Source organism: Cetorhinus maximus, chromosome 15 (assembly GCF_964194155.1).
Source record: "Cetorhinus maximus chromosome 15, sCetMax3.hap1.1, whole genome shotgun sequence".
In the NCBI taxonomy this organism is placed as follows: Eukaryota; Metazoa; Chordata; class Chondrichthyes; order Lamniformes; family Cetorhinidae; genus Cetorhinus; species Cetorhinus maximus.
Genome location: NC_135893.1, coordinates 58,346,336 through 59,375,710, shown reverse-complemented (window position 1 = coordinate 59,375,710; position 1,029,375 = coordinate 58,346,336). Strand labels below are relative to the sequence as shown.

The 1,029,375-nt window shown below is 43.2% G+C and overlaps 5 protein-coding genes across 11 annotated transcripts; 4 read left to right on the top strand and 1 right to left on the bottom strand.

The window, feature by feature from the left end:
* Window positions 1-152,998: 152,998 nt before the first annotated feature.
* LOC144690717 (protein kinase C beta type) lies at window positions 152,999-430,202 on the top strand. 2 transcript variants are annotated; one of them, XM_078558488.1, is made up of 17 exons: window positions 152,999-153,333; window positions 153,437-153,468; window positions 288,075-288,157; window positions 355,781-355,892; window positions 357,391-357,519; window positions 361,056-361,212; window positions 361,994-362,128; window positions 365,884-365,983; window positions 367,801-367,947; window positions 371,011-371,184; window positions 378,733-378,824; window positions 381,682-381,744; window positions 385,337-385,475; window positions 387,343-387,423; window positions 387,729-387,836; window positions 412,564-412,704; window positions 416,772-417,771. In XM_078558488.1, the coding sequence occupies exons 1-17, from the start codon at window positions 153,170-153,172 to the stop codon at window positions 416,928-416,930; spliced, it is 2,016 nt and encodes a 671-aa protein (XP_078414614.1). In that variant the 5' UTR covers window positions 152,999-153,169; the 3' UTR covers window positions 416,931-417,771. The 2 variants fall into 2 exon arrangements, with proteins under 2 accessions (XP_078414614.1, XP_078414615.1); XM_078558489.1 differs by lacking the exon at window positions 416,772-417,771 and adding an exon at window positions 427,396-430,202 and having other exon boundaries at window positions 153,088-153,333.
* Window positions 430,203-442,898: 12,696 nt separating this feature from the next.
* On the top strand, window positions 442,899-478,194 carry LOC144690720 (voltage-dependent calcium channel gamma-3 subunit-like). Its single transcript, XM_078558492.1, has 4 exons — window positions 442,899-443,324; window positions 464,783-464,866; window positions 476,041-476,181; window positions 477,084-478,194. The coding sequence occupies exons 1-4, from the start codon at window positions 443,111-443,113 to the stop codon at window positions 477,599-477,601; spliced, it is 957 nt and encodes a 318-aa protein (XP_078414618.1). The 5' UTR covers window positions 442,899-443,110; the 3' UTR covers window positions 477,602-478,194.
* Window positions 478,195-488,042: 9,848 nt separating this feature from the next.
* LOC144690711 (putative helicase with zinc finger domain) lies at window positions 488,043-941,937 on the bottom strand. 5 transcript variants are annotated; one of them, XM_078558474.1, is made up of 30 exons: window positions 941,824-941,863; window positions 941,424-941,595; window positions 926,079-926,282; window positions 911,986-912,022; window positions 911,682-911,806; window positions 911,528-911,584; window positions 910,294-910,342; window positions 908,417-908,492; window positions 897,802-898,000; window positions 882,878-882,985; window positions 881,518-881,815; window positions 879,981-880,248; window positions 877,413-877,752; window positions 874,022-874,149; window positions 872,827-873,006; window positions 871,977-872,078; window positions 855,746-855,924; window positions 791,349-791,467; window positions 747,396-747,541; window positions 740,043-740,190; window positions 720,403-720,586; window positions 690,378-690,606; window positions 677,749-677,962; window positions 615,561-615,744; window positions 595,949-596,028; window positions 584,211-584,649; window positions 579,310-579,556; window positions 577,845-578,310; window positions 507,037-507,289; window positions 488,043-489,523 (listed from the first exon to the last, which is right to left on the bottom strand). In XM_078558474.1, exons 3-30 carry the CDS (start codon window positions 926,265-926,267, stop codon window positions 489,234-489,236), a joined length of 5,334 nt encoding a protein of 1,777 aa, XP_078414600.1. In that variant the 5' UTR covers window positions 926,268-926,282; window positions 941,424-941,595; window positions 941,824-941,863; the 3' UTR covers window positions 488,043-489,233. The 5 variants fall into 5 exon arrangements, with proteins under 5 accessions (XP_078414600.1, XP_078414601.1, XP_078414599.1 ...); XM_078558475.1 differs by lacking the exons at window positions 941,424-941,595; window positions 941,824-941,863 and adding an exon at window positions 941,883-941,937; XM_078558473.1 differs by lacking the exon at window positions 941,424-941,595 and having other exon boundaries at window positions 941,824-941,883.
* Window positions 941,938-942,035: 98 nt separating this feature from the next.
* Window positions 942,036-971,371, top strand: LOC144690721 (E3 ubiquitin-protein ligase RBBP6-like). Of its 2 annotated transcripts, XM_078558493.1 has the most exons (4): window positions 942,036-943,332; window positions 950,838-950,937; window positions 958,050-958,086; window positions 970,524-971,371. In XM_078558493.1, exons 1-4 carry the CDS (start codon window positions 943,167-943,169, stop codon window positions 970,668-970,670), a joined length of 450 nt encoding a protein of 149 aa, XP_078414619.1. In that variant the 5' UTR covers window positions 942,036-943,166; the 3' UTR covers window positions 970,671-971,371. The 2 variants fall into 2 exon arrangements, with proteins under 2 accessions (XP_078414619.1, XP_078414620.1); XM_078558494.1 differs by having other exon boundaries at window positions 958,050-971,371.
* On the top strand, window positions 970,530-997,352 carry LOC144690713 (E3 ubiquitin-protein ligase RBBP6-like). The gene is made up of 14 exons (XM_078558478.1): window positions 970,530-970,568; window positions 976,200-976,288; window positions 976,387-976,483; window positions 977,201-977,340; window positions 977,680-977,852; window positions 978,182-978,285; window positions 984,083-984,474; window positions 986,292-986,382; window positions 987,242-987,302; window positions 987,384-987,441; window positions 988,577-988,936; window positions 990,752-990,853; window positions 992,743-994,527; window positions 995,387-997,352. The coding sequence occupies exons 2-14, from the start codon at window positions 976,251-976,253 to the stop codon at window positions 996,966-996,968; spliced, it is 4,983 nt and encodes a 1,660-aa protein (XP_078414604.1). The 5' UTR covers window positions 970,530-970,568; window positions 976,200-976,250; the 3' UTR covers window positions 996,969-997,352.
* Window positions 997,353-1,029,375: the final 32,023 nt, after the last annotated feature.

Sequence of the window (1,029,375 nt, the reverse complement as noted above, 5' to 3'; positions counted from 1 at the left end):
TCAGTTCAGTGGCCCTTTAATCGCACCCCCGCCCCCCCCCACACAGTGCAGTCAGCTAGCATCCAAGGAACCTGCAGAGCCCACAGCAGCAGAGTTTGTTCTCATTATCCTTTTTATCTGCACAATCACAGCAGGTAGGAAGATAGTGAAGATAGTGATGGTGGCGAGCTCCCAATGCCAGACCAGCTTGGACCCTCCCTGTGCAAGTATGGATTACACCTCCCAACCCTTTGTTGTCAAGGAAGTGAACGTTAAGATTACCCTCCCTCACAGACTTCTCAGTCCTCCCCTTGTATCTCTTGATCCCATTATTCTTGTAGTGCAGATCCATTAGTTAGCCCATGGATATTCTTGAGGTGGAGGTGCCTATGCCCAGTGTCCACCTCAACCCTCAACATCATGAGGCCACTTACACTGTTAAACATGTACCCCCGCTCACACCCTGGTATTCCCCTCCTTCGTCAAGCAAGCCCTCGCCTTGCAGCCTCCAAACTTGCCAGAGGCTATTTCCCCCTTTTGCCAAGCAACCCTCACCCTGCAGCCATTGAAGACACCCCTGCCTTACCGCTGGTCTGGTGGGTTGAGACTTTCATGTTCATCCCCTGAAACAGATGTGGTGCTGCCAGCAAAGCCTGACACTGAATACCACGAGCACTGCCCAAAACAAGGTACGCGAACGGTCCTCAAATTGAGGAGCGAAGTGCAGGTTGCCTGGTGCACATTGCTTATGTACCATTGTGAAACACCGTGATTGCACGCTGATGTGCCCTCATGATCGAATGTGGGGTGATGATTCAGGTGAGGGGTTATAATTACGCGTGTTATAATTACATATAAATCTATGGAAATGACGTGCCCGACATTCAGCAGCAGGAAACGTGACCTGCCATTGACAGCAGGAACAGACGATTGCAAACTGGTTTTATAATGACGTAAAACTGATTTTTGTGATCTTGCAAGATTTTCCACTCCCGCCCTCCATGACGCCTGCCGCAAACAGGAGTAGAAACAAACAGGAGTAGAAAATCCAGGCCTAAGTCCTTTTTATTTTAAAAAGATCAATTAGTTCATATTAGGAAATTTAAATGAAATGCCACAAAAAGTGTTGTGAGAATTTCAGTCATATTAACAGATAATTCAGATTAAGTTGTTACGACCAGGTAAGGAAAGATACAATGGCTCCCCTCTTTTCTCACTCCCCCTTTGACCACAAAAGGTTTTTTTTTTAAAAAGAATACGCTTGCCACTTCAGTGAACGTTTAACTGATTAAGTGCTGTGACTGTAACACACACAGACATGTTTCCTTGGAAGTAGTTAAAAGAAAATAGAGTAGTATTTATTGTACTTGGCACCCAGTCCAAGTAAAAATAATAAAAAATGCTCAGACTTCAACACACACATGCATTCAAGGGTTTACGTGTGTACACACACACAAGTTATAAAGTGGCAGGACGGGTAAAGTGATCTTAAAAATCCAATAAAAGCCAATGCTATACGGATCTTGTAGACTGATGACTTGAATGGTTTCAGACTAAGCTCGGCGGTTTCTGGATTCGGCATTGTGATGATTTAAGGATGTTGTCACATGATTTATCTTTTCTTCTGGAGACAGCCGCTGCTGGGTGGATTCTTAAAACACTGTCTGCAGCATGTGGATGGTCAAACAACAGGCAGGGCTCAAGCTTGCAAGATGGATGGAGTGTATCCACACAGGGGTCCTGCTTCTTCAGCGTCTCTCCTTCTGTTCTGTGGCCTGGAGAAAAGCAGTTTCTTAAACACAAGGGAGGGGGTTAGTTCGCTCATCATATGATCCCCCTCACCAACTGACCAGTTACCCAATCATGGTCTTAACACATTGATTTCAGGGCCATGGTTTAGACATGATTAGGTTATGGCTGGGCAAGTTCCTTTCTCAGTCCCATCGTCCAAAGTGATTTCATCTAATGGCTTGCTCCCCACCCAGTTGAATATATAAATAATTGTCTAGATGTTTTGTGAATGGGTCACAAAATTTTCACACTCCTCGAAGATGTTTATCTCTGATGGGCTTTCTGGACAGGCTGATTCCATTTTAATGGCTTTGGAATTTTTAAGGTGCAGAGATGTAAATGTTCAGTCATCTTAGTTTTGAGTCACTGGAATACTGATTCAGTCTTTTAAAACTCAACCAGTGGGTTCTCAGCCCACTTAATACATAGTGATTTTTGATATAAAGCATAACAAAGTAATTTGGAATTAAAAGCAGATTGTATTTCACTGTTGTCACTGGTATAATCTGTCTGGCATTCTTTCTGCCAACCACACAATAAGGAGATAATTACAATATACTAACTGTAATTTCCTATATTCATGATTTCCAGCCATTACCTGAATCTTAATGAGCCTTACTTGTGATCACTCAAATTGCAATTCTGTTTTGGTTCAGTATCACTGAGGCAACACTTTGACCACTCATCAGACTGAGTTCGATGTCAATGAGCAAATATCTGTGATGTACCTCGTGCACTGATCTGATCTGGGCAATTCCTGGCAAATCGCAGTTAATGAATTACTTGGTTATCAGTCGAACACAATTATTGCATAGCTAAACAACCTTATGAGAAATCTTTAGCTTTTTAACACCACATTGTGGATTTTTAAGGCTCAACCCCTGCACCTATTTTCTGATTCTCATCACCACACCATAACTTCATGACACCTGAAGACAACTTTGCATCACAAAATTAACTGAATGGTCCTTCTTCACTCTACGCTTTCCCACAAAAACAAATACATCATGGATGTGATTAAAACAAAATCAATTCAAGTAAAACAAAGGACGCTGCAAGTTTATACAACATCTGGAGGAGGAAGTAAGGTTATAGCTTTAGGCCAAGACCTTTGATCAGAAGGCTCTTTCAAATACCACTGGCATGCTGTGATTTACCAGTATTTCTTGACTTTATTTCATGTAACTTTAATATCATATGATATATTAAAAATAACTTGTAGTATGCTTTTAAAATTTGAAACTTTCTTAGTAAGTAGAGGTTTGTTCAATATCATACTTTTAGTGAGTGAACTTCCACAACCCACTCACCACTTCACTTATTCCAGAGTTACAGAATCACTTCTCGCATTGAATATTTATTCAACAACACTCTTTGTTCTGTCAGTCACTGCACTTGCTGCTTTGAATTCTGAAATTCAGTGTGCTGTTTATGCTATTTGCTATATGATGATATAATGATCTCCATCTAGAAAAAAAATGTTTCCTGTGTTTTAAATGTGGTCTATGCATTGTACAACTGTGAATAATCTTGACAAAGCTGTAATGTATCATGAGGTGCAAGTCTGTTGTCATTCCACATAGCACTCTCATCTTATGCAGTAAAGTGTATAATTAAAAAGAATGTGACTACATTACATAAAACTCCACAGAAGCCGACAGACCAGCATTGCTGCTTGGTCCAAGGTCCCATTTTGTCCTTAGCTTGTGTACAGAGCATGGAATTGGTTGTAACATACGTCAAAGCTAGTACTAAAACTAGGATCTTGTACTTATTGAAAACATCAAAGTTCTTCGCATTCAACAGTCGTAATATTTTTATGATTTTTTTTAACCTCTCCCCTGCTTCCTGTTAAGATCCCTGTGGAGATCCACAAACTAAATGAACCATATTTACCGAACAACACACAAATGAAGAAATTATCGATTTAGAGTATTCGCTTTATGTAACTTTAACACTAATCAGGGTCAGCATAAATTAACAGGCAAATCATGGTGAGTACAAACTATAAATTACACATGGATAGCAGATACAACAATGACTATCTTACGGAGGTAGTAGGAAGTCCACTTCACCTCTATTGTCTGAGTTTCATCTACACAGTTCTTCCAAGCAGAATTCCAGTCCCTTTCCTTGAAGGACTTAGCCAATTCTTCGCAGGCAGCAGCTCCCACATAAACAGAGTTCCACCTTATGCAATTTGCCCTTTATGATGCACTTCTTTCCAGGACTTTCTCAACTCTCAGCTCCCATCAGTCATGGTAGTGTGGATCTACCAAAACTGCTTTTCCCTCTCCCCCCTCTGACACATAACTTCTGTTATGTAACTTCCTGTTGCTACTGTTTCCAAGTCAAGGGTCTCCAAGTTACATAGACCAGTATTTCTTATTATCCGAAAATTATAATTTCTCTCTTTACAATTGAAGTGCTTTTCAAACATTTTTAAAACTAATTAAAGATCCTGCAAAATTTTAAGTAATTACAAATTTTCCTTACTCTCCTGCTTCCAAGTCAAAGGCACTTACCCCTGGGGAAAAAAGAAAGTTTTACCATTGTAAAGTTTTCTTTAAAACAGTGCTCAAAATACAGCAATTTCTTAACATCATAAACACTTTATTAACTAATAGTGTATTACATATTACATTTGTAAATATGATGCATCATTGTTACATAACAAGCTTCATTATTATTACAGTTTCATTACAAACATGCAGTTTTATTTTATAATTTTATAAAACCCCAAAAACCTGGTTTTAAGACACTGGCCAGAATTTTTCTGTTGGCAATTTGGGTCGGGGCCCGCTCGCCGACGGGAAAATGAAGTGGGATGACGTCAGGAGGAACCCCCAACGTCATCCCGCCCCATTTAAATATTCAGGAAGGCGGGCGGACAGCAAAATCAGCTGTCCGCCCACCGACCTTATCAATGGCCAATTGAGGCCATTGACAGGATAATTAAGCCAATTAAAGGCCCTGCTCATCCAACGTTAAGGCTGGCGGGCAGGCCAGGAGCCCCGGCGGGAAGGAGAAAAAACATGAAACCTCATCCACTGGCGGGATGAGGTTTCATGTCTGTTTAGAAAATCTTTAATAAAATTTATGTAATATTTATTAACATGTCCCATCTTGTGTGACATTGTCACATGAGAGGGACATGTTAATAATTTTTTTATTTTGCTATTTTTGATGTTTTTTAAACTTTCACCGATCTCCCTGAGACAGCACTTAATTTCAGGGAGCAGTGCACTCTTTTGCGCACATGCGCAGAAGAGCATACTTTGACAGTTGGGGAATCCCTCTCCACACACACACCCCGCCCCCACCCCCCCCACCACACAGGAAGCGCACAGCGCTTCCCATTGGGCAGCCCGCCCACTCAAAATGGCAGCAGGGCCCAGTTCGGTGGTGGAATTCGGCTGCCCACCACCGCCGAGCCGATCGGGCCCGCCCGCCCATCGAGGGCTAAATTCCGCCCACTGTTACCATCCCTGGTTCTTCAAACTCTCAACAGGCATCTGCAATCACATTGTTTAGGCTGGCAATATGCAGGATGTTTAGTGTGAATGGCTGTAGCATCAAGCTCCACTGAAACATGCTTTGATTCTTGGTTTTGAACTTTTCTAGGAACACTAGTGGGCTGTGGTCTATATAGATGAGTACCTTCCCTTCACAATTTGTCCCATTTTACCACTGAATGTTCTATCTTGGCAACTTAATGAGGCTCAACCCGTAACAAAACCAACCGAATGTGAAAATTAAGGTCTAAAGTCCAGCTTGTGCTCTTAGAGTCCCACCATCTTGCAAACAAGAATTTATTTTATTACTAATCAATTCTCTTTCTTTCAATCACCACAAAAGATCTGCTTTTTCATTTTGTGTAGTCAGTACAGCTTTTTCATGTTCTTGGTTAAAATATTGTATCTTGGCTCTGCATTCTTCATGTTGCTTTTTAAAATCTATACTGGATTATGCACAGTCTGGACCCTGGCATAGTATTCATGATGGCCCAAAGGTTTCACAATTTGTTTGGTCTGATTAACTTTGTGGAAAACAACATTGCTAATTGCTGGAAAACCATCTGGCTTCTGGATACTGGCAGCTGTGAATTGGAATCCAAGGAGAAATCCCCTGTTACTTTGCTTCTTACCCTCTGGATTCAGCAATTTCCTTTCCTTTTGTCATCAAGGTTTCCACTGTTCGAAACAGACTCTGAACCACACTGTTCATTTTTAACTCCTTGTCTCCATTTTCTTCCACATCTGCATTTTTTTAATGTCGAAGTCTTTGAAAAAAGTTTCAACCAACCAAACATCCAAATTGTCCTTCATAACAATTGAATTCACCTTATCCTGCTTAAATTCAGGATTATTTTTAACTTCAAGTTCTTCTCCATGATTTAACCTTTTCATTTTCTTTTCCAAGAGACACAGGTTTAACACTGCCTCCTTTTGTGCAAGCAGTTCATTTCTGTTGAGTAAAATCCTCTAACTGTTTCAAGAATTTTCTTCAGGTTATGTTGATGTTCAGCTAAGAAAGCTCCTACTCTTTTTATTTAGTTCACAAAATTTTTCAACTTCTTTTTGTCCTCCCACTGCATTCCAGCTCAGTTTAATTCCATTCTAGTAAGAGTGATTGCCTCTTCATTTTGAAGTTTTAATTTACTTCAAGAACATGTATCCTTCCTCACAGCTCCATAATGTCAGCACCGGATTCAGCTTTTCCACTATCTTTCAAAGCACGTTTTCCCTCTGTTTTATCATTAGCTTTGAGTACAATTGCTATCTGCTTTGCCTTATCTTGTTCATAATTTTTCTGTATTTTTCAATTCAGGCGATTTTAAAGCTTTTCCAACTGTCATTAACTTTTTCTTTTCAGCCCGATGCTCCAATGTCCTTTTACAATTAGTAGACTGAGTATCTGAGTCTTTGGACACATTTTGAGTCAAAACATTAATTTTCACAGCAGAGTTACAAAACGTTGTTGATTCTTTTAAGTCACTTAGCTTTTCCCGTAAAACCTCAATTTCACCAGTCTCAACTCGCTTTCCAAAAACCACTGGAGACAGCAATACCTTATAACCAGCCATGTAATTTCCTAATAAAAAATCTACACCATCGTAGGCAAATTAGGAACCCCATCAACAATTACAGGACCTGTAACTAAGGCACATTTTAACTTAACTGTATATAAAGGAACAGCTAAACAACTTCCATCAGTAGCTTGTATCAGTACTTTTTTATCCAGCTAACTTTTTGAAGCACGTCACCTGCCACCATCAGTGACTGTGCTGCTCCTGTATCTCTAAGGATAACAACTGCCTTTCTTGACTCACTTGACATTTTTGAAATGAGGGCATTTTACCTTTAGGCATAACATTTCCTTTTCCTTTGGTAGTAAACACAGGAGTACCTATCGTGGCATAAGGTTTAGTCACTGGGACAATATTTTCTGGAGGAGCATTGCGTAACCTTACAAATGCTGCAGTTTTGTTTTCTAAGTTCCAACATTCAGTCTTCATGTGCCCTTTCTTGTGACTAAAGTAGCATGTAGGTTCTCTTGAACAAAAGCTGTCTTTTGGACCATCTCTCTTACTATATTGACAAGTGTCTGTTTCTTCATCCTGGCTCGCTTCCTCACTAGAACCAGATTTCTTTTTATTATCAAACCTCTAATCTCCCCAATTTCCCCCAAGTTTCCATACTGGGGATTATTACCAATCATCTTATGAGTTAACACATAGGGCCATAACTTCCTGGGAGTGGCAATCAGCATTGGAAAGCCATTCCGTGCCCAATTACCTGTGTGGATTTTCTTCCGTGCCTGTCTCACCCAACCTTCCGACTCAGGCCAGGCGAGATCCAGGCAGCGCAGCTGGCCTCGAAGCTCAGTGTCGCAGTCCAGATCCATCAAAGTGAAGGAAGACACACCTCTTGTTTTTACCACACTGGCTCCCATAAACCAGGTAAGTTAAAGGTCCAATTGAAATTGATAGGCCAGGGAGAAGCTAAGTGTCTAAGGTAAGTGGATAGGATCTGGGGCATGGGGCGGACCAGAGTTCAGGGAGATTGGAGGTCAGGGGATCGGACCTTAGCGGGGGGGTGGCGATGCTCAGGTTGGGCTGGGGGCGCGGGTCAGGTTGGGCTGGCAGTGGGGTGGGGCTTCTGGTCAAGTGGGTGGGGAGGAGGAGTCCCATGCGGGTTGGGGGAATCCTATGGCCGGGGGGCGGGGGACGGTTGGGGGGGTTGGTCTGGGTCTTTACAATAGTTAGCCAGAAGTTAGAAGAGGTTTTAATTCATCTAACTTTTTCTGAGTGACTATTGATGTAACCCTGTCTGAACCACCTGAAGTTTGCAATTTAAATCTGGGCAACTGCCATGGAAACTCTTACCTGTGAAGTTCCAAGAGGGATTCCCCAGTGCATCTTTTGGGTACTCCCCAATCCAACACTGGGCAGCTTGGAAGTTACAGCCCATTATCTTCTGTCATTACCAGGCTTCCCTTATTTTACAGACTTTGCGGTCTTTCAGATGAGACCTTAACCCCAAAGGGACACAATTTTTAAATTCTTCCATCACCATCACCTCCCTTAGGATAAAGAAGCTATGTCCACCTTCATTGACCTACACCACCTATAAAATACCATTTCCTTTTTCCTGGCAAATTCTACATAGGTCTGGCCCATTGTCTTTCTCTAATTTCTAAATGTCTGCCTGTAGGCCTCTGGCACCAACTCATATGCATTGAGTTCAGTAGTCTTTACTTCCTTGTAATTACAAGAGTGCTCTGCTGAAAAGGATGAGTGTACCTTTAAAGCCTTCCCTACCAAAACACTCAGTGTGAGCACGGTCTACTGTTCTTTCAGCCAATTCAGATTCGTGGCAATTTTCTTGAATAACACTCCCTTCTCACTAAATTTAGGTATTAAACAAAAATTCTTCACCAAATCAAAAGCAAGGGGTGTTCTCTGAGTTAGCAATATTGCCTCTTCAACTCAGGTTTGCATAATCAGAACTCATCATCCAATGAGTTTTTTCATTTCTCTCCATCTTTTTCCTCGCTTATCTCTTTCCTCTCTTGCTAATTTCTCTCTAAGTCAATCTTTCTTAGTTTTATTTCTTTTTCAATTCTGGCCAGTTGTACTCAATCACTAACAGAACCGGTCCTTTCTTCCTTGAACGCCAGGTGCCTAACCATTTCTTCAAGGATCCCGTCCTTCTTAGCTCCTAAACTTACGTTAATTGCCACATGCTCTGCTACAACCTGTAAATCATCTTTTGTATTTCAAAATCTGAGTTTTGTTTCAAATCTGAGGGTCAAATCCTCCCTTTCAAAAAAGGCTTGAGCCTCAGAAGGTATTCGTGTTGATTTCCTAACACAATATCATAAAAGCAAAGGTGAAATCTTATTTAAGTGCTGAAAGTTTCAGTGAATCCATTCCAGTCTCCGGGTTTGATCCCAGATGAGCCCCCAATTTTGTTACAATCCCCAGGAGGATCTGTAAACCAACTGAACCAAATTTACCAAATGATTCTCAAATGAAAAAATTATCAAACAAGATTCCACTTTTTGTAACTTTAAATAATGCTGATTCCGATTAGTGCTAAAGTAAATATAAATTAACATGCAAATCATGGTCAGTACGAACAATAGATTACACATGGAATAGCAGATACAACAAAGATTATCCCCAGAGGTAGTAAGCAGCCCACTCCACCTGTATGGTTTTAGCTACACAGTTCTTCCAAGCAGAACCTTTCCTTCATGGACTTAGCCAATTCTCCGCAGACAGCAGCTTCCGTGTAAACAGGATTCTGGCCATGCAATCTTCTTAAATGGCGCAAACATTTCTGGAACCTTCTCAACTCTCAACTCCTATAGGAAGTGGAGTAGGTAATTCGGCCCATCAAGCCTGCTCCGCCATTCAATTAGATCATGGCTGATCAACCTCAATGCCACTTTCCCACAATATCTCCATATCCCTTGATGTCATTAGTCTCCAGAATTCTATCAATTTCTGTCTTGAACAAGCTCCATGACTGAGCTTCCACAGCCCTCTAGAGTAGGGAATTCAAAAGATTCACATCCTACGAGAGAAGAAATTCCTCCTCATCTCACTCTTAAATAACCTACCCCTTATCCTGAGATTCTGACCCCTGGTTTTAGACTCACCAGCCAGGGGAAACATACAAACATACAAACTAGGGGCAGGAGTAGGTAACTTGGCCCTTCAAGCCTGCTCCGCCATTCAATAAGATCATGGCTGATCTGATTGTAACCTCCTGCCTACCCCCAATAACCTTTCATCCCCTTGTTAATCCTGAATCTATCTAGCTCTGCTTTAAAATATTCAAATACCCTGCTCCTACTGCCTTTTGAAGAAGAGAGTTCCAAAGAATCACAACCCTCTGGAGAGAAAAAATTTCTCCTCATCTCTGTCTTAAATGAATGACCCCTTATTTTTAAACCATGACCCCTAGTTCTAGATTCTCTCACACGAGGAAACATCCCCTCCACATCCACATCCAAGACCCCTCAGGATCTTAAAAGTTTCGATCAAGTCACCTCTTACTCTTCTAACCTATCCAACCTTTCCTCATAAGACAACCCGCCCGTTCCTGGTATCCGTGTCCGGCCCATCTCCCGCGCATCCGCCCTCACACCTTCTCCTCCCTCCCAGAAACATGATAGGGTCCCCCTTGTCCTCACTTATCACCCCACCAGCCTCCGCATTCAAAGGATCATCCTCCGCCATTTCCGCCAACTCCAGCATGATGCCACCACCAAACACATCTTCCCTTCACCCCCCCTGGTGGCATTCCATAGGGATCGTTCCCTCCGGGACACCCTGGTCCACTCCTCCATCACCCCCTACTCCTCAACCCCCACCTATGGCACCTCCCCATGCCCACACAGAAGATGCAACACCTGCCCCTTCACTTCCTCTCTCCTCACCGTCCAAGGGCCCAAACACCCCTTTCAAGTGAAGCAGCATTTCACTTGCATTTCCTCTAACTTAGTCTACTGCATTCGTTGCTCCCAATGCGGTCTCCTCTACATTGGAGAGAACAAACGCAAACTGGGCAACCGCTTTGCAGAACACCTGCGGTCTGTCCGCAAGAAAGACACAAACCTCCCTGTCGCTTGCCATTTTAACACTCCACCCTGCTCTCTTGCCCACATGTCTGTCCTTGGCTTGCTGCATTGTTCCAGTGAAGCCCAACGCAAACTGGAGGAACAGCACCTTATCTTCTGACTAGGCACTTTACAGCCTTCCGGGCTGAATATTGAATTCAACAACTTTAGATCTTAAACTCCCTCCCCCATCCCCACCCCCATTTCCGTTTCTTCCCCCTCCCTTTTGTTTTTTCCAATAATTTATATAGATTTTTCTTTTCCCACCTATTTCCATTATTTTTAAATCTACAACTATAATACCCTGTCAGTCTTTCCACCCCACCCCAACTAGAGCTGTACTTTGAGTGTCCTGCCATCCATTCTTAATTAGCACATTCTCTTAGATAATATCACCACCTTTAACACCTCCCTGTTCCTTTGTCTGTAACATCTTTTGATCATCTGTATCACTGCTTGCTTGTCCCTACAACCACGCCCCCCCCAACTTCTCTCCCACCACCCCCCCGACCTTAAACCAGCTTATATTTCACCCCTCTCCTAACTTCACTCAGTTCTGCTGAAGGGCCATGAGGACTCGAAATGTCAACTCTTTTCTTCTCCGCCGATGCTGCCAGACCTGCTGAGTTTTTCCAAGTAATTTTGTTTTTGTTTTGCGCCCGTTCCTGGTATTAGCCTATAAATCTTCTCTGAATAGCTTCTAATGCATTTACGTTTTTCCTTAAATAAGGAGGCCAATGCTGTACACAATGCTCCAGATGAGGTCTCACCAGTGCCCTGTACAACTGAAGCATAACCTCCCTACTTTTGTATTCAATTCCCCTCGCAAAAAACAAGAACATTCTATTAGCTTTCCTAATTACTTGCTGTACCTGCATAGTAGGCCTTTGGTGATTCATGCACCAGGATAATATGAATCTACATCTCATGCATCTAGATTTAAGAAACATCTTATTTACATCTACCCTGTCATGCCCTGTAAGAATTTTGTAAGTTTCAATGAGGTCATCTATCATTCTTCAAAACTCTAGGGAATACAGACCCAGTAGCTTCAATCTCTCCTCATAAAACAATCCCACCATCCCAGGGATTAATCTGGTGAACCTCCGTGTACTTCCAAAACTGCACTATACTCTAGGTGAGGTCTCACCAAGGCTCTATATAACTGCAGCAAATCACCCTTACTCCTGTACTCAAATCCCCTCACGATGAAGGCCAACATACCATTTGCCTTCCTAATTGCTTGCTGCACCTGCATGCTAGCTTTTAGTGACTCATGAACAAGGACACCCAGGTCCCTTTGGATACCTGCACTTCTCAACCTCTCACCATTTAAGAAATATTCTGCCTTTCTGTTTTTTCAACCGAAGTGAACAACTTCATACTTATTCACATTATATTCCATCTGTCATGTTCTAGCCCAATCACTTAGCCTGTCCAAGTCCTCTTGAAGACTCCTTGCATCCTCCTCACAACTTACATTCCCACCCAGTTTGGTGTCATTGATGAATTTGGAAATATTACAGCTAGTCTCCACATCCAAATCATTTATGTAGACTGTGAACAGCTGTGGACCTAGCACTGATCCTTTTAGTGCCCCATTAGTAACAGCCTGGCATCCTGAGAATGATCTATTTATTCCTACTCTCTGCTTTCTGTCTGTTAACCGATTCTGAATCCATACTAGTATATTTCCCCCAATCCCATGTGCTCTAATTTTATTTACTAAACTCCTGTATGGGACCTTATCAAAAGTCTTCTGAAAATCCAAATTCACCACATCCACTGGTTCTCCTTTATCTATGCTACAAGTAACATCCTCATAGAACTCCAGCAAGTTTGTCAAACATGATTTTCCTTTTATAAATCCATGTTGGCTCTGCCCAACTTATCCATTCTTTTCTAAAATGTCCATTTATCCCATCCTTTATAATAGATTTTAATATTGTCCCTACTACTGATGTTAAACTTTGTCCCTACTACTGACGTTAAACTAACAGGTCTGTAGTTCTCCTTTCTCTCTCTTCTTCCCTCCTTAAATAGTGGGGTTACATTTGCTACTTAACAGACCACAAGAATCTTTCCAAAATCTATAGAATTTTGAAAGATAACCATCAATGCACCACTATCTCTCCAGGCACCTCCTTCAACACTCTGGGATGAAGCTTATCTGGCCCAGGGGATTTATCAACCTTCAGCCCAGATAACTTTTCAAATACTACCTCTTTACAAATACTAATTTTTTTTAGTTCCTCAGTTTCACAAGTCCCTTGGTCGCAAAGTATATCGGAGAGATTTTCTGTATCTTCTTCAATGAAGACAGATGCAAAGTAACTGTTTAGTTTCTCCACCACTTCCCTGTTCTCCATTATAAATTCTCATGTCCCATGTAACGGGCCCACAATTGTCCAAGCTAATCTTCTCCTTTTCACATACCTAATAAAACTTTTACAGTCCATCTTTATGTTCCTCGCTAGTTTGCATTCATATTCTCTTTTTCCTTTCATAACCAGTTTCTTGGTCCTCCTTTGCTGGGTTCTAAATTGCTTCCAACCTTCAGGCTTACCACTTTTTCTGACATCTTTATAAGCAACTGCCTTTGATCTAAATTAGTTTTGGTAACATGGATCCACCAGAACTGTTTTTCCCTTTTGTAGTAATTATGGTTTTATTTAGTGTGTAATATACCTTTAAGAATAATACGTGTTAAGGAAGATCACATGATCTGTAGTAACCAATAGGAGAGTAGCGTGGGCTACCACAGCAGTGTAGAGATAGAGTTGGAGTTGAAAGCACACCTGTAATTGCTGCTGAGTATATTGTAAATAAACTTACTGTTTCCACCCAAGAAGTGTCTGCAGATCAACTCTATTACAAATAGTACAACTTGGCCACCCTACAACAAACTGGCATCAAGGATAAAACAGGATTGAGCAGAAGAAATCAAGTTAAAAAGAAATCAACACTGTACATCACCCAGTGATTGTACGTAGCAAGCTCCATTAGAATTGGAGAAGTTATTCTCTCTCAAAATGCCTCAATTTGGGAGAATTGATCCTTTTGATCCAGCCACAGACAATTGGTCTTAATACATAGAATGCCTCACATTCTTTTTTCAAGCAAACGAAATTACAGGGGAATGGGGGAAGAGAGGAGGCAAGCGATCCTCTTGAGTACTTGTGGGAGCAAAACCTACAGTCTGATTTGAAGTTTGATGGTGCCCAGTGCCCCAGGTTCAAAGAATTTTGATGAATTGGTGGACCATGTGAGGGGTCACTTTCAACCCAAGCCCTCAGTCACGATGCAGAGGTTCAGGTTTAATTTCCGAAATAGAGCCCCAGATGAGACAGTTGCATGCTATGTGGCAAATTTGAAACAGCTAATGGAACATTAAGAGTTCGGTACAACTCTGAACAACATGCTCAGAGATCATTTTGTGCGTGGTCTGAAAGAGGACACTATTCAGAAAAGATTATTGTCCAAAGTGAATCTGGATTTCAAGTAGGTGCTAGAGAGAGCACTGGCCATAGAAAGCGCAGTAAGAGATTCAAAAGTGATATAGGATGGCAAAATGGTGCCATCTTCCGCATCGGGCAGAAAACCTCAGCCGGAAGTGGCTTGAAAAAGCGAGACTCTGCCAAGAAGCGGGAAACAGCCCTGCTAGCCAAAGAATAAAGAAAAATTACTTAGCAGCGAAATCAAAGAATAACTTTAATAGAGATGGAAACAATCAGTCTTAGCAATTGGCAGTTTAAAAAATCCAATACTACTATTGTCACAGAAATGGACATATGATGAGGCAGAGCAAGGAAAGATTCAAGCAAGCCTGTAAACAAAAGAAGAAGCCCAAGGAAATATACAACGTAGAAGAGCCTGAAACAACAAATTCAGACATTTACTCGTTGTGTAATCTGTAAATTGGAAAGACAGAACCAATATTTGTCACAGTGAAAGTAAATGGCAAACCTATTAAAATAGAAGTGGACACAGGAGCTTCCACTACAGTAATTGGGGAACATACTTTCAGATATTTGAATAATGGTGAACATCAATTAAGCTTGGAACAAACAGCGGCCAAGTTAAAAACTTACACAGATGAAGACATTCAACTAAAAAGCATATGCAGAGTAACTATCCATTATGGAAGCCAATCGGCAAAGCTACCAGTGTTAGTATTGAGAGGCAGAGGACCAAGTTTCTAGGGCGAAATTGGCTAAGGGAAATCAACCTTGATTGGCCACTGGGATTCCAAAAGGAAGCTGGGAGCTAGATACGACTGGCATAGTCGCGAGAGAAAATTTACCATGGGAGAGCCGGTATACGTGAAGAACTTCGGGGTAGAACCAAAGTGGTTACTGGGTGAAGCAAGTGCGTTGACTGGGCCTCTATCTTACCACGTACAGGTGGAAGGCCAGGGCATCCGTAAACATATGGACCATTTAAGGAAGAGAGAGACATCACCAAGATTTGGTTCCACCAGTGACCATGACCGGGTCTGCATTTCCTGTTGAGGATACTCAGCCCAGGACTGACATGTCTGATGTTGAGGATACATAACTGCAAGTGCCCACCGAAGTACCTGATGTTCAGGCAACACCAGAAAAGGAGATGCCTGACAAAGAATCTGAAGTTGTGGATCTGCAATGTTCCACACATACCAGAAAACCACCTAAAAGACTGATGTTATAAATTCCTTACCCAGTGTAAATATTATGTTGTCTTGAAAAATATGTACTTGTAAATATATGTACAGCTGAGTTAAAGGGGGAGGAATGTAGTAATTATGGTTTTATTTAGTGTGTAATGTACCTTTAAGAATAATACTTACGGAAGATCACATGATCTGTAGTAACCAATAGGAGTAGTAGCGCGGGCTACCTCAGCAGTCAGTGTTGAGATAGAGTTGGAGTTGTAATGAGTATTGCTGCTGAGTGTATTATAAATAAACTTACTGTTTCCACCAAAGAAGTGACCGCAGATCAACTCTATTACAAATAGTACAACTTAGCCACCCTACACCACCTTTCCTCTCTCTGTCTGCCCCACGACCTCTGTATTTTCACTTCCTCTCTATTGGAACTAATCCAAGCTCAAGGGTATCCAGGTCACATGGACCAGTATTTCTTATTGTTCAAAAATTTTTATCTCTTTACAATTGATACAAATTCTTAAAAGTCCTTTTCAAACATTTTTAAAACCAGTTGTAAATTTCCCAAAATTTTAAAGTAATTATAAATTTTCCTTACAGTTACTGCTTCCGGATCAAAGGCCATCACATTCCATGCTGCCTTCCTCCATTGGGACAATTAATGGATAAGCCTAGAGACCTCACTACGATCAAAGCAAAGCTGCTTCTTAATTGACAACAAAATCTATTTGCTTAACAGTTTCACTGAAGATTCAATAAACAACAATAGCAACTTGCATTTATATGGCGCCTTTTTGCTGATCTTTTCCTAGCATTTTGATTGACTTTTGGAGACACCTCCACATAGTGGTGTTACAGTGAGCCATTACAGGAAATCCAATTAGAGCATCACCTTACAGGGAAATGTAAAAGCCATTTTAATGTGGGAAATTGCATGGAAATGTTTACATAGTTTTCAATGAATTGCATCACTCCAGCAAGAACTTTAATATGTAGATTTAGATAGAGAAAAGTATATAGATGAATAAGTCTATATGAGCATATGAGCACTCTTACCTTGTCAAATATTTAATGTAACAGTAAACCCAATGCAGAATGGAATTGTGTTTTTCTGATTAATAACTCCTATGCAGACTGCGAGAAGCAAAGGTTGGTATGATTAACTCACCTCTTGCAACATGTTCATCTTTTTGAAAAGCAGTGAATGCTGCTCCAGTTGCACTGAAAAAGTTTCCATCCTTAAGTCAAAATATTTTTGAAACAATCTTTTTCAGTGGTTATGACACAATTAAGCTATTCATGTCTAAATAGCTTTGTAGAGTTCTGTTTTAAATTTTTGTGAACATTTTTAATAGTTGATAGTTACACAATCATAAATAAGTGAAAAAGCTGTGACAGAAGGCAGAATCGTCCCAGAAATCAGCAAAGTCCGATATCCAGCGGGGAAAGCGGTGTTTAACCTGCCAACGGCAATGGCAGCTTTTTCCGCTTTATCATATGGCACTTTGTTGAAAAAATGCAAAGGCACAGGTTTCACATCGGATCGCTGGTAGGGCAACCTCTGATTCTCCCACCCCACCATCACCTCAGGCCTTCAGTATTCCGGGCACCAGATTTAAAGGGTGCCCCTGCACAGAGCTAGCACTCTTTAAGAGATCAGAAACTGCTGGAAAGTCATGGCTGTTAAAGACAGGAAACATGCTGCCCCCAAATTTAGTGATGCCTCCCTTGAGCGCCTACTGGACGCAGTGGAGGCCCACTGCAATGTCCTCGACCCCTGTTCTGGCCAAAGACCAGCAAGCAAGGTCACCAATCCAGCACGGCAGCGGTGGTCAGCGCCAATGCCCTGCAAAACAGAACAGCCACCCAGTGCCGAAAGAGGATGAATGATCTCTTCTGGTCCACCAGGGTAAGTCACTCTTCTCATCACTTTCAACTCTCACACTCACAAACCCATCATATCCACAGGGGTCTCACTCACTGCCAGTTCAACGGACATCACCATTCACTCTCTCACACATACCTTCATCTGCCCTGTGGATCGTATCCTTATCCTATCCGTGGCACCACTCACCACCCACCCATGCCAGGCATCCTTCTCATCTGGTCTGGCGAGCGTCCTGCTTACACTCTCTCCATCTGTATTCATGCAGGGCAAGCTGGCACACAACACAAGGGAGAGGTCGCAGACTGCTGGAAGAATACCCGACATCAAGGTTCTCACAGACTTTGAAAATAAAACCATCCAGCTGGCCAGCGACAATCTGGACTGTTCCTGTGCTGACGGTGAGGTTGGCAGTGTTCACCAAGTGAGGATCCAGCAGTGCAACATCCATCAGACAATCGTGCTGTGAGTGAGGTCCCCTGTTCTGCAGTTCCCCTGCCATGCACTCATTATCTCTCTTTGCTTTCACAGGCACATCTGGGAAACAGCTAAGGGAGTCCACGTGCCAACTCCTTGACTCCAGCCTGAGGACACTACAGAAGAGGAATCCGCAGACAACAACACTGAAAACCCATCACAGCGCTCACCCACACCCTCCACCAGTGCAGAGACACAGACCTTGGTGGGGACCTAGTTCTAGGGGAGCCTCAAGGTCAAAATCTGGTGAGCATATCACACTGTCTGATCCACAACAGGTGGAGACAGGAACTTCCCTGGTTTCTGGCACTCGAAGGACTGCTGGAGGCTAGAAATCTGTTGAGTCCGAGACAGATGGGGAGCCTCTGGACTCGGTCATACCTCAGTTGTTGCAGCTGCAAAGGCAAGCTCGGGGACATCAGGAAGGGATGTCCGCTGCACTCCTCAGATTGCATGGCATGATGGAGGAGTCCGTCTGCCTTCAGACTTCGGACTCAACAGATTTCTAGCCTCCAGCAGTCCTTCGAGTGCCAGAAACCTGGGAAGTTCCTGTCTCCACCTGTTGTGGATCAGACAGTGTGATATGCTCACCAGATTTTGACCTTGAGGCTCCCCTAGAACTAGGTCTGCCTTCAGTCCGAGGTGATAGCGCCAGCAAGCAACGCACTAAGATCAGCACTGGTAGGATGGTGGCCACCATGGAGACCTTGGTCCAGGACATTGATCCTGCACTGCTGCAAGAGCTGCACTCTATCGCTGAGGCACTTGCAGGTATCCATCAGTGTCAACGCAAGAGGGGGTTGGAGCATCTCAAGCTCACTCCAGCTGCCCGTTCCTCTCAAGGAGTCAGCCAGGGGCCAACAGGCACCCATATGGAGGAGGATCAGCAGGTTCACCTCCCCCCCAGGGCCATCCACCCAGGTGGCTCCGGGAGTGTCCGACCCATCTGAATCCCCTATTCCTGTGACCCCAGCAGCTCCAGCTCCACAGGCTGAGGAGGGCGCCGCAGCCACACAGCAGGACCCCGAAAGCAGGCTGGGGCCCTCCAGGTCTCAACCTCCAGAGGACGCCCACCAGGTTCACAGACAACAGGGTGTAGCAGTCAGCAGGCCACCTCCACCTCCACTGTGGATGTCAGGGGAGCACCAAGACGTAGCAGCACGGTTAAAAAAGTCATGAAGATTTAGTAGCACAGTGTCAGCACGGGTGTTAATCACTTGTACTTAACGTCGACCATTGTAAATACACTCCCAAGAATGTCTCCTCGTCTATGGCTCCTTGTTATGTTGAGCAGTGTTCGTGTCAGTGTCAATCAGATGTGAAACCTTGCTTCCTGCACAAAACGAAGGCTACTGTTGCTGTCCAGAGCCTCCCCCACCCTGTGCAGTGTGAGCGTTTTTGAGCACAATGATTGTCTGGTTTCAGAGTCACTGTCCAAATTAGTGAAGATGCTCGTGTTTGCTGCAAGAATCTCATACCCAAGCGTCACTGGGTTCCGTGATGTTCTTTGTGCTCTCAGCACCTTTAAGGTGGGGCTGCCACCACCCCCATCTCGACACTATTCTTGTGGTGCTGAAGGAACAGGTGATGAAGCCTGCCAAAGGATCAAGCTGTCTTAAAGTCCACGTGGCCGTTGTTTCTCAGCAGCGTCTCAATGATATAAGCCTCTTCACAGAGCGTATCTGCGCTGCCCTCAATTCTGTCAGACATTCCCAGATGAAATGTGAAGATCTCAGGGGTGTCCTCACTGCATTTCGATATCATCCTCCTGGAATCTTGAGGCATTGAGGACCTCGTGACAAAGCGTCTCTCGTCTGGCCAGTGCAATGACCTCATCGCATGCACCCTCGCCTTCCAGGACCTCATCGCCTTCATCCCCTTCAACTTCCTCCTCATCGGTGGAGACGTGCAGCTCTTGCATTTCCTCATCACTCCCCCCTTTGCATCACCAGGTTGTATAGCACGCAACAAGCCACTATGATGCGTGATACCCTCTGGGGTGTGTACTGCAGTGCTGCACCAGGTCTGTCCAGACACTGGAACCTCATTTTCAGGATGCCAATTGTGCGCTCAAGCAAACTCCAGATTGCGGCATGAGCCTTTTGTATCTTCTCTCGCCAGGAGTCTGAGGCCGCCACATGGGTGTCATCAGCCACGTCCTTTGTGGGTAGCCCTTGTGCCCGAGGAGCCAACCCTGCATCCTGTGTGGTCCCTGGAATATGTCAGGGATCTGAGATCTGCTGAGGATGTACGAATCGTGGACACTTCCGGGGTATCTTGCACACACCTGCACGATTCATTTGTTATGGTCGCAGACCAGCTGAACATTTTGCGGTTCACATATTGAATTGCTTGATGCCCAGGAGATTTACGAGCCACTTGGGTGCAGTCTATGGCACCCTGCACCTGAGGGAATCCAGAAATCTCAGCAAATCCCAACACTCTTGATTCCTGGCTTACCTGATCCCTGTTGAAATTGGCAAAGTTAAGTGCCTTTGCAGAAAGGATGTCCATGACCTCCTAGAAACATTTGTGGGTGGAGGCTTGTGAGATCCCATAAAGGTCCACAGTGGAGCCCTGTAAGGAGCTACTGACATAGAAATTGAGCGTGGCGGTAACTTTAACTGCCACTTGCAGCGGATGCCCTCCGAGTCTCCATGGTGCCAAACCCTGCAGAAGGTGGCGCATATGCGTGACCAGTTCTCTTGACATGCGCAGGCACTGGCGACACTGGTTCTCACTCACCTGCAGGTAGCACATGCGCCATCTGTAAAGCCTGGGTCTAGCGATGCACCTACAAGTGACAGCTCTGTGGGGTTCATCCTCTGCGTGCGGAGAAGGCCGTGCTGCCCCTTGGTCTTCAGGGTTCTGCTCCTCCTTTTAGTGAGCCAGGCACCTCCATCGCATTCTTCACCTCCTTCTCTCCTGCCTATAAGCAATCAGGCAGGCAACGAGATCATCAGACTCCATGTTCCTGATGGTCTCCTCACTGCAGTATCAAAGAGAGAGATGCAAGGGTCAGCAATTGTCTCTTAAGGACCACTTTTGGTCAAGTCATCACCTGCGGCTGCCTCTCAAAGTCCCTTAATGCATGTCAGATAGTCCAGGCCACCACACTGATGCCCAGTGTTTAGTGCACATGAAGGCTCACCATGTCCACACCCAGTACTGCCCACATCACATGGCCGTGTAGCGGCAGCTTCAGCCACTCAACTGCATCCTGAACTCTCAATTCAAGTGCAGGCACTTTCCTAACCTGGACTCTCAAGGGTTCACAGCATGCTTGTACCATGAGGTTGGCTCTTCATGTCAACTGAAACATAAAGCAAGAGACTAGGAGTGCACCCCTCTGTCAGTGTTCGATGGCCACCTTTTCCATCAGGATCCTCAGGCTTCCCCAGTCACGCAATGGTTCTGCAGCACCATAACATGCATTCAAGTTTGAAGTGTGCACACGAGGGTTTAACAGTGGAGGAGTAATCATTGGCACTGTCAGTGCTGCTTGAGTGGGCACAATTGCTTGACCAGGCTGACCCCAAGCATGTAAATTGAGCTCAACTAAATGCTCTCAGCTGTGGTGATTTGACACGATTTTCCATTAACCCAGCCGTTTTCTTACCCCCAACCCGCATGTGTTTGTGCTCAAACTTCAGTGGATGTTGCCATGGCCCCCCCACCGCTACCACCGGCACTGTTGTCCTTGCCCCGAGGTTGCCTTCTCTTCCTTCCTCCTTTGCACTGTTGTCCTTGCCCCGAGGTTGCCTTCTCTCCCTTCCTCCTTTGCACTGTTGCCCTTGCCCCGAGGTTGCCTTCTCCCCTTCCCCCCCTTGCACAGATGCCCTTGCCCCAAGGTTCCCTTCACCCCCTTCTCTCTGGCACTTTCACTCTTGCCCCAGGACCACAAGCCAGCAAAGAAGAAGCCACTGCGGAGACTTGCCTGTGTGCCCCTGAATCCGTGGAGCCTGCTTACTTCTCATCATATCCTTTCTTTTCATTGAAGTGATTTCATCCTTAATCACTGAGGCTACTCCTCACCACCTCCCACCTGCCTCTTCACCCATTTACAATTGTTATATTTAGTTCCCGGTCCTGACCCTTTTGCAGTCATGTCTTGGTAATGGCTACCATGTCATATCTTTCAAGTTGAATTTGTGCCTGCAACTCATTCAATTTGTTCCATATTCTCCATCCACTTTGCAGAAGGAATACTAATTTGGGGCACAGACCTTAATTTGTCCTTTAGCACTAATGTTTCACTCATTGTTTCTTATTTTGTTCCCCTGGATAACAGCTTTACAATGTTTATTTTCCCTTTACCTGTACTGCCTAAAGCACAATTTCAGGCTGTTACTCTACTCCCTTCCCTTTAATTGGTTTTTAAACTATTATTAGTACTACCTTTTCCATCTGAGCCTCCTCCCAATTTACCAGTTTAAAGTCTTGTGACCACCCTGTTTATCCTTTCCATTAGGTTCCTAGACGTGGCCCAGTTCAGAAGGAGCGTGTCCCAACAGTACAGTTCCTTCCTGTTCCATTTCCGTGTCAATGTCCCATAAAATTGTATCTCTCTTTTCTATGTCACTCCTTCATCCACATGTTTACCTCCCTAATCTGTTTATCTCTATGCCAATGTGCACGTGACTCAGGTAATAATCCAGAGATTATAACCATTGAGGTCATGTCCGTTAATTTGGCTCCTAGTTCCTGGAACTCTCCAAACGGGATCTCATGCCTACTCTTCCCTATATTACATTGTTGGTCCCAACATGGACCATAATGGCTAGATCTTCCCGTTCCCTGTCCAATATCTTTTCAAGCTGGTTTGAAGTGGCCCTCATCTCAGCACCAGGAAGGCAAGCATATACAATGTTGAACTCACCTTTTGGCTAAGATCAAGTGTTGCAGGGGCGACACCATGGTCCTGCCAAGGCAAGGTCGGGATGGAAGGGCGATAACCAATCGCAATCCGAATCCATACCGTGGGTTACCTATCACCGTCCGAGTCACGGTGAACCACAGCGACGAAGGAGGATCACCTATGGATCGGGGCTTCTTCACCAGGAGGATCCTGTTGAAGGCGTGCGGCTTCCAAGCTACGGAGATCTTCACCCTGCACGACTCCCGCAAAGGTGGTTATTTCGACGTGACGTTCAAGCGAGTGGCAGACTGCGTCCGGCTCCTGAGGGTGTTCGAGGAGAAGAGAGACCTGCCGGAGATGAAGATCCTGACGGCGGAGCCGCACTTTTCTCTGCCGTTGCAACGGGAACGTGAGGTGATGGTGCATGTGTACAACCCCTTCGTCCCTGTCGCCGACGTGGTCACCTTCCTCACCAGGTACTTCGATAAGGTGGGGAGCGGCACTGAGATTCGAGACGACTTGGGGATCTGGACAGGCAAACGCCTGTTTAAGGTCACGCTAAAGACCGATGGTAAGGGAGCCATTTTCCACCCTCCTTCCAGTTTCGCTATCGGGGGAAACCGTGGCTACCTGGTCTACGCTGGGCAACCCAAGCATTGTCGCTCATGCGGCAAGGCTGGTCATGTGGCGGCCAACTGCAGCGCCTCCCTCTGCAAGATCTGCAAACAGGAAGGGCACCAGACAAAAGACTGCAAACAGGCCAAGTGCTGCAACCTGTGTGGCGAGGCAAGTCACCTCTACAGGACCTGCCCCAAACGCTGCCGTACTTACGCACAGGCAGCCAAAGCCGACCAGGGGGAAGCAGAAGAAAGGTTCCGTGTCACTCCAACCACCAAGGCCCCCAGGGAGCTCAACGGGACAAAGGAGGACACAGAGAGAGACAAGGTGGAGAAAGAGATTGAGGCAACAGAGAGCCAATCAACAGCACTACCCCCTGAACCTTCCAGTCCTCAGGACAGCGAATCAATGGAGGAGGAGGCAGCAGTGGAAAAGCAGCAGGGGGAGTGGCGGACGGTGAAGAACAAGAAAAGTAAGAGGGAGCGAAGAAGAAGCAAAGGCGTTTCCCAGAGAAGCGGCAAGAGGCGTCTCCCATCCGACACGGATGACAAGGGCAGCAGCTCTTCAGATGATGAAGTGCCAGAGCGGCACCAACAGAAGAGGCGGCAAAGCTCCAGGGCGTTGGAGGACGAGACACCCGAGCTCCAGAAAATTGGAGACAACAAGGAGACCAGCGCACCCCAACTTTGCCTGCAACCTGAGGAGGCCAGTGCACCACAGCCCCTGGAATCTGGGAGCAGTGAGGCAATCATCGCACCCCAGCTCCAGGAAGCCGGGAACAGCAACCCCCCAGAGGGGGTGAGTTTTGGAGAAGCTTCTCCAGCAAAGGTCATCTCAAAACCCGCTCACTACGTGAACCTCCAGATGCCACTGGAGCAGAACACGGCCAAGGAGATCTACCTCAGCCCATCCAAAGTGAAGGAATTTGAGCTCACTACGGGTATGAAGGAGCAGACTAAAGGTCTGGGACTCTCAGAGACAGTGGGTTTGGTAGGAGAATAAATGCTTTAAAATGGGTTTAAAGATTGTATCCATAAATGTGCGTAGCATTAAATCTACTACGCGATGTGTTGCGACCTTGGACTACCTAGCCAAGGTCAAAGCTGACCTGTTGTTTCTGCAGGAGTGTGCGATACCGCACCTCAGCTCCTACAGGCAATGGTCACGATGGTGGTCCCACGGGCCATCGATCTGGTCGGGCGGAAACGACTCTCGTTCCTCCGGCCTGGGTATTCTGCTGCGGGGAGGCAACTTCACCGTCTCCGAGGTCAAGGAGGTGGTGGGCGGGCGACTCCTCGTAGCAGACGTAATGTACAAGAACGCTCCACTCCGGTTAATTAACGTGTATGGCCCGGCACAAGGGGCTGAGCGGCTGGAGGTTTTTCAGCAGCTCCCACTGCTGCTGGCGACCTCCAGGCCGGTCATTCTGGGCGGGGACTTCAACTGCATCATCGATGCGGCTGGACGATCCGGCAGGGCCGGAAGCAGATTGGACGCTACGTCCAGATCCCTGATGGAAACAGTTAAGGATGCCAAGTTGCACGACGTCTTCAGCAACCCTGCAGATGGAGCGCAGCGTAGATACACCTGGTCGCGGCCAGACGGGTCCATTCGTTCCAGGATAGACTTCCTGTTTGTGTCCCGTGCATTCACAGTCAGATCCACCGACGTCAAGCCGGTGTTCTTCTCTGACCACTGCCTCCTACTGGCGGACTGCCACTTGGAGGAAGACCTGAGGGTGGGCAGGGGGGCATGGAAGCTAAATGTGCAACTGCTGACCCCAGAGAACATTGAGGAGCTCAAGAGGGATTACAAAGGTTGGAGAACCGTGAAACCCCTCTTTGAGTCCCTGACACACTGGTGGGAAGTGATCAAGGGAAGCATCAAGAGGTTTTTCATCCGCAAAGGCACCCAGAAAGCTAGAAAGGAACAGAGGGAAATGTCCCGACTCCAGGAAAAGATGCAGAATCTGCTCCGGCTGCAGTCGATGGGGGTCGATGTCAAGGAGGAGCTCCAAGAGGTGAAGGGCCAGCAAGCCTCGCACTTTGCCTCGGAGGCCTCCAAGATCATCTTCCGTTCCAGAGTCCGCTCCGTGGAGCAGGATGAGACGTGCTCACGTTTCTTCTTCCAAAAGGTACACAGAGAGCGCTCTGTGATCAGCAGCCTGAAGGAAGAAGACGGCTCAGTAAAGTCATCACGGTCCGACATTCTGGGGATCAGCAAATCCTTTTATGCCGGACTGTATGACGTGAAGCCCACGGACAGCACGGCCTCCCAGTCCTTCCTGTCCTCTATCACGGAGGTCTTAGACCACAGTACGCGGGAGAGCCTGGACAAACCGCTAACTCCTGACGAACTGACTAAGGCCCTCGAGTCCTTCGAAAAGAGTAAAACCCCCGGAAGCGACGGCCTGCCGGCGGAGTTGTATTCGGCTCTGTGGGACTTGATCGGCCCAGACCTGCTAGAAGTGTACGAGAGTATGCTCCTGGCCGGCAGCATGTCAGAATCCATGAGGAAAGGCATCATCACCCTCATCTACAAGCACAAGGGGGAAAGGGAGGAAATTAGAAATTGGCGACCCATTTCACTGTTGAATGTGGACTATAAGATTCTGTCCAAGGTCATCGCCAACCGGGTCAAATCCGCTCTGGAATTGGTGATTCACCCTGACCAGACCTGCTCTGTGCCAGGCAGGAAGATCTCTGACAGCCTGGCGCTGCTCAGGGATACGATTGCCTATGTACAGGACAGGGGTGTGGATACCTGCCTCATCAGCTTGGATCAGGAGAAGGCCTTTGACAGAATATCGCACACCTACATGGGGGATGTGCTCTCCAAAATGGGGTTTGGGGAGGGAATTCGAAATTGGATCCAACTGCTCTACACTAACATCAGTAGCGCAGTCTCAATCAATGGGTGGGAAACAGATAGCTTTCCGATTAAATCTGGAGTCAGGCAGGGCTGTCCTCTCTCGCCTGTCCTTTTCGTGTGCTGCATAGAACCCTTTGCCGAGTCCATCAGGAAGGATCCGGGCATAAGAGGAGTGACGATCCCAGGCAGTGGAGGCACTCAGGTAAAAGCCTCCCTGTACATGGACGACGTCGCCGTCTTCTGCTCGGATCCGCTGTCGGTGCGCAGACTGATGCACGTCTGCGACCAGTTCGAACTGGCCTCGGGAGCCAAGGTAAATCGTGGGAAGAGCGAGGCCATGTTCTTTGGGAACTGGGCTGACCGATCCTTTGTCCCCTTCACTGTCAGGGCTGACGGCCTGAAGGTGCTGGGGATATGGTTCGGAGGGACCGGGGCATGCGTTAGAAACTGGAAGGAGCGAGTGGCTATGGTGAAAAGGAAACTGGGCATGTGGGAGCGACGCTCCCTCTCCATTGCGGGTAAGAACCTGGTCATCAGGTGTGAGGTACTCTCGCTGTTGCTGTACGTGGCGCAGGTCTGGCCCATTCCACACTCTTGCGCGATGGCGATCACTCGAGCCATCTTCCGCTTTATCTGGAGGTCGAAAATGGATCGTGTCTGCAGGGACGCGATGTACAAGCCTCTAGATAAAGGGGGAAAAAACGTGCCCAACATCGCCCTCATACTGATGGCCACCTTTGTGTGTGGCTGCATCAAGCGGTGCGTAGACCCTCAGTACGCAAACACCAAGTGTCACTACGTGCTGAGGTTCTACCTGTCCCCGGTGTTGCGAAGGATGGGTCTGGCCACGCTGCCGCGGAACGCTCCAAGTAGTTGGACCGCGCCGTACCACCTGTCCCTGGTGGAAAAATTTATGCAGAAAAACACCTTTGACCACAAGTCCATCAGGCAGTGGTCAGCACGTAACGTCCTAGAGGCCCTGAGGGATAAGGAGAGGGTGGACCCTGTGGGATGGTTCCCCGAGCAGACTGTCAAAGTCATTTGGCAGAATGCCTCATCGCCAGAACTTTCCAACAAGCACCAAGACGTAGCTTGGCTGGTGGTGAGAAAGGCCCTCCCCGTCAGATCCTTCCTACACGCCAGGAGTCTCACCCCCTCTGCACGATGCCCTCGAGGTGGCTGTGGTGGGGAAGAGACCGTTGTTCACCTCCTTGTGGATTGTGCCTTTGCAAAGAAAGTCTGGAGAGAGATGCAGTGGTTGCTGTCGAGGTTCATCCCGAGCAGTTCTGTGACACAGGACTCTGTGCTCTACGGGCTGTTCCCAGGGACACACACCGAGACAAACATCGACTGCAGCTGGAGGATCATCAACTCGGTGAAAGACGCGCTTTGGTCTGCCCGAAACTTGTTGGTCTTCCAGCACAAAGAGTTGTCCCCGACCGATTGTTGCGGACTGGCACAATCCAAAGTCCAGGACTACGTGCTGAGGGACGCACTAAAGCTTGGGGCAGCTGCCGCAAAGGCGCAATGGGGAAGGGTCGCTGTCTAAGACCTTTCTACCACAGCGCACCGAGAGACTGGGAACTGTTTAGAGCCCCTCGGGCTGTACAGATCAAAATGAAAGGCTGTAAATGATTGTAATATTGTCTGTACTGATGCACCTGGTGATACATTTTGTAAAAGTTTAACCTGGACTGTACCCTTGTAATGTTGTTTTTGAAATGGTTTTGAATGTGATTGAAGATTTTTTATGAATAAAGTATATTTTTACAAAAAAAAAAATATACAATGTTGAACTCATGATACTTCTTAGAGAGGAATAATTAGGTCTGCCTAATTATTGAATCACCTACAATTACCACATTACACTTTCCCTTCCCCATCTTCCAACCACCCCCCCACCCACCCCCCATCGGTCTTCCAACTATTCCCCCCAGCCATTTCCCACTTTGGACAGCCTCCTGCTCCAAGGTACTATAATCCACATTCTCACCATCCTTCCAAAAGCCTTTATCCTTATTCTCACAAGTAGCAAGTACACCGTGTCTGTTTAATCAGATCGGTTTCTGTGGCTCTTTGATCACTCTACTACCTGGATTTCACTCACTCTGTATCAGTCGCACTAATTTCATTCTGAACCTGCATCTCCCTACGAGATGTGACTCAAGTCTGGAGTTAACTGTCCAGATGCTGCTCCCATCCCTTATGTGTCAGAGTTACTCCAACTCGCACTCCAGCTTAATGACTCTGAACCAGACAGATTCGAGTTGGAGACATCTACTGCAGATATGTTCACTCTGGACAGTCTCACTGTCCACAACTCTCTCATACTGGAACCCAGACATGCAACCCGATAGGGCATTTTTTTTGTTTGCTCTTCCACAGGATGTGGGCATCGCTGGCTAAACCAGCATTTATTGCGCATCCCTAATTGCCCTTTAGAAGATGGTGGTGAGCCATCTTTTTGAACCGCTGCAGTGTACTTGGTGTAGGTACACCCACAGTGCTGTTAGGAAGGGAATTCCAGGATTTTGACTAAGTGACAATAAAGGAACAGCGATACAATTCCAAGTCAGGATGGTATGTGCCTTGGAGGGGAACTTCCAGGTGGTGGTGTTCCCATCTACCTGCTGCCCTTGTCCTTCTAGATGATAGTGGTCGTGGGCTCAAAAGGTGCTGTCTAAGGAGCCTTGGTGAATTCCTGCAGTGCATCTTGTAGATGGTACACACTGCTGCTACTGTGCGTCGGTAGTGGAGGGAGTGAACGTTTGTGGACATGGTGCCAATCAAGTAGACTGCTTTGTCCTGGATGAGATCAAGCTCCTTGAGTGTTGTGGGAGCTGAACTCATCAAGGCAAGTGGGGAGTATTCCATCACACTCCTGACTTGTGCCTTGTAGATGGTGGACGTGCTTCTCTCCTACAGTAATTTTTTTTTTAAATACAGCTAGTTAAATAGCTATCCTCCTAAATTCATGCTGGAAGTATTGGCATTTTTCACAGAAAGTTTCTATGGTTCACAACAGGATTGCAAGTGGGAGCTCACGCTCAGGAGGAAAAGATCAAATTCATGGGGAGTTGAAATGAGGCTGCCCTCATCCTTCCCGGTGGTAGAGGTCACGGGTTTGGAAGATGCTGGCAAAGGAGTCTTGGTGAGTTGCTGCAGCGCATCTTGTAGTACACACTGTTGCCACTCTGCATCAGTGGTGGATGGGATGCCAAACAAGCGTGCGGCTTTGTCCTGGATAGTGTTGAGCTTCTTGAGTGTTGTAGGAGTTACACTCATCCAGGCAAGTGCAGAGTATTCCATCACACTCCTGACTTGTGCTTTGTAAATGGTGGACTGGCTTTGGGGAGTCAGGAGGTGAGTTACTCGCCACAGGATTCCCAGCCTCTGATCTGCTCTTGTAGCCACAGTATTTATATGGCTAGTCTAGTTCAGTTTCTGGTCAATGGTAACCCCCAGGATGTTGATAGTGGAGACTCAATGATGATAATGCCATTGAATGTCACGGGGAGATGGTGAATCCTTTCTTATTGGAGATGGTCAATACCTGGCATTTGTGTGGCATGAATGCTACTTGCTATTTATCAACCCAAGCCTGAATGTTGTCTGGGTCTTGCTGCATATGGACAGGGACTGTTTCAGTATCTGAGGAATCAGGATGGTTCTGAACATTATACAATCATGAGAAAACATTCCCACTTCAGACCTTATGATGGAGGGAAGGTTATTGATGAATCAGCTGAAGATGGTTGGGTCTAGGATACCCTGAGGGACTCCTGCAGTGATGTCCCGGGACTGAGATGATTGACCTCCAACAAGCACAAACATCTTCCTTTGTGCTAGATATGATTCCAACCAGCTGAGAGTTTTCCATCTGATTCCACTGACTCCAGTTTTGCTAGGGCTCCTTGATGCCACACTCAGTCAAATGCTGCCTTGATGTCAAGGGCAGTGATTCTCACCTCACCTCGAGTTCAGCTCTTTTGTCCGTGTTTGGACCAAGGTTGTAATGATGTCATGAACTGTGTCACCCTGGCCGAATCCAACTGAAAATCAGTGAGCATGTTATTGCTGAGCAAGTGAAGCTTGATAGAACTGTCGTCGACACCTTCCAACGCTTTGCTGATGATCGAGAGTAGATTGATGGTGGGGGTGTTGTAACCGGCCGGTTGGATTTGTCCTGCTTTTTGTCTGGATTATTTGTCTAACTTTTAATTTTTTGTAAGTTTTTTTCTTTTTCCACAACTAACTTTCACTAAGCAATAAAACATTGGACAAAAGTTTTAAACACATACTGTCTCAAGCTTACATGAACTACTACAAGCATTGGAGGCAAAAAGCATCACTCCTTCTCCCTCTGCACCAAATTTTCATTTGGATTAAGTTTTCAACTTTTGCACTCAGTTCACCTCTACGGTCACTCAAGAGTTTTAATACTAGTAGGTTAGGAAGTTAAATGGATGAGAATTGGAGTTATTATTTGCGTACCATGTATGGGCAACTGATTGTTTTTGTAATTTTTCAAATAATTAGATTTACAATGATAGCTTCTCATTTTTTTCACTGGTGGTCTTTTAATCAAACAACATCCTAAGTAGCATATTTAATATTTAATTAGAATAATATTCTATTAAATATATTACTATTTGTTACTTATTCAATTGTACAATAATGTGGTGGAATGATTGGAGCAACACTCACAATGGTTGATCAAGCAAAATGTAATTTCCACCATAAGACAAGTACAAGCTAAATTAACACCTACTCAATTAGAAAATCCAACTCTCAGACAATACTCATTAAACTAGATAAACCACTGACTCAAATTCAAACAAATTTAGAAGAATACCTTGATAGGAATTATAATCTAGGACAATGGGAGGCAGAGGTGAGTGTTTTTGTTCAATTTAGTAGAAATTGAGTATAAAATAATCCAAGTGGGATGAATAATATTTAATACTTTTCTAATTACTGGCATTAAAGCTTGTTACTGTATATGGACCAGATACTTCAGAGACTGGGTGCACAATGGAGTAGAGTGTTTAGAGAAATTGTATATTTCAGGTAATGGCTAATAATGGCTAGATAATCTACCCGCAATTTATTCTGGCACTTTCTATTCCCCACTATCTCTCAACCATTCTCTTCTCTCCTACAGTTTTTATTTTTTTTTAAATATAGCTATTTAAATAGTTATCCCCCTAAGTTCATGCTGGAAGTACTGGCAGAAAATTTCTATGGTTCGCCACGCAGGATTGCAAGTGGGAGCTCACGCTCAGGTGGAAAACATCAAATTCACAGGGAGTTAAAATGCAAGAGTTGCCTAGCTTGAGCTAAAGGGAGAGTCTCCAGGTAAAGAAAACTTTACTGTGAAACATGGTCCTAAGACTGCAAGATACCAGTCTGAGAAAAGAAACAAACAGGACTAATCCTTCAAGAGCCAAGAATCACTTTGGGCTGAATCTTCTGAGGAGTGGCCATCACCATCAGAATGCCACTCTGCTCCTATTTTCTTATCCAACACCATTTCTGGCCCAGACTTCCAAACTGGGCCTCTTCAGAAATGTGGAGTGCACCTGTTCTCACAGTCCTTCCTTATAGTGCAGGATCACTGGGGGGAGCCAAGCGCCGCCCCCCTTTTACGGCACTAGCTGCCATGTTTTGGTAAGTCTTCATTCACTCACACGCTGAAAAACTTTGGGGCATTTAAAGTGGGTAGTATGGGCAAGGTGGTAGGGTGGCAGGGTAGGATGGGTAGGGTGCCAGCTGGGTCGGGTGGCAGGGTGGTGAGGTTGGGTCAAGGGGAATCAGAAGGTCAAGGAGAATCAGAAGGTCAAGGGGGAGTTGAGGGGTTGGCGGGAGTAGCAGGGTCAGAGGGAGTCGGAATGTTGCGGGGAGGGTCAGAGGGTTGGGGGGAGACAGAGGGTCTGAGGGGTGGAGTCGGAGGATCGGGGAAAAGTCAGGGTTGCAGACTTTTTCGTCAGGTCCCAGAAGCAAGGGAATTGCCCATCGGAAATTGAAATTTCCCGGACAATTGGATTTCCAATGTCAATCTTATGACCCACATGATTTGGCTCCAAGTTCCACTACTATGTGGTGCTGTATTATCTTTTTTTCATGGATGAATCAAAATGCTAGGGAATGATGAATAGAAGGAAAAGAGAGGGAAGGAAACAAAAGAAGAGAGACAGAGAGAAACAGGAACACAAGGATGAGTCATAGAAGCCACATTCTCCAATTTATTACTTGCAGCATAATAGTCGACCCACTGGTGATAAGTTAGCATTTTTGTACATCCACTACATATCCTGTTAGCATGACAACTGCTTCTTGTAACTTTCCTCACAACACATTCCAATCACACTTTGTTGATTGGGGTAGAGTAAAATAGCAGCAAATTAAAACTGAAGAGACAAGGAATGTATAAATCCAAAGCAAGAAAAGCAATTAAAGATTTCTCAACATGGCCAAGCTTCTTCCTAACCATCATTCACTCCGCCCTACCATTACCATGTTGAATGTCAGTGTTCTTCCCAAACCAGTACACTCCTAGCCTTCACTCCCAAAAGAATTCCCAGTGAACACCTGTCTCTGTGACTAGTTCTTCTAGAGCCCAGAGTTTCCCTTCCAAAACTTTCCTCCCCTTCCCATAACATTTTCTGAGTGTTCTCTGATCACAGATCTACTGCCATTGTTTCTAGATCTCAGGATCTCCTTCCAATCACCCAAAAGTCATAGTCTGCCTCTTGCACCCAGCACTACTCAACCTCTGAGATAAAGGCACCTTGGGTCACCTCCCAAGTCTTTCCTCTTGCTGCCAAAGTCCCTTTTCCGTATTCTCTGATGATGGGACTTAAACCCATCATTCCTAGTTCCGAGGAACTGATCCATGAGGTACCGCAGGCAATGCCATAAAAGATCCAATGAAATAGGTTAAAACTCCTGCATACATGCACATTTATTTCCCGTAACATTTTTCTTGTCAGTTTCCACAAGGCATTGCTGACAACACATCTATTATTATAAGACTCACTGTGAAGACTGCCATGAGAGATCTGCAGCTAATATAATGCATGCATGCATTTCCTCTCACACTTAATTGCCTCTACTTGTCATGTTATTTCCATCACGACTGTCAGTTATAATTCAATTTACTTATTATTTTTACAAACTTCTGATTGAATTCTCCAAGCTTGACCTCCAAGGTAGGTGGTGATATTACTTACTTCCAAGCCCCTCCAGCTGCATCTCCAAGATGAGTGACACTGTAAAATTGTGAATTATTCAACAATGTTAAAATATTACTCATCAAAAGTCACATATGGCCCTCTTCCTAAGAGTTGTTTCTTCCAACTGGTGATCTTTTTCAGAAATCAGAATACCAGCAACATTTATTAACAAATTGATAATGCCTTCTGATGCATTATTCACTTGGGAGTGACCTAACCAACCAATAAATACACATTGCTTACGAAATTTAAGCCTCCATTTGAAATATTGAATTCCATCTGAAAATTAAAATCATGGCATTATAATTTAGAAATTCTGAGCAGATCAATTTGACGTAGGTTATGTTACGATCTCCGTACAGACCCTTAATGGTTAAAGAGAAATTCAAACACCCAGTGGTTAACTGAAAGAATTATGCCACGAGATTTCAAATTTTAAACAAAAACAAACTCTATATATAAAAAAAATTAAACAAAGCAAGCACTGCTAACAACACTATAATTTGTCAAAATTTAGAATATAAATCCAGTTCCCCTTTTTACTTCCTGATTCCACCCAATAATTCCCTTACACATTTTGAGACCTTGAGGGTTCATTCCATTTTCCTTCCCAAACCAAATTAAGTGTGCCACAGCCCTCCGGAATTCACTTTGATTTCTCTGCAGTTTTTCAGATATTCACCAAAGTACAAGATTACATGGGGATCCTTTCATTAGGTTTTGTCTAAGTGCCCCTCCAACTTTCCTCCAAGACCTCACGACTGTGGACTTCTCAGTTCAAGCTTGGGCCTCACTGCATTTGTGCTCAGTGATTTAAAAATCAGGAACACTCTGGTTCCTAATGGCTTCTACAATCCTTGTCCTGACTTTGGACAGGTACATACTGCTTTCTCCCAGTCTGCTCCTAGGCTAACAGGCTTTCGCTATGAGGGTTACTGCTTTCCTTCCTCTAGCTCCAAGCTAGGCAAATCTTCCAGCCTCTTTTCCCCTCACGAGCTTGTCCTCAAACTGAGCGTGAGCTCCCACCCACATTCCATACGATAAAGTTAGTATTTTCTCTGCTTAAGGTGCAGCCCTATTTATCTCTTTTGCTCCCCTAACTCTATGAGCTTCAAACTACACAAGACTAAAGTTGTAACTTTTCTGTCTGTGATATTCTTAGGTTTATAGGAAAGCCCGCCACTTCATCCCAAAAATGACTTCCCCTAACCCTTCTCCATGGCAACGAGAAACAGCTTAGCCCTGTTTCCAAGTAGAAATATTAATTAGCTATCTCTGACCAAAACAGCTTTTCATCTTAGAAACAAAGCAGTAAGTTTCAGCACAACTATTAATAATCTTGATACCAACAGCATCTTTATGGGTTTCAAGAGACTTAGAAGTTTATTGATTGTGGACAGAGCAACAGCTGTGGTTGTCCTCAAGTGTAAATATCAGTCACCTCCCTTTCATTAACTGTAATCTTCCCTTTGATCCTTATTAATTACCACTCAGTTTTTTACAGTGAGATAAACGCCAGCACAGATTACACGATCCTTCTCATTTACCCTCTTACAAATCAAAAGATACAGTCCTAAAAAATAATCATATAAACTTCATCATTGCAACAGTTATTACATATTATCAGTTGTGGGCAATTGTATAAAAAAGCTGTCTGATTTAATAGTTAATAAATCACCCATTAAAGTGCTGGGACTCTTCACTAATGCAACCATTTTCTGGAAACGGGGGCAGGATTTTTAGGTCGGCAGGCAGGTGCAATTGGCGGGCCCGGAATGGCCGGGGAACGGACTGCCGCCCGCAATCGGCCCCCGACCATGGTTTCATGATAGCTAGCCAATTAACGGCCAGCTAGCATGAAGCATGCACTGAAATGCTCAGTGCTGCCAGGGTGGGGAGGGTGGGAGGAGGGCGAGCACTGAATGAAAGCTCTCTGAAGGCAGAGAGCTGCCTCAGGGAGCTGAAGACATTAAAACCAATAAATAAAGTTTGTAAAATCAGGATGTCCACATATCACAATCAGTCACATGAACATGTACATGATAAAAATGCTGTCCATAGATTTTTTTTAAATTTAATAACGGAAACCTCATCCCGCCTTTGGATGAGGTTTCATGAAAAATGCAAAGTCTGCCCATCCGCCAACTGTAAGGTTGGACAGACCACGAAAAACCGGAGACAATTAAAATTTTTATGACCTTAATAAGCCTCTTAATTGTCAGCGGGCGGCTTCCAACTTTTGCACGCGCCCGCCAATCAAAATATCGCGCGATTTCGCATCCGATCAAGGCGGGCACGTGCCTGCATGCCAACCTAAAAATTTTGCCCAGGGTGTGTTTTTGTCTGCAAGATAGGTACTTTGGCCACCTCTCCTAATCACAACCCCTCAAATTGTAATTTTTGCTCCTGATGACTCTCAAAGCAATTAAAAGTTTTGAGCAGGCACAAATAGGGTGCTTCTGCCATTTCAGCACAATGACAGTTCTCTCCCCTCCAGTGGCAGACTCCCACTGAAAAGTGCAGATACAACTAAGAATCTATTCTGCATACTTAATTGATCCTGATGAAGAAAAATAATGGTGAATCCACTTCTGGTAGCGATTTCCCCAAGATTTCAGCCACTTGCAATCCAGAACATAGGAATGAAGCATAGAAGTGTGTATATCAAAAAAAAGGCCAGATTGTCAGTATGAAAACATTCATGTATTTACGTTGGCTCTAGGAATTTGGAAACAGCAATACTGTAATTCTTTTTCTTCGATCCTATCAGAGGAAACTAGGTATTGCAAATTCACTGCAGATTTAAAAACTAATGCCACTTCAAAAATATACCACTTTCCTTTTCTTCAGAGTTGTTCCACCAGATAACATCAGTAGCTGAATAGCCAATGGACAAATTACAAATTTAATTCACGAATCTGCCAAAGAATTACCCATTGAGAATGACAGGAAAAAAGCTAAAACGATTAATTTTAAAGATTTTAGTAATTTTAATTATTGGCCAGAAAATTTGCAATTAGTAATTTCAGATGCGGATTTACTCTGAATAAAACCATGTTTTATATCAAAAAATTACTTTGCATATTGAGTGTTTCTGAAGCCACAGAATCATGTTTAAAAAGACTAAACAACAGCATTTTAAGTGACTTAAACAACAGTTCCTAAGATGACTAAACATCTACATAACTACACCTTATAGTTCTGTTGAAGGGTCATGAGGACTCGAAACATCAACTGTGCTCTTCTCCGCCGATGCTGCCAGACCTGCTGAGTTTTTCCAGGTATTTCTGTTTCTGTTTTTGTTTTGCCATTTACAAAGCTATTAGTAGAGAGTCGGGTTGTCTAGAAGAAGCCCACCAAAGACAATCAACTTAAATGAGTGAGTATGACCCACCTCCTGAACCATTCATAAAACATCCAGACATAACCTGTGTATACAATGGGGTGTGCACCAAGCCATTAGACTCAATCACTTTGGACAGTGGGCCCCGCCTGAGAAGAGGGCTGTTCCCAGCCATGTAATCTAATCAATTCAAACCATGGATCTGGAATGAGTTGTGAGTATATTTGGGCCAGTTTGCGAATGGAGGTCATAAGCAAACTAACCCTTTATGTTTTAAGAAACTGACTTTCCAGTTCAGAGTGCAGAGAGACTATTTGTAAGTAACAGCAAGATGACGACTCATGGTCCTTTTCTCTCTCTTTCCAGCCATTCTGCAAGCGTGCTCCGCCTGTATTCTGACCAGTCAAACACTGCAGGCAGCACCTTTAACATAAGCCAAGCAACTTTTGACTCCAGAAGAAGAAACAGAAATTATCCATCAACATTTTAAATCATCTTGACGTAGAATCTGGAAAAATCATCAAATCCAGCCTGAGACCATCCAAAAACCATCAATCCCCAGGAACTGTAAATGATTGACTCTCTTTTGGGACTTTTAAACCATTTACCTACCCTCCTTCTTTGTCATTTTGTGTGTGTGAGAGAGAGAGAGAGAGTGAGTGAGAGAAACTCTTGAATGCATGTGTGAGAAAGTTGAAGTGTTATATTATTTTTACACATCGGGTGTTAAATTGAATAAATATTATTTCCTTTTCTTTTAAAACTTACGAGAAAACCTGTGTGTGTGCGTCTTTCAGAGTCGCAACAAATAAACACTCGCTGAATTGGCAAGCACATTCTTTTAAAACACCTGTTGCGGTCAACCAGGAGCTGGAAAGACAAGGGAACCATTCTACCACTTCTCAACATGCTGTAACAACCTGAATCATTTATGAGTGATATCTTATAAACATATTAGTTGTAGTTATTAATGTACATGGTATATTCTATCAAATAATACTGTCAAATACTATCAAATACTAGTCTTTGGATATAATGATAAAAGCAAAATACTGCAGATGCTGGAAATCTGAAACAAAAACAAAAATTGCTGTACAAACTCAGCAGGTCTGACAGCATCTGTGGAGAGAAGGACAGAGTTAACGTTTCGAGTCCAGATGACTCTTCTTCAGAACTAAAGAGAAGTAGAAATGTGGTGAAATATATATACTGTTTAAGGGGATGGGACAGATGAAGCTGGATAGAAGGCCAGTGATAGGTGGAGGCAAAGGAGAGATTGCAAAAGATGTCATATACCATCCATCACTGGCCTTCTATCCAGCTTCATCTGTCCCACCCTGCTTAAACAGTATATATTTCGCCACATTTCTACTTCTCTTTAGTTCCGAAGAAGAGTCATCTGGACTCAAAACGTTAACTCTGTCTTTCTCTCCACAGATGCTGTCAGACCTGCTGAGTTTGTCCAGCAATTTTTGTTTTTGCTTTGGATATAATGCATTTGTGTTATATAAAATTTAGACCAGGATTACTCTCACAATGATTGAAGATAAATAACATAGCAAATAATATGAGCTTTATTTTTTGTCATTTAGTGGTGGTTTATCTAAAACTTGTATGAATCTTGCCAAAGTATTTGGATTAGCAGTGATGGCCAATGACTGATACTATCATTGGGTTTACTGGATGACATCAATGATTGGAGCACTGGTAGTAGGGATTTTAATTAGGTAACACAATTTATTCATTGATTTTTAAAATATTCTTTTGCAAGATGTGAAAGTCGCTTGCTAGGTCATCATTTATTACCCATCGCTAATTGCCCTTGATAACGTGCTGGTGAGCCGCCTTCTTAAACGCTGCAATCCATGTGGTGCAGATATATCCACAGTGCTGTTAGGGAGGGAGTTCCCGGATTTTGACCGAGTGATAATGAAGGAACGGCGATACAGTTCCAAGTCAGGATGGTGTGTGGCTTGGGGGGAAATCCCATGCACCTGCTGCCTTTGTCCTTCTAGCTAGCGGTCACAAGTTTAGAAGATGTTGTCGAAGGAGCCTTGGTGAGTTGCTGCAGTGCATCTTGTACATGGTACACTTCTGCCACTGTACATCAGTGGTGGAGACAGTGAATGTTGAAGGTGCTGGATGGGGGGGCCAATCAAGTGGGCTGCTTTGTAATGGATGGTGTTGAGCTTCTTGAGTGTTGTTGGAGCTGCACTCATCCAGGTAAGTGGAGAATATTCCATCACACTCCTGACGTGCCTTCTCGATGGTGGGCAGGCTTTGGGGAGTCAAGAGATGAGTTACTCTCTGCAGAATTTCCAGCCACTGACCTGCTCTTGTAGCCACAGGATTTATACGGCTAGTCCAGTTTAGTTTCTGGTCAACGATAACCCCCAGGATGTTGATAGTGGGGTATTCAGCAATGGTAATGCTATTGACTGTCAAGGGGAGATGGTTGGATTCTCTCTTGTTGGAGATGGTCATTGCCTGGCATTTGTGTGGCACAAATGTTACTTGCCACTTATTAGCCAAGCCTGAATGTTGTCCAGGCTTTGCTACTTATGGGCGCAGGCCGCTTCAGTACCTGAGTCGTCACAAATGGTGCTGAACACTGTGCAATCATGAGCGAACATCGCCACTTCTGAACTTATGATGGAGGGAAGGCCATTGATGAAGCAGTTGAAGGTGGTTGGGCCGAGGACACTACCCTGATGAACTCCTGCAATGATGTCCTGGGACTGACATGACTCCAACAACCATGGCCAGCTTCCTTTGTGCTAGGTATACCTCCAACCAGTGAAGAGTTTTCCCTCTTATTCCCATTGACTCCACTTCTGCTAGGGCTCCTTGATGCCAGACTCAGTCAAATGCGGTATTGATGTCAAGGGCAGTGACTCTCACCTCACCTCTTTAGTTCAGCTCTTCTGTCCATTTTTGGACTAAAGGTATAATGAGGGAAGCCTCAGTGAGCATGTCCTTACTAATGTAAGTGCTGCTTGATAGCACTGTTGATGACCTCTTCCATCACTTTGCTAATGAGCGAAGTAGACTAGATGGGGCCATAATTGGCCAGGTTGGATTTGTCCTGCTTTTTGTGGACATGACATACCTGGGCACTTTTCCACATTGCCAGGTAGATGCCAGTGTTGTAGCTTACTTTAACAGCTTAGCTAAGGACGCAGCTAGTTCTGGAGCACAAGTCTTCAGTATTATTGCTGGAATGTTGTCAGGGCCCATCACCTTTTCAGTATCCAGTGCCTTCAGCTGTTTCTTGATATCACGTGGAGTGAATCGAATTGGCTGAAGACTGGCATCCGTGTTACTGGGGACCCCCGGAGGAGGCCGAGATGGGTTATCCACTTGGTACTTCTGGCTGAAGATTGTAGCAAATCCTGTGTCTTTTGCACTGATGAGCTGGGCTCCTCCATCATTGAGAATGGGGGTATTTGTGGAGCATCATCTTCCAGTTAGTTGTTTAATTGTCCACCATCATTCCCGACTGGATGTGGCAGGATAGCAGGGCTTAGGTTTGAATCCTTTGGTTGTGTGATTGATTGGCTCTGTCTATCACATGCTGCTTCCACTGTTTGGCATGCAGGTAGCCCTGTGTTGTAGTTTCACCAGATTGACACCTCATTTTTAGGTATGCCTGGCGCACCTCCTGGCATTCCCCCTTGCACTCTTCATTGAACCAGGGTTGATCCCCAGCATGATGGTAATGGAAGAGTGGGGGATATGCTGTCCTTCTGCCCTCACTGAACCAGGGTTGGTCTCCTGGCATGATAGTAATGGTAAAGTGCCAGGTCACTGTGGTGAAGCTATCACATCTAGCACAATGGTAATGCTGCACAACGTGATGGAGAATGTCCTCAGTGTGAGAACTGGATTTTGTTTCCACAAAAACTGTGTAATACTGTGCCAATACTGTCTGTGCATCTGTGACAGGTAGATTGATGAGGACGAGGTCAAGTGGATTTTTCCCTCTTGCTGGTTCCCTCACTACCTGCCGAAGACCCATTCTAGCAGCTATGTACTTTAGGACCTGGTGAGCTGAGTCAGTAGTTGGGCTACCGAGCCACTCTTGGTAATGGACATTGAAGTCCCCCACAGAGAGTACATTCTGTGCCCTTGCCACCCTCAGTGCTTCTTCCAATTGGTGTTCAACATGGAGTGCTGAGGGGGCAGCAGATGGCAGCAGGAGATTTCCTTGTCCATGTTTGACCTGATGCCATGAGACTTTATGGGGTCCAAAGTCAATGTTGACGACTCCAAGGTCAACTCCCTCCTGACTGTATACCAGTGTGCCGCCACCTCCGGTGATAGTGGATTTTGTCTGTATGGTATGATTCTGTGAGTATGACTATGTCAGGCTGTTGCCTGACTAGTCTGTGAAACAGGTCTCCTAATCTTGGCAGAAGCCACCAGATATTAGTGAGGATGACTTTGTAGGGTGGACAGGGCTGAATGTGCCGTCGTCATTTCCGGTGCCTGGGTCGATGGTGATCCATCTGGTTTCATTCCTTTTCACCTTTCTCTTAGTTAGATACAATTAAGTGGCTTGCTAGGCCATTTCAGAGTTAACCACAATTCACATGTAGGCCAAACCAGGTAAGGACAACAGATTTCCTTCCCTCAGGGGAGGAAAGGGGGAATCTGGCATTAATGAACCAGATGGGGTAGCTGTGGTAAATCCCATGTGCCAGAGCATTGGCCTGGGCCTCTGGATTGCTAATCCAGTGACATGACCACTATGTCACCACCTCTCCTCTCCCACTCAACACATAAATGAATATAAGGTGGTGGTATTGCTAATTACTTCATTACTGTATGCAAACACACACACAAAAGGAAAAAGAATGCTTCCTGTTGACTAATATTTAAACAAAATGAGAAGGGATGATTGGTACTGATAAACTCCATATGAGCAGAATCTCTGCCTACTCTTCTATGTATTGCAGCTTATTCAAGTTAGTGTGCACACAAAGTGCTAATTCCACAATACAAAGCGAGTTCAATTGTAGTGGCCATCAGGAAAAACAAAGCAAATATAAAGTAACACATACCAACCATCTTTTGGGATTATTTGCAAAAATTATTTACATTCATTATAGCTCTCCTCATTTGATGCTCTATTCTCCAATCAAGAGGATGGCTCTGCCACTTTAATGCAAGCTGTGTGATTAGCATGACTTGACCAACCAAAGTTCCTCTCCTCTCTTTGAAAGATGTAACAGTTCCACTAAGCCTCACTCATTAACAGGCTATATGGTCATGTCATTTTTGTAAGTGAAATTAATAGCATTCCAAGGAATATAAACAGATTGAAGAATAGCAGGTGGATTACACCCCTGAGTTCTGAAGGAGATAGCTGAAGAGATGATGGAGGCGTTAGTGGTGATCTTTCAGGAATCACTCGAGCCAGGGAGGGTCCCAGAGGACTGGAAAATCGCTAATTTAACCCCCCTGTTTAAGAAGGGAGTGAGGCAAAAGACAGGAAATTACAGGCCAATTAGCCTGACGTCGGTCGTTGGTAGGATTTTAGAGTCCATTATTAAGGATGAGATTTCAGAATACTTGGAATGGCATGGTAAAATCGGGCAAAGTCAGCATGGTTTCATCAAGGGGAGGTCATGCCTGACAAATCTGTTAGAATTCTTTGAGGAGGTAACGAGTAGGTTAGACAAAGGAGAACCAATGGATGTTATCTACTTGGACTTCCAGAAGGCCTTTGACAAGGTGCCGCACAGGAGGCTGCTCAGTAAGATAAGAGCCCATGGTGTTAGAGGCAAGGTACTAGCATGGATAGAAGATTGGCTGTCTGGCAAGAGGCAGAGTGGGGATAAGGGGATCCTTCTCAGGATGGTGGCCGGTGACTAGTGGAGTTCCGCAGGGCTCAATGTTGGGACCACAACTTTTCACTTTATACATTAATGATCTAGATGAAGGAACTGAGGGCATCCTGGCTAAGTTTGCAGATGATACAAAGATAGGTGGAGGGACAGGTAGTATTGAGGAGGCAGGGAGGCTGCAGAAGGATTTGGACAGGTTAGGAGAATGGGCAAAGAAGTGGCAGATGGAATACAACGTGGGGAAGTGTGAGGTCATGCACTTTGGTAGGAATAGAGGCATGGACTATTTTCTAAATGGGGAGAGAATTCAGAAATCTGGAGTGCAAAGGGACTTGGGAGTCCTAGTCCAGGATTCTCTTAAGGTTAACTTGCAGGTTGAGTCGGTAGTTAGGAAGGCAAATGCAATGTTGGCATTTATTTCGAGAGGACTAGAATATCAAAGCAGGGATGTGCTGCTGAGGCTTTATAAGGCTCTGGTCAGACCACATTTAGAATATTGTGAGCAATTTTGGGCTCCGTATCTCAGGAAGGATGTGCTGGCCCTGGAGAGGGTCCAGAGGAGGCTCACGAGAATGATCCCAGGAATGAAAGGCTTAACATATGAGGAATGTTTGAGAACTCTGGGTCTATACTTGATGGAGTTTAGAAGGATGAGGGGGGATCTGATTGAAACTTACAGAATACTGAAAGGCCTGGATAGAGTGGACGTGGGGAAGATGTTTCCATTAGTAGGAGAGACTAGGACTCGAGGGCACAGACTCAGAGTAAAGGGAAGACCTTTTAGAACAGAGATGAGGAGAAACTTCTTTAGCCAGAGAGTGGTGAATCTATGGAATTCATTGCCACAGAAGGCTGTGAAAGCCAGGTCATTGAATGTATTTAAGACCGAGATAGAAAGGTTCTTGATTGGTAAGGAGATCAAAGGTTACAGGGAGAAGGCGGGAGAATGGGGTTGAGAAACTTATCAGCCATGATTGAATGGCGGAGCAGACTCGATGGGCCGATTGGCCTAATTTCTGCTCCTATGTCTTATGGTCTTATGGTCTTTAATGGGGGTATATAATGGGTAAAACACAAGTGAACTGGAAACGTGCTCACAATTGAAAAGAAAGAATTTGGTTGGTGATTATTTATAATTTACTGAAAAGCTTAAATCTGAAAATGTTGTCAATCTGGCTAAATATTCATGTATAATTAATTGGTACAATGACATCTAGAATCTTGTACATACTTCTGTACAGCCTACATTCAAAAAGATATGGATTAGAAGAGTAGAAAATAATCATGAAGGAGCACCAAATTAGATCCTAGGCTTACTCGGGCTCTAACTTGGCAAGATGTTTGCACCTCATTACTATATCATGGCAATCTGGACACGCCACCATTTTCTGAATCTGTATTCATTGAACTTATGAACTTAGCAACTCGTGCAGCTGGGTTCAGTTTTAATGACACCATGTGTGGCCAAATAGATGGTGTTGCCATAGTATCACCTCTAGGCCCAGCTCGCTCTAACGTTGTCGTTGGTTTCCACAAGAAATGCTTTTTTGATGGAATGACCCCAAACCTCCTACCCCTTGCCTATTTTTGATACGTAGATGATACGCTTGATATATTTGAATCTGCGGCTGCATGCAAGAATTTCCATACATGCCTTAACACATTCCACCCTGCGCTCAAATTTACCTTTGAAGTGCAGCAATCCAACAAGCTCCTTTTCCTCGAAATGCTAGTTGAAAAATTCGCTAATGTGTTCTTTACAAACAGTAGTAAAGAACCTGTCTATCACAAGCCTACATTCACTGGTCAATATGCGTCTTGGAATTCCTACAGCTCCACACGCTACAAGACTGACCCTATTGGCAATCTCGTAAATAGGGCCCGAGCCATTTGCTCGCTGTGCAAGCTTGACGCTGAAATATGGCGCATCAAAGTTATCTTGCAGAATAATGCCTACCCTGTTGCAAACTGTATATCGCGCATACTCACAAATGAGCTTAAGTACACCACTTTCAAACTTGAAAAGTGCCCAGTCTACCTCATGTTACCCTGGGGATAAGATATTTCAAAAATTTGAACAGTAGGGGAAGCTAGCCATTTTCATGCTGCTACTATGCAGTGGCAACACAAGTGGTATTTTCCACTAACAGGATGCTGCCAAAAAGACATTCTGCCTCCCACATACCTGATTAATGTGGCATACGAACTTCAGTTCCAGTGCGATGCCAGGTGCATAGGCCATACATCCCAACACATGGTGGATCGTATCAAACCACACGTTTGTTCACGAGAGACTGAATAATGACGCTACTCAACCAACTAATGCTTGCAAAACTCAGAACACAATCCATAACATTAAGTGTGATCCCACGATTAGACATCACCTGCTGAACAATCCAGGATGTGCTAAGAATTATAGTAACAACCAATTTAAGATTATCAGTTGGGCTTGCAATGTGGCTCACTTGCACTTGTTAGAAGCTACACATATTCATACACAGGGATTTGTCCTCTGCAAGTAAAAGGAACATGTCCAGGCATTGCACCTGTTTTGAATTAAGTAAAAGCGTGGGTACCATAGTTCCCTGGTGCATTCTCCATGGCAACACCTCAGAAGTAGAAGTAACTTGCCAACCAATCAGCCCCCCTTCTCATCAGAATAAATGCTGCTCCCTTTGAAATTTTGCATTCTTGCATCTGTCCTCATGAGTGTCAGACAAAAAGCTTGAACAGCACGTCTTTTTCAGCCATACTTAAATAGAAGCATTAGAGCTAAGTAGAATTAAATGGGATCAAAGAAATCAGATTGGAATTTTAAAAATGACAAGGAATGGATATGGAAAAACAGAGCTGGTGGGGCTGAAGCTGACTAAGGGAGTTAAAGAGAAATGAAGTATGTTGGGCAGAGGCAAACAGAGAGTTGCCATTAGTCTAAAGAAAAGGATTCACCCAAATTAATCATAGAAAACAGTCTTTGGCAGGTTGGCAATTAGCACCCAAGGGTTCAGAAAACTAGCTTTCCCAAATTAATTACATTAAAAAACCTTTGGCAGGTTGGCAGGCATCTGGAAAAGTAATAAATTAAATTGAGAGAAAGTTACAGTTCAGGGGGTCAGCAGGTATTCTTTACGTTAATAAATGGAATAAATAAAATCAGAGCAAAATAGGTTGGCAGGCATCCCCACAATTAATTAAATTAATGTATAAATTTGCAACACAACCAATCAGACATTCCCAAAGCTAATAAGTAAAAAAACAAAGTTCAGAGGCTAAACCGGTAGGCAGAGTGGGTTTGACACGAATCAATAATTAAGTAAATGGGGCCTCAAAAAAAGCACTTCACGTTTGGGCTGCAGTTAAAAGCCACAATTTTAATGAAATTAAAAATTAACATTTAAAAATTCATCTAATTTTTAGTTTTGCAAGAGTTAAACAATTGCAAAACAGCTTGCAGTTAGCAGTAGGACAGCTGGCTGTGAATTAAACGGGGAGACCATTTGAAGACACAAATGTGCCACTTAGAGTTGGGAGACCCACAAGGTGAACAATGACACACGGGGACACCACCTGCTGCAAGTTCCCCTCCAAGCCACTTACCAACTTGACTTGGAAATATATCGCCATTCCTTCACTGTCGCTGGGTCAAAATCCTAGAGCTTCCTCCCTAACAGTGAGTATACTTATGGACTATATACACATGGACTGCAACCGTTCAAGAAGGCAGCTCACCACCACCTTCTCAAGGGCAATTAGGGAGGAGCAATAAATGCTGGCCTAGCCAGTGACACCCACATCAATGAATTTTTAAAAAGTCATTGTCAGATTGCCTTACTACTCCTATTTACTTACCTTGCACCAGAAGTCCACATTTCTCACCTAGACTTCCAAACCGGGTCTCCTGAGAAATGTGGAGTGTACCCTCCTCCTGGAATCCTTCTCTTGTAACGCAGGCCCATTGGGGGAAGCCAAGGCAGGTTCCTTTTTATGGCACTAGCTACCATATAGCAGTAAGTTTAAAGGTCACAAAGCAAGCTTTACAAGCTATGGAGAGAAGAAAAGTGTGTAAGATAAGTGGGTGAGGAATGGCAGATGAGTTGATGAGGGGGTAGGGTGGCAGGAGGGTGGAAAAGGGGAAGGTGGCAGGTATTTAGGGGAGGGGGTAGGGTGGCAGGTGGATGGGTGAAGAGGTATGGTGGCAGGCAAGTGGGTGAGGGGGTAGGGCAGCAGGTAAGTGGGTGAAGCGGCAGTGTGGCAGCTGGGTGGGTGAGGGGATAGGATGGCAGGTATGTGGGTGAGGGGATAAGGTGGCAGGTAAGTGGGGGGGTAAGGTGGCAGGTAGGTGGATGAGGGGGCTGGTAGGTGGATGAGGGGGCATGATGACAATGATGACAAGTAAGTGGGTGAGGGGGTAGCAGGTTGGCGGGTGAGGGCCTGGGATGGTAAGTCAGTGGGTGAGGGTGTAGGGTGGCAGGTAAGTGGGTGAGGGGCTGGGTGGCTGGTGGGTTGATGAAGGGGTAGGGCGGCAGGTGGCTAGGTGAGAGGGTAGGATGGTGGGTGATGATGGGGTAGGATGATAGGTGAGTGGGTGAGGGGCTAAGGTGGGTTGAGCGGGTCAGGATGGTATTTGGGGGTGGGGCAGGTCGGAGGGATAGTCAAGGGGTGAGGAGGTAGTCAGCGGGTACTCATGGGTCAGGGGAGTAGTCGGAGGGGGGCAGTCGGGTGATCAGCGGGATAGTCTGGGGTGGAGGGCTGTGTTGTATTTGGGGCAGTAGTCAGGGGAGTCATGAGGGTCTAACCAGGGGTCCAGAGGGGAGTGGGGGATGAGGGACATAGTTGGGTGGTCGGGGGTGGGGGGGTAGTCAGGCAGTCCATTGATGTTTGTCTCTGAGCTTGTGGAGGATGCAAGTGATTGCTGTGACAGCTCTACAAGTGTACTTTCTTCCTCCTCCTCAATGTCCTCAGTCCTCTGTGGGCTGGAGGTACTGCTGGACAGGTCTTCCCCTTCTGGCTTTCCCCTCTTCCCGTTGGCACCTGTAAGTGAGAGAGGAGAGAGCAAGTGACTGCCTGAGCTGCCTGCAACATGGAGGAACACATGACTATTACATTTCTATGTGAGTACATTATGCATGGATCCTTACTTGATAGAGGCTGCCCACCAACCTCTCCATCTGCACAGACTCGGTCTGGTTCCGGTTCCTCCCCTGCCAGTTCGGCTTCCCGCTCCTTGAACTCAGTAAAGTTCTTCAGGTCAGGCCGGCCCCCTCCCGTTTTCTCTCTCTCTCTCTCGTTGTGCCGTAACTTTTTCTATCTCTAATATGTTGCTCCTCCAGCTCTTCCAATCACAGGTCCACTTCCTCCCGCGCTTTTTTTTTCTGATCTTGTCCTTTTACCTTGCTGGGGTGCCCGGTTTTCTTGGGCAACAGCACAGTTTGGATGTTGGGCAGGACCCCACCCTGGGCTATGGTGAGTCCTCCCCGCAGCTTGTTGAGCTCATCATCTTTGTGGTTGGTGAGCTGGAGATGGTGGAGGATGATGTGAGTCTTCTAGTCGTCCCAGACTGCATAGCCGACCAGCTCCAGGATCTCAATGCCAGTCAGATAGGTGGGGTTCTGACCTCAATACGCTCAGCATGGTGACCCTTGCACACTGCGCGGTAGCTGATGGATGTGGCTGACAGGAAGCTGGAAACCGGCTCCAGGGGAGCAGGCTTTGGCCCGAGCAGGTACCAGACGCTGGGGTTGCTGCCTGTCAGGGAGGACCACTGCAGGGTCCACACTCTCTCCGTCCTGTGCTTGTTCCCCTACCAGCAGAAACTCACTGAGCCCTGGCTCCAGGCCCTGGGGGATCCACCTATAACTGTATCCGAATCCAGCTTCAACTAGGGCAGGTTTGCACTTTGGGAGCGGTTGGCATTGGGACCAGATTGCATTTGGGTGGGGGGGGATGAAGAAAGTTAGTAGAGCATTATCTTGTGGTTCTGTTCTATTAAGTTCTGATCAGTAACTTGGTACTTTGAACTGATATTTCTAACAAAGTGTCATTGTTTGCAAGGATGTTATTTATCCTGCGCAGTGAGGAAACAATCATCTAAGTTGTCAGTGAAGCTCATTTGGCTTACAATTGAAATTTTTGATTAGATTACAACATTGAATCTCATTCCTAATATTAAACATTTCCTGTAAATTTACAGCCATATTATTTCTCTATAGCCCTGCAATTTCTGTTTCATTGTGTCAAATAGTTGGAATTTGAGATGAGCCTGATCTTAGTTTCTTATTGTAAGCTGGCATTGTATTTAGAATCCAAATTTGAGAGGAAATACCAAAGGAACTAAGGAAGAATAGTATCCTGAACTCATGTGAAAATGAAAAGGAGTCCCCGGAAACTAAAAAGTAGGCCCCAAAACTCAAAAAGTAGCCCTCAAGAAAATCTGAAGAAGAACCCTCGAAAAAAAATATTTTGACTCTTACTTGGTATCAGAGCAAGGGAAGCTCCTTAAGGAAAGAATCTTTTACATTGCCATGGGCTTTGCACTTTTGCATTATTTTATTCTATTGCTTTCATTGTTGTTTTTTTTTCATTATAACTGTAATTTTTATTGATGGTTTTTGTTTTATTTGAGGTGTTGCAGCCTGTTCAGAATAACAAACATCACTAGGTTTTCCTATTCTCCAGTTTCTAGTTATTATTATTCTTCCTGTACCTATTCTACACCAGTGAGAGGAACATCGTGGAGCTGAAGTGCCCGCACTGTTATTCTAAGTTTTTTAAAAATAGGAAAGAATACAAAGAGTTTGGTATTTTTACTATTTACAAGACAGTTTAAAGTATTGTGGAAGTCAAGTATTCCATTCCTAATCTCACTTTTGTTTTTGTTTAATCATAAATTCTTTTAAATATATTTCATGTCCTTCTTTACTGATTTTAAATCTCATTGTGTTGAAGAACAGCTATGAAAATTTTCATGTAACTTATATCTTAGAAAGAGCTGCCAGTATTTTGTCAGCCATTTGAAGCTTGATCTACATGGTGCGCTTTGATGAGATTATTTGGGGTCTCCCACCAACTGTTAACAGATGGTGCCCCGCATTACCCCTTCACCATCATTTTGACCTCTCCACTGTCAGATGGTTTGTTCATATCCAAGTCATGAATGAGGCGTAGTTTCCTCCAGCTAAACATTGGGAAGACTATCATGTATGGCCACACCACATGAGCACTGTAACCTCACTACTGATTCAAATACCCATCCCCAATCAGCTTGTTTACAGCCTTGGCAACCTATCTGGCCCCATATTGAGCTTTCAACCCTATGTCCTCTCCATCACAAAGTCTGTCTACTTCCACCTCTGTAACATCACCTGCCTCTGCCACCAAAAGCCTCATCCATGATGCCCCCACCTCCAGACTCAACTATTATAATGCTCTCAAATTTCCTCTACCTCTAAACTTCAGCTCATCTAACAGTCCCTCTCTAAGTTCCATTTACCCATCACTCCTGTCCTCGTCGACTTGCAATGTCTCCTGCTCCAACATTCCAGATATTAAAAAAATATTATATTTAAGTTTAAATCCCTTCACGGTCTTCCTTCCGCTCCTTATAACCTCCTGCGCCACCAACCCGACAATCCCTACAGGGGGCATGCACAAATTGCTCCCTTTAAATTACTGCATGTGCAGAGCCACGAATAAAAAATCTAAAACAAAAACAAAAATAGCTGGAAAAACTCAGCAGGTCTGACAGCATCTGCGGAGAGGAATACAGTTGACGTTTCGAGTCCATATGACTCTTTATCAGAACTAAGGAAATAGAGAAATGAGGTGAAATATAAGCTGGTAGAGGGTGGTGGGTCAGGTAGAGCTGGATAGAGGGCCAATGATAGGTGGAGGCAAAGAAGAGATTGCCAAAGATGTCATAGACAAAAGGACAAAGGGGTGTTGACGGTGGTGATATTAGCTATAGAATGTGCTAATGGTGACATTAAGGGTAGAAGGCAGGTAGAAAGTAAATCTAAAGTGCCTGTCCATGTAAATGAATCGGCCACGCACTCCAAAAAATAAATTGTAGGGTGCATTGCTCATGAGAGCTGCAACCAGCACCCCCTGCCCCCAGCTACTGGTCCTCTGATTCCAGCCTCTGCTGTAACCACTGCCATTGCATTCCCAGCTGTAGCTGTGCCCTCAGCTACTTAGGCTCCACACTCCGCAATTCCCTCTTTGCCTCCCCAGCTCCCTCTCCTCCTTTAGGATAATCCTCAAAACCCACCACACTGACTAAAGTTTTAGTCTTCCCATGTAATATCTCTTTTTTTGGCTCATAAAAATCCATTTTTATGCTTCTTATGCAACTTGAGATGTTATAGTTTGAAGTTGGTATCTCAAAGTAAGAAGTTATTTCTGATAACTTCAGAATAGTCCCACAGTATTTATAACCTATCATAAAAGAAAGTGTAATTACTTAGGGAACTTGAAATCTTGTTCCTGTTTTGCGATCAAACCATTCAATTAATATCTAAGCTGAAAGTCCAATAACTGTAAAAGTACTTGCCTCTTTCAAGCCACGGTTATCTGCCATTGGCAATGCCTTACGTTTAAGCTAAAGAATGTTAACATTGCAGACTAAAGAATAACATGCCATTTCTATATCACGCCATCTACTCAATAAAATTTACTTACCGTGAAGGAACAAAGTAGGCAGCTGAAAATAACAACGGAAACTTGGTGTTGTCCAGTCTCGCTTCGTAGTTTTCATGGTAAGTACCTCAATCAAGAGCCGAATCCCAGCTCAGTTCCGTTCCTGTCAACGGGTCGAACTGACGGTGACATGTTTGGTCTGTGGGGAAGTTTCAGATAACCCGGTCCATTCCCAGGAAGGCCAATGCAGCCAGGGTGGGGGTGGGGGTGGGGATGGAGATAGAGCGCGCTGCGCACTCAGCTCCGCCTCGCGCCAAACGGACGGCAGCAGCAAGCGGCGGAGGGGGAAAGCCCGCCAAATAGCAGGACAGCTGCCGCCGATGTGGGCAGTGGCGATTGGCAGTCGTCTGCCATCGACGTGTAACATATTCTGTCTGCAAATGATCAATGGTCCAACAAGGCCAGAATTGGTGTCCTCAACTGGATTGGTGGCTGAATAGTACATCCAAGTCAGGCAGGGTGGATCATTCCCTGTAGGTCCAACGTGTTCTGGTACTGTCCATTTGTATATGAAGGATGTACCGGGCTCTACGTGGGAACCATTTTTCTCAAAACCATCAACATAGTTTGTACCATCAAACTCCTTGGTAAAACTGACACCATGAGGCTGAATGCTGTAGGCACGGCTTGCATTATTCATAAATGTAACAAAAATGGTGTCTCCAACTTCAGCTTTGATTACTGGGCCAGTGCACGTAAGAGGTCAAGAGCTCGTTTGGGTTTCAGGCCCCAACAAAAGAAATAGGAGCAGGAGAGCATACGCAGGTCCAGCCTGCTCCACCATTCAATATATGGCTGATCTTGGGTTTTTTCTCCACTTTCCTGCATGTTCCCCATTATCCATTGATTCCCTGAGAGACTAAAGACCTGTCTCAGCTTTAAATATATTCAATGATGGTGCATCCACAACCTTCTGGGGATAGAATTTAAAAGAACCACAACTCTTTGCATGAAGAAATTTCTCCTTATCTCAGTCCTAAATGATTGGTTCCTTATCCTGAAACTGTGCCCCCTTGTTCTAGATTCCTGAGCCAGGGAAATTATGTCTGAGTACCTACCCTGTCAAGTCCCTCATAATGTTGAAATAAACGCAAAATACTGTGGATGCTGAAATAAAAACAGAAAATACTGGGAAAACTTAGCTAGTCTGGCGGCATCTGTGGAGGGAGAAACAGAGTTAATGTTACCTATGCAACGTGACTCTTCTTCGGAACTGAGTTCTAAGTTCCAAAGAAAAGTCATATTAGACTCGAAACTTTAACTCTGCGTCTCTCTCCACAGATGATGCCAGACCCACTGAGTTTTGCCAGCATTTTCTGTTTTTATTCCTTCATAATGTTGAATGTTTCAATGAAATCACCTCTCATTCTTCAAAACTCCAGAGAAAATTGACCCAATTTACTCAGCCTGTCATCATGGAACAATATGCTTAACCCATAGACTAATCCAGTTGCCTTTGCTGCACAGCCTCCAATGCAAGTATATCCATTCTTAAATATGGAGGCCAACATTGCATGCAGCATTCAAGGTATGGTCTCATACAATTGTAGTAAGACTCCTTTTACTTGTACTCCAACACCCTTCCAATAAAGGTCAACATGCCATTTGCTTTCCTAATTGTATGTTAACATTTTGTGTTGCTTGTATGGGTACACCCAAGTCTCTGAACATCAATATTTACAAGTTTCACACCGTTTAAAAAAAATCTGCTGTTCTATTCTTATCACCAAAGTGAAAAACATCACAATTCCCCACATTATACTCCATATGCCACCTTGTTGCCCACTCACTTAACCTGTTTATATCTCTTTGCAGCCTGTTTGTGTCCAACTTAGTTTGTATTCCCACCTAACTTCGTATTGTCAGCAAACTTAGATACGTTACTCTTTGTCAAAGTCATTAATATAGATTGTAAATAGCTGAGGCCGCAGCACTGATCCTTGCACACTCCACTAGCCACAGCATGCGAACTTGAAAATGCCCCATACATCCCCAATCACTGCTTCCAGTCCACTAGCCATTCCTCTATCCATACTAATTCATCAACCCCACCTCTATGCGCCTTTATCTTAAACAGCAGAGCTTCCTCAACCAACAGCATCAAACAACACTAATTATTAACTGCTCATTATTCATTTCATTCACTGTTGGGCTGCTCATTTTCCTGCATAACAATAGTTACAGCACTTCTAATGAGTAATTAATTGGTATAAGTTGGTTCTGAGCTGCCTTCTTCACTGTGCACACCACAGTGGGGAGTAGCATCACTAAGAAATTACTTGCTCCATGCAACCTTCCAATTTCAAAGGCGCAGCCCTGTTAAAGGGAAGTTGCAACAATACACTGTAGGCTACTGGATAATCAGATTGGAGCACTGAGGGACAAGGAACATATTGCATCAGGCCAAATAAAGGCCTCCCCATCTTAATAACAGCCCCCCTGGACACACTGGTCCTCTATGGAGGCCAGAAAGGAGGCCATAGTTTCTTTTGGGACAGGAAGCCATCAAGAAAGAACCTCGCAGGGACTGCGAGCTCATGGCAAGGATAATTAACGTCCAAAGTTTAGCATCCAGGACATAGCATAACAGTCGAAAGAAATTTAAAGACCTCACTCAAGTGATCAAAGTGAGTGAATGCATCTGCAAATTATATCTCACACCCACCACACCACCCACTTTTCACACCACTCAATGTACCGCATCCCCATTGCTCATGCAACAGCACTCCCTGACATACAGTAACATTCCTACACTATTCCTCACCCACAAACCTCCCAATTGTGAAAGTCATGTACACATTTCTAGATGCCTCCACAAACCTACAACTATTCAGTTTAGCCAGGCACATCACTCAACCCCACTGACATGAAGTCATTGACTTTCTACCCTCTCTCTTGCAGGAGAAGGTTGTCCACAACAGGAGGGAAACCCATAGGACTGATAGAGGACCAGCATGCCTGCATCCCCTCAGCAGCCTGGAGGAGATAGTGCATAGAATTATTGGGACCAATGCCACAGAGCCAGTGGCACTTGTGCTGCTGAGGCCATCCAAAATGATGGTAAGTTGCTACCTTATGCACCTTCTTCACTCACTCCTCACCCTCATCTTGAAAAATACCATGAAATGGAAATTGTAGATGAAGTAACTGTGGACCTCCCACTTTCCATCCAATCCACTCTTCCCTCACCCCTAACCTACCCTTATGATTCTGTGCTTTCAGATAATCAAGAACTTCCACTAGTAAACCACTGCAGGCTCTGGAGGAAAGGTGAGACTTCTCAGGAAGAAACACTGTGGTTTGATCTTGCACTTGCAGATACTGGCACTCTGCATATGTTAGAGGCTAGTACCGAGTCATGATTTGCAGGTGTTAAGTTACCAGGCATAAGTGGTGTGGCCAAGATAGGGGAATAGGTCAGCTTGTGTGCAAACTCCCCTTGTCACTACCCTTGCCAAGGTGGTGCAGTTGAATGCTGGGTCCTCAAAGTGTAGGGCTGCTCGAGGGCATCCTGCAAGGCCATCTGCAGTCTCAGCGAAAGTTAGCAGCTTCCCACCAACCATGCTACAGCCACCTGTGTAGCACTCTAGGAGCATGAAGTCAGACACTAAGGAGAAGCACAAGAGGTCTGTTTTTCTTGGTATTATTTATCTATTACTATATGAAATTGTTGGATGAAAGATTTTGCTGTTGGTCTAGGGAACTTTGTACTGGAAAGTCTGAAATGGATGTACTACCAGCTAATGTTTCCTTGAGTGAGGTAAGCAGACAAACATTTGCTTTAGTGGACTGAAGACTTGCTCCATGGTATTCTGGGTGACTCTATGGCTTTCATTGAATACCATCTGTCCTCGTGTGCTGGGATGGTGGAGGGGAGTCATGAGCCATGTATGAAAAAGGTAGTTTTGGGCGCTGAGCAAGATGCAAGATTGGGCATCATGGAGAAGAGAATTTATAGATTACAGGAGTACATTGTGATTAGGTAGGAAATCAGAGGAAGTGCAAGTTAATACATTCTTGTACTTGTTTAGTGAAATGGCCAACAAGAACGTAAAAACATAAGAAATAGAAGCAGGAGCAAGCCATTCGGCCCCTCAAGCCTGCCCCGCCATTCAATAAGAGCATGGCTGATCTGCTCCAGGCCTCAACTCCTCTTTCGTGCCAGCTCCTCATAGTCCTCAACTCCCCGATATTTCAAAAATCTATCTACCTCCTCTTTAAATACTTTCAGTGATCCAGCCTCCACAACTCTCTGGGGTAGAGAATTCCAGACATTCACTACCCTCTGAGAGAAGAAATTTCTTTGCATCTCAGTTTTAAATGAGCGTCCCCTTATTCTGTAACAATGTCCCCTAGTTTGAGATTCCCCCACTAGTGGAAACATTTAGTTTCCACAAGTAATCATAAGATAAGGTATAGATGAATCCTCAACCACATTTGGTGATGTATTAAAAACCTTTGGTAAGAATTCTAAACTCCAAATTGTGGAGAGTGCAGACCTTAAAAAAAGGTATAGAACACCCCAAATAAAGCACCAAAAGACAAGGAGACCCCAAGGCAAGAGAGATAATACCCAAGCAAAACACAAGATGATCACAGACCATGTCAGCGAAATGAAGTGCACAAGCCGAAGAGTTTAGTGCAGAGGAAAGAAGAGGCTGAGAAGCAGCTGAAAGGCTTAAACATATAACTTTTTGAAAATGCTGACACTCTACCCAAACTGCAAAAGCAGGTGGCAATGCCGGGCGAGCAGATGGCTGCGAATGAAGGAAAGTTACCCAAAGGCAACAAAACCTGCAAAACAAAAATGAAGCTATTCCACAGTAAAATGCTCGCATCAAAGTTGAGTTGAAAGAACTCAACCAGAAGTATAGCCAGACACAACAGCAGGCAGAACATGTGCTTAAAGAGGTCACTGCCCTGAAAGTCTCTTTGAAGAATTAATTCATGGCCCTGGAAAAACACAAGGAGTTAAAAGAAAGCATTGAATACTACTCCAGAGAAAGCTGCATGGGAACTATCAGTAGTGACAAAACAATGCACTAAAGCACATCCTGAGTTAGCAAAAAGTCAACAAGAAAAAAAACAATTGAAAGAACAGCTAATTGTCCTTCAAGATCAAATGCAAAAGGAGTACATAACCTTTCAGCCGCATGAAGAAATAGAGATTGCCTTGAATAACAGAATGGAGGAACAGCAGAAAAAAGTCAAGAAGACTGTTGAATTACAAGAAAACTCAAGACAAAGCAATTGAGCTTCACGAAGAAAAGTAAAACCTGTTAAAGGACCTTCACACACTCCAAGAATCCTTCATGTCAAAGTTTATCCCTCTGGAAAATTACAAAGAAAAGCAAAATGAATTTAATGTCACTCTGAATGAACTGAAGAACCAATTGGCAGACAAGACTCAGAAATGTTCAATATTCAAGGAAGAAACCAAGAGATACAAGAAAGAGACTACAGAGCTGAAGAAAATGATTGGACATTTGGGAGGAAACTCGGAAAAACATTGCATTTCCAAAGATAAATATGAAGAAATGAAAAGCAAGTTTGTTAATGCCATGTGTGTAAAGGATTAGCACATGGAAAAAGTGATGAGGATGTATACAGAGGTCAAACTGCAAAGTGAAAGACTGCAGGAGGAAAAGGAATTGCTGATGAATCAGAACAGTTGGTTAAATACAGAATTAACAACCAAAACTGATGAAATATTGGAACATCATCCTGAAAAGAGCTCTGAAATTCTTGAACTTCGATCCAATCTGAAGAACATGAAAGATGAGATGCACAGTATGCAAGAGCAAATCCAAACTTTAAAATCAGATAAAGAAAATTCTAAGAAACAGATTGAGGACCTGAAGCGTGAACTGAAAGTCTAAGGAGCAGTCAGTGGCCATTGAAGAAAAACTCCAAAAAGAACAGAATGGCCAGGTGAAGTTGTTAAGCTTGTATAATGGACAGAGATAACTTTGAAACAAAGACAAATGAACTCACCAGAGTAGTTGCTGAGCTGAATGAAAAGATTAATCAGCCTGAAAAGAACTGAAAATAAGGGTAAACAAACATTTGGTTAAAATTGTGAAACAAGTAGAAATGAAGATTCCATTATTGAAACGTCAGCTTCCGGAAAGAACATGGCGGACCCCACAGAAAAAGAAAACCGAATCCACTTTATGAATGAATGAAGCGAACATTCCCTCCAGAATGAGTCATACAATCTTAGAGTCATAGATGTCTACAGCACAGAAAAAGGCCCTTCAGTCCATCGAGTCTGCGCCAGTCAAACACGTACCTAACTTCTAATCTCATTTTCCAGCACTAGGTCCATAGCCTGGTATGCCATGGCATCGCAAGTGCACATCCAAATACTTCTTCAATTTTATGATGGTTTCTGCCTCTACCACCCTTTCAGGCAGAGAGTTCCAGATTCCCACCACCCTCTGGATGAAAAAATTCTTCTTCACATCCCCTCTAAATCTCCTGCCCCTTACCTTAAATCTATGTCCCCTGGTTATTGATCCCTCCAACAAGGGGAAAACTTCCTTCCTGTCTACCCTATCTATGCCTCTCATAATTTTACACACCTCAATCATGGCCCCTCTCAATCTCCTCTGCTCCAGGGAAAATAACCCCAGTCTATCCAATCTCTCCTCATAACTAAAACTCTCCAGCCCAGGCAACATCCTGGTAAATCACCTCTGCACTTTCTCTAGTGCAATCAAATCCTTCCTATAATGTGGATTCCAGAACTGGACGCAATACTCTAGCTGTGGCCTAACCAGCATTTTATACAGTTCTAGCATAACCTCCCTGCTCTTATATTCTATGCCTCAGCTAATAAAGGCAAGTATCCCATAGGCCTTCTTAACCACCTTATCTACCTGTCCCGCTACCTTAAGGGACCGGTGGACATGCCCGCCAAGGTCCCTCTGATCCTCAGTACTTCCCAGGGTCCTACCATTCATCGTGTATTCCCGTGCCATGTTTGTCCTGCCCAAGTGAACAGGATAAGCCCATGGTCTCTGATCAAAGAAGACGGATGGTCAACAAAGAAAAACATAACACTAAGGAGCACAAAAAGTTAACCAGATGTTGAAACCCGAGTATTTGAAACACCAAGGTACTACAATTTCAACTCTGAACCAACAAAGTCAGCCTGAAGTAACTGAGACTAGGACTCCTCCGAATGGGAAAAAAATGAGGTCTGGAAGAGTGGTAAAGACTTCAGACCATTTGAATTTGCAAAGTCAGAGCCTTGGAGGGAGAATGGGAGCATGGAAATAGTATATTGTAAACATATTTGGGTAAGGACTAGGAGGGGAGGTGTAGTATAAGGGTTTTCGGGTCAGTAAGAGTTAATGTGGGACTGGGGAAGCAGTACCACCAACATTATGACATAGGGAGTGACGTGATAGTGGCATGTGTGTAGAAGGAGTCTGAGAGAAGTCGGCATGAAGACAGTACCTCGACAGGGCTACGTATTGGAAATATGTATATAGTTGTGTGTTAACAATAAATGGTTTATGTTCAACCACACAAATCTCCAGACCTCTTAGTGAGACACCAAACAACAAAGGGAGGAAGAAGGGGATCAGGCCAAGATGTGATCTGACGTTAAGCATCACACCACCACTGCGATGGTCTTGATAGGGCAAGTGGTAGAAGATATAGCCAGATGAGGAGATTTCACTAAGGGCAAAGGTGCCATTACCCCCCAGCCAGGTTTCTGTTAAGGCCATGATATTGATGCAATCATCCACAATAAGTTCATGATGGTGAGGACCATGAACACAAGTGAATGGAAATTCTGGATGGAGATGCATAGAATGGTGGTGAACACTGATCCACTGCAGAATCCACAGTCAGCAACAGGAGTGGTGAGTTGGACAGGAAGGAGATTGACAAGATTAGCCCCCAGCGGGTGCACTGTGCAGCAGTGTCAGGAGAGTGGGATGGGTAATTGAAGTTTCTGCTTGTAAAGAACCAATGCCAACTGCCTTGATGAGCCCTTCAGAGTATTCCAAGCTAGAGGGAGACTTATCTATTAGGGAGTTAAGCCTGGGATGGGGTCAAAATAGCAGAATGACCGGCATACTGAAGGGTTGGGGCAGGAAATTGAAAGGGCAGAGTACCTGCAAGTGGAGAATTGAAAGAAGGCATAATGATAGAAGAGAGAGATCTAAATGGGGTAAAGAGAAAATAAAAAGGGGGCAAAAGTAGAAATAGAGGAACAGGAGGAGCCGTTTAGCCCCTTTTCAGCCTGTCCCACCATTCAATTAGATCATTACTGATCTGCAACTTTACTTCATATACCTGCCTTTGCCCCATATCCCTTAACGCTTTTGGATAACTAAAATCTATCAATCTCAGTTTTAAAATTCAGAATTGATCAAACATCAATTACTGTTTGTGGAAGAAAGTTTCATACTTCTACCAACCTTTGATTGTTTACTAAAATCATTTCTGAACCCCTCTTCCTAACAGCACTGTGGGTGTACCAACACCACAGGGACTGCAGCAGTTCAAGAAGGTGGCTCATCACCACCTTCTCAAGGGCAATTAAAGATGGGCAATGAGATGCTGGCCTAGTCAGCAACACCCATATCCTGTAAACAAATAAAAGGAAGCATGGTTATAACTTTTAGGCTATGCCCTTGAGTCCTAGTACAAAACTACCCACTACAGTCTGTCATGATCCTGGATCAAAGCCCCAAGTTCTTGTTTTGATCTGGTTAGGGACCAATAACTTTTTGTTTAAAGTAGACAAAGTTTACAATTCAAGGCACTTGCTAAGAGAATAAAGCCACACAATTCTATGGGTTTTGAACAAACAAAAATAAACTTTACTATACAGGACCAGAAGATAGAACAATTTACAATATCTATCTTATACTCTAACATTCAAGGTTAATATGAGGCACATGTGAATTAACAGGCAAACTGTGGTTGAACACACCACACTGCACAATATATGGCAGATGCAACCAAGTTAGATTCTACAGGTTTCTCAACAACCCACCCAGACATCAGTCAACACTGTGAGTCAACCAATCTGATTGAAACTCTGTCTCTCTCACAAGGGATTCCAGTCTTCATCTTTGAAGATCTCGCCTTGAAATTCTCTCCAAAGATTGGTCCAACTCAGACGGACTCAACAACAGCCCACCTCGCAGGGTTTCAATCTGGTCTCCCGAGACTAATTTCCCCTGCATTCCCAAGTCTGCGCTCCATCATCAATTCACAAACGCAACTTCAACTCTTTGGTTGCGCTGGGCAGAATACTACTTGTCCAAAGGGGTATTTTCACTCCAATGGTCCACAGCAGAGAGTCACCAACCTTCTGCTGCTTCCTTCAATTTCCAGGGCTTCTATTGAGCTCTCTTCAATTGCCAGGGCTTCTGCTGAGCCCTCTCCACTTAAGGACTGCCAGCCGCAGCCCTTTTTCTGCTTGGAGGCTCTTTCTCTGCTCCTCTCTCTTTCTTCTTTACTGGAGTGTCTCCCCATCCCCTCTCCCTGTGCCCTGCCTGGAACTTTAAGTGTATTTAAGACCGAGATAGATAGGTTCTTGATTGGTAAGGGGATCAAAGGTTACGGGGAGAAGGCAGGAGAATGGGGTTGAGAAACTTATCAGCCATGATTGAATGGCAGAGCAGACTCGATGGGCTAAATGACCTAATTTCTGCTCCTATGTCTTATGGTCTTTACTTGATTCTGATGCTTGGCTTCAAGGTCACATGACTCCCTTAGCATGCCATTTATTTTTGCGCAGGCACACTTGGCCCATCCTCCACCCAAAGAACTACAAAACGCTGGTTTGTGCATGTGCCACCTGCTCCCACACCCACTCCACATATGTGCGGAAACTCCTGAGGCATGCTGGGAGTTGTAGTTCCCAGCCCTGCTCTCAACAAGGTAAGTTTGGATCTCATAATAAGTCTTAAATCCTTTACTTTTCTTATTCTACCCATGAAGTCTCCACTGCCTGCTTATCTTTTATTGTATTCTCTATAACCATTGAAGTGATTTTATCCTTAATTACTAAGTGACTCCCACCTATCATTTTCCCTATCTCTCCTGTAGACCTTATAATCTGGAATATTCAATTCCTGACTGTTTTGCAGTCTTCTTGTGTGTTGTTGTTCCACTGAAGCTGTTTGCCATTCCATGGAAGCTGCTATGACTGCATTGGAAGCTGAAACTTCAGTTATCGGATATTTCAAGATGCTAGGTTCCAAATATCAATCTATGGAATTGGCTAGCCTCGCCACATTGGTGAGGTTTGTTTCCAGGCTCTTCATCAAACCAGAGGCCAAGCTGAAGGTGGACTCCTCCTTTCCCCTGGCTTCAACCCATACACTTTCAGACAGCCTGTCTATTGCACCAAAAATTTGGTTTGTCAAACCCATCAGTCTTCTTCTGAATTTTGGCGTTGCACAGTCCTCATCTAAATTCACCACAGCAGAACTAATATGCAACCTTTACCCCCGGCAAGATGCCATCTGCGGTATCCCTTCCACCTGAAGCCTGCTGCCCACTTTTGTCTAGAGCAACCCAATGCACAGATCCATGTTCAACTCTGGCCTCTAAGTTAACTGTAGTGCCAGTCTCTGGCTTGTGCCTGTGACAGTGGTAGTGATTGACCCAGTGCCATATTCCTTGCTCTTCTCCTCCTCCTCTCCCACTTCCTACTGTGGAGAATGTGGCTCCTCTTTCACTTCTTCTGGGGCAGGGGTGGGACGGGTTGGAGGGAAGAATGGTGCAAGCTGTTCTTGCTCCTGGAAACTTGCACTGATAAAGCTAAAAGAGTTAGGGTGAAGCACATATGGCCACTATAGGAAAATGTGTTTGATGAGACTATATGGAACTTGTTAGTGAGGTTATGGTTGGGAGATTAGGAGTCAGGTATATTTGTGAATATGCAAGATAGCTGGAGTGGTCACATACCTCTAGACAATATGTCCCCTTTAGCCACACCATCTGCCAGCCCCCTCCTGATTACTACAGTATTTCCTTCTCAAGGGGAATGATCTTACAGAGACAAGCTTCCCCTCCCCAGGTAAGATCCTGGAACAGAAAGAGCAGTGTTTACGAATGAGTGCAATAATAGGGCTGTGTATGTGTGCGAGATTCCTCACATGGTTGAAGAGCTGTGATATGTGTCCGTAGTGCCTGAGGGATATAACTCTGTGTTGTGTGAATGTCAATTTAAAGTTAGATGGTAGATGCAGTGTGTGGAAATTGTCACTTAGTAGTACAGAACTTGAATATTGCTGAAAACAGGGACATGTTGATGAAGCTTTTCATCTTGCATTCATCAGGACAAATGTAAGAACTTCTCATTTCTAACAATCAAAACAATTTTTACTAAGGAGAAAAAGGTCCTGATTGGTTGGCAAGGCAATTCTGATTGGCTGAGGTGTTGCCATGGAGAAAGCAATGGGGAACTATAGGCTCCCCAAGATCCTGGTAATTCAAAAAAGGCACGAGGCTTGAACATATTCTTTCGTTTGCAGAGAGCAGGTCCCTGTGTATGAATATATATAATTTCTAACAAACGTCAATGAGCCACATTATGTGCTCAACTGATTATCTTAAATTGGTTGTTGGTGTAGCTATTAGTGCACCCTTTTCTCCTAAAATATAGATTGTTGTGATCATTTAAAAATTGGCATTCTTGCATTTTCCCTGAGTACAAGATGAAAAGCTTTGGCAACATATGTTGAGGTTGTGATGCAGGTGGTGGAGTTATTCTTATCTTGATCATTCACATCAAATCATTCATTTTCTTTGCCTCACTGGAGCCATGTCCCAGGGGGGAATGAGCTTGGCTGTGACCTCCTTGGTGACTTCCTCTCACATCTGCCGTATTAGTTGCTCTTTTGGCCTCCTTCCCCTCTTGACTGTCAGGTCATGCCTCCTCTGCTGTATCCCCTCCACCAAGATCTCCAGACCTGTGAGCCCTCTCCTTCAGTGTCTGATCTATCCTGATACATACTGTTGACTGTTTGCCAGTACACTGTACACCTTCAATGGAAGTGTGCATGGAGGTCGTATTTTGCTTCATGAAAATTGTTTCTAATCAACAGCTGAGTGCTGAATGTGCAGATCTCTGGTTTAGTGCCTCTGGGCATGTTTGAGTCATGGTAATTAGCAATTAGTTCCAAAATTGTGGACTAAGACCAGTATCACAGCATCACAGTATCTTCACAGTGCAGAAGGAGGCAGTTCAGCCCATCGAGTCCACACTGGCTCTCTGAAAGAGCATTCCAGCTAGTCCCACTTCCCTGCCTTATCCATGTAATCTTGCACATTCTCTCTTTCAGGTAGCAATCCAATTCCCTTTTGAATACCAGACTTCTAAACAGACGTGTCTTGTTAATACAACATCTACTTATTGCCTGTTTTCACCCTTTCCCCAAAATAACCCCTAAAACTTTGAAATTCAATACCTGAAATATTATGCAGCTGAAATGTACTGAATCTATCCACTAGTTTGACAATAATATGTAAAAATGTGTATTTCAGAAATCCTTCTGAAGTGGTGTGGTTTGCTATTATGTGAATCACATTGTTTATAATTACAGTTTTCAAAAGTGTGTCTGTCATTGAGTTATTAAAATAATGCAAATGAATTGCTGTTTTAAAACGAGCTTATTTGAATCATTCCTGATGAGTCATTGAAAGCTCTTATTCTCCATTCTGTTCATTTCCTTCTATAATAAGTTGTTTGGAGCAATCTTGTTTTCTTCCACACTGTTTGGCATTGTTAGGATGTGAATGCCCGCACAGATGAAGTGTAAGACCCAGAATAAGTACAGCAGCACCTTATTACATAATTGCCCAACTCTATTTAAATGACACAAAGGCAATAGGGTATTAAGATGAATTACAATGATGATCCAGTATAAGGACACTCTATCTATTATCATTTTAGATTACAAAAGCAAAATACTGCAAATACTGGAAATCTGAAATAAAAACAAGAAATGCTGGAAATATTCAGCAGGTATAATAGCATCTGTGACAAGAGAAACAGAGTTAACATTTCAGGTCAAATGTTAACTCTTTTCTCTCCACAGAAGCTGCCAGACCTGTTGATGTTTCCAGCATTTTTGTTATAATTTTAGATTAATTAGTTATTGTACAGCTCATATTAGATTCTAAAATGCAGCTTTCCTGAGTATTTACTGTACATAACAAGCTTGTAGCATAATAGTTTTGAAGACCAATGGGACAGAAATGCCAACAACACTTGAGAAACACACCAGAAGTTCAGAACATTAGGAACACTGATTTAAACACTTTAATCAGTTTAGGATTCTTAGGAATTTGTCTCCAAATTAATTTTATCATTTCTAAATTAAACATTCATACAGTTAAATAAACAACCATTTTATGATGTGTAATGAAGACCTCACACTATGGGCGGAATTTTTCTGTCGACGAGCTGGGGGCGGGGCCCGCTCGCCGACGCGAAAATGACACGGGATGACGTCAGGGGGAACCCCCGACGTCATCCCGCCCCATTTAAATATTCAGGAAGGCAGGGGGACAGCGCGATTAGCTGTCCGCCTGCCGACCTGTCAATGGCCAATTGAGGCCATTGACGGGGTAGTTAAATCAATTAAAGGCCCTGCCCGTCCAACCTTAAGGTTGGTGGGCAGGCCAGGAGCCCCAGCAGGCTTCTGAAAAAACATGAAACCTCATTCACCGGCGGGATGAGGTTTCATGTTGGTTTTTAAAAACTTTAATAAAGTTTCTGTGATATTTATTAACATGTCCCATCTCATGTGACATTGTCACATGAGGGGGACATGTTAATAATTTTTTTATTTTTCTATTTTTAAACTTTCAAAAACTTTCAGCACTCTCCCTGAGGCAGCACTTAGTCTCAGGGAGATGTGCGTTCTTTCGTGCACATGCGCAAAAGAGTGCACTCTGGCAGTTGGGGAATCCCCCCCCACCCGCACAGGAAGCGCATAGCGCTTCCCGTCGGGCGGCCCGCTGGGTGGGTCTTAATTGGCCCACCCACTTAAAATGGCGGCGGGTTCTGTTTTGGCGACGACGATTGGCTGCCCACCCGCCGCTGAGCCAGTGGGGCCCGCCCACCCATCAAGGGCAAAATTCTGCCCTATATTTTTATGAAAAAAAAAGTCGTTTGGTAGTACAGAACTTGAGTATTGCTGAAAAAAGAGACATGGTGAAGTTTTTTGTCTTGCACTCATCAGGACACCTCACACAAATACCAATTTAAGGGGAAGCAACAATTTATACTGTACATGAAGAGAGTGCTGATTGGTTGGCAAGTGGACTCCAGCATTAGTCTTTAGCCTGCCGAACTCTGTGAAAGAATACATCACCAGACTTTAATTCTGGACTCTGGACTCACATGAAACAATAATTCTTTATTCTGTGGCCTTTGCTTTCTGAATCTTTCTTTCTCTATCCCTCTTTTATTGTATAAATGCACTGGGGATTACATAGCGACACCAAGCTACCCCCTTGCGTTTTGAGTGTGTGCAAATAATCTAACCCTCTGAGTTCACCCCATCTTGGGTTTGTTATGGGGTTATTAATAGAAATTGGATCACACCAAAACTGAGGGGTTGGGAAATACACCACCACTTATAAAATCAAAACATTCTTCTGTTTACAGAGGGGTGGTGAGAGGAGAAATCAGGGCTGTTTAAATTAAACTGCTTCCTGTTCATAACAGATACGTACTTATTTAGTCAGTTACTACCTTACATCTTAAATTAAAACATAATGGGAAATAAAATATAGAATGCAATAATCAGTGTATGGATCATGATAGTCAAGATCCAAGCAGTTTATAATTGTAATTTGATTCTTCTCTGAAATTTCAGGTCTTAGAATAATTCCATATCCAATGATGTATCTCATGAATTTCACAGATGGTTTTATTTGGCTTCAGACGATTTACTGGCAATCATTTACTGACAACCTTCCTTGGTGTTGACCCCTGGGTGTCAGTCTGATCTGTTTTGTTGAACCGTATTGACCTCTACATTGTAGGGTGAGCAACATAATCACTGCAAGTTTATGAAGAATGAAACAGTTGAGTTCTGGATAGTAATAATTGCCTAGATATGTATAATTCATATATATATATATATTTTATATAAATATATAAAATAATTGGCGATTTCTTAATTTATTTTTAGTTCTTGCACAGTAGTGCAGGACCTTTGCTGCTGGCACAGTGACGTTGGACTGTGAAATTCCAGGATGGGGAAAAAAATTAACATAAATAGTGACCATAATCTAATACTGTTTTGGATAATGTGGGGGTTGGTTAGCTGAGTTGGCTAGATGGATAGAGAGGTGTGTAGACTGATGCCAACAGTGTGGGTTCAATCTCTGTACCAGTTGAAGTAGTTCATGGAAGCCTGCTTGCTTGCCTTGCCCCATGCTTGATGCAGAGTGCTGCCCCTCCAGCTATATAATCACTTGTCTCTCCCTAACAGAGGAAGATGCCTATGGTCCCTTGTGGACTATAGCTAATTACCTAATTTTGAATAATAATTGAGAAGAACATAAGCACAACAAAGACCAGGGTATTTTTTTAACATTTATTCACAGGATGTGGGCATTGTTGGCAAGGCCAGCATTCATTGTTCAACTCCAATTGCTCTTGAGAAGATGGTGGTGAGCCATCTTCTTGAACTGCTGTAGTTTGGGTTCAACCAGGACCACTCAGCTCCCATACCACACTACACTCTTGGTTCAATCATGGATGAAAGAGCTGAATTCTGGAGCTGAGGTGCGAATGACTGCACCTAACATCAAGGCAGCATTTGACCAAGTTTAGCATCAAAGCCCCTAGTAAAATTGAAGTCAATGGGAATCAGTAGGAAAACTATTCACTGGCTGGAGTTCAATTGTCCACCACAATTCACGACTAACTGTGAAGACTGCAGAGCTTTGATCAGATCTTTTCTTTGTGGAATTGCCTATAGCATGTTGCTTCCTCTATTTAGCATGCATGTAGTCCTGTGTGTAGCACTACCTTGACACATCCTATTTAGTTGCTCCTGGTGGCTGCTTCTGGCATGCTCTCCTACACTCCTCATTGAACCAGGGCTGGTATCCTGGCTTAATGGTAATGGTAGAGTAAGGGATAGAGATTACAGATTATGGTTGAATACTATTCTGCTGCAGATGATGGCCGACAGCACCTGATGGATGCCCAGTTTTCAGCTGCTAAACCTGTACTGAATCTATCCCGTTTAGTATTGTGGTAGTTCCACACAACGGAGCGAGTCCTCAGTTTGAAGGTGGGACATTGTTTCCATAAAAACTATGTAGTGGTCAATCCTACCAATACTGTCATGGACAGATGCATCTGTAGTTGCTAGATTGGTGACAATGAGTTCAAATAGGTTTTTCTCTCATGTTGTTTCTCTCATCACTTGCCGCAGGCCTAGTCTGACAGATATGTCCTTCAGGACTCAACCAGTTCAGTCAGTGGTGATGCTGCTGAGCCACTCTCAGTGAGGACATTTTAGTCACCCACCAGCGTATGTTCTGTACCCTTACTACCCTCAGTGCTCCTCCTAAGTGGTTTTCAACATGGAGGAGTATTAATTCATCAGTTAATAGGAATCATGGGAAGGTGGTAGGTAGTAATCAGCAGGAGGTTTCCTTGCTTATGTTCTACTGGTCTACAAGCCTTCATGGGACACAAAGTCACTGTTCAGGACTCCAGGGCCACTCCCTCCTAACTTTACACCACTGTGCCGCCGCCTTTGGTGGGGCCGTCCTGCAAGTGGGACAGGACATACCCAGGGATGTTGACACAAGTAGTCTGGGATGTTGGTTGAAAGGTACGCTTCTGTGACCATGTGATGCTGTTGCTTGATGGATTGGAGAAAGTTGATTTTGATGAGGCGAGAGTAGAACTTGGGCAAATGAAATGGACAAGAGTAATTGCAAACAATAGTGTAGAACAGCAATGGAAAGCATTTAAAATGATGCACAACAGAGGCCAGGAAAAACATATCCTGCTAAAAAACAAGAACAAACTAAACACTAATGTGACTCCGTGTCGTGAATGAATAAACACAAAAGGGAAAAACTGGAGGAAAGAGACATAAAGGGAACAACTTGACAAGGGAGAACAGGAAGTGAACAGGAGGGAACTCAAAAAATGAGGGAGTAAAATAAATTTAATTATCAAGAATATGAAAGAAATAGTAAAATATTCTACAGGCACAAGAAATTTTTAAAAAATCACAATCGGTATGGAACCACTAAGAGATGGACAGGATAAAATTACAGGCAGCAATAGAAAAATGGCAGTATTGGCAATATTAAATAATTATTTTGTTTTAGTATTTACCAGGGAGCTGAATCAGGTGGACATGACATCAGAAAATATGATTGGAAATTATGGCTGGGATTTTCCATGCCTGCCGGCGTTGGGCGTGTTCGCTGACGTGAGCGGACAATATGGCAAGAAGGCCAAAATTCAATTTCACAATGTCATGAAACCAGTTTGTGATCGTCCACTCCGCCCACTGATGGCGGGCCACGTTCCCTGCCATCGGATGCCAGGAACCTCATTTTAATACATCCACATATCATTATAAGGCCAGCCCACTCGAGTCATCTGCCCCCTGCCGGATTGTCCACCCTTCCCACCGATGTGTTTCACAACAGCATATATAAGGCGTGCACTTGGCGGGCTGCACTTTGCTCAGGACTTCAAGGTTTGTTTCCCTACCTTGCTTCAGTCAGCACTCCCAGTCATCAGCGCCAGGCTTCACAAGCAGCACCACATCACTTTTAGGAGGGCTCAGGGGTAGGTCTCTACTAACCAGATCAGCCATATGCGGGTGGCTTTTCAATGGCTGCAGGGCAAGTTTTTGCTTGGGGATGAGGGAGAAGTGGCCTCAGGATGAGAGCTATACTGGGGAAGGAGGATATCCCAGGGTGTGTGTGTGGTCACATGTTGATCTGCGCAAGTGGCCTCAAGATGGCAAGGGCTGAAGAGGCAGTTTCCAGAGGAGATGAGGACAGATGGACATGTGAGGGCATACATGTGAGAATGGGTGGTGATGACCCTTGAACTGGCAGTGAGTGAGATGCCAGTAATGTGTGATGGGCTTGAGTGTAAGTTTAGAGTGATGAGATTGTTGCCATACCCTAGCTGCATGGATGAGATCATTCATCCTCTATCTGCATTGGATGACCAACCTCTTCTGTGCAACATTGGCACTGATCACTACTGCCATTGCCTACTAAGCTGGAGTGGTAATGTAGCTGCCCCTTCTGCAGCCAGAGTAGGGGTAGAGGACATCAGAGCGGGCCTCCACAGTGCCCAAAAGGTGCTTGAGGGCTGTAGTCTTCTTGCCTTTTGGGGCCATGTCTTCTTTGTTGCAGTCCTGGGGTGGAAGCACTGAGTACAGCTGTATTTTAAATGTGGTGCCTGGCGTGATGAAGCAGCGAGGTGACAGCATGGCAGGCGAATTGGAGCCCGCCCACCATGGAAACGGCGTGTATCCAGGGACTGCATAATTAATGCAGCAGGTTTGGGATCATACGGCTTGAAAAGCTGTCATTGCAGCCAGCTGGTAAAACGTCATTTTACCCCCTCCCCCCGCCCACTACTACACTTAGCGCAAATCTGGGATGATTCCGCCCTACATAACTGACTTTAATATAAAAAGAACACATTAAGGACTTGCCTTAGTCTTTAATCTTCCCTAGATATGGGGGAGGTGTCAGAGGATTGGAGAGTGGCAAATGTGACACCCTTATTCGAGAAAGGGTGTAAGGGCAGTCCTCACAACTACAGGCCAGTTAGTTTAACATCAGTGGTGGGTGGGTAAGGTTTCCATAATGGAATTCACAATCAGGGAAAAATCAAAAGGCATATGAAGAGGTTTGAGTTAATTAAGGAGAGCCAGCACAGATTTGTAAAAAGCAGATCATGCTTGACTCGTCTTTTTGAATTTTTTTGAAGTAACTGAGAAAGTAGATGTAGGTGGATGTTGTCTATATGGATTTTTAAAAAAGTGTTTGACAAGGTACCACATAAAAGGCTGGTTACAAAATTGAGGATTATGGAATAGGAGGGTCAGTGTCCAATCAGTTAAAAATTGGCTTAATGACATAAAGCAGTGAGTCATGGTAGATGGTTGCTTTTCGGACTGGAGGGTGGTAGACAGTGGTATTTCCCAAAGGTCATTGCTAGGGACACAGTTTTTGCTTTTTTTGCTATTTATAGATGACTTGGATCTTAGAATATGGTATAAAATATCAAAATTTACTGAAGATATCAAACTTGGAGGAGTAGCAAACAGTGAGGATGATAGGAATTGCCTGCACCTGAACATAGATAGGCTAGCAGAATGGGCAGTGATGGAAGTTAATACAGAGAAGTGTGATGTGATGCATTTTGGCAGCAGGGATAGGGAAGGGCAATATAGGCTTAATGGCACAATTCTAAAGAGTGTGCAGGAACAGAGTGACATGGCGGGTGCATGTGCATCAGTCTTTGAAATTGGAAGGACATATTAAGAATGTGGTTAGCAAACCATATGGGATCTTGAGCTTAATAGAGGCATTGAGTACAAAAGCAGGGGAATTATGCTGAACCTATATAAAGCTCTGGTTAGGTCCCAACTAGAGTATTGCATCCAGTTCTGGTCACCACATTTTAGGAAAGATGTGAAGAAGAGGGTGCAGAAGAGATTTACCGTAATGATTTCAGAAATGAGGGTTTTTAGTTACAAGGTTAGGTTGGAAAGGCTGGGCTTGTTTTCCTTGGAGCTAAGGAGATTGAGGGGAGATTTGATAGTGGTTTACAAGATTGTGACAGGCTTAGATAAGGTAGACAAGGAAAAACTCTTCCTGTTAGTTGATGGTATAGGACTAAGGGACACAGATTTAAGATTTTGGGCAAGAGATGCGGGGGAATGCGAGGAAGAACATTTTTAACACAGTGAGTGGTAATGACCTGGAACTCACTGCCCATGAGAGAGATGGAAGTAGAAACAATCGATGATTTCAAAAGGGAATTGGATGGGCACTTGAAAGGAATAAACTTGAAGAGCTATGGGGATCAAATGGGGAAATGGGACTGACTGGATTGGTCCACAGGGAGCTGGCATGGACTCGATAGGCTGAGTGGCCTCTTTCTGTGTCATACATGATTCTATGTCTATAAATATAAAATAACTAATCAAACTCATAGAGGATAAACCCCTGGTGTAGATGGATTGCATCCGGGCATTTTAAAAGAATTTGGGGAAGAGATAATAAAGGCATTATTACACACAATTAATAATTTGTCAGAAACTGTGTTATGCCAGAGGACTGGCAGATAGCCAATGTTATTTAAGAATGGAGATGGAACATGTTCAGGAATTATGCACAGAATGGGCATAAAAACAGGATGCAACATAAACAGAGTGTTAAAGTTGAGAATTTGGTATTAGTCTGTTTCCCCTGGCTGGAGAGTCTAAAACTAGAGGGCATAGCTTCAGGTTAAAGGAGTAAGCTGTTTAAAAATGAGGTTAGGAAAGGTTTCTTCACTCAGAGGTTTGTGAATCTTTAGAATTCAGTCACTGAATATACTCAAGGCTGAAATTGATAGAGTTTGGACTCTAATGCAATTAAGGGATATGGGGAGTAGGCGAGAAAGTGTTGAAATCAAAGGTCAGCCATAATCTTATTGAATGGAAGAGTAGGCTAGAGGGGCCTACTCCTGCACCTATTTCTTTTATTCTTATAGTCCAGTCAGTTTACCACCAGGAGTAGGAAAAATAATGGAACCCCTACTAAAGGAGAAAATAGAAAAGCATTGAGAAACCAAAAATACAACAATGGCTATCAACTTGGATATCAACCAACTTCAATATATTTTTGAAGAGGTAACAAAGGACGGAATTTTCTGGTTGGCGAGCGGGGGGCGGGGCCCGCTCACTGATGCGTAAAATGATGCGCGGTGACGTCCAGCATGCGTCCTGACGTCACTGCACGTCATTTAGATTGTCAGTTCAGCAGCTGCGCGCCCGCCAAACTGTCAAAGGCCTATTAAGGCCTGTTAAAAAGTAACTAACGTAATTAACTGAGCTGCCCGTCCAACCTTAAGGTTGGCGAGCAGGTGAAAAGCCCAGGTGGCCTTCACATTTTTCATTAAACTTCATCCATGGGAGGGATGAAGTTTCATGAAGGGTTTATTATTTAGATAAAAAATTTTGAAATAAATAATGGAAATGTCCCAGCTCGTTTGACAGTTTCACATGAGGAGGCATGTCCTTAAATTTTTTTCCCACCTTTATTCAAATTTCCATAAGTTAAACAAATCTCCCTGAGGCACCTCCATGCCTCAGGGAGATCTCTGCATGTGCGCAAAAAAGCGCAGGGAATCACTCAGGGAATCCCCCCCTGCCTGCACAGGGAGCGCTCAGCGCTTCCGGGTACGCGTCGCACTGGGCGGGCCTTAATTGGCCCGCCCACGTAAAATGAGGGCGCAGCCCCGACTGGGGGCGCCGATTGGGTTTGCACTCGCCCCCGCACAGCCCCCCCAACGAGGGGAAATTTCTGCCCAAAGAGAATAGACAGGGGTAATTCAGTAGATGTAATTTATCTAAATTTCTAAAAGGCCTTTGATAAGGCCAGGGGTTAAGTAGCTGAATGGATAATTAGCTGGCTGTAAGACAGAAAGTACAGAATAGGAGTAAAGGGTAACTATTCAGAGAGGCAAAGATTGGAAGTGGAGTTTCACAAGAATCATTGCTGGGATCACAGTTGTTTACTACTTAGATTAATTATTTCAACTTTGTAATCAAAAACACAATTTCTACACTGTGGATGACATCAAAATTGGGCAAGGTGGAATGGGTGGGGTGAGTTACAAATTACAGAAAGGTATTAATAAACTTGCAGAAAGGGAAAGCAATTGACAAATTTGTTATAACATAGGCCTGAATTTCATGCTTTGCATGTATGCTAAGTCTGCGGGCCTGGAAGCAGATGTGAAATGCGTTTCTGCCCATGATTGGCCCCCTGAACGCAATTTCACATTGGCTGGCCAATTAACAGCCAGCCAGCATGAAACATGCACTGAGAAAGCCTCAGCACTGCCGAGGGGGGCAGGAAGAGGGCAGGTGCCGACAGAAGTGAGGGTGCGGGTGGGCGCTTCTAGCAAGCTCCCTGAAGGCTGACAGCTGCTGCGGAGCTGCCTCAGGGAGCTGCAGACCTGTACAGATTAAATGATAAGAATAAAAATTCACCAAACTGTCTATGCAGCACATTCAAGCACCTGACAGCAGAACTCAAAAAACATGAGTCCCTAGATATCATTTTTTATTATATTTCGCCCCAGACATTTCATCCCGCCCTTGGATGAGGTTTCATTAAAAATGGCCTGCCTGCCTGCCTGTTTTGCCTGTGCAACGAGTGCAAAATCTTACGGGCAATGTAAAATTGTGGACAATAGCATTTTTAATGGTCTTAATTGGCCCTTTAATTGTCGGTGGACATGGCTCTGACTCCCATGTGCACCTGCCGACCTCAATATTGCTCACATACGCAATGACGTTGGGATACGCGCCCGACATCATTTCATGCAACTCCACGTGCATTTGGGTCAGGCGTGCGCCTGCCCAATCAACGTAAAATTCTGGCCATAGATAGGTGTGAAGCATTGCATTTTGATAAGAAAATTGAGGAGGTCTCATATGGAAAATCTGAATCTAAATGCGGTAAAGGAGCAATGTGGTCTGGTAGCAGAAATACACAAATCACTACAAGTTGTGATCAAAAAGACCATAGCAAAAATAAACAAAGCACTGGGATTTATTTCTAATGGGGTAGAATTGAAAAATAGAAAAGTTATGCTTGGAACATTAGAATAGCGGCCATGTCACTGGATTAGTCACCCTGTGGCCTAGACTAATGTTCCAGAGACATTCCATCATGGCAGCTGGAGAATTTAATTCAATCAATTCCATACACCTGAAATAAAAAGTTTCAGTAATGTGACCATGAAACTACCGGATTGTCGTGAAAACCCATCTGGCTCACTAATGTCCTTTAAGATAGGAAATATGCCTTACTTACCCTGGTCTAGCCTACTCATGACTGCAATGTCGGTGACTCTTAACTGCCCTCTGAAATGGCCTAGCTAGACAATCAGTTGTGTCAAATTGTTGTGAAAACATTGAATAAGAATAAAACAGGACTGACCACCCTGCATCAATCAAGGTACTGGAAATGATAAAAGCGCACCCAGTCGACCATGCAAAATCATCTGAGGATGTGCCAAAATTGGGAAAGCTGTCCCATAGACTAGTCAAGCAGCAGACTGGCAGCCATATTCACAGAATCATAACTTTCAATCAATCATCCCTGGGTATGTCGTGTCCCACCAGAGGCAGCAGCACAGTGGCATATAGCCGGGATGGAATGGTCCTGAGAGTCCCCAACATTGACCCTGCGTGCCATGTGCGGCACTACCATTGTGCTAAATGGAATAAGTTCAGAACAGATAGGCAAACTCAAATCTGGGCATTGTGAGGTTTATGTGGGCCATCAACTACAGCAGAATTGTATTCTACCATAATCTGTAATCTCATGGCCCAACAATATTCCAGCTATAATGCTGACGACTTGTGCTCCAGAACCTGCTGTGCCCCTATCCAAGGTGTTCCAGTATAGCTGCAACACAGGCTTCTACTCGATAATATAGAAAATCACCCAGGTACGTCGTGTCCACAAAATGCAGGGCAAATCCAATCCTGCCAATTACCACCCCATCAGTTTTCACTCAATCATTAGCAAGGTGATGGAAGGTTTCGTTGACAGTGCTGTCAAGCAGCATTTGTTCATCAATAACCTGTTCACTGATGCTCAGTTTAGGTTTCCAAGAGGACCACTCAGCTTCAGATCTCATTACGGCCTTGATACAAACATGGACTAAAAAGCTGAATACTACAGGTAAGAGTGACAGCCCTTGGTATCAAGGCAGCATTGACAGAGTACAGCATCTGACAGTGCAGCATCAAAGAGCTCATGTAAAATCAAAGTCAGCAGGAAAATTCTCCACTAGATTCATACCAGACACAAAGGAAGATGGTTGTGGTTCAACATCTCAGTCCCAGGACATTGCTGCAGAAGTTCTTAAAAACAATGGCCTTAGCCCAACCATGAATGGATATCCAGTCATATGAAGAAGCTGAGAGATCTAATGACAGGAAGAAGCTGCACCTACACATTTGTGCTCCTGCTCAGGAAATCCTGATGCAGCACCTGTCATGCATAGTTGATCATCAGTGCTGAATTTGAGTTCTGCCAGGGCCACTCAGCTCCAGAGCTCATTACAGCCACAGTTGAAACATATACAAACAAGCTGAATTCTAGAGGTGAGGTCAGAGTGACTGCCTTTGACATCAAGACAGTGTTTAATCAAGTGTGGCACCAAGGAACCCTGGAAAAATTGAAGTCAATGGAAATGAGGGGGAAATCTCTCCACTGGTTGGAGTCATACTTAGCACAAATGAAGATGGTTGTTGTTGGAGGTCAATCATCTTAGTCCTAGGACATCACTGCAGGAGTTCCTCAGAGTAGTGTCCTAGGCCAATCATCTTCAGCTCATTCATCAATGACCTTCCCTCCAACATAAGGTTAGATGTGGGGATGTTCATTAAAGATTGCACAGTGTTCAGTACTATTCGCAATTCCTCAAATACTGAAGCAGTCTGTGTCTGCACGCAACAAGTCTGAACAACATTCAGACTTGGACTGATAAGTGGCTAATAACATTCATACCACACAAATGCTAGGCAATAACTAACTCCAACAAGAGATAATCTAACCATCTCCCCTTGACATTCAATGGCATTACTATCACCGAATCTCTGACTATCAACAGCCTGAGGGTTACCATTGACCATAAATTTAATTGAACCAGCCATACAAATACTATAGCTACAAGACAAGTCAGGGATTGGGAATGCTGTGGTGATTAGCTCACACCTGACTTTCCAAAGCCTGTCCACAATCTACAAGTCACAGGTCAAGGACATGATGAAATATCTCCATTTGCCTGGATGAATGCAGCTCCAACAACACACAAGAAGCTCGGCACCACCCAGGACAAAGCAGCCTGCTTGATTAGCACCCCATCTACCACCTTAAGTATTCACTCGCTCCACCACAAGTGCATCGTGGCAGCAGCGTGTATCCTCTACAAAATGCACCATAGCAACTCGCCAAGGCTCCTTTAACAACACATTCCAAGCCTGTGGCCTATCACCTAGATGAACAAGGGTCACGAACAAGCTGCATAGGAACACTACCACCTACAAGTTCTTCTCCAAGTCACACATAATTGGAACATATCACCATTCCATTACTGTCGTTGGATCAAAATCCTGGAAATCTCTCATTAAAGCACTGTGGGTATACCAATATGTCATGGACTACAGCAGTTCAAGTAAGCGCCACCAGCTTCTCAAAGACAATTAGGGATGAGCAATGAATGGTGACTTTGCCAGTAACATTCACAGCCCAAGAACGAACAAAACAAAAAAATAAATAAATCATGCTGGGAGTGCACCAGTAATATATAAATAAGGTGACAAAGGAAAGCCTGGGAAAGTCCCCACTGCACTGGAAATTTGAAAAATACCCTGCTGGGAATGCTAAATGCACAATACAAGTGGGCTAGCTCTATTTAGGAACCATCAGCAGAATTTCAGCAGTCCAAAATTCTACTGCATCTTTGTGGCACTTTCCTATTTCCCACACCATTAGTCCTCCTGTTGCCTCTGAGATAAATTGATGAATAGTTAGCCATGCTGACTGAATTTAGATTGCCCTAACTGGGAAGATTTTCAGCCCATCAGTCTGGCTGGATTTGAACACTGGTCCCAGTGATCTAATCCACTTAGTATCCAGTTCCCCCATTTTTCTGCTTTTGCTCCAGATATCATCTTTGTTCCCTGGATCTTCAAGTTGCAGACTGAGGGCGGAATTTTCCGTGACCATTGGCATCAGGCATCACAGCAGCCGTGAGCAGACAATATGGCGGGAAGGCCAAAAATCAGTTTCACAACTTCGTGAAACCAATTTGCGATGATCCATTCCGCCTGTCAATGGCGGGCTGCCTTTCCCACCACCGGACATTGGGAACTTCTTTTTAATACATCTGCATATCATTATGAGCCCTGTTCACCAGAATCATCCCCCACACTGGATCATCTGGGCACAATGACGTGATTGCATGCCAACATGTTTCACAACTGAACATAAGCAACGTGCACCTGGCAAACTGCACATCACTCAAGACTTTGAGGCTTGTTTGCCTATCTTGCTTTAGGCAGCACTCGGGGTCATCAGCGCCAGGCTTCATGGGCAGCACCACATCACTTTTAGGGGGGGCTCATGGGCAGGTTTCTACTTACCAGGCCAGCCGTAAGGCAAGGGTAGCTTTTCAACAGCTGAAGGGCTATGGCTTGCTTGGGGAAGGGGGCAAAGTGGCCTCAGGCAATGGAAGAGGCTGCAGGGCTAGGGCATTACTGGGGAAGAGAGGTATCCCAGGGTGTGTGTGGGGACACATGTTGTTTTGTGCAAGAGTGTGAGGGCTGCGGAGGTAGTCTCCAAAGGAGATTAGGCCAGATGGAAATGTGAGGGCGTGTGTGAGAGAGTGAGTGGTGAATTCCCTTGAGCTGGCAGTGAGTGAGATGCCAGTGAATGTGTAATGGGCTTTTGTGAGTGTGAGAGTTTAGAATGATGAGATGGTTACCTTACCCTGCTGGCATGGATGAGATAATTCATCCTCTTTCTGCACTGGATGGCCAACCTCTTCTGCGCAGCGTTAGCACTGACCACCACTGCCACCGCCTCCCAAGCCGGCGCGGTGACACTGATGGGCCTCCTGTGGCCAGAGCATGGGTAACGGACATCACGGGGGGCTCCAACAGGTGTTCCAGGGGTATGCCATTGAATTGGGAGGCTGCAGTCTCTTGCCTTTCGGGGCCGTGTCTTCTGTGCAGCAGTCTTGGACTGGAGGCACTGAGAGGTGTACACGCAGCTGCACTTTAAATATTGTGCCCGGTGTGAAAAAGCAGCAAGGTGATGGCATGGTGGTCGAAACGGAGGCCGCTCGCCAGCAAGACGGTATGTTTCCCAGGAATGCATGATTAATAAGGTGGAATTGAGACGATACAGCACGAAAACCCACCATTGCGGTCAGCGGGTAAAACGTCCTTTTTCCCGCCCGCTAACCACACTTAGTGCAGATCAGGGATGATTCCGCCCTTAACCTGTGAGCACTTGTTTCTACCGTTTTCTGTACCAACTGGGTAAAAAAATATTTGAGGTGCCATCAAAGTGCAGGAAGAAATTTGAATTGGCTCCAGTTTAATTGGACTGAAGTACCTTCTGACCCATTGTTCCCAGCCAGCCACATTACTTCCTTGCCACTCGCAGGGATATAGATGCCTGCTGCTCTCTCTTACTTAAAAAATCAAAATCAGTAACAATTTTGGTGAACTGTTCCAAGACAGCTACTCAACTAAAGATTGGGACATGTTGTCTGTCTACAGAGAAGTTCTTTATCTAAAAATCTAAGGCTGGAAAATTAATTTCCTGACCTAAAGTTACCTTACAAGCTCAAGTTCTCCATTTGAAAACAATAAAAAAAATTTTGGAAATTAAGTAAGCATAAGAAAAATTATGACATACTGCACAGTTTCAAATACAAAATAACACTGAAAACTCTGTAATATTATATAAATGTTAATACACAAAATGCTTTTGCATAACATTTTGGGATAATATTGTTCAAAATCTCTGTTCTGTACCTCAGTGCTCTATGAAAGATCTTGACTTGGTTTCCATGGAAACCAAAACATGTTTTTGTTTTCTCAGATTGTGCTCATTTTTTGAGCTTTGCCCTGGATCAAATCTAATAAAAGTATCTGCCACAATTTGTTTTTAATAGCAATAGCAAAGGTGTTTCTCTGCGTCCAGGGATTCCAGGAGTTAAATTGGTTAGCCACTAAAAACAGGCCTGGGGATCATGATGCACCAACTTCGTGCTGCCAGCTCATTTCAAGGTCCAATCAGTGCTAACCATGCTGTTCATTGTCTGCAGGCATCAACAGGAGACCCAAAATCATGAGTGGCTTAAATAGCTTAAAGCTAACCTGCACTGTTCAAAGATAGCCTGCATTTCTTAAAAGGGTTATGGTTGCAGCAGATGCTGCCAGTCATGCACAAAGTGTATCTGACCTGGGAAACAGTGCAAAATGGCAGAACAAGAGAAAGAGTGGACTCCAAGGTTTTCAGACATTTCACTGTAGGCCTAGGTGTAAGAGGTTTGAAGTAGGAGAGTTGTCCTGTATCCACAAGGGATCAGGAGGCTCTCCAGACATATGCTCAAAAGGCAGTGGAAGCAGATAGCCGTAATGGTCAATGTCAGGAGTCATGTCTCAAGGACTTAGATGCAAAGTTCAGTGACCTTACACAAGTGGTCAAGGTAAGTGGATGCATCTTCAAATGCCACATCATAACAACTGCACCAGTAGCTTTAGGCAATGCTCAATTCACCACATTCCCATTACTCACCTATCAACAATTTCTATCAATCTGGACTCCTACCTAACATTCACATGCTTCACCTCATCCTCACACACTTAGCACTGCTGAAAGTCTCTCACCTACGTCTCACAGCTTGCACATACTGCCAGCTATTCAACCATGACAGCCACATCAGCCAAACATATTGCACAATGCCCACTGACACTCTCTCATGCAGGGAAAAGTGGTGCATAACCAGAGGCAGCAGAGGCTACCCATAAGGGAGCAAGTTCACCTACATATCCTAACCTGTACAGTGGAGATGGTGCTGATCATTATTGGAACATCCATTGCTGAGGCCATGGCCCGTGCCAGAGCCGAAACCATCTAAGATGACAGTATCCTTATATCTATTCCACGTTCAAATCTTAATTCCTCCTTATCCCACAGTCTTTGCTGACTTGCAAGCTGCAGATGGTGTAAGCATACATCTCTTACTAACCCCCAATTCACCACAACTTTATCTTTGTGTCTTTCTTCTTTCAGATATCCAAGATATGCAACTTGGTCAGGCAGTGGAGGAACATGGAAGAAGACCATGATGATGAAGATGCACGTTCATTTGATTTCACACTCGTAATCAACAGCTCAGATACAAATGCTGTAATTTAGTGGATAGCATAGGGGCAAAATCTGCACCTGGTGAGACACTGGACAGGAGCGAGCTGCAGTCAAGCAGAGAACAAGGATTCCACAGGGGCCAACTTGCCAGAGGATGAGGGCACACACAGGTCTTATTACAGAGGACTCAGATGAAGATGTCAGTGGTGCAGCATATGCAGAAGGCTGATGTGTATGCACAAGAAAATGCTTGGTGCTTTGGGTCAAAAGGCATGCATGAGCCTGTTAATAGTTGATTGAAACATGGGCAAGGAAACCTCCTGCCAATTACCACGTATCGCCTTCCCTCAGCTGATGAATCAGTGCTCCTCCATGTTGAACATCACTTGGAGGAAGTAGTCGGGGTGGCAAAGACACAGAATAAACTCTGGGTGGGGACTTCAACGTCCATCATCAAGAGTGGCTCGGTAGCACCACTACTGACTGAGCTGCCCAAGTCCTAAAGGGCATGGCTGCTAGACTGGGTCTGCGACAGGTGGTGAGGGAACCAACAAGAGGGAAAATATACTTGACCCCATCTTCACCAACCTGCCTGCCACTGATGCATCTGTCCATAACAGTATCGGTAGGAGTGACCACCGCACAGTCACTGTGGAGACGAAATCCTGCCTTCACATTGAGGATACCCCTCAGCGTGTTTGCGCGGCACTACCACTGTGCTAAATGGGATAGATTTCAAACAGATCCAGCAACTCAAGACTGGGCATCCATGAGGCTCTGTGGGGCATCAACAGCAGCAGAATTGTACTCGAATTAAACCTCATGGCCTGGCATACCTCCCACTATAACATTACCACCAAGACAGGGTATCAGTCCTGTTCAATGAAGAGTGCAGGAGGGCATGCCAGGAGCTGCACCAGGCATAGCTGAAAATAAGGTGTTAGCTATAACACAGGACTACTTGTGTGCCAAACAGCATAAGCAGCAAATGATAGACAGAGCTAAACGATCCCACAACCAACAGATCAGATCTAAGCTCTGCAGTCCTGTCACATCCAGTCATGAATGGTGGTGGACAATTAAACAACTCATTGGAGGAGGAGGCTCCACAAATATCCCCATCCTCAATGAAGGGGGAGCCCAGCACATCAGTGCAAAAGATAAAGTTGAAGCATTTGCTACAATCTACAGCCAGAAGTGCCAAGTGGATGATCCATCTCGGCCTCCTCTGGAAGTCCCCAGTATCACAAATGCCAGTCTTCAGCCAATTCAATTCACTCCACGTGATATCAGGAATCGACTGAAGGCATTGGACACTGCAAAGGTGAAAGGTCCTGGCAATAATCCAACAATAGTACTGAAGGCATGTTCTCCAGAACTTGCGCCCCTAGCCAAGCTGTTCCAGTACAGCTAAAACACTGGCATCTACCTGGCTATGTGGAAAATTGCCCAGGTATGTCCTATACACAAAAAGCAGGACAAATACAACCCGGCCAATTACTGCCCCATCAGTCTACTCTTGATCATCAGTGAAGTAATGGAAGGGGTTATTAACAGTGCTATCAAGCAGCACTTACTTAGCAATGACCTGCTCACTGATGCTCAGTTTGGGTTCCGCCCGGGCCACTCTGTTCCTGACCTCATTACAGACTTGGTTCAAACATGGGCTAAAGAGCTGAACTCCCGAGGTGAGATGAGAATGACTGCCCTTGATATCAAAGCCGCATTTGACCAAGTGTGGCATCAAGGAGCCCATGGGAATCACAGGGAAAACTCTCCGCTGGCACAAAGGAAGATGGTTGTGGTTGTTGGAGGTCAGTCATCTCAGCTCCAGGACATCACTGCAGGTGTTCCTCAGGGTAGTGTCCTCGGCCCAACCATCTTCAGCTGCTTCATCAATGACCTTCCTTCCATCATAAGGTCAGAAGCGGGGATGTTCACTGATGATTGCACAATGTTCAGCACCATTCATGACTCCTCAGATACTGAAGCAGTCCATGTCCAAATGCAGCAAGACCTGGACAATATCCAGGCTTGGGCTGACAACTGGCAAGTAATATTCATGCCACACAAGTGCCAAGCAATGACCATCTCCAACAAGACAGAATGTAACCATCACCCCTTGACATTCAATGGCATTACCATCACTGAATCCCCTACTATCAACATCCTGGGGGTTACCATTGACCAGAAACTGAACTGGACTAGCCATATAAATACTGTGGCTACAAGAGCAGGTCAGAGGCTACGAATTGTGCAATGAGTAACTCACCTCCTGACTCCTGTCCACCATCTACAAGGCACAAGTCAGCAGTGTGATGGAATACTCGCCACTTGTCTGGATGAGTGCAGCTCCCACAACACTCAAGAAGATTGACACCACATCCACAAACCACATCCAATGGCACCACATCCACAAACATTCACTCCCTCCACCACCGTAGCAGCAGCGTATATCATCCACAAGATGCACTGCAGGAATTCACCAAGGCTTCTTCGACAGCACCTTCCAAACCCAGGACCACTACCATCCAGAAGGACAAGGGCAGCAGATAGATGGGAACACCACCACCTGGAAGTTCTCCTCCATGTCACTTGCCATCCGGACTTGGAAATATATTGCCGTTCCTTCACTGTCGCTGGGTCAAAATCCTGGAACTCCCTTCCTAACAGCACTGTGGGTGTACCTACACCACATGGACTGCAGCGGTTCAAGAAGGCTGCTCACCACCATCTTCTCAAGGGCAACCAGGGATGGGAAATAAATGCTGGCCCCACCAGGGAAGCCCACATCCCTTGAATGAATAAAAAAAATTATGTTGTTAAAGATACACTGATTAAGGGCTGAAAATACATATGAAAGTAATCAGCTGGAATACTGGGTTGGTAGTTAGGAGGCAGAGATCTGTAATGATGCACCCTATGGATAAACCTACTAACAAAGAAAAGATCTGTGTCCTGTTTTGCACGTCACCATCTGGCTTGGATCCATTTAACCGAGCCCAGTGCCAATTTGACACAAGGTTTTGCGTAGAGTTTGCAGCCAATCCTTTCTAGTGTGAAAGCCATGGCTAACTTTATTCACAAACCTCTGGACCCAATGATGATGGAGAGCCTGATGACTGATGTCTCAGCTTCCATCACAGCACAAGCTAAGCTACCTAACATCTGAATACTGCAGTGGAAACTCAGATTGTTGTCATGCAATGTCAGATGCTGCCATTCAAGTTCAGATTGCTGTCACCGGGGATGTAGGTTACAGTGTTCAAAGGGGCTTGCGGGATGTCTCACATCAGTCCAGCAATCTGTCCTGCAACTGATTACTAGAATTGCTGAGGCATTGCCGCTGGAGCGATAGCAGCGGATCCATGGTGCAGTGACCTGCTGTTCTCTCCAGGGTGGCAACATTTGCGCTCCCACCCCTTCCACTCTACCAATGGCCTTGCTGTTGCTTGTCAATCAGCTGCTACCACCCATGCAGAGATGAGGCTGTCTGCTGCCAAGCCTTCAATGCCCAAATCTGCTTGAGATCATCCTCCAAGGCTATCGACAGTATCTTCCACTGAAAGTTAGAAGCCTTTTCCATGCTTCAGCCACTGGGGTAGCACTGCAAAGGAGCACTCACACAGAGTTGACAGGCACTAAGGAAATGCACAAGGGTGATTAGTTTAGGATTGTAGGGAATATGGCATGATTTCATTTATAAATTTGGTTTGGAATGTTTATTTTGTGGTGGGCTGTTGTATATTCTTGGGATATGTGAGTTGCTGGCAAGGCCAGCATTTGTTGCCCATCCCTAATTGCTCTTGAACTGAGTGGCTTGCTCGGCCATTTCAGAGGACATTTAAGAATCAACCCCATTGCTGTGGGTCTGGAGTCACATGTAGGCCAGACCAGGTAAGGATGGCAAATTTCATTCTCTGAAGGATATTAGTGAACCAAATGGGTTTTTATGACAGTCGACAATAGTTTCATGGTCACCATTACTGGCTGTGGACTAGCTTTCAATTCCATTATGGCCAAGTAGAAACAAGATGGTCAATCACAGGAGGAATTTAAGACTGTTGCCGAATGGAGAATTAGGGTTGTGGTTCCTGATATCACACTCAAATTAGTACTTTGTGGATAGCTTAGGCAGAAAAAGGCTGTCTCCTCCTTTCCTCTTCCTCTTCTCCCTCTGCCTCAGCTGATCACTGCATTACTGGTGGCAAAGGCTGCCCATTCACAATGGTGAGGTTGTATAGCATGCAGCAGACCATCATGAATCTTGGCACCCACTGTGAAGTCTATTGCAGGGATCCTTAAGAGCAGCCCAGGCTTCTGAAGGGTTGTTTTGGCACATCAATGAACTATATCATATTTCTTGTGACAACATACCAATGATTATGCATACAAGTTGCGCATCAGATTAATAAACCATGTTGTGAGTGGAGAGCACTCACCCAGTAGCCACCTTTGGTTTGTGTGGTGACTCAAATGCAGGCATAGGGTGGAAACTTGTGCCTTCCCCCATGGCGAGTTTGGTGACAGTGGGGCAATTATTAAGGTGGAAGTGAAGCAGGTGGGACCCTGCCACCTTCCCGCCTCTGCCTCAATTAAGCCTCTGGCAGGAAGACCCATGGATAGCCTTCCCACCATGCCACCACTTGAAGCCCTTAGGTGGGCAATTAATGTTCACTTAAGGGCCTCATCCTGCTGCCACTGGTATTTCCCAGTGGCGGGTGGGTGTTTGCCATCGGGGGAGCATGACAAGCAAACCCTGGTGTATTTGCTTGCGGGTTCTTGAAGGGGTCCCTCATTGAAAGGCACTCAGTGCCTGTTCGAGGGTCCCAGCATCAGGAAGGGATGGCCCACTGAGAGCCACCCTCTTCCCTTGCTGCTAACCCCCTCCTACCTTCCCCTGTGACCACCACCCCCCCCCCACCCCCCACCTTGCAACCCACTTCCCGCCACCAATCACCTGTGCCTATGTCCCTACTCAATCTGAGGCCTTGGGTGGGTGTAACACCGACAGCAGCCACCACCACCCCAGTGACACTGCCCGGTACAGAAGAGCTGCTGACCTCTGATTAGCCAGAAGCTCTCAGCGGGCATGATATCTGATCCTGGGGCCCTTGATCCTGCTGGAAGGCCTGCCGCTGGTCTGGTAAATGCCAGATGGCATGGCAGACTGATGCATGTGCATTCAATAGCACCTACACCATGGGGTAGTCAACAACTCTAGCAAAGCCGTGCAATATTTCCACCTGATGGTCTCTGGCAAAGGCGAATGAAGTGTAATTATCTCTCTTTGATTAGAGAGCCTCAGTGACATCCCTTGTGCACAGTGGATGGCAAATGTGAGAGGCAGGATCCAGGTGCACAAAGGTTCATTTCCATGGTCATCCTGACAGTTACTAATTGTATATTATTTCTGTTTAATTGTGTGCAGGTAGTGGACATTAACTGCAGATTCACTTGAGCCTATAAATAGACGCAGACTAAAACTTATTATTGGGTTCGGAGGTATATGCTTGCAACGTGTTACTCTGTAAATAAATATAGAAGTGTTCAGTTCTATCCTTCACCAATTGGCTTTCTAGAATCAAAAAAATATAATGTAATAGAATAAAAACCACTAGCATTGCTGTCTTTGACCTGCTCTGAAGTTGTGTTTGTGACTGCAGCCAGTGGCAGATTTCACAGTAGCATCCTTACTGAAGTGCAGACATTTCACACATTGTTTCTCATTGAGGTTCAGATAGGAGAATGCTCGCTGAACACTGTGGGCAGACATAACCACCTGCTGAGAGGTCTTCTCCCCCTCCCTGTTCCAGCAGCTTTACCTGCTCTTCCCTCTGCTTATTCTCCCATCCATACTACATTCCAAGGGGAATGGCTATGAATGCTTCTATGTCTGGGAGTAACTGGTTTCTGCAGAAGTATTGAGGTCAGCAAAGTGTCCTTCAGCACCTGTCACACCACTCCCTGTAGATTTCTGCAACTTTAAACATCTATGTAAGACACCTGCAGAATCATAGCAACAGTCAGAAAAAATCAACTAGCAAGTAACCTGTAGGCAATTAATGATCCCTTTTAAATGATGTTGTTTTGAGGGGGGTGGCAGGTGGGTAGCAGGGCAGGGAGTAGGGGTTCCTTCCTGCTGCTAAGTGTACGTTTAGTAGTGCAACATTAAGAGAAAATGTTGGCTGGAGCATTGAGCTCCAAGGTGGCACCTCTGGCATTAAATCTGCATTGCAGCCTGATTATCATCATGATCTGCCTGCTCTACATACTTTCAGTTTAAAACAATGAGAGGAGAGCCAGGATTTTCACAGTTGAAAACAGCAAGAAGAGAACCGGGAGTTTGTTTACAACAACGAGAGGAGAGCTGGGAGCACAGGGAGAGCGGACCTGCATGAGAAGCACAGTGGCAGCAGGAGATAAAAATCGGCAGCAGAGAGCCCCTTCAACCTGTTTCTACCTGTCAGAGCCGAAGTGTGACATCACAGGAAAACAGGTAGGTGATTGGTGGGTATCTCTTCCGTATCTCTTTTGATTGGCCGGGTGGTTTAAATCAGGGGACGTTATTACAACTGAAGAGTACAGTTAAGAAATTCACTTTTAAAATATTTAACACCCAAATTAATTAATTAAATAGAATAGAAATGGGCGGGTGATGTGTTGCAGCTGTAGTATGTGGGAACTGGTAGACTCCGGTGTGATCCACGATGACCACATCTGCAGCAAGTGTTGGCTGCTCGAAGAACTTCGGCTCAGAGTTGATGAGCTGGAGTCCGGGTTGCGGACAATGCGACACATCAAGGAAGGGAAGAGTTACCTGGACACTGTATTTCAGGAGGCAGTCACACCCCTTAGATTAATTACATCAAATTTGGTCCGTGATCAAGAACAGGAGGGTATGAGGCAGGTATGGGAATCCAAAATTTAGCTTTGGAGGAACCTCAGCCAGTGCCCATGTCCAATAGGTATGAGGTTCTTGCTCCTGGTGTGGACGAGGGCACAGTCTACAGGGAGGATGAGCAAACTGATCACAGAGTGCCATTCAAGTGGTGGGAGAAATGAGAAATGTAGTAGTAATAGAGGATAGCATAGTTATGGGAATAGATACTGTTCTCTGCAGCAAAGACAGAGAATCCCGAAGGCTGTGTTACCTACCTGGTGCCAAGGTTAAGGACATCTCTTCCGGGCTGGCGAGGAACTTGGATTGGGAGGGGAAGGATCCAGTTGTCGTGGTCCATGTAGGTACCAATGACACAGGTAGGACTAGGAAAGAGGTTCTGCTGAGGGACTACGAGCAACTAGGGACTAAATTAAAAAGCAGAACCACAAAGGTAATAATCTCCCGATTACTACCTGAACCATGTGCAAATTAGTGTAGGGTAAATAAGATTAGAGAGGTAAATGTGTGGCTCAAAGATTGGTGTGGGAGAAATGGGTTCCGATTCATGGGGCACTGGCACCAATACTGGGGAAGGAGAGAGCTGTTCCATTGGAACGGGCTTCATTTGAACCATGCTGGAACCAGTGCCCTGGTGAATCGTATAAATAGGGTTGTAGATAGGACTTTAAACTAATTATTTGGGGGGGAGGGAATTGAAGAGAAGTTTAGAAAATCAAAAATAAATGAGAGAGCAGAGGTGCAGGGTAATAAAGAGGTGAATGAAAATCAAAGTATGACAGGAAGGGGCAGAAAATATAAAAAGGGAAGTGCAGCAGAAATTAGAACCAGAATGAGCAATAATGGTAAAAAGTCAAAGTTTAAGGCCCTTTATCTGAATGCACGCAGCATTTGTAACAAGGTAGATGATTTGATGGCACAAACAAAAATAAATGGATATGACTTGATAGCTATTACAGAGATGTGGTTGCAGGGTGACCAAGACTGGGAACTCAATATACAAGGGTATTCGACGTTCCGGAAAAATAGGCAAAAAGGAAAAGGAGGTGGGGTAGCTTTGTTAATGAAGGAAAATATCAGTGCAATGGTGGGTAGTGATATAGGTGCAATAGATCATGATGTGGAATCAGTTTGGGTGTAAGTAAGGAATAGCAAGGGGAAGAAGTCACGGGTGGGAGTCGTCTATAAGCCCCCAAAGAGTTGCCTCACTGTAGGACAAAGTATAACTCGGAAAATAATGGAGGCATGTAAGAAGGGCGCTACAATTGTCATGGGTGATTTTAACCTGCATATTGACTGGACAAATCAGATTGGCAGGGGTAACATGGAAGACGGATTTTTAGAGTGCATCAGGGATTGTTTCTTAGAGCAATACATTGCAGAGCCTATCCAGGAACAGGCTATTTTAGATCTAGTAATGTGTAATGAGGTGGGATTAATAAGAGATCTCATAGTTAAGGATCCTCTAGGGGGTAGCGATCACGACATGGTAGAATTTCAAATTCAATTTGAGGGTGAGCAACTCAGATCTCAAATCAGTGTCCTCAACTTAAATAAGGGCAATTACAGGGGTATGAAAAAAGAATTGTCTGAAGCAGGCTGGGAAAATAGACTAAGAGGAAGGTCAGTGGATGAGAAGTGGCAGACATTTAAGCAGGTATTTCATAACGCTCAGAAAAAATTTATCCTGGTCAAAAAGAAGGATTCGATGAGAAGGATGAACAATCCATGGTTAACAAAGGTGTTCAAAGAGAGTATCCAATCTAAAACTAAAGCATACAAAACAGCGAAAACTAGTGGCAGGCCAGAGGATTAGGGATTTTTTAGGAACCGGCAGCAGATGACTAAAAAGCTAATAAAGAGAGAGAAAATTGATTATGAAGGTAAATTGACAAGAAATATAAAAACAAACAGCAAGAGCTTCTACGGGTATATAAAAAGAAAGAGAGTAGCTAAAGTGAGCATGGGACCCTTGGAGGATGCAACTGGAGAATTGATAATGGAGAACAGGGAAATGACAGATAATTTAAACCAACATTTTGCATTGGCCTTCACGGTGGAGGACACTATAAACAGTCCAAAGATATCAGAAAAACAGAGATAGTGGAGGCATTGGTTGAAATGTTCCAGAACTCACTGGATTCCAGGAGCGTCCCAGCAGATTGGAGAACCGCTAATGTGATGCTGCTGTTCAAGAAGGGAGGGAGACAAAAAGCAGGAAACTATAGGCCAGTCAGTCTAACATCTGTCATTGGGAAAATGCTAGAGTCCATTATTAAGGAAGAAATAGCAGGACATTTAGAAAAGCTTAACAAAATCAAACAGAGTCAACATGGATTTTTGAAAGGGAAATCATGTTTAACAAATTTGCTAGGGTTCTTTGAGGATATAACAAGCACAGTTGATAAAGGGGAACCAGTAGATGTAGTGTATTTAGGTTTCCAGAAGACATTTGATAAGGTGCCACATAAAAGGTTACTGCACAAGATAGGATTGAGGATTGGTTAACATGCGGGAGACAGAGAGTTGGGATTAATGGGTCTTTTTCAGGTTGGAAAGATGTAACTAGTGGAGTCCCACAAGGATCAGTCCTAGGGCCTCAATTATTTACTAGCTATATTAATGACTTGGAGGAGAGGTGCAGAGTGTAATGTATCCAAATTTGCTGATGATACAAAAGTAGATGGGAGGGCATGTTGTGATGAGGAAATAAGGAAACTGCAAGGGGATATAGATAGGTTGAGTGAGTGGGCAAAAACTTGGCAGATGGAGTTTAATGTAGGAAAGTGTGAGGAAAAATCAAAAGGCAGACTATTATTTAAATGGAGAGAGACTCCAAAAATAGTGAAGCACAGAGGGATCTGTGTGTTCTTGTGCATGAAACACAAAAAGCTAGCATGCAGGTGCAGCAAGTAATTAAGAAGACAAATGGAATTTTGGCCTGAATTGCTAGGTGGTTAGAGTTTAAAAATAGGGAAGTCTTGTTACAACTGTAAGGCCGCACCTGGGGTACTGTGTACAGTTTTGGTCCCCATATTTAAGAAAGGATATACTGGCATTGGAGGCAGTTCAAAAGAGATTCACAAGGCTGATTCCTGGGATGAAGAGGTTGACTTATCAAGAACGGCTAAACAGGTTAGGCCTTTATTCATTAGAATTTAGAAGAATGAGGGGTGATCTTATTGAAACGTACAAGATTTGAGGGGGTTTGACAGGGTAGATGTTGAGAAGATGTTTCCACTAGTGGGGGAATCTTGAACTAGGGGACATAGTTACAGAATAAGGGGACATTTAAAACTGAGATGCGAAGAGATTTCTTCTCTCAGAGGGTAGTGAATGTCTGGAATTCTCTACCTCAGAGTTGTGGAGGCTAGATCGCTGAAAGTATTTAAAGAGGAGGTAGATAGATTTTTGAAATATCAGGGAGTTGAGGACTATGAGGAGCTGGCATGAAAGAGGAGTTGAGGCCTGGCGCAGATCAGCATGATCTTATTGAATGGCGGGGCAGGTTTGAAGCACCGAATGGCTTACTCCTGCTCCTATTCCTTATGTTCTTATGCTCAGCAGGTGCCCAGTGCACACTAAACAAACAACTGCCCCCATATGGTGTCCAGCACAACTCATTCCATGTGTGTGTATACATACCACAGATGCCATTTCGGAGCTGCCCAAAATGTGTAGCCCCCAAAAAACAGCCACTAATGAGCTCAATTTCTCACCCTCTCGCGTGGCTGTAAGGGACCCCAGTAGCAAGGATTTAGGAAAGATTGAAAAGGAGGACCCGCAGACACGGGTCCTGTCCAGCAGGTATAATGTGCTCACTACCTGTGAGTACAAGGAGAAAATCTGCAGCTAGGGAAGCCAAAGTGCAGACCAAGGCACCATGGCTCAGAAGGCTGGGTGGGGGAGGAAAGAGCAGAATATAATGTGATAGTATTAGGGCACTCTATAAGAAGGGGACTCTATAAGAAGGAAGATAGATAATGGCCTCATTATGTATGTTTGGCTGAGAGCCCAGACACCCATTAGAGTACTAAAACCCTGCGCCCCAGAGGAAACATTGTTTGATTGACAGCTTGGGCTCTCTGATCTCTGCTGTCAATTTTACAAGGTTTGTTCATGCAAGTTAAGTAGTTTCAAGCATTTGGGGTTTTTGTTATTGATATTTTAAAGGGTCTGGATGATTGGCACTTATTAGCTTGTAGTGAAATGACACTTTTTTCAACATAGGAGAAAGTTATAAATTACTTTACTTTCAAGGCTTTTTTACATATTTTGCTATACACTATAGGATTCATTGGTTCTAGACAGTTATAGTGGGTCAATGGGCATGGAAGTGCCATAGCTAGGCATAGGACATATGAGGGGTCATAGGAGATGGGTGGAAGGGCACATCTTGGCATGGGGATATGATGGGCCATAGGGGCTGGGTGGGGATATAGCTTGGCACAGGGGACATGAGGAGGACCTTTGGAACTTACCTTTTACAAGGTCCCCTCATTGCAGACTAGGGTTCATGACTTCTCTGAGGGACCGGGAACCATAGCTCTTTAAAAACCTGGCCCGTCTTCATGAAAATTGCAGAGAAGTGGGTGATGTCTATTTCCACAATGGAGCTGGCCAGGTCGGGTGTGTCGGATTCAGGCTTTTGACAGGAACCAGCCCGCACCCTTTAAAGGCACTCCCAAAAATCAGACACCCCGGGAATGGGGTCGGGATCCCAGAATTGGGACCCACCTGCCATTTTTAAAGGGCTTCCAAGTCACCCCGACTCAGTGAAAATCCAGGCCATAGTGTCCAGAATAAAACAAGGGAATTGGAGGTAATCATGCATTGGGAGGACAAAGTAAGGATTACTGAGACATGGCTACATAAAATCAGAACAGGGAATGAAACATCGCAGGGTATAACATATTTAGAAAAGATCAAAAGGAAACACAGGGAGGTGGAGTAGCGATAATTATTAGGGATAACATAATGGCAGTAGAAAAAAGGGGTGCAACTATGAACAAGACAAAAATAAAATCCATATGGGTAGAAATAAAAGATAATAAAGGGTCAACCACTCTAATAGGTGTGATCTGCAGACCACCTAATAGTGAAAGGGAGGTAGAGGAACAAATATGCAGATAATTTAGGGAATTAAGTAAAAAATATGGAATAATAATCATAGGGGACTTCAACGAGCCTGTTATTAATTAGACAGAAGAGGTAGTTAAAGGGAATAAGGGAAAGGAGTTTCTACAATGTGCACAGGACTCTTTTCTAATCCAAAATGTAAGAAGTCCAATAAGAGAAGATTCACTAGTGGATCTAGTAATGGGGAATGAACCAGAGCAGATAAAAAAAGTAAAAATCTGGGAACATCTAGGTTATAGTAACCACAATATAATGTGATTTAAGAGAAGGACATAGATTGGAGAAGAGTCAATTTTGCAGGGCCGAGAATGGAAATTGGGAAAATAAAATGGGCAACAATATTGGCAAGCAACAGACAGACAGGAGCTCAGCCTAAAATCTCCAAATACGGACACAAATGTTCATGCAAAGCGGCTGATCTGGAAATGCCCCTTGCATTGCTTGAAAGGATTCAGTAGCATAACGGGCACTAATATGGAACAGCTAACCCTAGAGATTGTTTGTGGGCCAGCCTGGATCAGGTAGCATAGTTCTGCAATAGCCTCTCTTGTGAAGTGGATGTAGTGAAAATAGGATAAATTGATTCTTCCAAAGGAACTGTTACATTTCATGAAGTTGTATAAAACTCTTATAGGCAGAGTTTTGCCCTTGTCGGGCGGGCTCGGTGGGGATGGGCACGGGTGGGCAGGGGCAGTCGGGAAGCTGACCGCCACCCACAATTGGGGCCGGACTGCGATTTCATGCTGGCGGGCCAAATAAGGCTCGCCCAGTGTGAAATGCGGACAGCAGCATTCAGCGCTGCCTGTGAAGTGGGGTGGAGGAGGGCAAGCGCGAACTTCACGCATGTGCGTAGGTGCGCACTTGAAAATCTCCGAGGCACAGAGCTGCCTCAGAGGGATGAATAGTTTTCAAAATAAAAAATAAAGATCTTAAAAAGGTTATAAAACATGTCCCCTCATGTGACAAAGGGATAGGTTATTAAATAAATTTTTAAAAATTTATTTTATTTTTATTTGATGTTGAAAACCTCATAATGCCCATGGATGAGGTTTCCAAAAAAATGCAAAAGCTGCTTGGCCTTTTCGCCTGCCCGCCAACCGTAAGGTTGGATGGGCAGCAAAAAATTTCTCTTTAATAGCCTTAATAGGCCTTTTAATTGTCGACGGCTGTGCCGCCGACTCCGGCGCATGCCTGCCAACCGAAATATTGCCTGAGAGCGCTATTATGTTAGCATGCTCGCCCAACACCTTTGCACGTCATTTTACGCTCAGCCGGGTTGGGCGTGTGCCCACCCGCCAAGCTAAAAATTCATTAAAATATGCATTCATTCCAGTTCTCTCATAACTATTACATTGCCTGTTTTACCCATGTCTTTTCTTTTGCTCCTCCGTATAGTTGTATCCGTAAGTAAATCTCTAGCAGTAATTTAGACTGTGCAGTGGTCTACAGATGTTGCTAAGTCCTCAAAATTAGCCCATGGGTGCTCTGCCCAGTTCTGAGTTAGCATGCCCAGTGCCTTATTGGAGTAGTGTATAGAAAATATGTTTAAAAATAAAAAAAATAAATATTACTACCTGTGAAGATCTCAATAATAAAAGCAAGCTACTTCTCCTATTAAAAAAAACAGCCTGCTAACATTTAGTACAATTATTTTCCTTTGGCTGTGTTGTGTATTTGTCAATAATACTTTAATTTATGTCTTTAAGGAGTGAATGATAAATGGATTCAGAAATAAACTAATAGAAGTGGGTTGTCACATGCTGCAAGTGAGAGGTGTTCCATTTTATTTTTTTGTCTTGTTTTTAAGTATTTTTTGTCATTAACCTTTCTCTGCTGGCCTTTATCTATTTTTAAATACTAATGGAATGTCCATGTTCTAGCTAGCAATTAATTGCTAACTTAATTTCAGATCAGCTCCAGCTGCTCTGTTTTCTGTAAATTGCATAAACTAAGGTTATGTGTCTAGAGGCGGAGGGCACTCATTGATAATGACTTGCACAGATATAATGAGACACTGACACTGGTAATGGGTTGTAAAGTTAGGACCTATATATTTGTAATGTCACACTTTGTGAATAAATCTATAACTGAGTAAAGATTGACTTCTGACCTCCTCTTTCACCAACTGGTCATTAGAAGTTTAACATTTCCTTCCTAATTAAGGGACCTTCTGCAATTCCCTTCTGTAAGCTTTGATCAAGGGTCATAGATTACACAAAGAAGTCGAGAAGTTATGAGCTTTTTATTAAGAAGTGATGGTTCAAATCAGATACTACACTTAATCAGAATAAGTAAACATTTGACCTATAACAGGTGAAGATAGTTTATTGACCCCAGATTGGACAGACAGATGGAGTGATGAGGTGAAGCTGTTTGATCTCTGCACCTTGTGGTAATGATCTCTTCTCCTTTGGTCATCTCTTGAGCTGACTGAAGTTGTTAAGCCAAAGCTAGCATGGATCCACCTTGAGGGTAACAGCTGAGCAAGGCGTTAAACTGAAGTCAGCATGGATCCACCTCAGGGAGCTTTCCTCCTATCCTACATGTTTTTCCTTCCTCGGCTGCCCGTTTATATATTTCATTTTCAGGGGCTGGTGGATGCTCGTTCACTCGTTCAATTACATATTCCCATTCAATTGTTCAATTACCAGGTGACAGTAACCAAAGTGGACCCTTCCTATTCCAACCCCCAAGCAATGAGGTCATCCCCTTGCTAATGTGGATATCTTGCCACCTTCTTTCAGACAGTTTTAGATATGTGGACATTACTTCTTCTCCCAACTTCTTATCAGGCCTGACCATGTTTATGCAAAGGTCTGTTCCTACACTATGTTGTTGCTCAGATAATGGCCTGATGAAAATGCCTTATTCATGTCAGCAGAAACAGTTTCCTGGAAACACTTCACCAGAGAGATAGAGAGCTATTGCTATCGTATTCAATTAATTTCCTAAATTTTTTTAAAAGTCATTAGATTAGACAGCCATTTCTCACACTCCATTAATGTTGGAATGCATCAAAGCTTGCCAGTTATTGCCAGAATTTTCTCTATAGTTGCAACAATTTGCAGCTTTCCTGTAGTTTCCAGAACTGGCAGCAATGACTTCACTTCTTAGAGTTGTTATCTACATCATCAAAGTGATTGCTCCAGTATTAGCTACTCCAAGTTTAGTCTTTAGAAGTCTCAAATCAGTCATTTCTAGACTATCATGAATCATTGTCAGCAGTGGCTTAATCAGAGTGACAATGCTCTCATGAAGAAGAATTTCTGTGCTAAATGACCTGGGTGTGTTCCTAGCAGCTGCCTCTTGGTATCATTCAATAAGATCACTTATCTGACATTTTATTTCAAGGCCAAACAGCCCAAATTCCTTTAGTCTTTCTTCAAACCTGAGACTTCTAAGACTGGGAATCATCCATATGGTTCTTGAATCATTACTGTATAGAATTCTCTACCCCAGAGAGCAGTGGAGACTGGGTTATTCAATATATTCAAGGCTGAGTTAGACAGATTTTTGATCTACAATGAAATAAAGAATTATGGGGAGGGGAAGCAGGAAAGTGGAGTTAAGGCCACAATCAGTTCAGCCATGATCTTATCAAATGGCGGAGCAGGCTTGATGGGCCGAATGACCCACTCCTGCTCCTAATTCTGATGTTCTTATATTCTTGCACTGCCTCTAGGGCTTGAACCTCCCTTGTGTCTTCATGTCCAGAACTGGATACAGTAGTTAAGATGCAATCTGCATGGCAACATAGCGTTAATTTTCACATGTACGCTGATGACACCCAGCTCTACCTCACCACCACCTCTTTTGACTCCTCCACTATTATTAAATTATCAGACTGCTTATCTGACATCCAGTACTGGATGAGCAGAAATTTCCTCCAATTAAATATTGAGAAGACTGAAATCACCATTTTGAGCCCCGTTCCAAACTCCAGCTCCTAGTTCCTGAATTCATCCCTCTCCCTGGCAACAATCTAAGCCTAAACCAGCCTGTTCACAACATTTGTGTCATATCTGACCCTGAGATGAGCTACCAGCCTTGTATTCATGTCATCACTAAAACCACATATTTCCACTTCCTTAACATCGCCCAACTTTGCCCCTGTCTCAGCTTATCTACTATTGAAATCCTCCATCATTATCTGCTCCTATCACTGCTTGCTTATCTCCACAATCACCACACCCTCAACTTCTCTCTCCCCCCGCCCCCCCACCTTAAACCAGCTTATATTTCTCCTTTCTCCTAACTGTGCTTCAGTTCTGCCGAAGGGTCGTGAAGGCTCGAAGCGTTAACTGATTTCTTCTCCACCGATGCTGCCAGACCTGCTGAGTTTTTCCAGGTAATTCTGTTTTTGTTTTGGATTTCCAGCATCCGCAGTAGCTTTTAGCTTTTTGTTTTTATCCTCCATCATGCCTTTGTTACCTACAGATTTGGCTTTTTGTAAATGAAATATCATTTTTTTTCTAATATTACAGTGGGATACTGAAGCAGGCTTATGGGGAATGTGTGTATGTATGTATGTGCATGTGTGTATGTCTAGTTTAATTAAACTGCAGATAGTCAGACTGCAAGGTTGGAATCATCAAAAGGGGTTAGGTATAAAACAAGCATTTGAAATGGAGATGCATAAGCTAAGATGAAGTCTCAGCACATACAGTGTGAATGGAATTTGTATTTTTAGATAAGTTGAGAGGTTGTTTGATTTTCAAAGGGACATGATAAGATGTTTACAACTGGTAAGATAAATAAGGCAAAGTTATTAAATTTATTTTTCCCAGAAGTGCTGGCCATAATGACAACATGAAAGATCTTTATATTCTGGGAAAAGTAACTTCCAAAGAAAGGTTGAAACAATGGGGTTTACAGATCAAAAGGGAGAACATATATCGAAAGAAAGATTGAAAGCTGTGTGTGGCGTGGCTGTGTGAGATCTTGAAAGGTGCACTGTGTGAAACAGACTTGTGGAAAAAGCCTCTAGCCACCCTGGAGAAATTTGCTGTTTCAGTAACCAAGGTTGTGTTAAAAGCTTTGGAATTCCATTGTCGAGTGAGAGGGAGAAAAATCTGTGAAATACCTCCATTCCAGCAACAGTGGGTGCTTGTAGTAATATTGCTGGATGTTTTATAGATTAAGAATTTATTTTGACTGTTGCCTGGGAGCCTAGTTAAGTAGAAATCTTAGGAGAACTGTTATAAAACTAAATGTAACTGTGTAACTGTAATCTTGTGTGTTTAAGCCTTCTTTTCTTTTGTTAATAAATGTTGTAATTTAATCTTTAAAACCTCTAAAGATGGTAGTGGACTCATTACTTCTGACTTCAGTGTAAAAACCTTCTCGTAATAAATAAAAATTGTAAAACTTGTTGTGATAGCTTGGCCAAGTTTCCCTTTGGGATTTGGTCAGCCTGGCAAATGCCATCTGCCATATCAGATGAAAACTTTCCTGGCTGGTATTCCACATTCTACCCTCTGTAAACTTGAGGTTATTCGAAACCCTGCTGCCCATGTCCTAACTCGCACCAAGTCCAGTTCACCTATCATCCCTATGCTCGCTGACCTACATTGACTCCCTGGCAAATGGTGTCTTTATGTTAAAATTTTCATGCTTGTTTTCAAATCCCTCCAAGGCCTTGCCCCTCCCTTTCTCTCCAGTCCTACAACATACCAAGATATTTGCACTCATCTAATTATGGCCTCTTGAGTATCCCTGATTTAAAACACTCCACCTTCAGTTGCCTAGTCTCTAAGCTCTGGAATTCCCTCCCTTATACCCTGCGCCTCCCCACTTCACTGTCTTCATTTAAGAAATTTCTTAAACCTATCTCTTTGATCAAGCTACTGACGAGCTAACCAAGTCCTAAAGGGCATAGCTGCTAGACCGGATCTGCAACAGATAGTGAGGGAACCAAGAGGAAAAAACTACTTGACCTCATCCTCACCAATCTACCTGTCACAGGTGCATTTGCCCATGACAGTATTGGTAGGAGTGACCACTACAAAATCCTTGAGGAGTCAAAGTCCCATCTTCACATTGAGGATACTTTCCATCGTGTTGTGTAGCACTAACACCATGCTAAATGGGGCAGACTTCGAACAGATCTAACAACTCAAAACAGGGCACCCATTCATTCATTCATGGGAAGTGGGCATCGCTGGCTGGGCCAGCATTTATTGCCCATCCATAATTGACCTTGAGAAGGTGGTGGTGAGCTGCCTTCTTGAGCCGCTGCAGTCCATATGGTGTAGGTACACCCACAGTGCTGTTAGGAAGGGAGTTCCAGGATTTTGACCCAGCGTTAGTGAAGGAACGACGATATATTTCCAAGTCAGGATGGTGAATGCCTTGGACGGGAATTTCCAGGTGATCGTCTTCCCATGTGTTTGCTTCCCTTGTCCTTCAAGATGATAGTGGCTGTGGGTTTGGAAGGTGCTGTCGAAGGAGACTTGGTGGGTTCCTGCAATACATTTTCTAGATGGTACACACTGCTGCCATTGTGCGTCAGTGGTGGAGGGAGTGAATGTTTGTGGATGTGGTGCCATTCAAGTGGGCTGCTTCTTCCAGAATGGTGTCAAGCTCCTTCAGTGTTGTTGCAGCTGCACTCATCCAGGGCAAATGAAGACTATACTGTCACACTCCTGATTTGTGCCTTGTAGATGGTGGACAGGCTTTGGGAGTCAGGAGGTGAGTTACTCGTTGCAGGATTCCTAGCCTCTGACTTGTTCCTGTAGATATAGTGTTTATATGGCCAGTCCAGTTCAGTTTCTGGTCAATGGTAATCCCCAGGATGTTGATAGTGGGGGCCTCAGCGATGGTAATTCCATTGAATGTCATGGGGCGAAGGTTAGATTTTCTCTTGCTGGAGAGACTCCAACCAGCAGAGAGTTTTCATCCTGATTCCCATTGAAGCCAGTATTTCTAGAGCTCCTTGATGTCACACTACTGATACCAAGGGCAGTCACTCTCACCTCACCTCAGGAGTTCAGCCCTTTTGTCCATGTTTGAACCAAGGCTTTAATGAGGTCAGGAGCTGAGTGGCCCTGGCGGAACCCAAACTGGGCATCACTGAGCAGGTTGTTGCTAAGCAAGCGCTATTTGATAGCACTGCTGATGACCCCTTTCATTACTTTACTGACGAGTGAGAGTAGACTGGTGCAGCAGTAATTGACCAGGTTGATTTGTCCTGCTTCTTGTGTACAGGACATTCCTAGGAAATTTTCCACATTTCCAGGTAGATGCCAATGTTGTAGCTGTACTGGAACAGCTTGGCTAGGGGCACGGCAAGTTCTGGAGCACAAGTATTCAGTACTAATGGCCCATAGCCTTTGCAGTATCCAGGGTCTTCAGCCATCTCTTGATATCACATGGAGTGAATTGAATTGGATGAAGACTGGCATCTGCGATGCTGTGGAGAGGAGGCCAAGATGGATCATCCACTCAGCATTTCTGGCTGAAGATTGTTGCAAATGCTTCATCCTGAGGCGCTGTGGGCCATCAGCAGCAGCAGAATGGTATACAACCTCAATCTGTAACTGCATGGCGCATCATATCCCTCACTCTACCATTACCATCAAACCAAGGGATCAACCCTGGTTCAATGAAGAGTGCGGGAGGACATGCTAGGAGCAGCACAAAGCATACCTAAAAATGAGGTATCAACCTGGTGAAGCTACAACACAGGACTACTTGCATGTCAAATAGCGAAAGCAGCATGTGATAGGCAGAGCTAAACAATCCCACAGCCAACAGATTGGATCTAAGCTCTGCAGTCCTGCCACATCCAGTTGTGAATGGTGGTGGATGGTTAAACAACTAACTGGAGGAGGAGGCTCCACAAATGTCCCCATTCTTAATGATGGGGGAACCCAGCAATCAGTGCAAGAAATAAGGCTGAAGCATTTGCTGCAATCTTCAGCTAGAAGTGCCGAGTGGATGATCCATCTCGGCTTCCTCTGGAGATCCCCAGCATCTCAGATGCCAGCCTTCAGCCAATTCGATTCACTCCACGTGATATCAAGAAACAGCTGAAGGTACTGGATACTGCAAAGTCTAAAGAGCCTGACAACATTCCAGCAATAGTACTGAAGACCTGCTCTCCAGAACTAGCTTAGCTAAGCTGTTCCAGTACAGCTACAACACTGGCATCGACCCGGAAATGTGGAAAACTACCCAGGTATGTCCTGTACACAAAAAGCAGAACAAATCCAACCTGGCCAATTACCATGCCATCAGTCACTCTCAATCATCAGCAAAGTGATGGAAGGATATTTGACAGTTCTATCAAGCAGCATTTACTCAGCAATAATCTGCTCACTAATGCTCAGTTTAGGTTCCACCTGGGCCACTCAGCTCCTTATTGCAGCCTTGGTCCAGACATGGACAAAAGAGCTGAACTCCCAAGGTGAGGTGAGAATGACTGCCCTTGACATCAAGGCAGCATTTAACCGAATGTAGCATCAAGGAACACCAACAAAACTGGGGTCAATGGGAATCAGGGGGATAACTCTCCATTTGTTGGAGTCATACCTAGCACAAAGTAAGATGGTTGTAGTTGTTAGAGGTCAATCATCTCAATCCAAGGACTTCACTGCAGGAGTTCCTCAGGGTAGTGTTCACAGCCCAACCATCTTCAGCTGCTTCATCAATGACTTTCCCGCCATCATAAGGTCAGAAGTTGGAAATGTCCGCTGATGATTGCACAATGTTCAGCACCATCTCAGATACTGAAGCAGTCTGTGCCCATATGCAGTAAGACCTGGACAATGTTCAGGCTTGGGCTGATAAGTGGCAAGTAACATTCACGCCACACAAGTGTCAGGCAATGACTATCTCCAGCAAGGGAGAATCCAACCATTTCCCCTTGACATTCAATTGCATTATCATCACTGAATCTCCCACTATCAGTACCCTAGGGGTTACCATTCATCAGATGGTGAACTGGATCAGCCATATAAAGAACAGGTCAGAGGCTGGGAATTCTGCGGAGAATAACTCACCTCCTGACTCCCCAAAGCCTATCCACCATCTACAAGGCACAAGTCAGGAGTGTGATGGAATAATCTCCACTTGCCTGGATAAGTGCAGGTCCAACAACATTCAAGAAGCTTGACACGATCCAGGACAAAGCAGCCCGCTTGATTGGCACCCCATCCACCACTTTCAACATCCATTCCCTCCACCAGTGGCAGCAGTGTGGACCATCTACAAGATGCACTGCAGGAACTCACCAAGGCTCCTTTCACAGCATCTTCCAAACCCACGACCTCTACCACCTCGAAGGACAAGGGCGGTGGATGCATGAGAATATCACTGCCTGCAAGTTCCCCTCCAAACACACACGCCATCCGGGCTTTGAAATTATGTCACCGTTTCTTCTCTGTGGCTGGGTCAAAATCCTGGAACACCCTCCCTAACAATGTGTATACCTACATCACATTGACCGCAGGGTTCAAGAAAGTGTCTCAACACCACCTTCTTAAGGGCAATTGGAAATCGGCAATAAAAAACGTTGGCCTAACCAGTGGCGCCCACGTCCTGTGAAAGAAGGAAAAAAAGCTTTAGGTCATCTGACGTAGTCGCTCCTTATGTTGCTCAGTGTCATATTTTGTTTTATAATGGTCCTATAAAGCCCTTTGAGGCATTTTATTACAATAAAAGTGCTGTATAAATATAAATTGTTGTTGCCTGACCCAAACACTGTACAATGTAATGGGCTTTCATCTGCCTTGTGTTCTATTTTGGTTCTTTTTTATTCATTTAGGGCATGTGGGTTTCGCTGGCTGGGCCAGCATTTATTGCCAATTCCTAGTTGCCCCTGAGAAGGTGGTGGTGAGCTGCCTTCTTGAACGGCTGCAGTCCATGTGCTGTAGGTACACCCACAGTGCTATTAGGAAGGGAGTTCCAGGATTTTGACCCAATGACAGTGAAGGGAATGGAAATATATTGCCAAGTCAGGATGATGAGTGATTTGGAGGGGAACTTCCAGGTGGTGATGTTCCCATCTATCTGCTGCCCTTGTCCTTCTAGATGTTAGTGGATGTGGATGTGGAAGGTGCTGTAGAAGGAACTTTGGTGAATTCCTGCAGTGCATCTTGTAGATGGTACACACTGCTGCTACTTTGCTTTGGTGGTGGAGGGAGTGAATGTTTGTGAATGTGGAGCCAATCAAGCGGGCTGCTTTGTCCTGGATGGTGTCAAGCTCCTTGAGTGTTGTGGGAGCTACACTCATCCAGGCAAGTGGGGAGTATTCCAGACTTGTGCTTTGTAGATGGTGGACAGGTTTTGGGGAATCAGGAGGTGAGTTACTCATCACAGGATTCCTAGCCTCTGACCGGCTCTTGCAGCCACAGTATTTATATGGCTAGTCCAGTTCAGTTTCTGGTCAATGGTAATCCCCGGGGTGTTGATAGTGGGGGATTCAGTGATGGTAATGCCATTGAACATCAAGGGGCGATGGTTGTATTGTCTCTTGTTGGAGATGGTCATTGCCTGACACTTGTTTGGCGCGAATGTTTCTTGCCAGTTGTCAGCCCAAGCCTGGATATTGTCCAGGTCTTGCTGCATTTGGACATGGACTGCTTCAGTATCTGAGGAGTCACAAATGGTGCTGAACATTGTGCAATCATCAGTGAACATCCCCACTCCTGACCTTATGATAGAAGGAAGGTCATTGATGAAGCAGCTAAAGATGGTTGAGCCTAGGACACTACCCTGAGGAACTGCTGCAGTGATGTCCTGGAGCTGAGATGACTGACCTCCAACAACTAAAGCCATCTTCCTTTGTGCTAGGTATGACTCCAACCAGCAGAGAATTTTCTCCCTGATTCCCATTGATTCCAGTTTTGCTAGGGCTCCTTGATGCCACACTAGGTTAAATGCTGCCTTGATGTCAAGGGCAGTCACTCTCACCGCACCTCGGGAGTTCAGTTCTTTTGTCCATGTTTGAACCAAGGGTTCAATGAGGTCAGGAGCTGAGTGGCCCTGGCGGAACCCAAACTGGATGTCAGTGAGTAGGTTATTGCTAAGCAAGTGCTGCATGATAGCATTGTCAATGACCCCTTCCATTATTTTGCTGATGATCGAGACTTATGGGGCGGTAATTGGCCGGGTTGGATTTGTCCTGTTTTTTGTGTACAGGACATACCTGTGAAACTTCCCACATAGCCAGGTAGATGCCAGTGTTGTAGCTGTACTGGAACAGCTTGGCTTGGGGTACGGCAAGCTCTGGAGCACAGGTCTTCAGTACTATTGCGGAATATTGTCAGGGCCTGTAGCCTTTGCAATATCCAGTGCCTTCAGCCGTTTCTTGATATCACGTGGAGTGAATTGAATTGGCTGAAGACTGGCGTCTATGAAGCAGGGGAACTCCGATGGAGGCTGAGATGGATCATCCACTCGGCACTTCTGGCTGAGGATTGTAGCAAATGCTTCAGCCTTATCTTTAGCACTGATGTGCTGGGCTCCCCCATCATTGAGGTTGGGGACATTTGTGGGGCCTCCTCCTTCAGTGAGTTGTTTAATTGTGCTCCATCATTCAGGACTGCAGAACATAGATCTGATCCGTTGGTTGTGGAATCGCTTAGCTCTGTCTATCACTTGCTGCTTATGCTGTTTGGCACGCAAGTAGTCCTGTGTTATAGCTTCACCAGGTTGACACCCCACTTTTAGGTATACCTGGTGCTGCTCCTGGCATGCCCTCCTGCACTCTTCATTGAACTAGGGTTGATCCCCTGGCTTGATGGTAATGGTAGAATGGGGGATATGCTGGGCCACTAGGTTACAGATTGTATTCAAGTACAATTCTGCCGCTGATGATGGCCCACAGCACCTCATGGATGCCCAGTCTTGAGTTGCTAGGTCTGTTTGAAATCTAGCCCATTTAGCACGGTAATAGTGCCATATAACACAATGGAGGGCATCCTCAATGTGAAGGAGGGACTTTGTCTCCACAACAACTGTGCGGTGGTCATTCCTACTGATATTGTCATGGACAGATGCATCTGGGGCAGGTAGGTTGGTAAGGATGAGGTCAAGTATGTTTTTCCCTCTTGTTGGTTCCCTCACCACCTGCCGCAGACCCAGTCTAGCAGCTTTGTCATTTAGGACTCGGCCAGCTTGGTCAGTAGTGGTGCTACCAAGCCACTCTTGGTGATGGACATTGAAGTCCCCCACCCAGAGTACATTCTGCACCCTTTCCACCCTTAGTGTTTCCCCAAGTGGTGTTTGACATGGAGGAGCACTGATTCATCAGCTGAGGGAGGATGGTACATGGTAATCAGCAGGTGGTTTCCTTGCCCATGTTCGACCTGATGCCATGAGACTTCATGGGGTCCAGAGTCAATGTTCAGGACTCCCAGGGCAACTTTCTCCCAACTGTATACCACTGAGCTGCCAGCTCTGCTGGGTCTGTCCTGCCAGTGGGTCAGGACATACCCAGGGATGGTAATGGTGATGTCTGGGACATTATCTGTAAGGTATGATTCCATGAGGATGACTATGTCAGGTTGTTGCTTGACTAGTCTGTGAGACAGCTAACCCAATTTTGGCACTAGCCCCCAGATGTTAGTAAGGAGGAGTTTGCAGGGTCAACAGGGCTGCGATTGCCGTTGTCGTTTCCGGTGCCTAGGCTGATGCCGGGTGGTCCATCCAGTTTCATTCCTTTTTTGTGACTTTGTAGCGGTTTGATACAACTAAGTGGCTTGCTAGGTCATTTCAGAGGACATTTAGGAGTCTGTGGGTCTGGAGTCACATGTAGGCCAGACCATGGAAGGATGACAGATTTCCTTCCCTAAAGGGCATTAGTGAACCAGATGGATTTTTACAACAATCAAGAATAATTTCATGGCCATCATTAGACTTATAATTCTAGATTTTTTATTGAATTCAAATTCCACCATCTGCTGTGGCAAGATTTGAACCCACTGATTTTGCTGATTGCTGCTTTGCAGTGGTTGGATGTTTTCAAAGTCTTCATAAGTTTCTGCTTCAGTAACTTCATCCTTAGCTTCTCCAAAGGCATTAAAACAGAACCATATATTTGTTGCTAACTTTTCCTTCCTATGTGTTGCACCTTATATTTGAATATTAAATGTAATGTTTCTGCCCATTTACACATTTTGTTCAGCTCAGTTCGTAATAGCTGAGCTGCCTCCTCCATTTCCACTGCCACCAGTCTGCTCGTCTGCTGCAAATTTGACCATTTTACTTGGACTCCTGAGTTCAAGTAATTGATGTAAATCAACAACAGTTGAACAATGAGGTGGAGGGATACTGACAAGTTTAATTGTCTGACAGCAGCTGTTCCAGTTTTGATCAGCCTTGATGCACAGGACAAAGATTTTATCAGCCTTTGTCAATGATGCAATCTCTTCAGGCTTTTTACTTTGGATTTTTGGCTCAGTTGGGAGCCAACTTGCAACCTATAAAAGATGAAGTTCAAAATAAATGATGGAAGCCAAGAATAAAATGAACCACAAGAAAGGCAAATGTTTTAACATTTTTTTAAGAGAACAGGGTTACATTAGATTTGGTAGAAAAAATATTGTTAAATAACAAAATTGGAAAGATAGAATGGGGAAAGAAAGGACAGTCTCTGGGAATTTCCTTGGATGGGGGAAGGCAGGTGGAAAAGTAGTCTGAACTTCAGCTAAAGATTGCTGGAAACCTCATTTAAGCATCTATTCTTCATTTCTGCTAATCCACTGCTGAAATTACATTAGCTGATTGGGAGACCCTCTGAGGGGAAATTATCAACATATCTTACATTTTTTTTTATAATTTAGGATTAATATTAAGATCTTAAAGCTATTCCTGATATCTGCATAGCTTTGTTACCAGGTTATTAATTGTTGTTTTAGCACTGTGATATATCATCTGAATACTTAAGAGTACTCAGTTAACACTGATCCAAGGGGCTGAATTTTCAGGCCCACACCAAGGCTGGGAATGGAGGTGAAAGGGACCCGAAAATACTGGCACTGGCCAATGTGTCAGTTTCAAGATACCATTCCCAGTGCTGGCAATGTTAACCAGAGCAGGGGAAGTTGGGGGGGGTCAGCAATCCTGTCCACCTCCCGATTGAGGCCAGTTAAAGCATTTTAAACTTTAACTTGCCATAGAGAGAGTGCAATGGTGGTTCACCAGATTAATCCCTAGGATGGTGAGATTGTCTTATGAGGAGACATTGGGGAGATTTGGCCTGTATTCTGTAGGATCGAAATCCCCTCCAACTGGGAAACTTATAGAACATAATTTCAAACCCACGGGCATGTTTTGACCTCATGATTGGAACTATAAATTTCAAAAAGCTAAGCTGCAATCAGCAGTACAGGGCTGGGTAGCAACATTTAGTGAAAAGACAGAGACTCATCAAAAGGGTTTGGACATTGACTAACACGATCAAGAAGTCTGAACACCTAATACAATGGCACAAAGGACATATCATCAATACAATACACTCAAGGAATTATTCAACCACCACAGACAATAGTACTGGAATAGGGTCATTCAAACCTTCATTAATTTTGGAATCAAGTGCTGTTACTGCGCCACCTCAAACGGCAGGAGAATTCCTCATACAATGAGAACTGATAATATTTGTCTGGATACATCTTCCATGGAAAACCCTGTATTGTTTCAACCTGCAGGAGCTGATGAAATTTGTCTGGACTTTGTATGGAATCAACTAATTGGACATTGGAACAACAGGAAATATGTTTTGACATGTCTGAGTTAAATTATTATAAAAGAAGAGCAGATCTAAGGTTTAGGGCTGCAGCTGGAAGAAGAGTCAAGCTTGGACACCTTAACTCAGGCGGATTGTGCTAAGGTGTCAGTCAACAGCGGACAGACCAGCCATGTTGGGGATTGTAAGTTTCAGCCAAATCGTAGTGATATTGGTCTGAGGGTTTTGTGAAGGTTTGGGGCGAAAACTTGATGTTTTTTGCCGGTACCTTGTAACTTGTTTCAGCCATATCTTGGCATTATTGGTTTGAGGACTTTTTTCTTAAGGTTTCAGGACAGGACGTGGTGTTTTGCCTGTGTTTTTGTAAGTTTTAACCGAGTCGTGGTGACTTTGTGTCGGGTACTGGAAATAGGTTGTTTTAAATTTTGCTGTTTTTTACTGTGGAGTTGTGGGTGATTCAGTAAAGCAATTGTGAATTATCAGAAGAAACTTGTCTCGCTGGTCATTCTGTTCAAGCCATACACTCATGAATCTGGTGTCACAAACTTGAGTGTGGGGAGGGTCTCTGAGGGAAAAGGGGAACCCCTACAATTCCCTCGAGTTTCAAAAAATGAGGGATGACCTCACTGAAACTTACAAAATTCTTACATGGCATGACAGGATGGTTGTAGTTAAGATGTTTGCCTTGGTTGGTGAGTCTAAAACCAGGGGACCTAATCTCAGCATGAGGGGTAGGTCATTTAAGACTGAGATGAGAAGGAATTTCTTCACTCAGAGCACGGTGAATCTTTGGAATTCCCTATTCCATAGGGCTGTGGAAGCTCAATCATTGAGCATGTTCAAATTAGAAATTCAGAGATTTCTGGAGACTAATCGCATCAAGGGATGTGAAGATAATGCATGAAAGTGATGTTGAGGTAGGTGATCCGCCATGATCTAATTGAATGACAGAGCAGGCTCGATGGGCTGAATGGCCTATTCCTGTTCCTTTGAATATTTCCCCGAGGAATTTTTTCAAGGCAGCAAACATCTGAGACAGCAGGGTCTCCCTCTCTGAGAACGAAACACCAGTGAGAACCAGGAACCTGCCCATATGAGACACCTTAGCACAATCCAGCATGTTATCCACTCGTACTGATCTAGGGATCCCCAATTGAATTTCATCTATTTTTAATGCAATCTTTTTTGGCCCATGATATTTGTCTCCATGGAATGACCATCTCTTTTCCGATAACTATCAGCATCTGGCCATGCCTCATAGCCATTTAACAGATCACTTACTTGAAAATTTCATGAATTCTCATAGAAGGTCCAAACCGACATCACCACCCAACTGATGAGAGTCCAGGTCACAAAACACTTTATTTCTGACTTTACTTCTGGTAAGAAGCAATAATGCCAAGGCCACGCCTTGTTTCCCTCTTTGCGTGGGACGTAATCTGTGTTCACATACTTCATCTTGCGCAGGTCATATTGTTCAGACTCTAAGAACATTGAAGGATAATCACACAGCAGATTCGGGACTGACCAACTCCACATGCTGACTTTTTGCCACAGAGATAGGAGATCGGAGTTTTTGGATCTGGCACCTGCCTCCAGTGGGAAACTGATTAAATTTAGGATTTTCATGGAAGGGTGCCCTGAATTGATATGGAGACAGGTATCCTATCCAATTAGAGCCAATGGGGACAGGAATAGAGGTGGGTCAGATGACATGTAGGACTGATTTAGACTCTCTGCAGCAGCCATCAATGAAGTTGCTGGGTGTCCGAGGGAGAGATCTGCTGATTGTGCCAAAGCCTTCCACAGCACCAGAGCAAGATTTCACAGCAAATCCAAAGGCCTGAAAACTGCGACAGGACTGCCCCTCCCTTCATCAATGCTGACCTGGATCTAATGTCAGAGGCCATGAGGGAAAGGAGGGAGGACCTCTTCCTGGAGGGTGGCAAGGGGAGGCCACCAAGTCATGCAGAGCATTGAGTGGGTCACTAGGGTGTGTTCTATTATGATCCTAGTCCAGACCCCCTAGTTGTTTGTAAGATCCGGTTAGGGATCAATAACATTTTGTTTATGGTAGACAAAGTTTGAGATTCAAGACACTTGCTCAGTGAAGAAAGCCATAGGATTCCATGGATTTTGAACAAACAAAAATAAACTTTACTATACAAGGTTAGAAAGATAAAGCAATTTACAATATCTATCTTATACTCTAATATTCAAGGTGGGTATGAGGTACATGTGGTCGACCACATCACACTGCACAATAAATTGCAGATGTGACCAAGAAGAATCCATGGATTTCTCAACACCTAGACATCAGTAACACTGTGAGTCAACCAATCTCACTGAAACTCTGTCTCTCTCACATGAGATTCCAGTCTTTATCTTCAAAGATCTAACCTTGGAATTCTCTCCAAAAATCGCTTCAATTCGGACAGCATCAAAAACGACCCAACTCGCAGGGTTTCAATCTCGTCTCCCGAGATTCCGTTCCCCTGGATTCCTGAGTACACATTCAAACACCAACTCATAAGCACAATTCAGCCACGCCGAGCAGAACATTACTGCTCCAAAGGAGTATCTTTGCCCCAAAGCCCACAGCACCGAGTCACCAGCCTTTGGCTACCTTCTTTAAATAAAGCCTCCTCCCTACAGCCCTTTTCCTCTTTGGAGCCTGTTTCTCCGCTCCTCTCTTTTTAACTGAATTGGGACCTTTTGCATCCCTGTTCCCTCTCTGGGATTCTTCTTTTAACTGAATTGGAACCCTTTCCTGTCCCTGTTCCTCTGGGACTCTTTTTTTGGGACCTCTCCCTGTTCCCTCTCCCTTTAGGATCCCACCCTGTCCTCTCTCCCTGTCCCCTGCCTGGGATACTTGCCGGTAATGGTGCTCTGCATGCAGTCACCTGACCCAGGTTTTCATGTCATTTTCCTTTGTGCACAGTCTCGCTGGGTCTGTCCTTGACCCAAAGACTTAAAGATGCAGCTTCACATTGAGGATACCCTCCATCATGTTGCATGGCACTACCACTGTGCTAAATGAGATAGATTTCAAACAGATCTAGCAATTCAAAACTGGACATCCATAGGGTGCTGTGGGCCATCAGGAGCTGCAGAATTGTATACAATCTCAATCTGTAACCTCATGGACCGGCATATCCCTCACTCTACAATTACCATCAAGCCAGGGGATCAATCCTGGTTCAATGAAGAGTGCAGAAGGACATGCCAGGAGCAGCACCAGGCATGCCTAAAAATAAGATGCCAACCTGGTGAAGCTACAACACAGGACTACTTACATGCCAAACAACAGAAGCAGCATGCAATAGACAGAACTAAGCAATCCCACAACCAATGGATCGGATCTAAGTTCTGCAGTCCTGCCACATCCAGTCGTGAATGCTGTTGGATAATTAAACAACTAACAGGAGCAGGAGGCTTCACAAATATCTCCATCCTCAATGATGGAGGACCCCAGCACAGCAGTGCAAAAGACAAGGCTGAAGCATTTTAAACCATCTTCAGCCAGAAGTGCCGAGTGGATGATCCATCTTGGCCTCCTCCTGAAATTCCCATCACAGATGCCGGTCTTCAGCTAACTCTATTCACTCCACGTGATATCAAGAAATGGCTGTGCAAAGTAAAGGGTTAACTCTAACACTACTCTAGCAATGGCTACTTGAGAATGTGTGTTTGGAAATATATAATGATGTCACACATAAGAGAGTGAGAAGAGTCTGAGAGATGAGCAGTGGCTCTGACCTGGTGCTTTATAGCCCTGTACATAATTGAGTATACAAATAAAGGTTACTATGAAAAAGGATCTTTGCCTTTAGCCAGATTTCTTGCTAAGAGTAAGACATTTAACATCTTCCAAGATGACCCAACAACAGATGGTGGCAATGGTGACAGACCCACAGAAAAGCAGTGTAAAACAGTGGGAAACAGCCTGAGGAGAAACCAAGCAGCAGCAGAGAGCAGCGGGTGAAGGACTTTGAGGCTACCCGATAATCAGACCAGAGAGGGAAACCACAGGCACAGCCCTGCAACTAACACAGAAAGCAGCATGGGAAATTGGACCCTCGACCCAGCATGAGCAATGAGTTCCAATCCATCTCTCCCGAATCATTCCAGAACCTAGAGGGCTACAGACAGGCCGAGCAATGGCAAACTAGAAAAGGCATTTTACTCATTATCGAAATGCTTCAGGTCTTGCGAGTAAGACTAACAAGGACCAGGTTAGTATCTTGTTATATGCTGTTGGTAGCATCGAAGATGATGTGCTGGCCAGGCAGGGGGTGAACAAGGTGACAGCCTTGGAGCCTTTGACCCATATTTTAGCCTTCATTGAAACATCATCATAGGGCAGGCAAAATTCAACCAAAGATCAGGTGAAGGAATCGATTCATTTATAAATGATCCCTACCATTTGGCTGAAGATTGTAAGTACAGAATGTCAAAAGATGATGTCATAAGAGACAGCATTATTGCCAATGTTTTGGAAGAAGTCCTGTCAGACTTCCTACAACCTAGAGAAGATTTGACTTTGAAGAAAGGAATACAACTGGTGAGGCAGGCTGAAGAGCAAAAACAAGAAATCCTGTGGGAAAAGCTGTTGGAAGCCATTCAGTTTATTGAGTGAAAAACTGAAAGTGCTTTATGGCAGCAACCAGGGAAGCACGCTGAAAGAGCACCAACTGCCATTTTATAATGTCCCCACTGTGGCAGAAAGACAGTCCAAAGGCGTGAAGAATGTCCCACCGAACTGCAGAATGTCATGGATGTGGCAAAGTTGATCATTTTAAAGCAATGTGGTAGTCAAAAAACCCAGTGTTTGCAAAGCAAAAAGAAAAATCTTTTAAAGGAAGCTTTATCCAAGAAGTATAGGAACCAAGCAGCCTGGAAATCACTTTTCTCAGTGAAATCAAAGAGAACAAAGGCCAATACTGGAATGCTAGCAGTGAAGTCAATGGACAGCAGACAGAATTTTAATTGGATACAGGAGCTGAAGTCTCAGTTCTGTCTGATGGAGTTAAATGGCTGCAAAAAGTTACTCTGCAACCTTCATCAATCAAACTTCAAGATCCAGGAGGAACCAAGCTAAAAGTCAACAGTCATCTTGATGCAACATTAAGGTACAAAGGCAGAAAAATCTCAGAAACACTATGTGTCATTCAGAATCAGGAATGCTCCTTGTTAAGAAGGAAAGCCTGTATAGGTCTGAACCTAATCCTTAAATTTGAATAAGTCAACGACCAAAAACAAGACAATGAATTTACTATTACAGAGTATGTTCAAGGAAAACACCAAACTACTGTTGACACTCTATTGCGGATACTCAACAACTGCCAGAACAAGAAGACAAAGGCTTCTTCAAGGATTTTGGAGTCTTCGCATCCTTAACCATTTAGTATTTGACAGCGACAGCGCAGAAGTTGCATGAATTTCGGGAGGCTCAAATGCGAGATGAGGAACGTGTGCAGGTTCACACTTACTGCCTTGATGGATGGCCTATATGTTTCCAGTAACCCCGTCCTGAGGCAGTACTTTGAACAATGTCACCACATCAGCATCATTGATGACATCTTGGTCTATGATGAGCGGTTGGTGGTCCTTTGAGCTCTCCGCCTGGAGGCTCTCCAGAAGATTCATCAAGGATATCTTGGTATTACCAAGTGTAGGGCCAGGATGCAACAATCCATATGGTGGCCAGGTATCTCGTGCTTTCTTGAAGACATGGTCTCCAACTGCATCACCTGTGCCATTCACTGGCAGGAGCAGAAAGAACCACTTCTGCCCTCCTCCATCCCATCCAGTTAGAGGAAGGCCTTGGTATGGGCCTTTTCGAATTCAAAGGGAAAGTATTTCTCACCATTGTAGGTTATTATTCCCAGTGGATTGAGGTGCAAATGCAACATAGGCTCACCTCTGAAGCCATAAAGGAAATGATATTTTCCACGCATGGCATTGCGGGCATCATCATTTCTGACAATGGGCCACAATTCACCAACCAATGTTTCCAATCCATTGCAACATCATATGGATTTGTATATGTCACAAGTTTGCTGAAAAAGCCACAGGCCAACAGGGCCAGGGAGAGAAATCCTGGGGCCCTGGTGCTTCTCCTGTTTCTGGGCCCCTTATTGCACCCCACCTCCCACTTTAACCCTCCTTCTCACATCCTTCCAGTGCCCAGAATTGAGAACCATTGTCACAGTAGGGTTGAACTGTTTTATATAGGTTGAGCAAAATTTCTTGGCTTTTGTACTCTATGTCCCTATTTATAAAGCCCAACCGAAGCCTAGGTTTCAGTGTGATATACTTTCCAACAACTGTTTTGTTGAACCATTACACATAACTTGGTCATGCATATTATGCAACCAGCTCTGTGAGACATAGTCCCCAACCTCGGACAGCCCGCTTCTACCTCCTCCCCAAAATCCACAAACAAGACTGTCCCGGTAGACCGATCGTGTCAGTCTGTTCCTTCCCCACGGAGCTCATTTCTTCCTATCTTGATTCTGCTCTCTCTCCCCTTGTCCAATCTCTTCCCACCTACATCCGTAATTCCTCTGATGCCCTACATCATATCAACAATTTCCAGTTCCCTGGCCCTAAAAGCCTCCTCTTCACCATGGACGTCCAATCCCTCCACACCTCCATCCCCCACCAGGATGGTCTGAAGGTTCTCCGCTTCTTCCATGAACAGAGGCCTGAACAATCACCATCCACCGCCACTCTCCTCCATCTAGCTGAACTCGTTCTCTCACTGAACAATTTCTCCTTAAACTTGTCTCACTTCCGCCAAATAAAAGTGGCTATGGGTACCCACATGGGCCCCGGTTATGCCTGTCTCCTTATGGGGTATGTGGAACATTCCTTGTTCCAGTCCTATTCAGGCCCCCTCCCACAACTCTTTTCTCGGTACATCGATGAATGTTTTGGTGCCGCTTCATGCTCTCGTCTGGACCTGGAAAAATGTATCAATTTTGCTTCCAATTTCCATCCCTCTATCACCTTCACATAGTCTATCTCCGACACTTTCCTTCCCTTCCCTTCCTTGACCTCTCTGTCTCAATTTCTGGTGATAGACTGTCTACCAATGTTCATTACAATCCCACCAACTCTCACATCCACCTCGACTACAGCTCCTCACACCCTGCTTCCTGTGAGGACTCCATCCCAATATCTCAGTTCCTTTGCCTTCATCACATCTGTTCCGGTGATGCCACTTTCCAAAATGGCACTTCTGACATGTCTTCCCTCTTCCTTAACCAAGGTTTCCCACCCACTGTGGTTGACAGGGCCCTCAACCGCGCCCAACCCATCTCCTGCACCTCTGCCCTCACACCTTCCTCTCCCTTCCAGAACCATGACAGGGTCCCCCTTGTCCTCACTTTTCACCCCACCAACCTCCGCATTCAGAGAATCATCCTCCGCCATTTCTGCCAACTCCAGCATGATGCTACCACCAAACACATCTTCCCCTCACAACCCCTGTGAGCGTTCCATAGGGACCATTCCCTCTGGGACACTCTTGTCCATTCCTCCATCACCCCCAACATCTCTTCCCCTTCCCACGGCACTTTCCCATGCAACCGCAGAAGGTGCAACACCTGCCCCTTTACCTCCTCCCTCCTCACTGTCCAAGGGCCCAAACATTCCTTTCAGGTGAAGCAGTGCTTCACTTGCACCTCCTTCAACTTGGCCTACTGCATTCGCTGCTCCCAATGCAGTCTCCTCTACATTGGAGAGACCAAACGCAAACTGGGTGACCGCTTTACGGAACACCTTCAGTCTGTCTGCAAACATAACCTACACCTTCCTGTCGCTTGCCATTTCAACACACCATCCTGCTCTCATGCCCACATGTTCGTCCTTGGCCTGCTGCAATGTTCCAGTGAAGCTCTACGCAAACTGGAGGAACAGCACCTCATCTTCCGATTAGGCACTTTACAGCCTTCCGGACTTAATATTGAGTTCAACAACTTCAGACCGTGAACTCTCTCCTCTATCCTTACCCCTTTTTTACCCTCTTTTTTCAATATTCATTTTTATTTTTTAATTTATTATCCACTTATTTTTATTTATTTTCATTTTTATTAATTTATTCATTGTTTTATCCCCACTTTTTATCCTATTTTTGATCTTTTTCCCCACCACCATCCCCTCCCCCCACCCCAATCCCACAAGGGCCATCTGTCACTTGTTTATGTTATTCTTTTCAGAGTGCTTACCCTTGTCCTGCTATTATCACATTCTGCTTTCTTGCCTTAATGCCATTCTCAGAGAATGAGTTTGGAGCGAACAGATCCTCAATGACCTTAAAAAGAACTCTGTACACATTCAGGGAGATTAGTGAAACCACCAACAAGAATATCCTTCTGAAAACAGAGATTTTGGGGGAGATGTAGAAGGATATGCACATAGCATGTAGAAATAAATACTTGGGGGGAGATGTAGAGTAAAGGGTTAACTCTAACACTATTCCAACAATAGCGACTGAACATGTGCGTAAGGAGCTATCTAATAATGATGTCACAGAGAAGAGAATGAGGTGAATCGCAGAGATGACTAGTGGCTGCCCTCGTGCTTTTGTCACGGACTCACTGGGGATAGTGCGCTGTAATATCAAGCCTCACTGCTCCCCGAGCCATGACAAATGTGGAAAAGTTTGATCAACCCACCTAACTGTTTAATTTAGGTTAACAGAGTACGAGCATCAGGTTTGTAAACTTAATAAGTAAATAACTGTTTATTGAATAAACTGCCATTAACCAGTGGCAAAAGAAATATGAACTGCTAATTTCTAACCCTATAACCTAAACTCCACCTCTTCTTAAATCCCTATACACACACATACAAGACACATAAGACACACAAAAACATGGATTTTAAAGGTGGGATAAAACAGTTCAATAGCACCAATTCCAGAATACAGGATTTGATGGGCTGATTTTGTTCGATGTCCCCCAAATTCCTTTCAGTTCTTTATTGATGACACGAGGTGGTCTTCCAGCACTTTCAGTCTTTAGTTCACTGATTGAGCACTTGCCTTTCAATGTCTCTAACGGTGATTTTCCCCTTTGCCCCTTGACAGGGGTTTTCAGAGAGAGAGCAGGCTATAGACATATGAGGAAAAAAAGCCAACTCGCTATTATTGTAGGATTACGGGAATCTTACACACACAGGAGAGAAAGGTTTTACACCTTTTTCCCCTCAGGCTAAGAGCTATTCTGCTGCACTGCTCTCACACAAACCCTGGTCACCTGGTCAGGAACCAATTAAAACATTGTTGCCAGGCAGTTCCCCATTAGACTGGACTCCTCCTCAACACCATCCTGTCTTTCATGGCACACTCTGTTCCAAGACAGCAACAGCATATATATCCATCACAATGTTCCAGTGGACATGTCTTTCAAACTGCAGCCATTGTGATTTTAATCCAAGGTCCAACAGAAGTAAAAAAGATATGTTCTTTATACTTTGTAAACCTGTACATTGTTGATTATGTAAATAAAGATTACTTTGGAAAAGGATCTTTGCCTCCAGCCAGATCTCTTGCTAAGAGTAAAATGCCCTACTTGCAAGATGACCCAACAACAGAGGTTAAAGGCACTGGATACTGCAAAGGCTTTGGGCCCTGACAATATTCCGGCAATAGTAATGAAGACTTGTGCTCCAGAACTTGCTGCACCCCTAGCCAAGCTGTTCCACTACAGCTAAATGCTGGCATCTACCTGGCAATGTGGAAAATTACCCAGTATGCCCTGTCCACAAAAAGGAAGACAAATCCAACCCAGCCAATTACCACCTCAATATTCTTCTCTTGGTCATCAGAAAAGTGATGGAAGGGGTCATTGGCAGTGCTATCAAATGGCACTTACTCAGCAATAACCTGCTCACTGACGCATAGTTTAGGTTCCACCAGGGCCTCTTAGTTCCTGACCTCATTATAGCCTTGATCCAAAAATGAACAAAAGAGCTGAACTCAAGAGGTGAGGTGAGAGTGACTGCCCTTGACATCAAGGCAGCATTTGGCTAAGTTTAGCATCGATCAACCCGAGCAAAACTGAAGTCAATGGGAATCGGGGGAAAGCTCACCGCTGTTTGGAGTCATACCTAGCACAAAGGAAGATGGTTGTAGTTGTTGGAGGTCAATCATCTCAGTTCTAGTACATCACTGCAGGAGTTTCTCAGGGTAGTGTCCTAGGCCCAACCATCTTCAGTTGCTTTATCAATGACCATCTCTCCATCATAAGGTCAGTAGTGTGGATGTTCACTGATGATTGCACAATGTTCAGCACCATTCGAAACTCCTGTCTGGGTCCATACGCAGCAAGATTTGGATGACGTTCAGGCTTTGGCTAATGAGCAGCAAGTACCATTCGTACCATACAAGTGTCAGGCAATGACCATCTCCAACAAGAGAGAATCTAACCATCTCCCCTTGACATTCAATGGCATTACCATTGCTGAATCTCTCATTATCAACATCCTGGGGGTTACCATTGACAAGAGACTGAACTGGACTAGCCATATAAATACTGTGACAATAAGGGCAGGTTAGATTCTGGGATTCTGTGGAGAGTAATACCTCCTGGCTCCCCAAAGCCTGTCCACCATCTACAAGGCACAAATCAGGAGTGTGATGGAATATTCCCCACTTGCCTGGTTGACTGCAGCTCCAACACACTGAGAAAGCTCAACACCATCCAAGACAAAGCAACCCACTTGATTGGCACCCCATCCACCAACAACATTCAATTCCTCCACCACTGACACACAATAGCAGCAGTGTATACCATCTACAAGATGCACTGCAGGAACCCACCAAGGCTCCATCGACAACACCTTCCAAACCCACGACCCCTCCCACCTAAAAGGACAAGGGAGTAGATGCATGGGAACACCATTGCCTGCCAGCTCCCCTCCAAGCCATCCTGACTTGGAAATATAGCACTGTTCCTTCACTGTCATTGTGTCAAAATTGTGGAACTCCTTTCCAAAGAGCACTATGGAAATACCTACACTAGATGGACTGCAGCGGTTCAAGAAAACAACTCACCACTTGCTTCTCAAGGGCAACTAGGGATGGGCAATAAATACTGGTCCAGCCAGCAACACCACCATCCCGTGAACGAATAAAAAAAATGTGGTATTTTACAGTGAGACCCCTTTTACTGAAAATAGGATGTGTTCAACAAAAAGCAAAGCCCGCAAAGTTTTATTGGTATCATGAAGAAAAACCTCCAGGCATCTACATGATGCACATTGATGATTTCTTATGGGGGTAAAAAAAAAACTTGAGCAATAAAATTAGAGTAGAATTTAAAATTGGGAGTCAGACTTGTGGGGAGTTTTCAAATGTATTGATTTAGCTATGAAGCAGAAGAGGCCTGAGATAACTTAAAATCATTATTCCTATTTAGAAAATGTTACTTTCATCCCAATTAATCATACTAGGTCATCCCAGAGGATAATATTATATCTAAGGAAGAGACAGAGTAAATGTGAAGCTTGATTGCTCTGCTGAACTGGCTGAGTACTCAGACCAAACCAGATGCTAATTTTGATGTGTTGGAGTTAAGTACTATGATGAAACACCCTAAGTAGAGAATGTTTAAGGGCAAATAAAACATTTTAAAAATTAAATCTGGAGAAATGTGTGCTTAGGTTTCCATCCTTACGTGGCCAAATAGCATGAAACGTGCCATTTTAAATGGTGCTTCACATGTTAATCTTCCTGATGAGTATTCTACTGCAGCTAGTTTCATAATTTTTCTTATGGGTGAAAATGGGAAATGTTGTCCTTTAGCTTGAAAAGGGTTGTTAAAAAGGATTGTTAAAAGTACTTTTACTGCTGGAACACCAACTCTTTTGGAGGCAGTGGATAGAGCACATGTTTTTAAAAAGTTACCATAGTTTTTGGAAGAAGGAGAAAGAATACCCTGGCCATTGATATGGTAACTTGCTAGTCCACAAATTATCAGATTTAATTAATTAAATTTTAAATTTACCATGGTGGCAAATAAACTCACAACCTCTAGGTTTTTAAAATTTTTTATTGTAGGCATCACTGACTAGGCCAGCATTTATTGCCCATCCCTAATTGCCCTGTAGAAGGTGGTAGTGAGCTGCCTTTTTGAACTGCTACAATCCCTGTGGTGTAGGTACACTCACAGTGCTGTTAGGAAGGGAGTTCCAGGATTTTAACCCAGCGACAGTGAAGGAACAGTGATATATATCCACGTAAGGATGGTGAGCGGCTTGGGTGGAAACTTCCAGGTGGTGGTGTTCCCATGTATCTGCTGGCCTTGTCCTTCTAGATGATAGTGACTGTGGGTTTGGAAGGTGCCGCCTAAGGAGCCTTGGTGAATTCCTGCAGTGCATCTTGTAGATGGTACACACTGCTGCTACTGTGCATCGATGATGGAGAGAATGTATGTTTGTGGATGGGGTACCAATCATGCGGGTTTTAAATTCAGTACCATAACCACTACACTACCATAGGGAACAGTATTTATTAGTTTTTATATTGTATGCTTGTATTTTAGCTATTTGACAGAAGAAAAATGATTTGGGAGAATGGCTCAAGACAAGACAAAGATCCTTTGTTTCAATTTGACAAGCTCAAAATAGAAATAGCTAAAGGGGCTTGCCTTTTGAACTGATAGAAAATGTGGAAATGGCAACTTTTACTTTCTCAGCTTACTGAGTGTTTTCTTTAATTAAAACTGCTGTGAATAATGAGGAAAATAGCTTAGAAATTTCTTCATATCAACAGACATACAAGCAGAGGTGAAGTGCCTCTGTTAATTTGGAGAGAGGTTGGCTTTTGTGAACTGGAGACTGAAGGTCAGAAAGATACAGTGTCCCTGAGTGTTAAGTGAATATTGAAGGGGAAAGCTACATCTGGGAACTGGGAAAAAGCCTTGAGTGTTGAGGTAATTTTTGGGGAAGTAGGGGCATTTATTCCACCTATCCTCCTTCAGGTGTCATGTCATGCCCTAAGAGGGCATTGGCAACCATGGACTTCCATTGGATTAGTCCATGGTTATGCTTGTCAAAGTACTGCAGTGGTTTGCCGTTGCCTTCTGCAGTATGGCCGACCAGGAAACTCTCCACTCTTAGCACCTGCCATCAGGCGTATTGGAAGGATTTACAGACTGGTAATCAACCTATTTGGCCACATTATGAACACACCTTCTGTGGCCATCAGGTCCCAAAGTGGAACTTGACCTGCAGCTTCTGGCCTAGAGGTAGGGGTGTTACCACTGTGCCATAAGACCCCCTATTCCACCTATACTTTTTTTTAGATTAAAAATCTATGAATTGTGAAGTAATAACGCGGTTCACCATTTTTAAAGTAAACTGTCTCCAACATTGCATACAAAAGTGAATTGGGGAGAGGTAGTATTTGGGAATATGCACAGTTTAAAATGTCCCATGAGATAACCCCAGAAAAACCTCTGCATTATTATTTGGAGATCTGGGCTAGGAATCCAAAGCTTTTCACAAATGCCCTTACGTTTTTAATGTTTTGAATGCCTTTTGGATAAATCTTCCTTTAACAATTCTATAAATCCAGCTGCAGCAGAATGACTAGAACAGTGATGTTAACTTACCCAAAAATCTTGTTACTAATTCAACAACTATAAACTTTTCTCTCCCTTCAGGTACCATGCCATAAGAGGATTTTGGTGACCATAGACTTCCATGTGTTGGGCCATGGTTATGTTTAGCAAGGTACTGCAATGGCTTGCTGCTGCCGGTTCTGGAGCTGACCAGAAGACTCTCCTGCTTTTACCACCTGCCGTAGGCATATCAGAAGGATTTACAGGTCAACCTGCTTGGCCACACCACACACTCATCTTCCATGGCCAACAAGTCCTGGGATGGAACTTGGACCCAGAGCTTCTGGCTGTTGTAGGGACACTACCACAGCTCCACAAGACCTCCGAGCTCTTGAGTTACTAACTTTTAATAACTTACTAACTCTTTCGACATACTTCCTGCTCGCTACCTCCCTCCCCAACTCTCCGCCTCCCTTGCCTACCCCTCTCACTTCCATCCTGCACGCCGCTTCTCTCCCTGATCCTCCTGGCTGCAGCCCCTGCCTCCCATTTGCCGCTTGCCTCTCCCAAATCCTTGGTGTGAGTGAGGGCTCAGGAGAGGGATGGCAAGAGGGAAGAAGTGAGAGAGCGAGGGAGTGAAAGGGGATGCAGTAGGGAAGAGGTGAGCAGGAGGTGGCGAGTCAGGAAGGAAAGCAACAAGTGGGAGGGAAGATCGCGAGCAGGAGTGTCAGCGAGCAGGAGGGTCAGCAAGCAGGAGGGTCAGCAAGCAGGAGGGTCAGCAAGCAGGAGGGTCAGCAAGCAGGAGGGTCAGCAAGCAGGAGGGTCAGCGAGCAGGAGGGTCAGCGAGCAGGAGGGTCAGCGAGCAGGAGGGTCAGCGAGCAGGAGGGTCAGTGAGCAGGAGGGTCAGCGAGCAGGAGAGGTTGGCGAGTGGGCCACAGGAAAGACAAGCTTCGAGCTCCAGGAACTGACAGGAGAGAATTTCAGCTGTTACTTCCACCTGATTAATGCCAGGCTTGGCTCTCGTCCATTAATTTCCTGCTGTAAGGGAGTCTACTCGTTTTTTGCTCATTCGGTAGAATGGCAGTAAACCTCACTTAACCATGACTGTGCATGATTGTAATAATTGAGTGTGCAGTATTGCACAGCCACACAGGTGAACATATGAACATACAAACATACTAAGTAGGAGCAGGAGTAGGCCACTCGGCCCCTCGAGCCTGCCCCACCATTCAATAAGATCATGGCTGATCTGATTGTAACCTCAACCCCACATTCCTGCCTACCCCTAATAACCTTTCACCCCCTTGTTAATCAAGAATCTATCTAGCTCTGGCTTAAAAATATTCAAAGACTCTGCTTCCACTGCCTTTTGAGGAAGAGAGTTCCAAAGACTCACGGCCCTCTGAGAGAAAAAATTTCTCCTCATCTCTGTCTTAAATGAGTGACCCCTTATTTTTAAACATGACTCCCCACCCCCTAGTTCTAGATTCTCCCACAGGAGGAAACATCCTCTCCATATCCACCTGTCAAGACCCCTCAGGGTCTTAAAGGTTTCAATCAAGCCACCTCTTACTCTTCTAAATTCCAGTGGATACAAGCCTAACCTGTCCAACCTTTCCTCGTAAGACAACCCACCCATTCCCAGTATTACTCTAGTAAGCCTTCTCTGAACTGCTTCTAACGCATTTACATCTTTCCTTAAATAAAGAGACCAGTACTGTACACAATTCTCCAGATGTGGTCTTACCAGTACTCTGCACAACTAAAGCATAACTTCCCTACTTTTGTAATCAATTTCCCTCACAATAAATGATAACATTCTATTAACTTTCCTAATTACTTGCTGTACCCGCATACTAGCCTTTTGTGGTTCATGCACTAGGACACCCAGATCCCTCTGAATTTCAGAGCTCCTCAATCTCTCACCACTTAGATAATAAGCTTTTTTACTTTTCCTGCCAAAATGAACAATTTCACATTTGCCCACATTATACTCCATTTGCCAGATCTTTGCCCACTCACTTAACCTAGCTACGTCCCTTTGTAGCTTCCTTATGTCCTCTTCACAATTTACGAACATAAGAAATAGGAACAGGAGTAAACCATTCAGCCCCTCGAGCCTGCTCCACCATTCAATAAGATCATGACTGATCTGCTTGTGTTTTGAATTCCACATTCCTATCTACCCCCAATAACCTTTGATTCCCTTGCCTAACAAGAATCTATCTACCTCTGCCTTAAAAATATTCAAAGAATTTACTTTCCTACCTAGCTTTGTGTCGTCAGCAAATTTAGCAACCATTCCTTCAGTCCCTCATCCAAGTCATTTATATAAATTTATCTCTCACATCCTGCCAACCAGAAAAAAACCTATTTATGCCAATTCTCTGCTTCCTGTTAGTTAGCCAATCTTCTATCGATGACAATATGTTATCCCCTAAGCCATGGGCCTGAATATTTTGGTTGGCGTGCGGGGGCGGGCCCCGCTCACCGACGCGTAAAATGATGCGCGGTGATGTCGGGCGTGCGTCCCAACGTCACCGTGCGTCATTCCGATCTTCAGTTTGGCGGGTGTGCACCAGAGTCGGTTGCGTGCCCGCCGAACAGTCAAAGGCCTATTAAGGCCATTTAACAGCCACTTGAAATAATTAACAGGGCTGCCCGTCCAACCTTAAGGTTGGCGGGCAGGTGAAGAGCCCAGGCGGCCTTTGCATTTATCATGAAACCTCATCCACGGGCGGGATGAGGTTTCATGAAAGCTTAATAAAATAAATAAAAATTTTCGTTAAAATTCATTGACATGTCCCAGCTCATGTGACACTGTCATATGAGGGGACATGTCTGAATAATTTTTCTTCTCTTTATTTCAATTTTTCAACATCAAAGTAATCTCCCTGAAGCAGCACCGTGCCTCAGGAAGATTTCTGCGCTCTTTCGCGCATATGCGCGAAAAAGCGTAGGCCCCGACTCTCCCTCCTCCCCCTGCCCACACAGGAAGCGCTCAGCGCTTCCAGGTGCGCGTCACGCTGGGCGAGCCTTAATTGCCCAGCTCACGTAAAATGGTGGCGCGCAGCCGATCGCAGGCGGCGATTGGCTGCACGCCCACCCACGCCCGCTCCTGCCCAGCTCACCCGACGGGGAAAAAATTCTCCCCATGAGCTTTTATTTTCCACAATAGCCTTTGATGTAGCACTTCATCAAATGCCTTCTGGAAATCTAAGTACAGTACATCCACTGGTTCCCCTTTATCCACAGCACGTGTGACTCCTTCAAAGAACTCCAATAAATTGGTTAAACATGATTTCCCTTTCACAAAACCATGCTGACTCTGCCTAATTGCCCTGAATTTTTTGAAGTGTCCTGCTATAACATCTTTAATAATAGCTTCTAACATTTTCCCTATGTCAGATATTAGGCTAACTAGCCCATGGTTTCCTGCTTTCTGTCTCCCTCCCTTTTTGAATAAAGGAGTCACATTTGCTATTTTCCAATCTAATGGAACCGTCTCTAGTTCTGAGAAATTTTAGAAAATTAAAACCAGTGCATCAACTACCTCACTAGCCATTACTTTCAAAACCTTAGGGTAAAGTCCATCCACTTCCCTGGTGATTGTAATTTTCCACAAGTTCCTTCCTCCCTTCTATTTACTGATTTACAGCTATTTCCAGGATGTTGCTTGTGTCCTCTATAGTGAAGACCGAATCAAAATACCTGTTTAATTCATCCGCCATCTCCCTACATTCCATTATCAATTCCCCAGACGCACTTTCTATAGTACCAACGCTCACTTTGTTAACTTTTTAAAATTTAAATATCTATAGAAACTCTTACTATCTGTCTTTATATTACTAGTTAGCTTTCTCTTGTACTCTAATTTTTCCCTCCTTATTAATCTTTTTGTCATTCTTTATATTCTTTCCAATTTTCTGACCTGCTACCCGTCTTTGCTTAATTATATTCTTTTCCTTTGGGCAGAGTTTTCTACCTGCCGGATGGGCCCGACCCAATCTCTGGTGGGCAGGGAGCCGATCCCCGCCGGAGAAGCAGGCCCCACCGCCATTTTACGTGAGCGGGCCAACTAAGGCCCGCCCAGCGTGATGTCTGGCTGGAAGCGCTATGCGCTTCCTGTGTGGGTGGGGGGGATTCCCCAAAAGCGAGTGCGCTGTTTCGTGCATGCGCACAAAAGAGCACACATCTCCCTGAGGCTAAGTGCTGCCTCAGGGAGATCACTTACACTTTTAAAAAGATTAAAAATAGAAAAAAAGAATTCCCTAACTTGTCCCCTTCATGTGACAATGTCACATGAGATGGGACATGTTAATAAATTACAGTAAAACTTTATTAAACTTTTTAGAACCCTGCACGAAACCTCATCCTGCCGATGGATGAGGTTTCATGTTTTTTCTATTTGCCGCCGGGGCTTCTTGAGGTTGGACGGGCAGGTCCTTTAATGGCTTAAATGATCCTGTCAATGGCCTCAATTGACTATTGACAGGTCGGCGGGAGGACAGCTGATTTTGCTGCACCCCTGCCTTCCTGAAAATTTAAATGGGGCGGGATGACGTCAGGGGTTCCGCCCAACGTCATTCCACGTCATTTTAGGTGTTGGTGAGTGGGCCCCGCCCCTTGCTGGCTGATGGCAAAATTCTGCTCTTTAAGCTTGACACTGTCTTTAACTTTCTTAATTAACCACGGATGGTGGGCCCTCCCCTTGGAATTTTTCTTTCTCATTGGGATGTATATATTCTGTGTTTTTTGAAATATCACTTTAAATGTTTGCCACTGAAACTCTGTTGACTTATCCCTTAACCTCATTTGCCAGTTCACTTTAGCTAGCTCTGCTTTCATGCCCTAATAATTGTCCTTATTTAAGTTTAAAATACTAGTCTTGAACTCACTCATTTATCCCTCAAAATGAATGTAAAATTCAATTATATTATGCCCACTGCTACCTAGGGGTGCCTTCACTATGAGGTTATCAATTAATCCTATCTCATTGCTCAATACCGGGTCTAGTATAGCCTGCTCTCTGGTTGGCTCCAGAATGTGCTGTTCTAAGAAACTGTCCCAAAAACATTCCATGAACTCCTCATCTACGCTACCTTTGTCCATCTGATTTTTCCAGTCTATATGTAGATTAAAATCCCCCATGATTATTGCTGTACATTCCTGAGGAGCTCCCATTATCTCTTCTTTTATAATTTGTCCTACCATGTAATTACAATTAGGGGGCCTGTACACCATTCCAACCAGTAACTTCTTGCCTTTATCATTTCTCATCTCAACCCAAACTGCTTGTACATCCTGGTTTCCTGAACTTAGGCCATCCCTCTTGTTATGTTCCTTCTCTGTCGGGTTGCTTTGCTCAGTGAACACGATTGCACGCCGATCTACTGGCGAGTGAGTTGGCAAACAAGATATTGCACACTCAGAGACCAATGTAAGATGAAGCACATGTTGTTTATTAACACAAGTAACAGAGTGCTAACACATCTGTACTTATCCAACCAGACCCTATTCTGAATTACTGATTACATTGTAGCCCGCGCTACACAGCAATTGGGTAATACAATCACCTGGCCAATCTGCTCATGTTCTCTTAAAGGTGTATTGCACATCAGATTACCACACCTCTCTATTGTGCTAATACCATCATTAATTAACAGAGCCACCCCTCCACCTTTTCCTGACTTCCTGCCCTTCCTAAATGTCACGCACCCTTCAATATTCAGGCCAAATCTGTGTCATCCTGTAGCCACGTCTCTGTGATGGCTATCAGATCGTATTTATTTATTTCTATTTGCACTATCAGTTCATCTATTTTGTTTTGAATGCTACATGCATTTAGATAGAGAGCCTTTAATATGCAGCTCAGGGGAAGAACAGGACCCAGAGGAGAGTTGTCTCACAATATAATGCTTTGTACAGAATTTGGAGGTTTTTGATTTAATATGTTTTGAAATTTTGGTTGCATTTATTAACATTATTTTTTATTTTTTTTAAAAAAAAGGAAATCTGTTAATTATATATTAATTGTGTTTAATTGTATGCTGGTGGTGGGCATTAACTGGGAAGTCACTAGAGCCCCTATAAATAGGTTAGGCGGTATATGCTTGTAATGTGTAAATAAATATACATTTGTATATCCTTCACCAAATGGCTTTCTGAAATGGAACATAGTTATAGACTTCAAGGGAAAAAATGCGGGAGCGGTCGTGGGCGGGTGCGCCTCCGAATCGGTGCCCCTAATCGGGGGCGCGCCACCATTTTACCTGGGCGGGCCAATTAAGGCGCAGGAAAGAGTGCACTGATCTCCCTGAGGCTAAGTGCTGCCTCAAGGAGATCGGCTCCGAAATAAAATTTGCAATAAAAATGATAGAAAAATTTCCCTGACATCCCCCCTCATGTGACACTGTCACATGAGTTGGGACATGTCCATAAATTTAACTGAAACCTTTATGAAAAAGTTAAATACCCTCATGAGACCTCATCCCGCCCGTGGATGAGGTTTCATGCTTTTTCTGAAGCCCGCCAGGGCTCCCAGCCTGCCCGCCAATCTGGTCCAATAATGATTTTAATTAGTTTTTCAATGGCCTCAATGGGCCATTGACAGGTTGGCGGGTGCGCAGCTGACTTGGCTGCTCCCCTGCTGACTTGAAAATGGAAATGACGCAGGGTGAAGTCGGGAGGTCCACCCAACGTCATCCCGCGTCGTTTTACGCATCAGCAAGTGGGCCCCACCCCCGCTCACCGACTGGAAGTTCTTGCCCCAAGAGAACATAGGCTGATGGAATGGATGGACATGTGGCCAATTAAGTATAATGCAGAGAAGTATGAAGTGATGCTTTTTCAAAGGAAGATTGAGGAGTGGCAATATAAAAATAAAGGGTACAATTCTAAAGTGGGTGTAGGAATAGAGAGATCTGGGGTAAATGTGTACAAATTGTTGAAGGTGGCAGGACAAGTTGAGAAACTGGTTAAAAAAGGTACATGGGATCCTTGGAAGTAATGATGAACTTTTATGAGATGCTGGTTTGGCTTCAACTGGAGTATTGTACACAATTCTGGGCACCACACTTTAAAATAGATGTGAAAAATTCAGAGAGGGTGCCAGAAAGATTTACGGGAATGGTTCCAAGAATGAGGGACTTCAGATATGTGGGTAGATTGGAGAAAGTGGGTTGTTTTCTTTAGAGAACAGAAGAGTTGAGAGGAGATTTGCTAGGAGTGTTCAAAATCATGAGGGACAGACTGGATAAAGAAAAACTGTTCCCATTGGCAGAGGGGTCAAGAGCCAGAGAACACTGATTTAAGGTGGTTTGCAAAAGAACCAATGATGTCATGAGGAAAAACCTTTTTAGCCAACAAGTAGTTGGTTTCTGGAATGCGCTGCTTGTGAATGTGTTGGACACAGATTCAGTTGTGGCTTTAAAAAAGGAATTGGATAAGCACCAGGCCCATAGGGAAAGGGCTAAGGAGAGGGACTGGCTGAGTTGCTCTTGCAGAGCGACAACATCGGCACAACAAAACAAATGGCCTCCTATGTTGTAACCATTCCGTCGACGTTTCTTATGGTAACTCAATTCTTTTCTCACTTTCCAAATTCACTTTCCTGCTGGGATTACCTGTGTATTACACAATCACTTGTTATTCTTCATTTCCCTACAGATATAATTAGTACCATCCTTTTGTCTCTATATATTTTTCTGCCAGTGTTGAGTGAGATCTGTCACTTTTCATTTTTTTACTCATTTGACTCTTATCTGTTGTATCTGTGTCTGCATTCATCTTCCCTTTGTACAAGAAAAGCAAGAAATGTTTTCCTTTCTCCCATTTATCTTTCTTCTTTCTCTATATTACGGCCAAGATCTCTCTTGAAAAGAGAAAAGACCCAGTATTTAACTGGCTCTCTTCAGACTACAGCAGGTAGGTCTGCAGGTGTTTCATTATTTTGCATTTCTCTTGTAGTGTTTGCAGAGCTTGGTATCCATGGGAACAGGCATAATATCAACACATAATTTCCTACTTCAGTAAATGGGCAGAACATTTCAGCAAAATGGAGAGTGCCATGAATGGTAACACACAGGTGCACTGAGTGCTGGTTGCTTACATAATATGTCATATTTCTGGTACTGGGATGAATAGGAAGTCAGGAAGGAGCATTCAGAGAATGCACCTCACAGTAAAATATGACAAAGTGACAAGTATACTGTGTCAGTTTGGATTTTAAACTGAATTTTACAAGCTCTGTGCAAAGACCTTGTATAGTGCTGCACCACGATCATAAGGTCAAAATTAAGGCAATCGAGACAAACATTCCAAAGCATACTGTTGCAATAGAATCACATCGTAACATCATAACTACTTTAGCAATGAATTAGGCCATTTTCTAACTGTGCCTGTGCTAGTGCTGTTTACTATAAGTGCATTTTTCTATTATTTTCCTATGCTCTTTAATAGTTTCAAGTGTCATAAATTGTGATAAACTTCTCTTCCTTGACACAAATCCTGAGGTGTAGTGATTTTTTTTTTAAAGTCCTATTATTTGAAACTATGTTGCTAAGCCAATCTATTTCATTTATACTTTCTATAACATTAGGAAAACAAAGGGAAGAGAGCTGGCAGCATAACTTTGATTTTCTGGTTACATGGTTCACTTCATAGGTAGTGATCTGAGATCAATGGATGCAGTATAACTGCAGTCTGTAGGTTGCCAAGCAACACGGTAGAGATAATTACATTGAGGCAAGAATTTAATTTCAATGATTGGAGACATGCATCTCATGTTCCCGCCTATATTATCTGCCACAATTTTCTAAGAATAAGATGAAATGCGCTCGTACATCTGGCAAGAGCCAATTGTGTGATTATCATAATGGTGCAAAAAAATAATAAAGCACAGAAGCTGGTGATGCAGTGGATTAGAACACTGTAACTCTGAATTGAGGCAGACTAATGACAATTCCCCTGTTAAGAGACCAAAGTAAAAAGAGTTTGGGACTGTTTCAATACTGTGTCAATAAACTGGCACAAATTGACAAGTTATTTCAAAACGATCACAAGGAATACTGTGTGGAACATGGTTTTGGCATTCTGGTCCAGTAAATATTCCACATTTACACATTATGCCTGCCTTGGATGTGTAGAGAGACATGTAATTCGTGCTCTACATGATAGGGGACTGCATAATGGGGCAGCCTAGAGGCAGCCTTACTGTGCATCTAGCCAGTGCTGCAACTGACTCCTTAAATAGGTAATGTAGAGGGAGATTTAATCTGCAACCAACAGTGCTGGAGTTGATGATGAGGCAATATCAAGAGATATACTCTTCACCTATCATGTGTTAAATCAGAATATGGAAGTGTAGAAGGAATTTTACACCTAACCCCTGCTATACCAGACCAGAGGCAGAGAAAAGAGAATTTGACTCTACATCTAATTTGTATTGCATCTTACCTAGCCATATGTGTTGGGGCAATGTAAATGAATCATTACTATGCAATTTATCTGTTCTTAGATTATGGCATAATTTGGATAGTACCGTATTCTGGTAGGGAATATCCACTTACCTGGTAAAGGTGAGTGCTTGTATTTGATTGTTAACTAGCAATAATAGGCAGTAAAAATTCAGAAGTAGTTGGGATTAGTTGTGTTTTTCTCCTCTAAATCTTCTCCAATGTTGAGATGTATTTTTTGTCCAGCTTGAACATAGGACTGGATTTTACGGGGCACCACAGTTCCACAACCCCCCCTATGCATCCCCCAGCTCAGCTAAAATGTCAGTTGGGAACCTTGCCACAGGAAGAATGGCTGCTTTGCTGTCATTTAACAACCAATTTACCATTAATCGGCTGGAGGCAGGACAGGAAATCCCATGTGGGAGTGGTGGCTGTAGAGTAAAGGCTTAACATCAGAACCATGCATGATGGAAACCTTCAAAGGAAGATACAGGACTGGCAAGAAAAGAATTCCTCAAAGGAAGGGCAAAAGAAGAAATTTAAGAATCACCAAGACATTGGAACATCGCAGGAGCAACAAGGTGCAAGCTAAGGCACAGAGACCAGACAGTTGTGGGCACAGACCCGAAGCAGCAAGCAGCAGCACAGAACAATTCCAGGGCTCTGCAGAAGCGTGGAACTCACACTATCACTCCCAGAACCATTTCAGAGTGCAGAAGGCTTGAAAAAGTCCTAGAACTGGAACAACTGGAGAAAAATGTTCACAGAACTGTTTAAGGATTACACAAAAAAGATCAAAAACACTAGGCTAGCACACTACTTTATGCAGTAGGATCTATTGCTGATGATGTCGTAGCAAGGCAGAGGGTTGATGAGACTTCAACTTCTTATGCAAGCTTTCAACTTTTATTTCAGCATCTGTCTGAATTTAATACTAGAAAGGGCTAAATCTAATCAAAATAAGCAAAAACCAGGTGAAAGCATGGATTCTTTCATCAATGATCTCTATAGGCTGGCATGGAACTGTAATTAAGGAATCTTAAAGGATGAGCTGATTCGCAACAGGATCATAGTCAGAGTCCTAGATGAAGTATTATTAGATCTCTTATAGACAAGAGAGGATTTAACACTAGTGAAAGCAGTGCAGATTGAGAGGCAAAAAGAACTTAGGAATCAGTTCATGGGGAAGGAGAGGTTCCATGAGAAGATTGAATGAGATCATTCAGTTTGTCAGCCATAAAACAGAGAGCGAGCCAAAGCCTAAGCCCACCAAAATGGGGAAAAGCATGTCAACACCATCTTGAAATGTCTTTGGTGTGGCGGGAACAAACTACACAAGTAAGAAGAATGTCCAGTGGGGACTCAGAGTGCACAACTGTACAAAAATAGGTCATTTCAAAAATGTTTTTATTCGAAAACGCTGACATCCTGTAAAAGGAGGGAGAAAAAATTAATAGAGTCCAATACAAGAATTGGAAGAACCATAAGCAAGGGAACTAACCCTCCTGGGAAGGTAAATGATACTGAAAACAAGTATTGGAGTATTAAACTCGAAATGGATAGACACCCCACAGAGTTTAAACTAAACACAAGAACAGGGATTTCTGTTTATCAGATGAAGTCAAACGGCTCAAACAGATACCATTGCAATCCTCATCTATCAAATTACAAGGCCATGGTGGGACAACTTTAAAAGTAAAAGGCCAACTCATGGCAAAGCTGAAATATAAAAACCGAGAAATCCTCTCACCTCTCTGTGTCATTCAAAATCAAGAGTGCTTTCTACTAAGCAGAAAGGCATGCCTAAATTTGAAATTAATCTAAAAGTGAATGAAGTTGTTGACAAGAAATGTAGCAGTATGTTTCAAAATGAATTTCCAAACTTGTTTACAGGCCTAGGGAAGCTAAAGACCAAGTACCATATCCCCCTAACAGCTGATGCTAAACCAATTTGCTCAATTTAAACCGAGAAAAGTCCCTCATCCAACCTAGAACAAAGTCAAGGGTTAAATTGAAAACATGCAGCAGCAAGAGGTTATCTCACCAGTGACCCTGCCAACAAAATGGTGTTCAGGAATGGTCCTAAAGCCAAAAGGCTTCATAAGAATCTGCATGGATTTAACTCAACTTAACAAATCAGTGGAACGTGAGATCCACCTGATGACCTCAGTGGATGAGAGCCTTGCCAAACTAGCCAAGAGTAATTTATTTACCAAATTGAATGCAAACAGTAGATTTTGGCAGTTGCCTCTGGACAAAGAATCCAGATTTCTGACCAGATTTATAATGCCATTCAGTTGTTATTGTTTTAATAGATTGCTTTTCGGAATTGTGATCACTCCAGAAATTTTCCAGAGAACAATGTCTCACACTTTAGAAGATATGGAAGGAGTGATATGCCATATGGGTGACAAACTTATACATGACTCCACAAGAATATGATTACAGAGTCAGGGCAGTCCTGAGAATCTTACAGGATGCAGGCCTAACACTGAATGAAAAATATGAGTTCACTTAAACCTATGATCAAGTTTATAGGTCACATAGTACAAACCACAGGAATCACAGTTGATCCACAAAAAATAAAATTAATCAGAGAATTTCCACAATCCAGGAACATAACTGAGATTCAAAGATTCCTTGGGATGGTCAACCAAGTAGGCAAGTTCCCACCAAATTTAGCAGAGGTCAACGAGCCCTTGAGACAGCTGTTGAGACAGGGTCAACAGTTGTACTGGAATGCGGACCAGAAAAATGCTTTCAAAATGATTTAACAACTTATAATCTCTTCTGAAATCCCGGCACATTATGATCCAGAATTACTGACCATAGTAGCAGCAGATGCATTGTCGATAGGTCTGGGGGCCATTTTATTTCAAGTGCAGAGAGACGGCAAGCATAGACCAGCCAATTATGCCTCTAGGTCACTAACAGAAACAGAACAAAGATACACCACGATAGAAAAAGAAGCATTGGGAGTAATGTGGGTGTGCAAAAAAATTTCAGGCTATGTCATGGGGTTGCATTTCAAAATTGGAACAGACCATAAGCCACTAGTCACTCCTCTGAACATCAAAAAAAATTGTGATGATGCTGCCCAGAATCCAGCAGTTCAGGTTAAGATTGATGAGATATGACTCCATCACAGAGTATGTGCAAGGGAATTAGCAAACAACAGTGTACACACTGTCATGAACACCATCAGAAGATACCAGAAAAGAGGATTTCCACTTCATCAAGGAGATTGGGGTATATACATCCTTAATCACTCAGCACTTACCAGTCACTGCAAAAAGGTTGCAGGAAATAAAGAAGCCCAGCCATGGGATGAAGAATGTCTCCAAGTCCGGGATTATTGTCTGGAAGGATGGCCAGACTATATCCCTGCTAATCCAATACTGCAGCAGTACTTCAAACAGTGCAAGCACCTCATCGTCATTGATAACTTATTAGTCTTCAACAAGGGAATAGGCATACTGAGAACATTTCAGATTGATAATCATCAAAGACTTCACCAAGGTCATCTAGGAAAAGCAAACTGTCGTGCAAGAGCAAAGCAGTCTGATGATCAGGTATTACTTGGTGTATAGAAGAATTGATTTCTAACCCCTTTAGTTGTGCCATAAACATCCAAGAACAAAAAAACCACTATTACCTTCTACTTTTCCATCCAGCTTGTGAGAGCACCTGGGAATGGACTTGAATTTGAATTAAATTTGAATTTAGGGGGAAAACCTTACTTATTGTCATTGATTACTACTCACGATGGATTCAAGTAAACAGATTGCATAGCATCACAGCAGGAGCAGTTATCCAATCCCTCAAGAGAATTTATGCAACACACGGCATCCTGGACATCGTACCATCTGACAATGGGCCTCAATTTGCTTCTGAGATATTCCACAATTTCACAAATGAATATGGTTTTGTTCATGTAACCAGTTAAGGGCTAGAAGGCTGGGAACAGATGAAGCCTGTGGAGAATACAAAGAAAGTAGGAAGAAACTTAATCAAGGAGTCAGGAGGGCTAAAGGGGGTCATGAAAAGTCATTGGCAACCAGGATTAAGGAAAATCCCAAGGCCTTTTATACAGATGTAAAAAGCAAGAGGGTAGCCAGGGAAAGGGTAGGCCCACTCAAGGACAGAGGTGGAAATGTGTGTGTGGAGCCAGAAGAAATGGGAGAGATACTAAATGAGTACTTCTCATCAGTATTCACCAAAGAGAAGGACTTAGCGGTCGATTTGTTTAGGGAAGGGTGTGAAGATAGCCTGGATCATGTTGAGATCAAAAAAGAGGAGGTGTTAGGCGTCTTGAAGAATATTAAGGTGGATAAGTCCCCAGGGCCAGATGGGATCTACCCCAGAGTACTGAGGGAGGCAAGGGAGGAGATTGCTGGGGCCTTGACAGAAATCTTTGTATCCTTACTGCCTACGGTTGAGGTCCCAGAGGACTGGAGAATGGCCAATGTTGTTCCATTGTTTAAGAAGGGTAGCAGGGATAATCCAGGAAATTACAGGCCGGTGAGCCTTACGTCAGTGGTAGGGAAATTATTGGAGAAGATTCTTCGTGACAGGATTTACTACCATTTGGCAGCAAATGGGCGTATTAGTGAGAGGCAGCATGGTTTTGTGAAGGGGAGGTTGTGTCTCACGAGCTTGATTGAGTTTTTCGAGGACAAAGATGATCGACAATGGAAGGGCAGTGGATGTTATCTACATGGATTTCAGTAACGCCTTTGACAAGGTCCCTCATGGCAGACTGGTATAGAAGGTAAAGTCGCATGGGATAAGAGGTGAGCTGGCAAGATGGATACAGAATTGGCTTGGTCATAGAAGACAGAGGGTAGCAGCGGAAGGGTGCTTTTCTGAATGGAGAGCTGTGACTAGTGGTGTTCCGTAGGGGTCAGTGCTGGGACCTTTGCTGTTTGTAGTATATGTAAATGATTTGGAGGAAAATGTAATTGGGCTAATTAGTAAGTTTGCAGATGACACTAAGGTTGGAGGAGTTGCAGATAGTGAAGAGGATATAGATAGTCAAAGGATATAACGGGATATAGATCAGTTGGAGACTTGGGCGGAGAAATGGCAGATGGAGTTTAATCCAGACAAATGCGAGGTAATGCATTTTGGAAGGTCTAATACAGGTAGGAATTATACAGTAAATGGCAGAACCCTTAAGTGCATCGATGGGCAGAGGGATCTGGGTGTATAGGTCCACGGGTCACTGAAAGTGGCAACGCAGGTGGATAAGGTAGTCAGGAAGGCATTTGGCATGCTTGCCTTCATCGGCAGGGGTATTGAGTATAAAAGCTGGGAAGTCATGCTGCAGCTGTATAAAACCTTGGTTAGGCCACACTTGGAATATTGCGTGCAATTCTGGTCGCCACATTACCAGAAGGATATGGAGGCATCGGAGAGGGTGCAGATGAGGTTTACCAGGATGCTGCCTGGTCTGGAGGTTATTAGCTATGAGGAGAGGTTGGAGAAACTCGGATTGTTCTCACTAGAGCGACGGAGATTGAGGGGCAACTTGATAGAAGTTTACAAAATTATGAGTGGCATGGACAGAGTAGATAGTCAGAAGCTTTTTCCCAGGGTGGAAGAGACAATTACTAGGGGACATAGATTTAAGGTGAGAGGAGAAAACTTTAGAGGAGATGTGTGGGGCAAGTTTTTTACGCAGAGGGTAGTGAATGTCTGGAATTTGCTGCTAGAGGAGGTGGTGGAAGCAGGTACGATAGTGGTGTTTAAGAGGCAGCTTGACATATACATGAATAGAATGGGAATAGAGGGATACGGACCCTGGAAGTGCAAAATGTTTTAGTTTGACAGGCAATATGATCGGTGCAGGCTTGGAGGGCCGAAGGGCCTGTTCCTGTGCTGTACTTTTCTTTGTTCTTTGTTCTTAACCTCACTATCCTCAAGCGAATGGAGAAGCTGAGAGAGTGGTATGAACTGTAAGATTTATTGAAGAGAAACAAAGACTTTAATCTAGCTCTTCTGAGTTACTGAACCTCACCACTACAAAATGGTTCCTCACCATCAGAGTTACTAATGGGTAGGAGATTGAGAACACAGCTTCCATCTCTAGAACAAAACTTCAAACCCAATATCACCACGAACGACCACGAGAGGGTAAAACAGTGTGAGGAAGAACAGAGAAACAACCAGGCTCAGAACAGGCAAGTATAGAGCATGTGAGTTACCAGTGCTGAAGCCTGGGGAGAGAGTATAGGTCTGAGACCAACAGCAGGAAGGCACAATCATTGAAGAAACTCCACAACCAATATCATACAGGATCGAGACAGAGCAGGGTATCATAAGGAGAAACCGCAATGCCTTAATATCCTTGGAGGGAAACCCAATAGAAACTTGGGCTTACTACTCAGATCCTGAGGAAGAAGAAGAAAGACTTACTACAGGCTCTACAGCACCCAGGAGAAGATCACTCACACTGACTAAAGGGAGAGCACAGAATATCCTCGACCTCAACGGAGATCAGAATGAGATGAGGGAGATTGCTCAAGGCAACTCAGAGACTAACCCTGTGAAGTCCGAGACTTTGGGAGGAAATGTAAAGAGTTAATATCAGAAGCATACATGATGTTGATATGATAATTATGTCAGGTCACATGACTGAGAAATAAGAGAGTCCTGGGAGGAGGAGAAGCTCCAACCTCATGTAGAGGTCCAAATGTAAACAAAGAGTAATGGTTTTGAGAAACTACAGACTCAAGCAGCATAATTTGGGAGAATAGACAATCCGCAAAACCCCCTAAACCACAACCACACAACAAAACAGTGGCCATTGATGAGGCTATAGGCAGTCCCCAATGGAGATCATCACTGGAGTTGGACACCAAGTTAAGTCAGATGGGGGTTGGGTTTCCCTGGAGTCAGGCTGGCAGGCCCAGTCAAGGGGCTTAAAGGGCTGGGGGCTGGGTATGAGAGACCGGGGGCAGGATAAAGGGGGAAGTATGATCTTGGGCTGAGGTGCCTCTGGTGGGCACAGGGGGCTCACAAAGATCCCTGCACTTGCCTGACACCCACTCACATAGCTAAAGCTGTCAGGCTACCTGCTTGGCATGAGCCTCCCCTTGTCATGAGCAAAATAGCGGCGTGGAGGGGTTGAGGTTCTTAAGTAGCCATTAATTGGCCACTTAAGGACCTCAATGGGTCCAAGATTGGGCAGGCTGCCCAAAATCTCCACCACTCCCCGTAAAATTTCACACAGATCAGGGGTGGGTGGATAGATGGCAGAAACTCAACGCACTGGCTTTACAAACCACTCCCCCCCACCTTCAAACCTGCCAGGAAGGGAGTGTAAAATCCAGTCCATGGTATTCCCAGTGTGACCTAATCAATGGATTGTAGAGCGCTAACATTTTCACTGGTATTCTGGTTTTCTAGTGATATAATCCAGCATTCTATTTGCTTTTCCACGTTGTCCAGGCATTGAAAATGATGAGTAAATTATCATTCTCAGGTTTTTCTCTATGCCTCCCACTGCCAATTCAACTCCATTCATTTATACATATGTGGGAGATTATTTTGATTAATGTATAATAGCTTACATTTCTCAGCGTTGATTTTTTTTCTGCCAATTGCTTGCCCAGTTCCTAACTGATCTAAAAAATTCTGCACATCTTTTCCTGCATCTTTTGGCTCAAGTATTCTCCCTATTTTAGTGTCACCAGCACATTTCACAAGATTAAGCTTAGTTTCAATAAGAGGGTTATTAATATATACTTAGAAACAACAGGAGTCCAAAAACTGACCCCTGTGGGAGTTGGATTAATGCATTCCCCACTCTGACATTGTTCCTCTAATAAACATTTCATCCTCTCTGTTTTTAACCTACTTCCAGTCCAAACCCATGTTCAAAATAATTTGTGTATTACTCATAATGGGGTTCATTACACAATAAACATGAAGCAATTTGTACCATATTTGTTAATTCTGATTCAGTTATGTGATTGAGGTTACCTATTATTATTTACATGTTTCCTTTTAAGTCCTCATTGTACCTGAATTAGGTGCTATTCCCAAGATCTTTTCCTGTATAAGTAGCTTGACACTAATTTCCATAAACAGACAAAGTCTTTTGTGACTGAACCTTGCATCTTTATTCTTTGCTATATTTGGCTTACAGTTGTCCAGATCTAATAATTGGCCATAAATTGGAGTACTTTTGATGTCCATCGCATGTTCTGTCTTCTGGATGATGCAAAACATCACACTGTTAAACTGCTTTAACTAGCAGAAATATTGTTCTTTCAAGAATTGAGAAGTGAAATGATACATAGAAGAAAATATGACAAAATAATTAAAAACGTAAAACTGATGACAAAACTGCAATCAGTGCACAAAGGGTGAGGATATTGTCTTTACAACTTCTTTGAATGTGATAGTCTCTTTAGACAAGTCAACTGGGCCTTCACTTTGCATGAAACACAGTCCAGTGTCCAGGATGGGATGTTACATGTAAAAAATATGACCCATGTTTAGTCAAGAAGATTAGGGTCTTTTTTTGCTGGAGCTAAACAGAAGAACAAAATAAATAGGAGTAGGCCGCACAGCATCTGTTTCTCCATTCAATAAGATCATGGCTGATCTCTATCTCTATTCCACTTTCCTGCAGATCCCCATATCCCTTGATTCCCTTAGAGTCCAAAAATCTATCAATCGAACATACTCAATGACTGAGCATTCATAGCCTTTTGGGTAAAGAATTTTAAAGATTCACCAACCCTATAAGTGAACACATTACTCCTCATCTCACTTCTAAATGGCTTACCCCTTATCCTAAGACTAAGACCCCTAGTTCTAGACTCTCCAGCATGGCAAAACAGCTTCTCAGTGTCTACTCTGTCAAGACCCCTCAGAATCTTATATATTTCAATGAAATCACCTCTCATTCTTCTAAAGTCCAGAGAATGTAAGCCCACTCTACTCAATCTCTCCTCATGGAACAGCCCTCTCACCACAGGAATCAGTCTAATGAACCTTCATTGCACTCCCTCTAAGGCAAATATACCCTTTCTTAGGTACAGAGACCAATATGGTACACAGTACTTTAGGTGTGTACCTGAACTACATATGCCAATCCTGTACAATTGCAGCAAAACTTCTTTAGTCTTGTTCTCCAACCCCTTTGCAATAATGGCCAATGTAACATTTGCTTTCCTAATTGATTGCTTTACCCACATTTTGTGTACAAGGACAACCATATCCCTCAATATCAAAAATAAATAGTTTCTCAGCAGGCAAAAAAAAATTCTAAAGATTATCAGCAGGAACTAGAGCAATTATTGCATGGACCTTCTTTAATGTAATTTTTACATGGTCAAATGAATAAAGTGATTTGTCTTTACATTTTGCTTTACAGCAGGACAATAGCCAGTAATTTGGGCTTCTTTCCCCATTATATTGACCTACTTAATTTGATAAATGACTTGCAGTTAGAAACATTATTACCTGGGAAATGTTGCATTTATTACTATTTAAAACTGTCGCAGCCATTAAAAGATTTTTTGTTATCAGTTGATTTATAGACAGTTCTACTTAGTTTATGGAGATAGAATGTCTCCAACCTACCATTTGACATTTTTAATTGCCAGGAAGGGTATTATAGCGCAGCAAATGTGATATTAGACTAGCAATTTTCACAGTTCAAATCCCATCATGGCACGTATTGATATTGAATTCAATTAATGTGTGGGCTAGCACCAGAAAAATCATTAAAGCAGTTGAATTGCTGTAAAGGAACCTGCCACCCTTATCTTGTATGGCCTACATGAAACTCCAGTCCCACACAACATAGTTGACTTCTGATGCCCCTTCAAGTGGCCTAGCAAACAACTCAGTTTACAAATAATTGGAGCAGCTCGGAATGAATTTTGGCCAGTGTTACCTCCAGCCTGAAAACAGATGAAAAAGACAGCCTTGATTTTAAACCTCAACTACCTGGACCTTTACGAAACCAAAAACAGAAAGTTCTTTTTTGTCACATAGACCCCATTATTAGCCCTGTTCTTTGCCTACTTGTTATTTGCACCCAGACTATTTTATTTTGTCCTTCTGCTAGGACACGAGATCAGCTTCCTTAGCTCTAAACTATCTTCAACACATGCAGCTATTTCTCTTTCCCTTTCTTTCCTACCCATGTTTATGTAAGTGAATATAATATCATGATATCCATTTACCACAAGTACCTTATTCCTAATGCTTCTGGTATTCAAATATACATGTTTAACTACAGTTACTAACTTCTGTTGTTTGATTTGCTCAATTGGTTGCATTCTTGCTTCTAAGGCAGAAGACTAGGTTTAATCCAGACTCTAGGATTTACGAACATGATCATGTTGACATTCATAGTGTGTTGTCAGCATACAGCCACTAAATGAGATGTTAAACTGGGTTCACTTTGCCTATCTGATAATTCGGGTGAATGTTAAAAATTCTAAGGATTTATTCATATAAGAGTATAGAATTCTCCCAGTGTTTTAAACAACACTATTGTAACAAGTAACCTTGCTGTATTGTGTTTGCTCACATAACAACAGACACTGCAATTCTAAGTAATATTCATTGTATGAAACATTTGGATATTCTAAGAGCTGTAATAAGGTGTTATATAATTGCCAATTTTCTTTGCTTTTTTATAAATTATAAATCATGTAATCGGGCTTTAGCATCCCCTGTACAGTGGTGTAACAAAAACAAAGGATTGACCTGTATTGCTTGGGGATATAAATATTACTGTCACCCTTGATGAAATTATATGATTTAATCACAGAGATCTGCATCCTGTTGCTGTCATTGCAACATTACTGATGCTGCTATTTAAAAAAATGCTGCAAAGCCACCCACAACTCCACCTGTGTGTATATGTTTCATAAATTAATACAAGCTGAAAAGCATTTCAAGGGCATAATGCATCGTAGGGTTGAGATGATAATGAACCATTCAAAGTTTGCTCTTGTACTTTGGCATATTGTTCACCCTTCTGTATCCTACTTCTTTATAATAAATTCTGTACTGCGTACATATTGCATATACTGACTGTATTATTTCAGTAATAACTATTAATTATCACTCTATAGACTTACAGCAATGACATCCCATTAATCCTTGTCACTACACATCACTGTAGTCATAGCTGCTGCCAGAAAAAAAGCCCTAACTGAATAAAACAAACCTCACAAACAAATTGAAAGAATTACATGATTTTCAATTTTCTTAGAAACTTTATCTCGTTGCTATTGTCTTCCCTTGGATAATAAGTGAAGCTTAAGCAGTTTGGAATAGAAAAATAATCATTATATCCAACAACCCAAGGCTCATTTCTTTCTCTCTCATTTGGTCTTTATTGCAAGGGGAATGGAGTATAAAAGTAGGGAAGTCTTGCTACATCTGTACAGGCATTGGTGAGAACTCACCTAAAGTACTGTTTGGTCACCTTACCTAAGGAGGGATATACTTTCATTGGAAGCTATTCAGAGAAGGTTCAATAGACAGATCCATGGGATGAAGGGGTTATGAGGAAAGGTTGAGCAGATTGGGCTTATACTCATTGGAGTTTCGAAGTCTAAGAGGTGACTTTATTGAAACATATAAGAAACATATCAGCTGCAACATTGGAATCTACCTGACAATGTGGAAAATTGCCCAGGTATATCCTGTCTGCAAAAAGCAGGACAAATCCAACCAGGACAATTACCACCCTATCGGCCTCCTCTTGATCATTGACAATGGTATCAAGCAGTACTTATGCAGCAATAACCTGCTTACTGATGCTCAGTTTGGTTCTGCCAGGACCACTTGGCTCCTGACCTTATTACGACCATGGTCCAAATATGGATAAAAGAGCTGAACTTAAGACGGGAGGTAAGAGCAACTGCCCTTGACATCAAGCCAGCATTTGACTGAGTGTGGCATTAAGGAGCCCTAGCAACATTGAGGTTAATGGGCTTCAGGGGAAAAACTCTCCACTGGTTGGAGTCATACCTAGCACAAAGGAAGATGGTTATGGTTGTGGGAGGCCTATCATCTCAGTCACAGGACATCACTGCAGGAGTTCCTCAGGGTAATGTCCCCGGCCCAACCATCTTCAGCTGTTTCATCAATGACCTTCCTTCCATCATAAGGTCAGAAGTGGGCATGTTCGCTGATGATTGCACAATGTTCAGTTCCATTTGCAACTCCTTAGATACAGAAGCAGTCCCTACCAATACGCAACAAGAATGGGACAACATTCATAGTTGGGTTGATAAGTGGCAAGTAACATTCGCGCCACATAAGTGCCAGACAATGATCATCTCCGACAAGAGAGAATCTAACCATCTTCCTTTGACAATCAAAGGTATCACAAGCATTGAGCCCCTCACTAACAAGATCCTAGGGGCTATCATTTACCAGAAACTGAACTGGACCAACCATATAAGAACTGTGACAACAAACATAGGTCACAGGCTAGGAATTCAGAGGTGAGTAACTCACCTCCTGGCTCCCCAAAGCCTGTCCACCATCTACGAGGCATGTGTCAGGAGTGTGACAGAATACTCGCCACTTGCCTGAATGAGTGTGGGTCCAACAACACTCAAGAAACTTGACACCATCCAGGACAAAGCAGCCCGCTTAATCGGCACCCCATCCAGGGCCCAGGAAAGGGGTTGTTCCTGATGGTACTCACCAGGGCCCAAGCCTTTGGAATGCCCGGGCTTTGGCAGCACTGCCCCTGCTCTCATCTGGCTGCCTCGTGTCTCAATGTGCCTGGACACAAGCATGTGGTGGGCACTTTGCTCTGTGACAAAGTTCCAGTGCTCGAGATCCAATTGTCTTGGAGTGAGACCCCGAGTCTGTACAGCCATTTTTTTTTGATAGAGTGCATTCTGAGTGTAGTCCACCCTTGGCTGCGCTCTCACCACCCCCCAGTGCAGATGCCAACTCACCACGGGAGTCAAGATGGCAGACTGGGATGACCAGGAGGTGGAGTGGTGGCAGCAGCAGCGAGGCCCAGGGCAGCTGGAGTGTTAAATTGATATTTTATATTATACCAAACCAAATCTCAGGCAGCTGCTGCTGGGTTTCTTGCTAAATGGGAATGAGAGGCTCACAAGAGGTTGATTGCTTCTTGGAGGGCTGGTAAAAGGGGCTCTTCTTGCTCCAATGGAAACAGGAAGTGTTGGAAATACTCAGCACATCTAGCAGCATCTGTGCAGAGAGAAACAGAGGTAAATGACTTTTCATCAGAACTAGTGAAGATCGTGGAATCGTGGACCTAAAGCATTGACTCTGTTTCTCTCTCGATAGATGCTGCCTGGCTTGCTGAGTATTTCAAGCATTTTCTGTTTATATTTCAGATTTCCAGCCTCTGCAGTACTTTGCTCTCCTATTACATGTTCCACAGTGGGTATTTGTGACTGGTTAGTTTCAATTTAAAATAAGAAAATATTTATCATTTAATGCAAAGTGTATTTATTTCTGTTAACAAAGCCCACCTGTGTGGATGGAAATAGCACATTATTGCAGATGAATTGGTTGGTACTGATTTCCTGGGCAATTATATTGTTTTTAAAATTTGGAGGTGAAACCAGGAGTCCTGTGCCAATAGAATACATCACTGTTAGTTCAAGATATTCTCATTTGTACATGGGATTGTTGTTTGCAAAGTGAGTTTCAAGTCCATTGGGTATTGCTATCCAGATATTGCATAGGACCAGGTTTAAAGAAGAAGAGCTGGTTGCTCAATACGAGCAACCAAGCTGTAGTTGTAAAATGTATCATACTGACACCTGAGCTTTCGATGGGCTTTATAAATAGAGGCATAGAGTACAAAAGCCAAGAAATTTTGGTAAACCTATTCTGGGCGCCCGAAGGATATGAAGGGGAGGGATAAGGGGCGGGGGATGGGGAAGAGGATAAGCAGCCCAGAAAGAGGAAAAGAGCCAAGGCCCACAATATCTCTTCCTGGCCCTGACTGCATCCACCAACTTCAACATTCACTCTCGCCACCAGCAATGCACAGTGGCAGCAGTGTGTGCTCTATACAAGATGCACTGCAGCAACTCACCAAGGCTCCTTTGACAGCACCTTCCAAACCCATGGCCTATACCACCTAGAAGGGCAAGGGCAGCAGATGCATGGGAACACTAAAACTTGCAAGTTCCCCTCCAAGCCACACACCATCTTCATTTGGAACTATATCATCATTCCTTCATTGTTGCAGGATCAAAATCCTGGAACTCCCCTCCCAGCAGCACTGTGGGTGTACCTACACCAGATGAACTGCACTGGTTCAAGAAGGCAGCTCATCACCACCTTCTCAGGGGCAATTAGGTATGGGCAACAAATGCTGCCTTGCCAGCTCGCCCACGTCCTATGAAAGAATAAAAATTATTCTGAGGGGGTTTGAAAGGGTAGATGCTGAAAATATGTTTCCCCTTGTGGGGAAATCTAGAACCAGGGCACAGTTTAAAAATAAGGGTCTCCCATTCAAGACAGAGGCGAGGAACAATTTATTCCCTCAGAGGATTGTTAGCCTTCTGAATTCTTTTTCACAGAGAGCAGTGGAGGCTGTGTCATTGAATATATTCAAGGCTGAGTTAGACAGATTTTTGATCAACAAGGGGTAAAGGCTTATGGGGGGCAGTCATGAAAGTGGAGTTAATGCCACAATCAAATCAGCCATGATCTTATTGAATGGTGGAGCAGGCTCAATGGATAAAATGGTCTACTCCTGCTCCTATTTCTAATGATCTCATGTTTGCCATGTGCAATGTTTTTCTCATTATTTTATTCTACAACACTAAATGCCCTTCAATCCCTGGACAGGTGCAGCAATGCAAAGATATTAACAACGAGAAAATCAGCTCCGATTATTTTGTGAGTTAAAAAAAAACAGTTGGAGTTCCTTTTCACTTTTCAAAGGTTTTACTTCTGTCTCCTTATTTTTGGACTCTTCACTATAATGAACAATTTTCTTCAATAAGCTTTCCAGTTCCCTTCATAATCTTAAAATTCAGTTATGTCACTTCAAATCTCCCATTTCCTATACAAGCCCAAATCTAATTCAAGGTCATTTACCTGAAATGCTAACTCTGTTTGTCTCTCCATAGATGCTGCCTGACCTTTTGATCATTTCCAGCATGTTCTTGTCCTTATTTAAGCTTTTGATGACCTTTAACCCAGAAGCAGTTTAGTAAGGAACATTTGTAATTTCTTTAAAATGTCCATGGAATCTGTAATTGTTTTTAAGAATATTTGAAAAGGACATTGCAGAGTTCACCTGAATTGTAAAGGGATTGATTGCAATTTTCTTGGAAAATAAAAAATACTGATCCTTGATGTGGAAGCAACAGGAAAGATGTTAAGACCAAAAGCCATATAGCTGGCAGACACAAATGAGAGCTGCAAACACAAAGGAGAGCTATAAGCAGAGGAGCTGGAGGGTGAAGGCGATCAGTGCACAGATGCAGACACAAAGAGAAAGCAGACAGAGAAAGCAGACAGAGAAAGCAGACAGAGATGGAAAGATGGACACAGAGAATTCCTTTGGGGAAAAGAAGCAAATCACTCTCAAGAAGAGGTCAATTTTTCTGTTTGGTGGAAAAGGAGATGGGAGCTCTTGGATGTATTGTGTAAACTGGCTAAAAAAAAAAGTCTAACAAATGGAAAGCTGTGTGCTTAGCTCAGGGACACAAAAGAGCTGAGTGTTTTCCCAGAAGTAGCCAAACTGTAAACCAGGGTGTTATTGATTGGTCAGTTGAAAAGGAACTCTGGAAATCTACACCATCAGGACTGTCATGACCCCAGGGAGAGAGGGTTCATAGAAGTGTAGCTTGCTTTATGATGATAATTGTACTGTGAAACTTGGGGTTGAAAGTTGTTGTCGGATAGGACCTTTGACCTCCCCTGTTTGAATAAAGAACAGCTATCGTGGAAATGTGTAGATGCGTAAATGCAATACATGCTGAAGGGAAATGCTTGTGTTTGTGCAAGATGTATCTTTGTTATATTGACAATTTAAAGTGAAATTTACCTTCTTATCCGAAGTATCATTTACTCGTTAATTCATATTTAATTTGCATTGGTCCTGATTCATGTTAAAAGTAAAAGTTACAAAATGCAAAATCTTGTTAGTTATTCCTTCATTTGGGGATCATTTAGTAAATTTGGATTTCCCCACAGGAATTGTAACAATTTAAATTCCTTATGTCTGGCAAAATCTTTACCAGAACTGCAGAGTACTCCAGGAGCACGATTAATGCTTTGCATGACAACAACACCATCTCCTCCAATTTGCTCTCTTTTCCTTTACTACTGTGTCAGTGTCTTATTTTCCAATTTTACTAGTGAAGCACACATAGCCATAGATGTCATACATTTAATTTTGGGTGAATGTTAATGGTCATGGATGAAAGAGCTGTCGCAGAAATTGAGACATGGTATTTGATGGAATGTAGCTGCATGGATTAAAAAGAGAGAGAGAATTATTTTGGATTGGTAGGATGCGGTAAGTTCTGTGCCCCGAGGATCTATCTTGAGACTTTAATTTTCCATTTATATATATGATTTCAATATTGGCACAGGAGGAATAATATCAAAGGTGATACCAAATTAAGGGTGTGACACTCTAAAGGGAAATTGCAAGAGACTACAAAGAGACATAAATAGGTTAACAGAAGTGGGCCGACAGGTGATACATGCAGTACAAAGCAAAGAAATGTGAAGAAGTACATTTTGGGGGAAAAACATTGAAAGAAATTTAGCTAAATGGTAAAATTCTTAACAGAGTGGATGAGCAGAGGTTCAAGGTGCAGATACACATACCTTTAAAAGGTGGAAATGCAGGGGTATAACAAGGCAAATGGAATTTTGACCATACATGGGGCATTAAATACAAAAGCAAAGATATGTTGAATTTGTCAAGACTTTAGTTTGGGCATCGTGATTTATGTAGTTCTGTGCAAACCAATTACAGTATAGGAAGGATATTAGGTCATGAAAAGACTACATGGAAAGAAAAAGGCCGGAATTTTCTGGCCCCATTGGCGTCAGGTAGTGGCGGGGGGGTGGCGGTCCAATATGGTCTGAAGGCCAAAAATCGGTTTCACACTGGTGTGAAAGCACAGCGGGATCATCTGATGGTATCTGCCAAGGTGGAATGCGAATCACGCTGGAGGCCGGCATGAATCCAATTTGCATCCTGCTAATGGGATGCAAAGTAAGGGCCAGCAGAATCGTCCCCCCCACGACAGATTTACCGTTATGCTGGCAGGCAGAACACATCTAGACAAGTGTGACGTGCAGAAGTCAAGACTTACATGGCTTTGGTGAGACCACACCCCCACTTACCTGGTCTCCTTACCTAAGAAAGGATATACTTGCTGTAGAGGGAGTGCAACGAAGGTTCACCAGATTGATTCTTGAGATGGCAGGATTGTCATATGAAGAGGGATTGGGTAGACTAGGCCTGTATTCACTGGAATTTAGAAGAATGAGAGGAGATCTCATTAAAACGTATAAAATTCTGACAGGGCTGGACAGACTGGATGCAGGGATAATGTTTCCTCTGGCTGGGAGTGTCTAGAATAAGGGGTCACAGTCTCAGGTTACAAGGTAGACCATTTAGGACTGAGATGAGGAGAAACTTCTTCACTCAGAGGGTGATGAACCTATGGAATTCTCTACCACAGAAGACTGTAGAGGCCAAGTCACTGAATATATTTAAGAAGGAAATAGATAGATTTCTATACTCTAAAGGCATCAAGGGGTATGAGGAGAGTGCGGGAGTATGTCTTTGAGATAGAGGTACAGGCATGATCATATTGAATGGCAGAGCAGGCTCAAAGGGCCGAATGACCTACTCCTGCTCCTATTTTCTATGTTTTTTACCATTAGGGCCTTGCTCAGGTCACGGACATCCAAGGAGCAGGAGATGCTGGAGCCCTACAGGTACCAGACCCTGGAGGAACATGTGCATCGCATGCTGGGTGGATTCTCATGGACATGGCTCCACTGCAAAGCAGTTCACAGAAGGTGGGACATCTCCTGAACATCATAATCTTGACCATGGGCTGCTACGGATGATTGGTGAGAGCGGCAAGAGGAAGGTCTAGCCGTGAGTGGGAGAGAAAGGTGTACCAGGGAGGATGGAGGGGAAAATCTAGGTGTGACTGCGAGAGGAAGATGTATACTGGGTGTGGTTGGGGGGGGGCGGGGGGGGGGAGTGGTTAGGCGGTGAGGTTGGGAGGGGGCAATGAATGTGTGAGGGTGGGTGAGGTTGGAAGGGGAGGAGGGTACAGGGGGAGGAGGATGTAATGGGGAAAATGCAGCAAGTGGGGAGGAAGGTGTAAGGGAGTTCCTGGGGTTGGGGGGGTGGGGGGAGGAGTTCCCGGGGGGGAAGGAATTCCGAGGTGGGGGGGGATGGAGTTCCGAGAGGGGGTGGAAGGGGTTCCAAGGGGTGGGTGGAAGGAGGGAAGGAGTTCCAAGGGGGGGGAATGGAAGAGTTCCGAGGGGGGGGGGTTGGAAGGAATTCCAAAGGGGGGTGATGGAAGGAGTTCTGAGTAGGGGGGGAAGGAGTTCCAAGGGGGGAAAGGGGTTCAGAGGGGAGGGGAGGAGTTCTGAGGGGGGAAGGAGTTCGGGGGGTGCGGGGAGGGGAAGGAGTTCAGGTGGAGGAGGAATTAAGGGATGGGGAATGTCCAGGTGAACATGCAAGGGAGGGGTCTGTGAGTCAATGACTGCCTCCTGGAGAGCAAACTGAGGGTGGGCATGGTAGGAGGGAATGATGAATATGAGAGGGGGCAGAGTGAGCCGGGAGGGTGCTTCGGTAGTGGTAGAAGGGACAGCAAGGGTGGTTGACGGGGACTTGGAGGCAGATACAGACCCGGGGGTGGGAAGGAGGTGGTCAATGTGAAGGGGATGGGATTCTCAGGAAGGCAGGTAACATGCACAATAACCTGGGCATACTGGAAAGACAAGGGTTCAGGTTGGTTGGCGATGGTCGGGAGGTAGAAGGTGCCGGGGGATCAACAGTGATGAGGAAAAGGACGGGGGTTTGATCAAAAACTTGACTATGACCATTGTTGTCAAAATCCAAAGTTACCGGAGTCTCGTGTTGGACAGGCATAGGTGCTGCATGGGAGTGTGATCAATGTGTGGGCGGAGATGCAGGTCAGCTCAGATGGACAACTGAAAGAGAACCCCAGCAGGCAGCATTGAAAATGCTCGGGACAGTAAGATGAGTGTGATGGGTGAAGGCTCTTCATGCGTAGAAGAGTGTTTGCATGAGACTCCCTAAGGCCCTGCCACACACACACTTCTCCCTCCAGAATTACTTCTGGTCTGGCTGCGTGCTGCTGAACTGCTAATGGTCAGAGGGATAGGGGGACGGGGCATGTGCATTGGGAGGACTTGTGAAGCCTGTCAATGAAGGGGAAAGACATTACACATTATTCAGTGAAAGTGAATATATTTTCAGATTACATAGTGGCAAAATGTGTTCACCTGTGCAACAAATTGTGATCAGAATTTCTTAACTTTTCTAGGCCTACCACTTCTTCTAGGTGCTGCCCTGAAATCTGCAGCAGGGGTGGAGACAGCCTGTGCAGTGGATGGCCCTGTTGCCTCTGATGACTTTGGCGTGCGTCCTTTGGACAGCCGAGTCCTTGGGGACCCCACCTTACTTTGGCTGTCCTCCTGTGGGCCAACTACTGCCTCTGCAGTGATTGAGGGTGAGGTTTGAGGGGGTCACAGAAAAGCGGACTAGGCAGAAGAGGACAGCCTCTGAGTGGATAACCCAGGGGTGTCCAGCTGCCGCTCCTCCTCCCTTCGGATGCCCAAGGGCCCCGGCCTGACTCCTTGAGGGGAAGGAGCACCTGGGGGGATGTCGAGGTGCCCCGTTTCCCTTTTGCGCTGCCACTGCAGGAACTCACCAATGGCGACTACAATGGAGTACAGGTCAGCACGCATCTCTACGTTCTGTTGGGCCAAGGTTGCCATGGCACCTGACATCCTTCCAATGAAGCACTGAGGTCATGGCAGGACGGGCAAATCTGAGCCCACCTGCCAGCAATCTGGAGTGTTTCCCATGAACGCATTATTAATGAGGCAGGAGGCACTTGGAAGGGGACGATACTGTGTGAAAACCCACCATTGCTGCCGGTGGGTGAAACGGCTATTTTTCCCACCCACTACCGCACTTTGTGCAATCTGCAATGGTTCCACCCAAAGACTCAAGAGTTCTGCAAGAATGCAAAGTTAAAGACAGATCAAAAGATTGGGGCTTTTTCACTGATGTAGAGGAGGGAAACAGGGGAAATCCAATTGAAGTTTACAAAGTTATTAAGGGTTTACCAGAGTTATCATAAGAGCAAAGAGAGGACTTTGATTTTTTTCACATCAAGGGTTTTATTAGAATATGGAATATTTTACGGTAAGTAGCTTTTGAGACAGAGACATCTTGTAGTTCCTTTAACATTTTCTTCAGGGACACACACAATTTGGGTGCTGACAACTTGTCTGGTTTAACCTACGAGTGATTGGAGCGAATGATAAGTTGCACTTGGTCCTGGAAGCTCCCATTGAAACCCCACAGAGTTTTCTGAACAGCGAGGGATTCCAGTCCCTAAATATGGAGGTGGCCTGCGGTGCACAGCATCACACCCTGCATGTAAATACGTAGCACTAAGTTTTTGCCACAATGCCATTGCTCAAAGATATACATTTGTGCAATTCAGTCATAGCACTCATTCTGGTCAAAAAATGACAAGGTGACCAAGGGGAAAGTCGTTGACTCTGTCTCCGCTTGGGGTGGCCTGAGGCTGCACTCCCAGAAAGCAGCAAGGCAAAGAGCTCTAGTTTTCCATCACCCCCTTGTCTCCCAGCTTGATGGGCATAAGCAGGATAACTAGCCAGGGCCCTCTCCCTCTATTCTCTCTGAAGGCTGTTTCACTTTACTCTCCCACACTCCACCCCCTCTACCATCTCCTCTCAGTCATCCCCCATCTCCTTCATAGCACCAGGATTGCTTCATCTCATACCCTTCCCAAATTTTGTTAGGTCATTGAATTTCTTCCTTGGGATAATTGAGAAGGCACTCAGCACATCTGTCACCACGCTGTACCTCACTGCACACGAGGGCTGGGATATCAATGAGGACAGCACCTTCCAAACCCACGACCATCTAGAAGGACAAAGGCAGCAGATAGATGGGAACACCACAACCTGGAAGTTCTCCTCCAAGTTACTCACCACCTTGAATTGGAAATATATCGCCCTTCCTTCACTGTTATTGGGCCAAATTCCTGGAACTCTCTTCCTAACAGCACTGTGGGTGTACCTACACCACATGGACTTCAGCGATTCAAGAAGGCAGCTCATCACCACCTTCTCAAGGGCACTTAAGGATGGGCAATAAAAGCTGGCCTAGCCAGCAATGCCCACACCCCATAAATGAATTTTAATAAGGTGTCAGTTTACCTTCCTCTTATCCATCAGGGACTGAAATCCATTCTCAGCAACGTTATGTCCCATCTTCCATGCAGATATGTCCAGAGAATTACTCGTTTGGAAAAATGGAAAAGATTGAGGCAGTTCAGATTCTCAAAAGAACAGTTGAAATGAATTTAAAAGATCCTGTAGGAGACCTGAGACCTTACAGTCTCTAGCCTCAATCTGAAAAGATTTTTCCCCTGCACTTTTATAGCCCCTCCCCCCAATATCCGAGCTACTTGCAGCACCCTTCACTCAGTTCCAATTACGCTTTAAATCCACAGGGATATTGCACTGATTTTACGCTCGGTCTTTGTGATGATTCGTTTGCGAGAATATTTGAGCACAAATTTCCAGTTGCACCCACGGAGGCAACTCCATATTTTATTTAAAAGAGAATAAATGTATGCAAGTGAATATAAAATGATATATGGAAAGGGATTAAAATAAGCAGCCCCAGTTGAAGAAGGACATGACACAAATAAGAAGGGGCAAAAGGTCTGATATCATTTCTATGACAACGTATGCAAATAGCTGTAAGGAGCAGCCACAATGGTTCTTTGTAGGTCTATGTCAATTCTTAAAATGCAAAATATGGATACGCTGAAATAGTTCCTAGCATTTCATCTCTGCCGAAGTTCATATGGTCATTAAAAACGCCTGAAATGTCACACTGGCAATTTATAGTCACCTCAGCCTCTCAGCTGTTTTACACCGATGCAATGATGCTGGGGTTTCTCTCAATCTTTCTATACTTCGTCTTATTGACAGCGAACAGAGGGAAGAAGCCCAAGCGTTCAGAAATAGAGCGAGCGTGCGGCTGACTAAACTCTCAATTCTTCATAGATCAGAAAATGGAAGGACATTGCAAGATTATTTGTTGCTCACTCTTGCCGGCTGCTGCAAGTAATCAGATCAGAGATAACACCGTTTCCTTTTAGTCGAGGCTGAAATGCATTGTGACTGATCCACTTTTCACTGGAGACTATCCACACGAGCTAAACCTGTTGAGCGCTTTTGTTTTAAGGGGGGGGGGTCTTCAGCCCCTATTCTCATGAGTTAATGGTTTATATCATATATAAAAGCGGATAGAAAAGGCAGGTTTTATTGTTAGAATTGGTAGCTGGGTATGATTATGTAAATTGGGGGGGGTTGATTTGGAAGGGGCGGGGCGTGCTGACGTTAAGTGTGGGGGGAAGGCGCAGCCTCAGCTCGGCTCAGCTCAGCCCAGCCGCTAGTTCTCTGTGCGCCTGGCCGGCGGCTCCACACCGCGAACCCGTGAAGGACAGCGAGGAGTTGACTCGCGCGATTTGGCCGCCGCCGTGACCGTTGAGCAGTGTCTCGGCGCTGGAAGGATGTCCGACAATGTGTACACGATGGAGGGCGAGGATAACACCGTCCGCTTCGCCCGCAAAGGCGCTTTGAGGCAGAAAAACGTTCACGAAGTGAAAGACCACAAATTCATCGCCCGCTTCTTCAAGCAGCCCACATTCTGCAGCCACTGCACCGACTTTATCTGGTGAGAGCACGGGCTCGTTGATGCCAGACCACAGCATTCTCTTACATGAAAACGCATCGCTTCAAATGTCACTAATGTTATTTGTTTCTGTTTGTTTCAACAGGGGATTCGGGAAGCAGGGATTCCAGTGTCAAGGTGGGCGTTCCCTCGGGTACAGTAGCAACAGTGTCTTAAGTGTCAGCTTGGAGTATTTGGACAGTTTTGTGCCCAGGACAGTATCTGCACCAAAATCACTTAATAGTTTAGTCTGCGCTCACGTGATATTTGCTGTGAAGATTGAGCGGCGATGCAATTCTCTGTATCAGCTCAGATGGAGAGAAAACTCCAGCCATTACAAACCCGAGTAACTTAAACTGCTAAACTGAAGTGGTAGCTACTAGGCGAATGAGTGGAACATGTTTTACCTGCGATAGCAATTATGAGGTGTCATATCTATATAGGGGCATCGCTTGGTTGTTTAACACCAACTGCGAAACGTTTATGCATATTGGCAGACAGATTAACTGGAGATTTTATTGTATTTCTGTTAATAGAGCCGGATGCAGGTGGCATCCCTCACTTTTCAATTTTCCGAACCCACCAGGTGGAGACTCGTGTAAGGGAAAAAAAAGCAATCAGTTCCTCAGTGACTTTTAACATAATTTGGACGGCGTTATCCTAGTTTCAGTTTTAACAAGACCATTTCCCGAAGTGTCCGTGTATTTGAATCTTGTTCTCTCCCTCTCTCCCGTTGTGATACTTCCTTTCGAATTCATCTTGAACTTGTTTCATATTAGCGCGTTTATTAAAGTTGTGTCCACTTTGTTTCTTCAGTTTTTATTTTTCTTTACTGTCTTTCTGCCCACTTTCCAAAAATCAGCTGTTAAACTACATCACTTACTTCCTTATTGTAACAAGTGCAACTTTTTTTTGCAAGGATAATTGTCAGTCTTTTTTTGTCAATGTCTTTTTCTTAACCCCACCCTTTCCTGCCTTTAAGCGGAAGCTTCAAGTGTGTCTATGTAACAGAAATAGAAGAGTTAGTTTCGTATTTAAGGTTTTGAAGAGGGGTGTCATCAGGAGACGGTGGTGCTGGGAATGGAATATTGACGGATTCACAGCTAACTGTAAAAGAGAGATCACCAAAGAGAGCTGTACTGCTGTTTCACACATCCCACGTGTGGCTAGAGTTTGTTGGCTCCTTCTACCCTTTGCTTTAAATCTATTTCACACATTTTCTGCTTTCCTAGTCCCTGGGAAAGGCATTCCAGTCTGATTGAGATGGTTGGCGAGTGTGCAATTACTACAGATTACATTGGCCCCTGCTTCTCAATACCTCCTAATGATATTTTTGAAAATCAAGTTGACCCTGTGCAGTCGGTTGCACGGGTGAGGTCAGTATGGGAAAGGTGGGGAGTCAACTAGTGTTGGGGTGGAGTGAAATTGGCAAGAGACAACAGTCACAGATTGCAACTCTTTCGAGTACAATCACAGTTTCTTGGTTTCCGGGAGTGGGACATGAACCCACAACCCTCTGATTCAAAGGCGAGGGTGCTATGAACTGAGCCACAGCTGACACCTGAGAACAGGACTCTTTGCACATGTTTAGTAGTAGAATGACGATTGACGTAAATGAACCAAAGGTATTTCTGAGACCTTTAAGGTGGAAGTGTCACAATTTCAACTTGGTCAACTGGCAGGAAGGACTTTCCCTACAAAATGTGAGGGTGAGTTTCTCCAAGCTGTCATACACCTTGGAACAAGTTACCCCCTTTGATGGGTAAATAGCATAGGGTGATCTAAAATAAGGGGAAGAAAGGAAAATTGAAATCAAAGGTGACTGATTTGATGAAATTACCTCCAGCATCTGGTGACTTAAGAGTAAACAGCACACCAGGAAGAGTGCTATTAACCTTAAGTGCTCCACCCAAATACAGTTGAAGAGGAAATAAATGAAAGTATTTGTGAGATATTTTCTGTTTCTTATGTAAAGGAAACAGCATTGGGCAGATTTGTCATGTTATCATTTGCAAGTGAAAAAGACTTCTCGGATTATTTGGGTTCAGTTGTGATTCTTTGGTAGCAAGATGAACTTCTAGATCAATAACGCCAGTGTTGGAATTCAGCAAAAAGTTCCTAAACTGACCGGGACAGAAGCTTTCCCAGAATTGACATTTCAATTGCCACAGAACCAAGAAGTGAGCCAATCCATGCTCAGCTCATTGATAACTGGTTAGCAACCATCATCTGTTGATATTTTCCAGCCAGGAAATCTGACTTGCTTTTGTGGTTGCAGCATGAAAGATTTGCATTTCTATATTGCCTTTCATAATCTCAGGACTTCCCAAAGCGCTTTACAGTCAATGAAATACTTTTGAAGTGTAGTCACTTTTGTAATGCAAGAAACATGGCAGTGAATTTGCACACAGCAAGCTCCCCCAAAAAGCAATGTTATGATGACTAGATAGTCTATTTCTGTGATGTTGATTGAGAGATAGATATTGGCCAGGAATCCAGGGATAACTCCCTTGCTACTGTTCAAAATACTGCCATGCCATCTTCATGTTCACTTGAGGGGGCTGATGGGGCTTCAGTTAACATCTCATCTAAAAGATGGCAGCTCCCTCAGCCTGAACTTTTGTACTCGAGTCTCTGGAGTGGAATTTAAACCTACAACCTTCTGATTCAGGCAAGAATGTTGCCAATATGGCTGACATCATTAAAGAAGAGGTATCGTGCATTGTTTCTAAGGTGGCAAATACTTTAGATTAACATTAGCTCCAAATAATGGCTTCACCTAGGTGATAGCGGGGAGGGGAATTCCACTCTCTAAAGAAAGATTATTTTTTGCTGAAGTTCAAACTCGTTAAAAGATTTGCAAGTGGAGATTTCTCCATCTGTTTAGGCTGATTCTGACTGTGAGTTAGTGATGTCATGGTGCTGTGCATTTGTATATGCTTCACAGACTCAGTGTGAACAGACGCAGAGTGTTCTTGTTTATAAAATATTGACATTCTAATCCCTTTAGAACTCTAAAATAGCATGGATAAAATTGCAATTTGTATTCACCCCTGGCCACACAATCTTGGGAGTTTTATTTTCATTCATTATGGACCCTGACAAGATTCTGACAATAGTCATGAAGACTTGTGTTCCAGGATTTATAGTGCACCTAGCCAAGCTGTTCCAGTACAGCTACAACACTGGCATCTACCCAACAATGTGGAAAACTGCCCAGGTATGTCCTGTCCACAAAAAGCAGGACAAACCCAACCCAGTAAATTACTGCCCCATAACCTTCTGTTGATCATCAGTAAAGTGATGGAAAGGGCCATCAACAGTGCTATCAAGCAACACTTGCTCAGCAATAACCTGCTCACTGATGCCCAGTTTGGGCTCGGCAAGGGCTACTTAGCTTCTGACTTCATTGCAGCCTTGGTTCAAGCATAGACAAAGAGCTGAACACCAGAGGTGAGGTGAGAGTGATTGCCCTTGACATCAAGGCAGCATTGGACTGAGTGTGGCATCAAGGAGCCCTAGCAAAATTGGAGTCAATGGAAATCGGGGGAAAACTCTCCACTGGTTGGAGTCATACCAAAGGAAGATGGTTGTGGTTGTTGGAGGTCAGTCACCTCAGTTCCAGGACATCACAGCGGGAATTCCTCAGGGGTAGTGTCCTAAGCCCAACCATCTTCAGCTGCTTCATCAATGACCTTCCTTCCATCAGAAGGTCAGAAGTGGGGATATTCACTGATGATTGCACAATGTTCACTATTCGCCACTCAGATGTTGAAGCAGTCCATGTTGAAATGCAGCAAGACCTGGACAATATCCAGGCTTGGGCTGATAAGTGGCGAATAACAACCACACGACACAAGTGCCTGGCAATAACATCTCCAACAAGAGAGAACCTAATCATCGCCCCATGACATTCAATGGCATTACCATCACTGAATCCCCCGCTATCAACATCCTGGGGGTTACCATTGACCAGAAACTCAACTGGACTAGCCATCTAAATACTGTGGCCACAAGAGCAGATCAGAGGTTAGGAATCCTGCGACCAGTAACTCACCTCCTGACTTCCCCAAAGCCTGTCCACCATCTACAAAGCATAAGTCAGGAGTGTGATGAAATATTCTCCATTTGCTCGGATGAGTGCAGTTCCAACAACACTCAAAGTTTGACAACATCCAGGATAAAGCAGCCCGCTTGATTTGGCTCCAAATCCACAAACATTCACTCCTTCCACCACCGAGGCACAGCAGTAGTGTGTACCATCTACAAGATGCACTGCAAGAACTCACCAAGGCTCCTTAGCACGTTCCAAACTCATGACCACTACCGTCTAGAAGGACAAGGGCAGATAGATGGGAACACTGCCATCTAGAAGTTCCCCTCCAAGCCATTCACCATCATGACTTGGAAACATATCACCGTTCCTTCACTGTCGCTGGGTCAAAATCCTGGAACTCCCTTCTTATCAGCACTGTGGGTGTACCTTTACCACATGGACTGCAGCAATTCAAGAAGGCAGCTCACTACCACCTTCTCAAGGGCAATTAGGGATGGCTATTATTGCTGGCCCAACCAGTGATTCCACATCCCATAAATGAATTTTTAAAAAAAGTTGGTGATGGGAGACGCATACTACAGTTTTAAGATTTCCATCAAGCTATTCATGTTCAGTAATGATTCTTCAGAGTAAGAACATAAAATCATCAGTTAGTACAGGCAGAGGCCTTCTGACCCTTTGAGCCTGCTGTGCTGTTCAGTATGTTCATAGCTGATTTTCTGCCTCAACTCCATATACTTGCGCTATTCCCGTATGCTTTAGTTTCCAAAAATCTATCAATCTCTGTCCTTAATATGCTCAGCGGCTGAGCATCCACAACCCTCTGGAGTAGAGAATTCCAAAGATTCACAACCATTCAAGTAAAGAGATTTCTCCTCATCTAAGTCCTAAATGGTAAATCTGTTATTCTAGGTCAATGATCCCTAGTTCTAGATTCCCCAGCCAAGGGAAAGATCATCTGGGGATCAAGCCTCTTAAGAATTTTATATGTTTTAATTGGATCACTTTTTAATCTTCTATTCCGAGGAAATATACACCTAGTCTACTCAATGACTTTTTTTTGAACAGTCCCCTCATTCCAGGAATCAGTCAAGTGAAACTTTGTTGTAAAGCCTTCCGAGAGACCAAAACTGTATAAGGTATTCTAAGGGTTATTTCACTAAGGCCCTATAAAATTGCAGTAACACTTGTTGACTCTCACTCTCCAATCCTTTTACAGTAAAGGCTAACATACCATTTGCCTTTAATGCTTGCTGTACCTTCATGTTAACTTTCTGTGATTAGTGTGCAATGACATACACTTCCGTCTGAATACCAACATACCCTAGTCTGTCATCATTTGAATAATAATCTGGGTTTTATGTTTCTCCTTTCAAAGTGAATAATTCCATACTTCCCCACATTATGTTCCACTTGCCATGTTCTTCCCACTCTGCTATTCCCACTATGGGCCGAAACTTTTGAGCTCCAGGGCAGTGTAACTGGGGCGGTACCCCAAAGATGCGCTGGGGAACCCCCCACCCCCACCACCGACCCTGGAAGTTTCCAGATATGATTTGCATAGCAATTGCCTGGGAAGTGCAAACTTCCCTTGGGCAATTGCCCTGCACTGAGAACCTTTCTTACGTTCTAGTGCCATTTAATAAAAAAGGGGCATGGCCTCCTTACATCTGACTGAGCTGTCCTCAGTGCTAGGCCCTGGGGGTGTGCTGCACTGCCCTGGAGCTCACCCGGCCTGAGTCAAGAGATCGGGCGAGATAGGATTGAAAAAAATTTCAGGTAAGGAAGTAGGAATGGAGTGACAATCCGACTCTCTGCCGAGGTTCTGGCCCTATTTTCCTTTGCAGGCTCTTTGCATTCTACCCGCAGCTTATTTTCTCACTTACCCTTATCAGAAAACTCGATATATTGCACTAAGTCCCTTCATCTAAGTCATTGATATAGACTGTTAAATTGATATAGACTGTAACTTGGGCTGAGGCCCAAGTAATGATCCTTGTGGTACTTCACTGGTCACAGCCTACTAACATGAAAATTTGTTGGTTGTGGGATGCCCCTTCTCTTGCACCATACCTGCTCAAATAGCTATAGGTGCACAAAAGTAAGTCCATAAATGGTTAAGTATAGATAAGGGAAGCCTTTTGGTCTATCTGATCTATCCTTTCATGTTACCAGCACAACATTTGTCATGTCCTGACAGGTGATTCTGCAACTGAGTCACAGGCATTGCACAACTTGCAGCCATTTATTCCTACTTAGTTCACTATCCTTTTAACCAATCCTCAATCCATGCAAAATATATTGCCCCTGCCCTTCCCCCCTCCCCATACCATAGGCCCTAATTTTATATAATAACCTCTTCTGTGTGGCATATTATCAAGTATTTTTTGAAAATCCAATATACTACACCACAGAGTTCCCCCTTATCTACCCTGCGAATTACAACATCAAAAAACTAACAGATTTGTAAAACATGATTCCTCTTTAATAAATTAATATTGACTGCCCAACCATGCTATGAGTCTCTAAGTGCTTTGTTATCATGTCACTAATAATAGATTTCAGCATTTTCTCTACTACTCGTGTCAGGCTAACTGGCCTATAGTTTCCCCAATTCTCCCACCTCTTTTAGCTGTGTATTAATCAAACCTTGGCTAATATGTGTGGAATCACATTTGTCAAAGGACTGTAATCTTTTTGTGTTAATTTTCGTTCAAAACATTTATTATTATGAAAACAGAATGGAGATGAGTTAGACGAGTGACTAATCCTGATTCAACAGTTTTGCCTTATTGTATTTAAGAAACAACGTTTAGCCCTTTGAGCCTCTCCTGCCATTCAATGAAATCATGGTTGATCTGCGACCAAGTGCCTTCGTGCATTATCCCTTAATAATACCTGCTTAACAAGAATCTGTCTCACTCAGATTTAAAATTAATAACTGACGTAAGATCAACTGCTGTTTGACAAGAGTGTTCCAAATTTCTACCACCTCTTGTGTGAGGAAGTGTTTCCTAACTTTACTCCTAAAGGCTTGGACCTAATTGTTAGGCTATATCCCCTAGTCCTAGACTCCTCAGCCAGTGTCTTTCGAGTCATTATTTTAGTAATAATGACTTTCATTAATGAAACTCCTTTTCACAACTCGGAAAAGCTCCCAAGCACTTCATGCATAAGAAGTTATTTTTTGAAGTGCAGTAACTGTTATGTGCACACATAACAGCCAGTTGCACACAGCAATATTGCACAAACAGCAATGAGATAAATAACCATTGTTTGGTAATGTTAATTGAGAACTCATGGAGAATTTCTCATTCTTTTTCAAACAGTGCTGTGAGATCTTTAACAGACTCCAGAGGGGTTAGCATCAGAAGCACGTTAACACTCCACTTTTACCAGCTCACCCAAGGACAGCACTACTGGCAATGCAGCACTCATTCAACAGTACACTGCGTTGTCAGTCTAACTTTTTGATGGTATCCTGAGATGGGGACTTGTATCTTCAATCATCCGATATGGTGTCAACTGAGCCAAACTTCCACCAGAGACTAAACTGGCTATTTTATACACTGTTAGAAAGCTAACTTGCACAGCTAAATCAAAATTCTATTCCTAAAATGTGACTTTGAGGAAGGAAATGGGTGTATTGTTAATTAAAATTTACCAGCATTGATACTATAATCTCATGGGATTGGCGTCAGGTTTTCAACTAGGACTCCTTACTTCAAATCTCCTCGCTGCCCAAAGACCTTTTTTAGATGAGTAATTTCCTCAAATAAAAGTGAATTCCAGTTGCTAAATTGATACCAGAATAGCTGACAAGCCAAAGTCTGGATTTATTTACAGAATTTCACATTTCTGGCCCTGGGGACATCTTTGAGTAAGGATTACCTTCAGGAAAAAGTGACTTTTTGTTAATGTGTTGACCTAGGCTGTAGGTTGTGCCATGCCTGTGACTCAGTTGCAGAAACACCTGTCAGGACATGAAAGGATATTGTGCTGGTAACATGAAAGGATAGATCAGATGGACCAAAAGGCTTCCCTTATCTTTACATAACCATTTATGGACTTACTCTTGTGAGCTAATAGCCAGTTGGGCAGCTATAGTGTAAGAGAAGGGGCATCCCACAACCAACGAATCGGGTCAAAGCTCTGATGTCCTGCCACATCCAGTCAAGAATCATGGTATGTAATTAAACAACTAACCAGATGAGGCTCCACAAACATCCCCATTCTCAATGATGGGAGAGTTCAGCACATCAGTGCAAAAGTAAATGTTGAAACATTTGTAACCATCTTCAGCCTGAGGTGCAAACTGGATGAACAATCTCGGCTGCCTCCTAAGGACTCCATCAGAGATACCAGCCTCTAGTAGATTCAATGCACCCCATGCCATATCATGAAATGGCTGAAGGCACTGGGCACAGCCATAACAACCTCCTAGCTGTGGTACTGAAGATTTTTGCTTCAGAACTAGCCTTGTCCCTAGACAAGCTGTTCCAATATAGCAGCAACACTGGCATCTACCCAACAGTGTGGAAAATTTCCCACAAATGTCCCATCCACAGAAAGCAAAACAAATCATATCGGGCCATACCCCCTATCAGTCTATTCACAATCAAAGCAAAGTAACCAAAGGTGTCATTGCGAATGCAATCAAGCAGCACTTAGTCAGCGATGACATGCTTGCCAATGCTCCATTTGAGTTCCACTAGGGCCACTTGACTCCAGACCTCATTGCAGCCTGGTCCAAACACAAACAAAAGAGGTGAATCCCCAAGGGGAGGTGAGAGTGATCCTTCATGTCAAGGCAGCGTTTGAGCGAGTGCAGCATCGGAGTCCGAGCAAAATTGAAATCAAGAGAATTTCTCCTCTGACTGGCATCATATCTCACACAAAAGATGACCGTAGTTTAAGGCCAATGATTTTTTAAAAAATTCATTCACGGGATATGGGCTTCACTGGCTGGGCCAGCATTTATTGCCCATCCCTAGTTGCCCTTGAGAAGATGGTGGTGAGCTGCCACCTTGAACCGCTGTAATCCATGTGATATAGGTATACCCACAGTGCTGTTAGGAAGGGAGTTCCAGGATTTTGACCTGGCAACAGTGAAGGAACAGTGATATATTTCCAAGTCAGGATGGTGAGGGACTAGGGGGGAACTTCCAGGTGGTGGTGTTCCCATCTATCTGCTGCCCTTGTCCTTCTAGGTGGTAGTGGTCAAGGGTTTGGAAGGTGCTGTCTAAGGAGTCTTGGTGAATTCCTGCAGTGCATCTTGTAGATGGTACAATCTGCCGCTACTGTGTGTCAGTGGAGGGAGTGAATGTTTGTGGATGTGGTGTCAATCAAGCGGATTGCTTTGTCCTGGACGGTGTCCAACTTCTTCAGTGTTATAGGAGCTGCACTCATCCAGGCAAGTGGAGAGTATTCCATCACACTCCTGACTTGTCCCTTGTAGATGGTGGACAGGCTTTGGAGAGTCAGGAGGCGAGTTACTCGTCGCATGATTCCTAGCCCCTGACCTGCTCTTGTAGCCACAGTATTTATATGGCTAGTCCAGTTCAGTTTCTGGTTAATGGTAACCCCCAGGATGTTGATGGTGGGGGATTCAGTGATGGTAATGCCATTGAATATCGAGGGGTGATGGTTGCATTCTCTCTTGTTGGAGATGGTCATTGCCTGACACTTGTGTGGTGCGAATGTTGCCACTTGTCAGCCCAAGCCTGGATATTGTCCAGGTCTTGTTTCATCTGGACATGGACTGCTTCAGTATCTGAGGAGTCGTGAATGGTGCTGAACATTGTGCAATCATCAGCGGACATCCCCACTTCTGACCTTATGATGGAAGGAAGGTCATTGATGAAGCACTGAAGTTGGTTGGGCCTTGGACACTACCCTGAGGAACTCCTGGAGCTGAGATGACTGACCTCCAACAACCACAACCATCTTCCTTTGTGCTAGGTATGACTCCAACCAGTGGAGAGTTTTCCCCCTGATTCCCATTGACTCCAGTTTTGCTAGGGCTCCTTGATGCCACACTCGGTCAAATGCTGCCTTGATGTCAAGGGCAGTCACTCTCACCTGACCTCGCGAGTTCAGCTCTTTTGTCCATGCTTGAACGAAGGCTGTAACGAGGTCAGGAGCTGAGTGGCCCTGGCAGAACCCAAATTGGGCATTAGTGAGCAGGTTATTGCTAAGCAAGTGCAGCTTGATAGCACTGTTGATGACCCCTTCCATTACTTTACTGATGATCGAGAGTAGACTGATGGGGCGGTAATTGGCTGGGTTGTATTTGTCCTAGTTTTTGTGTACAGGACATACCTGGGCAATTTTCCACCAGTGTTGTAGTACTGGGGATCTCATGTCCAGGAAATCACTGCAGGAGACGAAGTTCCGTCTTCACACTGAGGGTACCCTCCATCGTGTTGTGTGGCACTACCACCGTGCTAAATGGGATAGATTTTGAACAGACCTAGCAACTCAAAACTGGGCAACCATGAGGTGCTGTGGGCAATCGGCAGCAGCAGAATTGTACTCAAACATAACCTGTAACCTCATGGCATGGCATATCCCCCACTCTGCAATCACCATCAAGCCAGGGGCTCTACACTGGTTCAGTGAAGAGTGCAGCAGAGATAAGGTTGAGCATTTGCAACAATCATCAGTCAGAAGTGCAGAGTGGATGATCCATCTCGGCCACCTGCAGAGGTCCCCAGCATCACGGATGCCAGCCTTCAGCCGATTCGATTCACTTCATGCAATATCAAGAAAATGCTGAAGGCACTGGATATTGCAAAGGTTATGGGCCCTGACAATATTCTGGCAATAGTACTGAAGACTTGTGCTCCAGAACCTGCTGCACCCCTAGCCAACTTGTTCCAGCACAGCTACAACACAGCCATCTACACGGCTGTGTGGAAAATTGCCCAGGTATGTCCTATCCACAAAATGCAGGAGAAATCCAACCTAGTCAATTGCTGCCCCGTCAGTCTACTCTCCATCGTCAGTAAAGTGATGGACGGGGCCAACAAGAATGCTATCAAGCAGCACTTGCTTAGCAATAACTTGCTCGCTGACCCTGGGTTCTGCCAGGGTCACTCAGCTCCTGACCTCATTAGAGCCTTGGTTCAAATGTGGAAGAAAGAGCTGACCTCCAGATGTGAGGTGAGTGTGACTGGCCTTGACATCAAGGCAGCATTTGACTGAGTGTGGCGTCAGGGAGCCCTAGCAAAACTGGAGTCAATGGGAATCTGGGCGAAAACTGTCTGCTGGTTGGAGTGTGATGGAATACTCCCCATTTGCCTGGATGAGTGCAGCTCCCACAACACTTAAGAAACTTGACACCATCCAAGACAAAGCAGCCTGCCCGATTGGCACCACATCCGCAAACATTCATTCCCTCCACCACCACACAGTAGCACCAGTGTGTACCATCTACAAGATGCACTGCAGGAATTTGCCAAGGCTCCTTCGACAGCACCTTCCAAACCCATGACCACTACCATCTAGAAGGACAAAGGCAGCAGGTAGATGGGAACACCACCTGGAAGTTCCCCTCCAAGTTACTCACCATCCTGGCTTGGAAATATATCGCCGTTCCTTCACTGTTGCTGGGTCAAAATCCTGGAACTCCCTAACAGCAATGTGGGTGTACCTATGCCACATGGACTGCAGCGGTTCAAGAAGGCAGCTCACCACCACCTTCTCAAGGGCAACTAGGGATGGGCAATAAATACTGGCCCAGCCAGCGAAGCCCACATCCCATGAATGAATTTTTTTTTAAAAAGGGGGCTGCTTTGTCTTGGATGGTATGGAGCTTTAGTGTTATCGGAGCTGCACTCATTCAGACAAGTGGCAGGTATTCCATCACACTCCTAACCTGTGCCTTCTTGATTGTGGACAGGCTTTTGGGACTCAGGAGCTAAGTTACTGACCACAGAATTCCCAACCTCTGACCTGCTCTTGGAGCCACAGTATTTATATAGCTGGTCTGGTAAGTTTTTGGTCAATGGTAACCCCCTGAATGTTGACAATGAGGGATTCTGCAATGGTAATGCCATTCAATCTCAACGGGAAATGGTTAGATTGTCTCTTGGAGATTGCTACTGCCTGGCAGTTGTGTGACGCAAATGTTACTTGCCACATATCAAGCCAAGCCTGAATATTGTCCAGGCCTTGCTGCACGTGGGTATGAATTGCTTCAGTATCTAGGGAGTTGGAATGGTACTGAACACTGTACAATCAGCAGCAAATATCCTCACTTTATTCTTTCATGTCATGTAAGCAGGGCTGGCAAGCATTTATTGCTCATCCCTAATCTGCCCTTGAGGACATGGTGGAGGTACACTTAGTGTCGTTAGGAAGGGAGTTCCAGGATTTTGATCAAGCGACAGTGAAGGATCAGCGATATAGTTCCACAGGATGGTGTGGCTTGGAGGGGAACTTCCAGGTGGTGGTGTTCCCATGCATCTGCTGTCCTTGTCCTTCTAGGTGGTGGACGTCATGGGTTTGGAAGGTCCTGTCGAAGGAGCCTTGTCGAGTTGATGCAGTGCATCTTATATAATGTACGTACTGCTGCCACTATGAACCTGTGGTGGAAGAAGTTTGAAGTTAAAGTTTAAGTTGGTGGATGGGGTGCCGATTAAGTGGGCTGCTTTGTCCTGGATGGTGTCAAGCTGCTTGAGTGTTGTGGAGCTGCACTCATCCAGGCAAGTGGAGAGTATTCCATCACACTCCTGACTTGTACCTTGTAGATTGTGGACAGGCTTTGGGGAGTCACGAAGTGAGCTACTCGCAGCAAGATTCCGAGCCTCAGACCTGCTCTTGTAACCAGTGTGTATATGGCAAGTCCAGTTCAGTCACTGGTCAATGGTAACCCCCAGGATGTTAATAGTGGGGGATTCAGTGATGGTAATGCTATTGAACATCGAGGGGTGATGGTTGGATTCTCTCTTGTTGGAGATGGTCATTGCCTGACGCTTGTGTGGCGTGAATGTTGCTTGCCAGTTGTCAGCCCAGGTCTTGCTGCATTTGGACATGGACTGCTTCAGTATTTGGGGAGCCGTGAATGGTGCTGAGCATTGTGCAATCATCAGTGAATATCCCCACTTCTGACCTTATGATGGAAGGAAGGTCATTGATGAAGCAGCTGAAGATGGTTGGGCCTTGGACACTTCCCTGAGGAACTCCTGTGGTGATATCCTGGAACTGAGATGACTGACCTCCAACAACCACAACCATCTTCCTTTGTGCTAGGTATTACTCCAACCAGTGGAGAGTTTTCCCCCTGATTCCCTTGACTCCAGTTTTGCTGGGGCTCCTTGATGCCACACTCAGTCAAATGTGACCTTGATGTCAAGGCAGTCACACTCTCACCTGACCTCCGGAGTTCAGCTCTTTTGTCCATGTTTGAACCTTTGTTTGGCACACCATTCACCACCTTCAACATTCACTCCCTCCACCTCCTGCATATAGCAGCAGTAATATGCACCATCTACAAGATGCACTGCAGCACCTTCCAAACCCATGACCTCTACGGTCTAGGAGGACAAGAGCAGCGACACATGGAAACACCACCACCTGCAAGTTTGCCTCCAAGGCACACCCTTCCTGGCTGGGAACTATATTGCTGTTCCTTCATTGTCGCTGGGTCGAAATCTTGGAACTCCCTAACTGCATTGTGGAAATGCCTACACCACATGGGTTGCGGCAGATAAAGAAGGCGGCTCACCTTCTCAAGGGCATGCATGAATGGACAATAAATGCTGGCCTCGCCAGCAGTGTCCTCATCCCAAGAACACATTTTTAAAAAAAAACTATATCACTGTACCTTTTCTGTTGCTGGGTGAAATACCTGGAACTTGCTCCCTAACAGTGCTGTGGGTGTGCTTGCACTGGATGGATTGCAGTGGTTCAAGAATGTGGCTCACCACTACCTTTTCAAGGGCAATTAGGGATGGGCAACCACTGCTGGCCTAGTCAGCAACACTCACTTTCCATGAACAAAACTCCAACCTGCTGAGTTATAGGTTCTCCATAGAATTGATGAAAAGTGGGAAAACACAGTGGGTTTATTTATTAATTAATGAGATTAGGGCATCACTGGCAAGGCCGGCATTTGTTGCCCATCCCTAATTGCCCTTGAACTGAGTAGCTTGCTAGGCCATTTCCGAGGACAGTCAGGAGCCAACCACTTTGCTGTGGATCTGGAGTCGTATGTAGGCCATTCCAGGTAAGAATGGATGGCAGACATTAATGAACTAGATGAGTTTTTGATAACTTCGTGGTCACTAGACTAGCTTTATATCCCAGATTTATTAATTGAAATTCTACCAGCTGTTGTGGGATTTGAACCCATATCCCCAGAGTATTAACCTGGGCCTCTGGATTACTAATCTAGTGACGTTACCACTATGCTACTGTCTCCCCCTAGATAAAGCCTCTTAAACAACATTGGACTAAAAGGTGCATCTGAGAGTTAAAAGTCCATCAAGCTTAGTTGTGGGTTCCGTGAAGTTGTATCTGTCGTGAACAAAGAGAGAGAATTCTTGCGGAGTAAGCATTGCACAGGACATACTCCTCCTAAAAGCTGACATTTTTGCATGTTGGCAACCTTTTGACAGTCAATAGTTCATAATTTTACCATAAGTATCGAGACTGCAATGGTCATATAAAGAATAATAAATATCTGGGAATGAATTACGGTTTGGGATCTGATCAATGGGCTTGGTTTGCACATAGTATTACGGACACCCCAGAGTGTTATGGGTCAGATTAACCAAAGAATTTGGGTGCTTTACATATGAAATGATAACCAGGGAGTGAGTTACAGGTTGGGATTTAATAAGGTGCTCAGGTGATTTGAACATGAGAAGTTACTGGTTAGGAGTTAATTGAGGAGATCGAATGGTTAATGTATAGAATGATACCCAGGAGTGAGTTACCGGTTATAATTTAATCTGGGGATTACGATGTTGTAATGACATGAGATTAGATTTTTGTGGTTTGTAACTGACATTTGAATGGCAGCATGAGATTGCTGATTTGAGATCAAATTGATGCATGTTATTTTTGTATCACATACACTCTGAACATTTTTGGAGCAATCCTTATGCCAGAAATGGCTGTTAGTTTACAGCTTGTTGAAGCAGGTGCAGATACGTCACATTTGTTGAATCATTTGGAGTTGATTATTCTGGAATGAAAATTGCACAAATTACAAGTGAATACCTATTGAACTAAACTTTAACAAAGTTAAATATAGGATCATACAGTATAGAAGGTGGCCATTTGGCTAATCATGCGTTTGTCAGATATTTTGAAGGAGCTATCTAATTAGCCCCACTCCCCTGCTCTATCCCATAGCTCTGCTATCGTTCACATACTTTGTAGTTCTGAGCTACAGTGGGGTTTCGTCACTGTGGAATGGTCATGTCTTTAGTTGAAATGCTTGCTATCATTTTCCTCCACATCACCAGGCTGTAAATTTTTAATTAAGAAAATAATACTCTTCATGACATTGAGCTTCACAAAAACACATTTCATATTTAAGAACCTGCCAGTGCTGCGGTCTTACCAGATGCTTTTGTTATGGAGTCCTGGTGCAATGGCTTGTTGGGTCTTTAACTCCAATATCCTGTATGCCTGGAAGGAGCACTTGGCTCATGAGCATTCAGTGAATTCTCGAGTTAATTTTTTTCTCCCTCACTGCAGTAGGGTTATTCTGCATTAATGCTGCTCGTCTCGCGCTTGTGCAGCTGTAACCTCATCCGCTAAACTCACTGGGAAACCATCTGACATTATCTGGATGGTACTTTCATACACTTGCAATTTCATGGCCAATGTGCATCTCTGAAGATCTCAGCCTGTGGCTATACTCCCAATAATTTTATAGCATTAGTTTAAGCCTGTCTAAAAATTTGGCACATCCATGGCACAATTGAATGGAAGAAAAAAGACTTGTATTTATGTGGTGCCATTCAGGACAGCCCAGGATGCTTTACAGTCAATGAAATAAATTTTGAAATGTAGCCATTCTAGTAATGATTTAAATAAAACTATATTATACACTTGCATAAATATTTTGACAACTACCAGTGAGTGACTGACTGCTGTATGTATGTTACTTAATAAATAGTGATTAACACTCATGATGTTTTACCTTAGAGCAGAGTTTGTTGGCTACTAGGAAAATAAGGTGATGGAGAGGTGAGCTCCTCTCAATGCAGTCCTTGTAGACTTGGCCATTTAGTTCAAAACGGCGCCATATCTGCAGTGTCTGTGTATCCTCGCCTGTGAGCACTTACTTCGGGTTCTGTACTTTTTTGCTCATTTCTTTGCTCTCCCGGGGCTGAGGCGTCTCCTTGCCTTTCAGTGCTGCTGCTGTGAACCAGCTGCTGGGGAATAATATGGGGCAGCATGCTACCAACGCTTAAGAAAGTGCCACAAATCCTCCGCTTTCCAAATAAAGCTTAATGGTTGTATGATAGAATACATCTCTAGCCAACAAAGATAAAATGCTGGTAAAACTCAGCAGGCCTTGCAGCATATGTGGAGAAAGAAACAGAGTTAGCATTTAGAGTCCATATGACTTCTTCAGAGCTAAGCAGGCAAAGAGAGATCTTGTTTCCTTCCCTTGTCCCTTAGCTGTTTCCTGCTGGTCGATTGATGCCTCAACCCACATTGGCGACCTTAAAGTAACAGGGTCCCGTGTTCGAGCACACCTGGGGAAGGAAGCCCTATTGTCTTGGTTGCTCACAGACCCAAATTGGCTTTTTTTGTCTTTTTCTCTTTGAAGTCTTGATTATACCACACCTCATGTTTCTAAAGATATTCAGAATTACCCATGGAATGAAGGAAATGCTCAGATACCTGTGGTGCAGTTTAGTTACATAGTTTAGAGAACAGGGTCTCTTCTTGGAGAAAAGGTTGAGAGGAGATTTAATAAAGGTATTGAAAATTATGAGGGGACTGGACAGAGTAGATAGAGAGAAACTGAGTTCCCATTGGTGGAAGGATTGAGAACCACAGATGCAAGGTAATTGGCAAAAGAAGCCATGGTGACATGAGGAAAACTCTTGTGCAGCGAGTGGTTATGGGATCTGGAATGTACTGCCTGAGAGTGTGGTGGAGGCAGATTCAATCAGATCATTTAAAAGGGGATTGGATTTTTATATGAAAAGGACAAAATTTGCAGGGCTAGGAGGAAAAGAGGGAGAATGGTGCTAAGTGAATTTCTCTTGCAAAGAGCCAGCAAGGATATGATGGGCTGAATAGCCGCCTTCTGTGCTGTAAACATACTTTGGTTCTATAATGTCCCCCTTTGTACTATGTCAAGAGTTAGAACTGGCTTCAAATGACTATAATTGAACCTAGTAAGCATTACTGACTTGTAATATGCTCCTGTGAACTAACTGGCATTGATGTTATGGAGCAAGTGTTGGGATAAATCACCACTTGCGTAACCTGGTCCATGTTACACATGGAATGTCTTTTCAAATACTTTGACCTGTTTCAAATTCATACCCATTCCTGCATCACATCCCATTCTGTGAATGATGAGATGGACAGGCAATTTCTTCTAAGCCCACTGCCAACTGGAGCTTTCTTTCTAAGGTAATATTTACACACAGCTATTTAAAAAATAAAGTGCATGGAAGGAATGGAATATTATACCAATCAAGAGGACAGTGTATAAGAGAATTCTCATTTAACATACTTTGGCTGGATTGCAGTTTTCCTTTAGAATATCTACAAGTAGTTCCCAGTCCTATATATACCCATACTATTTGTCTTCCAATGAACTTTCGAGGTTGCACATGAGCAGAGGACGATATTTGGTTGACTCATCTTCTCCCTACTGCATCCATTTGTGCTGGGACTGGGAGCTCTGGGGGTTTTATGTCACAGTGCCCAAACTGTATCAGTTTGGATAGGATTATGCTGACTCTGATTCAATTCATTGCAGGAGAATAAGACATTCACAGGTTTCCTCCCACAGTGTCTCCATTGAATCATCAAACAGGACTGAAGTTTTTCCTAGTCCTTTTGAGCCTCAATTTGTACCAGTAAATCTTGGTGATGTATGAATATTTAGTCTTATGATAAAATGCATTGACAATTTAGAATATATTGCCAGGCTTTCACTTTGCCAATGTATGTTTAAAAAAAAATCAATTTTTTTGCGACTGTTATATACATTGGGTAGTGAGTGTGACTCCTGACACCAAAGAAAGCATCAAAATATAACATCAATAAAAGCAGAAAATGCTGGAAATATTCAGCAGGTCAGGCAAGATTTGTGGAGCATCATAAATTGGTTCTAATAAAAGATTAACTTTGCTTCTCTCTCCTTCATTGGCTGTAAAGCACTTTCAAATGTCAGGAGGTCATGAAAAGCACAATATAAATGCAAGTCTTTCTTTCACATGCTGCATGACTTTAACATTTCCAGCACTTTCTGTTTTTACTTCAGATTTCCAGTATTTGCAGTATTTTGCTTTTATACCAAAACACATTTACATCCAAGACTGGAAAAGGAGAAATAGCTTTCCAATGTGTTACAACACACTACTGTATGATAAATGACACAATATTGATATGTGACATTTAAATTTGTTTAGTCACCCCTTAATAGTTTAAAAAGTTCTACTTTATAATTGTTGATACATCAGTAGTCATCCATTCACACACAACTAGTGCACCTTTCAAAATGGAATTGAATATATACTTAAAAGGAAAAAAATACAGGACCACAGGGGAAAAAGCTGGGGAGTGGGACTAATTGGATAGATCTTCCAAAGAGCTGGCACAGGTACAGTGAACCAAACTGCATCCTTTTGTGCTGTATGTTTATGTTATCTCATGTGAAATAGTAAACTACCCGGCCTCTGAGGTGTGAGAGGTTGATTTATATAACTTCTTAAATTTCTGTTCTTCCCATTCGTGGGATTTCAGTGTACCAAGTCATGGAAAGAAGTTATTGCCTGAAATTAGAGAGCAGGAGATCATTAAGACTTGAGTAGAAAATCAATTCTAATATTCTAATTCAGTAAGAGGGAATGCTGTATTGTTGGAGGTGCTATCTTTCAAATGAGAGGGTAAACCTTGTGTTCTCAGATGGGTGTAAAGTGCCACTATTTCAAAGAAGAGCAGGGGGAGTTAATCCCAGTGACCTAGCCAATATTTCTTCCTCAGTCAACATCACACAGATGTGATTATTTGGTTGTTATCACATTGCTGTTTGTGGGTCTGTGCTATTTGCAAATTGGCTATTGCATTAAAACAGTGACTACACTTCAAAAGTACTTAGTTGGCTGTAAAGCACTTTGGACATACTGAAGTCATGAAAGGGGATGTACAAATGCACATCATTATTTTCTCCATCGATCCTGCTATGGCAAACTTTTTGCCTGCAGCTATCTCTTCTAATCCAATTTCCTCACCCTTTCCCCTAACCACCCACCCACCCCCAAACTTATTTTTACCATTTCAAATACTGAATCTAATTTTTGAAAAATGATTATCATGATCTTTGGCTGGAGAAGCACTTAAAGCATTCCCTGTTCTTAAAATCTTCCCCTTCAACTTAATGAAATCAATTGTTCAGACATTCTACTGCAGCAGAGTGTACAAGGCACAGAGCACCAGCTATTAGCAGACTTTTCTCAATGAGTTTAGCTTTATCAACAAACTGATGCACAGAAACAGTGGCCAGTAGAATCTGTTATACTCCTCTGAGTCATGCTCTGATTTGTAGCTATTTAGCAGAAGTTTTACCTGTTGAGACCTTTCATTAAAAGCAATAAATATAAAATTTATGCAGAATGACATAGGATGATAAAAATGAAAACTCCAGCTCAGACCTGGCATTAGTTAGTTGAACCAAGGATAATGCCTGGGAGTATCAGCATTACACTGACAAATGAGTGAAAGTGATTAGTATAGATCAGTGTTCAGCCTTCACAACTTGAGTACAGTGGCTGCTGCCAGATATCTCTTAGTGCAGCTCATGTCATACATGACAGCCCAAGGGGAACAGTTGAGCATTGTTCGGAGAACAACTTCTCTCAAGTAATAGATGTTCCACAGTGGTCAGATATATAGACCAGAGGAAAGGCAGTACACAATGAGTTTTAGTAAGTATGCTGTGACTGATCTGCAACTTGGTGCCTGATGGTCTGCAGGAGCAGTCAGCCATCTGCACTGTATTAATGACAGTGAAGGGCATACTGAAACACTTCAATGCCATAGAGGCATTCCTGGCACCCACATGGGAGTCAGCTCATTGCTGCCCATTTCTCTAAGAAGGCAACTGCTTTGCCTATATACAATGTTGCAGCCCTGGAACAGTGTGCCATGAAAGACAGGATTGTGCTGGAAAGGGGTCCCAGACCAAGGGAGCTGCTGGCAACAATGTTTTAATTGGCTCCTGACCAGGTGACCAGGGTTTGTGAGCGACCAGTGCAGCAGGATAGCTCCTAGCCTGAAAGGAACAAGACCTAAAGCCTCTTTCTCCTGTGTGTGGGAGATACCAGTAATTCCACAATAATAGCTACCTGGCTTTTTCTTCTCGTATGTCTATAACTTGCTCTCTCTTTGAAAACCCCTGTCAAGAGGCAAAGGGGGAAATCACTATTAGAGACATCGAAAGGCAAGTGCTCACCCAGTGAACTAAAGATTGAAAATGCTGGAAAGCCACTTCGTGTCATCAACAAAAATGGAAAGAAATTTGGAAGACGTTGATCAAAATCAACCCATTGAACCCTGTACTCTGGAATTGGTGCTATTGAACTGTTTTATCCCATCCTTAAAATCCATGTTTTTTTGAGTCTTTGTCTTCCACGTGTTTGTATATGGATTTAAGAAGGGGTAGAGTTTAGGCTATAGAGTTAGAAATGAGCAGTTCATATTCCTTTTGCCACTGGCTAAAGACAATTTGTTCAATAAACAGTTATTAAACTTATTAAGTTTACAAACCTGGTGCTCGCATTCTGTTACCCTAAATTAAACAGTCAGGTAGAATTGGGGGAATCTGGTAATTTGATCAAACTTTTTCATATTTGTCGCGGCTTGGGGAACAGTGGGGCTTGATATTACAGTGCACTACCCCCGGACTCCCCACCACAAAATAGTGCTTAATACTTTCATTCTGAGACAATTAATGATAAATAATAACACAGTTTTGAGAGACTGGAAAGTGAAATCCTCAATGATATGCCTACACATGTATAACCATGCTTGATAACACCTCTTCACAACCACAATATGTTAGCACAGAAAGTTACAATAAAGTACATGGGTGACACTTACTAAACAGACATTTAGGAAGATAAAGCAGCATTTGAAATATTTGGATAACCAAGCAAAGGCTCTACAATATGTCATGCAGTATTGCCATGGTTAGAGTAGTAACAGGTCGTGAACAGTTAGCAGCTAAGCCAGCATCCAAAGATTCAGGTGTGTGAAAGTCTTTGTCCGGTTCTTCCAGCAAGCTCTGCAGTTGGCTAAAATTACTTCTCTATATGCAATATTTACCACTAACATATTGTGGAATATAACAACTAAATAAGTCATTGGAGTTCAAATAAATGTACTATGTGACAGACTTTGAAAAATTTCATAATAAGGTTCTATATAAATACAAATATTAGTGTTCTTACAATATTAAAATGAAATTTTTATTTATTGTTTGAAATCATAAGAAATAGGAGCAGGAGTAAACCATTTGGCCCCTTGAGCCTGCTTTGCCATTCAATGAGATCATGGGTGATCTGATTTTGGCCTTAACTCCATTTTCTTGCTGTCTCCCCAGAACCTTTCACTCCCTTGCAAAATCTGTCCAATTCAGCCTTTAATATATTCAATGACCCAGTCTCCACTGCTCTCTAGGGATGAGAATTCCAAATACTAATGACCCTCTGAGAGAAGAAATTCCTCGTCATCTCTGTCTTAAATGGGAGACCCCTTATTTTTAAATTGTGCCCCCTAGTTCTAGATTCCCCCATGAGAAAAAACATCATCTCAGCTTCTATCAGAATCTTATGTTTCAATAAGATGACCTCTATACTTCTAAACTCCCTTGAGCAGAGGATCCTGCAGTGCATGTGTTCATTTGACACAGGACAAATAAAACAGAAAGACACAACCATCAATCGGGTGTAAGTGTCCTGCTCTTTAAACTTGTTATAGCTGAAGAAATCATAGAATGGTTACAACACAGAAGGAGGCCATGTGTTCATGCTGGCTTTCTGTGAGAGTAATTCAGCTAGTCCCACTCCCATCTTTTCCTTGTAGCATTGCAAATCTTTTGTCTTCAGGTAATTATCCAATTCCCTTTTGAAAGCCACAATCTTATTCGGTATATTCCAGATCCTAACCAGTAACTGCATAAACCAAGTATTTCTGCATGTTGCCTGCTGCTTTTGCGAATCACCTTAAATCAGTGTCCTCTGGTTCTTGATCCTTCCACCAATAGGAATTGTTTCTCCATCTCTGATGTCCAGACCTCTAATGATTTTGAACACCTCAGTCAAGTCTCCTCTCAACCTTCTCTAAGGAGAACAACCCCAACTTCTCCAATCTATCTGCAGACTGAAGGCTCTTGTCCCTAGAACCAGTCAACTGCTAAGCTTCATGGGGTTCGACAGGCCTCCTGTTTGTACCTGTGATGAATTCTGATATAACAGCATTTTTAACAAAACTCCTTTTACTCCAATTTATGGGGACTTTCGGAAGCAACATCTGCAGTTGTTTGTGGAGTGCTACATGGTGGTACACAGCTGGCTGTTCCTGGGCTTTTCCTCATGATCTGTGTAAAGAACACTGGGCATGCAGGAAGTGGCAGAATTCCTCCCTTATGTTGTCTGTAATTATTTCTGTGTGAGTTGAAGCCAGTCTCGATTAACTGGAATCTTGAAGCTCCAAAGCAACCATAGCAACAATTGGAGCATTCGAGAGATAAATGGAGTATGCCATAGGTAGGTTGTATTTCAATATGCTCTGTTTTCTAATCTAATTATGGTGAATCAGAAAATGGTGAGCAGAGACTTTTTGTATCTATGTTTTGGAGTAGGCCACTTGCTGTTGTTTCTCTTTGCTGGAGGCATGAGGAATAAGTGGATACCGGATCAGTTTCAGTAACTGTATAAAAAGAAAACCAAGAAAAGAATTTCAGTGTAAAGTACATATACTTTAATGTACTTTAACTTGTATAAATATTGAAACTAATAGTCTCCATAGCGAAATCAAAGAAGAATGTTGGTCAATGGAAAAATGAGCCTTGGTGTATTGTCTTGCATTTGTTTTGGACAATCTCAAATTTCAGATTAAAAGGGCATTACACTGAGAAAATATGCTGATGAGTGCTGTCCTCACCACAGTGGCTCTGAAAAAACAGTAAAAGCTAGGAAGTAAGAGTACCGGTCTGAACTGTTTTTTCCTTTTGGTAAGACTTCAAGGGGTCCATTTAGTGCAGTCTATAAGCAATAGAGTGCATTGTGTGGAATTTTCTTGAAGTTGCATCTCATTTTGGGATCCAAAAGCAAATTTCATCCTGCTTTGCTGTCACAGAATATTATGAGTGTAACTGGTCTTCAAGGACCTGGAGCATAGTGACCTCCGTTGTTAATGTGTTTCGATCTGATAATATAGAGTTAGATTTGAATTATGGTTGACATATTCAAACTGGAAATCTGAAGGATTTTAATGATTTTCACTATAATACATTTCCAAACTAAATTGGGGAAGGAAATTGAGTTTATATAGAGGGAGCTGTTGGTAGGAAGTATTGGGGGCTCTGGTCACTTCCAGGTATAATTTCTCTGATGCACTGTTTGCTAGCCTGAGCTCCATACAAATTCCAGATCATCCATAATTCTACTGCTCACATCTTTCCTGTTGCTAAGTTCCAATTGCCCATCATCACTGAGCTTCATTGTGCATATTGAGACTCCATTCATTATGGCCCTACACTCTAAAATAATTTCTCTAAATCCGTCCACCTTGCATCATCTGATCCGATAATCAAAGCCTCCTTGAAAAATTTTCTCCCAACTTCTGTTCAATCTTTGATTTCCACCCTTTCTTGTTAGATGCTTTATGTTTTGTTACAAAAGCAGTGCAAATATAAGCTGCTGTTATTGCAAATGGTAGGGGCTCCTGTGGTCCTAAAATGCTGAGTACTCTGACAATAAATAGTGGAGGCTCCAGTATGTGATGGCTTTGTGATTAAGTACATGGTGAGGGCTCTGATTCTGTTAATAGAAAAGGCTCTGGTAACTAAATCAATAACAGAATTACATGGAAAAACTCAGCAGGTCTGGCAGCCAGACCTGCTGAATTTTTCCAGGTAATTCTGTTTTTGTTTTGGATTTCCAGCATCTGCAGTAGCTTTTAGCTTTTTGTTTTTATCTCTGGTAACTAAATGATGGGACCTGTGTTATCTGTAAATGGTGACAGTTCTTATCTCTATAACTGATTAGATAACTGCAAATGGTGGGGACTGTGAAGACTTTAAAATGGCAGTAGCTCAGTTGCTTATAAATGGTCACTACCATACATTACTCCAGTAATTCTGAATGGCCCAGGCCATGGTGACCATTAGTAGTGTGGACTATAGGTTTGTGTAAATATTGGGGGATTTGATGATTGCCTAAATGATAGGAGCTCTGGTGAGGCTATGAATGATGTAAATAATGAAGGCTCTGATGAATGTGTGGTGAAGACTCTGCTGACTATAAATACAAAACTCTTAAGACTGTAATGGTGGGGGCACTGGTGATTGTGTTGATGGTGAAGGCTTTGGTGTCTACAAATGATGCAGGCTCTGCTGATTGTAGAACTGCTGTGAGCTCAAGGGATTGTGTAAACGACGGACGCCCTGCGATTGTGCAAATGTGGCAACTTTGATAACTAAGTGATACAGGTGATTTGAGAGAATTAAATGCATGTTGATGATTGCGTAAGTTTTATGAACTCTGGTGGTTGTGAAAATGGTGAGAGCTGTGATTAAATTGTGGGAGCTCAGGTGATTAAATGTTGCAGGCTCTGGTAATTGTGTAAACAGTGCAATTTCAATTGGCCATTAAGTGGTGATCTGTAGACTATAAATGTGGGAGATGCAGTGAATATAAAAGGTAAGAGTTCTAATGAATGTAAATGTTGGGGACTCAAGTGACTTTAAATGCGGAGGGCCCTACTGACAGTTTATCGTTCTGAGACATTTGTCATCTTTCTGTCATACGGTGATAAATTGCTGTGGAGTCATTTCCTGTCACACACCAAGCTGAGTGATGCCCTTCAGAATATCAGATGCGTGTTTACAACTTAAAGCTCCATTTCTTTGCAGAGAAGCCATAGGGGATTTTGGTTGATGATCAGTCACATGACTTGTTTCAATGCAGCTTTTGATAAGTTTTACTAGTAACTCAAAATAGGACCTGTGATAGGCTTAAAAATGCTTTTCATGTGTGCTGTGGTTCTTTCCCAAACTGCTGAGAGATAGAAATGCAATTGCAAGAAAGTCACCGTATCAGAATAGTTTGATCAGTGCAAGTTTCACATTCTGTCTTTTATTGAAATATTCAGCTAGTTTGATGCTAAATGGCTTCATATTAAATGGAATTTGAGCCTTCTGAAGTTATTTCAGCGAATGGAGGAAGGGTTATGATTATTACATAAAGTATACTTGGGCATGGTGATTCCAATTCACTCAATCTACATCAGGAAAGAATTTAATATAAACAGAAAATGCTGGAAATACTGAGTAGCTCAGGCAGCATCGGTGCAGACAGAAACAAAGTTAACATGCATCAAAATTGGAAAACAGTACAGCTGTAGTAAGTTTTAAGTGAGTACTGAGGAAGGGGAAGGATGGAGGGGGAAGAACAAATAAAAGGGAAGGTCTAGGATGTTACAACCCATAAGGGAAAAAAAGCAGTTTGGACCAGTATTCTTATTTCCCAGTTTTTACTATTTTTTTTAATAATAGGTTATAATGGGACAAGTAAATGGCATCAAATATAGAGACCATTAACTTTTAAAAATAAATTCAGTCTCCCAGTTAACTGAATGGATGACACAAGATTTCATGTTTTAAGACTTTTACTGTAACAATTTTTTTAAACTACTAACCTTATAGGCAACTTACACTTTAAACCACAATACAGAACATTCCCTTTTTAGCACAACTTCACACATGTACTTTACACTGTCTTTAAGTAGACATTCAATTCTTCTGGAACCAGTCTAAGGTGATTCTTAGCTCCTGAGGGTTTACTGCTGTTGTTTTCCTTTTTTCAGTCTGGGAACTTTTACTCAGAACTGTTTTTCACAGTAAAAGTTTTGCCCCAGAGATTTTTCCTCTAGTGTAAGATAGGCAAGTCTTCCAGCCTCGTTTTAACTCCTCGTGAATTTGGTCTTTCCAATCAGGGTGCAAGCTCCCACCTGCATTCCTGCATGGTGAACCACAGCATCTGGCTGCCTATAGCTGCTCCCTCCTGGATCCTGGCAGACTAAACTTGTATGAGCTTCAGGGATATCTTAACCCTTCCCCTCTCAAAATCCATCTCCATGGCAGTGTGAATCGCATGGGCCTTGTATCCAGGTAGAAATGTTGATTAGCCTTGAGACCTCAACTCTCTCTCATCTTGGAAGTAAATTGACAGTTTGAAGCACAACTGTTTACAACCCAACATTCTCAACACTTTCCTGGGACTTTGCAGGCTTATAGTCTACCTACTATTAGCAAGCTGCTGCCATTGTCTCCGAGCGTAATCACCTTGCACCCTTTAATTTCAAACAATCAGAGCACCCAGGTTTGCTGCTAGGAAGACTTCAAAACAGGTTGCATGACCCCTTCATTTTATCTTAATTTTGAGGCACAGTCCCAAAACATAACAATCTTAAGCCTAATAATTGTAACACAATACTAGCAACTACTGTGTAAAACAATGGGAGCAGTGGTTATGATCTGAACTCAGTGTTGAGTCCAGTAGGATATAGCATACCTAACTGTTCCTCGAGCTTCATTTGAGCTTCGTTGAAGGCCGTGGATAGAAAAGTCAGAGTGGGAGTAGGGTGAAGAATTAGAAGTCGTCCATTGGAAATTCAGGATCATTTCTCTCAAGTGAAAGAGATTTACTTATACTTCTTTCAATTTAGAATAATGTATTCGCTGCTCATAATCATGCTGGGATTGAGCAGGTTTTATGTGTTGAGTGGACTTTTCTTGCTCCAGACTTTCTCATCCTTCCTCAAACAAACCCAAGTAGATACTAGCAAGAAAGTAGCATGCTCGCTCCATGAAGTTGCTAGAGGATCCTGCGAGCAAAAAACCTGTGGACAATTTGAGTGAAGTAGCCTGATTTGGGAGTAGACTGACGAGAAGCAAAAATCATCGAGCCGCAGTGCAGTAGTAGATCTGTGTGTGTGCAAAATCACTATTCAGCGGAAGAAGGGAGGAAAATGGAAAAAAAATACAAAAGTCAAAGGACAGTATGGAGGAGGGTGGAGGCTAGAAAGTAATTGAACAATCACGCCTTACTCCTGGTTTGATTGATTAGAATTCAGTAGGCGTGTTAATTGCATCTGGGTGCTTAGTGAGAGGCAAACACACGAGGCAGTGTGGGTGGGAATCTAACCCTTTCAAACACTGAATCTCATTTTTGTGCGGCAGTAAGCTGTTTTCTGCCACTTTATAAAGAATTAGCTGGGAAAGTTACATAACGAGAAATATTGTAGCGTTCCACTCCACATAACTATCTCTGTCCATCTCGACCCTACTGCCTTTGTTATTATTTATAATTTTTGACTCCCCTGATTTTAGTGACCAAAGGACAACACAATATCTGCTCTTAGACAATAGGAAAACATAAACATAAGTCAAATGTTAGTACCTATTGTTTATTTTCCTGATGTTGTCCTCTTCATCAACTCAGGCTGTGGACTGACTGCAGAATAGGTAATGACTGATACTGCTGTAAAGCAAGCTACATGGATCAGTAAAAGCAGCTGGCTGTGCCTCTGATTTTGCCTTGAATGTCTCCCACTATGATGCAGCTAAGAGCAGTAACTGAATGCAGTAAAGAGCTTTGGAAGTTGTGTCCCACCACCATGTGGTACTAGTGTGGGATACATAGTGACCTGCGTCACCCAGTAAATGCCCGATTACACACAGCGCTTCAGTGTTGCTGAATTACTGTTGTTAAGTTTTTTCCTCCGAAATTTCACAGGTAAACAATTCTGTGTATAATAATGGCAGAGATTGACCTCTTGCAGCTTCCTCCTAATACAGTCATGTTCCTACTACATACAGGTGCCAATTTTGAGCAAATTTATCTTTGCATTCTTTTATGTCTCTGTGGTTGGACAGAGTAAAAGGAGAGCTAATGTCAGCCTCTCCCAATATCACTGTTAAGTCTTACTGTCAGAAAGTGCATGATAACGACTCAAATGTGATATTCTTTGATTTCTAACTCTCCTTGATGGCAAGGCCAAGGTCGGAAGTTATCAGCATAGAAATCTACCTCCTGTTGGATGACCCACCTGGATACTCTATCATGTAAGTTTGATAACTGGAAGGAATGCAGGCAGTTCTTCAGAAGGGAATGTCCCACACTTCCCATGTCGATGTGGTATGCAGCACGGGCACATCAATAACTTGTTGGGGGAAATTTTCTCTTCTCTTGCTCACTATTTTACTTTACGCCTCACTTTCTATCACCTGCTGGCAACATGGGAAATGGATGGGTTTTGCTGCATTTACTTATGCTTGGCTATGAGGCATTAGACACTATCGCTGAGTGTTAGGCCATCTACAATACAAGATCAGTAAGAAAGGCAAACACAGCAGGAATGGGCAAAAATGGAATCCAGTTTTGTTGATTTCTATCTGCATATAATAAGTTGAGAAGGAAGGGTAAGAGTTATTTTCAATAAGACCATATATGGCAGAGTTTCTCAACCTTTCTGCTTCTGAAGCTCCCCTCCCATATCAAAAATTACACAGATCTCTAAAATACAAGTATCTTTCTTGTATATAAAACTAGCTACACAATGAAACATTGTTCATGTTTTATTTACTTAATGTGAAACTTATTGCTAGTGCTGAGCAACAACTCCTAATTCTCCCACCAACATTTATCTGTAAGGCACATGGTTTCCTTTCCGATTTAAAGCACATTTTTAGAAAAAACGTCTTCTACTGCTCAAATATCAATGCTGAAGGAATATTTTATAATCTGGTTATGTTTTACTGATCTGATATATTAATTATGCCCCCCACCCCACTAATTCCTTAACCAAGCCCCCCACCCCAAACACCTGACTAACCATGAGGCAGAGGCTCCTCTAGCAAACTCTGAGAGATGATTGACGCCCTCATTGTCTGACCTTCACCTCTCTCTGTTGTGGCTGATCTTTTGCGTGACAGTCTCCGTCCAGTTGAATTTGTGTTGAGACATAAATATCTTTAACAACATTAAATACCTCTTTAACTTAGTCTAGGCCTTTCAAAATACTTCAAAGACTTAATTGCCTTCAGACTATAGTGACCCTATTTATGTAGGCAAACTCACTAAGACAAATGTAGGTATCTCTTCCATGTAGTAAGCAGGTAATTTATGAGTACAAGTTGTATTTTTTTCTACACATCTGTTATTTTTGGCAGATCTCTTGAGGCTATCTTGTGCACCATCGTTTAAGAACCCTTGATATACAATATTCTTCCTCAATTTGGGAAGGGAGGTAAGCAGGGTCTTGCTGTACTACATTATCCCTGGTGTATCATAAGATTGTGCACCAAAAATAACCATGTGAATCTTTACAAACTCATAGAATCCTTGAATTCACAAAGTCCTTGGAATTGAGCTGTTTACGGAAGAGTCCCATAGTATTACAATTATTAATGCCTGGATGACTGCAGTAATACACCAAGGCCTCTTTATCAGCATGTCAAACCTGCAACTCCCACCACCTAGGACAAGGGAAGGGGGTGCATGGAAGCACCATCACTTCTAAGTCACATAACCATTCTGACTTGCATACATTTCACCATTTCTTTGTCATTACTTGGTCAAAATCTTGGAATTCCCCACCTAACAGTACTGTGGAATTGCTTTCACAACACAGACTTCAGTTAAGAAAAATGTACACCACCGTCTTCTCAAGGGCAACTAGGGATGGGCAACAATGGTTAGCCTTGCCAGTGACAATCATAATCCTGGGAATAAATTAAATTTTCAAACTGAGACACCGTTTAAGCATCAGGTAGTAGGATCCAGAGTAAAGACTCCCATATAACAAAGTTACTGTGCAGCATCTCTTAAAAACTGTGGGAAAAATCTGTTATTGTGGCTGTTTCATAGCCACCAACTAATGTAGTATCGCATTTTGGAGTCCCCAACTGAGCTATTGCCATCTCTGCTCTTCTACATCAACATTTGGAGAATGCCCTGACTAATTAGCCTTACTACAGGTAACCAACCAAACATTAAATGATTTTTTTTTTGTTTAATATTTGTGTTCATTCATGTTCAAAATGAGGTCTGATTTTAAACTAAAAATAACTGGTCACCAAAAGAGTTGTGATCTAACTCGTGCAGTAACCCAATTTGCATTGCAATGCTGCTTACCCACGAGGTGAGATACAACTGCAGACTTCACAGCTGTTCAACCACATTCTTGTTTTAGGTTCCTGTTTAACTTCTGCAACCTCTCAGTTGATATTGACAACTTTAAAAGAAAATGTAGTCAACAGTTTCTAGCAGAAATTTGAACTGAAAGCCAGAGCCACTGGTTTTCAAATCCTCTTTGTACTGCATACAAGATGTCTGGTTGTATGATGCCTGTCTTGTGACAGTATTCACTCCGAACAGGGCCACAGATGGACTCCTGATTACTCCATTCTCTGCACACCCGTCACCATTGTAATCTTCAGTGCTTGAGTACAAAAAGTTAAAAAGATGACACTCCAGTGCAGTGCTAAGGGAGTGCTGCACTGTCATAATGTCTTTCAGATGAGACATTAATCTGAGGTCCCATCTGCTCGTTCAGTTGAGCACAAAAGAATTAGGAGCAGGAGTCAGCCATTAGGCCCTTTGAACCTCTGCCATTCAATAAGATCATGGCTTATCTGGTTGTGGTCTTACTCCACTTTCCTGTCTGCCCCCCATAACCCTTGACTCCCTTGTCTATCAATAATCTAACTAACTAACTAAGCCTTGAATGAATTCAATGACCCCAGGCTCCGCTGCTCTCTGGGGAAGAGAATTCCGCATTCATACCAATGACCCTCAGAGAAAAAATTTCTCATCATCTGTCTCCTCACCTCAATCAACATCACCAAATAAGATTATCTGGTAATTATCACATTGTTGTTTATGGGAGCTTGCTGTGCGTATATTTGCTGATGCATTTTCTATATGGCAACAATGACTACGGTTCAAAGCACTTCATTGGGAGTAAAGCACTTTGAAAGATCTAATGGATGTGAAAAGCTTTAAATAAATGCAAGTCTTTTTATGGCATTTCTGGAGTGACAGAGGAAGGATGGGGGAAAACATGAGCTTAATTTTGTGCAACATTTTCTTAGGTTGCTACATTTCACAGAATAATTTTAACATGTTAAATCTGCTGTCAATCACTAACAGTCATCTCTAATTTTTGGGTTAGATCTTTTTGCTGAGGTTCTTTTGTGTTTGTATGTTTCCGTACACCTGCTTCTGGTGTGCAGATGCGCAGATCTATTTCTGTGTAGGTGTGTGTTTTGCAGAAAACTGGGGGAATAATTTTTACCCCAATATAGGGGCAAGAACGGAATCGGGTGGTTGCGTAATCTGGTGCTGTAAGCTGGCGTGCTGGCACCATCTTGCCCCCAAGCCATTTTGGAGGCTGTATGGGGACGGGCAGGTGAACGGCTACCCGTCCACGAGCAGTGGGTAAGTCTATTAAGATAATTAAAAGGCCAGTTAAGGCAAGGATCAGAAATTTTCCAGTTGGCCAACCCCCCAACCCCCAGACAGTGTCGGCATCACAACAGCTGCCTGGAGGTGGCCTCCCGGCGGCATTCGGGGCAGATTCTGAGGGCCCCCTGACTACCTGATCACAGCCTCAGAATCAGGAGCTGAAGTCCTGACCCAACCCCTAATGTGCTCATAACATCAGTGTTCTGCTATTGATATTCAGCTTTAGGAAAAACCTGACCGTTTGTGTAAAATTGTGGGTCTGTGGCATTTTCTTAGTTCAAATTTGTTAAATTTGTGGAGTTGGTGCCTGTAGATGGAGCTGCTCTCTCTGCCATATCTGTTGCTCATGGAGGCAGTTGCACATTCAGCTGCCTTCAAACAGATCCAATTTTGTTACCGGGAATTTCCAAAACACCACTTCTGGGCTTAGACATTTGAGGAAAAGGTCTAAATCTGCCAGAGTTATTGGGAGAGGTTAGGAATCATTTTGGGAGAGGATAGGGACCCCCTTGGGATTGTTAAGAGTAGACATGAATGTGTGTAAAAAGTGGATAAGCTCTGTGGAACTGTCAAGCTGTCAAGTCATTTAAATTCCCAGCCCCTTTTAATTTTTAAAAATAAATCGCCCAGTCTGCAGTTGAAACAAAACATTGTTTGCTATTTCGCTGTTTATTCACATAAGGATTAGTGTTGCTTGACCGATTGTGGAAGCAATGTTTTCACATTGGAGGCCTTGTAAGTTCACAGTTTGATTGCCAGCTCCAAGTGGTTGTTAAGAGATTAGCAGTCTTTAATGTGAGGCTCTGAATTTGAATGTATGTTTTCAAAAGGGATTAAGTGCTTGAAAGAAATATTTGTTTTTATAAAGGATTAAACACTTGAAAGGATTTAAATGTTATTAATTTTTTTAATATAATGGAGTCTGCAATAGACACTTAGAACTTCACTTTATTTCATCTCATCATGGCTCAAGAGATCTGCCATGGTGGAGATGGGTGAGTTGGCGTAGAGGGTGTAGGTGCAAAGGGTGGTGGGTAGGGGTTCATTGGTTGGCATGAGTTGGCACTGAGTTGGCATAGGGGCTATAAAGGACCTCAGGGATGATTGGAGCATGGGTTGGCATAAAGGATATGAGGGGCATGGATAGGGCGTGAGGTGAGGGGCTGAGAGGCATGAGGGCTAGAGGCTTCTTTTATGTTTTGTTTTTATTGTAACTGGGATGAAGCCCTGGAGCACTGAGGCGGGCCTTTTTAAAAAAAAAACAGCCCACCTCTGCACCTGGCAACCCTTGGGGCTGCCTTCAAACCCTTTCCAGGCTTGGTAGGCCTAACTCCTGTTAGCACTCCCCACCCACTGCGAAACCCGAAATGAAAATCCGAAGATTTGGGGCACTTTCTCCCGAGTTTGGTTTGTGGAGTCAGGAATTTTCCTGACTCTGCATTCCTGACTCGGGAGCGAAAATCCAGCCCTTAGAGTCAGACATCGCTGCTGATATCTCTTCCTTACCCATAGACACTCACTCAGCAGGGTCCAGAAGTGAAGAAAGTCTTACTTAGATATCCCCACAACATGAGAGTAAGGAAAGGAAATGGAACAGGAAAGACAGCTGCCAGAAAAAGGAGAGCATTAATGGAAGCCCATTTTTAAAATTTGTTCATGGGATGTGGACATCTCTGGCAAGGCCAGTATTTATTGCGATTACTAATTTTCCTTGAGAAATTGGTGGTGAGCATCTTCTTGAACTGCTGATGTCTGTGTAGTGTAGATAAGGTCATAGTGCTGATTTTGACCCAGCAACAACAAAGGAATGGTGATGTACTTCCAAGTCAAGATGAAATATGACTTGGAGGACAACTTGCAGGTGATGGTGTTCTCATGCATCTGCTGCATTTGTTCTTTTAGACAGTAGAGATCATGGGTTTGGAAGGTGCTATTGAAAAAGCCTTTGTGAGTTGCTGCATTGCATCTTGTAGATGGTACACACTGCAGAGCTAGTGGTGAATGGAGTGAATGGTTAAGGTGCTTCTAAGCTAGGGTGCCAATCAAATGGATTGCTTTGTCCTGGATGGGGTTGAGCTTCTTGAGTATTGTTGAAGCTGCACTCATCCAGGCAAGTGGACAATATTCCATCACACACTTGACCCGTGCCTTGTAGATGGTGGAAAGGCTTCAGGAGTGAGGAGGTAAGTTACTGCAGAACACCCAACCTCTGACCTGCTCTTGTAAACACATTATTTATGTGGTCACTCCAGTTAAGTTTCTGATAAATGGTGACCCTCAGGACATTGATGGTGGGGGTTCAGTGATGGTAATCCGTCCAGCAACCACAACCTTTGTGCGAGGTATGACTCCAGCCAGTGGAATGTTATCCCCAGATCCAAATTTTGCGAGGGCTCCTTGATGCCACACTTGACCAAATGTTGCTTTGATGTCAAGGGCAATCACTCTTCCCTCACCTTTAGAATTGAGCTGACTGTCCATGATTGGACCTAGGCTATAATGTGGTCTGGAGCGGAGTGGTCCTGATGGAACCCAAACTGAGCATCAGTGAGCAGGTTAATGCTAAGTGTGTGCTGTTTGATAGTGCTGTTGACAACACCATCCATCACTTTGCTGCTGATTGAAGGCAGTTTTAAGGGACTGTAATTGGCCAGATTGGGTTGTCCTTTTTGTAGACAGGACATAACTGGGCAATTTTCTACATTGTCGGGTAAATGCCTGTGTGCTGGAACAGCATAGCTAGAGGTGCAGCTAGTTCTGGAGCGCAAGTCTTCAGCACCATTGCAAGGATGTTGTCAGTGCTCGTTCTTTTCCTATATCCAGTCTGCTCAGTGGCTTTTTGGTATCATGTGAGTGACTTGAATTGTCTGAAGATTGACTTCTGTGATAATAGGGACCTCAGAAGAAGGCCAAGATGGATCATCAACTTGGCACTTCTGACTGACTATGGTTGTAAACACTTATCCTCGTCTTTTGCACTGATGTGCTAGACTCGACCATGATTGCGGATGGGGATATTTGTGGTGCCTCTGCCTCTGGTTAATTGTTTCATTGTCCACAACCATTCGTGACTGGGTGTGGTAGGCTTGTAGAGCTTTGATCTGATCCATTGGTTGCAGGATACTTAATGATGTCAACAGCATGCTGCTTCTGTTGCTTTGCAGGCATGTAGTCCTATTTTGTAGCTTCACCAGGTTAGCACCTCATTTTTAGATATGCCTGGAGCTGTTCCTGTCATGCTGTCCTACTGCCCTCATTGAACCAGGGTTGGTCTTCTGGCATGATGGTAGTGGTAAAGTGCCAGGCCATTGTGGTGAAGCTATCACGTCTAGCACGGTGGTAATTCTGCAGTGTGAAAACTGGATTTTGTCTCCACAAAAACAGTGTAATAGTCATTCATGCCAATACTGTCTTGGATAGATGCATCTGCGATAGGTAGATTGATGAGAACGAGGTTAAGTGGGTTTTACATCGTGTTGTTTCTGTCACCATCTGCTGCAACCCATTCTGACAGTTATGTCCTTCATGACTTAGCCACTGTGGTTAATAGTGGTACTATGAGCCATTCTTGGTGATGGACATTGAAACCCCCATCCAGAGTACATCCCCCCGCCCCCCCCGCTACTCTCAGTGCTTCTTCCATGTGGTGTTCAACATGGAGTGCTAATTCATCAATTGAGGAAGGGAAGTTGATGGTAATCAGGTGGTTTCCTTGCCCATGTTTGATCTGATGCCATGAGGCTTCATGGCATCTAGAATCAATATTGAGGACTCCCAAGGCCACTCCCTGCAGACAGTATACAACTGTTGCCACCTCATGAGTGTATCCTGCTTGTTGGAAAGTTCTGGCGATGAGGCATTCTGCCAAATGACTTCGACTGTCTGCTCGGGGAACCATCCCACAGGATCCACCCTCTCCTTTTCCCGCAGGGCCTCTAAGACATTACTTGCCGACCACTGCCTGATGGACTTGTGGTCAAAGGTGTTTCTCTGCATAAATTTGTCCACTAGGGACAGGTGGTGCCGCACGGTCCAACTATTTGGAGCGTTCTGCGGCAGCATGGCCAGACCCATCCTTCGCAACACCAGGGACAGGTAGAACCTCAGCACGGAGTGACACTTGGTGTTTGCATACCGAGGGTCTACGCATAGCTTGATGCAGCCGCACACAAAGGTGGCCATCAGTATGAGGGCGATGTTGGGCATGTTTTTCCCCCTTTATCTAGAGGCTTGTACATCGCGTCCTTGCGGACACGATCCATTTTCGACCTCCAGATAAAGTGAAAGATGGCTCGGGTGATCGCCATCGCTCAGGAGTGAGGAATGGGCCAACCTGCACCACGTACAGCAACAGCGAGAGTGCCTCATGCCTGATGACCAGGTTCTTACCCGCAATGGGGAGGAAACGTCGCTCCCGCATGCCCAGTTTTCTTTGCACCATAGACACTCACTCCTTCCAGTTTCTAACGCATGCCCCGGTCCCTCATATTATTTATTTATTTTTTTGCAAAAGTATACTTTATTCATAAAATATCTTCAACCACATTCCAAACCATTTCAAAAACACCATTACAAGGGTACAATCCGGTTCAACTTTAACAAAATGTATCACCAGGTGCATCAGTACAAACAATATTACAGTCATTTACAGCCTTTCATTTTGAGCTGTACAGCCCGAGGGGATTTAAACAGTTCCCAGTCCCTCGGTGCACTGGCAGAAAGGTCTTAGACAGCGACCCTTCCCCATTGCGCCTTTGCGACAGCTGCCCCAAGCTTTAGTGCGTCCCTCAGCACGTAGTCCTGGACCTTGGATTGTGCCAGTCCGCAACACTCGATCGGGGACAACTCTTTGCGCTGGAAGACCAACAAGTTTCGGGCAGACCAAAGAGCGTCTTTCCCCGAGTTGATGATCCTCCAGCTGCAGTTGATGTTTGTCTCGGTGTGTGTCCCTGGGAACAGCCCGTAGAGCACAGAGTCCTGTGTCACAGAACTGCTCGGGATGAATCTCGACAGCAACCACTGCATCTCTCTCCAGACCTTCTTTGCAAAGGCACAATCCACAAGGAGGTGAACAACAATCTCTTCCCCACCACAGCCACCTCGAGGGCAACGTGCAGAGGGGGTGAGATTCCTGACGTGTAGGAAGGATCTGACAGGGAGGGCCTTTCTCACCACCAGCCAAGCCACATCTTGGTGCTTGTTGGAAAGTTCTGGCGATGAGGCATTCTGCCAAATGACTTTGACAGTCTGCTCGGGGAACCATCCCACAGGATCCACCCTCTCCTTTCCCCTCAGGGCCTCTAAGACGTTACGTGCTGACCACTGCCTGATGGACTTGTGGTCAAAGGTGTTTTTCTGCATAAATTTTTCCACGAGGGACAGGTGGTACGGCACGGTCCAACTACTTGGAGCGTTCCGCGGCAGCGTGGCCAGACCCATCCTTCGCAACACCGGGGACAGGTAGAACCTCAGCACATAGTGACACTTGGTGTTTGTGTACTGAGGGTCTACGCACCGCTTGATGCAGCCACACACAAAGGTGGCCATCAGTATGAGGGCGATGTTGGGCACGTTATTTCCCCCTTTATCTAGAGGCTTGTACATCGCGTCCCTGCGGACACGATCCATTTTTGACCTCCAGATAAAGCGGAAGATGGCTTGAGTGATCGCCACCACACAGGAGTGTGGAATGGGCCAGACCTGCGCCACGTACAGCAACAGCGAGAGTGCCTCACACCTGATGACCAGGTTCTTACCCGCAATGGTGAGGGAGCGTCGCTCCCACATGCCCAGTTTCCTTTTCACCATAGACACTCGCTCCTTCCAGTTTCTAACGCATGCCCTGGTCCCTCCGAACCATATCCCCAGCACTCTCAGGCCATCAGCCCTGACAGTGAAGGGGACAAAGGATCGGTCAGCCCAGTTCCCAAAGAACATGGGCCCGCTCTTCCCATGATTTACCTTGGCTCCCGAGGCCAGTTCGAACTGGTCGCAGATGTGGATCAGTCTGCGCACCGACAGCGGATCCGAGCAGAAGACGGCGACATCATCCATGTACAGGGAGGCTTTTACCTGAGTGCCTCCACTGCCTGGGATCGTCACTCCTCTTATGCCCGGATCCTTCCTGATGGACTCGGCAAAGGGTTCTATGCAACACGAAAAGAACAGGCGAGAGAGGACAGCCCTGCCTGACTCCAGATTTAATCGGAAAGCTATCTGTTTCCCACCCATTGATTGAGACTGCGCTACTGATGTTAGTGTAGAGCAGTTGGATCCAATTTCGAATTCCCTCCCCAAACCCCATTTTGGAGAGCACATCCACCATGTAGGTGTGCGATATTCTGTCAAAGGCCTTCTCCTGATCCAAGCTGATGAGGCAGGTATCCACACCCCTGTCCTGTACATAGGCAATCGTATCCCTGAGCAGCGCGAGGCTGTCAGAGATCTTCCTGCCTGGCACAGTGCAGGTCTGGTCAGGGTGAATCACCAATTCCAGTGCGGATTTGACCCGATTGGCGATGACCTTGGACAGAATCTTATAGTCCATATTCAACAGTGAAATGGGTCGCCAATTTCTAATTTCCTCCCTTCCCCCCCTTGTGCTTGTAGATGAGGGTGATAATGCCTTTCCTCATGGATTCTGACATACTGCCGGCCAGGAGCATACTCTCGTACACTTCTAGCAGGTCTGGGCTGATCAAGTCCCACAGAGCTGAATACAACTCCGCCGGCGTCGCTTCCGGGGGTTTTACTCTTCTCGAAGGACTCAAGGGCCTTAGTCAGTTCGTCAGGAGTTAGCGGTTTGTCCAGGCTCTCCCGCGTACTGTCGTCTAAGACCTCCGTGATAGAGGACAGGAAGGACTGGGAGGCCGTGCTGTCCGTGGGCTTCGCGTCATACAATCCGGCATAAAAGGATTTGCTGATCCTCAAAATGTCGGACTGCGATGACTTTACTGAGCCGTCTTCTTCCTTCAGGCTGCTGATCACAGAGCTCTCTCTGTGTACCTTCTGGAAGAAGAAACATGAGCACGTCTCATCCTGCTCCACAGAGCGGACTCTGGAACGGAAGATGATCTTGGAGGCCTCCGAGGCAAAGTGCAAGGCTTGCTGGCTCTTCGCCTCTTGGAGTAACTCCTTGACATCGACCCCCATTGACTGCAGCCGGAGCAGATTCTGCATGTTTTTCTGGAGTCGAGACATTTCTCTCTGTTCCTTTCTAGCTTTCTGGGTGCCTTTGAGGATGAAAAACCTCTTGATGTTTCCCTTGATCGCTTCCCACCAGTGTGTCAGGGGCTCAAAGAGGGGTTTCACGGTTCTCCAACCTTTGTAATCCCTCTTGAGCTCCTCAATGTTCTCTGGGGTCAGCAGTTGCACATTTAGCTTCCATGCCCCCCTGCCCACCCTCTGGTCCTTCTCTAAGTGGCAGTCCGCCAGTAGGAGGCAGTGGTCAGAGAAAAACACCGGCTTGACGTCGGTGGATCTGACTGTGAATGCACGGGACACAAACAGGAAGTCTATCCTGGAACGGATGGACCCGTCTGGCCACGACCAGGTGTATCTACGCTGCGCTCCGTCTGCAGGGTTGCTGAAGACGTCGTGCAGCTTGGCATCCTTAACTGTTTCCATCAGGGATCTGGAGGTAGCGTCCAATCTGCTGTCGGCCCTGCTGGATCGTCCAGCCGCATCGATGATGCAGTTGAAGTCACCGCCCAGAATGACCGGCCTGGAGGTCGCCAGCAGCAGTGGGAGCTGCTGAGAAACCTCCAGCCGCTCGGCCCCTTGTGACGGGCCATACATGATAATTAACCGGAGTGGAGCATTCTTGTACATTACGTCTGCTACGAGGAGGCGCCCGCCCACCACCTCCTTAACCTCGGAGACGGTGAAGTTGCCTCCCCGCAGCAGAATACCCAGGCCGGAGGAATGAGAGTCGTTTCCGCCCGACCAGATCGATGGCCCACGGGACCACCATCGTGACCATTGCCTGTAGGAGCTGAGGTGCGGTATCGCACACTCCTGCAGAAACAACAGGTCAGCTTTCACCTTGGCAAGGTAGTCCAAGGTCGCAACACATTGCATAGTAGATTTAATGCTACGCACATTTATGGATACAATCTTTAAACCCATTTTAAAGCATTTATTCTCCTACCAAACCTGTTGTCTCTGAGAGTCCCAGACTTTTAGTCTGCTCCTTCATACCCGTAGTGAGCTCAAAATCCTTCACTTTGGATGAGCTGAGGAAGTTCTCATTGGCAGTGTTCTGCTCAGGTGGCATCTGGGGGTTCGCGTAGAGAGCGGGTTTTGAGATGACCTTTGCTGGAGAAGCTTCTCCAAAACTCACCCCCTCTGGGGTGTTGCTGTTCCCGGCTTCCCGGAGCTGGGGTGCGATGATTGCCTCACTGCTCCCAGATTCCTGGGGCTGTGGTGCACTGGCCTCCTCGGGTTGCAGGCAAAGTTGGGGTGCGCTGGTCTCCTTGTTGTCTCCAATGTTCTGGAGCTTGGGTGTCTCGTCCTCCAACGCCCTGGAGCTTTGCCGCTTCTTCTGTCGGTGCCGCCCTGGCACTACTTCATCCGAAGAGCTGCTGCCTTTGTCATCCATGTCGGATGGGAGACGCCTCTTGCCACTTGTCTGGGAAATGGCTTTGCTTCTTCTTCGCTCCTTCTTCCTTTTGGCTCTCTTCACCGTCTGCCACTCCCCCTGCTGCTTTTCCACTGCTGCCTCCTCCTCCATTGATTCGCTGTCCTGAGGACTGGGAGGTTCAGGGGGTAGTGCTGTTGATTGGCTATCTGTTGCCTCAATCTCTTCCTCCACCTTGTCTCTCTCTGTGATTCATCTGTGATTTTTTTCTTCTTTGTGTGAATCTGTAGTCTAGTTAGTGCAATAATTGGCCTTAGGCTGAAAAAACAGTCATGCGTGTCTCGGACATGTTCGTACACGACAGAAAAGCCTTTTTCTGCTAACTGTTTGTTGACGAGTTAGTCTTTCCCTCGTCTCAATCTTTCTTCCTTTTATTGATGCAGCTTTGATCATACTCCTCTGAACTTAGCTTTCTCTTGTTTTCCTTAAGGTACAAAGATACAGTCATACCACTGCTTGAACTCCTATAGTATTGAAATCAAGGTTTGTCACTCTTCCTACTCCAATGCATTCTTTGTCTCAACATCAAAACTGTGGGTCTCTTTACCCTTCTCGCTCACTCTTTCTCCCTGTAACTTACAGGCTTTTAGAACTTGAGCTTGGTGACACATGATTAATGCTACTTGATTTATTTTGACCTATTCTTTAGTTTTGGTGCCATCTTCAATTGGGTATCTCAATAAAAAAGGGGAAGTGTATAAAATAAACCAATGTGTACACATAAGTGACTGTGTACTTGGATCCACATTAAAGTCTCCAAACTTTTGTCTGTGTGGGTAAATTTTAAGTGTTGAAAGTGCAGAAGGTCTCATTTGCAATGGTTTTAAATTTAATATATGTCATTGTGGCATCGTATGAATTACAGCATGTATTGCTATGTATTTCAACTCCTGTCTTGAGAACCTCCTTCTCGGATGTCAGCTGGTGTCCATGTACTGTAAAGCTAAAGTACCAGCAGTTTAAGTCACCCTTGAGTGACAAATGGCTCTACAGAGGTAGATTTAAAAATAACCCATGGCTGACGTATAGTTGTGGTTTTGGGATACAGTACAGGGTGTGTGAAAAGTGACACTATTACACCTGTCCTATGAGAGATGTGCTTGATTTGTCCTGAAGCTGAGTCCCATTTACATGACTATGGCGTCCATCAGAAATCCAATAAAACAAATACTGGCTCCACTATCACAACCCTCTGCTCTCAAATATCAGCTCCTATGGAACATAAAGTATACAGTTCGTGAATGTTCTTCTGCACTGGCATGGTGAGATGTACATGAACTATACAGTACCAAATGAGATTTGAGTCACTCGCTTTTAAGTGGAACTTTATTCTGGTGTAAGAATGACTCAGTTGGCATTATTCTTGGCCTCTTGAGGTTTTCAAACTAAATAGTAGGGGTGGGGTGGGGAAGAGTTCACTTGAAGGGCAACTTAGACAGTTAAGAAAGGACAAGGCAACTGTGTAGGGTAGTGATATGGGTAATGATAAACAGAATGTTACAGGAAGGGACAAAGTGTACAAACAGTAAGAATGAACTAGCAAATAAGGTCAGGGTAGGGGAAAATGGTAAAAAGGCAGAATTGGAGGCTATTTATTTGAATGCATATAGCTTTTGGAACAAGATGAATGAATTGATAGTACAAATAGAAATAAATGTGTATGAAAGCCATTACAGAGACATGCTTGCAAAGTGACTAAGGCTGAGAACAGAATGCTTAAGGATGTTTGACATTTAGGATGAATAGGAAGAAAGGAAAAGGAGGTAGGGTAGCTCTGTTAATAAAGGATGAGATAGCGAAAAAAGTTCTTGGCTTGGAAGATCAAGATGTTGAATCAGTTTGAGTGAAGAAAAGAAATAGCAAGGGAACAAAGTCACAGGTGGGAATAGTTTATAGGTCTCCTAACAGTTGCCATACTGTAGGACAGAGCACAGGTCAAGAAATAATGGAGACTTGTAAGAAAAGTGCTACAATAATCGTGGGTGATTTTAATCTTTGTATAGATTAGATGAATCAAATTGGCAAAGCTAGCCTTGAGGATGAGTTCATATAGTGTATTCATAACAGTTTCTTAGAACAATAAGTTCTAGAACCAACCAGGGAACAGGCTATTTTAGGCCTGATAATGTGTAATGAGACAGAATGAATTAATGATCTCATAGTAAAGGATGTTCTAGGCAGAGAGATCATAAACTGAATGTGGAATTCTGTCATGTTAAGGTTGGAAAACGTGGGCATGAAACTGGTGCCTTAAACTTAAAGTTAATTACAAAGGCATGAAGACCAAATTGGCTACAGTGGACTGGGAAAATAGGCTAAAAGATAAGATGGTAGCAAAGTAGTGGCAGGCATTTAGAGGGAAAGTTCATAACTCTCAACAAAGATATATTCCACTAAGAAAGAAAAACTCTACCAGAAGGATGCACCGTCCACAACTAATTAAGGACGGTATCAAATTAAAGAAAAAGGTGTATAATCCGACAAAGATTAGTGGTAGGCCAAAGGATTGGGAATATTTAAGAAATCAACAAAGGATGACTAAAAATAATAGAGAAATTAGAATGAGAGAACCAGCAAGAAATATAAAAGCAGACAGTAAGAGCTTCTACAAGTGTATAAAAAAGGAAGAGAGTAGCTAAAATAAACATTGGTCCCTTAAGGGATGACAGTGGGGAATTAATGGGAAACAAGCAAACGGTAACATATTTGAATAAGTATGTTGTACCTGCCTTCACAGTAGTAGACACAAAAAGCACCCCAAGAATAGAAAATCAAAGGGCAAAGGGGAGGGATGAACTTAAAACTATCACTGGAGAAAAAGTACCAGGAAAGCTAAAGGGACTAAAGGCTGATGAGTCCTCTAGACCTGATGGCCTGCATCCTAGGGTCTTAAAAGAATTGGCAGCAGAGATATTGGATACATTGATTATAATCTCCCAAAATTCTTTAGATTCTGGAAAGGCCCCAGCAGACTGGAAAACCACAAATGTAGCACCACTATTAAAGAAAGGAAATAGAAAACTATAGACTATTTAACCTAACATCTGTCATTGGTAAAATGCTGGAATTCATTATTAGAGAATTAGTAGGAGGACATTTAGAAAATTATAGTGCAATCACAATCAAACAGAGTCATTGTGGTCCTATGAAAGGAAAATTGTAGTTGTCAAATTTAAGAGTTCTTTGAGATTGTAAAAAGTAGTGGATAAAGGGGAACTAGTAGATGTAGTGTATTTAGATTTTCAAAAGGCACATGGTAAGGTGCCACATAAAATGTTATTACTCAAGATAAAGAGCTCATGATGTTGGAGATAATATATTAGCATGGATAGAGGATTTGTTAACTAGCAGGAAATAGAGTTGGGATAATTCGGTCATTTTCAGGTTGACAAACAGTAACTAATGGAGTGCCATAGGGAATAGTGCTGGACCTTTAACTATTTATGATCTATATTAATGATCTGGATGAAAGGAATGAGGGTCTTGTAGCCAAAGTTTCTGACGACACAAGGATAGGAAGGAAAGCAAGTTGTGAGAAGGACACAGGAACACTCTGTACGTTTAAAAATGATGGGCAGGACCTGGATGCAAAAGATCCCATTTTTGCCAACAGGGGAAAGGATGCAGGGTATGATTCTCACAGGAGGGAAACCTGAATTCAGCAGGGAAATTTGAACATAGTGCTGAGTTCAAACAGACCCCATTTTAGTTGTTGCAAAGGCCTTAACCCACACTGTAGGAGACACAAATTGGAGTAGATGTAAATGCTCTTGAAGGGTGGATAAGGTCTGTATAACTGTCATGATCTGAAGCTTTTTAAATGTCACCTCTTTAAACTTAAAAAAAAACAGGCTGCAGCTGTCAGTGAGAGTTTAAAAAGAGCCTCTGCTGGATTGCTTTGATTGAGAAGCATAGGTTAGAAAAAATGTAGCATCTGGTTGCGCAGTTTCAATAGAGCTCTTTGTTGACATTTCCTCGAGGGCTATTATTATTATTATTATTATTATTATTATTATTATTATTATTATTATTATGTCATCATGAATGCTTGGCTGAGTTTCAAAAGCTACAATTATCTCAGCCAGGGGCCCTGAATTGACAGCTTTGACACTTGAGCCTATTAAAGGATTTGCTGTCTTTGTGGGGTCTGAACAGAAGTTTTTGTTTTTAAGGGATTAACCACTTGAGCAGATTTAAAAGCTTTAAATGGGTTTTATGAATTTCACTAAGTGTGTAGGAGTGAAAGCTATGTTAGGTCATTAGAAATGTATTTTTTTTCACCTCCATGTGTCTCCCAAGATCTGCTCATGATGGATATTGGGTGAGTGGCTGGGGAGGTGGCATGGAGGGTATAAGGAACCATGAGTGGGGTGGGCTGGAGGCATTGAGTCGGCATTGAGGGTGTGAGGGGCCATGGAAGATCGGTGGTGTGAGGAGTGAGGGCTAGAGGGCCTAACAACTTGCAAAACAACTGGAACAAAGGCCCTGAGAACCTAGATGAGCCTTTTAACTAGATAACCTTGGCACTCACCCACCTTATGGCTGTCTACGCACTGCTTCTGGTGCTGGGAGGTCCGACTGTATCCTGCATCCAACCTCTGGAGCAAAAATCGCATTTTGGGGTACTTTTTTACCGAGGTGGGTCTGGTGAGGTGGGAAATTTCCTGACCCCAGCTACCTGCTTCAGTAGCCAAACTCTGACCCAAAGAATCTGCAAAGGGATATAGATAGGTTAAGTGGGTGGGCAAAAACTTCGTAGATGGAATATCATGTGGGAAATGTGAAGTTGTCCACTTTGGTGGGAAGAATAGAGAAGCAGAATATTATTTAAATAGAGAGAGACTGCAGGATACTGTGGTACAGAGGGTGCCCTTGTGGCATGAGTCACACATTTATCACCCCGATACAGCAAATAATTAGGAAGGCAAATGAATGCCTTTATTGTACAGGGGATGGAGTATGAAAGTAGGGAAGTCTTGCTACAAATGTACAGGGCACTGTTGTGCCCATACCCAGAGTACTGTGCACAGTTTAGGTCTCCTTGGTTAAGGATGGATATACTTTCATTGGCAGTTCAGAGAAGGTTGATTCCTGGGATAAAAGGGTTGTCTAATGAGGAAAGGTTGAGCAGGTTGGACCAGTAGAGGAATGAGAGGTGATATTACTGAAATATAAGATTTTGAGGGGACTTAACAAGGTGGAGACTAAGGGGATGCTTTCCCTTGGGAATCTAGAACTAGGTGGAGAAGTTTCAGAATAAGGAATTTCCCATTTAAGATGGAGATGAGGAGAAATTTCTTCTCAAGAGGGTCATTAACCTTTGGAATATTCTGTCCCAGATAGAAGTGAAAGCTGGTTCAGTAAATATATTCAAGGCTGAGTTAGGCAGATTTTTGACTTGCAAAGGGAGTCCAGGGTTATGGTGGGGGGTGTGGGGGAAGCAGGAATGTGGTGTTAAGGCCACAATCAGCCGCCATGATCTTATTGAATGGTGGAGCAGGCTGGAGGGGCCAAATGGCCTACTCCTCCCATTTCTTGTACTCTTTTGTTCTTTGAGTCAGAAGGTTGTGGGTTCAAATCCCACTCCAGAGACTTGAGCACAAAATCTAGGGTGGCACTTCAGTGTAGTAAAGAGACAGTGCTGCATAGCCAGAAATGCCCTAATGAGCTTTAAATTGAAGTGTCAGTTGCTCTCTCCGGTGGACGTAAAAGATTCAATAACACTGTATCAAAAATGAGCAGGGGAGATCTCGCTGGTGTCCTGGCCAATATTTACCCCTCAGTTAACCTTACTGAAACAGATTATCTGTCATTATCATGTTTGTGGGGCCTTGCTGTGTGCAAATTGGCTACCACATTTCTTTCATTACAACAGTGACTTACACTTTAGAAGTACTTAATTGGCTGTAAAGCACTTTGTGATATCCTGAGGTCACAAAAGTCACTATATAAATGCATGTATACCATCTGCAGAAAGGCTTGAAAAGGTGTTTTTCTTTTAATCAGCGTATACTGTGGCTTTCTTCTCCTTAGATAATGCACCAAACACTGACAACGTAACTGTGCCAAAACCGTCAAAGCAGTGATGTTAAAGACTTTCCATTGCAATGCAATAAATTCATGAAAAACTGTTCATAACCTTAACACTTAATGGTCTCCTCCGTTTGTTACATTAGCAAAAGCCACTGTGAATATAAAGCAGCTTTTGCTAGCATTAGTAAATAGAGGAAATGTATTCATAAATCTTTAGGGAAATGCAGTACTCTGAACACCCAATTCATGTATTTCCTCCCCAATGGAAGCTGTTCCTGTGGATGATATCCTGCATTTAATAGATACCAGCTGGGGACAGGCTGAAGTTTGACCTCTGATCTTAGTCAACAATCTATTGCTAGTGGAACGAAACCATATTTATTTAGTAATATAGTGAAAGCCTGATCCATTATAACCAGGACTTAATTAATATTTGAATTTACTGTGGCTACCAGTGTTGTGAAGGTTCTTTAGTACAATAAATGTTCCTATAATGGAGGATGCAGGCAACTTGGGAACTTGCAATCCTGTTTGAGGTATCAGCCACTTGGGAACACTTTGTATTCTGAGAGGGTTGATCTTAAAATAATGTTTAATTTGTTGTACCAGAGCTTAATTTAGTGCCTTTGTTGTTTAAAACCTTTCTGATTCTGAAGCTTCCCTTATTTCTTGCTTATTTTCATCATTTTTTCTGGTAGGCTTCTTATGCTAATATGGACTGGGCTATGTTACCACTCTTTACAATTCTGTGGAATAAAGGACTGCAAAATTCCTTATTAATATCATTTTTAATTTGCTGAAAATACTCAGACCTTGCAGCATCTGTGGAGAAAGAAACAAGAGGATTGGATTTTGACTGAGGAAGGAAGATTTGAGAGGTGTGCTCATACTGGGATTTGGACCCATCCCCAATGGGAAGCACACAAAGCTTCTGATTTTGGTGGAGATGAGGGGTCGGCAGTGTGGTCATTTAGTGACCGGGAGTGAAAATAGAGGCAGGACAGCAGAGAAGTAGATGACATTTCTGGCCTGACTTGGTAGCCATTGCTGTGGTTGCCATATGTGCATGGTTCAAAAAAGAAGGAAGCATCTGAATCTTCAAATTGGCAAGGGCAGATTGAGAGCTGGAAGCCAGGTGTTGTTAAAATTTCATTGCTGTGGAATAGATTTTCTTCAAAACCTCCACTTTTATCAATCAAATAAAACTTTTTCAACACTGCTGACCCTGTTCCCGACAGGCTAGAACTGAACAGCTTCCACTAGCGACGCGACATTACCCCACCCCCGCCCCCTAATAACCCCTGCAAAAATGTTGGGGCCTTTAGAAGACAAGTTCTTCAGGAGCTGTATACCACCTAAATGCTCATTAATGATGTGGGCGATTTCCCTTTACACTCCCCTCAACCCACACGCTCTCCTCCCACCCTTAGGAAAATTGGTAGGTTTGGAAATGGAGGCAAGAACTTTGATGCATGATGTTGGTGTCATTTTTCTCTGTCACCTGCATCTGTTCCAACCTGATTCTGGCATTAAAAATCTGGCCCAGAGTCAACGTTTCAGGTCTGTGACAGACCCTGAAATATTAACTTTCTTTCTATTTTCACAGACCTGCTGAGGTTCTCCAACGTTTTCTGTTTTCATTTCCGATTTCCAGCATACACAGTATTTTGCTTTTGAGATAAAATAGAAGTATGTTGATGCCACATTGTGGGACTGGATGAGCAGGATGCATGATGGTGACTTGTTAGACTGAGATGCTGAGAGGATTATAGGAGGATAAATCAGCCAGGAGCTAATAGCAAACCTCTTGAGGGTAACATCAGCAAAAGGCTGGGAGCAAGCATTTGACACCAGAGAGCCAAGGTAGGAGAAATTAAAATGGAGATTTGAAGTCTATTAACTTTTCACTTCATGAGTGCATGCAGACTTGTGCTAAACAGTTTCTATTAAAGAAGCACAACCACAGGATCCATTATCAAATAATCTGCATTTGACAATTTTTAATATGTCTAATATACACAAGCTTGACCAACCAGAGTACTGATCTCAGGAGCACAACATGACTCTGTTCTCCCTAATCCTAATGTTGCCTCAAAAAGGGATTAATCTGATGTGACTCTGAATTATGTGCTGAGACTAATAGCTACACAAAAGGATATTAATGAGATGAGTAGAGAAGATAGTATGTTACTCCTCAACCTCCTGCTTCCTGTAGAGGTACAGCGAAAGTGCCCATGGATTGGCTAATAACAGATGAATGTGGGTGAAGTGGCCAGAGTAGCAATTTCCTTCCTGTTGGTGGCAATGCATTTTGGGAAACTGAGTGAAACAAAGATCCTCAGTGCCTCTTCACCCTCTTTCTCTATTGAGAATGAGTAGTGGAAAGCCCAAAAATCTTTTAATAGCACATTGCTAAACCGCATCCAGTATTTTTGTGTGACTTCCTACTTTCTGATGTGTTCTTAGTCTGTGTTAAGAGGAAGAATATAGGCCAACAGATCCTCTTCATAATACAAATTAGGAAGTTCTTGACCTTGAAAGCATCTAGCACACCTAATGTGGTGTTTACTAGCAGCAGTGACTTTAAAACATCTCTACTGGGTTAGATTACACAGATATCAAAATGCCAGGGCTGCAAACAATAATGGAGAATTAAAGTAATTTAGAAGCTCTAATGTGGCTGGGATTCAAGCCTTCCAATTCATTAATACTATCCAAATTCAAAGGTCTAATTATTAACAACAGATTTTGCTGAGCTTACTCATTAAGGAGAAACTGTGTTCATATTTGGAGTGTCAGTTACCAGAGGGCACAGATTTAAAGTAATTACCAAAAGAACCAGAAGGGAGATTAGCAGGGATTGCTTTATGCAGCATGTTATGATTATCTGGATTTCACTGCCTGAAAGAGTGCTGGAAATAGATTCAGTCGTAACTTTCAAAAGACAATTGGACAAATACTTGTTCAGGAAAAACATGCAGAGCTATGAGAGACAGTTGGGGAATGGGACTAATGGAATGCTCTTTCAAAGAGCCTGCACAGGAGCAGCAGGCTGAATGGCCACCTCTTGCTGTATGTTTCTGTGAACTTGCTCCATGTTCTGGAATGTTTGGAAGGATTTTGAGGGTGGGGGGGGGGGAACAATGCTGGAGGATGCTTTGTGTCGTCTCACTTTCATGTTATTGGATTGCTTGGTGCAAATTGTGAGGTAGCTCCACACACATTGACAAAAGGATTTTAACTTTTAGGTCACGGGTGAATGGGAGGCAGGGTGAGAGTTAGACCCTCACCCTGGACTGTAATGTCTTCAGGAGCCTCAGGCCTGGACTATTTTGATTCCTGGGCCTGGTTTATATTCACTCGCCAACTGCTGATAAGATTAATGGGCTGGCCAAGAAGCTACCCATTGACACTTGGGTAAGTTGCGAAAGGCTGGGGAGTTTCAGCATTGTTCTTGTGGGTGAAAAGGAGAGGGGAAGACCAGACAACAGATGTCCAGGATTTCCTTGTAGGGCCCAGATGGACAACCCTGATCCTTCTGATTCCACCATAGGACATTTAATACTTACCACTTCTTCTGGTAGATCAAATTACAATGGGTGGACAGTCAGCAGTGAGTGCTATTGGGTCCTGATGACGTTATAGACCTTGCTCTGCATGTATCAGTGAGATTATCAACTGAGACAGTTGGCCAGATTGGGGCCAATCCCCCACTTCATTTAAACTGCATGCCTTGCTCAATTTTCTGCAGGGTATTAAAATGCCCTGAATCTCTACCCTGCACCCGCAACTGCTTCACCTATCGTAGGGCCGTTTCTGAAGATTTTGGTGCAGCCCCTCAGAAACTGAAGCGTAAGCTTTCTTCTCTTTTGCCACTCTTCTACAGTTGCGGACTCTCCAGTTACAGTTTGGAGTGCTGCCAGCCCATTAAATATATTTTCCTGAGGAGTCATTCTTCACGTGAGAGTCTAGACAATGACCATCAGCACTCTTCTCAACCATAGAAAACATTACAGTTCCTCCGATATTGTTTGCAGCTTATGTCCGTACATGTACACATTTCAGCAGATGTCATTGCATAGCAATCACAAATGGAAACAAATCAAAATCCCTCGATTGCTGAATCTGTTTTTTGTATAGGATACATGCCTATACAGCATATTCAACTGGTGATTGATTCAAGAAGTTTACTTTGTTTGCTGCATACATGCATAACCTCCAGTGCTAGACTTCGAACATTCATGGTGAACAGTGTCATCATTGTATATTACTTAACATCACTTCTGCCATTGTCTGGCTGACTGCGGAAGTTGATGCAGATTTTCCCAAGACCATTGTCTAGGTTGACTGATTTTTTGATTTTGCTCATATCAAGAGTTGGAAAATGCATCTAATCTCAGTGTGAAGCTCGTTAACTCTGAGCAATAAATTTAATTGCAGCAGTACTTGTGCCCAGTCATCAGCGGAGCTCTTATTTCCCCAATTCAGAGGGTCCACGATGACTGATGCTTGGTACTGCACCATTTGCTATACTTGAACTGTAAGTCATCTCAATATTTGGTTCTTTTGGGAGCTATGTGCTCAGATATTGATGTTCCAGCTTTGGTGTAACCATGTTTGAGGAGTCATGGATATCAAACCACGTTTCACCAAACAGAGTAGGTGATCTTCATCTTCCAGGTCTGAGTCTGTTATGGCTTTGCAACTTTAATAATTGACCCAGTGAACAGTATGTGTCATATACTTGAACCACCCTATGAGCTCTTCTCCAGCAAACGGTGGGATTTGGCCTGTTGCCTGTCTCCTCATAGGCTGTGTGTATCTGGCTGTACACTGCCTGCTGAGCTGCGTTTATCAATCTCTTGGGCAGCTTCCTGCCCTCCCTTCCAAGGCTCTTTGGGAACCTCTCCCCATTCCACCTTGTGTCAAATACCTATTCTCCCCAAACTACTGTGATCAGCCTTTATCAGGGTCTGCATGTACGCCCCATGTGTTTCTTAGACACAGAATTTCTCTCCCCAGTGAGCTGTGTGTATAGCTTTCCATGTCTCTGAGTCAAGCACAGTATATATCTTATTGTTCACACCCTGTAACTCATTATTGGCAAGTGTTATTTGATATTTGTTTTAAATTTATGGTGAATGAAAATGCAAATTCTAGCAGAAAGGCAGAGATTGCTACAGCCCTGAAGCAGGATGTGTGGGTGATGACATCATTGCCTAATTTCATCACTAATAATTAAGGTTTGGCTGTGGAGGCCAATTGAAATTCATTCTGATTGTGTGATGGAAATTTTGTATCAAAAGCTCAGACCGACCTCTCTCCTTTGTACCTCTTTTTGCTATCTCTCGATTTCTTCCTTTCATTGTCATTTTCTTTCACTATCCCTCTTAATATTTTTGCCATTTTAAACAGCGTTGTTTGTTATCCCTTTAAGAGATAGCAGCATGACATCACTAAAAGGGAAGTGCATCATACAATCCAGTCTCAGTTTCACTTTTGCTTCTGAGCAGAGCAGACACAAACAGCTTGGCTGCTGATGTCTTCAAGCTTTCTATCTATCTATATATATATATATCTATATCTCTCTATATCTCTATATCTCTATATCTCTATATCTATATATATATATATATCTGTTCTCATGTGCCTGGCCTCAATAAATGAACCCACAATGTGTTTATCCAATCCCTTATGAGTGTTATTTTTATTCATTTATGGGATGTGGGCATCACTGGCTAAGCCAGCATTTATTGCCCATCCCTAAATGCCCTTGAGAAGGTGGTAGTGAGCTGCCTTAATGAACCACTGCAGTCCATGTGTTGTTGGTAAACCCACAGTGCTGTTAGGGAGGGAATTCCAGGATTTTGACCCAGTTGACAGTGAAGGAACGGCAATATATTTCCAAGTCAGGATGGTGAGTGGCTTGGAGGGGAACTTCCAGGAGGTGTTCCCATGTGTCTGCTGCCCTTATCCTTCTAGATGATAGTGGTCATGGGTTTGGAAGGTGCTAAGGAGACTTGGTGAGTTCCTGCAGTTCATCTTGTAGATGGTACACAGTGCTGCCATTGTGTGTCGGTGGTGGAGGGAGGGAATGAATATATGTGGGTGGGGTGCCAATCAAGCGGGCTGCTTTGTCCTGGGTGGTGGTAAGCTTCTCGAGCGTCGGAGTTGCACTCATCCAGGCAAGTGGAGAGTCTCACACTCTATCTCCATCACACTCCTTACTTGTGCCTTTGTAGATGTGAACAGGCTTTGGGGAGTCAGGAGGTGAGTTACTTGCCACAGGATTCCTAGCCTCTGACCTGCTCTTGTAGCCATAGTATTTATATGGCCAGTACAGTTCAGTTTCTGGTCAATGGTAACCCCCAAGATGTTGATAGTGGGGGATTCAGTGATGGCAATGCCATTGAATGTCATGGGGTGATGGTTAGATTCTCTGTTGGTGGTGGTCATTGCCTGGCACTTGTGTGGCACGAATGTTACTTGCCAATTGTCAGCCCAAGCCTGGATATTGTCCAGGTCTTGCTGCATTTGGACATGGACTGCTTCAGTACCTGAGGAGTTGTGAATGGTGCTGAACTGTGCAATCATCAGTAAACATCCCCACTTCTGACCTTATGATGGAAGGAAGGTCATTGATAAGCTGCTGAAGATGGTTGGGCTGAGGGCTCTACCCTGAGGAACTCCTGCAGTGATGTCCTGGAGCTGAGATGACAGACCTCCAACAACCACAACCATCTTCCTTTGTGTTAGGCATGACTCCAATCAGTGGAGAGTTTTCCCCCTGATTCCCATTGACTCCAGTTTTGCTAGGGCTCCTTGATGCCAGACTTGATCCACTGATAATAGAGAAGTCAAATCTGGACATCAGCAAGCTCCTTATTCTTGTCATTTAAATGAAATACCTTGTTTGTGAATGAACCCAATGGTAATGGCTTAAGAAAGGCTTAAGCATTTACGATATCCTGGATCTGTAGCATTTTCTCCTGCTAATGTGTATTCATTTATATCCTTTTTAATTGCTATATCTTGGGGATTATTTTGGGCTCAGTATTACTTCTCTCTTCCACCTACTCACATCCTTCAAACCAGATGGGTATGGTATTGTAGTGAAGACGACCCACATACTATATTGTTTAAGATGTGACCCAGACATTAACTTGTTGAATTAATTGCTGTTTGAAGATACACATCTGACAGTTTCAATTGCCAGCTGGAGCACATCTCTCTGAGAAGAGTATAATTACTCGAATGAAGTGTAGCTGATCCCAGGGCATTCGGTTAGGACCCTGACAGCTGTCTCTACTTCTGCATTATTGTTTTATTTTAGGCTTCCTGTTTTCTTCCTTGAATCTAAGGTGACCTATGCTGTTATTCCTCCAAAAGATATCAAACGAAAACCATGATTTTAGCTAATTCATACATAAATGTGATGAAGGACTCAATTTCAATAGACATTTGTCATATTGGTCTGGATTTTCATGGTTAAAATGGATATAGGGAGTCAGGGAATTTTCCCAACATGCCCCCCTGCCCCCTCTCTGGCCCAAAAAGTTCTGGAGGAGGCTGTCTGCCTTATGTTTTGTGCCAGGGAGGTGGACATGAGCTGATGACAGACTTGCCACCTCCAGAGGCAAGCTGGAAGCAGAAAGGAGCCCAGAAACACATGTGAGCCAATGCTGATGCAGTCTGATTTTAAGGCCTGTCTTCATGGAGGAGAAGATCAGCTTGATGAATAAAGCAATTCCGATCAGTTTTATGACTCCCCTGCCTCCATTCTGCCCCCCCCCCCCCCCCCCCCCCAATACTAGCCTTCACCTCTTTCCCACCCACCCCCCCCTCCCCCTTTACACCCTCTCTCACTTCCCCAAGTGTTCACTTTTGGCTCCATAATAACACATTGCAATCCCTTCAAATACCCACAGAAATGTCAAAATAAAAACAAAATAGCCAGATAAGCCACTGGGGAGAAGAAAAACACACTTCCCCATCCAAATCCCTTGCAGCTCTGACTATAGGTGACACAGATGCACCTTAGATTGCAGCATCTCCTGAAAAATTGTAAAGCAGGAAATACTCTTCTTACCTCCAGGTCACCGTTCATGACTTCATTCTGTAAATCAGGAGGCCTTCCTGATTGTGGTTGCCTCCATGAAAATCACAGGTGATCTGAGCTGGCCATCTTTAAAACAGTGCCAGCAACTTTAAACAATAGGTGGCTGGGGGTCACAAACTGCCCCCTTTCCCATTCCCAATCAGCATTGGGAATGGAGGCAGGACTTTCAGATCTGGAACCTGGCTGCCAATTTATTCCCAACCCTGCCTCCATTTCAGTCCCAATTAGGACTATGAAAATCATGCCCACTGTCTTCAACCTTCTTCCCTCCTCCACTTCCCTCCAACCTCTCCACTAACGCCAAGCATTAATAGTGCAGGAAATTGTCCATCTCCCTAAAATTGATGCTACCCATTCAGTTGCCTTATAAAGAAAAACTTGCATTTCTATAGCTTCTTTCATGACCTCAATGTCCCAAAGTGCTTTGCAGCCAATGAAGCACATTTGAACATACGAATTAGGAGCAGGAGGAGGCTACTTGGCCCCTCGAGCCTGCTCTGCCATTCAATAAGACCATGGCTGATCTGAATGAAACCTCAACCCCACATTCCTGCCTACCCCTGATAACCTTTCACCCCTTTATTAATCAAGAACCTATCTAGCTCTGCCTTAAAAATATTCAAAGACTCTGCTTCCACCACATTTTGAGGAAGAGAGTTCCAAAGACACTCAACCCCCAGAGAAAAAATTTGTCTTTGTCTCTGTCTTAAATGAGCGATCCTTTATTTTTAAACAGTGACCCCCTAGTTCTAGATTCTTCCACAAGAGGAAATGTTCTCTCCACATCCACCCTCGGGAGGCAATGGCGTAGTGGTATTGTCACTGTAATCCAGAGACCCAGGGTAATGCTCTGGGGACCTGGATTCAAATCCCATCATGGCAGATGGTGGAATATGAATCCAATAAACATCTGGAATTAAAACCATTGTCGATTGTTGTAAAAACCCATCTGGTTCACTTTAGGGCCTACATGTGACTGCAGACCCACAGCAATGTGGTTGACTCTTGAATGACCACTGAACACCTAGACAGTGACACCAACATCCCATGGATTAAAAAAAACCCTGTCAAGACCCTTCAGGATCTTAGTTTCAATTAAGTTGCCTCTTACTCTTCTAAATTCTAGTGGATACATTCCTAGCATTAGTCTAGTAAACCTTCTCTGAACTGCTTCTAATGCATTTACATCTTTCTTTAAATAAGGTGACCAGCAGTGTACCCAATACTCCAGATGTGGTCTCACCACAGAGACCTGTACAACTGAAGCATAACCTCCCTACCTCTGTAATCCATTTCCCTCACCATAAATTAGCTTTATTAGCTTTCCTCTATTAGTTCTATAAAGCTGTATTAAAGCTTTCCTAATTACCTGCTGTACCTGCATACTAACCTTTTGTGATTCACGCACTCGGACACCCAGATCCAGCTGAATCTCAGAGCTCTGCAATCTCTCACCATTTAGATAAGAAGCTTTTTTATTCTTCCTGCCAAAATGAACAATTTTACATTTGCCCACATTATACACCATTTGCCAGGTCTTTGCCCACTCACTTAACCTATTTATGTCCCTTTGTAGCTTCCTTATGTACGTTTCACAATTTACTTTCCTATCTTTTTGTTGTCAGCAAATTTAGCAACCATTCCTTCAGTACCTTCATCCAAGCCATTTATTTAAATTGTAAAATGAGCTGCTGTAATGTAGGAAATGCAGCAGCCAGTTTGCACATAGCAAGCTCCCACCAACAGCATTGTAATAATGACAAGATACTATAATCTTTGTTTTGGTGATGTTGATTTAATCTCTTCTTTCCGCATTCTTCACTCTACATGATCCCCAGTCTTGATTTCTCTTCCAATACCTCAAAAAAACCCCAGCCCCCTCCTTCCCAGCCCCCTTATTACTTACCTCCTCGTTAACTGGACTACCTCTCATGGGCCTTTTCTTCACTAACATAAACTACCCCTCTCCACGGGCATTATTTTCCTTGCCTTGCAAAACTGCTAATTGCTGAGAAACACAGGAGCTGTAAAATACTAAGATAGGGGTGAATATTTACTTTTACCTAGTGTCTGGTGTACATGCACAAGCTAATTCTAGGTCAAGCAGGAGCACAGATATGGCATCATTCCCATTTACCTGGTTAATGATTTGTATACAAGAGCTAACAAGATGAACAGTACCAGACCTTTTATCCCCTCTTACCTAGTGTGTACCATACATGTACAGGAGCTGATACTGACCTACACATGTCTCAGTGGAAATGGTCAATGTTAGAAAATGTGTGCTGCACAATTGTCTGTTTTTAAAATCAGTGGTGCTCCAGGAAATTGTCTTGATGTGTGCATCTGTCCTAGGGATTACTACAGAATACAAGGAATAATAAATTGATAAAGCCAATCCTTAACTGGGATGTGACTGTAATATGACAGTGACCAATGGGGTTTGACTAATGATTTATATTTTACTGTAATAGGGCCCAATGATGAGTGATGTTTTACTGGATCCTGTGTTGAATGGGGTTGAGTATAACAGGATCCAGTATTGAATGGGGTTTGCTTGTAACAAGGCTTATTGACGATTGACGTTTTGGGTGTGATAGATCCCAGTGATTAATGTTTGAGTGTAATAGGATTCCGTATTAGATTGGGTGTGGCTGTATTAGGACCCAATATTTAATGGCGTTTGATTGTAACATGACTCAGTATTGATTGGGGTTTGGCTGCAACAGTGATGATTGGATATTTGGGTATGTATAATGGCAACTTTTAATATTTTAATTTCTTTCAGAAGAATTGACTTTTAACTTGACTCCCCTCGCTCCCACCTCCACAATAGTAATACATCATTGAGATATTGTGCATTATAAGAAGAGGTCCCACTCCCACCCCCACTACTCTCAATTTTCTCTTCATCACTTTTAGGATAAAAACCACTCAGTGGGCTGCGTGGAATGCTGCATTCTGTCAGTCACTCCCCTTATTACTTTGACAGGTTCCAGGTCTCTCGAATTTAAAACATAGATGGAAAAATGTTTTATTTTGAAGACAATTATCTCCTCAGTGGAGCCGCCAATTGTTCAGATAATTATGTTTGAAAAGCAATATTGCTATATTGAAATGGTGACAGAGCAATGAATCATATTTGAGTACCAGGGACAGTAAATCTCAAATGACCAGATCTGTGCATTTGTTGTCAGCTGTGGTGTTATCCAACTCCCAATCATCATAATTTCTGTCTCTTTGTTGCAAAATATGATAATACTTGTAATTTAATGGTGCAGAGTGGCTTTTAACATAATGGTAGTGGCCATCATCACTGCTGAATCTTGTAAGTGAGGTCTTGAGGCTACAACTCAACTGCCTTAAAGTGTCTGTGTGACTGTCAACATTAATCTAATTAGAAATATCTGCCTGAAAATTTGCTTTATGCATGTGCTGATTCTCTTACAGGCCAGTACAGTTTGCTGTCCAAGGGACTCAAGTATGATTCATTGCTCTCACCATTTCAATACATCAATATTGTTTTTCAAACATAATTATCAAACTATATAGCATTAAATTCTAAAATAGCATTGTAGTAAAACTGCAGTACAAAGAAGCACCTCTTGTGCATGGAAACAGCATCAGCAATTCACACGGATACTGTACTCTCAGTATCTCACTGGGCCTGTGGTGTAGCAAGAAACCAAAGGATAAAAAAATTAAATAGTGAAAAAGAAATGGAATAACTAAAGAGGAACAAGAGGGCAAAGGAACACTCATCCACTGCGATTGAAATCAGGACAATCATTGAAGATAGGGCAGGTTGAGAAAGCATTTAGTAAGACATATAAGACCCTGGCCTTTATAAATAGAGGCGCACAGTACAAAAGCAAGCAAGTAATGATGAACCTTTGTAAAACATTCATTTAGCCTTAACTAATTCTGGGCACCCACTTTAGGAAGGATGGGAATGCGTTGGAAAGGGTGCAGAAAAGATTTGAGATTGGTTCTGTGGATGGGAGATTTCAGTTACATGGATAGTTGGTAAAACTGGAGCTGTTCTCCTTCAAGAAGAAAAGATTGAGAGGAGATTTGATAGAGGTGTCAAAATCATGAGGGGCCAGGATGGATTCAAACTGTGCCCATTAGTGTAAGGGTCAAGAGCCAGAGGACACTGATTTGAGGTTATTGGCAAAAGAACCAGAGAAGGCATGAGGGAAAACTGTTTTACACTACATGTGGTTAATTTTAGGAATGCACTGCCTTGAAATATGTTGGTGGCAGATTCAATTGTGGCTTTCAAAGGGAATTGGATAATTACCTGAAGAGAATTTGCAGGACCATAGGCAGGGGAGGAATAGGCAGGGGAGTGGGACTAGCTGAGTTGTTGTTAGAGAGCTAGCATGAACACTACAGGCCAGATGGCATCCTTTTGTGTTGTAACCATTCTATGACTCTCTTTCGTGACTACCTGACTCCAACCATCCCATTCAATTGTTTTTTCCATTTCCCATATTTTTATAACCAATAAATTAAATTGTTCAAAGAACAATGGAAAAAAAAAACTTTTTTTAAAGCCACAGTGATTTTTCTCCCAGGTTTCTCTTGGCAGTGGCCAGGGGATGAAATTTTCATTCCTGAAGAATCTATGACAATCTTGGTAAATCTACCATGCTATTATGGAAGATAAAGTTGTGGAGAGGTTATCTGTCAGATGATTTATCTCTCAATTATTTGTAACTAAGGATGATACCCAGAATTTTATATTCCTGATTGTGCAATTCAGCTGTGTCAATTTTCACCATTGTCCATAATTCTTGTATTTCACCTTTTATATTTCATGGAATTATTGATATTTGAAGTCCTGTTCCATGTAGCTAAAATTAGCCAAGGGTTCAAATTTACCCGTACTGTTCAGATTTCTAAGTCAGCTGCATAATGTATGGTTTCTTTTTATCTTACCCCAGGATCAATGCTACAAAAAGCATTCTAAGATTTAAGGAACAGTGTCAAAATACATCAAACAGAGGTCCTGTGCATTCTAACTGTTCCAATGTGGTACTGTAGTCGTAAAGAACATGATCTTTGGTTGCCCACTTACACTTTGTTTGGATCAATATTCTCTGAGAAGCATTACTCTTGAGAGCAGTAATTGGGGAATTAAATAGAGAAGTTTCATTCAAGGAATTGGGAAATTGTTGTCAACAATGTCAGCACAGACAGCCGCGTGTCCAGGAAAACCATTGGAAGCTTTTGAAAACCCCATAATTCATGAGAGGTAGGCTATACAAACTGAATTGCTAGCATTTCACATTCCTGGTCTTACCATTATTCCAGAGACAGTGAAGATTTTTTGCAGATTTGTATTCTTAACAATCCTTTAGAGGATGTTGCATTGATGGCAAAATTGCTTCAACTAAATGTGAAAAAGAAAGTGAAGAGCAGTACAAAATAATTGGTTTGTATAATTAGTTCAGACTGAAATTTTAGCAGTGAGACAGTACTATAACATCGCACTTGTCCACCCTGAGACAGGCAAGTCCTTTAGGCATCCAGCAGTAGGTCACTTCAAAACGTTGCCAGCCCCCTACTGGTGTTAACAGGATGGTAAGGCTATCAAACCCATTGAGGTTGTTACTGCCCTCTTAATGCCAGGCATGAAAATTGATTCCATTGTTTTTAGCAACCCAGCATTAAACATAATTCCTTTCCTCAAATCCATTTAATGGGAAAATGATCAGAAAGCTCCTGAAATGTGGCAGGATTATTGAAAACATTGGATTGTTCTAAGCATTAAGAATAATCAAAACCATGGTAATTAAAGTACTGAGGCTATGCTGTACTTGGAATGATGACAATGTTAATGATGAGATTTGATGATTCAAAATGTTTTATTTGCATCTCTGACTTTGTTATGTTCTTGCGAGGAAGAAAATCTTCTATAGGCGACTGAATGCGGAGTAATTGTTCTATGTTGCTTGTGTAAGGCAGGTTTCCAGGCAGCAGGCTGAAGGAGGGAGAGGGGGAGAAAGACAGATAAAGAAGTGCTCTTGATGTTATCACAGTATAAATCCAACAGCATTTCACAGCCTGTGTAAAGAGAAAATTATCACAACGGTCTGCAGCTGCTGTCAGTGTTGCTGTGATATTGGCTTCCCTCTGCTCTAATCACATCAGACAGCTCTGAAATCAGCAAGTATTCATTGCAGAAGAGAAGCTTAAGATTCCTTTTTAGCTACATAAATTGTTCAACCTGCTTCTGTTGCCTGCTATCTACATGCTCTGCCAGGAAAAAGATCAGGCAGCAGAATGTAGTTCCTGCTATATTAGCAAGACCTGCATTTCTAAATCAAAGCACTTTACATCCGATGAAGTACTTTTGAAGTATAATCACTGTTGTATGTAGGAAATGCAACAGCCAATTTGTACACAGCAAATTCTGTCAAATAATGACAAGATAATCTGTTCTCATGATGTTGATTGAGGGATAAATATTTACCTGGACACTGGGGATAACTGCTGTGCTCTTCTTCGAAATAGTACTGAGATCTTTTATGCCCGCCTGAGAATTTAGACAGGGCCTCTATTTAACATGGGCCCCAGCTATGCCTGTCTCTTTATGGGGTTTGTAGAACATTCCTTGTTCCAGTCCTACTCCGGCCCCCTCCCACAACACTTACTCCGGTACATCGATGATTACTTCGGTGCTGCTTCATGCTCTCGTCGGGACCTGGAAAAATTTATTAATTTTGCTTCCAGTCTCCACCCCTCCATCATTTTCACATGGTCCATCTCTGACACTTCTCTTCCCTTCCTTGACATCTCTGTCTCAATTTCTGATGATAGACTGTCCACCAATATCCATTACAAGCCTACCGACTCCCACAGCTACCTCGACTACAGCTCCTCACACCCCGCTTCCTGTAAAGACTCCATCCCATTCTCTCAGTTCCTTCGCCTCCGTCGCATCTGTTCTGATGACGCTACCTTCAAAAACAGCTCCTCTGACATGTCCTCCTTCTTCCTTAACCGAGGTTTTCCATCCACGGTCGTTGACAGGGCCCTCAACCGTGTCCGGCCCACATCCCGCGCATCCTCCCTCACGCCTTCTCCTCCTTCCCAGAAACATGATAGGGTCCCCCTTGTCCTCACTTATCACCCCACCAGCCTCCGCATTCAAAGGATCATCCTCCGCCATTTCCGCCAACTCCAGCATGATGCCACCACCAAACACATCTTCCCTTCACCCCCCCTGACGGCATTCCGTAGGGATCGTTCCCTCCGGGACACCCTGGTCCACTCCTCCATCACCCCCTACTCCTCAACCCCCACCTATGGCACCTCCCCATGCCCACGCAGAAGATGCAACACCTGCCCCTTCACTTCCTCTCTCCTCACCGTCCAAGGGCCCAAACACTCCTTTCAAGTGAAGCAGCATTTCACTTGCATTTCCCCTAACTTAGTCTACTGCATTCGTTGCTCCCAATGCGGTCTCCTCTGCATTGGAGAAACCAAACGCAAACTGGGCGACCGTTTTGCAGAACACATGCGGTCTGTCCGCAAGAAAGACCCAAACCTCCCTGTCGCTTGCCATTTTAACACTCCACCCTGTTCTCTTGCCCACATGTCTGTCCTTGGCTTGCTGCATTGTTCCAGTGAAGCCCAACGCAAACTGGAGGAACAGCACCTCATCTTCCGACTAGGCACTTTACAGCCTTCCGGGCTGAATATTGAATTCAACAACTTTAGATCTTAAACTCCCCCTCCCCCCATCCCCACCCCGTTTCTCCCCCCTCCCCCCCTTTTTTTTCAATAATTTATAAAGATTCTTCTTTCCCCACCTATTTCCATTATTTTTAAATCTAAAACTAAAACCTTGTCAGTCTTTCCACCCCACCCCCACTAGAGCTGTACTTTGAGTGTCCTGTCTTCCATTCTTAATTAGCACTTTTCTTAGACAAATATCTCCACCTTCAACACCTCTTTGATCCTTTTGTCTGTGACATCTTTTGATTATCTGCTCCTTTCACTGCTTGCTTATCTCCACAATCACCACACCCTCAACTTCTCACCCTCCCCGCCCCCCCACCTTAAACCAGCTTATATTTCTCCTTTCTCCTAACTATGCTTCAGTTCTGCCGAAGGGCCGTGAAGGCTCGAAACGTTAACTGATTTCTTCTCCACCGATGCTGCCAGACCTGCTGAGTTTTTCCAGGTAATTCTGTTTTTGTTTTTGTTTTGGATTTCCAGCATCCGCAGTAGCTTTTAGCTTTTTGTTTTTACCTCTATTTAACATATCATCTGAAGGACAGTGCAGCTCTTCCCCACCACTGCAGAGGAGTGTCGGCTTTGCTTTTTGTACCCAAACCCTGGAGTAAGACTTGAACCCATAACCTGTGACACATGAGAGAGTGCTACCAATTGAACCATGGATGAGACTCTATGCACTTATTAACACTCTATTCTAGATTCAATGTACGTGTTAATTCATCTACCTACAGCCCTGCACTGCAGAAGTGATGCAAGGAGGATACAGGCAGCATTTTCTGTTCTTTGAGGTTTAACTGTACCATAAATCATTTTTTTCTACAATATCTGCTCACATAAATTGGCTGCAAATTTTAGAACTTATAGCACAATGCCTCTGAGTGAAGTTAATTGTGCAGGAAAATGCTAGCAACTTTGCATTGCAAAATATTCTTCAGGTGTATATTAAAGGCTACGTGCTGTTGCTTGTTAGCTTTATTTGTCTCCAGTGAACACAATGGGGTCTTTATTGGTTTTTCGATGACAAACTAGATGAGAGCAGTGGGTGGCCACATACTCAGCAACAAAGTGGCCCCAACATCAGGTGAGTTGTAGGACTAAATGGCCTCCAGTGCTGGTCACAAGGTTTTATAATCAGGTTTGAATGGCTAGCAGTTGAGTGAGTTTGTGGAGGGGCCGGAATACTGTGGGGTTGGGGTCCCAGGTAGGTAACAGACCCCGATTATTGCTCCAGGGCCCACAGAATAAATGAACACCATTTTAGCGGGCTTCTTTGACTCCATCATCCATTAAATAACTTGCTGTAGAACTGATCACTCCAATCTCTCACACACATCATGCTTTCAAAGGGCTACACTGCTCAGTGCTCGCACACGGTATTAGCGGGGGACATATCAGCACTGATTGTCCCACGGGCACTTTTACATCACCAGCATCTTGTCCATCATGCTGCACAAACTCCATCCTCGGCCCTTACTGGGGAGGGCTCAGCACACACAGCAGGGCCTGCGTGCTTCCCAACCTCTGCTCCATCCTTTCTCATCACATCCCATCCCTTTGTCTTCATGCAGGCCCAGCTTGCTCACAACAGGAGGGAAAGATCCCAGACTGGAGGAGGGACGGCAGACACCCAGGAGCTCAGTCCCTTTGAGGAGGATGCTGCCGAGCTGGCAGGGAGGATAGGGATCGCTCCTGTGGGGAAGGTGAGATCAGCTTCTCTCCAGTACGGATGAACCCTCCAGGAGTTGATCACATTCACAGTGAGTGACATGCAATCTTGTATTCAACCTGTTCGTGAACTAAATCTATCTTCTCTCTCACACAGGCAGCAGCAAGTCCGGACAGCAGAGTAAGGCCAACATAAGCCCTGAGTCCCAGGCCACCTCAGAGGATACTGAGGAGCCATCCCATGAAGATCCATCACTGCATTCGCCTGCACCGTCCATCAATGCAGAGGCACACATCTCAGTGGCTCATAGTTCTAGATTAGACTCGGGGTCACTTTCTGGAGAACACCTCACTGACACGTCATCACAACAGTCACATGCAGTGAAAGCCCAGGTCTCTGGAACTCGGAAGACTGCTGGAGATCAGGCAGCCACTGAGTCCCAGTCAGATGATGGGCCTCTGTGAATGGCTGCTGAAACAATGCTGGAGATGCGACGACAGACATTGGAACATCAGGCAGAGTTGCGAGAGGCAGCCAACAGACTAGAGCGAAGGATGGAGGAGTCCATTACCGTTCTGTCTGATGTTGTGGCTCTGACATGCAAGCGCCTTGAGGTCAAATGGGAAGGGTGGCGTCCACATTGGGGATGTTGGTCCAGCAGGTTCTGCCAGATGTGCGCTCAGACCTGCACTCCAAAGGGAGGATGAGCATCAACTGGACGCCCTGGGGGCCTCCACATAGGACACTCCCAGGGTGTCCAGCCGCTCTGAATCCCCTCTGCCTGTGACCCCATCCACTCCAGCTGGCCTGGCTGAGGAGGGTGCATCTGTCCATGAGCAGGAGACCCTTATCAGGCCGGGGCCCTCTCGGCCTCGGGCCTCCTGTGGACGTCTGCCAAGGTCGTCATCAATATCAGGATGTACAAGTCAGCAGGCTGCCTCCACCTCTGCTGTGGATGTTGGGGCTGCACCCAGGCGTAATGGTAGGGTTAGGAAAATGAAAAAATATTGACATCACTCCTGGGCCACGGGTGTTCAATCACTGTATATATCTTGTGCATTTGTAAATACATTTGCTGCTCATGAGCATGGCCTCATTTGACAGGATCGTGCATATGCAACTATATGCCCTCTTATTGTGAGGGTGAGCCATCCTCCCACTCAGTGATTGCCTCCCTTTGTGAGCTTCACATTCATGTGATGTCTATCTGACTCATGATAGTTACTGGACCCTTGTGTAATATCGGGGAGATGTCTCAAAATCTTTATTGGAAATGTGTGCTAAATGCATTTGTAACCTCTACTCCTCACAAGGCAACATGGAGTGAGGCCTGCTCAATGGCCTTGGAGGGATAGCTACATTTGTCTCGTCATTGGTGGTGCCAAAGCATAAGACCTGGAGCCATGATGGTCTCTCCAACCATGCGTGCATCTCAGTGTCCGCTAAAGTTTCTCATTAAGGTGGCGACGACTGCATCAAGTCTTTATATGCAGCATTCATGCTGTTGTGCCAACTTTCATTTCCCAGAGTGCACAGATATAGCGTTCACTGCTGTTTTTTCCAAAGATTAGGGCCTGGTGAATCATGAGGCGTGAAGGTGCAAGTCTGAATGCAGAACTCGCTCTCAATATTGCTGGTTAAAAAGGCCTCTTGCTGCACTGGCGTGGCATTAAGGGACAGGAGGAATGTGGCTGTCTCCTGTTACCTGCACCTTACTCCTCCTGGAATCTTGTGGCTACCAATGTGGCACAGGCACGTCTTCCACATTGTGCTTCTTCGATAGCATTGTCACATGGAAGCTGACCCTCATCGTCCCCTTCAGGTTCTTGTCCTTCCTGCTCTTCTTCATCAGAGGAGCTCTCAGCCTCCTCCATATTATCCTCGAGCAAGGGATCCTCTCTCAGAAGACTGTGCTGGATACCCTCTCTGGAGAGTACTGCAGAGCCCCACCTGAGCGGTTCAGACATTGGAAGCGCATCTTCAGGATGCCAATGGTCTGCTTGGTGATGGATCGTGTGGATCTATGTGCTGTGTTATATTTTCTCCTCTGAGGCACTGTAAGGATGACACATGGGTGTCATGAGCCATCGTTTGAGCAGGTACCCCTTATCCCCAAGCACTCAGCCCTGTATTCACTGAGGCCCTTTGAATATGTAAGTCACCTGGGAGTCACTCATATAAGTCATGGGGACTCCCAGTGTATGTGGCACAAACATACATGACGTGTGTCTAATGATCTCGCACCAGTTGAATGTTTAGGGAGTGGAACCTTTTCTTATGGTTGGACTGCTGCCATGGAGCCTTCAAAGCCAGATGAGTGCAATCGATTGCACCCTGTACTCAAGGGAAGCCTCAGACAGCTGCAAACTCCTGGCTAGCTTCACGGAGTGTATACATCACATAATGATGAGCCTTACTGTACAGGGCATCTGTCGTCACCTTGATACATTTATGTGTGGAGGACTGAGATACTGCACAGGTCCCCTGTGGATCCCTGGAATGAACTGCAGGCAAAAAACTTGAGTGCAGTGGTGATCTTCAGGAGCACTGACAGGGTATGTCCTCCCAGTCCGTGGGGCGTTAGATCCTCCCGCAGAATGTGGCAGATATGATCCACTGGATCTTTAAACAAGTGCAGACACACGTGGCATTGTCTCTCACTCTTCTCCAGATAGGAAAGTTTGCTTCAGTAGACCCTTGAATCACGCAAGTTGCCTCAGTGGGATAGTTTTAACATCCTCATCGTCTGGTTCTTGCTGGGGCTCCCCTGGGCCATGGACCTCAGGCAGGGCCTCCTCCCGAAGCTGCACTGAGGTACCAGGCACCCCTCCTCTCCCTCTATTTGATCATTACCATCAAAAAGTTAGCATTGGGCCCGGGCTCCATTATTTTTTCCTCCTCCCTGTGGACTGATAGATGCAACAGATTAATGAATACTGGGGAAATATAGTAAAGCTCCCACTCAGAAACAGAAAGCCACTGTCATGCCCTCGAGGTGTGCCTGTTCTACTAGCTTGTCATTGATCCAGCCTTGCAGCTGAGGTGCAAATTCACAGATCGAGCTGACGACGATGCCAACCCTGATATTTGTCATCACAATCCCACAGAGGTTGGGAGAGGTTTGGACTCATTCATGAAATACACCACCTTTCCAAATTCACTCCTGCAATCTCCCTGCCGTACTGATTAGGGTTAACTTGCACATGAGCAATGATTGATGCCCTTTGGCCCATTATCCATGCCAATTGGAGAAAGCACATTAAAGGCTTTCATTGATGATCTGGAAGATATGCAGCAGCTGTGCCTCCTTAATGGTTGTCTGCATTCTCCATTATCACATTCCTGTCTGTTTAATGCTCAAATAGAGCAACTGTGTTGTGAAGCCAATGACTCCTGCAGTCTCTTAGTGCACCAAAAGGCATTGGCTCCAATGGCACCTTCTTGAGGAAGTCTTCCTCTTGTCTCTCAACTCTGACTCTATTTCAATGTTGTATCTCTAAGTAGTTTGAGGGTTCCCTCTGAAAGGGCCCCTTAGTCCAGCCATGCGCTCTTCCCACACTGCCTCAGACCCCTCTTATGCAGATTAGTTTCTAGTTTGGATTTCAAACTGTGCCATTACTTCATGGCTTCAAGGTAGCGGTGGTCCATTTTCATTTTGAGACCAGCTTCGACTCTCCCCCTTTCAGTGTTCAGGGTCCCTCCAATTTTCCTGGAACCTCACGATGTGCAGGTAGATCACCCTCCAGTTATTCTCCAGCCTCCCCCAGTAACCCTGGATCCCATTGTCATTGTGGTGGACATTCCAACCCTCCCCGCTGAACCCACCACTGTCGATGTCCCCATGCCCCATGTTAATCTTACCCCTCCCCATCTCGAGACTGTGTGTATACACGGTCACATTCAGAGGAGACCCCTCCATCCCAGGAGAGTTTCCCCCGCCTTATTATGTTATCCCACTTACAGGCTGCAGATACTTCCCTAACCATGGCCATCCCATCTGCAGCCCAGTACCGAGCCACAAAAGCCCATCACCACTAGTTCTGAACACGCCCTGCATACCAAGCTGTGCCTTATCCCAAGTGAGCACACAGGCCTTGCCCCTCCCTGGTACAGGAGTACGACAGCATGGATATCCCTGTAGCATGGCCCCCAAAACCCCAGGGCTACCTTTACTCTCTCACTCCAACCTGTTGGCCTCAGACCAGGGACAGACTGTCTTGCAATGTGCTCCCCGTACACTCATGACCACAACACAGTCTCTCCACTCCCTTCCATGAGTCTCTATGCAATCCATCCCTCTTGTACCACACTAACACGCACACACCCTTTCTTTTCTGGAGTCTGCATACATCCCTCCTATTAAAACAGTTTGATTCATATCCACCTGTGTGTGTGGCTGTGTTCTAGCCTTTCGTGTTGGGCTCCAGCTTCCCCATCTCCGTCTCCCCTCTACCTGCCATTGTTCTCCCTCCCACTCCCCCCTTCCAATCCCTTCATACGTGCCCCCCCCCCCACTTCCAATGTATCCATCACCCCTCCCCTGCCCCTTCATATCCCTTGTCCGCCAAGGTCTGTCTTCATTCCCCGCCCCACTAGCCAGGCCACAAAGCTTCTCCCAGTTTGAGGGTGCAGCTCTCTGTCTGAGAGCTGCTGCACAGTAGTGTCCTCCCAGAGTATGAAGGCACCCACCATGAGCAGAGCAACCCTACACCCCCAGCAGTGTGGCATTCCACTGCTATCACTAAGAAACCGGAGCTGCGCTATTGCAGGTAGGCTTTGAATGTTGCACTCCACCAAGTCACGAGTGAAGTGAGGGCTGACTGATGGACGCCACTCATTTTTAAACGTGTTTCAGACTGGTCTGAATTCCTGCTTGTGTGAAGCAAGTTTGGAAGGCAGAATGCGATTTGTCAAGTAGCATATTTAATGAGCATTCATGAGATGGTAATGAATGCAACTGGCGTTCCCGACACTGACCAGCAGGATACCCGACCCGCCATCAACCCACCATGAAAAAGGTGAGGGGGGAGATACCAAACTGTTTTTCCGCTGGCAGGAATCCAATGTTTGGCACTTCTGCCCGCCCCCTTGCCACGAAAGCTGCCACAGGCAGGAGGGGAAAGTTCCACCTGTTGCTGCAGCTGAGTTCTGGTACATATGGTTTATTGTCCTAACAGACCACTGTTGCAGTCAGTGATCGTCGATGTGAAGGAGCACATTGATGTGGGACAAAACTGGTGCTATCAAGTGTTTGCTTTATCAATAATCTGTCTAATGGGCCAGAGTCAGCTACGTTTCAGGGAAAGCTAGTTAAGTACATGGTAGAAAGGAATAGAAAAATATGTTAGGGTGAAAATAAATAGAATTGGAGAAGGCACACATGGAGCATAAACACTGGCATAGTTGGGCCGAATGGCCTGTTTGTGTTGTATATTCTATGTAGAGTCACATGTGAGATTTGCACTGACCTTTGTGATTGTACAGTAAAGATTGTTGTGGTTCAAATAATCAAAATGTCCCAAACACCAACCAGCTGTTACTGGAAATTAAGTAGGCCACAAAGCTCTACTTGTGCTTTGCAGAGCTATGTTTCATTTTGTACTTTTAATTTGTAGGGCTTCATTTGATTTTTTTTAAAGCTATAGTTGGGATAGCTTGAATAGAGGATGTTAAGGGGGAACAAGTAGAAGTGTTTAAAAGTAAGAGATGGCTTGAGAGGATAAACGGAAACATTATTTCCACTGGTTGTGAATTGGTAACAAGGGTGTACAAATTTAGGAAAAGCACTAGGAGCACTAGATGGGGCACTTAGAAGAAATGTGCACGTGAAGGGTTATTAGAAATTGGAATAAGTTAATATAAAAGACTATTGAAGTCCACTCAGTCACTGCAGTTGGAATGAAATTCAATAAACATTTGAAGAAAAATATTAAAGTTATGAGGAAAGTGCAAGGAAATGATGTTAGAGTAGATAAGTCTGATGAATGAGTGGAACTGGCACACACTTGATAAGAGCGCGTTTGCCTGGTTTATGCTAAATCATAGAAATTACAGCACAGAATTTGCCCCCATTGCACCTGAGTCAGTGCTAACTCTTCATTTGTGAATAGGGTGAAGGGCTGTTTCTGTATTCCAGGGGCTTGGGGGGAACAGTCTGGAGGGATTCAAACATTGAATTGGATAAAGACAGGCACAGATATGGGAATTGACAATATGTTCGAGGTCTTTGGAGAGAAAAGGAGATGGAGTGATAGTTTGCAAGGATGGAGGAGTCAAGAGTGAGTTTTTTGAGGAGAGCGGTGATGATGAAGGGTAAAGATCTATGGATGTGTTTTAACCTAACTCAGCCTGTCGAGAGTAACATTGGCAGGGGTAAAATTGGTATTGCCCAGCTTCTCGTGGATTTTGTGCCAAGTGAGGATAGTTAAAATTGCTACCAGTGTGTCCTTCCACTCTGTTAAGAATCTTACCATTTCTGGAATCCTTCTTCTCTTTGTTCTTTTCCTGAAATAAACTATATTTGTATTGAACTGTACCTGTTTACTTGGTAACTTCTGACCATTTACACTTGCAGCATCATCTGCACCCCCATTGTCTGTGTGTGATTACCTCAAAAAAATTAAGTTAGTGAATTATAACAACCCTTTACAGTACTCACTAATTTCATCTGATTTTATGGACCCTAGAGGGTTGATGATGTATTTTGTTATCCTCCCCCACCAATGCACCCTGCTGCCATTCCCCTGCTCCCCCCCACCCCCCATGGGAGTGTGGGAACTAGTGGGGTGGAAAACATATAAAGAGCAGATGCATGAAGTCTCAAATTCTGGCTGTGTTTTGACCTACAGTCAGAATTCAATGATATTGATTTGGATTAATTCCAACATTGGAATCCAAGTATCTCTAGATTGACAAAGCGACTTTAGGAATGTTAACAAAGCTGACAAGAATCTGTATCTCTGAAATGGCCTCTCAAATCACTCAGTTCAAGGGCAATTTGGGATGGGTAACAAATGCTGGCCTTGCCAGTGCCAGGCACATGCCATGAAAGAAGTTTTTAAAAATTTGGACTTTGAACGCAGACTTATTCCTTCATCCACAAGGCTGATTCCTGTGCTGTAATGCAGCTAATGTCCCAGACTGATTGCAGTTGGATAAGAAATCTGTCAATGAAATTATTTTTAGTTGTTTCTTGCATGTGAGCAAGACTTTCTGACAAAAACACATTGTTTTTCTCATCTATTGTATTGCCTCTTGAGCCATCTCCTTCCAACATGCCATGTGTTATCTCCAACCTCAATTTGTTCTAGTTTGTCTTTGAGTAAGAATGGTGAAATTTCTTATCCAGCACCATTGTTGGACCATGATCACCACAAGGACTGCAGCAGTTCAAGAAAAGGCCCACCAACAGTTTCTTAAAGGGCAACTAGGATGGGTGATTAATTTGGCTTTGTGACACCCCCACCCCAAGAATAAATTCCCCTCCAAAGAGAAGTGAATGACCAAAAGTAAAATGTCAGGACAAGTTTTCACACTCCCATGAAAATAAGCAACTGTCAAGATCTCAGTGTAGCACTAATATGCAACAGTAGGCCCTAAATGGTTCCGTTCCACTGATGATATTGCCATGGGTTTCTACAACAATTCTATCTAGGGTGGAATCATCCCAGATTTGCACACAGTGCGGTAGCAGGCAGGGAAAAAGTAGATTTATCTGCCGTCCACAATGGCAGGTTTTCACATTGTATTGTCCCATTCCTGCCTCATTAATTATGCAGCCACAGGAAACGCGCTGTCTCACTGGCGGGCAGCCTCTGATTTGACCTCTACGACGTTACCTTGCTGCTTCCTCACACAGGGCATCATATTTAAACTGTAGCCGCATGCGTGCACTTCTCAATGCTTGCAGCCCAGGACTGCTCCTGTGAAGATATGGTCCCAAAAGGCAAGAAGAGTGCAGCCCCACAAATCCAGTGATGCCTTCTGGACATGCGGAGGCCTGCCTGCTCTGGCCACAGGAGACCCATCAGTCTCACTAGTCCGGCTTGGGGGGCAGTGGCAGTAGTGGTCAGTGTCGACGCTGCATGCGAGATCGGCCATCCAGTGCAGAAAATGATGAATGATCTCATCCGTGCTGCCATAGTAAGACAATTGTTTTATCACTTAAAAACTCTCTCACTCACAAGGCCATCACGCATTCACTAACATCTCTCACATTGCCAGCTCAAGGGACATCACCTCTCGCTTACACCCTCACATCCCCATCTGGCCTCATCACCTCTGCCCTCACCATCTTGAGGCCACTTGCACAGATCAACATGTGCCCCTACACACACCCTGGTCTATCCCCCTTCTCCCAGTACAGCCCTCACCCTGCAGCCTCTTCCCTTTCCTGAGGCCACTTCTTCCCCTTCCCCAAGCCAAGCCCTAGCCCTGCAGCTGTTGAAAAGCCACCACTGCCTTACGGCTGGTCTGGTAAGTAGAGACCTGCCCGTGAGCCCCCCTAAAAGTGATGTGCTGCCTATGAAGCCTAGCACTGATGACCGCAAGTACTGCCCGAAGCAAGGTGGCCAAACAAACGTTGAAGTCCCAAGCGAAGTGCGGCTCGCCAGGCGCACGTCACTTATGTATGGTTGTGAAACATGTCGGCGTGTAATCACACCAATGTGCCCGGATGGTCCAGCATTGGGGGATGATTCTGGCGAACAAGGCTTATGATAAAATGTAAAAGTATCAAAATGACGTTCCCAACGTGTGGTGGTGCGAAACGTGAGCCGCCATTGACGGGTGTGGAGCAGATGATCGCAAACTGGTTTCACGACAGCATGAAACTGATTTTTGGCCTTCTCGCCTTATTGTGTCCCCCCACCCGCTATGACGTCCAACACAAACAGGGCTAGAAAATTCCGGCCCTAGTTTCTGCCACGTTTGGATGTGTACGCAGTTACTGAAATTTACTACTTTTCAGAACAAATTGCAAGCAGCTCAGCTCTAAGTTATTAGACTGATGTTTGAATCTATTGGTTCCTGTGATTGTCTTGCATATCACGGTGCCCAACCTGGATTCTATATCTGGCATGGTTGCCATCCAAGAATCTGTGCACGTAACATGGTACCAGTTCTTCCAGCTGAGAGCTTTATGCCTGATTTAAATACTGGAGTTTATCTCTTTCTGTCATACTATGGTTGACCTCAAGTGGCCATGGACTGGGGAGGGGAAACATCTGCAGGGTTCTGTTCCAAATCGCAACTGACTAATTGTTGCTGGCAACTGTCTGTGTGATTCCCAATGTCAGGAAGATATAATAATTTTCATAATGTTATTGGAATTATTGTAGAGGAATAGTGGGGTCTGTGTCTATGTCTTTGCGTGGGAATTGAATTAAAGGCAGCTGATCTGAAGGCTTTGTTGTATCAGAAGATAAGCTAGGTTTGAAATGTTTAATAGATAAACATGGGGGAAGTTTTAGAATGTGAGGCGTGAAGGGAACATTTGCATTTTTAAATAAACCAGACTAGCTTGAATTCAAAAGAGGGGGTGAAATGTTTCACCTAGCCAGTGTTTATTTTTCCCAAAGATTACTGGTAAAATTGGTACTATGATAGATTTTAATTATTAGAGAGGTAAAGTCCAAAGACATAGTGAAACAATGGGAATTTGCATTCAAAGGGAAAAATATGTATAAAGGAGAGAAGGCAGTGTGTAAAGGCAGGAATTCTAAGATCTAGCACAAGTGTGAAAAGCCTCAAGCTGCTGTCTACAAGGAACCGAAGCTGAGAAAAACTCACTTTGAATTCGGCTGTTCAGGTATTATGTGTTCCTTTGCCTGGGTCTTTTAAAATCTGTGTCTTACTGTTGCCTTAACAAAAGTGTAACTGGGAGTTAGATTAGCTAGGGGATGTAGAAGTTATAGTAGTAATTTGTAGATCTATGTATGTACTTAAAATCATTTCTTCTATTAATAAAGGTTTAATTTAGTTTTGTAAGAAATCTATAAGACTCGACCTTATTACCACTGAATTTAAGGCACACATCATGAAATATATACAAATTGCAAAACATTTGTGGCAGTTGTTTCAAGTTTCCCTTTGGGATTTGAGCAGCTCAGCATTTACCATCAGCTGTAGCACCAATCTCAGCCTTGACCCTTGATGCTGCCCCCAAATCACTGTCCATGCTCATGGAGGAAATTTGTCCTTATGGGCCACTGGAACCTTCCATTCTATTGAGCCTCGAAAGTAACCGCGTCCCAGCCTCACCTCCATTTCAGAGGTGGAATAAGTGAAAAAGGCTCAAAAGAAAAACAATGATGATAAAAAAATCAGAGGCTCGGAGGAAATCGAAGTGACAGGGCTGGGAAATGTTTGGGCACAGGAGATCAATGAGCCAAGAAAATAGTAAACTTTTTGATCTGGAGTGCAATTTTAAGAGAAAAAGCTTCTTATGACCTTGGATCTTAATCTAACTGAGGAGGCTGTTGGCAAAGAGAAGATAAATTGCAAGGAATAGCCCATAATAGCTGACCAAAAGTCAGCAAAAGGGAAACTAACTTTTGAAAAGTTTACAACTGGGAGGAGTTAGCAGGAAGCAGTGTAATGCATAAAATGCCAGGATATATTTTCAGTTTGCATCAGTGGTCCTGACTTTAAATGTGGCTTCTCTATAAAATAGGACTGTGGGAAAAGCTAAGGAAAGATTAATTATGTAGGGTAATGCCAGTGACAGCCATGAATGAACAAATAAAAAAAAAGTCTGCTTTTGGAATATTACTATAATCTCCTGGCTCAAACATTGTACTGGTGCTACATCACTGACAGGCTGTTGGAGCACAAGAAACAAAGAGATGAAGGGCTTATAGTGTAAACTGGAGCTTTTGTATTCCTGACAAGCTTGTGAAAGTAGTTGTTTGGTTGTGGAATAGTTCCTTTACCCTATCTCTTCTGACAGACTTTCAAGATGAACCTATTAATACTTGCACCACTTGATGAGCAACATTTGTGATTTATTAGGAACAATCAATATGTCCTCCACGCTGATCATAATGTTCATTAGAGCAGTGATTCCCTGCACCTCTTGTCAGATCAGTGGTGTTGTGCATGACCAAGGTTATTGTGCTGGTGATGTATTCATTTAATTAGCTTGATTTAAATATGTCCACCCATATTTGGGTAGTGATTCCATTTTCTCCATCAGTTATCATGGGAAATTGTCAAAATGGTGCTGGACACTGGGATGGCAGCAGAACAGCCACCTGACCCATCTATATACACCCCCTTCCCTGCTATTGGCTGATAGTGACATGGAGAATCTTTCCCAAAGTATCTGAAGAAAACGTTGTGAAGAAAATATTATTTGACCCAGCAAGATCACTCCTTCCACGCTCCATGTATTATCTACCATAGACTCTACCCCACCCAGTCCCCCCTCCCCCCACCCCACCCCGTGACAAAGTTTTGTACAAATACTCCTGATCACTAAATATAAACAAAACTTCAGAAAATACATCCACCTCCACACCTCCAGTATTTGAGTCTAGCCAGTGCTACAGACACCCCACTCCACCTAAGCAGCAAAAGAAACATTGTGTGATCATCCTAACCTGTGACTATCCTTGTATCCTCACAATCCATACTCATGTTGAAGGAGTTAATCAACTCAACACAGTGAAGAGGAACACCTCCCCTTGCATCTCCGTTGATCTTTTTCTCCCAATAAAGAGAGTTTCAGTTAACCTTCAATCTTCTCATCACTTGGAGCCTCAAGTCCCAGAATGATTCATGTTACTCAATTCTAACTTCTATCTAACACATTGGGGTAATCTTTACCTGCAGTGTTTGGGTGGCAAGCAGGAGGAGTGGATCACTTGCCCACTAGAGAACTCACCCAATTTTCGTCCTATTGAAAGTAATTGGATTAAAATTAGATATGTTGTGAAACAGGTGAGCAGTTGGCTTTGTCAGATTAACATGAAGGTAATGAAGGTGAAAATTACCCCAATGTTTAAAAATCTAGAGTTTTACCAGAAGTTAGTCCCTTGCACACAATGGAGCTATTCACACCCCTAAACAATCTGAACATTTTACATTTGGGAGTGTGTCCAACATTTTAATTATAGTGAAGCAATTCAAGGGAATAATAGTAGCATCTCTTTGTGATTTGAATTGGATATTGAAGTTTTTTGCATGTATACTACTTCACCCTTTTCAAAAGCAGACCAAGAAAACAATTGGTAAAACAAAGCCAGATACAAGTGATTAAAGGCTGTTTTGTTTCATAATGAGTGCATAAACAAAGACTGTTATGATCAGATTCACTTAGCTCAAACTGTATAGCCTGTCTTTCATTATAATAATACAAAATAATGTACATACTATATTTCCCCACATTCTTCTTGGTAAATAATATTACTGCAGAGTTGTGCAAAATAACCTGCTTTTAAGTGCATCTTATTATTGGGATGTTCACTAAAGGGTGGAAGGAGAAATCCTTTATTTTGTTGCTTACCCATATTATTCTGTAAGAAGAGATTAACTCAGACCTGGTGAGAGCTTACAAAAGTCTTGACATTACCAGGGACCTTGCTGTGCCTGGCCCTATCTGAAGGGGGTGCTACTTTGACGTTGCTTGAGATTTAGTGACAGATGATGAATGTGAGACAGATATTATCTCCCTGTTGACTTTCCGGTGACTACTTTATAAGATGCTCACCCGTGATGGCAAAAGCAAACATGGCGGGATGCTAGTGGTACTAGTTTTGTCGTGAGTGTCCTCTACTATCTGATTCTGCCATTGAAAACCACCTGTGTTTATGGCGTTGTGATCAGAAATTGCACTCATATCAGCATCTGCCTCTAATGAGAGGATTTGTATGTTGAGATGCTCCCTAAGTAAGTTTATCAATTTGATGAAATAATGTTGTCTGATTATTTAATATATTTGATGCTTTTCAGCATATGTCAAAGAGCTGTTTAGTTGAGCATAATTGCTGTTCGTTGTCTAGCTATCTTTCATTTCCTGAATGCCCTTTCCTTAATGTCCTTTATTAATTCAATTTGTATTTATCTTTCTGGATTGACAATTTGCAAGTTTAGTTGACATGGTTATATATCCAGGAATCTGTTTTCTCTATGCATTGCTAAATTTAAAAAAAAATTGCATTTATATGGCACCTTTTATGAGCACCCAAATGCTCTGCAGCCAATGAGATACTTTTTGAAGTGCAGTCGCTATTGTGATGTAGGAAACATGGCAGCCAATTTGCACACAGCAAGCCCCCACATAAGCAATGTGATAATTACCAGATAATCTGTTCTTGTGATATTGACTGAGGAATAAATATTGGCCAGGACACCAGGGATAATTCCCCTGCCCTTCATTGAAATAGTGCCATTGATCTTTAATGCCTACACTAGAGGGCAGATAGGGACTCAAGTTCAACAAAAACAATATCTCCAACAGTGCAGCACTCCCTCAGTACTGCATGGTATCATGGAATGTCAATCTAGGTGGTCGTTCTGGAGTAGGACTTGAACCCACAACCTTGTGACTCAGGCAAGAGTGCTACAAACTGCGCCATAGTTGGCTTCAATAATTCTTTGATCAACTGACTACATTCATGATGGGAGGATGACTGTTTTTCTCATTAACTAGATTTTTTATTTGTAGCATTTCTGTACCCAGCAGGTCTCCCAGTGCCACATCCCTTAAACAGCTGACAATGCTGGGTGACCCAGTCCCAGTCAAGGACTAATGGTTAGGTAATACGCCAGTGAGGTTAATAATAAAAACAGAAAATGCTAGAAACACTCAGGAGGTCATACAGCACCTATGTAGAGGAACAGAGTTAATGTTTCAGGACATGACCCTTCATCAGAACTGAGGGAAAAGAAATATAATACATTTGAACAAGTGGCAGAACAAATTGTTGTTCCACACCCTCCCCCCTTCCACTTGCTCAAAACCTATTATATCTTTATCTTTCCTCAGTTCTGATGAAAGGTCATGTCCTGAAACGTTATCTCTGTTTCTCTCCACAGATGCTGTCTGATCTGCTGATTATTCCCAGCATTTTCTGTTTTCATTTCAGGTTTCCAGTGTCTTGCTTTTCTGTTATACCAGTGAGGTTCTTGGCTTGACTATCCCTCTAGTTTGTTTCCCCCCCCCACCCCTTTTATGTGAAAACTTCTGGCCTCCACCAACAGCGCTAAACAGTGGCTCTTCATAGTGAGGTGCAGTGTTGGACCTTTTCTGTAATTCTGTACACTCCTGCCCACATTCTGAGAGACAGCCTCTGATGCAGCTCAAGAAAATGCCTTTATAAATATCAAATTTATTGAACATCTCTCCTGAGAGAATGTTCCAAATATAAACCTTTTCTCATTTTCTGCACGTCCACACAAAACCCTGCTGAGAAACAGCACATCCCTTCACTGAGTGGGTCCTTAAATTTTGATGTTTTAACTAAAGAGAGAGAATGGAGAGAACCCCACAACTTGGGAATTACTTGTGCCTTTGCTTTTGTTCTTTGTTAAATTTTCTCATATTGAAGTTTAGTGAAATATTCCGCTGTCTAGTAATCATATAAAAGACAAATATACTCATTCAAACAACAGTGATTCCTCCTAAAATTTCTGGAACTGCAGGAAGGGAAAAATATCCTTAAAAGAATTGTTCCTTAAAGCGGCAGCATCCAGGGTAGATGTAATGTCTGTTCTTGTAAACAAATTAAAGCAAAGCTGCCTTCTTAATCCTTTTGTGTAAACACTATTCTAAACAGTCTGCAGTTTTTGCTTGCGTACATACCCATTTGCTGTGCAGATCTTCTACTGCATTCGTATCTCAAATTTTAACATACAACAATCAATCATCATAAAAATGATAAAACAACTCCATTGTTGAGAAAACGTCAATACTGAACCTGAATGCAATGGTCTCACAACCCTGCTTTGATATCCTGTCACATCTACTCTTTCATAATCACCGCTTTGGTTAGGGCTGTATTCCTATTCTACTGCTCTGAGTGTGCAGTATTCAGATAGCATACTATTACCTGCACCTGTTCCTAGTATTTTATTATGCAGCTCTGTATAAAGCTGCTAGTTTTCAAATCCATTCATGGCCTCACCCCTCTCTATCAATGTAACCTCCAGCAGCTCTACAGATCTCTCAGATCTCTGTTTCTCCAATTTTGGCCTATTGTGCATCCCTGACTAATTTTGTTCAGCCATTGACAGTTATGCCTTCTGCTGTCTTAGGACAATAACTCTGGAATTCCCTCCCTAAACTTCTCTATCCTCCTTTAAGATACTCCTTAACATCCCTATCTCTTGTCAAGCATTTGATTAACAGTCCAAATACCTCCTTTGGCTCAATGTCACATTTTGTCTGGCCTGTGAACCACCAAGATTTTTCAGTTATACAGATGCTGTATAAATACAAATTGTTGTTGCAGGGTTAAGTCACTGGAGGGAGAGGAGGCTGCTTCAAGGTATTTTCAGTCCATGGTGTCTCGGCAGATCATTGCCACCATGCCGTGAAGCCTGCCTCTCTATTCCCCAAGCAGGTCCCTGAAATGGTGGCAACAGAGGAAGATGGAAGAGAAATTTGGTTGCTTGTGGCAGGTGGAGAAGGAGAGTTCAAGTAACTCGGGAATGGGTTCTAGGAAGTGGTATAGTTTGGGTAGTGACATGACAGCTGACATCACAGCTGATGTTGGGGAAGGAAACAGTTAACTCACAAGGAGTTCAATTGATAATTATTACTTCACTTAAGTACCCATTTGGTATGTAAAAAATGGAAAACGGGTGAGACAAGTTTTTGGGTGTAGAGAGCTTTATGTGCCAGAAATTAAACTTTATCTGAAGGCGTCAGTCTTGGTCTCTGTCTTTATTGACAAACAGCCATTGGAGCTTAATAATGGTAGCAGAGGATGGTTGCTGCTTGTAAGTAAAAGATTGGAAACTAAGTTTTCTTCAGACAAAAGACTGTATTTGGAGTTAACTTTAAGAACAGAGTGGTTTGGAGTCACTCAGAAACGACTGAATCAAAACGTAGAGTGTCGGGGTTTGATTACCCACCCGTTTTCTGAACGTCAACCATATGACCAATGTAAAAATGAAGTAACCATGTGGACACGGGTTACGTCCTCGCCAAAGCAAAAACAGGGAATAGCCTTGACACTCGCTACCATATGAAAGCAAAATAAGATGCAAAGTATTTTCTGAGTTGGAGCCTGAGCATTTGAACACAGATGAAGGTTTGGAACTGTTATTAGATTTTATGGATAAGATCTATCAGAAGGATGACTTATTAAGTGCTTACACGGTCAGATTTTGACAAATTTAGAAAGTTGGAGGATAGTTCCATGGAAGATTACATAATGCAATTCAGTAAACTATATGTAAGATTGTAAAAGCTTCTGTTTAGAAATTCCCCAATCAGTGCTGGCATTTAAGTTACTAGGCTGTGCAAAGTATCGAATATGGACAGACTTCTAGTTTTGATGGGAGTTAAACTTGCCGAGAGACAGACACTGCTAGAACAGATGTCAGAAGCGCTAAAAAAAAAAATTCCTCGGAAAATATTTCAGCAGCATTCAAGGCGCAAATGGGTCATTCGGTGCTAAGACAGAAAATGGAGGACACAATGTTAATGGGATGGCGAGGTCGCCTAGAAACAAGACACAGGTTGAATGTTTGGAGATTTGTAACTAGAAATGATGAGGACACTTATGACAGGAAAAAAGAATTGGGGAATTGCAACAAAAGGATGAGCCCCAGAAATGCCCAGGGTGTGGTCAATCGGTGTTTTAGATATGATTCAAAATGCCATTTTGCAATGAACTGTCCTAAATGATATAATGTGTTCGAAGTTAAACAGAGACAGAAGACTCAGAAGATGATGGCAATATTGACCAAAGAGAGGGCATTGAATTAGTTATAAGAAGTTTCAGCCTGGTGATGAATGTCTTGGTTGCAGAGTCCTTCAACTGTGCGGTGCTAGATAGCAGATGCACGTCTACAGTCTGTAAAACAGACTGGTTAAAATGCTACCTGGACTCTGTAAATGACAAGGACCAGAATAAGGTTAAGGGATTTGAGAGTTCCACCAGTTTTAGATTTGGAGATGATGATACCCTAAAATCTTTAAAAAGGGTAGTGATTCCCTGTTATAAAGCTGGAGTCAATCATTTCATCAGCACAGGCGTAAAGTCCAGCGAAATACTGTTACTGTTGAGCAGGCCATCGACGAAGAAAGCGGAAATGAAGCTGGACATAGAAAATGACAAGGCTATTATTTTATTTGGAAAACTTGTGGACTTACAATTTACACAATTTGGACACTACTGTATTCCTTTAATGAAACCTAACTTTTCTACTAAGGAAATTAAATAAGTGCTGTTAGCATCAGGGGACAGGAATTTACAGGACAAAAAAGCTAATTGCGTTAAAATTGCATTGGCAGTTTGCCCACCCTTCTTCCCAAAGATTAAAAATTTTGCTAAGGGATGCAGGAATAAAGGATGGAGAGTACACTAAACTTATAGGAGAGATAAACAATTGATGTGATATATGTAATAAATAGAAAAGGACACAGTCACGGCCGATAGTGAGTCTACCCTTAGCGAGAGTTTTCAATGAAGTTGTGGCGATGGATTTAAAGGTATGGGGTAAAGAATGGATTTAAAGGTATAGGGTAAAGAAAAGAACATTTTTATTTTGCATTTTGTACTTTTGGCAACAAGGTTTAACCAGTTGAAATCATACACAGTAAAGAAAAGAAAATAATTGTGGATCAGGTAATGGAAAAGTGGATTGGGACCACTGGCAAAATTCCTCACTGATAATGGGGAGGAATTTGCTAACGATTAGTTTCAGGATATGTGCGAAAACATGAATATAATAGTTATGAATACAGCAGTAGAAAGCCCTTTTAGGGGTGTGAGAAAGGAATCACACGGTGATAGATGAGATGCTTGGTAAAATATTGGTGGATACACCAAGCTGTAAATTAACATCAGCTCTAGCATGGGCTGTCCATGCCAAGAATTCACTGCAGATGGTTGGGGGCTATAGTCCATATCCATTGGCTTTTGGTAGAAATCCAAAAATTCCTTAAGTCCTGAGTGACCATCCCCCTGCTTGGGAGGGAACTCCAATTAATTCTACCTTTTCTGAGCATTTAAATGCACTATGTGCGGGTAGAAGAGTGTTCCTTAAAGCTGAAGTTTCAGAACGAATTCAGCGAGCTTTAAGACGCAATGTACGACCATTGGAAGCTATTTTTAAATCAGGAAGACATGGTATACAATAAAAGAGAAGGACTTAACGAGTGGAAAGATTTTGGTTAAGATGGTAAAACAGTCATTTTACAGCATGGGAACCAGACTATTCGGGCAGACTCATCAATGTTAGTTGGCACGGATTACAAATTTGCAGGTCCGGAAAGGAATATCAGAAGGGATGAGGAACCGTGTACTTCTCATACCCATATGCTGCATGATTGTGAGGACCAGGTTGCTGAAGGTCACAGTTACAGACTTGCCAGAAGGGGCTAGCCAATCGAAGGATGCAGTGATTGTAGGTCGAGCAGGGAAGGCCACTGGAAAATATAAAAACCGGTTAAGTGTATGAGATAAAGGACAGGAAGTTAGACCTAGGGATTGAGATCATGAAGTACAAAAATGGAAGGCACGAAAACGTACCTTCAATTCAGACAGTGGACCTGGGAGTGGACATGCCTCTAAGAAGAGATTGCGAACTGTTGAAAGAACGTCTATAACTAGGAGAGGGGGATCAAACAGTAACAGTCCGGAGTGGGATAGAGGACGTAGCTTAACAAGGTCAAGGAATATGGCACAGACTGGTCATGCTACAAGGAGCCAAAGCCCATGTGATCGACAAGTCTTAGGAGTTTCAAACTAATTAGATGATACATTAATAAAGGATGCCAAACAGCCAGAACTACATAGTTGGAAAGAATTTGGGGTATACACAGAGGTGCCAGATAGGGGACAACCAGCTCTGTCTCATAGATTGATATGCTTCCTGGTGGAACTTATAAAGCTAAAGCCAGGCTAATGGCATGAGGTTTTTAAGAAAAATTGGGTGACCAGGGTAAAAGAGTAGATTCACCTATGGCAGGAAAAGTTATTCTGAAGATCATCTTGGCTCTGCTAGCTACAAATGCTTGGGAACACAAGTCGATTGATATGAAAGCTGCATTTTTGCAGGGATACCAACTTCAAAGAGAAGGTTTTCTCCGTCCACCGAAAGAGGCGCCAAATGCAGAAGGGGCATTCTGGAAATTAAATGCATGTATGGTTTAAATGAAGCCTCCACAGTTTGATATTTCTCAGTGAGGTCAGTTTTGTTAAAATTGGGCTGTCTTCAGTTGGAAGCAAACCCAGCAACGTTTTATTGGCACCGTGGAGGGAAAATTGCAGGCATCTTTATGATGCGTGTAAATGATTTTTTTGTGGGGCGGTAGTAGTGAATTTGAAACAGTTGTCATTAATGGGCTCAGAACAGAGTTCAAGATTGGAAGTCTGGCTTCTGGTGTGATTAAATTACATTGGATTAGAAATCGGGCAGAGCAGATCACATGTCATTTTACATCAGGAATCCTACTTGGAGAATGTCAATTCCATTGCAATTAAGTCATGGTAGGGCCTCCCAGAAAGATGCAGCAGCTTCTGAAACAGAAAAAGAGGGGAACTCAGAAGTCGAATTGGGCAACTCAATTGGCTAGGCAAATAAAAAAGGCCGGACATCAGTTTTGACATTTTAGAATTGAGCACTAAAATGAACGATCCCAAGGTTGAAGAAATTATTCGAGCAAACAAAACATTGACAAAATTAAAAATGGAGCATTATGTTTTGAAATTCCCATCTTTGGGTGACGTTAGAGAAATGAAACTGATTGTGTTCGTCTTATGCAAATCTATGTGATGGTTTTCAAGTGCAGGAGGATTTATAATATTTCTCCTGGGGGAAAACAAGGTAAATGTTACCCTTTGGCATGGGAAGCTAAAAAGATACAAGGAGTTGTGAAAAGTATGTTGGCAGCAGAGACTCTCTTGTTGAGGCAGTAGATATGGCATTCTTCATGCTGGCAGAAATTTTAAATGGGAAAGGGTATTCAGAAATGGTATCTATCGAATGTCTTTTAGACAATAAGTCACTTTGAGGAAAATGTTCACTCTACGAAGTGCGTTAATGAAAAGAGATTGTGAATTGACATTGCAAGCTTAAAACAGATGCGAGAGAATAAGGAGATTGCCAAGATCAAATAGATTGATAGCGGCTATCAATTGTCCGACTGCTGCTTGAAAAGAAGAGTGAGCTCCAAAATGTTATTGGTGATCCTCAGAAAGATGCCTTTTCCTTTGAGAAGACAAAAAGGAACAAAAAGAAGAAAAATGGGTGGACATTTCTATACAATTTTTTTTCTAAGGAGGGGGAACAAGGAGGATTATTGAATGGAAAAATATATATTGATGTTTGTGTTATACACTTAAGGATTACTTTCATCTTAAGAAGAGGGGAATCTGTTAGGGAAGGAAACAGTTAACTCACAAGGAGTTCAATTGGTAATTATTAGTTAACAACCCGAGTACCCATTTGGTATGTATAAAAAGGAAAACAAGGGAGACACATTTTTGACTGTAGAGAGTTTTATGCATCAGAAATAAAACTCTATCTGAAGGAGTCTGTCTTGGTCTCAGTCTTTATTGCCAAGCAACAATTGGAGCTTAACAGCTGACACACTCCTTTGTCTGCTGCATATCAGACTGTTTTTCCTGAAAATGAGTTTTAAATTTACTTTTCACTGATTTCCAATTATTCCTGCTCCTATTTTTTTTCTTGTTTACTATGCAGCAATATTCAAAGTTTTCCTTCTCCATCCCATTTACATCCTTCAATAGATCCTCTATTAACCTTCTGTCTAGTCTAGAGATTGTTAATGTTACACTCTGGATTTGCCTTGTTGCTGCTTTCTCTTCTCTTAAATGCATACTCGCCGTACCACAAGACACATACTCGCCACACCACGAGACATATAAAGCTAGAAATTTGATTGCATGGTGCCATCTTGAACGGTGCTGCACAGGCCCAATGCCACTTCCAGGGGGCACAGTGCACTACCAGATGCTTTCCGCATGTCCTGCGCGGCACTGCAGCAATAGAAGAGCACAAGCCGGTTTTGTTTTTATATATTTGTTCACGGAACATGAGAGCTGATGGCAAGGCCAACAGTCGTCATCCATCCCTAATTGTCCTTGAGAAGGTGGTGGTGAGCTGCCACCTAGAATCGCTGCAGTCTGTGTGATGGAAGTGCATCCACACTGTTGTCAGAGTGTTACAGGATCTTGACCCAGTGGCAGTGGAGGGACAATGATATAGTTCCAAATCAGGATGATGTGTGGCTTGGAGGGGATCTTGCAGGTGGTGTTCCCATGTGTCTCTTGCCCTTGTTCTTCTAGGGGGTAGAGGCCATGAGTTTGGAAGGTGCTGTTGAAGGAGCTGGGACAATGCTACAAGATTGTGCATCTTGTGGTTTGTACACACTACTACCACTGTCCACCAGTGGTGGAAGGATGAATGTTTAAGGTACTGGATGGGATATTGATCAAGCAGCTGCTTTGTCCTGAATTGTGCTGAGCTTGAGTGTTGTAGAAGCTGCACTCATTCAGGCAAGTGGAGAATATTCCAACATACCCCTGACTTGTGGCTTATAGATGGTGGATGGGCTTTGAGGAGTCAAGAGGTGAAATACTTGCCAGACAATTCCCAGCTTCTGACCTGCATTTGTAACCACAGTATTTTTTTTGGCTGGTCCAGTTAAGTTTATCATCAATAGTAACCCCGCAGGATGTTGATGGTGAGCAATTCATTGAGTGGAGACGATTAGGTTCTCTCTTGTTGGAGATGGTTGTTATTACCTGGTGCAAATGTTACTTTCCACACATCAGCCAAAGCCTGGATGTTGTCCAGGTTTTGCTGCTTGCAGGCATGGACTGATTCAATATCTAAGGAGTTGTAAATGGTACTGAATGCTGTTTAATCATTAGCGAAAATACCACTTCTTCCTTCCATCATAAGGCCAGGTGATTGATGAAGCAGCTGAAGATGGAGAGGCCTCGGATACTTGAGCTCCTGAAGTGACATTCTGGGCTGAGATGATTGGCCTCCAACCCACAACATCTTCCTTTTGATAGTTATGACTCCAACCAGTACAGTGTTTACCCCTGGGTTCCCATTGACCTGAAATTTGCTTGTGCACCTTGATGTCACACTTAGTCAAATACTGCTTTGATGTCAAGTGCAGCCACACTCACCTCTCCTCTGGAATGCTGCTCTTCCATCCATGTTAGGATCAAGGCTGTAACGAGGCCTGGAGTGAATGGCTCTGGTGGAACCCAAACTGAACGTCGGTGAGCAGGTTATTGGTGAGCAAGTGTCATTTGCTAGCATTGTCGACAACAGGACAATTTTCCACATTGTTGGCTAGATGCTAGTGTTGTAACTGTACTGGAACAGCTTGGCTAAGAGTGTGGCTAGTCCTGGAGAACAAGTTTTCAGTACCTCAATGGGATGTTGTCAGGGCCCATAGCATTTGCTGTATTTGGTGCATTCACCCATTTCTTGATATCATGTACAGTGAATCAAATTGGCTGAAGATTGTCATCTGCAATGCAGGGGACCTCAGCAGGAGGCCTTAATGTAAATGGATCATCCTGATGATTCAGGATGGCATCAACTATACATGTGGCTCTGGGGGCCTCCCATCTCAATAGAGAGGAATACCAACTCGCAAGGGAGACCACTCAAAAAATGTGCAGTTCGTTGCAACCATACCAAGATGCTCATCCCAGTGGCAACAGCCATGATGTGTTCATCCTTCACCAGTCTAGCCTACCCTCTGTCTTATGGCCAGAGAGAAGAACTAGAGGCTGGCTATTGGGTCCAGGGTTATGCTCCCTACACATAGCTGATAACCCCCTTCCACCATCCTGAACAGAGCAGATGTGCAATGAGAGCCAGGGAGCCACACATAACAACATGGAGTAGGCAATCGGCCTCCTGCTGAACCATCAGGATGATCCATCTGGATGTTTGGTGGGGGTGGTGTGGTGGGTTCATTACAATACGTGCTGGAGAGAGAATCCATGTTTGTGGTGGTATCCCATATCCTCCATAACTTGGCTATGATGAAGGCACAGCCTTAGCTCCTGGGGTCAGAGGTCACAACTGGAGGAGCAGCGGAACAGCATGAGGGGGAAGAGGAGCCAGGAAGGAGGCAAAAAGGACCACTTGCAACGGGATGCAATGTGAGAGAGCAGATTGAGGCTGCGCTTCCAATGAAACAAACATTTTCATCTCATGGATCCACAATTCCCCTCTGTCACTCCCCCTTCAGACTCCTATTCACAACATTCCCTTAGCCAACATTAAACAATAAAAGGCACTAACAAAAACTTTCACAAAACATCTTTATATAGCAAAACAGCCAATTACCAATATATAAACGGAAATGAACTATTCACTCTTGAGCATACCCTCAGTGCATGAGTTACCGGTGCCCTTGCCTACCCTGATTCCTACATAGTGCTGCACCATGGCTAATGGAAGGCTGCTAAATTTCACTGGGGGGAGACTGCAGATGGCTTTGCCCTTGAGCATCTTCGGCCTTGCAGGCCCGGCTTCAGACTGTACCACTTTGAAATGGATGGCAGCAGTCTGGCTGAGAGGCACCAGCAAGGGCACTGCAAATAGCAGTGGTGGGAGCATAAATGCTGTCAACCTGAGAAAACAGCAGGTTTGTTCCCCATGGGCCACTGTCACTCCCCTGGTGCAGCACTTCAGCAATCCTAGTAATCTGCACGAGCACAAATTTCTTGACTGCTCTGAGAGCCTACTTGGCTTTCATGCACTGAAACCTGCACCCACAATGTCAGCAGCCTGAGCCTGCATAGCAGCAAGCATGATTGTCGTGACCTTTGTCTGATTTTCCATTGCAACACTAAGTTGTCAGGAGGATTCTGCTTGTGCTGCAGTGTAAACTGGGGCAGTGGCCATCAGCCTGTGCATCACGATGGGTCTGCCAGTGTTGTCATGGTATTGCCACCTATTCCACACTGGATAGCATCTCTCCTAGCTCTGCACAATGCCCCATGCCAAGTGATAGCCAGTCTCTTCCATGCTTCTTGACAGTGACAGGAGGCTGTCCAGCAGGCCTGCCAGTCCTCCAAGGATCTATGTGTATAGTTATCAGCATTATCCTCTGTTGCCCCATTGAAATTCTCATCTGAGTCCCTTGCAGCAGAACCTGTCTGAATTTTCCCTCTGTTGAGCTTGCACGCAACCTATCCTTTCCCCCTGGCTTGGCTGCAGCCCATTCTTGCCTGGTGACTCACCATGTACTGATCTTGACTCTATACTAGCCTCTAATGTTTGCAGAGTGCCAGTATCTGAGCTGGATGGAGACTGAGACCAGGTGATGGTGCATCCTCAGCACTGTTCTGGGGTTGCTGCTGCTGTTCCTCCTGGCTCTCAGGCTGTCCACAAGACAGATCTTGGTATTTGAAAGTGTACAAGCAGAAGGGAAGAGTTGGGTGGGGGATGGAAGGTGGATGAAAGCAGTAGGTCCAAGATCACACCATCTGCAGCTTCCATTTGATGCCAAATCTTAGGATGAGGAATCAGTCTAGAAAGGTATAAGGCAGTTACTTACTGCTACCCTGGATAGCCCCAGCAGCAACAGATGCCATGGGTTTTGTCACCCCTGGACCCATAATCCTGAGCATCATCTCCTTGAGTCACTTGGGGTTGAGTTGTACAGGCCCTTTACCAGATTTCCAGATCTCCATGGTGTTATGGGCAATCTTCTCATGTAAGGGAGAGGTAGACTGTTAGTGATTATGTAGCACAGTGCTTGGATGAAATGCCTGCTGTAACTGAATAGCTGGAAGTCTGCGGAGGCAGTAAAAGATGTGTGAGATGCTAGCAGCATTGGAAAGTGTGTGTGGGTGAGGCACAGTTTGTAAATGTTAGTGTGACTCCTGAGTGCCAGGGAGCACTGCTGGGTGATTTTTAGGTTTTTGCTACATTGAACAGAATGAGAGGTTGATGGTGTGGAATGTAATGTGAGAATACATTCATTCACCTTGACCACCAAGTCATTGTACTTTTCCCAGCATTGCTGTCATGTCCTTGATACCAGACTCCAGATATTGGCCCCTCTGACAATGTGCTCCCAATCCCTTTTCAGGTTGGTGCATGAGAGCTTCCAGCTCAGCTAGGGAAACATAACATCTCTACTGGATTCCACCTCGATCACCAGTGTCTCCAAAGCAGAGTCACTAAACCTGGGAGCCAGCTCCCTTGCGTGTTGTCCCATTCTGCTTCGTGTAGTCTTCCCAGTTGAATGACCAGCCTTCACTTTAGCAGTGTGGCTTCCCTTTAATAGGCAGTCTACCTTTAAGAAGGGCAGGCTGGTTGGGCCACATGGTTTGCTAACAACACTGCCTGACAACCGCACCCCACCCCCCTGCAGAGCACAAAGGCTGCAGGCAGTGTATAGGAGAGGAGAATAGAGTGGGAGCTGCTCTGGCCAAGACTAAAATTATTCAGATGAGATGGATACACTAAATATTTTTGTTACCAATCTCTGGTCATGGGCTGGTCACAAATCAGGACCCCTGCTGAATAAAGGGGTTATCCAATGTCTAGCCTGTGATGGTTCAGAATTTCTAAAGCACAAATAAGATTAACCAGTTTAGACATCCTTCCCTCACTTCCTTTTATTAATGACTAATTCAGCTGAAACTTTTAGACAAATTATTAGATTCCTCCAAACTTAGTTGAGCATATAAATGATCTTATTTAATCCAGCATCAGTAGAGTGGAAATCACAAGGAATTTACATGATAATAGAGTAGAAGGAGCAGTTGCTCAGATTTTAGAAAAAGCCATGCATTACAAATCTATTAAACTGGTGCCTGAGGAATAGCCAGAAAGTACAGTTTAATTTTTCGGAAGGCATTTAATGCAGTTCCAAATCCATTATTTTAATGGTCGTAAGGATAATGCTTGGAACTAATGTTACGTTAGGTTGCTGGCTTGAAAATTAGTTTTGCAATGGAAAGGAATGGCAGTGATTAATACAGAAAACCTTGGTTGGGAATAACGACTTGAGTTCCACAGGATTTATTCTGGGTCCTGTGCTGTTGATGAACAGTGTCAGTGATCTGCTGGTGATAGATGGCATCCAAAGAGACCTGGATTCAGGAAGTGGGGCTAAGAAATAGCAGATGGAATTCAATGTGGACAAATGTAAGGCAATGCAGATTGATACAGGAAATGTGAAACGTGTCTGGACAGAGGATAGGTACCCATTGACAGAGGGGAAGAAGAAAATAATTTGAATGTGATTATCAAACATTCATTAAGCATCTAATTGTTTGTGAGGCTGTCATCAATAAGGCTAATCACCAAGTATGAAGATACATGAGAGCACTGAATTACTGTCTTTATCTTTTGTAACTGGTTGATAAGGACACACTTGAAGTATTATCTGTCATTTTTGAAAAGGACCGTTGATGTATTGGAAGGTTCTAGCACTCAAAGTTCTAGGCCCTTGGAACAGATCTTTTATTATCCTTTGAAGAAAAGATGCAAAGAGATATAAGCTAGGTCTTCAAAATGCTGAAATAAAGGGAGCAGGGTTTTTTAAACTATGATTGCGTGACTGGATGGATATTTTTCCTGTCAGAGTAATTAAGGAAGCTCTCATACTTGTTCAGTCACATATATTGATGATAATCTGCCGCCTTTTTCTCCAGTTCTCACCAGAAGGTGTTGCTTTGTGCTGAGGTACAAATCCGCTGTCCGGTTGTCTAAGGTAGCACTCTCTCTCTGACTAAAGCTGTAGGGTTAATTCCTATTCCAGTGACTTGAGTACATAATCCTTTTGATCTGAAGTATCCTGGGACATTTCTATGATCTCATGTCGTGTGTACTCTGACTGATGGCAGGCCCTTGACTCATTGTCTGCTGATGCTTCATTCTGAATTGTTTATTGGCAGTTTTTGTCAATGGTGGTTTGCCATTGCCTTCCACTTTCAGAGGCAGGTCCCGAGTCTGCCTCAGCCAGATCAGGAATCGAACCTGTGCTGTTGGCATTATTCTGAACCATGAGCTAACTGGCACCCATATTTCTGTGATAAAACACTATTAAATGGAAAGTCTTTTTGTCTTAAAGTGATCACCATTGCCTGGAAAAACTAGACTAAATGTCCCCAGCACCTGATGGCCTGCATCCTAGGGTCTGAAAAGAAGAAGCTGCAGAGATAGTAGACACATCAGTTATAATCTTTGAAAATTCCTTAAATTACGGAAGGGTTCCAGTGAATTGGAAAGTAGCAAATATAAGTCTATTAAAGGAAGGAGGGGGACAGAAAGCAGGAAACTATAGGCCAGTTGGTTTAACATCAGTCATAGGAAAATTGCTAGAATCCATTATTAAGAAGGTTATAGCAGGATACTTAGAAAATCATAATTGGATCAAGAAGAGTCAACATGGTTTTGTGAAAGGGAAATCATGTTTAACTAATTTATTCGAGTTCTTTGAGTAAGTAGCAAGGTGGATGAAGAGGAAACTTGATGTGTTTGGATTTCCAAAAGGCATTTGGTGAGGTGCCATATCAAAGGTTGCTACACAAGAGCACGTGGTATAGGGGATAACATATTAGAATGGATGAAGGATTGGTTAGCTAACAAGAAGTAGAGAGAAGGGATTAATGTTTTTTTTTCAGGTTGGCAAGCTGTAACTAGTGGAGTGCCACAGGGATCAGTGCTGGAACCTCAACTATTTACAGTCTTTATCAATGAGCTGGATGAAGAGACAATGTATGGTAGCTAAATTTGCCAATGACACCAGGATAGGTGGGAAAGTAAGTTGTCAAGAGGAGGCTGGGAGACTGCAAAGGGGTATGGATAGGTTAAGCGGGGGAGAAAAATTTGGCAGATGGAGTATAATGTTGGAAAATGTGAACTTGTCCAGTTTGACAGGAAGAATAGAAAAATAGTTAACTATTTAAATGGAGAGAGATTGCAGAACTCGGTGGTACAGAGGGATCTGGGTGTCCTGGTACATGAATTGTAAAATGTTAGCATGCAGTACAGCAAGTAGTTAGGAAGGCAAATGAAATTTTGGCATTCATTGCAAGGGGAATGGAATATAAAAGTGGGGAAGTTTTACTGGTAGCTATACAGGGCCTTGGTGAGACCACATCTGGAGTACTATTTACAGTTTTGGCCTCATTTGGGAAAAAGATATAATTGCATTAGAAGCAATTCAGAAAAGGTTCACTTGACTCATTCCTGGGATAAAGGGTTTGTCTTGTGAAGAAAGGCTGACCAGATTGGGCCTATGCCTATTAGAGTTTAGAAGAATGAGAGGTGATCTTATTGAAATGTTTAAGATCCTGATAGAGTAGATACTGGGGGGTTGTTTCCTCTTGGGGAGATTAGTGACATGAAAATATAATTTTCATATTTTCTGGTTTGTTGTGAAGTAGGTTAATGGGGTTAAGTATAGTTGGGTGTGTGTGTGATTTAATTACATTTGGAGTCATGTAGACTGACAGTTTTAATCATCAAAAGAAGCTAGGTATTGACATGCTAATGAGTAAACATGAATGCTGGCTTAGCATGTAAGGTGTGAAGGGAATTTGCATTTTTAGATAAATGAAGGGATATTTGGATTTCAAAGGGGTTTTAGCCTGTTTACAACTAGCCAGATAAGCAAGGCTAAGGAATGTGTTTATTTTTCCCAAAGGTTACCGATAATACATAGTGACAACATGAAAGTTCTTATGTTGTGCGAGAGATACAGTTTCAAAGACATATGGAACAACAGAATTTAAATATTAAAAAGAGAGAAACGTATATAAAGGAGAATGAAAGGTTATGTGTCAGGCCATATAAAATCTAACAGGATGTGTGAAAAGCCACATTGAAGCCTCTAGCATTTGTACATAAGTCTGCTATCTAATGGAATTGAAGCTGGAGAAAAGCTATTTGGAATTGCACTGTCCAGGGTATTGTGTTAACTTGCTGAGTTTGTTTAAATCTATAATTTATTGTGGACAGTTGCCTTAAAGAGAGTGTAGCAGGAGGTCAGGTTAATTAGGAATTTTAGGAGTTATTATAGTAGTAATTGTAGTTTTATATATGGGCTTGATATCCTATAGTTTGTTAATAAATATTTTAATGAAATCTCTGAAGGTCTTGGTGGATTTAATACCTCTGAATTCAGTGCACACATCTTGTAATAAATACAAATCGATAGCACAACCAAGTTTCCCTCGTGGATTTGGCCCACCTGGCACACATCTGCCATGTCATAACAATTAGAACAGTTTAAGAATAAGAAGCCTTCCTTTTAATGTGGAGATGAGAATTTTTTTTTTGAGGGTTGTTAGTCTGTGGAATTCTCTTCCCCGGAAAGCAGTGGAAGCTGGGTCATCAGATTTATTCAAGGTTGTGTTAGATTTTTGGTAGACAAGGGCGTCACAGATTATGGGGGCAGACAGGAAAGTGGATTTGAGATCGCACAATTGTTACGATGCAGAAGGAGGCTATTCGGCCCATTGTGTGTGCACCGGCTCTTCAAATGAGCATTATGATTTAGTGCCATTCTCCTGCCCTTTTCCCCATGCCCTTGCATGTTGTTTCTATTCAAATAATCACCGAATGGTGGAGCAGGCTTGAAGGGCTGACTGACCTCCTCCCGCTCCTAACTCCTATGTTCCTAATCTTTCAGTCCTTTCGCAAGAAAGCTTGAAATGAGAAGATCCAATTCAACTTCAATCGTGTTCCGTTAATAATCCATGCACATTTTCCCTACAATGGACCCTGCCCACCCACTGAATCTCCTTCCATTCCCCATGTACAATCTCCATAATCATGGATTTTACCCACCCATTTTGTCTTTTGAGGATAAGTTCGGTATTACCTTTGGAATCAAAGAGTTAAAGAATATTCATCCATCTTCACAGCTCTACGATTACAACCTTGGCCTTCTGTCTGAACGATTAACTTTCCTCCAGCCCAATACACAGGAATTATGTGGCGCTGAGGAACATTTTCTCATCTTAATCTGAAGATGTCTTTGGGGATAATTTTGAATTTGGTGATTTGTGTGGAACAATCGACCAATTGAAATGAAAATCAGGAGAGATGTATAATGGTCAATTGATCTAATACTGCCCATTTTTACACTTTCACCCAAAGTCAAAATCACATTCTCCTTATGATTTAATGTGTAAAAGTGAGCATTTTGAGGAATTTGTTATCCTGTATAAAATTGCAAACATTTTTGCCATAATTAATTTTGTTTTATTTTATTCATTTACGGGGATGTGGGCATCGCTGGCTAAGCCAGCATTTATTGCCCATCCCTAATTGCCCTTGAGAAGGTGGTGGTGAGCTGCTTTCTTGAACCGCTGCAGTCCATGTGGTGTAGGTACACCCGAAGTGCTGCTAGGGAGCAAGTTCCAGGATTTTGACCCAGCGACAGTGAAGGAACGGTGATATATTTCCAAGTCAGGATGATGAGAGGCTTGGAGGGGAACTTCCAGGTTGGTGGTGTTTTGTTAAGTTCCAAAAAGATAGGAAATGGACAGTTTATAATTTCTAAATGAGCAGTAGATGCGAGGGTAAGGGATATTTTTTATCAGTCTGGAGAAAAGCAACAACCTATATCCAGAGACAGTGGCAAGATTGTGCAACATGTGCAATTGAACAGGCTTGGAGTAGAATCGGTGAAGGAGACTTGAATACTAATAGCTGATCCGTGATCATTTGGGCAACTATTTGTATTGTCTATTGCAAACAGGATCATGTGCATGTGAGTTTGACACCAGATTAACCAGCTGGTATTTGATATTGTTGTCTAGGAAAATGTAGGGGCCCAAAAACCAAAGTTTTACACAAGGTCCTCACTGTAGCTGAAATGCTTCTTCGTGGCTTCAGTTTCAGGTGAAGCAACCTTCAGTTGTTCAAATTCTGTTAATTTTCCAGTCAAATAATAGGATGGTCAGATTTTTGCGGCGTTTTAGAGACTCTGTCGAGCATTCAAAATGGCAGCTGGGACCCACATTTGTAAGCCCTCTCCCCATTTCTTGTCGAAACCATTTTTGCTGGGAGGGGAAAGGGGCCTTCAACGTGTGCTTCATCTATGCAATCCCTGAATCTGCCAGGACATTTAAAAGTGCTGCAGAGTTCGAACAGGTGTGATTTTCATCACTGGAAGTGAATGAACCTGTATTGTGTGACTCACGACATTATTGACAAGTTATAAGAGCTTCTGTAGGCCTCCGGAAAGGTGTCTTTTCCTTGTGTATCCTTATCCACTGGTAAGAACCTGCTGCTTTTGCTAAACTGGTAATTGAAGCTGTTACTGTACCATGACAAAGCAACACATCCATTGAGGACAGTACGTCTATTTACAAAGTGCTTGAATCTAACTCCTACCATAGTCATATTAAATAACACCATGATGGACCCATCATTGACCAAGTCACCGTGGTGCTCTGTGCTTGTGAACACTCCTACGCAGTGCTCTCCATGTTGCCTCGGAGGAGGTGAAGACCGGCTCCTTACTTCTGCTGTGTGACATTGAGGAGCATGTTGGCTGGCCTCATCGTGCAATAATCCAATGGGGATCTACCTGAGACTGCAGACTCTGCATTTCTGCAGGACAGCTGTTGTCCCTAGGACATGTACTGCAAAAGAGAGAATGGGGAAACAGGAGAAGATGAGTGTGCCAAGATGTTTTCGGAACCCCTATCCTGCTCACCCACCTCCACAGTCCTGGTTGGTTTTCATGTGGGATAGATGGGGTGCAGCAGTCACTCCTTCCAGCCGCATTTGTGCCACCAGTATAAACTGTTATGGTATGTAGCTCCTCACGTACTCCTTGGTGATCAGCACTCATACCATGAACGGCCTGCTCCAGGCTACTGAAGCCTTGAACCCTTTGCAGGGTTTCACATTGCTCTTGCATGTACTCTGATGCTGCATGTGTCTTTCCATGTGATTGGCCATTCTCTCATGGTGGGAGTTCATGCTATCAAGCCCTGGAGATAAGGTAGAGCTCATCACTGCCATGGACTCCCCCATTTGAAGTGCGTGAGCTCACATTGCCCCCATGAACTCCATGAGATGTCTGCTGATGCTCCAAATATTGTGCCCCATCAGGTGACTCCTGAAGCCCTACCTCAGTGCCTACTGGAACATCATTGTCACTGCCCTCCCTCCTCTGAGGGGGGACTGTGCACAGATGTCCCTGATTCTGACACCTCCTCATGCACCCTGGTGTGGTGCCCTTCACCACGCCACCAACTTGCACACAACATCCTCCAAAGTCTTAGTGTCTGTGTTGGTAGATAGTGGGCTAGTCAGATGTGACGCTGCACCCTTAAACATCTCCTCCTCCTGTTGATACCTGAGGGGTGAGTTGGCCTGGGGGTGTGGGGGTCGGCGTGTGAATGCCACCGGGACCTGGTAATTAAAGAAGGTAAATTAGAGTAAGCCTTTGACGTTTTGAGAGCATGTATGGATTCAGACCAGTGCCTTCGACCATCTTTGTGGAACCCTTATCATGCAGCTTACCCTTTGCACTCCCCCTCATATTAACATCACCACCTGCTTAATGCACTAACAGCACCACCTCCACCTTTGACATGATGTTCAACAGTGTCTCTAACACCACCTTTGTCACTTGCTATGGGTGATTCTCCATCACTGATAATAAACTCACCTTGCAACCTTGCTATTTCCATTGCTGCCTTCCCGACAGTGTGAATCGCCTGGAGCCTTGTGGGCCCAACCCCAGTCCAGGCCATCTCTCTGGCATTGTGAGCTCTCTTGTCCTGCAAATACAATGTAGAATGCCTCCAGGGACAAAGCTCTTCAATGTGGATATTCACATGTCAACCCATAACTGCTTGGACCTACATTAGTGCCTTGACATAAAATTATCCATGCTATAGGAGAGGTATGTGCCAAGTTTAACCCATTAGGCCCACTATTCGGATGCCATCCATCACTGGGACCTCTGTGTGCTTCTGCCAAACAGCTCACCTTGCTGGAGCATAGCAGGTTGTGGAACCTCTTGGATCCAGGAAGGTTGATGTTCATCTGCACTCAAGGAGGATGCAATCTCTTGCCATACTCTCTCCTTCACTCTAGGTACGTTCCTCCTTCCTCTTGAGTACATATCTCTCTCCTCCGCTGCACCTCTTCGACCAGAATCTGAAGATTCTAGTTCCTGTAGCAGGGCGCCTTCCCTTCAGCAGCTGGCCTCCTCTGTGACATTCTGCCATGAGAATGAAGAAAGCACATGGGCAAGCAAGGTTTCATTCATCGCCGCATATAACCTATGTCCTCTTCCATGCAGGAACCTGATTCTCTAAGTAAGTACTGTTGGATGTTGGGGGAGCTGTGTGAATGCAGGGTGGCCTGGCAAATGTTCCTGTCACATCACCATGGCATGTTGTACTCGCGAGCGCACAAGACCCTGTTGGTCTGCTCCCTCTGTGTCTCACTCGTCTGCGATGATAGTGTGCTGCTGTGAGGGGAATGAGCAAGGCACAAGTCAATGCCTGCACCCTGATAGATGGGTGGTGAAAAGGTAAGTGGAATGGTAAAGGGTACTGCATGCGATGTCTAAAAATCAGGCCCCGGGGCATTTTGCTAATGAGTTAATGCAGAGTGTCTGGACCAGCTGATGCTGCCATCTTCGTGGCTTGGTCTTGTGAAGCTTTGCCAGCCTTAAGTTATTACCATGTGCTCCTTCATTACACATGGTCAATAGGCATCATTAATCTCTTTCCTATGGCCCATGATGGGCCATCTCTTCCAGTGGCAGTAATCAGTTGGACAACTTTTACAGTTAGTACTCGCCTGACTTGTGATTGACATTGCCTCCCACAATCCAACAGCACAGCACCAGTTTCCTGACTGCAGGTGGGCCCTTTTATCCTGAGATGTGTTCTGTACACAGGAACACGCATCCAATCTGCTTCTGGAGTCTCCAGGCCCTACTCTATCCCACATCTGCCACATTGGAGCATCATTGGGGGGGGCCTTTCTACTGAGGCGGGTGCGTCAAGCTGGGAAATTTCCTGACTTGGGCTACCTACCCCAGTAGTGAAAATCCAGGCCTAGGGATTAGATATTAAGGAGGAAGCAGATTTGGCAAGCAATGCACCTTTGTTGCTGGGCATTCTGTGGCAGCTGAATTACAGTTTGTGCAGAATGTGAGCAGTTTGAAACTGTATCTCCACCTCCAAGTCACTAAAATGCAATCTGTTACACCACCTGTTTATAGAGTTTACCTTGTAACTCGACACCTGTTTGTTTACCCCTCTGTATTTCTTCCGCTGGCCATTTTTAAAGTTCTCTGTTGCAGCAAGTGGTCAAATGTTTTCACCCTCTCTTTAGAGTAGTGTTAATCAAATAGCCCAGTGGAGCATGAATTAATTGCTTTTATTTGAAAGTTATAAATATTCCAAAGGCTTTGTTAAAGAGGAGAATGGCTGTTTGCCAAGATAGAGCCTACCTGAATTCACTTGAAGAAATATGTTGAAGTTCCAGGGGATTCACGTGAAAGGATAAACCCGCTGGGAGGCAGCAGAGGCCAGAATCTGCTCTTGGCACAGTAGTGGTGGTGAAGGGCTTGCATCTGCTGAACAAACTTGACCCATTTTGTTGGGTCAGGGCTGATCTGACTGGCAGAATTCCCTATCACAAAGAGGGAGCTCACCAGTGCTGCTGCAGCGCAAGCAGAGACTGTTGGACTTTCAAAGGGGTCCTGTACAGCGAACCAATGTTTTGTTTAAAGGCCTTGTTCATGCCTGGGAAAGGGAAGAGGCCTATCCCTCCATGCAGCAATATCAGGGGATTACTCGCAAGTTCCAGGATCTATCACCTAGCTTCCTTCTGGCAGTCTCTAAGTTTGTTTGTTCAACTTCACCACAGCCTTGGTGGGGCAGTTAACAGTCTCTTGCTTCTCCACTTTGGTTTGGGGATCGGTTAGCTCAGTTGGCTGGAGGCTGGTTTGTGGTGCAGAGTGATGCCAACAGCACAGGTTCAATTCCCATAGCAGCTGAGGTCATTCATGAAGGCCCTGCCGCCTTAATCTCGCCCCTCGCCTCAGTAGCTGTCTCTCCTTGGTGAGAGCAGCCTATGGTTCTCTGGGACTTTCAACTTTCACTTCCACTTTATTCAAGCCTCCCTCAGTCCAAATCCCAATGTCATCCATCCATCTAATTTTTCTTCTTCCTCCTATAGTGTTTTTACCCTCAATTTCTCCTTCAGTTGATGCCAGGACAAGGCAGTTGTGTCTCTGTTCCCATTGTCAGTACTTGGCTACCTTTCTTTAGCTGTACTTGGCAACCCTTTTGATTCCTGAACTACTACTTTTGATCTGACCCACTCATTTGTCTTTCTGTTCATCCAGCTGATCCTAAGCATCCTCCACCATACCCGCATTTCAAAAGCTGTTATCCTCCTCTCGTCCTCTTTCTTCAGAATCTAACTCTTGCATCTCTAGAACGCAACACTCCGTACTAGTGACTGTACTAGATGTTTTTCAGCTGCATGTTGATGCCTTTGGACTTCCAGATGCCACTTAAATCACTGGTCATGCCATAGCTAATCTAACCTGGATTTCATTCTTGGATGCAACTTCAGTGTTTATCATCGAACCAAGGTCAGATACTAGTGGAAGCACTAAAAGTGAGGTGAAACTGTGGTAGATGCAATGAAAGAGATCATTGATGAGATACGGTCAACAGGTGAATGGGGACTGTATCTGAGATGGTCACAATACACAAGATAGCAGCACACACAGCTGTCCAAAACATTGTACATTAAGTCCCATCAGTCATGCATCTAATGTATTACTTGACGTCATCAGGCACGGAGTCGCCCACGTGAGCAGAGAAGTGGCAGAGGAACAGTTTGGCTTCATTCTGAAAAGGGTCCCACTGACACTCTGCTTGTACTCAGAAATCTCATGGAGAAATGTGAAAATAACCAGGAAGCCCAATTTTGGCTCACACTCATAGACTAAGGCAAAGCTTTCGACACTGTCCGTTATGATGCTGTATGGAAGACATGTATAGAATTTGGCTTACCCAAACATCGTTAATGGCTATTATAAGAGCAATAAAGAAATGCTTCAGGAGCCATCAGATTTGATGATGGACATACAAACCAATTCCAGTTTGAGAAGAGAGTCAGGCAGGGGTGTCTTCTGTCGCCTATGCATTTGATGCTGCAGAAAGGAGATATTGAGGATGATGCAGGAAGAATTAACAAAGAAATGTGGCTGCATCATAGGCGGTTATAGTGTATACAATCTCAGGTATGCAGATGAGACACACTCATAGCCAGAACAAAGGAAGAGCTAGCGACTAGAGCAGGTCTAGTCAAAAGGCACAGTGAGTCTTTTGGACTGAACAGAAATGAGGCAAAGACTAATGTTATTGCTCTAAATGGCAATGGAAAAGTTGAGATTGTAAGCACCGAGATGGAGATAGTGGGCAATTTCAGGTACCATGACTCGATGGTAAACACCAAAGTTTCATCCAATCCCTAAGATTGACTGAGAAATGGGCTGGTGAGGAGAGAACTGGGATGGCTTGTTGGGTTTTGGTTGGGAGACTTGAGGGTAGGTGTTACTGTCTAATTTTTCCTGCTATTATCTATTTCAAGTGGGATGATGGATGAAGATCCAACCCGAATTCTTTAAATGTGCGCTACTTAAATGTGTAAAAAAAAAAATGAATGACTGACTGGCATTTTATAATGGCTTTCACACCTCATGACATCTCTAAGCACTTTTCAGCCATTAAAGTATCTTTAGAGTGTGTAGTCACTGTTGTACAGTTGGAAATAGCCTGCCTCAAACAACATGGTAATGACCAGGTAATCAGTTTTAGTGATATTGCTTAAGGAATAAATGTTGTCCAGGTCTCTGCTCTCCTTCCTATAGTGCCATGGAATCTTTCACACCCACTTGTGAGGGCTGATGAAGCCTCAGTTTAACATTTTAACACTTTATCTGAAAGATGGCACCTCCGATGGTGCAGTACTCTCTCAGTACTGCAATGGAATGTAAACTAAAGAACATGAAGAATAGGAGGAGGAGTAGGCCATAGGGCTCCAAGTCCGCTCTACCATTCGGTAAGACTATGGCTGACCACCTACCTCAGCTCTACTTGCTCACTTTATATCCACAGTGAGCCTAGGTTTTGTGCTCAAGGACCTGGAGTGAAACTTCAACTCATGAATATTTTGCACTGTTTTCACAATGATGGTGGACATGAGAATGTAGATGTACCAGAGGAAGAAATCGAACAAATGTAGCATATAACTATAGGAACTGAACTTTTCTAAAAAAAAAGTAGCAGTATTCAGAAGTCTAAGAGACTGATCCATGTTGACTATACCCAAGGTTGTTGGAGGAAGTCAAACAGAAGATAGCTGAGGCAATGACCACCATCAAACAATCTTAAATATGCACATTGTGCCAGGAAGGGTAACCAGGATAACTATAGACCAGTTAGTCTAACAGCAGTTGTGGACAATCTCTTGGGGCTAGATTTTCCCTACCAAGGCACGTTCCCAACTCACCAGGCCTGCCTCAGTAAAAGTGTCCTGATGTACGCAATTGTCGCTTTGGGAAGGCGGGTGCAGGATACAGTTGAGTCCGCTAACCCTGAAAGCAGTGTGTAGGCGACCACGGGGGCAGGCGAGTGCCAAGATGGGCTGGTTAGAAGGCCCATCTTGATTCCCTGAGACTTCATTCCAGTTGTTTTGCAAGCAGTAGGGCTGTCCAGCCCTCGGCCTTCGCACCTACCTACCCCCATAGTCCTCAAACCCTCCATGCCAACTCATGCCCCCTTGTAGCCTCTATTCTGCTTCCAAAATCAGTCACCCAGTATCCACCATGGGCAAAACTCAGTTGCCATGTGGCGATGAGAAAACTTTTAACAATACAATAATCAAATACAGCTCATTCATGAAATCTATTAAAAGCTTTTAAATTCCCTTAAGTGGTTAATCGCTATCTAAAAACAAACTTCTATTCAGACCCCACATCAAAGACAGCTAATCCTTTAATAGCTGCTTTAAACTGTCAGTCAAACTGTGAACTCAGACACCCCCCCCCCCCCCCCCCCCCCCGGTTGAGAATTGTGACATTTGAAACCCAGCCGAACATTCATAACGACATGTTAACAGTCCTTGGGGAAATGTCAACAAAGCTACGTGATCAGATGCTAATGGTTTTTTCTAACCTATACCAGATGGCCTGTCAATCAAAGCAGTCACCAGAGGGATTTTTAATTGTCACTGATGGCTTCAGCCTGTTTTAAATGTTTAAAGAATGGGGCATTTAGAAAAAACTTCAGATCATAAGTTATAGAGACCTTATCCACCCTTCAAGACCATTTATGCCTCCTTCATCAATTCGTGACTCCTGCACTGCAGGTTTAAGGGCCTTGCAGCAGCCAAAATGGGGTTTGTTTGAACTCAGCAGTAAATTCAAATGGCCCTGCTGAGTCCAAGTTTTCCCACCTGTGAGAATCATTTTCTGCCCCCTTGACAACAATTGGACTTGTCAGAAAAGGGGACAGGATTCCTGCATCCAGTTCCCACCCTCCATTTTTAAAGGTCTGTGGATTCTTCCCTACTCTTCAAAAATCCAACCCCTAGAATCCATAATTAGAAATAAAATGGGTTAACATTTCAAAATTTGTGGATTAATCAAAGGCAGTTGGCATAAATTTATTGATTTTTGATTTGATGTTTAATTTTGCTAATCTGTGAAGTGTTTTACACCATTTACTACATCAAAGATGGTTTTTAAGTACTCTTAAGTTGCTCTCGTGACTGTCTCTTCGGCTGTGAACTTTGACAAAGGCAGGCTTGAAAGATGTTAGACTAAAATTTATTGTCTGTTTAGAGTGTGGGCCTGGTGCAGTCTGAGCAGAAGAGGATTTTGGGGTGGGATCCATTTCAGAAGTTAAATGTTGGCAGGGCAGAGTCCACCAGCTCCCTCCATGTTGACATCACATTTGGAAGTTGGACTGACAGAGGTGACCTTGCCCCAGAAACCCCACAAGCCCCTCCCATCAAATGGCCAATGGCCACGAATGATGCAGACACACTTGCTATGCAAGTACTGTAAAGCAGGGTGCACGCAACAGAAATCAATTATTGTAATTGAAATAGGGTAGATCAGCAGCACAATTTTACCATCAGCTATTTGGTAAAACTTCTCTCTGACGAATGAAATGCCAAGGTGCAGTTTCAAAATCCTCAACTTCTGTGGGTTTGGTTTACATATGCCTGCCACTTATGCAAGTACCTCCATCCTTGAGATTTGGGACGATGTCATCACCAGGGCAAACTAGCAGACGAAAGTCTTCATCCTTTGGGTAATGGTTATGGATATTTGCATTATATTTACAGACACAAAAGAAACAATTCTATTTGTCTTGCCTGAAATAATGAATCATTTTTTTTAACCATTGACCAGTTGATCGATTTTGAATTGTGTTTGTCAACACTGTAAATGGCCTTGACTGCCAACATTTAAGTCAACCCTTTTCTGCATCTTTCTGATCTTGATTTCATTCATTTTCACCTTGATTGTACATGCTACTGTCTTGTGTATCTCTATCCTGCCTGAAACTCAATGTTACGCAAAGCTTCAGAGCTCAGGCATATAAATACCCTGCACCTCTCCCCAACCATTAAACATAATATAATTGAGATATTTTGTTGCAATGTTTGGCCTGTAGGCCCCTGTATTTTACAGCTGACAATTTGAACAGGCAGCTCCTGTACTGTATGGTCTTTAAAGGATGTCCATCTGTCTAACCTCCTTGTCCCTTTAGTACTAGAAACTGGGTTTAAACCTTCCTTGAATCTTCTTGTAATGCAACAAAATTCAATTTGAACCGAACAGCAGTTGGATTTATTTCTAGCTTTTTAAATTTCCGATGAAATGAAAATTTAAATTGCTATGTGGCATCTGAGTTTTAAAATTCGAAAATACACTCTAGCGTGTCATTTAGAGACCTGTGTTAATCCCATCAATACTGAATGCATTTATTAATAATTAAATTCTGAGTGACGCCTTCAAAAGCATGCAGTGAGAAGAAGTAATGTGACACTGCTTGATGCATTTGAACTGCTAATAGAATCTTCGATCATAAAAATTAACACACCCACTTAGTTACGCACCTGTGGCAAATTCAGCTTTCAGCCGTATGTTTGCATTTTAACTGAAGGCTGCACAAAGACAGTGGAGGTGCTAATGTCACAACAGGGGTGATGCACTGGAAGCCGATTATTATTAACGGCTTCCAATCTTTCATTACAAGACGCCTCCCCCTCTACCACCCATGGACTGGTCCTGTCAGAAGCTCCAGTTTATTTTTTCGTAAGAGAGTCAGATTAGTTTTGTTGTTGAAGGTGCTTCAGATGACGTAGACTCTCAGATCTACAACAGCCCGGGGTGAACAGTGCGCTGCTTGTTTTAAGTCAGTGATTTATTTCTGCAGTGCAATATTGACAGAAGCAAAATCATCTAATTCAAACCTGCTATCAATCCTACATCTTAGCTGCCAATTCCGTCCACCACCAGCGCACAGGAGCAGCAGTGTGTACCATCTGCAAGATGCACTGCAGCAATTTGCCAAGGCTCCTTCAACATCACCTTCCAAAACCATGACCGTGACCACCAAGAAGGGCAAGGGCAGCAGGCACATGGGAACATCACCGCCTGCAAGTTCCCCTCCAAGACACTTGGAACAATATTGTTGTTCCTTCGCTATCACTGGTCAAAATCCTGGAACACACTCTCTAATACCACTGTGAGAGTGCCTACAGCACAGCAGCTCACCATCACCTTCTCAAAGACAAATAGGGATGGATAATAAATGTTGGCTTTGCTGGTGTGCTCATATCCCAAGAACAAATTTTTAAAAAATCGCACTGCTGGTTCCCATTCAAGTTCAACCTGATGCACAGCCTCAATGTCCTGCCTTACCTTGACCTTAGATTCAAATTCACATTTACATTCATTACCAAGGCAGCTCATTTTCATCTTTGAGACATTGCTCATCTCCATCCTCAAGTTAGCCCCACTGCCTCTGAAAAACTCACTCATGCCTTTATCACTTTTCGACGTGGACTTCTCTAGCCACCTCTTTGCTAGCCTAGGAAGCTCCAACACATGTGGGACTTTGCTACTTACATCCTATCACACAAAAGATTCTAATTAATACCTCTTTACTTGCACTGGCTTCTTTGCCATAACATTACAGTTTCAATATCCATATATTCATTTGCAAATAATTTCACTGAAACAATTTACTTCAGCAATGTCCCTGTATCTTCTGCTAATCTAACACAGATCTACAGCGTGTATTTTATCCTTTTGTTCTGCCATCGGTGCCTTAAGTCTTCATGCCCCCCAAACTCTGGAACTATTCTCAAAACTCTGCAACTTGCTTCATCTCTCTACCGCTTCAAAAACCCCCTTAAATTATACTTAGATTTTAGCCAACCTCTAGTTCCTTTCCAGCTCCTGTTTCATGAAGAGTCTTGACTTGTATTTATTACATTAAATGAGTTCATTATCTGCAAATTGTGCTTGTTATAGTGTGATACAACAAAGGGGCCAAGGGCTGAAGAAGCTAAATGATACCGTGGAGGCAATATGATCCAAGCATTTAAAACTCTGCAGGGTACTGGTGGTGAGGGGATAGTTTTCAGCATTGAGATTCGCACATGGATTAGAAATGAAGGGAACCTCATTCTAAACATAACTTCAGGAACAACACCTAAGCATTCAAATCATGAAACTATCATATGTGCTGTCACCCAGCACAGATTCAAAGGAAATATTCACACACAAATAGTTTCCTGATCAAACAGGGTGTATAGGAATAGGAATTCTGTACTAAGGTAGGAGGGAACAGGTTTATGAATCTAAGTGACCGGAGTGGCTGAGTGGCCCTTTTTCCTTCCGACTTAATGTTTTTCAGATGTGTGGATGATGTTGTGATCCATTAAATTAGAATGTAATTAGATAATTTTGAAGTAGAAGTCAATTTAAACTGCTGCCTGTAATTAGTAGAACAGAAAAAATGGTTCAGTATTAGTAGCTGTTGGGAGGTGTCAGCTGTGGCTCAGTCCATAGCACCCTTGCCTTTGAATCAGAGGGTTGTGGGTTCATGTCCCACTCCCGGAAACCAAGAACTGTGATTGTACTCGAAAAGAGTTGCAATCTGTGACTGTTGATAACTCGAAAGAGTATCAAGAATACTTGGCAATTTAATTTAAAAAATATTGATTAGTAGCTGTTGGGAGGTGTCAGCTGTGGCTCAGTCCATAGCACCCTCACCTTTGAATCAGAAGGTTGTGGGTTCATGTCCCACTCCCGGAAACCAAGAACTGTGATTGTACTCGAAAGAGTTGCAATCTGTAACTGTTGATAACTCGAAAGAATTAGTAGCTGTTCAAAAAAAAAAATTAGTAGCTGTTGGGAAACCTGTCTGATGTAAACATCCTAAAGTACACAGGGAATTATTATAAATATTAGTAGGTTTGTTTTATTTTACATTGACCCTGGATTTGACACTCAGGATTGCATGGAGGTGGAGGCATGATCTCCATGTGGAAACATTCCTGGTCTTTGTCCTGCTGATGCTGTGACTGTAACACTTGCCCCTTGTGCACTTTACAGCTGCTGGCTGCTTCAACTTGCCAAGACCCTTAAAAGCTTAAGGAGAGCACCATAGACAGAGATTGCAGAGTGCGCTAAATTTGGTGGCCACCAATTATGCCCATACCAGGTGGAACAACTCAATATTATTCAACTTTTAGCTCTATTAGGAACTGCAGAGTTGTCAAGTTTTCAAAACAAAATCACTTTACGGGAATTGGATGTAGCAAACTTGGAGAATTCGTACACAGCATAAACAGTAATATTTTAGCTCAATCAATTTTACCTCATCATCACTGCTTCTTCTTCCCATTATGGACTTCAGGCTCCAGCTGAGAACATGAGCAGACAATCTACTGCAAGATCCCTGCCAATACAAATGGCTACAGCCAGCCTTGGGATTTTGGGTCTACCCCTTTCCCAACCCAAACCCCTGAAAATATGTACCAATATCAGCTATTAATCTCTCCTTTATAAAATATTCAACCCTCCCCTTCTGACGTGTTTGACGACTCCTAAGAGCAATAGGCACCCAGCAGTATCTCACTTAAATTCCATTACCACCTATGACCTAAACCTATAAATTTTGCATGGTGTTTGATTGCAAGGAGCACCAAAGTTGAGGTCAATCCTCACTTGAGGACTACACACGTGCATGTTCAGCAGTGATCACTGGATAACAATCAGGAGCAGCATTCCTAGCTGGTTTACTGCTTTATAGTGCGGGCATGGGGGCACAGATTGTAGTGAGCATACAGCCAAACACCTGAGTTTATGTAGTTTAGCACAGTTTGGAGATGGAGTGTAAAAGTGTGTTGTCTATTCAGCTCGTTTACTTACTAAGTTTGCTGACTTACCATCTAAACTATTTATAAATAACTTCAAATATTGAAAATTTCATGAATATATTTCATTCAAACATCTCTGCCACATACATTTACACACTTGGTTGATTCTCCAAGTCACAGTAATGGCAAGAAGCTTTGGGCACCAGGAGCTCATATCAACGTAGACCATACAACCATTTAGCATTCAATAGAAATTTTGTTTTACTCATTCATAGTATGTGAGAATTGCTGACAAAGCCAGCATTTGTTGCCCATCCCTAATTGCCCTTGAAGGTGGTGATGAGCTGCCTTTTTCACCCACTGCTGTCTACATGGTGTAGGTACCACCAAAATGCCCAAGCCAGCCTCAGATTTGCTCCTGTAGCCATAGTATTTATATGGCTTATATGTCCAGTTAAGTAAAACATTTAACTTGCTACCTCTTCCCTCCTACATCCGCAATTCCCCTGATGCCCTATGTCATATCAACAATTTCCAATTCCCTGGCCCTAACTGCCGCCTCTTCACCATGGATGTCCAATCCCTCTACACTTCCATCCCCATCAGGATGGTCTGAGGGCTCTCTGCTTCTTCCTTAAACAGCGGCTAAAACAATCACCATCCGCCATCACTTTCCTCTGCCTGGCTGAACTTGTTGTCTCACTGAACAATTTCTCCTTAAACTTGTCTCATTTCCTCCAAATAAAAGGTGTGGCTATGGGTACCCACATGGGCCCCCATTATGCCTGTCTCTAAATGGGGTATGTGGAACATTCCTTGTTCCAGTCCTACTCGGGCCCTCTCCCACAACTCTCTTTCAGTACATCGATGACTGTTTCGGTGCTGCTTCATGCTCTCGTCTGGACCTGGAAAAATTAATCAATTTTTCTTCCAATTTCCACCCCTCTATTGCCTTCACGTGGTCCATCTCCAAAACTTCCCTTCCTTGACTTCTCTGTCTCCATTTCTGTCCACCAATATTCATTACAAGCCCACGGACTCCCACAACTACCTTGACTATCGTGCTTCCTGTAAGGACTCCATCCCATTCTCTCAGTTCCTTCACCTCCGTTGCATCTGTTCCAATGATGCCATTTTCCAAAATGGCGCTTCTGACATGTCTGTCTTCATCAAGGTCCCCCACCCCAACAGTGGTTGACAGGGCCCTCAGCTGTGTCTGACCAGACTCCTGTGCCTCTGCCCTTACATCTTCCCCTCCCCCCCATATGATAGGGAGCCCCTTGTCCTCACTTTTCACCCCACCAGTCTCCGCATTCAAAGCATCATCCTCCACCATTTTTGTCAACTTCAGCATGATGCCACCACCAAACACATCTTCCCTTCACCCCCCCCCCCGCCCCCGGTCAGCATTCCGTAGGGACCATTCCCTCCAGGGCGCCCTGGTCCACTCCTCCATCACCCCCAACACCTCATCCCCCTCCCACGGCACCTTCCCATGCAATTGCAGAAGATGCAACACCTGCACCTTTACCTCCTCCCTTCTCACCGCTCAAGGGCCCAAACGCTCCTTTCAGGTGAAGCAGCATTTCACTTGCACCTCCCTCAATTTGGCCTACTGCATCTACTGCCCCCAATGCAGTCTCCTCTACATCGGAGAGACCAAACGCAGACTGGGTGACCACTTTGCAGAACACCTTCGATCTGTCCGCAAGTAGGACCCAGACCTTCCGGTCGCTTGCCATTTCAACACAACACCCTGCTCTCATAGCCACATGTCCATCCTTGGCCTACTGCAATGTTCCAGTGAAGCCCAATGCAAACTGGAAGAACAGCACCTCATCTTCCGATGAGGCACTTTACAGCCTTCCGGAAGTAACATTGAGTTCAACAACTTCAGACGATGAACTCTCTCCTCCATCTTCACCCCCTTTTTTCTACATTCATTTTTATTTTTTATCCATTTTTATTTTATTTTCATTCATTTGTCTGTGGTTTTATCTGCCATTCTATCCCATTTTCTATCCTTTTTTTCCCCACCACTGCCCCCTCCCCCCACCGCATCCCCTAAAAGGCCATCTGTTACTTGTTCCATGTTGTTCTTACACATAATGCTACCCTTGTTCTGCTATTATCACATTCTGCTTTCTTACCTTTACACCACTATTAGCACCTTTTTAGCCCTTCCCACTACCATTACCAATCCCTTTGTCCTTTAGTTCATGACATCTTTGTCAATCTCTCCTTTGTTCCCACCTATCGTTGGCCTCCTATCCAGCTCCACCTGCCTCACCCCCCTTAAACAGTATAAATTTAATCACATTTCCACTTCTCTTCAGCTCTGAAGAAGGGTTATATGGACTCGAAAAGTTAACTCTGTTTCTTTCCCCACAGATGCTGCTAGACCTACTGAGTTTTTCCAGCATTTTCTGTTCTTGTTTCAGATTTCCAGCTTCCGCAGTATTTTGCTTCTATCAAATATAGTGTTGTCAGCAGAAGGGTAGCAGTTGATTGGTGTGTAGCTATTGAGTCTATTTATTTAAATCTTAAGTTTATTTCTGTTAAGTAAATTAATAGTCTTGTAAATCGAGATATGGCTGGGCATCTCAGTCTCGTGGAGCGCATATTCTGTTCCATGTGGGGGAGAAAAAAGGTGTAAGGATAAACCCACTAAGGCTAGTCCGTTTACCTTGGTGCATAAGGTATTAGAAACGATAATGTAGGAGAATATTAACAGTCAAATAAACAAATGTGGATTAATTCAGGCAAGTCAGCACAGATTTGTTAAAGATAAATCATGTTTGAGTTTTTTGGTAAGGTAACAGTGTGTTGATGAGGTTGATGTTGCATGCTACCACAGCACAGATTATCAGCAAAGATGAAGCTATGGAAAAAAAGGGACAGTGGCAGCTTGGATGGGAAGTTGGCTGAGTGACTGGAAACATAGTGGTAAACCATTGTTATCTGCACAGGAAATAGGTACACAGTAGGGTCCCTTTGAGGTCAATATTAGGACCACTGCTTTCCTTCCTCTATATTAATGACCTAGACTTGGGTGTACAGTGCACAATTTCAAAATGACACAAAACTTGGTCCAAATTTTCTCCATGACGAGAGGCTCCCATTTTCATGAGGGCAGAGTTGGGGGTGGGCCACGTTTCATGCATGCATGGTTTACCGAGGCAGCTGGCCATTGAAATCATCAGCTTCCTCCGCTGAAGTGCAATTTTGATAAGCCAGGAGGGTGAAACCCAAAGTGTGCAGATTCGACCAGGCAAGAGCAGATCTGAACTTTGATTTGTTTGGATAGCCACAATAGCCCTTTGGAGAGGTAAGATACCCCTTTGGATCTGGTCCTGGGACACCTTTGTGGAGGTAAAGTGCCCTTTGGTAGAAGTCAGGTGCCCTTTGGAATTGTTAAAAGTAGGCATACATGTGCAGAAAAAGCTCATTGGAACTGTCAACAGACCTTTCAAAATCAATTGTCAAAACTGTCAGAAGTACCTGTCATTTAAAAGTCCAGCCCTTTAAATATTTGAAAAATATGCCTGGAGTGTTTGAAAAAAATGATTGCTTGTAATTTCACTGTCTGTTGACATAAGCCTGATGGCTTCCATTACTGGATTAGTGCTGCCTGACTGATTTCACAACTACCCATTATCACAGTAGGTATCTGCCATTTCACAGTTTGATTTACAGCCACATAGACCAAATAGACTCTTTGTGGGTCTATGAATTCCAATGTTTGTTGTTGTAAGGGATTGTGCATTTGAATGTAATGTTCCTTATAAGGCTTTATTTAGTTGAAAAGTGTAAATATAGTAAATGGGTTTTTATGAATGAGGTTTTTTTTCAATATAGTGAAGTCTGCAATAAACACTTTTTTTTATACAACTTTATTTTATCTCACCTCTGCATGGGTCCTGAGGTCTGCCCATGGTGGATACTAGGTGAGTTGGCATGGTAGAAAAGGGAAAAGGGTGGTGGATAGGTGGCATGGATTGGCATGAGTTGGCACTAAGTTAGCATAGGGCCTGTAAAGGGCAATCTGAGATGGGTGGAGTGGCATAGATTGGCATGCCGGGTATGAGGGGTTATAGGGTGTGAATGGGAGGCATGAGGTGCCATGGATTTGCATGGCTGGGACATGAGGGGTGAGGGTTGGATTGATGTTTCATGTTTTAATCTTTACTTTTAAACTTTGGACACCGTGCAGAAGCCTCGTGGCAGGCCTTCCGCCCAACCCACCAACCTGCAGAGAAGTGAGAATTGATGCATTTTGGTTGGAAGAATGAGGAAAAACAATATAAAATAAAGGATAATATTCTAAAGGGACTGCAGGAGCAGAGGGACCTAGAGGTATATGTGTACAAATTGTTGAAGGTGTCGGGGCAGGTAGAAGAAGTGGTTATTAAGTCATACTGAATCTTGGGCTTTATAAATAGAGGCATAGAATTCAAAAGCTATAAAGTTATCGTGAACCTTTATAAAACACTGGATCCACTTCAACTGGAATATTGTTTCTAATTCTGGGCATCACACTATAGGAAAGATGGGCTGGCATTGGAGAAGGTGCAGAAAAGATTTACAAGAGTGGTCCTGGGGATGAGAGACTTCAGTTATGTGAATAGCTTAACAAAGCTAGAACTGTCCTCCTTAGAGAAGTGAAGACTTGGAGGAGAGTTGGTGAGGTGCTCAAAATCATGAGCGGTCTGACAGAGAAAGAGAAACTGTTCCCATTGGTGGAAGTGACAAGACTAAGGTAATTGGCATAAGAACCAGAGGCAACATGAGGAAAGAGTTCTGTATATAATGTGCGGTTGGGATCCAGAATGCACTGCCTGTGAATGTGGTCGTGGCAGATTCAATTGTGGCTTTCAAAATGGAATTGGATAATTTATCTGAAGAGAAATTTATAAGACCACAGGGAAAAGGTGGAGGAGTGGGACTAGCTGAGTTGTTCTTAGAGAACCGGCATGGAGATGATGGGCCAAATGGCCTCCTCTTTGCTTTAACCATTCTATGATTCTATGAACGTTGCTTGCCACTTATCAGCCCAAGCCTGAATGTTGTCTAGGTTTTGCTGCATGCAGACACGATCTGCTTCTGTATCTTACAAATTAGGAATGACACACAACACTGCAATCATCATCGAATACCCCCACTTCTGAACTTATGATGCCGGGAAGACCGTTAATGAAGCGGCTGAAGATGTTTGGGCCTAGGACAGTACCCTGAGGAACTCTTGCAGCGATATCCTAGGGCTGAGATGATTGGCCTCTAATAACCATAACTATCTTCCTTTGTGTTAAGGATGACTCTAACCAATAGAGTTTTCCCTCTGATTCCCGTTGACTTCAATTTTTCTCAGGCTTCTTGATGCCATGCTCAGTCAAATGCTGCCTTGATGTCAAGGGGCAGTCACTCTCATCTCACCTCTGGGATTCAACTTTTTTGTCCATTTTTGGACCATGACGGTAATGAGGTTTGGAATGACTCTGACCGAACCCAAACTGAGCATTGGTGAGTAGGTTATTATTGCTGATTAAGTGCTGCTTGATAACACTGTTGATGATGCATTCCATTACCTTGCTGATGATTGAGATGAGACTGATAGAATGGTCATTGGATTTGTCCTGCTTTTTGTGAACAGGACATACCTGGGGAATTTTCCACGTTGTCGGTAGATGGCAGTATTGTGGCTGTACTAGAACAACTTAGCTAGGAGCCTGGCTAGTTCTGGAGCGCAATTCTTCAATGTTACAAGCAGGTGGTATCAGGGCTCATGTCCTTTGTATCCATTGCATTCAGCAGTTCTTGATAATTGCATTGGCAGAAGAATGGCATCTGTGATGCTGTGGACCTCGGGAGGAGGTTGGGATGATCACCCACTTCACATTTCTGGCTGAAGATGTTTGCATATCCTTCAGTCTTGTCTTTTGCACTAAAGTTCTGGGCTCCCTCGTCACTGAGAGTGGGATTTTTGTAGAGCATTCTCTTCCAGTTAGTTTAATTATTCACCACTGTTCACAACTGGATATGGCAGCATTGCAGAGCTTAGATCTAACTGTTGATTGTGGGATTGCTTAGCTCTAACTATACCATGCTACCTCTGCTGTTTAGCATACATGTAGTCCTGTGTTGTAGTTTCACCAGGTTGAATTTTTGGTATGCTTCGTGCTGCTCTAGGCATGCTCTTCTGCACTTCTCATTGAATCATTGTTGATCCCCTAGTTTGATAGTAATGGTAGAGTGAGAGATATGGCGGGCCATGAGGTTACAGATTGTGGTTGAATAAAATAATGCTACTGCTGCTGATGGCCCGTTTTGAGCTGTCCTGAATCTATCTTATTTAACACAGAGGTGGTGCCAGACAACATGATAGATGGTGTCCTCAAATGTTAAGATGGCTCTTCCTCTTGTTTCGGACAAGAGGGGGGTTTTATTTAAGTAGCCCTGATTTCTCTTCTCCTCTCTTGTCTGTAAACAAAGGTGTTTTGATTTGCTTCCCGCTTTATAAGCGGTGGCATGTTTCCCAACTCCTCCATTTTGGGCTGATCCAATTTTCTATTAATAACCCCACAGCACACTCGAGATAAGGTAAACTCAAAGGGTTAGTTTATTTGCACACTTAAATGCGGGAGGAAGGTAGCAGCGTTGCCTCCTTTTCACTCGTACATTAAAGCGGGATAGAGCAAGAAACATTTACAGGTTTGCCACAGAGAAAAGAATTATTGTTTCATGTGAGTCCAGAATGAAAATCCAGTGGAGTATTCTTTCACAGAGATCAGTAGGTTGAAAACTTGATGCTGGGTAATTCACTTTTCCAGTAGAGTTAACTTCCATGATGATATAGGCACATGGAGATGAATCAGTCTTGTAGGTGATTGTACAGAAGTTCCAGTTGAAACAGTGTAGATGGGGCCAGGCATTCAAACTTGGTCAGAGCCCCTTTTCTGTGCTGCTGCTTGGTCTTTGGAAAGATGGCAGAGCCTGGCTTATGAAATGTAGATGGCCTCTGTATAGTTCCCTTTGAAGTTGGTCTCTGTGGCCCACAGGGGTTCATTAGAGTCTCTTCAGAGATGACGAGGCGCAAATTTCCTTGATACTGCCAAATAGCCCCGATTATTCGAGGGTCACAGACATACGTAGCTTCAGCCATTTTAAAAAGGGTCTTTTGTCCAGTTTTTAAAATTTTAGAAATTAGCCATGTGGATATATAATTATAAAAATAGAGTGTGAGGCCTTAGCCCTCCTACACTCTCCATAAGGGCTGTGGGTTGGTCACTCCTACCAACACTGGCATGCACAAATGCATCTGTCTCAGGTGGATTGGTGAGGACAAGATCAAGTAGGTTTCTCCTACTGTTTTGATTCTCTCGCTACCTGTTTTAGACCCAGCCTGGTAGATATGTCCTCCAGGACTTGTCTGGCACAGTCCGCAGTGGTCTGCAGAACCACTCTTGGTGGTAGACATTGAAACCCCCCACCCAGAGTACATTGTGCTATCCGCAGTGCTTCTTACAAGTGACATTCAACATGATGGAGCACTGATTCATCAGTTGAGAGCATTAATTGGTAATCAGTAAGAGATTTCCTTGCCCATGTTTGACCTGATATCATGAGACTTCATGGAGCCCAGTCAATGTTGAGGACTCCCCAGGGCCACTTTCTCCCAACTGTATAGTGTCACCACATCTTGAAGATCAGTCTTGCTGTTGAGACCAGACATGCTCAGGGATGGTGATGGAGGAGTCTGGGACATTTGCTGTAAGGTATGATTCAGTAAGTATGACTGTCAGGCTGTTGCTTGATTAATCTGTGGACAACTCTCCCAATTTTGTCATAGGTTCCGATATGTTATTGAGGAGGACTTTGAAGGGTTGACTGGACACAGTGTGCCTTTCTCATTTTTAGTGTCAAAGTCAATGCAGGTAATTTGTCCAGTTTTTAAATTCTTAATGACAAGGCTATAGAACAGTGTAGTGACTTGAGTAAATATAAGCAGAGTGTGGTAGAAAGGGACAGAGTTTAACAATAATAGTGTCATTGAATAAGGTTAGATCAGGAAAAATTGATAAGTTTAAACATTAAATTAATAAATTAATTTAATAAATTAAAATTATCGGAATACACAAAGCATTGATAATAAGTTGGATGAAATAATGGTGCAAATAGAAACAATGGGTTTGAATTAATAGCTGTTTTAGAGATGTGGTTGCATGGTGACCAAGGTTGGGAGCTAAATACTTGAAAGTACTTGGCATTTTGAATTATAGAGTGGCATACATAAGTCCGAAACTAGATTATTAGACTTAAATTAAACTAATTACACAGATATGAGGGGCTAAGGTAGAGTTGGAAAGTTATTATGGAAGATAATCAATGGTGAGCATTTAAGGAAATATTTCATAATTCTCAACAGCTATTCCATTGAGAAATAAAAACTCCACGGGAAAAGTGATCCATCTGTGACTAACTGAAAAGGTTAAGGCTGGTATTAGATTGAAAGAAGATGCCTACCCCACAAAATTTACGAAATGGAATAGTAAGCCTAAGGATTAGTAGAGTTTTAGAAACCAGCAAAGGGTAACCAAAAAATTGATAGAGGGAGAAAATTAGAATGACTCTAAACTAGCAAGAAATCTAAAAGCGGATTGTAAGATCTTCTACAAGTATGTAAAAAGGAAGAGAGTAGCAAAAGTAAATATGACTTCCTTGGAAGTTGAGATAGGAGAAATTATGTTAGGGAGAAAGAAAATGGCAGAGACGTTAAACATATTTTGTTTGTCTTCGCAGTAAAAGATGCAAAAAAAAACTGCATCTAATGAGTGAAGAACTTGGTGTTAATAAACAAAAAATACTGGAGAAATTAATGGTATAGAAAGAAAGAATAAACATGTATTTATACAACGTCTTTCGCCTCCTCAGAATTTCCCAGAGCATTTTACAAACAATAAATTTTTTAAGTGGTCACTGTTGTAATCTAGGAAATGTGGCAGCCAATTGCAAGGGCACACAAATATGAATGGTGTAATGACCAGTTAATGTATTAGTGATTTTAATTATGTGATAAGCATTGGCAAGAACACCAGGGTGTACTCCGCTGTTAGAATACTGCCATGAGATCTTTTATGCCCATCTGAGTGGATAGACAGTGGGGCCACAGTTTAACGTTTTTTCTGAAAAATGGTACCTCCAAGTGCAGCACCCACTGTCTACTGGCACTGAAATGTCAACCCTAGATTATATACTTCTCCCTGGAGTGGGACTTGAACCCACAACCTGTTGACTCAAAGGTAAGAGTGCTAAACTGAGCCAAGACTGACACCATACAGTATAAGTTGCGTACTTCTAAAGTGAGCACCAGCTCTCAATTCTCAGAATAATTTATTCTGCATTACTATTTTCCTAATGTACTATTTCTTTACCCCCTGCTGTTTTATCATTTATTTCAGCTTTGGCTGTTTGACTGGATTTTGTTCATGTTGTAATTAACTCTGTTGCTAAACTGATGATCTTTCATTGTTTTCATTTTCTGTTCCCATAACAGTTGCTCTACAAAACTACTCTTCCTCCTGTCAGTTTCTGTTCATTTAACAAGTCTATTTTCTTTAGTATATCTATTTGCCAACCTGTCAGTTTCCTTCATCCAATTTTTTTACAGTCCTCTTTTTAGTGTATTTACTGACAAACGTGGAGGTTTTTTGAATTGAAAACAGCCAATAACTATTGGGTAGCTCTGAGGTGGGCATCAGGAAGTATGCAAGAGAAGCCCATAGTGATCCAAGCACAAGTTATTCTGTCCATTGGAATTGTGTACACTATACGTTGTGGTACATGGTGTAGTTTATGCAGTACACAGTGTATATGTTCTACATTATGGTATAGTATACAAAATACATTGTACATACATAGCATATTATGTTATATGGTATAGAATATAGTATCAGACACAGTATCTTGTGATATATGATATAATGTGCACGATGCATTGTAGTATGTTAGAATATACTCAGTACATTGCAGAATGTAATATAGCAAAAACAGTACATTGTGCTATGGAAGAACATAAGTAGGAGCAGGAGTAGACCATCCAGCCCCTCAAACCTGCTCTGCTATTCAATATGATCATGGCTAATCTTTGCTTCAGCTCCACTTTCTCGCCCGCTCCCCATATCCCTTGATAACTTGAGAGACCAGAAATCTGTCTGTCTCGAATATACCCAGAGATGGAGCATACACAACCCTCTGGGATAAAAAAAAACTCCTCTAAGATCCACAGCCCCCTTGGTGAAGACATTTCTCCTCATTTCACTCCTAAAGGTCGACCCCTTATCCTAAAACTGTGCCCCCATGTTCTAGATTCCCCAGACAAGGGAAACAATCTCTGTATCTTCCCTGATGAGCCCCATCAGGATCTTGCATGTTCCAATGAGATCCCACCCTCATTTTCTAAACTCCAAAGAGTACAGGCCCAATTTACTCAGCCTCTCAACAAAGGACAACCTACTTAATGCAGGAACCAACCAAGTGAACCTTCACTGTCCTGCCTCCAATGCAAGTATATCCTTCCTTTGATATGGAGACCAAAACTATGCATGGAACTCCAGGTGTGGTTCCACCAAAGTCCTGTTCGATTGTAGCTAGATTTCCTTATTCTTGTACTCTAATCCCCTTGCAATAAAGGCCAACATGCCATCTGCCTTCTAATTGCATGCTGTACCTGCACGCTAACTTTCTATATTCCTTATAGAAGTACACCCAATATCGCTCTGAACATCAACATTTAAAATTTTCGTGTATTTTATAAAAAATATTCCGCTTCTTTACTCTTAGTACCAAAGTCAATAACCTCAAACTTCCTCACATCATATTCCAATTTCCACTTTGTTGCCTACTCACCTAACTTATCAATATCCTTTTGCATCTCTATGTTTGATATAACTTGCATTTTCCAGCAGGTTTTTGCTGCTTGGACCTTGTACTTGACAGAATTAGTTCATAGGTTTTCAAGTTGGACAACTTGCTTTAACAGGAGGACCACGTGAAGGCTGCTGTCTCCCTCCTTTGAGATTGAATCTTGTATGGAAACTTTTTTTGTTGTATGTGATAAAGCATGCACAGTAGATTGTGGAATATGATATAGTATACACAGTGCAATGTAGTATGTGATATAGTAAGAAGTTTGTGGTTTTCTATACATGGAACATTATGGTATGTAATATATAATATGCAGTAAATGGTTTGCTTACACAATACATTGTGGTATCATATCTAACACAATGGCCTGAATTCTCTGGTCGGCAGTAATGCTGCGAGGGTTGCCGCTGACTGAAGTTTTCCCCAAGCCGATGCTACTGCACATTTCTTCCAAGACCACCTAATCCCAGCTGTCACAAAGAAATGTGCAGTGCAGCATCTGCCACCGAGCTTCATCGGAGTGGAGTAGAGTTGGGGAAAGAGAGGACGTGCCTCCTTTTTATGTCACTAACTGGCGTATTCAGGTATGTTTAAAGGTCCAGTCTTTGAGTGTGGGTTAGTGAATGGGTGAGTGAGTGATGGGGTAGGTGGGTGAGTGGGTAGTTGGCTCCAGGGTCCAGGAGAGGAGAGTGCAGATGGTGCCAAACACCAGGGCCGAAGTCTGGGCGGTGGGGGTGGGTGGCTGGTGTTTCAAAATGTTTCTTGTCATCTGCGCTAAGCAGCCAGAGCTGCAGACCTGAAAGATCGGCTTTAAAATAATGGACCTGTCAGGTTGAGAGCTCTGATGTTTTTTATGCCAGTCTGTCAGTGTCAGGTCAATTTCACTTGTTGCTGTTGCTTCCAACCTTCGGGCAGCTTCGTGATTCCAATTATTTTTTTTTTGAAAAGCCCGCCAGGAAACCACGGACCTGCCCAAAGGTGAGAAGCAACAGCAGCAACTGATTGTTGCTGCTTGAAAAATGGTAAGTAAACTCCCTGTAATTTTAGAACCAATTGGATACTGTGGGGGTGGGTGGAATTTTGGAGGGGGCTTTGGGGGGAAGGTTGGGGGGAGAGATTAGCTACAGATTTGAATTGTTTTGCACATGTAGTGATTTCTTTGTAGCCACTTTGCTAACATCAGTTGATTGCTCTGTAACTACCCTTAGAGAATCAGCATTGGGCCTCAAATTTCACCATTGCTACAGTCACTCTGCCTACTGCGTGTAGTCGTTATAAAAGAAAGACAAAACCTACATTTATACAGCATCTTTCACAATGTCCCAAATTGCTTAACAGCCAATTAAGTATTTCTGAGTTGTAGTCAGTGGTATGATGTAGGCAATGTTATCAAACGGCAGAGTGGGCTTGAGGGGCTGAATGGCCTACTCCTCCTAATTCGCACGTTCATATGTCATTCTGGATGGAGAAGATGAACTGGGCTAGATGGCCTTTGTCATCTGTAATTACCTTGCAAACAGAGGGTGGAATCATGGCTGGAGCCCTGTTTATTTTGTTGCTAGTTTACTGTAAGTGAGCTTTGTGGGGTGAGTTTGCCAGGACAGGATTGTGTAATGGGCTCATAGTGAATCAGTAACCTATTTTACACTGCATGTGATTCTCAAGAGTCTTTTCCATTGACTTCAATCTTGTCCTTTTGCCTTCTTATCCCACTCTATCTTCATGCTTTTCATGAGTTTTTTGAGGTATTGAAATATTGTGATAAAGTTGTGTTGTATAGTAGACATTGAAAATATTATGCAGTGAGAAGCAGCAATCAGCAGTGTCTTCAGACTTGCTGATCACGAAACAGGTACAATTGTGAACTATTCAGTCTTTGTTCTGGGGCTTCTTAAGTTCTGTTGCACAGACAGAAGAAGCACTTGGGCCCATAATTTCTCTTCCGGGCCCTGGCTTTGGTCGGGGGTTAGCTGGGTCAGGTTGGGGGGTGGGGTGGGGTAGGTCGGGGGGTGAGGTTATGGTCGGGTCAAGTGGGGGGTGTGGTTGGGCAGGGGTAGTCGTGTTGGGTCAGGGGTGTAGCCAGATCTGGTCAAGGGGGAGTCAGGTGGTCGAGGAGGTGACTGGGGGATCAGTTGTGGAGTTACCCAGGTGTTAGACCAGGTTTTAACCTGTCCAACATATCCTGGGAAACTGTCAAGGTAAGTTACACGGATCTGTTCCAAGTCTCTAACTCCTGCTCAGAGTCGGAGACATTTGCGGAGGATCCAGGACAGCAGGGGTATTGCCCAGTGGAAATTTAAACATCCCGGGCAATTCCCACGTAGGTCTGCGTAGCAGAACTTCCTGAACGGGGTCCTGACATGCACCTTCTATCATACTTCTGGTCTACGACAATCTGGAGACTGGAAAATTTGTGCCAGTGTTTCCTCTATTTCCAAGGAATTGTTTGATTATGACTAGCTAGCCCTTAAAGATCTGGCTGAAATTGGAAACATGTACCACATCTAACTTTTATACAATACTATGATGTACTCTGTGTACCAATTATCATAATATACTGTATATAGCCTACCATGTACCCACAGTATACCTGTTATGCTGTACCATGTACTACCTAGTACTAAGTATATCATACCACATGCCACCCTGTAAATTTTGTTATACCAAGTGCAACATATATGGTTTACCATGTCTCACAATGTACAGGTACACTATTGTGCCTCATTGTGTTCACATTTTATACTGTGTTAAATTTATCAGACATAACTTGACTTTTTACTAATCTGTGCTGACTGTTCTTCATTAACCCGTGTCTTTGAGTGATTATTACATTTATCATGTTAGAGCCTCTGGAAGCTTACCCACTACAGTGTTAGGTTGACTGATATATAATTATCTGGTTCACTGCTTTCTCTCTTCCTGAATGGAGGTAGTAAATTGGCAACCTTCCAGACCCTTGGCACAATTTCCATATCCATGGAGGTTTGACAAATTATGATTGAACCTCTATTGTTTCCTCTTTGGCTTTCCCATAGCAACATTAAGATTCTCTTTCTGTAAACCTCAACCCAAAAGAGTTTCCACTGTTCCTTGTTAAACTGCACTAACTCTGGTGCAGCCTAATAATGCAGCCGATTAATATACTAACACTCAGCTGCAGGTTCACAATTCCCCTGTGTTGAGATTTTGACCTCAGCCAAGCCTTCAAAGGCCAGCTGGTCATACTCAAAGATAGAGGAAATATCAGTGAGTGAATTCAGCAGAAGAGTCATACGGACTCGAAAGGTTAACTGTGTTCCTCTCCACAGATGCTGTCAGACCTGCTGAGATTTTCCAGGTATTTTTATTTTTGTTTTGGATTTCCAGCATCCGCAGCTTTTTTGCTTTTATCTTAATGAATTTAGCTTGTCTTGGCTCACACACCTCCTAGTGGCACAAGGAGGTGTGTGAGCCAAGAGGGTGCCCAACCCTCTTACTGGGGAATGTTCAGGCTTTAAAAAGCTGATAGGAAGAAGCCAAACATGTAATAACTGTTGAGAAGTTATTGCAAAAGTGCAATACCAGTGACTCTCACCCAGTTAGCCCTGTGGAGTTTTCTCATTGCACTTTGTCTTTTATCATTGGAGTTACAACCCTTGAAAAACTCATCTCTACAGTTGCCTTCTCTACTGAAGTTTCTGATTGTCCTTATAAGACTTTATGGGCTAGAAATTGGTCATCCCTGTTTTTTGGGCATGGGGTTGTGATTTACAGCCTGCCTGTACTGTCACCATGGAGGTAGACACTGTGCAAATCTGGTGCTGTCTTCTCACTTACCTGAATCTACATTGGTCTGAGCAGGGCCTGTGCTGCTGGCTGCCTCTGCCCAGCAAGGAGCTCAGCAGTGTGTGCTAATAGCACATGCTACAGCCAAGCCTGGTTACCTTAAAGGCAGTCTGTCCCCCTCAAAGGGATGCTGCGTACCATGAGGTTGAATGCTATTTCTGTAATTCTGAAGAAGGAAAAGGAAACGCCAGGGCAGAGAGAGAGAGAGCTCTCAGGTTCATGGCTGTGGGGCTGGAGACTTTAGTCATGGGCTGGCAGAAGGAGAGATGCCATGTTCTGTGGAGGGTGGAGGTGGCAGGAGACCCTCAAAGACCACCCTCTGAAAGTATTGGGAGCAGGTGGCCAAGAAGGTCAATTCCTGAAGCCTGAACTGAGGACCTCACAGCTGTGTCAGAAGATGTCTAATGAACGAACAGGGGTGTTTGGTTCAATGAATGCATCTTAACATATGTTACGGACAGGAGGGGGATCAATTTAAACAGCCCTGATTTCCCCCCTCACAACCCATCCGTAAGCAGAAAGGTGTTTTAGATTTCTGATTTCCCCCTTTATAAGTGGTGGTGTGTTTTCCCCAACCCTTCAGTTTGGAGCAATCCAAACCTCTATTATAACCCCACAGCAACCTGAAGATAAGACAAAATAAGAGGGTTGGTTTACTCTACACGCATACACAGACAAGGCAGGAAAGGGGTTTCGCAACATCCACCCCTTTTTGCACTCATATAATAAAAGAGGGATATGGGGAAGAAAGGGGTTCAGGGCAAGAGCACAATGAAAATAAGAGTTATGGTTTCATGTGAGTCCAAAGTCCAATGGCGTTTTCCTTCAGAGGTTCGCAGGCTGAAACTGTTGCAGGGTGATCCGACTTTTCAGAAATGAGGACTTCCACAATGGGAGGAGGCACATAGAGATGAATTAGTCTTCTTGGCACCTATACAAGAGTTCCAATATTCCAGTAGCTCACGGTATAGATGAGGGCCAGGCAATTTAAAATCTGGACAGAGCTCTTTCTACTGCTACCTGTTAGGTGGTAAAATGGTAGACTGCCTGGGTCCAGTTCCACACAGCAATATTATGGGTTCTAACAGCTTGGGGGAGGTCATGTGACATACCTCCCACCACTTCTCCTGGGTCTTGGTCAAAGGATGTATTTTCTCAGGTCTGGAATCTTGAGATGTTTAATAGAAGAGCCAGGGTCCCTTTTGTCCTTTGCAGACATACTGTCTCTGTTGGCTGGAGCTCTTCCTTGGAAGTGTAAACGGGGTTGGTGCATTTCTTTGGAATTTTGTTGTCAGCCGTCATAGAGGACATTAGCACCTCTAAAGGTAATGTGGTCCCCGCTGATTTCTGAAGGTTAGAAATTCCTCTGGTATGAGTCTTGGCTAGTCAAAGCCTTGTCCATTTTCAAGTAAAATTATATATAATGTTCCTTCCTGTCTTCTGGCTGGGGGACACAGCGTCTCCTACTCGCCACACCATAAACTTCTCACCTGCTCAAGGCATCTCACTCTCATTAGCAGTCCCTGGCACTCTGGACTCTCACCCTCACACATCCCAATGATGCTGGCTTCACACCTAGCTCCTATTGCTTTTGCATACAACCAGCTATTGAGCTGTGGCGGTTTGCACATCACCCAAACACAGTGCTACATAATCACTGACATTCTACCCTATTTCTTGCAAGACAAGGTGGCACAGTACAGAAGGGGGCAAAGCAAAATCGGTGGGAGATGATGATGCCTCTACCTCCTAACCCCTATGGTTCTCTGCAATATGGGGCAAGCTGCACTTTGCCAGAAGCATGTCGCTAAGAACATTGAGGATGGTGGTATGCATCTTCTCAATTTCCAGCTCACCCTCATCCTGCTGTCTGACATGATGAGTAATCTGCAGATGGTGTGATCATGGACCTCTTGCCTTCCTCCTCTCCCCACTTCCCTCACATTGACCTTCCCCTTTCTGATTTCCTGCTTTCAGACACCCAAAAGCAGCCACCTGCCTGCTCACCACGTGTAGAAGGAGGAAAGAGAGCAACAGCACAACAGAGGAAGTCACTTGATCTGATACTGCCAGATATCAACTGCACGTGCCTAGTACAGAGTTGGAATTTGTGCCTGGTGAAACACTGGGCATAAGTCAGCTGTAGTCAGGCCAAGGGGAAAGGATAGTTTGTATGCAAGCTCACCAGAGAATGGGGTCACAGTCATGTTCTGCTACAGTGAACTCAGATAAGAGCCTCATTGGGGCAGCAGACAGGAGAATGTTGGGTGCATTGGTTGGCCTGTCTGCATCCACCTGTCACTGTCAAGGAACATGAAGGAATCCAGCTCCAATTTCAGAGGCGTAGAGCTTTCCCTGTCCGCACCTCTGCTCCATCTCCCTGTCATGTTGCAGACCCAGATGAACTGCAACTGTAGCCCCCATACCTATTGCAGCCTTTGTGTGGACAGGTTACCAAATCCGCTTCGCTTCTAGTGAGAATGCAGCAACACTACCTGCAGAATCCAGGGACTCACCACAGCACTTCCAAAAACACTTCACGGTACTTCCAAAGACTCTGTGCGTTGGCAGAAGCTATTCTAACTTGTCTAACCTGAAAGCTGGCTGCCGGACCCTTCAAATAATACCAGTGCTGGAACCTACTCACAGCTGAACGCATGTTCTTTCGTGACTGATGAGCAAATTCTTTGAATGGACCTGTGTGGTCTAAGTTTGCAAATAGAATCGTAGAATTGTAGAATGGCTATAGCACAGAAGGAGGCCTTTGAAGCCATTGCATCCGTGGCAGCTTTCTGTAAGAGCAACTCAGCGAGTCACAGTCCCGTGCCCTTTCTCTGTAGTCATCTACATTTTTTTTCTTTGAGTCCTTATCATTCCCTTTTGAATACCACAATTGAATCTGCTTCCACCACGTCTCAGGCAGTGAATTCCAGATTCTAACCACTCAATGCATAAAAAGTGTCCCTCATGTTGCTGTTGGTCCTTTTGTCAATCACCTTAAATTGGTGTCCTCTCTCGATTATTCTGCCAAATGGAACAGTTTCTCCCTACTCTGTCTCGATTCCTCATGATTTTGAACACCTCCATCATATCTCTCTCAGCCTTTCTTTTTAAGGAGAACAACCTAAGCTTATCCAATGTACCCACATAACTAAAGTCCCTCATCCCTGGAACCATTCTCGCGAATCTTTTTTGCATCCTCTCTAAAGCATCTGGCATCCTCCTTAAAGTAAGGTGCCCAGAATTGGACATAAAGGCTTAGATTTTCACTGAGTCGGTATGCCTCAGGAGCCCTTTAAAAATGGCAGGGAGTCCCGATTCTGGAATTCCCAACCCCATTCCTAGGCTGCCTGATTTTCGGAAGTGCCTTTTAAGGGTGTGGGCTGGTTCCTGTCAAAAGCCCACACCCGGCATTCCCGATCTGGCATGTCCTACTCCTCCACAATTTTCATAGATTCAAGCCAGGTTTTTAGAGTTGTGGTTCACGGCCCCTCAGAGGGGTCATGAACCCTTGTCTGCATGGGTGGATCTTTTAAAAGGAGAGTTCAAAAGGTCCTCCCCATGTACCCTATGCCAAGCTCTGTCCTTCCACCTACCCCCCATGGCCCATCACACCCTCAATGCCAAGCTATGGCCCTTCCATGCTCATTGACCCAAATTAACCTTATAGTGACAGTTGGATGTGTTTTTTTTAAAATTTTTTAAAGTAATTCATAACTTCCAACTATGTTTTTTTTAAAAAGTCATTTCACTTAGAAGGCAATAAAAGTGTTAATCATCCAGAGAAACCATTTAACCTTGTCTTTTTTTATTCGTTCATTGGATGTGGTGTCACTGGCTAGGCCAGCATTTATTGCCTGTCCCTAACTGCCCTTGAGAAGGTGGTGGTGAGCTGCCATCTTGAATCCCTCAGTCCATGTGGTGTAGGTACACCCACAGTGCTGTTGGGACGGGAATTCCAGGATTTTAACCCAGCGACAGTGAAGGAACAATGATATAGTTCTAAGTCAGGGTGGTGTGTGGCTTGGAGGGGAACCTCTCGATGGTGGCGTCCCTGTGCATCTACTTCCCTTGCCCTTATAGGGGTAGAGGTCGCGGGTTTAGAAGGTGCTGTCGAAGGAGCCTTGGTGAGTTGTTGCAGTGCCTCTTGTAGATGGTACTCATTGCTGCCACTGTGTGTCAGTGGTGGAGGGGGTGAATGTTTAAGGTGGTGGAAGGGGTGCCAGTCAAGTGGGCTGCTCTGCCCTGGATGGTGTCAAACTTCTTGAGTGTTGTAGAGGCTACACTCATCCAGGCAAGTGGAGAGTATTCCATCACACTCCTGACTTGTGCCTTGTAGATGGTGGGGCAGGCTTTGGAGAGTCATTTGAGGCATTCAAGAGGACGTTGGATGATTAGTTAAATAGAAACAATGTACAGATTATGGGAAAAAGGCAGGAGATTGGCATGAAGTTAAAATGCTCAGAGAGCCGGTGCAGACAGGATGGGCCGAATGGCTGCCTCCGACATCGTAACAATTCTGTGATTCTGAGTCAGGAGGTGAGTTGCTTACTACAGAATTCCCAGCCTCTGACCTGCTCTTGTAGCCACAGTATTTATATGGCTGATCCAGTTCAATTTCTGGTCAATGGTAACCCCCAGGATATTAATAGTGGGGGATTCAGCGATGGTAATGCCGTTGAATGTCATGGGGCAATGGTTAGATTGTCTCTTGTTGGAGATGCTCATTGCCTAATACTTGTGAGGCACGAATGTAACTTGCCACTTATCAGCCCAAGCCTGGATATTGTCCAGGTCTTGCTGCATATGGACTCGGATTGATTCAGTATCTGAGTCGTCGCAAATGATGCTGAACATTATTCAATCATCTGGGAACATCTCCCACTTCTGACATTCTGTTGGAGGGAAGGTTATTGATGAAGCAGCTGAAGATGGTTGGGCCTAGGACACTACCCTGAGGAGCATCTGCAGCAATATCCCGGGACTGAGTTAATTGACATCCAACAATCACAACCATCTCCCTTCGTGCTAGGTATGACTCCAACGAGCAAAGAGTTTTTCTCCGATTCCCTTTGACTTTGGTTTTGCCATTGTTCCTTGATGCCACACCCAGTCAAATGCTGCCTTGATGTCAAGGACAGTCAATCTCACCTCACCACTTTGATTCAGCTCTTTTGTCCATGTCTTGACCAAAGCTGTAATGAGGAGTAAATAAACATTGTTTATTCATTGTAAATAAAATTGTGTAAATAAACATTGACAGCCGAGATCAGAGAGCCTGAGCTGTCAATCGAGCAATGTTTTCCCTGGAGCGCAGGTGTTTCAACAAGTGTAATGGATGTCTGAGCTCTATGCCTCCATTTATAAAGCCCAGGATCCTGTATTGCTTTTTAACCACTTTCTCAACCTGCCCTGCCACCTTGAACAATTTTGTGCACATGTACCCTCAGGTCATGTACATGTACCCAAATGTACCCTTTGTTATATATTTTATTTTATGAAGCTCCAAATCAGCCAGTAAGGCTGCGTGATGTCATGACAGCACTAGTTCAGATATTACTGGCACAAGCAGTGGACACTTAGCTGAGCACCCTTCCCAGCATGGTGCAGTGTGCCCGATTTGGAGGGACTGCAGCTGAATTTTGAACCTAATGAGTTAATTTTAAAGATCCCTATTTATGATAAGGAAGGCAATTATTTTGTCTGGTTGTGAGAGGTAAGAGGAAGATGTTGAAAGCACAGAGCAGCTATAAGTGATTGCTGTTACATCCATTAAATGTTGTGTCAGTCTTCCATGGTGGCTGTCTGGCAGAATTGCTTTGTTATCCTTACCTGCTGAGATCCAATGTTTTCTAGCTTTTAGATCTGATTCTTGTTTATGTTCTACTTGATGGAGATTTTCTTTTGAGCCACTTTTAAAGATGTAAATGAGTGTCAATTATGACACACAATGAGTGTTAAGGCAGAGCATTTTCCTCAAATGAATATCCACAGCACTCGGACAATGGGCTGAGGTTGAAGTGGGAAGAGGTAGAGGACCCTGAAGTATGAGAGTAATGATAGCAGAGGAAACTTCTGGTTGAAGAAGCATTCTCCTTTTCTATTACCCTTGATGGGCTCATTAAAATAGCCCGCAGTAGGTCAAAGACTTGGTGGGTTTTTCAGTTTGGCAAAGTTATCACCAGAAATGGTTACCATATTGGTACCGTCACACTTTAGGAAAAAGCACATTTAAACAAATTTGTTTTTTAAAGCTACCAAAGAAATATTGTAGAATGTAGGCACAATAATCAGTGTCTTCAATAGTTGTCAGTTATAGCTGCTTTCACAAATTTTCCTCTCGCATACCAACCAGAATTATCAACTTCTTTATTGGGTGGGATAGCTTTTAATGTTGCGCAATACACATATCTGCTAAAATTATTCCTCTGTAATACTCTTCCTATGAAATATCCTTATGATGCCACACCCTTCTTTTCCAATACTCTTCTTGTGATACCTTTTTCTCTATTTCCCCCTTGAGTTCCCACCCTCAATCATCTTCATGTACCTCTACTTCCAACCTCTAACATTGTCAACCTCCGCCATTACCTTAACCATTACTGCTGAAATCTTCATCCTTTGTCACCTTCACACTCAATTAAACCAATGCACTCCATAAACTTGAGCTCATCCAAAACTCTGTACAAAGTCTTTCATGTCAATCATCCTTATCCTCACTGGTCTATGTTGGCTCCCAGTCCACCAGCATCTCAGATTTATAATTCTCATTGTGGCGTTAAATCCTTCCTGTATCACTTTGGTTCAATGGTAGCACTGTTGCCTAAGTCAAATGGTTTTACATTAAAGTCCCAAGCCAGAGTCTTCAGCACATAATCTAGACTGATACTTCACTGTGATGTTGATCCAGGACTCCATTGTCAAAGCTGCCATTGCTTAGATAAGATGTTAAACTGAGGCCCCGTGTGTCCTCTTGGGTGGGCAGAAAGGAATCCGGGGCACCACTCTAACAAGAGCAGGGACTTTTACATAGTGTCAACATTTAACCCTTACCCAACATTATCATTGGCTGTAAAGTGCTTTGGGATATTGTGAATGATGCAAATTTTTCCTTTTTCGCATCTATCAGGCAAGTCACATGAAATGTTCATAGTGACTCTCCAGCGGATGATCCATGAAACCCTTTTGAAATGGGATAAATGGCTAAAACGACAGTTTATAACATTTTCTGCCAATCTTCTACCAAAACGTCGTCAGCTGTGGTTCAGTTGGTAGCACATTTGCCTCTGAATTATAAGGTTCCAGGTTCAAGCCCTACTTCAGGACACAAACTGGCACTCTACTGCAGTACTGAGGGAGCATTACCTTGTCAGAGATGCTGTCTTTCAGATGAGATGTTAGACTTAGGCCCCATCTGACTGTGGATGTAAAAGATCCCATGGCACTATTTTGAAGAACAGCAGGAATGTTGACTTAATTTGTCCAGCCCAATATTTATCCCTCAATCAACATCACAAAAGGCAGATTATCTGGTCATTATCACATTGCTGTTTGTGGGAGTTTGTGTGCAAATTAGCTGTCAGGTTTCCTACACTACAACAACAACTACACTTCTAAAAGTACTTAATTGGCTGTATGGTACTTGGAGATGTCTGGTGGTTGTGAAAAATGCTATATAAATGCAAATCTTTTTCATCTTTTTAAAACAACCTTGGATGATCAGGAGGACCTCCCCACCCCCACAAATTCGAGGCCACAAAGATACATGGGGCAGTATTTTACAATCCCCCACCAGCCGGTAGGGTGACTGGGGGATGGCCTTCCCACTGGGTTCCTGTCCGCCCTAACCTCTGCAATTTTATGATTGGATGGGCGAGGCCTAGGCTGTTTACCCTCTAGCCTCAATTTTCAGGCCAAGCAAGGTTGGAGGAGTTCAGGGGCAGGAGGGAAGCCCAAAAATCAAAAGTCTGATGATGACCATGCAACCATTGTTGATAGTTGTAAAAATCCATCTGGCTAATCTCCTTTAGGGAAGGAAATCTACCTGGTCTGGTCTACATGTGACTCCAGACCCACAGCAATGTGCTTGACTCTTAAATGGCCTAGCAAGTCACTCAGTTGTATCAAACTGCTAAAAGGAATGAAATCAGATGGATGACCCGGCATCAGCCTGGGCACTGGAAATGACAATGGCAAACTTGACTCTGTCGACCCTGCAAAGTTGTCCTTACTAACATCTGGGGTCTAGTGCCAAAATTGGGAGAGCTGTCTCAGACTAGTCAAGCAACAGCCTGACATGGAATCATACCTTACAGATACTGTCCCCCTTGATGCCGATTGACTCTAGTTTTGATGGGTCATTGGAAATCTCTCTGCTGATTGGAGTCATACCTAACACAAAGGAAGATGGTTGTGATTTTTAGAGGTCAATCATCTCCGTTCCAGGACATCATTGCAGGAGTTCCTTAGGGTACTGTTCTAAGACCAACCATCTTCAGCTATTTCATCAATGACCTTCCTTCCATCATAAGGTCAGAAGTGGGGCTGTTTGCTGATGTGCCAAACTGCTACAGAAAAGATGGAAAAGCATAAAACCAAACAGATAACCCAGCACTTGACACTGGAAACAACAATGGCAACCATGCCAGTCGACCCAGCAAAGTCCTCCTTTCTCTGGGGAATTGTCAAAATTGGGAGAACTGTCCTGCAGAGTAATCAAACGGCAACCTGAATTAGTGCTACTCATCGAATCATACTTTGTAGCCAATGCCCCAGATTCCTCCATCACCAATCTTTGGTATGACCTGTCACCAGAGACGGTGCACAGTTGTATACTGTTGTATATATCAGGAGGGTGTGGCTTTGGGAGACCTCAACATTAACTCCGGATCCCAGGAAGTCTCATGGCATCAGGTCAAACCTGGGCAAGGAATCTTTCTGCCGAATACCACCTACCACCCTCTATCAGAAGATTAATCAGTACTCCTCCAGTTGAACACCACTTGGGAGAAGCACTGAGGATAGCAAGGACACAGAATATATCCTGGGTGGGGGATCTCGATGCCCATCACCAAGAATGGGTCAGTAGTACCTGAATGTTGGTGAGTCCTGAATGATTGGGCCTGTGGTAGATGGTGAGAGAACCAACAAGAGGGAAAACCTTGCTTGGCCTCACCCTCACCAATCTACCTGTCACAGATGCACCTGAACATTCAGAATTGGTAGGAGTGACCACAGAACCGTACTTGTGGAGATGAAGTCCCATCTTCACACTGAGGTTAGCATCCATCATATTGTGTGCCACTACCACCGTTTTAAATGGGATAGGTTCAAAACAAATCTATCAGCTCAAAGCTGAGCATCCATGAGGGCTGTGGGCCATCAACAGCAGCAGAATTATATTAAACCACCATCTGTAATCTCATGGCATGCCCTTCACTCTACCATTACCATCAAACCAGGGGATCAACCCTGGTTTGCTGGGGAGTCTAGGAGAGCATGTCAGGAACAGCAGCAGGCATACCTACAAATGAGGTGACAATCTGGTGAAACTACAACACAGGACTATGTGCACGCTAAACAGCGAAAGCAGCATGTGATAGACAGAGCTCAGCGATCCCACAACAAATGGATCAGATTTAAGTTCTGCATTCCTGTCATATCCAATCTTGAATGGTGGTGGACAATTTAAAAAAAAACGAATTGGAGGAGGAGGTTCCACAAACATCCCCATACTCAATGAATTGGGAGCACAGCACATCAGTACTAAAGATGAGGCTGAATGAGATGCAACCATTTTCAGCCAGAAGTGCAGAGTGGAAATCCATCTTGACCTCTCCCTGAGGTCCCCAGCATCACGGCTACCAGTCTTCAACCAATTCAATTCACTCCAAGTGATATCAAGGAACGGTTGGAGGCATTGGGTACAGCAAAGGCTATGGGCCCTGACAACATCCCGGCAGTAGTACGGAAGCCTTGTGCTGCATAACCAGCTAAAAACCTAGCCAAGCTTTTCCAGCACAGATGCAATGCTGGCGTCTACCCAGCAATGTGGAAAATTGCTATGATATATCCTGTTCACAAAAAAAAGACACATCCAATCCAGCAAATTCCAATTCCAATCCTTCTCCCGGGCAACTAGGGATGGACGGTAAATGCTGGCCTTACCAGTGACGTTCAGTCCTGTGAAAGAATTTTAAAAAACCATCAGCAGTGATTTAAGGTGTCAACAGTGCTTTAAAATGGCACTTACGCAGCAATAATCTGCTCACCAGTGCTCAGTTTGGTTTCTGTCAGGGGCCAGTGATCTCTTGACTTCATTGCAGTCTTTGGTGAGATGAGAGTGACTGCCCTTGTCATCAAGGCAGCATTTGATCAAGTGAGGCATCAAGAAGCCCTAAAAAAATTGAAGTCAATAGGTATTATGAGCACAACTGTCCACTGGTTGGAGTCATACCTAGCACAAAGGAAGATGGTTGTGGTTGTCAGAGGCCAAACATTTCAGTCCCAGGACATTGCTGCAGGCGTTCTACAGGGTCCTAGGCCCAACCAGCTTCAGCTGCTTCATCAATGACCTTGCCTCCATTATTGCTGATGATTGCTAAGTGCTTCATATCATTCCTCAGATACTAAGCCAGTCTGTGCCCACATGCAGCAAGACCTGGATAATATTCAGGCTTGGGCTGATCAGTGGCAAGTAACATTCATGCCACACAACTGCCAGGCAATGACCATCTCCAATAAGAGAGAATCTAACCATCTCCCTTTGAGATTCTACAGCATTACCATTGCTGAATACCCCACCATTACCCATGACCTCTGCCACCTAGAAGGCCAAGGGCAACTGACGCATTGGAATACCACCACCTGCAAGTTCCCTTTCAAGTCGCACACCATCCTGACTTGGGACTATATCTCTATTCCTTCACTGTCACTGCATCAAAAATCTGGAACTCCCTCCCTAACAACACTGTAGGTGTACCTATAGCAAATGGACTGGAGTGGTTAAAGGTGGCGGCTCACCACCATCTTCTCAAGGGCAATTAGGGATAGGTAACAAATGCTGACCTTGTCAGTGACTCTCCCATCCCATGAAAGAATCAAAAAACTTGTGCTGTGCCTGGGAGCAGTATAGATGGAGCTTTATATATCTGACCAGTGCTTTACCTTCCCTGGGTGTATTTGGGTCAGTGTAGAAGGAGCTTTGCTCTTTATCTAACCCTTGCTGTACCTGGGAGTATTTGATGCTGACAGAGGATGCATAAATTGGACTAACATCTCTGACCATAAATACAAATTAACCCTTAAAAATGTTTTGAAAAGCTTTTATATTTTCACAACTGAATCGCCTTTTGAATGAGCTACTAAGAATTGCTAGTAGTCATGAGCTATTACTCTTCAAGAGCAATGAAGAGAAGGGGAAGAATAGGAGACTGCCCTTTGTGCTTGCACTGAAATCTAACTGAGCTTTGCAGTAGTAAAAATTAGTGTTGTAAGAAACTCTTTCCTTGCAGCATTTCATTCTCAGGCTAACACTGGGAGGCAATTCAAATAAGTGGAATGAGCTGGTAGCAAACCAAATGCACCTAATGAAGTGGCTGCAGTTGGTACGGCTATTATCCCGAGCTCTCTGGGCATCCTTCAAAGGCTGATGGGTGCAGTCATTTCTTCAGCTCAATGAAATAATTCATTTCAGTTATAATTGAGCTCTCGAAGAGGAGCCATTAGTTCATACACATTACTCACATGTTCTGGATGCTTCTGTTGGTCTTCACTGTTACTTTGCACCATGAATGGTTCCGATAGGGATTGAGCAAAGCTTAAACAATGAAAGCAAAGTTAATTTTGTATCGGAGCAAGAAAAAGGTGCAGTATGTCCATTAATGGCTGAGTTCCATTTCTCACCCTCTCTCCTCTCTCTCACTTTCATGATCTTTGAGGACAATTTTCAACTTCACGTACAAGTCGGTCCAAATTTTCATTCCTTTCAGGCTCACCTGAATCCCAACTGCAATGAACACTCAATTATCTGCTCTAATCGCACTGATTAGTTGATGTGCATTGATTGGTTTGTATCTTATTGATTTATTGGTTGATATGCTTTAGTTGGTGTGTGTTGGTTGATGTATCATTTGACTGATAATATTGTATGTTCTCATTTACAGTTTGCTCCTTTGTAGTCCACAAACGATGTCATGAATTTGTCACCTTCTCCTGCCCAGGTGCAGATACGGGGCCAGCCTCTGAGGTAAGAACTTTTTTGTCAGTGCTTAAAGGTTTCTAGTATATCCATTGGTGATCATGTAGGAGTGAGTGTGCCAGTAGTATTATAAATGCTGAACTGCGGGGACAGAGGGTTGAGTAAGGTACATTGCTGCTTTGGAGATTTGGGGAGTTTAGAATGCAGTATTCCTGTTGGTTAGGTTGTAGAGATTTGTTGTTGCATTGTCAGTAAGGTTTGGGTTGTAGTGATCAATGTAGGAGTGTAATGGAAGTTTGAAGATGCACAGCCCATGCGCTTTTAACCCTGCATAAATAACCATTTCATTATTACGAAAAATGTATGTGGGCACAAATTTGAGAGAGCCAGGAGATTTCTGCAGCTTGAGATTACTTAATTATTCTGAAGGATTCTGCATTACTACAGTGAGTAAATAGTGCGTGCGCACTATTTACTCTGAGGGAGAGGGTAGAAGATCATTTAAATTGGCCAATTTCCATTGCCTTCAGGCCCTAACCTTAATCATCTTTCTGTACAAGGAAGGCCACTGCTGCCTTTTCCTCATCCACCATATGTTAATGGCAGCAGGAGGGTGGTACCCAGGCTTCTGCACAATTTCTTTCGATGCCACTGCCATTTCTAAGAGATGGATTTCAGTAGCCCAGGGTAGTGGTGGCAATCGTCCTCAATCATGCCACAGAAGGCAAGGGCCTAGTATTGCCCCTGCCCCACCCCCATCTCCACCCCCCACCAATCCAATCATTCCATAAAAATGTTACTCCTATCTTCAGAATTTCTCTACCCTATTTGAGACCGCCGTATCCTCTGTGGTGCAATGCTGCCTCATCTTCCTACTCCCTCCCTGTGATGGAGATCCAGCTGGGACCTCTCTCTAGTGTTAAGGAGCCCACCCCCAAAAAAAATGTTTGGGGAGGTGTGCGGTGGTTGTGATTTGGTTAGGGCAGAGGTCACACTTGCTTGGAGTAGGATTATGAAAATGTGGAGTGGGGTTAGTGTGTGGGGCTAGGTGTTACCATGTGCTTTAAGGTGGCAAGCCTTCTCTTATTTAAGATATTGGAGTTTTGGTTACCAGAGCCTGGGTTTACAGTCTTTTCCCACAACTCCCTTTTTTCCCTAAAGTTAAATCTCATCACAGTTGTTTTTGAGTGCATGACTGCTTAAAAAGAAAAAAGATGCAACTCCTTTTAAAAAAAAAAAATGGTTATCAAATCTGCCTCGTGAGCAACGGGGAGGTGCTCTTTTCTCTTAAAGGAAATACGTATTCATTCTCATTAATGCTGAACATTGGTGTTCTCCCTGACTGGTCTGGCGATCCTTTCATAAAACGACTAGATGTTTGCTGGACATGATGAGGCAAACATGTATACCTCGGCTGCCCAGTGGAGTGAGTGGTGCGGTGACACACATTCACAATTTCATTCTGCAGTATTCCCCTGGAATGTGCCCACGCACTATTTACTCACTGCAGTAATGCAGAATTCTTCAGAATAATTAAGTAATCTCAAACTGCAGAAATCTCCTGGCTCTCTCACAAATTTGTGCCCACACACATTTTTCGTAATAATGAAATGGTTATTTATGCAGGGTTACAAGCAGTCAGCATTCCAGAGCATCCCTGTTTTCACATCCTCCTTTATCAGGAACCTATCCCTGGCCTTATCTTAACGGAGTTGGGCCTAAGAATGTGAGGTGCCTCGTTATATCAGCAAGCAGAGAGAAGCTTTTCTCTTTCATTTACCACCCAAAAGGGCCACGCTTGTGCTGCCTCTTGTTTACGTGGAGTAGCCCTTAAGTAACTGAAGTCACATCTGCCAGATGTTCACTGTAACTTCATTGTAATAGATTGACGAACTGCATTTACAATAAGAGATTAGGTCAGTCTGTGTGTGCCAGATTATTGGAGGTTAATTGCTAGTGTGTAACGGGAGGGAGTTGGTTGATGGCCTGCCAGGCAGGTTATGATTGCTGGGTATCCCATGTATCTCTTGTAAATGGCTTGCCCCTGGAGTGGGCATGCTGAATGAAGGCTGGGGTTTTGGCACATAACTTCAACCCTTTAAGGTCAGTTTCACAGGAGATGTGAGCCTAATAATTACTAATGGTGATATCAGTGGTACAAAGGCTTAACATATGATTGAGGTGTACAAAATTATGAAGGGCATAGATAGGGTAGATGGGAAGAAACTTTTCCCCTTAGTGGAGGTGTCAATAACTAGGGGGCATTGTTTTAAGGTAAGGGGCAGGAGGCTTAGGGGGGAATTTGAGGAAAAATTTTTTCACCCAGAGGATAGTTGGAATGCGGAACACACTGCCTGAGAGGGTGGTAGAGGCAGGAACCGTCAACATTTAAGAAGTATTTAGATGAGCACTTGAAACACCATAGCATACAGGACTACGGGCCGAGTGCTGGAAAATGGGATTAGAATAGATAGGTGCTTGATGGCTGGCACGGACACAATGGGCCAAAGGGCCTGTTTCTGTGCTGTATAACTCTGATCCTATGACCTGCTTTGATCCTATGACCTGCTTTGATGCAGAAGTTAACTTGCTATTTTAGCAGAGGGTAAAATTAACATGTCACTCAAACCCATTAAAGAAGTTATCTGTGATTCTGGTAGCTGTGGTTTCTAGTGTGGTGGATTTTCAATCGTTTCATGGTGTTCGTGAAAGACGAGGTGTGAATATATAGTGCTTCATAATCACAGCAACATTTTTATTTAAGTTAACAAATGGTGGGAAAAAACCAATATTTGCTGTACCTGGTAATGGCTGAGTTTATCATTGGTTAAGATGGGTCAGTATGAAACAGCAAAGACATTACTTTATCAGCATGTAAATTGCCTTGCATTAGATTCTGCTCAGTTATTTAACATCACAGGAGGGTTAATTAATCATTGGGAAATTCAAAATGAGACCATGCTGTGTTAAACTTCCTCGCCTCCCTATGTTGATCTTACAAAGCCCTAGATCTCTAAAACAACCTGTTCAGCTGCTTCTGGTTGCTTTGCAGTGTAAGCATTTGCACAGTCTCAGTTAGCCAGACCCTTGGAGGGATCATTTTCACCTGAGTGGGATTTTGGTGGAGCGGATTGTTCACCCCTTGTCAAACCATAATGCTGAAACCGATGGGATGAAAATCAATCCATTCTACAACAAGATGATCCGTTCTACCAGATCTACCCCTACCCCTGCCCCCCAACACCCCCATCCCCACAGGTGGTGAGGTTGAAAATGAGCTCAGTAGTATTCATAGAGGTCAAGATCCCTACCTCTGGGCTGAGGACAAGGGTTCCTGTGGAGTTTGTCATCACTCCAAGGTTAAAGCGGAAGTCTGTTGGAACTGTTGAGCAGTTTCAGCCTCGTGCTACCTAGGGACCTGGGCAATATGTAAAACATGATATGTTGCACCGTAAGGTATGTGAAAAGGTGATGGGGGAAAAAAAATTAGTGGGGCACCTGGGGGAAGTTGATTTGTGGAGTGAACAATTTGGGACAGCAACCAGTCTCTGCAGAGAAAACAAAATGTAGAAACTGTCAATTCCCTTATCTTAAGTCAAAGTTTGTCTTGGGGATTTTACTTTTATTCATTCATGGGATGTGGGCATCACTGCCTAGGCTAGCATTTATTGCCGATCCCTAATTGCCCTTGAGAAGGTGATGGTGAGCTGCCGCCTTGAACCGCTGCAGTCCCAATAGTGTAAGTACACCCACAGCCCTGTTAAGGAGGGAGTTCCAAGATTTTGACCCACTGACAGTAAAGAAACAGTGATATATTTTCAAGTCAGAATTGTTTGTGGCTTGGAGGGGAACTTCCAGGTGGTGGTGTCTCCATGTGCCTGCTGCCCTTGTCTTTCTAGATTGTTGTGGTCATGGGTTTGGAAGGTGCTGTTTAAGGAAGTCAAACAGTCTTTTAAGATCTGGAGTAAAAGTTTTTTATTGCTTCCTCCATGGTACTTTTATTATCTGATGAGATTAATTAAATATCTAAACATGTCAATTACTATTCCTGTTGAGTCCAGCTACTGTGATATTGATAGGTTACTAAGCATTAATTTTGGAGTGTTGTGTAGTATCTATTTCCCGCCTATTCCATTTTGCTATTGAGAAAGTTTGGTTCAGTGTGGTATAGTATTATGGTAATTAACCTTGCTTGACTTGGAGTTCTATAGTATTATGGTAATTAACCTTGCTTGACTTGGAGTTCTACTTCAAACCGTACAATCCTTCCATCACGCAGATCACTTCAAACCCTACCTCGGCTCCTCTGTCCCTGAAACCCTCATTCGCAGTTTTGTCAGCACCTGATTCGATTACCCCAATGTCTCATTTGACAACACCCCATTCTCCACCCTCTAAATTTCAATCCATCCAATTGTGATGAGGTCTTCTGTTTTCATAGAGACCGGGGCAGGGGGAGCATGTGCAAGCTGTTGTCTGCACTGACTTTGGTTTCAAAGCCTGCATTTATTGAGACAGTCTCTAACTGAAAGAGAAACTAAGGCCCAGATTTTCACCCAGAGAGCCTCTCCATCGTGGTGAAAATAGCAGAAATGGCCAAAAGATCCTAAGTCCCACCCCCAAACACGGCATTTCCAATTTTTGCAAGGTGCACGACAAGTCATACGAACAAACAAAATAGGAGCAGAAGTAGGCCATTTGGCCCCTCAAGCCTGCTCTGCCATTCAATAAGGTCATGGCTGATCTGTTTTGAATTCCACATTCGCATCTACCCCCTATAACCTATGATTCCCCTGCCTAACCAGAATCTATCTACCTCTACCTTAAAAATATTGAATGACCACCCCACCCCTCCCCAGTCTACCACCTTTGGAGGCACAGTGTTCCAAAGTTGCACAACCCTGGGAGAAAAAATTTCCCCTCATTTCTGCCCTAAAATGGCAACCCCTAATTTTAATACAGTGCCCTCTAGTTCTGGACACTCACACCAGAGGAAACATCATTTTCACATCCACCCTGTCAATACTGTTTAGGATCTCATATACTTCAATCGAGTCACCCTCCACTTTCCTAAACTCCAGTGGAAGGAAGCCCACTCTGTCTAACATTTCGTCATAAGACAACCCACTCATTCCAGGTATCAATCTAGAGTTGGGCCAGGGTTCATGCATGCGCATTTTACACAGGCAACTGGCCATTTAAATCATTAGCTGTCTCCACTGAAATGGGATTTAGGTAGCCTAAGAGTGTGAAACCTAGCATGTGTAGATTAAACCAGGTAAGAGCTGGCTTGATCTTGGAAGACTCATTTAGATAGCCAGGGTACCCCTTTGGAGATGTAAGGTACTCCTTTGAATATGGTCCCGGGACACCTTTGGAGAGATAAGGCATCCTTTGGAGAGGTTAGATATCTTTTTGGATTGTTGAAAGTAAACATGATTGTGCATAAAAAGTGCATAAACTCATTGGAACTGTCAAAGCTGCCAGTGGATTGAAAAAAGCCTGGAGTTCAAAAAAAATTAGTGCTTGACATTTCCTGGTAGGATTTGTGCTGCAATGACTGATTTTACAAACAAACATTATCACAGTAGGGTGCCTGTTAAATGAGCAGTTTGATTGACAGCTCAAGGCAGTTATAGAAAAGAAATCTTTGATTTCGTAAGAGATTAGTTGAATGAATTTCTATGGATTTTTTTTTTCTTTAAAATAGTCATCAATAGACTTTATTTTGTCAGGTTTGTCCATGGCAGGAAGTAGGTGAGTTGGCATGGAGGGGGTAAGGGCAAAGGGTGATGGATGGGGGCATGAGTTGGCACTAAATTGGCATAAGGATTATAAAGGGCTATGGGATGTGGGGGGCATAGGGCTATGAGAGACCATAGAGTTGGGTAGAAGGGCATGTGTTGGCATGGGAATGAGGGGCCATGGTGGTGGGTGGTGGCATAGGTTGGCATGGATGGGGCATGGGAGTGTGTAGGGGGGTAAGGGCTGGAGAGCTGTTTCTTGTTTTAATAATTTTGTTTATTACATTCAACAAAGTTCTGGAGAACAGACGCAGGTCTTCCACCCAGCCCACCTCCACTCCTGGCAGCCTCCGCTCTCATTCCGGGGGCAACGGGCCCGACTTCTAATCCAGCCCACCCCCCGGGAACGAAAATCGAAAATGCGTGCGCATGTGTGAGACAGCTGAAAAGAATGGAACCCGAAGGCTAGGTTTTGCAGCAGGGATAGTGAAATAAAGTTACTAGCGCTGCTTCGGTTATTTTGGGGAACACTCCTGTCAGAATCGCTGTGAGCTGAGCGAAGAAGTGCCCCCTTTTGTTCACGACTATGTCGTGGTCTCTGAAGAAGTAAAAGCAACTCGATGATTAGTTCTTGCGTGAAGAGAGGGGGTTGAACTCTACCTGAGGAAGAGGGAGTTTTGAAGGATTTCATGGCCGGCGTGGTATTAATTTGTGTTGATTTTGGTTTGATTGTTAAAGAAAAAATTATATATTCTTCCGTTGGGATCATTTGGTAAATTTGGTTCTTTTAGTTTTTTGGAATCTACAGGGATCATAACACCAATATTTGGTCACCTGCATCCTGTGCCAGACTACACACCCACTTGTCCATCCCCTGCTCATGACTATAGACAATGATCCCATAGATCATTAAATTTACCATTCACGCCCTTGACTTCTAACCCATCCATAGGCTCTCCCAATCAATCTCCGCAACCACCTCCACCCTTGCACCCTCTCCTGCGTGCTTTTTGTCTTTTAACTCAGATCTTTGTGTATCTCTTCCCTTTGCCCCACCATTGGTGGAAAACCCTTCAGCTGCTTGGCAAGAGCAGGAAAGGGCTGCCCAAAATACTAAGTGGAATGCAAGGCCTACTGCACCATGTACAGACATCCAGTAATTATGGACATCGTGTGCTTAAAGAAGTTGAGGCTGAGCAGGGCAGCTGTGCCATCTCCTCAAGAAAGCACTTCAGACAAGCTGAATTTGCATCTGACTCCTTTTAATGTTAATATTGGGGATATCTACTGTGTCAGAAGATGAGAGATGCATCGCCCACTAGGGTCAACATGGTTATCACTTTCTCCGTTGAAGCAACAGCAAAAAAAGGGAGCTGCTGGTTCTCGCTGAATCCGTGGAATTGCGGTTTACACTCATTGGGGCTTCCTGTACAATGTAATCCCATAAATTAGCCATAAGGGACATTATTAGCTCAATATCCAGGTGGTACATGAAAACTTGCACAGAATTGTACAGGACAATGCCTTCCCTGGAAGCTGTAATGAAGCCTTCATTTACGCCAGTCCCCTCTCACCCTTATTTGAAGGTGAAGAAAAAATGGAAAGATGGCTTCAGGGAGATCAAGGCAGCTGTGGAAAAGAAAGAGATCAAAATGAAGATAAATTTGGTGCTAACCCAACAATGTAGCAAAAAGGGATGGCACTTCAAGTTTGAACACCAATGAGACAGAGGGTGATGACAGAAGGCTGCTTTCGTGACTGGAAGCCAGTGTCCAGTGGCGTACCACAGGAATCTGTGCTTGGTCCCCTATTATTTGTCATTTATATAAACGACATAGATGACTTTGTAGGGGGAAGGATTAGTAAGTTTGCAGATGACACAAAGATTGGCCGGCTGGTTAACAGTGAGGTTGAGTGTCTTGGGCTACAGGAAGATATAGACGGGATAGTCAAATGGGCAGATAAATGGCAGATAGAATTTAACCCTGAAAAGTGTGAGGTGATACACTTTGGAAGGAGTAATTTGACAAGGAAGTATTCAATGAACGGCATGACACTAGGAAGTTCTGAGTAACAAAAGGACCTTGGCGTGTGTGTCCATAGATCTCTGAAGGTGGAGGGACATGTTAGTGGGGTGGTGAAAAAGGCATATGGGACACTTGCCTTTATCAATGGAGGCATAGATTACAAAAGTAGGGAGGTCATGTTGGAATTGTATAGAACCTTAGTGAGGCCACAGCTGGAGTACTGTGTGCAGTTCTAGTCGCCACATTATAGGAAGGATGTGATTGCACTGGAGGGGGTGCAGAGGAGATTCACCAGGATGTTGCCTGGGATGAAAATTTAAGTTATGAAGAGAGGTTGGATAGACTTGGGTTGTTTTCATTGGAGCGGAGAAGACTGAGGTGCAACCTGATCGAGGTGTACAAGATTGAGGGGCATGGACAGGGTGGATAGGGAGCAGCTGTTCCCCTTAGTTGAAGGGTCAGTCACAAGGGGATATAAATTCAAGGTGAGGGGCAGGAGGTTTAGAGGGGATGTGAGGAAAAACCTTTTTACCCAGAAGGTGGTGACGGTGTGAAATGCATTGCTTGGGAGGGTGGTGGAGGCGGGTTGCCTCACATCCTTTAAAAAGTACCTGGATGAGCACTTGGCACGTCATAACATTCAAGGCTATGGGCCAAGTGCTGGTAAATGGGGTTAGGTAGGTAGGTCAGGTTTTTCTCACGTGTCGGTGCAGACTCGATGGGCCAAAGGGCCTCTTCTGAACTGTGATTCTGTGATATCAAGCTATGTCATTTCTCAATGTTGCAGTCTACAACTGTAAGTCAACAATATCCAAACTACTTTCCTCACCATTCCAAAAATGGTGGGCTCCTTCTTTATCATAGCCAAGTGCACAGAGGTACTCGTGCAATTTTCCCCCTGGGCTATGATTTTTCCCTCTGCTATGTGTAGTCTTTCACATGGACTGTGACGCTGTGTCCTGGTGCAGCAGGGAGCTGTACAGATATTTTATCTTGAAACAGAGTCTTCAGTTAGCCCCTAACCGCACAATTAACTTATTTGCTGAGATCTGCTTACAGTCTTTGCATTTATCATGGCCATGTGTCATAGAAGCAAAGTCAATATTCATTTCTTGGCTTTGTCACAAGATTATTCATTAAATTTTCTTTACTGTGGTGCCAAACTCCAATTAAATTACATTTGTATTCAATGTTCATAAAGTAGATTAGCAAAAAGACATCTCCGAGACATCCACTCCAGGCCCCCTCTGGTCTTTCAGAGAATGACAGATCAGTTGCTGAAACTGACTGCCTGGAAATAGTGCTAACCTTGGACAAACAGGGTGATGTTTGCACAAGCTGCTATCATTTCAGTTTTCTGTCTCCAATAGCTCAGAACACAGAATACAAATGAGACAACTTTTATTGGATCCAACACAGAAACAGAACATCGGTTTCATCAAATCTATGCCACCTGAAGCACTAGTCAAATCTCATTCTCCTGCGCACTCCTCGTTTCCTTTTAGTATTCCTTTTTTTTAAAAGCGCTGTCTCATTCAATTTCAAGAGAATTTATGAATTCTGTTCCAGCAATCTTTTATGGCAGAGAATTTCATATTCTAGCTACACTCTGCAGAAAGACTTTTTTTTTCTTATTTCTCCTTTAATTGTTTTTGTGATTATTTTGAATTTGTGACTTCTCATTCCTGACTTCATTGTCAATGGAACAATCTACACCAATTATCTTGAGCCTTCAAAATCTTGAAGAGCTGTATCAGATTACCGTTATCTATTCTCTGTTGTTATGATCCTAGATGAGGTTATCCCTGGACAAGCCTGATCCCAGAGAGGAACCCAGCTTTATAGATCCTAACTTTTAATTTGTTTGTTTAGATACTTGAAGAGTGGCTGCTGAACAGAGTCACGGGAGTCAGTTGATGAACTTTTTATTTCTTCAACAAGAAAAGATGGACTATATTACAATACGCCTTCACCCACAATTGTCAATGTAATCAATTACAGATATATACAGATTTGTAAGGATAATACAAGATACAAAAGATATCTTATACTTCAATGTTCACAGTAAATACGCAGTCCATATAAACCCATAGGCATCTTGTGGTCAGACACTCCACACTCTGAAATGAAGTGACAGATGCCATGTCAAAAAGATGCTATGGATCTCTCCTCAACTCCCCCCACCCGCCCCCAGATGCTTGCCACACCATGAGCCAACGGGTCTCACTGCAATTCATGTTTCACAAGAGGGTTTCCATCCTCCACTCTCCAAGACCTCCCCTTGGAATCTTCTCTCAAACTGACGCTTTCTCTCAGACGTCTTCCACAATGATTCACCTCCAGGGTTTTGAACTCCCCTTTTGATGTTCCCCTCTCCTGGGTCATCATAGAAACATAGAAAATAGGAGCAGGAGTAGACCGTTCGGCCCTTCAAGCCTACTCCGCCATTCACTATGATCATGGCTGATCATCCAGCTCAATAGCCTGCTCCTGCTTTCTCCCCATATCCTTTGATCCCTTTCACCCCAAGAGCTATATCTAACTCCTTCTTGAAAACATACAATGTTTTGGCCTCAACTACTTTCTGTGGTAGCGAATTCTACAGGCTCACCACTCTCTGGTGAAGAAATTTCTCCTCATATGCATTCAAGTTGTCTTCCACACATGCACTCTCACTGACTCAGCTGTCAACAGTATCACTGCTTCACATGCCCATAGCAAAGAGTTGCAGACCTTCAGTTATCTCTTTGGACCTTCTTGCCTCTTGCAACTTTAAATCTGCTTTCTGCAGCTATTGTTTCTTTAAATCTGAAGCTTGGAGCCTTTCTCTCTGCCCCTCATTTTAACTTCACTTAACAGGACCTTTTCCAGGTTCCTGTCCTTCCTTTGACTAGAAGGTCTGCTTGGGACTTTCTCCTGTTCCACTCCCCTGGATTTTGGGGTCATTTCTTTAGCTTGGAGCTGATTATCTGTTTCTTTTGCTCCAGTATCTCTTGGCAGCTACCTTCAAAACCAACTGAACTCAAACAGCTTCCAAAATCAAACTGCTGTTGTCCTCCTGTGTGTGTCTGTGGGAGGGACCTGCTCCTCTTGACCCCTGTTGCTAGGCAACAGCACTGTTTTTCCTCTACTCTTGTTTGCTTAACTTAGCTTAAGTCATAAAACTCTCATTAGAAATGCAGGCACATTTTTAGAGTGAAACTAAAACTCAAATTGAGTTTTTCTTAACACACAGCTACAGAAATACAAATCAAACTTAAATGTTAAAGCTAAAACTCATTCCTAACACCCACAAATACCAATATAACTTAGTTAAACTATCTCTATTTCCTAATACTGTTATTCCCTCAAATAATTCTACAAAGTTAGTCAAGATTGGCCTACATTTTTAGAACCCGACTCAGATTTTGGCAGAAGTGACCACCAATTAGCTGGATGGCGGGTTTGGCAGCCAGTTAGCACTGATGTATGTGGAATGGAGGTGGGACTTCAAGTATAGGCCTGATTTTAAAGGCATCACTGCAGCCAATACTGTAGCAGTCATTTTGAAGAAGGATGCAAGGGGGGCTAAAATGTAAATGATCCTCCCCAGTGAGCACAAGCAACTGCAGCCAATTGATACCCACTCACTCAGATTTGGCAGTATGTCTCTTGAGGCCCACACATACCACTAGCTAGCTGGGTCACAGTCTTTAGTCTGCTGCAGGCACCAGAATGTTTTGAACCAAAGCTACATCATTCTTTCCCATTAAGGGATCCCCAGTACAGTCAGCAGAACTGCCAAAACATGTTTGCATGGGACTAAACTAGCAAAAGGCTTTGGAAAAAGCCACCAAAGCCCTCTCCAACACCCCAGTAAAGAGTTAATCCAATGCAATGACTCAATTTCCCCAATTTGATCCGTGCATTTATATACTTGTTTGTGTTTTCTTGATGATATTTTCTAGATATACTGATTTTTTTTTTACTGTCCCATCCATTTTTTTTAACCTCACTCAACCTTTCTACTGATGTTACCTGTACAGTTAAAGCTTACTTTCATTTCCCAACAGCCTAATCCACTTATGCTGTTATCCCTCTACCACTTTTGTTTAAACCCACCTCAACAACACATGAAGATCTTTGCTCATCGGTACATCTTATTCCTGGTTTCAATGCTGGGACTCTGAGGTAGAGAGAGTTAGAATCTCTTTGCTTGCCTCCCCACCTCGCTCCCCCCACACCTCCCCTCGCGTACGCTCTCTTTTCTGTTAGAGGTTTGTTCAGTAGGTCTCACTAAGAGTTTCAGAGGTTTGTAAGTTTGAACAGTGGTGTTTATTGGTAACACAACTATTTACAGATGTACGAGGTATAGCCCAAACTGTGAGCTTTCCACACAGGTCTCTGCGTATTCTTGGATCGACCCAGGTCCCTTGTCATGCAACCCTTTACATCACACTGGGTGGTACTGTTCTCCAGCTCTCTGTTAATCCTTGCTATGTCAAACATCCTTGTACTACACCTCCATCAAGTCTTTACCCAACAGGTTTACAATATAATTTTACTTTGTGCTACCCCTTCTCCTCATCTCAAGCCTTCGACTTTATAAATTCAAACGGTCTAGAGGCTTGACAATTCTTCCAGATTTCGCTCTGGTCACATTTGGGGGAGTGGTAAGCTCAGTTGCTTTGGGCAAGCTTTGTTGGCTTGGAGCTAAAGTTGTAGGATTCTGTATTTCTGGCAGTTGGTTGTCTCCATCTGATCCGTTTATTTCACTCCTTGGAGCTGAACTCTTCCTTATCAACAACTATCTGCTTTGTTCGGACATAGCCTTGTCCCATTCCTTACGAAGGGAATATTCACTCTGTTCCCTTGTAGTATGAACACGGGTTTTCTTTTTCCGTGGGGTTTGCAATGATCTTTTTGGGAGTTGAAGGTGTATCTCCATTCCGTTTGAATGGTCTTCATCCATTAGCTCACCCAGCAGTTTGGCTCTCATCACCACACTGTGTTCTTTCCTGTGCCCTTGTACCTCACGGAGGTGTGCTCTGGTGAGTTGATGTCACTACTCTCCTGCTCCTGCATCACCTTGCTGCTGTGCACTTCTGCTGGAAATTGCAGTTTCTTTGCCATGGCATTCCCCAGTTGTGTAACAGCAATCGTTAGAGCCTGAGTCGGGGCTCATCGTTCTATTGTTGGTCACTCTCATGTGTGTCTTCCACTCTAAGTATGGGGGTGATACTTATCTGAAGGTTTGGCTGGTCTGACCAAAGAGGAGCTTCTGTCACCTGCAAGGGAGTTGGCTCTGCAAAGAATGAAGACAATTCAGAGCTGAAGTCCCAGTCACGAGTCTATTCACCCCTTGGGAACGTGCAGTTCCGTGTGTTTGATGACAGAGGTTGTTTTGACGTTGTCAGCTGTTTTGAGGAGGTTAAAGGCAACACAGGCATTCCTGCTTAAGGAAGAAAAGGATTGGTTTCGGATGACGCTCAAAATCTTGAATATTTGCTTGTCATTATACCAGAGGATCATGTTTATGATTGGAAGTCTGATTCCCTCAGGGCCTTAGAGTGGTGTGTCTGTTGTTCGTAGCTAGAGGTCTTTCAGCCACAGACCATCACACGTGGCTCCCCTGTCTAATTTGAAATTGGCGAGTTGACCATTTACCAAGCTGTCAGCATTCCAAAAGGAGACTCCAGGATCCATGATCTCGCCCAAAAGGCACGGTTGAACTTCTTCCTGGTGTGGTACCTCAAACTCTTGGTCTGTTTTGGGATCCTCCACACCTCTCGATGTCTTAGACTTGCATGGCTTTCCCAGTGTCCCAGCCGGTTGCTGTTGAAGCACTGCGCAGAGATTGCTGGACATTGCTCTCACCTGTGGGGTGTTTTGGCTCCACAACATTGACATGATCTCTCACCATTTTGATCTGTTTGGGTATTGTCTTCCTTGGTCTCGAGTCTCACTGCCCTTTTGTTGCTTTGTGAGCTGGACAGTTGGGCTTGTTCTATACCATGGCTTAACTTCGCCACGTAAGTTGGATCAGTGGCGTTGGTGAATTTCAGATTGCCTGACTATTTGAATGCCCTCTTCTACAGTCAGATCTTCTTTTGCCTGTTGTATATCTGAAAGGGCATCATTAGCTATTCTATTAGTCCCTTATGAGCTCTGACTTAAGGCCTCTGTAGTCACAGCCTTCAGCCAATCTGTATAACTCATTGAAGAAATAGTCAAAGGGTTCTCTAGGCTGCTGGAATCACTTGTTGAATTTTGCTCGCACTAAAATTGTATTACTGCTTAAATTAAAGTAGGTATCAAAGGATTTCAGAACACCTTCAAACTTAAGATTCATTTGTTCCTTGCCTTGCAACGATGTCATCGGCTATTGGACCAACTGAATATAGTAATATAGTCACTTGTTCAGCCCCAGTTGTCTTATCTAACCCTGAAGCTATAGGGCCTGAATATCTGCAGAGTGACAATCAGAGTCAAATTGCCACTTGGCTCCAACTCTCCTACCTCCAAAATCCTTTCGACCCTCTTACCCAACCTCTGTCTCAGGTCGGATGAGAACTGTGTAAGGCAGCATGCTCCTGGGGCCTTCTGTCAAGGGCTTCAGAGTCATACACAAGGAGGCCATGTCCCCATTTTTTCTTTAACAGCACTGGCTGCCTTCAATCAGGTGAGTTTAGAAGGTCCAGCCATTTTCAAGCCAGGGAGAAGTTAAGCTTGTAAGGTAAGTGGGTAGCATTTGCTGGGGAAGGTGGAGTCAGGCGGTCATGGTGGAGCAGGGGGGTTCGGACAGTTGGGGTGCAGGGGTGGGTCGGGCAGAGGGCTGGGGAGGTGTGGTGGTGGTGGGTGAGGTCAGGTCAGGCTTCAAAGGGGTAGTTGGGGGTTTGGAGGAGTCTCCTGGGGGTTTGGGGAAAGCAGAGGGGGGATGGAGGGTGTCTCCTCAGGGTTGTCAGGGGGTGGGAGTCCCATTGGGGTTCGGTGGAGTCCCGTGAAGGGTCAGTGTGGGTCTGAACAAGAGTTACCCAGAAGCTAGAAGCGGTTTTAAACCTTCTAACTTTTTCTGAGTAACTATTGATGTAACCCACTCGGAACCATCCGAAGTTGGCGATTTAAATTGCATTTTTGTATGGTTCCCAGTGCAGGGCAAATGCTCAGAGGAAGTTTGCACTTCCTGGGCAATTGCTGTGCAACCCTTACCTGGGAATTTCTGGTGTGGGGGCGCGGTGGGGGTTCCCCACTGCATCTTTGGAGTACCCCCCAGTTACAGTGCCCTGGAGCTTTGGCGTTACGGCCCATCACTTATCTTGAAAGTCTTTTTTGCCAAAGCCCCCAATTCTGCACCTGGTTTGGCCCTTGTACCAGCCCAAGTTGATCTGGTAGGATTGATTTATTGTCCATGGTTGTTTTCAGCTCAGGGAGGTACAGCTTTAAATGTTGTTTCACTTTATAAAGATGGAGTAGCCAGTTTTTCAATGCTTCTTCCCACGATCCTCAGGTTTTGGCAGGCTCCTGTGGCAATCGCAAAGGGACTGATTTCTTACAGCGAATTTTGTAATCAAAGATTTAGGCTCTTTAGAACGTTGTTGGTGTTTGTTAGGGCGATTAAAAGGCAATTCCCAGCTTTGGCAAAAACTTCATTTATTTTCAACAGCGCTCTGCAGCCATGTGGTATGACCCCCGTCTCTGAGCCCTGGTTGGCCATAGTGATTGAGAAAATGGGCTGCTTTGACTGATTAATAGCCTGAAGATGTTTAAAGGCTACTTCAGCCTTTAGAACTGAATTTTTTGCTCACCCTGGCTAGGTCCTTTGACTCTGCAGTTGATGGGGATTCACAATGGCCCCGCACGGGCTCTGGTGGAGACTTTTAGCTGCCCAGTGGATTTCTCTTCTGCCCTTCAGCCTCTGTGTTTTCAATGGAGCTTTTTAGGCAATCTCTGGCTGAGTCTTCGGTTCAAGTGCACTTCAGTCAGGTCAGGATGCTGTTCCTTTGGTTTCTCAGACTCTGGTGTCCTTCATCAGCTTCTTCGGCTCTGGGTTCGTTCATGTGCTACCACCATGTTGTAAGGGTTTGTTCAGTAGGTCTCACTAAGAGGTTCAGAGAGTTGTAAGGTTGAACAGTGGTGTTTTTTGTTAACATGTAACAATATTTACATACGTACAAGGTATGGCCCAAACTATGAGCTAACTCCAAGCTTACTCCTACACAGGTCTCTGCATACTCTTAGACTGACCCAGGTCCCTTGCCATGTGATCCTTTACATCACACTGTGGGTGACACCTCTCACATCCCCTCGCCTCTCTCTCTCTGCTTCTATTTCATCTCCTCTCTCTCTCTTTCCTATCTCGACTCTCCTAACTCGTCTCCCTCTTCTATCTTGTCTCTCTCTTTCTCTCTCTTCTATCTTGCCCCTCTCTCCCTCTCTTCTATCTCGCCTCTCTCTCTCCCTCTCTTCTATCTTGCCTCTCTCTCCCTCCCTCTCTCTTTTTCTTCCAAAACTGGTGATTGATGAAATATCACACCACTAGCAAGTTTGCAAATCAAACCAGTCCTGTAAGTACTTTATAAAGTAAAACATACAATTGATACTACCCTTGGTAGAAGTAGAAGCATTTCTCTTTGTTTGAGCAAAGAATTCTTCTTTATCTCTGTTTTACATTTATTTTCCAGTCAGTTAACTTGATCTCTTCTGCTCCTAACCCCAATAAAGTTGTTTTTCCATTGCCTCTGCCTTCCACTTCAAACAGACCAAATATACACCACCAGGAACCAAGACTACCAGAAGCTGTTCTATCTTGAGGTGTCTCGTACACAGCAGACTCCACTTACAACGGGCACACTCTGGGCAGTCAAGTAGACTAGTCAAAACCATGTTGAGCTAAGCCCAAAGAAAACATCTGTTTGTTTGAATCTATAATAATCTCAGTTTTTGTCTGACTGGACTGTTTTGATTAGTCAGTTTAAGCACCACACCTGGTGGTTTATTTGGTGGGTGGTGTCTGGTGCATTCTGAGGCATATGCACTCAGAGGACTGGAGTGCGTGACATCCATTCTACTGCAAAAATGGTTGATGGTAGCGGCAGGACGGTATGAGGGTGTTGGAAAAAACAGCGGGTGGTAAGGGGAGCCCAACAGCAAAGTTATCCTGACTAGAGAGAGTGTTTCTGTGAGAGCTAAGAGGGACAGGGATGGCATGAGAGGCATGGGATGATATGGGAAGGATGAAATGGGATGGGGTAGGCATGGGAGAGATGGATGGATGGGGGATGACATGGGAAGGATGGAATGGGACACGGATAGCAAATGAGGGAATGGATAGCATGGGATGGGTGGATGAGATAATGGAAATGGTTAAATGTTCTAAAGTTATTCTTTGTGCTAAAAATTAAGATTCACTTGATGTGAATTAAAAAGTTTTAGAAAAGCTGTCAGGTGAACTAAAAGAATACGTCAGCAGTGATACAATAGATGAAGATGGCAACAGTTAAGGAGGCGATGGTGTAGTGGTATTGTCACTGGACTAGTCTTCCAGAGACCCAGGGTAATGCCCTGGGACCTGGGTACAAGTTACATCACAGCAGATGGTGAAATTCGAATGCAATAAAAATCTGGAATTAAAAGTCTGATGATGATCATAAAACCATTGCTGATTGTCATAAAAACCCATCTGGTTCTCTAAAGACCTACAGGGGAGGCCTACTTGTGACTCCAGACCCACAGCAATGTGAACAAGGGCAATTAAATATGAGCAATAAATACTGGCCTATCTAGCAATGCCCACATCCCATTAACGAATCTAGTCTAACTCCAATTGGCATGCCATCTCACAAACCTAGAGTAAAATTATCCGGTCCAGTTGGCATCAGGCATCATGGTGGGCGGGGTGGGGCAATATGGCAAGAGAGCCAAAAATCAGTTTCACGCCACCGTGAAACCACTTTGCAATTGCCCACTCGCCAGCTCCACCCGTCAATGGCGGGCTGCATTTCCCGCCGCTGCATTGAACCTAATTTCAATAATTTAACATCGCATTATAAGCCCTGCTCGCTGGAATCATCCCCCCATGTCAAATTTACCACCTATGTTGGCGTGACTGCAAAACAGTGTGCTTCACAACAGCCTTTTAAAAACGTGCACCTGGCAACCTGAACTTCGAGGGGAACTCGAAGGTGAGTGCACACAACCTTGCGCAGCAATCACGAGCATTGGCCGTAAGACATCAAGGAAAAGGCACTGTGCATTCCGGGGGTGTTTGGGGGCGGTGGGGGGAGGGGGAGGGGGTGGGGGGTACTGCACAGACAAGTCGCTTTTTCCCAGCTGGCTTTCGGTGCAGTGCCGGAGTAAGGGCTCCAGCGTGGGTGAGGCTGGAGGGGAGGTTGGGGGCAATGCAGCACAGACTGAAGGAAGAACACAAGTATGTACCGGAGGTGGGGGGGGTGATGGGATGTGGCCACACACTTGGAAAAGCTTGTCAAAAGTGAGCATTCTTCCACAGCTGAGACCGTTCAGCTGCAGCTCCATTGACATGGATTCAGGCCTCTGATGATTTTCTGCCCAGTCAAGCAATGCAAAAGCATGAAAGTGCCTCCAAATGCTGCAGGATTTTTCACCCCTCAGGCACAGGCTGCAAATTAATGTTCGTTTTAGGGGGCAGCAGAACAACTGGATAACTGAGCAAGTTGTAGATTCCCCTTGTGAAAGGTGGGCATGGCTCAGTCACTGGTGGAGGTGCTCACAGCCCCTTGCAATGTCTTTATTAAGGTTTGGACCAGTATCCCTCATGGTTCAAACTAACAGCTTAGCCTTGCAATGCAGGTTAGGAGAATGCCTGCCCCTGAGCTGAGAGCAAAGCATGCAGTCCAGTGGCCAAAGCTTCTGCCAGTCGGTCAAGTGGAGTGGGGCAGAGGCAGGTGGGGTTTTGGACAGCCAATGAGCACACTACACACTGGTGGTGGCCAGCACTCTCCTGCATTGTGAAGATGCCTTCAGACTTGCCCAAGAGAGGTCCCTAGGACACACATGTCAACCCATATGCCTCCCTCTTTGATCCTGCAGGAGGAGAACATCAGGATCATGGAGCGTGGTGATTTAGCGGTATGCCTCATGGCTTACATGGTGCAGAGAAGGAGTAGTGCGACAGAGGCACCTGGCTCAGCAAAGAGAGGAGCACCTCCCTCAAGATGAAGGGGCAGCAGGGCCTGCTGCACACGCAGCTGAAGATCCACAGACCCGTTGCTTGTAGGCGCCTCGTTAGACCCAGGGTCTATGGATGGCGCCTGTCATTCTTGCAGATGATTGAGAACCAGTGTCGCTGAAGACGGTGCATGTCTAGGGAACTGGTCAGTGTCACATGCCACGTGCTGCAGGATTTGGTGCCACGAGGACATAGTGGGCATCCATTGCCAGTGGCTGTGAAAGTGACCATGGTGCTCAATTTTTTATGCCAGTGGCTCCATCCAGGGCTCCACAGGTGACCTGTACAGGATCTCGCAAGCCTGCATGCTCATGTGCATCCAGGGGGTCGCGGATGCCATCTTTGCGAAGGCACTTCAACAAGAGCTATCCAGAGGACGTGGCTGATGACACCTGTGCGGTGGCCTCAGACTGCAGCAGAGACGGTATAACAAGGCTCATGCCGTGACCCGGTCTTTGGTGGAGCAGACGATAGGCATATTGAAAATAAGCTTCTTCTGCCTCAACAGGTCTTTTGGAGCACTACAGTACAGTCCCCAGAGGGTGCTGTGCATCATCATAGCTTACTGCGCACTACTCAACCTGGCACTGCAATGTGGTAAGGACCAGGCTGAGGAGGAGATGGAAGAGCTGCACGTTTCCTCCAGTGAGGGCGAGGATATCAGCAGTGAGGCCATCGCATTGGCTAATCAAGGCAGGCACGCTCGGGCAGCCCTCATAGCTGCAAGATTCATGGAGGATGATGAGACAGTCCTGACATCCTCACCGTGCATCTGTGAACGTTTGACTCCTGTGTGGCTGATGGCGGCGCACATACCCTCAGTGCTCAGGCTCATGTCATGGAGATGCATTGGAGGCCCTAATAGTCATTAGATTCCAGGAGGGTGATGACGACATGCAGTGAGGACACTCCATAGATCTTCTCATAGCCTCTGTGAACGTCTAACCCTTGTCTGGCTGAGAGCAGCTCACTTGCGCTCTATGATCAGGGTCATATCATGGAGACATGGCTGTGAAACTTTAAATGCACCTGATCCTTTGTCAGCCTTCCACACCTGTCCCCTTCAGGAGCACAGCATAACTGGTCACAGATGCTGAAGAGATGGGGGGCCAACCCCACCTCAGAGATGCTGAGAGCACACAGAGAATGATGGAACTCTGTGATGCCTGCCCACTAGGTTCTGGCAGCAATGAGGAGCACCATCGAGGTGCAGGCATCACTAATGTATCCAGTGAGTGTTAAGCCAGACCATCACTTTGTTCTGAAGTTTACACATTGCACAGGGAAGAGGCCCTGAACTGAGACGCCTGCCTTTAACTTCTTGCTCAGAAAGGTTTCACATCTGAGTGACATGAGCACTGCTCATCAGAACAAGAAACCATAGACAAGGAGACATTCTTAAGGGTTTACTTACAATAGTGAACATTGTATACAAGTGATTAACACCCATGCCCAGGCTGTGCAACTGCATCTTCTTAACCTCCTAACCCTGCCACTATGATTTGGTGCTCCCCTGACATCCACAGCAGAGGTGGAGGCAACCTGCTGTCTGCTACGCCCTGTTTTTGATTACCTTGACAGGCATCCTCTGGAGGGCTGAGACCTGGAGGGCTCCGACCTGCTTTTGGGGACCTGCTGTGTAGCAGTGACACCCTCCTCGGCCTGTGGAGCTGGAGGTCACAGGAAGAAGGGATTTGGATGGGCCAGACACTTCCAGATGTGTCTGCGAAAGCAAAGAGATAATTAGTGCATGGCAGGGGACTGCGGAGCAGGGGACCTCACTCACAGCACGGTTGTCTGATGGATGTTGCACTGCTGGATTCTCGCTTGGCTGAGCAGCGCCAACCTCACCGTCAGCACGGGAATGGTCCAGATCCCTGCCGGCCAGCTGGATGGTTCTACTTTCAAAGTCTTTATGTTGGGTATTCCTCCACCAGTCTGCGAACTCTCCCTTGTGTTGTGTGCCAGCTTGTCCTGCATGAATACAGATGGAGAGTGTGTATGCAGGACACTTGCCAGGCCAGATGAGAAGGATGTCTGGCATGTGTGGGTGGTGAGTGGTACCATGAACGGGTGAGGACACAATCTGCAGGGCGGATGAAGGTGTGTGAGAGAGAGTGAATGGTGATGTCCCTTGAACTGGCAGTGAGTGAGTTCCCTGTGGATGTGTGATGGGTTTGTGAGTGTGAGTTGAGAGTGATGAGAAGAGCGACTTACCCTAGCAGACCGGGGGAGATCATTCATCCTGTTTTGGCACTGGGTGGCTGTTCTCTTTAGCGGAGCGTTGGCGCTGACCCCTGCTGCCACCGCCCCTCCATGCTGGGTTGGTGACCTTGCTTGCTGGCCTTCACCCAGAGCGGGGGTAGAAGACTTCACAGTGGAGCCTCCGCTGTGTCCAGTAGGTGCCTGAGGGAGGCAATGCTAAATTTGGGGCAGCATTTTTCCTCCCTTCGGTAGCCCTGACTTTCCAGCAGCTTCCGATCCCTTAGAGAGCGTTAGCTCTGTGAACGGGCACCCTTTAAATATGGCGCCTGGATTACTGAAGGCCTGAAGTGACGACGAGGCAGGTGAATCAGAGGCTGCCCCGCCAGCGATCCAACGTTTCCTGTGAATGCACTGGAACGCGCTGGCAATGGGACGATATGGCACGAAAACCCACCATTGCGACCGGCGGGTAAAACAACTTCCTTCACGCTCACTACCGCACTTTGAGCAGAATCGTCCCAGATTTGCGCTTAGATTCAAGAAAGGAGCAGTTAAAATGTTGCTCTGAAACTTGAATCCTAAACAAGGACTTTAACAGAGAACAAAATTTATCGTTGGGAGCTGCTTTCTTTGATGATAGATGTTGACTTATAACAGGAACGTTTCAAAGGAATAGAATGTTATTCCTTGAATAATTTCATCCCATCAGATATAAACTGCCTTTCAACTCAGGGTAAAACTGTTCCCAATTAGATTTCCAGGACTATAAGCAGATCACAAGGCTTGACTCTTGACAAAATGTGTATTTATATTGCTGAGCCTGTTTGTACACTTGCACAGCTTTATGTAGCTTTTTTCAGGGTGAGAATTTTTGATTTCTGCTAAAGTCTTTGGTGAAAGAATAACGAGAATCCTATATTTAAAGAAGTATTGTTGCAATAAAGATACTGGGCTATATAACTTCAGATTGCCACTCCACTTGAAAGCTCTTACCTTGAAATCCAGGCAGTCCTATCTCACCCACCCAGCCTTCCGACTCAGGCTGGCCGAGATCTGGGCAGTGCAGTGTGCTCCCAGGACCTCGTGTCGAGGGCTGGGGAGTCAAAGGTAAGTATGCCAAGCCCCCCTTTTCCCAGCACTAGTTGCCGTAAACCAGGTCAGTTTAAAGGTCCAGCCAGGTTTAAAGGTCTTTCACAAGTTAAGTGTATAAGGCAAGTGGGTAGGATCTGGCGGGGGTGTTTGGCTTGGGCTTTGACGGGAGGTGGGGTCTGGTCCAATCAGGTCGGGCCTTGGAGGGGTGGGAGGGTCCGGTCAGACCTTGAAGGTGGGGGGCGGAGGGTGTGGCAGGTGGTTGGTGGTTTGGGTTGGGCCTGGGGGGGATAGGGGTGCGTTTGGGTCGTGTCTCGATAGGAGGGAGGTCCGATCAAGTTGGGCCTGGCGGGGGGTTGGGGTGTTCGGGCTGACCTTGAGGGGTAGTAAGGGGTTGGGGGAAGTCCTGTGATGGGGGGTGCTGGGCAGAAGTGGGGAAACCCTGTGGAGTGGATGATGTGGGTGTCCCATGGTAGGTGTGGGGTATGGGGGTGGTGGTGGAGGGATGTGTGTGGAGACCTGTGGAGGGGAACGTCCCACGGCGTGAGCTGGGAGAATCTCATGGCGGGGGAGTGGTCAGGTGGTGGTGGGAGTCCCCTGGGGGTGTGAGGGAAGTCCCGTGTGTGTGTGTGTGGGGGGGAGGAGAGCGGTGGTCAGTGTAGGTTTATACAACAGTTACCCAGAAGGTAGAAGTGGTTTTAATTCTTCTAACTGTTTCTGGGTAACTATTGATGTATCACAGTCAGAACCATCGAAGTTTGCGATTTAAATCGCATTCTTTGGATAGTTCCCAGTGCAGGGCAATTGCCCAGGGGAAGTTTGTACTTGCCAGGAAATTGCCTTGTAAACCTTACCTGGGAACTTCCAGGGGTTGGGGGTTCCCCAGCGCATCCTTGGGGTACTCCCCAGATACGATTCCCTGGAGCTTGGATGTTACAGCCTGTTATTTTAGCCACAAATGTTTTGTGGGTCTCTGCTAGTATGGCATTATCACTGTTGCTGTTGAAAGTTCACATCTATTAATTTGGTACAGATGAAATAAGCAAAATATTTAATCTGAAAATAATGAGCGAGTTTGGAACTAGGGAACACAAACAAAATACATAAGCCAAACAAGATTAGATTTTAAGCATTACTCCTCCAAGAGGGAAGGCATGTGATGCAGACTCTCGAAGAAAGGAGTTGATTTGGGATCAGTTGGCTGCTTTGAATGGATTTGGACCAATATCTGGTGAGAAGTAGAATTGAGCATTTTAAAGACAAAAGGCCCTTTTTAAAAAAAAAAATACATGGGCCAACACATCTGCCTTGTGGGTTCACTGAAACCCTCTTGGTCAAGGATTATGCCCAGCAGGACTTTGGGCATTCTGTGCTGCACCCCCATCAACATCAGTATATCCTTCCTTAACTGTGGTGTACTGAACTAAATGCTATATTCTAGACAGGAATTTTAAAATAAATGAGTACACTAAGCACTGATGAGATAACCCTGTGCCCAGCAGATGTAACACCAGGCTGAAAAAGTGGGCAGAAATATCATGAGACTGAACTCTGCTCATTTTCTGTTACTAGCTGTTCAATTAGCATTGCTACAATGGCTGAGAATCCTGGCTGATTTAAGATGCGCTACCATTTTAACAATGATTTCGCAATCTGGAAAGGAAACATAAGCAACGGGTTAGGAGGCTGCAAGATTCGAGTTTAAAAATAGTCTTGTTGTCCTGACACATGATGGTGTGAAGCTGTGCAGGTTAATTGGTTTTCACTGATAGTTAGAGAGACTGCGATGAGCAGGAGCAGTTTGTGTGTATTGAAGATTGCCATTACTTGTGGAAAGCGCAAGAACCCCTTAATAATGAAGGACTAGTCCAAATAGTCAGGCCTGAAAACTGTTGCTGGGTCTGCAGAAGAGAACTGGTGAATGTTAATGCTTCACGTCTTTCTCTGCACCAACTTGTGTTTCATGTTTTAAAGAGAGAAAGATAAAAAATAAATAAATCCGTCGGCTATCGGAGAAGTTTCAACACAGCCATGTATCTGATTGGGCCATTGCCGCATGGGCGCAATGGGGTCACAAGCAATACTGGGACACAGCAGCACCGGGAACAGAGTTGTGAGACAGTTAAAACCCCAGTGCAACTGGGACATAGTGAACAGGAAATTCACTCATTGTTCCTTTATATATTTACCTGTAGAAGTTCTAGTGGAAAGATAAATCCTTTCTTGTCTGGTTTAAAGTCATCAAGTCAGGCATCGAGCAGCTGCTGCCTCCACATTTCCTGAACAAAAAGAAACTGTCAGAATCCTCAGGAAAGTCATTAAGTAGGCACGAGCAGACATTATAATGCATCTGTCCCTCTTCCTCTCAAATATTGCAAATATTCTCTCGTTAATGACAGCAGGTTTCTCAGCCTGATTATCAAAAACTCCCACAGCCCAGAGCTGGAGTAAAACCAAGAATTTAATGCAGTAATTAAACAGCAGCCTGTAGTATTCAGCCTGAGTAAGGAGCACACTGCCTACAGTCTTCCCCCGCCCCTCATCCACCACCTCCTCCCACATCCACCTCCACCTGCCTGTTCTCTTCCCCCAGCCTCTTATACTGCTCAAATGTTATTTAATATAATAAACACATGGACCTAAGCTGAAGCAAGGTACTAACTGGGCCTGCAACTTTGTTCAGGTACACAAAACGACTAAAGCAGTCAACAGGAAGACACTGGAACCCCATTTGATGGCAGCTTGCTTGGTATCCTGGGTATATGGCAATAGGGCCAGTGTTTTCCTTACTTCTCGTTACTGAGCTGAAGTAGTGTTAGGAGCAGCATGGCTGCATTGTATCAATGGAGTTAAATTGGATATACCTGTTCAATAACTCCACACAGAGGCAGGCTAAAGAAAAGCAAGACTGTCGTAATGCGCAGCATTCAAAGTACAAAAAACTGCCAAGCCCCAGTGGTAAGGGTGACCAGATTAATTTCAAAATGCATATTGGTAATGTTCTCAACTGGACTAATGATCTAAAGACATGAGTTCAAATCTCACCATGATAGCTGTTTAATTTAAATGCAGCTAATTAAATAAATCTTTGGGGGGGGGGGGGCGGAAAAAACTAGTATCAGTCATCGTGACCGTGAAACTATAGGATTGTCATGAAGAACTTATTGGATTCGCTAATGTCCTTTGGGGAAGGAAATCTTTATCCAGTTTGACCTACAAGTGACTCCAGTCCCACAACAATGTGGTTGACTCTTAACTGCTCTCTGAAAAGGTCTACCAAGCCACTCAGTTGTAACAAAGTGCAACACAAAACTGTAATGAGAAAAAAACAGTATGGACCACCCGATATCAACCTCGACAGCAGCCACAATAATGTTTTGCACAGCCCAGTCAACCCTGCAAAATCCTCCTCACTAGGATCGAAGGGCTTGTGACAAAATTGGAAGAGCTGTCTCACAGACTAGTCGAGCAACACCTAATAGTCATACTGACAAAATCATACCTTTCAGACAATGTTCCAGACTCCTCCATCACCATCTCTGGGAATATCCTGTCTCACCAGCAGGACAGACCCACCAGTGGTGGTGCACAATAGATAATCTGGAGGAAGTTGCCCTGGGAGTCCTCAACATTGACTCCAGACCCCATGAAGTCTCATGGCATCAGGTCAAACATGGGCAAGGAAACCTCTGGCTGATTACCACCTCCCTCAACTGATGAATCAGTACTGCTCTTGGAACAAGCACTGAGGGTAGCAAGTGCACAGAATGTGCTTTGGGTGGGGACTTCAATGTCCATAATAAGACTGGCTCAGTAGCACCACGACTGATCGAGCTGGCGGAGTTCTGAAGGACATACCTACCAGACTAGAGCTGTGGCAGGCGCTGAGACAACCAATGAGGGAAGAACCTACTGAACTCCATCCTCACTAATCTACCTGTTGCAGATGTATCTACATGTGACAGTATCGATAGGAGTGACCACCGCAAATTTCTTGTGGAGACCAAGTCCTAACTTCACACTGAGGACATGCTCCATTATGTTGTGTGGCACTACCACCATGCTAAATGGGATAGATTCAGAAAAGCTCCATCAGCTCAAAACTGGGCATCCATAAGGTGTTGCAGGCTAACAGCAGAATTATATGCCACTATAATCTGCAATCTTATGGCCCGAAATATTCCTCACTTTACTGTTACCATCAAGCCAGGGGACCAACCCTGGTTCAATGAGGCATGTAAAGGAACATGCTAGGCGTAGCATCAGGCATACCTAAAACTGAAGAAATTACAACACAGGACTACAAGCATGCTAAACAGTGGATCAGCACACAATAGACAAAGCCATGCAATCCCACATTCAGCAGATTAGATCAAAGATCTGAAGTCCTGCCACATCCACTCATGAATGCTGGTGGTCAATTACAAATTTTGAGCAGAGGGATAAGTAGATATTAAGTGGATTTTTTTTTTTTTACTTCATTCATGAGATGTGGACATCACTGGCTAGGCCAGCATTTATTGCCCATCCCTAATTGCCCTTGAGAAGGTGGTGGTGAGCTGCCGCCTTGAACTGCTCAGTCCATATGGTGCAGGTACATTCACAGTGCTGTTAGGGAGGGAGTTCCAGGATTTTGACCCAGCGACATTGAAGGAAAGCTGATATATTTCCAAACCAGGATGGTGAGTGGCTTGGAGGGGAACATCCAGGTGGTGGTCTTCCCATGTATCTGCTGCCCTTGTCCTTCAAGGTGGTGATGGTAGTGGTCGTGGGTTTGGAAGGTGCTGTCTAAAAAGCCTTGGTGAGTTTCTGCAGCACATCTTGTAGATGGTGCACACCGCTGCTACTGTGTGTCGGTGGTGGAGGCAGTGAATGTTTGTGGATGAAGTGCCAATCAAGCGGTTGCTTTGTCTTGGATGGTGTCAAGCTTCTTGAGTGTTGTTGGAGCTGCACTCATCCAAGCAAGCGGAGAGTATTCCAGCACACTCCTGACTTTTACCTTTGTAGATGGTGGACAGGCTTTGGGGAGTCAGGAGGTGAGCTACTTGCCGCAGGACTCCTAGCCTCTGACCTGCTCTTGTAGCCACTGTATTTATATGGCTAGTCCAGTTCAGTTTCTGGTCAATGGTAACCCGAGGATGTTGATATTGGGGGATTCAGTGATGGTAATGCCATTGTACGTCATGGGACGATGGTTAGATTCTCTCTTGTTGGAGATGGTCATTACCTGGCACTTGTGTGGTGTGAATGTTACTTGCCACTTGTCAGCCCAAGTCTGGATATTGTCCAGGTCATGCTGCATTTGGGCATGGATTGCTTCATGGAATGAAGACCCTGGGAAGACATCATCGTGACTGCACATGGAGTATCCAGCCATGCCCATTGGACACTGGACAAACGTGATTTTAACCCTCAGTGGGATTCTTTTATTTTAATCAAGAAATTCCTCCCACACTGGTTTCTAAATCCATAAAGTTCTCAGTCTAGTGTGTCAGTATTGCAGAAGTTGTGCTGTCTCTCTTTCACCATCTGGTTCTGGCAACAAGCTGGTGTGTTAAAGTGAAGCGTCTGGCAAGAAAACTGTGCAGACACATGGGAATAAAAAGGGAAGTGTGCTCTTAAGCTGGCTCTTTGTAAAAGAATATAATTAGCTGGTGATGGGATGCTATCACTAAATACAGCTGAAGTTTCAAACTACATGATAAATAGTGGTAATCAGATACAACCTTGTGATTGTCGAATCTGCTTTACTTTCAGACTCTTTGTAGTACTGAAGGTGAAAATAGCAAAACCGTCCAAGAGGAACTTCTCAGTAGAAATTTTATTTACTCTCCTGTATCTTCAATGGCACTGCTTCCTGCATCTGTAGAGACTGGATTCTTATCTCTGCCCAGTGCTGCTGAATTTCATGTCCTGTCAGAGAGCATAAGACTGGGCACTCTTTGTCATGGCAGCGGTATGAGTGGGCATGCATACAATTCTGAGAGTGTGACTGGTTGCCCGACATCCAGTACTAGATGAGTAGAAATTTCCTCAATTAAGTATTGGGAAGACTGAATCCTCCACTACAATTTCCATTCTCTCATTCTACCCTCCATAAATCAAGGCCATCAAAAACTTTGCCCGTGTACTAACTCGCAGTCCCATTCACCTATTACTCCTGTGCTCATTGACCATCATTGGCTCCCACTCAAGCAGCGCCTTGATTTTAAAATTCTTATCTTTGTTTTCAAATCTCTCCATGGCCTTGTTCCCCCCACCCTCCCCACCCATTTGTAATCTCCTCAAACCTTACATCCTTGCATGATATCCATGGCCCTCTAGTTCTGCTCTTTTGAATATTATCAATTTTAATTGCTCCACCATTAATGCTCTTGCCTGTAGCTGCCAAGGTCCTGGAACTTCCTTCCTAAACCTCTCTGCCACTTTACCCCCTTCCCTCATTAAACCGTACCTCTTTGACCAAGCTTTTAGTCATCTGCCCTAATATATCGTTCATAGCTAATAGATGTTTCAAACATTGCCTTGCAACGTTCCTGTGAAGTGCCTTTGGACCTATTATGACATTAAAAGTGCTATATAAATACAAGTTATGTGTATGCAGTTGGGTGTGTTCATATGATTTTAAGTGTATACAATTGTGTGTGTGTGTACAATTATATGAGAGTACATGTATAAAACTGAGACAGATTTGTATTTCTAATAGGTGTTGGTTGCCAGAGGATCTGAAAATTAATCACATTGTTGCTCCACAACTTATGGAAACCATAGTACCCAAAGACATGTTTAATGAACAGTTCATTAGAAATTCTGCATTTCCACCAGCCTACGCCTGGGGTAGCTGAGACAAAGGGGAGGAAGTAAATAGACACTGTAATACAATTACAAACAGAGTCTATTGAGACCAGTATTGGTGTTCTCTCTCTAAGGTTGGTGAGCAGCATCATCATCGTTAGACATGTTTTGTTCTGCAGTGTTCCCAACTAGTGTAATGGAAAGGATAGGAAAAGAAATTGGTTGGCAAGTTCGGAAGCAGAAAGTGGTTTCACGGGATTACAATAACCTGATTAACTTCATCCTGTTGACTGGGCTTCTAATGTTATACATGTACCCAATGGAAAAGGCAGTGGCTGAAGGTCAGGAGTTCTGATTTATTAGCTTCCGTTTTTCTATTCCGTTCCTGTTTTAATTTCCTGCTATTAATGCTGGGAGGTTGGGCTACCTAATCTTGGCAATCTCAGCCATTATTTGAATTTAGGCTTCCTTTAACTCCTCAGCCTAACCAACATTAAATATCCTTTATCTGAGCTGCTATTGGTGATACAGCAATCTCTTTAAATCACTTTGCCTTTTAATCTTCTCCTCTCCTCAAGATCTGTCCTTTTGAACATGCTTTCAATCTTCTCTCTGAGTCTCCTCACAGCTGCTTGATGTCCACTTCTTTCCTCTGTGAACCAGATTAGGGTGTTTTCTGTGTTAAAGGTGCTATATGAATGTAATTTGTTGGATATTTCCCCTAAAGTGCAAGGGACAGAGGCTCCACAAGCTGTTCCCAATAGATGGTGAAGTCAGATCTGTACTTGGTGCTAAAACATCACTCATTGGCTAATATATTTCCATAGCTTGCTTTATCCAGCTGTGTTGGGTTCCTGTGGTAAAATGGAGGGCTACGTACCTTTAAGAGAATGTTGTTAATTGATCATGTGACTGTATCGACCAATCATTACACAGCGTGGACTACTTGGATAACTGGGAAATCTAGAGCTGGGGGTGATTGAAGAAGCACAAATGGTGTTATTGCTCTGTTCTTAGTTCCAATAAACCACCAGTGTTCAGTTACTCGGTCTCTCTCTGCCTGTATTGTTTCAAGCAGCAACTAATGTGTTACTATCAAGGGCACAGCTAGCGTTTGCCGGGCAAAGCGAACCTGATAACCAAAAACATAAAACTGGTGAAGAGGATAAACTGGATCCATTGACAGCAATCAAGAAAGCTGCGGTAAGCCAGCTACATTACTTTGCCACTACCTTGAAAGCTGTTTGAAAGCGTAGTCTCCTTAGACATCGAGTATGCCACAGTTTGGGCATCTTGAACCATTCGATCTGTTTCCAATGTCTGGTCTCATTACGTCGAACGCCTAGCGTTCTTCTTTACCGCTAATGACAGCACAAGGGAGGATAAGAAGAGGGCGATTCTTTTGCCCACATGCATATGGGCTGATGCAAAGCCTCACATCACCTAATATCCCCGATACGAAGACTTTTGACGAGTTAGTAAACATTGTAAAAAAACTGCCTGAAGCCAAAGCCCTCAGTCACTATGCAGCGTTTTAAATTCAATTCGAGGAATAGGCTTCCAGGGGAGACAATCGCTGGCTATGTAACTGTTTTAATGGAATTAATGGAATATTGAGAGTTCGGAACTTCAATTAATGATAGGTTGAGAGACCGATTGGTATGTGGAATCGTGGACGATGCTATTCAAAAGCAATTGCTATCTGAAACTAATCTAGACTTCAGTAAGGCATTAGAATTGGCAACAGCCATGGGGAGTGCTGTTAGAGACTCAGAGGTAATAAAAAGATGCACAAAATGACACTGTCCATGTTGTAGGGCAGGAAGGGCTGGTAACAAAAGGCGTGAAAATGTCAGACTCCGCAGAAAGGTGGGGAACGCCCACCACAGACCAGCAGTACTACAGTGAAAACCCACAACATTAATGAGAGAAATGCATCCAGGCAGCCTGCAGGCGATCGGCAGTTCAGAAATATCAAATGCTTTTTCTGCCACCGCATTGGTCACATAATGCGGCACTGTCAAGATAAAAACAAAGGTAGAAATCACAAAATCTGTTTCGTTGAAGAACCAGAGAAAGCAGAATCTGACATCTATTCATTATAGAACCTGAAAGTGGATAAAACTGAGCCAATCCAGGTAGCCTTTAGAGTCAATGAACAACCCATCAAGACTGAGGTCAATACTGGGGCATCAATGTATGTCATAGGAGAACATGTGTTCAGACACTTGAATAAAGGAGTTCATCCTTTAAAGTTGGAAGAATCGGACACTAAATTAAAAACATATACGGGTGAAGAAATAAGAGTGATAGGTATATGTCAAGTCCTGGTGCAGTATGGGGATCAGTATGCGAATTTACCCCTTATAGTAGTAGCTGGGGCGAGCACCAGTTTAATTGGTCGCAACTGGCTCAAAAAGATTAAATTGCAATGGGCTGAGATTTTTCAAATCGGAGCGAGAAACTTACAGGAACTGTTACAAAATTACACTTCCGTTTTCAGTGACGAGCTTAGGAAGGATTCATGGATTACAAGCCAGATCCACGTAAACCCTAATGCCAGACCAGTCCCTTATGCTGTACAGGACAAGGTCGAGACCGAGATAAACAGGCTGGAAAAGTTGGGTATCTTACAACCAGTGCAATTTTCTGAGTGGGCAGCACCCATAGTACCCATCCTGAAGCCAGACCAAACTGTTCGCTTATGTGGTGACTATAAGTTAACTGTAAACAGAATGGCCAAACTTGATAGATACCTGATACAGAAGATTGATGAATTATATCCAAAATTGGCAGGGGGCACCACAAATTCAAAACTTGAAATGAGCCATGCCAACCAGCAGGTAGAGTTGGAAGAAGGCTCTAGGGAATTCGTGACCATCAATACACATCGAGGAGGGTATCAATATACTCGCCTACCCTTTGGGGTCTCAATGGCGTGTGCTATTTTCCAATGCACCAGGGAAAATCTGCTTCAAAGACTGCCCCATTTTGTTGTTTATCTGAATGATGTCTTAGTCACTGGGCGAGCTGAAGAACACTTAGCTAATTTGAAGGAGGTGCTGAAACATTCCTCACAAGCAGGGGGTGCGCTTGAAGCGTGAAAAATGTCTTTTCCAAGCCAAAGATAGAGCTTACTTGGGCCATAAGATAGACGCACAGGGCCTGCATCCTGTGGAAGAAAAGGTCAAGGCTATTCATGAGGCACCTGCACCGAGAAACACTACAGCGCTAAAGGCCGTCATAGGCATGATAAACTACTATTGGTGATTTCTCCCAAATCTGTCAACCATACTTGGCTGCGTTATACACCTTGCTTAAGAAAAACCATAAATGGATTTGGCAAGCTCCACACCAGGATGCGTTTCTGAAGGTAAAGCAATTGTTAAGATCATCGGCCCTACTGGTCCACTTTGACCAAAAAGATAGTTGATTTTAACGTGAAATGCATCCCCTTTATGGAGTAGGGGCTGTACTTTTACATCGGATGGTGGATGGCTCCAAACGACCCATTGGTTATACATCTCGCGCGGTCATTGCTGCAGAGCAACGACATTCTCAAATTGAGAAGGAAGACCTGTCTGTTGTGTTCAGAAATTCTATCAATACCTCCACAGGCGCCATTTTCACATTATATCTGATCACAAACCTCTGCTGGGATTATTTGGAGAGGAGAAGGCAATAGCCCCATCGCATCTGCTCGCATCCAGAGGTGGGCACTGATATTGGCTGGTTATGAATACACTTTTATTCACAAATAAGGAAGCCAGATTGCACATGCTCATGTGTTGAGCTGCCTTCCCCTGCCAGATAACAACGTGAAGGCTCCAGTTCCCCAGGAACTTGTCTTGGTGCTAAATTTTTTGGACTCCTCCCCTGTCCAGGCCAAACAAATCCATGAATGGACAAGCCGAGATCCGCTTTTATCTCATGCCCTGGAGCAGGTCTTGAATGGATGGTTAGGCAAGCCAAAGTCGGATGACATGAAGCCTTATTTCAATCGCAGATATGAGCTCACCTGCCATATTGCTCTGGGGAGCAAGGATTATCGTGCCAGTGAGAGGGCGAAGGCCATTACTGGCTGAATTACATAGCACTCACCCTGGCATTAGTAGGGTGAAGATGCTCACGCGCAGCTACTTGTGGTGGCCAGGGATGGATGTGGACATCAAAATTCTAGTCAAACATTGTCTTCGATGGCAGCAAGTACAAAAGCTACCCCTCTTAACTCCATTGCACCCTTGGGGATGGCTGGGGCGGCCATGGGTGTACCACCACATCGATTAGGTGGGGCCCTTCTTGGGCACGATGTTCCTTTTACTAATAGACACCCACTCCAAGTGGATGGATGTCTACGAAGTCCGGTCACCCACATCTGCCAGCATAGACTGTTTGCGACAGAGTTTTGCAGTGCACGTGTCAGACAAGGGGACTGCATTTGTCAGTGGGGAGTTCCACAGGTTTACAAACTTCAACGGAATAACTCATATTAACACTTGGCCTTACCACCCCTCCTCTAATGGTTTGGCTGAGCAGGTGGTCCAAACTTTTAAGTCTGGACTGAAAAAGCTGGACAGGGATCCCATCAGCACCAGATTGTCACGGTTCCTGTTCGCATACCACACGACGCCACACACAACCACCGGTATTACCCCCGCTGAATTACTAATGAAGAGACATCTCTGCACCCATTGAACTCTTATCAGGCTGAATTTAGGGTGGAGAGAAGCCAAGGGGCCCAGAAGGCTGGACATGATGGCCATAATCATGAGAGAAATTTCATGGTGGGAAACACAGTTCTTGCGAAGAACTTTCGAGATGGGCCCGATTTGGCTAGTAGGCAAAGTGAGTGCCGTGACAGGACCTCTCTTCTATAATGTATCGGTAAACGGACGAATAATTAGACAACATGTGGATCAACTCTGCAGAAGAGAGAGAGAGTCCCACAAGAAGGAATGCTGTCATCTTTTGCATCCACCGCACGTGGAAGAAATATCACACGATTTGGAAGTACCGGTGGGATCTATTAGATCCGACAGGGTCGAAGACACAAACTTGCCCACTTCCACCAAAGAGCCTGGTGGACAGTTGACCCCTGAGAAGGGGGCTCTCAGGAAAACCAGCCAAGGCCGTTGAGCTACAGTGCCTGACATGTCCAAGGAAGCCTCCTGAGAGACTTTACTAGTAAATAGTTATTCTTGTAAATAATTGGCATGTTGTGAAGATTGTCAATTGTACTTTCACTAAAGGGGGAAGGAAGTGCTATGTTCCTTTATGAGAATGTAGTTAATTGACCATGTGACTGTATCGACCAATCGTTACACAGTGCAGGCAACTTGAGTAACTGGGAAGTCTAGAGCTGGGGGTGATTTAAGAAGCACACACGGGCCAGGATTTTCTGATCGTCGGGTGAGTTCGGCGGGGGTGAGCAGGAGCGACTGCAAAATGGACCACCTGCCGCGATAGACCCCAACCGCAATTTCACACTGGCTGGCCAATTAACGACTAGCGTGCTGCAGCGCTGTGGGGGTGGGCGGAGTGGGAGGAGCGCGAGGGCTGAAGTTCGCGCACAGGTGCGCGCAGTAAAAGTTCCCTGAGGCGCACAGCTTCCTTAGGGAGCTGAGGATTTTCATCAATAAAAGTAAAGAATTTTAAAATAATGAAAACATGTCCTCTCATGTGACTCTGTCACATGAGCAGGGACATGTAAATCATGAGTGGAAAAAGTTTTTATTTTTAATCACTGGACGAAACCTCATCCCGCCTGCGGAAGAGGTTTTGCCAAAAATGCAAAGGCCGCTTGGCCTTTTTGCCCGCCTGCCAACCGAACAGTTGGACGGGCAGCGAAAAATTCCTATCAGTTAGTTGATTAAGGGCCTTGATCGGCTGCTTAATTGTCGGCGGGCGTGCTGCCAACTCCCGTGCACACCCGCCAACCGAAATATTGCGCGATGACGTCGGGAAGCTCGCCTGGCGTCAACACGCGTCATGTTACACTCGTTTGGGTCGGGCGCATATCTGCCCGACGAGCCAAAAATTCTGTTCATGGTGTTCGTGCTATGTTCTTAGTTCCAATAAACCACCAGTGTTTGTTCAGTTACTCAGTCTCTCTGTCTATATTGTTTCAAGCACCAACTAACGTGTTAATATCGAGGGCGCATCACCGGACAAAGCGAACCTGATGACCAAAATAGTGATCTGGTCTAATGGATCCCCTGCCCTTAATGAAACTGTCTGCTTATTATTCCACTGAAATGCAGGTTCTATAAAAATCACTGATCCACTCTGTCAGATTACTGCCTCAGCAATGAAGGTAAAAATTTACTTCAGGGTTTTCACAATCAAATCAACGTAATAACAACTCCCATTTATAAAGCACCTTAATATAATGAAATGTCCCAAAGGCACTTCTCAGTAGCCCAAGCAGATAAAAATTCGACACTGAGTTATATATGGAGATAATAGGACAGACGACCAATAGCTGGATCAAAGGCATAAGTTCTAAGGATCATTTTAAAGGAGGAAAGAGAGGTGCAGAGAAATGACGAGATTTAGTGAGGGAATTCCCAGATCTTGGGGCCAGGTAGCTTGAGGCGCAACTGCCAATGGGGATTCGAAAGGAATCAAGGATGTGCAGGAGCCCAGAGCTGGAGGAACGCAGAGATCTTGTAGAGTTAAAGGACTGGAGGAGGTACGGAGGTAATGAGACCATGGAGGAATTTGCAAAAAAAGAATGAGCATTTTAAATTTGAGATGTTGCTGGACCGTGAGCCAATGTAAGTTAGTGAGCACAGGATTGATGGGTCAACAGGTCTTGGTGTGAGTCAGGATATGGGCATCAGGATTTTGGACTTCAAATTTACAAATAAGTTTAGACACACTAAAGAGAGATTTTCTAAATACTCTCCTGTTACAAGGTATCTCACCTCCTGCAAGCAAACAATGTAGAATTGAGAGCCCAGTTGCCACAATTCTTCACCTGTTTTCCAATATGCATTCATGGAGCAGAATATAACAGTCCCCTGTGAGCAGGTTTACAGGCAGGGGCTCCAAAAAAGTTTGAGGGTGCCTTTCCCACTGCCTACCCACTTGTGGCTACCACCGCTCCCCCCCAGCCTGAACATGATTTATCAGGCAACCGGCAATGCCTTTGGCGGTCCAGCCACCCTCTGGACAATTGACGCTCTTGAGTGACCAGTTAATGGCCAATTATGCCCAGCTGCAATTTTTTGGCTGGTGGGAGGAAGTTGCGATGGGCGGGAAGTAAGGCAAGGACTTCAGATGGGAAAGACGGGGAGGGGAGCCTCTTTCACAGGCCCCTACAGGGTGCCCACACACTGCCTCCCCCGACTCTGACCTGTGCATCCGTGCCCCTCTCAGAGCGTTAAATGGCTGCGGAGTAGCCTGCCAGAGCATAGGTGAGTTTTACGGTGACTTTTTCGGTGCAGATCCTGCCCATGGTGTGTGTAGTACCTCACCACACGCAGGAAATCTAGCCTAGAATCAAGAAGTTCATCAGCTCTGCTCTGTTCAGTACAACTTTGCACATCTTGCACAGACAGCACTGCTGTTGCTGTACCATGTGTCAGAAGCAGTCATTTCAATCTTATTGTTGTACCGAATATCCCAGCAAATGCCCAGCATTGTGCTATGCTTTGTACCGTTGTATGTCCCAAGTATGAGATGCGAAGTTACCACTTCAGTTCCTGCTTCCCTTCAGTAAACAATCAACCCTTATCCTGCATAGTCCCGGTGTAAAGCCCCATGCCCTTCCCCACACTCTACCTGCCTCCACAGTGCGGGTGTCTCTGCTGTTACCCTGCAAGTTCGTCATAACAAACTCATCTGCTGGAGCCCATCACTTAATGAACCTAACCCATATTTTAAATTTTTAAAAATTAATTCACAGGATTGTAGACATTGCTGGCAAGGTCAGCACTTGTTGCCATTTCTAAAAGCCTTGAGATGGTGGTGGGTGAGCCGCCTTCTCGAAAATCTGTTTTGATACAACTGAGATGCTCAATAGGCCACTTAAGAGGACAATTAAGAGTCAACAATGTTGGTGTAGGACTGGAGTCACATATAAGCTATACAGGGTAAGGATGGTGGGTTTCCATCCTTAATGAACATTAGTGAACCAGTTAGTTTTTTAATGACAATCCAAGAGCTTCACGATCATTTTTACTGATGCCAAATTCTAATTTCCAAATTCTTAAAACACTGAATTAAATTCTCAAACTGCCAGGATGGGATTTGAATTTGCATTCTCTGGAACATTAGTCCAGGTTTCTGGAGTAATCAAGAAACATAAACATTGCTAATCGATTGACAGTCCGGTAACCGCTACACTAAACAATTGCTATTCTAGTAACCAGTACACTTGCTTAGTCAATTTCTAGAAGTGATTTGATTGAATAGAATTTTGGAGCAGAAGTGAATGACAGCTACCTCGGGAACTTGGATTATTCTCTTTGTTTAAAGACAGAGGGGAGGTGTGATCAAGTTTTTAATCACAACAGATGAAGCAGAACTATAAAAAAAAAAAATTGAAACAGCTCCAGAATATAGACGTTAGCTAGAACATAAAAGTGTGAAACTGGCAGCAAACTCAGCGTTTAAAAGCAAGTTCTGCCTTAGTTCTGGACTTGAATCAGAGTGTACAGAAACCTTGTGGCTGACACTGCATTGCAGAGACTGGAGCCTCCACCCTGAGGCTGGGACTGCAAAACCTTGGGGGAGGAACTGAGGTCAGTATTGGGAGCCAGGAGGCAATAATGATTGGGGTGAAACCATCCTGGGCCTTTCACTGTACGCAGTAAATCATTTGTCTTCCTGTACGGTAGCTGCTGATAAGGTTTGTGGAGTGTTGAATGTCGCACTGATTTATGAGGAGGTTTCCCTGGGACAGCAGGATGGTCATTCCTGCTCAAAGATTATATATTACATCATCCCATTCCATTATCAAAGCTCTTCATTTTCATTTTAGTTAAATAAAAATCCTTCAGTGTTTTCAATATTTCTAAAACCCAACCAAGCCCATTCTGTCATTAAATCCTTATTGATGTAAGTAGCTGGGAAGTTATTTTTTAACTTCTCTCTCAAACCAAGGGACTAATTCTTTGGAATTAAAGCCTGATGCCAAGTTCCAGTTCTAGCTCAGTAATAATAATTATGTAGACCTATATTTTAAGGTAAATAACATATTTGTTACAATATAGTTTAAATTCATGGTCAGGACTTCTCCTTTGAAGGATTGATAACTCCACAGGTTCACCAGAATTCATTGGGGCTTAAAGGGTTAAATTGTGGCTTGGCCACATGAAAGTAGCCTGTACTTCCCTTGAGTTTGAAAGGCTGAGAGGTGATCTAATCGAAGAGTTCATAAGGATTCAATAGGGTAGATGGAGAGCAACTATTTTCTCTGGAGCGGAAGTCCTAAACAAGAAGGCATGAAATTAAAATTAGAGCTAGGTTGTTCAGGAGCAAAATCAGGGAGCACTTTTCCACACAGAGGATAGTGGAAGTCTGGAACACTCTCCCCACAAAAAAGCTGTGCATGCTGGGGGTCATTTGAAACTTCCAACACAGATCAACAGTATTATTTTCAAATTAGGTAAGGGAATTAAGGGATATGGAACAAAGGTTCTTAATAAAATTGAGGTACAAATTAGTTACAATCTAATTGAACATCAGAACAGGCTCAAGGGGCTGAGTGGCCTAATCCTGTTCCTATGTTTTCCTCCAAGAATGCCTGGCAAATTGTTAACTGATTCACATGGGCAGGTGGCAATTAAGTTCATTGTTGAATTGAGGAAACAATTGAGGAACATACAGATAACTAGACCATAATCTAAAAGGCAAAATATGAACTGAAAGTGCTGAAAATACTCAGTGGGTCAGGCGGCATCTCTGCAGAGAGAAACTGTATTAATAATCCAGATTTTATAGCTTCTCTGGATCCATCTTTTGTTTCTTTACTTATCCTTTTACCACCCCTTGTCTTATCATCCCTTTTGACATTTAATTTGATCCTGCCTTCCGCCTTTTGTTGCTTTCTCTTCCCTGCCAGCCACCACCTGCCCTTCCCCTCCCCCCACAGCCTCTTCTGCTCTTGCTTAAACTTGGCTGAGATGTGATTTGGCAAAAAAATGGACTGGAAACATCTACCCAAAGGTAAATCAATGTCAGAACAGTGGGAGGCATTCAAGGAGGAGATAGAGAGGGTTCAGAACAAGTTTGTTTTGACTAAGAAAAAGAGTAGGAATCCAAAATCAAAAGCCCCTTGGATTGAATAGAACAACACATCAAAGGGAAGCATATGTCGGGTGCCAAAAGCTCAATACAGTAGAAAACCTAGAGAAATATAAAAAGTGCATGGGTGAAATTCAAAAGGAAAACATAGAGGACATTAAAAAATATCAAGTAAAATCGAAGACAACCCAAAGGTGTGTTTATAAATACAAAAAGAGCAAGAGAAAAACAGGAAAGAATTGGACTGATTGGAGACCAAAAGGGTAACTTGTGTGTCGAGGCAAAAGACGTGGGAATGGCTCTCAATGAATAATTTGCACCTGTTTTGACAAAAGTAGGGGATGAATCAGACGTGTAGGCCTAGATTTTCGCAGAGTCATGGTGACTCCAGGACCCTTTAAAAATGGCAGGTGGGGCTGAATCGGGAAGTCCCAGCTCCATTTCTGAAAGATCTTATTTTTGCCAGGGGGTTATGGGGGTGGAACATGTCTCTCACATGAGTTCAAACATTTTCACTGGAGTGAGGACCTTACCCTACAGTGTGAGAGTTATGAATGTTTAGAGTAGTCATGAAGGGCGGGTAAGGTCTGTAGAACTGTCAAGCTGCGCAGTTATTTAAATAGCCTGCTCTTTAAAATTTTGAAAAAAAAATTGCCTTTCTGTGTCTGAGAGTTGGAAAAATCTATGCTAGCACTCTCAATAGATGTTTGTTGATGTAATCCTAAGTGCTATAATTATAGCATTATTACTGCTTGACTGCTTTGCAGATACTATCATTATCATAGTGGGGGGGCCTGTAAATTCACAGTTTGATTGACAGCCCAAAGGTTATTAAAGGATTTGAAGTGGGGTTTTGAGTATAAATGATTTTTTTTATCAGGATTTAGGTACTTGGGAGAATTTAAACGTTTTAAATGGGCTTTCAAGAATGAGAGTTTTCTTATATAGTGAAGTCTGTAATAGATATTTAGAACTTTTCTTTTATTTCTTCTCGGCATGGCTCCTGAGGTCTGCCCATGGTGGATATTGCATGAGTTGGCATAGGGGCCATGGGGCTGAGTGGGGAGTCATGAGTTGGCACGTATGGGGATGGAGAGTGGGTGGCAGTGCGGGGCCTAGAGGGCCTAATGTTTCAGAAACTAACTGTGATAAAGTTCCAGAGAACCAAGGCAGACTTTTTAACCAGCCTGCTCCAGTACTTGCCAGCCCCTGTGGCCACCTCCAACCTGCATCCAGGGGGTGGCAGGCCCAACTTCATTCCACAACCCCCTACTCCGCCATTCCTGGCATTTTTCATAAGCCAGGCGCAGTGAGCCAAGAGATTTCCTGGCTCTGCTCAGAAGTGAAAATCCTGGCCGTGGTTGAGGAGAAGGGGTGTGAAACATTGGATGGGATTAGTATAGTGAGGGGAAAATATTAAGGGGTTTAACATCTTCAAAATGGATAAATTCCCAGGCCTGGATAAAATGTAACCCCAGCTGCTAAGAGAAGCAAAGGAAGAAATGGTGGAGGCTCTGACCCTCATTTTCCAACCTTCTCTGGCTATGGGTGTGGTATTGGAGAACTGCTAACATTGTACCATTGTTTTAAAAGAAGGAAGTAATTACAGACCAGGCAACCTATGCTCAATGATGGACAAATTATTGGAAAAAAATTACGAGGAACAGTATAATTCATCATTTTAAAATGGCGCGGATTAATCTAGGACAGTCAGCATGGATTTAATAAAGGAAGGTTGTGTCTGACCAGCTTGATTGGATTTTTTGCAAAGATGACAACAGAGTCGCATATTTGATGTAGCCTACTTGGATTTTTGCAAGGCTTTTGACAAAATCCCACTTGTCAGAAGATTAAAAGCTCATGGGATCCAAGAACAAGGGACAAGTTGAATTCAAAATTGGCTCAGTGGCAGGAAGCAAAGAGTAATGGTTGGCGTGTGTTCTTGTGACTATACGGCTGCTTCTGTTGGGTTATGCAGAATTCAGCACCTAAGTCTTTTGCTATTTGTGCCATAAATCAGTGATTTAACCTGGAATCTAGAGGCATGATTAAAACGGTATGAAAATTGGCCATGTTGTTATAGTGAGGAATAAAGCTATAGCCTGAGGTAGATGTCAATGGATTAATCAGGTGAGCAGAAAAGTGAGAAACGGAGTTTAATCTGGAGAATTGTGAGGTAATGCATTTGGGGAGGGTGAGCAAGACAAGGTAATACACCATAATTGGTAGCATACTGAAAAGCGTAGATGAACTGAGGGACCTTGGAGTGCATGTCCACAGACTCTGTAAGGTAGCAGGACAGGTAGATAAGTTGGTTAAGAAGGCAGATGTAGTACTTTGCTTTATAGGCTGAGGCATAGAGTATAACTATAGAGAGGTTATGATAGAACTGTATGAAACCCTGGTTAGACCACAGCTAGAGTATTGCACACTGTTCTGATTACTGCATTACAAGAAGGATGAGAATGCACTAGGAAGGGTACAGATGAAATTTAGAAGGATGCTGCTGGGAATGGAAAATTTCAGCTATTGGATAGGCTGCGGTCATTTTCTTTAGAATACAGGAGGCTGAGGGGAGATTTAATTGAGGTGTATAAGATTGTGATGGGCTTTGATAGAATGGAGAGGGGGGAACTATTTCTGTTAGTAGAGGTCAGTAACCAGGGGGCATAGACTTAAAAGTAATTGGTAGAAGGATTAGAGGGAATTTGGGGAAAGCTTTTTCCCCTCCAGTGGATAGAGGGGTTTGGCGCACTCAGCCTAAAAGGATAGTAGAGGCAAAAACCCTCATGGCATTCAAAAAGGCGCTTGAATATGAACTTGAAGTGCCATAAACTACAAGACTACGGATCAAGAGCTGAAAAGTGGCATTTAGCTGGATAGCTTTTTTTCACCGTGGACATGATGAGTCAAATGACCTGCTTCTGTGATGTAAATTTTCTGTATTTCAATTAACATTTTACAATTCTGATAAAGTCACAAGCCCATCAGCCAAGTGTTAGCAGAGGTAATGGTGGGAACAATTCCAGAATGTCCTTTAAGCGTGTAGTCTACACATTAGCCCCATTGGACCCATTTGTTTCCTATTGTTTAAGTGCTTGTTCTCAAACCAAGCCTCAAGCCTTTTTCTCCCAGCAGTGGAAAAGGGTAATCTTGTATCCCCCTCAGCAAGGTTTCCACCTCTTCAGAATAGTCCTGGAATCTCCAGGAATTGAAGATTAATCTCCTGGACACCACTGTGAGAAACTCGAGGGAAAAATCATAGGAGCATTAATTTTTTTTTAGTTTTCTTTTGAATACTTTTGTGTATGAGTCATATAACGATTGGAAATGAAACTGTTTGATTATCCAGGGCCATCGGAGACAGAAGGCCTTGAAATGAAATCTCTAGGAATATGTCCAACCTGAGTTGACAATCCTATGCCTCCTTTCATTACATTTTTCATTAACTTCCTTTCAAAAACTGTTTGTAAAATTTCTTAGTTTTGAAGATTTTATCAAGTGTCTGACTTTGTACTTATCAGTGTTATTGTACAGTTGGTCAGTTCTTATTCCAGATGGCCCATCCAGAGCTCTGGTTGACATCAGCTCAGACATATCCTGTGCAGTAACTGCTGCCAGTCCCTGTCCACTGTTATGGCTGGCTTTGTTATTTTAAAAATAGGTTCACATTTAGCTGGCAAACCTTTATTTGTTAATGTGTCAGCCATGGCTATAACGATTTCACCTCAGAGTCAGAAGGTTGTGCGTTCAAACCCCACTCCAAAGGCCCGAGCACATAATCTAGGTTGACATTCCCCATGTAGTACTGAGGGAGTGCTGCAAAGTCAGAAGTGCCGTCTTTTGAATGAGGTCTTAACCGAGGCCCTGTTCTCTCTCTCTCTCTCTCTCTCTCTTCTTCCCTCCCCCCCATCTCAGGTGGGCGCAAGAGAGTTTGTGGCACTATTTGATAAAGGGAAAGGGAGTTCTCCCCAATGTCATGGCCAATATTTACCTCTCAGCCAACATCTAAAACAGATTATCCGGCTATTATCACTTTTCTGTTTCTGGAACCTAGTGCACAGATTGGCTGCCACGTTTCCTACTTTAAACAGTGACTACATTTCAAAAAGTAATTTATTAGCTGTAAAGAGCTTTTGAGCACCCTGGGGTCGCGGAAGGTGACATATAAGTACAAAGGACATGATTACCTGTCTGCCCTGTGTCACCAGCCACTTCCTGCACGGTGTTGATGGATAGGAAGGGCATTTGCACAATCACACCCTGCATGTGCCAGAGCATCTTTGAATTGATGCTATTCTGATGTCACACTGTCCAACTGACTGATGTGATGCCAGGATTCCAAATTTGGTCAAAAAATGTGCAGGCAGTCTCTTCATTCACTCTGCAAGCCAACTATGAAGCTGCAAGGTGTTCCCTGCAGTAGCATTATTTAAAGGGCCAGGCATTCAACTTGCAGGTAAGGAGATTGTTTGGAACGTTTCCCATTGCTAAGTGTCTGGAAGTACTCTGAAATATTCTTGGTGGGTTTTTGGTGAATTCCTGATTTTGCCAGCATGTTGCTGCATCCTGACAGTGGATAGCCAGAGGTTTTGGTGACTTGTCCACACAGAGGCAGCAACAGGTATGGGGGAAGCCAGTGTCTCTGGGTCTACAGAAGGACAGGGAGATGGAGCAGAATTTCCAGAGGGCAAGCCCTGCACCATTCCCTCTGTCAAGCTCCTCCATGCTTCTTGACAGTGACAGGAAGCTGTCTGGCAGGTTAGCCAATGCACACAGCATCTCAGTGTGCATGCCCATCTGCACTTTCCTGTATACTGCCCCACCAAGGTCCTCATCTGTGCCCTCTGCAGCTGTACTTATCTGCCACCATGCCCTCTGGTAAACTGGCAAATGAACCATCCTTTGCCCCGACTTGGTTGCTGGCCACTCGTGCCCAGCCGACTCACCATATGCTGATCCCAAATCGACACTAGCCTCCAAAGTTTGAGCAGTACCAAATCTGAGTTGACAGGATGCTGTGGCTTTGCTCTGTTTATACCTCCTGAAGTTACTTTGGCAGGGCAGGCGGCAGTTCTTGGGTGCCTAAAAGCAGAACCTCATAAGCTGAGGGTTGGATGAGGAAAGTGGGTTGGTGGGTGAAGCTAAAGGTCCACGCTCACACCATCTTCTGCTAGCTCATCATACCAGGATAAGGGTATGCTGGGAGCTGAGAAGGGACGTAAGGCAGGAAGATGCCATCATCTTCAGTGTTCTCAGTAACGTTGGATGCCATGAGCCTTGACACAGCTGTCCCCATGATGCAGAGAACCATCTCCTGCAAATGCTCAGGAGATGCAGGTGTCCTTGTTTCTGACTGGTTTGTTCTGGTTTGCTCCATTCTATTGTGTGCCACCTTGTCCTGCAAGAAAAAGGACAGAGTAACAGTGGTCTTGTAGCACTGTTTGGGTGGCCCTCCTGTCATAGCTGAATAGCTGGAGGTATGTGGAGGCAGCGTGAGGTGGATGTGATCCAGGCAGCATTGGTAGATGTGCAGGGGGTGAGGTGAGGTAATTGAATGCCTAGCCATGAGTCTTGACTGCTAGGGAGTTCTGCTGGACGAGTGAAGCTGATGTCATGGGGGGCAGGAGGTATCACGTGAAGATACATTCACGGACTTTGACCAGCTAGGGGAGGGCATTAGACTTCTTGCTATCAGGTCCTTGAGCCCAGGAATTTACCTTCTTGGCAACCTGCTCCATTCTCTTCTAGGGGTGGTCCTTGAGGGTCTTCTGGCCCTCCATGTAACCATGGTTTCTGTCCTGTCCACATCCACCACTATGCCTTCAGCACCACCTCTGTCACTCTGGAACTCTCTCTCTCTGCTCTGATGTCCTTTGCAATAATTTATATTGCAGCAATATTTGCAGCTTCTCCTTTGGGTACAGCCTGTCAGCAAGAAGAGGAGGCTGGCTGTACCATGTAGTCTGCAAACGCCAGTCGCCTTGTGCAGTGGCTACCAGTAGCTTGGAGATGCAGAGAGTAGGGATCTGCTCAGCCCCATCTACAATCATGCAGATAAGATGGATATAGATGTATAGGCATAGGTAGATCATGAATCATGACTGCTGCGTCCAAAAAGCTGGGCTGTTGATTCCCTTTTATGCCTAGTGGCTCAGCACCCCCTCTACTGACCCTTATTTATACTACGCACGTACGCGCGCGCACACACACACCGTTAACTATGTCTTTCTCTCCACAGATGCTGTCAGATCTGCTGAATCTCTCCAGCATTAGTTTTCAGTTCACATTTCCAGCATCCGCAGTATTTTGCCTTCATTTATATTACTTGTGTATATATGTGTGCACTCACACACATAGCAGCCCTCTAACAAGCAAACAACAATTTAAAGATCAAACTAAAAAAAACTCCTGTTTCATCTCATGCTCCTTTCTCCAAGCTCCAATGTTTATTCAGGAGGGAGTTGCAGAAGGAGTTTAAAGCGGACAATTTCTGTATGTTGTAGCCCACTGTTGACTGTGAGGTTTCTACATTCACAGAGCACCCTACTGAATGATCTTTAACACTTTATTCTCTGCCATTTGGTCATCTGCAAATATAAATTTCCTTTTCTCAAAGACGAGGATTGGAAACTTCACAATCACTTAGAGATGCTCAAAATTATGAGGCATTTTGATCGAGTAAATAGGGAGAAAATGTTTCCACTGACAGGAGCATCAGTAATCTCAGGACACAGATTTAAAGATAATTGGCAATAGAACCAGAGGCAAGATTAGAACTTTCTTCACTGCCGTTTGCTTGAATCTGGAATGCACAGCCTGAAAGGGTGACGGAGGCAGATTCAATAACATTCAAAGTGAATTGGATAAATACTTGAACAGAGAAACATACAGGGCTGTAGAGGAAGAGCAAGGGAGTGGGAGAAATTGGATAGCTCTTTCAGAGTTCTGGCACAGGCATGATATTAATGACTTGGATGAAGGGACTGACTATTGTAAGCAAATTTGCTGATGATGGGAAGATAGGTAAGAAAGTAAGTTGTGAGGAGGATGCAAAGATCTCCAAAGTGATATAGATAGATAGGTTAAGTGAGTGGGCAAAAATTTGGCAGATGGAATATAATGTGGGAAAACCTGACGTTGCCCACTTTGACAGGAAGAATATAAAAGCAGAATATTATTTAAATAGAGAGGGAGTGCAGAATGCAGTGTTACAGAGGGACCTGGGTGTCCTTGTACATGAATCACAAAAGGTCAGCATGCAGATACAGCAAGTAATCAGGAAAGTAAACAGAACATTGACCTTTTATTGCAAGGGGGTTGGGGTTTATAAGTAGGGAAATCTTACTATATCTATACAGGGCATTGGTGAGACTGTACCTACAATACTATGTATAGTTTTGGTCCCTTTATTTAGGGAACAACATAATTGCATTGGAAACAGTTCAGATAAGGTTCACCAGGCTGATTCAAGGGATGAGGGGTTTGTCTTATATGGAATGGTTGAGCAGGTTGGGCCTGTACTCATTGGAGTTTAGAAGAATGAGAGGTGAACTTTTTGAAATGTAGATTATGAGGGGGCTTGACAGGATAGATGCTGAAAGGATAATTGCTGTTCTGGGAGCATATAGAACTGGGGGTTTAAAAATAAGGGATCTCCTACTTAAGACAGAGATGAGGGAGAATTTCTTCTCTGAGGCTCATCTTATTTGGAATTCTCTTCCCCAGTGAGCAGTGGAGGCTGGATCATTGAATATATTTGGATCTGAGTTAGACAGATTTTTGATTGACAAGAGAGTCAAGGGTTATGGGGAACAAGCAGGAAAGTGGAGTTAAGGCCAGTCAGATCAGCCATGATCTTGTTGAATGACACAGCAGGTTCAAGGGACTCTGGCCTATTCCTGCTCCTATTTTTTTATGTTCTTGTGATATGTTACAGACAGGGAGAGGTGGCGGTGGGATAACTTTTCCCATGTTCTGTCACCTCTTGGTTGTTCACAACAAGGTGTATATTTTAAGATAGAATGTTTTCAAAATCCCTCTTGGGTGTTGTGACTTTTAATAGTAGACACAAAACAGGTTTTCTGGTCATTTTAAATTGGAAGAAAAGTGTTGAATAGACTGTCAGTACTCAAAGTTGACAAGGCACCGGAGACCAGACGAGATGCATCCAAGGATATTGAAGAAAGTAAGAGTAGACATCGCAGGGGCACTGAGCATAATTTTTCAGTCTTCCCTAGATTCGGGGGTGGTGCCAGAGGACTGGAGAATTGCAAACATAACGCCCTTATTCAAAAAAGGCTTTAAGGATAAGCCCAGCAATTACAGACCAGTCAGTTTAACCTCCGTGGTGGGCAAGATTCTAGAAACAATTATTCAGGATAGAACTAGTAGTCACATGATAAAATATGGGTTGATAAGGAAGAGCCAGCATGGGTTTCTAAAGGGGAAATTGTGTTTCAGTAACTTGCTGGAGTTTTTTGAAGAGATAACAGAAAAGGTCGATAAGGATAATGCTGTTGATATGGTGTATGTGGACTTTCAAAAGACCCAAGTGGTTTGGGTCTGGAATATACTGCTTGAAAGTGTGGTGGAAGCAGGTTCAATCGAGGCATTCAAGAGGGCATTAGATGATTATTTGAATAGAAACAATGTGCAAGGGTACAGGGAAAAGGCAGGCCAATGGCACTATATCATAATGCTCATTTGGAGAGCTGGCACAGACACGATGGGCTGAATGGCCTCCTACTGTGCCGTTAAAATTCTATGATTCTGTGAAGAAAATATAATCGTTTATTCACACTGCCTGAAAAATAAATGCAACAAAATGCTCATTCCCTCAAACACAAAGATTTGCACAAGAGAAACTGAGTTTTACAGATGAGCTTGTGTATTAACAGAATAACAAGAAAACAAATCATGTGTTTAAGTTAGCCCTTTAAGGTGAACTTGTTGCACGCATGCACGGGGTCCTCTCTCATGGTTCTTTGACGGTGTAAGGAGTTTGGAAGTCTCTGGGTTTTCAGATTACGTTGTGGCTGAGCTTCTGTAGAAAAAGATATACTTTTGTTGCAGATGAGAACAAATTAACCAGATGTGTTGCCTTGGTTGACTGCTTGTTAGGCAGTGTTCTGTCTTCCTGCTGGAAGAATGGTCCCTTTTGTGCCCTGTTGGTTTCCAGACTAACTTGTCTCTGGCTGGATTTTGGAGTAATATGTTTTTTTAATCTAAAATCGATTTTGGTCCTATAACCACATGATCACTATTTCTATTGTCCACACAAATTATTCGAAGTTGGATGCCATTGCTATACAATGGGGGATGAATGGTGGCTGTTCACACCTGCGTGTAATAAACTGGTTTCTCTGCACCTCTAGGTTTTGAGCTCGCAAACACTGAGATCTGAATTTTCATTAAGGCAGAGAGGGTCTCTGACTTAGCCAAAATGGTGCCGGAGACCCGATTCTGGAAATCCTGCCCCTGAACTCGGCACATGTAAAAGTGCCGCTGTCTTTAAACAGATCAATTTTTGTAACTAGGATTTCTAAAACCCGACTCGTGGCCTTTAGACCTTCTAGGAGAAGGTCTAAAGCTGTTGGACTGGAGAAGTAGAATATCCTTTTGGAGAGGTGGGGTACCCTTTCGGATAGGTCCAGGGACACCTTTGGGGAGAGGTCAAGTGCCCTTTGGGAGCGTTAAAAGTGGACGTGAATATGCCTAAAAAGTGGATAAACTTATTTAAACTTTCACATTGATTGGAACTGTCAAGCTGTCAGGGGGATTGTCGAGCTGTCTAGTCATTTAAATCTCCTGGGCTTTACATTTTTTAAAAATGCTGCAGTTTGAAATAAGTGCTTGCTATTTTATTCTGTTGACATAAGCCTGAGGATTATCATTGTAGGATTTTTGCTGCATTACTGATTTCACAACCTATCATTATCACAGTGGGGTGCCTCGCAGTTCACAGTTTGATTGATAGCTCCAAGTGGTTATAAAGTCTTTGTGGAGCTATGAATACAAATGCTATTTTTATGAGGGATGAAGCACTTGAATGAAATCTTTGTTTTTATAAGGGATTATGTAGTTGAAGGAATGTAACTTTAGTGAATGCGTTTTCATGAATGAGTGTTTTTTAATTAAAAAAAATACAGTTTATAATAGACACATAGGCCTAAAGTTTCACCCATGAGTCGGATGCACAGAGTTTGAGAATTCCTGGCTCCGTAAACCCGACTTATAAAAATGTCTGACCGAATGTCTGATCTTTGGGTCTGGGTGGGTCAGGCTATGTTAGGAGTCAGGGCGGGCGACCCTATAAGTAGTGAGGAGTTGGAGGAGGGCCCAGCGTGTGGTTGGGCAACTTGGGTGCAGATAAAAAGTGGACCATCAGGCCCATTTGAGAGGTTGGTTGCTCATGGTGAAGTCCCTGCCTCAGAGGATACGTCATTGAGTTGTCAGGTGAGTGGGAACTCTGGAAATGTTGTCCAGCTATTAGCTGATCCTGGAATGGATGGCCCATCATGGGCTTTCCCTTGGAAAAAATGTCATTGTTACTGTCTATTCAGTGTACAGCACTGAAGCACTAAAACCATGGAGTAGATTCACATGACATAGCCATGGCGATGGCATTGTCTTGCCACCACTATCTGGTACAGATATTCTGTAGACATGTAGTTAGTTGCCAAGACTCAGCGGATGAATGATGAACAGTACCATGGCCGATATCCCATCCAATTGTCCCCTTGCCACACATCTATCAGGAAGGACCCACAGAATTAAGCCTTGACCTGGTCCCTCACATCTACACAGTGTCATGGCATAATAGTGTGACGAAGAGGGGGTAAACCAGTAGGACTGTCAGTGGATCACACCATGCTACCTTGAAGTCACTGCCGCAACATCCATGGCACCAAGTATTTGTGCAGAGCCATTTTCTCCACCAGACCTTAACAGTAATGACTGATGATATGGGTGAAAATGGGTTAGTGCAGGTAAGCACACAAAAGTGAAAGAGAGCTTTGTAATCTGAATTGCTTATAATCCTTTTCGCCTTAAGTTTTTATTGATGGAATGTCACACACAGAGGACACAGAGGGAAGGATGGGCCCAGCTACCCTAATTTTTCTGATCAAGATCTTCAAGTTTTTGTGGAATAGATCCAGGAGACTAGTCCTGTACCCTGCTGGCCAGAGTACAACACCTGCAACAACCAAGAAGGCCTGGTGAGCACAGCAGGAAACCATCGGTGCTCATGGATTCAGTGCCAGAAAAGGTTCAATGACCTGCATTCTGGCAAGATGAGTACCTTGGCCCAAGCGCGCACAGCTCCAAGAGAAGGGTCAAATCCGCATATTGCAGCTAAAGTGAGTCAGCATTGAGGCTTGTATGTGTACACAGCTCATGTACGTGCACATGGAACACGTGAACGAGCAATATGATTTGCGGACACATTGAAGAACAATATCCTTCCATTCACTATATGTTAGGCTAACATGAAATCATGTAGTCAGTGCAACCAAAAAGGATGAACAACACTAAGGACTTAGCCCTGGCTGAGAACAATTTGCTTGGATGAGCAGGTGGCCATGGAGATTGCCAGGGTCCCTGAGCAGGGAGGTGTCAGCTGTGGCTCAGTTCATAGCACCCTCGCCTTTGAGTCAGAAGGTTGTGGGTTCATGTCCCACTCCCGGAAAGAAAAAAGAACTGACACTTCTCTGGACGATGGTGTAATATTCAATCCCTGAGCAGCTATCTGGTGATGGTGAATCGCTGTTAGCAGGTGGTAAAGGCGGTGTTGAAAATACCTTGGAACATGGAGTTCATGACGTCAGCTCACTGAGCACAAGGGGATGTTGGCATGAGGGGGGAGCAAAAGGATGGGGTTGCATCATAAAGGGCAGCACGAGCTTGGTTAAGGCAGTGGCATGTATCAGAGCGTGCTTTCACAATGACAAGGACTATATCTAAGTAGCTCCTTTTGTGTCAAAAGGAGGAGGAAACCCCTGTCCATTCTGATGATTTCCAAACAAAGGAGATGAGGATGCCACCAGTGGCAGAGCAGTTGGGAGGCATGGCCACATACCTATGCTGGGCTTACTCTGCAGAGGATGATGATCACCAGACATGTCCTTGTGCAAAATCGATTCATATAAGGTCCTATCTCACAATTGCCATCAGCCAGTCCCTGATGAGCAACTTCCAAGTAAAGAAGCTTTTACATTGACGAATGTCTCAATGTAAATGTTACTCAGAGGAATGCCCACCCCCCACAGGGGAGAGAATCAACATCAATAAGTTTGACTCAGTTACATTAAAATGGCTGAAACCCTCACCATCATAACCATGGGCTTCAACATGTTACAGACACACATGGTAAGTCCTTCACAACCTGGCCCCCTCTCTCAAATGTCAGTGCCTGTAAATGAGGTGCCAAAGCAGCCACCTTGCCCATAATCAAACCATGCCCACAATACTGAGAGTGGCATGACTTAAGGCTTTACCCTCTACACGCTGATAGGATTGTACGTGCCAGCAAACATGCAGATAAGGCATATTGTGCAGGATGATCCACAACCATGCAAACAGCAGCTCCTTGAAAACCCTGTGCATCATCCATTCCGGCTGATGGTGCAGTTTCTGAAGTGGCGCCATATGCAACATCCCAGGCTTCCAAAAACCTCCGCTTCGCTCATAAAGCACATCCTCTGCCACCTGGAATGCAAATGCTGCCAAAGTAGTGGGGACAGCAGATGAGCAATACTCCCTAGAGCATACATGGCATGTTATATTGCAATGCTTACACTTTGGCCAATGCATGACAGCACCATGTGGATGAGTGCCTTATGCCCAACACACATGCTGCCCAGCATCTGTTGATGGAGTCTGATCACTGAGCCTCCCTTAAAGTCAAGTTTAAATGGGCAATGAAAGAAGCAAAGAGCATCTCAGTGCTTGAGCCTTTGAACATTGGATTCTTATGTGATAGACCAGAGAAGGAAGAAGCCCTCTGATGCCTCAACAAACATGGTCACACCCTCGCTCCTGGTGACTTCACCTTGAGATGGACCTCACATGCCACCTTCATTATCACTGGTAAGAACGCCCTTCACAACATTACCATTCTTTTGGAGTTCCATGGTGTACAAGCACACACCGAGTCATCCACGGGTATATGTAAACATATTCAAAAAGTGCTCAAATGTGATTTGTATAATGTAAAACGTGTAACGATGGTGAACCTGTTAGTGCTCTGGGTGAGACAGATTTTGTGTGCACTCACATTCCTACCATATGCTCCCCGGTGTTGCCTTAGAGGAGGTAGAGACAGGCTGCTCAATTCTTGGTGTATATGGCAATAAGGAGCATGTTTGCTGGCCTTGTTGTGTAGGTACCCTTTGGGGACCTCCTGCAAACTGTGACCTCTGCATGTCTCCATGGGCAGTGGTGATGACTGGCATATATGGAGCAGATGAGAGCTCTGGCGGAGGGGCTGGGGAGGTGGAGGAAGATGAGGGTGCTGGATTGGCCTTTAGGTGGGGTCGATGGGGCTGCTGCTGGTGTGCAGCAGTTGTCCATTCCAGCAACCGCTCCATCAACAGTGCACCTGTCCTGTTAAGGGTACATCGCTCCTCAAGTATTCTGTGGATGTCCGCGCTCACACTCTAAGCAGACTGATCCAGGTTACTGACGGCGACGTGCACCCTTTCCTGGCCGAGGCGCTGCTCACACATCCACTCCGAGAGGTGCTGCATGCGTAACTCCATGAGACTGGCTAATCTCTCATGGCCGGAGGTCATGCAGTTGAGCCCCCAGATCAATGTGGAGCTCATGACGGCGATGGACTCCTCCATTCACAGCCCTAGAGCTCCCACTGCCTCACAGAACTCCACCCGATCTGCTACATATTATTAAATATTATGTCCCAAAAGGTGACTCCACGTCCCTGCGCACTGGAGCATCATTGTGGCTTTCCTCCCTCCTCCAAGGGGAACTGTGCATAGATGTCTGACTCTGACACCCCTCCCTGCACTCCAGTGCGGTGACCTTCGCCCTCTGCCACCCACTCTTCACACACACGCGCTACATCATTCCGATGTGCTGGGATCCAAGTTGGCGGAGTTTGGGGTCGTCAGATGTGATGCTGTCTCCTCAGACATCTCTTCCTCCTCGACGCTCAAGGGATTATCTGGCACAGGGTGGTGAGGGAGAAAAGCTGGAACCTGTGTGAGACACAAAAGGAGCTACTTAGATATAGCCCTTCTCATTGGCATCATTGCCATTGATTTCTAGGCCCCTCCACTGTGCAGTGTTGTGCAGCTTGCAGCAAACCACTACTATTCTTGATACCCTTGGTGGGGCATACTTCAGGGCCCCACCTGATCGCGGCACCTGAAGCACATTTTAAAATGCCAATGGCCTACTTGATTGTGCTTCTTGTGACAATATGGCTACTGTTATAGTTGTGCTCTGCCTCCGTTTGAGGGATCCTAAAGTAGGTCATTAGTTAAGTTCTGATCTGTGAGGGTAGCTGAGGAAATTGGGAACTCCTTTGGTATGAAGGAGTCATGGCAGCTGTCAGGGTGCCTTGCACACACTTGAAAGAAGATCTTGTTGTGGTCACAAACCAACTGTACATTAAGTGAGCGGAAGGACTTTTGGTTGATGAAAGTGTCCAGTTTGAGAGTTGGAGCCTTTTATGGCAATATGGATACAATCAATAATACCTGCACCTGAGGAAACCTGCTAATTACATGGGCAAAGGCTGTGGCTCTTTGCGCCCGAGACACCAAATCCACAGGTAATTAATGTGAACATCCGCACAAGCTAACAGAGCATTAGTTACAGCCTTACTGCAACTGTGTGCTGCTGACTGGAATATACCAGACAGATTCCCTGCTGAGCCCTGGAAAGAGCCTGAGGCATAAAAATTGAGAGTGACAGTTACATTTACAGCCACTGACAGGCCATGGGGATCAACAGAGTGTGGCTCGAGTTGTTGCTGGACCATGTGACATATGTCATTCACCATGTCATGGCTTAATCTCAGTCACCTTCAGTACTGGTTCTCCGTCATATTGAGGTATGATGTCCTAGGTATGCATACCCTTCCTATAGGGTAGTACCTGGTTGTTCTGCCACTCCTCCTCTCACCAGGTTCCTTTGGCGCTGCCTTACTTTCTGCTCTCTGTCTGGTCTCCAGCTGTTCACGGTGACTGGCTCTATGACGTTTATGTGCAGGGGTGCCATGCCCGTTTTGTATGTTCCTTCGCACAAAGCGCAATGTGCCCTTCTAGAGCATAAAGTTCTTCCTGGCACTTGGGCGAACAAGTCAGTCCGGGCAAATAAAACTGCCCTGCAAGTCCAGCAGACCCACCTTCGTACACTCTTGGGTTAAAACAAGAGAGTTTGAACTGAGTTTTTGCCAATTCCTTGGCAATTAAGACAAATTGAAAGCCTGTTCCACAGGAGTATCTGACCCCTCCAAAGGGATATTCTGGCTATCTAAAGAAATGCTCAGTGTTCAGACCTGCTCCTACCAAGTCTCCTCTGCACACATTGCATTTCAGACACCTGAGACACTAAAATCTGGCTTGAGCAGAGGCAGCTGCTGATCTATATGGGTAGTTGCCTCCGTGAAACACACGCGCAAGTGTGATCCAGGCCCATTCCCATTCCTGCGCAAATAGGTGCATGTTCTGGGGTGGGACTTCAAATTTCTGGCTGCATCAGCCATTTTCACCACAATGGGGAAGCTCTCCATTGTAGTGAAAATTCAGGCCTTAGGAATTCTATTTATTTCATCTCAGCATGGGTCCTGAGGTCTGCCCATGATGGGTACTGAGTGAGTTGGCATGGAGATATAAGGGCTAAGGGTGGTGGGTGGAGGGCATGGGTTGGCATGAGTTGAGACTAAGTTGGCATGGGACTATAAATAGCCATGGGGTGGGTGGAGGGGCATAGCTTTGCCTGGAGGGTACGAAGGGCCATGGAGGGTAGGTAGTTGGGCATAGGTTGGCATAGAGTGTATGAGGGACCAGGGAGGTGGGTGGGGGCATGAAGGGGTGCGAGGAGAGGGCTGGAAGGCTGCTTTTTGTTTTTATTTTACAGCTGGGTGCAGTACCAGATCACCGAGGTAGTGCACAGCATGCCTCCGCACCCAGCAGCCCCTGTGGCTGCCTCCGCACCTTTTCTGGGGATGGCAGGCCCAACTCCAGCATGCACCCATCCCCCAGAAGGAAAATTAGACAATCCGGGGCACTTTCTCCTGGGTCAGAGTTTGCAGTGCCAGGAATTTTCCTGACTCTGTGCTCCAACTTCGGTGAAAATTCAGGCCGGAGTCGGGGGCTAGGCTGTGGGGGAGGGTGTGGGAGGACCACTGAATTTGAACTTCAGTAAATAGGCAGACACAGGTGTAAATTCACAAGTAGTTTTGATTCCAGCATACCTATTCAAGGGAGGGAAATCCACCCACGGCCATTTAAACGTTGGTGACTTTCCAGAATCACGTTCAGACATGAGTGAATCCTTGTCCGTCTGGAAACCTGAAAAGGGTCACCTGACCTTCAGCAGCCATCCTTGCAGCACATTGAAATTGATTTTTCTTTTAAAAAGTGGACAAAGAGTCAACATTGCATAAAGCTATTTGTACCTTGAAAGTTAGGCATATGATTGTCTTTACTGGGCATGACAGTTGGGCCCAATGATGATCGGATTTGGGAAATTATTGCTTCTAATCCATTGCAACTTGATGCGATTGGGTGCACAATTTTCCAAGGAGCTGATGGAACTTTAACCCCAGCAGGGGTTCAACCCCTTCAGTAACGAAAGGGGGAGCTATGTTTTTTTTTGAAAAGGAGTGGAGTGTGTTGCCCAATAAAACAATTGCTCAAACACCAAATAAAATAAAATAATCACTTGGCAAAGGAAGTTACAAATATTTTCAGCCCAAAATTGCACAGGAGTTCTCACAATCTTCTAAGTTTATCGGGAGACAGGAGGATTCTGAAAAGGCTCATTTATGCTACTTTCCTTGAGTTGTTTTCTGGTCCCCACAGGAGACTAAGAGAATCCTCTTTCCACAGAATAGTGGATATGTGACAGACTCCCAAAGAAAGTAATTAATTGTAGCCCAGTTGATAATGTTGAAATCTTGTCACAATGAAGTGCATGCTCTAGTTGTAAGTGAGAGCTGCTGTTGCTGCTTGGGAGAAGTTTTGGGTATTTTTAAGTATATCTAAGAACCGGTTTCCAACTGTGTAGGGGCAGGAAAAGGGAGTCTGTGCCTTAGTTTTCTGGTCCGTGCTTCCTGCCGTCGGACGTCAGGAATCTCATTGTAATTCATTTGCATATCATTATAAGGCTAACCCGTCGGACTCATCCCCCCACGCTAGATCACACGCCCATCACATTGACGTGTTTCATAACAACATAGAAGAGGCGCGCATTTGGCAGGCTGCACATTGAGGGGAACTCAGAGGTGAGTGCACAGTAACGTTGCGGAGCACTCGCGAGGGACACCTGGTGGACTTCAAGGTTGAGGCGCATTGTGGGGGTGGGGTTGCAAAGGCTGCCCTGCAGTTGACACCTAGCTGGACCCAGGGTCTATAGACGTCGTCTTTCATTCCTGCAGATAACCGAGAACCTGTATTGCCAAAGACTGCGCGTCTCTAGGGAACTGTTTGGTCACATCTGCCAACTACTGCAGGATTTGGCACCATGTGGACATGGAGGGCATCCACTGCCAGTGGCTGTGAAAGTGATGGCAGCACTCAATTTCTACACCAGTGGTTCCTTTCAGGGTTCCACTGGTGACCTCTGTGGGATATCACAAGCCTCCACCCACAAATGCATCCATGAGGTTGTGGATGCCATCTTCACGAGGGCACACAACTTTGTGCATTTTACCTGGGACCAGGACAGCCAGAATGCAAGAGCAACTGGATTCACCCAGATCTAGGTTTTCCATAGGTGCAGGGTGCCATCGACTGCACTCAGGTCCCTGTCGCAACACATGGTCAACTATGTCAACCACAAGGGATTCCACTCGCTGAATGTGCAACTGATGTGTGACCACCACAAACGCATCCTGCAGGTCTCTGCACGGTTTCCAGGGAGTGTGCATGACTCCTACATTCTCAGTCGGTCACAGATCCCTGAAGTCTTCCAGGATCCACAGAAGCTGCAGGGTTGGCTCCTCGGGGACAAGGGCTACCTGCAGAGGCCGTGGCTGATGACACCCATGCGGCAGCCTCAGACTGCAGCAGAACGACGGTATAATTAGGCTCATGCTGCAACTTGCAACTTGGAGCAGACCTTCAGGATGCTGAAGATGAGGTTCCGGTGCCTGGACCGGTCTGATGGAGCCCTGCAATACAGTCCACAGAGAGTGTCGCGCACCATCATCGCTTGTTGCACCCTTTTACAACCTGACACTGCAGTGGGGAAAGGAGCTGGCTGAGGAGGAGATGCAAGAGCTGGAGGTCTCCTCCAATGAGGAAGATGTTGACCGGTGATGAGGGTGAGAAGGTCCTCGAAGGCGATGATGACAGTGATGAGGCCCTTGCACTGGCCAGATGAGGCAGGCGTGCTCAGGAAACCCTCGTAGCCGCTAGATTTGCGGAGGATGATGACGACATATGGTGAAAAGACACCATAAGATTCTCACATTGCATCTATGAATGTTTGACTCCAGTCTGGCTTATAGCAGTGCACGTACCCTCTATGACAATGCTCCTGCCATGGAGATGCAGTGGAGGCCCCAATAGTCGCTTGACTGCAGAGGATGATGATGACTTGATCACTCCATAGATCTTCACATAGCCTCTAAGAACGTCTGACTCAAGTCTAGCCGAGGGCAGCTCGCTTGCGCTCCGTGATCAGGGTCATATCATAGAGACGCAGCCGTGAAATTTTAGAAGCATTTGATCCTTTGTCTGAGCCCTTCAGGAGCACTGTGTCAGTGGTCACAGATGCTGAAGAGAAGGGGGCCAGCCCCACCTTAAAGGTGCCGAGAGCATACAGAGAATGATGGAACTCTGTGATGCCTGCCCGCGATATTCTGGCAGCAATGACCAGCACCATTGAGGTGCAGACATCAGTAATGTGTCCAGGGCGTGTGACCCAGATCATCACTTTGGTCTGAAGGCTGCACAAAGCACAGGGAAGAGGCGCTGGACTGAGACAGCTGCCTTTACTTTGTGCAGAAAGGTTCACATCTGAGTGACATGAACACTGCTCCTCATAACAAGGAACCCCATAGGCAGGGAGACATTCTTGGGAGTTTATTGACAAAAGTGAACATTATATACAAATAATTAACACCCATGCCCAGGCTGTGCAACTACGTTTTCTTAACGTTCCTAACCCTGCTGCTACATCTTGGTGCTCCCTAGACATCCACAGCGGAGGTGGAGGCAGCCTGCTGACTGCTACATCCTATCTGTGATGACCTTGGCGGGCATGCTTTGGAGGGTCAAGACCTGGAGGCCCCCCTTTGGGTGACCCTAAGTGTATAAAATTGATTGTTTTCAGTGCGTCTCATGCAAACCTTTATGATGGGTTTTCGAGCGCGGCCAGTTTTATAATAATTCTTACGGGAGTTCCTGGGCTTGGGAAGCCAAGAAAATGAGAATAGTAAAAAGTACCCTGGCTGCTGAGACTCTTTCTCTTGCCGAGGCTGTTGACATGGCATTCTTTTATCAAAGATACTTGGGCAAATTCTATATCATGGAGATGCTGAAGAAACCGCACCAATAGAATGTTATATAGACAATCAATCCCTTTGGGATAATGTGCGCGCCACAAAATGTGTAAATGAGAAGAGATGAAGAATTGACGTTGAGTCTGAAACAAATGTTGGAGAAAAACAAAATCTCCAAACTCAAATGGGTGGATACAAGCCATCAATTGTCTGATTGCTTTATCAAAAGGAACGCTTCCAGTGAGAAGTTATTGGGAGTCGTAGAAGAAGGATAGCTTGTGATGAGAGTCTTGAGAGTGAGAGATTTATTTTTCTCTTTCTTCAGTTTTTAAAAATTATTTTGTCTATAAATATGCACTTGTTAAATTTTTTTCTGTGAGAAAGAAGGGAATCTGTTAATGTTGGAATCCTGTCACAGTGAAATGCATGTTTTAGTTGTAAGTGAGACCAGCTGTTACTAATTGGGGAAAGATTCGGGCATTATTCTTAAGTGTATATAAGAACCGGTTTCCACCTGTGTGGGGGAAGGAAAAGGGAGTCTGTCCCTGTGTTCTCTAGGTTTTGTGAATAAACTTATGTTAAGGAAAGACTGGCTCCAGATTCCTCCTTTGCTCAGTGAATGAGCAGCGCATTATAACAGTCGACACCTTTTGAGAATAAATTGATTCAATAGCTAATGAGAAAGGGCAATAAAAGTGGGAATTTTATCCTTCAGAAACAGGTGAGTTAGAGTCAGGCGAAATGTGAAAAAAACATTTTAAACCTCAAACCCACCTTGAACCTGCACATTTTTAGTTTTAATGGAGGTCAGATCAGAGGGTCAGGTGGGTGACTAATCTGCTCCGAGGAGGCTGGTTGATCATTTTAAATGTTATAATCAGGGTGTATGCCTGAGACGTAAACTCCATTTCAAATTGCACCCTGGCCAGGTAGGTTTTGCAGGCATTGGGAAACCTAGTGGCGAAGGAAAAGTGAGACATGCTGCACACAGCAGCAAAATGTCTTTCAAATGCCTTTCCAGGTACCTGCCTTATCCTGCTTTCCCTCCTTCACCCACTGCCACCGTGATCAACAGCCCCTGGCATGGATATGTGGTCGGCAGCTCACCTCAGGGTCAGATATGATACCAAGGTTGCAAATAGTGTAGTTCAGCCTCAGACAGTTGCCAGGGAGAGGCATGATGTTGATAGCTATGGATCAGAATTCGTGGTGGGGTCTGAAGACAGTGGCTCTGGCCTTCCCCAATGCTAACCTGGAGGAAATTTCTGCTTACCCAGTGCTGGATGTCAGATAAGCAGTCTGATGATCTAGCAACAGTGGAGGAGTCGAGAGAGGTGGCAGTCAGGTAAGAGCTGGGTGTCGCCCATGAATTTGTGAAAACTAACACTCTTTTCAAAATGATGTTGCTGAGGGGCAACACGTAGAGGAGAAATGGGGTTTTGGGGGACGAGGATAGATCCTTGGGGATTCTAGAAGTAAATAGTGTAGAGGCAGAATGAGGAGTGATCCTCTGGTTACAATTAGATAAGGATGGAACCAGGAAAGTGCAGTTCCATCCAGCTGGACAACCAGTTGAGAGGTGTTGGAGGAGGATGGTGTGCTCAGCTGTGCCAAACGTTGTAGACAGTTAGAGAAGGATGAGGAGGGTAAGTTTACCTTTGTCACCATCACATAGGATGTCATTTGTAACTTTGAGAATTTTTGGTACTTTGGCAGGGAACCTGATTGGAGAGTTTGAGAAATAGAGTTTTGGGTTAAATGGACAGAGACTTGGAAGTAAACAACACATTCAAGGATGTCGGAGAAGAAAAGGAGCTGGAGATGGGATGATCATTTGCAAGGATGGTGGAGTCAAGGGGTTTTTTTGAGGAGAAGGATCATGACAGCAAATTTAAAGGTGAGAGGGACAGTACGTGAAGAAAGAAAACCATTAACAATATCAGCTAACATGGGGAACAGGAAGGGAGGTTAGGTGGTCAGCAGCTTAGTGGAAAATTAAGGGAGCTGCAGGTGGGTCTTGTGGACAAGTTGAGCCCAGGGACACCATGAGGGGAGATAGAAGAAGCTGGAGAAAGATGGGAGTTCAAGGCTTGGGTAAAGAACAAGTTTTTGTTGCTATTAAATTTGGCAGGGCCTGAGGGAAACTCATTCTTCTGGTTTCTTGTTCGCAAAACAGCCTCCTCCCTCCTCACTCCCAGCCTCCAAAACAGCCCCCTCCCTCCACGCTCCCAGCCTCCAAGTTAATATCAGGGCCACGGAAGCTGCAGAACCCAAAGGAGCCATTTAGTCCAAACAGTTATACTAAATATCAGCCTCTTCATACTCTGTACTCTGCCCTTCTCCCTCATGTATGCATCAGGCCTCCATTCAAATGAATCAATGCTTCAACCAGTCCGTGTAGCAGTGAATTCCACTTCTTGCCAATAGATATGTAAATAAATTCCTCCTAAGTGTTAGTGACCCTCTTGTCTTGGATTCGCCCACAAATAGAACCAGTTTCTCCACACCACCTGATTGAACCCTTTATAATTTTAAGACCTAAATCAGTTCTATTTGATACACCTGGAGATAGGGAAGTGAGCGCATATGAGGGGGTGAGCGCATATGAGGTATTGGGGGTCCCTGACTGATCTAAGAATATTAGAACATAAGAAATAAGAGCAGGAGCAGGTCATTCGGCCCCTCAAATCTGCTCCACCATTCAACAAGATGGTGGCTGACCTGATTGTGACCTTAACTCCACTTTCCTGCCTGTCCCTTATAACCCTTCACTCCCTTGTTAATGGAAAATCTGTCTAACTCAGCCTTGAATGTATTCAATGATCCAGCCTCCACTGCTCATTGGGGAGAGAGTTCGAAACACTAACAACCACTGAGAGAAGAAATTCTCTCATCTGTGTGTTAAATGGGAGACCCCTTATTTTTAAACTATGCCCTCTAGTTCTAGATTCCCTCATGAGAGGAAACACCCTCTCAGTATCCACCCTGTCAGAATCTTGGGTTTCAATAGGATCACCCCTCATTCTTCTAAACTTCAATGAGCACAGGCCCAACCTGCTCAACCTTTCCTCATAAGATAAACCCTGCATCCCAGGAATCAGCCTATTGAACCTTCTCTGAACTGCTTCCAATGCAAGTCTGGAAACTCTTTCGAGTTATCAACAGTCACAGATTGCAACTCTTTCGAGTACAATCACAGTTCTTGGTTTCCGGGAGTGGGACATGAACCCACAACCCTCTGATTCAAAGGCGAGGGTGCTATGAACTGAGCCACAGCTGACCGTACACTGTACTGTAGGTGTGGTCTCACCAGTCCCCTGTACAGTTGTACAAGACTTCCCACTTTTATACTCCATCCTCCCTGCAAGAAAGGCCAACATTCCGTTTGCCTTCCTTATTACTTGCTGTCCCTGCACGCTGACTTTTTTTGATTCATGTATAAGGACACCCAGGTCCCTCTTTCCTGCAGCATTTTTCAGTCTCATTACATTTAAATAATATTCTGTTCTCTTATTCTTCCTGCCAGTGGGCAACCTCACATAATACTTCATCTGCCAATTTTTTTTCTACTCACTCAACCTATCTATAATCCTTTTGCAGACTCTTTGTATCCTCCTCACAACTTGCTTTCCTACCCAACTTCATATCATCAGCAAATTTGGCTACCATACAGTTAGTCCCTTCATCCAAGTTATTAATATAGATTGTAAATAGTTGAGGCCCCAGAACTAATTCCTGTGGCACTCCACTAGTTACAGTTTGTCATCCTGAAATTACCCATTTATCCCAACTCTGTTTCCTGTTAGTTAACCAAACTTCTAACCACTCTAAAATATTACTCCAACACCATTAGCTCTTAGCTTGTGTAGTAACCTTTTATGTGGTACCTGACTGCCATTTGGTAATCCAAATGCAGTACATCTACTGGTTCCCCTTTAACCACCCTGCTTGTTACATCCTCAAAGTACTCTGATAAATTTGTTAAACACAATTTCCCTTTTACAAAACCATGACTCTGCCTGATTGCATTGTAATTTTCTAAATGCCCTGCCACTACCTTTTTGATAATGGATTCTACCATTTTGCCAATGACAGACTGTGGAAGGAGAGAAAGGGTTTGATGGGTCAAACAGTTTTTCAAATTCTAATGTTCCTTGCACTGTGTAACAAGCTAGAGACTTTCAAATTAATTGGAAATGTTACTTTTCTAAATTCTCAATGCTATGCGAGGTTACAAGTCTCTAATTGTCTAGAATCCTCTGAGCAAATGTGAAATCAAGGCAGTGAAATCAAGGCAGTGAATCAAGATTTGAGCATAATTCCATTCATGGTGGGACTATAAAAAAATCGTTTAGCAGTGCCACTTTTCTGAGGTTATGCAGCTGGGGCAGCCTTGTCCCTCTTGTCATGTATATTGGGAAGTAATGAGCAGGCTCCTTGAAGTCCTCTGTCTTAATGCATAAAAAACAAGTGTGATATGCCCTTGAATATCAAACTACGAATGACCCTCTGTTGGAATTTTGAGAGAGACTCCTCCCATCCTGCTGGGGAAGGGTTTGCCTTGCATTGATGCTATAGTTGCTCAGTCCTCTAGTGAGCTGTGCCATTTAAAGCCTTGCTTTTTCCACTTCAAACAGTTGGTGTAGACATTCCTTCCCCAATGAAGATCACTGAAGCACAGCTCAACATGTCAGAGTTGGTTGGCTTACTGTAGTCTTAGAAATACCTGGCCACTGTGAGGCTGTTTCTTTACAACCAAGAGCTAGTCTGAAAAAGGTATTGAGAATTAGTAACCAATTTACTTTGAAAGTTCTCAGTAACCCTCCCAATGTTTACAAGGCTGTTTTATTTGTAATCCTGTGTGTTAACACTCTGTTGAGTGGTACACGTGAATGAACCATTATGCTGAGTGCACTTATGCTGCTCGTTCTGGACTTTCTAAAATCAGAAAATGACTGTTTGTTGAATACGCAGTGCAAGAGGGTCCAATAGAGATTTTAATGACTTTAGAGCAGGATTGCTGATGGGAACCTAGAGGAATGCAACCACCAGTTAAATGTCAGATCCACAATTCTCCAGGGATCAGTGGTTAGATAGATGCACACGCACTCAGACATGTATTCGCAGTCTCATACACGTACACATACTTGTGTACACACGCGCACATGCAAACACACAAAAATATACATACGCAGGCACTTGAGGGGTAATTTTAATCTATCCCATCGGGTGGAAAACCCACGGTGAAATGCAGGTTTTACATAGTTCAGGGGAGCAAAATTGTGACTCAGTAAAAGTGTAATCTCGGGTGAGGTATAAAACCAGCATTGGCCCCAATTTTCTGACAGGTGACTTAGGTTAAAATTGCCCCGTGCAAGTCACGCACAGGCAGGCGTACGCGTGCAAGTCACGCACAGGCAGGCGTACGCGTGCAAGTCACGCACAGGCAGGCGTACGCGTGCAAGTCACGCACAGGCAGGCGTACGCGTGCAAGTCACGCACAGGCATTCTTTGCTGCAAATACACCTGGAATTATTGAAAACTCCACGGTAGGCCGGGCAACTCCTCCATGATCACAGAGGTGGCTAGTAGCCTCCTTCAAATCTTAATCAGACTGTTCAAGATGTTTTGTACAGATTCATGGGACTCCCATAGACCATTTTGCTCAGAATGGAATCACCTTTCCTCAGAAGCCCCTTCGAGATTCAAATTTTGAGGTAGAGCAGCTGTGCAAGGAACCGACCTGATCGATTGGGCTACTGTCCTTTTGCTTTTCCTCATCTGTACACTCTCTCTCACCTGGTGTAATCCTCATGCACCCCATCTCAGGTTGTGGAGAAGTTGGTGGCAGTGACACTGCAGTGCTGGCATAGAAAGGTATCTTATTGTGCTGCACAAGAGATCCCTTCCCACAGTGTCTGCTTTACATCCCCAGGCATCGTTTGTCCCTCAAATCTCAGTGATTGTTCCCAATTATGTGTAATTTGACTGTCTTGTCGGTGGGATAGTATTGGGTTTTATACATTAATGAAGATGCAGTCTGAGCACGGATTGTTGCTGTGCTACATGGATTTACTCTGTTATAGCATTCCCATAATGAGGCTGACTGTGTGCAGTGTTATAGCAAGACACAGGCTAGCAAGGAATAATCCACTGTTAACCTGGGAATTGTGCCTGTGTGTGTCTGTGCCTGTGTGTGTACATGTGTCTGGGTGTGTGTGTGAGTCAGTCTGTGATGTGACGTTACTCCTCTTTTGACTGTGTTGCTTTCAGGAAGGCAGAAGAGTCCGAAATGACATGAACAAAAACGGCTGCTCTTCAGTGAACTTCTCACCAGACTCAGCTTTTCAGTTTCCAACATCTTCTGAAATTCCCACTGTTCCACCTTTGCTTTCAGCTCGTTCTTCTTTCAGAACAAACGCACACACTCCCAACAGTTCTTTCACATTCTTGTGAATTCATGACTGCTCTTTAATTGTCAATACCTCTGTTCCTCCTTTTTTTCATTGATCTCTGGCACATTCTTTGTCTTGTTTTCTGCCTTATACCTGTGTTCTTTGTCTTTCAGAGTTTCTCTCTTTCTGCATCTTTCACTCTCTCCTCCACTATCAGAGGAACAGGAGGAGACTGTTCAGCCAATTAAAGCCCTGTCCACATGTTTGCTCTGGCAGTTTTGTCTTGTCTCAGCTCAGTTTTTGTCTGTCTCTCTATGCTCCTGCGTAGTCTCTGTGTCTGCTTTTCTCTCTCTGGCCACAATGTGTCTTGTTCCTTTAGTCTCCTTCTTATTCTCTTCCTTCTCTCTTGCTCCATTTTTCTTTCTGTCTCACATTTTGACAGTTGTCAGACATGGTTTTACAACAACAGCAACATATATTTATATAGCGCCAAGGTGCTTCACAGGAGCATTATAAAACAAAACATGACAGTGAGCCGCAAAAGGAAATATTAGGTCAAATGACCAAAAGCTTTGGTCAATGAGGTAGGTTTTAAGGAGTGTCTTAAAGGAGGAAAGCGAGGTGGAGAGGCAGAGAGGTGTAAGGAGGGATTTCCTGAGCTTAGGGCTGAGGCAACTGAAGCTACATCCACCAACAGTGCAGCAATTGAAATCAAGGGTGCTGAAGAGGCCAGAATTAGAGAGGCTCAGATATCTCAGAGGGTTGTGGGGCTGGAGATGATTACAGAGATAGGAAGGAGCAAGACCACGGAGGGGTTTGAAAACAAGGATGAGAATTTTAAAATCAAGATGTTGCTTGACCGGGAGCCAATGTAGGTCAGCGAGCACAAGGGGTGATGGGGAATGGGACTTGGCGTGAGTTAAGACACGGGCAGCAGGTTTATGGATGACCTAAAGTTTACAGTGAGTAGAATGTGAGACACCAGCCAGGAGTACATTGAGATAGTCAATTTAGAGGTAACAAAGGCACGAGTGAGGGTTTCTGCAGCAGAAGAGCTGAGACAAGAGTGAAGTCGGCCATGTGACAGCCGTGGAAATAGGCAGTCTTAGTGATATTGCGAATATGAAGCTGGAAGCTCATCTTTGGGTCAAATGTGACACTCAGGTTATGAATAGACTGGCTTAATCTCAGACTGTTGTCATGGAGAAGGATGGAGTCAGTTGCTAGGGAACGGAGTTTGGAGTGGGACTGAAAACAATTGCCTCAGTTTTCCTAATACTTGTTAGGGAAAATTTCTGCTCATCCAGTACTGGATGTCGAATAAGCTGTCTGATAATTTAGTAACAGTGGAGGAGTTGAGAGGTAGAGAAATAGGAGAGTACCAAGGATAGATCCTCGGCGGACACCAGAGACAACCTATAACATACAGCAAAATACATCATTCAGCCCAATAGGTCCATGTCCGTGATTATACTTAACACTCATGCTCTCATTTACTGCACCTGCCCATAATCGCTACGGTAACAGCCATAAAACCAGTAGCTTTGTTAGGGCTTTCCAACAGTGATGGACTTGAGAAAAGTTCTCAAGAGAAATCTGGAAAGAGAACAGTGTGCCCATGCAGGCTGCCTGCCTGCCATGCATTGATAAGGTCCACAGCATGTAATTCATCTGACACAACTATCTCCCTGATCTCTGCTGTCTTCCTGACCTCCCTTTTATTTCAAAATGCTTATCTTTATCTTTGATTCTGTCCATAGCCTCTCCTCTCCATCCTTCCTCAAGCTCCTCAACTCAGTACCCGTGCTCTTCCTTCTGCTCATCTTCATCCTTCTCTCCCCCTGCTTTCTGGCCTGGTCTCCACTGGGAGCACATAAACAGGAGTAAGCCATTCACTCCCTGGAGCATGTGCCCCCATTTTCTTTGTTAAGCTACCTCTCTCTTTGCATCTAAACTCTGCTTGGTGCCCATTTGTTTGACTGTTACTTTTTGGACTCTCCTCACTGCTCAGTGCTCACTTCTCCCTGTAAAACAATGGGGAATGTTTGAGCAAACAAACCACTTTGTTAACCAACTGTCAATGCTTTTACTGCTTTAAGCTCTTGGTGCTTTTTCTGTGATGTTATAGATTACACTGATCGTGAGTTTTAGTGGGTTCAGAGCCAGCAGTATATCTCTGTTCTTCTCTGTGATTTCTCCCCCCCCATTCATCAACTCCAAAGGCTCGTTTTACTGGTTGCTAACCTTCTAACCCCATTTCTTGATTTTCTTTTTATTTCAGGATCCCCGGAACAAACATGGTTTTAAGGTTCACACCTATTCCAGTCCAACGTTCTGCGACCATTGTGGTTCCCTGCTGTATGGCCTCATTCACCAGGGCATGAAATGTGACTGTAAGTGCCATAAATTCAGACTGAAACTTTGTCCTTCCACCCCTGTTTACTGTAGTACGGCTAGAGATAGGAAAATATAAAGATTTTCAAAAGGGAGGGATGTGAACACCACTAACAAGGCCAGCATTTGTAGCCCATCCTAGCCCTAAGCAGGTGATACTCTTTCGAGTTATCAACTGTCACAGATTGCAACTCTTTCGAGTACAATCACAGTTCTTGGTTTCCGGGAGTGGGACATGAACCCACAACCCTCTGATTCAAAGGCGAGGGTGCTATGAACTGAGCCACAGCTGACACCTCCCTAAGCAGGTGATAGTGGACCAGCTTCCTGAGCTGCTGATAACTGATATAATTGAGTACCTTTTTGGCCACTTAGGAGGACAATTTAGGGTTGACCACATGGGTGTGGGTCTGGAACCACATAGGCTAGATCAGTAATGACGGCAAGTTTCCTTCCCTAAGGGGCATTTGGGTTTTTAATAATGTTTCCAGATGTGTTTTAAACTATATTCAAATTCTCCATGGTGGGATCTCAATTAATGTTCTCGGACTATTAGAGCAGTAATAATCCACTACACCACCGTACACCTACATCTGAAGGGATTTTGTTAATTTAGTTAATTGTTTTAACTCTACAAGAGTTACATCTGAAGGGCTTCGTGTTTAATGAAGGATGTAGAGGAGTCATAGGGAATGAGGATAATTGGGTGGAACAATAGAGCCCTCCTGCCTCAAACATACGGTATTGTTTCTTATAGCGGAGTCAGTGTTTACAAATGCACAATAAATAGTAGCTCGCTGAATCAATAGGCAGGATTTGCTGAGGTTTCAGGGGTTAATATTTTCCAGTGTGAGGGTTAATGTTTGGGAATTTGGGGGTTGTGATGTTGGGGGCGAATGGCCTGAGAAAGTAATGTTTGAGAGGTTTTGGGGTTAATGTGAGAATGTTTCTGTGTTTGGAGATTCATATTTTTGGGTTGATGTGTGGGTAATATTTTGGAGTTTGGGGTTCATGTTTAAGGAAGATTAAAATTCTAGATTTTAAGGACTAGTTCAGCATTCTGGGGATTTGGGGTCTGAACAATTGACCAGGAGGCCCCAGCTTGCAGTGAGGCCTATATTGTGTTAGCTAAGTTCAGTCGAATGAATTCAGGTTGATGCAGTAGTTATCCAGAGCACCTCTGGGCTTGAGGAGAGTTGTGACTATTCAGGGTGAGGGGTGGGTCATGACCATCCAATGCCTCATGGGGAGGTAGTTTAATGACCAAGCCTGGTCACTACATGTGACCTCTGCTGGTTAGTGGTGTGTGTCAGGGTTGGGTGAGGTCCAGCTGTGTTGTGCCAAGCTACCCAAGACCAAACATGGAGGATGGGCACTTCTGTGAGATCCCAGAGGGCGGCTGGCTACAGCACAGGTCAGCACTCGGGAGAGGACTAGGCAAACTGATGGATGATAAAAGGAGGAAAGTAGAAGACTTGAAGACATTTTGTTTTTCAGCCTGTATGATGAATGTGCACAAGCGATGCGTATCCAACGTGCCCAGTATGTGTGGGATGGATCACACTGAACGAAGGGGCCGCATTTTCATTAAGGCTGAGATAGTCAAAGATCTACTCACCGTGTTAGGTAAGTACAACATTGTTTTTCTGGGATCATAGCCTATTAAGAGTATGTCTCTGACCTTCAGGGACCTGTTTACACCAGGCCCAATTTGCATCTGAAACAAGTGCAAATAAATGCTCTTAAAATATGAACATGGATTTTTAAATTTCTAGCCTGGCATGGATCAGGCCAACAGGATGTATTAATAGACTGTAGCAACTAGTGGTGTATTGGTGCCATCTTGTGGAAGAAATACATTAATACAGCTAAACATTCTGCTCATTCATAAGCAGTGCAGAAAACACCCTGCTGGGGCAGAGCAGCACAGAAAACACCCTGCTGGGGCAGAGCAGCACAGAAAACACCCTGCTGGGGCAGAGGGGTGCAGGAAAAACCCTGCAGGGTCAGACACTCAATCTTCCCACTCTTGCACGTGTCACGAAAATTGTAATCTTTAGATCATGGGGTAACCTCAGCTGGCATCCTACATTGTCAGCTGTGGCTCAGTGGGTTGTACTTGTGCCTCTGACTCAGTCAGAAGGATTCTTGCATGCTGGTTCTCTTGGATGTGCCTGAATGGGGTTAATGTGAAATGTCAAAAAGGTGGGTTCAAGTCTCACTCCAGAACTAACATTCCAGTGAGAGTTTGCTGCACTATTGAAGGTGCTGCCTTCACAAAACTTAAGTCCCATCTGTGCTCTCAAGAGGGTGCAACTATCCCATGGCACTATTCAGAGTAGAGTAGGGTCATTAATGCTCAGTCTCCACTAAAACAGATGATCTGATCATTATCACATTTCTGTTTGTGAGGTCTTTCTGCGTGCAAATTGACTGCTGCATTTCTGTACATTACAACAGGGACTACTTTTCAAAACAGTACTTCATTGGCTGTAAAGCACTTTGGGATGTCCCAAGGTCATGAAAGGTGCTATATAAATGGAAGATTTTTTCTGTTTACTGGTCTGGGTTGATCCTGGAACGATGGATAGATTTACAATTCTGGGTTGAGGGTTAGGCTCACACATTGTGATTCATAATTAAGTTGAAAGAGTTAACCGCACATGTCCCACTCCTCCACCCATTGCCCCTCCATTTTTGTCCTTCTATCTTCTGACCCCAAATTCACTTGTTTTCTTGCACACCCTCTCCCCCTCTCTTCCACCCCGCCCCCCTCTCCACTTCTCTAACGGCCCCTGTGCAACCTGTGTCATCATGAACTCTCCTTCATACTATTTGCTCTCGTCAGGTAGTTAAATAAGCACAAGTGAAACCGAGCCCAAGGGAAATCGAGGAAAGCTCAAGGATCTCATTTTACAGCTTGTGTTACTCCGCACTGTCCATGACAGTTGTTCCCAGCAGCAAGTGATCCGCATCAGGTTGCATCAGCTGCCCCTTCCTTTATCCCACAGCAAGTAAAATATCCATCCAGCTGCAGAAAACCAAATGTAAACAAATGAGAAGGATCAGCAGGATTGCTCAAAGAAGTCAGGCGTAACATTTAACTGGATATATTTGAAAATTAATAGTTTACAATTAAGGGGGTAATTAAGAGTGGACAATTATATGGGCTTGGGTTGAGAGGAGGGATCTCCAAAACAACACTGACTACACTTCAGAATTACATTATTTGATTGCAAAGTACTTCGGGACACCCATGAGGCTGTAAAAGATGCAATTTGAATTGAAGTTAGTCTTATGGTGTAATTTGTAAACTGGCCACCAGAGGGCAATGCTTTATCATTTAGGAATAGGTGTTGGTCCAAGCTACTCCTGAACCTGGATGTGACAAAATACATTGCACTTGAGACACCAGATTGTGACATTAAATCAAGATCCCGTCTGATGGTTCAGGTCAATGTTAAAGATCCCATTTTCTGCATTAGTAATCACCAGGGAGTTCATCCAGGGTTCCCCTCTCAACTATTACCTCCAGAACCAATTAACTGGTCATTAATTCATTTACATTCCTGTTGTTGGGATCTTGCTGTGCACAAATGGCTGCAGTTTGTGACAGTTGCTACACGTTTAATTATTGTGTGTGCGATGTGTTGAATGCTTCTGAGAGATGTGATCAGCTGCTTTCTAAATGTTTGGAGTTTTTGCTGAAGATTTCCGTCTTGTTGTGTGCCACTACCACCACTAGAGGTTCAACAGAGCACAGCTTGCCTGCTGCGTCTCTGACATGTGTTTGAGTGGGGTTTGTGTATGACTGTCACAAGGTTTCACTCTGTGTTTCTGGGTTTTGGCTCCACCCCCCTACTCATAATTCCATTCCGCTTGCTGGTCCTTTATGAAGAGCCTCTGACATCAGTGCTGAATTTGCCCCATTTTCAATGTGTGTTCCCTATGCTGCTTTTGAGCTTTAACCTGGGAAAGTTTCAAGCGGCTCAAACCAGAGAATCATCCAACTATTTAAATTCTGTAAAATGTTTAATCTCAGGCACTTAATACAAACCATTAAAACCAGTATTGTGCTCATCCAAATGGATGATATTGCTACTAGGCATCAGAACACTTCCATTTCAGTTAGCTGAGGCCTTCTAATTAGTATTTTCATAACACTGGCAGTGAAACAATAATCAAAAACCTGAGCATCATAATCATCAAACACTCCCAGGGCATGTACAGCATGGGTTGGATACAGAGTTAAATCTCCCTCTTCACTGTCCCATCAAACACTCCCGGGACAGGTACTGCATGGGTTAGATACAGAGTTAACTCTTTCTATTCTGTCCCCATCAAACACTCCCAGGACAGGTACTGCATGGGTTAGATACAGAGTTAACTCTCCCTATACTGTCCCCATCAAACACTCCCAGGACAGGTACTGCATGGGTTAGATACAGAGTTTTCTCTCTCTATACTGTCCCCATCAAACACTCCCAGGACAGGTTAGATACAGAGTAAACCTCCCTCTACACTGTCCCATCAAACACTCCTGGGACAGGTACTGCATGGGTTAGATACAGAGTTAATTCTCTCTATACTGTCCCCATCAAACACTCCCAGGACAGGTACTGCATGGGTTAGATACAGAGTTAATTCTCTCTATACTGTCCCCATCAAACACTCCCAGGACAGGTACTGCATGGGTTAGATACAGAGTTAACTCTCTCTATACTATCCCCATCAAACACTCCCAGGATAGGTACTGCATGGGTTAGATACAGAGTTATCTCTCTCTATACTATCCTGCTGACATCTCAGATAACATGACGTGATGATTATAATAAATGAAAGCTGGGAACACTGTCTATAACCTAATTGATTCAGCATTTGCATGATGGCTGAATGGTGACCTTCTGTGCTATTAATTCTATGAATGTGTGTTGTCAGTGATTGGTGGAGGAAATACTTCCTAAAATCACATTCGAACCGATATGTAATGTTAATGTTTATTGAAATAAAACAACATCTATAATACTAAGATAAAAGCAAAATACTGCAGATGCTGGAAATCTGAAACAAAAATAATACTAATACAATACTAATACTGTATTCTTACAAATGATATCTTGTTTTAAATCCTTTGCTTCCTCTTTGAATTATATTTTTAACAGTGAAGGAGGCTAAGAATTTGGTTCCAATGGACCCCAATGGTCTATCAGATCCATACGTGAAGCTGAAACTGATCCCTGATCCTAAGAGTGAGAGCAAACAGAAAACCAGGACCATCAAATGCTCTCTGAACCCAACCTGGAACGAGTGTTTCACATTGTAAGGGCATAAACAACCATCCAAACTGTGTAGAAAGTTCTGGAAGTAAGGGGCGTTCATTGTGTGAGCACGAGTGACGTTGGGGTGGTATCGTGTTTATGGGGTGAGCTCTGACCCTGACTGTGTTTATGTCCTTACTTTCTTTTTTATAAACCTTAGTCCAGATATTTACCCAGCTTTTTTTTTTAATCAAATTAACCACCTAGGACTAAGTCCATTTGATTGGCAGCCCAACCCACCAGCTTAAACATTCACTCCCTTCAAAACTGCACACTATGACTGCAGTGTATGCTGCCTAATGCATGCCCTGCAATAATTTACTGAAGACTCTTTGGCAACACTTTCCTAAACTGTGATCTTTACTGTCTAGAAGGAGGTGCACCATCCTGTCTTAGAGACATAGTTCCTTGATCGTGGCAGGTCAAAGTATTCAAGCCCCCTACCTATCAGCACTATGGGAGAACCTTCACCATGCGGTTTAAGGCAAAAGCTCACCACTACCTTCTCGAGGGAAAACTAGCGATGGGCAGTAAATGTCAGAGCTGTCAGCTACCCCATGTCTGAGAGTGATGTTTTAAAACCCAGCCTAAGCTGATTTAAGCGTGAATCAGCTTTATACCTGTTATTGATGGGCACGGTCTTGTGGGAGGCTTATTCACTCCAGGCTGTGTGGCTCTGGTTCTATGCTCATGGTCCAAGTCTAGTACCTTTGTCTCTGTACAGTTCCTCTAATAACTCTCTTTCCCCCAACTTAATCTTCATGTCTATTTTCCACCAACAGCAATCTAAAGGATTCCGATAAGGATCGGAGACTTTCTATCGGAATATGGGACTGGGATCTAACCACCAGGAATGATTTCATGGGATCCCTGTCTTTTGGGATTTCAGAGCTGCAGAAATCTGGGGTCAATGGCTGGTGAGTGGAAGAATGTTCCTTTACTTGCATTGTGATACTTTCTCTCTGACTGAAGGTGATGGGAACTAAGAAACTCCATTTAATGTAATACTGACAAGAGAGAAATGCTCCACTAACAGGATGCTGTCGTCAAGCCAAAAAGATGTTCTGCCTACTGCAGCAATGAGTAATGTGGTCAATGAATTTCAGTGCCAGTCTGATGCCAGGTATGTAGGTCTTATGTCCCAACGGCTGGTTGATTGTATCAAGCAGCACATCCCTTTGCAACAGGCAAAGTATGGACCGTACCCAACCAGCCCGTGCTTGTAAGACTCAGAACATCATGTCTGACATTAGATGTGATTCTGCGATTGGACAACACTTGCTAAACAATTCTGGTTGTGAAAACAATTACACTGGCAACTAATTTAAGATTATCAGTTGGGCTTACAGTGTAGCTCACTTACACATGCTAGAAGCTACATACATTCACACACAGCCCTGTCCTTTGCAGGCAGAAGGAGCATGTCCAGATATTGCCTTTTTCAACTATACAAAGCTTCGGGGTCAGCCATTCCCTGGTTCCTTCCCCATGGCAATGCCTTGACCGATCAGAGTCGACCTGCCCGGTTTGAATTTAAATAGAAGCTTGACAGTTAACTGTTCCCTGGTGCACTCTTCATGAGAATGCCTCTACCTTTCAGTGCATTCGACAACCAATCATCACCCTCTTCTCATGGAGTATATATTGTTCCCTTTGAGATTTGATGTTCTTGAGAATCTGTCCTGATGAGTGCAGGATGAAAAACTTTGACAGCTTGTCTTTTTTCAGCAACATTGAAGTTCTGTATGACCAAGCGACTATCCATTTAATGTGTTATTATCAGGCACTTGTTGCTATCTGTTATAAGCTAAGTGATTTGAATAATGTCAGGTCAATGAATGCCAATGAAGTATGGCTTAACCACACCGGCCACAGTCAGGGACAAGGTTACTTTGCAGTCACTTTCTTTTCAGTTGAACACCCTGACTGTCCACTCATCAATAAAATTCACTTCATAGCAATGGGAGAGAAGACCATTCAGCCCCATAGCAGTGGGAGGAGACCATTTGCACTCAAAAACCTGTTCTGCCATTCAGATACATCATGTCTGACCTGTCGCTCAACTCCATTTACTTAAATTTGCTTTTCTATATCTCTGATGGCTATGCCAATTTTAACTTTTAAATTGTTGGTAGCAGTGTTAGTCCTGGGGTGTCGTCTTTCAGGTTCCTAACTTCAGTGAGGGGAGAGAATTATCCCCACCAGAAATTTTTGACATCATTTGCATTCAAATGCACTCAAAATGTTCAGTAACATCATTTAACATCAACGATGTCATTTGCAATGAGGCATCAAAAACGATCATTAGGCGCCCCGCCCCCCACACACTCACTCATATGTCCTCCCTCCCACCCTCAGTCAGCCCACACTTACAAACTCCTTGCCATCCCCTCCCATCTCCACTCACTCACTCATCCCTCCCGCCACCGACCTGGATTTTTCCATCCTGCCCGAATGCGAGTGAGCTTCCACCCCTCTGCCCCGCTTGCACTCCAGGCCTCAAATCTCAGCCTCCCTGGCCTCGCACTCTCCCTGGCTGCACTCCTTTGGTCTCCTCCCAGCCGTGGCCTCACTCTCGACCCCACTCTCGGCCCTGTCCAGTGCCTCACTCGGGAGACAGCAGCATGAAGACAGCCCAGTGCAGGAAGGCTCTCTGAGGCTGCACATGAGGTACTGTGAGTGTGGCCTCTACATCTCCCAATTACAAAGCAAGTTAAAGGCAGGTGGTTTTGGTTCAAACTTTGCTCGGAATGCAGGAAAACTTGTGCGTGTTTCTGAGATGTGGTCATATATAAATCCTTTTCTATTGAGGTTTGACAGTGAGGAAGTGCAATGGAAGCTGAAATGATTACATTTTTGTCTACTGTGCCTATGCTCCTGGGAAGTTGAATTGTCTTCCATTCAAGTATATTTCTCATATTGCTGCTGACAACCCCTGCTGAATAAGGCAAGGAGGCTGCTGTGTCACAAATTAAAGCACTTACGAGTTCCCTGGCACTGTGGTGGATAGCACATTGGGTCACAGCCACTAAAGCCTCTGGGTGGGATCCAGAAGTGTAAACATTAATGCAATCCTCACTCTTGTTGCCACAGTTATAACAATCCTATTGGTTGATGGTGTGTCCAGGCCTGGATGTAGAAGATAGGATTGTTTTGCAGCTTTATCTTTGTCAATGACTTTTCCAGTAGATTTTCCTCTCCCAAGAGTGGTGAACGCTGAGACATTCGCAGCTATTGAGGGCCACAATCACTCTGCAACTTCCGACACTCTCACTTGTGCCAAAACCCAGAAATGGCAGTGTGCCTCAATGGGCTCTGGATGAGCACAGTACATAATGCATGTATAACATGCTGCATTAGTTGGGACTTCTTAAAAAAAAAAAATCCATGGCATGATTTTGTTGATACCAACCGATGTCTGAAACTTTGTCAAATTCTGTTCTGATCACTACAACTTAGATTTTTCACAGAATCTCACAGTGCAGAAGAGGCCCTTCGGCCCATCGAGTCTGCACCGACACGTGAGAAACACCTGACCTACCTACCTAATCCCGTTTACCAGCACTTGGCCCATAGCCTTGAATGTTATGACGTACCAAGTGCTCATCCAGGTACTTTTTAAAGGATGTGAGGCAACCTGCCTCCACCACCCTCCCAGGCAGTGCATTCTCACAAACAAGCTCTATGATCGCTTTTGAAGTCAGTTGAATGCTTTGAAGGCAATTAAATGATGCTAAATGATGACAAATGATGTTGTTTGAGCACTGTATAATTTCATTTGGTGTCTGTTGATCACCGTTGGTGTCAATTGAATGCTTCTGAGCACTTTGAAGTTAATTAAATGATGCTAAATGGTCGCAAATGATGCTTGAGTTTTGTGCAATTTAATTTGATGTCAGTTGATAAATAATGATTCCAGATGATCACTATTTGATTATCTGGGATGTCAAACCATGGCTAGATGATCACTTTTGAGCGCAGGTGATCATAAATAAGCGCATATGATGCCTGTTGAATGCAAATTGTCAAAGTTTTCTGGTAGGGGATGATTTATAAATGATTCAGTGTCCCGTTCTCTCCTCCCCACCCCCCAACCTAGCAGCTAGGAGATTTTCTGGTTTTGTTGTACTCTTCTCCCAGGTGTAATGACTTCTTCCTGGGCTGTGGCATTTTGACTTCCTACCTTACCCAGGTGGGCACACTTCATGAAGTCAGTTTTTACAGGTTGTGCAACTGGCCACAGCCCAGCCAGTTCTCGTTCTCACCTGGATTGTGTGCATCTGTGATTATATTTTGGTGGTGAAGTTGGATGTTGATATCTCCATGTTCTCGCTTAGATTTCCCCTTAACTATGCCGTGGCAGTGAACTCTAGGTGCAGCTTCTCTGCAGCTGCTTTTCACCATCCAGTTGTACTGGGGAATGTGTAATGGTCAGCAAAGCATTTACTGCACTGCTGCAGAGAGGGGACCCTGCTCCAGTCCGAACTGCTGAATACATAAGGGCCTCAATCAGGAAATGTAGCATTAATACTAAATTGTTTACGTTCAAGATATCAATTTTCCTTTACTCATTTTTTGAAATGTTTTAAACCAAAAGCTGAGTTTGCTGGATTGTAAATGCACGAAAAGGGACAGCCTGTTCAAAACACAAAATAAATCCCCTGTTATACAGGTACAAGTTGCTGAGCCAGGAGGAGGGTGAATATTACAACGTGCCAGTGCCACCTGAAGAGGACACTGAAGGAAATGAGGAGCTGAGGCAGAAGTTTGAGGTAGGTCACAAAAGAGAACCAGATTCAGGAGAGCTGAAGGAAGTGGTTCTTTTAAGAACATAAAGTGAATAGTTAACATAGGCAAAGAGAGCTGAGCACCCTGTAATGCAACGAAAACTCTGTGACCACATAACCTTAACATTCAGCCTGTAACACGTTCGAAATGCATCAATTAGATTCCAGTCTGTAACTCACTCCTGGGTATCTATTACTCTGTATATAAGCCATAGTGCCCCTCAATTGCGTTCTTGCCTGTAACTCTCCCTCATACTACTATCCACTAAACTTGATGGGGGTTCAAAGTTGGAGAGAGTGAACTGTCAATATATTACCTGGGAAATATGTGAGGATATAGGGAAACCATACAGATGTTCTATTTGGAGTCCAGGAGGGTCAGTGGGAAATTTGAAAAGAGCCCTTCTTAAAATGTGTGTGCTGCAGGCAGTTTAAAGTTATTCTTTCCTGCGTTATTTATAATGTAAGAAAATGCTGGTGATGGACTGTTTGTCCACTGAATGACCCAGAGGAGCAGCATTTATTGTCAGTGCTCCAGACAAATGGATTGTGCAGCCTGTGGCATTTATCTGTACAATTAATTGAAATTCTGTCTGCACACACATCACCCATCTCTTTCTATCAGTCTGCTAAGTAACCTTTATTGGCTGTGTTCGCTGCCTCGCACTCCTCATTTATCCTGGTGTTGCTGCTGTGATTGCTGCTGGCTGCTCACTGATAACTGACTGCACTCAATTCAAAGAGACAGGAATGTTGGGGCAATGCAAATAATTCTATTCGTTAGGGGTGAGGATATTATTCTTCAGTCTGACAGTCCACTGTATCTATCGCTCCACTAGAACCACACTGCTGTGGGAATATTACAGCAAGGTTTATGTATAGAATAACAAATACCTGCAAGTGAATTAAATGCTGAAATCTAATTGCAGGGTCAGGTGCTTACGTTTAGAATAATTGATACCTGGGGAGTGAGTTGCAGGCTGCAATCCTATTCAGGAGGAAGAATTCTGGTGAAACATTCAGGGAGATTACACTGTTGTTTAAGTTGCTCGAATTCTGTGAAGAATAGAAGCAGCATTGATTGGAGAGCCTGGCTTAATGATGCTGATCGAAGGTTGGATCACTTTAAAATGTTATTCTCATTGAGTTGTGCAGCATCTGTTATTTTATTCTGGATTTTATTGCAATACCCTGCTGTTTGTGGTGTTGCACTGGGGTCAGCTTCAACAGCGTACATCTTGCATCCTCACGCATTCATTCCAAACCATTCTCGGTGTCTCCACATCCTCAGCATTTCTTTCAATCCCCTGCCCCGTCATTTCTGGAGCTCAATCCCAGAACCTCCTATGGTATCCCCTTCCAGGCACAGCCAGTGACTCCCAGCCTTCCCACCCAACGCCACTACTGGGACCAAAGCCACTTGTACTCCCAGGGCCCCATGCAACATTACAAAACCACCTCTCACAACACCACCAGCCCATCCTGATCCTCCACCCTCAGCATTTTCCCTTGTGCCTCCTATTCCGGAGACTCTGCTCCCAGTGCCGGCCACTGATGTAACAGTATTCCCCTCCCCCGGTATTCCTCTAGCAGTGGCCACTCTTGGAAGCTCTGTTCCAGCCACTCCGACTTGTGCTTCCATCCTTTCTGTGTCTCCACCATTGCCCCTCCCACTATACTGACTCCACCTCCAGCTGCTTCTGCTCTTGGGAGTCCGTAATAGCCCCTCCCACTCTATGGGCAGCCCAAATGCTTCCCACAGCTTTAGTTTTAGCTGCTGTTTTGTTTAATTTTATTTGCAGAGAGCCAGAATTGGGCCAGGTTCTAAGGCGGCCGAGGAGAAGAGATCCAGCTCGTGGTCCAAAATTGACAACAATGGCAACCGGGATCGGATGAAGCTGACTGACTTCAACTTCTTGATGGTGCTGGGGAAGGGCAGCTTTGGGAAAGTAAGAGTCACGTTGCCCTATTGGTTCTATCTGTTGTGTGTGTTTGCCCAATGTACGCTTGCATAAACCCTGCCCAAGTGTTACAAGTGGGGAAACATTCCCCAAACTGCAGCAGCAGTGAGATAATCTGCTTTTCATTTTAGTGTTGGTTGTTTGAGGGATAAATGTTTGGTCAAGAATTGGGAGCGCTCTCTCTTCCAAACAGCACCATAGAATCTTTTACATCTACCTGAGAGAGCCTAAGTTTAAAATCTTATCCAAAAGACTGCACCTCCGGCTGTGCAACACTCTCGTAGTACTGCACAGGTGTGTTGGCCTGGAAACCATGACCTTTTGACTTAGGTGAGAGTGCTACCCACTGAAGCATGGCTGACCTCCAACACAGCAGACAGGAATTGCTTGATGCAGGAAAGCCATGGTCCATGTAGTTCCCCTTATACCATCAGGTAGATACAACACTGATTAAGCCTATGAGTTGCTGAGAGAGCTGTGAGTCAGTGACTTAGCTGAAAATAATCTTGTGCATTCTCTGGTTTTCATGTCTAAGAGAACATTGCCTTCTTTTATGCACTGTGGGGTGTTTCACTGAGTCTCTCTAATGTGTTTGCTGTTGTGAAGAGTGAGGTATACATTCCGAATTAGATGGCTGGAAACTGTCATTTGATTCATGATGCTCACTCCATATCCTGAGGATATAAATCAAAATTGAATGAACAAGAGTTGGGCCTCCAGTTTATCATTCACATCCACTGCAGTCGTTCCAAGCAGATGGCTCTCAATTGGTGTTTGTAATCAATCCTGTGCCCAGGAGGAGCTTAAGGAATTCTCTGTTCTAAAATCCCATTAACTCTGATCTGGATATGAATACATTTTCACTGCCTTCCAGTCTCTCACCCCAAACATCCTACTATTGTCCTATAATGAAATAAGTCAATAATCTGGTCAGTTTGATCCAGGTTGTCTGATTTTTAAAGTTTGGTTGCACAGAAATTTTTATAATCAAAAACTGGACATAATTTCTTTGTTGATTACAATGGAAGAATAAATGACATAATAATAGTTAATTTGGGTGTAGCTTCCACACCACCCAAGGCAAAATTCTGAGTCAGGGTCACCAAATGTTGTGGGGGGGTGCTCATTGATCTCCATTCAAACATTTTCCCTTTGCATTATCCCATCAAACGCTGCCCTGAGCAGACACAGAGGTACAGTGGCATAGCGATTATGAGGTTTGAGCTAATAATCCGGGGAGTTCACCAAAGCAGCTGGGAAATCTTAAATCCAGTTAATTAAATACATTTGGAACAAACAGCTAATATCAGTAATAGTGACCATGAATCTGCTTCACTAATGCCCTATAGGGAAGGAAATCTGCAGTCCTTAGCTTCTGTGTGTGTGACTCCAGACCCGCGCTTAACTCTTAACTGCGTTCTGAAATGCCTGGCAAACTATTCAGTTGTGTAGGGATGGGCAATTAAAGGCCTTGCCAGTGACTCTCTCACCTAATGAATAATTTTTTAAGAAGAGCAGAATCGGTAAAATGCAAAGTAGAGCTCACTCTGCACTGATCCGTCAAACACTCCCAGGGCAGGTACAGCACCAGTTAGATGCAGAATAAAACTCCCTCTACACTGTCCCAAGACCAAAATTGTGGATTCGCTGAAACTTGTTTAAAATTATAATGCTATCCTCTGAGGAAAATTAAATCACCTACCAAGGCCAGCAATTTATAATGTCCATCAACTGGTTGAACTCTAGTACAGACCTTCTCCCATTATCATAAAAGGTCTATGGTAACAACAGGAAATGGAAAGAACTTATGGTATCCGTGGGGGCAAGAGGGGAATGTGTGCGGTGAATGGTCCAGATTCTGAGGATCAGCATTGTTGACATGTCATATGGTGAGGTATTAATATTGTATTCTGTTATGTTCTATTTATTTTGTGCTGTGTTATTTTATTGATGCGTTTGTGGTGTAATCTATTTTGGTATGCAATTACATAATGTTGCATTTTATTATAACATGTGTTATTGTGCTGGCTTGATGCTATATTGCATTTTATTTGGTTCTGTATCACCATGTTACTTTGTGTTGTTTGTTGTGTTGCTGGTGTAATGTTATGTTAGGTTTTTTGGTGTGGTGATGTGTTATGGTATTGTGGTGTGTGTGATGTGTTGCTGGTAACATAGCTGACTCTGGAACACAAGTGTAAAGAAATGCGTTTAATGGAGGCCATGTTCAGAGATTTAGTACCGGTGGAAAAATATAAAGTTCAAGGAGGAATGTGTTTTAGGTGGCTTAACGATCCAGAGGAGAATTTTTCCCACTGTAACTTCAGTGGAAGATCTGGGGAAACTCCAGAGAATTGGTGTAAACAGTTCACAGCATTCCAGGGAAGAGTTTATAATTGCATTTTCCAAAAGCAGTAATGCAGCCAGCCTCTATATTTGGATCAAACTAGCCTGTAAGCCCTCTGTGTTTATGTTGGACACTACGCACAGGAATTAATACAGCCCACACACTCCAATCTACCACATCCTTCTGCCTAAGGTCCTCTGTGCTGTCACCTCCCACTGAACCTTCCTCTTTATGGTGTTCTAATTAATACTCGGACCACATAGCTCACTTCATTGTTTCAAGGGACAGAGGTTTGGCCTAGTGTGACACGAAGCCACACAACCCAGCAAGGTTTGATCTTTGGTCTGTGCTACGATAGCCTCAGTGAGAGATGGGGCAGCGGTACAGATGCTACAATTGATCTCTCTTCTCCTGCGATAAAAAACTCAGTCAGGATTCCTGCTTCACAATTTAGCAACCCAAGTTTTGGATGGGTGAATGTTAAGTAAAGACAAATTTAAGCTCAGCTGCAATATCCTCTAATGCTGAAGACACCCAGTACTTAGTTCCACAATGAAGCATGGTCAGTAAGTACCAGATAGTGAGCTGGTGTCCATTACTCCAGGATAAGGTGAAGGGGGGAAGGAAATTGGCAACATTAGACTTATTATTTAACTCATTCCTCAGCATAAGTGGTGTATGTGTGTTCTCTCTGTGCCTCGCAGGTGATGCTGGCTGAAAGGAAGGGCACTGATGAGCTCTATGCCATCAAGATCCTGAAGAAGGACGTGGTGATCCAAGATGATGATGTGGAGTGCACCATGGTAGAGAAGAGAGTGCTGGCTGCTCCTGGAAAGCCCCAGTTCCTGACTCAACTCCACTCCTGCTTCCAGACAATGGTAAGTTGGGAGGCAGCAGGAAGCATCTCTGCCATTACTACTTTCATTACGTTGCAAATAAAACTTCCTCTACCATGTGGGTGAAGATTTTGGCCCCTTGGAAATGAACCACATTGGATCCAATGTTTCCTGTAAATTTTCTTTGTACTGGGCGGGCTACAAATTTCTCTACCTTTTTGTCCACCGGAAGTTTACACTATAAAAGTCATGACCTATGTTATGATCCCTGCTGATGTTAATACTGGACAAGTCAGGTCCCAGAGTGCAACCTGGCTTAGCAGATCCTAACTTTATTTTTTCTTTAGAAACTGTGAAGGTTGGTTATTGAACACATTCACAAGAGTCTACTATTAACACACAGAATAAAATGTTTATTAAATAAGAAAAATGAACTATGTTACACTAGACAAAAAGGTTGGAAAAATTTCAATATAGATACCGGAAAATGATTCTAACTCTCACTATTCCTTTTATCCCAGCAACCCTTATAGACACAAAACCCCAGTGAAAATTTTACCATTGTCTCAACACCAAGGCTTCTTGCTTGGGTTAACTCAGTTTCAAAGTTTTCTCCTGGCAGACTTCTGAGCATTCACTAGATCCTTTTCTTCAGCTTGTATCATTCCCTGAGGCACCCAAAAACTGCAATCACTATTACTTCAACTTCAGAGCAACCACCAGTTCCCTAAGCTCAGTTCTGTTTTGCACATCACATCCTCAGTTATATCAGCTAAAATATCAACATTAAAGTTCAATTACTAGCTGGGGAATGTCTTGTATTCAATGTTTATGGGCATCAGTCAATTTTGAGGTTGACAGTAGTAGTATTGGACAGAGTCATCACATGGCTCCTTAAGGCCAAGTGGGGCAGGTAGGGCCTAGTAACGTGCTTCTGAGAATGAGATAACTCAACACTCACTAAAAACCCGGTCTGATATAAAACAGACGCTGGTAAAATGAGAGTTTGCATTCATTTCAGAGCCTCAGTTACGATAGCATCAGTGGCAGTGAGTCACATAATTGTTGTCATTAGTTATTGCTAACATTACACACACATGCACTTCATTAAATGGAAACACGACAACTCATTTACATCAGAGCTACCTCTAACCAGCACCAAATTAATCCGCTTAAATCAGCTGCAAAATGACCTTGAACAAATCCCATCTCTCCAGTGGCTGCAGCATAGATAATTAACCAATCCATCTTCCTTGATCCCTGACCTGTTGCGACGTGTTTCAATGGGCCTGTGTGTCTCACCAGAACAATAGTGTATCCAGTACTTCGCTTAAAGCCTCTTAACACAGATTTCAGCTGGTATAAAATGTACATTTCAAACCAGTTATTAACAGCGTTGTTCTGACTTGTATGGTCACTATGGAAACAATTTTAATCACAGTCTGCACCTCATTGGTTTTTGTGTAATAAACTAAGGCAATGTAGTATCTGATTATTGCGATCATTTTAACATTTAACATAATGACAAAACATTTGAATCTGAGGTGTACTTTGCTGCTGTGTCTCATTCTGAACGTTTAAGGGTGGGCCACTGTGAGATCTCCACACTGAATCTATGAAAATCATATATCCCATTTCCCCCCCCCCACTTCTCACATCAGTGAGAAAAGCCAGGGTGACTGTACTTAAAGCCTAGGTTGGTTAAACCTGTGCCTGGTTAAGTCAAACAGATCAGAATTAGACCTGGGTCCATTGTCTGGCCAATGAGGCATTAACTGATCTAGGCTGAAGAAAATGCTGTATTTAGCCTCCATGCTCCTGAGTAATAATTGTTATTTAGTAAATTGTGTGCACTTCAGGCAAGGACAGGATTGGTCTCAAAGCTGTGCCTCCTGTGATTGAATCACTCATTAACATTTACTCACCAGCCATGCCCATCGAAGAATAGCACCTCAGCAAGAGGAGGAGAGGAAAGGGGAAAACAGGCCCACAGGATAACTGAACATGAAGTATAAATTAAATGTTTTCTGGTATTAGTTACAGAGACTAAACACTTGTCGAAATCCTCCATAAGTGAAATTCATAACTTTCTTGAAGGGAGTGGTAGAAGTTATTCTTGGAAAATGTTTTGTGTTTGAAATGTCTCCGATCATAAAACGCGAGTGTTCATTTTTTTATCTGTTATTTTGTGAGAAGGAGACAGCAATTTGAAAATCTGTCAAGGCCCAAAGGATTTGGAGTAATTTTAAACTCTGCAGTACCAGGTTTCTGCCACCAGGGCAGACTTTGTGCTATCTGTTGAGCGCACCATGGGGACCTCTGGTGGAAGAAGCCCAGTACTGCAGACTTTTAATAGGCAGCAAAACCCTGGGGAGGTGTCAGGGCCCAAACCTTCTTTTAAAGCTAGAAATAAAGGCATTTTTAGTTTTACTTCGGTCTTTGGACAAGAGCACTCTGTGTTTAAATTCTCCAGAAGAAGTTTGTCTCTAGTCTTTTGTCTAGTCCTCTTTTTGACCACAAAGAAAACACAAAGTAACTAGAAGACTCGGATTTGAAGTGACTGACAAAGCAACCATAGGCAACATAAGAATTTATTTTTTACACAACGAGTTGTCTTGACCTGGAGTCTGCCTGAAAGGGTGTTGGAAGCAGATTCAATAAGTTTGAAAACTTGAAAGGAAAATCTACAAGGGAATGGGAAAAGGTGTGGCTATGGGTACCCGCATGGGCCCCAGCTATGCCTGTCTCTTTATGGGGTATGTGGAACATTCCTTGTTCCAGTCCTACTCCGGCCCCCTCCCACAACTCTTTCTCTGGTACATCGATGATTACTTCGGTGCGGCTTCATGCTCTCGTCGGGGCCTGGAAAAATGTATTAATTTTGCTTCCAATCTCCACCGCTCCATCATTTTCACATGGTCCATCTCTGACACTTCTCTTCCCTTCCTTGACCTCTCTGTCTCAATTTCTGATGATAGACTGTCCACCAATATCCATTACAAGCCTACCGACTCCTACAGCTGCTCACACCCCGCTTCCTGTAAGGACTCCGTCCCATTCTCTCAGTTCCTTCGCCTCCATCTGTTCTGATGACGCTACCTTCAAAAACAGTTGCTCTGACATGTCCTCCTTCTTCCTTAACCGAAGTTTTACACCCACGGTTGTTGACAGGGCCCTCAACCGTGTCCGGCCCATCTCCCGCGCATCCGCCCTCACGCCTTCTCCTCCCTCCCAGAAACATGATAGGGTCCCCCTTGTCCTCACTTATCACCACACCAGCCTCTGCATTCAAAGGATCATCCTCCGCCATTTCCGTCAACTCCAGCATGATGCCACCACCAAACACATCTTCCCTTCACCCCCCCGGCGGCATTCCGTAGGGATCGTTCCCTCCGGGACACCCTGGTCCACTCCTCCATCACCCCCTACTCCTCAACCCCCACCTATGGCACCTCCCCATGCCCATGCAGAAGATGCAACACCTGCCCCTTCACTTCCTCTCTCCTCACCGTCCAAGGGCCCAAACACTCCTTTCAAGTGAAGCAGCATTTCACTTGCATTTCCCCTAACTTAGTCTACTGCATTCGTTGCTCCCAATGCAGTCTCCTCTACATTGGAGAGACCAAACACAAACTGGGCGACCGCTTTGCAGAACACCTGCGGTCTGTCCGCAAGAAAGACCCAAACCTCCCTGTTGCTTGCCATTTTAACACTCCACCCTGCTCTCTTGCCCACATGTCTGTCCTTGGCTTGCTGCATTGTTCCAGTGAAGCCCAACGCAAACTGGAGGAACAGCACTTCATCTTCCGACTAGGCACTTTACAGCCTTCCGGGCTGAATATTGAATTCAACAACTTTAGATCTTAAACTCCCTCCCCCCATTTCTTCCCCCTCCCTTTTGTTTTTTACAATAATTTATATATATTTTTCTTTTCCCACCTATTTCCATTATTTTTAAATCTACAACTAATACCTTGTCAGTCTTTCCACCCCAGCCCCACTCGAGCTGTACCTTGAGTGTCCTGCCATCCATTCTTAATTAGCACATTTTCTTAGATAATATACCTTCAACACCTCTTTGATCCTTTTGTCTGTGACATCTTTTGATTATCTGCTCCTATCACTGCTTGCTTGTCCCTACAACCACCCCCCCCACCATTCAACTTCTCTCTCTACCCCCCTCCCCCGCCTTAAACCAGCTTATATTTCACCCCTCTCCTAACTATACTCAGTTCTGTTGAAGGGTCGTGAGGACTCGAAACGTCAACTGTTTTCTTCTCCGCCGATGCTGCCAGATCTGCTGAGTTTTTCCAGGTAATTTTGTTTTTGTCACCAACTGAATTGTTGAGTGGGCAGCGCAAAATACAAATTAATTAATTGCTTAAGGGCCTTAACAGGCCCCTTGCTGCCGCCTCTTGCCCGTGCCTGCCAACAGAAAGATCACGAGAGTGCGTGATGATGTTGGGACGCTCGCCCGATGTCATTGCGCACTTTTTTACTCCTGTTCAGGTTGGGTGCATGCCCATTTGCGGCACACAAAATTCTGCCCTAAAACTTCTTGACCTTTCCAACCCGGCCACTACGTCTTGGTGCTCGCCTGACCTCCGCAGCGGAGGTGGAGACGGCCTGCTGACTGCAACACCCTGTCTGTAATGACCTTGGTAAGCATTCTCTGGAGGGCCCCAGCCTGCTTTCAGGGTCCTGCTGTGTGGCAATGGCACCCTCCTCAGCCTGTGGAGTTGGAGCTGTTGGGATCACAGGAAGATGGGATTCGGTTGGGTTGGACACTCCTGGAGTCACCTGGGTGGATGGCCCCAGGGTATGCACCTGCTGATCATCCTCCTGTGGGTGCTCAAGGGCCCCTGGCGGACTCCTTGAGAGAAAGGGGCAGCTGGATTGAGCTCAGGATCGCATTGGCACTGATGGATGCCTGCAAGTGCCTCAGTGATGCCATCCTACCAGTGTTGACCTTGGTGCATTGGCAATGCCGATGGTACCACCTCAGGCTGAAGGCAGAGGGACTCCTCCATTGTGCCTTGCAACCTGAGGAGTGCAGCGGACATCCCCTTCCTGATGTTCCTGAGCTTGTCTTTGCAGCTCCAGCAACTGAGACATAATCAGGTCCAGAGGCTCCTCATCTGATTCAGACTCAGCAAATTTCTGGCCTCCAGCAGTTCTCCAAGTGCCAGGAGCCTGGGAAGTCCCTGCCTCCGCCTGCTGCTGATCAGACAGTGCGATGTGCTCAACAGATTGTGATCCCGGGGCTACTCTAAAGCTAGATGCCACCGAGGCGTGTGTCTCTGCACTAGTGGAGGATGAGGGTGAGCACTGTGATGGGTCTTCAATTAGGAGGTCATCAGATTCTTCTTCTGAGGTGTCTTCGGGGCTTGATTCGAGGACCTGACTTGTGGACCTTCGGTTGCTTCCCAGATGTGCCTGTGAAAGCAAGGAGAGATAATTAGTGCATGGCAGGGGACTGCGGAACAGGGACCTTACTCACAGCATGGTTGTCTAATGGATGTTGCACTGTTGGACCCTCACCTAGTTGAGCACCACCGACCTCACCATCAGTGCAGGAACGGACCAGATTGTTGCCGGTCAGGTGGATGACTCTATTTTCAAAGTCTGTGAGGATCTTGATGTCGGGTATTTCTCCATCAGTCTGCGATCTCTCCCTTTTGTTGTGTGCCAGCTTGTCCTGCATGAATACAGATGGAGAGTGTGTAAGCAGGACGCCTGCCAGGCCAGATGATAAGGATGCCTGGCATGTGTGGGTGCTGAGTGGTGCCATAGGTGGGATGAGGACTTGATTCGCAGGGCAGATGAAGCTGTGTGTGTGTGTGTGAGAGAGTGAATGGTGATGTCCCTTGAACTGGCAGTGAGTGAGATCCCTGTGGATGTGATGGGGTTGAGAGTGATAAGAAGAGTGACTTACCCTGGTGAAAAAGAGATCATTCACCCTCTTTCGGCACTGGGTGGCTGTCCTCTTTTGCAGAGCATTGGCGCTGACCACCGCTGCCACCACCTCCCGTGCTGGGTTGGTGACCTTGCTTGCTGGTCTTCACCCAGACTGGGGGGTAGAGGACTTTGTGGGGGGCCTCCACTGGACCCAGTAGGCACTCGAGAGAGGCGTTGCTAAATTTAGGGTCAACATGTTTTTTCCCTTTGGCAGCCATGATTTTCCAGCAGTTTCTGATCACTTAGAGAGTGCTAGCTCTATACAGGGGTGTCCTTTAAATATGGCGCCCGGATTACTGAAGTCCTGAGGTTATGGCGGGGCGGGCGAATCATAGGCCTCCCCACCAGCGACCTGATGTAAAACCCGTGTCTCTGCAAGCCATTGGGATCTCCATTTACATTGGCAGAACTGGAAGATCCGACCAGCGCAAGGGGCTGGAAAATTCTGGCTAGAGAGTGGGGAAGAGCAAACCTATAGGCCATCAATATAAGATAGTCACCAGGAAATCCAATAGGGAGTTCAGAAGCAACTCCTTTAGCCAGAAAGTGTTGGGAATGAGGAACTCTCAGACGGGGAGTGTGAGGTAAATAGTATTGATGTTAAGGGGAGGCTAGATAAGCATTAGAGGGAGAAGGGAGTAGAGGCTTATTCTGAGAGTTGGTTGAGAAAGGATGTGCAGAGACTGGAGTGGAGTGTAGAGGCTGCATGGATTGGTTGGGTCGAGTGGCCTGTTTCTGTGCTGCATATTCTATGTAATTTATACATTGGATTGTGCTGACTTTGTCCACTTTCCTTATTTAATCTTATCTCCTGTTTAATTGCTCTTCAGTTCCCAAGTGATATTTTTAAAAATCATAGAAAAGGAGAGTTCAAACTGAAGATGGAAATTGGATAATAAATGTTGAAGGTGATATTCAGTGGAGGCAAAGGGGTCTCTCCTGCCGCCTGGAGAGTCGGCGAGAGCTGCATATTGCCTCTGTTAGGGAAGGTTTCCCAAATTAAGTGCCACTGGACTGCGGTGGGCCCTCCCCTGGGACCAAGGACCCCGGAGACAGAAATCCCACCTGCCTTGTGCTGTCAGCCAATCAGAGGCCAGCAGCCCTGCTGAACCTCAGTGCCGTTGGTACGAGGCCCAAGATTGTTGCTGGAGCCCAGGCCACATGTGAGTGACGGTGGGAGGGGTTGGTGGGGTAAAAAGGGGCAGGGGTTGGCAGCAAGGGTAGGTGGCATTGAGTGCCTTTGAACAAGGGCCACCCCATGGGGAGCCAGTTAGCAAAGCCACACGGTTGTGGTGATGTGCTCCCTGCCCTGGTGAGTTCCTTCCCACCTTGGTTCATACCAGCAGTGGTGGGATGAGGTCATTAGGTGATCATTAATTGCCCATATAATGCCATTAATTGGCATTGGGGTGGGAACACTGTCCACAGACCTTCCTGCCAAGGTCTTAATTGGGATGGAGGCAGGAAGGCAGCAGTGTCCCCACCTGCCCCCCACCTCCCCAACTCACCACATGGGAGGGCGTTAAATTTCACCCATTGTAGACTGTGTTGTAGAGCTGTGTATGAATTCCTGTTAAGCTTGCCTTCTGTGTAAAGAATTATTATGTCACTGCCTCTTTATTCCTCCATCAGGAGCGTTTGTACTTTGTAATGGAATATGTTAATGGAGGTGATCTCATGTACCAGATCCAGCAGGTTGGCAGATTCAAGGAGCCCCATGCTGTGTAAGTATCTGCCTCAGCGCAGAATTCCCCATCCCTCTTCATTTCAGTAAGGTTCTTACTCAGGCGGAATATCCCAAAATTTGTTTAGTTTCATCCGTCAGTCCCCCAGGACAAAGTCACAGTCATGACTCAGTGATAGCACTCTTGCCTCTGAGTCAGAAGCTTGTGGGGTCAAGCAACATGACAGAAACCTGAGCACATCATCCAGGCAGATACTTCAGTGTAGTCAGCGCAGCATTTATCAGAGGCAATAAACCCAGTCCTCATGTGCCTTCAAGATCCCATGACACTATTCAAAGAAGAGAGGAGTTGTGCTGGTGAACATTTACCCCTCAATCGGTATCACTGATGATCTGGTCATTATCACAATGCTATTTGTGGGACCTGGCTTTTCACAAAATGCCTGCTGTGTTTCCTATGCTGCAGCAGTGATTACACCAAAAAGCACTTTATTGGCTGCAAAGCCCTTTGGGGCATGCAGGCTGTAAAAGGAAGCTACAGAAATGAAGTTTCTCCTTCTTTCTGTGTTGAATGTGCTGGACAGAAGCCATCTAGAATTAGTTGCAATGCAGCTAAGACTTGCAGCACAATGTGAGCCATGTGCTATTCTACATGCTATTTGTTCACATACGTTGTGTCTTGCTCCCGTTCTTAATTTTTTACTCCTCTCCAGCTCTTGGTTCCCTCTCCCATCTGTCCATCTGCCAGTCTTCCACTCCCACTCCCCATCGATGCCCTAGTAATACAGAGAACTGGACTGATAATCCAAAGAATGCGAGTTCAAATTCCATCATGGCAGTTTGAGAAGGAAGAGAGACTTGCATTACTACAGCTCCTTTCTCAACCTCAGGCCATCCCAAAATGATTCCAAACAAATTAAATACTGTAAGGCCTGAATTTTTCACTCATCGGGCGTGTGTGATCGGCGGGCCCGGGAGGGGATGGGAAACAGGCGGCCGACTGCGATCAGCCCCCAACCGCGATTTCACGCTGGCCGGCCAACTAACAGCCAGCCAGTGTGAAACAGGCGCCGAAAGGGGCTCAGCACTGCCAATGGGGGCAGGAAGAGGACGGGCGTTGACATCACCGCGGGTGCTGGCGAGAGCTCCCAGTGAGCCCCCTGAAGGCAGGGGGCTGCAGACCTCCACAGAATAAACAAAACAGCAAAAATGCTGCAAGATAGTCCATGCAGCACAATCAGGCATCTGAAAGCATACCTCATATATATATATATATATATATATATATATATATATATATATTAAAAAAAAAGTCCCCAGATATCTCTTTTTATTTTATTTCCCCACGGGGATTTCATCCCGCCCTGGATCGAGGTTTGAGCAAAAAATATAAAGACCGTCTGCCCGATTGGCCCGTCCGCCAGCCGGAAAAGTGGTTGGGCCACGAAAAGTCGCTTTCAATTGCTTCTTTTTAATGGGCTTAACTGTCAGCGGGCACACTTCTGACTGGCGCGTGCCCACCGACCTGAAGATTGCTCGCGTGTGGGATTAAGTCAGGACGCTCGCCTGATGTCATCTCACGCTATTTCACGACCCTTCAGGTTGGGCGCGCGCTCACCCGCGAGGCATAAAATTCTGGCCTAAGTGTTACTGTTGTAATGTAGGGGAATGCAGCAAATTGTGCACAGCAAGATCCCACAAACAACAATGAGGTAATGATCAGATAATTCATTTTTAGGGATGTTCATTGACAAATAAATACTGGCCATAACACCAGGGAGAAGTTCCTTTCCCTTCTTCAAAATAGTCCACCTGATAAAGCAGAGAAGGCTTTGGTTGAACGCCTTATTCGAATCATGGCACCTCCAACAGTATAGTGCTCCCTCAGCATTGCATACGAGTGTCAGCTCTGATTTTGTACTAAAATTTCTGGAGTGGTGCTTAAACCCATGATCTTCTGACTTTTAAACGTGAGTTATACACACTGCCCCACACCAAATTGAATTTGAATTCAATTTTATAAAATCTGGGAAAAAGGTTATCAGTAGAAGTGCCCCATAAAGCTGTCAGATTGTTGCATAAACTAAAGTACTCAGGAGAAAACTTGCCATTCTTCCCAGTCTACCCTATACATGACTCCTGTCCCATAGCATTGTGGTTAACTTGTAATCACCCTCTGAAGTGGCCTAGCGAAATATTCCTATAACCTCGGGGTAACTGGGGATGGGCAATAAATGCCAGCAATGTCCACATTGTGGAATTAAATTTCTTAAAAGTTAGAGCACATTAAAAGCTAACCTATGACTTTCCTGCGGCTATAGTGGCCGGCTGGCGCCTATCTCAGGACTGCCCAAAGTGTTGACTGTGACCCCCAATGGGATGAGATTTTTAGGTCCCGAGCTCCAAGGCTGCTGTGAAGGTCCAGACGGATTTCTGACAGCTGCAAGGCCTCTTTAAATCCTCCCATTGTTTTTTGTTGGTGGGTGTGGCCTAATTGACTGCTCTCTGAGGCCTGATTGCTATTGCAAGAAAAAAAGCCTGTGAATAGGTAGCTTGCTTCTTTTTGGAAAAATCCTGCCTTTTTATATCAATCCCCCCCCCCCCCCCTCCCCCCACACCTTCCCCATGAGGGAGGTGATGGCGGTTGAAGGTGGGGGAGATGGGGAGTGGGGGGCAGTGAAGGTAGGGTAGATGATCATGCTCAACAACTGAAGCCTCCTCCGCACCCACTCCCCCTGCTCAACAATTCTCCTACCACCCCTCCCCAAACCCCTCAGATTTTCACCTCCGGGTCATGCAAAGTCTGAGGCATTAAAATGGGGTCACACTGGGAAAAAGTTTGGGAAGCCCTGGTCAACTTTGGAATATTGCTTACCCTAGTCTCTGTCATTTTTTAGGTTCTATGCAGCCGAGATTGCTGTTGGTCTATTTTTCCTGCACAGTCATGGCATCGTTTATAGGTAAGTGTGACAGCGGCTCACTCCAGCGGAACAGTATGACAAATTGAACCATTGCTGACTACGCGGTAAATCAATAGTAAGCCAAAAAAGTGTGCTAGTCATCACGAATCATGGTCTATTCAACTAATAATCCATAGTGGCCAGGCGCTGCGATTATGCTGTTTGACACAAGCAGGTGACAGTGATTGTGAATTGTCATGGCATTTAATACTCACATAGTCAAGATGGATGAAGCAAATAGCTCCTCCCAATCCCTCCCCCCACCCCCCCCCACCCCCAATATGTTTGGGACTGGTTCGAAAATACTTATTTATGTCTCCCCTCCTTAGATTTTAGAAAAAGCCTCACCAAAAGCTGATGAATGCGCTGCATCACTGCCATCAATCACTGAACAGTTACAGCGCACTGTGGTTGAGAGGAGTCTGGATCACACTGACACGACTTTCACATCAAGCTGGCAGCACATTCTTTAACTTCTATCTATATGTCTGGAACCGGCTGTCAGCCCGATCTCTCTCCGCATTTCAGGCTGCAGCTGACGAGAGTGTACATCACCTTATACAAGAGCTAGGCATCCTGTGATAGAAATCAGGGTCAGTGTGCTCCCCTGAACTAATTTTGATGTCCCAAAACTGGATTCAGAGAAGAATGTTTTCCCTAACTGGCATGTTTGCTTTTCAATCTGGCTTTTGCCTCTGCCCAGAAAATTGCTGGGAGAAAATAGCTCCAGGTGAGTCGTGCGTGCCTGTATGATGCACAAGATTTCAGAACTGTATGGGATAACCCTGGAACTCCCTTCGTAACAGCACTGTGGATATACCTACACCACATGGACTGCAGCAATTTAAGAAAGTGGCTCACCAGTACCTTCTCTAGGGCAATTAGGGCTGGCCTAGTCAGCAATACCTACATCCCGTTGGAAAATAAAAACCATCTAGGTCAAAGCAATCGGCTTTACCAACACCCCATTCACCATCTTAAACATTCGCTCAACAACAATAACAACTTGTATTTATGTAGCACCTTTAATGTAATCAAATGTCCCATGGTACTTCACGGGAGCATTACCAAGCAAATTATGACACTGAGTCACATAAGGAGATGTTAGATCAGATGACCAAAAGGTTGATCAAAGAGGTTTTGAGGAGTGTCTTAAAAGAGGAAAGCAAGATAGAGAGGTGGAGGAAAGGAAATTCCAGAGCTTGGGGCCTGGGCAACTGAAGGCACAGCCACCAATGGTGGAGCAGTTAAAATTGACAGTGCACAACAGGCCAGATTTAGAAAGGAGCAAGACCCTGGCAGGATTTGAGAACAGGGATGAGACTTATCAACGAGCACAGATGGGAACAGGACTTACTCCTGGCGAAAGCTCCCTCCATCACCAGCACACAGTGGCCGCAGTGTGTACCATAAACAAGATCACTGCAGCAACTCACCAAGCCTCCTCCAACATCACCTTTCAAACCTGTGACCCCTACCAATTAGGTCAAGGGCAACAAGCGCATGGGAACACCACAACCTGCAAGTTCCCCTTCAAACCACACACCATCCTGACTTGGAACTATGAGCAGAATCTTCTGCTCTCACTGGTGGAGAGTTTGGAGGTGGGAAAGGTATTTAATTAGATGGAATGGTGGCGTACCGGAACCTGCCGCCTTCCTGTCTCTGCCACAATTAAGTTCTGGGCAGGGAGGCCCAAGGTCACCCTTCCCAACCTGATTCCAATTGAGGCCCTTAAGTGGCCAATAAATTATCCACTATTGAGAGCTTCATCCAGGTGCCCCTGGTATTAACCCAGTGGCAGGTAGGCTTGCCGACATGTGACATGCACGACAAGTAAAACTGTGCAGCCAACTTGCCACCTCTGGGAGGAGGTGGAGTTCCTTGATCAAAGGTACTCAGGTTATGTGTTTTGTGTTAATGTACTTTTTTAAAACTTCGATCATGGGATATGGGCGTCGCTGGCTAAGTCAGCATTTATTTCCCATCCCTAATTGCCCTCACGTAGGCCAGACCAGGTAAGGATGGCAGATTTCCTTGGACATTAATGAACCAGATGGGTTTTTACAACAATCGGCAATGTTTTCATGGTCATCTTTTAATTCCAGATTTTTACTGGATTCAAATTTCACCATCTGCCTGGTAGGATTCAAATCCAGGTCCCCAGAGCATTACCCTGGAATCTCGAATACCAGTCCAGTGACAATACCACTATGCTACTGCCTCCCCTTTACTTGACCATAAATTCCTCTTTGCACATTTATTATGAATCCTGCTGTGAAGCTATGGTGTGTTTTGTCTGAGTAATTTTCCTTGCTTTTGAATTTTGATTTGCTTGATTGTATTTTACTTTCTATTTCTATCTCCTCTAGCCTACAACCTCTCCCTGATCTTCCTCCTGCCTGCTCTGGGGATCCCTGTTTCCTTAAGGCCAGTATGTCAGGCCCATTCTACCTCTGCCTGATACCTCCTGCCCCTTCCTCACTTGTACGTGTGACTCGTGATTTTGCACATTCTCCTCTGCCCCTGCACCACACTCTCATTGGGACTCTTGCTTGCTGTCCTGCTGTACCTCCGATCCTTGTTGCATCCTGTGCTCTCCCAGCTACCCACCCATCTGTTTGTTTTCTGCTGCATCAACTTGCTACTGGCCCAATGTACAAAATATTCACATGCAGCTTGGTCTAGTCTTGACCGCTGTTGGTCTGTTCTTGGCCCCTGCTAGTCTTCATTCCACCGCTGCTCTCAATCACTGCTAGGAAGCTCATTCTTGGCTACCAGTGCACCTCCTTCCTGCAGATCAGGCAATCCCCATATCCCCTTCTAGAGAAGTCATAGAAATCTTTTTTAGTTCATGTGAGCTAAATTCTTCTCCGCAATCTACCACAAAATCAGACAGAAAATGAGGTTCGGGCCTTGCTGCCTTCTGGAACAGCTGCCAGCTGCTCCAACCCTGCCTTCCGCACATAAGTGGTAACAGGGCCCAGGTTCCTGTCAGCTTTCCCTCATGCCTACCCCTGTTACTGCCACCTCTCAGAGAAACCATGGGATAGGTGAGAGCAGCTCTCAGGATGTAGCATTAACAACGCTGAGCTCCATAGGTGGAGGGAGATGGTCTTCTAGCAGCTTCTCTCCATTCCAACCTCTATCTTTGAGTACTCAGTCTCCATCAAAACTGACTGAGTTGCTGGTCTCCAGGTATTTCTGTCCCTTTAACTGCCAGGACACTTCATGTGATGACGCCACCACAGTATCACCAGAAGAGTTGTCGTATTGGACTCAAAATGTTAACACTGTTTTTCTCTCCACAGAAGCTGCCAGACCTGCTGAGTTTTTCCAACATTTTCTGTTGTATTACAGTATCTCCAGGACTTTGTGACTGGGTAATGGCAGGCTCCTTCTTAGCAATGGGGATTCTGCCGGCAGCCTAACAGGTATCTACGAAGAACCTTGACCAAGGCAGCAGGTCTGGGGGTTCTGACAGTGTCAAAAGGGAAAGTGCATGCTCTGCGTGTTCTCATTATACAAGTAATGTAAGCACATGTTAACAGACGATTATCTGCATTTCAACTGCCGTTAAATCTCCTAACAGAGACCTGAAGTTGGATAATGTGATGCTGGATTCGGAAGGACATATAAAAATAGCTGACTTTGGCATGTGTAAGGAGAGTATGTGGGATGGGGTAACAACCAAAACCTTCTGTGGTACACCTGACTACATCGCACCTGAGGTATGGATTAACTTACCTTTTACTTTTCCATTGGTGTCACACCAGCTTTGAACAAGTACACACTCCTGAATGGGAGCAATATGAAGAATCTGAGCAATATTAACAGGCTTACTCAAGAACAAGATTAGGCCATTCAACCTCTTTGAGCCTGTCTTGCCTTTTAATAAGATCATGATTGATCTGTATCTAAACTCCATTTAACCACCTTAGCTCCGTATTCGTTAATACCCTTACCCACCAACAAAACTCTATCAATCTCAGTTTTGAAATTCTCAGTTGACCCCTAGTCTCAGCAGCTTTTGGGGAAGAGGGTTTTGGCTTCCATTATCCTTTGTATGAAAAAGTCTTTGCTGACTGTTGTTCCTTCTCCATTACATTTACAAGGGAAGTGGGGCCTTCAATATTCAGGCCCTGACTCCTTAGATATGCACAACTTCCCCTCTCTGGACGAATGATTGCAGATCTATATTACCACCTGCTTTGGATGTGCATGGGGAACCAATATTGTGTAGACTGGTTGTCATGTTTGAGATCTCACTGACGATGCCAGTACCTGTGCTTTCATCCAAACACTGAGTTTGAGGTGTTAACTAGGTGATCCACAATTGGGGGGATCAGATGGGGTATGTTTGTCCTGTAGCCAAGTGCAAAAACGAGGATAAGGAGTGCCCACAAGAATCTCTGTTGGACAGTCTCGGGATTGAAGTTGCAGCTGAACTGCCGGTGACCAGTTGCAGGTTATATTTTTTGACCATTGATCTGACTGAATGAGTTCTGATACTTAGTTCAAGGTCTTATTTCAGGGGTTGTTCCAGTCATGTTCAAAAGAGGTGCAGGAATTGGATATTTTTGTTCTTGGAATGTTTAAGCCACTCTGTGCGTTCTCAGAATTAGATTTTAGAGAAGATAGGATCAGCTGGATATCTGGAATACAAGGAAACAAGTAGAATTTGTCTGCCCAGTGTGGAGCCCCATTAGAGGCATGTTCCATTATGGTTCCCAAATCCAAAGAGTTAAGGAGCAGGTTGACAGCTATGGCTCAGTGTGCAGACCAAGTCTCTTTCTCTCCCTTGCTCTCTCTTTGCACCCATGTTCTCTCCCCCTTGTACGTTCTCTGTCTCTCTTATGTGCTTGCTGTTCCTCTCTTGCAGGTACTCTCCCTCTCTTGCATGTATTTTCTCTTTCCTGTCCTCCCCCTCTTTTTTATGCTCTCTCTTTCTGAAGTCTCTGACATTGTGTATAATACAACTGAAATGAGCCTATTACATGGACAATGGAGTCGTGCCTGCTGTGAGCTGTTGGCTCTGTCTGTGATGTAGGACTTTTTTTCTGCTGTAACTGCAAACTCAAATTCTGCTGATCAGAAGCAGCAGATGATGGCGCCTGAGGCCTGGACTGTGTTGCATTTGGAAACGGGCTTTATCACAATGGAACAAATGAAGCCTTAACCAGTCTACATCAGGCTTCCAGCTGTTACCTGGCAGATTTCCATTGATTTGGAGTGCTTCTTTTTGTCTCTCATATCAGAGTTTCTGTCAGTTGAATTATGCCTCATCTATCTGCTCCAAAACTATTTCCTTACAACACAATATTAGGAGAGGGAAAAAATGGAAATTGTAGTGTCATCTGTCAGGTCCTGTCTAACTCTCTAATGGTGGCTGTGTTTCTATAGCCGGGCCTTGATCACATCAGTGACTGCTGTCCCTCTTGATGTGACACATCTCCAGCCATGATCCTTGTCTTGGTACTTGGTGGCACAGTTTGTTGGAGCATGGACAGATAATCCTGATGTGTTTTAAATCAGTATTTGTTCTGTGCAGTTGCTGCAGCATCTGACAAACTAATACAATAATTCCTGTCTTTCCAGATCATTGCCTACCAGCCATATGGAAAGTCTGTGGATTGGTGGGCGTATGGAGTGTTACTGTACGAAATGCTAGCAGGACAGGTAATGGTTTAATTAGAAATCTTCAGAAAGGTTCGAGAAATTGGAATAAATGTTTATGGCAGTGGGATGGAGTGAGGGAGTAGAGACTGGGTGGTGCGTATATGGATCTGTATTTGGGTGTGTGCGCGCATGCCAATTTGTGTCTGGGTCTGTGTGTATGTCTCGGTCTGCGTGTGTATGCCCATTTGTGTTTGGGTCTGTGTGTACCTGGGTCTGCGTTATGTCTGGGTCCATGTTTCTCCACTCACCATCTTTACACACACATTACTAATTTTAATTATTGTTCTTTTTCTTCTTCCCTCCAGCCTCCTTTCGATGGTGAGGATGAAGATGAGCTTTTCCAATCTATCATGGAACACAATGTAACTTACCCCAAATCAATGTCCAAAGAAGCGGTGTCCATATGTAAAGGAGTAAGTGTTGATTAATCTCTGATTCTAACTACTTTTGCAATGAATGCTACATTTAGTAGAAGGAAACCACTGGCATAGCTCAGCAAGGCACTAAATGTTAGGAAGCTTGGAGCGGATTTGGAACAAAAAAATCTCTTCATATTCTTCTGGTTGCAGTTTCAACCTAGATCCTTACAGGGTCAGCCCTCAGCTCCATATAAGTATTCTCATTGACATCTCCTCCCTGCTACTGTAAAGCAAAGTAGAAGCAGCTCTGATGAACTCCTGGCCCGTGTTTTTTGCTTTCATGATGCGTGTTATGGAGTTGTAATATACTTCAGATATGTTGTTATACACTATAATGCTATGTAATATACAACTGATACATCTTATATAGTTTATAGTACAATGTAATAAGCAGCCAACATGTGTTACACAGGTTATAAAACTATAGAGTATACAGTTCATGTAATTATACAGTAGGTTATAATACGCTGCAATTTACAGCTGATAGCATCTTCTGAAATAAATCTGGAGGTTTAAACATCCCAGAAGGGTTAGCCATCAATCTGCATAACAAGGTGCACACACGGACTGTGCACATGAAAGACATCAGGGAGAATCCAGTGTGGATAGACAACTTGCTATGGATTTGCATCCAATCTGTTTCCACTCATCTGCTGGTAAATCAGAGCACTAAGTGGCGTGCTACTCTCTTAGGCTGAATTGAATTATAGCACTGAGCTTCATGGACAATCGCCCAGAAGCCATTGCAAATTAGAACAACACTAAATCTTATCTGTCAGCTTTATTTCCCATAGTGTCACTCAAACCGGAAAGCAGAATGCTGTCAATGAAGAGATAATTATTGCAGCATCTGTTATCCATAATGCAATGACTTCTCACGTGGCTATAGGATCAGCTGCTGCAAAAATAAAACAAGAAAGCTACAAGACCAGCAGTTTCACTTAGTGAAGTGTGTGGTCAAGTTAGTGTTCGCAGAGCGATTGGAATAGAAGTGTAGGAGGAATGTGGATAAGAGTGGCATAGGAAATCTTTAAACACCCACTTTGAGTCATAAACCTTCATTGAACACAATGTAAAAATCAAAAATCTTACTGTCAACTATTTAACAAACTGATTCTTACAACAAAATTAAACCATGGGGCAAGTATAGGTAAAGATTTCTTTAATATAATTGTATGTTATGTGAAACAATTAGAAATGAATCACTCTCCGAAAGCATTGTCGTGCTTGTAGCTGTTACATTAGTCTGCCTGGCTGCAAGTTCTTTAAACATCATACAATGCCTGTGTATCTGTGTAGAATCCCTGTTTTACTCGTTCATGTCACTGGCTCATTGATACATTTTTTATGAAGGTGCACTCAGCTCTAGGATTAGCCTTTTCAGCTGTCAGCTCTTTCCTCCTGGTAACAATTCCAGCTGGACACGAAATATATTACACTATGGTGTTGGAAAGAAAGAACTGCATTTTTGTCTTTTCTGTTATCTAGAAGTATTTCCCAAAATGCTATGAATTGAATAGCTCCATTCAGTTACTCAGCACTGGAGGTACTCATCATCCAAAAGGTTGAGGCAACTCACGGTGTGACTGTTAGGATTCTCTATAAAATCCTGAATAATAAAAGGCTTGGACACGAGAGTTAGATCAACTTTAGAGATATTGTGAGTAGGCAATACATCGATATACTCACAAATAGGATACCCATTGGAAACTAAGTGCTGACTCTCTCTAAGGTGGTTCTTAATGAGTAACCATCACCTTCTCAAGGGCATTTAGGGATGAGCAATAAATGCTAGCCTTGCCAGCGACTCTCAAGTCCCACGACCAGAGATCATAGAACCTTACAGCACAGAGGAGGTAATTTAGCCCATCATGCCTGTGCTGACTCTTTTAAAAACTATCGTGTTAGTTCCACTCTTGATGTAACCCTAGCACCAAATGATAGTCCTTTGTCTAAACCTGACTTAAACCAGTTCTGCAATATATCACATGACTTGTTTCAGCTCAAAACTGTTAGCCGCTTTATCAAAGCTGATCTAGTCTTAATATTTTTCCATGTGTCCAGCATGAGAAAGATACATGTACTCATCATAGCAACCACAGATCAAGTTTAACCTATTCATTGCCAACAGCAGCATAACGGAACACGACTGGCTATCGTGTGGTAGAATCTGCTTCTTGTGAGGTTGGAGCATATAAGAAAAAGGATGCTAAAGCACTAAAAAGTCATAAGTCACACTGAGAAGAGTCCAAGCTGCCAATCCCGGTTGCTATTCACATCTGTATCTCAGCATCAGTATATCGCTGATTGGAAATCATTAGGCCCCCAAACAGTCAGAGAGAAATAGAAGAGCAGATATGTAGGCAAATTTCAGAGAAGTGTAAAAATAATAGGGTAGTAATAGTGGGGGATTTCAACTTCCCCAACGTTAACTGGGTTAGTCATAGTGTGGTAGGTTTAGAGGGAGCAGAATTCTTAAAATGCATCCAGGAGAGCTTTTTAAGCTGGTACGTAGAAGGTCCTACAAGAGAGGGGGCGGTCCTGGACTTAACTTTAGGGAATGAAGCTGGGCAAGTGGTAGAGGTAACAGTAGGGGAGCATTTTGCAGATAGTGATCATATCTCCATTAGATTCAAGGTTGCTATGGAAAAGGACAAGGATGGGCCAGAAATCAGAGTTCTAAATTGGGGGAAGGCCGATTTTAATAACATCAGATATGATTTGGCCAGAGTGGACTGGGAGCAGCTACTTTTAGGTAAATCTGCATCAGAGCAGTGGGATTCATTCAAGAAGGAAATAGGAACAGGGCCAACATATTCCAGTAAAGATAAAGGGTGGGACCAACAAATCCAGGGAACCCTGGATGTTGAGGGATATACAGGATCGGACAAAGAAAAAGGGAGGTTTATGGCAGATACCGAGGGCTCAAAACGGCGGAAGCCCGAGAAGAATATAGAATGTGTAGGGGGGGAACTTAAAAAGGAAATTAGGAGAGCAAAAACGGGGCATGAAAAATATTGGCAGGTAAAATAAAGGAAAATCCAAAGTTAATTTACAAGTACATTAAGAGCATAACTAGGGAAAGAGTAGGGCCCATTAAGGACCATAGTGGTAATTTGTGTGTGGAGCCGGAAGACGTAGGTAGGGTTCGAAATGAATACTTTGTGTCGGTGTTCACAAGTGGGAGGGACGACGTGGGTATGGAAATCAGACAGAAGGACTGTGATATAATTAAAGAAATTAGCATAGAAAGGGAGGAGATTCTAAGTGGTCTGGCAGGCTTAAAAGTAAATAAATCTCCAGGCCTGGATGAAATGTATCCCAGGCTGTTGAGTGAGGCAAGGGAGGAGATAGGGGCGCTGACAATAATTTTCAATACCTCTCTGGCCACAGGAGAGATGCCAGAGAACTGGAGGACAGACAATGTGGTACCGTTATTCAAGAAGGGAGGAAGGGATAAACCAGGAAACTACAGACCAGTCAGTCTAACCTCAGTGGTGGGGAAACTATTGGAAACAATTCTGAGGGACAGAATTAATCTACACTTGAAGAGGCAGGGATAAATCAAGGACAATCAGCACGATTTTGTTAAGGGGAGGTCATGTCTGACCAATTTGATTAAATTGTTTGAAGAGGTGACCAGGTGTGTAGATGAGGACTTCAGCAAGGCTTTTGATAAGCTCCCGCATGTGAGACTGATAACAAAGGTAAGTGCCCATGGGATCCAAGGCAATTTGTCAAATTAGATCCAGAATTGGCTGAGTGGCAGGAAGCAGAGGGTGATGGTCGAGGGGTGTTTTTGTGACTGGATGCCTGTGTCCAATGGGGTTCCACAGGGATCAGTGTTGGGTCTCTTGCTGTTTGTGGTATATATAAACGATTTAGGCTTGAATGTAGGAGGGTTGATCAGTAAGTTTACAGATGACACGAAATTGGTGGGGTGGTAAATAGTGAGGAGGGTAGCCTTAGATTACAGGAGGATATAGACAGGCTGGTCAGATGGGCTGATCAATGGCAAATGGAATTTAATCCAGAGAAGTGTGAGATGATGCACTTGGGCAGGACAAACAAGGCACAGGAATACACGATGAATGGTACGACCCTGGGAAGTACCAAGGATCAGAGGGACCTTGGTGTGCATGTTCACTGGTCCCTTAAAGTAGCAGGACAGGTAGATAAGGCGGTTAAGAAGGCATATGGGATACTTGCCTTTATTAGCTGAGGCATTGAATATAAGAGCAGGGAGGTTATGCTGGAACTATATAAAGTGCTGGTTAGGCCACAGCTAGAGTATTGTGTGCAGTTCTGGAATCCGCATTATAGGAAGGATGTGATTGCATTAGAGAGAGTGCAGAGCAGATTTACCAGGATGTTGCCTGGGCTGGAGAGTTTTAGTTATGAGGAAAGATTGGCTAGACTGGGGTTATTTTCCTTGGAGCAGAGGAGATTGAGGGGGGATAGGATTCAGGTGTATAAAATTATGAGGGGCATAGACAGGGTAGACAGGAAGGAACTTTTCCCGTTGGTGCAGGGATCAATAACCGGGGGCATAGATTTAAGGTAAGGGGCAGGAGGTTTAGAGGGGATGTGAAGAAGAATTTTTTCACCCAGAGGGTGGTGGGAATCTGGAACTCGTTGCCCGAAAGGGTGGTAGAGGCAGAAACCCTCATAACATTTAAGAAGTATTTGGATGTGCACTTGTGATGCCATGGCATGCAAGGCTATGGGCCTAGTGCTGGAAAATGGGATTAGAATAGTTAGGTACATGTTTGACCAGTGCAGACTCGATGGGCCGAAGGGCCTTTTTCTGTGCTGTAGACCTCTATGGCTAAATCCCTGCACTCAGCCTGGTTCTGCAAGGTTTGGGGGGTATTAATCCTCCACATCCCTCTCGTTCAAAGTCAAAAGACTAAAATCAGCACCATGGGACCTTGTGTAAGTTTCAAAGGCTGAAAAGCAATTGAATCTGAAGGTAAACTTGGTGTAGATAAGGAATTGACAGAAGGAATAGACAGCACATGGCTCTTGTTAGGAGATTGTTTGTGTGCAGAGTGAGGTGCCCCACAGAACTATCCTGGCCCTTGACCACTTCCAATCTATATTATAATGACGTAGATCCAAACTCAATGCACGCAGGCAGATTCATGGTTGGGGCTGTTAATTTGGACAAAAGTAAAAACCTGCAAAAGTGTTTGATAAAACCTATCTGTATCAAATGCCATCTGCCAACATACAAGCGAAAGGCTCTGTACATTTGAAGGATGTCATGGGTTTAACATGGATGGGGTAGAAATAACTAAAGATGAAAAGGCTTCTGGTTGTAATAGTAAATTCTGCACTTAATATATTAAAATCGCCACAGGATAGCCATGAACAAAACAAGTTGAAAGCTGAATTATATTGCAAGGTCTGCTTTCTGTTTAGCATGTTGGAATGTGATACCCCGGTCACAGAACTCGAGTAATATGTTCAATCTTGGTCACCACTGCTGACAACAACAATTTGTATTTAACACATTAAAACATCTCAAGACACTTCATAGAAGTGTTCCAAAGTGAAGTTTGACAATGAGCCACACAAGGCAATATTAAGACAGATGGCCAAAAGCTTGATCAAAGAAGTGGGTTTTAAGGAGCATCTTAAAGAATAGAAGAGAAGTAGAAAGACAGAGGTGTTTAGGGTGGGAATGCCAGAGCATAGGGCATAAGCTGCTGAAGATTGGGCCACCAAAGTGGAACAAATAAGATTGGGGATACTTAAGGGGACAGAATTGGATGAATACAGATGTCTCAGGGGTGGTTACTGTGTCTGCAGGAGCTACAGATATTAACCGGGGCAAGCCAATCGAGGGATTTGTTAACAAGGGCAAGCGTTTTAAAATCAAGATATTAGACCATAAAACATAGGAGCAGAAATTAGCCCTTTCGGCCCATCGAGTCTGCTCCGCCATTCAATCATGGCTGATAAGTTTCTCAACCCCATTCTCCCGCCTTCTCCCCGTAACCTTTGATCCCCTTACCAATCAAGAACCTATCTATCTCGATCTTAAATACACTCAAGACCTGACCTCCACAGCCTTCTGTGGCAATGAATTCCATAGATTCACCACTCTCTGGCTCAAGAAGTTTCTCCTCATCTCTGTTTTAAAAGGTCTTTCCTTTACTCTGAGGCTGTGCCCTCAGGTCCTAGTCTCTCCTACTAATGGAAACATCTTCCCCACGTCCACTCTATCCAGGCCTTTCAGTATTCTGTAAATTTCAATCAGATCCCCCCTCATCCTTCTAAACTCCATCGAGTATAGACCCAGAGTCCTCAAACGTTCCTCATCTGTTAAGCCTTTCATTCCTGGGATCATTCTCGTGAACCTCCTCTGGACCCTCTCCAGGGCCAGCACATCCTTCCTGAGATACGGAGCCCAAAATTGCTCACAATATTCTAAATGTGGTCTGACCAGAGCCTTATAAAGCCTCAGCAACACATCCCTGTTTTTATATTCTAGTCCTCTCGAAATAAATGCCAACATTGCATTTGCCTTCCTAACTACTGACTCAACCTGCAAGTTAACCTTAAGAGAATCCTGGACTAGGACTCCCAAGTCCCTTTGCACTCCAGACTTCTGAATTCTCTCCCTATTTAGAAAATAGTCTATGCCTCTATTCTTCCGACCAAAGTGCATGACCTCACACTTCCCCACGTTGTATTCCATCTGCCACTTCTTTGCCTGTTCTCCTAACCCGTCCAAATCCTTCTGCAGCCTCCCCACCTCCTCAATACTACCTGTCCCTCCACCTATCTTTGTATCATCTGCAAACTTAGCCAGGATGCCCTCAGTTCCTTCATCTAGATCATTAATGTATAAAGTGAAAAGTTGTGGTCCCAACACTGAGCCCTGCGGAACTCCACTAGTCACCGGCCGCCATCCTGAGAAGGACCCCCTTATCCCCACTCTCTGCCTCCTGCCAGACAGCCAATCTTCTATCCATGCTAGTACCTTGCCTCTTAACACCATGGGCTCTTATCTTACTGAGCAGCCTCCTGTGCGGCACCTTGTCAAAGACCTTCTGGAAGTCCAAGTAGATAACATCCATTAGCTCTCCTTTGTCTAACCTACTCGTTACCTCCTCAAAGAATTCTAACAGATTTGTCAGGCATGACCTCCCCTTGATGAAACCATGCTGACTTTGCCCGATTTTACCATGCACTTCCAAGTATTCTGAAATCTCATCCTTAAAAATGGACTCTAAAATCTTACCAATGACCGAGGTCAGGCTAATCGGCCTGTAATTTCCCGTCTTTTGCCTCACTCCCTTCTTAAACAGGGGGGTTACATTAGCGATTTTCCAGTCCTCTGGGACCCTCCCTGATTCCAGTGATTCCTGACGCCTCCACTATTTGTTCAGCTATCTCCTTCAGAACTCTGGGGTGTATTCCATCTGATCCAGGTGATTTATCCACCTTCAGACCTTTCAGTTTTCGTAGCACCTTCTCCTTGGTAATGGCCACCATACTCACCTCTGCCCCCCGACTCTCTTGAACTTTGGGGATGTCACTCGTGTCTTCCACTGTGAAGACTGACGCAAAGTACCTATTCAGTTCCTCCGCCGTTTCTTTGTTCCCCATTATTACTTCTCCAGCGTCATTTTCCAGCGGCCCAATGTCCACTTTTACCTTTCTCTTACGCTTTATATATCTAAAAAAAACTCTTGCAATCTTCTTTTATATTACTGGCTAGTTTACCCTCATATTTAATCTTCTCCCTCCTTATTTCTTTTTTAGTTGTCCTCTGTTGGTCTTTGTAGGCTTCCCAATCCCCTGGTTTTCCACTGCTCTTCGCTGCATTGTATGCTTTCTCTTTAGCTTTTATGCTGTCCCTGACTTCCCTTGTCAGCCATGGTTGCCTCGTCCTCCCTTTAGTATGCTTCTTCTTCCTAGGGATGAATTTTTGCTGTGTCTCCCAAATTACTCCCAGAAACTCCTGCCATTGCTGTTCCACTGTCTTTCCTGCTAGGCTCATCTCCCAGTCAATTCTGGCCAGCTCCTCCCTCATGCCTCTGTAGTTGCCTTTATTCAACTGTAATACCGTTACATCTGATTCCAGCTTTTTCCTCTCAAATTGCAGGGTAAATTCTATCATATTATGGTCACTTCCTCCTAAGGGTTCCTTCACCTTAAGCTCCCTTATCAAATCTGCCTCATTACACATCACTAAATCTAGAATTGCCTGTTCCCTATTGGGCTCCACCACAAGCTGCTCCAAAAAGCCATCTCGTAGACATTCCACAAATTCCTTTTCTTGGGATCCACTACCAACCTGATTTTCCCAGTCTACCTGCATATTGAAATCCCCCATGATCACTGTAACCTTGCCTTTCTTACACACCTTTTCTATCTCCTGGTGTATCTTGTGCCCCACATCCTGACTACTGTTCGGAGGCCTGTACATAACTCCCATTATGGTTTTTTTACCTTTGCGGTTCCTCAACTCTACCCACACAGATTCTACATCATCTGACTCTACATCATTTCTTGCTATCGATTTAATTTCATTTCTTACTAACAAAGCAACCCCACCCCCTCTACCAACCTGCCTATATTTTCGATAGGATGTATATCCTTGGATATTTAGCTCCCAGTCCTGATCCCCTTGCAGCCATGTCTCCGTGATGCCCACCACATCATACCTGCCAATTTCAATCTGCGCCACAAGCTCATTTACCTTATTTCGTATACTGTGTGCATTCAGATACAACACCTTCAGTCCTGTATTTCCTGTCCCCTTTCTCATTATCGTCCCTTTATCTGATGTGCTTGATTCCTAGCCCTTTCCAGACTTTAATAGCCTCTCCTGGGCTCTCCTTTCTTTTCAGTTTTTTCATAATTTTCCATGAAGTTGAATCCACCACCCCCCCCTCCCCCCCACCCCGCCACACGCTAACCTGCTGCTTTGTTTCCCATTAGTCATACTTCTTGGAGTTTTACCCTTCCCTCCCCCCCACTTTCTAGTTTAAATTCCTGTTGACCACCCTATTTACCCTTTTCGCTAGAACATTGGTCCCAGATCGGTTCAGGTGGAAACCGTCCCAACGGTACAGATCCCTCTTGTTCCAATACTGATGCCAGTGCCCCACGAAATGGAACCCCTCTTTCCCGCACCACTCCTTTAGCCACGTGTTTACTTCCCTTATTCTCACGTCCCTATGCCAATTTGCAGGTGGCTCGGGTAGTAATCTGTAGATTATAACTCTTGAGGACCTGTTCTTTAATTTAGTTCCTAGTTCCTGATAATCCCCAAACAGGTCCTCTTTCCTAGTCTTACCTATGTTATTTGTCCCGACGTGGACCACAACAACTGGAACCTCCCCCTCCCTCTCCAATATCCTTTCAAGCCGGTCAGAGATGTCCTTACCCTGGCACCGGGCAGGCAACATACCATGCGGGACTCTTGATCTTGCTTACAAAGGAAGCTATCAATTCCCCTAATTACAGAATCCCCTACAACTACCACTTGTATTGTTGCTCCCCCCTCTTGAATGGCCTCCTGTGCCACGGTGCCGTGGTCAGCTGGCTCATCCTCCCTACAGCCCTCTTCCTCATCCACACCAGGAGCAAGTACTTCATACCTGTTGGACAAGGTCAAGAGCTGAGGCTCCTCTGCTCCTGAACACAGGATCCCTCTACCTGCCTCACTTGCAGCCACACCCTGCTGACCCTGACCACTGACCGGACTTGAGGTACTTAATCTACCGGGTGTGACCGCCTCCTGATACAAAGCGTCCAGGTAACTCTCCCCCTCCCGGATGTGCCGCAGCGTCCGGAGCTCGAACTCCAGCTCATCAATTCTGAGCCGGAGTTCCTCCAGCAACCAATACTTGCTGCAGATTTGGTCACTGAGGCTCACAATGGGATCTGCCAGCTCCGAAATCAAATAGCTACAGCACATCACCTGCCCAGCCATCTCTACTGAGATAATTAATTTATTAATTAGCTTTGCAGTGTTTTTTTTTCAAATTTGGTGCAGATTTCCTACCAACCAATCAGGTCACAGCTTTCCTGTGATGTCACTTTTTTTCAGTTTTGGCTTCAGTTACTCTGTGCCCCGAGGTCACCGCTCCAGTGCTCCTCCCTCCGAGTCTGCTCCCTAGAGACAAGGCCGCGAATCCCCGAGGTAAGCTAGATTTATACTCACCGCTCCAGTGCTCCTCCCTCCGAGTCTGCTCCCAGGATTTACTCACCAATCAGCTGCTTTTTCTTTAAAATCCACTTTTAGAAGAGTGTCCCTCGCAGGTCTGGTGCACTCCTGAAGGCACTGCCTCTTCCTCACTTTTTTTTTAGGTTTGAGGAGGAGGGAGGGATGGAAACACTACAGCAATGTAATGTTTGGGGCTATTCCGTTCTTTGACAGTGGGTCCTCCTCAATTCCCTCCTGAGTCGCGGTGGCTGCGATGACTTCTCCTAGAATGCTTCAGTCACTTCTCGCCAGCGCCCTCTGTTGGATCACTAATGTTGGATATTGTTTCACTGGAAGCCCGTGTTAATCAGCGAGTATAGGGTGATGGGTGAACAGGATTTGGTGCGAGTAAGGTTTTGGATGGCCTCAAGTTCACAAAGGGTATAATGAGGAAGGGAAGCCAGGTGTCCGCTGGAATAGTCAAGCCTAGAGGTAGCGAAGGCATGAATGAGGGTTTTAGCAACAGATGAGCTGAGGCAGGGACAGAGTCGGGAGAGATTGTGGAGATGGAAATGTGTGGTAATAGTGATGGCATGGATATGTGGTCAGATGTTCATTTCAAGGTCAAGTGTGACACCAAGTTTGCTAACAGTTGTTCAGCCTCACAGTTGTTCATGGTAGGAACTGAAGATTTTGGCTTTGGACTTCCCAATTGGAGAAGGCTTCTGCTTATCCAGTACTAGATGTCGGACAAGCAGTCTGATAATCAAGCAACAGTGGAGGAATCAAAGGAGATGATTGTGAGGTAGGGCTGGGTTTTGTCAGCATACATATGAAAACTAATGCTGTGCTTTCAGGTGATGTTGCTGAGGAGCAGCATGTAGATGAGATATAGGAGTGGATCAAGGATAAATCCCTTGGGGGACACCAGAGGTAATGATGTAGGAGTGGGAAGAGTAGCCATTGCAAGTGATATTCTGGCTACTGTTACGTACACAAGAATGGTACCAGGTGAGTGCAGTCCCAGCCAGCTGGACAACAATGGAAATGAGTTGGAGAAGGATGGTGTGGTCAACCATGTTAAAGGCTGCAGACATATTGGGAAAGGATAGTTTACCTTTGTCACAATTGGACTGAATGTCATCTGTGACTATGATAAGAGCCATTTCAGTACTGTGGCAGGGCAGAAACCTGACTGAAGGGATTCAAACGTGGAATTTCAGGAAAGATGGGCATGAATTAGGAAGGTGACAACATGTTCAAGGGCTTGGAAAAGGTGCTTGGAGATGGGGTAGTAGTTTGCAAAGACTGTGGGGTCAAGGTTTGGTTCTCGAGCAAGGAGGTGATGATGGCAGATTTAAAAGGGAGAGGAACAGCACCTGCAGAGAAAGAATGGTTAACAATATCAGCTGACATGGGGACCAAGAAGGGAAGTTGGATGGTCAGCAGTTTAGTGGTCAAGGGAGTAATAAGTGGGTCCCATGGATAAAAAACACACACCGATTCACAAATGTTGCTTGGAAAGAAACTGTTATTCCTACAACCATGTAAAAGTGTCAGTCAGACATCTTATTAAAGTATCAATAACGGAGGTTTCAAACACTTCACAACTCAATCTTAGCAAAATAAACATTGAGATCTTGACAAAAGAGATCACGGAAAGAATAACTTATTCTAACCACTTAAAAATGTCAGTGAAGCAAAGTCAACAATTAACTTCACTTGTCAAAACAGAATTCCTGATGAGCTCATGCTTTTATTGGTCTAAGCTCTCATGCATAATGAGGACAGGTGGAAACCCAGATGTCCAACTGAAGAACATTACTAAGAGGTTTTTTTTCTCAGCAGTTCCACACTTGCCATTGTTGTTAAATGCTCATTGGTTACGTACATAGTGTATTTTGGGTGAATGGGCATGGAAGGGGCATAGGTTGACATTGAATTGACATAGACTGAGGGACAATGGGGTGTGACTGGGAGCATCAATTGGCACAGAGAGTATGAGGGGCCATGGGGAGTAGCTAGGGGTAAAAGTTGGCATGGAGAATATGAGGGGTCTTGAGTAATGGCTGGCAGGGAATGAGGGGCCATGGGGAATGGGTGAAGGTTAGAGGGCTTTTAACTGCTTTTATTACAACTGGGACATAGTCCCAGAGTACCAAGGTGGGCCTTCGAACCAGCCCACCTCAGCACTTGCCCTCCCCTCTGGCCATGTAGGATCTACTTCCAGGATTGGCTAGCCTGACCCCAAGATACACCCACCTCCCTGGAGGGAACGTGTGCAATTAAAATTAAAACCTATCCAGTTGGTTCTTTTATGATTACAGCGTGTGAACAGTTAAACACTCAATGAATTAGCAAAATATATCCTTTTCACAAAACCCCTATTACAGTCAAATGAGGAATGGGAAAGAAGGGAGCCATTCGAGCCCCCCTCACCTGATCGTAACAATATGGTAGTAGATAGAGGTTACTATCTATTTAAACCGAGGTGGGTCTGCCGAGCCAGGGAATTTCCTGACTCAAGCTACCCGCCTATGTAGTGAAAATCTGGCCCAAAGTCAAGAGGTCTCACAGTAGGATAATGTTGAATTAGGTAGAGTGGAGTCAGCATGTATCATTGATGAAATGTTGTCCAAATTCAGAGACAAGTGTAGCGAGTGAAGTCCAGGTGAAGCTGTTTGGTAGAGAATCAGAGGATGCAATGATGGAGGTACTTCCTTGGGAATTAAGATCCAGGAGTTGTACAGAATCGGCCGCTGGGCAGAAAGATGATAGTGAAGTTGGTGGTCACTGTAAAATCCAGAAGCTGCAACAGTTTGTACTGCCATCCAGGTGAGTGTTTTTCTGGCCAAGTGACTGAAACTGAACCTGAAAACCAGTATAACTAGAGACCAGTCACAAGCTCAGCAGGAGATTGAAGCCTCTCTGTCACACAAGCATTGTGGGAAGGGCTGTAAACTGATCAAAGTTATGGTAAAATAGAACAATAGAGCAGCAGATTAGAGATGGGAGCTATGTCTAATGATGTAGCCAATGTAGTACACACACAAGTGTGGTCTTGAAGCCCAGAGTTGTCCAGCAAATTGGAAGCCATGTTTGAGAATCAGGTCCAGAGGTTTTGCCAGAGCTCACAAAGCAAAAAAATACGTAGCAGATCAGAGACCCAAGGGAAATATTCAAGCCATGGAGGAGGTCAACAGGCTGATCTGAACTGAATTGGAAGGAAAGACTGGAGAAATTTGAGACTCTAAAAATTAAAGGAAATGACAAAAAGTTAATTTACAGAAGTAGACTAGACATGAAATGGGACAGATAAGAGAACTAGGACCATTACTTCAAGAAAGAACACTAAATACATTCATGCAGCACCTTTCATGACCTGATATAGCACTGCTCATGAGAGTGGCTGCAAAGTGGTCATAATATGAGAACAGTGTTAAAGTCAGGAATTTGGTGAAAGTGAAAATTCTCTGGTATTCCTCCAACTGAAATTTAGTTTAACATTTAGAATTTGACTTGAGTTTTAAAAACTGGAGAAGAAACTGCAAGCTAATTAAGCTACCTAGTTAATAGAAACTGCCGGTCAGTGGCAGTTAACTGTCAGTCGAGGTGTCAGCTGTGGCTCAGTTCATAGCACCCTCGCCTTTGAATCAGAGGGCTGTGGGTTCATGTTCCACTCCCGGAAAACAAGAACTGTGATTGTACTCGAAAGAGTTGCAGTCTGTGACTGTTGATAACTCGAAAGAATTTTTTAACTGTCAATCAGCTGTAAGCTGTAGGTGCTAATTACTATGAGCAGGAAGCCGAGTTCGCAATTGTAATTTAGATGTGATCCATAAAGGTCTACATAAGTAATCACTATCTCCAACCATATTGTTACGATCAGGTGAGGAGAGATTAAATGGCCTCTTTCACATTCCTCATTTGACTGAAATAGGGTGTTTGTGAAAAGGATATACTTCCTAATTCAGTGAGTGTTTAAGTGTTCACAGACTGTAATCATAAAAGAGCCAACGGGATAGGTTTTCTTAAGTTTAATAAAGACAGAGAATAGCTTTGTCATACTTAACCCAGTCTAAGTAAAATAATAAAATATGGCACTGACTCTCACACACTCACCCCCTCCCACACTCTCCCCCTCCCACACTCCCACTCCCGCCCTCCCACACCCACCCCCCCCAGACACTCCCACTTCCCCCCCTCCCACACTCCCACTCGCCCCCCCCTCCCACACTCCCACTCCCCCCCCCTCCCACACTCCCACTCCCCACCCCCCCACACTCCCACTCCCCCCCCTCACATACTCCCACTCCCCCCCTCACACACTCCCACTCCCCCCCCCTCACACACTCCCACTCCCCCCCCCCACACACTCCCACTCCCCCCCCCCCACACACTCCCACTCCCCCCCCTCACACACTCCCACTCCCCCCTCACACACTCCCACTCCCCCCTCACACACTCCCACTCCCCCCTCACACACTCCCACTCCCCCCCTCCCACACTCCCACTCCCCCCTCACACACTCCCATTCCCCCCCTCCCACACTCCCACTCCCCCCCTCCCACACTCCCACTCCCCCCCTCACACACTCCCACTCCCCCCCTCACACACTCCCACTCCCCCCCTCACACACTCCCACTCCCCCCCTCACACACTCCCACTCCCCCCCTCACACACTCCCACTCCCCCCCTCACACACTCCCATTCCCCCCCTCTCACACTCCCATTCCCCCTCTCACACACTCGAACTTCCTCCCCCTCACACACTCGAACTTCCTCCCCCTCACACACTCGAACTTCCTCCCCCTCACACACTCGAACTTCCTCCCCCTCACACACTCGAACTTCCTCCCCCTCACAAACTCGAACTTCCTCCCCCTCACACACTCGAACTTGCTCCCCCTCACACACTCGAACTTGCTCCCCCTCACACACTCGAACTTCCTCCCCCTCACACACTCGAACTTCCTCCCCCTCACACACTCGAACTTCCTCCCCCTCACACACTCGAACTTCCTCCCCCTCACACACTCGAACTTCCTCCCCCTCACACACTCGAACGTCCTCCCCCTCACACACTCGAACGTCCTCCCCCTCACACACTCGAACGTCCTCCCCCTCACACACTCGAACGTCCTCCCCCCCTCACACACTCGAACGTCCTCCCCCCTCTCACACACTCGAACGTCCTCCCCCCTCTCACACACTCGAACGTCCTCCCCCCTCTCACACACTCGAACTTCCTCCCCCCTCTCACACACTCGAACTTCCTCCCCCCTCTCACACACTCGAACTTCCTCCCCCCTCTCACACACTCGAACTTCCTCCCCCCTCTCACACACTCGAACTTCCTCCCCCCTCTCACACACTCGAACTTCCTCCCCCCTCTCACACACTCGAACTTCCTCCCCCCTCTCCCCACACACTCGAACTTCCTCCCCCCTCTCCCCACACACTCGAACTTCCTCCCCCCTCTCCCCACACACTCGAACTTCCTCCCCCCTCTCCCCACACACTCGAACTTCCTCCCCCCTCTCCCCACACACTCGAACTTCCTCCCCCCTCTCCCCACACACTCGAACTTCCTCCCCCCTCTCCCCACACACTCGAACTTCCTCCCCCCTCTCCCCACACACTCGAACTTCCTCCCCCCTCTCCCCACACACTCGAACTTCCTCCCCCCTCTCCCCACACACTCGAACTTCCTCCCCCCTCTCCCCACACACTCGAACTTCCTCCCCCCTCTCCCCACACACTCGAACTTCCTCCCCCCTCTCCCCACACACTCGAACTTCCTCCCCCCTCTCCCCACACACTCGAACTTCCTCCCCCCTCTCCCCACACACTCGAACTTCCTCCCCCCTCTCCCCACACACTCGAACTTCCTCCCCCCTCTCCCCACACACTCGAACTTCCTCCCCCCTCTCCCCACACACTCGAACTTCCTCCCCCCTCTCCCCACACACTCGAACTTCCTCCCCCCTCTCCCCACACACTCGAACTTCCTCCCCCCTCTCCCCACACACTCGAACTTCCTCCCCCCTCTCCCCACACACTCGAACTTCCTCCCCCCTCTCCCCACACACTCGAACTTCCTCCCCCCTCTCCCCACACACTCGAACTTCCTCCCCCCTCTCCCCACACACTCGAACTTCCTCCCCCTCTCCCCACACACTCGAACTTCCTCCCCCCTCTCCCCACACACTCGAACTTCCTCCCCCTCTCCCCACACACTCGAACTTCCTCCCCCTCTCCCCACACACTCGAACTTCCTCCCCCCTCTCCCCACACACTCGAACTTCCTCCCCCTCTCCCCACACACTCGAACTTCCTCCCCCCTCTCCCCACACACTCGAACTTCCTCCCCCCTCTCCCCACACACTCGAACTTCCTCCCCCTTCTCCCCACACACTCGAACTTCCTCCCCCCTCTCCCCACACACTCCCACTTCCTCCCCCCTCTCCCCACACACTCGAACTTCCTCCCCCCTCTCCCCACACACTCGAACTTCCTCCCCCCTCTCCCCACACACTCGAACTTCCTCCCCCCTCTCCCCACACACTCGAACTTCCTCCCCCTCTCCCCACACACTCGAACTTCCTCCCCCCTCTCCCCACACACTCGAACTTCCTCCCCCCTCTCCCACACACTCGAACTTCCTCCCCCCTCTCCCCACACACTCCCACTTCCTCCCCCCGACACACTCCTACTTCCTCCCCCCCCCCCCCCCCCCCGCACATTCCCATTTCTTTCCCCCCTCACACACTCCCATTTCTTTCCCCCCCTCACACACTCCTATTTCTTCCCCCCCTCACACACTCCCACTCCCCCTCACACACTCCCACTCCCCCCTCACACACTCCCACTCCCCCCTCACACACTCCCACTCCCCCCTCACACACTCCCACTCCCCCCTCACACTCCCACTCCCCCCTCACACACTCCCCACTCCCCCCTCACACACTCCCACTCCCCCCTCACACACTCCCATTTCTTCCTCCCCCCACACACTCCCACTCCCACCTCACACATTCCCATTTCCTCCCCCTCACACACTCCCATTTCTCCCCCCTCACACACTCGAACTTCCTCCCCCCTCCCACACACTCCCACTTCCCCCCTCCCCCCTCACACATTCCCACTTCACCCCACCACACACACTCCCACTTCAGCCCCCTCTCTCACTCCCACTTCACCCCCACTCACTCCCACTTCATCCCCCCCAAACACCCACTCATCCCTCACCCCAACACACACAGCCGTACCCCCTCAAACACACACAGACTCCCTCACACCCCTGCACACACACACTCTCTCACCCCCTCAAGCATGTGCGCATGAACATACATGCAAACACGCGTGCGCACACACTTGCCCTCTTGTGCATGCACATACAAGCGCACGCATACACTCACCCCCACCACACACACACTCCTCCCCCGCCACACACGCACACTCTCCCCCCCCCCCACCCACACACTCTCCCCCCCCCACCCACACACTCTCCCCCCCCACCCACACACTCTCCCCCCCCACCCACACACTCTCCCCCCCCACCCACACACTCTCCGCCCCCACCCACACACTCTCCCCCCCCACCCACACACTCTCCCCCCCCACCCACACACTCTCCCCCCCCACCCACACACTCTCCCCCCCCACCCACACACTCTCCCCCCCCACCCACACACTCTCCCCCCCCACCCACACACACTCCCCCCCCACCCACACACTCTCCCCCCCCACCCACACACTCTCCCCCCCCCCTACACGCACACTCTCCCCCCCCCGACACGCACACATTCTTCCTCTCCCCAATACGCACACATTCCTCCCCCCCCCAACATGCACACTCTCCCCCCCCAACACGCACACTCTCCCCCCCCCCCACACACGCACACTCTCTCCCCCCCCCCCCCACACTCTCCATCCCCCCACACGCACACTCTCCCCCCCCCCACACACGCGCACTCTGCCCCCCCCCCCACACGCGCGCACTCTGCCCCCCCCACACCGCGCACTCTCCCCCCCACACACGCGCACTCTCCCCCCCCACACGCGCACTCTCCCCCCCACACGCGCACTCTCCCCCCCCACACGCGCACTCTCCCCCCCCACACGCGCACTCTCCCCCCCACACGCGCACTCTCCCCCCCACACGCGCACTCTCCCCCCCCCACACGCGCACTCTCCCCCCCCCACACGCGCACTCTCCCCCCCCAACACGCGCACTCTCCCCCCCCACACGCGCACTCTCCCCTCCCACACGCGCACTCTCCCCCCCCCCACACGCGCACTCTCCCCCCCCACACGCGCACTCTCCCCCCCACACGCGCACTCTCCCCCCCCACACGCGCACTCTCCCCCCCACACGCGCACTCTCCCCCCCACACGCGCACTCTCCCCCCCACACGCGCACTCCTCCCCCCCCCACACGCGCACTCTCCCCCCCCACACGCGCACTCTCCCCCCCCACACGCGCACTCTCCCCCCCCACACGCGCACTCTCCCCTCCCACACGCGCACTCTCCCCCCCCACACGCGCACTCTCCCCCCCCACACGCGCACTCTCCCCCCCCACACGCGCACTCTCCCCCCCCACACGCGCACTCTCCCCCCCCACACGCGCACTCTCCCCCCCCACACGCGCACTCTCCCCCCCCACACGCGCACTCTCCCCCCCCACACGCGCACTCTCCCCCCCCCACACGCGCACTCTCCCCCCCCCCCCACACGCGCACTCTCCCCCCCCACACGCGCACTCTCCCCCCCCACACGCGCACTCTCCCCCCCACACGCGCACTCTCCCCCCCCACACGCGCACTCTCCCCCCCCCACACGCGCACTCTCCCCCTCCCACACGCGCACTCTCCCCCCCCACACGCGCGCTCTCCCCCCCCACACGCGCGCACTCCCCCCACACGCGCGCACTCCCCCCCCACACGCGCGCACTCCCCCCCCCACACGCACACTCTCCCCCCCCCCACACGCACACTCTCCCCCCCCCCACACGCACACTCTCCTCCCCCCCCCCACACGCACACTCTCCTCCCCCCCCACACGCACACATTCCTCCCCCCCCACACGCACACATTCCTCCCCCCCACACGCACACATTCTTCTTCCTCTCCCCCAAAAACCACACATTCCTCCCCCCCCAACGCACACATTCTTCCTCTCCCCCAACACCACACATTCCTCCCCCCCACACGCACACATTCCTCCCCCCCCACACGCACACTCTCCTCCCCCCCCACAACGCACACTCTCCTCCCCCCCCACACGCACACTCTCCTCCCCCCCCACACGCACACTCTCCTCCCCCCCACACGCACACATTCCTCCCCCCCACACGCACACATTCCTCCCCCCACACGCACACATTCCTCCCCCCACACGCACACATTCTTCCTCTCCCCCAACACCACACATTCCTCCCCCCCCACACGCACACATTCCTCCCCCCCACACGCACACATTCCTCCCCCCCCACACGCACACATTCTTCCTCTCCCCAACACACACATTCTCTTCCCCCCCCACACGCACACATTCTCCCCCCCACACACATTCTTCCCCCCCCACACGCACACACTCTTTCCCCCCCCCCCCACACGCACACACTCTTCCCCCCCCCCCCACACATTCTTCCCCCCCCACCACACGCACACATTCCACCCCCCACGCACACACTCTTCCACCCCCCACACACACACGCACACACTCTTTCCCCCCCACACACACACGCACACACTCTTACCCCCCACACACACACACATTCTTCCTCTCCCCCATACGCACACATTCCTCCCCCCCACACGCACACATTCTTCCCCCCCCACCCACACGCACACATTCCAACCCCCACACACACACACACACACACTCTTTTCCCCCCCCCCCACAACACACACACACTCTTCCCCCCCCACCACACACTCACACTCTTCCCCACACACACACACTCTTTCCCCCCCACACATACACACTCACTCTCCCCCCACACACACAATTAGCCCCCTCGTGCGCGCACACCACACCTCCCCCCACCCCCCCCACATGTGCACACTCACAGCCCCCATACATGTGCGCACGCACAGGCATGTGCACTACCCCCCCCCCCCCCCCCCCTCCACAAACCATCACGTGTGCATGCGCACACACTCTCTCTCTCTTGGCTGTCTTCAGGATGATTCTGGTGGACCTGCTGGTTCCCTTGTGGATGCAGCTTATAGATGTAGCTGGTTGTTTTGGCTGTCCCTCTGGAGACAATAGTTCAGGAGGATTTACTTCAAGAAGTCTCTGGCTTCATTCGGGTCATCCCTGGGTGGTCGCGGTCAGCAAACAGGATTTTGGAAGCTTGCAAGATAAGAGAGGGGAAGGGACCCCATTCAGGTCTTCACTTGTCAGCATCTCAGCTGCTTGCCCTCTTAATGCCAAGAAAGTAGAAGCCTGTCATGTGACCATTATCCAGCGATTCAAACATGGCTGTTACTACTATATTCCCTCTTGTAACCTAATCAGTTCATGTCTGGGAAACCCCCTCTCAGCTAGCATTGTCCAAGCAATTTAATGGAAAATGAAGATGGTTGATGAGAAGAAACCAGCTCCCAAGAAGGGAGCCAAGAAAGCCTTAAAGAAACCGTCAGCAAAGGGCAGCAAGAAGTGGCAAAGGTTGAGGAAGGAGAGTTACTCCATCTACATCTACAAAGTGATGCAGCAGGTTCACCCCGACACCGGCATCTCCTCCAAGGTCATGAGCATCGTGAACTTGTTGGTGAATGATATTTTCGAGCGCATCGCGGGTGAGGCTCCCCGCCCGGCCCATTACAACAAACGCAGCACCATCAGCTCCTGGGAGATCCAGACTGCCGTGTGCCTGCTGCTGCCCAGGGAACTGGCCAAGCACACCATGTCGGAAGGGACAAAGGTACACCAAGAACACCAACTCTAAGTAAAAACTCCACCAGTTGAATACTCAGGTGATTGCCTTGATGCCTTGCCAATGGGGAGAGGATATGTGGTTCACTCATTGATCTTGATGGGTCTTTGCAGATATGGTGTCTCCATCTAAATGGATTGGAATGTGGAAGATACAGTGAGGCAAATTGGGTAGCCATCTTTGGTTGTGCGCTCAAGTCACCTTTAATCTCTTTTTAAGAAGTTAATTTGGGTTTCCAGACAGTGGATTAAAAATCATTATTTGACATAAAGCATGTTTTTGTGACAATGTAGAGTTGGAATTTGTTGTAAGTAGAAATTTGCTGCAGAGGGAGAAAGAGATACTTTTCTTTTACTTCCAATACTTGCAATTTGACGCAGTAAATATTTAAAATTTTGACCGCTGCTTAGTTAAAGTTAATGCGTAGCAAAACAATTACAACAAGCTAAAAACTAGATATGCATATAATAAATAACGTGTGTTGACTGCAATGTGTGGGGGTTTGCAAATGGCAAGACTGTCCTGAGTGAACATATCTGCAATGGATGACTCGGTCTTGAATCTCTCTAGCTCAGCATCAATGAGTTGGAATGTGAGTTTGAGATACTCCAATGCACAAGAGAGGGGGAGCAGTATTTGAACAATTTGCTCCAGACTCTGTCACAACTTGTAGAGAGGCACAGGTTCAGAATAAGGTTGGTGTGACCAACAGTGTATAGATTAAGAGGAACCCAGGTGAGTTGGAGACCGAGGAAACACAGGAATTGATCCTATTCAACAGCAACAATGTACTTGCTACTTGTGAGCATAAGAATAAAGACTGTCAGAAGGATGGTGAGAATGCTGACCATGAGACATTGGAGCAGGGGGGTGGGGGGAGCCTTAATGTAGAAGTTGTGAAATATTCAGTACTTAGGAACATAGGGGACAAATAGAACCCTTAGATAGGATCAAGAGTCTCGCATGCTTTGTTGCCTACCTGGTGCCAGAATGAGGGACATATTGTACCAGCTGAAGAGAATATTGGAGAGCAAGGGGAATATCCAGTTGTTGTGGTCTGTATTGGGACCAACAACATAGGGCAGAGTAGGCAAGAGGACCTGTTTGGAGAGTACTAAGAACTATGGAGACATGGCTACAAGATGGACAGCACTACAACCTAACTGTAGCAGGTTATAAGGTCTATGGGAAATTGGTAGAGGAGGAGGATAGCCTTAATGATGATGTCAATGAAAATAAGGAAATGGCAGATATGTTGACTAATTACTTTGTGTCAGTATTTACAATCTCCATGCCAGACATTCCATGGAACCGATTATTGAAACAGGGACAGGGACTGAACAATAATTATGTAAGCAACATAACTAATGGAAAAAGTTAATGGCACTAAAGAAAGACAAACCCCCAGGACCAGATGGTTTCCATCCGAGGGTTTTAAAAGAAGTAGGTGAGAACATTGCAAATGCTCTAATTATAATCTTCCCAAAGTTCTCTCAACTCAGGAAATGTTCCTTTAGATTGGAAAATTGCACATGTCACTCTGCTATTTAAGAAAGGTGAAAGGGGAAATCAAGGAATTATAGACCAGTTTATATATTACTTTCTATTTCTATCTCCTCTAGCCTACGGCCTCGCCCTGATCTTCCTCCTGCTCTAGGGATCCGTGTTCCTTCAGGCCAGTTAGCCTAACATCTGTTGTCAGGAAATTGCTAGAGTCTATGATTAAGAATATAGTGACTGTACGCCTTGAAAAGTTTCAGCTGATCAGAGAAAGCCAGCACTTTCTTACACTTACAAATGTAAATGATGCCTAAGGAATCTGATTGAACTTTTTGAGGAGGTGAGTAAAGGGCGGATAGGGGAATGTCTATGGCTGTTATATTATTGAGCTTCCAGAAGGCATTTGACAAAGTCCCTCATAAGAGATTGTTAGCTAAGGTTGAATCTGATGGAATTGAAGGAAAATTAATGACCTGGTTAAGAAATTCTTCAGTGGAATGAGACAGAGAATAGAGATAATAAGCAGTAACTGTAATTGCAGGATGTGACTAGTGGTGTCCTGCCAGAATCTGTGATAAATCCTCAGCTATTCACTGTATTCATTAATGACTTAGATGGGATAGAAAGCCATGTATCCAAATTTGCTGATGACACAAAGATGGGGGAATTGTAAACAGTGTAGATGAAAGCATAAAATTACAGAGGCATTGATAGATTAAGTGAGTGTGCAAAACTGTGGTAAATGAATTTCAATGTTGCAAACATGAGGTCATCCACTTTGGTTCTAAAACAGGCAGAACAAGGTACTTTTTAAATGGTGAAAAGTTAGAAGCTGTGGATGTCTAAAGAGACTTGGAGGTCCATGTACACGGTTCATTATTAAGTCATAAACTGATATATGAAATAATTAAAAAGGCTAATGGAATACTGGCCTTTATAACTAGCTAATAGAATACAAGGGGGCAGAAGTCATGTTTCAGGTGTACAAAGTCCTGGTTCGGCCACACTTTTTTGGAGGGCTGTGAGCTATTCTGGGAACCGTACATTAGGAAGGATATATTGGCCTTGGAGGCATTGCAGAGTAGATCTACTAGAATGATACCTGCACTCCAAGGGTTTAGCTACAAGGAGAAAGTAAACAAACTAGGGTTGTATTCCTTGGAATTTAGAAGATGGAGGGTGATTTGATCAAAGTTTTCAAGATATTTAGAGGAGCAGATAGGGTGGATTGGGGGGAAAAAACTATTTCTGCTGATTGGAGTGTCTAGGACTAGGTGACATGTCAAAAAAATCAGGGCCAGACCGTTCCAGAGTGAAATTAGGAAACACTTCCTCACGCAAAGGGGGCTAATAGTTTGGAACACACTTTTGAAAATGGAAATTGATGCTAGATCACTTGTTAATTTTAAAAATTAGATTGAAAGTTTTTTGTTATCCAACGGTATTAAAGATATGGTATAAAGGTGGGTATATGGATTGAGTTGCAGATCAGTCATAATCTCATCCAATGGCAGAACAAGCTCAAGGGGCTAAATGGCCTATTCCAGCTCCTAAGATGTCCTAAAGTGCTTCACAGCCAAAAAATTACTTTAAGCATAGCCACAGTTGTAAAGTAGGAAATGTGGCAGCCAATTTGTACACAGCAAGCTCCCAAAAAAGGCAATATGATAATGACCAGATAATTTGTTTTTTTTTAGTGGTATTGGCTGAGGAATAAATTTTGGTCAAGACTCCAGGGAGAAGTCCCCTGCTTTTCAAAATAATGCTATGGGATCTTTGACGTCCCCCTGAGAGGGCAGATGGGGCTTCAGTTTAATGTCTCAGCCAAAAGTTAGCTGACAAAGAATGACAAGGCCATGCAGCAGGGGGCATCATTTAAAACCAGTATAAGGACAATTTGGGCACCATTTCATTTCTTCGTACACAAACTGAAGAATAACTGAAGTGGTTTTCAGTTTGAGTAATGGAGGTGAAGCGCTGTCATTCAAGATAGTTAGATGACATGTTTGTTAATGTAAGTTTTCCTCATTATGGATGAGCTAAGATGAGTGGGAAGGCTGACTTCATCATCTGTGTTTATTTTGTGATGTACTTTCTGGTCACAGCTTTTAACAAAGCATCCAGCCAAACGTCTGGGGTGCGCGCCTGAGGGTGAGCGAGACATCAAGGAACATGCCTTTTTCCGATGGATTGATTGGGAAAAATTGGAACGCATGGAGATTCAGCCTCCGTTCAAACCAAAGGCGGTAAGTTGTATTTAGCTGCCCCTCCCTAGCCACTGTCCCAGGAGATGATGCTGCAAACATTGAACAGTTGAGTCCTAACTTGTAGGGGCAGAGACAGAGGAAACAGAGTGGAATAGCAACTCCTTGCCTGTCAGGTAATGCTATCTCACATTACTATTCCCGATAACCATTTACCCTATGTAGACTCCCTGACAAACATACGCCCAGTGCAGACTGAAAGTGGGCCCATAAGGAAAACCTGGCTTTCTAGTATTTGTTATTTTATGGAATTTGAGACCCGATTGTGGTGCCTTGTGATTTCCTTGAATCCCATCAGCTTAGACATTGAAGCTTTGAAGGTCATTGGGAACCCGAGTTTGCAACTTGTGATTGCAGACTCCTCCTGTGAGGACAAGGTTTCTATTTCAGGCCTTAACACACCAGTGCGATTGTCTTACAAATATAAAGTTACAAAGTATGTTTAAAATAGTTTGCGATTTTTCGGGAGTGGAGAGTTCCTGAATGTTCTAAAGAAAATCTGATTGTTCAGTAGAAGGGAATCACTAAATGGGTTGAAATCTGACAGGCATTTCAGCGTGATTTTGGGATGTTCAACAGAGTGTTTACCATAGGTTCACAGTGAGATATAATCTGCAGTTTTATATTAATTCTCATTGCCCTCATTGAAAACACTCCAGCACAATGGGTAACATCAGCCCAGCACTCAGAATATTAAACTGAGAACTGGTATCACTGAGATTCTGTCTCCCTGAGTCAGCCTCTCTGGTTATGTTGTGTATAAATGCATGTATTAGGGTTGCCAACTTTAATAGAGATATTCAATCACATGACCTCTCATCTCCAACCACCTGACCCATTCTCAGCCATTTTTCCCCATCACCAATATTTTTATACCTAATAAACAAAAGTGTTCAAAGAAAATTTAAAACATTTGTCATCAACATACACTTGGAAAATTTAGAGCTGTATCAGTATCTCTACCAGTTATGTCTGTCTGTTTCTGTGTGCGTGTATGTGTCTCCCTGCCTTGGTTGTTATGATTCGGTTGAAAGAGAGCAGACAGAGTCGAAAGTGGTTTAGAGGATAACAGGAGGAAAGTGGGAGCGTCTAGGTATCAGGACATGGAAGCAGTTTGGCTAGTGAGGAGCACAAGGGAGATGGGAGCAGCTGAGTTAGAGAGAGACATGAGGGAGATCAATGTGACTGGACTAGAGAGGAGCAATTGGGAGGTGGGCATGACTGGGTTAAGGAGGACCAAGTGGGAAATGGGAGTGATTGGATTAAAGAGGAGTGCGAGGGAGTTGGGTGAATGGATTAGAGAGGAGTGATTGGGTTAAAGAGGAGTATGATGGAGATAGGTAAGTGGGTTAGAGAGGAGCAAGTGGAAGATGGAAGCAAGAGGGTGGGAATGGCTCAGTTAGAGAAAAGTAAGGAAACTGCAATTACGTGGGTTCAGAGGTGTAAGTGGTTAGGTTACAAGGGAGAAATAGGGAGTTAGAGTGGTTGGGTTCAATGGAGCAAGAGGGGAGCAGGAGTGTGTTGGGCTATGGAGAGCAGGATCAAGATGGGTTAGATGAATCAGAGAGACAAGTAGCTGGGCTGAGGGAAAACAGCAATTTAAACAAATATTTTATGAAAAATTCATGCTAAGTAATCTCTGGAAGGAGAAGTACATGAGGGGTAAATAGTTTATGTAGAATCATAGAATGGTTACAGGACAGAAGGAGGCCATTTGACCTGTCATGTTTGTGCTGGCTCTCTGCAAGAACAATTCACCTAGAGCCACTCCCACCTCCCCAGAGCAGTGCACATTCTTCCTTTTCAGATAATAATCCAATTCCCTCTTGAATGCCTCAAATGAACTTGTCTCCACCTCACTGTAAGGCAGTGCATTCCAGATCTTAACCACTCTGTGTGCAAAGGTTTTTCCTCTTGTCTCCATTGCTTCTTTTGCCAATTACCTTATATCTGTGTCCTCTGGTTCTTGATTCTTCCACCAATGGGAACAGTTTCTCCCTATCTACTCTGTCCAGACCCGTCAAGATTTTGAACACTTCTATCAAATCTCCTCTCAACTTCTCCTCCAGAGGAAACAACTTCTCCAATCTACTTATGTAATTGAAGTTCCTCATCCCTGGAACCATTCTTGTGAATCTTTTCTGCACTCTCTCTAATGCCTCCACATCCTTCTGAAAGCGTGGTGCCCAGAACTGGATGCAATATTCCAGCTGAGGCCGAATCAGTGTTTTATGCAGGTGTAATATAACTTGCTTGCTTTTGTACTCTTTTGAGAGATGAAAGAAGTGAAAGGTGAAAGATTTATATGAAGGATGTACGTATATGAGGGATATGTTTAAGAAATATATCTGGCAGAATGAGATACAAGTGTTTTTTAATTTGTCTGCATAAATTGGGCTCTTGTCTCATACCTGATTGAACATATATATTGATTACCATTGCAGGTTTGGTCACCTGATATTTCTATCTGCTATTTTTGCTCAGGTCATCTCCCATCTACCTGAGCCTCTGTCTTCCATTATTCCATTTTCCTCCTCTCCACTGTTTTCCAACAACATGCCTTCTCAGTCCCACATCCCCATCCACTATGAATCGTCAGTTGATCTTGCCTCCTCTTTATGCAAGACTCAACTCCCTCCTAGAGTTGATCAACTCTGCTTTGCCTAGATATTACCTCCAGAAAGTCCATTGGTTGTCCCAGAAGAGCAGCACAATCCTGGTGAAGGCTCGACCCAATTCATTCCCTGGGAACTTAATCTCCGCCTTACTGTTCTTTCCCATGCCCACTTCATGCCACAAGTCTTCAACTACTGAAATAAAACCAGAAAATGCTGGAAATCCTCAGGTCAAGCAGATGATTATTTGAATAGAAACAATGAGTGGGGGTACAGGGGGAAAGGCAGGTCATAATACTGGTTTGGAGAGCCGGTGCAGACACGATGGGCTGAATGGCCGTCTCCTGGGCTGATAACGTTCTGTGATGTGTGAGAGAGAGAGTTTCAGGTCAATTACTTTTCACCAGAACTGCTGAGTGGTAAGTTCCATACCGCAAAGTTATATGAATATTGACTGCCTCCCCCTTACAGGAAGAATGGTCACTAGACCGGCGCACCAAGTGTCCATGACACTGAACCCACCCAGAACCAGTCAGAGCTCCAGGTGAATGGAGTTTGGCAAATGGAGTTGAGTGACCGAACAGTCTCGAGGGGCTGAACAGCCTATGTTCAAAATAAAACGTTAACTGCTCAGTTTGGTAACTGCGGAGCAGAGTGAATCACGGAATAACAGTGCAGAAGAGGCCCTTCGGCCCATTGAGTCTGCACTGACACATGAGAAACACCTGACCTACCTACCTAATCCCATATACCAGCACTTGGCCCATAGCCATGAATGTGATGACGTGCCAAGTGCTCATCCAGGTACTTTTTAAAGGATGTGAGGCAATCCGCCTCCACCACCCTCCCAGGCAGCGCATTCCAGACTGTCACCACCTCTGGGTAAAAAAGCTTTTCCTCATCCGCCCTAAACCTCCTGCCCCTCACCACTAACATGCCCCTCTGCCTTCAGAAATCCATGGACACACACGCCAATGTCCCTTTGTTCCTCAGTACTTTCTAGTGTCATGCCATTCATTGAATATTTCCTTGTCAAATTACTCCTTCCAAAGTGTATCACCTCACACTTTTCAGGGTTAAATTCCATCTGCCACTTATCTGCCCATTTGACCATCCCGTCTATATCTTCCTGTAGCCCAAGACACTCAACCTCACTGTTAACCACCTGGCCAATCTTTGTGTCATCCGCAAATTTACTAATCCTACTCCCCACATAGTCATCTATGTCGTTTATATAAGTGACAAATAATAGGGGACCGAGCACAGATCCCTGTGGTACGCCACTGGACACTGGCTTCCATCGTGTTATAAATCGATTACACCTGTATCCATTGCATTAACACCCTCCGAGGTTTGGTTTGTTTTATTTTACAGAGCTAACCCGTTTTTAAATCCCACTCCATCGCATCATCCTTTTTCTTTCTCCTCCCACAGTGCGGGCGCAACGCCGAGAACTTCGACCGATTTTTCACCCGTCATCCGCCAGTCTTAACTCCACCTGACCAAGAGGTCATCATGAATATTGACCAGGCAGAGTTCGAGGGCTTCTCCTTTATTAACACGGAGTTTCTAAAGCCTGAAGTCACATGTTAAAGGCGCCTGGGGAGGAATGGGGGGAAAGGAGAGGGGGGTCAGCTGTCCTCTTCAGAATAGGGGCCCTTGTTCTGGGTTGTGCAGCATGTTCAGAGGCTGTTCACTGTTCCGTGATGTTTGCTTTGCAAATCTCTCAAAGCGTGTTGGGAATGCTGTATTTCATCCATAACCTCATCACACAACGAGACACAGAGTGCACACAGCGGCTGTGACCGGTGCTGCTGAACAGTTCATATTGCAGGTGCTTCCCTTTATATTAAGTCTATAATGAAGATGCTTTGCAAAATTATTTGCTGCCTGATTGCCAAAAGCTGTTCTATAGTTTAATTAACTGCCTCAACCCAGTGACTTTCCTGTCGCTCTCCTCGTCGCAAAACAGACCCCTCATTGGTACTGCAGAGTGAGAGCTCCCGTGACATCGCCAGTGTGCCCGTGAAAGTTTCCTGTGGTCGGTGTTTCTAGCGAAATCTGTCTGTGGCCCGTGTGCAAAATACGAACCAGGAAAATCTTCGTCAACAGGTTTAGAATGTCAATCTCAGCTATTCTAAAATGTGTTAAACCAACTCCTTTTTAAATGTTTTATTTCCCATATGATGTAACCCCTGGCGCCTGACGTGTTGTTTGAATCGAAACTAGTGTTTGTGAATGCTGCTTTAGTTTTAGAAGTGATCGTGACTGTCTCCTTTTTCCATGCTAGTGTGAAACAGTAACCTCCTCCCTTTGGGTTCAATGATATTGGTTGGCTGTTGGTGAATCCTTCAGGAGGGCGCCAGCATGTTTTAAAGTGATAATGAAACCTTGCAAGAAATTTTAAAAAGAAATAAAGTGATGCATGACCGTTGTTTTGTAGTATGTTGCTAACAACGCCTGCAGTTGATGTGCCAAATATTTTTCCAGTATTGATATATAATAAAGAAAATCGCACCCAAATGAAAAAAAAGCTCAGCATCACTTTAGTCACCTGTTTTACAGCCGCTTCTATTTTTCTGTTCGGATGTTTGCTTTACCACAGTGCTTGCCCAGGAAGTAAATTAATTAAATCTGTCTAAAACTGACGCTGACTGCTTACCAGAAGCTCCGAGTCATATCAGCCCCAAACAGGTCACCTCATTGACATACTGGTTTCAGTCTCTTAAACAGTTACTCCACTTTAATCTGCCACTACCCGCCCCCCAACGTCCCGTTAAAAATTACAAAATGCATCAACCATCCGAGGAAGTAATATTCCTGGGAGAAAATGTAGGCATTCAAGTACCATGGCAGCAGCATTCCACGTATCTCTCGGTCACCCTTACCTCACTGATTAGATATCAGCTCTCTGCAATCACAAAGTAATCCTTACCCTGCTGTACATTAAGTCGTCATTTTTCTGAAGTAGAAATGGTGGTTAGGAGTAGATTTTCCGGCCGAGTCACTCATGAACACACTTCCCATGCTCACAAAAACAATTCACGTGGAATAAACAAAACGGCTGATCGCAGCGAATAAAGCGCATGTTAGTCACCTGGCAAAACTGACTCTGCTGACCTGTTGAGTTCTCCGTTGCTTGGAATACCTCTGGCTAACTAGAATATACAAAACAAATGGCACCCCTTACCTGGCGTGCACTGTTAACATTGGTTTCTGGTTTCCAGTGCATGCCAATATTCTACTAAAGGAGTAGCTGGAGAACCATCATCGTGATGTGTCGGTATTTTAATAACGTTTTTACTCCCGTCCCTCCCCCAGTCTCAAATAATTTGGGTTCCATCATGCTGTCGGTAAAGATTAACCAGGCGAGAAAATGGTAGACTAGTGATAGAAAGGAGTAGACAATACTGCAGAAAGGATTAAGTGTGGAGATAGGGAGGGATACAGCACAATAAAGAAGGATAGAAATGGAAGGGAAGAGTGATAAAGAGAGAGGAAGAGTGGCAGAGATGGATGAAGAGGTAGAACTCAGCCGAGTGTGATAGGAAAGGGTAGAGCTTAGTATGGAGAGGTAGAGTTAAGTGAATAACATGAAAGGTAGAGAGCTATCAAGAACAACATATTTCCTTCTGATTCTCCACTTCAGGCCTTGCTCCCAGGAATAGTGTGATTGTTCAAGATAAAGTCCTTTTCTCTTAAACTCATGCACCTTAGCTCAGGTCGGGATAATTATGCAGTTCCCTACTCTCAATAAGACCTGTAGGTTGGCTTTCTGAAGAAAGGGCTAGAGTCCAGAGTTGGAACGGAGCAGTGAATAGTTCAATGGGCTTTCATCCTCATACCATGGGCACTGTAGGACATTGAAGTGACAGTGATGACGGAGTCCAGGCGCAGAAGATGCACAGCTTATAGAACTACTCCAGATGGTGGATCTACTCAATGGGCATAACTGCCAGGACCTCACAAAAGAACAATGCCTAATGCAGCTTAGGCTCAGTGGAGATGCTTTAACTGAGGGGTCCTTTCTGGTCCGTGATAATTTTCAGGCAGAGTCATTCATCTGTGTACACATGCAGTATAAAAGTGTATGAAACTTAATATATATAATGCAAAATATCACATAGCATCACAGAATTTACAACACTGAAGGAATCAGGGATCCCACCTGTACCAATACAAGTTCTTCAACCAGGGCTATTTACTCTAATTTCATTTCCCTGTCCTTTCCATTATCCTCTTCCTTTTCAAATACATATCGAATTCCCCCTCAATAGTCTCTTGTGGTAAATCAATCCATGCTCTAATAGCATTCTCTGTGAAAAGGTTTCTTCAAACTTCCGCCTCATTCTTGTAGTGATGACCATTATCTATGCCTTTGTTACTAATTCATCACAATCTGTCACTATTTACTCTTTCAAAGCCGTTCACAACATTCTAGTGAATATATGACACACTCCTTAATTGATGTAACAGACCTTCATACTGATGTAACACATCCACATTGATAGCAACCTGTCATTGATAGACTGTACCCTTCATTATATAACACCATCCCTCACTGATACATTATATCACTCAAATATAAAATATATTGACACTAACATAACATTGATGTAAACATCCTTAATAACTTATCGCACCCTCAGCTGAGCTCACTGATACAACAGACTTTAACAAATACAACACAAATGTAACAATGCAACCTCACCCTGATGTAACACCATCCCTTACTCAGTATATGCAGTAACAATTGCATCCTGTTACTCAGTTTGCATTATTAGTATGTACATTAATTTTTTCTTGTACTCATGTACCGTATTATTTTGTGTTGCACTGCATTGTTACTCTATGTACATTATTAATCATTTCTTGTGACTGATTTGTACAATATTATTTTCTGAAACCTATTCACAGTGTTGCTCACTGTGGTATTTTTATCAATCATTTCATGCTACTCGTACATTATTTTTCTGTTACTTGGCTTGTATTGTTATTCAGTACATAGGATATTTTTTCCTGTATATAGTATTAATCCTTTCCCATTCAGTTTGCCTCATTATTATGTGTATATTATCACAATTTTCCCTGTTATTTTGTTTATGCAATATTAACCATTTCTTGTTACACCATATGTACATTATTATCCGTTTCCTGTACTCAGTTTGCATTGTTACTATTTGCACATTATGGGCCATTTCCTGTTTCTCAAGTGTGTACAGTATTAATTCTTATTATTTAGTCTGCATTGTTACTCAGTGCAAATGGTGCCAAGGGTATCATGTTACCTGATCTGCACTGATTTGACAGTCTCCCCTTAGGATATACTGTTAGTCAATGTCAACAGTATAAATCATTTTTCATGACAAAGCATGTATTATTCTGTGTTTAATATCCTTATCTGCCCAGCATGCACTCTAGGAATACCTCTTGCTATCCAGAATGCACAGAACAAATGGCATTCCTTACTCAGCATGCAATGCATAATTATCTCCCCTCCCAAGAAACAAATGCCATGTGGAACCCAGCATGAATTGCATGAATATCATCCTACCTAAAATAATACCCCCTTACTCATTTTGAATTGTTATATGCTCCCTTTTATCCCACATGTTTACCAGTGTCGTCTCTAAGAGTATGAGAAGAGGTGGTGCACCATGATACCAAGCATGCAGTAAATAACTGTCTCTCCTTAGGAAGCAATGCATCAATGCCCCTTTTACTCCAGCATACAGTGAATGCTTGCCCCTTCTTACAGTGGATACTGCAGAGGAACACCTGCTCCAGTCTACGTTTTTGGAAATGGAGTTTCTGGTCTGTACATGTTCAGGTCTCTGATCTGTATATGCTGATGTCTCTGGTCTGTATATGCTGTGGCCTCTGGTTTGTATATGTTCAGATCTAATCTGTGTATGTTCAGATCCCTGGTCTGTAATTCTTGAGGTCTCTGGTCAGCATTTCTTAATGTGTCTGGTCTGTACTTTGTGATGTCTCTTGTCTGTATTTCTTGCAGTTTCTGATCTGTATATGTTGAGATTTCCAGTCTGGATATCTTGGAATCTCTGGTCTCTATATATTGTGGTCTTTAGTCCGTATTTCTTCAGAACTATGGTCTGTATACATTGAGAGATTTTTGTCTGTATATCCTGAGGTCACTGATATGTATATGTTGAGATCTGTGGTCTGTACATTGTGGGATTTCTGGTTTTTAAATGTTGAGGTCACTGGTACATATATTTTGGTGACTCTATATGTTGAGGTCTCCCCTCTATATATTTTGGGGTCTCTGGTCTGTATATGTTGTTGTCTCTGGTCTGTATATATTGTGCTCTCTGTACCTTGGGGGGGTCTCGACTGTATATGTTGTGGTCTCTGTACCTTGGGGGGCCTTGACAGTATATGTTTTAGTCATTACCTTGGGGTCTCTGGTCTGTATATGTTGATATCTTTGGTCAGTATATGTTGGGTCTTGCAATCTATATATGTAGAGATCCCTGGTCTGTTTATGTTCAGATATTTGGTCCATATATCTTGGGGTGTGTGACTGTACATGTTGAGATCCCTGGTCTGTATTTTTTGTGGTCTGTATATGTTGAAATATCGGACCAGCATATCTGGCAGTGTCTTGTTTGTAGGTCATGGAGTTTCAGGCCTGTGTATCTTGGAGGGCCAGGCCTGTCTCTCTGGGGGTCACTGGTGTATATGTTGAGATCTCTTGTCTGTATATCTTGGGGCCCCTGGTCTGTATATGTCCTTGTGTCTCATCTGTGTATCTTGAGGTCTGGTGGTATATCTTGAGCTGTCTGGTCTGCATTTCTTAAGGCTTTTAATCTATATATCTTGATGTCTCTGGTCTTTATATATCATGGTCATCTTAGGGTTTGTGATCTGTATATGTTGAATTCTCGGGTCTGGATATCTTGGAGTCTTTGGTCTGTATATGTTGAGATCACAGGTATGTATCTCTATTTGTCTCTGGCCTGTATATCACAGGTATGTATCTCTAGTTGCCTCTGGTCTGTATGTCACAGGTATGTATCTCTAGTTGCCTCTGGTCTGCATATCACAGGTATGTATCTCTAGTTGCCTCTGGTGTGTATATCTTTGGGTCTCTGTACATTATCTCAGGTAAGTATCTCTTGGTGTCTAGTTTATATATCCAGGTGTCTCCAGAGTCTATTTCTTGGGGTATCTAGTCTGTACATGTTCAGATCTCTGGTCTGTGTATGTTGAGATCTCTGGTTTGTATTCATTGGGGTCTTTGATCTTTACATGTTGAGATCTCAGGTATCCATATCTTAGTGTCTCTCACCTGTATTTCTTGGGATGTCTGGACTGTGTATGTTGGGTTGTCTAGCCTGTATATATGGAGATTTCTGGTATGTATATGTTAAGATTTCTGGTGTGTACATCTTGGGAACTTTCGTCTGTATACCTTGGGTTTTTGTAGTCTGCATATGTTAGTTTCTCCGATCTATATGTCTTTGGGGTCTCTGGTCTGTGTACCTTGATGTTTCTGTATATTTTTGGGTCTCTGGTCTGTATATCTTGTGGTGTCAGATCTCTTTATGTTGAGGTTTGTGGTCTATATATGTTAAGATGTGTAGTCTATATTTTAATGGATCCCTCAACTGTATTTGTTAAGGTCTGAAATCTTTATTTGTTGGAGTCTCAGCACTGTGTAACTAGGGATCTCTGTTCTGTATATCTTGTGGTCTTTGTTCTGTATTTCTTGGGGTGTCTTGTCTGAATTTCTTGAAGGTCTTTAGTCTGTACATCTTGGTGGTTCTGGAGTGTATTACTTTGGGTCTCTGGTTTTTATATCTCGGGGATTTTAGTCTGTATATAGTGAGATTTTTGTAATTCTAGGGGTCTGTACGTGTTAATTTCTCCAACCTATATATCTTGAGGTCTAGTGATATATCTTAGACTGTCTGGTCTGGATATCGAGGCTTTTATTTGTATGTTTTGGGATGTCTAGTCTATATATGTTGTGTTCTCTGATCTATATTTCCTGGAATCTCTGATCTGTATATGTTGATGTTTTTGATCTGTATATCTTGAGATCTGTTCTTTATATCTTGGGTTTATGGTCTGTATATATTGACATCTTTGATCTATATCTCTTGGGATCTCTCTCTTTATATCTAGAGTCTCTGGTGTGTATATCCTGCAGTCCCTATCCTATGTTGAAATGAGAAGGCTCTATATCTTGGAGTCCTTTGTCAGCATATGTTGAGATCTCTGGTCTGTATATCTTGGGGTATTTGATCTGCAGGTGCTGAGATCTCAGGTATGTATATCTTGTCTCTGGTCTGAATGCCTTGGTGTCTCATATTTATATTTCTTTTGGTGTCTGATCTGTATCTGTTGATATCCTTTGACTTTGTAAGTGGAATTTTCAGTCTTTATAGTTTGAGTCTCTGGTCGGTATTTCTTGTGGTGCCTGGTGTGTATCTGTTGATGTCTGTTATCTCTTTATCTGGAGTCTTTAGGCTTTATAGTTTGAGTCTCTGGTCTGTATATTTTGGGGTCTCTGATCTGAGTATATTGGGGTCTCTGGTTTGTGTTTCTTGGTTTGCTGTTCTCTGTATTGGTATCTTCATGGTATTGGTCTGGATTTCTTGCTTTGGTCTGTATTTATGGGTGGTTATTAGTTTGTGTTTATCCGATGATTTCGGATCTGTATCTTCTAGTACTATCCCTGGTTTTTATTTAATCAAAGTCTTTCCAGTTTTTATTTTGAGTCTATCTGGTATGTGATTTTTTTGGGGGGCTGAGATCTATTATAGGACATCCTCTTGTTCATTGCTTGTGGATCTGTTCTGTGTTATTTAGACATTATAATATGTGTTAATTTGGAGGTTCTTTGTTTCATATTTTTGGGATCTCCAGTCCTGGTTTAATGGTGGCTCTCTCTGGTCAGTTAGTTACTGGGACATTGTTTGATGGGGAGTTCCCTTTTGTTTGTCCGTGTTTGTTGGAAAGCTCATATTCATGTTTTTGAAATTAGTAAGTGATTATTGGGGATTTCTTTTACAGGCCAACAATTAGCACAAAACAGAACCTCCAATAATTTTGAATGAGCAAGAACCTCCAATAATTTGGTTTGTTTCTCCTGGGGAATTTTGGTCCATGTTATTGGAGGCATCTAGTCTGTGTTGCTGAGGGGATCTTTCTAGCCTGTAACTATTGTAGACTCTGCTCTGTGTTTGCAAGTGTTTCTGTATTGTATGTATTGAAATCCTTGAGCTGCTTTTATTAATTGTGGTCTGTGTTTATTGAGGACTTATTGTAATCCGCAACTTTAGGTATCATGCTCATTTGTTTGTTTGGGAGTTTGTTGGAAGCTCTGGTGTCTATTTATTAGGGGTTTTGATCTGTGTTTATTGGGTGGTCCCAGGTTTGTCTATTTTTGGAGTCTCTGGTCTTTATCCATTGAGGATATGGATATATAGTTGGGTTTATCTACTCATGGCTGTGGTTATCTTTTGAATGCACTGCTTTTTTTTTGGAGGCTCTGGTCTCCCTTCACTGGCATATTCTGGTATATGTTAATTGTAATTTTTAAAAAATCTCTATTTATTGTGGCTAATTTGCATTAATTAGGGGCTCAAGTCTGTTTGAATTGTAGGCTCCAGTCTGTGTTTGTCATACATCCGTGGCAGATATTTGTTCATGTATCACTCAAATACACGATGTCTGTGGTCTCTCTTTATTAGGGTCTGTTTTATTAGACTATGTCAGGTCTTTGTTTATTGATGACCGACCAGGGGTGAAGTGGGTATGGGAATCTTCAGGGTTCTCACAAAGGTGGATGCTGATAATATAGTGCTGTGGAACCTTGCTGTTTTCCCAAGTGGCCATACTTGCTGTGTCTAATTTGTTTTTAATAGGTGCCTGACCTTTATTTGTGAGGTGAGTCTATGCTTATTGGAATTCGCTTGCACATCGTTATTGGGAATTCCTATCTGTTTTTCATGGGGTCTTTGGTGATTATTTGTTAGAAGCATCAGTTCTGTGTTTTTTTTGGGGGTTCTCTCACTTGTCATTTTTTGAGGATTCCTGTCTTTTTGGGGGAAGGGGGCTCTCTAGTCTGTGTTTATTAGGGGGTTGTATCTGTGTTAGGGTCCATTAATTTTGAGATGGCCTGTGCCTCTAAAAACAAGGTACAGTGCCTGTTATGACCCTTATTCCACCAGCTCTTCAAGCAGAGCCACAGAATGGGTCACACCAAGAGCTGCACTTAGGGCAGGAAATACAGCAGCACAGGTAAGTGAATAATTTAAAGTGTTTCTGGGCAGGAGTAGGACAAGCATTTGATCTTGCATCACCTGAAATCAGATTAGTCCCTCCCTTATTAAATCATTTACATTGGAATATTCCTTTTCTGAGAATATATGTTTCCCAATGCTACTGCATCCATCCTGTCAGATAAAGCAAATGTTGGTCAGTGAGGGGTGTAGGTGAATGGATTCCAGATATAAGGTTGATGAGATTAAAGATATGAAAGGATAAGGAGAGAGTGCGGGGAAAATGATCTTGAGGTAGAAGATCAGCCATGACCTAGTTGAATGGCGGAACAGGCTCGAGGGGCTGAATGGCCTACGCCTCATATTTCCTATGTTCATATGATGTAGGGGGAGTTTATCTGGTTCATCAACCTATAGAATCTGGGGATGAGTCAGTGATATTGTGTGATTCTTGATAACAGAACCATTAAAATTGCCAAAGATATCTCCATGACAACCTATTGAAAAGTTTGTGAAGGTTTATTTTTGTCACAGAGTGCAAGCAGTTTTGAGGGCATTCCTGGTCTGTTACCATTGCATTTCCCCAGTGTCTGCTCCAAGACAGTTCGATTACCCTGTGTCTTGTCCCTCACAGTCCCATTATCTGTGTCTGCCCCAAGACAGTCCAATTACCCAGTATCTGCTCCCAGACAGTTGCATTATCCCAGCACAGCCTTCCGGACAGTCACATTGCAGTAGTGTCTGCTCCCAGCCAGTCATATACTCCAATGCCAGCTCCCAGACTATCCTATTACCCAGTATCTGCTCCCAGCCCTGTGCCTTGGTGTCGCTCCCAGATATATTACCCAGTATCTGCTTCCAGACACACCCTGCTCCCCAGTGTTGCTCCCAGACATATTACCCAGTATCTGCTCCCAGGAAGTCGCATTACTCAGTGTTGGCTCCCAGTCAATCACACTATCTCAGTGCCAGCTTTCAGCCAACCACATTATACCAGTGTTGGCTCTCAGGTAGACCCATTACCCAGTATCTGCCAGATCCTGGACAGACCCACTGCCCCAGTCCTCAGCACATTTGCTAGTCCCATAAACACTCACGAACACCCAATCGATTGCAGTCTGAAATGTTACGTTCACGTTGCCAACAGCGATCAGTGGCTGGGTGCTGAAATGTATAGCAAGCCCGATTTTCAGCTCCACTGCTCCCAGGAATTAGTCAATCGAGGGCGGAATTGGCCATAAATATGGATCAATTATGTTTGCATTCAGGATAATGTTAAGTGCCAGTCAAGAGGTGAAACATCACTTCAACATAATAACAGGGCAGATATGTTGCCATCTATATAGTACATGTATTGCACAGAATCTTGGCTGTAAATTTCTGAGGGTTTGTCCCAATACCGATGGGAGATCGGGATAAATGACTATTTCCCCATTTCTCCGAAGGTGCTACCCAAGTTATGGTGAGAGATCGGGAGGGTAATAAAGCCACTGTTTTTTTAACAGGGACAGTCACTCACAGTGCAATTTGATGTTGTCCACCCTGGTGTGTGTGGCTTTGCAGAGTGAGCCTTGCTCCTGGTCTAGAGGTCGATATTTATATAAATCCCAGTCTACCCCGCTCCCATCACCAAGGGAAGTTCCTGTAGGTGCCGAGACTGCAAAGTCCTGAGCTATCGCCAGTGAAGGATAGACGGTAGAAAGAGTTACACTGTCAGATGACGGTGGGATGGCGGTAAATCATGTTGCCAAACACATGTTGCAGAAGCACATTTTCTGAAAACTCTTTTTTTAATCTCCTGACAGAAAAATCACAGAGACACCGGCAACTTTGACCGTGAATTCACCCGGCAGCCCGTGGAGCTCACACCCACTGACAAGCTCTTCATCATGAACCTGGATCAGAATGAATTTGCAGGATTTTCCTACGTGAATCCTGAATTTGTTATTCAGGTTTAAGGAACGCACGAAGCCTCATTTCTTTAACCCCCGTTGTATTTTTAATCCGAAACACAGGACACAATGTTTTCAAATATTGATCTTCCTTCCTTCAGATCCCGAGTTCAACATGAGGTTTTTAATAGAGCGCCACGCGACATTTTAAACCTGATTCCATCTCGGTGTTTGTAAATAATCACCGATAGTGGCCGGAATCGAGGAGACATGTAAGATAAGGAGTGTGGATTCTGACCTGTTGCTGATCCCAAATCCAGACAGGGGGCTGGTAGGGGAAGGCAGAGCGGAGAATCAGGGTTTGGTAATGACTGAAAACAATGGAGAACTTTAACATCTAATGTGGCCATAGTTCAGCGCAACACTGAGAGTGTATTGCACTGTCAGCAGCACCGATCTACAGCCAGGTGTGCAACTGAGGTCCTGTCCTCCCTGTTCAGGTGAATGTTGAAGCTGGAAGGATCTCGTAAGCAACATTACCTAGAAATTCAGGCTAGTGCAAACTGGGTGTAGAGAACAACCTCTGCACCTGAATGGGTCAGCCTGGGGCACACCCAATATCGGGCCTCGTTTACATGAAAGCAGTGAATGCCCACTGGGAGTCAGCAGGCAGGTTGTGGGCAAAGAGGCTTCGAATTTAAGGCCGCTGCCCAATCTTGCATAGGGAGCTTCAAACAGACGTTAGACCCCTTACTTGGATATGCAAAAGGCTAACGACTATTTCAGGCCTGAGCCCTGGATGTCTGCACAAATGTAGCCGCGGGCGCACTTCCGACTTGTAACGAGGGTGTGCTTTCTGTCTGCCACATTGGGGGCTTAGGCACCTGCTTAATACCCACATTATGTCTACAGTATCACATAAGACATTGTAAGTGGGGAAGTTAAATTTACATTTTAAACATTTTTTTGATATTGGGTCTAGAGCTATATTTATCAATCAAAAATGTATTAAAAATGTTACCTATAATATGCACTTCCTGTTAGCATCACACTTATTTTGTGTTACATTTCAGCCATCACACTTTGATGGTTGCCTTCCAGTAAAACAGCAGCAAATCAGAATTGAGGCTGGAAACATGTGAATCAAATACAAGGAAATCGATTAATGCCTGGCAAGGTCCACTAGTAATAGATGAAAAGTGATGTACATAATTTGTACTTCCTGTCTATTTCCTCTCAACTTAATGCATCATGAATTTTTCTCTGCTGGTAGTTCTGTTCCCCTACACCTATCATGCCTGGGTGTTACACTACACTTTAAAATACTTCATTGTTTTTTGAACTGCTTTTTTCTATGGATACTTCTCAATGGCTTACTCTGACCATGTAATGAAGTGCCTCCTTTGTTATCCTTTCATTCACTCCCAACTCTGCTGAGACCAACCTACAGAAACAACTCCAATATTAAGATAAAAACAAAAAACTACTGCGGATGCTGGAAATCCAAAACAAAAACAGAATTACCTGGAAAAACTCAGCAGATCTGGCAGCATCGGCGGAGAAGAAAAGAGTTGACGTTTTGAGTCCTCATGACCCTTCAACAGAACTGAGTAAAATTAGGAGAGGGGTGAAATATAAGCTGGTTTAAGGTGGGGGGGTAGTTGGGTGGGGGGGGTGGTTGTAGGGACAAGCAAGCAGTGATAGGAGCTTCATAGGAGTGACATCTTTTGATTATCTGCTCCTATCACTGCTTGCTTGTCCCTACAACCACCACCCCACCACCCAACTTCTCTCCCCCCACCCCGCACCTTAAACCAGCTTATATTTCACCCGTCTCCTAATTTTACTCAGTTCTGTTGAAGGGTCATGAGGACTCGAAACGTCAACTCTTTTCTTCTCCGCCAATGCTGCCAGACCTGCTGAGTTTTTCCAGGTAATTCTGTTTTTGTTTCCAATATTAAGATGTTTTCTGTAAGATTTTTTCATATAACTTTGTAATTTATTATTTTAATTTAATGTAAACTTTTTTGGTTTATCTCCAATTTTAGGATATAATAGTGTAATGGTTATGTTACTGGACTAGTAATCCAGATCTTTGGACTAGTTATCAAGGGTACATGAGTTCATATCACACAAGGCGATCTTCATTGACTTGCATTGAACCAGGTTCTTCCATTAATCCCATCCTGAACTTGAGGATGGGCTAGGTTTATGGACAGAGATACATTCAGATGTTGATAAACAACTATTAAAAAAATCAAGGATATTAACATAACTAACTCAATGTTCAAAATTCCACAATCTTTAAGGTTTCAGAATTGATTTCCAGGTGTGGCTCTAGGTGCAAATACTGAGGAAATTCAATCACCTTAAAGAATGGGACTTGGTATTAAGGACAGTTTAGGGGTGAAAATTAATGGGAAAGGAAAACAGGATAAGACAAATTTAACCATGGATGAACTAATTGTAAAGCAAACTGAACCTTTTTAAGAACAGTGTCTTCCATATTATGTTTGTAAATGTTTTCTATTCAGTTACATCTCATGGAATGTAATGTACTCAAAGGTTTCTTTCCTTGTGACGTCTATGCATCTTTTTCACAGGATCACACTGAGTGTTCTTACAGTTGATTAATTTATTTTGCAATGTGTTATGAAGCTTGCCAAAAAATAAACAAAAAAATGTATTGCAATAATTACTGAATGAATTAATTTGCATGACTTTTGTGTATCGGTCTCTCTGTTGTTGGCAGAATGTTCATGCACGGGTGCTTCCAAACTGTTGAGTTGCTCTATCTCAAAAATTGAAATAAAATTCTGTAATGAAACGTTTGCAGCAAAGTATGTAGTATTCACTCGGGTAGAGGGTTGGGCAGAAGTTACAATCTATGCCTATGCATCTGGTATCCATGAACTGTCAAGTGATATCAGTATTGGTCTGAATATGGCATTACTTTAACATGACTTCTGCTACATCAAATCTGATGCTCAATAAATCAAGGCACATTATACAGAAGGTACAAGCAATCAGGCTAAATCGATCAGCAGATGCCTGAGTAACAGGTTAGCATGTGGTGGTTTGTTAAATCATTGTCCCCTTGGCTCTCACTGCATACTGAAGCAATTAAATTCTCCTCCCTTCACACTGTGGTAAGTTTCAGCCAGCTCCTGTAGAAAAAGGCCCAAAACACAGATGGTTCCAATGTCATTGAGAGCACCAACAAAATCACTTTTTTTCTTATTCACTTTACGGGATGTGGGCATCACCGGCTAGGCCAGCATTTATTGCCCATCCCTAATTGCCCTTGAGAAGGTGGTGGTAAGCTGCCTTCTTGAACCACTGCAGTCCCTGTGGTGCAAGTGCACCCACAGTGCTGTTAAGGAGGGAGTTCCAGGATTATGACCCAGCAATAGTGAAGGAGCTGCGATATATTTCCAAGTCAGGATGGTGAGTGGCTGGAGAGGGATTTCCAGGTGGTGGTGTTCCCATCTATCTGCTGCCCTTGTCCTACTAAATGGTAGTGGTCATGGGTTTGGAAGGTGCTGCCTAAGGAACCTTGGTGAATTTCTGCAGTGCATCTTGTAGATGGTACACATTGCTGCCACTGTTCATTGGTGATGGAGGGAGTGAATGTTTATGGAAGTGGTATCAATCAAGGGGCTGCTTTTTCCTGGATGGTGTCAAGCTTCTAGAGTGTTATTGGAGTTGCACTCATCCAGGCAAATGGAGAGTATTCCTTCACACTCCTGACTTGTGTCTTGTAGATGGTGGACAGGCTTTGGGGAGTCAGGAGGTGAGTTACTTGCCACAGGATTCCTAGACTCTGCTCTGTTCTTGTAGCCACAGTATTTATATGGCTAGTCCAGTTCAGTTTCTGGTCGATGGTAACCCCCCTCCAAGGCTGTAATGAGGTCAGGAGCTGAGTGGCCCTGGCGGAACCCAAACTGGGCATCAGTGACCAGGTTATTGCTAAGCAAGTGCCGCTTGATAGCACTGTTGATGACCCCTTCCGTCACTTTACTGATGATCGAGAGTGGACTGAAGGAGCGGTAATTGGTTGGGTTGGATTTGTCTTGCTTTTTGTGGACTGGACATACCTGGACAATTTTCCACATAGCCAAGTAGATGCCAGTGTTGCAGCTGTACTGAAACAGCTTGGCTCTGGGTGTGGCAAATTCTGGAGCAGAAGTCTTCAGTACTATTGCTGGAGTACTGCCAGGGCCCAAAGCCTTTGCAGTATCCAGTGCCTTTAGCCATTTCTTGATATCACATGGGGTGAATTGAATTGGCTGAAGACTGGTGTCTGTGAACATCTACTTGGCACTTCTGGTTGAAGATTGGTTGAAGAAATGCTTCAGCCTTATCTTTTGCACTGATGTGCTGGGCTCCTCCATCATTGAGGATGGGGATACGTGTGGAGCCCCCTCCTCCAGTGAGTTGTTTAATTGTCCATCACCATTCACGACTGGATGTGTCAGGACTGCAGAGCTTAGATCTGATCCGTTGGTTGTGGAATCGCTTAGCTCTGTCTATCACTTGCTGCTTATGCTGTTTGGCACGCAAGTAGTCCTGTGTAATAGCTTCACCAGGTTGACACCTCATTTTTAGCTATGCCTAGTGCTGCTCCTGGCATGCCCTCCTGCACTCTTCATTGAACTGGGGTTAACCCCCCCGGCATGATGGTAATGGTAGAGTGGGGAATAAGTCGGACCATGTGTTACAGATTGTGGTTGAGCACAATTCTGCTGCTGCTGCTAATGGCCCACAGCGCCTCATGGATGCCCAGTCTTGAGTTGCTAGATTTGTTCGAAATCTATCCCATTTAGCACTGTGGTAATGCCACACAACACAATGGAGGATACCTTCAGTGTGAAGACAGAACTTCATCTCCACATGGACTGTACAGTGGTCACTCCTACTGATACTGTCATGGACAGGTGCATCAGCAGCAGGCAGGTTGGTGAGGATGAGGTTAAGTATGTTTTCCCCTCTTGTTGGTTCCCTCACCACCTGCCACAGATCCAGTCTAACAGCTATGTCCTTTAGGACTCAGCCAACTCGGTCAGTAGTGGTGCTACCAAGCCACTCTTGGTGATGGACTTTGATGTCCCCAACCAAACTACGTTCTGCGCCCTTGTCACCCTCAGTGCTTCCTCCAAGTGGTGTTCAACATGGAGAAGCACTGATTCATCAGCTGAGGGAGGATGGTACATGGTAATCAGCAGGAGGTTTCCTTGCCCATGTTTGACCTGATACCATGAGGTCCAGAGTCGATATTGTGGACTCTCAGGGCAAATCTCTTCTGACTGTATACCACTGTGTCACCACCTCTGCTGGGTCTGTCCTGCTGGTGGGACAGGACATACCCAGGGATGGTGATGATGCTGTCTGGGACATTATCTGTAAGGCATGATTCCATGAGTGGGCTGTTGCTTGACTGGTCAGTGAAACAGCTTTCCCAATTTGGCACACCCCCCAGATGTTAGTAAAGAGGACTTTGCTGGGTCAGCAGGGCTGAGATTGCTGTTGTTTCCGGTGCCTAGGTCGATGCTGGGAGGTCCATCCAATTTCATTCCTTTTTAGAGGTGGGTGTTGTTACTTATGTTTCTCCTCAAAATAATAGGATTCCCATTATTATGGCTAGATACTCACAGATTTATTAAAAATATGATAACTATTATTGATAAACATTAAACATTAGCAGCGCATGCAGCAAAACATTGAGTTCACCAATGAATTCACACATCAGCAACAATATTGTAAACGGATGAGAGCTTCACCACATCCTGAGGTCCCGCTCCCTGCAACCTATATCATTTTTTTCCAAAACTGTCATGTTTTAGTAGTACCTAATATTCCTTTCATGGCACCTGTCAATGACTTCAGTTTTACACATCCTGATAGATTTGTCAATTAAATCCTTAGGCTGAAGAGAGTTAAAGAAATTCAAGAACTAGCAAAGCTATTCTTACAGTCCTGTGGACATATTACTCTTCTATCACCCAAGACGGATATAGCCATGCAATTGCTTTGCCTACAGCCGTTTCTGTATCAATACAAAATAATTCACGAGGGTGCCGATCTGTCTATATATCTCTACCAGCACCTAAAAGCCTCCCAAGATCTTGTTTCAGCCCCTATCCATATTAAACTGCTTATGAGATCAGTTCCAATTGAAAAGTTAAGTTAATGTAAAGAAAAGTGAATAACAGACCCATTTCATTAACCCTTCACTCACAGGTGGTGTGGGAATTGGAAATATTGCACCTGCATGATAGTGGCTGCACCTCCAAGATTGGGACTGTAACATTTTTGAGCAGAGTAGTTTTACCTGGCATTGACCTGGGATGACTTGATGCCTCAACAGCCACCAAATAAATCAGCCACTGTTCAACCAGTTGACCGAAGCATCTGTGGAAAGGCTGAGTGAGACAAATGGCCTTAATGCTCTTATTAGACGGTGGGTTTCCACAAAGTGCAAGGCATTGTAGATGGCACACAGCTGGCCATCCAATTCCCATATCACCAACTCTATGCTGTTCATGAACAGAATGAAGTACAAATAAATCTGCAACTGGCTGAGACTGCAACTTGTACAAAGTAGGTGGGATGTTAGGAGGTTGGCCTCATGGTTATTGTAGTCTTCTTGAACTCATTTTTGATCATGCTTTGGAGTTGAACAGGAATTTCACACAATTGACTGAGGGCCTTTTTATTATTCAGTTACCTGTCCCAGGATATTACAAGGCTGCAGTTGATTGGGGTGACCCAGGAGGGGGGTCATGATGCTTAAATGTAACAGATTCATTGGATCAGCTGGTTTTCCTATTCATCTGTTTCCTACGCTCGCAGGCATCAACCAAAGCAAATCAATTCCCAATATCCTAGCAGTGGACACAATGCAACCCTTTACACTAATCCCATATACCACAAATATTCAGAGGAGGTGGAAGATTGGATGACTGGATCCTTCGTGATCTGTAGAGGCTTGGTTTCTGATCAACTTTGTGATAGTCATCAACGATAGCTTGCATTTATATAGTAGCTTTAACATAGTAAAATGGTCCAAGTTGCTTCATAGGAGCATCATCAAACAAAGTTTAACACCAAGCCACGTAAGGAAATATTAGGGTAGCTGATGAAAAGTTTTAAGGCACCTCTTGAAGGAGGAGAAACAGATAGAGAGGTGGAGAGATTTAAGAATGGAATTTCAAAGTTTAAGGCCTGGGCAGCTGAAGGCACAGCTTCCAATGGTATAGCTATTAAAACCAAGATACGCAAGAGGTCAGGATTGAAGGTGCACAGCTATCTTAGAGGTTTTAGGGCTTGAGGATGCTATGCGACAGGGAAGATGGGGGGAGGGTGAGGTCATGAAGGGGCTTGAAAGCAAAGTTGAGAGTTTTAAAATTGAGGTGTTGTTCAACTGGGAACAAATGTAGTTATGTGAGCACAGGGATGATGTTGAACAGGACTTGGTTATCTATTCCAGAAAGCGAGTTGGTCAAGGATCAAACTGAAGCCAGTCTTTACAAACTTTTAAAAACATTTTACAGAGTTACATGTTACAAGTTTGCACTTTCTAACCCAACCACCAGAGTTTCAGACTGGGTCTATTTTTAGGGCCACAAATGAATCCCCATTAATGCCCACCACCTGCATACAATTAATACTTGGTGCAAGTTAGGATATAGGCAGCAATATTTTGGATCAGCTCAAATTTATGGAGGGTAGAAGATAGGTGGTCGGCTAGGAGCAGGACACCAATATAATGAAGCAACAGTGCTTCTACTAGCTTCATTGTGGCCTATGCAATCAGCATGTTGAAACAGCAGTTCCAATACTTGGACAGATTGGAGATGACCGATAGTATATTCCGACCAATGTCTCCAAATTGACAGCTTTTGCTTTATTTTACACAACCTCACCACATGGAATTGAGTTACTATACAGAAAGACAAAAAGGCTCGGTAGCTAACACTGGAAAAGAACAATGATAGTCACAAGGCTTGGATGATAAATCTCATCTGCAGACAGGAAGGCCAGCTTCTCACTGAAAGCATATTTGTCCTGGAGCCTAAACATCCCAATGCACAAACAGTTCTATCTATCAGTAAGTGATAATAATGATTCAAGAAACACAGTGCTTACCATTATCCATGATAACATTTTTGGGTCTCATAATGATCTTACTCTCAATCACTTAAATCCTCATATCTTAGATCATTCCCAGGTGAATTCCAGCTGCCTATACTTTTGAGAGTATCCTGTCTTCAGGTTTAGTTTACCTTTTGGCAATGTGCTCAAGAAATGAACATTAAACTCTATGTCTTATTCCTTTCAAGTACTGGCCTTATCTTTTGTCTTCAAAAGCTGTAGTGCATTTTTCAAACTTCTTTTAAAGTTTTAAATTTGCTTTGTAAAAGATGAACAAGTGAATAACAGCATGGAGACCTGTGTTCTATAAAGCAGACTGGCAGGAAGAGCTGCTGGGAGTTTGGGGGTGGAAATCACTGCATAATCAGGTATTTGGAAACTACCAACCCCCATACCGTTCTCTACTTATATGTTTATTGTAGACATCATTCCCTTAACTGAATAAAATAATACAATGACCAGAACTGATGCTTTAGAAATAACTTTTAAATGATACACAATTTTTATTTTCCTAGAATTTCTTATTGCTATGGGAGTGTAAACAGTTTCTTGGAAATTAGAATCAATTTACCTCCTTTAGAAGTTTCAAACTGTTATGTCAGAAAAGAATTACCAGGGCTTCCTGAATCTTGAATACCTCCTCAGTCAAATTGTATTTTAAACTTATCAGTCATATAAAAATTGAACTAATCACACAACTTTGCATTACTCTCTTCATAAAATAACTGGCAAAATTTGCCACATTCTTTCAATATAATCTTGCCACAAGTTTCCAAAGTAGAGTTGTTTTTTTGAAAACTGTCTCACTGTCATTCTCGTTGGCTATTCTCCCCATCAATCAATATAACTTTGGCAGAAGTCCTGCTTACATGGGCATTCCAGTCTTCCAACAAAGCTACCTTAGCTGAATGGAGGAAGCCATGAGGAATTTCCTGGTATTTAAATAAAAAGATTTGTATTTATATAATTCTTTTCACAACAACCGCATTTCTCAAAATGCTTCACAGCCAATGAACTACTTTTGGAAGTGTGTTCACTGTTGTAAAGTAGGAAACATGGCAGCCAATTTGCGCACAGCGAACTCGCACAAACAGCAATGTGATATTGACCTGATAATCTGTTTTTTGTGGTGCTGATTGAAGGATAAACATTAGCCAGGACACCAGGGATAACTCCCTGCTCTTCTTCAAAATACGATATCATAGGATCTTTCACATCCGCTGAACAGGCAGGTGGGTCCTCGGGTTAATATCTCATCTGAAAGACCGCACCTCCAACAGTGGAGCACTTCTTAGCATTGCGCTGACACCTTTAGTTTTGTGCTCAAGTTTATGTTTGAGATGGATTTAAGGAACAGGCACTACGTGAAACCAAGACAAAATATTTCAATTTTGTCAAAATCTTCCATCCTACCACAACTATCTGTACAGTGTTTCTCCATTAGGAGAATATATTTTCTCCACATTCACCTCCCTAAGATTAAATAAACCAATAGGATCTGCGGCACTGTAAATTGTGTGCAGTGTGCTGGTTTAAAGAGCTGAATGCCCTTTTCTTATTCTTTCAGCAGCTGCTGGATATTAATGAGAATCTCTATAGCCTTCCTTGAAGTGATGTCCTGTCATCGTGATGCAAGTGATTAAGACACAGATTCTGAGAGCAAAGACTGTTCAAAAGAGGAGATAGTGTTCAACAACAATTATACCATCCACAGTCAACAGAACTCCACCTCATTAAAGTTCCATTCAAGCACTGCGAATAATGGAGCCAAGTGACCTTCAAGGGAGAAGGTCCCCAGAGTTTTTCATTCATTTTATGGGGATATTCTACTGCTTTCCTTTTGCTTAAATCCACTTTCGTGCAAAAGAATTTCAAGCAAATCAATTGAAATGCAGAGGATGGATTAAGGAAAAATGCGTACAGGAGGAGAGACACTGGTTCTAGGAGATAACCTGCTTGTGCTCCAGAAACTATGCAATCAGTTACAGCTTAATGCTACAGGGATGGCAGTGGATTCAGTTGAATGGCAATGCTGCGAGCAAATGAAACTTTTGGAAATATTCAATTTCTAATTCAAAAACAACTGGAAAATTAATAATGTTTGCTTAATTCCTAAAATCTAATTACCATTCAGATAACAACCAGAACTTATACAAGTATTGCAGATACATTTGCAACAGTTAATTATTAAAAGCATGATTTCCTGAGAAATGAGTAGTACAGGCATCAGCTGTGGCTAAGTGGCAGTGTTCAGGTTCTTGTATCAGGAGATTGTGGGTTCAAATCCTGTCACAGCAACCTGAAGCATGTAATCTAGGCAGACACTTCAATGCATTGCTGAGCGAGTGCTGTACTGTTGTAGGACCTGGCTTTTGGATGAGGATGTTCCAGGCCATGCCTGCCTTCTCAAGTGAATGTAAAAGATCCCATCACACTATTTCAAAGAAGAACAGAGGAATTCTTCTTGATATCCTGGCAAATGCTTATCAATCACCAACATCATTAAAGCAGATACAAAAGCAAAATACTGCAAATGTTAACGATCTAAAATAAAAGCTGAAAGTAGGTTTGGCAGCATTTGTGGAAAAAGAATCAAAGTTAATGCATCTGAAACATTAATTCTTGTTTTTCTCTGCTCAGATGCTGAGTATTACCAGCATTTTCTGTTTTTATCTCATTAAAACTGATGATCTTGTGTTTAAAACATTATTACTTGTAGAATCTTGCTGTGCACAAAATGGCTCCAATATATTTATTACAAGAGTGACTATACTTCAAAAGTACTTAATTGGCTGTAAAGTACTTTGGGTTGTAACAGATGCCATACAAACGCAAGTCTTTCTTTCAATTAACAAACACAAACACAGCAATGACAAACAGAAACAACCTGTATCCCATTGCACATATTTTATAGCTCATTAGTCCCAAGTTGCCGATTTTGTCTTCCATTATCCTATGGTACAGCAGTGTACAACACTCCTTATATGAGACACAAATTCAAATCCTACCACAACAGCTGGGAAATTTAAATTCAGTTAACTAAATAAATCTGAAATAAAAAGCTTGGATCAGTAATAGTGACCATGAAACAACCAGATTGTTATAGAAACCCATCTGCTTCACTATTATCTTTTAAGGAAGGAAATCTGCTATCCTTACTGGATCTGGTATGTATGTGACTCTAGACCCGCAGCAATATGGTGGACTCTACCTCTGGAATCACCTAACAAACTGCTCAGTTGTAAAAAACCGCTATGAAAAAGCATACAAAGGATAAAACCTGACAGATCACTCGGCATTAACTTAGACATTGGAGTCGGATATGGCAAAGGCACATCCTTCCCAGTAAATTTCGTAAAATCCTCCTTAATAACATTTGGAAACTTGGGCCAAAACTTGCATAATTTTACCATGTGCTAGTCAATCAAAAACCTGGCATTATCATACTCACCAAATCATATCTTTCAGTCAATGTGCCAAATTCCTCCATCACCATAATGGGGTATGTCCTGTCTGACCCGCTGGACAAACTCACCAGAGGTGATGGCACAATGATATACAGTTGGGAGGAAGTGGCCCTGGGAGTACGCAATCTTGACCCCAGATCCCATGAAGTCTTACAGCATCGAGCCAAACATGGGCAAGCAAACCTCTGGTTGGTTACCACTTACCACCTACTTGACCCCACCCACCCTACCGTCTCAACTGATCAATCAGTACTCCTCCATTTTGAACACCACTTGGAAGAGGTACTGAGGGTAGCAAGGACATTACTGACCGAGCTGGCTGAGTCCTGAAAGATGTATCTACCAGGCTGGGCTTGTGGCAGGTCGTGAGAGAGCCAGCAAGACAGAAAAACCTATTTGATATTTTTCTCATCAATCTACCTGTCACAGATGCATCTGCCCATGATACTAATGGTAGGGATGAATACCATACAGTCCTTGTCAAAATGAAGTTCCACCTTCATACTAAGAACACTCTCCATCTTCTGTGATAACTGTGACCACTATGATAAATGGGGCAAATCCAGGACGGATCTAGCAGTTCAAAATTGGGCATTTATGAGGGGCTGTGGGCAAACAGCAGCAGCAGAATTGTATTCAATCACAAGCTGTAACCTCATAGCCTGGCATGCCCCCTCACTCTACTATTTCCAAGCCAAGGGACCAATCCTGGTTCAATGTAGAAGAGCATGCAAGGAACAGCACCAAGTGTACCTAAAAATGAAGCGTTAAACTTCTGAAGCTACAACACAGAACCACATGCATGCTAAGCATCATGCTATAGACAGCTAAGTGATTCCAGAACCAATGGATCAGATCAAAGCTCCACAGGTCTGCTATATCAAGTCATGATGGTGGTGGACAATTAAACAGCAATGGGAGGAGAGGCCCCATAAACACCCCCATCTCCAACGATAGTGGAACATGGCAGGAGTGAAGTATTTTCAACCATCTTCAGCCAGAAGTGCCGAGTGGATGAATCATCACAACCTCTTCCTGAGGTTCCCACAATCACCAGAGGTACCAGTTGTCAATTCAAATCATGTGATATCAGGAAATAGCTAAGCACACTGGATACAGCAAACATCTAACGATATCTTGGATGTAGTGCTGATAAGTTGTACTCCAGAACTAGCCAAATCTCTACCCACATTTTTCCAGTACAGCTACAACACTAAATCTGCCTAGCCAAAGTGTACAATTGCCCAGGTATGTTGTGTTCACAAAAGCAGGACAAATCCAATCCATCAACTTACCATCAACCTGCTCTCAATCATAGTAAAGTGATGGAAGGTGTCATTGGCAGTGTATCAAGCAGCCTTACTCATCAATAACCTGTTCATTGATGCTCAGTTTAGATTTTTGCCAGGACCATTTGGCTCAAGATCCCATTACAGCCTTGGTCCAACCATGGACAAAAGAGATGAATTCTAGAGATGAGATAGACTGCCCTTGACATCAAGGCAGCATTTGACCGAGTGAAACACTAAGTAGCCCTAGAAAATTGAAGTAAATAAGAATCAGGGATAAAGTCTCCACTGGTTGGAACCATATCTAGCAAAAAGGAAGATGATTGTGATTGTTGGAAGCCAAGCATCTCAGCCCCAGGACATTCGCTGTAGGAATTCCTCAGGCCAATGTCCTAGGCCCAACTATTTTCAGTGCTCCATCAATATCCTTATCTCCAACATAAGATCTGAAGTGGGGACAGCATTTAGGCTTGGGTTGATAAATGACAAGTAATATGTGCACCACACACCTGCTAGGACCATGTTGAACAAGAGAAAGTCTAACCACCTCCCCTTGATATTCAACCGGATTACAAATGTCAGATCCCCCTCTTCAAATTCCTGGGGGAATCACCATTGACCAAAGCAGAACTGGACCAGCCATTCAAATACCAGGGCAACAAGAGCAGGTCGGAGGCTGGAAATTCTGCAGTGAGTAACTCAATTCTTGACTCCCTAAAACCTGTCACCATCTACAAGGTACAGGTCAGGAGTGGGATGGAATACTCTCCATTTGCCCGGATGAGTGCAGCTTCAACACTCAAGAAGTTTGACACCATTCAGGACAAAGCAGCCTGCTGATCATTGCCCCATTCACTGCATTAAACCTTCACTCCCTCCAGCACCAAGGCAAGACATCTTCAAGATGCACAGGAGTGACTAATGAAGGTTTCTTCAGCATCACCTTCCAAACCTGAGACCTCTACCAAGAATAGGGGCAGCAGATAGATGAGGACACCAATTCCTGGAAGTTCCCCTCCACCACCCTGACTTAGAAATATATCTCCGTCCCTTCACTGTCCTTGGGTCAAAATCCTGGAACCCCCTCCCTAACAGCACTGTGGGTGTAACTACACCACATGGACTGCAGAGTTTTAAGAGGTTGGCTCAGCACCTCCCTCAAGAACAATGAGGGATGGGCAATAATAGGCTGGCCTTGCCAGCAATGCCCGCATCTTATGAAGCAATAAAAATATTTTTTCCCCCGGGGATTTTACCTCCTATTCCAGAGTCACTCGGGATTGCTCGCCTGCTTTAAGCTCTTTTCATCGAGGGGGTTAACCGGTTATTTTAAACGGGTTAATACTCTGTTAAAGCCGCAAGCAAAGTTCAAGAATTGATTCCTGATATTCCCAACACTAACCTGTCGATGCAAACATAAAATAACTTTTTGTTACAAACTCCAGCGAGCCAGATTATGAATGGAGTCGGTCTCAGGTGCAACGCCAAGAACTAGCAGGCGTGGAATCGAGCTGAACCCGTTCTTTATAAAGTAAAAAGGACATTTTCTAAATATACAGAGTTAAGAGGCGATTTCCTGAACCGGGGCCTTAATGGGACGCAAATCTCTAAAGAGGGTTATTACAATTAACTTAAAATTCAGAGGAGGCGAGGGTTTTGAACGCCCAGGCTCGTTAGAGAAGCGGCGAGGATTGCGTGTAAATCAAGCCGGAGCAGAAATTCACAGTGTCAATGTTAACATGTCCTGGAGTGGGAACATTGAGGTCATTCCTGGCGTGGGGAAGAGCAAGCCCTGGAGACTTTCAACTGTCAACTGACTGATCCCAGGACAGGCTCCCGAACAGCCCGAGTTACTGCATCCCTGCGCTCTGCAGCGTGGAGTTTCTGGGATTTAACACTTTCTCCTGGATTTAGTTGATTTTTTTCTGGGATTTTTCTAAGAATTGACTGTTTTTTCTGTGCTTCATATTGTTTCCTGGAGTTTAAGTGTGTGTGTCCTGAAGTTTGTGTGTATGTGTGTGTGTCCTGGTGTTTATTTGTGTGTGTGTGTCCTGGTGTTTATTTGTGTGTATGTGTCCTGGTGTTTATTTGTGTGTATGTGTGTGTGTCCTGGTGTTTATTTATGTGTGTGTGTCCTGGTGTTTATTTGTGTGTATGTGTCCTGGTGTTTATTTGTGTGTGTGTGTGTGTGTGTGTGCGCTGACTCTCCCTATATTGACAGCTGGCCTCCTGCTGCTGCCGGTTTCCCCTTTTCATCCGCAGATGGAGTGAAGATGGTTAAAGAGAGAGAGAGGAGAGCCCAGCTCGCAGCCCATGGGGATGGTGCTGAGCGGCCGGGCAGACGGTAGCTGTGGCTGGGCTCGGGCTCCTGGCTGCTGCTGTGTCCGGTACTCGGGGTGTACACGGACCTGAGGAGCTCAGTCTGCAGCATGTGTTGAGCATCTTGTGACCCCGACTGACCCGGGAGGGAGGGAGGGAGGGAGACAGACACGTCGTGGAGGCGGTAGTGACGAGAGGGGGCTGACAGCTCCCTCCTCCTCCTCTACCTCTAGAGCCGCCGATGTGCGGACTGGTACCGGGAGCAGCTCCGATTCCCGGGGTTGCCTCATTGGGCGAGGGTGAGGGATGCAGCCAAGCCGGAGTTAGGGAGGTGAGAGCCGGGAATGCCCCCAGGAGAACGGGCAGAGCAGAGCAGAGCGGCGGCCCGGGGTTTGCACCATGATGGGGGTGTGTGACCGTGGGATGCAGATGTTGCTGACCACAGTGGGAGCTTTCGCCGCTTTCAGCCTGATGACCATTGCGGTGGGCACCGATTACTGGCTGTACTCCCGGGGAGTCTGCAGGAGCAAGTCCAACAGCGACAACGACACGGTCAGAAAAAACGAGGAAGTGATGACCCACTCGGGACTCTGGAGGACTTGTTGTCTGGAAGGTATTTGCCCAGATTGTCTCTGCTCTGTCCACTCTCCCAGCCAAACCCCGAATCTTACTCCCACCCCTGGATCTCTCTCCCCATCCCAATTCCCCTGTCCCATTCCTTCTCCAGCCCCTCATCCCCTATCGCATTCCCAGATTGATTCCCCCATTCCTGGGAGCTCTCCCTTGCCTCATCCCCACTCATAGCCCATCCTCGATGTCCGGTCCAGCCCTTTGGTATCTCGTCTCTTCCATTGATACAATACCCGATCCAAATTCGAAATCCTTCCTAAACCCTGTCCCAGTCAGTGATCCTTATTCCCTATCCCATTTCTTGATCTTTCCCCTAGCTCGCCTCCCTGTTCCTAGCCCAGGCTAGGGAGAGTTGCGCTCCAGGCGGCTCTCGCTCCTTCCATCCATCCAAATGTATGAGAAGCAGTTGGAGGGAGCGGCGGCGGCGGCGGCGGCCACTCTCTGGGGCAGCTCCCAGCTGCCGCTGGTCTGTCCACCTTCCACACAGACCCAGGCGCCTGTGCGCAGACAGCCGGCGGCACAGGGTAGGGGTCCGGACCCGAACAGCAGCCCGGTCCCATTAAAGAGAGCGGGCAGAGAGGGAGCAGTGAGAGAGACATCCAGAGAGAGAGAGAAAGAGAGCAAGAAAGAGCGATAAAGGCAGAGATTAAAGAAAAATAGTGGAACATGGATAAAGGTAGAGGGAGAGAGGAGAGGAGATGGAGCCAGTTGTGAGAATGACAGAGACTGTATTTCAGAGCTGCTTCCCCCGCTTAATGTCCAGACAATTGACCAATAGTGGGATAGAAGGTCATTTTTCAATTTAAATGACAGGATTATAACTTCATAATTTAACATTTTAAGAACAGGAGATCGAAGGTAAACCCTAATCCCGATCGTGAGGCGTGAACGCTGCATAAATACCCCATTAAAGCAGGAGAAATGCTTCCTTAATAACAGGAAAACGGAGTATTTACCCTGTCATATATAGCAGAGTATTTAACATATTATAATTGAGTTTTTTATTGTTACAGCACCCAGTAACAGCCCCAACTCACACAGCACAAGTCTGCAAAGCTTGTAACCCACACAACCTACAAACGCAAAACCAGGAATCCCGACAGAAGACAGCAAACCTCGCATACCCCGCAAATGAACCAAACTCGACATCCCTATATATACAGGAAACATCGTGAGTGATGTAGTAATAGTAGGGTCACCCTGGCTGTAGCTGAGGTACCAGTTGCCATGGCCGCCCTGGCTGTAGCTGAGGTACCAGTTGTCATGGCCACCCTGGCTGTAGCTGAGGTACCAGTTGCCATGGCCACCCTGGCTGTAGCTGAGGTACCAGTTGCCATGGCCGCCCTGGCTGTAGCTGAGGTACCAGTTGCCATGGCCATCCTAGCTGTAGCTGAGGTACCAGTTGCCATGGCCACCCTGGCTGTAGCTGAGGTGCCAGTTGCCATGGTTACCTTGGCTGTAGACCTGGTTACCCTAGAAATGCTAGTTGCCCTGGATACCCTGGCTGTGCCCTAGATGCCACTTGCTCAGCCTGTGTTACTGCTACTGGAATCTCCCATTCACTGCAGCGCTATGATCTTTGTGACTTTCTAGGCAAAAAAAAAACACGCAAAGCACATGAGATTTTCTCACTGTTTAAGGTCAGGATGCAGCAGACAGGAGAAAACAGGCTCAGTGGTTTAATATGATTATAGGGGAAGTAAACAACACAGGAGGGAATTAACCAGTCTGTTATCAGAGAAGTTACATTGAAAAGGATTGCCACCTTTAAGAAAAAAATATTTGGCAAGTTTTTTTTTTCAGTCTATGCTGTCATGAAGTAAATCATCTTGAAATGTGTCACTTAAACATGAAGCCACTATAAGAAACGTGATGGAATGTTTCTCCTCCCTGTTAAATAACATGTTTTTTATTAAACAAGTTTTCATGAAAAAAGTGACCTTCAGTAAAATAAGGTAATGTTACATTGACTTGTGAAAGCTCCCTCCAGCCAACCCCAGCCAACAAAGAAAGGCTTACACCACCTCAAAACATCCCAAGGTGAATTAACTAGTGTAATGTAGGAAATGCAGAAGCCAATTTGCACACAGCAAACTTCCACAAACAGCAGTAAGAAAATAACCAGTTAATCTGTTTTTATCATAGAATTCTAGAATAGTACAGCACAAATTGAAGCCGTTCGGTTCACACACTTATTTCCTATTTTATTTTTCATCTCATGTTGCCTCTCAGTGACATCATCCGAAAATACAGCATCAGTTCCACATGTACACTGATGACATCCAGCTCTACCTCACCACCGCTCTTAACTACCTACACCCCCTTCCCCCACTGTATCTAAATTGTCAGATAGTTTGTCTGACATCCTACTGGATGAGCAGAAATTTTCTCCAACTAAATATTGGGAAGACTAAAAACATCCTCTCCCGTCTCCACGATCCCCTTTCCCTGGCCTTCAACTTTGTCCCTCTCCCTGGCAACTGCCTGTGAGGCTGAACCAGACTGTTTGCAATGTTGGTGTCAGCTTTGAACCAGAGATCAAGTATGCCAAGGCCCTAACCTCTGGAAACACTGAGATCATTTATTTCCACCCAGATAACATTGTCCAACTCTGCCCCTGCCTCAGCTCATCTGCTGATGATACACTAGTTCACATATATGCCTGTTACTTTTATTCTTGACAGTTCCAAACTAACTCCTGTCCTGTTCACCCAACACACCGCCCCATGCTCACTGTGCTACATTGGCTCCCAATTAAGCAATGCCTCAATATTAAAATTCTCATCCTTTTTTTAAAATCCCTCCACAGCCTTAGCTATCCCTATCTCCTCCAGCTCTAAAACTCTCCAAGATATCTGCACTCCTCCAATTCTGGCCTCTTGAGCATCCCTAGTTTTCATTGCTCCATCATTGGTGGCCATGCCTTCAGCTACCAAGGCCCTAACCTCTGGAATTCTTTCCCTATCTGCCTCTCTGTTTTAAGATGCTCCTTATAATCTACCTCTTTCACCTATTTTAATATCTCTAAGGATATGGCTCAGTGTTGACTTCTGTTTGATAACACTCCTGTGAAGGGGCAGTTAACTATGTTAAAGGTGCTATATAAATACAAGTTGTTGTTGTTTTTGAGCTGGTATCAACACTTTTGGACTGCAAACTAGTGGTCCCACTCCCCATATCCCTGCAAATTTTTCTGTCAAGCATTCTGCTTTTTGAAAGCAACAACAACATTTGTTTCCACTACCCTATCAGGCAGTGCATTCCAAATCTAATAGTTCATTGGCTAAAATCTTTTTCTTCATGTCACTTTTGATTCCTTTGTCAATCACCTTAAATCTGTGTCCTCTGGCTTTCAACCCTTCAGGCACTGGGAACAATTTCACTTCATTTATTCTTTCTGAACTCTTCATGGTTTTAAACACCTACCAAATCCCTCCTTAATTTTCTCCACTCTCAGGAGAACAACCTCAGCTTCTCCAGTCTATCCAAGTAAATGCAATCCTTAACCTCTGGATCCATTCTAGTAAATCCCTCTGTACCCTCTCCAAAGCCTTCACATCCTTTCTAAAGTGTAGTACCCAGAATTGGTCACAATACTCCAGCTGGGACTGAATTAGTGTTTTACATTGGCTGAGCATTATTTCCTGGTTGGTTGTTGGGTAAGGGATAAATCTTGGCCAGGACACTGGGGAGAACCCCTCTGCTTTTGTTTGAATAGTGTCATGAGATCTTTATCCATCCACCTGAGAGGGCAGAGTGGGCCTTAGTCTAATGTCTCATCTGGTGACATCTCTGACTGAGCAGTGCTTCCTCAGCACTGCACTGGGTATGTGTCAGCCTTGATTTTGTGCTCAAGTCTCTGGAGTGGAACTTGAACCCATGACCTTCTGAGTAAGAGGTGAGGATGCTACCCATTGAAACACAGCTGACACCTGAAGTCTGGCATTTGTTTAAGTGGGTGTTTCCAAAAACAAGTCAGTGTCATTTCAGAAACTGAATGCACAAAATGCAGATTCCCTTCTGTACTTCCCAAGGCTTGTAGCAGGCCGCTTGTCTGATGGGGCAATGGGGGTCCTATTAGTAGGCATATTATTGTGGTCCTGCTGGGCAGAGGAAAGACAGCATTGAGAGCCTGGCTGTGGATATTAATTGAAACTCAATTTTGATCCCCAAGCACCCACATCAATACATTAACAGATCTGTCAGAAACTAACCCATGTGCTCCGCTGAATCAAAGGGCAGTCAGGTTGTGGAAGGGCATTGAGGCACATTGGTTCAAGGAGCACTCGAATGTATTTTTAGAGACAGAAGGAATTGAGGGATCAGAGAAATGAAAAGCTTGGGCCGATCTCTGAAAAAGTGACAGACTTGTTAGTCAATTTCCAATATCTTTCCTGCCCTTTTACTAATTCTACTGCCATCCTTTGGAAAGCAACAGAAACATTGATGGGTTAGGAGTGTGGTTGTTGAGAACAGGTGCACCAAGTTTGACAAATGGAACAATGTTGTTCCATTTTGTACCTGCAGAATATATCAGGAATCTCAAGGATGTGATTTCAATGTGCAGTCCCATTTCTCAAACTCAACCATGGCCTCGCAAATTCATCACCACATGCAAGGGTCCTGACCTTTGCACTTCCAGCACAATAAACTCAGATATCTCTGGGAATAACTGAAGAGCAAACGACTGTCTCAAAGGACTGTCTTCAAACAGCCTTTCGCTGAAGAATCTTTAGCAGGGTGAGGGAGGGTGCCCTCCCATGCTCTGAGACCCAAGTTCATGAGCTGCTTACGGAATCAAGACACAGATGAAATTAAGATCCAGAAGACCTTCATCTGACTGAACAGCGAAATGGGCACAAGCAGCCGAATGGCCTCCTCCTGTTTGTATGTTCCTATTCTCTCACTGTGTCCTCCTGGGAATCCTGGGCATTGTTACTTTGGTGCTATGTAAGGTAACAAACTGCTTGATAAGACAGCAGTAAAGATAACCCAGTGCCTTGAGTGGTATGAAGTATGAGAACAAAAGGGTAATGCTGATCTTTGACAAATAATTGGTTAGGCCAAAGTTAGAACATTGCGTCCAGTTTGATTCTACTTTATAAGACAATGGAGCGAGTGCAGAAGAAATTTACTGACCCCAGGGATGTGTTTTATTGGTGAGGAGAGACCAGAGAAACTTTTTTTTCATCAAGCACTATATGTTAAGAGGAGATCTAACAGAGGTGCTCGAAATTTTGATGTCTTTCCCTATTAACCATATCAAAATCTACTTCCACTGGTTGGTGAGTCAGTGATTTGAAAGAATACATTTACAATCACTATTACATAGAATAGAATACAATTCTGTAGAATGTACAGCACAGCATGCCATTCTGTCCAAATGGTCCATGTCAGTGCTAGTGCTCCACATGAACCTCCACCTTCCCCTTTTGTCTAATCCCATCTGTATAACCTTCTATTTCTTTTTATTCTTTGTGTCCTTATTTAGATTTCTCTTAAATGTATCTATGCTATTCGCCTCAACTGCACCTTATGGTAGCAAGTTCCACATACTCGCCAGTATCTGGATAAAGAAGTTTCTTCCGAATTCCCTATGGACTATCTTATATTTATGGTCCTTACTTCTGATCTAAGTCACGGGTGGAAACATCTGCTCTATATCTAAAAGAACAAAGGAAGCGACTAGGAGATCCTCAATACAGAGCCAGACCCCAAGATACAGAAAAGCCACTGATAACAATTATAACCAGTAAAATAGCTGGATGTAATTTTTAGTTCCAGCTGAGGATTATATGGCTCACTACAAACAGAAGGAATTGAATATTGTGCAAACCTTAATCGTTTCCGAGCTGTTAGGATAATCAGAATATCAAGTCCAGAAAGGCAACTAGGTAATTAGTCATAGTCCACAAAAGACCATAGACATCTCTTTGTTAAAGAAAAGTGGTTTTATAGCTTAAGAAGCACCATTCCATATCAAGAATGGGACAAGGTAAAGAGGCAGCCTCCTCCATGAACTACCAGAGCCAGTATAGGGATTGAACCCACACAACTGGCATCATTCTGTACCACACTCTAGCTATCTAGCCAACTAGGCTAACTAATCCTAACTGAAAGGCAACTGGGGAAGGGAATAAGGAGGATGATATGAGAGTGGAGGGAGAATTTGGAGTTCTCTTTTCTTCATATTACGTGAAAAGGAGACATTTGTCAAACATCTCTGTAGGAAAGAAACATGAGAGGTGTCACTCAGTAAAATTACTCAAAATTATATTATGTCACAATTGTACAATTCAGTGCTATGTCACTGTGAATGAGATGAGCAGAACACAGCAGCTGCTGATGTTACTGTGACACACTCAGTGTGAACAAGTTGTGTTAAGCTGGGTCACAAATGGGATCCATGTGATCTATGTCAATTCTGATCTCAGGTGAGTTTATAAACCAGCTTTGCATGTGATCTACTTATTTGATTATTTTAAAATTTAAAGTATTCCATTTATTATAAACTTTAGTATCAGAAAAATATGTTGTTGATAAAAATAGAGTCAGAGCCTTTGCCACAGAAGTAATAATATTTACCAAATGTTATCGCAACTTCCAGTAAAACAACAACTGACGCATCCTCATTTACAGACCAATCCAAGCCGGAACTCTGAGTCCCCTGGTGAGATACACAGTAATTACTCCCCAGTATCTCTTCCACTTTGTGTGCATTGCTATAACTCAAAACAGATGGTCACTGAGCAATCCTTCCATTGGATGGTCCAACCCATTCTGCTTCACCCCAGCCCCCATCCCCATTGACCCACCCTAGGCACTGGATGTGTGTTATACACAGTGAAGGGTCAGCACCAGTTCAGTTCAATAAGCAACACATTCCTCAATTGGCCTTGCTCTCTGTTAGATAGCCTAGGATATACATTTGTTACTCATTCACTAGATATTCTGTTCACATCTCTGCTTTAACATTGATAAATCCCGTCATTATCCTTTCCTCCCATATTGTACTGGCTTTTAAAACCTAAGCTGGGCGTCACCTAAAATCTACTTGCTGATTTATCTTGTCTTCTGTTTTATTCTTTTCAAACTTGGTGCTACACTTATGATGGGCCTTGACCCTCCAGCTGGGTTTCCCAATTAATCACAGATCTAGGAGGCAATGGGCACAAGTGTGTCAAGCCAAAGAACAGGAAGCAGCCACACTACCTTTAGTTATTGCGACAAACATTCTAAATTCTGGAAATCTGAAATACAAACATAAAACACTGGGAACATACCGCAAATCAGGCAGCATCTGTGGAGACAGGCTTCACGTTTCAAGTCGAGGACCCTTCATCATAACCAGTTTCTCTGTCAACAGATCCTGCCAGACCTTTTTCTATTCATTCATGAGATATGGGCATCATTGTCCAGGCCAGCATTTATTGCCCATCCCTAATTGCCCTTGAGAAGGTGCTGGTGAGCTGCCTTTTTGAATCACTGCAGTTCATGTGGTGTAGGTACACCCATAGTGCCGTTAGGGAGGCAGTTTCAGGATTTTGACCCAGCGACAGTGAAGGAACAGTGATATATTTCCGAGTCAGGATGGTGAGTGACTTGGAGGGGAACTTCCAGGTGGTGGTGTTCCCATGTGTCTGCTGCCCTTGTCCTTCTAGATGGTAGTGATCATAGGTTTGGATGTTGCTGTCTAAGGAGGCTTGGTGAGTGGCTGCAGTGCATCTTGTAGATGGTACACACTGCTGCCATTCTGTGTCGGTGGTGGAGGGACTGAAATGTTTGTGGATGGGGTACCAATCAAGTGGGTTGCTTAGTCCTGGATGGTGTCACGCTACTTGAGTAGCTAGGTGCTGCACTCATCCAGGCAAGTGGAGAGTATTCCATCACACTCCTCACTTGTGCCTTGTAGGTGGTGGACAGGCTTTGGGGAGTCAGGAGGTGAGTTACTTGTCGCAGGAGTCCTAGCCTCTGATCTGCTCTTGTAGCCACAGTATTTATATGGCTAGTCCAGTTCAGTTTCTGGTCAATGGTAACCCCCAGGATGTTGATAGTGGGGGATTCAGCAATGGTAATGTCATTGAATGTCATGGGGCGATGGTTAGATTCTGTCTTGTTGGAGATAGTCATTGCCTGGTACTTGTGTGGTGTGAATGTTCCTTGCCACTTGTCAGCCCAAGCCTGGATATTGTTCAGGTCTTGCTGCATTTGGACATGGACTGCTTCAGTACCTGAGTCGCCGCAAATGGTGCTGAACATTGTGCAATCATCAGCAAACATCCCCACTTCTGACCTTATGATGGAAGAAAGGTCATTGATGAAGCAGCTGAAGATGGGTGGGGGCCTAGGACACTACCCTGAGGAGCTCTTGCAGTGATGTCCTGGAACTGAGATGATCGACCTCCAGCAATCACAACCATCTTCCTTTGTGCTAGGTATGACCCCAACCAGTGGAGAGTTTTCCCTCGATTCCCATTGACTCCAGTTTTGCTAGGGCTCCTTGATACCACACTCGGTCAAATGCTGCCTTGATGTCAAGGGCAGTCACTCTCACCTCATCTTGGGAGTTCAGCTCTTTTGTCCGTACTTGAACAAATGCTGTAATGAGGCCAGGAGCTGAGTGGCCCTGGCAGAACTCAAACTGAGCATCAGTGAGCAGGTTATTGCTAAGCAAGTGCCGCTTGATAGCACTGTTGATGACCCCTTCCATCACTTTACTGATGATCGAGAGTAGACTGATGGGGTGGTAATTAATTGGGGTGGATTTGTCCTGCTTTTTGTGGACTGGACATACCTGGACAATTTTCCACATAGTCAAGTAGATGCCAGTGTTGTAGCTGTACTGGACCAGCTTGGCTAGGGGCATGGCAAGTTCTGGAGCACAAGTCTTCAGTACTATTGCTGGAGTACTGTCAGAGCCCATAGCCTTTGCAGTATCCAGTGCCTTTAGCTGTTTGTTGATATCACATGGAGTGAATCGAATTGGCTGAAAACTGGCATCTGTGATGCTGGGGACCTCCGGAGGAGGCCGAGATGGATCATCCATTCAGCACTTCTGGCTGAAGTTTGTTGCAAATGCTTCAGCCTTATCTTTTGCACCGACGTGCTGGGCTCCCCCACCATTGAAGATGGGGATATTTGTGGAGCCTTCTCCTCCAGTGAGTTAATTGTCCACCATCATTCACAACTGGATGTGGCAGGACTGCAGAGCTTAGATCTGATCCGTTGATTATGGAATCACTTGCTGCTTATGCTGTTTGGCACGCAAGTAGTTTCACCAGGTTGACACCTCATTTTTAGGCATGCCTGGTGCTGCTCCTGACATGCCCTCCTGCACTCTTCCTTGAACCAGGGTTGATCCTCTGGCTTGGTAGAGTGGGGAATATGCCAGACCATGAGATTTCAGATTGTGGTTGAGTACAATTCTGCTGCTGCTGATGACCCACAATGCGTCATGGATGCCCAGTCTTGAGTTGCTAGATCTGTTCGAAATTTATCTCCACAAGGACTGTGCAGTGGTCACTCCACCGATACTGTCATGGACAGATGCATTTGGGGCAGGAAGGTTGGTGAGGATGAAGCCAAGTATGTTTTTCCCTCTTTTTGGTTTCCTCCTCACCTGCCATAGACCCAGTCTAGTAGCTATGTCCTTTAGGACTCGGCCAGCAGTGGTGCTACCAAGCCACTCTTGGTGATGGACATTGATGCCCCCAACCAGAGTACATTGTGCCCTTGTCACCCTCAGTGCTTTCTCCAAGTGGTGTTCAACATGGAGGAGTACTCATTCATCAGCTGAGGGGGGACAGTAGGTGGTAATCAGCAGAAGGTTTCCTTGCCCATGTTTGACCTGATGCCATCTGACTTCATGGGGTGTGGAGTCGATATTGAGAACTCTCAGGGCAACTCCCTCCCAACTGTATTCCACTGTGCCACCACCTCTGCTGGGTCTTTCCTGCTGATGGGACAGGACTTACCAAGGGATGGTGATGTCTGGGACATTGTCTGTAAGGTATGATTCCGTGAGTATGACTATATCAGACTGTTGCTTGACTAGTCTGCAAGCCAGTTCTCCCAATTTTGGCACTAGCCCCCAGATGTTAGTAAGGAGGACTTTGCAGGGTTGACACGGCTGATTTTGCCATTGTTTCCGGTGCCGAGGTTGGCTGTTCAGTTCCATTCTCTTTAGGCTTCATAGCCATTTGACATAGCTGAGTGGCTTGCTATGCCATTTGTGGGCCTGGTGTCACATGCAGATTTCCTTCCCTAAAGGGCATTAGTGAATGAGATGAGTTTTTACACCAACCGACAATGGTCTTCATTCAACTTTTAATTCCAGATTTTTTTAAAAATTGAATTCAAATTTCACCAACTGCTAGGATTTGAACCCAGGTCCCCAGAGCATTACCCTTTATTTCTGGTCCATGATAATACCACTATGCCACTGCCTCCCCTAACCAGCTGCATGTTTCAAGCATTTTATGTTTTTAATTTCCTATATTGCGTCTATATTGGGTTGTTAATGCAAATCAGATAAATGAGGAGATGTTACAAGGACTCACATCATAAGAGTCCCTAATTGTGGATCTGAGAACCTAAGGAAGTATTACTAGAACCCATGTTACAGGATTTAGTGACTATGAATCAGAGATTGTGTCTATAGCTTGTATAAACAAGCTATTTGGCTCAGTCACTTGGCTCAGTGATAGGACTCTTGCCTCTAATAACATAAAGTTGTGGTCGCAAGCCCCACTCCAGAGATTTGGAAAAACTTGTTAACTCAGTGGAAGTTAATGTACCAGAGAGATGGGTTTGAGTGAGAAAGTTGAAGTACTGGAGGGATGTTCTTTGATGGACTTCAATTATCCCTGACTGCTCTCGTATTCTATTCTGAAAACAAAAATTAATGCAGATATTTAAGAATAATTTAAACAATCTCTTTGTCAGATCCTCACCACCCCACCTCTGCCAGTAAATGCTGCCCCTCAGCCTGATACCAGAAGTGCATAACTGGGTGAACAGAGTCCTTCAGATGTTATTTCTCGATGATCAATTGACCAGTTGGTGTATTGGAAGATCTGGAGCAGTTCTCCATCTGCCCCCAGCCATAGACAAGAGCTGTTATTGAATGTTCCATTGCAGTTGGCAAAAGAGATTACTTTAATGGAAGTCACAAAGTTAGTCAACTAAATTTGCCACTGAAATTGGTCGATTAATGTAATCATTATTGAACGCTCAATATTATTGTCAGCTGGTGAGTCACACAAACAGGGTCCTTCATATGGCCTGGGGTTTTATTAAATGACTTCAGTCCCTCCCCAGTATAATAAAACCAGGTCATGAATCAGTGACAGCCTGAGATCCTGACTCGCCACAAACACAGCCGCACACAGTCACTTCTTCAGAGCAGACCCCAGCTGACTATCAAATAAAGTCAAACATGTCAGCCCTTCCCCAATAAGAGAAGAATTAAAAACATATTAAACTTATCAGTATTGATTTAAGTGACATTTTGGGTCATGAAACAGTTTTTTATTTTGATAGGAAGCCCAAGCTGATACAAACAAAAAGTTAGGAGGGGAGACAACATTAAGTGGGTTTTATTCAATCTTGGAATTCGGTCTCACTGGCAAAGCCGGTATTCATTGCCCATCATGAGTTGCCCTAAGTAGGTGGTGACACAACAGGGTGGCTTGCCAGACAACTTCAGAGGGTAGTTAGAAGTCAATCATGTTGGGGTAGGACTGGACTCACATAAAGGCCCAGACTGGGTAAGATTTGGAACAGGAAACAATGATTAGATGGTATCAGACACGGGTTTTAAAAGCCGTCAGCTATAGGAAGAAAGGAAGGTCTGTCTGAATTACTGATCAGCTTTATCAATTACCCAAACACAACAGCGTAGTAACAAGACACGGGATTGTGTGAGAATGCTCAATGCCTATGCTGAAAGTATGCCAATTCTCAATACTGAAGAAAGATTTTAACTGTGGTCAGGACTAAAATGATTGTCTACGAACCAACTTGACTACCCCACTCCTAAACCAAGCAAGTTAGAGGCAGCCTGCACTAACCGCAACATAACACCAATTAAAAGTTAGCTGAATTTAATGATATAGAATATTTATTGTTCTTCGGTCCAAATCTATTTCTATCCAAAATTCAGTTCCAGAAAAATTGCTGCTGTTCAGCTAATCAATTATCTGTAAACTCACACATAAATTCAGCTTCACAACTGATTTGACAAGCAGCATCTGTTCTACCCAGGGATCATTAAACCATCATAAGTAAAAGAGGCCCAGTTTTATGAATAGTTAAAACCAGGAGTGGTAGTAAAATTCTCACGCACAGTCAGTGCTGCAATATTTAGTCATAAAAAACATAGAAAATTTACAGCGCAGAGGGAAGCCATTCAGCCATTATGTCTGTGCCGACCATAAAACAGCTACCCAGCCTAACCCCACTTTCCAGCTCTTGGTCTGTAATGTTATAGGTTATGACACTTCAATTGCATATTCAGTTACTTTTTAAGTGTGACAAGGGAACCTGCCTCAAACACCCTTTCCGGCAGTGAGTTCCAGATCCCCACCATCCTCTGGGCGAAACAATTTCTCCTCAACTCCCTTCTAATTCTTCTCCAAATTACTTCAAATCTACACCCCACTGTTGTTGACCTCTCTGCTAACTGAAATAGGTCCTTCATAGCCACTCCATCTAGGCACTTCATAATTTTGTGCACCTCAATTAAATATTCCCTCAGCCTCTTATGTTCCGAAGAAAGCATCCCAGCCTATCCAATCTTTCCTCATAACTAAAATTTTCCATTCCTGGCAACAACTTCGTAATTCTTCTTTAATACAATCACATCCTTCCTGTAATGCAGGGACCAGTACGCAGTTCACTGGCTGCAGTTTAACTGGTGTTTTATACAGTTCCAGCATAACCTCTCTGTTCTTATACTCTGTCTCGGCCAATAAAACGATTTTTGGTCTACCAAATATAGCACAGAAGGAGGCATTCAGCCCACCAAGTCCATAGAGCAATCCAGTCAGTCCCATTCCCCCGCTCTATCCCTGTAGGCCTGCAAATTTATTTTTTTCAAGCTTCCTTCCCAATCATTGATCGTCCCTGCTTCCACCACACGCAGAGGCAGTGAGTTCCAAGTCATTACTGCTCACTGTGTAAAAAAAGTTCTTCCTTACATTTCCCCTGCATCTCTAGCCCAAAACCCATAAATCTGTATGCCCATGTCTTGCACCATCAGCTAATGGGAACAGTTTTTCCTTGACTACCTTATCCAAACCTATCATAATCTTATATACCTCTATCAAAACTCCCCCTCAATTTCCTTTTCTCCAAGGAAAACAATCCCAGCTTCTCCATCTAATCTTGTAGCTAAAATCCCTCAACCCTGGAACTATTCTGGTAAATCTCCCCTGTGCCCTCTCAAGGACCCTCACATCCTGTATGCCTTCTTAACCACTTTATCCACCTGTCCTGCTACCTCCAGGCTTCTGTGAAATATTGTGTATTCCCTTGCTCAGTTTGCCCTCTCCAAATGCATTACCCCTTGCTTCTTTGAATGACTTCCATCTGCCATTTTTCTGCCCACCTGACGTTGATATCTGCTGTTTTCTTCACAATCAACGACATGGCCAATTTCTGTATTATCTACGAACTTCTAAATCATCTCCCCTTCATTTAAATCTAAATCATTCCCTTGAACAGAAAGGGAACCAGCGCTGAGCCCTGCAGAACCCCTCTGGAAACAGCCTTTCAGTCGCAAAAACATCGAAAACTATTATCCTTTGCTTCTTGCTATTGTGCAAATGTTGGATCCAACTTGCCACTACCGCTTGGATCCCATGTGTTTTAACTAGGTCTGCCTTGTGGGTCCTTATCAAAAGCCTTGCTGAAATACACATACATCAAATGCACTACCCTTATTCATCCTCCTTGTTACCTCCTCAAAATATTCAATCAAGTTAGTCAGGCACAAGCTTTCCTAAACAAATCCATGCTGATTAATTTATGCCTTTGTAAATGATGGTTTATACTGCATTTCAGAGGTTCCTCCAATCATTTTCCCACCAGCCCACTAGGCTGACTAGACTGTAGTTACTTGGTCTATTCCTTCCTCCTTTTTTAAATGATGGTAGAACGTTAGCTGTCCTCCGGTCCTCTGGCATCACACCTGTAGCCAGACAGGATTGAAAAATGATGGTCAGAGCCTTCACCTTTTCTTCCCTTGTTTCTCTTAGCAGCCTAGGTATATTTCATCTGGGTCTCGTGATTTATTTCAAGGGTGCTAAGCCATTATATTTACTCCATTACAATGTTTACCCCATCCAATATTTCACATTCCTCCTCCTTAACTATAATGTCTGCTCTATCTCTTGCTTTTGTGAAAACAGATGAAAAGTAGATGAACCCCAGAGGAGGTTGGAGAGCAGTGTAGAACATTATCTTGTGGTTCAGTTTTATTCAATTCTGCTCAGTAACTTGGTGGTTGGAACTGATATTTCTAACAAGGCATCATAAACCAAAATTGAGTTGCAAGGATGTTATTTATCCTGCACAGTGAGGGAACACTCATCTAAGTTGTCAGTGAAGCTCAGCTGGATTACAATTGAAATTTTTGATTAGATTACAACATTGAATCTCATTCCTTATATTAAACATTTTCTAGAGATTTACAACCACGTTCTTTCTCTATAGCCCTGCAATTTCTGTTTCATTGTGTCAAATAGTTGGAATTTGAGATGAATCTGATCTTAGTTTATTATTGTAAATTGGAAATTGTGTTTAGAATCCAAATTTGAGAGGAAATACCAAGGAACTTCTTATGTGAAAATTAAAAAGTAACACCTGAAACTCAAAAAGTAGCCCTTGAGAAAACTTCAAGGAAAGCCCTTGAAAAAACAGAAATATTTTGACCCTTGCTTCTGAATTTATGCTCAGGTTTCTATTCTCCCTACCGAGCTAATTTAAACATCATGATCAAAACTTCCTACCACAATATTGATCCTGGACCTGTTGAGGTGCAAACCTGTCCAGCTTTTACAGGTCTCATCGCCGCCAGAACCGGTTCCAATGCTCCAGCAATCTAAAGTCCTCCCCCGCACCATTTTCCCAGCCACACATTCAGCTGCACTGTCCTCCTGCTCCTGTACTCATCAACTCATGGCATTGGCAGTAATCCAAAGATTATTACCTTTGAGGTCCTTTTTTTATTTCTTAGCTGCCTGCAGGACCTCACCCCTCTTTCCAACTGTGTCATTGGTATCAATATTGATCATGACCTCTGGCTGTTCACCACCCCCTCCCCTCCCTTCAGAATGCTCTGCAGTTGCTTAACGACATATTGAACCTGCACCAGGGAGGCAACAAGCCTCCTGGAGTCACATCCACAAATTCATAAATACCTATTTATTATCCTAACTATTGAACCTCCTATCACTATTCCTTTCCTGACATTCCTCCTCCCTACCCATACAGCTGATCCACCCATGGTTATATCCCCCTGAGGAATCATCATCCTCACCAGTCTTCTCCTTCTTCTTAGGCAGACCCTTGGGATCCAGGATGAGTAGCTTTCACTCCAGTTCGATTGGTTCTGAGATGGCTGTTAAGTCCAATGCGCGATCTACAGACTCTGCTACATGCTTGGGTAGATGGATTGTTTGGAGGTTTGTGCAGTCCCTCCAATGCCTAGAAGATGACAAGGGCCTTTCACTAAACACCTGGAAAACTAAGCTCTTCATCCACAGCACAACACTTTCCCCTCGTCGATTAAGATCAACCGCAAGATCCTGGAAAATATGGTTAATTTTTCATATTTTGGGAGCCTGCTCTGGACGAAGGTAGACATAAATGACCGAAATTTATCATTGCCTTCAATGTCCTAGCTTAGCCTTCGGCCGATGAGGAAAAGAGTATTTGAGGGCCAGGATCTCAAACCCTAGACTAAGGTTTACAGGGGGACGCAGTCTCTCGATGTATTCAATGCCTTCCCAAATAAGCAATCTCCATTTGGTCAGTCACAAGCCAGGGTCTCCCATTAGTTGGCTGGAATGTTTGACCTCTTCGGAATGCTTAAAGGACATCTCTGAAGCATTTCCACAATCCTCCTGGGAGTCTCCTACTGTGACTGAGTTCCAAGTAGTGCAGTTGCTTCAGGAGTCTGGTGTCAGGCACACGAACGACATGTCCTGCCCAGCTTGGGAGAGGACACTGCTGTTAGACTGCCTTTCCTGGCACCAAATTTGGAGGATCTTTCGAAGGCACCGTTGGCGGTACTTCTCTAATGCTTTAAGGTGCCTGCTTAGGTTGCCCAGGTCTCTGAGAAATTTAGGAGCGCGGGAATCATTGCTGCCCTGTAAACTATGACCTTGGTCTCAGGTTTGAGATCCTGGTTCTCAAATACTCTTTTCCTCAGTTGGCCAAAGGCTGAGCTGGCACATTGAAGGTGATGATGAATTTCATCAATTATGCCTACCTTCATCCAGAGCAGGCTCCCAAGATATGAAAAGTTATCCATATTTTCCGGGATCTTGCTGTTGATCTTAATCGACGAGGGGAAAGTGTTTTGCTGTGGATGAAGACCTTGGTATTTCAGGTGTTTAGCGAAAGGCCCATTTTCTCATATGCTTTGGAGAAGGAGTTGACAATGGCCTGCAGTTCAGTTTCTGAGTGAACGTACACACAAGTATTATCTGCATACTGAAGCTCTATGGCAGAGGTTGAAGTGATTTTGGTTTTGGATTGAAGTCTGTGGGTAATTTGCTGGAGGTGAGATGTATTATTGCAACGAGGAAAACCGGAGAAGTGAGTTGCTGCAAAGACACAGCCTTGTTTGACCCCAGTTTTCACTGAAATGGGGTCTGTGGTGGTTCCATTGGTGAGAATCACAGCTTGCATGTCATCATGGAATAGGCAGAGGATGGTGACAAATTTCTGAGGGCAGCCAGATTTGAGGAGGACCAGTATTCACCAGTATTCAGAACTGAGAGTATGGGTTCGGGAGTAAGATGCACTCAGGGGACTTCTACACTACTTGCCTAGACCTCCTCGAGTGTCCTGTCCTGTTATACACAGTCAATGCTGGGACATATATGAACATATATATGAACTTACGAATTAGGAACAGGAGTAGGTCACGCGATCCCTCGAGCCTGCTCCGCTATTCAATAAGATCATGGCTGATCTGACTGTAACCTTAACCCCACATCCCCACCTACCCTCGAAAGCCTTTCACCCCCTTGTTAATCAAGAATCTATCTAGCTCTGTCTTAAAAATATTCAAAGACTCTGCTTCCATTGCCTTTTGAGGAAGAGGCCAGGGCTGGAAAATTGCAGCCTCGAGGAAAAATTGCATAGGCTATGGTTGTTTTCTTTAGAACAGAGGAGGCTGAGGGGCGATCTAATTGAAGTGTACAAAATTATGAGGGGCCTAGATAGGGTAGACAGGAAAGACCTATTACCCCTAGCTGAGGGGTCAATTACCAGGGGGCATACATTTAAGGTGACTGGTAGAAAGATTAGAAGGGACATGAGGAAAAACCTTTTCACCCAGAGAGTGATGGATATCTGGAATTCACTGTCTAAGCTGGTGGTTGAGGCTGAAATGCTCAACACATTTAAAAGGTACCTGGATCTGCATCTGAAGTGCTGTAACCTGCAAGGCTACGGACCAGGCGCTGGAGAGTGGGCGACTAGTTTCTATATTCTTCTTTTGTTGGCTGGCGCAGACACGATGGGCTGAATGGCCTCTTTCTGTACCGTAACATTTCTATGGTTCTATGGTTCTAAGAAGGTTCCAAAGACTCATGACCCTCCGAGAGAAAAAAAATCCCCTCATCTCTGTCTTAAATGAGTGACCTTTTATTCAAGATTCTGCCACAAGAGGAAACATCCTCTCCACATCCACCCTGTCAAGACCCCCCAGCATCCTAAAGGTTTCAATCAAGTCACCTCTTACTCTTCTAAACTCCAGCGGATACAAGCCTAACCTGTCCAGCTTTTCCTCATAAGACAATTCCATTCCATCCCATTCCAGGTATTAGTCTAGTAAACCTTCTCTCAACTGCTTGCAACAGATTTATATCCTTCCTTAAATAAGGAGACCAGTACTGTACACAGTACTCCAGATGTGGTCTCACCAATGCCTTGTATAACTGAAGGATAACCTCCCTACTTTTGTATTCAATTCCCCTCACAATAGATGATACCATTCTATTAGCTTTCCTAATTACATGCTGTACCTGCATATTGACATTCTGCCATTCATGCACTAGGTCACCCAAATCCCTCTGCACCTCAGAGCTCTGCAATCTCTCACCATTTAGATAATATGTTTCCTTTTTATTCTTCCAGCCAAAATGGACAATTTCACATTTTCCCACGTTATACTCCATTTGCCAGATCTTTGCCCATTCACTTAACCTATCTATATCCCTTTGTAGCCTCCTTATGTCCTCCTCACAACTTACTTTCCTACCCATCTTTGTATCATCAGCAAATTTAGCAACCACACCTTTGGTCCCTTCATCCAATTCATTTATATAAATTGTAAGAAGTTGAGGCCCCAGCACTGATACCTGTGGCACACCACTCGTACATCTTGCCAACCAGAAAAAAACCTTCTGGAAATCTAAGTACAGTACATCCACCAGTTCCCCTTTATCCACAGCAGATGTTACTTTTTCAAAGAACTCCAATAAATTGGTTAAATATGATTTCCTCCTCACAAAACCATGTTGAATCTGACTGATTGCCTTGAATTTATCTAAATGCCCTGTTATAACATCTTTAAGAATACCTTCTAACATTTTCCTTATGACAGATGTTAAACTAACTGGCCTGTAGTTTCCTGCTTTCTGTCTCCCTCCGTTTTTGAACAAAGGAGTTACATTCGCTATTTTCTTATCTAATGGAACCTTCCCTGAATCTAGGGAATTTCGGAAAATTAAAACAAACACATCAACTATCTCACTAGCCACTTCTTTTAAGACCCTAGGATGAAGTCCATCAGGACCTGGGGACTTGTCAGCCTGCAGCTCCAACAATTTGCACCCAGCCATATCATACACTCAGTCAGTGCTAGGATATTCTGTTCTGTTATCCACACAATCATTGCTGGCATGGTCAGTTTGAACCACAGGCATTGCACAGAGAATAACAGAGCACTGCATTGACAATAAAAGTTGTTTGAGGATGTTACACAGATAGGTAGACATGTTATAATATAGAGAAATGGACAGAGTGAGAGTGAAAGAGACAGATGTGCAGAGAGCAGAGACTGAAAGACTGAAGTCTGTCCTGTTGAGTTTCTGGGATCAGATAGAGTCTACCAGCCAGGAGAAAAGGGAAGAAAGCAATATTGGATCAAATGATGGAGGGAAGGACAAAATGCAATCCAAACAGAATTAAAGCAACAGTCTCTTGGAAGGCAGTATCTGGAAAGTGGCAGAGTTAGGTTTAGAGGGAGGAATTGACAATTGGGTTTATATTTGTGAACTAAAACCTAATAAACAGAAGTAAAGTATTCCGCTTCAAAAAGATCTGCCAACTGCAGCCTTGAGACAAAATTTCTTCATCCTTATTTTACTCACTCATCTGTTTAATTTATAATGTGGATGTTGGGTGACACTTGTAGTTTTCAAGACTGAGATCGATAAATTTTTGTCAGGTATAGAAGAGATATGGAGTAAAGATGTATAAATAGAATTGAAGTCCATGAGGGGCTAAATGGTCTATACCTGTTCCTAAAGTAGCTATGTCCTAGTTAATGATTTTCAACTGTTTTCTAGTTTTCACAATACAGTGTTCATTTAGATAATCACTCGACGTTATACTTTTTCTTCTTGCTAATAACCATAGGCAAGTGATGTTAAAGACCTGTCAATCTGAGAAATACACTAGGGGAGGGGCATTAGCAGGAATGAGACCAAGCTGGTTGCATAAGTTTCTGGAACTTAAGAGAAAATGAATGTGCTAACCTCACTCAATAGATGCAATTGGTTCTGTTCTATTATCCAGTCCAAAGCACCAGACCAACATGATTCTCTCTTTAAAAGCTTAAAAGTGTCAGCTGTGGCTCAATTAATAGCACCCCTGCCTCTAAGTCTCTTGGTTCAAGTCCCATTCCAGGGCTTGAGTACAAAAATCAAGGCTGACACTCCAGTACAGTACTGAGGGAGTGCTTCACTGTTAGAGATGCTGTCTTTTGGAATGAGATGTTAAACTGAGGCCCCATCTGCCTGCTTGAGTGAATGTAAAAGATCCCATGGCACTGTTTTGAAGAAGGGGGGAAGAGTTATCCCTGTGTCCTGGCCAATGTTTATCCCTCAATCAACATAACATAAAAACAGGTTATCTGGTCATTATCACATTGCTGTCTGTGGGAGTTTGCTTTATGCTAATTAGCTGCTGCGGTTCCTATATTACCACATTGACCACATTTCAAGAAGTACTTCATTGACTGTAATGTGCTTTCAGATGTCTGGTGGTCGTGAAAAGCTCTTTTATACATACAAGTCTCCAGGCTTTCTGAGGTTCTTATTGGTAAATGAAAGAAAATAGAGTATTCTCCCTACCCCTGGGCTGTAAATAAGTTTAAATCGCACTTCCTTCATTATTTTTCAAATAAAGGCACCATTTGTTGATGATATAAAGCAAGAGGTTGATCCATAAAACAGACTCCAACCACCTGGGATCAAATGACAAATTACATTTACAGACTGATGGTGTCTGCGCTGAATAGGGAGTGAAACATCCTTCCTCACATTCTTTTATTCAATATAAAGTATTACAAATCCTAGCAATTACTCAGTGAACATTTACTCAGGACTAAAACACTTGGTTAATGTATTAAAATAAAGTTAGCTGAAAGGGTGCAAAGGTATCCAGTAAAAGAGGGAATGAGAATGAAAAGAGGAGGAAAGAGAATTGGGAGAGGAAGAGAATGGTGGGAGGAGAAGAACAGAAGATAATGGAGGATGAGAATGGAAAGAGAAAGAATTGGGAGAGGACAGAGGAAGATCAAGAAGGAAAAGAATGATGAAAGGAGAAAAGAGGAAGAGAATGAAGACATTGAGAAAGAGGAAAGAGGAAGAGAATGGAGAGAGAATCAGATTGGGGAATGATTCTAACTAGGACCAACAAAGGTGCAGGATTTCACGCTGATTTGATGATTGCATTGCCTTCAGCTCCAGATGCATTTTTGAAAGGGGCCCCTGGCACTAATGGATCAATGATGAGCAGTGAAGAGATTCTCGGTGAAGTCGAGTTCTGGATGTGAAAAGCGATATCAGACTGCAATTTAATTTCACTTAATTTTCTTCCACGTTGATGTATTTTGATTTTTTCTTTTTGAAAAAATTCTCATGTATCTATTTTTATACATATTTAAGTGCTGGATTCTAAAATGTGTGTTCCAAACAGGTACCTTCAAAGGAATCTGCAAAATAATTGATCATTTTCCAGAGGATGCAGACTATGAGCAGGACACTGCGGAATATTTGCTGCGTAAGTTTCGAGAGAGAGAGAGAGAGAGAGAGAGCTTCACACAGTTTGAATGGTTTTGTTTCATTGTGTAGGGCATTTTTAAATTCAAGGCACAAATAATCTCTCTGCGTTAGTTACAAATCCAACCAATTTGTTGAACATATTTTTAAGATAGGGGCCAGTAAAGTCAGTGATGAGCAAAGGCTGCTCAGCTCAGCACTCAAATAACCCAACTCACCCAAACCAGAATAACACAACATTTTTAGCACCCCAAATGTTTTAAGATCTATTACCCTGCTCTTTAGATTATTCCAAATTTTTAGCAACCTTTAGATAAAGAAGCATGTTATTTTTCTGTTGTTACTTTTGCCTTATTTAAATATAGGTCCACTAGCTTGGCCTATGTTTAAGTAATATTCTAGCTTCACCTTGAATTACTTGCTTAATATTTACTCTGATGAGATGCCCCCACACCCCTATTTAATCTTCTTCACCATAGACTATAGATCTGCAGCTTCTCTAACCTTATAGCTCACTCCCATTATATTTGGAGTTGGCTTTCTCTACGTCTGTTAAATCATAAGAGTTTACAGCACAGAAAGAGGCCACTTGGACCATCATGTCATCACTGTCCTTTGGCTACAGCAATTAAAAACAAATTCCCACAACTCCACTCTTTCCCTTTAGCTCTGTGCCTTTTTCTGCTTCAAATAATTATCTACTCTTCTTAAAATTCAATGATTTCTACCTCAAACACGTCTCCTGTAGCAAAGCATCCCGTACTACAACAACGCAATTTCTAACGTAATTTCTCCCAACTTCTATCCTTACTTTGAATTTACTCTACATCCTCTCCATGGTTTAATGTCCTATCTTAAAACAGGGTCTTCAAAACTCTGCATTGTTCCCCAGCTGTAACTACAAGCATATACAAATTTAGTATAACCTCTTCGTTCTAGTACTCTATGCCTCTGCTTATGACAAAATGGTATTGGCGCTTTTTAATTGCATTTTCAATGAATTATGTATTCAAACCCATGAGTCTATAGTCTATTGCATTCATGCTCCCAATTCCTTGTTCTTTCTTCCAAAAGACACCATCTTGCATTTCTTGGCAACAATTTCCTCCTATGGACACTTTCTGCTAACCTCCTAAGTCTCCTAAAGTCTTTTACAGTTCTTGTAAAACTCCATACTTTCATGTTAACAGAAAATTTTGTATTGCATTCTCAATGGCTAAGTTCAAATAACCTTTTTATATTTGAAAGAGTGAGAGAGAGTGTGTGATCAAATAGCAAGCGGGAGAGAGACAAAGCAGTAGTGAGTGATACAGAGAACAAAAGTGGACCCAATATTGAACCACTTCCTTCTCCATTCTAAGCAACACCAAAAACTTGAATTTATATAGCTTCTTTAACATCATAACACTTCCCATGGTAATTCATAGGAACATTATAACACAAAATGCAATCCCAAACCACATAAGGAGATATTATGACAGATAACCAAAAGCTTGGTCTAAAAGGTTGGCTTTAATTGTAACCCTTAGTTTCCTGGGTTATGGTAATACTTAAGAATCAGCCAGAAATGGATTTAGACTTCTTTGCAAATATAATGAAACACCATATGATACATTTGGATTTTCAGAAAACTGTTAGCAAAGTTCCATGTAAAGGACTTATAATTAAACTAAAACCCTGGGGACTGATTATATTTGTTGGTTAATGAAAACAGGACATCAAGAGAATACTGGCGAGGTATAGAGTCAGATTAAGAGAAAGTTATTAGAAGGTGTTCTACAGGCGTCAATGCTTGAACCTTTATTGCCCTTTCTTTATGTAAATGATCTACACACTTAAACCAAATGTAATGATAAATTTGTAGATAGCATCAAAACCGTGTTAGCAGTAGAGGATGCAACTGATGATTTCAGAAGGATTTGAATCAATTGGGCAGATAAATGGAAATTAAAAGTACGACACATTGTGTGAATATAAATGTAACCTAAATATAAAATGAATGGAACAGAATTAACATGAAGAGACTGTGGACCGAAAGTAACAGTCAAGGGGAAAAATTTGATTGTACCTGTTTTCAGGTGTGCAGTTGTGCTTCGTGATTAGCATGTGCCCAGTCCCATTGAGGCAGGCAGCATGCAAACTTTATGCTGTCTGCTCATTTGAATGAATTTAATATGCAACCTACGACTGAATGCGAAGCAGGTCCAGCACAATGCATGTTAGAAGTGTTCTTGTGTAAGGTTATTATGAGAAGGATTTGTTGGTGGCTTTTATTTCAGAATTTTGGTCAAGGGGATGCTTGGGGAATTTTTGGGAGATGGTACTGAGGGGGTGAGGCTTTAGGAGAAATGGAGTCTCAGTAGCCCTTCACATTTAGCCCATCTGGGGTGAAGGTACTTGGGATGCCTCCGCCGTGCTTTCTCCTCCTCCTAAGGTGGTCTCAGGATACATGGTGGCAAGGTTTGCACCCTCATGATAGCGAAGTTGTGGAAGACTTAGCAGAACACCATGAGCTTGGATACACCCTCAGTGAATGTTAAAGGGCTCACTCCAATGCGGTTCAGGCAGTAGAACCATTGCTTCAGGATGTTGTTGGTTTGCTTCATGTGGCTGCATAGTTCTTGCTATAGATTCATTGCCCTTGCATGGTCAGGTGGTGGGTGTGAGTCATGAGCCATGTGTACTGAGGGTATCCCATGTCCTGAAGCAGTTACTCTCTGGTTTGTCATCGTGGCACAAAGATGGTGACAATGGCTGACTATCTCAGGATGAAGGTGTCATGGCTGCTGCCAGGATGGTGGGCAATGTTTTCTGGGCATGGTCAGCCACACTGATGAGATGGTAGCCCTTACGCTTCCCACCTCTCCTGTTTACATGTGGGGCCCACAGAGTCATGTGCTTGTAGTCAATGGCTCCTTGCACTATTGGGAACCCATTATTCTGGCAAAGTAACATGCCCACTCTAACTGCTTCTCTCTGGGAAGAAAGAAGACAAAGAAGTCCTAGCATACAGGGCCTCTGTCACTTCCCTGATGCAGTGATGAACAGCAAACTGGGAAACGTTGGTTTCATCACTTGCTCCCACCTGGAAGGATCAGCTTCTGTAGAATTTGAGGACAACACAGACCTTGATGACCACTGGCAGGATCGTCTTCATCCTGCCATGCAGCTCTAGGCTCTGTTGAAGGAGGTGGCAAAATTCAGTGACCACCTCCTCCCACACAACTTCTGGCTGAGCTGGAGCTAGGGGGAATGCTTCTTGAAAACCTTTGGTGGACAGGGTTTTCTGTGGAGACCTCTCCTCCTTCTCCCTCTGTGCAGATATTCCCCTCTCTGCTGCTTGTGCTCAATCTCTCTGCCGTGTTGCAACCCAAGAGAGACAGCAACTGTCTCCCCATAACTCTAGCAGGCTGTGTGTTGACAGGGCAGAAAACCCTAACCTCCCTGTTAGGATGCAGCAACATTCCCTTCAAAATCCAAGTAATCACCAAAACACTTCCAAGAACACACCACAATACTTCCAAAAACTTGGTAAGATCAAAAATAAGTCAAACAAGTCCCTAGCAAGTTGGTTACTGACCCTTTAAATAATCTTCTCCACCGATGCTGCCAGACCTGCTGAGTTTTTCCAGGTAATTCTGTTTTTCCTTTAAATAATGCTAGTTTTGGGTCCCTTGACCTTCAGTTGGGAATATTTAAGCCACAGCAGCAACTGGGCCTGCACAGTCCAACTTGGCAGAATGTCTGTCAAAGCATCCTGAGAGGCTGTTTGATGTCAAAAACTGCCTAGTCTGAAAGCTTCAGGTGCACACGTGCACTAGCACTCTTACCAGCATGCTGTGCTGTGTGGGTCCTGCCAGAAGCAATGCAGCCCCAGTTTCAGCATCTCTGGCTTCTATAGCACTGACTCCAGCAGCACTTCAAAGCCAAATTTTTGGCCTCAATTTCTAAACAATGGAGTAGGGAGTCTGAAGAAAATGGATTGTGCAAGTGCAAGAACAACTTACATTTAAGGGGATTGTGTGTAGTGCATCCAAGTTTGCTGATGTTGGAAAGCTAGGTGAGAATGTAAGCTGTTAGGAGAACACAAAGAGGCTGCAAAGAGATATAAGGAGGATAAATACGTGGGAAAGACCTGGCAGATGAAAAACAACGTGGAGAATTAATAGAAAAGCAGGATATTTTTTAAATGGTGAGAGACTGGGAAATGTTGGGATTCAAAGGAACCTGGGTGCCCTTATACATGAATCATATTAAGTTAATGTGTAGGTACAGCAAGCAATTAGAAAAGCATGTTTGCCTTTATTACAAAGAAATTGAGAGTATAACAGTAAAGAAGTCTTACTGTAATATAATGCCTTGATGAGCCCACACCCAGAGTAACGTGTAGTTTTGGTCTCCTTACATAAGGAAGGATATAATTGCCTTAAAGAGAGTGCAACGAATGTTCAGTAGACTGATTCCTGGGATGAGGAGAGATTGAGTAGACTAGGCTGACATTCCCTAGAGTTTAGAAGAGTAAGAAGTGATCTCATTACAACAAAATTCTTAAGGGACTTGACAGGGTTTGAAGAAGAATCATATTGGACTTGAACCACTGACTCTGTTTCTCTCTCCACAGATGCTGCCAGACCTGCTGAGTTTTTCCAGCATTTTCTGTTTTGATTTCGGATCTCCAGCATCCGTAGTATTTTGCTTTTATTGACAGGGTAATTTTTTTTTATTCGTTCATGGGATATGGCATTGCTGGCTAGGCCAGCATTTCTTGCCCATCCCTAATTGCCCTTGAGAAGGTGGTGGTGAGCTGCCTTCTTTAACTGCTGCAGTCCATGTGGTGTAGGTACACCCAGTGCTGTTAGGGAGGGAGTTCCAGGATTTTGACCCAACGACAGTGAAGGAACGGCGATATATTTCCAAATCAGGACAGTGAGTGGCTTGGAGGGGAAATTCCAGGTGGTAGTGTTCCCATGTGTTTGCTGCTCTTGTCCTTGTGGTTGTGGGTTTGGAAGGTGCTGTCTAAGGAGTGAGTGGCTGCAGTGCATCTTGTAGATGGTATACACTGCTGCCACTATGCGTCAGTGGTGGAGGAAGTGAATGTTTGTGGATGGGGTGCCAATCAAGTGGGCTGCTTTGTCCTGGATGGTTTCAAGCTTCTTGAGTGTTTTTGGAGCTGCACTCACCCAGGCAAGTGGAGAGTATTCCATCACACTCCTGACTTGTGCCTTGTAGATAGTGGAGTCAAGTGGTGAGTTACTCGCCTTACGATTCCTAGCCTCTGACCTGCTCTTTTAGACAGTATTTATATGGCTAGTCCAGTTCAGTTTATGGTCAATGGTCAATGGTAATTCCCAGGATGTTGTTAGTGGGAGATTCAGTGATGGTAATGCCATTGAATGTCAAGGGGTGATGTTGGAGATGGTCATTGCCTTGCACTTCTGCGGCACAAACTTAATAGCCGCTTGTCAGCCCAAGCCTGGATATTGTCCAAGTCTTACTGCTTTTGGACATGGACTGCTTCAGTATCTGAGGAGTCGTGAATGGTGCTGAACATTGTGCAATCATCAGCGAACATCCCCACTTCTGACCTTAGGATGGAAGGTCATTGATGAAGCAGTTGAAGATGGTTGGGCCTAGGACACTACACTGAGGAGCTCCTGCAGTGATGTCCTGGAACTGAGATGATTGACCTCCAACAAATACAACCATCTTCCTTTGTGCTAGTTATGACTCCAACTAGCAGAGAGCTTTCCCCAGATTCCCATCGACTCCAGTTTTTCTAGGGCTCCTTGATACCACACTCGGTAAAATGCGGCTAGATGTCAAGGGCTGTCACTCTCATCTCACCTCTGGAGATCAGCTCTTCTGTCCATGTTTGAACCAAGGCTGTAATGAGGTCAGGAGCTGTGTGGCACTGGTGGAACCCAAACTGTGCATCAATGAGCAGGTTATTGCTAAGCAATAGCACTGTTGATGACCCCCTTCCATCACTTTACTGATGATCAAGATTAGACTGATGGGGTGTTAATTGGCTGGGTTGGATTTGTCCTGCCTTTTGCACTCAGGGCTTACCTGGGCAACTCTCCACATTGACAGGTAGATGCCAGTGTTGTAACTGTACTTGAACAGTTTGGCTAGCGGTGCAGCAAGTTCTGGAGCACAAGTCTTCAGTACTATTACCAGAAGATTGTCAGGGCCCATAGCCTTTGCAGTATCCAGTGCCTTCAGCTGTTTCTTGATATCACATGGAGTGAATTGAATTGACTGAAGACTGGTGTATGTGATGCTGGGGACCTCCAGGGGAGGCCAAGATGGATCATCCAATTGACACTTCTGGCTGAAGACTGTTGCAAATGCTTCAACTTTGTCTTTTGCATTGATGTGCTGGGCTCCCCCATCATTGAGGTTGGGGATATTTGTGGAGCCTCCTCCTCCAGTGTGTTGCTTAATTGTCCACCATCATTAACGACTGGATATTGGGACAATGTTCCCTGGTTGGGAGGTGAAGAACATGGGGTCACAGTTTCAGAATAAGGGATTGACCATTTAGGACTGAGATGGGGAGTTTCTTCACACAAAGTGTTGTGAATCTTTGGAATTCTCTGCCTCAGAGAGCTATACTTGCTCAGTCTTTGAGTATATTCAAAACAGAGATTGATAGGTTCTTGGGATCTATGGCACTTGAGGGGAAGGGGATAATTTGGGAAGGTGCAGTTCAGCCTTGATCTTACTGAATAACAGAGCAGGCTCAAAGAGCTGAATGGTCTCCTCCTGCTCATATTTTGCATGTTCTTATTCTGTCCTTCATCCAGTCTTCTCCATATTATAGATTAAAAGTGTTGAATTTTTCCTGAACTAAAAATTTTTTAAAATAATATATTTCAGTTCATTTATTTAATTCAACCCTCATTCCTTTGAAGTTTTCCTTTTTAAAAGTCATAAGCTTTGAAATTACATTACACGAAAATGACTGTAAAAAAGCTTCATGGGTTTTCATTAAAATCCTTTGTCTGCTATTTTAACAGAGACAGTGATTGATTGATCTGTTTATTTCAAATTCCTATGGCAATCTTCATACAGTGTCACTTCAAGGCCATATATTCCTGTTTTGGTGCTGATTGACAGACTATCTTAAAATTGATCATACTATGCTCACTAGTCCCCAGAGATTCCATTTCCTCTAAATTATGGATGCTGTCTTTTTCATTTCCTCTTCTTTGTGTTGTTCTGAGATGACACCATCCATAATCAGGGCTCTAGTTGAGAGTCAGCCTTCATCAGCTCAGTGTCTCTGCCACCTTCTCGAGTCCATCTCCAACATCATGTCCTAGATGAGTGAAAAGTTTCTCAAGCTTAGGATTGGCAAGATTGAAGACACCTTTTTGGACATTGGAATAAACACCTCCAACTTAGATACCTGACTTTATCACTCAACCCAACTGATCAACCAGTCTGACTTGGACATTGACAACCAAAGTTTTCTGTTTGACACTAACCTAAGCTTTAAAAATGATATCTGGTTCCCCACCAATGCTCCAATTTTCACTTCCACATTGCCCTCTCTTACCATACTGTTCCTAAAAGCCTCATCTGTGCCACTTTCTCCTATCGGATCTACTACTCCAATGTTCTCCTCGCTAATCTCCCAAGCTCCACTCTATGTAAACCACAACTTCCTCACACTTCCACTGCTTGCATTCTATCCCCCACTAAACCCAGCTTTCCATCCCCTCCAACCCAATTTCTAATACATTTGACTCAAAATCTTTGTGCTTCTCTTAAAAAAATCTCTTCATGGTCTTGTTTCTCTCTACCTTGCAACTTCCTAAAGCCCTATGTGACAGTTTTTGCCCTCAACTTTGGCCTCCTCTGCTTTCCTGTTCCCTCTGCTCAAAGCATTGATGGCTAAGCCTTCAGTCAACCTCCCCATAATCAGGAACACTCTCCCTTAACCAGTCATCTTGCAACCTCCCTTCCTCTCCAAAGCTTCCTCAGAACCTTCTGCTTTAATCATGTTTTTGGTGATTTCTCCTAAGTATTTTATCAATGTAGACCATTCAGTGGTGTATTTTTTGTTATTGAAATAGATAATCATGGGTTCAAGCCCCACTCCAGAACCTGAGTGCATGATTCAGGCATTTTAGTGCAGTACTGAAAGAGCACTGCATTGTAAGTGATGCAATCTTTGGATGCAATGTTAAGCTGAGGCCCCATTTGCTTTCTCAGATGGATATAAATGATCCCATGGTGCCATTGTAAGAAGAGCAGGGAGTTCTCCCTCAATGAACAGCGCCATTACAGATTAACTTGTTATCCATCTCATTATTGTTTACAGGACCTTGCTGTGCACAAAATGACTGCTACACTTTTGCCTAAAAAACAGCTGTGACTGTACTTCAAAACTAATTCATTTGCTATACAACACTTTCAGTTAACCTGAGGACATGAATAGCACTATAAAATTGCAAGTTCCTTCTTTCTCTTTGGGGAGTGTGAAATGCTTTGGTGCTTTATTGTACTTAAAGATCAGTATAATCAATCTGAGATTGATAGATTCTTGGAATCTAAGGGAATCAGGGATCAGGAGGGAAAGTGAAGTTGAGGTCAAGGATCAGCCTCATCCTGCTGAATGGTAGAGCAGGTTCATGGTGCTGTATGGCCAACTTCTGTTCCTATTTCTTTTTTTTTATTCGCTCGTGGGATGTGGGCGTTGCTGGCTAGGCCAGCATTTATTGTCCATCCCTAACTGCCCTTGTTCAAAGGGCATTTTTAAGAGTCAACCACATTGCCACATTATGTTCTTATAAATGCATATTTTCCTAAAATTGTGGAACTAGGTCCAAGTACAAGTTGTCAGTTGGACCCTTAACATATTTTGTCATTATTATTTGATTCTGATGTCCCTTTCCTATTAGGCACATGGGTCCTGAAGCAGTTGTAGTGCAGGGAAGAGCAAGACCACGGAGAGTTTTTTAGATAAGAACAAAGATTTTAAATTGATTGCATTAGGAATTGGATTGGTGAGACCAGAGGCAGTAAAGTGATGGAAGGGGGTCATCAACAGTGCTATCAAGCGGCACTTGCTAAGCAATAACCTGTTCACCGTCACGCAGTTTGGGTTCTGCCAGGGGCACTCAGCTCCAGACCTCGTTACAGCCTTCATTCAAACATGGACAAAAGAGATGAATGCCAGAAGTGAGGTGAGAGTGACTGCCCTTGACATCAAGCCGCATTTTATCGAATGTGGCATCAAGGCGCCCTAGCAAAACTGGAGTCAATGGGAATCTGGGGGAAAACTCTCCAAAGGTTGGTGTCATACCTAGCACAAAAGAAGATGGTTGTGGTTGTCAGAGGTCAGTCATCTCAGTTCCAGGACATCACTGCAGGAGCTCCTCAGCGTAGTGTCCTCAGCCCAACCATCTTCAGCTGCTTCATCAATGACCTTCCTTCCATCATAAGGTCAGAAGTGGGGATGTTTGCTGATGATTGCACAATGTTCAGTACCATTCACAACTCCTCAAATACTGAAGCAGTCCATGTCCAAATGCTGCGAGATCTGGACAATATCCAGGCTTGGGCTGACAAGTGGCAAGTAACATTCGCGCCACACAAGTGCCAGGCAATGACCATCTCCAACAAGAGAGAATCTAACCATCGCCCCTTGATGTTCAATGGCATTACCATCACTGAATTCCCCAATATCAACATCCTGGGGGTTACCATTGACCAGAAACTCAACTGGACTAGCCATATAAATACTGTGGCTACAAAAGTAGGTCAGAGGCTAGGAATCCTGTGACGAGTAACTCACCTCCTGACTCCCCAAAGCCTGTCCATCATCTACAAGGCACAAGTCAGGAGTGTGATGGAATACTCCCCACTTGCCTGGATGAGTGCAGCTCCCACAACACTCAAGAAGCTGGACACCATCCAGGACAGATCAGCCAGCTTGATTGGCACCACATGCACAAACATTCACTCCCTCCACCACCGACACAGAATGGCAGCAGTGTGTACCATCTACAAGATGCACTGCAGGAATTCACCAAGGCTCCTTAGGCAGCACCTTCCAAACCCACAATCACTACCATCTAGAAGGACAAGGGCAGCAGATAGATGAAAACAGCACCACCTGGAAGTTCCCCTCCAAGTCACTCACCATCTTGACTTGGAAATATATCGTCGTGCCTTCACTGTTGCTGGGTCAACATCCTGGAAATCCCTTCCTAACAGCACTGTGGGTACCTACACCACATGGACTGCAGTGGTTCAAGGCAGCTCACCACCACCTTCTCAAGGGCGACTAGGGATGGGCAATAAATGCTGGCCCAGCTAGCAAAGCCCACATCCCGTGAATGAATAAAAATAAATAGGGAGATGGGATTGGGTTGGGATAGAGTTCAGGCAACAGTGATAATTGGCAAGTTGTAGTTTAAGTGGAATGTTTGAATGGAGCTTGGGAGATTAGTTGGGGGTTGTTGAGCCTGTAGGAAAAGACAGTGTAGATGAAGATTTTAGGATCAAAAGGGTGAGGGAGGGGCAGTGGTAAGCAATATGGTGGTGAAATAGATGGTCTTGGAGGGGAACTGAACTGACTGAAATCACCCATTATAACATTATTTCCTGTATATCTCTTTCTTACCTCCTCAGATGTTTGTTGTCCTCAGCCTTATTCTGCCAGACGGTGTGTAGTAGACTCCCAATAGTAACCCTACGCACATGTTTATTAACCCAAGCCACACTACTTCATTTTATGGCAAATTCACCAATCGCACATGAATGTGTGGGAAGCTGTATTCTGAAGGGAGTGCAGAGGGCCAGAAAATTAGTACTAGTATTGTAGGCCGGCCTCTGGCCCACACTCCCTTCAAACAGAGCTCCATATTGAGAGCGTGGGATTGGTGAATTTATTCCTTCGTGTTATTGGTGACACGTCAAATCAGCTTCCTCAACTTCCAAAGAATTGTAAACATAATTGGCTGTCCTTCCTGCTATGAACTGCATCATAAAATAAATAAATAAACGGTAATAGAACATTTTCCACCATCATCACCACCACTCCCCACCTTTAATTGCATGTTTGATCACTAACTTGTATTTGTCCCACAATCTGACCACATTAATGATGGTATGCAGCCCCACGGCACTTCTTACTCTGACTCCTCATTCTCCCTGCAGGAATCGTCAGGGCTTCCAGTATATTCCCGATACTGAGTGTGGGATTACTGTTTCTTGGAGGTGTCTGTGTTGCAGCTGGTGAATTCTACAAGAGCAAACACAATGTTGTCCTCAGTTCTGGGATTTTTTTTGTAGCAGCAGGTTTGTCATTTTTAAATGGATTTAAATGGATAAATTAAATTTCCTGACTTTCAACCGATGTTTCCCATTTAACTTTGACTCTAAACTTTACAGCCATTTGTTTGCCACAAACAATTCAAATCAAAAGTGGACTGGGTGGTGCAGTGGGTCAGCTACTGTTCTTTCAACACTTTGGGACTGGATCAGTCCTTTCATCACAACTTCTTTTATATTCTACAACCCTATTTATAAAATCCAGATGCTGTTGGTCTGTGCCTCCAGCTATCTTCATTTTCAGGGGATGATGTATTTGACTCACTCTCTGTTCATCCAGAGTGCCTTTTCATTGAATGTAGAAGTTCAACCCTTCACTAGCCCAACTCCCACTTACTCCATCTAACTCTCTACCCACCCTTTATTCCTAAACTAGGTAATATCTGCCTTTCTGTTACACTCCACTCAACAATCGGGATGTTGTGGATTCAATTCCCACTCCAGGGAATTCAGCACATAGTCTAGGCTGATACTCCGGTGCAGGGCCGTAAGAGTATCTTGCACTTATGGTGGTGCCATCTTCGAACGATTCTGCAGCACTAGTTTGAAGAACAGGAAATTCTCCCAGTGTCCTGACCAATTAATCCCTCAACCAATACACACACACACACACAAATCTGGTCATTATCTAATTGTTTTTGTGGGATCTTGTGTTTCTTACATGTTGCAATAGTAACTCACCTGTAATGGACTGTAGAACGTTTTGGGACCTCCTGCAGCCGCGAAAGGCGCTGTATAAATGCAAAGTCTTTCTTTCCTAATCCACCCTAACATTGTTTCGGTTGCACTGCATTTTATGGCTCTCTTAATACTATCAAAGTTGCACCGCATCCAGTAATCATGACGCTGTCCTCTTCCCCTCTTCTCAGGTTTAAGCAACATAATAGGAATTATTGTGTACATATCGGCTAATGCCGGAGACCCTGGACAAAGCGATTCTAAAAAGAACAATTATTCTTACGGATGGTCCTTCTACTTTGGGGCTCTGTCGTTCATCATCGCTGAGACGGTGGGAGTGTTAGCAGTGCACATGTACATTGACAAACACCGACAGCTGAGGATGAAGTCCCGCACCGATGTCCTGAAGAAATCGACTCTTGCCCGAATTCCCAGCTACAGATATCGGTTCAGGCGAAGGTCGAGTTCACGTTCCACAGAACCTCGGTCCAGGGACCCATCTCCAGTCGGGGGTAAGGCCTACACTGTGCCGCCGTCAAATGAGATATCAATGTACACGCTGTCCAGGGACCCTTCAAAAGCAGTTGTCGCAACTAATCTCGCTTCCGAACGGGATCCCAAGTTCCTGCAGGTTCGCAACTGCCTTCCCAAAGACTCGAAGGAAACTCTTCATGCAAACCCGGCCAACAGGCGCACCACTCCCGTCTGACACCCAACCACACTCTTGGTTTGACCAGCTGCGAGTAGCCTCTCAATGCCTCCCTGTGCACGTGAGCAGCGACTGTCCAGAGCGGGCCAAGTTCCCGGAAGGAAAGACTCTCTTCAAGGAGGAGATCTGGCTCTTTGGTCAGGATGTTGTCTGCAGAGACCGGGCCGCCGTGTCTGGTTCATTGGTAACATTTCGACGTGAAATCGGAGGCAAATTTTGGTGCCTGAGATTAGATGATCCTCGGGAAGTGTTTAGTGTCATAAAACATTTTCTACTTAAGACCAACCGAAAATCTCTCCTGTTTAATTATCGCCTGGACACTACTGATAAAATCGCGCCATTTTTCTCTGCATGTGTCTTCCGAACTCTCCTTTTCACTGACAGCCTTCCCATTATAACAAAAAGACTACTTAGTTTTTATAAGAGGAGCATTGGTTCAATCCTAGCATTTTAATGCCTTCATATTTTATTAACATTCTGAATAAAATAAACGCAGTTCAAATTAAATAGTTTAGCTGCCAAAAAGCACAGAATTAGAAAATGAACCTCGGTGATTTATGTAAAAATTCAACAGCAGAAATAAACGCACAAGGACATTCAAAATTTGTCGTTTCTTATTTATCAGAGATTTTGTTCAGATACTTTCAACCTGCCAGGAAAAGTCGGTGAGTAACGAGGGCTCGTTTATCCGTGTTGGATGGAAGTACCGATTTGCTCCAACGCGCGGTGGACAGAGAAAAACGGCTATAAATTTGATCGAGATGGAGTTCCAGAAGGCATTTGATAAAGTACCTCATAAAAGCTAATCATTGACCTGGTGGGACAGCAGGCAGAGAGTGGGGATAATGGGCAGACACTTTAAATAGCAGAATGTGACTGGTATCCCACAAGGCCCTTAAATGTGTTAAGGCCCTCAACTGTACATTAATGACTTAAAGATGATGGGATAGAAAGCCACATATTCAAGTTTGTCAATGGTATAAACATATCCAGCAGTCTGGATAGAAGCATAAAAGTACAACGAGATGGTGATAGATTAAGCAAACAGCAAAATTGTAGCAAATAGATTTCAGTGTAGATAAACCTGATGTCATCCACTTTGGATCCAAAAAGATTAGAACAGGGTACTTTCTAAATGGTGAAAGACTACCGGCTGTGGACAACCAAAGATCATGAAAATGTCATGGACAGGTAGAGAAACTGTTTAATGGAATGTTGGCCTTAATGTCTAGAGGACTAGAATAGAAGGGGTTAAAGTCAAGCTACAGCTATACAAAGCCCTGACTAGACCACACTGAGAGGATGTAAGTAATTCAGAGAACTATATCCTAGGAAGGATATATTACTGTTGGAGGGAGTGCTGTGTAAGTTTACCAAAATGATACCTGGACTCCAAACATTAAATTGAGGAGAGATTACACAAACTAGGGTTGTATTCTTTGGAATTTAGAAGCTTAAGCGGTTTGATGGAAATTTTCAAGATATCAAGGGGAACTGATAGTTTCTCTCCAGATACCCTATTTCCATTGACTGGTAAGTCTAGTGCAATAATATAAATGCACAAAGCACAGTAAATAAGCATAGCAAGCTGCGGGTGCAAATAGGCTTATGGGACTCTGTTGACGTAGCAATAACAGAGCTGGCCTAAAATTGGGTAGGACTGGGTACTAAAAATTGCTGGGTACAAGGATTTCAGGAAAAATAGGCAAGGAACAAAAGAAGGAGCGGTGGAAGTATTGATTAAGGAGATTATGACCGTGTTGAAGAGAGGATGTCCTACAGGTTTCAAGGTCAGAATCTATTTTTTCAGAGTTAAACAGTAGGAGTGCCATTACACTACTGGGTGTATTCTATAGTCCAACTAATGTGAAAGGCATAGAGGAGTAAATTTGCTGGGAAATTAGAGAGAGGTGCTAATAGTGATAATAATGAGGGATTTTAGTTATCCTAACATAGACTGGGAAAATAATAGTCTGAAGAAGAGTCATACAGACTCGAAACATCAACTCTGTTTTTCTCTCCATAGATGCTGTCATACCTGCTGAGTTTTTCCAGCATTTTCAGTTTTTGTTTCAGATTTCCAGCATCCACAGTATTTTGCTTTTATCCAAGGAAAGAGGCATTGCTGAATCTGGTTCTGGAGAAAGAGGTGGGTCAAGTGGATCAAGAATCACGAGGTGAACATTTAGGGGACAGTGATCATGGTATCATAAAGTTTAGATTAGCTATGGAAAAGGATAAGGACCAATCTACTAGAGTAAAAATAATTAATTGGAGGGGGATCAGTGGGTTGAGAACGGTCAGAGCTAAATAGGAATGAAAGATTAGCAGGCAAAACTATAACTGAACAATGGGCTGCCTTTAGAAAGGAGGTGGTACAATCAAGGTGCATCCTCACAAGGAGGAGAGCTAACACAAACAAAGGCTGGAGCTCCCTGGATGAAAAAAAGATAGATGAAGCAGAAAAAAAGATGTGTATGAAGATGTCAAGTTATAATATAAATGAGAACAAGGCTGAATATAGAAAGTTCAGAGGTGAAGCAATAAAAGAAATACAAGTGGAAAGTATGCGTAGAGAATGGCAACTATCTTAAAAGGGATTTTAAAATTCTTCTGTGGTATTTAATTCTAAAATGATAGTAAGAGGAGTGGTGGGACTGAAGGGGATTTATGCATGAAGGCATAGGGTATGGCTGAGGTATTAAATGAATACTTTGCATCTGTCTTCACCAAGGATGAAGATGCTGCCAAAGTCGTAGTGAAAGAGGAGGTAGTTGAGATAACTGGATGGTCTGAAAATTGATAAAGGGGAGATATTAGAGAGGCTGGCTGTACTTAAAGTCGATAAGTCAACTGGACCAGATGGGATGCATCCAAGGATGCTGAAAGAAGGAAGGGTGGAAATTGTGGAGGTATTGGCCATAATCTTCCAATCCTCATCAGATACAGGAGTGGTGTCAAAGGACTGCTGAATTGCAAATGCTGCACCCCTGTTCAAAAAAAAGGTAAAGATAAACCTAACTACTACAGGCCATTCAATTTAACTTTGATGGTGGAACATCTTTTAGAAATAATGATCTGGCATATAATTTACAGCCAATTGGACAAATTAATTAAGGAAAGCCAGCATGGATTTGTTTAAGGCAATTCATGTTGAACAAATTTTTTTTTTGATGATGTAACAGAGAGGGTTGATTTGGATAATTTGGTGATATGGTCTATATGGACTTCCAAAATGTGTTTGATAAAGTGCCACATAATAAGCTTGCCAGCAAAGTTGAAGCCCGTGGAATAAAGGGACAGTGCAGCATGGATATGAAATTGGCTGAGTAACAGGAAACAGAGACTAGTGGAGATTGGAATTTAAAATTGCAATTAATATCGGGAGCAATAATACAATACTTTCTAGTAATGATTTGCAGGTGGGAAATCAGGAATAGGTCAGACCTCTCAGAGCCTAGACTAGCAGATTAGTTGAAGCATCAGGATTAGGCTGATTTAAGAAAGTTTCACCAGTTTTCACAAGAAAGGATCACAAAAATATATAATCTTATAAACACAACAATTAAGGCAATGGGCTAGGCCTTGAATAGCTTCTTATCACAGTTCTATAACTAAGCTGAGTATTGTAGGAAAAATTGGTGACATAATATTGAGTGCTAATGTGCAATAGTTGCAGACATTAAGAGGATTAGGAGAAGCTCTGTACAAAGTCTAATGTCAGTGCAAATAAACATGAGGTATGCATGTACAGTGAAGTAATTCACTTTGTACAATCCATGATTCAAATGTGGTCAAAAACAGAAAAGGAATTTCAGATGATAAAAAACCCTCAGTAAACATCTCCACTGACTTACATGAGAAGCAGACTGTCAGGAACATTCCCAGAGCTTATGAAGATTACAGTATTTATCAAGTGTACAGTATAACACTCAGAGAAGGTTCACATGACTCATTTGTGGGACAGTGAGCTTATCAAGAAAGGTTGAACTTGTCGGGTTTATACCCATTGAGGTTTAGAAGAATGAGGGATGACCCTATTGAAAAATATAAGATCCTGAGGGGACTTAATAGGGTGGATACTAGGAGAATATTTCCCCTTGTAGGAAAGACTAGAACTAGGGGATGGAAATATAAGTCTCCCATTCAAGATGGAGATGAGGAGAAATTTTTCTCTCAGAGGGTCTTTGATCTCTTCCCCGGAAAGCAGTGAAAGCTGGATCATTGAATTATTCAAGGCTGTGTTGAACAGATTTTTAATAAAGAGAGTAAAGGGTTATGGGTGCAAACAGGAAGGTGGAATTGAGACCACAATCAGATCAGCCATGATCTTATCAAATGGCAGAGCAGGCCTGAAGGGCCAAATAGCCTACTCCTGTTCCAATGATCCTATGTTCCTAATGTGATGCCCTTTTCATTATCACCTACAGTATACTATGGGCAGGATTTGACGCGTCGGCGAGTGGGGGTAACTCCCGAGGTCACCGCGCCCCATTTAAATTTTCAGGAAGGCGGGGGCGCAACAAAATCAGCTGTGTGCCCGCCGACCTGTCAATGGCCAATTGAGGCCATTGACAGAGGCTATTAAGTAATTAAAGTACCTGCCCATCCAACCTTAAGGTTGGCGGGCAGGTCAGGAGCCCCGGCGCAAATTGGAAAAAGCATGAAACCTCATCCACAGGCGGGATGAGGTTTCATGTAGCTTTTTAAAAATTTTAATAAAGTGTTTGTGAAAATTATGAACATGTTCCAACTCATGTGACATTGACATGAGGGGACATGTTAGGGAAATTTTATTTTTCTATTTTTATCTTTTTGACATTTACAGCCGATCGCCCTGAGGCAGCACTAAGCCTCAAGGAGATGAGTGCGCTCTTTCGTTGGCATGTGCGAAAGAGCGCATTCTCGATTTTGGGATTGCCTCCCATCCGCACAGGCAGTGCATAGCGCTTCTGTGCAGACGTCACGCTGGGCAGGCCTTAATTGGCCCACCCACGTAAAATGGCGGCGTGCCCCCAATCAAGGGCACCAATCGGAAGCACGCCTGTGCACGTCTGCCATTCAACTTCCCCCCTCCCGACAGGGGGAAAATTCAGCCCTATGTTACTCTACACATTCGTGCCACCAAAAGTGCCAGGCAATGGCCATCTCCAACAAGAGAGAATCTAACCATCACTCCTTGACTTTCAATGGCATTACCATCGCTGAATCCCCCACTATCAACATTATGGGGGTAACCATTGACCAGAAACTGAACAGGGCCAGCCATATAAATACTGTGGCTACAAAAACAGGAATTCTGGGGAGAGTAACTCATCTCCTGACTCCCCAAAGCCTGTCCACCATCTACAAGGCACAAATCAGAAGTGTGAAGGAATACCCTCCATTTGCCTGGTTGACTGCAGCTCCAATAACACTCAAGGAGCTTGACACCATTCAGGACAAAACAGTCCGCTTGATTGGCACCCCATCCACCACCTTTAATATTCACTCCCTCCACCAGCGATGCACAGTGACAGCAGTGTGTACCATTTACAAGATGCACTGCAGCAAATCACCAAGTTTCCATCAACAGCACCTTTCAAATCCGTGACCTCTATCACCTAGAAGGACAAGGACGGCCGATGCATGGGAACAGCGCCACCTGCAAGTTCCCCTCCGAGACACGCCATCCTGACTTGGAACTATTCTGCCGTCCCTTCATTGTTGTTGTGTCAAAATTCTGGAACCTCCTTCCTAACATCACAATGGGCGTTCCTAAAATACGTGGGCTGCAGCGGTTCAAGAAGGCAGCACATGACCACCTACTCGAGGACATTTTGGGATGGGCAATAAATGTTGGCTTATTCAGCGACACCCACATCCCTTGAAAGAATATTTTAAAAATTGACCCTAATCTTGGCATATGATTTTACCTGCAATCTATAAACAAAGAATCTGCCTCACTTACCATTTTGCTCTTCATTTCTGGGTCTGGTCCAGTTTGCTTTCGCACCACTTACTGTCCATTTTTGTTGCCTTTTGATGCCACCTCTGCTGCTGTCACCCATCCTGTTGAGATTCTACTGCATGTATTTTGTCGATGTGTTCTCCATCGCTATACAGGGATGGGGGAGCGGGTCAGCACAGATTGCGGGTGGCATGGGAGAGAAAATCGTGAGGTGCAGCAACTTCAGTTTCTAAATTAAGCTGGACAACTGTAAAGGCTTCCTCCTGATTGTTGGAAAAAGGCTGTTCCTTCAGCATCATGGTATCAGCTGTGGCTCTGTGGGTCTCTCTTTTATCTATGAGTTAGAGGACTGTGGGTTCAAGGTCCACTTTGGAGATTTAAGTACATAACCCAGGCTGACACTCTGCAGTACTGAGCAAGTGCTGCATTGTCAGAGGTGCCATCTTTCATGCGAGACATTAAATGATTCAAGAAGGTGGCTCACTACCGCCTTCTCAAGGGCAATTTGGCACGGGCAATAAATGGTGGTCTTATCAGTAATGCCCAAATCCTATGAATGAATAATTTTTTTTAAAAAAAGACTCCATCTACTCTCTTAGGTTGATGTACAAGATCCCATGGCACTATTTCATTGAAGAGCTTGGGAATTCTCCCTGGTATCCTGGCAAACACTTATCCCTCGAGCAAAGTCATTAAAAACAATTATCTGATCATCATCGTATTGATACATGTGTTAATTTGCTGACCTTACCTCAGCATTGGTTGCCACATTCCTACAATATTGAGTACACTTCAAAAGTACTTTTCATCAGAACTGTTCTGATGAAAAGTCACAGCCCTGAAATGTTATCTGTGTTTCTCTCCACAGATGCTGCCTGATCTGCTGAGTATTTCCAGCATTTTCTGCACTTATTTCAAATTTCGAGCATCTGCAGAATTTTGCATTTGCTTCAAAAGTACTAAAATGATTCTGAAGCACTTTGGAATGTCCTGAGGCTGTGAAAGTGCTATAGAAATGCAACTCTTTGCACAGTCAGGGAAATAAGACTTGTGCTTCAACATTGACCTTTTCACTCTGATACTATTGGTTAGATCTAAAGTAGCTGATTGTCCTAGCTGAATGTGCTGTGCATAGCTCCTATTAAATACAAATTCATTTAAAAGGTAATTAATTGGAACAATTTGTTTTATAAATACAAGTTTTGCTGTAATAAGAGTAGGTTTGAGAAAGGGAAAGTTGATTTCCTGAGTTTGAAATGTAGGTGATTGAAAGGCTGAAATGGGAAGGGATGCACAGTCAGAATGATGTATGGGGAGCTTTGTTCAACAGGCTAATGTAAGAACATGGGCATTGATGGTGTGGGGTTGGTTGGCAGGGTGGGGGGGGGGTGGCAGGGAGAAAGAGAGAGAGCAAGCCAAGAACTATCAGACTGATTAAGAGAGAGGAAGATATTACCTGGGTAATTTATGAACAAACAGAATGATGCTGTTTGGTGATCCAGTGGCAGAGAGCCTGGATAGAGTGTAATTCCAAGGCATTGGCAGGGTGATTTAAAGAAACAGCAAAGCAATGCCAATGTGACTAAGGGAGGGAGAGCAAGGCAGTGCTGATTGCTCTGGGGTAGTCTTCCCTTCAACCCTTCAGATAAAGCCCAAAATAATTTTTCCTCCAATTAATTTAATGGAAGAGGAGGAGGAATGCATTAGCACGGGGCCTGTATGGCTACATTAGACATCAGCCTGAGGCGCCCTTATCTGCATATTCTCAAGAAACAGCAGAAACCTGAAGAGGGTGTGGAGGGCAATCTTTTCCTGGCTAAAAGGTACATTTGCAGGACAGCTCATCTTGACTCCTTCATCTGGCCACTGTATGAACAGTCTTGTGTACATCCCCCAATTCACACCCCTAACATGGCATTAAATTCAAAATGTTTCCTGTCTGCTCCCATTCATGTCATGACAACAATGTTGCTACCACACCTCTCCAAGAACGATGTCTGAACAGCCAATGACTTTATGCCTAATTTTCATCAGAGGCCATTGTGTGTGCATGGATCCATGCTTAACTACAGTACTCTATTTCCTCTGGTGCCTGCATGAGTGCAAATGTTTAACTCTAATCTAGAGCCACCCAAATGGCAGGTGTGCATGAGTTACCTTATCCCATAATAGCTAAGCCACTGGATCTTATAGGCTGCACATCTTGAGCAGCCTGACCTTGTCTGTTTCTCCCTCTTCCTTGAAGACAGTGCAAGAAATACCTTTGTTACCCATGAGATGCAGTGAAACCCAGGTGTCAGTGAGCAGAATCAACCTGCCTTTCTGTGAAGATTTCAGTTTATTCAACTCAGCTCAGCTCAAAGCGCTATTCTCAGTCGACTCCTTTTTATAGCTCTCGACCTTTTATCAAGGTTTATAACTGCCAGCTGCACTCAAAAAAAATAACAGGCTGTCATATAAAATAACAACCAATTGCAGAGGCTGATTATTTTTGAATTTTTGAGTTTGACCTCCTCTTAAGTTTGTTATGAGCAGAAAAATGACAAAATTCACAACGTATGTAACAATTTAGCCAGAGGCTATTGTATGACAAATTGTGCCTGATTTAAAGGGGCAGCTACCAGGGCGAAACAAAATATATTTGTCGGAAAATAATTCTGTTCAGTTTAACTTCTGAGAGAAGCATTTTAACTATATCATTGTAAAATGGGGGACCCTCCAGCACATCAGATTGACATTGACTTACAGGCCAAATTGTTTTTTCAAGATATTAAAGGAGCTCCAGGCCTTTACTTCCTGGCTGCCTCCCAACAGAGGCAGTAATAACAAAGGGAGCTTGCCTGAATTATTAAATTGAGGCTTATGCCAGAAACCACCGGAACACCGTGCTATTATATTTGGAAAATTTAGGCATTTGCACCAAGTGTTGTGTTTTCATTTATTGAAATTCACATGGCTTTCTCCAAGGGAATACTGGTATATTTGTTATTCGGAAAGAAAGGGAAGGATAAAAGGAGGGTTGCCAGGTAGATGTGACTACACCATACAAAGACAGTCGCAACTGTCATTACCCTCCAACTCAGATTTATAAGCAGAGGCACACTTAGCACCTTTATAGACTGTAATTCATAAGGGAAGTTGTGATAGAATTGTGTTACATGCTATAGCCTCTGGTCAAACTCCTCCTCTGCATTGTTCGAGTCTGTTAAGGGTACCACAGCACTTAACATTTAGAGTTCTGACCGATTCCAGGCAGTCACAGGGTTCATCAGCAACATCAGCCCATCTACATTTCACAGATATGTTAAACAGTTGACTAATACTTTTTTGACAGAGGAAGCAATTATATCACTTTTCCAATGGATAGCCAGCAACAGCAGGAAAGGACCCTCCACTTTTTCCAAAATGGCATGATTTCCCCAGGACAGGGCATCGGTGAGTGTATTCTTGTTATCTAATAACATCTTCATGAAATGCATAAAATGTTATTCCTTGAACATTAGTTTGTCTGTGCATCAGTTCAGGATCATGTAGGTCGATCCCACTCCCAAGGCAGAAGTCACGATATCTTCAGGTTATGACAATCCACATTGTTTCGATTATTTCACCCATAAAAGATCAGGTTCCAAGCTAATGACATTCAAACAGCTCTTGAGCACAGATACAATGCATTGCATATATCTATCAGAACGATCATTGAGAGGATTTTTAAAAATGTTGGATAAATTATTTTGAGCCCATACCTGAGACACTATTGGTTCATCTCATTAATTGGTAGGCTGTGCTGAGTTGGTTCTTCAGGATTTCTTCTCAAGTGTTGATAGACTCGGTTGAGGTGCAGCAGGACACCCAAACTGGTGAGGCATTCATTTTAAGAATGATCAGTCTTTGTTCTACGTTCTTTGTATTCTAAAAGATCTCAAATTTGATATGTACCTACTCGTTTTTGAGACAACTGGCAAGTCTGCTTTCCCAGAAAGAAACAATATTGAACCTAGATGAAGGGAGCCAGTTATGCAACTTTGGTTCATAAGCAAAAAAATTAATTGCATTAGAAACAGCACTGCATACAGGCCATCTATTATGGATATTTTAATAACGAATCTTCATATAGAAACCTAACAGAGATGTTTTCCATGAACTCAGAATGAAGATTGTGACCCATCTAGTGATTTTAATATAGAACAGATTATAAGAATGTATCAGCAGATGTTGTGTGATGTTGCTTCTGGTAAGTTGAAAGATTTGCTGATTCATAATGACAGGTACATTACAGCAGGTGAGACATGATGAAAAATTCTAAGATCAAGTTTTGTTCTTTAACAGCCCAAGATCTGATTGGTGTGCCTTCCTAAGGTCAATTCAAAGCTTCTACCAACTTTTGCCTCTTTTCCAACAACCTACTGTAAATTGCATTAAGTTATCCATAACTTGAGGTTTGACATGGCTCTTTGCAAGACTTCTTAATTAAAATATGAAACAGCTTTTGTTTTTTCACCAAAATATTTAATTAGTTGTTTTATGTACAATAAATAACAAAAATAGCGGGAACTTCGCCAAAATAAAGCAAGATCAAAATGGACAAAATCAAATATTTTTTTCCGCACAGTTTGTTGAAGTGAACAGCTTGAGCTGTCTGTAGATTGGAAACATACAACTGTTAGTACAGTTTTGAATTAGGCTTTCTGTGCAATAGAGGAAAGTAACTGAAAATTCAGAGGAAGGAGGTCATTACCATTTAAGGTAGACACCATGCGATTTAAGAAATCACAGCGTAGCTTAGCAACTGAAAAATTACAACAGTCACAAATGCTAAACGCAGTCAAGGTTTTTTTTAAATACCATATTAAATACATTACTACATAAAGAGAATCGAGGAACACTACAGACTTTGGGTAATGTCAAATATATAACTTGGACTTTCAGGTTCAAAAGAAAAGTGAAAATGCAAAAGGTCAGATGTGGCAGTGCTAAAAGCTCATCACATTTGCCATGTCATGTCTTCACGATGGAAGACAGAATCACAGCTTCAATAGAGCATAATCTCCCAGTAACACAAATACAAAGCTCAGTGAGAATAGAGGTTTGTAAATTTAGAAAATAACCAAATGTTAAAATATCACTGTGTTTCTCTTGCAATGTCACTCTTGATCTCTCAAACACTGATTATTATAAATTAATGGGCTTAGCTTCTCTCTCACATCAATTGCAACAGGTTACCAACCATGCTCTTTGTGAATATGGCAGAGTGATTATGAGAAGCGTGTTTGGCTTTCCTCTATGGCTGGAGGAGGGCTGCAGTCACAAGTCACGCTCATTTTAATACAAAAACCAACACCAGCAAAATAAAAAGTATAAATTAAACTTTGGTACAACAACATTTCCCCTCCCAAAAAATACAAAATAAATAGAACAAACCCCACAAAAACTCACAATACTCATTTCAAAAGAATTCATCTGGTTCATGTGCAAATAAGCAGAGATGAAGAGCTTTTGTAAAAAGAAACTTTTTCACGAATGACGCCTTTCTACATGTCCAATATAGCATCTATAGAAATCTTTAAGTGCACGCAATAGTATCTTACAAAAAAGGTTCTAAAAAAAAAAGCAATAATGTCTCAAAAGAAAACAATGAGAAGTGCATCATAAATGAAACCATGTGATCATAATCTGCTACTTCAATTATTCGAAATAAGAATAGTAGCCACTGTCGTTTAAGGATGACCTCTTACTCAGGTCCTGCAATATAGAAATAGGATCAATGGGCTTCCTATCTGCTTCTGAAGACAACTTCAATCTAGTCTTGGGCGGAGCTCGAAGAACACTGGCATAAGAGGCAGCACCTTTGCTTTCTATAGACTTAGATGGACTCTGGTATTGAAGTGGGTTGGGCTGTGTGAGAGGGCTTACACTGGAACTACTTTTATTACAACCAGCATCCTCCTCGGTCTCAAAACCTGGAGCACCATGTCCTAAAAAGAGAGATAAATAATAGAATAATAATAACATGTAAAAATCTAACTTCTCTAAACTTTTCTACAGATGATAAACTTCAACATTTATTTCTGTAACAGATTTAATTGTCCCCTTCATTCCCCCTCTTGGTCCTCTTACAAGGTTACCCAAAGCTTCCACCGATTTATACAATGTCACTCTGCAATAGTATCTGGGAGAGTAGTAAGCATCACCTGGCTCCACTCAAGGAAGCTGGATCGTGTCTGGTAGGGACCATATGTATGGTACAAACTTGTATCACATCACTCAGACACGAAGCATACTGGACGCTCCATCCTCACAACATGATAATTGTTATTTTTTGCATCAGATTACAAGACTGAGGATAGATTTCATAGACTAGTCTTGTAGGCCCATGAGTATGGAAGATTCAGGAGAGATTTAATTGAGGTGTTTTAGGATGATTAAATGATGTGATAGAGTAGACAGAAAATAACTACTTCCTCTGGCAAGGAAAGTTCAGAACAAGAGGGCATAACCTTAAAATTACAGCTAGGCTGATTCAGGGGTGATGTCATGATGTCAGGAAGCACTTCTTCACATAAGGTGGTGGAAATCTGGAAATCTCTCTGCCAAAAATCTATTGAAACCATGAGTCAACAGAAAATTTCAAAACTGAGATTGATATTTATGTTAGACAAAGGTGTTAAGGGTTATTCAACCAAGGCAAGTAGACAGAGATAAGATACAGATAAGCCATGAACTAACTGAACACAGAACAGGCTCCAGTTAGTATTGTGTCCAGTTCTGGGCATCATACTTTAGGAAGGACTTGAAGGCTTGAGAGAGCACAGAAGAGATTTACTATAATATTTCCAGGAATGAGGGTTTACCGTTATGTGGATAGACTGGAGAAGCTATAGTTGTTCTCCACTGGCAGAGAAGGCCAGCAGGAGATTTGATAGAGGTGTTTAACATCATAAAGGGTTTAGATAGAGTAAATTAGGATAAATTGTTTTCAATAGCTGAAGGGTTTATAAGGAAAGGGTACAGATTTACTGCAATCAGCAAAACAACCAAAGGCTATGTGAAGAAAAACATTCTTACACAAGTGTTTAGAATTTGGAATGCACTGCCTGTTAGGATAGTTGGTACAGATTTAACAGTAGCCTTCAAAAGGAAATTGGATAAACAGAATCATAGAATGGTTACAGCACAGAGGGAAGCTTTCAGCCCATCCTGTCCGTGCCGGCTATGCGCAAGAGCAATTCACCTAGTCTCACTCTCTTGCCTTTATTCCGAAGCTCTACAATTTTTTTCTCTTCAGGTGCTTATTCAATTCCTTTTTGAAATCCACGATTGTATCTGTCCCCACCACACTTACAGGTAGTGCATCCAGCTCTTAACCACTCACTATGTAAAAAAATTTCCTCATGCTGCTGTCACGTCTCTCTTGCCAATCACCTTCAATTAGTGTCCTCTGGTTTTCAACCTTTCTGCCAATGAGAACAGTTTCTCTCTATCTACTCTGTCTAGACCCTCGTGATTTTGAACACTTCAATCAAATCTCCTCTCAACATTGCCTTCTCAAAACACCCTAGCTTCTCCAATCTATCCACGTAACTAAAGTTCCTCATCCCTGGAACCATTCTTGTAAATCTTTTCTGCACCCTCTCTAATGCTTTCACATTCTTTCTAAAGTGTGGTGTCCAAGATTGGACACAATACTCCTGTTGAGACTGACCCAGTGTTTTGTAAATGCTTAGTACAAAAGCAAGCAAGTTTTGCTATGTACCTCTATTTATAACGCCCAGGATCCCATGTGCTTTACTGTTTCTTCAACCTGCACTTGACAATTTGGGCACATATACCCCAGGTCCCTCTTCTCCTGCACCACCCAGTTAAGGGCCTCATCCTGCTGCTACACAAGTTGGGGCTGTAACCCATTTGGGGTGGCCTCCCAGTAAAAGTTGACAGCTTACCTGCAGGCTCTAGGAGGGAGAGAAAGGGGGGCCCTACTAACTGGGCACCCTGTGGGCCATGGACGGATCCCCAACAGCAAGGGCCACCCCCAGCACAAAGATGCACACCCTTTCCCTCATGACTGATCCCCTCCCTCTCACCTCACCAGGGCCTACCTGAGTAGTCCCGGCAAGGCCTACAAATTCACTTTAATTCTGGGGCCTCCTCCAGTGGGGTTGCTGGAATTGAAGAGCTGCTGGCCATCTGATTGGCCAACAGCTCTTAAAGATGGGATCTGGAATCTTCCCTCTTAAAGGGGGTGACAGCAGGGAGTTAACCACCTGATTGCCATTGAAATCAGTCATGGCTTCCGAAAATGGCCACAGCAGGACTGCCCCTGGCTTTCTGGATGATGGACAGGGTCACCACCATGTGCATTAAATTCAGCCTATGGTAGTTGCCAATCTTTTCTCATATTCTCGCTATGCCTCTCATTTCTTTTTTCATTTCCACACTGAGCTTTCAATATTCAGCCTGGTTCTCACTTGTATTATCAATCTGTCATATGCACCCCTTTTTCTGCTTCATTTTATCCTCTATTTCTTATGCCATCCAAGGAATGTTGGCTTTGTTTGTCTTACCTTTCCCCCTTTTGGGAATATACCTCAACTGTCCCCGACCTATCTTCTCTTTAAAGGCAACCCATTGTTCCATAACAGTTTTACATGCAAATCTTTAGTTCCAATTAACTGGGCCAGTTCCATTCTCGCCTGATTGAAATTAGCCCTCCCCCAATTAATTAGTTTCCCTTGGGATTGATTTTTGTCCTTTTCCATGGCTAACCTAGCCTTATGATCACTATCCCCTAAATGCTTCCCTACTGACAACTGATAAACTCTTCCCTCTCTCTACCTTTTACACTATTACCATTCCAGCCTATATTAGGATAATTAAAGCCCCACATTACAAATACTCTATAGTTTTTGCATCTCCCTGTAATTTCCTTGCAAAATTCTTGCTCTATCTTTCCCACTAGTTGTTGCTCTATAGAATACATCCAGTAATGTGAAGGTACCCCGATTGTTTCTTAGCTGTAAGCATATAAATTCTGTCCTTGACCCCTCTGCGACATCTCTTTCCAGCACTATAATATTGTCCTTCATCAATACTGCCACCCCTTCTCCTTTGCCTCCTTCCCCATCTTTCTTGAACACCTTGTATCCTGGAATATTTAGTACCCAGTCCTGACCTTTTTTGAGCCATTATTGCCACATCATATTTCCACATATGGAGAAGGCGATGGTGTAGCGGTATTGTCGCTGGCCTAATAATCCAGAAACCCACAGTAATGCTCTGGAGACCCGCGGCAGATGGTGGAATTTGAATTCAATAAAAATCTGGAATTAAAAGTCTAATGATGGACCTGTTTGGTTCACTAATCCCCTTTAGGGAAGGGGATCTGGTGTCCTTAACTGGTCTACCCTACATGTGACTCCGGACCCACAGCAGGTGACTCTTAAATGCCCTCTGAAGTGTAGGCCATTCAGTTATAACAAACCTCTACAAAGTCACAAGAAGGAATTAAACTGGACAGACACACCCCACCCCCCGACATCCACCAGAAACAACAATGGCAATCGCAGCCCTGTCGACCCTACAAATATCTCCTTACTAACATTTGGGGGCCACTGCCAAAATTGGGAGAGCTGTCTCACAGACTAGTCAAGCAACAGCCTGACATAGTCATCTTCATGGAATCATACCTTACAGATAATGTCCCAGACTCCACCATCACCATCTCTGGGTATGCCCTCTCCCACCGGCAGGACAGACCCAGGAGAGGTGGTGGCGCAGTGGCATACAATCGGGAGGGAGTTGCCCTGGGAGTCCTGAAAATTGACTCTGGACCCCATGAAGTCTCATGGCATCAGGTCAAACATGGGCAAGGAAACCTCCTGCTGATTACCATGTACTTCCCTCCCTCAGCTGATGAATCAGTGCTCCTCCATGTTGAACATCACTTGGAGGAAGCACTGGTGGCAAGGGCGCAGAATGTATTCTGGGGGACTTCAATGTCCACTACTGACTGAGCTGGCCGAGTCCTAAATGACATAGTTGCTAGACTGGGTCTGCGGCAGGTGGTGAGGGAACCAACAAGAGGGGAAAAACATACTTGCCAACCTGCCTCCCTCAGATGCATCTGTCCATGACAGTTTCGGTGGAAGTGACCACCGCACAGTCATTGTGGAGATGAAGACCCGCCTTCACGCTGAGAGTACCCTCCATCAAGTTGTGTGGCACTACCACCATGCTAAATGGCATAGATTTTGAACAGATTTAGCAACTCAAGACTCGGCATCCATGAGGCGCTGTAGGCTATCAGCAGCAGCAGAACTGTACTTGAACACAATATGTATTGCATATCCCCCACTCTACCATTACCATCAAGCCGGGGGATCAAACCTGGTTCAATGAAGAGTGCAGGAGGGCATGCCAGGAGCAGCACCAGACATAGGTGTCAACCTGGTGAAGCTATAATACAGGACTATTTGCGTGCCAAACAGCATAAGAAGCAAGTGGTAGGCAAAGCTAAGCGACCCCACAACCAACAGATCAGATCTAAGCTCTACAGTCCTGCCACATCTAGTCGTGAATGGTGGTGGACAATTAAACAACTCACTGGAGGAGGAGGCTCCACAAATATTCCCATCCTCAATGATGGAGGAGCCCAACACAGCAGTGCAAAAGATAAGGCTGAAGCATTCGCAACAATATTTAGTCAAAAGTGCCGAGTGGATGATCCATCTCGGCCTCCTCCGGAGGTCCCAAGCATCACAGATGCCAGTCTTCAGCCAAATCGATTCACTCCACATGATATTAAGAAACGGCTGAAGGCACTGGATACTGCAAAGGCTACGGGCCCTGACAATATTCTGGCAAAGGTACTGAAGACCTGTGCTCCAGAATTTACCACGCCCCTAGCCAAACTGTTCCAGTACAGCTACAACACTGGCATCTACCCAGCTATGTGGAAAATTGCCTAGGTATGTCCTGTACACAAAAAGGACGAATCCAACCCGGCCAATTACCGCCCCATCAGTCTACGCTCAATCAGTAAAGTGATGGAAGGGTTCATCAACAGTGCTATCAAGCGGCACTTGCTTAGCAATAACCTGCTCACTGATGCCCAGTTTGGGTTCCGCCAGGGCCACTCAGCTCCTGACCTCATTACAGCCTTGGTTCAAACAACCTTGGTTCAAACATGGACAAAAGAGCTGAACTCCCAAGGTGAGGTGAGAGTGACTGTCCTTGACATCAAGGCAGCACTTGACCGAGTGTGGCATCAAAGAGCCCTAGCAAAACTGGAGTCAATGGGAATCAGGAGGAAAACACTCCGCTGGTTGCAGTCATATCTAGCACAAAGAAAGATGGTTGTGGTTGTTGGAGGTCAATTCATCTCAGCTCCAGGACATCACTGCAGGAGTTCCTCAGTGTAGTGTCCCTAGGCCCAACCAGAAACTGAACTGGACTAGCCACATATATACTGTGGCTACAAGAACAGGTCAGAAGCTAGGAATCGTGCGACGAGTAACCCACCTCCTGACTCCCCAAAGCCTGTTCACCATTCATAAGGCACAAGTCAGGAGGGTGATGGAATACTCCCTACTTGCCTGGATGAGTGCAGCTCCCACAACACTCAAGAAGCTGAACACTATCCAGGACAAAGCAGCCTGCTTGATTGGCACCCCATCCACAAACATTCACCCCCTCCACCACTAATGCACAGTAGCAGCAGTGTATACCGTCTACAAGATGCACTGCAGGAATTCACCAAGGCTCCTTAGACAGCACCTTCCAAACCGACGACCACTACCACCTAGGAGGACAAGGGCAGCAGATAGATGGGAACATCTACCTGAAGGTTCCCCTCCAAGTAACTCACCATCCTGGCTTGGAAATATATCGCTGTTCCTTCAATGTTGCTGTGTCAAAATCCTGGAACTCCCTTCCTAACAGCACTGTAGGTGTACCTACACCACATGGACTACAGAGGTTCAAGAAGGTAGCTCACCACCACCTTCTCAAGGGCAACTAGGGATGGGCAATAAAAATGCTGGCCCAGCCAGCGAATCCCACATCCCGTGAATGAATAAAAAAGAACATGGCTATCTGTGTCCGCAGTTGACTAATTTTATTTATCAATCTCCATGCATTCACATACATGCACAATAATCCTATTTTAAGCTTTACTGGATTACCTCTTACTCTGACCCCACCTAATAGCTTATTATTTCTTACTCTAGAGCTATCTGCCTCTCCCAATTCTTTGTGCACTTTGCTTTTCCTCAATAATGTTACCTTTTGCTTCCTACACCCCTGCTAAGTTAGTTTAAACCTTCTCCAAAAGCATCAGCAAACCATCCCAGAAGGACATTGGTTCCAGCTCTGTTCAGGTGCAGCCCATCCAGCCTGTACAGGTCCCGTCTTGTGCAGAACATTCCCAGTGTCCCAGGAATTTAAAGCCCTCCCTCCTGCACCATCTCTCCAGCCAAGCATTCCCCTGCTCTATCCTCCTTTCTCTATTCTAGCTAGTGTGTGGCACCAGGAATAATCCAGAGATTGCTACCTTTTTTTTTACTGGTTTCTTTCCTGGCTCCCTTTAATCTACTTGTAGAACCTCAACCCTCTTTCTACATATATTATTGGTCCAATATGGGCCACATCCACTGGCTATTCATCCCCCCTTCAAAATGCTCTGCAGCCGCTCAGCGACAAAATGGACCCTGGCACTAGGGAGGCAACAAACCAAGCTGGATTCACATCTGCGGCTGCAGAAATGCCTGTCTATTCCCCTAATTATAGAATTTCCTATTGCTATTGTTTCCCAATCTTCCTCATGCCCCCACCCCACTGCACAGCCGAAACAGCCATGGTGTTGTCGACTTGGATCTGGCTGCACTTCCCAGAGGAACCATCATTCTCATCAGTATTCAGAGCTGAATATCAGTTGGAGAGCAAAATGCACTCTAGGAACTCCTCATCACCTGCCTGGTCCTCCTTAACTGCCTGGCGGTCACCCATTCTCCCTCTAAGTACATACCCTTAAGCTGCAAGGTGTCCACATCAACAAATGTGCTAGCTAAGAAATTCTCATCCTCGTGGATGTATCTCAGTATCACCACCTTCAGTCTAATGCCACCACCAAACACATCTTCTACTCCATTCGCCTTTCAGCATTCTGAAGGAACTATTATCTCTGCAAAACTCTGGTCCACTCCTTAATCTTTGCCAACAACCCCTCCCCTTCTCACAGCACCTTTCCATGTAAGTACAGGAGATGCAATACCTGTCCTTTCACCTCCTCTCTTCTCACCATCCAAGGCCTCAAACACTCCTTTCAGGTGAAACAGCAATTTACACGTACTTCTTTCAATTTAATATATCGTATTCGCTGCTCACAATGCAGTTTTCTCTATTCAGTCCATAAGTGACCTCGAGCTTCTGGTCGCCTGTCATTTTAATTCTCCACCTTGCTCTCACTCTGACTTTCTGTCCTCGGCCCCCTGCAGTGTTCCAATGAAGGTCAACACAAGTTTGAGGAATAGCACCTCATCTTTTGATTAGGCACTTTATAGCCTTCCAGATTCAAACTCAAGTTCAACAATTTCAGGCTACCATATGCTTCCATTTTTTTTCCTTTTTCTTTGCAGGTTTCATTTCTTCTCTTGTTCTACTCTGTTTTTGCTTTCAAACAGCAGTTGCTTATCATTCAGCTATTACACACCGCCTCTAGACAATCTTTTGTTTCTTTACATGTCTCGTTACCACTCTCTTTGGCCTTACACCACCAACAATGTTGTCATTTAATCTCCCTTGTCAACCAGTCACAGATCTTCTGTTTTGTTCTTTTTCACCCTCCCACCTTTCACTTGCTTAAAACCTATTACATGCAAGGTCATGAACCTGAAATGTCCCCTGTGTTTTTCCCCTGACCTGTTGAGTACTTGCAGCATTTTCTGTTTTTATTTCAGATTCCAGTGTCCACAGTATTTTGCTTTTGCACACACATGGGGCAGAATGTTTTGTCCCGCGGGTGGGCACACGCCCAACCTGATTTGGAGTAAAATAGTGCACGTTGGGCGAGCCTCCTGACGTCATCGTGCACTCACGCGATATTTCACTCGGCGGACGCACATGGGTGCCAGACTGGCACCCGCCATTAATTAAGTGGCCACTTAAGGCCCTTAACAGTCCAATTGATTGTGATTTTTCCTTGCCCGTGCGACTGCCGGTGCCCTGGGTACTCTCTGCCTCCACCTGCACCTCAAGCGATTGTGATGTGCCGAGATAATAGCCGCCGCTCTAATGCCCACGAGGTGCTGGTATCTGTATTGGTGCCTGCATCGGAGAGCGGGTGTGACGCAGTGCAAATGACGCCCGGGGTCCTCCAGTGTCAGGGGTGGCCCTTTGGGATCCAGAGATCGAACGCCTGCTGGCGAACCTAAAAGGGAGAAGGACATGTCATTAGTTAAAGTCATCACACTGTCACTCTGAATGCCAGGCACTCTGGTGAGACAACGGAGATCTGCATCATGGTGCCCTCGTATTCCAATAATCAATGGGAACTCCAGGTTCGAGGCTTACCTCTATGTACTGCACTCTTATTGCACCTGCGCCTCTCCACGCTCAGTTGCATGTGGGGTGTGCCAGCTCTCGAGCTCTAGGGTGCCTTGCTTAAGATTAGGAGGCTAGCAGGGCCTCTGCCAGTCCACGAACTTTCTATATTGTTGTGGGTCATCTTCTCCTAAAACAACAGAGGAGCATTGATTAGTCCACTCTGTACCTGCAGCGCCATTGCAGCCTAGCCAACCCCAGCTGAGGAGCACTTGGCAGGGCACATCTGAGTCCTGGCCCTCAAGCTGCAAGGCACTCAGTCCAAGCAGCCAGGGCTCACCCCCTTGGCCAGCTCCGGCATGATTGACAGTTGGCACTCAGACTCTAGCATGGGACGGCCAGACCTTAACACATCTGTGCATTGACCCATGCCAACATGGTACTCACCCTTCCTGTACACAGGTCACTGAAGCGCTTCCAGCACTGCACCCAGGAATGTCGCATCACCTCACGACTGCTGACCAGCACTGCCACCTCCTCCCATGCCGTCTTGGCGAGGTGCGATGGCCTCCTCCTCTCATCCCTGCGGACAAGGATGTCCCTCCTGGCAGGCACCTCCTCCAGGAATATGGTGATGCACTCATCAGAGAAGGGGGGGGGTGCCGAGTGCCCACCCGACCTGCCCTTTCGCCTGCCGTGCCCAGCTGCACTCAGGTCCATAGTGCCGGCTGCCTGGGCCGCTTTTAAACCAGTGGCCGTGACACCATTGGACCCAGCGGCCGTCAGGCCCCCGCCCGCCGACCAGTGAAGAGCCGTGTTTCACGCTGGGCAGGCCTTAATTGGCCCACCAGCATGAAAGCACGGTCGGGGCTCGATCGCGTGCGGCGGTCTGTTTCGCAGCAGCTCCCAGGCCTGCCCAGCGTGCAGAACCGACAAAGGGAAAATCCTGGCCATGGAATGACCTGATTTAGCTTCCAACAGAACTCGAAACAAAAGCATTCATTTGACATACAATAATGACACTCAGGAAAAACAAAATGTCCACAATCTCACCAAAAGGGCAGAAAACATGTTAAAACTAAAGCTTGAGAAGCTTGTGATCATATAATCCCCGAGATGAAATTCCAAATTTAAAATCACTACTGCCTGTTATTTCTTTTGTGTAATACATACTGAGGTGTTTGTGGCAAGTTGGATTTGGCCACTGACAGCTATCATGTCCATACTGAATGATTAATGATTGTGATGAATTAACTATAGTTGATGTTGGCAGTGGATTACCATCAAATAAGGGTCAGTTCTTGCCACAAATGTGTATAGTATTTTCTAATTCATTTGAACTGGCTGAAAACACTTCAACACTAAGCAGGATTTCTGTAACCATTAGATGATTTTCCAGTCACAGTTGTTCTTATACAAATGCTTAATTGCTGTTTTTTTTTATTCTTTCATGGAGTGTGGGCATCATTGGCTAGGCCACCATTTATTGCCCATCCATAATTGCCCTTTAGAAGGTGGTAGTGAGCTGCCTTCTTGAACCGCTGCAGTTGATGTGTTCTAGGTACACCCACAGTGTTGTTAAGAAGGGAGTTCTAGGAATTTGACTCAACGACAGTGAAGGAACGGCGAAATAGTCCCAAGTCAGGATGGTGTGTGGCTTGGAGGGGAACTTGCAGGTGGTGGTGTTCCCATGCATCTGCTGCCCTTGCCCTTCTAGGTGGTAGAGGTCATGTGTTTGAAAGGTTCTGTCTAAGGAGCCTTGGTGAGTTGCTGCAGTGCATCTTATAGATGGTACACACTGCTGCCACTGTGCGTCGGTGGTGGAGTGAATGGACGTTGAAAGTGTGGACAGGGTGCCAGTCAAGTAGATTGCTTTCTCCTGGAAGGTGTCGAGCTTCTTCAGTGTTGTGGGAGCTGCACTCATCCAGGCAAGTGGAGAGTATTCCATCACACTCCTGACTTGTGCCTTGCAGATGGTGGACAGGCTTTGGGGAGTCAGGATGGAAGTTACTCGCCACAGAATTCCCAGCCTCTGACCTGATCTTGTAGCCACAGTATTTATATGGCTGGTCCAGTTCCTGGGCAATGGTAACCCTCAAAATGTTGATACTGGGGGATTCATCAGTGCTAATGCCATTGAACGTGAAGGAAGGATGTTTGGATTCTCTCTTGTTGAAGATGGCCATTGCCACTTGTGTGGTGTAAATGTTTCTTACCACTTATCAGCCCTCGTCTAAAAGTTGTCCAGGCACAGAATTTTTCATCCCGTGGGCAGGCGCGCGCCCGACCCGAATGGGAGTGAAATAGTGTGCGATGATGTCAGCCGAGCGTCCCCAAGTCATCGCGCACTCTCATGATATTTGGCACGGCGGGTGCATGTGAGAGGTGGCAGCATGCCCGTCAACAATTAAGAGACCTATTAAGGCCCTTAAGCAATTAATTAAGTTGCATTTTTCGCTGCTCACTCAACCGTTCGGTTGGCGGGCGGATGAGTAGGCCAGGCGGCCTTTCTATTTTTCATGAAATCTCATCCATGGGCTGGATGAGGTTTCCAACTGTTACTAAAAAAAATAGTAAAAATTTTGCAACATTCTTTTTTACATGTCCCTCTTCATATGACTGAGTCACATGTGGGGACATGTTTATATCATTTGTAAAAAGTTTATTTTTGTATTTAAAATTCTTCAGATCCCTGAGGCAGCTCTGTACCTTCAGGGAGCTTTCAGTGCGTGCTCCTCCACGCATGCGCACGCTTCAGCACTCGCGCTCCTCCTGCCCCCAGCCCGGCAGCGCTGACGCTCTTAGTACGCGTTTCACTCTGGCTGGCCGTTAATTGGCCAGCCAGCGTGAAATTGTGGTCCAAGCCCAGTCGCGGGCAATGGTCGACCTTTCCCAGACCTGTCCGCCATACCCACCTAACGAGGGGAAAGTCCTGCCCCAGGTCTTGCTGCATATGGACATAGACTGCTTCAGTATCTGGGGAGTCGCGAATGGTGGTGGACATTGTGTCATCGTCAGCGAACATCCCCACTTCTGACCTTATGGTGGAGGGCTTGTTGATGAAACAGCTGAAGATGGTTGGGCCTTGGACACTACACTGAGGAACTTCTGCAGTGATGTCTTGGGACTGAGTTGATTGACCTCCAACAAGCACAACCATCTTCCTTTGTACTATGTATTCCCTCAACCAGTGGAGCGTTTTCCTCCTTATTTTCATTGACTCCAGTTTTGCTAAAGTTCCTTGTGGCCACAGTCAGTCAAATGCTGCCTGGATGTCAAGGGCAGTCACCTTCACCTCACCTCTTCAGTTCAGCTCTTTTGTCCATGTTTGGACCAAGGCTGTAATGAGGTCACGAACTGAGTGGCCCTGGTAGAACTCAAACTGAGCGTCAGTGAGCAGGTTATTGCAGAGTAAGTGTTGCCTGATAGCACCGTTGACAACACTGTCCATTACTTGGTAGATGATTGAGAGTAGGCTGACCAGTAACTGGCCAGGTTGGATTTGTCCTGATTTTTTGGACAGGACATACCTGGGCAATTTTCCACATTGCTGATTAGATGCCAATGTTGTAGCTGTACTGGAACAGCCTGGCTAGAGGCGCGGCTAGTTCTGGAGCACAAGTCTTCAGTATTATTGCCAGAATGTTGTCAGGGCTCATTGCCTTTGCTGTATCCGATGCCTTCAGCCGTTTCTTGGATATCATGTGGAGTGAATCGAATTGGCTAAAGACTGGCATCTGTGATGCTGGGGACCCTTAGAGGAGGCTGAAATGGATCATCCACTTAGCACTTCTGGCTGAAGGTGGTTGAAAATGCTTTAGCCTCGTCTTATGCACTGATGTCATGGAGGATGAGGATATTTGTGGAGCCTCCAGTTAGTTGTTTAATTGTCTATCACCATTCATGACTGGATATGGCAGGACTGCAGACCTTCGATCTGATCCATTGGTTGTGGAATTGCTTAGGTCTGTCTATCGCATTCTGCTTCCGCTGTTTGGCATGCAAGTAGTACTGTGTTGTGGTTTCGCCAGATTGAGACCTCATTTTTAGGAATGCCTGGTGCTGCTCCTGGCATGCCCTCCTGCACTTTTCATTGAACCAGGGTTGATTCCCTGGCTTGATGGTAATGGTAGAGTGAGGGATATAAGACCATAAGATGTAGGAGCAGAAGTAGGCCATTCAGGCCATTGAGTCTGCTCTGCCATTCAATGAGATCATGGCTGATCTGATAATCTTCAACTTCACTTTCCTGCCTTTTCCCCATAATCCTTGATTCCCTTACTGATTAAAAATATGTCTATCTCAACCTCGAATATACTTAATGACCCAACTCCCACAGACCTCTGCAGTAAAGAATTCCACAGATTCACTACCCTCTGAGAGGAAGAAATTCTTCCTCATCTCTGTCTTAAATGGGTGACCCCTTACTCTGAGATTATGCCCTCTGGCCCTAGGCTTTCCCACAAGGGGAAACAACATCTCAGCATCTACCCTGTCAAGCCCCCTAAGAATCTCATATGTTTCAATAAGGTAGACTCTCATTCTTCTAAACTCCATTGAGTACAAGCCCAACCTACTCAACCTCTCCTCATAAGAAACTCCCTCCATGCCCGGGATCAACCTAGTGAACCTTCTCTGGACTGCCTCCAATGCCAGTATATCTTTCCTTAGATAAGAGGGCCAAAATTATTCACAGTATTCTAGGTGTGGTCTAACTAGTGCCTTGTATAGTTTTAACAAGACATCCCTATTTTTATACTCCATTCCCTTTGAAATAAAGGCCAACATACCATTTGCCTTCCCTATTACCTGTTGAACTTGTATGTTAACTTTTTGGGATTCATGCACAAGGACTCCTAAATCCCTCTGTGCTGCAGCCTTCTGCAGCCTTTTTCCATTTAAATAATGTTCAGCTCCTATATTCTTCCTGCCAAAATGCATAACCTCACATTTTCCCACATTATATTCCATCTGCCAATTTTTTGCCCGCTCACTTAACCTGTCTATATCCCCCTGTAGACTCCTTGTGCCATCCTCATCACTTGCCTTCCCACCTATTTTTGTGTCATCCACAAACTTGGCGATAGTACGTTCACTTCCCTCATCTAAGTCATTAATATATATTGTAAATAATTGAAGCCCCAGCACAGATTCCTGTGGCACTCCACTAGTTAAAGGTTGCTACCCCAAAAAGGCCCCCTTTATCCCAACTCTCTGTCTTTTATTCGTTAGCCAATCCTCTATTCATGCCAACATACTACCGCCAACACCATGGGCTCTTATCTTATTAAGTAGCCTTATGTGCAGTACTTTATTGAACGCCTTTTGGAAATCCAAATATATTACAGTTACTGGTTTATTGGTACCTTTATCTATCCTGCTTGTTACCTCCTCAAAGAATTCTAATAAATTTGTTAGGCATGATTTCCCCTTCATGAAGCCATGCTGACTCTGCTTGATTAGATTATATATTTCTAAATGCTCTGCTATTACATCCTTTATAATAGACTCCAACATTTTCCCAATGACAGATGTTAAGCTAACTGGCCTATAGTTACTTGTTTTTTGTCTCCCTCCCTTTATGAATAAGGGTGTTACATTGGCTGTTCTCCAATCCTCTGGAATTTTTCCAGAATCTAAGGATTCTTGGAAGATTACTACCAGTGCATCCACTATCTCTGTAGCTACTTCCTTTAATATCCTAGGATGCAACCCATCAGATCCAGGGAATTTATAGGCCTTTAGTCATGTTAGTTTCCCTAGTATTTCTTCTTTAATGATAATTATTGTATTCATTTCCTCCTCAGCTTTTGCCCCTTGATTATTTAGTATTTTTTGGAAAGCTATTAGTATCTTCTACCGGGAAGACTGAAGCAAAGTACTTATTCAACTCCTCTGCCATTTTCTGTTTCCTCATTATTATATCCCCAGCCTCATTTTCTAAGGGGCCTACATTCACTTTGGCCTCTCTCTTCCTTTTTATATATTTAAAGAAGCTCTTACTGTCTGTTGTTATATTACTTGCTAGTTTACCCTCAAAGTTTTTTTTTTTCCCTTTTTTTTTGGTCATCTTTTTTTAGTTTTTTAAACTTTCCCAATCCTCTGGCTTACCACTAATCTTTGCCACATTGTATGTTGTTTCTTTCAATTTGATACTGTCCTTAAATTCCTTGGTTAACCATGGTTGGTTTATCCCCTTCCTTGAATCCTTCTTTCTCACTAGGATATATCTTTGTTGAAAGTCATGAACTATTTTCTTAAACGTCTGCCATTGTTCATCAACCGTCTTTTCTGCTAAACTGCTTTCCCAGTCCACTCCAGCCAACTCTGTCCTCATTCCATTGTAATTACCCTTATTTAAGTTTATGCCAGGCCATGAGGTTACAGATTGTCTTTGAATACAACTCTGATGCCGTTGATGGCCCACAGCGCCTCATGGATGCCCAGTTTTGTGTTGCTAGATATGTTCGGAATCTATCCCATTTAGCATGGTGATAGTGCCACACAACACAATGGAGGGTATCCTCAATGTGAAGACAGGACTTTGTCACCACAAGGACTGTGCAGTGGTCACTCTTACCAGTACTGTCATGGACAAATGCATCTGTGACAGATAGCCTGGTGAGGATGAGGTCAAGTAGTTTTTTTCCCCCCTTGTTGGTTCCCTCACCACCTTCTGCAGTCCCAGTCTGATAGCTATGTCCTTTAGGACTCAGCCAGCACAGTCAGTAGTGGTGCTACCAAGCCGCTCTTGGTGATGGACATTGAATTCTCTCACCCAGAGTACATTCTGTGCCCGTGCCACCCTCATTGCTCCCTCCAAGATGTGTTCAGCATGGAGGAGTACTGATTCATCAGCTGAGGGGGTAGGGTGGGGAGGCTGGGCGTGGTGGGTGGTAACCAGCAGGATATTTCCTTGTCCCTGTTTGACCTGATGCCATGAGACTTTATGGGGTCCAGAGCAGAATCGATGTTGAGGACCCTCAGGGCAACTCTGTCCTGACTGTATACTATTGTGCCACCACCTCTGGTGGGTCTGTCCTGTCAGTGGGAAAGGACATACGCAGGGAGGGTTGATGGTGTGTTTGGGACATGGTCACACTCATGGAATCATATCTTACAGACAATGCCAGGCTGTTGCTTGACTAGTCTGTGAGACAGCTCTCCAAACTTTGGCAAAAACTCCTAGATGTTAGTGAGGAGGACTTTGCAAGGTCCACAGGGCTGGGTTTGCCATTGTCGTTTTTAGTGCCTAGTGGTTTGATACAACTGAGTGGCCTGCTAGGCTATTTCAGAGGGCTTTTAAGAGTCAATTACGTTGCTGTACATCTGGAGTCCCATGTGGGCCAGACCAGGTAAGGATGGCAGATTTCCTTCCCACAGGACATTAGTGAATGGGTTTTTGTGACAATTCATAATGGTTTCATGGTCATTATTACTGAGACTAGCTTTAAATTCCAGATTTATTAATTGAATTTAAATTCCACCAGCTGCCTCATACTATATTTCTCCCCTGTGCTAGTTTAATGCAGGAATTAACTAGTTTGTATTCATAAAAGCACAGAAAGGAATTAGATCTGTCAATAACAAGCGTTTGTACATGGACAGCTGGAAAAACCTCTCTTATGATTTTCCCATCAACAACAGAGAAGCTTTGATCCAACACAGGTTGTAAGAAGCTCTGAACAAAAATTATTTCAGGCATGCTCATTGCAATTGATACACCAAGTTTCCCAAATCGATTAATTAGTTCAATCAAATGCAAATGAGCACCAGAAAAAATTCCTCAAAAATAATTCTGACAGTGTTGAAACAGGAATGCTTCTTTTGCTTTTTCCTGTTTGCAGTAGCACCATATCTCCTAGCCATGATCTCATGTCCTACTATTCCGTGAACTATTCAGTGTAGCAACAATGGCTCTTCCCCAAAAATAAACAGTATTTATTTTAACAAAAACAAGAAGTGCTGAAAAAACTCAGCAGTTCTGGCATCATCTGCAGAGAAAGAAACAGAGCAACAGAGTTCCAAAGAAGAGTCATATTGGAGTTGAAACATTGGGCAGAATTTTCTGCCTACTGGGCGGGTGGGCCCGACCCAATCTCCAGCGGGTGGGGAGCCGATCCCCGCCGGAGAAGCGGGCTCTGCCGCCATTTTAAGTGGGCGGGCCAATTAAGGCCCGCCCAGTGTGGCACCCGGTGGGAAGCGCTATGCGCTTCCTGTGCGGGCATTCCCTGAATGCAAGAGTGCGCTGTTTCGCGCATGCGCATGAAAGAACGCACATCTCCCTGAGGCTAAGTGCTGCCTCAGGGAGATCGCTGACAGCTGTATAAACTTTAAAAATAGAAAAAAAAAATCTGTAACATGTTCCCCCCACGTGACAATGTCACACGAGATGGGACATGTTAATAAATTTCACAAAAACTTTATTACACTTTTTTAAACCCTACATGAAACCTCATCCCGCCGGTAGATGAGGTTTCATGTTTTTTCAGAAGCCCGCCGGGGCTCCTGGCCTGCCCGCCAACCTTAAGGTTGGATGGGCAGGTCCTTTAATTGTGTTAATGATCCTGTCAATGGCCTCAATTGGCCACTGACAGGTTGGCGGGCACACAGCTGATTTCTCTGTGCCCCCACCTTCCTGAAGATTTAAATGGGGCGGGATGACATCGGGGGCTCCCCCCCGATGTCATCCCACGTCATTTTGCGTGTCGGGGAGCGGGCCCTGCCCCCTGCTCACCGACAGCAAAATTTAGCCCATTAACTCACCAAGATGCTGCCTGATCTGCTGAGTTTCTCTGGCACTTTGTTTTTGTTTCTGACCTCAAGCATCTGCAGTATTTTGCTTTTATTTTAGTAATTACTTTACAATAGGTCATCACCACTACTAAACTGGGAGAAAAATCTTTTAAGAACATTAAAGGGGTCCAATTATTACAAAGTGAAATGCAAATACCTGGTAAAAACTGCCCATTGTAGGCAATTCTTTCTGGACTCAATGCAGGGGACTGGACACTGTAATTGCTGATGGTATTATAAAGCTCTGCATCAGGATCCCCCGGCAATTGGTTGGTTGGGACAGGTGATAGCTGCTGATCTGGGCTGCAGTATGGACTTGGTCCCTGGCTACTTTCCATGGAGGATGCTCCCAGAGGGCTGGATGCAGAATGCCTCTGATACAGTGGTCTGCCTGACACTCGGACTTCAGCCTGGAAAGGGAAATAAGGTGAAGTACTTCATCATAGAAAAAACTTTAATCAAAACTGAATGAGGCAGCTCAGTATACAGTATGAGCATCTCAGTGCTACAGTAGAGAATATTTGCTTACTATCAGAACTATTTTAAACATCAAACATACACAGGCCAACCAATTTATGGTCACATTTAGAGGGAACTTTACTCTGTGACTAGCCTGACCTGAGGCATTTAGAGAAGGTTTTGCCCCAAGTTCTGTCATTAAACACTTTTAGGAAAAGTGCATGTGTATTAAATATGGTTGTGTTTATTCACAACATGTGCAAATATCCATATTTCTGATTGATCTTCTTGGAGGCCAGAAAACACTCAAAAGTTTGTCTAGAAAGTTGATTCAGTCATAGTCAGACAGACAATCAGGCTTCAAAGCTATGATTGAACTATATGACTGAGGAAGATGCAAATCATGTAAGAATGGTGATATGGTAAAATGCGCAAAGTGGAGCTGTGGTTAATTTTGTGAAAATCCTCTGTTATCGAGTGTCCTGCAATTGTAATTACTGTTGTCCTTGGCTGATAAAATAAAATACTTTATACCCTAATTAGTGGATTAGTTACTTCATTGAATTTTTTTCCCCTTCTGGAAGTGATAGAAGTTCTTTAATTCAGAATGAAGTGGCCAAGATCAAGTCTACAACTTTAAAAAAATTCATTATGGGCAGGATCTTCCAGTCGGCGAGCGGCGGCAAGGCCCGCTCACCGACGTGTAAAATGGAACTCCCAACATCACCCCACGTCATTTCCATTTTCAGGTCGGCCTATTGAGGCCATTGATAAACAATTAAAGTCATTAGTGGACTTGCCCGTCCAACCTTAAGGTTGGCGAGCAGGCCGGGAGCCCTGGCGGGCTTCGGAAAAAGCATGAAACCTCATCCATGGGTGGGATGAGATTTCATGAGGGTATTTAAATTTTTATCCAATCTTTCAGTAAAAGTTATGGACATGTCCCAACTCATGTAACAGTGTCACATGAGGGGACATGTCAGGGAAATTTTTGAATCATTTGTATTAAAAATTTTAATTCCGAGCCGATCTCCCTGAGGCAGCACTTAGCCTCAGGGAGATCTGTGTGCTCTTTCACTCTTTCATGCACAGCGCTTCCGAGTGGACGTCATGCTGGGTGGGCCTTAACTGGCCTGCCCACGTAAAATGGTGGTGCGTGCCCGCTCCCACACTTCCACCCCAACGGGGGGAAAATTTTTCCCTATATGTGTGTATGGTACCTGTGGATGGGGTACGGGTGTGTGGGGACATGTACTTGAAGAGGACTAATTTGCAGGGCTATGGGGAAAAAGCAGGAGTGTGGGACTAAATTGAATAACTCTTTCAAAGAGCTGACACAGGTGTGATAGCCTGAATGGTTATGATTTTGTGATTCAGCATACATGTAAGTCCTATGCTGTAGCTCCACCAGGTTGGCATATAATCTTCAGGTACACCTGGTGCTGCTCCTAGCATGCTCTTCCATGGTTGATCACCTGGCTTCACGGTATCAATTTGAAGATCACGGCTGGGAATTTCTGCTTCTGTGCTTCCCAGTATATGACCTTCCACCCATTCACCTGAGTCCCTGATTTTCTGCCAATGGCACAGGTATTGGATAACTGTGTTCACCACTCATAGTTGAGTTGCTCCTAAACTTCCATCATCAGATGTGTCAAAATAGGGCCAACATAAATCTCAAAAAGACGAGCTAAGTTGCTCTTGCCAAGAGCCAGCAGGGGTTTGCAGGCTGAATGACCTCCTTCTGTGCTATAACCATTCTAAGATTCTATTCTATGATTCTATCTTACTTTCTAACTGTCTTGTCATGCAGGGAACTCTGGCTTTGGCTGTCCTCCCTTTCCCACTTATGAAAATATACCTAGATTGCACATGAACCATCTCCTTTTTAATGGCTGACCATTGCTTCATTACAGTTCTGCCTGCCAGTCTTTGACTCCAATTTACCCGGACCAGATCCCTCCTGAATTTGTAAAAATTAGTCCTCCTCCAATTAAGTATTTTTATTCTAGAATGCTCCAATTTACCTAACTCAACTCCCTCCACTCTTTCCCCATAGCCCTGCAAATTGTTTCTCTTCAGGAGCTTATTCGATTCCCTTTTGAAAGCCACAATTGAATTTGCCTCTACCATTCTTTCAGGCAGTGCATTTTAGATCATAACTACTCACTGCATTAAAAAAAGTTTTTCCTTATGTAAACTTTGGTTCTTTTGCAATCATTTTAAGTCTGTGTCTTCTAGTTCCAAAGCCTTCTCCATAACTAATCTAAACCTTACAACACTATGATCGCTATTCCAGAGATGCAGCCCTGTTATAACATTTCCCATTTGACCCACTTCATTCCCCAGAACTCGATCCAGCAACGCCTCCTTCCTCATTTGGCAGGAAACATACTAATCAGGAAAACTATCCTGAAATTCCTCCCTTTCTCTGTCCATAATCAATGGTCCATTCAATATTGCATTAGTTAAATTTTCCCAATATCACTACCTAACAGATCTTGCAGCCCTCAGTAATTTCTTGTGGATGTTCTCCTCTACCTCCTTCCCACTGTTCAATAGTTTAGAAAATACAATGCATAGGGTAATAGCCCTTTATTGTTTCTCAATTCCAAACAAATAGATTCTCTCTTTGGCCTCAAGGACATTCTCTCTTTCTTGTACCCACATCAAAACTGCTAGCTCTCCTATTTTGTCCTTCCCTATCATTCCTGAATATCTGTACCCTGGAATATTAAAAATCCAATCCTCTCTCTTTTTGAGTGAGGTCTCAGGTATTGTAATTACATCATATTTCCATGTAGCTCTTTGGGCCTGCTGCTCATCAACCTTATTAGCCACATTTCATGCATTTACACACATAGCCCAGAATATAATGCTCGTTGGGCAGGCGCGCGCCCGACCCGACTGAGTATAACATGACGCGCGAAGACGTCGGGTGAGCATCCCAACGTCATCGCGCACTCGCGCGATATTTCGGTCGGCGGGCACACATGGGAGTCAGCAGCGTAACCACCAACAATTAAAAGACATGTTATGGCCATTAAAAAGGTAATTGAATTAAATTTTTTGCTGCCCTTCCAACCTTACAGTTGACGGGCAAGCGAATAGGCCAAGCAGCCTTTTCATTTTTTAGGAAACCTCATCCACGTGGGATGAGGTTTCCAACAGCAATTAAAAATAAAATAAAAACTTTAGCTTTTCATTAATAGCATGTCCTGCTCATGACAGAGTCACACGAGGGGACGTGTTTTTGAACATTTTAAAAATATTTATTTTTATTTTTCACAACTCTTCATCTCCCTGAGGCAGCTCTGTGCCTCAGGGAGCTTTTCCAGCATGCACCCATGCGCATGCGCTCTCACCCTCTCCACCACCTCCCCCCTCCTCCCCACAGGCAGCACTGCAGCATGCATTTCACGTTGGGTGGGCCTTAATTGGCCCGCCAACGTGAAACCGCGGTCCAGCTCCGATTGCAGGCAGCGGTTGGCTTCCCAACCAGTCCGGCCTGTCCCCGCCGAGCCCACCCGACAAGGGAAAAATCCTGGCCATAGTCTCCAAACTCAACTTAGACCTCTCTATATTTTCTCATGATTCCACCTAATTCTGTCTTAGTTCTAACTGTCTCTCCCATTTCTTTGTGCGCCTTGTTTCTACTTTTCAATCCTTCATCCTGGTGCCCAACCTCCTGTCGAATTAACTTAAACCCTCCCCAACAGCACCAGTTAACCTGCCCACAAGGATTTTGGTTCCAGTTCTGTTCAGGTGCAACCCATCTATCTTGAACAGTTTCCTTCTGCCCCAAGGTCCCAGAAGCCTTCCCATTTTTTCAAAGATTGATCATGTGATCACATTAGAAATCTGTACTGGCCATATTTTTCCAAATATTTAATAATTTCATCTATATTCTAAATTCTAATCGTCTACCAACAACTGATTAACTAGGCTGATTTTGTGGCTTATCTTGCTCTCCTTTTTTTCAAGAGAAGTATCACATTTACCTCCATCCACATTCTTCAGGCACAATGGCACACTTTTCAATTCCACAGAATTCTGGAAAGCTATAATTATAGCCTCCTCTATTTGTTCCCTCAGGACATTCAGATGTGAACTATTAGTCTTGGTGATTTGTTTAACTTAAGGGTGAGCAACTTCTTTAGTACCATTTCTCCTTATATAGTAAAAAAAAATTTAAGTCAGCTTATCACTAAATTATGCTTACACAAATAATTATATCTGTAAACTTTTTTACCTTTCTGTGTTAGATCAAATGTACTGCATTTGATTTTTTTAAAATTCAGAAACCCAGGTGTAGGGCCCAGGCCCCATAAAACAGGATGCCAAAAAAGTAGAGAGGACTAAAAACAATCAGGGATTAGCTTGAGTTTTAGAAGCCTGTAGATCATAGACTGAGAAAGTATGAAGTTTCAGAGTAGAAGAGTGTATATCTGAAAGCAGTAAAATACTTTGTAAACTTTCTCAGTACAGTTTCTGATGCAAAGTCACCTCTATGATAACTGGTGATTTTGTAGCTATGCTTCCACATGAAGCTGAAAGGATAAAATGTCTGAATGGCTCAGATGGAGCCCATCGAGCTGATTGCCTCCTTTAAAGGTTAAGTGCTATATACCATGACCTTCTCAAAGAAAAGCTGGCTGACGTGCTGCGTTACAGGAGGAAATCTTTTCTTTTAAATTCAAATAAAGGTCAGGTTTTTTTTAAAAATGGTTTATTCCCAGTTGTCAAAGCTTTCAAGACAATCCAATTGAATTCTCATGAATGCAACCCTGAAATCAGGAAATATCTGCCTGTCCTGATCCACACAAATCATTGCAAAGTCCTGTGTGAACACCTTGATTGTCAGTTTATACACAAGTCTAGTTTGTGCAACCCATTACACCCTTCAATGAGCATTTATCAATCAAAGCAGAATTTTGTTATATTGGAGTCAGATAAATAGCACTTCCCAGTCAGATGTGGGTTAAAGTGCGAATTATTAATGATCAGAGTGACACTTCTAATTACAGCATGGTGAGTATCGTTTAAAAGTCACATTCAATTCCTAATGGGAAAAATATCAGCAATAAAATGGTAATTTAGAACTCAATTGTATATTTCCATTTACGCTTATTCAGTATTTAACATGACATCTTCACTACCACAATCAATGTCTCAATAGTTGCAGCCTAGAGAATGAAAAAAAGACTGAGGATATAGGGAATGGTACATAGATGCATGAGGCCGCTGGGCTATCATAAGACAGCTTGTCTGAAGTTACAGATGTGAGCCGATCTTATCACTTGCGTTAAAACATCTGAATTAAGTATCTCTAATGCTTCTTTTCTTACAGTTTAATGGTAATCTTACTATCAAAAGCTCTAACTCCACGCTGCCAGTAAGCAAAACTGGATATAGCAGGAAGATTTAACTACCATTCAACTTTATTCTTGATGAAGGGATCTCTACAATTCCACATGTTTTTGGGCTTTATCTTCCCCGGGGGGAACAAGAAAAGGGAAGGTCATTACTTGCATTCCCAATATTGATCTGTCAAGAGTCACCCAACTGCCTCAGACCTGGTGAACTTGATAGATCCATTGAAAATAAAGATGTCCAAAGGCTGTCGAGGGGACAGAAATAAATTGTTTGGCTTCACTTGGTGACACTAACTTGAAAGCTTAAAAGTAATTTTCCAGAGCACTGCATGATGGCTACGCATCTCTAAGATCAAAGGCCATCTGTTTCTCTTGAGGAACAACCTCTCTATAATCGCTACTAATCCACATTGCATATGGGAGCCTCATACTAGACCAAAAAGTGGTCCTTCTACAAACTGTACGGAGTTCTGTACAGGTTTAACCAACATAACTCCATGCTGCCATATCCTGGGAAGCAAATTTCAATCAGTGCAGCAAAACTAGCATTTCTGCTTTTCCAGATGTTTCTTTACTAGCTTTTCTGTCTGGTATTAATCAGAGCAGCAAGGTCATAAACACTACAGTACAAAATGAGGCCATTTGACCCAATGCGTCTGTATGGGTGTAGGCTCTTCAACTGGAGTCATCTAAATTAATCTTGATTACATTTTTGGAACTTGTTTATTCTTTTTCACTCCCAATATTTCTGGTTTCCATATTTCAGACTATTTCAGCTACTCGTTTGATCCCATGATCCCCCTAATCTTCAGAAGTTGGCAAAGTAACACTGCTAGGTCTTAACTTAGGTTTTGACTTCTTAAATAAAAGAAGAATAACTGAAATGTAGGAGTAACAGCATATAATATTCTAGTGACTTTAAGTTTAGCTGGTTCTTTGCATTGGAAATAATTAGTAGTGTTACAATCTCCATCAAGACATTAATGTTTAAAGAGAAATTCAAAATCTCAGTTATCTAGTGAAAGAATGAAGCCACAAGACTTAAAACGAATGATTTTTTACTAGACATGAGTCAAGTAAAGCAAATAAACACTGCATTAGGTGATGACTTGTACTTTACATTGAACAGCATAATAAAACACAATCACATATACTCTAGACTAAAATTCTCAACTGAACCTTGTCTTTTCCACTATGATTTCCCCCAGAAAGTCTTGGCTATTTATCAGGTTCTTGAAAGTTATTCACTTTCTTGTGGCCAGCTCCAAACATTTTCACAGCTGCCTTATAAGGTCTGGGACTTTTCACTATGAGGGTTACTGTAGATTTCTTCCTCTAGCTCCAAACTAGGCAAATCTTCAGCTTCTTTTCTTCTCATGAATTCTGTCTCCTAACTGAGTGTGAGCCCCCACTCGCATTCCGTGCAGTGAAAGATAAAGTTAGCATTTTCTCGGCTTAAGATGCAGGTCTGGCTAACATTTATCTCTTTTGCTTCCTCAACTCCCAGTCTGTTCCTGAGCTAAACTGCTTGCTTCTGTGAGCAAAAGCAAAGATAAAGCTCACACAAAAGGGCAGTCACCTGCAACCTATCTCCAACATGGCATACCTGGGATGTTCTGTTACAGGCAGAAGAGAGGTGGTGGGGTAACTTTTCCCCATTTCTCCTCCCCTCTCAGTTGTCTGCAAAAAGATGTGCACTTAGAAGGAATGTTTTAAACCTTTTGAGTGTTGTGACTTTTAGTAAGAAGTTTCCTGTTGGTGACACTAACTCGAAAGCTTAAAAGTAATTTTCCAGAGCACTGCGTAGTGGCTATGCATCTCTAAGATCAAAGGCCTTCTGTTTCCCTTAAGAAACAACCTCTCTACAATCACCACTGATCCACATTGGAAGCCTCATACTAGACCAAAAAAGTGGTTCTTCTACAAACTGTATGGGGTTCTGTACAGGCTTAACCAACATAACTCCATGCTGCCATATCCTGGGAAGCAAATTTCAACCAGTGCAGCAATGAAGCAGACTGTCGATAAAGAAGATAAAGGGCGAAATTTTCCATGCCCGCCGGCGTCGGATACGTTCGGCGGCATGAGCGGACAATATGGCAAGAAAGCTAAAAATCGCTTTTGTGATGTCCTGAAACCAGTTTGCAATCGTCCGCTCAGCCCGTTGATGGCGGGCCGCGTTTCCCGCCTTCGGATGTCAGGAACCTCATTGTAATACATCCGCAGATCATTATAAGGCCAACTCATCGGAATCATCCCCCCACGCTCAACTATCCACCCATGCCGATGGGAAAACAGGCTGGTGTAGAACACAAATTGACAAGTGTGATGTGCAGAAGTCAGGACTTTACCATCAGGGCTGTGCTCACATCGCGGACATCCGAGGAGCAGGAGGTGCTGGAGCCCGACAGCAACAGGACCTTGGAGGAATGTATATGGCATGCTGGGTAGATTCTCATGGATGTGGCTCTGCCGCGAAGCAGCTCACGGAAGGTGGAAAGTCACCGCAATGGATGAAAGGAAAATGTCCTGAAGAGGCATAAGGACTCGAAACGTTCACTCTGTTTCTCTCTCCACAGATGTTGCCAGGCTTGCTGAATTTTTCCAGCGTTTTTTGTTTTTATGCTCACAATAGATGATGGTCAAGGTGATGTAGAGGAAGGTCCAGCTGTGTTTGGGAGAGGAAGATGGGGTGGGAGAGGAAAGTCTAGGATTGACTGGGAGAGGAAGAGATGTCAGGGGGGTGTGAGGTTGGGGTGGGGGGAACTAAGGTATCGCGGGGGTGAGAATGGGAGGGGGGGGGAACTAAGGTGTCGGTAGGGTGAGGTTGGGGGGAATGAAGGTATTGGGGAGGGAGGTTAGGAGGGTTCAGGGACTACATGGGCAGCAGGGGGTAATGGGGGAGAAGGCGGCAACTGGGGGAGGTAGGTGTAAGGGGGGTGGAAGGTGTACGGGAAGGAATTCGGAGTGGGGGGGAAAGCAATGTGGAGAGGGGAAGGAGTCCAGGAGGAGGAAGGTGTGTGGAAAGGCGACGGAGTCCAGGGGAGGAAGGGGTTGGAGGGGAGGAAGGATTGCAGAAGGGTGAGGGAGGAGGGAGTCCAGGGGCAGGAAGGAGTCCAGGGGGGGAAGAAGGGTGGAGGAGGGAGTGCGGGGAGTGGGGGAGTTAGGGTGTCTGAAGGAGTCAGGAAGAGAGAAGGATTAAAACTGCAGGAAGAAGTAAGGCTGGAGGAAGAAGTAAGGCTGGAGGAAGGAGTCGGGAAGGGAAAAGGACTAAGAGTGACAGAAGAAGTAAGGTGTCTGAAGGAGTCAGGAGGAGGGAAGGACAAGGTGGGGGGGGATGGAGTCCAGGGGAGGGGGGAACTAAGTGGGGGGGAAATCCAGGGAGGGGGGCAGGGGTTCCAGGGAGGAAGGAGTTCCAAGGGGGGAAGGGGTTCCAAGGGGGAAGGAATTCCATGGGGGAAAGGGGTTACAAGGAGGGGGAAGGGATTCCAAGGTGGGAAGAGTCTGGATAGGGGGGTGTCAAGGTGAACATGCAAGGGAGGGCTCTGATGAGTCCATGACTGCCTCCTGGGGAATGAACTGAGGGTGGACGTGGTACAAGGGAATGGTGAGAATGACCGAGGGCAGAGTGAGGCAGGAGGGTGGGATGGTGAGGGTTCAATGGTATTGGCAGAGGGGATGGCGAGGGTGGTTGGTGGAGCCTTGTAGGCAGACATGGACCCTGGGGGTGGGAAGGATGAGGTCAGGGTGGTCAACGTGGATGGGGGTGGGATTTTCGGGAAGGAAGGGAAGACAAGGGCTGTGGCTGGTAGGTCATGGAGGGGAGGTGGAAGGTGATGCCAAGGGGTTGGAAAAATGGGGAAAAGGAAATGGGTAACTGGGGGAGGGGAAAGGATGGGGGAGTGAAAGAAAAACTGTATTTCACCATGCTGGTTAAGTCGAAAGTGAAACGAGAGTCGTGGTGGGTGAAATCAGGTGTTGAATGGGAGTGCGATCAGTGTGTGGGTGGAGATGCAGGTCAGATGCTCAGATGCTCAACTGAAAGCGAACCCCAGCGGGTGATGCGGGACAGATCCGTGTGCATGGGAGAGTGCTTGCATGAGGCTTCGAAAGACCCTGCCCCACACACACGCGTATCTCCCTCCAGAATCACTCTCAGGTTGGCTGCGTGCAGTGAACTGCTAGTGGAGGGGGCGCGTCGGGGGGTGGGGGATGGGGTGGGTGGGTGGCGGGGGTGCATTGGGAGGGTAGCGAAGCCTGTCAATGAAGCTGAAAGACATCATTACAAATTATTCAGTGAAAGTGAATATATTTCCAGATTGTAAAGTGACAAAATGTGTTCACCCATGCAATCAACTGTGATCAGAATTGCTTAACTTTTGAATGCCTTAGATTTCTATTTGCTGCCCTGACATCCATAGCAGGGGTGGAAACAGCCTGTGCAGTGGATGGCCCTGTTGCCTCTGATGCCTTTAGTGTGGCTCCTCTGGAGAGCCGAGGCCTTGGGGGCCTCTAGCTATCCTCCCATGGGCCAGCTGCTCCCTCTGTGGTGACAGAGGACAAGGTTGAGGGGCTCACAGGCAAAGGGGAGTAGGAGGTAAAGGACAGCTTCTGAGGTTCCTGAGTGCATGACCCAGGGGTGTCCAGCTGCTGCTCCTCCTCCCTTCGGGTGCCCTGGCCTGACTCCTTGAGAGGTAGGAGCACCTAGGGAACATCAAAGTGTCCCGTTTCCCTCCCGCAACGCCACTGCAGGAATTCACCCATGGCTCCCATGATGGAGTGCAGGTCTGCACCCATCTCCGCATTCTGCTGGACCAGTGTCTCCATAGCATCTGCTATCCTCCCCATGGATGTGTGAGCACCACTTCATCAAACAGCAGGTGGATGCACTGCTCTGACTTGAGTGCCACTCTGTTGAGGGCCTCCAACAGCTCCGCGTGATGTTCCCCCACCATTCTCCAGGATGAGTTGGAGGGCCAAATCCAGAGGTTCATCATCTGACTTGGACCTCACAGATGCCTCTTTCCCAGCAGTCCTCCAAGTGCAGGGGAGTTCAGCCAAGCCTGCCTCCTCCTGCTGCGGACACGTGTCCATGCAGTGACCACCAGATTGTGATCCTGAGCCTGCTCTGGATCTAGGTTCCAACGAGGTGTGTATCCCTGTGCTGGTGTAGGGTGTGAGTAAGCACTGTGATGGGTGTTCCAGACTGCTTATTTCCAGCTCTTCAATGGAGGAGTCCTCTTGGCTGGAGGTGAGGACGTGAATGGAGCTGAGGGACTGGCTGGCTGAGGGTGTCGGTCACTTGGCAGACCTCCCTATGAACCAAAGTAGAGATAATTAGTGCATGTCAGCACATCAAAGGCAGGAGAGGGAGCACTCACATTTGCATTGAGAGAGGGATGATGTGGTGCAGGATCCTCATAAGGGTGTTTGTCGCCAACCTGACCGTCACTTCAGGCAGGGTCCACGTCCTCATCAGTCAGCGCAATGGCACACTCCTCAAAGTGAGTGAGAGGCCCAATGTGGGCCACTCCACCCCCAGTCTAGGACCTCTCCCTGTTGATGTCAACAAGCTCTCCTACATGAAAACAGATGGAGAGGGTGTGAGCAGGGTACATGGCACTGCATAGAATGTTTGTGTGGTGAGCAGAGACATCGCTGAGATGAGGACACGAGCACCAGAGGATATGAGTCTGAGGAAGATGTGAGGGTGTGTGTGAGAGTTAGTGGTGTTGTCCCTTGTGGTGTGAGATCCCTATGGGTGTGTGATGGGTTTGTGAGTGTGTGAATTGAGAGTGATGAGAAGAGTGACTTACCCTGGTGGAACGGAGGTGATCGTTCATGCTCTTGTGGCACTGGGTGGCTGTCCTCTTCTGCAGGGCATTGGCGCTGATCACCGCTGCCACTGCTTCCCAAGACAGGTTGGTGATATTGCTGCCCATCCTGCAGCCAGTGTGGGGGCAAAGGACACCACGGTGGGCCTCTACTGCATCCAAAAGGCGCTCGAGAGATACGTCATTAAACCTGGGAGCGGCAGTCTTTTTGCTTTCAGGGCCATGTCTTCTATGCAGCAGTCATGGGCTGGAAGCAGTGAGAGGTCTGCGTGCGGCTGTACTTTAAATATGGTGCCCGATGTGATGAAGCAGCAAGATGTGGCGGGTGAATGAGAGTCCACCTGCCATGGAAATGTTGTGTTTCTTGGGAATGCATTGTTAATGCAGCGAGTTTGAGATGATACAGTGTGTGAAGCCGCCATTGCATCCGTTGGGTAAAACATTGTTTTTCTCGCCTACTACTGCACTTAGTGCAAATCTGGGACAATTCCGCCCACTCATTCCCTCTTGCACACAGACACAGACCCTCACACACACAAGTAAAAACAGATTCTAGATTTGGAACTTGCATTTAGGTTATTAACAGAAATACAAAGAGCAAATCATGTGTTTAAATTTAATTTAAGATGCACATGCTGCAGGCTTGGATGATTCTTTGGATGAGTGGAAGTTGGAAGCTCTGGATTTCCAGACGAAGTTGTGGCCAAGTTTCTGTAGAGACAAATTTTTGCAGATGAAGACAAATTAGCTCCTCTCTCTCGGTGCCTGGGTTGACTGGTTGTTCAGGCAGGGTTCTATTCTTCTTATAAAAGGAATGGTTCCTCTTGTCCTACTGATTTCCAGATTGACTTGCTGGCTTCTCTTCCGGAGTAATAAGATTTGTTATCTGAAATCAGTTTCAATCAGGTGACCATATGATCAATACTTCTATTATCCCCACCAAGAATTCGAAGTTAGAAGCTGCTGCTACATAATAGGGAATGAATGGCAGCTGTTCACACCTGCTTGTGATAAACTGGTTTCCCTGCAACTCTCTTTGTTAAGTGTTGAGCTTGCAGACATGGAGTCTGGGAGGCTATTGATTTTGAGTTTCGGTAAATGCCCAGTCAATAGGAGGTGTAAATTCACAAGTGGTTTCATATTTGGAATGTCTTTTCAAGGGAGGGCATTCTACCTATGGCCATTTACATTTTAAGAGCTTTCCAGAGACCTGAGTTAATTCTTTGCCTGTGCAGAAATAACAAAACGTCACCTGACTCTTGGCGGCCATCTCTGCAGCACATTGTCCACTTTTTAAAGTGAATTTTGAAAAATCCACATTGATTAAAATATGTATCTTCAAAGTTAGGAATATGATATATTTACTGGGCATGACAGTTCCAAACAGAAATTTAAACTGATTATTTTTTACTTTCACAACAACCCTTTGATTCTGTGACCCACATGAGTAATTTATGTCTCGAAAGGAGTTAACAGCCTTTTTTCCAGACTTGCTGGTTCCACCAAGAAACCCCCTTGTTTACAAAGGTGCTTTTAGCTTCTTTGATCTGGGAACTACATTAATAATTTAAATCCCTTATTGAAATAATTGCAGACCTCCTGTCCCTACCAGAGATGGGTCATCCATTGAACTGTCATTACTTCAGGTGGTCTGGCAATTTCTAAAATACAGAATTTTAATTATAAACCCATACAAATTTAATCTCCCCAAAACTAAAAGTTACCAACATAAACCATGAAACTAGATGATTATGACAATAGCAATAACAATTTGTATTTACAAAGCACTTTTAACATAGTAAAATGTGCCACAATGTTTCACAGATGCATTATCAACCAAAATCTGACATCGAGGCTCATAAGGAGATATATTTTAAGAAAGGAGGAAAGAGAGGTGAGGAGGTGGAGTGATTTAAGGAAGAAATTCTAGAGCTTAAGGCCTTAGCAGCCGAAGGCATGGCTGCCAATGGCGGAATTATTAAAAAAGGAGATACACAGATTTGAGGAGCAGGGAGATCTAGGAGGGTTGTGGGGTTGGGGAATGCTACAGAGATAGGGAGGAGAGAGGCCATGGAGGAATTGAAAACAAGAATAAGAATTCTAAAATTGAGGTGTTGCCAGCCATGGAACCAATGTAGGTCAACAAACACAATGTATGATGAGTGAACAGGGGTGATGGATGAACAAGACATGGTGCAAATTATGATACAAGCAGCAGAGTTTTGAATGAGTTCAAGTTTATGGAAGAGAGAAGATGGGAGTCAGCCAGGAGAGCATTGGAATACTTAAGCTTAGAGATAACAAAGCCTCAGATGACAGTTTCAGCAGCAAATGAGCTGAAGAGGGACAGAGTTGGGCGCTATTACAGAGGTAGAAGTAGGCAGTCTTGGTGACGACACGGATCTGTGGCCAGAAGATCATCCTGGGCTCAAATATGACACCAAGGTTATGAACAGTTTGGTTTAGCCTCAGACAGTTGCTAGGGAGGGGAATGGAGTAATGACTAGTGAACAGACAATGGTTTCAGTTTCCAAATATTTATTTGGAGAATATTTCTGCTCATGTTACACATGCAGTCTAATAATTTAGGGACAATAGAGGGGTCGAGAGAGGTGGTGAGATAATTGCTTTGGTAAACTATGATACAAGTCATTTTCTTACATATTGGATATTTTCCTTTCCTCACCATCTATTAAACTATCTGGCCTGATTATCTATCTTTGAAGATTCAAGACAGAGTCACTGATTTGTGAAAGACAAGTGCATAAATATCTTCAAAAAAGTACCAAGACCCTGTGGAGTTCAATCACTGTTAAATTGAGAAACGTACCAATCAAAAACATGATTGAACAAATGTCACAAGTTACATGTATTTGAATTCACTGACCTCTCTCCTACCTCAGGCACTGCCCAGCATTAATCATTAATTTATTAACAATTGGGTTAACGTGAACTAAAATATTCTTTTTAAACAAAATTTTACATATTGACATTTTTAAAAATACCACTTTAAATTTTTATCAGGAACGTTTAATTTTGTCACAATTTGCTATATTTGTCCTATCCCATATCCTTTCATATTCTTTCCTTTCGAATAATGATCCAGTTACCTTTTTTTAATTCATTCATCAGATGTGGCCATCGCTAGCTAGGCCAGCATTTATTGCTCAAACCTAATTGCCCTTGAGAAGGTGGTGGTGAACTGCCTTCTTGAACTGCTGCAGTCCATGTGGTGTAGATACACCCACAGCGCTGTTAGGGAGGGAGTTCCAGGATTTTGGAATGGACGGCGATATATTTCCAAGTCAGGATGGTGTGGTGCTCCCATGTGTCTGCTGCCCTTGTCCTTCTAGATGGGTAGCGGTCAGGGTTTGGAAGATGCTGTCTCAGGAGACTTGGTGAGTTTCTGCATTGCACCTTGTAGATGGTACACACTGCTGCCACTGATCATTGGTTGTGGAGGGAGTGAATGTTTGTGGAAGGGGTGCTAATCAAGCCAGCTGCTTTGTCCTGGCTGGTGTCAAGCTCCTTCAGTGTTGTTGGAGCTGCTCCCAACCAGGCAAGCGGAGAGTATTCCATCACATTCCTGACTTGTGCCTTGTAGATGGTGGACAGGCTTTGGGGAGTCAGGAGGTGAGTTATTTGCTGCAGGATTCCTAGCCTTTGACTTGCTCTTGTAGCCACAGTATTTATATGGCGAGTCCAGTTCAGTTTTTGGTCAATGGTAACCCCCAGGATGTTGATAGTGGGGGATTCAGCAATGGTAAAGCGATTGAATGTTAAGGGGCGATAGTTAGATTCTCTCTTGTTGGAAATGGTCATTGCCTGGCACTTGTGTGGCACGAATGTTACTTGCAACTTGTCAGCGAAACCTGGATATTGTCCAGGTCTTGCTGAATTTGGACATGGACTGCTTCAGTATCTGAGGAGTTGTGAATGGTGCTGAACATTGTGCAATCATCAGCAAACATCCCCACTTCTGACCTTATGATGAAAGGCAGGTCATTGATGAAGCAGCTGAAGATGGTTGGGTCATTCCTACCCTGAGGAATTCCTGCAGTGATGTCCTGAAACTGAGATGACTGACCTCTAACAACCACAACCATCTTCCTTTGTGCTAGGTATGACTCCAACCAGCGGAGAATTTTCCCCCTGATTCCCATTGACTCCAGTTTTGTCAGGACTCCTTGATGCCACACTCTGTCAAACAGATGTCAAGGGCAGTCACTCTCACCTCAGCTCTGGAGTTCAGCTCTTTTGTCCATGTTTGAACACAGACCAGGAGGCCTTGAGGTCAGGAGCCGAGTAATCCTGGCGGAATCCAAACTGAACATCAGTGAGCAGGTTATTGCTAAGCAAGTGCTGCTTGATAGCACTGTTGATGACCCCTTCCATCACTTTACTGATGAGGCGGTAATTGGCTGGGTTGGATTTGTCCTGCTTTTTGTGGACTGGACATACCTGGACAATTTTCCACATTGCCAGGTAGATGCCAGTGCTGTACTAGAACTTAGCTAGGGGCACGGCAAGTTTTGGATCACAAGTCTTCAGTACTATTGCCGGAATATCGTCAGGTCCCATAGCCTTTGCAGTATCCAGTGCCTTCAGCCATTTCTTGATATCACGTGGAGTGAATCAATTGGCTGAAGACTGGCTTCTGTGATACTGGGGACCTCCAGAGGAGGCTGAGATGGACCATCCACTCGGCACATCTGGCTGAAGATTGTTGCAAATGCTTCTGCCTTTTCTTTAGCACTGATGTGCTGGGCTCCTCCATCATTGAGGATGGGGATATTGGTGGAGACTCCTCCTCCAGTGAATTGTTTAATTGTCCACCACCATTCACGACTGGATGTGGCAGGACTGCAGAGCTTAGATCTGATCCGTTGGTTGTAGGATCGCTTAGCTATGTCTTTTGCATGTTGCTTATACTGTTTGGCACGTTGAGTTGTAGCTTCGCCACATTGACACCTTATTTTTAGGTATGCCTGATGCTGCTCCTGGCATGCCCTCCTGCACTCTTCATTGAAGCAGGGTTGGTCCCCTGGCTTGGTGGTAATGTTAGAGTGGGTAATATGCTGGGCCATGACGTTACAGATAACGGTTGAGTCCAATTCTGCTGTTTCTGATGGCCCACAGTGCCCCACGAAAGCCTAGTTTTGAGTTACTAGATCCATTTAGCATGGTGGTGTGCCACACAGCACGATGGAGGGTATTCTCAATGTGAAGATGGGACTGGTCACTCCTACCGATACTGTCATGGAAAAATGCATCTGCAGCAGCCAGACTGGTGGGGATGAGGATAAGTATGTTTTTCCCTCCTGTTGGTTCCCTCACCACCCACCATAGTCTAGCAGCTATATCACAGAATCAGAATCACAGAATCACACAGTGCAGAAGAGGCCCTTCGGCCCATCGGGTCTGCACAGACATGTGAGAAACACCTGATCTACCTACCCAATCCCATTTACCAGCACTTGGCCCATTGTCTTGAATATTATGACGTGCCAAGTGCTCATCCAGGTACTTTTTAAAGGATGTGAGGCAACCCGCCTCCACCACCCAGGCAGTGCATTCCAGGCCGTCACCACCCTCTGGGTAAAAATGTTTTTCCTCATATCCCCCCTAAATCTCCTGCCCCTCACCTTGAACTTATGCCCCCTTGTGACTGACCCTTCAACTAAGGGGAACAGCTGCTCCCTATCCATCCTGTCCATGCCCCTCATAATCTTGTACACCGCGATCAGGTCACACCTCAGTCTTCTCTGCTCCAATGAAAACAACCCTAGTCTTTCCAACCTCTTTATAACGTAAATGTTTCATCCCAGGCAACATCCTGGTGAATCTCCTCTGCACCCCCTTCAGTGCAATCACATCCTTCCTATAGTGTGGCGACCAGAACTGCACACAGTACTCCAGCTGTGGCCTCACCAAGGTTCTATACAACTCCAACATGACCTCCCTACTTTTGTAATCTATGCCTCGATTGATAAAGGCAAGTGTCCCATATGCCTTTTTCGCCATCCTTTATATATCACTCATATCCTTTAGGACTCGACCAGCTTGGTCAGTAGTGGTGCTACTGAGCCTCTCTTGGTGATGGACATTGAAGAGCCCCACCCAGAGTACATTCTGTGCCCTTGCCACCCTAGCGCTTCCTCTAAGTGATGGTCAACATGGAGGAGTACTAATTCATCGGCTGAAAGGGGCCGATACATGGTATTCAGCAGGAGGTTGCCTTGCCCATGTTTGATCTGATGCCATGAGACTTCATGGGCTGTGGAGTCGATGTTCAGGATTCCAGACTCCCTCCTGACTGTATACCACTGTGCCGCCACTTCTGCTGGGTCTATCCTGCCAATACCCAGGGATTTTGATGCTGGTGTCTGGGACATTATTTGTAAGGTAAGATTCTGTATGAGTATGACTATGTCAGGCTGTTGCTTGACTAATCTGTGGGACAGCTCTCCCAATTTTGGCACAGGCCCCCATATGTTAGTAAGGAAGACTTTGCAGTAGATTATATTGGAGCCTAAATAGTCACTTGTGATACAAAATGTTCCAATACTCCAGAGTGAAAAATAATCTAACTTTACCTGTTGTTCTTCTGATGATAATTCTGAATTTATGCACCCCCCCACTCCCACGTTATTAGTTCATAAACCAGTGGAAATAATCTTCACTAATTACTTACTCTAAATCCTTCATAATTTTGAATGCCTCTGTTAGGTTCCCCTCAGCCTCCTCTATTCCAGGGAAAATGTCCCAATTTCTAAATCCTCCTTTCATAATTCATTTTTGGTACTCTAATAATTATTTTCCATGCCTATCCTTTACTCTACAATGAGGTGTCCAGAACTGCGCGCTACGTGTCAAAATCTGGCCAACCAAACAGGATAGATTTGGGATTAATGAACACTGTATAGGTTTCCCCATGAAAGACATCAAATTCCGTCATCTCATTTTTATTTTATGAGTTACGTAAGTTCCTTTTCTTGGATCTCTCCTAAGTTTTAATCAGGGTCTATCGGAAGGTAATAACAATACCAGCTGTACTCCTCTGGTTGCAGATGTAGCTTCCTGCACATATTTTGAACTCAGAACTGGGCAAAAAATATATAGTTCGGGTGCACATGTTGAATATCCTATTGGACAAGTTCCTCTCAATTGTAGCAATACAAATGCAGCTGAGACCATCTAAAACAGACAACGTGGATCCCCATGTACTGCATGAAAAGTGCCAGTGAAATGTTGTAAACAGCAGGAACTGTGACTGATACTTCCTCTCTCTACCTGAGATGCTGGAGCACAGCAAACCAATGGGTTCTCTGCCTGAGTTCAGTTACCTCAGCATAGCCCAAGGATTAAACCTGAGGGCTTTTCTATTTTCTTGCTAGATGGTTCTGTTCTGCTGCTGTTGCCATCAGAGGCAACAAATGAAGAATTTTGCAATGTTTGATTTGTTAAATTTAAAGCATTTTATTTTAACATCTTGGGCACTTGGTTGGCATGTTGGCAATTCAAAATGTTGGTCAGTGGCAGAATGTAGGTATGTGCCCATGAGTTCCAAGATCTCAGCAATGCTATCATGGAGAGGGACTGGGACAAGGTCTAATACTTCATTGTAAGGAAAAGACAGGAAAATAGGAGGGACATTCACAACGGAAAGTTCTGGCAGCTCTTGCGGTGACTAACTACAAGTGGCCTTGATAGACAGAGTTAGTTGGCGAATAATGAGAGGACACAGGAAACTCAAAAAAAATGTTGCAACAAAAAATACCTGGTTACTCGTGACCCTGTGCATTGCAGACACTCATTCTGTCCCATCGTAGCATGGCCATGAAAGAAGTTCATATATTGCTGACTTTATGAGAAAAACTACTCCTTGAAATTTGTATGCAGAATATTCCACAGTTGTTAATTTTTCAAGCATAAATATAATTTAAAAAGATTACTATCTACATCTGAAAATATTTTAATATCAAATTAACATAATCAGTAAGCCTGTAGCCCACTATCTTCAAACACAGCTGTTTACTGAAAGAGCTTATTTGCAAATAGCAACATGGCCATGCTTATGCATAGTAACTAAGATTACAGAAATATTCTACATGAATGTAAACAGTAAATTTACTTTTTGCAAACATTTTTACTAGCATCTGAGCATTAGCAACAGCATTTAAGTTAGGACCTGATCAGATCTGGAAAATAGAACACTCCCACCCCACAAATAGATCCTGCACTGATATTTTCACTCAAGAGTTACTGACTTGCTTTCCACCATATGGCTCACTCTCAAAGACATGCTCAACTTTGCACAACATCCATCTATAATACATAAAAGTTGATATGTCCTGTTACCTTCCTATTTAAGAGACCTATGCAAATAGGTCCTCTCTTCCTACCTACACACCTCTGTCTACTCACTGACCTCCGACCCTTTGGTCGATTTGTGGTTCTTCCAATTTGCTTGATTCCTCTCTTTAGTCAGTTACAGGATTTCGAATGCTGCCTGCTCTCTTCTTCCCTGCTCATGGGCCTCGCCGTACCACTCCCTGGCTTCTTTCATTCACAGGCCCAGCACTCACTCCCATGGCTTTGGGCAATGTCATTTACTACCAACTATAAACCATTGATGGAGTGCTAAAAGATAGGGAAAATTATTTTCTGTGGTGCATTGAAAAAAGATTGCTGTTCTGAGAGAGCAGGTATGAGTGTAGATTGAAGCCATTCATTCATGAGTATGGACTACACCTTTTATTAGCCTATTCAGATGTAAGCAATCTACACTGTTTCAAGATAACTTTACACAATTGAATAAAAGCAACCATTGAAAGTATACGGAAGAGATCAAACCAAATAATTGAGGGCATAGATGGATTGAATTGTGAGGAGTGATTATCTAAGTTGGGCACATTCTCACCGAAGGGTGAAAGACAAGAGGTGATATAATTGCTGTTTTAGGATTCTAAACAGACTAGATTAATGTAGACCATAAAAAGCTATTTCACTAGGTACAGAATAGCAGAACCAGAGAACATGACTGGTGATTGAAGTGGAGTAAACTCAAAATTAATCCGTGGAAATAATATTTGAATAGTGGCTGCTCTGTGGAACAGTTGGTACTCCCTTGCCAGCAATGCCATCCCTCTTCCTGGTCACTGTCTGAGGTTGAACAAGACTGTTTTCAACCTTGACGTCCTATCTGACCTCGACAGGAGCTTCTAACCGTGTTTCCAGTCCATTGTCAAGACTCCTATTTCCATTTCCATAACATCGCAAACTCTGCCCCTGTTTGAGCTCAACTGCTGCTGAATCTGTCGCCTGTGCCTTTATTACCTGTGCCTTTCTTTTAATTAATTAATAAATTAAATACAATAGTGATGGCAGGACAGGTGATGTGTTGCTGCTGTAGCATATGGGAACTGCTGGACATCAAGGTGATCCAGAGCGAACACGTCTGTAGTAAGTGTTTGTAACTCGAGGAACATCGGATCCGAGTTGAGGAGCTGGAGTCCGAGCTGCAGACACTGCGCCACATCAAGGAGGGGGAAAGTTACCTGGACACTTTGCTCCAGGAGGTGGTCATACCCCTCAGATTAGGTAATTCAAATTTGGTCTGTGATCAGGGACAGAAGGGTCTGACTGCAGGTGAGGCAGGTATGGGGACCCAGGAGGTAGCATTCGAGGAGCCTCAGCCCCTGCAATTGTCCAACAGTTACAAGGCTCTTGCAAGCTGTGTGGATAAAAGCGGGGACTGCAGGGAGGATGTGCAAACTGACCACGGCACCGTGGTATTTGTGCTGTTAATTCATTTATTTTGTTCCAAATACTATGTGCATTTAAGTAAAGAGCCATTAATTTTGCCTTTTTACCATTTTTTCCCATTTGACCTATTTGCTGCTTTTTTCTTTATGTTTGTACACTCTGTCCCTTCTTATTACATTCTGGGTATCATTACCTAAATAGCCACCCTGCAATGCTGCCATATCCTTTTGCTTTGTAATCCTACATTTTCCCTCTCCAGGATCCTCCTCTCCTCTATTTAGTTTATAGCCTCTCTACGGCCCTAGTGATTCAATTCACCAGGATACTGGTCCCAGCGCGGTTCAAGTGAAGCCCTTCCCAACGGAACAGCTTCCTTCTACTCCAGTACTGGTGCCAGCACCCCATGAACTGAAACCCATTCCTCCCACACCAATCTTTGAGCCACGTAATTAACTCCTTGACTTTATTTACCCTATGCCTGTTTGCCAGTGGCTCAGGTAGTAATCCTGAGATTATTACCTTGGAGGTTCTGCTTTTTAATTTAGCTCCTAACTGTTCAAATTCTTTCAGCAGAACCTCCTTTCTAATCCTATCAAGATCGTTGGTTCAAGTGGGGGGAAGAAATCAGAACGTGGTAGAAGACAGTATAATTAGGGATATAGATACTGTTCTCTGCAGCCGTGAGCATGAGTCCCGAAGGCTGTGTTGCCTGCCCAGTGCCAGTGTTAAGGACATCTCATGACTGGAGAGGAGCTTGGAGTGGGAGGGGAGGGATCCAGTTATCGTGGTCCATGTTGGTACCCTCTGAGAGGAAGAAATTCCTCTTCATCTCTGTCTTAATCATCGGTGACTTTAATTTTCATGTAGATTGGGAAAATAAAATTGGCAGAGGTGGCCTCAGGCAAGAATTCATAAAGTGCATTCGGGACAGTTTCCTAGAACAATATGTTGTGGATCCAACCAGGGGTCAGGCTATTTTGGATCTGGTAATGTGTAATGAGATGGAGTTAATAAATGATCTCCCAGTATAAGATCCCCTAGGAAACAGTGATTATAACATGGTAGAATTTAGCATTCAGTTTGAGAGTGAGAAATTTGGGTCAGAAACAACTGTGCTAAACTTAAATAATGGTAATTACAAAGGAATGAGGGCAGAGTTGGCTGGAGTGGACTGGGAAAGAAGCTTAGCAGAAAAGATGGTTGGTGAACAATGGCAGACGCTTAAAAAAATAGTTCATGACTCACAACAAAGATATATCCCAGTGAGGAAGAAGGAATCTAGGAAGAGGATAAACCAACCATGGTTAACCAAGGAAGTTAAAGATAGTATCAAATTGAAAGAAAAACATACAATGTGGCAAAGGTTAGTGGTAAGCCAGGGAATTAGGAAAGTTTTAAAAGCCAACAAAAGACCAAAAAAGTAATAAAGAGAGGGAAAATAAACTTGAGGGTAAACCATCAAGTAATATAAAAATGGACAGCAAGAGCTTCTTTAAAGATATGAACAGGAAGAGAGAGGCCAAAGTGAACATAGGCCCTTAGAGAATGAGGTTAGCGAAATAATAATGGGGAACCAGGAAATGGCAGAGGAGTTGAATAAATAATTTGCATCAGTCTTCACGTTAGAAGACATTAATAGCATTCCAAAAATACCAGATAATCAAGGGGCAAATGGAGGGAAGGAAATAAATACAATAACTATCACTAGAGAAAAAGTACTAGGGAAACTAATGGGGCTAAAGGTCGATAAGTCCCCTGGACCTGATGGGTTGCATCCTAGGATGTTAAAAGGGAGTAGCTACAGAGATAGTGGATGCACTGGTGGTAATCTTCCAAGAATCCGTAGATTCTGGAAAAATTCCAGAGGATTGGAGAACGGCCAATGTAACACCCTTATTCAAGAAGGGAGGTAGACAAAAAACAGGTAACTATAGGCCAGTTAGCTTAACATCCGTTATTGGGAAAATGTTAGAGTCTACTAGAAATGATGTAATAGCAAAGCATTTATAATTGCATAACATAGCATCAAGCAGAGTCAGCATGGCTTCATGAAGTGGAAATCATGCCTAACAAATTTATTAGAATTTTTTGAGGAGGTAACAAGCAGGATAGATAAAGGGGAACCAGTAAATGTAATATATTTGGATTTACAAAAGGCGTTTGATAAGGTACCACACATAAGGCTACGTAATAAGATAAGAACCTATTGTGTTGGGGGTGGTATATTAGCATGGATAGAGGATTGACTAACAGAGTCAGGATAAGGCGGGCATTTTCAGGATGGCAACCTGTAACTAGTGGAGTACCACAGGGATCAGTGCTGGGGCCTCAATTATTTACAAAATATATTAATGACTTAGATGAGGGAAAGGAATTTACTATCGCCAAGTTTGCGGTTGACACAAAAATAGATGGGAAAGTAAGTGATGAAGATGGCACAAGGAGTCTACAGAGGGATACAGACAGGTTAAGTGAGAGGGCAAAAGCTTGGCAGGAAAGTGGAGTTGAGGATTATCAGATCAGCCATTATCTCATTGAATGGTGGGGCAGACTCGATGGGCTGAATGTCCTACTTCTGCTCCTATGTCTTATGGTCTACCTCTAGACTTGACCATTCCAATGTTCTCCAGACCCTCCATAAACTTGAGCTCATCCAAAACCCGGAGCGAATTAGGACACTGGCAGCAAAGTTCTGTTCACTCAAAACCCTGTGCTTGCTGACCTATGCTATTCATGGTCCGGCAATGCCTCAATTTTAAAATTCTCACCCTTGTTTTCAATCCCCTGGTGGCCTCACCCCTCCCTATCACTGTAACCTCCTTCAGCCCTACAACACTTTCAGATCTCTGTGTTCCTCCAATTCTAGCCTCTTGTGCCTTCCAATTTTAATTGTTCTACCACTGATGGCTGTGCTTTCAGCTGCCAAGGCTATAGGCTGTGGAATTCCAACCTAAACCGCTCTGGATCTCTCTCCTCATTTAAGACGTTCCTTAAAACGTACCTCTTCAACCAGGCTTTTGGTTACCTGTCACCTTATGAGGGTCAGTGTCAAACTTTGTTTGATGATGCCTTGTGAAGTGCCTTGGAATGTTTTTCCATGTTAAAAGCACTATATAAATGCAAGGTGTTACTGATTCATTCAAAAGCCAATTAGCTTTCTTACAGAAAGACACGAGGTGCGGTGAACAATGTACTCACATGATTTGTTTGAAATGTGCAGCTCCTCTAAATTTTATTTGCATGTTCAGTAGCATAAAGGGGCTGATCTGTGCACGCTCTGCATGGGAACTTTTAGGTTGCTGTGCAACTTCACACTGGTGGTGAGTGTAGCGCAGTTTGGGATGAACAGACGGCCTTGAACCTTTGGTTCCCAAAGTTCTTCACCACTGGGGTTTTCCTTGGCTCACATCTGGGTCTATTATAAGACTTATTGATAGAGCTTGATTAATATGATTAGTCAGCATCTCCCTTATCACTGTATCATTCAACTACAAAGATGATAGAAAGTGCACGATACGTACCATGGTCTTTTTGTTTTACGTCTAGCAATTCCTGTGTCCCCACTCTCAGTCTAACCAACTTCTACAAAACAATGTAACCATCAACTACTCAAGTAACTATCACTATCCTCAATATAACCTCCAGCTATTCATCTCCTAATAAATACTCTCAAAATAATCATCAGCTATTTACATTATAACATCTTATCACCAAATGTAACCATCACCAGCCTGACTATCCAATAATATTAAAAGGAAATTTTCATGTTGCAGAATTTATGATTTATCTCAATGTGATCCACAAATCATGCCATCACATAGAACCGACATTTCCGCAAAACTTCCTAATGCACTTCATGGAGAACAGAGTTAGAAGGGTTAGAGGAGAAGACTGAAGGCTTGGTTTCAGAGAGTGATTTTGCTGCAGCTTTTGAAAATCGGGAGCAATGGAACAAGGTGCAAGGGTTTTGGAAGATAATTCAGGATACAGGACTAATGGCTTTGCCAGAAATAGTGGAGCACAGAGAGGGAGCGAAGACATGCAGCAGAGCACAATTAAAAGATCAAAGTGAGAGAGTTAGAATGGAGGCCTTGGGTTGCTGAGAAATCCATGGGATCTGTCTTGGTCGCATTTGCCATTTAACGTGTAGTGTTGTGTGTTTGACCACAGTTTGCCTGTCAATTCATATTTACCTCATGTTAATTCTGAATGTTAGAATATAAGATAGATATTGTAATTGTTTTACTTTTATGACTTTGTATAATAAAGTTTATGATGTTTGTTTAAAATCATAGAATCTTGTGGCTTTATTCTCCTAATGGATAACTAGGATTTCAAACTGTCTACTTTAAACAAAGAGTTACTGGTCCCTAACTGGATCGTAACAACAAAGATGGAGCTTACTTTATTGGATTCATTCCTGTGGACTATACTGTCATAGCCATTTTGGATTATCTCTGAATAGGATTTAGGTTTCTGCTTCAATGGAAGCAGTTTCAGGACATGAAAGATGTTGCTGCATAAAAAATACAGAAGCATACTCAAAAATTAAGTGAAGACAGAAGTTCAAAATGCACCCAAGATGTTGCTGCTGGTTACAGGTAGCAGAACTTCACAGGAGCTCTGTGGTTTTCATTTACCAGCAACTTCAGTGATATAGCACCATAAGCGTAAAAACATCTCAAAGCACTTCAAATGAAAACAGATAGGGAGAGGTATGCTGAGCCTTGGGAGGAGAGATTATGACAGTTAAATTCATCTTTAACTGTGAATTTGTTTTATTAGTTCATGGGATGTGGTCGTTGCTGGCTATTCCAGCACTTATTGCCCATCCCTAATTGCCCTTGAGAAGGTGGTGGACTGCTTCCTTGAACCACTATGGTGTAGGTTCACCCAGTGCTGTTAGGGAGGGAGCTCTAGGATTTTGACCCAGTGACGGTGAAGGAACGGCGATATAATTCCAAGTCAGGATGTTGAGTGGCTTGGAGGGGAACTTCCAGGTGATGGTGTTCCCATCTGTCTGCTGCCCTTGTCCTTCTACATGGTAGTGATCGTGGGCTTGGAAGATGCTGCCTAAGGAGCCTTGGTGAGTTCCTGCAGTGCATCTTGTAGATGGTACACACTGATGCCACTGTGTATTGGTGGTGGAGAGAGTGAATGTTTGTGGATGGATTTCTAATCAAGCGGTCTACTTTGTCCTGGATAGTGTCAAGCTTCCTGAGTGTTGTTGGAGCTGCACTCATCCAGGCAAGTGGAGAGTATTCCATCACATTCCTGACATGTGCCTTGTAGATGGTGGACAGGCTTTGGGGAGTCTCCCAATATACTGGGAGAAAGCCCATGCTCTCCTCTGCACTGCTTCTGTTGACTCCCAGCCCCCCAAGTCAAGAATATTAAGCCAAGAATAATTTAAGGAGCACCATCCCTGTGCCGTGGCACAATGGTAGAAAACTACTCCATAGGAAGGAGCAATAAGGCAAACCTCAAACGGCGTGGCTCCCTACCTGCTTCCTTGGCTATATTTGGCACGATACCCTATAGAGGAAAGCTCCTGCCCTTACACTCCCCTGCAACGCCAAATATTGTGACAGTTTGCACGGGAGGAAGATAAAAGTTCTAACATAAAAATTCATGCTCAAATCTCTATATACTGTCACTCATCTCAATCAAGCTATAAGTCAGCATGTAGTGTGATGCTGAAGTCAGACAATTTACCTATAAATGGGGTAGGACATCTTTTAAGAGATGCACAACTCCTAGAGGAAGAGCATCTTTGGCAGACTTTCTATTTGTTTTTTCTTTGCTGAGTTATGATGTATCCCACTACAACCAAGTAAGGGTTCAAAGAAACAAATAGAACTATTATAGAACTGGGAAACTTCCTAAAACGAGTTAAACTGATTAAAAGCATAAATATGGATAAAACAAAAATGTATTCATTCAGACAACATTGAAAAGAATTGCAGTTTGCTCATAAAAATTCCAAAATTAGTTTTCAAGTGAAAAGCATCCTGCACAAGAGTTATGCTAAGTTAACCAAATAAACATGCCATGATGTGTATATAGGAATTAGCAGCATGCAGACACATAAAAGACAGCATGATTAATATGATACTTTAATCTAATTACAGAGTTAAGCACAGAGAAAAGCATCTGCTGCCAGCAGCACATGGAGCTCGTGCACCTGAAATGAACTCAGGCCATCATTGCTTAAAGGTGCAACTATCATTTATTTCATTAAACTGCATTTGGCAGCACTAACCTTCACATATCACAGCAAGTCTACAATTAACTAGGAATGATAGCGGTGAGAGTGAAACAAATATATCAATGCACCCATGATACAGTCTAACATTTGGCAAAATGGGATTTCAAGATCTCTGTGTGTGCGTTATATATTTATATGTCCATACACAAAGCAGATTTCCAGTATAATGAGCGCTCAGTTAATTTTCCCTCCAGGTGTTTTTCCCGGTAAATGGTCTTTAAATAAAAAGACATCTTGTACACAGCAAGGCATCGCCCTTCAGGGAATACATCAATCATCTCATTCACAGTATTTTTCCTTAATTTTAAAAACAGCATCAAACAGAAGTGATTTTGGAAGCATGGGGGTTGGGGGGTCGGGTGGGGGGTGATGCGGGGGATTTAACAAGAACCCAAGCTCCAAAAACAAGTACATCTTTAACTAATTTAAGTTCATTGCTATTTAAATGCTCAGTACGGCTGTCTAAACATTTCAACTTGCAGCCAAGTTGTTTCTGCCCATGATAAGGTTAAACCCTTGGCTTGGTTGCCCAGCTAACTTGTACAAGGTAAGAATAAGCCCAAAATAGCAATCAACCAGAGAAGCAGCAGCCAAGAATGTAAGCTAGACCCTGATAAGAAAAGCAAGAAGGTCCAATAGGAAACCACAGGTAATCGCACTAAAAATGTTATGGTGTATTATACCTCACAGTCTTAAGTTACAGGGCTTTGTATCACCACTGGAAACAAACTACTTTTATAGGATTCAGTGGAATTCAAACTTTATGGGGAGAATTTTCCACATGTCGGGCGGGCCGAGCGGGAGCAGGTGCTGGTGCGGACCCTATCGCTGCCTGTGATCGGGTCTGCGCCGCCATTTTATGTGGGCGGGCCAATTAAGGCACGCCCAGCATATTTCTCGACTCCTGAGGGTAGTGGGAGTGGGCGGGTGGCGGCGGGCATGCACAGACCGCCGGGTCCAATAGCGACTCGGCTGCCTGTTTAAATGAAATCCTGGCAACCTTTGCAAGGCTGCTCACAATGGCCGGCAGAAGAGCACAGCAGAGGGCAACTGTACAGCACGCAAGTCCAGAGGGTAGGCCAGTGGGGCAGGCCAGGCCGGAGGGTAGGGCAGCGGGGCAGTGTGCCCCTTGTTTCTTGGATGAGTGCCTAGCTGCCCTCCTGGAGGAGGTGGCAGCACGGCGGGAGATCCTGCTTCCAAGGGACGGGAGGTGGAGGCCTCCCCACCTGACCAAACATGTGTGGGAGGAGGTGGCTGAGAGTGTGAGCTCCCATGATGTGGTGTGATGCACATGGGTCCTGTGCCGTAAAAGATTCAACGACCTCCTGCGCTCAGGAAGGGTGAGTACCACGTTGGCTGAGGTCACTTGATGCAGCCGTCACCCTTCCTCTCCCCCCACTTCCTCCCCCTCCCCCTCCCCCCGCCCGCCCAGCAACTCTGAGTACAGTAACGACATTGAATCCTTCACGGCATGTATCCCTTGCTGGGTGTGCCAGCAGATATTGCCCATGCCTAGTTCACCCTGAGATGGTTGAGCTAAGATGGGTTCCGCATCTGCAGCATATGTGACACTGACACCCAGAGTATAGAATGGGGGTGAAACTTAAGGATCTGTACCTAGACATAGTGCTGGAACTGGGAAGCAAGTCAAAGTCAGGGTGCTAACATGCCGGGAGGGGAGCTTCCAGGTGGCGGGGCACCAATCCATCTGCTGGCCTTTGCGCTTCACGTGCTTGTGCCTCCTTGCTTAGCAAAGTTACACCTTGTGGTGCCACATGTGAAAGAAGCAGCATTTGGGCAAGGCGGCGGGGGGTCAGCTCTGGCTTCTTTGCGTGAGTGTGTGGCAGCTGTGTGGTAACAAAGAACTGGAGTCCTGCAATGTCCCACTCTGGTTGGGTTGGCAGGGATGCAATAGAAATCCAGGTACAGGCTGGACTAATCAATGCTCTTCTCTCCTTTTCAGGAGAAGACTGCACACAATTCCGCAGAACGGATGTGGACTGGCGGAGGCCACACCCAGTTGGCGATCCTGACACCTTTTGAGCAGCAGGCCATGGATCTGGAGAGGCGCCATGTGCCCAGGTCCACCGGTGGCGGTTGAGGCTGGGGTGCCACGGGGAGGTATGTTTGCTGAGCACTTAGGTCACCATGTGTGTTCCAAAAGCCATGGCACTGCTGAATGCTCAGTGATTGAAGTTTGCAACAGGGGTTGACCATTGATTATGGAAGGATGAACGCATAATGATCCAGGGGACCAGCATGCAAATTGACATTGTCTGCACTGTAACTAATCAAATGTCTGAACAAAATAAAATCACAGAATCTCAGTGCAGAAGAGGGCCTTCGGCCCATCGAGTCTGCACTGACACGTGAGAAACACCTGACCTATCTACCTAATCCCATTTACCAGCACTTGGCCCATAGCCTTGGATGTTATGACGTACCAAGTGCTCATCCACGTACTTTTTAAAAGGATGTGAAGCAACCCGCCTCCACCACCCTCCCAAGCAGCGCATTCCAGACCGTCACCACCCTCTGGGTAAAAATGTTTTTCCTCACATCCCCCCTAAACCTCCTGCCCCTCACCTCAAACTTGTGTCCCCATATGACTGACCATTCAACTAAGGGGAACAGCTGCTCCCTACCCACCCTGTCTATGCCCCTCATAACCTTGTACACCTCGATCAGGTCACCCCTCAGTCTTCTCTGCTCCAACGAAAACAACCCAAGTCTATCCAACCTCTCTTCATAACTTAAATGTTTCATCCCAGGCAACATCCTGGTGAATCTCCTCTACACCCCCTTCAGTGCAATCACATCCTTCCTATAATGTAGTGACCAGAACTGCACACAGTACTCCAGCTGTGGCCTCACCAAGGTTCAATACAACTCCAACACGACCTCCCTACTTTTGTAATCTACGCCTCGATTGATAAAAGCAAGTGTCCCATATGCCTTTTTCACCACCCCACTAACATGCCCCTCCGCCTTCAGACATCTATGGACACACATGCCATGGTCCCTTTGTTCCTCAGAACTTCCTAGTGTCTTGCCATTCATTGAATACTTTCTTGTCAAATTACTCCTTCCAAAGTGTATCACCTCACGCTTTTCAGGGTTAAATTCCATCTGCCACTTATCTGCCCATTTGACCATCCCGTCTATATCTTCCTGTAGCCCAAGACACTCAACCTCTCCGATAACCACCCGGCCAATCTTTGCGTCATCCGCAAACTTACGAATTCCCCCCCTCCCCCCACATGGTCATCTATGTCATTTATATAAATGGCGAATAATAGGGGACCGAGCACAGATCCCTGTGGTACGCCACTGGACACTGGCTTCCAGTCAATAAAGCATCCTTCTGTCATCACCCTCTGCCTCCTACATCTAAGCCAATTTTGAATCCACCTCATCAAACTACCCTGTATCCCATGTGCATTTGCCTTCTTCATAAATCTCCCATTGTGGGACCTTGTCAAAGGCTTTGCTGAAATCCATATAAACTACATCAACTGTACTACCCGCATCTACACATCTGGTCACCTCCTCAAAAAAATCAATCAAATTTGTTAGGCATGACCTCCCTCTGACAAAGCCATGCTGGCTATCCCTGATCAAACCTTGCCTCTCCAAGTAGCGATAGATTCTCTCCTTCAGAATTTTCTCCAATAGTTTCCCTACCACTGACGTGAGATTCATTGGCCTGTAGTTCCCTGGCTTATCTCTACAACCGTTCTTAAATAGTGGAACCACATTAGCTGTTCTCCAGTCCTCTGGCACCTCCCCCGTGGCCAGAGAGAATTAAAAATTTGGCTCAGAGCCCCTGCGATCTCCTTCCTTGCCTCCCTCAACAGTCTGGGACACAAATCATCCCGACCTGGAGATTTGTCCACTTTTAAGCCTGCCAATACCTCCAATACCTTGTCACTCCCTATATCAATTTGCTCGAGAAACTCGCAGTCTCTCTCCCCGAGTTCAATACCTTCATCCTCATTGGTGAAGACAGATGTGAAATATTTGTTCAATACTCTACCGATGTCCTCTGGCTCCACCCATAGATTGCCCCTTTGGTCCCTTATGGGTCCTACTCTTTCCCTTGTTATCCTCTTCCCATTGACAGACTTATAGAATATCTTGGGATTTTCCCTACTTTTACCAGCCAGAGCTTTCTCATATCCCCTCTTTGCTCTCCTAATTGCTTTCAACTCCACCCTGCACTTTCTGTACTCCACTAATGCCTCCGCTGATTTTCTCCCTTTGTACCTGCTAAAAGTCTCTCTTTTCCTTCTCATCGTATCCTGAATATCTCTGGTCATCCATGGTTCTCTGGATTTGTTACTTCTTTCTATCACCCTAGAGGGAACATGTTGAGCCTGTACCCTCGCCATTTCCTTTTTGAATGCCCCACACTGCTCCTCTGTAGATTTCCCCACAAGTAGCTGCTCCTAGACTACCAAGGCCAGATCCTGCCTTATTTTACTAAAATCCACTCTCCCCCAATCCAAAACATTTTTTTGCAACTTGTCTATTTCTTTGCCCATAATAAGCTTAAATTGTACCATGTTGTGGTCACTGTCACTAAAATGCTGCCCCACCACCAACTCAGCCACCTGTCCGGCTTCGTTCCCCAGAATTAGGTCCAGCACTGCGTCGTCCCTTGTTGGGCCCTCTACATATTGACCTAAAAAGTTCTCCTGTACACATTTCAAGAAATCCACTCCATCCAAGCCCTTAACACTATGTCTATCCCAATTAATGTTGGGAAAGTTGAAATCACCTAATATAATTACCCTGTTGTTATTGTTTTTACATACCTCCGCAAGTTGTGCACATATTTGCTCCTCAATTTCCCGCTGACTATCTGGGGGTCTATACTAAACACCTAACAACGTGGCTGCCCTTTTTTTATTCCTAAACTGTACCCACAAAGCTTCATTCGATGCCTCCTCCAAGATATCATCTCTCCTTTCTGCAGTAACTGGCTCCTTAACTAATAATGCAATGCCTCCTTCTCTTTTACCCCCTCCCCTGTCTCGCCTGAAGATTCTATATCCCGGAATGTTGAGCTGCCAATCCTGCCCCTCCCTCAACCACGTCTCAGTGATGGCTACTTTATCACAATTCCACGTGTCAATCCTCCCCCTTAACTCATCCGTTTTACCTGTAATACTCCTGGCATTAAAGTAGAGGCCATCCAGCCTTGCCTTACTCCCTTGAAGCTTAATGCAGCTGTACTCCCTCTGACTTGATTGTTTTACTGTATTATGATGTATCCTTATTCTGCTAACATTCTGTGTCCCCTTCCCCTGCCGAATTAGTTTAAACTCCACCCAACAGCACTAGCAAACCCGCCCACAAGGACGTTAGTCCCGCTTCGGTTCAGATGTAGCTTGTACAGGTCCCACCTTCCCCAGAAACGGTCCCAGTGATCCAGGAATCTAAAACCCTCCCTCCTGAACCAACTCTTAAGCCACGTATTCAACTGCGTTATTCTCCTATTTCTCAGCTCGCTAGCACGTGGCATTGGGAGTAATCCAGAGATTACAACCCGAGAGGTCTTGCTTTTTAGTCTACTGCCTAACTCCCTGAATTCTTGATGCAAGACCTCATCCCTCTTTCTACCCATGTCATTGGTACCAACATGTACCATGACCTCCGCCTTATCACCAACCCCCTTCAGGATGCCCTGCAGCTGTTCAGTGACGTCCCAGACCCTAGCACCAGGGAGGCAACACACCATCCTGGAGTCACGTTGACGGCCACAGTAGCGACTATCTGTTCCCCTGACTATAGAATCCCCTATTACTTTTGCTCTTCCTCCCCTCCTATATAGACAGGCTGCTTGTGGTGCCAGAAGTTTGGCTCTGTCTGCACTCCCTGGAGGAACCAGTGCCCTCATCAGCCTCCAAAATGGAATACAGATTTGCGAGCGGGGCCCCAGGGGACTCCTGAACTAACTTCCTGTTTCTCTTGGACTGCCTGGTGGTCACCCATTCCCTTCTTTCCTCAAGTCCCTTCATCTGCGGTGTGACCACCTCTCTAAATGTGCTATCCACAATGCTCTTAGACTGGCTGATGCTCCACAGTGTCCCCAGCTGCCATTCCAGTTCTGAAACCCGAGCTTCCGGGAGCTGCAGCTGGACACACTTCCTGCACACATGCTGGTCCCGGGCACTGGAAACGTTCCCAGCTTCCCACATGGAGCACGAGGAGCACACCATGGCTTTGAGCTCACCTGCCATGACTTATCTCTTCAAATTAAACCTTTTAAATCAATTACTCTAGGGTCCTTCTTTCCTGATCCTACACTACAGAATATACAAACTATAAACCATAAAAAGACCTTAAACTATAAGCGATGAAAGTAGTAAATACTTACCCAACCTTACCCACTACTTACCAATCATTCCTTTCCCTTCTAGCCTCTACTGCTGCAGCAGGGCAACACCACTCGCTGAAGATTTAAGAAGTTGGATAGCAAAGGAAAAAACGCAAAGAGCACCTCTTCCCGTGTACCAAAATTGCCAGTACCCACACTCACTCTGACTGTGTCTCACTCACGATGAGCTCTCTCCACTGTTCGTGTGCCTGCCCTCGCGCCCCCCACCCCCGGGAGCACTGAGCATTTCAGCGCAAACTTCACACTTGCTGGCAGTTAATTGGCCAGCCAGTGTGAAATCGCAGTCGGGCTGGACCTCTAATTTATAACACTATAAAGTTATCTATCTACACTTATATAACTGAGTCTTGGACCCCTCTTTGCTTGCTGATTGGTGCAGTAGTGCTCAATTACAGAATTTGAGGGAAATAGTGGTCACTGGAAAACTGAAAATGCAGAGGTTAATCAGAACCACAACCTTCAGATACTGTACAGCTACAAAAGTTTGCAGTTTTCTCTTAAATGGAGGCTTCGCCTCATGAGGGAATGATGCAAGCTTAAGTTTTCCACACAGTTTTCCCCAGAAACAACTTGAAATTGTAATTACAGAAAGACTATAAATTAATCTTAATGATTAGATGGAAATAGATCACTATGCGCCTACCCAAAAACAAACATGAAAAGTTTTAAGAGTGTGGAAGTAAAATCGTGAACTAAAATTATTCTGATCACAGAAAGCTCACTGCACCTTCTTCAAAAAGAAATGTTGGGGACATGGAAGTAGGTTCAGTTTCTGTGTCATGTCATAGAACTGGACTACAGCCCCCTTCCAAACTAGTCCTTGAAAGCCCAGACAACTCAGACTTAGACTTAAATGCACTTAAATTTCTCTCCCCATTAATTCCCCCTACCTCACTGCAAGTCCTGAAAGGTGCGTTAGTGTTGCTACCCTATTGGTGGAAAAATCATAAATCACAATCCTAATATCATTAACTTGAGGTATCTGCAGATTAATGGGAGAATTGATTTAAATGTGTCCTTGTTCTTCCTTTTAGCATCACCGGAGCGGGGCCGGGAGGAGGAGGAGGCAGAGTGGCCACCTCTCACAACAGAGGGCCCAGGAGAAATCGACTCACCAGCATCACACCATCTCTGCCAGGCAGGCACCAGCATAGATACTAGCACCTCGGTGGGAATTAGATCTTCGTCTAGTGTCCTGGGGAATGACGGTGAGGGCACTTCACACTCGTTTGAGGTGCGGGCAGAGGCAGAGAATGCCCAGGGTGCCGGCAGTTGAGGGACTGCTGGGGACCAGGCACATGCTCGGTCGGTGGCTGATGATGTGCCTCTGGAGTTGCCCATAAGGCAGCAAACACTGAAAGTGCAGCAGGGTATGCGGGAGAATCTGGCGGAGATACATGAGGCTATGTGTGGCATGGTGCCCATGCTGGAGGAGCCCATGCAGAGCATCACTGATGCAATGAGCCTCATGGCCGAGCACTATGGAGAGAGAGGTGACTCTTGTGGAGAGGCTCCTCCAGGAGAACAATCAGGGCCTCCTGGGGTTGCGCTCGGACCTGCAAAACCTCACAGCGGCATTGACCTCAACTGGTCATTGCCCGTGTGGGAGATGGTTTGGGCACCAAGTATCTCAGCTTGGTGCTCATCCATTTACGATGAGCAGGGAAGTCTGAAGCGACCTCACATCGGCGCAGCAGCTGCCTTCATCTCTGCAGCCTCCTCTCAGGGTGCTCCGGATAAGGGCAGCAGCTCCTCCACCCCTCTGCCAGGTACCGTGGCATCCGATGAGGCTGCAGCGACTGGGGAGAAGCCAGCTGTGAAACTGGCCGCTCCCTCCCAGGCAGGGCCATCAAAGGCTTCACGGGCCAGAGGACGCCCGCCAAGGTCATCAAGGCCAACAGGACAGCACAGTGAGCAGGCTGTCTCAGGTGCCAGTGCCAGTGAGGGGACAGCACCTAGATGTCGCATCCGTAAGCATAAATTTAAGGCACCTTAGGCACACCATGGGTTTCTCACTAGTGTTTTAATGTTGGCCCACTGTAGTTCATTGAAGACTTGGTGTGATGTGCAACACCTTTTTTTTTGGTTTCTGAACTTACGTTTGCTATCTCAATAAATTTTGATATGTTGCCATGCCTCAGGGTGATTCCTTACTTCTGCAGGTGGACAGGAACCCATGATGTTACGAGTGAGTTGTCTGACATTGAGCTTTATTGACAAGGCCCTTAGTTAATGTTACTATCCAGGCAGATTTAGCACTCAGGTATCGAGTATGGAGCCTGCAGCCCTGGCGTGTGTTGAAGGTCCATCTATGGTCCGCTAGCTGAAGGTTCTTTGGATTAAAGCCTCCCAGGTGTCCCTGCCTCCCTGGAGTATGCCCAGGTCAGTATCTACCCCTTCAGCATTCTCCTGTGCGTGCTCATCATCGGACTCACTGTTGGACTCATCGTGTGCATCCGGAGCAACTGCGTCTAAGTCTTCCTCGTCCACTGCGTCCCCCCTTTCCAACGCCAGATTGTGGAGAGTGCAGCATGCAACCACTATCAGCAACACAAGATCTGGGGGGGGTATTGGAGTGCATCCCCTGAACGGTCCAGGCATCGGAAGCGCATCTTGAGAAGACCGATGGTTCTCTCCACCACAGCCCTTGTGGATGTGTTGCTCCTATTGTACCGCTGCTCAGCTTCTGTTCTTGGATGGCGGAGAGGCGTCATGAACTACCTGTTGAGAGGATAGCCCTTGTCACCCAGCAGCCATCCATCCAGCCGGGCTAGAGCACTGAAGAGCCTTAGCACCTGGGAGCGTCTGAGTGTCTAAGTGTTGTGGGAGCTGCCTGGGTACCTTGCACAGACTTGCAGAATCAGCATCCTGTGATCACACACTATCTGCACGTTCATGGAGTGGAAGCCCTTCCTGTTGATGAAGGCACCGGTTTCACCTGCTGGTGCCTTGATGGCCACATGTGTACAGTCTACTGCACCCTGGACACGGGGGAAGCCAGCAATGGCCGCGAAGCCTCTGGCTCACTCTGTCTGGGTGGCATTGCCCCAGCAGTAGTGGAAGAAAGTCAATGCACGCCTGAACAGAGCGTCTGTCACCTGCTTGACACAAGTGTGGACAGCTGATTGGGAGACTCCGCAAAGATAACCCAATGACCCCTGGAAAGAGCCGGAGGCATAGACGTTGAGGGCAGCTGTGACCTTTAGCACCACTGGCATGGGGTGCCCACGCACACAGTTTGCGCAGATCTCAGGGCCTATCATCTGACAGATGGAGATGACTGTCTCCCTTGAGAGACAGAGCCTCCTTCGGCACTGCATCTCAGACATATTGAAGTAGCTGTTTCGCCGCCTGTATACCCTGGCAGCAGGATAGTGGCATCTTCTGCGGCCCCTTCCGCCTTGGACTTCCTGTTGGCCCTGCACCCCTTGTGCCTGCGCCTCTCCTGGAAGTTGAATGTGGACTCCTGGCCTCCTCCCCCTTTTGGCCCTTCCTTCCTCCTCAGAGAAGGTGCCTCCCGTTGAGAGCACAACTCCCATTCCCAGACTAAGGGAAGGCTTCCTGAAACCTGCAGGCCCCAAAAATGATCTTTACTGTAGAGTCCTGACCTGATGGCTTTTACTCCTGTCCAAGCAGCTGGTATGAGTTTTGAAGTATTCCTGCTCACACAGGCAAGTATCAGTGACTTCCACAATTAAATATCTGACAGATAACATTCGCGACCCCACTCACCCCTCTTATCCCGCCTGTGGATGAGGTTTATACAAATGTCTCCTACCCGCTTGCCTGTTACGCCCATGTGATGTCCTGAAGATCGTATGGGCCCTGAAAAATTGCAGTCAATTGTTGCCACAAGGGCCTTAACTACATGAATAATTAATGGTGGGCAAGCATTGGAGAACATCGCGCACCCGCCCACCTAAATATTGCGATGGCGCGCAGTGATGTCGGGACACTCGCCCAACATCACTGTGCGTCATTTTACGCGTCGGCGTGCGGGGGCAGGCCCCGCATGCCAACGGGAAAATTCTGGCCTATGAAGCTATAGAAATTACAGCATAGAAGATGGCCATTTGGCCCATTGTGCCTGTAATAATTTTTCAATTGGATTTATGGACTCTCATCGGTGTTTTCGTTGTTTATTCCCACTGTCCTTTGTGAATAATTTCGACCATGCATGAAACAAAGATTGCAAATGTCACTATGCACTACCACTTCTTTGTGTTATGCCCTGTACAATACTATTATGTAGCTTATGTTACCATGGTTTATTATTCTATCCCAATCTCATGGCTTTGCCTTTATCCATATTAAATGATATCTGACACTCATCAGTTCAGCCCCTCAACCTCAATCTCTGCCCTGTCATAGCCAGGGCAGTCCCATATAGCATTTTCACATTCTGTGCATAACAATACATTTAAATCTAAAGCCAACTCATTATATAAAGCCTTGTGAGCTGTAATCTACACAGACAGATTACAAATGGATTATTTTCAGAACCTCATGTAATTTTCAAAAAAGAAAAACTAATCTAATCCTGGATTAATTGTTTTTCTACATGAAAACTAAACATCAATGAAAAGACATTCACAGAAAATGTGAAAACACTGTTAAAGCAAAGTAATGTTTGACCAAAGACTAGAGTTTGGAGGAGACTTCAGTTCACACTTTCTTTTCAACCTTGAGGCAGACACATTCACTTTCAGTTTTTAATTCTTTCATTTCTCCTTTATACCTTGACCCTAGTTGGATTCTTTCTAGATTAACAATTAACGTTACCATTCTGCTGCTGAACCACTTATGTGTATCTTGAGGCCAGTTTCTCTGATGATCTCCTCGCTGCCCTCCCCAATTTCACCATCCATAAACTGCTGAGTGTTGTGGCCAAGATTCTTTCTGTGCAACATCACCCCCAATCCTAGCGGAGTTCCTCTCTGTGCCTCAAAATTCTTGCATTGAAATGTCTTTGTGCTCTCACTGTACAAGCTTGAGAAATCTTCTGACAGAAATACCACATTACACCCTCCTCTAATTTCACTTTATAGCTTTTCCTGCACTCTTTTTGTTTCACTATTGAAAGCCAATTCTTCAGTCACTGCATCCCTGCCTTTGAATACTTCTCCATTTTACCTCACAACCCTTATACCTAGTAGAGAAACATCACTTCAACTGTGCCTTTGGTTCCCTGCCAACCCCATTAAATTCCTTTACTACCTGCTTGGTGTCCAACCTGCCCAGAGAACACATTTAAACTTTCTGTAATTCGAAGAATCCTACCTATATAAAGCCAAGTCATTTCTCAGAGGGCAAAAATACTCATATGAGTGTTGGGATGATTTTTCATTCAATTGCTTTTGTAGGTGTAGATTCATGCTGGGATTTGGTTCCCTGAATGCCCAATCCTTGTTGCATTGACACCAAGTGACCACACAGACATTCCAGTCAGGATTACTGGATACTGAACACAGCAGAAACTGTGAATTAAACCTGGGATTTTCCTGGTCTGCATTGTTCAGTCAGAAAAGATGGACACAGAACTGGGCATGATGATTGACAGGAAGCTGTTAACAAGTAGTGGGATGCAACTCAAGTGCATTTGGTTGCAATAAGGAATATTTAAACTTTGCATAACTTATTTGTAAGGTCAAGTTTAGGTTATAAATAATTCTAGGTTCGCAATTCTCAAGAGCACATCGGCTGATGAAAAAAAAAGCAGATTCATAAAATTAGGGTTATTTTTATTACAAAGAATGGATAGGGGACATTGTGCACATATTTAACATGTTTCCAGGCATGCATAACAAATAAGTTATTTAACTTGAACATTAATCACTGAACTAGTAGTGCATGAACAGTAAAGACAGTGCTGGTGATGAGAAGAATTTCTTCACCACAACATGTAAACCAGACATTCAATAAAAGTTTGTGAATAATTCCTGAATTACTCTCAGAAGCACGCAGTACAGTTTTTGATTTGACAGAGACTGAAATGTTTTCCCATTCCACTATAGTGTGCCTGTTCTTTTGAAAAGGAATTTTATTTGCATCAGTTGTGATTTTGAGTTCTGTTTAGCTAATCTCAAGAGGGTAAACCGCAGGTGAACTCTCAATGTGCGGTAGTTAAAAATAATTCAATACATAAATTCTCCATTGAAATAAATAGATTAATAATCCTTATAAAACAGTGATAAGATCTTTAGTGTGATGCAACCATGGCATTGGGGGAGGCATTGAATTCAAGCAAGGGATATAGATGCAAGAACTTGTGAGATAACTTTATGTGCAATGAAACCATCTTATATCCCTGTTAAATATAATGAATACCAGAGCTCAATCTTAATGCCTTACTACAGAAACAGAATGTGAATAAGCCAGTGGACGCATCGCTGTGCTGCATTACAGCACTGGAATTCAGAAACCACAGAGGATCCCCAGGTGCCCTATTCCCAGCTTTGACTGGGCCTCTGTCTGGTTTAGGGAGGAGACATTAAACAGAGGCAGAGGACAAAATCGAAGTGAATGTCTGAAAGGAGCGGGATCATGATGTATGTCCACTATCTTGGATAGACAATCATGCTCAATACAGAGTGAGAAGAACACATTTGAAAAGTAAAAGGGAATTTTTTTTTTAAAACTGAGACTAGTTAGGTTGGCTTACATTGCTGATCTATAATCTATGGAAGTTTCTATTAAAAACAAGGATATTTTTCAAGCTGTGTTGTCGTACAGATGTACCTGGAAAGGTCAAAGCCTTTTTTTCCAATTGTTGAATGATGTATTGCTTGTTGCTATGGGTTTCCTGTGGACTGTGTAGGAAGCAACCTAAGTGCAGGCTGTGTGGCACAACATGCATAGTCTGCTCTCACTGCCTGGCAAACAGGTCCTATTCCTCAATAAGAGTTTCAGAAGGAATAATGATAACGCATACTGGAAATAAATCATAGTTCAGGGAATTAGAATAATGTTCCAACTCTTTTGGGTAACCTGCGTGAAAACTGAATTATCGGAAAATCTGGATTTGATCACACTGCCCTTAAGGTTTTCATAGCCTTGAAGAAGGATTCAATTCAAACATTAACACAAGCAATATTTTGCTCTCCAAAGGAAGTCTTGGGTGTGACAAATGCACTGGATTATGTTGCACTGTCATTAAGAGGAGGGGGTGAGGGGGTGAAATTTCTCACAGGAAACTGCCTAAGTGACTAACTACAATTTAAACTGAATTGTCCCAAATCACCAGTTTTGAAGTTGCATGTTCCAACTTCAATTTTTCTAACAAACTAGCACAGATCCCAAGCACAACAGTAAGATGTTCTGGCAGAAGCACCAGTGTTATCTGCCCTACCCATCCAACATCCCACAAGATTCCTCTTAATGGATTTCTCAATCAAGCTATCCCACATTCTATAAACTGACAGAATTAATTTTGTCCCTTTTGAGCCCTTTCACAATTTATTGTTCCTCCACTTTTTCTGGCAGTCTGTTTCAAGTTTTTTGTAACCCTTTCATTGAAATACTTTTTGCCTGGATATCCTTTTTTTAGGTTGCCATTCATTTGACATTATGATCTCGTTTAAATTTTGATCTATTTTGAATTTTGCAACAGCAGACAAATTTGGCAGAATTCAAATTCTCCAAAAGCTTCAATAATTCTATTAACTTACTCCTCCATCTTCTCTTTCCAAGAGGGAAATGCCCCTGAGTAACTACCCTCTTTCAAACCTGTTCCTTAGTTCTGATTATCTGCCTGGCTCCATACTTCATCCAATATGATCTTACAAAAGTCAGCTACAATTTTAGAATTACTTTCCTTGATTTATCTACTTAAAGGACACAGCACACACTCTTGCCTCTGAGTCAGAAGATTGCAAGTTGAAACCCCACTCCAGAGGCTTGAGCCCATCAATCCAAACTGACAATTGCAGTGCAGCACTGCCAGAGGCGCCGTCTTTCAAATGCCTAGTCTGTTATCTCAGGTGGATGTAAAAGATTCCATGGCACTATTTCTTTTGAGAGCAACAAGAACAACAACTTGTATTTAAATGGCACATTTAACACAGTCAAATATCCCAAGGCACTTTACAGGAGTATTATAAAACAAAATTTAACACCAAATCACATAAGATGATATTAGGGCAGATGATCCAAGAGGTAGGTTTCAGAAGCATCTTAAAGGAGGAAAGAGAGGTAGAGAGGTAGTGAGGTTTGGAAGGGAATTTTAGAGGTTGGTGCCTTGGCAAATGAAGGCCGTTGGTGGAATGATTAAAATTAGGGATGTGCAAGAGCCCAGAATTTGAGGACTGCAGATATCTCAGAAGGTTCCAGGCTGAAGGAGATTACGGAGATAAGAAGGCGTGAGGCCATGGAGGGATTTGAAAACAAGGTTGAAAATTTTAAAGTTGAGGTGTGGCTTAACCAGGAGCCAATGTAAGTCAGCGAGCACAGGGACAATGGGCGACCTGGTCTTGAAGTATGTTAGGACATGGGCAACAGATTTTTGGATGACCTCAAGTTTACAGAGATTAGAAAATAGGAGGCCAACCAGGAGTGCATTGAAATAATCAAGTTGAGAGGTAGCAGGGGAGTTCTCCCTGGTGTTCTGGCCAACATTTAACCCTCAACCAACATCATTAAAAAAAAAGACTTATTATTTAGTTATTATTTCATTGCTGTTTGTGGAACCTTGCTGCCTCTAAACTGGCTGCTGTGCTTCCTACAGCATAACAGGGACTACACTTCAAAAGTACTTATTTACTGTAAAGTGCTTTGAGATGTCTTGTGGTCTTGAAAGGTGCTTGATAAATGCATTTTTTTCTATCTTTTATAAACCCTCATTATCTATTCATTTGTCAAATCTCAACTTTAGACTTTTTGGCAGCAAACTGCATCTGCTACTTAACCAGCTACTGAACTAACTCTATGCACAGTGTATGGGCAAAGACAAGAAAAGATGGAAAGCCACAGTCACACAGAATATCAATGGTGATTTTGATCAGTGTGGTCTCAGTGCTGAGGACTGTTCTGAAACTGCATTGGAGTGACTTGAACAGTAAGTGATGGGAAAAGGGAATGCAATGATGCATTCAATGACATAGGGGAGAGGAAGGCTAGACATAAACTATGTGAGGATAAAAGTGTTGTGGGTAGTTGTTTTAGGGAGCGGTGCGGTAGCAGCTGTTTCAAGAGGATGGGAAGAAAGCCAGAAAAGATGGTCAAGTAGGGCAAGTTGTCTGTTGCAGACATAGGTTGGAAGGAGCTTGAGAGAATAGTGGGGGAAATAGGTCTTGAGATTTAAGTTGAAGAAACTGCAGAGTATATAGGGAGTTGGGAGCTGGACTGGAGGGACAGTGAGGCATAGCAAGGGCAGAGGAGAGTAAGTTACACAGGAGGCAAAGCCAGCTGAACATATGGCCTTAACTTGGCGACTAAGTCCATGAACTCCTCAATTCTAGAATCTGAAGGATGTGGGGGGGCCAGGGGCGGGGGGAGGATGCAGGCAGTGAAAGGGAGATGGAAATGGTTAGTAGTTAGAGGCAAAAAGTGCTTAAAAAGACTGAATTGGAAGTCATTACTACACATCTGGCACAGGCCACATGCTCCCATCACAGTAAGCACCAAGTTGTTCACACTGAAGTGTATGTTCTGTCCTGCAACACAGGACCCAAGTAGAATTTCAGTGTTGTATCCAATACTATAGTAGATTCTTTGTTCTTCCAAAGAGTTGACACATGTGATGAAGGGCAAAATGACTTCCTTTTTTGCTGTATTATTCTATGCATAATTCTTTAAGTAATTTCATATGCTAGGCTTATTATATAGTTTCCCTATTAAAAAAGTAATTTAACATGAAGTGTCTTATTAGATAAAATAGCATGTATTGGGAAAGATATGGAGATAATGCAGCTAAGATCATCTTGGAATACCTAGTAGTCTTCACCTTGAATTTGATTAGAAATGCTCCTGGGTTCGATGGTATTGTAGGCTATTCCCCGGTAAACATGTAGGACTAATTCATAGCAGGATTTCATCTTCAGCTGTGGCGAGTAGACAGCCCCCAGAGCACATTGGACTAAACTGCTTTTGTACGCATACAGTCGCATCTGCTGAGTTGCCCTAAGCAATTCAATGCAGCTGATACTCCGAAATTCAGAAGAATGAAAACATCTATCCCATTGTGCTTTGCAGCTGACATCAGTGGTGGTAATCATTCCTCAAAGCAGACCAAAAGAATTTCACTTAAGATATTTGAGCCTTTATACCTGAAATTAGTAGCTGCACTAGCTGTAAATCATGAATGAATTACCATCCTATTCACTTCTTTGCTGCTCAAATCATACCATTTAAAAATAATGAGTTATTTCAGGTAACAGACAAAATATTGCTGTATGTTTCTGCCCAGCCTGACTGCAATATTAAACCACTATCCATTTCAAGTTAATAGTCCCTAAAATTTCAATTGGAAATATTTCAAAGCACTGATTAATTGCAAGAATCACACAAATAAAGAAAGAAATGAAATGAAATGGGATGGTCCACAGGATCTATCAATCAGGCTATGCAACCAAGCAACAAATGAATTACTGCAGGGATTTCGTGACAAGCAAATTTTCTTTTCTTCAGAACTGAGTCAACTGTATTCCTTTCATCCTCAGAATATAGCGCTAATCCTGCATGTGAGGAATGTTGTATAAATACTAATTACTGATGTTGATTGCATTTAAATACACAAATATATTTTAAAATTAAGGCACTCTAATTTTAATGAAACAATTATATGAATTGGAGAAAAGTAATTTCACAGATTCTATAGTTACAAAATGTTTATAAATCGCAATTCAGCTTTCCAAACACTATATTATCCTAGTCAGAAGGGATGAAGCTTTCTCACAGAGAGCCCAATCTCACTATAGCACAGATCTGTGAAACAACCATTGATGTACTCAAATTCTTTTTGTTAGGCACTTAATACGGAGCACTTTTACAAGTTAAACCATAACTGCAGGTCAAAGGGACATGGATAGATAAACTGAAAAGCGAAGTTCAGGAAGTGCTCCTTGAACAAGGGTTGATCAATTGTTTTTTCATTCACGGGATGTGGGCTCGCTGGCTGGGCCAGCATTTATTGCCCATCCCCAGTTGCCCTTGAGAAAATGGTGGTGTGCTGCCTTCTCGAACCGCTGCAGCCCAAGTGGTGTAGGTACACCCATAGTGGTGTTAGAGAGGGAGTTCCAGGATTTTGACCCAGCGACAGCGAAGGAACGACGATATATTTCCAAGTCAGGATGGTGAGTGACTTGGAGGGGAGCTTCCAGGTGGTGGTGTTCCCATCTATCTGTTGCCCTCGTCCTTCCAGATGGTAGTGGTCATGGGTTTGGAAGGCGCTGTCGAAGGAGCCTTGGTAAATTCCTGCAGTGCATCTTGTAGATGGTACACACTGCTGCTACTGTGCCTCGGTGGTGGAAGGAATGAATGTTTGTGGATGTGGTGCCAATCAAGCGGGCTGCTTTGTCCTGGATGGTGTCAAGCTTCTTGAGTGTTGTGGGAGCTGCAATCATCCAGGTAAGTGGGGAGTATTCCATCACACGCCTGACTTGTGCCTTGCAGATGGTGGATGGGCTTTGGGGAGTAAGGAGGTGTGTTACTCGTCGCAGGATTCCTAGCCTCTGATCTGCTCTTGTAGCCACAGTATTTATATGGCTAGTCCAATTCAGTTTTTGTTCAATCCCCAGGAAGTTGATGGTGGGGGATTCAGTGATGGTAATGCCATTGAACATCAAGGGGCGATGGTTGGATTCCCACTTCTTGGAGATGATCATTGCCTGACACTTGTGTGGCGCGAATGTTATTTGCCACTTGTCAGCCCAAGCCTGGATATTGTCCAGGTCTCACTGCATTTGGACATGGACTGCTTCAGTATCTGAGGAGTTGCAAATGGTGCTGAACATTGTGCAATCATCAGCGAACATCCCCACGTCTGACCTTTTAACGGAAGGAAGGTCATTGATGAAGCAGCTGAAGATGGTTGGGCTGAGGACACTAGGCTGAGGAACTCCAGCAATGATATCCTGGAGCTGAGATAACTGACTTCCAACAACCACAACCATCTTCCTTTATGCTAGGTATGACTCCAACCAGCGGAGAGTTTTCCTCCTGATTCCCATTGACTCAGGTTTTGCTAGGGCTCCTTGATGCCATAATCTGTCAAATGCTGCCTTGATGTCAAGGGCAGTAACTCACACCTCACTTTTGGAGTTCAGCTCTTTTGTCTATGTTTGAACCAAGGCTGTAATAAGGTGAGGAGTTGAGTGGCCCTGGCAGAACCCAAACTGGGCGTCAGTGAGCAGTGACATTGCCAAGCAAGTGCCGCTTGACACCGATGCTCAAGAGTAGACTGATGGGGCGGAAATTGGCCGGGCTGGATTTGTCCTGCTTTTTATGTACAGGACATACCTGGGCAATTTTTCACATAGCCAGGTAAATGCCAGTGTTGTAGCTGTACTGGAACAGCTTGGCTAGGGGCGCGGCAAGTTCTGGAGCACAAGTCTTCAGTACTATTGGTGGCGTATTGTCAGGGCCCACAGCGTTTGCAGGATCCAGCACCTTCAGCCGTTTTTGACATCACGTGGAGTAGACTGAATTGGCTGAAGACTGGCAGCTGTGATGCTGGGGACCTCCGGAGGAGGCTGAGATGGATCTGCACTTCTGGCTGAAGATTGTAGCAAATGCTTCAGTCTTATCTTTTGCACTAATGTGCTGAGCTCCTCCATCATTGAGGATGGGGACATTTGAGGAGCCTCCTCCGCCAGTGAGTTGCTTTAATTGTCCACCACCATTCACGACTGGGTGTGACAGGACTACAGAGCTTAGATCTGATCCGTTGGTTGTGGAATCACTTAGCTCTGTCTATCACTTGCTGCTTATGCTGTTTGGCACGTAAGTAGTCCTGTGTTATAGCTTCACCAGGTTGGCACCTCACTTTTAGATAGGCTTGGTGCTGCTCCTGGCATGCCCTCCTGCACTCTTCATTGAACCAGGGTTGATCCCCTAGCTTGACGGTAATGGTAGAGTGAGGAATATGCTGGACCATGAGGTTACAGATTGAGTTCGAGTACAATTCTGCTGCAGCTGATGGCTCACAGCACCTCATGGATGCTCAGTCTTGAGTTGCTAAATCTTTTCGAAGCTTATCCCATTTAGCACGGTGGAAGTGCCACACATCACGATGGAGGGTATCCTCAATGTGAAGGTCGTACTTTGTCTCTACATCGACTGTGAGGTGGGTATTCCTACCGATACAGTCATGGACAGATGCATCAGTGGCAGGCAGGTTGGTGAGGATGAGATCAAGTATGTTTTTCCCTCTTGTTGGTTCCCTCACCACCTGTTGCAGACCTAGTCTAGCAGAGCTATGTCATTTAGGACTCGGCCAGCTCGGTCAGTAGTAGTACTACTGAGCTACTCTTGGTGGTGGACATTGAATTCCCCCGCCCAGAGTACATTCTGCGCCCTTGCAACCCTCAGTGCTTCCTCCAAGTGATGTTCAACATGGAGGAACACTGATTCATCAGCTGAGGGAGGGAAGTACATGGTAATCAGCAGGAGGTTTCCTTGTCCATGTTTGACCTGATGCCATGAGACTTCATGGGGTCACGAGTCAATGTTGAGGACTCCCAGGGCAACTCCCTCCCGATTGTATACCACTGTGCCACCACCTCTGCTGGGCCTGTCCTGCCGGTGGGACAGGACATACCCAGGGGTGGTGATGATGGTGTCTGGGACATTATCTATTAGGTATGATTCCATGAGGAGTACTATGTCAGGCTGTTGCTTCACTAGTCTGTGAGACAGCTCTCCCAATTTTGGCACAAGCCCCCTGATGTTAGTAAGGAGGACTTTGCAGTGTTGACAGTCTTGGATCAGTCTCCATGAAGGGTAGTGGAGGCAAAATTCTGCAGTCATTCAACAAGCAAGGAAGATGCTATGGTGCAGCATCCCAGGTTTCAATGGAAATTATGAAACTGGTGGATCAGAAGGCCTTCCTCAAAGGTTTGTGATTGTTGTGATTTTTCTCTTCTTTCTCCATTTGGGTTTCCCTGCACAATGCATGGTCAATAGCTGACACAGCATCAAGAACCTCACTTTAGGAGAGCTATGAGAATAGACTGGCAATGGCTTTTCTTTCTGTGCGGAAGTGCCTAGTCCCTCCATAGTTCCCTGGTTAACTCAACATTGTGATCAGAAACCCTGCCCCACCATTCCACAGCAATGTGTCACCCTCACTGTTAATACTGAGGTCACAGTGTCCTAAACTCCACTCTCCACGATCATCTACATTCAAAAGAAAGAAAGAATGACTTGCATTTATATAGCGTTTTTCATGACCACCAGATGTCTCAAAGTGCTTTACAGCTAATGAAGTACATTTGAAGTGTAGTCACTGTTGTAATGTAGGAAAATCACCTCATTCAGCCTTACCACAATACAGGCATCAGGAGCAAAGCATCTTGTGCACTTACAGCAAGGTAAACGCAACATTGAATGTCCATAACACTGCAGCCTTTTAACAGAGATGGCATTGGAATCAAAAACCTTGGGGAGAATTTTCTCCCTGTTGAGGGGGTTGTGTGGGGGTGGGCGGGTGCGCAGCCGATCGGTACCCCCAATCGGCTGGCGCCGCCATTTTACGTGGGCGGGCTAATTAAGGCCCGCCCAGTGTGACACGCACCCAGAAGCACTGAGCGCTCCCTGTGTGGGTGGGTGGGTGGGAGGGTTGCCTGAGTCCGGCCTAAATCTCCCTGAGGCACCTCTGTGCCTCAGGGAGATTACTTTCACTTGTAAAACATTGATTAAAGGTTGAAAAAAAAATTTTAAGGACATGTACCCTCATGTGAAACTATCACATGAGCTGGGACATATCCATTAATTTTACTAAAAACTTTTAAAACACTTTAAAAACGTTCATGAAGCCTGTGGATGAGGTTCCATGAAAAATGTGAAAGCCGCCTGGGCTCTTTGCCTGCCCACCAACCTTAAGATTGGACAGCCAGCTCAATCTATTAGTTTAATTGATATTTAAATGGCCTTAATAGGCCTTTGACAGTTCGACAGGTGTGCAGCCGAGTCGGCTGCACGCCCGCCAAAGTGAAAATCTAAATGACACGCGGTGACGTTGGGACACACGCCCGACGTCACCGCGCATCATTTTACACCTCGGCAAGCGGGCCCCGCCCCCACTCACCGAATATTCTGCCCCATAGGTTTAGAAGAGGTGAAAATGAGACTTTCCTCTGTATTCGACTACAGTTCATTCTTCATGTGAACTGGCAGTTATCCAACAGGGGAAGCAACATGCCCTTTTAAAAAAGCCTCATGTAAAAATTCCTTGCGCCTTGTGCAATTCCCATCCAGTTGAGTCACTCATTGTTTGGGTTGTTTCCACTGAGGTAGCAAAAGGGAAAGATGAATAGTACTAAACAACAAATTAACAGTTTTCAAAATATGCACAGACGCAATCCAAAAACTTGGAATCAAAATACAACCACCAAAATGGAGCTGGGTGACTGTAAATTTATCTTAAGGAATAGAAATAACATTTCCAGAAACATCACCCTTTATAGCAAGATCTAAACAACAATGCAATATAACAACTTAAATCTAATATAAAAATAATTTACTTGATATATCATCTTTCACCTCAGGATATCTCAAAGCCCATTTAGTATTTTTAAAGTGTAGTCATTATTGCAATGTTTCGTATATATAAAAAAAAGTCAGAGTGTTTTATAGGTGAGGCAATGAACATCCAGCAGCAGGTAAGAGGTGTTTAGGTGACGTGGTGGCATAATTAGAGGTCAGAGGGAGTAGGAGACAAGTTGCGAGGTACAGAGATTAAGGAAGGGAATTTAAGTACAGGTGTGTAATGACAGAACACTCTGCCATTATGGGGGTCTGAAGCTACGCTAGAAAGGCAACGATTCTATAACAAGCTTGAACCGTAGCAGTTGTATTGTAAAGGGTTGGGTACTTCATAGATATTAAGTCTTGCTCTCAAATACTGCTATGAGCTCACGTGAGATGGGCACCACATGAATGTCAAATGTTTAGAATACTGTTTTAGGCTTTTGGAAACTACATGTAAATTTTAAACCGATGTAATTAAATTTCTTATCAACAGAGGCTGATATTTAGGATCGAATCACTCATGTATCACATGCCTGTAACTGCTTCATGATTAAAAGCAATATAGGATGAAAGATGCCTAAAGGGACTTATACATATTATTTGCATTTTCAGAGGAAACTATAATCTGTTTTTACTCCAGTGGTAATATTGATTCATTTTTATGTAACAACATCATTTGTGATGTCTCTCCGTTGAGTTTGTCTTGATAATTGAACATGAGGTTTTTTCTCAATATCACACGGTATAATAGGGTGCAGCTATCGGCAACTCTAATGAAGACAGATGTCATCGACTTCACAGAATCATAAAATGATACAGCACAGAAGGAGAACATTTGGTTCATTGTGCCTGTGTCAGCTTTTTAGTAGTTATCTAATTAATCTCACTTCACTGCTCTTTCCCCTTAGCCCTGTAGGATGACAGGCCAGTGGCTGGGCTTATCCCTCTCTCCTTTTTTAAACATCCTCCTATCCAAGTAGGATGAGAAGATTCTGGCCGGAGTCTCCACAATTTCCACCCTTAATTCCCTCAGTAACCTAGGATGTATCCCACCTGCAATGGGTGACTTTTCTACTTTGACAACTGCCAGCCTTTCAAGTAGCTCATATTTATTTATTTTAACCTTATCCAAATTCGCTACTGCCTCCTTTACTGACATCATTCTCTTCTCTAGTGAAGACAGATGCAAAGTACTCAGTCAGTACCTCCATCATGCCCTCTGCCTCCACAATAATATATTTTTGGATCCTAATTGGCCGACCTTTCCTTTGACCATCTTTGTACAATTTATGTGCTAATAAAGGACTTTCAGGTTGCCTTCTACGTTAAGCCACTAATCTATTCTGGTACTCCTTTTTTCCCCCTCTTATGCTCTTTTTAGTTCTCCTCCATACTTCCTATATTCAGCTTGGTTCTCTATTGTTTCATTAACCTTTCAATTGTCAAAAGCCTCCTTTTTCCTGTCTCATTTTAACCTTGATCATTAGTCATCCAGGAAGCTCTGTGGGTGCACTTCTTCCCCTGTGATATTGTGTCTACTCCCTCCCTGAACATCTCCTCTCTGAAAGCCTCATTTTTCAATTACTATTTTGTCTACCAATTTATTGTTCCAATCCACCTAGATTTTTTTTCAACTAATCTACAGTATAATAGGTCAACAGTGTAATAGGTGTAATCTATTGCTCCTTAATTCTAAACAAATAGTATCTGTCCTTGACCCCTCAACTACATTCTTCCTGATCAGTGCTTTAGTAGTTTCTTTGAACAAAACTGCGGCCAGCTCCTCCCTTTTATTTCATCCCAGATCTTTCCTGAATGCCTTAGATTCAGGAATATTAATTCCCAATCTTCCCCTTCTTCGAGATAAGTATCTGTTATTGTCACTATATCACAGTCTCATGTGGTGATTTGCGCTTGCAGCTCACCAACCTTATTTACCATATTATGTGCATCTTCAAACCCACCTGAGACTGTCTTGTATTTGCCCTGCCTAATCCCTTCTACTTCTGAACTTAAATGGTGAATTATCAGCAAAGAAAAAGATACATTGTGACCAGACAAAATTCTACTCTATTTCCAGTTATTGCAGCATAACATCCAGTACAAATCCCTTTTTTTAATTCATTCATGGGATGTGGGCTTCACTGGCTAGACCAGCATTTATTGCCCATCTCTGGTTGCCCTTGAGAAGGTGGTGGTGAGCTGCCTTCTTGAACCGTTGCAGTCCATGTGATGTAGGTACATCACAGTGCTATTAGAGAAGGAGTTCCAGGATTTTGACCCAGCAACAGTGAAGGAACGGTGATATAGTTCCAAGTCAGGATGTTGAGTGACTTGCAGGGAAACTTCCACGTGGTGGTGTTCCCATCTATCAGTTGCCCTTGTCCTTCTAAATGGTAGTGGTGGTGGGTTTGGAAAGTACTGTCTAAGGAGCCTTGGTGAATTCCTGCAGTGCATCTTGTAGATGGTACACATTGCTGCTACTGTGCATCAGTGGTGGAGGGAGTGAATGTTTATGAATGTGGTGCCAATCAAGCGGGCTGCTTTGTCCTGGGTGGTGTCAAGTTTCTTGAGTGTTATGGGAGCTGCATTCATCCAGGCAAGTGGGGAGTATTCCATCACACTCCTGACTTGTGTCTTGTAGATGGTGGACAGACTTTGGGGAGTCAGGAGGTGAGTTACTCGACGCAGGATCCCTAGCCTCTGATCTGCTCTTGTAGCCACAGTATTTATATGGCTAGCCCAGTTCAGTTTCTGGTCAAAAGTAATCCCCAGGATGTTGATAGTGAGGAATTCAGTGATTGTAATGCCAGTGAATCTCAAGGAGAGATGGTTAGATTCTCTCTTGCTGGAGATGGTCATTGCCTAGCCCTCGTTTGGCACGAATGTTACTTGCCAGATGTCAGCCCAAGCCTGGACATTGTCCAGGTCTTGCTGCATTTGGACATGAACTGCTTCAGTATCTGAGGAGTCGTGATTGGTGCTGAACATTGTGCAATCATCAGCGAACATCCCCACTTCTGACCTTTTGATGGAAGGAAGGTCATTGATGAAGCAACTGAAGATGGTTGGGCCCATAACACTACCCTGAGGGACTCCTGCAGTGATGTCTGGAGCTGAGATGACTGACCTCCAACAACCACAAACATTTTTCTTTATGCTAGGTATGACTCCAACCGGTGGAGAGTTTTCCCCCTGATTTCCATTGACTCCAGTTTTGCTAGGGCTTTTTGATGCCTCACTCAGTCAAATGCAGCCTTGATATCAAGGGCAGTCACTCTCTCAATCTCAAGGATTGTCCCTTCCTGTAAAGCCTCTTTCATCATACTGACGCTGGTAAATTGTTAGAACGTAGGGAATGTAAAGGAACTATAATTTTTTTCTAATATTACAGTGGGATACTGAAGCAGGCTTATGGGGACTGTGTATATGTATGTTTGTATGTGCGTGTGTATGTGTCCAGCTTAATTAAACTGCAGACAGTCAGACTGCAAGGTTGAATCATCAAAAGGGATTAGGTGTAAAACAGGCATTTGAAATGGAGATGGGTAAGCTGGGATAAAGTCTCAACAGATACAGTGTGAATGGAATTTGCATTTTTAGAGAAGTTGAGAGGTTGTTTGATTTGCAAAGGGACATGATAAGATGTTTACAACTAGCAATATAAATAAGGTAAAGTTATTAAGTTTATTTTTCCCTAAAGTGCTGGCCATAATGACAACATGAAAGATTTTTATATTCTGGGAAACGTAACTTCCAAAGCAAGGGTGAAACAACAGGATTTACAGATCAAAAGGAGAAAATATATTTAAATAAAGATGGAAAGCTATGTGTGGAATGGCAGTGTGAGACCTTGAAAGGAGCACTGTGTGAAAGAGACTTGTGGAAAAAGCCTCTAGCCACCCTGGAGAAGTTTGCTGTTCCAGTAACTAAGGTTGTGTTAAAAGCCTTTGGAGTTCCACTGTCAAGTGAGGGGGAGAGAGAAGCTGTGAAATATCTCCCTTATAGTGACAGTGGGTGCTTGTGGTAATATTGCTGGATGTTTTATAGATTAAGAATCTATCTGGACTGTTGCCTGAAAGGGGTGTGTAGTTGGGAGTCTAGTTAAGTGGCAATCTTACGGGAACGGTTATAAAACCAAATGTAACTATGTAACTGTAATCTTGTGGGTATGTTTTCTTTTCTTTTGTTAATAAATGTTTTAATTTAATCTTTAAAATCTCCAAAAGTGGTAGTGGACTCTTTACTTCTCACTTCAGTTTACAAACCTTCTCGTAATAAATACATGTTGCAAAATTGTTGCTTTAGCATGGCCAAGCTTCCCTTTGGAATTGGGTCAGCCAATACCAAATGCCATTTCATAATAAGTAGTACAGGACTGGAAAAATTCTGCAGTTCATCTAGGACTAATACCCTTCAATTATCCACCGTCAAATATATATCCAATTCTCCCTTATATTTTCCATACAATCTGCCTGCTTTGCCTCACCATGAGGTCTACTTCACATGTTTAGCAGCCTTTGCATTAAGCATTAAATTTGGAACTGTCTTCACCTGCTCTCTGTTAAGCTTGATTCCATGTCCTCTGGTTCTAGAGTTCATTACAATCTCAAATATATTACCATTCAAATGATCTATGCCCTTAAGAATCTTGAAAACTTGAATAATGCTTCCCTAGAGCCTTCTCTTCTCTAGAGTAAAAATCCAAGCTTTTCAACCACTTCTCATAGATCAGATGCCTTAAGATAAGTATTAGTTTGGTTGCTGTTGTTGTCTCCAATGCCCTGGGTGTATATATCAACCCCAAGTATGGCCTTATCATTGACCTCATCACTACCTCCAGGGGTCTGTGTGCTTGTGCTCTCTCTATGGCTAGATACCCCAAGATTTGTTTTATTACTTATTGCTGTCGTACACTGTGATATTGGTTTCATTGAGCTATCTCGCAACCCACATTTCTCCACCCACCTATCCTGATCCCCTTCCTCTCCTGTTTGTGCCCGATAGTCTACAGCCATTTTGCTTATTTCTCTGTTTATTTCCCGTCTCTTTACTTATTACCTTGTAATGCTGATGTCACTCAGCAGTGCACAGTTCCAACTTATCTTTACCCACTTATGTCTGGTGCCATAATTACTACGCATCATTGTATATCAAATCTATTAGAGAGAATGCCATAAAAATTTAAAACTATGCAAGTAATTTGTAATCCTCCTCACAGTTCAAATTTATTTTTTGAATTTCCATGCGTCAGTAGCTGGAACATGTACATATTTAGCCTAGAGTTACTCACCAGCTCTTTTTGCCACCATGTGGGTTGGTGTGTGTTAGGAGTTGGCAAGATGAGAAAAGCCAAGTTCCCACTCGACAGATGTGTCTGGCAGTTTGGGAATGATTGGGAACTCAGCATGTGAAACCATGAGTGGGAGAGCAAGAAGCATGTATTTCCAGCCCCACCACCCACACCACCCCACCACACCCTGCACACCACTCTCCAACCACCTCATTGCCTCAATGACCGCAACTTGCTTTTTTTTAAATGTTTCAGAGTAATTAAAAGAAGAAACAACTTCAAGTGGAACCAGATGAATGCCTTCCTCCATTACATTCAGAACAGCAGACCATAACAACACGCACTGTGATTTACATCTTGGGGATTCTTTATAAGTTGCACTTAGCATTCAAGTCTCACATTTTGTAAGATGGGGTGTTAATATCTGCAAACCTTTACTTTCAATTGTTCAGCAGAATAATTAAATGTCACAGTCTGTTAATTTGCATTGATTGTTATTTCAAATAGCTTTTTTGTTAATTGTCTGGATAGTTGAAATGTAAACATAGGAACACTCTCTCTCTCGCCTTTCAAAATGACGAGGATAGATTAACTCAGGGAAGAAAGGCTATTGGGGCTTGGATTCACATCTCATGGGTGGGATTTTCTCCTCAGTGCACTAATGCGGTGACGGGTGTGAAAATTGGCATTGTACCTGCTGGCTGCAATGGCAGGTTTTCGCGCCGTATCGTCCTCTTCCCGCCTGATTAAATATGTACGCATGGAAACACACTGGATTGCTGGCAGGCAGCATCTGATTTGTCTGCCCCGCCATGAGCTTACCGTTTCCTCACTCCAGGCGCCATATTTAAAGTGCAGCCACGCACAGCATTCACAATGTCTGCAGCCCAGGACTGTTCCACTGAAGACATGGCCTTGAAAGCCAAGAAGACAGCAACCCCCAAATTCAGTGACACCTCATTGCAACGCCATTTGGACTCAGTCGAGGCCCATCATGATGTCCTCTCTCCATTCTGGCCGCAGGAGGTCCGGCAAGCTCACTAATCCAGTTTGGGAGGTGGTGGCAGCGGTGGTCAGTGCCAGTGCTGCACAGAAGAGGTCAGGCACCCAGTGCAGAAAGAGGATGAATGATCTCATCCATGCCGCCAGGATAAGTCAACCATCCCATCACTCTCAACTCACAAGCCAACCACACATTCAAGGGCATCTTGCTCACTGCCAGCTCAACGGACATCACTGCCCACTCTCACACATGCCCTCACATCTCCATCTGGGCTCATCTCTGGAGATCACATCCTCAGTCCATCCATGGCTCCCCGCACCACCCACACATGCCAGGCATCCTTATCATCTGCCTTGGCATGCATCTTGCTCACACTCTCTCCATCTGTCTTTATGCAGGACAAGATCTCACACAATTTCAGGCAGAGGTACCAAATTTGGGGGAGGGTTAGGGCAGGCAGGGGGCAGGCGGGGGTGGAATGCCAGAACTCAAGGTCCTATCTCAGTTTGAAAATTGAATCAATGAGCTGGCCAGAGAGGACATGGACCATGCCTGCGGTGATGGTGAGGTCGGCGGCAAACACCCACACGAGGATCCTGCACCAGTTCATCCCTTAGTCAACCACGCTGTAAGTGCATTGTCCTGTTTTAGAGCTGCATGCCATTCACTAATTATCTCTACTTTCTTGCATAGGAATTTCAGCCAAGCATCCGATGGCCTCAATCAGCCAGGCCCTTAGCTCGAGCCCTGATGACACCTTGGATGAGGATCCTGAGGATACCACAGCAGAAGACCCATCACAGCGCTCACTCACACCGCCCCCACCAGTGCAGAGACACACACTTCAGTGGGACCTAATTCTAGAGCAGGCTCGGGATTACAATCTGGTGAGTATAGCATACAATCTGGCCCACAACAGGCAGAGGCAGAGACATCTGAGGTTGTCGGCAATCAGAGTACTGCTGGAGGCCAGGATTCTACCGAGTCCGAGGCAGGTGAGAAGCCTCCAGACTTGGTCCTAAATCAGTTGGTGGAGCTGCAGCACAATTACGGGAACATCAGGAAGGGGTGACAGCTGCATTCCTCAGATTGCAATGGATGGAAGAGTCCATCCACGTTCTGCCTGAGGTGCTAACGCTGGCATGCCAACGCACTAAGGTCAACACTGGCAGGATTGCAGCCCCCATGGAGACCTTGGTCCAGGACATCGGTTCTGCACTGATGCAGGAGCTGCACTCCATCACTGTAGCCATTGGTGGCATCCATCAGTGGGCATGCGCGAAAGGGTGGGACACCCTGATCTCACTCCAGCTGCCCCTTCTACTCAAGGAGTCAGCAGGGGCTTTCAGGCACCCATTGGGAGGACGACTAGCAGATGGATGCCTCGAGGCCATCCACCCAGGTGACTCCAGGAGTGTCCAGCTGATCCCAATGCCCTTGTCCTATGATCCAATCATCTCCAGCTTCACAGGCCAAGGCGAGTCCAGCTACCGCACATCAAGACACCTAAAGCAGGCCAGGGCCCTCCAGAGGACGCCCGCCAAAGTCATCACAGGCAACAGGGCATAGCAGTCAGCAGGCTGCCTCCACCTCCGCTGTGGATGTCATGGGTGCGGTAGGGTTAGGAAAAGTAAAAAAAAAATGATGAGTATAACAGTGGCATGGGTGTTCACAACATAATATTCACAAATGTAAACAGAATAGCACCCATTTCACATCCCTTCTTGTGTATACCTCCTTATTTTGATGAGCTGTGTAGCTGTCAATCAAGTATGATACCATGGTGCCACCCACTTACAGACATCGCTTTCATGGGCCTCTCGTCCACATAGAGTCATAGACTCATAGAGGTCTACAGCACAGAAAAAGGCCCTTTGGCCCATCAAGTCTGCGGCAGTCAAACAAGTACCTAACTATTCTAATCCCATTTTCCAGCACTAGGCCCATAGCCTTGTATGCCATGGCATCGCAAGTGCACTTCCAAATACTTCTTAAATGTTATGAGGGTTTCTGCCTCTACCACCCTTTCAGGCAGTGAGTTCCAGATTCCCAACACCCTCTGGGTGAAAAAATTCTTCTTCACATCCCCTCTAAACCTCCTGCCCCTTACCTTAAATCTATGCACCCTGGTTATTGATCCCTCCATCAAGGGGAAAAGTTCCTTCCTGTCTACCCTATCTGTTCCTCTCATAATTTTATACACCTCAATCATGTTCCCCCTCAATCTCCTCTGCTCCAGGGAAAATAACCCCAGTCTATCTAATCTCTCCTCAAAACTAAAGCTCTCCAGTCCAGGCAACATCCTGGTAAATCTCCTCTGCACTCTCTCTGGTGCAATCACATCCTTCCTATAATGCAGATTCCAGAACTGCACGCAATACTCTAGCTGTGGCCTAACCAGCGTTTTATACATATCCAGCATAACCTCCCTGCTCTTATGTTCTATGCCTCAGCTCATAAAGGCAAGTATTCCATATGCCTTCTTAACCACCTTATCTACCTGTCCTGCTATCTTAAGGGACTGGTGGACATGCACACCAAGGTCCCTCTGATCCTTGGTACTTCCCAGGGTCCTACCAATCATCGTGTATTCCTGTGCCTTGTTTCTCCTGCCCAAGTGCATCACCTCACACTTATCCGGACTAAATTCCACTTGCTACTGACCAGCCTGTCTGACCAGCCCGTCTATATCCTCCTGTAATCTAAGGCGATCCTCCTCACTATTTACCACCCCACCAATTTTTGTGTCATTCATATACACCACAAACTGCAAGGGACCCAACACCGATCCCTGTGGAACCCCACTGGACACAGGCATCCAGTCACAAAAACACCTCTTGACCATCACCCTCTGCTTCCTCCCACTCAGCCAATTCTGGATCTAATTTGCCAAATTGCCATAGATCCCATGGGCTCTTACCTTCGTTATCAGTCTCCCATGCGGGACCTTATCAAAAGCGTTGCTGAAGTCCAAGTAGACTATGTCAAATGCATTGCCCTCATCTACACACCTGGTCACCTCTTCAAAAAATTCAATCAAATTAGTCAGACATGACCCCCCTTAACAAAACCATGTTGACTGTCCTTGATTAATGCCTGCCTCTCTAAGTGTTGATTAATTCTGTCCCTCAGAATTGCTTCCAATAGTTTCGGTTAGACTGACTGGCCTGTAGTTCCCTGGTTTATCCCTTCCTCCCTTCTTGAATAACGGTACCACATTGGCTGTCCTTCAGTCCTATGGCACCTCTCCTGTGGCCAGAGAGGTGTTGAAAATTAATGCCAGCGCCCCTGCTATCCCCTCTCTTGCCTCACTCAACAGCCTGGGATACATTTCATCCGGGCCTGGAGATTTATCTACTTTTAAGCCTGCTTAGAACCTCCTCCCTTTCTATGCTAATTTCTTTAATTATATCACAGTCCTTCTGCCTGATTTCTATACCCTTGTCGTCCCTCTCACTTGTGAACACCGACACAAAGTGTTCATTTAGAACCCTACCCTTCTGGCTCCACACACAAATTACTACTATGGTCCTTAATGGGCCCTACTCTTTCCTTCGTTATCCTCTTACTCTTATTGTACTTGTAAAAAAGCTTTGGATTTTCCTTTATTTTACCTGCCAATGTTTCTTCATGCCCCCTTTTTGATCTCCTAATTTCTTTTTTAAGTTCCCCCTACACATTCTATATTCCTCTCCAGCTTCCGCTGTTTTGAGCCCTCGGTATCTGCCATAAGCCTCCCTTTTTCTCTTTATCCAATCCTGTATATCCTTCGACATCCAGGGTTCCTTGGATTTGTTGGTCCCACCCTTTATCTTTACTGGAATATGTTGGCCCTGTCCTCTCCCTATTTTCTTCTTGAATGATCCATATCACCACCCCTTTTTCAGATCGCTTTCGACATCAGTGATGCCTCTACCTTAATGTTCAGTGTGCTTGTGGAAGGAACCTCATTCACATGCTTTTCAGGGTCATGTCATGTTTATTCATGGCTGTGTAAGATTGAGGCAAAGGCGTTCTCCTAGCTCGTCTGCATTCTTGAAAGGTGAAGGTGTAGTATACAAGAAGAGATGTGTTTATGCACAAAGAAGGATCATATATTGTGCAACTCCATGTGCTCCTCATCATCCGGCAGGGTTCTCATGCTATGAGTCCATACGCAGAGCTTGTGTGTGCTCCTGTCTGCCAACTGCGTTTCCGACTCACCGAGTGTACATTTTTCTTTCTTTATTCTTTCATGTTGGCATTGCCAGCAAGGCCAGCATTTGTTGCCCCTTGAACTGAGTGGTTTGCTGGGCCATTTCAGAGGCCAGTTAAGAGTCAACCACATTGCTGTGGGTCTGAAGTCATATCTAGGCCAGACCGAGTAAGGATGGCAGATTTCCTTCCCTAAAGGATTAGTGAACCAGATGGATTTTTTACAACAATCAATGGTATTCATCACTGAGACTAGTTTTCTATTCCAGATTTTTATTAACTGAACTTAAATTCCACCATTTGTCATGGTGGGATTTGAACCCCTGTGCCCAGAGCATTAGCCTGGGCCTCTGGGTTACTAGTCCAGCTACATTACCACTACACCACCGTTTCCCCAATAAGAGGGAGCATCTTACTACCTTAAGGTGCCGAAGTGCACGAGGTTCCTCCTCGTGGAATCTGGTGGCTATGAGGGCCTCATGTGCACACCTGCCTCACCTTGCCTGTGCTATGGCCTCTTCCCCTGCAGCCTAGACTTCTTCAAACTCAACTCCCTTATCCCCTTATATTCCCTCCTCATCGGAGGAGATGTGCAGCTCCTCCATGTTGGCATCAGGCAAATCCTTCCCCTTTGCACCGCCAAGTTGTGTAGTGCACAACAAGCCGCAATGATCCGTGAGACCCTCTGGGGACTGTGATGGAGTGCACCGCCAGATCTGTCCAGGCATCGGAATCACATCTTTAAGACGCCGAAGGTATGCTCCATCAATGTTCAGGTGTGGCATTAGCATCGTACCTTCCCTCTGCAGGGTTACATGGCTGCCGCACAGGCGCCATCAGCCACGTCCTTTGTAGGTACCCCTTGTCACCGAGGGGCCAAGCCTGGATACTGCGTGGTTCCTCAAAGATGTCTGGGATCTGCAATCTATTCAAGATGTATGAGCCATGACACTTTCTGGGTATCTGACACAAACATGAATGATATGTTCCTTATCAGAGCTGTACGTTGAGCGGCTGGAATCTTTTCCTGTTTATGTGTTGGAGTACCTGTTGCCAAGGAGCTTTTATAGCCACGAGTGCAGTCAATGGCACCCTGCACCTATGGAAATCTGGAAATTGCTGTAAAGCCCACTGTTCTGGCGTCCTGAGTTGCTTGATCTCTGTTGAAATTGATGTAATTGTGGGCCTTGGCACTTCATGCATGCATTTATGAGTGGACACTTGAGAGATCCTGCAGGGGTCTCCCATAGAGCCCTGGAAAGGGTCACTCATGTAGAAGTTCAGTGCAGCTGTTACTTTCACAGCCAATGGCAATGGATGCCCTCCCAGTCCCCGTGATGCAGGTTCCTGTACAATGTGGCAAATTTGAGTGACCAGATCCCTGAACAAGCAGAAGTATTGGCGATACTGTCTCTTGCTCAGGTGCAGATAAGACATGCGAGTTCTGTACACTCTTGGTTTCGCAGGTCCCAAAGCACAACGTCTCTGTAAACCTCATCCTCTGCATCCGGAGAGGGCCCTGCTGCCTCTTGGTTTTGAGGGTTTAGCTCTTCCCTTTGGCGAGCCTGGCACCTCTGGCACAATCTTCTCCTCCTTCTCTCCTGCCTGTATACGATTATGCAGGCAGCAATAAACCCAGGCTCCATCTTCCTGATGGTGTCCTCATTGCAGCATCAATGAGAAACAGACATAAGCGTCAGCCTGCAAAGGTCCAATTTTGTCAATGACTTGTCAGTGAAATGTGGGTTCAAGGGCTTTGTTCCAGTGTTGGAAACTAATCATCCCAAAAATCCAGGCCAGTGCAGGGTTCGTTTCAAGGTACATCTTCCACCTTGCCGCACACTTCCTTTACTTGACTGACTGCTATGAGATTGCTTTGGCCAGGCACTTGGATGTGCTGCTTTCAGCCCAGGCGCTTGGATCCTCATTCACTGCACTCTAATACCACACTCTTTGGAATATGCATGAGGGAAAATGTTTAGTCAGGAACTGAGATTATTTGAGGGGGCCTGAGGCTTCTCTTCTGTGAAGTTGCCAGAACCACAATTGTAACATGCATCTGAAGTTAGTCCAATCGCCCAATTTCTTTGGAGTGCCTTACTGCTCTGGGGAATCTCCACGCCGTGAACAAGGGGTTAATATAAGGAGATCAATTAGTGCCATTTTGTGGGACTAGTCTCAAATGAATGCACATCATAGCTTCACTTTCCTGATTCCCTGCATTGTCACTGAAAGGCTCCTAACATGTCTCAACTGTGTATATCTCCTCATTTGAATATGCACAGTTCAGTTGGGCGCCCCTTTAATCGTGCCCCCCCACCCCTGTGCATGCACCTGCCTTCCAATCAGCCCTCACCAGCAGAGTATTTTTTCACTGTAATTTTGTACTGCGCCATTGCTGCAGGTTGGAAGATGGTGATGCTGAGGTCTCACTACCAGACCAGCTTGAACCCTCCCTGTATAAGTGTAGAAATCCTTCCCATTGTCCTGGAGCAGTTTAACGTTCAGGTTTCCTCCCTCCAATAACCTCTCAATCCTCTCCATGTATTCCTTGATCCCATCGTGATTGTGATGGATATCTCTTTGTTACCCCCTGAGCATGGTGAGGTAGATGTGACTATGCCTTGCGTGGACCTCAGTCCTCCCTATCTTGAGGACACTTGCATAGTCTGACATATACAACCACCCCCTCTCTTCCAACACCCTTGAATACACCCACAATACCTTTTCCCCCATCCAAAGGCTGCAGATGCCTCCCCTGAATGAGTGTGCCATCTGTGGCCACTATGATGTCAGAAAAGCACATGGACCAACACACATAATGTTATGACAATGCCCTGTGCACAACATCCTGGACATGACTGAGACTGGACTGACATGCCATCCCCCTACCTGGACTGGGATACGGACAGCCTTTGCAAGCTCCACACTGAAGCACTTCTCCATTCAGCGATCTTCCCATTCTGGCCCAAAGCCGCTTATGTAATTTTGTGACTAACTCTCTCCCCGCGCGGGCACTGAAGAAGCTTGCCCACCACCATTCTCCCTCCCATTCATGTGTCTGGGTGCAATTTTCCCAGTGGAGTCCTTGCCTTGCAGCACATTCCCATCCCTCAGGCCAGTTTCCCCAGTTCCCCAGTGGAGTCCTTGCCCTGCAGCACATTAAAAGCCTTACCATTGGTCTGGTAGGTAGAAACTTGCCTCTGACACCCCTCTGAAAGCAATGTGGTGTTGCCTGTGAAGCCTGGTGCTGCATCTCAGTTGCTGCGAGTGCTGCACAATGTAACGTAGGCAAATGAACCTCGAAGTCACGAGCAAAGTACAGGTCGCCAGGTACGCGTCGCTTATACCACTGTGAAACACGCCGATCTAATAGGACGCTGATGTGCCCTCTTGATCCAGCGTGGGGGGATGATTCTAGCCAGCAGCCCTTATAACGAGATCTAAATGTGTTAAAATGATGTTCCTGACCTGCCATGGTGGGAAACGGGGCCCACCATTGAGGCTGCAGCGGACGATGCCGGACTGCTTTTACGACAGCGATAAACTGATTTATCCAATCTTGCGATATTTTCCGCTCCCACCTGCCACGACACCCGCTGCAGGTACGGGTGAAAAATCCTGCCCTATGTCTTCAGCTATCAATGTAGGTTCCAAGGAAGCATTTGGAGAGTGCCTTTAATCATCAAAATGATATTTATACATAAACCTAAGTCAATTTCTTGTACACACTGGAAGTCAAGACTATGTTCAGAAGAAGTGCCATTCAAGGATGGGGGAATAATTGGGTCAGAGCACACAGGTATAATTCAGCCTCCATTTTAAAGTCATATAGTCAGTTCTTATTTTGATACAACACTTTAACTTTGTATTGTTTGTGGTTAAATAGAAAAACTTTGGGAAATTTGGGAAGCAGAGAAGTGAGGCAGATTGGATTATAGGAAATTTTATGTTGTATTGACTGGAGAGCTGTGAGATGTAAAACCGAGGCATTACAGCCCTACCATTGCCAGGAAGTGTAATTACATGTGACAAGTTGACATGGCGAATTTCCATTCTAAACTGGAATTTATAAATGAAAAAAGCTGACACAAAACTATAACTAAAACATAACAGGAAGTAAGTTTTGTAGAAAGAAAGCACATACAAGGTTAATATCCTCGCAGCTCAGCGCTCTGAAGCTGATTTTCTCCTCATTCTCAATTTTAGTTATAAAAAAGCTACTGTCACATGCTAAAACATTAACTAAAAGTTAATCTTCCTTCTGCAGCAAAATGGAGAAGTAATTCTTTGGAATTAAGGCTACCAGCATGGCTGGTGCCGGCCTAGTCCTCATTCAAGATTCAGATAGGCACATTTTTTTAGCAAGGATCACTGGACTATGATCAGAAGCAGGATCTATTAGTGACTTTTCCTTTCCTTAGTTGGGAGGAACTGGGACCATTTATAGCATTCATATGACTGACGTCAACAATCAAGCCTGGAGTCTTCCAGTATACCCAAGTTTCACGTTAAGCAATACATATACCAACTAAGCACTGAGGTCAAATCCATCCAAACATGGAGATTTACTATTATTTTTAAGAATGATATACTTCAAGATGCAGCTACTTGAGCTCCAAGTTTCAGAGCTTGAGCGGCAGCTGGAGGCACTGAGGTGCATCTGCGAGGCTGAGAGTTTCGTGGATAGTGCATTTTTAAATGTGGTCACCCCACAGCTTATGGAAGTGCAGACAGAGAGGGAATGGGTGACCATCAGTCAGAAGAAAGGTGTCAGGCAGGTAGTCAGGACATCTCCAGGGTGCATCTGACCCGAGAACCGTTTTTCTGTGTTGGAAAACAGTGAGAGTGATGGTTACTCTGGGGAGTGCAGCCACACCCATGGCACTGTGAGTGGCTCAACTGCACAGTGGGGGAGGAAAAAGAGGGGAAGAGCAATAGTGGTAGGAGACTCAATAGTAAGGGCAAACAAACAGAGATTGTGGTACATATTGGTACCAACGACTTAGGTAGAAAGAGGGATGAGGTTCTGCAAGCAGAATTTAGGGAGCAAGGAAGCAGATTAAAAAACAGAACCTCAAAGGTAGTAATCTCTGGATTACTTCCGGTGTCACATGCTAGTGAGTATAGAAATAGCAGGTTAGTCCAGGTAAATGCGTGGCTAGAGAGATGGTGCAGGAGAGAGGGCTTTAGATTTCTGGGACATTGGGACCGTTTCTGGGGGCGGTGGGACCTGTACAAGGTGGACGGGTTGCCCCTGAACCGGAATGGGACTAACATCCTTGCGGGGAGGTTTGCTAGTGCTGTTGGGGAGGGTTTAAACTAACTTGGCAGGGGGATGGGAGATCCTGAGAGGAGGTTCAGCAGGGGAAGATGCACAGCCAAAATTAGAAGAGAGAGCAAGTGAGTCTGGAAGCCATAGAAATTATAGGCCAGTTAAGGCACAAGGGAGTTTGGCAAGGTTGGATGGTATTTATTTTAATGCAAGGAGTCTGACAAATAAGGCAGATGAGTTGAGGGCACAAATTAACACATGGAAGTATGATGTCATTGCTGTCACAGAGACATGGTTGAGAAAGGGGCCGGATTGGCAGCTCAATATTCCAGATATAGGGTCTTCAGGGGAGACAGGGAAGGAGGTAAAGGAGGAGGGGGTATCGCAATATTGACCAAGGAATCAATTACAGCAGTAAGGAGGGACACAGCTTAGAAGGCTCCTCAAATGAAGCCATATGGGTAGAACTTAAAAATAAAAAAGGAACAATCACATTGCTGGGAGTGTACTTTTGTCTCCCAAACAGTCAGACAGAAATAGAAGAGCAGATATGTAGGCAACTTTCAGAGAAGTATAAAAATAATAGGGTAGTATTAGTGGGGGATTTCAATTTCCCCAACATTAACTGGGTTAGTCATAGTGTGGTAGGTTTAGAGGGAGCGGAATTCTTAAAATGCATCCAAGAGAGCTTTTCAAACCAGTACGTAGAAGGTTCTACAAGAGAGGGGGCGGTCCTGGACTTAACTTTAGGGAATGAAGCCGGGCAAGTGGTAGAAGTATCACTGGGGGAACATTTTGCAGATAGTGATCATAACTCCGTTAGATACAAGGTTGTTATGGAAAAGGGCAAGGATGGGCCAGAAATCAGAGTTCTAAATTGGGGGAAGGCCGATTTTAATAAGATATGATTTGGCCAGAGTGGACTGGGAGCAGCTACTTCTAGGTAAATCTGCATCAGAGTAGTGGGACTCATTCAAGAAGGAAATAGGGAGAGTACAGGGGCAACATATTCCAGTAAAGAAAAAGGGTGGGACCAACAAATCCAGGGAACCCTGGATGTCGAAGGATATACAGGATTGGATAAAGAGAAAAAGGGTGCTTATGGCAGATACTGAGGGCTCAAAACATCGGAAGCCCTAAAGGAGTATAGAATGTGTAGGGGGGAACTTAAAAAGGAAATTAGGAGAACAAAAAGGGGGCATGAAGAAACATTGGCAGGTAAAATAAAGGAAAATCCAAAAGTTATTTTACAAGTATATTAAGAGTAAAAGGGTAACTAGGGAAAGAGTAGGGCCCCATCAAGGACCATAGTGGTAATTTGCGTATGGAGCCGGAAGACGTAGGTAGGATTCTAAATAAATACTTTGTGTCGGTGTTCACAAGTGAGACGGACGACAAGGGTATGGAAATCAGGCAGAAGGACTGTGATATAATTAAAGAAATTAGTATAGAAAAGGAGGAGGTTCTAAGTGGTCTGGCAGGCTTAAAAGTAGATAAATCTCCAGGCCCAGATGAAATGTATCCCAGGCTGTTGAGTGAGGCAAGGGAGGAGATAGCAGGGGCATTGGCAATAATTTTCAATACTTCTCTGGCCACAGGAGAGGTGCCAGAGGACTGGATGACAGCCGATGTGGTACCGCTATTCAAGAAGGGAGGAAGGGATAAACCAGGTAACTACAGGCCAGTCAGTCTAACCTCAGTGGTGGGGAAACTATTCTGAGGGACAGAATTGATCTACACTTGGAGAGGCAGGGATTAATCAAGGACAGTCAACATGGTTTTGTTAAGAGGAGGTCATGTCTGACCAATTTGATTGAATTTTTCGAAGAGGTGACCAGGTGTGTAGATGAGGGCAATGCATTTGACATAGTCTACTTGGACTTCAGCAACACTTTTGATAAGGTCCCGCATGGGAGACTGATAACGAAGGTAAGAGCCCATGGGATCTATGGCAATTTGGCAAATTAGATCCAGAATTGGCTGAGTGGGAGGAAGCAGAGGGTGATGGTCAAGGGGCGTTTTTGTGACTGGATGCCTGTGTCCAGTGGGGTTCCACAGGGATTGATGTTGGGCCCCTTGCAGTTTGTGGTGTATATGAACGATTTAGACTTGAACTTAGGAGGGTTGATCAGTAGGTTCACGGATGACACAAAAATTGGTGGGGTGACGAATAGTGAGGACGATAGCCTTAGATTACAGGAGGATATAGACGGGCTGGTCAGATGGGCTGATCAGTGGCAAATGGAATTTAGTCCGGATAAGTGTGAGGTGGTGCACTTGGGCAGAACAAACAAGGCACAGGCATACACGATGAATGGTAGGACCATGGGAAGTACTGAGGATCAGAGGGACCTTGGTGTGCATATCCACCTATCCCTTACGGCAGCAGGACAGGTAGATAAGGTGGTTAAGAAGGCATATGGGATATTTGCCTTTATTAGCCGAGGCATAGAATATAAGAGCAGGGAGGTTATGCTGGAACTAAATAAAACACTGGTTAGGCCACAGTTAGAGTATTGCGTGCAGTTTTGGAATCCGCATTGTAGGAAGGATGTGATTGCACCAGAGAGAGTGCAGAGGAGATTTACCAGGATGTTGCCTGGGCTGGAAAGTTTTAGTTATGAGAAAAGATTGGATAGACTGGGGTTATTTTCCCTGGAGCAGAGGAGGTTGAGTGGGGACATGATTGAGGTGTGTAAAATTATGAGGGGCATAGATAGGGTAGACAGGAAGGAGCTTTTCCCTTTGGTGGAGGGATCAATAACCAAGGGGCATAGATTTAAGATAAGGGGTAGGAAATTTAGAGGGGATGTGAGGAAGAATTTTTTCACCCAGAGGGCGGTGGGAATCTGGAACTCACTGCCTGAAAGGGTGGTAGAGGCAGAAACCCTCATAACATTTAAGAAGCATTTGGATGTGCACTTGCGATGCCATGGCATACAAGGCTATGGGCCTAGTGCTGAAAAATGGGATTAGAATAGTTCGGTACTTGCTTGACCATCGTAGACTCGATGGGCCGAAGGGCCTTTTTTCTGTGCTGTAGACCTCTATAACTCTAATTTTTTTTAAAAGCTCTATTCTGACAAATGAGCTCCATATGTAACACTTGAGTACTAAACGGAAAGGACAGTTGCTGTGAACAGAAAATAGAGTCATAAAATACATAGAACACAATGATAGAAAACAGCTTCTGATTCAAAGAAATTTTACAAATGGAAAAAACTATAGTCCAGCCTGGCTAAAAGCTGAAATGCAGTTGGTACATTTGAGGGCTGACTTTTCTCAGGAGGTGGCACCTGTTGGGCACCAAAAGACGCAATGTCTGCTCAATGACCAATGCTCCCAAATTTCCTAGCCCAGTCCATTTGCATCGACTGCTCTTTGTGGCAGATCCATCTCTGGCAGAATCTAGTGCTGGGATCAAAGTAGAAATCGGTATAAAATGGGAATAAATACAAAAGGTTTGGTGTATAAATCTAGTCTGAAGAAAAAATCCGACTCAAGGGACAGTGTACACTTTAGTACTGTGTAGAACGGTAGTCCAACCCATGGCCTGAGGGCCAGGTTGTGGCCCACAAAGCTCTTCTACGTGGCCCCCACAGAGTAACTGTTCAAGATGCCGGTAAGGCAGGTCAGTGAGGTTGAAAGTTTCTGCAGCAGGCTGCTCCTCCAATCACAGGCCATTCCTCTCCTGCGTTTGCTGCTGATAGGCCAGCGAGTAGGCTCATGAGCCTATCAGCAGCAAACATGGGAGAGAAACAGGCTGTGACTGGAGGGCTAGCGAACACCGGCAACTGCGAGTATGTGGAGATACAGAGAGACTCTTGGATGCACGGGGCCACCTCTCTCCAGGCTTTCCCCCTGCTCTCGCCACCTCTACCCGGGTCTCCCTGCTTTTCCCTAGCTCTGGCAAATTCCCCACCATCTCCCCCCACCCTCCAGCTCCCACCAATTGCCCCCAAGCTCCCGCTGCTTTCTCCTGGCTCTCAGCACTCCTCTCGGTGGACACCCACATTGGGGAGCCTCTAGGTTTCAGGCCTCGCTCCAGGTCTCTCTTCCGCTTTCATTGCACCTACCCCCACTGCTGATTTAGTGAGTGACAGCGAGGGCGGGTGGGACGAGAGTGACTGCGGGTGGGGCGAGAGCGAGGGTCGGTGGGAAAGGGTGGGTGGGCAAGGACGGGTGGACGAGGACGATGGCCAAGAGTGACGGAGGGTGGGCAAGTGAGCGAGTGTGGGTGGGTGAGTGGTTTACACATAGATAATGTCCCTGAACCATACAATAAGTGGATTTTCAACTAAGATTGTCTGTTACAGCATGATCCAATTTGTCTTAGCAAAACTGGAGTGTTGAACACCCATCCATATGAATTACTGATATTATTTTTATTGTAAATATCCAATCCAGATACCTGACTGACCTAATGTTTACTGTTATTGCCCATCCAAATACAGGACTGACCATTCTTGTCATGTTAATTATAAATGTGTGTGTGAGAGAAGGGGTGAGTGTGCGCGTGTGTGAGAGAGGAGGGGTGCGTATGTTTGTGCGTGAGAGTGGAGGGATGAGTGTGTATGTGTGTGAGAGGAAGGGTGTGTGTGTGTCTGTGTGTAGAGAGGAGTGAGTGTGTGCATGTGTGGGGGAGAGGGGTGAGTGTGTGTGTGTGTTTGAGAGAGAGAGAGACGAGTTGTGTGTGAGAGTGGGGCGAGTGTGAGAGAGAGTTGAGCTTGTGTGAAAGGATGAATCTATGTGTGAGAGAGGGGAGAGAGCGTATGTGTGAGGTGTGTGTGTGAGAGAGAGGTCATATGTGTGTGTGTGTGTGTGTGTGTGTGTGTGAGAGAAAGAGATAGAGAGAGGGGTGAGAGGTCAGGGAGTGTGTGTGTCTGGCTCACTCCCAGTCTCAGGATTCTCATTCACCCTCACCCCCACATACCAACACGCACTCTCACCCACTCTCTCTGTGGGTAAGGGTAAGTGACTGAGCACCCTGAACCTGGGAGTAAGTTGGGCACACATACACTCTCATTCTTTCACACTCTAATGGTTGTCTTTATTTATTACACTATTTTAAAAATTATCAATTTATTGTTTTAACATTTTTTGCTCAGCAAGTTGTTTCTTTTCATACATCAGCTTTTTTTGAAATTCATGTTTAATGTGCCAAATCTTATCTTTCTGAAATTTGTTTTATCACCCCCTGCCAACACACCCCCTCCCATGTGACAAAAATTGAAATGTGGCAGCCCCCCACATGAAAAGGTTGAACAAGCCTAGTGTAGAACAAGTAAAATCACAACTTTCCACAAGAGAGTTTAAAATACATTATTGATTTCAACATTGATATATTTTTTAAAAAGGTCAAGCAACAGTATGGAATTAGCCAGAACCATAAGTTTTAATATCCCCTACCTCAATTGTTCCTTGAAATGTCTTTGAATTAATACTGGAATGATAGGATATCTCTGGCTCCTGCTGGTAGTGGTGTCCTGGATACATTTTGTTGGATATGACTGTAGAGTTTGGGCTGTGACCTATAGTTTCCAGTGGATGCATATCCAATAGCTCTGAAGATGTTCCTCTCCCATAATTCTGTGCAAAGGGAGCATGAGATGTCTGAGTGAAGTCCAAGAGCAGAGGGTTCTGCAGATGAAAAGGGTAACAGTTGTTTGGTGGTAGCTCGGGAGATGGGAAAGGATAAAGGCCACACAGGGGGTATTTTGGAGGGTCTTTAACCATCCTGTCATAGAGATGATGTGAATTTTGTTGCCCTGTATTCTGCAGCTGGTTTTGGCAATATTGAATTAGCCTGGATTGAGGTGGCATCTCTGCTAGCTCAGGGCTTCGAGGTTGATTCCATGTTGATGGCTGTTCTGCACTTTAGTAAAAGAGATAAATAGCATGGTTCACCCTCAATATGCTGTATGTAAAGTTGAAAAGCAATTGTGTATCAAATATTATCCATCCCAAAGATAGATCAGAAAAGTTATATTGGTACGTAAACAGTATTTTTTGATTACAATTATGAAATATCCTTTTAGCATGTGCAATATAGTGAGTGGATATTAATGGAATATATGTTACAATGTTTAACAATTATGTTTTCAAGATAATGAATGCAACCGACAAAGTTGGCTTAGGCAAAGCTGCAAGAGTCAAATATTACGGAGCAATTAGTAATGAGAAAATGAAAGGAATTTAGACAAAGATTTTTCATCAAAACAGTAACAGAATTATGGAATAACTTATTAGGGAACCTTACTAATGTGGCAAATAAATTAGAGTACTATAGATACATTTCTAGAGATAGAAGGGATTTGGGGCTATGATAGGTGGTTGCAAATAGCCTGTCAAAAAGGGAGGGACTTATTGAGCTTATTAGTTTTTTCCCATTCCTGAGAATCCTAATGTTGATATGACCATGACAACCACATTAGGCAGGATTGTCCCAATTACCAGTGCTTAGTAGGAAGACTGCAAACTAGTCCTAATAACATTATACTTCTGTAATAGCTACAATTCCAAATTTTGAAAAAAATTACTAGCACCAGAAATATAAACAAACTTCAGAATAGTGAGTATCTCTTGTACCATACTGTCAATAACTTAATTTGCTAGAACACAGGCTTGTTTTTCAGGTTTAAGAACTTGTAGAGTATGAGGGGGAATGGAAAGGGTCTTGGGAATGGGCATAGGTTAAAAGGATGCATTTTGCTGAAGTCATAAAATCAGTTATTATAAAGTAATTGTCTTATACCTGTCATTGGCAGAAACCTAGGAGTAAGATACCAGAGCTGGGTATCATGTGTGCCTCAAAAGACCTACAGCAAATAGCAATATAAAGAAAAATATTGGAATATTGAAAGCATACACTTACCTCTTCTGCACATATACTGGGATGTCTCCATGCAGTTCTCCTATGTGACTGTAGAAGGGCTGCAGACTGAACTTGGAAGCATGTTCCTGAAGCAGGGCTTTTTGGGAGTTTGGAGAGTCCAGAGCACCACTACAGTCGAGCAATTTGGGCACTGGATTTGAGTAGCTGTGTTCAGTCCACTGGCTGAGTCTGGAATGGAGCCGATTACTCTTCTGAACATGGGACTTCAACAAGGAATTTGTTGTGCCTGGGAAAAAATTCTGACGTTTCATCTTGGTTGCCGAATGATTTCCAAAGAAAAATTGACTATTAAGAAATGTGTTAGTTTTGAGAATTTCTCAATATCCAACAAATAAACCATAATTAGTGACTTGTAATTGTATGTAAGTATGTGGAGGAAGGAAGGAAAGGAGGAAAAGGATGAGGGCAGAAAAGATCCTTCTGAATACAAAGCAAAATACTGCAGAGGCTGGACATCTGAAATAAAAATGGAAAGTGCTGGGAATACTCAGGTCAGGCATCATCTGTGGAAAGAGAGTGTGAATATTTCAGGTCAAAGGCCTTTCACCAGAACAGGAAAAAGTTAGAACTGTATCAGGTTTAAAGCAAGTACCAAGACAGGGAAATGTTAAGGGATGAAGAACAAAAAGGTCTGTAACAGGGTGGAAGGCAGGAGAGAAGAAATGGCAAAAAGGGATGAAGTTGTAAACCAAAAGGAGATGAAGTGGGACAAGTGCAAAACAATAGATTAGTCTAGAGCAACTGTAAATGGTAATAGTGGAATCATTCTAAACAACTGCTGTCCAATAAATGGGTGCAGTGCTTATGATCTGAAAATGCTGTACTCAATGGTGAGTCTGGAGACTACATAAAGTGTCTAAAGCTTCCCTTGAGTTTAATTTGAATAGTGGAGGAGGCCAGGTCAGAGAAGTTAGACTGGAGCAGAGAATTAAAATGGCAGGTGACCAGAAACTCAGAGTAATGCTTAAAACAGAGGCGATCTGCAAAGTGATCACCCAATCTGCGTTTAGGCTTTCTAATGTAGAGGAGACTGTGCCATGAGCTGCGGATACAGTACACTAAATTGGAAGTGGTACAAGTAAATCGCTGTTTTACCTGGAAGGGATATTTGGGGCCCTGGGCAGTGGGGAGAGAAGAGGTAAAAGGGCAGGTATTGCATCTCCTGTACTTGCATGGGAAGGCGTCATAGGAAGGGAGGAGTTGTTGGGGATGATTGAAGAGTGGACTAGAGTGTCGCAGAGGGAAAGGTCCTTTCAGAAAACAGTGAAGAAAAGGGAAGACATGTTTGGTGATGGCACCATTCTGGAGAGAAAGGTGGATGTCAAAATCAACACGCACAAAAAAATTACAATTATGTTAGGGAAAAGAGGATGGTCAGGAGAAACGTGGCCCTTTGAAAACTGACAACAGTGATTTTGTCAATCAAAATAAGGAAATGATGGGCATCCTGAATAATGATTCTGCATAAGTATTTACAATAGAGGAATAGGTCAACATAGCAAACATTCCATTGAATCTAGTAGTGAATCAGGGACAGGAATGAAACAAATTACATAAGCAAAATAACAATAATGAAGAAAATAACAGCACTGAGGAATGTTAAATCCCCAGAACCAGGTGGATCCCATCCCAAGGTTTTGAATGAAGTAGGTAAGAACATTACACATGTCCTATTTATAATCTTCGAAAGTTCTCTCAATTCTTGAGATTGGAAAATTGTGCATGTCACTCCACTACTTAATAAATGTGACTTAAGGAAACCAGAAAATTATTGACAAGTTAGCCTCACATGTGTTGTCAGGAAATTGCTAGAGTTTTTAACCAAAGATAGGGTAGCTCAACACCTTGAAAATTTTCAGCTGTTTAGAGAGAACCTCACAGATTTGTAAAAAGTAGCTCATGCCTGATGAACCTGATGAATTTTTTGTAGAGGTGGTCAAAGTTGTGTACAGGGGAAAGCCTCTGAATGCTATCTATATGGACTTCCAGAAAGTACTTGATAAAGCTTATCATCAGAGACAGTTAGCTGAAGTTGAAGCTCATGGAATTAATGGCAAGTTGTTGATCTAGTTAGGAAATTGGCTGATTGGCAGAATTCAGAGTAAGGATAATGAACAGGTACTCTAATTGGCGTGACGAGTGGTGTCCCAGAAGGATCTGAGTTGAGGTTTTGACTATTTATCATATTTATTAATGACTTAGATGATGGGACAGAAAGACACATATTCAAGCTTGCCGATGACAAAAAGATTGGAGGAATTGTAAGCGGTGTAGATGGAAGCATAACATTACAAAGAGATACTGTAGACTATATAATTGCGCAAAACTATAGTAATTTTAATGCATGCAGATGCACTTTACACCTAAAATGGATAGAATAGAGTGAAGTGAAAAGCTAGAGGTCCAAAGACATTGGCGGGGGGGGGGGGGGGGGGTGGGGCGTGGGGGGTGGTGGTGGCAGTCCAAGATCATTAAAATGCTATGAATAGGAACAGAAAATATTCAAAAGGGCCAATGGAATTTTTTTTACTATTCGTTCAGGGGATGTGGGCGTTGCTGGCTAGGCCAGCATTTATTGCCCATCCCTAATTGCCCTTGTTCAGAGGGCATTTAAGAGTCAACCACATTATTGTGGATCTGGAATCACATGTAGGCCAGACCAGGTAAGGACAGCAGATTTCCTTCCCTGGCCGTTATATCTAAAAGACTAGAATACAAGGGGATAGAAGTTATGCTACAGTCATAAAAAGCTCTGGTTTGATCACAGCTGGAGTACAGTGAGCAGCTGTGGGCGCCATACCTTAGGAAGGATATACTGACCTTGGGGGAGTACAGTGTAGATTTACCAGAGTGATTCCTGGGCTCCAAGGGTTACATTACAAAGGGAGATTACACAAACCAGGTTTGTATTCCTTGGAATTTATAAAGTTAAGAGTGATTTCACTGAAGTTTTCAAGATATTAGGGGGAATTGATAGATTAGATAGAGAGGAATTATTTCCGAAGGCTGGAAGTCTCAAACTATAGGCATCGCCTAAATATTAGAACCAGCCCTTTCAGGAGGGAAGTTAGAAAACACTTCTTCACACAAAGGGTGATGGAAGTATAACATTACAGTGATGCTGATAGATTATGCATGTTTTGTGAATGAGCAAAACTGATTCAAATGGATTTCAATATAGGCAACTGTGAGGCACCTGCTTTGAACCTAAAAAGGATACAATTTCTAAATGGTAAAAACTGAAGAATAGTGGAGCTCCAGAGTCACTTGGGGTCCAGGTACGTATATTAAAATGCCATGAACAGGTACAGAAAATAATAAAAGGCTAATAATCAAAAGTCCTGATTAGACCACACTTGCACAACTTAGGAAGGAAATATTGCCATGGATTTACCAAAATGATTCCTGCACTTTAAGGGTTCAAGTACAGGGAGAGATTGCATAAAGTAGCATTGTTTGGAATACTCTACCCCAAATGGCAATTGATGCTAGATCAATTGTTAATGTCAAATCTGAGACCAACAGATTTATATTAACCAAAGGTATGAAGGGATTATGGGACAAAGGTGGGTATATGGAGTTAGGTAGCAGATCAGTTACTGAATGACGGTGGAACAGGGTCAAGGGACTAAATAGCCTATTCTTGTTCCTATGCTCTCCTTGATGTAGAGAAGGTTAAGGGGAGACTTAATAGAGGAATTCAAAATTATGTAGGGTTTTGATAGAGTAAGGAAGGAGAAACTGTTTTCCTCTTGCAAGTGGGAATCGGTAACCAGAGATCATGGATTTAAAATAATTGGCAAAAGAAATAGAGGAAAACCTTTTTCACACAAAGGTTTGTTAAGATCTGGAACACACTACATGAAAGCAGATTCCATAGGAAATTTCAATAGGGAATTGGCTACTTGAAGAAAACTAGTTTTCAGGATGATATGGAAAAGGCTGGGGAATGGGACAAAATTAGACAGGTATTTCAAAGAGCTGGCACAGGTACAATAGTCTAAATGGCTCCTTCTATTTTGAAAGATTCTATGATTATACCTTAATATTATTGCTCAGTTTACCTTACTCCTTTTTGTTCACATACACTCCCCTACTGGATCCTGAAGTTCATCAGAACAGGTTCATTAACAGGAGGAATAGCAAACCAAAGTCTAAAATAGTTGTTGCGTAGCATTATGAAAACTTAGACTAAAGATTTTGTAAAGAATCTTACTTGGCACAGTTGAAGTTTTCCATGAGAACTTTCATTAAAAGATTTACTCTAATTTAGAACCATCAAATTTAGCACATTGTAAGTGATGTATTACATCTAGTATTAGGTTCAATTATAGACACCCAGATGGACAATGAATGTCACAGTACTTGCTCATAACAGGCCTCATTAAACTTACAGTTTATAAACCAAAATACATCACCAAAAATTAAATTAGGCATAAATGCATGTCACTATTTCACAAAGTGTTTTCTTGTGCCTGGTGAAAAACAGACATTCTTGAAATATTCTCCTCCCCAACTTTCTATCCTTGAAAGTTCTGACCTGTGCTCGGATGCCAGACTCCTTCCAGTGTTTCAAGAAAACCTGAGAATAATCCACTTCCTCTGGATGGGCACAGATAGACATACACATACATACACAAACATGCACTTCACAAACAGAATTCCAGATGATTCTTCCCAGTCCAGGGGTAATGAAGCCAAATCTAGTGACCACATTGCTGCTTTAGCTGAGGTCAGCTGACTCAACACATGCAAGGGAACATATCAGTAACAATCCTGGTCAGTGGAGCTTTAGTTGCTCAGAAGCAGCATCCTTACCCATTAAGTTACTTGAGAAGTCTTGGAAAGGGCTTAATGTCAATAAAGCTTTAGACACTTACCCAAGAGAGTTTGCCCTCGGAGAATGTGGTCATGCTCTTCAAAATGAACATGTTGAGCTCCATGATGCTCGGAGAGATTAGTTGAGCTGGATGCTGAAGCAGGTGGCAGCTGGTGATGAATTGCAACGTGTGGTGACAGCTGACCTCTGTTGTTATTCTCGAACTGACTTGGCAGAGCTGCCTGAGCCTGGATGTAACAAGAGTGACCCGGAATCTGTCCCGGGGAAAGTGGAGAGACTGAAGAATGCTTCTGGGGACTGCACAGGTTTTGCTGGTTAAAGGGTCGACTGGAACTCTGAACATTCTGTGAACAAAAGCCTTGTTGTGACACTAACTGTGAGTAGGCCTGATCATGAATGTGTTTGTGGCCAGGACTAAACTTTATAGCTGGAGTCATATTCATCAAGTTGTCAGAAAGCCATACAGGGCCACCTTGAATCTGAAAGAGAAATAAACAGGAAATCACATTCATGTACATTTCACATGGAAACTGAGGGCCTATAAAATGAAAACATCAAGACAAACTATCATCATTGATTTGTGCGAGTCACAGAGTTCTGTTCTTAGCTTATTAATTAACCAGGTCATTCAATTCTGCACAAGTAAATGAAGATGGAACTGGAAATGTTCTTTCTCTCAAACAACTCTAAATGTGCAACTCTTTTTGAATGGACCAGGGGCATTATTTTGGGCTGAACTACAACAAACTGAAGCATTCCAGATATTTTAAACATGGCTGAAACAAAGCTGTTTACATCAAATCTAACAGCACAGTATATTCAGGAAATTCTTGAGCTCAACCATAACACTTATGGGAGGCACCAAGCACTGCACAATGGCATCTCCAGCGGGCACGACGGAGTTTCTCAATGAAGTGATTAATTCATGATATTTATCAAAGCCTGGAAGCAGGTTACCTGCTCACGTAAATTGCAGAAAACAACACATGGGGCAGAATTTTATGGCAGTGGGATTTTACATTCCCCCCAAAATCAATGGAGCTTAGAATGGCTCGTCGCATTTTACGGTCCTGTCCTCGCCACGACAAGGCCATAAAATTCTGGCCATGGGCAGGATCTTCCCCCCATTGGGGAGTTGTGTGGGAGCGGGTGGGTTGCCGATCGGCACCCCCAGTCAGGGGCGCACCGCCATTTTATGTGGGCGGGCCAATTAAGGTCTGCCCAGCGTGACGTCTGCCAGGGAGCACTATGTGCTCCCTGTGTGGGCGGGGGGGGGATTCCCTGAGCCAGGAGTGCATGCATGCGCGCGAAAGAGCGCACAGATCTCCCTGAGGCAAAGCGCTGCCTCAGGGAGATCGGCTCAGGCTTGGAAGTTGCAATAAAGAAGGGGAAAAAAATTATTGACATTTCCACTCATGTGGCATTGTCACATGAGCTGGGACATGTCAATTTCTTTTATTTAAAAATTTTATAAAAATTTTAATACCCTCATGAAACCTCATCTCGCCCGTGGATGAGGTTTTTTGTTTTTTCAGAAGCCCGCCTAGGCTCCCGGCCTGCCCGCCAACCTTAAGGTTGGACGGGCAGGTCCATTAATTATGTTAATTACTTTTTTAATGGCCTTATTAGGCCTTTGACAGATCGGCGGGCATGCAGCTGATTTGGCTGTGTGCCCGCCGAATTGAAAATGTAAATGACACGGGGTGACGTTGGGACGCACGCCCGACCTCACCCCGCGTCATTTTACGTGTCGGCGAGTGGGGCCCGCCTTCCAACCAAAAGATTCTGCCCAAGGTCTTGAGAATTCTATATTTCTTGAATTAATGATATATTAACTCTGTTGCTTTGTGTTAATAATTTTTTTCTGCAAATTTACGGTTTTCCTTTTAGGTAGACAGAATATATTTTCTCAAAGTCCATGCAGTCCATGTGGTGTAGGTACAACCTCTGTGCAGTTAGAGAGGGCCTGATCATGAATGTGTTTGTGATCAGGATTTTGTGACTATTGACAGTAAAGCAATTGGGAGTGGCTTGGAGGGGAATTTGCACATGTTCCTATGAGCCTGCTGCCCTTATCCTTCTCGGTGGTAGAGGTCACGGGTTTGAAAGGTGCCTTGGAAGGAGACTTGGTGAGCTGCTGCAGTGCATTTTGTAGATGGTACAGACTGCTGCCATTGTGTGCCAGTGGTGGAGGGAGTGGATGCTTAAGGCATGGGGTACTGATCAAGTGGTCTACTTCACCTTTGATGGCGTTGAGCTTCTTGAGTGTTGCTGGAGCTGAGCTCATCCAGGCAAGTGGAGAGTATTCCATCACATTCCTGACTTGCACCATTTAGATAAAGAACAGGCTTTTATGGAGTTAGGAGGTGAGTTGCTTGTTGCAGAATTCCCAGTTTCTGACCTGCTCTTGTAGCTACAATATTTATATGATTGGTCCAATTAATTTTCTGATCAATGGTAATCCCCAAGATGTTGATACTGGAGGAATTCAGCAATGGTAAAGCCATTCAATGTTAAGGTGAGATGGCTAGATTCAATTTGTTGAAGATGGTTATTGCCTGGCATTTGTGTGACATGAATGTTACTTGCCACTTGTCAGCCCAAGCCTGAATGTTGTCCAGGTCTTCCTGCATGAAGGGACAGACTGCTTCAGTACCAAAGGAGTTGCAAATGATACCAAACACTGTGCAACCATCAGCGAACATCCCCACTTCTGACCTTATGTTGGAAGGTCATTGATGTGACAGCTGAAGATGGCTGGGCCTAGGACACTACCCTGCGAAACTCCTGCAGCAATGCCCTGGGGTTGAGATGATTGGCCTTCAACAACTACAACCATCTTGCTTTGTGCGAGGTATTTCTTAAATTAAAATACACAAGGGAAAAAAATGAGTCTTTGCACTGAATCAAAGGTTTTGCAATAAATATCAACTAATGAGTTTTACGTGTTGAAAGGTTTGCGCAGGAAGTTACAACTTTGAGGAGAGAGAAAGTGGTCTCGTTAAGTTGCAGTTATGGATCATGATCAGCTGGTAATATAACAAGATAACCTGTAGAAACTATTCAACCTTGTTCCAGCATACAGAGAAGATGGTGCTCAAGATTTCTGGATTTATGTATTCTGAGAGGTCCAGGTGATAAGAGAATCAAGATAAACAAATTTGTCTGCTGAATGTGTAGAGACTAAGTCAGCTGGGCTTATTATGATGGCCCCATTGTAAGTAAGATGGATTACTTGTGGCAGGATATTGCTCTTATTTTATTCAACTTTTATTGACAGTTGTTTCAGCATAACCGACTCACTTTCCCAAGGATAAGGATTATGATTTCATTTGTGCCCAATTCCTACAATACAACAGTGACTACACTTCAAAAGTGCTTCATTGGCTGTAAAGCACTTTGGGATGTCCAGTGATTGTGAAAGGCACTAGTTGTATAAATAGAAGTCTTTTCTATTTCTTTCTTAAATATTGAGGGCATATTACAAAATATACAGTGCTTTATTCTGCTGCAATGGCAGAAATGTATGTAACTTAGAGCAGCTCTTTAAGGAAACAAGAATAAATTACCCTATACAGGCACATCATATAACCAATTAGAAGCTAATTGCTGGAGAAGATTCTTTGTGGGTAGACAGTAGCTTGTGGGACAATCAACCGAGGTTCCTTTAGAAGAAAACATTAACATCTATTTATATAGTGCCTTTAACGTAATAGTATGCCCCAAGACACTTCACAGGAGCATTACTATACAGTAAAACAAAATAAGACACTTTTTATGTGATACTAAGATCAGATGACCAAAAGCTTGGTCATAAAGATAGGTTTTAAAGAATAAACAGAAATCCATTTCTTATAAAAAATGTTTTGTTTATTTTCTAACCATCAAAGGAACCATGATAATATGTGTTGCTGTTCACACATACTGACCGGGATTTTCCATCCCTGTCGCGGGCGGGACCCGCCATGGGCGAGGCAGCACCCCAGCCAGAAGGTTTGCGGCAGGACTGGAAAATCATGGCGGTGGGCGGGGAACAGAAAATCCTACCCACTGTCTCTCACAGATGTTGCCCATCTGTGAGAAGTTTATCACAGAAAGTCTGTAGCAAATTTATATAAATATAAGAAGTGTGGGGGGTCATAACATTAGCCCCTTTCTTCCTCTTTAATAAAAGTAACTAAACTTTTTGTGTGTAAACAATGTGTGATGAAATGTGTCTCAAAATACATTATAATCTGGAAATATATCTTGACCAGCAGATGTGCCAGCGTAACCGACTTGGCAGGGAAGAAAGGGTTTGGGAGTTTTGGTGGTTGCTCGGATCTGGCATATTGGAGTGCAGTCCAACAGCAATGTTGGCTAGTAAGGCCCAGGAGAATGAAAATCAAACTGCCATTGGCCCCCTCCTTCAAATCAACAGTCCCTAAATCTGCACCATTTCCCACTGATGAGCTTATTTCCTCAGTCTGTCCATATCCCTTTTGCATCCTCACATACACATACAATTACTTTCTCCATTGTCAATTTAGTTCTAAATTTTCTGGTTCTCAGAATTAAATACATATAGAATTTAGAGCTGGTGTTGCATAACTTTATGATCTTCATTATTTGCATATTCCACCAGCAAAATACCCTTTTAAAGACCCAACAATTAATCTTGGTGCAGTTGCCTCATTTTATTTACATTATTTATTCTGTAAACAAACTTGGTCAAAAATGGCATAGAGGAGGTTTATTCATTGAATTTTCAAGGACAATGAACAGAAATCTATTCCCTATGAAAAATGTTTTAGGAACATGGGAACATAAGAACAGGGGAAGACCATTCAGTCCTTCGAGCCTGCTCTGCCATTCAATATGATCATGGCTGATCGAACAGTTCAATACCTTTTACCCACACTATCCGCTTAACCCTTTAGAGAAATTTCTCCTCATCTCGGTCCTAAGTGGCTTCCCCCTTATTTTGAAATTGTGTCCCCTGGTTCTAGACTCCCCAACCAGGGGAAACATCTTACCTGCATCTACCCTGTCTATTCCTGTAAGTATTTTGTAGGTTTCAATGAAATCACCTCTCATTCTTCGAAACTCTAGAGAATACAGGCCCAGTTTCCCCAACCTCTCTTCATAAGACAATGCCACCATCCCCGGAACAAGTCTGGTGAACCTTCGTTTCACTCCCTCTATGGCAATGATATTCTTTCTGAGGTAATGGGATCAAAACTGCACACAGTACTCCAGGTGCAGTCTAACCAAGCTTCTATATAATTGAAGCAAGACTTCACTACTCCTGTACTCAAATCCTCTTGCAATAAAGACTAACATTCCATTAGGTTTTGTTTATCTTCTAACCATCTATAGCACCATGATAACAGGTATTGCTGTTCACGCATACTGGCTAGGATTTTATGGCCCCGCCGTGACGTCTCCCCCCGGGGATGCAACAAGCCACCTCAATCTCCATTCAGTTCAATGGCACCGTAATATTCCGTCGGGTGGGAGGGGCCATAAAATCCTGGCCACTGTCTCTCACAGATATTGCCCATCTGTGAGGAGTTTATCACAAAAAATCTGTAACAAATTTATATCAGAGAATCACCTTCGGCCCATTCAGTCTGCACCGACAAGTGAGAAACACCTGACCTACCTACCTAACCCCATTTACCAGCACTTGGCCCATAGCCTTGAATGTTATGACGTGCCAAGTGCTCATCCAGGTACTTTTTAAAGGATGTGAGGCAACCCACCTCCACCACCCTTCCAGGCAGCACATTCCAGACCGTCACCACCGTCTGGGTAAAAAAGTTTTTCCTCACATCCCCCCTAAACCTCCTGCCCCTCACCTTAAACTTGTGTCCCCTCGTGACTGACCCTTCAACTAAGGGGAACAGCTGCTCCCTATCCACCCTGTCCATGTCCCTCATAATCTTGTACACCTCGATCAGGTCGCCCCTCAGTCTTCTCTGCTCCAACGAAAACAACCCAAGTCTATCCAACCTCTCTTCATAACTTAAATGTTTCATCCCAGGCAACATCCTGGTGAATCTCCTCTGCACCCCCTCCAATGCAATCACATCCTTCCTATAATGTGGCGACCAGAACTGCACACAGTACTCTAGCTGTGGCCTCATCAAGGTTCTATACAACTCCAACATGACCTCCCTACTTTTGTAATCTATGCCTTGATTGATAAAGGCAAGTGTCCCATATACCTTTTACACCACCCCACTAACATGCCCCTCCGCCTTCAGAGATCTATGGACACACACGCCAAGGTCCCTTTGTTCCTCAGAACTTCCTAGTGTCATGCCGTTCATTGAATACTTCCTTGTCAAATTACTCCTTCCAAAGTATATCACCTCTCACTTTTCAGGGTTAAATTCCATCTGCCACTTATCTGCCCATTTGACCATCCTGTCTATATCTTCCTGTAGCCCAAGACACTCAACCTCACTGTTAACCACCCGGCTAATCTTTGTGTCATCCGCAAACTTACTAATCCTACCCCCCACATAGTCAACTATGTCGTTTATATAAATGACGAATAATAGGGGACCCACCACAGATCCCTGTGGTACGCCACTGAACACAGGCTTCCAGTCATTAAAGCATCCTTCTGTCATCACCCTCTGTCTCCTACAACTAAGCCAACTTTGAATCCACCTTATCAAATTACCCTGTATCCCATGTGCATTTGCCTTCTTTATAAGTCTCCCATGTGGGACCTTGTCAAAGGCTTTGCTGAAATCCATATAAACTACATCAACTGCACTACCCTCATTTACACACCTGGTCATCTCCTCAAAAAAATTCAGTCAAATTTGTTAGGCATGACCTCCCTCTGACAAAGCCATGCTGACTATCCCTGATCAAACCTTGCCTCTCCAAGTGGAGATAGATTCTCTCCTTTAGAATTTTCTCCAATAGTTTCCCTACCACTGACGTGAGACTCACTGGCCTGTAGTTCCCTGGCTTATCTCTACAACCCTTCTTAAATAGCAGAACCACATTGCTGTTCTCCAGTCCTCTGGCACCTCCCCCGTGGCCAGAGAGAATTAAAAATTTGGCTCAGAGCCCCTGCGATCTCCTTCCTTGCCTCCCTCAGCAGTCTGGGACACAAATCATCCAGACCTGGAGATTTGTCCACTTTTAAGCCTGCCAACACCTCCAATACCTTGTCACTCTCTATATCAATTTGCTTAAGAAGCTTGCAGTCTCTCTCCCCGAGTTCCATACCTTCATCCTCATTCTCTTGGGTGAAGACGGATGTGAAGTATTCGTTCAACACTCTACCGATGTCCTCTGGCTCCACCCATAGATTGCCCCTTTGGTCCCTTATGGACCCTACTCTTTCCCTGGTTATCCTCTTCCCATTGACATACTTATAGAATATCTTGGGATTTTCCCTACTTTTACCAGCCAGAACTTTCTCATATCCCCTCTTTGCTCTCCTAATTGCTTTTTTAAGGTCCGCCCTGCACTTTCTGTACTCCACTAATGCCTCTGCTGATTTGCTCCCCTTGTACCTGCTAAAAGCCTCTCTTTTCCTTCCATCATTTCCTGAATATCTCTGGTCATCCATGGTACTCTGGGCTTGTTACTCCTTCCTATCACCCTAGAAGGAACATGTTGAGCCTGTACCCTCGCCATTTCCTTTTTGAACACCCCCCCACTGCTCTTCTGTAGATTTCCCCACAAGTAGCTGTTCTCAGTCTACCTTGGCCAGATCCTGCCTTATTTTACTAAAATCCGTTCTTCCCCTATCCAAAACATCTTTTTGCAACTTGTCTATTTATTTGTCCATAACAAACTTAAATTGTACCATGTTGTGGTTGCTATCACGAAAATGCTCCCCCACCACCACCTCAGCCACCTGTCCGGCTTCGTTCCCCAGAATTAGGTCCAGCACTGCGCCGTCCCTTGTTGGACCCTCTACATATTGACCTAAAAAGTTCTCCTGTACACATTTCAAGAAATCCACTCCATCCAAGCCCTTAACACTATGTCTATCCCAATTAATGTTGGGAAAGTTGAAATCACCTAATATAATTACCCTGTTGTTATTGTTTTTACACACCCCCGCAAATTGTGCACATATTTGCTCCTCAATTTCCCGCTGACTATCTGGGGGTCTATAATAAACACCTAACAACGTGGCTGCCCTTTTTTTATTCCTAAACTGTACCCACAAAGCTTCATTCGATGCCTCCTCCAAGATATCATCTCTCCTTACTGCAGTAATTGACTCCTTAATTAATAATGCAATGCCTCCTCCTTTTTTACCCCCTCCCCTGTCTCAACTGAAGATTTTATATCCGGGAATGTTGAGCTGCCAATCCTGCCCCTCCCTCAGCAACATCTCTATAAATATATCATATCGATGTGATCACATGCCTGAAATAAATCTGAGACTTCAATCTCCAATTTCTTTCAAATTCTTTTAGAAAAAGCAAGAAAATTCTCAGAAATTTTTACAGTGAAGGGGCAGACATAAATTGCATTTTGAAAAATTCTGCCGAATGTACAAACTTGATGTGGTTTGGGGTTCTCGCTAACTTGGGAGTTAGACTGAGGTCTTAATGAAGCAAAAACTTTAAGGATAGCATTTAAAAGACAAAATAATCAATAGGTACATTTTGAAGTATGTATTTTTAATGTACCTGTTAACTTAAAATCTTCACAGAAAAACCTCAATTAAAAATAATTGAATAACCTGTGAGATAAGGATAATTATGACATAATCCACAATAGTGACAGATCAGTGTTGTCACTGAAGATTGGATTGCCCTTTAAAGTACTAGATACTGGAATAATGGAATATAAATGTTAACATTTTAACCCTGGAAATCCCATTTGAAATGTTTATATAGCAAATTTCAAAAGAGCATGTCTCTTTATCACACTTGTGTTTTTGAAATCAATGTTAAGTGATAGTCCCTTTTTAAATGCTTCTGTAACTCTGAACTGTGATGGGTATGCATGACTGGCGAATTTGTCTATGCATTGTGTGAAAGGACTGCGAGGTCACACCTCGCTACAAAAATGGAGACGGGATAGCTGGTAAATTTTATACCAACCAATTAGTCTTACTTCAGCTGTTGGTCAGAGACCTTATAGAATGGTTTAAAGAAATTACACATAAAAGATAAAGTGGGATAAAAACAGAAAATGCTGGAAATATCCATCAGTTGAGACAGTGTCTATGGAAGGAAAAACAGAGTTAAAGTTTCAGATTGACTATCTTGTATCAGAACTGGCATCACAAATAAATAGGTTCTGATTAAAGGTAATCAACCTAAATTGTTAATTCTGTTTCTTCTTCTACAAATGATGCTTGATCTGCCAATGATTTCATAGAATATACAGCACAGAAACATGCCATTTGGTCCAACCTGTTCATATCAGCATTTATGCTCCACTGAAACCTTTCCAGTGCTTTCCATTTTTATTTCAGATTACTAGCATCTACAGTATTTTGTTTTGTATTTTGTGGGCTTGCAAAAATTATTTGATAGGATACCATATAGGAGACTTATGGCAAAGGATATGGCACATGTGCTTAAGGGGAAATATATCCATGGATAGAGACAATTGTAGCATTGAAATCAAAAGAGGTGGTGTAAAGGGAAGTTTTTTTAGACAGCAATAATGCGATGTTGCATAGGGTTGTTTGTTGGGGATATTATTATTTATTACGAACATATATAAATACATTTGGGCTTGAGAATTAGGGGAACAATATCAAAATATGCTGGTGCAGCAGGTTGCGTACCATGGCAAATTGTGACAAGGACTATGAAAAACTGGAGGAGACATGGTTGGGAAGCAAGATGGGCACATGGAGTTCAGTGTAAAAAGAAATACCTATTGTGAGTAAGGGGATGATTTTCAACATACTTAACTGGCAGAAACCAGGTATGTGAGCATTTAAAATTCCTCACCTGTTGAAAAGCAATTGGGACCCTCCATTTCCAATTTTAATGAGTGTTTCGGGACAGGTGGCTAATCTGCCCACCCGAGGCCTGCCTGCCACATTTTAATTCACATATGTTAATCTGGTCTGATAACATTATGGGGAGAATTTTCTCCCCATCGGGGGGTTGAGCGGGAGTGGGCGCAGGCAGGCGCGTAGCTGATCGCCACCCGCAATTGGCTGCATGCTGACATTTTACATGGGCGGGCCAATTAAGGTCCACCCAGCGCGATGCACACCCAGGAGTAGGCTGCGGACGGCGGGGAATAGGCTGAGTCGGGCCCTGCAAAACAGTGCAGAAATCTCCCTGAGGCACAGAGCTACCTCAGGGAGATTAGTTTGATTATCAAAAATTTTAATAAAGAAAAAAAAAATGTTTAAGACATGTCCCTCATTTGACAGTGTCACGTGAGCTGGCACATGTCAATGAACTTTAATAACATTTTTTATTCAATTTATAAACATTTCATGAAACCTCATCCCGCCCGTGGATGAGGTTTCATGATAAATACAAAGGCCGCCAGGGTTCTTCGCCTGCCCGCCAATCTTAAGGTTAGACGGACAGCTCCGTTAAGTATTTTAATTAGTTTTAAATGGCTTTAATAGGCCTTTGACAGTTTGGTGGGCACGCAGCTGACTCCGCTGCACGCCCACCAAACTGAAAATCGGAATGATGCGCAGTGATGTCGGGATGCACACCCGCCCCCACATGCTGACCTTAAGATTCTGGCCTGTGGGTCCCAGGCAGCAATTTTAACTTTAATGAGTGGGGATGTCGCCACGGTGAAGCCAGCATGAAGAGGATTGGGGAGCTGGAGAGCCCCTAGATGTAAAATGTTTTACTTTGCTTTGTGAGGCAGGAGAAAACCACACTCTGGAAGCTTCCTTCCAATACTTTCCTGAGTGCAGGTGGGCGGACAATAGCTGCCCAGTTGTCTGGAGGCCAGCAGTTGTTTCCCATCAATTTTGGTTAAAGTTGCCATGGTGCCACATCGCTGAAATCTGCTAGTTAAAATTAAAATCTTTCCCAGAAGTACATCTTAAAGTAAAATTTTAAATGCAGTGAAGAAGCAGAGGGGCCTGGGTTTGTGAATGCCGTCATTAATAGTGGAAGCACCAATAGATAAATCCTAGAAAAGGCAAACAGAACCCTTGATTTTGTATCTAGATGGTAAGAGACCACAAATCAAAGGGGAAGTTACACACAGGCAATGGTTAGAATGATGAATTCTCTGTCACAAATTGTTGAAGCAGAGTCCATGAATATTTTTTAAAAGAGAATTATTTAGCTTCCTGAGAAAGACATAAAAGGATATGAAGAGCAGCTGAGTGGGAATAGATATGGTGGCACATGCAGGAAAACACTGGAGAAGGTAATGGATCTTGATGCCACAACCACACATTACAAGTGAGGCTGAGACAGAGATTGCTTTCAAAAAGTTGGAAGGAGGTAGATTTCTTTATTGGACTGCTCCCCTGAATGTTAATGGCTTCTCCATAACTTCATTAATAGAATTCAGGTACAGCAGTAAACATTGCTTGATTCACAGGTTCCAGAGCAACACACGGTATTAAAGCAGATGTGGTATTTCACATCACAACTGCTTTTTCTTGATCCACCAATCATCATCAATCCAGGTTAACCATTTGGGATTCAAAGTAAGCTGGACACATCTATAATTCAGTTGCCCCCAAAATCACACATCCCCATTGCAATTACATTTCTAATCCATTGTCAGGGGATAGATTAAGGTCATTTTCCCCATTGTTAATTAAAATTGTAATTTATGATTTAAAGAGATAGCTACCTTTTCCCTCATGTCATTATTCTTTCTGCCCGAAGTCCAAAACGATCCCACATCTGATCTTGGTGTCATCCTTTCTCTACCTGAAAATGAACAAGAATGATTATTTGTGATGTAGTACTGATGCCTTTGTGTTTAGCACAGTGAGGCAGTATCATAGGCAATAAGCCATTCTGGAACTGAAGCACATAAAGTTGTCCTGCATGACTACTAACTTCAATCATTTTCTTTTGCGCTTGCAGGTGTGCAACATGCCAGAGGATGCAAAAAAAAAAGATGGACTATCATAACTGTTGTTTTATCCGGGCATTTCAGTTTAACTCCTGACTGATGCTGACTATGGGTACAGAAGTATAAATGGAGAAAATTACATCTGTCCAACTTGAGGCTAATGTTCACAAGTATGCTCCTACCCTATAAGGGACGGTGCATTTTGCACTGAGGCAGCATGGGGAATGATCACGCTGCCTGTAACACTATGATAAGCAGCTGATAGTTAGAAAGCTTGCTTCAGATTTTTAGTTCCATTTTTTACCATTATGCGCAGTTTTAAGATTGCAGATGTAAGAACAGAGAATGCTGGAAATACTAAGCAGGTCAGGTAGCATCCATAGGGACAGAAACAAAATTAACCTTTCAGGTCAATAACCTTTCATCAGAGGTTTCAGGTCAATGATCTTTCTCTGATAAAAGGTCATCAACCTGAAATGTCAGCTTCGTTTTCTCTCCAGTTGCCACCAAATCTGCTGAGTATTTCCAGCATTTTTATTTCAGCTGCTGAGTAGTTCCAGCGTCTGTAGTATTTTGCTTCTATACTTGAGATTGCAAAATTCTTTTTCAATGCAAGAACCTTATTAGATGGTTTCCATGTCAAAGACTCACACAGCAAGTGCTACAAGTTTTTCCATAAGTAGATAAACCTAAGACTCAGATAGAAAGAATCAAGAACAGCTAATTGAAGGCAAACTAAAGGGTTGCTGTCTGACTGGAACTGAATTCAGAATTAGAGAATCAGAATAAGACTACTCACAATGCGTTCTCTACATTGGGGGGACTAAATGCAGACTGGGTTACCACTTTGTGGAACACCTTCACTCAGTCTGCAAGCATGGCCCCGGCCTTCTTGTCTCTTGCCATTTCAATTCACCATCTTGCTCTCATGCCCACATTTCTGTCATTGGCCTGATACAATGTTCCAGTGAAGCCCAACGCAAACTAGCGGAACAGCACCTCATCTTCCAATTAGGCACTTTACAGCCTTCTGGGCTTAACATCGAGTTCAACAACTTTAGACCATGAACTCTGTCCTCCATTCTGATATTTTGTTTCCCAACCTTCTTCCCCCACAGGGTCAGTCTGTGACTTGTTCTTATAATTTGCTTTCAGAGAATGCTGATCCTTGTCCTGTTATTCACACATTCTGCTGTCTGACCTTAATGCCACCTTAGTCTTTAACACTATCATTACCACTCCCTTTGTCTTGTGTCCATGACACCTTTGTCAAATCTCTCCTGAGTTGCCACCTATCCCTGACCTATTTTGCTCCACCTCTTCAACAGTTTAAAACCCATCACATTTCTACCTCTCTTCAGCTCTAAAAAAGAGTCATACGTTAACTGTTTCTCTCTCCACAGATGCTGCCAGTCTTACAGGGCTTTTCCAGCATTTTCTGTTTATTTCAGAAATAGAGAAGATGGAATGGTTATAAAGGTGATGGTCTACAGCAATGATTGTCTCCTCTTTTTTTTTAAAGAGATTGAGTTTTTTGTAGTTTGGCCTGATGTAATAAATGATGCAATACAAATGAAAATATTTTTCCTTACTGAAATGTATGTTCTACATTAATGACCAGTAGCTTACTCCCACATCCAATCTATCTTAAGATAATTTTGCAAAAAAAAAATTGGATAGTGCAAATTGCACAGTGTAGAGAAGCCCTTGCCAAAGTAATTCAAAGTTACTGAATTGAGGTTTGAAAGTCCATTTTTAGTTGCGAACAGATGTTTACTGAGAACCCATCCCATTTGCCAGCTCAATTTAGATTAACAACTAAGAGTGATTGATTGCCTTCAGGGAGTACTTTTAGATTTATTACATATTTTACTTGAAGTTATTATCCTCCCTCAGGAATCTTGAACCATCAAAAAGATACTAACACTATAGGAGCTCCTGCAAAGACAGCTCAATATGGAGAATAGATTTTTGATCCATGCTTTCTACTCTGATTTATAGTTGGCAAATTCTTTTAATTTGGTTTGAAGTTCTTTAGTCTGGTTCTATATCTGAAATGTCTTCTCTCTTTCAGATGTTAATGGACTTGCTACAGATTTCCAGCATTTTCTGTTTTTATTTTAGCTCATAATTAGTATCCACAATATCCTGGTTTACAAAATAAAAAGTGTCATAGAATACTAAAACAAAGTCAGCAGTAAGTAAAATTGGGCAGAATCTTCTGTTCGGCGAGTGGGGGGTGGTGCCCGCTCACTGACACGTATAATGATGTGGGGTGACGTCAGGCGTGCATCCCGACGTCACCCCGCAGCGTGCTCACCAATCTGTTAAAGGCCTATTAAGGCCATTAAAAAAGTAATTAACATGATTAATGGACCTGCCCGTCCAACCTTAAGGTTGGTGGGCAGGCCGGGAGCCTAGGCGGGCTTCTGAAAAAGCATGAAACCTCATCGATGGGCGGGATGAGGTTTCATAAGGGTATTAAAATTTTTATAAAATGTTTAAATTAAAGAAATTGACATGTCCCAGCTCATGTGACAATGGCACATGAGTGGACATGTCAGTAATTTTTTTCCCCTTCTTTATTGAAACTTTCAAACCTGAGCCGATCTCCCTGAGGCAGCACTTTGCCTCAGGAAGATCTGTGCGCTCTTTCGCACGCATGCATGCACTCACGGCTCAGGGAATCCCCCCCACCATCCCCCGCCCACACAGGGAGTGCATAGCGCTTCCTGGCGGTCTTAATTGGCCCACCCATGTAAAATGGCGATGCAACAATCGGGAACCCACCCGCTCGCACACAACCCCCATTGTGTTCACTGTGTTAGAGTTCTCACATATATTTTGGCAACCTCGGTATCATAAGGAAATTGAAACACTTTCCTTTTAGGTTCATGAATGAAGAATGGTCACTTTGCTAAGTTATAAAACAAAAGCTGGAGGTTGGCTGTCCAAGACTGGGTCGTGTGAAAATATTTGAGGGGGCTAACTTCAGGGCACTGAATTATGGTGATGGAACAATCTAAGCTCCATGTTTTAAAATGTATTTTTGGATTTTTATAGATGCTTTGGATATCAAATTCAATGATTCTGAATATTATTCAGTTGAAACTATGGACAGAATTTTCCCGTCGGTGATTTGGGGGCTCGCCGACGGGAAAATGACACGGGATGACATCGGGAGGAACCCCCGACATCATCCCGGACCATTTAAGTTTTTAGGAAGGCAGGCGGACAGCAAAATCAGCTGCTCACCCGCCGACCTGTCAATGGCCAATTGAGGCCATTGACAGCGGGCTCCTGAAAAAAGATAAAACCTCATCCACTGGCGGGATGAGGTTTCATCTCAGTTTTTAAAAAGTTTATTAAAGTTTCACTCATATTTATTAACATGTCCCATCTCATGGACAGTGTCACATGAGGGGGACATGTTAATAATGTTTTTCTTTCTCTATTTTTAAAGTTTTTTAAACATTCAGCGCTCTCCCTGAGACAGCACTTAGTGCGAACATGCGCGAAAGAGTGCACTTTGACAGATGGGGAATCCCTCCACCCCCCCCGCACAGGAAGCGCATAGTGCTTCCTGTCGGGCAGGCCGCTGGTCAGGCCTTAATTGACCCGCCCACTCAAAATGGCGGCTGGCCCCGTTTCGGCAGCGGAGCCCGGCCGCCCATTTATGGACTATTTATGGAGGTGTTTTGGTGAGTTCCTGAATTTTCCAGTGTTGCCATATCCTTGCTGGGGTGAGGGGGTGGTGGGTGGAGTTGGGCAGTGGATTAGGTAACCTGTTCAAAGACTGCGACAGGTTTGGGGATACCAGTAGCAGTGTTTCTGGGTTTGCAGCATCGCAGAGAGATGGAGCGGAAGCTGCAGAGAGAGCAAGCTCTGCGCCATCCCCTCTGCCCTTTGACTGTGACAAAGGGAAACTTTCTCTTCTCGTCCTTCTCAATCTATCTTCAGCTTTTAACACAATTGACCAGACCATCCTACTCCAACACTACTCCACAGTCATCCAGCTGGGTGGGAATGCTCTTACATGGTTCCATTCTTATCTATCTAATCATAGCCTGAGAATCACTTGCAATCGTATCTTTTCCTGCTGTGGCACCATTTCCTCTGGTGTCCCCAAGGATTTATTCTTGGCCCCCTCCTATTTCTTATGTACAGGTTACCCTCGGCAACATCATCCAAAAGCACAGGGTTAGTTTTCACATGTACGTTGGCAACACCCAGCTCTACCTCACCACTGCATCTTTCGACTCCTCCACGTAAATATCAGACTACTTATCTGACATTCAGTACTGGATGAGCAGAAATTTCCTCCAATTAAATATTGGAGAAGACTGAAGCCTGAAGGATTCGCGGGGGTGGCGGGGGGTGCTTATGTTTCCCCTCAACATTAAGGACTGAGTGACACCTGTGTCCCAGAGCAGTACAACGGACTTACTCACATTCTGGGATGGGTAGTGGGGTACAGGGACACAGTTCCTGAAAGGAAAGAAATTCTGAAAGCTCTCCGAGAGTTTGTCCAGCTCGGCCTAACATAGCGCCATGCTCTCCAAAGGTCCCTGCCTGCTCTGCTGCACTACCCATTGGGGTTTTCCTTTTGGGCTGCAAGAGGACTTCTTGCACCTTCACTTGGATTTTCCTTTCTGGGTGGAGGGCCTATCCTATCCATGTCACCCTTCTTTTCTTTCGAATGATCATGGGAGTGGTTTGGAAATGGGAATGGTTTGGAAAGGTCTGCCTGAGTTTCCAGGCCTATAGGTGAGGTTATAGCTGTCTGCTGTGACAGCTGCATCCCTGGCAGTGAGGATTCTCTGCTCCTCCAAGTGTATCTGTAGTTTGGAGGGTAAGCAGTTTTTGAATTCCTCCAACAATATCAAGTTGCAAAATCCCTCATAGATGCGCTGGATTTTTAAAGAATGGGCCCAACAGTCGAATGCATTTTGCTTCAGCTGTTCGAACTCTATATAAGTTTGAATAGGTTTCTTATGAGCATTCTGGAATTGCTAGCGATATGCCTCCAAGACTAGCTCATAGGCACTGAGGATGGCAGCCTTGGTCTGTTCATAATTAGTGGACACATCAGGAGTCAGCATGGAGTAGACCTGTTAGGCTCTCCCTGACAGCCGCCCTTGAATTAAAAATGCCCAGATATCTGATGGCCATTTTAACTGTCTTGCTATTTTTTCCAAAAGTGGCGAAAAATGACGCCACGTCACCCTTTTCAAATTTGGGAATGAATCTGGCGTACTTAAGGGCCTCAGAGTGATTCGACGTTAGGGCGATAGGGGGTGCTATCGAGTAGAGAGAGGTTTTCCCTCGCTGTCTGGTCTCTCTTTCCCTTTGAGCTGCTAACTCCATTTTCAATTTTCGGAGCTGGAATTCTTCTCGCTCCCTTTCTCATTCTCTTTTCCTTTCCTAAGCTTCTTTCTCTATCTCTACTAAAATTCTAGCTGTATCCTGAGTTTTTCAGTCTCGAATTTGGCTAGGGGAAAGGATTCAGGGTCAGGGTTGAATTCCTCATCTACCTGCTCTGTTTGATATGCGGGGTTGAAATGCTCTGCTAGCATCTGGATTAGTTCACTCTGTTTCACCTTACTGACTAGTTTCAATTGTACCTCCCTAGCTACAGCTTTCAGTTGCTCTGTGATTAGGGATGTTAATGTTTTGCCATTTAAGTTGCTTTGCTTTACCCACATCAGTGCATCGAAAGTTGCTGATTTTTCTTACTGTTAGGGGAAAGGAATTTAATGTGGTAGTTTCCTGCGTTTCAAAAAAAAAATCGTACCAGCCACTGGATTTTTTCCTCTTGGCTTCCAATTGGTTCTTTTATATCAGATTCGGCTCATTTGATCAACTTGTGGTTCGAATGGGTCATCCCGGACGAGCCCCCAATTTCTGTTACGGACAGGAGAGACAGTTTAAATTGCACTGATTTCCTCTTACCACAAGTCCGTAAGCAGAAGGTGTTTGAATAAGTTTTCAAAGAATAAGTGGTGGCGTGTTTTACCAACCGCTCGGGTTTTGTGATCCAACTTTACTAATAATCCACAGCAAACTCGAGTTAGGACTAACTCAGAAGTTAGTTTATTTTACACATTCAAAACCCACAAAAAGGATCTTTTGGTCTGGCATCTTTATGGGAGGGATTTCAGGTTGGGTTGACAGGTGGATTCCTGGTACCATCAAGATGATCAAAGAGTGCAGCACGGGAGGGGGCATTCCAGATCATCCAGAATAACTTTGTAAGAAATCACTTCAAATTTTAATTTTGGTCTTTTGGTTTCTGGAGGTTTCTCTCATTGTCTGCATTTCTTTCAGTATATATGTGTCTTTAGCCATCAGTCTCCTCCTCTGTCCAATAAATATCAATAATCAGAATGTTTACTTTTTCTAATCATGAACAAAACACAAGTGACAATGAAAAGTTTAGTATACTTCCAAAATTCACTTGTCACTTTGAATGATTAAAAAAAGAGTTCAAATTAAAATGAGGAAAGGTACCAATTACAGTTAAGTGCTGCCTGCAGATCCAGGGATAAGTATTTGATATCAGTGCCTATTTAATGGAGGGGCCACAAACCAAACATTTGTACTGAGCGCACACTGCCCCAGTTAGCATGAAGCAACAGTGGTGAACAAATAGTACACTGCCGATGCACTGTTTTTAATAAATATGTAAATAATTTGTGTAATGCTACTTCCATCATGCTGATCACATCTGGGTATTACTTTTAACATAACAGATTGTAGGGTACATCTACTTACTATTTTACACATTTTTCTGTCTTCTAAATGCCATGTGGCACTGTTGCTGCTCCAAGCCCTATCTGCTGTTTTGTTAACTTAAAAGTTTGTTTGTGTTTCTGTTATGTCCTGCTTTGCTGCCACTACTACCTGTCTGCTGTCCTATTCTCTGCAACTCCTCCACTCAAGTCGTCAAGCTTCTCCTTTCACATCTACTTAGCACACTTTTTCATTCTCCATTCTCATCATCACAAATCATTTGTTACTCTTTGCTGGTTTCTTGGAACTGACTGCAACCTTTCCTCTTACAAACTCAACCTCCTACTGAAATTGTCTTCATTTTACTGTTTTCCTGGCACTGAGTCTGCCTCTTTATTGATCCTGTTCATTGCTTCCCCAGTTACATCCTCACCGAATAAAGGTAATGCAGTATAACTAATCGCTAGCACAAGGGTTATTTTATATGAAGTATGCTAAATTTACATAAGCGGTTTCCATGATAAATGTGCACATAGAAATTTATAACTGAAACAAAAATGATAGAATGTGTAACTTTAAAATGGGACTGACTTTGCATCTGTGCATGCTGGTCTAATTGTTTCCCATCCTCCAACCAGAATGTCTTATTTCTGCAGTAAATCGGACAGGTAGGAACAACTATAGCAGGGCTTCTTGAAAAGATTATTGTCTTTGACAACTGAAAAACTGTGCCACCCTGTTTTTAACCAATCTGCCCTTGCAATCTGTAGATGCTGCTTCTGTGAATGATTGTTTACTGCACAACGTACGTATGAACATATGAAGGTATGAATTAAGAGGAGTAGGCCACTCGGCCCCTTGAGCCTGTTCCGCCATTCAGTAAGATCATGGCTGATTTGATTGCAACCTGAACTCCACATTCCCAACCTCAACACCACGTTCCCACTTACCCCTGATAATTTTTCGCCTCCTTGCTTAACAAGAATCTATCTACTTCTGCCTTAAAAATATTGAAAGACTGCTTCCACTGCCTTTTGAGGAAGAGAGTTCCAAAGTGATGGAAGGGGTCATCAACAGTGCTATCAAGTAGCACTTGCTTAGAAATAACCTGCTCACTGAGGCTCAGTTTGGGTTCTGCCAGGGTCACTCAGCTCCTGACCTCATTACAGCCTTGGTTCAAACATGGACAAAAGAGCTGAACTCCAGAGGCGAGCTGAGAGTGACTGCGCTTGAGATCAAGGCAGCATTCGACCGAGTATGACATCAAGGAGCCCTAGTAAAACCAATGTGAATTAGGAGAAAGCTCTTCACTGATTGGAGTTATACCTAGCACAAAGGAAGATGGTTATGGCTGTTGGAGGTCAATCATCTCAGTTCCAGAATATCATTGCAGGAGTTCCTCAGGGTAGTGTCCTAGGCCCAAACATCTTCAGCTGCTTCACCAATGACCTTCCTTCCATCATAAGGACAGAAGTGGGGAGTTCGCTGATGATTACACAATGTTCATCACCATTCGCGACTCTTCAGATACTGGAGCAGTTCATGTCCAAATGCAGTAAGACCTGGACAATATCCAGGCTTAGGCTGACAAGTGGCAAATAACATTCGTGTCACATAGTGCTGGGCAATGGCTATCTCCAACAAGAGAAAATCTAACCATCGCCCTTTGACATTCAATGGCGTTACCATCGCTGAATCTCCCACTATCAACATACTGAGGTTTACCATTGACCAGAAACTGAACTGGACGAGCCATATAAATACTGTGGCTACAAGAGCAGGTCAGAGGCTAGAAATCCTGTGATGAGTAACTCACTTCCTGACTCCACAAAGCCTGTCCACCATCTACTTTACACCAATCATGAGTGTGATGAAATACTCTCCACTTGCCTGGATGAGTGCAGCTCCAACAACACTCAAGAAGCTCAACACCACACAGGACAAAGCAACTTGCTTGATTGACAACCCATCCACAAACATTTGCTCCTTCCACCACCGATGCACAGTGGCAACGGTGTGTGTCATCCACAAGATACACTGCAAGAACTCACCAAGCCGCCTTCGACAGCACCTTCCAAACCCACGATCGCTACCACCTAGAAGGACAAGGGCAGCAGACACATGGGAACACCATCACCTGGAAGTTCCCCTCTAAGCCACACATCATCCTGACTTGGAAATATATCACTGTTTCTTTGTTGCCACTGGGCCAAAATCCTGGAACTCCCTCCCCAACAGCACTTTGGGTGTACCTACACCACATGGACTGCAGCGGTACAAGAAGGTAGCTCACCATCACCTTCTCAAGGGCAATTAGGGATGGGCAATAAATGCTGGCCCAGCCAACAATGCCCCACATCCTGTGAATGAATAAAAAACAAAACTTTCTACCCTCTGAGAGAAAAAATAAAACCAGGTGTCTTTGTTTGCAAGTCCTGTAAAAAAAAATGAAGCAAAACAATGCTATTAAAATTTCAAATCAAGAAAAATCAGCATCTTCCCCAACTGTCCCTCAATTTGAGTGTGACATCTACTCAGGGTTACGAGTTTCTGCCATGCATCTTCATGTGATTGGAACTGGCTGATTTTTAATCCACATGTTTTTGAGCACATGGGCAGGATGTCCCATGCAATAGTGGGATCTGGCATTCAGGAATTGCTTCCTTTTCTTTCCTTCTTTGCCGCTGCTCTGCCTTATCATTAAGACAAAGGGTAATACAGTTTGATGGACAAGTTGTTGCCGCTTTGAATGATTGGTAGCAAGCTGCTCCCAGTCATTAAGATCAATGCTGCCATGCTTCAAGGAAAGCTTCAGAGTGTGTTTGAAGCGTTTTCTTTGTCTTCCCCAGAATGTTGACCATTTGAGAGTTGAGAGAACAGGACCTGGCAGTGGAGACTGTTTTCAGTCATCTGGACATAGCATCCAGTCCTTCGAAGTTGATTTTGCAGGAGTTTTGCCTGAACGCTGGCTTCAAGAAGGACACTACTGCTTGTTCAACAGTCCTCCCACTGAATCTGGAGGATGCAGCAGAGGCATTACTGATGGAAAATCTATGGAAGTGAGTGTTTGACAACAAAGACCTCCGCAAATCAACAAAATCTTAGTGTACAAAGCAGTTGCTGTCACCACACTCCTGTACTGCAATGAGACCTGGATTGTGTATCTGCAACACATAAGAGCGTCAGCGAAATTCCATTAATATACATATGCATACACACATAAATACATGAGGTAGCAAGACACTGTAATGTTGACTACTGTCAAATGAAGCAGTAGCAGAGCCGGCCAGGCAGATACACAGGAGATGTGGAGTGGGGGCAGCCACAGAGACTCCTCAAAACAAAAGTGCAGTGTGGGCAGTCAGAGATGCTGTTCATGAGAGAAGCAGATTACAGGAAAAGGATCTTGAGAAAGGGAAAAAGACAACCAGAGACTCCTTGGCAGAACAGCACAGACAGCCAAGACAGGCTTCTTGGAAAAACAGACCAGAAGTAGGAACGGCCAGAGATACTTTGTCTTTATTTATTTTAATACATGGGCAAGACACTGTGGAGCTAGCCTTCAAGGTAAAACAAGTCATTTTAATTTCATTCAGGGTATAGCCCTCAGTCAGAACTGAGAAGCTGATTTCTCAGCCTCTATACTATATACTAAAGAAGCACTATATTGCAAACAACAACGGAGAACACAATACACTGTATTAGCAAGTGAAAGAGGTCACCTGACATGAACAGATTAAGCCTTCTGACATGAAAAGAAAAGCTAAAGAAATAGCACATGTGCACCTCAGATGTGAAGTTAGTATCACAACTGATTGAACTTAGTGTGCACTCTCACTGAGGTTTACCAACACCTCAGATTCACAAGCCTGCAGTGATTTATTCTGAGCACTTTGTGATAAAAGATATCTGCGTGCACCACTGAACTGATTAGGTAGGGATCTATGCATTTAGCTCAGTGAATGGCCCATCAGAATTTGTGGTAAAATATCCGTGAATTTAATTGGATTGCACTTTAATTAAATAAGTGTTGCTGGATGGTAGTCATTCAAGGACCTAGAAAGTAACAGTTGACTTTCAACACAGTTCAGCTATATCTCTTATGGTAGATTTATGCTATTGCTCAAGATGCTCTTATGTTTGCTTATTCATTCTTCCCTCGTCTTGTCCCCAAATCTTTCTTCCATTTCTCAGTTATTTACAAGATGAGAAAATATCTTATTTTCCCTCAAGACTTCCCAATAGTAGATTTGCTGAAGCCATTGTTGGTGTGTTACTGAGCCAGAAGGTTCTTCCCTATTCTCCAAGCTCTAATAACCACCTTGAATTTGTGGTTATTCACCATCCTCAGACTACAATGTCTGAGTTCAGCCATCATCAAATTGCTGAAACATCACCATCTGGCTTTGCGCAAACATCCAGTTCTTGTTGAGGAAGTCCAAAGGTAAGGTAGCATTTCCAACTTGGACAGAAGTAGAATTCAAGTCCCATATGTGGGGGAAGTTTTCAGGTTTTTGGATATTAAATAATTAATTTCAGTGATTTTTGTTTCAGGTTTCTGTTTCAGAATTACTTGCAATCAGACCAGGTATGAAATTTGAAAGCTCACCTTATAAGAGCTTGACTGCCTCCTCTGAGTCCAAGGTGCCTTGTTAGCTTGCTAACATCTGAATTTAACTACTGTGAATTGAGACTGTAATTCCACAAGACAAGAGAGGTTTCAGCAAGGACCCTGCAGCACCCAACACAATTACTCCCACATTTCAACCTAGCTCCTCTTACAATGACTTTCTGTTTCTGTTCTTTTGCTCAGTTATCAATCCATACCAAAGGTTTATCCTTGTGAAAGACAGATTTTAGTTTGTAAAATAATATTTGACGGTGTACTTTATCAAAGGCTTTTTAGAAAACCACATCATAAGGTGAATTTGAGATGCCCTTCCCTGATATACATACACATTGTATATTGTTATGATCATGTGGAAACCAATAACTTTGAACAAGAAATTTGAATTCCCAATGACCAACTTAAAGGAATTGCACAATGAGATTTCAGGTTTTAAGACTTTTACTGTAATGAACTAAAAGCAACATTGACTATATGTTCCTTAGAAAGCAACTGACACTCTAAACTACAGAAACGTTAATCCTTATCAATGTTCCAACGTGGCAAATAACCCTACACCACATATATATACATTATAACAAGCTCTCCGCAGGATTACAGTATTGATAGGAAACAGTCCACAGCCACTCCCAGCTTTCAATGAGTTCACGTCTCCCTGTTTAGCCAAATTGTAAAATCGAGTGACCATCTAAAGGCGCTTTCCTCAATTTTCAGGGAATTTCCAAACTAACTAACAGCAGTAAGATCCACTCCAGCAACCTCTACTCCCGGCTTTGCTAGGACTTCCAGAGTCTTTAGATTGCCATGGGTTGCATCTCTTTGACCAGAGATCATCCATTCTCCCAAACTCTGCCTGGTAGCTCGCAGAGAACTCGCAGCCTTTTCTCTGCTGACCACACCAGCGTTTTGTCTGAGACTTCTCTCCCTTTTCTGTTCAAAAACTTGGGAGACTGAAGGTCCACAGTAACCCAACTACCCTGGCCTTTGTTTTCAGATGTGAACATTTTACACCTTCCTCCCAGTAAGTCTCAACATGGCCCTGCCCCCCGGTCTCCATGGCAATCATGCTTAGACAACGACGATCTGCAACCAGAATGAAAACACCTCTTGCTTCATATTTTTATGGATATTAGAGACATGCAATTTGAACACTAGACTTGTTGTTAGGCACATTACCCTCTTCACTACTCCATTTGACCTTAAGTTAAAAAGACAGTTTAAAACATAATCTTATAAAACCTCACATTTGTAACATATAGCAAACCATTGAAATTGCTATTTGTACTATTTTGTGTGGAGTTGTAGAGAGTTCTTATACGCCATGGTAAGGGTTAATCAAAACTAAATAGATAAATCTTCATTTACGTTTATTTATCTACATGATATAGCTGGCCAGGTATACAGAGGCAGAAGCTGGGATGTAATTGACAACGATAATCTGCATCCAGAATGAAAATACCTCTTGCTTCATATTTTTATAGTTATTAGAGACATGCGGTTTGAACACTTGACACAAATATCTACAAGGTGCGCATCTGATGCATTCCAGCTTTGACTTTGGAGAGTTATTTAGCTATATAATTTGGAGAAAGTAAAGGGAAAAGAGAGAGAGTAAATTTCAAGCATACCAGTATTTCATAGACCTGTGGGCCTGAGACAGTGGTCAAGGAGGGGGAAGGAATCAATGGCCAGGAAACAGCGATTGTCTGCTGGAGATAATGAGTTGGGTTTTCATCTTCGAGGTGGATAGCAGAAGTCAGGGAATTTACCAGCTTGTCACGGCCCACCTTGAGAGAAAGTGCCAACAAAGATGGGGTTTTTGTTCCGGTGGGGGGTAGATGATAACAAGTCAGGTCTGCCGCCTCTGGAAAGAGTTCGGAGACGGCCATGGTGGCTGCCGGGTACCAAGGCAGGCTGTTAAGGCTGCCTTGGTGCTTTGTCCCAATTATATTAAAAACAGTAAGGCCCACTAGCCCTCACACCTCACATCCCCACACACTCCACATGCCCCTGTTGGGCAACTACCTCATGCCGCCCCACAGACCCTCATGGCCCCTCATACCCTCTATGCCAATCTATGACACTTCCATGCCCATTCACCCACCATAAAATCTGTATAGAACCAATGAACCCTACAGTAACAACAGGATGTGTTAAAAATGCTTTAAAAAAGTCATTCATTCATAACTTTCCATTTTGTTAAAAAAATCCTTTCACTACAGTGTAATAAAAGGGTCAATCATCCAGACCCTTTAATGTATCAATTGCAAGAACTGCAAGCACTTGGCACCTCTTTATCTTATGTAAATAAACATTGTGCAATTGATTGAAGACATCAGAGAGCCAGAGCTGTTAATCAAGCAATATTTTCCCTGGGGCGCAACTGTTTCGAGACTCTAATCAATGTCTAAGCTCTCAACCAAGCCTCATTATGCATTCTTGGCTGAGAGCCCAGACATCCATTTGAGTGATGAAACAACTGCACACCAGGGAAAGCTTTTTTGACTGACAGCTCTGGCTCTCTGACCTATTCTGTCAATTGCACAATGTATACTTTACACAAGGTGGAAGAGGATTTAAGTGCTTGCAGTTTCTGCTACTGATATTGAAAGGGTCTGGGTAATTGCACTTTTATTGGGATGTAGTGAAAGGAGTCTTTTTTAAGAAAGTGGTAAGTTAGGAATGAATAACTTTTAAAAAGTTTTTTTGGGCTTGGAAGCGGAATAGATTGGCATGGAGGGTATGAGGGGTCATGGGGGTTTGGGTGGAGGGGCATAGCTTTGCACAGAGGGTATAAGAGGCCATGGGGGTTGGGTGGGGGAGCATAGTTTGGTATGGGGGGGTGTGGATAAGACCTTTGGAACTTCCCTTTCAAAAGGTTCCCCCATCCAGATAATGGTTCACGACACCTCTGAGGTGCCATGAACCACAAGTGCTTTAAAAGCTGGCTCAACTCCATGAAAATTCCACAGGATTAGGACCTGCCTATTGCCGCTATGGAGCCAGCCATAGCCAATCCCAGCAGGAAGGCAGGGTGGGGCTTGTGACTTGCAGGAGCCTACACCCTTAACCCACACTGGTGAAAATTGGAAACTCCAGGAATGGTGTTGTGAATCTCGGAGTCAGGTCTCAGCCGCCATTTTTACACCTTCACGGAGTCTCTCTGATTCCATGAAAATCTAGCCCAATAACTATGGTCTTCCTAATGTTAAATTGGTAGAAATTTCTACTCGACCAGTACTCAATTTTGGTCGTGGGTTTGGAAGGTGCTATCGAAGGAGCCTTGGTGAGTTTCTGCAGTCGGTGGTGGACAGAGTGAATGCTTGTGGAAGGGGTGCTAATCAAGCTGGCTGCTTTGATCCTGGATGGTGTTAAGCTTCTTGAGTGTTGTTGGAGCTGCACTCGACAGTATTCCATCACATTCCTGACTTGTGCCTTGTAGATTGTGGACAGGCTTTGGGGAGTTAGGAAGTGAGTTACTTGCCACAGGATTCCTAGCCTCTGACCTGCTCTTGTAGCCACAGTATTTATATGGCTAGTCCAGTTCAGTTTCTGGTCAATGGTAACCCCAGGATGTTGATAGTGGGGGGATTTAACGATGGTAATGCCATTGAATGTAAATGCTGACACACTTCCAGGGGAGTTTCAGAAAGCATTTGAAGCGTTTTCTTTGCCCCCCCCTCCTCCGGAACACTGGCCATTTGAGTGTTGAGAAAACAGTTCTGGTGGGGGCAGCGGTTTTCAGCTAAAAAGACAGTGTCCAATCCATCAAAGTTGATTTTGCAGTTTTGTCTGAATGCTTGTGGAGTTGGCTTCAAGGAGGACACTAGCATTTGTTCGAATGTCCTCCCATTTAATCTGAAGGATGTGGCAGAGGCATTGCTGATGGAATTCATCTAGTGTTCTTCTGTCTCGCTGATACACAGTCCAACAATGAAAACATTTCAGCCTTAATTGATTTCAACCAGTTTTAAGGATTCCATTTTGAGAGAAAAGATTAAATTATACTTCACTTTTGTTTGTTGATCTTTAACTCAAAAAGTTCAGGAAATGGAATTGCTTGCTGGCCTCCCTATAAGAAGGTGCAGAAGGATTAACAGAACTACTTGGTTAAAGGATGTCAAATCAACTTGGACACTGGGCAAGAGGATTTGACTGCAATAGACAGCCTGTCTACCAGTGAATGAAATAAACCAGTGGATGTTCATAGCAGGCCATCAGCATCTGAAAAAGGAGGGACAGGTTAAAGTTCAAAACTTCAAGATACACCTGAGATGGCTGGCACCTTTTTCCTTTTTTCTCTTTCAGATGCTGACAGAGCTTTTACTTTGCTTCTGTTTCAGGTTTCCAGCATTTATGGTCTCCAGATCACCACACTGAAAGATGTATTTATCATAAATCCAGATACTTTCCCGTGATTATAAATATAGAAAACAAAACAAAACTTTCTATCCCCAGCCCCTCTCTTTGTTGTCATTTGTCACAATAAGGTCTACCTCAAGGGCATATTTCCCATATGGAATAGTATTTTCTTTTAGAGCAGGGTGAGAAAACACATTTCAACAAGTTGAAGAAATGTGTGCAGAAGTTTACAGTTTGCAAATTTCCAAGCAATGCATGAAATACAATGATCCATGTTCAATATCAATAGATATTAAATCTGCCAGTTAAAGTACAGCAGTTAAAAACTCCAGAATTCCTCAGGAAGTTCAAATTACACAACATTTGCTTCAAATCTGGAGTTAAATATCCTCTCCCCATCCAACCACCCCCACCCCACCCCAACTCCCTGAAGCATTAGCTATTCATAGTTGTAGTGGAAAACAGACCATAATTTTTTTATACATTCGTTCATGGGACACTGGAAAGGCCAACATTTGTTGTCCATCGCTAATTTCCCTTGAGAAGGTAGTGGTTAGCTACCTTCTTGATCCACTGCTGTCCAACTGGTGTAGGTACAGCAATAGTGCTGTAAGAAAGAGTGTTACAGATTTTTGACCCAGCGACAGTGGAGGAATATAGTTCCAGTCAGGATGACGTGTGGCTTGGAGGGGAACTTGCAGGTGTTTGTGTGCCCATCCATCTGCTGCCCTTGTCCTTCCAAGTGGTAGGGATCATGGTTTGGAAGATGCCGTCAAAGGAGACTTGGCAAATTGCAGCAGTGCATCTCAAAGACCATACACATTGCTGCCACTGTGTGGTGGAGGGAGCGAATGTGTAGGGTGATGGGTCGGGCGCCAATTGAGTAGGCTGCTTTATCTTACGTGGTGTTGAGCTTCTTGAGTTGTTGAAGCTACACTTATCCAGGCAAATGGAGAGTATTCCATCACACACCTGACTTGTGCCTTGTGGTTGGTGGAAAGACATTGGGGAGTGGTGGGTCAGGAGGTGAGTTACGCACCACAAAATTCCCAGCCTCTGACCTGCTTTTGTAGCCACAGTATTTATATGGCTGGACCAGTTAAATTTCTGGTCAATAGTAACCCCCAAAATGTTGAAGGTGGTGGATTCAATGATGGTAATGCCGTTGAACATCAAGGGGAATTAGTGAGATTCTCTCTTGTTGGAAATATCATTGCAGAATGTCTTTTTGGCTTGACAGCAGCATCCTGTCAGTGGCGAATATCACTCATATGGCTACTGCATAGTAGCAGCATGAAACAGCTAGCTTCACCTGTTGCTCAAAGTGCCGAAAGTGACAGCCTTAGGGCCGTTCATGAGTTTGCGTGATATAGTGTGAAATCGGGGTAGCCATTATCCTGCAGAATGTTTTTGATGTGCCCTATTTCAGCATCAAGGTGGTGAGCAAATGGCTTGGGCCCGATTTACAAGTTTGCCGAAAAGGCCAATTTTATAGCATGTAGAACTGTAAGAATCCCAACGTGTGTATTGACCAGTGAAGGTAGGCTTGTGGTAGACCATGGTAGAGAACTCCCTAGCAGATTTCTCAACTAGTATGTCAAGGAAAGGGAGTTAATTTGACTGCTCCATTTCAAAGGTGACTTTGAGCACAGGATGGTGCCCATTAAGACATACAAGGAAATTATTACATGCTTCTACAGATTTAAATATAGCAAATGTATCATCCACATATCGGAAATAGGCAAGGGGTAGGAGGTTAGGTGTCATTCCATCGAGGACGTGTTTTTCATGGAACCCAACAAAGATGTTTGCGAGAGACAGGCCTAGGGGATCCCATGGCAACACCATCTATTTGGGCACTCATGGTGTAATTAAAGCTGAACTCAACTGTGTGAGTTGCTGAGTTCATAAGCTCAATGCATACTGATTCACAAAACGGTGGCAGGTCTAGATCGCCATGACATAGTGCTGTAGCGCAAATCTCTATGGCTTCCTTAAGTGGAATATTGGTGAGTAGGTTAGCAACGTCAAATGAGTACATGGACACAGCTATCGATATGCAAGTTCTGTATGGCCTTCGCAAATGTGAAGGAATCCTTCACCTTGTATCTGAAAAACTAGTTAAAAACTGGTTGTAACAATTTGCCCAACCATTTGGCCAATTCATGCTGTGCAGAACCGGTCATAGATAAACGTGTCTTCGATGGAATGACACCTAACCTCCTACCCCTTACATATTTCCATTATGTGGATGATACATTTGCTATATTTAAATCTGTAGCTGCAGATAATAATTTCCTTGCATGTCTTAATGGGCTTCATCCTGCACTCAAATTCACCTTTGAGTGGAGCAGACAAATTAACTCTCTTTCCTTGACGTACTAGATGAGAAATCTGCCAGGGGGCTCTCTACCACAAGCTTACTTTCACTGGTCAATACACGCATTGGGATTTTTGCAGTTCCAAGCACTGTAAAATTGGTCTAATCGGCAACCTCATAAATAGGGCCCAAGCCATTTGCTCACCATGCAAGTTTGATGCTGAAATAGGGCACATCAAAGGCATCCTGCGGGATAATGGCTACCTTGATCAGGTCATTTTGCGCTGTATATCACGTAAACTAATGAACAGGCCTAAGGCTGTCACTTTCAGCCCTGAGGAGTGTCTCGTCTAACCTCAGATTACCATGAAAGGGCAAGGTATCTCAAACATTTGAGCAACAGGTGAAGCTAGCTGTTTCATGCTGCTATTATACAGTAGCAACACAAGAGGTATTTGCCAATAACAGGATGCTGCTGTCAAATCAAAAAGACATTTAGCCTATCGCACAAATGAGTAATGTGGTATATGAATTTCAGTGCCAATGTGATGCTAGGTATGTAGGCTGTACATCCCAAAGACTGGAAAATCGTATCAAACAGCATGTCCCTTCTGCTGTTCGCAATGGGCAATGTACAGACCGTACCCAACAGCCTGTGCTTGCAAAGCTCAAAACACAGTGTATAACATTAAATGTGATTCTGCGACTGGACAACATTTGCTAAATAGTCCTCAGTGTACTAAAAATTACACTGACAACCAACTTAATATTGTCAGTTGGGCTCGCAGCGTGGCACATTTGCATGGACTGGAAGCTACATATATTAATACACTGGGCCCTGTTCTTTGCAGACAGAAAGAACATATACACACATTGCGTCTGTTTGAGTTAAACAAAATAAGTGATAGCCATTCACTGGTTCATTCCTCAGGAATGCCTTCACCAATCAGAGTCAAGTTGCCTGGTTTAAATTTCAAATAATTCTTGGCAGTTAACTATCAGTCACCATTAACTGGTGCATTCTCCATGGCAATGCCACTACCAATCAAAATCCACTTGCCAACCAATCAGCAGTCTCTTCTCATACTGCAAAAAGTTGTTGCTTCCCCTGACATTGGTATTCTTGCAATTGTCCTGATGAGTGCAAGACAAAAAGTTTTGACAAAATGTCCTTTTCCAGCAATACTCAAGTTCCACTACAGAATATTAATCCATGTTTATATATCTAGTATTCAATTCTGGCCACATGCTCAACATTGATGCCTATTCTGAACTTTTGAAAATTGAATCCAATCATTGATCCCCACAGATGGATTAAATTTTATGGACAATAAATAACTCACCAGATTTTGCATGTTCCAGATCTCTGTCAATGTGTGACTGATGTGGCGAAGTCCCAAGGTTATAAGGACCAGGTGAAAGCCTTCCTTGAGTCTGTAACAACTTGAAATTATATGCCATGGCAGCCTGACGAGCCACAAGCCTTGGGTCTAATGCGAATCTGTTCTGGTATCCCAACCAGGTCACCTAAATAGAGTTTCAACAAACATAAGTAAATCAGCTCTTTTTGTCTTTACAAAATGCTTTATATTGCATCTTTGTCAAGGACTCAGATTTATCAAACATTTTCTGCATCATAAATGTGAAATAATACAGTACTTAAGCAAATCAATAATCACAAGTAATCTTACAGCCACTTTGCTCAAATAATATGCATTGCAAATGATAAAACACCCTCAACTAGGGAGGCGATGGTGTAGTGGTATTGCCGCTGGACTAGTAGTCCAGAGACCCAGGGTAATGCTCTGGGGACCCGGGTTCGAATCCTGCCACGGCAGATGGTGGGATTTTAATTCAATAAACATATGGAATTAGAAGTCCAATGATGGCCATGAAACCATTGTCGGTTGTTGTAAAAACCCATCTGATTCACTAATGCCTTTAAGGAAGGAAATCTGTTGTCCTTACCAGGTCTGGTCTACATGTGGCTCTAGACCCACAGCAATGTGGTTGACTCTGAAATGCAAGCCACTCAGTTGTAACAAACCGCTACAAAGACACAAAAAAGGAATGAAACCAGACAGACCACCCGGCATCGGAAATGGCAATCGCAGCCCAGTCCTCTTTACTAACATCTGGGGGCTAGTGCTGTCTCACATACTAGTCAAGCAACAGCCTGACATAGTCATCCTCACGGAATCATACCTTACAGATAATGTCCCATACGCACCACCTGTCCGACCAGCAAAGGTGGCGGCAACAGTGGTATACAGTCGGGAGGGAGTTGCCCTGGGACTCCTCACCATTGACTCCGGACCCATGGCATCAGGCCAAACATGGACAAAGAAACCGCCCTCCCTCAGCAGTGCTCCTCCATGTTGAACAGGAAGCACTGAGGGTGGCAAGGACACAGAATGTACTCTGGGTGGGGGAATGACTTCAATGCTCATCACCAAGAGTGGCTTGGTAGCACCACTACTGACTGAGCTGGCGGAGTCCTTAATTGCATAGCTCCTAGATTGGGTCTGCGACAGATGGTGAGGGAAAAATGTACTTGACCTCATCCTCACCAAACTGCCTGCCATAGATGCATCTGTCCATGACAGTATCAGGAGCCGCACAGTCCTTGTGGAGACGAAGTCCTGCCTTACATTGTGTTGTGTGGCACTACCACCGTGCTAAATGGGATAGATTTTGAACAGATCTAGCAACTCAAGACTGGGCATCCATGAAGCACTGTGGGGCAGCAGCAGAATTGCACTTGACCACAATGGTTTCATGGCCCGGCATATCCCCCACTCTACCATTACTACCAAGCCAGGGGATCGACCCTGGTTCAATGAAGAGGGCGCACCAGGCGTACCTAAGAATGAGGTGTCAACCTGGTGAAGCTATAAAAAAGGACTACTTGCTTGCCAAACAGCATAAGCAGCAAGTGATAGAGCTATGCGATCCCACAACCAACGGATCAGATCTAAGCTCTGCAGTCCTGCCACATCCAGTCATGAATGGTGGTGGACAATTAAACAACTCATTGGCTCCACAAATATCCCCATCCTCAATGATGGAGGAGCCCAGCACAGCAGTGCAAATGATAAGGCATAAGCATTCGCAGCTATCTTCAGCCAGAAGTGCCAAGTAGATGATCCATCTCGGCCTCCTCCAGAGGTCCCCAGCATCACAGATGCCAGTCTTCAGCCAATTCAATCTACTCCACATGACATCAAGAAACAGCTGAAGGCACTGGATACTGCAAAGGCTATGGGCCCTGACAATATTCTGGCAATAGTAACCAAGACTTGTGCTCCAGAACTTGGCACGCCCCTAGCCAAGCTGTTCCAGTATAGCTACAACACTGGCATCCACCCGGTTATGTGGAAAATTACCCAGGTATGTCCTGTACACAAAAAGCAGGACAAATCCAACCTGGCCAATTGCCGCCCCATCAGTCTACTCTCGATCGTCAGTAAAAGAATGGAAGGGATCATCAACAGTGTTATCAAGCGGCACTTGCTTAGCAATAACCTGCTCACTAATGCCCAATTTGGGTTCTGCCGGGGCCACTCAGCTCCTGACCTCATTACAGCCTTCGTTCAAACATGGACAAAAGAGCTGAATTCCTGAGGTGAGGTGAGAGTGACTCCCCTTGACGTCAAGGTAGCACTTGACCAAGTGTGGCATCAAGGAGCCCTAGCAAAACTGAAGTCAATGGGGATCAGGGGGAGAACTCTCTGCTGGTTGGAGTCATACCTAGCACAAAGGAAGATGGTTGTGGCTATTGGAGGTCAGTCATCTCAGCTTCAGGACATCACTGCAGGAGTTCCTCAGAGTAGTGTCTTAGGCCCAAACATCTTCAGCTGCTTCATCAATGACCTTCCTTCCATCATAAGGTCAGAAGTGGGGATGTTCGCTGATGATTGCACAATGTTCAGTTCCACTCGCGACTCCTCAGATACTGAAGCAGTCCATGTCCAAATGCAGCAAGACCTGGACAATGTCCAGGCTCGGGCTGACAACCGACAAGTAACATTTGCGCCACACAAGTGTCAGGCAATGACCATCTCCAACAAAAGAGAATCCAACCATCGCCCCTTGATGGTCAATGGCATTACCATCACTGAATCCCCCACTATCAACAACCTGGGGGTTACCATTGACCAGAAACTGAACTGGACTAGCCATATAAATACTGTGGCTACAACAGCAGGTCAAAGGCTAGGAATCGTGGGACGAGTAACTCACCTCCTGACTCTTCAAAGCCTGTCCACCATCTACAAGGCACGAGTCAGGAATGTGATGGAAATACTCCCCACTTGCCTGGATGAGTGCAGCTCCTACCACACTGGAGAAGCTGGGCACCGTCCAGGACAAAGCAGTCCGCTTGATTGGCGCCACATCCACAAACATTCACGCCCTCCACCACCGATGCATAGTAGCAGCAGTGTGTCCCATTTACAAGATGCACTGCAGGAATTAACCAAGGCTCCTTCCAAACCAACAACCACTACCACCTAGAAGGACAAGAGCAGCAGGTAAATGGGAACACCACCGCGTGGAAATTCCCCTCCAAGTCACTCACCATCCTGACTTGGAAACATAGCGCCATTCCTTCACTGTCACTGAGTCAAAATCCTGGAACTCCCTTCCTAACAGCACTGTGGGTGTACCTACACCACATGGACTGCAGCGGTTCAAGAAGGCAGCTCACCACCACCTTCTCAAGGGCAACTAGGGATGGGCAATAAATGCTGGCCCAGCCAACGAAGCCCGCATCCCGTGAATGAATTTTTAAAAAAATGTTGTGTTTTCTGAGGGACGGTGGTGAAGAGAACAGTTATTTAAAAGGTGCACGTCACAACATTCGCATTTTCAAAAAGAAAAGAGAATGCATTAGTAAACATTTATTGTAAATCTGTAAAATTATCTCAAGATCTTCAGTGGCTATTTTTGAGATTACATTTGACATTTTCATTATATCCTTCAGCAAAACGAGACTGCTTTCATTTTTTTTGTTAAGTGTAAACATGAACAAATGTAGTAATGAAATTCTACTGAACCTTTTTTTATTTGTCTACTTCATAGCTTTTAGACTGAATTTCAATTTCTGTGCTACATAAGAAAATTACAATACAAAGCTGACTGCAGTGGCTTGCTGTTCAAAATTAGAATGACAAGCGTCACTGCACGTTAACAGAATTTTAAAGAGAGTCCGAGGGCCAAAGTGCTAAAAACCCAATTGTGTTAAACTACTTTGTGATTATAACGGAATGATAAAACAAAATGACTGATTATTTTAAAGCTACAGGTGCAGTTCGTGTAGACACCATTTGTCAACCATACAACTATTTAATTCCTGAAATCCTACTGCGGTTAAATTTAATCCCAGCCTTTTCATCTTATTTTAATGTAGACTTTGCTGGGACGGGGGTGTGGTAAATGAATTTGGCACTGTCAAAATGATAATATATCGAGATGCACTGATTCAATGAGACTGTTTACAAATTATGTCACCAGAATTGTTAAGGGTGAGGAAGCTGGCTCAATGTGGGTTTTGAGCATGTACAGCTAACTACAAGAAAGTCATTCACAATTTAAAAGACATATCAGAACTTTCTCACATGGTTTTCAAGTTACAGATACATTTTCCCCAAATCTTTTCCCAAATCCTTCCTATTAACCACAAATCTTGCTCACCACCTTATGCAGTTTGAATCTCAATGCCAATTCTATTCATTTAGTCATAAGACACTCCTTAACAGCAGGTACACATTGCATAGTTCAGTCTTTTTATTGCTAAAGTAGAAATGAAGATGCACCAGGTGAAAGCACCAACTCATGGAAACTGTTTGAATATGATATAAATGGATAACTAACACTGAGAATTCAGGGTCGCTAGGAAACAGGCTGCTTTTAAACGCTGAAATATTAATGCACCTGATAAGGCACAATGAGTTTTCGTGGATGGCTGAGCAAAGTCTATAGAGGTACAGACAGGATGACTCTAAGTAATTTGCTTTAGTAATGCACTGTTCACAGTGAATGAAAAGCATTTGAATGGAATACTATGACAGGTACAGCAAGATTTCCATTTCAATTTTTTTACCATCAACATGGAGACAGGCAGTAGACGTGGCGGTGAACAAAAAGAAGCCAGAAGTGCTCTTAAATAGATGATACCCTTCCTCATGGTAGAAAGTTGTCTCAAGCAGATTATCATGAATGGTCAGTCAGGATGTACTAAAATTTAACCATATTGCCACAAAGGGACAATTGCTTGCATGTTAGTGACTGCAATCTGTTTCATTTGATTCAAGTCAAGATTTCAGACCGGCCACTGATTTACAAGGTTAGTTTTAATTTGATGTTAGAATACTGGAGCCAACAATGAGGGAACAGAAAACCATGCTGGGCTTTCTCAAGGTAAATAAAGAGAGATCATTTCCACTGATCTGCCAATCGCTGGCTAAAAGGAATAAATTTAAGAGCATCACTTAAAGAGGCTTCTTGCACAGGGGGTTATTCACGTTGTGCATAAACTTTTTCTGAAATCTTTGTATGCCAAGGTATGTACATGGTGACATTCAACTCAATTTTGGCATCATTCCCTTGCTCTGAATCCACAGCCCTGCAAATTTTAGGATATATCCAATTCCCTTTTGGAAGTAACTACTGAATCCACATCACTGCCCATCCAGGCAGATGGTAGACACTGCTGATATGGGGAACTTAGCAGGATCACTCAGCTGAAACATTGTTCCATGAGCTGTTGCTGAGGTCCAAGATATTATAATTCAGTGCTCTATTGAGTGGATGAGAGTTGGAGAACTGGAGAGTGGCTAACTTAGTGCCCATTTTAAAAAGGGTGGCAGAGGTGGTGGCATAGTGGTATTGTCACTGGACTAGTATTTCAGAGATCCAGGGTAATGTTCTGGGGAGCCAGGTTCAAATCCCATCACGGCAGATGGTGAAATTTGAATTCAATAAAAGTCTGGAATTAAAAGTTTGATGATGACCACAAAACCATTGCCAATTCTCAGAAAACCGATCTGAAATAGGTTCTAATTATCTAATGTTCACTAAGGATATCTGCTGTCCTTACCTGGTCTGGCCTACGTGTGACTCAAGACCCACAGCAATGTGGTTGACTCTTAAATGCCCTCTAAACAAGGGCAATTAGGAATGGGCAATAAATGCTGGCCTAGCCAGTGATGCCCACATCCCATGAATGAATATTAAAAAAATCTGGGTAATTAACAATGAGTTAGCAGTCATCACAGGCAAAACAGGTTTCTGAAGATGACCCTAAGACTAAGTGAATGGCAATGCCTTGGTCAAATTTCCACACAATAATGATAACAGTGATAAGGTAGAAAGATAATTTATGTATATTTACATTCTTCTTTGAAATAGCAGCAGACAATGCAAAAAAAAGGATCCTTATCCCAACAGCAGCACTTCAACGAGGTCAGATTTTCATTAAATTATCCTTTGTTCATCTGCTCCATGTTCTGGAAAAGCAGATTGCTCATTTGTGGATAAAACATTAGAATTACCCTTTAAATACTAGGGACAAGATCAGCATGCATACTGGGAGAAACTGGTGACTCTACCAGCTGAAGATTAGTTTAAAAACCACAAATATTCTCACCCCGACAATCCCACAACCCTCTCACCAGTTTATAAATTCAGTTTTTTGGGGGAAATGAAGATTATGTGGAAAAAGACTGAACTTACACAGAAACTCCATTTATTAATTAATGGGCAAGTGATAAATAGAGCTGAGATAATACTTGTGTAAATCTGGTAGAATCTTGGCAACAGATTTGTTGTCAAATCAGCATAATTTGTGAGTACCACTGACCCATGTCGTCAATTTTTTTTTTGGATAATGGAGCTGCCATTGCAGCAGCAAGTGTTTTACTAGCACAAATGTGTACTTCATTTCAAATAGTTGGATCATCATTAACACAGATTTTTATTTGCAATGGCATTTTCAGCCCTACATTTCAAGGATGATAATAGCATTCAAAAATAAATCACTTGTCATCTATACAATAATAAATATTGTGGAATGATCACATACCTGGTGAAACATAAGACTGAATTTCACGCTTGGCATGTGCGCCAAGTCAGCGGGCCCGGAAGCAGACGTATAATCCGCTCCCGGGCGAGATTGCGTTTCCAACACAACTTCACGCTGGGTGGCCAATTAAGGGTCTGCTCAATGGTCGGAAGGGCCAGATGGGGGTAGGAGCCTGTCGGGTGCCAGGACCAATGATGACCCGGTGGTGGATTTAAAAGTAGCAGAGGCAGCTCCCTGAAAGCTGCCAGGGGACACTTTGAAGCTTTGGAGTTGTTGAATGAAATTTTTTTTTCAGCTGCAATGGCACCTGCACCTGCTGGGCACGCCAGGCGGGAGGGCAAGTCCTGTGGGTACTTGGCTCCCTGGTTCTCGGATGAGTGTCTGGGAATCCTCATGGAAGAGGTCAGTGCCAGGCGGGATATCCTCATCCCCAGGGATGGTAAGAGGAGGCCGCCTCACTTGACCAAGAAAGTATGGGCAGAGGTGGCAACCAGGTCACCGGACATGATGTTGTGTGGCACAAATGGGTATAGTGCCGCAAAAGGTTCAACTATCTGCTACACTTGGCAAGGTTGCGTACCGAGTTGGCACAGATCTGTGTGGAGAAGTGTTAACGGTTGGCCATCCACCCGTGGTGCTCAGGGGTGTAAGAGTCTGTGCCAACCGTCAATGACATCGGCACCACTCATGGCGTTGAGCTCTGGCTGCTTGGCCTGATTGCTTTGCAGGTTGAGGTCCACGATTCAAATGTGCCCTGCAAGGTGTTCCTCAGGCTGCAATGGCGCTTCAGGTAGAGAGTGGACTAATCAGTGCTCCTCTGTCCTTTCAGGAGAAAAGCCATAACAACATGGAGAGGTCAAGGACAGGCGGAGGCCCCCCAAACCTGCTCACATTGACGAGGAACGAGATGGAAGCCTTGGAGATGGAGTGCTCAAACCCAGCTCGTTCCAGCGGTCGTGGAGAGGCAGGGGGTCTCTGACAAAAGTAAGAGTGCAGTGCACAGATGTGAGTGTGTCGGAGTGTGTCAATGTTGTTGTGTTGTCCCATCTGTAGTGGAAACCTCAAACCTGAAGTCCCTACTATTCATTGAAAGATGATGGCACCATGATACAGATCCCCATTGTCTCACCAGACCCCCTAGTGTGCACAGTGTCAGTATGATGACAAATATTAATGACATGTCATTTTTCTCCCCTAGAATCAGCATCCAGCAAACAATTGTAGGACCCCAATGAGCCACCCTTGACGCCAGAGGACCAGTGCCTGTCAGGCATCACATCCTCTTACTGCACCAGGCACTAGCACAGATACCAGTACCTCGGTGGGCATTACATTGTTGGCTAAAATTCAGTGAGGGCACTGCACACTCGCAGGAGGAGCAGGCAAAGGCAGAGAGCGTCCAGGGTGCTGGCAGTCAGAGGACTGCTGGAGACCAGGACCGTGCTAAGTCTGCGACATATGACGAGCCTCCGGAGTCGTCCATCAGGCAGCAAATGCTGGATGTCCAGCGAGATGCACGGGAGAATATGGCAGAGATTCCTGAGGGTTTGTGTGGCATTGGCTCTGTCATGGAGGAGTCCATCCGGAGCATGAGTACTGCACTGACCCTCAGCACAGGGCACCGCCTCCTCCATTGAGACAGTGGCGACTCTCATGGAGAGGCAGCTCCAGGAACAGAATCAGGGGTTCCTGGGGTTGTGTTCAGGCCTGCAAGCCCTTGCACAGGCAATGATCTCAGGAGGTCACTGCTAGTGTGAGAGATGGATAAGGCACCTAGTATCTCTGTTAGGTGCCCGTCCTTCAATATGTTGGCGCACAAGCTTCTAGTCGTCTCTGCGGGCTCCTCTCAGGGTGCTCTGGATGACGGCAGCAGCTCCTCCGCCCCTCTGCCACCGCGAACAGGACAGCACAGTTAGCAGGCTGCCTCTAATGCCACTGTCAGCGAGTGGGGGGGCGCGCGTCACCAAGACACAGCGCTCGCAAACATGAGTTTAAGGCACCATGAGCACAAGAGGGACTGTTCAAAGGTAATCTTCTGTTCTGCCATGTTTTGTTAAATTGTTTACTGGTGTGACCATTAGCACTTTATATTGTTACGTTTGTTTTCTGTGAGTGCCAACATTATATAAATTTTGCTTTGTGTTAATGGCCTGAGTATGCTTCACTTGTTTGGTAGGTGTAGGGCATGCCAGTATTTCATTCTGAACATGAGTGGCTCTAAACTTTATTGCATAGGCACTGTGGACTTTGGAATGGGTCATTTCAAACATTCGGTAAGGAGGCAGCACTCCTGGCATGAAGTGGAAGCAGTGCCTTGGCAGATTAGCTGAAGGAGCATTGAATCAAGGCCTTCCTGGTGTCCCTGCCTCCCTGAAGGTTCCAGAGGTCAGCCTCCACTTGGGTGCGTCAGCATGTTTTTCCCCGGGCTCCTCATCTGATCCATCACATGTAGTCATCATCTGTGGCCTGTGGAGTTGCCTCAAGATCCTCTTCCTCCAGTGGGTCCCCTCTTACCAAAGCCAGATTGTGGAGAGCGCAGCATGCAACGACTATCAGAGACAGGTGCTCTAGAGGGTATTGAAGTGCCCCCCTGAACAGTCCAGGCATCTGAATCTCATCTTCAGCAAACCTATGGTCCTCTCTATCACTGCCCTTGTGGAGGCATGACTCCTATTATACCTCTGCTCTGCTTCTGTCCTTGGGTGCCAGAGAGGCGTCATAAGGCGCCTTTTCAAAGGATAGCCCTGTCACCCAGCACCCATCCATCCAGTTGAGCTGCAGCCATGAACAGCCTTGGTACCTGTGAGGTCGGAGAATGTACGCATCATGGGAGCTGCCAGGGTACCTTGCACAGACTTGCAGAATCTGCGTCCTGTGGTCACAAACTACCTGGACGTTCATGGAGTGGAAGCCCTTCCTGTTGACGAAGGCACCCTGCTCACCCGGTGGCACCTTGATGGCCACATGTGTGCAGTCGATAGCACCGAATGCTCCCCGCAATAGCAACGAAGCCTTTGGCTCACTCAGCCTGGCTGGCCTCGTCCGTCTGGAAATGAATAAGTGTCATGACTCAACTGAACAAGGCGTCAGTCACCAGCTTCACGTAACTAGGGACAGTTGATTGGGGGGACACGCCACACTGACCGCTGGAAAGAACCAGAGGCATAGAAGTTGAGGGCCACTGTGACCTTCAGAGCCACTGCATTGGGTGGCCACCCATACAGTTGGAGGTGATCTCTGGCCCAACCATCTGACATATGGAGATCACGGTCTCTCTGGAGAGGCGGAGCCTCCTTTGGCACTGCACCTTTGGCGTGTTGAGGTAGCTGCATCGCTGCCTGTACACTCTGGCAGCAAGATAGTGGCATCTTCTGCGGCACCTTCCGCCTTGGACTCCCTGCTGGCCCTGCGCCCCCTGTACCTGCACCTTTCCTTCCGCAGTTCGCTCCCTTGGATGCTGCCCATGGACACCCGGCCTCCTCTCCCTTCTGCCCTCTCTTCCTCCTCAGAGGAGGTGCCACCAGTGAAGTAGGCAATCCCCATTACCAGAGAAACAGAAGGCTGTCTGGTTACTGGAAGGGTCCACATGGTATAAATCCTCCAGGGGCCTTGGAGACACCAATGAGTCCTGAAATGAAGGTTAGCAATTCAAAGACTGAAGCTGAAAACAAAAATAAAGCTGTCAAGTTTCACTAAGCAACTAGCAGCACACTATCTCCTAAACTCCTCATTACTCACAATGGCAATGCTCCAGACCCTTTTTATCCCACCCTTGGATGAGGTTTGTTAAAAATGGGCTTCCTGCTTGCCCGCTTTGCCCATGCGACGAGCGCGAAATCACATGGGCAACGTAAAATCGTGGACTTCTTAATGGCTTTAATTGGCTCTTTAATTGTTGACAGCCATGGCTCCAATTCCCACGCCTGCCCGCTGACCTCAATATTGCTTGCCTGTGCGCTGACATCGGGACAAACACCCAATGTCATTTCATGCAATTTCACGTGTGTTTGGGTCGGGCACGCGCCGGCCCGATCAACATAAAATTCTGCCCATAGCCTTAATCTCATTTCAGCTCCTTAAATACATAGCAATTCAGTTCTGCCCTACAGACACAAACAATCAGGGACAGGCCCCAAAGTAGGGAATCTTGGGGACTGGTCTGGAAAGTTTCAGATTTTATTCACCATTTGAATGTTATTGACTGATTTCAACCATGGGCATAAGGATTAGGAAGCTATGATCACTATTAGAAATGATTACAGACAAGTTCAACTGTGATTTCCTACAGTCAGAAGAACCGGTGCCATTTATTGCCTGAAGTTACACACAAAGAATGGTCACAAGGACAAGCTGCAGGGGAGTTGCCAGTACTCTTGGAATAATACCAAGAAAGGCCAAGCAACTCTTACGGGGAAATAGTCCCAAAAGCATAGAAAGCTGTATTGTACCTTGGTGCTCGGAGGAGAATGCGAAATAAAAACCACGCTGCTATGCAGATTGGTTTAACACCATTTTATAAGGCACTATGAAGTTTACACAATTCAAATACAAATAAAGTCTGCTGGAGTCTGAAAGCCAATATAGAAATTGGTTTTATATTTACAGTACCAGGAAAGTGCAAGGCATCTTCAAACTGTCTGAAGAATGACATTTACATTGGCACAGCTCCAGTACTAGAGATAATTAATAAGTTGGCATTAAACAGACTGCTTAGATGAATAATTAAAGGATTAACATTTATGAAGAGGATAAAACAGGGACAATAATTGGTTGTGTTAAATGCACAGACTATCTAAATCATACTGCCAAGAAAGGACCTCGGCAGAAAAGAACAGGGGTAGGGTATTTGATATCGCACAAAATCAAATATTAGGTGAAGAATTTTGCTCCAATCAAAAACAAATTAATCCACACTAATAAAAACAGAAATGGATCAGTTCCAAATAAGAGTCATATTCCAGCACTTTCTATTTTTATTTCAGATTTCCAGCATCTGCAGTATTTTTCTTTAACCTATAGTAAACCTGCAACATCACAACTTTATTTTATTCATTCATGGGTCGCTAGCAATGCTAGCATTTGTTGCTCATCCCTAGTTGCCTCTGAGAAGGTGGTGGTGAGCTACCTCCTTGAACCACTGCGGTCAATGTGGCATAGATACATCCACAGTGCTGTTGGGAGTTCCAGGATTGCGACCCAGTGGCAATGAAGTACTGACGGGTCACACGATATAGTTCAAAGTCAGGATGACGTGGCCTTGGAAGGGAACTTGCAGGTGGTGGTGTTCCCATGTGTCTGCTGCCCTTGTGCTTCTGGGTGGTAGAGATCTTGGTTTGGAAGGTGCTGTCAAAGGAGGCTTGGCAAGTTGCTACACTGCATCTTGTAGATGGTACACACAATAGCCACTGTGTATCAGTGGTGGAGGGAGTGCCAATCAAGTGTGCTGCTTTGTCCTGAATGGAGTAGAGCTACTTGAATGTTGTTGGAGCTGCACTCATCCAAGCAAGCGGAGGATTTTCCACCACACTCCCAACTTGTGCCAGATGATCCACAGGCTTTGGGGAGTTGGGAGATGAGTTACTTGCCACAAAAATTTCAGCCTTTGACCTGTTCTTATAGCCATAGTACTTATTTGGCTGATCAAATTAAGTTTCTGAATTTGGAGTATCAGGATCAATTAATCCTTTATCCCCTTCTTCCAAATTCGGAATGTTTCGATACGATAACCCTTATTAGTGACAGTGATTATATATTATTCTATATAAGAAAGACTTGACACATGCTAATGTCTGAGCAGCAATATCAAAGCACAACAGCATTACCATTACAATCTGGGTAAAAGCACAATCTCCACATAACTATGCCCCGGTCATGCCCCAGGTACTACTGCATCAGTGAATGTGACATGTAATACCGCTACAATATCTGTGCTCGGGGAACTGTCTCTTATACTTTCTATACGAAACTAGCCTTTGGAGAATGATTTAACCCAATTGTTGTCTTGCTATTGTTTGAACTGCCCAATTACAAAAGATGACATTTATCTGTCTGCCCTCCCAAGCCAGGTCAAATTCTCAAGATCCCTGTTTTCCCACACTCAGACTCCTATCAGCTTGTAAGCAATCCAATGCCAAGCTTGACTAAAGCCCTGGCACTCAGATGCCTTGTCTAGGATTCGAGGTGCTATTACTTTCTCTGCCCTCTAGCTGGGCCTCTAGAATTCTGCTAAGGTGTTTATTTTTTAGTTCTCATGCAACAGGCTGCTTATTTTCATGCTTGCTAGATTTCTGCTGAACTTTATCTTTTTGCGATTTGGTCCCTTTCCAAACCATTGGGGCCAAAAAACACAATTTCACATCAAGTCACCTCAAAGCTGTTTTTACCTAGAGTGTATCACAAACGGGAATAAAAATATTGCTCACTATAAGTGTAATAATGAAATTACAGAAATGTACAGCAAGTCAAAGCATTTGTTTTCAGTTAGCAAGAAACCCAATGTAGGTATTTCCCAGGATTCATACAATGGTCATTGCCTGGCAGGTCATTGGCATATGAATGTTACTTGCCACAAAGCATTGAAAGACTGAAAGTTGTCCAGATCTTGTTGCATGTTGGCATGAAATGCTTCAGTATCTGAGTCAACGCAAATGGTACTGAACACTGAGATCATCAGCAAACATCCCCATTTTTGACCTTATGATGGAGGGAAGATCATTAATGAAGCAGCTGAAGATAGTTGAGTCCAGAAGTTCTAAGGAACTTCTGCGGTTATGTCCTGAGGCTGAGATGATTGGCCATCAATAAACACAACCATCTTCCTTCATCTTCCTAACCCTTGATTCCCATTGACTTCAGCTTTTCTGGGGTTCATTGATGCTCATTGGTCACTTTCAACTCAGTATGGAATTCAGCTCTTCTATCCATATTTGGACTAAGGCTGTAATGAGGACAGGAGCAGAGCAGTCCTGGCAGAGCAAAAACTGAGCATCAGTAAGTAGGTTCTGATGAGTAAGTGTCACTTGATAGCACTGTCAGCGACACCTTCCATCACTTTGCTGATGATTGAGTGTAACCTGATGGGATGGTAATTGGCCAGATTGGATTTGTCCTGCTTTGAGGATAGGATATGCCTGGGCAATTTACTACTATCAGCTAGGTGCCAGTGTTGTACTGGAACAGCTTGGCTAGGGGTACGGCTCACTCTAGAACACGTCTTCTGTGCTACAGTGTAATGTTGTCAGGACCCATGGCCTTTGCTCTTTGTTGTATCCAGTGCTTTAAGCCATTTCTTGATATCACGTGGAATAAATCAAATTGGCTGAAGACTGGCACCTGATTCTGGGAGGAGGAAGTCAAGATGGATCATCCACCTGGCTGAAGATGGTTGCAAATCCTTCGGCCTTGTCCTTTGCACAGACATGCTGGTTTCCCCCATAACAGAGCATGGGGATATCCGTGGAACCTCCTCTTTCGGTGAGCTGTTAAATTGTCCACCACCATTCATGACTTGTGTGGCAGGGTTGCAGAGCTTTGATTTGATCTGTTGTTTTTCAGGTCACTTTGCACTATCTATTGTATGCTACTTCCACAGCGTTGTAGCTTCACCAGGTTGGCATCTCCATTTTCAGATTTGCCTGGTGCGGCTCCTGGCATGCTCTCTGATTTTCCTCATGGAACCAGAGTTATACTGTGTCTTGATGGTAAATGTCCAGCAAAGAATATTACAGGCCACGAATTTACAGATTGTGGTTGAATACAATTCTGCTGCTGCTGATGGCCCACAGTGCCCCATGGATGCTCAGTTTTTTGTTTTAATTCTTTCATGGGTTGAGAGCATCACTGGCAAGGGCAGTATTGGCTGCCAATCTCTAATTGCCCTTTGGAAGGTGCTGATAAGCTACCTTCTTGAATTGCTACAGTCCATCTGGTGTAGGTACCCCTAGGGTGTGGTTAGGAAGGCAGTCCCAGGATTTTGACCCAGCAACAGTGAAGGAACAGTGATACAGTTCCAAGTCAAGATGGTGTGGCTTGGAGAGGAACTTGAAGGTGGTGGTGTTTCTATGTCTGCTACCCTTCCAAGTGGTACAGGTCACAGGTTTAGAAGGTGCTGTCAAAAAAGGCTTGGTGAGTTCTGCAGTTCATCTAGTAGATGGTACATACTTCTGCCACTGTGTATCGGTGGTGGAGGGAGTGAACGTTTAAGGTTGTGGATGGGGTGCCAAACAAGTGGGATGCTTTGTCCTTGATGGTGTTGAGCTTCTTGAGTGCTGATGGAGCTGCATTCATCCAGACAAGTGGAGAGTATCCCATCACATTCCCAACTTGTGCCTTCCTGTAGATGGTGGACATGCGAGTGAGGAGGTGAGATACTTGCCGTAGAATTCCATCCTCTGACTTGCTCTTGTAACTACAGTACTAATATATGAACATACAAAATAGGAGCAGAAGCAAGCCATTTGGCCCCTTTAGCCTGCTCTGCCATTCAATAAGATCAGTGCTGATCGGTTTGTGTTTCAAGTTCTATACTCCCATCAGTCCCAATAATCTTTGATTCTCTTGCCTAACAAGAATATCTAACTCTGCCTTAAAAATATTCAAAATACAGTCTCACCAATGCCCTGTATAACTGAAGCATAACATCTTTACTTAGACGTTCAATTCCTCTCGTAATAAAGCATAGCATTCCATTAGCCTTCTTGATTACATGCTGTACCTGCACGCTAACTTTTTGTAACTCATGTATGAGAACACTAAGATCTCTCTGCACCTCGGAATTCTGCAGTCATCCTCCGCTTAAGTAATACTCTTTTTGATTCTTCCTGCCAAAGTGAACAACTTCACATTTCCCACATTATACAACCACAACTATTGTAATATGACTGTTCCAGTTAAGCGTCTGGTCAATGGTGAATCCCAGGATGTTGATACTGGGGAGATTCAGCCATTGTAATATCAAGGGGAGATGTTTCGATCCTCTGTTGTTGGAGATAATCATTGCCTGGCGCTTGTGTGGTGCAAATACTACTTGCCACTTATCAGCCCAAGCCTGTGTATCATCTAGGTCTGGCTGCAAATGGACATAGACTGCTTCAGTTTCAGAAGACAAATAGTACTGAATATAGTGCAATCATTAGTGAACATCCCCACTTCTGACCTTATGATGGAGGGAAGGTCATTGATAAAGCAGCCAAAAAATGTTAAATGGTTCATTACCTAAACGGAGGCCTAAGACACTACCCTGAGGTACTCCTGGAGCGATGTCTTGGAGCAAAGGTAACTGGAATCCAACAACCACAATTAGGTATGACTCCAACCAGTGGAGAGCTTTCCCCCTAATTCCCATTGACTTTAGTTTTGCTAGCTTTGAGGTGTTAGGTCTATTCTGATGTGCATTAGTGCCACACAACATGGTGGACGCTATCCTCAGTGTGAAGAAAGTTGTGTAGTGGTGGTTAATTTTACCAGTACTATTCTAGACAGATGCATCTGCAACAGGTAGATTGGGGAGGGCAATGTCAAGTAGGTTTTTCCTTTTTGTTGGTTCTCTCACCACTTGCCGAAGGCCCAGTATAGCAGTATCCTTCAGGACTGGCCAGCTTGATCAGAGGTGGTTTTACCAAGCTACTCTTGTTGATGGACATTGAAATCCCCCATCCAGAGTACATTCTGTGCCTTTGCCACCCTCAGTGCATCTTTCAAGTGGTGTGGAACATGGAGGCTCACTGATTCATCAGCTGAAGGAGGGCAGTTGGGTGGTAAGCAGCAGGAGGTTTCCTTGCCCATGTTTGACCTAATCCATGGGGTCCAAAGTCAATGTTGAGGTCTCCCAGAGGCGCTCCCTCATGACTGTATATCACTGTGCCACCATCTCTGGTGGATCTGTTGGGACAGGACATACCCAAGTATGGTAACTGGGGAGTCTGGGAAATTGGCTGTAGGGGTAAGTTTTGACGAGCATGATTGTTACTGCTGAGACAACTCTCCCAATTTCTGCACATTCCCGAATGTTAGCAAGGAGGACTTGGCAGTATTGACTAGGTATGGTGTGTCTTTGTTGTTTCTCATGCCTAGGTCAATGCTGGGTGGTCTGTCTGGTTTTATTCTTTTCAACTTTTCCATAGTGGTGTAATACAGCTGAGTGGCCTGCTAGGCCATTTCAGAGGGCAGTAAAGAGTCAACCACACTGCTGTGGGTCTGGAGTCACATGCAGGCCAGGTTGGGTCAGGACAGTAATTTTCATTCCTTGAAGGGCATCAGTGAACTAGATGGGGTTTTATGACTATCAGGTAGTTTCAGGTTCACTGAAATCTGAGATTAAAAACAGAAAACATTAGAGATGCACAACAGGTCCAACAGCATCTGTAGAAAGGTTAATTTTTATTTCTTAACTTATGCTGACAGGCCTACTATGTATTTTCAACATTTTCTGCGTTTCTCTGTCATCTAGATTGCAGCCTTGCAGTACAATCCCGACTATTATTCTACATGCAATCTATATTTAAAAAAGAAATGCAAATCCTACTTTAAAATATTAGATCATTGTCCTTACTTTAGTTTACTTATTGGAACTCTCTGCAGTAATCCCCTTAAAACTTTTCAGTACTCTTATAATAGAGAATGTTACAGTATGACATGTATTATTTCCCTGACTGCAGTTGTTTTATTTATATCAGACTCCATTATTGTGTGCAGAGCGAAGCCATTCCACTGTGTTGTTAGCCTGCGGCTGTGTTCTAATAAACTGCTTTCATTGCATTCAACTATGTCCAGTGCTCCACTTGATGAGATGTTGGTCCAACAGTGTCACAAGATTCAAGCAGTGAATCTATGACCTCAGAACCAAGAGTAACGACTGACAAATGTACTGCACAATGAGTGCAAAAGAACAGACGGACATGCTAAATAGGCAAAACAATCACATCCCAGATAAAAGCACAGAATAACATTATTTCATAAAGTGCAAAGGCATGTAGCCCTGGGGTAGATTAGGAATCGATTGCAGGTAAAAGGTTAAGAACACGAGAAGGTTCAGAAATGTACCACAAGTATGGGTCATTTCTGCATTAACAGGACTGCAGCATAAAGTGGCAGATCATTGAAGCATGAAGGAAAGTGACCCCTGTGAAAAATTCATGGAATATTTTACTTTTAACTGACGCCAAACAGCTGTCAAAAAATTACTGTCCCCCTTTGCATTTACAGGATGAACATTAATCCAGTATAGCACTGTGTGCCCACACACACACACACACACACACACACACACACACACACATATATACATATAGACGGGGGTATGTATATATTTTAGACACACACACACAAATGGCAGACATGAATCCAGGATGGTATGCTGCCTCCCTGGTGCCAGGGTCTAGGATGTCACCGTGTGACTGTTAAGCACTCTAAGGGTTTGTGGTGGGGGGGGTGGGTTGTGGTGGGGGGGGTGGGTTGTGGGGGGTGGAAGGTTAACAGCCAGTGGCATGATCCACGCCGTATACCAACAAAATAGGTACAAAAAGCAATGATGCCAGCTAGCAAATTTTAGGGTGCTAGGAAAGAAACTGATAAATGGCTACAGAAAATTCAGGACTGAGAATTAAGCATTGCAGGGTATAACACATTTACAAAGAAAAGAGAGGGAAATGGGGAAGGTGGAGTAGCTGTTGTAATTCAGGATAACAATTACTGTAGAAAAAAGGGACACAGCAACCAACAAGACAAAAATACCTCAAGTCGTGGTCCACCTGGACAATGTACTAATAACTGGATTCATAGAAATGGAATACTTGGCTTATTTGGAGGAAATCCTGAAATGATTTATGGGTGATTGTGGTCACAAATTCTCTGGAGGCATCATCTAGTTCCAGTTGCTGATATGTATGACTCAAATCAAGCTTTGTATATGCTGTCCCTCCTGCTAGTTTGGCATAGAGGTATTCAATCTTGGGAATAGGGTACCTGCCAGTTTGGCTGCTTTGTTGACCGTTAGTTTATAGTCCCTACAGATCCATATGGTCTGATCTGGTTTTAAGACAGGGAATATAGGTGCTGCCCACCCTGAGAGCTGAACCACTTTTATGACACCCAGCCTCTCTAGCTGGTTCAACTCAGTGTCAACCTTCTCTCTCAGGGCAGATGGCACTGGTCTCGCTTTCAAGAAGCAAGAGGTTGCTTCTGAGTCCACGTAAATGTTGGCCTGTAGGCCTTTGATTTTCCCCAATTCATCCCGGAAGATGGTGTCATACTTTTTTTTAGCAGCTCTGGCAGTCCTCCTACTCGCAACTGGAAGATTTCGGACCAGTTTAATTTCATCTTTTTCAATCAATCACGACCAAGACGGCTTGGTCCTTCACCTTCTACCACCATCACTGGTAGTTGTTCTGTTTGGTGTTTATAATAAACAGGTACACTGGTTATATCCTTTAGTTGAATTTCTTCGCCTGTATACGTTTTCAACTTGGCAGACTTCTGTTCCAAATTTAATTATTGAGCACCTTTATGTAAATAACTGAAGGTGTGCTCTCCTACTACAGTGCTAGAAGCACCAGTGTCTACTTCCATTTTTAAGGGTTTCCCATTCACCTGTAAAGTGACAGTGATTGGCTCTGCCTTCCCTACTTTCATGTTAAATAATGAATAAATGTCAGAATTGGTTGCTTATGGTTCTTCCACATTATATACTTCATTTGTTGTTGTTTGTTGCCTGGTGTCAGGAAGATATAATAATGTTATTGGAATTTATTATAAAATATAGTGGATGTGTGTGTGTCTTAATTGGATTAAAGGCAGCTGGTCTGAAGGCTTTGAAGTAAACATGGTAAATATGGGGGAAGTTTAGAATGTAAAGTGTAAAAGGACATTTGCATTTTTAAATAAACCAGATTAGATTGTTTTCAAAGGAGGAGTGAAATGTATAACCTAGCCGGGTGAAGTTTAGAAACAGTGTGTTTATTTTCCTCAAAGATTACTGGTAATGCTTAGTACTATGAGAGATTTTTATTATCAGAAAGGTAAAGTCCAAAGACGTAGTGAAACAATCGGAATTTGCAGTCAAAGGGGAAAATATGCACAAAGGAGCGAAGGCTGTGTGTAAGGGTAAGCATTGTTAAGATCTAACAAGCATGAAAAGCCTTCAGCATCTATGCCTCAAACTGTTGTTTTCAAAGAACTGAAGTTAAGAAAACTCACTTTGAAATCGACTGGTTCAGGGTATTGTGTGTCACCTTGTCTGGGTCTTTTAAAATCTGTGCGCCTTACTGTTGCCTTAACGAAAGTGTAACTGGGAGTCAGATTAACTAGGGGAATTCAAAGAACGCATCTTGAAATTTATACAAATTGCAAAACAAGTTGTAGCAATTGCTTCAAGATTCCCTTTGGGATTTGAACAACTCAGCATTTATCAGCGGCTGTGCCATAACACCTGGAAGCCTGTTTTAATCTTGCATTGCAAAATGTGCCCTCTTTTGTAACAAAAATAGCACTTCACCTCTTTAAACCAGCAATCATTAGGAGTAGGATTGTTTCCACGTTGATAACTATTAATTTTTGAATTTCCTGCTGAGCTGTTTCTTCTAAATTTTCGGGTAGTGAGGGCTGTTTCCCATTTTGCGGTAGAGTCCCGGCTTTTCGCGCCACTTTTGACTGACTGTTCCCGGCCCACTAGGAAAACGGTGTCATTTTGTGCAACTTGAATTGCGCGTGAATCCCTTACAGCGCTTTCCATTGCAAGCACTGTTTCTAACACTTTCTTAAAATTAAAATCCACTTCAGCCTGCAATCTTCGCTGAATAGCATCATCTTGCACACCACAGACCAAATAATCCATCAGCATATCATTCAGGGTTTCACTGAAATCACAATATTCTGTTTAATTGTTTTAATTTCGCCACGTAGGTAGCAATGGTCTCCCCCGGGGCTCTATTCTGTGAATTGAACCTGAACCTCAGCATTGTGACTGAGGGCTTGGGTTGAAAATGTCCCTTAACGAGGTCTACTAATTCACTGAAGGCCTTTGAATCAGAGACACTGGGGGCCATCAAGCTTTGAATTAAATTGTAGGTCTAACTCCCATGAATACTTAGGAGAATCACTCTCCTCTTTTCCTCCCCTGTGATTTCGTTGGCTTGAAAGTAGGACCCAAAATGCCCTATATATTGAGACCAGCCGTCTGTGTCTGGCTCAAAGGGATCAATTCTGCCAAAATGTGGCATCTCGGACGAGTATATTTTCCTTTGTTTTTAATTATCATAGGTACTCACAATCGCTGGGTGAGGGACAACACCGGATCTGGTTTATCCTCATTGTCAGTTTGTTATAGAGTTGATTTTCCAGGCAACTTTTCTTGGTGGAAACATTGAACTTTATTTACAAGGCAGCAGCTACATGTGTGCATCTAACTCTATAACTAGAATTAGAAGTTCCCTGCGCTACAAGGTGATTGATTTACACAGATCATGTGATCTTACAACAGGATTATTCTTAAAGCTACAGTCCTTCGTTTCTCAAGACTATAATTACTACAATTATCCAATTCTCTTTTGAAGGCCTTAAATCTGCATCCATCACACTCTAAAGCAGTACATTGCAGATCCTAACCACTCGCTGCGTAAAAAAAGTTTTTCCTCATGCTGCCATTGTTTCTTTTGTCAATCACCTTAAATCAGCGTTGTCTGTTTCTCAATTCTTGCGCCAATGGGAACAGTTTCCCCTTTTCTAATCTGTCTAGGCCTCTCATGATTTTGAGCACCTTCATCAGATCTTCTCTTAATCTTCTCTTCCACAAGGAGGAGAGCCCCAACTTTTCCAATCTATCCATGTAACTGAAATTACTCATCCCTGGAGCTATTTTTGTGAATCTATTTACACGGTCTCTAATGCCTTCACATCCTTCATAAAGTGTGGTGCCCAGAACTGGACACAACACTGGCCAAGCCAGTATTTTATATTCTTAACGTCCCTGCTTTTGCACTCTATTGCCCCATTTATATGTTTCAACTGCTTTTTCAAACTGCCATGCCACCTTCAAAGATTTGTGCACATTTACCTCAGGTCTCCCTGCTCCTGTACCCTCCTTAGAATTGTGCCCTTTATATTGCCTCTTATCATTCTTCCTCCCAAAATTAATCACTTCATACTTCTCTTCATTAAATTTCATCTACCATGTGTTTACCCATTCCACAGCCTGGCTATCTCCTCTTGAAGTTTATCACTATCTTCCTCACAGTTCACAATACTTACAAGTTTTGTGCCATCCACAGATTTTGAAATTGTGCCCTGTACACCCAAGTCTAGATCATTAATATTGATCAAGAAAAGCAGTGGTCCTAACACCAACCCCTGGAGAACATTATATATCTTCCTCCAGTCCAAAAACAACAATTCACTATTGCTCTGTTTCCTCTCACTCAGCCAACTTTGTCTGTGCTGTCACTGCCTCTTTTATTCCATGAGTTCTAAATTTGCTGACAAATATGCTCTGTAGCAATTTATCAAATGCCTTTTGGAAGTTCACGTACACCACATCCACCACATTGCCCCCAGCAACCCTCTCTGTTACCTCTACCATAAACTCAGCAAATTCATAAACACCATTTGCCCATAGAAAATCAGTGATGGCTTTCCTTAATAAATCTACATTTGCCCAAGTCATTGTTAATTTTTTCACAAATTATCATTTCGAAAAGCTTTCCCAACACCGAGATTAAACTAAGATAAAAGCAAAATACTGCTGATGCTGGAAATCTGAAACAAAAATAAAAATAGCTGGAAAAATTCAGCAGGTCTGACAGCATTTGCGGAGAGGAACACAGTTAACGTTTCGAGTCCGTATGACTCTTCATTATTTCTGATGAAGAGTCATACGGACTCGGAACGTTAACCGAGATTAAACTGTCTGACCTGTAGCTGCTGGCTTATCCTTACCCGTTTTTTGAACAAGGGTGTAACTTTGCAATTCTCAAATCCTCTGGCACCACCCCCGTATCTAAGGAGGATTGGAAGATTATGGCCAGTGCCTCTGCAATTTCCATTCTTACTTCCCCCCAGTTTTCTTGAATGCATCTCATTTGACTTAAGTACATCCAGCCTATCTAGTACTTCCTCTTCATCAATTTTTAGCCTATCAAGTTTCTTAACTACCGCCTGTTTCACTATGGCTTGGTATGCATCTTCCTTGGGAAAGACAGATGCAAAGTACTCATTTAGTACCTCAGCCATGCCCTGGCCTTCATGCGTAAATCTTCTTTTAGGTAACCAAACTGCCCTGCTCCACCTTACACCACCCTTTCACTAATTATATGCCAATAGAAGGCTTTTGGATTCCTTTTATTGTAGCTGCCAGTCTCTTCCCATACTCTTCCTTAGCCTCTCATTTGTTTTTTCACTTCGCTTCTAAACTTTCTATATTCAGCCTGGTTCTCAATTATATTGTCCACCTGACATCTATCCTATGCATCCTTTTTCTGCTTCATCTTACTCTTTTTTTTGTCATCCAGATAGCTCTGGCTTTTGTCTGCCCTAACTTTCCCCTTCAATTGTACATGAACTATATGGTCTTTCAAGGCAGCCCATTGTTCAAATTGTAGTTTTGCCTGCCAATTTTTGATTCCAATTTACCTGGGCCAGATCAATTCTCACCCCATTGAAGTTGGCATTCCCCCAAATATTTATTTTTGCACTGGATTGGTCCTTGTACATTTCCACAGGTAACCTAAACCTTATGATACCATGATCAATATCCACTAAATGCTACCCTGCTGACACTTGCATCACTTGATCCACCTCATTCCTTAGAACCCAATTCAGCAAGCCTCCTTCCTCATTCGACTGGAAACATACTGCAGAAAATTCTCCTGAGCACATTCTAGAAACACTTGCCCCACTCTGCCTTTTACACTATTATCCCAATTTATTAGGATAATTAAAGCCCCCCTTTATAACTATTCCATAATTCTTGCACCTCTCTAATTTCCTTACAAGTTTGTTCCTCTTGATTGATGGCCTATAGAATACACCCAGTAGTGTAATGGTACCTCTATTGTTTCTTAGGTCTAACCAAATAGATTCTGTCCTTGACCCTTCTAGGACATCCTCTCCCTCCAGCACTGTAATACTTTCCTTCGTCAATTCTGCTACATCTCCTCCTCGCTTTCCTTCCTTATCTTTCCTGAACACCTTGTATCCAGGAATATTAGTACCTAGTCCCATTCTTTTTCAAGCCAGGTTTCCGTTGTCACCACAACATCATATTTCTACATGGCTATCTGTGCCTGCAGCTCAACAACATTATTTATCACACTCCACACATTCACATACATGCACAGCAAACCTAATTTAGATCTTATTACATACCCTCTTCCTCTGAACCCACCTAATCCTTTACTATTTCCTACTCCAGTGCTACCTGTCTCTTCCAATTCTCTGTGCAGAATGGTTTAAAATCCTCAACAATAACATTAACAACTCGCCCTGCAAGGACATTGGTCCTGGCTCTGTTCTGGTGCAACCCATCTGGCCTGTACAGCTCCCATCTCCCACCAACCCGGTCCCAATGTCCCAGGAATCTAAAGCCCTTCTTCCTGCTCCATCTCTCCAGCCACACATTCATCCGCTCTATTCTCCCATTTCTACTGCATGTAGTACTGGGAGTAATCCGGAGATTACTAACTTTACTGTTCTGCTTGGTGGTTTCTTAACTAGCTCCCTAAATTCTGTCTGCTGGAACTGACCCCTTTTTCTGCCCATGTTATTGGTACCAGTATGAACCATGGCCACTGTCTGCTCACCCTCTGCCCTTAAAGTGAACTGCAGTTGCTCAGTGATATCCTTGACTCTCGTACCAAAGAGGTAACATAGCATCCTGCACTCACCTCTGTGACTGCAGAAAAAGCTAACTATCAAATCCACTATCACAATTGCTTTTCCAATCTTCCTCCTACAAACCCCCTCCCCCATCCCATACAGCTGAGCCACCCATGGACTAGGCTCTGACTGCACACCCCAGAGGAACCATCACTCACACTAGTATTCAGAATGGAACATTGGTTGGAGAGTGAAGTGCACTCAGGGGACTCTTGCACCACCTGCCTGGTCCTACTTGACTGCCTTTCGGTCGCCCATTCCCTCTCTGCCTGAATACCCTTAAACTGCAGGGCTGACCACATCTATAAACATGCTATTCACATAACTCTCAGTCTCAAGTCTCACCGCAGTGATGCCAAGTGCTGCACATCCAAATCTTGGAGCTTGAGCTGCTGCAGCTGACAACATTTCTTGCACGTGAGATTATCCAGGACACAAAAAATGTCCTGGATTTTCCACATGGAACAGGATGCGCACTCCATGGGACCAAGCTGCCCTGCCATGTTTCTATTTATTAGACTATCAAACTTACTACTTAAAGGCTCACTAGTTATTCACCAATCAACTGCTTTTACTGCGCTGGTGACGCTTTATTTTATGGGGGGGCCGGGGGGGATAACTGAAATGATTTAACATCACTCATTATCTAAAAACCCTAGATTTTAATATATTGAAAAATTCAGACTTTAGTTTTAATCTCACTCATTACTTAATTTTAACTTTATCCCCTAGATCTGATTAATTAACAGAGCACTGATTTTAATTACATAATAAATTTGTCAAATTGGCTTTAGATTTTTATACTAATTAGTCGATCAAGTCTAACTTTACAGTTGGTTAATCTAGATTAGATTGAAAGTTTACCAAAAAATTCACCTCACGTGACTCCTTGGCAATTTTTTTCTTCTTTCCCATTCAGTTCAGACTCACAGCCCAATCCCAGTCTGCTTCATGTCGCCACAGTGGCGGATGGCTTCACGGCACACCTTGCAGACTGCTTTACAAGGCAACACTGCCTGTTTGTCTCATACAGCCACACTGCCGGTCAGCTCCACAAGGCCACACTGCCGGTCAACTTCACACGGCCACACTGCCAGTCCGTTTCACACTGCCACAATGTCGATCAGCTTCATACAGCCACACTGCTGGCCAGCTTCACACAGCCACACCTTCGGTCAGCTTCACACAGCCACGCTGTTGGTCAGCTTCACACAGCTATGAGAATGCTCCACTCCTGCGCTGCTTCACCAAGGAAGATTTACAAGCATGATAACTATGGGTATACATGTCAAAAAAGGATGAACAAGCTAGGTTGAAGCCAAAAAAGGGTACCTATGATAGACATCAGGCTGATAATACAAGTGAGAACCAGGCTGAATATAGAAATCTCAGAAGGGAATTTAAAAACGAAATAAGGGCAGCAAAGAGAGAGTACAAGAAGAGACTGGCAGCCAACATTAAAGGGAATCTAAAAATCTGCATAGGCATAAAAAGTATGGATGGGTGATAAAAGAAAGAGTAGGGCCAAATAAAGGGATTTACGCATGAAGGCAGCGAGCATGGTTGAGGTACAAAATGGTACTTTGTATCTGTCTTTGATTTTGGCCTTTGTAGAAGACTAAGAAAACTTCCCAATGATACTTGAAAATCAAGAGGTGAAAGGGAGGGAGAAACGTAAAACAATGACCATCACCAGGGAAAAGGCGCTGGAAAAACTATTAGACCTAAAGGCTGAAAAGTCCCCAGGACCAGATGGCCTGCATCCTAGAGTCTTAAAAGAAGTAGCTGCAGAGATAATAGAGGCATTGGTTATAATCTTCTAATTTTCCTTAGATTCTGGAAGAGTCCCAGCAGATTGGAAAATAGGAAATGGAACACCTTTATTCAAAAAATGAGGAGACAGAAAGCAGGAGATTATAGGCCAGTCAGCCAAACATTTGCCATAGGGAAATTGCTAGAATCATTATTACAGAGGTCAAAGTTGGACACTTAGAAAGTCTTAATGGAATCAGGCAGAGTCAACATGGTTTTGTGAAAGGGAAATAGTGTTTGTTATGACCACAGCCAATGTTAATTACTGTGCAAACCAAATCCCAGAAGGATTTACAGGCCATACCCTTTTTGTTCTGTGTTTGAAAACAAGACGACAATGTACTGATCTCCGCAACAAGAAGTCCACTAATACTTTTGGGATTTTAAAAATTAAAAGTTTTATTAACAAGAAAACTTAAGCACACAAGATTACAGTTGCATAGTTAAAAATTAGTCTTACAAAACACTCCCCCGAAAAGACTCCCTCCTTAGTCAGACCCACAAGTCAACATCTTCCAGGCAACACTCCCTTACCATAAACCATAACCATAAAAATCCAGTAATATTACCCCAGGTAGACTGCTCTAGCTTTAATAAAGGTATACCACATGATCTCTAACTCTCTTTCACTCTGCTCTGGAAATCCAAGACCTCAGAACAAAACTACTACAGCCCAAGACTTCTCTGGCTTGACTGGATGGCTGATTCAAACTGCATCTTCTCCCAGCCTAGAACTACAACTCCCAACACAGCTAACAGTTCAGCCCCCTAAGCTCGCCACAGTAACTCTAAAATACCTTTTTTCCCCTTTCATCTTGGGTTCCATTGTACTCACACCTCTTTGAAACTCAAATCCTTCCAAATACAAAATCTTTCATGTTCCCTATTTTGTGTCTTCTTTCAGGTCAATAAAATATAATATACCCTCTTCTGTTTACCTATGGAGCTCCTGCAAGATGCAAACATTTTCTTGTCATCTCTGACTTTCCTTTGATATTCAAACTCTCAACTTATCTACAAACGCAAATGTTAGATCCAACCTATTCACTTGTACCTCAAGCCCTACCCTCTGTCCTTTCATGTTTTAAACCCTCCCAGACAACCTGCCTTCTATTAACCTTTGCATTTATTGCCCCTCCCTAATTGCCCTTATTCAGAGGGCATTTTTAAGTGTCAACACATTGCTGTGGTTCTGGAGTCACATGTAGGCCAGACCAGGTGAGGACAGCAGATTTCCATCCCTAAAGGACATTAGTGAACCAGATGGGTTTTTACGACAATCGACAATGGTTTCATGGTCATCATTAGACTTTTAATTCCATATATTTATTGAATTCAAATTCCATCATCTGCTGTGGTGGGATTCGAACCCTGGTCCCCAGTGCATTATGCTGGGTCTCTGGATTACCAGTCCAGTGACAATACCACTACACCACCATCTCCCCTTTACAGAATAACACAGCATTCCCCAAAAATATTAAAAATAACCTCCATTTTTCACATGTTAAGCTAATTTATTTGAGTTTTCTGTGGGAGGAACACATCAGGTAGATAAAGTGGGGGCTGTAGATATGGTGTATTTGAATAAGGCATTTGATAAGGTGCCAACATCAATACCAGATAAGTGCACATGGTTTGGGGGTAACATATTAACATGGATAAAGGATTGGTTAGCTAACAGGGAGCAGAGAGTAGCAATAAATGGGTCTTTTTTGGGTTGGCAGGCTGTAACTAGTGGAGTGCCACAGGGATCAGTGCTGGGGCCTCAACTATTTACAATCTATATCAATGACTTGGATGAAGGGACTGAACGTACAGTGGCTAAATTTGCTGATGACACCAAGATAGGTAGGAAAGTAAGTTATCAAGAGGAGGTACAGAGTCTGCAAAGGAATGTAGGTAAGTTATCTAAGTGAACAGACTGAGTATAATGTGGGAAGATGGTAACTTATCCAAATTTGTAAGGAAGAATAGGAAATAGTATACTATTTAAATGGAGAGAGACTGCAGGGCTCGGTGGTACAGAGGGATCTGGGTGCCCTGGTACACGAATCACAAAACATTAGTATGCAGGTACGGCAGGTGATTAGGAAGGCAAATGGAATGCTGACATTTATTGCAAGGAGAAAGGAATATAAAAGTAGGGAAGTTTTACAGCAGCTGTAAAGGGTCTTGTTGAGATCACATCTGGCGTACTGTGTACAATTTTGGTTTCCTTATTCGGAAAATGATATAATTATGTTAGAAGCAGTTCAGAGAAGGTTCATTCAACTTATTCCTGGGGTGAAGGGCTTATCTTATGATGAAAGGTTGAACAAGTTAGGCCTATACACATTGGGGTTTAGAAGGATGAGAGGTGATCTTATTGAAATATAAAAGATCCTGAGGGGACTTGATAGGGTGGATACCAGGAGGATGTTTCTTCTTTTGCGGGGAGACAAAAACTGGGAGACACAGTTTAAGAATAAGAGGTCTCCCTTTTGAGATGGAGATGGAGAAACCTTTTCTCTCAGAGGGTTGTTAGTACGTGGAATTCTCTTCCCAGAAAGCAGTGGAGGTTGCATCATTGAATATCCTCAAGGCTGAATTAGATAGATTTTTGATAGACAAAGGTGTCAAGGGTTATGGAGGGGAAGACAGGAAAGTGCAGTTGAGACAATAACCAGGTCAGCCAAGATCTTATCAAATGGTGGACCAGGCTTGAGGGGCTGAATGGCCTACTCCTGTTCCTAAATCCTATGTTTCTATGTCCTTTGTCCCTATGACACCTCCTTCTCAGCACAGGAGCTGGCCATTTGGCCCATCATGTCTGCACCAGTTCTCCGAATGAACAATTCACTTAGTGTCATTCTCCTGCCTTCTCCCCATAACCCTGCGCATTCTTCCTTTTCAGATAACAGTCTAATTCTCTTCTGAATGCTTCAATTGAACCAGCCTCCACCAAAACAGGCAGTGCATTTAAGACCTTAACCACTCGCTGTATGAAAAAATTTTTTCTCCTATCGCTTTTGCTTCTTTTGCCAATTACTTGAAATCTGTGCCCTCTCATTCTTGATCCTTTCACAAGTAGGAAGAGTTTCTCCTTATCTACTCTGCTCAGACCCCTCATGATTTTGAAAAGAAAAATTGAGAAAATGTTTTTTTTTTTACACAGAGTGCGCTTAGGATCTGCAATGTGAAATTGTGATGGAGGCAGATTCAATCATGGCTTTCAAAAGGTATTGAATATTTATCTAAACAGGAAAAAATTGCAGAGCTATGGAGAAGGATTGGGCAATGGGACTACCCGAGTTGCTCTTGCAGAGAGCCAGCACAAACAGGGCAAGCTGAATGGCATCCTTCTATGCTGTAACCATTCTATGATTGCGCAGTTTTCTTTAGAGATCTAAAAACTAAGATCCGGAGAGGAAGTTTTAGTTAGATTTGTTCCCAGGTCTGAAATATAACAGTTGGAAGCAAGGACACAATGGTTCATATTATTGCACAGACTAACTGACAAGGAGGTTTTATATTGTTCTAAATTGAAAGCAAGCCAATTGTCGCACTCAACAGTGCTTGAATGATCCTAGATTGCAACAAGACTGAGAAGATGTGGGATGTGAGAGGTAATCAAGACAACGCTGAATCTTACATATTCATGAAGAGTAATCAGGAAAGTTTTTGAAAAGGAAGTAAATTTAAAGCTAGGAAAGGTTAAGGAAAAATTAGTTGGATAATTGAAACAAAAACTTGAAATGCCATGTCCTCCAGGGAAGTCACTCACACCTCCAGTTGCCCGTTGGAAGCAGACCAAACAAGGGAACTGAAAATCAAGTTATCAGCTGACACTGCAAATAAATTCACATAATTTTGCACCAATATAAGCTTCCACAAATCTGCAGTTAAGCGGTACAATGAACGCTTGGCATATGCATGACTAACTTGTGCTTCTATCATGCTTTTGTGAAGCCAAGATGCTTCACAAATATAGGGAGATGAACCAAATAAGTACGATTAGGGGAGATGACTGACAAAATGAGTGGGTTTTGAGCACACTTTTATAGGTAGAGAGAGAGATGAAGTGAGAACGGGTTTGGGGGCAGAATTCCAGAATGTAGAGCCATGACAGAATAAAATATTAGCAGCTTTCAGAAGCTATATATTCAGCCCTAATCTCCTGCTCTGCTGCAACACTCCTTTGAATATCCTCACATATATGCTTCATCGCAATTGTACAACATTCATGAAAATCCCTGGTTTTGAGTATAATCCCAGTCCATTCAATGATCTCTTTCACTTTGAGACTTTTATTTTGGATGGTTGTCTCTGGTGTGGTCCTCTGCACATGTAATCTTCAGAGCTGGTAGTCAAGGAAACCTCTGGCAGCAGGGCTGACTAATACACAACAATTTGCCTTCAATTCCTTGAGCTTACACCTCCTGGCCAAAGGGACTGATCGATCTCGGTTTACTGGCCTGGGGAGTAACTGTCAGGAAGATATAATGCAACAAAAACAGAAAATGCTGGAAAAACTCAACAGGTCTAACAGCAGCTGTGGAGAGAAAAACAGAGTTAACGTTTCGAGTCCGTATGACTCTTCTTCAGAACAGAAGTGTCCATTTGACTGATGCTGTTAGACCTGCTGAGTTTTTCCAACATTTTCTGTTTTTGTTTCAGATTTCCAGCATCTGCAGTATTTTGCTTTTATCTTGGGAAGATATAATTGTCATAATGTTATTGAAATTTACTGTTAAGTAGAGTAAGAGTGGGGCCTGTGTCTTTGTCTGTGTGTGTATGATTTAATTGAATTAAAGGCAGCTGGTGAAGACTTTAATGTATTAGAGGATAAGCTAGGCTTGAAATGTTAAGTAGGTAGACATATGTGTGAAGGGAACATTTGCATTTTTAAATAAACCAGACTAGATTGTTTTCAAAGGAGGGGTGAAATGTGTCGCCTAGCCAGGTGAAGTTCAGAAAGTGTGTTTATTTTTCCCAAAGATTACTGGTAAAATTAGTACAATGAGAGATTTTTATTATCATAGAGGTAAAGTCTAAAGGCAGAGTGAAACAATGGGTATTTGCATTTTTTTTTTTATTCATTCATGGGACGTGGGCTTCGCTGGCTGGGCCAGCATTTATTGTCCATCACTAGTTGCCCTTGAGAAGGTGGTGGTGAGCTGCCTTCTTGAATCACTGTAGTCCATGTGGTGTAAATACACCCACAGTGCTGTTAGGAAGGGAGTTCCAGGATTTTGACCCAGCGACAGTGAAGGAACAGCGATATATTTCCAAGTCAGGATGGTGAGTGACTTCGAGGGGAACTTCCATGTGGTGGTGTTCCCATCTATCTGCTACCCTTGTCCGTCTAAATGGTAGTGGTTGTGGGTTTGGAAGGTGCTGTCGAAGGAGCCTTGGTGAATTCCTGCAGTACATCTTGTAGATGGTACACACTGCTGCTACTGTGCCTCGGTGGTGGAGGGAGTGAATTTTTGTGGATGTGATGCCAATCAAGCAGACTGCTTTCTCCTGGACAGTGTCCAGCTTCTTGAGTGTTGTGGGAGCTGCACTCATCCAGGCAAGTGGGGAGTATTCCATCACACTCCTGACTTATGCCTTGTAGATGGTGGACAGGCTTCAGGGAGTTAGGAGGTGAGTTACTTGTCGCACGATTCCTAGCCTCTGACCTGCTCTTGTAGCCACAGTATTTATATGGCCAGTCCAGTTCGGTTTCTGGTCAATGGTAACCCCCAGGATGTTGATAGTGGGGGATTCAGTGATGGTAATGCCATTGAACATCAAAGGGCGATGGTTGGATTCTCTCTTGTTGTAGATGGTCATTGCCAACCACTTGTGTGGCATGAATGTTACTTGCCACTTGTCAGCCCAAGCCTGGATATTGTCCAGGTCTTGCTGCATTTGGATATGGACTTCTTCAGTATCTGAGGAGTCGCGAATGGTGCTGAACATTGTGCAATCATCAGCGAACATCCACACTTCTGACCTTATGATGGAAGGAAGGTCACTGATGATGCAGCTGAAGATGGTTGGGCCGAGGACACTACCCTGAGAAACTCCTGCAGTGATGTCCTGGAGCTGAGATGACTGACTTCTAACAACCACAACCATCTTTCTTTGTGCTGGGAATGACTCCAACCAGCGGGACTTTTCCCTCCTGATTCCCAATGACTCCAGGTTTGCTAGGGCTCCTTGGTGTCACACTCGGTCAAATGTGGCCTTGATGTCAAAGGCAGTCACTTGAAGGGGAAAATATGTATAAAGGAGTGAAGGTTGTGTGTAAGGGAAGGCATTTTAAGATCTAACAAGTGTGAAAAGCATTCAGCATCTCCCCCCTCATCCCAGCTGCTGTGTACAACAAACTGAAGTTAAGAAAACTCACTTTGAATTGGATTGTTCAGGGTATCATGTTTCTTTGCATGGGTCTTTTAAAATCTATGTGTCATACTGTTGCCTTAACGAAAGTGTAACTGGGAGTTAGATTAATTAGGGGATTTAGAAGTCATCATAGTAGAAATTTGTAGATCTATATATGTATTTAAAATTATTTCCTCTATTAATGAAGGCTTAATTTAGTTTTGTAAGAAACCTATAAGACTTGGTGGTCTAATTACTAATGAATTCAAGGTATGCATCTTGAAATTTACACAAATTGCAAAACAAGTTGTGGCAGTTGTTTCAAGTTTCCCTCTGGGATTTGAATAGCTCAGCATTTACCATTGGCTGTGCCATAACAGTAACAGTTTGGAGGTACCATCAAATTATTAATAGAATTGTACTAAATGAAATAATTATGGTATAACCTGAAATGTTGCGCACATCCTTTCATTGGTACAGACATTATAACATGTATGTACAGAATACCCAACGCATTGTGGAGGTATCTCAAAACCAATAAATGATGCAAATACCAATACGAACTTGCATTCATAATGCAAGTAACAAGGCAAGATGCTTCACAGATAGGTGCAAGAAAAACAGAACCCAAGCCAGTGAGGGTAAGGTTAGGAATAGTAACCATTTTTAAAAGGATGAAAGGGAGGAGGAGAAGTTGAGAGATGGAATTTTAAGCAAGCAAGGCTGGGAGAACTGAAGACCCTTATGACTGTGTCTTTTTCTTCCCCTATTTATCCTTTCATGGTGCAACCATAATCAGGGTCACTGATCTTGGTGACTAAGTCAAACTCCAGTCTTATTAGATTTCAGGAATTTTGCCAGTGTTTTGGGTTCTGTCTCTCATTTCTGTCCAATTTCTCACAGGAACTGTAAAAATGAGCAAATACTTGATCACGATCATATTAAATCCCAACAAACTGGATCAGAAGCCATAGTTATTTACTAGTTATAAAGTTCAGCAGCAATGAGGTCAACACACTCCACGGAAATTGGATCATGTTTAAAAAGTTCAAAATAAAAAATTCCCTTCGAGGTAGGGTTGCTATTGAAGTCATTCAACAGATCAAAGAAGCCCCCTCTTAAATGGTTGAGAAATATGCCTGAGTATGTTTGTCCATGAACTATGCTTGGAAGAGAAGCAAGATTCAATGGTAAAAGGGAAGTTGAATGAAAGCCCAGTGGGATGCAAAATATTTTTTATTTTATATATATCTGTAAAATTATGCATAATTATATATATTTATCATCTATTAAAATAAATGGAAGGATCCTGGAAGTTCAAATAAAATGTAAAACTTAAAAATTACCTTGCTGTATTGAATGTGTTGGCTGGTTTTTGCAATTGCAATTCTAATTTTAATTTGTTGCAGCTACAGATGTCAAACTCTACTTTCTTACTTTTTTCTTATTCCAACCTGAACATGGAGCCTTGAGGGACCTATAGACCTGACATCACATTGATTCTTCCTTTATCTGGGATGTTCCTATACAGAGGTGTTTATAACTGGTTTCATCTTGTTGTCTTTCTAAATCACACAAAGGATGGTTATCGCAAGGATAAGTACTGATGAGAAAGACTGTTCAGGCTTTGTCTTGTAGAAGTTTACTATTACCTTCTTGTTTTTGTACTTTAAGTTCTTATTTATCAAGCCAAATAAAACTAAATAATGAATAATATGGAAGATCATTCTAGATCATCATAGTATCTTAACTGTTCTTGAATCAATCCAGATGTTTTTCTTTTTTCCAGGTACTATATTCATTACTCTTTCTGTAATGAAAAGTTTCCTTACATCAGTCCTCAGCTTGCTTTTTAAAAAAAAACGTTTGTACTCCTCAGGCTGTGCAAATGAAAAACAATTTTGTACAGATAATCATACAAATGGCCTAATACTCAAAACCTATGCCAATTGCATTTGCCATTTGCTATTTAAATGTGCACACAATTTCCAGGCTGATTATTTCCCTGCGCATCTGGATACTACCATCAGGAAGTGACTCAGAAGCAGTTAACTTAATTCCCATTTTTCTTTATTCACCAGCAGGTGCATATATTGAAAACACATTCTGTGTTATCAGCAATCAGCACAAATTCAGAAAATGCACTCTCCTTATCAGAAAAGCTTCATCTGCACAGCAATTGAGATTTCCTCTTTTATGAAGTAACCACTTCAAAAAAAATTGCAAAAGCTTTTGCCAATGTCTTTCTTTTCTCCTCTTCAAGTGACTGCACGTTGCCAGAGAATATTTCTGAATTCAGACAGAATCCAAGCCACCATCCCACTCCAAGTGATCTCTGTCTTTTCATCCCATAAAAGATCAATTCAAAGAATGGGAACACGTGAACAAGAGAACACAAAGCTCCCTCTTCAAACAACTTTGCTTACACTGTATATTTTTATTTCTTCTAATGGAGGATGCCACAAACATCTCCCACCACAGTTAAATCAATCAAAAAATAAAGTGACACAAGAGAGCCTGGTTTCTTTTTCTTGATTTGTTTTTGTTTGTGCATTCATTAAGCACACGCACTTATGCAAAGAAAGGGTTTGGATTGCATGAACTTTTCTCATTCCATACTATTTACCTCCTCTAATCAGCAATACCATCTTCACCCTAGTCTTTTCCAAAAAAATACCAAATTATAATTTTACCTTTCAAGAAAGGAACACCATGCATAAGGAAGTTGTACTGTGTAATGTAAAGACATTTGTGCAAGGACAAAGTCTCAGTGTCAAAAATACTGTGTAACAATGTATGGCTATTGGTAACCCTCACTACACATATCAGCAAACTATACCCACACCCCCATCCCACCCCACCCCTCATGTTCCATCCCTGAGGCAGTCTTCTGTATCATCACTTCTTCCTGTCCTAGCTCAGCTGGCAAATCTGCAATGGCTCTTCCTCTCATCATTGCATAGTGACCTAGGGAATACTACAAAATTCCATCCTTAGCTCCCACATGTTCCGTTATTGTGCTGCCCGTCAGCTACATTGCTCATCAGCATGCAATGAAACTTCATACATACACTAATAGCTCCTGCCTCAATCTCTCCACCATCATTTTTGACTCCAAAACACAAGACAAGGGGAAGCACAACTTCATCTCCTTTTCATCACTAAGACAGATACTTCCTTCTATTTAAGAGAGTCACTAGATTATGATTGCACCCTTTAATCGGATTGTCTACAATAAAAAGTAAACTCAATAATTTTATATATCCAGTAGAGAGCCAAGCTCTAAGGGAGCGTGAATCAGATAACTGGTAGAAGTGGCGCAGCTCAATTTTTGACACACTCTCTTTGAATGAAGCCTCCTCACTGTCAGTGCTGCATTTGCTCTCAGGTTTCATATGTTAAATGGACACTGGTCACAGTGATAAAAATAACCAATAAATTTAAAAGAGTGATGTGCAACCCTGAAAAGGGCATTAACAACCAATTAACGAGAAAAGACTCTACATCATAGCTGTCAGTCTAGACCAATGAAGTTCCTGAATAATTGAATAAATATAAAATTCATACTCCATTATTTTTCTAGTTCATTTCTATTTAACAATTGAAATATTAATTAAGGAAAATATATGGCTAAAAAAACAGACATGCTGTCGAAGCTTTCCGCCCTGCATTCATCAGGACAGATTTTCAAGAATACTAAATCTCAAAGGGAACAACAATTTATACTACATGAGAAGAGATTGGTTAAAACACTCCTATTTTCCAAATATCTTCCTTCAGGTCCAACAATTAAACTAAAATCTATGGAAGCCGAGATAAGTAGCTTGGACACCTGTGTGACTAGATACAGATTCTGCATTCAGTACCATGAATAGCTGACCTTACAAAGAGCTATTGTCATTGACAAATAAACTTCAATTTAACCATTTATGAGTTCCAAATTAAATACATGTCTCACTTACTTTCATCCACCTGAATAACAAGCATTATATAATGCAGCCCTAAATAAATTCATATACAGGGACATTAGCCCTTCAAGCCTGCTCCACCATCCAATGTGATCATGGCTAATATATGTCGCATCTCCATGTATACATCTTTGCCCCATATCCCTTAACACCTTTGGCTAACAAAAATCTAAATATCAGATTTAACATTAACAATTGATCTAGCATCAATTGCCATGTGCAGAAAAATGTTCCAAACTTTTACCATCCGTTGTATGCAGAGGTGTTTCCTACCATCACTCCTGAAAGGTCCGGTCCTACGTTTTAGACAGTGCTTCATATTCTTAGACTCCCCAAACAGCAGCTATCTACCCTATCTGTTCCCCTTAATATCTTGAAAATTTCAATGAAATCACCCCTTAACTTTCTAAATTTCAACAAATACAACTCTAGTTTGTGCATTTCGCATTGCAATTTAACCCTGGAGTCCAAGTAACATTCTGGTAAATCTACTTTGCACTCCCTCCAAGGTCAATATACCCTTTATAAGATGTGGTGTGGTGCCCAGAACTGCCCTTAATACTTCAGCTGTGGTCGAACCAGGGCTTTTTATAGTTGTAGCATGACTTCTATCCCCTGTATTCCAGTGCTCCAGATGTAAAGGCCAGCAATCCTTTAGCCTATTTGATTATTTTCTGCACTTGTTCATGACATTTTAATGATCTGTGTATCTGGATCAAGTCTTTTTGGACCTCCATTGTTTCTACCTTTTCACCATTTATAAAGTACTCTGTTCTATCCATTTTTGGTTCAAGGTGGATAACTTCACATTTGCCTACGTTGAAATTTATTTGCCACAATTTTGCTCAGTCACATCAAAAGCTCTTTGCAATGTTATGCTTCCATCTACAGTGCTTACAATGCCATCTACCTTTGGGTCATCAACAAAGACAGGTATGTGACTTTTTAAGTTAATAACATAGTGAATAATTGAGGCCCCAACAAAGATCCTTGTGGGACATCAATAGTCACATCTTGCCACTTAGAGTCCCTGCCCATTAACCTTATATTCGTCTCCTGCCCCTCAGTTGATTTCCTAACAAAGTCAATAATTTGCCTTCAATTCCACGAGATTCAACTTCAGCTGAGAGTCTCTTACGAGGGATTTTATCAAATATTTCTGCAAGTCCACATAAATAATATCTATAGACATTCCCTTGTCCACTAATTTAGTCACCTCTTAAAAAATTCAATCAGATTCATCAGGCATGGCCTAACATTTATAGATCTATACTGGTTCTCTCTGATCAGCTGAAAACTTTCAAGGTGTTCACCTCCCTATCCTTAACTAAAGATTCTAGGAAGTTCAGCTGTTAGGCTAACTGGCCTTTAATTCCACAGTTTCACCCTCAGCTTTATAACCCTAGGATGGAAACCTAGGTTCCAGGATGGTCCTGGAGAGTTGTCACCCCACAGTGGCATTATTTTCTATATTACTGTTATTTAATGAAACAGCAGAGACCATTTCAGTATTTTGTTTATGAAGCTATAGCTGTAAAATTGAGGGCCAATCTGTATGTTCTGTTGCACAAACCAGAAACTATGTTCTTCCATTAAACCTCTGCTGGAGAACCAGGCTTTACTACATCCTAGTAGACCATCAAAAGGTATGTTGTTTTATAAGGAGATGAGCATTACACCACGTAACAAATCTTATTATGCTTAGATTGTTCTTCGTGTTAAATGACCCACCCTTTAAGGCCAAAAGGGCCCAAATGCTGTAAATACATCCTGAGCAAAACAACTATGCAGATCCCGGGGTCAGGTAGAAGACATTTTATATGCAAAGTTTCTCTTCAGAATGGTAGCTATTAGTAAACTTTGGAAACTGGAATAAAAAAAAACTTCTTCTCCAATCTTTTTCTTTTAAAATAATTTGCCACAGAAATGTGCATGTGTAACAAAGTTCAATTACTATTATGTTATGGATGTCACAAAATATTTGTATGGCATTGATTCTGATATGAATAACACAATTTTATTTATGAAAGATGAACCTAGGGGGCGGAATTTTCTGAGCCCTGTGGTGGCGGGCGTGATAGGTGGTTTGCATGGAAAATATGACGGGGCCCGCTTCACGACGTCGTGAAGGCAGGTCACAATCTTCCACTCAGCTCGCCGACAGCAGGCCACATTTCCCTCCATCGGTCAATGGGGAGCTAATTGTAATACATTAGCATATAATTAAAAGGCCATCCCTCCAGGCGCTTGGGACCCCGCCGTATCGTCTGTCCACGTCGGTGGGAAAGCACATGTTTCACAACAGCATGCAGGCGACGTGCACTTGGCAGCCTTCACTTTGGGGGAACTGAAGTGAGTGAACAGCAGCGTTCTCCACGGCTTGCCTGTTATTTACAGGCCTTGGGGGGGTCGGTGGGCAGGGGAAACTGCTGCCCGACCCCGCAGGTGACTGCTGAGGGGTGGGGAGCGTCTGGACACAAGTGTTGACCAGCCTCGGAGGTGACTTCTGAGGAGTGTGGGGGTGTCTGCAGGCAAGTGCTGGCCAGCCTCGGAGGCAACTGCTGAGGGTGGGGAGGCTGCCCTGGCGCTGCATCCCGTGCACAGGCAATCGAGGTGGGGGGGCAGGGTAAGCGAGGGAAATGGCCACACATTAAGGACAACTGTATAAACTGACAATGCCTCTGCAACTAAGACAGATCAGGTGCAGCCACAGTGATATGATTGGGGTCAGGCTCCTAGCCTGCCCGCCCATGCAAGCAATGTGGAGGCATCAAAGGGCCACCTAGCGCTCCATACCTCACTTCCCCCCACCCACCCGGGACAGACTTCGAGTCCGCCACCACTTTATTCGACCGCAGGGCAATTAGACTGCGCACGTTTTACAATCTCCTCGCCAATGCTGACCATGTAGCAGTCACTGCTGGAGATGCTCACAGCCCCTTGCAATCTCAGCATCCTGGTTTGGACCAGTGTCCCCCATGTCACAGGTTGACAGGGCAGCCATGGAGTGCACTCATCTCTGGCCATCCGAGGAGTGACCAGCACTTTCCGGGAAGCATTAAGGGGTGGTCACACAGGGTCAGGAGAGGTGGGGAGTGTCTGGACGCAAGTGATGACCATGAGTACAGCCATGATGACCACGTCTCTCTCTCTTTCATGCTGCAGGAGGATGACATCAGGATCATGGATCCTGGTGACCTAGCTGTATGCCTGATGTCCTACAGGGACTGTAGAAGACGGAGGAGAGCGCGACTGAGGCACCTGGGCGCACAAAGGCAGGAGCAGCAACCTCATGGAGAAGGGGCAGCAGGAGCTCCCACACATGCTGCCCAGGAGCGGCAGCGAGCTGTGGCTGGTTGGCACCTAGTGACATCCAGGGTCTATAGAAGACGCCTGCCATTCCTACAGATGACTGAGAACCAGTGTCGCCAACGACTGCGCATGTCTAGGGACCTAGTGGCTCACATCTGCCACTTACTGCAGGACTTGGCGCCAAGGGGACATGGAGGGCATCCACTGCCAGTGGCTATAAGTGACCGCGGCGCTCAATTTCTATGCCAGTGGCTCCTTTCAGGGCTCCACAGGTGACCTCTGTGGGATTTCACAATCTGCCACCCACAAATGCATCCATGAGGTCACAGATGCCATCTTCTCCATGGCAAACAACTTTGTGCATTTTGCCCGGGACCGGGGCAGCCAGGATGCAAGGGCCATTGGATTCACCCTGATCTCAGGATTCCCATAGGTGCAAGGTGCGATTGACTGCACTCATGTGGCGCTCAGGTCTCCATCGTTATACTCAGTGGACTTCATCAACTGCAAGGGCTTCCACTCACTGAATGTGCAGCTGGTATGCGACCACCAGAAACGCATCCTGCAGCTATGTGCACGGTTTCCAAGGAGTGTGCACAACGCCTACATCCCGAGTCGCTCGCAGATCCCTGCAGTCTTCCAGGGTCCACAGAGGCTGCAGGGTTGGTTCCTTGGAGACATGGGCTACCTGCAGAGGCCGTGGCTGATGACACCCGTACGTTGGCCTCAGACTGCAGCAGAGCAACGCTATAATGAGGCTCATGCAGCAGCTCGCAACTTGCTGGAGCAAACTATCGGGATGCTGAAGACGTGGTTCTGGTGCCTGGACCGGTCTGATGGAGCCCTGTAATGCAGTCCACAGAGGGTGTCAAGCATCGTCAGCTGCACCCTTTACAACCTGGCGCCGCAACGGGTTGAGGAGCTGGCTGAGGAGGAGATGGAGGAGCTGCATGTCTCCTCCGATGAGGATGCTGACGGAGATGAGGGTGAGGGGGTCCTCGGTGGTGGTGACAATGACGGGGATGAGGCTCTCGCACTGGCTAGACGAGGCAGGCGCACTCAGGAAGCCCTCACAGCTGCCAGATTTGTGGAGGATGATGACGGTATTCAGTGAGGTGTCCCCATAGATCCTCACATTGCAGTTGTGAACATTTGAATCCAGTCTGGCTTATCTCAGTGTCAATACCCTCTGATAGAATGCTCCTGTCATGGAGATGCAGTGGAGGCCCTAATAGTCACTCGATCGCAGGAGGATGATGACAACATGCAGTGAGGACACTCCATAGATCTTCACATGGCCTCTGAGAATGTCTGACTCCTGTCTGGCCGAGGGCAGCTCGCTTGTGCGCCATGAACAGGGCCATCTCAGAGACGCAGCCATGAAACTTTAGATGCAGCTGATGCGGTGTCCGCCTTCAGCACCTCAGCCCTTCAGGAGCTGGTGCACATCATCACTGGTCGCAGATGCTGGTGTGATGGGGGCCAGCCCCACCTTAAAGGTGCTGAGAGCACATAGAGAGTATGAGAACTCGGTGGTACCTGCTCACTACATTCTGGCAGCAATGACCAACGCTGCTGAGGTGCAGGCATCAGTAATGTTTCCAGGGAGTGTGAGGCTGGACCATCACTGTGGTCTGAAGGCCACCCAGAGCAGAGGGAAGAGGCCCTGGACTAAGACACCTGCCTTTTATCTTGTGCAGAAAGGTTTCATATCTCTGAGACAAGAACACTTCTCATCAAAACAAGGAACCAAAGGCAGGGAGACATTCTTGGGAGTTTACTGACAATAGTGAACATTATGTACCTGTAATGAACACCCGTGCCCAGGCTGTGCAACTACTTTTACCTAACTGTCCTAACCCTGCCGCTAAGTCTTGGTGCTCCCCGGACATCCACAGCGGAGGCGGAGGCAGTCTGCTGATTGTGACACCCTGTCTGTGATGACTTTGGCAGGCGTCCACGGAAGGGCCCCGGCCTGCTTTCTGGGTCCTGCTGTGTGGCAGTGGCACCCTCCTCAGCCTGTGAAGCTGGATCTGTGAAAGGCCACAGGATGAGGGGAGTCAGATGGGCCATTCACTCCCAGAGTAACCTGGGTGGATGGCCCTGGAGCGTACACCTGTTGGTCCTCCTCCCTATGGGTGCCCAGGGGCCCCTGGCTGACTCCGTGAGTGAAAGGGGCAGCTGGAGTGAGATCAAGCTGCCCTGCACCCCTCTTGCGTACAAACTGTTGGAAGCCAACAATGGCATCAGCGATGGAGTTAAGCCCGCGCAGCAGTGCAGGAGTGACATCCTGGACCAAGGTCTTCATGGCGGCTGCCATCCTGCCAGTGTTGACCTCAGTGCGCTGCAATGCCGGCGTTATCACCTCAGTCTGAAGACGGATGGACTCCTCCATCATGCCTTGCAATCTGGGGAGTGCAGTGGCCATCCCTTCCTAATGTTCCCGAGCTTGCCTTTGCAGCTCAAGCAACTGTCCATGACCGAGTCCAGAGGCCACTGCCTCCCAAGGCATGTTGGTGACATTGCTACCCATCCTGCAGCCAGAGCAGGGGTAGAGCATATCCCGGCAGGCCTCCACGGCATCCAGCAGTCACTCGAGGAACCTGTTGTTGAGGCAGGGGGCTGCAGTCTTTTTGCCTTTGCAGGCCATGTCTCCCAGGCAGTGGTGGTGAGGTGGTGGCAATGAGCGCTTTGCTGGTGGCTGCCTTTTAAAAATGGCGGCCGGCATGATGCAACAGTGGGGTGATGGCGAGCGGGCGAACGAAAGCACACCCGCCATGGAAACGGTGTGTTTCGTGGGAGTGAATATATAATGAGGCAGGCTCGGGAAGATCCAGCGTGAACACCCTCCGTTTTCATCGGCGGGTGGACTCCATTTTACCAGCCCGCTACTGCACTTAGTGCAATTCTGGGAAAATTCAGCCCAGGATGTCCAAGCAAAACAAAAAGAAATCAGGGAAGTATTTATCTCTTCAAGAATCACATTAACATGGTAACAATAAGATAAATTAAATCCAATTTTCAATAATTAAACAAGATGCACTAAACGTCTTGTTATTTCAAAAGTAGAGAGGAAATGTATATTGGCAAGTAGCTAAGTAGCCTGTATTTTTTTTTCCCTTAACTGGCCAGTGAGTGATAAATGCTGGAGTCAGGACAAAACTGAGGGAACAAAATATTAAGACAGAAAGATATATGGAGAAAGAGAATACCAGCAATAACTTGGCATGGCAGTAGGGTGCTTACTGAACCCCAGTATTAAATAAAGATATTTCAGGTTTCCACGTTAGTCTACACTTCTAAAACATAATTATACCTAGTACAGTATAGAGTGAATTCAAGTGTTGTCATGGTAATTTGCAGAGAACTACACATCCTACAGAAACAATATCTTTCTCGCTGTCATTTGCAGGTTCATTTAGTTCTTAGATAAATAAATTCAGTTTATTCTGAGCTGCTTCTAGAGTGACGGGAAAGATTCATGGCAAGTGGCATTTCATTCACTAAACAATTCAGATAATAAGATAAAATGGTCTGGTCCCACCAACCCATTCCAAATGCTTTCACTTTACCTGCAAGGGAAGCAGGGATGGGTGGCGCTGGGTGAAAGAAATTATACTGACTTCCATAAACTGTCTCCAATAGCACATTCATATGGTCCTATTAAAATCAGTTACTAAGTCACAACAAAAAAATTTAATTGAACCACCAATTGCTGCAGGTTAATCGAACATCACTGCTCACAACATGCTGGCATGCACTCTCCAAAAGGTTTAAACTTCTGCACATTATTTGGGGCATAATGAGTCACATATAGCATTAAAGACCAAGTGGACACATCTGCCTAACGCGATGAGCAACTGCATTGGGTCAAAGGCTTCTACATAGTAATACAATCCTAAGTCAAGGGTTTACACACAAGCCACTAAAGCCTTGTATGCGTGCCATAGGATATGTTTTAGAATTAGAACATCAGTTTTGATATATTTTCCACGTTGATAGACCCATATGTGAATCTAGAAGTTGACTATTTTAATCCAGTTGTATAATACAGACCTAATGCAATTTGGAAGAAAACTGCCCATTGCTCTTTGAGTTTACATTTATTAAAAAGAGGACAAATCGACTTTATGTATTTCTACTCATCCAAATTAAGTTTTATTGCATCTTACATACTCTCCCGGTCCTCAGCCAGACATTAACATGTCCCAAAAAATCATTTGTTTTGTATAATGATTGAGCTTTTTTTGCTTCCTTTAACACCATCATTCAGTAGCAAAAACGTATTTAAAGGGGAAGCTAAATGAACGCAAGGGAGAAAGGAATAGACGCATATGCTGAGATACTGAAGATGGGTGGGAAGAGGATTGGATGGAGCATAACACCAGTACAGACCTGTTGGGTTAAATGGCCTGTTTCTATGCTCTACATTCTATGTCATTCAATATAATCATTCATATGATACAATATACACTGCAGATCATTGAGCAACTTCTCTATTACGAGAACACAATACACCCATTTGCCTTTTCTGCTGGGCCATACCCTGGGCTTATGATTTCAATGACTTTTCAATAACCCTCAAATCCATTTCTTATCAATATGCTGCAGGACTGTTTAATGAATTTAAAAAACGGTTGCAAGCTTTTGGTTAAAGAGGATTGGTGTGCTCCACAGTAATACATTAGCATTACACTGAATAAACACAGGCTTATGAAGCAATCATTAAATTAAATATACATCCGTTATACAGGAGAATAAAATATATTTAATAAGATGGAGCAAGCATACATAACAGGCAGTGCATGGCAAAAGTGTGGGTCTTGTGGCTCAGTAGGTAGCACCCCTGCCTCTGAGCCGGATGCTCTGGGTTCAAGTCCCACTCCAGGACTTGCTGGTCACGAAAGGAGAATTCATGACGCAGTTCAAACAGGTTGATAATCAGCCTGCTAATCCCTCCAACACTTCCCCACTATTCCCCAAAGTGAGAAGAAGTGTGTGAGAAGATACGGAACAAACAAATAAACTGCAAAAGTCATAAATTGTGTGAACTTTAGGCAATTTGTCAACACCATGAGGCAGTACTTTCCTACTTCTTTTACTCTCATGGATAGATAAGTCTATTGGCTTTATCGCAATTCAAGTTATCGGTGGTATGAGATAGCAGCAGCAATGACACGGATAGCAAAGACTTAATTGGAGAAAATTTGTCTTTTTCTGGCCATGATTTTGGGAGGAATATCCAGAGCATGCAGGAACCAGAATGAACAACTCCTGAGACAATGCAAGTGTTCACTGCATTCAGATTAAGAGTCTCATCTGGAAGGTTAACTTGTCCTCCTGATGCTGACTGATGTGCATTTCAGATTTCCAGCATTGATAGTTGCTCTCTAAATCTAAAAGTAACCTTGTAGTGGGATAATGAAGAGGGAGTCTGGCATTAGATGGCTTTGTATTAAGTTGGCACTCTGATCGAAGTCATAAGGTCGTAGGTTCAAGTCCTACTGCAAAGACTGGACCATAAAATCCAGGCTGACACTCAACAATATTGAGGGATTGCTATGCTGTCAGAGCTGCTGCATTGCTCATGAAACGTTAAACAGAGACCTGTCTGCCCTCACAGACCCCAAGGCACAATTCGAAGAGCAGGTGAGTTTTCCCGGTGTCTCGAATAACATTTATCCCTCAACCAACTAACAACAGATTATCCGATTGCTTACCTCGTTGCTGTCTGTGTGACCTTGATGTACACAAATTTGCTGTTGCATTTCCCTACATTAGAACAGTGACTACACTCCAGAAGTGTTTCATTGGTTGTAAAGCTCTTTGTGACATCCCGAGGTTGCAAACAACGCTGCAGAAAATTCCTCGTATTATATTGCTAACATCTGCACACAGGGCTGATTTCAGCAATAATACACAAACATACACTTACATTGAAGAGCACAAGGTAAAAATCTACAGCACGAGCAGGTTCATTTTGTTGCTCTTTTTGTCTACCAGATCTTTAAACTGTTCCACCATTTAATTAGCACCCCATTTACCCATCTTTGCGGCGTTTACCCCTTGATAGCCTTACCCCCCCCAAAAAAATCTGACAATCCCAAGACTGAAAATTTCAATTAACCCAATATTTACAAACTTTTGATGAAAGAATTCTAGATTTCCAATAACCTTTGTAATGATTGCTTCCTGATTTCAGTTCTGAATGGGCGTGCTCTAATTTTTAAGGTTAGAAGCTGACCTCCCCCTGTTCCTGTGTAAAGCACCATCACTACAATCCGACACCCAACCCTGCCAATCATCAAAAAGCAATTCAGGAAACTAGATTCTATTCAGTCTTTTCCTTCGTCTATTTCTAAAGTGTGTCATTTTACTTAATTTTATTTTGAAAACATTTATGCATATAAATACAGTACTTCTGAGCATTGGTGCATGATAAAGGAAGGAGAAAAAATGCCAGCTTACATGCTCTGTCCTCATTTCTGCATTCATGGGTATTTGAATTCCATTCTTGATTGTAATCTTGAGGTTTCCTCTGACTGTTGACATATACCATACACAATTGTGGAATATTTTTCTGGATTTATGATGTAGTATTTTAAAGCAACAAGAAATATTTACAAAACAGAGGCCAGGAAGCTATATTTAATGGACCTAGGCCAAGTAGACTGAATTTGAAATTAGTCAGGAATCAAAATGCTTTGTTTTATGTGCAAATTGAATAGTAGTTGGTCAAGCATTTAGTAAGACATGCATTTATGGATTTTTAAAAATTCATTCATGGGGTGAGAGAGTTTCTAGTAAGGCCAGCAATTATTGTCCTCGGCCGAACCATCGTCAGCTGCTTCATCAATGACCTTCCTTCCATCATAAGGTCAGAACTGGGGATGTTCAATGTTCAGCACTATTCGCGATACTGAAGCAGTCCTTGTCCAAATGCAGCAAGACCTGGACAATATCCAGGCTTGGACTGACAAATAACATTCACGCTACACAAGTGCCAGGCAATGACCATCTCCAACAAGAGAGAATCTAACCATTGCCCCATGGCATTCAATGGCATTACCATCACTGAATTCCCCCCACTATCAACATCCTGGGGGTTACCATTGACCAGAAACCAAACTGGACTAGCCATATAAATACTGTGGCTACAAGAGCAGGTCAGAGACTAGGAATCCTACACTGAGTAACCCACCTCCTGACTTCCCAAAGCCTGTCCACCATGTACAAGGCACAAATCAGGATTGTGATGGAATGCTCTTCACTTGCCTGGATGAGTACAGCTCCCACAACACTCAAGAAGCTCGACACCCTCCAGGACAAAGCAGTCCGCTTGATTGGCACCCCATCCACAAATATCCACTCTCTCCGCTATGAACGCACAGTGGCAGCAGTGTGTACCATCTACAAGATGCACTGCAGGAACTCACCATTGTTCCTTCGACAGCACCTTCCAAACCCACAACCACTACCATCTAGAAGGACAAGGGCAGCAGATGCAAGGGAACACCACCACTTGGAAGTTCCCCTCCAAGCCACACACCATCCTGACTTGGAAATATATCGCCTTTTTTTCACTGTTGCTGTGTCAAACTCCTGGCACTCACTCCCTCACAGTCCTGTGGGTTCACTTACACCACATGGACAGCAGCAGTTCAAGAAGGCAGCTCACCACCAGAAGGTTCTCAAGGGCAATTAGGGATGGGCAATAAATGCTGGCCTAGCCAACGACGGCCACATGCTATGAATGAATTAAGAAAAATTACCCTCGAAAAGGTGATGTTAAATGGCCTTCTTGAACTGCTGCAGTCCATGGGCTAATGGTGCTCCAATGGTGTTGTTTTGATCCAGCGTTGATGAGGAATGGCAATATATTTCCAAGTTAAAATGGTGTGTGGCTTGGAAGTGGTGGTGTTCCCATGTGTCTCCAGCCCTTGTCCTTCTTGGGTGGTAGACATTGCAGATTTGGGAGGAGTTGTCAAAGACTTGACGAGTTGTTGCAATGCATTTTGTAGATGATACACACTACCTCCCCTGTGCACCAGTGATGAAGGGAGTGAATGTTTAAGGTGGTGGTTGTGGTATCAATCCAGCAGGATCCTTTGCCTTGGATAGTGTCAAGCTTTGAGTGCTGTTGGAGCTGTACTCATCCAGACAAGCAAAAAGTACTCCTGACATGTGCCTTCTAGATTGTGGACAGGCTTTGGGGAGTCAGGAGAGGAGGTACTTGCTACACAATTCCCAATCTCTGACCTGCTTTTGTAGCCACAGTATTTATATGGCTGGTCCAGAGTTTCTGGCTAATGGTAACCCCCAGAATGATGTTGGTGCAGCATTCACTGATGGTAATGCTATTGAATGTCAAGGGAGAAGGTTAGATTCTCTCATTGGAGGTAGTAGTTGCCCGGGACTTGTGTGGCACAAATGTTACTTGAGATTTATCAGCCCACGCTGAATGTTGTCCAGATCTTGATGCATGTGAGTATGGATTGCTTCATTACCTGAGAAGTTAAAGGCAATACTGAACATTCTGCAATCACCAGCAAACATCCCCAATTCAGGCCTAATGATGGAAGGAACGTCATTATAAAGCAGTTGAAGGTGAATGGGCCAAGGACACTGTCCTGAGGAACTCCTGCAGCGATGCCTTAGGGCTGGGATGATTGGCCTCCGACAATCACAACTTTTATCCTTTGTACAAGGTACAACTCCAGCCAAGATTTTCTCCCGATCCCATTTATTTCAATTTTACTGTAGCTTCTTGATGCCACACTTAGTCAAATGTAGTCTTGATGTCAAGGATAGCCATTCTCATCTCACATATGGAATTCAGCCCTTTTATCTATGTTTGGGTCAAGGCTGCATTGAGGTCTGAAGCTGAGAGGTCCTGACAAAACCCAAGCTGAACATCAATGAGCAGGTTATTATTGAGTAAATGATGCTTGATAGCACTGTCAATGACAGCCTTCCATTGTTTTGCTGTAGGGGCAATGCTTGGGTTTGTCTTTGTGTCAGTATTTGGTTTTGTGGACAGAATATATCTGAGCAATTTGCCACATTGTCAGGTAGATGCTAATGTTATAGCTGTATTAGAACAGCCTGGCTAGAGACTCAGTTAGTTCTGGAGCACAAGTCTCCAGCACCAAAATGACATTGGACCCATAGCCCTTGCTGCATCCAGTGCGCTCAGCCATTTCTTGATATCATTTGGAGGGAGCTGAATTGGCTGGGAAGATTGGCTTTTGTAATGATGGAGTTCTCAGGGAGGCCAAGATGGATCACCCATTCAGCACCTCTGGCTAAAGATGGTTGCAAATGCTTCAGCGTTGTCTTTTACGCTCACATGCTGGCCTCTACCATCATTGAGGATGGGATGCTCTTGAAGCCATTTGCCTCCCATAGCTCTGAAGAAGGGTCATACAGATCGAAACGTTAACTCTGTTTCTCTCTCCACAGATGCTGCTGGACCTGCTGAGTTTTTTCAGAATTTTCTGTTTTTGCCTCCCATTAGCTGTTTAATTGCCTGTCACCATTCAGGACTGGGTGTAGCAGGACTGCAGAGCTTTGGTCTGATTGGCTGTGAGATTGTTTAGCACTGTCTATAGCATGCCACATCTGCTGTTTCGCATGCATATAGTCTTTTATTGTAACTTCACCAGGGTGGCACGTACTTCCACACTCCTCACTGAATAATAAATAGTAGCTGCACTTGATGGTAATGGTAGAGCGAGGGATATGCCAGGGCATGAGCTAACAGATTGACAGATGATTGTGGCGGAATACAATTCTGCTGCTGATGATGGCCCACAGTGCCTCATGGAGACCCAGTTTTGAGCTGCTACATCAGTTCTGAATCTAACCCATTTAGTACGATAGTTACACCACACAACACAATGGACAGTTTCATCCTCAGCGTGAAGACAGAACTTTCTCTCCACAGGAACTACATGGTGGTCACTCCTACCAATACTGTCAAGGAAAGATGCATCCGTGAGAGGCAAGGACAAGGTCAAGTAGGTTTCTCCCTTGTGTCAGTTCTGACTAGGTGGGTCCAGTCTGACAGTTGTTCTTCAAGTTTTGGCCAGCTCAGTCAGTAGCGTGCTACAGAGCCACTCTTGGTGATGGGCATTGAAGCCTCCTAACCAGATTACATCCTGTGCCCTTGCTACCTGAATTTCTTCCAAATGATTCATCATCTGAGGGAGGCGTTAGGTGGTAATTAACAGGCGGTTTCCTTGCCCATATTTGACCTGATGCTACGCTGGGGGAAGCGCTGTGGACTTCCTCCACTGCCTCCCATGCATGCAGCCAGTGACCACCCAAAATAAGCTGGATTTCAGCGGGTCCAGTCTTGCCTAACCGTCTGACATTAAAACTATTAAAAATATTTCCTAGCTCTCAGCTGAATTAAATAGAAGTCACTGCACAATATACCACACATTTAGGAGCATCTAGTTCCACAACATGTTAAAAGTAATTTCTGACTTGATATAGCATTGCACAGGATATATGGTACAGAAACAGGTCATTCAGCCCAACCAGTCTATGCTGGTGTTTATGCTCCATTTGAGCCTCCTCCCATCTTTCTTCATCTAAATCTAACATCAAAACCCTCTATTCCTTTCTCTCTCATATGCTTGTCCAGCTTCCCATTAAATGCATCAGTACGGTTCACTTCAACCACCCCCTGTGGTCACGAGTTCCACATTCTCATCACTCTTTGGGTGAAGAAGCTTCTTCTGAATTCCCTCTTGGATTTCTTGGTGACTTCCTGATATTAATGGCCTCTAGTTATGTCCTTCCCCACAAGAGGAAACATTCTCTCTTTATCTAGTCTATCAAAGCCATTCATAATATTAAAGGCCTCTATTAGGACACCCCTCAGCCTTATTTTCTCAACAGAAAAGAGATCCAGCCTTTTCATCCTTTCCTGATACGCATAACCACACATTTCATGAATCATCCTCGTTGATCTTCTCTATACCCTCTCTAGTGCCCCCATATCCTTTCAATAATGTGACGATCAGAACTGCACATAGTACTTAAATGTGGCCTAGCCAACATTCCATACAATTTAGCATAACTTCCCTACATTTCAACTCTATCACTCTAGAAATAAAGCCAAGTGCTTGGTTTTCTTATTTTTTGTGGCCTTGCTAACCTGTGGTGCAACCTTTAGTGATTGGTGCATTTGTACTCCGAAATCCCTTTGTTCTTCTATCCCACCTACATTTGCACCTTCCAAGTAATAAGTGACCTTCTCCTTCTTCCTCCCAAAATACCTCACATTTTATCTTTTTTGAATTTGGTTTACCAATTATTTGACTATTTTGCAAGTTTATTAATGTCCTTCTGTACTTTGTTGCATCTGCCTCAGTATTGACTATACCCCCACCCAATCTGATGTCATCCGCAAATTTAGAAATTGTGTTTTCAATGCCAAAGTCCAAATCACTAATATAAATTGTGAATATCAGTGGTCCCAGCACTGATCCTTGTGGAACATTACTTCCCACCTTCTGCCACTCTGAATAACTACTTCCATTCTCTGCTTTCTGTCTTGAAACCAACCTACAAGCCATTCTGATACTTCTTCCCTGACTCCATATTCTCTGACCTTAGTCATTAGCCTACGGACACCCTATTTTTCTTCCCTGACTCCATATTCTCTGACCTTAGTCATTAGCCTATGGACACCTTATTGAAGATATTTTGAAAATCCAGATAAATTACTTCTACTAATCTCTCTGTTCCCTCCTCAAAAAACTCAGTAAGGTTGGTCAAGCAAGATTTTACCTTTTGAAATCCATGCTGACAATTCATGATTATATTTGTTGTTTCTATCTGTTTTTCTATTCTCTCCTTTAGTAGTGATTCCATTATTTTTCCTACCACCAATGTTCAGCTGACTGGTCTATAATTGCATGGACATGTTCTGTCAGCCTTCCTAAATATAGGAATTACATTAGCTACCCACTAGTCCATTCGCACTACACATTGTTCTAACAAATTATTAAATACGAGTAGTAAGGCCTCTGCTATCTCTTCCCTAGATTCTTTTCAAATAGATGTATGCAATCCATCTGGACCCAAGGCTTTATCCTCTTATAGTTTGTTCATTTTATTCAACACATCCCCATTTTATTTTAATTGCACTTATCTCATTAACCAATTCAATGTTGTGTCTACCTGTTCTTCCTTGATAAATGCCGAAGTGAAATAATTACTTAATATTCTGCCATCTCTCTATCATTACCTGTGGTATTATACTGTCTAGGATGGTCCTACTCCAACACCGCCTTTCCAAGTTCCTCTCCAGCTGCCATGAGGCATCCCTTACCCTGGGACTAGGTGGGTTACACATTTTTGAATGCCCATTCTCGGCTGCAGAGAATGCTATCTATCCCCTAGTTAGAGTGCCCTGTGACTATCCCATTTTCTATTCTACTCTTCCATGCTCCCATCACCACCACCACACCCACACAGATAGCCTTCTGAGCTACAGTGCCTTGGTCTGCAATGCAGCTATCCTCCCTGTAGTCTTTCTCCTTGTGCTGACTGATAGCGGATACATCACACCTGTTGGACTGGGCCACTGTCGCAGGATCTCCTTCTCAGCCTTTCCTAAATCTCTGCTACCGGGCTCCCTAATCAGTCAGACCTCTCCTTTCCTGAACCTGTGCCTTCCTCTGGGGTGTAACTGTATTCTGGATAAAACTGTCCAGAAATTCCTCCCCCTCTCTCATGTGTCAGTGTCTCTCCAACTCAATGACTCTGAGATGGAGAAATTAGAGTTGAAGACATTCCCTGCAGTTGTGTTTGTTCAAGAGAGTCTCGCCGTCCACAAACTCTCAAACTCTGCAGTCCAGTCACACAACTGGCTCTGCCATATCTTAGACGAGCCTTATTTTATTTATTTAATCAACTAAAGTCTTTATTCAACAATTGTTTGTAGTTAAATCAAGTCATTTAACTAGTTAAGCTATAATTTTAATATAGTGCTTATACTTTCCCAGGCCCCCATCCTAGTTTAGAGAAAAAAGCCTTAAAACTCACCAATAATCACCCACCTGCTTAACTAACTTCAGCTCTCCGGTCTCCCGCTCCCCCTCTCAGACCACTCCTTGTTTTGTAAAAAAGCACCTCTTCCCTCAATGTGCCAAATTTCTTCACTTGCCAAAGTCTCCAAGTTAAGCAAGTAATCTGTCGAAGTGATAATCTATCAAACTGGACTTCATGCTATTTACAAGGCACTTACTTCCCTTGCCATTTCATAATAATCTGCCTCCACAGTGCTGAGCAACAACTTGATTAGTTTCTATCAATATCACTTTGTAGTGTCAGCACATCAGGAACTAACTTAATAAATTAGATTTTCTCATTAGGCACAAACTACCTTCTTTTCCCATGCCATGAAGTACTCTTCCCAAAAGCATTGGTGCCACTTGGAAGTTTTACTTAAGATAAAGGCTCAATATTCACAGGTTTGTTAATGAATTGATAGTTGACAGTCTGACTTTTTGAGATCATCACTTTCACTCCAACTCCATACCACTGCAAAAGACTTGTTGTTTTTCAACCATTAAGCTAGATGTTTCTTTCCTCTGTCCTTCAGTCAATGATGCTGTGTAGCTGACTGCTGAGAAGTGCAGGAGAATAGTTACAGGTAACTGGGGCTCAATTTCTTTCTTGCATACTTGATGGGTTGGCGGGGTTGGGGGGGGGGGGGGTGCGCTGTGAGGGAGGGGTGGCAGTTGCAGGAGTGCTCATGTCATTGTATGGGTTTGAAACTCTGCAAGGGTTTGAGAAGATCCTTTCCACTTAATTTAATTGAAATCTCAACTAGGTTTATAGCCTACTGAATTTATATGAAAACATAAGCTTCTCCCTTCTTCTATCCCGGCTTTCAACTTTAAATTGTATCATCAGATCATAGTATAAACCAGGTACAAGCTAAAGTGAAGCAGTTGTCTCATTTGGTGTACCGTACCTGCTTAGCCTCCATGATTGTAGCAGTTGGATATCTGTACTCGTTGCTGAATAATACTTTGCTGTTAGTTTAAAATGAGGACAGCTTTTGGAAATTTATTGGTAGAAGAGAACAAGAATTTTGAATTCATATTGGAGGCGGCTCATTGAATACACTTGTGCAGCCTGCATTGCTAAGGCAATGTCGGTCATTCTAGTTACAAGGGGCAGGTTTAAATTATGTGCATTAGGAAAGACACACACCTACAACAGTGAACTACAGGCATTGAATACATTTCCTCACAGTGTCAACAAACCAGGTGAAAACTGTCTGTGCGATCTTGAGTTACATTGTAACTCCTCAGAACAGTTTAATGAGCTGCCATCAGTTATCACTTTTTCATCTCAGTGATCAATATACATTCTTCATTAGAGCAGGGTACAAGCTTAGAGAGACCTCAAGAGAGACAAGAGAAACACAACAGATTGCTCGCATTGTGCACATTGTGCAAAAAGCCTGCACTGCCCAAGGTCATCCATGTTCTTTCCATCTGTGGCTCTTTCATCTTAGTACAGAGGAGGGAAATGTGATTGACAATCAAATAAAGCATTTGAAAGCTCTGCAGGCCAAAGTTTGGGAAGACAGGCGAGCAATCTTTAAGAATATAATCAGCGTTGCTAATATTTCATTGAAAAGAATCAGTGACCAAGCCACAAACTTTTTAAATTCTTACTCTATTTTGAGCTTCCACCCCATTTCACATGCATCACAAAGCACATCTTCGGCCTGCAAAAAGTAAAAATACTAATTTTCTTACAAGATCTTAGGCTAGTCTTTTTGAAGCTCTTTTTTTAAATTCCAAATAAGACGACAGCGCTCGAGGCTCCAAGCTGTCAAACATTTGGTCTGAAACCCTTTCAACAGGGCAAACTATTTGGTGATTAACTTCAAAATCCATTAAGGCACACACATACAGGTACACAGTAACTCATGACCAGAAGTAATTAGTTTAGAACCGAATCAGGGGTTAGGGTGATTTATGTAGTATAAGGGTCTCGCATGGAAAGGTCAATGTGGGACAGGGTACAGTATCACCCACCACGTGATGTAAAGGAACATATGGCCCGAGTCTAGAGGACAGTCTTGTACTGGACAGAAATGTGTGTAGCAGCAAGCATGGAGACAACTCCTAGCTTATACCTTATACTAAATATATGTATATAACTACAAGTAGTTAATGAACACTTACTGTTAAACTATACAAGAATCAGGACCTCTTTATGAGACCTACCGAACTCCATACAACATCTTACAACACGATGGCAGCTTTCGGAACAAGCTAGAACCTCACAGAAGCTGGAGAAGAAATTTAAAACCTGGAAGAATGAAAAAGCATTCTGACCTGACAAAAAGCACCAGAAGTGAAGGCGCAGAAGGATATCGCCAGAGAAAAGCTCCAAAGCAGGACTGGAAGCAAAAGGCAGAAATAAAACTCCACACTGCAGGAGGCTCCATTGCATTCTGTGGAAGTCCAGCTTCAATATTCAAAGGATGCAGCATCAGAAGGCCTGGCAGGGTGAGCTAAATAAACTGGAATAGGTTTGAAAAAGTTTTTAAAGTTGGCAGCAGTCAGAATTGCTGTTTTAAACACACCGCGAAAAGCCCAAGTCGGCACCTGAACATGTGGCGGCCGAGCTCACTCCGATTGAGAAAAAAAATATATAATTTAAAAATAATCGACAGTTAAAAGACCCAGCAAAAGCTGGGAATCCACGGTTTCACTACCTGAAAATACTTAGATGCTGAGGGGAAGACTTAAAAAAGGCCGATCAAGGGACTCGCCACTGACAATTTAAAACACAGAAATTGCGACCACCATGACTGCAAGAATCCGCCAAAACCGACAAGCGCAAGAAACTTCGTTGAGAATAAGTGTATGGTAACACCATCTTGAATTTTTTTAAAGCATTTAAAGCTATAACACTTTAAATTTTAAATGACCATGGATCAAAAGTCTACCTTAGAAGACCAGTTTGGATTCATCCAAGGTCCAGACCAGTCACAAAATTTGTGACTTTGGAGAAAGATTCTTTATGTACATGATTGCTTCAGGTCTAAACAAAAAGACAGAAGCTGAACAGGTTAACACACCGCTTTATTTAGTAGGCCCAATAGCCAACAATATAATAGCTAGATAAGGGATCAATGAATCCTCAGCAAAATTTTAAAATAATGTGACACATATTTTAATTTGAGCAGTAACAAGATCCTTGAGAGAGCAAAGTTTAACAAACCTGTCCAACCGCCAGGAAAGCCTGTTGCCTCCTTCATTAATGAGCTGCACAGAATGGCCAAAACTACGGTGACCTGAAATCAGAGCTAATCAGGGACAGAATTGTTACTGGAGTGGCGGACGATGCATTCTCTGACGTTCTACAAGCTAAGGGAGATTTAACTCTTGGAAAGGCCATTCAGATTGTCAGGCAATCTGGAATCTGCTTACAGCACAGATGCATCTTAAGGGGTGAAAGCAAGCCATGGTACAGAGTGAGCCCCATCGTCCAGCTAGTAGAACAGCAGAGGAGCAGGGACACTGCAGGCCAAGGAAAGCAATACCCTAACTGACCACTAGAGGTTGGGCGACCATGCCAGTGCAACAAAGCCAAGCGACTCCATGGGCGTGATCTATGTCCGGCAGTCTTAGTATAGTGTTTTAATTGCAACTACATAGGACACTTTGGAAAGCTATGCAAAGCGAACACAACCAGACGAACAGATGATCCCAGACGATTCACGAGGTCGAGGTATCACATTGGAGGAAACACAACCAGGCTTCTTAGGTAAGTTCAAAGATCAGGGATTTTCATTTTTGGAATGCAGACATCTCGGTTAATGGTTATCTCACAAACTTTAAATTGGACATGGAAGCCATTGTTACAGTCTTCATGGAACCATGGCTAGTGACCCAACGGCTGATGCCACCCACAACATAGCTGTATGGAGCAGGCGGCATCAAACCTCTGGTGAAACGTACTCCGTATGCAACACTCAGGTACAAAGATAAAAGAATATGAGAGACCCTGTTCATCATCCACAACCAAGAATGCCTGTATCGGCCTCAAACTCCTACATGAAAATTGATGAGGTCAACCAGCAAGGGTCCAGTTCCAAATTTAAAAAGGAGTTCCCGAAACTCTTTACCAGACTGGGGAGACCGAGAATCATGTACAGGATTACGCTGAGGGAAGATGCTAAGCCCATGTGCCTGTTCACGCCATGAAAAATACCCCATCCACTCATGAAGCAAGCGCAGCAACTAATGGATGGGATGACATAAACTCACATCATAAGACATCATCTCCCTCGTCACTCAGCCTACCAAATGGTGTTTCAGGACAGTCCCACTCCCAAAACAGAACGGGTCCATCTGTATCTGCGTCGACTTGGCACAGCTCAACAACGCCATGGTGAGAGAAGTGCACCCAATGTCCTCAGTGGACGACAGCCTGACCAAACTCTCTAAAAGCAGAGTGTTTTCAAAGCTCGACGCTACCAGCATCTTTTGGCAACTCCCACTGGACAAAAAGTCCAGATTGCTGATCACATTCATCACTCCCTTGGGCAGATTCTGCTTCAACAGCTTACCGTTTGGATTTGCCTCTGCCATGGAAATCTTTCAATGCACGATGTCATCTATTTTGCAAGGTCCAGGGGGTGTCATCTGCCATATGGAAGATGTTTTGATCCATGGCTCAACATCAGAAGAACATGACATAAAGCTCACAGTGGTCTTAGAATGCTTGCAGGAAGCAGGGCTGCCACTGAATGAGAAATGCGAATTCTCCAAGATCTCTATTCGGTTCTTTGGGCACATCGTCAGCAACAAAGGCATCATGGTGGACCCACAGAAAACAAAAGCTATCAGCAAGTTCCCAACACCATTGTCGATTCCGGACCTCCGGAGATTCCTGCTTACCCAACCTGGCACAGGCCACAGAACTGCTGTGGCACCTTCTCAAGAATGACCAGGCATAGTGCTGGGACACACGCCAAGAGCAAGCATTTGGTTGCATTGAAGCCATGCTGCTCTCAACTGACATCCTGGCCCACTATGACCCATCCCTGTCCACTACCATAACAGAGTGTGCTTCATCCACAGGCCTCAGAGCAGTCTTATTTCAGGAATAACTGGACTGATATCACCGGCCAGCAGATTTCCCTTCTAGGAGGACTGTCGGACACAGAGGCATGCTACACAGTGATCGAAAAAGAAGCTCCCACTGTCAAGTGGGTGTGCGAGAAGTTTTCAGATTACATTATTGGCCTAAAGGTCAGCATTGAAAGAGACCATTAGCCACTGGAATTCAAAGATTCCATTTGCGCCTCATGAGATTTTCATACGAGACAGTATATGTTCAGGGAAAAAAAACAACAGCGGACACACTTTCCAGGGCCACAGTGGACCTGCCTTTGAAACATGATGTCAACCTAATCAAGGAGCTTGAATTGTACTTCCAATTGGTGAGAAGACGCCTGCCGGTTGCCACAAGAAAATTCCAGGAAATCCGTCAAGAACAAATGCGAGATGAGCAACGTGCCCGCATCCGCCATTACTGTCAACAAGAGTGGCCACAGCAGAGACTGAGTGGTAGCACCATGAAGACTTGGTTTGACCAGCAGATGTTTTTTACCGTCATCGACGATCTGCTGGTGTACAATGAGTGACTGATCATTCCAACCTCCCTTCGGCCAAAGATCCTCCAAAAAATACAACAGGACACCTGGGCATTACCAAATGCATTGCACGGGCCCAATCTGCAGTGTGGTGGCCAGGCATTTCATGGGCAATGAAGATATTGTAACAAACTGCTCAGTGCGTGCGCTACACAAACAAGACCAGAGAGAGCCCCCTTATCCCCACACAGTTCCCAACCACATTGCGGGAGTGGCTGGGCATCAATTTATTCATCTTCAATGGCAGATTCTTCCTCATTGTGGTGGGCTACTTCTCCTGTTGGATTGAGGTGAAGCAATTGTATACAACAACCACAGAGATGGTGGTGAGAGCATTGAAGGAGTTGTTCACGAGCCATGGCATACCAGACCAAATAGTGTCACATAACAGTCCACAATTTGCAAATGAATACTTCACCCGATTTACCATCACTTGCGGCTTCCAGCACCATACTAGCTTCCCAAGATACCCACAGTTGAACAGGAAGGCAGAAAAAGGGGTCTGCACTATAAAAGCTCTCCTGAGGAAGAACAATGACTTCTCAACAGCACTGTTAACCTATAGGCCCACCCCACTACAATGCAGTTTAGACCTATCTGAACTGCTGATGGACAGAAAACTCTGCACACAATTCCCAATCTTGCTAAAGAAACTAATACCAGGGTTTGCAGCCAAAGATTACCAAAACATCCAGGACAGAAAGCAGTCCTAAAGGCAGAAGCAGTCTTCCACCTACAACAAAAGGTGCCGCACCAGACACCTGCCACATTTACACAAGGACGACAGTGTCTCGATTAAGAACCTTGATAGAGAGGACATTATTGTCCAGAGAGACAATGACCAGCCACGGTCACACCTTATCAGTATTCCAGAAGGTACGGTCAAGAGGAACAGGAGGAGTCTTTTCCTCATCCCTCAAGGTGAACCTCCCACTATACATTGGAGAGAAATTGAAGACGACGACCAAACGCCAGAACGACCACATCCAAAACAACCTCCTATTTGTCAAGGTTTACCAGGTACAACAAAGTATACCACTCCTCTAATGGTTGTAAGGACAATATCTGGCAGAATTATAAAGTCCCCAGACCCCTTAGACTCAGACTTGGGGGGGTGGGGGAAGAGGGGAGAGACAGGGTAGTAGAAATAATATAAATATGTTGGGTAATTAGGAATGCATTGTAAATACATTGGATAAAAATTGGGTGAGTTGTAGTATAAGGGGCATAGAAAGAGTTAATTTGGGACTAGATACAGTACCTCCCACAGTGTGATGTAAGGGACACATGACCTGTGTCTAGAGGGCATGTATTGAACAGAGATGTGTGTAGAGGCAAGCATGGAGACAGCTCCTAGCTTAAACCTTATACTGTACATATGTATATGGTTACAAGTGGTTAACAAAGACTGTTCGACTAAACAAGACTCAGAACCTCTTCATGAGGCATACCGAACTACACACATCTTACAACTTTTTATATATATAGAATTGCCAATATCTGGGCGTGAGATACTGACTAGAATCTAATTGAGGGGTTTGGATGGTTTACAAAAATAACAATAGATTTTGGAACCAAGTTACAGGCTGTAATCCAGCCTAGATAATATATGATGAAGATGTTGATTTATGATCAGCATAATTTACCCTTCACATTCCAGGTAAGATAAAATTATGCTTTTAACACAGTTCCAGGTACTTGGTGAAATTGAGTCAGCAGGAATTATTTTTCATCCATTCTTCAAGTTAGCTTGTACTGTACCCAATATGCAGTGCAAACAAATAGCCCGAGTTGATTCATCTTACCTCTAACATAGCGAGTTGCCTCTGCTTGGTCTCTCTCTGCCCTTGTCTACAAAGGCCTGTTCACAATCACGCAAGGTGCACAATGGGAGCAGTTACCTCATGATAAATTATCATAACCACCGATTCTTGTGTACTTGTTTTATGTACACGTTAACTTCTGGACTGTTACTGTTATGTAGTGCACACACAGATTGCAGTTATGAGGTTAAGAAGGTGGAAATGTAATGCAAGAGAAAACGTATTAAAAGCATACTTTGCCCTGAACGTTTGATGGCGTTAACAGGAAAATTTGTAGCTTGGAACTAAGCTAAATTTCTATCTCCTGCATTACTTTACTAGCTTATGACTAACTCCAATTCTGCATATATTCCATTTTATTTAGTTTCCTGTACATAAGACACTATTTTGAGTGGGTCAGGAGGACCAGGGCAGTGTTTACACAAGTTCAAAAAACAGAGCTCACAACCACATGCATACAAGTCAAGAAAATCCAAGTACTTCAGGCAGCTGAATATTCTTATTCTGTGGATACTGACTCCAGAAGGGCAATAAACTCCAGTTTTTGAAGAGATGGATAAAAATATCTTTAGAAGTAGCTGAATCAAATTCTTTCTTCAAGAGTTTGAGTGCCATCCTCAACCAAAAAGAGCAAGCACTGGGCCTGTTCCCAGGAAACTAGTAATGCTGCTCTGAAAATGGTTGCTATGATGCTCGCATTGACAATCAGGAGCTCTTCACCTTTAGGGGAACAGTTGACCACTGCTCATAATAGAACCATCTGAGAGATTACAAGTGCCAAAGTGCATCTTAATATTCTGTGGCACAACTCATTAATGTTCATTTTGTTCTCAACTGCTAAGCATTACTTCACAAGTACAAACAGTTTTGTGGGCAATGAGATTAAGTTCTGACGTAGAATATAAAAATATCTTGACCTTCAGCTATATCCACAACTGTAATCTGTATGCATAAGTAGTAAATAGTCTTTGAAAAGCAACAGACCAGGAAAGGTCTTCATTAATATAAAAAATAAATTGTTAATTATTGATATCATGCATTAGAATTTTACACCAAAGCACAGGTTCGCATTGTAGCGAATTTTAGTTGCTCTTTGTGCAGTAGAACTCAATTTACTATCAGCATTCCTAAAATGGAATCCCGACTGCAGCGTCAATGGTTGATATCCCAAAGACTATGGCTTGGATAGTACAAAAGAATACGAGAATTAAATGTGCATTTTAGAGGCCTAAAATGTGCTTCAAAAGAGCAACAATATGACGTATCTTAAAAACAGAGTATCTGATCAGCTATTCTTCTGGGATCTGTGGGCAGAACCACTTTGCCTGCGAGCATATTGCTTGACAGATTGGGTTCTCATCCACATATTTGTATTCTTTGCAGTTTCATTCCTATAGATTAACCACAGCTCCAATACATTTAAATGGGTTTGCAATCTATCTCACTGTTTCTGAACATACAACTTACAAAAGAACCGCTCTTCTTGTCGCTGCATTATACACAGCACAGCAAGAACACTGCACATGCTGTTTATTAGTAGGTGTATCTTGTCAATATTGTTTTATTTATCTCTGCTCCAGCAATAAACTGCACACATGAAAAATGGGTTACCTGAGAACAAGTCTTTGCTGGTGATGCTTGGAGTCTGCTGGAAAAGGCTGTAAAGTTTTGAATGGCTCGAGGGATGAATTCAGGGGCCAAGGGGTTCAGTACACAGCCTCTGCTGAGTTCCAGGTTATCAAGCTGTGTCCTGATCTCATGTAGTGTAGCTCCATGGAGGCTTCCATTCTTGTGACAAAGGAATATGAAATGCTCCCAAATTTTCCTATAAAAAGAACAATCCCAGTAATTGTTTCTTACAGAGCTCAAAGTTTAGCAATTCAAACCAAGCACTTTTGTCTGAAATCATAGTGAGCATCAAACCATCACCATTTTGACTTATAGTGTGTCATTTGTACTGCTGAAAAAAATACATCTGTCAAAGCTTTTCGTTTTACACTCATCAGGACAGGGCGTGAGAATGCCAAATTTCAAAGGTAGCAGGAATTTATACTGCATGAGAAAAAGGTGCTGATTGGTTGGCACATCAGCTCTGATTGGTCGAGGTGCTAGAATGAAGAATGCATCAGGGAGCTATGGCACCCCCATGCTTTTGTTCAATTAGGTTCAATGCCTGGAGCCTGGACAAATTCTTCCTACCTGCAGAGGATAGGTCCCTGCATCTGAATATATGTAGCTTCTAGCAAGTGTATGTGAGTTACATTGTTAGCCCGATTGATAATCTTAAATTGGTTGTTAGTCTAATTCTTAGCATACTTGGGATTCTTCAGCAAGTGTTGCCCAATCACAGGATCACATCTAACATTAGACATGTTGTTCTGAGTTTTGCAAGCACGAGCTGGTTGAGTACGGTCAGTACACTGCCTATTGTGACCAGTCAAAGGCACATGCTGTTTGATACAAACCACCAGTTGTTGGAATGTATGGCCTATGTACCTGCATCATACTGGCACTTAAATTCAAATGTCACATTACGCATTTCTGTGGTAGGCAGAACATCATTTTGGCTTGACGGCAGTATCCTTTTGGTGTTAAATACCACTTGTGTTGCTACTGCACAGTAGCAGAGTGAAATGGTGAGTCTCATCCATTAATCAAATTTTTGAGATACCTTACTCTTCCAGGGTAACTTGAGGTAGACTGAGCACTTATCAGGTCCCAATGTGGCGGCCTTAGGTCCATTTGTGAGTATGGTGATACAGAGCGAGCAATGATTTAATCGAGGTAGCCATTATCCCGCAGGATACCTTTGATGTGTCCAATTTAGGCATTAAGCTTGCACAATAAGCAAATGGCTTGGACTCTATTCAAGGGATTGCCAATAAGGCCAACCTTTTAGCGTGTGGAGCTATAGGTATCCCAAAGCTTATATTGACCATTGAAGATAGGCTTTCAGTTGACAGTAGTGGAGATCCCATTACTGGATTTCTCATCTAGCGCGTCAAGGAAAGGGAGCTCATTAGATCGCTCCACTTCAAAGGTGAATTTGAACGTGGGACGAACGCATTAAGGTGTGTAAGAAAATTCTTACATGCAGCTGCAGATTCAAATTTAGTAAACGTATCATTTTCGTATTGCAAAAATGCAAGAGGTAGAGGGTCATGCCATCAAAAATGCGTTTCTCGTGGAAACCAATGAAAATGTTAGCGAGAGCTGGGCCTGGAGGGGAACCCATGGCAACACTATCTATTTGGGCATACATAAGAACATTAGAAATAGGAGCAGGAGTAGGCCATTCAGGCCTTTGAGCCTGCTCCGCCATTCAATAAGATCATGGCTGATCTTCTATTTCAACACTATCTCCATATCCCTTGATGTTTTTAATATGTAAAAATCTATGGATCTCAGTTTTGAACATGCTCAACAACTGAGCCTCCACAGCCCACTAGGGCAGATAATTCCAAAAATTCACCACCCTCTGAGTGAAGAAAACCCTCCTCATCTCAGTTCTAACTGACCTGCCCCTTATTCTGAGGCTGTGTCCCCTGGTTCTAGACCCCTCAGCCAGGGGATTCATCCTTCCTGCATCTACCCTGTCGAGCTCCATAAGAATTTTGTATGTTTGAATGAGATCACCTCTCATTCTTCTAAACTCCAGATGACATGGTGTCTTTAAAGCTGAACTCAACTTCACAAGTTGCTAAGTTCATATGCTCAATGAATACAGATTCAGAAAATGGTGGCACATCTAGATTGCTATGATATAATAACATGGGCCAAGTGTCTATGGCTTCCTTGAGCAGCACATTAGTGAATAGGCTCGCAATGTTGAATGAACACGTAGGCACGGCATTGCTATCGATATGCAGATTGCGCATAGTCTTTGCAAATGTTAAGGGATCCTTAACTGTGTATGTGGAATACTTACTCAGAACTGGTAGTAGCAATTCAGTCAACCATTTGGCCACTTCATGTCATGCACAACCAGTTATAAACAAGATAGGGCGCAATGGGACATCACTTGTGTGTATCTTGGGCAGCCCATACATACTTGGACGCAGTGAACCATGAGGGGAAGTCCTAATATATATGCCACTAGGCTATCATTACTTTTACACAAGCCTAACGAGTCTTTTTGTACCTTGCTTTTGAGCAGGGCCTTGAGGTCAAGCTTGGTGGCAGGTCAAACGGATCAAACGGATACGAAATTGGACCTGCCATTAAGAACGTCCTATCCCATTAGCAAAGTGTCCAGACAATCACCTGGGTACTATATCTATGTTTGTATGGGCTGCCCAAGACATATAAAAATGATGTCACATGATTATTGCTGGTTCTGAAAATATGAATTAGCCAAATAGTTGAGTGAGTTGCGACAACCAGTTCTGCGTGAGTGTTTCACATGCATGGTAAAGGATTCCTTTACATTTGCGACGACTATATGCAACCTGCATATCGATAGCAATGCCACGTCAATGTGCTTGTTCAACATTGCAAACCTATTCACAAATGTGTTACTCAAGGAAGCCATAGACCTTTGCGCAACATCATTATATCATGGCAATCTAGGCGTGCTACCATTTTCTGAATCTTTATTCACTGAACTTATGAACTTAGCAGCTCTCAGAGTTGAGTTCAACTTTAATGACACTATGTATACCCAAATAGACGGTTTTGCCATGATTTCCCCTCTAGGCCCAGCTCTCACTGGCATTTTCATCAGTTCCCACGAGAAACGAATTTTTGATGAAATGACACTCAAACCCCTAATCCCTTGCAGTTTTCCAATACATAGATGACATGCTTGCTTTATTTGATTCTGCAGCTGTAAGAATTTCCTTACACGTCTTAATGCATTCCATTCCATGCTCAAATTCACCTTTGAAATGGAGCAGTATAACAAGCTCTCTTTCCTCAACATGCTAGTTGAGAAATCTGCTAATAGGTTCTCTATTAATGTCTACCGGAAGGCTACCTTCACTGGCCAATATATGCATTGGGATTCCTACAGCTCCATGTGCTGGAGGATTGGCCTTATTGGTAATGCCGTAAATAGGGCCTGAGCCCACTTGCTCACCATGCAAGCTTGATGCTGAAATAGTGCATATCAAAGCTATCCAGCGGGATAATGGCTACTTCAATCAGGTCATTGTCTTTCTTTCATGCACACTCACAAATGGACCTAAAGCCACCACTTTCGGACCTGAAAATTGCCTGGTCTACCTCAGGTTACCCTTGAAGGGGAAGATATCTCAAAAATTTGAATAACAGGTGATTCACTCTGCTAATGTGCAGTAGCAACACAAGTGGCATTTTCCACTAACTAAAGGCATTCTGCTTACCACACAAATGAGTAACGTGGTATATAAATTTCAGTGCTGTTGCGACACCAAGTGGGTAGACAGTACGTCCCAACAATTTGCTCATCATATCAAACGGCATAACTCTTCAGCTGTTCGCAATAGGCAGAGTACTGAATGTACTCAACCAGCCTGTGCTTGCAAGACTCAGAACATAACGTCTAACATTGGGCAGCATTTGCTGAACAATCCCAAGTGTGCTAAGAATTATGCTAAACAACCAATTTAGGATTAACAGTCAGACTCACAATGTAGCACTTATCCTTACTAGAAGTTACATATATTCCTCTGCAGGGAACAATAAATTGCTTCTTTTTTACAATGAACAAAAGCATGGGGGATAATAGCACCCGGATGCATTCTCCATAGCAGAGCCTCAACCAATCAGAGCCAAATTGCCAACCAATCAGTGCCCTTTTCTCATGCAATATAAATTGTTGCTATCTTTGAAATTTGGCATTCTTGCATCTATCCTGATGAGTGCAAGATGAGAAGTTTCAACAGCATGTCTCTTTTTTCAACAATACTCAAGTTCTACCAAGCGACTACTTGTCATTTGTAAATTGAACCCTCATGATTAAAAGCACAAAGTCTGCATACTGGAGATCTTTCAGTAAGGTTGTGTGCTTGACATCCTCTGGACATAGTATTACATAGGCTACAGAGTTGATCAAAGCAGAAACCACTTTCCTCTATATTCCAATTTTTAATTTTAGTTTATCTTTAAAAAAAAATTAGAACAATAGAATTAATAAATGGTGTTCACACAACCTCAAATCTGATGATATATTTGGCAAACTCTTAAGTGGGCACTAATGCTCAATTAAGTCACAAAGCATCAGCACAGAAGTCAAGGTGCATGTATCATCACAGAATCACAGGGTTGTTACAGTGCAGAAAGAGACAATTCAGCCCATCATATGAGTGATTCACCAAGTGCCATTCCCTCCCCCCCCCACCCCCCTCCTCCCTCTCTGCACATTTTTCCTTTTCAGATAACAGTCTAATTCTCTTTTGAATACGTTGATTGAACTAGCCTCCACCACGCTCTCAGACAATGCATTTCAGACCTTAACCACACGCTACATGAAAAAGTATTTTCTCATATCACTTTTGCTTCGTTTGCCAATTACTTTAAATCTGTGCCCTCTCGTTCGTGATCATTTCACAACTGGGATGTTTCTCTGTATCTATTCTGTTCAGATCCCTCATGATTTTTGCTACTTCTATCAAATCTCCTCTTGGCTTTCTTTTCTCCAAGGAAAATAGTCCCAGCTGCTCCAATCTATCTTCATAACTGAAATTCCTCATCCTTGGAATCATTCTTGTGAATCTTTTCTTCACTCTCTCCAATGCCTTCACATCCTTCTTAAAGTGCAGGGCCCAGAACTGGACGCAATACTCCAGCTGAGGCCAAACTAGTGTCCTATGCAAGTTCAACATGACCTCCTTGCTCTCGTATTTTATGCCCCTATTAATAAAGCCAAGGATACTTGTGTGCTTTATTAACCGCTCTCTCAACCTGACCTACCACCGTCAATGATTTATGCACATATACACCCAGGTTCCTCTGCTGCTGCATCCCCTTCAGAATTGTACCCTTTATTTTATATTCTCTCTCCATGGTCTTCCTACCAAAATGAATCACTTCACATCTCTCCGCATGGAACTTCATCTGCCACCTGTCCACCCATTCCACAAACCTGTTTATGTCCTTTTGAAGTTCCACATAATCCTCCTCATAGTTCACAATGCTTCCAAGTTTCATATCATCTACAAACTTTGAAATTGTGCCATCAGCAGCATTGCCATTATCAACCACTCTGTTACCTCCTCAAAAGACTCCAGCAAGCTTGCTAAACATAGCAGTGGGGTAAGTGACCTCAAATAGACCAGATAAGCAGCTTTCTAATATGATAGTACTGTCCAGAGCTGATCAGTTGTATTCATCACAATAATAAAACGCTGCTATTCAAAGGTAAATTCACATTTTACACCTAACAGAAAGCTATTTCATGCTACTGCCATCTTCCTAAAATATGTCATGGTCTATCCATGTATGAGAGACAATGGCATTGTGGTAAATTACTAGCTGGACTAGTAATCCAGAGACCCAGGCTAATGCTCTGGGGACATGGTTCAAATCCCACCACAGCAGCTGGTGGAATTTGAATTCAGTTAATAAATCTGGAATAGAAAGCTAGTTTCAGTGATAGTGACCATGAAACTATCATCAATTGTTGCAAAAATCCATCTGGTTCACTAATGTTCTTTAGGGGAGGAAATCTGCCATCCTTACCTGGTCCTTACTCTACCATCCTTACCCTACATGTTACTCTAGACCTACAACAATGTGGCTGACTCTTAACTGCCCTCTGAAACGACCTTTCAAGGGCAATTAGGGATAGGCAACAAATGCTGGCCATGCCAGCGACACCCACATCCCATGAAAGAATTTTTAAAAATCCAACAAAAATAGTAACATTAAACTTCTCTCCAATAAACTCTAACGTTCTTGTACCGCAAAAAGGACAGGAATTCCTGCAACTCATCTCAAATGAAACATAAATTCAACTTCTAAGTAAGCAAATGTGTTTTTTTAAATGAATAATAAAATACTCCAAGCAAAAAAATGTGCTTTTAAGCTGTGGAGCAACATACAAATGATTTGTATATTATACAAAAGAAATCAAAGGAAGAGTCACAGGCAAGGGGAATGTTAGGAAGGAAAACAATGAAACAGAAAAAGTAGAAGGGGTAAAGGATAACAGGGGTAAAGAGAATACATGACTATAATTTGACCATCCTCTGTGGCCATTTAGCAAGCAGCTTTCTTGTTTTAACCAAGTCTAAACCAAGCCTGCTCTTGGATAGTGGGATCCAACTCAATAAGTTCCTATCAGTAGATTTACAGGAGCTGTACACAAGCAGCATCATTACACAAATTACTTCATTCCAATATGTGTGCACCTATGCAGCAGTTCATGATAGAAGTCAGTTTTGTTTAGTTGGTGGCACTCCTGCCTTGAGTTATGCCATGTCGAGCTCCAAACTAGATTGACAATCTAGTGCAGTACTGAAATAGTGCTATACCATCAGGGGTTTTCTATTTCAGAGGAGATTTTAAACAAAAACAGAATTACCTGGAAAAACTCAGCAGGTCTGGCAGCATCGGCGGAGAAGAAAAGAGTGGACGTTTCGAGTCCTCATGACCCTTCAACAGAACTGAGTATAGTTAGGAGAGGGGTGAAATATAAGCTGGTTTAAGGTGGGGGGTGGGGTGGGGGGGGTTGGGAGAGAGAGAGAGAGAGAGAGAAGTTGAGGGTGGGGTGGTTGTAGGGACAAGCAAGCAGTGATAGGAGCAGATAATCAAAAGATGTCACAGACAAAAGGATCAAAGAGGTGTTGAAGGTGGTGATATTATCTAAGAAAATGTGCTAATTAAGAATGGATGGCAGGACACTCAAGGTACAGCTCTAGTGGGGTGAGGTGGAAAGACTGACAAGGTATTAGTTGTAGATTTAAAAATAATGGAAATAGATGGGAAAAGAAAAATCTATATAAATTATTGAAAAAAACAAAAGGGAGGGGGAAGAAACGGGGTGGGGATGGGGGGAGGGAGTTTAAGATCTAAAGTTGTTGAATTCAATATTCAGCCCGGAAGGCTGTAAAGTGCCTAGTCGGAAGATGAGGTGCTGTTTCTCCAGTTTGCGTTGGGCTTCACTGGAACAATGCAGCAAGCCAAGGACAGACATGTGGGCAAGAGAACAGGGTGGAGTGTTAAAATGGCAAGCGGCAGGGAGGTTTGGGTCTTTCTTGCGGACAGACCGCAGGTGTTCTGCAAAGCGGTCGCCCAGTTTGCGTTTGGTCTCTCCAATGTAGAGGAGACCGCATTGGGAGCAACGAATGCAGTAAACTAAGTTAGGGGAAATGCAAGTGAAATGCTGCTTCACTCAAAAGGAGTGTTTGGGCCCTTGGACGGTGAGGAGAGAGGAAGTGAAGGGGCAGGTGTTGCAAAATCCACAAACAGAACTGTCCCGGCAGACCGATCGTGTCAGCCTGTTCCTGCCCCATGGAACTCATTTCTCGTTATCTTGACTCCCTTCTCTCTCCCCTTGTCCAGTCCCTTCCCACCTACATCCGTGATTCCTCTGACACCTTACGTCACATCAACAATTTCCAGTTCCCTAGCCCCAACCGCTTCTTCTTCACCATGGACGTCCAATCCCTCTACACCGCCATCCCCCACCAGGATGGTCTGAGGGCCCTTATCTTCTTCCTTGAACAGAGGCCCGAACAATGCCCATCCACCACTACTCTCCTCCGTCTGGCTGAACTTGTTCTCACACTGAACAATTTCTCCTTTAACTCCTCTCACTTCCTCCAAATAAAAGGTGTGGCTATGGGTACCCGCATGGGCCCCAACTATGCCTGTCTCTTTATGGGGTATGTGGAACATTCCTTGTTCCAGTCCTACTCCGGCCCCCTCCCACAACTCTTTCTCCGGTACATCGATGATTACTTCGGTACGGCTTCATGCTCTCGTCTGGACTTGGAAAAATTCATTAATTTTGCATCCAATCTCCACCCCTCCATCATTTTCACATGGTCCATCTCTGACACTTCCCTTCCCTTCCCTGACCTCTCTGTCTCAATTTCTGATGATAGACTGTCCACCAATATCCATTACAAGCCTACCGACTCCCACAGCTACCTCGACTACAGCTCCTCACACCCCGCCTCCTGTAAGGACTCCATCCCATTCTCTCAGTTCCTTCGCCTCCGTCGCATCTGTTCTGATGACGCTACCTTCAAAAACAGTTGCTCTGACATGTCCTCCTTCTTCCTTAACGGTGGTTTTCCACCCACGGTTGTTGACAGGGCCCTCAACCGTGTCCGGCCCATCTCCCGCGCATCTGCCCTCACGCCTTCTCCTCCCTCCCAGAAACATGATAGGGTCCCCCTTGTCCTCACTTATCACCCCACCAGCCTCCGCATTCAAAGGATCATCCTCCGCCATTTCCGCCAACTCCAGCATGATGCCACCACCAAACACATCTTCCCTTCACCCCCCCCTGGCGGCATTCCGTAGGGATCGTTCCCTCCGGGATACCCTGGTCCACTCCTCCATCACCCCCTACTCCTCAAGCCCCACCTACGGCACCTCCCCATGCCCACGCAGAAGATGCAACACCTGCCCCTTCACTTCCTCTCTCCTCACCGTCCAAGGGCCCAAACACTCCTTTCGAGTGAAGCAGCATTTCACTTGCATTTCCCCTAACTTAGTTTACTGCATTCGTTGCTCCCAATGCGGTCTTCTCTACATTGGAGAGACCAAATGCAAACTGGGCGACCGCTTTGCAGAACACCTGCGGTCTGTCCGCAAGAAAGACCCAAACCTCCCTGCCGCTTGCCATTTTAACACTCCACCCTGCTCTCTTGCCCACATGTCTGTCCTTGGCTTGCTGCATTGTTCCAGTGAAGCCCAACGCAAACTGGAGGAACAGCACCTCATCTTCCGACTAGGCACTTTACAGCCTTCCGGGCTGAATATTGAATTCAACAACTTTAGATCTTAAACTCCCTCCCCCCATCCCCACCCCGTTTCTTCCCCCTCCCTTTTGTTTTTTTCAATAATTTATATAGATTTTTCTTTTCCCATCTATTTCCATTATTTTTAAATCTACAACTAATACCTTGTCAGTCTTTCCACCTCACCCCACTAGAGCTGTACCTTGAGTGTCCTGCCATCCATTCTTAATTAGCACATTTTCTTAGATAATATCACCACCTTCAACACCTCTTTGATCCTTTTGTCTGTGACATCTTTTGATTATCTGCTCCTATCACTGCTTGCTTGTCCCTACAACCACCCCACCCTCAACTTCTCTCTCTCCCCCCCCAACCCCCCCACCTTAAACCAGCTTATATTTCACCCCTCTCCTAACTATACTCAGTTCTGTTGAAGGGTCATGAGGACTCGAAACGTCGACTTTTCTTCTCCGCCGATGCTGCCAGACCTGCTGAGTTTTTCCAGGTAATTCTGTTTTTGTTTTGGATTTCCAGCATCCGTAGTAGTTTTTTGTTTTTATATCTGAGATTTTAAACAATTTGTTCCAGCATTATTTAAAAGGTCTCATGTCCTGCCCAACTTTCTTCCTCAATTAACAGCACTAATATTGGGGTTTTGTTCTTTGTTTATTTTGTTTGTTGACACATTGTCATACAGAAAGCTTGCTTTGTGGTCAAGTCACTGATCTGTTCCCAGCCCCATTGATCAGGTATCACTGTGTTCAGGCAGTTTTACTCAATACTATCATACTCTTGACTGGATAGTTGAAGGGTTCAAGATAAAGGTCCACCCAATTTTCCTAAAGGTACAATTTCCTCAACCAAAATTCAATATTAATACTTCTAGAATCAAAGCACAATCTAAATCTATACCAATTTGACCTAACAGATGAGATAACAAAGCCAACAGCATCGTTATTATATTTACATCATATTAGCATATCTCCCATGGCAGTGGACACAGAGTTATGGCTAAGTGTAATCCATGCTGAGTGGAGTTAAGAAAGGGATAATTGTATCAGGGTCATAGAAATAATTCAGCTCCTGTTTTAATGCTATCACATCCTTACTCTAATATAATGCATTTTATATTACTGTTCTATCTGTATTTTTTTTTATCCATTGAGACTGTTTCCATCAGAATCTGCCAGGTAAAAGCTCTTCTCCAAGGCACTTACTTCTGCCCTCTCAAAGTCAGAGCTGCCTAGTATTTGGCCCTCCATTCATCATGATAATCCCTCCTACAATTCGTCCACTCTGATGCCCTCATTCTCAACAAAATCTTAAGTCCGTCATCCTGATCATTCCCCCGCTACAACCTCCATTCTCATCCCAAGTCCAAGTGGTGCAATTTTAAGTGTCCCTGGCACACATAGTCAACCATCATCAGTTCTGGCTTGATCACAACAAGTCCTACTGGGCTTTGCTCTCCACTGTCAAGATGACAACCTGAAGATCAAAGATCCACCTGGTTCTTTTTCTCTACAAATGGCCTTCTTGAACCATTTTCATCTTGCTCTCTCCATCCTCAACTCTAATAATAAATGTGAAAGGCTCATGCATATCTGTCACCATCTGAAGTCCAACTCCTAACAAGCTATGCCACTGACATTAATAATGGTAATATTTGCAGTTGTATAGATCACATTTTCAGCAGGTCTCAAAGTGCTTCGCACAACTAATTACTATTTTGTAAACAAACATGGAAGTTATTCAGTGCCTGCACACAAGTCCTGTGCTGCATCATAATTTGTCATTGACAAACAGTGCAAAATGCTCATAATATTTCCACTTGATCACTGAGACATTGGGTCACTGCTGCTTGATTCCACCGTCCTGCATCATTTAAATTATGTGGGTCTCTGATAGAAAAGGGGCTTAGTATTCACCAAAAGTTTAAGCATTACATTGGTAACAATCCTTAGAAATTTATAGGGCATTATTTCAGTTGGGAATCAATTATGTTTTAATAAAGGGTGAAAATACTTCGAGAAAAGTCATTGATGGCAAATTTTGCAGAAAAACTTCACCTCAAAGACTAAGGATTATCTAATGAATGACCACTTCATAGTAATCCAACTGATAACAGGCATGATCAGGACTCTGATTCTTTGTTGTCAATGAAATAAAAGGTAGAGCAATTTTGTTGTCATTCAAACTCTGTACACACTGATGTTAAAATTCTGCATAAATTTTTTGGTTATCGCTCAACTTTTTTTTTAAACTTCCAATCTTCACTTCCCATTGATAATTTTTCTTTCCTACGGCCATTCCTGGTTGCAGTTTTGTGGTGCAGCTTCATGCTGTGTAACAAAGGAAGTCTTTCTCTTAGTTTTCACCAATGCAGCAGTAACCCCAGTTGTCAAGGATAAAGATTTTATTTGGAGGCCATCCTGCACCATACTATAGCTTAGGGGTTAGGCAATCTAGCTCCTCCGAGGACTCTGTCCATAACACATTGTAACCAGCCACATAGGCATACATACAACCTGACTCATCCATCAATATTTCCATCCTCCAGTGGCTAAGCATCAGGGCACCATTTTGTACCTCTCTTGAGAACATTGCTGAGATTGAAGAGTCATAAAGGAGTAGGGCATGAATAAGTTACACCAATTTCAGGATGAGGTCAGGATATTTTTGTAGGTAATATCAACGCTGGATTCCAGCAATTATGTGCAAGATACCAACATTGGATTCTAGCACTGCTGCATGGAATACCCAAGTTGGGTTTAACACTTACATATTACAGTGTAACATTTGGGCATAAAATTGTTGACTATAATGCTCATTTTTCCATTCCTTTCTTCATTAGGTACTCTACATTAAATCACCAAGCAACAATATAAGGACTTTGGTTCTGCTCAAGAGCAACTAAATTAATCCTTTATTATATTCTATTTTGGATTGAGTGTGATACAGCATAAATCATCTCAATACCTTCTTTAGTCTTCAATTAGAGTATTTCAGCACTACTTGTAATTGTCATTAGTATGGTTTATTTTATTGGGAACACAACATAATTTTTCAAATTATAGCTGACACAGAGCAAGGGAAAGCCAGTCATTGATCTCAGTCAACAACTCAAGGACCATTTTCCTAGCTTATGTCATTCCAACCTCATGATTATTGAAGATATATCAAATATCTAATCACAACCTGAAAGCACATGAGTATACAATGATAATGCAGTCATGGTGCACTTCAATAACATTCAAGTAATTGTCACACCAATTAAGTTACTTCAACTATATCAATACACTCTTGCTACTTACACATCCTAACTGCAACAGAAAACCACCAACTCACCGACATTTGCCAATGGAACAAAGAGCTACCGGATCTCCAACTACTGCCACAAGGGACTGCGTCCTGGTGAGAATGGTATTCAGCATTCTATAACTAGACAAGAAGCCATATTCCAGGTCCTCTGTGGACTCTTCGAGCTGAGCATCTCTCCGTCTCAAAGATGTTGGTGGTTCTTTGTAGGTGTGCCGTGTTCTGACTGTGCTCAGAAACAGCACTCTGAATGGTCTGTCTGTAAACAGCAGAAAAAAGATCTTCTATGAATTTACTGCTCATCAACAGGATCTGTAATCATGTCACATACTCTATTTTTAAAGAAATAACTTGAAAATGGACTTCATCCTCAAACATAAAAATCCACCAAATCATGATATCAGAACTCATTAAGTACCATAGGATGTTAGGAGGAGTAGGCTACATCATGGCTGAATTTTACACCGAGTACACTTTCCTGTCCTGTCTCCAGATCCTTTGATTCCATAAGCAACCAAAAATCTATTTTTCTCAGTCCTGAATATACTCAACAACTGAGCATCGTATACCTCTGGGGTAGAGAATTCCCTTGAGTGAAAAAATTGTTCATCTCTGATAGAGAGAGAGCGAGAGAGAGAAAAGGAGGAAGAGGAAAGAGAGAGGGAAAAAGGAGAGAGAAAAGAGAGAAAAAGGAGAGAGAGAAAAAAGAGGGAGAAAAAGGAGAGAGAGAGAGATAGATAGTACTTCTGTAATTTTTCTTTCTCAGCCTGGGGGGAACTTTTAATCTCAGAAATGTCTTTCAGATTGAGGTTTTCCCTCCGGAAATTCTTCCTTTACTGCAAGTTTGGCGAATCTTCCAGCCTCATTTTAACTTCTCATGAATTTAGTCTTTTCAATCCAAGCATGAGCTCCCACACACATTCCACACCCGCGTAGTGAGGCACAGCGTCTTGCTGCCTATAACTGCCCTCCCCCACTCCCAGATCCAGGCAAACTAACCTTGTCTGTAAATTCTCAAGGATATCTCAGACCCTTGTCCTCTCAAAGCCCATCTCCAGGGCAATGTGAATCACATGGGCCTCATATTTAGGTCGAAGTGCTCATTAACTATCCTTGAGATCCCAACTCTCTTTTACCTTGGAAGTAAATGGGTAGTTTAAAGCACATTTACTTACAACCCAACATTCTCAAACTTTTCTGGGACTTTGGACAAATCTATCCACTGTGGGAAACAATGGCAGCAGCCTGTGTGTTAAGTGTAAACACCTTGCGCTTTCTTCCCAATAAAATAATCTGGGGCGCCTTTAACCAATAACAATCAAATTACCCAGGCTCTCTGTCAGGCAGACTTCAGAACAGGTCACATGACCCCTTTCATTTTACCTTAAATTAAAGACACAGCCCCAGAACATAACAATATTATAAATCTCATTACTGTAACATTTCTCATAACCATTGGACGTCTCAAAGCACTTTACAGCCAATAAAGTAGTCTTGAAGTGTAGGCACTGGTGTAATGTAAGAAATGCAGCAGCCAATATGTGCATAGCAAATTCCCACAAACAGCAATGAGATAATGACCAAATAATCTAACTGGGACATTGACTGAAGGATAAATATTGGCCAGGACACCTGGGATAGCTCCCTTCCTCTTCTTCCAGCCTATACCATAAGTTCTTTATATCCACCTGAACAGGCAGAGGTGGCCTACGTTTAACATCTCATCCGTAAAATGGTACCTCCCTCACTACTACGCTGAAGTGTCAGCCTTGATTTTTGCGCTCAAGCCCTGCAGTGGAACTTGAGGCTGTAACCTTGGCTTGGAGATGATAGTGCTACTAACTGAGCCATGGCTGACACACTTGAGGCCAACTCAACTCAATTGTTACTCATAAGACAATCCCCTGATCCCAGGACTCAGTCTTGTGAACCTCGGTTGCTCTTCCTCTGAAACAAGTACCTCCTTCCTTAATTAAGGAGACCAAAGCAGTACACAGTATTCCAGATGTGGTCTCAAAAAGAGCCATATAATTGCAGCAAGACTTCCTATCTGTCATGCTGAAGCCCCTTTGCAATAAAGGCCAACATACCATTTGCCTTCCTAATTGCTTGCTGTGCCTGCACACTAACTTTCTGATTTGTTTACAGTAAGTCCTCACTTTAAGACACCCTGCTAAAAGCTGTTTCACTTTAACATTGTTTATTCTTTAGGGCTTTTTAAAAAACAATTTGTGTCGCCATTTTTGGTTTTACGTCATCTGCATTCAGGCCCTGCCCCATGCTGAACTCTGGGCCAGCTGTCGCCATGTTCTGATGCCGAAGCCACTGCCACAGTCATCAAAGGCCCAGGCCGCAGGGAAGGAGTGAGACCCGAGATCTGGCAGCTGAAGCGTAGGGCAGGGACAGGAAGCTGCCAGCGGCTGATCGGGTGATGAAATGCGAGTCAATCAGGGTGGTGGGGGAGGGTTAGAGGCCTTTGCTCTTTCCACTGTCCCCTAGCTCCATCCATGGCACCCCCTGCAAGCTGTCAGGAAAGGGTCCAGACTCTGGAGAGAAAAAGGGAGAGAGAGAGAGAGACAGAGTGGGAAAGGAGAGAGAGAGACAGACAGAATGGGAGAGGAGAGAGAGTGGGAAAAGAGAGAAACACACACACACACACACACACACACACACACGCACACAGACAGTGGAAAAAGCAAGCAAAAAGTTGAGTGAGTTTCAGGGGTGCTGTGGGTGAGACACAGAAGTTGCGCTACTCAGGGCTTGTTTGGGTGATTTAGCGTTATCTAATTTGAATTTATATGGTATTTCTTTATTTTCAGTAATTTATTTTATCTTGCAAGTTATTCCAGCTGGGAATGCACAGTGCTGTACAAGTACAGTACAGTATTTTAACTTGTATATTGTTTTTTCCGGGCAAAAATGTCCGACGGAACCAAACTCCAGCTTTAAAATTGATTCCCATGGGAACCTATGATTCACTTATTGTTGTTTTACTTAAAGTCGTGATTTTCAGGAATGCAACCGCAACTTTAAGTGAGGGCTTACTAGGTCACACAAATCCCTTTGAGTCCCAATATTTACTAGTCTCCTACCTTTTGACAAATATTCTGCTTTTCCATTCTTCCTACCAAAGTGAATAATTCCACACTTGCCCACATAATGTTCCATCTATCATCTTCTAATCCAATCTCTTAACATGTTTACATCCCTTCACAACATCTTTACATTCTCCTCACAGATTATTTTTTCACCTGGTTTTGTATCATCACCAATGCATTTATGCAAATATACAAAGTGAGTGAATAAAGTTGGCAAGCTACAAGCGCAAATAACCATGACGGAATATGATGTAGTGGCAATAACAAGCGTGGCTTAAAAATTGAGAGGTCTGGGCATTTAACACTCATGGATACAAAGGGTTCAGAAAAGATAGAGAAGGAAATTGGGATGCAGTACTGACTAAGGAAGAGATTGTAATATTGGAGGGAGGATGTCCTTGAGGGGGAAAGGACAGAAACCATTTAGTTAGAGCTGAGAAGCAAAAAGGGTATGATCACATTCCTTGGGATATCCTATAGGCCTCCATGAGCGAGATGGAGGAGCAAATCTGCAGCGAAATCACAGAAATGTGCAAAAATATTGGGGGACTTAATTACCCAAAATGGCGATTAGGGTAATGTTAAAGGAAAAGGAGAGGAAGGAATTTCTGAAATGTGTTCAGGAGAGCTTCCTTGACCAATATGTTCTCAGTCCAACTCTGAGGTAGCACTGCCGAATCTGGTGCTGGGAAATGACCTGGGCCAAGTGGGCCGAGTATCTCTGGGTGGAGGGGGGAACACTTGGATAAGAGTGATCATCATATCATAAGTTTTAGATCAGTAATGGAGAAGAGCAAAGAACAATCTAAAGAATATCTATTAAATTGGAAGAGGGCTAACTTCAATGGAATGAAAGGAGGTCTAGCCAGAATAAAATGCAACCAAAGTTTGACAGGAAAAACTGAACAATGGAAGACATGCTTCATGTACAGGCTAAGTACATTCTAACAAGAGAGAATGGCAGAGACCAAAATGAGGGCTTATTGGGCGATGAAGGAGAACAAGAATATGATGAAACATAAAAAAGTGTATAATGCATGTCAGGTGAATTCTTCAAGTGATAACCAAGCCAAATACAGTAAGTTGAAGGGGGATATGAAGAGGAAAATAAGACTGAGGACCAGGATCTCAAACCGGAGAATAAAGTCACAGTTTACCAGGCAGCAGGGATCGCCGCGCTCCCACATGCTTGAGGCGTAGAAACCTACTGCAGCCACCTCAAAGCACTAGAGCAGTACCACCAGTGCTGCCTTTGCAAGATCGATCTGGTGGCAAGAATTGCAGTCCAATGACAGTGTCCTCTCCCAAGCTAACATGCCCAGCATTGAGGCGCTAATCACTCAAAACCAGCTCTACTGGATAGGACATGTTGTTCATATGTCTGGCACCAGAGCAACTGCTCTTCTTGGAACTTGGTCAGGGCAGGAGATTCCCAGGAAGACAGCAGAAATGCTTTAGGGATGTTCTCAGAGCATTCCTGAAGAGGTCAAACATCCCTTCCAACTCATAGAAGTCCCCGGCCTGTGACCGACCAAAACGGAGAAAGTTCATTCAGAAAGGCACCGAACACATCAAGATACTTCATCGGGAACACACAGAGGCAAAGTCTAGGTGTTGGAGAGAGTACACAAACCTCCAAACAACTCATCTACTCGACCCTTCGAGCACCACCTGCCCCAACGTGGTAGAGTACGCAGATTGCACATTGGGTCAATCCGCTATTTCGGAACCCATTGAATCAGAGTGGGAGAAAGTCACCCTTGATCCCGAGGTACTGCCTAAGAAGAAGCATTGCACCCAGTTCTGGTCTCCAAACGTTAGGAAGGATGTGAAAGTCCTTGAGAGGCAACAGAGTAGATTTACCCAAATGGTTCCAGGGGTAGGTAATTTAGATACAACATTAGGTTGGGGAAACTGGAGTTAGTCTCCTCAGAACAAAGGAGACTAAGGGGAGATCTGATCAAGGTGTGCAGGATTATGGCAAGTTTAGATATGGTAGACAAAAGAAAAGCTGTTCCTGTTAGCTGATGGTGCAAGTACTAGGGGACAGAGATTTAAGGTTTTGGGCAAGAGCTACAAGGGGGTTTGCAAGGAAGAACTTGTTTTTAAATGCAGTGAGTGGTAATAACCTGGAACTTGTTGCCTACAAAGGTGGTGGAAGCAGAGTCAATCAATGATTTCAAAAGGTAATTGGATAAGTGGTGGTGATGTGTTACGATCACTCGGGGAATCTGAATTGCTTTGGCAACATGTACTTTTATATGCTTGTTGTAGTCTGAAGCTATGGATAGTGTTACAGACCCCTGATATGAAAAAGTAAAAACTTAGCTTTTAAAAAATGAAGGGCAGGCCCTTGGAGTTGGGAACTACAGTTCCCGACGGGCGTCAGCGGTTTCTGCGCATGTGCCAGCCCTGGAATAGCTGCACTTGCACAGATCGTTCCTTCTTGAGATCTATGGCTTCTGCGCATGTGCCAGCATGTAGACCGGTCCTGCGTACATGTGCAGTTTTGTTTTTAAGATTTAAAGCCACCTCTGCGCTTAGGCAGAAGAAGAAAGGAAATGAAATTGAAACAGCACCAGAAGAGGATCAGGCGACCCAGAAGAGAACACCATTCGGAAGACAGTGCCAGAAGAAGCTGGACACGCGAAAGGGAGAGAGAACAAGTCCCAAACCAAAGAAAAAAGTCCCAAAACCGGGGAGTGAAACAGGAAAGGTCCCAAGAGGACAGTTCAGTCAAAAGACAAGGGCAGGAATCTGGAAAAGGTCCTGTTAAGAGAAGTTAAAAGCAAGGAGCAGAGAGGAAGGCTCCAAGCTGAAAGGGAGAAAGCTGTAGGATGCAGACTTAAAGCAAAATTCGAGAGAAGCCAGAAGATCCAAGGAGGCAGCCGAAGATCCGTAACTCTTTACTATGAGCATGTGAAGCAGTGGTGTTCTGTTGGCACAGCTGAGCATTTGAGAGAGAGTGCGCGGAATGCAAAGCTTGAATGCATGTGGCAATCCAGGGGAGAGGAACATCAGAAGGAGAGTTTGAAACCCTGGAGGTGGACCTGTGTGGAAGGCATCTGAGAAAAAGCATAGTTTGGGAGAAGATTCCAAAGCGAGTTCTTCGGGAGTGGAGATTAGAAACCTTTGTGTGAAAGACAGAGTTCAGTGAGACCAGTTGGCTCATGGTGTGACAAGCATCAGGGGAGGTTTGGGTGGGGGGGGAGTTGATGACAGATCCATAGCATCTATTTGGGATGGCAACTGTCACTTGATTTCAGAACGTGGTATGCCTGACCACAGGTTGCCTATTGGTTTACATTGTCAGTGTACTTACTGTGAAACTTAGGGTATAAGATAGCTTTTGTAACTTGTGTTATCCTTACAAATCTGTATATATCTGTAAAGGTATAGTTGTGGGTGAAGGAGTACTGGAATATGGTTCATCTTTTCTTGTTTAATAAATGCTTTATTATTTTGTTAAAAGGTCATCAGCTGACTCCTGTTACTCTGTTCAGTAGCCCTCCACGTTTCTAAGGATCTATCAAGCCGGGTTCCACCCTGGGATCTGACTTGTCCAGTAGCAATATCAGCTGAGATCGTAACAATAGCGATGGTAGAGGATCCAAGTTTCTTTCCAGCACATGGCTGACCAGGAATCTCTCCCACTCTTACCACCTGCCATAGGTGTGTGTTGGAAGGATTTGCAGATTAATATCAACCTGTTTGGCTGCATTATGAATGCACCTTCCTTCGCCATGAAGTGCTGGGGTGAGACTCAAACCTGGAGTTTCTGATTCAGAGGCAGGGGTGCTACCCACTGCACCATAAGACCTCCATGAATTAGATTGGTAACCAAGGGAAATAAACTTTCAGGGCTATATGGTTAGGGTAAGGGAATGAGAACAACTGGGTGGTTCCACAGAGAACTGGCAGGAACTCAATGGACCAAATGGCCTCCTCCTGTGCCATAATGACTCTATAACAAACATGGATATATCATACAAGCCTGCCTCTTACCTAAGCCATTCACATACATTGTATATAGCAGAGGCCCAAGCACTGATCCTTGCAGTACTCCACTAGTTAGACCTTGTCCATAAAATGACATATTTATTCCTGGTCTCTCTTTTCCATCTATTAACTAATCCTGAATCCATCCTAACAAATAACCCCCAATCCCATAAAGACCCAATCTTGTGCAAAAACCTATTATGTGGTACCTTACAGAGCCTTCTGAAAATCCTAATCTACAACATCCACTGATTCCCTCTTATTGACCCTGCTAGTTGCACCTTCAAAATACTAATACATTTAACAAATACTATTTCCCTTTCAACAAATCTTGTTGACTCTGCCTAATCATAGTGATTTTCCAAGTACCCTGTTACAACATCCTTAAAAAGAAAATAAGAACACAAGAAATGGGAGCAGGAGTAGGCCATTTGGTCTTTCAAGCCTGCTGCGCCATTCAATATCATGGCTGATCGACATAAGAAATAGGAGCATGAATAGAGCATTCGGCCCCTCAAGCCTGCCCCGCCATTCAATTAGATCATGGCTGGTCTGCCCCAGTCCTCAACTCCTCTTGTGCCAGCTCCTCAACTCCCAGCTATTTCAAAAATCTATCAACCTCCTCTTTAAATACTTTAAGTGATCTAGCCTCCACAACTCTCTGGGGTAGAGAATTCCAGACATTCACTCCCCTCTGAGAGAAGAAATTCCTTCGCATCTCAGTTTTAAATGAGTGTCCCCTTATTCTGTAACTATGTCCCCTAGTTCGAGATTCCTCCACTAGTGGAAACATCTTCTCAACATCTACCCTGTCAAGCCCCCTCAGAATCTTGCACATTTTAATAAGATCACCCCTCATTCTTCTAAGCTCTAATGAATAAAGGCCTAACCTGTTTAGCTGTTCTTGCTAAATCAACCATTACAACCCAGGAATCAGTCTAGTGAATCTCTTTTGAACTGCTTCCAATGCCAGTATATCCTTTCTTAAATACGGGGACCAAAACTGTACACAGTACTTAAGGTGCGGCCTCACCAACACCCTGTACTGTTGTAACAAGACTTCCGTATTTTTAAACCCCAACCCCCAAGCAATACAGGCCAAAATTCCATTTGCCTTCTTAATTACTTGCTGCACCTGCAGACTAACTTTTTGTGTTTCATGCACAAGAACACCCAGATCCCTCTGCGCTGTGCTTTTTTGGAGTTTCTCTCCATTTAAATAATAGTCTGCCTTTTGATTTTTCCTGCCAAAGTGCATCACCTCACACTTTCCTACATTAAACTCCATCTGCCAAGTTTTTTCCCACTCATTCAACCTGCCTATATCCCCTTGCAGGCTCTTTATGTCCTTTTCACAACATGCCCTCCCATCTATTTTTGTATCGTCAGAAAATGTGGATACATTAGACTCTGCCCCCTCCTCCAAGTCATTAATATAGGTAGTAAATAATTGAGGCCCTAGAACTGGTCCTTGTGGCACTCCACTAGTTACGTCTTTCCAACCTGAAAAAGACCCATTATTCCCAACTCTCTGTCTTCTGTGTGTCAACCAATCCTCAATCCGTGCTAATACATTACCCCCAATACCGTGAGATCCTATTTTGTTCAATACCTTTTATGTGGCACCTTATCGAATGCCTTCTGGAAATCCAAATACACGACATCTAGCCGTTCCCCTTTATCAACTCTGCCTGTTATATCCTCAAAGAACTCTTGCAAACTTATCAAACATGATTTCCCTTTCACAAAACCATGCTGACTCTGTTTGATTGCATTAAGCTTTCCTAAATGTCCTGCTATTTCTTCCTTAATAATGGACTCTAGCATTTTCCCAACGACAGATGCTAGGCTGACTGGCCTATAGTTTCCTGCTTTTTGTCTCCCTCCCTTCTTGAACAAGGGCATCATATTAGCAGTTTTCCAATCTGCTGGGACCCTCCCGGAATCCAGTGAGTTCTGGAATATTTCGACCAATGCCTCCACTATCTCTGCAGCCACTTCCTTTAAAACCTTTGGATGCAGGCCACCAGGTCTGCCTTTAGTCCCAATGGTTTGTCAAATACTTTGTCCCTCGTGATAGAGACTGTTACAAGACCTTTCCTCCAATTAGCTCCTTGCTTATCTGATATATTTGTGTTTATAGTGAAGTCCGATGCAAAATATTAGTTTAAATTATCTGTTATTTCCCTGTTCCCCGTTATCAATTCTCCAGTTGCATCCTCCAATTTCAGCTACTCTCTTTCTTTCTATATACCCGTAGAAGCTCTTGCTGTTTGTTTTTATATTTCTCACCAATTTACTTTCATAATCAATTTTCTCCCCCTTTATTAGCTTTTTAGTCATCTGCTGCTGCTTCCTAAAAATTCCCAATCCTCTGGCCTACCATTAGTTTTCGCCACTTTGTATGCCTTAGCTTGTGATTGGATACTCTCCTTGACCACCTTTGTTCATCATGGGTGGTTCATCCTTCTCATCGAGTCCTTCTTTTTGACTGGGATAAATTTTTGCTGAGCGTTATGAAATATCTGCTTAAATGTCTGCCACTGCTCAACTTTTAGTCTATTTTCCCAGCCAGCTTTAGACAACTCTTTCTTCATACCTCTGTAATTGCCCTTATTTAATTATTTGAGGACACTGGTTTGAGACCCGAGTTGCTTGCCCTCAAACTGAATTTGAAATTCTACCATGTCGTGATCGCTACCCCCTAGAGGATCCTTAGCTACAAGATCTCTTATTAATCCTACCTCATTACACATTACTAGATCTAAAATAGCTTGTTCCCGGGTAGGTTCTGCAATGTATTATTCTAAGAAACAATCCCTGATGCACTCTACAAATTCATCTTCCATGTTACCCCTGCCAATCTGATTTGTCCAGTCAATATGCAGATTAAAATCACCCATGACAATTGTAGTACCCTTCTTACATGCCTCCATTATTTCCCGATTTATACTTTGTCCTAAAGTGAGGCAAATCTTCGGGGGCCTATAGATGACTCCCATCCGTGACTTCTTCCCCTTGCTATTCCTTATTTCCACTCAAACTGATTCAACGTCACGACCTATTGCACCTATACCACCGCACTGATACCTTCCTGTATTAACAAAGCTACCCCACCTCCTTTTCCTTTTTGCCTATTTTTCTGGAACGTTGAATACCCTTGAATATCGAGTTCCCAGTCTTGGACACTCTTCAATCACGGCTCTGTAATAGCTATCAAGTCATATCCATTTATTTCTATTTGTGCCGTCAGCTCATCTATCTTGTTACAAATGCTGCGTGCATTCAGTTAAAGAGCCTTAAGCTTTGACTTTATACCATTATTACTCATTCAGGTTCTAATTTCTGCTGCACTCTTCTACTTATATTTTCTTGCCCTACCTGTCACAATTTGATTATTGCTCGCCTCTTCGCTACCCTGCACCTCTGCTCTCTCGTTTCTTTTTGATTTTTTAAACTTCCCTTCAATTGAACCCTCCCTCCCACTAATTAGTTTAAAGTCCTATCTACAACCCTAGTTATACGATTCACCAGGACACTGGTCCCAGCATGGTACAAATGAAGCCCGTCCCAACATAACAGCTCTCTCCTTCCCCAGTACTGGTGCCAGTGCCCCACGAATCGGAACCCATTTCTCCCACACCAATCTTTGAGCCACCTCTCTAATCTTACGCCCTATGCCAATTTGCACGTGGCTCAGGTAGTAATCCGGAGATTATTACCTTTGTGGTTCTGCTTTTTAATTTAGCCCCGAGCTGCTCGTAGTCCCTCAGCAGAACCTCTTTCCTAGTCCTACCTATGTCATTGGTACCTACGTGGACCATGACAACTGGATCCTTCCCCTACCACTCCAAGTTCCTCGCCAGCCCAGAAGAGGGCACCAAGTAGGCAACACAGCCATCGAGACTCTGTCTTTGCTGCAAAGAACAGTATCTATTCACCTAACTGTGGTATCCCCTATTACTACTACATTTCTCTTTTTTCCACCGGCTTGAATGGTGCTCTGTACCATGGTGCTGTGGTCAATTTGCTCATCCTCCCTGTAATCTGTGCCCTGGTCCACACTGGAAGCAAGAAGCTCATACCTACTGGACAAGGATGCCAGTTGAGGTTCCTCCAAAGCTAAATTCTGGATCCCCATACCTGCCTCGCTCACAGTCACACCCTCCTGTCCCTGACCACAGACCAAATTTGATGTAATTAATCCAAGGAGTGTGACTGGTTACAGCACAGGAGAAGTCCATTTGGCCCATCATTCTGTCTTTTCATCTTTATGCCTCAGTGATGAATGACTAGTAACTAAGTACACATCTGACATAATATGGGTACAAGTCATCTGTACTATGGAGTTGCATCAACCATTACAGCTCCCAAGCCGCGTGCCAACTCTCAGTCAAGAGCAAATCAGTTAGTCCCACTCCACTGCCCGTTGCCCAGCAATGTTTTCCAGCATCTCGTCAGTCGCCTCTCATGTTCTCTCGAAGCTCAGCTTGTTCATGAGACCCACTTCCTGCTCCTTCGACCTTATTACAATAAAAAACTGCTGGCCACCCAACTTCCTTTCCTGATTCTCATATTAGAAAATATCGTTAACAAATCCCTCTCTTTAGATATCATCAAATCTGCTGTCATCTACCTTCATCAGATAACCAACGCTTGACCCCACCACCCTTGCAAACTAGCCTCCATCTCCAACCTCCCTTTCCTCTCCAATGTCCTTGAATGTGGTCTCACCTCCCAAATACCTTTCCCACAAATCCATGTTTGAATCCCTGCAATCAAGTCTCTGCCCTGCCACGGTAGCTAAACAGCTCTTACTATAGTCACAAAAGACATCCTATGTCACTGCAACAAAGTTAAACTTTCCTGTATTCCTCCTTATTGTTCTTGACCTACTTGCAGCTTTTGACACAGTTGACCACACCATCCTCCTCCGAAGTCTTTCCACTGTCCTCCAGCTGGGTAAACCTGCATTTGCGTGGTTACATTCTGAACTATCTAATCAAAGCCGAGAATCGCCTGCAATGACTTCCCTTCCTGCCCTTGTATCATTGCCTCTGGTGACTCCCAAGAATCTATCCTTTGACATCTGCTTATTTCTCATCTACATGTGGCCTCTTGGCAAAGTCATTTGAAAACACAGCATTATCTTGTACCTCGTCACCACTACCTCTCTCGACTCTTCTACTATCTCTAAATTGCTTGCTCGATATCCTATTCTGGATGAGCAGAAATTTCCTCTAATTATATACTGAGAGGACCGAAGCCATTGTCTTTGGTGCTGCTCATACAATCATCAATGATAAGCCCAAGGGTGGCAAGCCTTTGTTCATAAGTGAATAGACATCAGAAATGATGAAAGGTCATCGACCTGAAATGTTAACTTTGTTTCTCTCAATAGATACTGCCTGACCTGTTGAGCATTTCCAGCATTTTTTGTCATTATTTCATCATTCCCTCTCCTTAGCTTAGGAATCCGTTCAGGTAGCTTGAACGCCATAAACACTGTACATACGGAACTGTCAACATGACATGGCAGCCACTGTTGGAACATTTATGTGACTGAAGCTTTGACTTTGCTGATGGAAAATGAAGAGATTTGGTTTACATGCAATAAATCAGAGCCTGCCTCAGGCTTTCTTAGTGTAAATGTCAACTATCTGAATTGCACAAATGTTGCATCTGGATGGCTGACATGCTGTTGGCTCCAATCAGGTATCACAACATTCAGCTACAACATTTTTTATTTTATATTTAATACTGACTGTCCCAAGCTGGTAAATTACATGTTCATTACCTTATCTCTGCATTTGAACAAGTCACTTCCATCAAGATTTAGGAAGAAAAACTTGGTCTTCTTAAAAGTGGAAGATGAGTTTAAGTTTACAATTCAAAAATTTGAAGTCCATTTCATCAATTAATGCTCATCCGGTTAAAAAAATTATTTCAAAAACAAGGCCCTTTCTGGGAAACGCAAGAAACATTTCACTTTGTAATTTTGGAACTTGGAACTCAGTCTAACATTTAATTAGATCAGAAAATCCATCAAGCACTCAATTTTGGTTCTTCCTTTTGATCATACGAGTTAAGGGCATGAGTAGGCCGCTTGGCCCTTCGAGCCTGCTCCGCCTTTGAATACGATCATGGCTGATCTGACCTCCGCCTACCCCCGATAATCCTTCACCCCCTTGTTTATCAAGAATCTATCTACCTCTGCCTTGAAAACATTCAAAGACACTGCTTTTGAGGAAGGGAGTTCCAAAGATTTACTACCCTGAGAAAAAATTTCTTCTCATCTTTGTCTTAAATGGGCAAACCCTTATTTTTAAACAGTGACCCCTAGTTCTAGATTCACCCACAAGAGGAAACACCCTTTCCACATCCACCCCATCAAGGCCCCCCAGGATCTTATATATTCAATCAAGTCGCCTTACTCTTCTGAACTCCAGCGGATACAGCCTAGCCTGTCCAATCTTTCCTCCTAAGACAAACCGACCATTCCATGTATTAGTCTAGTGAACCTTCTCTGAACTGCTTCTAATGCATTTACATCCTTCCTTAATTAAGGAGACTAATACTGTACACAATACTCCAGATGTGGTCTTACCAGTGTCCTGTACAACTGAAGCATAATCTCCCTACTTTTATATTCAATTCCTCTCGCAACAAACAATAACATTCTATTAACTTTCCTAATTAGTTGCTGTACCTGCATATTAGCCTTCTGTAATTTATCCATATCTATTTTGTAGATTTTAATTATTAGTGTATCTTGGATATAATTTTCTTTTAAGATAATTAGTGATGGCCAAAATATTTGGAGACAGAATATTCAATGCATCATCTTGGAAGATCCAAATGAAATAACTGTAATTAGCATTAATTCTGAAGTCTCAACATGCTCTTATAAACTCAGTAAACCCAAATAATGCAAAGACTTTATAAACTACCAATTCAATATTTCATTTCCTGGTTAATTTTGAAGTAGAACAATGAATGTAAGCAACAGAATTAGACATAAATGCAAAACCTAATTCTGTCTTTTCATCTTTATGCCTCAGTGATGAATGACTAGTAACTAAGTACACATCTGACATAACATGGGTACAAGTCATCTGTACTATGGAGATGCATCAACCATTACAGCTCCCAATATGCATGTCCTTGACATGCACAGTGATTAACTCAATGCAAGCGATTGCCTCTCACCGTGAAGGTCACCAGCATAAAAGGCTGACCGATTATGAAAATGCACAAGCATATTTTGCCAATTTTATGCATGACTATATTTGAATAATACTGTTGTGTCCTTCTTATGACGATGGCCTCTTTTAAAGTACAAAATTACATTTTTTAAAAATTCGTTCATGGGGTCTGGGCTTCACTGGCTGGGCCAGCATTTATTGCCCATCCCTAGTTGCCCTTGAGATGGTGGTGGTGAGCTGCCTTCTTGAACCACTGCAGACCATGTGGTGTAGGTACACCCACAGTGCTGTTAGAAAGGGAGTTCCAGGATTTTGTCCCAGTGACAGTGAAGGAACGGCAATATATTTCCAAGTCAGGATGGTGAGTGACTTGGAGGGGAACTTCCAGCTGGTGGTGTTCCCATCTATGTGCTGCCCTTGTCCTTCTAGATGGTAGAAGTCATAGGTTTGGAAGGCGCTGTCTAAGGAGCCTTGGTGAATTCCTGCAGTGCATCTTGTAGATGGTACATACTGCTACTGTGCATCGGCGGTAGAGGGAGTGAATGTTTGTGGATGTGGTGCCTATCAAGTGGGCTGATTTGTCCTGGATGATGTCAAGCTTCTTGAGTGCTGTGGGAGCTGTACTCATCCAGGCAAGTGGGGAGTATTCCATCACATTTCTGACTTGTGCATTGTAGATGGTGGACAGGCTTTGGGGAGTCAGGTGGTGAGTTACTCATCACGCAATTCCTAGCCTCTGGCCTGCTCTTGTAGCTACAGTATTTTTATGGCTAGTCCAGTTCAGTTTCTGGTCAATGGTAACCCCCAGTAAGTTCATAGTGGGGAATTGAGTGATGGTAATGCCATTGATCATCAGTGGGCGATGACTGGGTTCTCTCTTGTTGGAGATGGTCATTGCCTGACACTTGTGTGGCACAAATGTTACTTGCCATTTGTCAGCCCAAGCCTGGATATTGTCCAGGTCGTGATGCATTTGGACATGGACTGCTTCAGTATGTGAGGAGGCGCGAATGGTGCTGAACATTATGCAATCATCAGCGAACATCCCCACTTCTGACCTTAGGATGGAAGGAAGGTCATTGATGAAGCAGCTGAAGGTCGTTGGGCTGAGGACACTACCCTGAGGAACTCCTGCAGTGATGTCCTGGAGCTGACATGACTGACCTCCAACAATCACAACCATCTTCCTTTGTGCTAGGTATGACTCTAACCAGCAGAGAGTTTTCCCCCCAATTCCCACTGGCTTCAGTTTTGCTAGGGCTCCTTGATGCCACACTAGGTCAAATGTGGCCTTGATGTCAAGGACAGTCACTCTCACCTCACCTCGGGAGTACAGCTCTTTTGTCCATGTTTGAACCAAGACTGTGATGAGGTCAGGAGCTGAGTGGACCTGGCGGAACCCAAACTGGGCGTCAGTGAGCACGTTATTGCTAAGCAAGTGCCGCGTGATTGCGCTGTTAATGACCCCTTCCATTACTTTACTGATGACTGAGAGTCAACTAATGGGGTGGTAATTTGCCAAGTTGGATTTGTTCTGCTTTTTGTGTACAGGACATAGCTGGGCAATGTTCCACATAGCCAGGTAGATGCCAGTGTTGTAGCTATACTGGAACTGCTTGGCTAGGGGTGCGGCAAGTTCTGAAGCACGAGTCTTCAATACTATTGCCGGAATATTGCCAGGCCCATAGCCTTTGCAGTATCCAGTGCCTTCAGCCATTTCTTGATATCACATATCACATGGAGTGAATCGAATTGGCTGAAGATTGGCATCTGTGATGCTGGGGACCTCCGGAGTAGGCCGAGATGGATCATCCACTTGGCACTTTGTACCACTTTTAACAAAAAGAAATGTAATTCTCTGTGTCTGGTCTCCTAAAGTTTGAACGTGCACAGTTCAGAGGTTGATGCAATAATTAAGCATGAGCATTTACAAGTGTCTTTTCCTTCACTAAATATCAACGCCAGATATTGGTTTGAGCATGTAATTAAGACATGTTGCCTTAACAATGTGTATCTGACAGTGCGTCAAATAGTAGCTGAGTTTGTGGCACACTGCTCCAGGCAGATGACTGAAGATGATGTTCTGTCAGCAAATAGTAAGCTGCTGCATATAGTTTATTTTAACCTTAATAAAGTGTTCTATTTCAACCTTGATATATAATGTGGATACAAAATGTGAAATAAGAACACAATTGTTGCGACACGCACATAAACATTTTATAGGTTAGCCTCTAGTCACAGTCTGCCACAACAGAATAATTTCAAAAACTGAGTATTGAAATATGTCTGGAAAATATCCTTTAGGGTCCTCAAGGAGGAAGTTTTTCCAGATATATAATCATTCAGCAATTTACAGAGGCAATTCAGTACTTCACTCTAGGAGCACAGCAAATAAAGCAAACTGGCATTTAAGTCCAGTTCTAAAGGAAGGTGGTATTGCTGGAATAGGTCTACTCACACTTGTGAAAATTGTTCCAGAGTCTCCTGAATTTAAAATTAATCTCTCAGACACTGTTCTGAGCAGCATAGGGGAAAAGTCTCAGAGGCATAAAAAATATCAAACATGGGCTCTTTGACCAATAGCCAAGAATCATCAGAAGGGAAGGTGACGCACTGTGAGGTTGGACACATCAGACAACCAATGGGAGTTGGAAGGAGGTCATATGACAAAACCTTCAATAAAACCTCCATCCAAATTTCGCAACCCCAGTTGAAGGTGCTGTACTTCAGATGAGACATTAAACTGAGGACATGTCAGCTGCTTTGGGTGGATCCCACAGCACTATTGAACAAGATGCAATGGTGTCTTCCTGTCGTTCTGACCAACATTTTCCCCCAACCAACACCACCAAAAACCAATTTTAATTCCATTGCTATTTTTGACGTCTCGCTATAGAAAAAGTAGTTGCTGTGGATGGGCGACATGAGTTAATTATGTCAAATGTTTGGGATTATGGAAAAACTGATTGCAGTATTCATTGATTTTTTAGCTTTTTTTTGTACCGCTAGCATTAACATTTAAGTGGGTTAAGTCACAAAGCCATGAAAAGGTTTCCTGTCACCAGGTAGTTCTGAGCTTATGACAGTTTTCTGGGAAAGTGCTCCTCCAGGTGTTTTGTGCACACAATAGTGATAGTTTCCTAGGCCCAGCCATCTTCAGCTGCTTCATCAATGACCTTCCTTCCATCATAAGGTCAGAAGTGGGGATGTAGTTGATGATTGCACAATGTTCAGCACCATTCGCAATTCCTCAGATACTGAAGCAGTCCATGTCCAAATGCAGCAATATAATAATATCCAGGCTTGGGGCGACAAGTGGCAAGTAACATTCGCGCCACACAAGTGCCAGGCAATGACCATTCCCAACAAGGGAGAATCTAACCAACGCCCCTTGACATTCAATGGCTTTACCATTGCTGAATTCCCCACTATCAACATCCTGGGGGTTACCATTGACCAGAAACCAAACTGGACTAGCCATATAAATACTGTGGCTACAAGAGCAGGTCAGAGGCCAGGAAACCAGCAGCAAGTAACTTACCTCCTGACTCTCCAAAGCCTGTCCACCATCTACAAGGCACAAGTCAGGAGTGTGATGGAATACTCTCCACTTGCCTGGATGGGTGCAGCTCCAACAACACTTAAGAAGCTCTACACCATTCTGAACAAATCAGCCCACTTAATTGGCGCCCCTTCCACAAACGTTCACTCCCTTCCACCACTGACGAACAGTGACAGCAGTGTGTACCATCTACAAGATGCAATGCAGAAACTTACCAAGGCTCCTTCGGCAGCACCTTCCAAACCTACGACTGCTATCATCTAGAAGGGCAAGGACAGCAGATACATGGGAACACTACCTCCTGGAAGTTCCCCTCCAAGCCACTCACCATCCTGACTAGGAAATACATTGCCATTCCTTCACTGTCGCTGGGTCAAAATATTGGAACTCCCTCCCTAACAGCACTGTGGGCTCAAGAAGGCAGCTCACCACCACCTTCTCAAGGGCAATTAGGGATTGGCAATAAATGCTGGCCTAGCCAGTGACACCCACATCCCGTAAATGAATTTAAAAATGATTAATCATTCCAGGATATGCTATTTGAAATTCCAAGGGTCCGAACTTCATTAGCCCTGCCCGCAAAGTGCTGCTACCCACTTCCCGTGTGGCATATCTGAACTGGAGTGGCACATGAAGGCATTGAAAGGACATGATCATGGCATTATTGACACCAATGGGCTGATGCAACGCCAGGATACCAAAACTGATCAACAAGTGTGCAGGCAGCATCTTCCTTATTCATTCCTGAAACTACAAGCATTAAGAAGGAAGATTGGCCCTGCCCTGGTGCTATTTAAAGAGCCGCTCTACAAGTCTGAGGTGTTTTTAACCTAATTGTTCTCAGGCAGAATTTGTGGTAGCACTTTGGGAAGAAAAATCAGAAAATAACATTGCCTTATATAGATATGGGGGCAGTAGTGGCACTGTCGCTTGCTCTGCAACATGAGCAGGACATATAAAGGAATAGAACAGAGCCACTTGTGACGAAAGACAAGGAGGAGGGCTTGGTACAGAGGCCATAGCCATAAAAATTATCCAGGAGCACCACTTTTATGTTGCAATGAGCCAGGCTATGCTTCACAAAGGTTGACAAAGTAAGTCAACCTGGAGCCTCAAACCTGGGCAATGACTGCCCTCCCAGCAGCTATGAGGATTACTGCCACCCTTACATTGTACTGAATGGAATCCTTCAAGGTAGGAGCAGGTAATATCGGCAAAGTTTCACAGATCACCATGCACAGAAGCATCAGCAAGGTGACAAAAGGACTGTACAGAAGGAGATAGGACCAGCCTTTTCTCCTTAAGGAGGGAACACCAGGTTGGTTCGCCAGGGTATTGGGCTGCCCAAAGATGTAGACCCCCCCATGTTAACAGGAAGCAATGCCACAACGTGCAGTTGGTACACAACCAGACCAAGATGGTCATCTCAATGAATGTCCACTATCTTGGCAGCACCCATATTTTTATCCTGTGACAAACAGCAATGTCAACCATCTTTGGGCTTGCAAGACACACCACACAATGGCTGATGAGCAACAAGGATGACCCCTGCAAATATGGCTCACGACCCACATCAGCCATCCCAACCCATGAGGCCAGAGGACTTCAATGAAAGCCATGGAGCTGCCTGCAACACTATGAAGTGAGCCATTGCTCCCCCAAAACAAAGGTTGTGCTGCTTAGATTATTCAGAGATCATGGAGAGGAGCAGGGGTGGGGGGGGGGGGGGGGGGCATCAGGAGTGGGTTTATCTCTGCAGTACATACCTAGAGGGGGGTGGCGGTACAGGGTCCACGATGTGTGATATGCTGCACCCTCCAAAACCTTGCAATTAAGAGGGCACAGCCACTGCCTCCTGAGAGGTCACCACCCTTGGAAGGTGAGGGAAGAGGAAGGTAGGAGACCACATCTGCCATGTGTAAATGGATAGAGTGAGAGCAACAGCACTATGAGGCTTTGCTTCAGTTAAAATGACCTTCCCACCCACAACATGGATCCACCATTCCCTAACAGTGCAGTCATTTCAGACTTCCCATTACAAAATCCCTTTGGTCAGTATCATTCAATAAAGACCAACAGCAAAAACCATCACTGAATAAATTAATCCAGAAGTACATCAATAATGCAAACGAAAGAACTAATCATCCTTGTGAATCCCTTTAGCGCCCGTTTTGCAGGCGCCTTTGCCTGTTCTAGCACTCCTATGCAGTGCTACCCCAGTGGCTGCAGCACAGCTGGCAGAAAGCTGCTGACTTTCACTGGAGCAACTGTAGATGATCTTGCAGGATGCTCTGAAGTAGCCCTGGGCCTTGAGGGCCCTATTTGGGGCTGCACCATCTCAACAAATGCGGCAGCAGTCTGGGTTGCATGGGTCAGCAAGGGCTGTGGCAGAGTGATGGTGGTGCGAGCACAAATGGTGTCATCCTGAGAAAGGACAACAGATTCTTGTTCCCATCTCCCGCTGTCACTCCCATGGGACAGCACTTCAGCAATCCTCAATTTGCTGGAGCATTGATTGCTGGACTGACAAGAGAGCCTTTGAGCACTGAGATTGCATCCACTGGATGGCAGCAGTCTGGGCCTGCATACCAGTAGCCAGGGATTTCATGACCTCTGTCTAAACTTCCAAGGCAGCGCCAAAATATTGGGAGGCCTCCATCTGTGCTGTAGTGAAAGTTGAGACAGCAGCATGCAGATGTTCCATCATGGGTCGATCTGGCATTGCTGGCATAGAGCTCACCACCATTTCCACAGTGGAAAGGATGGGCTCTAAGCTCTGCTTAATGCCCTGTGTCATGGTGGAGCCAGACTACTTCATGCTCCTAGCCAGTGACTGGAGGCTACCTGGCTGGCCTGCCAATGCTCCAAGCATTTTGGTGTGCATCGTCATCAGCATTTTCCTCATCTGAGCCCCCGTGGCAGAACTAGTCTGTGATCTCGCACTTCGGGAGGTTTGCATACCAGCTGACCCATCCCTCTAGCCTGACCACAGCTCACTCCTGCCTGGTGATTCACCACATGCAGATCCTGACTTTACTAGCTTCTAAAGTACCTGCAATCCTGTATCTGAGTTAGTGGCTGCAATTGTGAGTGCAAGGTCAAGTCATGGTGCTTCTCCCTAAGAGGTCTCCCCTTTTTCTTGCCCTTCTGCTTGAGGGTACAATGGCTGAGCAGCCGGCAGTTCTTGACTATCTGAAAGCACAAAAGCATTAGCAGGGGGTTAGGAGTGATGAAAGAGTAGGTAGCGAGGAAAGCAGGAAGTCCAAGTTCAGTCCAGTTGCAGTTTCCATTTCATGGCACCTTTCAGGATGAGGAGTGAGTTGAGATGGTGCATAAGGTGACAATTTACCATCATTCTGGATGGCCTTGGCAGCACCAGGTGCCACAGGAAATGGCATTGGTGCCCATAATCCTATGCAGCATCTCCTTGAAACTGCTAACAGGATGCAGGTGTACTGGTTCACTGTCGGTCCTATTTGTATTCCCTCCTGTTGTGGGTGACATTCTTCTGCAAAAGAGAGGGCAGAATGTCAGAGACTGTTTGTCACTGTGGTTGGATGATGTGCCTGCCTTAGCTGAATAGCTGCAGATTTGGGGAAGTGGTAGAGTTGTGTGCGTGGCTGGCCTGATTGCAAGTGAGGTGCAGTATATGTCAGGGTGAGTCTGGGAGTTCCTCTGGGTGAGTGATGGGGGTGTGATGCATTGAGCAGTGTGGGAGGTGGGTGGTGTGAGATGTGACATGCAGCTACATTCGCTCATCTTGACCACCCAAGTAAGATCATTAAACTTTGTCTGAGACTGCTGCCAGGTTCTGGGAATCACACAACGATCAACCATTTGCTCCCATTCCCTGCAGAAACTCTTTCTTGATGCTTCCTGCCCCCCAACACAAACATGGACTCCTCCCAATCTCTGACTGATGTGCCCAAGGTGGTGTTACTAAAGAAGGGAGGCCTTTCCTTCACCTGGTGTGCCATTCTCCTTCTCCCTCAGTGCCAAAATGCATTGCAGTAACCTCTCTTTCATAAGGACTTCACCTTTAAAAAGGAACGGCTGCATGTAACACGCAGTTTCTTCACAATGCTACTCAGCTCCCTGCGGTGTGTATGAATAGTGGCCGCACAATGAAGTCCAGGGAACAGGCTGCCGGTGCAAATGCTTCAATTGAGGAAATGAGGTCGGTATACAAATTTTACGTGCTGCCCACCTTATTTCCAACGTGTGCAGACAGGTCGGGAATCATGGCCCCTGCATCCAAAAATCGGGGCAAACAAATTTCCAGCTCCAAATATTTTGTAATGTTGTCAGAAGTGCCTTGCCACTTAAGATGTTCTTTAATTCAAGCTGTCGTAGCTAGAAGATAACAAGAACATCCTTGTGCACCACTTAAAGGGTTGGCTCCGACTACAGGTACAGTAGTAACTTTGAGTGACAATTGTTGCTGAGAACAATGAGAAGAAGATGGAGTGCGACTGGGTGGCGTTCCCTGTAATTGATTCAGAATTGGCACAGAATTCTTCCTCGATATTTATATTGACAATCTGGAATCAGTGAGAGAGGGCCTCTCAAGTTTGTAACTGGCATAGCCAAAAAGCTGTCACACCTTACAAGCCTTGGCCAGCTAAACCAGGGTGGTATTGCCAGAGAATATTACAGTAAGTGTTCTCTGTTTGAAGGGACAAGTTATGCCTGTTGTCTTATAAAAAGAGGAGTGCAGGGAGACATAAATCTCACTTGTTGCTGTGCGTTCATCTATTCAATAAGAATAAAAACACTTCAGTTCCAAGCCTGTGACTTGATTCTATAAAAATGTTTATCTAGTCCATTATTCACAGGGGTGTAGTTGGTGATGATTGACTCAAGCAAATATCTAATATAATGGCCCCAAAACATGCCAATCATTTGATAAACAGAATGAAGTGTAATGTCTGACTATATCTATAGCAAATTCACATTTTAGAATGAAACAAGGGCTTCAAGAAAAATACCCCTGGGTGGTTCATCATTTGAAAAAGAATGAAAACTTGGAAAACAACAGCAAGCCACTCAGCACCTGAAATGCTCATTAGATATTCAGCAGCACAGAACATCTGGCATAATAGTCTCTTCATCATATTGTCACAGACTGTAGAGTGTAGTTACACTGATTTTCAACTGAAGAATTTAATCTAAATAAAACGTCTTACCATTCACCCCACCATTTTTCGTAATATGTAAATCACTGGAATCCATTTATTATCTTTACATATTTATTAGTTTGTGCCAGGAGAGCTGAAAATTCCCAAACTAATATTAAGTTTAATAATTGAATGATGAATGTTTTCCTGGATTTACCAACAATTGGCTGAAAGCAGTTTAAAGCTTAATCAAATTATCAAATAAACTATGATCAAGACCTAGGCAAACAGAATAGGTGTATAATTGCTACAAAAGCACTGTGGACTTGGACCAAATTTTTAAAATCAAGGGGTTTGTTGAAACAAATACATAAATGTGCACACTGTCCACACAAAACAAACAATAATAAGCAGAAACAAAAACAGGCAAAATAGGAGATCTGGAACAAAAAAAGAAAATGCTGGAAAAACTCAGTAGGTCTAGCAGCATCTGTGGAGAGAGAAACAGAGCTTCTCCAGCTCTGAAGAAGGGTCTTACGGACTCAAAACATTAACTCTGTTTCCCTCTCCACAGATGCTGCTAGACCTGCTGAGTTTTTGCAGCATTTTCTGTTTTTGTTCCAGATTTCCAGCATTCGTAGTATTTTGGTTTTATCAATATAGAGGGTCTCAGGTCCTGCAAAGTCTATAAATAGAGGAAACTACACAGATTCTGGTATAATAAATTTATAAAGGTGTTTCCGATACATAAAGCTGCAGCCAAAGACAAATGCTGTTCTTTGGACATTGGCTGCCCTTGGAAATATAAATAGGCCGTATTATATTGTTCTTTCAGCACCACTGAGACATTTTGCATAGGTCCTGTAAAATGTTGCAGAAGTGCACTTTGGTATGATACAGTACCAAAAAGCTAATAAAGCAATCATCTCCTGAAATCAGTGCTGCAACTTCAATAAAAGCACCTCATGCAATCAGTAGAGGTGATCTCACAGCAAAGTAATCCAAGAACTGTATTTATTCAATGGTCAATTAATGTGAGCTCTTAAGATCAATAGTCACTATACAGAAAGGAGTGGCACACACAACATCAACTGCTCTTTTGGAGATTCTGTTCCATGCACACACTACGTTATAGGAGGAAATTTCTTCCAATCCTAACGCTAATTTGAAGTTTGTAAACTTGTACCTCTGCCCTCTCGTCCAAAATAATGGCCAGCTTGCACCTACATCACTAATGTCCTTCAACATTTCTGGATTTGATTTGAACCAAGTAAGCCCAATGTCAGAACAAGATCTGGAACAGGTTTCTGAGGTGTGCTTCTACCAATCAGCCCCTGACATTAGCTTAGCAGCTAGGAGAAGGAGAAAAGCAACTGTGGAGGCAAAGTCTTGCCAATAAGGACAGGAAAAGCAATGACAAAAAATGCACTAGTGCATATATTTTCAGGCCTAAACTACAATTTGCATTTATATAGTACCTTTAATGTTGTAAAACATCCAAAGGTTCTTCACAGGAGCTTTATCAAACAAAATTTGACACCAAGCTACAGAAGGAAATATTAGGGTCAGTGACCAAAACAAGAGGTAGGTTTTAGGACCGTCCTAAAAAAGGCAAAGAGAAAAAGAGAAGTGGAGAGGTTTGGGGAGATAATTCCAGTGTTAAGGGTAATGGAAGCTAAAGACATGGCAGCCAATGGCACAATGATTAAAATTGGGGATGTGCTAGAGGCCAGGATTGGAGGAACGCAGAAATCTCAGAGGGTTGTAGGGCTACACCGGGTTACAGAAATAGAGAGGGGCAAGACCAAGGAGGGATTTGAATACAGGGATGAGAATTTTTAAATTGAGGGCTTGCCGGACGCACCAAGAGCTCCGGTGATATATGTATTGCATGTTCTCGGTTTGGGAAGGTGTGCGGCAAATAACACGCCTGAAAATTTGCTCACATGTAATATCAAAACAAACACTAAATAAAATTAATAAGTCAAGTTTCTTTACAGTTTGTCTGTACAGAACTGTAGACAAGCATACCTGGCCTCCCAATTTTCATCATAAATCAATTTCAACTTGTCCAGAACTCCATTGCTCATATCCCATCTCACACTTTATCTCTATCTTTCCACACTCTCCCTGCCAACTTCTATTGTCTCCCCATTATCCAGTGTCTAAAATGTAAAACCTTGTCATCATTTTTAAACCCTCACTCCATCCTACTTCCATTTATTTCAAGCCCCATGACCCAGAACTCACCCTTTACTCTAAGATAAAGGCAAAATATTGCAGATGCTGGAAATCTGAAACAAAAAATGCCGGAAAAATTCAGCAGGTCTCTGACAGCATCTGTGGAGAGAAAGACAGAGTTAACGTTTCGAATCCGATACGGACTCAAAACGTTAACTCTGTCTTTCTCTCCACAGATGCTGTTAGGCCTGCTGGGTTTATCCAGCATTTTTTGTTTTTGTTTCACACTTTACTCTTCTGTCTCTGACAGACTGTATGACTGTCTTTCTTCATCCACCATAGCCCCAGAGTATCTACTGATTTTATTGTGCCCTCGATCACCTCTGCTACTTGTCTCCCATTTCCAGGATTGTGTCCTTTGTTTCCTGCAATTCACCTTTGATTATTTGTCACAGGAAAGGCATAACATAAGACTAAATTCTTGAGTGAACTGAGAAATGTATACAGCAACATGTTAAGATATGAAAAAGAAACCAGACTGGACAATTGCATTAAGCCTTCCACCCAAGTTGCCAATTACACCATGTCACACAATTATGTTAAACTAATGTCTCCTCAGCAAATCCAGATCTCCAACAACTTTTACCTTTAAATCAGAGAGAGAAATATCTTCCATTTCCCCTCCCTGCAACTAAAAATCTAACTTCAAACCATAACAGATGAAGTCAATTCTAATTTTTGAATGGCTACTCCAAGATGACTTCAGGGGATTAGTAACATTTAATTCTGTTACAGTCCCCTGATGCACAAGAGCTTCCCTTTCATACTTTGCAAGCAACCAATTTATTCAGCACAGTACAACATGCTGAGTTTCCACTTTTTTTATAACAGGTAATAATTTAAAAATTTGCTCAAGAATTGGGGCAAAAATTCACATCCTGGCGAAGTGTAAATTCTATGGTTATTCAAAATAGAAAAAAACAGCAGCATGCAAATGGGAATCCTAGATTAAAAGCACTGATGTAGAATGCTAATTATGGTGTACAGTCAAATCTCAATATACATGCTACTGGTTTTTGACAAGATCTGTGATCAGAATATCTATGAACTGCAGATAAAAATTGCCATGTTACAGGTCATGGCCCTGCTGTTAGTTAGATATCTCCCTCAGTGGCTCAATCTAAAATGCAAATGATTCAAAAGGGCATTGTTGCCAAACCACCTCATTGTTAACCAATAATTCGGCTGTTACAGATTACTGTTTTAAAAACACACAAAACTATAATTCACACAATAGCAGATGCAACACTCTTTACATAGGAAATGGAATTGACCATTCAGCCCCTCAAGCTATCATCATGCAAGCCTTCACTATTGAACAGTCAGGCAGGACTTTCAGTTTACCATCTCAATAAAAATGTGGCACCTCCAAAATTGCAGTACCCACTCAATATTATTGAAACAGGATCCCACTGGTGCATAAGCCAAAATGGGCAATGGCTGACCTCATATGCATTTGAGCAATGGTCCAAATAACAAAGAGACATGTAAAAACATTACTCAAAGGCAACATGTCAATCATCTTTCACATAAATGTATTCATGGACACAAAGTGGAGATGAGCTCTCCAAGCTTTATGTCATGCAGATTTGAGATATGAAATATTAACTAATACATTTTCTGTTATGAACTGTTTACTTAGTCAACACCTGTGCTTAGCAAGGTTAGTTTTTTGATTGTTAGAAAGTAATCAAAGATTATTCACAGAGAATGTATTAGCTATCTCAGTGGAAAGGTTGAAGAGAATTTCAGTTTATTTTCCAAGTGACTTAAACACTGCCAGAAGATACATTTGTGTTATTAGCTTTCTTCAACTGCCCATGTCAATCACAGCACCAAGGCAGGAAAATAAAGACAGGAACCATCCTACAACAGGGAAAGCAGTAAATGTGATGGGCCAACAGTGCACTAAGTCTTTAAATGGACCAGAGAAGGCAGGTCACAGATTGAAATACAGTGAGATGAGTAGATGATACATTAAAAAAGGCCAAAAACTGGTTGAATAGCCCCTGGACCCCTCTACCCCAATAGATTATTAAAAATTTTTAATGTTTATATCTGACCCCATCAACTACCTAATACTGCCAGACTCCAATCACCCTCCAATGTCAAGCTGGACCTGCTTCTCAAAGGCTCTTTCACCCATCACCACCTACCCCTAGACGCTCTCTCAGTTTCCCAATCTACACATTTAATGCTGTTAGGGCCTGTACTATCCCTTATGTTCCCAGATCTCAGAATCTATTTGTCCAATGCTCACCAGGATGATGTATCAGCCAGTTCAGAATGTCAAACTCACCATGAGATCTACAAAATGAGATCTAATGTAATAATGTGGTGCATATGAGGCAAGTCTTTTTTTAAATATGAAGCGTGAGTAACACAACAGACATTTTTTTTAAACCTAAGCCTTACTTCAGACAGTATTTTTGAGGATAGTAAATGTTGATATTTCTTCCAGTGTGGATGAGTAGGGCTTATTTCTAAAGATGAAGAAAAACACATCAATACCACAGAAGAGGGTTTTATCTTATGCTTTGAAACCAGTAGTTTGATGCACTGATGTTCAATTCTTGCATTTAATGTTGTCATTAAGCAAACCAACATTCTGCACAATAGTGTAAACTTGGTTTCAGCATTATGCCTAACCAAATAGCAAACTCACAGCCTTTCCAATATTGTCCTATAAGGTAGTAACCAGAGTTGGGGGAGGTGGAAGCAGTGGGTGGAGAACAATTGCCTCTGTATAACCTGCTTCTAGCAACTGGTTGCAGAGCATCCATACTGTTGGGGTAAAAAATAGGGGAGAAGGATAATGCATCAGGGTTAAAGTAAAATGTCACATCTGACAGTCAGTGCTGATCAGATATGCATGCACTTATTAGGAAATAACTGTGCTACACATCACACTAACTAAACCGTCCTGCCCACCAGAGTGCACATATGGGATATCTCAAAAAATCTGTTTAAAAGCTGCAAATACATGGTGAAGTCAAGCTTGGCAGTAATTTGTGCAATCAGAAATGAAGGTAGGATCTGGGGAGTTCCCTCCTGGATTTGGTTCATCTCTCTGACGTCATTCCAAGTTGGGATACATTAACATAAACACTCTTGGGATGAGTCATTCTCAACATCTACAGATCATCATTGTATTTATTTTAACACAACACAGCTTTATCTTTCTTGGTGCTTACCCTGGCCATTACATCAACATTAGAGTAATCAAGTCATTCAACCTGAAGTCATCATGCAATGACAGTCATGCAATGACTGTGTTGTGACAGATTCCACCACTTTCTGATGTTTGATTTGGCAATGATACAAACAATACTGATGGTTTGCCATAATAGTGCAAGTAAGTTCCAGGAATTTGTGCGATTCTGTAAAGTTACCTGGACTTAAGATATTTGAATGAAAACAGATCTCAGGTTGTCAAAATCAAAAGATACAATGGCTTGTAATTACCATACTGTATCCAACTGCTTGTAACTGACAATTTAATCAACCTCATTATAGATCTGGAATGCATCAATAGCCAGCAATTAGCTTCAGGCCAGTACAAGTGCTCATTAACCTATCATAACCTTGAAGGGCAATTTCTTTATTATTGATTCGGCATTTCTTTTACAGTACAAGAAGTAGACTAAACAAAATCAGGAGTGGCAGCTTTCTTGCAAATTGTCAGCAGTATTTTAGGACTATTACAACATATTTTGTTAAAAGCATCAACAGATACAATTTTGTCTTTCAACTTGTGTCCAGTGTCACAAAGTAGAAAACCATAGCCCATTCATTTTCACAGATTAATGTCTTTTCCAGCTCACTTAATGGTTCATTTGGTAAAGTTTGCATAGTTCAACTACATGAAGGTTCCATTATACCCAGTCTGACCACATCATTCACACTACAGTAACTCCACTTTCCTGCCTATTTCAACTTTTGATCAATACCAATGACTTGTTGGAAATTACATATATATGTGTGCATGCCAGTGAGAAACTGAGACACACACTTAGGCCTGGATGTGATACTTCCATCGGAATAAACTATGCATGCTTACTGCCTAGGTTCATGCATGAAGAATGGCTGTTACAAGTACCATAGGTGACAAAAGCTCAAGAAGCTCAATGCCAACACCATCAAAAAAGGAGAAAATGCAACAGTATTTTTTTCAAATTTACAAAAATGGCTCCACAATTTCCTTTCCTCACAGAACCAATAGGCAGCTACTCCCAGACGTCTTACATTATACTGCCAATAAACAGTTGTTTAGAAAAAATGAGAGCCTTGAGGTGATACATTAAACAATTTTCCCCTGCCTCTTTATGGAAGAGCAACCAGGCCTCAGTCCAATTCATTCTCAGCAGAGAGAAGGAACTCCATTTACATGGAATCAGAGCTTGTGAACTTGGGTTTTACTACATTCTCTAATCTGTGACTAACCTTTAAAGGCAGTTGCTACTCAGCACTGAAAAAACAAGCTTTTTGAAGTTATTGTAAATTTATGATGATTCCATTGTGCCATGCACTGCCCATGTTCACAATATATCACACATTGAATATTCTTTGTACACAACCAGGCAACACTGCATGGGATGGTTCTTCTGAGGGATATTTAATTAAATTAATTAAATAGATATTTAAGATACAAAGAAAACTGTAAATTTTAGAAATGTGAAATAAAACAGACAATACAGAAGATCTGTGAACGTCAGGGCATCAACAAGCCAGCAGTTTTGACAAAAGGCTTCCAAAGTTCATCTGTTTTCACTTCTTCCGATACTGCCAGACCGACAGGCAAGTTTTAGAGAAGACATTCAGGGCACTCACCTTGTATGTTCAAGACATGTTCAACAGTGACATCATTAAGTTTCTTTTTCTGCATCTCTGCACGGATTCGCATGGCTTGATTGGCATATGGCGTCACAACTCCTATGCTATTTTCATCCAGCTTCCCCCAGGCCACTGGCCATCTCCTCTGCAATTCTTCCACTTGCTCAGCTACTTCCAAAACCTGAAACAGATTACATTTAAATAGTAATTCATTATCCTCCCATGATTCCTAACCTCCCAAAAACAAATAGGTTTGCTTAGCATCCTCTTAAAAATGCTACTTCAGGAAGACAAAGTAGTAAAATTATTTGGCAGTGACCAACTTGCACAGAAACTGGGAGTATTTCAGGCTGCAACTTATTTAAAAGGTCATTGGTACTTGAATGGTCAATTTGGACAGGCTCAATTCCTAGATTGGCTGTTCTGATAAGTAAACTGCTCAGCATAGTAATTCTGTGCTGCAGACAAAACAATACTTACAAACATTTCAAAAAACATGCATTGACTGGAAAAGATAAAATTCATAGTAGCAAATGGATCTTGCACCATTTATTAACAAGGTCATTAAATGTGTCTCAGCCCTGGAGCTCCAAACAAAATACTGAAACAGATAGCTTGTGTACCAGGAATCAATACATTAAGTGCAACATCTTCACTGTAGCATTTACTAACTCCAGTTTTGGCACCATATCTGATTCAAGAAATATGCCTTTGACCAAACACCGATGTATATGTCCAGGACTCCACTTTAAGATGTTCAGTATGGCAATGATTCTATGGTAAATTAAAATGTTTAGCCACCTTGACCTTAAGCTCAGCCTATCCTGCCAACAGAAACAGATATAACTAATTAAAATCAATGAAGGCACTAATTCATGACAGATTACAAACCAATGATGGACAGTTATGTTTCAAAGGGCCACCACATTCTTTCAAAGAATTGTTGCCTGTGATTCAGTATGAGCAATACGTAATATACTTCAAAAAGTAATTAACATCTGTTCACACGCAAACCCATTTATTGATCACTTTTCCTGTAAAGACGTCTCTGCGCATTTTGCTATCTCCAATTATTTCTGCATGAATTACTTTGAGACCTTTTGCTTACATGATAAAGTGCCAAATAAATACAATTATTTGTTGTCCTACACCTCCTGTTTTCTCTCTATATGTGCCACTTCAACAGTTTCTCTCCCATCTGTATGCTTCTTAAAACCTCTCTCATTGTCTCTGGATGTATGTCTGATTTTAGTCACCTGGCGAGATCCTCTATTGCCCTTGGTATCACCTTTTCTCTGCCTCCCCATCTCAGGATGCTTCTCATGCACTTGCTCTCCTCTCAAGATCTTATTTCAACTCTCTAAACTTCTCTCATTCTATGTCCATTACAGACTTTCCTTTCATGTCTGAAACTTGATTGCATCCACTCATTGCAGGCCTACCCCACATGTGTATATAAAATTGTATCATATACTAGTCTATGGACACCTTAACTGCTTCTTTTTTACAGTCCTTTTATGTGAGGCGCAGGTCCTGAGTGAAGTGGTTCAATGTTGATGCCACTTTTGTTTCAAATTTACATTAATGACTGATTCAGAAACTCAGTGTAAATTGGTCAAATTTGTAGATGATACCAAAATAGAAAGGGCAGTTAGATCACAAAGGGCAGCTCAGAAATTACAAAATAAGTTGGACAGATTATTTAATTGGGCAGAGCAACAACGAGTGAAATTTAATGTGGATAGATATAAGATGTTGCACATAGAATTGGCACATGCTCCACGAATGATGTTGAAATAGTTAAGGATGAAGTTGAAAGAGGCCCGAGTCTTAGACTCAACATTCCACTGGTTCAACCAATGCACAGCAGTGTTTCAATTAAGCTGATAAAATAGGCCAAAACAGTAGATACAGGTAGAGGAAATCCTGAGCAAACTGTACAGGGTTCTGATCCACCTGCGTCTTGGGAAGTATGTCCAGTCTGGCCATTGAGACAAAATAGAGACACTCAAGAACTGGAGGGAATTAGAAGAAGAATGACTCTATTGTCACAAATTATGAGCAAAGATTGAAGAATCTTAGGCATTTCTGTTCCGAAAGGGAAGTACCTGAAACGCAATCTTTAGAGGCATATAACATAGTTTTATAGAAAATTAAAATCCTGAAAATGACTTTAGCTAAATTGTAAGACTTCGACAAGGGTTCAAAGTAGTGTAAATGAAAATTAGAACTAAGATCAAAGAGTATTGCTGAAAAAAGAGACTTGCTGTTGAAGCTTTTGGTCTTGCACTCCATAGAACCATAGAAAAGTTACAGCACAGAAGGAGGCCATTTGGCCCATCTTGTCCATGCCAGCCTGAGGACACCCAGGTGCCCTTTCTAATCCCACCTTCCTGCACCCAGCCCATAGCCCTGCAGCTTGCAGCACTTAAGGTGCAGATCAAGGTACTTTTTAAAAGAGTTTAAAGTTTCTGCCTCTACCACCAACTTGGGCAGCGAATTCCAGACACCCACTACTCTCTGCGTAAAAAAGTTCTTCCTCATTTCCCCCCCTACACCTTCTGCCACTTATCTTGAATCTATGGCCCCTGGTTCTAGAATTCTCCACCAAGAGAAACAATTTTATCCTGTCCACTCTATCCATTCCCCTCATAATTTTGTACACCTCAATCAAGTCACCTCTTAGCCTTCTTTGTTCTAAGGAAAATAACCCCAACCTATCCAATCTCTCCTCGTAGCTACACTTTTCTAACCCTGGCAACATTCTTGCAAACCTCCTCTGCACATTCTCCAGAGCCATTATACCCTTCCTGTAATGTGGTGACCAGAACTGCACGCAATACTCCAGCTGTGGCCTCACCAGTGTTTTACACAATTCCAACATTATATCCTTACTTTTATATTCTATCCCTCTGCCAATAAAGGAGAGCATTCCACATGCCTTCTTTACAACCTTGTCTACTTGAACTGCTGCCTTCAGGGACCTGTGTACTTGTACGCCAAGATCTCTCACTTCATCTACCCCTCTTAGTATATTTCCATTTATTGTGTAATCCCTGTAACTGTTTGACCTCCCTAAATGTGTGACCTTATACTTCGCTATGTTAAAATCCATCTGCCACTTTACCGCCCACTCCACCAACCCATCTATATCGTTTTGGAGATTGTGGCTATCCTCTACACTATCCACTACTCGGCCAATCTTTGTCTCATCTGCAAATTTCCCAACTGTGCCCCCCACGTTCATGTCCAAATCATTAATATATAACACAAACAGCAAGGGTGCCAACACCGAGCCCTGCGGAACACCACTTGAGACAACTTTCCATTCGCAAGGGCATCCATCGACCATTACCCTTTGTTTCCTGTTACAAAGCCAACCTTTTATCCAGTTTGCCACATTACCCTGAATCCCATGGGCTTTTACTTTCCTGACCAATCTGCCATGTGGTACCTTGTCAAATGCCTTGCTAAAATCCATGTACACAATCCACTGCACTACCTTCATCAACCCTTCTTGTCACTTCCTCAAAGAATTCAATCAAATTTGTGAGGCAAGACCTTCCTTTAACAAATCCATGCTGACCATCCCTGACTAGTCCATGCCTTTCCACATGACAGTTAATCCTATCTCTCAGAATTGATTCTACTAATTTGCTCACCACCGATGTAAGACTAACTGGCCTATAATTGTTTGGCATTTCCTTTGATCCCTTTTTAAACAATGGAACTACATTTGCATTTCTCCAGTCCTCCGGTACCTGTATCTAGTGAAGATGGGAAAATCATCCTCAGAGCATCTGTATCTCCTCCCTCAGAAACAATCCATCTGGCCCTGGTAACTTATCAACTTTCAAGGATTTCAACCCTTCGAGTACTTCCTCTCTCTTTATGACTATCCCGTCCAATATCTCGCAGTGTTCCTCCTGGACTACTATATCTACATCCTCCCTTTCCTTTGTAAACATGGAGACAAAATATTCATTCAAAACCCTTCCCACAGCCTCTACATCTACACACAAGTTTCCATCTTCATCTCTGATAGGTCCCACTTTTTCCTTAACTAACCTTTTCGCATTAATGTATTGGTAAAACATCTTTGGGTTATCCTTAACTTTACTTGCTAATTTTTTTTCATGCCCTCTCTTTGATTTCCTTACTTCCTTTTTTACTTTGTCCCTGCACTTCCTATATTCGTCTAGGCTATCTGCAGTGCTTAGTTCTTTGTGCCTATCGTGCGCTTTGTTTTTCTGTTTGATCTTCCCCTGTATTCCTCTAGACAACCAGGGGGGTCTAGATTTGGCAGTACCACTCTTATTTTTGTATGGGGCATGTCTACTTTGTACAATTAGGATCTCGCTTTTTAGTGCTTCCCACTGGTTTATCCTCCAGCAGTGCTGTCCAGTCCACCTCAGCCAAGTCCCTTCTCATTTCTGCAAAATTTGCCTCCCCTTAGTTCAAGACTTTTACTCGTGCCTTATCTCTGTCCTTTTCCATGGTAATGCTAAATCTAACTGAATTGTGATCACTGTCCCCGATATGGTCGCCAACTGTCACTTCACCCACTTGCCCTTCTTCATTCCCCAAGACTAGGTCTAGAATTGCATCTCCTCTCGTTGGGTTTGTCACTAACTGGTTGAAAAAATTTTCCTGGACACACTGCATGAATTTTTCTCCCTCAGTGCCCCTTATATTGTTTGAATCCCAGCTGATATTAGGATAGCTGAAGTCTCCTACTATTATTGCCCTCTTGTTCTTACAAGCAGAAATTTGCTTACATATTTGTTCTTCTATCTCCCTCTCAGTATTTGGGGGCCTGTAGTATACTCCCAGTAGTGTGACTAACCCTTTTTTATTTCTAAGCTCAATCCATACAGCCTCATTTGTTGACCCATTTAGTATATCATCCCTTCTCACAACTGGAATTGATTCTTTAACCATTAGTGCTACCGCACCCCCTTTTTTTATCTCCTACTCTATCATGTCTGAAGACTCTGTAACTAGGGATAGTAAGCTGCCAGTTTTGTCCCTCCTTTAGCCAGGTCTCCGTTATAGCAATGACATCCTGCTGCCACGTGTCTACCTGTGCCCTTAACTCATCTACCTTGTTTGTAATACTCCTTGCATTGAAGTATAAACAGTTTAACCCCGTCAATTTCCCTTGCTGGACACTTCGTAAACTTTGCTTCTCCTGTAACTCCATGTCCATCACAACATCCCGAGCTAATGTTCTACCTCCATTTTTCTGATCTGAATCTGACCTATCTGATCCCACTCCTGGGATCCCATCCCCCTGCCACACTAGTTTAAATACTCCCCAACAAAACTAGCAAAAGCACCCACAAGGACACTGGTCCCAGCTCTGCCTGGGTGCAGCCCGTCCGGTTTGTACAGGTCCCACCTTTCCCAGAACTGGTCCCAGTGTCTCAGGAATCTGAATCCCTCCTGGCTACACCATCTATCCAGCCACGTGTTCATTTGGTCTATCCTCTTATTCCTGCTCTCCCTAGTACGTGGAACTGGGAGTAATCCTGAGATTACTACATTTGAGGTCCTGCATTTTAATTTATCTCCTAACTTCCTGTACTGAGCTTGCAGGTCCTCATCCCTTAGTTTACCTATGTGATTGGTACCAATGCGTACCACGACCACTGGCTGTTTACCTTCCCTCCCCAGAATGTCCTGCAGCCGCTCCGTGAAATCCTGGACCCTGGCACCAGGGAGGCAACATATCATCCTTGATTCACGTTTGCAGCCACAGAAGCGTCCGTCTGTGCCCCTAACTATTGAATCCCCTATCACTATAGCCCTGCCACTTGTTTTCCTCCCGTCCCTCTGAGCAGCAGAGCCACCCACGGTGCCGTGAACTTGGCTGTTGCTGCTTTCCCTTGAGAGGCCATCCCCCTCAACAGTATCCAAAGCGGTATATCTGTTAGAGAGGGGGATGACCACAGGGACTCCTGCACTACCTTCCTGAGTCTTTTACTGTTCCTGATGGTCACCCATTCCCTTTCTGCCTGTGTAATCTTCACCTGCGGTGTGTCCACCTCGCTAAACGTGCTATCCACGACTTGCTCAGCATCGTGGATGCTCCACAATGAGTCCATCCGCAGCTCCAGCTCCGAAATCCGGTTAGCTAGAAGCTGCATTTGGACACACCTTCCGCACACATGGTCACCAGGGACGTTGGAACATGCGCAGGAATGCCAAATTTCAAAGGGAGCAATAATTTATACTGCATGAGAAAATGATGCTGATTGATTGGCAAGTTGACTCTCATTGGTTGAGGCATTGCCAAGGAGAATATCCAGGAGCTATTGTCCCACACTTCTGTTTAATTCAAAAAAGCCACAATGTCTGGACATGTTCCTTTTGCCTGGAGAGGACTAGTTCCTGTGAATGAATATATGTGGTGTCCAGCAAGCGTAAGTGGGCCACATTACGAGCCCAACTGATAGTCATAAATTTGTTGTTGGTGTAATTCTTAGCAGACTCTGGATTGTTCGGTAAGTGCTGTCCAATCACGGAGTAACATCTAACATTAGACATTGGCTCAGGTCTTTTGTGCAGTGGCAATGATCTCTCATTGCCGCTGTGCTCGAAAATTCACCCGTCTCAATGCTGCTACGCATTTCTACCAGGGTCTTCAGAGCCCGGCATTCACAGAAATGCTCAGAGCAGAGTTGGGGGAAGACAGGACATGCCTGCCGCCTTTTTATGGTACCAGCTGCCATATGGTAAGTTTAAAGGTCCAGTTTGAATATTAGTGAGCGGGTGGAGTCTGTGGAGTGGGTGGACTGCGTGGGTTGGTGAGGTGGCTAAGTGATTAGGGGGTAAGTAGGTGAGGGGCTAAGTGGGTAGGGGAGTAGATCAATGAGTGGGTAGTCGGGTCGGGTAAATAGTTGGGTCAGGTTGCAGGGGGGTGATATTTGGCTCGGGGTGTACTCAGGTGGTTGGAGGTACTTGGGTCAGGGGAGGTAGTTGGGTCGGGTCGGGGGTTTTGTTGGGGGGAATAGTAGGATTGAGATGGGAGGTAGTCGGGTGCTCGGAGGGGTAGTCAGAGGGTTGGGGATAGTCAGAGGGTGACTGGGGGTCAGTTGTGTAGTGACCCAGATGTAAGACTAGATTTTTTCTGTCTAACATTTTCTGGGTAACAACCGAGGTAAGTACCTTGGAACTGTCCCAAATCTCCAACTCTAACTCAGAGCCAGAGACATTTGCGCAGCAAGGAGGGGAGCAAGCGGGCAATTCCCACGGAGGTCCATGCTTCATGACTTCCACAGGGTCCCAACACGCATCTTCATTCATACGTATGGCCTGGTAGGTTCTGAATTTTGCAAGCATGGGCAGGTTGAGTACGGTCAGCTGAAAGGATGTGCTGTTTGATACCATCCGCCAGTCGTTGGGACATATATTCTATGAATCCGAGACTGCATTGGCACTGAAATTCACATACCACATTACTCATTTGTCTGGTAGGCAGAATGTCTTTTTGGCTTGCAAAACTCAGAACATAATGTCTAACGTCAGGTGTGACCCCGTGATCGGACAGCACTTTTCAGTAATAGTCACGTGCAGTACTACCAAGCGACTATCAATATCAAATAGTTCTTCAGACTGTGGCCATCACATTGAATAGACTTCCAAATTGAGAAGTGGAGGTGAAAACACTACATAATGTCAAAAACAATTGGATGCAATAATGGGGGACTTTAAAGTAATTCCAGCTGGTTGAATGAACCAGGATCAAACATCTTTCCTCTGGTTGTGAATATCTAGTTCATAATTCATATGTTTTAGAATATAACTTTTATTTTTAGGAATTAAAGTTTAACTGTAGAAAATTGAGGTATTTGGTTTAGAAATTGGTGAGCAACCCTGGGGTGAACGCAATTCAAACAAGTTTGGAGTTTATTACACTTAAAAGATTGGGGCCATGTTGACTTAAAAGGTTAACATCTGGAAAGGTGAGATCAAAAAACAGCAGGTAGGCCTACTTAGCTAAAGAAATGGAAACACGATGCTTGCAATCCTTGCAGTAAGAGTAAATTAATTTAAAAGCATTTGGAAACCCTGAAGAGTTGTAAAATCCATTTTTTTCTTCAGATCAAAGAAGTAATTTTAAACGAGGGTTACTTAACCAAAAGGTTTGTTTGAGGACATCCCAGAGCACACCACATTACCATGGAGATGGGTGGAGTTCAGGAAGATTCCTAGTTTCAATTTATCTGCGTGTTTGCTGAGAGCTAGATGCAACTTGGACCTAGTGTGTGCAGTTTGCAGCTCACTGGGAGAAGATTGTCAAAGTAAATGACAGTTAGTCGGGCCTGCACTATAAGTAGAGAAAAAGCTAACTTCATAATTTGCCATGCAGGAATGCAGGTAGGGTTTAATCTCAGTTTGGATTTCACGAGGGAAAAAAAAATTGCCTAGTTTGAAGTTAGTGGAAAGATCTACAGTGGTCCTCAAAGACTCTTGTGGCAAAAGAACATACGAACAAGGAGCAGGAGTGGGCCATTCAGCCAATCAAGCCTGCTCCGCCATTTAATAAGATCATAGCTGATCTGATAGTAACCTGAAATCTGCATCCCACCTACCAGTGATAACCTATCACCCCCTTGCTTACCAAGAATCTATCCACCTGTGCCTTAAAAATATTCAAAGACTCTGCTTCCACCATCTTTTCAGGAAGAGAGTTCCAAAGACTCATGATGCTCTGAGTGCAAAAAATTCTTCTCAACTCTGTTTTAAATGGCGACCCCTTATTTTTAAAACAGTGACCCCTCATTCTAGATTTTTCCAGAAGAGGAAACATCCTCTCCATATCCACCCTGTCACAATCCCTCAGGATCTTATATGTTTCAATCAAGTTGCCTCTTAATCTTCTAAACTCCAGCGGATACAAGCCTAGTCTGTCTAACTTTTACTCATAAAACAACCCACCCATTCCAGGTATTAGTCTGGTAAACCTTCTCTGAACTGCTTCCAACACATTTACATCCTTCCCTAAATAAGATGACCAATACTGTACACAGTACTCCAAATGTGATCTCGCTAGTGACCTGTACAACTCAACCATAACCTCCCTACTTTTGTATTCAATTCCCTGCGCAATAAATGATGACATTCTATTAGCTTTCCTAATTACTTGCTGTACTTGCATATTAGCCTTTTGTGATTCATGCACTAGGACGCCCAGATCCCCCTGCATCTCAGAGCTCTGCAATCTCTCACCATTTAGATAATATGCTTCTCTTTTATCCTTCCTGCCAAAACAGAGAATTTCACATTTTTCCACACTATACTCCATTTGTCAGATCTTTGCCCATTCACTTAACCTAGCTATATCTTTATGTAGCCTCCTTATGTCCTCTTCACAACTTACTTTCCTACCTAGCTTTGTGTCATCAGCAAATTTGGCAACCAAATATATAAATTGTAAACAGTTGAGGTCCCAGCACTGATCCCTGTGGCTCACCACTCGTTACATCTTGCCAACCTGAAAAAGACCCATTTATGCCTACTCTCTGTGATCAGCAGTTTAGCCAGGAAGTATTGGGAAGGAACCCAGAACAAGGGATTGTGATATGTGTAGTGAAGCGATGGTAAATGAAAGTTTTACCTCTGAGAAGAGCTGGAACTAAGGAGAATTAAAGTAGCTTCCAGAGGACTGTGGCAGGTGATCCCTACAGGAGGAAATAACTTTTAAGATATTGTAACACAAGAGAATTCTTGGGGAAAGTAAGAAGTAAACTTAAGGGCATAAGCTATAGTGTTAATCATATTTGCTTTGTTTAATCTGTTCCATATACAATAAATTTTGGGTTTTGTTTAAAAAGGTAAAGTCTTGTGGTGTGGTTTTATTGATTTAAAGATTTCTCTTTAAATATTAACAGTCCCAAATAGGATCGTAACACTCTCACAAAATTATCTTGTGATATGCAATTTACTCAAATTATATATGTATATCTTAAATGCCATGCATAAAAGTATATATCATATTTAATGGGATTGCAGAGATAAGACTAGAGAGATTCCACAGATAAACATTCCAGTTAAATTCTCAGAGGGGTTGCAATAGTTACAGCAATAAACATGTAGCATTGGAGAGTTCCAGTTTGCAGCAACTCTGCCTGCTGGCAGGTCCGAGCATCCTTTTTTTTTTAGGTCGTTCATGGGATGGAAGTGTCTTTTTCCTTCGAGTCACACAGCATCCTGCCTTGGAATTATCTCACCATTCCTTCACTGGCGCTGGATCAAAATCCTGGAACTCCTTCCCTAACTGCACTATGGGTGTTGCCACACCATACAGACTCCAATGGTTTAAGAAGACGGCACACCGTCTCCCAAGAGCAATTAGGGATGAGCATTGAATGCTGCCCTTGTGACTATTTGTTATCACCTCTTATCAGTAACTATCAAAATGATGCATCAACATCAACAACTTCGGCACTGGAACTGGACTAGTGCGTAGGTTTAAACATTGGTGTTTAATTAGTCTGACAGTGATATTACAGTTGCATGATTTCAAGAGGCCAATTAGTTCTTCAAGAAGAACGGGTGTGAAATGAGAATGGACAGTGGAAGCTCTATAATAGACTACATTTTGGACATTAGAGCATTTACAGGTCAGCCAAAGCCCTAAAGTTGCAAGCACCCATAAAGATGTACTTTGCCACTACATTATTAAAACGCTTCCACTAAAAATCAAGGGTCTCAAAACATTTTGCTGTTGAATTATAGATGGCAACTGTGTAAAAGTACTTTCAACAGCAATATTCCCTCTAATTTGGAAAAAGCATAACAAACTATTTTGAATTCTCTAGACTTGGAGCAGGAGTCTGTTCTAGGAATGCCTGGTATTTGGGGCATGAACTCACCATGAATCTGCTCATTTGATCTCACTAGTGGCCCATGGTCAATGGAATCTTGTGGTGATCAATATCCTCATTGTGGATCAATTAGCAGAGAATGGAAAATTCAATTAAGGCCTTGCACACAGAGGCATGTTCAGCCCTTACCCAACAAAAGGTGGATTACCTTGCAGACAGCCTTTCTTATATATTCCCATAGTTTAACTTTAGACTTAATTGATGATTTTTAAAATTTTGTATAAATTAAAGAATGAATGGTTACTGGAAGAACAGTAATTTGCCACCAAGTTGTACCTTCCTCAATCTTTGCATATTGTTCAATATCCATATAAAGCTGAATGACAGCAACCCAAGATGCAGGTAAAAAAGCCAGCGTACATAAGAACATAAGAAATAGGAGCAGAAGTAAGCCATTTGGCCCCTCAAGCCTGCTCCACCATTCAATAAGGTCATGGTTGATCTGATTGTGGCCTTCAGTACACTTTCCTGTATGCCCCCCAGAAACCTTGACTCCATGTTGATCAAAAATCTAACTCAGCCTTGAAAGTATTCAATGACCACTGCCCTCTGAGGTAGAGAATTCCAAAGATCAACAACCTCAGGGAAGAAATCCCTCCTCACCTGTCTTAAATGGGAGACCCCTTATTTTGAAATTGTGCCCCTAGTTCTAGATTCCCCCAAAAGGGAAACATTCTCTCAGCATCTAGCCTGTCAAGCCCCTTCAGAACCTTATGTTTCAACAAGGTTCTTTCTCATTCTTTTAAACTCCAATGAATATAGGCCAGCCTGCTCAACTTTTGCTCATGACAATCCCAGGAAACAACCGAGTGAACCTTCTCTGAACTGCTCCCAAAGCAAGTATGTCTTTACTTAAATAAGGAGACCAAAACTGTGTGCAGCACACTAGGTGTGGTCTCACCAATGCTCTGTATGGTTGCAGCAAGCCTTCCCTACTTTTATACTTCATCTCCCTTGCAATAAAGGCCAACGTTGCATTAGCCTTCCTAATTACTTGCCGTACCTGCATTCTAACTTTCTGTAATTCAGTACAAGGACACCCAGATCCTTCAGTACTGCGTCATTCTGCAGTCTCTCTCCATTTAAATAATATTCTGCATTTCTAGTCTTCCCACCAAATTGGACAACCTCACATTTTCCCACATTATACTCCATCTGCCAAACTTTTGCCCACTGACTTAACCTGTCAATATCCCTTTTCAGACTCTTTGTGTGCTCCTCACAACTTACTCTCCTATCTTTGTATCATCAGCAAATATCCTCTTCCTTCATCCAAGTCTTTAATATAGATTGCAAATAGCACTAATCCTTGTGGTGCTCCACTAGTTAGTTAGCCAACCTGAAATGACCTAATAATCCAAACTCTGTTTCCTGTTAGTTAGCCAATCTTCCACCATGATAATCTTTACTTCCAAAAGCTCTTAGCTTATGTTGTAACTTTTTATGTGCATTTTATCGAATGCCTTTAGGAAATCTAAATGCACAATATCAACTGGTTCCCCTTTATCCACCCTACTCGTTGCATCCTCATATGGCAAACATGATTTTCCATTCATAAAATCATGTCAACTTTGCTTGATTGTATTTTGATTTTCTAAATGTCCAGCTACCACTTCCTTTGGGAGTTGAGCACTGCAACAGTCATGCTCTTCCCACCTATACCATGTAAGTAGTCTCATACTGGAAGCATTCCTCACTTCTGGACATGAACATGGCTTATTATGAGAGATTTTGATAGAATAGAGAGATAAAAACTATGACCTCTGGTTATTAACCTGCTCACCAGAGGGAATAGATTTAAAATCATTGACAAAAGATCCAAAGGGGAGATGAGGAGATTTTCCTCACTGAGTCATTCGGATCTGAAATGTTCCATCTGAAAAGATGATGGAAGCTGTTTTCATAAAAAATTTAAAAGGGAGTTGGAGCAGGTACTTAAGGGTAAGGAACTTAAACGATTAAGGACAAAAATCAGGGATGTGGAACGAAGCATGACTGTCCTTTGAAAGAGCCAGCACAGGTACAACAGGCTGAATGGCCTCCTTCTGCACTGTTAGTTTCTATGATTCCATGGATAAGAAAACTAAGCACATAAACAAAATGTGTGAGATCAGAGGATGGAGGATAAGAACGGGAAAGAGGTCTGCACATGAAGGCTGAAATACATTCAAAGGATGTGGAGGCACATATCAACAAGAGGCAATGAATGCTTTGGATCAGAGGGGTTAATTATAACTTAAATTGTCAAACAAAAAACAGGTGACAGAACAGGTGCAGAAAAATAAACTGGGTGAGGTGTAAAAGGGTTGTCGAACCACCACCACCCATCTTTTGTCCAGCAATGAAACTTCAAATTATCCTCAGTAAATCACCATATATAGCCGAATTACAACAAATTCAGAAAGAAAACAATTAGAGGTGTGGATTCTATGATTTGATGCAGAGACCAGCCAAACACTGGTTATCTTGAGTTGCCAAACCAGAATGTAATATCACAGAATCACAGAGTTGTTACAGCGCAGAAAGGAAGCCCATCGCGTCCTCACCAGCTCTCCGAATGAGCAATTCGCCAAGTGCCATTTCCCCACCTCCTCCCCATAACCATAACAATCTAAAACAAAAACAGAACTACCCGGAAAAACTCAGCAGGTCCGGCAGCATCGGCGGAGAAGAAATCAGCTAACGTTTCGAGCCTTCATGGCCCTTCGGCATAACTGATCATAACATAACAATCTAATTCTCTTTTGAATACTTCGATTGAACCACACTCTACCACATTCTCAAGCAATGCATTTCAGACCTTAACCACATGCTGCGTGAAAAAGTTTTTTCTCATAACACTTTTGCTTCTTTTGCCAATTACTTAAAATCTGTGCCCTCTCATTCACAATCATTTCACAACTGGGATGTTTCTCTATATCAATTCTGTTCAGACACCTCATTATTTTGACTACTTCTATCAAATCTCCTCTTGGCTTTCTTTTCTCCAAGGAAAATAGTCCTAGCTGCTCAAATCTATCTTCATAACTGAAGTTTCTTATCCCTGGAACCATTCTCGTGAATCTTTTTTTCATTCTCTCCAATGCCTTCACATCCTTCCTAACAGAACTGGACATAATACTCTAGCTGAGGCCGAACTGGTGTCCTATACATGTTCAACATAACCTCCTTGCTCTCGTATTCTGTGCCCCTATTAACAAAGCCGAGGATACTGTGTACTTTATTAACTGCTCTCTCAACCTGAACTGCCACTTACAATGATTTATGCACATATACACCCAGGTTCCGGTTCCTCTGCTGCTGCATCCCCTTCAGAATTGTACCCTTTATTTTATATTCTTTCTCCATGGTCTCCCTACCAAAATGAATCACTTCATATTTCTCCACATTGAACTTTATCTGCCACCTGTCCACCCATTCCACCAACCTATTTATGTCTTTTTGAAGTTCTACGTTATCCTCCTCACAGTTCACAATGCTTCCAAGTTTCATATCATCTACAAACTTTGAAATTGTGCTCTGTACACCACGATCTAGGTCATTAATATACATCAGGAAAAGCAAGGGTCCCAACACTGACACCTGGGGAGCTCGAATGCAAACCTTCCTCCAGCCTGCAAAACATCCACTAACCGCTACTCTCTGTTTTCTGTCACTCAGCCAATTTTGTATCCATGTTGCTACATTTTATTCCATGAGCTATGGCTTTGCTCATAAGTCTGTTGTGTAGCATCATAACAAATGTGTTTTGGAAGTCCATATCACATCAACAGCATTGTCGTTATCAACCCACTCTGTTACCTCATCAAAAGACTCCAGCAAGCTCATTAAGCATGATTTTCCTTTTAAAAAATCCATGCTGGCTTTCCTTAATTAACCTGCATTTGTCCAGGTGACTCTTAATTTTGTCCCGGATTATTGTTTCTAAAAGGTTCTCCACCACGTAAGTTAAATTGACTAGTGTGTGGTTGCTGGGCTTATCTTTACACTCTTTTTGAACAAGGGTGTAATGTTTACAATTCTCCAATCCTCTGGGACCACTCCAGAGTCTAGGAAGAATGAAAAATTATGGCCAGTGCCTCTGTGATTACCACTGTCACTTCCCTCAGTATCCTTGGATGCATCTCATCCAGGCCTGGTGCCTTGTCAACTTTAAATACAGACAGACTATCCAATACCTCCTCCTTATTAATTGTTAACCCTTCTAGCATCTGAATGATCTTCTATGTTACCATGGCCTGGGTACCATCTTCCTCCTTGGTAAAGACAGATGCAAAGTATTCATTTACTAACTCAGTTATGCCCTCTGCTTCCATGCGCAAATCCCCTTTTTGGTTCCTAATTGGCCTTACTCCTCCTTTTACCATCCTTTTACTATTTATTTGCCTATAAAGACTTTGGGATTCTCTTATGTTATCTGCCAGCGTCTTTTTATGCTTCATCTTTGCTTCCCACCTCCCCTCTGAACATTCTATATTCAGCCTGTTTCTCAATTGTGTTTTCTACTTGACATTTGCCATAAGCACACTTTTTCTTCTTTATCTTAATTTCTATCTCTTTTGTCATCCAGGGGTCTCTGGATTTGATTGCCCTACCTTTCCCTTTCAAGGGAATTTACCTTGACTGTGCCCATTGTTCAGCTACCCTTTTTCCTGGCAACCTTTGGCTGAATTTATTCAGCCCAGATCCATCCTTAACCCACTGAAGTTGGCTTTCCTCTAGTTAATTATTCTTACTCTGGAATTTTCTTTGTCCTGTTCTATAGTCAGCCTAAACTTGATGATACAATAATCACTGTCTCCTAAATGTTCTCTTACTGACATTTGGTCCACTTGGCTCACCTCATTTCCAAGAACAGGTCTAGAAGTGCCTCCCTTCTTGTTGGACTAGAAACATACTGCTGTAGAAAATTTTCTTGAACACATACAGGTAACTCTTGCCCCTCTCTGCCCTTTACACTACTACTATCCCAGTCTATATTCTAAAGTCACCCATTATAACTACATTAAAAATTTTTGCACCACTCTGTAATTTCCTTGCAAATTTGTTCCTCTACATCTTTCCCATTAGTTTTTGGCTTGTAGGCTACACTGAGCAATGTAATCGCACCTTTTTTGTTCCATAGTTCCAGCCAAATTGACTCTGTCCTGGGCCTCTCTGGGTCATCCTCTTTCTCCAGCATTGCAATGCTCTCCTTAATCAACAGCACCACCTCTCCCCCTTTTCTTCCTTTCCAATTTTTCCTGAACACCAGGAATATTTAACATCAAGTCCTGCCTTTCTTTGAGCCAGGTCTCTGTTATTGCCACAACGTCATATTTCCACATGACTATCTGTGACTGCAAATCTTATTTACCACACTCCATGCATTCACATAAATGCACAGTAACCCTGATTTAGACTTTATTACCTTCCCCCTTACTCTGACCCCACCTATTAACTTACTATTCCTTATTTTAGTGCTCTCTCTCTCCCTTAGTATTCTGTACACCTTGGTATTCCTCTCTGATATTTCCTTCTGGTTCCCACACCTGTGCCAAGTTAGTTTAATCCCTTCCTAATAGCACCAGCAAATCGCCTCGTAAGGAACTCAATCCTGGCTCGATTTAGGTGCAACCCATCCGGCCTGTACAGGTCCCATCTTCCCCAGAGCTGGTCCCAACGTCACAAGAATCTAAAGGCTTTCCTCCTGCACCATTTCTCCAGCCACGCATTCATCTGCTTTATCCTCCTATGTCTTTACTCATTTGCACATGGTACTGGAAGTAATCCGAAGATTACTACTTTTGAGGTCCTGCTTGCTGATTTCCTACCTAGCTCCCTAAACTCTGACAGCAGGACCACATCCATATTTCTGCCTGTATCTTTTGTACCCATGTGGACCATGACTGGTGGCCGTTCCCCCCTCCAGATGCTCTGCAGCTGCTTAGTGACATCCTTGGCACCAGGAAGGGAACACACCATCCTGGACTCACATCTGCAGCCACCAAAACACCTATCTATTCCCCATACTATCGAATTACCACTAAGATCACTATCGCTCTTCCAGTCTTCCTTGTACCCCTCTGCACTCACCAGATGTACCATCATCGAAGCTGACATAATTAGAATGGGCTTTCACATTTGCTCAGGTTCTGCGGAGGGGGCAATTAGATACCTTATCCAGGGGTAAGATAACAAAATTCATCCTGCAATCTATTTAGCAGAATGCTGGTTAATAATATGGCATTTTGTTACCAAATGAAACAATACTTGTATAAGCAGACACCCTTGGCTCTATATACAAAGCAAACAATTTGATCAAAGAGAACATTTTTCTTCAAGGAAACTATACAAGGGGTAATACAGTTCCAACACTGTTAATTTCCAAGGGCAAGTGAAATTCAGACACAATTTTAAGTAGGAATTCAGGGTTTTGTGTTACATCTTACTAAACCACTTGCAGGGGAGGTGATAGCGTAGTGGTATTGTCACTGGACTGGTAATCCAGAGACCTAGGATAATACGCTGGGGACCCGGGTTTGAATTCCACCATAGCAGATGGTGGAATTTGAATTCAATTAGAATCTGGCATTAAAAAGTCTAATGATGACCATGAAACCATTGTTGTAGAAACCCATCTGGTTTGCTAATGCCCTTTAAGGAAAGGAATCTGCTATCCTTACCTGCCTGTGAGTCATGATAATGTGGCTAAATGTCAATTAGGGACTGCCCACATCCCATGAATAAAATTACATTCCTGGGTTAGTTTTTGAAGCCATCCCATTATCTGACCACAGAGATTTATTTGGAAGAATGCAGGGAAATTACCGTGACGTGCCACATTGGCACTGTGAAAGGGAAAATATATGCTTAGCACCAATGTAATGAATAGCATCCACACCCACTCATGGTGAAAGTTTTCAGAAGCCATGTCTTGCTTTACAATGCTGCTGTGAAGTACCTTGGGATGTTTTATTAATAAAAGGTGCTAAATAAATTTAAAACAAAAACAGAAAATGCTGGTAAAACTCAGATCTAACAGCATCTATGGAGAGAAAAAAACAGAGTTAACGTTTCAAGTCCGTATGACTTCTTCAGAGCTAAAGAGAAGTAAAAATGTGATGAAATTTATACTGCTTAAGGGTGCTGGAGCAGGTGAAGTTGGATAGAAGGCCAGCAATAGGTGGGGGCAAAGGAGAGATTGCCAGAGATGTCATGAACAAAAGGACAAAGGGGTGTTAATGGTAGTGGTACTGGCTAAAGGAGGTGCTGATAGTGGCATTAAGTTCAGAAAGCAGAATGTGATAATAGCAGGACAAGGGTAAGCATTCTGGAAAGAACAACATGAACAACATGAACATGACAGATGGCCCTTGTGGGGGTGGGGTGGGGATGGCAGTGGGAAAAAAGATTGAAAATAGGATAAAAGGTGGGGATAAAACAATGAATAAAAATGAAATTAAATAAAAATAAAAATAAGTGGATAAAAAATAAAAATGAAAAAATGAAAATGAATATTGAAAATTGGGATTAAAAAAAGGGGTGAGGATGGAGGAGAGAGTTCATGGTCTGAAGTTGTTGAGCTCGATGTTAAGTCCGGAAGGCTGTAAAGTGCCTAATCAGTAGATGAGGTGCTGTTCCTCCAGTTTGTGTTGGGCTTCACTGGAACATTGAAGCAGGTCAAGGATGGACATGTGGGCATGAGAGCAGGATGATGTGTTGAAATGGCAAGTGACAGGAAGATCTGGGTCATGCTTGTGGACAGATCGAAGGTGAAAAGATCAAGAGCAGGTAAGAGGCCAGAGGGAGTGGTCCAGGTGGAGGGAGAATACTGGAGGCGGGTGAAAGGATCTGTAGAACATCAGGAGGACTCCTGCCCAAAGAAGTGTGCATGGAGACGAAGGCAACGGAAGGAGAGTTCAGTATCGTGCTGAGCTCGAAATTCATTGAGGCGAAGGCGTAAGGGTATGGAACTGAGTCCTTTGCTGAGTACTGAACGTATAGCATCAGAGAGGGGAAGGCCAGAAGGTATGGTGAATACACGGCAAGGGCTGGGATTATATGACAGGATGGGGTCAGAAGGATGGGAAGGGGTGGAGGGTCCTGGATGGGCCTTGGTATCAATGAGTTGTTGGAGTTGTTAAATATAAGTTGTTGACGTTGCTGTTGTAAATCACTGAGTGATTCAGAGCACCATGGGTGGAGACATAGAAGTAGTTCACATTGCCAAGTTGAGGAGGAGTAAAGAACTGGTGCAGAAAGGAAAATTAAACAAAGAAAAAGTGAATATATACCACACCACCTACAGTGAGCGGATACCAAACCATCATATTGTTGGTTGCAAGGCCAAAACATAGGTCTCCAGATCAAAAAAGGTAAACAGAAATGATATAATAGAAATAATTTCACACCTCAAAAATATAAATTACATTATTAAAAAAAACTATGCTGCCCTGTGAAATTTGTATTTGAGAGAAATTAGGCTAATTGGATCATTAGATAAAGGAGAATGACCATGCCAACAGACAGCAAGAAATCAATAACAATCAGGCAAAGCAGCAGGAAGAATTATTAGCACATTTCTGAAAAGCATTAATCTTTCACACTTCAAATCAAGTGAAAGATAAACAGTTGTTTATAACGTTTTTCATCACTGCTCAATGTAACTAATCTCATTATACATCTCTGGACAATATTAAAAATGAATCCCCTCCATCTCTTGCTCAAGTACATCAAAGTAGTATAGAACCAGCCAGTGCTAACCTCAGAACAGTTGTAATAGCTGGCACTGTTTTTGTCTTGTACGTCTGCTCCCCAGGCCACGCAAAACGTGAGGGGATAAAAATCTTTGTGAGTTGGCTGTTTGCTGTTAGCCGTAAGGTTCCCTCTGTAGAATAGTTCTGATGCAAGACTAATGAAAGAACAGCAAAAAAAAAATTAAACTGACATACAGCTACAAAAAAAAATACAGCACTGTTCAGTTAACCCATGTGATGCATAATTTCACTCATATAAATGAAGGGCATTTGCTCAAAATTCACATTGAAATATCAGTTCCACCGTTGTTTTAGGAGAAAACATCAAGTGCATACTACTAAACGGAATTCAGATAAAACTCTAGATGGTGCAGTGCTCCACTTGACTCTAAATGCTACACTTTCAAAACTGACCAAATTTAACCAATTACTATAGCAAGGCCCCAATCCAGCAAAGAATATACAGGTGAGCACCATGTATGGATTATCTAATGGGAATCCATTGTGGACAAGATTGAAACAGATAGCATTACTCTTCTTTTAAAGACAGGTATATTTAATTAATTTATGCCCTCCACCATAAAACTTTGAGCAGTGCTCCAGGTCTACAGGAAAGATAGGCAAAAATGATACAGGAGTATAGCCTTAATGATTAAGGGTGAAACCACTTCAATGATAGGAGGGTAAGCCGGCAATGGAGACCTTATGGGTAGAATTAAGAAATAGAAAAGGATTTAAAATTATAGTGGGAGTTGCACATACACTCCCTAGTAGTAGCTGTGAAGTAGTAGCTTTTATAACTGCTGAGAATAGACATGTAGCAAAAGCTGGGAGGTTTTAATGGGGCATTTTAACTGTCATATAGTTTGGGATAAGCAGGCTAGCACATGCCAGAAGGTTAGTAAATTTCTTAAGTATATCCAGGATAGCTTTCTGAAACATTGTGTTCTAGAATCAACAAGGCGGCAGGCATATTAGACAGAGCAATGAGCCAGATTTAGTTAACAGCCTAATGGTGCATGAACATTTACTGAATGCCAATCATCGTCATGTGATCAAATTCAACGTAGAGTTTGAAAGGGAGAAATATGAATCAGTTATAAGATTCTAGATTTAGCTATGGCTGACTTCAATGAGATGAGATAGAGACTGTCCACTGTAAACTGGGCAAATCTATTAATGAGTAAACAGAAGATCAATGGCAAGTGTTGGAAAAAGAATTTAACATGATACGGAACCAGTTTCAAACCATAAGATTAAGAGATACACTTGCCAAAACAAACTGCGTGGGCAATTAAAGAGGTAAGAGACAACATTAAATATAAAAGAAAAAACATATAAAATTGCAAAAAGTAGCATGGATCCTGGCAAATGGAAAAGATACAAAAAGCTGCAATGGGTGACAAAACAGATAGCAAGAGCTACAAAGAGGGAGTATGAAAAGGAAATTAAAATTAACAAACAAAACTTTTGCATTAGGAAAAAGAGGATGTTGAGAAGTAATGTGGACCCCTTGAAAACTGATAATTGTGATGTTTTTGATGAAAATAAGGAAATGGCAGGCATGCTGAATAATTACTTTGTATCAGTATTTACAGTAGAGGAATGCCAGGCATCCCAAGGGAACTATTCCTGAATCAGTGACAGGGACTCATTAAAATTAATATAAACAAGATAACTTATGGAGAGATTAATGGCACTGAAGAATGTCAAATTCTCAGGGCCAGATGGTTTCTATCCTAGGGTTTAAAAGAGATAGATGAGAACATTATAGATAGCTTAACTATAATCTTTCAAAGTTTTCACAATTCAGGAACCATCCATTAAACTGGAAAATTGCACGTGTCACTCCTCTATTTAAGAAAGCCAGCAGAGTGAAATCAGGGAATTAAAGGCATGTTAGCCTAACATCTGCTGTCAGGAAATTGCTGGAGTTTATAATTAAGGTTATGGTGTCTGAACATCTTGAAAATTTTCAGCTGGTCAGAGAAAGCCAGTATGGATTTGTAAAGGATAGGTCATGCTTGATGAACCTGAGTTTTTTGAAGAGACGCCTAAAGTAGTGAACAGGAGAACGTCTATGGCTGTTACTCAGTATTCTTCCAGGGGACATTTGATAAAGTCTCTCACAAGAGACTGTTAGCTAAAGTCGAAGCTCACAGAATTGAAGGCAAACTTTTGACCTGGTTAGGAATTTGGCCGAGTAAAACGAGATAAGGAATAGACATAATGGGCAGATATTCTAATTGGCAGGATGTGAATAGTGGTGTCCTGCAAGGGTCTGTGTTGGGGCCTCAACCATTCATGGTATTCATTACTTAGATGATGGGATAGAAAGTCACATGACTGATTTTGCCTTTGATACATAGGCAGCATTGTAAGCAGTGCAGATGGAAGCATAAAATTAGAGATTTTGATAGATTAAGTGAATGGGCAAGACTAGCAAATGGATTTCAATGTTGACAAATGTGAGATCATCCACTTTGGAACTAAAAAGGATAGAGCAGGGTATTTTCTAAATGGTGAAAAGCTAGAAATAGTGAAGTGCCAAAGAGATTTGGGGGTCCACCTACACAGGTCACCAAAATGTCAGCAACAGATATGGAAAATAATCAAAAAGGCTAATGGAATGCCAGCTTTTATATCCAGAGGAATAGAATATAGCAGGGTTGAAGTCATCCTTCAGCCATAGAAAGCCCTAGTTGGACGATACCTGGAGCACTGAGAGCAGTCCTGGACACCACACCTTAGGAAGGATATATTGATCTTGGAGAGAGTGCAGCATAGATTTACTAGTGTTCTGAAACTAACATATACTTTCATAATATTTTTCTGGTTTATTGTGAAGTAGGTTTATGGGGGTAAGTATAGTAGGGTCTGTCTGGTGTGTGTGATTTAATTATATTTGGAGTCAAGTAGACTGTAAGCTTTAACTCATCAAAAGAAACTAGGTGCTTGACATACTAATGAGTAAATATGAATGCTGGCTTAGCATGTAAAGTGTGAAAGGAATTTGCATTTTTAGATAAATTAAGGGAGATTTGGATTTCAAAGGGACCTCAGTCTGTTTACAACTAGCCAGATAAGCAAGGCTAAGGAATGTGTTTATTTTTCCCAAAGGTTACTGACAATATATAGTGACAACATGAAAGTTTTTATATTATGAGGGAGATACAGTTTCAAAGACACATGGAACAATAGAATTTACATATTAAAAAGAGAGAAACATATATAAAGGAGAATGAAAGATTGTGTGTCAGAAGGCCATGTAAGATCTAACAGGAGTGTGTGCAATAGCTTTAATGAAGCCTCCAGCATTTGTGCATAAGTCTGCTTATCTAACGGAACTGAAACTAGAGAAAAGCCATATGGAATTCCACTGTCCAGGGTATTGTGTTAACTTGCTGAGTCTGTTTTAAATCTAAAATCTATTGTGGACTGTTGCCTTAAAGAGAGTGTAATTAGGGGTCAGGTTAATTAGGAATTTTAGGAGTTATTATAGCTGTAATTGTAGTCTTTTTTATGTGCTTAACATCTTTTATTTTGTTAATAAATGTTTTAATTTAACTTTCCTAAAAAAATCTCTAAAGTTCTTGGTGGACTTATTACTTCTGAATTCAGTGCATACATCTCGTAATAAATGCAATTGTAAAACCGTTGTGATAGCGTGACCAAGTTGCCCTCATGGATTTGGTCCACCTTGCATACATTATCTGCCACATCATAACACTAACATGATAACTGGGCTCCAAAGGTTTAATCTTTCTTTGTAGATTAACAAGCTAGGGTTGCATTCCGTAGAAATTTGGTCTGTTAAGGGGTGATTTAATTGAAGTTTTCAAGATCTTAAGGAGAATAGATGTTTTTTTTTTAATTTATTCGCTCGTGGAACGTGGGCATCCCTGGTTAGACTAGCATTTATTGCCCATACCCCTGAGAAGGTGGTGGTGAGCCACCTTCTTGAACTGCTGCAGTCCATGTGTTGCAGGAACACCCACAGTGCTGTTAGGGAGGGAGTTCCAGGATTTTGACTCAGCAACAGTGAAGGAATGACAATATAGTTCCAAGTCAGGGTGGTGTGTGGCTTGGAGGGGAATTTGAAAGTGTTTTTTTTTTACATTCATTCACAGGATGTGGGCTTTGCTGGCTGGGCCAGTATTGCATTCCCATGCACCGGCTGTCCTTGCCCTTCCAGGTGGTAGAGGTCGCAGGTTTGGAAGGTGCTGTCGAAGGGGGACTTGGTGAGTTGCTGCAGTGCATCTTGTAGATGGTACACACTGTTGCCACTCTGCATCAGTGGTGGAGGGAGTGAATGTTGAAGGTGGAGATGGGGAGCCAATCAAGCAGGCTGCTTTATCTTGGAAGGTGTTCAGGTTCTTAAGTGTTGCTGGAGCTGCACTCATCCACGCAAGTGGAGTATATTCCATCACACTCCTGACTTGTGCGCCTTGTAGATAGTAGCAGGCTTTGGGGAGTCAGGAGGCAAATTACTCGCTGCAGATTTCCCAGCCTCTGACCTGCTCTTGTAGCCACTGTATTTATGTGGCTGGTCCAGTTCAGTTTCTGGTCAATGGTAACAACCATGGTAGATAGAGGTAAACTATTTCTGCTAGTTAGGGAATTTAGGACGAGGGGGCATTGTCTAAAAATTAGAGCCAGATCTTTCAGGAGTGAAATTTGGAAATATTTCTTCATGCAAATAGTGCTGGAAGCTTCTGCAAACAGCAATTGATGTTTGATCAACTGTTAATTTTAAAACAGAGATTGATAGATTTTTGTTAGCCTAAGGCATTAAGCAATACAGAACAAAGGTGGGTATATAATGTTAGGTTGCAGGTCAGCCATAATCTCCTGAATGGTGGAACAGGCTCAGAAGTTCAATGAGCACAGGAACAGGTGTAAGCCAGTCACTGAAGACACCCTACAAAGCTGACATTTAGAATCTGTGAAGATTGTTTTGGGGAATGGTGCCAGAGGGCTAAATCTTCCTTCCTCCAAACCCAATATTCCATTCAGTGGAGGTTCATCTGCAACTGTCAAGCAGACCCTGAAATTAACAATAATACTGTGGAGGGACTTTAGTGGCAGAGTAAATGTTCATTTTTCCACCCCATCACAGCAACAAAATTAATCTCTGGGTTAATTACTTCCCTCTTGATCTTGTGTTTGTTTCTCACAGTGGATCCGAGAATGGGGTGGGATAGTTGTGAGATGGTGCAAGGCATTGCATACTTTCCATTCACAATGCTTCAATGCTGATAGATGGAATACAATATGGGAGTGGTTTGTCAATGGCTGAATGGCATTACAGCAAATGTCCCAACAGTTTTGGGTCGTTTAATTGAGAGGAAAAGGCGAATGTATATTGGGGTGAGCGAAGAGCCAGGGAGTCCAACTCCTTTTCAGGTGGCCAGTGTATGGAAGTACAGGGCAGTTCACTAAAGTTAGTTTACTGTCTCAAAGCTTGCTTTATTGGGCTAACATTTAGTTTACTGTCTCGAAGCTTGTTTTATTGGGTTAACATTACCATGACAGATTGGCATTAGAGAACAGCCAATTACAGCAATTACCAATTTTGAGACTGAGCCTAACATACAAGTTGTCAATGGATTTTTAAATGGAATGTTGCAATTCACTCACTGATTTTTGTAATAGATGGTTCATTATTATGTTACGCAAACACTTTTCCTGGGTGTCGGTCACTGAGAATGACCCATTGTAAGTGCAGATTTTAAAAATGCTGAAGCAGCAAGGTTCAAGTCTCAAATTTTAAACATGAAAATAAAAGGAAACGTGTACAAAAATATTCAAAATTATGTTATATAAATGAACCTATAATGAAAAGCTATACTAAGAGCCCAGATATTACTGTAGACAACATTAGCAAGCAAACATCAGATTTTAGGGTTAATGTCTGCATTGCAATTTGGACAGAGGAATGTTATGTGAGCTTATTCAGTACTAGCTCACTAGTACTGGTATTACCAACATTATATTCTGGACTGTGGTGCAATACATTGTCACTTGATATATAATTACTGCTGGCAACAGGACAAGAAATTACTCAGTTCCAAAATGACCACATGGAGGCTTGGACCACATGTGGATTCTTGAATGGGAGACTACCAGGTGTTATCAGTGAGGATGTCTATGACATGTTTAAGTGCCCCATTGCCCTTTCTTCCACCTAGAACCTTAAGTACATTATGGATTACTCCAGCTTTCCTCTTGGTTGCTGGTTTTGGCACAGCACTGACAGGTTTCAGAGCTATGTGGTTAACCACCTGACCTCAGATGACATGAACAGCAATCAGAGCAAAATATTGAAAATGCCATTTTTAAAAAAAATAGTAGCTTCCCTTGATCCCTCAGTCTATCTTATGTTTCCGAACTGTACAGAGGAAGGTGATTTCAGGCTTGATCTTCCGTATGTACATACTTAGTCATTGTCACTAATCAGGAACAAAAACAAAAATAGCTGGAAAAACTCATTAGGTTTGACAGCATCTGTGGAGAGGAATTCGAAGTTAACGTTTCGAGTCCGTATGACTCTTCATCAGAAGAGCATGTTCTGATGAAGAGTCATACAGACTCGCAATGTTAACTCCGTCTTCCTCTCCACAGATGCTGTCAGACCTGCTGAGTTTTTCCAGCTATTTTTGTTTTTGTTTCAGATTTCCAGCATCCGCAGTATTTTGCTTTTATCTTAATCACTAATCAGGATATGGGTATTGAAATCAACCTGTGCCTCCTTTAACTGAGGTTCACACTCCTCATCTCTAGCCTGTCCGTAACTCCTCTTATCCTCACCCAGTGTCCAGAAGAGTCCAGGGTGTGATGATGCCACGGTAGAATGGCCCACCAATTCTATACAAACAAGTGTCTGCAGAACTATACCCCAAGAAAAGTCGCTATTTTGGAGAGGGGTGGCGAGAAGAGGGTAGGAAAAGGAAGGTGGGTTCAGGTTTGTTAATAGGAGGAATGTAGAGAAGGGGTTAAAGAGAAAATTCCAGGAAATTGAGTGCATAAAATGTGCAATTATGCAACCTGCATTAACTCCTGTATCAGCATTTCAAAAAATAATATGATGTAAATGCAATGGCCCCAGTTTGATCCAACTGCAAAGTGTCAGTATGTGTTTCTGACTGCAAATTATGTCAGATGATACTGTTTTCAACAAAGTGCAGCTGCAGTCAAGTATTAATAATGGTAACCAGATCTCTCAAACCGGCGCAAGAACAATCTGACATGACATACTGTCAAGCGGTTTGACAAATCTACAAGCTCAGGTATATTACCACAATTAAATGCATATTCAAATAAAACATTCAACATACTAGCTGAAAAGTTTCAGCAATACCTGATGATGACTTCATGTGATCTGTACTGTTCTGCTAGTGATATATGACAGCAGAAATCAGGTGGGTAGAGCTGTGATAAGCGCTTGATCAAAGAAATATGGAGATTTCGTTCTCGAGCAAATTCGCTATATACGACAGGATTGAGCTGGAAGGCAAAATGGGAGTTGGTTTACAGATTTAAATCAAAACTGTTTTCGCTTATGTCCAAATTAAAATAGTAAAGCACAGATTATTTTGTGAAGCAATCAACATGCACTTTCCCAATGGCACAGCAGGCGAGCAAGCCAAACAAATCAAGGTGGTTCTGGGCTTGATTTCCCAGCCTGTGCTAAATTAGCTAATCTGAGGCACTATAATCAGTGTCAGGAACCTTTAGTTAAGGAAGTATCAGGGGTGCGGGGCAAGGTGGGTAAGTAAACAAAGCTCCTGCTCCTCATCTTCTCTGGTGAATTTTGGTATGAGTGCAGGTGTGTAGATGCTGAATGAGGACAGGAGATGCTTGGCTTTGAAGATCCTTTTGGTACATTCACACAAAGAATGGCCACCTAGTTACTTGAGAGGTAAATGACACCTATACAACTGTACTGAGGCACAAACCAAACTCTTAAGGGGATCGATCATAAAAAATTGACCTAGAAAAGTAGCTATTTTCATCTCCCAGAGCGCATAAACCTTAGTCGAGTCTCACCGAACACACTGTAGGATCAAGACAATAGCCCTAAATAGGGATTTAACCAAGGATTTGGAGGTCATGACTCCTCTACATTCCCCCATTTACAAACCTGCAGCTTCCTTCCTTTTTCTACCCCATTCTCGCCCCTCCTCCTCCAAGATAGTAGAAAATTAATACAATGAATGCAGCGGCATTAATTGCAACTGTTTGCACTGAAGGAGGCAAATAGGTGAGGGAGGACAATGTTAGAACCACAGAATAGTATAGCGCAGAAAGAAGCCATTCGACCCATTGACTCAGTGCCAGCTCTTGCAAATGACAATCCAGTTTGCCCCACTCCCTCATTTTTTTCTCCATTTCCCTGCAATGTTTTCTCTTTCAAGTATTTATCCAATTCCTTTTTGAAGGACACTGTTGAATCTGTTTCTAACACCCTATAAGGCAGCACATTGCAAATTCTAACCATTGCGTAAAAAGCTTTTCCTTATGTCACCTCTAGTTATTTTGCCAATCACCTTAAATCTGTGCCCTCTGGTCTTCAACTCTTCAGCCATGGAAACAGTTTCTCTTTATTTACTCAAACTAAACCCTTCATGATTTTAAATAGCTCTATCAAATCCCCTCTTAGTTTTCTCTGATCTATGGAGGACAATCCCAGCTTCTCCAGTCCATTCACAGAACTGTAATTCATCATTCTGAACCATTCTAGTAAATCTCTTCTGCATCCTCCCCAAAGCCTTCACGTCCTTCCTGATGTATTGGACATAACACTCCAGCTGGAGTCAAACTAGATTTTCTATATCAATTTAGCATAACCTGCTAGCTTTTGGACTCTATGGCCGGAATTTTCCAGCCGCTCATGCTGGCGAGATCTTCCGGTCCCGCCAATGTGAACGGCGATTTCAATGCTCACCGGCTCTGCCGTGGGGGAACCTGGGGCTGGAAAATTCCAGCCTTTGTCTCAGTTTATAGAGCCCAGTATTCCATATGCTTGATTAATAATCTACTAATTGTGAAGAAAAATGCAGGTCAAAAATATTTTGCTACATTACAGGTAGTAAGCAAACAAGTCCACATACAAAGCAGAAAGGTTGAAGCAATTAATAATAAGTAAACCTTTAATGCATTTTCAACCCTTTTTTTGACCTATAACAGGTGATTAAATGGTAAAGCACTTCCACTGCTCTTCGTGACCGAATTTTTTGTTGGGTTGATGGGGAATAAGGAGGGGAGAGATACAGTAATGACTTTCTTTTCCTGTCACTTTGACAAACCATATCCCAACTCAGTCCTAACAGTGCATCTCATTTCAGGAACTAGAGGCTGGGGGTGACTACACAATAAAACAAGCCTCCCTTCTACTTCTGTGGAGAATAATGCTAATAAAATCCTATTCGAACATTCAATACCTTGGAGCTTCAGTGCACAAATATTCCCTCTTTGCATCCCAACCTACCAATGCCTCATAAAACCAAATGCATCCAAGTTGAATTTGGAAGGATCTGGGAGTGAGATGTTTCCACAGCCACCAGCACTGCATCTACAATTGTTAGACAGGAGGCATGATTCAGTAGATTGAGTCAGTCTGTGTCAGCTTTTCCTCTCCAACAAGCTCCAAGATCGGGCACCTCATATTTATGCATTAACGACCAGCAGAGATTGATTCGCTCAGTTTTCAAAATAATCCTCACACATATATCATGTCAAGACTGAAGCCAGCAAATTCTATGAGGTTGCATGGAGACAATGTCACCCTGGGATTGATGAGACATATATGAACTACCTCCAGAAAGGGGAAAAGGCTGCCCCCAAAAGGAAGAAGATAGTCCCTCCACACCCCAAAAAGAGAAAAAGGCTGCCCCCAAATGTCCTCAGAGGGTAAAGGTAGTCCCGTCACACCTCAGAGGAAAAGGTTGTCCAGTGTTCTCAGATGAAAAGGAAGCACCCAAATGGAAAAAAAAAAATATTTAGCAAGCTTTTATTTTTACATTAAGTTATTGCTGAAGCCGCTGGATAGGCAATAACAGAACAGACCGCGTATGTGATTAGATGCGGCTCTGTATCTTCTGCCAAATAATCTGCTGAATATGCTGCAAGATAAATAAGTGATGGGGATACTACAAATATAGAGAATAATTATCTGGAGGAAAATGCCTCCATAATCAATAAAGGTATATGTACACGTTTTTACAGTCTAACTGACCAGGGACAGTTGTCTGCTGTATTGAGCCAGTTAAGGCATTCCCAGCTGTATCTTACTTGCTCCTTACGCTGAACAAAAGCAATGCTTCACCAGACATTTTATTTTAATTTTGTTCAGGAAATCAGCTCAATTTAGCGGAAGCTTTGAGCATTTCAAACAGCTGCCATTTACTGTGAAAATACTGCAGTGTCTGAAGGTTTTTTTATTTATCTAATGGGAATAAGTCAATTCAGTAAGACATTATAAATAAACCCTATTGCTTTACTGCAGAAGAGGTGAAACCAAAATCAATCCATACAAAAGGTCGAATATAATTGAATAAATCTTCACAACAAGTGAAATTCTTAAGTCACAATGTGCTTTAGTTTAAGAGTTATGTCAAGAAGTTGAAAACAATGGGGTCAAGTAGCTTAAATTCAATTTTAACTGCCAGTCCATGTCGTATGACTTTGGCTACCTCAATGTGACCATCTTGGCAGACCATCTTACCACCTGGCATGGTCAGAAGCAGCCATAGCTATGAGATGGAAGGAGTCATCTAATTCCTTTTTCCTCTAGGTATTCTAACACAGCACCTATTTGGAGAGGCATCTGAAGCAGGCTTTGCATCTCTAAACTGTGTGGTAGAGCTTCAAATGCTGCTTCAAACATCAATGTAGTGAAGGTGACTCTGTCATGGTCGCCATGCGTACACATAGATATTGGAAGAGAGGGAACAAAGACAGTTCCAGACCTAAAAGCAACACACTATGAAAAAAATACTAATATGTGAAATTTTGAATTTTAAAAAGGATCAAAATGTTTAATGAAATAAAAAAAGTTGATGAGGGTAGTGTTGTTGATGTTGTTTTCATGGACTAAAAGGCATTTAACAAAGTGCCACAGAAGAGACTTATTAGCAAAATTAAAACCCATGAGCTTAAAGGAACAGTATCAGCATAGAGACAAATTAGAAAAGGGACAGAAATCTAGTGGTGAATGGTTATATTTCAGGCTGGAGAGAGATATATTATATGGTAGAGTTCCCCATGGTTGGTTTTAGGATCACTACTCTTTTTGGTACATATTAATGACTTAGATTAAGGTATAATGGTCATAATTTCAAAGTTTGCAGATGACAAACTCAGAAATGTAGTAAACAATGAGGAGAAAAGAAATGGGCTTCAGGAGGCGTAAACAGACAGGTGTTTTGGCTGATGAAATTTAACTTCTAAGTGTGAAGTGACACATTTTGGTAGGAAGAATAAGTAGAAACTATATGAAAAAAATGGTACAATTTTCAAGGGGTAGAGAAACAGAGATACCTTGGGGTGTAGGCACACAAATCTTTGAAGGTGACAATAGCTTACATTTGTATAGCACATTTAATGTTGTAAAATGTCCTAAGGCACTAAAACCAGAGCAATATCAATTAAAACATTTTTGGCACCAAATCAGAGGAGAAGAAATGAGGAAAGAGAGGTGGGTTTTTAGAAGCATCTCAAAAGAGAGGCAGAAGGCTTTAGGGAGACAACTGCAGAGCTGAGGGCCAAGGCAAAAGAAAGTACAACCACCAATGGTACAGCAATTAAAATCAGGGATACACAGGACAGCAGAATTGGAGTACAGAGATTTCAAAGGCTTATAGGGTTGGAGGAAAATACATAGATAGGGCATGATGACACTATGAGAGGATTTGAAAACATGATTTTCATGCAGTGACATTGAAGGAACAGCAGTATAGTGCCAAATCAGGATGGTGTATGGCTTGGGGGCGAACTTGCAGGTGGTTGTGTTTCCATGCGCCTGCTGTCCTTGTCCTTTAGGCAGTAGAGGTCACGGGTTTAGAATGTGCTATTGAAGGAGGTTTGGTGAGTTGCTGCAGTGCACCTTTCAGGTGGTACACACTGTAGCTAGTTCGCACTGGTGGTGGAGGGAATGAATGTTGAAGGTTGTCGATGGGGTGCCAATCTTCTTCCTTTTGTCCTGGATGGTATTGAGCTTCCTAAGTGGTGTTGGAGCTGTACTCATCCAGCAAAGTGGACAGTATTCCTTCACACATCTGACTTGTGCCTTGTGGACAGGCTTTAGCAAGTCAGGAGGCGAGTAACTCGCCATAGAATTCCCAGCCTCTGACCTGCTCTTGTAACTACAGTATTTATATAGCTGGTCCAGGTAAGTTTCTGGTCAACAGGGACCCTCAGGACCTTGACTGTGAGGGATTCAGCGATGGTAATGCTGCTGAATGTCAAGGGGAGATGGTTAGATTCTTGCCACTTATCAGATCGAACCTGAATGTTGTCCAGTTCTTGCTGCACATTGGCACAGATTGTTTCAGTATCTGAGGAGTTACAAATGGTACTGAACACTGTGCAATCAGCAAACGTACCCAGTTCTGACCTTATGATAGAGGAAAGGTCGCCATTGATGAAGCAGTCAAAAGATGGTTGAGCCTAGGACACTACCCTGAGGAACTCCTGCAGCAATGTCCTGGGGCTGAAGTGATTAACCTCCAACAACCACGGACATCTTCCTTTATGCTAGGTATGACTCCAACCAGTGGAGTGTTATTCCCCTGATTCCCCACTGATTGCAATTTTGCTAGGGCTCCTTGATGCCACACTTGGTCAAATGTTGCTTCAATGGCAAGGGCAGTCACTCTCACTCACCTCAGGAGTTCAGCTCTTTTGTTTGGACCAAGGTTGCAATGTCAAAAGCTATTGTTGAGCAAGTGTTTTTTTATCGTCAGGACATACCTGGGAAATTTTGCATATGTCAGTAGATACCAATGTTATAGCTATTCTGGAGCAGCTTGGCTAAGGGTGCGACTAGTTCTGGAGCACACGTCTTCAATGCTATAGACAGATATTGTCAGGGCCCATAGTCTTTGTTGTATCGAGTACCTTAAGCCATTTCTTCATATCACAAGGAGTTGGATTGCCTGCAGACTAGCATCTACAATGAAGGGGACCTCAGAAGGAAGCAGAGATGAATCATCCACTTGGCCCTTCTGGCTTAAGGTGGTTGCAAAATGCAAATGCTCAAAAAGCTGGGCTTCTTAATCATTGCGGATCAGAATGTTTTTGGAGACTACTTCTCTGGTTAATTGTTTAATTATCCATTGCCATTCATGACTGGAAATAGCAGGCCTGCAGATCTTTGATCTTATGTGTTGGTTATGAGATTACTTAGCTCTGTCTATAGTGTGCTGCCTCCACTGTTTAGCATGCATGGAGTCCTGTGTTGAAGCTTCACTAGGTTGCCAACTCATTCTTATGTATGCCCAGTGATGCCCCAGCATGGTCTTCTATACTCCTCATTGAACGAGGGTTGGTCCCCTGGCTCGATTGTAATGGTAGAGTGAGGGATGTGCTGGGCCATGAAATTGTAGATTGTGATTAAATACAATTCTGCTACTGATGATGGCCCACAGCACCTCATAGATGCCTAGTTTTGAGCTGCTAGATCTGTTCTGAATCTATCCCTTTTAGCACAGTAATAGTGCCACACAGTCCTGGCTATTGCTTGACTAGTCTATGGGACAGCTCTCTCAATTTTGGTACAAGTCTTCAGATGAAAACGAAGACAACTTTGAGTATTGCTGAAAAAAGAATTCTGTCGAAGTTTTTCGACTTGCATTCAACAGGACATTCACAAGGATACCAATGTCAGGGGAAGCAACAACTTTATACTATATGAGAAAAGAGAGTGCTGATTGGTTGGCAAGTGGACTCTGTAGAGGCGTTGCCATGGAGAATACACCACTTAATGGTGACTGACAGTTAACTGCTGAGCATTGTTTGCAATTTAAACCAGGCAGCTTAACTCTGATTGGTCAAGGCATTACCCTGAGGAATGAACCAGCGAATGGGTATTACTTATTTAGTTTAGCTGAAACAGGCGCAATGTGTGTATATGTTCTTTCAGTTTGTGAAGAACAGGGCCTGTGTATTAATATATGCAGCTTCAAGTACACGCAAATGTGCCACACTGCAAGCCCAAATGACAACCTTAAATTGGCTGTTGGCGTAATTTTTTTAGCACACTGAGGATTATTTAGCAAATGTTGTCCAATCTCAGAATCACATCTAATGTTGGACACTATGTTTTGAGCTTTGCAAGCACAGGCTGGTTGAGTACGGTCTGTACCTTGCCCACTGCGAACAGCAGAAGGGACATGCTTTTTGATACGATCTACCAGTCTTTGGGACCTAAGTATCTAGCATCACACTGGCACTGAAATTCACGTTACTCATTTGTGTGCGAGGCAAAATGTCTTTTTGGCTTGACAGCAGCATCCTGTTAGTGGCGAATACCACTCGTGCTGCTACTGAATATAGCAGTGTGAAACAGCTAGCTTCACCTGTTCCTCAAATTTTTGAGATATCTTGCCCTTCCAGGGTAATCTGAGGTAGACTGGGCACTTTTCAGGGGCAAAAGTGACAGCCTTAGGCCTGTTATGACTTTGCGCAATGTACAGCGTGAAATAATCTGATCAGGGTAGCCATTATCCCGCAGGATGTCTCTGCTTCGCTCTATTTCAGCATCAGGAATACATGGTGAGCAAATGGCTTGGGCCCTATTTACGAAGTTGTTGATAAGGCCAATCTTACAGCACGTGGAACTGTAAGAACCCCAACACTTGTATTGACCAATGAGGATAGGCTTACTGTAGCCCTTGGTAGATAAACCCCTGGCAGATTTCTCAACTGGTATGTCAAGAAAAGGGAGTTCATTTGACTGCTCCATTTCAAGGTAAATTTGAGTGCAGGATGGTGCCCATTACGACATGCAAGGAAATTATTACATGCCGTTACAGACTCAAATATAGCAAGCGTATCGTCCACATCTCGGAAATGTGCAAGTGGGAGGAGGTTTGGTGTCATTCCATCGAAGACACATTTCTCATGGAACCCAATAAAGATGTTTGCGAGAGCTGGGCCTAGAGGGGATCCCATGGCAAAACCATCTATTTGGTCATACATGGTGTCGTCAAAGCTGAACTCAAATGCGCAAGTTGCCGAGTTCATAAGCTCAATGAATACTGATTCATGCTATGGTGACGGGTCTAGACCACCATGGTATAGTGCTGCAGCACAAATATCTATGGGTTCCTTAAGTGGAACATTGGTGAATAGACTAGCAATATCCAATGAGCACATGGACACAGTATCGCTATCAATATGCAAGTTCTGTATGGTCTTCACAAATGTGAAGGAATCCTTCACCATGTATCTGGAAAACTGGTTGGAACAACTCACCCAACCATTTGGCCAATTCATGCTGTGCAGAACCAGTCATAGGTAAGGTAAGGCATAAAGGGACATCACTTTTGTGCATCTTGGGCAGTCCATACATACGCGGACGCAGCGAGCCGTGAGGACGAACTGTGTCATATATATCATGCAGCAGCTCATCGCTCTTACACAAGTCCAGCAAGAAGACATTGCAGGATTGACTGGGCAGTGTGTACCTCTCTGTTCTGCTGCCTCAGTCAACGCCAGGTCATCTGTCCGGTTTTATCCTTATTCGACTTTTCTGTAGCAGTTTTGTATAGCTGAATGGCTTATGGGGCCATTTCAGAAGACAGTTAAGAGCCAGCCATATTGCTGTGGGTAGGAAGTCACAGGAAGGCCAGACTGGATAAAGATAGCAGATTTCCTTCCCTGGAGGATATTCGTGAAACAATTAATTTTTTTCCAGTAGTTTCATATCATTATTAATTCGTGAGAAAAGCATTTTAAATGCAAATTGTAAATGTATTAGTTAATTGAATTTAAATTCCTACAGCTACTGTGGTGGGATTTGGACCCATTTCTCTGGAGCACAAGTCCAGGCCTCTGAATTACCAGTAACATTACCAGTATACTACCGTTGCCCTAGAATAATACCAGGGATCAGGGACTTCTATTACAAGGAGGGCGTAGAAGGATCAGTAACCAGCGGAAAGAGATTTGGTCTTTGAGTCTTCTGCCAATTGCAGAAGGATACTTTTTAAATGTAGTGAGTTGCTCTGATCTGGAACACACTGACTGGAAGTGGTGGAAGCAGTTTCAATGGAAACATTCAAATGAAAATTAGAAAATACTTGGAAGGAAAAATATTGGGCATGGATCAGAGACAGATTAGTCTGGAAGTAGTAATGAAGCAGGGCTATGGCAAAAAAGAGCAGGGGAATGATCTTGTATTTTTATTTATTCATTCACGGGATGTGGGCTTCGCTGGCTGGGCCAGCATTTATTGCTCATCGCTGGTTGCCCTTGAGAAGGTGGTGGTGAGCTGCCTTCTTGAACCACTGCAGTCCATGTGGTGTAGGTACACCCACAGTGCCGTTAGGAATGGAGTTCCAGGATTTTAACCCAGCAACTGTGAAGGAACAGCGATATATTTCCAAGTCTGGACAGTGAGTGACTTGGAGGGGAACTTCCAGGCGGTGGTGTTCCCATCTATCTGCTGCCCTTGTCCTTCTAGATGGCAGTGGTCATGGGTTTGGAAGGTGCTGTCTAAGGAGCCTTGGTGAATTCCTGCAGTGCAACTTGTAGATGGTACACACTGCTGCCACTGTGCATTGGTGGTGGAGGGAGTGAATGTTTGTGGATGTGGTGCCAATCACGCGGGCTGCTTTGTCCAGGACGGTGCCAAGCTTCTTGAGTGCAGTGGGAGCTGCACTCATCCAGGCAAGTGGGGAGTATTCCATCGCACTCCTGACTTGTGCAATGTAGATGGTGGACAGGCTTTGGGGAGTCAGGAGGTGAGTTACTCATCACAGGATTCCTAACCTCTCACCTGCTCTTGTAGCCACAGTATTTATATGGCTAGTCCAGTTCAGTTTCTGGTCAATGGTAAGCCCCAGATTGTTGATGGTGGGGGATTCAGTGATGGTAATGCCATTGAACATCAGGGGACGGTACTTAGATTCTCTCTTGCTGGAGATGGTCATTGCCTGACATTTGTGTGGCGCGAATGTTACTTGCCATTTGTCAGCTCAAGCCTGGATATTGTCCGGGACTTGCTGAATTTGGACATGGACTGCTTCAGTATCTGAGGAGTTGCGAATGGTGCTGAACATTGTGCAATCATCAGCGAACATCCCCACTTCTGACCTTATGATGGAAGGAAGGATGAAGCAGTTAAAGATGGTTGGGCCTACGACACTACCCTGAGGAACTCCTGCAGTGATGTCCTGCAGCTGAAATGACTGACTTTCAAAAACCACAACCATCTTCCTTTGTGCCAGGTATGACTCCAACCAGCGGAGAGATTTCCCCCTGATTCCCATTGACTCCAGCTTTGCTAGGGCTCCTTGATGTCACACTCGGTCAAATGTGGCCTTGATGTCAAGGGCAGTCACTCTCACTTCACCTTGGGAGTTCAGCTCTTTTGTCCATGTTTGAACCAGGGCTGTTATGAGGTCAGGAGCTGAGTGGCCTGGCGAAATCCAAACTGGGAGTCAGTGAGCAGGTTATCGCTAAGCAAGTGCCGATTGATAGCACTGTTGATGACTCCCTCCATTACTTTACTGATGATCGAGAGTAGGCTAAAGGGGTGGTAATTGGCCGGGTTGGATTTGTCCTAGTTTTTGTGTACAGGACATACCTGGGCAATTTTCCACATAGCCAGGTAGATGCCAGTGTTGTAGTTGTACTGGAACAGTTTGGCTAGCGGTGCGGCAAGTTCTGAAGCACAAACCTTCAGTACTATTGCCGGAATATTGTCAGGCCCCACAGCCTTTGCACTATCCAGTGCCTTCAGCCGTTTATTGATATCACGTGATGTGCATCGAATTGGCTGAAGACTGGCATCTGTAATGCTGGGGACCTCCGGAGGAGGCCGAGATGGATCATCCACTCGGCACTTTTGGCTGAAGATTGTAGTAAATGTTTCAGTCTTATGTTTTGCACTAATGTGCTGAGCTCCCCCATCATATACTGGTACAGTGAAGGTTAATTAAATGGGTCCCTGGGATGAGGTTGTTCTGCCATGTGAGGCTGCATAAATTGAGCTTGTACTATCCGCAATTTAGAAGAATGAGGTGATCTCATAGAAGCACACAAGATTCTGAAGGCTCTTTATAGGGTGGGCGCTGAGAGATTGTTTCCACTGGTTGGGGGTACAGTCTCAGGATAAGGAGACAATCATTCAGGACTTGGATGAGGAGAAAAGGTTGTGAATCTTTGGAATTCTCTCTCTCAGAATTGTGAATGCTCCATTGTTGCAAACATTTAAGGCTAGGATAGTGTAAAGAACCTATTTTTTTATTTTTCTTGCACTGTGGCTTTAAAAAACTACCATGGCTGCAGTTGAAAGACATGTTCACTGGAGTAGGATAAGGGGTATCTACAATGTTGCTATCCTGGAACATAGGGTGCCATAAGAGAACAGGATGGTGCCGGAAAGGGGTTCTGGACTAAGGGGAACTGCCTGATGACAGCATTTTAATTGGCTCCTAACCAGGTGGCCAGGGTTTTATATGGTAACAGTGCAGGCAGAACAGCTCCTTGCCTGAAAAGAGGAAAGACCTGAAACCTCTCACTCCTGTGTTTGTAAGATTCCAGCAATTCTGCCATAATAGCTAGCTGGCTATTCCTCACATCTTTGTAACCTGCTTTCTCTGATAACCCCTGTCAAGAGGAAAAGGGGAAAATCAACAATAGAGATGTTGAAAAGCTAGAAGTTCACAGTTCATATTTCTTTCTTTTGCCACTAGTTAAAGACTAGTTTGTTCAACAAACAGTTATTTATTTATTTATTAAGTTTACAAACCTGGTGCTCATATTCTGTTAACCTAAATTAAACAGTTAGTTGGAATTGGGAAAATCCAGTGGTTTGGCCAAACTTTTCACATTTGTTGCAGCTTGAAGAACAGTGAGGCTTGATATTACTGCACACTATCCCTAGTGAGTTGTGAGAATAGACAGATTTTTTGCCTCTCAGGGAAAGAAAAGATATGGGGAGCAGGCGGGAAAGTGGAGTTGAAGCCAAAATCAGCCATGATTGTACTGAATGGTAGAGCAGGATCAATAGGCCTTATGATTTACTATTTCTTGTAATCTTGTGAGTAAGACAAATTGAATATATCTACTGAAGAGCCAGCAAAGGCACAATTGGCCAAATGCCGATTTCTCTGCTGTAGCACCCTATTATTCAATGATTTTAAAAAGGTGTGAATTGGTGGGATAGATATGGAAAGCTCTTTGGGCAAAACCAGGGAAGAACTAGATAATCAGCCAAAGAAACCACAAAATGAATCACAGAATTCACAGAATCAAAGAATTTTAACGGCACAGAAGGAGGCCATTCAGCCCATCGTGTCTGCACCGGCTCTCCAAATGAGCATTATGACCTACAGAAGAGAAAATGCTTTGCACTCAGCTAACTGAAAGGAAATGTCTTTTTTTGACATTCTTTTATTGCAGTCATGTCTCTACGCACTGGAGAATGGATGCTGTTCCATTAAGCGCTTACATCCCTGCAGGAGCTAAGTAAACCACATGTTTTATCCCTGCATATGTTGCCTTGTACTATAAGTATACCTCAATTTTTTCTCGCTCTAGTGCTATCTACATGGCAGAAACAATATCCTTTTGCTTCTTTAAAATCCCTCTTCCCTATATTCATCACTCAAATATCAGTTACCCAGAAGACGTCTTTCCTCAACAACACCTGACTCCCATTCCACACCGCCAAAGTTCTCTGTTTTTCATTAACACTCCCACACCAATCTGTCTCTGACACTCCTACCCCAAGTGTATCTTTGCACGCTTCCTGCCAGCTGGTACACCCCAAGCCTCTGTGGCTGGCTGCTGATGTTGCCAGTGCTTGAATTCAACATAGTTTGAAGAAAGTGCACGTAAAAAAGAACGCATTTAAAAATATAAAATCTATCTAGCAGAAGGAAAAGATTCAACCAACACTTCATACAGCCAGAAATTAAAAAGACATAGGGCGGAATCATCCCAGATTTCCACTAAGTTTGGTAACGGGCGGGTCAAACAACATTTTATCCACTGGCCGCAACGGTGGCTTTTCACGCCATATTGTCCCAAACCCGTCGCATTAATTATGCATTCCTGGGAAACACACCGTTTCCATCGCAGGCAGGCTCTCAATTGCCCACCATGCTATCACTTCGCCACTTCATCATGCCAGGCACCATATTTAAAGTCCAGCCGCGCGCATACCTCAGTGCTTTCAGCCCATGACTGCTGCAAAGACGATATGGCCCTGAAAGGCAAAAAGACTGCAGCCCCCAGGTTCAATGATGTGTCCATCGAGTGCCTTTTGGATGCCGTGGAGGCTCGCTGTGGTGTCCTCTACCCCCGCTCTGGCCGCAGGATGGACAGCAACGTGACCAACCAGGTTTAGGAGGTGCTGGCAGCGGTGGTCAGTGCCAAAGCCCTTCAAAAGAGGACAACTACCCAGTGCCGCAAGAGGATGAATGATCTCTATTCCGCCAGGTCAAGTTACGCCTCTTATCACTCTCAACTCTCACACTCACAAACACATCACACATCCACAGGGCCCTCACTCACTGCCAGTTCAAGGAACATCATCATTCACTCTCTGACACACACCTTCATTATCCTCACCCTGTCCATGGGACTACTCACCACCCATACATGCCAGGCATACTTATCATCTGGCCTGGCAGGTATCCTGCTTGCACTCTCTCCATCTCTATTCATGCAGGACAAGCTGGCATACAATAAGAGGGAGAGGTCACAGACCAGTGGAGGAATGTCTGAAATCAAAGTCTTCATGGATTTTGAAAAGCTGGTCAGCGACAATCTGGATCGTTCCTGTGCTGAAGTTGAGGTCAACGGTGCTCTACCAAGTGAGAATCCAGCATTGCAACATCCATCAGACAACCTGCTGTGACTAACGTGTACTGTTTCACAGTCCACTGCCGTGCATTAATTATCTCTCCTTGCTTTCGCAGGCACATCTGCCAAACAGCCAACGGAGTCCACGATCCAGCCTCCAATCAAGCCCCAAAGAAACCTCTGATGAGGAATCCGGAGGCACCATCTTTAAGTTCCATCACAGCACTCATCCACACCCTCCATCAGTGCAGAGACACACACCTCGGTGGGACCGAGTTTCACAGTACCCTCGGGATCACAATATGGCAAGCACATCACACTGTCTGATCCACAGCAGGCAGCGGCAGGGACTTCCAAGGTGTCCGGCACTTGGAGGACTTCTGGAGACCAGATATATGCTGAGTCCGAGTCAGGTGACCAGCCTCGATCTGGACTCGGTCATGTCACAGTTGCAGGAGCTACAAAAGCAAGCTCAGGAACATCAGGAAGGACACGATGGAGGAGGCCGTCCACCTTCAGGCTGAGATGATAGCGCCAGCATGCCAATGCACCGAGGTCAATGTTGGTAGGATGAAGGGCACCATGGAGACCTTGGTCCAAGATATCACTCCTGCACTGCTGTGCAGGCTCAACTCCATCGCTGACGCCATAGTTGGCCTCCAACAGTGTGTACGCGAGAGAGGCGCGGGGCAGCTCAATCTCACTCCAGCTACCACATGTCCTCAAGGAGACAGCCAGGGACCATGGGCACCCACAGTGAGGAGGACCAGCAGGTGTACCCCCAGGGCCATCCATCCAGGTGACTCCGGGAGTGTCCGGCCCATCCAAATCCCCTCTTCCTGCGACCTCAGCAGCTCCAGCTCCACAGGCCAAGGAGGGTGCCACAGCCACACAGCAGGACCCCAAAAGCAGGTCGGGGCCCTCCAGATCTCGGCCCTCCAGAGGGCGTCCACCAAAGTCATCATAGACAGGGCATAGCAGTCAGCAGGCTGCCTCCACCTCTGCTGTGGCAGGGTTTGGAAAGTGAAGATGATGTAGCTGCACAGCCTGGGCACAGGTGTTCATCACTTGTACATACCGTTCACTATTGTCAATAAACTCCCTGGAGTGTCTCCCTGCCTATGGCTCCTTGTTCTGATGAGCAGTCTTCCTGTCACTCAGATGTGAAATCCTTCTGCAAAGGTAAAGGCTGGTGTCTCAGTCCATGGCCTCTTCCCTGTGCTTTGTGCAGCCTTCAGACCAAAGTGATGGTCTGGCCTCTCATTCCCTAGACACATTCCTGATGCCTGCATCTCAACGGTGCTTGTCATTGCTGCCAGAATATTGTGGGCAGGCGTCACAGAGTGCCGTCATTCTCTGTGTGTGCTCTCAGCACCTTTAACATGGGGCTGCCCCCATCTCTTCAGCATCTGTGACCAGTGACACTGTGCCCCTTAAGGGCTCGGGTGCTGAAGGCGGACAAAGGATCAGATGCTTTTAAAGTTTCATGGCTGTGTCTCTATGATATGACCCTTATCACAGAGTGCAAGCGAGCTGCCCTCGGCCAGACAGGAGTCGCACATTCTCATAAGCTATGTGAAGATCTATGGAGCGTCCTCACTGTATGTCGTCATCATCCTCCAGCAATCAATTGACTATTAGGGCCTCCACTGCATCTCCGTGACAAGAGCGTTATCACAGAGGGTTTGTGCGTTGCCATGAGCCAGACTGGAGTCAAATGTTCATAGGTGCAATGTGAGAATCTTATGGTGCCTCTTCACTGCGTGTCGTCATCATCATCCACAAATCTAGCAGCTATGAAGGCCTCCCGAGCATGCCTGCCTGGTCTGGCCAGTGCGGGGGCCTCATCCCTATCATCGTCACTTTCGAGGGCCTCTTCACCCTCAACCCTGTCAGCATCCTCCTCATCGGGGGTGACCTCCAGCTCCTGCTCAGCCAGCTCCTCTCCCCATTGCAGTGCCAGGCTGTAAAGGGCGCAGCAGACAACAACGATGTATGACACCCTCTGTGGACTATATTGCAGGGCTCCACCAGACCAGTCTAGGCACCGGAAACTAATTTTCAGCATCCCGGTGGTCTGCTCCATCAAGTTGCGAGTTACAGCATGAGCCTAGTTATACCTTTGCTCTGCTGCAGTCCGAGGCCCCCACAGGGGTGTCATCAGTCACGTCCTCTGTGGGTAGCCCTTGTCCACGAGGAGCCATCCCTGCAGCTTCTGTGGACCCTGTAAGATCTCAGGGATCTGTGACTGAGTGAGAATGTGGGAGCCGTGCATATTCCCTGGAAACCTTGCACAGACCTGCAGGATGTGTTTGTGGTGGTCTCACACACCAGCTGCACATTCAGCAAATGGAATCCCTTGTGGTTGACATAGTTGACCGCGTGTTGCGACAGAGCAGCACGTGAGTGCAGTTGATGGCACCCTGCACCTGTGGGAAACCCGAGATCTGGGCAAATCCAATCGCTCTTGCGTCCTGGTTCTCCTGGTCCCAGGTGAAATGCACAAACTTGTGTGCCCTCGTGAAGATGGCATTCATGATCTCATGGATGCATTTGTGGGTGGAGGCTTGTGAGATCCCAGGGGTCACCTGTGGAGCCCTGAAAGGAGCCACTGGTATAGAAATTGAGCGCCGCTGTCACTTTCACAGCCACTGACAGTGGATGCCCTACATGTCCCCAAATCCTGCAGCAGCTGGCAGATGTGACCAACCAGTTTCCTAGATATGCGCAGTCTTCGGCAACACTGGTTCTCGGTCATCTGGAGGCATGAAAGGCGGCATCTATAGACCCTGGGTCTAGCTAGGTGCCAACCAGCAACAACTTGCTGTGGCTCTTTGGCAGCGTGTGCAGGAGCCCCAGCCGCCCCTTCTTCCAGAGGATGCTGCTCCTCCTTCTACACGGCCAGGCGCCTCAGTCACTTTCTTCTCCATTGTCTTCGCTCTCTGTAAGCCATGAAGCATATAGCTAGGTCACCAGGCTCCATGACCCTGCAGGATGAAAGAAAGAGATCATGGGTTAGAGTAGGTGTACTAGGAACCTCTCTCGGTTAGGTCTGAAGGCCTCTGTACGCATCCCGGAGAGTGCTGGCCGCCACTTTGATGGCCAGAGATTAGTGCGCTGCATGACTTGCCAAAACCTCACCCACCTCCACCCGACCGATTGGCAGAAGCTTTGCCCATTGGACTGCATGCTGTGCTCTCAGCTCAGGTGCAGGTATTCTCCTAACCCACACCACAAAGCTGCACTGTTGGCTTGAACCATGGGGGGACTGGTCCAAATAGGGATGATGACATGGCATGGGGCTGTGAGCACCTGCACCAGTGACTGCTCCATGGCCAAGGAGATTGTACAACGTACCCAGTTGTCCAGCTGTTCTGCAGTCCACTAAAACGCTCATTAGTTTGCAGTCTGTGCCCAAGGGGTGAAAAGCTCTGGAGCACTGGGTGGCACTTAGATGCCTCTAGTTTTGCTTGAGTGGACATAGTAGATAGAGGCCCAACTCCAATTATATCAATGTGGCCGTGCCTGAACTGTCTCAGCTGCAGAGGAAAGGTCACTTTTTTCAACCTTGCCCACCAACCCCCACCCACCCCGCACGAGCTTGTGCGCTACCTTCAACCGCAGTGTAGCCCTTGCTCCCACCTCCCCTTGCCAAGTTGCTTCAATCGCAGGGCAGCCCTTACCCCCCACCCCCTCCCCAAGTCGATTCAACCACAGGCAGCCTTGCCTCTACCCCCAACGTGCCTCAACTGCAGGGCAGCCCTTGCATCCCCTGACAAGTCGTCTCAACCGCAGGGCAGCCTTGACGCCCCGCCGCAAAGTCATCTCAACCACAGGGCAGCCCTCCCCCCCCACCCCCCCGCGCCTCAATCTTGAAGTCCAACAGGCGACCTTGGCGAGTGCTCCACAACGTTTCTGTGTACTCACCTCTGAGTAACCCTCAAAGAGCAGCCGCCAAGTGCACGCCTCTTATATACTGTTGTGAATATCAACGTGGGCAGACAGTCCAGCAAGGTTGGGGGGGGGGCGGGGTAGTGTGTGTGTGTTAACGATTCCAGTGGGCTGGGCTTATAATGATATGCAGATGTAATGTAATGCGGCTCCTGATGTCCAATGGCAGGAAACGTGCCCCACCCCCACAGGCAGAACGGATGATCACAAACTGGTTTCACGACGGCGTGAGACCAATTTTTGGCCTTCTTACAATATTGCCCGCTCACATCACCGAGCACACCCGATGCCAACAGGCACCGAAAATCGCCGTCATAGTATATGTCACTCGGCGCATGTTTGAGTTAGACACTAAATGCACCAAAAGGTGCTGTACAACTTCTGGCAGTTATTTGCTGCTTTTGAATAATACATCACTGCAAAATAATCAAAATATGGATTCAGGACAACATTAAACAAAAATGCTACAAACAAATATTTCGATTCCATTGCCGCCAGCTTCACAATGATCCCAAGCACCCATGATGCATTGTGGGTAAAAGCATCACCCTGTATAAGACAAGCCAAAAAACGCCAGGTTCAATTCCCATGGAAAATGCTGTAGTTTGAGTGATTTTTCCACTATGATGTCCTGGTTTGCAGAATAGATGCCAAGTTCAGGAAAGCCTTGCACTATAGCAAAAGCAAAAGGGTTTTAATAAAAAGTACAAGTAACTCTCAACAAATGTCTAATTTTAGTAACATCATTACGCCAACATGACTTGAGACTTAATTCTGCTATGGGGGAAAGGGATTATAGAAATTGAGAGATTTGTACAATTGCTGATGTTCTATTATGGAGTTGCTCTCAGGCAATGCTATTAATGTTCTTTTGCCACTGTGCTGAATGTAGAATGTGCTAATTAAACATGTATTGGGATAATCGAGAAGTAGAATGCTGCAGATGCTGGAAATCTGAAATAGAAAGAGAAAATGCTGGAAAAAACTTAGCAGATTAGGCAGCATCTATGTAGGGAGAAAAACAAAGTTAACATTTCAGGTCTGTAACCTTTCACCAGAACTGGGAAAAGTTAGAGATGTAATTGGTTTTAAACAAGGGGTGGGTGGGACAAGGAGATAGAAAAGTCTCTGATAGGTTGGGAGAAAAGAGAGACTGAATGATAGAAAAATTAGTCCTCCAGAGCCAAAGAGAACGGATACAGGGCAAGAAAAGATAAAAACGAAAGATGTGCCCGGAGCAAGTCTGCTGCTGACTGAAAGAAAAAAAAACAAAGAAAACGAAACAAAATGGAGGACAGAGTTTACAGTCTGAAATTGTTGAACACAATGTTGAGTCCAGAAGGCTGTAAAGTGCCTAAGTAAAAGAAGGGATGTTGTTCCTGGAGCTTACTTTGAGCTTCACTGCAACAGTGCAGCAGGCACTAAGATGTCAGCGTGAGAGCAAGGTGGAAAATTAAAATGACAAGCCACTGGAACTTCGGGGTCATGCTTGCGGACAGAGCGGTGGTGTGCCACAAAGCAGAGATCCAATCCATACTTTGTCTCCCCAATGCCACAATCACTGCTTCATCTGGACAGAGTGTTTGGGGCCTTACATAGTGAGGAGAGAGGTGGTAAAAGGGTGATACATCTCTTGCATTTGCATGGAAAGGTGCCATGGGAAGGGGATGGGGTGTTATGGGCTACTGAGGAATGGGCAGGGTACCACGGAGGGAACAGTCCCTTTGGAATGCTGAAAGGGAAAGATGTGTTTGGTAGTGACAGCACAGTAAAGGTGATGGAAATGGTGCATCTCCTGCTCTTGCCCTGAATTGGAAAACTTCTCCAACTTTGCTTCCAATTTCTACTCTTCTCTCAGTTTCCATGGTCCATCTCAGACTCTTCCCTTCCCATTCTTACATGTTCTGGCTTCGGCTATCAAATAATATTCATTATAAGCCCACTACCTCCCCTCTAAGGACTCCATGCCATTCCATTCCCAATTCCTCTGCCTCTATCACAACTGTTCCGATGATGCAACCTTCCACAACAGTGCTTCTGAGATGTCCTTTTTTTGTCCCTCAACCGAGGACTCCCCCACTATGGTTGACAGGGCTCTCAACTGTGTCCACCATATTTCCCATACTTCTGCTCTCGTCCCTTCCTCTCTCTCCCAGAACCTTGATAGGGTTCCTCTTGTCCTCACCTTCCACCCCACCATTCTCCATGTTCAACAAATCATTTTCTGCCATTTCCCTGACCTCCAGCATGATGCCACTGCCAAACACATGTTCCCCTCCCCTTTCAGCATTCGTAGGGACTGTTCCCTCCACGATACCCTAGTCCGCTCCTCTGTCACCCCAACACACCCATGGCACCTATTCAAGCAAATGCAGGAGATGTTACACCTGCCTTTTTACTTCTGCTCTCCACATCATCCAAGGCCCCAAACATTCCTTCCTAAGAGAAGCAGCAATTTACTGTCAGTCTAGTTCTGTTTTCAATACCATTTTGTTTCCTTTGCTTGTTTTGGTTTTTTCCTTTCAGTCAGCAGCACACCTGCTCTAGGCACATCTTTTGTTTTTTTGTTTCTTTTCTTGCCCTATCCCCACTCTCTTTGGCCTTGGAGGACTAAAACTTCTGTCATTCAGTCCCTCCTGTTTTCCACTCTACCACAGGCCTTCCATTTGTCCCTGTCCCACCCATCCCTTGCTCAAAACCTATTACATCTCTAACTTTTCCCAATTATGATAAAAGGTCACACACTGAAATGTTAACTCTGTTTCTCTCTCTACACAGATGATGCCTAACCTGCTGAGCTTTTTCCAGCATTTTCTGTTTGTATCAGGATAATTTGGGTGCAGGAATGAATCTGCATTGGTGAGATAGGGCAATATTCACCTAGTGTGACAGTTTAATGACCAGAGGCAGTCAAGTGGACTTTTATCTCCAGCCAAGTGGAGAAGTCTCACTTCCAATGTATGATTCATCCAGAGTGTAAGCCTCTCACTCCTAATATATCTAAACAGACAATTATCATGCATGTATTAGAGCAGCATAAGTTTTTAAACAGTTAGCAACTTGTATCTGCTTTAGAAATAATAGTTCTCATAACTTTTATATGGCCATCAACATCTGAATCAATTATTTATTTTTAATTCTGTTTTTGTCACATAAAATCTACACTTCCTTCAACTAAGCACTCATGAAAGGAGAAAAGATAGTATTCTTCCCTAAATTTGGAATCAGCTAGGATAAGGACAGAAAAATCTCCTGAAGAAAAATAGAAAGCGGGAACCTAGAAGAGATCAGAAAGTAAGGCTCGAGAAGGTTGCAAAGGTATAATGGTGAGGCTTAGTAGGATATTAATATATGTGAGGATTTTAAAGCTGGTCCTCTGGGGGACGGCAAGCAAATAGGTCAGTGCGAATGGGGATGATGAGTAGGCAGGACCTTTGGACAATTTGGAATTAGCGGAGAGTAAACGGCAGGATGTTTGAAGGAGGACACTGAAGAGATCACATCCGAAGGATCGCAAATATGAGAGTATGGGCTTCAGTAACAGTGGGACAATGGTAGGAGCAGAAGCAAGTACGGTTGCAGAGGTGAAAGTAAACAGCCTTGTTGATGAGCATGAAAAAGGTCTAAAGCTCATTTCTGGGTCTGTCTGGATTTGATAAAACATCAAAGTTGCAGTCAGCTCGATCCAGCCTAAGTGAGCAGCATAGGAAGAAAGGAGCATGGAATCGGTGACAATACTGGTGTTGCTAGAGGTTGAAAATTATGGCTTTAGTCAACCAAAAGTTTAACTGGATAAAATTCTGGTTGAACCATTAATCGTTTGCATTACTGATTTATTTAAAGATTCACAAAATTGGTTCCAGGGATGAGGAACTTCAGGTACGAAGATAGATTGGAGTAGTTAGGACTGTTTTCCTTGGAGAAGAGAAGGCCAAGAGGAGATTTGATAGAGGTATTCAAAATCTTCAAAATCATGAGGGGACAGGACAGAGTAGACAGGGAGAATTTGTTCTCACTCATGACAGGATCAAGAACGAGAGGGTACAGATTTAAAGTAATTTGCAAAAGAAGCAAAAGTGACGGGAGAAATGTTTTTTCACGCAGTGAGTGGTTAAGGTCTGGAATGCACTGTCTGAGAGTGTGGTGGAGGTAGTTTCAATTGAGGCATTCAAAAGGGCATTAGACTTATTTCAAGAGGAACAATGCGTAGCATAATAGGGAGAAGGCAGGAGAATGGCACTAAGCTCATTTGGAGAGCGGGTGCAGACACAATGGGCTGAATGGCCTCCTTCTGCACTGTAACAATTCTGTGATTCTGATTCTTAAGGTCTTGAATGGAGTAGTTCTTAAATTCTCAGCTGACATGGAAATGTTCCAGGGATGAATTATTTTAAAGGCCCACAGTGCAATCTAGAAGTCTTAGGTGAACCAGTCTACTTGTGGCAATGTTGGGGGGTGGTGTGGTGGGGGTGGTTGTGAGTGGTGTCAGGAAACTTCAGGCATGTTTCAACCATGTACGATTACCGGTTAAGGATAACAGATCAAGAAAGAACCCTTGGAATAATTGTCATTCAATAAAATCTCTGAGCAATATGAGGTGGCAAAAGGAAAACCAAATAGGATTTTATTTCAGAGAAGATGAGAAGCTGTGATAAAAAGACTTAGGGAGGAGAGAGAAAATGACATTTCAGTGATAAACCATAGAACCACAGACATTTACAGTACAGAAGGAGGTCATACGTCCCATTGTGGCTTGTGTCAGCTCTTTGCTACAGCAATGCAAAACTAATCCCACTGCCTCACTCTTTCCTCATAGCTCTGTGTCATCCTTGGACCTACTTACCCATTTTCCTTTAAAAGATGCATTTATCAGTCTCAACTACTCCCTAAGAAAGGATTTCATGGTCCAATAACCCTGTATACAGAAACTTCACCTAACCTCTCGCCTCTCCATTTAAAATGTTATTTTTAAATTGATCACCCTTTGTCACTCTCTCAACACACCAGAGTTAAGAGCCCATAAAACCATAAGATGTAGGAGCAGAAGTAGGCCATTGGGACCATCGAGTCTGCTCCGCCATTCAATGAGATCATGGCTGATCTGATAGTCCTTAACTCCACTTTCCTGCCTTTTCCCCACAACCCTTGATTCCCTTACTGATTAAAAGTCTGTCTATCTCAGCCTTGAATATACTTAACGACCCAGTCTCTACAGTCCTCTGCGGTAAAGAATTCCACAGATTCACTACCCTCTGAGAGGAAGAAATTCCTCCTTATCTCTGTCTTAAATGGGTGACCCCTTACTCTGAGATTTTGCCCTCTGGTCCTAGACTCTCCCACAAGGGGAAACAACCTCTCAGCATCCACCCTGTTAATCCTCCTAAGAATTTTATATGTTTCAATAAGGTCACCTCGCATTCTTCTAAACTCCAATGAGCACGAGCCCAACCTACTCAACCTCTCCTCATAAGAAAATCCCTCCATACCCAGGATCAACATAGTGAACCTTCTCTGGACTGCCTCTATTAATATAGCAATCATCTTGTTAAAACCAATTGCTAGTTAAACAGGTGATGGGCATTAATTATCCCATCTAAATAGAATAAAAAGGTACAGCTCGAACACTTTGTGTGGAAACGACTAGGAAATTAGTAGTACTGAGGAGTTGTCTTGGAAATAAACCAGCTTTAACTCAGAGACCAGCCTGGATTAATTCTTCCACCACAACAACCTCTTATTGTGAGTAACATGGTAGCAGAGGATGAACTTTAAGCTTTGCTGATTGATTGCTGTATATGAAGCTTTCTGTCTCAGTCCTCTGAGGGAAAAGAAGTGTACTGTTGCTAACAATTTAAGTTATGGAATGGCAGAAGGATGGTGCAAAATTGCAAGCTTTGACTATCCACCAATTTTTTCTGACTCTGAACCTTATCAGCAATGGAAGGCTGAAGTTGAAATATGGACCTGGGTTACTGCTATACCCTGGAAGAAGCAAGGTATGGCTTTGGTGTTATCATTACCAACCAAAAGGAGTAAAGTATTTTCAGAGTGGAAAGTGGATGTTTTGGATCATGAAGAGGGATTAAATCGTTTGATACAATTTTTGGATAAGTTCTGCAAAAAGGATGAGTTATTGCAAGTGTATGAAGCTTGGATGATCTTTGGTAGGTTTAGGAAATCAGATGATCAGTCCATGGAAGAACATATCATGGATTTTGATAATTAGTACAGGAAACTACAGTGATTTGAACTTGAAATTCCAGAATTGGTATTAGCATTTAAATTACTGGACTGTGCTTGCATTTCCCATGTTGATAGTCTTTTAGTACTAACAGGGGTTCAGTTCTGGGGGAAAGAATCTCTCTTAGATCAAATGGCTGCTGCCCTGAAAATATTTCTGGGGAAACAGTCGTTCCCTGCCACTTTTTCAGCAAATGCGAACAACTATGCTGTAAAACAAAAGATAGAGGATTCAATGGTGACCAAATTTTATGGTTGACCAAATATTAGGTGAAGATTCCAATACAAAGATGAGGTTAATGACAAGAGGTCTGAAAATGGTCATAACCCTTGCCAATTTGAAAGTCTGGACAAAGTGTGTCTGGGATGGTGACCGTAGACGTTTAAACCCAAAAAATGCATGGGGAATGGTTCAGTGGAATTTTCGGTGTGATTCCCAGTACCATAACGCAATGAACCACCCACAGCAAAGGAATCGTGTTTTTGAAGTGACCCACGAGACTGATTTATCTGAAACTGCAAATGATGATGGTGACTGCCATGAAGGAATTGTATTGATCAGAGTTTGAATCCAGTGATGAGTATCTTGATGGTAGATTCCTTCAACTGTGCAGTTCTGAACAGTGGTTGCACTTGTACAGTGTGCGGCATGGACTGGCTTGACTGCTATCTGGAGTCTCTCGATGAGGTAGACCGGTGGAAGGTCAAGGAGTATAAAAGCTCTACCTGCTTCCAGTTCGAAGATGACAATACATTAACAACCTCCAAAAGGGTGGTCCTCCATGGTAAGATAGCAGGGATCAATCTGTTTATCAGTACTGATGTGGTTTCTAGTGAGATACCGCTATTGTTGAGTCGATTTGCAATGAAGGCGCCTCAGATGACGCTAGATATGAAGAATGATAGAGCAGTCGTGTTTGGGGAAAAATGTGGATCTGCATTTTACTCGGTCAGGCCATTACTGCTTGCCACTAAGGAAGCCAGAGATTTCTCATCAAAAAGTTCATGAAGTTTTGTTAACTGCTGAGAATAAGAATTTGGTGGACAAGAAGATAATTTAGAAATTACATAGACAGTTTGCACATCCGGCGCCACAGAAACTGAAGACTCTGCTTCGAGATGTGGGAGTGGTCGAAAAAAGATATGATGATCTTATTGAACAAGTCACTGCTGAGTGTGAAATTTGTCTTAAATATCGCAAGACACCACCGCGACCTGTTGTGAGCTTGCCACTAGCCAGGGAGTTTAACAATGCAGTGACAATGGAGTTGAAAGTTTGGGAAAAGAGTAGGATTTAGTCTATCCACTGTGATACATAGTAAAGACAAAAGGACCATTGTCGATAAGGTCATGGAGAAATGGGTAGAAACACCAACGAAGTTCATCACAGATAATGATGGGGAATTTGCCAATGAGGAATTTTGAGATATGTGTGAAAATTTAAACATCATAGTTATGCACACTGCAGCTGAGAGCCCGTTTAGTAATGGTCTTTGTGAAAGAAACCATGCTGTAATAGATGGCATGTTACATAAAATATTAACTGATCAATCAGTTTGTAAACTGCAAATGGCACTAGCATGGGTGGTGCACACAAAGAACTCTCTGCAAATGGTTGGGGGGTACAGTCTGTATCAGTTGGTGTACGGAAAAAATCCAAAGTTACCTTTGGTGTTGTCCGATGCTCCCCCTGCTCTAGAAGGGACTAGCATTAGCTCAACTTTTTCTGCTCATCTAAACGCTTTGCATGCGGGCAGAAAAGCTTTCATTAAAGCTGAGGTGTCGAGAAAATTCGGCAGGCCCTACGGCACTGCATAAGACCGTCAGGAATACAGTTTAGACAAGGAGATATGGTATATTATAAGAGGGAAGGCTAGAAAGAGTGGAAAGGACCTGGCAAGGTTATAGGGGGTGATGGGAAAGTAGTAATTGTGCAACACAGTAATCAAACTGTTGGGGTACATTCTTCACAGTTAATTGGTACTGACTATACCTTTTCAGATTCTGAACAAGACATAGAAATCAAAGAGGCACCATACACTTCACATAAACACTGGGTAGTTATGAGGAGCAGACAACGGCAGACACTGACTATGCATAAAATAATAGAGGTACAGGACAACGCTATATGTCCAACAGAGCAATTACCCAAAGTAGGAACAAGGGTAACAAACATGCCAGAAGGATCCAGTGTGTGGAAGGATGCCACCATCATAGGGAGAGCAGGAAAGGCCACTAGTAAATACAAACATTGGCTAAATGTGCAGGATGAAGGACAGGAGACAAGACCTATCGATTGGCAAACTGAGGTAAAGATGTAGAAACCCAGAAAGCGCAGTATGAGTTCTGACAGTGGACCAGAAAGTGGTCGAACAGAGTTCTGGTCGCATGGGAGGACAATCATACAGTAGCAGTCCAGAAAGGGAGAGGAATGTGAGTAGAGGCCGTAGCTTAACAAGGAGGACTAGAGAGCAAGCTAGCAATCTCAATAGATGTCCTTATGACAGATTCTAGTAGCTGCTAATAAATTGGAAAGTAAGCTAATAAAGGAGGACAAATGGAAAGAGTTAAAAAGTTGGAAGGAATTTGGGGTATATTCTGAAATACCTGACAGCTTTATCTCACAGATGGATCTGTACAAAAAGGTTCTCCCAGATGGCACATATAAGGCCAAAGCGAGATTAGTAGCCCAAGGCTTTGAAGAAAGACTAGGAGATCAGGATGTCAGAGTGGTCTCACCTACTGCAGGGAAAGGGAGTTTGAATATTTCTTTTTAAGCTATTTTGGCATCCTTTTCCTGGGAGTGCAAATCGATTGATATAAAGGCTGTGTTTTTTGAGGGGGAGAAGTATTTTTGAAACCACCCAAAGAAGCCAGGGCTGTAGAAAGAAAGCTGTGGAAATTGAATAAGTGTGAGTTTATGGGTTGAATGATATAGCAAGAGTGTGGTATTTTTCTGTGAGGTCCGTCTTGTTGAAAACAGATTGCATTCAGTTAAAGGCAGACCCCGCGATGTTCTACCATAAGGAGAAACTAGCTGGGATCTTTATGCATGTTGATGATTTCCTGTGGGGAGAATCTGTAGAATTTGAACAATGGGTAATCAAGAAGATAAAGAAGGAATTCCAGGTTGGAAGTCAGGCTTCTGGGACCTTTAGATACATAGGGTTAGACATTAAGCAGAGCAAGTTAAGAGTGTCAATTGAATCAATAATCTTATCTAGAAAATGTTAGCTAAATCCCAATAACTCACGGTAGATCCTCACAAAAAGAGGATCCTGCTACCAAGGAAGAAATGGAACAGTTGAGAAGTTTGGGCAGTTGAACTGGTTGTGCACTCAGACTAGGCCTGACGCTAGTTATGATGTGTTAGAGCTGAGTACCATGATGAAACATGCTACAGTTGAACAAGTTCTGAGATCAAATAAAACATTTAAAATTAAATTCTGAGAGATGTGTGCTCAGGTTTCCAGCCTTGGGTGATCCAGAAGATATGAGGTTGGTCACTTTTCGTGATGCTTCACATGCCAATCTTCCAGATGGGTACTCTATCACAGCAAGGTTTATCATATTCTTGGTGGGAAAGAATGATAAATGTTGCCCACTGGCTTGGGAGGCCAAGAAAATAAAGGTAGTGAAAAGCACCTTAACTGCTGAAATGTTAGCCTTAGTAGAAGCATTAGATATGAGGGTTTATTTATATAATATTCCTGTCAATATATTGGATAAAGGGCAATGTGCGAAATGTTTGCCCATAGAACGTTATGTTGATAACTGGTCTCTTTGGAACAAGGTTCATTCCACAAAGTCACGGGAAAAAGACTACGACTAGATTTAGCCAGCAAAACAGATGTTCGAGAGTAAAAAAGATCTAAGGTAAAATGGGTTGACACAGATCACCAACTATCAGACTGTTTTACAAAAAGTGCCTGCTTTGAGAAATTATTAAATGTGTTGGAAGAGGGTGTCTTATAATGCAATGAAAAATTGTTTTTGTTTTATAATTTGTGTGTCTGTGTATATACGTGGTAAAAGAAATTCAGGAACTATAGATGTGGAAATAGGTGACATTATTTTCTTTTTTTTAAAAAAAAGTGTTCAAGTTTTTAAAAAGAGGGGAATCTGTTAATATGGCAATCATCTTGTTACAACCAATTGCTAATTAAACAGATGATGGGCATTAATTATCCCATCTAAATAGAATAAAAAGGTACAGCTCGAACACTTTGTTTGGAAGCTACTAGGAAATTGGTAGCACTGAGGAGTTCACAGAATCACAGTGCAGAAGAGGCCCTTCGGCCCATCGAGTCTGCACTGACACGTGAAAAACACCTGACCTACCTACCTAATTCCATTTACCAGCACTTGGCCCATAGCCTTGAATGTTATGACGTGCCAAGTGCTCATCCAGGTACTTTTTTAAAGAATGTGAGGCAACCCGCCTCCACCACCCTCCCAGGCAATGCATTCCAGACCGTCACCACCCTCTGGGTAAAAAGGTTTTTCCTCACTTCCCCCCCCCCTAAACCTCCTGCCCCTCACCTTGAACTTATGTCCCCTTCTGACTGACCCTTCAACTAAGGGGAACAGCTGCTCCCTGTCCATGCCCCTAATAATCTTATACAACTCGATCAGGTCGCCCCTCAGTCTTCTCTCCTCCAACGAAAACAACCCAAGTCTATCCAACCCCTCTTCATAACTGTCTTGGAAATAAACCAGCTTTAACCAAGAGACCAGCCTGGATTAATTCTTCCACCACAACCTCCTATTGTGAATAACAGCCTCCAATGCAAGTATATCTTTCCTTAAATAAGGGGACCAAAACTGGTGGTTACAGTATTCTAGGTGTGGTCTAACTAGTGCCTTGTATAGTTTTAGCAAGACATCCCTATTTTTATACTCCATTCCCTTTGAAATAAAGGCCAACATTCCATTTGCCTTCCCTATTACCACTGAACTTGTATGCTAACTTTTTAGGATTCATGCATGGGGACCCCCAAATCCTTCTGTGCTGCAGCTTTCTGCGGTATTTCTCCATTTAAATAACATTCAGCTCCTCTATTCTTCATGCCAAAATGCATAACCTCATGTTTTCCCACATTATATTCCATCTGCCATGTTTTTGCCCACTCACTTAACCTGTCTATATCCCTCTGTAGACTCCTTGTGTCATCCTCACCAATTGCCTTCCCACCTATTTTTGTGTCATTTGCAAACTTGGCGATAGGACATTCACTTCTCTCATCTAAGTCATTAATATATATTGTAAATAACTGTGGCCCCAGCACTGATCCCTGTGGCACTCCACTAGTTTCATGTTGCCATCCTGAAAATGCCCCCCTTATCCCAACTGTCTTCTATTAGTTAGCCAATCCTCTATCCATGCTAATATGCTACCCTCAACACTATGGGCTCTTATTAAGTAGCCTTATATGCGGTATCTTATCGAACGCCTTTTGGAAATCCAAATATATTACATCTTCTTGTTGATACCACCTCAAAGAATTCTAATAAATTTGTACGGCATGATTTCCCCTTCATGAAGCCATGCTGCCTCTGCTTGACTCTATTATGCATTTCTAAATGCTCTGTGATCACAACTTTATAACAGACTTTAACATTTTCCCAGTGACAGATGTTAAGCTAACTGGCCTATAGTTATCTTGTTTTTGTCTCCCGCCCTTTTTGAATAACGGCATTACATTGGCAGTTTTCCAATCTTCTGGAACTTTTCCAGAATCTAAGGATTCTGGGAAGATTACTACCAGTGCATCCACTATTTGTGTAGCTACTTCCTTTAATGTCCTAGGATGCAACCCATCAGGTCCAGGGGACATATCAGCCTTTAGCCCCATTAGTTTCCCTAGTACTTTTTCTCTAGTGATAGTTATTGTATTTATTTCCTCCTCCTCTTTTGCCCATTATTTAGTATTTTTGGAATGCTATTAGTGTCTTCTACTGTGAAGACCGATGCAAAGTATTTACTCAACTCCTCTTGCCATTTCCTGGTTTCCCATAATTATTTCTACAGCCTCATTCTCTAAGGGGCCTTAGTTCATTTTGGCCTCTCTTCCTTTTTATACATTTAAAGAAGCTCTCATTGTCTGTTTTTATATTACTTGCTAGTTTACCCTCCAAAGTTTATTTTCTCCCTCTTTATTTTTTTTCGTTTTCTTTTGTTAGTTTTTAAAACTTTCCTAATCCTCTGGCCAACCACTAATCTTTGCCACAATGCATGTTTTTTCTTTCAATTTAATAATATCCTTAACTTCCTTAGTTAACCATGGTTAGTTTATCCCCTTCCTAGAATCTTTCTTCCTCACTGGAATATATCTTTGTTGTAAGTCATGAACTATTTTCTTAAAGGTCTACCATTGTTTATCAACCATCTTTTCTGCTAAACTCCTTTCCCAGTCCACTCCAGCCAACTCTGCCCTCATTCCTTCATAATTACCTTTATTTAAGTTTAGCATAGTTGTTTCTGACCCAGGTTACTCTCACTCAAACTGAATGCTAAATTCTACCATGTTATGGTCACTGTTTCCTATGGGATCTTTTACTCGGAGATCATTTATTAAACATGCCTCATTCATTACACATTACCAGATCCAAAATAGCCTGATCTCTGGTTGGATCCACAACATATTGTTCTAAGAAACTGTCCCGAATACACTCTATGAATCCTTGCTCATGGCTACCTCTGCCAATTTGATTTTTCCCAATCTACATGAAGATTAAAGTGACCCATGATTAATGCACTACCTTTTTTACATGACCTCATTATCTTCTGATTGATTCCCTGTCCTACAGTATAACTACTGTTAGGGGGCCTAAAGAGTACTCCCACCAATGTCTTCTTTCCCCTTGTTATTTCTTACCTCCCCCATATGGATTCTACATCTTCTGATCCAAGATCATTTCTTGCTATTGTACATATTCCATCTCGCGCTAACAAAGCTACCTCCCCACTGTTTCCTTCCTACCTGTCCTTTCAAAGTCACATACCCCTGAATATTCAGTTCCCAGCTTTGATCTCCTTGTAACCACGTCTCTGTAATAGCTATAAGGTCATACCCATTAACCTCTATTTATTTTATTCCAAATACTATGTGCATCTAAGTAAAGAGCCATTAATTTTACCATTTTTTTTCCCCTTTGGCCCTAGTTGGTGCCTTTTTTATGTTTGTACACTCTGTCCCTTCCTGTCACATTCTGGGTATCAATATCTAAAGAGCTGCCCTGCAATGCTGCCATATCCTTTTGCTTTGTTAGCCTAGTATGCCCTCTACAGAACCACCCCCACCCCCCATTTAGTTTAAAGCCCTAATTATTCAATTCGCCAGGACACTGGTCCCAGCACGGTTCAAGTGAAGCCTGTCCCACCAAGCCTGTCCCACCAGAACAGCTCCCCTCGACCCTAGTGCTGGTGCCAGTGTCCCATGAACTGAAATCCATTCCTCCCACAACAATCTTTGCGCCACGCATTTAACTCCTTGACTTTATTTACACTGTTTGCCCGTGGCTCAGGTAGTAATCCTAAGATTATTACCTTGGAGGTTCTGCTTTTAATTTAACTCCTAACTGTTCAAATTCTTTTAGCAGAACCTCCTTTCTAGTCCAATCAATGTTGTTGGTACCAACGTGGACAACGACAACTGGATCCCTCCCCTCTCACTCCAAGTTCCTCTCCAGCCCTGAGATGTCCTTAACCTTGGCACTGGCAGGCAACACAGCCTTGGGGACTCACACTCATGGCTGCAAAGAACAGTATCTATCCCCGTAATTATACTGTCTCCTATCACCCTACTATGTTCCTATTTTTCCCCCACCCCACTTGAATGGCTCCTTATACCACGGTGCCGTGGTCAATTCACCCATCCTCCCTGCAGTCCCCGCTCTCGACCACACAGCTTGCAAAAATCGCGTAACCGTTGGACAATTGCAGGGGCTGAGACTCCTCGAACACTACCCCATGGATCCCCATACCTGCTTCATCTGCAGACACACCCTCCTGTCCCTGATCACAGACCAAATTTGAATTACCTAAGCTGAGGGATGTGGCCGCCTCCTGGAGCAAAGTGTCCAGGTAACTTTCCCCTTCCCTGATGTGGTACAATGACTGCAGTTCGGAATCCAGCTCCTTAACTGTGATCCAAAGTTCCTCGAGCTGCAAACGCTTACTACAGATATATTCACTCTGGATCACCTTGGTGACCAGCAGTTCCCACATGCTGCAGCAGCAACACATCACCTGTCCTGCCATCATTATCGTATTTGATTTAATTATTCTAGCACCCCTGCTCTTCACACTTTATTGAAATTTTTTTTACACACCAGTATTGATCTTATACTTGTAGAAAAAAAATTAGAGACCTAAACACAAACTAAAGACCTTGCTTTTACTTTAAAGACTAAAAATACTCACTAATCCTACTCTCCGTGCTCTTTAATGGTCTCTCACTCGTTGTTAAAGGCCCCACTGCTCCTCTCATGCTCTCTCTCCTTTTAGGTCTTCAGAACATTCAGTTAGTAATTTTAGTAATCTCATTCTGCTTTCCACTAATTTCCATTGTTGTATGAAAATTTCCCTTTATTGTCGGACCCCTTATGAGCAATTTTCACTGGTCTTTCACTAGCTAGCCTATAAAAACTTGCTATAATTCCTCTTAATCTTCTCCCTGCCCCAGGTGGAACATTCCAGTATTCTCCAGTCTTTCTCAAAGATTCCCATCCTTGGCATCAATCTGATTCAGAAGAAGCTAAATTGGGATTTGAGGGCAGGAAATGAAAATGATTTGAAGTAAAAGGGCATAGTGAATGAGAAACAGTGCCCAAGGAATTGCAACAGAGTTGAGACTTGATAAAAAAAATAAAAACAGTAAATGCTGGAAATACTCAGCAAGTCTGTTAGCATCTGTGGGGAGAGAAAGAGTTAACATTTTCAGGTCAGGGCCTTTCATCAGAACCATTTCCAGCAGCTATTTTGCTTTTAGATTAGACTTGACAAAAGCCACACTGCTGCCATCGTTTGTGTGGGTCATGTGTAAACAGGTGGGGAAGCTAACATGAGGGGGAGGAGTCAGGTTTTTGAGCCCCAGAACACCAATAGATTCACCTTGTTGGATGACGAAGATGTAGTTTGTGAGGCAGCAGACATTTTTGAGGACTATATGGTCAACAGCTGTTACGTCACCAGTTGGATGGATCAAGGTTCAATGGAAGGTGAAAAAAAGGACACAGGGATGGTTAGTCTGATGGGGAGCAGCTTGGGTGAGATACTAACCGGCAGTGAGCAATAAGGGGCTCAGAGCTGATATTTTTTGGGAAAGCCAGTGACGAGTGCTGCAATTGCTGAGATAAAGGATATTAATGGTGCAACAGGACTAACATAAGTTTTATTAGAGCTCAAAAGGAAACCAAAATCTCTAATCACACTTTCTACCTGCAGCCAAAATGTGTTATTTACAAAACTACATTGTTTAAAATTGAATCTATTTAGCTGAAGGTAAAATGTGTGTGGGCTCAGATATGTCTCTAGTGACTTTGGTTAACAACATAAGGGCCTATTTAGGTTGGTCTGAGCGGGAGTATTTTTAAACATTAGGTGGCAATTTTTAAAAGAAACACAAAGCAGATTCAGTTGTGTTCTGCACCCCCTCTCCTAAAACAAGACAGAAATTCCCAGCTATCACTGCATCTCAATCCTTTCATTTCAGTCATTTCATTCCACATTTCACACATGCAGGATTAATCAAAACCAGGCAACTGCACTTCTCTTTTTTAATTTTGAAAGCAGCTCATTTTTATCAATTGCTTACATCACACGTAAGCAAACCCAAAAAGCGTGAAGCTGATAATCAAGAGATAGTCACTAATGCAAGGCTGGGGGGAGGGGGGCACTGGCTGGCATCAGTGGATTGGAATAAACAGTAAGTATGCCATTTCAACTGTGTTCATTCAGCACCCTCACACTGTTGAGCTCAGTAACTGCCACCATAGCATCTCCATTATATCACCAACATTCTGCAATTGCATAAACCTCTGCCAAATACATGAACAGTACAAAATCATAAAATTTTCACTTTTGTAGTCCAGAACTTGCCTGAAAATTTATTTCAGGAAAACCTATTTTATTGATCTGGCCTCCTGTCTACATTTTCAGTTTCCAGCCAGGGTTCCATGTAGCTTAAAGCTGCTGCTAGACTACAGCTAAGGATGCCAGGGAACTGAAGCACATGGTTCCTTAATTATATTTTTGTTGCATTTTTAGAAGGAATTGTTCTGCTGCAACATGGGCATTTAGAGAGATAAGAGAACAATTTACTAAATCAATCAGTGAAAAAGCTACTATATTAATTACAAAACTTTTTATAATATTGGATATCTGTCACACACAAGCTTCCAAACACCAATAAAAATGTGACAGAACCTTACCCAGTAAAAAGTTACTAACTAGGAATAACATCTGCTGGGATAAGGAGAAAGGGGGACCAAAAGGAGCTAAAATAAAAACAGAAAATGCTGGAAAAACTCAGCAGGTCTGACAGCATCTGTGCGAGAAACAATGTTTAGAGTCCGCATGACTCTTCCTCAGCTCTAAAGAGTCATGCGGACTCAAAACGTTAATTCTGTTTCTCTTTCCATAAATGCTGTCAGACCTGAGTTTTATCAGCATTTTCTGTTTTAATTTCAGATTTCCAGCATCTGCAGTATTTTGCTTCACCAAAAAGGAGCTGGATTCTTTAGTCCACTATTTTCTGGCTCAATTTCCATGGTTGCCTGCCATTCTCCAATAGTTCAACAAAATGGCCAAGACTTTTGCAGGCTATTGCCAGGAGGGGGAGTATGGAAAGAGGATCTCAGCTAAACCTTATACTCTCCAGACCCAACTTCAGCTTTTCTGATGGAAGGTCACCGATCAAAAACATTAACTCTGTTTCTCTCTCCACAGGTGCTGACAGATCTGTGTATTTCCAGCATTTTCTGTTTTTATATAATCTTTTCCAGCGATGTTTACTGACATAGTTATAGGAAGCCCAGCCAGTTTTACATTCTAGCTCAAACAAATTGAGTCTGATTTGTTGCACAACTATTACCAACTGAGCCCAGCACAATCCAGAGACTGAACCTGAAACTCTCCTGGTCTGATTGGTTCACCTACCAGATAAGTAAGCTCAGCCAGCAGAGGGAATCGTTTTCTTTTTAAAACCTCTGAAAGCTGAAATTACTGATCTTGAGGGGATTTCTTTGCCCAAGTTATATTCCCTTCTTATTGTATGAATAGTGCCATCGGATGCTTTCATGACAGCCACATATAATGCAGGCTCAATGCCATCTATGAAACAATTCTCTAACAGACAGAGCAACACCACACTGGTTGCAGCACAGGAGACATTTGGCTCATTGTGCCCATACCAGCTCTCTGCAAGAGCAACTCTGCTAATCCTACGCCCCTGTTCTTTCCCCTTGGTCTAGCAATTTTCTTTTCTCTTCAGCTGCTTATCCAATACCCTTTTTGAAAGGCATAATTCATTTTGCCTCCACCACATTTTGGCAGTGCATTCCTTATGTCACCGTTTTTCTTTTCGGGTGTCCTCTGGTTATCGATCCTTTTGCAAACGGGAAGTTTCTCCTATCAACTCTCTCCATATCCTTTGATTTTGAACACCTCTATTAAATCTCCTCTCAACTTCCTCCTCTTTAAGGAAAATAACCCCAGTTTCTCCAATCTATCTATGTAACTTAACTCTCTCATCCGTAAAACCACTTGTAAGCTTTTCCTGGGCCCTCTCTTAAAACCTTCACATCTTTCCTAAAATGTGGTGCCCAGAACCAAACACAATATTCCAGTCGAGGCCAAACTAGGAGTTTTATGAAGCTTCATCATCATTTCCTTACTTTTGTACTCTAAACCCCAACTTATAAAGCCCAAGATCCCATATGAGTTTTTAACCACTTTCTCAATGTACCCTATCACCTTCAATTTGTGCATATATATATCCCAAGTCCCTCTGCTCCTGCAGCCCTTTTAGAATTGTACCCTTCAGTTTATTTTGCTTCTCCTCATTCTTCCTTCCAAAATGTATCACTTCACACTCCTCTGCATTAAATTTCATCTATCACAAGGCCACCCATTTACCAGTCCCTCTATGCCCTCTTGAAGTCCATCACTCTCCATCTCGTGGTTCACAATATTTGCAAGCTGTGTCATCTGCAAATTTGGAAATTGTGTCCTGCACATCCTTGCCTATCTAGGGCATTACTGGCTAGGCCAGCATTTATTGCCCATCCCTAGATGCCCTTAAGAAGGTGGTGGTGGTGGTAAGCTGCCTTCTTGACCCATTGCAGTCCATGTGGTGTAGGTACTCCCACAGTGCTGTTAGGAAGGGAGTTCCAGGATTTTGACCCCAGTGACAGTGAAAGAACACAGCAATATATTTCGAAGTCAGGATAGTGAGTGGCCAGGGGGTGGTGTTCCCACCTATCTGCTGCCCTTGTCCTTCTAGATGGTAGCAGTCGTGGCTTTGGAAGGTGCTGCCTAAGGAGCCTTGGAGAATTTCTACAGTGCATCTTGTAGATTGTATGCACTGCCACCACTGTTCGTCAATGGTGAATGTTCAGTGGTGAATGTTTGTGGGAGGGGTGCCAATCAAGCAGGCTGCTTTATCCTGGATGGTCTCAAGCCTGTTGAGTGTTGTTGGATAAGCTGCACTCATCCAGGCAAGTGGAGAGTATTCCATCACACTCCTGACTTGTGGCTTTGGGGAGTCGGGAGGTGAGTTAGTTGCCTCTGACCTGCTTTGGTAGTCACAGTATTTATGTGGCTAGTACAGTTCAGTTTCTGGTCAAAGGTAACCCCTAGAATGTTAGTGGGTGATTCAGCGATGGTAATGCCATTGAATGTCAAGGGCCGATGGTTAGGTCCTCTCTTGTTGGAGATGTTCATTACCTGGCACTTGTGTGGCACCAATGTTACTTGCCACTTGTCAGCCCAAGTCTGGATATTGTCCAGGTCTTGCTGCATTTGGACATGGACTGCTTCAGCATCTGAGGAATCACGAATAGTGCTGAACATTGCGCATTTATCAGCGAACATCCACACTTCATTAGACTTTTAAGTTGCCATAGTGGGATTCAAACCCAGGTCCCCAGAGCATTACCAGTCCAGTGACAATACCATTACGCTAACGTCACCCCCCAAGGATCATGAAAAGCAATTGTCCTAGTACTGACCCCTGGGGAACCACACTTTATACTCCAGACTGAAAAACAACCGTTCATCACTACTCTCTGTTTCCTGAGACTGAACTAACTTTATATCTGTGCTGCCAATGTCCCTTTCATTCTATAGGCTTCAATTTTGCTGGTAAACCAATTGTGTGGCAATTTATCAAATGCCTTTTAAAAGTTTATGTAGACATTAAATGCAATACATTCATCAACCTGCTCTCATACCTCTTCAAAATAATAAAGGCAAGCTTTGTTTTACTAACTTGATTTAACAAATTCATGCTGGATTTCCTTAATTAAACCACATTTGTCCAAGTGATTGTTAATTTTGGCCTGGATTATCTTTTCTAAAAGCTTTCCTACCACTAAGGTGAAACTGTAGTTGCTGGGCTTACCCTTGCATCCTTTTCTCAACAAGGGTGTTACATTTGCAATTCTCCAGTCCTCTGGCACCACCCCTGTATCTATGGAGTACTGGAAGATTATGGTCAGTCTCTGCAATTTCCACCCTTATTTCCCTTAGTATCCTTGGATGCATCTTGGATCCTGGTGACTTAACAACTTTAAGTACAGCTATCCTTTTGAATACCTCCTCTTTATTGATTGTTAGTCCATCCAACATCTCAACTGCTTTCTCTTTACTACAACTTCAACAGTATGTTCCTCCTTGATCAAGACAGGTGCAAAGTACTCATTTAGTACCTCAGCTGTGTACTCTGCCCCCATGCATAGCTCCTCTTTTTAGAAGCATAGAAACCATAGACAAGTTACAGCACAAAGAAGCTATTCAGCCCACTGTCTGGGCCAGTTGCAAAAACTTGCCACCCATTCTAATCCCACCTTCCAGCACCCAGTCGGTAGCCTCACAAGTTACAGCACTTGGTACAGATTCAGGTACCTTTCTGAATTGAGGGTTTCTGCCTCAATCGCCAATCCAGGCAGCGAATTCCAGACACCTACCACCCTCTGGGTGAATAAGTTTTTTTTTTCCCCCTAATATCCTTCTAATCCTTCTACCAATCACCTTAAATCTGTGCTCCCTGGTAATTTACCTGTCCGCTAGGGGAAACAAGTCTACCCTGTCTCATCTGTCCAGGCCCTTCAGTTTCGTACAGCTCAATCAAGTCACCCCTCAGCTTCCTCTGTTCTAAGGAAAACGACACCCGCCTACCCAATCTTTCCTCATAGCTGCAATTTTCAAGCCCTGGCAATATTCTTGTAAACCTCCTCTGTACAGTCAACTCCTGTCATTCACAACCCCCTCTATCATGAATTTGTTCACCCACATGAACATGCATGTACACCAAATTGCAGTATGCGGCCCCCAAAACTTTGCTTATCTGCAGTTTAGAATATTAAACTATCACCCTTCTGATGTCTTTCCCAAGTAGGAAATGCACACTGCACATGTGCCATCTCTGCGTATGCGCAAGTTCACCATTCGTGATTTCACCCTTCACAAGATTTCGCAGGAACAGAACCCCTGTGAAAGGTGCAGTTGACTGTACTCTCTCCAGAACAATTATGTTCTTCCTGTAATGTGGTGACCAGAACTGTATGCAAAATTCTAGCTGTCCTAACCAGTGTTTTATACAGTTCCAGCATTACATCCCTGCTTTTGAATTCTATACCTTGTCCTATCAAGGAAAGCATTTTGTTGTGAGCCCAAGAAAAGGAAGAAAGCTTACCTTTCTTAAAAAGAGAGATTGGGCCTCAGGAGTTTGGTAATTACAATTCTCAATGAGCCTCAGCAGTCTTCGCACATGCACAGATCGTTGCTTTTTATGATCTTTGGCTTCTGTGGATGTGCCGTCTGAAGAATGGCCGCACATATGCAGTTGCAGTTCACATCTTCAGGCAGGTAGAGGGCCCTATGCACATGTGTAGTTTGTTCTTTTTTGGGTTTTTAGATTTAAAGTCAGCTCTGCACTTGCACAGAGAGGGAAACAGCAAGGGGGGGGATCAGGTGACCCAGAAGAGAACCCCATTCTACAGAAGGTGCCAGAAGAAGCTGGACATGAATGGGAGATGCAGGGAGCAAGTCCCAAAGAAAAGAAGAAAGGTCTAAAAACCAGGAAGTGGAATAGAAAGAGGTCCCAGGAAGTTAGTCAAGCCAAGGAACAAGGACAGATCAGAAACAGGTCCTGTTCACTGGAATTGAAAGTAAAGAGCAGAAGAAAAGGCTCCGAGTTTAAAAACAGAGCTGCAGAGACCAGACTTAGAACAAAGTGGGCTTGCGAGAAGCCATAAGATCGAAGGAGACAGCCAAAGGTCGGTGACTCCTTACTGCGGGCTTTTGCAGCAATGATATTCTGCTTGGCATAGCTGAGTATCAGTGAATGGAAGGCAAAGCTTGAATGCATGTGACTATCCAGGGGAGAGGAACATCAGAAGGAGATCAAAACCCTGGAGGCGGATCCCTGTTGAAGATGTCTGAGAAAAAGCATCGGTTGGGAAAAAAATTCCAAAGCAAGTTCTTTGACAGTAGAGATTGGAAACCCTCGTGAGAAAGGCAGAGCTTCCGTGAGACCAATTGGCTCACGGTGTAACAAGCATCTGGATGGGGTTGATGAGAAATCCATAGCATCTGCTTTGGGTGGTATCTATTATGTGATCTTGGAGTGTGGTGTATCCGACATCACCAATCACCTATTGGTTTCATGGACTGTATACTTACTGTGATCACTGGAGTATAAGATAGACTTTGTAACTTGTGTTATCTTTACAAATCTGTATATATCTGTAAAGGGATAGTTGTGGGTGAAGGGGTAGTGTAATATAATTCTTTTTCCTTGTTTAACAAATGTTTTACTCTTCTGTTAGAAGTTCATTGGCAGACTCCTGTAACTTTAAACAAAAAATAAAAGTTAGGATCTTTCGAGCCAGGTTCCACCCTGGGATCTGACTTGTACAGTAATATCAGCTGGAATCATAACAATTCCATATGCTGCCTTCACCACCTTATATACCTGTCCTGCCACCTTCAGGGACCTGTAGACATACACTCCAAGGTGTCTCACTTCCTCTACCCACCCTCAATACCCTCCCATTTATTGTGTATACCCTTGCTTTGTTTGCCCTCCCCAAACGCATTACATCACACTTCTCTGGATTGAATTCCATTTACCACTCCTCTGCCCACTCAACCAAACCATTGATATCATTTTGGAGTCCACAGCTATCCTCATTGCTATCAACTACATGGCCAATTTTTGTCAGCTGCAAATTTCCCAATCATGCCTCCCACATTTAAGTCCAAATCATGAAAAGATATACAACAAACAGCATAGGCTCCAACACTGAGCCCTGTGGAATGCCACTGGAAACCGCTTTCCATCCACAAAAAACATCTGTCAATCATTGTCCTTTGTTTCCTGTCACTGAGCCAATTTTGGATCCAAATCACCAGCTTCCCCTGTATCCCATGGGCTTTTACTTTTCTGATCAGTCTGCCATGTGGGACCTTGTCAAATGCGTTATTAAAATCCATGTAGACCACATCCACTGCACTAGCCTCATCAATCCTCCTTGTTACTTCCTCAGATAATTCAATTAGTTTAGTAAGACATGACTTATCCTTAACAAAACCATACTGACTATCCCTGATTAAATCCATTCCTTTCTAAATGACCGTTTATCCTGGCTCTCAGAACTGATTACAATAATTTGCCCACCATCCGAAGTCAGACTGACTGATCTATAATTTTCTGGCTTATCCCTTGCACCCTTTTTTCAACAATGGGGCAACGTTTGCAGACCTCTAATCCTCTGGTACCTCGCCTGTGAGGGTTGAGAAATGATCCGAAGGGCATAAAATATTTCCTCCCTGGCTTCCTTTAACAGCCTGGGATACAGTCCATCTGGCCCTGGTAATTTATCCATATCAAAGGATGTCAGTCCCTCCAGTACTTCCCCTCTCATTATGCTTATTGTATCTAATATTTCACACTCCTCCTCCTCAACTAGAATGTCTGCATCATCCCTCCTTGTGAAATCTGAGACAAAGTACTCACTAAGAACCCTGCCCACATTTGCATTAACACATAAGTTACCTTGTACATCCCTGATAAGCCATACCCTTTCCTTAGTTATCCCCTTGCTCTTATCCTAATAAAATATTTTTGGGTTTTTCCTTATTTTACCTGCCAATATTTTTTTTATATTTTCACTTTGCTTTCCTGGTTTCCTTTTTACTTCACCCTGTACTTTCTATACTCCTCTAGGCTTTCTAACATATTAATTTTTTGTGTGACTGTCATAAACTTTCTTTTTCTGCTTTATCTTACCCTGTGCTTCTAGATAACCAGAGGGCTCTAGATTTGGCAGGATCACCCTTTTTCTTTGTGGGGACATGTCCACACTGTGCCCGTAGAATCTCGATTTTGAATGCCTCCCACTGGTCTGTCACTGATTTCCCTTCAAGTAGCTGTAACCAGTCCACTTTCGCCAGATCACCTCTCAGCTTTGTAAAATTTGCCTTTCCCCAATTTAGAACACATACTCCTGTTATATCCGTTTCCATAATTATGCTAAATCTAACTGTATTCGGGTCACTGTCTCCAAAATGGTCACCCATTGATACTTCATCCACTTGCCCAGCTTCATTTCCTAAGACTAAATCTAGAATTGCGTTCCCTTGTTGGGCTTGTTACGGGCTGGCTAAAAAGGTTCTCTTGAATGCCCTCTGTGCCTATTACACTGTTCATATACCAGTTGACATGAGGGTAGTTGAAGTTCCCAACTATTATTGCCCTATTGTTTTCGTACTCAGAAATTTGCCTACATATTTGCTCTTCTGTCTCCCCCTCATTTGGGAGTCTATAGCACACTCCTAGTAGTGTGGTTGCCCCTTTTTTATTTCTCAGCTCAACCCATATGGCCTCATTTGAAAGTTCATTTAGTATATCATCTCTCCTCAAGGCTGCAATTGATTCTTTAACCAATGATGCTATACCCCCACTTCTTTTAGCCCCCTCTCTGTCCTGTCTGAAAATCCTATAGTCCAGGGATGTTGAGCTGCCATTTTTGCCCCTATTTAAGCCAAGTGTCCGTCATAGTAATTATATCATATTGCCATGTGTCTATCTGTGCCCTCAGCTCATCGGCGTTGCTTGCTATATTTCTTGCATTTAAATGTATATCTTTTTAACACTGCCAAATTCCTGTGCTGTACACTTTTCAACCTTTGCTTCTTCTATCTTTTTGGTCCTTAATTGGCCCTGCCCCTTCTCTTACTACTTTTTTACTATTTATATGCCGAATATAAGACTATTGGATTCAATGCATATAGTTAGACCTGGTTAATGCTTATTAATTTGGAAAAACTTATTTTTGTTGCATGGTAAAAATCAATATGCTGATGTGACATTAAAATATTTTATCATGACAAAGTTAATTAGCTGATAATTTATTGAAGTACAATATCTCTTGTCCAGACAAAAGACATCTTTTTTCAGTACGTTATAACACAAAGTGATGTCATTTAAAACTTAATATTTTAGACTCTCTCCAAATATCTCAAAGGGAAAGATCACAACTAAAGACTGCTGTAGTAACATTCCTCAGGATCAGTTCAACATCAATGGGCACTTTTAGATTTTTGCTGTATTCCCAAAATAGCCACAGCTTAGCCTGCTGTAAATCAGGGGTAAAAACTACCAATATTTGGTGAGACCAGTGACCTGAAAGGCCTGCTAAAATCACTGACACTAGCAAAAATTTCACAATATAAATGCACCTAAAGAGGGGCTTCAATTTAGTCTTGTGTACAGTTAGCTTAGACCAAACTGTCCAGTAGTGTTACTTGATAAAAAAAATTATGGTCACAGGATGTGCTGATAATTATGCATGATTATTTAACTTATCTTTATTCATCCATCCAGAAAGATCCTAAATTCTGCTATCCATCACCCCCTATTTCATCTCATTAAGTTTCTAAATCTAAAAACCATAGTTTTTAAAACACCAAGATTCATCAGCGTAATTTTAACACTGACTCAGATTCATACAAACAGAACCATCTGGAAACACACAACAGTTTGAGAAGAGGTTTTTGCAATGTGGACAATTGTTTTTCAATGCTGCTTGAGCTGGGACTAAACTGCAAAAAATTGGTCTTTTCACTTTATAAACCTGTTCTATATTGTTTTATCATTTCAGACAGCCAGAAACTGCAGCTTAAAAAATAAAATCAAAATCAATAGTGTTTTTTTCATTACAACGGTAACCTGATTTTTTTTGGAATTTGCTTTGGATATAGAAACAGAAGAGAACTGATTAACCATGTGAAATCAATGGAAATTAATCAAGTTGGAACTGTAGAACATCCGATTCTTACCACAAACGGGCATATTAATGAAACACAAAATAAATGTGTTTGACTGTAATCATCATTTTAAGCATCTTCATTAAGGTCTGATAATGGGTCCACCAAGGCGTTTTAGAATTAGAAGTTTGGCACTTGTAATTCAGATTTAGGGAGGTAAGATTTTATTTTAGGAAAGCACTAAAAGGCATTAAACTGATTTTTGAAATCAGGATACAAGTGTATTTCTACAAACATTCTGGAATTACACAGATTCAAGTGTACATTCAACATTTGTGAAATATCTCCAGTATCTCTGTATCAATCACTGAACTGACAGTGTTTATACAGAAGAGTATAAGCAAGAATAAGTAAAATAATTGAACTTACACTGAGAAGTGCAACTTTAAATTCAAAAAATGACTGTACTCTGACTACATTAGGCAGGAATAAGAGACATTGTTCCTTTCATGATGAACCAATTACTTTCCGAACAAAGACTTAGTGTAACAAACTGCCAATAATAAAATGTTTTGTAATATGATATACCTGCATAGGATCTCCAGCCAGGACTATTCTAGTGGTTTTATCAGCCAACCCAAGGGCCATAATGGTTTCACACTCAATTGCTCGAGAAGCATCATCCACTAAAATGTGTGTGAAGTAGCCTGTGGAGAAACAATACATTTAATGCAAAAGAGAATCTGCACAGAGCTCAAAAGTATTGTACAGTATTCATTAGAAAATACCTCATCTTCAATTTTAGGTTATGTACAGCTAACAAAAATGACTTATATGCATCATTTTAGGCAAACTTTGTTTGCTGGGCTTCTCTGTGGAGTCTGCTGATCACCTGAAATAATGTCTATTCAATGAAATTGGACCCATTGTGCAACATAAGCCAAGGGATCCCCTCTATTCCCTTCTGACCCTTCCATCCCAGCATAACTACTCCTTATCATTAGGATCATTTCTCATTTTTAATAAGTACACTGCAAGCACTATTAAATTAAAATAAGAGTTCATTATTAATGTATAAGCTGATCAAATCTCAACACAACTATTTGCCTTTACACGGTGCTTTTAATGCTCTACGTTGTCCCAATTGGCTTCACTGAGGAGTAGCCAAAAAGGATTTGACACCAATTACTTGGGGTAACCAAAAACTCAGCCAATACAGCAATTTTTAAGACGATTTAAAAGAAGGCGAAAGGAGGGTGATGGAGAGGCTTCAGGAGTAAATTCCATGGAAAGGGATTTGAGCAACTGAAGGCTTGGTTTTCAATGGAGGGAGGAAAAAGGGCAGGGTCCGCAACAGGCCAGAAGTCAGAGAGATGGCTGGAGTGTTTTGTCGGGGTTGGGAAGTGTTGTGGTGGAACTAGTATATCTGAACTAAGGTTAGAGACTAAGAGGTGAGGCTATAAAGGCAGGGAGTTATGAGTGAGCAGAGCAGGCAGTGGTGGGTTGAGCAGGAGTTTGTGCGTAAAAGAGTACTGGCAGCAGAGTTTTAGGTAAGCTGAAGTTTATGTAAGGTGGGAGGTCAGCCAGATCAACATTGGAATATGTAGAATCTGTAAGTGCTGAAGGTAAAGATGAAGGTTTATCTGACAGCACTGACAACAGGCAGGGCAGAGATTGAGAGGTGCTGGAGAGGTGGGGCTGGGTGTCATCAGCGCAAATGTGGAAGCTGACCCCCAACATGTGTCTTCACAATGGCACAACCTAATGAAGTTCTACTGTGCTACTTCACAATAGGGCATACCAAGGCTTGTTTCAAATCAGGAGATACATACAAGTAAAGCTACATATCTCAGCCATTTCATCGGGAAAGCAGTTAAGCAAAGACCACAAGATTCCATGATGGTGGGGAAAACAATGGCAGGAGAGAGAGATTGAGGTTCATTCAGGTGACTGCTTGCAAATTCTTATCCCAGCAGCATCTCAGTGGCCCATCTTTTTGTCAAGGCTGATGGAAAATAAAAATGATTCCCAAAACGAACGTTGAAGCTAAACAATCTTGTTAAGATTGATAAAATCTCAGTGCTTGCAAAGTTCAAAAACCTGCCTCTATACCACACATGTATTACTTATTTTGTATTAACAGCTTCCCTCTGTAAAATCCTGAACCAAGAAGCTGTAAAGAGATTCAGCCCATGACATCAGTGAGCAGTTGTGTGGAACCACAGAGAGCAAACAGAAACTGACTGGGAACACAAAAAAAAAATTCAGCAATTTAAATACATACGAACATACGAATTAGAAGGAGTAGGCCTCTCAGGCTTTCTCTACCATTCAATAAGATCATGGCTGATCTGATTGTAACCTCCACTCCACATTCCTGCCTACCCCCGATAACCTTTCACTCCCTTGTTTATGAAGAACCTATCTAGCCCTTAGATAGGGCTTAAAAATATTCAAAGACTCTAATTCCACTGCCTTTTGAGGAAGAGAGTTCCAAAGACTCACTACCCTCAGAAAAAAATTCCCCTCGTCTCTGTCTTAAATGAGTGACCCCTTATTTTTAAATAGTGACTCCTGCTTCTAGATTCTCCGACAAGAGGAAACGTCCTCTCCACATCCACCTTGTTAAGACCTCTCAGGATCTTAAAGGTTTCAATCAAGTCGCCTCTTACTCTTCTAAACTCCAATGGATAAGAGCCTAACCTGTCCAACCTTTCCTCATAAGGAAACTCGCACATTACTGGTGTTAGTTTAGTAAACCTTCTCTGAACTGGGTCCTTCTCTGAACTACTTATAACACATTTATATCCTTCCTTAAATAAGGAGACCAAACTGTACACAGTGCTCCAGATACAGTCTCACCAGTGCCCTGTATAACTGAAGCATAACCTCTCAACTTTTGTAATCAATTCCCTTCACAAGAAACAATAACATTTTCTTAGCTTTCCTAATTACATACTGTACCGCATTCTAGTCTTTTGTGATTCATGCACTAGGATACCCAGATCCCTCTGAATCTCAGAGCTCCGCAACCTCTCACCATTTAGATAATATGCTACTTTTTTACTCTTCCCGCCAAAATGGACAGTTTCACATTTGCCCACATTATATTCCATTTGCCAGATCTTTGCTTGATAACTTCATCTACATCACTTTGTAGCCTCCTTATGTTGTCAGGAAGATATAATTCTCAATGTTATGGAATTTATTGTAAAATAGTGGTATCTTTTTCTATATGTGCCTGTGTGTGTGTGTGTGTGCGTGCGCGTGAGACTTAATTGGATTAAAGGTAGCTGTTCTGTAGGCTTTGATGTAAACATGATAAACATGGGGAAAGTTTATAAACGTAGGTGTCAAGAGAACATTTGGATTTTTAAATAAACCAGACTAGATTGTTTTCCAAAGAGGTAGTGAAATGTGTCACCTAGCCAGGCGAAGTTTGGAAACAGTGTGTTTATTTTTCCCAAAGATTACTGGTAAAACTTAGTGCTATGAGAGATTTTTATGATCAGAAAGATAAAGTCCGAAGACACAGTGAAACAATGGGAGTTTGTATTCAAAGGGGAAAATATGTATAAAGGAGTGAAGGCTGTGTGTAAGGGTAGGCATTTTTAAGATCTAACACGTGTGAAAAGCCGTCAGCATCTATGCCTCAAGCTGCTGTTTTCAAAGAACTGAAGTTAAGAAAGCTCGCTTTGAATTTGACTGGTTCAGGGTATTGTGTGTCACCTTGCCTGGGTCTTTTAAAATCTGTGTCTTACTGTTGCCTTAATGAAAGTGTAACTGGGAATCAGATTAAGTAGGGGATTTAGAAATTATCATAGTGGTAATTTGTAGATCTATGTATGTGTTTAAAATCATTTCTCTTATTAATAAATGTTTAATCTAGTTTTGTAAAAGCTTATAAGGTTTGGTGGTCTTATGACTACTGAATTTAAGGCACGCATCTCAAAATTTATACAAATTGCAAAACAAGTTGTAGCAGTTGTTTCAAGTTTCCCTTTGGGATTTAAACAACTCAACATTTACCATCTGCTGTGACATAACACATCCTTTTCACAACTTACTTTCCCACCTATCTTTGTGTCGTTCTCAACACTATAGCTTTAATAAAGCATTCGCTCATGGTCAGATTTAATTACTTTAAGGTACACCAATTAAATGCATTTCAACATCTAGAGATACCAAATCAGACTCTTGAGCAAGTGGTGAATAAAAACAGAAAGGGCGAAAATAATCAGGTCAGGTAGCATCTGTCAGGATGATGTTTCAAGTTGATGTTTCGTCAGAACAGTCCTGATGAAGGGTCATCAATTTGAAATGTTAATAGTTTCTCTCTCTTTCGACAGTTGCTGCCTGATCTGCTCAGTATTTCCACCATTTTCTGTTTATATTTCAGATTTACAGCATCCTCAGTATTTTGCTTTTGAAGAAGTGAATAAAATTGCTTGAACATCCAGAGAAACATAAATGATGGTAGCAATTGTCTCAAAATAAAAAGTCCAGATGTAATCTAAGATCTGAAATAATTCATCTGTCCCCAAGCGGAATAAACCACAATGTGAGCAATTAGGATTATGCAACTGCAAGCTTTCCTCAACTGAAAGAGCAAATTAGTCCAAATGACAGGCAGTCCCTGAATTCTTAACATAACCTCCTCAATAGGAATTGCATGTGAACTGCTGGATGGCCTTGTAAACCAAAGGCATTTTTATCAGCAGTGTGAACTCCCACTGTGGTTTTCTTTCACTCTCCATAATGCACAAAAGTATTTTTTAAAGCTTCAGCGGATATCTGTTCTTACAGACATTGTTATGACTGATGCTGTTGGAAAAGCGGAATTATTTTTAAAATCCCAGAGGGAAACTTTAAACAACTGTCATAACCAAGAATTTAAGTGTTAGGTTTGAGATGCGACTCTAAACTCAGGAATCAGACCACTAGTTCGAGAGGTTTTACACTACACTAAATGAAACATTTTATTAATTTATACAGGTTAAAATATATGTACACATGGCTACAAATTACTACTATCATAATTTTTAACAAATTCCCAAACTAATCTCCATTAAGGCAACAGCAACCCATAGACTTAACCAAACACCAGGCAAAGTATTTTCACCTTACGAATTCAAATCCTGTGGAGCCAGTTGGGAGGCTTGCAGCTGCCTTTTGATCTTACATTGCCTCTGCTCTGCATAACCGAAAACTGCTGAAGTTATACCTACCACCATCGATTGAATTCAAATTCTCATTGTCTCACTCTTTGAACTTCGCCTTTTAAAAATGAAACCCCTTTCATCGTACCAATTTTATTAGTATTATAAACATATGGCTTGGTATCTGCTAGATAGGCGTCAAGTTTTCACCCCACTTCTTGAATGTTCTATTCAAAAAATGCAAATGCATGCTCTCTTCCATATCAAAACTAGTACCCATCAAAGCACCCAGGCTAGCTGGCTTCAATCCAATTAAGACACACCCGCAGACTAAACCTCTATTTTAAAAGAAAAATATTTTCCAAAATGTTATATACATTAATAGCTTCATGACATCCGCCACTTATCGAAAAATGAACCGTCATAATTCTAAAAGACGGCTTCATTTTAATAACCCATCTCACACTATCTCCTATACGTATTACACTATTCCATTACCAGGTGCATGCATTAACATAACAATACATATATACACAAGTCCTTGATATCAACAGGAATCACTCCAGTTCAGTATCCAGGTTTTTTTTTTTAAAATGTCTCAATTTCCTTTAAGCTTCAAACTCTTGATAATGCATCTGCGAACAGATTTTCTCTTCCAGCAATATGTATAATCATTGAATATCTTCTCTGTTGTACATTCAGATTCCGTGAAAAATACACTATCGGTTTTTCAATTCCAGTGTCATCTTCTTGTACAGCCCCAATGCCTATGTCGCTTGCGTCAACAGCCAACTTCAATTGTTTGGCATAATTAGGTACTGTCAACACTGGTGTCGTAGTTAATACTGTTTTCAAACTATCAAGTTACTTCTGACATTCCAGTGTCCATTGAAACTTCTTGTTCTTTTTTAATGGTTCAGTCAGTGGAGCAACCACACAGCTAAAATTTGGTACAAATTTCCAGTAAAACCGATTCAAGCCCAGAAATCTCAAAACTTCTCGTTTTGTTGTAGGCACTGGGAAATCCACTATATTCTTGACTTTCACATCTCTCGGAGCCACCTCACCATGTCCAACGGTATGGCCTAGATGCGTAACTTGCGCTTTTGCAAATTCACTTTTAGCCAAGTTCATCACCAAATTAGCTTCTTGTAATCGAGTAAATAATTTTTCCAGATGCTATAAATGCTCCTCCCACGTTTGACTGAAAACAATTAGGTCATCAATATAAACACACAATTGTTTAGACCCGCAATTACTTTGTTTGTCAGTCTTTGAAATGTCGCAGGTACATTCTTCGTACCAAATGGCTTGACTTTAATCTGATATAGTCCACTTGGTGTTACAAAAGCTGATATCTCCTTTGCCCTCTCCAGCAATGGTAACTGCCAATATCCTTTTAGCAAGTCAATCTTAGTGATACATTTTGATTGTTCCAATTTCTCAATGCAATCCTCCAACCAAGGTATGGGATATGAATCCGCATTTGTCACCGCATTCACCTTTCAGTAGTCCACACACAGTCTTTGTGTTCCATCCGGTTTCGGTACCAGTACAATAGGCGAACTCCAGTTATTGCAACTAGACTCAATAATACCATTTTGAAGCATGAAATCAATTTCTTTTTGTACCTGTGATAACTTTGCTGGATTTAATCTATAAAGTTGTTACCTCACTGAGCATGATATTTCTATACATATATCATGTGAAGCTAAATGCGTCTTTCCCAACTGATTTCTACAAATAGGTTTGTGTGACTGCAGCAGCTTTTCCAAATCACTTTGACACTTGCTTGGAAGGTAACTCAGTATTTCATTTAAATTTTCAAGCACCCCCTCATTATCCAATTTGAGGAAAATCAATTTCAGAATCCTGCACTTCTACCTCTTTCTCATCATCTATCATCACTAATACTTCTTTTTGTTCCTCTTCCCTGTCAAAGTACTTTGCAAGCATATTTACACGACACACCCTCTGCTTCTTTCTTCTATCTGGAGTATTTATTAAATAATTTACTTCAATCAATTTCCTTTCAATCCTGCAAGGCCCACTAAATCTTGCATTTAAGGAATCCCCTAGTACTGGTGACAAAACGAATACTTTCTTTCCAGAAACAAAACTGTGAATTTTAGCCTTCTTATCTGCTTTCACTTTCATCGTTTGCTGAGATATCTTTAAATGTTCCCTAGCCAACTCTCATGCTCTGTTCAATCTTTCCCTGATATTTGATACGTAATCCAGGAGAGTAGTTTCTGAACTTTGACCCACCAATTTCTCATGAATCAATTTCAGTGGTCCCCTTACCTCATGACCATAAACTAGTTCAAAAGGGCTAAAACCAGTCGATGCATTAAGAGCAAATAACAAAAATGGAATTCCCACATCCCAATCTTGTGCATAATCAAGACAGTATGCTCTTATCATAGTTTTTATAGTTTGATGCCATCTTTCCAAAGCTCCTTGTGACTTCAAAAGATAAGCTGTTGACGTAAACTGTTTTATCCCCAAACTGTTCATTACTTCCTTAAACAGCTGTGAAATGAAATTTGACCCCTGAACTGATTGTATTCTTTAGGTAAATCATATCATGTAAAAGATTTAATTAACTCTTCCACAATCTTAAAGGTTTCGCTTGAGGAAACCTAGCAGACATCCATTATTGTTAATAAATACTGATTTCCACTTTTAGTCTTAGGGAGGGGTCCTACACAATCAATCATGACCCTGGTAAAAGGTTCTTCAAATGCTGGTATTGGAATTAAAGGCACCGGCCTAATCACTGTTTGTGATTTTCCCGTCACTTGACATATATGACAGGTTCTACAGAATTTGACTACATCCCTATGCAATCCTGGCCAAAAAAAACCTCTGTATCTTTTCCTGTGTTTTCCTAATTCCTAAATGTCCCTCCATTGGAATTTCATGAGCAATCCTTAGAATCTCATTTCTATAACCTAATGGGATAACAATCTGATGCACCTCCCTCCACCCTTCATTTGCTGAGACGTAATCCGACTGCCACTTTCTTATTAATATATTCCCTCGAAGATAATAACATACTGGAATACATTTTGCTTCGGTTTCTGAATAAGCTTTCTGATATAACTGTTTAATCGCAAATCATTTTTCTGTAACTCCACTAACCTCTTTGAATTAAACACTTCAACTGAACTGTCCTGCATTCCTTCCTCTGAACAGTGTTATCAAATATAGTGCCAGCTAATTGGATTTCGACACCTTCTTCTTGCCTGTGAACTGCCTGCTTATCTTGTTTATTTTGTTCTTCCCGATGGGCCTTTGATCTCATTATAACACAATCAGGAAACGATCCAGGATGTTCCTCCTGTAGCACTTCTGTTGAAAACACTTCTACAGGCTGCTCAACTACCATAGGCATCACCCACATTTGCAATCCAGCTATATCATTACCCAGAATTAACTGAACCCCTGCAATGGGCAATTTTTCCACCACTTCAATTATAGCTTCACCCAGCTTCCATCTGTTCTTGAAATTTACCTTCCACAACGGAATAGATTTAGCATCTCCATGAACCCCACTTATTATTACCTTCTCCAGCAACACTCCCCCTGAACAACAAACATCACTATCCCACAACATTAAGGATTGACTAGCCCGTGTCTCTTAAAATTTTAACATCTTTATCTACTCCACCCTGTACACATGGAAAGACATTCCCTTCACATACAAAGTCTTTAAACATTTCTGCAACCTGCTCCCCAGAATTCTCCTGTGTAAACTGTGACACATTCTCACTTCTTTACCTTTCACTGATTCTCCCTGTTTCACCTGTACACAAACCACTGGCTTCTCCTCTGCCTGAACCTCAGTACCCATAGTACTTTTACTTCCAGAGCTTTTCTGTACCCCAATAATTCCTACAGATTTTTGCTGCAATCTCCAACACACTGACTTCATGTGCCCCACTTAATTACAATGAAAACACCTCAATTTTTGAATGTCAAATCTACCTTCAGCACTTTCCTTTTGTTCTGGGAAAAAACTTCCCGGGAACTTCCAGCTACTCCTTCCCTTCCCTAACTACCTGCCTTCCTTTCACCTTCCCACTTTTTATCCTATTCCAATTTGAAAGGGTAACGGGAAAAAGGTTTAGCTCTATGAACTAACTCATAATCATCAGCTATCTGTGCTGCTTGTCTTACAGAATCAACCCTCTGTTCCTCCACATGAGTTCTCACTACCGAAGGGATTGAAATTTTAAATTCTTCCAAAGAATGACTTCCCTAAGAGCTGCATATGTTGACTCTATTTTTAACACCCATATCCACCAGTCAAAAGTATTTTGTTTTACTCTTTCAAACTCAATATAAGTTTGCCCAGGCTGTTTTCTCATATTCCTAAATTTCTGACTGTATGTTTCAGGAACCAACTTGTGCACTCAAAATAGCTTTTTTCACCACGTTATAATTCACCGAAATTTCTTTTGAAAGCGAAGCATATACCTCAAGCCCCCTACCTAACAACTTAGACAAATAATAATGTCCAGTTTTCCTGAGGCCATTTCATCTGTTTAGCTAGCTTTTCAAATGAAATTAAGATTGCTTCAATATCTATTTCCTCAAACTTTGGAAGAGCTTGTATAAATTTAAACATATCCCCACTGGGTTCTACTCCAGGGATAAATCCTTCCTCACCTACTGACATCTCTTTTCTAACTGCCAACATTTTCAGTTGGAATTCTCTCTCTCTCTCTCTTCCTTTCTCTTTCCACCTTCTCCATCTTCACGATTTCTAATTCCCTTTTAAAAACCATTTCTCTGTCCTTAGCTTCGAATTCAATTGCAACTGAAGTCTCACTATCTGCAGCTGTGACTCACTAGTGTCAGGTTTCACTTCCAACTATAGATGCTGTGCTATACATTTAACTGTATCAGATTTCCTAGCCCCCTCAGGTAGCCCCAATTGTAACTTATCCGCCAACTCTGTTAACTTACTTTTGGTTATTTTCCCCAACCCAATCAGAGCTTCTAAGATAAGTCTTAGCAATTGCCAAAGCCATTTTGCAGTCTCACCATTTCTAAAATACCTCACCAACTCCTGAATTCAAAGTGCCTCTTGTACTCTTAAGCTTAAGATTCACCAATTCCTAGCCAATCGAGGAATTAGAAATATAATTTATCCCGGACGAGCCCCCAGTTGTTATGGCCGACGCAGCTGGAAAGCGGAGCTATTTAAAAAATCCCAGGGAAACTTTAAACAACTGTCATAACCAAGAATTTAAGTGTTAGGTTTGAGATACGACTCTAAACTCAGGAATCAGACCACTGGTTCTTGAGATTTTACATTAAACTAAATGAAACATTTTATTAATTTATACAGGTTAAAATATATGTACACATGGCTACAAATTACTATCATAGCTTTTAACAAATTCCCAAACTAATCTCCATTAAGGCAACAGAAACCCATAGACTTAACCAAACACCAGGCAAAGTATTTTCACCTTACGAATTCAAAACCTGTGGAGCCAGTTGGAAGCTTGCAGCTGCCTTTTGATCTTACGTTGCCTCTGCTCTGCACACCCGAAAACTGAAGTTATACCTACCATCATTTATTGAATTCAAATTCTCATTGTCTCACCAGCCTCTTTGAACTTTACCTTTTAACAATGAAACCCCTTTCATCGTACCAATTTTATTAGTAATATTAACATATGGCTTGGAAGCTGCTAGATAGGTGTCAAATTTTGACCTCACTTTTTGAAAGTTCTATTCAAAAAATGCAAATGCACATTATCTTTCTTCCATATCAAAACTAGTACCCATCAAAGCACCCAGGCTAACTGGTTTTAATCCAATTAAGACACAACCGCAGACTAAACCACTATTTTAAAAGAAAAATACTTTCCAAAATATTATATACATAGTAGCTTCATGACAACATACAAACAGTTTAACTCTGAAGAAAATTCTCATCACCTTATCAAAATATCGGATTTTCTTGTTATTGACTGACCATGCCCCATTATAGCAAAACTGATGCTCGTTGATAGCCGTGACACCAATACCCTCACATACAATGATCCAAAAGCAAAGAAAATCTATAGTAACAGCTTACGAGTGGGACTTAATTTATTATCTTCTGAAATTTTCCAACATATCTCACTCATTTAAATTGACAGAGTACACATTTTCTTGCAAGTTTAGACAGAAAGAAAGGGAGTTGGAGTGTGAATGAGAATGGAAGATAGGGATCATCTAATGAAGGAGCAGTCCACTGGCCTTACAAAACGCAACAGATCTGCAAAATCTGCAGCTGCGTCTGTGGGGAGCTCATTAAAAAGAGCACCAATCTGCTCCTCAACCAGATCTGTCAAATTACATATTTATAGGAAGATGTACATCACTGTCCATCGGAGTCCTCCTACATTGCACACGGCAAAGTGTATGTTCTACTGCCTCATCCAAGAGCTGAAACCTCCAGGCATGCTCCAAAGATCTACAGGTATTGTGAAGAGCCAATCCCTCCCCTCAGGCTAACTGTAGCTTTCTATCATTGTAAAAATTAGGACATCTCTGTGAAGGATTCAATCATCAAACACTCAGCAGCTCACTCGCCCGTCTGGATTTCAGGTCCGATTGACAATTGCCAGGATGGTAATTTAAGCCTTTTCTTCAACCAACATCTTCATAGGCTACACACACATCTTAGACCAAGAAATGTTTCATTTTGGCATTAACCAGGTCAAACAAAGTTGAGCCAATGGCCACTTTGAGTAAGGATTGCAAATTTAGAGTGCTGGAAGGATATGCTAATGGTGGAGCAGGTTCTAGGAGCTCCTGTTCCTACAGAGACAAAACCAATATCTGCTGTTCTCTTGAGAACTGCTGGATGATACACCCCTAGAAAAATCTGATAGATTATTACAAGAGCCTGATAATATTTATAATAAATTAAGTAAACCTATGGCTAAATTATGGTCATAGGTTGGTACTAGATGGTCCCCAGATGGTAAGATTATTCTTCTAAAACAGCTAGCCCACTCATATCACCAAAAGTTAGTGATTTTTTCATTAAAACATGTATACAATTTTCAATGTGTGATACACAATTTTGATTAGGTTGTGAAATTCCAAAAGTAAAAAGTCATTAATTCTCAGCTCAGTGTTCTCCAAGGAATAAGAGGACAATCCCAGTAAATAAAAGCTTCTGTTTTACAAACTAAAGACACAAGTTCATTCAATGGCAATTTCAGATTAAAAAAAAAGCAAGATGCTATACATATAATGCAAACAATTAATTTAAATCCATATATCCCCACTTTCTCAAAAAGTTGGTTGAAAACTGCAGCAGCTCCAATTCAGGTTTGACTGCATGAGGTGGAGATCCAGGAGATGCTTACTGTCACACGTAATAAAGGCAGAGGAATCAGAATAAATATCAAACTGGTCAATAGTAAAAATATGAGAAAACCCAAGGACATCTGCTAATTAAATGTTAAGGTCACTAAGGGTGACCCGATATCAGAATTTCTCCTGTTTCATACATGCAGTTATCTAACTGAAATGAAAAAGACTAAATCACTATTTCTATTTGTGTAGCTGTCACCCACTGTGAACTGAATGCAACGATCAGACAAATCCCTAATCAGTGACAGAAGGGTTTCCCATCAATCTTAATTTACAGGATTAGGTATATACCCATCACTGCAGCATGCAGTTGTAACCTATAACAAAAAGATTGCATTGTTCCTTGCTCTCCACTGTTACCACTTGGCTAAATAAAACAAAAATAGATGCTTTGATCATCTTGAGTTGTGCTACATGAGTTGGGAAAGACCCCTAACAGCCAATCATGTTCCCCCACCAGAAATTGTAAAGATGCAACACCATAAGCTTGCTCCTTTCGTCCAAAGAATATTAGCGAGTCTGAGGATTGGGAGTGTTCTAGAAATCAAAAGACCACCAAAAAGTTGATAAAATAGGGAAAAATAGAATGAGAGCAAACTAGGCAGGAATATAAAAACAGATTGTAAGAGCTTTTACATGTATATGAAAAGACAGTAGCTAAAGTAAATGTTGGTCCTTTATGGACAGAGACAGGAAAAATTATTACGGGGAAATGAGGAAATGGCAGAAACATTGAACAAATATTCTGTGCCTGTCTTCACAGTAGAAGACACAAATTGCAAACCAGAAATAGAGGTTAACCTAGGTGCGAAAAAGTAAGAGTGAGGAAATTAAGAAAATTAATATCAGCACAGAAAAAGTACTGGAGAAACTTAAGAGACTAAAATCCAACAAATCCCTAGGACTTGATGGGTCTACATATTAGGGTTCTAAAAGGGATAGTTGCAGAGACAGTGGATGCTTAGACTATGATTTTCCAAATTTCTCTACATTCTGGAATGGTCCCAGCAGATTGGAAGTTAGCAAATGTAACACCACTATTCAAAAAAGGAGGCACAGAGAAAACAGAACTACAGGTCAGTTAGCCTGACATCAGTCTTTGAGGAAGTGCTGCCATCTATTATTAAGAAAGTCTTAATACACTTAGAAGATCATAGTATGATCAGACAAAGTCAATATGGTTTTACAAAAGAGAAATAGTATTTAATAAATTTAATAGTTTTTGAGGATGTAACCAGTAAGGTAGATAAAGGGGAAGTAGTAGATGTAGTATACCTGGATTTCAAAAGGCATTCGATAAAGGTGCCACACAGAAGTTTAATAGGCCAGATAAAGGTTCAGGGAATTGGGGATTACATATTTGTATGGACAGAAGATTGTTAATGCACAGGAAGCAAAGAATATGCATAAATTAGGCATTCGCAAGTTGGCAGGCTATGACTGGTGGAATGCTGCAAGGATCAGTGCTGTAGCCTCAGCTATTTACAATCTATATTAATGACTTAGACAAAAAGACAGAGTGCTGTATCTAAGTGTGCTGAAGATACAAAGCTAGGTTGGAATGCAAGCCGTGAGGAGGACAGAGGGAGACTGCATAGAGATATAGACAGGTTAACTGAGCGTGCAACAAGATGGCAGATGGAGTATGTGCTGAAGTGTGAGGTTATACACTTTGGTCATAAGAATTAAAAAGCAGAATTTTTTTTTAAAAGCGTGGAATTTGTAAATGTTGATGCACAAAGAGACTTGGGTGTACTCCTACAAGGAGCACAGAAAGTTAGCATACAGATACAGCAAGCAATTAAGGAGGCAAAAGGTATGTTGGCCTTTATTGCAAGGGGGTTGGAGTATAAGAATAAGGACATCTCGCTACAATTGTACAGGACTTTGGTGAGACCACACCTGGAGTGCTGTGTGCAGTTTTGGTCTCTATGCTTAAGCACGGATATACTTAGATTGGAGGCAGTACAGTGAAGGCTCACTAAATGTGTCCCTGGGATGAGAGGGTTGTCCTGTGATGAGAGACTGAGTAAATTGGGCCTATAGTCTCTGGAGTTTAGACAAATGAGAAGTGATCCCATGAAACGTACAAGATTCTGAAGGCACTTTTATTTTATTCATTCACGGGATGTGAACGTCAATGGCTGGGCCAGCATATATTGCCTATCCCTAGTTGCCCTTGAGAAGGTGATGGTGATCTGCCTTCTTGAACCGCTGCAGTCCATGTGGTGTAGGTACACCCATAGTGCTGTTAAGAAGGGACTTCCAGGATTTTAACCCAGCGACAGTGAAGGTGCAGTGATATATTTCCAAGTCAGGATGGTGAGTGACTTGATGGGGAACTTCCAGGTGGTGGTGTTGCCACCTTTCTGCTGCTCTTGTCCTCCTAGATGGTAGTGGTCGTGGGTTGGGAAGGTAATGTTGGAGGAGCCTTGGTGAATTCCTGCAGTGCATCTTGTAGATGGTACATACTGCTGCCACTGTGCGTCAATGGTGGAGGCAGTGAATGTTTGTGGATGTGATGCCAATCAATCGGGCTGCTTTGTTCTGAATGGTGTCAAGCTCCTTGAGTGTTGTGGGAGCTGCACTCATCCAGGCAAGTGGGGAGTATTCCATCACACTCCTGACTTGAGCTTTGTAGATGGTGGACAGGCTTTGAGGAGTCAGGAGGTGAGTTACTCGTCGCAGGATTCCTAGCCTCTGGCCTCCTTTGTAGCCACAGTATTTATATGGCTAGTCCAGTTCAGTTTCTGGTCAATGGTAACCCTCAGGATATTGATAGTGGGGGATTCAGTGATGGTAATGTCATTGAACATCAAGGGGTGATGATTGGATTCTCTCTTGTTGGAGATGGTCATTGCCTGACATTTGTGTGGTGCGAATGTTACTTGCCACTTGGCAGCCTGAATATTGGATATTGTCCAGCACTTGCTGTATTGGGACATGGACTGCTTCAGTATCTGGGGAGTCGCAAGTGGTGCTGAATAATGTGCAATCATCAGTGAACATCCCCAACCTTATGATGGAAGGAAGGTCATGGATGAAACAGCTGAAGATGGTTGGGCCGAGGGCACTACCCTAAGGAACTCCTGCTGTGATGTCCTGGAGCTGAGATGACTGACCCTCAAAAGCCACAGCCATCTTTCCTTTGTGCTAGGTATGACTTTAACCAGCAAATAGTTTTCCCCCTGATTCCCACTGGCTCCAATTTTGTTAGACTCCTTAATGCCACACTCGGTCAAATGCGGCCTTGATGTCAAGGGCTTAACAAGGTAGAATGAATAATCTAGAACACGGGGGCTCAGTCTCAAGATATAGGGATAGATGATTTGGGACTGGGAAGACGACAAATTACTTCACTCAAAGAGTTGTGAATCTCTGGAGTTTTCTACTCCCAAGGATTATGGATGCTCCATCGCTGACTAGATTGGAGACTGAAATGGACAGATTTTTGGTGTCTCAGAAAATCAAGGGATATGAGGAGCTGACAGGAAAGTGTTGAAGCTCAACATCACCCATGATGGTATGGTGGAACAGGCTCGATGGGCCATATGGTCTACTCCTGCTCCTATTTCTTGTGCCTCAGCCATAGCAGGATGCAACCACATTCAGGCCTTAATCAGGCCTGACAATTGCTTAATAGATGCAGTCTAACTGAAGTCAATCAATCTATCAATCATCCGTTGTAGTTATTACAAAGGATAACAGGATATACAGCACGGAAACAGACCATTCAGCCCCAAAAGTCCATGCTAGTGTTTATGCTCCACTCTAGCCTCCTCCCATCTATCCTCATTTAAATCTCTTATTGTAACCCTCTATTCCCTTCTCCCTCATTTGCTTGTCTAACTTCCCCTTTAATGCATTTATCTGATTCGCTTCAGCAGCTCCCTGTGGTAGAGTGTTCCACATTCTCACCTCTCTTTGGTAAAGAAGTTTCTTCTAAATTCCCTTTGGATTGATGACCTCCAGTTATGCTCTTACCCACAAGAGGAAACATTCTCCCTCTAACCATCCCCGTTCAGGAGGAGCCAATCCCATCAATTCCTGTCCCAGAACTGATGCCAATATCCCAAGGATCGGAACAATTCCACACCACACCAGCCCTTTAGCCACGTACTAATTCTCCTGATCTGTCTCCTCGTATGCCAATTTGCATGTGTTTCAAACAAAAAACATTATTTTCAACTTTCTGCTTTATAAGTTAGAGCCTGACTCTTGGCACTCTTTCAATAGGACCTCCTCCTAGTTGTTACTTATGTTTTATGTTCCAACATGGATTGCAACAACTTAATTCATCCCCTCATTCCAAGTTCCTCTCCAGTTGCCATGACATATCCATTACCCTGACACCAGGTAGGCAACACACCCTTCAGGATTCTCGTTCTTTGGCTGTAGAGGATGCTATCCATCCCCTAATTATTGAATCCTCTAATACTATCATATTTCTATTCAGCTCTTCCCCCGTCACCCCCAACCCCTTCTGACCCACAGTGCCTTGATCTGCATTGTGGCTGTCTTCCTTGCGGTCTTTCTCCTTATCCTCACAAATAGCAAGTACGTCAAACCTGTTGGACAGGACCAGTTTCTGCGGACCTCCTTTTCAAACTCTCCTAAATCCCCACTACCCGGCTCCCTGTCAGTCACACCCTCCCTTTCCTGAACCTATGTTTTACTCTGGGATGTGACTGTATTCTGGATAAAACTGTTCAGAAATTCCTCCCCTTACCTTATGTGTCAGAGTGTCTCCCCCTCACACTCCAGTTCAATAACCCTGCAGCAGAGAAATTCGAGATGGAGACATCTCCTGCAGACATGTTTCCTTCAGACAGTCTTGCTGTCCACAAACTCCCACATTCTGCAGTCCAGACATCTGCACACAGTAGCATTTGCAGGTACTTGCTACTGCTGTGTTTTTATCTTATTCTTTTTAAAAGCTGGTCAGACAGGGGCAGAATGACATAGAACCAGAGTAAAGGTATGTGGATGTGTACCAATGACTTGCGCGCCAGAATCTCTGCAGTTACACTGCTAAAAGCAACTTCCTTATCCTAGCAGCACATCCATTAGCATAAGCATCTACAATAATGCTGCTGTGGTGAATTGCAATCTTATGGTGATGCAAGAAGGAAATACAATGATTAAAAGCCCTTATCCCTGCTGCCTATTCAGGCAAACATTTTGTTTTTTTGGCATTCTTCAATCAACCATACTTTGACCTCAAATGAGATCAGTTGGATATAAGTTGCAGAATTGACTGCTAGATTTCAGTTTTGCTCATCATTCAGGTGTATGCATAGCAGTGTTCAGCCCTTGCATATTTAACAATGTACATAAGTACATAGGAAATAGGAGTAGGAGTGGACCATCCGGCTCTCGAGCCTGCTTCACCATTCAACAAGATCATGGCTTATCTGATTGTGGCCTTAACTCCACTTTCCTTCCTGCCCCCACCATAAACCTGGACTCCCTTGTAGATCAAAAATCTGTAAAACTCAGCCTTGAATAACCCAGTCTCCACTGCTCTCTAGGGAAGAGAATTCCAAAGACTAAATGATGAAGAGAAGAAATTCCTCCTCATCTCAGTCTTAAATGGAAGACCCCTTATTGTTAAATTGTGCCCCCTAGTTCTAGATTCCCCATGAGGGGAAACATCCTCCTAGCATCCACCCTTTCAAGTCCCCTTAGAATTGTATATGTTTCAATAAGATAACCTTTCATTCTTCTAAACTCCAATAAGTATAGGTGTAACCTGTTCAACCTTTCTTCATAAAACAACACCTTCATCCCAGAATCAACCTTTGAACCTTCTCTGAACTGCCCCAGTGCAACTTCTTCCCTCTTAAATAAGGAGGCCAAAAGTGTACACAGTACTCCAGGTGTGGTCTCGCCAATGCCCTATACAGTTGTAGCAAGATTTGTCTAATTTTTCACGGAGGAGGCAATAGCATAGTGGTGTTATTGCTGGACTAGTAATCCAGAGATCCAGGTAATGCTCTTGGGACCCAGGTTCAAATCCCACCACGGTAGAATTTGAAATCTGGAATTAAAAGTCTAATGATGACCATGAAACCATTGTCGATTATTGTAAAAACCCATCTGGTTCACTAAATGCTAAATGGTTCTTAAATGCCCTCTGAAATGGCCTAGCAAGCCACCCAGTTCCTACAAAAGTCACAAAAAAGGAATGAAACCGGACCGACCACCTAGCATCAACCTAGGCACCGAACTCAGCCCTGATGCCCAGTTTGCCATAAAACTGGCTAAATCAGCTCCTCATCTCAATACAGCCTTGGTTCAAACATGGACAAAAGAGCTGAACTTCCGAGATGAGGTGAGAGTGACTGCCCTTGACATCAAGGCCACATTTGACAGAGTGTGGCATCAAGGAGCCCTAGCAAAACTGGAGTCAATGGGAATCAGGGGGAATATTCTCCACTGGATGGAGTCATACCTAGCACAAAGGAAGATAATTGTGATTGTTGGAGATCAGTCATCTCAGCTCCAGGGCATCACCGCAGGAATTCCTCAGGATAATGTCCTTGGCCCAACTGTCTTCAGCTGCTTCATCCATCTTCCTTCCATCATAAGGTCAGGGATGTTTGCTGATGATTGCACAATGTTCAGCACCATTTGCGACTCCTCAGATACTGAAGCAGTCCATGTCCAAATGCTGCAAGACCTGGACAATATCCAGGCTTGGGCTGACAAGTGCAAGTAACATTCGCACCACACAAGTGTCAGGCAATGACCATCTCCAACAGGGCATAACCATCACTGAATCGCCCACCATCAACATCCTGGGGGTTACCATTGACTAGAAACTGAACTGGACTAGCCATATAAATACTGTGGCTACAAGAGCAGGTCAGAGGCTAGGAATCATGTGACGAGTAACTCACCTCCTGACTCCCCTGAGCCTGTCCACCTTCTACAAGGCACAAGTCAAGAGTGTGATGGAATACTCCCCACTTGCCTGGATGAGTGCAGCTCCCACAACGCTCAAGAAGTTTGACACCATCCAGGACAAAGCAGTCTGCTTGATTGACACCACATCCACAAACATTCACTCCCTCCACCACCAATGCACGGTAGCAGCAGTTGTACCATCTACAAGATGCATTGCAGGAATTCACCAAGGCTCCATAGGCAGCACCTTCCAAACACATGACCACTACCATCTAGAAGGACAAAGCCAGCAGACAGATGGGAACACCACCACCTAGAAGTTTCCCTCAAAGTCACTCACCATCCTGACTTGGAAATATATCTCTGTCACTGGGTCAAAATCCTGGAACTCCCTTCCTAACTGCACTGTGGGTGCACCTACACCACATGGACTGCAGCAGTTCAAGAAGGCAGCTCACCACCATCTTCTCAAGGGCAACTAGGGATGGGCAGTAAATACTGGCCCAGCCAGCGAAGCCCACATCCCATGAATGAATTTTTAAAAAGTACTCCACCCCACTTTGCAATAAAGGTTGACATTTCATTTGCCTTCCTAATTATTTGCTGTACCTGCATGCTAACATTTTGTGATTCTTTTGTGAGGGCATTTAGATCTCTTTGTACTGCAGCATTCTGTGGTCACACTCAATTTAAATAATACTATGCTTTTCAATTCCTCTTATCAAAGTGGACAAACTCACATTTTCCCACATTATGCCCAATCTGCCAAATTTTTGCCCACTCACTTAACCTATCTATATCCCTCTGCAGACTCTATGTCCTCCTCACAACTTGCTTTCCTATATTTGTATCTTCAGTAAATTTGGATACAATAAACTCTGCTTCCTCGTCCAAGTCATTGGTCTAGAGTGCAAGTAGTTGGAGCCCCAGCACTGATCCCTGTGGCACTCTAAGTACAGTTTGCCAACTGTCATGAACATTGAATTTTACAAGACAATTATGTTTTAAAATGTCACTTTAAAACAAAACAGATAGTTCTGAAAAGGAGATTGGTGAATTCCTGGTAAACACCACAGTTTGGAAAAGCACCCATGTGATCTCAGGTTGCTATGGGGAAAGAGAACTTAAATTGAAATCCATTGAGGTGTCAAGCGACAAATTTAGGACCTCATGCAGCATCTCAGAACAAAAAACAGCAGGCCGGGAAAAGAATTGGAACTCTCCAAGGGACAGTTTAGAAAATTATGGGAAGTAGAAGTAAAGCTCTCTATGGGGAAAGCAGTTTTACCAGAGCCAACTAAACAGCATAAAGAGATTTAACCCAGGAATCTCTGGAATTGTGGATTGTCACGGCTATCATGAGAGAGGGTGATTCGTCAAGATGCATCTTGATAATCAGATCCAGAAAACACAGGCGGAGTGGAAGGACATTGAAATTTTAGACCTGGCATGGCTGGGAGAGGTGAACCTCTGCTGGAGAGCTGGGAGTGAATTTGAGGCTGTCCCTTTAATGCTGCATATCTGCCAGAAGCATGGCACAGAATAAAAGTATTTTGTAAGGCATATTTTGGTTGTGTTAGTTAGTTAATGCCAAACTTACTGTTTTCTTTGGTTTAATGTATTCATTGTCTGTTAATTAATGTTTGATCTATGTTGATTTTAGTTTGTTAAAGTTAAAATCTTAAAAAGTGAAACCCTGTCCTTCAGTTATTTCTGTTGTTAGTTCTTTTGGAAATTCAACACTTAAAAACTTTAAAGAGTTAATCAGTTTCTACTGGGATCGTAACACAACTTGAAATGACCCATTTATCTTGACTCTCTGTTTGCTATTAATTAAACCAATTCTCTATCCATGCTAAAATATTACCTCCAAAACCATGAGTTCTTATCTTGTGTAGTAACCTTTTATGTGGTGCCTTCTGGAAATCCAAATACACTACATCTACTCATTCCCCTTTATCTACCCTGCTTATTACATCCTCAAAGAACTCTAATAAATTTGTCATACACGATTTCCCTTTCGAACAACCATGTTGACTCTGCTTGATTGTATTTTCATTTTCTAAATGTCCTGCTACTACTTCCTTAATAATGGATTCCAGCATTTTCCCAAGGGCAGATTTTAGGCTAACCAGCCTATAGCTTCCTGCTTTCTGTCTCCCTCCTTCCTTAAATAGAGGCATTACATTTGCAGTTTTCCAATTTGTTTGGACCTTTTCCAGAATCTATGGAATTTTGCAAGATTATAACCAAGGCAGTTACAATCTCTGCAGCCACTTGTTTTAAGACCCCTGGATGCAGGACAGGGAACTCTTCAGCCTTTAGTCCCATTAGTTTTCCTAGTGCTTTTTCTTTAGCAATAAGTTACATTTAAGGGGAGGCAATGGTGTACTGATAATGTCACTGGACTAGTAATCCAGAGGCCCAAGCTATCGATTTGGTGACACAGGTTCAAATCCTATCACAGCAGCTGGTGGAATTTAAATCCAATTAATAAATTTGAAATGAAAAGCTAGTCTAATGGTGACCACAAAACCAGTGTCGATTGTCATAAAATCCCATCAGGTTCACTAATGTCCTTTAGGGAAGGAAATCTGTCGCCCTTACCCGGTCTGGCCTACATGTGACTCCAAGCCCACAGTGATGTGGTTGACTCTTAACTGTCCTCTGAAATGGCTTAGCAACTACTCAGTTGTGTCAAACCGCTACAAAGTCTGAAAGGAATAAAACCAACAGACCACCTGGCTTCGACTTAGGCACTGGAAACGATAACTGCACACTCAGCCCTGTCGACCCTGCAAAGTCCATTTAACTAACATCTGGGGGCTTGAGCCAAAATTGGGAGAGCTGTCCCTCAGACTAGTCAAGCAAATGACTGACATCATCATACTCAGAATCATACCTGACAGGCAATGTCCCAGACACCACCATCACCAACCGTGGGGTATATGCTGTCCCACCGACTAGGACAGATCCACTAGAAGTGATGGTACAGTGGTTAACAGTCAGGAGGGAGTTGTCCTTGGAGTCCTCAACATCAGCTCTGGACCTCATGAAGTCTCACAGCATCAGGTCAAACATGGGCAAGGAAACCTCCTGCTTATTACCACCTACTGTCGCCCCTCAGCTAATGAATCCTCCATGTTGAATACCACTCAGGGTGGCAAGGGCATAGAACGTACCCTGGGTGGGGAACTTCAATGTCCATCATCAAGAGTTGCTGGATCTGTTTGAAATCTATCCCATTCAGCACAGTGGTAGTGCCACACAACACAATGGAGGAGTATCCTTCATTGGTGGGCTCGGTAGCACCACTACTGACCAAGCTGGCCAAGTTCTAAAGGACATAACTGCTACAATAGCCCTTTGGAAAATGGTGAGGAAACCAAGAAGGAGAAACCTACTTGACTTCACCCTCACCAGTGTACCTGTTGCAGATACATCTATCCGTGACAGTTTTGGTACGCGTGACCACCACACAGTCCTTGTGGGGACAAGGACCCATCTTCACATTGAGGATACCCCTCCATCGTGTTGTGTGGCACTACCACTGTGCTAAATGGCATAGATTCCAAACAGATCTAGCAACTCAAAACTGGGCATCCATGAGACACTGCAGGCCATCAGCAGCAGCAGGATTGTATACAACCACAACCTGTAATCTCCTGGCCCAGCATATCCCCTACTCTACCATTACCATCAAAGGGGATCAACCCTGGTTCAAATAAAGAGCACAGGAGGGTATGCCAGGCATACCTAAAAACGAGGTGTGAAGGGGTGAACTGGCTCCCCTTTGTTCAACCTCCTCAGCTGGTCACAACAAAGGTTTAAGTTTCTTTTTCACGAGGAAATGCCTTTTCCAAATCCAAATGTATTTAACTATTTAAGCAATTAGGAACCAATCTGACAAGGTTTTCTTGAGTCAAAGAAAAAGCAAATTTATTAACCACTAAACCCCAGGGAAAAAAATAATAAAAACGTAATACCACAAACACACAGGTATCAGAAATATGGGAAGTTAGAGTCCAATAAAAAAATTAAAAGAATATACCAATAAGTGTCCTTCCATTGTCCTTGAGGCGTAGATTTTTGAGGCAGATTTGGATTAGCTGGTTTCGTGGATGCGGTCATGTAGATGTTGCAATTATTACAAGATCTCGGTTCGCTGGTAGATTTCTAGGAACGTTGGCTTCCAAACCAGGTAATACACTTGTCCCAAAAGAAAGAGAGAGAGAGAGAGAGAGACAAAGGGAGAGAGAGAGTCAGAGAGAGGGAGACGGAGAGTCAGAGAGAGGGAGACGGAGGGTCAGAGAGAGGGAGACGGAGGGTCAGAGAGAGGGAGACGGAGGGTCAGAGAGAGGGAGACGGAGGGTCAGAGAGAGGGAGACGGAGGGTCAGAGAGAGGGAGACGGAGGGTCAGAGAGAGGGAGACGGAGGGTCAGAGAGAGGGAGACGGAGGGTCAGAGAGAGGGAGACGGAGGGTCAGAGAGAGGGAGACGGAGGGTCAGAGAGAGGGAGACGGAGGGTCAGAGAGAGAGAGGCGGACACACGCAAAGAGAGAGAGACACACACAAAGAGATAGAGAGAGAGACAGAAAGAGAGAGTGAGAGACAAAGAGAGACAGAGAGAGAAAGAGAGACAGAGGCAAAGAGAGAGACAGGCAGAAACAATGAGAGAGAGAGACAAAGAGAGGCAGAGAGAGAGTGACAGAAAGAGAGACAGAGACAAAGAGAGAGACAGGCAGAGACAATGAGAGAGAAAGAGACAAAGGGAGAGAGAGACAAAGAGAGAGACACAAAGAAAACACACACAAGGAGACAGACAAAGAGAGACAGGCAAAGACAGAGAGAAAGCGAGAGAGATAGAGAGACAGAGACAAAGAGAGAGACAGGCAGAGACAAAGAGAGAAAGAGAGAGAGAGAGAAAGAAAGAGAAAGACACAGGGACAAAGAGAGAGGGATACAAAGAGAGAAAGATAGAACAAAAGAGAGAGAGAGACACACACAAGGAGAGAGAGAGATACAGAGAGAGAGAGAGAGATACAGAGAGAGAGAGAGATACAGAGGGAGAGATAGGGAGAGAGAGAGAGATAGAGAGACAAAGAGAGAGAAAGAGAGAGAGAGAAAGACACAGGGACAAAGAGAGAGGGATACAAAGAGAAAAAGATAGACCAAAAAAAAGAGAGACAGAGAGACACACACACACAAGGAGAGAGAGGCAGAGAGAGAGATAGAGATAGAAAGAGAGAGATAGACATACAGAGAGAGAGATACAGAGAGAGATAGAGAGAGAGAGAGAGACAGACAGACAGAGAGACACACACACAAGGAGAGAGAGACAGAGAGATAGAGATACAGAGAGAGATAGGGGGAGAGAGGGAGGGAGATAGAGAGAGATATAAAGAGACAGAGACAGAGTGAGAGAGAGAGAGAAAGAGAGAGAGACAGAGACAGAGGGACAGAGAGAGAGACAGAGACAGAAAGAGAGAGACACACAGAGAGGGGGACACAGAGAGACAAAGAGAGAGAGAGAGAAAGACAAAGACGGACAGTGAGAAAGAGAAACAGAAAGAGAGACAAAGAGAGACACAGAGATAGACAGAGAGAAAGAGAGAGAGGCACACACGAAGAGAGTGAGACAGAGCGAGAGCGAGTGAGGGTGAGAGAGAGAGAACGAGGGCGAGAGAGGGAGGGCGAGAGGGAGGGGGAGAGAGAGGGAGGGCGAGGGCGAGAGGGCGAAAGAGAGAGAGAGCGAGGGCGAGAGAGAGAACAAGAGCGAGAGAGAGTCAGAGAGATGGAGAGAGAGAGAGAGTGTATGTCTGTGGCAGCCATTATTTCAATAACCAGTACTTAGCATTTTAAAGTCTCTTCCTTAGACAGTGACGAGTTTCATTGGGTCTCTGAATTATAGGAAATGTCTCTCTCTTTACACTTTCAAGGGTGACTGATTTGTTTTTCACCTTCGCCTTGGAAGGCGGCCTTGCATTTTTAAGTAGTTTCTTCTGTCTCAGTTCACATTACAAAATTTCCAGTCAGTTGAAAGTTGAAAAATAATTTTTCCAAAAAAATAAAGGGCCTTGGTTTCATGGCACTTCTGCATTACATGAAATGAAATGAGATTCACTCTCAATTCATTACAAGGTATAAAAAAAATGCAAAACACAAAAAAAACACATTCACTCCCATCCTTGGTGTTGATTATCCCATCAGTTCTAACTGGGTCTCTAAATTCTGGACAGGGCATCCGCATTCACATTTGATTTCCCTTCAATGTGGGTGATTTTTCGGTGATATGGTTGGAGAAACAAACTCCAAAGGAATAACCTTGCATTCTGAGCTTTGAAATTCTCTACATAGACTAAAGGGCTGTAAGTTAGAATAGACTGTGGTGCCTCTGCATATATTTTGGACATATATCTCAAAGTGTTTGAGAGCCAGTAGTAAACCTAGGATTTATTTTTCTGCTGTGGAACACCTTTTCTGATGTTTGTTCAGATTTTGGAGAAGTACCCGATTGGTTTCTCTATTCCTAATTCATCTTCCTGGAGGAGGACTGCCCATATACTGAAGTCAGTAGCATCGATGGCTACTTTAAATGCTTGGTTAAAGTCTGGAGCTGCGAGCACCAATTCGTTTATTAAAATGGCCTTCAGCTCCTCAAAAGCTGCCTGGCATTTCTCAGTCCACACTACTTGTGCTTTTTTCTGTAGTTGGTGTGTCAACAGAGCGGCTACAGTGCTAAGGTTCGGGACGAACTTGCATAGACCCCACACATTGGTATAAATCTCACGATTTCCCATTTCATTGTGGGAATGGGAAAGCATATTACTGCTTGTAACTTTGCAATCCTGGGCAGTACTTTTCCTTGACCCGCTACCTAGATAGGTCACCTGAGCCTTAGCAAATTTGCGAGGTCAGCTTAATTTTTGGAAGAGGACTTCAATTGCTCTAAGTGAATTTCCCAGTTGTCGGTGTACATTAAGGCGTCATTTAGGTACACTACATAATTGGATAATCACGCCACTACTTGATTCATCCTTTGAAAGGGGGCTGGGGTATTTCTGAGTCCAAATGGCATGATTCAACACTGGTATAATCCATCCGGAGTCACAAAGGCAGAAATATCCTTCACACGGGCAGTCAAGAGAACCTGCCAGTATCCCTGAGTAAATCTACCTTTGTAATGTAGGCTGCGTTACCTACCCTATCAATGCAGTCTTCCAGGCAGGATATCAGGTCGGAGTCAGCTCTGGTCATTGCATTAACTTTTCAGTAGTCAATGCAGAGCCTTGTGGGGTCATCTGGCTTGGGGACGAGCATAACCAGGGGACTCCAGTGACTTGGCTCTATTAGTTTGGTGCTCCAGCACGTGGATAATCTCCTCCTGAACCTGGGCCAGCTTTTCTGGACCCAGATGGTAGGGATGCTGCCTTATGGTAGGGGCCTCTCCCACATCCACATCATGTAGAGCTAAAGTGGTGCAGGCTGGCTTGTCTCTACAGATGTTTTCAAATGCAGTAGCAGCTTTCTCAGGTCTCCTCACTGACCTGCATTTAGATGGGTGAATATGGTGTCCAAATTCGCTAATTCTCACTGTTCCTCTTGTCCGTGAGGTCTGTTGTTATGGGACAGGTCATTATCTGGTTGTCACCTTCTCAGCTATGATATTGTTTTGTCATGTTGGCATGACACAGCCTTTGCTTTTTCCTGCAGTCTGGGGTGTCAATTAGGTGTTTACCTCCCCAGGCTTCTTTGCTACTCTGTATGGGCCACTGAGCTGGGCTTTTAGGGGTTCACCCAGTATTTGTAGGAACACTAGCATGTATTCTCCTGACTGAAAGGTTCAGGCCCTGGCATGTTTATCGGCCTGTTTCTTCATAGCTGTTTGGGAGATTTTTAAGTGTCCTCGAGCAAAATCAAAAGCTCTCGTGAGTTGCTCATGGAATACCATTATGTAATCTAACATGGAGATTTTCTCCTGTTCTAAAAATTTCTCCTCAAGTCTCAGAGGACCTCTCTCTGGGTGTCCTTAAACCAATTCAAATGGAGTAAAACCGGTGGACTCATTGGATAAGTCTCTGGTGGCGAACAGAGGGAAACCAAGTCCTTTATTCCAGTCATGGGGGTACTCGTGGCAGTAGGCCCTAATCATTGTTTTTAGGGTCTGGTGGTACCTTTCTAGCACCTCCTGCGACTGAGGGTGATATGCTGAGGATTTCAACTGGGTCATGCCCAGTTTACCCATAACTTCCTGGACTATTCAGGACACAAAATTTGAGCCCTGATCCAACTGGATCACAGCGAGCAATCCATATCAGGTAAAGAATTGTGTTAATTCCCCACTGCTATCATGGCAGATATGGGTTCTCAGGGGAATGGCCTCTGGGAATTGGGTAGCCATGTACATGATGGTAAGGATGTACTGGTAGCCTCCTTTTGTTTTGGGCAGTGGGCCTATAGAGTTCACTAGCACATGCTGTATATTTCCACAAAAGGCAGCACGGGAATCATAGGTGCAGATTTTACTACAGGTTAGAGTTTTCCCACAATCTGGCAGGTGTGGCAGATTCTGCAAAACCTTACTGCATCTTTGTGGAGGTGTGGCCAGTAAAAATGCTGGATGATGTGGGCTTGGGTTTTTCATATTTCAACATGCCCAGCCATTGGGGTTGTGTGTGTTAGCCATAATATTTCTTCTCAGTGCCTCGACAGCACCACTACCGGGTGGATCACTGCCCACTCCTGGTTTGCAGGTCCGAGAGGGGATCACCACTTCATCATCAGCACTTCATTTTTAATGTAATAGTATTTAGGGATTGCTCTGCCTCAGCTTCAGTTTGGGCAGTCTGAGCTAACTGTTTTACCAACTATGGAAGTTGGCCACAATCAAGGAAGACAAAATTATTACCTCCTTAGGGTCCCTTAGAAAGGTCTCAGATAACCAGACAGCAGGGTCAACTGTCTGCAGTGCCACTTCAGCCTCCTCTGATGGAGTTTGTCTCTCCATAGACCGGATCACCACACAGTCAGGGAAAATGCCAGGCACTTTCTCCTGCAGCTGTTCTGTCTTGGTCGCCTTCTCTGAGAATACTGGGGATGCCATCACTTTTGATTCTGCCAGGTCATTGCGAAGGAGCAGGTCGACCCCATCAACTGGCAAACTGGGGACAACTCCCATGGTCACCAGTCCTGACATAAGGTTGCACTCCAGGTGCACCCGACATAAAGGGATGGGCACGTACCCTCCTTCAATACCCTTTACCAGGACCTTGGCACTTACTGCACTCTCTTGTGAAAGGTCATGTCTTTTCCCAGCAGTAGAGTTTGGCTGGCCCTTGTATCTCTCAGTGTCACAATAGGCTTACTCACCTCGCTCTGGGGAGATGAAGTCACTCTCCGGTTTGACACAAAATCTTTGTAACTCTAATGGGATTTTTTTTAAACTCACCCACGCTCACAGTAGTGCATCTACAGGGATTTGCTGCTGCAGTCAGAGCTATAGTTTGGTCTGCTATGCTTTCTGTCTGACTTCCAGTTTCTTCGCTGGACGTGTGTGCTTCAACAAATCCCATGTGTTTTTCCCGTAATCTTCAGCAATCAGCACGGAGGTGTTCTGCCTTGCGGCAGTTAAAACACATAGGTTTCTTGGCCTCACTCCTGTTCTCAGCACCATCCTTTCTGGGTTAAGGAGGGCCCCCTGTGTTTCCAGCTGTCCCTTCTCTCCCAGGGATGCTCAGTTTCCTATCACTCTCACACCTCCTATCCTTCTCAATTGGTTGGGGGTAACTAGGGAAGGGTTTCCTTTGGGATGAAGGTTTGTGGATAAGCTCAATCATAAGTTAGAGTTGTTGCCTGCCTGGTCCCTGTTACTCTCTGTTCCTGTATGTGAGTTCCATTGGGAAGGGCATGGAGTTTTTGAACTCCTCAAGGAGAATTATTTCACAAAGGTTTTCGTAGGTGGCCTCAACTGGTAAAAAGTGAGCTGCTTAAGCCATTCAAATTCCAGGAACGTCTGGTCAGGCCATTTCATGAGGGTACAGAATTTCTGACAGTATACCTCCAACACCAACTGGTACGCAGTTCAAATAGCTGTTTTTGCTGTCTCATACCTTATTGCACTTTGCTCAGGCAAGAGGGAGTAAACCTCATGAGCTTTTCCTGCAAGCTTACACTAACAGCAAAGACCAGTGTTCAGCTGCCCACTAACTGCTATGCTACCTGTTCAAAAGAGATAAAGAAGGCCTCCAACTCTTCATCAAACTTAGGAATTGAATAGGCAAACTTGATTAGCTCAGCTTTCAGTCTGAACTAGGGGAGTTTTCATTGGACACGTGGGAACCTCCATTCTCAGCTTGAGCTGCATGAATTTAAACTTCATTTCCAATTTGTGCCTCTCCCTCTCTTACCCATTCCTGCCTCCCTCTCTCTCCCTCTCCCATTCCCACACCTGCCTCTCTCTCTCTTTCCCATTCTGGCCTCCCACTCTCCCTTGCCCATCCCTGCTTCTCTCTCTCTCATTCCCATCCCTGCCCCCTCTCTCTCTTTCCCATCCCAACCTCTCGCTCTCTTTCCTGTCCCTGCCTCTCTTTGTCCCGTCCCTGCCTTTATCTCTCCCTCCCTCTCTTTCACTTGCCCGCCCTTGTCACTCTCTCTCTTTCCCGTCCCTGCCTTTCTCTCTTTCCCATCTCTGCCTCTCTCCCTTCCCTCTCCCATTCCTGCCTCCCTCTCTTTTCCCGTCCCTGCCTCCCTCTCTTTTCCCGTCCCTGCCTCCCTCTCTTTTCCCGTCCCTGCCTCCCTCTCTTTTCCCGTCCCTGCCTCCCTCTCTTTTCCCGTCCCTGCCTCCCTCTCTTTTCCCGTCCCTGCCTCCCTCTCTTTTCCCGTCCCTGCCTCCCTCTCTTTTGCCGTCCCTGCCTCCCTCTCTTTTCCCGTCCCTGCCTCCCTCTATCTCTTTCCCATTTCTGCCTCCCTCTCTCTCTTTCCCGTTTCTGCCTCTCTCTCTCTCTTTCCAGTATCCTGCCTGTCTCTCTCGCCTTCCAGTATCCTGCCTCGCTGTCTCTCCCATTTCCACTCCTGCCTCTCTCTCTCTCTTATATAACTGTCCCTGCCTCTCTCTCTTTCCTGCCCCTGCCTCTCTCTCTTTCCCGCCCCTGCCTCTCTTTCCCACCCGTCTGTCTCTCCCTCTTTCCTGCCCCTGCCTCCGTCTCTCTCATTCTCACTCCTGCCTTCTCTCTCTCTCTCTCATAACTGTCCCTGCCTCTCTGTCTCTCTCATTCCTGTCCCTGCCTCTCTGTCTCTCTCATTCCTGTCCCTGCCTCTCTCTTTCTCTACCCCTGCCTCGCTTGCTCTCTCTCTATCCCGTCCCTGCCTTTCTCTCACTCCCTCTCTTTCCCGTCCCTGCCTCTCCCTCTCTCTTTCCCATCCCTGCCACTCTCTCTCCCTCTCTGTCCTGTCCCTGCCTCCCTCTCTCTCTCTCATTCCAACTCACGCCTCTCTATCTCTCTTTCCCATTTCGGCCTCCCTCTCTCTCCTGCCCATCCCTGCCTCCCACTCTCTTTCCCATCTCTGCCTCTCTCTCTCTCTATCCCACCCCTACCACTCTCTCTCTCTCTTTCCCACCCCTGCCTCTCTCTCTCTCTCTCTCTTTCCCATCCCTGCCTCTCTCTCTTCATGTCACTGCCCCTCCCTCTCTCTTTTCTGTCCCTGCCTCTCGCTCTCTCTTTCCTTTCCTTGCATCTCTCTCTTTCCTATCCCTGCTTCTCTCTCTCTCCCTCTATTTTTTCCGACCCTGCCTCTCTTTCTCTCTTCATGTCACTGCCCCTCTCTGTCTCTTTCCTGTATCTGCCTCTCTCCCTCTCTCTTTCCAGTATCCTGCCTGCCTCTCTCTCGCTCTCTTTCCAGTATCCTGCCTGCCTCTCTCTCTCGCTCTCTTTCCAGTATCCTGCCTGGCTCTCTCTCGCTCTCTTTCCGTTCCCTGCCTCTCTCTCGCTCTCTATCCGTTCCCTGCCTCTCTCTCGCTCTCTTTCCGTTCCCTGCTTCTCTCTCTCTCTTTCCGTTCCCTGCCTCTCTCTCTCTCTTTCCGTTCCCTGCCTCTCTCTCTCTCTTTCCGTTCCCTGCCTCTCTCTCTCTCTTTCCGTTCCCTGCCTCTCTCTCTCTTTCCGTTCCCTGCCTCTCTCTCTCTCTTTCCGTTCCCTGCCTCTCTCTCTCTCTTTCCGTTCCCTGCCTCTCTCTCTCTCTTTCCGTTCCCTGCCTCTCTCTCTCTCTTTCCGTTCCCTGCCTCTCTCTCTCTCTTTCCGTTCCCTGCCTCTCTCTCCCTTTCCGTTCCCTGCCTCTCTCTCTCTTTCCGTTCCCTGCTCTCTCTCTCTGTCCCGTCGCTGTCTTTCCAGTCACTGCCTCTCTCTCTCTCTCTCTCTTCCCTTTCCCTTCCCTGACGCTCTTTTCGGTATCCTGCCTGTCCTTCTCTCTGTCCCGTCCCTGCCTCTCACTCTCCCGACTCTGCCTCTCTCTCTCTCTATGTCTCTTACCCATTCCTCTAGCTCTCTCTATTTCATCCCTGCCTCTCTCTTTCTTTATTCCGTCCCAGCCTCCCTCTCAATTCCATTTCTGCCTCTCTCTCTCTATTCCATCCCTGCCTCTCTCTCTCTTTCACTTGCCAGCCCCTGCCTCGCTCTCTTTCCCATCCCTGCCTCCATCTCTCTTTCTCTTGCCCATTCCAACTACTGCTTCACTCTCTCTATCTCTCTTTCCCATTCCAGCCTCCCTCTCTCTTTCCAGTCCCCACCTCCCTCTCTCTTTCCCGTCCCTGCTTCTCACTCTCCCTTTCCCATCCCTGCCTTTCACTCTCCCTTTCCCATCCTTGCCTCTCTCTCTTGTACCCATCCCTGCCTCTCTCTCTTTCTCATTCTAACTTTCCCGTCTCTGCCTCGCTCTCTCTCTTTCCCGTCTCTGCCTCGCTCTCTCTCTTTCCCGTCTCTGCCTCGCGCTCTCTCTTTCCCGTCTCTGCCTCGCGCTCTCTCTTTCCCGTCTCTGCCTCGCTCTCTCTCTTTCCCGTCTCTGCCTCGCTCTCTCTCTTTCCCGTCTCTGCCTCGCTCTCTCCCTTTCCCGTCTCTGCCTCGCTCTCTCTCTTTCCCGTCTCTGCCTCGCTCTCTCTCTTTCCCGTCTCTGCCTCGCTCTCTCTTTCCCGTCTCTGCCTCGCTCTCTCCCTTTCCCGTCTCTGCCTCGCTCTCTCCCTTTCCCGTCTCTGCCTCGCTCTCTCCCTTTCCCGTCTCTGCCTCGCTCTCTCTCTTTCCCGTCTCTGCCTCGCTCTCTCTCTTTCCCGTCTCTGCCTCGCTCTCTCTCTTTCCCGTCTCTGCCTCGCTCTCTCTCTTTCCCGTCTCTGCCTCGCTCTCTCTCCCGTCCCTGCCTCGCTCTCTCTCTCTCCCGTCCCTGCCTCGCTCTCTCTCTCTCCCGTCCCTGCCCCCTCTCTCTCCCGTCCCTGCCCCTCTCTCTCTCTCCCGTCCCTGCCCCTCTCTCTCTCTCCCGTCCCTGCCCCTCTCTCTCTCTCCCGTCCCTGCCCCTCTCTCTCTCTCCCGTCCCTGCCCCTCTCTCTCTCTCCCGTCCCTGCCCCTCTCTCTCTCTCCCGTCCCTGCCCCTCTCTCTCTCTCTCCCGTCCCTGCCCCTCTCTCTCTCTCCCGTCCCTGCCCCTCTCTCTCTCTCTCCCTTCCCTGCCCCTCCCTCTCCCTCCCGTCCCTGCCCCTCCCTCTCTCCCGTCCCTGCCCCTCTCTCTCTCCCGTCCCTGCCCCTCTCTCTCTCCCGTCCCTGCCCCTCTCTCTCTCTCCCCTCCCTGCCCCTCTCTCTCTCTCCCGTCCCTGCCCCTCTCTCTCTCTCCCGTCCCTGCCCCTCTCTCTCTCTCCCGTCCCTGCCCCTCTCTCTCTCTCCCGTCCCTGCCCCTCTCTCTCTCTCTCTCCCGTCCCTGCCCCTCCCTCTCTCTCCCGTCCCTGCCCCTCTCTCTCTCTCTCCCGTCCCTGCCCCTCTCTCTCCCGTCCCTGCCCCTCTCTCTCTCTCCCGTCCCTGCCCCTCTCTCTCTCTCCCGTCCCTGCCCCTCTCTCTCTCTCTCCCGTCCCTGCCCCTCTCTCTCTCTCCCGTCCCTGCCCCTCTCTCTCTCTCTCCCGTCCCTGCCCCTCTCTCTCTCTCTCCCGTCCCTGCCCCTCTATCTCTTTCCCATCCCTGACGCTCTATCTCTCTCTCCCGTCCCTGACGCTCTATCTCTCTCTCCCGTCACTGCCCCTCTCTCTCTCTCCCCCATTCCCACTCCTGCCCCTCTCCCTCTCTCTATCTCTTTCCCATTCCCACCTCCCTCTCGCTCTTGCCCATCCCTGCCCCCCACCTCTCTTTTTCCCATCGCTGTCTCTCTCTCTCTCTCCTTCCCGTCCATGCCTCTGTCTTACCTTCCTGCCCTGCCTCTCTCACTCTCTTTCCTGTCCCCACCTCTCACTCTCACTTGCCCATCCCTGCCTCTCTCTATCACTTTCCGTCCTTGCCTCTCTCTCTCGTCCCCATCCCTGCCCCTCTCTCTCTCTTTCTATCTTTCCCATCCCTGCCTCTTTCCCTCTCCCGACCCTGCTCCCCTCTCTCTTTCCCATCTCTGCCTCCTTCTCTCTCTCCCGTCTCTGCCTCTCTCTCTCTCTCCCTTTCTCTCTCTCTTTCCCATCACTACTCTCTCGCTCTGTCTCTTTTTCCCGTCCCTGCCTCTCTCTCTCCTAGCTGTCCCTGCCTCTCCCTCTCTCTCTTTCCCATCCCTGCTTCTCTCTCTCCCATTCCCACAACTGCCTCTCCCTCTCTCCTTCCCATTCCGGCCTCCCTTTCTCTCTCGCTCATCCCTGCCCTTTCTCTGTCTCTCTCTCTCTCTCTTTACCACCCATGCCTCTCTCTTTCTCTTCCTCGTCCCTGCCTCTCTCTCCCTTTCCAGCTCTTGCATCTCTCTCTTTCCCATTCCAGCCTCCGTATCCCTTTCCCGTCCCTAACATGCTCTCTCTCTCTCCCGTCCCTGCCCCTCTCTCTCTCTCCCGTCCCTGCCCCTCTCTCTCTCTCCCGTCCCTGCCCCTCTCTCTCTCTCCCGTCCCTGCCCCTCTCTCTCTCTCCCGTCCCTGCCCCTCTCTCTCTCTCTCTCCCGTCCCTGCCCCTCTCTCTCTCTCTCTCCCGTCCCTGCCCCTCTCTCTCTCCCGTCCCTGCCCCTCTCTCTCTCTCCCGTCCCTGCCCCTCCCTCTCTCTCTCCCGTCCCTGCCCCTCCCTCTCTCTCCCGTCCCTGCCCCTCCCTCTCTCTCCCGTCCCTGCCCCTCTCTCTCTCTCCCGTCCCTGCCCCTCTCTCTCTCCCGTCCCTGCCCCTCTCTCTCTCCCGTCCCTGCCCCTCTCTCTCTCTCCCGTCCCTGCCCCTCTCTCTCTCTCCCGTCCCTGCCCCTCTCTCTCTCTCCCGTCCCTGCCCCTCTCTCTCTCTCCCATCCCTGCCCCTCTCTCTCTCTCTCCCGTCCCTGCCCCTCTCTCTCTCCCATCCCTGCCCCTCTCTCTCCCTCCCATTCCCACTCCTGCCCCTCTCCCTCTCTCTATCTCTTTCCCATTCCCACCTCCCTCTCTCTCTTGCCCATCCCTGCCCCCCACCTCTCTTTTTCCCATCGCTGTCTCTCTCTCTCTCTCCTTCCCGTCCATGCCTCTCTCTTACCTTCCTGCCCTGCCTCTCTCACTCTCTTTCCTGTCCCCACCTCTCACTCTCCCTTGCCCATCCCTGCCTCTCTCTATCCCTTTCCGTCCTTGCCTCTCTCTCTCGTCCCCATCCCTGCCCCTCTCTCTCTTTCTATCTTTCCCATCCCTGCCTCTTTCCATCTCCCGACCCTGCCCCCTCTCTCTTTCCCATCTCTGCCTCCTTCTCTCTCTCCCGTCTCTGCCTCTCTCTCTCTCTCTCCCTTTCTCTCTCTCTTTCCCATCACTGCCTCTCTCGCTCTTTTTCTTTTTCCCGTCCCTGCCTCTCTCTCTCCTAGCTATTCCTGCCTCTCTCTCTCTTTCCTGTCTCTGCCACTCTCTCTCCTATCCATCCCTGCCTCTCTCTCTCCCGTCTCTGCCTCTCTCTCTTTCCAATATCCTGCCTCTTTCCCTCTCCCATCCCTGCCTCCCTCTCTCTCTCTTTCCCGTCTCTGCCTCCCTCTCTCTTTCCCATCTCTGCCTCTCTCTCTTTCCGGTATCCTGCCTCTCTCTCTTTCCCGTCCCTGCCTCTCTCTTTCTTTTTCCGGTTTCTGCCTCTCTCTTTTTTTCCTGTCCCTGCCCCTCGCTCCTTCCTGTCCCTGCCTCTCTCTCTCTCTCTTTCCCATCCGTGCCTCACTCTCTCCCATTCCCACAACTGCCTCTCCCTCTCTCCTTCCCATTCCGGCCTCCCTTTGTCTGTTGCTCATCCCTGCCCTTTCTCTGTCTCTCTCTCTCTCTCTTTATCACCCATGCCTCTCTCAGCCCTTCCCGCGCTGCCTCTCTCTTTCTCTTCCTCGACCCTGCCTCTCTCTCCCTTTCCAGCTCTTGCGTCTCTCTTTCCCATTCCTCTAGCTCTCTCTATTTCATCCCTGCCTCTCTCTTTCTTTATTCCGTCCCAGCCTTCCTCTCAATTCTATTTCTGCCTCTCTCTCTCTCTCTATTCTATCCCTGCCTCTTATCCCTGCCTCTCTCTCTCTCTCTTTCACTTGCCAGCCCCTGCCTCGCTCTCTTTCCCATCCCTGCCTCCATCTCTCTCTCTCTTGCCCATTCCAACTACTGCTTCACTCTCTCTATCTCTCTTTCCCATTCCAGCCTCCCTCTCTCTTTCCAGTCCCCACCTCCCTCTCTCTTTCCCGTCCCTGCTTCTCACTCTCCCTTTCCCGTCCTTGCCTCTCTCTCGTCCCCATCCCTGCCTCTCTCTCTTTCTCATTCTAACTTTCCCGTCTCTGCCTCTCTCTCTCTTTCCCGTCCCTGTCTCTCTCTCTCTTTCCCGTCCCTGCCTCGCTCTCTCTTTCCCGTCCCTGCCTCGCTCTCTCTTTCCCGTCCCTGCCTCGCTCTTTTTCCCGTCTCTGCCTCGCTCTTTTTCCCGTCTCTGCCTCGCTCTCTTTCTCTCTCTCCCGCCCCTGCCCCTCTCTCTTTCTCCCGTCCCTGCCCCTCTCTCTCTCCCGTCCCTGCCCCTCTCTCTCTCTCCCGTCCCTGCCCCTCTCTCTCTCTCCCGTCCCTGCCCCTCTCTCTCTCTCTCCCGTCCCTGCCCCTCTCTCTCTCTCTCCCGTCCCTGCCCCTCTCTCGCTCTCCCGTCCCTGCCGCTCTCTCTCTCCCGTCCCTGCCCCTCTCTCTCTCTCCCGTCCCTGCCCCTCTCTCTCTCTCCCGTCCCTGCCTCGCTCGCTCTTTCCCGTCTCTGCCCCTCTCTTTCCCGTCTCTGCCCCTCTCTCTCCCGTCCCTGCCCCTCTCTCTCCCGTCCCTGCCCCCCTCTCTCTCTCCCATCTCTGCCTCCTTCTCTCTCTCCCGTCTCTGCCTCCTTCTCTCTCTCCCGTCTCTGCCTCTCTCTCTCTCTCCCTTTCTCTCTCTCTTTCCCATCACTACCTCTCTCGATCTTTCTCTTTTTCCCGTCCCTGCCTCTCTCTCTCCTAGCTGTCCCTGCCTCTCCCTCTCTCTCTTTCCCATCCCTGCCTCTCTCTCTCCCATTCCCACAACTGCCTCTCCCTCTCCCCTTCCCATTCCGGCCTCCCTTTCTCTCTTGCTCATCCCTGCCCTTTCTCTGTCTCTCTCTCTCTCTTTACCACCCATGCCTCTCTCTCCCCTTACCGCGCTGCCTCTCTTTCTCTTCCTCGTCCCTGCCTCTCTCTCCCTTTCCAGCTCTTGCGTCTCTCTCTTTCCCATTCCAGCCTCCGTATCCCTTTCCCGTCCCTAACATGCTCTCTCTCTTTCCCATCCCTGCCCCCTCTCTCTCTTTCCTGTCCCTGCCTCTCTCTCTCTCTCTCTCTCTTCCTCGTCCCTGCCTCTCTCTCCCTTTCCAGCTCTTGCGTCTCTCTCTTTCCCATTCCAGCCTCCGTATCCCTTTCCCGTCCCTAACACGCTCTCTCTTTCCCGTCCCTGCCCCCTCTCTCTTTTTCCTGTCCCTGCCTCTCTCTCTCTCTCTTTCCCATCCCTGCCTCTCTCTCTCCCATTCCCACAACTGCCTCTCCCTCTCTCCTTCCCATTCCGGCCTCCCTTTGTCTCTGCTCATCCCTGCCCTTTCTCTGTCTCTCTCTCTCTCTCTCTCTTTACCACCCATGCCTCTCTCTCCCCTTCCCGCGCTGCCTCTCTCTTTCTCTTCCTCGTCCCTGCCTCTCTCTCCCTTTCCAGCTCTTGCATCTCTCTCTTTCCCATTCCAGCCTCCGTATCCCTTTCCTGTCCCTAACATGCTCTCTCTCTTTCCCATCCCTGCCCCCCCTCTCTCTTTCCTGTCCCTGCCTCTCTCTCTCTCTCTCTTCCTCGTCCCTGCCTCTCTCTCTCTCTTCCTCGTCCCTGCCTCTCTCTCTCTTTCCAGCTCTTGCGTCTCTCTCTTTCCGATTCCAGCCTCCGTATCCCTTTCCCGTCCCTAACACGCTCTCTCTTTCCCGTCCCTGCCCCCTCTCTCTTTCCTGTCCCTGCCTCTCTCTCTCTCTTCCTCATCCCTGCCTCTCTCTCCCTTTCCAGCTCTTGCATCTCTCTCTTTCCCATTCCAGCCTCTGTATCCCTTTCCCGTCCCTAACACACTCTCTCTCTTTCCCGTCCCTGTCCCCTCTCTCTCTTCCTCGTCCCTGCCTCACTCTCCTTTTCCAGATCCTATGTCTCTCTCTTTCCCATTCCAGCCTCCGTATCTCTCTTTCCTGTCCCTGACCCTCTCTCTTTTTCCCGTCCATGCCCCTCTCTCTCTCTCTCTCTCTCTCTCTTCCCCGTCCCTGCCTCTCTCTCTCTTTCCTGTCCCTGCGTGTCTCTCTCTCTCTCTTTTTCCTGTCCCTGCCTCCCTCTCTCTCTCTCTCTCCTGTCCCCGCGAAGGTGATTGATTTGTTTTTCACCTTCACCTTGGAAAGTGGCCTTGCATTTTTAAGTAGTTTTTTCTGTTTCATTTCAAATTGCAAAATTTCTAGTCAATTGGAAGTTTAAAAATCATATTTCCAAACTAAAGGGGCAGAGCCCTGTGACAGGTGTGAACCTGGTGAAGCTACAACACAGGACTACTTGTATGTCAAACACCAGAAGCAGCATGCGATAGACAGAGCTAAGCAATCTCACAATCAATGGATCAGATCTAAGCTCTGCACTCCTGCCACATCCAGTCGTGGATGGTGGTGGACAATTAAATAACGAACTGGCGGAGGAGGCGCCACAAATATCCCCATTGTCAATGATGGGGGAGCCCAGCACATCAAAAGACAAGGCTAAAGCATTTGCAGCCATCTTCAGTCAGACGTGACGGGTGGATGATCCATCTCGGCCTCCTCCGGATGGCCCCAGCATCACACATGCCAGTCTTCAGGCAATTCAATTTACTCCACGCACTATCAAGAAATGCCTGAATGCACAGGATACTGCAAAAGCTATGGGCCCTGACAACTTTCCAGCAATAGTACTGGAGTCATACCTAGCACAAAGGAAGATGGTTGCGGTTGTTCAAGGTCAGTCATCTCAGCTCCAGGACATCATTGCAGGAGATCCTCAGGGTAGTTTCTTAGGCCCAATCATCTTCAGCTGCTTGATCAGTGACCTAAGGTCAGAAGTGGGGATGTTTGCTGATGACTGCACAATGTTCAGAACCATTCACGATTCCTCAGATACTGAAGCAGTCCATGTCCAAATGCAGCAAGACCTGGACAATATCCAGGCTTGGGCTGACAAGTGGCAAGTAACATTCGCACCACACAAGTGTCCAGCAGTGACCATCTCCAACAAGAGAGAATCCAACCATCGCCCCTTGATGTTCAATGGCATTACCATCACTGAATCCCCCGCTATCAACATCCTGAGGGTCACTACTGACCAGAAACTGAACTGGACTAGCCATGTAAATATTGTGGCTACAAGAGCAGGTCAGAGGCTAGGAATCCTGTGATGAGTAACTCGCCTCCTGACTCCCCAAAGCCTGTCGACCATCTACAAGGCACAAGTCAGGAGTGTGATGGGATACTCCCCACTTGCCTGGATGAGTGCAGCTCCCACAAGAAGCTGGACACCATCTAGGACAAAGCAGCCCGCTTGATTGGCACCCCTTCCACAAACATTCACTTCCTCCACCACCGACACACAGTAGCAGTTGTGTGTACCACTACAAGATGCACTGCAGGAATTCACCAAGGCTCCTTAGACAGTACCTTCCAAGCCAACGACCACTACCACCCAGGACAAGGGCAGCAGATAGATGGGAACATCACAACTGGAGGTTCCCATCCAAGTAACTCACCATCCTGACTTGGAAATATATCGCCATTCCTTCACTGTCACTGGGTCAAAATCGTGGGACTCCCTTCCTAACAACACTGTGGGTGTAACTACACCACATGGGCTGCAGCGGTTCAAGAAGGCAGCTCACCACCACCTTCTCCAGGGCAGCTAGGGATGGGCAATAAATCCTGGCCCAGCCAGCAAAGCCCACATCCTGTGAATGAATTTTTTAAAAAATTCGTGCTCCAGAACTAGCCACACCCCTAGCTGTTCAGTACAGCTACAACATTGTTATTTACCTAGCAATGGGGGAAATTGACTAGTTATGTTTTGTCCACAAAAAACAGGACAAATCCAACCCAACCAATTACCATCCCATCAGTCTACTCTCGATCATCAGAAAAGTGATGGAAAATGTCATTGACAGTGCTGTCAAGCAGCACTTGCTCAACAATAACCTGCTCACTGATGCTCAGTTTGGGTTCTGCCAGGGCCACTGAGCTCCTGATCTCGTCACAGCCTTGGTCCAAAAATGGACAAAACAGCTGAGCTCCAGAGGTGAAGTGAGAGTGATTGCCCTTGACATCAAGGCAGCATTTGACAGAGTGTGGCATCAAGAAGCCCTAACAAAATGAAAGTCAATAGGAATCAGTGGTAAAACGCTCCAGAGGTTGGAGTCATACCTGGCACAAAGGAAGGTGGTTGTGGCTGTTGGGAGTTCGATCAACTCAATCCTGGGAGATCGCTGCAGGAGTTCCTCAGGGTAGTGCCCTGGATCCAACCATCTCCAGCTGTTTCATCAATGACCTTCCCTCCACTACAAGGTCAGAAGTGGGGATATTCACTGATGATTACACAATGTTCAGCGCCATTTGCAACTCGTCAGACACTGAAGCAGTCCGTGTCCATATGCAGCAAGACCTAGACAATATTCAGGCTTGGGCTGACAAGTGACAAGTAACATTGGCGCCACATGAGTGCCGGGTAATGACCATCTCCAACAAGAAAGAATGTAACCATCTCCCCATGACATTCAACAGCATTACCACCACTGAATCCCCCACTATCAACATCCTGGGGGTTACCATTGACCAGAAACCGAACTGGACTAACCGCATAAATACTGTGGCCACAAGAGTAGGTCAGAGGTTGAGAATTCTGCAGCGAGTAACTCAGCACCTGACTCCCCAAAGCCTGTCCACCATCTACAAGACACAAGTCAGGAGTGTGATTAAATATTCTCCACTTACCCAGATGACTGCAGCTTCAACAACATTCAAGAAGCTCGACACCATCCAGGACAAAGCAGCCGGCTTGATTCGCATCCCATCCACTATCTTCAACATTCACTCCTTACACCACCAACGCACAGTGGCAGCAGTGTGTACCAGCCACAAGATGCACTGCAGCAACTCACCAAGCTTCCTTTCACAGCACCTCCCAAATCCACGGCCTCTACCACCTAGAAGGACAAGAGCAGCAGATGCCCACCACCTGCAAGTTCCCCTCCAAGTCATATACCACCCTAATCTGGAATTACATCACCATTCTTCACTGTTGCTGGATTAAAACCCTGGCATTCTACAACACATGGAGAGCAGCAGTTCAAGAAGGCAGCACACCTTCTCTAGGGCAATTAGGGGTGGGCAATAATTGCTACCCTGGCCAGTGATGCCTGCATCCCATGAATGAATTTTTAAAAAGTTCTCCCTCCCTTTTGCCCTTTGATTTCCTTCTATTCTTGGGATGCTTTGTGTGTCTTATACCATGAAGGCAGATACAAATGCTTATTCAAATACTCTGCCATTTCCTTGTTTCCATGATTAACTCCCCAGTCTCATCCTCTAAAGGGCCAATTGCTTAATTTAGCTAGTCTCTTCCTTTTTATATACTTATAGAAGCTCTTACTAGTTTACACTTGTATTCTAATTTTTCCATCTTTACTTTTTTAGTCATCCTTTGCTGTCTTCATACCTTTATAATTGCCTTTAGTTAAGTTAAAGACACTAGTTTCAAACTCAAGTTTCTCATACTAAAATTGTATGCGAAAATTTCTCACGTTATTCAATTTCTCATTTCTCTTGCCTAGAGGATCCTTTACTATGAGGTAAATTAATTAATCCTGTCTCATTACACATTACCAGGTGTAAAAGGGCCTGTTCCCTGGCTGGTGTACTTTCAAGAGACTGCTAAGAGGAACTGAGAGGACAGATTCTCCAACAGTCATCACAGTTGCATATATTGTAAATTATCAATTGTGTTGCAAGATATTTTGCTTATTCTTCTCCAAACCAGCTTTATTGGAAAAAATCTGTGCAATATTTTCCATTTTCCGATTAATACGATAAAGACATTTATGTATTAATACGATAAAGACATTGCCTGTAGTCCACACAACAATTTATTCTAGTCAAGAGTCATTGAGAGACCAGAGTGACATTAACTCAGCATACCAGATTAAAATGTGCAGGTTCTGCTTTTCTAGAAACTATCATTGAGTCATTCACATGAGAAAAAGGAATTAGCAAAACAAAATCCTTCACAATTGTTGCATTAATATTAAAACCTCAAAGTTCAGAGACAAGATCACCTCAGCCCATTCCAGCACAATATGACCATGCACCAAACTCCCTATCATCTATACTCTCCACACATGCAGAGGTTCAATTTACACAGTGTCAAATTGCAACATTTTTCCAGAAAATATCAACTTGTCTCAAACTATTCTTGGCATCAAAAATAGAATTCCTTCCCCAGTTATTGAATATTGAATGAAAATCAACAGGTGCTCAAAATTGTCAGGTACTGCATAGTTCTTTAACTAATAACTGACAGGATCCCAACTAAAAGCCCATCATGGTTAACAGTGTTTTTTGTATTTTAATATAATTCTTACAGTTTCAGTCTGGATTGTGTTTAATTTCTTATTAAATTCATCCCAGAGTTGCCTGAACAGAAGGACCAACCAAAATTTATGACTAACACAACTTAGCTAGTTGCGAGTTAAATAGAGCATACTATACCAACATCCCACCATGATTTCTTAATTTGAATCCACTCTTAGAAAGCTCTCAAAACAAGATACTTGAACTTCAGCTGGAATTATGGATGACTGCATGCAGCATGAATGATTTAAAAGCCAGTATCAAAACAAATAAAACAAAGACATGAGGTACTTCAGCAAAGCTGCATGATTTTTTTTTCCTATAAAACAAGGATTGATCAGGGTTTTTGGAAAAAAATATTTCAGAAAAGGATATCTGAAACCTGGGCAGATTTCACTCATTGTTCCGCAGGGAAAGTCAGTAAAATAATTTTTAATTGAACAGTCACTTTTTTCAATAACTTTACCACCACTGTGGTGGCTTTCCACTACCTTGAAATTCTAATTATTAATAGGGGCATAGGGTACAAGAGCAAGGAGGTTATGCTGAATTTATATAAGACACTTGTTAGACCTCAGGTGGAGTATTGTGTACAGATCTGGGCGCCACATTATAGGAAGGAGCCAACTTCAGTGTCAAATTCTAGTTTGGCTTTTAGCTTCAAATGAACAGATTTTAAAAGTAGCAGTGCCACAGAGTGGTGCGACACAGCTTTACACATACAATTCACTACAAAGCTTGTGATCATAACTGTGCCACAAGGAGCTGTTTTTTTTAAAAAATTCATTAATGGGATGTGGGCATCAGAGGCCAGCATTTATTGCTCATCCCTAATTGCCCTTGTTCAGAGGGCATTTAAGAGTCAACCACATTGCTGTGTGTCTGGAGTCACATGTAGGCCAGACCAGGTAAGGGTGGAAGATTTCCTTCCCTAAAGGGCATTAAATGAACCAGCTGGGTTTTTACAGCAATCAACAATGGTTTCATGGTCATCATTAGACTTTTAATTCCAAATTTTTATTGAATTCAAATTCCATCTGCCGTGACAGAATTCGAACCCAGGTCCCCAGAGCACTACCCTGGGTCTCTAGATTGCTAGTCCAGCAACAATACCACTACGCCATTGCCTCCACTATATAAAACATGAATCAGGCATCAAAGGGAGGAAGAAAGAAATCAGACTAGTTATGCAAATCTCTTCTTGCACTTTGTCCAAAGTCAGAAAGACTGCAACATTGGCATAGCTGAAGCCATGTGCGAGATATATTTTGCACATGATGTGGCTTTGAGGGTACCCATCATCTAATTATCTATATCCAGTTAGCAAGTCATTAACATAAAAATATCCAAACTCAACATTTCCAGATCAACACAAGCACCAACATCTGCATTTATTTCTGCAGACTGCCCATCACCTCCCTTAAGAGCTGCTAGTCATTTAAGTGGCAACTTCATCATCCTCCACATCTCAATCATTTCAGAGTTTCTGTCAGACCAATCAACCATCAATGTGTCTCTGTTTCAAACCAGCACAGAAACAATCACACTGTTCACACCGGGTTATAACCTTAGGATCTTCCCTGTTAGTCCAATTTTTTCACCAGGCAGCAATTGGTCAGCCTCAAGCAGAGATTGTGTTCCTTGTGATCGTAGTAGCTAGGCTTGATCTCTGCTCCTCCAAGCTTTAGTACTTTACTAAAGCTACTAGCATATCAATCAGCAGGTATTAAATTAACAGCAACCATATAATTAGCAATTTAAAAAGTTACAGTCCTGTACAAAGCAGCCATAGGTTCCAGGTTTGCTTGTTTTGTTATCAAGTAAGGTCTACCTGATGAAACACACGGCCAGAGCAGTACCACATAGCACCTCAAAAGAAATTCATTGGCTGCAAGGCACTTTGGAATCACAGAATTGTTAGAGCACAGATGGAGGCCATTTGGTCCATTACGTCTACACTGGCTCTCCAAATGAGCAATTCACAGAGTGCCATTCCCCTGCCTTCTCCTCGTAACCCTGCACATTCTTCCTTTTCAAATAACAGTCTAATCCATTTCATTGTATTTGGTCTGGTTCTTGCACGAAGAATTCACCTGATATTTCTTGTACAGCATTATTTTTTTGTTTCATCATATTCTCTATCTCCCTCTTCATCCAAGGAGCCGTAGCTTTGGTTCCCCTGCCACTCCCTCTTGTTGGCCTGTACCTGAAATATCTCTTCCTTCAAGATTACCCATTGTTCTGTTGCTGTTTTTTGTGTCAAACTTCGGTCCCATTTTACCCTGGTTAGATCTTTTCTCATCCCATTGAAGTTAGCTCTCTTCCAATTTAAAAGTTCTATTTTAAATTGTTCCTTTCTCTTCTCCATTACTGATCACTCTTACCCATGTGTTCCCCCACTGACATTTTGTCCATCTGGCCCAGCTCATCCCATAGCAACAGATCCAGCAATGCCTCTTTCCTAGTTGGTCTGAGAAAGATCCTGGAAATATGAAAAATGCTTTACAAATACAACCTCTTTCTTTTTCAACAGCCATATTGCTCATACATTTTCTACCAAGTCAAAGGAGCCAATTGGTCAGTCAGGTGCTTAAGATCAATGCTGGAAGAGTGGTCACTTTATTTCCCCGACAGCAACTTTTATTGTGAGATCATGATGGTTTGCATTTCTTGTGCAGCATCAATAACAATCCCATCCGTCAGTTAGAGGATTATGACCTGCTGCAACATAAAAAGATCCCTATAAAAAGGAGAGTATTTATTACCTCATGAAGGACAGAAGCTTTTGTACTGTTGTTTTTTTCCTTATACACACAAAAATAATCAGCTTGAATTTACACTGCTAACCATTCATCAATGCAGCTTCGAATTTTTATTTTTTTGCTCAAGCTGGCAGCTGTGAGCAATGATTTGTTCTCAAGAGCAGTCCAATGAAACTATTAGAGGTAGTCCAGAGTATATCAACAGAATTTTTATAACACGAGGAAAAACACACCAACTACACAAGGAGCCCCTGCTGTTATGGCATTAATTTCTCTGGAGTTTGGTTATGCTTACTCCTGGTAAATGGGGTCATTACTCATCTTGACTAACAGCATGACTGACTGTTCATTACACTTCATTGCCCACGACTTCCTGTTCAAATCCTGCTTACAGCATTGAGATTGCCCTGTTCAAAATCAGAATGACATTCTCTGACTTTGACACCAGTGCAACATCCCTCCTTGTGCTGTGCAGCTTTTAATAGTTAACCACATCATTGTCCTCCAGCACCTCTCCATGTCCTCATATTCCTACATGTTTCATATGAGCTGGTATATTTCCTACGATTGGTTTCTCCTTCCACGCCTGCATGATCACTCCTTGATCATCCTTGTTCCCCTCCTATGCTTCATCTACATGCAAATTGTGGATGGCTTTCACAGGCACGGCAATGATTTCCATCTTCAACTCTGTGCTGCTGCACTTCATTCTACAATTGTTCCCATGCCATCTGACTGCCTATCCCATATAAGGTCATGAATAAACCAGAACTTTCAGCAGCTCAACACTGGCAAGATTGGACAAAGCCATCCTGTTCAGCCCCCTTGACCCCACTAAGAAACTGTATTCCAGTCCCTAAATCCACTCCTCCCACACCACCAACTCAGTCCATCAATCTAGATGCCCACTAAAGCTCAATCTAACATTGTGTATTCCTTATGTACTGCTACGCACCAGGTTTATTTTCAAACCCTACATCCACTCCACAGCATACAAATAGGGGCTGCTGGTTTCAGGTCAGAAGATTTTTTAGTTTAATTCATCTAAAATGGTGAGTGCCAGAGTTCAAGGCGTAACAGTTAGAATGCTGAGGCTAACACCGCACTGAACTCAACTGAGCAGCTGTATTGTATAGTACATGTTCGCCAATCTTGGTCTTTCACCAAAAAATAATTTCTGGGTTGCAAGCTGAACACCCCCAGCAGCAGTGTCTCTCTTCCTGCTCACTCTCTTCCCCCACAACCTACATGAGCACACACACTCCCTCTCCCTGTGCTCAATCATTGAATTCAAGCAGTGCAAAGGCTATAACAGTGGCCAACTCCAATACAGATAGACACTATAGCCTGCAATAAAACCTCGCAGCAAGGCATTTCACCTCAAACAAGGGAATAACCCTCCTGGCAATTAATAAGGACTGCAATAGCAGCTCATTACCAAAACAGAATTCACAGAAATAAGAATATAGGGTTGTGAGTGTACTCCAAGATCTCTATGAACTCAAATTAATCAATGGTTCTCTCCAAATCTCAAATTCTACATCATTAGAAATTTGCACCAGCCATTTTTTACAGAAATTTAAAATAAACTACAAGTTTTCAAATATGAAAACATCCTGCAACCACACTATTTCAAATTATTCATCCATGTTATAAAGCAGGGGTAGGCAAATTTTTCAGCCAGTGGACTAAATCTGGGTATGGAAATTGTACAGGGGACCATCAATGCTCAAGAAATGAACAACCAAAGATAAATATTGATACAAATAAACATGAAACCTTTATTATGATAATTATACCATCATTAATGTAGAGTAAAGGGTTATCAGAAACATACCATCAAGAGAGATCTGAAAGGAGCAGAAGCTCCAACCTCATTTTAGATGTCCAAATGTGTAAATACTTGCTGTAAATAAAGAGTGATGGTTTTGCAGGAGAATAGGCAATGTAAATAAAGAGTGATGGTTTTGAAAAACTACAGGCTCGAGCAGCATACTGGGAGAATAGGCAATCCCCAAACCTCTGTTTAGACCCCAACCATACAACAAAACAATAACAAACATTACAATAATTAAACGAAATGTGCCCCTTTTTCACACTCCTTGACTTAATTTGAATAATGCAGTTGGTCACCCCTCTTTACAATGGCATCAAAGTCCAAAGTAATTCTTCTAGGAACAGAGGAGAAGTATGCAATTCAGCTTGTCAAACCTGCTATGCCATTCAATTAGATCATGACTGATTATGCACTTCAATGCCTTTTACCCCAGACTATCCCCCCTATCCCTTTATGTCACTGGTATGTCAATCTCTGCTTTAAACATACTCTATGACTGAGCTTCCACAGCCCTCTGGGATAGAAAATTCCAAAGATGCACAACCGTCAGAGTAAAAATGTTTCTCCTCATCTCAGTCCTATCTCTTCCCCCTTATTTTGAAATTGCGTCCCCTGGTTCTAGACTCCCCAACCAGGGGAAACATCTTACCTGCATCAGCCCTGTCTATTCCTTTAAATTCTTTCAAGTTTCTATGCGATCATCTCTCATTCTTCGAAACTCTAGAGAAGTACAGGCCCAGTTTCCACAATCCCTCTTCATAAGACAGTCCCGCCATCCCAAGACCAAGTCTGGTGAACCTATGCTGCACTCCCTCCATGGCAATAATATCCTTCCTAAGATAAGGGGACCAAAACTGCACACAGCACTCCAGGTGCAGTCTAACCAAGGTTCCACAGAATTGAAGCAAGACTTCACTACTCCTGCACACAAATCCTCTTGCGATAAAGGCTAGCATACCATTAGCCTTCCCAATTTCTGGCTGCACCTGCATATTAGCTTTCAGTGACTTATTGACGAGGACACCCAGGTCCCTTTGTACACCTACACTTTTCAATCTCTTATCATTTAAGAAATACTCTGCACATCAGTTCCTCCTACCAAAGTGGATAACCTCACATTTTTCCACATTATATTCCATCTGCCATGTTCTTGCCTACTCACTAAATCTGTCCAAATCCCCTTGAAGCCACTTTGTATCTTCCTCACAATACATATCCCCACCTAGCTTTGTGTCACCCACGAACTTGGAACTATTATATTTGGTCCCCACATCTAAATCATTGATATATATTGTGAACAGCTGTGGCCCAAATACTGATCCTTGCAGTACCCCTTGCACAGCCTACCAATGCAAGAATGACTCGTTTATTCCTATTCTGTTTTCTGCCTGTTAACCAATCCTCAATCCATGCCGGTATATTACCTCCTATCCCATGAGCCTTAATTTTGCTAAAAAGCTCCTGTGGGGGACTTATTCGAAAGCCTTCTGAAAATCCAAGTACATTACGTCCACCAACTCCCCTTTAACAATTCTGTTAGTAACATCCTCAAAAAACTCCAACAGGTTTGTCAAACATGATTTTCCATTCATAAATCCATGTTGACTACACCCAGTCAGATCATTATTATCCAAGTGTCCATTTATCACATCCTTTATAACTGATGCCAGCATTTTCCTGATTACTGATATAAGGCAGTAGTTCTGTAGTTGTTCTGGAAGGTTGTTGGTCTGTAGTTCCCAGTTTTCTCTCTCCCTCCTTTCTTAAATAGTGGGGTGACATTTGCTACTTTCTAATCTAATCTGCAGGAACCATTCTGGAATCTATAGAATTTTGGAAGGTGTTCACCAATGCACCCACTATCTCCATAGCTACCTCTTTCAACATTCTGGGATGTAGAATATCAGGTCCCAGGGACTTAACAAACTTCAGTCCCGTTAATTTTTTCCAATGCGACCTTCTTACTAATTTCCTTCAATTCCTCATTCTCCTTAGTCTCTTGGATCTCCAATTCTGGGGGATTTCTTGTGCCCTCCTCAGTGAAGGCAGCTTCTCTGCTATTTCTCTATTCCCCATGAGAATTCTCCTGGCTCTGCCTGTAACGGACCCACATTTGTCTTAGCCAAACATTTCCTTTCTACATACCTTATTACATTCGTCTTGTGAGAATTGGCAATAAGGAGCTGAGATGCCGGTCAGTTGACTGGAAGTGAGATTTAATGGAAAATGTTTGTTCGCAAAATAGCTGGAGCCAAACAAGGATTTTCTGTGCCAGCTTGCAGATATTTGGGAACTTAGATATGAACATACAAACTTACGAAATAGGAACAGAATTAGGCCATTCGTCCCCTCAAGCCTGCTCTGCCGTTCGATAAGATTATGGCTGATTCTGTTTTCCCATCCATCCTTGAGAATGTGCGCCAGTGTTTAACATGCAATTTGCCAGGATCTATCCATCGATCATGGTGGAAGGGCTTGTTAAAAGGTCACAAGACTGCTTATGGAAACTTTCAATCATACATATCCTGAGACTCGCTGCAGTTACCACAGCATCTGTGCTCTATATTTCAATCCCTTATCCAGCAGAATTGTAAATCAAGCCTTTGTTGGGTCTATAATTTTGCTCCCTTCAGGTTCTTTTGCAAATTACCTTAATTCTGTGTCCTCTGGTTACTGACCCTTCTGTCACCAGAAACAATTCTTCCTTATTTACTGAATCAATACTCTTCATGATTTTGAACACTTCAATGAATCCGCCCTTAATCATCTCCAAACTTAGCTGAAGCTCCTCATCCCTGGTACCACTATAAATGTAAAAAGTTGACAGGACGTAAACACAGACACAAGATTTTTTTTAATAGATTATAGATATATAACCATTCTAATGAGTGGTGGAGGTTGTGTGTTTGGGGGGTGCTGAAGAAGGGCAGTAGGAACAGGGGAGCACCATCACCTCCAAAACCAAGTCACATACCATTCCAACTTGGATATATACCTTTGTTCCTTCATTGCCACTGCGTCAGAATCCTGGAACTTCCAACTTATCAGCATTGTGGGCTGGGCAGCTGTAATTGAAACATTATGCCCACCCTTACCTTCTTACAAGTACCAAGGATGGACATTTAATGCCTTCCTGGTCAGTAATGTCTATATTCTGTGAAATATATTTAACAAATACTTTCTTAATTTGTTTTTTTTTCCCCAGATGTCCTGCACTTGATCCTAAAATGAACAGATGCTTTAGCCTCCATCAGGCAAACTCATTGACACTACAAGGATTAGTACTGCGCGAGTTCAGTCTGACACAGTGTAAACACCATTCTAGCTGTTCCTCAATATCTCCCCAGGGACAACACATTTGGCAGCTAATCCCTCATTAGACAGTTGTGAACTTACCTCTTTAGCTTTTTAACAATGCAGCTGACATCAGAACTCTGTATCCGTAAGATAGGAAAATCCTGTTCTACGCAATAAGTTGTGACAGAAAACATTCCGCCATGGCAGCAGATCACAGCCCCGAATTACTTACGGACATATTGAACTTTTTAAAGAAAGTCAGCCATCGTTTGCTTGTATGTCTGAGAATGTAAAGTAAGCACTTTCTGGAAAATTCCTATGTGGATTATACTTGACCAACTAGTCCAGAGTGCAAACATGGAATGTAGCACCTAAAAAAGGTGTCATGTCCTATTTCAGACAGAAATATTTGAAAAGAAGAGATGCAATGCAAAAGACTGAACTCTAATCTCCTGTGGTTGCGGAGACAATGGAGACTGATTATCACATCTCAGCAGAAACCATCTCCCGTTGAGTTATATCTCAGAATGTGGAAATGGTCCGAGTTGAAAGAAAGCAGATTCTGGGCGAAAGACACGTTTGTTTTCTCCCTTCCAGGAATACACAAAGAAATGGGTTAAAAAGCCAGCTGCAAACCTGACATGGGTGTTCTAGTTCTGGTGTGCTAGTGTGCGTTGTGAAGGTCACAACAAAAGAACATCAACTAGACATCCTGCAGCTTGCAGGTAAAAGTCTATCTCTCTCTCTCTGGCTGGAGGCAAGTCAGTAAAGCCACAGTCAAAAAGGAAACAGGACAACTCCTTTAGCTAACCTGAAGAACCAAGTATCTCCAAACCAAATGCTAAAGTCAGCTATACCGGAATCACCCAACTTAACAGCTGCAACGTTTCGCCATTTACTCTTCTTGGGCAAGCCAAAGACTAATTCATACATCTTTTTTGAACTTTTATTTTTGGATTCAACTTCTCATTTTTGATCTATGTGTATGTAACGTTGTGTTTTATTATTTTTTCTTGGGTTTTTAGTAACTAATAAACTTACTCTTTCTTTGACTCAAGAAAGCCTGGTTAAATTGGCTCATTCTAAAACATAAATACATTTTGACCAGGAAAAGGTATCCACAAGGGAAGGGATCCCTTTTAAATTAAACCTTCTTGCAACCAACCAAAGGGGTTGAATAAAGAAGGGGAGCCAGCTCATTCCTCCTCACCTGGGAGCATAAATTGGGGTCCCATTCGGGAAGTTAACAATTTGAGGAATCTCATCCAGGATCATCACAAATTGGAGGACCTCACCCGGGGACCGGTCGTAACAATTCACAAAATTAAAAGCTGGTGCAGAATGTAATCAGCTGTAGCAGTGCAGTAGATGCAATGAAACAAAAGGTTCTAAGGTATTATGAAAGTACAGAAAAAAAGACCGTTGGGCCCATGAACTCATGACTTTTTTTTAAATGGATCAACCACATCTGTTTACCTCAACTCTATCCTTCTCCAGTAACACAACTAAATTACCTCTTGAACTTATTTACACTGTCTGTCTCAATGCCCTTGAATTGTTTTGTATTCCATAACCTGATAAACCAGAAGGTGATAATTCCTGTCTTACTTTCTTTACTATTTTAACATTTAAATGTGTCCTCTGGTTGTAAAAATTTACGGGTGAACAATTTACTTATATCTATTTTAACTCTCTATCATTTTCAAAATTTCAATTAGGCATACTTTCAACTTTGAAATTATAATTACTACCTCACTTCCTGGCCATGTGAACCCCAAAGAGTGAACACATAAATATTACATTCCCATATCACATAAATAACTAATATGACCTCTACTGCAGTTTTGTCAGGAACAGTGCAAACTAAAGAAGTGTTTTCTATTCCAGGGACATAGTCATGTCATCACAGACTCTTGCATTTCTGCCAGTTCATGCAATGATACCTTTAAGTTGCATGGGTTTGCAGCTGTGCAGCAATCTGGAATGTACCACATGGTACAATAAACAGGCTGCACACAACAAAGAAAAATTAGATTGGAAGTTGCTTCCATGCCTTAAATTATTGCAGAAGTGCACCTTACGTTGACAGCACAGAGACCAGGCATCAGCCACTTCCTGGGCAAAGTGGGTACTAAGGAGGTGGGAGGTCGGAGGTAGGAAAACAGTTGAACAGCTGGGGACATTAAAAATGCAGTGCATAAAAAAGAAAAAAGTTTCAATACTGTTCAAAATAAATACTAGTTGTTGCATTTTTGCTCTAAGTTGACAGTCCAAAGACAGAGTTGCTTTGCCTCTAAATAACAGTAAAGCCACGATTAGCAAGCAATGCTGCTTGCCCTCCCCCATAAAGAATAACCTGAAACAAGCATTAATTTGTGTAATTGATCAATTTTTATCAAGCATCAACGCTGTCAATCAGCATGCCCTATTATCCAGAGGTCAAAAACATTTGGATGACTCTACATATAAAAAAAATTGATAACACAGTCTAAAGTAATTTGGAAATTCAGAGTCTGAAGCCCATTTACCAGATGGAAAACAACATGCAAATTCAACATAAAACTGACTTTTTGAATGCATGCACAAATAGAACTGCAACATAGTATGAAGATGCTTGCTGGAAGGGGATAAATCTACATCTGAGAATAGTCTCCAACTGTAAAAGATACTCACTGTAAAGTACTAAATTCTTACAATTTCTAACTTGTGGAATGGATGGTCACCTTACACGGTCATCATGGAGACTGCTATGAAGCACCTGGCAAGTCAATAATTAGTTCAGCAAATTCCTGATTTAGCGAATAACCAGGATATGTTTCTTTTCAGGTTAAGAAATGAAAATAAATACAATCAGATCTGGTTCTGAAGCAACTAACTGGAAGGGATTGGGTAGGCAACTGAATAGCTTGAGTGAACATTTCTTACTTTGCCTGTTGTACAGTATTGAACAACGGAAACCAATGACTAGCCACATGCTCCAGCAACACTGGTTTAGCCGTATTCATTCATTTTAGTTGAAAATGTCTCACATACAATATACTTTACATGTTTTTTCACTGAATAAACATCTACCACCTTTCAGTACAAAACTTTGCAGTCTTTCTCTTCCAATAAAGTCTGAAATTCTGTCATGAATTTAATGAGGCATATCATGTCTTAGTGTAGCATCTAGACTTCTGTCCAGCAGTTGTGGGCAGTACTTCGACTTCATCAGAGCGGTCGCTGAGAATGTTGACTTACACAAGACTTGCCCAGCCCCCTCTTTCACGCCAGACCTGTTCTCCATTCACCCGCCCTCCATACAGACCTCCCACTCCATCCCCCGTTCTCCTTCCAGGCTACTCAAGCTCCATGTAAAAGGGCATCGTCCGGCATCACTTTAATTAAATTACAGCCTGTAACTCACTTCATGAGTGACTTCATGAGTATTTCAATTATTGAGGGGGCAAATAAAACATAATATCCCCCTCGAAATGACAAGCCTGTTTCAGAATACTTCAATAACTGAAAAATGGTAGTGTAGCGGAACCTGGTGAAAAGTATGATATAATCAGTGAGAAATGAAACGTTCAAAAGTATGTCTACAACGAAAGATTAATTGTCAAATTAAATCATGTTGTTAAAATTGTTTTCTTTCATTGTCCGAGATCAGTGGTTCTCCAGCCTTTTTGGTTGAAAGGCCCCTTTTCAAATAGATTAGCAATTACAGAATATTTATTGAGAACATTTCCAAATATAAGGATCTCCATGTCACACTCAGCCCACCTCCGTGCACACCTACCTCCTCAGTGAGACTGCCAGCCCATTCTGTGCTGCACATGTGGCTGTCAGTAGTCCACTCCCACCTCACACCATGCCTGCCTCCAGCCACCTTTGTCACCCACCCAAAAGGCTGACCCTGGTCAATAAGCACTCGTATTATTTTGTGGGTCCCCTGGACAGTGTCCATGGATCCAGGGGTCCACAGACCACAGTTTGACAGCTACTGTCCTAGATTTCCGACCTTGCCTCGTGCAAAATATAGTACAGACAAAACCAGAGTGCTAAAAGACATTGTGAGCTGTTAGCTTGAACAGCTGAGCAGCAAGAGTTGTACCTTGCTTTTGAAATTATCTGCTAACAATGAATAGTGCTTTAGTAAGTAATGCAAAGCATTAGTGGAAAGAAAGGAGGAAGATGCACATTAGCTGTAGAGTAGCTTTGCTAAAACTTATTACTAGGTATATGAAAAACTCAACTATTAAGTTGATCGCCTTAAGGGGAGAAGAAAATGATTGCGTATAATACAAATTATTTCTTTTCTGCACCTTCCCCACCTACATAAATAATGAGTCTTTTTTCTGTAAATGATTATCTTGTTCATTATCCTTCCTTGATTTACTAAATTTATTTTAAAGAAGCATTGTTCTATATGACTTAAAATAACAAATACTTTAGACACAAAAAGATTGAAAGGGGGGACAGGAACAATAAGACTTAGAATTCATTTCCAGCTTCAAATGACCTCTACAAACTACTTGAACTTTGTTCTTAAGGCTTATGATACCATCAGAAAGTATAATAATTTTCATAATATGTTTCTGGTTTATTGTAAAGTAGGTTTACGGGTGTGAGTATAGTTGTGTCTGTCTGTGTGATTTAATTACATTTGGAGTTAGGTAGACTGTAAGTTTGGAATTATCAAAAGAAGCAAGATGTAGTAGTGCTTGAAATGCTAATGAGTAAACATGGATGCTGGCTTGGCATGTAAGGTGTGAAGAGAATTTGCATTCTTAGATAAGTGATGGGATTGTTTGGATTTCAAAGGGATGTTAGTCTGTTTACAACTAGTCAGATAAGCACGGCTAAGGATTGTGTTTATTTTTCCTGAAGTTTACTGACAATATTGGCAACATGAAAGTTTTTACATTATGGGAAAGGTATCATTCCAAAGACATATGGAACAACAGAATTTAGATATTAAAGAGAGAGAAACATATATAAAGGAGAATGAAAGGCTATGTGAGGAGAGGGCCATGTAAGATCTCACAGGTGTGTGTGAAACAGCCTTCAAGGAGCCTCCAGCCAATTTGTGCATGAGTCTGTTATGTAACTGAAGTTGGAGAAAGGCATTTGGAATTCCACTGTCAAGAGCGTACTGTGTTAACTTGCTCGTTTTGGTTTTAAATATAAAATCTATTTTGGACAGTTGCCTTAAAGCGGGTGTGTAACTGGGAGTCAGGTTAATTAGGAATTTTAGGAGTTGTTATAGTATTAAGAATTGTAGTCTTATGTATGTGCTTGAATCTTTTATTTTGTTAACAAATGTTTTAATTTAATTTTTTAAATCTCAAAAAAATCAAATAGCAAAACCATTGTGTTAGCACAACCAAGTTTCCCTTATGGATTTGGTCCACCTGGCACACATCATCTGCCACGCCATAACACATCTACAAACACTTAATCTGAATTCAGTTTTATCACCAATTTCCAGCTCTCAATTTCTTTGCACGTGTTAATAATGTGACTTTTATTAATGGCCTCAAACAATGGCAAAAATCATTAGATTAAAACACTGCTTGCTCCTCACTTGCAATCAAATGTTCTACAATTCATTATGTTCTCAACAAACTATAAACAATGCCTGTGACGATTAATTACATTGCTACAATACACTGATTTTGATCACATTTTCAGCTTGAATCAGTTAGTAACACTCTTGCCTGAGTTCAAGCCCCAAACCAGGGCTGCATACAATCTGAGGTGAGAGTTTACTACAGTACTGAGGGAGTGCTGCATTGTCATTGTAATCTTTCAGGTGAGACATTAAACTCTAGGCCCTACGCCTTCTTAGGTAGACATAGAAAAACTCATGACACTACTTGTAGGAGAGTACAGAGTTCAGAATAGGTCATTTCTCTCACTAACTATTTTTGAAAACTTGTTCTATGCAAATTTCCATATTGTTTTCTGAATTTATCTAAATAAACAAGTGGCTATACTTCAGAAAGAAATTCACAGAATATGAAGCACTAAAGCATCCAGAGGACACAAGATACTATACAAATGCTAGCTCGTTCTTGCTTAATATGTCATCACTGCAGAACTCCAAGAATAATGGACACACGCAAGGAAGGTGAAAACTATAATTTGATGCACACCATCCTTGTAGATATGGAACATTACACATGCGAGTTACATTAAAGGTTTCACATGAATTGCAGTAAAACCAATGTTTCACCAATTTCATTCCATGGTGACCATGATACTCTGATTTATGTTTTTACAACTACAGTCTCCATAAATTGAAGAATGAGCAAGAAATGTTATCTACTTCGTCAAAGTCTAGAAAAATGTTTATATTAATATCTGCAAAGAGCATTGGGTGAGACATTTGGTCACCACACATAAACTGGGCACTCAGTATGATTCAATACATGTACAGAAACACACATACATTCTTCAAGGATCTTCTTGCGCATAATTAGATAAGGCAGTTGAAATCAGGAATGCCTCTCTTGCTGGATTCAAATAATTACCGAATCAGGAAAATCAATTGTAATACAAACAAAACAAATACAATGGAGTATGAACACCAGTCTGTATAATTACTTGATTTCATAAAAAGGCTGATAAAGTTCTAAGATTAGAGCTTTACTTTGAAAGCTAAGATAACTGCATTCCAAGGTATCTTAAAAAACAAAATTAAATAAAATATTTATTTTTACTTTCAAATCAACATGCTTCTGTACTTGATACCAGACCATACCATGGATAGGTGAATGAAGGAAAAGGAATGAAGAGCTAAAGGAACAGCATGGAGAGTAAATGCTGACACAGACTGGTTGGGTCAAATGTGCTAAGTATCTTTGAGGCAAAAAGCTTAACTGTTCACCATAAGTGTTGTAAGCAGTTACTGAAGGCTACAATTGTGGCTTATATTTGAATTAGTTCTCCATGATGTTTTGACTTGATGCCACCAATTTCAATGTTCCCAAAACAAATTAAGCCCAAGCAATTGGCATACTAAAGGAAAAAAGAAAATGCCGAAAATACTCAACAGGTCTGGCAGCATCTATGGAAAGAGAAGTCGAGTTAACATTTCAGGTGCGTGACTTTTCATCAGATGTTCCCATAACAAGATAAATCTTAGGGGAATGGGGAGCAAAGGCCAAATTAATTTACTTAGTCAATTTTGTTTACAAAAATGGTAACCATTTCTAACTGAAAGCAGAAGCTGTATACTTAGCAGATTCAGCTTGCAGATTCTGGTCTGTTATGCCTTGCCAATGGGTCATGTGCTAAAAGGGCTAATTTTATGGGAACAACCAACTCTTATTTTGTTATTGGCAACTAGGATCCCTATTTGAACATTTTTGGATTTTGTTTATATGCCTCATGTACCTAGTCAAAAGGTGTTGTTACCGTTTCACTTTACTGTGAAAAGAGATACAAGGAACAGACAAAAATCACAATTCCAGTTTGCACTATAGGCTATGACTGGAATCAGATCGAATATATTCTTGAAGTATGACATGAAGTATTAAATGGTTAAGTCTTGATGCCAAATACAGTATTCGGTAATTCTTAATAGTTTCTTCGTGGGGATCATTATACAAGAAGGAAGTAAAAACTGGTTATACACCTCTGGGTATAAAAGGTTTAGAAAAGATAAAATCAATAGAATGAAAAAGGTAACACTTGACATTAACTGACTGCAATTAGGCTTATCTAGACAATGTCTTAAGTTTATTCATTTGCAATCTACTGCACTTATTTTAGTTGTCCTGCTGTTGCTGCTGTTTAATAGCTTACTACAGTATTTCTTTTGAAGGCGGTGCTTCCAAGATCAATGAAACATCAAGATTTAGCTTTATACTACCTCATTTTCAATCATTCTACAACTTATAATGTGGAGCAAGCTTTCAATGTCTCTCTTGAAATCCACTTAATGCACAGGATACTCATAACATGAATATTTTATTAGTACTAATGAAGAGCCACAGCTGAAACATTAACCTCTCATCTCTTTCAGATACTAATTGAGATGCTATATATCTGATACTATGTGTTTTCATTTCAGATTTACAACATTAGTTATTTACATTTTCACTTTTATTTATAAGGTAACTCTAAATGAAGTATTCCTTAAGCTTGGCTTGCAATTTCACCCACTAGTTCTTGAAACCTTAAGTTTTTGGATACAATTTTGTATATCAATTTGCTACATTATTTTAAATATTGGATCATGTTTTCTTCCTCTTCCCTATCTTTTTCTCATTCATAGGAACAAATTAGTTACATTCACTACTCTTCCTAGCTTAATTAGCTACATCTTTTCTCATCTTCTCAGCCTTTCTCCACATGCTTTCTTTTATGCGTCAATTTAACCATTCACAAGCATTACTCAGGAAACTTAAGCATGCGAACCAAACTAACACCTTAGTGCAGATAAGGTATTAAATGAATCTTTCTGCATGTTAAGGTGGACAACTATTCAAACAAATGCATAAATTTCTTCTTGTGCTCCAACCAACATCTGTCCTTAACCAACACAACCAAAACAAATTAATTGGTTATTAATTTCATTAATTTTTCTGGCGCGTAACTGTATGCTAACTGACTGCCACTTTTGCATATGTTACAACATTAGCTGTGAAGTATTTTGGGATGTACTAAGATGCTTCATTAAATTTTTCCTCTTTATTGTATCTATTCCTTTCAAATGTTCAAGAGCATTATTGCTTCAGTTTCCTGTGAACACAATTCAGATATAGCAACTCAATTCTGTACAGCTACTTACTATTGGACGCAAAGCACAAACCCATATTACAAATCATACTTGCCTTATTGCTACTCACCTTATAAACCACATTCATCCATTCAGCTTCCAAATACTTGGAAAGTTTACTAATACAAGTTAATGGCCTCACCATTTCAAATTTGATCCCTTCAATGTTACTTTCAACTTTATCCCAGGATTTTGGGGAAGTGAACACTAAAATAATTCACTTATCGCCAAAAATGTAGAATCTTGTTTCTAGACAAATAACATTTGTCATCATAGTAACAAATTTACATTTTCTATTTTGAGAGTTTAATGTTTCATTGCTGCAGAATCAGGCCATAACAAAAATAACTGTTAGTAGGTGCAAGGTTTGGATTTAAATTAAGACAAACATATTGGCCGTAACTTCCAAGCTCCAGAGCATCGTATTTGGGGGATGCCCCAAAGATGCACTGGGGAACTCCCCCGCTCCCCACCCAAAAAGCACACCAGAAGTTCCCAGGTAAGGTTTGCATGATAATCACCGGGGAAGTTCAAACTTCCTGGGGCAATTGCCCTGCACTGGGAACATTCTGAAAATGCAACTAAAATCTCAAACTTTGATGGTTCCAACTGTCTTACATCAATAGTTATGCAGAAAAAGTTAGAAGAATTAGAACCAATTCTAGCTTCTGGGTAAATATTGTACAGACCCACACCTGCTACCCACCCGTTGACTAGCCCACCAGCCCACCCCAACAAATATGCAGGAGACCCCCCCCCCCCACCTTCGACTACTCCCACCACAACCACCAACTCCCACTGCCACCACTCCCATCCTTGGGACTTCCCCCACCTCCAAGGGACCACACCCCCCAACACACAAGATTCTCCCCACCCCCACGAGGACTGACTCTCTCCACCCACTCCACAAACCCCCACCAGCCGACCTCACACAACCCCTCCCCTCGCCAAGGCCACTGCTGACCTCCACCCGCCCCATACCCCAAGGCCCGACCTGACACGCGCCCTCTCCCACAAGGCTCAACATGACACCCACCACCTACCTCAGGCCCGACTTGACACCAATCATCCCAGGCCCTACTACCCCCCACCCAAGGCCCGAAGCAACACCAACCCAGCCCACCCACCAAGCCCAACCTAAATCCAACCCACACCCCAGGCCCAACCCGACAGCACACCCCCGCCCATCACCCCTGCCAATACTACCCACTTACCCTATGTACTTACCTTCTCCCTGGCTTGTCAAGGACCTTTAAACCTACCTGGTTTACAGCAACTAGTGCTGTTAAAAAAAGGTGTCATGGCTTCCTTACCTGCGACTCTACAGCCCTCGACACTAGGCCCCGGTGACATGCTGCACTGCCCAGATCTCGTCCGGCCTGAGTTGGAAGATCAGGCAAGATAGGATTGCCTGGATTTCAAGCTAAGAACTTTCAAGCGGAGTGCCAATCCGACTCAGCTGCCACTCTCTTGGAAGTTACAGTCCATAATCTGCTTTGAATCTTAAACAAAGATTCTTCTAAAATGCAACAGTTTTACCTGATTGAATTCCAAACTTCAGGTGCACTTTGAGGGAAAAAAAACCCTTCCAACAGTTTCTGTACACTTTCAGTTCCTTTTGTATAATGTTATTCTCAGCTAGAATAAGCAAATTGGCTACAGATAGCTGTGAAACACTTATTTAATGAGCTAATTGTTGTCTTTTCTCTCACTTTTTCTCCATGCCTCTCTCCATCTCCCTCAGAGAATACAGCTAAGATTGGCATTTGATCTAACAAGGAAACTATATATGCAAGAACTACTCCAACTACCCCAATATTACTGGAAAATTAGCAGATCAGTGTTTCTTTCACATCAGGTATCTATTTTTCTGCAGCACAACACTTCACCAACAGATCAGCAAGAATTGACAAGAATTGAACACAAGACCTGAATATTAAAGGGTACATGTCATTTAGGAAAGGAAGCTAGGAAAAGGAGGAGTGGTGGCTCTGTTAATCACCGATTGTATTAGCACATTAGAGGGGGATGACCCAAGTTCAGGAGACCAGGATGGAGAAGCAGTTTGGGGAGACATGAGAGATGATAAAAGGCAAGAAGTCGCTTGTGGGAGTGCTATATAGGCCTCCTTACAGTAACCACGTGATAGGTTGGGGTATAAAGGAAGAAATAATGGGAGCTTGTCAGAAAGGTACGGCGACAATCATGGGCAATTTTAATCTACACATAGACTGGAAAAATCAGAAGGGCAAAGGTAGCCTTGATATGAAATTCGTAGAATGTTTTCGGGATAGTTTCTTAGAACTGCACATTCTGGAACCAGAAATCAAGCTATACTAGACCTGGCATTGTGCAATGAGATAGGATTAATTAATGACCTCATAGTGAAGGGACCCCTGGTAGCAGCGATCATAATATGAATGAATTTTACATTTAATTTGAGGGAGAGAAGAATGTGTCGAAGACTAGTATTGTAAACTTAAATAAGGGCAAATAGAATGCGTGAAAGTAGAGCTAGCTAAAGTTAACTGGCAAATTAGGTTAAGGGACAGGTCAATAGAGATGCAGTGGCAGACATTAAAGGGGATATTTCAAAATACACAGAATAGATGCATTCCAATGAGAAAGAAAAATTTCAAGGGGAGGACCCACCATCTGTGGTTAACTAAAAATGTTAAAGATAGTATCAAACTGAAAGAAAAAGCATTTAATTGCGCAAAGATGGATGGCAGGTCAGGAGACTGGACAGAATATTAAAAAACAGCAAAGAATGACTAAAATGTTAATAAGGAGGGAAAAATTAGAGTACGAGAGAGAGCTAGCTAGAAAAATAAGACAGTTAGTAAGAGCTTCTATAGGTATTTAAAGAGAGTTAACAAAGTGAGCGTTGGTCCTATAGAAAGCGAGTCTGGGGAATAAATAATGGAAAATAAGGAGATGGCAAATGAATTGAACAGGTATTTTGCATCATTCTTCACTATAGAGGATACAAGTAACATCCCAGAATTAGATGTAAATCAGCAACTGCAAGGAAGGGAACAACTCAAGAAAATTACAATGACCAGGGAACTGGAATTGAGCAATTGTTGGAGCTGCAACCTGACAAGTCCCTGGGTCCTGATGGACTTCATCCAAGGGTCTTGAAAGTAGTGGCTAGTGAGATGCTTGATGCATTGGTTTTAATTTTCCAAACTTCAGGGAAGGTTCCATTCGATTGGAAAATAACAAATGTAACTCCTTTATTCAAATAGAGACAGAGACAGAAAGCAGGAAATCACAGGCCAGTTAGCTTAACATTTGTCATAAAAAAATGTTAGAAGCTATTATTCAGCATGTTATAGCAAGGCAGTTAGAAAAATTCAAGGTAATCAGGCAGAGTCAACGATCTTTTGTGAAAGGGAAATCATGTTTAACCAATTTATTGGAATTCTTTGAAGAAGCAACATCTGCTATGGATAAAGGGGAACTGGTGGATGTACTGTACTTGGATTTCCAGAAGGCTTTTGATAAGGTGCCATTTCAAAGATTATTGTGGAAAAATAAAAGCTGAAGGTGTAGGGAGTAACATATTGGCATGGATAGAAGATTGGCTAGTTATCAGGAAACAGAGAGTGGGCATAAATGGGTCATTTTCTGGTTGGCAAGATGCAATGAGTGGTGTGCCACAAGGATCAGTGCTAGGGCCTCAACTCTTTACAATTTACATAAATGACTTGGATAAAGGGACTGAAGGTATGGTTGCTAAATTTACTGATGACACAAAGATAGGTAGGAAAGTAAATTGTGAAGAGGACATAAGAAGACTACAAAGGGACACAGATAGGTTAAATAAAGTGGGCAAGGATCTGGCAAATTGAGTTTAACGTGGGAAAATGCAAAATTGTTCATTTTGGCAGGAAGAGTAAAAGAGAAGCATATTATCCAACTGGTAAGAGATTGTAGATCCCTCTGCATCTCAGAGCTCTGAGTGTCCTAGTGCATGAATCGCAAAATGTTAGCGTGCAGATACAGCAAGAAATTAGAAAAGCTAACAGAAAGTTATCATTTATTGCAAGGGGAATTGAATACAAAAGTAGAAAAGTTATGCTTCAGTTATACAGGACATTGGTGAGACCAAATCTGGAGTGCTGTGCACAGTTTTGGTCTCCTTATTTAAGGAAGGATGTAAATGCATTGGAAGCAGTTCAGAGAAGGCTTACTAGACTAATACCTGGAATGGGCGGGTTGTTTTATAAGGAAAGATTGGACAGGCCAGGCTTGTACCTGCTGGAATTTAGAAGAGTAAGAGGAGAGTTGATTGAAACATATAAGCTCCTGAGAGGTCTTGACAGAGTGGAAAGCATGTTTTCTCTTGTGAGGGAATCTAGAACTAGGGGTCACTGTTTTAAAATAAAAGGGTCACCCATTAAATCCAGAGATGGGGAGAATTTTTTTCTCTCAGAGGGTCATGAGTCTTTGGAACTCTCTTCCTCAAGAGGCGGTGGAAGCAGAGTCTTTGAATATTTTTAAGGCAGAGGTAGATAGATTCTTGATAAGTAAGAGGGTGAAAAGTTATCAGGGGTAGGTGGAAATGTGGAGTTGTGGTTACAATCAGATCAGCCATGAACTTAATCTTGAATGGCAGAGCAGGCTCAAGGGGCTGAGTGGTCTACTCCTGCTCCTAATTCATATGTACGTATGTATGTAATTAGGAATAGGCTATTCAGCCCCTCAAGTCTGCACTGCCATTTGATAAGATCAAGGCTGATCTGATTGTGGCCTCAACTGACCTACTTGCCTGCCCTCCCATAATTCTCGACTTCCTTGTTGATCAAAAATCTCACTTTGCTTTGTATGTAGTTCATGACCCAGCCTCTACTGCTCTCTGAGGAAGAGAATTCCACAGACTAATGACCCTCCAAGGAAAAAAATTCTCATCTCAGTCTTAAATTGGGGATCCCCAATTTTTAAACCGTGTTTCCTAGATCTAGACTCCCTCACGAGGGGAAAACATCCTCTCATCATCCACCCTGTCAAGTGCCCTCAGGATCTTATATGTTTCAAAAAGATCACCTTTCATCCCTTCTAAACTCCAATGAGTCTAGGCCCAAATTTTTAAGAGTGGACAATGCACTTTCATGGTGCTGATAACATTTCTTCTGTTGTGGCTTCCTGCTGCAAAGCAAATAGTATGCAAAATACTGCTTTGGTTACAGTTTCATTACTCAAACCACTGAAAGATCAGGAAGCAGGTGAACAGTCCTGAATGCTTCTAACTTTTTATTGTTTACTGAAAATACATTTGCGATATATGCCACAAAAATTCCTGGGTGGAAAGGTGCTAAGTGTCCTTATTCTCACTCATGGGACTGGTTTTCCAACTAACTCAAGTTACTGGACCATTCTCACTTGTGAGAAAGAGAGCAGCATTTCCTAGTTTCCAGGGAGCAGCCTCAATTCCTGGACCTGTACAGCTTAACCAATTTATTTTACTTTTATTTTAAAAGTGTCGGAAGGACCTCTAGTGTTGGAGAAATAAATGCATCAAAAATATATTACTGGGCAGTGCAGACATATAATCTAAGTTCAGAGCATGATGTAAACGTACCATGTTGCAGGTCAGCACAACAGAGGTATTTTGATGAACTCACAGTTGTCACAACCACCTGGCACCTGAGTACGTCCTCTTTCCTTGGCAGCAGGAATGCAGACTGGTTCCGAGCAATTAGACAATAGCGCTGTAGTGTGGGATGCACAGTTTTCACACACTTGTTCTTGTGATAAATTCTAGAAAAGAAGGTTGAGTTTTAACCAGAGGATTCAGATATACACTAATTGACAAAAGAACCAGAGGGCAGTTTGAGGTAGGTTTTATTTGCCCAGCAAGCTTTTGTGATTTGGAATGCACTGCATGAAAGGATGGTAGTAACAGGTGCGACAATAACTTTCAAAAACTAGAACTGGATTAATACTTGAAAAGGATAATTCCTTCAACATTTTATGGGAAAAAGGGCGGGGGGGGGGGGGGGGGGTGCGGAACTAGGATGACTGGTTTGCTCTTTCAAAGAGCCAGCATAAACTCAATGGGCCAAAAATCCTTCTTCTGTGCAAGATTCTACAATACAGCCCAAATATATTTGAATAAATAACTGAGTTAGCTAAAAAGAATGCATTCAAATTATGCAAAATCTGACGCAAAGGAACATAAGATATCTGCACCAAGATGTCACTAACATTACACACTAATCCATTACCATCTTGAAAAAAGGGGTGTAATAATGTGGTTAAATGTAAACATTCCCTTCTATATCCCCTACATAATCGGTCAACATATTTAGCCAATAAGTTTAATATTAATGGTCGAAGTATACCTGTTATGATTGGAACCAGACCCACAAGTTTTTGGCACAATCGAGTTTTGTTTAAAGTAGACAACGTTTGGGATTCAAGACACTTACTCAGAGAATAAAGCCACAAGACTCCAACGGTTTTGAACAAACAGAAATAAACTTTATTATACAAGGTCAAAAATGTAAAACAATCTACAATATCTATCTTATACTCTAATATTCAAGAGTTAAAATGAGGTACATGTAAATTAACAGACATACTGTGGTCAAACCCACCATACTGCATAATAAATGACAGATGCGACAGATTCTATGGATTTCTCAGTAACCCACCCAGACATCAGTAAACACCAAGTCAACCAATCTCGTTGGAACTCTCTCTCTCTCTCTTACAAGGGATTCCAGTCGTTATCTTCGAAGATCTAGCCTTGGAATTCTCTCCAAAGGACACTTCAACTTGGACTGCCACAACGACAATCTCGCCTTCTGAGGCTCCGTTCCCCTGGATTCCTGAATCTGCACTCAAGTACCAATTCACAATCACAACTTCTTTGGCCACACTGAGCAGAATACTGTTGCTCCAAAAGGGGTACCTTTGATCCAACAGCCTGCAGCACGGAATCACCAACCTTCTGCTGCCTCCTTCGATCACCAGGGTTCTTCAATCACCAGGGCTGCTCCTGAGCTCTCACCACGTCTGCCAAGTGCAGCCCTTTTTCTGCTTGGAGCATCCTGCTCTTCTCCTTTTCCTCCTTAACTGGGACTTCTCCCTCTCCCTTTAAGACCTCTCCCAGTTCCTTGCCTGGGACTCTGCTCTGAAATATGGTGCCTCGCTTCTGGGTCACATGGCCCGGTTTATTTCTGCCATTTTCTCGTTGCACAGGTGTGCTGGGCCCGTCATCAGCCTGAAGAACTTAAAATGCTGAATTGCGCATGCACCACCTGTTCCCGGTCCGCACCTCAAAGGGATTGTCAGGACTTGGGGGTTCCGGGCACCTGCTCTCCGACGAGTTAAGTCTGGCTTTCGTAAGACCCATTCTTTTGCAAGAAAGCTTCACCATAGTGAAGGTTTCATTACAATGTCTTTAAAATTTCTTTCCAAGAAGTACTTAACATCATAAACTTCTAACAAATAGCTTATTACATATTGTACAGATAAACTTTCCATTTTGTTTCACAATTACACATATATTATAAAGTTACAAAAGGTATAAACAAAACAAAAGCCAGTACATGTAACAAGTAGGATTTGCAGCATTCAAACATCATAGAATTAGCATGCCTCGGCACCTGCCTTTTCTCCTACACTCTTTCTTAAACTCTGAATAGAACATCAACAGTTGTGTGATTTTTCTATAATCTTTTCAAAGTTAACCAAAGGTTGTGAAGATACATTCATGTTTTCTTCGGAAACATCTTGACCAACTTACATTTCTATCTTGTACCATGGGTTTTTAATCTTTCTAGCGTAACTACAAAGCAATACTCTGGCGGTCTTCCCCTCTTCTCATAAGGATGCATATTAGGCATGCTATACGCTATAATTAACTTTCGTATAGGTTTCTCAACTTTAATACAGAAGAACATGGGGTTTTTCTTACTCTTTCCCTCTGGTAATGGGAACATGCCTTTAATGGGTCCTTTAAGTTTGCTATGGAAACTGTGTTTGCCTGATGACAACCAGTTTCAAAATTATCTTCTTCACTCACTTCTTCCGTAATAGATTCCGTAACACTTGTTTCATTGTTTTGATCAACACCAGATGAATAAACCTGCACCAGGGGAGTTTTCTCTCTTTACTCATGTCACCTTCTAGCTAATCCAAGAGATGTGCAACAGCCTTCTGGACACATTCATATTCTTCTCACTAGCGCTTGAAAAATTGAATTTTCATCTCTACTTCTTTCACAATTTCATCCAAATATTTGTTTACACTACATTTTCCAGGCTTATTAATCTTTTCATTCAGCTCAACAACTGCTCAGGTCAATTCAGTTTTCTTTCTTTCAAAGTCATGTGCAGAACCCTTATACAAGATGTTCGGAATCTTTCCTCCATGGTTATTGCTCCTTGGGCTTTTCCAATTCACTCATTAGATCCTCAATTTGTTTCTTAAAAATGTCCTTATCTGCTTTTAAAATTGGGATCTGTTCCTCCATACCCCTCATCTCATCCTTTTTGTTCTCCAGATGGAATCAGAGTTCAAGAAGTTCATTGCTCTTTTCAATGCAAAGTTCCAACAGTTCATCAGTCTTTAAATTCAGCATTAAACCAATTGCTCCATGCAACAGCAATTCCTTTTCCTGTTCAAGGCATTTTTCACGGCATTTTCCACGACATTTGAGAGGGACTTCTGATACTTGAAGTTCATCAAGTTTTAATTGAAGATCTATCTTTGTTCAATTTGCTTCCATGAGTTTATCATTTAGATGTTTCAAGTCCTCATTCAAGTGGTCTACCAGGGGAGGCGTAGTGGTATTGTCACTGGGCTAGTAATCTAAAGACCCAGCCAGGATATTGCTCTGGGGACCTGGGTCCCACCATGGCAGATGGTGAAATTTGAAATCAATAAATATCTGGAATTAATAGAACCATAGAACAGTTACAGCACAGAAGGAGGCCATTTGGCCCATCTTGTCCACGCCAGCCTGAGGACACCCAGGTGCCCTTTCTAATCCCACCTTCCTGCACCCGGCCCATAGCCCTGCAGCTAACAGCACTTAAGATGCCGATCCAGGTACTTTTTAAAATTGTTTTAAGTTTCTGCCTCTCCATCCAACTTGGGCAGCGAATTCCAGACACCCACTACCCTCTGCGTAAAAAAGTTCTTCTTCATGTCCCCCCTACGCCTTCTGCCACTGATCTTGAATCTATATCCCCTGGTTCTAGAATTCTCCATCGAGGGAAACAATTTTATCCTGTCCACTTTATCTATTCCCCTCATAATTTTGTACACCTCTCAGCCTTCTTTGTTCTAAGGAAAATAACCCCAACCTATCCAATCTCTCCTCATAGCTACTCTTTTCTAACCCTGGCAACATTCTTGTAAACCTCCTATGCACTCTCTCCAGAGCTATTATGTCCTTCCTGCAATGTGGTGACCAGAACTGCACACAATACTCCAGCTGTGGCCTCATCAGTGTTTTATACAATTCCAACATTATATCCTTACTTTTATATTCTATACCTCTGCCAATGAAGGAGAGCATTCCATATGCCTTCTTTACAACCTTGTCTACTTGAACTGCTGCCTTCAGGGACCTGTGTACTGATGATGACCATGAAACCATTGTCGATTGTCGTAAAAATCCATCTCGTTCACGAATGTTATTTAGAGAAGGAAATCTGCTGTCCCCACCTTGTCTGGCCAACATGTGACTCCAGATCCACAGTAATGTGGTTGACTCTTAACTGCCCTCTGAAACGACCTAGCCAGCCACTCAGTTGTATTAAAACCACTAGAGTCTAAAAGGAATAGAATAGACGGACGACCCGGCATCAACCTAGGCACCGGAAACGACGATGGGGAACTCAGCTTTCTCGACCCTGCAGAGTCTTCCTTACTAACATCTGGGGAATAATGCCAGAATTGGAAGAGCTGTCTTACAGACTAGTCAGCCTGACATAATCATACTCACGGAAACATACCATCCATCACCATCCCTGGATATGTCCTGTCCCACCAGCGGGGCAAACCTAGAAGAGGTGGCAGCACGGTGGTATACAGTCGACGGGGAGTTGCCCTGGGAATCCTCAACATCAACTGCGGACCCCATAGAGGCTCATGGCATCAGGTCAAACATGGGCAAGGAAACCTCCTGCTGATTACCACATACCGCCACCCTACCCCCAACCCCCTCAGCTGATGAATCAGTACTCCTCCATGTTGAACATCACTTGGGGAAGCACTGAGGGTGGCAAGGGCGCAGAATGTGCGCTGGGTAGGGGACTTCAACGTCCTTCACCAAGCTTGGCTCGGTAGCACCACCACAAACCGAGCTGGCAGAGTCCCAAAGGACATGGCTGCTAGACTGGGTCTGCGGCAGGTGGTGAAGGAACCAACAAGAGTGAAAAACATGCCTCATCTTCACCAACATGACTGTCACAGATGGATCTGCCATTGACAGTATCAGTAGGAGTGACGACCGCGCAGTCTTTCTGGAAACAAAGTCCTGTCCACATTGAGGATAGCCTCCATCATTTTGAGTGGCTCTGTATGACACTGCTAAATGGGATAGATTTCGAACAGTTAGACTGGGAACCCATGAAGCACTGTGGGCCATCAGCAGCAGCAGAATTGTACTCAACCACAATCTGTAACCTCATGGCTCGGCATATTCCCCCTCTAACATTACCACCAAGCCAGGGGATCAACCCTGGTTAAATGAAGAATGCAGGAGGGCATGCCAGGAGCAGCACCAAGCATGCCTAAAAATGAGGTGTCAACCTGATGAATCTCCAACACAGGACTATTTGCATGCCAAGCAGCATGAGCAGCAAGTGATAGACGGAGATAAGCAATTCCACAACCAATAGATCAGATCTAAGCTCTGCAGTCTTGCCACATCCAGTCATGAATGATGGTGCACAATTAAACAACTCACTGGAGGAGGTGGCTCCAGAAATATCCCTAACCTCAATGATGGGGGAGCCCAGCCCATCGGTGCAGAAGATAGGGCTGAAGCATTTGCAACAATCTTCAGCCAAAAATGCCAAATGGATGATCCATCTCAGCCTACTCCAGAGGCCGCAAGCATCACAGATGCCAGTCTTCAACCAATTCGATTCATTCCAAATGATATCAAGAAACAGCTGAAGGCACTGGATATTTCAAAGGCTATGGGCCCTGACAACATTCCAGCAATAAAACTGAAGACTTGTGCTCCAGGACATACCACGTCCCTAGCCAAGCTGTTCCAGTACAGCTACAACACTGACATCTACCCAGCAATGTAGAAAATTGCCCAGATAGACCCCGTCCACAAAAAACTGGACAAGTCCAACCCGGACAATTACTGCCCCATCAGCCTACTCTCGATCATCAGTAAAGGGATGGAAGGGGTCATCAACAGTGCTATCAAGCTGCACTTGCTTAGCAATAACCTGCTCGCTTATGCTCAGTTTGGGGTCTGCCAGGGCTACTCCGCTCCTGACCTCATAACAGCCTTGGTTCAAACACGGACAAAAGAGCTGAACTCCGGATGTGAGTTGTCAGTGACTGCCCTTGACATAGAAACATAGAAAATAGCAGCAGGAGGAAGCCATTCGTCCCTTCGAGCCTGCTCCGCCATTCATCATGATCATGGCTGATCATCCAACTCAATAGCCCGCTCCCGCATTCTCCCCATATCCTTTGATTCCTTTCGCCCCAAGAGCTATGTCTAACTCCTACTTGAAAACATACAATGATTTTGGCCTCAACTACTTTCTGTGGTAGCAAATTCCACAGGCTCACCGCTCGCTGGATGAAGAAATTTCTCCTCATCTCAGTCCTAAATGGTTTACCCCGTATCCTCAGACTGTGACCCCTGGTTCTGGACTCCCCCACCATTGGGAAAATCCTTCCTACATCTACCCTGTCTAGTCCTGTTAGAATTTTATAGGTTTCTATGAGATCCCTTCTCATTCTTCTGAACTCCAGCAGATATAGAATCACAGCGCAGAAGAGGCCCTTCGGCCCATCGAGTCTGCACCGACACGTGAGAAACACCTGACCTACCTACCTAATCCCATTTACCAGCTCTTGGCCCATAGCCTTGAATGTTATGACGTGCCAAGTGCTCATCCAGGTACTTTTTGAAGGATGTGAGGCAACCCACCTCCACCACCCTCCCAGGCAGTGCATTCCAGACCATCACCACCCTCTGGGTAAAAACGTTTTTTCCTCACATCCCCCTAAACCTCCTGCCCCTCACCTTGAACTTATGCCCCCTTGTGACTGACCTTTCAACTAAGGGGAACAGCTGCTCCCTATCCACCCTGTCCATGCCCCTCATAATCTTGTACACCTCAATCAGGTCGCCCCTCAGTCTTCTCTGCTCCAACGAAAACAACCCAAGTCTATCCAACCTCTCTTCATAACTTAAATGTTTCATCCCAGGCAACATCCTGGTGAATCTCCTCTACACACCCTTCAGTGCAATCACATCCTTCCTATAATGTGGCAACCAGAACTGCACACAGTACTCCAGCTGTGGCCTCACTAAGGTTCCATACAACTCCAACATGACCTCCCTACTTTTGTAATCTATGCCTTGATTGATAAAAGCAAGTGTCCCATATGCCTTTTTCACCACCCCACTAACATGCCCCTTTGCCTTCAGAGATCTATGGACACACACGCCAAGGTCCCTTTGTTCCTCAGAACTTCCTAGTGTCATGCCGTTCATTGAATACTTCCTTGTCAAATTACTCCTTCCAAAGTGTATCACCTCACACTTTTCAGGGTTAAATTCCATCTGCCACTTATCCGCCCATTTGACCATCCCGTCTATATCTTCCTGTAGCCCAAGACACTCAACCTCACTGTTAACCACCCAGCCAATCTTTGTGTCATCCGCAAACTTACTAATCCTACCCTCCATATAGTCATCTATGTCGTTTATATAAATGACAAATAATAGGGAACCGAGTACAAATCCCTTTGGTACGCCACTGAACACTGGCTTCCAGTCACTAAAGCATCCTTCTGTCATCACCCTCTGCCTCCTACAACTAAGCCAATTTTGAATCCACCTTATCAAATTACCCTGTATCCCATGTGGGACCTTGTCAAAGGCTTTGCTGAATTTTATATAAATTACATCAACTGCACTACCCTCATCTACACACCTGGTCACCTCCTCAAAAAATTCAATCAAATTTGTTAGGCATGACTTCCTTCTGACAAAGCCACGCTGGCTATCCCTGATCAAACCTTGCCTTTCCAAGTGGCGATAGATTCTCTCCTTCAGAATTTTCTCCAATAGTTTCCCTACCACTGACGTGAGACTCACTGGCCTGTAGTTCCCTGGCTTATCTCGACAACCCTTCTTAAATAGTGGAACCACATTAGCTGTTCTCCGGTCCTCTGGCACCTTCCCCGTGGCCAGAGAGGAATTAAAAATTTGGGTCAGAGCCCCTGCGATCTCCTCCCTTGCCTCCCTCAGCAGTCTGAGACACAAATCATTTGGACCTGGAGATTTGTCCACTTTTAAGCCTGCCAATACCTCCAATACCTTACAAAAATAAAAATACCTGGAAAAACTCAGCAGGTCTGACAGCATCTGCGGAGGGGAATACAGTTAATGTTTCGAGTCCGTATGATCCTTGCTTTTACCTCCAATATCTTGTCACTTAAGAACCTCACAGTCTCTCCCCCGAGTTCGATACTTTCATCCACATTCTCTTGGGTGAAGACAGGTGTGAAGTATTCATTCAACACTCTCACGATGTCCTCTGGCTCCACCCATAGATAGCCCCCTTGGTCCCTTATGGGCCCTACTCTTTCCCTGGTTATCCTCTTCTCATTGATATACTTATAGAATATCTTGGGATTTTCCCTACTTTTACCAGCCAGAGCTTTCTCATATCCCCTTTTTGCTCTCCTAATTGCTTTCTTAAGGTCCGCCCTGCACTTTCTGTACTCCACTAATGCCTCTGCTGATTTGCTTCCTTTGTATCTGCTAAAAGCCTCTCTTTTCCTTCTCATCGTAACCTGAATAACTCTGGTCATTCATGGTTCTCTGGGCTTGTTACTCCTTCCCATCACCCTAGAGGGAACATGTTGAGCCTGTACCCTCCCCATTTCCTTTTTGAACACCCCCCACTGTTCCTCTGTAGATTTCCCCACAAGTAACTGTCTACCTTGGCCAGACTAATATCCACTCTCCCCCAATCCAAAACATTGTTTTGCAACTTGTCGATTTCTTTGTCCATTACAAACTTAAACTGTACCATGTTGTGGTCGCTATCGCTAAAATGCTCGCCCACCACCACCTCAGCCACCTGTCCGGCTTCATTCCCCAGAATTAGGTCCAGCACTGCGCCATCCCTTGTTGAACCCTCCACATATTGACCTAAAAAGTTCTCGTGTAATCCTAACCGACTCAATCTCTCCTCATATGTCAGTTCCACCATCCCAGGAATCAGTCTGATAAACCTTCGCTGCACTCCCTCTATAGCAAGAACATCCTTCCTCAGATAAGGAGGCCAAAACTGCACACAATATTTCAGGTGTGGTCTCACCAAGGCCCTGTATAATTGCAGCAAGACATCCCTGCTCCTGTACTCGAATCCTCTTGCTGCGAAGGCCAACATGCCATTTGCCTTCTTCACAACCTGCTGCACCTGCATGCTTACCTTCAGCGACTGATGTACGAGGACACCCAGGTCTCACTGCACATTCCCCCTCTCTCAATTTATAGCCATTCAGATAATAATCTGCCCTCCTGTTTTTGCTACCAAAGTGGATAACCTCACATTTATCCACATTATACTGTATCAGCCATGCATTTTCCCACTCACTCAGCTTGTCCAAATCACACTGAAGCATCTCTGCATCCTCCTCACAGCTCACCCTCCCACCCAGCTTTGTGTCATCTGCAAATTTGGAGATAGTACATTTAGTTCCCTCATTTAAATCATTAATATATATTGTGAATATCTGAGGTCCCAGCACCGATCCCTGCGGGACCCCACTAGTCACTGCCTGCCGTTCGGAAAAAGACCCGTTTATTCCTACTCTTTGTTTCCTGTCTGCCAACCAGTTTTCTACCCATCTCAATACACTACCCCCAATCCCATGCGCTTTAATTTTACATGCTAATCTCTTATGTGGGGCTTTGTCGAAAGCCTTCTGAAAGTCCAAATAAACCACATCCACTGGCGCCCCCTCATCAACTCTACTAGTTACATCCTCAAAAAATTCCAGTAGATTTGTCAAGCATGATTTCCCTTTTGTAAATCCATGCTAACTCTGTCTGATTCTGCCACTGTTTTCCAAGCGCTCAGCTATTAAATCTTTTATAATGGACTCTAGAATTTTCCCCATTACCGACATCAGGTTAACTGGTCTATAATTCCCTGTTTTCTCTCTACCTCCCTTTTTAAATAGTGGGGTTACATTAGCTATCCTCCAATCTGTAGGAACTGTTCCAGGGTTTATAGAATCTCGGAAGATGACCACCAATGCATCCACTATTTCTAGGGCCACTTCCTTAAGTACTCTGGGATGTAGATTATCAGGCCCTGGGGATTTATCGGCCTTCAATCCCATCAATTTCCCCAACACCATTTCCCTACCAATACTGATTTCTTTAACTTCCTCCCTCTCACTAAACCCTGTGTTCCCCAACATTTCTGGTTTGTTATTTGTGACAGAACCAAAGTATGCATTTAGTTGGTCAGCCATTTCTTTGTTGCCCATTATAAATTCCCCTGTTTCTGCCTGTAAGGGACCTACATTTGTCTTCACCAATCTTTTTCTCTTCACATACCTATAGAAACTTCACAGTCAGTTTTTATGTTCCCTGAAAGCTTACTCTCGTACTCTATTTTCCCCATCTTAATCAATCCCTTGGTCCTCCTTTGCTGAATTCTGAACTGCTCCCAATCCTCAGGTCTGTTGTTTTTTTTCGCCAATTTGAATGCCTCTTCCTTGGATCTAATACTATCTCTAATTTCCCTTGTAGGCCATGGTTTGGCTACCTTTCCTGTTTTACTTTTGTGACAGACAGGAATAAACAATTGTTGCATGCTCTCTTTGAATGTTTGCCATTGCCTATCCACCATCATCCCTTTAAGTAACGTTTCCCAATCCATCATAGCCAACTCCGGCCTCATACCATCGTAGTTTCCTTTATTGAGATTCAGGACCCTAGTCTCAGAATCAACTACGTCACTCTCCATCTTGATGAAGAATTCTATCATATTATGGTCGCTCATCCCCAAGGGGCCTCACACAACTAGATTGCCAATTATTCCTTTCTCATTGCACAATACCCAGTTTAAGATGGCCTGTTCTTTAGTTGGTTCCTCAACATATTGGTCCAGAAAAACATCCCATGTACACTCCAGGAATTCCTCCTCTACGGCATTGTTACTAATTTGATTTGCCCAATCTCTATGCAGATTAAAGTCACCCATAATTACAGATGTTCCTTTATTGCATGCATCTCTAATTTCCTGTTTAATACCATTCCCAACATCACCACTGCAGTTTGGGAGTATATATAAAACCCCCACTAACGTTTTTTGCCCCTTGGTGTTTCTCAGCTCTACCCATACAGATTCCACATCATCGGAGCTAATATCTTTCCTCACTATTGCGTTAATTTTCTCTTTAACCAGCAATGCAACTCCACCGCCTTTTCCTTTTTGTCTGTCCTTCCTAAATACTGAATACTCCTGGATGTTCAGTTCCCATCCCTGGTCACCCTGCAGCCATGTCTCCGTAATCCTGACTATGTCATACCTGTTTACATCTATTTGAGTGGTTAATTCATTTACTTTATTGCGAATGCTCCTCGTGTTAAGGCACAAAGCCTTAAGGCTGGTCTTTTTAACATTACTTGTCCCGTTCCCACTATTTTTCACTGAGGCCCTGTTTGATTCTTGCTCTTGATTTCTCTGCCTATAATTTTCTTATTCCCCTTTCTGTCTTTTGTTCTTGTCCTTGATTCCCCCTCCTCTGACTCCTTGCATAGGTTCCCATCCCCCTGCGATTTTAGTTTAAACCCTCCCCAACCACTCTAGCAAATATTCCCCCTAGGACATCAGTCCTGGTCCTGCCCAGGTGTAACCCGTCCAGTTTGTACTGGTCCCACCTCCCCCAGAACCGGTCCCAGTGTCCCAGGAATCTGGAACCCTCCCCCTCACACCATCTCTTCAGCCACGTATTCATCCGACATATCCTGCTATTTCTACTCTGACTAAGCACATGGCACTGGTAGTAATCCTGAGATCACTACCTTGACATCAAGGCCACATTTGACAGCGTGTGGCATCAAGGAGCCCTGCCAAAACTGGAGTCAATGGGAATCAGGGGGTAAACTCTCTGCTGGTTGGAGTCCTATCTAGCACAAAGGAAGATGATTGTGGCTGTTGGAGGTTAGTCATCTCAGTTCTGGGACATCACTGCACGAGTTCCTCAGGCTAGTGGCCTAGGCCCAACCATCTTCAGCTGCTTCATCAATGACCTCCTCCCATCACAAGGTCAGAAGTGGGGATGTTCACTGATGATTGCAATGTTAGCACCATTCACAGCTCCTCAGAAACTGAAGCAGTCCATGTCCAAATGCAGCAAGACCTGGATAACATCCAGTCTTGCGCTGACAAGTGGCAAGTAACATTCGTGCCACACAAGTGCCAGGCAATGGCCATCTCCAATAAAAGAGGATCTAACGATCACCCCTTGACATTCAATGGCATTACCATCGTTGAATCCCCCACTAACAACATCCTGGGGGTTACCATTGACCAGAAACTGAACTGGACCAGCCATATAAACACTATGGCTACAAGAGCAAGTCAGAACCTACGAGTCCTACGGCAAGTAACTCACCTCCTGTCTCCCCAAAGCCTGTCCACCATCTATAAGGCACAAGTCAAGAGTGTGATGGAATACGCTCCACTTGCCTGTATGAGTGCAGCTCCAACAACACTCAAGAAGCTCAACACCATCCAAGACAAAGCAGCCCACTTGATTGGCACCCCATCCACAAAATTCGCTCCCTCCACCATCACAGTGGCAACAGTGTGTACCATCTATAAGATGCACTGCAGGAACTCACCAAGGCTCCTTAAACAGCACCTTCTATATGCACAACCGCTACCATCTAGAAGGACAAGGGCAGCAGGCACATGGGAACTCCATCACCTACAAGTTCCACTCTAAGCCACTCACCACCCTGACTTGGAAATATGTTGCCGTTCCTTTAGTGTCGCTGGGTCAAAATCCTGGAACTCCCTCCCTACCAAAACTGTGGTGTACACCACATGGACTGCAGTGATTCAAGGCAGCAGTTCACCACCACCTTCTGAAAGGAAATTAGGGGTGGGCAAAAATTCTGGCCTAGCAAGCGACACCCACATCCTGTGAACGAAAAAAAAGAACATCCTGTGACCAACACTCCCGGTTTCTCACCCGTTCTCGTTTTTCATTAGCAAACGTTTCTTTCATGCGTGGAAGTTGGTTCTCTACACTCAGCAGCCCTTCCTTGAATTGCTCGTTATCGGCAATAAACTTCTCGCGTTTTGAGGAATTTGGCAAGATCAGCATAATGAAGCAACTGCTGCAACACAGTCGTCGCCATGTTACCACCTACGCTGGCCATATCATTATGCAATATAAAATCTACCCCTTCAATGGGTAAACTAGGAAGAATTGCCACAGTAACAATTCAGTTTACTAAATCACTTCATAAACTGACTTCATACAAGGGAAGAGGTTCATAAATTCCATGAATACCCCGTTAATACTTTTTTTTTCATCAAACCATCTGGAACATAAATCATATCAACAGCCACATCAATGACAAGTATCTCTCAAAATATTAGTTTTTTTACTTTTGTTGGAGGAGTAAGAGAATACTTAGAGACAAAACCTCTGTAACCTCCACCAACCTGGCTCACTTCAGCACTATTCAAAGAAGAATCCACTTGACTATCCTAAGCTGCATTCCCCTCTCTAGTAGCTTTTAACACCCATTTCCTTTTCTGATACAGCTTTTTCTGAAGGCTGGTTAAGCGTTCCTATCACTGCCACCAGTTTACTGTTCAGCTCCAACAACTGGCTTTGAAATGCAGTGTCTTATGGCAATAAAAACATACTGGCTCTTTACATCACTTCATCTTCACTACTATAATATTTATTGACTGGAACACCTTCTGCCTTCTCCCTAAAGCTAGACTCCTTTCTATTCCTCCAGTTCCCTCATAGGTTTACAAATGGAGATCTACTGCCCCCTAGCTGCCTATGTGATATATCATACCCATCTGTCAGAAACACTGCTGCCTGTATCTTAGGAACCCTAAGGTCTTCCAGGTGTGACCTAATAGCTATTGGAATGCTGTTTCAAAATTCTTCTAGTATTATTAACTCTCTCACATTCTCAATTCTGTTCAACTTTCAGTGTCCGAAACTACTGGTCCCACAACATTTCTTTCTCCCTAGCAAATTCTGCACTTTTTATTCGGTCTTTTCTTTAAAGTCTGAAATTTCAACTGATTTGCTTTAGGAACAAGCTCATAAGCATTAAGTACCACAGTAACTACCTTATAATCTGAGGATTGTTCTTCCAAAAGGCTAAAATGCACATCCATTGCTTTCCCACCCAAAACACTTTGCAAAATGAGAGTCCATATGTCCTTTGGCCACTTTAACTTCGTAGCCACTTTTTCAAATGAGATAAAATATCTCTCAACTCAGTCTTCAGTGAATTTAGGCACAATGCGAAGATTTTTTGTGTTATCGAAGCTCAAAGTGGGACTCGATTCCTCATCCGAACTTTACATCTTAACCTAAGCTTTTCTCTAGCAAATTCATACCATCTGATTTCTTTCTCCCTTTGACACTCAATCTCAAGCTTTCGCATTTCCATTTCTTTCACTCTTCTTCTTCCTCTTTTCCAAGTTCAAGTTTTTGCTTTTCTCTACCTCTTTCTATTTCAAGCTGCTTCATTTCATTCATTGTCTTAAGCTGGTTCATCTGCAACTGAATTCTAGCTAACTCAACTAAATTGCTACCTGGATTAACCCTTCCTTCTTCCAAACCCAGATGCTGCGCAATTACCTCAATTATTTGTTTTCTTAGCCCCTGCATTTAACACAAGTTTGTCTGTTAATGCAATTAACTTAGCCTTGATTATTTGTTGCAAATCATTCAGGCATAAATCTTTCCTCTCCAGACAAGTTGTAGCAATTGACAAAGTCATTCTGCTTTTCACCAGTATAGCAAAATTAATCATGGAAATCTTATCAATCTTAACCTCAGCAAGTACCAGTACTTGTATCTGTTTGTGGATTCGAAATCCCAGAAGAGACCCTAATATATATGTTATGCCCCTGGACCAGACCCCCAGGTTTTTGGTACGATCCAGTTAGGGACCAATAACTTTTTATTTAAAGTAGACAAAGTTTGAGATCTAAGGTACTTACTAAGAGAATAAAGCCACAGAACTCCACGGGTTTTGAACAAACAAAAACAAACTTTATTATACAAGGTCAGAAAGATAAAACAATCTACAATATCTATCTTGTACTCTAATATTTAGAGGTCAATATGAGGTACATGTGAATTAACAGACAAACTCCAACACACCACATAATAATGACAGATGAAACCAAGACAGATTACATGGATTTCTCAGTAACCCACCCAGACATCAGTAAACACCAAGTCAACCAATCTCGTTGGAACTCTCTCTCTCATGAGGGATTCCAGTCTTCACCTTAGAAAATTTAGCCTTGGAATTCTCTCAAAAAGTCACTCCAACTCGGATGGCCTCAACGACGGCCCACCTTGCAGGATTTCAATCTTGCCTCCCAAGACTCTGTTCCCCTGGATTCCCAAATCTGCACTCAAGTGCCAACTCACAAGCATAACTTCAGTTCTTCAGCCATACCGAACAGAATACGGCACATCCAAAGGGGTACCTTTGCCCCAACGGCCTACAGCCGGAATCATCAACCTTTTGCTGCCTCCATTGCCAGGGCTTCTCCTGAGCCCTCATCACAAAGTCTGCCAACTGCAGCCCTTTTTCTGCTTGGAGCCTCTTTCGCTGCTCCTCATTCTCTTGAGCAGGGACTTCTCCCTGTCCCCTGCTTGGGATTCTTCGCCAAGATATGGTGCCGCGCTTCTGGGTCAAATGACCCAATTTTCCACGCCATTTTTCTTTTTACACAGGCACACTGGGCCCACCCTTGGCCCACAGAATTTAAAATGCTGAATCATGCATGCCTAGTCCCTTTTCAGTCCACGCATGCGTGGAAGCTCACATGGATTGTAAGGACTTGGAGTTCCCAACCCCCCGCTCTCTGAGGTAGGTCTGGCTTTCGTAACACACCGCAGCATGACCATTAGTGATATGCAATATATGTAAGAAATCGTAGGATTTACTATGGCTTTACAAATAAGAAGTAAATAGATAAAAACAACAAAAAACATAGAATGTTCAGGGAAGAGCAAGGAAATGAGATTCAACGGGACGGTTCCTGTGGGACAGTCGGCTACAATGCCTCAAATGGTGCCCCTCTGTAACAAAATTGTTCGCTCCACCCACCCACCCACACTTAAATCATCTTGGAAGTTGCTATTTGGTGTTTTTTGTGAAGACACAGAAAAGCTTTCCTTTTTTCCTTACTTAGAGGAGGATGCACAGATTACCAATTCCAAGTGAACAGATCACAAATCTGTTAAAAACTGGGTGGGAGAGTTAAGTGTGCATGAACTTTTGCGAGGACTATGATCTGGAAGCATGTTGCTAATGTTATCATGGATAGTGCCCTCACCTGAGAAGTCTCACATCACTGGCATCGTTTTCAAAAATAGGAGAGAGGTAGTCCTTTATGAAACTGTCTGCTGCAGTATCTGAATGAGCACAGAACAGAATCCTGAGACAGGAAGAAACACAAATGTGAGTCAGCTGTAAAAAGGAAAACGTGACACAGTGTACCTTAAGATCTGTGATAGTAATCTGTGTGTTCATCCATCTCTCGCTCTCTCTCCTCTTGCCCCCAACACCACACAGAAACTGATCTCCAATATCAGGAATTCTTCTGGTCATAAAGGTTCAACTGCAGTGGTTCAATCAGTAAACATGTCATATGATGTGGTACTGAGCTATACAGAAGCATCGGTTTCTGGTCTCTGTTCAATTAGCTTGTCTCAGCTGGAATGCTAGGAAGGCCGCAACTGGCTTCAACAGCTCAGGGAAGAAGAAGAAGAAATCTCACACATACCCCCGATTCCCACTCACCCTTATTACGTGCTGATTCCTGCTAGAAGTGCACATGCAGACTTCTAATATAACAGATCTTGCTCAGATACAGTCAACTCGAGCATAGCCAATCAACACTCAGTGTGCAGACTCAGATTTGAAGCAAGTACTTGGGGTAAGGTTCAAGAAACAACCATTTGCCAGCAAGTGTCACCATCTGAAGTGGGCAAGGAGAGAAAACTGGAGAAAAAAAATTGTGTTGCAAGGCAAAAAAATAAACTTGAAAGTATCTTCCTTATCCATTTATCAAGGAAACTGGCACAATCCTAAAACACTTCAACATATGCCTATTTGTGCACTCATGTGGCAAAGCCTGATTATTTTACAATTATTTTCAGGTCTATCAATCAACTTCACTCTACCTTTTGTCAGAGTCTTTCACCAATTGTTTAATTGCTTGTGCCAAAGTGAAAGTTTTCCCAGTGCCACATGGCCCGGTCAGAAGAATTGGTGGGAGATTGAATGATGTGGGAGCTGTAATGATACCAGCTGCTTTCCTCTGTTTGGAGTTCAGCCTTAGATCCAACTGCTTTCCCCAGTCTCTGTGAGACAAAGAGGAAATCATTATTTTGAAAGTTTGGTGTACATTTGCTTCATATCTACAGCATAGCTTTACTTTTTCACAGCTATGAGAAAGGAAAAAAATTTATTTACCAGAAAGAAATAAAAATTCCAAATATCAATTTCTATATTCAGTATCATGCCAATCCTCAATATACTTAAACAACAATGTGCATTTGTACAGTGTCTTTAACATAGAAAGACATATCCACTTGCTTCACAAGGGCTTAAGGAAAAAAGAAAAGTCTCTTCATGAGGTTTCAACACATGGTTCACTCCACACCCTCTCATTTCAGTAATAATTTCAAAATCCCTTCATAGCTGAAAAAAATGCAACATAATTATGGCCTAAATTCTTCTCCATCCACCCATGTTGACCATGCTCTTTTAACAGAAGAAAAGCTTATCTGATCTTGCAAAACTATGAGAATCCATAAGCAGGTTGTTTATAGTTTACACTACCAGGACAGAGGACTGATATCAGCTGACCTTCAACAATTTTGAGACAGGTAAAAGAGAAAAATCACAGCTGAGGTCACAACCCCAAGTGAATGTCATTACAGTGACTTGAGAACAAAAATAGGAGAGCATCCACAAATGAGTTATTATTTTTTTAACACACATAATTTAGCAAATAAGGGTCAGTTTTCACCTAAAAACAAGCATCATTGCAAGGCTGTCCACAATCTACTGCTGCAAAGGATAACAAACAGACTGATAAGAAGGAACTTTCTGTCCGTATGTCGCTTGATTCTCATAGCTAAAGCTGAGTCCTTCCAGCATTTTCTGAGGATATATCGGTGTCACCTTTCCTTAAATGGCATTGAAAGTTGCTGATTCCATAACCATTATAATTTTAATTGTCTCTGTTATGTTTCTCTCCCTTCCACCACCCCTACTGCATCCCAAAGGATTTCATACAAAATGCAAATAAGCTATTTGGAAAAAACACTACATTTGGCAGCCACCAGAAAACACACCAAAAGTGTTCCATACCTGTCTGGCAAATCAAGCATCAGAAGAGGAGAAATGTCTGGGGAGACCAGGCTGCAGTCTTTAAGATTATCCAAAGCTAGATGCATCTCACAGAGCGGCAAACGGTTCAACTGAAACTGAAGCTCCACCTGTTGGTTGAACCAAAAGATCACTAAGCAATTCAAAAACATTAAAGAAACAGAATGCACTTTGAAAAGCTCATACCACCAATTTATGTGAGTTTTGTCCAATATCTGACAATTCCATAGTAAGCAAAACGAGGGGAGAAAAACCCTCAGTTTCCCATTTTATTTTTCAATGCACAAGTAAGCTGGACAGTACTGGAGTGACTCACCATTGCATTGTTCTTAGCTTTGATTTGCGGCTCACATTTCTTTTCTTATGGCTGATGTAGTTGTAGAGCAACAACTGTAATTTTACATTCAGGTGATTAAGCCAGATAAATAAGTCAAGAGTAGAAAAGTGAATCACTTTTGCATTTGTCGATCAGGCACTCAGCCATTATCTATTCCATGATTTGTCCTGGGTGGCCGCAAATGTACATTGAAGATTTTTTAATTTTCCATTTTTGCATGAAGTATCCATATGTGTCATGGTGTGTCTTGATGCTGCCCAGTGACCATGAGCTTTACAGAAGGTTGAAGCCAGGGATCTTCAGTATTTGGTCTGTCACAAGGTGCTCTGTTGTGACTTCTTGTGAACTCCATGCATCTTACAAGCTCCATTGAAATTATATTGTTGAAATTTAAGCTTGAGAGTCCAAAAGGGCTTGTGTGACTTCAGATAGCGTTGAGGGACAATTTTGAGATCCTGGTGCATGGGGAGACATTGATTTTCCTCAATTTGCTATACTTTGCAGAGGGTTGCAATGAATGGGCATGGGACTGATGTGCAATGGGCAGCAAGAGTGTTGGGGTGGTTTTCTGATGCTACACTCAACTTGTTGACGTCAAATGGAATACTACAAGTGGAGTGTAGCAACTTCTGGTCTTTACTGGTGCACAGTACTCATAATGCATGATGCCCATTGAAAACACAGTCCACACGATCTATGAAGCCAAATTCTGCACTGGAATTTGCTACTTTGACAGCAGAAAACCCCATTTTGCATCTTACAAACTCAAAGCAGCAATATCTAATTTTATTTTTGTGAAGTAGATAATGACAGACATCCAGCCCACTGATTTTGTATTAGGTAATGCAGCAATTGATATGGCAGATACTGTTAAGCTTTTGGCAAAAGATGCCACAACTTTAGATTTGAGATTATTAGTAGACTATAGCAAGCACTACAGAAATACTGAGGGAAAGAACAGAATACTGAGCACATTATAAACCAACAGCAGTTGATTTCCTCCAAACAGTAACATAGTCATCCAAACCGCTTAATTACTGATAATCCACAGCGAAGTACCTGTAGAAATCATCCTTCTTTTCCTATATTATTTTGCTCTGACCAACATTATGGAAATAACACAAATCAGGCATACATTTCGAGAGATAAAGGTAACTTCAGAACTTATCTACAAAACGTTCAAAGAGTAAAACTCAAAGATTACATTGTGCTAAACATCTGGTTATGACTAGGCTCCCTCGGCTCATTTCTGATTCTGATTAAGTTAGACACTTTAATTTCTATCTTAATTGGCACAAGGACTAGGAGACACAGATTTAAGGTTTGAGACAAGATATGAAGGCGGGGGCATATGTGAGGAAGAACGATTTTGCACAGCGAGTGGTCATGACCTGGAGCTTGATGCCAGTAAGGACCCGATGGGTTGAATGGACTCCTTATGTGCCATTATGGCTTTACAACTCTACTGCTCTTCCATCAATATTATATCATGAACAGTGAAGATTTTTAAATTTTCCATTTTTGCATGAAGTATCCATATCTGTCATGGTAGAACTTGATGCTGCTTACTGTTTACCATGAGCTTCACAGAAGGTTGAAGCCATGGATCTTCAGCATTGGGTCTTTCACTAGGTTTTTTTTGTGACTTCCTGTGAACTCCATGCATCTTCCATGCAATTTTAAACCCAATGCTAGGATGTTAAAATCACAAAGTGGGTGACCAGCAGCATACGAATTCAGTTTAAACATATGCAAGTGCTGCATACAAGAATTTCTTCATAATTTGTTGATTTTGTAAAAAAGTGATATGCATACCACATGAACAATACATTGAAGGGTAAAATTAAAGCAAATCTACTGTTGTTAAACTTGGTGCTTTATGTAGCTAGTCATCATGGAGCATAAATTAAATAGCATTATAACCAAGTCACTCGAATATAAATCAGATGATGTCTGCTAAATTTCTTCAACAACTGAAGTGGTGGTCAGGCCACATCCTGAATAAAGACGTTCAGCTTCAGAAACTTAGATTAATAATTCCAAGATGAAAGTGATAAATCGGGCTGCCAACTATCCTTGTTGTTAGTTGCAATACAAGATATTTTTAAAAACATGAAATATAAATTATATTTAATTAATTTTACAGGTGAATGCTGAAGAGAAGGCTTTGTTAAAACCCTAAGATAAAAGCAAAATACTGCGGATGCTGGAAATCTGAAACAAAAACAAAAATTGCTGGAAAAACTCAGCAGGTCTGACTGCGTCTGTGGAGGGAAAGACAGAGTTAACGTTTCGAGTCCGTATGACTCTTCTTCAGAACTAAAGAGAAGTAGAAATGTGGTGAAATATATACTGTTTAAGGGGGTGGGACAGGTGAAGCTGGATGGAAGGCCAGTGATAGGTGGAGGCAAAGGAGAGATTGCAAATGATGTCATAAACAAAAGGTCGAGGGGGTGTTGATGGTGGTGATACTGGCTAAAGGAGGTGCTAATGGTGACATTAAGAGTAGAAAGCAGGATGAGCAAGTGACAGATAGCCCTAGTGGGGGTGGGGTGGGGGGAGGGGACGGTGTGGGAGAAAAGATTGAAATAGGCCAAAAGGTGGGGATAAAACAATGAATGGAAATACATTTTTAAAATAATAATAGAAATAGGTGGGGGGGAAATATATATATATAAAAATTTAAAAATAAATATTTGATAAAAAGGGGATAAAAAAGGGGTGAGGATGGAGGAGAGAGTTTATGATCTGAAGTTGTTGAACTCAATGTTAAGTCCGGAAGGCTGTAAAGTGCCTAATCGGAAGATGCTGTTCCCTACTATGGTACTTTCCATTTGCTGTTGTATTCTGCTTAATGGGTTGAGAGATAAGCAAGCATTCCTTCAGAGATCTTATGTTTTCCAATTCACAGACTGAATTCCTCAATCCAAGTTTTGTTTCTGGCTTCTAAGCAATGATCTAAGGAGGAGGGAAGAAATTTCTGTTAACAGGCAATATCTCAAAAACTTTAAGGGTACAAATTTCACATAAACTTGCCTCTATGTCTCTCTCCGGTCGAAGTTTCAGATCTTCACAGCACTCTTTGGAGAGCCTCAGCAACATACACTCCCTGGATCTGTCTTCCACAAGTGCTTCATACACTTTTTCCTTATTCCCCTGATTCGATCCAAGACCCTTTTTTTTGCTGAGGGGTATCAGCAGAACACTGGTGACCTTTTCCATCACGAGTCTCCCAGCAGCAGTGTCTTTGGTTATCACGGTATCACTCAACAAAACACAGGCAAACAGTTGACCATTCTGAACATGCCGAGCAGCACCATGATTGCCAGGAACTGCATAGGACGTCGTTATGTGCAAATTTGCTTTGACATTAAACCTAGTACAAAAAGAAAAAACTTAAAACTAATCAAAGAACAGCAATTTTAAAAAAAATTTGCTTACATAATATTTCCCCCATCTTGTTCCCCTCCAAGAGGATCTACAGAACAACAGATGAATCTCATACACAAAGTAGGAATCTAATTTTAAGATTTCAACAATGTTACAGAAAACAACACCAAAGCTCAAAAGCTTATTTGAGGTAAATAAAAAGTCTTGGCCAGGATTTTCCCCTCGGCGATTTGGGGGCGGGGTCCGCTCGCCGAGGGGCAAATGACGTGGGATAACGTCAGGAGGAATCCCCAACGTCATCCCAGTCCGTTTGAATTTTTAGGAAGGCGAGCGGACAGTGAAATCAGCTGTCCGCCCGCCGACCTGTCAATGGCCAATTGAGGCGTTTCAGTGGCGGGGGTCGGCTGGCCGCCCGCCGCCAAGCCAGTGGGGCCCGCACACCATCCGAGGGCAAAATTCTGCCCTTTATTTGAATAATTTTCATCTTTTTTTCTCCTTCCCTGCTCAAGATCCTTATTCTTATCAAGTTTCATGCATACTTTCCAATAACTTGCTCAGGAGCCATTCTTCATCCATGTCCAGCTATTTGATTGTGTGGGTACCACAGGCAAACCTGATCTTATCCTCACCTCATCAGATAGCTGCACATGTGCACTTTCCAGCCGTGATGGAATCTGTGCTTTCAAAGTTTGTATTTTTTGAGACAGACCTTAACTGAAAACAGAAACTGAAAAGGGAAACAGAAAAAGGAAACTGGAAAGGAAACTGACCCTCCCAGTTTCTATGGAAATAAAAACTGAAACCGTGATTGGAAACCAAAACTTCAAGGAAGACTGGGCCTGGATGAAAGATAAAAAAAGGATCAATCCAAGCTCAGTGTTAACAGTTGATGAGTTCAGTGGTGCAGTATAAGCAAGCTGAAGAAGAAAGGCCAGATCCAGAAGCTGAGAATAAGCAAAGAGATAGTTGCTGCTGCTGTTTCTGTTACTTGAGGAAAACTTTAGTGGATCTATGCCATCAGACCATCATAAGCAGAGTTCAGGAAATTCTGCAGACCTGTATAAGTTTTGGTGAAGACCGTACTTGTGGAACTCGGGTTGGCTGTGCACTGCTGGTGGCTGGGGATCAGGCTAGCTGCTACAAACAGAGGGCCTGAAATTTTTTGCAAGAAAGACATCATTTTGAAGGACTTTGTGACCATGTTTGATGATCCTCATGCTGAAGAGACTGTTGAGCTGAATCATTAGATCTGTCTTAGTTGTATCTGCCATTCAATGTGTAATTCGTAGTGTATATCTGGCCCCAATTTTTTGCCTGTTAATTCATGTTTAACTTATGTTGATTCTGAATGTTAGAGTATAGATGGTTAGCTAAGATTGTGTTAAGTGTTTGCTCTGTTTGATTCTTGTTTAGTAAAAATTCATCTTGTTTTAAACAGTGGAATATTATGGCTTCATTCTTTTAGTAAATAACCAAGATTTCACATTTTGTCCTTTTTTTCCCAAACTGAGATCATAACACAGTCTGAATCACAAGTTAAGCATCAAGGCTAGGAACCTTGGCCTAAGATGTCCTTTCCTTCTGCCCTCTGCAAAGAAAAGTGGAACTTTCCTAGCTCCTTTTGTGTTTAAAAAAAGTTACACTAACAATTTTCAAAACTGCACTCAAAATCTATGCATTCTTGGCACATTTTGTTCTAGTTTTAAATTTAGCTATGGGGGGAAAAATTGGCTGGATGCTGGCTCAGTCAGTATACCGTGTGTAGCTGAACCAATCAGTTAAAAGGGTTCTGGATCTGCACACATATAGCACAAATCAGCGTGGTCAGTGATCAAGTCACTACAATTAATATTAACATCCTGGGCCAAGGAGATGAAAAAAAAGCAGCCAACATTGCCATCCAGTAACATCTAATACCAATGTTCTAGTGTGGGTAGCTCTGCATGGTCAAATAGCATACCAACACAGAGGCTCACACCAGAGTTGTCCACATGAGGTTGAGGCACTATGTCAACGGAGAGAAAATGAGAAGACAACAAAATAAAATGTTGGGAGGAGGGAAATCAAAGGATGTCATCTTTCTGAGGTAACCTCAAGCCATCCTACATTGAGGGATTAGATTGTAGATGACAGGTAAATTGGCACATTCTCAAAGTTTCAGCAGTAGCCAAGCCTCCAGCTTTCCCAGAAAATTCAAATGTGAAAAGTCCTTACTTGCTTATATCTTTATTTTGTGCATTTTCCTCAATGTAGAGAAGATCATGGAAGCGAGAATGATAGTTGTGTCTGTTCAAGGCTTTGTCCAGAACTGACCGGGTGAACAATTGGTCAGCAGCAGCAGGAATTTGATAGGTCACCAACAGTGTCAAATCAAGATCAGATTGCTCTTGAGGTCGAAAATCAACGACTTGCTTGCATGTTGAATCCCAGCGTTGTGATGTCGTAAGGGATTGCTGCTGATGCTGTAGCAATGCTTCTGTACCTGTTAAAAAAAGAATATTTAAGTAAATCAAATAGTTTCACTTCTTAACCCTCTTTCCAGCTAAGGAACAGACATTCAATGCCATTTTTTACTTTCCTGGGATGAGAGCATCGCTAGCAAGGCCAGCATTTGTTGCCCATTCCCAATTACCCTTGAACTGAATGGCTTGCTGGGCCATTTCAGAGGGAAGTTAAGAGTCACCCATATTGCTGTGGGTCTGGAGTCACATGTAGGTCAGGCTGGGTAAGGACAGCAGATTTCTTTCCTTAAAAGGGAATTAGTGAACCAGGTGGGTTTTATGACAATAAACGATAGTTGTCATGGTCACCATTACTGAGACTAAGCTTTATATTCCAGGCTTATAAATTGAGTTTAATTTCCACCAGCTGCCATGGTTTCATTTGAACCTATGTCCCCAGAGCATTAGCCTGGGCCTCTGGATTACTAATCCAGTGACATTACCTTTACGCCGCCATCGCCCTCTTCACAATACAAATATTTCTCCCACATTCAAAAGCTATGAAATCATCTCCTGCAGTTTCTCATGATTGAAGTCAAACCAAGAAAAGACCCAAGAAAGAAAGAAAGAATGAGGCAGTCATTCAATCCATCTTGCTCCATCAGCCACTGGTGACACCCTTTAGCTATCTTCGCCCAATTTGACATTCCTCCCTCTAAACATCCTCCACTTATCTCACCATCGTATAAACTTTTTCCAATACCTCTCCCTTCAACGAAGCTTTCAGTCAACTTCCCTAAATCTTGCACCATGGGTCATTGTCCGTTTCTCACCCGGCTTTTCTAAAAAGCCAGCATATGCTCTGCAGTAGAGGGAATATATTAATGCAATTGTTGCATTAGTCCTGGAACTAATGCACTATGTAATGCATTACATTAGACACAAGCCAACATCAAAGATTCCATGGCACAGCATGTTAAAGCTCACACTGCAACACTGGACCACTCCATTGCTATTCTAAACCTGGGGTGCCACATCAATACTTGATTTTACAGATCTTCTAAGACATGATTTCATGGTGTTGAAATCAAGACTGACTTACTCAAACTGATTTTTTCCCAGAACTACAGAATTAACAGGTCTTAACCTCTTTGTTTTTTCTTCCATTTACAACCAGCAGGCTTTTGAAGAACAAACTTTGCATCACTGCTTACCAATTTATCTTGTTCAATCTTGATTGTGTCCTGCATTAAGAGCCATGGCCTTCACCTTAGTTTAACAAATACAAACTGTGAAAAGCAACTAAATACCTTTATCTGACAGGGCAGACACAGTAACCGTCTGCATCAGCACTGGCTCTGATCCAAAATCGAAAAATATGGTTTGCTGAAAATTTCCGAACACTTCTGAAGAAAATTTGACTGCAATTTGGTAAACATGCTCCTCAATCCTGTTCTGGCCACTTGAGCTTCGACTCCATTCTTGACATTTGGACAATATGGAATACGGATGAAGACTGTCAGAGTCACCAGCAGCAATAGAAGCAATGTGGAAGCATGGTGTGTAGGCATTAGTCAGAAATGCAACATGATGGAGTAACTGTGGAGGCTGTTGGAAAACAAAAAAGGACTTTACAATAACTTTGCACAGAATAAGAAGTGATCATATCCTCTATAGAAACCCTCAACATCAAAGCTTTCTTGAAAAACAGGTACAAAATATTCCAAACTCTTTTGTCTAGTTCTGGCGTTTTAAGCATTGAATACGGATGGTATGGAAAACGGCTGATGAACCTGATAAATCTGTTTGTAACATAGTGAAAAATTTCATGCCTGCATGCACTAGTATACAAAAATTTACTTCCTGTTGCCAATTATTTTCAACATAAACTCTTGGGTCCATCTTTATAATGGAAACTGCCTTTGTAAACTGTAATTATATCTTTCCATTAGTGGTGGCACTGTTGGGCTTCAATTTTGCATCTCCCAACTCCTGAGTCTGCATTGCAGAGACCTCCAACACTGCAACCAATTTTACTTTTTCACTTTGTGTAATGTTTGCTATTCAACTATAAATCATATAAATGTAAATATATGATATAAAAAGACAGAAAACAGGATATCAAAATGGGATCCACACTCTTTTCATATCTCATTCTAATAGCCAATCTAGACAGTAAGTTCAGGTTGTTCCTGCTGATCCAGCCTAATCCTGTTCTCATTTGATGTCTACCCATGCACTTTCAGCAGGCTGCTGTTGCCTGTGGAGCTGTAGGTTATCAAGGAATAAGTTCTTTCAAGAACTAAGGAGAGAAAATTGTGCAGGAGATAGGTCATGACGAGTGGTGCTTAACTCTTGATATGAAGTTATGGCAGTCATAGTTCTCCGTGGTAGAACAAGGAGCAATGATGAACTCAGATCCTATGCTGTTCATGGGAACAGTTCATTTTCTGAAATCTGAAGACTGACTAAAAGCAGGAATATATTGATTTTTTTTGTCTCTCAAGTTCAGGGATAAAAAAGGCCTACAGTAGCCCTCAACTGCTAGAAATGACCAAAATCCTTCATTTATAAATTAACTCTTATCCATATGCCTGGATTTTATCAAATATGTAGCAACATTGCGAGTATGCAAGTGAGCTAAAAATGACCAGTTTTTTTGGAACTTACATCACAAGTAAAAACAAATGTCCACATAAAGTCACATTTTCTGCCATCAGAGACCTGATTCAGCTCCTGATTGCATTCCACTCTCACACCTTCAATAGCCCCACTCACCTAGTGAAGAAAATCACAATTAAATAAGCAAACAACTTAGTGAATAGTTAGTTACCATACAAAAAAAGGTAAATTTAGCCTTGAGTTGATTTTGGAATGCAAAGAGGCCACAATTCACATCCATCTACATCTAGGTTTTTAAACTGCAGTTGCCGGAACCTAGGCGATCCCTCCAGGAAATCCAGATTTCTGTCCATCACTTATAGCATTTACTTGTTGAGTAGCACATGATTGTTGTTGATGTATTTTTAAAAGTTTTCTACAATAATAGCAATGTTTTTCTTCAGTTAACTGAAACGGTCTTTTAGGACTTGGTGTACCTGAGTTATAGCAACGTTTTCAAGGGATTTTTGCACACAATGTATTTAAAATGTACTGCGTGGCAGCACCAATAGATTACAGTACTGTACACATTGGGTAAAGGAAATAATTCCTTAACATGTGATTTCTGTACAAATTATGTATATTTCAGCATCTGATCTGTGTATGTACAGTACCAACTAGGTACTTTGAATGCTCATCAAAGCAGAGAAAAGGACATGTGAAATAAAGTGCGGTGGAAATATTAGAAACACAGAAATGAAAATCCTGGGTTGCTGATTTAGAGAGAGAAACAATTTCTTTTTAAAAAATATTAAACTAACAAGCTGATTCTAAAACAAATTGCTAAACCTTGAATATTCATCATCCATGTTTCTATTTTTCCTTTTGATCTTCCTCTCACCTTATTTTAAGGCCTATTAAATTTATCTGCCCTTTTTCATTTTTGCTAAATCACTTAGATCCTGGATACCTTCATATGGTGGCAATTGGCAATCATGGTATATAGAAACAGTTCTTTGTAGTTCAGTTGAAGTTCATCATAGCACCACTCAGTGGAAAGAATCTGGACTAGACATTCTTCCCACTGATTACGAAAAGAAACATCAAATCCAAATCTTAGAGCAATGAATTTTGTTTAATCAGCTACTTCTTATTCATTCTCATTGCACAGAATTGCAACGAGCCAAAATAGCTCAACATTCACAAGATAATTGCAGTTGACGAAGGCCTTTCATCTTTGAATTCATCTATCTAGAGCAGGCTTGTCTAACCTTTACATGCGAGGGGCCACATTTCAATTTTTTTCTCACTCAAGGGGCCAGTGAGCAAATGTCGAAAAGATAAGATGTTCTGATGATGCCACTTTCAAATTCAGTTCCTCTGACATGTCTTCCTTCTTCTTTAACCAAGGTTTTCCACCCACAGTGGTTGAAAGGGCCCTCAACCGTGTCCAGCCCATCTCCCGCGCATCCGCCCTCACACCTTCCTCTCCCTCCCAGAACCATGATAGGGTCCCCCTTGTCCTCACTTATCACCCCACCAGCCTCCACATTCAAAGGATCATGCTCCGCCATTTACGCCAACTCCAGCATGATGCCACCACCAAACACATCTTCCCTTCACCCCCCTGGCGGCATTCCGCAGGGATCATTCCCTCTGGGACACCCTGGTCCAGTCCTCCATCACCCCCTACATCTCAAACCCCTCCCACGGCACCTTCCCATGCAACCGCAGAAGGTGCAACACCTGCCCCTTTACTTCCCCCCTCCTCACCGTCCAAGGGCCCAAACACTCCTTTCAAGTGAAGCACCATTTCACTTGCACTTCCCTCAATTTAGTCTACTGCATTCGTTGCTCCCAATGCGGTTTCCTCTACATTGGAGAGACCAAACGCAGACTGGGTGACCGCTTTGCGGAACGCCTTCAGTCTGTCCGCAAGCATGACCCAGACCTCCCTGTCACTTGCCATTTCAACACTCCACCCTGCTCTCATGCCCACATGTCCATCCTTGGCCTGCTGCAATGTTCCAGTGAAGCTCAACGCAAACTGGAGGAACAGCACCTCATCTTCCGACTAGGCACTTTACAGCCTTCCGGACTGAATATTGAGTTCAACAACTTTAGATCATGAACTCTCCTCCATCCCCACCCCCTTTCCGATCCCCCTTTTTTCCAATAATATATATAGATTTTTCTTTTCCCACCTATTTCCATTATTTTTAAATGTATTTCCATCCATTGTTTTATCTCTACCTTTTAGCCTATTTCGATCCCTTCCCCCCACCCCATCCCCACTAGGGCTATCTGTACCTTGCTCGTCCTGCTTTCTACCCTTAATGACACCTATTAGCACATTCCTTAGATAATATCACCACCGTCAACACCTCTTTGTCCTTTTGTCTATGACATCTTTTGGCAATCTCCACCTATCACTGGCCCTCTATCCAGCTCTACCTGTCCCACCCCCCCTTAAACCAGCTTATATTTCACCTCTCTTCTATTTTTCCTTAGTTCTGTAGAAGTCATTCGGACTCGAAACGTTAACTGTATTCTTCTCTGCAGATGCTGTCAGACTGCTGAGTTTTTCTAGGTATTTTTATTTTTGTTTTGGATTTCCAGCGTCCACAGTTTTTTGCTTTTATTGAAAAGATAAAGTTTGGCGCAACATTAAACATGAATCTCAATATAATGTTGATGTACAAAGAAAGGAAACAACTTGCTGAGCAAAAGTAAAGCAATGTCAAAGCAATAAATTAATAATTTAAAACAATGAGTGATTAATAAAGATGACCATCAGAGAGGGTTAAATTGTGTTTTTCCGGCTCACGCTCAGTCTCAGGGTACTTATTCCCTCACCTTCACCCACCCCCACTGTGCGAGTTAGTGTGAGCGTGTTTGTGTGTGGGCGAGAGGATGAGAGCGAACCCTAAGTTTGGGACTGAGCCAGACACTCTTCAGCAGCCAGTTTCCCCTCCCCCCACACCCACCAGCAGCCAGTTTCCCTTCCCCACCCACCCGCAGCCAGTCCCTTCACCCACACCCACCCGCAGCCACTCCCTTCACCCACACCCACCCGCAGCCAGTCCCTTCCCCCCCACCCACCAGCAGCCAGTCCCTTCCCCCCAGCCCGCAGCAGCTAGTTTTCTCTCCCCCCATCCTAGCAACCACAAACTCAGGAGAGAAATGGCCTGTGATTGGAGGAGCAATTCTTTTAAGAGTCTTCGAATTCTCTTACCGACGTTTTGAACACAGTCAGATAAAGAGGCCTGGCGGGCCGGATAATGAGGCCTGGCAGGCCGGATATAGGCCTATGGGCCACATGTTGCACAAGCCTGATCTAGAGAAATCCTAACCTGCCCTTTGTAGCATCAAATTGTTTCTTAAATCTACCCACTTGTTTCTTAAGTCTATTGACTCCATGAATTATTGTCTGTGTCTACCAAATCTCTTCCCTAATGTTGCTCCTGTCTAATTCAATTATGTTACAAAACTTATGACAAATATTCTTCTTTTGACCTTTGCATTGCAGTGAGGTGCAGTAATCAAAGGCCCAGGTTTATGTTCAGATCATTTTCAGAACTTTACCAGATAGTTTGTGCTCATCAAATCATGATTTTGAATATGGAACAGTTGTGGGGCTTAAACAAAAACTTTGCAACCCAGAAGATTCTGCCAATAGTTTTAGGGTTCATGTCTAGAAGGTATAATAATGTCTATAATGTTATTGGAAATTATTTTAAAATAGAGTTCTAGTGGAGTCTGTGTCTGTGTGTATGTTTTATTGGATTAAAGCCAGCTGATCTAGAGGCTTTGATGCATAGAAGAGAAGTAGGTTTGAAATGTTAATTAGGTAAACATAGGGGAAGTTACAAGGTGCAGTGTAAAGGGGGGGATTTGCATTTTTAAATAAACCATTCAAAAGAATGGGTGAAATATTACACCAGGCCAGAAGCCAAACAATGTGTTTACTTTTTACAAAGCCAACAAAGAAAATTGCTGTTATGAAAGGGCTTCATTGTTGGAAGAGGTAAAGTTCAACAAACCTAGTGATACGATGAGAATTTGCATTCAAAGAGGAAAATATGTATAAAGGAAGAGAAGGCTGTTGGTAAAAGGGAGAGATTCTAAAGTCTAAAGCCTCCAGCCTGTAAGGCTCAAACTGCTGTCTGCAAGGACCCTGAGCTGAAAGAAACTCATTTTGAATTCAACTGTCCAGAGTGTGCTTTTCCAGGGGTCTGTTTAATCTGTGTGTGTTACTGTTGCCTTAACCGAGGTGCAACTGGGAGTCAGATTAATTAGGGAATTTTTAGAAGTTATTATCGTAGTAGTTTGTAGACATCTGTACGTGCTTATAATCTTTCAATTGATAAATGTTTAAATTAGTTTTATAAAAACCTCTGGAGTCTCGGTGGTTCTATTATAACTGAGTTCAAAGCCTGCATCTCGAACATACAAATTGCAAAAATTGGACATGACAGTTGTTGCAAGTTTCCCTCAGGGATTTGAACAACTCATCTTTCACAATTGGCTGTGTCATAATAATTAGGGGCTCTTTGTGGGATATATATTTAATTCCTTGATTGGTTTGGAATTGGTGAATCTTAAGGTTATGAGTACGAGAAGCACTATGAATTCAGGAGTTGAGTGTGAGATATTTTTGAAGTGGTGAGACTGCAAAAATGGCTGTAATCATGGCTAAATCTTTTTTGGAAGTAGAAGATATAACTCTGATTGGGTTACAGAAAGTGTCCAAGAATTAGTTAACAGAATTAGCAGATAAATTACAATTGGGGTTACCTGTAGGGGCAAAGAAAGAAGACATGGTTGAAATGATAGCACTGCACTTAAAGCTGGAAGTGATACCTGACACTAGGGAGTCACAGCTGGAAGTAATGAAGCTTCGGTTAGAAATGAAGCAGCTTGAACTTGGAACAAGCAACGGAAAAAACGTGAGCCAGAGGCAGCAGAAAACGAAAGGGCATTTCAAATGGAGCAAGCGGAAAGACCGGAGAAAGAAAGGAAGCTGGGAGTGGAATTCCAGGCAAGAGAGAGGGATAAAGAAAGAGAGGCAAGGGAAAGAGAGAAGGAAAGAGAAAGGGGATACCAGCTTATAAGGCTGGAAGTTAAAAAAAGAAACATCAGATTCTGAGGAAAGTTCCGATGATAAAAAAAACCTTTCACCTAAAACCCAGTGGGGAGATGTTTAAATTTGTACAAGCTCTTCCAAAGTTTGAGTGAAAAGATCTTGAAGCATTCTTTATGTTATTTGAGAAGATAGCTAAACAGATTAAATGGCCACACGAAAACTGGACATTGTTGTTGCAATCCAGGTTGGTGGGTAGAGCACATGAGGTATATGCTTGGCTGTCAGAAGAAATGCTGGTGAATTATGTTGTGGTAAAACAAGGCTATTTTGAATGCCTAAAAATTGATTCCTGAGGCATACATGCAGAAATTTAGGAACATGAGAAAACAGCCTGGGCAAACTTATATTGAGTTTGAAAGAGTAAAACAAAGTAATTTTGACAGGTGATTAAAAATAGAAACAACATATGCAGCTTTTAGAGAAGTAATTTTTTGGAAGAATTTAAAGATTCAATTCCTTCAGTAGTGAGAAGTCATGTGTAGGAACAGAGGGTTCAAATGGTAAGACAAGCAGCAGAGATGGCTGATGATTAAAAGCTAGTTCATAGAGCTAAACCTTTTATTGTCACCCTTTTAAATCCAAGAAGGATAGCAAGTGGGAAGGTGAAAGGAAGGCGGGTACTCAGGGAAGAGAAGGAGCAGGTGGAAATTCCCAGGAAGTTTTTTCTCAGAATAAAAAGGAAGATGCTGAGGGTAGAAGTAACATTCGAAAATTGAGGTGTTTTCATTGTAATAAAGTTGGACACAAAAAAAATCAGTGTGCTGGAAATTGCAGGGAAAACCTGTTGGAATTATAGGGATGCAGACAAGTTCTGGAAGTAAGAGTACTGTGGGCTCTGAGGTTCAGGCATAGGAAAAAATCAGTGTTTTGTGTGTAGATAAAACAGGAAGAATCAGCGATAGGTAAAGAAGTGGGAATGTGTTCACAATTTACCCAAAAGAATTTGGAGGAGCAGGTTGCAGAAATCTTTAGAGATTTTGTATGTGTAGGGAAAGTCTTTCCATGTATACAGGGTGTAGGTAAAGATGTTAAAATTTTAAGAGACACAGGGGCTCAGGGGCTAGTCAATCCTTAATGTTGTGGGACAGTGACAGTTGTTCAGAGGGAACATAACAGGAGCTGGTGATAATAAGTGGAGTTCAGGGAGATGCTAAACCTATTCCCTTGTGGAAGATAAATTTAAAGCATAAATGGAAGACAGCTGAGGTGACAGTTGAAATAGTGGAAAAATTGTCCATTGCAGGTGTTCAATTTATTTTGGGTAATGATATAGCTGGGTCACAGATTTGGGTGATGCCTATGATAGTTGAGCAGCCAGTAGAAGTTTTTTTTCAACAAGAAGTGTTGCAAAAGGAGCATCCTGGTTTGTTTCCAGGTTGTGTGATAATGAGGTTAATAGGTTGAAACAAGAAAAACAAGGACAGGCAGTTCAAAGGCAGAAAGAAGGTATTGAAATACAATTAGCAGGCACTGTGTTTGATAACGTTGTTCAGAAAGACACAGCAGAGGAAAAGACAGTTGAGGTGTTTAGCTCAAGGCAGTTAATTGAGTTGCAACAAAAGGATTTGCAATTCAAACAGTTATATCAGACAACTTACTCGGAAACAGAAGCAAAATGTATTCCAGAATGTTATTACCTTAAGCGTGACATTTTAATGAGAAAGTGGTGGCCGGATCTTGACTCAGCAAATGAAAACTGGAGGGTGGTACATCAGATTGTTATCCCAGTTGGATATAGAAATGAGATTCTGAGGATTGCTCATGAAATTCCAATGGGGAGACATTTAGGAATTAGGAAAACACAGACTAAAATAGAGAAATGTTTTTATTGGCCTGGTTTGCATCGGGATGTAGTCAAATTCTGTAGAATATGTCACATATGTCAGGTGATAGGGAAACCACAAGCAGTGATTAAGCTGGCACCTTTAATCCCAATTCCAGCATTTGAAGAACCTTTTACTAGGGTCATGATTGATTGTGTAGGACCCCTCCCTAAGACCAAAAGTGGAAATCAGTATTTACTGACAATAATGGATGTGTCTACCAGATTTCCTGAAGCAATACCTTTGAGAAACATTACAACAAAGAAGATTGTGGGAGAGTTAGCTAAATTTTTTACAAGATATGGTTTACCAAAGAAATACAATCAGTTCAGGGGTCAAATTTCTTGTCACAGCTCTTTAAGATAGTAATGAACAGTTTGGGAATAAAACAGTTTAAGTCAACAGCTTATCATCCTGCATCACAAGGGACTTTGGAAAGATGGCTTCAAACTTGAAAAACTATGATAAGAGCGTACTGTCAGGTTTATCCACAGGATTGGGATAGGGGAATTCCATTCTTGTAATTTGCTATCAGAGACGCTCCTAATGCATCGACTGATTTTAGCCCTTTTGAACTATGAACTTATAGTCATGAGGTAAGGCGACCACTGAAATTGACTCATGAGAAATTGATAGGTCAAAATTCAGAAACCACTCTCCTGGATTACATATTGAACCTGAGAGAGATTAGACAGAGCATGTGAGCTGGCTAGGGAACATTTAAAGATGTCACAGCAAGCGATGAAAGTGAAAGCAGACAGGAAGGCTACAGCTCAAAATTTTGTTGGTGGAGAGAGAGTGCTACTTCTGTTACCAGTACTGGGTGACTCATTAAAGGCAAGGTTTATTGGGCCTTACATGAATGAAAAGAGATTGAAGTAAATTATTTCATAAATACTCCAGATAGGAGAAAGAAGCGGAGGGTGTGTCATGTAAATATGCTTAAAAAGTACTTTGACAGGGAAGAGGGACAAAAGGAGTTGTTAGTGATGGTAGAGAATGAGAGAGAGGTAGAAATGATGGATTCTGAAATTGATTTTCCTCTTATCAAACTGGGTAATGAGGGGGTACTTGAAATCTTAAATATAATATTGGGTTACCTTCCAGACAAGTGTCAAAGCGATTTGGAAAAGCTATTGCAGTCACACAAAGCTATTTATGGAAATAAGTTGGGAGGACAGATTTAGCTATACATGATGTCTCTTTAGAAGTTTCATCTTCGAAAAGGCAACATCCTTATACATTAAGTCCGGCAAGGTTATCACAATTACAGAAAGAAATTGATATAATTTTGAAACATGAAGTCATTGAGTCTAGTTGCAGTAACTGGAGTTCGCCTATTGTACTGGTACCGAAACTAGATGGAACACAGAGTGTGTGTGGACTATCGGACGGTGAATGTGGTGACAAAGTAGATTCATATCCTATAACATGATTGGGGGATTGTATTGAGAAAGTGAGACAATCAAAATTTATCCAAAAATTGACTTGCTAAAAGAATATTGGCAAGTACCATTATTGGAGAGAGCAAAGGAGATATTGGCTTTTGTGACACATAATGGACTATATCGGTTTAAAGTCATGTCATTTGGTATGAAGAATGCACCTGCAACATTTCAAAGACTAACAAAGTATTTGCAGAGATAAAAACAAAAAGCTAAAAGCTACTGCGGATGCTGGAAATCCAAAACAAAAACAGAATTACCTGGAAAAACTCAGCAGATCTGGCAGCATTGGTGGAGAAGAAATCAGTTAACGTTTCGAGTCTTCACGACCCTTCGGCAGAACTGAGTATAGTTAGGAGAAAGGTGAAATATAAGCTGGTCTAAGGTGGGGGGGGCGGGGGGAGAGAGAAGTTGAGGGTGTGGTGATTGTGGAGATAAGCAAGCAGTGATAGGAGCAGATAATCAAAAGATGTCACAGACAAAAGGATCAAAGAGGTGTTGAAGGTGGTGATATTGTGGTATAACTGGAGGAACAGCACCTCATCTTCCGACTAGGCACTTTACAGCCTTCCGGGCTGAATATTGAATTCAACAACTTTAGATCTTAAACTCCCCCTCCCTCCATCCCCACCCCGTTTCTCCCCCCTCCCTTTTTTTTTCAATAATTTATATAGATTCTTCTTTTCCCACCTATTTCCATTATTTTTAAATCTAAAACTAAAACTTTGTTAGTCTTTCCACCCCACCCCCACTAGAGCTGTACCTTGAGTATCCTGTCTTCCATTCTTAATTAGCACTTTTCTTAGACAATATCACCACCTTCAACACCTCTTTGATCCTTTTGTCTGTGACATCTTTTGATTATCTGCTCCTATCACTGCTTGCTTATCTCCACAATCACCACACCCTCAACTTCTCTCTCCCCCCGCCCCCCCAACCTTAGACCAGCTTATATTTCACCTTTCTCCTAACTATACTCAGTTCTGCCGAAGGGTCGTGAAGACTCGAAACGTTAACTGATTTCTTCTCCACCGATGCTGCCAGACCTGCTGAGTTTTTCCAGGTAATTCTGTTTTTGTAAAGTATTTGCAGGTCTAAGCAATTGTGCTGTTTATATTGATGACTTAATAGTTTTCAGTCAGATGTGGGAAGAGCATTTACAACATCTGTGAGAATAAATTTCCTCGATTACAAGAAGCTAATTTGATGATGAACTTGGCTAAAAGTGAATTTGCAAAAACGCAAGTTACGTATCTAGGCCATGCCATTGGACATGGTAAGGTGGCTCCGCGAGATGTGAAAGTCAAAGCTATCGTGGATTTCACAGTGCCTACAAAACGAGAAGCTTTGAGATTTCTGGGCGTGAGTGGGTTTTGTAAGAAATTTGTACCAAATTTTAGCAGGGTTGTTACTCCACTGACTGAACTATTAAAAAAGAACAATAAGTTTCAATGGACGCAGAAGTATCAGAAGGTATTTGACAGTTGAGAACTGTATTAACTACGACACCAGTTTTGGCAGTAGCAATTACGCTAAGCAATTTCAGCTGGCTGTTAACGCAAGCGATATATGTAGTGGGGGCGTACAAGATGACAACACTGGAATTGAAAAACCGATATGGCATTCTTCATGGAAGTCGAATGCACAACAGAGAAGATATTCAACAATCAAAAAGGAGGCGTCGGGTTTGGTGTTAGCATTGCAGCATTTTGAAATTTATGTGGCAAAGAATTCATCAGAAACAATTGTTTATACAGACCACAATCCTTGCAAGTTTCTGCACAAATTCCGAGACAGAAATACAAAGCTATTCAGACAGAGTTTATAACTGCAACCATATATATATATATATAGTGTTACGTTAAAGTGCCGAGCTGTTCAAATCCCAGAGGGAAGCTTGAAACAACTGTCATAACCAATTTTGCAATTTGTATGTTTCAAGATGCAGGCTTTGAATTCGGTAGTAATAAGACCGCCAAGTCTCAAGTGGTTTTTATAAAACTAAATTAAACATTTATCAAAACAAGAAAGATTATAAGCACATACATATGTCTACAAAATTACTACTATAATAACTACAAAAATCCCCTAATTAATCTGGCTCCCACTTACACCTCCATTAAGGCAACAGTAAAACACAGATTTAAACAGACCCCTGGCAAAGCACACTCTGGACAGTTGCATTCAAAATGAGTTTCTTTCAGCTCTGGGTCCTTGCAGATAGCGACTTGAGGCTTACAGGCTGGAGACTTTAGATCTTATAAACCCTCTCCTTTTTACCAACAACCTTCTCGTCCTCCATACATACTTTCCTCTTCAAATGCAAATTTTCATTGTATCAATGAACTTTACCTCTTCTAATAATAAGACCCTTTCATAATACCCACTTTATTAGTAAGCTTTGGAAAAAGTAAAAACTTTGTTTGGCTTCTTCTGGCTAGGTGTAATATTTCACCCATTCTTTTGAATGGTTTATTTAAAGATGCAAATTGCCCCCTTTACACTTCACCTTATAATTTACCTAATTAACATTTCAAACCTAGTTCTTTTCTGTACATCAACACCTCTAGGGAGGTGTCAGCTGTGGCTCAGTTCATAGCACCCTCGCCTTTGAATCAGAAGGTTGTGGGTTCATGTCCCACTCCCGGAAACCAAGAACTGTGAATGTACTCGAAAGAGTTACAATCTGTGACTGTTGATAACTCGAAAGAAAAAAAACACCTCTAGGCCAGCTGGCTTTAATCCAATTAAGCACAAACACACACACATGCACACACATAGATGTAGACACCACTAGAACTCTATTTTTAAATAATTTCCGATATCATTATAGACATTCTTATATCTTCTTGACAAGCCATTATTTAGGATTATGACGGTTCATGTTTCTATAAAGAGGGGGATGTCAAGAAGATATAAGAATATCTATAATGTTATTGGAAATTATTTTAAAATAGAGTTCTAGTGGTGTCTGTGCCTATGTGTGTGTGTGTGTGCGTGTTTGTGTGTGTCTTAACTGGATTAAAGCCAGCTGGTCTAGATATTTTGCTGTATAGAAGAGGAGTAGGTTTAAAATGTTAATTAGGTAACCTTGGGGGAAGTTACAAGGCGCAGTGTAAAGGGGGGAATTTGCATTTTTAAATAAACCATTCAAAAGAATGGTGAAATATTACACCTCGCCAGAAGAAGCCGAACAATGTGTTTACTTTTTACAAAGCTTACAAAGAAAATTGGTGTTATGAAAGGGTTTTATTGTTAGAAGAGGTAAAGTTCAAAAAACCTGGTGATATAATGAGAATTTGCATTCAAAGAGGAAAATATGTGTAAAGGAAGAGAAAGCTGTTGGTAAAGGGGGGGGATTCTAAGATCTAAAGCCTCCAGCCTGTAAGCCTCAAGCTGCTGTCTGCAAGGACCCTGAGCTGAAAGAAACTCATTTTGAATTCAATTGTCCAGGGTGTGCTTTGCCAGGGGTCCATTTAAATCTGTGTGTGTTACTGTTGCCTTAAGGGAGGTGTAACCGGGAGTCAGATTAATTGGGGGATTTTTGGAAGTTATTATCGTAGTAGTTTGTAGACACATGTATGTGCTTGCAATCTTTTAATTAATAAATGTTTAATTTAGTTTTTTAAAAACCTCTGGAGACTCGGTGGTCTTATTAGAACTGAATTCAAAGCCTGCATCTCAAAATGTAAACATTAGTTATGACAGTTGTTTCAACTTTCCCCCTGGGATTTGAACAACTCAGCCTTTACCATCGAGCTGTGTCATAATCATTCATGAAGGTGTAAAGTCCAGTCCTGCTAACTTATGCCAAGAAATCTAATTCCTATTACAAACATCCAAATCTTACATTCAGTTTGAGGGAGAAAGGAGTGAGTCCGAGGCTATGTTTTTAAACTTAAATTAGGGCAATTTTGAGGGCATCAAAGCAGAGCTAGCAGAAGTGAATTGGCAAATTAGGTTAAGGGATAGGTCAATAGAGATGCAGTGGAAAACATTTAAGGGGATATTTCAGAACACACAGAATAGATAAATTCCAAGAAGTATGAAAAATTCTAAGGGATGGAAACATCATCCGTAGTTAACTAGAAAGGTTAAGGATTGTATCAAACTTAAAAAAAAATAAAGCAAGTCTGGGGAATTGATAATGGAAAACAAAGGAATGGCAGATGAATTGAACAGGTATTTTGCATCAGTCTTCGCTATAGAGGATACAAGTAACATCCCAGAAGCAGCTATAAATCATAAATCAGGAAATGAAAGGGAGGGAGGAACTCAGGAACATTACAATAACCAGAGAAGTGATACTGAGTAAATTGTTGGAGCTGCGGGCTGACAAGTGCTCGGGTCCGGATGGGACTTCATCCTAGGGCCTTAAAAGAAGTGGCTAGTGAGATAGTTGTTGCATTGGTTTTAATTTTCCAAATCTCCCTAGATTTGGTGAAGGTCCCATTAAATTGGAAGATAGCAAATGTAACTCCATTATTCAAAAAGGGAGGGAGACAGAAAGTGGGAAACTACAGGCCAGTTAGGTACTGTACTTAGGTTTCCAGAAGGCATTTGATAAAGTGCCACATCAAAGGTCATTATGTAAAATAAGAGCTCATGGTATAGGGGTTAACATATTGGCATGGATAGAAGAATGTCTGGCTTACAGGAGGCAGAGATGGGCATAAATGGGTTTTTTCAGGTTGGCAAGATGTAACGAGTAGTGTGCCACGGGGATCAGTGCTGGGACTCAACTGTTTACAATTTATATAAATGACTTGGATGAAGGGATGGTTTGGATGTTTGCCAAATTTGCTGTTGACACAAAGATAAGTAGGAAAGCAATTTGTGAAGAGGAAGTAGGGAGGCCACAAAAGGATACAGATAGGTTAAGTAAGTGGGCAAAGATCTGGCAAATGAGTATAATATAAAATTGTCCATTTTGGCAGGAAGAATAAAAGAGAAGCATATCATCTAAATGGTGAAAGATTGCAGAGCTCTGAGATACAGAGGGATCTGGGTGTCTTAGTGCATGAATCACAAAAGGCTAGTGTGCAGGAACAGCAAGTAATTAGGAAAGCTAATAGAATGTTATCATTTATTGCATGGGGAATTGAATACAAAAGTGGTCAGGTTATGCTTCAGTTATACAGAGCACCAGTGAGACCACATCTGGAGTACTGTGTACAGTATTGGTCACCTTATTTAAGGAAGGATGTAAATGCGTTGGAAGCAGTTCAGAGAAGGTTTACTAGACTAATACCTGGAATGAGCAGGTTGTCTTATGAGGAAAGGTTGGACAGGTTAGGCTTGTATCCGCTGGAGTTTAGAAGAGTAAAAGGCAACTTGATTGAAACATAAAAGATTCTGAGAGGTCTTGACAGGGTGGATCTGGTGAGGATGTTTCCTCTTCTGGGAGAATCTAGAACTAGGGGTCACTGTTTAAAAATATGGGATCACCCATTAAAGACAGAGATGAGGCGAAATTTTTTTCTCTCAGAGGGTCATGAGTCTTTGGAACTCTTGCTAAAAAGGCGGTGGAAGCAGTCTTTGAATATTTTTAAGGCAGAAGTGGATAGATTCTTGATAAGCAAAGCGGTGCTAGGTTATCGGGGGTAGGTGGGATGCAAATTTGAGGTTACTATCAGATCAGTCATGATCATATTAAATAGCGGAGCAGGCTCGAGGGGCCGAATGGCCTACTCCTGCTCCTTGTTCGTATGTTTGTAAATATGACAAGCGAGGCGACCACTAAGTCCATCTAGCTCCACCGAGTTGCAATCACGCCTGAACTATCATGAACAGACTCCCTGCTCACCAACAGATGGAAAAAGGCTACATAGGATTAAATCCATAAACTGTTAATCAAACAGTTACATAGCAACCAACCCTAATCTCAAATAGGAACATAGTGCAGTAAACAAAATATGACACTAGTATTGCGAGGGTTAATTGAGACAAAAGAGTTGTCGATTTGCGTGATGTCTGATAGGCAAGGAAAATTTAAGCACAAATTAGCAAAGTCCAAGTTTTGTATATAGACACCAAACTAAGGTCTGCATTCAGAGACTGTTGGAGTTTCATAGGCTAAAAGTGCACAGCTTACAAGCACAAAACACTGGCAAAGTACCTGCTGCTCATCATGCTAGGATCTGCTACCCATTAGGACACTAACTTACTGAATTACACAGAGGTTTTTGGGGGAATCCCAGCTCCTGATGACAAGTCTCTTCCTCCAGCCCCATTTCCATCAATGACCTAGGCTGCCTGATCAATCATCAACAGTACTGTGGGAAACTGTAGGTCTGCCTTGTCCCACTTGAGTTGATAGTCTTCCACATAGAACTAATTTTGTTCAAATCTTCCTTCAGCTTGAGGCCATTTCAACCCTACAGAGTCCATATACTAGGATACTGTCTCAGCCTCCCCGACACATCCATTGAAGTGGGAACTGACAATTGTATCCACAGGAAGATTCATTTCTGAAAATTGCATACAACTTGGTAAATCTAATATGCAAGGAAGTGTGCAATGTAAAATGATACAAGGTTACACCAAAGGTGCTATGCAAACAATGGCATTTTATCTTACCACTCTGTCTGGGCTTGGATTATTAATCCATTTCTCGATCAATCTTTCACTATAATTGGCACCTTGCTGATGCTGCTCCCTTTGCTGCTGATACTGAAGTCGTCTGTAAGCATGTCGTTCTCTCCATTCCAGCAGTTCAGCGTCAGAGTGAGCAAACACACAGAAATCCTCAAAATGGCATGCTCCACATTCCAAATATCTGTGCCAGAGTGGAATATTGAATACAGATGTGTTAAGTCCGATTCAACAAATGGACATTTTCTAAGCTATGTCAGCATTATTCTGTATCCTCTGAAGTATCCTGGCATATTTCTACATTAAAGGCACTGTATAAACATATATTGTTTTTTAAGTTAGCATGCTATTCCATAGTCATACCACATTATCTGTAATATCAGCTTGCTCCTGAAAACTCGTATGTAACATAACTGCACAAACTGGCTTAATTGATTTTAATGTCCAAACAGGTTTATAACAATAGATACAGTGCCACTTATGCCAATAGGACTGAGTATTGTCATATTCCATAGTGGACCGCACAGTACTGAAGCATGCAGAATTGGAGACAAAAAAGACAGGAAACCACAAGAATATCTCGTAGAAGGAGGATGAGATGTATGCAAGGTACAAAGCGCTTTTACCTCTTCATTAAATTGGTGAAATTGCTCAATAAGTTCAAACAAACATTTGCACTACATTAGTGTACTCCGTGGGACTAAGATGAAATAATGTTAACAGCACAGTACAATATGAACAGGACAACAACTTACATTTATATAGCCTTTAATATAGTAAAATGTCCCAAGGCGTTTCACAGGAGTGTCAAACAAAACTTGACACTAAGCCACATCAGGGGATACTAGGGCAGATGTCCAAAAGCGTAGTCAAAGAGATAGGCTTTAAGGAGCGTCTTAAAGGAAGAAAGAAAGGCAGAGAGGTGGAGAGCTTTAAGGTGAGAATTCCAGAGCTTAGAGCCTTGATAACTGAAGGCACAGCTGCCAATGGTGCAGCAATTGAAACTGGGGATGCTCAAGAGATCAGAATTACAGGAGAGCAGATATCGCAGAGGACTGTTGGGCTGGATGAGGTGGCAGAGGTACGGAGGGGCGAGGCCATGTTGGGATTTGAAACAAGGATGAAAATTTTAAAATCAGACATTGTTTGATCAGCAGCCGATGTAGGTCGGCAGGCACAGCACTGATGGATGAATAAGACTTGGTCTGATTAAATATACCAGCAACACATTTTTGGCCAGGAGTTAATTGGAGTGGTCAACTCCAGAGGCAACAAAGGCATGAATGAAGGTTTAGCAGATGAGCTGAGGTTGCTGCTGAGTCGGCTGATGTAACGCAAGTGTAAATAGGCCGTCCCACAAAACTAGATGACGAAGGAGAGGGCTGGTGGTGGATGGTGTTGTCAACCGTGTCCAAGTTTGCAGCTAAGTTGAGAAGGATAGCTTACATTTGTCACAGTCACATAGGATGCAACTTGTGACATTGTGTTATGAACAATGTATAATTTTAAGCTGAATTTATATATACATTTGTGTTTTAAGGTAAAAATTGTTTCAGTTTCAGTTAGGTTTTGTTTATGAACCTTGATGCCTAGGAATCTGGACAGACTTGTGACCTAAAAGTTTCAGGTCTTTTGGGTTTGTTTGTATATATACATTTTTAATGAGGTCTTACAACCCCTGACGTTAAAGAGATGGGTTAAAAGGGGTTGAAAGTTAAGCAATTCTAGGAAAAAACAAAAAGTAGACAAGCTTTACTGTTGCCTAGCAACAGTGATCCAATGACACAAAAAAGACAGGAGTGGACAGAGCAGGGTTCGGAGTGTGTCAGAGAGAGAAGACAGGGATTTCAAGCTCTCTAGAAACAAAAACTACAAGGCTAATGGGAACTGAATTATCAGATATAGGACTCAGTAAGGATGTTTCCTCTTGTGGGAGAATCTAGAACTAGGGGTCACTGTTTATAAATAACGGGTCGCTCATTTAAGACAGAGATGAGGAGAATTTTTTTCTCAGAGGGTTGTCTTTGGAACTATCTTCCTCAAAAGGTGACGGAAGCAGAGTCTTTGAACATTTTTAAGGAAGAGCTAGATAGATTCTTGATTAACAAGGGGGTGAAAGGTTATCGGGGGTAGGAAGGAATGTAGGGTTACATTCAAATCAGCCATGATCTTTTGAATGGCAGAGCAGGTGCGAGGGGCCGAGTGGTCTACTCCTGCTCCTAATTTCTATGGTCGTACCATCAGTTTAGTGGAGGTGCTACTGGAGGACTAAATTTAGGCAAATCATTTGTTTGCTCTGCAGTTGACGAAACAGTGAGTTTAGAGTGCGTTTTCTGGATGTCTCAGGGAGAGGTACAAGTTGAGTGAGAAGCATCAAGCAAATGCCCACGAATTCACTGAAAGAAAACTGTTTGCAACTGTGCCAGTCCCAAATGAGAAGCCTATGTGTCAAACTAGTGTAACTCCTCACTGGTTTATGTGCCTGTAAAGATATTGCTGGGGTAGTGGAAATTTGAGTTGTCATATTGTGTTTGTATTGAGATCTTTCCAACCTTTTTGTCTGGTGTAATATAATTCACTTTACTTGTTTTAATAAATATCTTACTCTTTGTATTAAAGGTTCATCAGCAGACTCCTGTGAATTTGTTCACGTAACTTCCCTCCATGGTTCCTTAAAAAAAATGTTAGGATCTATCAAGCCAGATACTTCACTCTGCAGTCTGACTTGTCCAGTGCTAACAGCAGCTTGGATCATAACAGAGTGGAGGCTCGCCTGGGATCAAAAATCCTTGAATTTAAGTGAGATCTGTGAATCCTTAAATAAACGAGTACATGGAGGCACTGGGCATAGGGACAGGATTAGCTGTGAACTATTTTACATTTGTTGGAACTCAAAAATGACTGTTTGACTGTTGCTAACACTTTTCTGGGAGTAGAAAATGTTGTTCGAAATGCTCGACTAAGGTTGCACTAAGAGTTAGCAGATCAATTGAATGCAGAAATAAAAGCAGGATTTCATAAGGATGATATGATTAAAGTGATTACCCAGCATTTAGAATTAAAAGAAGAGAAATCTGAAACTGGTGTATCACAACTAGAGTTAGCTAGAATTCAGTTGCAAATGAAGCAACTTGAAATAGAAAAATAAAATGAAATGAGAATAGGAAAAGAGGAAAAGGAAAGATTAGAAGAAATGGAAATGTGAAAGCTTGAGCTTCAAACAGAAAAAGAAATCATACAGCATGACTTGGCTGGGAAAAAGCTTAGATTAAAGAAAGAAAGGAAAGATAGTGGTTCAGAAGATGAGTCTGATTCCACTAAGGATTTTGATTTAACTAAAAGTCTTTGTTTAGTACCTAAGTTTACAGAGGATGGAATTCAAAGATACTTCACATCATATGAAAAGATAGCTCTGAAGTTGAAGTGGCCAAAGGATGTTTGGACCCTAAAGCGCCCTGACAGGAACAGCTATAAGTGGTAATGTCACTGCGCTCGTAATCCAGTGGCCCAGGCTAATGCTGTAGGGGCATGGGTTCAAATCCCACCTCAGCAGCTGATGAAATTCAACAAATAAAAAATCTGGAATATAGAGCTTGTCTCAGTAATGGTGACCATGAAACTATAACGTGTACACTAGTCTGTCAGGAGAGCAGTTTGCAGACTATGAAGCAGTTAAAAGGACAATACTTTATACTTATGAGCTTGTCCCTGAAGCTTATCGATTAAAGTTTAGGAACATAAGGGAAAAGCCTAATCAGACAGTTGTTGAATTTGCAAGAGAAAAAGAAATGTTGTGGGATCCATGGTTTCATTCATAAAAGGTGGAACAGGCTTTTATTAATGTGAGGGAAATTATGATTATGGAAGAATTCTGAAATAGCATTCCAGTAATCATTAAGACATACTTAGATGAGCATCAAGTATCAAAGATCCGAGAAGCGGCAGTTTTGGCGGATAACTATGATATTTCACACAGACAGTTACATGTCGTGAAATGCTTATTTGGGGATCAACAGGGAAATTGGAGGAATAGAAAATCTGGTGATGGAAAAGGAGCTAGTTCTAGGGAACAGACGGAGGGACTCCAAAATAATAAAGGAGATAGGCTAGAGCCTAAAAGCAATGTAAAGAAAATAGTATGCTTCTATTGCAATAAAACTGGACATACTAAAGCTAATTGCTTGCAATTAATTGAGGTTTATTGCAATAATAGGGATGCTTAAAGAATCTTCAGCAAAAAGTAACTTAGGGAAGGAGACAAGTGACAAAGCAGTAGCCATAGTGCCAGTGCAAAGTGAAGGCTCAGAATCTAACAGAGGTAAAGATAATTCCTCAGAGTAGTCAAGAAAATTCGGAAAAACAAATTACAGAGGGATTGAAGATTTTCCTTATAAAGGAAGTATATTTCCTTATTCTTCTAATCAAGGAGGTAAACCAATAAGGATATTGAGAGACCCTGGAGCAAATCAGTCAGTAATGTTGGCTGATGATACAATTTGTCTTCCAGAATGGTTAATGAAGAAAAAAAATATTAATTAGAGGTATCCACAGATGTCATAAACTGGTTCCATTATCAAGTTGGATTAAAGATTTAGTAATGATTTAGTGAATGGAGAGGCTACAGTTGGAGTAGTGCATAAAATGCCTATGCAGGAATTGATTTTATCTTGGAAGTGACCTGGCTGGCTCAAAAATATGAACTTCACTGAGGATGTTGGAACAACCAGTGGAAGTGAAAGTAACTGAGATGCTACAGGAGAAACATCATGGATTGTTTCCTGACTGTGTCGTGACTAGATCTCAGGCTCACAAAATTAGACAGGAAGAGAAATCTATGAAAAAGGGAGCTGAAGTAGAAATTCAGTTATCAGACACTATTTTCAAAACCCTGAGCAAAAAGGAGGAAGGTAAAAAAAATGAGGCTGACATGTTTAGCCCATCTTTAGTTGAAATGCAACAGGCTGATCCTAATGTGAGAAAACTGTACCAAACAATCTACTCCTAGCCTGAATCAGAATAAATACCAGTGTTATAATTTAAAAGACAAAGAGCTAATGAGGAAATGGAGACCATCTCAAATACCAGCAGATGAGGAGTGGGCAGTGGTTCACCATGTGGCAGTTCCATCCAAGTATCATAACAAATTTTACGAGTAGCTCACGAAATTCCAATAGCAGGTCACTTAGATATTTAGAATGAAACACTTTTATTGGCCAGTATTATATAAAGACATGATTAAATTCTGCCAGACATGTCAGGTAGTGGAGAAACCCCAATCACTAATTAAATCTGCACTTTTAATTCCAATACCAGCTTTTGAAGAACCGTTTATTTGGGTCTTAACAGACTGTGTAGGACCTTACCTAAAACTAGAAATGAGAATCAATATCTTTTAACAATTATGGGTGTTGAGACAAGACTTCCTAAGGCGGTGCCTTCGGGGAGAATTACAGCAAAAGTGATAATGAAAAGTGGAAGTCAAAAGCGAAAGTTCATTCAATTTTTTTTTTAAAACAGGATACGGATTACCTAAGGAAATCCGATCTGATCAAGGCTCAAATTTTATGTCGCGAATATACAAAGAAATAATGAATAGTTTGGGAATAAAACAATTTAAGTCTTCAGTTTATCATTCACAGTCGCAAGGAGCATTAGAAAGATGGCATCAAACTTTAAAAACCATGATTAAAGCCCATCACCAGGAATGTTCCAATGATTGGGATAAGGGAATTTCATTTTTACTATTTGCCATTAGGGGTGTCCCTAATGAATCAACAGGATTCAGTCCTTTTGAACTGATACATGGGCATGAGGCGAGAGGATCCCTTAAATTAATTAAGGAAAGCTTTATAAACCAAAACTCACAGGCTACACTTCTGACCTATGTGTCAAATTTCCAGGAGAGATTAACTAAAGGAAGTGAATTGGCCAAAGAGCATTTGAAAATCACTAACAATGGAATTAGAACAGATAAAAATGCCAAAGATGGAAATTTGTTGCTGGGCACAAGGTATTAGTATTATTACCCGTCTCTGGTGAACTGTTAAAAGCAATGTTCATGGATCTTATCAAATCAAAAAGAAACTCAATGGTGTAAATTATATAATGAGTACTCCAGACAGGAGAAAGAGTCAGTGAGTGTGTCATGTTACATGTTAATATGTTAAAACAATGTTATGAGAGGGAAGATAGTCAGGATAGGAATGCATTTACAGTAGTAAAAGAAATAGGAAGTGAAATAAAGGTGTCAGAACACTCCGAATCAATCAGAAGTTGAAAATTCTAAAGTCGACCCTCCGGTAATCAGATTGAATAATATGGAGATGCTTAAAAAGTTAGATGCAATAATAAGCTATCTTCCAGAGAATTGTCGAGGTAACTTATGAAAACTATTACAAACTCATGAGTGGGAATAGGCCAGGGAAAACATCTTTGGCCATACATGAGGATAATGTAGGGGACGCATTACCCAGACTAAATGCAGACAAGTTAGCTCAAGTGAGGGAAGAGATCAAGTTCATGATGGAAAATGACCTTATTGAACCGACTCACAGTAGCCGCAACTCACCTATTGTAATGGTATTGAAACCGGATGGATCGCAGCGATTATATTTAGATTATCACAAAGTTAACGTGGTAACGAAGACAGGTTCATATGTAATTCTACGGTTAGTAGACTGCATTGAGAAGATTGGACAGGCAATGCTCGTTACAAAAATTGATTATTGAAGAGATATTGATAAGTTGCATTGACCAATACGGCCAAAGAAATATCAACTTTTATGACCCCGGATGGACTTTATCAATGCAAAGTCATGTCTTTCAGAATGAAAATGCACCAGCAACTTTTCAAAGATTAATCAAAAAGGTCATTGAAGAATTGTGCAACTGGGTGGTATATATTGATGATTTCTTTGTGTTCAGACAAACCTGGGAGGAGCATTTACAACACTTGAACAAACTGTTTGATTGGTTACAAAGAACCAGTTTGGTCATAAACTTGGCAAAAAGTAAACTTACGAAAATGAAAGTAACTTATTTGGGCCACCACTGAGGGACAAGGCCCACTAGCGCCTAGAGAAGCAAAAATAAGGGCTATTATGGATTTTCCAATGCCTGAGACAAAACAAGAGATCTTGGGATATATTCTATCAAGTGGATTCTATCGGAAGCTCGTTCCAAATTTCAGCACTGTAGTGGCTCTCCTGACAAGCTTGTTAAAGAAAAGCAAGAAATTTGAGTGGGCAAAGGAATGTCAAAGTGCTTTAGACAGCCTGAAAGCTATACTGACTACCACAATGGTTTTAGCAGCTCCGAATTACATTAAACCGTTTAAACTGGCTATTGACGCCAGCAACGTAGGTGCTGGTACACTTGTATTGCAGGAGGATGAGATTAAGTTCAAACGGCCAGTTAGTTAATTTTCTCGAAAGCTGAATTCTTGTCAGCAAAAGTATTCAACTGTGGAAAAAGAGACTTTGAGTTTGTTGTTGGCTCTACAACCTTTTGAAATCTACATCTCTAACAACCCCGCAGATACTGTTATTTATACAGGCCATAATCCTCTAACTTTTTAACAAAATTTCATTCCAAGAATCTGAGACTATTTCATTGGAGTTTAATGCTACAACCATATAATTTGAAAATTATTCATGTAGCAAGAAGAGACAATACCCTAGCAGACGCTTTATCAAGAGCTTAAGTGTGGAGGAGCATAGATACCGTGAAATATAATTTTTATTGAAAAGTCAGGTATGCTTGTACAATTCACGTAAATACATTGTTACTGCTAGAGGAAGGTCTGTATAACTAAGATGGAGATAGTGATAAGAGAGGATTGTTTAATAGAAAATGAAAACTCCTCTTAACGATGCCTTCTCATTTTTTTCTGCAGGGTGGTGTAATAAACAATGTATAATATTATGTTGAATTTATATATATAAGTTTTTTTTTTATATATAATATATATATATATATATATATAATCTTGTGTATTAAGAGAGGTAAAAATTGTTTCAGTTTCACTTAGGTTTTGTTTATGAACCTTGGTGCTTGGGGGCAAAATCTTCTGTTCGGCAAGTGGGGGCGGAGCCCGCTCACTGACACATAAAATGACGCAGGGTGACGTCAGGAGTGCATCCCGACGTCACCCCACGTCATTTAGATTTTCAGGTCGGCGGCTGCATGCCCACCGACCTGTCAACGGCCTATTAAGGCCATTAAAAAACTAATTGAAATCATTAATGGACCTGCCGTCCAACCTTATGGTTGGCGGGCAGGCCGTGAGCCGTGGCGGGCTTCTGAAAAAGCATGAAACCTCATCCACGGGCAGGATGAGGTTTCATAAGTGATTTAAAAATCTCGGAATATTTCAAAATAAAAGTTATGGACATGTTCCAACTCATGTGACAGAGTCACATGAGTGGACATGGCAGCGAAACTTTTTTCTCATGTTTATTTGGAGTTTCAAATCTGAGCCGCTGCCTCAGGGAGATATGTGCGCTCTTTCGCTACAATGCGCGAAAGTGCACACTCCCAGCTCAGGGAATCCCCCCCCCGCCCGCACAGGGAGCACATAGTGCTTCCTGGCGGATGTCACACTGGGTAGGCCTTAATTGGCCCGCCCACGTAAAACGATCCGGCCGCCCGCACCCGCACATCGCCCCCAATGGGGGGAAAACATTGCCCTGGGAGTCTGGATAGACTTGTGACTGCTTTCAGGTCTTTTAGGTTTGTTTGTATATACACATTTTTAATGAGGTATTACAACCCCTGAAGTTAGAGAGATGGGTTAAAAGAGGTTGAAAGTTAAGTGATTCTGGGGAAAAAACACAAAGTAAAAAAGCTTTACTCGTGCCTAGCAACAGTGATCCAATGACACAAAAAAGACAGGAGTTGACATAGCGCGGTTCAGAGGGTATGCCAGAGAGAGAGAAGACAGGGGTTTTAAGCTCTCCGATAAGAAAAAACTACAAGGCTATTGGGACAGTAGTTAACTGAATAGTTAGCTATAGAACTCAGTAAAGTGATCACTTTAGCAGAGGCACCACTGGAAGACTGAGTTTAGGTAACTCATTTGTTTGCTCTGCAGTTGACAAAACAGTGAGTTTAGAGTGCGTTTTTTGGGTGTCTCAGGGAGAGATACAAATTGAGTGAGAAGCATCAAGTGAATGCTCAGGAATTCACCGGAAGAAGCCCATTTGCAACTATGCCAGTCCCAAGTCTTTGTGTTAAGCTAGTGGTAACTCTCCACTGGTTTATGTGTCTGTAAAGTTATTGCTGGGGTAAAGAAATAATGGGACTTTGAATCGTCATATTGAGTTTGTATTGCGATCATTCCAACGTTTTTGTCCTGTGTAAGATAGTTCACTTTCCTTGTTCTAATAAATATTTTGTTCTTTGTATTAAAAGTTCTTAAGCAGACTCCTCTAAATTTGTTCAGTAACTTCCCTCCACAGTTTCTTAAAAAAAATGATCTACTAAGCCAGGTTTCACCCTGGGATCCAACTTGTCCAGTATTAACAGCAGCTAGGTTCATAGCAATTGATAAAAGCAGTTGTCATTCTGTGGCAAAAATTGAAAGCTAATTGGAGAGATTCAAATATAGAGTTCTTGGAAAGATGGGCAAGAATTCAGGAGGTAACCTTGGAGAGAAAAGGAAGGTTGGAGATGGGGTGATACTTTGCAAGCACAGAGAGGTCAAGGGTTCTCTTTTTTTTAACAGAGTGTTAATGATGGCAGATTTAAAGGCAAGGGAATTAGTAGCTGAGGAGTCATGTATTCCATAAAGTATTCAACCATCTCAGTCGATAAGAACCCCTTTAGCTTTCAACTCCATTTCCAATGAAGGTACTAACTCTTTCAAAGCAAGTAAAAAGGAGCCAAAAATTCAATACAGCTTCAACTACTTAATCTGGGAATCAGTTCTACACATTCACCACTGAGTAACAATAAGCCTTGTAGGCAGGCTCCACTGCGACCCATTAAGTATTAGGCCTCTGCCTTGTAATTCTACACCAAATTGAAGCCAAAAAGCCTGCTTACACATCTCAACATCTTAAAAATCTGGATCCCACCCCTCCACCCTCCCTTAATAAAATTTATCCCCAATGAAAACAAGTTCAGACACTAAGGGGTATGCAAGACTTGCATCCATTTAGTAAATGTCCTCCAAAGTACAGCTGAAATAATTATTTCGCCAAGTGAGAAATCTTGATCAGGAAACCAATACCCTAGCACACCACAGACTATCACCATGGAAAACCAGCGGATGATATCTATCCCAATATCACCCTCTTTCACCTTGCATCATTATTCCTTTTGTCATTTAACCTCTCTTGCCTTCCATCCTACCACAGAACAAAAATGGAGATCGTTCTTCCCCTCCTCCTGCCTCTGTACTTGCTTAAACCTGCTATTTCTCTAACTTTTTTCCAATTCTGATGAAAGGTCATCAACCTGAAAAGTTAACTCTTTCTCTCTCCACCAATGCTACCTGGCATTGAGAACTTCCAGCATTTTCTGATTTTTATAAATATAGCACAGCTCTACTAACATCACTTGGGTATTGTATCAGGCATATTAATAATCATAAACTTACTGGCAACACAAGGAATACTCATCAATTCCAACAACACCTCGTGGAGGTGGACGGAACTTCCATCGACATTCACTTTCTGAAAGACAATTGAAAAAATTACTTTTCTGTCTAAGGTCTCCATAACATGCATTCAGCCTCCCCAGGGTGTAAGCAAGAACCTGGTCCAGTGATCACGATTAGTAGCTAATCAATGTCAGCATCCTGGATAAAAAGGTGCAGACAGTAGAATTCTAGAAGATTCTTCCCTTCTGATTTTCTTCACATCACTTGAGGAAGCCATATTCCCAAATGGCTCTAGCTGAAACCCAAATGCGCCATGTGGGAAAGGTCAGTGATAAACCTGTCTCGCTACAATCAATCAGCATGGTTAACCATAAGGCTGAAAAGAACCAAAAATCTTTCTCCCCCATGTTTTTGGTTCTTCACCAAAGAGTTATACCATATATTAGTTTATTAATTCAATTATTATCAGTTGCATCACCACCCTCCTGCCATCAAAAATGTGGGGAAGATGTTATTATTCTTCTCCTTTCGAAAGATGTTTTTAGATACATGACTGAATTATGTATTTTAACAGTAATTTTCAAAAAAGAATTGGGTATACACTTATAAAAGGAAACTTTTGCAGAGCTATGGGCCAAAAAGCAAGAGAGTGGGGTTTAATGGAGGGCTCTTTCAAAGAGTCGACACAGGAATGGTCTATCATTCTATTCTATTCTTCTATGCAAAATAGGCAGCTTACTCCCAGTGCTGCTCCTCAAATCAACTCTCAAAAGCCTCAAAAGAGCAAAGAAAATCTGTTCTTCCTCTAACTTTCATCCTTGCTCTCAAATGAACCACCAACTTAAAACTCTTCTCATTTCACTCCATAACACCATTTACTGCTCCACAAACCATCCCATACTCCAATTTTTTTTAAGTAAAAAGACCAAACATCAAAGATTTATTTTAACTTCAGTTTACTAAGTTTTCCATAAAAAATAGGTATGATCCAATTAAAGAAAGCTCCTGTTGCACCATGTGGATAGGAGGTGGAGCAATGTGCATGCACATATAGACCAGGAATATTTTTAGAAATTCAATGCAGCATTCTCAAGTCTTTTGGCGATTCCTCCTAAATAAAGAAGCTTATAAACAGTCTTGCTGGAACCCAAGAATGCTTCCTCAAAACATGCCCCTTCCCGATTCCAAGACCCCTTCATGCTCAGAACCTCTATATTGCATTGTTCAATCCTTGTACTATTCGGAGTTCTTTAATCTCAAACCAACACAATGCACCCAAGCACTAGAATCTCCTTCTACAATACTCCAGATCCTAGGACTCCTCTGCCAATGATTTCAGGTGCACCGCTACCACCACCAACCACCACCACCACCCCACCCCCCACCAATCCCCCAACTCTCCTGTACTCCTAGACCACAAGAACGACCCATCAAGTGTGACTACATCTGAGGCCCCTTTCCCAGTGATCTCAAATCCCAGGGCCACCCCCAGTGTTGATAAATAAGCATCCCTGAAAATATGTAGCATAATACCACTGTTCTAATAACTCACTGTAAGTTTTGATTTGTTCTATAAATGGGTTGAAGGGTCCAAACATCACCCTAGTTTTCTTTTTATATAGATACTACATTTGTGCCAAGTATTAACGAATATTAAAATAGCACTGTATTAGCCATTTTCTAAAGCCACCTCTAGCAAAGCTACTCAAACACTAGATGAGGTGTAATCTCAGTGAAGTGTCCACAACTTTCTCCTATCAGGGAGACATACCAATAAAGATTCTGTCAGTGTCAGAGGTGACATTGTTCTTTTTTTTAAAGAGCATTATTATTTGTTGCAGGAATGAATTTAGCTTCACAATGTCAGCACACACCTTTGGCATCTTGCTCTGATGAAAAGAGAGCACCATTAGTTGCAGCCTGCTTAAAAAAAGAAGAAACTTCACATAAATAATTAAAATCCTTAAAGTTTCTGTTAATCTTCTGCATCACTGTTTACAAATGTAACTAAGTATCTGCAACACATTTATAATAGATTGTGCAAACCACTGTACATGAGTCACATAATATTCTCTACCTTCAGAACAGTTATGACCTGCTTTAACAAGGTATGGTATGGTACCTGGGTCCTACCTAGAACTGGAAATGTAAGCATTTACAATTTCTTGTTATATTGTTCTGAGAAAGTCCAGAGCATTCACAGTTAACATAATGCACACTGAAGCTTCAAACATTCTAACACAGGCTTGTCCAATGTACAACCCACATAGGATGCAGCCCCCAGAGCCAGTTTTCAAAATTCGGGTAAAACAGCTGTGTTTTGATAGAAGATTCTGCATGGAGCTACTCCTCCAATCAGAGACTGCTTCTCTCCCACATGAGGGAAAGAAACAGTTTCTGATTGGAGGACAGAAAACACTGGCGTTGGTGAGTGTGTTGAGGCCTACTGGACCGAGGGAAGCAAAGGTATGGCAGGGCCGGAGCCCGGGAAGCCTGGAACGTCGAGGCTGGAGCCCAGGGAACCAGGTACGTCAGGCTCCTGGAGAGTAAGATTTTGGCGGCCTGGGAGGGCGAAGTCACGTCGGGCCCGTGGAGGGGGTTAACCATTTTTAGTGACTTAGCCAGAAAGAATCTTTGATAATAAAGCAATAGACAAGATCTCAAAAACTACTAATAATGGCAATACAATAGCAGTGTTCAAATTCTCAACTTTTGTGCCTTAAATTGATCTAGCCCAGATCATCATTGGTCTCTACCAGATGCTGGGGTCCTAGTTCAGAGGGTTGTTTCCCAGTAGCCATAAATCCATACACAAAATAGAATCAGCACCTAATATAGCATTCTCACTGACAGATTGTTGATTTAACAAATTACCATATCACACTGACATAGCTGGGTGTGCTTCTCAGAGATTGGAGATGAGGCATATTGTCAGTGACAGTAGGAGGAACTTAACCCTAACATATCATCCATTCTGTATCTAATGAAATAATGCAGTATACTCAAATTCCCACCCTCCCAAAAACGCACAGAACAGTTACCTGCTCTCGCATTACTTGTTTCAAGGGAAACATATTTAAGTTCTATAATCATACATTAATCTCTTACCTGCAACTCCGTCAGTAAGTGCAGTAGCCGTCTCAGATGACTTAAGGAGGCTCCATTCTGGAAGCATAAAGCGACATGTGCTTTGTGCGCTATGAATTCTACTGAAATCGCATTAATTAAAAAACAAATTTCAATCGCCAAAATGCTGACCTACCATACAGTCTTCAGTCTTACAATCGCACAAAGCATCATAAACATCCTTCAGTTTTCCCTCTAGAACCAGTGATGCCAACACATCTCTTAACAGGTTTTCCCCCAGAATTTCATGGAAGCATAAAACTTGGGAACAGAACAGTTAATTAACATGTGAAAAATACATCTATCACCAAAAGCCATACTAAATATATATAGGTTGTTTTTTTTCAATATTAAAACTTTAAAAACAATTCCTAAAAAACCTCAACAGAAAACATTATATTTACACATATAATTAATGGAAGCCATTTTATGCAACTTACCACTTTTACAATCTTCTTCAGCCTCTTTGTAATTCTTCTGTAAAGAAATACAAAAATATTTACATTCAATCAAGTGCCAAAATACTACACAATAACTAATATTTAATACTATTCCCATGTTTATTGGCAAAATCCATCACATAACATACAATTTAAAGTGTTAAAATTTAGATTGTTTGTATTCACCTAAGGACAATATTACGCATTACATTCAATTTATACCTCTCCCATCTTCCTCATCTGCACCCCTCCAAAAACTAAGAGCACACCTAGATCTGCGACAGTGCGCTCCATGCCCTGCCAATGAACTACATGTGAAACACAGCAAATACACATTTAAAAATAACAAAAACGTGCTTCCCAATGCTTATTTCAAATGCATGCAAGCTATTTTCACTGTAAAATTAACTTCCTCTCCCCCCATGCAAAGAAGGGAGGATATACCAGCTGAAGTATATACCAGCAATAGAAGGACAAAGTAAGGATGAGACGTGCAAGAAGCAGCATCAGAAAAACAGGCTGCTTGTGGGTAAATGAGGTTGCAATAAAACCACAAAAAGATTTAAGGATGAAAGCGAGGATTTTACATTCGTACTTTGGAGGACTGGAAGCTCATGTACATCAGCAAGGAAGTGGTAAGAGGGATATGTTATCTGTAGCAGAGATTTGAATAAGTGGGGGTTTAAGAGGATAGAGACTGTAAGGCCAGCGAGGAGAGTGTTCAGCAGTCAAATGTGAAGAAACAAAGACATGTTGAGGGTCTCAGTGGAATAGGCACGGAAATGGGAAGAGGTGGGCAATGTTGCACAGGTGAGAGTAAGCAGTCTTTATGATGGAAAGAGTATGAGGACTGAAGGTCAATTCAAGGTTGAACACGATGCAAAGGGTGCAAATGAATGACGCGGTCTTAGACAAGTGGTCAAAAATTATGAAATTAGTGGCAAGGGCACGTATTTTATGGGGGACTTGATGAACTAGCATTAGCTAATAACTGATTGACTTCCTATGTTGTAATTTCTATGATTCTGTAAAGTCTTCCTTGTTATTTCATGGAAGAAACCTAACCAAATGGAATATTGCAAAAGAAACTGAAATTTAAAATAGAGGTTGTCCCTTCCCCAAGTTTAAAATGAAGGACATTAACATCTGTTGAATAAAATAGGCAGTTTCTCTTTCATCAAGAGTTAATTAGGAAAAAAGGATCCATTTGATGAGAACAGTTTGTTTAAAATGTTGACGGGACACTGCAAACTACAAACCCCCATTGCAGATTGTGCTAATTTATTTCAAAAAGGTCCTTCAGCTGTCTCCAGTGGTTGGTTTCCATAATATTGCATTTCAGCCTCGGGTAAATCTTATGAGAATCTGTGTTGTTATATAGGGGAACAGCATTAGTACTGAGATAGTCGCTGAGTAATCACATCTTCAAAAGCTTCAGATCTCATCAACACCATCATCGAGATATTAAGGCAAGCTAAATATCAGAGAAAAAGTAAACAGCGGCTGCCATCAAGGCTGGAATCATATTTAAAGGAAGACAGTCATGATTGGCAAGGCCAATCATCGCAGCCTCAAGACTTTGCTGCAGGTGTGCCTCAGAACGGCTTCCTTGGCTCAACCATCTTCAGCCATTTGATGAATGACCTTTCCTCCAATATAAATTCATGATTGTAATTGCTTGTCAACCATTTCCCAATTTTCAGCTCCATTCCCAACTCTTCTAATAATGAAGGAGCACATGCAAGTCTACAGCAGAACCTGGATAACATTTGGCTGACAAGTTACAGATACCATTCACACTACCCGAGTGTCAGGAAATAACTATCTCTAACAAAAAACACACTTCTTGATGAACTTAAATGACACCATCATTGCAAGTGACCTACCATCAACATCTTGACCAGATGCTTAATTGGAGCACCATGGTTGAAAGCCAGGCTGAGGCAGGGTACTCCAATAAGTAGCTCATCTCCTGGCCTGCTGCCACCTACTAGGGTCAAGTTGACAACATAGTGGAATACTTCGCTCTCCTATTTTGGTGCAGCTGCCACAATATTCAAGATGGTTTCAACAATTCAGAATAGTGCAATCTGCTTGTTACCTCTCAATATATCACGCCTCCATCACTATTATACTGTGGTTGTAGTATGTACGATCTGCAGGACACAGTCACAACTTACAAAGCTTAAGTCAACAGCACCTTTCAGCCCTGCAACCTCTAGCACAGGAAAGAGCGTGGGAACACCAGCACCTTCAAGTTCTCCACCATCCTGACTTGTACACAGGCTATGCTTCAACTCCTTACTTAACACAATGGGAGCTCCATTAGGACAAAGACTGCAGCAGTTCAAGGAAAAGACCCATAACCACTTCCTCAGAGCCACTAAGGATGGGCAATAAAATTGTGGCTTTGCCATCAACCAGAACCTGCATGCAAATTTTAAAAGTGTGTCATGGTTCATCAGCTTTCTCTCTCAGTGAAAGCACATCAGGATGAAGCAGCTTTGTAACAAAAGCTTACATTATGAAAGAAAACCTTGATTGAACTCAAAGGCATTGCTGGCACAGAGTATACAGGACTGTTTCTTTTTTAGCATCGGAGTATGAAGCTGAAAAAATGTTAAGTTGCTCTCTGTGGAACATCTCCAGACATTTTAGATGTATTAATTATCTTGTATCTTTGCTTTTGTAAATTGAATTGACACAAATAAACTGAAGAAATAATTTTAGGTTACACTAGTCTGGTTCCAAATGTGTTTTTTCCATTTTTCAAGAGACAGGCAAAGTAGTCAAAATCCAACATGGATTCTAATGTAGAGCATTATTGTTAAATAGGGTAATTTGTAGGCTAAGTCCAACCTTATTCTTAAGATTAGAAATACCAAAAGTGCATGAATGACATTTACAGTATTTGGTCAGCACCAATGGAACTGAGGAACACCTATGGAAAAAGTGCAGTTATTGAAAAGTTGTTACCACATCCTGAACTTCATGGACCAGTTTTACAGATGGAAAAACTTTTCTTCTTTAACCATGTTAGATGCCCGATGACATTAAATTAAGTCACCAAGCCCTTTGAATGTGTGAGTGTCTCTCTCTCTCATTCAAAAGAACATATTGACCATCTTCATCCAGCCACAGGCAAAATCAGGAGTTAATTCCTGATGGCATTCTTCATAGACTTTTTAAATTCTATTTTAACTTTTGTTACTTTGACCAATTGTCACCACAATCAATACCCTCATTAATAATTAAAAATGCAGCTGTGTGACTTAATATGTTAGCTGCAAGTGTACTCTGCAACTAATACCTTCAAGGCCAACTGAAAGATCATCTCCTCTCAAAATCATAGACCAGTTGCTACAAGCTAAGCACTAATCAAGTTAGCCATATAATAAAAACATGCCAAGAATCATTTGTATCTTTTTCATTCTTATTCTAAGTCAGCCCAGTATATCAAACAATGTTTTGTTTTTCATCACCTTCTCTTCCCACCTACTGTTTACCCCAATCTGGTGGGGTTTTTTTTAAAAAGCAAGAGCAACTGTTTCAGTTAGGTAGTTGTTACTGGACTAGTAGTCAAGGTGCCTGAAGTAATAATTCAGAAAAAAATGAGCTCAAGTCCTACCAGGGCAGTTTGACAAATTTAATTCAGTTCAAAAGAAATGTTGAAATAAAATGCCGATACCATGAAGGACCGTCAGATTGCCATAAAAGTCCTAATGATTCACTAATGTCCTTTACGGAAGGAAACCTACCACCCAGTCTGGCCTATATGTGACTCTAGTTCCCATACCAATGTGGTTGACTCTTAATTGCCCCAGCAAGGCACTTTGTTGTATGAAACCTCTATCAGCTGTTCAAGAAGATGGTCTATCGCCTTCTCAAGGCAACTGGGGATAGACAATAAATGCCATGGATGTCCACATCCCATGACTGACTTTTTCTCAAAAAAAGAGGCAATGTTGCAGGTATGTGCTGCAAAGCACCTCCAATGCCTAGCCTTGGATACAGTCTCCAAACTAACATCTACCCATCACAAATATTTCTCTATATTCAAAGACCATCCTTCTCTTTGAACTTTGCAGACTGGCAACAATTCAGTAAATTTAGGAAAATAGTGACTCTCGCCCTGCAATTAAGCTCATACATGTGCAAATTATATTTAACTGGGTTGTAAATCTTGTGTAGTACATCTATTATAGTTATATTCATTGACAGACAATACTGTGAAGACATGTTTGTACACTTGTAGGTAGCCAGTCATTGTTTTCCTGAAAAGTGCCTCCCAATCTCACCCCTTCATATCATGAACAGAACATTTTTAGTCTCCTATTCACAAAGTGAATAAATACAATACCTTCTTAGCTCTTGGAAAGCATTGCATGATTAGGTCCATTTAGCTTTGAGGAAAAACATTACATTATACATTAAATCAGGCACTTTTTAGCAAGTACATTGAGTGTTTCTTCCTCAATGTCATCAACCCATCAATAACACTTGTCATTGGTCCAGTATAAGTCACATATTGAGTAAATGTATGATTCAGCTTCTTTTCAGCTCAGTTCCATGGTTTCCTGAACTCCCAAGCAATTTACCTATCAGTAAAACTGTAAGTTCTTTCCATGCTGCCAATTACATGGATTTTTATTCCTGGTGTTTAAGATTCCTGGAACACTACCTTCCACATTGATACTTTTATCCAACTGCAACAAAATAGTTCAAACCGTCATTGAGAAAAAAGTGCTTCAGATCTCAAATACCAAAAGGCTGGGTAACAAGATCACATAGCCAATGAGAGGCTGTCCACTGTCCTTCATCCATAATATTTTGGAATGATATTTAAGGACTGGACTTAATGTCAGTTGTACATGTTTTTTAAAAGTATTGTGGTGCTCCTTTTTGCAGACAATAGTGTTATTAGCAGACTCACCTGGGGCCCAATGCACTCTATCCAGAATGTGAGTCAGTGGGTTAAACTGTGAAATATAGTAGTAGGTCATCTCAGATATAGTGCCTCTTTATAGAGCCTAAGAGGGGAGCTTAAAAGGGTTTTACAAGATATATACATTTCTGATTCATCGTCGTCTTTCAGGGTCCTGGAAGTCACTCCTTCAGGACCCTACTCAAATGGTCTTTCTTCAGCAACAGCCACTTCCTAATCCAAGGCAAGCATAAGGTGTACAAGACCTGTCTGAAAGAGCTCTTCACGGCCTCTGGTCTTCACCTGATTCGAGATCCAGAACAAAGCATTGAGATGAATTCATGGCCTATGTCAACCTATCACTGTGGACCCTGGAGGCAGCCTCATTGCAGATGCACCTCTTTAGAAACATTGGTACAGGGGTAGATAATTTAGCCCTTTAAGCTTGTTCTGCCATTCAATTAAATTGTAGCTGATCTGCAACCTAACTCTATATCCCCTTTAGCCTCATATTCCTTAATACCTTTAAGATGAGCACAATTAAGCTGTTGGGGATAAGTGAACCATCTCAACAACACTGTGGCTAACACAACACAGTATCCTATTGTAGGTCATTCCACCACAACAAAGGCAATTGCTGTTGAGAAAACCCAGAATCAAATTGACTACTGCTGGAAGATTTTTACCTGGAGGCCACAGATGAGAATATGCAAACATATAGCCAGGATTCAATATCCATCATGATTGGGCTGTGAAAAGGAGGTGTTGCCGAACTGCTACACCTCCAACTAGTGAAAATACCACTCCATGGGATATACAAGAACCCAAATCCACAGTCATCAGTTGGCTAATAACTGATTTGCAACTCTTCTTGTAAGAAGGAAGATATAAAAAAAGGTCCCTTTTGGCCGAAAATGACAAAACTGGTGATAGAAGCTTAGGATTAGGTCATCCAATACAAGAACCCTACAGGTATGCATTACTCCAGGACATTGTTGATGATCGGTCAGTTTGCCTGCCTCAGTAATAAAAGCTATAAGAATGGACCAATCACTGGAGGCTTGGATTTTTCTGACTTAGCTAAAGAAAATCCAATTTTCTGACAGGTATGGCAATCTGAGCTGGACAAGCAGTAATTCTAGCCCCAAAGTTAATCAATAACCCTTGGCTCCGTCAATCTGCGTCTTAATGACAAACTTGCATTTATATAGCACCTTTCATGTCTTCAGAATGCACCAACAATGTTTATTGGTTGTCAATTGTGTTATGTAGGTAAACACAACAGCCAATACCACTGAGTTAAGGGATCAGATTTGTTTTAAGATGTTAGCAGAGGGATAAACGTTAACTGGCACACAAAAATGTCCCCATTCTTCAAATACTGCTGAGGGATCGTTTACATCTGCCCCATGAAACAATTTGTTTCCTTCTCACTCCTTTGCATATCCAACTGGGAACGTAACTTGAGCAGGGTATAAAAAGACCTTAACCAAGACAGTGTTCCAGTTTCTGTTCCCTGTGCCGTCCCTGTGCACTGGCAGATGTTGACAAAATGTGAAGGAAACCCAATTATAACATGTCCAACAAAATGGATTCAAATAAAAAAACTACTGCGGAAGCTGGAAATCTGAAATAAAAACAAAATGCTGAAAAAAAACAGCAATTCTGGCAGCATCTGTGGAGAGAAAAAGAGACATCGAGTCTAATATGACTTGGAGTTCTGAAGAAGAATCATGTTAGACTCAAAATACTAAAATAGATTTAAATTTGGGCTTCCTGCTGGCAGTGCAGCAAGCTCAGAAAGCCGGAACTGTAGGTGCCCTATCTAATTTCAAAATTACTCTCTACAACAAATATTAAAACAAAGAAATTTTGGTTCACCCTTTGCTTAAAAAAAAATCCACTCACATCAGAGACCATTTTCTGGGGGAAAATGTGAGCAGATACTTGCTTCCAACTGGGGGATGGTACAGTCCCTCAACTTTCCCATCTTCTTTCCAGAGAAATGTGCAACAGGCAGGTTTCCTTCATACTAACCAAAATGTATTAGTGCTGAAAACGTTAGCAATAGTTACTTTTCAGAGACAGCAATGGTAAGAAATTCCAGTCACTATTCTGTCAATCATGTTTAGTTACAGTTCATTTAATCCAACTGCGACTCAAATTTTTCTGCAATGTGTAAATCACTTCACAGAAAAAGGAATTTGTGGGCTCACCAGAAAGTACAAAAATCTTTAAATAACAAGCTCTGGGTAATGTCATGCTTGTATCAAACCCGCAAGCGTATGAAGACAATGGACATTTTGGGACAATGTATCTTGCCCCAAAATGGAGCATGGGGGTCAGGAGACTTTTGTAATTTCTGCACAGACAAAGAACAAGCTCATGTCTCTGTAAAGTCATTAAACGGCAAATGTCCATGGGTGGTGTGCTCTTCCCTTGAAGGGGCATTCTGGATACGAAACCACCTCTGATTTTATCTCTTTTTTTAGTTTTTCATGGGATGTGGGCATCATTGGCAAGGCCAAGATCATCCCTAATTGTCCTCGAACTGAGTGGCTTGCTAGACCATTTCAGAGGGCAGTTAAGAGTTAAACACATTGCTGTGGGGGTCAGGAGGACATGTAAACCAGACCAGGGAAGGATGGAAGATTTCCTTCCGTAAAAGGACATTAATGAACCAGATGGGTTTTTACAACAATTGCTGATAGTTGGACTAGCGTTATATTCCAGATTTAATAATTGAACTTAAATTCCATCAGCTGCCGTGGTAGGATTTGAACCAGAGTGTTAGCCTGGGCCTCTGGATGACTGGTCCAGTGACATTACCATTACACCACCATCCCCCACCACCACCTTATTGTCTGGATATTTACAGAAACTACCCCACTCCCCTCCATCTCAGTATGTGATAGCTTGAAAGCTAACAGAGAGTTGGGGAGATAAAACCACGGCACCTTCCCATGCAACCGCAGAAGGTGCAACACCTGCCCCTTTACTTCCCCTCTCCTCCCAGTCCAAGGGCCCAAACATTTCAGCATTTCACTTGCACTTCCCTCAATTTAGTCTACTGCATTCGTTGCTCCCGATGCGGTTTCCTCTACATTGGAAAGACCAAACGCAGACTGGGTGACCGCTTTGCAGAACACCTTCGTTCTGTCCGCAAGCATAACCCAGACCTCCCTATCGCTTGCCATTTCAACACTCCACCATGCTCTCATGCCCACATGTCCATCCTTGGTCTGCTGCATTGTTCCAGTGAAGCTCAACACAAACGGGTGGAACAGCACCTCAGCTTCCAACTAGGCACTTTACAGCCTTCCGGACTGAATATTGAGTTCAACAATTTTAGATCATGAACTCTCTCCTCCATCCCCATCCCCACCCCCTTTCCGATCCCCCCTTTTTTTCCAATAATTTATATAGATTTTTCTTTTCCCACCTATTTCCATTATTTTTAAATGTATTTCCATCCATTGTCTTATCTCTACCTTTTAGCCTATTTCGATTCCTTCACCCCACCCCACCAGGGCTATCTGTACCTTGCTTGTCCTGCTTTCTACCCTTAATTAGCACATTCCTTAGATAATATCATCACCTTCAACACCTCTTTGTCCTTTTGTCTATGACATCTTTTGGTTATCTCCACCTATCACTGGCCCTCTATCCAGCTCTACCTGTCCCACCCCCCCTTAAACCAGCTTATATTTCACCTCTCTTCTATTTTTACTTAGTTCTGTTGAAGAGTCATACGGACTCGAAACGTTAACTGTGTTCCTCTCCACAGATGCTGCCAGACCTGCTGAGCTTTTCCAGGTATTTTTGTTTTTGTTTTAGAGAGTTGGGGAGAACCCAGTTTATTAAAAGCAGGTATGAACATCCCCCATTGTATGGTAATGGCTTCTAACATCATATCGTCCGTGTGGATAATAGAACCATGGATCACATGATCAAAACTTACTAGAGACGACACATAGGGCACAAGAGGGACCATCCTCCAGCAAGAAGATAGATCCCTGCCTAACAATCAGTCAACCATGGCAGTGGGAGAGGGGCTAATTTGTTCCCACCTGCAAAAAAAAATCTCTTTTTTCTACAGAAGCTCGAATGCAACTTCATCTGAAAATCCAGAGATTTCCAATCTCTATTCACCTTCAAAGAACCACAAGAGAGGGCCCCCATCCAGGCCTGCAACGAGTTCGCCTTAAAGGATCAATTCAAACACGTGATAGATTAATAACAGAATAATAAGAAAATCGAAGTGCACAAGTCATCTGTAAAATATATATTTCCTTGTGTGTATATGCCTGTGTGTTTGAGGGAATGAGTGTTGTATTGTGTTTACATTCTGGGTGTTGTGTGAATAAACGTGTATCTTGTCTTTTGATTTCAACTTATCCGAAAGCTTGTTTTATGTTTTATCCTTTAAAGTCACAACACCCAAAGGGTTTAAAACACTCCCTCTAAAATATACATCTTGTTGCAAACAACCAAGAGGTAAGGTAAAAGGGGAAAAGTTACCCCACCACCTCTCCCCATCCGTAACAGTATTGAAAAATACACTCAGCAGATAGTTGACAGAGAATTACAGATAGTAGTTCAACTAAACAATGTCTCTATCAAATCACAAGAGTAAAATTCAAGCCAGTTTAGCAACTTTAAGAAATAATCAGTGTCAGGCAACGATAGACAGCCTATAGTTTTTATTAAGTAAAATATACCTGCATCTTCTCAGGTGCCCTGACTCATCTAGGGAAGACATGACTGTCAAACAATTCACAGTAAACTAGTTGAATGTGTTTTGAATTACACGAGTAATATTGCACTCCATTTAATTCCAGCAGAACGCTGTAAAAACACATATACAATATTGCACACTGCCTGTTTTTCAACTACATAAACTGAGGAATGCAAGATACTAGCCGTAAATCTACATATTTGGAAGTTAATAGGCATGAATTATATTGTTTTCAAACACGCATGTGAACAGAGATATGTATAAACAAATGAAAAACATTCACAATAATATATGCACTAACTTGACTTAGCAACAATCTTACCCCTTCAGTCAGAAGGTTGAGTTCAAGCACAATTTAATTGATGCTCAATATCACACCGGAGTGCTGCATTATATCAGACATTAATCTAAGACTCTGCCTACTGTCTGTTGGCTCATATTGATGCTAAAGATTCTCCAGCACTCTTCAAAGAACAGACAGTTCTCTATCACAAACAAAAACAAAAACAAAAATTGCTGGAAAAACTCAGCAGGTCTGACAGCATCAGTGGAGAGAAATAAAGAGTTCACGTTTTGAGTCCGTATGACTCTTCTTCAGAACTAAAGAGAAAGAAAAATGTGAAATATATCTGAAGAAGAGTCATATGGACTCGAAACATTAACCCTGTCTTTCTCTCCACTGATGCTGTCAGACCCGCTGAGTTTTTCCAGCAATTTTTGATTTTGTTTCAGGTTTCCAGCATCCGCAATATTTTGCTTTTATCTTAGACAGTTCTCTATGTCTACTTTCAGCCACCACAGCCAAAAAATTAACTGCCCATTCATCTTACGAGGGACCTTGTGGCATGCAAAATGATTACTGTGCTCACCCGCTTAACCATGGCTTTAAAAAGTAGTCTGTTGTACAAGGGCACTTTAGGGGGTTTGAGAAAGATAAAGGCACTATTTTAATGCAAGTCTCTTTTCCTTCAATTTTGTATCAAATATCACAAAGTATCCTTGCACTATGAACTCTAATAAATGTGATGCTTGCCTCATGGCTCTGCAGACAGAGCATAGGGAACAGATCCATTAACTCTTTTACAAATAATATTACTCTTCCATTTTAGCAACAGTGGTAGCACAGAACACAGGGATACCAATGTGTTGTGGCACAGAGTGGAACAAAGGAAGTCTGAGTTTATGATTACTCACACACTAAGTACCTAATGTCAGCAGAAGTGCACAACAAAGGCCACGTGTTTCTCCAGGGTCACTCTTGTGCATCACTTTGTAGCTAGAGATCAGTATTGACTGAGCTCCAAGAGCGCTGTGCTACAATTCTACAATGATTAGAATGAAAGCAAAATGGAGATATATAGTCAGAATTATAACTGGGAGATTGAACAGAGAGAGAGAGGAGCTTAAAAAAAAACTTTATTAATTTGTTACCTTGAAGTAACTATTGAGATAGTGGCAAATGCATCATTTAAAAAAGAAACTGGGTAACAATTCAAGGATAAAATATAAATTTCACACAAGGATAGGGCAGAGAAATTGAATTAGAACCAGCTACTCCAGTTGATGGCACAGGTGGGATAGACCAAATGGCCTCCTTGGGTATTCCAGTTTTTAGGTTTCCAGGAACAGCTTGACAGAATTAAATTTCCTGCTTCCAACGTTTGCAAGTAGAATTCTTCCCCTGTAATGACTCAACTGGGACTAGCAAGGTAATGGAAATGAAAATGTTTTCATCCTTCCGTAGATCAAAAAAATGGTTTGCCAAAGAACAAGACACCAACCCACTGTTATGGAGTAAAGCATAATATTATTTCTGGGGGGAGGGATTGAAGAAGGGAGCAGCAAGGTAGATGTTACAGAAAATAAAAATACATTAAATAAAATAAGTAGCTACAGAAGGAGAAGCCAACAGAAACAGCATCTGGTAAACAGAAGCTGCAACTTCAATTATCCATCCTGCAATGAACTGGGTTATCTTCCTGAAAAGCATTTCTGCAGAGTCACTTACACATTTTACTTTATTTTCAAAAGAGACATATGGTCATTGAACTATATATACAAAACATTGAAAATCGGTTTCCTGCATGAAGTGCATAAACTCTTAAAAGATTAAATAAATCTCAAGAAATGACATGCATAAACGAATGTGACATATAGTATTTTTACTAATCAAATTTATTAACAAAACGAAAAAAAAGGAAAATTAATTTGATCATGCTTTCTAAATGGCCTTTCACTACAATCTGCACAATTCACAACAAAAGCTCAATTAGTAATAAGCATGCCAGTTATGTATGTTTTTTCCTACAACTATGTTCTAACAGCACAATTTCAGCATATAAATCTATTTTACCTTCTGTAGTTACAAAACGAAATGCTGCGAGAACTCGCATGGCTTCCCCAGCATCTTGATGTAAAGTAAGGCTTGTGCATTTACACGTACCAAGATAAACATTGAAATCACCATGGGTTTCAGTTATTGAAATGCAATTTTCAACGGAATGGAATAGACGAAATATATATACACTAAAATGATGGATTCAAATCAAGCATTATATTTTAAGTCACTTGGTAGTACAGAACATGAATATGGCTGAAAAGAGAGACATACATGTAGCTGAAGCTTTTCATCTTATACTCATCAGGGCAAACACAAGAATGCCAAATTTCAAATGATCACAACGATTTATTCTACAGCAGAAAAGGGACGCTGATTGATTGGCAAGTCTATTCTGATTCTCCATGGCAACGCCTTGGCCAAAGTTACAGAGAAGTTATAGGCTCCCCATGCTTCTGGGTAATTCAAAAAATATATATTTTATTACTCAGTACAAACTGAGTGCTTGATTGCTGCATTTTGAAAATTCCAAAATCTGTCCAAATGGGAATTTATCTTTATTTTAAAAGGTGGCTGCTCTCTCTTTCCTAAGGGTTAGAATTGAAGGCAGGAGACTTGATAGCTGTATGCAATGAAACACTGCCCTCTATTCAAAAATCAATTAAGAGAAGGGCTCTTTGATAGCTAACAAACACAAGGTCTTTTCCCTTTTCAATCCAACATTCAAAACGAGCAGACTTATACTAAGTCTAGAAATTACTGATGAAAAGAATATCTGGTTTGCTTCATGCTGGGTGCAAGTTGATAGTCAAATTTTATCAGGTACTTATGATGCAGATGGTGCTAAGCTTTACATATTCTCATGTATTCTGCCTTTGTTCATAAGCACCTGTTGTCTTGTCTTTAAAGCCCAAAAAGGTACAATACTTGCTTATTTTTCAATATTCCTCAATCCTGTCCTAAACAGTCATGAACTTCATGGATATTTGAAGCTCATGCATTCCATTTGCAATATCTCATCCCAAATGAAATAGGAGACAGAAAGCTGTTTAATACAAAGGAGGGTGTTACCTACAGGTGTAAGAAGCAGTTTTTTGGAATATGGTAAATTAATTAGTTCTATTTCTCCATGGCATAATGCATTAAATAGTATCTGGCTGATTTGTCGCTTTTATTCATTAATAAATATTGACCTTTTTTTGTATGCAGTCATCTGCTGATGCTGCTTTCTCCACCTTTTCAGGTGACAGCAGAATATGATGGCCATCTCACATATTCTCCAGCAAGCAATTCATCATGAGTCAGATGTAACTGTTAAACCAGTGCTGTATTAATCCATATGTGGCAAATAATAAGCATGTTTTGGCTCAGAAGACAGCAAGGTTACTCAAGAAAACAGTAGTTTAATCTAAACACGAGAAGCCATTCAGAATAAGTCTGAATTGTTGCTGCGGTTTCAAACTTTATTCCCATCAGTCCTGTTGGCATTTAAGATTCCTCTGTTGCTTTCAATAGGTTAATCAAAGCATTCCTGAATGCAGGCATTATTTTCAATCTGTAAAAAAGGGCCTTAAACCAAGTATTTTTCCACTCCTCCACCCACTGCCTCGCCCAAAACCATTTTCCAGGTTGCCAGTGCAGTACCTCAATATAGTGCATTCTATTCCTTCCCATGATTCACTGCTGAATTTACATAAAATTTTAATGGGTAACTGCAAAACCATTGGGAACAACTTCCCCACAGCACCCAAGTTACCTTCATCTTTTTATTTATTTTATTGTAGCATCCAATAATTCTGGTTCAGAAACTGTACTTTGTGGCTGGATTAACTTGGACCATGGAAGGAAACCATGTAATCTAGAGTTGAAAATCCAGGTTTTTCTTTATAAAGACATCATTTTTGTCCTTTTGAACCTCATTTTTTACAATTTTTTGAAATCAAATGAAAAAATTGAATCAGTTGTGTCTGAGCCTGCACTGCTCAGTGCATCAATGGAAAATGATTCCTTTGAGAAACAAGACCAACATTTTTAAGCGCTGTGAAACCTTTCAAATCAAAACATAAATATTTTGGTTAAAATAAAGTATTTACCAGCCGTATGAGACATAAGATTCTGTACAGTAATTCCTGAAGTCTAATAGCCTCGACTGATGCAGTAGAACCATCAGTGTAGCTGGTTACATTCAGCCCTTCCTTGCAGTTATATGCCAGTTTACACTTCTGCAGCCAGGCCTGCTGGTATGCTTGGTCACAAGACTCTCCAGGCCTTCTTTCAGCCATGTTTCAGACCAAAACCTGCAATAGATAGTTACAAATTAATTGAAGAAACGTTTGTCCAATTGCTTTGCACTAGTTGAAAAGCAAGTCCTCTACCATCCTTGCACAGCATCCAGAGGTACTTGTTAAACACTCAAAAGAGGACAACAAGCTACTTGATCCTAGGCCTCAAAATAATTTTCCCCAACCACAGTAATTCAGTTCCATTAATCTTGAAGTCTCTCTGTTTCTCTCATTGCAGAGGGCATCTGAACGTCACTGAATATGTGTATACATTCATTTATGGGAACACAAGGAAACACATGAAACCCAAAAAATCTGAAAGCTACTTAATTTTTAGCAATTTGTTAAGTCAGGAAAGCAGCCATTTATTTACTATGATATCCACATGAAGACAGAAATAATGCACAAGTAACTGAGGAGTGTGACACAGTAATAGCTCCATTAAAAAAAAGCCTGTTTGTTATTCCTCTCTTTCTTGGGTAGAGCGAGAGGCTGATGAACAATGAGTGCAAAAGGCTTCAAAATAATTTTTTTTTAAATGTCTGGTGAATAATTTTAGTGATCCTCAAAATGGGATGTCAGTCTGAAGAAACTAAAGAGTTTTCACTTTTTATACCAGTATCAACCAATTCTAGGACAAGTACATTAGTGGCACTAAAACTCTGTGACAACTTTTAGTTTACTTGTTCAACATTCTTAGCAAGCCTCTAGTATTTGAAACTGTAGCTTAACAATAGATCAAGCATCACATTAGAAAGCACACTTTCAGCACATGAATTGCTTTCTTCTATCGTTTTCAACATTAAAAAAAAATCAAGTTTGAAAAGTATGCATCTTATTTAAAATTCCAAGCAAATTAAGATCTAATTGACTCATGAATGGAAACAATGGTACAGTTGTGTGTCTTCTTAATTCTAAATTAAATGAATTAAGATTTTTAACTTCCTATCTGAAACCCTTTTTAAGTTGAAAATTAAATTCACAGGTTAAGGCTTGAATACTTAGCAATTCTGGCGAAGCTCTTCCAGCTGAAAGGAATAAAAGCAACAATGTGTCTTGTTCCCTCCGTGACACCCTGCTCCACTCGTCTACCATCCCCAACAATCCATCCCCTTATAGCACCTGCCCCTTCATTTCCTCTCTCCTCACTGTCCAAGGCCCCAAACACTCCTTCCAGGTGAAGCAGTGATTTGCTTGTACTTCTTTTAATTTAGTATTCTGTCATCATTGCTCACAACATGATCTCTTCTACACTGGGGAGAACAAACATAGACTGGGTGACTGCTTTGTGGAATATCTCCACTCAGGCTGCAAGCATGACACTAACCTTCCAGTCGCCTGCCACTTCAATTCACCATCTTGCTCTCATGCTCACATTTCTGTCCTCAGCCAGCTGCAATGTTCCAGTGAACCCCAATGCAAGCTAGAGGAACAGCACCTCATCTTCCAATAGGCACTTTGCAGCCTTGTGGACTCAACAATGAGTTCAACAACTTCAGACTATGAACTCTGTTCTCCATTTTGGATACTCCCCCAGCCCCCATCCCCCAAAGTGCCAGTTTGTATTTTGTTTTCATGCTTTTGCTTCCAGACAAAGCTGACCTTTATTCTGCTATTAACATCTACTCTGGACCAATGCTTTGTTTCTTTACTAACTACCATTGTCAATCCCTTTGCCTTTTGTTCGATGACATCTTTGGTATTTAATCTTCCCTGATCTCCCATTAGGTTCCGCTTGACCCATGCCCCACCCCATTTTTCAACAGCATAAAACCCATTCCATTTATACCTCTCTTCAGTTCCAAGGGTAATATTCAACTCAAAATGTTAACTCAGTTTCTCTCTCCACAGATGTTGCCGGACCTGATTTTTTCCAACACTTAGTTGAGATCTCCACCATCCATAGTATTTTGCCTTTATATTGTGTCATTTGATATGCATTTCTTCTCTCACATCCAGGCTTCAACTCTCTTGTCCTCTCTATTTTAATTAATATTCTATATCTCTGAACAGTCTTTGTTGAACTTCATTCATTCTCAAAATGTGGACACTTCCAGCATTTACTGCCCATTCCTAGCTGGCCTCAGATGGTGATGGTGGTGGACCTACTTCTCGAATGGTTTGAAACAACTGAATTGCTTGACTTCAAACAGCTACAAGCCACATACAAGCCTGATTAAGTGAAAGAAATCTCATTGTTAATCAAAAGGACATTTGTATCCAAGATCTGAACACTCATTCCATTTTGATCTCTGTGAAGATGGATTTTTTAAAATATTTTTGGGAATATGGTGGCATTTTGTAAAGAAGGCTGTATGTGCGTACATGCATGCATGTGTGTATGCATGATTAATTAAACTTAAAATTAAATTAATTAAAATTAATTAATTAAACTAAATTAGTAAAGAGTTTGCCTTTGGGAACTGAGAGATGAACAGTAAAGATGCTAGATGCATGCATTTATAATGAGAAGCAATGGTAAAATGGATTTATAAGTAAATAGGTTAGGTTTAGAAATTTGCATTAAGAGATAGAGACTTGGATTTTCAGCTGTTAAATTTCAATGGGGAGTTTGGAAGTGTCAAGGGACTTATACAACTTAAAGGTTTCATCAGTAAACAAGGGAGCATTATTAAATTTTATTTGACCCAAAAGTGGATGCAATAGACAAACATGAGACTTTTATATTTTGGAAAAGTTGACTTCAAAGAGGTGTTTCAGGACAATGGAATCCAAGATGAAAGGGGAAAAGATATGTAAGGAAAGATGTTTTGTTGAATTGTGGTGGCTGTGTGGGGGAGTTGCCCTGAGACCAGCTCTGTGCCAAGAAAATGTGTGAAATCTGAAACAGCCATCCAGTCAAACCAGAGAAGTCTTTTGTCTCAGAAAATAGCCTGTTTCTTAATCTTTCTTTTGGATTTCCACAGCGGAGTGGAAGAGAGTGAGGAGTCATGTAGTATACCTTTTACTAAAGTGACATCAGTTACTGCCTTGTAATATTACTGGATTTTTATGGTTAAATATCTATAAGGGAGCTGTTGCCAAGTAGTTTACTTGTGTGTTCTGACCAAGTGGGGGTTTTTTGGGGGATGCTTTATAAAACTGTTTTAACTGTGAAACTTTAATCTTGAGTTCTTAGTTTTTTTTTTCTTCTTGTCAATGAATCTTTTAATTTTAAAATTCTAAATATGTTACTGGGATTCTATGCTTCTGGGGTCAGTAGTTTTTCCCTCATTTTCAAAATACAAAAAAAGTTTATGATCAGTAAGACAAGTTTCCCTCTGGGATTTGGCTTGCTCAGCAAATAGCATCTGCTGTGGTCGCAACATCTCTTGCATATCCTATTTTAACTGCTCCACCATTGGTAACCATACTTTCACCAGCCACAGCCCTAAGCTCTGGAGTTACCTCCCTAAACCTCTCCATCTCTCTTGCCTCCTTCAAGATCCTCTTTAAAGCCTACCCCTTTGACCAATCTTTCGATCATCTGTCTCAATATCTCATGGTTCAGTGTCAAATTTTGTTTTATAGCACTCCTTGGCATGTTTTGTGTTAAAGGCACTATGTAAACGCAAGTTGTTCTTGCAGTTGTGGTGAATTAATTGGATTTTTAAAACAACAGTCACTGGTCCTGATACCACGTTATTCTCGGTTATGGTTGGCAAATTCACTTTTAAACTGAATTGCATAGTATATGCAGCCCAAAAATAAGCCATTCAGCCCATCCAAAACGTCTGGCATTTATGCTCTAAGGTTCCTCCCATTGTTCCTCAATTACCTTTATCAGGATAATCTCCTTAATTCCCTTCTTCCTCATAAACTGGACTAGCTTCCCCTTAAATTTATCTACACTACTTCAAGGAGTAGTTCAGGTGAATAATGAGTTCCACATTCTCACCACCCTCTGGGTAAAGAAGTCTCTCCTGAATTCTTCAATTGACTTCTTGGTGACTGGCTTATGGTGATGGGGTCTAGTTTTGCTCTTCCCCACTCTGACTACGCAATCAGAACCTTTCAGAATTTTAAAAGACCACCTGTTAGGTTACCCCTCAGCCTTTTCTTTTCAAGACAAAAGAGACCCAGCCTGTTCAACCTTTCCCGATAGGTAAAAGCTTGCATCATCAGGTATTACCCTTGTAAACATTTTTTGTACCATCTCCAGTCCCTCTGTATCATTTTATATGACATATGTACAAAGTATTCCAGATATCGGTTAATCAAGGTCCAAAACAAGTTGAGCAGAACCTCTCTACTTTTCAATTCTACCCCTCTTCCAAGAATTCAATGAGGCTAGTGAAGCAAGATTTGATTTTCCTAATGTTGATCTTAAGATAATTGATCTATAGTTCCTTGGACATTCCTTTTTAAATATAGATAGCAATCAGTCCTATGGCACTACATCTTTTTTAAACAAAATATATTAAATTTGTGTAATACAGTCTCTCCTATCTCTTCTCTAAATCTGTGATGCAATCCATCCAGACCAGGGATTTTATCCTGAGTTTCGATTAGCTTCTTTAATATTTCTTTTTATTTAAAATGTGGTTATATCATTTCTAATCTTATCTTCCAATATCATGTTCACTTGATCCAACTCAGTGGTTAAATAGTGAAACAAAATAATTATTTTATTTCTTCCATTTAGCTATCCTTGCCTTTGGTTTTATTCTAACTGCTCCTTAACATACAAACATTTTTAAAATTTTTGCCTGTAGAATATTTTACGACTTTGTTTAATGTTCCTTGATAATTTAATAGTTCCTATTCGCCTTCTTTCCTGATTGCTTTGTATTCTCCCTGGTCTTATGTTGTCCATGTACGCAGCGTACATCCCCTTCCTCACCCTCAATTTTTTCCTTATATCTTTCTTTATTCAGCCAGTGTCTCGTTACTGTTGAGCCAGAATATATATTTTTCCTTGGTTCTGTTGAACGCCATTATAAATGCTTCCCAGTAATGTTCTACATCATAATTCGCCATTGAATTGAAATATCTGAACTCCCATGGTGAAATTTGAACTCACATTCTGTGAATTATTAAACCAGGTCTCTGAATTGCAAGCCCAATAATATAACAACAAGGTTATCCTAACCACACTTCTTCTCACTTCAACCACACCATGTTTAAACCATGGCTTAAAACAGAGGTTTCTGCTCAGGGTCTCAACTGCAAAACTCTCACTCACCTCTCTGTGCAGCCATTTTGGAGTTACCAGCCACAACTGATTAATTTACCTCATTTTCTGTCCTATTATTTTTAATCTCTGCTGCGGAATCCTGCATTTTGGGTCTTTGTCTTTCACACAACTAAAAAGCGAAATTCATTTAGGTAGCTGATTGTCAAAAATTTAGCAGAAGTAGTTGATGCGAGTGTGTGGAGACAATGGTTTATTACCGAGTACTCAATTGAGTGTCACTTAAGAGGCCTGGTAACAGTTGACGTAAGGCGAAATCCACTGCAGTTGGTGGAGTTGCCTATTAGGATGGAATAGAAGTAGATCATTGGAACCAGAGTAACAAGAGGGCTTAATTCTACATTCAGCCCATTCCATAACCAAAGCTGATAACATCACTGGGAGCCAGAAACAAGAAATTATTTCCAAACTTCTTAACAAAAATATAGTTATTGAATACAATGATCTAATTCTATAATATGATCCAGTGCATTTTTGTAAATCCATTTTGCCCTCGGTTTCCTCATTGGTGGTTTTACTTCAGCCCATGTGATATTTTTAAAATGGAAACAATTCAACTGATGGAAGTAAAGGCAAAATTGTTTAAAACATAGTTATATAATCTATGTGAAGACTTTGGATGCTTGACACTGTACTATCCTCTATCCCTACACAAGCTCAAAGTTCGAATGGATTGTTAAGAGGGCGGGGTGGTGGTGGGTTGGTCTGGCATTTAGAAGGAACAAGGGTAACGGGAAACAAGTGAAGAGAGAATAAAATTAGGGAGCTCCTTTGTATCTTTCAAAAAAAAAGTTAGACAAGAAATCTCGATTCTGGTCATTACCTGACAACTCCCAGTCCAGAAATAGGTGAAAATGTCAATACACAAGCACTGCCACAGTCCATTTTAAGTTATGTAGTCTAGGGTGGTAAAATGCCTGATCAGTCTATTGTGTGTTCATAATTGTATCACAAAACAGAAATGGCAAGAAAAGAACTGACTTTAAAAAGCTGGCTTCCCTTAGCAATAGAATGCAAAATAAGATGTTGGTTCTGATCTATCATTTCTTCTAAATAAAATAGCTAAACCTGATGTAAAAGCTACAGTTGGATAAAACATGCAGAATGCATACAGCAACTCAAAATTAGGACATATGAAGCACTGAGCAAGAAAATTATATTTTAAAAATATATACTTTTGGGACAGGGCAGCAGTGGCAAAAAATACACCCATGAAAATGGAAATCTCATTTTAGCAGGCAAATTATTCCTCAGGACTAATTAATTCTTGCCACCAGCTCTCTGCTAATGACAAATGGTACAAAACATACTTGATGCATCAGTAACCTTGGAAATAGGTAACATGATGAGTTAGATTTTAAGAGTCTAAACTGACCTGGGCATCTGGACAACGGATGGTCAAAATAAAAAAGTTTGCAATTTCGCCACCATATTTCTTAATAAACAGAGCTCCGTTTACAAAAATATCTATATTGACTGACAGATACATGGAGTATAGAAAATGTAAGAAAATACTAAAAAAGGAAATCAGGAAGGCAAAAAGAAGACATGAGGTTGCTTTGGCAGATAATGTGAAGGTAAACCCAAAGGGTTTCTACAAGTATATTAAGAGTAAAAGGAAAGTAAGGGACACAATTGGTCCCCTTGAAGATCAGGGTGGTCGTCTATGTGTGGAGCCTCACAAGATGGGAGAGATCTTAAACAGTTTTTTTGCATCAGTATTTACTCAGGAAACTGGCATAGTGTATAAGGAAGGAAGGGAAACAAGCAGCAGTTTCATGGAACATATAGAGATTAAAGAGGAGGAGGTGCTTGCCGCCTTACAGCGAATAAAGGTAGATAAATCCCCCGGGCCTGACATGATATTCCCTCGGACCTTGAGGGAGACTAGTGTAGAAATTGCAGGGGCCCTGGTAGAAATATTTAAAATGTCCTTAGCCACGGGTGAGGTGCCGGAGGATTGGAGGGTAGCTCATGTTGTTCCGTTGTTTAAAAAAGGCTCCAAAATTAAACCAGGTAATTACAGGCCAGTGAGCCTGACGTCAGTAGTAGGTAAATTATTGGAAAATGTTCTGAGAGATCTGATATATAATTATTTGGACAGCCAAATGCATGGTAGGTCGTGTTTAACGAACCTTGTAGAGTTTTTCGAGGAGGTTACCAAGAAAGTAGATGAAGGAAAGGCTGTGGATGTTGTCTACATGGACTATTGTAAGACCTTTGACAAGGTCCCACATGGGAGGTTAGTTCAGAAGGTTCAGACACTTGGTATCCATGGAGAAGTTGTAAACTGGATTCGAAATTGGCTGTGTGGGAGAAGACAGAGAGTGGTAGTGGATGATTGCTTCTCAGACTGGAGGTCTGTGACTAGTGGTGTGCCTCAGGGATCTGTACTGGGACCATTGTTGTTTGTTGTCTATATCAATGATTTGGATGATAATGTGGTGAATTGGATCAGCAAGTTTGCTGATGACACTAAGATTGGAGGTGTTGTGGACAGCGAGGAAGGCTTTCAAAGCTTGCACAGAGATCTGGACCAACCGGAAAAATGGGCCAGAAAATGGCAGATGGAATTTAATAGGGAAAAGTGTGAGGTGTTACATTTTGGAAGGTCAAACCAAGGTAGGACATACACAGCAAATGGTAGGGCACTGAGGAGTGCGGAGGAACAAAGGGATCTGGGAGTTCAGATACATAATTCCCTGAAAGTGGTGTCACAGGTAGACAAGGTTGTAAAGAAAGCTTTTGGCATACTGGCCTTCATAAATCAAAGTATTGAGTATAGGAGTTGGGATGTTATGGTGAGGTTGTATAAGATATTGGTGAGGCCAACTTTGGAGTATTGTGTGCAGTTCTGGTCACCTAACTACAGGAAGGATATCAGTAAGATTGAGAGAGTGCAGAGAAGATTTACTAGGATGTTGCCGGGTCTTAAGGAGTTGAGTTACAGGGAAAGATTAAACAGGTTAGGACTTTATTCCTTGGAGCGTAGAAGAATGAGGGGAGATTTGATAGAAGTTTACAAAATTGTGAGGGGTATAGACAGAGTAAATGCGAGTAGGCTCTTTCCATTTAGATTAGGAGAAATAAACACGAGAGGACATGGCTTTAGGGTGAAAGGGGAAAGGTTTAGGGGGAACATTAGGGGGAACTTCTTCACTCAGAGAGTGATGAGAGTGTGGAACGAGCTACCATCTGACGTGGTAAATGCGGGCCCATTCTTAAGTTTTAAGAATAAATTAGATAGATACATGGATGGGAGAGGTCTGGAGGGTTATGGACTAGGTGCAGGTCAATGGGACTAGCGGAATAATATTTCGGCACAGACTAGAAGGGCCGAACGGCCTGTTTTCTGTGCTGTAGTGTTCTATGGAAGTGGTCACAATGCATTAATAACACCCTAGGGCACAGATAAAACTCCAAAACTATTAACTGAAACCTAAGATCATTTTCTAAACCAGTTGCTTTTTTCTTTTCAGTGACCCAATATAATTTCTGAAGAGTGGTTTTGTTCAGCATTCAGCATTTTTTTTCTGGTTGGCTCTACCTTGACACAGAAGAATGCCCAGATCAATTAAATAAATTGAATAAACTGTGTTTAATCATCACACATGATGAGTTTACCAAGCAACAATCTACAATTCAGGGCAACAAATATTAATTGTATTTCTTAGTAAGCTTTTAATTTGTTAAATTCAAGCTGAATTTGTTTTTTCCCTCCCCAACACCTCACTTGGAGAGGAGGAGAAAGAAAGGAATAACTGGGCCCAATGTTCTTTGAGATGAGTGAGTCTTATAAGCATATGAGAAATAAAGTTTAAGATTACAAATTATAAAAAAAATATATTGCACAAATCCAGCAGCAAGCATGCCATTATATGAATAATTCTTGAAGGTAGGCCACTTTCCAAGCCAGTTTATACCCACATGAAGATCTTCAAATTGAGTTTCCCTGCTAGGCTATTCCAATGATGAGACTAAGACCAGACTGCATACCAGAATGATTCAAATAGCAAAAAGGATGCGGCACAAATTCAAACTAACTTACTGGCTGGGAATACAAATTTTCCCAGCATCACCCTGCTCTGCAAATATTCATGCACAAATTTGAAATCTCACAAGCCACTGTTTGCTACGGACCTGCATGGAAACTCATAACTATCTTATTTATAACTGACAGTATTGAAATGGCCCAGAAGGCAACAGAATTCATTTCAGGATCTCCAACTTAAAAGAAAATGTCAAAAGAAATTTACAGTACAACTTACTTTCTTCTATTAAAGAAAAGGATTAGGGTACTTGGAACAAAAATAGCCTCCTTGACTTTGCCTTTCCTTCATGTTTGAGATTCAAACCAGTGTTCTTAATTGTAGACTTTTTGTGAAATCTTCTCCCACTCAGGGGAAACATGACAGCACCCTCAACCCTTGCACCATTTGCCTTCTCTCCCCTTTCAAAAAAATTTACCTTCTCAAACATTTATTCTGATTGACCCTTCTATCCTTTGCCTTCAATGCTGGGCATCTGTTCCCTTATCCAGTTCCAGTATCTGTATCCTTTCCTCGACCACACACCTACCCCCACCACAACCCCCAATAAAGCACCACAGTGTTTTTGACTTTAAAAGCATTATATCAATGAAAGCTGCTTTTTTTGTTAAACTGTTCAATATTTATTTAGGAGATGCCTCTATTTTCTAAGTTCAGAAGCCATTGAGGTTGAATCCAGTACTGGTTTAATCTTCAAAAGTTCTTTTTCAAACAGGAGGGGAGGAGGAAGAAAGGAAGAGCAGTAGTGACAGGTGTTTCCATGGCTCTAGACATGACTCCAGGATAGTCTGTTGTTTCCCGAGTGACAGTGTCAAGGATACCACAGAGTGGCTGCAGGACATTCTTCTGGGGTAACGCGGTCAGCCACAGCTCATGGTTCACGCTGGTATCAATGACTTAGGTAGGAAGGGGATGAGGTCCCGAAAGCAGATTGTAGAGAGCTAAGAAGGAGATTGAAAAGCAAGACCAGCTGGTGTAGAAAGGAGGGCATCAGACTTCTGAGGCATTGGGACTGGGGAAGGTGGGATCTGTACATACCGGATGTGGAACTCACTACCACAGCGAGTGGTTGAGGTGAATAGCATGAACACATTCAAGGGGAAGCCAGACACACACGAGGGAGAAAGGAACAGAAGGACACACCGACAGGGGGGAGAAGAAAAGGGGTGGGCGGAGGCACATGTGGAGCACAAACACTGACAAAGACCATGATGAGCCAAGGGCACAGATTGACACATGGCAGCATGATATCATCGCTATAATGGAAACTTAGCTTCAAGAAGGGCAAAAATGGCAGCTCAACAGCCCTGGATATAAGGCTTTCAGGCAGGATAGGGAGGGGGATAAAAAAAATGGGGGTGTAGCATTATTGGTTAAAAAATCAATTGCAACTGTGAAGAGGGATGATATACTAAATGAAGCATCAAATGAGGACATATGGGTTGTGCTCAGAAATGGAAAAAAGGAGCAGCCACACTGAGAGGAGTGTACTGTAGACTCCCAAATACTGGAAGGGAGTTGGAAGAGCAAATATGTAGGCAAATTTCTGAGTGCAAAAACAATAGGGCAATAATAGTTGGAGGCTTCAACTACCCTAATATCAACTGGGAGACAAACAGTGTGAAGAGCACAGAGGGGCACAAAATGGAGAATTCCAAAGAGTAAATGACCAAAAAATTCCTCCTAATCTCCATATTAAATGGAAGACCCCTCATTTTAAAACTGTAGCCCCTAGTTCTCGATTCTCCCATGATGGGAAACATTCTCTCAACATCTACCTATCAAGCCCCCTCAGAATCTCTTTTTTTCCATTCTTTCGCAGGATGTAGGTGGCGCTGGCTAGGCCAGCATTTTTTGCCCATCCCTAATTGCGCTCAAGAAGGTGATGGTGAACCCTTTCTTGAACTGGTGCAGTCTATGTGGTGTCAGTAGACCCACAGTGTTGTTAGGAAGTGAGTTCCTTGATTTTAACCCAATGACAGTGAAGGAACGGAGATATAGTTCCAAGTCAGGATGATCCATGTGTGGAGGGGAATTTGCAAGTGGTGGTGTTTCCATGCATCTACTACCCTTGCCCTTCTAGGTGGTAGAGGTTGCAGGTTGGAAGCTATTATCAGAGGAACTTTGGCAAATTACTACAGTGCATTTTGTAGATGGTACACACTGCTGCAACTGTGTGTCAGTGGCGGAGGGAGCAAATGTTTTTGAATGGAGTACCAATCAAACGGACTGTTTTGTCCTGGATGGTGTCGAGCTTCTTGAGCATTGTTAGAGCTGCACTCATCCAGGCAAGTGAAAGCATTCCATCACACTCTTGACTTTGCCTTGTAGATGGAGGAGAGGTTTTAGTGAATCAGGAAGTGAGTTACTCGCCATAAAATTCCCAGCCTCTGACCTGCTCTTGCAGCCACAGTATTTATATGCCTGGTCCCGTTCAGTTTCTGGTTAATGCTGATCATTGACGGAAACCCAACTGAGTGCCAGTGAGCAGGTTATGGCGGAGTAAATGCCACCTGATAGCACTGTCAACGACACTTTCCCTCACTTTGCTGATGGCAGTAATTGACCAGGTTGGATTTGTTCCGCTTTTTGTGGACAGAACATACCTGGACAAAGTTTCCACATTGCCAGGCAGTTGCCAGCATTATAGCTGTACTGGAACAGCTTGGCTAGGGGTGCAGCTAGATCTAGAGCACAAGTCTTCAGTACTACTGCCAGAATGTTGTCAGGACCTATAGCCTTTGCAGTATCCAATGCCTTCAGGCGTTATGTAGACTAAATCGAATTTGCTGAAGACTGGCATCTGTAATGCTGGGGACCTCAGAAGGCCAAGATGAATTATCCACTCAGCACTTCTAGCCAAAGATGACTGCAAATGCTTCAGCCTTGTCTTTTGCACTGATGTGTTGGGCTCCCCCATTATTGAGGATGAGAACATTTGTGGAATCTCCTCCTCCTGTTCATTGCTTAATTGTCTACCACCATTCACGACTGGATGTGGCAGGGCTGCAGAGCTTAGATCTGATTCATTGGTTGTGGGATCGCTTAGCTCTGTCTATTGCTTGCTGTTCAGCACGCGAGTAGTCCTGTGTTGTAGCTTTCCCAGGTGATTAGGAGGAATTTCTTGGTCAATTACTCTTTGGAATTCTCCACCAGAGTAGTGGAGACTGGGTCATTAAGTATATTCAAGGCTGGATTAGGCAGAGTTTTGATCCATAAGGGAATGAATAGGTTATGGGAGGCAGGCAGGAAAGTGGACTTAAGGCTAGATTCAGATTCAGGTATGGCTGGTGCTGTTCCTGGTATGTCCTCCTGCACTCTTCATTAAACCAGGGTTGATCCCCTGGCTTGGTGGTAGGGGAAGGGATATGCCAGGCTATGAGGTTACAGGTTGTAGTTGAATCCAATTCTACAGATGGCCCACAGAGCATCAAGAATGCCCAGTTTTGAGTTGCTAGATCTATTCGAAATCTATTCTATTTAGCACGATGGTAGTGCCACACAACACGATGAAGGGTATCCTCAATGTGAAGACAGGACTTCACTTCCACAAGGGCAATGCAGTGGTCACTCCAGCCAATATTGTCATGGGCAGGTAGAGTTGGATATCTTTCAATAAGATCACCCCTCATTCTTCTAAACTCCAATGAGTATCGGTCCGACCTGCTCAACTTTTCCTTATAAGACAACACTTTCATCTCAGGAATCAGCCAGATTCATTATTCCATATCATTAAAATAGATTGCAAATAGGTGAGGCCTAAGCACTGATTCCTGAGGCACCCCATGAGTTAGTTTATTTGCCAACCTTAAAATGACATGTTTATCCTGACTCTATGCTTACTGTTAGTTAGCTAAGACTATATCCATGCTAATATATTATCCCCAACACCATCTTGCATAGTAACCTTTCATGTGATGCCTTATTGGATGCCTTTTAGAAATCCAAATACGCTACATCTTCTGGCTCCCCTTTATCTCCCCTGCTTGTTACATCCTCAAAGAACTCTAACAAGTTTGTCAAATACGTTTTTATTTTCATAAAATGACACCGACTCTGCTTGATTGATTTTCTAAATGTCCTGCTACTACTTCCTTAGTATTGGATTCCAGTACTTTCCCAATGACAAATGTTAGGCTAATTGGCCTACAGTTTCCTGCTCTCTGTTTCCCTCCTTTCCTGAGTAGGGGTGTTACATTTGATAAAAGTGAAAAGAGGTGTTTTTAAAAGAAATAAGGAAATAGGTGGGAAATGAGGCACAACTCTTTCGAGTGCTGCAAATGGGCCGAACTGTCAACCTCTCTGCTATAAAATTCTATGATTCTGGGACAGGAAGTTAGAAATCATTCCAGGGTACAAAGTTTGAAAACAAAAATGCAAACCTTTCTCACAAAAGCAGGCATGTCAACACAATAACTAAACCACATGATCACACGTAATTTTACAACCCACAAAACTGTGAAATTAATTGATACACCAATATGACATTTATATTTATTTTTTAAAACAGTTCCTCCAAACATTGCACAAAATATTTATAAAATGGTTTTACCCAGCTCCCTAAAAGTCACAATACTAAGACTTTTTCTTGAAACATGCATTAAAACTTTTCACTATTCAAAACATAGTAAAATTCCCTTCTCTCATACCCATACTTGATATGCATCACAGTGCATCTCACCTAATCTAAAGCATTTACATTCAGTAATTTGGGTCCAGTGATGGGAAACGAACAGCAATGTGCTAGCTTCCCAACCATGTTTACAACAGCAGAACCATATACCAATCAGTCCACATTTTAATGTGTCTACAATGCTGGCAGGATAAGGAAGCTAGTCCTGTTCGCACTATGAAGTACAATCGATGGAGGTTCTAATGAAAGGTCATGGACCTAAAATTGATGCTATCTGCCCTGCTGAATATTCCTGCATTTTCAGTTTTTTAAACAGAGGAGGATCAGGTCCCCCTCCATAAAAGTTATCGCATTCATATCTATGTCAGTATATGTTGTTTTAAAGATGTCATTAAATCGGGTCCTCATAACTTTGTTCTGATGGTTCACACTCATAGCACCAAAAGAAATCTATCCAGCTGGATATTCAACCCCGTAGCTTTTTCTTGATTTTTTTATGCAGTCACTTTTTATAGCAGCAAGTAGAACAGGGAGCTGTAGTTACACTGCACAACACTGGAATGAGAAGACAAAACTTCATTCACGGCTATTGAAACTTATGCACAGGATTTATTTTGTATGTTTCCAACCCTGATCAGTTTGAAAATAACCAACATTATACCACCAAAGTGTCATAGGAATATACATTTTGCTCAGCCTTTACACTACTTCTGTTTTCATTACCACATCAACAAAAAGGAATGGTGAATGAATAAAAGTTCTCGTATTGTGTCCACAGAAACTGTGGATAAACACCCTACAGCACAATTGTAAACTCTGTTCTTCCAATATTGAATTGTATGTGCAATGAAGGATTAAATATTGAATGAACATTGTGAGGTGTCTGAAGTAGGATAAGGCACTAGTGATTGCAAGCTTGTCACAAGCGATGGCAACAGAAGAAACTTGATGGGAAAAATAAAAATACCATTCAAAATTGAAAAATATTGGTTTACATGTGGTTTCCCAATATTGCATTCAAACCAGTACATTAATACACCCAGTGACAAAGCAGTTTATGTTGCCCATTTGGCATCAGCATTCTTAGACTACTCAATGATAGGACCATATTTAACAATAGACTTTCAGGTTAAGGCTACATTGCATTGCCTCAATTTCTTTAAAATGAACAGCTGCCGAATGACAGATCTGGAATGTAAGGAAAACTTTTTGGGGGGGGGCTGGAATTTGGTAGCAGAATTTACGCACCAGTCACTGCACGTTTTAACACAGTTACTTACCAGTTTTATTAGGATTACATGAAATACACAGATCTGCCAAATGATTGGACACGACATGACAGAAGGTGAGGGCAGCTTGATTGAGCTGGGGCAACCCGTCCTGAGGACACAGGATAAGCAGCTAATGGTGGGAAAATAACTGTCCAGTTTATCAGTATAACCCCAACTGCTTCTATATGAATATACGGAAATATTTTCAAAAAGCAAGTTAACTTCCTTCATAATTTATAATAAAACATTGAGGAATAAACACAAAAATAGTTCGCTATAAACGAACTGCCACTCTAGCCGTTGGATCTTCGCGTTCTTTATTGGCTCTTAGCAAGCCGAAGAAAGCGATAACATATGCACGTTTTTTTAAAAAGCTAAAGAAAAACAACTTTTACAAGGAGATACCTACCCCCGCTCCAACGAACGCCATCTTAAATCTGAGGGAGACGATAAAGCTCGAGCACCTACCTCAATCTCGCGGTTTTTTGGCGGCGGTGGAATTGGCGCTGTGTCAGTGAGGGCGGGGGAACAAAGCGCTGTGATTGACAGGCGGGGCGCGTCACTTCCGCAGCGTGGACACTCTCGTGGTGATTGTGACGCAAGCGCCCCTGCACTTGGCTGTGGGAAGCCCCTGGCGTTATTGCGTTGGAGACGCCATTGTTGTGGCGGAGAGGTGGTGTTGGTTTGAAACTGCGGGACTTGCTTCAGACTTGGCATTAATGCGCCGCCCCTGTGTAACAGTTTAGTACTTGAATGGTTATTTATTTTTTTTAAGTGTTGGCTATATGCAAGGTGTAGTGATGGGTGAGCGTTAGGGTGCTGCAGTGCGAAGATGTGTCTGAGAGACGCTGACGGGCCTTTCGATTGGAACTGAGCCTAGGAACCACCCGCCAGGAAGTCGGCCTGTCTTGTGTGCCGTCCATTCGGAGCGCGGACTCTTGCGTTCCCGTATCACATCCAGCTCCCCATTCCTCCCACCCCCTTCCCCACCCCCACCCCCCTTTATTTCCAATTTGTCCCCTCAGTCTTTCGGACAATAGGCCATGGATCCCACTTGCTCCTGAGTTACTCTTGCCGAGGAAAAAGAGGCGCACCTCTGGTGGTACTAGATCCTTGTGTGTGTTATGTGTTGTTGTTCCCTCTTTTACTTTACCATTAATACGAGTGACTTTTTTTCGTTTAAAACAAACCCTCCCAGTCTTAAAAGGAGACGATACTTAGAGATGCCCCTGAAGACAGTGTCTGTGGGTGAGAAACGAAGCTAGGCACAATCGTTGCAACAGGATTTTCCGAATGAAACCAAGACTGAAACGTGGATCTGATTCTCTTAGATTTTAAAAAAACTGCGCCGAGATCTACTGCATTGCGGCTTTGTAATAAAAAGGAAGAGGGAAAATAAACTGAATATTTTTGAACACTTTACCTTGGGAAATAAATCCTTTGGACTTCGTACAATTTCTTGGACATTTAAACTATACCATTGACTTTTGAACTATCGGTTTATTAGTGAGTAAAGCAGCTAGTATTTAATTTTGTGCAATGTGCAGTTGAAAGAAAGCCAGTTATTTCCTGACTTTACCATCCAGTATAGTGTTTTTTATAAATTGCTTTAATACAACAAAGTCTAAAATACTTGAATTTCAGATATTAAATTGTGCAAAAGAGGATTTTTTTTTGTTTTTGTGTTTTGCAGTGGTAAAAGGGTAAAACTTTTTTGTGGGTAAGGCTTGTCCCATTTAAAAAAAAACAAAAATGTCGTGTGTACATTACAAATTTTCTTCTAAACTGAACTATGACACGGTCACTTTCGATGGGCTTCATATTTCTTTGAGTGATCTAAAGAAGACCATCATGGCCAGAGAGAAGCTGAAGGCGGCAGACTGCGATTTACAGATCACCAACGCACAGACTAAGGAAGGTAAATTAACCGCAGTGACTTCTTTCCATTTAAATACTGTTTACCTATCTGTCCTTTGTTTAGTGTTGCCTCTAACTCATATGTTATGGTAGACAAGATGGCGCACGTTTGCTGGATTTTTCCGAATTCGTAAGGACATATATTTGCACGTTGGGGCGCAGCAAACCGAGCGCATTAAATGTGTATGGCGCCATGATATAACTTCTCCAGCATTATCGTTTTGATCTTCACTACCAGTTAAAGCAGTTTTTTTTAAGTCACCGGCAGGCACTATCTGCTTTTTCCTGTGATTTTTTTTTCAAGATAAAAATGCTTTCCTTGCCCTTTGTCATTCATAAATTCATTCATGCCGTCCCGCCTCCATGGGTAAATCATGAAACTTCAAGAACTCAGTCTCCCAACTAATGTTCCTTGGAGGTCATCTCGCCTTCTCTACTGCGTCGTCTCGAAGAGTGCCCTTCAGACGATGACGGTCTGAAGCAATATGGTGCACATAATGACAGCAATTGGCAAATATTTTAATGTTCGAGCCTGTCGGAACCTGGATTGCATCCTCTCGAAAGTATTAATTTTAACAACAAATTGCCGCATATAAATCGATTTTAATATGAATTTTCACGTGACTTAAGTATTGTGTACCATTTCATTCCTAAATACTCGTTTTTGAATCGCAGTGACTGCTGGCTTTAGAGTTTTCTACCATCTGCCATGCATTTTTCCTAATGGGAATAGTAGGGTTGACTTATTGGATTGGCTGTCCTCTGAACAGAATGAAAATTCTATAATGTTGGAGGAAAAATGAGTTGGGTCTGTATATGCTGCCGTTTTATTGCAAGTTCTCGTCAGTGAAGTCGTAGAATGTAGATACTTGAACATGCAGTCTAATTGGAGAAGTATTTTGCTGCCTTTTCAGCACAGTTTCTGTAGCTTATGCTGTCAGTCAGGAATGACATGCACTGTAACCATGACGTGCTTCCTCCTCTTGACCTGCCTGCCGCATTTGACATTTAACCAGTGAAATCATGAAACTCTTCTTAGCAGCACTGGGTGTACCTATACCAACCACATGGACTGCAGCAGTTCAAGGCAGTGGCTCACCACCACCTTCTTGGGCAATTAGGAATGGGCAATAAGTGCTGGCCTAGCCAGTGATGCCAACCTCATGAAAGAACTTCAAAAATCATCTTCCAATGTGCTGCCTCTGTCCAGCTAATTGAGATTACCCTCACCTGGTTCCACTCTTACCTATGGAGTCATCATCAAAGAATGTCTTGCAATGGCTTCTCATGCTTCCATAAAGTTATATCGAGTTCCATGGGATCTATTCTTTGCCACTCCTACAATATTTTGCAGATATGAAAGGCTTAAGACTTGCACCTAACACCTTTCACAGGACATCCAGAATCATATTACAGACAATGAAACTCTCCCTAAGCATAGTCTTTGTAATGTAATTGTTAAACCATCCATAACACAACATCGAGTTCCATGTGTGTGTTGACAACACCCAGCTCTATTTCACCAACATTTCTCTTGACCTCTCTACTGACTGTTGTCAGGCTGCTGAAATTTCTCCCTGCTAAATATTGGGAAGATCAAAGCTGTTGTGATTAGTCACTGCCGCAAACTGCACTCCCTTGCCACTGATTTAATCTGCCTTCCTGGCCAATGTATCGGGCAGAAGCAGGCTGTTCACAGCCTTGACTTCATACTTGAACTTAACTAATTCCACTGTTCTGTTGGTTGGTCTGTCTCCATAAACTTAAGCTCATCCTAGACTTAGGTACCCTTTCCAAAGTTAGCCAAGTTCCATTCATCATCACCACCAAACACTAACAAATCCTGTAACACTTCAATTTTAAAATTCTGATATTATTTGAATCCCTCAACCGGTTCTCTCCTCGTCTTTTTAGGACTTAAGAGTCTTCAAAGAACTGTGCTCTCTAATGCATCCCACACTTTGTTCACCCTCCATTGATGATCATGCTTTCAGGCCCTTGAATTCCCTTCCAACACCTTTCCACCTCTTGTCGTTGAAATTTCTTAAACCTATGTCTTTGACCAAGTTTTTGGTCACCTGTCCTAGTGTCGTCTCCTTTCACAATGTCAATTTTTATCTGATTACACTGCTGTGAAGCACCTTGGGATGTTTTACCACGTTAATGGTGTTATATAAATTGAAGTTATTGTGATATGTGACAAGCCAGCCATCATACGTGCTCTTTTATTAAATCTGTTTGGTGTATGTGCAATGTAATTTAAGATGTCTTGTTTTAGTAGTGAGTTCTCAAACAAGAAAATTAAATGGGTTATGTGTCTCTTCATTTGATCTTGACCCAGTGGAATAAACAATGATGCAGTACATTGGACCAGCTAGATATATTGGTGCATAATTTCAAAAGAGTTTGGTCTTTGAGTCTTTGCATGTTGATCTTATGTGATTTATGCTGGTTCTTGTGTTGCCTGCTACAAGTTGAAGAATATTTCAAGAAATGTGTGTAACTTTATATATTTTCCAGTTTGAATTGGAGAAAAAAGTAATTATAGGAGCTATTTTATGACCTTGAGTTCCTTAATTTCAGGACTCCACTCAGTGTGTATGATTGTTCCAGTTTGATGTGATGGGTATGTGATATGAAATTCTACTGGAGTTTGATTTTATTTTGAGAGTTTATAAATATGGTGGCATTTTAATGCTACTTTGTCAAATAGCATTTGGCTCCACATAATTTTATCCGCCTCTTGGAAAACCTGATGGGGATTGCAGTAATAAATTGTAACCTGAGAAGTTCTTGCTCTTTCTATAACTGCTTTATTATTTATTTCCCACATGTAAAGTATTGCCTGGTTCTTCTTTCCCCCCCACCTTGTTCCATTGTCTTCTGTATGCCTGATAGGTGTAGTGACTAGGCCATGTATTAGTGGCATTGGACATCAGTGTATACCAGTCATTTATATCCCTGTGTTTTTAAAATTGGTTTCGTTTAAATAGCCAATAAGATAAAAATTAAAAACAGCCACATTTTTACTTTGGGTTGTTTTGGGACTGAGAAAATAGTTTAAACAACATACCAGGCTATTTTATTTCTACAAATCCCGGACCATACAATTTAAAGAGCTCAGGGTCTTGGCAACTGAAGGCATGGCGGCTCATGGAAGCATTTAAAATTGGAATTGTTAAAGAGGCTAGAATCGAACGAGCGCAGATATGAGAGTTGGGGATTAGAGATGGGAGGCAAGCCCATAGTGGATTTTATAAACTAGGATGACAATTGTAAAATCGGGCATTGTTTAATCGAAGACACTGTAGGCCAATGAGCATGGGTTATGGGACTTGGGCGAGTTTAAACATGAGCAGCAAAGTTTTAGATGACTCCAAATTTATGGGGGTTAGAACTTAAGTCATTATTGGAGGTATTTTATGATCTTGAGTTCCTTAATTTCAGGACTCCACTCCGTGTATGATTTTTCCAGTTTGATGTAATGGGTATGTGAAATGAGTGTTTTGGAATAGTCGTCTTGAGTTCAGAGGTATGGGTGAGGGTCTCAGTATCAGACGAACTGAGGCAGGGGCAGAGTCAGGCAATGTTTTTTTTTGCTCATTTCTATATTTCTTAGTTCTGATGAAGGGTCATACGGACTCAACGTCAACTGTATCCCTCTCTGCAGATGCTGTCAGACCTGCTGAGTTTTTCCAGGTGTTTTTGTTCTGGATTTCCAGCATCCGCAGTATTTTGCTTTTATCTTAATGTTTTTTAATTTGTTCATGGGATGTGGGCGTTGCTGGCTAGGTCAGCATTTATTGCCCATCCCTACTTGCCCTTGTTCAGAGGGCATTTAAGAGCCAACCACATTGCTGTGAGTCTGGAGTTGCATGTAGGCCAGACCAGGTAAGGACAGCACTAAAGGACATTAGTGAACCAGATGGGCTTTTATGACAATTGGCAGTGGTTTCATGGCCGTCATCAGGCTTTTAATTCCAGGTTTTTATTGAATTCAAATTTCACCATTTGCCGTGGTGGGATTCGAACCCAAGTCCCCAGAGCATTACCCTGAGTCTCTAGAATATTAGTCCTGTGACTATGTCACCACCTCCCCCGTTACGCAAATGAAAATAGCCTTAATGATGGCTAGGATATATGGTCTGAAGTTGTTCTCTGGGTCAAATATGAAACAGATTGATAAATGTCTGGCTTAGGCTCTGATAGAGACACCAGAGGTAAGAGTACAGGAGCAGTTGATGACTGAATAGATAAGCATGGAACCTGGCGAGTGCATTCCTGGCAGGTATGACATTGAAGGCAGGTAGTGTGGTCAACTGTGTCAAAGGCTGTAGACAGGTCAGAAAGGCTGAGGAGGGATAGTTTAACAATATTCCAGCCACATAGGATATTGTCTGTGTCTTTGAATACTTTTGATGCTGTGAGGGAAGAAACCTGATTGAAGGGATTGAGTTCCTGGAATCATATGAGAAATAGCAGAAGTGGTAGCTCATTTGGTGTCTCACGTTTGCATTCGGCAAGATCGTGGCTGATCTCATTGTGGCCTTAACTCCACTTTCTTGCCCGTTCCCGTAACCTTTGACTAAAACCTTTGATCAAAAGTTTAAGGTCTAACTCCCGCCTTTAATATATCAATGATATAGGCATGAATTTGAGAGTTGACATTATGTTAAAGGATTTTTGCAGAGAAATAGGAGGTTGGAAATGGGGCAGAAGTTTGCAAGGCTGAAGGGGTTCAAGGGTTGGGTTTTTAAGGGCGCGATGATGGCAGATTTGAAGGGAGGGGAACAGAGAGCAGGTAATACCAACTATCACGGAGGCCAGGGTGGGACATGGGGTGATCAACGGCTTAGTGGGAATAGGGTTGAGGGAGCAGGAGGACAAGGTGAGCTTTGAGAGAGAGAAAAAAGTAGCGAAAGAGCAAGTTCAGGGTTTGGGACGGGAGGGTGTAGGTAGCTCTTAGGTAAGGTTTAACCTGGTGGGCTAGGAAAAGGGAAGGCAGAGGTACCTACTTGGCTGTTCTCAATCTTAGTAACAAAGTCCTTGAGCTCCTTGCATGTTGGAGCTGAGCATAGAGAGGATGGAGAGAGGGTCTTAAGACGGTTTGCTTGTAGAGAAAAGAAGCTGGGGCTTTTCTTTACATCCCAGGATGGTCCTGGAATAGGGAGCTGTTTTGGCAGATGAAAAAAACGACCCAATAATGTTTTACATGGTCCTGCAAGATCTGTAGGTGAATGGCTAAACTGGTTGTCTAAAGTATCCACTCCAGTCTGCATCCCTTGGGCTTGAGGGGGTCAGAATAGAGGTTGTACCATGGGGAGGGCCCAGTGTGAAAGGTAAATGGTTGTAATGAAGATTTGGGCTTCAGTGGATGAGGTGAGAATGTGCATGAGCAGATTGATAGCAGATGTATCGAGGTGAATGATTTCAAAGTACAGGTTTAAATGAACCGGGGAGAGTTTTTTCCCTTCCCAGGGGCCGGGTTAATGGGAAGGGGATGTGAGAGGAGAGGGATACAAGGAAGTCATTTGAAATGGTCTTGCGTGATTTACACAATGGGAGAAGTGAGGCCATTTGAGAAGGCAAGTTCAATGGGATGGCTGTGAATATGGATTGGGAAGTTTATCTGAAGGGAGAGATTAAGGAAGGATGGGGTACACTGAACTCTGAGAAGAGAGAGCATGTTGAGATGGAATTTGAAATCACCAAGTATGAGAAGCCCCTCGGTGCAGAGGCTGAGGGAGAAAAGCAGTGACGGTATCCTGGTGAAAAATTTTAGCATGCTGCAGTGCAGAAGCATAAACTTAATGTTCAGAGAAGTCCAAATTTGAGGGAGAGAAAAAAACAGTGCTTGCTGGGGAAAACGAGAGCCAGTGTGGTCAGTGATAGTATAGTGGTCATTTAAACTAGCAATTAACTTGGAGTTAGGACTAAAAGGCACTCGCCATTAGAGCCAGGGAGCTTAAATAGTGGAAGCGAGGAGATTTGGGGAGAAGAAGCATAAGGGTAGGGAGCTGACCAACCAGGAGTCATCTGCAATCATCCGAAAGTTCATCTTCAAAAGGGAAGACCAGTTGTTTAAACTTTTGCTCTGATTTGGAGACACCATTCGGTGATTTGCAAAATTCTCTGACAAAACAGCTATTACATTTTAATTGGGTTTTCTTATGCTCCTTTGAAGCAAAATATTTTCCTCCTGTTTAAATATTAAATGACATCTTCTGATTTACTGAGGGCAGGAATGCTATGTTTTGTGACATCAGAGGAAATCAAATAGTAATTTAACAAGTTTATTTAGCCTGTGGTCTCATGCAAGTTGCAGTTATGCCATTGAACTTGTAACCCATGTACCTTAAACAATATTCTAGAGAATTGGCAGTTTTAAAATTTAAATTCAGTTTGCAAAATCATAAGTAGAAAAGCTTGTGTCAGTAAAAGTACCACACAATTTAGTATTATACAAATATATATAACTTCAGAGGGTTGCTTTGGGAAAAGTACATTTTAGAAAATGGAAATTTCATTTATGTTATCCTCTTCGTGCCATGAGGGAATCAGATGCCTTTGTTGCCACGTGGTTTTGATTGCTAAATGAATTATGTTAAACTTAGTATTATGCAGTAGGAAAATCAGTGTTTATGGTTAAATATTTTTTTAAAATTCAACTTTTATTACTTTAGTTCAAAATTTGATGGCTACCTTTTCACTTCAGTGTACAACATTATAACCCAAATAGAGTTGGGGGAAATTGTGCTTTGATGCTTGACGTATGTGTTCTGTTCCACTGTCTCCTGTTGCACATACAAGGCTTCCATGATCACATGCTTCTGACATATTGAAACTAGCAATCTGCTAGACTTCTGTTGAGCAATAAAATGGGCACTTTGCTCTACAAGTGTCAGAACTAAAATAACTGAAAAGGAAAGATGCTGATGAGGTGGTTTTAGACCATAGGATTCCTGTGCATATAGAAGATCTTTCATGTTGAAATACTATTTTATATTAAGATGTGTCACAGCGCTCAAGTCCTCTCTTGCTTTGGGCTCATTCAAGATTAATCAGCACTGCATTTTTATCAACAGAACTTTCTAGTAAATTGCTTTAGGGATTGCCCCCGCCACACCCCCCAAGAAGCACTTTAAATTGACAAGCTGTTTGGTTTAACAAATCCAGTCCACTGGATTGACTTTCTTCAGTTTAAATGAACTTATTTTATTAAATAAGTTCTGTTTCTCTAGCAACCATCTTCCAAATTGTTGGGAAAAAATACATTTTACTGTTATGTTGATAATCTCCCACCACATTACCAAAAATAGTGTGACACCCTCCTCTCCAAAAACCATTCTTCCTAGAAAGAAACTGATGTCTGATCCATATAGTTTGTGGCTTATTAAAGCAATTGAATGAAATTGACATGCATTCTGCAGTTGTATCACACATTTCGGGAGAAAGTTATTCTTCGTAATCTGACACCTGTAGAATAATGGTTTCCTTAATTTACAGAATACACGGATGATAATGCTTTAATCCCGAAGAATTCATCTGTCATTATAAAAAGAATTCCTATTGGAGGTGTGAAATCTGCAGGCAAAACATTTGTCATGTAAGTATCTGCAATTTTTTCATGCAAAATATACCTGTGTGTTAAGGAGTGACATCTTCAGAGCTTGAGAATGATGCCTTTGAGAGCTGATGGGGTCTCTGCTAATTGCTAAAATGCAATCCAATCTTGTTCTTTAGTAGATGCAAGGCAGAAGCATGTTCACATTTAAATGAATAGTAGGAGGTTGTGTAACAGTTATAGCAGAAGTGAACTTAATATTAATGGATAATGGACTTACTAATATGGGAAATAATAAATTGACTGACAGGAAGAAAGAGTATAGCTCTGAGTAAATCAGGTAAGACTAGATGCTACAAAAATAATATGACAAAACTAAAGGCTCTGTATCTAAATGCACGTAGCATTTGAAACAAAACAGAAGAATTGATGGTGCAAATAGAAATAAACAAGTACAATCTGATACCCTTTAAAGACATGGCTACAGGATGACAGGGACCTGAATATTGAAAGGTATGTGACTTTAGGAAGCTAGGAAAAGGTGGCAGAGTGGCTCTGTTAATTAATGTTATTAGCACATTAGAGAGGAATGACCTAAGCTCAGGAAACCAAGACGTAGAAGCATTTTGGGTTGAGCTGAGAAATGAAGAAGGCAGGGCGTCACTTGTGGGAGTGGTGTATAGGCCCCCTAATTGTAACTATACGGTAGGGCTGAGTATAAAGGAAGAGATAATGGGAGTTTGTCAGAAAGGTATAGCAATAAACATGGGGAATTCCTGCCTACATATAGACTAGAAAAATCAGGTGAGCTAAGGTAGTGTAGATGAGTTCATATGTTTTCAGGATAGTTTCTTAGAACAGCACATTCTGAAGGCAACCAGAGAGCAAGCTATAGACCAGGTGTTGTGCAATGAGATAGGATTAATTAATAACCTCAGTGAAACTTTTTCGAGTTATCAACAGTCACAGATTGCAACTCTTTCGAGTACAATCACAGTTCTTGGTTTCCGGGAGTAGGACATGAACCCACAACCCTCTGATTCAAAGGCGAGGGTGCTATGAACTGAGCCACAGCTGACACCTCTATAACCTCAGTGAAGGCACCCCTAGGTAGCAATGATCATAATATGATTCAATTTTAAATTCTGTTTGAGGAGAAGAGTGGGTCCAAGACTAGCATTTTAAACTTCAATAAGGGTGATTGAGGGCATGAAAGCAGAGCTAACTAAAGTGAACTGGCAAATTAGGTTAAGGGATAGGTCAATAGAGATGCAGTGGCAGACACTTAAAAGGATATTTCAGAATATGCAAAATAGATACATTTTAATGAGAGAGAAAAATTCCAAGGGGAGGGCCCACCATCCATGGTTAATTAAAGTTAAAGACAGTATCAAACTTAAAGAAAAATCATATAATAGCGCAAAGAAGGGTGTCAGGTCAGAAGATTGAACAAAATATAAAAACCAGCAAAGAATGACAAAGATTAAAAAAGAGGGAAAAATTAGTGTACGAGAGAAAGATAACTAGAAATAGAAAGACATAGTAAGAGTTTCTATAGATATTTAAATAAGAAAAGAGTTAGAGTTAACATTGGCCCTATAGAAAGTGAGTCTGGGGAATTAATAATGGTAAATGAGGTGGCAGGTGAATTAAACAGGCATTTTGCATTGGTCTTCACCATTGAGGATACATGTAACATCCTAGAAATAACTGTAAACCAGGAAATGGAAGGGAGGGAGGAACTCGGGAAAATTGCAATCACCAGGGAAGTGATGCTGAGCAAATTGTTGGAGCTGTGGACTGATAAGTTCCCGGGTCCTGATGGACTTCATCCTAGGATCTTAAAAAGAAGTGGCTAGTGTTGATAGTTGATGCATTAGTTTTAATTTTCCAAAATTCCCTGGATTCAGGGAAGGTTCCATTCAATTGCAAAATAGCAGATGCAACTCTTAATCAAAAAGGGAGGGAAACAGAAAGCAGGAAACTGCAGGCCAATTAGCTTAACATCTGTCATCAGGAAAATGTTAGAAGCTATTATAAAGAAATTATAGCAGGGCACCTAGATGAATTCAAGGCAATCAGGCAGAGTCAGCATGGTTTTGTGAAAGGGAAATCGTGTGAAAGCAATTTATTGGAGTTCTTTGAAGGAGTCGCATGTCCTATGGAATAAGGGGAGCCGGTGAATTTACTGTATTTGGATTTCCAGAAGGCACTTAATAAGTTGCCGCATCAAAGATTATTGCAGAAAATATAAGCTCATAGTATAGAGTTAACATGTTGGCATGGATAGAAGATTGGCTGGATAGCTGACAGGAAGCAGAGAGTTGGCATAAATGGGTCTTTTTCTGATTGGCAGGAGGTAACAATTGGTGTGCCACAGGGGTCAGTGCTGGGGCCTCAACTTGCAATTTATATAAATTACTTGGATGAAGGGACTGAAGGTATGGTTGCTAAATTTGCTGACAACACAAAAATAGGTAGGAAAGTAAGTTGTGAAGAGGACATTAGGAGGCTACAAAAGGACATAGGTTAAGTGAGTGGGCAAAGATCTAGCCAGTGGAGGATAGTGTGGGCAAATGTGAAATTGTCCATTTTGACAGGAAGAAGAAAAAAGAAAAATATTATCTAAATGGTGAGAGGTTGCAGAGCTCTGAGATTCAGAGGGATCTGGGTGTCCTAGTGCATGAATTTCAAAAGGTTAGTATGCAGGTATGGTAAGTAATTAGGAAAGCTAAAAGAATGTTATCATTTATTGTGAGGGGAATTGATTACAAAAGTAGGGAGGTTATGCTTCAGTTGTACAGGGCACTGATTAGACCATATCTGAAGCACTGTGTACAGTATTGCTCTCCTTATTTGAGGAAATATGTACATGCATTAAAAGCAGTTCAGAGAAGGTTTACTAGATTAATACCAGGAATGGGTGGGTTGTCTTATGAGGAAAGGTTGGACAGGCCAGGCTTCTATCCACTGAGTTTAGAAAAGTAGGAGGTGACTTAATTGAAACCTTACAGGGTGGATGCGTAGAGGATGTTTCCTCCTGTGGGAGAATCTAGAACTGGGGAACCACCTTTTTAAAAATAAGGGATCATTCATTTAAGACAAATGAGAATTTTTTTGAGGGTCGAGAGTCTTTGGAACTCACTTCCTCAAAAGGCAGTGGAAGCAGAGCCTTTGAATATTTTTAAGACAGAGCTAGATTGATTCTTGGTTAACAAGGGGGTGAAAGTTTATTGGGGTAGATAGGAATGTGGAGTTGAGGTTACAATCAGATCAGCCATGATCTTCTTGAATGGTGGAGCAGGCTTGAAGGGACAAGTGGCCTACTGCTCCTAATTCATATGTTCGAATGTTAACTGGAGATGCACTCTGCAACCTTTTGTTTTTCATTTTAGATGTGAATGGCAGCAGATAAGATTTTAGTGAGTATTTAAGGCCAACAATGTATTGCAGTATCTCATAGTTCTGTAATTTATCAACCTATCAAATATTTTGAATGTTGTGAATATGCATATGCCATTGTGTTGGAGGAAACAACAAGCTGCCTGGATGTCTGCAATAACAATGGATGGTCGTTGGTTGTTTCAATATAATCGCAAAGTACCTAGCAAATGCATAAAATTGTAGATATGCTGTACTGCATTTTAGAATTCTTTTTTGTAAAGTTAAAGGATAGAGTGCCTTATGCGATAGATAAAACTGGGGTTTTGACCTGGAAGAGACAAGACTGGGCTCTCATTGCGTTGTTGCCCATTGTGTTCGCCTCTTGTTATCGTGCATCAAACAAACTTAGCTGATAGCAGTCCAAGCCAAATCTGATTCATCAGGTAGATCTTGTCCCTTTCATGAGCTAATCAGTCACCCCAAGTCTCTTATTACTGAAATACTGCCAATAAATCTGACATCTCTAAATTTTAAGACAGTGTTCATTACTTTGACTTCGTGGGCTGTTTAGGTCAACAGATAGACCATATTATAAAGTTTACATTGATATTCCCATTAATTTACATGTGTCTCAAGCTTCAGAAGTAAACTAATATGGATATTCTTAGTATTTATCCATAACAGGTACAGCCTTTCAAAACAAGAAGCATAATGCACAAATAGAATTGAGCTGTAAACCCTTGGGAGTTGGTAATGGTCGTGTTCTATGACCATCTTAATCTTATGACTTAATTTTTCTCTTGTTTTTGCCCTGTCCTGCCCTACCAAGCACCAGCAGTATGCATTTCTTGCAACTGTTTATGTTGTATGTTCTCTGTTTACCTCCTTCTGAACCTAGCTAAATAAATACAGCAGAGTCTAGTGAAATATTTTTTAAATTGGCCTTTATGCTGTTGGGGCAGTTGTCTGAACCCTAAATCAACTTTCTGGAAGTGATCACTTGACATAGTGGCTGAACCTTATCAAAATTACCAATCTGTGGAGGAGTACCTGAATGTGATTTTTGGTTAGTCTGTAAATGCATTTTGAGGATAGTGATTTCTTGATGGGGGCATATTCTAACAGTTCAAGAGGATGTGCTGGGAAGAATATAATGGCATTTTATTACAATGAGAGTTAATACTGTCAGTGGTAACCGGAAATGTGGAGCGTTCCAAAGTAATACCATTCTATTCACACCAGGGAAAGCGTGGCATTTAATCCAAAATAAACTAGTTCTGTTCCTGCTCCTTTGTATGAGAAGAGATGTAAAACTTAAGTTTAAGTAAATTACCTTAAAGTAACATTTTAATATTTAAGTTTTCCTGTTGCATCTTTTTCATGTTACTATTATATTTAACACGCAGGGAGCATGTTTTCACATCTTGATATTGTAAGACTATGATAATTCAAGTTCCATTGATTCAAACCTAGTGTCATAAGACTGGCAAACTGAGAATGGATGTCCCACAAGGATCAGTGCTGGGACCACTATTGTTCACCAATGATAAATGATCTAAACTGGTGTTGGAAGCACAATTTCAAAGTGTGCCCTAAACTGGGGGTTATAGTTAATAGGAGGGCTGTAACAAAATACAGAAAGGTATAAATAAACTTGTGGAATGGGTGTATAATGTATAGCTGGCAAATGAACTTCAATGTAGAAAAGTGAGAGGTGGTATAATTTTATAAGGAGGATAAGGAGATCACATACTGTTCTGAAAATCAACATCTACAGGGACCAGAAGGATTTGGAGGGTACAGTTCGACAAATTAAATGTAACAATGCCGATGACCATAAAAAAGGCAAATCATGCATTGGGATTCATTTCTAGAGGAATAGAATTGAAAAGCTGAGAAGGTTTAGAAGCTTGATTAGACCCTGCTATCAGGAAAGGTTAAACTGGAGAAGGTGACCTGATCAAGGCTTTAAGATTTATTAAGGGTTTGTTAGGGTGAGACCAGAACTAGGTGCCATAAAAATGATAGTCACTAATTAATCCATTAAGGAATTCAGGAGAAGCTTCTTCACCCATTGTGGTGGGAATGTGAAACTTGCTAGCACAAGGAGTAACTGAGACTAAAAGCATTGATGTATTTAAGGGGAAACTGGATATAAATGAGGAGGAAAAACATAGAAGGATACATTGGGGTTAGATGAAGTAGGGTGGGAAGAGACTCGTGTGGAGCATAAACACCTGAATGGACTTGGGCAGAGTGGCCTTTTTCTGTGCTGTATGTATGAAGTGCCTGTTCTCCTGCTGGTGGTGAATGTTGGTTGCATTCCTGTGCAATATAATATACAGTTCTTTTGGTATAATGTATTTTGTTAGTTCTTAGGCTTTTGACTTAATTTAGTTGCAACTTGGGGCATTTTCACATGTCCCAAGCAGGAAGCAAAATATTGCAGGTGCTGGTAATCTGAAAATGCTGGAAACACTCAGCAGTTAGAGGGTCACCGACATGAAATCTTAACTGTTTCTCTGCACAGGTGCCTGACCTGCTGAGTATTTCCAGCATTTTCTCTCTCTTTCAAAGCAGGAAGATTTGTCTTTTAATGGTGATGTGTTACTACTGAACTAGAGAATCTAAGTGTAAATTCTTTAAACTTGATGAGGCATTGACTGAAATTGTCTGACAAGGTTATTGTATTGCATCTAAAATCTTTACTCTTCTGATTCATCCATTTTTTGTACTTAAGTTATACCCAGTATTGAATTAAGTGTAAATATCAAAAGTGGGAATTAAGTGCTTAAGATGTGAATTCGAATAATTGAATTAATTGACTTTGAATCGAATAGGTTATATACAATTTGAAAAAAGACAAGCATTCGTACAGTATTCCGTCCCAAATGCTGTTGATTTGTGCTCAGCAAGATCCCACAAACAGCAATGAGATAATTAACTACTAATCTGTTATTGACTAAAGGGGCAAAAAATGTTGGTTAGGATGCTAGGAAAACTAGTTTTTTAGAAGATGTCATGGCATTGTAAACATCCACTTGATACAGTGGAATTAATGCATCCCCAGAGTGCTGCAGTAGTGTCAACCTCAAGTGCTCTATCCTATAATTTTATTTGGTTAAAGCGCACTAATTAGACTTAGTAACCTGTTGATCTCTTGCTTGGGTCAGTGGAATTGCTGCAGGTAGTTTCGGGACAGTCCAGATTATGTCAACCAGTTTCTATTATTTTGAGCTCTGGACATGAATGCCAAGATAAATGTCGTCAGTACTTTTTAAGTTAGATTAATTTATATCAGTCCACAGAAATGTTTTTAAGCTCCTTGTGTTGACTGTGTATGGATCTGTCATTGATGCTAAATTTTATTGGTGTTTGACTTCAAAACTATTTTGAATCAGAATATGTTGTGTGCCTTTATCCATCGTCATACAGATGCATTTGACCAAGATGATAAGGCACACCGGATCTAATGGCCTTTCCTCACTGAAAGTGAATCATGTATCCTTTTTTTGAGATGTACAACTTAAGATTGTTCTTTTTTTTATTCGTGAATAGTCCCTCAAGATTTTTCAGAGCCCACTGTTGGAATATTTTTGATTGAGAATTCATAAAAGAAGGATTCTGTAGTTCTGTGATGCTGCACACTTTGCCAGAAAATGATGTTTTGTCCCTCTTCATCTTGATGTTTGTGGGTATCTTTTATGTTTTTCTTGTAAATGCAAAACACATGATTGTAATATCTTTACAAACTGTCTTCTGCTTTCCAGAGATCGTTCTGAACCAGCAAGTGGAACATCGAAAGCAGTATGTAAAACAAAAATACAATCTGAACCTTTCTTTTCTTGATTTGTTACATCTAAGTTGCTATTTTTAAAATGATTGATAACCACTAGACAATAATGTTAATGATTTTTAAATAGATTTAAAAGCAATGCATAAACTTAAGTTTATCATGGTACACATTTGACCAGGGTATGTTCTGTAATGCCTACTAAAATGCATTCGTAGTATTTTAAAATACTGATGGATAATATTTAGAAATAATTGCCCGTATATGCACATATTATCTGTATGTGTGACCTAATGGTGCAACATAATGCACTGTATTTCACATTGAAAATGCTAGTTAATTTCTGTATGACTTAATGTTGTACAGATCAGTGTATGATCATTTTCAGAGCTTGTGGTTCAATGGTCTGCTATGGTGAACATGAAAGTGTTCCTGTGATGTCTGTCTTTATTTAGTATTACATGTGTATAGGCTATGTGCATTCTGTTTATTCAAATAAAGAATGTTTGAAGTGTATTATCTTCCATTTCACATTGTATCACTCAACTTTTTATGATTTAATAGTTATGAAACAGGTTTCTTTACACTATGATAAGGCACATGAAAAATCCACATTAGACTCTAGTACCTGATGGATATAAAGCAGATGATGAATTTGTGCAGTTTAACACTTCCTTCCTCGATAATCCATTTCCATAACAGCGCTTTTTTTTAAACTTTGAGCTCAAACAAACTAAAATTTGACAAGTATCACTAAATAACAGAAATATTCAATCCTTCTGTTACTTGATTTTCCTTTTCTGGCTACAGAACTTTGCAAATAAATGGAAGTCAGTAGGCTTTTGTGGTGCTACTTAAACTGGTATATTTTTATGTCTGTATTGGTAATAAACTATTCCATACCGTATGTACATGATTTTTCACTTGCACACCACAGAAATCCCCTGACTTGACAATTTAAAGCTTAATTCTGGCTGTTTTGCCCTTCTGTGTGTTACCTGTGAAGTAAAAGTTGAATGCTTTTTGTTTGAGCCTATCAAATAAAATATATATCCTAAAATAATAAACTTTCATTATGTTGAGTGTGCTAATGAGGCACACTAAGAATTTGGTTGTCTACTTTATTAATGGATGTAGCCAGTTAATATCAACACTAAATGTATGGTTTGATTTTGAATCTCCACGCATTTAGGAAACTTAAACTTGAAAAGCAGCTTGCAAACCTTTCCAGTCAATTCTCTAATCTCCATAAAACTGCTTCTGTGGCTTGTTCTGCATTTTTGTAAGTTTCAACTTAGCTGAAAGAGGCTGTTGACAGGGCTGGTGTCTGCCATGACATTTACCTTGTTAAATCAGGTGTTAGAGTACTTTACAGTAAAAATTGCAGATTTACTATTACAGACCAGGTAAATTCCAGATTATAAAATTAGACCTTTTCTGTCTCTTACTTTGCTGAGAGCTAATGCTGTTGTTTTTTTTAGGCTTAGTTATGTGCTGTCTGTTTTAAAAGTACTTAGTACCTACTTACGATTCACTTTAAGTATAAGTAAATCTATATATGTATAGGTGTTGAACACTTACAGCTAAGGGTTAAATTAATTCCACTCTGGGGCAGGGGGTGGTGGGGAAGAGTGAATGGTGTAAGTTCCACATAACTTGCACTGAGATTTCTGAGTCCCGTACTAAGTTGTGTGTCAAGAGATTTCCACGCTTTCTGGCCACATCCTTGACCTTCACCAAGGTACAGTGGGGCAGTGTTTTAATGCACCAAATTTGCTAGCCAAATTATGGTAAAAATCAGGCTGATAAAAGCTATGGATATAGAAGTTTCTTTTAAAAATCAAGAAAGATGGGGTAGTTTAAGTAAGCTTTAGAAACATGAACAGAATCAGCTCCATTCAGTGACTGCATATACAGGCCAATTTGTCTCCACCCTAGGTGTGAATAGAAAAATGCACCAGGATGTTGAACCATGATGATTTCATGGGTTCCCCATATTCTCAATCCTCCTGCCACAAAAATAATAGTGCAGGTGACCTTATCAAAACAAAAATAGATTCTTGATGAACCTTCACAAATGATATATTGGCATTTATGTAGTTTCTCTTGTCAAGTCTCAAAGTGCTGCACAGGAGGAGTTTGTTTTGAAGTGGAGTCGCTGTTGAACATGTAAGTGCAACAGCCATTTTATAACAACATCCTACAAACAGCACTAAGATGAATGAGCCAAGTTTTTTATTGATGGTTGAAGGAGGATTGTTGTTTAGGATCTCTGAGCTCCCTGTTCTTAATTGTGTCATGCAGTCTTAAGCATTTGCCTCAACCACTGGACCAGGTAAATGTGACCTTAATGTCTTATCCAAAGGATGAGACCTAAATGCTTAGTTAAACATTAGGCGACCTTACTGAAAAACCAACTGCTAATTTTTAACAACATTAGCACAATGCACAAAAATGCAGGAATACCATTGAAACTACTCTGTTAGACCTACAGTGTTACAGGTTGCTCTGGTATGTGACTCAAATCACTGAGAATGAACATAGGAAGCCCTCTGATCTTGAGTTTGGAACATTTGTTCCAGTTAGTCCTATTCTTAAGATAGGAATGGCGATGGAATGATCTTTCATGTTACTGTACTTCCATGCTTAGGAGTGTGTTGGGTGCATCCTCATCCAGAAATACAGGAATAAGCATACACTTAATAATTGGAAGTATTTTTACACTATTACTTTGCTTTGTACTAAGCAATGTAAATCAACCAAGTGGAAATTTGATCAGATAATTTGAAGTGTAGACTGTATTCAGATTTTTGCAGTTTGTAACAATCTAAGATGGCAGTTATTTCAAAGAAAGGACTGACCATTGGGGAAAGTTTACAGTGGGGGAGCTCTTGTACTTAAATTAAAAGTCTAGGATAACAATGTACACAGTAGTTAAAATCTTTGATTGTAATCTATAAATTCACTTGATTCATTAGCTTGCCCTTGTACCACCACGATTGACTAATTTCATGGATGCGCTTAAACTATTTCTTGCAAAGAAATACTGTACTGAATGTTTAAACTTAGTGTTGTAATTATTGACCGAGCCCTCAGTAATGAAGAAATGTTAACTAGTTAATATCTGACTACTTGCTATTTTGTAGCAGTAAGGTATTAATGGTGTGCTTTACTTTTCTCAACCTTCCCTTAATCTGAGAGCATTTATCTTCCTTTAGTTATGGGTATATCAGGGCTTTCCCTTGCTTTTATATTCCTGTATTCATAATGCTAACATTCGGTAACTGCAGCTCAGCAATGTTTAAATCATTTGTATTTGTGCAACAGTTTTCCACTTTGTCTTGACCTGTTTCTCTTTATTTGCATTTTCTACTGTTTTTTGAATTCATAGTTTTCCTTCATTCTGTTTTGTCAAGTTTTATCCTTTTGCTTACGGAGGCAGCAGGGGAAGGCAAGAGAAAGAGGTTACAGACCTAGTTACCAGACTGCAGGGAAAGCTAAGCGAGGTCAGTGTTTAGCAGTGGTAATGGGATATACAAGCATACTAAGTAGGATGTTTTTGGTATAAACAGAAAAGATAGATGAGTTTCATTGGAAGAAAGAGTTGTTTTCAAATCCCCACTTAAGCCCTGATCTATTTAAAACCCAATTTGTTTCATGCCAGATCCACCTGCTCGCCCTTTATTACCTTTTAATTCACGTATAGTTCAAAAACTGTTTCCTACCAACTTCAGGCAATTTACTTCCTGAAACTAAGCAGTCATTAACAGAATGTTTTATATATTTTTTTAAAGTTAGGTGTGTTAAAAATGTGGCTCAGAAAACTGGTGGAATTTGACACTTAATCTAAACCCCTGAAGTATCCTGTTACTATTTTACCTCCCCCAAGCCATTGTTTGCCTTATGCTATTTTTAATTGGCTGTAAGGTGGTATAAAAGAGTAGCACGGGTACTCTGCACCTGCTTAGTGTTTATCCACAGCAATATGATTGTGACAGACAAATCAGCAGCGTTAGCCGTCAATGCACAAAGCCCACATCATACCACTTCATAGTGCAGAACTGGATGCTCTCGTGTTCCACTGTGTGGCAATGCTATTTTCATAGGCTAAGTTGTCAGAATCTGAAGATGCCTGTGTTTGGAAATGGCAGTTGATTATCAGTAATAACTAATCAGTTACTAGACAGTTGGTCAATATATGAAACTCCTTATACTCGACCACTTGAGATTTTTTTTAATCTCTCAAAGGGAAAAAATTGTTTATATATACACTTTCAGTTCTTGGAGCACTTCACTGTTCAGATCCAGTGAATTAATTTTGGAGTATAGTCACTGATGCATGGGTAAATGCAAGATCCAATTTGCACACCGCACAGTCCCACAGAATTTTATGTTGGCCAGAACACCAGGGAAGTATCCTGCTTTTGACTAGTACTATGGGGCATTTTACATTCATCTCAATGTGAACATCTTGTATGTACTCTTTGCAGGCAGAATTCTGCCATCTTTGTTCATCTCAGAAACATTAGCTGTCAAAACCTTGTTTAGTCTCTTTAGGATATTGATTTTATCAGGGCAATTAGGTCCCTTGTGCTATCAATTGGTCATGAAGATTAAATTATTGAGGCCTGAAACCATTCCTTTCGGTTATTATATTGTATGCAAACTTTAAATGTTTATATACCATGTATCAGAGGAAACCTCTTCCTCTGATCACATTTGAGATAGAGACAGTATACTTGCCAAAGTTGGTCCAAATAGCTAAATGACTTGTTGGGGGTTAGATGATACTATAAGTAGCTGGATAAATCGGGGTATTTTTAGATAGTGTTAGAAATGAAATAATTTTAGCCAACTAAGAATGAGCTGCCTCATTTAACCTCAAAGCTTCAAAACCAGTTTCAAATTGAATGTGCTAAATTTGATGTGTTTGACTGTTAATCCTGGAGCTCATGTCTTGATGACACTCCAGTAGCACTTGGCAGCCTTATCTATATGGACCAGATGTTTAACTGATTTGTAGTAGCAGCCAATGCATTCCATATCCACAATATATGATATTACAATAATAGGAATGCTGCAGATTGTTTGGCTAAATCTACTGTGAATTATCAGACATGTCCATATTCAGTATAAAGGTGAAAGCACCAAAAATGTTTAGTTTTGCTGTTTATAGTAAATGATGGCAGTTATGTTGCAGCCTTGTGCAGTTCTCCAAGCCAGTCACTGCACGCAAAATCAATATTGAGCATTTTGAAAGCCTTAAGTGCTGTTAGTAGAGGGACCGCATCCTAGGGAATGCATTAGGGCTTAATATAGTTCAGCGAGACTTTGGTCTGCTGGAATTGGTGGTTTACTCTGTAATGGAGAAGTGGATGGAGGCCATTTTGAATAGTGAGTACACAGAATTACCAATATGCTTGCACATCTGACCCAAAAATAGCTGCTACAACGTAATTAAGCATTTTATCTCAAGCTGCCCTGTTTTACAAATGTGTCTCTGAGCAATGCTCATCTGGGTAAATAGTTTACCCACTGCTCACTGGCAGCAATAAACCAAGACAGCATGGAAATATTTAAAACATGAGCCATCTTTTTGAACTTAGTGGAGCTCATTGTGTCTGTGGTGGGGTGGGGTTGGTAGTTGTGGACAGTTTGTAGTTTTCTCCACATGGCCAGTTGATGTTTATAAAGATAACTGATTTGCCAAAATCATATTATCAGCCTTGGACCTTTTTAAAAGTTGATTCTAGGCTGCTTTTAGAGATCTAGGAGATCATTGAACTGGCAATAAACATTGTTATAAGAGCAGCTTATGTGCACCACAAAATGCATTGGGTCACGAGCAAGTTTTGAAATTATTTCAGACTTTTACACTAAATCGTTTTCTGACAGCAAGGCTTCCAAGTTAAATGGAGGATTTTCTATCAAAAATCAGTGAACTTTTTCCTCTTTGAAGAAGCCTGAGTACAGTACTTGTGCTTTGTGTTCAACAGTTTCGAGGTGAGGCGAATCTCACCTATGGCCAATGCAACAATTTGTATTAAAAACAGAAAATGCTGGAAAAACTCAGGTCTGACAGCATGTGTGGAGAGAGAAACAGAGTTAACGTTTCGAGTCCGTATGACTCTTCAGAGCTTGCCCTTGCAGTTTAGCTATGTTAAGATCCCTCTTGCTCAGTCCACCTAAATAAATCTTTTTATAAAAGAATATAGTTTATCTGACTTTTTTTTGCAAATGTAATGCCATTATTCTTCGTGTGGTTAACTCCCAATTCCTGAATATTCCACAGTAACTGTGACTCTTCTGTTTCCTACATCAGTCATGCTTGCTCCCTTTTTATAAAAAGACTGCTGGTTTTGTCTTGTCACAGTTTAAACTTGGCTACTACCAGCATTTTCATGTATAATTTTAAATAAATTTTTCTCTCTCATGTTGACACTCAAGGTTGCTTTTGTAACCATGCTGACAGTAGCAGTCCCCAGCACACCAATTTCAGGCAGCTGGCAACAAGTGTGTAAACATGTTGGCATTAGTTGCCTGGTTTATTTCTGTCAGGTCTGCCCGCTGCTGCTTTAGAAAATTCCAAAAACATCACTTCCAGATTGTAGCCAGTTTCACAAACCCTGTATATCAGAATCTACTAAGATTGGGCAGCACATTGTGTGAAAGTAGCTCAAGTAAAACTATTTGCTGTATAGAATATAACTCTCCCTCATCTAATACTTTGCCTTAATGATCTCCCAATTCAATATAATTTTTCTGCGGGCACAATCTAGCAGGTGACCATTAGGGCTGTTTTTGATACTGAAACTATGCAAATATTGGACCATAAGCAGCTTTTTATTGAGTTCAGTGATGCTCTTTAAATATTTAGGTTCCAATACATAGAGTTTGTGCTAATTAACAGTTTTATTACATCGTTGCTAATGCTGGATAGGAGCACTAGCCAGAGATATAAACAAGTCTTGTAGTATTGTTAACACTTGAGTTGTAGGTGGTGATCAGATTTATTTATCTATTTAGAGGTTGGATAGTATTTTGTGGAGGTGGATGAGGTGGTTGTGTCACAGTTGGATAATTCTGTTCACTTTAGATGAGCAATGCAATGTATTTTACACCATATTAACATTGTGTACTCAGCATAGTTTGAAATATAGATCAGATGCAGAATGAAACTCCCTCCGTGTTGTCCCAGCAAGATACTCAATCCTGCTGTTACATATGCGAGCCCTCAGTACTTACTTTCTATGTATTTGTTAATCTCAGAGAATCGTGTAAATTAGGAAATAGTGCTCAAATTTGGAAAATTGATGAGGGTATGTGGCCCTTTTTTATTACAACTAACTAGAGCATCATTGGCCAACCTGAGGAGTAACAAAAGTTTAAAATATACCACTGCTTGTGAAGACATCACTTGGAGTGGAGTTGTTGCAACATTGCATCAAAAACATTCCATAACATAAGCAGATCTGTGCTTCACTTTGTCCTTGAATACCATGAATGTAACACTAAATCGAGCCCAATGAGGGAATTAACTTAAATCCAATAAAGCATGCTTGCAGTGTCTAAATATAAAGCTTGTTTAAGTCCAACAGAGGGGAAGAGGCTTTCATCTAGAATTCCTGTACAGTATATGCTTGCTTAATTACTTGTCTGTCGACATTGTCATGGCACTTGGGGAGTTGTGTGTTGTGAATAACGGGATCCAACAGCCAGTTATCAACTCTCTCTCTCCCTTTGAGTGAAATAGAATTGCACAGAAGAGGAGTCTAAAATGCCTTTTACTACATATGCATCAATGGATCCAGAATCATTTTGCAATGTGGAAGTGACAGGATAAATCGCCAGGCTAATAAGCTAACTTTGTGTCTGTGTGTACTATATATATTATACTATTTAGGCCCAGGCTGGTTTTAACTGCTTTAAATATGTCCTGGTTCAAAAAAATGTGTTTTTGGGGAGTGGGGAAATTGTCAACCCTCATATTTGCCAAATCTTAAACTTCAGTTGGGTGTATTCACAGTTCAATATTTTAAAAGCAGAATCATAGAATTTGGCCGCACTGAAACGACCCATTCTGACCATTAAGCCTTCTATGGAATAATTCTCCATATGAGGCAGTTCGTCCAAATCCACTTTCCTTGCTCTGCATATCTTTTTTTCAAGCAACTATCTAAATCCCTTCTAAGAGAATTTATAGAGTTTGTTGCAGCAATGGCTGATGGCAGAGTATTCCACATTCCACCTTCCCTATATGTAAATTATTCTAACTTGATAAAAATTCGTTCCCTCTTGTTACCATCTTTCTGACACATGCAAACAATGACTCTCTATTTACTTATTTATTATTCATTGTCTTGATGTACTCTACCAAATCACCCCTTAGGTTTCTGAGGTCCAGGGAAAAATGATTTACCTCCAGTTTCTCTACATAATTGTCTAGGTAACACACTGATGCATCTTCACTGTGCTTTCATTTAATTCTTTGGGAATCATTACTATATTAAGATGCTAAGATTTCTTCAAATCACCAAGGCCAAATATGTGTACAAATCAATGGGAAAGTAAATTAAAGTTTATCTTATAAAGACCCTTGAAACTCTTCTATGTACCTTTGTGGTTAACAGAGACCAAAACCTTCGGTACTCCTGTTGCAGGAATTAATGAGGCATTGATCTAAATTAAGTTTAAAATGAAGTCCAACTTTTAATTTATACAAATGAAGTTCACAATTAAATGCAAAAATCAGTCTTCTTCAAAAATGTTCCCATGGTCATAGATGTAAGTTTGGAGAATGGGTTAACATTTCCTTTCCATAATAAAGGCATATGTATCTTACATGAGCATATCCTGTTAACCTTTACACGAATAGTGGTAGATTAGATAAAAATTTGGCTGAATGACAAGAAACAGGATAATGGTGAATGCTTTTTTTCGGGCAGGTGGAAGGAATGCAATTGATGCATATCAAAGGCCTAGACATTGGTGTACAGGACACATTTTCAAAATTTGCTGATGAGACAAAACTTGGAAGTATTTTGTATTGAAGAGGATAGTGATAGATTTTGAAAGAACAGACAGGCCAGTGCAATGGCTGGTCAGGTGGCAGCTGAAATTTAATGCAGAGAATTGTGAAGTGATTATATAGAACCATAGAGGCCATTCAGCCCATTGTGTCTGCGCCGGCCAAAAAAAGTAGGTAGCCACTCATTTTTAATCCCACCTTTCAGCACCTAGTCTGTAGCCATGCAGGTTACAGCACTTCAGGTACAGAACCAGGTACCCTTTAAATGAGTTGAGCATTTCAACCGATTTAGGCCGTGAATTCCAAACATCCGCTACCCTCTGGGTGAAAAAGTCCTCATGCCTCCTCTAACCCTTCTACCAATCACCTTTAATCTATGCCTCCTGGTAATTGACCTCCCGGGAAACAGATCTTTCCTGTCTACCTTTTCTAGGGTCGCTCATAATTCTGTCCAGCTCAATTAGGTCACCTCCCCACTTCCTCTGTTCAAAGGAAAACAACCCTAGTCTAACCAGTCTTTCCTCGTAGCTGCAATTTTCCAGCCCTGGCAACATTCTTGTAAATTTCCTCTGTACTCTCCCCAAAGCAATTATGTCCTTCCTGTAATGTGACTAGAACTGCACACACAATTCCAGCTGTGGCCTAACCACATAATTTTTAACCACGTTTTCTTTTTTAACCACACTTCATTTTTTAACCAAATTAACCTAACCTCTCCAAATGGATTACCTTGCACTTTTCTGGATTGAATTCCATTTGCCACTTTTCCACCCATTCAACCAAACCATTGATATCATTCTGGAGACAACAGCTACCCTCTCCACTATATATATTTTTGGTAGGAAGAATGGGATGGAAGAGGCAATGTAAAATAGAGCACAATTCTACAGGGCTGCAGGAACCCGGATCTGGGATATATGTGCACAAATTGTTAAAGGTGGCAGGGCAGGTTGAGAAAGACAAATGGGACCCTGCGCTTTATAAACCAAGGTGTAGCGTGTAAAAGATAGTAAGTTCTGATGGACCTTTATAAAAGACTGGTTCAGCCTTACCTGCACTGCACTTTAGGAGGGATGTGAAGGTTTTACAGCAAATGCGGAAAAGATTTACAAAAATGGTTCCAGGGATGAGGGACTTCTAGTTATGAGAATAAATTGGAGAAGCTAGAGTTTTTCTCCTTAGGGACAAAGTTGAGATGAGATTTGATAGAGGTTTTCAAAATCATCAGGGTTGAGATAAAAACTATTCTTGTTGTTGGAAAAGTCAAGGACCAGAGGACACTGATTTAAGGTGAATGGCAAAAGACCAGCAGTGACATAAGGAAAATCTCTTGCACAGCAAGTGGTTAGCATCTGGAATGCACTGTCCGAGTGTAATGAAGGCAGATTCTAGTGTGCATTTCAAAAGGAAATTGGATATGTACCTACAGCGAGAAAATGTACAAGGTATAGAGGGGAAGGGCGAGGAAGTGGGGCTAACGGTTGCTCTTGAGAATTAGCACAGATGTGAAGGGTCGAATGTCATCCTCCTGTGCTGTAACCATTCAGTAATTCTATTTATTGATTTCTGTGTCCATATATACAAAAGAAACTATATATCTCAACTTGTCATATCTATATGCTCTCTTGCCAGTGGTTGCACTGTAGTACATTAGTTTTGCCTTCCCAGCTCCTCTACCTATATTGTAGATAGCCAAACCAACTCTACTTTGAAAATGGCACTAAGCTTTTCCACATAATAAAAAATTTAACAACAGAATATATGAAAGAGAACATATTCAAAATAGGGACTGAATATTAACTGTCTCCTGGTCCAATTATCCCTCCTACCTGATCCCCACCCAAACACACAACTGCATGTGATCTTGGTTTTGTGTGTGCACTTCAACAGGAGATTGATGCATGTCACACTACACCTTCCTGCCAGTGTTGACACTGAAGGACCTGTTTTATGCCTCCCAGGTTCCCTCAGCCTGTACTGCAATGAAACTTCTGTGCTGCAATCAATTCTACTTTGCTGCTTCACAAATTTCCGAATTTTGCTGTTATGCATCATATCAAATCAAGTAAGGGTCAAGTGCATGAGCAGGGTGAATTATGCCCAGTCCTTTTGACATGGTCCAATTAAGTCCCAGCCTCTAATTTCATTTTTAGTTTAAGTCGGCAATGCTGTAACGACTTCTGTTCTTGATCCACAGTTAGTGCTGCCACTCCAAAAGAACACAATTGATTACAAAAATACCTGTTCTTGTCGATTCCTGAGAAGGCAATTTAGGCGCACACAATCTGTTACTACTAACACATTTAAAGGACATGCTATTCCCTCACCATCTGTGAGCAAGACCACAGAACATTGACTTGTATTGAATCATGCAATTAGAAATGCATAGTACCAGGAGGTGAGCAACGTAGTAGCAGGAAACAACATATACAGGCCGATACATGTAGACTTAATCTATTCTTTAAGTTCAGAGAGCAACTATTATTGTTTTATGTTCACATGAGTTAACGTGTCATGGCAGAAAAAGTTTCACTATATTTGAAATGTGGAATGAAGGAAGGAGACATTGCTACTAGTCTGTTTCATGGTGCACAATGGAAATAGATTGCATCAAGAGCACCTGCCATACTGTGTAGGCAACATTCTTGTATACGGTTTCCCACTGTCAATAAAGATTTCTAGGGGTGGATTACTTGGTTCTTCATGCCTTTCCAAGATGTCGACCGTCTTTCAGCCTCACTTTTGTGATCTGTCTTAAGTGTAAAGAACTCAATTCAATACTTGCTGATTCTGTAAGTTAGAGTTGATGTTCCCAACGCATTTGAATTTACTAACTGAAAATTATCTGAATGAAGTCATCACACCCCCCCGCCCCCCCAAGCAATACTATTAATCTATGGATTGCATTTTTGGATCTTGCTATATCTTAAACCCCATTTTCATCACTACACCATAAGCAGCTCAAAAGATTGTGCTCAGCACATGGAGCTGACACTTTGCCTTCCTCCCAACCACAACAATACTTTGGGTAGAATATTAAACCCTTTTTTTTTCTCTCACACTTCATATAGCTTTTCTGCAAAATATTTCAAACCCCTTGTCAGTCAGTTCTGTTCTGTGTTGCAGTGGCAACTGTATGCAGTCACTTCTGCTTTATTCATCTGTTCACCTATTAAAATACAGTCTGAATCCAAAAGTTATAATTAAGGTTTCATTGTAGTGTGAATTTTTTAAACTTTCTCCCATCCCAGCACATACACACTCAATGCATGTACATTAGCAATGCGCATTATAAACAAATGCTTATTCAGGTGAGTTTGTTACTAAAATGTGAGTAATGACCAGACTGTCTATTTGGGTTTGAACTATGTGCCTTATCATGGTTTAAATGTGAATGTCTGTATTTAATTCTTCCGTTAACAGATTGATGACTCTGGAACATCTATCTCTCTGGCCCAGCTTACAAAGGTAGAAAATGTTTCTTTTTTGCTGTTAGTGGTGTTTTTTTTTTCCCTGCCAATTCAATTCATTGCAAAGTTTAATTGTATTAAATGTTGCACTAATCTGTAATTGTCCCATACATTATCCAGTGCAAATTTACATTAATGCATTGTATATTATCATTTTGCATAATGTTACATATATTCAAATGCATTTATATTGTCATGAAAAGTATTGTAATTTGTGTAAAATGTTAGTAACTTGAAACAATATATACTGAATATCCTGTAAAGAGTGAGTGATATGGGGAAGATGAAAGGGGAGTCCCTCGACAGCCTCACCTAGTTACCATAATGCTCGTCTACCCCAGTCAGCTTTGAAAATAACAGCAAGATTAAACCTTAGCTAATTGTCTTTTTGTTAATCTGGGGTGTGGTGAATGCTAAATGGGTTATTTCACCTTTGTTGGCTTTGAACATCTCGCTAGTAAAGAAGGCGATAGAAGAATGAAAAAAGCCCAGATCACTGGATACAGTGATTGGTATGAAGGTTCTTGCCTTTAGCACCGTCAAATCTGTGTATGGCTGTAAGCATAAAGACTGTTATCTCAGCAATACAGCCAAGAAATAAAAGCTACCTCTGTTGTTATTGAAAGTATAAATCTTGTGTGTAAGTTTTTCCTGAATTTTATAGCAATGTCTACAGTCAAATAACCATGAATTGAATACATGTATGCCAATCCCGTGTTGTATTGACCCTTGCATAGCTTAGCATTGACCATGTAAATGTAAACCACTAAATACAATAAACTATGTTCTCTTAAGACCAGATGTTGGAAAGGGTGTATATGGGTGGTCATTTGTTTGAACACAGACTGTAAACCTTTGTGAAATTGTTTTTTGTTGCTGCGTCTTGGCTAATCTGTAGGGAGAGACAAGTGCTAGTCATATTAGTGGATGTTTATGCCATTAGGAGCAAAAAATACAGATACCAGTTACCACTCATTGTATTTACATTGCCTTAACTTACTGTACTTGTCCTCCTGGTTTGTAGACCTCTCTAGATCATCTGAATTTAAACCCAGTGTTACTATGTGCACAGGAAACACATCTTCATTTTAGGGGTGGAAGATTTGTATACCTGCAGAACTCCACATGCATTCACTGGTATCTGCAGTTGATCATTTCTAGCCATGTGTTTATCTAAAGTGAAATGCTGTTTGGGTTCAAACAAATATGTTTTGTGTGAGCAGTACAGTTAAACCTTGATGGGATCAATCTCTATTTGCTGTATCATGGAATTAAAGCTAAATTACTAAATAACATCTAGAGAACGGGTGAGCAGTGAGGTTTTCTCACCTGATGCTCTCTTAATTTACAAGCCTCACAGCATTGCGTTGTGTTTCCGTGGGCATTTTGTTGAATGGCATTCAAGCAGAGTTTCATCCATTGAAATAAGTGGTTTCTTTGTGTAGCATACTGTGATTTGAACCTAATCACTTCTCGGATATAATTAAATGCAATTTGTGAATTCTGTCTGAAATAGAGATTGCTTGAGAATATCATCATCTCGTTCTCAACATCACAAGTCAGATGATCTAATAGGACAGATCACAGTGGATGTTCAGCAACATGTAACTTCCCTCTTGTTTACTTTTATGTATCAACATCCCATGTGGATATCTTACTTTTCATCCATCTGCATGGGTGGTTTTTGTGTTGCCTGGAAGAGTAAGAATATTTCCTCTTAGCCAGTACTAACTACAAAGACTGGTTCCAGAGTCTGGCTTGAAAATCTGCTGCACCTACAAAGAAGGGCTTTTCCTAGTTGTGGCTCGTACTTGCCTATTCACTCTTCATACAGGTTCTGCCAAGTTCTAAGGAGCATCCAAAAAGAAGAGGCCCAGTACTGATCAATGTTTCATAACTGACTCAGAAATATTCAGAGTTGATATCAAATGCAAATACTTCAACATAAAACTCCAAATGCCACAAGGAAGGAACCTGTTTTCAATCCAGACCTTTTCCAGCTGACTTAATTGGGTGGTATCAGGCAATATGTTCAAATCATGCTGTGACTGTACTTGGGGAGCGCTGCGAAACTTACTTGGTATCTCAGCTGTGCATGGAATCCGTGATTTACAGAAGTTTAAATTATGCTGCACAAGGGCCAAAAGCCTGCTTTCATGAAGGTAAGTGCTGCAGTATATCAGCATCCAAGTTCCTGCCTGGGAAAGGCCTCAATCATCCAGCAACTGGAAAACTAGACAACCTAATTGAAGCATGTACTCTGAGTCTGAATAGCGCAAGCTGACACTCAAAGAAGCCACAGGTGGTTGGTATATCAAGTTGCACACACAGGCTGTTTGAGCCAGAGCAAGGTGAAGATAATTGCATACCTTAGTCACTTCATACCGTTAATTCATTTGCCATGTGGAAAGACCACAGTTTTTGAATCTTGACTGAAATTCCTGAACAATGTGATGCCTGAATTCCATGTAACTCAGCATTTTCCTACCACTCTGGTAACCACTCTTTGAAATCCTATTTCAATCATTCATGAGACTTTGAGAAGATCTTGATCATAATTTAGGGCGCAAACTATTTAACTGTATTGAAATTTGGATCAACCAATGCTACTAATTCCTTTCCAATGTCCATTGGTGTGGAGCCTATTTTCTACCGTTAGATAACTAGAAAGGAAAATATGTCCTCTGGTTTTCTTTCCCCTCCAAAATCAGCTGTTTACGATTAACAAGTTTGCAGGTCTCCCCCTTCCTCCTATCTCCCAAAACCCCTGGCTGTCCTGTCAGGCGACTCAATACAGGTTTGATTTCTGTGTTGCTTTCTCTATATGTAGCTTTTGCATAGCCATTGGAATAGAAACTTACCAACATTGATAGGTATTTGATTAGGCTGGATTCCTTGCTGAGTGTTATGGTTTTTAAGCTGCCTTTGGTCTTGTATTATAAAAAAAAAATGACCCTGGAAATGACCATGGGGAGCGCTCCCTGAATTAGGTGGTGCAGGAATGAAAATCTTGAATACAGGATCAGTTTAAAATCTGATTTTTTTTCCTGTGTGGAATAACCTGAAGAATCAGGATAACTGCAGCTAAAGGTGGGAGCACTAGAACAAGCCCTTCGGGGCTAGCAAAACGGATACAGGCCCATTTTCTGGTCACCATGATATAAGAGATGGAGAGTATTTCTCCATGCAACTGAAGTTGTTTTCCATCTGCAAGACTCAGAATGAGTCCATTAGGGTTAATGTAAAACTGGTAAAATATTTGGTGCAATACTGTATTTCTTACACATTGTTACCATTCAATTTTCTTAAAAGCTGATGTTTAATTTCTGCTTCTGAAATGGGTTTTGACATTAGGGACATGGGTTTGTGAAGTGTTTGCCAAAATCTGTTGGTGGAAGAGCTTGTTGAGTTACCCAGCTTACAGGGATGGATATCTAAGAAATGTGAGGGAGATGCTCGGATTATAGTTGTGGATAACTAACTTAATGGAGATTGAGTAGTTCCTCTGGGTTATAGGGGTGGTTATCCATGTTATAATGAGGCAAGTGGGGAATTTATCCAGTTACAATAAGGAATGAGGAAATAATCCATGTTGTACAGAAGGGAAATTATTTATTCTAATGTGGGAGTAATCAAGGCTATGAGTTTGTAGTTAGGCTGGATTCTGATGTGGGGAGGTTTATCAATTATAATTTGGTAGCTGCCTGAACTATTGGGAGTGGGATTTAACCACATTATAATAGTTTACTTCAGGGTGATAATTTGTCATGATGCAGGAGTTACTGTGTTTATAGTAAAAGGGGTTCCATGCTTAATTGAGAATGTCTGTGTCATGATGCGTAGTATCTGAACTACAAGTTGGTGAGTGGATTGTACTTTGCTCTTAAAATTAAGAGAAAAGCTGTCAAGTCGCCCCCACTTATTGCGTGGATAATTTTTTGTTTCAGACAGAAGGTTTCAGTGTGTGAGTGCAAATTCTGAATGTTTTAAGTTACAGCATCCTATTAACAATCTTGGTGCAGTACCTGATGGGGCCAGAGTGATTTTTACCTGTGTGCTCCTTTAGATACTGTGAAATCCAACTCATAATCTCTAATAACCAGTGACAATGAGAGAACCTCAGAAGTTGATGCTCTGCAAGTTATCCTATATGATTCCATAGGAATAAATGCCACTAACATTTAGATTTTTTCCAGAAAACCCAGTCTTCCCTTGAACTGGGTGATGGCAGGTCTACAGGACTGGGCTGCATTGTCATATGTCACCATCTATCTTTAATTTATTGGAAATTGCCGTTTTTACCCTGATGATATGGCCACAATTGGAGGCTTATTGCAGAATAGTGAACCCAATGCAAAATCTTTCCACCTCGTATGCAATTTTTAAAAATAAGTCCTATTAACTTCATGTTCACAGGCAATTAAAATAAGCTCATCAGTTGTAATGTCTAAGTTCAGAGTTTTAATTTCTAATCAAAATGCCTAAATACCCAATGAAAACATAGGTTGGGAAACTGGTGAGCGGTCACCCACACAGAAAATTGCTGTATTTAATTGTCAGTTTCCAATGAAAAGTCAGCAGAGTTGGTCTTACCAAGGGTTTTACTGTACATGTGCTAGTGTTTGAAATGGTGCTGAAGGAGTGTAAGCTGTGTGGAATAGAACCCAAATGGCTAGGTAAATTGTGTGGAATAGAACCCAAAAGGCTGGGTGTGGCTATGTGAGATCTCCAAAGAACTCTGCTACGTTAGATCTCTCATATTTTGGACTGTCAGAAGAGCTAGAGATGTTAATTGCTGTAAATTGACGGAAGAGAAAATGCTGACCTTAAGTCACACCCCTTTCCCCCAACCTAAAATAAGCTTCTTCACAGCTGCTGTTTTTGCTTTATGCAAGTTTGTATTTCCTCCTTATTTAATGCAGAACAATTCAAATTATATTTTTACATTTAAATTTTAGATGAACTGGGTCTTTGAATTTGTTACACTAAGGTTGCAGCATTGATCCAGAAGCAAGAATGATATTCATCCAGTTCATTCTGTCATTGACTGAGCATTCATCGTTGGCTTTGTCCTATTTCTGAGACAAGTGACAAATTCCATGAAGCATGACCATCATTCTCATTTGGCTAGCAGCCCCCAAATAGTCTGCTTCAGTAAAAATTCTTCCAAGCTTTCTTTTTAAACAGCATTTCTACTGCTTTTTGTTTTGCAGAATTTCCCTTTTTTCAAAGAATAGAAAGAAATATAATTTGATTTAGGATTGTTTTGGTCTTTGAAAATTTCAGATGCTCACATTGACCTCCAATTTCTTCACTGGGGTTGTGACCTGGCACTGAGGGCTTCACTGGGGTCCTTTTAACATTACATTGAGCATTATATAATGCCCTTTGACTTCCTGAAAGTATTATAATTCTGCTGCAGATAACAGGCTTGACAAATCCTTCCTCCCACAAATCTGCCCCCACCCCAATCAACAAGCTGGACGGAAGGTGGTACTGTATATATAAGTGGACATACTTTTAAGAGCAATAGGGACAGGGTTTCCTGCTACTCTTTACAGGATGTGGACTGGAGTGTACAATAAATTCTGGGTGGTAATCTTTTTTGTAACACACGCCTATCAAACAGACGGCCAATCTGGCTGAAGCTAACGCCTCAGAGGAAGATAAAATTAAGGCAATGATGACTCAGTCTGGCCAAGAATATGATCCAGTCAAGTAAGTTGGAAAGAGAACACAATTCAAAATTTTAATAATGGTTGATATTCCACAGGTGGCAACTGATAGCATATATTAATTTTTTTTTTCTTTCCTAGTTACATGAAGAAACCTTTGGGTCCTCCTCCTCCAACTTATACTTGTTTTCGTTGTGGAAAACCTGGCCATTACATTAAAAACTGCCCAACAAATGGGGTGGGTAAACATGGTTCAACCTTTTATTTTGTAGTAACAATACTCTGTGTTGCTCTTGAAGTGGGATCCTGAAACTCCCTGCCTTCTCTGGCCAATGGTTAAACTCGAGGAGCAAGTTGGTCCAATCGGAAATGCTTCAGAAATACATCTAAAATTTGTCCTAGTGGCAGAACAATATTGCTGGAGTCTGTACTTTTATTGTATTGACCTAGTGTTATCTAGAACGGTGCTTTTGATCCTTTACTTTGTGGTGTCCACTTGAAGTACTTGGTCATCTGCTAGACATGTGGCCAGATCGAACAGTGTTAGGCAACTTCATTCAGTCATCCATTATTCGCTGCTGGGATGGATGAATTTCCTTTTAATCTTTTTTGGTAGAGTTGGAACATAGCAAATTATAGGATTAAAACAATTCAATTTGTGTTTTGTCCTGGATTGGACTTGTCAGGAAAAGTGAAACCTGGTTCTATGCGAAATTGGCCCTACACTTGGCTTTAATGTGTTCTCACTACTCTGCGATAAACTATGCAACTGAATCTTCATAATTATAGATGAGCTTCAAAGTCAAGGTAGTAGTTCTGGGAGGTATGCTAGCTCAACACTAAATTCTCTGCAACTGCAGAAGATTACTAACACATGGGAGCAGCTGTATTGTCAGCAAGACAGTTGCATATATTTTAAGAATAAATACTTCAACTTTTTTTTGATAAAATTCAGGACAAAAATTTTGAAGCTGTGCCAAGGATTAAGAAAAGCACGGGGATTCCCCGCAGTTTTATGGTAGAAGTTGATGACCCAAACATGAAGGGTGCAATGCTCACCAATACTGGGAAATATGCTATACCCACAATTGATGCGTAAGTACTTGAATTTCTATTAACCTACAATACTGAGCTGCTTGTCTGGTGGATACTTAGCCTTAATTAAAAACCCCTAATGCATGCATAGGGCTAATCTGATTGCAAGGGTTATGGGTCCACAACTGTGCAATCCCCCTGTTAGAACATTTTCTAAACTACCTTCCTTAATTAGCTTCCTGGGCAGTCATTCCCCATGTTAACCAACCTCTGCATGAAGTAATCAAACATAAAATCTCTCTGCAGTCTTTAAGGGAATAGATCAATTAAAGCACTGTCTCTTAATTGTTGCCTCTGCTGCTGGTTGAATACCTAACCATTAAATATACTCTATTCTAGAGAAGCATATGCACAGGGCAAGAAGGAAAAGCCACCATTCTTGCCTGAGGAGCCCTCATCATCATCAGAAGAGGAAGATCCAATCCCTGATGAACTGTTGTGCCTTATCTGCAAGGATCTTATGATGGATGCTGTTGTCATACCATGCTGTGGGAACAGTTATTGTGATGATTGTAAGTGACCATCTGGGGAATGCATTGCTATTCAAGCAAGTGCCTAAGCTGGTTGGACACTGGGATATCCGTTATTGTCTGTGGGAGTTTGCTGTGCATGTATTGAGTGCCATGTTTCTCACATTACATTAATAACTATGCTTCAAAAATACTTCATTGGCTGTAAAGCACTTTGAGATGTCCAGTGATCGTAAAAAAACACTATAAACGCAAGTCGTCATCTTCCATTCACCATCATTTCTCCTGCGGTCATCTGTGTTTTTTGTACTGCTAAGTACTTTTTTTTAGTCTTAACTGTAATTTTTTCCTTCTCCAATTCCTATGTGCAGGTATTAGAACATCACTACTGGAGTCTGAAGAACACACCTGCCCAACTTGCCACCAGACGGATGTTTCTCCTGATGCTTTGATTGCAAACAAATTTTTAAGACAGGTATTTCACCCAACCTAGAATTCCTAATTCAAAGTTTAATAGCTCCTATTTTATACAAACCACAGAATTGTTTTGCCGCAGCAGGAGACCATTTGGCCCATCATGCCTGCACCAGCTGTGCAAATGAGCAGCTAGCCTTGTCATTCCCCCACCTTCTCCATAAACCTGTATCTTCTTCCTTTTCAGTTAACAAGTCTAATTCCCTTTGAATGCTTCAATTGAACCTGCCACCATCACACTTTCAGGCAGTGCATTTCAGACCCTAACCACTCGCTCCGTGTAAATGTTTTTCCTCGTATCACTTTTTTTTTTGCTGCTTCTACTAATTAATTTAAATCTGTGCCCTCTCATTCTCTATCCTTTCATGAATGGGAACAGTTTCTTCCTGTTTACTCTGTCCAGACTCTTCATGATTTTAAATACCTCTATCAAATTCTCTTCTTGGCCCTCTTTTTTTCTCTTAGGAAAACAGTCGTAACTTCTCCAATCTATCTTCATAACTGAAGTTCCTCATCCCTGGAACTATCCTCATGAATCTTTTCTGCCCCCTCTTTAATGCCTTCCTAAGATGTGGTGCCCAGAACTAGATACAGTACTCTAGCTGAGGCTGAGCTAGTCATTTATACATGCTCAATATAAGCTCCTTGCTGTTGTATTCTGCCCCTATTAATAAAGCCCAGGAAACTATGCTTTGTTAACCGCGCTCTCAACCTGTCCTGCCACCTTTAATGACTTGGGTACATAGGCACCCAGGTCCCTCTGCTCCTGCACCCCTGTTAGACTTGTACCCTTTATCTTGTGCCTCCATGTTCTTCCTACCAAAATATATCTCATTACATTTCTCCGTATTGAACTTCATCTGCCACTTGTCCACCCGTTCCACCAACCTGCCTATGTCCTTTGAAGTCCTGCGCGATCCTCCTGTTATGATCCTTGGCCAGACCCCGGGACGTGGGGGGAGATCCGGTTAGGGGCCAGTAATGTTTTGTTTAAAGTACATAAAGGTTGAGATTCAAGACATCCACTTTTGGAATAAAGCTACAAGATTTCACAGGTTTTGAACAAACGAAAACACAATTTTCTAAAGTCCAGAACGATAAAGCAATTTACAATATGTATCTTCTACTTTAACACTCAGGGTAAGCATGAGATAAATGTGAATTGACAGACAAACTGTGGCCAAACGCACACACTGCAGTGTAAATGATAGATGCAACCAAGACAAAGAGTCCATAGATTTCTCAAGAAATCGTCCAGAGGCTAGTCCCACTGCAAGTCAACCAATCTTACTAGAACTTTATTCTCCTCACGAGTGTTTCCAATCTCCACCTTGGAAAATTCTGCCTTGGCATTCTCTCCAACCGTGTCTCCCGCTCTGACGGCTTTAGCAATGGCCCACCTCACAGGGTTTCAATCTTGCCTTCTGAGGTTCCTTCTCCTTGGATTCCTGAGTGACTCAACATTAGCTCACCAGCACACTTTCAGACCTATGGCCGTGTCATGCAGAGTGTCATTGCTCCAAAGGGACACCTTTGCCTCAACGGTCCTCAGTATGGAGTCAGTCTGCTAACTGCAGCTCTCTCTTTAAATCGGGGCCTATTTCTTTGCTCCTTTCTTTTACTTAACAGGGCCTATTGCTGTCCCTATGTCCGTGACACTTCTCAGCTAGCAGACTGCCTGAATTGTTCACTGACCCATGAACTGACCTTGGCAACCTATCAAAATACTCCCAGAGGGTCCCACCTTTGTTACTAGGCAGGAACCAGTGTAACCAGAATTGGATGTCCTGTTGAATGTTACAATCTCCACAGGTCAATGGGCTTCATGACACTCCTCACAGTTCACAATGCTTCCAAGTTTTGTATCGTCTGCAAACTTTGAAATTGTGCTTTGTACACTAAGGTCTAGGTCATCAGTATATATCAGGAATATCAAGGGTCCCAACATTGACCGCTGAGGAATTCTACTACAAACCTTCACAAAAAACATCCATTAACCACTACTTTGTTTCCTGTTGCTCAGTCAATTCCATATCCGTATTGCTACTTTTTATTCCATGAGCTATAACTTGGCTCACAAGTCTGTCATGCAACACTGTATCAGACACATTTTGGAAGTCTATGTACACATGCCAACAGCATTGCCCTCATTAACCCTCCCTGTTACCTCTTCAAAATTCTCCAAGTTAGATAAACATTATTTTCCCTTAAAATCCATGCTGGTTTTCCTTAGTTAACCCGCATTTGTACATGTGACTATTAATTTTGTCCCAGATTATCGTTTCCAGAAGTTTCATCACCACCAAAGTTAAACTGACTATACTTGCTGGGCTTATATTTACACCCTCTTTATGAACACGAGATAAATAGGTCTGATAAAGAGTCAAACGGACTCGAAACGTCAACTGTATCCCTCTCCGCAGATGCTGTCAGAGCTGCTGCGTTTTTCCAGGTATTTTTGTTTTTGTTTGTGATAAATAGGTATGATTTGGTGGCAATTACTGAGACGTGGCTACAGGGAGAACAGGTTTGGGAGTTGAATATCCAAGGGTACTCAATGTTGCGGAAGGATAGGCAAGAAGGAAAAAGAGGTGGTGTAGCTTTGTTAGTAAAGGAAGAGATCAGTGCTATCGTGAGGAATAATATAGGCACTGGAGAGCAAGACGTAGAGTCAGTCTGGGTAGAAATGAGAAAAAGCAAGGGAAAGAAGTTCCTGGTGGGAGTAATCTATAGGTCCCCAAACAGTAGTTTAGCAGTAGGGCACAGTATAAACCAGGAAATACTAGGAGCATGCAAGTAAGGCAGGGCAATAATCATGGGTGATTTTAATATGCATATAAGACTGGACTAATCAAATTGGCAAGGGTAGCCTCGAGGGAGAGTTCATAGAATGTATTAGAGATTGTTTCTTGGAGCAATATGTTGTGGAACCAACCAGAGAGCAGGCTATTCTGGATTTGGTTTTGTGTAATGAGATGGGATTAATTAATGATCTCATAGTAAAGGATCCTCCAGGGAAGAGTGATCATAGCATGTCAGAATTTCAAGTTCAGTTTGAGAGCGAGAAACTTGAGTCCCACACGAGTGTTCTGGAGTTAAACAAAGGTAACTACATAGGTGTGAGGGCAGATTTGGCCTTAGTGGACTGAGCAGGAAGACTACAAGGTAGGACAGTTGATGAACAGTAGCAGATATTTAAGGAGATATTCAATTCCTCCCAAGTAAAATATATCCCAATGAGGAAGAAAGATGGTAAGAGGGGGAAAAAGCAACGATGGCTAAGCAAGGAAGTTAAAGATAACTTAAAGGCAAAAACTAAGGCATACCAAATTGCAACGGTCAGTGGCAGGCTGGAAGATTGGGAAACTTTTAAAGATCAACAAAGGGTTACTAAAAAAAATAAAAAGAGCAACGGTAAATTATGAAAAATAATTAGTGCAAAATGTAAAAACTGATAGCAAAAGCTGCTACAAGTATATAAAAGGAAAGAGAGTAGCTAAAGTGAATGTTGGTCCCTTGGAGGACGAGACTGGGGAGTTAATAGTGGGAAATGCAGAAATGGCAGAGACACTTTAATCAATATTTTGCCTCAGTTTTAACAGTGGAGGACACTAGTACCAACCCAATAGTAACAGGTAGTGCAGAGGATATAGAGAAGGAGGAACTTCGAACAATCACCATCACTAGAGAAAAAGTACTGAGCAAACTATTGGGATTAAAGGGTGACAAGTCCCCAGGACCTGATGGCCTACATCCCAGGGTCTTAAAGGAAGTGGCAGCGGAGATAGTGGATGCATTGGCTATAATATTCCAGAATTTCCTGGATTCTGGAAAGGTTCCAGTGGATTGGAAAAATGCTAATATAATGCCCTTATTCGAAAAGGGGGGGAGGCAGAAAGTAGGAAACTACAGACCAGTTAGTTTAACGTCTGTCATTGGGAAATTTTAGCAATCCATTGTTAAGGAAGTAGTAATGGGGCATTTGGAAAGTCACCATGGTTTTATGAAGAATAAATCGTGTTTGACTAATTTGCTAGAGTTCTTTGAAGATGTGACAAGCAAAGTGGATAATGGGGATCCTGTAGATGTAATATATCTGGACTTCCAGAAGGCCTTTGATAAGGTGCCGCACAAAAGATTAATGTACAAGATAAGATCACATGGAGTTAGGGGTAATATATCAGCTTGGATAGAGGATTGGCTAACCAACAAAGCAGAGAGTCGGGATAAATGGGTCTTTTTCTGGATGGCAAGCTGTAACTAGTAGGGTGCCACAGGGTTCGGTCTTTGGGCCCCAACTATTTACAATCTATATTAATGACTTGGATTCAGGAATAGAAGGTACTATAGCTAAATTTGCAGATGACACCAAAATAGGTGGGAAAGTAAGTTGCAATGAAGAAATAAGAAATTTACAAATGGATACGGACAGGTTAGGTGAATGGGCCAAAATTTGGCAGATGGAGTTTAACGTGGGTAACTGAGGTTATCCATTTTGGTCAGAAGAATAAAAAGGCGACTTCTTATTTAAATGGACAGAAACTTCAGAACGCTTCAGTGCAGAGGGATCTGGGCGTCCTCGTGCATGAATCGCTGAAAGCTAGTATGCAGGTACAGCAGGTAATAAGGAAGGCAGATGGAATTTTGGCATTTATTGTTCAAGGAATAGAGTATAAAAATAGGGAAGTGTTGTTGCAACTGAACAAGGCATTGGTGAGACCGCTCCTGGACTACTGTGCACAGTTTTGGTCCCCTTACTTAAGGAAAGATGTAGTTGCACTGGAGGCGGTTCAGAGGAGGTTCGCTAGATTGATTCCAGAGATGCAGGGCTTGTCTTATGCGGAGAAATTGAGCAGTTTAGGCCTATACTCGCTAGAGTTTAGAAGGATGAGAGGAGATCTAATTGAGGTATATGAGATGCTAAAGGGGATAGACAAAGTAGACGTAGAGTGGATGTTTCCCCTTGTGGGGCATTCTAGAACGAGAGGCCATAGTTTTAGGCTAAGGGGTGGTAGATTTAAATCAGAGATTCTCAAAGGGTCATGAATCTGTGGAATTCACTACCTCAGAGTGCAGTGGATGCCGGGACGCTGAATAAATTTGAGGAGATAGGCAGATTTTTAATTAGTAATGGGTTGAAAGGTTATGAGGAGAGGGCGGGAAATTGGAGTTGAGGCCGAAATGAGATCAACCATGATCGTAATGAATGGCGGGGCAGGCTCGAAGGGCTGAATTGCCTACTCCTGTTCTTATGTTCTAAGGGTGTAACATTTGCAATTCTCCAGTCCTCCAGGACCATCAGTGAGTCTATGGAATACTGAAAAATTATGGCCCCTCTGCAATTTCCATTCTCCCTTCCCTCCATACCCTTGGATGCATCTCATCTGATCCTGGTGCCTTATCAACTTTAAGTACAGATACTTATCCAATGCCACCTCCTTTTCAATTTTAAACCAATCTAGTGTCTGAATTACCTCCTTGTTTACCATGGCCTAGGTAGCATCTTCCTTGGTAACGACATGTATATAAAGTAAAATGGATCTCTCAGGTAATTGCATTGTCATTCTAAATCTAATTTATTAACAATGTAAATTTGCTGTGCAACTTTTAGTTTGGTAGCACCAAGTTAGTTTTATCACATCTATCTATGGTATGAACTGCATCCTTAAATTGCTGTTTGAGTAAAATCCTAGAAATCTGAGTGCAGATGGAAGAACAAATTATCGAGGTGTGTGTTGAGAATAGAATGGGATGGAATTTCGAACTTATTCTCAGCCACAGTATTCTTTTATTTGCAGGCTGTTAACAACTTCAAAAATGAAACTGGCTACACAAAAAGAACTCGCAAGCAACAGCAGACTCAGCAGCAGCGACAAGTTCCATCTCATCAAATGCATAATCAACAGTCTGCTCTGAGGCCATTACCCCAGCTCAACCCTCAGCCTGTTCTCCCTGTAAACAGAGTAGCCATCTCAAAGCCACCCGACATGCCAGTCACCACCACTACTCCGACTGGCCACACATCTGCCCCAGCTTCCCTTCCAAGTACAGCCCCTGCCCCAGTACGTGCTCCTTCCCCTGTGAAAACTAGTAGAGCTCCCTCCACTGCCAACGACACTGCTCCAGATTTGTCAACAGCTGCAGTTCATGTTCTTCATCTACCTCCAAAGCACGAAGAAGGGGATATTCTGTAAGTATTTCTTGTCAGAACCTTTTAGCGATTGCAGTAGCTGTCAGCTTTTCAGGGAAGTTGTTTAGTAGATCACCGCAGGGATTTCTGCACAAAACCAGGCCATTTAGCCCATAGTTTTTGTGCTGCCGCTACACATTAAATGTCCAACTGGTTCTACATGTTCCTACCATTATAATCAAAATTTCACCCTTTCCTTCTTTAAACTATACTTCTTAAATAGGCTCTAGTTTGTATCTAATTACTGAACATTTGTTATATATAAACCATCAGCCAATAATAATTAACCACTCAGCTAATCTTTATTCTTCCATGGAAGCCCCCATGATAATACCTAGCTAACTCTTGAGCAATTCCAAAATCTTTGTTTCCACTTTACAATCCAGAACACCAGATCAATATCCAGATACAATACTGTCTGTAACTTAACCCTGGATATCTGTTCCAAAACCCTTGATTGGATTCCAGCAAGTAATGTGACACTTATCAACCACTTCTTTATGATATTAACTAAGCTGGATGACTTAAATAGAACATCTTTAAAGCCATTAGCATCAGTGGTTAGATTTTTTTTCTTTCATTATTCAGTTGCTTGTGTCTTCAAATGATTTCCATGACACCATCCACTTTGGTGGGGGGTGGTGGTGGGGGAGATGAGCATGGTCCAGAACAGTGAAAGATGACTTTTTTTAAACACCAATGATATGTATCCCAGTTTATTATTTTGAGCTTGGACTGCTGTGTCCCACAGTCCTTTTTCCCTCTTGTCCATTAATGGCGAAACTTCAGCTATTGTCATCCTTAGTTCTGCAGTTTGTCCAAGACTATTCCAGCTTCCCACATTTCTGCATGTGCATGACTTTACATTTACCTGCATTGAAATCCATTAGCCATGGTTTTGCCCATTCATTTAGTCTATTGATATCTTTTCCATCTACACTGCTTATAGTGCTGCCTATCTTTGTGTCACTGGCAAATTTGGATATGTGGCTTTCTATCCCGCCATCTAAATTGTGAATAAATACGTGAATAGTTGAAACTCCCAACACAGATCCTTGCAGGACACCAAATCACTTCCTGCCAATTGGGATACCAACCCATTACCCCTACTCTCTCCCTCCCTCTGTCTCTCCTTCTGCTTAGCCAGTTTCCTAATCAGGTCAATAATTTGCCATCAGTTCTATGAACTTCGACTTTAGATAAAAGCCTCTTATGAGGGACTTCATCAGATGGCAAACATTGATCCATTGACATTCCTTTGTCCACGACTTTAGCCATCTCTTCAAAATATTCAATCAGATTATTCAGGCTTGATCTACCCTTTTCAAATCCACACTGGTGCTCTCTAATCAGCTGGCAATGTTCTCAGTCACCCTAATCTTAATTATAAACTCTAGCAACTTCTCAACAACATGTTAGGCTAACTGGTCTATAATTCCCTGGTTTCACTCTATTGCCTTCCTCAATCACCATTCTTAATTGTCATCTTATCTCTTTTAAAGGCGGTATGTCACTGTAGGCTGTTTATTCTGTGCAGCTATTAGATTACGTAAATGGAGGGAGCTGGTTATAATAACATTTGGCCAAAACTACAATGGGAGTAGGCTGAAGGACTTAAGACTCCTCTATCAGCATTCTATAACACATGGCATCAATGCAGAACAGGATATTGTTCAAATAATCATAAAATCACCTTGGGAACTAATTCAAGTGAACACTGTCACCCATTCCCACAATCACTAAACAGGCAGTAAGTGTTGAAGTTAAATCTCAATTGAATTAAAAGCAAAAGTGTTTTATTCTTATTTCATGTTCAGTGAACTCAGCAAAACTGTTGTAGTTTCTGCCACTACTGGAATAACCACTAGCAGCCCATCTATGTCCACGAGCAGTACTTGTGCATTGAAGGTAAGTCATTTATCACGTTTCTTTGTTTTACAGTTATATGTAGTTGTCCTGCTTGATGCACTGACAGACATAGGGTAATTTACATACACCTTGTAAAAAGCATCCTCATCCCTCAATTTCATTTCATGCGCTGAATTTAGCTCACAGAAGCTATGAAAAGAGGCAATTTATTGCACGCAACATTTGGGACTAGGAGTGGGAAAACAAAGATATAGGAAGGAGTAATGGAAGAGGCCAGGAAGAAATAGAATGCTAAACAGGGACCAAAATGGAAAGCGGGATATAAAACTCCAAATGCAGGCTTTTCAGATGGGACCCTGTATGAAATTTAACAGCAAGTTGCATGTGACATGAAGTTGAAATTCAGCTCCTTCAGGCTAAACTTTAAAATTGAGAGGATCGGTGACTAAAAGGTCATTGACCTTAGCATGCACAACAATGACGGGATGATTAACCAAAAGCAATGCTAGTGGTTAGAACTTGGAAGTGTACTTCCTTGCAGTCTATCCAACCTACTGATAAATTGTACTATCTTTTACCTGTAAGAAGGTAAAAAGCTGTAATTTCTGGTCTTGTAATTACACAATGGGAATAAATGGGGTGCAGTGTGTTCCATTGAAATAATCTTATGCTGTGGGGCAAGATTTTTGATCCATTGAGATTGCATTAGAAATTGAAATTTGGTTTGTTGCAATTTTATAAATGAGAACCATTGGAATTCTGTTCAGTGGGAATAACTTGGAAGAACCTTGGTTTGTTTTCTTGCACTTGGTTAAAGCTGTGAATTAACTTGTAATCTGCCCAGTTAGTGATGTGCTATTACTTTGGTTGGCTTAATTGTCATTTGGTTCCATTTCAGGGTTATCAGGTTCCTGTTCTTGGTCATCCTGCTTCACATGGACAGTCCATACCCACAACAGGTTTGTTCAGAAATTGTTTTCAGATTGACTTTTAGTTATAACAACCAAATCAAAGCATTAATTCCTATGTACTTTCTTTAGGTCAGCCAATGAGGACCGGTGGGGTACGACCACCAGGAAACAGACCTGGCTGGGAAGTGTAAGTAGGAGCCAGTTTGAGTTTGTGTCCAAACTCAACAAATTGTATCTTCCTAGATAGTTTTCAATCTTATGGATCTATGAATGCTAATTCTACTTTTGGGAATAGTTTTTTTTTCCCTTTTGTAATGAAAATCCTGGTATTAGGGTTAGATGTTGATTTAGAAATCCTTTTAACCTGACTTGGCAAGCCCTCCCAGGTTGTGTGTAACACGGAATAGGTATAGCATAAAGCTTTCTGTGATTTTCCCCTAACATTCTTAACCATGGTCCCAACTTCAGAAAAGCAACTGCACCACTGTAGCATTTCCAGTTACCCACATCTTGACTGCATTGTGGCTTTCCTGTGTGGACTTGACATTTTGAATTGTGAGCGCTTCTGTATTATCCACTTGCAGCCATTAGTTCCTGGGTGGGATTTTTTTGCAACCAGAAAAGAGAAGGACACTCATCAAGTTGGCCTGGGCTACATTCTAACTAAGGTGCTCACAGCAGCAGGACTGTGTGCTGAAGCACAGGTGGTGTGGAATACTTGAGATGTTTTAATGTGATGCACCCCTACATAAACAAAAGTAATAATACTTCCCCTCCCTCATTCCATTCAACATAATTATCAAAATAAAGCTGTTGTTTAGCTGATTTCTAATTTTATTTCATACATATATGGTTATAGGAATCATTGTATTTCAAATGGCACTGACTCTTTTAGGCATTCTTAACTATTTCATTCAGATCTTTATTTGCATTTTTTCAATAAATCCTAATTCCATTTGAGAATAAATTTCCATCATTACAGATTGTAGCAAGTATAATTTTGCATGGTTCTATGATTTTTCAGTGAGCAGTGTAAATTGAGTATGATGACTTTCAGTTCAGTTTCTAGTTGAGCTGCCCACAACAATCTCTGGGAGCCAGTATTGCTCCTTGACATCTTGGTTTCCCAATTTCCCACAGGATGCTAAAGCATTTACCTTGAAAAACCATATTTGAGAATACCTACCAATGCATCTGCAATAATAGAAAGTTCTCAAAATGGGTATCATGTGGCAAACATGAAACCTTTCTCAGGTGCTTACAGATGATCTGCTGCTGCGACTTAGTATTTCTGCTTATCTTTGTTTAATCTGTTCCCCTAGGCCACCCAACAGAGGACATCAGCAGGGTGATCGTGTTCCAAGGAACCGAACACAGGCAACAAACCCCCCACCAGTGTATGTGCACCCCCCAGCCTTGTATCCTCCACCACCTCACCCTGTCCCTCTTCCTCCAGGAGTGCCTCCCCCTCAGTTTCCTCCACAGTTTCCTCCTAGCCAACCCCCACCCACGGGATTTAGCATCCCTCCTCCAGGATTCCCTCCAGCTCCTGCCACAATTTCTGCCCCATGGGTACCTCCTGCCACCCCAGCGGCTCCTGCCAGCGTAATACCAACAGTCACACAAGCACCTCCGCTGTCCAGGGAGGAGTTCTACAGGGAGCAGCGACGCCTAAAAGAGGAGTGAGTGGTCTTTGTATTTTCTGTTGTCTGTGTATATAATGGGGTTCTTCCTTTGAGAAGCTGGCTGCAGTTGAACTGTCATTAGATGCATTATTTGCACCATAACTTTTGAAAATCTAAATAAAAATACAAATCACACATATCAGGTTATTCAGCATCCATGAATGTTTCAGATGGGGCCCTTCATCAGAACTGTTCTGATGATTTTCTACCCCACACATTAAAAGACAGGCTTTCAGATGCTGACTGATCTGCAGACATTCATAATTTTCTAGCAGTAATTACATTAAATGTAATTGAAGTTCAGTTGCTACTTTCAGGAGTCATGCCGAGAGTTACTGTGAGATGGAAGCATCTTTGCCCAATTCTGTTTCAGTAGCTAATGATCTTTATCTATGGTATACAGTTCTGTGCAGTCCTGCTATAAACATATAAGCATATGTTTGTTTTAAGAGTTTATCTTGTTGACCCTTGAATGCAGGACAGGGGCTTGACACTCCACAGTAATTCTCCTTTTGTTTGCTCAGAACAGGCCCCTGTGTATGAATGTATGATATTTCTTACATAAATGAGCCACGTCACAAGCTCAACTGATTATCTTAAAATGATTGTTTGCGTAGCAATTAGCTGTTTGTTTGTGTTACCCATTGGCTGAGGTGTTGTCATAAAGAAAGCAATCAGTGAACTTGCCAACCAATCAGCACCCTTTTCTCCTCTAGTGTATTTGTTATCATTTGAAATTTGATATTCTTGTGCTGATGAGTTCTGTGAGACTAAAACTTGGCAACATATATTTCTTATCAGCAATAGCCATAGTAATTGCAAAAAAAATTGGAACAAAATCTGTCTGTAAAGAGCCCCAGTGTTTCATTCAGTGTGCCCCTGGTTGTTCCATGCAACCCGAGAACACAAATTGAATCAAATGTTGTTTAGTATTGAAATAAGCACTGGGCTGAATTTTAACAAAGTCAATGCTGTGTAGCATTTCAGTCTTCTCAAGCTGCAAGTGACTAACAGGTTCATGCAGCACAAACATTGTTTTTGGCTGGCAATGAATAAGAACACTATCCATTGAGTGGGCTGACAATTGGCAGGATGGGCCCAAACCCTCCAACCGCTGTGATTTAATTTTCCCTTGGTGCAGCACTACTTCTGGTGAATCCAGTGAAAAGCAGCCATTGTCCAACTGTCTATTATCTGCTGGTCAGTCCTGCACTAGTGCTTATGGCTGCTTCAGGATCGTCAACAACTTGACTGTCCTGTCATAAAGTGCATGCGATGGCTTAATAATCAGAGGAGGAGACCCAACAGGGACATTTTCTTCTACAGTATTTAATAATCCTGCTGCACCTCAGCATTTGCAAATACTATAAACGCCCCTTGTGCAAGTTTCTTTTCTGTATTTTAGTGCTCTCTGAGTAGAGGGAAGCAGCTTGTGTGGCTGTGCAAATTGAATATTTTACTGTTTTACTGGCTGTACACTGCTTGTAAGAGAGCAAGCTGGTGTGTGACTAACAGACTTAGGCTGTATTACAATCTATTTCTTGAAATGGTTCTAAGTGAGGAGGCTGCAGGGTTGTAGCTTTACTTCACATGATGCAACTTGTAGCCAGATTCGGTTCTATATTTCATGTGTATAAAAGTGCAACAGTTAACACTGCTGCTGTTAGCATTTTAAGAGAGCCTACATTTGCAAGATTCATAGATGCGTTTGCTGTGTTAAATATTTAAAGTCCTGCAATATTTGTTTTATTAAGCTTTGTTCTTTTTCACGTTCTGTCCTTCCCCCACCCTCTGCCACCAAAAACATTTTAGGGAGAAGAAAAAGTCGAAGCTTGATGAGTTCACCAATGATTTCGCTAAAGAGTTAATGGAGTATAGAAAAATCCAAAAGGAACGCAGACGCTCCTACTCCAGGTAATCGGCTTGTAGTGAAATCTGACCATAAGCAGATCTCTGAGTCCTGCAGCAGGTAAAAAGTGAAACTTGTTTGGGATGCTCATTTATTTAGCCTGTAGATGGAGGGACAGTCTGATCTGACAACCACAAGTACTATTGTGCTGGTGTAACAAAATGGCATTCTCCTGTAATCATCATCACCATTTCTTTGATCCCTGTAAAGCTGCTGGGGGTGGTGTAAGTACTTTTACACTGAAGGCGTCTCGATCCCTATTCTTCTCTCAGTCCTATTTTCTGTCCGTTGCTGGAATACTTGCAATTTAATGTTTGAAGGAGCAGAGTGTCCTCGGTGCACAGCTAACCTTAAATGATACAAAGTAAGGTTTATGCACTTGCTGACTTAATCTTCCCTCTGCCTGCATTTTACATTCAGAGGAGTTTCATCTCCCTCTCTCATTAAGAGATCAAAGCCCTCTGGTGTCTTTGCATATCGTGATTGGTACCTCAGACCTCTGTCCCTATTGTGGTATTACAGAGTGGACTTGTGATGTCACCCAGATAAATATTGTTTTTCTCTGACATTTTCTGCAGTGCTTAGTTTTCTGTAATTTCAAAAGCTTGTATTAGAAGTTCGCTATTCCAAGTGTAATGCTCAACATGGTTTCAGAATGCATTAAGTTCTCACTTAAAGTTATGGTTACGTTCCTGAAAATCGTGACTTTAAGTGAAGCAACTTGGATTCCTATGGGCACCCATAATTAATTTAATGTTAATGACGTTTCTTTCCCAGAGAAACCAATGTACAAGCTGAAATATTGTATCATACATGTGCAGCACTGAATTCCTATCTAGAATAACTTGTAAAGTAAAATAAATCACTGAGTATAACACATCTAATTTAAATATTTATAGCATAACATAATGGATTAGCTACTGTCTCTCCTACAGCACTCAGCTCAATTTTTTGCTTGCTTTCCTTTTACTCTCTCTCTCATTTCCCACTGTCTCTTTTCTCTCCCTCCTTTTTTCTCTCTTCCTCCTTTGCCCCCTCGCTTTGCCGCTGCCGCCCCCCCTCCCCAAAATAGGGGCTTCACCTCTGCACGCTGTCCTGGGCAGCCGATTGAGCCAGCAGGTAAGCACGGTTGCTAATACTTCAGCACCCGGATGGCAGCTTCCCATCCCGAGCCGCCATGACACTGCGGAGTGGTGATGACCATCCTACCCGAGGCTCTGCGTCAAGCTTCCTGCCCTGCACTCCTGCTCCTCGACCTTGTGTCTCACACTCACTCTCTCCCCACAGCCTTTGCTTCTGGTGATGTTGGTAGAGACTCTGGCATCAGAACATGGCGAAGACTGGCCTAGAGTGCAAAGGACATTAAAGCGAAAATGATGCAAATTGGATAAACGGCCCTAAGAATAAGTTATGTGAAAACAAAACAATGTTAAGTGGGTTGACTTAAAGTGAGGAGTTACTGTAATGGACGTCATCAAGTTTTGGAACAGCTGAAATCTGGAGGCAGCAGATGAAGCAGAGTGTCTAGCCAGAACCTGCTTCCATTCAGGCTGACTGCCTGTTGCTCCCCCCTCCTACCCTTTCCCCTTCCCCGATGGCCACCTCCTTTTTAAATTTTGCTCAATTTCCCCTAACCCATTACCGTCCCAACTTAGTTAGATGTAGCTCAAGTCTCTGAACATAACTCATCTGACCACAGAAGAATTCTAATGAATGTTTCTTGCACCTTTTCTTTGGTTCCATTATTCCTTATATATTGGGAAACCTGTAACCCACAGTCCAAAGGGCTGCCTTTTCAGACATATGGTAGAAAACTTCTGCATTTCAATTATTTGTTCGCAATATCTGATTGTAACATTTGATACGTAATCCCCTTTTCTCTTTTGCTGCTCAGGTCCAGGTCACGTTCATATAGTGGATCATCGTTCAGTGGAAGCTCTTACTCTTATTCCAAGTCCAGATCTCATTCCTCACGATCTTATTCTCGGTCAGTCAGTCGATCCCCAAGTCGTTCCTATTCAAGATCTCCTTCGTATCGAAGAGGTAGTGGGAAGAGTCGAGTTTATCGATCCAGATCACGGTCTCGTGGGTTCCACAGGTCCAGATCCAGGTCACCATCCTACAGGAGCTATCGTTCCCGTTCCCGATCTCCGAATTACAAAACCCATTCTCCTTACAAACGAAGTGCCCCACAGGGTGAAAATGATCGTGAGTATTATGATCGCTACAGAGAGCCGCCACCTCCATTCGACTACAGAGAACTTTATGATAGGCCTCGTGATCCAAGAGACTCTTACGAGAGGGAGCGGTACAGAGAGTGGGAAAGACGATGCAGAGCGTGGTACGAATATTATAAGGGCTACAGCAGTGGTAATCAGCCACGACCTCGGTCTCCCTCAAACAAGGACCACTTCTCTCCAGAACGTTTTGGCACAGCTGGTGCCAGGCGCGACAGTTCGCCTCACGGCCGAGGCCGTCGGGATGATTATCCAGCAGAACAGGCCCCCCGGGGTCGTAATGTGGCTAGTGCTGGTAATTATCCAGAAAAATATCCCTACAAAGAGAGTCACGCTGCGAAAGAACAGAGGGGGTCAAAGGAAAAAGAAGCACAAAATCTTCGTCCTGAGTCTAAAGGAACGAAGCATAAAAAACACAGGAAGAAGAAAAAAGATGAAACCGAGACGGCCACTAACCCAGAATCTTCTCAGGACGGGAAAAAGACTGGGGAGATTGCTGGCGATGAAGGGAAAGGGTCCACCGTGTTTCTACCCCTCAGCAGGGACGATGCGACACCTGTGAGAGATGAGCCCATGGAAGGAGACTCGGTTCCTTACAAATCCACATCTGACAAGGACAGAAAGGAAAAGTCGAAAGCAAAAGGTGAAAAGTTGAAACGCAAAGCAGAGAGTGGCACGCCCAAGAAAGAATCCTCAGGGAAAACAGCAAAAGCACCTCAGGAAAAGCCCATAGAGAGAGAAAGGGATAAATCCCCTTACAGTGAGTCCAGCACAAAGAAAGCAAAGGAGGAATGTCCTCCCAAGGTAGAGGGGGCAAAAATCCATCTGCTGCCAAAAAGCGAGAAGTTCTTTCTGCCCAGGAAGGTGCAGCTTAAAATGGGACGTGAATACCAGGAGATGAAGATTGCAAAAGAGGAAAAGCAAAGAAAGGATTACCCTAGGGAGGAGACCAAACACGAGAAACATGAAAAAGCAGTCAACAGGGATGACAAATCAAAAAAGGCAGTTAAAGCAGATGAAAAGCCAAGTAAAGCAGAGGTAAAAGCTGACAAGCGTAAAAGAAAAACTGACGAAAAAGTGACAGAGAGGGAACTTGGAACACCTCCAACTAAATCATCAAAAGTAGAGACGCCAGAGGCATCAAAACCTTCAGTGAAAGGCAAATTCAACTCCGGCACTGAGAAATCAACAGAAAAACATACAGACCTGCCTACTGAAGAGGAGAAGGCCACTCCAGCAAATGTGCCAGTGAGGAAGATCAAAATAAACCGGGAGAGTGGCAAAAAGATCGTGAGCGGGGAGTCCCCAGCTGCACTGGAAGAGCCTACGGAGTTAGCGGAAATGAACGGCGGGAAATCCAAACCTGAGAAAGTGAGAACAAAGACGAGAAGGAAAGTGACTGGGGGCGAGGCGGCTGGTTCAACCCTTGTGGATTACACAAGGTTAGTGCACTTCAGATCTTATTCTTGTTTGGCGTGGTTATCATTGGATGGCCTGGTTTCTGGGAAAGGAGGGGACCAAGTGTGGTTCTGTGTATTTTACTTGAAGTGTTATTAAGGTACCCAGTTAGTGTTCCTGTGATATGGATTGGTTACCACAACCAAGTTTTGGCATTCCGTGATTCCAGATGAAATTGATAGCCAAAGCCACAAAATTCCAGTGCCAACTTTAGTGAATGTCAAAACATTTTAAACTCGCACCTTCCCCAACAAAAAATCTGTATGTTGAGCATGCTATTGCAGTTTTAAATCCAGTTGTGGGAGCAAGGAGGAAACCATCTGTCTTCTCCCTATAAGCACATCTTTGTGTGGCTGTTTGTATTTATTTTTCCCGCTGTCATTTGATTCTTAACTGCAGCAACTATATAAAACGTCCTGTTCAGCTAGAATCAGACTTGCTTTGAAAAATCAAGTCTGTTTTCGCAGCATAAAACTGTAACGTTATTTCAAACCCGCCATTGCATACAAGATCAACTGGTCTAGCAGAATGTTCTCCATCCCCAAATTAATTATGCATCAACCATATCCAAGGGGTTTAGGGTGGGTGCATGAGATCACCCTATGCTCTGGCTTCCTCTCCATACAGGGAAGTGCATTCCAACAAAGCTGAGGTGGATTTGGTGGGGCAAGTTGTGTGTGCTTGACATGTGCTATTTCAGCTTAGTGCTTGAATGCTTGGTGTATCTACTGCATTGTATGAACCTTTCTACGTGACCATAATTAGGAATTGTGGCTACTGATGTGGGGAAGGGAGAACTGACAGTAAAGATGATGTAATTGTACTCTTATTTTTCCACCCCAGTACCAGTTCTGCTGGAGGGAGCCCCATTAGGAAAGCAGAAGAGAAAATGGACACAAAGAAGACAGTGATCAAGACTATGGAGGAGTATAATAGCGATACTAGACCCCCAGCTGAAGATGAAATTGTCATTGTCCAAGTTCCTCGTTCCAAGTGGGAGAAGGAGGATTACGAAACTGATGAAGATGAAGGGAAGACAGCAGCTGCTGCTGCATTAAATGTTGGGAAAGCTGCCAGCTCTGGACCGGGTGCCAGTGTGAAGCCTGTAAACCCAACAAAGCAAACCGATAAAGAGGCTGCTCCTTCCGAGAGAGCCCCAAAAACTGCTAAAGAACCAAACCTGGATGAGGTTCAGCAGGAGCCCAAAGCACCTGCAAAAATCTCAACTCTAAATGAGAAAGGTTTAAAGACCAAAGATAGGGAGCATGTGTCAGACAAGGAGACTGCAGACAAGAAGAAAGTTCTGGCTCAGCCCGACAAGCCAGCAGTTGCAGAGCGGGATATCGAGTCAGCAATTGGTAAAAACTCTCTTCAATTTTCAAAAGACCGAGTAGTTGAAAAGTTGGAGCCAGGCAGTAGAGGAACTTCAAACAAAGACACAGTTCCTTGTGTTGATGGGAAGGTGGAAAGTGTCGATAGGCAAATTCCGATATCCAAGCGCAGAGAGGAACGAAGCAAAGATATTAGGAGGCGCGATTCTCCCAGTAAGTGTGAAGAGCTGACACACAGTCAAAAAGGCAAGGAGCAACAGACAGATAGCAGGAAATGTAGTACTGAGCCCAAGAAAAATGACCAAAGTCCTGGGAAAGACAGGAAGCCGCAGGCAGATCACAGGAGTGGGTCAGAGTCTAGAAATGCCACTGAAGAACCAAAATCAGCCATTTCCAGCCGAGAGAAGGAGAAACGCACGTTGGAAATGAGGAACAATAAGGACAGGCTAGTAAGTGGGAATAAGGTTTCTCACCGGACTGAAATATCAGCTGAAAAGAGCGATCAAGAGCATTCTCTTGGGCGGGGTGACAAAGACCACAGTCGCAACAAGCCCCCAGGGCCTGTCAGTCGCTCTACCCGGCATTCTCGTCACTCCCTGGACCTGGCCAGAGAAACTGATGAGGCAGCCTTTGAACCTGACTACAGTGAGAGTGAGAGTGAGGAGGAGCATGCACTGAGGGAGGGAAGGGAGGCAAAAGAAATCATGGACCAAGCTAGAGAGGTCAAGGGGGTGTCTGTGGGCTCCAGAAACAGCAACACTAAAAGTCACATCCAAAACAGCTTGAGCCCCATTTGCAGTCGGAGTCACAGCCCAAGTGAGAGCCAGACTCGCAGCCGCAGTAGCAGTGTCAGCTCGGAGGACACTCAGGACAGCAAGAAGAAAAAGAAGAAAAAGGAGAAAAAGAAACATAAAAAACACAAGAAGCACAAAAAGCACAAGAAACACTTGGGCATTGAATCTGAACTTGACAAAACACAGAAACACAAACATAAAAAGAAAAAGTCTAAAAAAAGCAAGGACAAAGAGAAGGACAAGGACAGCGACCAGAAGGTCCGATCATCTGTCATCTTACGAACGGCAGAAACTGATTAGATGGGGTGGCTGGAATGTTTGATCAGATCCTGTAATAAATACATTAGAAGCTTTGTAAATATTCACTCGGACATTGCTATTCTGCGCTGAGTCTACTGCAACTTCAAAGATTTTGTTTTCTGTAATATTGAAGGTTTATAAATTAGTTTTTGTACAGAATTATGTTTGACCATGGGTATGGGCAGATTATGCTGCAGCATTTTTAAGTAAACTATCAGACTACACTGGGAACTACTGTGAAAATTTTTCACTAAACTTTTTTTTTATAGCTGTGTATACAAGCTGACAGTGTAATTAATGTAAATGTTTTGCCTGATGATTTGCAGTATAAAGTAAAAGCCTCACTGTGTCATCTTTTGACTGAATAAATTTTCATTGAATTCATTAGTCATTGCAACTACCATGTGTCACTGTGCTCTTCCCCACCGCACTAATACCACCAAGAATAGCACTCGTGCATCTCAAAAGATTTCACTCCCACAGTATTTTCTTTTGGTTAATGACGTCAAGACTTGCAGATATTTGCTCTGCTTCATTAGTGAGGTGGAAATGAGAGTTTAAAGTGGGGCAGCCAATGTTTCAGAAGAGATAATAGGGTTTCATTCATGGTCTAGTTGGGTTCGTCGTGAGTGGGGTAATATTCAGAGTATCTCTCATACTGGGTTGACCAGCCATTAGCTGCTTTTTAGGCAGAGTACTGATGATAGGAGAAAGTGTTTCCAACCCAACCAATATGAAGCTGTAGCAAATATTTTTAAAGATTCAGGGTGGATTAACAGAAGTTTGACATCAGTGAAAAGTTTTTGCAGCTTTACACATGAAGTCCAAATGTAGGTTTTGAGTGGCCTTTGCAGATGGCAAGACACTGGCGGGCAATTCTTGCAGCACTTTCATTTGACACCATATGGGCGATATAACTCCATTATAGTGTCAGTCCAGGTGTCAAAAGTGTCCAGCAGATCCTGTTGACCCGAACACTTGCAAAATCTTTCTGCAATTTTTCAAATGTCAGACAAAGCCCGTATATACAAAAACTGAACACTATTATCTCTGCAAGCTTAACTGAGCTCAGTCTAGGAAGGCGAGGGGTGGGAATGCACAATGTTAAAAGTCACTGGTTTGAATTCTTGAGAGATAGACACAATGAACTATGTGGAGGATGAGGATAGGAAACAGGAGGCTTCGAGAACTGGGTGCAGCTTGCCACACCAGTTCACATAGCAGATCATGCTGGACCCAAAAGCCTTTTGTAGCCTGACCTTCATGGTAACCCCTCTGCTGTGGTATAGGCTACTTTGAGAAATATTTGAATTTCAAGCTTTTAACTTTTTTCATTCAATATGGACAAATGCAATTAGGTTAACCTTGGGATATCTATTGGAAGAGCAATGAATTTATCTAGTAGTACAATTTCTTATCACTAGTCACAATGATTGCTATAATTACACAGCTTAGTCCTTGTTTAATGTTCTCAATGCACTCGTCAATTTTTGACAATTTGAATATTGGAGAGTAATGCATACAGAATATTCAAATAGCTGCTGAGAGTGGAGGGAACAAACAGCATGGGGGCAAAGATTGTTGTAACCCATCCAGCTGTTCTGGGGTTTGAAACATTTCAAGTTTATTGGCTGTAGTTCTAGGTCTGAATAGAGGATTAGTTTTAGGGTTGTTTGGATATGGGCAACTCTGGCAAGCCAGAATTTATTGCCCATTCCTACAGGTTATATCTGAGGAAAGATTGAACAGGCTGAAGTTCCTTTCTAGGCAATCAAGGACAGGAGTGACCAGATTAAGTTCTCTAGATTGTGACAGGGTGGACATAGAGAAGATATTTCTATTTGCAGATAGGACTAGAGCTACAGGCAATCAATATAAAATAGTCATAAATCCAATAGGAAATTCAGGATAAAAGCCAAATGTTTTGGATGCTGGAGATCTGAAATAAAGCACTGGAAAAATTCAGGTCTGGCAGCATTTGTGGAGAGTGAAACAGTTAACGTTTTTGAGTCCAATATGACTCTTCAGAACTAAAGAGAAATAGAAATGTGATCGAGTAATTTTACCCAGCGTGTTGTTAGAATATGGAAAATGCCACCAAATGATGTGGTTGAGATGGATAGCATAGGTGTATTCAAGGGAACAAATGAAGGGGATAGAAGGATCTGTTAATGGGATTAGATGAAGGATTGGAGGAGCTTTGTGTGAAGCATGAACTGGCATAGACATTGAGCCAAATGTCCTGTTCCTGCTGTAAATTGTGTAATACTTAGGCCATTAAGACTCAACCATGTATACCACTGAAGTCACATGTATGTTCGGGGATAGCTAGTTTCTGTTCCTGAAATATCCTAGTGAACAAGTTGGATGTTTTGACATTTTCATGGTCACTTTCTGGTGTCAAACCATGGAGTAGCAAATTTATTGAATTTCTTGTCATAATGCAATTTGAGCTCAAGATCTGAGATGACTAAGCTACCAGTGGGAAATTTATTTTAAACAACCTTTATTGAGTGGCTTGACAAAATTTCCAAGTGATCCAATACTGAATTCCTTGGTTTGTGCTGTCTTCTCTGGCTGATCCCCAAAACCTGTCACTCTGTCCATCAACTTGGCTGAATATCAACAAAGGGAGCAACAATGTATACTTCATAAGAGAGTGCTGATTGGTTGGCAAGTGGACTCTGGTAGAAGTGTTGCCATGGAGAATGCACAAGGGAATAGTTTACTGCCAAGCTTCTGTTCAAATACAAACCAGACAGGTTGAACCTGGTCAAAGTATTTCCACAGGGAATGAACCAGGAAATGGCTGTCTCCCAAGCTCTGTATAGTTGAGAAAAGCAATGTGCCGGCATGCCCCTTCTGTCCGCAAAGGACAGGGCCCTGTGTGTGAATATATATAGCTTCTATCACGCATAAGTGAGCCACACTGCAAGCTCGACTGATAATCTTAAATTGGTTTTCAGTGTAATTAGCACAATCAAAATTGTTTAGCAAATGTCCAATCGTGGAATCGCAACTAATTTTGGGACATGGGCTGGTTGGTTACAAACTGCACTTTGCTTATTGCGAAAACAGCTGATGGGGCATGCTGTTTGATACGATCAACCAGTTGTCTGGATTAATGGCCTACATACCTGGCATCACACCAGCACTAAGATTTATATCCACGTTACTTGTGTGTTAGGCAGAACATCTTTTTGGCTTGATGGCAGCATCCGTCAGTAATGTATATAAATTTCAGTGCCAGTGAGATGCCAGGTTTGTAGACCATTCCTCCCAACAACTGGCGGATCGTATCAAACAGCACATCCCTTCGGCTGTTTGCAACAAAGTGCATGTAAAACTCAACGGTGTCCAGCATTGGATGCGATTCTGCAATTGGACAGCACTTGCTAAACAAAGATAAAAACAAAAAGCTAAAAGCTACAATCCTAATAAGGATTACACTGAAAACCAATTTGAGGTCAGGCTTGCACTGTGGCTCACTTACACATGCTAGAAGCTACATATATTCACAAACACACACCACTGACCTTTGCAAACAGAGCATGTCTATGCATTGCCCCTTTTTCAATGAAACTAGGCTTAGGGCACAGCCACTCCCTGGTTCATTTTCCATGACAAAGCCTTGACCAATTGCAGTTGACCGTGGTTTGAATTTGAACAAAAGCTTGGCAGTTAACTGTTCCCTGGTGCATTCTCCATGGCAACAACTCTACCAATCAGAGTCCACTTGCCAACCAACCAATCAGCGCACACTTATGCAGTGTAAATTGTTCCTTTACTATTGAAATTCTTGCAAACTGTCTTGATTGCAGGTTGAAAAGCTTCGACTGCATATTTTTTTTTAGCAATACTCAAGTTATGTGAATTTGTGGAGGAACGGTAGATGATGGTACCCCTGTGACATAAATGCATTTGAATTTTAAGAAAACTTTTGAAATTCATACATGAAAGACTGCATCAAATTAAAAACATGGGGAATGCAGCTTAGAACATGGGACCAAATCAGAAACTTTTTAAAAACTAGGCAGCTGAATGTTCATGTATTGGAAGGTTATGATTCATTAGGCCTGAAGGTCTAAGGCTGTGATAAGGTGCTATATTTTTCAAGTTATTTATTTTTCTTGCACAAGCTTGACTTTGTCTTACACTTTACAAAGACCTGAGGTTTTCCAATGTTAATATAGTCTCTTTCTCTGCCTACTTCTTGGACTGTTTCATGCTGGTTCCCACCCATTTCATCATCCTTTGAGACACTGCGTTCAAATGGTAAATTAACCTAGGAGATGCTGTTCAGGTTAGGTGTCAGCTGTAGCCTATTGGGTAGCATATTTGCCTGAGTCAGAAAGTTGTGGCTTCATGTTCCACTCCAGTGATAATATAAAATGTACGCTGACGCACTACTACAGTATTGAGGAACCCTTGTCTGACTTTGCAAGTGGATGTAAAATATGTCATGGTACTATCTGTAGAAGAATAGGGTTATCTGGTTGTCACATTGTTCTTTGTGGGATCTTGTGTGCAAATTGGCCGCCATGTTTCCTATATTACAAGAGTGATTACAATTCAAAAGTATTTGATTGGCTGTGAAATATTTTGGGATATATTGAGGAAATGAAAGGTGCTTATATAACCACAATTATTTGTTTCTGCAGTTCTTGTTGGTTATACAGAGACAGCCCCTAGATGGCAGTGCAACCAAAACACTGATCATTCCAGGGCCACAAACTAGCAGAAAATCACGAGAAATTAGATTGATTCCTTTTACTGTAATGATGTTGAAATGTTTTCGTATTGTTTATGATGGCGTTTCCTATTTGTTTGGCATCTCAGTGACTCCATACAGACTACCGGCAGATAGGGTGTTTTACAATCGCTTCTGTATTAAAAGGCTAGAGGAGGCTGTTCCTGATTAATAGCCGTTATTCACACATGAATAATTAACACTTTAGAGGCACTAATAAATTAAGACTGATCATGGAATTGGAGCAAAGCAACAGTATTGGCAGGATCACGGTAATTGTTAGAAAATTGTCAAGTCGAAGGGTAACGAAATGATTATTGTATGCTGTACATAGCAGTGTTATCAGGAACAAAGGAGTTAATATTACTCGCCTTCACAAAACACTGACGTGTTAGGTCGCACTTTTTTCAGCGCAATTCACCTAAAATTGGCAAATCAGTGCAAAAGATGGAGGAATTTCAAGCGCAAGTTACATCCAGCACAAATCGACTTTCTTCAATCATCAGGTTTAAAAAACACTCCTCGAGAAGCTGATCCTGCCGCCACAAAATTGGCTGTATTCCCATACCGAATGAATCACCAGTGCAAGTTTCCGCTAATTACGTCTGTTTGTGGCCCTTCAAAGACTCCCTCAAAATTAGATACCTTTTAAATATTACAAAATATTCCATTTATTAAAAAAGTGATGCGTACATTAATGAAATGGTTACACTCAGGTGGACTAGGCACACCTATTTAAAAATGCTTATTTTTTTGTGATAACCCCATCTTCAGTTGTATTAAAACTGCACCATGTTACACTCTTAAATATGTCAAGAATTGTTTTTAATGCAAGGAAAAAATAAACAATTATGTTCTAAATTGCGTTGAATCATGAAAGATTTTAAGGTTATAAATATGCAAATAAGTTTGACTGCAAACTTCAGCCGTAAAATCAATTCAGAAAACTAACAAAATTTTCAGGGCAATTGTCCCCAAAGGGAATGATAATTTCAAAGTCTTCAAGGCATGGGACAGTGAAATCAACACACAATTAGTTGTCCAAAACTTTCGGGAGGCTATCCTATTTAGAGCCTCTAAATTTAGATTCCTCCGCAAGTGGAAAAATCTTTAATACATTTATCCTATTTAATCCTTCATCATTTTAAAGACCACGATTAGATCACATCCAAGTCGTCTTTATCTAGAGAAAAGAAAAGTCTCAGTTTATTAGATTTTCCTGATAGTTTCACCCCCTCAGCTCTGATATTACTCTTTCCAGTGTCGTCTGTGCAGAGCCTTATGCCCTGTTTTTCCCCAACACGAATTCCCTCACACAAGTCTTAATTTGCATTCCGGTTGCTCCTGGCAAATAGGGGCTGCTGTTGTTGCTGCCCCATTTAAACAAACACTTTGGACTCAACTTTATTGTACCTTTCTTCATTGAATGGGACATTTTGAAAAGAAGCAGATGAAATGGCCATTTGGCTGAGAGGTAAATGAAAGGTGGTTAATTAATAATGTGCTGAAATTCCTTCGCTTAATTTATATGAGAACCACGTTATGCTTTGTAGCTGCCTAAACTGCGACTGTTCACGTTAGGTGGAAAAACAGCGCTGCAGCAGGGCAGAGGAAGGGGGCATCACTGAGCACTATGCACTTTTCTCTCCCTGAATATTTTTTTTATTATTGTTCTGTCCCCTCCCCTTCCCCACTGTGGTCTGAGATGCTGCGATACAGCAGTGGGCATAGGCATTATGCCAAGTCTCTATAACCTAATTGGCTTTGCTTATATTTCATGTCAGCTGAAAACAATTCCAGGATTATTGTTTGGTGGAAAAAAAGTCATGGGAGAATTCTCTAGAGTTGCCTCTGCTGCCCTGGCCCTCAAGCTCTACGTTTAAAAATACATAATTTGGACAAATCCAATCCAGCTACTTTAGGAGTCATTTGTTTGGAATTTAAACTGCTGGAATGGACAAAATGAAGAGAGATTCATTGTAACATTTTGATTTGTTTTTGTTGAGATCTGCATCACTGCGAGGCTGATATTACTGTGTGATAGCCATTGATGGTAAGGGTTCCATGTCTGTTTTTTAAGCTTGTCTTTATATAAATACAAGTTTGTTCCTCTGTTGACTAATGTTTTTCACTGCCTCGGCATCCCAAAGTGCTTTACAATCAATGAAGTACAGTCACTGTTGCAGGAAACGTGGCAGCCAATTTACACACAGCAAGGTCTGACAAATAGCAATGATAATGTTCAGATAAACAGTTTTGGTAATAAAAGCAAAATACTGAAGATGCCGGAGATCTGAAATAAAAACAAAGCGCTGGAAAAATCTGCAGGTCTGGCAACGTCTGTGGAGAGAACTGTTTTGGTAATGTTGGTTAAGAAATAAATATTGGGAAGGTGCAGGGAGAGCTCCACTGCTTCTCTTCAAAAGAGTGCACTGTGATCTTTTACATCCACCTGAGGGCAGATGAAGCCTGTGTTTAATTTCTGATCCAAAAGATGGTGCCTCTGACAATGCAACACTCCCTCAGCAAAGGGGTGTCAACCTGAATTATAGGCTCCAGTGTCTGAGCTTGACCTAAACCTACAATTTGGAAGGATTTGGATTCCACTAAACACCAGAGTAAGAAAATTCTTGTCAAGGAATAGCCTTATTAGCAAAAAGGATAATCATTAATTTAGAATGTAAACTAACAAGGTTTATTGAACAACAAATATTAATAATTCTTCCTGTAAGGACTCCATCCCATTCCCTCAGTTCCTTCGCCTCCATCGCATCTGTTCTGCTGATGCCACTTTCAAAAACAGTTCCTCTGACATGTCTTCCTTCTTCCTTAACCAAGGTTTTCTACCCACAGTGGTTGACAGGGCCCTCAACTGTGTCCAGCCCATCTTCCATGCATCCACCCTCACACCTTCCTCTCCCTCCAAGAACCATGATAGGGTCCCCCTTGCCCTCACTTGTCACCCCACCAGCCTCCACATTCAAAGGATCACTCTCCGCCATTTCCGCCAACTCCAGCATGATGCCACCATCAAACACGTCTTCCCTTCACCCCACCTGGCGGCATTTCGCAGGGATCGTTCACTCCGGGGCACCCTGGTCCACTCCTTCATCACCCTCTACCCCCTCCCACGGCACCTTCCCATGCAACCCCAGAAGGTGCAACAGCTGTCCCTTTACTTCTGCTCTCCTCACCGTCCAAGGGCTCAAACACTCCTTTCAAGTGAAGCAGCATTGCACTTGCACTTCCCTCAATTTAGTCTACTGCGTTCGTTGCTCCCAATGCGGTTTCCTCTACATTGGAGAGACAAAACGCAAACTGGGTGACCGCTTTGCGGAACAGCTTCGGTCTGTCCGCAAGCATGACCCAGACCTCCCTGTCGCTTGCCATTTCAACACTCCACCCTGCTCTCATGCCCACATATCCATCCTTGGCCTGCTGCAATGTTCCAGTGAAGCTCAACGCAAACTGGAGGAAAAGCACCTCATCTTCCAACTAGGCACTTTACAGCCTGCTGGACTTAACATTGAGTTCAACAACTTCATTGGTGCAGACTCGATGGGCCGAAGAGCCTCTTCTGCACTGTGATTCTGTGAGATCCAGGTCATGAACTCTCTCCTCCATCCCCACTCCCTTTCCGATCCCCCTTTTTCCAATAATTTATATTTTTCATATATATTTCTTTTCCCAACTATTTGCATTATTTTTCAATGTATTTCCATCCATTGTTTCATCTCCACCTTTTAGCCTATTTCGATCCCTTCCCCCCACCCCACCCCCACTAGGGCTATCTGTCACTTGCTCGTCCTGCTTTCTACCCTTAATGTCACCATTAGCATATTTCTTAGCTAATAGCACCACCATCAACACTCCTTTGTCCTTTTGTCTATGACATCTTTGGAAATCTCTTCTTTGCCTCCACCTATCACTGGCCCTCTATCCAGTTCTACCTGTCCCACCCTCCTCAACCAGTTTATATTTCACCTCATTTCTATATTCCCTAGTTCTGATGAAGAGTCATTCGGACTCGAAATGTTAACTGTATTCCTCTCTGCAGATGCTATCAGACCTGCTGAGTTTTTCCAGCTATTTTTATTTTTATTTTTGTTTCAGATTTCCAGCATCCGCAGTATTTTGCTTTTATTTTAACAAATATCAACACTTAACATTCCATTAGTCAAGGCATGGCATGATACACAAGTTCAACATATGTCAATCAGTCTTTCCATGGACCCCAGAATTTCTGGGGTCTTCTCCTCTTCTTGATCTCTTGACTCCCGATGTCCTTCAAGTTCTCAACTTGTCAACTTAACTTTAACATATATACAAACCCTCTTTGCGGCTTTAAGACCTTAGCTCTAGTTTCCCAGCCTATTTATCTGGTGTAGCTTTCACTCCACCTTAACTGCTAAAGCTGCATATTTCACAGCTGCTTGCTAAATGTTTCTCTGTCCCTCTCCCTCTCTTTCAAGCTACACACTTTACAGCTGCTGCTGAGTCTCTCTCTCTCTCTCTCTCAAGCTGAAAGCTGCTTCCTAACAAAGAATATACACTTTCTCTTAAGGTGATTATATTTAGCCCTAATATTGGATTCTTAATACTGATCTCTATACTGGATTCTTATGATAGTTCTCAACCAGTGACAATTACGTTAATCGCTTCTGTGTTCTTATGGCAACACCCAACCTCTGACATTACCCGTCCACTGGCAATGTCCCATGTAAATGCCAACTTTCTAGCAAGTGCCCTACTCGTAACTTTTCTCTCCTACCAAATTCCCCCAACAAGTATCTTCTGATCAATGCTATCCCTTGGCAAGTGATAAGACCCTATTGATGCATCCCTATTTTTCCCGTTTTTCGCAAGTAACCTTGCAAAATTTAGCCCCACTATTGCGTACCTGGGTCAACACAACTAGCAACTTCTAATCAAATGTTTGCAATTCTTGACCAATGGTAAGAGTGCTTCTGGCTTCTCTCCAACAAACAAATCTTAGTTTGTATTCTTTTGACCAGAGGCCTTGGTAGATGTAGCCCTCAGGCCATCCTTCTAGCCAATCAGTATCAATCTTGGTTTCCGTTTACTGCTAATTCTAGACTCACAGGAGCCCAAGTGTGCCCGAGCTATAACTCCACATGTTCTTTCTTAAAGCTACAGTACAGTATTTGGCACATAGCGATGCCAACTTAAAGACTTAACAACATCCCAATAATACATACAAATTAAGGCTTTTCATCATTAATGTTATGTACAGTACAATTTTATAACTTAAGCCTTATTATTTACACAAATGTGTCAAGGAGGTGAACTCTAACAAAGTTAATAATCAGAAGCAAGAGTGCTACCCACTGAGACACAGCTGACACTGTGGAAGGAGTGGAGGCTAGCAGAGTGTTTCCTGGCATCTCCATTTGTCTGTTAGCCAAGGTTAAGGTTTTGGCTGAGAGTTTCTGTTGTGTATCGGAGCTCTTGGCTCAAACAAGAAGCCGAGTGCACTGCAATAAGGGCTCTGGAATCTATCCAAGAGCCTGGGCTCATAAAAACAGGATGATTATTTTATAATCTGCCTGGCGCAGAGTTTGAAACAATGGTGCAGTTCAGAAAGCAGAATCACAGAGTGAAGGAAATACACCTAAATGCAATGAATTAGCTGCCAAATGGCAACAGTTCACCACAAGAGGCTCTGAGAGATATGAGTAAGTCGTGGCTGGGGAGAGCAGAACAATTGTGTGAGAGAGCTGGGAATGGGGCTGACTTTGTGGACACCACTGCAGACCTTCCTTTGACATGTTATCTTGGACTCCAATGCCTACAATGAAGAACGGTTAAGAATGTCCTTAACTAAATGGATCCTCAGAGCACAATTCTTTTTCAGGTCCATTGTCTGAACTTCATCGTAGAACTCCACCTTTTGATGGACTATGGATAAGGCTTTTCTGGCACAGTTCCTGTGTAGTGCTGTTCTGGTTTGGTTGCTCCATGCTTTGTGTTGTGTGCTGTATTCATTGTGAACCAGACTGACTAGAGGAGAACCAGGAAAACACTGCTCTATAGAAACACTTGTTTCAAGTTTAATGGGTAGATTTTTCTATTGTGGGATAAAGGAAGGATATGCATTTTGGGTCAATATGCTGTCATCTTCCTGAAGGGAATGTGCTTCATTAAACCAATGTACCCACCACCTTCTCCAAGATGTTCATGACATCAAGGCAGCATTAAGCCAAGTGCAGCACCAAGGAACCCTAGCAAAATGGAAGTTGATGGGAATCAAGGGAGAAATGCTCGATTGTCTGGAGACATACCTAGGACAAAGGAAAATGGTTGTGGTTGTTGGGGGCCAATCATCTCAGCCCCAGGACATCGTTGCAAGTGTTCCTCAGGGTAGTGTCCTAGTCCCAATCATCTTCAGTAACTGTTTCAACATTTACCTCCCCTCCATAATAAGGTAAAAAATGGTGATGTTTGCACAGTGTTTAATATCATTCACAGCTCCTCAGGTACTGAGACAGTCCATGCCCACATGCAGCAAGAGCTGGATAACATTCAGGCTTGAGCTAATAAGCAGAAAGTAACATTCACACATCACAAGTGTTAGGCAATGACCACGTCCAACAAGAAGAATAACCATCTCCCCTTGACATTCAGTGATATTACCACCGCTGAATCCCCAACCATCAATAGCCTGAGGGTTGCTATTGACTAGGAACTTAACTGGATCAGCCCTATAAATAATGAGGCTACACGAGCAGGTCTGAGACTTGGAATTCTACAGTTCACCTCCTGACTCCTAAAAGCCTACCCATCACCTACAAGGCACTTCAGGAGAGTGATGGCATATGATCCATGTGCCTGGATGAGTGTAGCTCCAACAACACTCAAGAAGCTTGACACCATCCAGGACAAAAAAGCCTACTTGATCAGCACCCCATCTCCTACCTTAACCATTTCTTCTCTCCACCACCAGCGACAGCGGCAATAGTGTTTAGCATCTGCAAGATGCACTGCAGCAACTCCTTCGACAGCACCTTCCAAACCTGCAACCTCTACCACCTAGAAGGACAAGGGCATTAGATGCATGGGAACACCACCAACTGCAAGTTTCCCTCCAAGTTACACACAATCCAAACTTGGAAATACATGTTCCTCCACTGTTGCTGGGTCAAAATCCTGGAACTCCCTCCCTTCACAGCATGTGGGTGTGCCTACACCATACGGACTGCAGCAGTTCAAGAAGGCGGCTCACCACCACCTCAAGGGAAATTAGGGACGCGCAATAAATGCTGGTCTTGGCAACAATGCTAATATTCTATGAGTGAATAAAAAAAGATAAGCCATCTTCACAGCTTATTTCAAATGTAATTAATATCATTTACACACAATCCAATTCCATGTAGACACAATTAAACCCTGAGACACATTACACCTCCTCACAATCTTTTGATGGAACCTTGTTGAATACCTTCTTGAAGTTCATATAAGTAGCATCCAATGATAGTCCTTTATCTACCACTTTCATTTACCTCCTTAATTAATTCAACTAGGTTCATTAGCAATTACCTCCCCTTTACAAGTTCATGCTAGCTTTCTCTGATAACTCATGTTAATCCAAGTGATCAGTCACTTTTTCCCTAAAAAATAGATTCTAGTATCTTCCCCACAACTTATAATTTTCTAGATCATCTCTCCTGCCTTTCTTAGATAATGGAATGACATTGACAACCCAAGGGGGCAATTCCTGAATCAAACGAGTTTTGTAAGATCATGATCATATGTTTGGAGACATTGTAGATAGTTTAAATATATTGGATATTTTTAGATATATTGTAGATAAATTTGAATATACTGTAGAAATGTTTGGATATATTGTAAACACAAGCTGGGCTACCCGTCTTACGTCCAGGAATTAAAGGGACGAAAGTTAAAAATAAAATTTTTAAAAATAAGACAAAGAAAATGTTTTTATGAAGTAATAAGCTGAGATGTTTGCCCTGCGGGCATATGGGTTGAATGAGATAATAATTAAAGCTGAAAATCAGACTACAAAAGCGTTTCAATGAAGTAATTTATTTGAAGTATTTCTTCTATCCGGCAGATTTCATTCAGTGATTCACTTAATTACCTTCTTTCTCACAATTAATTTAATTAACAATTTTAATCCCACAAATATGAAACACAAATACTTAAATTCACACAAAATTATTATACTCAAAAACATCATTTGACAAAAAAATGTTCATTTTCACAATGAATCTACTTTAATTTACTTTACTTGGTCTGATTCTAGTTTAATTAGATTTGCAGTTTTATATGATTTCTACTAATCATTCTCTACATCCTCAGTGTCACTCACAAAATCCTCATGATCAAAATCATTTACACTTATTTCCTTAATGTTTGTTAATACTCTGAATATTTCACTATCAGCGTCAAAGCAACATCTGTAGCATCACTCTATACATTTTCAGTGTCAGTGTGCATTTCCAGTGTTTGTTGAATCATGTTTCATGATAGACCATTTTAGAAGTTCTTCCTTGAGTGAAAATAAAGAGATTTCTTGGTAATCCTACTCACCTGTTATTTACTGATGTTTTCAAGAAGTGTTTTTATTTTGTTGTTCCCATAAAAAGAACATTCGTTAAGTCAGGTAGCTCACTTGAGGGTGGCAATTGAACTTCACAGTTTGTGGAACACATTGAAGGTGGCTCTTTTGTTCCACTTTGCTGCACCACAATATTCACATATCTCTGATCTACTGCCAATATCATATTCTGTGTCTGACTCATAATTAAGATGAGGATCATTGTTAAACTCTTTATACAGAAACATATCTCCAAATCCTCTAGTCTGAAGTGTTTTTAGTTAACAAGTGCAGAGAGTGACTGACTCCAGCGATCATACCCACACATCCAGAACACTTTATGGGATTACACTGGACTATTGACCCAGTGTTCACAAAAACACCTTGACCCAGTAACTTGTATCATAAACTCTATTACCAGCTCTTGGTCAGCATTATATCTCTTATTAATTTCTAATTGTTACATAGAGGTCTAGTGATTTAATACACTGCCTGCTCTAGCTGTGTAACATGGTATTAAAGCATATATCAGAGGTCTTACTGGCAGCCCAACCTTCTTCATTAATTGACACCATCTTCATCCTTCCCTCATTTAGGGTAAGAAACCTTAACAATATCTCTTTCTCAGATGTAATAACTGAACTATATCCATCACACTGTCTCCTTGACGTTGCTCTGTGTGTATTAGTTTTGTTTCTCTTCTTGTCAATAGTCTATTATTTTTAGGTTCATTCATCAATAAAGAGGACTTGTCTAGACTTATATGTAAAACATTTCCCCCTATTTCCTCCCTCTGGTTCCATAATTAGTTTAACGGCAGAGGGGTAAATTGCACCTACCCATGTTAAAGTTTATCAGCTTCCAGAAAGAAGCGATAGTTGTCCAGGGAGGACTCCTTCCCATTACCTCCCTAGGTTATTGGCTATCACCCATAATATTGTGACAGAGATTCGCTGTTCCACAGATTAAGAGGTTAAAGATTAACACCAACATCCCACTGCTCCATAATGTTGTGAGCTCATGCGCACGCTCAATGTAATGGAGCATTTAACAAATATTGGCAAACCACATTGCATTCACAATCCATGGAGTGGTCAAGCACAGAGAGGCTCAATTACATTTTATACCCCAGCAAAATTAAGGTGAATGGAGAGTGGAATGTGATTGAAAGGGCAATAATGGTTGAACTCAAATTACAACAAAGGGACTGGGGTAAGAGGGAAGTGGAAAGTGTTTCCTGTGTTTATTTTACATTGTGTCAGGGGGTCGGAGAGAGTGCACAAACCTCCAAGCATTTCATCTGCCACACCCTTCAAGCACCACATGGTCCACATGTGGCAGAATCTGCAGATTACGCATTGGACTTATCAGTCACCTCAGAACCCATCAGACCATAGTGGAAGCAAGTCATCCTCAATCCGAAGGGACTGCCTAAGAAGAAGGATCACAGGGACACTTACCGTCCTTTGTCTATTATATAACGTGTCTCTAGAATGCTCACTGACCTCTTGAAACAATCACAACAATTTACACTACAGGAAAAAAGGGTGCTGATTGGTTGACAAGCCAGTGTCCCCAAGCTCCTGGTTAATTCAAAAAAGACACAAGGTTTAAACATATTAATTTTATTTGCTGAGAATAAGTTCCTGTGTATGACCATATGTCACTTCTGGCAAGCATAAATGAGCCACATTACAAGCTCCACTGATTATCTTAAACTGGTTGTCAGTGTAGCTAGTAGTGCACTTAGGATTGTTCAGCAAGTGCTGCTCAGTTGCAGAGTCACATCTAATAATAGGCATTTTGTGTTGGGTTTTGCAAGTGCGGGTTGTTTGGGTATGATCTGTACTCTGCAGAATACAAACAACTGAAGGAACATGCTGCTTGACACGATCAGCCAATCACTGAGAGTATAGCCTGCATGCTTGGCATCACACTGGCACTGAGATTCATACAAGATGTTGCTCAATTGTGTGGTAAGCAGAATATCTTTTTGGACTGATGGCAGCATTCTGTTAGTGGAAAATACCACTTGCGTAACCACTGCATAGTAGCAGCATAAAATGGCTTGCTCAACCTGTTGCTCAAACATTTGAGATATGTTGCCTTTATAGAATAAATTGAAGTAGAACAAGCACTTTTCTGGTCCAAAAGTGGCAGTCTTTGGTCCATTTGTGAGTTTGCACAATACAGAGTGTACAGTAATTCGATCAGGATAGTCATTGTCATGGGGGTAGTATATTAGCACGGATAGAGGATTGGCTAATTCATAGAAGACAGAGAGTTGGGATAAGGGGAGCATTTTCAGGATGGCAGCCTGTAACTAGTGGAGTGCCACAAGGATCAGTGCGAGCCACAATTATTTACAATATATATTAATGACTTGGATGAGGGAAGCGAATGTACTATCGCCAAGTTTGTGGATGACACAAAACTAGGTGGGAAGGCAAGTGGTGAGGATGACACAAAAAGTCTACAGAGAGATATAGGCAGGTTAAGAGGGTGGGCAAAAAATTGGCAGATGGAATATAATGTGGGGAAAATGTGAGGTTATGCATTTTGGCAGGAAGAATAGAGGAGCTGAATATTATTTAAATGGAGAAAGACTGCAGAAAGTTGCAGCACAGAGGGTTTTGGGGGTCCTCCTGCATGAATCCCAGAAAGCTAATATACAAGGTCAGCAGGTAATAGGGAAGGAAAATGGCCTTTATTTCAAAGGGAATAGAACATAAAAATAGGGAAGTCTTGTTAAAACTATACAAGGCACTAGTTAGACCACACCTAGAATACTGTGAACAGTTTTGGTCCTCTTACCTAAGGAAAGATACACTGGCATTGAAGGCAGTCCAGAGAAGATTCACTAGGTTGATCCTGGGTATGGAGGGATTTTCTTATGAGGAAAGGTTGAGTAGGTTGGTCCTGTACTAATTGGAGTTTAGAAGAATGAGAGGTGACCTTATTGAAACATATAAAATTCTTAGGGGGCTTGACACAGTAGATGCTGAGAGAGTCTAGGACCAGAGGGCATAGTCTCAGAGTAAGGGGTCGCCCATTTAAGACAGAGATGAGGAGGAATTTCTTCTCTCAGAGGGTAGTGAATCTGTGGAATTCTTTATCACAGAGGGCTGTAGAGGCTGGATCGTTAAATATATTCAAGGCTGAGATAGACAGAGTTTTAATCAGTAAGGGAATCAAGGGTTATGGGAAAAGGCAGGAAAGTGGAGTTGAGGATTATCAGATCAGCCTGATCTCATTGAATGGCGGAGCAGACTCAAAGGGCCAAATGGCCTACTTCTGCTCCTACATCTTATGACCTTATGATTTTAAGGATCGACTGATTGAATCAAACAGCATGTTCCTTCAGTTGTTCATAATAAATAGAGTACAGACAATACTCAACCAAGCTGTGCTTGCAAAACCCAAAACAAAATGCTTACTATTAGATGGGATTTGTGTTTGGGCAGCACTTGGTATACAATCCTGAGTGCATCAATAGCTACACTAACAACCAATATAAGATAATCAGTCAAGCTCACAATGTTGCTCATTTATTCTTTCTAGAAGTGACACGCATTCATACAAAGGGACTTGTTCTCGGCAAACAAATGGCATACATTCAAGCTTTGCACCTTTTTTGAATTACTTGGGAATTTGGGGAGCCTATAATTTCCTATTGCTTTCCCCATGGCAATGCCTTGGCCAATCAGAGTCAAGTTGTCAACAAATCAGCACCCTTTTTTCCTGTAGTATAAATTGTTAGGGTCATTTAAAGTTTGGCATTCTTGCATTTGTCCTGCTGAGTGCAAGATGAAAAGCTACAAAAACACGATTCACTTCTCAGTAACATTTTCTGTTGTGTAGTTTTGATTTTCCCCATCCCTGCATGTGCCCCCCTTGATTATTTGCTGCTCCAAACACCACATACTAATGTTGATCTATCAGAGTGTACTAGAGACACTTGCCCCAATCAGAGGCATCTCCACAGGTTATTTTTTTTCCCAATTAACATCATTTGTTCCCACATGGAATTGACATTAATCCTGAGACTTCAAATAGCTGATGCTATCAATGATAAGCACACATGGGAGATCAGGATTGTCAGATAATTCAATTTTCTGGCTGTTTAAAAGGAAACAGATTGTACAAACTGATTACTGTCGGGGAGTTCATTCATAATCAGAAACTATCAGCTACTGAAACTCATTTATTGAGTGTTGTTTTAAGCTGCACATTCCTTCATTCACTTCTTCTTAACTGCTTGTGATATTCATTAGAAGCACACAATCAGGTGAGAGAACACAGACCAGGTTTGACCTGTGAGAATGTGTTATTAGCTTGGTTAACCCCTTGCTCTTAAATTAGCAGGGTGTAACTAACAGTATCGAGACGTAAAGTATCTCTAGTCCCTGCCCAGTGACTAGTGATTAAGAGGCAGGTCTTGAGCACATTGGAATCTTTCTTTCTATTCTGCTGCTTGCTACACCTGCTGCATTGAAGGAAAAGAGAGAGAGAGAATTGGAGATGTTCTCTTAGGGAGAAGGGGTGACAGGGAGGGAGGGAGAGAGGAAGGGAGGGAGACACGATGGGAAGGAGGGAGGGAAGGGATCCATGCACATGGAGATAGAGGGCCACAGGGAGAGAACAGGGCACTGGAATTAGGTTTAGGTTACTCAATCACAGTGTTGTACAATGGAAAAGACTGACGGGTTACAGATATAACCACAGAAACATTATTTTAGCCACTTGCACTAATTTTATTGGAGAACACCTTAAACCCATACAGGTAAATGTATGTCATGTGTGTATTTTCCTAAACCTCTGCCATCATTCAGTAACCAAGGAAATAAAACATTCACAATGATTAAAAACATACAAACACTCTGCTTTTCATTTTATTATTTTACCAGCAAATGCACAAAATGCACCATGTGAATATGAGCATTGAGATCAATGCCCAACCATAGTGTCTATTACCGGTCAGAATTGCAATTAGCCACATCCACATTTCCAAATAATCACATGTAGCTAATGACTAATGTATTGGATAACACTATACTAGCAAAGAGTTGGCACAGATAGAAAAGGCTGAATGGCCTCCCATGAAGAACTTTAGGGCATTTCTGAAAAACATGATAAGGTGCTGCACAGATGTAAGTTTGTTTTGCTCTCTGATTCCTATCCTGATTGTCACTCTTAAAAACTACTGGCAGCAGAGGGTGTGAGGAGATGACACAGAGTATTGAGGTGAGAAGTGGGGTGAGTTCTCAGTCTTGACTTTCAACATTGGAGATTCCCAATCTCATTAATGCTAGTGGAGGGGGAGGACAGACTTTCAGTTTTAGCTCCTTCCAGACCTAAGCCCCTCCTTGAACTCCCCACTCCCTATTCTGCCTCCTACCAGACCCTTTGTCATCTGATGTAATTCTTCCAATGACTATCGGTGAATCCGTTTCTCTGTGCGTGCTGATGAATGGTTTGCCACTCCTATTAATAATTGAACAGATGATTAGAATCATGATTTGTTCAGAGTAATTGTTAGTTTCATCCTGTGTAACATATTTAATTATGATTCCTAATGAACTGCTTTAAAGCCACTCATGGTGTCAATTTGTTGTTAATTGTGTATCAATGGATGAATGTCACAATCTGGTTGAGAATGAAACAGAATATTGTTAAATAAAATTTATTTTAATTTAATATTTAATATTAAATGACATTTATATTTCAAAAACCATAAGATGTGAACAAGGGTGATAGAAAGATTGACAATTTTTAAAATAATATATTTTGCTCAAAAATTATTAATTTTATATTTACTTAAGCACTCAAGTTAAGTATAGCATCGGTTAAAGACAGAATAAAGCTCCCTCTACCCTGCCCTACCAAGCACTCCCCAGGCAGATACAGCATGGGCTAAATACAGAGTACATTGTCCTATCAAATTCTCCCAGGAAGGCATGCTAAACCTTAATAAATGTCTAGTTAGGCCTCACCTGGAGTATTGTTTACAATTCTGGGCACCACACTTTAGGAAGAATATCAAGGCCCTGGAGAGGGTTTAGAGGAGGCTTACCAGAAAGATCCTGGGATGAGAGAGTTCAATTATTTGGAGAGATTGGAGAAGCTGGGATTGTTCTCCTTAACCAGAGGAGGTTAAAGGGAGACCTAATAGAGTTATTCAAAATTATGAGGAGTTCTGATAGAGCAAGTAGGGATAAACTATTTCCTCTGGCAAATGGATCAGTAGCCAGCGGACATAGATTTAAAATAATTCACAAAAAGGGGAGAATGAGGAGACATGTACAGGATTGTTAAAATCTGAAACACAGTGCCTGAAAGTGCAGGAGGTGGAATCAGATTCCATCGGAACATTCAAATGGTACTTGGACAATAATGTGAAGAGGACTGGTTTGCAGGGTTTTGGGGGAGATATGGATGTGGGACTAAACTGGATAGCTGTTTCAAAGAGCTGGCCAGCCATGATGGGTTCAAAAGCCTCCGTCTGTGCTGTAAGATTCTAACATTTTATGACTCCAACGCTTCCTCCTCACTGCCCCAACACTCCCAGTGCAGGTACAGCATGAGTTAAATACACAGTAAATCTCATAGTCTGCCAAAAAACTCATTCCACGCCTTCTCTATCTGCACTCATCCTTCTAAAATTTGTATTTCACCTGTTGTATAAACCTAACTTTCAAGTGTCAGCATAAAAGCAAAAAACTGCAGATGCTGGAAATCCAAAACAAAAATAAAAATACCTGGAAAAACTCAGCAGGTCTGGCAGCATCTGCGGAGAGGAACACAGTTAACGTTTCGAGTCCGTATGACTCTTCAACAGAACTAAGTAAAAATAGAAAAGAGGTGAAATATAAGCTGGTTTAAGGGGGGGAGGGTAGAGCTGGATAGAGGGCCAGTGATAGGTGGAGATAGTTAAAAGATGTCATAGACAAAAGGACAAACAGGTGTTGAAGCTGGTGATATTATCTAAGGAATGTGCTAATTAAGAGTAGAAAGCAGGACAAGCAAGGTACAGATAGCCCTAGGGGGAGGTAGGAGGAAGTGTCTGCGAGTTGACGCTCAGCCTGGACCATGATCCCACCACTGAACATCAAGCCATTGTTTCCAGGACTGTTACTGACCTCATCTCATCTGGAGATCTTCATTCCACAGCTTCCAACCTGATAGTCTCCCAGCCTCAGTCAGCCCGCTTCTGCTGCCTACCCAAAATCCACAAACAGGACTGTCCCAGCAGACCGATCGTGTCAGCCTGTTCCTGCCCCACGGAACTCATTTCTTGCTATCTTGACTCCATTCTCTCCCCCCCTTGTCCAGTCCCTTCCCACCTACATCCGTGATTCCTCTGACACCCTACATCATATCAACAATTTCCAGTTCCCTGGCTCCAATCGTCTCCTCTTCACCATGGATGTCCAATCCCTCTACACCTCCATCCCCCAACGGGATAGTCTGATGGCTCTCCGCTTCTTCCTTGAACAGAGGCCTGAACAATCCCCATCCACCACTATTCTCTTCCGTCTGGCTGAACTTGTTCTCACATTGAACAATTTCTCCTTAAACTCCTCTCACTTCCTCCAAATAAAAGATGTGGCTATGGGTACCCACATGGGCCCCAGTTATGCCTGTCTCTTTATGGGGTATGTGAAACATTCCTTGTTCCAGTCCTACTCCGGCCCCCTCCCACAACTCTTTCTCCAGTACATCGATGATTGCTTCGGTGCTGCTTCATGCTCTCGTCTGGACCAGGAAAAATTTATTAATTTTGCTTCCAATTTCCACCCCTCCATCATTTTCACATAGTCCATCTCTGACACTTCCCTTCCCTTCCTTGACCTCTCTGTCTCAATTTCTGGTGATAAACTGTCTACCAATATCTATTACAAGCCAACCGACTCCCACAGCTACCTCGATTACAGCTCCTCACACCCCGCTTCCTGTAAGGACTCCATCCCATTCTCTCAGTTCCTTCGCCTCCATCGCATCCATTCTGATGATGCCACTTTCAAAAACAGTTCTTCTGACATGTCTTCCTTTTTCCTTAACCAAGGTTTTCCACCCACGGTGGTTGAAAGGGCCCTCAACCGTGTCTGGCCCATCTCCCGCGCATCCGCCCTCACACCTTCCTCTCCCTCCCAGAAACATGATAGGGTCCCCCTTGTCCTCACTTATCACCCCACCAGCCTCCGCATTCAAAGGATCATCCTCCGCCATTTCTGCCAACTCCAGCATGATGCCACCACCAAACACATCTTCCCTTCACCCCTCCCAGCGGCATTCCACAGGGATCATTCCCTCCAGGACACCCTGTCCACTCCTCCATCACCCACTACATCTCAACCCCCTCCCACGGCACCTTCCCATGCAACCCCAGAAGGTGCAACACCTGCCCCTTTACTTCTCCTCTCCTCACCGTCCAAGGACCCAAACACTCCTTTCAAGTGAAGCAGCATTTCACTTGCACTTCCCTCAATTTAATCTACTGCATTCGTTGCTCCCAATGTGGTTTCCTCTACATTAGAGAGACCAAACGCAGACTGGGTGACCGCTTTTCAGAACACCTTCAGTCTGTCTGCAAGCATGACCCAGATCTCCCTGTCGCTTGCCATTTCAACACTCCACCCTGCTCTCATGCCCGCATGTCTGTCCTTGGTCTGCTGCATTGTTCCAGTGAAACTCAGTGCAAACTGGAGGAACAGCACCTCATTTTCCACTAGGCACTTTACAGCCTTCCGGACTGAATATTGAGTTCAACAATTTCAGATCATGAACTCTCTCCTCCATCCCCACCCCCTTTCTGATCCCCCCCTTTTTTCCCAATAATTTATATAGATTTTTCTTTTCCCACCTATTTCCATTATTTTTAAATGTATTTCCATCCATTGTTTTATCTCTACCTTTTAGCCTATTTCGATTCCTTCACCCCACCCCACCCCCACTAGGGCTATCTGTACCTTGCTTGTCCTGCTTTCTACCCTTAATTAGCACATTCCTTAGATAATATCACCAGCTCCAACACCTCTTTGTTCTTTTGTCTATGACATCTTTTGGTTATCTCCACCTATCACTGGCCTTCTATCCAGCTCTACCCTTCCCCCCCGCCCCCCCAACTTAAACCAGCTTATATTTCACCTCTTTTCTATTTTTACTTAGTTCTGTTGAAGAGTCATACGGACTCGAAACGTTAACTGTGTTCCTCTCCGCAGATGCTGCCAGACCCGCTGAGTTTTTGCAGGTATTTTTATTTTTGTTTTCAAGTGTCAGCCTTGGCTTGGTTCCAATCCCACTCCAGAGACTTGAGCATGCCTGCACTGCAGTGCCGCCCTGAACCATGTGCTCAAAACTCTGGAGTGGGTTTGGGCATTCAACATTCTCAAAGATGTGAGTGCTACCACTGAGCTACTTAATTTGAACCTAGGGCAGGAACAAAGAAAATTGATTTCTGCTCCAGCTGGTACTTGAGAAAGACCAACTTCCTGGGTCAGTAGACTGTTAACTTTTTAAAAATTCATTCATGGGATGTAGCCAGCATTTATTGTCCATCCCTATTGGCCTTGAGAAGGTGGTGGTGAGCTGCCCTCTTGAACTGCCACGGTCCATGTGGTGTAGGTACACTCATTTGCGAACGAGATACTGCTGTTTACCTTTCTATCCAAACTCAGTCTGTCTTGATACCAGCAATGAACCATAAGCTGCCTCTAAAAGCTCAACTGAATTAAAAATTCAAGTGATAATAAATAGGAATCTCACTTTTAGTGCATTCATTGTAACTGAGGATAGCACTTAATGAATTCATCTGGTCATTCTTTATTGCTCCAGAGCAGGCCTGTACGATATGAATGTAATGAACAAAAATAGGGTCGCTGCTGCAATGTGTTTTTTTTTATTGTCATAATTATCGCAGGCCTGGGAATCAATCAGAAAGACGGGCCAGGATGGTGAACGGCTCTGCCACTAATGGAGGGCTGGGGGGCATGATTGGTTATGGCAGCCATAAGGGAAGGCAGTTGGTTGGATGGTGAAGGATAGGGGAGATCTAAATATGTCAAGACAGGGTTTGAATGATTTACAGCTTGTGGGAGGGTGAGTGGTTATTTTCCAGGTGTCTGGTAGGAATGAATGAAGGGGAATATGATCAATATTTTGGACCAAGTTTTCCAACAGGTCAATAAAAAAAATCTAACAACAGAAAATGAAGACCCCCGATTCTCACAATTAATTACCTCCAGAAATTAAGAGTTCCACCATTCAACCCTGCAAAGTTGGGATGTGAAAACCTCAGCATAAAATATTGAGTATTTAGAAATCTAGAACTATACAGAGCAGGAACTGGAACCTTAACTGGAGGAGTTGGTGGGTAGAAGTTCTATTTTAGGGGACTTTCCAGGAGAACTCAAAACTACAGGGACAAAAAATAGGCAGACGGGAGCAGATAAACTGAGCACTGAGAAGGGAACATTCAAAGATGCTGTCCTCAACTTATTCTTGTGAAGAGCGATCGAGAAAACTTGCACTCAATGAATACACTCACGAAGGAACTGGCAAGGATTTCAGAGAGCTGTAACCACATGTGTCCCAATGACATTGTGCCTAGCTGTTGAACTGAAGCTATCTACTCTTAAATAAAAGCAAAATACTGTGGATGCTGGAAATCTGAAACAAAAACAGAAAATGCTGGAAAAACTCAGCAGGTCTGACAGCATCAGTGGAGAGCTAAAAACAAAGTTAACGTTTTGAGTCCATATGACCCTTCTTCAGAGCTGAAGAGAAGTGGAAATGTGATGAAATTTATACTATTTAAGCAGGAGGGAGCAGGTAGAGCTGGATAGAAGGCCAGCGATAGGTGGGGACAAAGGAGGGATTGACAAAGATGTCATGAACTAAAGGACAAAGGGATTGGTAATGGTAGTGCTAAAAAAAAGGTGCTAATAGTGGTGTAAAGGTAAGAAAGCAGAATGCGATTAAAGCAGAACAAGGATAGTATTATATGAAAGAACAACATGGAACAAGTGGCAGATGCCCCTGTGGGAGATGGGGTAGGGGGAGGGGATAGTGGTGGGGAAAACAAAGGATAGAAAAGGATAAAAAAGATTTGTCCCCACCTATCGCTGGCCTTCTATCCAGCTCCACTTGCCCCACCCCCCTTAAACAGTATAAATTTCATCACATTTTCACTTCTCTTCAGCTCTGAAGAAGGGTCATTTGGACTCGAAATGTTAACTTTGTTTTTCTCTCTCCACAGATGCTGTCAGACCTGCTATCTACTCTTAAATCAATTTCTCTATATTATTTTACCATATTTTTCAAATATGGATCAAAATCCATTTTAAATTATATTTTAGTCTGTTCCAATAGCTTCTTGTGGTCAAGCTATCCATGCTGTATGACTGAAAACATTGAATCTAAATCTCTTCTCCATTCTAATGATAATCTTGAGTCTAGATGCCCCTTGTTACCGATTCACTACTTAAAACCTTTCACAGCGTTGAAACCCTCTGCCGGATGTCTTCTTAACTTGTTCTGTCCCAGTGAACAAGCTTAAATTTTTAAAGCACTTTCTTCGTGACACTAATATCACACTCCTGAACTGAATCTTCACTTGTTTTCCTCTCCATGTATTTTCCCTGTTACTGGGAGCTCAGAGCAACATGCAACACTGTGATTTGACCATTGCACAAGACAAATTATTATTGACTGGGTATCATTGAATTTACGTGCAAATATGAATGTTTTGGAGGTGGCAAGACATTCTGAACTTTATCATCTTCGGAACACACTGATATTGTACTTCACCTGGAAGTGTTTGATGGGCCAGTGTAGAGGGAACTGTATCCAACTATAAAAGAGGAAAGCATCCATCTGGATTCTATAGAGTTTTTCCCCAGTAATTCGTTATTTTAACAAAATACCTGCTTGGAACCAATAAAAAGATGCTTAGCTAGAATTCATTAGAAAAATTAGTCTAAGTTTATTAGCAAAAATGCTTAACACAAATCGGGATTTTGATTTGTTTAATAACTGGACTAAAATCTAATATAAGTCCTGAGATAGTTGTTATTTTAATCAGTGACAGTGTTGCTTCTCCCAACAGTGAAGTGCTGGCCAGGCAGTGCATTAATTAAGCTGTACTATGTATTCACAGTCTCACTGTTCAGACTACCCAAAGAGTTTCAGACAGTTCAGAGTTCGATGACGAACTGGGCTTTCAGTATGTGCAGAGAGTGGCAAACTATTAGTAATAGAAGATTGGTGATGGCTTGAAACGTTAGCTCTGTTTCTCTTTCCACAGATGCTGTCAGGCCTGCTGAGTTTTTCCAGCATTTTCTGTTTTTATTTCAGATTTCCAGCATCCGCAGTATTTTGCTTTTATAATATTTGTACTATATGTCTTCGGCTTGAAAAAAAAATGCGTCTCACCCCTTGCTGAGCAGATGAAATGGACCCTGGGCTTTGCTCACCAACAAGGGCTGAATGATTGCCCCCAAAAGGGCACACAATTCTCGCGGAAAGTGGTTGGGCCCAATCAAGAACCCTTCATCTTGGCACCGTTCATAGGGGCACCTGGAATATCGCCCGATACCTCCCAACCTACCCTCCACCACCATCACGGCCAGGGCAAATTCACCTTCTGGTAACTGTAAATGATGAAAAGCCCTTCACAGTGATTACTTATCAAAACCAACCTCCGCATTTCTCCCACCGGCATCATTCGAAGTGATGGATGGAAATCATGTTTCTTTTTTTGTTTGGTCTTGAATGCCTCTATTACACTGAGAAGACCATGTGTGGTTATTGCACAACTGAGTGACACCCTCAGTCACTCCAGAGGGCATTGGGGGTGTTGTGGAACTGGAGTTAGTGAAGAGTAGTTGGGAGGAAGGGGGGAGGGGCGTTGTCAGTGGTGAACCCGTTGGGTTTATCTGACCCCCAGGAGCTTTCCTGATCACATTTGCCAGTTTCACCATCAGTTTACCAAACATGAACCTCTGGTCACCTTGCAGGGAAAGAGTTTAAGGGAGGGAGGAGAGAAGGAAGGAGAGAAAATCAGTGGAGGTGGGAAGGAGAATGGAAGGGAAGGACAGTGATTGAGGGTGGCAGTGAAGGAGAGAAGGAGGGTGGGGTGGATGGAAGGGAGGGTGGGGAGAAAGTGAGGGAGAGTAAGTGGGGGCAGGAGGGCGAGTGGGAGAGGTGGAGGATGTGTCTCCATGTTAGAGGTGAAAAAACCATCAGCTCTTATTAGTCGGTGTTTGAGGTGAACATGGAGGAGTTGGGGAAAAGGCTCAAGTAAGCAGGTGTGGCGGGAAGAAAGGGCCTGGGTTTGTCCAGTGTTGACTTCTGGAAATGAAGCCACGTCAAAAATGGTGTTCATTGGTTTCTGAAAACATTTACGCGCTTTCTTTATACCAGAAACATAAACCTAATGTTATGTTACATCATTAATTAAAGGGGCCACATAGGTTAACAAGACTGTGAAACTGTTGAGAAAACACCGAGGGGAAAAGAATAACTCGATATGTAGATGCGGTGTCCTACACAAGGTTCCCCTGGAACATAGCGGGACATGGACAAACAGCAGTTGCTGGGAGAGCAGACACATCAGACTTGTTCAGACAGCGCATTCCGACAGTCTCTGACACTCAGTTTGTGAGGTTACCTCTCACCTCGGAGCTAGAATCAGCAGAATCTCCATGACAACGGCAGAGGGGCGGAATGGCCTTGGACAGGACAATAAAGGGGTGGAGGAGGAGGGAGTGGGGTGTGTGGAGGAGAGGGTGGGTGAAGGATTCTGTGAGAATAGCAGGTTCATGGAAAGAAGCGGGTTGTTCCTGGGCGATGTAGGTCGAGCTCCAAGTCGAGCCTTTCATCGTCCTGGTGCTGCGTTGTAACTGTCAGGCACTGACTGCCATGTGCTAAGAATTTAAATGAATGTCGAGTTGGTAAATGCATTTAATTTTAGGAGGTGATTTTATTTTCAAAGGAAATTTTAGTCTGAGCATTGGCATAGGAGCCCCGATTCTAAATCCATCGTATTAAAAATGTAAATTGAGAAAGCAATTAAATTATTATTAATTATAAGGATTGCCCGAGACACTGAGGTATTCAGGTGCCACAGTGTGTATGTACACTCACGCACATAACACTCCTACACACATCAAATTAAACACAAACAAGCTTTATATTTTTAAGCTATTATTTTAGGAAGGTACGTTCAAATTTCATACATTTTCTCATTCCTGAGTAAGAGTGTAGGAAAAAATGTTGGGAAACTACATTCAGTTTAATTCAAATCATTTGCATATATTAAGTCGATATTCCGACTGAGAGACAGAAAAGGAGGCAGTGACAGAGAGGACAAGCAGGAATAACGACAGAGAGGGAAAAGAAATGGAATGGGGGAAAAATAGATACGCAAGAAACAGACAGAGAATCAGGAAATCACAGAGAAAGAGAGAAAACAAAACGAAGCAAGGTGAAATTGAGAACAGAGAGCAGAATTAAAACAAAAGCATTAAATTGATTTTTATGCAGACAATACAAAAACTGGCAGTGAAATGAGCTATTTAGAAAAATGTGCAGAAACACAGCACTTAAAGACACATAATACTTAGTTCCTTGGTGATGTGTGCACATATTTCAATATAATGTTTATACATCTCAGTATAGTGTTTGTGCATCTCAGTATAGGGTACACACACCTCCGTATAGGGTACATACGCCTCAGTATAGGGTATACACACCTCAGTATAGGATACACATACCTCAGTGTAGGGTACAAACACCTCAGTACAGGGTATACACACCTCAGTATAGGGTACATGCACCTCAATATAGGGATTGAAATGGGATAAGAAAGGGGGATTAAAAATGGGAATAAAACAATGAATAAATGAATGAAAATAAAAATGAATAAAAATAAAAATAAGTGGATAAAAAATAAAAATGAATTTTGAAAAATGAATTAATAAGGGGTGTAGATGGAGGAGAGAGAAGTTGTTGAACTCAATGTTAAATTCCAGAAGGCTGTAAAGTGCCTAATCGGAAGATGAGGTGCTGTTCCTCCAGCTTGTGTTGGGCTTCACTGGAACATTGCAGCAGGCCAAGGACGGACATGTGGGCCTGAGGGCAGGATGGTGTGTTGAAATGGCAAGCAACAGGAAGGTCTGGGTCATGCTTTTGGACAGACCAAAGGTGTTCCACAAAGCAGTCACCCAGTCTGCGTTTGGTCTCCCCAATGTAGAGGAGACTGCATTGGTAGCAGCAAATGTAGTAGACCAAATTGAATGAGGTGCAAGTGAAGCTCTGCTTCTCTTGAAAGGACTGTTTGGGACCTTGGACGGTGAGGAGGGAGGAGGTAAAGGGGCAGGTGTTGCACTTTCTGCAATTACATAGGAAGGTGCCGTGGGAAGGGGTTGAGGTGTTGGGGTGATGGAGGAGTGGACCAGGGTGTCCCGGAGGGAAAGGTCCCTACAGAATGCTGACGGGGGTGGGGGGTGCAGTTGAGGGGAAGTTGTCTTTGGTGGTGGCATCATGCTGGAGTTGGCGGAAATGGCGGAGGATGATCTTGAATATGGAGGCTGGTGGAGTGAAAAGTGAGGACAAGGGGAACCCCCACATTGGTTCTGGGAGGGAAAGGTGTGAGGGCAGAGGCGCGGGAGATGGGTCGGAGATGGTTGAGGGCCCTGTCAACCACAGTGGGTGGGAAGCCTCGGTTAAGGAAGAAGGAAGACATGTCAGAAGCACCGTTTTGGAAAGTGGCAATATCAGAATAGATGCGACAGAGGCAAAGGAACTGAGAGAATGGGATGGAGTCCTTACAGGAAGCAGGCTGTGAGGAGCTGTAGTCAAGGTAGCTGTGGGTGTTGGTGGGCTTGTCATGAATATTGGTGGACCTCCTTTCACAGAATCACAGAATCACACAGTGCAGAAGAGGCCCTTCAGCCCATCGAGTCTGCATCAACACGTGAGAAACACCTGATCTACCTACCTAATCCCTTTAGGAGATGTAACCTTTAGGGAAGGAAATCTTTCATCCTTACCTGGTCTGGCCTACATGTGACTCCAGACCCATAGTAATGTGGTTGACTCTTAAATGCCCTCTGAACAAGGGCAATTAGGGATGGACAATAAATGCTAGCCTAGCCAGCAATGCCCACATCACATGAATGAATAATTTTTAAAAAATTAACAGACCTCAATATAGCATTTGTGCACTGCAGTACAATGTACACAGATCTCAGTGTAGGGTACACACATCTTAGTATAGGATACACGCACCTTGGAGCAGAGTACATATACCTCTGTGTAGGGTACACACACCTCAGTATAGGATACATGCACATCAGTATAGATTAATGTGCATCCCAGTATGCATGGTATGTGCATCAGTAAATGCAGTACATGCACCTCAGTACATGCAGTACACACCTATGTACAGATTGCACACATCTCAGTAGAGAGTACATGCACCTCAGTATAGGGTGCATGTACCTCAGTACAGAGTACATACACCTGAGTACGGGCAGTGCATACATTTCAGCATAAGGTACATGCACCTCAATATAGGGTACACGCACAAAAGTATAGGGTTTGTATGCCTCGGTATAGGGTACACACATTTCAGTATGCACAGTACATTCATCACATGCACTTCAGTTTATGCAATACACACACATCAATATAGGTCACATGCACCTCAGTTTAGGGTACATGCCCCAGCATAGGGTACACACATCTGAGTATGGATAGTACATACATTTCAGTATAGGTACACTCATTATAGGGCACATGTACCTCTGTATATGCAGTACATGAACTTCAGTAAAGGGTATGTGCACCTCAGTATAGGTATGTGCACCTCAGTATGTGCAGTAAACATGCCTCAGTTTGGGGAACACACAACTCAGATAGAGTACAGGCATCTCAGCATAGGGTGCACACACTTCAGTCTCTACAGTACACACACCTCGGAATAGGGTACACACACTTGGTATAGGATACAAGCACCTCAGTATGCATAATAAATGCCCTTCACATACCTCAGTATAGGTTATACATGCCTCAGTATGTACTGTACGCTCACCTCAGTAAAGGTTACACCTATCTCAGTATAAGGTACACACTTCAGTATATGGTACAATATGTGCAGTACACACATTTTGGTACATAGTACACAACTATATACAGAACACATGCACATCAGTATTGGGTACATACACCTCAATATGTGCAATACACACATTTAAGTATATAGTACACCCACTTTAGTTTGGGTATATACAGGCCGGAATGGGGTAAACATATCTCAGTAGAGGATACGCATATGTCAGCATGTGCAATACATGCACCTCAGTAAAGGTTACACACATCTCTGTATGTGCAGTATGCTCACCTCAGTATATTTTGTATACACCTCAATATAGGGTAAATGCACTTCAATATAGGGTCAATATATCTCAGGATATGGTACATAAACCTTGATAGGTGCAGCACATGTACCTCAGTATAGGCTACTCCATTATAGTGTGCACACACCTCAGTATAGGGTACATGCACTTCAGTATATGGTTCATGTACTTCAAAATATGCAATACATTCCTGTATATGCTACACACACCTCAGTATAGGGCACACACACCTTAGTATAGAGTACATGCACTTCACTATGCATAGTACATACAGTCAGTATAGAGTATACACACCTCATACGTGCAATACACACACCTGAGTATAGGATACATAGACCTCAGTATGTGTACCTTAGCATAATGTACATGCACACCATTATAGGGTACACCTACCTCAGTATGTGCATTGCACACACCTTCTATAGAGTACATGGACATCGGTATGTGCAGTATTCACACCTAAGTATAGGGTCCATGCGCCTCAGTATGTGTAATACATAAATCTGAGTTTAGGGCACACATTCCTCAGTATCTGCAGTGCATGCATTCTAGTATAAGATACACTACTTCAGTTTGTGCAATGCACACACCTTAGTATATGGCGCACAAACTTTAGTATATGCAGTACACTTACCTGAGTATAGGGAACGTATAGGGCAGATACACTCAGTAATGCACAGTATGGACACTTCAGTACCAGGTACACGCATCTTAATACCAGGTAGACACACCTCAGTACACACAGTACATGCATCTCAGTGGATACAGTACATGCACTTCTGTATAGGGTAGACACACCTCAGTTTGTATAGTACACACACCTCACTATATATTACACGGACCTCAGTACAGGTTACACATACCTCAGTATGTGCAGTGCACATAGCTCAGCAAACACAGTGCATGATTCCTTGACGTATGTACTACCTCAGTGTATATAATCCCTTAGTTTATGGGTAATATAAGGTACCTTATTGTAGCTATTATATGACACTACAGTGTATGTAGTCTACAGCACCTTAGTGTATATAATTATGCTGTACTTTTACATGCACAGCACACACACTACTCCACATGCAGTATATAGCATCAGTCATGGTTGGTTTGGTAGCACTTTTGCCTCTGACTCAGGAGGTTGTGGTTCAAATTCCACTTCAGGACTGTTTTTTTGAAAAATATTCTTTATTCATAAAATATCTGGAAGAACATTACAAAACATTTCTAAATCGCCATCACAAAATGTGCAATCAGATTCAACTTTTACACATGGATCATGAGGTTCTTCAATACAATCAATGACATTACAGTCATTTCAATATGATCATTACAGACAGTCAGTCAGTGCAGTGGTATTGGAGTTATCAACACACATTATGTTGCACTCTGAGGTGCTTCAATACAATTATAATACAATTAATATTCAATGCATACATTTTTTGTGAGCCACACACCCTGAGGTGTCTATAAAATTCCTAGCCCCTCGGTGCACAATGTCAGAAAGGTGTTAGACAGTGACCTTTCCCCAATGCGCCTTTGCGGCGGCTGTCCCAAGCTTTAGTGCGTCCCTCAGCACGTAGTCCTGGACCTTGGAATGTGTCAGTCTGCAACACTCGGTCGGGGACAACTCTTTGTATTGGAAGACCAACAAGTTTCGGGCAG

Excerpts from the sequence above, each read along its gene's own strand:
- LOC144690711 (XM_078558475.1), bottom strand. The coding sequence starts at position 926,267 with ATGGCTGAAAGAAGGCCTGGAGAGTCTTGTGACCAAGCATACCAGCAG. Across the intron at positions 880,249-881,517 it reads GTCTGCCCTGTCAGATAAAG|GTACAGAAGCATTGCTACAG; the intron begins GTATTTAGTTGC and ends TTTTTTTAACAG. Across the intron at positions 877,753-879,980 it reads CAAAATAAAGATATAAGCAA|GTTTAATGTCAAAGCAAATT; the intron begins GTAAGGACTTTT and ends TTTTTGTACTAG.
- LOC144690717 (XM_078558488.1), top strand. The coding sequence starts at position 153,170 with ATGTCCGACAATGTGTACACGATGGAGGGCGAGGATAACACCGTCCGC. Across the intron at positions 365,984-367,800 it reads AGCTGAGGCAGAAGTTTGAG|AGAGCCAGAATTGGGCCAGG; the intron begins GTAGGTCACAAA and ends TTTTATTTGCAG. Across the intron at positions 371,185-378,732 it reads ACTCCTGCTTCCAGACAATG|GAGCGTTTGTACTTTGTAAT; the intron begins GTAAGTTGGGAG and ends TTCCTCCATCAG.
- LOC144690713 (XM_078558478.1), top strand. The coding sequence starts at position 976,251 with ATGATGACTCAGTCTGGCCAAGAATATGATCCAGTCAA. Across the intron at positions 984,475-986,291 it reads CACGAAGAAGGGGATATTCT|TGAACTCAGCAAAACTGTTG; the intron begins GTAAGTATTTCT and ends TTTCATGTTCAG. Across the intron at positions 986,383-987,241 it reads GCAGTACTTGTGCATTGAAG|GGTTATCAGGTTCCTGTTCT; the intron begins GTAAGTCATTTA and ends GTTCCATTTCAG.
- LOC144690720 (XM_078558492.1), top strand. The coding sequence starts at position 443,111 with ATGATGGGGGTGTGTGACCGTGGGATGCAGATGTTGCTGACCACAGTG. Across the intron at positions 443,325-464,782 it reads GAGGACTTGTTGTCTGGAAG|GTACCTTCAAAGGAATCTGC; the intron begins GTATTTGCCCAG and ends TGTTCCAAACAG. Across the intron at positions 464,867-476,040 it reads CACTGCGGAATATTTGCTGC|GAATCGTCAGGGCTTCCAGT; the intron begins GTAAGTTTCGAG and ends TTCTCCCTGCAG.
- LOC144690721 (XM_078558493.1), top strand. The coding sequence starts at position 943,167 with ATGTCGTGTGTACATTACAAATTTTCTTCTAAACTGAACTATGACACG. Across the intron at positions 943,333-950,837 it reads CAACGCACAGACTAAGGAAG|AATACACGGATGATAATGCT; the intron begins GTAAATTAACCG and ends CTTAATTTACAG. Across the intron at positions 958,087-970,523 it reads CAAGTGGAACATCGAAAGCA|ATTGATGACTCTGGAACATC; the intron begins GTATGTAAAACA and ends TTCCGTTAACAG.